We start from the raw sequence: 1,119,374 nt of genomic DNA, 5'->3' as shown, positions 1-1,119,374 counted from the left end.
GAGGCATACCACACCACCTTCATTAGAGAGGCATACCATGCTGCCTTCATTAGGGAGGCATACCAGCCTGTTCCTTCATTAGGGAGGCATACCATGCTACTCCTTCATTAGGGAGGCATACCATGCTGCCTTCATTAGGGAGGCACACCATGCTACTCCTTCATTAGGGAGGCATACCATGCCGCGTTCATTAGAGAGGCACACCATGCTACTCCTTCATTACGGAGGCATACCATGCTACTCCTTCATTAGGGAGGCATACCATGCAGCCTTCATTATGTAGGAATACAATGCTGCTCCTTCATTAGGGAAGCATACCATGCTGCCTTCGTTGGGGAGGCATACCATGCTACTCCTTTATTAGGGAGGCATACTATGCTGCTCATTCATTAGGTAGCCATGCAATGCTGCTCCTTCATTAGGGAGGAATACCATGCTGCTCCTTCATGAGGGAGGCATACCATGCTGCCTTCATTAGGGAGGCATGCCATGCTGCTCCTTCATAGTGAGGGATACCATGCTGCCTTCATTGGCGAGGCATACCATGCTGCCTTCATTAGGGAGGCATACCATGCTACTCCTTCATTAGGGAGGCATACCATGCAGCCTTCATTATGTAGGAATACCATGCTGCTCCTTCATTAGGGAGGCATACTATGCTGCTCATTCATTAGGGAGGCATCCTATGGTGCTCCTTCATGAGGGAGCCATACCATGCTGCCTTCTTTAGGGAGGCACGCCATGCTGCTCCTTCATAGTGAGGGATACCATGCTGTCTTCATTGGGGCGGAATACCATGCTGCCTTCATTGGGGCGGCATACCATGCTGCCTTCATTGAGGAGGCATACCATGCTGCATTCTTTACAGAGGCACACCATGCTGCTTACATTAGCAAGGCATATGATGCTACCTTCATTAGGGAGGCATACCATGCTGCTCCTTCATTAGTGAGGCATACCATACTGCTTTCATTAGGGAGGCATACCATGCTGCCTTCATTAGGGAGGCAACCAATGCTGCTCCTTCTTTAGGGAGGCATACCATGCTGCCTTCATTAGGAAAACATACCAGCCTGCTCCTGCCTTTATTTGGGAGGCACAACATCCTACTCCCTCATTAGGGAGGCATACCATGCTGCCTTCATTAGGGAGGCAACCCAAGCTGCTCCTTCATTGGGGAGGTATACCATGCTGCTTGTTAGTTAGGGAGGCATACCACACTACCGTCATTAGGGAGGCATACCATGCTGCCTTCATTAGGAAAACATACCAGCCTGCTCCTTCAATAGGGAGGCATACCATGCTACTCCTTCATTAGGGAGGCATACCATGCTGCCTTTATTTGGGAGGCACAACATGCTACTCCCTCATTAGGGAGGCATACCATGCTGCCTTAATTAGGGAGGCATACCATGCTGCTCCTTCATTAGAGAGGCATACCATGCTGCCTTCATTAAGGAGGCATACCATGCTACTCCTTCATTAGGGAGGCATACCATGCAGCCTTCATTAGGGAGGCATACCATGCTACTCCTTCATTAGGGAGGCATACCATACTACTCCTTCATTAGGGAGGCATACCATACTACCTTCATTAGGGAAGCACAACAGGCTGTCTTCATTAAGGAGGCATACTGTGCTGCTCCTTCATGAGGGAGGCATACAATGCTGCTCCTTCATGAGGGAGGCATACTATGCTGCTCCTTCATTAGGGAGGCATACAATGCTGCTCCTTCATTAGGGAGGCATACCATGCTGCTTGTTCATGAGGGAGGCATACTATGCTGCTCCTTCATTAGGTAGGCATACAATGATGCTCCTTCATTAGGGAGGCATAACATGCTGCTCCTTCATGATGGAGGGATACTATGCTGCTCCTTCATTAGGGAGGCATACAATGCTGCTCCTTCATGAGAGAGGCATACCTTGCTGCTCCTTCATGAGGGAGGCATACTATGCTGCTCCTTCATTAGGTAGCCATACAATGCTGCTCCTTCATTAGGTAGGCATACCATGCGGCTCCTTCATTAGGGAGGCATAGCATGCTGCTCCTTCATGAGGCAGGCATACCATGCTGCCTTCATTAGGGAGGCACGCCATGCTGCTCCTTCAATAGTGAGGCAAACCGTGCTGCCTTCATTGGGGCGGCATACCATGCTGCCTTCATTGGGGGGGCATACCATACTGCTCGTTCATTAGGGAGGCATACCATGCTGCCTTCATTGGGGAGGCATACCATGCTTCTCCTTCATTGGGGAAGCATATCATGCTGCCTTCATTGTGGAGGCATACCATGCTGCTTGTTCGTTAGGGAGGCATACCACACTACCTTCATTAATAAGGGAGGCATACCATGCTGCCTTCATTAGGGAGGCATACCAGCCTGCTCCTTCATTAGGGAGACATAACATGTTCCCTTCATGAGGGAGGCATACCATGCTGCTTGTTCATGAGGGAGGCATACTATGCTGCTCCTTCATTAGGTAGGCATACAATGATACTCCTTCATTAGGTAGGCATAACATGCTGCTCCTTCATGATGGAGGGATACTATGCTGCTCCTTCATTAGGGAGGCATACAATGCTGCTCCTTCATGAGAGAGGCATACCTTGCTGCTCATTCATGAGGGAGGCATACTATGCTGCTCCTTCATTAGGTAGCCATACAATGCTGCTCCTCCATTAGGTAGGCATACCATGCTGCTCCTTCATTAGGGAGGCATACCATGCTGCTCCTTCATGAGGCAGGCATACCATGCTGCCTTCATTAGGGAGGCACGCCATGCTGCTCCTTCAATAGTGAGGCAAACCGTGCTGCCTTCATTGGGGCGGCATACCATGCTGCCTTCATTGGGGAGGCATACCATGCTGCATTCTTTAGAGAGGCACACCATGCTGCTTACATTAGCCAGGCCTATCATGCTACCTTCATTAGGGAGGCATACCATGCTGCTCCTTCATTAGTGAAGCATACCATGTTGCTTTCATTAGGGAGGCATACCATGCTGCCTTCATTAGGGAGGGAACCCATGCTGCTCATTCATTAGTGAGGCATACCATGCAGCTTTCATTAAGGAGGCATACCATGCTGCCTTCGTTAGGGAGGGAACCCATTCTACTCCTTCATCAGGGTTGCATACCATGCAGCCTTCATTATTTAGGAATTACATGCTGCTCCTTCATTAGGGAGGCATACCATGCTGCCTTCATTAGGGAGGCATACCATGCTACTCCTTCATTAGGGAGGCATACCATACTACCTTCATTAGGGAAGCACAACAGGCTGTCTTCATTAGGGAGGCATGCCGTGCTGCTCCTTCATTAGGGAGATATACCATCATTAGGGAGGCTAGCATGCTGACTTCTTTAGAGAGGCATACCATGCTACCTTCATTGGGGAGGCATACCATGATTCTCGTTCATTAGGGAGGCATACCATACTGCCTTCAATGGGGAGGCATACCATACTGTCTTCGTTAGGGAGGCAACCCATTCTGCTCCTTCATTGGGGAGGCATACCATGCTGCCTTCATTAGGGGGGCATACCATACTGCTCGTTCATTAGGGAGGCATACCATGCTGCCTTCATTGGGGAGGCATACCATGATTCTCGTTCATTAGGGAGGCATACCATACTGCCTTCAATGGGGAGGCATACCATACTGTCTTCGTTAGGGAGGCAACCCATGCTTCTCCTTCATTGGGGAGGCATACCATACTGCCTTCATTGTGGAGGCATACCATGCTGCTCGTTCGTTAGGGAGGCATACCACACTACCTTCATTAGGGAGGCATACCATGCTGCCTTCATTAGGGAGGCATACCAGCCTGCTCCTTCATTAGGGAGGCATGACATGTTCCCTTCATTAGGGTGGCATACGATGCTGCATTTATTAGGGAGGAATACCATCCCGCTCCTTCATTAGGGAGGCATACCATGCTGCCTTTATTAGGGAGGAAAACCATGTTGCCTTCCATACCATGCTGCTCGTTCATTAGGGAGGCATACCATACTACCTTCATTAGGGAAGCACAACAGGCTGTCTTCATTAGGGAGGCATACCGTGCTGCTCCTTCATCAGGGAGACAAACCATCATTAGCAAGGCTAGCATGCTGACTTCTTTAGAGAGGCATACCATGCTGCCTTCATTGGAGAGGCATACCATGCTTCTCGTTCATTAGGAAGGCATACCATACTACCTTCACTGGGGAGGCATACCCTGCTGTCTTCATTAGGGAGGCAACCCATGCTGCTCCTTCATTGGGGAGGCATACCATGCTGCTTTCATTAGGGGGGCATACCATGCTGCTCATTCATTAGGGAGGCATACCATGCTGCCTTCATTGGGAGGCATACCATGCTTCCTTCATTAGGTAGGCAACCCAAGCTGCTCCTTCATTGGGGAGGCATACCATGCTGCTTGTTAGTTAGGGAGGCATACCACACTACCTTCATTAGGGAGGCATACCATGCTGCCTTCATTAGGGAGGCATACCACCCTGCTCCTTCATTAGGGAGACATACCATGCTGCCTTCATTAGGGAGGCATACCATGCTGCCTTCATTAGGGAGGCAAACCATGCTACTCCTTCATTAGGGAGGCATACCATGCTGCCTTCATTAAGGAGGCACACCATGCTACTCCTTCATTAGGGAGGCATACCATGCTGCCTTCATTAGAGAGGCATACCATGCTACTCCTTTATTAGGGAGGCATACCATGCTACTCCTTCATTAGGGAGGCATACCATGCAGCCTTCATTATGTAGGAATACCATGCTGCTCCTTCATTACGGAGGCATACCATGCTGCCTTCATTAGGGAGGCATACCATGCTACTCCTTCATTAGGGAGGCATACCATGCAGCCTTCATTATGTAGGAATACCATGCTGCTCCTTCATTAGTGAGGCATACCATGCTGCCTTCATTAGGGGGGCATGCCATGCTGCTCCTTCATTAGTGAGGCTTACCATGCTGCCTTCATCGGCGCAGCATACCATGCTGCTCCTTCATTGAGTTTGTGTGGCGGACAGGAGTGTGTGTGACGGACAGGAGTGTGTGTGGCTGACAGGAGTGCATGCATGAGCCTGACAAGAGCGTATGCATGGGGCAGACAGGAGCGTATGCATGGGACAGACTGGAGTGTATACAAAAGGGCAGATAGGAATGCATGCGTGGGGCAGACAAGAGTGCATGTGTGGGGCAGACAAGAGTGCATGCGTGGTGCGGACTGGAGCATGCGGGGCAGACTGAGTGCATGAGAGCGTCAAGCTGACCGGAGTGTGTGAGCAGACTGGGGTGCATGGAGCGGATAGGAGTGCATGGAACGGACTGGAGCGCATAGAATTGCGTGACGTATATAGTATGGTTTGAAATGCAGAGAACGTTTGACAGAGCATGTAACCCATCATATCACACTACCACGCTTACTCTCCCCTTTACACCACCACTCAACTAGAACACAGAGATACTTTGACACCATTCGGTATAACTGTTCTCATACCAACATCCACCGCATACTACCCATCATTCTAAGTAAACACTGCTGGTTACACACACCCCAGCCGTGCGTTTTCCTCAGGCCTAACACAGCCACATTCGGTCTGGATAAATCCTGCAGGACGAACACATACTCCTGATCTCTCAACACCACACCTACCACTAAGAAGCAGCTATTACACAAATACCGCACCAGCTGCACACATACCCAGGGCTCGTACGCACCTTTGACTCTCTCTGCTCTCTCTACTGATCTGAACTTCGGTTCCCAAGGGCGTTCAACCTACCAGCGCCTTCAGACCATACCAATGGTATATAAGGCGCTATATAAATGCAAAATAACATAACATAACATTAGTGAGGCATACCATTCTGCCTTCATTGGGGAGGCATACCGTGCTACCCTCATTAGGGAGGCAACCCATGCTGCTTAAATTAGCCAGCCATATCATGCTGCCTTCATTAGGTAGACCCACCATGCAGCCTCCCTTGGCGAGGTACTGAATGCTGCCTTAATTAGGGAGGCACATCATACAGCCTTAATTAAGAGGCATGCCATGCTGCCTTCATTGGGGAGGCATATCATGATGCCTTCATTTTTAGGGAGGCATACCTTGCTGCCTTGATTATGTAGGCATAGATTGCTGTCTCCATTAAGGAGGCTTAGCATGCCCCTTCATTAAGGAGGCACTGGATGCTTCCTTCATCGTGGAGGCATACCCTGCTCCTTCATTAGGTAGGGACACCATGCAGCCTTCATTAGAGATGCACATATGATACCTTCATGAGGGAGGCAAGTCTGAGTCACACCATGCTGCCTCCATGAGTAGTCATTCCATGCTGCCTTTATTAGGGAGGCATGCCGTCCTGCCTTTATTAGGGAGGCATACCGTGCTGCCTTCATTAGGTAGGCATAGCATGCTGCCGTCATTAGGTAGGCATGCAATGCTGTCTTTATTAAGGAGGCTTACAACGCTGCGTACATGAGGTAGGCATGCAATGCTGTCTCATTAAGGAGGCACACCAGGCTGCTTTCATCACTGTCATGTTGTGAGCCAACATGCCCAAGTAACTCTAAACCAGAACTTCAAATGGTACTTTACACTTGTTTTGCATAAATCCTATCTTGTTTGGAGGCTGGCAAAGCCCCGACTATGGATGGTGTTTGGTATCACTCTTGCTCCTATTCTACTCCTACTCTTTCTTGTCAGAATTTGGCATTTCACGTCATAATGACTGTGACGAGGAAGAGGGACTTGTAGCAATTGATTGTAGACAGTAGCAGATAATGCCACTAATGTAGAGACGGGTCTCCATAATAGCTCTACATAAGATTGAGAAGGGGGTGAGAAGCCGGACGCCTGGAATGGCCACTAGTTCACGCTTTTACCATTAGTCCTACTTACAGGGTGCTGTTCCTGAAGTTGAAGGGAAATGCTAGCTTATGACACGTTTTTTAAAAATCCATCTGGGAGCAGGAATATTGGCTTGTTTGCAAGTTATATTTTTCTTTTTAGTTTGGAGGTTAACATTACAGGCTTTTATTTATATGTGGCAAGTGACCTCATATTCAGGTGGGTTTTGAAATGCCGCCTATCTTTACCACCAGTCCCATAAGAAGGCCTGTATACTCTCATCTGGTGTTTTGTCATGTACTACCCTGAACCACCCCTCTTCAACCCGATCCGACTATTTTCAAGCATAACTTGATGTATCTGCGCATGAGGATGATGCATGATATGATATGATAGGTTATTTATAACGCGCTTAATACCCAGAGGCTTCTAAGAGCGAACCCGGGGTTCGAACCCGTGTTACTCCGCGTCGTCTTGCTTCCAAGGCGAGCATGTTTCCCCTGAGCTATCCTCCCTAGATATAGAGCATTTCTGATAGTTTTCTGGTACGGAAAAACTGCCAAAAAAAGCAAAAATGAAGGCGTAACTGGGGAAGTACTGCAGGGAAATACACGGAACGCCCACATGCACGCGAACAACCCGTATTCATGGATTTGAATACAGGAAACCCGCGCACGGCAAAAGACGCGCATATTCGTCAACACGTCCGCCACACGAAGGAAGGTCTAAAAGTGCGCGCAAACAACAAACACGTATATACAGCTACGATGAATGCCCCATTTGTCGAAGCACTGATCGTGGGACACCGCAGGAGGAGGAGAATAGCCAGGGCCCGCATTTTTTTTCCTGGACCAGCCTTTTTGGGATGCCTGACGACCACGTCTATGGAAGGTATAGGTTTCCACCTCGTATCATCCTAGACCTCGTCAGGAAGTGGGAAGATGACCTTACATCCCCCACCCTGTGTTCCCAAGCATTGAGCCCCTTGGAGAAGGTGCTCAATGTCCTGCATTTTTTGGCCACTGGGTCATTTCAGCGGACAACTGCCATAGTGGGGGGGTCTCACAGGCCACGCAGTCACGCTGCCTACACCAGGTGTTGGCAATCATCACTTGACGCCCCTCAGTTGGCAGGCATATATACATGCCCAGAACACCCGCAGAAAGGCAGGCCGTGATCCAGGACTTTTACAGGGTGGCACACTTCCCCAAAGTGCTCGGGCCATAGATTGCACCCATGTGGCCCTACGTCCACCTAGGGCCACTGAGCACATCTATCGAAACCGCAAGCACTGGCATTCCATCAACGTGCAGGTTGTATGCGATGCTAAAGGAATCATCACCTCTGTCTATGCAAACTACCCTGGCTCCACCCATGACAGTTTCATATACAGAATGTCCGCCCTGAGCTGGGCCCTGGAAGCTGGGCAGCATGGTGACACATGGCTCCTAGGTGAGTACAAATGCATGTGCACATGCGTGCAAGTCACACACAGACAAATACCCAAACCCTAATAATCTCAACTATTATCACCTCCCCAGGGGACCTCCCCTCTGAGCAACCACATGATGAAGCCAATCCAGAACCCCACCACACCACCCCAGGTAAGATACAATGTTGCCCATATTGCAACCAGGGGCATAGTGGAGCGTTCATTCGGAGTGCTCAAGTCACGCTTCCGCTCCCTTGACCGCTCTGGTGGGCAGCTACTATATGCACCCCCAGTATTGTGCAGGATCATTGTGGCAGCATGTGTCCTGCACAATGTTGCAACACGGCGGGAGGTACCGGTGGACATGGTGGTGCCCCCACATCCCCAACCACAGGCACAGGCGCTGCCCATGGGAAGGGACAGGGCATGTGGCGAGGCAGCCCAGACTTAGCTTGTGGCCACATTCTTCACCTAAACTCCAATCCCTGCGGAGTGCACACAGTCCTGGCACATACCAGGTGACAATCGATGATGACAAAGAGACAGTCAACTGTCACAACCTTACCACCATGAGAATGTTGCCACGGAAGTGCTACATTGTGTGCATCCCTAGCTACTTAAACATAACCAATCCTGTATGACCAAAAGGAACACATGCAAGGTGTGTATCACACACCCCTGCAAAACAGTCCATCACAATCCCTGGTATGTCACCCAAACCCGCCCAAACCATATCTATCACCCTTGTCTGCTACACCATGACATGGCATGCAATAGCAAAAGGCCAACACATGACCAATAATATACAAAGTGACACGTCATAAATGAAAACTGCCACGAGACAATGATGCCTGACATGGAATCAGATGAAATGACTGACCAACAACCTCCCACACATACAAAGTCAGACACAAATGCTGTCCAACAGTCGTAGCATGAACACAACAATGAATGCCTGTTCACATGCACATTGGGCATGGCAAAATCCTGACTCCCGAACCCGTGTGCTGTGTATGTCTCCTGCAACACACTGCTCAGCACACAGCACTTTGAGCAGCCATTGTGTTGCAGATACACCTTGAGCATCACATGAAAAAGACTAATCAAATCAATAACCAAATGGCGCATGTACAGGATACCCACATGGTAATAGATCATGTGCTGCAGGGACACAGCGGGCCTGAGAATGCAATCTGTGTGCACCTGTGGCCATGGAAGGGTGGTTGGACGTGTGGTGGATCATTGTGCAACTGTGTGGGTCATTAAGGACATGCACTCAATATATGCATGTGAAATCAAGTGACCCTCGGTGTCCTGTACACATCACATGTGAACATTGGCCACGTGAACACCTCAGCATGTCAAACCACACCAATCCCCTGACACCTGAAAAGTAAAGACAACACAGGAACATGCATTGACCAGCGCAACACATCATGTACATAGTACCCCACAATTACAATGTCAGAGTGCCCAAAACACTGTAGGCGAAGCCAATTGTCCAACAACAAAAGGCCCTCCCTTACACATCACCGTGACCTACTGAACAACTGTCTCTGGGGTATGTAGCCTTCTTCCTTCAAGTCTACCTGGCTACAGGATCACCCTACCCCTTGGTCTCCATGTTCCAGCTTGCGTGTAAATAGGGTCCAGCCCCCTCAGAGGCCACCTTGACTGGTAAAATTACCAAATCGCAGAGAACTCCAAGTAGGCAAACCCACAAACCAGGGAAAAAGGCTGTAGGCACCAAAAAACCCTGGAAGAGTCTCCAGTAGATGACTTGAAGTAGCAGGAAATGTCAAAGCACATGTACAAGCACAATGATAGAACAACCAAGGTAGCACAGTTGAACAATGGTCCAACAGGATGGGTACCATTTATGGTACATAACATACAATGATGATGCAACAACTGATGGGTAGTGTCACAGCTCTGGTGTCCAGGAGTAGGAGTGGCACGAACCAACCACCCCCTCCGTGGTCTGGGCGCCTGCAAGGTCAAACTTACACAGGCCTCTGAGACCCCGGCAGGGAAGGAGGGTCAGGGATATGTTGCATGGACAGGCATTGGTATACTGGATAACCAGAAAGAGGGGCAGGAGAGTGGATGTGGATTTGCAAGGGAAAGTAGGCAAAATACAACTATTCACAAAAAAACATAATCAATTAGAGAAAACATGTTCATCATGCACATTGTACCAAATTCGTCAAATGCAAGCCAAAGAGAGACTTATCTCTGGGGTGAGTTCTGGCCTTCTGCCTGCGCACTCTCAGTTCCGGTAACAGGAGCACCTCAATGCTACCAAGAGAGTGTGAGTTACTAATCTGAATGTGTGTTTACAACACACACACACACAACCCCATCCATGCCCCAAAGTAAGTGACTTCTCCACAAACAAACAACCCTGTCTGTTGCTTTGTACCCATACGTTAGCTTGGCCCACCGATGGTTCATACACTGTCAATGCAGTAAGGCAGGAGCATGTGGCCGCACGGGAAATGGAAGACCAATGGGTCAAGAATCACACATGATACAATGGTCCCTGGGTGAGCTGCTAGACGCGTATAGCAAGGTGCAACTTCAGTACAAGTTGTGTTCTGGCAGCCGCAGATTTCAATAGGTAGCGCACCTGGCAATTTGCACATGCAAATGACATGCATTGCCCACGAGTCTGTGCCTCGCTGGGTGTCCCTGTGCGCTGGACCAGTATCTGGCTAGTAACGCTACTTCCCTAATAACTCTGCTTCAATGGAGCAGGGGGTACTCCAGGATATGTTTGATGGCACCTGCGTGTGTCCCAGACAATTTGTAAAGCCCCTTGGCTTTTGGCCCTCAGCGCATGCCATCTGCACTGCGTGCTTCTCCAACAATGCCTGGCAAAGCTCCCCAGCACTGGTGCTACTTAGCATGCATGTGCAAGTGGCCTGGTGGAAGGTTGGCTGCGGTGTGGGCCCTTTTGCTGCTCACCTTTCCTGGAGCTCCTGGAAACACGTCAGCTTCTGTCGGACGTCTTCGCACAAGCCCTGTGCATCTGCTTGCACACGCATCCACACGTCTGCACCAACGAACGTGGCTAGTTTTCTGGATTACTCGTCCCTGTGTCTGCTGGCAAAGGTAGTCTGGAGGCTCATCTTCCTGCAGAAAGGGCATAAAATAAATTAATAAGGCTTGAAAGTTCCCTGTGTGTCTTCATGCTGGTTGTCTCTGGTACAGGTCACAGACCTACATCCAAACTCCTCCCACCATCAGTGTCACTTTGACAGGCCAAGGGTGCAGGCTAATGTGTACAGCATGAAGTGCATCAAGCACATATACAGGCAAGAAAATAACATTCATCACAATCCACATCAATTAATTGAGACATCAATCACGTACTCACCCAAATTGATCACAGACATGGGGTGGATAAAACGCAACCAATCCCCACTAGGGGTTTTAACACAAGTAGTACAGCAGCAGACAGGCCACAGTTATGAGGAAAGTCCAAAGCCCTTGTGTAATATTGTGTTACACCGAACCATCCTAGCGAGCCCATGGATAAGGGAAGCAGGCGTGGCCTATGTGAGTCAGGACCCAAGCTGCAAATACATACAGGAGACAAGCTTGAAGGGCCCAGCTGGAACAGAGAGTGGATGCTTTCAAAAGCCACAAAGCACCACACCGTCACATGAATGCACAATAGACAAACACTATTAAACTATATTAACTAATTAAACTAACAATGAACAACCTACATAACCTAATTAAAATAACTATCAAATAATCAATATTAACTAACTAAACTAAAAGCAAAAATCAAAAATGGCCACATACGACCCAGTGGGGGAGGCACCCAGAAGGGGGGAGGTACAGGGTGCACCTTAACACCCACATGCGATGATGTTGAGACAAAAAAAAAACCTCCATAGGCTCAACGCCTAGACACCACGACCTGTGTGGGAGATATGTTGTCGTCCGAGTCTGCCTCATCCTGAAAAGGAGGATGTGGGCAAGGAGCTTGACCACGTCTAGGCGCAGCTTGCCCCTCATCATCAGCAAGTCTGCCGGACGGGTGAGCCTGGTTCTGTGCAGCAATGACATGCAGGTCTGCATACAGAACCTCCTGTGATACACGTGCTTCCTCTTGCAGGGTAACACGGAGTTCTTCTGGCGTGGTCTGGCTGGACAACTGATGCGTCTCCCGGCAAGCACATAGCTCAGCCAAGATGGCACGCTCAAGCTGCTCAAACCTCTCCTCTGACCGCACCCTCTGGGACATCAAGCGGACACCCACAGTGGATCTGAGGGAAGCATACTCACCCTCCATGGCCTTCATGTGTTCCTCTGCGTGAGCAGCAATTGTTTGACGCAGAGACAACATTCCAGCCTGGCGTGCCCTGTCTGAGGCTGCCATGCCCAGCCTCAGTGAGCGGGCCGTGGGCTGCGCCGCCTGCCGCTGGAGAAGCACCTGCCTAGCAGGGGGGAGTACGGATTGGGCCACACGTTCCATGCTCACAGCAATGTTATCAATTGCTGCCTTCTGCTGTTCTGAATTGGCAGTCATGTCTTGCTCCCACTCAGTATACCTCGGTGGCGCGCGGCCACCATGTTCCTGGGCTTGACACCTGTGGGACTCAAGGACCGGCCGTCCTCGTTGGGGTGGCACTGCCCGTGGCTGCACGACTACGTGATGCCCCAGGCACATCAGCGACTGGTGTGGAGGGTGACCCTGCATCCCGATCCACCACAGGCAGAGGTCCCACCACTGTCTGGCCCCTCAGTGCAGGTGTCGCGGATAGAAGAGTGTCCACATCAGAATCACTCGCACCTGACGTATGGACCTGATGCACATGCAACTCGACATGGCTGTCAGAGTGGTCATCAGTGGAGAGCAAAAGACAAGATGGTCTATAGCACATGTGGGATCTCGTGGTCTACCACCCCACGACCCCCACTTGTGCCGGGTTGCGGTTGTGATAACAACCCTGTGCCTGGCATGACAATACCATGTTCTGGCTCCATTGCTTCATCATCTGAAAAGTGGAGAGAAAAAAACATTAGTACACATGTTAGAAGCACATGACACACAAACACATGGACATCACACAGACAGCCAACACATGAAGCAGACATGTCACACAAAAAAGAGAACCTGCCATGCATGCCTGGTCAATTTGACATTGCATCAGTGAGTAGGCATGTAGAACGTTTTTACACGCCTCAGAAGTGGGTTGATGCAGTGCAGAACATGTGTACGTTACTCACTATCTACATGAACAAGTACTTCATGATGTGTATCAAAAAACATGAAGGCAGTGCAAGGGCAAGTTCAGGCATCACGTGCAATGGCATCATCTGAGTCAACTGACAACACAGCAGATGATGATGGGACAGTAAGCAGGACACATGACGAACCCTCAGTAGTACACCCATGTGTGCAAAAGCCACTACACCAGTTGGACAGAGTTAGTGGGCCTGATACTGGGGGAGGACTGTGCCCCACACAGACTGTGAGACCCTAAACGTGTGTGATGCAGGACTGGGCCAGAGTGGGCATGCGATGGCTGAAGAAATGCCATGAAATGTTGATCATCCTGGACACGTACTACAATCATCATCCAGTCAAGGACATAGGGGCATTCATGGAATGCACACAGAGCATGAATGGGCACTCATGTCCCTGTGGAGCAGCTGCCATCTGCACAGTCCAAGTGAGACACCCTGCATGAAGGGCAGAGGATGTACCCCAATGCATGCGTCTGACAGGTTGGCTGGTGGAAGTTAGCATGTACACAGGAGGCTTGAACAGGCCATTGCAGTATGGCAAAATGATGCACACCAGTGCAATGGTGTAATTGTGGTGCAGGGGGGGTGGAGAGGCAAGGGGACATGCCTACGTGGAGTACCCTCATGCAGGCAGAAGACACATGCACGTCAGTCATGCAATGACATAGTCCCAGTGCTGAGAGGAAAGACACCCCTGGCTACATGCAGAAGGGCAAGTGAGCTCGAACATGAACCGGAGGGGCATCTGGGTGACTAGCATGTGAGTAGGGTGCAAGTGTGGTGATGAGGACAGTCCCTGCCTGCTCTACATGTCCACCATCCTGCACAGCAAGCACGCATCAGGGAAGCATTGCATGACTAGCACATGAGAACCATCTACACATAGCATGTAGTGGCAGTCAAGCACAACACATCACAGCCAAACCACACATGGGCTTGACATACACGCAACAACACTCACTGGACGGGGCATCAAAGTCCTGCATCTCTCCCACTCCTTCGATCAATTCTGCTGGTATGAACTCCGCAACGAGTGACTCGTGCGGAGTGTGGTCATCCTCCTCAGGTGGCACCAGAGTCATGCTGTAATTAGAGGCATGCTTGGCCTTAGTGCTGCATTTCAGGTCATCCCAACGCTTCTTGCACTCGGCACCTGTGCGCATCTCATGGCCGAATGCACTCACATTATCCGCGACATGCTTCCAGTGGGTATTCCGATGGGCAGCTGTAGTTTGACAATTCGGCCCCACTAGCATGTCACGTCTGTGGCCCCGCACGTAGTCCACAAGGGAGTCCAGTTCCTGTGCACAGAAAGGCTTCTTCCTTGACGTGCAGGAGGCTGTGGCTGTGTCTGGGGCCCCAACCTGTGCTGTAGATGCAACCTTCCACCTCTTGGATAGTGGTGCGGACCCTGGCTGGCGAATGCCGCCCTGATCAGTATGGCCAGTGGCACCGGTTGATTGAACCAAGGGAGTGGCAGGTGGAAGGATGACCGAAGGCCTGACTTGCGTCAGTGGCTGCTGGGTGCCCTGGAATGGACCCTGCGCAGCAACAACCGCTGTGCCAGGGTCATTGACCACGACTGTCCTGGTTGGTAGACTCACAACCGGGGTGTTGTTGGCTGCATCTGACCCTGCACTTGCCAACACCCGGCTGGTCGGGGCAGCAGATGACATTACTGCCCAAGGGACACGTGTCTCGGTCAGGGCAGCCCTGCATGCACCTACGGTGTTCCTCCTGACCTGCTGGAAATCCTCCATGGACCCTTCAAGTGCCAATGCAACCTGCGCTGGTAGACCCTGAGCCTGGGTGGTGGTATCCACAGCTGCACCTGCAGCTACCACTACCCTTGGGCCTGTGGCAGTCGATGAAACGGACTGCCGGGTCACACGGGCACCAGTGCCAGATGCAAGAACTGCATCCCTGGGAGCCGCAGAGGGTGGTGGCATGACTGCACCAACATGTGGCACAACATCGTCCCGAGCTGGCGCACCCCTGCCTTTTCCCCCTCTGCAGCCACCCTGGAGTCCCCCTACTCCCTGGTCACCCCGGTCACATCCCTCACCAAGCCCGCCACGAGGAGTACGCCCAGCTGAGGCGCCCCTCACCTTTGGTGGCCTCCCAACCATGGCACAGATGGAGTAGTGCCGGCACAGATGGAGAAGTGCCAATGGGAGGTGTACACGACAATTGTCCTGGGCAATTGGGGTGAAGGGGGTGGGATACAAGATGTTATAAGCACCCCTGCACCTGCAAGGCTGTATGTGACCCCGGTGATGAATTGACGGGTCACGCAATGCTCAGGCACCACAAAACTGCAGTAAAACCGTGCACGCACCCCGGTAGCCCACGTGTGTGGAATTAACCTCCCACAGTACGCAGTGGCACCCAGGGACACGAAAAACATGTACGCGTGGGACACGCAGGCTACTATGACCTCGAAAATGGGTACGCGATACACAGGGGCACCCGCAGTGGGAAAAATAGCATGCGCAACTCACCGTCAGACTAGCGTGATAATGAAAAACACGCGTAGCCAATACCCCTGCCAAAAGAAGAGATACGTCCTTTATCCGCTGTGAAGTAGTGATGGTGCGCGAAACAACACGAAGTAGCAACACACATGTCAGTCTCCACGAAAGGCACGTACAGCGAACTGCTGGGACCCGCTCACCTTTAACCTGTGCTGAGGGAAACACCCGTGCGTGGCACATCACTTATGCGCATAGGCCCTTTCCTCGGATTACACGCATTAACACTCGGACGTGCTGTTTTTTTCACGTACTGCATCACTATGCACCCGTCACGAGGGAAACGCCCGCGCGCGTAATGTCACAGACGTGCTTACGCGCTAAGGGCCTTTCCTCGAATTTCACGCTGACGTGCACTTTTTTCATGTGCAAAATCACTCCGTATCAAGTTGTCCACGCGACAACACACGGAAGACCACGCTCCTAGATAGAGGCCATTTTCCTGCCCCCCAGAGCTCCGAGCACGCTCCCACCTGCCATCTGCTGCGGCCTGCCTGCCTGCAAAACACCTGCCCTGCTCTATGGTGCCTGCACGTCAGCCATCTGCAGGGGTCCAGTTGCTGTGACCACCCCTGCTGGAACAGAAGACTCCTGACTGGGATACCATTGCTCCACAGCCCAGCCCCAGGACCCAGTTGCCCACCCACACCTGCCTCGGGGGTTGCCATGTCGGACACAACACCATCTGGCACCAGTGGCAACCCCCCAGCAGGGAGGCAGAAGGCTACCAGCTTCAGTGCCAATGAAGTTGGTATCCTGGTGGAGCAAGTCCTGGGGCAGTATGATGCCCTCTTTGGAAGTTTGCGCGCTGACTATGAAGGACGGAAGAGGATCTGGATGGACATCGTGGCTGCCATCAACGTGGAGGAGGTAGCAGCCCGCGACATCAAACTCGCCCAGAAGCACTGGGAGGACTTCAGGTCCAGGACCCTCAACAAAGCCTGGCGCCTCTTGAAGGCAACGGATGCTGAGGGGTGCCGGGTCTGCCTAACCAACAACTAAATGAGGGTCCTGGAACATATACGCCCAGCGCTCCACGTCCAGGTCCTTGAGAGTGAGAGGCAGACCCGTCTGGAGTCGAGCGGTAAGTGTACATGCGTACTGATTGGACTCTGTGCGTGTTGAGGTGTGGCAGGATTGTGCAGGTTGCACATATGTCTTTGTAGGGCCATGTATGGATGTGTATGTACATGGACGCGAACCTGCCACATGTGAGTCCTCTCATGTGTGGGACACATCGATGGTGTATGTGTTGGTAAGCATGCTGGCCAAATGCAGGTGTGGGTGCACACATTTTTGAATTTCTGTGTATGTACTGTGCCATGGTTGTGGTGTAACACATGGATGCTGGTTCCACCTGCATGCATCTGCACTATGTACATGTGCATGTGTGTGTATTAGACAAGTGTGCAACTGTGATACTACATGGATGCATGTGACACTGACATGTAGGAGGCTGATTTCCAGATGTGACAGGGATGGAGATGTGCAGATGCAAGTATGTCTGGTGGCGTGTGTGCATGTGTTCTGCATTCCCCATGTTGAATGTGACGTCAGGTTCACCTTCGGCTACTGATGCTATTGTTAGTGTATGGATGGTGTTGCCTGGTGCAACATTCCTGTTGATTTACTCATGTGTGTGAGTTCAAATGACATGTGTGTTGGGGATTGTGATGCCATGTCTGAAGTTTGCGACTGCCACTCATTTGCAACTGTCATGTGTGTATCAGACCATTGGACATTGCCCTGATGCCTGTGTTTTGTCTCTCCCTGTCTGCAACGTCAACTGCAGAAGAGGGCGGAGACGGTGCTGTCGAGCACAGCGGCGGGGATCCCACCGCCAGCCCGAGACACAAGGCCCAGCTCCCCTCCCAGGTTGACATCTCTCCAGGGAGTGAGTAGTCTGGCGCCGCGTCCACATCCACAGCTGCCGGGGGGAGGTCGGAGGTGGACTCCTCGGCAGCAGAAGGGTCAGCTGAGACCCCACAAGGGCCTACGGAAGAAGATGGCACGGAGTCATCCAGGTTGGTGGGGGGTTTGGTTGAGGAGGAGGCCATGGAAGTCACACGCACGGGGCCTAGAGGGGGGGATTCCACTGGTGCTAGTGGTGCAGTCCAGGGGCAGGGACAGGAGGCTGCACAGGCTGCCGCGACAGTGCCTGTGTGTAATTGTGTCCCCGATCCTGTGACTGCATCATCCGGTGCCAGCAGGGATGCCTTCGTCCAGACCCATTTTCAGGGCAGGGATAGCTGCACAACAACTGGCCTTCCTCTCCCTGTGGATGTGGCAATCCGGGACCGTGTTCAGCCTGTCCTGGCTGGGGTGGCGTTGTGTGTTCGTGACATTCGGGGTGACGTGCAGGGTTCTCGTGAGGACAATGCACGTCATTTCGAATGCCTCGAAGACTGCGTCGACCGGCTCGGAGGGATCACCGGTGCTGAGTTCCTGCGTGTGCTGACCCCCTCCTCAACTGAACCCCCTATGCGCCAGTCGTCCTCCGTGCCATCTTCCTGCCCAAGTGTCACCCGGGCACCCTGTGGAGCTGGCCCTGACCCAGAGGCCAGGCTGGTGGAGGACACATCCCTGCCACAGTTGGGAGTTGGAGGTCCAGCAGGGGTGGTCACCACAACAACTGGACCCCAGCAGGAGGAGGACGTGCAGGCATCACAATGCAGGGGACATGCACGGCAGCAGCAGGCTCAAGGTGGGAGCGATGATGGCTCGGGGACATCAACATCAGAGGGGCAGGCATCGGCCAGAGGGCAGGAGGACCCTGGATTGGGAGTGTCTTACGTGTGGCAGCAGTTGGGCCAGGCCATAGATGCAGAGCAGAGGCGGGCGGAAGAGGCACGGCTCACTATGGTCAGGGCGGAGAACTCCATGCGCAGAGCGCTGAGGCGGGCTGAATGCCTCGAAGGAATTTGCAGGGATTTGGAGGTGAACATGGCGTTATCCCTGCGAGACCTCAGGGCCAGTGAACAGGCCCGCCTCCAGGACACTAAATAGGAGTTCGTTGATGCCCTGGCCAAGGACATCAACAAGTGAGCCGTTGGACTTGCCCACCGCCATTGTATATAGTTCATTAGTGTTACGTTTCCTTTCTTTTTTCTTCCATTTGGGGCGCGTGGACTATGCCCCACATTTTTGTATATAGTTATTTATTAGGTAGGCTTTTTGGTAGGTTTCATTTATATCGTTGGGCTCATGGACCCTGGATTTGTTATTTGTATAAAGTTGAACAGTGGATTTATCATCATTATTTTATTTCTTTTCACCATGGACCAATGGATTTTGCTTATTTCTTTCCCTTTGGATTTGCTTTGTTGGACGGAGACTTTGGACACATTTTCATTTGGATTTTTTTGGATTGTGATTTGATGTTTTTTCTCATTTTGGAACATGAAGCATTTCATTTCTTATTTCCATTATTGTGTGTTTTCATTTGATTCACGGCATTTTGTGTTGAATACATTTTTGTTTCATAGTTCAATGTGTGGAATTCTCTCATTGGTTTCATGCATGTCACGATGTGGGTTTTCACATTCACTGGCACCCATTGTGTGTGTGTGACGGACATGTGTTGATGTACATACATATATAGATGAAGAGGAGGGCACTACTTTTATTCAATCCTTTGGTAATCAGATTCTGTAGATTAGTATACTTTTACATTCAAAATTCTTTTGCCTGGAGCTGCCAGTCCATGTTGGTCCTGTTGCACAGGGACCTATCCAAACTCCAAATCCAAAAACAAAGTAATTATACCTTGCTAGGAATGGCGCTTCTCAGTTTGCCCCATAAGGTTGCTGCCAATTAAGGAAAAGAAAGCTTCACAAAAAGGTTTGTTTGGGGTATAATAAATCAATTCAAAAGTGTATATTTTGTAACTGGATATGTTTAATTCACAATCCTGTTAATTTTTAGAGTCGCGTAATCCTGAAAATCATAAATTGTGTTTCCATCTTGAGTTGCCCATAATACATAAGTGGCAATGCATTTCGGATTAACCTTCTTCGCGGCAGTTTTAAGGCAATTTTTAGTACCACATAACTAATATTCTATTAATATATTTGTTCATAATTGGCACATTAACAAACCATTTCATTTAAGTAGAACCGATACAAAAACACATACCATATTGTGTGTAGAAACAATCCGTGTGTACCATAGTGAAAAGAAAACAAAATAAAAAGCACATTTTAGTTAGCTGACAAGCTGGTAAATACTGTCTTTGTAGATGGAATTATATTTCAATGCGGGTCCTACCTGGTTGTGCTATTTTCTTACATGTGTATGAGCATGTACACAGAAGTATCTGTGGACAGAAATATAAAATGTCACGGGACTATTGGTTTCACTACAATATTTGCAGAGATTCCTTTAAGGTTGCCGCTCTTACCGTATGACTTGTTTGCGCGTGCTGTGGAAGCCGAGTGAGCCGCTGTCTAGCATGCTCGCGGAGACGGTACGAGGCGTCGTGGTCCAGCTGGAGCACGTACGCCTCGCGCCCCACCCCCGGGCGCGAGCCCAGGGTGGGGATGTCTCCATGGAGACCGAGTGATTGCGGACGTGTGTTCCTTGAATGTATACGCTCACCGAGCGTGGATGAGCAGCTGCAAATACGCAGTACTCTGTGGAACTGATAGTTAGGGCGTAATGACTAACCAATGCCAAACACGAGGTTAAACGGAATTACCCCGTGAGTACCTCTTAGCAAATAGAATTCAAAAAGATAAGCTCGTAGTAATGTGCATGATCTGTGCAGAATTCACTATTGTTAAGTGTTTATCACAAACAATTTCTTTTAAGCCAAAAACATCGGGGTAGAGCCCCCAAAGTTCCTAGTTGTGTAAATTAAACTTATAGCTTCACATATAGCAGATCTCCAAGACTCTATTGTGTTATGTAAATTGCAACAATCAAGCATTTCATTAAACCAAACATTATAAAAAGCACATAAAGTTTATTTTTTTGTTGAGCCCCCTCGGTGTGAAGGAGCTCAATCGTTCAATCCAGAAGGTTTCTCTTTGGCCCATCCTTTTCTGCAAATTTTCATGGAGATCTCTTTTCTCAACCACCTCCAAAATGACAAATTGAATCTGAGCTAGGTTGTGTTTTCGATCATGCCAATGTCTGGCCACAGCTGAATTGGGATTATTGTTCCTTATGCAGGACCTGTGTTCATTCCATCTGGTTTTAGCCACCCTGAGTGTTTGGCCCACATAGTATAAACCACACGGGCACTTTATAGCATAAATCACATTTTGGGAGTCAAATGTTGCAAAACACTTGAGTTTAATTGTCTCCCCCGTATGTGGGTGCTTCACTGATTCGCCTTTCATTATGTATCCACAGTTGCTACAGCTCAAACAAGGGAATGTACCAATCCGTTCTGTGATTTTCTTCTGCAATCAAGAAGAACATCACAGAATGGATTGGTACATTCCCTTGTTTGAGCTGTAGCAACTGTGGATATATAATGAAAGGTGAATCAGTGAAGCACCCACATACGGGGGAGACAATTAGACTCAAGAGTTTTGCAACATGTGACTCCCACAATGTGATTTATGCTATAAAGTGCCCGTGTGGTTTATACTATGTGGGCCAAACTCTCAGGGTGGCTAGAACCAGATGGATAGAACACAGGTCCTGCATAAGGAACAATAATCCCAATTCAGCTGTGGCCAGACATTGGCATGATAGAAAACACAACCTAGCTCCGATTCGATTTGTCATTTTGGAGGTGGTTGAGAAAAGAGATCTCCACGAAAATTTCCAGAAAAGGATGGACCAAAGAGAAACCTTCTGGATTGATCGATTGAGCTCCTTGACACCGAGGGGGCTCAACAAAAAAATAAACTTTATGTGCTTTTTATAATGTTTGGTTTAATGAAATGCTTGATTGTTGCAATTTACATAACACAATAGAGTCTTCGACATCTGTTATATGTGAAGCTATAAGTTTAATTTACACAACTAGGAGCTTTGGGTGCTCTACCACGATGTTTTTGACTTAAAAGAAATTGTTTGTGATAAACACTTAACAATAGTGAATTCTGCACAGCTCATGCACATTACTACAAGCTTATCTTTTAGAATTCTATTTGCTAAGAGGTACTCACAGGGTAATTCCGTTTAACCTCGTGTTTGACATTGGTTAGTCATTACGCCCTAACTATCAGTTCAAGAGAGTACTGCGTATTTGCAGCTGCTCATCCAGGCTCGGTGAGCATATACATTCCCGGAACACGCGTCCGCAATCACTCGGTCTCCATGGAGACCTCCCCGCCCCTGGGCTCGTGCCGGGGATGGGGCGCGAGGCGTACGTGCTCCAGCTGGACCACGATGCCTCGTACCGTCTCCATGGAGACCAATAAAAGGAAACTGAAGCCGGCGCGAGCATGCTAGGCAGCGGCTCACTCGGCTTCCACAGCACGCGCGAACAAGTCATACGGTAAGAGCAGCAACCTTAAAGGAATCTCTGCAAATATTGTAGTGAAACCAATAGTCCTGTGACATTTTATATTTCTGTCCACAGATACTTCTGTGTACATGCTCGTACACATGTAAGAAAATAGCATAACCCAGGTAGGACCCGCATTGAAATATAATTCCATCTACAAAGACAGTATTAACCAGCTTGTCAGCTAACTAAAATGTGCTTTTTATTTTGTTTTCTTTTCACTATGGTACACATGGATTGTTTCTACACACAATATGGTATGTGTTTTTGTATTGGTTCTACTTAAATGAAATGGTTTGTTAATGTGCCAATTATGAACAAATATATTAATGGAATATTAGTTATGTGGTACTAAAAATTGCCTTAATACTGCCCCGAAGAAGGTTAATCCGAAATGCATTGCCACTTATGTATTATGGGCAACTCAAGATGGAAACACAATTTATGATTTTCAGGATTACGCGACTCTAAAAATGAACAGGATTGCGAATTAAACATATCCAGTTGCAAAATATACACTTTTGAATTGATTTATTATACCCCGAACAAACCTTTTTGCAAAGCTTTTTTTTCCTTAATTGGCAGCAATCTTATGGGGCAAACTGAGAAGCGCCATTCCTAACAAGGTATAATTACTTTGTTTTTTGATGTACATACATGCCATTTGGGTTGTTTCATGTAATGGCCATTTCAATGTGGGGTGTATGTAATACTTGGTTGGTTCTTTGGGCGGGGGTGGCGTGCGATGGGATTTGGGTGGGCATGAGGGCCATGATTGTGGATCATGATGACGTGTGGGGGGGGACATGAGTCGGGGCCTGCTGGCAGGTGCCCATCACTGCTGGGTGAGTGGGGGTGCAGGGGAACTTGAGTCGGAGCCTGCTGGCAGGTGCCCGTCACTGCTGGGTGGGTGGGTGTTCAGGGGGTCATGAGTCGGGGCCTGCTGGCAGGTGCCCGTCACTGCTGAGTGGGTGGGAGTGCAGGGGGACATGAGTCGGGGCCTGCTGGAAGGTGCCCTTCACTGCTGGGTGGATGGGGGTGCAGGGGGACATGAGTCGGTGCCTGCTGGCAGGTGCCTGTCACTGCTGGGTGGGTGGGGGTGCAGGGGGACATGAGTCGGGGCCTGCTGACAGATGCCCGTCACTGCTGGGTGGGTGAGTGGGGGGGACATGAGTCGGGGCCTGCTGGCAGGTGCCCATCACTGCTGGGTGGGTGAGTGGGGGGGACATGAGTCGGGGCCACATGCTATCTGGGGGGCATGGCCAGGGTGGATGGGATGCCTGCGGGGCATGGCCAGGGGTGCAGGGTAGTCCCCTGTGTTGTGGGCTGCCTGCAGGCCCTGGGGAGGGGGGAGAGGGCTCACCTGGGAGGATACACACTGCCAATTCGCGTTGGGGCACACCAGGAATACAGGTACCCCGCTCACCCAGTGAAATCGCGTGTGAAACTCCACGCACGCCCCTCACTATACACGTATCCCGCTGTCCAAGGCCTATCGCGTGTACAACTTCCCGGGTACCCCCCAAATACACGTACCCTGCTCGCACAGGGCCTTTCGCGTGTGAAACTCCCCGCATACCCCACAAATTACACGTATCCTGCTCGCACAGGGCCTATCGCGTGTGAAACTCCCCGCGTACCCCACAAATACACGTACCCTGCTCGCACAGGTCCTATTGTGTGTGAAACTCCCCGTGTACCCCCAAATATACATACCCTGCTTGCGCTATGCCTATCATCTGTGAAACTCCCGTGTACCCCCCAAATACCCGTACCCTGCTCGCACAGGGCCAATCGCATGTGAAACTCCCCACGTACCCCACAAATACACGTACCCTGCTCGCTCAGGGCCTGTCGTGTGTGAAACTCCCCGCGTACCCTCCAAATACACGTACCCTGCTCGCACAGGGCCTATCACGTGTGAAACTCCCTGTGTACCCCCCAAATACACGTACCCTGCTCGCACAGGGCCTATCGTGTGTGAAACTCCCTGCATACCCCACAAATTCGCCCAGTCTGCCCTTCCAACCTCCCCATGCCCCACAGGCAGCCATTCCAACCTCACCATGCCCCACCTCCCCATGCCCCACAGTCAGCCCATCCACCCACAAATACACGTGCCCTGCTTGCACAGGGCCTATCACATGTGAAACTCCCCGCATACCCCCCAAATACACATACCCTGCTCGCGCTAGGCCTATCGCGTGTGAGACTCCCCGTGTACCCCCCAAATACACGTACCCTGCTCGCACAGGGCCTATCATGTGTGAAACTCCCCGCGTACCCCACAAATACACGTGCCCTGCTCGCACAGGGCCTATCGCATGTGAAACTCCCCGCGTACCCCACAAATACACGTACCCTGCTCGCACAGGGCCTATCGCGTGTGAAACTCCCCGCGTACCCCCCAAATACACGTAACCTGCTCGCACAGGGCCTATCGTGTGTGAAACTCCCTGCGTACCCCACAAATACACGTGCCCTGCTCTCACAGGTCCTATCGCATGTGAAACTCCCCGCGTACCCCACAAATACACGTGCCCTGCTCGTACAAGGCCTATGGCATGTGAAACTCCCCGCGTACCCCACAAATACACGTACCCTGCTCGCACAGGGCTTATCGCGTGTGAAACTTCCTGTGCACCCCCCAAATTCGCCCAGTCTGCCCTTCCAACCTCCCCATGCCCCACAGGCAGCCCATCCACCCTCCCCGTGCCCCACAGGCAGCCCATCCACCCTCACCATGCCCCACCTCCCCATGCCCCACAGGCAGCCCATCCATCCTCCCCATGCCCCACAGGCAGCCCACACCACAGGGGTGATTTTTTTCACGCAAATTACCTGGAGCGAGCGTGGTACGTGTATTCCGAGGGATGCGCGTGGAGTTTTACACGCGATTGGCCTTGCGCAAGTGGGGTACGTGTATTCCGTGGGGTGCGCGTGGAGTTTTACACGCTATTGGCCTTGCGCGAGCAGGGGACATGTATTCTGAGGGGTGCACATGGAGTTTTACACGCTATTGGCCTAGCACAAGCGGGGTACGTGTATTCTGGGGCGTGCGGGGAGAGTTTTGCACGCGTTTTCGGGGTTGTGGGGCTGTATGCTGGTCCACTGCCCTTTGCGCCTGGTACTGGATTTGTGCGATTTCTTTGGTGCACGGGGCGGGGATGGGGCGTAACTGGCCCTGCTGCAGGGTCGCTGCGCCACTCTGAGCCACGGCTGGTTATGGATGTGTAATTCCATGAATACGCTGTGCGCCTAAATGGGTTTTAGTGCAGGCGGCTGGCGCAGACTGCCGCACGCACACTCTGTACGCCAGCCGCGTGCACCACTTGTGCGCAGAATTCTATGAATTACCCCCATCGTGTCTGTGTCTCATTGTGCATCATGCTGCGCCACGAGCCTCTGTCGCACAGAGCCCCATAACACTGGCCACCAGGGCTAACAGTAGTGGTTCCACGATGTTTGCTCGAGAATATATATTTGAGTCCCATTTGCTTAAAAACATTTGTACAGACATTTCACTCCCCAAAAAAGCGTAGGGAGACCCTCGCAATTCCCCCTCCACATCCCCCACCCTAATATATACATAAACCTCACCCACATGTGTATTTGCAGCGAAATGTGTAAAAAAATGAGAAGGGCAAATGGAGCAACCAGACCAGAACCTCTGGTGCAACGCTCTGCGTTCTGCTTCGTCCGTTTTCTATCTTTATTGCAGGCCAGGCTGTGTCCTCCAGCAAAGAGGCCCGCTGTTTCCCACTTCAGGGTGATTTCCTATGCTATGTTTTTGAAGTATTTTTTTTAATGTTGAAAAACAGAAACTGTTGGTGCCCCATGGAATGTTGTGCAAGTCAGCAAGTATATTTCTGTGGAGCTCACGGTTGAACCCAGCTGTGAAAACAGTCATGAAGACTCAGGCTGAGGGCTGAGGCCCCACATAAGGGAAACGTCTTGCAGCGGGGCCGCCAGCTCCATTTTGAATTCGCTTAATCTGGCTGCATACTCCAAATGTTTTGCCTGTGCTGAATTCTGATGTATCAATAAAGCTTACTCCATCATTTGGAGTGTGCTCAAATCGCCACACATGACGGACTTAGCTAATGAGTGCTGAGCTTCTCGATAAGGAAAAACAAAATAAAATCGGTAGATTCATTTGTCTTGGGAGGACAGCTCAGGGGCAATGTGCTCGCCTTGGAAGCAAGATGGCAGGCCACCACAGCTTCGATCTCCAGGTATGTACCCGGAGAGAGAATTCTCTTGCTATAAGAACATTCCATTCTTAGGACATCATTATCAAATAACGACTTGCAGTAGAAATTAGCATTCTTGTCGTCTCCAGTGCATGTCCACTACAGTGCTGTCTCCTGTTGTGGGCTGTCCGTGGGCACACAGGCCAGCTGCATGCTATCTGGGGACACCCAGAATACACTTGCGGGTGCCGCGGTCACACGGCTGGCATCAGCTGACAGCTAGGGGGTACCGTGCTGGCAACTGGGGCCCCCAGGTTACACATGCTGATCTGGAAGGCACCAAGATGAGGAGGGCTACAGTACCGTGGTCACACAGCGTATACCCGCAGGCCCAATAATTAAATACAGAAACAGAAGTGCCATTCATGGAGTCTGCTGCAGTTCTTAATGCACGAACTGGCTGAGGCTCCTTTTAGTGGGAGCCAAGTCATGACGGAGTCATAACACATCCTTAAAGGGGACACCACCACACTCCTCCTTTTTCAAAACAAACAAAATCAACAGTCACAAACAGTATTACTGGGTCCACTCGGGAACCGTGGGGTCAACAATAACCACATACATTTAAACATGCACAGACCACTATTAGACATTTCTTTGCTCAGGTCAAGGGTGATGGCCAGAGTTGGTGGACTCAGGGAGGCATATAGGCAGTCCTAACACATCATAAGTAACACTTTATTCAACGGGGGAGGAGGGACCGCCAACCAACGGACGACACCATTGTCAGTTACTGGAACCCTATTAAGCACGCCGACCATCTGCGGAATCACGGCTTCACACACACATAATTACTGGGACCACTTTAAGCACATCAATGACATGCAAGCTCACAGCATCAAATGTACATATTTACTGAGTCCTCGTTGAGCATTAGTAGGGCTGCAGGAAACCAGTTCGACCTCACATACCATTATTTGCTTGGGAGAAGCCTATAATGGATCCCATCCACCTTAGGATGATGGACCCTGGATCCCCCAACACAGTCATCGGTACCTATAGGGGATATACCCTTCCCTGGCCCACATACAGGAGGAATGAGAGAACTGTAGGTAAATTCCTGCTGTATCGTATACTTTGTTTCCCTTACCCCAAATTCACCCTGAGTTCCCCAAAGAGGGTGAGCTATACCATTCAGGTGGGGATCTTTTTATTAAAGCAGTCAACTCATTTCGGGGTTATGACCGATGTTCCATTTCTAAGACACCCTGAATTAGCGAGGGATCCTTCATTACAATTTGAAAAGCATCCTTACCCTGCGGCCCTATCAATCTCTCAAAGGACACTATGTCATTGTGAATGATTGAAAGTCAAACCCTCCTATGTCTCAGCCAATGGGTGACCTTATTTGTTCAACTATCCCCACGTTCGTACCTACAATCCTGGCTCAGGTAATGCGAAATTCTTCACCTGGGGACCGGTATGGCTGCCTAGCCCTTTACTACCAACAAACCCCACCAGCTCCAGTCCTAGCCTCAGGCATTGCTTCTACCGCTCCCGGAGGATAATGAGCCCGGGATATATCCTCCACCAATTTTGCCAGCCTAAGGAGGTCACTTCTAAGCCCTTCATTTTCTTTCTGCATAAGATCGAGGAACTTTAATGCACTCCTGCACCCCTCATACCTCCACATGCCCATGGCACCATCATCCTCTACAGCCTGCGCATGGATGTTCCCCCCCATACAAGTTGGAGGGGATGTGCGTAAGGACACAGGGTCCAGGCTCGCAGCCGAGGCCAGGGGCAGTGTAATATCTATAGCTGGGCTCGGGATAGCTAAAATCTCAAACATTGCTAATGAGGACCCCCACAGGATAGTGTGGCATAGCTTCTAGGTTTCCTCCCCCAACATCACTCACTCCTACTCCTACATACACCCCAACATTAGCAACATTAGCAACTGCGATCTCAACCAGAACCTTTTCTTCCTTTGCTGCATTTTGTACCTGGTAGCCTGGAAGAATCATACTCCCGTCCACAAGAGCACCCAAGATAACCATACTTTCCTTGGCCAGTGAGTGCATCTACTTTAGGCTAAGCTTGCCCTTGGGGTCCACCTTTTTCCTCTGCGCTTTTGCTGCCCCATCATTACCACCCTTGCTGATTGATTCGACATCCTCCATACCTAGGGTACTGCAGTTAGAGACAATCCTCAGGCCCTGCGGGCTCCCTTTAACCCTATTTACAATGCATTCTTTGGCCTCCGCCTGGGCCTTTCTTATTAGATCAATTTCGCTCAGAAACCTGCATATTTCTTCAATCATGGCATTGGCATATCCTTTCCACAAACTTGGAGATACGTTTTCTGGTGGAACCGGCAAATATGGGACTTAAAGCCTTCCTTTTTGACATGCTGACAAAAGTGAGACAAATGCTCACCCTATTGTAGGATGATCCATTTGAGCCAAGTCACACGTTCCACATCACCACCTAGTAGCCATCGGTGAATGTTCAACTTAAATTCAGAGCCACGTAAGCAAGGCATTGTGGGTATGCAAATTAGCCCAAATAAAAGCCTTTTGTTCTAGGAAATTGTCTTTGTCTTATAGGGTATTGCTAATTTATACATATGCTTAATCAATCCAAGACAGGCATTTTGCAAGGCTACAAGACCACCACGTACCTGGTCTCACCCTCATTAGGGATAATCAATGCAGTGTAGTGTGATGAATCCGAAGGTGTCTTCACTCCTGTCCCGGTGGTGACCTCTCCCATGTGGCCAGGGGACGGCAGCCGCTACCTGATCCTGACCCTGGGGGCAGCTATATGATAGAGGATCACATGGGGGAGACAGCCTCCGGGAGAGTATTGTGGCATCATCGCACAAGACATGGTATCCCCCTTTTTCTTTTGAGGATACTGCATCAATGCCCAATGCCTTAATCGCATATTGTCATACCTCCCCTCATCCACCTAGGAAGGGTACTGAAAACCTTTTCACAAGATTTATATGCAAGCTGTCAAAGTCTGACTTGCCTTTTATGACTCATGAAAACACCTTCTCTGACTCTTACCTACAAATCATCCAGAACTAACTTGCCCTTAAAGATCACTGAGAACTCTTATCCAGACTTTCATGCCGATAAATACTAGAATACTGTAATGAAGAAGATGAACCGAGTGATACAGATCAATGGAGGCCAAGAGGAAAAGCTGCATTCTTAGTTGTTGTGCAGCAGGGAAATTTAAACAGGCAAAGCAGCTGAGGGAGGCGTGCTGCTGGCTGGAGAACGCTGCTTCTCTCGCTATGAACAGAGAGCCCGTGGGGCTGGAGAGTATTCCGTACAGCCAACCGGCTTGAGTACAAAGAAAAGGGAAGCTGACTGTGAGAGAGAACACGCTGCGGGAATGCCAGAAGCCGACGGATGGCTTCTGGGTGTTTGCATGTGTTGGAAGGCAGCCTGTGTCTTTACCAAAGCCCAAAGCAGAAATGCTCAACGACCGCCACCAGCGTGCCGGAGGAGAAACAGATTACACCAGCAAGAGCCGGTGAGTCCACCCGGGGGAAACAGGGACACCGGGGCATATTGGCAGTCATGCAAGATAAAGACAAACACCTGAGTTGTTTTGTGTACCAGTTGTATTGTTGATCAAGAGGAACTCAAGGAACTGATATTCTTGAATATAAAACGGAGTGAAGAGAGATCCAGGGGAAGGGAACAACCCCCTGGAAAAAGGAAATGTATCCATCTGGAACATATGTGTTGGAGTTAAGCATTTTCCCTTTTGGGCATTTATAAACCACTCAAGGCCAAAGACATTACCCTTTTCGTTAATTTTGTTAAAATGTGAGGGCCTGAATGCTACTTCGGACACGAGACGGCTTTGCTTTGGACATTCTGATATTCTGACATTGACAGACCCTTAGATTTGGTTCTAGGAGGGAAACACCTCTTAGAGCACGGACAGAGAGGCATTTCCCCACACCTTTTATTTTAACAAATGTCTTTTGACCAAAACCATGACTCCCTTGTGTCTGATTCACATTCCTGGCTCTTCACAGTAGACTTGGCAGAATTGTGGTTGGAGCATTGGGGAATGTATACAAAACACCAATAAAGTTATGGTGGGTTTAAAAAGGTGTGTTAAAGCTGCTAATCAGTGCCAGATATGGGGGACACATCTCCCAACTACGGGAGCAAAGAAGCTACACAGTGCGGGTGGCCAAATGGGGAATAATACAGATACGTTGAACCACAGACACAGTGTATACAGGTCTTCACCGGGAATGGTAGGGGGTAACGATACATTGGATGTAAACTTGTTCCAAAACATTGCTCTATGATTAGCTAAAGGAGGGGAGGGACAAAAATGGCAAACTCACAAATACGGTATTGGGAAATTCCTTGGAGCGGGCTGGAACTTTTCAATCTGAAACATGTGATCACAATGACAGGGATGTGCAAAGGGGGGAGGAGGCTGAACGTACTGGTCATATGGAATTAAGACAATCTGAGCTTGGTGAGGTAACTGCAGGGCGATCAGCCAAACAAGCCACCCTGCACGGTAGAGGCGAGGGTGGCTCTGCTTGGGTATACCGGTCACATGACCGTGAGGCCTATCAGCAAGCGACAGTGGGAAAGGAACACAGGACGGAGTGGCATTCGTGGGGAGACCAATCAGACGGTAAATTCCTAAGCTCTGACGAGGGGGGCCAGCCCTCAAATTATCTACCACAGAGTCTGTGAAGGTCATTACCTAACAGGTATTGTGTGAATATCCACTTTCCCACCAACTGCAGGGTGTCTTGTGTCCTGTTCTCAATGGTGCTGACTAATGGCAGTATATTAAAGTTCCGGCGGTCAGCACAAATGTTGCTTCATTAATAACAAAATGTTCCAGGGTCAATTGTGAATAAAATGGGAAGGTGACGGGAAACTATTCAACTGTTTCCTCTAATGACACTTTCACTAATTAATCTAGCTATCGCAGAAAAGAAGGAGATTGCAAACCAATCTAATCCCTGGGAAGCACAGAAGAAAATCCTCAAACTTGCAAGTGCTCCTCCTTACTTCTGACTATTGTATTTCTTGTTATAAAACTGCTGTTTGTAGTCCATTCAGATGTCAGCCTCTCGATCAGAGCTAATCCACTGTTATGTTTGATTTGTGCTCACCCAGCTGTAATAAACAGCCCTGCTTCTTGCCCGGTTTGTGCTCCATTTTTTTACTACATGGTTTTTATTATGCACTAATTAGTGGACCCCTGACTACATTTTTTTGAGGCCCCAGCAAGATATCTCAGTCCTCCCCAGACTACTGAGGATATCCACGCCGCGCTCTGTGGGGGCGCAGGGCTGTCGACTGGAGACCTGTTCACCCTGCATCACTGAGGAGGCCCTGCAGATGCCGAGTTTGTGAAGGTCTGCCAGGTCCCGTGAGCCCTCCTGTGTTTCAGTGGAATGGCGAGCCCGTGGTGGAGGCTCAGTGCCGAGGGGACTCAAAAGTATCCAGGATGTGAGTATAACTGCAATAACTGTGTCTCTATGCTCGCCGGTAACCTGGAAACAATGTGCCTTATTCCAAAAATGTCTGGCAGGATTAGAAAAATCCAGCATTCTGAAAGTGGTAGCACACTACCTGCTCACGTCTAAAAATACATTTCCAGTAAATTGGCATAGTCATGTACTGAATGTCTTCGTTGATGCATCTGTCACTATAGATCTCTTGATCACAAATCCAGATCAGGCAAAAACAAAAATCTTTCAGCAAGATTGGGCGGATAATGCAACAAAGTGTACTCTATACAAAGATTTCAAAATCTTTTTGTTTGGCACTAAGAGATATGGTGCAATGGCTGAATATCTGGTTAAAGTTCCCTCCCCCTACATATGTGCAAAATATTTGAGGTTCAGATTAAATCTATGGAACACACGTGATTTTTTGTGTAAAAGGAAAATATTATCGCTTGAACAAAATTATTGCCGATACTGTTTGAATGTAAATCAAAAGGAAACTCTTCAACATCTTATAGTGGAGTGCAGTGCATTAAGAATCGTCCGAGAAATATGCTTTAAGAGGGTCCTCACTTGCCACAGTCATTTACATCCAGATCAAATATGGCAACTGATATTCTCAAATCCGCGAGTAACAGTACAAATAGCAATAGTGCAATATCTTGAAATGATTTTACCTATATGAATCAAGAATGATGACATAGGGATAGGTTTTCTTCTTTTTAGGTGTGGAGTGCATAGACACATTTAGTAGAAGATCTTGAATAATAACATTTGCACAAATTGCATATATGTTTAAGGAAACAAATGAATGTTAATTTTCTTTTTTTGTGATTTATGTACCCACCTGTTGAAACTGTAATTTTACCAATATGTGAATGTTAATTAACATGTAAAGTATTTGAAAAGTTGATTTGTCAACTAAACAAATAAAAAAAAAAAAAAATAACTGTGCAAGAAGACGCTGCGCAATAGGTGTATGCTAGCAGGAGGAGAGAGCGATTGTTTTTTGGTGTATAGGATGCATCTTTGAGAGAAGGGAGGACGATCGCCGTAGTAGTGTAGCTATTAGAGCGTACCAGCTGATGGGGAGTGGGCGCTGGTATGGGCACGCCTGTAGTAGAGCAGGAGGCGTGTGTAGCAAACTCCGTAAGACAGGAGTGGCACGTAGTACAGCCGATTGTATAGTTGCATCATTGGGTATGAGCTGTGTTGGTTTTTTCTTATAGAGAGGGACATGCATGTGGCAGTTAGCATCATTGAGTGGTGAGGGTTTGTGGTGGACGAATCAGCACCCCGAGGTATCTTGTGTAAAATAGCAGGCTTTTCACAAATGTAGAGGAGCAGCTGCATGCCTCTGCAGAAAATCCAGCCTCCCCTCATCCTATATGTTGGAAGTCTGAGACTGTGCCATGTTTGACACCAGCAGTTGTGACAATACTGCAGCAAATATTTGAGATAGAGTATCCAGTTAGAAAACCCTATCAAATCTATCCCAGAAGAGATGACAATCTGATGGAGGAACTCCCTGAAGGAATTCCCTGAAGGAATATGAAAAGGAGCAAAAGAGAGAAGCTAATGACGATACAAGAGACAAGCGTGACACCCTGAGAATACTGGCTGTAGAAAATGCATAGACCTTACCGAACCTGATGATAAAGTTAAGAATTGCGTAAACTTTTGTATGCGAAGAGAAGATTGCATGTGAGCAAAGTGCTACAGATAATGAACCGTTCAATAATTGTACAGACGCTGAAACGCAAGTATACCAATTCGTCATATAAGCTGGCTATATGTAGTGAATAGAATGCAGGCGAAGCTGCCATTGTATAGAAGTTGGACGTTGGTGTCATGAATTTTGGTAAGCTCGGATCCATGGAAAGGAAAGGCTGAGAATTGTGTTGTAGCAGAAATAAGATGAAATCGTGGAAACGACTGGCAAGGCTGTCTGGCCTGGCATCAAACCAGAAGCTGCCAAGGCCAGTTATCTATTCTTGAAAGCAGGGAACACGAGAAGGATGAATCATCCATTAATAAGGGACAAGGAAAGAACATCAGGAGTGCCAAGTTTTATTCGTTTAAGACATTTAAATGCTGCAGAATAGACCAAATTGTGGTCTCCTGTCATGTGAGCCAAGGATGGAAATGGAGTTGAGCTTGAAGTCGTAGAACAATGATAGTGAGAGCATGTACTCCCATATGTTGTCACAGACAAGGATGCTTTGCAAGGCCAAGTTCAAAGACAATCTTCATGGCAGGAGGCATGTGTGATGAGAGATGTTGGGCTAATTGGGTGGGGAAGTAAAGTTAAGTCCACCTCCTGGCACCAGGGTCTGAGTTTATGTGCTGCTAAATTAACCAAATGTTCCAGACATGGCACAAGCGTGCCAACCAGTTTTAGAGGGTTGTATAATGAAGGTCCTTATAGTTTGAGAACCAATGATAAACCGTGTTCTTAATAGTGTTAGAGATTACATGTTTTAGAGGTAGGCTTAATTTGTCCTCCTGATAGTAGGGGGAGCCAATCACGATCCTATTCCTTATAGAAAGTATACTAAGATGTTCCCCTTCAGCCAATTATAATCGTTTGTAAGTTTTTCTTATTTGCCACGTAGGATGACATCACCTCTGATGAATTATTTTGTATAAAGTCGATGTCTAATGAGAAAATGATGAGAGCTGATCGAACATCCGTTGATGTCCATTGCAACCTCCCTGTTTTAGATCATTGTTAATAAAACAGCAACCTTTGCCATCTTCCTGCGTTGGTTCGATTATTTGGACTCTGAGTTATTCTGTAAACCCATCTATTGCATTCATGTTACTAAAGAACCATAGGTTCACGTGGTAACAGTGCGGGTGGTTGGAAAAGATCCAAAGTAGTTTGTCTCCAGTGTTCCGGATGATTGGGTATCCTCCGCCATTACCCAGAAGATCCTGTGGAGAGCGGCCAATAGAAATAAACTTGCAAGAAGAACTGGGATGTTGGGTAGGTACCCCTTTGATGAAATCCCTGCCTGGTTTCCACGGGTGCTGTGCGAACAGAAGGCAAAGTGGTCGGATTGAAGGGATTGTCGATACCGAAGACCTCAAGTCGATTAACGAACAAATGGTGAGTGGACTAAGTGGAATGGCAAATGAAGGGGATGGGATTATGATAATTTTTTAAGTAACGGGAAATATTGAGAGAAGAAAAGGTAGTGCCTAGGAGTCTTGACCCAAGGGAGTTTCAGAAGGAGACGTTTCAAATCCCAACGGGGTAGAGCAGAAACATATAACGCGTAATAAGAATTACATAAGGTGACGTCTCAAACCCTGTATAGGGTAAAAGTAAAGGCGAGAGAGAAAAAGGTGATCACAGTGTTTATAAATGTGTAATGTTGACTTGTCTGAATATTATTTGTTGAGTAAAAGTATCAAAGGGCAATAGAGGTTGTGAAGAAATTGAAAAAGTTGAGGAGCAACAGTGATTGAGCTTAGCGAAGCGATTGGTGCCAATTAAAAGGTAGAGATAGCCAATTAAGAAATTAGAGGCTTCAGCAGCGATTGATGGTGCATGCTCATATTTGTTGTTTTAAAGACGTAGAAAAGTGGTGATTTTAGTAAAAGTATAAAGGTCACTAAGGGAGACACTCCCCTGATGCACTTATGCAAAACATTACCAAAACACACACCCAGCTCAAACAGTATAGTGCAGAATGAGTGAAAGGCATGACAGATAAAATGTTCATGCAATGGCCACAAGGGAATCATTGTCAAATACGGTATTGCAACACATGACCACATACTTGAACACTGCATACACAGGGAAGAAATGAGAGAAAATATTTGCGATTTTAGAGCTCTGGAAGATGTACCAACAAGAAAGAGAAGACCCTCCACCTGAGGAGTGGATGTTAAGTCAGCGTAAGGAGGAAGGTGTTGAGCCTTCAGCTCCCCTTACCTCACCCAAAGTAAAAGACACTAATACGGAAGAAATGGGGTTATATCCTTTAAAGGAGTTGAAAGCGGTGACTGGGTATAGTAATCCGATATACGAACCCCAAGTTTATAATAGTGACGATAGTCCAGAGCAGAATAAGAGAAAAGAAGAGATCTATAAGATCATACAAGATAAAGAAGAAAGGAGTGAATGGTTGAAACTGTCAACAGAAATAGACAGGGAGATTAGGGGTTGAAAGGAGAAAAGGATAGAGCTGATGAGATAGTGCTCATGCAGAATGAATGGATGGGAGGACCAATATTACTTAAAAAAGATGGGAAGAGTATCGAGGAGGATAGGCAAAGAGAAGACAAGGATGAACACGAAAGAAATGATAAAGAACGAGAGAAGAGATTGAGAGAAGATAAGCAGAAAAGGAAGAGCAGAGAGCGACAAAAACGGATATATCAGGAGGAGCAAGAAAGGAAAGAAGAACCGTCAGAAGAACAAAGGAAGTATAACATTAGACAGAGTGATAGAAGAGAAGGATAGACAGTAAAGGAAGAAAGAAGAGTAGGAAGCGCAAGCAAAGACTAAGGGACAAAAGATTACAGAGACGAAGGGAAGAAGAGGAAAGAAGGGAAGGAATAGGGAGATGGGAAGAAGGAAGGCAAGAGGAAGAAAGAATTAGATTGGATGTGAGAAAACGAGAAGTAGTAGACAAAGAAATAGAACGAAAAAGGAGGCAACGAGGTCTTGATACCAGTCTCACTCGTAAGGAACCAGTAGGGCCAAGCCTAGAAATAGGATGGGACAGAATAGAAGAGTTCCTTCCAATAAAGGAAGCAACACAGGCAACATCTAGAGTTGCATTAGATAAAGAAAGATTTGATGCAGAAAGCATTGTAGAAAGGTTCAATAAGGTCTATCGACAGTTAGGCGAAGTTGCGAGTATGAAACTTGAGGGAATGATGATCGATCCCCAATGCCTCAATCGCGAAGAGAGGAGGGAAGCCTGTTCAGTGATGAACGTTGACCATTGTCTTTAAGTAGACTGAATCTGGATATGGGTGAAGGGGATGATAGTCTCTCGAGTTGGGGACAAGACATGTCAGACGAGGAAAGAGTCCTCTCTCGAGGTAGGAGGAGGGAGAACATGTTCCCCTGAAGCAAGCCTGCAAATGGATAAAGAAGTAAGATGGTCTGATCTGGAACAACCTAAGGATAGGATGCCAGATCCCGTAGCATATCCTGAGCATCCCAGAGGACGATTGTATAGTGAAAAGGGAGAATCACCACCATATGTGAGCAAGTTAAGGTCGTTTCCCAGAAGGAGACAGAAAGGGACGATCGTTCCTGCCAGGGATAGACTAATAATGGGATCTGACTCTGGGAGGGGGTAGACTCAGTTTCTCTTGTGAGAAAAGGGAGGAGCAAGACCACAGTATATTCCATGGTCGCAGATGTATATGAATAATTTAAGGTGTAAGCTCCAGAGTTTGACTTCAGGCGCAGGGAAATGGATATACGAATTAGAATAAATGACAGGAGGAAACACGTTGGCCATAGGGGACATAAAAGGTCTCCTGGCAGCTATTCCTGGGGAAAGGGCTGATGACGTATGGAGAAGAGCGGGATATTCAAGTGTGACAGCACAGAATACAGCGCATGATGGAGCACCGTTTAATAATTGCAGAGCAGATATTTGGAGGGCATCTCAGGGTACAGTATCCTGACACATCAGATATGGGTGCGATTATGACACATAAGATGAAGGAAGATGAAGACCCTATTGCTTACATACAGGATATTCAGGAGGAATGGCAATTTGAAACTCACAAGCCTTGGGAAAAGACAGTGGCATTATTTTATCACATTTTATGTCAGGGGCTGTCTGAGCCAGTTCAAAGATAGATGAAGAAACAAGTGGGGATGTAAACAAAGCCTTGGGCTGAGATACAGCTGACAATAGTACACCATTGTCAGTAATTACAAGAGAAAAATAAGAAGAAAGATGAGAATAGGAAAATTAAGGAAGCTAAGCTAATTCAGATAAAATTGTCAAAATCTGCCATAGAAGGGGCAGTATTGACACGCGGAAATGGATTGGGAATGCAGTAAGCAATGGGTACATCACACGCAAGTAATTTGCGCCTGCTGGATCAAGGTTGATATGGGTTTGTGCCACAAGGCAGAAGTGTAGGCTATAGAGGAAGAGGAGGATTTTACAATAATCAAGGTGGGTTTCAAGGTACACAGAATGGGAACCAGAGTAGTCAAGGAGAGCTTGTCAGACGGGCACCTCCAGTATGTTGGACTTGTGGGATGACAGGGCACATTACACGTGTATGTGGCAGCCAAGGGAATGTACAGAATGGCCAATTTTCAAGAGGTTATCCTCCACCATATAGTACACAGACTAGAAAAGGTTTGGCCCAAGATCATACATTTTATCAGACACAAGCGCCATGAGTGCAGCAGGTGCAACAGCAAGAACAAGTGCAAATGAATCCACTGCAAGGGCAGTCGCAACAAGCCCCTATGCAGACACAGCAGTATGCAAACACAGGACAAACACTGACACCCAGAATAGGAGGTGTCACTGTGGTAGGAGAGAATGCTTTCACAGGGATGGGGATGAGCCTGTACCCACAATAGGACTGCTCACAGGGTAACTTGATGTGTTCAATACTATCTGTGACACCAGACCACCAAGAGGAACCAAGGATCGATGTGGCGATAGAAGGCAAATCTTTATTTTTCTTGTGGACACTGGAACAACTCGTTCATCTATAGGAGAGGGAAAATATCCAATGTCGGGAATTGCCATGAATGTGCAACGGTTCTCAGGTGCTGTGTGTATAGTTCTTTTTACTAATGAATTACCAGTCTCTATAGGATAATGTGACATGTCTGTTCCTTTGCTATATTCACGACAGACACCAGTCAATATTTGGGGAAGAGATTTAATGACAAAACTAAACATGACAATTGCATTTACTGATCAAGGAATAGGGTGCTCCACTCAAGGAATACACTATTTTAATGTGGGAGAAATTATACTGGCGTTCACAGGGCAAGTGGCTCTGCAAGGTGTTCCAGTAGATCCAGAGATTTTTCTATATGGAGTGAGCATTCTACTGACATGGCTACCTGGCTTAGTGGGACAGACTGTAATGATACCTGAAGAGTTTTTGATTAGAACACGTGAAAGATCAAGCAAATATCGAGGCTTGATACCACCAAAAATTAGATCCACCAGTCACAAAGTCAAAGATTTATTCTTTACAGATTCAAATATCAAAGCAGATAGCTATCTGGTTCACAGTACCTCGCAGTGCGTACCAGAAACACTGTGAGGGGAGTGAGTCCTGGTCATCACAAAACATGCAGTATTTATACACAGTCCTGGTCATAGCTCATCCCATCACCAAATTAATAGGTTACACATTTGGTTTCGTGCCCAGTTCACATGGCAAACACAACAATATTGTCTTTACATACTTCAAGTGTTTTCCAGTCTTCAAAATACAATGGTTACAACTTTGTTCTGTCTGGTCATGTTGGTTATCCAGCTTAGGCTGATCCTAGTTTCAAGAAACAAATTCAATATCTTATTGTTAAGGTACACAATTCTAGTTTGTCTCACATTCAGTTCTTATGTTTGAATATGGCTGAGGCTATTGAGACAGAAAACATTTTAAATTGGAGTTCACTTTAGCTCCAAGGGTCCTTAAACATACTGACAAACTTTGTTGTCGTCAGCTTTGTGATCTTTAGCTTTCTAAAGTAAATTCTATTTCCAGAAATGTGAACAGGATTCCTTCAAAAACATGCAGCATTAGTTTACATTCATTGTATAACACTGTTTGTAGGAGGATAAGTTTTGTAGACATAGATAACACTTTGAATGAGAGTTCGTTCTGACTACAAGGTCTTGTTTGCACATGACAAATAGTCTGCTCTGCCAGCCCTATTGTTGACATAGGCTTAAAGGTTGATTCTGCTCTAGCAGGTGAAAACATAGCTAATCATTACTGAAGAGTGAGCAGAAGTTAGAACCAAGATGGAGGACTTTTTCCAAGATGGTGCTTGAAGTCAATTCTAATACAGAACTTTGCAACACAGTTTTCCCCAAGGAGCAACTAGGCTTAGGCCAATATAAATCAAAAGGAGGCATAATATGATTTCCGTTTAACAAACCCTCCCAAGTGCTAAACTAAAAACTAGTCGATTTACGAGTAACTCCAAGTCTCAATGTCCATACATCCTGAATCACATTCATCAGATATATCAATTGCCATTAGATCCGCGGCGGAAATTTCCTTCCTCACAAATTCATTGGTCATTCTTTCCGGTGCGTGTACCTTTGGCCCTAACGTTCCCGTAGTCTGTGCACAACATCCCCCTAACATTGAACATATGGCAGGAAGGCACTGTATACAGCAACAGCAAAACAACAGAATACCCAGAATTATCAATAAGACAGAGAGAAGCTTCCATCCCCAAGATCCTAAGAAGTCCCATAACCAAGCACTAAGATCCCAATTTGCCTCAGGAACATGCACTTCTGAACTTAGGACATGCAGATTTTGTATTGCCTTAAAGATAGTTGGGGAGGAATCTGCTACGAAAATGTAGCAAGCGGACCCCACTCATTTGCATACTCCGCCACGCTCAGCCAAGATGACATCCAATACCATCCGGTTTTGTAGCGCCACTAATCTAATTGCCTTTTGCTCTAGTGTCATGTTATAGAGTATGTCAGTGGTCCGGTTGATGGTTTTCTCCAGTACTCTTGCTAGTCTCCTGATATCCTCGGAATTCATAATCTGCCCCCAAAAAGGTACAAAGGATTTCGCTACATCGCCCAGAACTTGTGACGAAGTATCGCCATTCTCGTTCCGCCTACGACGAGCCCTAGAGATTTCAGTGGTACTGGCTACATATACCCAAGGTAGCAGAATTCCCAAATAACAAGTTCCCTGCCAATCCCTACGTAGCCATGGATAAGCTTCATTACCGCAAACAAAGTAGACAGGTTCACCTACATACAAAGGTCTGTCCTCACTGGTCAAGTTTGCAACACTAGTGCAACCCTCGAAATCACCTATTGATTGAGTACCATTCCTCTGTATGCAGAAAGAAACTGAGTTGGGGCTATGGTTAGCAGTGTAAGAAGGTGGTGTGGCATCCCTATTGCCTATAGGAGGCATCTTAAAAGAAATCAAAGATTGAAAAGGTCGGGACAATCCATCAGAAGGCCTAATAGAAGCAACATTAAGCTTGCTCCTATTTGCGAAGAGTGAGCATCCCAGAGGCGTTAGGACTCGCCTTTCAAATTTGTTCAAATTTGTCCCATCAAAATTCCTTGAGATACTATCATTCCATCGGCCAAAGAATAGTGCTCGTATAGAAGCATAACATGCAGTAGTTAGAGGCAAAGGATGAATATACCAGCCCAACCCTTTTTCCCCATGTTGCGGTAAATGGGAGCAGATCCAGCAATTTGTCGTATTCAAAATGGCATGAGTTGCGTTCATTATAAGCAGTATGTATTGTTATGATAGCTCTGTCTATGTTGAGAGTCTCTAGGAGATAGAGTGTGCGAGTGCACGAAAGGTGTAGATACAGTAGAAACATTCTCAGTAGGCAAGTATGTTTCAAGTGGGCGTACTTCTTCCATATACCAAAATCCTAAGGCAGTTAATATTGTGAAAGTGGTTAACGCAATTACAAGAAAACAACACGTTTTAAAAGACCATGTATTTGATCGTCCATTGTCATTGTTGGTCACACACACGACTGTTTGTGCCACACGAGTAGGGTCGATAACAGGCATTGTTCCTTTGAAGCGAAAACTCCGTAGTCCGTTTGCTGGTGATCTCCTGATCACGCGTTTTCGTAGTCTTTTCCCTTATCCCCAGCCACCTATTTTCCTTCAGATGCAAAAGATGGGGTGAAGGATAAGCCCTATTTTTATTTTCCTGTGGGCACAGCCAAACCGTGCAGTAAGTCTAGCTCCGTGGACGCAGATTGTACCTTGTGACTCCTCGTACAGTGTGATCTGCGAACAGCGTGTCGTTGCTTCCTGATGGAAGTGATGAATCTGCAGCAGAACCTAACAAGGATGCAAAAGGATCTGCAGGAGAGTGTGGAGATGAAGCAGCTGTTTCCCCGAGCCCCGCGGGCTCAGGGAATGTCTCTGAAGCACTCTCAGTACTGTTCAATGCTGACTGGTCGCTGGGTGCAGAGCAAGTAAGTTTCTCCTTATCTTCTCCGTCGTGTGGCAAAGGGAAAGGTATCCTCTTGACATGCGAAGCGTGGATCCAGTGTTTCTTCCAAGCTATTTGTACAGCGGTCTGTGTGGCCAATAGGACCTGATACGGCCCTCTCCTCCGCGGTGCGAGACAGGATGCTCTCTCAAATGCTTTGGTCAGCACCCACTCGCCAGGTCGGATACTGTGACCTGGCCCCTCGTATTTGACTGCAAAGGCTTCTCGAACCTGTTGATGAATCAAATACAAATTTTGAGTTAACCACTCACAATATTCAGAAAGAAGTTCATGCTCTATATCCCTCAAAACCCTATGTTTAGGAAGATTCCATATGTTAGCTGGCCTGCCCATCGCCAACTTGTACAGGGAGAGTCCAGTCCTAGTCTGTGGGGTTGTGCGCATGGAGAGTAACACTATCGGTAAGGAGTCCGGCCACTTAAAATTGGTGCCGGCACACGTCTTAGCGAGCTTGTTCTTTAAAATTCCATTGTGCCATTCTACCAATCCAGCATCCATCATCATCCAACCTCACCAAGCCCTCAGCCCATTTCTTGGTTTCCTCTAGAGTGGCATCTGCTTGGATATTATTTATGGAATCAATTCCTTCATCTATAGTACAGACATTTGTGGCTTCCCTTGTAGTATACATATCTGAATAGAGATCAGTAGCAGTCTGTTTGGCTATCTGGTCAGCGAAAGTGTTCCCTTTTCCTACATTGTCTATGATTTTCTGATGTGCCACGCACTTCATAATTGCTAGCTGAGTGGGAAGTGCAAGCGCTGAGAGTAGCTGAACTATCAAGGTGCCATATTGGATCTTTGTTCCATGTGAGGTCAAGAAACCTCGTTCTGCCCAAAGTCTACCGAAGTTGTGAACTACCCCAAAAGCATACTGACTATCAGTATATATGTTTACTCTAAGCCCTTCGGAAAGTTCATAAACTCGAGTCAATGCAATAATCTCTGCGGCCTGTGCAGAGTTATGCGAAATTCTTTTGGTCTCCACAATCGTGCTTAGAGTAGTGTAATGGAGGTCTCAACCTATATATATATTGAATCAACAGCTGAATGAAGTGGAGCCCCCTCCCACTTAAACCTAACCTGAGAAAGATAAAGGGACTTTTGTGGTTTGAATTATGCAAAAATGGGTTTTATAATGTTACAACATACTAGTATTCTAAGGCATTGTGTTTATAAAGTCGAAAATGGCATTACCATGGTGTAGTAAGGTGGCAAAGCACAGAATGGACAATGAGATATTCTATACATGGACAGGAAATCATTCAGGCTAAAAATGCCTTTAAATGAAAATGCATGTAACCAAAATGTGGCTCGAACAAGAAGACTGAGGAGCTCAAAGTATGCAATGATGAGATCATTTTAAAAATTGAGACGTTCAGGGACAATCGTGCCTTCAGAAACTTGATTAAGGGGCAGAAACCAGACAGGCCTGGTCGAAACCCTAATCTGAAAAGTCCAGCTGCAGGAATTAATAGATGAACCGAGCACCGAAGCAAAGTTAGGAATGCATGTTAGAGTGTTTTTCATTTTGACAGTTTTAGTCCAATTAAAATTAATTGGACAATGAGCTAATGTAACAATGTAGTTGCTTAAGACTGTGCAGGGAGAGGTGGGGGCATTTCACTCCCTCCCATTTTGCTATAAATGTGTCTGTGTAATGCTGAGAGGGGGGTTCTCTTGGAGGGAGGGAACGTGGACACAGTTGTCAGGGCTGTGCTGTGTCAGCGATGGTGAATAGACCCTTATGAACTTAAACAGTCTCTGTACTGATCCATTTGAGTGGTCCTTATTGAATTGTGATGGAGTATTTGAAACCTGCACCCCAACCTCCTCGAGGTGCAGCCACTTTGTCTTAAGGTATTCGAGGGCAAGCTCTGATTCCATGGGCCCGTCAGGGGTCACTAGGTCCTTGTTTACATTTGGTAGTAAAAGGACGGTTTCTGATCATCAATTATTGATTAAAAAAATGTCCCCTAATGGCCGTTGACAAAGTAACTGTAGGTCTTCGGCAATATCACAAGTCCTTCGCCATTTCGGGCTGAGTGGACTGTGAAGCTCCCCATGGACAATGACTGCAGGCGGGGCCTGAAGGGACCAGCGGACCAGACGATAACCTGAAGAAGGCGGTGATCAAGAGAGGGTCGGGAGAACAGAAGGTGAGTGAAAAGCTGCCATAACCAATAGAGAATGGGAACAAAACAAATATGTTAACTGCATTTAAAAATTAATAACAAGAGTAAAATATTAATGAGGGACATGCATGCAGGTGGACGGGGTCTGTGTCTAACTCTGTTACATGTCACGCTATGTGCCTAAAGTTGTATGTTGTGGCTGTTCATGAAGCTCGCTTTGTGCGTGCGCAGTTAAAACATTGGAACTAGTATAAAAAATTATATTTTAAGCTGAATAAAATTGGCGTCAAGCCAAGGTTTTGAAATTGCAAACATTGCATCAACAGAAGTGGTCAGATATTGGAGTTTTAAAGCACACAAATTTGTGGTGATTGCAGCCCAAACAGAGTTAGACAACTTGTCGGAAGTGTAAAAATGCTGGTACTTTAAGCTAACACATTGTGTTTCAAACCAGCAGCTAGGGAGTTAAAGTTGTATTTCCTTGTAGCAAGATAACTGATAGATCGTGCTGAGAATGATGGATTTTCGCATTTGAAATGGCTGAGTTGTAAGTGATTTAGGGGAGCGCTGGTCTCATGTGTTAAGAGCGCGGCAAGAGAAACGAAAACATGCTTGCTTTATGGCCCATGAAAATGAGCAGGGATCTGTCAAGGGAGGAATGTGCAAAGACAGTTTGAGATAAGACACTGACCGGCAAACGACCCTGCTTTGCAAAGCTGTATGTTTTGAGTGATGGAATAAAAGGCACACATTTAAAGATAGGGGAAATACACTAGTTCAGTTACATGTATTAACCAAGCACTAAGGGGATATTTATTAATGAAAACAACAGCTAAATATTTCCGTGGGATGGCTGGGTCATCACATTTTTTGTTGTTCTTAACTCGTGGTAGACATGCCAACAGCCGATGTAATTGTGAGGTTATTTCAGTGACCTGTAGAATGTTTTGAGTGCATGTGTGTTAGATATTGTATTTAATTTCTAGGACAAAGTGCATTGCATGCAGTATAAATGTGTTTTATGGCAGAGAAGCCCCAGCAATTCTAGAAAAAGAGCTTGATTGCATATTAATGCATCCGGCCTGTTGTGGAAAACACTGCAAGGTTCTTTCATTTTAGTACTGTTAAGCAGACATCCCAGCTCTTAAGAGCCGGATGATTAAAGCTAGCATTCCGGTAAGGATGAATGAGCGCCGACGAAAAGACATCTTTTGTGCGCTACCAATGAGGTTAACAAGAAATGCATTCTTACTGATAACCTGTGTGCTTCTCTCATGAGAGGCACCTGTATGGGAATATTCAGTATTACCTAGAGACCGTACTCTCTATGAGACATACTATAACATTTGAAGGCCAACATTAGTAAATCTGCAAAGAGGTTACTTCACTTCTAGTAGAGAACCAAGATACCTTTAGCATCCGGAAAAGTATGCAGCCTGCAGTATTAATGTAGGACTATCTGTGAAAAAATACATGCAACTCTGAATAGGCAGATTAGAAGCTGCCAGGAGCGTAGCTTTATCCAGGCAGACTGAGAGTAGGAATGGGACATGGTTTAAAAATTGTGTCGCCATTAGAGAACGAGGGGACAAGTGCCTGTAATATGCAACATGTCAACGTTCACTATCACATTGGGAACAACCACATAGCCAGTAAAACCATGAGGAGTGCCACGATGAAAGACATACCCTAAGAAGAAAATTACCCTGAAGGACTGACGATTTTTGAGAGGTTAAGAGACTGGCAATGAAGAAATATTAGGCAATAAAAGATTAAATGAGAAGTCCAGGATCACACAGTGTTTAAGGGGGAAGCTGAGATTTGTGCCAATATTACAATTCCTGCAGTTGAGCGCTTCTCTTCCAGCTCTTAACACGAACTAAGACAATCTAATGTTATAAAATGACTTGCAAAAGTATGCAACCCGCATTTCCAAACCTGACAAGTTATAAAAACCTAAAAATTACAGAAGGGAGTTACACAACATGGGAATGAAGTTAGCATCAGTTCTCCATTATCAAAGGGATTTCCCGCATGCAAGTAGGTAATACCTCGCAGAAAATAGCACAGGAATGCAAGGGATCCTATATGTGTTGACCAGGATCACAGTACCGTCTGCTGGCATAGCCAAGATACAAGCATTAACACAGTTGCGGCACAGTCTCGAATTTGCATACTTGTTTGCCGATTGGACAGATATTCTATGCACATCTTCCAAGGGATTGCTTAGGTTTTAAGAAATGCCCAGCTGAGCAAGCTAATTTTAACCCCTATCTGGTTCAGGAACAGTGCTGCTAAACGTGCTGCTTGTGCTGCAAACCCCAGTAATTGTGCAGGTATATTTGTGAACTTCAGATTTTAAAACGGTTCAGCCAGCCTCACTTGGATGTGACCTTCTGATCCTTCACATGAACACATATCCCTACAACAAGTGCTTGACACACTAAGACAACTTCTGAACCCCCGTGGATGAATATGGATTTCAACTTTGGCTAGTGCACACGAGCAGCAAGATTCCCACAGGGGGAAAGTAACGCTACAAAGATTGTGTTACCCAAACTATGTATTCCACAATGAAAACGAAAGGCAGTGCACATTTTAATTAATCAAGGCAGAATGTACTTGTCAAAACCGTCAGGCAATGGGGTTGAAGCCTCAGCAGCATGCAGTCAAATTTTCCTGGCATGAGCTATTTTAGCCCAATATAAACTGGAATATTGCTTTAGACCAGGTAGCATTGTGGGGGCCCTAGACAACTACCCCATGAGCCCTCCAATAAAAACATCTCTGGGGTCTACTGTCGTGTGGCAAGGAATGAGCGATTCCTAGTAGCACGGAGCATTCAGAAGCCCGTAGGCATTGTGGTGCTATTGAAAAAGGGGCTTGCAGAATTACTGCAAAAGACATACGCTAGGGGCTGCGCGATGAAGCATTGCCTGTGGTTCTGGGACAAATAGATGTATGTTGTGGTTTTTATGAATGGGCTGCATGTTGGGCTCACACTGAGTGGAGTATGTGCGTAGGGCACAGCAAAGTGGTTAATTTAGCAAAAGGGGAATGAGTGCAGACACTGCTGGGAGAAAAGATAGAGGTAGGTAACCAAAGCAGGGTTGACAATTTTGCGAGAAATAAGAAGGGATGGTTCTGCGCCAAATACACTAGAAAAGCCGTCCATGAGTTTGGGGACAAGACGGGGGAGCTTAGCCCTGTGGCATTAGCCCTTTTGGTGAATGAGGACAGCAGTGGGTAACAAGGAGTCTGTGAGCAAGAGCACTGGGGAGTAGCGCAGGACTTAAGAGATGCTTGCTTCTCGCATTGCATGTCGAAACAGCTTCTCACCTAGTTAGGCCCTGCAGTGACGCATGTGTATGTGTTTATGTATTGTTAAGTGCTGTATGGAAAAAGAATGCTAGCAGTAGTGGTGATTTTTAACACTAATGTTGCAGAGTGAGCGCGCATAACTGAATTGTTAAATGAGAATTTTCCTCGCATAGGAAGGGGGAATTCAAAGCTGCGTATGACCATCCTGCGCACCCAATGGGGAAACCAATGAAGACAATGAAACAGGTCTTAGCTCCATTACTATTCCTTTACATTGTGGGGTGGCAAGCAGCCTAGTGCAGATAGCCAATCTGGCCCTGACCGAGCATCTCAGAAAATATTGGCTGGGTCATTGCGCCAGCAGTCACAGTGTCACATAAATGCAGGACTGCCAGCAACTTAGGCAAATGGAATATGGCAGTCAGTGTATGAAAGTCGCTTTCAATAGCATGTGTGGCTCTGAAGGAGCCAGAGAATGGAGGTCATAGCCTAATTTAGGTGTGTCCTCGCTCTCTACCCCTTTCTGGGTAGCAGAGATCCTGTAAAGGGCAGAGTCTGTGTCTATGCATATGTGAATGCCACCAGCCTCATACATGTCACTCAATGGGGTGCTGTTGTAAAAACAAGGAAAAGATATCGAGGCTGAATACCCCAAAAGGAAATACACCGAACGCAGGTTACAAAAGATCATACAAAGATCTTTATTTTATACTGAACAGTTTCAAAGGACAATGTAACCGATAAGCTATCAGGCCCTCAGTACAACACAGCGAACTCCAGCATGGTTCGGTGTGTTCAGTGAGACGGACTGTACATTAGAATAGTCTCGCTTTATATACCTTTGAAAACAGGACGTTCAACCCTACTGCGAATTAATATTGGTTAATATATTACAGATCTAGGGTTCGAGCTGAGTTCACGCGTCTGTACATTTAGGGTTTGCCTTTAACACATTCGCCAACAAGCCTCAATGGCAACAGTGTATTTTCTCGCAGAGCCTTCTCAAACAGTTTTTATACAATGTAGTCAAACAAGTGTCCACAGTTCAGTATTTGTATACATTGTGTTTGACATATGCTCTCAGATTATCTCATTGGCACAGGTAATCCTCTACACACAGGTCAGCGAAGGACAAGGTCTCAGTTCATGACCCTAACATGTGGCCTGTGGGCAAGTTACACATTAGAGTGTACCAGGTGGTCAAGACGGCCATGTTACATTCGGAATGACACTGTCCACCATTTTAGACACAGGGTGACTTTACAGAGAGAACCTAAAATGGCGGTTAGACCTAAAATGGCAGTTTACATTAACAATGAGGTCAAGACCTTGCGACGCGGATTTCCTTGCAAATGGCTTGTAAGCAGCTTGGTGTAGGCCAATACACGTATATTCATCAAATAGGAGGCCCCATATAATTTCCCGTTCGACACTGTTTGGACTCGTGGCTTTCATACCCTTTGGCTGCAGACACCTTGACTCAGATATTGCTATATTTCTGATATGTGGACCTTTAGTTAAGGTTAGTGTGTGTGTGCGTTGTATGGCAGAAGCACAGTGTTCTCAGTTTTTGTGAACTGCCTTTGGGGTTGTTGATAGGTGCTCTATTTTAGAAAATTATATTTGTGTGCATTAGTTGTTAATGCCCTCACATTAGTCCAGACCAGGTGTCCGTGAGCTGGAAAAAAACATTGCAGACCTTTCAGTGGGTTCCAGTCTGTCTAGACTCATGATTAGGCCACGACTTGTGATGACATATGTCTGTGGGCTTGAACAGTAAATTGCACATCTTGGAAGCCATTTTTTCCAAAATGCTTTGCAGAGGGAGAAGCCACCGGCACACTGAGTGGGGTGAGGTGGCCTAGCTCACTCCCAAATTCCTGCCAAAATATGTACTCCCCACAACCTTCCAAGTCACCAGCCGCCACTGGGCTGAACTGACCCTGGCAGCAGCACCAGTTCAATGTACCAACACTGTGTAAGACTTACATTTGTTACTTTAAAAGAGTAACCTTTCCTTCATGGCTGGCCAGTGAGAGGTTCATCTGGAACAAAGGCATGTGTGTTCTTTCAGAAAATACTGAGAGTTGCATACTGCGGCACCCTGCACTTTTAGAGCCTGTGAGGATTTTTGTGAGATGCCTGTAAGGATGGCGGTGTAGTAATACAATTTAACACTGATAAGGACACGAGAAATGAATGAGCAGGGTGTTCCTTAAGTATGGCAGGGAAAGGAAAAGGCCAGAGGCATTAGTGTACATAATATTGAAAGGGAAGTAATGACACAGGGACCTCGTCCCACCAAAAGGATAAGAGGTAGCGGAAGTGACATCTCAATGACCCTTGACCTCTGATGATACCACAATAGAAACATTTTAACATTTTTTTTTAAATTCTTAGGGTAGCAAAGGGGACCGCGGGGAAACAAGGGGGGGGTGCAGCCACAACTCTTTGGTGACCCCCAAAATGACGTCCCTGCAATGGCACTGTAGCGATAAAAGAGCAGCAAACAGAGTGTAGAATGTAACCTGGCATGGAATGAGCAAGGGTTATTTTACAGCTACAAAAGTAGTGTTAAAGTTAAAAGAGGTAGTGATATAACTTCATGAGATGAGGAACAAGTGATTTTACATGGGGTTTTAAATCAACGTACAGGCAGGAGCAGGCACTACCCTGTAGCTGAATGGTCCATAGCCATTAATGCGTTCTATCATTTTTTATAGAATGCCCTGAAATTAAAGGAGATTACTGGATCACCTGCGACCGGCTTTTGGGAAATGTTGGGGATAGCACACATGTAGTGAAGGGAGTTTTTGGGGTGCTCCTAAGAATTGTTACTAGGAGCTCTACCGTGACTGGTAGGACAGTCTGCATGGAGTCATACCAGGGGTGGTAGGTTACAATTTTGAGACCTTGTCTGCCGGAGTGGAGAACACCTTGTTAAATGGGGGGAAAAAAAGAAAAAAAAATCTTTCAGTTTGAGACGGGCGGTTGATATTCTGGAACCATAGGAATTAGATGAATGAAGAAAGATTTGAATGACAAAGCGTGAAAGAATGATGACAGTGTTGAGGTTATCAAGAAAAGCATGATTATTTGGGGCATGCCTTAGTCAAACACAAGCAATTGTGAAGGTATGAACGCGGCAGAATGCCAATGAGATTGGGTGAGTGAGAAGTAAAAGATGTATAGTATTTTTGCAACATATTGAACATAGCCAGCGGTATGACCTGGCAAAGAAATAATGACATATTTTAGAAATTCAGGTGCAGGCTGCGAATTATGAACATTTACAGACATGAGGTAGAAACAGTAAGCCTTCAGGAAAATAAAGGCAGCCATAAAATAGTTGATTATGGCAAATAAATAAAAGAGCAAGCAGAATGAAATAAGAATCATGAAGGACAGTAGTGGTACAAATAAGGATATCAAGGGGGCACCTGAAATAAAACGTAAATCAGGGGGGCACCTGAAATAAAAACGTAAGAATACCGGGAGGACACCCGAGAGAAAACTGTAAATCAGGGGGGTACCTGAAGTAAAAACCTAAGAATACCGGGAGGACACCCGAGAGAAAACTGTAAATCATGGGGGCACCTGAAATTAAACACGTAAGAATACCGGGAGGACACCCGAGAAAAAACTGTAAATCAGGGGGGCACCTGAAATTAAAAACGTAAGAATATCGGGAGGACACCAGAGAGAAAACTGTAAATCAGGGGGGCACCTGAAATTAAAAACATAAGGAATACCGGGGGGTGGTGGGGCACCCGAGAGAAAACTGTAAGATTCGCCTTGTTCCTGCGCTTTAAAGAGCGGTCAGAAGAAACGTGAACCCAGAGCCCACATAATTGGGGACGATAGGCTATGGTGACGATTAAAGACGGCAAAAATGGGGTTCGTTTAAACCCCATGTCGGGGTATTCATTAGAAGGCAGGTATATTTGTGTCCAGCTGGTTTTTGTCTAGTCTGTCAAGTGTCTGTTATACATGTCCTGTTGTATGTCAAATGTAAGGAATTTTGTCTCCTTGTTGGTTGAAATCAGGTAAAAAGTAATGCGATTCTGCAGTTGAGAAGGAATCGCACATAGATTGATGATATTGAGTAAATTGGCGGTAAAAAATAATTTACGGGCAGGGACTGGATTGGAGCTTGCTTATTTGATGCATGCTCACAGTAATGGGAATTTTGGACTCACATAAGGATATCAATAGAAACAGAGTTAAGCCAAGAAAACATTGCTCCAATTGGAGGAGTGGGTTAAAGGTACCGCCCACAAGATGTTATGCCGCAGCCACAAATTGAGCCTTAATCTAAAGCCATTTTACCACGCATGACAACTAACTTGCATGCCACACATACAAACAAAAAGTTAGAAAAACGCTATGCTGCTCTCGAATTGTAAAAATATAAGAGCAAGGAAAGGAGGAAGAGCCACCAGCAGCTTGGTTGAAATAGGCACTGAGGGGTGGGGGGGGTGAGACACCTGCAGCAAAGCCTGCCCCGCCTGAAGCAGGAGCCGAGGGAAGTAAGCCTAAGGGACTTTGCCCATTAAAGAGAGCTAAAAGGAACTGCAAGTTATAGTAATCCCGCTTATGAGTCACCTTCATACAGTAGTAGCAAAAATCAAGAGAAGGTTAAGGACAAGAATCTCACATCCCTAGCCAAGGGACAAGGGGAGACACAATGATGCGCTAATGAAGGAGGGGATCAGGCACAGACAAGTGCATCTCTCGACAAGGGAGAGAGGGAAGGAAGAGGAAAGAAAGTGAAGACAGAACTGATGAGATAGCATTTACAAAGAACGAATGGATGGGAGGCCTAAGGAGGAGTTAGATGAGGCACAGATAAGAAAGAGAAGGAGTGAAGGGACGGAAGGATAAGGAGGAAAGTTAGGCTAAGGCGAGAACAGCTTTATCGCAAAGAGTAAGGAAAGCAGCTCGATCGCAAAACAGAGAGCAGCCTATGAACGTGACAGACAGAAACAGAAAAGGTTAGAAGAAAAGCAAAGGTATGTGAAAGAAGGGATGAGGAAAGTCAAGGGAAAAAGGAATATAGCGATAAGAAGAAAGGGAGAAGATAGGGTCAGAGAAGAGGCGAGGAAGCGTAAAAGGAGTGGTCACAGAAATAAATAAACAAACAAATAAATAAATAAATCAGGAAACACTGAAAATGCATGGTTATCTTGAGTAAAAAATGAATAAAAGGATAAGGGATACACTCAGAAACATGAAGGAAACAAAGAGCAAAAAACGGAAAACAAATAGCACTTATGAGTGTTCCTGGAAAACAGGAAAGAGAATATGGCTGATAAAATTGGGTCAATTAAACGAAGGAAACTCCCACAAACTCTTTTAAAATAATTATGGTGAAGGAATCAAAACAACTTGTGAATGTTAGTAACAATGTTAATTTATTTTACAGAAAAGCTATGGACCTCTTGCGTGGAAACACAAGAAATTGTCTGTATGGCCTTAAATTAGGGAGAGGAGAAAAGGTAGGTACTAGTTCACGCCAAAAGGGGGTGAACACGCAAATGACCAACACTAAAGGTAAGAGGATCCAGGTGAGTAACAGGAAAAGGTAGCAAGAGACACAAGGTCTTCACAAGTTAGCTGTTTTTCCAAAGATAGACATAATCAGGTGCGGAAAGAGTAGAGAAATAGATAAACAGCATGGCCATTTCAGACAACCACAGAAAACAGAAGAAAAATTGAAGGTGAGTAATTATTTTTGTGTTCATAATGTCAAAAGGATTGTCATGATAGATGTATGACGGGGACGGTGTGCAGCGAAATGCCTCTGTTTTATCTCCCTAGGATGAACACAAAGCACAAGCATAGACCATGGTCCAACCAACGAAGAAGAAAAGAACAGGAAGAATGGCTGTTAGCTGAGGAAGTATGTGCAGCTAACCAGGAAGAATGGCTGCTAAGCTGAAGAAGAATTTACTGCTAACCAGGACGAATTTACTGCTAACCTGGAAAAAATACAGCTAAACTGAGCAAAGCATCCAGCCAAAACTAAGTATCCCCGCGGGGTGGTTTGGGAATTAGTTGTTTATGTTCGCCAACGAATAGGGGAGAATGACCCAGAGAGTATTTTTGATAGCAGAAAGGGAGGAAGGGGGTTAAAGTCCAGAAGAAAACCTGACTCCTTGCAAATGCCCGAATGACTTTTACCTTTATCTTGACTTTCTACAGACGACGGGGATCCCCAAGTACGTTTCAGTCATCTACTAGGGACGTGCCGTGAAGACCAGGAAAGAAGACGACATCTTTCTTTAATTGTTTTGTCTCCTTAGGGTTGCATGCGGCACCCGGAAGGGGAAAATGTGTCCCATGAAGGACGTGGTGTATCAAGTGTTATTGAAACGAAAAATCATTGTCTAAGCCAGCTGACACACTGCTAGGAATGGGGGGTATTTTAGTTATGGTGTAAAAATGACCCACAAAAGGGAAATGTTTAAAAGGAAATGTTGTGTAGCTTGTCTAGGAGGCAGGGGTGTCAAATAGGAGGGAAGGTCTCAATTTCAGGGAATAAGGAATATTAGCCAATGCGAAAAGAGGTTTTAAGGAAATGGGTTGGTAGAAAATGTGTTAGATAAGTAGAGACCTGGTTATTTACAAAAGAAACTCATTCCGTTTTATATTACAGGTATACGTCGAGGGACCTGTATGCTTTGGGAAATTGACGTTGAACCGCGTGAGGAAAAAGGAAGGTCGTAGAGGAAACCAGTGAAAGCCCGACACTGAATTATGTCTGCAAAAGGACTCCCCCAACCCTGTACCCCATGCTAAACCGTCCCCTCTTGTGGACTCATTGAACCATGAACTCTTTTGAAAGAGAGACACTCTGGAAAAAAAACACTGTACCTCATGTGATAAAGAAAAACAATGGACTTCTGGTCTAAGTATCAAAGGAACCTGGGAGACCAACTGTGAAAACAGCACAATGGAAAGGAAAAGGCGACAGGACACAGACGGTCCACTAACGCCAAACTAATGACAACTAAAATGGAAGATACAGAAAAGGAAAGAGTGTGGACAAGAAGAAAGGACGAAGTGAAATGATATTTATGGGCAGGAGAAGATGCTCAAGGAAAGACTGTACCTTGATGGGGTGAGAGTTGCAGACAAGGTCTGACATACAGAGAGACAATGGGCTAATGGGTTACCTCAAAGCTTGACCAAAGCTCTTGAGTCTCACAATGGCTGTGAATAGACCAAGGCATACAGCTAGAGAAAAGGCACACAATTACAGGAAGTAGGGCTTACGTGGACGGAGATGACACACACATGTTTGTTTTTAGTGTGACAATACGTTGGTATATGCCAAATTATAAAATTGTGTTAAGGAATGTTTAGATAAGGGTTAAAATGGATGGAAATTGAATATGGTTTAAAGTTGTTTTACAAACAACTGAAATTTTAAGAAGGGGGAGTGTAATGGAGGTCTCAACCTATATATATATATTGAATCAACAGCTAAATGAAGTGGAGCCCCCCTCCACTTAAACCTAACCTGAGAAAGTCAAAGGGATTTATGTGGTGTTGAATTATGCGAAAATGGGTTTTATAATGTTGCATCATACTAGTATTCTAAGGCATTGTGTTTATAAAGTCGAAAATGGCATAACCATGTTGTAGTAAGATGGCAAAGCACAGAATGGACAATGAGATATTCTATACACGGACAGGAAATCATTCAGGCTAAAAATGCCTTTAAATGAAAATGCATGTAACCAAAATGTGGCTCGAACAAGAAGACTGAGGAGCTCAAAGTATGCAATGATGAGATCATTTTAAAGGTTGAGACGTTCAGGGACAATCGTGCCTTCAGAAACTTGATTAAGGGGCAGAAACCAGACAGGCCTGGTCAAAACCCTAATCTGAAAAGTCCAGCAGCACCAATTAAACGTTGAACCGAGCACCGAAGCAAAGTTAGGAATGCATGTTAGAGTGTATTTCATTTTGACAGTTTTAGTCCAATTAAAATTAATTGGACAATGAGCTAATGTAACGATGTAGTTGCTTAAGACTGTGCAGGGAGAGGTGGGGGCATTTCGCTCCCTCCCATTTTGCTATAAATGTGTCTGCGTAATGCTGTAATGGGGGTTCTCTTGGAGGCAGGGAACGTGGGCACAGTTGTTAGGGCTGCGCTGTGTCAGCGATGGTGAATAAACCCTTATGAACAGTCTCTGTGCTGATCCATTTCAGTGGTCCTTATTGAATTGTGATGGAGTATTTGAAACCTGCACCCCAACCTCCTTGAGGTGCAGCCACTTTTTCTTAAGGTATTCGAGGGCAAGCCCTGATTCCATTGGCCCATCGGGGTCACTAGGTCCTCGTTTACAGTAGTGATGGCATAAGCAGCAGTGGATGTACCATCCGGAAGTTTGAAGCAGGAGCCATCGCAAAACAGCTCCCCTTGTGGATCGTTCAAAGGTGTATCTTTCAAATCAATCCTGCCTTTAGTTTCTTGTTCTATGGTACAAAGGCAGTCATGAGACAATTCATTTTGTCACTGCAAGCAGTATCTTGCGGGAAATGTAATAATTCAGCCGGATTCAATATACAACACCTCAGAATTTTTTATATACGGTGCAAACAAGATCAATTTGTATCTTGTTAATCGTGCGGAGGTGACATGTTGTGTTTGCGTTCTATTTAATAGAACATCTACAGAGTGAGGTACCAACAAGGTTAAAGCATGGCCTAGGACCATATCCTTGCTCTGTTTTACAGATGCAGCAGCAGCAGCGACAGCTCTCAGACATCTCGGCAAAGTGCATGCTACAGGATCAAGGGTGGAGGAAAAGTAACAGCACAGCCTATTCTTCCCCCCCATGTTCCTGCGTTAACACAGCCAAAGCACATCCATCACGTTCATGCACATAAAACTCTAAGGCCTTTTCATAATTTGATGTGCCCAAAACTGGTGCTGAACACAGTGCAGTCTTGAGCAAATCAATAAGCATTCTGGTGTTCCAAGTTCCACGGTAATGGCAAAGAAATGCCCTTCTTTGTCAAAGCCAACATTGGTTTGATCACGAGTGAGATGTTCGGGATGCACTGTCTACAGTAAGAAGCCATTCCTATCAAGGCTCTGACTTCGTTCTGTGTATTTGGGACCAACATGCTAGAAATGATTTTAATCGGTTCAGGCGTCAAACTTCTTCCCTCCTTTGACAGGAGATAGCCTAAATAGGCGACATCCTGTCGACAATATTGAAACTTTTTCAGTGAAGCTTTATGTCCATGCTTTGCTAGGTGAATAAGCAACAACACAGTGCCCTCCTTACAGGCACTTTCTGAATCTGCAGCTAAAAGAAGGTTGTCAACATACTGAAGCAATGTACAAGTAGCAGGCAACTCAAGTGTATCAAGCTGCTCTTTCAAAGCCCTACTGTAAATGCTCGGACTTTCCGTGTACCCTTGTGGTGCACGGGTGAATGTAAATGAGCGTCTCCCTAAGGTGAACGCAAACAGGTATCTGCTATTCTTGTGTATAGGAATGCTAAAAAAGGCATTCTTAGGATCTACAACAATAAAATGAGTAGCAGAAGCTGGAATCATTGTTAAAATCGTTGTCACATCATGCACAATAGGAAATTGTAAAGCAACAATCTTGTTAATAGTGCGTAAATCAATAATAAAACAAAAAGGAATTGCATTATCACCTTTCTTATACACCGGTAAAATCGGACTATTGCACAAACTACCTGCAATTTCTTCAATTACTCCATGGTGCACAAAATCAGAAACTATACGCTTCAAAGCTTGCTCACCATCAACCGAAATCTTATACTGTGGAATACATGGCAACTTTACTCCTGGTTTTAAAAAGATTTTAACAGGCTCAATCAGTAAAACACCGACATCATTATCATCAATCACCCATAAACACTCCAGAACGTCACTAAATTCCGGTGGCAAAGGTCTAGTCAGAAACTGTGAGGCAGAAAATTGCAGTGGTGAAATCGTCAAACGCACTCCATCCGAAGAACAATGAATTACTGCATTTAATTCCTTCAACAGATTCAACCCCAGCAAATTCTCACCACAGTTTGATGTCAAAAGAAACGGAGAGTGATCCGTGAATGGACCCGGTGAAATCGTTACAGGCAGAGAAACTGGACTAACCACTGGCGTACCAGAAAACCCTACAGAAACATTAGTTTGCCCTGACAGTGGAATGTCTGGAACCTGTGAATGGTCAATGGAACACTTCTGTGCTCCTGTATCTATCAAAAATAGATGTTTCCTATTTCCCACTATCATTTCAACGTAGGGACCTTTCTGATTAACGGGAATAGGCGTCGGTTCCACACCCTGCTTCGGGCAATCCTAGCAAAACAATATATCATCAAAGGGAAGGTCTTCAGAGGGATAAGCAGTTGAAGGATGATCAAAAATATTTCTATTATCCATACTGCGTGGCTGATTGTCTTGCAAAAAGGACTGAGGATTCTGAGAAAACTGGCTTCTACCAGGACCCTCTGCCCCAGGGCGGCCTCTGGATCATCTACCCCTGATACCATATGTGTTATTCGACCTCTGCTGGAGGATCGGACATTGTGCTCGCCAATTATCCTCTTGTCTGCAATAAGCACATTGGTTTGCGTGTCCAGGACCCAACGGCACATTACCTTGTGGAATATACTGTCCCCTAAACTGTGTACTACGCCCTCTAGGACCTCTAACAATCTGTTGCAACAACACCTTAGTTTTCAAGTCTCCCTTTTTCTTTTCAATCCTTTCTTTCTCATTATTGACTCGGTTTTCATAATACTGAGCCATATGCAATATTTCAGACTGAGACTTAGCTTGCCAAGCACTCTCAGAAGTCATAATTTGTGACTGGGTGTCAGGTAACAATCCACACACAAATGTGTCCACAAATAATCGTTTTCCAGACTCTATGCTTAAATCTTGTCCAGTAAAATCTGAAAATACTTGTTCAAACCAATTAAAGAATTCGGTAGCACCCCCAGATTTTCCTTGGACACAAGCAGTAAGTTTGTCCCAAACAATCCTTCTCTCAGGAATTAAGGCTTTCAGTTTTGTCACTATTCTATCAGGCAAAGTCAGTATTACCTGCGGTGGTCTCTCACCAGCTGGTCTATCTTTATCTTGCCTAGCCAAATTATCCCATGTGTCCCCTAACCCTGGTACATCGTCTACTGTCCTTATCTGTTTCCACAAATGGGCAGGTAGGAGCACAGGAAATAACAAATCTATATCACCCAGAGTAAATACTGACGACTGCAAGACAGATTCTATCTCTTTATAAAACCCTGTTGGATTCTTCCTAATATCTGGGATAGATTGTCTAATAGTATTCACCTCCTGTCTTGAGAACGGGACGTGAACAAACTGTGATACATAACGTGCATCAATGTCATAGGCGGCTACACCCGTTGCAGCATTAGCTGGGACCTCAACTTTAGGGCAAATGTTGGAGGAACCTCTCTTCTGGGCAACTGAGAAGTAGGCAACTCCGAACACTTACTGAGCAACAGAGCTAAATCGAGCGCTAAAGCAGCTGAAGGAGTGTCAGACGAAAAAGCTCTCTTATAGATATTCAATAAATCTGCGGGACAACAAATCTTTCTTTTTATACATTCATCCTGTAGGTATTCTACCATTACCTGTATCACTTTCCTCTGCATTTCTGGCGTATACTGTATATACGTGTCATATACTTCTACGGGAGATATCGACATGTCTGAAATCCATCTAAGTGCATTTCTTGTGCAAATTTGTGTTTCTTCACTCATCGATTTACAAAGAGGAAGGAACAGTTTCTGTACAAACATAGCGCCTAAACTATCGCCATCTATTTCATCATTCTGTAACCTTTCTAACTCCCTTCTATACTCAAAAACCCTCTCGACGTGCTCATATACTTTCTCTGCAGTATCTCTTGAATATGCTAAAACATTCAGATCCCTCAACCCTTGAGGGAGATCTACATCATTCCACATTATGGATAAATGAATTCCCAACCCTTCAATAAAGACATTTTTCTCAGGAAAACCTTCTAGATTAGCGAGTGTAGCAAAAACATCAGATTGTTCACCCTTCTCCATGCACTTTCTAGCCCATGCATGCAGATCTCGCTTTCTTTCCTTAGACACTGTATTACGAGTTACAATTTTGATTCCGCTCCCTTATCAACTACAAGCGGAACAGAACCACTTGGAAGAGAAAGAGTAGACACATTTTGTACACTAGGTAACAAAGGTGCTATCACTGGTAGAAAATATGAATCTACCAAACCCATAGCAGCAGGCAAAGGTGGAGGTACAGGTAGAGGAGCAACAATAAGAGGAGGAGCAATAACTGGAGGAAGAGGAGCAATAGGAGGAACGATAGGAGGAGCAGGAATTGCTACGAGAGGAGGAACAACAGCAGGAAGAGGTAAAACAACAGGAATAGCTACAATAGGAGGTGGCACAGTGGCACCAGGCCTCTGTTCATTTAAAAGCTTGTCAATTAATTCATCTGACGCATCGAAATCTTTAGATGGGTATATTTTCTGAATGCCAAGTTGGAAAGCCCTATCCATATTTCTAACTGACTCTGACTATTTTTGTTTATCATACAATAACGCTTTCTCTGCGTTCGACATATGTCGGCGCGCATGTTTTTTTCCACTTTTAAGCTGCTGCATAGCTTATTTTTTCCAATTTTGTAATACATCAAACGCTGCAGGTCTAGCTTTTTTCTTTAACAATATAGATTCTAAATATTCTATGCGAGAAATCGCAAAGCTATCATTGATTGGCAACTGAAGTTCGGAAGCATGTCTAGTTTATCTGTGCCAAATATCATTAAACACTATACTACCAATGCCATGCTTACAGTACATAGTACATGCCGGTGACCCCTCCTGTGGTGCCGGATGGCCAAATTCCAAAGATTGTCTGTCTCTGCGGAATAATGCCCTGAAACAGGCAGACAATTTCTCAGGCATATCAGATTACTGGTGTTACCTGGTCAATAATTGTACTCGTGAGGACAATGCACCAAATCGAATATCAGAATACTTAGGAATCGGGGCAAGACTCACCTGATTCAAAGGACAAAGGGAGGTCCGATTGGATTACAAAGGATCGACGTGGCTGGTGATTCCGGCAAAAATACCTGCCTCGATATGGGAACCCTCATCAAAATGCTGTCTCGGACCGCGAGCTCACCGTCCAGGGATCGGGCCGTGCAGTACTGTTGAGGTGTCATGTCTCATCCAAGAAGGGGCCCCCTTTCTCACCGTCCGATCCCAGTCTGATAGCCGCATCAAATCTTCAACGAGATGGCATCAATCTTGAGGGTGCCTATTCGGGCGCCATCTTGTAAGATCAAGCAAATATGGAGGCTTGGTACCACCAAAAATTAGATCCGCCAGTCACAAAGTCAAAGATTTATTCTGTACAGATTCAAATATCAAAGCAGATAGCTATCTGGTTCACAGTACCTCGCAGTGCGTACCAGAAACACTGTGAGGGGAGTGAGTCCTGGTCATCAAAAAACATGCAGTATGTATACACAGTCCTGGTCATAGCTCAGCCCATCTCCAAACTAATAGGTTACAAATTTGGGTTTGTGCCCAGTTCACATGGCAGATACAACAATATTGTCTCTACATACTTCAAGTGTTTTCCAATCTTCAAAATACAATGGTTACAACTTTGTTCTGTCTGGTCATGTTGGTTATCCAGCTTAGGCTGATCCTAGTTTCAAGAAACAAATTCAATAGCTTATTGTTAAGGTACACAGTTCTAGTTTGTCTAACATTCAGTTCTTATGTTTGAATATGGCTGAGGCTATTGAGACAGAAAACACTTTAAATTGGAGTTCACTTCAGCTCCAAAGTTCCTTAAACTTACTGACAAACTTTGTTGTCGTCAGCTGTGTGGATCTTTAGCTTTCTAAAGAAAATTTTATTTCCAGAAATGTACACAGGATACCTTCAAAAACATGCAGCATTAGTTTACATTCATTGTATAACACTGTTCGTGGGAGGATGAGTTTTGTAGACATAGATAACACTTTGAACGAGAGTTCGTTCTGACTACAAGGTATTGTTTGCACAGAACAAATAGTATGCTCTGCCAGCCCTAGTGTTGACATAGGCTCAAAGGTAGATTCTGCTCTAGCAGCTGAAAACATAGCTAATCATTACTGAAGAGTGAGCAGAAGTTAGAACCAAGATGGAGGACTTTTTCCAAGATGGCGCTTGAAGTCAATTCTAATTCAGAACTTTGCAACGCGGTTTTCCCCATGGAGCAACTAGGCTTTGGGCCAATATAAATCAAAAGGAGGCATAATGTGATTTCCGTTTATCACACGAGCACCTATGTACGAAGATGGGGGACAGAGTATCCCTATACAATTAGAAGCAGCCATAGCATGAAGAGAAATGGCAATGCTTGAAGGAGTAGATGATGAGGGCAGACCATGGAGAACAGTAATAGCTCTCGAGGAAGGGTATAGATTGACTGAAATAAATGACATAAATTATGACATCTTCAGGGAAGACCAAACTGACGATGAAATAGTGTTCTTCATGACATTACATACTGGGAAAAAGGGAAGTTCCACAGCAATTGGCAATAATGCAGCAACGTTCAGCATTTTTTCTGGAAGACTTGGAAATGGTCCCGAGTGTTCTTTGGACCACATGCCCTTATGACGTAGGTTTATTGAAGGAAATAGGGGAAGTTAAAATAAAGCTTTAGCCAGGATCGATTTTACCTCAAGCAAAGCAATACCCCATTGAAAGATAAAAAATATCGATGCTTAATACCACATAATAGAAATACGCCAGTCACGAGTCCAAAGGTACCATGTACATTTATTAACAGGCAGCTGTCTGGCTCTCAGCACCCTGCAATGTGTGCAAGCAGACACCGTAAGAATAGAGAGTGCTGGACATTTCAAAAACACAAGTATTTATACAAGTTTTCCACAACCGCAGACACATCGTCCAGGCCCTCTTCGTGTAATACATTTACCTAGGGTTCATGGCCTATCCACATAACTAAGTCATGCTTAAACATCTTTGAATAGTTTGTTGTTTTCCTTTAAACACTTCATGTTTTCCAAATATAGGACAGAAAGTTAACAGTCCTTATTTTACTCGCTTATATTTGACTAGCGTTTGTTCTTGAGCTTAAATTCAGTTTAGTTTAAAAAAACAAATATTTCTGCAGAAAAGCATGCTCAAGTATTTGTTATTTACTTTGCTGTTTGAACGGAGAAGGCACTGTTGGAACAGATGGTATGTAAATTACTAATTAGTACAGCTTTTGTTTAACTCCAAGGTTTCTCAGTGTAGGACAAACAATCCACTCTAGCAGCTTCAACATTCTTATATACGTTGACATCATGGAAACAGTACAAAGTTAAATTTGCACTGCTGGAGCCAAAAATACAATTCTAAACATGGGACAGAAAGTAAAAGGCAATCAAAATGACGGCTAACTCAAAATGGCAGCGTATTCGGCCTGTTTCAGGTTCATTCAATGCAATATTACAGTGCAATGTGAATGTTCTTAGGCCAATGTTTACTATCAGGCGATATTCATGGAAAATATACTTTTACAAACCCTCCTTTGACCAAGAGCATTACTCAAACATTAGCATCATCCGAAAACCATGTATCATCATCAGAGCATTCTGAATCGCTATCTTCAAAAACATTGATCGCCATTAATTCCTTTATGGCAATTTCCTGCAAGGCATTAGTAATCTTTCCTGGTCTATGTGTCTTTGGTTCTAGTTTACCCATGGAAATGTGCACAACTTCCCCTTATCATGAAACAGATGACAGGAAGACACTGTATGCAACAACAGTAAAACTGTACAATGCCAAGGATCACCATTAACAAGGCAAAGATTTTCCAGCCCCAAGATCGTAACAAGTCCCAGAACCATGTGCCAATATCCCAGTTTGCCCCTGGAACGTGTACTTCAGTACTTGAAGTGTTCAATTTCTTAATTGCATTAAATATGGTTGGAGAGGAATCGGGTACAAAAATGCAACATGCAGATCCCACCATTTTGCACACCCCACCACGCTCGGCTAAAATGATATCTAGAACCATCCTATTTTGGAGAGCCACTAATCTAATAGCTTTTTGCTCTAATGCCATGTTATATAGGATGTCAGTGGTTTCATTGATGGTTTTCTCTAAAACCCCTGCCAATTTTCTAATATCTTGGGAGTTTATTATCTGTCCCCAAAATGGTACAAAGGATTTAGCAACGTCACGCAGAATCTGTGAGGGAGTGTCACCATCCACATCCCGCCTGGGACGAGTTCTAGAAACGTCAGCAGTGGTGGCGACATATACATCTGGTAACAGTATTCCTAAATAACAAATACCCTCCCAGTCTCTTGGCAACCATGGATACGCTTCATTACTGCAAACAAAGTAAACAGGATCTCCTACATACAGAGATCTATCCTCACTGGTTAGTACGGCAGTATTCATACATCCCTCAAATGTACCCATTGGCTGGGGACCCTCTCTTTGTATGCAAAATGGAACAGAGTGTGGGCTATGGTTAATGGTATGGGAAGGAGGCATGGCATCCCTATTACCTATTGGAGCCATTTTAAAGGTAATCATAGATTGGAAAGGTCTGGAGAGTCTACAAGAAGGCCTAATAGAAGCAACGTTTAGCTTGCTCCTATTTGAAACAGAGAACATCCTAAAGGTGCTAGAATTCATTTTTCAAACTCGTTGAGATTAGTCCCATCAAAATTCCCAGTGACACTATTGTTCCACCTGCCAAAGAATAATGCCCTAAGTGAAGCATAACAAGCAGTAGTTATAGGGAGAAGATGTATACACCAGCCCAATCCTTTTTCCCCATGTTGTGGCAGATGTGAACATATCCAACAATTGGTCTTATTTAGAATGGCATGTGTGGCGTTCATGATCATCAAGAGGGTGTTGTTGTGATAACCCCCTCTATGTTTGAGGTCTCGAGGACGAAGAGTGTGCAAATGCACATATGGTGGAGACATAGTGAAGACACTTGCAGTTGGCAATAAAATATCAAGCAGATGTGCACTCTCCAGATACCAAAATACGAGTGTCAATGTAATTACAATACAAGCTGTCATTGTGATCAGTATTCATTTGGTCCTAGGGGACCATGGCCCTCGATGGGCGGACTCATTATCAGCAAAACTATCAGTATCCTTATTAGTATGAGTGGCCCAATCACAGCATAGTTTCTCAGTGTTTGTAAAGAAGCCTCACTGTTAGGCTCTTTTAGTTCATCCGTGGGTGGCACTTCACCACGTGGCCTATCTTGATTGAAGGTAACTTTGCCAGTCCCTGCCTCTTATCGTATGTAGCCGAGGAATGACAAGGGACGGGCTCAATGTTGGTTTCTTGTGGGTACAGAATTGTAGCTGTACTTTCCTATTCTATTTACATTAATGTAATGTCAGCAGGCCCTAAATCTAAATCCTGTTCTGTGGTCGCAGATTGTACCTTAAAACTCCAGGTACAGAATGATCAGGGAACAAAACGTCATAGTTTCCTGAAGAAGATGAAGAAGCAGAAACAAGATCGATCGACGGTGAAGAAGAAATTGAAGAAGAAGAAGCAATCTCCCCAGGCCTCACGGGCTCAGGAAGAATTTTCGTGGCACACTCGGTGCCGCTCAAAGCAGGCTCGTTATGAGTGTCAGGATCATCAATTTCCTTCTCTTCCCCTTCGTCATAGGGCATAGGAAAAGGAATAGTCTTTACATGTGTCGCATGGATCCAGTGTTTCTTTCCGGTGACTCGTACTGCCTAGCCAAAAGGATCTGATGGGGTCTGTTCCAACGAGGTGCAAGGCAGATGCCCGTCTCAAAATTTTTCACAAAAAACGCACTGACCAGGTCGGAGTCAGACAAAAGCGAATACTCAATAGGCCTCATACCGAGGTTGGAGGTAACCATGGTGCTATTTGCACCATGGCTACCCCCTTACTGCATACCGGGTCCGGGTTCCCTGAATGGGGAATTACTGGGCTATTCCAACCTTGGAGGGCCCGGTACTTCCCCATTCCCATATGAGCCCCCATAGGGCTCAATGGGAATGGGGACCATGTTAATAACGCATTATTTACATGCTGGTCCTTTAGCGGCTCCCACTAAGGGCACCTGGAAAAACCAGCCGCCCCTAGCGGGACCCGCTAAAGGACCTCGTAATGCGGTGGTAAGGGGTTAACGGCACCGGCACCATTACCGGTGCCGCTAACCCCTTACCACCAACCTCGGAATGAGGCCCAATATCTTTCAACTGTTTGAGCCTCGGTGCATTCTATACGTTGGCTGGTCTCCCCATGACAATCTCATAGGGGGAGAGCCCTGTCTTTCACTGTGCGGTCGTCCACATCGATAGTAAGGCTATTGGCAAAGCGTCTGGTCATTTCAGATTGCTGTGTGCACAGACTTTAGCGATTTTTATTCTTGAAGATACTGTTATGGCGTTCCACGAGGTCGACACTCTGAGCATGTCTGGCCGAGTGGAACCGTTTATCGATTGGTAATCGCGCACATAATTGCAGGATGACAGCAGTGAATAAATATGGGCCATTATCGGACCAAGGTTTCTTAGTGTAGGACAAACAATCCACACTAGCTGCTTCAACATTCTTATATACATTGACATCATGGAAACAGTACAAAGTTCATTTTGGTCTTTGCCGTTGACATTGCTGTGGTGTTTTTTAATGGGAAAGCCTCAACCCATTTGCTTAAGGCACAGATCACAACTAAGACATATTTATAGTTTTGGCAATGTTCCATCTCAATGAAATCAAAATGGATCACCTCAAAAGGCATGGAGGGGGGACCAAAACTACCCTTCGGTGTCAGTGCTCCCTTCCCAATCTTATGTTGCAAACACATCATGCAACTCTGGACCAAACGATCAGCAGTTTTCTGGATATTAGTGTTGTACCAGATGGAATCTAACTTTTTAGCACATATGTGTGTTGGTCCATGAGCCATGGTGACCATAGCAGTGACATAGGCATTGGGTAGCACCCATCTTTGTTTTTCATTATCCACCCAGCAACCCTCATCGTCTAGACCCGCTGGACCCTATGCCCACTGTTTGATTTCTTCTGGAGTAGCTTCAGCCTGAATTTCTTCTACACTGCTAACCCCTTTGTCCATCATACACGTATCAGTAACTCATCTTGCTGAATCGGGCATGTACATTTTTCAGTGCAAATCAATAGCAGTCTGTTTGGCTATTCTGTCAGCAAAAGTGGTTCCTTTTCCTACATCGTCCGTCACTTTCTGATGTGCGGCGCACTTCATAATTGCTAGTTGTATAGGAAGCGCAAGTGCTGATAGCAACCGGACTATCAGAGTGCCATGTTGAATTTTTGTTCCATGTGAGGTCAAGAATTGTCACGCACTCTGTCACGCACTCCTTGCCACAGCACTTCATGTCCCAGAATGCCTCTGCTTCACACCCAAACACTCCCTTCTGTACCTCTCGTTCCTTATCATTACGGCAGCAAGGAGCCTTCCGTTCAGCTCTGTCACAGTCAGGAATGCGCTCTCGGACGGCACAGACAAAGCAACATCATTGTGGGCTATTGCACCCATTACTGCATTGGCAACTGCTTTGGCGTTTAGCGCGGTGCCCGGCGAGGCGGTGTGTTGCTAGGCATACACTCACCACTGCCGTTCACATGATGCGCGGATGGCGGTAACGGGACGTGGGTTCCATGGAAACCATTTAAATAGCTTTGCTTTGCGCTGCTCTGTACTTCACAGCTGTTTCTCAAGCACTGTTTGGCATTTTTGCTCTCTGAACTTCCATAGTTTTGTACTTTGACCAGGGATCACAGATATTGGATTGTTTCTGTCTCTAACTCTGGCATAGTTAGCTACAACCCAACAAACCTTGGATTTACTCGACTCTGCATCGCATCACGGACTGGTTTTGGATCAGTTTTTTGCTAAGTTACATGGTTACAAAGTTTGTGGAACTGCAACACGTACTGAAAGCAAAGTTCTGCCTCCTTGGAAAGGTGCTTGCTCGTACCGCTTTCTGAATTCAGGGGCGTCCAGTGAATAGTACCATCTGCCAGAAGTGGCTGCCGCGACCTCCTCTTGCTCCCGCTTACACTTTTCACTGAGGGTACCAGGTAACACCTTACAGAGAAGCCCAATCAAGTCTTTCTTCTTCTTTGGCTCCTCTAGAACCATTCTACCCCAACCCTTAGGTAAGACAGTTTTCTTGTTTCTAGTCCTTTTCATTGTGTCTGTCCTACCAGACACTGTTGCTTTACGTAATTGCTTCTTTTCCTTGCAGCTGCTTGGGGTTTCTCCAACGTTCAGGTACCTGCCACCTGTGGCCTCAAGGATTGCACAGGGAGTGTTGTCTTATATCTCTCTGTGGTACTTGGGGACGGAGGTAAATATAATCCTTGCGACTATCAAGTTTTGACAGACTGTGAAGCCGTTGTTGCTTGGATTATGGATACCTCTGCAGAGGACCCGGTTGCTGCTCTGGTCCATGCAATTACTGTATTGCGGGCAGATATGGCAGCTGCCACCACGGCTATACACCAACGCCTTTACACCATACAAAGCGAGCACCATGCTCTGCCTGCTGACCCCGAGTTCAGAGATACCCCACCACAACCCAGTGCTCCTAACAGTACTCCTCCGACCCCGGTCTTTGTTCCCACCCTTTTCCCTTAGCTGCACCTGAGAAATTACAGGGAGACCCTAGAAAGTTCTGTACCTTCCTGATCCAGTGCAAGTTGCCTTTTCTATGTAGACCCCAGGCTTTTCCTGACTCAACCACGAAGGCTGCATTTACCTTGTCCCATTTGAGTGGCATTGCCGCTACCTGGGTGAACCCTCTATTGGAGGGCGATAGCCCAGTCTTGTATGATTTTGACCTACTCATGGCTGAAATGACCCTGATGTTTGATACTAGACATAAGGCTCAGTCATGAGACCTGGAATTGCTTGATCTAGTCCAAGGAAAAAAAACACTTATCAAGTATATCACTCGCTTCAATCAATTGTCGGTTGAAACTTCGTGGCCCGAGAACCAAAAAGGCAGTGTTTTTCTATCGAGGATTGAACAACCACATGAAAGACGCTCTGACCGTTGTTCTGTCACTGCCATCACAGTATCTTGAACTAATAGACCTGACACTACAGGTTGACGCTCGATGAGCAGAGTGGAAGTCTGAAATAGGCCTTTCCACCTCTCTCTTGTTTTCCTTGCTCCCCGACTCATCTGGTGAACCTATACAGGTCAGGGGAGTCCGTAGCCCTATTACCACCGCAGAGAGGGAATGCCGGAGATCGGCTAATGCATGTTTTTATTGCGGCTTAAATGGACACTACGTTAAGGAGTGTCCACATCGCCCAAAACCCAAGAACCCGGGTTTTCAGAAAGTTCGTCCCTAGACATGGGGGCACAGACAAGCTCTCACTTTTCACCCTTTGGCTTGGCTCCCAATTTTAGGAGCCTGAGACCTGTGGTCGTAAAGGCTGTTTTGGTACCTATACCCGATATTATGCATCCAGCCCATATTGTTATCGATTCAGGGGCCACCGGCAACTACATCGACATCTCCCTGGCCGCATCACTCAATTTAGCGCTTCAAAACAAGAGCCGCCCCAAGCCTGTACAAGCCGTGGAGGGCACGTCTCTAGTGTCAGGGCCCATCAAACAGCAAACAGCGCCTCTCATGCTGATTGTTCAAGACACGCATAGGGAAACCATTTCCTTTGACCTAATATCTAGGCCAGAGTTCGGTCTCATTCTGGTGATCCCATGGCTAAGGGTGCACAACCCAGTCATAGATTGGATGTCAGGTCATGTCTATTTTGAGTCTGCTTTCTGTGAGAACGAGTGTCTCACGCTACCAGACAGTATGGTAACACCATCCCAGGCATTGGGAGCTATCGCTCATCTCACATTGAACAAATCCACAGCCATGGATGCAGAACCAGCTCTGCATGTGGTTAGGTTTGTCACATCTGGTATCCCCGAGGTTTATCACGATTTGTTAGAGGTGTTTGATAAAGGTTGTGCAGAGACCCTCCCTCTGCATCGGTCCAACGATTGTCCCATTGATCTTGTCCCCGGTTCTGCAATACCTAAAGGGCATGTTTATTCGTTGTGTCCTTCAGAAGACCAAGCTTTGAAGGAATACATTCAGAAATCTCTTTGTCTAGGCCATATTCAACCCTCAATATCACCCGCTGCCAGTCCGATGTTCTCTGTCCCGAAGAGGGAGGGAGATCTTTGCCCCTGTGTGGATTATAGGCACCTAAATTCCAACACGATAAAGAATCGTTATCCCATACCACTCATCTCTCCTTTACTCGACAGGTTGACACATGCATCTATTTATACCAAGCTAGATTTGAGGGGGGATTACAACCTGGTACGAGTATGCGAGGGTGATGAATGGAAGACTGCCTTCTGTACTTGGCACAGGCTTTTTGAGTATAAAGTCATGCCGTTTGGTTTATTCAATGCTGCTGCCCCATTCCAATGGTTCATAAAAGAGGTCTTTAGTGACATCCTGGACACTTTTGTCATCGTCTATCTAGATGACATTTTTGTTTTCTCTCCGACACTACAGGAACACGTCTCACACATTCATGAGGTACTATCTCAACTCCGGAACCATTCCCTTTTTGCTAAACCCGAAAAATGTCTGTTCCACGTTACTGAGGTCGACTTCTTGGGATTTCATATTATGCCAGGGGGTTTATCCATGAATCTTTCCAAAGTCCAAGCAGTTCTAGAATGGCCAGTCCCACCAACCCTCAAATCCCTTCAGTCTTTTCTTGGCTTTGCCAATTTTTATAGGCATTTCATCTCTGGTTTTTCCTCTATTGTCGCGCCACTCACAGCACTGACCAGCCCCCTTACTCCATTCACTTGGTCAGCAGAACAGCAAAGAGCATTTGAGGCACTCAAATCCGCTTTCACCACAGCTCTGGTTCTCCAACATCCCAACCCAGAACTCCCGTACATACTAGGAGCGGACGCCTCCTCCTTTGCCTTGGGGGCTGTACTCTCACAGACATGTGCATCATCAGGTCATTTACATCCTGTGGCTTTCCACTCCTGTAAATTCACTACTGCAGAAGCACATTACACCGTTACCTAAAAAGAACTCCTGGCTTTAAAAGACGCCTTCCAGGTTTGCAGACATCACCTTCTGGGGGTCACACATCAGACCATTTTTTATACCGACCACCGTGACCTGCAAGATTTGTCCTCTCTCAAGTGTGTCAACTGTCGCCAGGTGCGTTGGCATCTGTTCTACGCTTCTTATGACTTTGTAATTAAACACCAACCAGGGGTTGCACACGCGAAAGCCAATGCATTGTCTCGTTCTCCCGGGAGGTCTGCCTTCCTGTCTTTACTGATTCACTGCTCGACAAAAAACATGTAGTGTGCCTCTGCATACCACCTCAAACCTTGTTGTCCTCGATTCGCCAATGGGTGGCCCAACATCCAGAACAACTGTCGGAATGGAATCCTGTTTATCATAAGGGCTTACCCTTTGTACAGAACAGACTGGTTCTACCCACTCCAGACTTGCGTACTCAAGCACCAGACTGGTCTCATGATGCCCCATCAACGGACACCCTTGCCAGAAACGCACCCTGATGCTATTAAAATGTTGGTGTGGTGGCCTACGATGAGAAGGGATGTCATCTCTTATGTAATCACCTGTTCGGTATGTGCACAATGCTAAAACAGAAAGGGACGTCCTTTAGGTCTAGTCCAGCTCATGCCCATACCTCCTAGACCCTGGCAAACAGTCATGATGGATTCTGTCACCGATTTGCCCCGGGTAAAGGGTTTTGACACAGTTTGGGTGGTGGTGGACTCATTCACGAAAATGGCCCGTTTCATTCCCTGTTCAGGTGTTCCCTTGGCTCCTGCACTAGCTGGGTTATTTTTTAGGTCTGTCTTCTGTCTGTTTGGATTACCTTCAGTTCTAATTTCCGATAGGGGCTCGCAGTTCACATCCAAATTCTGCCGAGCCCTTACCAAATTGCTCGGCATGGACGTCTGATTCTCTTCTGCATACCACCCGGAGACGGACAGACAGAACAAGCGTGTTAATCAAGCTATGGAACAATACCTGCAATGTATATCCTTACAATACCAATAATCCTGGTATTGCATGCTACATCTAGCAGAATTTGCGTACATCAACGCCCCACATTCCTCCACTGGTTTTTCACCCTTCTATTCTTTATATGGCCAGCACCCCCACACACTCCTGTTTCTAGATCTCTCTGTATCCTTTACTCCCGCTGCCACTGCTTGCGTTAGGGACCTGTCACAGATGCACGCTCAAACCCTTGTCCACCTCCGTGAAGCCCAAGTAGCTATGACGTTCGCTGCTGACAATAAGCGTGCTCCTGCCCCAGCCTACATCCTGGGGGACAGAGTTTGGCTTTCCACCCGCCAACTTCATTTGCCTGGATGCCGCAAGCTTCTTCCTTGCTTTGTCGGTCCGTATAGGATTACCAAGGTCATGAACAATGTGGCATTCCACCTCTCTGTGCCTTCTGCTTGGCGCAATAACCCTGTTTTCCACACTTCTCTGCTCAAGCCCTGTCCTGTATCCACACTTTTGGTTCTGCCTCCCTCTCCTGTTTCTCTGAGTGACCCCGACAAATATGAAGTTAGTGCTATCCTGGGTTCGCATATTAGCAGAGGCCGGCTGCAGTACCTGGTGGATTGGTTGGGGTATGGTCCGGAGGATAGATCCTGGGTTCCCGCTAGTGAGGTCCGCGCCCCTCTCCTTGTCTCTCGATTCCATTATGACTATCCATCCAGCCCACGGGGTTGTGGGTCTTTGAGGGGGGACTCTGTCACACACTCCTTGCCACAGCACTTCATGTCCCAGAATGCCTCTGTTTCACACCCAAACACTCCCTTCTGTGCCACTCGTTCCTTATCATTACGGCAGCAGGGGGACATCCGTTTGGCTCTGTCACAGTCAGGAATGCGCTCCCGGACGGCACAGACAAAGCAACATCATTGTGGGCGATTGCGCCCATTCCTGCATTGGCAACTGCCTTGGCGTTTAGTGCCATGCCGGGTGAGGCGGTGTGTTGCTAGGCACCCATGCCCCACTGCCATTCACGTGATGCGCGGATGGTGGTAACGTGAGGTGGGTTCCATGGCAACCATTTAAATAGCGTTGCTTTGTGCTGCTCTGTGCTTCACAGCTGTTTCTCAAGCACTGTTTGGCATTTTTGCTCTCTGAACATTGTTTTGTACTTCGACCACGGATCACGGATATTGAATTGCTTCTGTCTCTACCTCTGGCATAGTCAGCTACAACCCAACGAACCTTGGATTTGCTCGACTCAGCATCACATCACGGACGGCTTTTGGATCCTGTTTTTGCTAAGTTACATGGTTACACAGTTTCTGGAACTGCAACACGTACTGAAAGCAAAGTTCTGCCTCCTTGGCAAGGTGCTTACTTGCACCGCTTTCTGAACTCAGGGGTGTCCAGTGAATAGTACCATCTGCCAGAAGTGGCTGCTGTAACCTCTTCTTGCTGCTGCTTGCACTATTCACTGAGGGTACCAGGTAACACCTTACAGAGACGCCCAATCAGGTCGTTCTTCTTCTTTGGCTCCTCTAGGACCATTCTACCCCAACCCTTAGGTAATAAAGTTTTCTTGTTTCAAGTCTTTTTCATTGTGCCTGTCCTACCTGACACTGTTGCTTTACGTAATTGTTTTTTTTCCTGGCAGCTGCTTGGGGTTTCTCCAGCGTTCTGGTACCTGCCACCTGTCGCCTCAAGGATTGCACAGGATGTTGTCTTATATCTCTATGTGTGGTACTTGGGGACGAAGGTAAATATAATCATTGTGACTATCAATTTTAGACAAGAATCCTCTCTCAGCCCATAGTCGGCCAAAATTATGAACCACCCCAAATGCGTATTGGCTATCTGTATATATGTTTACACTAAGCCTTTCAGAAATTTCACACGCTGTGGCTAATGCAATAATCTCTGCAGCTGGTGCAGAGTTATGCAGAATTTGTTTACTCACCACAACAGTGCTTAATGTGGTGATTGCATAATCAGCGTTAGATGTACCATGCGGTAGTTTAAAACAGGAGCCATCACAGAATAGCTCCCTCTGTGGATTCTTTAAAGGTGTATCAATTAAATCAATTCTGCCCCTTTGCGTCTTGTTCTGTAATAAAGAGGCAATCATGTGACATTTCGCCACTGCAATCCTTCTCTTGTGGAGAAGGCAATAGTTCAGCCGGATTCAATGAACAACATCTCTTAATTTGAATATGCAGAGCAAATAGAATCAGCTTGTACCTTGTTAGTCCAGCTGATGTGAGATGTTGCGTCTGCGTTCTGTTTAATAGAAAATCTACGGAGTGGGGTACCATCACGGTTAAAGAGTGACCTAAAACCATACCCTCACTTGGTTTCACGGATGCAGCAGCAGCTACAGCTCTCAGGCATCTTGGCAAAGCACATGTATCAGGGTCTAATGTGGAGGAAAACTAGCCACACAGCCTATTCTTACCCCCATGATCCTGTGTCAAAACCACCAAAGCACATCCATCACGTTCATTCACATACAAAAGAAAGACTTTTTCATAATTTGGTGTGCCGGAAACTGGTGCTGAACACAATGCAGCCTTAAGCAAATCAAAAGTGTTCTGGCAATCCATGTTCCACGGTAAAGGCAAACAAATGTCCTTCTTTGTCAGTGCCAACATAGGTTTTATCAACAAAGAAATATTCGGCATCCACTGTCTACAATATGAGGCCATGTCTATTAAAGCTCTGACCTCTTTCTGTGTTTTTGGAACAGACATATCAGAGATGCTTTGTATCCGTTCAGGTGTCAGTCTTCTTCCCTTCTTCGACAGGAGATAGCCCAAATAGGCAACCTCCTGTCGACAATACTGAAACCTCTTCAATGAAGCTTTATGCCCATGTTCTGCTAAATGAAGTAGCAGCAACATGGTGCCCTCTTTGCAGGAATCTTCAGAATCAGCAGCCAGAAGTAGATCATCAACATATTGCAACAACGTGCAAGTGGAAGGCAACTCGACTGTATCAAGCTGCTCTTTCAACGCTCTACTATAGATACCTGGACTCTACAGTGTACCCTTGCGGCACATGAGTAAATGTGAATGAGCGTCCCCCTAGGGCAAACGCGAACAAATATCTGCTATCAACATGCACAGGGATACTAAGAAAGCGTTTTTCAAATCCACTACACTAAAATGTGTAACCGTGGCTGGAATCATAGTCATAATTGTGGTGACATTGGGTACAATCGGAAACTGTTGAGCAACCACCTTATTAATTGCACGCAAATCAATAATAAAACAAAAAGGAATCACATTATCCCCTTTCTTATAGACTGGTAAAATCGAACTAATACACACACTCACTGCAATTTCTTCAATTACACCTCGGTGTACACAATCTGAGATAATACTCTTCAAAGCCTGTTCGCCTTCAACCGAAATCTTATATTGCCGAATACACAGCAATTTAACACCTGGTTTCAACACAATTTTAACTGGCTCGATTTGTAAAATTCCGACGTCATTATCATTAACTGCCCATAAACATGTCGGAACTTTATTCAATTCAGTTGGTAAAGGCATAGACAAAAATTGGGGAATGGAAGTTTGTTGGGGCAAAATCATTAAGTACACTCCATCTGGAGAATAGTAAATCACAGCATTCAATTTCTTTAATAAATGTAATCCCTGCAAATTTTCGCCACAATTTTTCATGGACAAGAATCAGTAAATGGTCCCAGTAAAATTGGTACCGGCTGAGAGACTAGACTAACCAATGGGGTACCAGAGAACCCTTCAGAAATGTTGTTCTGCCCTGACAGTGGAATATCTGGAACCTGTGAATGATCAATAGAACACTTCTGTGCTCCTGTATCTATCAAAAAGAGATGCTCCCTATTCCACACCTTCATTTCAATGTAGGGCCCTTTGTGATTGACGGGAATAGTACATCATCAGATGCAAAATCCTCAGAAAAATAGACATTCGAAGGATTATCAAGAATATTCCCACTTCTAACACTCTGTTGCTGATTATCTTGTGATGGTGTCTGTTGGTTCTGTTCAAACTGAGTTCTAACAGGACCCCCTATCCCAGGACGGCCTCTGGATCATCTACCCATGGCACCATATGTACTATTTGATCTCTGCTGTGGGATTGGGCATTGTTCTCGCCAATGACCCTCCTGCCTACAATATGCACACTGGTTTATGTGTACGGGACCCAGTTGTGTGCCACCTTGTGGTGTAAAATGGCCTCTGAACTGTGTATTCCCATCTCTGGCACCTCTAGCTATTTGCTGCAATAACACTATAGTCTTCAGGTCTCCCTTTTTCTTTACCACCTTCTCCTTCTCTGTATTAACCCTATTTTCATAGTACTGTGCATGTGTAACACTTCAGATTGCGATTTCACTTGCCAAGCACTCTCAGAAGTCATAATCTGTGATTGTATTTCAGACAACAATCCACGCACAAACTTATCAACAAATAGCCTCTTTACTGGCTCTGTACTCAAATCTTGACCACTAAAGTCTGAAAATACTTGCTCAAATCTATTAAAATACTCTGTCACACCCTCTGACTTCCCCTGCATGCAAGACGTAAGCTTATCCTATATAATTCTTTTTTCAGGAACCAGTTTTCAATTTAGTCACTATTCTATCTGGCAACATCAGTATCACCTGTGGCGGTTTTTCACTGGCATTCCTTTCCCTATCTGCTCGTACTAGGCCATTCCATGTATCACCCATCCCTGCCTGATCATCTACAGTTCTAATTTGCTTCCATAAATCAGCAGGAAGGATCACGGGAAACAATAAATCTATATCACCCAGCCTGAAAACTAATGAATGCAAGACAGATTCAATTTCTTTATAAAATCCTGTTGGATTCTTCATAATATCTGGAATTGATTGCCTAATGGTATTCACTTCCTGTCTAGAAAACGGATCATGGACAAACTGTGAGACATAATGTGCTTCAATAGTGGTGGCAGGTGTTCCTGCTGCAGCATTGGCAGGAATCTCTACTTTCGGAACAAATGTCACTGCATCCTCCCTCATCGGCAATTGTAAAGAAGGCAAATCCGAACGTCTATTAAGCAACAAGTCTAAATCAAGTGACAAAGAAGTCAATGCAGTATCGGGCGAAATAAATGCTCTTTTATAAATAACCATCAAATCTGCGGGACAACATTCCTTTCTCTTCATAAATTAATCTTTCATTCGAGTCGGAGCCCGGGAGCAGGCAGGAGCCCCTCCCCCAGCCGAGGATCCTCTTCGGCGCTCTGATCGGCGTCGGAATCCCTGCATTAGCTGAGGAGGAGCCCCATCTGCCTTCATCCACCCCATCCCAGCGAGGCCCAGTCTGCCTACACTCGGCATCCCCCTCCCCTCCCTACAGAGGTGAGGAGAGCCCCCCCGCGGCAGCTGCGTGCCGCTCGCACTTCCATCAGCTGTTCGGATCAGCTGCCTGACCAGAAGATGGCCGACGGAAAGTTCGGCACCACAGCGAGGCTGTCCCTTGGCTGCTAGGCAACGGCAGCCTTTATCCCCCAGAGGGCCACACCGGCAGGCGGAAGCCGGCCACTGGGAGCGAAGGCCACGGAGAAAAGGCCTGTTCAGCTCCTGTCTCCCCCCATTCGAGTCGGAGCCCGGGAGCAGGCAGGAGCCCCTCCCCCAGCCGAGGATCCTCTTCGGCGCTCTGATCGGCGTCGGAATCCCTGCATCAGCTGAGGAGGAGCCCCATCTGCCTTCATCCACCCCATCCCAGCGAGGCCCAGTCTGCCTACACTCGGCATCCCCCTCCCCTCCCTACAGAGGTGAGGAGAGCCCCCCCGCGGCAGCTGCGTGCCGCTCGCACTTCCATCAGCTGTTCGGATCAGCTGCCTGACCAGAAGATGGCCGACGGAAAGTTCGGCACCACAGCGAGGCTGTCCCTTGGCTGCTAGGCAACGGCAGCCTTTATCCCCCAGAGGGCCACACCGGCAGGCGGAAGCCGGCCACTGGGAGCGAAGGCCACGGAGAAAAGGCCTGTTCAGCTCCTGTCCGCTCCGGAGAGCGTGGCGTGGCCACCCCCCTAAGATCCAGAGCACGTAGACATTCCACAAACCTTCTCCCCACTTCCACCCGAGGTGCAGGAGCTCCGGACCATGTCCCTGCAGGAGCAGAGGACCAACGACCCCATTAGCCATTTCCAGGCATGAGCGCACTTCCTTTGGTAAGCGCATGAGCACCTCCTTTCCGCTCCGGCGAAAGCCCTCAGAAAATGTGCATCCCGCACACGCTCAACTGTCTATTGGGCCTCTATCTCACCCACTAGAGGCAAGACCAGCACCTGTTTTGTACCTATATAGCTATGTACCTACAAGACACTGAGGACATACGATGTTGACACACATGCCGTGTGAATGTAGTGAGTTTTAATCACTAGCCCAAGTATTATGACACATACTCTCTAGCAAATCACCTCCTTAACACTTACCGCTAACAACCTCAGATACTCAGTTGATGCATGATCCCTAATGTGATTTCTGGCTGTGTTGTGACTCTCGCATCTAGGCGAAATACTGCCCTGGTTTCTACTATGCTCCTAATGTGATTTCTGGCTGTGTTGTGACTCTCGCATCTAGGCGAAATACTGCCCTGGTTTCTACTATGCTCCTAATGTGATTTCTGGCTGTGTTGTGACGCTCGCATCTAGGCGAAATACTGCCCTGTCAACTAACCCGCACTGCCTGCCTGCCACAACTTATGCCTGCCCAGCTCACCTGCCCACACAGGTCTTAGCATTCCTACCCCTGCCTAGACTACCTTACTAGACTGCACCCGCCACCTGCCTACACCCTTAGCCCTAACTTGAAGTTGCCTCATCAACTCCTCCCTGCCCATGACCACTATGAAAACCTCCCCACACCATTCACTTCACCTCATACTGAGCCTCCTTACCACCATGGCACTTACACTTGCCGCCTCACACCCTCCTAAAGACAGAAACATGAGGCTGAGGGCAAGACTCCCCAGCCTACACGAACCATCATCCTACCACAACCACAGAGGTTACATTAATCTAGCAAACAAACGCTCGCAACATACCAAATCTGCCCCTCTCATAACACCCAACCAGACACCGTCACAAAGAGACACCTTAACCAAAAATAAACAACCCCCTACCACTACACTAGCTAATACCTTATCACTTACTGGTTCACTAGTCAATGCTAGATCCATGGTAGCCCACGCAACAGAGATCTCTGACACCTTAACGAATGAGAACCTAGACCTACTAGTCATTACCGAAACTTGGCTCCATGAGGCGGCTGGCCCAGCCATCATGCTAGCAATACCGGACGGCTACCAACTCCTAAGAGTTGACAGACCTCACACCAAAGGAGGTGGCCTAGCCATTATCCACAAATCCTCTCTACCCATCAAATTAGCCACTAACGTACTAATTCAATCATGCGAACTCCTTACCGCTAAACTTCACCTCTCGTGCAACCGTACCCTCACCATGCACGTCATCTACAGACCTCCAGGACCACTAGGATCCTTTGAAGATGACCTAACCAGTATCCTAACCAATAACACTAAAGACCATGCTCAAATCCTTCTACTGGGAGACTTTAACTTGGGCTTCAATGACTGTAACGACAAACACGCCCTATCCATTGCTACAATCTTGAATGACCATGCCCTAACTCAAAAAGTCTGCTCCCCCACTCACGTCAAAGGTAGGACATTAGACTGGATTGCTGATCGGAACTGCAACATCAGCATCACCAACATCCTGCCACAATCTTGGACCGACCACTACTTAATTGCATTCAACGCCTCTCTTGACCTCATCCGACCCAAACCTATACTCATGGCCCCGCCTCTCCCTACCAGAAGTAAAAAAGATATCACAGCAGAAAGACTCCTACCTCACCTTCTCCCCACACTCAACGATCTAGACACTACTACAGACCCTACTCTGCTTGCGGAAGTATACAACAACACGATGACTAAGGCACTAGATTTGATTGCTCCCACCAAAACTCGCAAAAGCAAACAACTCTGTCACCTGAACAACTGGTTCACACCACAGCTGAAAGACCTCAGAATCCAAAAAAGAAAGCTACAATCAATTTGGCAACACTCACCCACGGTGGAGAACAAAATCAAATTAGCCACATTTGCCAAACAGTACAAAAAGGAAATTATAACCACCAAAAGGAACACCTTTAACAACAGAATATTTAAAGCTAAATCAGACACCAAGGAACTATTCTCTATCCTCCGGGAAATGGAATCACCCATACCCCCGACTGATAACTTCCCAAAAAATAAACTCTGGTGCACTAACATACAAAATGCCCTCTCGGGCAAAATTAGCCTGCTCCAAACAAAAATCGCAAATAAAAAAGCCGCCCTGCTCCTGCAAACCGAACCCATACCTCACTCAGAACCTCCCTTAAACCAGCCTAACACTCCTCACCCATTCAGCTTCAGACAAGTAACCATACTAGAGACAGAAAAAATCATACTATCTCTAAAACCATCCAATTGCAAAGGAGACAACTGCCCTCCCCAAATCATAAAAGATGCAGCTAGAGACCTAGCCCCCTTCATCTCTAAACTCATCAATGCATCCTTGAAGTCAAACCTAGTGCCCAATAACCTAAAACACTCCTGGGTGCTCCCCCTCCTAAAAAAACAAACACTTGACCCTGCTATACCGACAAACTACAGACCCATCACCACCGTCCCATTCTTGCTTAAAATCATTGACAGAGCAGCGTATCTGCAAATACAGGATTACTTAGAAGCTAACAATCTACTAGGCTCTCGGCAATCAGGCTTCCGTCCCCTTCATGGAACTGAGACAGCCCTGATTGACCTCAAGACCCAAATTGACGAGCTGAAGGACAATGGCAAATCAGCCATGCTACTCCTCCTTGACCTTTCCGCGGCTTTCGACTTGGTAGATCATGCAGTTCTATGCAATCACCTTAGTTCTGCCGTTCATTTTTCAAGTGATGCCATAGCCTGGATACATTCCTTCCTGGCAAACCGGACAATGAGAGTATTTTCCCCCCTAGCAGCTGCTGATCCCATACAAGTTTCATGCGGTGTCCCCCAAGGATCATGTGTATCTCCAACGTTGTATAACATCTTCACTAAGCCCCTGTTCGACAAGCTGGATAGACTGGGTGTCATCTACACTAATTACGCTGATGACACGCAGATCCTTATTCCTCTCTCAGGCAACTTCTTGGCGGACACAGCCTTAGTGAACAAGATATATCTCCTCATTCAGGCATGGATGGCATCTCACGGCCTCTGCCTGAACGACGACAAAACTGAGCTACTGATCCTCGGCTCAGAGCTGGCCATCAAAAAACTGGACCCTAATTATGCCTCATTTAACATAGACAATAATATCATTAAAGTGATGCCTGCAGTTAAGACTCTCGGGGTCCATCTTGACTCAGCGCTCAACTTCAAGAAACAAACTAACTCGCTAGCATCCTCCACTGCATACACCTGTAAACTGATCCGAGCATGCAGACCTTTCCTAACGGAAGCTAGTTGCATTACCCTAGCGAACGCACTCATCATATCCAAGCTGGATTACTGCAATGCCTTATACGCTGGCTCCAACAAATACATCCATGACAAGCTCCAAACGCTCCAAAACAACGCTATCAGAGCAGCTTTAAACATTCCTAACAGAGTTCATATCTCCACCGCTAGGAAGAACATTCACTGGCTAAAAATCAAAGACAGGATTGCGCTCAAGACCTTATCCCTTACCTCCAAATGCCTCAACCACATAGCGCCCCCCTACCTGGTAAACAGAATCAACAAGAGAATCTCAAACCGACCCACCAGAACGACGAATGCCTACACACTAGTGGTGCCCAGATACAAAAAGAGCACAGCGGGCGGCTCTAGCTTCCCGGTCATAGCTGCTCAAACCTGGAACAAACTCCCCCTTGACCTCAGAATAGACCAACCATACACCAGCTTCAGGCGTAAAGCCCTCTCCTGGATTCGCTCCCTCGACACTTAGCCCGTCCGTCCACCTCACCGCCACTTTTCCCGGATGTGCATAACTAGATTACAGGTCGCTAGACTACCTGCTCTATCTACAGTTCTGTATTTTGTACTGCCTGTATATGCTTTCCTCTCATCTGTATAACCTTTTCTTGTATTGCAACTAAGTTCTCAAGTATCCTTGTACTGCCTGCGCCCAGTTACCCTCGCGGGTTTGGCTTCTGCGCTATACCAAATAAACAAACAAACAAACAAACAATCTTGTAAATACTCGACCATCACCTGTAGCACTTTCCTTTGCAATGCCGGAGCATAATGACTAAACGTGTCATGCACTTCAATGGGAGAAACTGAAACATCCGAAATCCATCTAAGAGCGTCTCTTGTGCAAATGCGCATTTCTTCACTCATTGGTTTCAATGGAGGAAGAAATCGCTTCTGCACATATGAAGCCTGCCGTCCATTATCATCCATCTCATCTTTCTGTAACCAATCTAGCTCTCTTTTAAACTCAAATACCTTCTCTACATGCTCGTATACGTTCGCCGCAGTGTCCCTTGAGCGGGCAAAGTCATTCAAATCCCTCAACCCCTGTGGGACATTCATGTCCGTCAAATCCCTCCATATATCAACTAAATACGTTCCCATCCATTCTATCAAAATATTCTGTTCAGGAATATCCCCTTGATCAGAAATCGCAACTAAAACAGCAGATTCATCACCCTCTTCTATGTACTTTTTAGCCAACATATGCAATTCTCTCTTTCTGTCTTTAGATACTGTGCCACGAGTCACTATTCTTGGATCAGCTTCCACCCCTTCAACCACTTCAGGTGGAGCAGAACCACCTGGCAAAGAGAGTTCATACAATTCTTTTTCAATAGGTAGCAGAGGTAATACCGCTGGTGTTGCAAATGGAATTATGGGGACTGCAACTGTTGGCATGGGTGGAGGTGCAGGAGGAGTAACAACAACGGGACGAAGAGGAACAACAATGGGGGGAGGCACATAAGGAGGTGGTGCAGTTGAAACAGTTCTACATTAGTTCATTCAATAATTTATTAATTAACTCGTCTGATGTATGAAAATCCTGAGAGGGATATATCTTCTGCACATCTAGTTGGAAAGCCCTATCCATACCTCTAAGGGATTCTGACTGTTTCTGCTGATCATGATATAATGTTTTATCAGAATTCGTCATGTGTCTATGTGCATGCTTTTCTCTACTTTTGAGTTGCTGCATAGCTTCCTTTCTCCAATCTTTAACTGCATCAAATGCTGCAGGCCTAGCCTTTTCTCTGAACAATACAGATTCTAAATGCTCTAAGCGGGCACTTTCAAAACTACCATATACTGGCCACTGAAGTTCGGAAACATGTCTAGTCTGTCTGTGTCAAATATCATTAAATACGATAGTTCCTAGGCCATACTTACAATATATTAAATAAGCCGGCGACCCATCGGGTGGCACTGGTTGGCGTGTCTTAAAGATTGTCTTTTCCTGTGGAATAAAACCCTGCAACAGGATGATAATTTCCCAGGCATAGTTAAATCGCAATCTTACCTGGCTATGTTTGTTTCTGCAGAGACAACTATTGCAACAAATATCAGTATTCTAAGAATTGCGGTACAATCCACCTGATTTCAAATCAAAGGGTCAGATCGGACATCAAATCGGTGTGGCTTGCGTTTTCGACAAACAGGCCTCGATATGGGGACCCTTGTCTTGATGCCCACTAAACGCTTCTCACCGTCCAGGGATCAGGCATGCAGTACAGCAGAGGAATCGTGTCTCACTTTGCAGGGCGCCCCGTCACTCTCCGATCCCGGTCCGACAGCTTCATCTCCGTCTAGCGATGTGACATCAATCTTGAGGGTCCCTATTTGGGCACCATCTGAAAGATTAAAAATATCGAGGCTTGATACCACATAATAGAAATACGCCAGTCACAAGTCCAAAGTTACCATGTACATTTATTAACAGGCAGCTGTCTGGCTCTCAACACCCCGCAATGTGTGCAAGCAGACACCGTGAGATGAGAGAGTTCTGGACATTTCAAAAACAATTTTCCACAAACACATCGTCTAGCCCCTCTTCGTATAATACATTTACCTAGGGTTTGTGGCCTATCCCCATAACTAAGTCATGCTTAAACATCTTTGAATAGTTTGTTGTTTTCCTTTAAACACTTCATATGTTTTCCAAATATAGGACACAAAGGTAACAGTCCTTATTTTACTCGCTTATATTTGTCAGCGTTTGTTCTTGAGCTTAAAGTCAGCTTAGTTTCAAGGAGCGAAAACAAAGATTTCTGCAGAAAAGCATGATCAACTATTTGTTATTTTACTTTGCTGTTTGGAAGGAGAAGGCACTGTTGGAACAGATGGTTTCTAAATTACTGATTAGTACAGCTTATTTTTAACTCCAGGGTTCTCGGTGTAGGACAAACAATCCACTTTAGCAACTTCAACATTCTTATAAACGTTGACATCATGGAAACAGTACAAAGTTCATTTTGCTCTGCTGGAGCCAAAAACACATTTCTAAACATGGGACTGAAAGCAAGAGGTGATCAAAATGGCAGATAACTGAAAATGGCAGCGTAGTCAACCTGTTTCAGGTTCATTCAATGTGATATTACAGTGCAATGTCAATATGCTTAGGCCAATGTTTACTATCAGGTGGTATTCATGCAAAATATACTTTTACACCATGTCTCGAGAAGCTGATGAGGGTATATTCCTGACCATTTCAGCACTGATGAAACAAGGGATTCTAGTACCATCAGAATCATTGTGTAATACCGCGGTGTACCCTATCAAAAAATCTAAAGGAGGGTCGTGGAAATTTATACAAGATATGAGACCAATTAACCATATTGTAGATGCAGAGTTTTTGTTAGTTCCTAATCCGACGATGATACTGTGTAGTATCCCGGTTGAAGCTCGATATTTCACAGTGATCGATTTGAAAAATGCGTTTTTCTGCATCCCACTGCACAAGGACTCACAAGACCTGATGTCATTTACGTTCCGACAAAGTCGACTGAAGCATACTCGGATGCCCCAGGGGTACTGTGAGTCCCCATCAATCTTTAATAGACTCCTACAGATGGATTTAGGAAATATTTATCTTAAGAGTGCAGTGATACAATACGTAGATGACATTTTAATTTGTAGCACCACAGAGATGAGTGCAGATTCTGTTCGGTTGATGACTATTCTAGCTATTAAGGGAAATAAGGTAAATAAGGAGAAGTTACAATACTTTCAAGAAGAGGTGTTATGCATAGGTCAGTTGATTTCACATGAAGGAAAGTAAGTGTCACCTGAAAGAGCCAAGGCGATTATGAAAACATCAAAACCAAACACAATGAAACAGATGTAACAGTTTTGGGGATTATGCAACTATGTCAGTGCCTGGGTGATTGATTATAGTGCGTACAAAAGTCCACTTCTGCAATCTTGAAAGAAAGCGCAGGTGGAAAAAGTAAAAATAGAATGGACTTGAGAAATGGAGGAAGGGTTTTAGGAGCTGAAAAAAGCAATTTGTACAGCCCCTGTTTTAGGAATTCCCAATTATGCTGAGGTATTTTATTTGTTTTTGCACACAAATAGGACAGCCACAGAGAACTACATTGGAAAATAAACCTTTAGCATATTACAGTGCGATTCTAGACCCAGTTATGAGAGGACATTTCCCGTGCAAACAATCATTGGCTGCTGCCACATTCACAATTGATACATCTACAAGTATTGTCATGGGCTGCTCTATGACCCTCTTTGTGGAGCATGCTCTGTTTGTCATTTTAGAGAAACCCAAAGGCACATTGACATCCCAAAGAGCTTCAGCTTATGAGGTAATGATTTCTAACCCAACGGTTAAAATTGTAAGATGTAAAATAGTGAATCCTGCCATGTTTATAGATGAGCCAATAAAAGAAGGTGATCATGTGCATGACTGTGCAAATTATGTTGAATTTTATGATGATATATCTCATGTGGAGGAAAATGCTTTACCAGGAGAGCAAATGTTCTTTACTGATGGTTCTTCAAAAATTGATCAGACTAGTGGAGAAATTGCATAAAACAGCAAATGCCAGATTGACTAAAATAATAAATGATTCAAAACAAGATAACAAAAATTCTGAACAATAAAATAAGAAATTGTTACGATGAAATGCAGCACATAAACAAAACTAAAACCAGTCGGAAATAGGGCAGATCACAAGCACTCAAGATAATTTCAGGTGAAATAAAAGGTAGAGAGCAATTTTTTAAATGATAAAAGAGAAGAGTGCAATCTGATGAAAGGGCACAATTCATTCAAAAGGGAAGAGTTAATCAAATTAAAAGAACAATGGCCACCTCTTTCTAGCTTTACTCTAAGAATGGTAAGCAGATTAATCTGATAAGATCTCAAGGATCGTTATTATTGATTCATGTGCAAATTAAGCAAGGATGGGAGAGCAAGTCTAATGAGAACAAACGTGGGTCAAATACCCTGTTCTATGGCATTTCTTACACACAGGAAGGTCTACAAACACATTTTAGCTCACTACACCTTTCACAGAGGAGAAATATCAATATGCATGGCAGTCTTTGTCCCAACCATATGGGCAGTGCAGCATCAAAATGCCAGGCAATTCTCCTCCGAGCAAGAGCACTACGAGCAACCCGAGACACGAGTTTTGGCGTTGTTGGGCCTCCTCAGTGATGTGAAGCTTGGACTCTCTAAGGGACAGTGAGCAAGGGGTCCACGTCTATATTACCCTGGGTCACCTAGGGTGTAACCCTAACTTTTACAAATCAAGCAAGGTTGTGGGAGCTCCTCTACTGATAATGAACATGGGTCAAATATGCTCTTCTATTACATTTCTTCCACTCAGAAAGGTCTACAACCACGTTTTAGCTCACTGGACCCTGTATAATGTGTAGCTTTCATTTGATATATGCCAGACTTTCACCAAAAAGCCATTTATGCCTGATGGTAAGGAATCTGGAATTCAAACACTCCTGTGCAGTGCAGTGCTCTACGAGCAGAGGTTATATGTACTCTTCGATTAATATGAGCCACAATTCTCACAGCACTATTTAGCAGAATCTGAAGTTTAGCAATGCTACTCTGTAAGTGCCAACCAATAGGCTGCCACAATAATCGATTTTGGCTCCGATTATTGAACGAGCAAGCGTGGCACAATTGTAATCAGAGATGAAAGGCCGAATGCGACACAACATTTTTAGAAGATGATGAGATCACTGCATTAAACTGGTCCTGGAAAGGTTGGGGTCTAAATAAACTCACAGGGTTATAACCTTAGGAAGAACAGGGATAAGACAATCCACAATAGTGACATTATTGTACTTAAGAGGTAGATTAGAGAACATTTGTTGAGTGCTGTAAGGGTGTGGAAGGAAGAGACTGACACATAGGTGTCATTCTTTTGGTTGTAACATTTTATTTGGTGAAAATAAAGGAGGAAATCCATAACTGTTCTCAATATTAAGAGGGGTTTCCCTGCCTCAACTAAATACTAAGGATTCTGTCAGGATGTCTGTCCTAAGCAAATTGTCCACCGTCCTGTGTCATAGCCTATTTCCATCCCTTACACCCTGGTGAAGAAATGTTTTCTTTACGGTGTGCCAAAGAGAAGTTCTAACACTTCTCTTGGGTGGTTTCTTCGTCTATGGTAAGCACAGAAAAGAAAGTCTCTCCAGGTTATTTATCCGTTCACAATAGCAGGGGGTTGGCTACCTCCCCCTTGGTTCTTCTAGTCTCAGTGTGACAACTCAATAAGTGATAGGGGAGTGTCTCCCTTCCCCTGGTCGTTCTCAGACTTTGTAGACAGTTCAACAGTGTTGGGGGAATGTCTTCCTTCCCCCAGCCTTTCTCCAGCTTCTTAGGCAGTCCAACAAGTGATGGGGGGAATGTCTACCCTTTCTGGCCTTTCTCAGGCTCACTATGCAGTTCAACACGTGGTGGGGGTATGTCTCCGTTCTCCTGGCCTTTCTCAGGCTTCTTAAACGTTTCAAGAAGTAGTGGGGGAATGTCTCCCTTCCCTCAGCCTGTCTCAGAATTCTTATGATGCCAGAGGAAATTACTCCCTTTACTCTGGTTCCTGTCCAGTTTCTTGTAACCCCAGGGGAAATAGCTCTGTTCCCCTGGTTGTTCTCTCACTTCTTATGAGGCCAGAGGAAATGATTCCTTTCCCTCTGGCTGTTCTCAGACTTCTCTGCTAATCGTGAGGCAGACCTGGTTCACTATCCTGCCAGGTACTACTATTATTCATATATTGGCTGTAATTCCCTCTCTATAGTTGGGGTAATTACTTCTTCACAATGTTTCTTGTACATAGGGTCCCAGACCCTTACTTCATATGCAGTTGTTTGTTTCCAGTCTCTTTCCCAGGCATTATCCCCAGCCTTGTACTCTAGGGTATTCCTACACTTGTTTAGGGGGCCCCAGATCTGTCTTCCGTCCCCATCAGCTAGCCCCAGCAAGCCCCTACCTTCAGGGAGCTTCCGTTCAGGCTCCGGCTGGCTCCTGAACTCAATCTCTTTAGACTTAGTCCCTGTTATCCACTCCAGCCACTGCGTCTCCGTAGCTGCTGCTCGCCGCTGGCCTACTTTGCCGGCATGGGCTGCGCGGTACCTTCTTGCTGGCAGACCTCCACAGTGTGCTCCCAGCAGCGCGAAGAGTCCTTCTTTCTTTGGCCCTTTTCGGAGACATTGCCTTTTCGCCTCTTGTCTCCGTTACCTAGGATTCCCTTTGCTGCACCACCGATGTGCTTGTGGCTTCTCGAGGGAGAGCTGAATGATATCTTCAGTCCTTCTTCCATTTTTGTGTCCCAGTTGTTTACAGATTGTCCATATTGACTAGTGTTGGTAATGGTCATGCCCACAAGCGCAAGCTCACAGCCTTTCCCTGTTACTAATTAGATGCTTATCATGTGGTACGGAGGAGAAGGCTGTCTACGGAGGGTAGGTGATGATTGCTAGGCAACAGCCAAAGTTGCTCTTCCCCTAGCCATTCAAGGAGCAGGGCACGCAGAGTGCACGCCTACATCTGTGCGTAGCATGTGCAACGAGGTGACATGCTGGTTACTACAAAAAGTGTCAGTGAAGACGCTGCAGCGTTCTCGCAACGGTTTTATACCGTTGAACCAGGATTCTGTGGATCGTTTATCTGTAAATCTAATTCCAAGTTAGGTAATTAGTGTTAGTTGTTGGAAGACTGTATGGATTACTGCTGCTTAAGATCCACTCCCTCAATACCCTAATTTTTTGGTTTCTGTTTTAATTCCAGAGGATAGGCACAACGCTGGAGTGCAGGACAAGAGGGTAAGCCAGGGTTTCAATTAACTGTCATCCTTTGATGTGTTTAGTCTGGGCTTTATATATTTACTGTGTCATCCGTGTTCCCCCATAAAGACCCTATGCTCCCCATGGATGTTTTGTTAGGAGGTGTGTGACGCAGCACTTCTGCCAACGGAAAAGGGGTACACTGTACTGTATATTCCAGTCATTGGGCACCTTTTCGTTTGGTTTGGAGCACATATCCCCATGCTCCCAAGAGATCTCCATGCCTTTTGTGTCACGACCGGGTGAGAATAACAACTAGACTGTTGGAGTTGGTTCCATGGAGCGCTCTTTATTACTCCTTGCCTCTTATTTGTCTCGGTACTGACGTTATACCTCTCAGCTGGGTTAAATGGACTCTTCTTCATCTCAGTCTTTCTGCAGGATTCATACAGGTAGTCCCTACTCTTCCTCATCTCAGTACCTTTGAACGGATTTGGATGCTCTACCATACATAAGTACAGGGAAGAGTGTGGAATCATATTACCCTGTATAGGATAGGAGGATTGGGAGGGTGTGACATATTCAGGGTATATTGCATTATTCCCGGACAAACATCTCTATCCCCACAAGGGGGATCCCTCTCTATGAGATCCACCCGCTAAGTACCACCCGCAGGGGGACTATATGGCAGCGGCCTCAACTCCCTGGCCTTATGGGAAGGGGTTCTCGCTTGGGAAGCATGTTCAATATCCTGGGATTCGTCACAGTGTCCACAAAGAGGTGTTCGGACTTAGCATCATTAAGAGCATTAAGACCATTATGTGTCATCATCCTTTGAATTAAATAAAAGATGACATTCACTTTTGCTAAATCTGAAACATAGTCACCTGAGAGTTGAAGCAAAATGTGAATATTGTCTGCATAATTAGTATACAGAATGTCCTTAACATCCAATAAATCAAATAAAGGCTTTGTAAAAATGTTGGAAAGCGTATGTGACAAGTAATAGCCCTGTGGGACCCCACACAAATCTCGGAAGGGGGCTCTAGCAGACTTACAAATTACTCTTGCTGATCTATCAGGGGGATAACTCAGGGGCAATGCGCTCACCTTGGAGGCAAGACGACGCGGGGCAACACAGGTTCGAACCCAGGGTCTGCGCTTAGAAACCTGTGGGTATTAAGCGCATTATAAATAACTAATTACAATTACAATCTGCCAGATAAAAGCCAGTCAGCTGCCACCTTAGAGAAGAAGACAATGGTCTGGACTCTGTTGAATACATTTTTAAAATCTTCAAGCTCAAACGCCACAGAGAGATATAATAGTACAAGAAAAGATACCTGGCCGTTATCCATCATTTATGACATGCTCGCCTTAAGATCCAGAAGAGCAGACTCAGTGCCATGAAAGGCTCTGAACCCAGATTGTCTACATCCCAAGAGATCATGCTCATCCAAATGAGCCTGTATCTTTAAATAACCCAAACGATCAAAAATCTTCAACAGAAAAGGCGCACTCATGATAGGTCGATAATCTGTGGGAATATTTGGATCAAGTGATGCTTTTTTTTATCAAGGGAGTGATCCATGCCTGTTTAATACACATAGGGACAGAAGCAGACATAAATGAGGCATTCACAAATTCAGCAATCGTAGGAGCGAGAACCGGTGCACAGAACTTGATAACTTTAGAAGGACAAGTGTCCACAGGACAATTGGTCAGTTTAAGGGATTGTATCACTGTCACAATTTCCGACTCAGTCCCCTTTCTAAATGAAAAAAGAGGTGTTGAGGAAGAGGAGTGAGACTGATTAGTCACAGGAGCGGCTACAAGTGACTGCTTGAGAGAGATAGCCATTTTAAGAGTGGAAACCTTGTCAAAAAGAGCCTTTTGTATTTTAGCACACCAACCCTGATCCTTAACAATGGATTCCTCTGGTTTAATATTGGGCTTTACAAGTTCTCCTAATATTTTAAAGAGTTCCTTTGAGTTAGATGCAGCAAGATTGATACGTGAGTCAACATTTTGTTTGTTAGTTTGAGTAATGGAGTTCTTATACTGTCTTGCTAATGACAGATAAAGATCTTTATCAGGAGCCAGGGAAGACTTTTGCTGAAGTCTATAAACATTGTTCTTTTGGATGCACAAACTACGTAAGTCCTTATTAAACCATGCCTGCGAGGTGAACTCTACATTAGTAGATTCACAAACTCTAGAAGGGGCAATACTGTCAAGGGCCAAAGATGAACTCTGATGGTGTGAGGAGATAGAAGTTGATACAATTCCAACGGGATCCAAAAACGGCACAAGAGACTTGTGTATTCTTATGCAAGCTCTGTTTCACCACAGACACGTTATTACAGATAAATTGCGATTGTAAGTGAGGAGCAGGAAGATTAAAATGGATAAAGGAGTGATCAGACCCATGTGACGAGTCAGAAATGAATGGCGGGCACAAGGTTATGTTATTCTCAAATTCAGACATTTCGTTGAAGAGAAATGGGTTGGAAAAACACCTCTCTAGCACTATTTTACAGAGAGATTTCCCTGCCTAGAAACTAAAACTAAGGATCTGTCTGGGTCAAGTAGTCCCTTAAAACCCATTCTTGTGTCCAAACATTCCAAACTGACCCTCACACTAGAAATGAAACAACAAAGGTGCAAGGAAATGTCTTTGACTTGGGATTGGCAAAAAGTGTTCACAATCAAAAATATAAGGATGACCCCAACTGAAATAATTTCCGGGGAAAGACCCTTGGATCCAGAGGGTGGTTCCATTCCACCGGACATTTAGGTAGGGTGGCAAAATTGCATCTTTATTGTGGGAGGGGCATGGTATCAAGAGATGACACCGACAGATATAAAGATTTTCAACTACCTTTACTTCAGTGGTCAGGATGGGAAAATACCTAACTTGGTAAACTAAGGGAAGTCTAAGTCTGTCACTCAAAAGTAAAACTGTCCCTGTTTCAAAACCTATGCTTGGCCTCACTTTTACAGAATAACAGGGTGTATGGGATTTGCCCAACTTAATAGTGTTCAAATTAAAGTCAGTGGAACACTTCCAGAGCTCCGTTGCCCAAGTTCAAGGCACTCAGATTCTGAAAGTTCCACAGGGTCTCAGGATTTCCTTGGCAACTCTGTGAACTTGACAAAAAGGTCACAATACCTTCTTTGGTTGAGGTACTCCTTTGCAACGTGTCCTTCGGACTTCCCTTGCCCAGAGGTAGACCCTCTGGACTGTTCATAAATACTCAAATGTTTCAAAGTTGCTTCTTGGTAAACACAAAAGTTTAATTCACACAGTATTATTAGCAAAGTGTCACTTCTCCCATTGGTTACTGGTAGGACTACCTTCTCCACTCTGAGTCAAGTCCTTTTGGGTTTGTCACCTTTGTAATTCTGGCAGCTTTATTTACCAGCTAAGACTCCCCTGGTCGTGGCGCTGTTGTTAAACCGCACGTCCACCCACTACAGGTCGCACAACTAGGTGCCTGACTTTGATAGTGTTTCTTCTGTTCTCTTGGTGGGGTCTCTGCGGCCCTCCTAAATCCGTCTCCCACCTGAAGGGCCACCCCAGTGCTTCATAATACTCTTATATTTCGGGAAAGTCTCTTTTTCTTTACTTTCGTTAAAATGTGCTCCCACTTCGGTTTTCGCACAGCTCCTCTTTTTTGGATCCGTATATTTTGCTCACTTTTCAGCACTGCGTACAACTCCCCTTTTCTCACAGGACCTTCCCCTTTAATTACATAGCCTTGTCTCAGGAGGATAGCGCAGGGGCAATGCGCTCTCCTTGGAAGCAAGACGACATGGAGCAACACAGGTGCGTTCCCCGGGTCCGCGCTTAGTAACCTCTGGTTATTAAGCGTGTTATAAATAACCTATCATATCGATAAAATACACTCCTGCAAGCGACCACTCTGTTACTTTGTTTCCCACTACCATTGTCCAACTCTTCATTCATTCGCTTTACTTGTACTAAGAGCTATTCCGTTAGCATGCTGCCTGCACGTGTTCGCCTGGATACATTGTAAAGTTAGCAATCTTTACTTGCGTACTGGGTTTCTCTCATGCAATGAAACTCACCAGTTACAAAGTTTCTTTGGGTGCTTCTGCTTCTTCAGATCTGGTCAAAGTCTCGCCCCCTACCCCTCAGACACTCCTGGGCTTTCTCTCTCTTGCTGCCCAGGGGAACAAGCTCCTTCTGGGTATTATAGGAATCTCCTCGCCTTCCACTCTTGGACTTTTGCTCCTTGGAGACACGGCTCCCTCGCTACGCTTCCTCCTCACTGCCTTGCTCTGCAGGGGCAAGCATCTCGGTGTCCCATTCTCTGCCTTCTGGTCTTGGGATACTCCAGCTCCACTGCAACTTCCGTCCAACCTCCTACTCATTCCAACCATGGAGTACCTCAGTGCTTTTTATACTGTCTTGACAGGCTTACAGGCTGCAGGTGTGTACAATGAAAGTCAATTGCCTGACTTTGCCTGGCCTTGTTAATAGGACATAGAAAATTGAGAGATTGGTGTGCCTTGCTCTGCATCTTCTTCTCAGTACTATAATGGTGTTTCCATAGCAAAACTGTACTCCTCTTGAGCTCCTCTTCTTCGTTCCAGTACTTGAGTGGTGTCCAGGGGGAAGAGCAGAATGTGCATAATAAATCCTATGAAGGCTGGCAGGGGGGTGGGTAGGTCATTATAAAGAAATGGGGGAGACCATGTCTCACCCTCAGGTCTTCCCTCCCCAATCTCCAAGGACCCTCTACTCAGCTGATCCTTCCTTGCTTGTCTTGCTCCCGGGTTGGGATCCAAAAGTGATGGCCCGCCCCTGAAAGATCCACGGGGAGTAGTTTGGGAAAGACCCCTATGTTTTTCACATTATCTAAACATTTTTTTCTATGTCTATATACTGGACTCACAAAGTTCTTGTTCAAATCATGAATTCCATAATAGTCTTTCTTCAACTTGATCAAACAATAAATTCTTAACAGCTTGCCTTTAACCTGGTCAAGCAATACATTCCATGACAGTCTTTCTTTAGGTCTTCTGGTAACTTTTGCGGATCGCCTGATATACTTCCCTGCCAGGAATCCTTCAATGGGCTTTTCAGATTGCCTGGTATACTCCCCAACTAGGTATCTTCCCAAAATGTCAGAAACTTTATATAACTTCAGGTGCCTGGTATTCTTGCCTGCCAGGACTTCTATCATGGGCTTTTCATATCCCCCTGGTATACTCCCCTGCCAGGTATCTTTATCCAGTGACTTTATACGTCAGATGCCTGGCATTCTTATTGGCCCGGACTTCTTACATGAGCTTCTCAGATCCCCTGCATACTCCCGTGCCAGGTATCTTCCCACAATGTGAGAAACTTTATACAACCTCAGGCGCATGGTATACTCCTCTGCCAGATCTTCTTATTCGTTTTACTGTTCTTTTTATTATACCACTGCAGCATATATCTTGAGGTATCTGATATATTTGCTTATGGTAACACTTGCTTTAGCTTTCCCCCACATTGACATGTCATGCATTTGTATTTGCTTGGGGCTTTCAGTTGCACTTTGTCTCATTGGCATTCAAATATTCTGCTTATTGGATATCGAATTAATATTGGGGTTGTTCTGCATTCAAACCACTTTTGAGTATCGTCCATGTTCACAATCTTACACCATTCAGTTATTTGGTTACATGCATTTCGGTATGCCCCAGGGTCCCCACCGTCTTTGGGCCATCATGCCTTACAATGGAGAGCCACAACCATGGCTTTCCCCCTCCCCTCATCAAGGGGTAGATTTGTGCTATGGAGGGAGTTGTTTCCAGTCACCTGCCAGCAAAATCAAGTGCGAAAAATACAAGTACCAGAATCCTCAGAGCTAATTAACTTGTCACACCTGAAACAGAAATGCAGACCCGCCTGAAAAAACAAAGAAACTCAGCCTCCCTGAAGATTGATGAAGTCATGAAAACGTGCGTTAGGAGGAGAAGCTAAAGACTGGTAACTGAGCGCCTGCCTTCACACCTTTAAACATGTTCACAATCTTACACCATTCAGTTATTTGGTTACATGCATTATCGGTATGCCCCAGGGTCCCCAACTTCTTTGGGGCAGACTCACCAGTCGCTCGCGGTGTCTACGACTCTTGGCGTGCCTTCATGGTGAAGCTAGGTCAGCTTCTTACACAGTTTGGATGTTCCCTCAGCATTTCCTGAAGCTCTGCAATGTCCTTCTGTGACCTGGAGTGGAGATCGCAGGTCTTGGCATGACCGTACCTCCAAGAGCTCTAGTGCGACTCCCGATCTGTCCACAGTCTTCAGGTGTGCATGCTGTGCCACTCCTCCTTTCTTGCCATGCCGGTATGTGTGCCTTGTGTTCGCGAGCTGCCACAATGATTGGGGCTTCCTCTTGCTCACTGCTTTCTCCTTCATGGATCTCATTCTTCTTGCCCTCGCCATTTTTAAATATCCTGCGCACTTTAGGCTCAGCAGAACAAGAAGCTGGCCTTGACGGGTAGTATAGCTCCGTAGCAATGCACTCGTCTTGGAAGCAAGACGACCCACACCGACACAGGTTCGAATCCCAGTCTGTGCTTAGAAACCTCTTCGGTATTAAGCGTGTGATAAAAAATCAATTATAATCATAAGACTGTGCATTAGGCTGCAGGCTTCTCTTGATCTGCATAGACTCCTTCCTCCTCTTTTTTGTCTCAGTACATGAGGATTTATAAGAGTTGAAGTCCATAGAAGTTATTGGACTTCTTGGATGTTGCTCAAAAGTCTCACATAAAGAAAAAACAAAAGATGTTATACATGAATTGTTAATGGTTGAGTCATAGATGGAGGTTTGACAAGAGGAATTTAACGAAAAGGTTTTCTGACTTATATTATAGGGTGGAACTGTTATGTGACAACAAGCCATTTAGGTCTTAGGTATTATATGGTATTCTTCTGAGGAAACGGCGGAATAGCGCAACACATCCGATTGAATCACCACCTCCCCCAGTAGTTGTCTCCTCTCATGTGATCTTCCCTCATATAGCTGCCCCTAGGGTCAGGATCAGGTAGCGGCTGCTGTCCCCTGGCCAAATGGGAGGAGGTCACCGCAGAAGAATCATTGATGACTCCACTGGATTCATCACACCAAGGGCATGCAAGTATCTATGCATGTCCTACTGCAATGCCAAAAGTACAGAGCCAATCGAAGGTATGACACTCCTTATGAGTAGGAGCAAAAATGACCTGAACAAATCCAAGATCTTCCAAAGCCTGAATAACAGATGTAGTCGTACAATCCTGAGTATCATTCAACCAATAATCAAAATCACCAAAAATAATAACTTTGGAAGTTGGTTTCACAAATGGATGAAGCAACAAGAAAAATTGTTCTTCAAAGGTGGATACATTATATGGCGGTCTGTACAGTAAGACAAAACTATAAGAAGTGCAGATCTAATTCCATCCCATGAGGAGCTTCTATACTAACTCGATGGATGAGCAATGACTTACGAAAAAAATAGCAACACCACCGTCCACATTATACGATCTATTGATATGAATAATATGATACCCAACAGGAACCGCAGGAGCCAAATCAGGACCAGAAGTGTCTGATAGCAAAGTCTCTGTTAAAATGTCATTGTCCTGTATATAATCAGCAACCTCAATGGCATGTTTGACCAGCGAGCATGTGCTAAGAAGGACACAAGAGAGATGTTGAGTGGGAAACTGTGACATCATGCCGTGTTCTTTCGAGAGAGGGGCGCCTGCTACCTTTTTTGCATTTTTGGAAGGAGCTTGGGGTTGGTCACCCTAAGTTACCTGGGGGCAACCAGACGTGGACTCCCTGCTCACTGTGCTTAGAGAGGCACAGCTTCACCTCACTGATGAGGCCCAACAAGGCTGAAACATGATTATGGGGTAGCTATTGGTACTCTTGTTCACAGAGGAATTGCCATAGCATTTCGGTGCTGGACTACACATGTGGGCGGGACAAAGAATGATATGCAAATGGATATTTCCCATCTGTGAAAGGTACAGTGAGCAAAAAGCAGATGGCTGCGAACTCTCAAAGTGGTTGATAACCACTGAACATGCTGTGTTCTTTCTAGAGAGGGCCGCCTGCTACCTTTTTTGCAACACCCAACCTTGCCTAACCCTCCATTCCAAACCACTTCCTTGATTGTAGACTCATGAATTTCTGTAGCGTTGTAAAAACAGCCAAAACAGAAAGTAGGTAGCAGGACGAAGAAGAGCACAGAAGACATGAAGATTACTGACTGTGCTAGTACTGGTACGAGGTGGCCCAGAGGATGCATGAAGATCAACCTATCTAGAACAACAAAGCACTATCACAATCTGCCAGGGCGGAACTGGCAACAATGTATAAGAAGAGAAGGAAGACTGAAGATTTTGTTAAGCCCAGCTGTGAGAAGCAGCAGGTGTGGAAGCCCTCCAGAGCGGGAGTTTCAATTCCTGTTGGCTGACTGGGGATGCTGAGGAGTGGAGGATGCCAGCGAATCACTGTGGAATTCTGTGTGGGCCCAGCTCAAGCAGGCCTGGACACAAAGCAGGAAGAGAGGGCTGACCAGTCCAGTAGAGCGCGTAGCCGTGCGGTGGTGGGGCAGAAGCAGAGGAGAGAAACCCGGAGAGATGCACCCCAGTCCCAGGAAGCCCAGTGCTGTACCCAAGTTCCAAAGAAGGTAACAAGAGGTACAAGAGACCTTGAAGGAACACAGGGGTGGAAGAGAGGCAGGCTCAAGCAGATTTCGGCAGGCCCAGTAGTAACAATCGACCTATTGGGAAGGGTGGGCTGAGCATCTGAGAACGTCCTTGTCGCAATGGCAGCAATAAGCCCACTTACCACCAGAGAACGGTCTGGGACCACTACACAAGTGCACCGAGTATCCGAGGAGAACTTCCTTGTGGCAGTGGTAGCAACAAGGCCACTGACCACCAGAGAAGGGTTTGGAACCACAAGACAAGTGCATCAAGCATCCGACGAGAACTTCCTCATTGCAGTGGTGGCAACAAGCCCACTGACCACCAGAGAAGGGTTTGGAACCACATTTCAAGTGTATCGAGCATCCAAGGAGAACTTCCTTGTGGCAGTGGTAGCAACAAGGCCACTGACCACTAGAGAAGGGTTTGGGACCACAAGACAAGTGCATCAAGCATCCAAAGAGAACTTCCTCATTACAGTAGTGTAAACAAGCCCACTGACCACCATTGAAGGGTCTGGGACCCTAACACAAATGAATCAAGCATCCAAGGAGATTATCCACATCACAGTGGCAACAACAAGCTCTCTGGCCACCAGAGAAGGGTCTTTGACCGTATATACGTGTACTAAGCATCTGAGGAAAGCATCTTCGTCGCAGTGGCCCAAGAAATATTTCTGATTTTGTTAATTGTAATTGTAATTGGTTATTTATAACGTGGTTAATACCCTACGTTTCTAAGCGCAGACCCGGGTTCAAACCTGTGTTGCTCCGTATCGTCTTGCTTCCAAGGCGAGCATGTTGCCCCTGAGCTATCCTCCCGATTTGATGAGAAGGGGGCAAAAGAAAGTTGAGAGATACAGAAAATAACTGTCAAATGCCAGGAGAAAGGAGTCCTCCTGGTGAAGAAACTGAAAGCCCTTCTGATGCACTAAATAGACACCAGGGGAAGGGAGTCATCCCCCCTGGCTTTGTTGGAACTATATTGGAGTGCACAACCATTACCAGGAGAAGGGAATCATACTACTGGTCCTGAAAGTTGAAGAAACTGAAAGCCCATTGATCAAGAGACACCAGGGCAGCGAAGTCAATCCCTGTGGCTTTGGTGTGAACTATATTGGACTAAGGATAGGGGAGTCATTCTCCTGGTTCTGAAAGCTGACTCGTGCAAAGGTTTGTTAGAACCACTAGCCAGGGGAAGGGAGTCATTCCCCTGGAGAATTAACTTTCTGTTGGCTTATTCTTTAGTTGTAGTGTAAGGTTTAGAAGTAGGTTGTGACAGAGGATGATCGAGTTTGATTTCGACAGATATTCTAACAGATCCTTTAGTATTAGTTTGAGGTAGGGAAACCCCTCTTAGAAGATAAGGATAGAGGGTTTCTTTCTTTGATAAATACATGTTTTTACCAACCGAAATACCAACCTTGTGTCAGCATCCTTCTTCGACACACTTACACAACTCAGAAGATAAAGTGCCCCCAGGATTCCTAATGTAACTGATATTGACCTGGGAGTCAGTGGACAAAAGGGTAAGCTCTTGTTGGTGGAGAAACTCCAACGATGAACTGTCCAAAATAGCCTCAGAATGATTATCTTTGTCAGGATTCAATATGCCAGAAGTCAACTGTGTGAACTCTTTACAGAACATGTCTGCGCCCAACAAACTAGAAGGCATATGTCCGCTGATCCTATTGGGTAAAGCTTTACAGGTACTAATAGTTGCATTTAAATCCATAAAAGCAGTAGCAGTAACACCAGATAAAATAGGTCTTTCATCAACAGCCCTAAGCTGATGTGGTAGCTCCGGAGCGTGTAACGCAGGTTTTAGGCCGTACAAGTTGAATAACAAAGGCAGAGCAACCGTAGTTAGTGAAAGAGCCAAATCCATGTATTTTGATAATAAAGCATTATGACACAAACTTGTGGGGCACTGCTAGTTCTCTAACTCGTGAGTGTTGTCCTTCCAGATGTGTTGTTTCTCTGAATTAAGAAGAAAAGGCGTGGGAAACATTTGTATGCATAGGCATAGGCCGATGCAATTTGTTACTGCATATGAACAAACTGGCACATGGGCAGGGAACAGGAATTTGGGTCCGCCCACCTGCAACCGTCCCCCTCTGGGATAGGACTGCCTCTTGTTGGCGTCCCACCCCAGCCTGAGAGGGCTTCCCATCCCCTCTTGACAAGTTCAGGTTACTGACCTTGTCTCACTGTCTACTTCTTCCCAGACTGACATGGGTCGATTTCTAGGCCAACATCATTATAGATCCCACCAAAGTCCATCTCACATTTTTTCCCATAGTTGCCCATTATGGGCTTGGTTCTCATTTTGACCTACTTCACCCATGCTTGAACATGAGGATCCCTCCAGGTGATGGATTCCTCAGGAAGCCTCTGGGTCAACAGTCACTGATACCAGACTGCCGGGCATGTGGTAGTATCGTTTGTGGAATTTCCATTTTTAGCAGATTAGGTCTCACATCCAGCCTGCTGCCAGCTTGATGAAGTCTGTTAGCATCAGTCACCCCCCTTTTATTTCCTTCTCTTGTTTAGCCAGTATTATTTTGTGTCTTTGGTAGACTTGCTAAATCCACCAGATCCGATCCTTCAATGGCTACTAGTCTTTTCTTAATTTAATATGTACTCGGATGCAGATCTGAATCCATGGGCCAACACGAGAACTTGCAAATAAGCAACTGATGTATGCCTTTGTCTCTTGTGAAGGTATCATGAAGTACGACACAGACAACAGACTTAAAGTTCAAGCAAAAGATATGTATTGACTTAAATGTCAGGATGGTTGAAAGCCTTACTTGCCCTATGCTAAGGTGGGATTTCCCTACCTGAACGAAAATAAGGAAAGTCTGAGTCAAAGAGATCAATTTAAAAGTCTGCCTGTGTCCAAAACCTATCCTTGCCCTCACAACTAAAACTAACAAATGTGTAGGGATGTCAAAACTCAAAGAAATAGCGTTCAACTCAAAGTTCTGAGCTTCTCCCAGCTCTCAGTTTACATTCAGATCTCCTTCCCCAAGCATAAGAAAGTTCCATGAAAAATTCTCCTTTCTCCAATTCAAGGTAATACCGTTCAAAACCGAACCTTGGGGCTTCTTTCCCCAAGTTTCAAATAGCATCATCCAAAAACAAAAGGGGTCTTGAGACTCTGTTCTCAAGACAACAAAGGTGGTACCTTTGAGCCTCAGGATCCCCTTCCCCAAGACTTCAACTTCAGCACTTGCTAGAATCTTTCCAAAAAGTCTTAACAAAAAGACCAGGCCGACCTGACCTTCTTGCTGGCTCACTTCACCAGTTCGTATGCAGTGGTTTCATTAGACGGTTGCTCTGTGTCCTTATATTTCACCATGCAGGGCTCTCTGCTCTGGTTCACCCATTACAGGTTGTGCAACCAGGACCCGGGTCTCTTTACAACACACACACAGGTTCCTTGGCACTTGCTCCTGTGCACCAGGTCACCTTCACTTAGTTCCTTTTATTGGCCTCTTGGCTTTATGGGTAGTCTTGCACTTTGCTAGCTTCTCCTTATTAGCCATGTGGCCCTGCCACCATATGTCACACACCTCTTGCCAGGCTGCGGCCTTGCCACACTGCATTGACTCATAAAGGTTCTCTGTTTGTCTCTTTTCACCTTTAATATTCTTGACTTTGATGTTTGAATTGAATGGCAACGTAATATGTATTCAATTCAGTTCAGTGTTCAAAATATGCTTTTATTGTTCAGGTTTAAAGTTCTATTCAGTTCCATATTCAATAAAGCACCTGTTGGTTTCAATGTTATGTTTTCAATTCGCTCGGTAGTCAATAGGGATTTATTTGCTCAAAGTTCAGTTTCCCATTAGTTTGGTATTCAATAAACATTAAATTGTTCATACTACAGATCGTTGTTAATGCGCGGTCCTGTTGGAGCGCCCCAGAGTCTCTACGTCCTCCCAATACTCACCGGTCTTCTGTGCTTCTTCTCTGTAGTTCCCACGACTTCTCTTCTGCTTCAGAAGTCGGGAAATGTTAACGCTGCTACCACCGCTCGCCTGCCGTATGCCTCTCTCCGCACACCGGCAGCTTCAGTGCTTCTCTCAGCATGCAGCAGCGTCTTCTCTGCTCCGGCTCCACAGCAGCTCCTGCTGCTTGATCTGGGGTTTGAAGGATCCCAGGCTTGGGGATATCACAAGGCCCATTCACATCAGGTCATCCAAATCTGCTGGATTTTTGCCGGCATCCTGGCTCGGTCTCCTGTCCCACCACGTCTGCCTCCTCACACGTGTTGGGGTATAGCAGAGGACCAGGGTTCTCACTAGCCAAGCACTGTTCAGAGCACCAAGGGCCCAACAAACCCTCCCCCGGTATACAGACGGAGTGTTGGGGGCTGTCCCGGTCCACCGGGCAGCCCCACACTCGGGTCGGTTGGCACCCGACAACATAGACACTTGGCGGCGCCCATGCCGCGTACTCAGGGGTGGGGGCTCATCCCACCCGCTCCGGGACACCGGAGCTCCACACACGTGGCCAGGTCCACCTGGCCACCGCGGCCCCGGCTCTGGGGGCACCCAGGCCGGGGTTGCTCCCCAACCCGCCTCACATGGTTGGGGGACCCACAGGGACGGCGTTGCCCGGCAGGGGCACCGTCCGGACGGCGTTGCCCGGCAGGGGCACCGTCCTCCAGCTGGGCCCCGACCTTGGGCCCAGCACACGTGGCGAGGCACCCCCCAGGCACCAACACAACACACCACGCGGAGTCAGGTTCACTCGTGACTGCCGAGCCGGAAGCGGCTCGGACCTTTTATTAGGTTGGTCACATGGGTAACCATGTGACCACACAACTCCCTGGAACGTACCATGGCCCCTCACAGGGGTGCCATGCAACACTCCTCCTTTTTCATAACAAAATGCAAAAACTCCAAAATCCCACCATGACTACCACTACTACTACTGGAGCCACTCTACTACTTTACACACCCTTTATTAACCTGGGTGAGTGGCTCTCATGTCCCTGAACGGCACCAGTGAGGGCTACTGGCACCACATAAAGCACTCGGAGCCTACAGGTGCGCACCACACAACATTGCCCACTAACTGGACCATTTTAAGCAAGTCCATGTCTGCCGGCTCACAGTCTTCCGGGGAATGTCACTCATGATGTCCATCTTCAGTATGGAGTCGCCGGAAACCAGCTCGCACCCTCACCAGAGTTCATTTAGGACAGTTACTACACGGTCACACAAAACACCGGCAAAGCCGCACCTGGGGAGGCCCAGGGGCCACATCGGTCAGGTCCATAGCCTGGAGAGGAGATCGTGGCAGGGTGGCAGAAAAACCCTGTTCCTCCTTCCAGGGGCCTGGGCAGGCAGCTTGCATCCATCTTCCCATCGCGCCCCGGTGGAAGTCGGGTCCGCCTCACCTTGCTGCGGCCCAGGGCCGCCAGGCACCTCATGGCATCCGATGCCGCAGATCTCCCTCCACACGGGGGCAGCAGCACCAGACTAATTGGGCGACGCCCCCTCCATTGTTACTTTTGCAGGCCCGTGTGTCTTTGGGCCTGCATTCTCATTTCCCCTTTTTTTTTTTTTTTTTGCACGGCAGGCCCATGTTCTTGAGGGGCACTGCCGCATGCTTTCCTTCTGTTGGGGGGGCAGACAGCCCACCTCACGGTGCGGCGACACCGCAATTTCACCCCCACACGGGGCGGGCAGCTTCTTTGCGGGCCCAGTTGAAACTGGGCCCGCTGCACAATGATGCGGCGATGTTCGCCGCTCCTCCTCCGCACGGCTCACAGACGGGGAATGGGCAGGGCCTCCATTGTTCATTTTTTTTTTTTCTTGCGGGCCCAGCTGATGATGGGCCCGCCTTACGTTGGGGGCCGCGTCAGCTGTTGAGCGGCCCATGCCCCAACTCGGTGCCGCGGCCAATGCCGCTCCTCTGTCGGGGCCGCCTCAGCTGTTCGGCGGCCCCTCCTTTCAATCTTCCTCCTCCGCGTCGCGGCCAGGTCGCGGTGGAGGGACAGCCCACCTCACCACTGCGGCGGATGCCGCTCAATTCTTCCTGGAAGGGGGGGGTTGCGGGGGAGCCGCCTGGAGTCTCACTGCGGCCCACCGCCGTGAGCGTTTCTTTGTGGGGGCCCCATTCCCCTCGCGGGGAGGACCCTCCTCCTCTCCGGGCGGCGGAGGCAGCATCCTCCTCATCCGTTGGGAGAGGAGCAGTTCCTTTGCAGGCCCTGTTGGAGTAGGGCCTGCATCACTCCTCCTGCGGCGATGTGAGCCGCTCCTCGTTGCGGCTGACGCCACCATCTGTTTCACCCCTCCCCCGCTGCGGCAGAGTCCGCTACCAAGGTGGGGGAGGGTCGCAGCCACCCATTCGGCCGATGCCGCGGGCTTCACCCGTCTCCCTCAGGGGACGGGCAGGCAGCACGCCTTCCTCCTTTTTCGCGGGCCCATCTGGTGTTGGGCCCGCCACGCCATTTCTCCTGCGCGGGCCCCGTTGGAAATGGGCCCGCATCAAAACCTCCTGGGGGCACGCGGGGCCCCTCGCCTCGTCGCCATTGTTGGGGGCTGTCCCGGTCCACCGGGCAGCCCCACATTCGGGTCGGTTGGCACCCGACAACATAGACACTTGGCGGCGCCCATGCCGCGTACTCAGGGGTGGGGGCTCATCCCACCCGCTCCGGGACACCGGAGCTCCACACACGTGGCCAGGTCCACCTGGCCACCGCGGCCCCGGCTCTGGGGGCACCCAGGCCGGGGTCGCTCCCCAACCCGCCTCACATGGTTGGGGGACCCACAGGGACGGCGTTGCCCGGCAGGGGCACCGTCCGGACGGCGTTGCCCGGCAGGGGCACCGTCCTCCAGCTGGGCCCCGACCTTGGGCCCAGCACACGTGGCGAGGCACCCCCCAGGCACCAACACAACACACCACGCGGAGTCAGGTTCACTCGTGACTGCCGAGCCGGAAGCGGCTCGGACCTTTTATTAGGTTGGTCACATGGGTAACCATGTGACCACACAACTCCCTGGAACGTACCATGGCCCCTCACAGGGGTGCCATGCAACACGGAGGACTCAGCCAAGCGCAAGTTATAACTGTGCTTTATGTTCCATAACAGGCAGGGATCATACAAGAAATAGGACATCTCCAGCAATCACAGTTCCTGAATCCGTGTCAGGAGGTTTTATTTGGAAAATCGTCACAAGTTAGGGCTTTTCCCCAAAAACTTAAGAGCTAACAGAATTGGGTGGATCAGGTAGTATTGCCTATAGCTGGCACCTATAGAAGTTAGATGACTGGACCTCACATGCCAGGTGGCTTTGCCTGAGCCTTCCCCGAAAATGATCTATTACATTGTTGCAGGGTCGCAGGATTCCCATTGGCCCTTGCCCTTTGCCATCCACCCCTGGGTTTGTGTTCCCTGATTGGCTGGAGCTGGTCTCCTTAGGCCTGCTACTCAGTTCTGTTCTCAGCACTCTGTGTACTTTCTCAAGGTGATGAGAAAGACTATGTGTCCCCATTGTTGCTACTGGTATGACCACTTTGCTTTAGAGAGTGCCTGCAGGGTTGCAACATTATAAAACAACACATGTATAATTTATTGTCTGCTTCGCTGAGAACTGCTCCTCTTCCCACCATGGTAAATGGCCATTGTTCGGCTCGGCCGAATCACGTGGGTGAAGACCTCAAAACTGAGCTTTCTGGTCTGCAATTAGTGAGGATTTATTCTGACATTTTGCAGGTGGCTCCTTGTCTCCGGAGCTTAGGAATGTTCTGCTCATCTCTGACCTTGGCTGCGAACAACAGCCCTGGCCAGTGTGCTGCAAAATCTGTTTTCCTTCATCCCATATTCTGAAACCTGTGGCTTCATGTAATTCTACTATGATTATGCTAGGATTTCTATATATCTATATTGCATTTGTTTCCTTATGGGCTAGTGGTACTTGGTCCTTCCAGGTTCCTTATACGATCCTGTAGTTCCATATGATTAGTTGCAATAAGCGGCTGCAAGCTTGCTCTACATCTCTTGCTTTCTTGCATTTCTGCATTTGGCTAATGAGACAAAATAATAGGGGCTTTCAACAGTATGTATATGTATATGTCCTCTAACTACAGAACTGTGTAAGCATGTTCTTTGTGTGTTTACGTGTGTGTCCGAGTAACTTTGTGCAGGGGTGCGAGTTTGCTTCATGGCTAACGTTACTATGTCGTGGTATCACTAATGTTGTCAGCACAGCTGGATATCTGTCATTGGTCGATCAGGTCCATTCAGGCACCTGCATCCATGATCAGTGTTGAGGTACCTGTATCCAGGAAAATGTCAGTTGGGCAAGGTTTTAACGGTTGTGTGCGAGAATATCTGTTTGCATGTGTGGATCTCACAGACCCTACTTGGGGCTGGGCAAACAGTGACTGGCATCTTGCATTTCTGCCTCTTCGGGCTGTCATGCTTATGGGGGTCAAGAGGGGCATTCCATGGACCCACCCTTCAGTCCCCTCCACCAAACCTATTCATTGGTGCTTTTGGTAGCCATATCTTTGTTATTCCTCCAAGATGTCCATAGTAATTTGCATGGTAATCGAAACTCAATGTCATGTAACAGCAGTCTCCTTCTGGGTTGCACCATACGCATTTCGAGCAGTAGCTCTTGTTGTCTACGGGATCATCAAATGTCATCATCTCAGTCAGGAACAATGGGCACTCCTTTATCTGCATCCTTATTTAATTTATTTCTTCTGCTATCTTGTCTTCTTCACCATTTGTATTTATATCTACTACTAGCTGGGGTACCCAGTGTTGTCCATGTCCTCATCGAGTGCTGTCTCATGTGCACTGGAGGATGTTGCTCTTGTCCTCTTTTCAGCAAGTCTTGCTTCAGTTTGCTCTGGCATCTCATTTGGAGAAAGTTGCTCTTGTCTTCTGGTCGACAAGTCATGCTGTTGTTTGTTGTTGTCTTTCAGACGCTCTTGATATTGGTTTTCGCTTTGCGTCAGATGAAGCTTTTCCAAGTGATGTTCGTTTTTAGTGCGGCATGTTTCAGTCGCTCTCTTCTTGTGAATGAACTTAAGTAAACTGTAACCTTGCCATGTCCCATATTTGGAGTGGCGTGATAAAAAAATAAAAACATTTTTAATTCCCTTTAAAAAATGCTTTAATACATACTTTCGAATTGTATACAGTAGTAGTACATTTCAAAGGAATAACCAACACATCGAACATTTTGCTTCATACACTTTTCCAAATGTTGTCTCCTTCTAGTACCTACTGTAGTGAATTGGGTGAGCATCAGTAAATGAGGGTGTCTATGTAGTGAATTTTTTGCATCCAAACATAGACTACAATCTTGCCCCAGACACATGAGGAATCCATGCAAAATGTGGTAGCAGTTGGTTTGACTGTGTGTATGTGTATAAAAACATACACACACACATCCTCCCAAAAAAATAGCATATAATATTTTTGCATCCAAACATAGACTGCAACCTTGCTCCAGATAAAAGAGGAATCCATGCAAAATTCGGTAGACGTGGGTTCAACAGTGTGGATTTGTATAGCCACATACTTTCACACATTCAGCTTCATATATAAAGATTACTTTCCTCCCTATTGTTTTCTCTGTTGTTTTGCTGCATTGCGTGATACAGATTTTAATCACACATAGTGCTAATATTACCAATATTAGTTCTTCCAGTAACATCTTCCTTCCATGGCTGTGAGAAGGTCTAGAACAAATCTGTTCTGGAGGGCCATCATCCTTACTGCTCGGAGCTCTTCTTTTATCACGTTGAAGCCATTTGAGTCTATTGTCTGCATCAGCTCCCATCTCGTAAACTGGAGCCATTTTGCATTTGTGTATGTCTGCACAGCTGGAACAACTGACACGAAGAACTTCTCTGTCCTACTGAACAATCAACGTTCAGGTGGTACGTCATTTAGTGATGCTTTGGATGCTGCTGAGAAGTAGTTTTCTCTTTTCACTCTACTCACTTTTACTGACCTCTTCTTTCTTCTTGCACTATCCATTTTAGGGAAGTCTTCTGTTTTGATGTCCTTTTTTTTGTGGTACTACTGGTGCTGGCGAATTGATGTGTACCAACGAACATACTCCTCCCAAGTGGGTGGCAGCTTCTCTTATGCCTGGGATCTGCACGTCCAATAATGATCCATTACTACTGCCGCCCCAACCTTCATGCTTGGATGCTTTTCTGTGCACTTGCACTCTTTGTTTTATCCAGCCTTTACTGCACCATCATTCTGGAAACACAATGCTGGTTTCTTCAGTGGTACTATGGGCATTGGTCCAGCTTCAGTGTCCACACAGGTCAGTAACATTGTACCTGCATCTGATTCTTTGAGGCATTTATCATTTTCTGCGTGTACCATGTTTACTGGATCTTGTAGGAGCGTGTGTGCTTTGCTGCCTACTACTCCCTCCTTCCATCCTTCTGCTGTGTATACTTGGCCATCCACAAGCATCTGTTACCAGCATCCTGGTTCTCCTACTTCCTTGGGTCCCTTCTTAGGACAAGGTAATTCTTTCAGATTTATTGTTTTTGTCTCTCCCTTCTGTGGGACGTGTGTTATGTATTGTATAGCTTGATCCTCTTTCCGGTAATCATCCATTATGTCAAGTGTTTTAATATAACTATCTTCATAGGGGAATGTTGCCTTGGACATCCATCGCAATGCTGCTGTTCTCACTTGGAATCATCCTCGGGTTGTAAACATGAACAGGTACATAAGACACTGTGCTCTTGCTGCTGGTATTTTAGTTGCTACAAACGTTCTGGAGGCACTCATGGCATAGGAGATCAGTGAGCAGATATAGCAGCTCTCCCCTGTGGTTTACCTACTTTAGTCATGTGTTTGTATCACGCGTTATTAGATACTCTAGCAGTTTCCATGAGATAGAGATCCACCGCTCTCATGTCTTCATCAGCACTGTGCCTACTTCTCCTTAATGTATTTACAGTGTTATCTTTCCACCTGACATGGTTGTTCCCCCTGCTGGAGTTGGGGTTATGTAAGTAGAGGTAAGCAGCAGTATTACTTGCAACATTTGACATTCGCCAAAAGATGAGGGCATAAATCCCCCATGGGAATAAGACAGAGGACACAATAAGCATTCTTTTAATAATGCCTCCCATCACTTATACCTCTTTGAACTCCTGTGTAGTCTTGACGATGTTTGTTGCCCACCCGAAAAGCTCTAGAAAAGGCATTATTGGATTGGTATTTTATTAATTCAAGCACAGCAAACTTGGTGTTGGGTCATTGCAAAAAGGAATAGTTGCTCCCAAACTGTGCGTATTCTAGGATCACAAAGTACTGCAAGCTCAGATTGGTTTCCTATCCCTAAGTGTTGGTTTACACCAAATAAGCTATAATAGCTCAGAAAAACACATTAGGATGGCTTCTTCTGTGTCTGTCAGATCTCCTAACAAATTGGACAAATTGGTCTTGGAAGGTCTCAGGATGAGGATCAAGGGGAAGAATGGGACAGTGAAATGATAACAATGCAGTAATAACAGTCACACTTTCAAGATGAATGCTGTCAGTGAGCGGAAAGAAAAATAATAAACAGACTGTGTGCCCTCACTCTGGATGTGTAGGAAGTACTTTCCATATCTTTCTTGCTCTCGAGCAAGTCATCATAGATTGGCATCTGTTTTGTTGTTCTGCTTGTGGACCGTTGGCCCTTTGGTCAATGGTGCTAGGGGAGGCCACTGCTTTGCGGGGCTTGATGTCCCCTAGGTACTGCCAAATCTTCTTCCCTTCTAATTCTACTGCTCGATCAGTTAACAGTTCCACTTTGTACGGTCCCATAAAAAGTGGCTTGAACCACCATCTTGTGAAATTCCTCAGCAAAACTTTATCCCCCGGATACAATTGTGGTGGTGACAAGAGGTCTTTATTTGCTTATGGATCGTTGTTTTCTCCTCTTGCTTCAGGCATCTCCTATTGTCCCTGCAGTTGACGAGATATAAAAGAGGCACTAGCCATCAAGGAAGTGGTGTATTCGTACATTTCCGGAACCAATACATCAGACATTTTTTCTGCATCTTTCAGTGCACTAGTGGGAGAAGCCAGAGGAAGTCCCATGCGCCATCGTGTCACCAACTCAATTGGGGTTAAATGGTGGTCGGACCCTGGTTTATTGCACAATGCAAATAATGCTAATGGGAGACACTGCAGCCAACCTTTATTGAGCATCTTTTTAATTTGTGCGATGCCTTCCTTCGGTGAGGCGCTCTTACACCTGGTTTGCTTGCAGGTGATAGGCACAAGAGAAATTGTGTTTTATTCCTAACAAGGTTGTGATGTGTTGTAACATCAGATTGGCGAAATGAGGGCCATTGTCAGACCGCAGGACCTCACACATGCTGCCTCGCGGGAGGATTTCTCAAACCAGGAATTTCACCATTCATCAGGATAGGAATAGAGACCGGCCTCGATCCATCGGGAAAACAGGCACACAACCACTATCATGTAGCGGTAGCTCTGGCATACTTGGAGCATGTTAATATAGTCAACGTGCAGGTGCTGGAACCGACCCATTGGCCGCGGTATGGCTCCTCTTACCACCCTTAATGTATGACCTGCTGTACATTGTTTACAAACTAGAGAATTAGTCATGGATTCTGCCACATGTTCTGCCAAATTAGGACAGAACCAGTCTTCTCCAATGTGAGCAGCAAGCACCTCCTTCCCTATATGGGTTGGATGGTGTATTTATGTCAGTGCATTGTGCAATAATGAGAATGGCATTACCATTGTCCTGTGTTATTTTGCCACCATAAGACATCTGTCAGAGACACTGTACATCTCTTTATCCAGAACTCCTTTTTTCCCTGGGTGCAGCTCCCTGCAATTCCATAATCTGTGTATTGGTAATGTATTATATCCTTCCCTTAGTATCATTGTTCACTTATAAATGCACAATGGAGACGAGGCATCCATTTCTAAAATGTCCCCAAAATAGGTGGTGTGTTTTGCTTCCACATCTGCTGCCTCGTTTCCCCTAGAGATGGGGTCCTCCCCCCTCATGTGTGCTTGGCACTTTGCCACTGCCATGCGCAGTGGGTACTGGAGTGCCTCTATCAGTCTACCCAATAGGAGTGCGTGCTGCACCGGTGACCCTTCAGCATGTCTGAAGCCCCTCCTCAGCCAAAGTGACATTTCAGAATGCACTGTGGATGTAACGTAGGCTGAATCTAAATTCACTGTCACTTCCTTGCCTTTGCTGTGCTCTAGTGCCAATATTAAAGCTACTAATTCTGCTGCTTGTGTTGATAAATGTGATGGTAGGCATGCGCTTGTCATCACCATGCTCGTCCCGTCCTCTTGCAACCTCACTACTGCTGTCCAGGTATGTCTTTCCCCGATCGTCTGGTCAATTGTTGATGACCCATCAATATAAAGCACATCTCCCCCTTCAAGTGCCTTCTCCTGTACCTTAGGGGTCTTGCTGAATTCTTCTATGTTGGCTGTGCAGTCACGCACATAGTCGCCCTCCTTTTCGGGTTCGGCGATACAAGTCGCCGGGTTACCAAGTCAGCATCTCACTATCTTGAGATCTGGGTTTGACAGTTGCACCTCGTACCCTGAAGCTCTCTGTGTTGTCAATGTGCTTTTGGGACTTTCCAGTATTGCGCAGAGAGCATGCTCAACAAAAAGAGTGGTGCTGCTTACCATGGTAATACTTGCTGATTTGTCTACTGCGAATGTGGTAGCAGCCAAGGCCTGTTTGCATTCATAGTGTCCTCTCATTACTAGGTCTAATTTCCTAATTGTGCCCCAGGCTTGTCTTTTATGTTAGTACTGCAGTGATAACCACTCCATTGGAGTGCAAGAATAAGAAGAATTCACTTTGATAGTCTGGGATCCCTAACACTGGAACTTTACATATTGCTCCTTTCAGCTCGTCAAATGCCTCAGTCATTTCTTGTGTCCATTGTAATGTAATGTACCCTCCCCTCTTTGTGCTTCCTCCAATGCACTTAATAAGGGCCTAGTGTAAGTGTTGTAGTCAATCACCCATGCTCTGAAGTAATTACATAGTCCTAGAAACTGCTGCAAATGTCTTATGGTTATGGGCTTTGCTGTCATGCGTATCACCTCTGCTCTTTCTGGTGTCACTTTTCGCCCTTCGTGTGATATCAACTGTCCAATGTATAACACGTCTTTCTGGCAATATTGTATTTAACCTTGTCTACCTTGTACCCCTTTTCTGCTAGTACAATCAACATGTTCACAGAGTCATCTCTACACTGTGTTGACGAGGAGAGGAAATTACTTACGGGGCCATTGGTCAGTACTCACCCTCGAAAACTAGTAATACAAGATAGCTGCACCATGTGAGGACAGAGTGCAGGATTCACATACTCCAGCAAGATTCAATAATCAGGACTCAGTAAATTGGCAAGGGAAGTCCGTTTAATGATACATATATCAGCAGATGGAAATCAGCAGCATCACGAACACCTGCCTCACCCCGACTTCCCCGAACTTTAGTCAAACAGCCTCTTTTATGGGCAAAATCCGTCATCATTGACGTCTAATTCTACAAAAAATCATCATGCAATATAATTGGTTGGGAAAGGTAACTTAAGTGTAGGTGCTATATCTGTATATGGAAATAACGCAAGTGTATTGGATAACTCTTATCGGGTGGGCGTCTACGCCCATCCCTCTACAACACACGTGATTGACATCACTACAAGTACGACATCTCATTGGTTACAGTGTCTATAGGACCCTAGATTGCATGGTCCCTTGTGATTGGGCAAGTTACACCCCTAAACATAAATCTCCATTTTAATTAGCAGCATGCAGAGAAGACACCCAGGTGCCTAGTGTCCCAAGATTCACCCTTCCTCCCTTCCACCAATCAGTGTTTTAGGGCTATGTGTCAATTAGTTGGCTGGGTATGGTCTCGGATCTGTAGTCTCTTATCAGGAAAAGTATTGGCACCCTCGGCTTCTGGATGACATCAGGCGGTGTTACATCTTCGCGCCTGTCTGGTCACATGCTGGTCCACCGTGAATCTGCTTCAGTTTCCAACCTTTTGTGCCTTTTGATTCTGTGTGCGCTTGGCCACCTGCATGGGCCACTCATATCTTGACCTTCACGGGCGGGCTGGTATGCTCTGTAGTTGGAGTCTCGTGAGCTCATCCTCAACTCCCCTTCTCTGGTTGACCTCGATCTCCCCGGCATAAGCCTCTCTTTGTTGAGTTTCGATTCCGCTCCTTCTCTGGTCTTTGCCGGGTTTCGAAACTCGACCTGTCAGGCCTTTGGCTGCCTGGGTACATTTCTGCTTTCACAAAATGGAGTCGCACGTGTAGATTGTGCAGTATGGAGGTAGCTATATGGTTGGCGCTTGCCGCTCTATTCTTCTACTAAGCATTGTAGGCAGTATCGATTTCTTAGCATTTCTCGTTTCAAACTTATTTACACACATTCAACAGGGTGGTTGCTTCCATCTTTGTCTCATGGCACCATTCTCTTACGTTTTAACAGTGTCTCTCCCCTGCATCCATTATAATTATCCTTGCAGTTACTAGTACTGGCATACGTGCTTTCAGTAGCCAATTCCGTTTGTTCTCGGGGCTGCTGGTGCCCTTGGTTTATTTCCATTGGCCTTCCATTACGGCTTTAGGGGACTCCTCGTGGACCGTGTGCAGGTATTGCTCATTTCACATCAGCGGCTGGTACGGCAGTCTGATATGGTACCGTACTGCCCAGGGTTGTCATGTTATGGCTGCTTCAACCGGTACTGATCTCCTTATGTACATGGGGCAGAGACCCAGTGCAGCTCTCTGTTGGTTCATTTGCTCCTCATACGTCACGTACCTCGGCGAGTACCTTACTGGCAACTCACAATGGAGGGCAGGGGTGCAGATCATATCTTGGACCTCCTCTACACTCCCCACTCTGGTCGGTTCATCGACCACTTCTGCTTCCTCCTTTATATTCATTTTCTTTGATTCCTCAGATTCTTGCTCATCGTCTCCTGGGTTTACACAAGAAGGCGTGAAAGTATGCAATTTTGGTGTCCTTATCTTTATCACCCCTTTCAAGCTTCCTGCTGTTCTCACATGCTCATCTTTGTTCCAGGTCATCAATTTGCATTGTCCATTTGGACTGCAGTAAATCCATTTGCCTTTGTATGTTCTTTGTTTCTTGGGATAAGTGAATTTTGTTCCTTCTGGTGCAAATTCACTGGCCTTCACAAACTCCTTTATCTCCTCATCTGTCAGGTCTCTGGGCTTCCAGCCTGGCTCGACATCGACCATGATTTTCATCCCAATGGCCTTCTTTGCCGTTTTCTGGCATTGTGTGATGATTATCTTGATTACACAGAATCCGAGCAGCACCATTGCTAGCAAGGCTCCCAGAAACTTGAATATATCTGCCATCCACTGCGGGACCCATGAGAATGGGTTCACAAACCAGCTGTCGTCGTCCACTTCATCTGTCTCATCGGTCATCTGGTTTTTCAGGGTTGTTAACATGTCTACGGCCTCTGTGAGGGTTCCATTTTCTTCGTCGTGTGATGGTATAAATGTGAAACATGATTCTCTAATTTTTTCGCAAACCCCTCCATCCATTGCAGTGATCATGTCAAGCACATATCTGTTCTGGAGGGTCATCAGTCTGACTGCTCTCAGTTCTTCCTTGATTGCGTTGAACCCTTTTATGGTGGTATTGATGGTCTGCAGTAACTCCCATCTCGTTATCTGTAACCACTTGGTATTTGCACCAACCTGGATGTGCGGTAAAGGTATTGTTGTAAATACGGATGAAGTTTGGCTAAACAGCCTGTGTTCATAGGGAATGGCATAAAATGCGTCCTCTGATTTGGCAGAGAAGTAATTCTCTCTCTTCATCCTTGACATTAGTTCCACAGACCTCCTTTTCCTCAGGTGAGCATCTGCTTTCGGGAAACTGTCCAAATTCAGTTCATTTTTTGGGATCACTAGTGCAGGAACGTGGACGTTCACCAGTGTGCATATGCCTCCCCAGTTCCTCGGTAGTCTTAGGTAGGCTTTGGATCCACATGCCCAATAATGGTCCATCAAGACTGCGGTCCCCCGCGACATCCCTGCGGCTTTGTATATTCATCCGCAGTTTTGATTCTCCCCCATTTTCCTCGTGCCATTACTTCTAAAGCATGTTTCGGGTTTTCCAGCGGTACTATTTGCAGGCGGCCCCCTCTGTCTTCGACCCATGTTAACAGCTTTACCAATTTTGGCCATAGTGGTTTACATAGTCTTTGAGAGTTTTCTATGGCTTCTTGGCAGGCTCCAAGGACCATCCAAGCTCGGCAGATTACGACTCCTTCTTCCCAACCGTCGGGGGAAACTACTGACCCCCAGATCTGCATTTGGCCTCGGTTCTTCCATATTTGCGCTTCTTCTGCCGTTTTCCCTTGGACGTTCAGTCTTGAGTTTATTTCCCACCTTATTCCTGACCCTTTGACGTCAGGGTTCTCATATCTAATCACATGATTCTTGGTGTGCGCCCTGTTTCTTGTTTTGATGTCCTGGACATATCCGTCTTCATCAGGGTAGTCCTTTTCGTTGGCCCATATCAACGAGGCGTCTTTCCCCATGAATTGTCCTCTGGTGTTTCACATTGCCACATGTGACATGCAGTGTGCTGTGGAGACATCTATTTCTACAGCCACAAAGATTTTGGACTTGCCCATGCTGTACGGTAGGAGTGCACAGACGAAACATTCTCCTTCTGATTGCCTTTGTCCAACTTCCTTCATGTGTTGGTACCATATGTTGTTTCCAAGATGGGCCGTGCTGTCCAAGTAATCGTTTAACTCATTATCGGTTTCATGTGGACTTCTCTTGATCCTTAGCGTTTTTCTGTAGTTGGCTATCACTATGTCTCTGAATGCGTCTGTACTGCTCTTTCGTTCAGGCGGACTCTCGGGTGTTATCCTTGGAGGGCAGGTTTAATTTCCTGCCCTGCAGTAATAGGGGGAGGTTTTGCACTTCTTTTCCTTCCCTCCTGCATTCTTTTGTAGACCTCCTCCCACCACATGTGACTTATCATCCTTCCAACATGTGGCTGTGTCGTAGGCTCGGTAGTTACTTCTGGCGTTGGAGCTGGCGTACTTGCTATCACAGTTGTGGTGGTTGTCTTGCTCAGCTCCTCATGTAGCTTCTTTGCTCTAAGTATGAGTGGAAACACATACTCAACTACTGCATGTGTTTTCTCAGTGAGTTCTTTCGTTGCTTCCTCTGTTCTATTGAGTGATTTTGCTATTTCACTTTGGTTCGGTTTCTCACGTTGCTCCCTGCTTTCTGGAGCTGCTTGTTCCAGCGGTGATTTCTCTCTTTCAGTTGGTTTGGCCTGCGGTTTCGTAGCCATTGACAATTGCCCTTGTTCGTGTGCACTCAATGTATGGGTGCGTGCCGTGGACAATGCTATGTTATCATTCATTCCATGCTGACCCTGTCTCCAGCCTTTCTCACCATTCATTACTTCAAGTGTATATGTATTACTGCTAATTACATTCAACTGTAAATCGTTTGCTTTATCATCAGTTTTTCTTGGAACAGGGATGACAATATAAGGTCTGGGTGCTTTTGTCAGCCCCAGATGTTCATTACTGGTGGATGCACAAACATTGGGACGCTTCGTGCACCAATAAAAAATGCAGTTCTAATAGTTAACGATAAAAATACTACAATAATCACAATGCATATAAATATGGTGGCCTTGAAAGACAGCTTGCAGCATCTCCTTCCAGGGAACCGTGGGTGCCCTTCCACTGGTGGCACGACTAAGTTACTGTGTTGGGCCCCCATTTCAAATATGTCCACAGTCAGTAGTTTATTTTTCTTCTTATTCTGTTTTCGTCGCTCAAAGTTCAGTAAACACTAAAGTGACAAGTGCAGTTCAATGTCCCCCCTCTTACGAGTGATGATGATGATAGTCTCTGAGTATGGAGTACAGTTCCTTTGCTAGGCTATGGAAAAAGGTTAGACTATCGTTTTCAGCACATCATAATTATCCTGTATTTGTATGGGCGGCGTATTCCTAGGGCACTCTTCCAACTCGCCTTGACCCTGGGGACATACAGTGACACCATGAAGGGATAGATTTGCTACATATCACGCAAAAATAAAATATTGAAACATATGAGCAGGTAGGAAAAAATAAGAAAAAGGTTGAAAAAGGTAAACACGGCAGTGAAGTTCGTGTCTCTGTTCCTTTCACTTGGTCTTTCGAGGTTGAGCTGGTGAACAGTCTCTCTCTCCCCCATTTATTCCACTGCGGAACGATGATGCAAAAATAGGAAAGGTAAGAAAAATATGAAAAGAAGTTTAAGATGTCGTTGTCCTTGTTTCCGCCTTTTCGGTCCGTTCTACCTTGGAAGCATGAAGAACTGTGTCTTTGTTTCCTTGCTCTGTCCCCAGCTGGGGGATGATGGAAAGTTTTATCTTGGATCTCCCCCTTCTAAGGCTCTTCTTAGCAGTGGATGTCCATAATTGCTTCTTAGTTGTGATGCAATGGCCCTCAGGAGCCGATTCAATTGGGCATTTTTTGCTGGATCATTAAGAAAAGCAGGCACATTAATGTTGTGGGGTCTGCCTACTAGTTCTGGAAAGTTTTCAATGAGATGAAAGAAAACACGAAACGCATACCGACTGTCTTCGGGTGTAAATGACATTTGCTCTGACTCTTTGGCTCTTCGGTCACAGGCCTTTCATGCAGTGTGATCAGTCCTTGCCTCCTCGATCTGTCCCTCGCCGAATAGTCTCACAGGAATCTCCTTAGGAATTCTAGCTGGAAGTTGGACAGCTCCACTTGGAGCATGATTCCATGCAGAAGGGTCTTCATGTGTAGGAAATTGACTGGGTCTCTAAGGAAGGTTGCAACATCGACATTAGCAGGCCTTCCCACCATTTCTGGATAGTCTGCAATCAGTCTAATCAGGACGTTGTGGGCTACCTGTGTGTCTGTGGTGGACAGGGACATTTGCTTTGTTTTGCTGGGTCCCGATCACAAGTCTTTTTGTTGTCGCAAACAGGTCTTGCACTTTCATGCTGCGTGGTCTGCTACCACATTGTTCAGTGTACTCCATATTTGATTCAGGATGTGATTATTTCGGGGATCTCTGATGAAGGTCAGGGTATCTGTGGTCCTCCCGACAAGTTCTGGGCACTCCTCAATGATTCGAAAGAATAAAGTGTAGGTAACTTTGTCAATAACTGCATTAGTCTTTTGTCCACTGTGCTCGGGCAACTCGGAGAAGACCTCTGCGATGACAGTCAGTAGTTGCCTGATTACCTTCTTATTTTCTGGATCTTGAATGTATTCTGTGACACATGTTTCGTTCCCTGTGAGTGACGAATAGGACAGTGCTACTAGCTGAAAATAGGTGAGCACATCCCACTTGAGAATTCTGTTGGGGTGAACCATATGTCCGTGAACAATGTCTTGATACTGGATGTTTCAGGATACCAATTTTAGTTTACAAAAGTGTCCTGTTTTTACAGTTTATCAGAGTCTGAGAGTCTGTGTCCAATGCTTTGTGGATCAACATGATAAAGCTACTACTGTCACCGCGGGTTCAGAGTATGCGGGTTTCTTCTTTTCGCTTGCACTTCAGCTGCACAGTACATGTTTGAAAGTCCTGTATCTCATTCAGTGCTTACAGGAGAAGTTTGGTGTACAGCCACAATTTTTCACAGCGAGTTCCTTAGTTTGTGTTTTCTGCTTGTGCGTCCTTCTTCCTCGCCATAGACCTTGTCTGCACGTGCTGCGGTCCTTCGCCATTGTCTGTGGATTCCCCGGCAGTAGATGCAGTAGGAGTGCTCTCTCCTATAAAGGGTTTTATGTCGTTCAGGAAGATCCAGGCTCTTGTGCCCACAAGCTGAACAGCGGATGGGGTGCAGTCCTCTATGATGAAGGGGCCGTTAAACCTCGGATGGTCCCATTTCTTTCTCGTAAAGTTTTTTACCAGAACTCTGTCTCCAGGGAAGACAAGGGGTGCGCCAAGGCTGAGAGCTGCGCGTGCATCAGCACTATCTGCAGTGGTTCGTGCTGTGTTGTCCCCTTTCCGCCGTTGCTGCAGCTGGCCTGAAATGACAGTGGCACTGGATGTGAGACAGTCTAGGTAAGCTTTCATCTCTTATCCCAGAACCTCCCTAGTTGACTGGGCATCATATCTAGCTCTGTCTCGGGGGGGTAAGGGGAGTCCTCATCCTTCTTCCAGTAACTATTTAGTGCGGCGTAAGATGATGGTCGGAGCTTTGTTGGTTCAGAAGAGCATACAATGCCAGTGGTAGACAGTGCACCCATCCCTTTCTTAATGTGAGTTTCAACTTGGCTATCCTTTCCTTAAGCAAGCCGTTGATCCGTTCACATATCCCATTTCCCTCTGGATGATACGCCTACGAGAACTTGTGCTTTATACCAAGCAACAAGCGAATCTGTTGGAACACTGCGTTCACGAAATGAGGCCCATTGTCTGATCTCATAACCTCACACACCCCCCATCTAGGGAAGACCTCCCCCACCAGGAATTTAGCAGCAGAGGCAGCATCAGGGTGTGTACAGGGACCTGCTTCCACCCATCTGGAAAAGGGACACACCACCACAATTAAATACCTGTACCCATTACACACCTGAATCATATCGACATAATCGATATGCAGGTGCTGGAAAGGTCCACTTGGTCTGGGGATGACTCCTCCCACTACTTTTAATGTGTGCCCAGAGGTGAATTGTTGGCAGACAATGCAATTTACCATAAACAATGCAACATGCTCTGCTAAATTCGGTGTAAACCAGTCTTCGGCAAGCGTTGCGGCAAGATTTTCTCTTGTCATGTGAATGGGGTAATGAAGATGTTCTAACGCTACTTTTAGAATGGCGACAGGCATTACTGGTATACCAGTGCTGTCTTGCCTCCACAATCTGTCAGAGGCGTTTAAAGAACACCCTCAACGCTTCCACAGATTTTTCTCCTCCTGAGGTGCCTCCCCCTGGAGCTCCATTAACTGAGACTGCCCCATATTACTATAGGCTTCTGGTGTGGCTCGTGCCACCATCATACGTTGATGGTTACATGCCACATCCACGTCCATGATTGTTTCAGTTTAGGATGCCATGCGCTTGGCTTCCGTGTCCGCTTCATGGTTTCCACCTGACACAAAATCTGTCCCTTTGGTATGAGCGGCGCATTTTACGACCGCTATGCCCACTGGGAGCTGTAGTGCTTTTATCAGCCTGTCCAGTAAGGCCCCGTGCTGCACTGGCGTGCCGTCCACTCGGAGGTAGCCCCTCCTTTTCCAGCGTGCCAGTCCTGCGTGGACTGTTGACGTCACATAGGCGGAGTCACTGTACACTGTTACTTCCTGGTCCGCGTGATTCTCAATGGCGAGTATCAATGCCACTAGTGCTGCAGCCTGTGTCGAATAGTGAGATGGTATTTGTGCACTGGCAAGTACTTGGAACTCTGCATTCGCCATGTGTTAATCACGGCCACGCCTGTATACCTTTGCCCATCATCTTGGTCAATTCCCAATGACCCGTCACTAAAGACGATCTCTCCACTTGGCAGGGCATTTTCCTTGACCCTGGGGATCTCATCATAATATTCTTCATAGTTCGCACAGTCATGCACAGGTTCTCCCTCTGTGACTGGCTCATCAATAAACATAGCAGGGTTCACCATTTTGCATCGCACTATTTTGATTGATGGATTTGAGATATTCACCTCGTAGGCTGATGCTCTCTGAGAAGTCAGCATACCCTATGGCTTCTCTAGTATGGAGAATAATGAGTGCTCAAAATATAGTGGCATGGAGCACCCCATCACAATGTATGACGCCTTCTCAATGGCGAACGCGGCGGCAGCTACATTTTGTTTGCACAGGAAATGGCCTTTCATGACCGGGTCCAAACTTCCACTATAATATGCTAGGGGTTTATATCCCAGTGAGGTTCGCTGTGCGAGTACTGCCATCATAAAATCGCCATCAGTATGAGAAAGCAGATAGAATTCCTCAGCATAATTAGGAATCCCGAGGACTGGGGCCTTACAAATTGCCCCCTTGAGTTCTGTAAACCCTTTCTCCATCGCTTCATTCCATTCAATTTCTTCTCTCGTCGCCTGGGCCTTTTTAAGGGCCTGCAACAGGGGCTTGGTACATGAGCTGTAGTCAAAGATCCATGCTCTGACATAGTTGCACAAGCCTAGGAAGCTTTGCATTTGCTTTACTGTGCGCGGCTTGGCCGTGTTCATGATAGCCTCAGCCCTCTCTGGGGTTACCTTTTTCCCCTCAAGTGAGATCAGTTGCCGTATATACAACACCTCCTGTTGGCAGTACTGCAACTTGTCCTTGTCCACTTTGTACCCCTTCTCAGCCAATATAGTCAATAGCTGGACAGAGTCGTGTCAGCATTGCTCTTCAGTGATGCTGCAGATTAGGATTTCATCTACATACTGCAAAACAACACTGTCCACTGCAATATTGCTTAGGTCCATTTGCAGGACACTGTTGAAAATATAGATGGAGACTCGCAATACCCCTGTGGCAGCCTCGTACTTTTCAGGCGCATTTGTCTGAAAGTAAATGACGTCAGGTCTTGTGAGTCACGGTGTAATGGAATAGAGAAGAATGCATTCTTCAAATCGATCACTGTGAAGTATTTCGCTTCAGTGGGTATATTGCACAAAATTGTGGATGGATTAGGGACTAGAGGGAACTCGGCTTTGACTATGTTGTTCAATGCTCGTAAGTCCTGGATTAAACGCCAGGACCCCCCTTTAGATTTCTTGACAGGGTAAATCACTGTGTTTCATGGTGATTCCGATGTCACCAGGATGCCCTGTTCCATCATGGCAGAGATTGTCTTTGCAATCCCTTCATCTGCTTCCCTGGACATGGGATACTGTCGTGCCCGTGGCAGAATTGCTCCTGGTTTCAATTTAATTTTTACTTCTCCAGCCCCCTTCAGGAGACCTACATCATAGGGCCCTGTAGTCCATACTTTGGCCGGCACTAGGGCCATGTCGTTATCAAAGTATTCTGGGCGCACCAATGCTAACATCATTCTTTGTGGTACCTCTCGCTTGATCATTTTGACCCAAAATATGAGACTCACTTCCACCCGTGTCTCTTCTAGGTCAGGGTGTTCTTCGAATAGATCGTCATCGGTGACGTCAGTCACTCGATACCCTTCTTCTATGGCGACAATCGCACAGCAAGGTCTGCCCTCGTCGTCACATCCTTCAACTAATACTACTTTTCCTTGCACCGCGGCAGATTGTATCATTAAGGGAAATATTTGTCCCTCCTCTTCGTGCATGGGTATTCTTGGCCTGAATAGAAACTCATCCGGGGTTCTCATAGTTTTGTCTGCAAGGCCTGGCAATCCCGCCATAAGCACTCGCATGCCATATGCGAACACTTCTGGTTCCAGTGATATAGCTCTCGTGGCTGCACGTCCAGAATATGCTCTGATCATTTTGCACACGTTTGAATAATGCATTCCTGGAGTGGAGCATACTATGCCATCCTCAGTGAACGAGATAGTCATATTCAACTTTGTCATCAAGTCCCGACCCATGATATTCACCGGGGACTGACGAGAATACAATAAGGGTACATTCATGTCGCACTCTCCCACTGAGACTGGGAGTGCATCAGTAAAGGGTACTCTGCTATGAGCTCCAGTAAAGCTCTGGGTATCTATGGCCTTGCCGGACAAGGAGAACCTTGCACCCGTGTCAATTAAGAAGGAATATTCCTTCCCCCCTATGGTGACATTTACCCTAGGCTCCCTGTTAGGGTCTGGTGTCACTGATAGGATAGAGCACATCAGAGTTCCCTGTGAGCCGTCCTATTTCATATATAGGTTCGGTCCTCTGTATACCTGTGGGTTTCCCCCACCGGAATTAGTGCCCTGAGACACTTGCGGCAGTGTCCGCTGGGGTTGTCCCTGTGGTACATTCCCCATGTTCTGTGGCTGGACCATTTGCTGTGCACCTTGCTGCAAGCCAACCGCCTGCTGCTGCACGGTATAGTTTTGTGCACTGCCCTGTTGTGGGGTAGCAGGTTGATTCACCATGCCTATCCCCAACCCTTGGTTGATCTGCCATATGCTTTGGCTTCTGCACATGCGCACCACGTGTCCTGTTACTCCACACAACCAACACACTGGCAGCGGTCGGGCCATCTGTCTTTCTGGCATAGTCGGACTGGCCATCGGTGCGTTCTGGATACCATTTTGAACATTCTGTACACCTCCTTGTTTACCTCTTAATCCTCCCTGATTGCTCTGCCATCCTCTTCCTCCAAATCCCCTTCCTCTCGGGTAATATCCTGCGTTATCCTGATTGTTTTGTGGCGGGTGAGAGGCACGTTGTGCACTCGATTCAGCTGGACTTGTTAGCATGGCTCCCTCGAGAGCAAACTTTGAGAGCTTCCTTTGCACCAGCTTCGCCTCCTCTCCCTTACGCGTTGCCTCTTTCTTCCGATTATTTTTCTTGCAACAGTCTACAATAATGGGCAATCGTCAACTAGATTTCGGCCCATGGTTTAGCTTCTATTCCTACCAATTATTTTTGCTGTTTTTGCACCGGTTCTGGTAACCCTTGGCACAATATATGATAGAATACAGGGATAGATTTCGTCCAAGACTCATGCGTTTCGGGCACCCACGCGTCTTGAAAATTCTGGATATGAAGCAAAGGATCCTCTGACTCCTTCATTTTTCGAATCATTATAGCTCCCATATCAGATGTGTCTGGATATAGCGTACGCAGCGCTTTCCACACTGCTGCTCTACAGTTGTTAAATGGCACTCCGTCATGAGAGGTGTTAGTTATGGTTACCCTGGTATATCCTGTCCTTTTCCACACGTCGTCTGCTCTTTCACCAAGTATAGCAATTAGAAGACCCTTGATGCCACCTATGGCTAGAGTGACGTCCCACGTCATTTTCTCTAGCTCATGTATCCACTTTCTGGCTCCCGATGTCAGCATTGGAAGCTTATTTTTAAGATTCTCTCAGTCCATGTGTGGCCATGGAATATAGTGCGGTCTTGCTCCCCCCTTTTCTAACAGTGGGGATTGGAATGCGCAATCCTCCTTTTCCTTCTCTATACCTCCTCGGACTCTTGCCTGGGCGACATTCCCGCCTTGCCTTCTACCTGGCAATGCCCTTAACCTATCTGTATAGGCAGGTGCCGACGCCCCCCTCTGACCGTGGGGTGTCTCTTCATGTCGGCTGGACTGTCCAGCGGGCTTCGGTGTCCTATTTATGGAACCGCTAGCATCTGACCATCGTATCTCTTGGTTCCCTTGGAGTCGCTTTTCACACCGCCTCCCTTTGTCATACGCCACTTCCTCCGTTTCCCCATCGGAGTCTGATTCCGAGTACTCCCAATTTGCACAACTTCTTGCATCATCTTCGTTCTGCCCAACTTCTTGTCTATCTAGAGAATGTCCCCTACTCCCACTACTTTGGGTGACATCCTCAGTGTCATATAGCTGAGTGCTCTCTAAGCGCTTATCTTCCCTTCCCTATTGGGAGATTTGTTCCAGTCCCATCTCATCATATATTTTGCCAATCGCTTCCCCGATGCTTCTGGTGTCGAAGTCATCATCAATATTTGTCCCATTTGTACCTGGTACCGCATCGCTTGCAGGAAAGAACTCTTCTATGTCTTCCCAGTCTACAACAGGATTGGGTTTTTTCACTTCCTGTTGCAAATATTCTAAATCTCGCGCCCTATGCCTGCGTTTACGTTCTGCTTCCTCATCCATTTCTCTTCGCTTCTTCTCTTCCTTTCTAGCCTTATCAACTTCCCTCATCCGTTCATCTCTACGTTCCTTTGTCCTTCTACTTTCCTCGTCTTCTCGCTTTTTTACCTTTCTTTCGTGCACTCTCTTCTCTTCCTCTAACCTTAGCATGTTCTGCCTGTACTTTTCATAGGCTGCATATTGAGTGTGACTAAGCGGTATACTTTGCTCTTCGCGATATAGTTGTTCTCGCCTCAACCTATCCTTTTTTCTTGCCCTCTCGTTTCTCATGTCCACTTCCTTCTCCCTTTCCTTTCTTTGCGCCTCATCAGACCATTCACTTGGCCTTGCACCATCACTTCCTTTTCCATCTAACTTCAACAGTATCTGCCCTCCCATCCATTTGTCCTTTATAAATGTTAACTCATTGGTTCCTTTCCGCTTCTTTCCCTCTCTCTCTCTATCGAGAGGTGCACTCGTTTGTGCCTGTTCCTTCCTTTCCTCACCTCGCCTCTCTTTTTCCCATGGGACCGTGGGGGCTGAGTCCATTTCCTGTTCCTTCTCTTTCTTCTCGTCACTGCTACACGGAGGTGACTCATATGCAGGGGTTGCTATAACCTGTGGCTGCCTTAAGTTCTCTTAGTGGGTAAAGACCCTCCGACTTACTTCCCGCAACAACTGGTTCCGGCGGGGCAGGTGGCACGGTAGGCGTCTCACGCCCATCCATACATACATTTAATATCCAGTCTGCGGGGGGTTCTTTTTCTTTTAATTGTTCAAACATTTTCCAGAGCTCGAGAACAGCAAGGCGTTTTTCGAGCTTCTTCCCGCTATATGTGGCATGTAAGAAGGTGGTTATGTGCTGTAAAACAGCCTTAGACAATGACCCATTTTGGGGCCACGGCATAAACATTTTATTTGCGGTGCCCTTAACCCACTCCTGACAATATTTCTTCAATTTTGTTGCGTGCTTTGACAACTGCTTGCACAAATGTGCAAGTGGGGTAACTTCTTCCATTCTTAATTTTGTCATCAACAATATTCATACAGTTTTTCAACTTTACGCTATTATGAGCAAGCACCACATACGCGAGCTCCAATCCGACTTTCCCGCAAAATTTTATACCAACAGTTTTACTCAAAACATATCAATTCAGTGGCGATTCCCTCTCATTTACAGAATCACGTAAAGCAAAAATACATTGCCATCAATTAATAACACAATAATTCCACATTCAGCATACACAGGACATATAGGACAGAAGCTTGACAGACTAGACGGACACCAGCTGGTCATACGTATACCTGCTGTCTAATTACTACCCCGTCATGGGATTTGGACGAACCCCATTCTTACGTCTTTAAACGTAAGTGTAGCTTAATGTCCCCCTTCTGTGGGCTCTGGGTTCACGTTCCTTCTGACCACTCTTTAAAGCGCAGGAACAAGGCAAATTTTACAGTTTTCTCCCGGGTGCCCCCCCCCCCCTGTATTCCTTACAGTTTTTTTCTCGGTGCCCCCCCCCCCCGGTATTCCTTACAGTTTTTTTCTCGGGTGCCCCCCCCCGGTATTCCTTACAGTTTTTTTCCTCAGGTGCCCCCCCCGGTATTCCTTACGCTTTTTAATTTCAGGTGTACGCCTGGTATTTTTCCCAATTACATCGGGTGCCTGGGTTTTTACCCTCTATATCTCTACAGTCTTTCTTACTTTTAACTGTATTCATCTTCTCCGCCATCCTCCGTTACCTTTCCCCTTCTTACTCTAAGGCCTATAAGACCTTTGCCAGGATAACGGGTTTAGTTGTTTTCACTCACTGATCGCCTCTTTACCTCTCTGGAACTTCAGGATCACCGCCCCTTCCTCTTCCTGCTTTTATGGTTTTCGTCCGATCCGCTGCCCTTGGGAATGAGAAGAGTTATGCTTGGAAAGGCAGGTTCCTTCAGACCCACTGCAGATTTTTTGGGAATAATTACACTATCATTGTCCATGGGGAGCTTCTCAGCCTACTCAGCTGGAATAGCGAAAGGACTTGTGATGTAACCGAAGGCCCAGAGTTACTTCGTGCCGTCGGTCTAAAGGTGTCTTATACTATATCAATCGATAATCGATAATCGATGGCCGAAACCATCCTCACGCTACCAAGTGTTGACGAGGAGAGAAAATTACTGACGGGCCCATTGGTCAGTACTCACCCTCGAAAACTAGTAATACAAGATAGCTGCACCATGTGAGGACTGTCAGGCTCCAATCTTCAAGCGCAGGAGTGGTACGAACCAACCACCCCCTCCGCGGTCTGGGTGACTGCAAGTCACAGTTTACACAGACCTCCTAGACCCCGGCGTGGAAAGAGGGTTAGGGAATCGTTGGTTGGACAGGAACAGGTTTTCAGGATAACCGGAAAAAAGGGTTAGGAGAGGGAAAGTGGACAGGACTGGGGGAGTCAGGGTAAATACGAACTAACAATTAAACCGGCATACCCAAACCAGCATATACAGTACATGCCCACATTACAGTCTGTCATCAATGAGGCAATTAGAGCAAAAGGACTTATCTCTGTTTTTGAGTGCTGGCCTCCTGCCTGCGCACTCTCAGGTCCAGTCTCCGGAGCAGTTAAATGCTGCAAAGAGAGTTATGAGTTATTACCTTGTGGGTGTTTCCTCACACATACAACAGATGCATCCAGTGGGTAAATGACATTCCTTCATGCACCCCCACTCATCTCCAAGTTGCCACGTTCTAACTTGTATGCCCCCTTGAGTGGGTTTCACCCAGATATGCGGTTAAGCCGCACGTGGCCCCGCAGTTCACACTGATCAACGTGTTAATAAGCACACGTAGATTATATAATAAAAGTGCCGCTAGCTGCACGTGGCGCAGTGCGACTTCAGTACAAGCCACGTCGTGTTCCCAGTTGCGGTTCCCTTAGATGGTGCACATGGCTAATTATGCATGCAAATAATATGCACTGCTCGTGGGATCGCTGCGCTTTGGTGCGGGTCTTGCGCGGGTCTTAGCTTTGGATTAATGACTGCTACGTGCTGCACTTATCTTTTGCCGAACAAGGGGACTTCATGAGTCTGGGCGGTGCCCCCTTGCGTGTGCCCCGCTTCGCGTGGGAGATTCCTGACTGTTCGCCCCTGAATGCGGCTTTGCTGTCCAAGCGCGGGTTTCCCGGCATGTGCTGAAGCTGCTCCCCTGCGCTTGCGGTACTTATCTCAGGCGTATGAGGGGCCCGGGTGATGGCTGGCTGGGGTGTGGCCCCTCATGTGTGTCCACTTCCTCGGAGCTGCAGAGAACACGTCCTCTTCGTTCGGGAGTTCAAGCACAAGCCCCATGCTAACGTGCGCGCGCACATGCGCGGATGTGCTCCACCCAATGTTGATGGGGTTTTGTAGTTTCCGGCCCAGGGCCTGCTGGGAAATGGAGTTTGTAGGACTTTGTTCCTGCAAAGAGGGTACAGAAGCCTTCTATAAGGCAATATCCGTTTGCGCTGGGGTTTTTTGTGTTTCCCCATGTGTGGACCACGTCCACAGTTCACTACAGGCTCCCCTCTACACAACCCCAATGCCTGCACCATGACAGTACTCCCCCCCACACAGAAGGCTCTGGGTTTGGGTTTCCCTGGGTAATCTCGATGAAACGCCCTAATCAACCTGGGCGCATGCACATTGCAGGCCGGCTCCCAAGACCGGTCCTCCGGGCCATATCCCACCCAGTCAATCAAGTAATACAAACCATTTTTTCAGTGCTGAGAATTCAGGATTGCCCTCACCTCATATTCAGGGTGTCCCTGGACTAATATTGGAGGTGGTTTCTTAGTAGGGACAGTGTCGGGTGCAGGTTTCAATAGAGATACATGAAAGGTGGGGTGGATCTTCATTTGTTTTGGCAAGGCCAGCTTTACTGTCACCGGATTAATCACCGCAGAGATAGTAAAGGGACCTAGATATCGCGGTTGCAACTTACGTGGGCCGGACATTTTAATATTGCGTGTGGATAGCCAAACGCGGTCCCCTTGTTTATATGGAGGGCTTTGTCTCCCTTTCAAATCGGCGTAATGTTTGTATGACTGTTTTGCAGTATCTAAATTTTTTTGTATACTAGACCAGACTTGTTGTGCATAAACATGATGCCCCCTGAGTGTGGTCTATCCTCCAGGGATGGGCTGGGAGCTGTGGGCAAAATCCTAGGGTGGGAACCATAAACCCCGAAGAATGGGGTATGTTTCGTGGAACTATGGAGAGCATTGTTGTACGCTATTTCTGCTAAGCATACATACTGCACCCACGAAGTTTCAGTGTCTGCAGTTTAGCAGCGTAAGTACTGCTCCAGGCCCTGGTTTAACCTCTCGGTTTGTCCATCGGTTTCTGGGTGGTATCCCGAGGACAAACTAACTTCCATACCAATTAACTGGCAAAAGGCGCGCCAGAAGCGGGAGGTGAACTGTGGACCACGATCAGTAATTACTTGTGTTGGAAGTCCATGCAGTCGCACTACGTTTTGTAAGAACAGTTCCGCTAATTCCCCAGCTGTGGGTACCCCTTTACATGGAATAAAGTGACCCATTTTTGTGAGCGAGTCAACCACTACCAGAATAGAAGTGTATTTTTGGACAGGTGGTAAGTCCACAATTAAGTCCATGGTAACAGTGTGCCAGGGGTAGGGGGAGTTGGCAAGGGTTGTAGTAATCCCGCCGGTTTTTGATGGCTGGACTTCTGTCTTCCACAAACGTCGCATTCTGTCACGTATTTGCGCACATCCCGAAGCAGTGTAGGCCACCAAAAATGCCAAGCCACGTTCCGTTGGGTTTTGGCTACACCTGGATGACCCTCGGTAGTGGCACCATGGCACCATTGCATAACCTCCTTTCGGAGCTCTTCTGTGGGCAGGTATAATGTTTTAGCATAGTAGGGGAGTCCATTCACCAGGGAATGATGTAAACCCTTCCCACACCAATCTTGCAATTCTTGTGTAGTCATGGCTGTTTGTACATCTTCGAATATGTTAGGCCGTCCGACTACCCCAATAATTCGTGGAGGAGACACAATAGGCCGATTTTCGGTACATTCCTTATCGTCCGAATCAGGGTATCGTGACAAGATATCCGCTTTTTTGTTATCAGCTCCAGGCCGATAAGTAATAAGAAAATCAAAATCAGCGAAGAATAATGCCCAACGTAGTTGGCGTGGACTAAGTGTCTTAGCAGTTTTGATGAACTGTAGATTCTGATGATCGGTGATCACAGTCACGGTATGATGAGCCCCCATGAGGTAATGTCTCCATTCCTCAAAGGCCGCCTTCACTGCTAGCAATTCCCGATCAGCTATGGTATAATTAGCTTCGGCAGGGAGTAATTTGCGGGAATAGTAAGCAACGGGATGGAGCATTCCCGTCTGCACTTCTCGTTGTGAAAGAACTGCACCGATGGCGTAGCTGGAGGCATCCGCCTCGACCACAAAGGGCTGAGCTAGATTGGGATGCTTTAGCACCGGGGCAGACGTGAAAGCTTGTTTCAACTGCTGAAAGCCTACTTCTGCGGCTTCGTTCCAAACATATGAACGTCCTTTTTTTAGTAAGGAAGTAATGGGGGTCACCAATTCCGAGACGTTTCGGATAAACCGCTGGTAGAAGTTAGCGAAGCCTAGGAAGGATTGCACTTCCTTCACTGATTTCGGTGCTGGCCAGTCTAAGATCGTTTGTACTTTACGTTGATCCATTTGTACCCCAGACGGGGTCAAAAAGTACCCCAGAAATTCCACAGTAGAACAGTGAAATTCACACTTCTTCAGTTTAGCGAACAAACCATGTTCTCGTAAACGTTGGAGTACTGCCTTGACATGTTTGACATGTTCGTGTTTGTCTTGTGAGTAAATCAAGATATTGTCGATGTATTCCACCGCGAAGATATCTAGAAATTCACGTAGCACTTCATCCAGGAAATGCTGGAAGGCAGCTGGGGCGTTGCACAGGCCGAACGGCATCACCTGGTACTCGTACAGGCCAAACTTAGTCCGGAACGCTGTTTTCCATTCGTCCCCAGCCCGCACTGGTACCAGGTGATATGCCCCTCAGAGATCTAGTTTAGTGTATATGGTCGCCTTCCGCACTTGATCCATTAAGACTGGAATTAACGGTAATGGGTACCGATTTTTGATGGTGATACGATTAATTCTGCGATAATCGATGCACGTTCTTAAGTCTCCGGTCTTCATCGGTATGAAGAATAATGGCGAGGAGACTGGGGAATTAGAGTGTCTAATGAACCTGCTTCGTAGGTTAGTGTCTATATATTCCTTTAGATGTTTTGTTTTATCTTCGGTGAGCGCATATACCCTACTGCAGGGTAAGACTGCCCCTGGCTCTAGGTCAATTCGGCAATGAAATGGCCGGTGAGGTGGCAGGGTTTCCGCCGCTTGTTTACTAAACACATCGGCATATTCCGCATACTCGGCGGGTAAGGCACTCATATCTAAGGGTTCCATTGAGGCTATACATGATTTCTTTTCGGATTTCAAGCACTTTTCGAGGCACAATTCTGACAAAAAACTCACCTTGTTTTTTGACCACACTATCTTGGGATTGTGTTTGTAAAACCAAGGAAGGCCCAAAATAATCCCGAATTGTGGTGCTGCAATCAAATCAAACTGGATGTCTTCCAGATGATTTTGCTGACAACGCAAGGTTACTACTTGTGTGCTTTGGATGAGGGGTCCAGAACATAATGCGGTACCATCGACCGTCTTGACGGATTCCGGAGTAGATTTACTACACAAAGGTAGTCCCAGCTTGTTAGCATACGCGACATCAACGAAATTGCCGGTGGCTCCTGAATCCAAAAACAATGTAACCATAACCTCCTGGTCCAGGAAACCTAACACACCAGACAACGTGACATGCGGAGCATAATTGTTGAAACCAACTGCTGTGGCAATCTCCACGGCCTGGCTCTATTGTACCACCCCTTCTACTGCCGAGCCAAAGCGTTTCCCTGCGGCTTAGGTTTATTAGGGCACTCTTTTACGAAGTGCCCAGAGGTACCACAATACAAACATAGCCCTTCCTTGCGTCTACGCTCCCTCTCCTGTTTGGTGAGAGGACCGCAAACCGCTCCTATCTGCATTGGCTCGTCTCCTGTCACTCTCTCCACAGATGTGGGAGGATGGGAAGTCCCAAAGCGGTCCAACCTAGCTATGGGACGCGGGTCCCCACGCTTCTTGTCTCCGCAACGTTCAGCTTGCCTATGATCCAGTCTTAATGCTAGATCAATCATTGACGGACAATCCTGGGGCTGTGGGTCTACCTGGGCTATGAGGTCTTTTAGTTCGTCACGTAACCCTAGGTAAAAGAGGGACATTTGCTTTTCACGTGGCCACTCAGCTTCAGCGACCAACCTATTAAACTGTGTGACATAGGTCACCAGTTCCTTGCTACCTTGACGTGAGGTAAGCAATTCTCTGTCCCTACACGTGGCGGCTGCCTTCCGGTTGAAGATCTTGCCGAATTCCAGCTGGAATTCATCCCAGTCGTACAACACTCCATCATCCCTATGCACTAAAGGGTTTGCCCAAGCTGCAGCGTCCCCAGTTAGATAAGAAATTACAAAAGCGGTCCGGGCTTGAATGGTTCAGAAGGCTGCTGGTTTCGTAAGGAAGTGCAGCTGGCATTGGGTCATGAAGGTCTGGTATTTCTGGGGGTCTCCCGCATACCTGTCAGGTGGAGCTAAGGGTACTACAGGTTCAGGAGTAACCTGGACTTGTACGGGCGTAGGGAGCGTAGGCTCCGTAGGGAGGGGGGCTGTTTGTGCAGCTAAACTGCGCACTTGCGTAGCTAACACAGCGTAATCCTGTCTGGTGGCAGCAAGCTCAGCCTGGAGGTCCTGCAAGACCTTGGTAAGCTCCTCCATGACAGGCTGGTTCGCACCACTCGGTCGCTTGTTACACTTGGGCTTGTGCTTCTGTCAGGCTCCAATCTTCAAGCGCAGGAGTGGTACGAACCAACCACCCCCTCCGCGGTCTAGGTGCCTGCAAGTCACAGCTTACACAGACCTCCGAGACCCCGGCGGGGAAAGAGGGTTAGGGAATCGTTGGTTGGACAGGAACAGGTTTTCAGGATAACTGGAAAAAAGTGTTAGGAGAGGGAAGGTGGACAGGACTGGGGGAGTCAGGGTAAATACGAACTAACAATTAAACCGGCATACCCAAACCAGCATGTACAGTACATGCCCCCATTACAGTCTGTCATTAATGAGGCAATTAGAGCAAAAGGACTTATCTCTGTTTTTGGGTGCTGGCCTCCTGCCTGCGCACTCTCAGGTCCAGTCTCCGGAGCAATTAAATGCTGCAAAGAGAGTTATGAGTTATTACCTTGTTGGTGTTTTCTCACACACACAACAGATGCATCCAGTGGGTAAATGACATTCCTTCATGCACCCCCACTCATCTCCACGTTGCCATGTTCTAACTTGTATGCCCCCTTGAGTGGGTTTCACCCAGATATGCGGTTAAGCCGCACGTGGCCCCGCAGTTCACACTGATCCACGTGTTAATATGCACACGTAGATTAAATAATAAACGTGCCGCTAACCGCACGTGGCACAGTGCGACTTCAGTACAAGCCACGCCGTGTTCCCAGTTGCGGTTCCCTTAGATGGTGCACATGGCTAATTATGCATGCAAATAATATGCACTGCTCGTGGGATCGCTGCGCTTCGTTGTGGGTCTTGCGCGGATCTTAGTTTTGGATTAATGGCTGCTACGTGCTTATCTTTTGCCGAACAAGGGGACTTCATGAGTCTGGGCGGTGCCCCCTTGCGTGTGCCCCGCTTCGCGTGGGAGATTCCTGACTGTTCGCCCCTGAACGCGGCTTTGCTGCCTAAGCGCGGGTTTCCCGGCATGTGCTGAAGCTGCTCCCCTGCGCTTGCGGTACTAATCTCAGGCGTATGAGGGGCCCAGGTGATGGCTGACTGGGGTGTGGCCCCTCGTGTGTGTCCCCTTCCTCGGAGCTGCAGCGAACACGTCCTCTTCGTTCGGGAGTTCAAGCACAAGCCCCGTGCTAATGTGCGCGCGCGCATGCGCGTATGTGCTCCACCCAACGTGGATGGGGTTTTGTAGTTTCCGGCCCAGGGCCTGCTGGGAAATGGAGTTTGTAGGCCTTTGTTCCTGCAAAGAGGGCACAGAAGCCTTCTATAAGGCAATATCCGTTTGCGCTGGGGGTTTTTGTGTTTCCCCATGTGTGGACCAGGTCCACAGCTCACTCCAGGCTCCCCTCTACACAACCCCAATGCCTGCACCCTGACAAGGACAGAGTGCAGGATTCACATACTCCAGCAAGATTCAATAATCAGGACTCAGTAAATTGGCAAAGGGAAGTCCGTTTAATGATACATACATCAGCAGATGGAAATCAGCGGCATCACGAACACCTGCCTCACCCCGACTTCCCGGAACTTTAGTCAAACAGCCTCTTTTATGGGCAAAATCCATCATCATTGACGTCTAATTCTACAAAGAATCATCATGCAATATAATTGGTTGGGAAAGGTAACTTAAGTATAGGTGCTATGTCTGTATATGGAAATAACGCAAGTGGATTGGATAACTCTTATCGGGTGGGCGTCTACGCCCATCCCTCTACAACACACGTGATTGACATCACTACAAGTACGACGTCTCATTGGTTACAGTGTCTATACGACCCTAGATTACATGGTCCCTTGTGATTGGGCAAGTTACACCCCTAAACATAAATCTCCATTTTAATTAGCAGCATGCAGAGTAGACACCCAGGTGCCTAGTGTCCCAGATTCACCCTTCCTCCCTTCCATCAATCAGTGTTTTAGGGCTATGTGTCATCTAGTTGGCTGGGTATGGCCTCGGATCTGTAGTCTCTTATCAGGAAAAGTTATGGCACCCTCGGGTTCTGGATGACATCAGGCGGTGGTACATCTTCGCGCCTGTCTGGTCACGTGCTGGTCCACCATGAATCTGCTTCAGTTTCCAACCTTTTGCGCATTTTGATTCTGTGTGCGCTTGGCCACCTGCATGGGCCTCTCTTACCTTGACCTTCACGGGAGGGCTGGTATGCTCTGTAGTTGGAGTCTCGTGAGCTCATGCTCACCTCCCCTCATCTGGTTGACCTCCATCTCCCCGACATAAGCCTCTCTTTGTTGAGTTTTGATTCCGCTCCTTCTCTGGTCTTTGCCGGGTTTCGAAACTCGGCCTGTCAGGCCTTTGGCCGCCTGGGTACATTTCTGCTTTCACAAAATGCAGTTGCACGTGTACATTGTGCAGTATTGAGGTAGATATATGGTTGGCGCTTGCCGCTCTACTCTTCTACTAAGCATTGTAGGCAGTATCAATTTCTTAGCATCTTGCGTTTCAAGCTTATTTACACACATTCAACAATGCGGTTGCTTCCATCTTGTCTCATGGAACCATTCTCTTACGTTTTAATAGTGTCTCTCCCCTGCCTCCATTATAATTATCCTTGCAGTTACTAGTAACGGCAATCGTGCTTTCAGTAGCCAATTCCGTTTGTTCTCTGGGCTGCTTGGGCCCTTGGTTCATTTCCATTGGCTTTCCATTAAGGCTTTAGGGGTCTCCTCATGGACCGTGTGCAGGTATTCCTCGTTTCGCATCAGCGGCTCGTACGGCGGTCTGATATGGTACCGTGCTGCCCAGAGTTGTCGTGTTATGGCTGCTTCAACCGGTACTGATCTCCTTATGTATAAGGGGCAGAGTCCCAGTGTGGCTCTCTGTTGGTTCATTTGCTACTCATACGTCACGTACCTCAGCGAGTACCTTACTGGCAACTCACAATGGGGGGCAGGGGTGCAGGTCATATCTGGGACCTCCTCTACAACTGTGTCTCTGTTTTGCTGCAAATCAATATGTCATCTACGTACTGTATACCAAATGCTCTCCAATTTTACATTTCCTAAGTCCATTTGGAGGACCCTGTTGAATATGGAAGGTGAGTCACAGTACCCTTGAGGAAGTCTTGTATGTTTCCACTTCTTATTTATATATACAAAGTTAAAGGATAGTTCCGGGACTTTTTTTTTATTGTCCCTACGGTTCGGCCATGTGTTTTTAAGCATAAATCGGTAGATCGTAGAAAACTTTCCTATGGACCTTACCCGACTTTTCGTCCATTAACGCACTCGAAATCAGCCGCCATTTTCTGATAATCCTATCATTTCCCCCCATCGACTTGGCTCACCTGCTTTTGCGGCACTAAATCAAATCCCCCGCCCCTGAAACAGACTTTATCAAAACATTCATATTCCCCGCCTCTATCCGTGACGTGACTGTGCTGCGTAGGCAAACGCGCCCAGGCGTCTTCTACGCGACTCCACACAGAACCCGGAAATCAACACAGATCAGCTCACAACACAGCGCGCCACAATTGGGAATATGAAACTGTACTTTTAAATCAAACCGCAAGATTGTAAATTTGGTAAAGTACATTTATTTGACATCAAATGTTTAGAGAATATTCAGCGATTTTCATTTTTATTTGCTCACGTTCCAAAAAGTTCGTTTTGAGGCACGCGATGTTCCTTTGCTGTACACAGGGTCTTAGATCATCTCACAATACAGTGCCACAATTCGGAATATGAAACTGTGGTTTAAAAGAAAACGGCAAGATAGTACATTTGGCAAAGTACATTTATTGGACATCAAATGTTTAGAGAATATTCAGCCATTTGCATTTTTCTTTGCTCTCGATCCAAAATAGTTCGTCTTGAGGCAAGCGATGTTCGTGTGCAGTACACAGGGTGTTGGTTTACGATAAAATAAGCTCTTCGGTCGCACTGATAATCGCATGGCTGTTCCAACAACGAGGCACTAGGCCACCACAACGGCCTGTATGTTGCATCTAGCCGTTAGTACCGCGTAAGGGCATACTTGTACTTGGCGATCGTCCCATAAAATGGTCAGGGTGGTAACGTTGTTCACGCGGAGAAGCAACTGGCGGTTGAAAAAGCCATCCGCCGGTGTCTGGTACTTGTGACACATACAATAATGAAGGATGTACCTGTTTTAAAAACATAAAAAATGAAATTAGTCTCACCATCAGATCTTTATTAAAATTATTCATTTTATATATTAGGTCGGGAAATTATTTCATAGCTAGGACAGTGCAACTGGGTATTATACGTCAAGGGGGGGCTGTAGGATACTGAGACAGTCCCCCAGTGCAGGGGTTGACAGGGAGGCAGTGCAGGTGGAGAGTGGAAGGGCCCAGGACCGAGGTCGCAGACAGTGGACCAGTTGTAGCAGGGGAGAGGGAGAGTGAAAGCAGAAGCAAAGAGGAAGGTTTTGAGGTGCTTGCGTAAAAGGAGATGGTTCTCCTCAAGATAGTTTGCGGTACAAAACAATATGCCACATAGAACGAACAAGTACAACTTAACCGGTCTTTAAAGCTACTGTATAGTAATTAAATTGCGGTATAAACTCATCTAAAGAGTTACTTACATTATATTTGCATTTTCCATTGTGTCTGTGCGTAGGGCAGCCCCGAAATACCACTCCTTCTATGCCGACGTTATTTCTTCTAATGAACAAACATTAAATGGCTTTCGTTTCTGAAATTATATTCATTATCGTTTCTTACGTTATTGCCCCACACCACCAAAAAGAAGTCTTTCGGGATGGTCCCGGCCTCTCAAGGTCAAATAACAATAGAACCTTATACTGAGTCGTGGGCCATTCCGGCACCCGAGAAAAAATCAAAGCAGCTGACCTTCACTTTGAACGAGCACACATTCCTAGTTAGCTACATTCAGTGTAAGGCCATCTCACAGGACTCACAGAGCAATCACTTTTATTTACACAATACATAGCTACACATATTCAATGGGCCTGCGACATGAGGAGACTCGAGAGAACAGACAATCAAATTACAATCATTTAAACCGTGATGTGTATTTCTCAATGAGCTCTTCTTTAGGTGGACATGGAACAGAGGCAATGTTGGGTGGCAATGCAGTTGTCCCCTGCACAGGTTCGTTCACAACTCCATGTATGTGCCTATCTAGGACATCAACAATAAGTCTCTCAATAAAGTCATATTGCATATCCTCAAACACTGGTTTGATAACCCATTGTTTACTTCTTTTAGTGAAGGCCTTATTGTAGAGAAGCGTCCCTAAAGTTCCGGTCGTCCTACTTTGTTGACGGCCAACATTATGGTTATGTGCCAAGACCGCTAGAAGAGTCCGATTTATCATGCCCTCCATGCCAAAATGCAATCGTTTTGGCCTGTACTTTAGGCACATATTGTGGAACACCTCCAAATCTCCTGTGTGGCAGAATTCCGTGAGTCCCCTCAAATCTCTTGTTATAGTTTTATCAAATACAATCTTTTCAATGGCTTTGTGAGTGGGTGATGAAGGAATCAATCACTTCTTATTCCGTGCCTCCTCTGTGGACAAATGGCCATGTTAACAATTGTGGAAATGTTGGTTTGTGGTCCAGCGGTGAACGTTGCTACAGTGTAGCATTACTGACCGCCATTTTTCCAGTAGAATTTCCAACGACCCTCCACATGTTTTTGAACTCCACCAAAGATGGTTGCTGATTGACTTGGACCACTGTGAAATACCTTGCATATCTTTTTTTTTACCTGCAGCCGACATTTTTTTATTGATTGTTTTTGCAAGATGCCAAACGTCAAATTGGTGATTTATATTTTTGTACTCTTCCCTTATTGTCTTGGCAATTGAAACATGTCTGTCCGTGGCTATCAGGTCGATCACCATTCCCCGCGATTGTAGTTCTTGCAATGATGCTACAAAGCCAACTTTCTCCATGGCCACTGAGGATGTACTTTGTGACACCTGCACGACCACCGAACTCACAATTTTCTTACTTTCCATGTCCTGAAAGTGGTAGGTGCAGTACTTGGCTGAAAATCCTGGGCTGTCGCACTGTCCATCACCGGCTAGCCTGAACCGTTTGCCCGCGAATGTACTATCAATAGACATTTTTTCGATTCTCCAAGCTTCGCTAATGGCTGGAAATAGATAATCGGTTTGGTATTTGTAGAACTGAGTTTTCGCAATGAAATGGATTCCCACAAACTGAAAGAAAGACTCTAACTTTTTAAAACTTGAACCACTAAAAAGTGCAGCCGCTGCACAAAGTAGATTGCCTGCTGGCAGTTGCCCCAGCATGGGTTGTGCAGACCATGAGAAAGGATGATATTTTATACAGGTGGCATGTATTTTAAGGTTAGTGCCTCGAATTGCACGAGTCACATTAATCAATGGCTCCCCGCATACTTCCCCACCAACCGAATGCCCACATTTCATCCGAATAATAATATCAATCAAACAACTATCGAATACAAAGAATTTGGCCTCTTTCCTTATACTGTCACTCTGCATCCCAGCTGGTTCGGCCTGTAACGTTGAGGATATGTCACTCACATGAAAGGTAGAATCTCTGATATCGTCTTCCGCTATGTTCAGTGATATTGATGGTGTTTCATTGTCGTCCACTTCATTCTCTTCCATTGCAACATCTGTTCCTTCTCCGGCGATGGGTGAATAAAACAATTTCTTCAATTTCTTTCTCGCGGTCTTAGTTTTTGCGGGTGTGGATTCTGTAAATTGATCTCCGACTGCATCCGAACTACCAGGAGGACATTCACTATCAATGGCTGGTGGTGGTGTAGCTCCGTTGTCAATCACTTCATATTCTTCCCATTGGCACGATGCATCTCCAGTCTCAAGTCCCTGCCAAAAGGTTTGACAAGCAACATCTCTCGTTCGCTTCACTGTCTGTGTAGATCTAGTTCGTACACCCACTCGCAACTAGAGGACAGATTGGAAAAGGGATGTTCAGTTTAAACACAACTTACAGTATTGAACTATTAACAGTGAAAAACAACATAATATAGTGACCAGGACACTAACCTTCTTTTGCTTTCTTTTCTTTGAAACTTTCTTGCCTCGAACTTCAACATCAGGACGCTGTTGCTCTGACTCGTGTGTGCATGTCTCCACTTCCTCTTGCGCTGCAACGACTATATTTTCATGATAAGCACATCCATCACGCACTGACGCTCCATCGACTCCCTGAAACACAGAACTTTCATTAGTATGTATAATAATATTGAAAACACAAAATGTACTTGGGGACCAATACCCACGTACATCTCAATAGCAAAACATGAATGAACGCTTTGTGTAGAACATTCAAACGACAATTATTCACGCATTGTTGATCTAGTTAGATGGAACTGTCAAGATCCATACCTCGGGCTCCTCATAGCCTTCCATTGATGATATTATTGAAGATGATGCTTCAGTAACTCCCTGAAACACACAATTGCATTGGTATGGTTTTCTATTTTGTTAAAAAGAACATAAACTTTGTGCAGGCGTCAACGGCTCATCTAAATAGACCTGCACAAATGATCAGTTGTCTAAAATAAATAATGGATATGTAAATATGATTCGATTTGTTCGATCGTTGGAAGTGTCACCACCCAGAGATCTGCATCAACTACTAGGGGTGATGTTCTTGTAGAAGAAGCTCCGTCATCTCCCTGAAACATAGTACTTGCGTTAATAAAGAAGGAAGTATAGCGGATGTAATCACGTCATATGATTTCGCTTGATCGAACTGTCAGTATCCATACCTCGAAATGCATAAGAACATCAAGGGACGATGTAACTGTGGTGGACACTTCTGCAAGCTGTTGCGCCGACCCGTAACTGCATGCTCCCCCTTCTTCTTGGACTAATGCTCCATCGACTCCCTGAAACATAGGACTTTCATTAGTAATGAACACAATATTGAAAAAGAAGACACATAGGAGGGCGACGACAGAAGGACATATCAATGGCTAAAAACGAAAGAAACATTGTGTGTAACAATCACGCTACAAGAATGCAAGATCTGATGATCTCCATCGATGGAACTGTCCGGAAACGTACCTCGAGCATCTGAGTGACATCAACGGTTGTCGTTAATACGTTGGACTCCTCAGCATCTCCCGGAAAGACAGTACTTGCATTATTTTGGATAACAATAATTATAACTGAAAACAAACACTAGAGGACGAGTACAAGGGTGTACCATTAGGTAAAATAATCACACGATAAATTAAAACTATTGATTTACATGCCCAAAAGAAGTCAGTGGCAGAATAGCTAAGTAAGATTACCCGATAGGCACTTGAAGTGGCTGATGACTGCAATAACGACACGGATGGAGAATCTTCCGCCTTCATATTGAGTGGATACATAAATGGGGAAATTATTGTTAGCTAATGCTACACACTACCGCAAGGCCGAGAGATAAATACGTAAACTTGACTCACCAGTGGAGGGATGTGGACGAATAGAGTGGGAATAGCGGTTGAGAGCAATTTTCGCCTCGCTCGCGGTGTGTTCTTCTTTATTAGCAATGATGTGGAGTACATGTCTGAGCTAAAGTGCCTGCTGCAGATGCGGTATCGATCACCCCTCTTGTCCGCAAAGACTGCTAGGACTCTACTTTCAAGCTCAGACGGTGGATATCCGCAATATCGGACCCATTCTCTTATCTGATCTATTGTCTTAGGGAAAACATGCATTATAGTACCTTCAGATTTATTATGGGTCTTCGAAGGGCAACCGCCAATGGAACAGGCAGGCATTGTGGAAAGTTCTGAAAAGTAAAGATCAACAATTCTCTATGAATACCAATGTGTTAAAAAATTAAATGACACATAAAAGGTTCAATGCAAGGTTCGTTTTGGTTCTTGGAACTATACATGTTATTCACATGCGGATAAGTATTTGAATAACTTTAAAAAAAATAGAAAGATAATTTGACTAAACTCAGAACATGTGACTAGTTCCTTGCATGTACTGTCTTGAACGAAAAGAAATTGGACGCAAAATGATTATGGTACATGGCCTTACCTTGACGAACAAACAGTTAGATTCAGGGATCAGAGTAGTTTCTTGTCGTAGAACAGGGAGCAGTTCACAGGTTGCAAACTGACGAGTTTCCTCGAAGTGGTCACCGAAGTTCACAGAGACGAAATATGAAGTGGGTTATAAAGAATTCGAAACAGGGGTGTGTTTGTGAATGAATGACGTGTATATGTCGTGGCATTATGCGGTTTGCAGGGGGCCGTCCAGCGTGAGGGGGGATGCTTGGCAGGAGACACGGGGTCTGGAGGTAGACATGGGAACAACAACCCATGCTCTATAGACCACTTTGAAGTGTACATGGTCTTTGGCGCCTCTTGGCCTTTATCGCTCCCTGACAGCTCCACTTGCCAGCACAAGTACCCCGGTGCGAACTGCCTTCGATAGGGCAGGGGGGGGTGGATTGGGGCGGTGGTCGTGCAAACAAGACTCGTTTGCCGCAGGGCCTCACCAAGGAGAGGCCATCTAACTGCATGTAAGAGGCAGGCTGCAGGATCTAGTACATGGAAGGCAGGGGGGTGAGTTTATAAATACCTCACCCTCCCAGGAGAATATATGGATGCAGTTCACCCTGGAGACCCTGGATGCCTAGGCAGTTAGTCAGCAGCAGGCTGGCCTGTGGTGGCAAGGCGGCACGGGCCAGAGGGGGTCATCTCTGTACCCGGTGCCCAAAAGGATGATTTATTATGATCAACCATATGGATTATTTACCTATAACCATGTTTTGTATCAATAAAATCCAACGGCCTTCCTTTTATTGCCAACGCTTGAACAAAGTGGTGTGGTAAGTATTTTTGGGGGAGGAGGCAAGGCCGGGAGGCTTGATGCCAACCCGCAAAATAACATATGTATGTCTGCTGCATATGGGTTCAACGGTTATGTGGATTGAAGGTGGGCGGCCAGCGTGAGGGAGGATGCTGGCCGGAGACATGTGGTGTGACAAGACAAGGCACAGGAAGACTATTCAATGGAGACACACTAGATTCATTTAAAAAATCAAAACAACCATTGTTAAAATATATGTTGGGTTTTATTTTAGATCTTAATTTCAATTGAACATAAATAATAAACATTACACATTGTAAAGTTCCGGTTGCAGCACATCCAGGGAAAATCCGCGGTATTGTCCACTGTCGCTGGGGAAATGTTGTCTAATGGCAAGTACCGCACAGGCAGGTATTACTCTCCGAACGCGGTGTCCGAGCCTCCCGTGAAGCCACCAAGTGAAGCAACGATAGGTCACCAGCCTGTACCACCTGTGAAAATGAAAGATGCAAACTGTATTAAAATGACAAAACTTTCTTATCACTGTCGATTCAGGTAAAAAATGTCATTCTGCTTTGAAAAAAATTCTATCTAGAAAATGCACAATATGGAACCAATTTACATGCATTCGAATGATATGTAGATGTAATTTTATATGTGGGAGACGACCATGACATAGTAGTGGCATCACTGACATCACAACCAGAGTATACTTACTCGTTACTCGGATTACGCGGACGAACAGTGCCGCGAAGTTCGTGCATAAGCACCATCATCATCCTCAACACGGTCCGTGAGAGGCAGCCTTCCCTGAACTCTAGCAGCTCGGTGATGCATTGCGGTCTTGGCTCGCCTTCCGAAATGTAGGCCAAGCACCCGGAATTTTCACGGCAGCAGCAGTTCTCCTCCTCAGTTGGCATTAGCTCGCACCGATTGCACGTGCACCAGGTGGAGACGCCGTCCATGCGACATGGTCCAGGCTCTTCATCCGTTGACTGGTCCTCCCAACTGCCGTCCGAATCCCCATCATTTTCGCGTGCTTGCCTTTCCAGTAGTTCTTGCTCGGTGTACTCGGGCTCGTACATATACGGCATTATTGTAGCCATTGTGTGGTAAAGAAAGTAAAATAATTTACAGAGATGGTACAGGTGTTCACAAGGCCTAGAAGCGGCGAAGGTAGCTGACCAGAGCACAGAAACGAGTCACAGAATACTCAAAGTAACACAGAGAGAGTAATGGAATCGAAAATCTGCTGCTGTGTGTTGTGAAACGGTGTGTTTATACTTATTGAGGAAAGAGGCGTCCTGCCATTTCCATGGCGACACTTCATTAGCTGAGGCGCAGCGATTGTTGACACGAAACGTGCTTTAGCGTTGGGAAATGGGCGGTACGCGTCTGCTGATGTCAGGCTCAGGGGCGGGGGATTTGATTTAGTGCCGCAAAAGCAGGTGAGCCAGGTCGATGGGGGGAAATGATAGGATTATCAGAAAATGGCGGCTGATTTCGAGTGCGTTAATGGACGAAAAGTCGGGTAAGGTCCATAGGAAAGTTTTCTACGATCTACCGATTTATGCTTAAAAACACATGGCCGAACCTTAGGGACAATAAAAAAAAGTCCCGGAACTATCCTTTAAGTCTTGTGAACCTGGGTGTAATGGTATAGAGAAGAAAGCATTCTTCAAAACCTATGACCGTGAAGTAGCTTCTGTGGGAATGCCACACAAATTTGTTGCTGGACTCGGAACTAAAGGAACAATATGGTTCAGAGGGCACAAGTCCTGTATAAAATGCCATGGCCCCCCGTTGCTTTCTTGACAGGGTACAACCCCCATGTTGCATGCTGATTCTGATGGTACTAGGATGCCCTGCTTCACTAGTGCTGCAGTTGTCTCATAAATACCCTTGTCTGCCTCCCTGGACAGGGGATATTTCCTGGTTCATGGTAAAATGGCTCCTGGCTTCAGTTTTATTTTCACTCCCCCTATGCCTTTCAGAAGCCCCACATCATAGGGACTTGTGGCCCATAAGATTGTGGGGACCTTTGCCAAATCCTCCTCACGAAATTTCGGCAGTGCTTTTAGAATCATCGTCATTCTCTGTGGTACATCTCTGTAATGTACTCTCATCCAGTATGTGATGCTAATTTCAAACACTACCTCGTGACCTGATCTATTATCCTTGAACAGCTCTTCGTCTGTAACTGTAGTCAATCTGTACCCTTCTGCCACAGCGATCACTGATCACCATGCACCCCCTGTGTCATCTGTCCCATGGACTGATATGCAGTCATCCCCCACTGTTACTGCCTCTGATTGCAGTGACATCATTGCCCCTTCCTTCTTGTCTAATGGTAATTCTGGTTTGAACATATATTTATTTGGAAGATGCCATATTTTTCCCTGAATCCCGGGGAGCCATGCTGTTATTATTCCAGTCCTGTATCGAAATAGTTCCTCATCTGTTGGCACCTCCCTCTGTACCTTGCGTCCCCAATAAGCTTAAATAATATCCCTCATGTTTAGAAGGTGTATCCCCAGTGTGGAGCATACTATCCCCTTGTCAGTGAATGAGATGGTCATGTTAGTTTGCTCATGATGTCCCTCCCCATTATGTTTACTGGTGTCTGTTGGGAATACAGTAAGGGTAGAGCTAGGTCATGCTCTCCTATAGAAAGTGCAATATTATCTGTAAATGGAACCCATTCCGTCACCCCAGAGAATCCTTGAGCATTCATGGCATCACCTGACATTATATACTTCCCTTCCTGGATGCAGGATCTAGTCGCCCCTGTGTCTATAAGAAAGGAGAACGTTTTGTAACATATCATCAGCCCTATGCATGGTTCCTTCCAGCGGGTTGGGTGTAATCGCTCAGATGGAACACATAAGGTCCGTCTGTGGGTTGTCCTATTGCAGGTATAATGGCATTCCGTTTCCTGAGAATGGGTTGCCCCCACTACAGTAACCTCACCTAGTTTCCTAATGGGAGTCGTTACTATGGAGTCCGTGTGTGCCAATGTCCCGTCATTTTTCTCAGTTGTTTATGACGGCTGTGTGTTATTCTGCACCTGCAGTATTTGTGGTGCCTGTGAATACTGTTGCACTGGTGCCTGTATTTGCAGTGTCTGTGTCATGGTTTGGTGTGTCTGTGGGTATACGTTTGGTGTCTGTCGTCGTTATATCTGGTCCTGGGCATAGAACTCATTCTGTTCCCCTGGATATGCTGGCTGGTATTGCAATCCCCCATTCTGTGGCATCCACCCTCTGCTTCTACATACCCTAGAGATATGTAATATCTGTCTACACACCCTGCACTGGGGTGATTCTCTTATTTGCCTCTGATATCCTCCAGAGCACTCTACTGGACCCTGCTGCATTGGTGCCCAAACCTGTGATACCCTCCTGAAAACCCCGCTTGGCTTTGTTGCATTTGATGCCCATACCCCATCCCCTAGGTGGTACCCCTCTTCCTCTGAACCCATGCTGTGCATCACCCACCTCATGAACCTTCCTCCTGCGGGCGGTGGTGCGTACTGTGTCTGTTGTGCGCTCTGTTCTCCCAGCCTTGTTACTACTGCTCCTTCCATGGCATATTTAGACAGTTTCTTCTGCACTAATTTCGCCTCTTCCTGCTTTCTTTCCTCATGCTTTTTCCTTGTGCTTTCTAGCATCAGTCTGCAGCAATGTACTATGTAGTGGAAGTTGGAGTTTCTGTATAGACTTTAGAAAGGTGTACGCCATCTCTGTCTTTGACGCTTACCCAATGCCCCTTATCGACGATTGATAGACCAGCTGGGTAATACTGCAATTACTATTGAAGATAGATCTAACAAAATTGGCATGGACCTGATAAAGAGGAAATTGCCTTTGCCACTCGCATAGGGTTGTTTCATTTTAAAGTCCTGCCTTTTGATCTGCATGGTGCTCTTGCAACATTCCAGGAATTAATCAATACAATCTTACAGCCATACTCAGAATTTTGCAGAGCCTATGTAGATGACATTGTGATGCATTGCCAGACATGGGAAGATCATTTGTACCATCTTTGCACAATCATGAGATTGTTAAGAAAATCAGGGCTGACCGCTAATCCCAGAAAATGCAGGCTGGCCCAATCTGTGGTTACGTATTTGGGGTTCTTTGTGGGTAATGGTACTGTCCAGCCACAGCAAGAGAAGGTGGGAGCTGTTCTTGATATCCCCACTCCAAAAACTATGAAAGATCTAAGGGCCTTTTTGGGACTAATTGGTTACAACCGCAGGCGTATTCCAAATTTCTCCAGCAAAACATCCAGATTGACAGACAAATTGAAAAATGCTGAGCACCCAAAAGATCAAATGGGAAGAGGAAATGAGATCTGTTGTATAACCTTGAAACAATCCCTGTGCCAGAACCCCATTTTGAAAGTTGCAGATTTTTCCAAAAAATTAATTCTCCAGACTGATGCTTCCTTAATGGGGTTAGGAGCTGTTCTATCGCAAAACCATGAAGCTTTGGAACAACCAATTGTGTACATCAGCAGAAGGATATTCACCAGGGAGAACTACTCAGTCATTGATGTGCTGGCAGTCAAGTGGGCTGTGATTCAGCTAAAGTGTTACCTCCTGGGTCGTAGATTTCACCTAATAACAGACCACTGTCCTCTAGTATGGATCAGTCAGAGAAAGGAATCCAACCCTCAGGTAAGGCAGTGGTTAATGGAACTACAACCAAACTGCTTCACAGTAGAACGCCAGAAGGGCCGAGAGCAAGGTAACATAGACTTCCTCTTTCGGTTTCCCTGTGAAGCACCCTGGTCCAACACAGATTAGGGAACGGTATGCAAGAAACCTGAGGGTTTCCTCACTCCTACTCCCTTGGACACTCTTCTCAGGTGACCATGGAAAGGCCATCGCTTTTGAATCCTGACCCTTGAGGTGGAGAAGCGAGGGAGGATCACTTGGGTGGAGGGTCCTTGGGGATTGGGAGCGGGTTACCGACGGGCGAGACATGGTATCCCCATTCCCTTCTGAAAACCAACCTAACCCTCCCCAGTCTTTATGACATAAAGGTGGGGAATAATTAAGACCACTACAAAGTGTACTTTGTGAATAAATACAGTGTGGCAAGGCCAAAGACTTGCATAGGATGTGTGACACATTATGGCAAAGCAAGATTCTAACCAGGACAGTGTGAGACTGCACACAAAGCCAAGAGGCCGACAAGGAGAAGCTAAGTGAATGTGAATTTGTACACAAGGACAAATACAGAAAAAAAAATAAAAATCAAGACCACCACAAGAGGTGGTAACCAGGAACTCTTTCTCAGAAGAGCCGAAGCAAGACTGATGTGGCATCATCGAGCAGTGGAGTGGGGTTTAAACTCCGACAATGAAATGATACATTTTGTCTAAAATTATGCAACTTGTTTTATTTGTTCAATGTATTACTATATATTCTCCTCTCTGACATAGCATAATACGTAATACCTGCTGACTCTTCGGCTCCTAACATGAACCTTTCCAAAATATATTTTTCTTGGCTCTTATACCTATGCTATGGTAACCGTGTAACTTGATACGTCTTCAATTTCTTACTTATTTCTCTTGCTAAAACTGCCTTTCTTTCTCAAACCATCATTCAATTCAAACATGGGAGTCTGACTACATTTCCCATAATCCCCCCCTTTTTTTTTCATGCGGAAAACACCATAAACAGTTACACACTACGTTTCCCATAATAGCCTATTTTCGTTTTGATCAGCCACGAATTCGCCTCATCATGCTATATCCAAATAATTGTACTCGCATTTAAATTTGTGTTCTTTATTTATTTCTTAACACCTATACAGGTAACTACAGCACATCATTCCTTATAATTTGTGCCTAACCCCATACTCAAAACTCGTATTAGTATGTGTTTCCAATTTAAACATGCGGAAACCCCATCATAGAATGGGACACCCACCACTATGCACAGCCAAAACACGCTTTTCATTCCCAAACTATGGCCGCCAGTAATGGTAACAGACATAGGACTTTTCACTTTTATTCACTGCACCCAATGCGGTAAACACAGGACACTCGAATATACGGAGGACTTCTTTGTCCAGGTAAGACCCTGCTTGCTGTGCGTGCTAAGCACGGGGGCTTCCTTAAAGACTTGATGCTATTCATAAACCACACACGTGCGCTTTACCGAAACGCACGTGGACTAAAACCATGCATTTTCGTTTTTGCATTTTCACGTTTAAAAGTGAAACCTTATCACTTTCCAGCCAACTAGCCAGTTTCTCTTAACTATTAATGATTTAACCATGAGGTCTGGCCACTATTCTAAAACCGCTACAATATATATTAACACTGGTTGCTTTTACGAATTACCAGTTAGATATGAATTATACTGTTGAAAAATGTTATATGACTGACACAGCTTTTCTCATAGTATTTACTGCGTGCTCGCGCTTACATAGTGGGGTTTTTTCTATTTAAACTCTAACACTCGTTTAAACCAGTTACTAAACACATCCCTGGAACCTATTCCAACAACTTTTTCATATGTTTCACATTTAGGAGGGATTCATCCCTGTGAACATCAGCTTCTTCATGCATTAAGCAGTGACCTATGAGCTAACCATATAGGTAAGAAAAAGTGCCCGCATTTTCACTAACTAGCTGCCATGTGCATGTTTATATATTTTTTCCTCAATCTGATCATTCCTCTCATATTTAGAGGTAGACTTCTGTCTCCCACTGTCATTATCTGATTCTAAACTCCCTCTTTTTTCGCTCTGAACTTTATGCATAATTCAGCACAAGACTCACCGCTCACCCCAATTTTTCCTTTGTCATTTTCTTCTTTTATTTTATATATGGTGAAATGGGTGATTATACCACCTGTAAAGACAGTGTTTTTCTAACAAATTCAGAAATCTGTTACACTTTTGCACCTAAGCTATCTCTGCATATAATATATTTCAGCTTGAGGATTATACCTATACATACAGACTTTTTCTTTTTGTGTGTTTTCAATTCCCTTACGATATTCCCCCTTTTCTTTCCATTTCCTTTTCATTTAACAAGCCTGGATTTGAAAAAGGTAGCTCTGCTGAAACACGTGTCATCCACAAAGGCTCTAATATCACAAAAATAAAAGGAATTTATAACTCTGATCATAACTACTTGCCTATTCCATTATTTTTCGGCGCACTACGAAGGTATAGCTCAACACAACCAATACATATTGTCACATACGGAGTGGAGGGGCTCTAAGTCTCCGTAGTAGCTAAACCTGGTGCGACGCAAGATCTCTAATGTCACCTTAACTCTCAAGGACAAATCCTTCTAATTCAACGGGGCGCGTAGGTACCGCAACAGGTGTCATCACAAACATTCCCTCACTAGCAATGCAACAAATACAGAAGAACCTGTGTGAGCTGGAGAGCCTAGGGTCCTGGTTGCACGACCTGTGATGGGTGGACCATGTTGTCTGACAACTGCAACCAGACCAGGGAATCCTCAATTGTGAAAGCCAAAGACATTGTGAAACAAACGAAGGAGCACTTTAAGTGAACTGTTAATGCAATCCAGAAGGAAGGTCAAGTTGGCCTGGAGTTGTGTTGAACATTGAAAGCCTGTAACCAAGAATAAGTTGCTACGTTAAAGTCTTGGGGAAGGACACCCCGGCTTGATGAACTGCGATGCTGTCTTGAGGACAGGCCTTCAAGGCCCCTTTCTTTGGAACTGTATTGTCTTGAACTTGGGGAAGGGAACCCAGAGGATTGTGTGGAACTCTGTTGCCTTGAGCTTGGGAAAGAGAACCCTATGGATTTGTGGAACTGTTTGAACTTGAGAATGTAAATCTCAAGACTTTTGTGGAACTTTGTGAACTTGCGGAAGGGGAGCTGAAAATGAAGCTAAGAGCTGGAAGAAACTCAGAACGTCCACACATTGTTTAGCTTTAGTTGTGAGGGCAAGGATAGGCTTTGGACACGGACAGACTTTTAAGTTGAACTTTCTGGCCCTCATTACAACACCGGCCGTAACCAATGGCGCTATTAGCACCATGGTTGCTGCTGGTATTGTAATGAGTCCGCCAATGGTAAATGGGGAAATACCGCCCCATTCCAAGGTTGGCGGGGCGGTAATTCCCCATTTACCATTGGCCCTTCCCCATTCCCATTTTTGCCCCATAGGGCTCAATGGGACTGGGGAAGGCGGTAATTACGGTACCGCAAATTGCAGTACCGTATCTACCTCAGAAGTCCCTTTGCGGGTCCCTACTTTAACGGCTGGTCCAGACCAGCCGTTAAGGTCGGGAGCCGCAAAGGGACCTCGTAATCAGTCGTTAAGGGTTTAACGGCGCCGACACCTTTTACGGCGCCGTTAAACCCTTAACGCCAGGGTCTTAATGACCTCCTCTGACTCAGACTTTCCTTAGTTTCATTCAGGTAGGGAAATCCCAATTTAGCATAGGGCAAGTTAGGCCTTCAACCATCCTGACATTTGATTTAATAAACCATTTTATTTTGAACTTGGAATCTGTTGTCTGTGTCTTTCTTCATGATGCCCTCACAGGAGTAACATCAGGAGAAGTAAAAGTTTGCTGGAGGTGTAACAGCGTGAGGGTGGCCCTGTCGGGGGAGGCGGGAGAACAACCTCCCAGAAGGGGGGTGAAGGAGCTGGTGGGAGGGTCCATCAAGTACCATGCATTTTGAGAATGGTATCACACTTTGTCACATGATACCTGTAAACCGGTGTTCTGGACAGACTTCTCTTTTTTTCCTACATGACTCCTAGTCCTAGAATCCCTTGTGGCAGTGGCGAAAGATCAGAACTAACCAAAAATCTGAAATACTGCAACCAAGGCAGAGTAGGAATTGTCACCACAATCAGACAGCGTCCAGCACACCGGAAACACAAAAAGTCCTACCGCAGTATAATGAACCAAGAGAGAAACCACAGAGACTGCAAAGTGAGCCATTCTGGAAAAGGGGGCAGAGCTTAGAGAGGTTTTCATAGTTTTTCACCTGAATAAACCTAACTCTTGGAGAAAGAACAGCTTTAGATTGGCTAACAGAGTCAGGTAAGCGATGCATCCAATGGCAGGAGGAGGAAGCCAGAAACAGAAATGGAGCTATATATAAAATGGCAATGAATGAAGTGCAGAGTGTGAATTGTAGAGGTGAGGTCAGGAGGTATGGCGGTGGACCAAGAGTTCAGCCGGAGGATGGACAGTGGAGCTGAGAGCTGGAGAATTGGTGGCAGAGTTGGAGCAGAGTGCAGAGAGGTGAGAATAGGGTGTATACAGGGTTGAGGAGAAGGGTGAGTAGAGAAGAGTGGTGTGTAGTGCAGTGAAGGGATTATAGAAGAGAGAGGAGACGAGAGATTTCGGACAGAAGAGGAGAGGGAGAAGAGATGAGAGGAAGAAGAAGGGAGTGTGAGAGAGGGAAAAGAAGGTAGTGGTGGGAGAGTAAAGTAGAGATGCAGAAAGAGTAGTGAGATCATGAAAAGAAGAGAGGGGGGTCAGTGATAGGCAGATGAAGATAGTCAAGGGGAAGTTGGGGGAAAAAGTCACATCGAAACTAGTAGGCTATAATAATTAATATGTATCCGCAGCAAATATTTTTGATAGGGTGCTTCTTTCAGAGCTGGAAGACTGAACAGAATCAAATAAGATCCTGACATATAATCAAATGGGCTTCCGCAAACAGCGTTCCACTATAGACAATCTGATGATTTCGACAACCGCGGTGGAACGCGCCAGGACGGTCTGGAAACACACAGTGCATGCAGCATTGGTAGATTTCAGTGCCACATTTGACATCATACACAGAGGCACTCTTTGGAAGAAATTGGATGCATGGGGCCTACGGAGAGGCTTGCCTAACATCTTAAGCACCTTGTAGACAGAGACATTGGTTAGAATATGCCTAAATAATAGGGAATGTCTCCAGGGGTGCTGCAGGGTCTGGAAAAGATCAGGGGCTAAGCTAATGCCGGGGCTGCCGGGAATCGGGGCTAGCTAGCATTTTGGTTGTAGCACCTGTGCTTCCATGCGAGCCTACAACCAAAAGACCCGGGCTATAGCCCCCTCAGCCCCACCGAGCAATGCCTGTGGATGTCTCACTCAGACCATTAAAACTACCACAGGCCTTAAAGCAAGGATGTGTGTTGTCGCCTTTTCTCTACAATTTATACACAGCAGACCTTTGTTTAACCTGTTTTAAAAGAATCACTCCTCCTCCCCTAAACTAGGCAATTTAAAATACTCCTGAATCGGCTATGCAGACGATCTGGTGCTATTAAATCTATCGCCTCGGGGTCCATAAGCTCTGTTGGATCTATGAATGCGTTTTGCAACCAATCACGAGCTAACAAATGATTCCAGTTTTCCAGGAACCCAAGAGAAAAATCGAACGTTTCAGCTATTGGACGCCACAAGGGAAGAAAATCAAAGTGGTGAGCCAGTACAAATATCCTGGGATCCTTTGTGATCCTCGCCTTAATTGGAAAGCTCACATTGTCCAGCTGGAAAGAGACCTAACACAACAGGTGGGCGCGTTGAAGAAATTCATCACATAGCACAGAGGATATACCCTAACAGCTTTAAAGACAGTTTTTAAAATGAAAGTGCTGTCTAGACCAGTGGTCCAAGTGCATGAAAAGAAGCAGGGGAACTATGTTCTCTGCTGGCCATTCCGCAACGGTTTCTTTTTAAAATATAAGTATAGGAACAGTAACAACTCAATGTTTTTAAAGTAGAGGAGCACTACTCCCAACCGATGTATGGAAGCTTGGTTTGGGGTTGGAAAAACAGAACAGCTTTAAAACGACTGGAAAATCGATCTATCAGAAGCTTGTTCAAACTCCCTGAAAGTGCCCCGGTTGAACTTGCTAGGGGTGAATTTGCCAGGAGTGAATTTGCCAGGAATGAATTTGGTCTTGATTCAGTTAACATGGGGTTAATGCTACAACAGGCCACGTATTTCATGAAGCTCAGGAAAATACAGGCGGGGCTCATTGTAAGTAGCCACAAACACTCTCATGGCCTTAAATAAACAGGTGGCCTGCACACTTAAGTGGCGAGTGGGTGCCAGATGGCAAATAAGAATGGCCAATGGTAGCGAGGCCGAAACTCTCACCTATTTTAAAGTGCGGCTGAAATGTCAGGTAGGAATATACGATCGAGAACAGTCCTGGGTGAACTTGGCCACCAAAAGTGTAAGTCCTGTCTACATTAACGCTCAGCCAAAGGCATCTATTCCATGTTTATTAGGCACCAACTCGCCCGCAGGCCTCAGGGCACTCACAGACAATACAACAACGAACATAGAGAGGGAGCGTATGGCCGGGCCATTGCAGTCAAAACCAGAAAGGGGAAAAGTTAGGGAACCTAATTTTCTCTGCCGTCGAACAGGTGGGTTTCAAAGCAATCTCCACTTGGCGGCTTCCTACACGAGTTTCCCAACTCACTAATACACACGCACTATGTAATGTTAAAGGGTAGCCTAGTGGAGACATTGCATAACATTGGCCTACATGTGGGAATAGCCAAAGAACAGCGCAGCTGCCGATTCTGTGGAGCTCCTGATAGAGAAACTGCAAAACATCTGATAGGCTCTTGTACGGCAGGTGCCGTAGATAGGTTTAGGTTAACCCCTTAAGTGCCAGGCTATTATGCAAGTCTATTAAAATAGGACACGCACACTCGTCCTTGGCGCTTTTAACGTACTCACAACAGGTGGGATACGTTGTATACGATCGACACCAGACGATGAAGCTGATGGGTTTTGTGGTAAGTGTGCTACAGACCAGGGAACACATCATAATGGACTGTGGGGCCCTGGAAGAAGAGAGGACAATGTTGTTGGGGCCATGCGTCCATGGTTTTAAGTATTTGAATCTTAATGAATCGTTTGTAAGATTAACAAACGGGTCGATACCTCCTTCACAATAATGACTGTCAAATTGTTGAATTGTGCAGGCATCGTAAAACTTCGATATTAGCAACTGGCATTTTAAATCTATAAAATGTATAAATGTATGCATTTTGCTATTGCTCACATTCCTAGATGTGATATCCTTGATCACGCCGACCTCTGGCCACTTTGTGAGCAAATCCATGACAACAACTACACAGCTCTCTCTGACACCACGAACATTCAAAGACCCCGGTAAATCTATTGTAATGGTCTCCCGTGCCACCTTAGGAACTTGCGACATCGCCAAGTGCGGAACTCTTGTCTCCAACAGCTTGTCACTGTTCTTACATTCTTCACACTCCTTGACCATCGCCAACATAAATGCATCCATCCGAGGCCACCAGACGTCCATCCTAATGAGGGGCTTGTTCCTGCATATACCCATGTGCGATGTATGTCCTAACTCAACCACTGTCTCCCGCATTCCTGTCGGGTCCACCTACCTGTGACCTCTACACACAAAAACATCCACGAAGCTTAATTCATCCTTGATTCTCCCGTAACCTTAATTTGAGTTGTTCACCCTTTGACTGACAATCACTAGACCTCCGTCTCCCTTGCACTACGCTTTTTACCTGATACATCCTATCATCCTGACACGCTGCTTGCCACTCACCCTCTTGAAGGCACTCTTCGGCCACACAAATGTCTCTGACGACATCATCTGTCAATGCGTCAGGTTCTTCATCCTCCACCAACCGACGCCTAGACAGTGCTTCGGCTACCACATTGTCCCTGCCACGGACACCTTCCACTACAAACTCCAGCCCCTGTAATCTGGTAACCCATTTGGAAATTCTCCTCGAGACTCCATCTAGACCCTTTTTGTTAAAAATTGCTACCAAAGGTTTGTGATCCGTGTGAACAATAAACGCTCTACCATACAAATACACTTTGAATTTGGTGATGGCCCACAAAACCGCCAAAGCTTCCTGCTCAATAACCGAATAACGGCTTGCTACATCTTTAAGTGCTCTGGAGGCATACCCTATCGTATGCAGCCCTGATCCATTCTCTTGCATGAGAACCGCCCCCAAACCATACTCAGATGCATCGTGTACACTATAGTGCGAGCTCCCTAACCAGTGCACTTGTAATGTCATTCCTGACCTTGGAAAACTCCTGCTCGAGCTTCACATTCCAATCAACTGTCCCCCAACACTTGGAACATAACATTCCATCTTAAACTCCAGCTCAGAACGTAACATTCCATGTTGATCGTCATATGGTGCTGCGAGGTCATATCTTGTGCTGCTCATATTCTATACAAACTAGTAAACTATATAACATATATTTTTTTTTATTTGCTCTTATTTTTTATAAAACATATTTTAGTATGTTGGACTGATGATTAGGTAAAATCTTTTTAAGTGTGTGTTGTGACATATGGTCTTATGTGTAGTAATTGTGTATTTTTGGTTAATTTGTATTTTGTAAATTGCATTAATGAATTGTGTGAATCTTTTGTACGAATGCCTTGTGCATCCAGTATCACAATAAAAAAAAATACAAATAGGCTCTTGTAGGGCAGTTGCAGTAGATAGGCGCCAGGCCCTGAGGGCTTCTGGGAGAAGTCGCCTAGCTGGTGAAGAAGAGATTTGGCAGTGTCTACTGGAGAGGAATACTATTCCCTATATTTATCTTCTGACTGCTCTTTGGACGTCTATCAAAGGTGGGCTAAATGGTACTGTTTATTTATAAAGCACCTATACACAGGCAAGTGTTTCAAAGCGCTCAAGGAGGGTGGGAACATGGGGATAAAAACAACAGTCGCTCAGAGCCCTTGAAATTCTGAGACGATAAAAGTCTGCGCAGGCAGACTAAGTGCGTAAAATACATTTAGCAGTTTGGAAGACAGCAAATTGGCCTGACGGCGATTCTGCAGTTTTAGCAAGTGCAATTAAGGGGGTTAAGACAAGGGAGAACAGACAGACGATCTTCAGGCACGGTGTGTACGGATCGCGCAAGTGCACAGACGGTAGCAAGGAGGGGGAGGTCCAAGTGCACCTGGTCGGTGGAGACATGGCTAAGTGCAGAGAGAATTGAACTAAACAGTCTGATTTTCGGCACAGGATTAACAGCAGAACAGCAAGGCGGCAATAGGAAGAACGTCTAGGGAAAAACAGAGCACTCGGCACAGTATCTCTTAGGAACTGAAGTGGCACTGAAGAATGAGGATGACTGATATACATATGGCATGATAACTGATCAAAGCTAGAATTATCTTTAAATCTCTCTGCATCACACAGAAATGTCTTGCTAAAAAGTCCCTGATCTACCTCAACAATGCCCTTCAGAATAAAGAAAACACCAGAACTCTAAGATCTAACGATAACTTACTCTTAATGACCCCACGATACAGAAATACAAGAGCGGGTGGTAGCAGGTTCAAGGTCTTAGCACCTAATCATTGGAACTCCCTCCCTATCAACATAAAAAAAGAGACTTCCCTCCTAGGTTTTAAAAAACTGTTAAAAACCTGACTATTCAACCAATATTAGAATTAAGTACACCTGTTTGCTAATGTAATTGTGTGGAGAGAACTGTATATTCTGCCTTTGTAATAATGTCTTGTAACTGTACAAATGTATTACCAAGTTGCCTTAAACTGTCTGTAACCATGCCGTGATACCCCAGGGTCTGGGCGTGTAACAAATGAACAAATAAATAAATAAATAAATAAATAAATAAATAAATAAATAAATAAATAAAACTGGGAGTGAGCTGTCGCCAATGGTTTTTAGATAAGGGTAAAGACTGAGGGAGGCGGGAGGAATTGGTGACTTTGTTAATTTTCTTTGTTGGATGTCTCTCATTTTATTTTTAAAAAACTATTATATATAGGTTGTATTATAATAAAAAATACATATATAAATATATATATGTACTTTTATTGAGATTCCTGGAACTTAAAAGTGTATTGACTGACTGAGCGACTGGCCCCAGAGCACACCCATTTCCGGCCTCTTCCGCTGGGTGAGCATTATAATTGGAGACCATGAGCTGTCTGGTGGACGAGCTATTGGGGATATGAAGAAGAGACAATACAGAGAGATATTGCACAGAGCAGTCCATATTTACCAATGTTTACAGTGGAAGGTGGGAGGTGATAAAATACAGGGCTCTCAAGCATCCAGATGTACGGGGGCGCTGTTGCGCACGTTGGAAATGGCCGCCTGATCTAAGAGCTCCCACTCCACCGAGAAATCCTGAGCTAGTTTATCCATCCAGCACTGCCTGTTTCAGCTCGGACGATCTGGGGGGCTAGCCCGGCCGCCTGTGGGTAACCTTACGAAATCCTGAGGCTTGAGGTCCAGGGACGCCAGAGATACGGCGCGATTCAGATTGACCGATGCACTGAGGGACAGAAATCCGCAGGCGAGCTCCAGAGCAGTCTACTACAGAGCCGCGGCGTGGCTGAAACGGCTGGGCCCAAGGTGGGAGGAGCTTGGTGCCGGCTCGGCCCCGACACTCTTCTGGTGACACGTTACGGCCTCTGGGCTACCGCAGTGCGGACGACTCTCCGGTCCATACCTGCCCGTGGCCCGACCCAGCCCCGGTAGTGGTTGCTGCAGTTGCTGAGCCCCAGAGAACTCCTTACGAACCCTACAGTGCGGTGTGGGGCGAGGCAAGTCACAGTACGCGGCCTGAGGAACTCTGTGGTGGTAATACCCGCGCTGTCGGCCGGTAAGGAGGCAAGGCTGGGCGGAGAGGGGGCCCCCGCGGGGTTCCACATGGTCGGCCGGGATAGCGGCTAAATCAGACCCGCAATCACCCTTGTTGAGGCGGTAAGCTCCAGTACCCGACGGCAGGTAGCCGGGCCGGCGGAGCACACCCTGAGCGGGTGACCGGGCTGGGTGTAGGCCCCGGTGCTGGCGGTGGCTCGGGACCCCTCCTGGAAAACTGTAGAACGTTTGGGATACAGTATACTGCACCACCTGGAACGCCATTCATCATGGGGGAACCACAGAGGCCGGCAAAAGGCTCCAAGACTCCGGGAAAGCTGAGGAAGGGCCCCATGGATGCCTACACGGGTGGTCAGGGTCAGGCCGCATCGGCTGATGCCCGCGCGGCCGTCACCGAGAACCCTGCTACTGAATCCAGTGAGAATTTGGACAACCTAACTGCTATAGTCCAAAATGGGTTTCGCTCAATAAACACAAAATTGGATGACCTACTCTCTACCATCGGCTCCTTAAAGGCTAGAGTGGAGAAGGAAAGCCTACGCATAACGGAAACTGAAACCCGCATTAGCACTAATGAAGATACTATCTTGCACCACAGCCGTGATATCATCCACATTAAGGAAAGCATGACGAAGCTACAGAACAAATGCAAGAACCTAGAATCGCGCTCCAGGCGCAATAACATTCGTGTCGTGGGCGTAGCGGAATCATTTGGAAAGGGCCAAATGGACAAACGTCTTGAGACACTGCTTAAAACCCTATTCGGACCAGAGGCTTTCTCTGAACAATTTCTGGTGGAACGAGCACATCGTACGCTGGCTCCTGCACCTAAGCCAGGCACGCCACCACGCACTATAATTGCTCGGCTCCTCAACTATAGAGACAGAGACACAATCCTACGAAAAGCGAGAGAGGCGGGCACCCTTCACTATGAGGAAAGTCGCATACATTTCTATCCTGATTTCTCCTCTGGAGTTCAAGCGAGCAGAAGGTCCTATGAGCCAGTTAAGAAGCTCCTAAGAGAGTGGCAGATTCCATACGCTTTAATGTTCCCAGCGAAAATGAGGCTTCAGCATGCGGGCAGGGCCCATTTCTTCGGGTCCCCAGCGGAGACCATGCATTATATTGAAACTTCCATACCCCTTCCTTCGAGAGGGGGCAGACCAGCACAAAACAACAGGCCCAGACCCATGGAATGAGAAACACTTGGGGCCCAGATGGGTAACTGATTAAGGTACACCAGGCACTTTGGTTGGTGGAGTTGTTGGACCTGATCGGCGGCCATGTGAAGCAACATGGCTACCCATGGAATGTTCCATAAGTTTGATGGGGTACATCGTCAAGTTAGGGGTGATGATGAGGGGGGGCGGGTGGGACAGGGTGAAGGGGCTGTTGCGTTCAATTGTTGGATGGATTTATGGTGGCATTTTGTTGAGGATTTTGGCTACCTTCCGGAGCTACCTCTAAATGGAGGGTGGGATGGGACGACCTGTTGGTTGAAAAGTAAAGTTTTGGTCACGTTTGGGCTGACACTGATTGTATGGCACAAATACTGTGAACTCGTCAGATTTGACAATGGCTAATTCTCCATCGCAGGTCCCCGGTAATGGGCTAAAGGTTAAACTACTGACATGGAATGTGAGAGGGTTGAACAATCCAGTTAAGGTTAGGAAGATCTCCAATTACGTCTCCAGGCATAATCCCCAAATACTGATGTTGCAGGAGACCCATGCAGTTGGGACGGGTAATTCTCACATTCTGCCCGGGTGGGGTCCCCTGAGGTTCCACACGGACTACTCATCTCAGTCCAGAGGGGTTCTCACCCTTATTCACCCAGGTCTTGGGTTCCGGTTTGGAGGTGACAAGGTCGATCCCCAGGGGAGATTTGTCATGGTTTGGGGGGAGGTGGCTAACCAACAGCTTCTCCTGGTCAATACATACGGCCCCAACATCGATGACCCGGCCTTTTACTTGGATATAATCAGATGGTTATATCACTGGATGTTTCGAGTGTATTGTGGGGGGGGGACTTCAACTTGGCCATTGATCCGGTTCTTGATAGATCCTCTATGGTGGTGAGACCCCCCAAGCAGGACAGCACTGAATCTTAGACATGTCATTTCACAGCTCTCACTGGTTGATACATGGAGGGAGGTCCACCCGGGCAGTAGAAGATCCACGTTTTATTCCTCGGTACATGATTCTGAGTCCAGGATTGATTACTGGTTGGTCTCCACGCCCATGAAGCCCTCGGTTGAGCGATGTGAAATCCTGCCCCGCACTCTCTCAGATCATTCCCCAGTATTGTTGGAACTACTATTCCGGAACACCCCACGTCCCTTCAAGAGGTGGAGGATGTCTGGCGGAATGTTGTGTGACCCTGAGGTAGTGGAGTCACTACATGCTGAAATTTTGGAATTTCTGTCCAATAATATCGGGTCGGTCGACAGACTCTCGACAGTGTGGGAATCATTCCAGGTATGGATGAGGGGTTTGTTGATGTCTAGAACTGCGGGTATGTTGAAGGCTGTGAGGTCCGAACTGTCGTCTGTTGAAGGAAAGTTGGATGCACTTGAGAAAACATATTCAAATACGCAAGACAAGACAGTACTAGCTGATATACACACACATCTCCAGGAGTTTGACAAGCTTGCACTGAGGGAGGTCCGATATGTGGCGGCCCCGATTCTGGCGCGCAGGTAAGGGGAGGGCAACAAGTCTGGCAGGGCGTTCTCTAACCTAATTAAACATGATAAACAACCCACACAGATCACAAGTATACGCGCGCAACAGGGGAGGGTTCTCCTTGGGGATGAGGACATTAACAGGGAATTTATGGAATTTTATAAGAGTTTATATTTAAACCAAGATAAGAAAACATCCACAGAAATCAAGACCTACCTTGAAGCCCTCTCCCTGCCTAGGCTCCCTGACAAAGTGCGCCTGGCGATGGATCAGCCGGTAACGACGGAAGAGATTGGGGAAGCAATCAAGGATCTGTCAACAGGCAGGGCACCGGGGTCGGACGGGTTGGGCGCTGAATTTAACAAGGAGTTCCGTGAGGAACTTGTGCCTATACTATTACAAGTGTGGGAGGAGGAGCTTGAATCCGGCAGGTTGCCCTCAGCTATGGGAGAGGCCATAATAATGGTACTCCATAAGCCCAGGCGACCACCACTGGACGTTTCGTCCTACAGGCCCTTGTCACTCATCAACACGGATGCCAAAATCTTTGCAAAGGTCCTAGCGAATCGCCTTTTGCCAGCAATCCCAACCCTAGTTCATCCCGACTAGAACGGGTTTGTCTCTACTCGATCTACAGCCCTAAACCTCAGACGACTCTTTGGTATTATGGCACAGATCGACCCCGCGAGGAGCGCAGTGGCCATATCCCTTGACTCTGAAAAAGCGTTTGATTCGGTATCATGGGTCTATCTCCTTTCGGTGCTTGAGGCGTTTGGGGTGGGTCCCACCTTTATACGATACGTAAAACTCCTATATACGGAACCTGGGGCTCGTGTCCTGACCAATAAAGCCATTTCCGAGATGTTCCTCCTGGAGAGGGGGACCAGACAGGGGTGTCCTTTTTCGCCCCTACTATTCGCACTGACCATTGAACCTATGGCGGCCACTGTCCGTCTTAGACACTTAGACAAAGGGATCACAATGAAGGGTTCCACCCAACTAATCTCGCTTTACGCGGATGACACATTGCTATATATCAGGGAGCCTGAGGTAAATATAACACCCATCATGACAGAGATCCAGGGGTTTGCAGACTATTCTGGATGTACTATAAATATGTCCAAATCGGAAATATTCCCTCTAACACCTGCCACCCGATGCCCTACAGACACAGGGGGACTCAAGTGGTCCGAAGACCACATTAGATACCTGGGAATACTGGTCTCCGGGAGCAAGCTCACACTCTATGCAGATAACCATGAGGGCTCCCTGCAGGCCTTAGGCGCCAAGCTTCAGATTTGGGGACGGCTCCCAATTTCCTTAGCCGGCCGTGTTGCCATTCTTAAAATGGTGGTCCTCCCTAAACTTTTATACTTATTTGTCAATATTCCTATATGGCCGGGCAGGGCCTTCTTCTCCAAGCTCAGATCCATGATGGTAACATTTCTCTGGAACGGTAAAACAGCTAGGATTAGCTGGGAGAAAATGACAGAACCCTATTCCTCTGGAGGGATAGCGGCTCCCGATTTCGAGCTTTATTATTATGTCTCCCAAGCCCAATTTGCGAAATATTGGTATAATGACGAGAACAGTACACCCCATGCATGGATAGAGGAACATACCACACATCCCACGAATATACAATCAGTTATTTTTGATCCAAAGTATAAAGACACATGTGCATATAATCCGGTTAGCTGTACAGTCAGGTCATGGATGGCTATATTCAAGAGGCTGGGATTGGAGGTCCCCTACAATCCAGAGGTACCGCTTTGGGAATTCCTGTGTATACCCCCCACGCATGACGCTAACATACAGGAGTCCTGGGACCCTAACGGGGAAATGAAGCTTGGTGACATGTTTGTTAATGGTGTTTTTGTGGACCGGGGTCTCTTTCTGAGGGCACTGGGGGGTGGACCCCTGAAAACGTTGCAATATTACCGTATGAGGTCTGCATTCCAGAAGAGGTGGCCTCTCTTCCCAGATGAACCCCCACCTCATCCATGTGTGCAGTTAGTAACATCTAAAAATGGCCTGGGGATTTCTAGGTTATATACAGCTGTTCAAGCTCATACCCCCACATTGAATCAGATAAAGGAGCAGTGGGAAGCGGATTTACAGGGGCCCATTGAAGAAAAGAAATGGGCCAGTTATTGTGCGTTATCCAAGAAGGTCTCGCTTAATGCTGGCCTAAGGGTGATCTAATTTAAAATCCTGAACAGGCTACATTATACACCGGCCAAAATTGCAAGGTTTGCACCAGACACCTTTGACGCTTGTCCTAAATGTAATGCTCCTCAGGCTGGATCCTTTCACATGTACTGGGACTGTCCGGGATTGAGGGGATTCTGGAGGGCGGTGGCTGAGCTGCTGGAAGAAATCACTGAGGTGCCCCCCGATTTGACTCCTCAGAAGTACTTGTTTGGGGACATTGGCAAGCAACCAGAGAAAATTAGAAGATTATTTAACATTTCATGCGCTATTGCCAAAAAATGTATTTTACAGAAATGGAAAAGTTCTCTCCTGCCCACCATGAACCAATTCCTTCAAGAATTGACACATGTCAACGAATCAGAGGAACAGTTTGTTTTAACCCGACCCTCAGCGTGCAGACCTGAGGACATTTGGGGCCCGTTCAGATTCTACCTATGTAATATGATCGCTGATGCTGACTTGTCGTCATAATATTGCTATGTGAAATGTAACAGATATTTTACTCTTGATGTAACAGTTAAACAGATGTGCTGTGGTGTTAACAGCCTATACGTGACCACTAATAAAAAAAGAGTTTCAAAAAAGCATCCATGGTGTACGCGTGATAAGGTGGAGACGATGGCCCGCTCCTGATTTTATCATTTGCATTCTGGGACTTAACGTTTTTCCATTTCTTTTTTTCTATTTCAAACCGGGACTGCAAGTCCCAGAATGCAAAGACGAACCCAGCACTGGGTGACTTAATGATACGTTTATAAAATGGACCGACTGGAAAGTTACACATGGATTGCCTCTGGCTCATCTCCTCATGATCCGGAGTCTGTGAATGAATGTATGTTGGTGGGATTGTTTCCGTATTCTCTCCGGGGGTGCGCCGGGAAGAGGGGCTGTTGACACAGCTGGCTGCCGCCGCCGCTCGCAGCCTGTAAGAGCGAACTTCGGAGTTGCTGAGAGTTTGGCCGGGGAGTGGGGCTGGAGCTCAGCCTCTTCCTGAGCCGCAGCCACTTCTCGCACAGGAAGTCGGCTGCAGAAGCGAGAGAAAGCGGTGCACTCTGCCCTGCCCTCAGTTACTGCTCTGGCCACTCTCTCTCTAGACAGCCGGCTGTGTGCAGGCTCTCTGGCCTGGTCGCTGTGTGTGTGGGGGGGCTCTCTGTGTACAGGCTGCGCTGCTCCCTGTGCAGTCTCTGTACTGTTTGCCCTGTGTTAGGGATTGAGGGTGTGTGCGATCTGCGCTTGTGCTGTGTGTATGGGTCTCTCCTAGACTGGGGTGTCTAGGGGCAGCTGTGTAGTGCCTGCTTCCTGGATGCTGCCTCTATTGCCGCTTTGGAGGTCTGTAATGGGGCGCAGTTTGTGACCGTCCCTATATCTGTTGGTGGCGGCGGGCTGCCCGTCTCTGCAGGCTGTTTACTGGGAGTGAGTTTTTCTGCTGGATTCTCTGAGCACGATAAAGGACGATCGGATGGGGTGTGACTTTCACCGGGAGGGGTGCTCGACCCCCTGAAGGCACGGAGATCCGCCCCCGACCTGCAGCACCCACCCCTATCACGGCGAGGCGGCATGATGGACACCCAAGCCGCAGGAGCAGTGAGCCAAGCCAGGTAAGTCTTCAAACTTGGACCCCCTTTGAAGGGCGAGTCTCGATGTCTAATGCTACTTCTAATAGTATTTTTTTTTTTAAATGGCATAACCCCTCTGAGTGTAAGACGCCGTCCTGCTTTCCGCACATCACATCTGCAGAGCATCGCGATGCTGCGGTCCTGTTCATCATTGAAACCAGCCAGTTTCTTTAATGATGTGTTTGCTGACGCAGCGGCTTCACGCCTGCCTCTCCTTGTGTTGTGTAGAGTTTATTTAAATCGTGCATGTGGTTGGTATTTCTCTAGATAACCTGCTCGTGGAGGAGGGTTTCAAATAGAGGGGTGTTCTCAAACATACCTAGACACCTCTGCAACGATTAACCCCATCACACGCCAGTGCCTTCTTTCTTTCTGCAGTGTTACACGTTTTGGGCGTTCTGTGCCATTAGGAGCAGCAGGCTGGCTCCCTTTCGGTTTCCGGAGACATGCGGCCATGTAATTGTTAGTTGAGGATAATTGCCTCTTGTGGATAAACATCGCAGAGGTAGTTGTCCATTCGTGCACTGAGTGGGTTAATTATATATATCCTGTTCGCGTTTGGCCGGCGAGTGCTGTTCACGTGCTCTGTGTAATGTATGCAGTACCTGTTCAGTAGGAGGGCGGGGGAGGGGTTGTGTACATAGCGCGTGTACGGTCCTGCACACGATTCTGGTCTGATTATGTTCCCAGATTCGGTAACTGGCAGTGTCTGTATACTAGCTCGGAGAGGCATGGCTGTGTGTGCGCCTATTTTATATGCCAGGTCTGAGAGGGGTGGCTGAGTCCCCAGTCTGGATACTAGCTCGGAGAGGCATGGCTGTGTGTGCGCCTATTTTATATGCTAGGTCTGAGAGGGGTGGCTGAGTGCCCAGTCTGGATACTAGCTCGGAGAGGCATGGCTGTGTGTGCCTAGTTTATATACTTGGTTTGAGAGGGATGGCTAAGTGTTTGGTGCCCAAGGATGCTGGTCGGACTGGGAAAGATCAGGGGCTCAGCTAATGTCGGGACTGGCAGGACTCGGGGCTAACTTTAGCCTTTTGCTTGTAGCCCCTGAGCTTCTATCCGGGGCTACAGCAGGAAGACCCGGGGCTATAGCCCCCTCAGTCTATATTTGGAAGGATAGTGGGTGCCTGTGATTCAATGCTGTGCATCCCTTGGGATTCTGCTACTATATCTACACCCATGAGTTACTTTGCCGGCCTTTCACCTCACCAAATGTTTGTAGAGGGAATCTTTCCAGCCCCAATCCATACAGTTAACCTTCTGAGCCTTTTGCTGAAGTGAGAAATTATTGTTCGGTTGCAAGGTACTAGTCAGGCGCAAAAAGCCATTTGGTTACTCCAGTGTTCACATGCACACAGCACACCATTTCTTACTCGCCAAGAATCAATTTTCACTAGTCGGTGGTTCCGGGCGAGTGCAGATTTTATTGCATTTATTGAGCGTGGATGTAGCTTTGGGAAGCAACAGAGCACTTTACAAGTCAAAGGAGGAATTACATGGCGGGGAAGCAGATTATAAGGGAGCGGGGTGAGAACAGTGGGACGGCAGAGGGCAAATTTGAAGCAGAAGATCTACTAGCAACCTAGGAGAGCAGATCACCCAGTCTCTTCTTAGGTGGGGGAGTGGATGGTGTGTGGACCTAGGTGTTGGGTAGTAGCCATTTTGTGGAGTTGAGGAAGGTCTTGAATTGGGCACAGGTTGTGGATCTCATGTAGACGCCACTCTTCTCCATGGGGTGGGAGGCACCTGTGCACTTTGGAGAAACGGGATTCATGTGACCAACCTCTTGAGTGCTATATATGCTTGAATCCTCACAGCTCAGGATAACCTGTTGCTAGGCTCAGCTTAAGCTTCCAAGATGGGAGGTCCCGGAGTTCTTGGCACTGCCAGACTCAGAGAGGCACGGCGGTTTGTGCCTTGTGTTCACACTGGCTTGGATAGGGATGGCTTTGTGTGCACGTAGTATATACACCAGGTCTGAGCCGCATGGCTGTGTGCCTAGTGTCTGTACCAGCACAGAGGTGCATAGCCTTGTGTGTGCCTAGTTTATATACTACATCTGAGAAGGATGGCTGAGTGCCTAGTGTCTGTACTTTACTTTATTGGATTTATACAGCACAACCATATACCCGTAGGCTTAAGGGGGCACATAAATCAACAGAAACCAACAAACTAACAGAGCGACCATGTGCCGTAAACAGGGGAAAGAAGAAAAGGATGCAACGGGGGAAATTAGGCAAATAATATTATCAATTTTTTTTCCTGAATGTCTCAGTGGACTTCAGTGCTCTGAGGTCAGGTGGCATAGCGCATTCCATGCTCTGGGAGCAGGATTCTGAAACAAACCCTTCATAGCTTTGCTGGTGTTGTATCTGGGAATTGCTATCTGGCCAGCATTATTAGATCTGAGAGTCTCATATTGGGTTTCTTTTGAGAAGATCCTATAGATAGGACATTTTACCCAACCTGTTCCGGCTCGGAGTGGCATGGCTGTGTGTTCCTTGTCGCTGTACCAGCTGGCAGAGGGATGGATGTGTGCCTAGGAACTGTTCCTTGCCGCAGAGCGATGGCTATATTCCGAGCCATGTACCTGATTCGGGAACAATGAGTGTATGCGCAGTCTATCTACCGGAGAATCGCTATGTACCTAGTGTGTGTACCTGCTCGCATAGGTCTCGCTTTGTGTCTGTGTGTACCTGCTAAAGAGGGATGGCTGAGTGCCTAGTGTCTGTACCGGCTCAGAGAGGCATGGCTGTGTGTACCTAGTCCCTGTACCTGATGGTTAAGAATTAGTGACAGGCCGCGTTTTCCTGCATTGACTTCTCCTCCAAACGCACGTTTTCATGACTCCATCAATCTTCAGGGAGGCTGTGTTTCTTTACCTTTTCAGGTGTGTCTTCATTTCCTTTTCAGGTGTAGCAGGTTAATTGACTATAGTGTCGCTAAGGATTCTGGTACTTGTATTTTTTGCACTTAATTTCTCTTGCAGGTGACTGGAAACCACTCCATCCATAACACAGATTTTACCCTCGATAGGGGGAGGAGGAAAGCCATGTTTGTGCCTCTCCATTGTAAGGCATGATGGCCCTGGTGTTGCAGCAGCCTTTTGAGGCCGGGACTCCTGGTACATACTGGTTAAGTCCCTGTACCTACCTAATTGGGGAGCACTAACTGTGGTTAGAAGTCCCACTTTGACTCCTGCTTGGTCTGGCAACCTTCCTATAGCTCAGCTCTCCTGGTTTTCTACACAGTGGGACCAAAACATTTTATGTCAAGCTCTTTCGGATCGGACTGGGACCAACCCACCCTCAACTAAGGGCCGAGAACCGAACAACTGGAAAACGGGGCACTGGTCTCTCCCACTGACCATCTAGATGAAATATCCCAGTTGCCCATCAATATGATTTCCCAGCTTGCACAATGACACCACACAAGGTGGCCCAACATTTTGAAGTGGCCACGAGGTAAAACCAGAGCACATCAACGACCACAATTCTTTTCTGTGCAGTTTAGAGGCACACACAACACACTTAAATGACATGTTAAGTGTCTATGTTTGCTTGACGTGCTGGTCTTAGGCAGTGGTATACCGCTGTGTCGCAGGTCTTGATATGCTGTGCAATGTTTTTCCTAAGCTATATGATAAGATATGATTGGTTATTTATAACGCGCTTAATACCCAGCTGTTTCTAAGCACGGACCCGGGTATGGAACCTGTGTTGCTCCCTGTCGTCTTGCTTCCAAGGCGAGCACGTTGCCCCTGAGCTGTCCTCCCGAGACACATTTTGTCAATGCTACGTTCTGGTTTGCTTTGTGATGGTATGTTATCTCATTATGCTATTTGGCTATGCAATGCTAGATAACTTACTGATTGTTAAATGCAATGAAATCCCACGGGGGCAAACATTCAAGTTGCAAGCTACTAGCCAGCCTTAAAAAGAAAACAAGTCAGTGCCATCTCCATTGTATAGATAGATACACAGAGCGCATCATTTCTTACTTGCCAAGAGGCAAATATCACTAACCAATGGTTATGGCGAGTGCACATTTTGTACCCTGAATACCAATCTATAATGCATGATTGGGCAGACACTCGAATTGGGGCCCTGGGCAGTTTTCCCCAGGCAACATGTCTTATGGTCATAGTGGGTCTCACCATATTGGTTATGTGTGCTCTGTGTGTACTAGAGCTGGCCCTCGGAAGCGGCACTGCTACCAGAAAGGGGGAACTGTCTAAGGGTCGGTCCTTCCTCGAAGGGGGAATGGGTGGGTTTTGACGCCAGTTTCCGCTTCACTGTGATTTGCCAATAGCCTCCAATTTCACGAGGTCTTTTTGTAGAAACGGAAGTGGTCATATCGTTGTTCTGATGCGAGTTTATCACAGAGTGCTATTTATTACAATGCAAATTGTATGCAGCTCTATTTAAACCCTTATTTACACAATGATGAACAAAGCACGCATTAGTTTTCTTTTATATTTGAAAGGATGTGTAATCCTTGATTTAATCCCATCTGTCCCTGAGTTGCTGTTAATGTACCAAAATCCATGAGTTGCATCACATGTCCTTCACCCAACCAAATGTCTGTAGGTGGACACTTTTCAGCGCCTTAAATTAATGAATTAATCTTTTATAACGTGCTTAATACTGGAGAACAGTCTTTAAGAGTGGGACCGGGATTCGAACCTGCATTGCTCTGCGTTGTCTTGATTCCAGCGCAAACGTCTTGCCCCTGAGCAGAAGCGTTGCTAGGCGAGGTCTGAGGGGGCTATAGCCCCGGGTCTTTTGGTTGTAGCCCAGAATAGAAGCTCAAGCGCTACAACCAAAATACTAGCTAGCCTGGAGTCCTACCAGTCCCGACATTCGCTTGGCCCCTGATCTTTTCCAGACCTAGCGACACCCCTGCCCCTGAGCTATCCTCCCGGCCCTTACCCCTATCTATACAGTTACTTGCTGAGCCTTCTGCTCAAGTGAGAAATGATTGTTCAGTTGTGAGCTACTAGCCAGGTACAAAATTAGGATCTTGGGAGGACAGCTCAGGGGCAACATGCTTGCCTTGGAAGCAAGACTACACAGAGCACCACAGGTTCGATCCCCAGGTCCGCGCTTCGAAACCTCCGGGTATTAAGCGCGTTATAAATAACCTATCATATCAATTGATCACAAGCACGAAGCACACCATTTCTTACTCCCCACAAATCAATCCTCACTAGCAAGTGGCTTGAGGCGAGTGCGCATTTTGAGCTCAGGTTATTATATTTATTGAGCACAGACCTAGCTTTGGAAAGCAGCGGAACGCTTTACAAGTCATAGGAGGGAAGCGATTGCAAAGCATCAATACAAAAGAGCAGGGAGGAAACAATGGGACGGGGGGAGGGAAGTTGGGTAGCTACAGATCTAAATTCAACTTTGGTGGGTGGGTAGAGGGGAACGGAGGGAAGATTGCCCCCAGTGTCAGGTTAGGTGGGGCGTGGATGGTGTGTGGACCAAGGTGCTGGGGAGGAGCCATTCATTGATGAGGAGTGTCTTGAGCATTGGGATGGAATTGTGGGTTTCATGCACACAGCCCTCCGATACTTCATGGTGTGGGAGGCCCCTGAATGCTTTGGGGTAACAGGGATGAGGGGACTACCCTCTCCAGAGTTGTAGATGCTTGGACCCCCGTAGCCCAGGAAAACCTGGTGCTAGGCCTGAACCTAAGCTGCCAAATCGGGAGGTCCCGGAGTCCTTGGCACTGCAAGGCCGTTCATTGGTAACTGGGGTTATGGCATGGTCTGGGTGTCCCATTCAGCTAATTTTACTCCAGGATTTCTGGGGCCCCAAAAGGGATAGAGCTACTTAACAGTGCCCACACTGACTGCACATATAGTGGGGGAACTTTTCTTTTATCAGGCATATGTCACGCCTGCACAGTTTGCACCCGGGCACACTTCTCCTTGGACATACTCGCCAGGAATAACCTTTTTGGGGGCCAAGCTTCTCCGTGGGATACTGCAGCAGTTGAAGGAATTGAGGAAAGCCCAGACCATGGACAAAGATATGAGTGGCACGGGTATTTTTAAGGTGGCAATGAAGAAGGGCATTTGAATGGCAGGGCTAGCAGTGCTTGGATTCGGCAATGTGTGGGGTCATGCCCCCCATAGATGTCAGATGACTCGATAAAGAACTGGAGCATAAGGGAAGGTGACTTTCTTCTCCCTTGACTAAACCATATCCTGTTCAAATTGATTACGTCCTTACGCAAGAGCACTTGTCCCAAGTGTGGTTGCGAATGGGACGGGGACCCACATTTCGACTCGAAATAGCTGTGATTAATCTGGTCAAACTGTGCCTTCTCCCCACAGGGGAGCCACCCCCCGTGAGGCTAGGGTGTGCGCCCACTCCTCAAGTCTCTCCCTAGGGGTCTGGGCTAATGGGAACTTACCGGGCATGGCTCCCCTCTCAGGGACAAGGACTCTCAGTCCAGAAAACATTGTCTGGCTATATGGTCCTTGAAAACATTTTAACTCCACCAACCACTGACATTCCCTCCATCTCTTTGGCTTCAGGTAATGCTGGATTTGGTCTGAGCGCCACAGTCCAAGTAGGACACACCTTTTTTTTGTTTGTCATGACGTACATAAAGCTAGGAGGAACTGTGAATGGGAGGCAAACACCTATGCAGTAAGGAGAGCGATTCCTACGCAGAGGCAAATCTCTGTAGAGGAGACATCCTGGAGGGGTGGAGCAACGCTAGACCGTGAAGCCTACGGGAGCGGGGTGAGCGTGCCCAACACTTATCGTAACCCGGGAGTCTGGTAGCCTGTCTAACCGAGGAGCTGAGGTCGGGGGAAGAGATGGAAACTGAGAAGCACCCATTTCCTCTGGTGGTGGGGCGGGGGCCTGGTAACCGAGGAGACTAGATCATGGGGGAGAGCCTGGATCCCTCGTGATAGACTCCAGGAGGGCATTAGCTGCAAAGACAAGTGGCAACAGGGAAGTGAACACTCACACAGAGAGACTACTGCTGAGAGGTACGAACCCCTCTCAGTGGCTGTGGATGAATATATCTCTGACCTCAAAGGAAAACCCACCTTGGTAAACTACACTATACAAGGGAATTCCCCCCCCCCCCGCCCCAACCCACTCCCTCATGCGGGACTGCTACTGGACATGTTTTCTTTTGACGACCACCATTAGTTTTGATGATGCGCAGTGATTTCATCGCTGAAAAAAAAGCATAGAGGGGCACTCAATATTTAACTGTAACCCACTATCCAACACTTTCCCCAAATGTTCTAGGACCGGGTTTTGTTTATAAAATTGCACCAGTCATAAAATATGTTGGGACGCTCGTTTAGCGGGTTAAAAAAATATTGAGGCTCCCTCAATGTTTTTTCCCAGCGATGAAATTGCATATAACCATTTTAATTTCTAGGTAGGGAACTTCTCTCATAGAGAGAGAGGGCAAGCTAGGAGTTTTTTTTTTGTGGACTTTTTAATAAAAACTCCTTTGAGGCATGTCAGTCGTTGGTCCGAACCCCTCTGGTTTGCCACATATTCTTTAAAAAGGATGTTTTGTGCGAGGGTATTTGGTCTGAAAATGCCCACTCCCAGCTGAGTGGGTTCACTAAATTCACTAGCGACCTGAGTGAGAATCGACTCACTACACGTTGAGGACATGGGCAGTGGGTTCCTGAACTTCTTATTTTTATTTTTTTTAAAGTCCCCCCCCCCTTCCCTCCCACCCCTTCAGAGGTCATCTAATGGGTTGCAGGCAAAATATGGCACTGGAATTCACCGGTTCCAGAAAGTGAGACTGGATGAGAAGCCAAGAACAATGGGCTACTCTTCTTAAGGCCTCCATTTCCAAAATGGTGAACACCATCTCAACATGGCGATGATCGCTTCTTGGGCCCAATGGGAAAGGGAAGGCAAGACAAGGAAACAAACACACCACCTTGACTATCTGAGGTCACGTTTAATGAAGCTTTTAACAAGCATGAAAGGGTGAAAAGGTATTGTCCATCAGCTGACCGAGAGTGTTTCAGAACCCTGAGCACTTGGTCGCCAGGCGACTGAATGAAACTAGCAAAATGTCCACTGAAATACTAGACAGAGAGCAGTGGCGTAACACAAAATGTGGGGGCCCCTTGTGAGCCATGCTGAGGGGGGGCCCAACTTCGCAACAAATCACGGGTCGCGCCACACTCTGGGCAGGGCTAGATTGTCACTATTGCGCAATGTACACGAACGTGCTGCTGAAGGGGTATGCCGCACACTGCACTAGGAGAAAGATATAAATATGTATTTTAATGCAATATACAGCAGTTTCTGAGAAAAATTGGCTATAAAGCCAGTGTTTGCAATTGTTTTGTAGGGTAACACCAATCCAATGCATGTAAGTCACCAACAGTGCACAGGAACATTAATGCGTTTCTATTAAAAATGCCATGCCACAATGAAAACATGTCCAAATGGCTGCACAATGTAGACCAGTGTAGACACGTAATAACATTACAGTAAAGCATGCCAGGCCACATTTAGACATACCTAGATTGGTTGCACCAAAATGCCAGTCAAAGCAATAACTCATCAAGAAGAGATCACACATTAAAGCCTGCGTCTCTGCGGCCTCTACCAACACGGTCAAACTCTTTACAATATGCAAGGAACTGGTCAATTCTGTTGCGGTCTCTACCTCTATGGTTCCCTCCAAGGTCCTCTGTATGGCTCTGGCCTCTCACTTCTCTGCTGAACATCATGTCCTCTATATGCTCTTCCTCTCCGTCTTCCTCTCTCGATCCCCTTTGGTCATCTCTACCTCTCCCCATCCTTTTTCCTTTTCTTTTTCTCTGACAACACCTGACAAAGTTTCTAGACCAGTCTGGTCTATGAAAGCGTCGTCCAAACAGGTGCTCTCCTGCTCCTCCAGAACCATCAAGGACACCCTTGCTCCAGCCTTGTCTGATTTTGGTAATCGCTCTTTAGCCACTGGAACGTTACCCTCTCCCCTTAAACACTCCCTTGTGCACCCACTCCTCAAGAAGCCGTCTGCTGATCCGACCTGCCCGGCAAACTTTTGCCCAATCTCCATCACCCCTTTCTTGGGCAAACTCCTGGAAAGGCTGGCCATCTCCCAGCTTACTCAACACTAAATCTGTTGGTTGTCTCCATGACCATCAGTCTGGCTTCAGAGATGCCAGAGACATGGAAACTGCTCTCCTGAACACCCATGAAGATCTGCTCTCTAACCTTGATTCCAGCATTCCTACTGTCCTCGTCCTCCTTCTTTCCTCTGCTTTCGACAGTCAACAAAGCCATCCTGATCAATCAACTCTGTGAGAACCAGGGCATCACGGATCAGGCCCTGGAGTGACTGACCTCCTTCCTCTTGGACTGCCCCCCACCCCCTTCAAGGTCCAACCTGGTCCCAATCTCTCTGCCACCTCTCTCTACCTGTGGCGTTCCTCAGGGCTCTATACTCTCACCCTGGTTTTTCAATCTCTACTTGGCCCCTTTGGCACACCTGTTCTCTACCTTCTCTAACTTTTAGTGTTATGCGGATGACGCGGCTTTCCTTCAGGCTCCCCTTACCCTCTTCTCCTCTCTTGCTCATTCCTGACCGTCTATCCGTGATTCAGGATTGGTGCACCTCCAACAATCTCTGCCTTAATGGCAGTAACACAGAGATCCTTCTCATGGGGACCCTGGCACCAGCTTTCCCCCTCTCTCTCAAGCCGTCCGCCTTGGGCCGTCTTCCTTCACCCTTCTGCAAGGCAAAAAACATTGGTGTCCTTTTCTATGTCACTCTTTCTCTCCTCACATCTCGGATGTCACCAAGAAGTTCTACTACCAGCTGCTCCTCATCAAAGGGACTCATCCCTTTCTCACTTTCCACCAGAAGGTCACTGTCTCCAGAGACCTGGTTCTCTCTAGGCTGGACTACTACAACAGCCTCTTTCTCATTCTGCCTCCTCTACTCTCCGTCATCTGCAACTAATCCAGAACAGGACTGCAAGACTTATCCTTCGCATCAAGCGCAGGGATCATATCTCTCGAGCCCTGAAATCTCTCCACTGGCTCCAGGTGGCTACAAGGATCAGGTTCAAGACCTTTTGCATTGTCCACAAGGCTTGCTTGGGCCGGGGCCCGCACTACATCCAACGCTCTATTCCAAAATACATTCCCTCTCGAGCCCTTCGCTCAGCTACCTCCAACTCTCTAAGGGTTAGACGCTTCTCCAGGCAGAGAGTGGAGGGTAGATCTCTCTCCTCTGCTGGTGCTTCCCTCTGGAATGGCCTTCCTGCCCCTTCAAACTTGAGGCGGACCATCTGAAGTTTTGGAAGCAGCTCAAATCTTTCCTTTGCTCCTCCTGCTTTCTCTCTCCCTCCCTTGTTGACCTACCTGTCTGCTGTACCGACCGGTTGCTTGGATACCCTCAGAGTGTCTGAGTCCAGGCACTTTCTTGATCAGTCACCCTTGCACTGTCTCCGTGCCTCCCATGCACTTAGGGGCTGTAACTGTAACCCTGCAGCCCTTTGTTCACCTTGCACTACCAATAGCCGCGCTTCCATGGCTGCACTTACTCGGAGCATTGCGACCTGTTTTCTCCTCCCCTCTCCCTTGCACTTCCCCCATCCCTTTCCTCTTGCACCTCTCATTCTCATAATGACACAAGGCCTAGTGATATAATTTGTCTTTTCCCTCTATCTTCGCTCGCTTGTCTTGTTGTGCATAGAAACACTTGTGTACAGGCGCGTTATAAATTACTTTTATTATATAATTTTATCACAGATGCCTAGAAAAATATACAATGCCGCAGTAAGAAATGGCTAGACTGGCAGCACCCAAATGCCAATCTACCCAGGTAATTACACTTAGCAGGACTGCTTTATCAGAAATTCCCAGTTGAAAGAAAGTCATAGCAAACTGAGGAATGACTAGACTGGCTGCACCAAAATGCCTCTCTAGCCACTAATACCACATATGCCTGCTTAGCCTGGACATGCACAACCATTCTGATTTATCACACAACCTGCCCCCCTCATGCCCCCCCCCCACACATCCCCTCTCCCTCCCACCCCTTTCCCCAACCTCCAAAATCAGCTCCTTGGCTAAGAATTACCTCCACGTCCGTCTTCCTTGTCCCAGAGCTTATGTATGAGGCTCCTTGCCTCACAGGTAAGCACTGGGATGAGGAAGAGTGGAACTAGGAGTAATTAAGATTACAGGTAGCTAAGAAAGGCATAACCTCCATGTACCTCTACCTCATCCCAGTACGTGTGTATGAGGCAGAGCACACAAGTACTGCCTCATACATAAGTACTGGGACGAGGAAGAATAGGACTAGGAGTAATTAAGAAATTAAACGCAAGTGGTGGTGCCACACCATTGAGTTGAGTTGGCTTCAACACTCCCCCCAACTGATATATTGGCTTTTGGGCTATGTTGACTCGACCTGGCTGACCTTCAGAGCAGTTGCCGGACAGAACAGGACACAGATGTTAAACGGCACCTGGGTTTTACTGTTAATGAGGGCCCAGCAATTACCAACTTAAAGCATTTGACTGCTAATACCTGCATTCAAATGCCACATTTTTTTTAGGCAATTGAAATCGCGATGTGGGTCTAGTACTTGAATGCCAGGGGAGTGATTGGAAGGGCAGAGAGTCAACTGCTTGTAACATTGAAGCTGCCCTAGAATAGTCTCATTAAAACGCATAAAGAAGTTAGTTGCCCCCCACAAATAACTTCGCCCTTCCCCACCACCCGTGAAGTTAGCGCCTCTCCCAACATTTGAAGGGTTAGCCCCCAAAATGTGTTTTGTTGTGCCCCTGTACACAAGCACACACACCATTCACCATATACACACCCAGCCATCAATACATTAAGTATGCACCCGTTCACCGTACACATGCACACCCAGCGACCCATACATTTGTGTGCACCCTTTCACCATAGACTCGCACACGTCATGGGGTTGACGGGAGCCCTATTAATTCAAAAAGAAATTGGGGCTCATTATGGGCCCGGCGGTAACCGTGCCAGTGCTACCGGCGGGTTGCTGCCAGACCCGTAAAAAACAAATTGCCGGCGCCTGACTTCCCAGTGCCACCGGGCTCTTTCAAGTCCAGCGGGCGGCAAGTCAGGCACCGGTAATTTCGGTCTGCCTAGCGTGGCTGTTTGTGCCTGGCAGGGTCAGACCTGTTGGGCACAGTGGCCCCAGCAGGTAGACCAGTAATATGCCGGTCCAGAAACAGTGCCAGTAAGATTACCAGCCCCGTTGTTTCCGGGCCATCATGGTCAGAATGAGCCCCATTGTTTCTTTTTGATATCACGCTAACTTCATAAAGAAATTATTCAGTTAAGGACCGAACCATAACAGAATTAATAATTTCTTTATGAAGGCAGAGTGACTTCAAAAATAAACTATTTATTTACACCTAAACACCTACCTTGCAACATACCCACGCTTAGCGTTTCTCTACATACTTTTGCAACGGCTCCTGCAGATCGCCTTGTATTACCACCTGCATTGACTTGATTCACTAATGTAATGATTCACCTTATTGTTCAGAAACATGTATTCTTACTGTATCATCATATATGTAACCACCTTCTTGAAACTGTGCGCCAAGATGCCCCAGGGCAAGAAGCGCAATATAAATAAACAAAATACAAATACAAATGACATTGTGCCCTCCAGCCTAGGGTCTCCCATGTAATGGGTTGGGGGGGATGGGGAGGGAGAGCCCTCGGCCTTCAAAAATAATTTTTTTGTAGTCCCTCTGCCTTCATAAAGAAATGATTTCTGTTACAGAAATGTCTTTATTAATACAGTGAATTCAAAATGAAAGTTTTCTTTTTGTTGAAATAAAAAAAAAAAATTCTTTCAAGTGGGGCGCCCTCCCAGGACATGTGCTGGTTTGGGGGGGGGTGCTTGTTACGCCAGTGCAGAGAGCGTAAATACGAAAGGGTAAAACCCTGGAAGAGAATGAAAGCTAAAGGGCGAGAAAGCAAAAACGTGATTTGGGAGAGCGGACAAGGGTGGGGAGGGCTGGAACAACAACTGTTGCCAGACATTGAGTTGATGGCCAAAGCTCTGCGTGAGCTCGCCCGGGGAACAATAGGCGCCATCTTGAAATGGGAATGTCAATGGGGAGAACCTCACCATGTTTATCCGCCCTTCCTCCTGTAGCCCCGCTCTCCTCCATTCCCCCCCGCAGCCCGATATAAACATCTGGCTCCCACAAGATAAATCGTGAACACCTGGAAAATAACCCAAGGGAAGAGCGCTTCCTGTAATGCTCGCACAGTATAAACCTAAGAAGCTGGACATACACATTTCCTGCAGAGTCCAATCTTATCAAGCAAGTTCAGAGCTCGGAATGGGCTGCTTAAGTGGTCGTTTGAAGAAGTGTCTCGCTCCTGAGCTAAACCACCTCGGTTCGAACCCGATCTCGGCAGCCCGAGCACACTCAAATAAATTAAAGATGCAAATGAATTTCCCGGATCCCAGATCTGGGGAAAATCCAGCCCAGTAGCCAGCACTGTTCCCAACTGTCATGCCTGCGCCATGGGCGCATCCATTTACGCTCAATATGGACTATTTGTTTATCATTTATTTGCAACAGACTCTTGGATCCATCTATATTTACTTTGGGAACTTTATTATTTTTCCCACAAACTACGTATACCACAATGCACCTGGCTACAAGCATAGATTCCTGGCTGTTCCTATGGGTTATCAAAGGAACTACACCCCCCAGAAGCCCAAGGGACTTGCCCTGCTTCCACCAGCCCAGGAACAGAAAGGGAGGTGGCCGATTGCCTGCAGGTGTGCTTAGCCAGGTGCAACCAATTAGCCTGCCTCTGTGCTGGGCTAGGCAGTATAAAGGCTGCTGCCTGCAGTGGCTCAGCCTCTTGCATCTGAGAGTCCTTCCTCCACCTTTCGCGTCTTCCTACGGATCCTGTATGCTGTTTACCTTCACTCCTACTTGGACCCTGCCTTGTTTGCTTGCTACACCCTGCTGCCTACAGCCCTAGCCTTCTGGGCTCCCTGCCTCAGTCCAGCTCCTCTGGGCTTCCTGCCTTGTAGCCTGTTACACTTCGCTGCCTACAGCCATAGCCTTCTGGGCTCCCTGCCTCAGTCCAGCTCCTCTGGGCTTCCTGCCTTGCAGCCTGTTACACTTTGCTGCCCTCCAGCCTCCGCCCTTGCCCTGCCGGGTTCTCCACATTGCAGCCGATCACGCTCTGCTGCCTTCCAGCCTCCGCCCTTGCCCTGCCGGGCTCTCCACATTGCAGCCGATCATGCTCTGCTGCCTTCCAGCCTCTGCCCTTGCCCTGCCGGGCTCTCCACATTGCAGCCGATCACGCTCTGCTGCCTTCCAGCCTCGCCCTTGCCCTACCGGGCTCTCCACATTGCAGCCGATCACGCTCTGCTGCCTACTACCTACCTTTTCCGCTGGGTGCTCGGCCTAGCAGTCCTCTGCTACCTTCTACGTTCAGCGGCCCTGTCCCTCAGGATTCACTCCTTACTGCCCGGCCCTTTTGGGATCCTTGCCGTGCAGTCTGCTTTACTCTGCTGCCCTAAGCCCTTTTCCTCTAGGCTTTCTACCTTACAGTCCTACTCCTGTGGGCTTACTCATTGCTTTCCTGCTCCTCTGAGCTCTCAACCTTGTTCCTTACTGTCCTCTGAAATCCTATCCTGTTACACGACTTTCCCTTCATTTCCTTCTGCTAGTTTGCAATCACCTTCTTTCCTGGATTTGTCTGTAGTATCTTCTCTTGTACTGTTTGTAGACCCTTTTGTACAGAGCTTGTCTGTTGGTTCCCATCAGTCAACCTCTGCCCCTTCCCTTGTCTCGTTTCTACATTACAGACACCCATAGCTGCTGTTCCAAGTCATGAGCAAACAGCGTGGGCCCCTGTTATAGCAAACTGTGCAGGAGGCTAGAGTATTTCCAAGGTTCGTGGAATACTCTTTTCCTATATCTGCATACACCCCAAGAGGGTATTCATTCTGTACCTTTTTCCCTTGCTACTCTGGCCTACTTTGTTCTCTTTCCTCTCTGCTGTGTGTGTACTTATCTGTCCACTTTATTTTGGCACAACCACCCAAACCCTTTCTGGGTGTCTTGTGCTACTCTTAATAGTGTCATCCCTGACACCAACATGTAATATGCACGTTCCCGAAAAATGTGAATTGATAGCATTCATACACTTTATTTTTCTTAATTTTTGTATTTTTTTTTTATTTTAAAAGGTTAGTCCAGGGAAATTTGAGATGTGGGAGAAAAACGAGGGGCAGGGTGAGAGCCCCCATTTAAGATTTGTTTTTGAAGGTAGAGCAAAAAGGAAAACGTGTGCACCTGCAGGCCCGGATTCTCCAGGGCTGGACGTCCAGCCTAGATCCAGTGTAGTGAGTTGGAAGTATATGTATATTTGCACCATGTGCTGTATACTTTCCCTGAAAGACAGACAATTTTCTGGAGCTAAACTTGCATTTGGGATAATTTGCATACCTACCATGCAGTGCCATCTGCCTCTGAACTCGAGGTGAACTTCCAGTGCTGGCCACAGGGCGGCGCGGCACCCTGCGAGACTTGGCTGAAAGACATAGGGGGTCATTACGACCCAGGCGTTAACCATGGCGCTATTAGCGCCATGGTTGACGCCGGTATTTTAACGATTGCGCCATGGTGGATGGCGGAATTATTCCAAGGTTGGTGGGCGGTAATTCCCCATTCACCATTGGCCCTTCCCCATTCCCATTTTTGCCCCTATAGGGCTCGATGGGAATGGGGAAGGTGGTAATTACAGTACCACAAATTGCGGTACCGTAATTACCTCCAAGGTCCCTTTGCGGGTCCAATCCTTAACGGCTAGTCTCAATCCTTAACGGCTGGTCTTGACCAGCCGTTAAGGTAGGGACACGCAAAGGGACCTCGTAATTAGACGGTAAGGGGTTAACTGAGCCGCAACCTTTTACGGCGCCGTTAACTCCTTACCGCCTGGGTCTTAATGAGGGCCATATTTGTACTGTGAACTAAGGGCTTGATTCATGGAATATTTATTTGCTCGGTTCAAAGTGAATTTGCACTGCTGAAAAGTGAGTTTGCACTGCCGACACAAACCCTGATTCATGGGACCGTGCAAAGTGTATTTTTGCAGTGCATAGTCATTTTTGCCTTTCAAAATCAGTTTGGCCGGACTTTGCACTGCAAAAATACACTTTGCAGGGTTCCATGAATCAGGGTTTGTGTCGGCAGTGCAAAGTCACTTTGAACTGGGCAAATATTCCATGAATCGGGCCCTACGTGTGTGTATGTCGGCTCTCCGCTGTGAGAAAGCTGGCCAGGTTTTTTGGGCCTCTTTCAGAAGGCCGTTCTAGCTCTTCCAGTTCTAACCTTGCATGCATTTGAATGTCCTAATTAGGGCAAGGGCCTTCAATGGTTAAATGTGTACCTAAGTTTGCACAAAGCTGTCGAGTAGTTTTAATTGTCCAGCACCATGTATAAACATGTAGTAGTCTGGAAAGTTAAAAAAAAATTATTCGTTTGAACCTCAGAAGCCTGTTCATGAATACGGTTTGAACATTTGATTTTTAATTTTTATTTTACTTTTGGAACACGTCGTCATCTGGAACTCGATCCCATTTACCCTCTGCAGGCTCGGACGGGCCTATAGGGCAATGGCCAAACCAAAAACACAAAATGCTAGTGTGGGCCAGCTTTTTTGGGGTCAAAGTGGGCCCCTTTTTTGACCCATGCTGGCCAGTTTCATAACATACTTCACCATGTGGCTAGTAGTTGTGACCAGTGTTAGTGAATAAATGTTCCTTAAAATGCACAATTTGCATCACATTTTATCAAAACCCTCCCCCTTGGGCACTACTCAGTCAGTCACAAAAGGAATGAATTGCCATAAGCAACTGTGGGCCACTTTTTCATTGGTGCACAAGACAATTTGATGCCCTTGACAGTCTGCTGCATAGAGGATGACCTTGCTCTCAGGAAGGCTTGCAAGACTTGGCTCTTGCCTTCTGCATCCTGACTGACCTAGTCCACCCCATGGGGGAACTATCACCCTTGGACAGGAAGTTGGGGGCACCCGATGAGACACCAGAGACCAGGCATTTGCCTACCGAACACGGAAAGCGTTCCAGTCAAACCTTAAGATAAGGTCTGCAGGACCTCATTGCAACTGGACATCTGCCTTGATTCACTGGTACGTTTGACACTCCATTGCAATGTAACATAGCTGTCACTCACTCAGCCACCCACCGCATACATCTGCAAAAATCACTACTCAACTGCACAGCCCACGTCAGCAGTGCCAATAGAATGCAGCGGGGTCCCGTGAGAAATGTGGTCCAGCTGTGCACATAACCATCTCCTTGACTCACCTACTCTGACTGTACAGCCGCCACCCACTATGCAGATCTCCATGGGTCGCCTGCAGGGACGTAGCCACCCCTCCCTACCTTTGTGATGGCAAAAAAATGCACACACGCATTCTAGAATCCTCCTTCAAATCTCACATCATGGACCGGGCCCTCCCAAGGACGTTCGCCCCCACAGCAGTTTGAGGCATACTAATGGCAGTAGGCACTATACAAATGTCATATAACATAACAATTATAATCCACTCGATGGACATCTGCTGTGTTGGGGCTGGTGTTAATGGAAAATGTTGAATGCCATATTGTGCCTTTTTGAACAGGAGATGGTTAATTTAGTCTTGGCTGGTTAGTCCAATTACCCTCCGCTTCTTGAGCCTGAAAGAAGCTCACACTGGATTTTAACCATGACTAAAAGGGCTGTCCCTTGAGAGAGCCTGATAAGAGAACCAGCTGCTGCGATTACTTGAACAAGATGCTATCACCAGCAAAGTTATGGTTGATTAAAAAAGGAATGCGCTGGTGGGGGGACTTTCTACTTGAAATGTATAAGCCGTTGGAGCCAAGTCACACATGCCACATTGCTACCCAGGACCCATCACTGGGAGTTCACCTCTGAGTCAGGGCCACGTCAGCAAGGCATTGTGGGTATGCTAAGTAGCCCAAATGCAAGCGTTTACCTTCAGAACATTGCCTTTTCCCTCACCGGGAATTCTATACATGGCATCTTCAGCCCCAGACAGACCGTTCTGAAGGCTGCAGACACCAAGGTTAGGGACCATTGGTTCAGTGCAGAGCATTATCCAGACACTGAGGAAGCGGAAGACGTTGGGTGGTTTCTGCTTGCAGCCGGACTCCAGTCCTAGCTTTTTCCTGTGACCGCCATGTTCTATGCATAGAGACTTGGACTGTCTGCTGAGCCCTATGCCAGGCACTGCCACATGGACGGCGATCATGCATGGGCCTTGTCAAGAGGGAGACGTTGGGTGGTTTCTGCTTGCAGCAGGACTCCAGTCTAGCTTTTCCCTGTGACCACCATGTTCTATGCATAGAGACTTGGACCGTGTGCTGAGCCCTATGCCAGGCACTGCCACATAGACAGCGATCATGCATGGGCCTTGTCAAGAGGGAGACGTTGGGTGGTTTCTGCTTGCAGCCGGACTCCAGTCCTAGCTTTTCCATGTGACCGCCATGTTCTATGCATAGAGACTTGGACTGGCTGCTGAGCCCTACGCTTTGTACAGGAAACCTTTAATATGAACCAGCACCTTGATCTCCCTTGCTAGGCCCCCTAACCGTGCAGCTGTGGCCTAGTAGCCCCTGTACCTGCAAGCCAGGTTGTCCCCTGCAAGCGCCCTAGCTTCTGATTGGCATTTCTTCTCTTATAACTTTCCCATTTATTTGCATGGCTCTACCCACCAAGTTAATTGGATGCCTCTAGCCATGCAGTTAATCCTTGCCTTCAGCCCCTGCCACTCTATGGCCAGATCTGTCCCTCCTCTGTCATTTTGATCCTTGCAACTGTGGATCTCTTTGTGATTGCAATATCTGTGTGAACACGTTCTTGTTGCAAGAGACACTAACTTTTTTTCTATACCTGCAAACTAATTTACGACAAGTTCATTAGAGTGTATTACATGTTTGGGTGACATCAGTGTAGTTTAAATGACGTCCATGTAATTGGTGCTTTTGGACATGTTAACTTAATTGTCGTATTCTACACCTTCATCGCAGTTTGTGTTGTTGCATTTTTAACCTCGCAATTACACTGATGGTGATTGGTATACCCGCTCCAATCGCAAGGCTGCGCCACACTGACGATCACCAAACAAGGCGAAACAAGTATGTGATTGTCTGATTCCTTGAGAGCGGTCTGTCTTGGTTTGATAAAGCTATGTAGAAAATAGTTCTGCACTATTGGACAATGAAAATGATCTTGTAATAGAGCTAGACATGCAACGTTTTCAGCTACATTTCATTCCCACAGTGCATTGATTTGTGGCTCTATAGTTAACCTTCCAGAGATGGCTATTGGGTGGTGCTGTGATATGTGTTTTAACTGAAATAGCCATTCTGCAAAGGACCTACAAATATTGCTCTTTACAATATTAGGCAATGTTGTGGAAAAAGGGACCTAAAAATATTGCTCTTTACAATATTGTGCAATGTTGTGGTAGAACAGGCCGACAAATATTGCTCTTTACAATATCGCGCAATGTTGTGGAAAATGGGACCTACAAATATTGCTGTTTACAATATCATGCAATATTGTGGAAAAGGGGATCTATAAATATTGCTTTTTACTATTCCATGCAATGTTGGGGAAAATGGGACCTACAAATATTGCTGTTTACAATACCACACAATGTGGAAAAAGGGAACTTAAATGATTGGGGACAACTTGAGAGGATATGTTCTCACATTACATGACTACGCTAGGGAAAGAATAAAGAGGGAGCTGCATGGGTGCCGCAAGCATATGTAGGGGGCAACCTAGACTAACCAGTGGAGGGGGAGGTGCAGCGTGCCTCTGGGATTAGCCAGAGGAATTTTAGGGGAAAGTTGGGTAGTCCTGTCCTGATGCGAGGTAGAGGGGATGGGGGGCCACCAAGTCCAACCAGGAGGGGGAAGTCAAGGGGAAGGGAGGCAATGGGGACCAAATCCAGTGGCCAGGGTAAGTTTGTTAATGCATAATACTATTTTTTAATCTTGTCCTATGGCTTTTGTGCAGTATCTACATTTAGTAAAGGCTTCACTCGGCTTCTAAATACAAAACTTAATTAATACAGATGGTCCCCTCATTAAACCTACCACCACAGGGAAGCATATGTGATCTTATGGCCCTGAGGACCGTGCATATGAATTGGATTGAGTAATTCTGAACCAACTCCAGAAGATGGCAAGTACTGTTTTATTAACAATCTATCTTAAAACGGGAGGTTACAACAAACATCAACTAACCTAAGTTCCGTCTCTCAATAATCTCCGCTCAAAATATGGATCTTATACTAAATAATGCCTCAGAGTCACGTAATACTACGTGGCAATAGTGAAAAACCTATTCCGGTCTGGGATTGGTTAAGGGAAACATCGAAGTATACATTTCAGTAGGGGTTAGGATTGTTATTGGCTGCCCATTAGCAGGTGGGCAACTTATACCTACCGCTAAAAACCTGTCATTTTAGAAATCTTAGATACAGGTTCTCATTGGTCTTCAAACTATAAGGTCCTTAGCCATATGGACTAATACAATTGTTTGGCACACTTGTGCCATGTGTGGAACATTCGGTTCATTTAGCAGCACGTAAGCCCATACCAAGGTTCCGGGAGATGGGATATGAAGCTACCTCACCACCCAATTAATCTCTCCACCCATGCCTTCTGCCATGAAATTGTCCTTGTACATGGCCTTGCAGAGTATCCTTGTCTTTGAGAATGAATGGGAGTGAGGACACTCACTATCGTTTCTGGAACTCCAAGTTCAACTCTTTCCATCCTTGGCTCACGTGAGGGGAGACCACGATTTGGTCCAATTTGCAGTTTTTATGTGCTCTAAATGAATTAAAGCTCGGCATCCCTTTGTGTTCTTTCTTGCAGCTTAATTTGAGCAGGTTTATCCTGCGCACACTCGTACTTCAGAGGCGATAGCTGACCTTGCCTTTTAGAATCTTGACTATGGGCCCAGCAGCCTCACCACACAGCTCCATGAGCCTATTCTAGCTGTGACAGAGTTTTCCATTCCAGCTTCATGGGTTCTGGCCTACTAAATGCATGATACCAATGTCCAGTTTCTGTGCAATGGCGGCTTCGCCTGCATTCTATTCACTACTCCTAGCCACCTTCTATGATGATTTTAATCTACCTTGCGATTCAGCATCTGTACATTTATTGAACAGTTGCTCTCTGCAGCACTTTGTGCATGTGTAATCTTATTTTACATTTGAGTTCACTCGATCCTTACTTCATCATTAGCCCTCTAGAATCCATACATCATCTTCAGCCAGTATCTCGGGACGTCATGCACACTTTTTATGACGTCACTAGCTCCTCTTTGCTCTTTCTCCTTTTCCTTCAGGGAGTTCCTCCTGCAGGTTGTCATCACTTTGGGGGTACATTCGATAAGGTTCGCTTAATGGTTATCTTCTTCCAAACGCTTGCTGCGGTATTGGCATGACAGCTGGTGTCGAATACTACACGGTCTCATGTCTCTAATACAGGGGAAGGTAGGGTGGCGGGATCTCATGCAGATGTATACAGCTGCTCCTCTACATTTGCATTTTTCTTTTTTTATCTTGGTGGGATTTGAGCATTGTTTTAAAATATTTTACAGCAAGTCTTCCATTCGTCTATCCTCACATCCAGCCCTTGCCTTGCTGTGCAAGCTACTGCTTGGTTTGCCAAGTAGACACCTTTGATGAATTCATATTCTGCTAAACCTCAGTTCGGCGCATTTTATGTGAGACCCGAGCTGTTCACTTTTTTGCGACGATAAATACAGGCCTTCAAGCTCTGCAAATTTGGGTAGAGGCCAAACCAGGTGCAATGCAGTGGGATTGCACAGTTTAGAGGTGCCGGGATTACTTGACTAAAAGGGCCCCCATTTAGCCCCCCCCACCCCCAGTCCTAATCATGGCCAAAATACACACACGCATCTTAAGCCTCCACTGAGAATTTTCCCCATACCTGCATTTCAGTCCCCAATGGTGTTCCTACCACAAAGCGCTTTGAACCATGCAAATGGGGGAAAAAACGCTACATAAATGACTACTACAGTTCAGTGGTCTGTGTGGGTAGTGCAAGTCTGCACAAACTTGCCAATCGCTGCATCTGCGGTTTTACAACTTTCTGGTTCAATGATGTTGAATGCAAAATGCACTTTCAACATTTTTTGATACTTGAATGCTGGGTGACGCATGGCCGCATCTCCAAACAGCCCTACCGCTGTACTACTTTAAATTATGGAAGCAGGTCCTGCGTTTTTAAAGTCTCCCTGATTCGTGGTGCTGCAACTTCCAATTGCACACTTGAGTCCAGGACTACAGATGGGAACTCATGCCCAGGTGCTCTGAACGGGTTAAGGACGCGCCCAGCCAGATCTGCTCCCTGCAGAAGTTGAATGATGCTTTAGGCCCCCTTTTTAGTTTTGGATACTAGGCGCCATCTATGAGCCACAACTATTGAATTAGAGTATAGCTATGGAGAAATGGAATATGAAGAGGGGCACACAGCTTGTAGGTGTTTGCTTATTTACGCACCCATTAACTGCCCATGGCCATGCTCTCACGATGGCCATTCCCACTCACTTCCTGCCCCTGCCCACCCAGAACACATCCCCCCCGGGATCTCTTGGACCCCTGGGATAACCCAACTTTCTTAAGCCTTAACATCAAACTTTGAGCTTGAAGTGCCTGTCAGTGTTTTTTTCCAAGCAGGCCTCTGAGGGTACTTAATTGAAGCGGTATATGCGCTACTGGTGTAATACAAATCTTACCCGGGTGTGCCTTGAGCCACTCTATTTATTAGCACTATCTGCGTGCCCTTCACTGAAGTCCTGTTAACAAGCGTTGGCAAAGCCAACAGTTTTGGCTTGTGTATAAGGATAAGGCAATTGCCAGGCACTGCTATTAAATGCTGAGGTGCTCGCACCAGTTTGTACCTGCTACCATCAATGGGCAGTTGCCATACTACTATGGCAGTGCCTGCCAAGTGCCTTTCCCATCCCTACACAAAAGCCCAAACTGTTAGCAATGCCAATGCTTGTTTCAAACTGTTGCCCGTGCTCCTAATCTGGCATCTCTAGCACTGAGTGCGTTATTCAGCTATGGAGTCATGCCTTTTGAACCATTTCTGCCTTCAAAACGACTGAAAGCCTGCTCGTGGGCTCTCCAGGCTGAAGAATGCACTTTATTTTCTCAATTGTTTTCAACACGCCAGCTCATCCCCCACCCATACACAGTAACCCAATTGCTTTTTTTTGAATGGTCGGAAACTACATTTTAATGGAATAGTCAAACCTTTAAAAATCGTGTTTTTGTGTGTGCGCAATTGAATGATTGAAAAACATGCGCCCCTTTTTTATTGTAGTGCAAGCAACACTACAAATACCACAGTGCAAAAGGTAAAACTAGGAGTGGCTCCAATACTTGTTCTGACAGCACTGTGGTGAAATAAATAAATCCTGAATGTATTAACCAGTCATACGATCACCTTATCCTGTCATCCCCGAGCGAAGGTTACTCCTGCCGTCCACGCTACCCTTTGCGGACACGATTCCTCGTTGGCGTACGGCGCCAACATCTGACTGCTCACGGGCCCACTCCAGCCATGCCACATGTGCCTGCTGATCTTTGACTATATGCTAACGTTTTTTTTTCTGTGCCTGCATAATCTGCCGACTTCCTGCTAGCACCGTACGCCCTACTAGAGCTAATCCATTATTGTGCCCCACTGCACTGCCCGTGTACTATCAGAGACTATATCGCTGATTACCATGTTCATATCACTGAAAGCATTTGTATTTACAGCCAGTGCTCTCATGTGCCACGCTTGCTCAATTGCCACTTTGATCTTTGTTTATACTGTTTTTAATACTGAAGCTCATAGCCAAACTCCTAGCCTATTGTTGTCCCATGTGCATCAATGATATCTAGCCTAATCTGTGCCCTATCTAGGATTACCGTTTCTAGTCTAATGTTGTCCCATGTGCTTTAACGATATTTAGCCTAGCATGTGTCCCTCTTAGGATTACTATTGTTAGCCTACTAATACCTTACTTTTGACTACTGTATCCAGCCTAATTGGTGTGAACAAAGTGAGCCTAGCCTCAGTACACCCTACCCCCACATCCCTAGCTATGATAAATTGGATTTTGTGCATCATGTTCCCCTTCTGCCTTGTCCGAGCGGACACCCCATGAACTGGCAACCACTTCATCGCCCTTAGTAATGGGCTCACCAAACTAGCCTGCCCAAGACACCATCCCATCCCCTGTCCTACCCCCTTCCTTCCCATCCTCCTCCTTTCTCACTCCTAGCCCCAAGGTCCCCCACACAACCAGTAAGGAACACTATCCCATCCCGGCCATCACTAATGATCCACATGTACCCCCCAATCCATCAAGTAATGGTAAAACACACCCTATCCTAGGATATGAGAGAACATCCCGACTAAGAGTACCACAAGGTTTCCACACCACAACCCCACTACCAGGACCCAGCCACCCAGTTCACCCAAACCCACAGCCCATATAACTAATAATAAACACACCCAGCCTTCAGTAACCAAAACGACTCCACTAAGTTGCCCACCAACTAATAATACTCCCACTAAGGAGCCCAACCCTCCCATTAGTCTCAAGAATGCACTCATCAATGCCCGCTCTCTTGGAGCCCACGCCATTGAAATTCATGACCTCATCACCGAACTTGACCTAGATCTGTTAGTTATCACAGAAACCTGGCTACACCAAGCCTCAGGTCCTCTGCTAGCATTGGCCATCCCACCAGACTACACCATTCTCAGATCTGATAGAACCACCACTCCAGGAGGCGGTGTTGCCATCATTGCAAAAAATACCATCAAACTAAGATCAAGCTCCATTGAAATTATCGCAGGGTACGAACTATTGCTCGCCAAACTCACGTTGAATGAAAAAACCACAATTAATATAGTGGTCATATATAGATCTCCTAGCACAAACAGCCACCCAGAAACGGACATCCCACTAATACTGGCGCCCTTCCTTAAACCCAAAACGAAATGTATCATCATTGGCGATTTGAATCTCGGTTTTATTGATAACCAAGATACCAAAGCAACCGCCCTTCTCCTGGCACTAAATGACATGAATTTCTGCCAACACGTCAATGTCCCCACCCATACCAAGGGCAGAACCCTTGATTGGATCCTCACCCTCAACACCAACATCACTGTAGGCCCGATTACCCCACTCAGCTGGACAGACCACCACTGCATAGAATTCACGATCACATGTGACGACTCCTGCATACCCAAGAATATAATCATGGGTACCATCGAAAGTAGAAACTCTAAAAAGCTCACAGCTGAAAACCTTGACCCCACCCTGAACAAATTGCTAGATACCCACTCAATCCACAGCAATGACCCAAACACCATCGCTGAGTACTACCACAAATGCCTCTCCACAGCGATTGACACCATAGCTCCGATCACATCCAAACTAAAACGCATCAATAAAAAATCCAACTTCTGGTTCAACGAGGAACTAATCGCCCTTAGAAGGAAAAAACGCTCCCTTGAGCATGCCCACAACAAACATCCCTCCCCGGACTCAGCCAAAGCATTCAAAGATGCCAACACCCTCTATAAATCAGCTATCATCACCCATAAAGCTAACGCTTACAATGTTTGCATTAGCAATGCAGCATCAGACTCCAAAGCGCTCTTTTCTATCCTTAGAGAACTTGAAAATCCACTTCCGACCGACACACCCACTAACACAAGCAAAGAATGGTGTACCACCATACAAGATGCTCTTGCCTCCAAAATCGCCATGTTGCAAAATAAAATCAATTCCAAAAAACTACTCCTAGCAACCAAGAATTCCCCCACCCCTACTCCGTGTACCCCATCCGATGACAACTCCAAAACCCCCTTTCAGCTCACACCAGTCACCCACGATCTCGTATTGGACACTATCTCCAAACTAAAAGCATCCAACTGCAAAGGAGACACTGTCCCAGCCAAACTAGTCAAAGCCTGTGCACCCACCCTGACCCCCCCTCATCACTAAATTTGTCAATGCCTCTTTCAACTCCAACACAGTCCCAACCTGCATTAAAGAAGCCTGGGTTACCCCACTTCTAAAAAAAACAAATCTAGACCCCACCATTCCAACCAATTATCGCCCCATAACCACTGTCCCATTTTTACTCAAAATCATCGACAAACTAGCCTACAACCAAATTCTAACCCACTTAGAATCTAACCAGCTCCTCGGTACCAGACAATCAGGATTCAGGCCCAACCACAGCACTGAAACAGCTCTCTTGGACCTCAAAATCCAGATGGATGCCATCAGAGATTCAGGGAAACTCTGCATTTTCCTGATGTTGGACCTTTCAGCCGCGTTCGACCTGGTGGACCATGACAAACTCTGTAACTCACTTGCCCGGGAGTTCAATTTCTCCAAGGCAGCCACTGCCTGGGTGAAATCCTTCTTAACCGACCGCACCTCCAGAGTGTCAATGGGCAAAGAAGCAGCCAACCCCATCCCAGTCCCCATAGGGGTACCTCAAGGCTCCTGCCTTTCTCCCACACTGTACAACGCATATACCAAGCTCCTGTTCTCAGCACTTGACGATATGGGTGTCATATACACAAATTTTGCGGATGACACCCAGATCCTCATATCCCTTACAGGCAACTATGACCAGGATACATTAACAATCAATAAAATCTGTCATCATGCAAAATTGGATGGCATTAAACAGTCTGTCTTAACGATGAGAAGACAGAAATCCTCATCGTAGGATCTCCAGCCAAAATAGCAACCCTTCAGCCAGAATATTCAACCATCAATATCGACGGTACCAATATCCCAGTATCGAAGCAAGTAAAAACACTGGGCGTGTACATCGATGCTAGCCTGACTATGACTAAACAGATCAATGTACTTTCATCCTCAATGGCCTACACCTCCAAAATAATTGCGCTCAGCCGACAATTTCTGAACCCAGCAAATTGCCTCACCCTAGCCAGAGCTCTGGTCCTATCGAAATTGGACTACTGTAATGTATTACTACTGGGCACCTCCAACACCAACCTAGCCAAAATGCAACTTTTGCAAAATAAAGTCCTGAGGGCAGTCCTAGGCTTAAAAAAATCAGACCCTTTATCCAAGACCAGGAAAGATGCCCACTGGCTCCCTATCAAAGCCCGAATTATCTTTAAAACATTATGCATCACCCACAAATGCCTCACTAAAAAAGGACCTATCTACCTCAATAATACTGTGCATCCCAAAACCGACATGAGATTACTTAGATCCAATGACAAATGCCTCCTGGACCCTCCCCCCTCCCCCCCCCCCCGATTCAAAACCACTAGAGCAGGGGGCAGCAGCTTCACCACTTTAGCCCCCAAACACTGGAACTCCCTACCCATTAACATAAAAAAGCACCCTCATTCACGGTCTTCAAGAAACAGTTAAAAACATGGTTATTCAACCAATATTAGCACCCAAAGATAGGACCCCGTCCATCGTATACAGTTGTGAATATTTAGTCCATTGTATATTGCTGTGAATACTCTGTAATTGTGAATACGCTGTAGTTTATATCATGTAATGCAATTTCTAAGTTGTCGTATATTGCTGTGAATACTCTGTAAATGTAATGTTTTGAATTTTACTAATTTCTAAGCTGTCTTATAACCACGCCGTGACACCCGAGGGTCTGGGCATGTAACAAATATATAAAATAAAACTAAAATAAATTGTTTAGCTGCATGATCAGTCAGTTTTTAAACACTTATTTTATTCTTGAAAAAATGTCTGCTTTGATTGGCTGGTTCTGGGTTGATGGCTTAACCTTTCAGAGTAGCGCTTGGACCTCTTGTATTTGGGTTAATTTGATATATTAAAAAGCACATTTTAAAGAATGCATTCAAGCAATGTATTTTTTCCGTGAAGTTGAAATGCTGTGTTTGTGCAAATGATGTTGCCGGTTAGTTTAATCTTAATCTCCTGTTTACCAACATATTTGACTCCTATATACAACTGTACACTCCTTCCAAGTTAACCTTTGAAACTAGGGCAAACAATTAAACTTTCAGCCAACTTTTACTACTTCAAACGAGCCATTTTTCCTCTGTACATTTCAAGCAGGGTAATATACATTTGTTTTTCTAGGTTGCAAAAGAATTGGCGGTACACTCTTATAGGTGTGTGCTTATTTTTTGAACTATTATTAAATGAAGAGTTGGCATCACAGACCTGTGTATAAAGAAAAACCACCTCCACACGCCCCCCCCCAATGCCCTTTATCCCGCCCACTTAAGAACCAGTAGTTAAACCACTGTTCGATTCAGTCCATATCCCAACTCTCAGAGAACAACCCCTTGAAGGCAGGCGTCTGCAATCTTTAGCTTGGAAGATGTTTTGGACTACAGCTCCCATCAGCACTAGCAACCGTAGACAATGGTGAGCGATACTGTGAGTTGTAGTCCAACGCTCTGCAGAGCTGCAGGATGCAGACCTCTGCTTTAAGAGCTTGCTGTCCCGTTGGGCGATTCAAAGCCACCCCGTCCTTTATCCCCATTTTAACGAAGTGTGTTCCGTGTATTTCACTGCCCATCGTTTCCCTTTTTCATGTGTTCTTGCTCACATATGTTGAGAGTCTGACTTGTGCCACAAAATTGCAGTGCAATGTTTTGTAGCTAGAAACCAATTATTCTCGATCAATACTCTAATCACTTTCCTGTACGGGATGTTCTCACACCAGTCATGCAAACATTGGATTGTCCTTCATGTGGTCACCTGGGTTTCATTTATGGATTTATGGATCCCTATAGGGCTCGAATGGGAAAGAATTTTTTTTTTTTTTTACGGTGCCCAGGAATGGGCAAATACCGGGTCCGGCAAGGCCGTAATGACCCGGTAATTGCCCATTACTGGGCGCCAGAAAAATGCAACTCCGGCAGCCGTGCCTCTTTTACAGGCACAGCTTCCACCAGGGTTGTAATGAGCCCCAATTACTCAATGTTCCTAAGGTTGCCTGAAACAAAAATGTAGTCAATGCAAGCTTTTGAATGAGCACCAACCCAGGTGTGGTTCCCTGGCGCATCGCCCCTGGTTTGGCTGTTTAGCATATGAAGGTCTCGCCTTTCGACTTCTTGCATCCATTAAAAAAAGCCCTATCTGTTCAATAATTGGTGCTCGTGTCCTTGCAGGACATTGGCTTGCCCCTTTCATCTGGGCATTTAATGTTCAAATCACCACACAAACATTATATATGGGTCATTTAATTCAGCTCGCACTTCCATCAATCAAAGCCATTACACTGTCAATAAAACAGGTCGACTCAAACTTTGCAGGATTCCAGTAAAGATTAATAATCGCCCCCGCTTTAGCTGTTATAGATTTGTGTTCAAATTCCACAATTATTAATTGCACCCAAGGATTTGGATTCACAGTGGAAACATTATATCAATGATGTTTTGAAAGTAAGGGAGGTTACTGGAGAAGAAGCACTAGTCTTCATAGAGTGGCTAAATACTCAAAACGGCATCTACAATTTACAAATGCCCGGAGGAATACCATTTTGAATATTTGGAGAATTCTTAGTAAAGCCCTATCATAAAGAGACGGACAAAAACGCCCTCCTAGACTGTCACCACGTCAAACATCTTTGAGATAACGTGCCCTTTGAGCAGTTTATTTGCCTTAAATGTAATGGCAGTCGCAAGAATCTTTTGAAATGGAGGTGGCAGAACTATCAAAAACTGCATAAATGATGCTACCCCAAAAAATGTATTCGACAAGTGGACAAACGAGCATTTAGCAACCATCGAGGGACACTATTAGAACAGTCAACAAAAACGGATGAAGATCAACTAGTGCGTGTTTCCACCTTTACAAACTAGCGTCTAAAAATTAAAAGCATTATAAATAAGCAATGGAGGGTCTACAGAGAAGACTCCAACTTAAAAAAAGAAATCTATATTTGCTTATGAAAAAAAGCCAATCCATTCAAAACATTGTGTGCAAAAATAGATTGACTAAATCACCACAAACTGCGGAAATCCCATCTACCCTATAGGGACTCCTGCGGAACATGCAGAGTCTGCAAATGAACACAAACACATGTAGGCTTACCAAGAGAGCGGACTCAAAGATTTCACAAATTGCAATACAATGTGTGATCTGAATGATCACATGTCCGTGCAATTTTAAATACATAGGAAAAAACAATAAGAAAAATAAAGACTTGGATAATGGAGCATAGAAGTTGCTTGCGCAACTCAATTAAAAATGCCCTCTTGTAAAACACTTTAAAGAAATTAATGATGGACATGAAGAGTTTCCATGGACAGTTTTGAGCAGGATGAAGGGTAATAATAAAAGTGTAGAGGAAAAAAAAAACAGGATTAAACTTGACCAAAACTCATTTACTTAACAAAGAGCGATGTGAAAGGACTCAATGAGGAGATTGAATGACATAAAATCATGGTTAATTGCAATAATGAATGAATGAAGCGATTCATATTCAGAATGTGTCTCAAATACAAAATATTGTACCCAATACTATAGAAGATCAAGGTTAAGGCTCCACTCCAAAATGGCTGCGGTATAAGTTACCGGAGGCAAGTTTATAGTGCATATTGGAAGTAATACGGCAAGTACGCATGATACGTGCAACAGAGCGCAAGGCAAAACTAAACGCAGGCGGAGAGAATGCATCAGCTCATGGAGAAAGCAAGCAGTGCAGTCCGAGGAAGGTAAGCCATTAAATACCAGGGCACGATAACCAACAGCGCAACGCTCTTTAACAAAGACTTGTAATGTTAGACAAGCAAACATTCAAATTACTAAAGGGCTTTAAATTCCTTGACAGGATGTTTCTCGCGAGGGTGGCATAAAGGTGAGAAGACATTGCTGACGTGCATAGAACCTAGCTGAGAGTAAGTACAGCCACAATCTAGAAAGCAATGAGGTTTCTCTCCACACTGAACCCCTACAGGAAAGTCCGTACAGAGCTGATACATCTCGAAGCTGCAGTGTAGTACTAACAATAGAAAAATATAGTAAAATAATAATGAGCCACATCATATTGGACACATGATCTCTTTACAGGGTGAACCTGAAGGGAACCGTGACATTTGGATAAGTAAGTCCTCTGAAAGAATCCCCTACACATGATGGGGTGGGGGGTTAAGTATATGAAACATAGCTAATATCTAGACTCTCCTGATTGTCTCTCTGAAATGCCCATGTGCTGTTGAACTAAATATGCCAGGGCTTTTAATAACGCAAATTTAAAGAAAATAACTTGTTTGTTGTTACAGACCTACAGATACAACTCAATGAAGTTAAGAGACGTGACATTAATAGTCTCAGATGATGTAAATACTAACGAGTATCTGCCAGATTACTTTAGGCATGAAAGTCAGTAGAAATGTAAGTAGAGATTGGCATATTGTAGCTAATACTGTGGTATTTTTGTTGTATCTTGGACGTATTGAAAAAAAATTAAATAACCTGCTGACCAAATTGGTTAAGGATAAACACCAATTGTTAATTTTAAAATATGTAGATGACAAAAGTTGATGCTATCCAGTTCTAGTACATAAGGTATTACGACTGGGAACCAGAACATTGCTTCAACTCCTTAGCTCCTGAGGAATGTTCCACACACTGTCACTGATGGAACAGAAACATGTCATGTAGGGCAATATAGACCTGCATATATAACATGCTTAAGATGTACCAAATGGCATTTAGCCAAACTATCTTGTATTATGAAGAATAAGCTCCTTTGAGCCACACAACAGGATCGGGTTCCTAAAATTGATGGAAATTGTTAAGGATCCTTATCTCTAAGGAGCGATCATAACAAAGATTTGTAGCGTCGCATGTCAAGACGTAATTGGTTAACTATGATGGTGAAGGTGTTCATTATAACAAGGGTGAGAATGATTGTATGAAGGAGAATATATCAATTTAATATTTGTTTTGCAAATAAAACCTTCTTTAAGAATTAAAGTTGTATACATTTATACAATTTTGGTAGTGTACCCTCATGTTGCAATAAACTACCAATAGGCACAGATAACTACATAGTTCAAGAAACGTAGATTTTATTTGGATTTGAGCTATAGCCCTCCTGGGAGATGGAGCCAGTCCCGGATGCCTTTTCTTATGGATTAACGAGTACTGGAGATGGTCCACTTCTGAGAGCCTTTAGTCCTGGTTGCGCTCAATAGTGCCCTCCCTATCACCCCTGCAGAACCAGTTACCAAGTTGTCCTGATGTGAAAAGTGCCGTCCCAAATAAAGGCGTGCACGGGGTTTGGCACAAGATCCCCACATTCATATATTTATCCCATGTGGTAAGGCTGCCCATCTTTTCGTTGGAGATGGGCTTGTTTCCATATGTGCTCCCTCACCTCTGCCTGCTAATTCACCCTGGAACTGAAGTTGAGAATCACAATGGTAGGTGCCTATATCCGGGCACCCAACAGCGCCCTCCCATTTACCCTTGAGCTTAAATAACATATTTCTATCGGCCCTATTTTCTTCTGGCCCATATGCATTCCTGCTTTTCATTAGCTACTTCCAAAGCTTTTGAGAGCCCTTCCTAGTGGTTCATCCCTGGGAAAAGATGCAGGAGTAAATTCATTTTATCTTGAGAGATCTTGCCTACTGTTGTGATATATAGACCTCCACAACACACCAGCTCATGCCGAACCATGCCGTTTACCCTGGGATAATTGGATCCTAATATCGCCTTATGACCTCTATGCTCTGGTTCTTCTGGAAGTGCTTGGCCCATCTAAAATACACGTGCCTTTTAAGGAAGGGGCCACAACCTTTACTCCTATGGATGTTTTGGACTACAACTCCCATCTATCCTAGTCCGCATACTCAGTTTTGAGTGGTTAAAGGGAGTTGTAGTCCAAAACATCAGAAACGATTCTGGTTGTAGACCCCTGGTTTAGTTAATAAACTTCTGTCATGGCCTCAAGATCAGTAACTCAGATTTAGCAACATTCACTTTTAATCCTGACACATTGCGTTGTTACCCATTTCCTTCATGATATTTGAGAGCGAGAAATTGGGATTGGCCTCAGTAAGGATCACATCTTCTGCATTAAGATATAGTTAAAGATGCCCCCATCTAATACCACACATTACTCAATTTCCTGTGGTATGTATTGCACAAGGTTTTGTCCTAAGAACGAATATGTGGCAAGTCGGGGTGGTGGGCAGGGGAGCCTGCATCCTTTATACCCTGCTTGAGAGCAAAGTAACTTTTTACAACGCATTCACCCACTTTAGACCTAGGTATCGACTAGTTGGCGACGATCATTCTGATCATTGCGCCCCAGTGCTAGATTTACATTGTTTCCCCTTTTCTGGAAGTTTTAATCAATATTGTTGAATGCCTGTATGACTTTGTAGGAGACTTGTTTATCAGATCAATTATATTGACTATCTTGCCGAGCTATGTTTGAATGTATTCCTATGAGAAATGAGCCAGTCTGATGAGGGGGGGGGGGGGGGGGCGGGGGTTGCTTAAAATTTGAAAATAGTTTTCAATTTTGTTGGTTAATATCATTGGGGTTCGTATTATCTGGATCTACGGGAAGAGCGTGATTGTTCCCTGACTTTGTTTTTTCAGTGGTCTGTGTTTCTTCCATTCGTTTTGTCAAATACCTAGCATCATGCAAATAGTTGAATAGATCTACCAGTCATTGGGCTAAGTAATGGGCTAATCTTTATAGAAGTTACTTTCAAATCTATCATGGCATTGACATTTGTTATCTGCTTGATCAATGGAAAAATCTCAGCAACTGCAATCTGCCTGTCCAGTTCCGCGCTTGGAAGTACACCAAAATGTTGCCCTCAAAATTCAAACTTTTTTTTCTGTAACTCCCCCCCCCCCCCCCCCCCCCCACCGCCCCTTCTTACACCACATAGCCACTGCACATCTATATGGTGTAAATGGGGTTGGAAAAAAAATAGTCGGCATTTTCGGCTGTCGGAATTCTGGGGGTCATCATGATCACATAAGGCTGGGGTGGAGGTGGCACGCAGTTAAAGATACTTATTTTTGTAGCTATGGTTCATGCTGTTCTGCTGTGTAGAGAAGGCTATAAAGCTCCCTGTACACATGAAATATCTCTTTTTGAACACAACTGCTTTCAATTTTGTTTTGATGTTTTTTTATTGATGTGGACAAGGTTTTGAATATGAGATGGGCCCAAGTTAAGGCATGATGCATGGTACTGCTCATAATCATTGCAGCCACATCAAATTGATAGCAGGCATGCATCAACCCTGTAGGCCGTTTCAGCTGTGGATGGGTTATGTGTATTCTCCCCAGACAGGCTGGTCTTTGACCTAATGACAGGAATGTAGGCTGGTGGAGGAGAATTGTCTTTGTTCTTTTGTGAGGGCCCTTGGAGACAGCCACTCCACAGGAAGCTGGCCTGGGCAAAGTAATTGAAGGGCACACCCATTCACAGAAGGCTTGGCCTCTTACTAGGGTGCTTCATATCTAAATGCCTTTGATCCTATTGAGAATGGGAAGGATGAGGCTGGTGTTGACCGGGTGAACTCTACTCGGTTGAGGGATGTTTCCACCATCTTGTTTCTTTGTCTCTGCTTCCTGTCCCCTCCACTTCCTCTAGCACAAAGCACTTTGGTGTGATGTCAGAAGGGCAAAGTCTGCTTCTTTTAACAACGGGGACTGCCTCCCCCCTCACCACTCCTCCAAAAGCAGGATAGCTTTAGTTCAATCACCTGTAGATGTTTACCTTTAAAAAAAGGGGTCTTGCACCACCTCTTTGAATCATCTTTTGGGCTCCAACTCGAAGATTTCATTCGAAACCTTCTGGGAGAGCAGTTCTTTCCAGGGTCCTCCAATTGTGATGTTAAGGCAGGGGTTTCAAGGCAGAGGCGAGCTTTGCCCCCAAACCTCCTCATTGGGGTTGAACCTGCTGCTAGAATGAACTAGACTTGCCTCACTGCTAGCCACAGCAGTACCCAGGATCTCACCATGTTGAAGGACCCCTACAGTTGAATGCCGTCCTGTGTTTAACGAACCGTTCAACACGTCTGAACCACCTTTGCACTCTTCTGATCTTCACATTTCTTGCACAGCACCAATAGGTCTGGGTTGGTGCTGCCAGAATACCAATAACTGGTAAAAGATATTATTGACTGCTAACTGTCCCTTTTTGTTCCTTTCTTTTGGTCCCTAGAGACCGATTGGGTCACTTGCATTCCTTTTGCACCCAAGGTCATATGCTTTTTAAGAACAAACATTGTGGTCATTGCTCTTACACCCCTGATGCATTGCTCTGAATGCTGCATTTTTTTCTTTCTTTGCATATTCTGTATTTCCTGGGGGGTGTTTTTGTGTGGTGTTTTTCTAGTTGGTTATTGTACACAGTGTGTTTAATTAAAGTATATACAGGGTTTGAAATTGAGATTCGATGAGCAGGAGCTAGGGGAACCAGGATCTAGCATTTTGTATGAACCATTGCGTTTAAATGTGTATTAGATGTGCTCTAATTCTTCTTTATTAACATTCTCAAAACTCAAATAATGTCCCATTTACATGTTTGGAAGGCATGCATTGGCCGTGGGAGCCAAAAGTAGCTCCTGGTAGCTGTTGGTTTGAAGCTAACTAGCCTTTTCTATACTAGAAGAGTATACATGTTCTTATACCTTTCGACCACCTCTTCCCCGTCTCTCATCTCAGACTGTCTGTCTGCTATCCAGGAGTGGTGTGCTGCCAATGACCTTTGCCTTAATGCGAGAAAGACCAAGATTCTCCTCATCGGCACTCGCACTCCCTCCTTTCCTGTAGCTATCTGGCCGGCCTCTCTTGGCTCTCTTCCTACTCCCTCCTGCAAGGCTAAGAACCCGGGGTCATCTTTGACTCTTTCTCCCCTCACATCTCTGACGTCTCTAAGTCACACTACCAGTTGCACCTCCTTAGAGGTATTCTTCCTTTCCTCTCCTTCCCCCAGAAGCTCACTGTCTCCAGAGCTCTGGTTCTATCCAGGCTGGACTATTGCAACAGCCTCTTTCTAAATCTGCCTGCTTCTACTAGACGCCCTCTTCAACTCATCCAGAACAGAACTGCGAGACTTGCTCTTGGCCTCAAGCCCAGGCATCGTATCTCTCCAGGACTGAAATCTCTGCACTGGCTCCCAGTGGCTGCGAGGATTACGTTCAAAACCCTCTGCAATGTCCACAAGGCCTTCTGGGGCCTCAATACCTTCAACTCTCTCTTGCTAAATATCTTCCCTCTTGAGCTCTTTGCTCATCCGGCTCCACCTCCCTCAGGGTCAGTCGCTTCTCCAAGCAACGAGTTGGTGGTAGATTTGTCCTCGGTTGGGGCCTCCCTCTGGAACAGCCTCCCCACCTGCCTGAAACTTGAGGAGAACCATCTTTGGTTTCGGAAGCACCTAAAAACCTTCCGCTTTCTCTCCCCCTCTCACATGCTGAAATCCTGGCTGATGCTGAGACTGCATGGGTTACCTGTCCACCCATCTGTTCTCGGGCCCAAGCCCTGCCATCTGCACGCTTGCGCTGCCCTCCTGGCAACCCCTGCACCTGAGGACTGTTTTCTGTATCCCTACAGTACCCTAACCAGCACTTATGTCTCCATTCACCCTGCACTTGCCACCTGCTGGCCTTTCTTTCTTTATTTGTGATAATTATGATTATTATCCAATGTACCGCACTCGCCACCCCACACTTTTCTTTTCCCGCTTCCCTTGCACTTGCGTGATCTGAATGACACCTGGCCTAGTAAGATCGTTGTCTGTCGCTCCCTCTGTTCCCTCTCCCTTGTCTGTTTGCACCTTGAAACACTTGTGTATAGGCGCGTTATAAGTGTCATATATCATATCATAGAAGAAGGAGCTAAACAGCTCCCAGCTCCCTTCAATTTCGAACCCTTAATATATATATATATATTTCTGTAGACCCTTAATTGGAACTTCATTTATTTTGCCCTATTAAACTTTGCTCTTTGGGTTGCTACTGCTTCACAGCCACACCCCTCTTGAGAGTATAGCATTCCCTCGGCGAATGTTACCACAAAAGGCAGAGGAGGTACATCTCTTACCTGTGCCTGTTTTAAGTTCGATTGTGCTGGCTTTTGATTTATAGAAGCAGGAGGGCGGAGTAGAGTTGCTAGTCTCTACTTGGCCTTTCACTCCTGCAGGGAACAAGCCAGTTCGTCACAAACAGGTCACGAAATGCAGATGTCCTGTGTTTCAATCAGAGCTTTGAAAATAAATGTGGGAGACAATTCAGCATCCTACAAATCCCGCTGTATGCTTCTCGAGGAACGATGTAGGGCCTAACGGTGGTTTCATCCATAAAGACTTTTGTGAAGCGGCAAATCGACATAGTGTGAAATGATTAACATTACTTTTCAATTTTAGAAAAGTAAAAATTCTTGCCATTGGTACAGGATTTCATGTTTTCTAAGACCCTTGGATTACCAGTAGATCAACAAGTTTCCTAAGTTGGAAATCTGCATCGGTTGCCATGTTGAATGAATATGAAGATGGCTATTTGTATTTATTGAAGAAAAGGGGTGTCTCACCAGAAACCTTCACAAAAGCAATCAACCAGCCAGAGGAGTAGTTATGAGTTATGTGCTGTACAATGGTGGCGGAGAGAGCGCGCGCGCGCGCGACTGTTAGAGGATGATGGGCAGAAATGGGGGGACCGTACAAAAACAAGACACCCGAGTGCACTGGTTATAGTCCGGTTCGGATGTACGCTGAAGTTTGGAGGTGGTAGGTTGGGAAGGGGTTGTGATATAGGTAGCAGATGCTTCTTCTTGGTTATGAAGGTAGAGCTTTAGTGGTTATTTGTAGGAGTGTACAAAAGCAGGGGTTTTAACATTGGGAGGGAGTTCCAATGAAATGGAGGACAGGAAGGGATAAGCAGTGAAGTGAGAGGGGGGAAAACGGGAACAACCTGGTGTTCAGAAATCCATCTCAACTCTGTCCTGGAGGGGCAGAGGTTCAGAAGGCCAGCCTAGTTGCTTGGAAAAGGGTAACCTCTGGACAAGCCAGACCAATCAAGGTAGCGATCGCGGCAGTCAAGACTAGGTCTCAAGAGGGGTGAGGGTGACTGAAAGCCCGCAATGAGCACACAAAGCAAGGACACTTAAAAATTACTCCAAGCAGGTGTTATATTAAAAATATAGACACATTTATTACAAGGCCTTTGTAACATTGACCGTAGCGAGAAATCACAATAAAACTCAAGTAAACCAACACATCACAATCAAATACAATATATATACAATTACCAACGAGTCTAACAAGTTAGACGCACGAAATGTGCAGACCACCTACATGGGGAGGAAAACAGGCAGTGCGAATAATAGTTAGACCCCGTCCGCCTTCAGAGGCAACTAACTAGAAGGAAGTGCGAGCCCTACGAAGCGTGGAGCCTTGTGCTCAAAAGTACCTGCACACGCAGGTGCCAACGGGCAAAAGGGGGGTCTCCTAGAGGGGATCAGGCAGTTCAGTTCGGTGAACAAATGAAGATGAACAGATCTCCAAGACTCAAGCGCAGCCTCCACTGTGGGCAGAAGCAGAGCGCGAGTACGGAAAGGCGTGCTGTTTGACACAGCGGGGAAAAGCTATGGGCTACTGCAGGAGGGCGACCAGTTCCTAGCGATGCTACTCACCGGTCACCGATGCAGGCAGACCCAGGCTTCTCCGCGTCAGTTTCGGTGCTGGCAGGTTCAGATACGAGCAGGGGACGTCTCAGCGTCGTGTAGATTCCGCAGCAGCAGAAGTTAGAGTTGAGGATGTCCCAAACGCAGTGAACCCGCACAGTTTGTTACCACAGCAGGGCAACGGCGCGGCCGTGTGTATTTCAGCCCAATGTACACTGCTCACTTCAGACCTGGGAATGCCAAGTATACGAATCGTGTGAGAGTGGCAAGGACTCATAATACAACACAACCTGACGGCGGTTACAGAGCAAGACTCCTGGGTAGGCTGGTCAGTCTGCTGGATGGCCCAGAGACACTTCCGAAGGCTTACGTGCAGGAGATGGTGAAGATGCCGAGAATAGTTGTTCCCACTATTCCAAGGGGTCGAAGTACCAGTACAGGCCTTCTCGTTCGATCAGAGGTAGAAAGGGTTTCACAAAGCGACAGCAGTGCAGAGGAGCAGTCCTTCAGCGGGTCACCAGCGATTCCTCGGTTCAGCCTCGTGGTTGCAGGATACTTGGCTCCTGTATTCCTTCGTTCATGAGAACTCAGGAGATCGATATGGTAGTGGTGTTTCCAGCCTCCTTTTATCCACGGTTCCCTTCGCTCCAAAACGGAGGGGACCCAATAGGAGATCTGCTCACAAAACACTCACACCATACGTTGACCTATCACGGACCACGGTGGTCCCAGGCATTCACGACACACTAGACTCTCTGGCACCCAGGATGTGTATTGGGACCAGACATCCCAGCCCACATCCTGGAGGCACACACAAGGCCTGTAGAAGCCCGCGAAAGCATCTGTGTTTCGCAGGAAAGTACATGCCCAAATAAGGAAGGCCCCGGGTCGGCTCGACCTGGGGAAGGTGAAGGGGGCAAGACGGTCAGCGGGCAGGACAAAGAGCCTCGTGGTCTGGCCATTTTGGGAGCAAGGCCACCATTTTGGGCTAAGCGCGAGAAACGCGCTTAAACGCCAAAAGAACTCAAAAACACAAAAACGATTGCTGCCACCTGTCCTGTCCGTGATTCACTTGCACCGTTCATTAACAATCCAAAGAGAGTATCTAGGGCCTGTAGAAGACTAGAGACCCAAGAGAGCAGTAACTTAGCTTACAGTGCCCTCTTGTGTCATGTTGCGCGAAAGCTGCAACATGATAAAGAAACTACGGAAAACAATGTTTCCCGGTACTGACTGTCTTAAGGGCATGTCAGTTTCCCCGTAAGAATGGAGCGAAAGCCCAGAAGAGTGCGGCAGAGGCAAAGTCTAGATCACAGTGAAAACAGCAAAAAGTTTAGGGGTTGCCACATGGAAGGAAAATTACCCACAATTAAGAAATCTTTCCTAACACCTGGGATAGGGAGTAAACCAGAGCAGTGGGCGCATGAGAGAACGGCACTGGTACATGGTGTTGGCTACTTTGGAGGAGCAAAGGTATGCATGGCTTTGAAAACTATAGTTGGACATTTCAAGAGGAGCTATTTTTCTCTTTGACAACAAACTAGCATGAATGTGGTGCTTGGAGGTAGAAGGAGAAATGGGAAGGTTGACGAGGATGGGGTGGCAAAGTTAAGTAAGGTGGTGGAGGATAACGCCACATCAAATTATCCTGAGCCTGTGTGTCGTGGCAGCGGGTAAATCTGGTGGAAATGAGAAGGGTCAGAGAAGGTGGAGGGGGCCTTATATGCAGGAAGCTAAATTACTTCAGAATTGAGTTCAACTTGTGACTACAAAGTGCCATCTATTGGCAGATGGTCCAACAAAAATGCGGGAAGAGATTCTAGGAGTAAATGGGTATGCAGTGATTATATCGACTCGGAAATACTAAATGCAATTTTACTGAAAGAATACTGAACCCTAAATATATAGGGTGAAGATCGAGAGACGCATAGTGGTCAAAGGGTGAATGGAGAACCAGTTTTAAGTATGAGTTCGGTTGTTCACCAGAGGAGGCTGGGTAGGAACACAAAGCAGTGATGGCCTGACCTGAATGGTCAAAGGCCCGAGAGTTGGGTTTGAATGTGCATTCAGAGATGGCAGGAATGGCAGTGGGAGGAGTAAGAGGTGACAGCAGTGCTGAATTGGAGGATCAAGCGGTCAGGAGGAAATTGGTCAGTATTGAGATGGGAGGAGGCGTGGTCATAGAGGTGAGTGTGGGGTTTTGATGGGTGGCAGATTTTGGGCCTGAGAAATTCTCCCAGGAGTGCTAGTTGGGTTTAATGGGAAGGAAGTTGAGGAGGCAGTCCAGATGAGGAGTGTGCAGGCCCGGGGGTTTATGAGGTGGGTGTATTTGGGTGGTGAATTCAAGAGTGTGCTGTTAGAAGGGTGGCAGAGGGGTGTGCCTTGCTGATCATTGGGTCCACCACCTCCCCCTTTTTTATTTATATATTTTTTTTTTGAGAGAGAGAAAGTGCGAGGATTCAGATGGTAGCAGGACCAGTGTTTAGTGCAGCGGGGCTAGCTGGGGGTAATGAACCAAATCTCATTGTTTCCCCACGCCTCCCTTCCCCAATTGGAGCCAGAGAAGGGGGAGGGGCTCTGCCATTTGATATCATTGATGCTTTATAATAGATTAATTGGAAATTCAAGTTCCTTGTTAGAGAATAGCACAAGAATGTTGGGGGTTTGGGGGGGGGTGGAGGGAACAAGGGAGGGGAGTCTAGGCGGATGGATGCCATTTGAGAAAGTAGGTCGTCCAGAAGGCTGTGCTTGAGTGAAGGACAGGGAGGTGGCGGGGCACGGAAAAAGAGATGTGTGGGACTAGAAAGGGGCTAATGTCTGTATGAAAGAGTGAGGAATGCTTCCTGGGACAAGTGTCAGGATGGAGCGGAGGGAAAATGAGGATTGGCAGAGGAAAGGGCGAGGAGTGGTGTCAGGGCGTGGAGTAATGAGCGGGGGCAGCATAGAGCGTGTATATTGTGGGGAGTGCACTAATGAGCAGAGGGCCACGAGCGACCAGGAGGTGGATCCTAGGGGGATGAGGGATGGGTTTTGCCCCAAGGGAGTTTGGGCATGGTGTTTCCGGCCCAGCGAGACAGGTCGGCGTGGTGGGGACAGAGAGGCCTTGGTGTACAGCAAGTTCACATAGCAGTTGGGTTAAGGAATGGGCAATGCAATGATGGTAGTTCTTTTTGGATGGACCGGCTGGCATGGTGAGGGGGAGAGGGGAGGAATGAGCATAACAGCGGTGCATAAGCATAGAACGAGGGAGAGTGGCAGAGTTATGAAGCTGTTTGAGAGTAGGGTGACCAGATGCCCCGGTTTTGCCGGGACTGTCCCAGAAATTGGAGCTCTGTCCCCCTTTGTCAAGATTGTTTCCATTGGAAACTGCAGTGGTCCTGGTTTTTGGTAGTAGGTCTTCATAGCTGACAGGCATAGCGCACACAGTAGAAATGCTGCATTTTACAATGTAAGATAGTGTTTGTTTCTGTTCAAATAAACACATTGGCCCTCATTACGACCCTGGCGGTAAGGGGTTTACGCCAGCGTTAGCTGCGCCGACCCCTTACCGCCAACTACGAGTTTCCAGAGCGCCATGGTCACTTTTCCGCCCGCTTTTTGCGGGCGTAAAAATCCATGGCGCTATGGGACCTCGGTGTTAATTACGCCACCGTAGTGTACGGTGGCGTAATTAACACCTTCCCCACTCCCATTGAGCCCTATGGGGCCGAAATGGGAATGGGGAAGGGTAAATGGGTCAATGGGGACTTACCGCCCCGCCAACCTCGGAATGGGGCGGTAAGTCTGCCATCCGCCATGGCGTAAAGGGACTTTGCGCCATGGCGGAAAAGTCCGCCGATGGCGGCAAAAATCCGCCAGGGTCGTAATGAGGGCCATTATAATTAATTTAACAGTAACACTTAAACCTCATTCAACACCAAGCGCTACCGAACTGTAGTTCCTTGATAGCCACATACCAGAGTTAGTCCTACTTTTATGTTAGTTGTCCTGTCCCAGTTTTTTTACTTTTTAAATTTGGTCTCCCTATTTGAGAGGGAAAGTGGGAGGTTTGAAGAGGCAGGGGTGAGGGCTTTGGAAGCCACAAGTACATCAAAGCATCTCTGAAGGGGGAAGGCAACGCCTTCCTCTGGCTATGGCCAGCCTAATTAAAATATCAAAGGCTCCATGGATCCGCCCTGTGCTATTGTCAAAGTTCTGTGTGGTGGCAGCACATACTGAGGAGAATTAAATGAAAACAGGTCCGCAAAGAGGCCTGGTCACAAAAGGGACCGGAAACACCAACACCTCTGTGATATGCAATGTGTCAGCTTGAAGCTAGCTCCCACCGCTCTTTATGAAGGGCAGTGAATGTCATGTCTGGGATAACTGTTTACAGTAGACCACCCCTGCAGGGAACCCCCTTTCAGAGGGAAGAAGTATGTGATTTGATGGAGACGGTCTGTTCTCGCCACAAACTTTTAGGGAGACCTGCGCTTTGATCAGGAGTCACAGAGCGCTTGATTAACCAGAGACCCTGTGATCCACAACGGACAGGAAGATGGGTGGGACTTAGTAGTACATGTTGTCACCCCTTACCTTTCCTGTTGCAAAGCACTCTGGTTATGACCTCACGCGTAACAGAAGATTGTTGGTGGAGACCCAGGATTGGTTCATTAAGGTATGCTTAGCCTGCACCAATCACTTGGGCCCATTTGGCTTTAAAAGAGGGCTGAGCCCCTCGCTTAGCAGATCTGACAACTTCGGAAGGAGTAAGGACGACTCATTTGGACCCTGGCTGAAGGTACAGTCTCCCTTACAGCTTCCGCCAGTGAAGGAAGACCAGGATTTCCAAGAGGGAAGCAAGATTCCCCGCCCCCACTAAACCTCTCCCAGGGAACAGAGGGAGATATCGGACTCGCAGGACCCATCCAGCAGCTCCAGAACTGGTACCCAGCCAATACACCGCATGCTCTGCTAGATTCTGCCAGCAAGCTTTCTAGGTGGTAAGTGCTAGAGTCTCTGAACAAAGGACAAGGCCCTTGCCTGCAACACGCTCCTCAGCTTTGGGCCATCCACCTTAAAGGACCCTCGAACCACGACCGGCTGCACCACTGATTGTTATCACGTGCCCGAGATGCCTCGACCAGCGTTCCAGATCTGCCAACCAGCACAAACTATTCTTGACCCTGTGCCTCCGTGTAGGCCAGCCTGCAGCCGTCCATCCACCATCGCTTGCCGAACTGCTTGCCGCCTGAAACCTGCAGCTATCTCCCATGTTGAACTGTCGCAGGCGCTGCAAAGCGTCCTGGTATCGGCTCGACACTGTCGAGCATCAAGATCATCTCCAGCACCAGGTACATTGTGGTTTTGTCCCTCCTGGTCCTTCTCCAAAGGCCCCTAGTGACATTAATGACCCCTTGCTCCCTTGGTGCTGAAACCAAATAACCTTGAACAGTAAGACTGATTGCTTTACCGACTAACCTATCCATAGTGCATCCCTGTCTGTCCTCCTTTACAGGGTGGGTTGTATTTTGTCGTGTGCTAGAACTGTCTGTTGTAGTAATAAAACAGTATATTTTTATACAACCTTGACTGGACAGTCCCTTTTATCATTGGGTAATTGTATTTTTGCTGTGTTGCAACTAAGTTGCGATCCACGACCTTGCGAAGATAAGCCCTCTGTTCCGTCCAGCTGAAAATGTTGGGGGGGGGGGGGGGGACATGACTTCTGCAGAAAAGGTGCCCCAGCCAAATGAATGGGGACAAAGTGGTGTTCCATGAAAGTTTGGGGGGGGGGTACAAACACCCCTGCCCCCCCTAAAAGTACGCCCATGGTTCTGTTCATGTTCCCAAAATTGGACAAGTATAATTTACTTCTGTTTCCAATCTGTTGGGATCCCTTCTGGTGTACTAGAGGTGTGGGGCTTATTTATGGTTTGGAAACCGATATTCACCCCTAGATCACTGGTGCCCTGGAAATTGATTAGTCACTGAAGTTGAATGTAAACTTAGGTGCTTCTGTATCCTCCTATGCAGGGGTCTGCAACCTTTGGCTCTCCAGATGCTTTGGACTACAATTCCCATGTTATCTGGCTATTTACTTTGCTGGTTAGGAATGATGGGAGTTGCAGTAGAAAACATCTGGTGAGCCAAAGGTTGCAGACCACTGAACACCATGCAGCTTTGCAATGCAGGGCCACGAGTCCTAGTAGACCATTTATATGCAGTTATGTTCGCAAAAAATTACCATTGAGTGAAGATGGATTTTCAAAAATCAAGGATGAGTGTGTTATGTCTAGCCCTCTCTGGTTGTGGTGCTCTTGAGAAGTGCAATGGTCCCTGATCGGCTCTTCTCGCAGCATCTTTCGTATATCTGCACGGCCAAATGTTATGCCATTCGACTCTTAAACCGTGCACATCACCACTGCAGCGGTCCTAAAGAGCCAAGCCTTGTCTGGGTAGAGGCCAATTGTGGCTCAGCCCGAGCAGCGAGACCATGGTCTGTGGGGTGGAAGGAAACTGGGTCTAGAGCCAGCCTAAGAGGAGGGCGGGACAGGCGACCTTCCGGGGCGCCAGGGCACCATTAGCCCCCACCATGCCAGCTCGGGGGAGTCTTTCAAGGACTCCCCCGAGCTGGCATAGTGGCAGAAGGTATGGCAGGTGCCCCATTGTTAAATGCGCCCGTGGCGGCTGAGGGCATTTAATAACAATAGGGTGCTGATGCACCCTATTAATATCATTACCTCCTCTCCGGAGCAAGGTTAAAAAGTGCCACATCCTGTCCCCGTCCCCTAGCCGGGCCTCCTGTTGACCAGCAGTGCGCGGGGGGAGGGGAAATTCGCCCAGGACGCTGCTGCCCCTAAGGACGGCTTGGACGAGTAAGGGGGAAAAGGGGGGCAATGTCAGGGGTACAGACTTAACTCACAAGTGGGGAAAAGAGAGTACCTGATAGTTAGGTTGAATGTATATTTTTCAATGTTCTGACCAGAAGAAAATGTAAGTCAAATAAGTGGATTAGAACTTGTGGGTTTTTGGAGGTTGAGCATGCGTGGTTTTTTAAAAGTACATCTGTTTTTAAAAATGTTTAAATGTATTTATAGAGCCTGTGGTGCCTGCCCCTTTAAGGGTACACACGCAGCAGAGTGACGCAACTCTGCCGCTCATGCACACAATAAACTGGGCGTGCCACGGATCGCCAGTGCTTTTGACCGCTGGAGTGGTAACATGGTACTGGTAGCAGATGTGTTACCCACCTCATTGTTACCTATGTTTCTGCCGTAAGAAGGATAAAGGAATGAATGGGCCTATCGGGATTCGAACTTGTGACCCACGGGGTCAAAATCAGAAAACGTATTTTTTAATCGACTAAACCCCAGCTGTACTGTGAAGCATCGTCTAGGAGGTCCTGGCGTAGGCCCAACCTTCTCTTGGACGTGGCTGCTGATCTGAAACCAAGGACGCCTCTTTTTTTTCTTTTCAGTTTCCAAGTACCCTGCAAGATGTTTTCAGGTCATTACCCTGGCATCCGGATCTCTCTGGCACAGAGAATTTGCACTTCCTGTTGGGAGCGCCTTCCGCTCCGGTCCTGGTTTGTGGCGCACGGGAGAATTTGTGTTTACACCCCTTGTCCTAGTGTCTGACAAATCAGTGGCAGAGGCAGCTTTTGGTGCAGGGGCGGATAATGGGGCACTAGCGGGAAGCAGGGGGGCCGTACTAAGCTGACCCCGCCGCCTCTCTATCTCTACCACTTTGACAAATGTGAGGTGTCTAGTCCACAGGTGAGGTGGCATTGATTGTACCCCGGTGATCTGGGTGGGACTGGAAGGATGGACTTCTGGTGGCAGGAATATTGGAGGCCTTTTATCCACTTGTTCCTGAGGGCCACCATTTTGTGTTAAATCACTGGTCCTATGTCTGCTTTCACAGGCACAAGGGTCAGTCTTGTGGCTGCTTCTCCCTTCTGTCTGTCCTTTTCGGGGCAGGGGACCCCCTACTCCTCCATGTCCCCAATTCCAGCCTCCACGCAATCCCCACCCCTACTACTCATCTTTGCGGGCCCGTCCAGACTGTGTCCCGGAAACCCAGAAGCACGGAGGATCCCTGATGCAGGCTTTTGTGCATCAGGGTTTTAGGGATAAGGTCTTCGGGATCGATGTCACTGCCTCAGTGGAGTAGGAGTTAGTAGTCGGTTAGTAGTGAGAACCTCGTCAACTCTAAACTCAATAGGAGGTTATTTCTCTTTGGGATGGCATAGAAGACTGGCAAGCGGGGGGCCTAGCATTTGAGGGATCTACCAGCGGCCCAGATAAATTATTTTCCAAACCTAGGTGTGGGGTAGGCAGGTCAGGAGTTGCTAGGGTAAGGCCAGTTTGAGAGCCACCGCCAAATGCTAGAGGATACCGGACTGCCAGTGAAAATGCTGTTCTTGGCCACGCCATGCTCAACACCCTTCTGTGATACAGCAAGACAGCCTAGAGAAGCTGCATAAAAGGAAACCCTTTTTAGTTTTGGCTATTAGTTGGCACTTTAGCACCACCTATAGAAGTACAGAAAAGAGGGAGAAGGGATGTGGCGGGGGGGGGGGGAGACGCACTGCCTGTAGGTTTTGCTTTTTTAGCCATCCTTTCAACGCTTATGACCATGCTAATCCCTACAGCCATTTCCACCCGCTACTAGCCTCTTCCTGTGCAGACACACCCTCAAAGGATCTCTTTGTACTAGCTCTATCTTGCAGTAAACTAAAATGGTGGCTTTTACTGAGCTGTTGCTATTGTCTCTAAGCAGTAAACCAGCCCCTTGTAAAAATAAGCATCTCTTAACCTATTGCGCCATCTGCTTCCTTGATTTTTAAGCAATGTGTCTCCTCACATCTGTTTGCTGTACTGAATTCCTTTTAAAAGCAATCCTGAGCAAAGCAAAGAGTGTTGGTACTTCCATAGGCATCAGATGGGCAATCGACAGTTTGCCCCGGTAGAACCATTATGGCAGTACCTAGCAAATGCCGAAACTGTTGTCTTAGCCACTGCTTGTTTGCTATTCTCGATCATTCTAATGTGTAGATATGCTGGATGCTCTGCTGCATTTGATTGTAAAGGGTTTAGCCTGTGCTTGTTCTTTCACCAGACTGCACCGCTCAATTCTCAAAACCCGCACGACTTTTGAGAGGCTACCTTGAGATTGAAGGGCGGGTTGTATGTATTTTGATCTGCATCCAAAGATCCCCCCCCCCTTGAAAGATAGATCGTAAGAGATTCTCCAATTGTACAAAAGAGCTCCATGTCAAAAGATAGACCATAAAAGGTCGACCTGCTACAAAGATCAACTTGACTGTTTTAAAACAGAAAATGCTTTAATTTTGGCCCGCAAATAATCAGCTTAATAGATGCACATACCGCCATTGCCTGCTCATTGCCATATAACTCTACGGAAACTGAAAACGCTGAAACACACATTCACTTTTCCCCTTTCATTTACATTTCCTTGTTTTTTTTTTATTGGGGTTTCACCCTCCTGTCCTCTCTTGCCCGTTCACACCCATCCCCCCATTCCTTACTTCAGCCAGATACAATTGTCGACCTTACGATGTCTTCATTTTAACTCGATCTTTTTAACATGTCGACTTTAAAATCTCTATATTTGTACCCGTCCATTTTTTTTGTTTATGTGCCTTATGACACCATGTCAATGGAAGGAGAGGCTTATTCATGTGCAAAATCACGTGTCTGCAGTCTTTCATTCTCCAGGTGTTTTGGACCACCAATCCCATCAGCACTAGCTAGTGCAGTCAATGTTGATGGATCATGGGAGTTGTAGTTGGAAACATCTGGAGAGCTGCAGGTTGCGGACCACCTTCTAGCCAGAGGCTCTTCTCTGCCACAGATTCAGCACTTGAGTGCTCTGTGTTTGGAGTCTGAGAGGCTGGAGACATGGTTTTGAGCCTATGGACTGAATAGCCATGGAGTGTGTCCTGGAAACGGGGGAATGCGTACAGTGCAATGTGTTGGGTACAGATTTGGGGTAGTGCTCTTAGGGAGCACTACAACAATCTCAGCCTCCTGGCAATACGACCCAACCTTTGTTATAAGTCACTACACAGGTTGGTAGTGTGGCTGAGCAGCCAGGCTCATCTCAAGAGGGGTCAATGTGAGCAGTAGAGTGGTTACACAAAGAATCACAGTGAGTTATTCAAACAAACTCTTAAATTCAGGGTTTCTTGATAAAACCATTATTTATTTACTGGTCATTTATACAAGCCTTCTTCAGAAGGGAGCACTATTATAGCAACACACAAATGCCTTCAAAATACACCGTTCCTAAATCAACAAGCACCCATTGGGGATGCCACAAAGACCCTCCCTACACCCTCGGGTGACATCAATTGTTAGGACACTGTGCACATTGATATATTACTGTTAGCATTTACAATAGCAGTGAGATGTGGCAAATAAAAGGTTACTTAGAACAAACAATAGATCACAAATGCTCTTAAGCAGACAAATACTTTTAAACCATGCCCAGAATCAGGGGAGAGAAGAGTCTTTCAGTGGAAACGGGCTAGTCCAAAATCAATAGGCAAAAGTCTATATAGCTGAAGCACTACTTGCAGGTAAGTAAGAAAAGTCTTTGCACAATGTGTTAGAAGTTTTTAGTGAAGAAGAATCAATGTAGGGCCACAGGCTGTTAGGCTTGTGAAGAGTACAAACAAATCTACAACAAGAGGTAAGTTCTCTTAGACTGTACAGTACCTTTTAGTCATAAGAAAAGCAGCAGATCACTTCTGTTCCTCTGCAGCTCTACAGATCCTGGTGTTCCCGGGCCTCAGTCGTGGGCACAAGAGGGAGGACTTCTGGGGACTCCTGCACTACAATGGGATGGTTACCGACAGCAACTGGCTATCTTCCAACCAGTGGCAATGTGGTGTTTCATCTCCTTCTGTCTACTGGAAACAGCACCACCGCGGTTCCTGGATGTCGAGACAGACTTTCCTTGCATCTGGGAACTAGCTCTCTGTTGAGGTGGCTCATGCTCGTTCACTCCTGCTTCCTGGAGTCCAGATGATGTTGCTGGAGCTCTTGGCCAGCTTAAAAGCAACGCGCACAAAATAGTGTTCCTCTCCCTGGCATTTCAGTTCCAGCACCATGTGGAATTTCAACCATGCTACAAGAAGGATGTCCAGGTGGCTTACTTTGGAGTTGATTGGTCCCACCAACTCAAAGGGAGAAGTCGTCTTTGCAGGGGCTTCTCTGTCAATGCTAATTTGGAGTTTCGGCACAGAAGCAGGGCTTCACCGGGCAAACCAATGGTCCAGGAGTTGCAACAGGTATCCTCTTCGTCCAGTGGTCGACTCTGCCTTCCAAGCCAAAAAGCCTAGCCTTTTATGCAGGTTTCTCCCATTTATTCCAGACTGGCTGTCAATCACCTAGCAGGATGGCTGTCCTTAGCAGACAGCCAGCCGGCCAATCCACTAGGAGTGCATTCCTGTCTCCTAGGACACTAAGCACAGGGAGTTTCAGGCACCTCCCTCACTTCCTGCCCCCACCAGACACCCTGGAGCCAGAGGTGGGCTTCACTCGTGAATCCCACCAAGACAAAATGAACAAAGGGTCCAAATCTGGTTTGACACGCAGAGTAAAACTCAAGAAGGACCTTTCCACAAAAAAAATTTGAAAAAAGAAGACTGGGGCCATTTTGACAAATAGCACATAAGGGTGCTTTACTGCAGCTGCGAACGCAGCCTGCAGTAAAGACACACCACAGTAGTTAAAAGTAAACCACTACCACCAGCCATTCATCGAGGAAAGGGTAACATAAAAATGTTACATGAGAAGCTAGACAAAGGGGATACTAGGTAACCCCTCCAGCACCCTATTGTAAGATAGTGTGTGCTGGGTCTAGAAATGTATAAGTGTAAAGTCAATTTCACTTGACTGCTCTTGGAACCAGTAGTTCTCCCAGAGAAAGTTGTTCTAAGCCTTTGGGGAAATCTGTAAGACTTCCCTGTAGCACTACACCGAAGGTGATGTCGCAATGTAAAAAGATGCCTATGGAGTTTGTCAGACTCCAAAAACCAAAAGAAACAGAGTAGAATCAGATTAAAATACATGAGAGAGTGGCAAAAGGGGTCTCGCTCTCTCCAGGTAAATATGAAAAAGTCCTAGAGTCCAGCAAAAAAGCTGGGGGTCTCTAAGGGAGAGAGGAATTGGCACATTTCCGAGAATTCTCCCTAACACAACGATTCCCTAAAGACCAACAAGTTGAGTTGCTTATTTACTTATAAGCAGGCGTGGGGGGGGGGGCTTGCTTCTAGTACGAGGTTGAACTGAAAAGAAAAGGAGGCCCCTTCTTCTCCCCCACTGTTGTATGTTTGAAGTTTTTCTTCAATCTTTTACGTCCCTGCCTTACCTCTTCTCAATAAAGACACCAGGCATTCATTCCTCCTGCCTGGAAATGACTTTCATTTCTGATCTACTTGCTCCAACTTTTCTGATTTCTTAATCTATTTTTTTTTCCTCCCCTTTAAGAGTCTGAAATTAAGTCTCATTTCATTGGCTTATCCCTGGGATACTTTCATATCGCTTCCGTTGTTTGGGGGTATTTAATATTTTTACTCCTTGCCTTTCACTCGTTTTGTTTCCCTTTTTCTCTGTGCAATTTATATTGTACTTGTGTATTATATTAATAAACGTGCTCTGTGCATGAAATGACACACCGAGGTCTACGGTCTGTAAAATGGCAAATGAAACCAAGCTGTGCACTAATAACACTTTGCTTTCTAGGGGCGGCTCAGGAAAGTTCAGGACCCCTGCTGCTAAGGGGAAGGAGTTGAGGGGGAAGTGAACCCCATTTATGGTAGCAAGCAGCAGCTGCGTTTCATGAGTTTATTTTCATAAATGTCCTCTCTTTCTCTTTCTTTTTCTCTTTCTTTCATATATATATATATATATATATATACTCTTTCTTCCTCTAATCACTTTCTGAATTAATCGCAAGGCATAGTAGGTTCGTCCTTTTTCCTCCCACTGCTCTTAAATATTGTGTTTTGTAATGTGTTTGACGCCCTTGCTCCCTCCCTTCGCCCAGTGGGTGCTTTCAAACCCTATTCTACTTGCTGTATAAGTGCCTAGCAAGCAATAAATGAATACCTGTGGTCTTCAAACAATGGGTCTGGCCCACAAAGGATCTGGGGGTGTGGAGGCGGGTGCAAGGCTCTTAAAAAAAGGGATGATATTAATTTTAATAGAAAACATAAGCAGATATGGCATGGGGGGGTTCGCTGGCTACAATATTTTTACTTGAGGGGGCCTCGCCATAATAAAGTTTGAATACCACTGCTCTATTCACACATTCTGTGGCCGCTCACGCATCCCTCCCTTTTGTACATGCTGCTTCTTGGCGGGCAGTCCTTTGCATGACATGCCACACCACTTTGTATCTGTTATGACATATGCCCCTATGGCACACAGGGTCCTGTGCCCCATGGTAGGCACAATTGAGCAGTGCCTATTGGAAGCCCTGAGGGAGTTGGGTTTGGAGCCCCAGCATGCACAGAAGAGCGCACAGTCAGCTCCAGACCCGAGCTCTACGACTCCTTTGGGCCCTAAGGCGGTGATGGAATTTGTCATTTATGTCCCGCTACTAAGTCACCAGCTCCTATCTCTATCTCTCTCTGTCTCTGGTGGATGCAAGACAACTTAGCAACACAGGTTTGAATCCCAGTCTTGCGCTTAGAAACTGGTCTCCGGTATTAAGCACGTTATAAAAGAACAATTGTAAATTGTATAAGGGTGACATGAATGTGATGACTTACCCCTTTCTCGGAAGTGGATTAGGGAAAATAAGTCTGTCTTCTATGTTGATTAAATATGATCGGGCCGAAGATCTTTGGAAAAGAGGAAATGGATAGGGCAATAAAGGCCATGATGGTGAATGCATTGGATCACTGTGAAGAGCAAGGAATGCAGGTGCCACTTCCACAGAACCCAGATTGAGAGCTGCTGACATTGAGTTGGAAAACTGAGTCAGGATTATTGTCGGGGAGAAAAGTCGTGCGGCTCCAAACGTGGATGGAAGCTGCATCCTTGCAGTGTGTCAACAGCCATCACTGCTGTCCAAGCAAAGAGTTATTTATCAGGAGAAGACCATCACTCATGGTCATGGAGTGGAGACACTGACACAGAGGGCCTATCCGAGAGTGAAGACAAAGTGCAGCGCGCATAAAGCTTGCAAATGACCACCTCCGAACTTGGTGCAAGAGAGAAGCGAGGGGTAAATATGGAGACCATGAAGCAATGCTTCACCTGGAAACATTGTGCACTGTGGGCACCCAACACTGATGCAAGGCCCAGACACAAAAGGGCTGCGAGTAATGAGAACTCATGGAGCTTGGTGACTTTTGGAGATTGAGACCAAGAGCATTTTGGAGGAGGAACCATTTGTCCTATGGTCCAAAGACGAGGGACATCAACATTTCAAACCGTGGAACCAAAATCCAGCCCAAGTCTAATCGCTACGAGTCAGAGGCCGGATGTATGTGTGGGCATGAAGTCAGAGTGCCTCTAATGAAGAGACGTGCATGCATAAAGTGCTCTCAATCTGAATCTAGGCCAAGTCTGATCCAAGACTGAAAGTTGTGTTATCGCTATGACATGATATGGCATTTGTAACGCGCCTATACACATGTTACAAGGCGCAATGTCTGCTGGAGCAGCCAGTTCCGTATAATGGTACCCAGTCTTCTCTTTTAGCTGCACACAAGTCGCCACAGATTTTTCTACCGACACCCCTCCATCCCCCCTCTAAATATGCAGGGGTTAGGTTTGGGTGATGCAATATGAGATTGGGGGTGGAGGTGTGGACATTTCTCTTGGCATTTTGTATGAAAAATCGAGTAGTCAAAAATAATCCTCAGTGAAGTTATGTTCGACCAGAACACACACAAGGCACCAGTATATTTTATGGCAAGATGCAAAGTTTCTCCTGAATCAAGGACGGTAGAGCAAAGTTTGGTGTGAAGCAAAGCCAACTCCGCTCTAATTCTAACCCATGAGATAGAAAGAAGTGAGACCTATGGAGACGAGTCCTTCTAGGACTATTCATTGCGAGATCACAAATGAATGTTTACTGAATTCAGCCGGTCAGATAGCACAGCGAGTAGAGTGCTTGCTTTGACATCCTGTGATGCAGGTTCGAATCCAGGCAGTGCCAAATTCGGCCTTCCGAGCTCGATAAATGAGCACCACACACCATGGGCAATAAAAAGCACTGCTCAGATGCCTGAGGGTTCGTAGCGCTATATAATGCAAATTATTATTACTGGGAATGCACGTACATTTATTCTCAAGGAGCATAAAATGGTGCATGTTCAGTCTAAGCCCTGCCATAACGGGATCGTCTCGACGCAGAGCACCACAGGTTCGATCCCTGTTCCGCACTTAGAAACCTCTGGGTATTAAGCACGTTATAAATAACCAACTACAACCATGGCTATCTAAACATGCATAAAGCATGTCAAGAAAAAAAGCAGACAAAGCAGACAAAAACCTCACACTGAATGGACCCACTTCTGAGTCCGCTGTCCCTCTACAGTGTGACACTGAAGACCGAAAGGAGCAGCAAAGTTAAGTAGACTGACTGAGAAACAGAGGGCAAACTGTGGTGGGAGACCAGGCAGGCAAGGAAGCCGCTTGGATACCATACAGAGAGACTACGTTCCTGGGTGAAGACGCCACCCTGCGTTTCAATAAAATGCGCTATATGTTCTTTGTAAGTCCCGTACACCTTTTGTGTTGTTAGGGAAAATCGACACTTAAAAAAAATAAAATAATAATAACATAAAAATAAAAAAAAAACCTCCTTTTAATGTGAGTCGCTCACCACAGGTGGGAAATGAGGCTTGTCTGCATACATCCAAACGCACAAACTGCTTAAAGTTGTCTTTTGGATTGGGTTTTCTATCGACCACCCCGCCCCCCCCCCTCAACCCTCCCAAAAAACCCTTTCAGAATGCTTCTCTCGTAAGTATTTGGTTAGATTGTAGTAATTTCTCGCATGCATGGAGCTCCTAACTGGAAATAGTGGGCCCTGCTGACATTTGGAGAATTCGATCATCGTGGTTCACTTTTTCAAATCCCAAAAATGTATCTATAATTGAGGCCTGCACAGTACGTTTAGAGCTTTCTTAAATACGCTTTTACGGATTATGCACACACATTTAAAATCCCACATTGACCAACAAAACTACTCCTGGCGTGTCATTTTTAGTTGGGCTGTTAGGTGGCGCTTGCACCACCGTTAAACCGAAACGATTGCATTAGAGTACAGAGAGGGAGAAATGGCATGTTGGGGGCACACTGTGTGTAGGTGGTTTATTTGACCACCCCATTGCCTGCAAATGGCCACGCAAATCCCTATGACGATTCCCACACAATTCCTGGCCCACCCCGCCCAGAACACCTTTTCATGGGAATGCTTTGTGCTGGCTTTATTCAAGCCTTACCATCAAACCTTGCACTGGAAGTGCCTGCCAGTGTGTTTTCCCCAAAACCGTCGTCTGAGAGTTAATGACTTGACTGGAGCTTTAAACGCACTACTAGTGTAATACAAATGTCTTGTGTAGTTGGGGTTTTGTTGGTGGCAACTTATCTTATACCCATCCGCCTAATAGCTATTTGTGATTCAAAAAAAGTGTTGCAGCTGTGTGGGGCAAAAGCAGGTAAAGACCCCAACCCCTTGGAAACGCAGTGAAATAACACGCCACACACATTAAAAACTGTGCCACACTTGTGTAGGTGAACTGGTTTGGATTTATGTAGTTTGATTTCACTGACATAAATTAACAAACAATGCCCTTTTGGTATAACACGTGTTTCGACACACCGGTGTCTTTTTCAAATCGGGGCTAGTAGAAAAAATGCATTGCATTATCCATAATTCAATACAAGTACAATTGCGAATGGTAAAAGAACAGAAAACAATTTCAAATATAATAATACAATGCAAAATAAACATTGGTAAATGAGAAAACAAATCAAAATAAAGTTTGTTATCGCAGACAAAAAGGGATGGGTAGAAAGGAGTGGAGGTTTTTAGGAATGTGAACAAGAAACGAGAGGAAGAAAAATGAAAAAGAGGGAACACGTAAGTATTACCATCTGAGTGACAATGTATTTGGTATTTGTTTTTTACTATTGGTGCCCCTAAGGGCCGTACCTATGTTTATGTTGCATTGTATTATTATATTTGAAATTGTTTTGTTCTTTTACTAATTACATTATAATTACATTATATTATATTTCATTAATGTAAATGTCTTAACCAGGTCTGCCTTCAGCCACTCTGTTTATAAGCACTCTGCATGTCCTTCACCGAAGTACTGTTAAAAACCAACACTGACGAAGTATACAGTTTTAGCTTGTGTATAAGCATTTTGTCAGGCACTGCTGTTAGATGCCCAGGTACTCGAAACATCTTGCACCTGCTACCATCACTGGCCAGTTAATACCACTAACCGCATTGCCTGTCAAGTGCCTTCACATGCCTACACAAAAGCCCAAACTGTTGGCATTTGCCAATGCTTGTTTGTTAGGATTTGTAGCACGTAGGGCTGCCGCGTGCGCATGGCCTCGAGTGGCGATAGTGACTCTCGCAAGATGAGTGGGTGGGCTTGGTTCATTAGGAGGAGAGGGGAAGGCATGTTTGCTGTGCTCTGTGTCAGGTTGAAGATCAGAATTATCTGAAGCCAAGCGTGCAGTGTTTTGGGAGATTAGAAGGCTTTTTATCCGCAGAAGAAATCTCGTGTTTTTTAGAGAGGTCATGCCTTTTCTTCGGCCTGAAAATTTGTGCTTTTAGATGGGGTGTTTGGAGTCTGGGGTTCGGGTTTTTATAAAGTTGCGAGCCAGTGGCTAGTTTGCCGGTGGCAAGTAAGGTGGAGAGAAACTAAAGGTTTGCCAAAAAGGTCCGGGCATTCGTGTGGGGGTTCCATATTGGCTGCAAGGTTCCTGGGCCCCAATCTTCGCTGTTCTGAGCGGAGTTTGGCATTTGCAGTTGATGTAGGAGGGTGAGCATAGGCACGTATAATACGCCTGTGATGGAACGGGCAATACCGTTCAAAATAATTAAGCATATACTGCACACGCGTCCACACACAACCCTGCCTCTCCCACACCGACACGAGTGAGCGCATGCGCAGAGTCTGCTTAGAAAAGAAGTATGCATAATGCACAGATGTATTGCTCTCCCCAAAGTGCACGGAAAAACATAAATCACCAATGCAATTACAGAGCAAATACTTTGAACTTGGACAGATGCAATAACTCACAACCACAAACTCTTAGAAGATAATCAGCTCTTATATGGCTATTTATTCAAAGCTTAGAAGCAACCAATAATAACCTAGGAATAACTCACAGAAATAATATAGACATGGATCACAGAAGAAGCAAAGAATTCAAAACGAAATACATCACCGTGAGCGTAACAGAATTCCTCATCTCGCCCAGAAGCGGCTGGAAGACCCCGGGAACAGCCAGGCCAAGGGCACCACAGCTCACAGGAGTGCCGGACGTAAGCCTCCTTCTCCGGCTCAAGCCTCACCTGACCACCTCTGGGTTTCCGCATATATTCAGTTTTCGAACCTTCTGGAAATGGCACTTGCGCAGTTGATGAGCATCTGTCGGTTGCCAGTGGGGTCAATCTAGAGATCCCTCAAGGAGCAGAGTGCTTCCCTTCTCTAAAAACATGCTCCACAGAGAACAGTAGCAAACCATAACAAAGTTAGCTTTCCCAGCAGAAATGTCCTTGACCGCATACCAGGTTTGGAAAGCATGTTTTCCTCAGCACCGTGAATCTAACACTCAGCAAAATGTGTGCAGCTTTTCACTGCGGCATGAAGTAAATATCCATCATGGCTCCGAGCGCTCCCAGAATGCACTGCGCACCAGCACCATTTTAGTTCAAGCATAACAATTCCACCCTTGGATATTTACCTTCCATAGCCCGGGGGCAAAGGAACTGGTCTCTGAAACCTACGAAACATTAAAACTAGATTGGGAATACATTGAATACAACAACAAGCTATTATGATAAGACAATATAATGAAAATGCAAGCAAAAACGTAACGTAGTGTACCCCCAATATCAGGTATCCATGAAAAATAACCAATCCCCAGTACGATCTTGAGAAATGAGATCCCTCAAACCTTGAATATAACTTTCAATAGATTGTGAATGGTCACTTAAATTGAAACAACACATACCTTCAAAGGCGTTACACCCTAAATTTTGCTTTAGCAATAGATGATCAAGAGCAGCTCTGTTCTGCAAAGTTGCTTTTCTAATAACTTGACTATCAAGGAGTAATTCTTCTAATGCCTGAGAGGTATGATTAAGGCTTTTTACTACTAAACATGCTAATTAAATCAAAGATTTGTAACCTCCAGCAGCTTACCCCCAAACTCCCACTAATGAAAGGGTTAATGCTAGAACCTCAGCTTCTGATTACAAGTGTACATGTGAATCACAATCAGGAGATAGACCTACAGATTCGAAAGTTGACCTTTTAACTGGAGTTATCGCGGGGTGTAAAGGAAACATCATTAGTCCTAATCGAGTTAAAGCATATGGACCTCCGGAAATGTTAGCTGGAATATAAGTGTATGTGATGTTACCACATGAAAAGAGCCATCCTCTTGGAAGTTTCACATGATTCAAATGACTGGCAGCTATCACTGTATGATTACAAGACAGTATTATTTACACTGGTGCATTTGCGTGGCACTCGCAAACATAGTCGTTTCTCAATCATATTATGATTGTGCTGGTTGGTTAAATCGATCTGTCAGCATTTGCCAATTTCTTGTGCATTGCAGGTCATACAATAACATACATCACCTTGGGTTATATTATAAGTAATAACACGTGTCAAATTTCTCCATTTACAATCAGTCTCTTGGCAGAACCTACAATATTCATAAACGGAAAAAGATTGCTTAATATCCGAGTCTTGAACCAAAGAATCATTGTGTGTGACGCCGAAGATATGCTTTAAAACCGGAACAGGCGTCGGCACTGATACTAAACGCGTAGTCCATAAAGCTTCAGCATTGGGCACATCAGTAAAACAAAAGTGTGATATGTTGAGTACTTGCTGTGCCAAATATATCCACATATTCTCCGTTTGGGTGATCATAGGAGAATGTTTTCGCCTTCCTGAAAGTGCATCTTGCATGACTGGCATCAAGGTTGTTTTCACTTGCTCCTGATGCGTTTGCCGCATTTCACGAATCCATGTCTTCGCTCTGGCTGGCTTTTTGGTATTGGCATAAGACTGCTTTGGGACAACATTATTCATCATTATCAGTTTCCCCTTGATCACTGGCACAGATGTGACATTTTTCGTTGGTAGCAGCAGGCTGTTTAACTCTCCCAAATGGAGTCCATTTAGTCCCACAATTACACCAGCCAGACACAGGATCTACAAGGCAAACCCAGAAAAGAGATATCGGTGTTGCACATCACTCTCTCGGGTAACATTTGTCTGCGGGCACATATTGCCATTTCTTTCTACCAGGCTCCATAACTAAAACTACTTGATCTTTGCCTGATGCAATGACATCTGCGGGTACTGGTGAGCCACTTGGCTTTTCCACCCACACCTTTGCACCCGGTACCATACTGTCTGAAGAGCCAAAACCGCGATCCCCACGGATAGTTAACACTGTAGGAGGCTCCCCCTTAATCATGGACAGCTTAACAGGAATAATAATCAATTGGGCCACTTGATCACCCTTGTGGATTGATAACAATTGGTCCCCACTATTCATTAGGATGACTTTAATCTCGCCTTGGTAATCGGCATCAATTACCCCTCCCAACACTTGAACTCCCTTCAATGCTAGGCCAGATCTAGGGGCAATCCATCCCATATGCTCTGGGGGAATTTGTACTCCAATCCCTGTTTCAATTACAACTATCCCTCTCGGGTCCAATCTGATTTCTTCATGGGAATGCAAGTCTTCCCCTGCTGATTCTGGAGTTGCTCGATAGGGAGCTAAAGAACCTGAAGTAATTTCCCAGTACAATAGTGTTTCTCTGACTGAATTGGGTTGAACCTGTAAAGTAGGAGTCATTAATCGCATCAAAGGAGTTTCATGTTCATACACAGGCCTATTGTTTAATACTTGCACTGCATCAAACACACGATCACGCCAGCCTGCCAAACTGCTGTCTCCAGATTTGCGCAACTGTTCTTTCAATAACCCATTCGTTTGTTCAATTAACCCTGAAGCAGCTGGGTAGTAAGGAACGTGGTACAACCACCCAATGCTCTTTTCCTGACAAAACTCCTGGATTAATTTGCCTTTGAAATGTGACCCATTGTCACTTTGAATCTGCAAAGGCACTCCATAATGTAGTATGATTTGATCTAACAACCTGATGGTGTTCAGTTGTGTTGCACGTTTGCACGGCAAAACCATCAAATATCCTGAGTATGTATCCACAATAGTGCATGCATACTGAAAACCTCTACTGATTGGCATGGGACCGATAAAATCAATCTGCCAAATTTGACCTGGTAATTTTCCTCTTCTCAATGTGCCTCGAACAATCTGAGGGATAGGTCTATGCAGTTGGTGTTGGCACACTGGACATTGCAAAATGATCGTTTTCCCTACTTCTAAAGGATAACTGATTCCTCGAGCTTGTGCCCACCTGATAGTAGCCTTTTCTCCAAGGTGCCCACATTTCTGATGGGCCCATTTGGCCAAACCCTCCAAATCGTCTTCCTGAGCCTCTGCATCCACAGATGAAATCTTGGTGTGTTCGTCTGCAACAGAATTAAACCAACGTTCTAATGAGTCTGTGGCACAATGCGCGTCCCCATTATATACAGTGACTTCACTTTGTAATAACATTTCTGCAATATCTTGCCACAGTTCTTTTCCCCACAACTGTTTTGAATGAATCTTCCACCAATTCTTTTGCCAAGTTGGCAACCACACTGCCAATCCATTCGCCACTGACCATGAATCTGTATACACACAACATTGACCAAGGGTCTCTTGTTTCAATGCTTGGTAAACTGCGTAAAGCTCTGCAAACTGACTGCTCTTCCCTTTCCCTGTCATTATCTTTTTTGTCTTGGGATTGTACAACACTGCTTTCGAGTACCGCTCAGTTCCCACATATCGAGCTGAACCTTCCGTGAACCAAGCATGCTCTGTTTGCTCCTTGGTCAAATCGCTGTAAGGTACTCCCCATTTCACGAGAGACTCATGGTTTTTAGGCACTTCCGGTGGTATATAATCTGAGGGCGGTATGTTGGCTACTTGCTCATGTAATTTTGCCACTCCAACTTTTCCTGATTTGGCTCTGTCTTGACTATACCATTTCCGCTTAATTATGCTGGCTTCTTGAGCATGTCCTATTCTATGCGTTTTAGGAGAGCTCAGTATCCATTGCATGATTGGTATTTCTGGTCTCATGAATACATCATGGCCCACCTTCATCTGTTCAGTATCAACAAGAGCCCAATAACACGCCAGCAATTGCTTCTCAAACGGAGTGTATGAGTTACCAGCGTCGGGCAACTTACGACTCCAAAACCCCAATGGCACACGTTTCCTGTCTTGTTTCTGCCACACACTCCAGTTAGCATAATTGTCTTGTACAGACACATTTAATTCCACTTCGCCTTCCTTCAATGGCCATAAATCAAGCACCTGCTGCACGGTGTCTTTCGCCATCTCAAAGGCTTTCTGCTGTTCCTCCCCCACTGAAACTCATATTTCTTTCATGTCACCTTGTAGAGGGGGGGCCAATATCTGCTCTAAATGGGGAATGTGCTGTCTCAAAAACCCAAACAGCCCTATAAACTGCTAAGCTTGATTTTTGTTCATTGGAGTGGTGAATTCAAGTATTTTCTGTCGGGCTTTTGGCACCATTTCTCGATGCCCATGATGCCACTGAATCCATAGGAATATCACTGTTTCACCTGGACCTTGAATTTTACTCGGGTTAATCTCCCACGCTTCCTTCTTCAATCCTTCCATAATGACATCTAACTGGCCTTGCACACTGTGCTCATCCTTGCCCTGAATCAAAATATCATCAATGTAATGAGAGATTTGTATGTCAGGTTTACACAGTATCTTGTCTAAGTGCTCTGCCACCAGCCGGTGACAGATAGTCGGGCTGTGTATGTATCCCATAGGTAGCCTCGTGAAAGTGTACTGACGTCCACTCCATGAAAATGCAAACTGCTCTTGACACTCTTCAGCAATTAGCACGGAGAAAAATGCATTGGCTAAATCGATCACTGCATACCAAGTCCCCTCAAACTTTTGGACATTCTCAATTGAGGTAATAGCATCTGGGACTGCGGGCACTAAGGGAGGAGTGTGTTTATACAACTCCCTGTAATCCACCGTCATCCTCCACGACCCATCTCCCTTTTTAATAGGCCAGAGTGGATTGTTCCATGCGGTGGTAATAGGGCGTAATACGCCCGCCTCCACGTACTCTTTGATGGTGTCTGAAATTTCCTTGTGCCCCCCAGGAATGCGGTATTGTTTCATTGCTACCCGCTTGGTTGCCACTGGCACTTGCACTGGGGGCATCTTCAATTTGCCTATGTTAATGAATGTACAGATCAATGCACTCACCCCAAACTGGTACTTTTTACCGCCAAGTCCCAAGGTTAACCCTTCCAAAATGTCAAAGCCAATTATATATTCAGGTATTGGGACAATTAATACTTGGTATTTCTGCCTATTCAAATTGCCTATTTTCATCTCCACTTTTGTTTGTACTGCGGGGGTCTCCTTTCTCCCTAGACCTGTAATAGTAAACTGTTTGATTCATGGTAATCAAACACGATTTAAAGGCAAAGAGGCCTCTGCCCCGGTGTCTATCAATGCTCGCACCCCTTGAGTATTTCCTGGCCCCCAAAAAATCTTAACATCAACATGAGGCCGCCTATCCACTTTTATGCGGGCAGACGCTGACGGAGCTTGGCCGAAGCCCTAGTCCAACTTAGAATGAGTGTGACTCGACTCCGCCTCTAACATCGCACTCACCACCTTTCTCAAATCAGCCTATGTTGGCTGGTACGGGGAAGGTGTCCCCATAGACCCTTTGTCTTGTTCTTCCGCAGGGGGAGAAGAAGGTGAGGTGTGCCCCTGTGGCGTGGTGACTACTTGTTTCTTAACCTGTTTATAGCACTCTTTGGCGGCAAGTCCTCATTTTTTGTATAATTCATACATTACTCTGGTTTCAATGCCATCAATTTCTTCTTGTGGCACACCATCTTTTAACAAAGCCAAAAACATGTCTTTTCGGGACACTCGGGAGTCTCTGCTATCTTGCTGCCTGCCTTCGGTTCTTCTCTCACTACGCCCCTATCTCTCCCGTGGCTTGTTATCGCTCTTATCCTACTCCCCTAAATCTGCAAGTTGACGAATGAAATCTGCTACCTCATCAGTAGCTTTGCCCGTCATAGCTAAGAGCAAAGTCATAATGACACTTTTGTATGCGGGTGGCGCGGTTCTAATCGCCATGTTTCAAGTTGAAACTGAGAGCGGCACGGCTCCCATGTGATCAGGAGCATCTATGTTAATAGCCTCTTTCATAGCAGACTCTATGACTTTTTGAATTGCTTCTCTCAACGTATACCACTTAGTTTCTTCACTAGGCCAATCAATGGTAATGGGGTATTTACGGTTACATGCTTGGGCTACCAGCTGCAACAAAGACACCTGAGTATCTTGACCATTTGCATCAGGGGGTGGTCCTTCCCTTAAGACCTCCTGTACATTGGTTTCAATTGACAGGGGTAAAAAACGTGGTGAATCCGTAGAATCTACCAACAACCATGCATCACCCCCATCTAGCAATCTCACTATCCATGTCAATAAAGCTTCCCCTGATTTTTGCCTCAAACGGGTAATCATTTCCCCAACCTCCTGTTGTGTGTAATCCTCCAGCGTGGTTAAATCCACCATTCCACCAGCAGTATTTTGCGGGTGGGGTCCGGCTCGCCGTCTTCTAACGGGCTTAGCCGCCACTGTTTTCTGTTTCACTTCCATTTTGGGGTCAGACTCATTTGCGGAACTACTTTCTAGACTGGTTGAATCAAAAATATCACCATCCCACTTATCCGGATCCCAGTCCACACCAGCGGTAGCGATTACAGTTGCCACCTTTCTTTTGTTGACCCCTCCCTGTCTCTTCCTATACTTATACCGGGATAGTCTAACTGCTGCCCTTTCGGCCACCGCCTGATATGTGTCAGCCTTATCTTTAAACAGTTTCATTTGTACCTGCTGCATTAACGCAGTCTGCTATTCTGCAGCTAGCTCTCGCTCTAATCGCAAAACCTCATTTTTCATTTCCACCTTCGTTTGATGTATTTTCCTATAAGCATGCCAAAGAACCCAACCTCGCCTACCTAATGCCGCACATTCTCTGCCACGTTCTACTGGAACTTATTGCAAGCATGCCATTACATCAGCCGGATCAGCGTCTCCCAATCCTTGATGCCATGTTTCACTTAGACCTGCACCACATGCCCACGCCTGGGCCAATTTATCATATGGACTCTTAGTCCAGCCTGGAATAACAACATCAGAACAGTCACCGCCAGCGGTAACGCTCTTCTTCTTCCTGAACAAACTACTCATTATTGCAAACAAAACAAAACCTCGTTCTATCTATATATTTTTTTTCTCTCCACGCTGCAATCACTCCCACAAACACTCACACACTGGCAAAGGAAAGTAAAAAAAAACTTCACCACTCAAAAACTTCACTTGCAAGACAACCAAATCCTATCTACGTTCTAACAGATTCTTGAATACTCTGAACAACTCATCACAAGTATCCTGTTCATGACGTCAAAAATGATTTGCTCTCCCCAAAGTGCACAGAAAAACATAAATCACCAATGCAATTACAGAGCAAATACTTTGAACGTAGACAGACGCAATAACTCACAACCACTCACTCTTAGAAGATAATCAGCTCTTATACGGCTATTTATTCAAAGCTTAGAAGCAACCACTAATAACACAGGAATAACTCGCAGAAATAATATAGACGTAGATCACAGAAGAAGCAAAGAATTCAAAAGGAAATGCATCACCGTGAGCGTAACAGAATTCCTCATCTCGCCCAGAAGCGGCTGGAAGACCCCGGGAACAGCCAGGCCGAGAGCACCAGAGCTCACAGGAGTGCCAGACATAAGCGTCCTTCTCCGGCTGAAGTCTCGCCTGACCACCTCTGGGTTTCCGCATATATTCAGTTTTCGAACCTTCTGGAAATGGCACTTGCACAGTTGATGAGCAGCCGTCGGTTGCCAGCTGGGTCAATCAAGAGCTACCCTCAAGGAGCAGAGTGCCTCCCGTCTCTAAAAACATGCTCCACGGAGAACAGTAGCAAACCATAACAAAGTTATCTTTCCCAGCATAAATGTCCTTGACCGCATATGAGGTTTGGAAAGCATGTTTTCCTCAGCACTGTGAATCTAACACTCAGCAAAATGTGTGCAGCTTTTCACTGCAGCATGAAGTAAATATCCATCATGGCTCTGAGCGCTCCCAGAATACACTGCGCATCAGCGCCATGTTTTAGCTCAAGCATAACAGAACGCAAGACGGCACAAGAAACCCATGCAATCTACTCAGCACGAGGGAGCATGGCTCAAACATGGTTTGTAGTGACATTTTCGATTTAAAAAAAAAAAAAATTCATAAAAAATTTGACCCTTTTTATTTTACTAACTAAACCAACAAATATATATAAAATAAAAAAAATAAAACAGAATATTATTTTTTTTTTTTTTGGGATAATTTTTTTTTTCCGACTAAAGGCATTCAAAAATGTGCATTCGAAATTTTAACTGGATACCATCAAACATACAGCATGCATGGAACATACATGAGCACAAAACATGCACGCATGCTCGCAATACGTGTAAACAAAAGCTGTGGGTTAAAAGTGAGCACAAATAAAGAGCGCTCGGAATTTGCAAACGGAAAAACTCCACGCAGTAAGAACACACACACGCACCAGGTAAGCATAAAATGGTGTCAAACCTTTCTATACAAAGGGCGATCGAACAGGGTTCTTCCAATAGAAAGGCTAACTTCGGGCCCAAAATATGCCATTGGAAAAAAAAAATGCATTTGATACTTGGAGCATTTCAACTCCACGATATTTGACACTTTCTAGTGCTAGCCAGTTGCTTTCTATTGGAATGTTATTTGCAGGTGAAAGACACAGTTTACCCTTTTACCGCCAGCCGCCCCACCCCCTGTTTATTTCTTCCCCAATGTATTCCCCTGCTGTCACTTACTTCGTGGAACCTATCATTCACATTAGTTGAAGACTGCCCCACATTTGCCCCGTCATGTGCTGGTCCTCCCTTTCTCTTCATTGTAAACTGTTTTAAAAATGCCATTAAAAGTATGTATTGCTTGCTTCTTTTGAAGGTCCTCTTGCACCCCGCCCTGCCTTCCTCTCCCCAAACAATACTGGTACATTAGTCTGGAGATCAGGGGTTTGGGAAGCTGTCACGATTACTCTACTATTGCATGGTAAATATTAAAAGTAAGGTTAATTTGGTAATTTTTCTATAGCACATCGCAGCTGATTTCTCCAGCTTCTAAGTGCTGTGATAATTGGTGTCACTGTTGCCAGCTTTAGAAGTGCAGAGGCAACTGTCAGAGTAGGGTTACCAAGACAGCAGAGTGTCTCTTGCCCGAGCCAGACAACTTTGGTTTATGGGTGATGGGCAGGAGTTTCCTTTGTGGGCAGAGTAGGATAGCTCTAAAATTTCAGGTTTGTCCAACTCCAAGGTTCGAGGGCCGGATCCATGTCAGATTTTCATGATATCCCTCATTAATATTCATGAGATAAATTTGCATACAATGATTCTAAATGTAACACATTCTTTCTTGTGAATATTGAGGGGTATATCATGAAAACCCATCAGGTTTCCAGCTGTTGAGGCCTGGATTGGGACAACCCTACTCTTACTTGCACCAGGGCCACCTCGTCGCCCCACTGTGGATATGGGGCCAGTTCTTTCACAGAGGATGTAGTGGTGCTCCTGATACATATTTTAGCCACTAGAGTCTGAACCTTAGTCAATCTCTTAGGACCAACTTCAGAGGCCAGGACTTGTCCTGTTTTTTTGGATTCCTGAAGTGGCACTGTATCTCCAGTCGTCTGCACCTTCTGGAGCCGGCTCAGCTAGTGTTCACTCACACAAGCATACAGAGCCTTACCATAGCCCATTTTAATTTGCAAGGCTGCTTTGTGGGTGGATAGCTTTGCTGCTAAAACGGGACTCGTTCTATGGAGTTAGCTGAGCTGTAAGAAAGCTGATCAAGGTATTGCAGTGATCAGGGGTCCGGTCGCCACATAAATGTGAGCGGGGGCTCCTGCATCACAGGTGCTGCAGGGTGTCTAGTTTCTATTGCCGGTACCGGTGTATATTTGAACCTCTCCTGCTTTCCTGTGGGTCAGCTGAGGCTCATCTTTTTGAGCTTTGTCAAGGTAATATCACCCAGGCTTTATGGTGGCCCGTTTCTCCTTGTAAGCGCTGTAATACTGTGTTACTCCTTCCTTCTAAGCAGCGCACAGGGACATTATTGCAGGATAGTCTTCCCATCTCGAGGTTATAGCATCAAGGGAAGGGTTGCAGGCCACAAGTTGGGGTGGTGGGAAGAGTATGTTATCCATGCAGTGACTCTCCAATCACTGCAGAGCTGCTGCTACGTCCAACAGTCGGGTCCCAGTTTTGGGTCTAACTGTCTTTTTGTTGCATATAGCCCCATTCTTCCCCAGCTCAGAACTTACACCTGTTTTTTTCAACCAACCTCTTCCACACTCCCATTTCTGCTCATCCACCTACCCTCTGCCTCTCCCTCTTCGAACGCGCCCATCCCTCACTGTCTTCACTTGCCCATTTCTTCTAGACTCCATAATGCACCTTGACTCTGCTCCATTTCCCCCTACTCACTCCTATCCTCATTTTCTCACATCCTTCAGCCCCAACTCTGCGCAACGTGTACCCCCCTCTTGCCCCTCCTTATCTTTGTTGTCTCACCCTGCACCATCACTCCTCAAACCAGAGGCTCCTGTTCTCCGACCTCCTACCGCCGAGACTACTGCACAGCACCTGCTCCTCTTCCCCACTTCATAATCCCTGTGCAACAGGTCTTCCTACATCACTTGACCACTTCGACTCTTATCACCCCCAACTTTCACTTCTTGCTATCACAGACACCTGGATCTCCCCTCATAACTTTGCTACTCTAGCGGCGGCTCATCATGCTGACTATCTTCTTCCACCCTCTCCAAAATATTTGGAAGGGTGGGGTTCCTTATCAGTAAGTTCCTCCCCACTTCCCCAGTTTATACCCACTCAATTCCTCTTTTTGGATATGACACTACTCAAATCCTCCCTCCCCCCTTTCTGACTTTCTATTGACCCAGTGGTACTCTCTCTCAACACCACCTTCCTGACACGAACCTTCTCCCTGAGTCAAGTCCCATGACCACCATAAAGACACCCATTTTCGGTAATTCCTCTGCCATCTGTAAATGTGTCATTGCAAGTCTTTTCTGGGCGAAATTGACATCCTTGTTCTTCAAATAAATACAATTTTTTTGTGATGAATGAACCCTACCAAGGTCTAAAAATCTATTTTCATTTTGCTGGGATATAGCCCGCCATTGATCTTCTGCAGAATTTCCAGTTAAAATATGTTGCAAGGAAGGGTTCCAGGAAAGCTGCTTTTTCTTTCTTAAAATATCTTTGTATGGAAGATGACTGTGATTGTTTGCTACTTCGTAGACCTTTGAGCCTAAATGAATAGAACGCGGTCATTACTAGTAGTTATTGACTACATTCAAAACATTCTGATTGGCTGATATGCAGTTAGCAATGAACTACATGTGCTAATTAGGCGCTAATGTCCCTGAAGTGGAGATCTATCTGCCGGCAGTGGTCCGCCAGCCCAAGTTAAGCAGTCAGAAAAACCAAGAGCCTTCAATGAGATGTATTTATATACATGAGTAACAATGTTTTTTTAATCACAAAAGAACATATTTATAAGAAATCGGATTTGATGGGAAGCAGTGCGCTTCTTACAGTGGGGTGATTTTGAGGGATGTTCTGACCAGGTTGTGGAGTGTAGTAAATGGAACAGTCACTGGGGACAATACATACGCAGACATACATGGATCCCAACATTGGACATTTTTAAGTGCAGGTAGGTGGTACGGCCAGTTGTGCTTATGTGACCATGACTGGTGAAGTGCTAGAATGGAGGTAGAGGAATTGAGGGACAGGCGGGTTAGAGGGGATGAAAAATGTTGGCAAGCAGGCAGATAAGAGGAAGGTTAACAGGGTAACTCCGATGGGAGGAGGTAGGCTTTTGAACAAATGAGTGTAGACTGTTTCTCGGATGTCCGGGGGATGGGGGTGTTAGGAAAGTTTCCCATTTATGTGTAATTTTCCCTCCAGTTGTTTACCCCCCAACATTTTGCTGCTGTTTAAACACCATGGCCTGACTTTCCCAGTGAAGCACAGCCTTCAGCTGCACTCCACTGGGCTTTCGCCCACTTTTAATGGGGAAACTGACATGCCCTTAAAGACAGTCAGTACTGGGAGACTTTGTTTCCCTTAGTCCTTTCGACTGTTGGGACTTCTCTGCAACATGTTAAAAGGGCACAATGTACCTTACAGTACAGTGCATTTGGGCCTTCCTTTCGTTTTCAAAGGCCAGAGACTCCGTCAAAGGATTTTTTAGGAGAAGTGCAGATGTGCCTTAGACAGGGCTGGTGGCAGCTTAACTTTTTGCTTATTTTTAACCCTTTCTTGCCATCCAAACTGTGTTTACCGTGGTTGGCACAGGAAAGTGGCCTGGTACCAAAATGGCCATGCCACGATGTTCTTTGTCCTGTCCTTTGGCCATCTTTCCTCTTTGCCTTCCCCAGGTCGATCCGACCCGGGTCGGTACTTATCTGGGTATTCTCCCGTGAAACACCAAGCTTTCGCTGGCCTGTGCATGCCTTGTTGTGTGTGCCCCCAGGAAGTGGGCTGGACTGTCTAGTTCCAATACACATCCTGGGTGCCAGAGAATCTGGTGTACTGGGAATGACCGGGACCACTGTGGTTCGTGATTGGTCCACGTCTGGTGTGCCTGTATGTGAGCAGATCTCCCACTGTGTCCTCTTTGTTTTGGCGTGAAGGAGATTCTGGATAAGAGAAGGCTCCAAACACCCATACCAGGCCAATCTCTTGTTCTCACTGAACGTAGGATAGAATCCAAGTATCCGAAACTAAGAAGTCGAGTCGAGGAACCACTGGTGACCCGCTGGAACGCTTGGCACCCTGAGCCCTGGTGTTGTCCCACTGGACTCCTAGGAGTCTGATCGAACCAGAAGGTCTGCTAAGGCGCTTCAACCCATTGGAATAGAGCTATTTTAATTATGATCGGCACCTTCAACTTAACCTGCAAGTAAGCCTCTTCGGAAGTGTTCCTGGGCCATCCAGTGGACTGACTAGCTTACACAGTACCTTTGCTCAGCATCTGCCGCCGTTTCTAGTTGACACTTGAAACTTCGTAGATCGTAAACTCTGTGTTGACGACACTCGCACCGAATTTTGTACACTTGGCATTCCCAGGTCGGGCATCCTCTCAACTTCAGAACTGGAGTACATGGGGTCACTGTCACCCATCCGTGGTGACGACCTTCGCAGGTGCCTTGCTGATGTGTCCCTCTGTGCCCTGAAGCTTGCTGTAGTGAAACTGGCTTGATCCCTTCACCAGCAGCAGAGAAATCGCCACTGTCCCGGCAAGGAATCATTGCTGTATCTTCACTGCTGAAAGCTGCAGAGCCGCACAATTGCCGCATTTGAACCTGCAACCAAAGTGGAATTGACTGCCGAAGTTTGGTCCGGAGTGCACCGGGGGCTGGTGAATACTTGCAACCCTTACTGGTGGCCCCTAGCACATCCATCCATTTTTACGCACGTGTCCCCTGATGGCCACTCTCCTTTCCACAGGTAGCCTGAGCTACCGTCCCATTCCCAACTCCTGGAACCTGTTCTGCCCTCTTGGGGAGACCATCCACGAATAGTGGTACCTTATTTTGCATCACCTCACCCAACTTCCTGAGCAGCTACAGTCCCTGCAAGAGACCCAGTTTTCCCCTTCTGCACTATCATGTGCTTCAGCATTTGAAAGTACATTTGAGCACTAGGATCCACTCTTCGTAGTGACTGGACTGCCTCTCAGTTAGGAATTGATGGATGCAGAACTGCCTGAAGTCTGTCTGCACTGCTTGCTCCCTTTCCCTTTAGGTTGTGGACCCATTCTGTGGATTATCCCTTTAGGCCACTTGGTATTGTGTGTATATATGTGCATAGAAGTGTTGTATTGGTTTAAAAGTATTACAGTTGATAATCACTTCTTTGTGTTGGAACTCAAAGGTCTTGAATAAATGTACATGTATTTTTTTATATATATACACACCTGACTGGTAGTGATTTGTAGTGTCCTTTACTGTGTGTGCTCATTGTGGGCTTTCAGTCACCCTCGCCCCTCTTGAGACCTAGTCTTGACCGCCGCCAATGCTACCTTGATTGGTCTGGCTTGTCCCTGTTCCAAGAAACTAGGCTGGCCTTCTGAATCTCTGCCCACCAGGTCAGAGTTCAGAAATCCATAGTAACGGGGGGTAAAGAATTCCTTGCAAGTGGAGCAAGAAGAGAGCTAGCGGATGCAAGAAGCACAGGGAAGGCGAGGAGCCACAAGGGTAGTCCAGGAGGCAGAGCAGAAATTACAAGAAGGGTTATAGAGTTGGACAGAGGAGGATAGATACAGTGGTGCCTCACCATGGATAGATTGATAAACCAGGATAAGAAATGTAAATCTGGTCTTGTTTTGCATCATCAGCATCCAGCCTTGTGACAGTACGAGGAAGTAGGTGTGAAGTGAGGGAGTTCAGAGTCTTGGAAGCAAAGTTAATAATCTTGTCAAGAGGACGGAAAGCATAGCTGGGGAGACCAAAGAGGATGCTGGCCCAATAGTGGTTAAGAGATGCTTGGCAGTGTTGAAATGAAGGAGGTGTCCGATTTTCCTAATATTTAGGCGTTTGAGGCAAGCTGCTGTTCAAGTTTTGGAGAGGAAAGTAGAGAAGGTTTGAGAAGGGTCATAGATGACGCTGATGTTTCTAGCTGAAGAAGAGTAGGGGAGAGTGTCAGGTGTGAACGCGAGAGGCAGAGAGAGAGAGATTAACTTTTTGCTGTGATGAAGAGCAACTCTATTTTGATAGAGTTTAACAACGGAGAGCGCAAACCCATCCAATATATAATGGCAGAGAGACAGTTGGACATTTTAGAGAGATCAGAGGAGCGCTCGGGGGAAGCAAAGATGAATATGGATGTTCACGAAGAGCAGAAGTGTAGAGTGTAAAGAGGTGCTGTCCCAAGTCCCTTATGAAACGTGAACATTTAGAGGCGTGAATTGAGAGGTGGTGTTGCTGCTCGAGACAGAATTGGTGAGGTGCAACGTAGGATTCAATCCAGGCAAAGGCTTGATTGCGAATCCAAAGAAAAGAGTATTACGGAGATCAGAGTGATCAGCAGTGTCAAAGGCAGCAGACGGGTCAAGGAGAATTAGGATAGAGGATAGGTTTGAGTTCTTAGCAGAGGCGATGAAGTTGGATACCTTCATGAGAGTAGTTTCTGTGGGGTGACAGTAGCAGAAACCTGCTTGTAGGGTGTCTTGAAGTTTGCGGATGTCTAAGAAATGTGTAAGACGGTTGAGCACTTGCATGATCTGAATGACACAAGGCCTAGTAAGATAGTTTTGTCCTCCCTTTGTGTCCCCTTCGTTGTCTCGTGCACCTAGTAAAACTTGTGTACAGGTGCGTTATAAATGACTTATAACACAACCATTTCAAGCACTTTAGAAGTAATGTGGAAGGAGAGACACAGGGCAAAAGTTAGTCATTAGGTTTAGGTCGGCTCCTTCCTTTTTTTCGGAGAGGGATGACTGTGGCTGTTTTGAGAACGGAGAGAAAGCAAGCACAGTTGAAGGACAGGTTGAAGAGTTCAGCGAGGTGAGGGGCGACTAATGGGGCAATAGGCTTGACTAGCTGAGGAACAAGAGGGTCTGATGGGGCACAAGAGGGGTTGACCTTTATCAGTAGAGAGAGGACTTTGTCAGTATAAGTGTGAGGGAGAAAGGAGGGAGTGTGGTAAAGGCCAGGAGAGTGTCTAATTTTCGAAATGTTCAAATGTTCTGCTAGGTCATTAGCTGTGAGAGTGGAGTTGATGGTGACAGACTTTGGAGGGGTGAGTTCAGGATGCCCTGCAGCCGGCAATGATGGTTGGAATGAGTCAATGCGGGTTGGGTAGAATTCCTTTTTTTGCTCTGTCAAGAGTGGACTTGAGAGAGTTCAGGGAAGAGAGGCAGAGTTGCAAGACCTCCTGCCAGTGGGTATGCATCCATTTGCGCAGAAGCCACCAAGGGATGTCTATGCGGAAAGAGAGTATGAATGAGATGTCCATTGCTTGAGTAGGCTGAGACTTGGGGGTGAAAGTAAACAGTGGGAAGTTGGAGGAGAATAAAACGTAGTTGCGATAGCAAGCTGGAGAAGTCAGTGTTGGTGGAAGAGGCATTTTTGTGAAGGCAGAGAGTGATAACTGTAGAACAGAGAGAAAGGCGGGGGTAATGACGGAAGGTTTAAATTTCCTTTAATAATAGGTGAAGCGGGAGGCCACCTGGGGGCGCACAGGCAATGGCCGCCTGATTGCGGAGTTCCCGCTCGAGCCGGGCCTTTTTCTGGGGATTGAGCCCCCCCGAAGACCCCCCCGACCGAGCACACAGAAGGAAGGCAAACCTGGCCCCCCCCCCCCGCGATGCCCCCACGCGAAGGAACGGGCTTCCAGCTCCACGAGGAACCGGAGTTCGGGAGCCGCAGGAGCGCGACGACACAGACGCCGCTCCGGCGGCCACAGAAGCGGAGAAGGCCTCCGCTGCGGGAGGACGGAGGCGACGGATCGAGCCCCCGCAGGCCCCGGGGGTGCGGAGCGAGCACTAGTGGGGGGACTTTTGGTGCCGCCCCCCCCTCTTCCCACACGGAGGAATAAGCTGACCCGCCAGCTCGGTCCCCCCGAGTCCCCCGGGCCCCGCAAGAGGAGAGGCACGCACAGGGATCGGAGCCCGGGGGGCGGAGGACCGCGCCACCACAGAGGAGGCTGCGGGGAGGAGGCCGCGAGGACGACCCGCGCCCCCCCCGGTCCCGGGGGTGAGAGGAGAGTGCAGGGGGACGGCCCCCCCCACCCAACCACCAAAAAAAGAATCTGCCTACCCCCCAACCCGGCCCCGGGTCCCACAGCGCGGGGGCCCGGGAGGGGGGCGTTGCATCACCACAGCACCTCGGACAAGAGGCGGAACAGCCCACCCGCCGCGGGGTGAAGGACACCGACACAGCGCAGACCTACCTAGCGCACAGGCCTACCCCTGAAGCCCACAGGGAGTACCCGGGCCCGACCAGGACCACACCTCGATCCCGCACAGCGCCCCGAGGACAAGACGGGGCCAAGCCCAGCTGCACAGCACAGCAACTCAACGGCCCAGGTGAGAGGCCCCCGCCGGCGGTCGGCGGGGCGTGTGCCCGCCTGGAGGGCCCACCCCATCCACATTGGGAGTCACATCTACAGGGACCACCCAAGTCTGGTCATACCGCGAAGCCGGGTGGAGGAATAGGAGGGAGAGTGGGGTCCCACCCATCGCTTCTTACTGCAAGTGGAGGCCCCCGTGCCAACCCGTGGGGCGTGCGCCCGCCTGCATTCTGCCAGGACCTAACAAACCAAGGAGGTTGACTGGGGTGCGTGGCCCCCAACGAGACCCGGTGGGGCGTGTGCCTGCCCTGAGACCTCCCCCCCCCCGCTCGCCGGGCCACACTGGGGGGCTGCCCCAACCTCAATCAGTGCCTGAACCTGCGCCACGGAGACCCTCTACGACTCGACCCCTGATCAGTGCAGCATAACCTCAGGGGCCGCGGGGCCGAGACCCACCAAGCAGCGAGAGAACGGTAGGCACCTTAACCCCGAAGGGAGTGCCCACGATCACACCACTCTGGAGACTGGCGCTCCCCTCTGGCGGCCCCCGAACCATCGCTCCCCCGGTCCACTCTGAACTCAGACTGCCCGCGACCCAGGTGAGAGGCCCCCGTCCTCAGTTGTCGGGGCGAGTGCCCACCTGGCGGGCTGCCCCTGCTCCCCCGGCGGGGGACAACCCATTACCTACAAACCCCACTGGTGCGACGCACTACGGACTGATCGGCGGGGCTCGCGGCAATGGAATAACGACACCCCATGAGTTGGAAGAAGGCCCTACAATAGTTTCGCTTCCAAGAAACAGCAAACACGACCGAGGTCCCCGCTGTCTCCGGAGCCATGGCCCACACGGAATCCGCGGGCCAACCCGCAATGACGATGGAAAAAGGCTTCGCCTCCATCCTTCAGGAGATCGGAGAAATGAGATCCGACATCGCCCAGAAGTTCGAGAAACTGGACCAGAGGGTAGACAAAATTGAGGACAGAGTCCTACAAGTGAAAACTATCAATCATCCTCCACATCCCAGGAAATCCAATTTGGCACACGGCTGGCTGCCTTGGAGAAGGATGAGGAGAGAGCCAGGATTATGGACGACTATGAAAACAGGGAAAGGCGCAACAACCTAAGGTTCTTTGGGATCCCGGAGACGGAAGGCGAGACGGAGAGAGAGCTGACTCGAGCGGTGAGAGACATCATCACCCTCCTGTTTGCCGAAGAAATGACGACGGAACTCACGTTTGACCGGGTGCACAGGGCTGGGGGAAGAGCGGGGGGCCCCAGAACGGTCCTGACTCGCTTCCACTATTACACGGAGAAAGCCAAGGTTCAGGAGGCTGCGAGGAAAGCGGGGGAGATAACCTACAACGGCGCTCGGATCGCCATTTTTCAAGATCTCTCAGCCTACACCCTAGCCAAGCGGAGGATGTGCCGCCCTCTGACTCAACAACTGAAGGAGAAGGGTGTCCGGTACAGATGGGGATATCCCTTATCCCTGTCCTTTGAATATTCAGGCCAACGCACAACGCTGGTGACTGAAGAAGACATCAAGTGCGCTATCCAAGACTACGTGGGTGAGCCCCCGCCCCCCGGAGGGAACCAGTGGGCCCGGAGGCGCTCAGGGGGAGCACCCCCGGTCAGCCGAACCCCAGGAGGAGAAAAACCGGCGCGAGGAAGTTCAAGAAACTGAACACACCTCCAACATCAAGGGAGGAGAACCGGGCCGACTCGGAGGGGTGACACCAGCGACCCCTCGGAAATCATTGGGTCTAGATAACAGGAAGACATTGGAGATACCCGGATTGCTGCTCCCCCTCGAAATGCAAGTATAAGGGGACTTAGGGGGGTTCACAATGCTGGGTACCGAGAGATGCATCAACCAAGGCCCGGGAGAGGCTCCAAACTGAAAGGGTCAGGGGAGCAACGAGATGGGGGTTGGGGGGGCTCACGGTAGAGAGCTTGGGATAGGATACCCGGCCGAGAGGAACCGGCTGGTGGTCCAGCCAACAATCCAGAAATGGAAGAACTACATGGCTGGACGCCGGGGAGGGGGGGTGGGGGTTTGTTTACGAGTTGGGGGTTTGAGGGCGGGGAACGCGTGGGGGGGGGATGTTGGGGAATTGTTTTAAAGAGGTCCAAACAAGAAATCACAGTAAGCAGGGAGGGAGCGTCTATGCGACACCCGTGACCAAAGGGAAAGGCGACAATGACCATGGCTGACGGCCGACCGACCCTAGGGGTGGGAACCCTGAATGTGCAGGGCTTGAACACCCCCACGAAAAGATCCCTAATCAGCAGGGAGTTTAAGAGGGCTAAGTTGGACTTACTCTTTGTACAGGAAACTCATTGGTCGAGGGGGAGGGAGCCCAAGCTGCGGGGAGGCGGAATTGAGTAGACATTCTATGCATCCCACAAGGGAAAGAAAAGAGGGGTCACAATTCTGATCGCTATGGGGACGGGCTTAGAGAAAGACTCCATCCTAAGGGATCCCAAAGGCCGCTACCTCTTCGTACGAGGCTCCCTTCAGTGATCGCCCATTACCCTGGCGGTCGTATATGCCCCGAATGAAGGCCAGGCCCTATTCTGGGAGGGAGTGGGGGGAAAAGCTGAAAACCTTCGTCCAAGGCCCACTGGTGGTGGGAGGCGACTTCAATATGGTCCTTGACCCATCCAGAGATAGACAGCGGGTGGGTGCTCCAAATCCCAGACCAGCAGGGGACGCCACGTCACGCAGCTTCCAAAGGGTGAATGGCGACCTGAACTTGGTGGACACGTTACCCACCCCCCAAGTGGGGTCCCCCGCTTACTCATACTACTCCTCCACCCATAAAGCCTTCTCCAGAATAGATTATATCCTTGCGGACGAGGTACTCCGACCACACATAGCGGGTTACAGAATAGACCCCGTCCCATGGTCGGACCACGACTTGGTCAGGGTCACACTGGCAGGGGACGCTGGAGATGTAATGACACCATATTGAGAGACGAGGTCCATGCCCAGACTATTCTGGAAGCCATCACAGAGTTCTTCGAGCTCAACGACAACGGGGAGGTGGGCACACACACCCTCTGGGACGCCTTCAAGGTGACACTAAGAAGGACGCTCATAAAAATTGGTTCCCGACAGAAGAGGGGAAAGGGAGACCCAGGAGAGGATACTGAGGGGAAAAAATAGCGCACCTCCAACTGAGGGGCTCCCCGGCCCAGACCCTAGAGCGAGACCACTTGGCCTCCCTGGAGGACTACAGGCTCCAATTGAAAGACCTACTCCTCCATAAAACGGAGAAAAACCTCCAAATGGTCAAACAGAAATACTACGAGAAGGGGGACAGAGCGGATAGGATCCTGGCCTGGAAATTGAGGGAGGTCCAGAGGAGCAGAATGGTAAAGGGAGTGGGGGACAGCGAGGGTACATTGGGCTATAGCATACCCCACATGAGCGAAGTTTTCCGGAAATACTACGAGACACTATATGCCTCCGAATATGACGGCGGCGATGCCCATATCGAGGAGTTCCTTGACTCCATACAGATACCCTCCCTCTCACGGGACCAGGCAGAGGGGCTGGAGGGCCGGGTGACCGAGGAGGAGGTGGAGAAGGTGATCAGTGGGATGAGGGTGGGGACCTCCCCGGGGGAAGACGGCTTCTCGGTGTATTTCTATAAGAGGTTCGGATCCACCCTGTCGCCATACTTGGCAAAAGTTTTCAACTCAGTATTGGAGGGGGGTACTCTCCCCGACTCTATGATGGGAGCCATTATAGTGGTCCTTCCCAAGGAAGGTAAAGACCCGAGGGAGTGCTCATCCTACCGACCCATATCATTGCTTAACATCGACGTCAAAATCTTGGCCAAGGTGGTGGGTAGGCGGATGGAGGGGATAATGCAGAAGCTAGTCCACGGGGACCAGGTGGGTTTCATCAGGGGCAGACGGGGACCGGATAATATCCGCAAAACGATAGACTTGATTCACTTCGCCCAAAACTCAGATCTTGAGGCATGCATCCTGTCCCTAGACTCCGAAAAAGCGTTCGACAGAGTAGAATGGCGATACATGACCCTCCTCCTTCAACGAATGGGCTTTGGGACGCACATCCAGAGCTGGGTTGCCGCCCTCTATAGATCCCCCAGTGCCAGAGTCCAGGTGAATGGAGTGCTGTCGGAATCCTTCCCTCTTACCCGCGGGACTAGACAGGGCTGCCCTCTTTCCCCCCTTTTGTATATCCTCACGATGGAGGCTTTGGCCATAGCGATTAGGTCCCACACAGACAACAGGGGTATTAGAAGGGGAGAGGTGGAATTCAAGCTGTCCCTGTTTGCGGACGATATCCTAGCATACCTAGTGGACCTGGGCGCTTCGATCCCTCCCCTCTTGTCCCTGGTTAGCTCATTCGGGAGGTTCTCGGGCCTGAAAATAAACACCACCAAATCTGTCCTCCTCCCGATGCGCATGGCAGACCCGGTACTGGACCCCCTGACTAGGTTCCACGGGATAGCGGTGGGTAAGAACACCATAAAGTACCTGGGGGTTCTCCTCACTAGGGACTTAACAAAACTGGGGTCTTCCAACTACGAGCCCATGCTAACCGAGATCGCCTCTGACTTGAGGAGATGGGGAGGAATGATCCTCTCATGGTACGGCCGTATGACGGCAGTCAAAATGAATATGCTGCCTCGGCTCTTATACCTCTTCACAGCCCTCCCTACCCGGGTACCCGCTCAAACATTTATAGACCTACACAAGGGGGGTCAGGGACTTCATATGGCAGGGGAAAACCCCGCGGATAGGCAGGGCCACCTTGACGCTCCCGAGAGAGGAGCGGGGTTTCGGGTTCCCAGATTTTCAATTGTATTATCACGCAGCACAACTGAGGGTCCTCCTAGAACACATGAAGGAAAGCTTGCGGACATATTGGTCATACCTAGAGGACATGGACGTCCACCCCCTAAAAGTCTGCGACCTCTTGTGGGCCCCTCGCAAGTCTATCCCGAAACAAGCACTGTCCCACCCGACCCTGGGTGTCCTCTGGGACATTTGGAGTGAATGCCCCCGGACAGCGCACCTTTCCTCGTGGCCGTCCCCCATGTCCTCCCTGTGGGGGCCCCCCCCTGAAAGTGGGCAGCAGAGGGTTTAGACACTCCCAGAGTTGGTCTGATGCGGGACTGGAATGGGCGGGCCAGCTGTTCAGGGAAGGAGAATTCTTGAGATATGAGGAGCTCCGGGAGGGACTGGGAGGAGGGACCCTATCCATCTTCGAATACCTCCGTCTCAAGGGCATCCTCAATGACCCTGCTTGGGGCCCTAACCTGCGGAGACAACTAACTCCCTTTGAGAAATTCCTCGACTCAGCAACCTCCAGAAAGGGGGCGGTCTCCAGTTTATACACTATCCTGAACACCCATGACCTCCAGGCTAGGCGAGGGTTCCGTGTTTTTTGGAACGATCTGGCGGGGAGGAGATATCGGAGGACGCCTGGGCTCGCATATTCAGGATATCGTTTCATGGCAATCTTTTCACCTCGGACATGGAACACAACTTTAAAATCCTGCAGGGGTGGCACAGGGACCCGGCTAAACTCTCGAATGTTCTCTGGGGTATCACCCGAATGCCCGAGGGGCTGTGGTCAGAGAGGAACTAGAGGTCACATGTAGTGGCTATGCCCGAAGGTACAGACCTATTGGGAGTCGGTGAGAGATTGGATAGCGGAGGTCACGGAAGACCCTCTGCCCCTCAACCCGCTGACCATGTTGCTGGGCCTCCCCCCGGAGGAAGCGGAAATACAATGGTACCCAAGGATGTGGGAAACTATGTTGAGAGCAGGCAGAGTGGCCCTAGCCCAGAGGTGGAAGAGCCCGGAAACACCATCCAAAGAAGACTGGACTAAAAAACTTAAGAACATGTTCCTGATGGACAAACTGACTGCTTTGGTGAACAAGGATTCATGCTCATTCCTCGCGGAATGGTATGGGGTCCAGCAGACATGGGGATGGTATGTCCACTAGCTCCGAAACCGTGCCCCCGGATGGTCAGGGCGTGACCACCGGTATGAAGGACAATATGCAAATGAGGGGTCCCCTCGACCTGGGGCGATATCGGCTTCAAGCCAGTAACTGAATGGGTCACATGTTGCGGCGCTTCAAAAATCCAGGAAAAGTTGTGAACGCTTGGTCTCTTTACTGTTGTTATTGTTTGGGGCGGTCTCGGGGGGAGGGGGGGGAGGTTGGAGGGGGCGGTTATGTAGGGGGGGAACGGGGGCTTTAGTTAGGCCCCATTTTTCTGTTTCTATTTTTGCAAAATGCTAATAAAACCAAAGTTTAAAAAAAAAAAATAGTAGGTGAAGCAAGTGGTGAGGAAAGGTCAGAGGGTGGAAGGAGATGGTGGTGGAAACAATTGAGTCATCAGATATGGATGGTGTGACTGTACTTTTGACTGAGAGAGAGGTGGAGATTAATAAGCGATCCAAAGAGCTACTCACTGTGTGGGTAGGTAGATTTGGAGAGTGTGGTCGTTAAGAAAAGGATGAAGTTTAGATTTCTGAAAAGTTGTTGGAGAGGGAAGGTTGAAGTCACCTAAGAGAACAACGTGATGTTTAGTGGAAAGAGAATCAAGGAATTGCCCAGGATCATCAAAGAATGGCCCACTGGGACAAGGAGGGCGATAGATGGAGAGACAGTTGCCATTACAGATGAGACATAATTGCTATTAAAGGAATAGTGTGCTAAAAATGTTATTGTCCCGAGCGTTCAGGCATGTAGTTTCAAGCATACGTTGATCTATCGTAAAAATATTTCCTTTGCACCTTACCGTAGTTTTCCTCATTTTTACACATGTGGAATCAGGCAGTAGGACGCGGCCATCTTGTGCTAATCTTATCCGTTTATCCATCGCCCTAAGGTGAACTGCCCTGGCGGTGCTAAATCATATCCCCCACCTCGGAAGCTGACATCACCATTCCTACCAATATTTTACGCCTATCTCCATGACGTTGCTGTGCAGCGTAGCCAAGCAGAATATCAACACACATCCTCACAGCAATGCGCATCCCAGTTCTGAATACAAAACACTATTTTTAAAGTAAACCGCAATTTAGAATGTGCTTTTATTTTACCATAGACGCTCCGAGAACATCCCCCAATTTCCATATTCAACCACATTGGTAATTTCTTTTTTTTGTTCGTGATCCACCAACGTTTATCGTGAGTCACAGTGTTTCTTTGGGTATAAGAAGTGCATTGGATGCACCGTGAATCAAGTTGCTCTGTCGCTGGCACCACGAAAGGGCATATCGGCCCGGGGCGATTGTCCCAAAACAGCGTGATGGAAAGCCAGCCATTTAGGTGTATCTGCAACTGCCTGCTGAAGCCATCCATTGGTATCTGGAACTGATGACATTAGTAGAATGGGAGGATGTAGCTGTGTAGAAAACATAACATAAATGTGTCTCAGTAGCCGTTCTTTATTCCAATTTATCAATTTACACATTAATTATGCACCGTGTGAAAAATAATGATGAACTCAAAAATGAAACGATGGAAACGGAGAAAACATTGTGGAAAGTTGGAGTCTACGATGTACTTGAGAGGAGTATGTTTAACTTGCAATGGGATGCCGATGCAGAAGCTGACGGAAGAATTTGAAGAACACAGACCGCATTTTAACGGAATATTAGCGTAGAATTTGTCGTTGGTGGAACCTGTGGGAACCCAGATGTGGACTACATGCATTTCAGTGCTGGATTGCCCATGTGCCCGGGACAAAGACAAGTACACACAGGTTGTTTTTGCGTGTCGTTACAATATGCCAAAAATAGCCCATTGCAATGTTAGCCAGCAATACTGGTCATAAAATGAAACCTTGACTCGTTCGTCTATAAACTAGTCTACAGTGAAATGTAAATAATATTCAGCATTTCCAATCTCTCGGTGTAACGCAGAGTGTCCATTCAGATCAACGAATTTTCATAAAATGAAATTACATGCTCCTTTGTCCAGTTTTGGAATGGTGAACCTTATCATATTTGACGGTATTACACACACCTCCCTTCATTCATTCCATTGTGAATCCTCCCTTTCTTCCAAGGACGAAAAACAATCGACCCTGCTTAATAGTGCCTATGCTAAGTTTGCTTTTGGTGAAGGGAAGCCACAAATCAGAAACATACAGTGCATGATGCGTGGGTGTGCACAGCTCACAAGCAAAAATCAAACGGAGTGACCTTCACTCCCGTGGGAGCGATTAGCCCTGCAGACCAACGTGGCATTTGAAATATATTTTGGAAAAAGAAACAAATTGTTTGCTGGCATCCACCAATGCCACACAAAGTTTATAGTGATTTACTTATTTTATGAAAACAGTTCCAGTTAGTGTCGTCCCCATTGTCGCATCTGTGTGCGCCCTATTTTCGAGGAGGAATGTGCTCTGCGTATAACGTGAGACACAAGTCATAAATAGAAGTGCCCTTCCATCTCCACTGAACTTCGCATGCACTAACAAATGTTGGAGAGGCGGTATATCCTGCCCCCCTGAACCATTTTCGTACCGGTCAAATGATGTCTAAGCTAAGGTGGGAGACACCTCCACCACTCCTGTACCTATTTGCATCACCCATGTTTTATATAAGTGTATTAACGTTCTGATAATGTGTATGTTTTGGACCTCGTTTTTATTTCCAAATAACTTAGTTTTAGAGTCCCTCTGCCCCTCTGGTGAACTGCTCCCTCTCCCAGCGCCTCGCACAGCCAGCCCCCACCACCTATCACCTCAGCCCGTCTCCTGTTCTCACGGCAATGCAGCGATTAATTTTTGCAAGTAGCGAGTCTTGAGCCCTGACAAAATGTGCTTGTACGAGAATGTCAGACCAAGCCCTGCTCCAACCTTTGTGCACAGTCCGTCTCTGCTCACTGGCTCATGCCATCTCCAACTGCCTCATGCCAGGCCAGGGTCCCCTGAACCCATGACCACTTTTCCCTTTGAACGCATCTGTTCACCAGACCCTACCCCTGCACCATCTCAAATTCACCTCCCAAATACCTAATCTGGAGTGGTCATAGATTTTGTTAACACGAACACCTATCCCCACTGTGTTTTAAATCGTTAGACTTCAGAGGCCGCCTATCAAAGATCAGCCCTTCTGATAAAACATCCGATAGCAACGACCCCTAACACATGCCCCCATTAAAAATAAATAGGCCAGAATGCACTGATTTCCCACCAACAGCCCCCTTTCATGCATTGGTTTGCTTACAGTCAGTAGTTCTTGCATGCAAAGTTTCTTATCTAGCCTAGGTCTCATTCCTTAGTGGGACGCGTATTTATTCAGCAATTTGGACACGTGGTTGCTAAGGCAACTGCACACCCCGCAGTTGCTTTCATGCTGACCCCTCTGACCCTCCCCCGATCAGTGAAGGACCCACAAGAGCTTGACGAAAGCAGAGAGTGAAAGCACAGAGTTACACTGTATGGCATCCTCCAACATGGCACTTCTTGCAAAAAGAAATTGTGCAAGATGATACAATTGAATAGACAATTTGGACACTTTATTTGGACAATTTATACTTTTAATAGCTTTGAAATTCAAGTTGAATAGATTTCCATTGGTAATGTACAATGTATAAACATTGTTGAACATATAAATAGCAGCTAAACATTTGAACCGGGAAGTGAACTGTTCCACAAGGTCTGCTTTTGGTGGACAGAGCACGTTTGTAATGTTTTGTCCCAATGTATGTGTCCTAGGAACAAAATCATGAGTGATTCCATGAGTATACATGTCCAACACAGTCAAAGTGAGATCTTTAACAAAATCGAATTCCATTTCCTGGTATATTGGCTTGAACACCCATGTTTTGCTTCTTTTTGCAAAGGCCATTGTGTAACGAAGCATCCCAAAGTTTTGCGCAGTTCTCGATTGTTCGCTCCCTATGTTCTCATTATACGCTAATGCCGCTAGTAGTGGTCAATATTGCATCCTGTTTATGCCGAAATGCAATCTCTTGGGCCTGTACTTTAGGTACATATTGTGGAACACCTCCAAATCTCCTGTGTGACAGAATTCTGCGAGTCCCTTCAGATCTCTTGAAAGAGATTTATCAAACATGATCTTAAGAGCTTTGTGTGGAGGTGAAGATGGAACCAACCACTTCTTGCGTTCCTCCTGCTCCGATACCGGTCCATGTGCACATTGGTGAAAATGTAAGTTTTCTGTCCACAAGTGGATGTTGGAACAGTGGTGCATCAATGAGCGCCATTTTTCAAGTAGAGTTTCCACAGACCATTACAAGTTTTGGAGCACCACCCCAGAGATGGTTGCTCAAAGACTGGGACAACTGTAAAATATTTTTTTCCAGCAGCTGTGATTTTCTTTATTTTTTTTTTTTTTTTTATTTGGCACCGTGCCATACATCTAATTGATGGCGAATGTTTGGAAACTGCTCTCTTATGGCCTTGGCTATTGAAACATGTCTGTCAGTGGCTATGACGTCTATTAGCATTCTCATTGATTGGAGATCTTCGAGGGATTTTATAAAACCATGTTTCTCAATGACCACTGAGGATTTGCATTTGGACACCTGCACGACCACCAAACTCCATTTCTTTAGTTTCCATGTCCTGAAAGTGGGATGTGCAGTAGTTTGCTGAAAATCCAGGGCTGTCACACTGTCCATCGCCAGCTAACCTGAACCGTTTGTCAGAGAATGTCCTTTCAATTGACATTTGTTCAATTTTCCAGGCTTCATTAATAGCTGGGGGGAATAAAAATTCTTTGATATTTATAGTACTGCATTTTAGCAAGGAACCGAAGTCCCACAAATTGACAGAAGCTGGCCAACTTACTAAAAGTAGAGCCAATGTAAAGTAAAGCTGCTGCACACAGTAAATTTCTAGCTGGCACTTTGCCCAGCATCGGTTGAGCTGACCATGAAAATGTAGAATGGAGCAGGGAACAGGTGGCTTGGATTTTCAGGTTGGTGCCCTGTGATACACGAGTCACATTCACCAATGGTTCCCGCATACTTCCCCCCCCCCCTTCACTGGAAGGACACATTTCAGCATCAGTATAATCTGCACCAGGCAGCTGTCGAATAATGTATGCTCCTTTATTAGACTATCGTCCCTGCATGAATGTGGTTTGTGACTCCACTGTGGTGGACATATCGGGAAAACTAGACACACTGAAGTCGAGACCTTTGGCAAGTTCCTCGGTCAATTGCGTTGCGGCTTCAATGTCTGTTATTTCAGCTTGTGTTATTTGCACACGAATTGGAAAAAACATCAATGTCGATTGTTTATTTGGTGGCTCTTTTTTTTGCGGATGTAGATTGTGTGAAGTGGTCACTGAGTAATTCAAAAGCATCTTCCTTGTATTCAGTTTCATCTTCATCTTGTCGAGTTCTCACAATGTAGCAATGGTCCAAAGACACTTTGCTTGCTTCGCCGGTCACATTCAGGTCATTTTCTGGCCATTGGGCATAAGCATCTCGAGTCTGCTTATTGACTGGACCATGCTGCGCCTCAAATAAAAGTTGCTCCATGGTGAAATATGTTTGGCGATCATCATCTTTGGTTTCATTTGTTGTCTGTGTCTTCATACTACTTTTCCTTCTGGGCCTCTAGGAGATGGGTTGTAAAAACATGTTCAATGTAAATCCAATTTACAGTATATAGCACTTTAGATTAAAAAAAACATGTTATGAAGACCACACCAGCGCAAAACACTTTTTTAGTAAACAAAATAGTTTGTAAATTACCCTTGTTTTCTTGATTTTCCGTGTAAAACTGTTCTTCAATGTAAAAACCGCACCAGCAAGGTGGTCCACCACCTCTGATCCATGTGTCCCCTCTTCTAATTCTCGACCTTGTATACATCCATTGAATATAATATTCATTAAAAAAAATCAATCTTATTTGAAATCAATTTCTTTCATCGCACACATCGCTTAAATACATAGCCTCGTAAACAGTGTACGTCATTTAGTCCAAATAGACATTTCGAATTTCACCTGATTGATGGCAAGTGTACTCGATCGGAGATCACCGTGCAAAACCTACTGATTGTAATGTTGCACTCGTGCATTTTACATTGGATTCTGTATTAGGGGAGAAATTGTAACGTTAAAACTGAAATAATAAAGTTTTGAAACACTGCACGGTTACATGAATGTCACTGTCTAATAGTATCAGATGTAGGATTTACCTTTTCATTCAAGGGAACTGTCAATACACATACTTCATACTCTGGACCAGCTCCAAAGGATGATGTCATTGTAGTCTAAGTACTAGCATCCCCCTGCAACACAGTACTTGTTTCTAGTATGGATGAAAACCGTGAAATTGAACAGACAATCTGATGCAGACAATGGTACAATAAAAACCCATAAATGAAAAATTATGTTAACAAACAATAGGATACATAAACTATTTCATATTATTTATAATTCCATGCAAAATACATTCCTGTAATCGAAATGCGAAATAAAACTACCCGATAGGCGCTCGAAGTTGTAGTTAACTCCTGAAAAGAAATGGAAGCAGAATCTTACTCCCTCCTATTCAGTGTATTGTCACTAAGTGGTAAAGGTAAAAATAGATTTGCATTAGATATGTGGGATGATCCAACTCTCAATATCAACTTCTGCAAGTCTGTATGGCTCACTATTGGTAAATTGGACGTGTCAGTGATGTCGTCACTACCGATGGTCTGTGTTTCAGTCAATATGCTCACCTAAAAGAATTGACATGTGAAGCAACCGACTACAAAAAGATTATGCTTATTTCGAAGAGCACTATGGCATACTTTTCTATGTTCATAATTCGTTTCTATGATGCTCCTAAAACCAGGGACAGATGTCTAGCAAAATGTGGTATAGTTATAAAGTAATACAATCTGGTAGATATGCAAAGTTCAGTAAGAAATATTTACACCGAAAGCACCAATCGGTTCATGCAGTTACATGTTCAGTACCCCCATGCCGACAGCTGATTGATCATCCGGGACTCACATGGTTCAGCGTGTGCTTGAATAGAGTTGGAATTGCATTTGGAAGCGATTTGCGAGACCTTCTGGGGGATCTATGTGATCACTGCGACGGCTGCAAATGCTGACTTTCTTTTTTAAACCTTTACACCACATATATATATATATGCGGGGGGACCCCCCCTGCAACCGCGCCATATTAATATCATACTCTAAACCCATATATATATATATATATATATATATATATATATATATTAAAAGAAGAGAAAGTAAGCATTTTCAGCCGTCTCAGTTCCCAGGTCGACATTTTTGTACGTTTCCCTTCTGTGTTGATGTTTCTTTGTGTACTGCAATTGGTCATACATATCTGCAGTAAAGTGTAGGCTGCAGATGCGGAATCGATCGCCCCTCAAGTCCCCCAAGACATCCTGGGCTCTACTTTCAAGCTCGCGCGGCACAAATCCACAATATCTGACCCATTCTCTTATTAGATCTATATTCCTTGGAATGTATGCATTATTGTGCCCTTAGGTTTGTTATGGGTCTTAGAACGGCAACCGCCAACCATACAAGCAGGCATTCTTGAAAAATCTGTAAAAAAAAAAAAATACACATAGTTACAAAAATGTTTTACGTGAATGCGTGAGAAAGATGGAATTATATCATTTTTCGATGCAGTATTTGTTTTGGTCACAGAAGCAAAACCTGTGTAGCGAATTTGACTATACACGGGGATAACTTTCATACAGAATTGATTGATGTGACGCAAATCATAACATGTTAGTCGTCCATTGAATGTACTTTCATGCATCAAAAGGAAACCTGCTTATAGACATGGTCCTTGAAGGATGCCATTCTATCCCAATTTACACTGATGATGCTATATATCGAGAACAGAACAAATAAAACAGAAGACAATAGTAAAGGCAATGAGATGAACGAACATTACACTACTGGGTACATTCATTTGAAATAGATACACATTTAGAGATCAAAAAGATGATTATGTGACATGCCCTTACCTTGACTAAGTTAGATTCAGCTATCAGGGTAGGTGGTAGCAGGAGACCAGGTAGCATGATGACGAGCTGACTTTCAGTGCTCACAGATGTTCTCATCATAAATATCAAGGGGGTTTATAAAGAATTGGAAAAGTGGGTGGGTGGGTGTGTGTGTGTGTGTGAATGAGTGCCAGTAGACCGAGTCTGGCTAGGCCATGTGTACAATGGCCCCTGCGCGTAATATACCTTTTGAAGTGTTCATGCTGTTTGGCACCTTGGCCGTTCCAGCCCTCCCAGGACAAGTGAGCGTGTCCTTGATTCAATGAAAAATTAAACCACTATTCATAAGTTCAGTTGTATTTTATTTTGCTGCTGATGGCACAAATGGGCTTTTCCCAGTGTGGGAAAATCCCCTGTTCTGACCACTGTCACTGGGGAATGTGGCTTTAATGGCACCAACGACACATGCTGGTATTGCTCGTCGATGTGGTATCAACCTCCCATGAAGCCAACATGTAAACGCACAATAGGCCACCCGCCTGTACCACCTGTGGAAGAGAAGGATGCAAACTGTATTTAAATAAACATGATGAGTGTATCCAACCTTATTTGAAAATGCAAACTTGTATCCCATGGCATAGTTGCCAGTACAAATGTTACTTCATGGATCAATCAACTTGTGCTTTAAAGTGTAGACACATTACAAAAGTGAACAGCTATGCATTCTGTAACGTTTGGGGCACAGAGAAATATTGTTAGTTGTACTCGAAAGGCACATAAGATGACCACTATGATTTCCTCAAATCGCGAGTGATGTATAGAATTGCAAGACTACATTAATTTGGCGGTGATAGATCAAAGTTACGACAATATAGGAGACAAACCTGAAATTTCAGTGGCCTAAGTGACATCAGATCTAGAGTACACTTAATCGTTACTTGGATTGCGAGGGCGAACTGTTGCGCAATGAAGATGACTGAACAGAGCAGAAACAAGCCACAGGATACACACAAAGACAGTGAAACGCTTGAAAAAGCAACTGTGATGTTGTCTGATTATATTTATTGAGGAAAGAGGCGTCCTGCCATTTCCATGGAGACTCGTCTTTACTTGGAGCGCAGAGAACGTTGACGCAAGATGTGCATTGGTGTTGTGAAATGGGCGGTACGTGTCTAGTGATGTCAGCTTCATGGGAGGTGGAAATGATTTAGTGCCGCCAGGGCAGTTCACCTTAGGGGATGGATAAACGGATAAGATTACACAAGATGGCCGCGCCATGCTACCTGATTTGGCATGGTAAAAATGAGAAACTACGGTAAGGTGCACAGGAAATGTTTTCACGATGAACATATGCTTAAAACTACATGCCTGAACACTCGGGACAATAATATTTTTGAGTGCACTATTCCTTTAAAACCCCAGCCCATCATCCAGGGTATTAATGATGAAAGATGTGCTTCATTTTTTGAGCTTTTGTTCATGCACCGAGTATAATACTTTAGCTTACGAAGAGTTCTTCAGTCAAGAAATGGCCACCATGGAAGAAAAGAAATCTCCTGCACGTTTTCTTCTTTCTATCAAGGTGCAATGTGACCAAAGGAGGAACAGGCTGAAGGCAATTAACCTTTTGGGAGCGGATGGGTTTGGGCGGTGCGGGTGGTTGCAGCCGTTGGAATGCTCTGAACATGAGCTGTTATGTTCTGATGCAGCCTGCGTTCCAACTATTCCAATGGTCTGCCAACAGAGGCCAGGCGCTAATATTAATGTGCAATTGACCTCTGACTTTCCGATTACGTGTTGTGTGTTTTTACTACTTTCCCTCTTGAACAATAGTGGATCGTTAGTCTTATGCCGCCACCTTGAAACTGCAGCAATTGCAACGTATGTTTTGCACTTGATAAATACGGTTCCATGTGATAATGTCCCTGCAAAAATGTCTCCTGACAAAAATGGTGCCGTTTTTTGCAGAGGCATTATTATATTGAACATATGGGGGACTGGGGGACACACCCGCAACCCCGAATAGTGTTTTTTTTTTTTTTTTTTTTTTTTTTACAAGGGGAGCGGGGGACCTTCTTGTAACCCATCCCCATACATAATGTCACCATGTATAATGTTGCCAATGACTTTGGGGTGGGGGCGTCCCCATGGTTTGTGTGGTAAAGTTGCAACCGTTTTTTGGTGAAGTTGCCATTTGGCAAAAAAAAAAAATCTAACGTTCATACAACCATTTGTTTACACACTAGGAGCCTTATTCACAGAAACGTTTTAAAATGATGCAGTCCCATAGACAAGCGCTGTGAATCAGGCCCCAGGAGTCCGTTATCACTGGCCATTGGCTAGTGGAGGGTTCAAATGTTTATGCTTTGCAAGTAGGATTTTGTGTTGATTGTGAAAGGATGCCAATACTCTTTTGACTATAAGCTGTTCAGATAACCACAATGAAGCGATGTGGCAATGCCGGCCTTGTGGCCATGCAATCTGGTTGCATTCCGTCTGCATCAGTTTGCCTCACCGGCGCCATTTTGTTTTCAGATCCAGGTTTGGGAGTCCATCTTGTTTCATCCGAGCTAGGATTGCGCTATATAAATATAATACTACTGCTGTTGTCCTTTCAGGTCTGCACTGCCCTGCTATTAGCCACATAATTACATGCTTCAGTAGTTCTCAAGGGTGTGGTCCTATTACTGGCAGCCCTGCCATTTAAAATCAACACATTAAAACAAATCCGACGTTACTTAAGTAAGGGACGTGAATGTAAGCTCAGCTCTTGGTGCCCGCTTTGCCAAATTGTGGTTGGGTGTTGAATCATCGTTGCCCATATGGTAGATGAATTAACGTTTCTACTTTATTGGCTAATAAGGAAAGCAATGACGCATTGGCCCACATGTTTCCCAATGTGCAGGCTCTTAAACCACTCATGACGTGTTGTTCTGTGTTGCTAGGCAATTTCTAGGATGGGTTCACCCAGTCCCTGCCACCTGGGCCCCGGCTGTTTAGCAGTAAGCCCTGGGCCAGTAACGTTTGTCACACCGTTGCAACACACTGAGGGCTACCAGGAGCTGAGAGAAACCTATGATCCTGGAACCCTGATGGACGGTATATTTAGTTGCAGACTTTAAGCCCCCTCCCCTTGAAACACTTGTCTATGGGCGCGTTACAAATGCCATATCATATATCATATCCCCTGCCCCCAATAAAGATGGATTCGTCCTGCATACGAGAGCATTTTGGGCAGACTTCATCCAGCATAGGAGAGCATGTTGGGCACGCTTCATCCTGCATAGGAGAGCGCGTTGGGCAGGCTTTATCCTGCATAGGAGCGCATGTTAGGCAAGCTTCTTCCTGCATAGGAGAGCATGTTAAGCAGGTGTCATCCTGCATAGGCGAGCATGTTTGGCAGGTGCCATCCTGCATAGGCGAGCGTGTTGGGCAGCCTGCATCCTGTATAGGAGAGCGTGTTAGGCAGCCTGCATCCTGCATAGGAGAGCGGGTTGGGCAGGCTGCATCCCGCATAGGAGAGCGTGTTGGGCAGGCTGCATCCCGCATAGGAGAGCATGTTGGGTAATGTAGAGGAGCAGCTGCATGCCTCTGCAGAAAACCCCACCACCCCCCTACCTCCCATATGTTGGAAGCCTGAGATTGTGTAGTATTTGAAACCAGCAGTTGTGCCAATACCGCAATGTATGTTTAAAAGAAGGTACCCACTAATGTGTGGAGTACCCCAGGGATGCATGCAAATACCTCTTGTATTCAACATCTACATAACACCTGTACCAGAGCTTAATGTATCTGGCATAAATGACTCTAACTACGCAGATTACACACAAATACATAGTGTACAATAGGCTATCTAACTGGGTTACAGAGGATAATGTGCTGTCCTATTTGAAGGCTGGATTCCAGCACTGACTTGGCACCCTAGATCAGGTAGTCCAATTTTATGATAATCCAAAAGGTTCCAGTCTTAATGAAGCAACCACTTTGTTTGCATCGTGGACCTTGTTGGGAAGTATTTTGCTTTACAGCACCTTTCCCTCCTCTTCCATGGACCCCCAAACATTGTGCTTTCATTTTTTAATCTGTCCTGCTCTTTTTGCAGTGCAGTTATGCCTTCAGCTTCACTACAAAGGCTTTGGCTCATCTGTTATGGGGAAACTGACATGTCCTTCAGGCTGTCAGTACTGGGAAACATTGTTTCCATTAGTTGTGTTACTTTATCACTTTTTGTAACTTTGTTACCACTTTGGTCACTTATCATTGTACAGTGCATGTTACAATGCAGTACAATCGGGTGCACTTTGTTTTGCCCTAGACTAAGAAGATTTTTGGTCGCTCTAGGTGTGCCTAAGGAACATGCATGTGGTAGTAGCTACTTTTGGCTATATTTTTTTTGCTATTTTTTTGGTGTATTTTGTTTTTAGCCTTAACTGTGTTTACTGTATTTGGCTACTTACTGTGGCTAGTGTCCAAACCTGGCCATGCCACGTGGTAGTTCGTTTGTCCCTTGGTCATCTTTTCACTAACTCTTATTCCTAGCCTGTGAGGCCAGGAAAATCCTGAAAGAGCCCTGTCATGTTGAAGATCTTCAGCAGTCCTGCGAAGGAGCTTCAATCCTTGGAGTGAACATCCAATCTCGATGCCCGCTCGGAGTCCTGCAAAGAAAAGCTTTTGGAAGTGTCCCTGGACCACCCAGTGGCTGACCAGCTCAGAGTTTGGGCTACAGTGCTGCAGCCATCGCCGATCCGCGTTGAGGCCTGGAACTTCGGGGGGGGGGGTATGTTGCCAGTTTGTGCTACAAGACGGCGTCAAGTGGACCTGAGATAGGTGAAGTCTGACCATGGCAAGTGTGTCGTCCAAGACAGCTTTCCTGCGTCCAGTCCTGTGCTCGGAGAGGCCCTGCATAGTTATTTTTTGCATTCCCCAACCTGAAGACCTTGCACCTGCATTTGTCGCCGACTGGAGAAGTGCTCCAACCTGCAAAATCTGGGCATACAGGGTTGAAGCTCACAAGGGTGGCGGGGGAGGAGCGACCTCGGACTCTTTTAGAAGACTTGCAAAGTATGAAGAATCTGAGTATGGTGGCTGAGTTGTAACGATACGTAACTGAATCATCCCCACACTTTCCACTGTTAAAGGGTTATACACAAGCAATACTGCCTTGGTTAGATATGGCTCTGAAGATGAATCAACTAGAACATTCCCAGTTACCAGGCGAGGGGGTACTGACAAGAATGCATTTTAGACCCATTGTTTTTTACTCCATTGGTGAAATAGCACAGTACAGATAATTCTAAAACTAGAAGCCGATGTCGCCAGGAATGCTAAAATCAAGGTAGGCTTGCTGCTGTTTGCTGATGGGGATGTCCTAAAATCGATGACCAAAGGTTTTTAGAAGCAGTTGAATTGCTTTTCTGAAATATGAAATAGAAAATGCATGACTATTAACACTGAGAAGTATGGCAAGTAATCTGGGAAGGATTCCAAGCTTATGCTCTTCCCTCAGATGGATTACAGATAGAAAGTACTGTACTATGATTTATCCTTCTATTGATTGTTTTGATTGAAGGGGTTAATGCTATGAACATCTTCGGAAAAGTGAACTAGCCTTGATCAAGAGTTGTGTGGCATCTTGAAATTTGGCAAAACCTATGGCAATGGGATTGTCGCATCAACCCTAAAAGTTGACAATATCAAAAACATTTAGTCTGTTCTGTGTGGAGCTGAATTGTGGGGTTTCAGTAACCTACAAACGCTTGTGAGGAAAACAAATCGCTTGTTCAAACAGCTACGGCCTCTCCCCAAATCTGCCCCAAATGCTTTGGTTTTTTTTAGTCTCGAATTAGGGTAGTGATGGAATCAATTTGTGTGTACATTTTAAAACTTTATTTTACTGGTTCAAGATCTGGAATACACCTTTGATGCACCTGTATAGGGACTGTGGTCAGGATATTTGCAGCTTGAATGGTGCTAGCTCTTTACCATGTGTCCAACATGTTTTTATGGCTTTTAATTCACTTGGGCTTGACGATGTCCACACCAATCCGGACATCATAGCAGAAAATACATCAAAATTGTTGAAGTATTTAATATATAATGAAAGCCGGGAGAACATCCACAACTGGTTGGCCCTTAGATGGGCTCCGTTACCTCTACGACAAACCACCATTGGGTCTTGAGACCTACCCAACACTAGAAGCCTCAGGTCTGGTAAGGATCCTCATCTCTAAATGTAGATGAGACATTTTACCTCCAGCATCGCCCGGTGGCATGAGGAGGGTCCACCCATCTGTGCAAGATTCGTGTCTTCTCCATTTTGTTTTGTCACCTCTGTGCTAAACCAAGAAAGCGTTGAATCCTGCGACTACAAGCACCAGACTATCTATTGGGGACAATCTGAGTTTGTTGTATCGGATGTCAGATGGTCCTATGTGTGTGAACTTGGCTATATTAAGTGTCTGCAGACGATATATGCCCATTTCGTTAACAATATATGATGGCCGATAATTATCTACTTTTAGATATTTTTTTTAACCAAATTTTATTGTGTATATTGTAAATTTAGTGTTTATGCTTATATTATTTTTATTAGATTGATTTTTTACTGATTGTTGCATTGTTTTTTGTAATCGACTATGATTTGAAATAAAAAGAACTGAACTGACGCTCACACCATTTGCAAACTTGAGGACAAACCACAAAATACCACCCTGCGTCCCTTTCACCCACCGCAATGAATGCAGAGCTGTCATAGCAGCACACAGGTAACAGTACTTTCAACCTGCACTCAACACCACAGGTTTCCTGCATCTGCCTTACTGCTACCTAAATAACTAACTTCCCCCTCGGCCCCCTTCTGTTTTTCAGAACCATGCACATTGAAGCCAACCAGATGGGCGCTACATAAACCATCTCCCCCCCCCCCACCCCTCTTCGAGCCTCTTACTTGATATTTCAATAGTAGAATAGCCCATAAGGCCGTTTACAGAAATATTAAGTTGACCTAAATCATTAGGCAGTCTTGTCTTTTAGGCTCTTTTCACATTGCATTGTGGAACTTGCAGTCCTGCCTTTATAATCTCAGCAAATTACAAGTACAGTGCAAAAATGTGAAATGACGTCTTTAATAAAGCCAGGCCTGCAGAATGATGTATACGCTTTTCAGATGCTTCTTCGCCATTTCTCTAGAGTGTAGTTGGATGAGAACAGTGGGCAGTGGCTTGTCAGTAGTTCCTGCTTTTGTGGCATTTTCAATGTTTACATTCCGTAGTTATGTTACTTCACATTGTCTCGGGTGGATAGCTCAGGGTCGACGCGCTCTTCTTGGAAGCTAGACGCTGAGCACCACAGGTTCGATCGCTTTGTACGTGCTTAGAAACCTCTGGGTTTTAAGCGTGTTACAAATTACTGTTTACAATTACATACAGTTATGCTGCAAACATAAACCACATTAGTGTCCCAAGCATAAACAGTGGGACCTTAGGTTTGCCCTCTAAGCGCCAAAAAGTTCGGCTGCTGGCTATGCCCCTGGTTGGTCGTTTTATTCTTTTTTTGTTTTTCTTTTTTTTTTCTTTTTTCGGGCAGAGCATATTTGGTGGTATCTGGCTTTTCGTTCTAATCTTGTGCACTTAGGTTTACCCCAACGCGGTCCAATTCGGAAGCATGGATATTCAGAAAAACAATTCAATTTCCTGATTTGAACAATTGAGGAAAGTGACCTCAATTTGCCACCTTGGAAAAGGAGTCCAAAGAGTCGCATTGTTTATCTTTTTGCTTTAGCAACATTTCCTCGGGACGTGATCTAATCAGCAATACCTTCATTTCAGATTTCAGTGAGCGGTAACTGACCTGGTAGGAGTGTTTCTTTATTTCTTTTCCCTTTCAGATGAAGACAGTCCTCCTGAACAGTGTACTGGAGTTTCCATTGCACGAGGGCATTGCTTCGCGCGTTCCAGATCTGTCATTGCACTTGGTTATGGCTGCTCATTCAGGATTCCATGTCCAGCCGCTTGCACAGCTCGCGCTGATGTATTTTCTGCATGTTTCTTTCTGAAAGCTGCTTAAAGATCCTGTATGCCAAGCTTTGCACCAAAAGCCGGGCATCATCACATCTTTTGGAGTGGTGGTAGGAGGGCAGTTGTATGTGAGGCAGCTGAGCTGGCGTCACCACCCACCCACCTAGCATTTGCATGCCCAAGCACACAGGCAAAGTGATGTTTGAATATCTGCGTGCAGTGGTCTCCTCACACAGCAGCCCTTTTCTCATGACCCATTCAAAGGTCCCCCGATAGGATACGCCTTATTATTTTGAATCCAGCCGCGCGATGGATTACAAGATACCATATTGGCAGGTGCGCATGGAACCAACTACGTTTGAATTCAATATGCACAAGTTAGGTTACACAGGGTTGCTCATATAATTTGGACTAACAGTGGAAAAGGGACTTGAATGTCATTTGAAGCTGAACGTAATTGACCCTAAATTATTCTACCTAGATACATAATCCGAGGGGTTACATGTGATTTTAACGAATCAAAAAATAGTGAATGTAGATGCTGGCTGATAGGCAGTGGTGAAAAGGTTTGATTCACTGGCACATTAAAGAGTAGAACAAATGTTTATTGTGGTCTTCGCTCCTATAAGCTGTTAAACCACTGCTTTGAGCACACTCACAAATTATCCTAGGCACGCTCTCCACCAAGCACTGGCCAAATCGCTGCAGTACCTGAAGACTGCTGGCAGCCCTTTAAGCACATTTCCTGTGTTGCCTTTCCATAGGAGGTTTTTATCCAATGTATTTGCTATTTACAATACACTTGTGCAGGGCCTTCTGTACACGATTGATTTGGGAAATGATGGTTAAAAACTGCTCAACAAGAGGTATCTGTCCTCCCGCTGCATCTCAACACTTCAATTTGCATTGAGGGCTGCTAAACTGGTCTCAGTCAAAGGTTTTCCCCATTACTAAGTGGATTTTAGGCTAGTCATAAAGATTGGAGCAGGGCAGGCTCTCCTGTGAGCAGTACTTTGTATATGGATTCCTAGGTTTGCAGTGTTGGCGGTTTGTGACTAGGCTAGTCTAGATTAGCCGGGAGGCAAGCTCCAGTGCAATATTGCTTGCCTTTTGAACATGTCGATGCCGTGCACCATGGATTTGCTACTGTGGTCCAGCCATCGCAGCCCTTCTGCTCCCAACCCACCATGTAATAAATGTGGTACTACATTGTGGTTAAAAATTATAAGTAACATCAGTTAACCAGTGCTCTGAAACTGGATTTCTGGTGATAATGGTGCACTATAAAACACCAGATTATTATACAATGTTTCTTATCCAATTTTGGTAACATGGACGGAACAGCAGGCCTGATCTCTGAAAGGTCGTGGATCGTTGGTTAGCTGCAACACAGCGAAAATACAATTATTCCTGAATGTTAAAGGGACTGTCCAGTCAAGGTTGTATAAAAATATCTACTTTATTATCACAACGGACAGTTTTAGTAACACTATGAAATACACCCCACCCTGTATAGCAATGCAGAGGACAGACGGTTTCAAAGAAGGAAAAGGGATGCACTATGGAAACTGACAGAGTAGCCATACAGTAAATAATCGCAACATTTCAAGGATACTTGGCTTCAACACAAAGGGAGCGGTGGTTCTTAAAATGTCTCTAGGGGCCTTCAGAGAAGGACCAGGGGGACAGAACCAAAATGTACCTTGTGCTTGTAGATATTCTTGTTGTTTGACAGGGTTGAGTCAGTTTCAGGGTGGCTTTGCAGCTTCTGTGACAGTTCAAGACGGGAGACAGCTGCAGGTATCGGGCAGCAAACAGTTTGAGGTATTGGTCAGCATGGGGGGTCAGGAATAGGTGTCCCAGTGCTGGTTGGCGGTTTGGAAGCACTGGCCAAGACTTCTTTGATGGCATTAAGCGACTGCAGCGTTAGTCGATTGCAGCTCGAGGGACTCGACTATGTCCTTTTTGAGGCAGATGTCAATTGATGCTCATCAATGGACTTCTCCTAGCTTCTTCACTGGGCTTGTGTTGTCCTTTAATGTGAATGGCCCAAAGCTGGGGAGTGTGTTGCCTTGTCCTTGGTTTTGGGTTCAGAGATTCTCAGGCACGCCCCACCTAGGAAGCTTACTCCAGAAGGACAAGCTGTGTACTGGCTGGATACCAGTTATGGAGCTGCTGGAGGGACCTCTTGGTTCAATATCTCCCTCCGTTCCCTGGAAGATGTTATGGGGAGGGATCTTGCTACCCTCTTGAAGGATTGATGTCCTGGCCTTCCTTCACTGTCGGCAAATGTAAGGCAGACTGTACCTTCAGCCAAGTTCCAATGCAAAGTTCTTACTACTCCTTGTGAAGTCTTCAGATCTGCCAAAACGGGGGCTTGGCCTTCTCTTAAAGCCAAATGGACCACAGGGATTGGTGTAGGCTAAGCCTCCCTTAATGAACCAATCCGGGGTCCCCACGTACAATCTTCTGTACGCATGAGGTCCTAACCAGAGAGATTTGCAACAGAATAGGTAAAGAGTTGAAAACATGTAATACTAAGTCCCACCCATCTTCCCGTTTAGTGTGGATCAAAGGGTCTTGCTGGTTATTGAAGCTCTCTGGGGTTCCTGATTAAAGGGGTAGGTCTCCCTTGAAGCTGCGGTGAGACCAGACTTTCTACCTCCTGCAACCCACATACTCGTGTCAACCCCTTGGGGGTTGACTCCTATAAACATGCAGTCCCAGACATTACTGTTCGCTGTGAATCGATACTGTGGGCGGGAGCTGGCTTCAGGTTGACCATTGCATATGAAAGGTTGTTGGGGTTTCCTGTTTGCTTTTGTTAACCTCTGCAGCCAGGCCCCAAGTGGTCCTGTTTGAATGACTCTTATTCGTATGCAAATCCCTGCCACCATCTGCAGGGCTAAACAAAATTGCAGGGCGGACCCATGGAGCCTTTGTTAGTTAATTAGGCTGGCCATTGCAGGGGGAAGGTTTGCCCCCACCCCCCTCTTTTCTGGAGATGCATTGTGTACTCCTCCGGACATATCCCAAGTAAATATGATGGGGAGGAGGGGGGAATGTGCCAGTAGGCTTTGGCCACCCAGAGTACACAGGTCTATGCATATGTTCTGCAGTGATCATAGGAACATTTCTGCAGATTATCTCCACACATTTTCCCGAGGTTCATCTACCATCATTCAATTTAAAATTTCAAAAAAGCCTAGGTGAGCGCACACCCATAGTGCAGATGGTCGAATTCCTCACAGTAGTTCAGTTGGAAGCCCCACATAAATGGTGTTATTAGAGTGTAGCCTTGATGCTAGGTCTGCATACATTGCATAACTTGATGAGGGAAAGCTACTCATGGATGCATATTTATTTTCTTTAGGTGGGGGGAACAAGATTTTGATACCTCTGCAACCTAATCCATAAGGGATTGTGAGGAGACTTGGATGAATCTTTTTCTGCATTTTTTTGGTGTAGGGCAGGGGCCAAATGAGTTGAGCCAAAAAGGGGGGTTCTGGGAGTGCGAAACAGCGGTGCCCACCAAGATATCCATTTAATATGTTATGTTACTTTGCATTTATATAGCGCCTTATGTACCATTGGTATGATCTTAAGGCGCTGGTAGGTTGAACGCCCTCGGGAACCGAAGTTGAAGTCAGTAGAGGGAGTCAAAAGGTGCATGCGAGCACCAGATGTGTGCAGCAGGTGTGGCATTTGTGTGATAGCTGCTTCTTAGCGGTAGGTGTGGTGGTTGGGAGTTGAAGAGTATGTGTTCGTTCTGGCAGGTTGTTATCCAGACCGATTCTGGCTGTGTTAGGCCTGAGGAGAACGCTTGGCTGAAGGGTGTGTAACCAGCTGTGTTTTATTTAGGATGATGGGGAGTATGAGGCAAGTGATTGTATGAGAACAGCTATACCGAATGGTGTCATGGTATCGCTGTGTTGTAGTTGAGTGGTGGTGTAAAGAAGAGAGTAAGCATGGAGATGTGATCTGGTGGTTTGCCTTGGGTGCTTGAGATCGAGCACACTCCAGTAGTTCTATGCACTCCGAAACCGTTTCATGCACTCCGAAACCGTTTCATGCACTCCGAAACCGTTTCGTTCACTCAAACCATTCCGTTCCCTCCAGACTGTTCCGTTCACTCTACAGCATTCCATTCACTCCGTTTTATGCACTCCAACCATTCTATGCACTTTGATCGTTTTATGCACTTTAGATCGTTCCATGCCCTAATCATTTTTGTACAGTGTCCATTCCGTGCCCCCTATCTGTTCCATGCATTTCATATTTGCATGTACTCGCTCAGTTCTATGCACCCTATCGGTTCGATCAGTTCTATGACTTTCTTCTGATCAATTTACTTTGTCCGATCTAAGCATGTTATCCCTTCATCATCCAGACTGCCCATTTCATTCATTCTACCCACATTATCCATTCTCCATGTGTCATCCATCCACATACTTGACCCATTCCATACACCCTGTTTCACCCGTTCCATCCACATACGTCATCTGTTCATCCACCTGCTTCGCCCGCTTCACCCGCTTCACTCGTTCAATCCACTTCGTTCACCCGTTCCATCCACCTACTTCACCCGTTCCATCCACCTACTTCACCCGTTCCATCCACCTACTTCACCCGTTCCATCCACGTACTTCATCCATTCCATCCACGTACTTCACCCATTCCAGTAGGTGCTTGGTATCGAGCGACTTCATGCTCCATGCGTTCGATGCACTTCAACCGTTCCATCCGCATACTTCACCTGTGCATACTTCACCCTTTCCATCTATCCATTTCCCCTGTTCCAGCCGCATACTTCAGCCGTCCTTCCACATACTTCAGCCGTTGCATCCATCCACATCACCCGCTCGAACTACATACTTGACCCGTTCTATTCACATACTTGACCCGTTCACATACTTGATCCGTTCCATCCACCAGCTTCACCCATTCCATCCTCCCACTTTCTCTGTTCCATCCTCATTCTTCATCCATCCATGTACTTCACCCGTTCCATCCACGTACTTCACCCATCCATCCACCTATTTCATCTGTTCCAGCCACTTCACCTGTTCCAGCCATGTACTTCACTTGTTCCATCCATCCACATCACCCGTTCGCACTGCATGCTTGACCCGTTTCATCCACATATTTCACCCGTTCCAGTAGGTGCTTGGAATCGAGCGTCTTCATGCGCTCCAGCCGTTCCATGCGCTCCAGCCGTTCTTGCACAATGTCCATTCCAAGCCCTCAATCTGTTCCAGATTCTTCATCATGTTCGTATTTTCCGCACACTTTGTCTTTTCCGCACACTTCGTCTTTTCCGCCCTTTGTCCTGTCTGTCCTGTCTGCCCTCTTTGTCCTGTCTGCCCTCTTTGTCCTGTCTGCCCTCTTTGTCCTGTCTGCCCTCTTTGTCCTGTCTACTTGTTTCATCCGTCCCATCCGTCCCATTCATCTATTTCATTTGTTCCTTTTATTCATGCACTTCATTCGTATCATGTACTCCTCCTTTCCATCCTCTCATCCACTTTTCCACTCGCCCACTTTGTTCCTCTCGATCATTTCCTTTATTTCATCCATTTCGTTAATTTCATCCACTTCACTACTTTCATCCGTATCACTCGTTCGATTCAGTTTATCCACTTCATTTACATTAGCGGTTATTAGTTTTCGATATCTCACTCATGATGCAGGATTGTTATTTATGATAAGGCAGCTTTTGGGCTAAGGTCATTGATTGCTGATATCGAGTTTGAGTTGAGTCGATTTTAGGGGAAGAGCCATGTTTTCAGTAATTTGCAGAAAGACATGAGGTCCTTGGTGAGTTGGATTTGGGGTGGAAGTGCGTTCCACAGAGTGGGGGCCAGGGCTGAGAATGATCTGCCTAACCTGACTTAGTTGGTTTTTGGTATGACTCGGAGGCCAGCAGAGGTCGATTAAGAGTGTGTGTAGGATGGTCGGGTTTTAGTTTGTCTTGGAGATGATGAGGTCCGGTTTTATGCATTGCTCGGTGAGAGATGCATAAGGTTTTGAAGGTCACCCTTCGGGCAACCGGAAGCCAGTGCAGAGTTTTGAGGGCTGGGGAGATGTAATCTCTTGGGCCAAGTGCTAGTAGCAGTTTGACAGGGGCGTTTTGTGCTCTTTGTAGTTCAGTCAGTTGGTAAGCGTGGACTCCGAGAGCAGGTTAGCATAGTCCAGCCTTGACATAACAATTGATTGGACTGCAGAGAGTCTGTTGGGAAAGGAGAGGTATGGAAAAATGCACCTAAGGGTTTTAAGGTGGCAGGACTTGGAGATGTTGTTTTGGAGCGAGAGGGTTAGGTCTGAGTCTAGGGTGCATCCAAGGTTTTTTACTGAATTTGAGGGTGTTGGGGAGTTGCCCATGGCAGATGGCTACAGTAGCGGGCGCGGAAGATGTTCGGTGTTGGCACATACCATGATTTCAGTTTTGAAGGGGTTTAGCAAGAGGTGGTTGGTGGTCATCCAGTGATCTATGTCAAGGAGGCAGGAAACAAGGTCGGGTTGGCAGTTGGGTTTTGAATTCAGGAGTTTTAGGATTAGTTATGTGTCATTGGCGTGGTTGTAGCGCAGGATATGGTGCGAGCGGATTATTTGTGGGAGGGTGGACATATAGAGGCTAAACAGGAGGGCTGATAGGCATGCTCCTTGTGGGACTCCAGTGTTGACTGGGCAGGCGTGGGAAGCATAGGTGGAGAGTAGGGTTATTTGGCTCCTATTGTTGAGGAAGGATGCTATCCATTTGAGAGCGTTTCCGCGGATTCCCAGGGAGTGGAGGCGGTCAAGGAGGATTGAGTGGTTGATTGTGTCAAAGGCGGTGCATAGGTCAAGAAGGATTAGTGCGGCGCATCCCTCAGAATCTGCAGTGTTAAGGTCATCCCCGATTGAGGGTAGGGTGGTTTCGGTTCTGTCAGGCTCTGAAACCTGATTGAGCGGGGTCTAGGAGATTGTTGGCTTCGACAAAGGCATTTAGCTGGGAGTAGGCGGTTTGGTCAATGAGTTTGGCAAGGAACCTGGTGTTTGAGATGGGGCGGTAGTTTTTGGGCTCGAGAGGGTCAAGGGAAGCTTTGTTTAGAAGAGGTTTGGCATGAACAGTTTTGAACGCATTGGGAAAAATTTCAGAGGAGAGGGAATCGTTTATGATGGTTCTTGCGTGTTCTCCTGCGCAGGTAGATGCAAACATTTCTTTGAGGGTTGTGGCTGGGCAGGGGTTGAGCAGGGAGCCGGATGGTTTGCTGGCAGAGAGAAGTTTGAGAAATTGGTCAGTTGATATGAGAGTGAAGGAGTCAAGTGTCGGTTGGGTAGCGGTCGCAGGCGGTGGGATGGCAGGTAGGGGGGGTGATTGCATGGTGGGTGTAAGAGAGCTAGTTTGTTGGTTAGAGAGTTTGTTCTATCGAGAGCTGTGGTGTAAAGGTGTAGAGAGAGTGAGTCGCACAGTGATTGTGAGGGGGTGGGAAAGGAGGTGGTACATGATTGTTTGGTGAATTCGGCGATAATTTTGTGAAGTTCTTTGCTGGGGTTTTTACAGTTTAGGATTTGGGAGTTGTAATGGGCTTTTTTAGTTTTCCAGATTTCAGTCTTGTAGAGCCGATGGTGCCGGACCAAGGAGGATCTGCTCAGGGTTGTTTTGTCTTTCCGCCATTTGCGTTCTAGGGATTTACATAGCTGTTAAGTGGTCTTCAGTTCTGGTGTGAACTATCTAGGAAAAAGGCCATGGCGAGCTGATGGTTTGCAAGAGGGGATGAGCGGGATTAGTGAGGTGTTGAGCAGTGATTCAAAGGTGTCAGAGGTTAGGATCAGGATGGATTAAATATATATCTATTTTTTCTTTTTTAGGAAGTTGGTATTATCCAGTGCTTTATGTGAACAGCCCTACACTCTTGGGGCCAAAGCAGTATTGTTTTCTGATAATTTAGCCAACACTTGGGTGCCATCAGCATTGGCATAATGTAAAATTGTAAACCAAACTAAGCCCATCAAGGGTCTAACATAAAAGTGAAACGACAGCAGTGACAGAGCGAGCCCTGTGGCACCCCAAAGCTTGATCATTTTTACTTATTCACCCCCAGCCCCAAGCCAGAGGCAAAATACCAGGCCTCGGGGAGGAATTAAAAAGTAAAATTATCTGTTTTATAAATAAAGGGAGGATCTCTTTTGCCACGTTAGGCGGTACTGTCCTGCTAAGCAGCCTTTCAAATAAGGGATGTATTGGCCACTTTTATACTCCCAAAAGATAAAAATAGGGTGTACAAATACCCCCAACAAAAAATGGGGAACAGACCTTGTGCCCCTGCTTTCCTTCACTGAGCTCTATAGATATATGTTTGGACCAGTAATGCGTGTAGTACCACAGGAAGAAACTGTTATAACTTCCTGACCAGAAAAAATGCAACCTGTATTTTTAATGTGCATGAATAACTAGGTGCAAAGAAGTAATTATTACAACACCAAAAACATTCCAGTTGCATTTTAATTGTTCCCCACTTATAAAATACTCTCATTGGGATTTCAAATAGCATTTTACCTCCTTAAATTCATAATTTTACTCCCAACTTAAAAAATTAGGGAGTAAAATGCTCCCACTTCCAAATCTTACCTGAGGCACCACTACGAAGGATCCTAACATTTGGAAGAGGGCAGAAGCTTGCTTAGCTACTTTCATTGAGTTGTGTAAAGGAAACGGTGGTGCACTCAATCTAGTTATCATCCTTTTTAATATCTGAAGACCGAGGGGATTTTAATTTTTTTTTGTTATGGGTTAATGCCACTCTGATCTTTTCTATTTCGTGAATAATGGCTTTATCAATATTATCCACCATCAATTGTAGGGGACTATGGCCTAGTCCTGCCTCTGCTGGTCTTCAGAGCTCGTTTAAAGGCAACCAAAGTACTTTGGCTAAATTGGAGGGAATCGTCATTCCAAAATATACTTTTTTTTTTTTTCTTTGAGGATCTGTGACTTTTAAAAGGGTTGCTGCTGTTTTAGTTGGTCCCATGTGGTTTCCTCAATCAGTTAGTTAGACCACTCTTTGTTAGACTCTGTTGGTCGTACGAATTTGTTTTACTTTTTTATTTTTATTTACTGGGGGCTGTTTTTTTCCTCACTGAGAGGGAGAGGGAGAGGGGGGGGAAGGGGGGGAGAGGGGGAAGATATGAATATGAATGAATTTTCCAATGGGGTGTTGCCATTCTAAAAGGCTTCTGTGAATTAGGCCCTGTATCGGTCATAATTTCAATTGAGGCTTCTAACTTATTTTAAAGGGCGCATACCAGAACAGATCCGATACCCTCTAAAGACTTCTGATAAGCCCGCTGCTCAATTTTTAATCTTTGTAGTCCTGAATGGCAATTTTGTGGGTGGCTCGTACAGCTGTTAAAACATGTCAGTTTTGATAGAACTGGGTCCTGTGCCACGGCCGTCTTGTACAATGTCGCAGAGGGATGACTTGTTAAAGCAGACAGTGGCATTCCTTTGCTCAGTTGCTGATCTGAGAGGTTGGTGACGCAGATCAGGTTCCCCACCATTTTGACTGGAACATGGCAATGTCTTGGAATGGGCAGCCAAGATAATGGAAGGGGGGGGAGCCCCTATATGGCTAATTTGCTCCATTGCATTAAAATCCTGAATACTCATGAAGCAGCTTGTACAATTTGTTTTATTTGGGTTGCTCTTTAGTTCAGATTATGGTTTCCAAGTAAAGGGTCTCTTGGAGATATTCCAATTGGAGATATTAAAACAAATGGAGGTATAGCTAGTCCTTGAGGGACACCATAGGTGGTGGGGATATACTCTGATAGAAAATTGGCAATTTTTTCATGGGCTGAACGATCAACGAGAATGTATTTGATCCACCAAAAACTGTGCCTGTGATTCCCTTGTATGTTTTTAACCTGCGTAATAGCAACCTGTGGTCTACTGTATACCATGCAGGCGACAAATCTAGTAGGGTTGGGGATGCTGGACTGCTGCTGCCCAGGAATGTCCGGATTTCTACTTGGGTATCCAGCAAGTTGGTCTCGAGCCTTCAAGCAGGTCTAAGGCCCGATTGCGGCCCAGGAAGGACATGATTGGACTTTGAGTAAGCTTAGATTTATAGTTACAAATTGGTTGTAAGATTTGTAGTTTCCACATGCAAATTTGAAGCTTGTATGTGCAGTTACCTAGTACTGTTGGATTGATGTGATTTGGTCTTGTTTTAGGAAAGAGTGAAGGTGGCCTATTGAGTGTTCCTGCCCAAGCTTAAAGATGATATGCAGAAACTTGCAAATGCTGGTGGAGGATCATGTCTTTCTCCAGTGACCAAGGCCTTTGAAGAGCATTGGATAAGGATCTTTGCATTTGGTTTACCATCTCAGTGATCTCTAGCGTTGTTGTCCATTCGCTGTTTGAGAACAAAGATTTTGTTTGTCTTTTGATGGCATATTGACTACAAATATATGGTTTGGGTTGGATGTTCTTGATGGTTTATACTAGTTGTTGAGTTATGCCAGGAAATTCGCAGATGTTCATGTCATTTCTACATGCCGGCTTCTCCTCTTCATTGATTTTCATTTTATTATCTGTTTAAAAGTTTAGCTGATTTTGTATGTCGCAGCTTGACCTGGCAGTGCAGGGACATTCTGTACAGCCTTCATAACCCTGAATTTCGGGGCACTTCGAAGAATGAATGCAGCACTTTAGAACTTAATAGAAATCCACACACAGCCACCTCCTCGAACAAACGGGCAGTTCAGATTCACTGTCCCTTTAATGGATCACCAAATATCTTTAAACTGAACATTTGTTGCAAAATAGCAGTAAAATCAAACCAATTACCATTTTTATGACACGAAGTCGGGAACCTGTGGCTATCCAGGTGTTTTGTACTACGACTCCCAGGATCCCTCATTGGTGCTAGTTAAGGCTGGTTGGAGTGGCAGTCCAAAGCATCTGGAAGGCAAAAAGCTGCAGTCCTGTTCCAAGTAGTCCTTTTCACCAGCACCTACTACATCTGGATCTCTTATGCACCCTGGCATGCCATGCAAGTACGGCCAGTAATGCTTATTGTAATGAGAGAGGCTATTGGGTTTTAGTAATTTAATTTTGTTACTCTTAAACTTGGGTTTTCTTTTTTACTTTCAGTGATCTAATATGCTGTATCACACCAATGGTTAATGAGGTATCACTTCCTGTGATGTCATCAGGGGCATGTGATGCCACTTCTATGTTCCCAGACATGTTGAATGAATTAATTAACATCTCCGAGATGTCATTGCGCCAGTGTACCAGCTTAATAGTCTTATGCGGGGACATTGAAAAACAAATAACCTTTGATACATGCATGCCAAGTTTCATATGAAATGCCAGTGATGTTAAGGCTCTAATTGTCTGTGCTTCCTGGAAGCAATTTCCAAACTTGGCCTTCTCCTTGGTAACGGAACAATGAAAAACAAATTCCTTCATGCGGTTTAATTTCCTCGTTGTTTCAAGAGGAAAATAGATACAGATTAAAGTAAGGGGCCGAAAATCTACAACAAGGGGTGGTGCAAGTGCCGCGCCCTGCGCAAAACCGACCATGTAGGTTTTGATTCCCATTCCAGTCCAGGTCTATGAAGCCCTACATCCCTGATTAGTTTGTTTACAATTGTAAGAAAGTCATGTATGTGGAGAAAAAAAACGTGGATTACTCCATCCTTTACTAAGAGCTCTGGGTCAACTGGCGTAGTGATTATGTATGACTCCGCCCCCCGCCCCTCCCAGTTCCTCTAGCCTCCTGTGCTGTACCTATTCCACATTGGAGGAGCTTATATTGCTGCTCCTATAATGCACTAGTTCTTCATGTGGGTTAAGCATTTGTGCGCTGTTCCCCTTCTGTTTGTGAAGGATGTTTGCCCTGCTGCTTCCTGTTTGGCACCTTCTGTCTGTACTTTATTATTAAAAACTCTAGCTGTACTCGGCAGCTCATACTCGTGTGGCACTCTCACAGCGCTCTTTCACTCTGTGCTGCTTTTATTTTATTTTACTTTTTAATTTTTTTCCCCTCCATCTCACTTCATCTTTGCCTATATGTGGATGAGATTCTCTTTGTCGGGTTTGCATTTGCTTAAGTCACCCCAGTGGTTACTGTAAGCTGCGCGACCAAAGGAAAAAAGGAATATCTTACAGTTGGGCGGACAGCTCCGGGGCAACAAGTTTGTTTTGGAAGCAAGACCACGCAGGGCAACACAGGTTCGAATCCCGGACCGGCGCTTAAGACTGGTTTCCGGTATTGAGCGTGTTAGAAAAGATGAATTAATTTATGTGGGGGTTCAGTGCAAGTTCCTTTTGTAAAAGTAGCGATTGAAAAATAACCAAGGAAATGATTTAATTGTCTCAACATTCCATTCTGTCTCTTTTGTACTATTACATTATTTATAATGATGACTTCAGTATATGTTTTAGTTCTAAAACCGCATCTGTTTTACAGCACAAACGACTGTCAAAACCTAGAATATTGCCTGCTAGGTCCTAATTCTAACTTATATTGTACTTTATTGAAACAAAACTGTGATAAAGGTAGAGGAGGAAAGTAACACCAATCAGGGTTCTTGCCTGCTTTGCATACAATCAAAAGTATTTGGGGAACATAAGCACCAGAGATCATTTATTATCTGAGAAATGGGTATTGTGACACAAGGGTTGTGTGCTTGAATAACTAAACACATAACATACATGGGGCTTGGTGTTCATTTCATTTTTCACAGCACTGATCCTAACAGTAACAGGTTTGTAACCTTTTACCATATGTACTGCTTGGGACAGCCGCAGGGTTTTGATAGTACTATATAATGGTTTGGATATTAGTCCCTACTTGGCAGAAGTCGAGCCAGATCATAGGGTAGAGACAGGAGATCGAACTTTTGAATTCCCGGGGGTGGGGGGCAGGCAGGGGGATTGTGGGGGTAGTGGGCGATTCCCATGGGCGTTGGACTGATTTTAGGAGCATTCTATTAGAAGTATAGGACCATTTATGCAGATTCCCTTTAACTGGGGGAGGGGGGGGTTGGTGGGGTGGTGTCTGGGCCCTGGAGCACCAGTGCACTCCGCATCCCTGGATAGAGATGTCTATGCACTCTCCATTCCCAACACGCAGACATCCTGAGGGAGAAAAAAAAAAAAATATATATATATATATATCTCTCTCTCCCTGGTAGGTAATCGGAATACTCCTCACATTAAATGTATACAGGCTATTGAGACCTGCTAGTGTGCATTAAACTAGCTCTACAAGGCAAAGGGGAAGTTCCAAATAGTTCAGGTCCTTTCTGCTAACATAGCTTTAATGATTTTCCCAGAAAAGTGGGCAGCATTTATCAACAATTGTGCTTGTTAATAATGGGATGTGTGACTAATCTGCTGACTGTGTCCCTCCCTCTCTAGGCGGAGCCATATCCTTTGAGGTTAGGTAAGTGAGCCCGCTAAACAAAACGCTCCCTACGGGATTGGAAAGCGTGACCTCACTGGGAGTGACTACCCTATAGGGGACAAGGATTCCCATTCCCTTGGGGGAACTCCCTATACAAAATGTACTTCCTGCGATATGGCAGTTGAGAGTGAACAAAATCTCTGTTGGGCACAAAGTAATGCTGAATCCCCTACCTGCTGGATCATCCGTCGTGAAGACTAAGCTCCTTCTGAGGACTAGAAGACCATAAAGGGCCGAGGACCCTGGAATGGAGGAAGAGAATCCCTAAGTCAAGACGACTTCCTGACGTGAGTGTGGACCAGAGGAGGAGCCGCCCAAAGCTGTGGAACTGGTGGCACTGCGGAAGCGAGAGTACCATAGGTGGACACAATACATCCCTGGATGAGGCACACCAGGCCAGAAGTGAGGCTGCGCTGAGCCAAACAGATGGGGAGGGGCGACCATGTATCGGCCGTGATGGACTTAGAACGCGTTAAGAAACGCCGAGTCCTGAGTTGACCGGGGCATGAGACCACCCAAACCAAGAGAAAAACGGAAGCAAGGCGAGGCCCATGGAAGGGGAAGACCACTGACTTCTAATAGTGAGGTGCGGGGAACAAAGTAGGACGCCAACGCTGGTACTGTGACTCACTGTCCCTGGAGCAAAGACTGCCGCAGGTATGCGCGTTGCCCAGTTGAACTGGGGAGAGAAAGAGAAGTAGAGAGCAAGAGGGGAAACGCACAATCCTAACCTCAACATGGGGTCACAGAGCACCAAGAAGCGAGCGTAAACCCAAGCTGACAAGGGGTGGTGGGTGCCTGAGAAGCCAGAACAGCTCGCCATCCAGAAAGGTCACAGGGACCAGAGTGTCACAAACACAGAAAGGTCACAAAAACCTTGTTGAACTCACTAGAATAGTGGGTCTGGAGACCCTAATCTACTTGCAGGGGGATCTACCAACAGAGTGAACAGGACATATGGACACCAGAAACCCCTGGAAAATGGTCAAAGTGCAGAAAGAGCAGATGAGGTGGTGGAAGGGGGCTCAGGGGAAATATCCCTTTGCATAAAGAAGAGGAACCTTGTGATAAAACTGACTAACTGCTTTGCCTGGAAAGCAACTTTTGGTTAAATACAGAATTGGATCAAGATCCAGAGGGAGTCCTAGAAAGACTGAGAAGCCTCTGTGGCGAATAGAGTGCATAGATAAGTGGTAGGGCCAGTTAAGTGGATAGGTCTGGACTGAAAGACTATTTTTCTTTTGGACTGTAGATGATCACCTTTGCTTAGGTTGGATAAGAAGTGACCCTCTTCCGCTCCCTTCATAAGGATACTAAGGCATTCTTCCTTTTAATTTACATAAATATACATCTACCATGTCCTCTGGTCTGGGTCCAGCTTCTGGCTTGCCACATACGGTAAAGTTGATCATTAACTGCTTATTGGTCGTGATGGAGGTTGTGGTCACCAAGTGGTGGGTGAAAATGTTGAAGAGCATAGCTCATAGCTTGGTTACTTACAGGCTTCCATCAAAGGACACAATTGCCCAGATGTCTCCATGTGGGACCATCTCTTCCCTTGTACGAAATGGTATTTATATTGCGCCCGCTAACATTTGCATGGTCTGCAGGGGCTCTGGTGATTCAACAGTGGAGAAGGGTCTGCTCTGTTCATGTGTGTAGACCAGAAATAACCTTAGATCAGTTTGTAGGTGTTCTGTGATGAAACCATTGAGAAATGTATGTCCGGAGGGGAAATCTCTGTGCCTGGGTGGTGCTAGGATGCATTTGCTTTGGGTGTAGTGTGTAAATTGGTTGCAGAGGTGTAGGGTTCTGTTTGATGTCTTTTGGGAGGGGTGTTTATTTGCCAAGTTTGAGTGGATTCGATTGTATGCCTATTCTGTTGCAATGTACACTTTCTGCATGTAAAGAAAGACTAGTGTGCAGCCACCAAAATGCAGGACTCCATTTAGGAGTTCTAGAACTGCACTCTTGCCTCTGACCCTCTGACTTCCTGTCGATAGCAGAGATTATTGTGCAGTAGTAGCCCCCCTTTATATGCCGTCCAGTTTTAGAGTAATCAATAGGAAGCTACTCTTACTCTTGGGATAGGTGTCGTATACGTTCTAAAAATGCCTCACATAGGGCAGGACAGGTGTTTAAAATAACTCCAAATTCTGTGAGCTGGTAGAGGCTGCTGCAGTTGACGAGCTGGTTATTGGGTATCTGACTCCACCGTCTTAGCTCACAGTTGCCAGCCCCGAAGGGCAGATATCACAAATTGCATTTGCCATCAGCCTAAATGTAGTTCAGCCATTTGGCAGCCCACTTGCCGCTAGACGGAACACACCGGGAAAGAAACGTTTGATCAATGGGTAATCCGAACCTGAAAGGTTAGCGAACAATAAACACAATTGAATCCAACTTCATTGCACTCATTACACACAATCTGTTGATAATTAAGAAACTACTGACAATTTACAAGAGCATCACCCAGTGGATAAACTAATCAATTAGCAGTATAGAACTGTAGTAATGATCAGAACCTCTGCCCTAATCCAGGCCTCTGTAGCTCCTGGTTAGTGCAAGAGATTGACTGTAGCTGGAGTTGGTGACATTCTCCCGAAGGCAGGCTCTCTATCTCCCTCAGGGACTTCCTAGCGTTCCCCATCCTCGTCACATGATCATGTTCTAAAGGGAAAGCTGGGCATTGTGCCTTGCAGCTACTCAGTAAGGTTCTCTTGATATTCCACTCCTGGTCTCCGTCCTACCATCTACCATCTTCCTGTCCCTCCATTATTTCGCTGCTCCTTTCTCCTGCCTCCGCCCTTTGATGTTAACTGTTCCTTCCTTCCTACTATTCCACTACCACACCTCCTACCTACCACTACTGCCCTCCTGCTACTACTGTTCTTATTTCTGCTGCCACTACACCCTCCTCTATTACTTCTCCAGCATAGGGTCTGGCATGGATTCACATGCTCACCCCGTCGTCGGGCTGGGAATCCTCGGTAAAGAAAAAATCAGTATCAGTTTCGTTTCTGAGCTGTCTTTCGTAGTAGTAACCAATCACTGATCGCTGCGTCATACTGACCACAGCCAATGACTGCCCTCTACCTAAGCCCCGCCTCTGGCAGCCATCTTCAGATTTTTACCGCACGTTCAAGTGTTGGGATCCTCGTGCTATTGCTCTCCAGCGTTAGTGCTATTTTTTCATGTTTTTTCTCAAAAAACTTCTATTTTTCGGTCAAAAGAGCCTCAAGCTCCACCGTTTCTTCATCCGATCAACGGGGACCCGTGTCAGATTCGTCTACGCCCCTCAAGGGTGAAGATTTCGTCGAGCCACGCTTTTGGAGGACTCCAGAAGTTTCTCAGGCCCATCTCGGACATGGCCCAGGAGAAGGGAAGCTCGACGCCCGGAAAGCTGTTCAGGGTCTGCCCTGGATGCCAGCTTCAGAATGTCTTTAAGGAGGATGAACACTCCCTTTGTCTTTACTGCCTACATGAGGACAGGACGCACGTGGAGAAGGACTGTGCGTTTTGCGGCAATATGTCGGAGCGGACCATGAAGGACCGCCATCAACGTCTCGCCAACTGGCTGGAAGGGAAGAGCCCGTCGGGCGAGAAGAAGAAGTCTGAGCGGTCTTCTAAGACCTTTGAGGACGCCCCGGCGACGGGGGTCCAACACAAGGCCAAGCACCGCGAGTCCGCTGGCACCGGGAGCGCCGAACGGTCGGGCTGTACGGGCGCCAGGCAGGGCGCATCCTCCCCGGCGCCATCAACCACGAGCCAACGCTCTGGTTCGGGTAAGAGGAAGGCCGAGCACCCGGCGAAGCTCCTGGCCCCATCGGAGGGGGAGCGAGGCAGTGACCCTCCCCCCCAAGGAGAAGGCGGTGAGCGCACCTAAGGTGGTGAAAGCCTTAATCCATCCGGCCAAGGCCTCTATCGAGACAGTCCCGGCGGCCCTGGCTCAGCCTGTGGAGGCTACACCAGTGGTGGCGACCTCGGGGCTCAGAGTCTCCCTGCCACCGCGGAGGGAGTCCTCTTTTATGCCCATTGACAGGACCCCCATGAAACCTCTGACGGAGAAGAAAAGGGGGGGCAGGAGGTCGTTGTGGATTCGGCCTCAACCTCTGAGGAAGAGCTGATCGAAGTCTTAAGCCACGGCGTTGGCGTGGAAGAAGACCAGCCCGTCGGGAGGGACCCCGACTTAGGAGACGACAACGTCGAGGGTGCCGACGTGGCCCCTGACCGCCCGTCGGACTCCCCTCAACCAGTGCCGCAAGACAACTCGGCGGCCATTTTGTTGGCTATACAGTCCTTATGCTCGGAGATAAGGACGAGACTGCCGTTACCACCAGCGGAGGAACCGCTCCCGACGGGTGACCCGGAGCCAGGCCCTTCTGGGAGCCCTCCCCCTAAGTGAAGAAGGATTCATCCTCCACCTCCTTTTCATCCATTGCGCCCTGTTCAGCCCTCCTCCCCGTCCACGACTCGTGGGAATGATACGGGGACTGACACGGACAACGAGGTTTATGATGAGGATCTGCCGTCGTCCCCTCCCACCCGGGCTTCCCCGCCCGACGAGATTGGATCGTTTCACTCCATGATCGCCAGGGCATCCAAGCTTTTCCAGCTCTGCCCGGAAGAGAGGAAGGAAGGTTTCCTTTATCAACGGCGCGAGGCCAAGAGGAAGACGGTCCTCTGTACCTCTACTGGACGATATTTGGGATGAGGGCCTCGCCCTCCTCAAGAACCCATCCACGACACCGGCTAGAAGGGATCGGTACGAGAAGAAGTACCGGGTCCCGGACCCGGCCCCCTTGTGCCTTCGGGCACAGCCGACCCCGGACTCGGTCGTCTCCGCGGCGGCCAGGAAGAAAGTGGGGGGGGCGCGGCCTCTACGTCGACCTCCCCGCCGGACGGCGAGGGAAAGAAATTAGATACGATGGGACGCAGAGTCATCTCGTCTGCAGCGACGACGATTAAGGTGGCCAACGCCTTGGCTATCGTAGCCCGCTACGACAGGGAGTTGTGGTACAAACTGGCCCCCCTGCTAGACTTCCTACCGGACGACAAGAGGGCGGAAGCCCTAGAGATCTTGCAGGAAGGAGAGGTGGCGTCAGACCACGCCATTACGATTGCGACGGACATCGCTGACACTGGATTTCGCCAGTTGGGCAACGGCGTGTGCCTTAGGCGGCGTGGATGGCTCAAGGCTACTGACTTCCGTCAGGACGTGCAGACCAGAGTCTTGGACATGCCGTTCGACGGAAACAACCGGTTTGGGAAAACAGTGGACGATTCCCTTCAAGCCATCAAGGCAGACACGGAGATGGCCCGGGCTCTTGGGGTTCTCCAGCAACGGTGGCCGCCCTTTCGGAGCGGCAGAGGCAAACAGGGTGCCTCCAAAGGTTCCGGCGGCAGATTTTCCACCTACCGTCAAGCGGCCCGTTCATCGTCGCAGGAAGTTTACAGGGGACGAGGCAAGTCAGGCGGACCCCGCCGTCGTCGCCAAGGAGGACAAGGCGGCAAAGCCTCGTCGAAGCAGGACTGAACCGGCCGTGGGGTCGGGCCCCCACCGAAGCACCCCGGTGGGAGGCCGGCTGGCGAGCTTCGTCAGCCTGTGGGAGTACATCTCCACCGACTGTTGGGTGCTGGATGCCCTAGCTCAGGGTCACGCGCTGGAGTTTCTAAAGAGGTGCCCGCGCGTCCCCCCTGTGGCCAGGAAAGAACATCACGTCCCTCAACTTCTCTTGGAGGTAAAGGCGATGCTCAAGAAGGGCGCCATCGAGCTCGTCCCAAAGAGGCTTCGGGGCTCCGGAGTTTACTCAAGATACTTCCTCGTGAAGAAGAAGACTGGAGGATGGCGTCCCATCCTGGACCTACGACGACTGAGCAAATTCATCAAGGCACAGAAGTTCCGGATGGTCACCCTCCAACACGTTCTGGGTCAGCTGGAGGAGGGCGATTTCCTGTCGTTGTTGGATTTGGAGGATGCCTACTTCCATATTCCCATCCTAAAGGGACACCGAAAGTTTCTCAGGTTCGTGGTCCAAGGGCGTCACTACCAGTTCAGAGCCCTTCCCTTCGGACTGAGGTCGCCACCCAGGGTGTTCACCAAGTGCCTCACACCGGTGGCGGCGCAGCTGCGCCGAGAGGGGATCCATGTCTACCCCTACCTGGACGACTGACTCATCCGAGCGAAGACGAAGGAGCTCGCCGTGGAGCACACGGCAAGGACCGTCCAATTTCTCACGGACCTGGGATTCTCCATAAACTACGCCAAGTCCCACCTGGTGCCCGCGCAAGACGCACTGTTTCTGGGAGCGAAGCTCGACACAGTGTCGCTTCTGGCCTCTCCGTCGGAGGAAAGGACGAGGGACATCTTGGGCAAGGTGCAGCGGATGCTGGTTGCGGACGCGGCCAGAGTGAGGTCCATCAAGTCCCTCCTCGGAATGATGTCTTCTTGCATTTACCTCATCCGCCTGTGCAGGCTCCGGATGCGCCCGTTGCAGGAGTTCCTGGATGCGCGCTGGATCCAGACGACGGGCAGCTTCGAGGAGAGGATCACACTCGACGAGAGTTTCCGACGAGCGATCCGGTGGTGGGGCACCCGCGCGCATCTGACGGCGGGCATGGACTTCCAGACCCCCGGCCACCAGGAGACAGTGACCATGGATGCCTCCCTGGAAGGGTGGGGACCGCACACCGAAAATTTGCACGCGAGAGGCCTTTGGCTCCCGACGGAGAAGTCCCTCCATATCAACGTCCTGGAGCTCCGTGCAGTGTTTTGAGCCCTCAGGTCCTTTCTTCCGTCCCTCAAGGGCAAGGTGGTGAGGATCTTCACCGACAACACCACCACCATGTTCTACATCAGGAAACAGGGCGGAACCAGGTCCCCACCCCTGTCCATGGAGGCGCAGGATCTGTGGCATTGGGCCGTCACCCAAGGGATGTTTCTGGTGCCGTTTCATCTGGCAGGGATAAAAAACACCATCGCTGACTCACTCAGCAGGGAGCTGCGCTCGTGCCACAAGTGGGAACTACGACAGGATCTAGTGGACCGCCTCTTCCAACTGTGGGGCACACCCCAGATCGATCTGTTCGCGACGGCGACAAACTCCAAGTGCCGGAGGTTCGCCAGCAGGTTTCCCCAGCCGAGGAGCATGGGCGATGCTTTCTCGTTCCCCTTGGAGGGCCTGTTTCTATACGCGTTCCCTCCATTGCCATTGCTGATCCGGCTCATCAACCAGCTCAAGAGGTCACGGTGCAGGATAATCCTCGTCGCACCTGCGTGGCCGAGGCAGATATGGTTCCCGGACCTTCTGGACTTGTCAGCGTCCCCGTCAATCAAGCTGCCAGTGGACGCGGATCTTCTCTCCAGGGAAGGAGGCGCCATCCTCCATCACGACCCGAAGTCGCTGAACTTGCAGGCCTGGCTCCTGCAGCGTTAGAGTTTTGGAGGATACGACATACCGGCCGACTGCAGAGAGGTTCTTGCGAAGGCCAGGGCGTCCTCAACTCTTAAATGCTATGGACACAAATGGAAGAGGTTCTCTGTCTGGTGCCACGCACAGAAGATTAACCCTCCTACGGATTACGGCTCCCCAAGTACTGCTGTACCTACTGACGCTGGCCAAAGCTGGACTGGCACACGCGTCCATCAAGATTCATCTTGCTGCGATCTCCCGATACACCAGAACCACGGGGCGGACGTCTTTGTGGTCTCATCGTCTGGTGAAAAAGTTCATGAAAGGGCTGTTCAGATCGTTCCCGCCGGTGAAGGCTCCGACCCCGGCGTGGGAGCTCAACGTGGTGCTGACCAAGCTCATGGGACCTCCGTTCGAGCCTCTGCACTCGGCTCCGTTGAAGTTCTTGTCGTGGAAAACAGCGTTTCTTGTGGCCATCACCTCCGCACGACGGGTGGGAGAGATCCAGGCCCTTTCCTGCAAGGCCCCGTACTTGACTTTTCACGACACAAGGGTAGTGCTCAGGACGCACCCCTCCTTCATGCCCAAGGTGCCGTCGGACTTCCACCTCAACGAACCCTTGGTGTTGCCTGTTTTCTTCCCGTCGCCTTCGTCGCCGGCTGAAAGGACTTTGCACTCGATGGATGTGGCTAGAGTGCTGAAGTTCTACGTGGACCGCACAAAGTGTTTTCGGAAGACGTCACAACTCTTTGTGAACTTTGGACCTGTCAATCAGGGGAAGGCTCTCTCGAAGGCTTCCATTTCCAGATGGCTCTCCGGCTGTATCATGTACTGTCATCGGTTGGCAAACCGACCGCTGCCTGGCCGTCCGAGAGCCCATTACACCAGAGCGATCGCAGCTACCACGCGTTCCTGTCTGGTGTCCCCTTGCTGGACATCTGCAGGGCTGCTACGTGGAGGTCGACGTACACCTTCACGAAATTCTACTGCGTCGATCGGGATTCCAGGGAGGAGTCCAGGGTCGGCCAAGCAGTGCTGCGCAACCTGTTCGCCTAAGGTGAGCCTGGTGAGGAGGTAAGAATTGCTTAATGTTGAGTTTGATGTAATGCTTAATGTTGAGCCTTTGTCACCTCCCGTGGTTGTGCATGTGTGTACTGCTATGTATTCTTTATTCATGAGCATGTGAATCCATGCCAGACCCCATACTGGAGAAGGAACAAGTTACTTACCTGTAACTGTTGTTCTCCAGCATGGGTCTGGCATGGATTCACATGCGAACCCTCTTGCCTACCCCTCTGCGGCTCTTCACTTGGTCATACTGCCACTTCACGTGCTTCCAAATCTGAAGATGGCTGCCAGAGGCGGTGCTTAGGTAGAGGGCAGTCATTGGCTGTGGTCAGTATGACGCAGAGATCAGTGATTGGTTACTACTATGAAAGACAGATCAGAAACGAAACTGATACTGATTTTTTCTTTACCGAGGATTCCCAGCCTGACGACGGGGTGAGCATGTGAATCCATGCCAGACCCCATGCTGGAGAAGTTACCGGTAAGTAACTTGTTCCTTCTCCCCTATTACTACTACTTCTGTGGTCTGTCTGTATAAATGCATATTTTACTCGGTAAGTGCCATTTTGTCAAACTACAATGCAGATTCTGAGATGTCAGTAGACCAGTTCCTCAATATTCTTATCTTTCATCAAGCAGCATTTATGAAGTTGACTGATTAGCAGAGCTCACTTTTCTAGAGGCAGAATTACTGATGTCATTTTGGATTACAAATATCACAAAAGCTCAGGCCCCTAAACCCTTTCAGATGATATTCTGTCACTCTTTCCCAGCCGAAAATGGCTGCGAACTACCCTTCTAGGCTTCTGGCACATCATTGCAGACAAACTGATGTCCTGAGGTAATCTGCACTGGTGTGCTGATATCCAGGTTTATGCTGGATGGCCATAGTCAGCCCATGTAAGGTGATGAACCAATGCAAAAACTGGGATTCTCCGCCTGCATGGCCAATAACCATATGAGGTCTGTGGTCTGTTTGGACAGTAAAGTAAGACTGAAAAACGTTGGGGGTTCAACTTGCATATGGCCCAAAGTATGACAAATGGCTCTTTTTCAGTTATGGCCCAGTTTCTCTCTTGGTCAGTGCAGTGGCTAATATAGACAACAGGCTTTTCAACTCCTGAATTTAGCTCCTTCTGAATTTAACTCTGCTAAAGCTGCAACAATTCCCGATTCAGAGCCATCAGTTTATATAATACTTCTCTGCCCATATCTTTTAGAACTGGAGCCCTGTACAAACCACCTCTTCTGTTCTGAAACGCTGTTTTGCAGATTTGAGTTGTTGTAGTAAATGCAACCCAAGACTGTTTCAGTAAAACAAACTGAAGCTGCAAAAGTAACTGTGCTGTTTCTTTGAGGTGTGAGACTGATGGCCCAGTGCTGGGAGAAGGAGAACTTCGTGAGCTATTTTTGAAGTTTAAGTAATAGAGGCACTAGAAAAATTTAGCCTTCTTAGTTTTTGATTTCTACCTTTTTACTTGCTACCATAAGTGTGTGCCGGCTGGATGCAGGTAATCACCTGTACACCTGAAGGATGGCATTCGACAAATGAGGAAAAGCACCACAAACTGTGACCGTCCGAAAGTCCTTTGAGTTAATTATACCTCAAAACTGGTTTCTTACCAATGCCAAGGAAAGCAAGAGATGCAAAAGTACCAGTTTAACATGTCATTCTATCTCTGAATGTGTGAGGACTAGGATTCAGCCAACTGGAACACAAAACCAGTCATAAGAAATAAACTGAAATTTGATCAGATTTAAATGACTCATGTGATTTTAAAAGTTGCTATGCTTTCAGGTGCCATACAAAGGACAGAAATGCACATGTGATTCTCTAATTTAACATGTTATTTGCATTCAAATGGAACCCACTATATGATAAGTAGATGTATTCTGAGTTTATACCTTGTCATATATATATGGCATAATACAGTATTTTTGTATTCGGATTGAATAACATTGGTGCTAGCAATGGTTCCTGAAATGGTGCTAACTTTCAAAGTTGACCTGCGTTTCAACTAACAGCAAAATGCCTTGCATTATTTGAGGAATATTATTGAACAATTTTTAGTAAAACTAATTATAAAGTGTACTAAAGAATGGGTTTCTTGCAGTGGGGGGTGGCAGCGGGTGAATGGGGTGAGATTAACTGAATCAAATAGATGCTAGAGTTTAACGAAGTTGCTCACTGTAGTGACTACCTTACTCCTAGTCCATAGTACCCTTTCCTCCATACTCTTGGGACCTTCTGTCCTGTGGGACGGGACCGTGGCACTTTTGTAAAAAAGCATCAAATTGAAAAATGTGTCCTTCTCTTTTTACATGGGGTACCCCACACGCAGCCGTAACCCTGCCCTCCTTAGCTCCGCCCGTGCTTTTCTATCGCCAGGTCTGAGACCATTTAAGCAATAGAGGATACTTATTAGAGTGGACGGCGGGCGTATGGAGGAAAGGGTACTATGGACTTAGGAGTAAGGTAGTCACTACTGTGAGTAACTTTGTTATACTCCTACGTCCCGTCCCCTTTCCTCCATACTTTTGGGAGATTACCAAGCACTCCTCACAGGAAATACGGGTGGATGGAACCTCTTTACTGAAAAAGGTTTTTAAGAACAGCCTGGCCGAATTGAGCATCGGCTCTGGAGGCCAAGTCTAAGCAGTAATGCTTATCAAAAGCTGGTGGGAAAGCCTACGTAGCTGCTTTGGCCACAGTTGAATGCGCTTACAGAGCGACCAATAGATGGGAGGCAATGCGGATAAAGAATAAGCTTTCATGTTGACCAACAAGCTGCAAAGAGGACCACCTCTGGCGTGCCCCATTCATCTCACACTCGTAACCGATGCCAACTTGCGACCAAATTAATCTGCGGTCGCATTGAGGTGACCCAGGATGTGTGGAGCCAAACAATATATTGTATGGCCCAGCCCGAATTTGTATGACAAGATCCACAAGGAGAGGAGAGTCTGTGTTGCCCTGCTTGTTGATGTAAAACCTTGCTTTTAAGGGAAGTATTCAAAATGACTGCCATGGCCCGTGGAGGTTGGGCTGCCATTATCACACACCAGGGGCAAACTGCGTCACCGGAGCAAGTGAAGCAATAGTCTCCCCAGGAGGGTCGGGGGCCTTGCGTGCCATCCTAGCCTAGAAACGAGGAACATCGGCAGAGCCGGTGCTGGCAGATCTAGGGTGTTTATTGGACACGTCAGGGGCTTCCCCTGAATTAGCCTCTAGTGGAGGATCGTCGGCAGAGCCGGTACTAGAAGGTCTATAGTACCTGACCGCCTTCCTTTGCCCCCTCAACAGAACTGGTATCACCACGGCCAGGCGTGTGCGTGGAAAGGCTTAGGGATGTACCTTACAGCCAGGACCCTTGATGATGGGACTCTCAATTCTGTTGGTGACCGGTTAAGCCCCAAGCAGAAGACCTCAGGTGTAGCCCTGGTCTTCTAGCCACCTCGAAAGGGGCCTTGAGCTAAGACTCGGTATAGTTAGCTCCAGATGGAGAATCCTCAGGGCGAACCCTGGTATCCAATGCCACAGCAGAACTGGGGTCAGCCTTAGCCCCAAATGGAGAATCTTGGAAGAGATGTGGCATTGGGAGACCCCTGTAGGGCCCCTCAGGTGCTTCCGGGCGTCTCGCTGAGACGAGACCAAAAGAGTACCCAAATCTGAAATGTTCTGCTCCCACAGAGAACAGCAGATATTTCATATGCGGGTTCCAGAGAACCTCAGATATTCTATATGCGGGATCCTAGCCAAAATGTGCATTTATGCATCCTGGAAGACCACCACAATGAGTCAATCGCCCTTCTGAAGAGAGGACTTTATTTGGCAGGGCGTGAACAATTTGAATTTCTTTCGGAAAAATTGAAGATAGTGCGCAGGCCAGCTTGGTTGAGCACTGTGAAGAGACCGCAGTACTAGCCCCTCACTTGCTCCATGAGGGGAACAGGTTCCACTGCTTTGAGGTATAGAAGTTTCTGTACCTCTGCTCTGAGGGAGGGCATTCCGATCTGTCAGAGAGGCTTGAAGGGTGGAGTAAGAGGAAAAGGCAAGCGAAAACCCACCTAAATGATGGACAAACCCCACCAGTCTCCGGTGAAGGTTTGCCACGCCTCCAGATGCGACAAGATTCGTCCACCTAGTGCAGTGTGACCACCAAATTATATATTTTTTTTCCAGATTTGACGGCAGGGAGATTACCTGTCCCTGTAGAGGATGCTGATGGCTGAGAGAAAAGCCAACCACCTTGTCGCTACCGCTTAAGGCATCGCTATCAACAGGAGTTTCAGATCGGCGCGCACAGCGACCCTGAAACCCTCTGATCCCAGATAAGGACAGAGTCTGGGACCCTGACCTGTCACTCACCGGGTGGTAATCCTGGTGATACTGCAGAGAACCTTGCCCGTGACTTGATATTAGAGCCCTTAGTTAGACCTAAACCAGGGCCTCCTCTCTGAGGGAAAATAACTCTTTTTAGCAATATGCCCCCCAGACTGTTCAGAACAGACAGTCAAAGGAGACCGATCACTCAAGAGTGGGAACACACACCGCTATAGACACCAGCTGTAAAGAAATAACAATATTTTAATGTCAGGTAATGGTAATGGGTTAAACACTGATATATTACAAATAATAATACCTGCCCTAAATAGCAGCTAAGTCTTCCTCTAGGTAACCTGACCCTGGGGACAGAGATGACAATGAGGTAAGTGATAAGTTCAACTAAATAGAACAGGGTCAAAATGGATGACTGGTAACCTGGAATGAGCCTATAGCCTTACCGTGTTGAAAGGTAAATGGATATTGTGAAGAATAAGAGTCCACAACGACTGGTGTAAAACAACAAATGGGTATAGTTAGTAGGGGTACTATCCCGCCGGCACATGGATCACACTAGAGTCGGGGTGGTGCACGTCCCTTCTGCACGAGGAAAGGTAAGTTTCAGGAAGGTCAGAGGAAGCAACCAGACTTATAGGTGACAAAAACAAAAAATAACTGCAAAGTAACTTGGAAACACAGGAAGAAGATTATAAGGTTACCCAGGTAAAGAACAAAAAAATACTTGCGATGTGTCTTTAACCGCTGTAGAGAGGGGATGTCCAAAGCCAATCAATATAGCAATCAAGGTCTGGCACACAGGAAGGAGAGAACAATGACAAATTCAAGTGCGAAGAGAGTGATCCGTAGGCAGGCCGAATGGTCCGGTGCACAGGAATGAGAAACCAAAGCAAAATCTGTTCCAAAAGGGGCAGTCTGTAAGCAAGCGCAAGGTCCGATACACAGATGGGTTGATCTAAGCAAGTAAGTCCAAGAGATGATAAAGGACTACCGCGGTTACGAAAAACCGGGAGCTGGTAAAGATGGAGGAACCAGTTACAGAGTCCTCAAACACAGGCAAAGTTCACTACAAGTTATGAGATTCTGAACGTAAGTGAAGACGGGACTTCGGATGAAACAAAACCACTGTAGTAACTTCAATATTAAGCAAACTTCTGCATTACGTAGAATGTGAAATACAATTCAATGTGAGGCTCCATGTTTCCCATTTGGATGAAATAGAACGGAACCCAAGGATGATGGGGAAACGTACTCCTTCCACATTACGGCCCATTACTGTAACTTCCAGCATCTATGAAATGGGGCCGCAAAGCGCCGTATTGTTTGAAATAGAAATGTGCCATGTCTGTTATAACGGGTAAGTGTAGCTGTCCCAGGAGGGGCCAGCACACCCCGTATCATAACATGACCTCTGTGTACAAAGGGCCTTAGCTGAAGCTGTCGCCAGGACCGACAAACAGGTCTTTGTTGTCCACATAGCATGGAAAAACTGCTCGTCCCCAAAAGGACCGCTTCCGGCACCAGTCGTCATAGAAGTTGGTGTGAGGGAGGTATCCAAACTGGCTGCCATGGACCAAGGAGGTTGGGCCGCCATTTAGTCAACACCTGAAAAGAACTGTGTCATAGCAGAAAATGAGACAACTGTCCCCTCAGGGGAGTCGGGGGACTTAAGAAACACCTAGCCTTGAAATGAGGATCGTTGGCCGAGCCGGTGCTGGCAAATCTAGGATGTTTAGTGGGCATCCTACAAACTCGTCCAGAATTAGCCTCCAATGGAGGAACCTCGGCAGAGCCGGTACTGGAAGGCCTGTTGCTGATCACCTTCTTTGCCCCCTCGACAGAATCTGTACCACCACAACCCCAAGCGTGGGACGGTTGAGGAATGCACCCTACCGACAGGTTCCTTGGAGGATCCCTCGACTCTGTTGGTACTGTATTTGGAGGAACCTTGGGTTTTAACCCAGGACATATAGCTCCCTCAAGAGGAGCCTCGATCCGTGGCTCGGTATGACCAGCACCAGAAACAGACCTCAAGGCGAACCCCAGTATCCAGAGCCAAAGATGAACTGAGCTGAACCTTAGCACCCAACCGGTGAACCTCGGAACCACGTCCGGTTTTGGCAGGTCCACTGAGGGACCCTCAGAACACTCTGGTGCGCCTATTAGGCCCTTGAGGCACCTCAGGGGATTTCCTGGTGACAGAGCTACACAAGCCCCTCCCGGACATGAAATGTTCTCACCGAGTGGGGCTGCTCATCGCCGCTCTCATCCGCTTCATGCTCATCCCAACGATGCAGGAACAGAAGACTGGTCCACCATGCCTACCGCCTCAGGATTTAAAAGAAAACCCGAATCGGAGAAGCCGGGGTAGAACAGGAGTGAAAAAAATGTGTGAAATACATCCTCATAGGGTCAGAGTGCATAAGCATCTGAAACTTCCCAAAAAAACTCATCCTCAGCCGAGGTGGTTGCCAGGAGGTTCCACCACCGGCTAGGTCCACATAGATCCGTGGAGCAAAAAGCAGGTGGGAGCGAGACAGTATGAGGCAGCAGAGCCCATGCATGCCATCAAAGAAGGGCACAACGGGAACGTAGGTGTAAGAGAGGTATCCGAAATGGCCACCGTAGGCCACGCAGGTTGTGCCGCCATTTTGTCGCCACCTGAAGAGAACTGCATCACATGCGTAGCTGAGGCAATTGCCTCCTCAGGAGAGTCAGGGGACTTAAGTAACACTTTAGCCTTACAAGGATCCTCGGCAAAGCCGGTACTGGGTGGTCTTGGATGTTTAGTTGACATCTTTGAACCGGTCTCAAAATTAGCCTCCAACAGAGGAACTTCAGATAAACCGGTACCAGAGGAAACACGGTCCATGACCCCCCCCCCCCACTCTTTGCCCCCTCGACAGAACCGTTACCACCACGACCCTGAGCATGGCACGGTTGAGGACAATACTTCAGCAACAAGACCCTCAAGAGAAGGCCTCTCAGATCAGTCGATGTAGACTTTAGCCTCCACAAGAGGAACCTCAGGTTTCAACCTGGTTACAGCAGGGAAAGCTCCAGAGACGGAAACCTCAGGGTGAACCCTGGTATCCCAGCACCCAGCCGAACTGGGCTTAACTTTAGCACCTTGATGGTGAACCTCGGAACAATGTCCGGTACTGGCATGTCCGAAAGAACCCTCGGAGGAATCTCTGGTACGTCTGTTAGGCCCTTGAGCACCTCAGGGGAAAACCTCTGGTTACAGAGTTACAAAAAAGGCCCTTAAATTACTCCCTCAAGGGGTCAGAGTGCATACGTCTCTGAAAATTCTGATGAAGAGGCTGCCAGGAAGCAAGAGCGAATGAGGTAGTGGCATCCGAGCGTGCCAGTCATAGGAAGGGCGGAACAGATTCACTGTTGCGTGGAAAAGGTTTTCCACCGAAAAGAAGATTCCCAGCATCCGTCGTCGATAGCGTGGGTGTGAGGGAAGAATCCAAAATGGCCACCGCAGACCATGCGGGAAGGCCCGCCATTTTGTGAACACCTGAGAAGAACGGCATCACTTATGTAGATGAGGCAATTGACTCCACAGACTGGTCAGGGGTCTTCACTGAAATTTTTGCCTTGACACAAGGATCCTTGGCAGACCCGGTACTATGGGGCCTTAGATGTTTACATGACATCCTGTTTCTTGAATTGGCCTCCAAAGGAGGAACCTCAGCAATGCTGGTAACAGGAGTTACGGTCGACGACCTTTCCCTGTGCCCCCTCAAAAGAACCGGAGACTCTGCGAGCGCGGGAAAGTTGAGGAATCCACCTCACAGACAAGACCTTAACAGGCCTCTCAGTTCTGTTGGTACACACCTTAGTCTCGTTAAGAGGAACCTCGCAACACGGCCTGGTCTTATTAGCTCCCACGAGAGGGGCCTCGAACTGTGGTTCGGTGCAGAAAACCTCACGAGGCCTCGGGGCGCACCCCAGTATCTCTGAGGGAAGTTCCTGACAAGGAGACCTCGGAGCGAACTCCGGTACCTAACGCCTGAGCACGACTATCCTGACTATTAGCACCTGATCAGTAAACCCTGGATCGTGATCCGGTAAAGGCAGGCCCCTTGAGGAAACTGTCAGAGAAAACCCTGGTACGCATATTAGGCCTGGGAGACACCTCGGTAGCAGAGCTTTTGAAGCCCCTCCCGGACCTAGAGGAGCCCAGGAAAGAGTCCCCTGGCCGGGGTGCCCTGAAAAGTATGGAACTTGCCAGGCGTCTCTTCTTTCCACCGATAAAGAGTTGGAAATGCAATGGAGGAACCTTCTGGAAGAAGACTACGTGGAAGTGCCCGGACCGAAAGCAAATCACAGAAGAAACACGAGTCCCAATGGTGATCCGGTCCCAGACACTCCAAGCAGAGAGAATGGGGATCCGCCCTAGCAAAGAGGCGCTCGCAAGAGGAACAAGTGGCAAATCCCAGATGCTCCGGCATAGAGGGAGGACTATCCGACCGCAGGACCGGAGCAGGAGAGGACGACAATGGGAAGAAAAAGGTCTTCCCAGTAATGCTAGTGCATCCAGCCCCGACTGCGCAGAGAAAAGGACGGAAGGGTGATGCACGGGGCGGAGCTAAGGAGGGTGGGATTTACGGCCACGTGCGATAACCCACATAAAAAGGACACATTTTTCAATTTGATGCTTTTTTACAAAAGTGCTTGGGTCCCATCCCACAGGACGGAATGTCCCAAAAGTGTGGAGGAAAGGCGATGTAGGAGTAAATGGTAGGCTTCATCACGATGAGGAATCTATGCCCAGATGGCCAGAGCTATGTAAATTAAAAAATACACACAGGCCTTATTGAAAAGTTCAATCCATCATATTTAGAAGTCACTTATGAAGAGTTCTTTAACTGTTTTGGAGCACTGCCCTTCCTCCCCCTAGTGGAAATGCAGAACATGCCAGACCAATGCATTTCTAATTTTGAGATCAAGAAGCATATACGGTTTTATGGATACAAAATGCAAAAGCTTGTAACATTCATAACTTGGGAATGAAAATATGTAGGATGAAACCAATTCTGTTTTAAACATTAAAGACTCCTTTCTGATTAGACACCAAATTCGACTTGCGCTCCATTTTTAATAAATGATCAAAATCATGAATACTCATTGAATTATGACAGAATATGTTGTATCTTTGTGCCACATGTCTCTCGGTGTATCCTGGAGCACAGATTCTAATAATCATGGTTTTAATGAGTTTATTGCTGTGGGAGGTTTTAAGACAAAACAAATGTGTGGCTAAAAGCATGAGTGGTGGTTTCGCCCTCCACCCACCAACTTTTCTGATCAATTATATCGAATATAAGATCATTCAATGAAGTTAAGCGGTGTATTTTCAATAGTTGTGTCTGGCTGTTGCATAAGCCAATGGAAGTATTCAGCCAATCGCATAGTGTGACACAATTGTGATATAGCCTGAGAATTATGACAGTTTGAGCACAGAACAGGAGAGCTGGCAGGGAGAAGGGCTGCAGAGTTTTGCATCAGTTGCAAAAGTAATTTTAAGTGTGATGTGGTAATGTTTTGAAGTGAAGTTAAGTATTTTGAGATATTAACTGACGAGCAGCAGAAGTTTAATTGGTACATTTAGTGCTATTCCGAACTTAATATGTGTATATATAGAATTGATCATGGAAATCGAGCACGTGTGAGAAATAGCGACAATCATGCAAGCAGGATATACATGTACAAACTACTTGTGATTTAATAACTTTGTGGTGACTTCCTCTGCATAAACTGGAGATAATCTTCGCTTTTATTTCACCTTTGCATTTTATTTAAATAAGAACACTGCCTCTTTCATGCCCAGTATTGTGGTGTGGGACTGTGTAATTCAGGTAGGAGTGAGGGGCATTGAACCAAAGGGTTGGCTTGATATAGGAATCCTTTATTTACTAAAATATATCTAAGACCAAGCGACTTGTTTGATATCAAAATCATTCAAATGAAGGGCGATGGTCCACACCCCTTCATAAAAGTCTGGTAATACCCTCTGAGATCAAGGAAAATCATTGTCTGAGTGGTAGGAATCTCCCAACCCTTAAGACCTCTTCTTTGTGTCTTAGCGCTGGGCACTATAACCTACCCGTCTGTATCAGTAGTCTCTGCTTCCAGCCCTTCTTTGTCAAGAAATGCGATTAGAGCAGAACTAGATCCTTCACATACGAGTGTGTTGGGATGGTATACCAAGAAATGGTTGTTGGGGCGAAGGAAGCAAACACACATTTTGTGAGAACCATAGCCCTGATTATGTTTAGTGTCGTTATAGTATTCAGGAACACGGATGTTCCGTCCCATGAAGAACGAGCGTGCAAGGTAATCTACATTTGTCGGTACCTGTCCTTTGCGTGCTTCCAGTGCTTCACATGTGAATGTCTCACACAGACTAAATGTCTGACCTGCATCATGGCATTCCATCCCTAGTGTTTCATGGTAACCATATGACTGTTGTGAGGGGCCGATTTTAATAAGATAATATAAATGGAACGCTTGTGTACTAGGTTTATTTGTGGCACACTTTTTTCTCTCTGGAATGCTGTGACAGCATAGCGTGCACTCGAGTGCTGAACGTGATGGCATTGCTGCTTGAAGCACTCTTGCAGTATGCAAGCATGTTTTTTGAGCAAGTTCAACACTAATGGAAAACCACAAGCACCTAACCAGCACGACAATAGCAAATTGTAGTGCTTAGAGGCTCCTGTTGTAGCCATTTTTTTAAATTGCATTTCCAACTCTTAACAAAACTGACTTTACAACTAAACAAGTATACACAAATTACAAAATAAACTTATTTGAATACCATCTTTTTCATGATCAAAGCTTTATTCGGCATAAAATCCATTAGCACTGATGAAAACACATTTGGAGTCTAATGAGTTGTTTATAACGTGCTTCATGCGCGGAGGTTTCTACACGCGGAACCGGTGATCGAACCTGTTACTCCCTGCCGTCTTGCTTCCAAGGCGAGCACGTTGAGCGCTCATGCGGCGGGTGATTTTCATCCAAGAGGCTGATTAAGTGCCCCGTCATTACACTAGGAAAACAGTGCCTTCTTTTTATGAAGGCAATGTTCCTTATTACTGTCTCAGTTTATAGACAATTAAAAGTAAAGACTAAATATATAAAAATAACATATTTCGAGTGTTAAGTAGTCTTTTACTGGTTCCCAAACTGCTAACTCGGGCCTTGTTTTAGGCCACCTGGCCCTACCCCTTCCTCCGATGCCCCATCCAAGTGTATTTTCCCAGTCGATGTCTCTTTGTAGTGGTTTCATGCCACTGAGGTTTTCTATTTCATGTCTCTTTGCTGTGCCTTCACCTCATGCAATCACTGGAACAGCCCTTCGATTTATCCATAAAGAATGGTCCCAAACAAATAAAATGATTGTCCGCCGGCTTCACTCCACTTTGGGCGTCCGGTACAACTCTGAGCTCTATGCCTTGCGAGTTTTATGAATTCTCAGTGCTATCCAGCCAGCCCTAGTATTCATCATGATGGAAACTATTCAAGTCCAGTCAAATAGTTATTTGTCATAAATGCACATATTGTGAGCATAAAAGTCCAATATATTCAAAACGTATGCAATACATAATTAATTAAAACATAGATATAAAAAATAAAAATATATTTTTGACCATAAATAATTCTAAAATCATGTTCTCAGTACAATCCTCCTCAATTCAGTGACTTTTGTTATGATTTAACAACCTCCATGGGATACAGGCAAGAAAGGAAATGCTTGGGTATCCTATCACCGGATTTCTGGTTTTTATCATTTTCGCCCTTACGCGGCAAGCATGTACTAGATAACTTGCTACACAGTAGACCACTTTCATTTCATCCCAAGCGTTAAAAATCTTGAGCGCGAGATGTGTACGTCGTATACCATACGTGTTACATATTGTTTTTTTTAAATATACAACGTGCTAATCGGTAGTCCTGGCAAAAAAAGAAGAAATGGCGTAGAGTTTTTTTTTTTTTTTTTTTGCAGAACCACCGGCTGGACATCTCATTTCCATCGGTGCAGTATGCGGTATGCCCGGTTCAATTGTGAAAATCTAAACCTGACACACGGACTATGTGCCAATGGAGGCCTAGCAAGGTCAAGATATTTTTCAAATCCCATAGATGGTTTATGGGACGGGGAAGTAATACCTTGTGTGATACTCATGCAGTTATTGATTAACTTAATGGCCTTAATCATTGTTCTGGAGATGTTTTTCGATTTGACTGTCGCCCTGAGGGATTCCCTGTTGGCTCTGCCAGAGATCTCCCAGTTCCATTTGCACCAGTATGTTTTTAACATGCTGGAAACATGGCAAAGATCTACCACCCTCTGCCTCCAAAACCGGTTTGAAAGGGGCCTCTTTCGAGATTGGTTTTAGGCCAAATTCAATGTATAAGGGTGTCCTCAGACATGAATTGGGCAATCCTAGAAGTTTTTTCAAGAAGGATCTTTCGGCCAAACGCAATTTGTTGGTATCTGAATGTCCCCAAATTTCAGCCCCATACATTGCTGCAGACTATGCTTGGGCTAAATACATTTTTCCACGGCCAAGGCGCCATTTCACCTACCTTGGCCGTGGTAGGTGAAATGGCGCCTTGGCCGTGGAATAAAAAAAAAACTCAAGATGCCTCCGCCATATTTTTCCAGGGACAAACTAGATTTGAGGGGCCAGTTGCCTTGGTCGTTAAATCTCACCCCTAAATAATCCTATTGTTGCACCTGCTCAAGGGTGGTATTGTTAATTATCATTCTAAATTTACTGAATTGGGCCGAAAGACCAGTGACTTACTTTTTGCCACGTTAAGGTCAAGTTGGAGCTCGATACGTTTTCCAGCGAAAGCCTCCAGCGTAGTTGTGAGGCCCTTGACAGATGTTGACATTAGAACCATCATCTGCGAAAAAGGATTGGGCATGCCTCTGAAAACTAAATCTGCTGAAGTTTAATTAAGCAGTGTGCCAACTGCACACACGTCAGAAATCCACAGCACCACATGTATGCAAGGAAACAGGTGTGCAACAGTTCTCTGATTGTAATAAGTGTCAGTGGGGACAGCAACGTTTCATCAGTTGCAAATGTAATTTTGAAATGTTTTAAAGTGAATGAGTTCCAGATGTTAACTGAAAAAGTGGCAGAAATTAGTTTGTAACTCCTGTTTTTCCCCATCCATTCTGCACAAGCCGGACTCTTGGAACCGATACATCTGTCAGCTGCCATTGCCAACACCAGTTCGCTCCCTGATACGGGGAGTGTTTCTTAGAAACGAATCCGGTGAAAGGCTCCACTCTACAAAGGCCTGCTTGAGCACATCTCAATTCCATCATGCAAGCGCACGCCAACAACATCTAGAACCTTGCATGATCTAATCTAGATATTGCCATCACAGTAAAAACTGATCTGTACAATCCTGCAATGTTCACTTACGTTTAACAATTAGTAATCCCAACAATGTTTAAAACCCCCACAACCCATGGACTCCCTACTGAATTTGTTAGTCTATTGCCCAATTCCCCTTTTGCATCCCTCCCCACTCCATTTTACTTTCAACGGACTAAGGTCTGACAACTTAGCGAGGGGGGGGGGGTAAAACCAGTATGTTGCTGATGGTCCCAGTTTAAATACTGGATAACTTAACTAACCCTGTAAAAGCAAAATGTTTGTATGTTGCAACCACACAATGGCATGTTTCAACAGCTGCCTGAGACAGTTGCAGAACGGTCTCTCTACACCATGCCTCTTCTAAGTCTCCTCCAGTGCAGTGTGACCTTCGATACTCGGCGTGAGCTCTTGACCTCTGTACCACCCACTTGCTGCATAAAAAGCAGGTGCAACTACCAAAAGGAGGGGCATGCTACCGCCGAAACACCACCACCTTCAACATACAATTGTAGGTGGATGAACAGAGCTGCAGATAGAATTTTAAAGTACTAGTATTTTAGTCCCTATTTTGGAAATTTGAGGGTACAATAATTCTATAGACTGTAAACCTTATTGCCAAGTATAATGGGGTATTGTTTTAAGCATGCACACATGTATTTTAACTCTTACAGATGTTATTGTAGTCTATATTTCTTTGCAGATAGTTTTCATGCAATTTAGAACCTGGACCCGGTGGGTGTAGTAGCTGATCAGGTTCTCAGAACGTGGGCTGAATCTCATTGTCGAAACCTGCATTCTCATACTTGACAACTCTACCGATTTAGGTGGTAGGATACTGCTTTTTAAGCAGTCCTACTGCCTACCGCTTTATTGGCAACAAATACCGATTTATTTGTATGCATTTTTATAAAGATTTTTTTTTGTTTTTTTTTTTTTTGTTTTTGTTTTTTTTTGTGCCTACACCAGCTCGGGGGAGTATTTCAAGGGCTCCCCTGATCTGGCGTAGCGGGAGAAGGCACGGCATGCAGGCTTTTGATGTCAAACAGCACCCACGGAGGTGGGCTAAATGTGCCCCTCCGCCACGGGTGCCTTTGACAAAAGGTGTGATTAAGCCCCACACCACGCCAGCTCGGGGGAGTCTCTCAAGGGCTCCCCCGAGCTCGCGTAGTGACAGAAGGCGTGGCAGGCGCCTCATTGTCATTGAATGCACCCGCGGTGGCAGGCTCATTCAATGACAATGGGCTGCTGACACGCCCTTTTCCTATCATTACCTCCTCGCCTGGCTATTTTTGAAACTTTAAGATTCCTACAGATTTTTGGTCACAGAATGTTGGCATGTATGCATTCTGAACAACTTCAACACTACTTGCACCACCCATCGTCTCACCACACCACTGCCTGTCCGCTCCCCGGCACCCCCCCCCCCTCCCCGCTGCATCCCTGTCTCTCCTTGTCAGAGAATGTTCTGTCAGAGTATGGGGTTTGGGTTGCCATGGAAATGGGAGACAGTAGGGCTCCATTTGGAGCCTCACTTGGATGTCCATGTCCGCCATGTTGGCTGAGTATTTGTTTGGAACACATGGTTGCATAGACTAACCGTTGTATAAAATAAAACCTATGTTGCTGTCGCCACCCTGGGATGTAAACCTGTGTTGCTGGCAATAATCGCCAGATTCCACAGCTGTACGGAGTGGTGGCGCCCCAGAACCCTCGCTAAAGGCCTTAAGGCCTAAACTCGAATCCCTGGCTCTCTTCACCTGGTACAGCCTGGGAAGCCAGTGATTAAGTTAAAAGTGCATTTTTTATTTAGCAAAGAAGTTCCTCTACATAGGAAACGGCACTATTCTGCTGCTGCCACTGCAAATCCAAACAGCTGTGTTGCTGGAGGCATGAGGGTATGTTACGAAGGCTCCTCTGTGTATGTTTTCTAGTTTTTGTTGGGAGCATTAACTGTTGGGGGCGTGGGGGGTATTTGCTTGTTTTTAGGGGTAAAAACTGATAGGCTGCTTATTTTTTTTTTAAATCCTTGCTTGTAACCTCACCATGGAAATAAAGGTCTCAGCTATCCGTCTCTAATTGCACATGTTGCTATATTTCGACATTTCTCCAGCTATCTGATTGCTCGTGAGTATCTCCCCCCGCCCACCGCTGATATTGCAAAAACGTTATTGCTTTTAATCTGCCCAGTTCTGCATTTTCCAAACACAAATAGTAAGTTGTCACGCGATCTTTTGCAATCCCAAAATGTTCTTCCTTTTTATGCCTGCGCTTTCTGTGACATTTTGCAATATATTCACCACCTGCAGTTGCTCGGATGCAAACAGTGGGGAAACTCTCTAGAAGGCGATGGCTGCACCTGGATCACCACAACCAGAGGGTATGCAACCATTGTCTCTCCAGATGTTTTGGACTACAATTCCCATCACCCCTAGCATGCATAGTCCATGGTGCGGGATCATGGGTCCAAGGCACCAAAGGGCTGCCCAACATCCCTCAAAATGCTTGTATATGCACCATGTGTGCACTACATACAAGTTATAAATTTAACTACTTTGGGACTAGGGGGAAGGTGGGGACTTCACTACATGGTTAAAAGGTGTGCGCCTCAATGCATTTTAGAGTCAAGGGACCGAGAGGGTACTTAGTCCAGCGACTTATGTGGAAAAGTCTCTGCCGCCAGTTTATTTTTTTGGAGGCCTCTGCTTCCATATCCTACTTTCACGTCACTCTAAATTGACTCTTTCGGGGTCGGGGAGCAGCCTAGGACAGACTGAGGCCCCACGGAGGATAAGGAGCCATGGGGAAGGAGGCATGGTGGGGAGAGGGTGTGAGGGCGGAGTGCAGCCCCCAAAGAGGTGAATATGTTTACTTGACTGACAGGTGAGGGTGCTCCTGGGGAAAGCTGGTGGGCTGCGAGGGAGTGGTGTGGTGTGGTATGGTGGAGGCGGGTGTATGGAGGTGAACCCTCATTAAGATTATACCGGTTACTTTCATGACCTGGAAAAGATGAAATTGGGTTGAGTTTATAGCAAATGTATGACTCATTTTCACCCTGCAGGGGGGGGGTGCCAGCCAACTGGGAGTCTTGGAATGAGGACTGTACTGTATGTTACAAGCTCGCAATCTGCGCTGCCTGGGCAGCCAGCGCCCCTTCCCTGCTCGTCCGACGTCATCCACATTGAAAATGGACTTCCTGTCCAACAGCACTGCGCATTTTTATAAACGCCCTTAGCACACGAGTAGATAACTGCACGGGGTGCGAATGGCGATATGCCCCTCGGCGACTGGCCGACCCTTTTGGGAACAGGACTTCGCCTTTGTGAAGGGACCCTTGCTGTGTTCAGGCCCTCAACTTGGGCCCTGGGCCGTTACCTACAAAGTCGGCCTGCTGCCTCGGGGCATATCGCCTCAGTATTTACCTGCTTATGGATACCACGGATGTTGAGCATGATTGTGAACGCGCAGATGAATTATTTTCCACCATGTGGGATATCCGTTGATAAGCGATTATTGATCGCTACATCAAGATGGAGGACTACGACGGACAACTTTGTTGATTGGCATTTTCTTTGCAACATGTACTTTGCCCTGCGTGACTCTCTGTTAATTAGGACGTATTTATGCATGCTATCTTTCTATAATGTTGTCGCATAAAAGGTTTTTCACAGTCAGCTTATTGTAAATCGGAGAACACGTTTGTCATTATTGTAGGTTATATCTGCATGATAATTACATTGTGTAAATACATGCTACACACGCTGTTTGCCCTGCTCTTTATGGTGCCTATTCTAAGCAGTGCTGTCCACTTAGCATCAGTTGGGAGTATTATACAAATGAAGACGACTTGTTTTTTTCATTAGTAACCTGCGTCAATGCGTTTTGCAAAAACACTGCTTTACAAATTGATAGAGCGAAATTAAATGAAATATTTTATTTATATCGCGCTCGTACACAATTGTTTCAGAGCACGACCAGGCAAAAAGGGAGTAGAACAAGGGGGTACAAAAAAGAAAACGGTGATCTTACTAGGCCCAATGACATTTAAGAAGGCGCAAGTTCAGGGACAAGGGGAAAGTGCATGGAAGGGGGGAGTGAAACGTGCGGAACAGGAAACATGCTAGAACCATCTTGTTTTTAGGAAGGCTGGAATGCGATTGTAGGAGGTTTGTGTGTATAATACATGTGACCTTAAAGGTCACCCACAGGGCTACTGGAAGGTAATGTGCGGGCTATATGGCTGGAGAGGTATGCTTCCAGGTTGCAAGGTTAGCGTATGTGCCAACATGATTTATTGTCGCAGATGGCCTCTGTAATCGACGGGCAAAAGGGAGTCGATTGTAGAGATACATTACACTTCAAACTAAGGGGGGTCTCCCTTTACCTCTCTCGGTCTCCATCCAAACTCTCTCCACCCTACCCAAGTGTCCATAACCCCTAGGCTGTCCACCACGTATTCTAAAGCACTGTAACCCCAACTGTCTGCGTCTTTTCTAACCTTGCCGGGGAAACCTAAAGGCTGTGGCCTTTTATGTGTCTCCCTCCAGGACTTTTAAGGGATACCTTTGATGTTTTAACTGCCTGTCACATGGGGATCACTTCCAGTCTCCCCCTTCCTCTCCCTTGAGCCACCTCCACTCCACCTGATCTCACCCGAACATGTTTCATTTGTAGGCCAGCTTTTCCCTTCAAGAGACTCCTATTGGTCTCCCTGGTCACATGCGGTCCTTGACCACTTGCTAAGCTATACTCTGGAGATTGGAACTTCCCCTGGAAGGGTTTCAGCCCTGTTCCCTTTTTCATTCTCCATTTGAAGGGTGGCAGCCATTATCCGTATGGCTTTCTTCATGCTTTGTCTTTTTATTTTCTGTTTCCAATTGGATTCATGGAGGATTTCTGTGCTTCTCTGCTCCCCTGCAGTCCCTTCTAACTCTTGCTTAGTTCTTTTGTTTGTCCCACTATCCCCCTGGGTCCATCTGAGTTGGTAGCTCAGGTGTTTGGTGTCTCTGGCAGTAAAAATCCCAGTCCATTTCCATTTAGGATCTTGCTTCCATTCCGGGTTTTTTTAGTTTGACCCATGTTATATCTTGGGAGTTGTGGTTTTGAATGGCAAAAGAGAACTTTGGATAGAAGAGAGGTCGGCAGGCATTGTAGAAGGGACCTCTGCAGTTGTATGTAAAGCACACTGGGAGTGGGGTCATAGGGTCTTCCCTCCCCCTGCTCCAACTCCCTTACTCTACCTCTGGGGCAGCACTGGTACTGGCATATGGTCTATTAGGTCTCCAGCCTTAGGTCAGGAAGGGTACCAGTTTACTCCAGCCTCCTCGTCCCCTGCCTTTGGCCCTCCGACAGTGTCATCAGCATGACCCTGTCAGACCATTCTTTTCAGGAGATGCTAGCCCAGTCCTGCTTTTAACTTGGCTTTCTGGGAATTGTAGTCGTAGATTTCTCCGCTATAAATCCAGGACTACAAGTACCAGATTTCAATATTCTCCAGCATGGGGTCTGGCATGGATTCACATGCTCATGAATATTCCCTGTCGTCAGACTGGGAATCCTCGGTATAGAAAAAATCAGTATCAGTTTCGTTTCTGATCTTTCTTTCTCAGTAGTAACCAATCACTGGTCTCTGGGTCATACTGCCCCCAGCCAATGACTGCCCTCTCCTTAAGCCCCGCCCCTGGCAGCCATCCTCAGATTTTTACCGCAGGTTCAAGTGTTGGGAGTCCTTGTGCTTAGCTCTTGAGCTTTTGCTCTGTATTCGCGCTTTTTTCAGGAGATTTTCTCATTTTTTTCGGTTACATAGAGCCTCAAGCTCCACCGTTTCTACTTCCGATCAACGGGGATCCGTTTTGGAGTTTCTACGCCCCTCAAGGGTGAAGATTTCGTCGAGTTACGCTTTTGGAGGATTCCAGAAGTTCCGAGGCCTACCCCGGACATGGCCCAGGAGAAAGGGAGCTCGACGCCCGGGAAGCTGTTAAGGACCTGCCCTGGATGCCAGCTTCAGAACGTTTTAAAGGAGGATTAGCATTCGTTATGCCTCTACTGTCTCCATGAGGACAAGACGCACAAGGAAAAGGACTGCGCGTTTTGTGGGAACATGTCGGAGCGGACCATGAAGGATCGCCACCTCCGTCTCGCCAACTGGCTGGAAGGTAAGAGCCCGCCAGGCGAGAAGAAGAAAAAGAAGTCCGAGCGGTCTTCTAAGTCCTGTGAGGGTGCTCCGGCCACGGGGGCCCAACTAAACGCTAAGCACCGCGAGTCCGCGGGCAGCGGGAGCGCCGAACGGTCGGGCTCCTTGGCTGCCAGGCAGGGCGCATCCTCCCCGGCGCCATCGACCACGAGCCAACGCTCTGGCTCGGGTAAGAGGAAGTCCGAGAACCCGGCGAAGCTTCTGGAGAGGCCCCGGTCGATCTCGAAGATTCCGGCAGAGGGGGAGCGAGGCTCGGACCCTCCCCCCAAGGTGAAGGCCCCAGGCGTACAGAAGGTGACGTTGGCCTTAATTCACCCTGCTAAGACCTCGATTGAGGTTGTCGCCGCGGCCCTGGCTCAGCCTGTGGAGGCTACACCAGTGGAGGCGCCCTCCGGTACCAGAGTCTCCCTGCCACCGCAGAGGGAGTCGTCTTTCAGGCCCATCGAGAAGACCCCCACAAAGTCCTTGTTGGAAAGGGTGGGGGAGGGGTTGGTGGCCGTCGTGGATACGGACACGACCTCTGAAGAGGAGCTCATCCAAGTCGTGGAGGAGGCCCAGCCCATCGGGAGGGATCCCGACGAGGGCGACGACAATGGCGACGGTGACGCAGACGAGGCTCCTCAAGAGCCCTCGCTCCCGTCGTTTCCGGCGCCACAGGACACCTCGGCGGCCATTTTGTCAGCCATCCAGTCCTTATGCTCGGAGATAAGAACTAGGTTGCCCCTTCCCCCGACGGAGGTACCTGAGCCAGACCTGACGGGGGAACCGGAGCCAGGACCTTCGGAGAGACCACTTAAGAGGAGGACGACGCATCCTAGGCCTCCTCTCCCGCCTCTGCGGCCTTCTCTGCCTTCCGCCGGTCCACTACCCACGGGGATGATACAGGCATGGACACGACTACCCCCGGTCCACTACGACGGGTATGGATGACGACGGAGGCGACGACGGGACGTGTCCCCCGTTGCCCCCTGCCCGGGCGTCCCCGCCCGACGAGATTGGATCCTTCCAAGCTATGATTTCCAGGGCATCCGAGCTCTTCCAGCTCTGCCCCGAAGAAAAGAAGTAAGGGTTCCTTTACCAACGGCGCAAGGCTAAAAGGAAGACGGTCCTCGCCGTACCGCTCCTTGATGACATCTGGGATGAGGGGCTCGCCCTCCTCAAGAACCCTGCCACGGCTCCTGCGAAGAGGGACCGGTACGAGAAGAAGTATCAGGTCCCCGACGCTGCCCCCTTGTGCCTTAGGGCGCAACCTACCCCGGACTCGGTCGTTTCGGCGGCGGCCAAGAAGAAAGCAGGGGGGGGGGGCCATCGGCCTCGACTTCAACCTACCCTCCAGACAGCGAGGGTAGGAAGCTGGATGCGATGGGACGACGGGTCATCTCATCTGCAGCGATGACCATCAAGGCGGCCAACGCCCTGGCCATCATAGCCCGCTACGACAGGGAGTTGTGGTTCAAGATCGCCCCTCTGTTGGACTTCCTTCCGGACGCCAAGAGGGCTGAGGCCCTGGAAATCTTACAGGAAGGTGTAATTGCCTCGGACCAGGCCATTACGGTGGCTACGGACATCGCCGACACCGGTTTCCGTCAGTTGGGCAACAGCGTTTGCCTGAGACGACGAGGATGGCTCAAGGCGACGGATTTCCGCCAGGACGTTCAGACCAAGGTTTTGGACATGCCTTTCGATGGAACAACCTTTTTGCAAGGCGGTTGATGAATTCCTTCAGGCGATCAAGACGGACACGGAGATGGACCATGCACTGGGTGTGCTCCAACAGCGACGGCCGTCCTTTCGGAGCTCCGGAGGCAGACAGGGTGCCTCCAAGGGAGCTGGCAGCAGCTCCTCTAGGTACCGTCAAGCGGCAAGGTCTTCGGAGGAGGCCTACAGGGGACGAGGCAAGTCAGGTGGATCCTGCCGTCGTCGCCAAGGTGGTCAAGGAGGCAAAGCGGCCTCCAAGCAAGATTGAACCGACCATCGGGTCGGGCCCCCGCCAGAGCACCCCGGTGGGAGGCCGGCTGACAAAGTTTGTCGGCGTGTGGGAGTCCATCTCCACCGACCGTTCGGTGCTGGATGCCCTGGCCCTGGGGCACGCCCTCGAGTTCCAGAAGAGGTGCCCCCGCATTCCTCCCGTGGCCAGGAAGGAAAATCACATCCCTCAACTGCTGTTGGAAGTAAGGGCGATGCTCAGGAAAGGTACCATCGAGCTCGTCCCGAAGAGGCTTCGGGGCTCCGGAGTTTACTCAAGATACTTCCTCGTGAAGAAGACAGGAGGATGGCGTCTCATCCTGGACCTGCGACGACTAAACAAATGCATCAAGGTACAGAAGTTCCGGATGGTCACCCTCCAGCATGTGCTGGGACAGCTGGAGGAGGGCGATTTCCTGTCGTCGTTGGACTTGGAGGATGCTTACTTCCACATCCCTATTCTAAAGAGACACCGAAAGTTCCTCAGGTTCGTGGTTAAAGGGCGGCACTACCAGTTCAAGACCCTCCCGTTCGGATTAAAATCGGCACCCAGGGTGTTCACCAAGTGCCTAGCACCGATGGTGGCGCGGCTGTGCATGCAGGGGATCCACGTCTACCCCTACCTGGACGACTGGCTCATACGGGCAAGGACAAGGGAGCTCGCCGTGGAACACACTGCGAAGACCGTCCAGCTGCTCACAGACCTGGGGTTCTCCATCAACTTTCCAAAATCACACCTGATCCCGTCGCAAGTCACCCTGTTTCTGGGAGCACAGCTCGACACAGTGGTGCGGCAGGCCTCACCGTCGGAGGAAAGGATAAGGACCATCCTAGGAAAGGTGCAACGTCTGCTGGCCACGGATGTGGCCAGAGTGAGGTCTATCAAGTCCCTCCTCGGAATGATGTCCTCCTGCATTTATCTGATGCGCCACTGCAGACTTCGGATGTGGCCCTTGCAAGAATTCCTCGATGCCCACTGGATCCAGACGACGGGCAGCTTCGAGGACAAGATCCCGCTCGACGAAGCGTTCCGTCAGGCGATACGATGGTGGGGTGTCCGCTCTCATTTTACAGCGGGAACAGGTTTCCTAGCCCCGGCCCACCAGGTGACGGCGATGATGGATGCCTCCCTGGAAGGTTGGGGAGCGCACACCGGGGGTCTCCACGCGAGAGGCCTTTGGCTCCCGGAGGAGAAGACTCTCCACATCAACATCTTTGAGCTCCGTGCAGTGTTCTGGGCCCTCAGGTCCTTCCGTCCCTCAAGGGCAAGGTGGTGAGGATCTTCACTGACAACACCACCACGATGTTTTACATTCGGAAGCAGGGCGGAACCAGATCCCCTGCCCTATCCAAGGAAGCCCAGGATCTGTAGCATTGGGCTGTCGCCCAAGGGATGTTTCTGGTACCCTTTCATCTGGCGGGGATAAAAAACACCATCGCCGACTCACTCAGCAGAGAGCTGCGCTCGTGCCACGAGTGGGAACTGCGCCAGGATCAAGTGGACCGACGATGGGGCAAACCTCAGATCGATCTCTTCGCGACGGCGGCGAACTCCAAGTGCCGGAGGTTCGCCAGCAGGTTTCCCCAACCGAGGAGCATGGGCAATTCTTTCTCGTTCCCCTGGGACGGCCTGTTCCTTTATGCATTCCCGCCGTTGCCATTGCTACTCCGGCTCGTCAACCAGCTCAAGAGGTCCCGGTGCATGATGATGCTCGTCGCACTGGCGTGGCCGAGGCAGATCTGGTTCCCGGACCTTCTGGACTTGTCAGCGTACACACCAGTCAAGCTGCCGACAGACGCGGATCTTCTCTCCAGAGAAGGAGGCGCCATTCTTCATCACGAACCAGTCGCTGAACTTGCAGGCCTGGCTCCTGCAGCACTAGAGTTTGGAGGATACGACATCCCGGCCGACTGCAGAGGTTCTCGCGAAGGCCAGGGCATCCTCAACTCTCAAGTGCTACAGACACAAATGGAAGAGGTTCTCTGTCTGGTGCCGTGCACAGAAGATTAACCCTCTGCGGATTACGACCCCTCAAGTATTGCTGTACCTATTGTCTTTGGCCAAGGCTGTCCTATCTCACGCTTCCATCAAGGTACATCTGGCTGCCGTCTCACGTTACACCAGAACTACAGGACGGGCGTCCTTGTGCTCTCATCGACTGGTGAAGGAATTTATGAAAGGACTGTTCCGATCATTCCCGCCGGTGAAGGCCCCTGCCCCGGCGTGGGAGCTCAACGTGGTGCTGACTAGGCTCATGGGAGGCCCCATTCGAGCCTATGCATTCAGTGCCTTTGAAGTTTGTCGTGGAAGACGGCATTCCTCGTGGCCATCACCTCTGCACGACGAGTGGGAGAGATCCAGGCTCTGTCTTGCAAGCCTCCATACTTGACTTTTCACGACACGAGGGTGGTGCTGAGGACGCACCCCTCCTTCATGCCCAAGGTGCCGTCGGACTTCCACCTCAATGAGCCCTTGGTGTTGCCAGTTTTCTTCCCGTCGCCTTCGTCGCCGGCTGAGAGGACTCTGCACTCGCTGGATGTAGCTAGAGCGCTGAAGTTGTACGCGGACCGCACGAAGAGTTTTCGGAAGACCTCACAGCTGTTTGTGAACTTTGGACCTGTGAATCAAGGGAAGGCTCTCTCGAAGACTTCCATTTCCAGATGGCTCTCCGGCTGCATCATGCACTGTCATTGGTTGGCAAACCGACCGTTGCCAGGCCGTCCGAGGGCCCATTCGACCAGAGCGATCGCTGCTACCAAGGCGTTCCTGTCTGGTGTGCCCCTGCTCGACATCTGCAAGGCTGCTACGTGGAGGTCGACGCACACCTTCACTAGATTCTACTGCATCGACCGGGATTCCAGGGAGGAGTCCCGAGTCGGCCAGGCAGTGCTGCGCAACCTGTTCGCCTAAGATGAGCCTGGTGAGGAGGTAAGAGTTGCTTAATGTTGAGTTGTTGTAGTGCTTGATATTGAGCCTTTTGCCACCTCCCGTGGTTCTGCATGTGTATACTGCTATGTATTCTTATATTCATGAGCATGTGAATCTATGCCAGACCCCATGCTGGAGAATGAACAAGTTACTTACCTGTAACTGTTGTTCTCCAGCATGGGTCTGGCATGGATTCACATGCGAACCCTCCCGCCTACCCCTCTGCGGCTCTTCACTTGGTCATACTGCCACTTCACGTGCTACCAAATCTGAGGATGGCTGCCAGGGGCGGGGCTTAGGGAGAGGGCAGTCATTGGCTGGGGGCAGTATGACCCAGAGACCAGTGATTGGTTACTACTGAGAAAGACAGATCAGAAACGAAACTGATACTGATTTTTTTCTATACCGAGGATTCCTGGCCTGACGACGGGGAATATTCATGAGCATGTGAATCCATGCCAGACCCATGCTGGAGAACAAAAGTTACAGGTAAGTAACTTGTTCCTTATAGACTAGCCTCTTCACAACTGAATAGATAATGTTAGCATGTATCCGTTATTCAAAGTGGTATTGTTGCATTCTCTAAATAACTCAAAGCAGAATTTGAGAAAATATTCTAAGTTCCGTCCTATGTTCCTCGCATTCCTTAGAGGTTGGTGGCAAGCACCCAATTCTCGGGCCTGATGGGAATAGGCCAATTAAAAGCACTGTTTTGCATCAGTACATCTCACGTTTGTTAGTAGTGTTCATTTTCAGTTGGTTTATCAACCTCTAGTTGACCACAGTCAACTAACACTGAGAGAGTTTGGAAAGATGTTCTGCTTTTTTTGGCCTGAATTGAAAACTCGGGTACAAATCACTGATGTAAAGAAATTCGTAACTTTGATAAGGGGAAAGGATGGGGTAAAAGGCCAGAGCGCTGAGGGACACCACAATGAGATGTTTGAAGAGAATCTTGGAACGGCTGGGGGCAAAAGCTGAACCAAAAGCTGAACCAGTTGCTTCCTTAAGGAGGGAATAGAGGCACACCTCTACTTTTGTGGTGGATGGCAATGTTCTACAGGAAATGAATCAGAATGAAGTATTCGATGGTGTGAGACAAAACCAACGGATCGGGTCAAATTCATTAGGTTGGTACAAACTGTCTCACTATTGGTACAAAAGTCACCCGCAACAGCCACAATAACTTCCTCTGTTCCTCTTGGCCAAAATAGTGGCATATGGTAAGTTTGCCATGGGAAGGAAATTTGCCAAGAATGGATGGGTCCACTTTTGGCTTTTTCGGCAGCAATTTTACTACAGCTTTCGCATGGTCTATAGGATCAAACCCAGACAAGAAAAGCTTAAGAGCAGTCTGTAGCTGGGGTCAATGGGTGGGAGTGGATCAACTTATGTGTGGGAAACGCAAAGTCCGCATTCGCAAATGCAGATGTGAGCTAATCTTAGATTTACAAGATCTCCCACTCAGATTCCTGCAGGCTTTCAGCGTACTATAACAAAATTAAATAATTAAATATACATATTTGAAAACCCGTCAAAAGATGTTTTGAAAAAAACATAATTTGTGTCTTTACATACTACATCTGATTTAAAACCCTGATTGCAAACGCCAACAGAGTAATGTCATAATAGCACAGCTTAGTATTTTGTTTTTCAGTTTCTGTGCTCCGCTTCGGAACAGTCTTGTGATTCATGGAGGTGGGAAAGCCAGAAAATTCCAAGGCAGCCCTGAGCCAGAGATTTTCCTTGGCTCCATGAGCCAAAGCTTGTGCCAAGCCGGTGACTGCTAAACAGCTTAACTTTGCAGCAGAAGCATTTCAATAAATACAAAAGCTACGTGAAGCCAAGTTGTGAACACCCGCCAAAGCTCCGCCTACATGTGTAAAATCCAAAAGGGGTACGTCTGATTGGCCCTATTACATGAATGCAATCAGTGTCCCGTTTTGTTTCAAGGGGCAGGATGACCTGAAGAGAAACGTGGAGCGTCTTGACCGTCTAAGTAAAATGTTGGTCATATCGGGTAAGTCTTGCAGAATTGTGTCAGAGGACTTGTGAGGATCAGGACTGTCTGCCAATTTAGTAAGGCCCTTGATTGCCAGAAGCAGTGAACAGAGTGTGGAGAACACCAAGTGCGGGTGCAGTGACCACATTATACCCACTTTAAATCCACTTCAATTTCAGGTCAAGGTTTGACGCATCGCCGTTAGAATTAGCCCGCTTTAGTATCATTCCTGCTGTTCTGAAAGATCCATCTTCTTTGGTGGCCAGAAGTGAATCACACGCCTTGACAGTGCAGGTGTCGGGGTAACTAGCCATGCTAACCAAGCATTTTCAGTTTCCATCCCTCATTTTTTGATCACCGTACCCGGCTCTGTACGCCTGGCTTCTTCTCGTCTTAAATTTTGTAGAGAATTTAAAGTGTTCCTTTTTTCGTTCTTCTCCCCTTTTGTGTATTTTTTAGAAAATATGTTTTAGTATGTGTAATTTGTTTTAAATGTACGTGAATTGTATTGTATTTACATTTGAACATTCTATAAATACAAATTGTTTGGTAAAGTAAGCTTTGTCAAATACTTGTAATAAAAAAACTAAAAGAAATCGAAGGTTTGGAATGCTTCTCGTTAAGGGAATTGTAATAGTTATTTATAATGTGTTTAATACCCAGAGGTGTTTCTAAGCACGGACCCAGGTATCGAACCTGTGTTGCTCTGCATAGTCTTTCTTCAAAAGCGAGCTCGTTGTGCCGTCTTGCTTCCAAGGCGAGCGCGTTGCACCTGAGCTATCCTCCTGAGACCTAAATAGATCCAATTCTTACTCCTGTGAAAAGCGTGGAATGTAGGGACTGGTCGGAGGGGCATAAGTAATTGTATTGTTAACCATCGGATTGTGCCCGCTCCAAGCTCATGCTAGAAAACATAAGTAGGGGCTTCATCGGGGGATGCAAGGGCCTATGTGTTCTGAGCAAAGTGATAATGAGTGAATTTTGCAGATTTCACAAAAGTAGGTGACCTTTTAGATGTCCAGCACCCCACCTTTGTATTAGTAATAGGGTTCATAAGGGAGGACATGGCACACCACGCTCCACATCTGATGTTGGTGTTAACCGAATGTCTTTGGCATGGTTCTAGTACGAGAGGCTTTTCAGAAAGGAACCCATGTTGTAATTGAGGGACTACAGCGAATGGAAGCTTAACCGACAGTTATTGGACACGTAGAGTAGTGGCAGAGAAACAGTTTTTCCCCCTCCATCCCTCGAAGTAAACGCAAATAAGCCACCATGATATTTGCTAGTGATAATCAAAAAATGCCTTGAAATCAGAATTAAAGCTTACTCTTATCCACTCTAAGATGAAATTGAAGAAAAAATATTTTCAATGTTCTGCCTAACGTGTATACATGCTCTATTGGGTCAGAGTGCCATGTGCTATTGGGAGCATGCCATGCAAACAAGATGTAATAGTGTAGACGCCATGATTATCATGCAGCTTAAAGCAAAATAAGATTTCTTGATGTGAGACCTAGTGTGGCGATTCAAATGTTGTCTAAAGAGGTCCTTTAAAATTGGGGGTGATGGGACGTTAATGGGAGAAATGGAAGACCATACTGAGGCTTCAATGACTTCCGATCTTAACTCCTTGCATTACGTACATTGTTATATTTGTAGGTGAGCTATATGAGGACACTAGGTGATAAGTGTATTCGGAACAATGGCCCTAGGTATGGGCCCTGAGACCGAGTTTGGGTTGAGGGTTGGGTGTGCCAAACTGGTGGGAGAGGGGTAGAGTTCAGATTGTGTTGGGGAGGGGAAGAGTATATCAACAGGTCTCTGGCTTATGGATATTGTATAAGGTGTGAAGTATAATGCAAAGGGGTTAGATCGAAGGCTTCCCTTATCAGTATAGCATGATAACTTTGTGGTTGTAACATGGTGGTTATCTATGTCACTTTCTAGTGCATGGTGTGTTTTACAGCTATATTGTATCAACATTCTGTGGAAGGTTGAGTGCCACTGAGGATTGAGTATCTGTGGTGTATGACAAATCTGGACTGTTTGTCCCTTCTCGCCAGAGGGGAGGAACTCCCTTTGAGGGTAGGGAGGTGAGCCTACTCAGCAAGACTCTGCTGCCTACAGGTCTGGGCAAGTGTGACCTCACTGGGAGTGATTCAACTGCACCCTTATGGTCTTTTTAATTAAGGAAACACATTGTACGATGGATGGGATGGAGAATAACTCACAGCAAACAAGTTCTACTCAGGAAGTTGGCAAAACCATCTAAAACGGGGAGTACAACTGATGTTGCACAGCACAATCTCAATGCATTTCATAGAAAACCTTACTTTTATAGCAAAAACATCATACGTGACGTTCTACTAGGTGGCGAACTACAAAAACCTATGCGAGATTGTGATTGGACTAAGGGACCATCTAAGAATACTTTCTATATGGGATAGGATTGTGATTGGGTCTCTAGTCAGGTAGGCAACTCATGCCCTCCCTTAGTGCAAGTCATCAACAGCTACACGGGACACCATTGTCTATCAAACTATAAGGCCTTTTGTTGTATGACCTCCAACAATTGGTTGGCACGCTAGTACCCTTCTGGAACATTCAATGCTCTAGTAGCACATAAGCTGGAACCCCGGGTGCTGGTGGGTGCACTTGACCGTACTACCCCACCCAATTAGCCCATCATCGCTCATCACTCAAGCAGTCTTCTATTTAAATTGTCTTTGAACTTGGCCTTGTAGTTGGCTCTCGTCTCTGGGAATATAAGGAGTGTGAGCAAATTCTTATCAAAGTTCAGGCTTGCATGCCCACCTCTATTTCCATCCTGAACTCGCGTGATCAGAGACCGTGAATCGGCCCATTTTATAGCATTTAATTGTTTTAAATTAAGAAACTTGGCTCTCATGGTGTTCTCTCTTTTCAACTGAACAAGGTATGGTTTCGCTTCTCACGTTTTACTGTTCTTCAAGAATAGATAACCAGTTCTTAGCTGACCCAGTCCTTGACATAAAGCTAAGCAGTTTTCCTTTGGTCCATCTTCGAGCTTCGGCTTATTCTTTGCTGCAGCACACACACATCTATCAATCCTCCTTTGTCGAGATTCTACACATATATATATATTGGCGGCACAGCCTGTAGTCTATGCACTACGTATAGCCAGCCTTATGATTACTTAGTATACATGTGTTACGGCATCTGTGCAGTTATAAAATGACTTGCATTTTCTTCAGTGCTTCTTCACATGTGCAATCTTCATTTCGCACGTGAAGGTCTTCTTGATTCCTTATTTCGCCATCAGATTCTATAAAGTCTATGTATTCTCTTCTCTGGTCATCCTTCTGAGTGTGTCAGTCTCATCTCTTGTGACGTCACCAGCCTCTCTTGTTCACATCTTCACACTTTTTGGGGCTCTCACTCAGGAGACTGTCCTCTCTTTCATCCTTTAGGGCTCTCTCAATGGATACCTTATTTCAGTGGCTTTTAGCAGTGTAGGTTTCCAACATGTAGGCAGAATAGGGGCGAGACTTCCTGCAGAGGCATTCGGCTGCTCCTCTACACCCCTCTCAGGGACAAGGACCCGCATTCCTGTACGGAATGCCCAGTCAAAAGTACACTCTACTCCTACATGGGAACTGGAAAGACTGTTATTTTTGGTTTTTCACTCTCCCAATAGTGGCAAACGGCCTAACTCTTTGGTTTTGAGTAATGCTGAATCTTACCTGGATTCCACAGTCAGAGTGGTGACGCACCCCTTTTGTTTATGATGAGGTACATGAAAGAAAGACTAACTTGGAACGGAGGAGAGAATCCTTTGCAGGGGTGAGTCTCTGATTGGAGAAAGTCCTGCTGGAGGGGCAAAGCCATGCTAGACCGCGGTGCCAGCAGTAGCATGGAGAGTGCGAATCACAAGATTGGCGCTGGAAGGATGGCATCCTGACCAGCCAAGGAGCCCAGGTCAAGATTGAGACAGAGACGGTAAAGCAAATGTCTCACCTGGTGGCGCAACCACACAGCTGTGGTGGGCCTGGGGCTATTAACTGATGCCAAAACCAGACTGCAGCAGAGACCGGATCCCTGATCGCTGCATGAGAAGTGTATTAGCTGTCAATCCGAAAAGCAGAAGGGAAGCAAATGAGCGGGGCGTACTGTGATAGCAGAAACTGGGAAAGCTACACAGATTACGGGAGCCAAGAAAACATGTGCAGACGTACACAAACCTACCATAAAACGAGCCTACTAGAGGGTTTAGGGCTTTGGGGAGCCCAGAAAAACTGAGAGCCATTCATAGTCCAGGCTTGGAGAGCGACAAGGTTACGGGAGCTGAGAAAACCCAACTGGCAGATGCCCCACTAAGACACCGCTGTAGTAGGTCTTTGGGGAGTCCTGGACATGGGTAACCTGGTGAATAGAACTGGGAAGGGGGGACCTGGAGGGTTCCAGTGCTTAAAATCACAACAAGGATACTATCCAAGTAACCAAGTAAGAAATGGTGGAATTGTATTAGTTTCTGATGATCTTGTTAAGATTTATTTCTATGCACTCTTGCTTTAAGTATGATCAAAAATATTAGACAAATATCCGGGACAGCCATGGGGGCAACCATTGCGCCAGCCTACGCCAACTGTTTTATGTACCAGTTCAAAAGCAAAAATATCTTGGCGATCGCAAGATGGAAGCAACATTTGAAAACTTGGGCTCGTTAGATTGACAACATTTTTGGAGTATGGTCAGGAGATCAGAAAGACTTGGAAGTCTTTCTAGTTTACTTGAATAGCACAGATACGCGGCTGCAATTTACCTTAGAAATCGGAAATCCCAATGTACACTATCTGGATGTACAGAGAGTAATCAATGGAAACAGAATAAACACAGCACTCTACACAAAGCAAACAGATAGGAACAACCTCCTGCATCGCATGAGCTTTCATCCACCAAATATCCTGCGTAATCTAACATTTGGACAAATGTTGTGGATTAAACGAATTGTTAGTGACCCAGAAGATTGTGAAAGACTACAATTACTTCAAGAGCGATTGAAAGAGAAGGGTTACCCACAAACTGATCTACAAGCAGCACATGACAAACAGAAGCACCGGCACATGACCAGCTTTTTACTAAAAGAACAGATTTTCAAAACCCAGAACTAGTATTTATAACAACATATGCTATACAAAGCAGGAAAATTAAAGAAATAATCAAAGACAAGTGGAGCATACTGACAAGTGATGCACGAATAAAGGATCTCTTCCCACAACCGCCGGTCTTTACTTACAAAAGAAGTAATAACCTGTAACATGCTAGTAAACCCAAGAGGCAAAAGTACCATCAGAGAACCAGACAAACATCCAGGCACTTACCTCTGCATGAGTTGCAGCAATTGTAATAACGTTATGGAGGGCAACATTATAACGCACCCTAAAACAGGAGCCAACCCAGCCTCAGCAGTAGCAAGACATTTCAAGGCTAAAAGACACACTATCAGTCAACTGAGTTTTCAGTACTTGACGTTCAATCGACTAAAGGATCTAATAAAGACATGAAAAAATGGAGGGCGCAGCAAGAAGCTTTCTGGATCGATAAACTGGACTCATTATCCCCGGATGGGATTACCGAGGAGTTTGACTTAAGCTGTTTTTTGTAATTGAACATCTCATACCCAACCAAGTAACTATTAACCTAAGTGATGTGTATTATGTCCACACATACCCTATCTGATGTGAGCTTCATATTGACAGATGTAAGTCAGGAGCAATTAGTATAACGGCTAATCCCACTATTTCTACTGATCAATGATATTGGATCAAAATATGATGTAAATGAGTTTAGTAATTATTTGAATGTATAGCTATTGACAAATAGAAACTGAGAGTCATAAATATGCATTGGAGATGACTATACACTAATTGTTTCCTAATATACCTAGTCTGCCCATTTTAGTGCCCCATCAAACATGGGATCCTGCATCAATACCACACGCCATGAGCGAATATATTTTTCACACGTTTTGCCACAGACACACATGAGGACATGTTGACTGAATTGTAGTATAATTACACTACTGATTAGTATAATTACACTTCTAATTGGTATCCAGTACCCCTCTCTACACGGCGCTCCATACCAAGATAAGTATTATACGTGATGCATAATAACGTCTAACTCGAAGTTTTGTTATTTGCACTTTTATTATTTCTAAATAGGTGGTTTTCGCCTCCAATTTTCAAACTCGGCAGAGTTTAGCTCATTACAGCTATACACAAAACAAATACAGCACGACATCACGTAGAGACTGGCTCCGACATTACGACATGGCCGCCATGGTCACATACTGCTTTCATGCCTTCACAGCGTCACCATAGCAACCTTATAACAATGCCACTACCAGAGAAGCGCACGTTCACTTGGCTTCCCGGCATTTTTCACTAAATACGAGGTAAGATTAAAACTACAGAATTATGGAAACTTGCAGACTTCACATATTGACAGTGAACAGTGACCTATTATTTAATTTTAACACTTTGTAGATTTGGCCTAAGAGATTGTTTAGGCACCTACGAACACACACATCCCCTGATGTTTCATTTCTCTGCGGCACACGCACAGATGTTACTCTATTGTAACAGTAAGGTTAGTTTCAGTATTTTCCGATGCATACTTTACCTTATTTGATATGGATCTAAGTGGTAACTTAGATGTACGATTTTTTTTTTTCTCTTCTGCTACCGCGATTATGTGAACAACTATACAATTGACCAACACAACTCGTATGTACATCTAAAAGAATTTTTTCAAAACAACTGTGATGCACTTTATTGATGCTAACTATGGCTATTCACCTGATGATATGGGATGACTACATTTAATGAATGGGGACAATTTTGCTTAAACATTGATTTATGGAATGTAACTCCAATGGATGTTACAAATGTTGTGTGTACATAATAGGATATTCGCATGTAATGAACACGGTTAATATTTTGCTTGTGTGATACCGATGTATGGGTTACAATATGTTTAAATGATTCTTTTTCGTTTTACCTTGGTAATTATGGTTTTGTGTTATTAATATGAAGACAGATGAATAAGGCCCTGATGAAGGAAGTTTTTTCCGAAATGCATTGTCCCATCTAATGGCACCTGCATGGATAGAGAATCTATTATCTGAGAACTTTATGAATAAATATTCAGAAAATTGCATCAAAACAAACTGGTTGTGCACATTTTCTTAAATTTGTACATACACTCAGAATAAGTAAAGAGACCCCACATAGTATTGGTCACGGGAGTGCAGCCTACACCGCTGGCTTCACAGCCAAGGTCTTGGAACAGTTGTCTATTTTTAGTGCTACGTCACAGAGGCACTTTTTATAGTGGGTTTGCACCCAAATTCATACGAATGTAAAACAAAGAAACTCGACTAAATTGAGAAATAGGTTGTGCACACTCACCTCAACTCCAATTTGGAATTGTATTATTTGCCTTTCCTGGGAAAAGGAAAGACTTGCAGACTTTTGCATACAGAACATGCAGAGGTTGAGGAGTGTGTTGCGAGAAACTGATTAACTTTGAAAAATCAGCTGTCTTGCAATTCAAGTGTTAGGCTAGGTAAGAAGCCAAGGACGGAGGCTCCTGCTCCGGCCTCCTTTTTGTTATATTTTCTTAAGTGGTAGCGTCAGTTAGAGAATAGGGTTTTGGACTAAGTACTATTATTTTGGACTTTGATGGGCACCCCAAGTGTTATATTTATATAATAAATCTTTTATTTAGGCCTTTCAAAGGAATATTAATTACGGTACAGAATGACGGTGCTCTATCTCGGCGAATGAAATTCTCCCACTTCTCGTGGGGCTGAAAAATACAAAGATTGAAATAATAGAAACAAGAGAAAACAAAAACCATGAAGCATTAACCAATACTCTCTTGTGTCCCATCTTCTCTGTCCATGAGATCACATGCCTAGTCTATATATGTTAAAGTAACCCCTTAGCTCTGTCTGGAGGGGTTGGTAGAGTCCTTATTATGGACACGTTCATGGGACAGAAAGCGTCAGGACCTCGTTGTTTGAAAAGTAGATCACCTTCTCCGCCGCCACAACTGCCCTCTAGCTCTGCGCACCCAAGGCCACCGAATCTTCAAACGCTGCAGACCCAACATCGCCTGCTATTACCAACATCTTGGACCCGAAAGCAGACACCGTTGCTGAACAACATTGGGTCAACGGACCGGCGATACTGCTGCCTGACTCGCTACCAACCCTGTGCCAAAAGTGCCCAGACAACCAGTTTGATGTTGGAAAGCCTTGCCCAGCGCTGTTGAGCCCTAAAGACAAGAACATAATGCCTTTGAAGAAGCCCTGTCCACCTGATCCGACTTAAAGGACCAAAGTGACTTTTAAGCCCCCCCCCCCCCCGTTTATGCCTTTTCAAAAGGCTAATCCTTTAACATTGACATTGCTGTGGAAATCTATTGACTGAACACGCGTGCCCACAGAATGCCCTTTATTCTTCATTCTCGGTTTCCTTTACAGGAGCTGGTCTACAGCGATTTCACAAAGTTGCATGCTTTTGTTTTTTTAAGTTCTAATCATTTTAAGAGAGCCTTGATTGGACATTCTTTTATTTTGGAACCATTGCACTAACACTGTTTGGTCCACTACTGTCATCAGCTCACACAAGATCTAGCCTGCCCAACCTGTGCTACAATAAGAGGCAAAGGAGGTACATCTTTTGGGCTGTACCCATTTCACCTTTCTGATCGGGATCGCTTCTGGTTTAGTCTGTGGGGCTAAGTAGGTGGTTTAACCACCACCCATTCACAGCAGTAGTCATTTCGCCACTTACCTCAAGTTCTCCAGACATGAAGCACCTATAAACAGGCCCACTCACACAATACCAGAATATTTCTAATGCCACGCATTGACACATAAGCAATGCTATCTTGAGTTTTACCTTTTTTTGCCACTAAATCTAGACAGGATTATGAATGTTAGCATGTGCCACAATTAGATGGAATTTTTGACCATAGCTTACGTCACATCTAGATAGTAATGCGAATGTTAGAACACTTAAATGAAACTGTGAATGATGACAAGTGCAACACCTGGATGGAATCATGATCACTAGCCTACCTCACATCTAGACAGAATATTAAAAATTAGCAACTGCCACACCCCGATGGAATAGTGAAGGATAGCAAGCATCACACCCAGACATAATTACAAGGACAGCGATGGCAAGTAACCAATCCACTAACAATTTCTTCCCTCTGCATACACCTCTCAAACTCTAACCAAACACAACCACAAGCCTAAAACGCAGCAATCCGCACAAACTTCACTACACTGCAACAACAAAACAAACCACACATAGACTTGCACAACAGCACACGACGACTACCGACCGTAAAACACCCCAAGCCCAGCCAACGGACCCACCGGGTTGAGGCTGCCAACAGCACATCACTGCTCTCTTGCACTTTTCCGGCTCATTCCCACTTACCTACCCCCTCCCTCCCTCTTTCAGAGCCGCCAGACAGAGTGCCAGGGGACCACTCCGGTGGTGATAGTGCGCGGTACAAATATCCTTTAACATTATCTAATCAAGCCTATTCCCTCTTTGATAACCCAGGCTGCCAAAATCCCACGCAAATGGCCGTGGAGTGCATTATGACCCCCAAATCATAAAGTTATGTCAAGTTTGATTTCTGTAGATCTGCCCTTTTTTATTTAATTTTTTTGTTTGTGTTTTTTTACGGTAGGATCCTTGTCCTAGAACCTTTTAAGTGACCGGCCACTGCGCGATCTTCCCTGGCTCAGACTAAGTCACAAAGGAGATCGCTACTGATTGAGAATTTCCTGTTGATAATGGCCGCAAGCGGCCCGCAAGTCTGACTGAGGTGTCTGACTTCCTGCCGTCTACGCTGGCTGGGGCTTGTCTGTCCACATTCATTTGAAGCAAGAATACGTTCTTAATTTTAACGACATGAACCGGAAATGACAGAAAAAATAAAACTTATTTTTGTCCTCCTGCCCCACCATTGTATCTCCGATTTGTCAGTCAGAATACTTTATTTCGGCACAATGCCATACAAGTTAACAATCGGACACAACAAGCATAAAATACAAAAATCTAGAAATGCAAAATTACGTCATTACCACTTCATCCAAGCACTCGTCCATGGGCAGAGTGTAAAACAAAACATTCCATAATTCCACAGTGCATTTGAACATACACCATGAAAACACATGAGTAGCGATATAAAGGGCAAGTGCATTGTGGGATAAGTGCATTAGAATTTACTGCAAGATCTTGAAAAGGTTGCATCATCTCGGCCATGACCAGTGCTCCTATTTAGCAACCCCAAACACATTTACAGCATTGACAGTCCCTCTGCAGAATAGCACAGCTTCTCCGGTCAAGTGGCACAGCGAGTAGAGCGCTCGCTTTGACATCCTGCTAACGCAGGTTCGAATCCTGGCGGGGCCAAACTCAGCCTTTCATCCTTCCGAGGTCGATAAATGAGCACCACACACCGTGGGTAATAATGAGCAGCGCTCAGATACCCGAGGGTTTGTAGCGCTATATAAAATACCATATTATTATTATTAATTCTTAACCGAAGAAAGCTCTAAGATTTCAGTCCTGTCACAGCAATATGGGCACTTGGCCTCTGTGACATTCCATTCGCCCTTTATCTCGGCCACTGGAAGAATACTGAATCTCCTCTTGACGTATAAGGTGTGCATGATCCTTGGCTTCATGACTTCTGGATAGGACTCCTCACCCCTAGTGGACTTGTTTTCCCAATATGTAATTAGTGCACGAGGGTTAGTGTTTAGACTCGGAGCATCTTGCTTGCGTTTTTGCCAATATCTTGCTTTAGTGGTATTTGTTGTACCGATTGATTCCGGGCGCAACCAGAACTCACCAAAACAATATCATGCAATACTATTTGTACATGCCCAAAACGTATCAAGACCAGTCCACCGAACAGCCCATTAGCTCCTTAGAACCACTCTATACTATAGAAGATCAGGGCTGCTCCATGGCCTAATCCAATAAAGAACTGGCCTAAGGGCTGCGATATGTTCAACCTGGGGCAGTCCTGTTTCTTCATGTATAGGTAGCGTAGACGTCCCGATTGGGAGACCTCCGTTTTTCTTTAGGAAGCCGTTCTCTATCTCACCAAGTGTAAAGCAATTTTTTGCTCCATAAAGAGTGGCCTGTCTGACTTATATTTTATATGCCTGTAATAAGGGGCCAATTAATCCGTAACCATATTCGAACGCTAATCTGGTAATGGCCCCACTATATTTTAGCAGCGCAACTCCAGCTCTTTTTATTTTCGGTACCCAGTTGGCAGAGCTGGCAAATCTCACTCCAGACACCACCTGATCTCTACTTTCTTGTGCCAACATGAGTTTACAGTGGATTATTTATTTTCCGTTTTTTGGTGAGGCCAATAGATTTTTGTATTGCTGGCATTCTTGCACCAGACTCTCAAAACAATGATGCGCCGGTTCCAATTGGCTCTCATCTTCTCTAGTTCAGAATGAACTGTATAATTGGTAGCAGATCTAAGGGGACCAAAAAGTCTGAGTCTTTTAAATACATTTATGAAACGCAACCATGACCTTTTTAATCTTTGGAGGCGTGTTTCATAGCCATGGAGACGACGCTCAAGTGTTGCTGAGACACCCCTGCTGAAAATCTGAATCCTATCTAGGTATTGTTTCCCGCAATCGAAACATGGATGCGAGGCAGCAGCTTCAGTTTGAGCCAGAGCTAAACTGACTCCCTCCTGCTTGCCCTGAAGTCCTGAAGAATACGCTTTAATCCAGCTATGCCACAATTGCTGTTGCAGACGGCCTGGCCCACACTCCCGAGAAGGCCAAATCTCTTGGTCCGGTCTTTGATTCTTCTTCATCTGTGTCTGCCCAAGGCTGTGCTATGATCGGCTTCCCATGCCGCCGCCTTATGATATTAGGGCAGATTCATCCCTTTGTCTCAATTGAATTAAAAATGCACAATAAATAAATTTAAAAAGAATAGTGGCACAATATACCATGTTATTAATGCCGGTAAAGTGGATTACTGCATTGTAATATCCTGAGGTTATCATTGACTTGCTCCAGATTTGTTTTGTTGACCCCTAAACTGGCTCAAATCTCTCCAGTTTTGAGAACAGTTCACTGGCTCTGCTTTGGGAATAGAATCATGATTTTAAGACCTTGACCTTCATACATTCGACACTACTTGGCAATTCCATTAAGTGCCTCAAGGAGAAAGTTAATTGGCATTGGCCAAAGAGAACATTGAATCTGCTAATTCCTGTACCGCGCTATAAACTTAAAGACCTGGGGGCACCCCTTTCAATTTTAAGATGTTGTCCACTTGCATGCCTGTGCAGAAGAGCTTCGGGGAAACTGAATTCCTAAAACTTAAAAAAAAAAAAACACTCCACGCTTCTAATTGTCTGCAATCACTTTTATGCTGGTCGCTCGGTTAGTGCTATATCAATCCGTATTGTCTCGTTTTTATTGAACGACTTCTTCTAAATAACATGGATTTGACTTTACCTCCAAACCTGGATATCAAAGTTAGATGACATATATTTCCGTTTTTCCTTGGGAAGGGAGACGGCCAACCCATCCTCTCCGTACCAGGCTCTGGTGTTCATGTTGCTATTAATGCTGTGACGAGCAGTTAGCCGTTTTATCCTCACAGAAGTGACGATTCTTAAACTGTTTTTCCCCTCCGTTATTGGTGGGTGGACGCCTGCATTACCCCACCTCTTTTCTTTAATTTCCACAGAAGTGACGATTCTTAAACTGTTTTTCCCCTCCGTTATTGGTGGGTGGACGCCTGCATTACCCCACCTCTTTTCTTTAATTTCGTTTAATTCCCATTTTACTGTTTTGGCCAACAATACAAAAATTGCACTTTAAAAAGACACGAGTATAGTGATAGTTCATCTTGTCTCCTTATAAAGAAAATCTAGGCCCGTGCGTAGAAACCACAAACGCGAGCAGATGGGAGAACGTTATGTAAGGACTTGCTTCACAACCAGAAAGAGCGGTATCTGTAGAAATGATCGAATTTAAATTAACGAATGGAGAAATAACCGATTTTTTTTTAAAACTAATTTTAATCGTAATTTGGGGACGTTTTTCTAAAATATAGGTGTAGGGTCAGGGTAATTAAGGTAGGGGGGTTATGTGGTCTCCCCCCGTATTAGTAAAAAAAAAAAAAAAACGTATTCAAACCTTTCATGGTGATCCGAAAGTGCTGCAATGATTTGGAAATTACACAATATGTGGTGTTTACAATGAATATAGGGCACTGGGCTCCCTCTAACCCAAGGCAGAGTGGTTTGTCAATGCCACTAGAACACCAAGATGGCATGTGTGTAGTATAATACACGTTGGAGTTTTATATGTATTTTTTTCACATGTCAATAATTTAGGCTTCCTAATGTATGACGTCTCTAATTCATTCTATGGTGCACAATAAAAATAGCGAAATAACGGGTTCAAATATACATAAGGTCTTATCTCACGTGTGACCAATTCCTTTTTAGTATGGCATAAAAAGAAGTTCTCATATGAAAATGGATATGTGTTTCTAATGTTTCCTTTTAGATGAGGCAGAAGAGTCTTGTGGGGTCAGGTAGAGTGATGGCTGATGGGACCTCCCTCAAGTGACCCGTGCAGACCCTGAGAAGCAGGGTGCACTATCTGGCAGAGATTGGGGCTGGGGGGGGGGGTCTTCTGCACCTATGTTCCTAACCGACAGTTCTAGACTCAGTGGAACCCTACAGTTAGTGGCCATCTGATGCATTGTTCTGCTGCAGAGCAGAAGCTCATAAGGAATCCTGTGGCAGGGGATGCGAATCCTATGCCAAAAGATGGAAGTATCATCGCGCCTTCCCCTCTGAGGATCCCGGATGATATTGCTGTTAGTCTGCCCTTATCCCAGCCTCCGACTTGACCCCTTTCTTCCTTCAGCAGCCCATAGTCTGGACCCCACGTTTCTGCTATTGGTATTTTTTTAGTTGTTAATGTTTTGAGCATTCCAGCCCAGTTTCTGCTATATTTCACTCTTCTGTCCCTCTTTCTCACTGCTTAGCTTGTCCCACTCTCACTCTCACTCCTTTCTCGCCTGGTTTCCTGCTTTGTATCTTCCGCACCTGCCGCCATCTTTTTAGCCAGCACTTCCTGCTCTATGCTTATTTATTCTTGCGCTCTCAATGCTTTTCCTTCCCTACTTACCGGGGCCCATTAGAAATGTGTTATTCAGATTGTTTTCCCCCCCCCCCACTGCATGTTCCGATCTGAAGCCTCTGATCATAATGTATTTGCCCGCACCCCCCACTCAACCTTTCAAATCTGGGACTATATACTGGGAACACTCTTCTCTCTCTGCCAGGTTATCAAATACGGGACTGTATGCTGAAAACCACCTTGTCTGCCAGGTTATGAAATCCATGACTGTATGCTGAAAACCATCTTCTCTCTCTGCCAGGTTATGAAATCCATGACTGTATGCTGAAAACAACCTTCTCTCTCTGCCAGGTTCTCAAATAAGGGACTGTATTCTGAAAACCACCTTCTCTCTGCCAGGTTATGAAATCCATGACTGTATGCTGAAAACAACTTTCTCTCTCTGCCAGGTTCTCAAATATGGGACTGTATTCTGAAAACCACCTTCTCTCTGCCAGGTTATGAAATCCATGACTGTATGCTGAAAACCATCTTCCCTCTGCCAGGTTCTCAAATTTAGGACTGTATGCTGAAAACCACCTTCTCTCTGCCAGGTTATGAAATCCATGACTGTATGCTGAAAACAACCTTCTCTCTGCCAGGTTCTCAAATTTAGGACTGTATGCTGAAAACCACCTTCTCTCTGCCAGGTTATGAAATCCATGACTGTATACTGAAAACAACCTTCTCTCTGCCAGGTTATTTAATCCGGGACTGTATGCTGAACCCCATATTCTCTATGTATCCTCTTTCCTACAGATTCTTTTCTAAATTATTAAATTATGACACATTTGTCTCTTTTAATGTCCATCAACTATGCATAGAAATGTATGATGGGTTTATAATCTGGATGTTATGTCACAAGTACAGTCAAAATGTTATTGTTTTGGCCTGTACAAGTAATGCTGAAATGCTGTGAACGATTTTGCTCTGATTTCCTTTAACTAATGTTTATATGGAAACTGCATGTCCCGGGTGTTCTCGGTAGTTAAGCTGACAGCCAGGGTGATGAGTTTGCTGAAATTGAGCCAAGTTTCACACAAAGTAACTTCTGTAATCATTTATTCGAACTCAGAAGGGTGCACGGCCAATTTGGTGGCCTGAAAGACATGGGAAAACCGCTAGTGTCCTGCCCATGTTCCACTTGCCACCAGAGCCTCTTGCCCAGGTGTTGCCATCTTGTCCCCAGGCCCTCCCTGCCCCCCTCCTGCTTACAAGACCCACAAGACACCCCGCACCCCTTCCCCAAATCATCCCTCCCCCAACTCACCTGCTGGCCCGGTGCTTTCTGCTCCTGCTCTCGGCGACATTCCTTGGTGCCCAGCATAGAAATAGAAAAGGACTACAACCCTTTGTCTGCTTGCTATCGTGCATCAAGTTGTTTTTTAAACATTTTTTCATGGGAAATTGGACTCGCTCAAAACGTGCGGAACCCATTGAGCCTGTAAATAGGTTTTTAAATGATTGGCACTCCGGTCTGAGAGCTGGGGTGTGAATAGCATCACCCCTATGTAAGGGGGTGGGGTGTACAGGGCCGGGAACATCCCTGAGCTCTTAGTTTGTTCGGGCCTGTCTGTGCTCGTGCTGGCAGGCCGTTACTGACCCTGTACGCCCCATGGAGCAGGGCTAATGGCTATGTTACACTTGAGGTGTGATGTCGCACTGCCTGCTGCTTGAGCCATCACAGAGCAGAATTCTACCTGTCACTGCAGCAGGTAATTAAAGCAGCAACAAGCTTTTTAAATTCCTTTCTTGTAAAGTAGCTTTCTGTGACACTTTTACAGCCATTAATTGATAAGGAACTGTTATTGAGAGAATGTAGGAGCGCAAGAATATACCTGGATGGTATTAAATATCTTAACCCCTTAAGTGCCAGGCTATTATGTAAGTCTATGCAAAAAGGACGAGCATACTCGTCCTTGGCACTTATATTTTTTATGCATTTTATAGTGCCTAATCTATTTTGCTGCTGCACATTAGAAGCTGCATATTAGTATTTTTTATTTCAAAGACATTCCACATTCTCTATCAAACTGGAAGATGTTGCATTAGATTTAGCAAGATGCCAAGCATTAAAGAGGGTGCAGTCTGTGGCCATGTATCATAAGGAATAAAATCCCCCCTACTATAGGTAAAAGGATATTGCGGGTTACCTCCGAAGTCTGTGACCTTATCAAGGAACTCTGCCCTTGGCATCGTTCCTATATTTCTGGGGCCTGTAACCTTTCACTCTCCAGATGTTTTGGGCTTCAAAATTCCCATCAGCTCTAGCCAGAATAGTCCACGTTCAAGGATCCTGGGAGTTATAGTTCAAAACCTATGGACACCTACAGGTTGCTGACCACTGTAATCTAATTGGTCACTGAACTCCTCAGAGCCTTGCAATATCCTTATAACACAGTCGGGAAAACCTTATCCCTTGCATAGAGTGTAATATCGAGCAAGTGGTAATACTGGACCCGCGCTTATACAAATATATTAGCACTCGCTGCTGACGACGCAGACGTTCTGTTCATATTGAGCTGTTGACCGTACTGATCCGATGATGCGAACTCGCTAGCGATACACAGCCAGTGATGCGGAGTCACTGATAACGCTCTGCTACTGCTCATACTAACCCATTCATAAAACTACTCGACTGACAATATGAAGATACTGGTGATATCAAGCAAATGAGAAGCCGCTGGTGCATCTGTGTCACTAATGGCGCTGATCCGCTGATGATACCAGACTACTGGCGATGAACAATTGCTCTGGATACCAAGACCTTCATGATATAGGTCCATTGATTAGACAATAATGCGCTCTTCAGAGCACTGAGCTATTGATTGCTGTGAGTGAATGATAGGAAGCCACTGACGACTGACTTACAGAAACACTGATAGGCCTTAGCACATTAGGTTAGGACACTGATCTCTGGCACAAGGATAAATGCGATCTCTAGTCTTTTTATAGTTAAATATATGAATGGCTTTTTCTTAAGTGATATCCACTACATATGATTGGCTTCCCAGCATTGGCAAGGAAAGAGCCCGCTTGTTAATGTTGGAAAAGAACAGCTGTAGAAGTTGTACACAATTTTTTATTTTGACTACAGAAGGTTTCCAAGTTGATTATGTAGGCAACTTTATTACTGTCAAGATAGTTCAGTAGTTTGAGCACCTGCGGTGCAGATGTGTATGTGACGAAACTTTCAGTTTGGATATTCCAATAAAGCCTGGGTAGATTTAGATCAGCCGTATAACCTTCCAAAGTTTGTAAAGGAAATTCCACTGAGCCTTGTTACAAAAGATAGCTCACCTTGTTGCGTGGACTATGTAAATGTATTATTGTAATTACATTCCTAACGGCTAGTTGCACAGCACTCGCATGTTTCACATGGAAATACAATCTTAATATTTTCCTGCCAGATTTTAGAACTGTAAGAGTGTAAAATCCAACTACGTAAGAATCTGTGTATAAAGATCACGGAGGTCATTTCACCAAAATGCCTGGGGTAGCGGAAGTGACATCGCACGACCCTTGACCCCCCTGGTGACCTCACAGGAAGTGAAGTCATTTGACCCCACCCCGAAGTGAAATTGCGGCATGCGATGGAACGTGACCTTTCACCCGTTGACAAAACAGGAAGTGCTATCACATAGCATTGCACACTACTAAAAAATATGGTTACGATATCACTATAATGTGATGTACATTTCATACAAGAATGGATCGCCATATGTATCGTTAAGATCAGTGTGTATAGGCCCATATTACCAAATTACTGTGCATGCAAGCAGACGTCCATGACCAAATGAGAATGATGTGCTATTATATAGCACTTACGCTTAAGCGCTTTATATAGAAAAAATATACACCCAATATCACCCAACCTGTGTTGGTACTCGTTTATCGACCTCAGAAGGATGAAAGGCTGAGTTGAGGCGTTTAAAACAGACTAAATCAGCGACTCACCCCCTGAAGTGTGCCTGAAATAAACCTTTAATGAGTCTAGCAATTATTCTATAGAATTCCAGAAAGACACATTATTTGGTATTCCTAATCTTTCTTATTTAGAGTCCGTGCTGAAAGTGTTAGACTTGTGTCACTCCTTTTCTACTTTTTCTTCTTTTTTTTAAGGGGCTTTAACATGAAAGCCAGCCACTCCAGAACTAAAGAGCCACATGGTGCTGGCCAAAGCCCAGGAGCTTGCATTACAAAAAAGAGGTTTTTTTTTTTGTATTTTTTTCCTTTAGAGGTCGCAAGTGAGACCTCAGAGGTCGCAGTTGCGACCCCTAAATGACGTCCCTGATAAAGATGCTAGTAAATGCGTTATCGAGAGCCAAGATGTAGAGCTCTACGAAATCAACATAGGATTTGGAAACGTAGTCCTAAACAATGATAAGAGATGCACAAAACATGAATAGTTTGTTGGCATCGAATGAACTCGGGTGAGTTGTAGAAACTGATTACAACTAATGAGAACTCCAACTATGACTCAACTGAATCCAATCCTGGAAAATATTCTGTTAGCCCACTTCAGGTCAGTTTGTTTGAGCCCAGCCGTGGTAAATACTGTCCATATAACCCTTGCTGGCGTCTGGAGTCTATATTCGGCGCTAGAAAGAATCAAAAGTTTGATTAGATAAGAGTAAGAAATCTTGAGCACTGAGTCGCAAAGGACTTACGAATATTACCTGTGACGAATCCATAGTTGTTGTCACTTCTCCATAAGGGGGAGCGCCTTTCCATGAGGCCAGGGATTTGATGCCACAACCCGATAGTCTCCCTTTGTGTGCTACACAGCGGGAGGATATCAAGTGGAGAGACTCCCCCTCTGGGGACAAGGATGTCCATCTAGGGAGCATGAGGTATGATACCCCTGACTAGCACCATATGCATCCTCCTGCCCTATGAACCTTACTTCTAGATCACCCACCTCCATGTATGTCTCCAGGACTGATTTTCTAACATTCACTGAGACGAGGAAGAGTAGGGATGATCTAACAAGGACTTCCTTGAGAAGTACTGGGACGAGGAGGAAGTGCAGCACACCGAAGAGCACTTCAAGGAATGTGAATAAGCATTCTAGTTGTCAGCGGCCCTTGCAAATGGACAACTGAAGGACTCCTCTCCCCCACCCGCTTTCTTTCCCCCCCAACCACACAATTGTCAATGCCTCCCTGGAGGAACTGAAAATGAGACGGCTGTTCGGTGTGGGAAGAAGAGACTGATGACCAGGACGAGGAGAGCGAGAATTCCACATGCGGTTCTACAGTGACAGTCTGGGCGAGAAGCTGGCAGAGCGGAGGTCCAGGCAAGTTCAGGAGTCTGACAGCGCAGTCTACTGAAGACATGGCCCCTGAAAAGGACCAACCACTGCAGAGCCACCGCAGTATGCCAGAGCCAGGTCCAACCCTGAAGGTACAGGGGTTACCCGAACAAATGGGTGGAACATAAAATTGTCGCTAAGGCAACAGGAGGGAAACCAAAGACCAGTTTCCTTATATATGGGGAAAGAGGGACTGTCCCCATAGTATATCAAAGGACACTAATAATAACGCAGAAGGAAGCATAGAGCACAGCGTCTGGCAGTGCTTAATTTGTGAAACAAAATCAGTGCCAGGGCTCAAATATTTTCTTACACCCATCACATGTCAGGATGGGCAGCTCCCCGCCCACTGTGGCCTCCACCCATGCTGTCAACATATATGGGGTTAAAGCTGCAACTCCCACCGTCTTATTGTGGTTGACGGATGTGCTCGCTTAACGGCAGATGTGTGATTTACAAATGCCAATCAACATGCACATAAAAAAAAAATAACTTCTTTAAGTGGGTCTTTAAACACAATCCTCATTTACATGGTGCTCTGATTCTATAGGGGTTTGTGACTGGCAGTGTTAGAGTAGATTCTGGGGTCGACAGAGCCGTAACTTGGGTCTGCAGACCTCCAGCTCACGGAAGGCCCCAACTCCTTCCAATGTCCCAAAGAAGTAGAGGTCCACACAAGGAGCAAAGGTTGAACTGCCATTTTATTATATTCAAATGAGCAGGGACAGCATACACAGCATAAATTTCATCCAAGCACATCTCGTTAAGTTCCGGCTCGCAGATCCTTTTTGTATGCTTGTGATGTCACCATTATCGTCACTTACTGAAATCCTTCCCCGAACCTAAGGCCGCCCTGGGTTGGTTTCCAGAGTGGTAGGTCCAGTATGACATGTGGGATGCAGGATTATTGGTGGACATGCAGTCAGGTGGCATACTTGGGTCATCCCTAAAAAGTGCTACCTGACAATTGTTACATTAGAACACGTGGTGATTGGCTGGAGATTCCAGCCTCCAGCCCCTATCCCTTAGTGTGCTGATTGGTCAGGCTGCGGGGCCCCAAGCCTGGGACTAGCACTGTTCCCAGCCCGCGAGACACCTGTTCTTGTATAATATGTATCAACAGGCTGTAACTTATGTGACAGTGTGTAAAAATTAGGTCTTTGCTAATGCCATGAGAGCAGTCCAGCCCCTGCATTTTTGTAAGTGGACTGTTGCACTTATGTAGCAAGGCTCAGCCTCCGACGTGGGATGGCTGCATCTTCCCAGCTCCCAAGTCTTGGCATCAGGTCAGGTTGGCCTGATCATGTGTGAGGAGACTGCTGGAGAAGTCGAATTACTTAGATTTGATTTATGTTTTAGCTTGAGGTATTCTGTATCTGCAGCTGGGCTCGCCGCGGCATCGTGGGTGAGGAATGTCACTTGCAACATTATGGCCTTGGTTGTAGCAGTCTCTGCCAGGGCGATTTTGCTTGATCAGCAGCTTGCAGCATCGAGGTCTCTGTAGAGGTGGTGAGAGGTAACGGATTGTTCGAAAAGGCCTTCCTAATGTCTGGTTATTCTTCCATTATGGTTGTTCAAGAGTTAAGCATATATGAGTGATCAGGTCCCTTGAGTGCTCCTGTTCATCCATAGGGTAAATAGCGAGTAGCGTCTGCAAGCATATACACAAGCTCTCCTGGCATCTTGCTTTTCTGTGGTGCGATAGCAGCCTATATGAAAAATAACAAATGTGCGGACTGGGTGTGTGTGTGTTGCTGTCCTCTACCTCATAGAACTGTATGCATATGTTCTTCATATGGATTGGTGTGTGGGTGTCCCGATGGAGCCTACTGCACATGTGCTTACTGTCTAACGCGGCTGTGTCATCATGAAGTCTCTAATGACCTGCGGCATGGCTTGCGGGAACGTCAGTTGATCTGGTCCATGTAATCATGTCCAGCTCAGTCTTGGTTGTTTGTTGCATTGGCTAAAGCTCGTGCCATAGTGGGATTGATTGGGCGGATGGCTGGAGGTCTGTCATGGTGTGAGCTTGCGTTGGGAGTGGTGTGCACGGGTGCAATATCTGATAGGCGGTAGTTGTTCTGTCGGGTGTTTCTTCCGGTTAGGGGCCCCATCAGGAGGGAAGGGGCACTCAGATTTTCCCCTCTTCAGTCCCCCCCCCCCTCTGGTCGACTTGTCGACCATAAAATTGTCAACTCTCTGGCAGTCCCTCAGGTGCCATACCTTCGTAATTCCTGGTAGATGTCCATAGTGGTTCACATGATCTTCAAACGACCAGTAAATGTATACACATCCTCCTCTGGGCTTGCAGTAAACCCACTTTCCAACAAAATGTTTTGGATTCCTTGGGTTCTCTAATCTCATTGATGGTGGGTACTTGTCCGACTCAATTAGTTGTTGTCGTAGCCTCTCTCGTTCCCTGTGTGTTATATACCTTTGTTGCTAGTCTTCTGCAGGTAGCATTACCTTCATCCCAATCATTTCTTCTGCAGTTGTTTTTGATTTTGTCATGCACATTTTTATTCCCAGCAGAGGCCAATGCCAGGATCAGGCCTCCCACTAGTAATTTGAGGCCATCAGCAAGCCATGATGGCATCCGTGACCAGAGATATGAGAACCTGCTTCCGTCCTTTTTTGTGCCTTTTGATTCTTCTTCCATTTTAGCGTGCATTTTTGCCAATTGCGATACTGCTTCAGATGACGTTCCGCTATCTTTGTCGTTTGCTGATATGAATGTGCAGCAGGAACTCCCCATTTTTGCGCACACTCGTCCTTCCATTGCTGTGAGCAGGTCCAACACGTACCTGTTTTGTAGGGCCACTAAACGTATAGGTCGGATCTCTTCTTTTATTGCATTGAACCCATTTACTGTTGAGTTTGTCATCATTAGCTCCCACCGGGTGATCTGGAGCTACTGTGCATTAGCGTATGTCTGGAACCCTGGATGTATTATTGCTGAGAAAAACATGGCAGCACTGCTGAACAGCTGATGGGACGCTGGTACTTCATCCAGTGCAGCTTCGGATCTGCCCCAGAAGTAGTTTCCCCTCCCTTTTTACTCTTCGTAATTGTCTCTTGTTTGCATCCATTTTAGGGAAGTCATCCATCTTGATATGCTTTTGTGGTACCACTAGTGAGGGTACATTGACGTGCCAGGGAGCATATGCCTCCCCAGTTAGGTGGTAGTTTGTTGTATGCCTTTGTCCCACATGCCCAATAGTGGTCCATCAGGACCGCTGTGCCTGATCCCATGTCTCCTAACCTCCCTATTCTTCGGCATCCCTCGTTTGTTCTACTTCGATATCCCCATCATGCTGGTAACCTAGCATTGGTGTTGTGAGAGGAATGATCGTCAGTGGGCCATCTTCCTTATCCAACCACGTCAGCAAGCTTGCACTCTTAGCCCATTCCCTGAGGCACTTCTCGTTTTCTTCTTGGACCTTGTTCACTGCAGTCTTTGTCAATGTTAGAATTTCGCTCCGCACCACTCCATCCACCCATCCTTCTTTTGTGTATACCTTTCCAAATATCAACATCTGGGGGAGTTCCCAGCAAACTGGTTCTCTGCCCGTTTCTCTAGCTCTCCATTTGCATGGCAGGTAGTCTGTCACCTCCTTCATTTCTCCTTTTTCTGGCCCCTCAGTTATGTACCGGAGTGCTTATGTGTGTTGCCAGCAGTTATCAAACATGGGTAATGTCTTTATGAAATTATCCCCATACGGGTACGTTGCCTTTGATCTCCACCGGAGAGTTGCTGTCTTCCCTTTGGAATCTTCCTTGTGGTTGGAACAATGCAAGGTACAGAAGGCATTGTGCTTTTGTTGCTGGTACTTCTGTTGCTACGAAGGTTCTGGAAGCGCTCATGGCATATGGGATCAGTGATAAGAGATAGCAGCTGTCCCGTGTTGTGTCTTTAACAATTTTTGACATGTGCTTGTACCACATGTTTGTGATGTGTGCTGTACCAGTGAGATATGTGTCAAATCCATTAACATCAGTACCAATGCTATGATTACTTCTCCTTACGTTCTCGTTTGTGTTTGTAGTACCACCTGACGCAGTGCTCCTCGCAGATTGGGTGGGAGGAATGTTAGTATGGGGTTTTGCAGATACATGCATAGCAGTGTAAACTTGCCACACAATGGCAGCTATCAATCCAGTAGACAAACCTACCCATATTATCTTTATTACAATCTTTATAAAAGTAGGCATTGTTTACCACTTACCCTGCAGTCCTGCAGTCTGTGAGATGATATAGTTGCCCTCCTGAAAATCGCAATAAATCAGTGTTAATATATTAGTATTGGTAAGTAGTTTAAGCCCGGTGAACTAAGAAATCGTTTAATGCCCAGGAGAAAAGTTCCTCCCAGATCCTCCTTATTGCTCCATTTCTGAGTATGGGTGGGGCGTGGTGGAGTTGTGGGTCTGATCATGCTAAATACTCAAACGCATTATAATACACGTGTGGTGGCCTTGGTCTCGAGTGGGTGGGCCTTCGTAGGGCGTGAATATATTGGTGGGAGAGTGCTTCAGGGTGTTCAATGGGAGGCAACATCTACATTACCATTTCAATCATTTTAGTCACATACATTTGTCAAACAAAGAACCCTGCATGTACGAGACAAAAAAGAGCATGCACGCTGGGGTAACCCTGTATTCCTAATGGGCGAGTGCGTGTTGAAAAGCCCTATCTATGGGGCATTGTTCTTTATTTATACAACCAGCATTTGTTCCATAATTCTATGTGCTTTTGTAATAACATCCAATTTATTCTATATTTCCACTAATAAACTGGTGGGAACGTCAGATGTCTGCAATCGTCTTATCATGAAGTGGCCTGTGCGCTCTTGTTCCCTTGTGTCCAAAAAATTGTTTACACTATCAATTGCAGGCTGTGGGATGCTGCTGTTGTCTATTGTATCCGTTGCTGAAGCGTTGGCCCTGTTGATGCTGAGGTGGGGCGAGGTTGGTGCTTTGTAGGGCTTGATGTCATGAATATGCGACCAAACAGTTTTCCCTACTAATTTGACGGTCCTATCCGCAACCTTCTCCACAATGTGGGGCCCCATAAACCTGGGTGCGTTCCACCTTCTGTTGAAATTACGTAGGAGAAATTGATCTCCTTCCTTTATCGTTGTCTCTTGCTTTCTCTTGAGTGTCGTTGGCTTCTTGTTGGTCGTTCTCTGACCTGCCCTTAGTTCGTTGTATCTGTTGATAAATAAATGAAGCACTAGTAACCAGTGCAGTGATATAGTCATGCATATCCTTCCCCAATACTTCTGCCACCCCTTCGAAATCATACATGGCCCTTGTGGGTGGAGTTAATAGAAGGTGCATTTGTCGACCGGTCACCACCTCGTGGGGTGTGAGGTGGTGGTCTGATCCGGGTTTATTACGTAGTTCAAATAGAGGTAGGGGAAGGCAGTGCAGCCAATTCTGTTTTGTTGACTGTTGGGTTTTAGCTATTCTTTCTTTTAAAAGGCTGTTGAGGCGTTCAAAGATGCTGTTATCTTGTGGGTGATAAGCACATGCAAACTTGTGCTTTATCCCGAGCAACGTTGTGATATGTTGGAATAGTTCATTGGCGAAGTGGTGGCCGTTGCCTGACCTTAGTACTTCAGACGCACCCACCTTGGAAACACTTCTCTAACTAGGAATGTTGCTGCCCTTAGTGCATCAGCATGGGAGCACGAGCCTGCCACTACCCACCTTGAGAAAGGGCAAACTACCACAATCCTTGGCATACGTTTCTCATATTGGAGGTGTAAAAAGGGACCATCCGGTTGTGGTATTATACCTTTGATCACCTTAAGCGTATGTCATGCTGTGAATTGCTGGCAGGTGAGGCAATTACTAATAACATTCGCTACATGGTCATTTAATTGGGGACAAAACCATGATTCTCCTATTTGTGCTGCTATCACTTCCTTCCCAGTATGTGCAGGATGGTGTAATTGTGTTAATGCTGTTTGTAATAATGCGAGAGTCATCACTACCTTGCCTGTATTTTTTTGTCTCCATAAGGCGTCTGTATGGGACATTGAGCATCCTCTTTTTACCCAGAGATATTTTTCTGTCATTGATGCGGCTGCCTGTATTTCCATTATTTGTGTTTCTGGTAAATGGTTATAACCTTCCTTCGTTAGCATCTGCCTCGCCCCTCCCTTCTTTTTGTTTTTCTTAGAGGTCCCATAACTCCCCAAAATATGATGCATGTTTTGCATGGAAATATGCTGCTTCATTCCCTTTTGATATTGGGTCTTCCCCGTTTGTGTGTGCTTGGCACTTCACCAATGCAAGTTGTATTGGACAAGTCACAACTTCAATTAGTTCCTCTAGGAGAAGTGCGTGCTGTACTGGTGTGCCGTCTGCCGCTCTGAACCCCCTCCTTAACCACCTTGCTAGACCAGAATACACTCTTGATGTGACGTAGGCACTATCTGAGTAGATAGTCACTCTTTTCCCTTCACTCTCTTTAAGGGCCAATATCAGGGCTACTAATTCAGCGGCGTGTGCTGAATACTGGGGTGGCATTCTAACACACCTTATTGCCTCACTTGTCCAATCTTCTCTTAATCTTACCACCGCTGCCCTGTTTTTCTCAAACTATCACCTTGGTTATTTGTTGAGGACTCGTTAATATATAGTACGTCTCCCCCCCTCAAGTGCATCTTCCTCTACTTTACGTACTTCTGAGAATAGTTTAATATTTTTAGTACAATCATGGATATATTCGCCCACTCCCACTTCTTCAGCTAGGAATTGTGCTGGGTTGACATTCTTGCACCTTACAATTTTTAGTTCTGGTCTGGAAATAATTATTTCGTAGCCTATTGCTCTTTGGGTTGTCAGAGTACTTTTTGGCTTGTGTAAAATTGTAAAAAGGGCGTGTTCCACATAAAGAGTTGTGGAACATTCCACTGTTATTTTTCCACAGCAAAGGCTGCAGCCGCTAAGTGTTGTTCACAGGGGAAATGTCCTGTCATTACTGGGTCTAACTGCCTGATGTAATATGCAATTGGTTTGTGGCCCATGCTTGTCTTTTGTGTTAACACCGCTTTCATTACCACCCCATCCGAGTGTGAAAATATGTAAAACTCCTTTTTATAATTAGGGGTACCTAAGACCGGTGCTGTTGATATCGCTTCTTTTAATTCATTGACTGCATCTGTCATTTCCGTGTCCATTTTAGCGTCTTCTGTCCTCTTTTTGCTTCCCTTAGGGCTATGAGTGTGACCCGTGTATGTACTGTAATCGAACACTCATGCTCTGCAATAGTTGCACAGGCTGAGGAACTGTTGTAATTCTCGTACTGTCTGTGGTTGTGCTGTGTTCAGTATTGTCTGTGCTCTTTGTGGGACTATGTGTCTGCCCTTCTGAGATATCAATTGCCCTATGTATAGAGCCTCTTCCTGACAGTATTGTAATTTTTCCTTGTCTACCTTGTATCCTTTCTCTGCTAGTACTTGTAAGCATCTTGATGGAGACCTCCCTGCATATATCTTCTGTTGTGTTGCAGATGAGGATGTCATCCACATATTGTAAAACCATACTTTGTGTCTATATTCCCTAAGTCCATCTGGATCACTCTATTGAAAATTGATGGTGATTCTCAGTATAATTGGGGTAGTCTTGTGTGCTTCCACTTTTAATTGTGATGCATGAAACTAGTTCAGTCTTGGGAATCTGGGTGTAGTGGTATCGAGAAAAAGGCATTTTTGAGGTCAATCACTGTGAACCGTGTAGCCTCTGCTGGGAATCCGTAGAGTATTGTAGCTGGGTTAGCTGCTACTGGATATTCTGCTTCAACAATGTTGTTTAGGGGCCTTAAATCTTGTATGAAATGCCATGAGCATCCGTTTGCCTTGTGGACGGGGTACACAGGCGTGTTGCAACTTGATTCTGATGGTACCAGAATACCTCTTTCAATAAGGGCGTTTATTGTCTCGTAAAAATTCCCTCATCTGCTTCCTTTGACAGTAGGTATTGTCTAACTCTGGGCAAAATGTCTCCTTTTATCAGTTTCATTTTTACTCCCCCTATGCTTTTGATGCACCCCACATCGTAGGGGCTTGTTGTCCAAAAGGAAGGTGGTACCATTGCTAAGTCTTTCTCGTAGAACGACTGTGCTGCTGGGAATGGTGCTTTCAGTGCCATTGTCATTTTTTGAGCCACTTCGGTGTGTTTTAGCCGTATCCAAACATATACCCTCATTCCCAGCATCATCTCACTCATCCCCTTTTCCTATGAAAAGAGTTCTTCATCAGATACTTGAGTCAATCGGCAACCTTCTGCTACTGTTAATACTGCCCTCCAGGCCTTTCCTTCACTGTCTAGGGCCTGTACTGCAACCTAGTCCTCCCTTGCCACTATTCCTTCAATGTCTATTGACACTTCCATTCCTTCTTCCTCATCTGTGTGCGTCTCTGGTCTGAAAAGGTTCTCACCTGGTCTTTTCCATACTTTCCCTGCTATTCCTGGTAACCATGCCATTGCCATGTCCGTCCCATATTGAAATACTTTTGGGTCTACTGGCTCCCCCTCTGTACACTTTTGCCACAATATGCCTGAAGTATCTGTCTTGCTGTGAGCATGTGTATGCCTGGTGTTGAGCCTACTATACACTTTTCTGTGAAGGAAATGGTCATGTTCAGTCTGCTCATTATGGTGCAGCCCAAAATATTTACAGGTGCATGTTTGGAGTATAATCGGGGTAGTGATATGTCGTGATCCCCAATAGATAGGGAGATGTTATCAGTAAATGGAACCACTTCTCGAGCCCCAGAAAATCCTTGAGTGTTCATGGCATCACCTGACAACGTGTAAATTCCCTCCTTTACGCATGACCTGGTGGCCCCTGTATCGACCAAAAAGGAAAACATTTTGTCACCCAGTGCTACCTTTGTGAGGTTCCTCCGCAGGGTTTAGGTGTTACTGAGGGGATGGGACACAACAAGGTAATCTGTGGGCTGTCCTATTGTGCCGTTGCCAGTGTAGGGGTTGTGTTCCATTATAGTCACCCCTCCCATTTGAGTGACCAGTACTACTGCTGTTGTCCATTGGTTGCAGCAGGTCATCCTGTAATTGTCAGTTGTTGTACTGTCTGAATGTGTTGTAGTTGTTGCTGGGGGGGTTGGGTCCCTTGCTGATATTATTGCTGTTGCTGGAGCATGCCCTGCTGTTGTACCATGGGTTGTTGCCCTGTCTGTTGATAATACCCATTGTTCCCCCCACCCCCCTTGGTTTTGTGGTCCTTGCTCGCCCCACCCCTGTTGTGCTGCTCTGTACCTGCATGTGCGGGAGATGTGGCCTATTAGTCCGCATGTCCAGCATTGGGGCGGTTCTCTTGCTTGCCATGGGAATCGTCCTCTTCTGTCCCCTTGGCCTTGCCTTCCCTGTTGCGGGTAACCCCGGAACCCTCCTCCTCGATAGTGTGGTGGTGGCCCAAATCACACCCCCTATTCCCTCCTCTTCCTCTGAAATTCTGATACCCGCCCATACACATGTATTCCCCCCCACCCCCCATCTGTTGTTGGTACTGTTGTGCTGTGTGTGACAACTGATGTGGCAATTGTTGTTGTGGTTGTTGTATTTGTTGTAACTTTGATTGTGATAGTTGTTGAGGTTGGGACACTGCTGTCTGAGTTGGCGGTGCAGGGCTTGTTGTTAATGCTACCTCTAGGGCGTACTTTGGCAATTTCTTTTGAACTAATTTAGCCTCATCCGCCTTTCTATTCTCGCCCTTTTTGTTTCACTTTTTCCTGCCATAACCTACACTGATGTACTATTGTCAGTTGTATTTCTGACCATGCTTTTGCCTCCATACCCACTAATTTCTTGAGTTGCCTTTGTACAGATTCAGGCAACCCTTGGATCAAGATGTGATGGAAGATACCTAACGTTTTGTCCCATGGCTCTCTAGTTTCAAGGCGCCAAAGCTCTTGGAAGTAACTGACGGGATCGTCATCGTCGCGCATCTTGCGTGACGTTATTGCCCCTATGTCTGATGTTTCAGGGTATTGTACCCTTAGTGCTTGCCACACTGTGTGTCTACAGTTCTCAAATTGGGATCCATCATGTGTAGTGTTCTGTGTCGTTACTCCTGGGAACCCCTCCCTTTTCCATATGTAATTTGCTGCATCACCCAATATTGATACCAATAGCCCCTGTACATCCCCCACTGCCAATCTGTGCCCTGCAGTCTGTTTTTCCATTTCATATATCCACTTTCCTGCCCCTCCGCTCAGTGATGGAAACATTTTCTCTGTCTGCGTGTTTCCAGGGTATGTACTGTGGCTTGCTCCCCCTCTCTCCAATATTAGCATCTGTGAATATTCAGCCCTTTCCTCTGGCGTTTGCCTGTACTGTCGTATCTGTATCGGGCCTTTCATCTTCAACGTGTACTCCGATGTCTGTGATATCTCTTGTGTGTTGATGCTTCTCGGGGCCCTGTGTGCCCGCCCCGTTGACACGTGTGCGCCCTGCTATATGTAACTGCCGCCCCCTCTCTTCTACGTCCTGGGAGGTCTCATAGTCTCATAGTCTATGTATGTATGGTGTTTGTGGAGCCAAGACTGCTGTCGCCCCATCTGTAGTTGTCACGTCTTCGTTCTTCGTCCTTTTCATGTTTACTTTTACACTCCCATGACATCCCTGTACCTGTTTGTGTAATGTACAGTTTGCTCAACCCTTCCTTCCCTATACTATTGCTATCTCTGTCTTCCTCCCTGCAAAATACATCTGAGAACATTGGGTTGCGTGGCACTGGGTACCGCACTGTTACGCTTTCAAGATCAATGTTTGTAAAGTCTGCCGCTTCCATATCTTCTCTTCCCCTTGTGCTCTGCTGTACCGACCTTGTCTGAGGCTCCTCGGCTGTTCCCATGTTATTCCCTGTGTGTCTTGTTAGTATCCGGCTAGGCTGAAGTTCTCCTCTCTCTCCTCTGCCTGTGTCCTATCTATTTCTTCCATTACTACTTTGTGTATCTTCTGTAGTGCTTCTTTGTCCGCCTCTTACTTTGCGCTTCCTCCATCGTTGCCAACCTTCCGGGAACTGTCCAGCAAAATCTTCCATCTCCAAAAGGCAATCTCTCATTCAGCCTCAATTATTTTCTTCTCTAGTGTTCCATACCCCTTTGCCTCCGTGCTTGCCTTGCTCGGGCCACCCATTGTTGTCCTCCCCATCACCTCTCTAACTTCATTCTCCAGCAACTCTTCCCGTTCTTTCCTATCGTGCTCTGCCCTCGCTCATTTCTCCAATGCTAGCTATGCTTCCCGTTCCTTCCGTTCTAACTGCCTCACTAACGCGTTCCTTTTCTTTCAACTCCGCTATCTTTCAACTCTGCTATCCTTGCTTCCAGCTTTGCTGCCTCCTCCTCCTCTCGTAATTGCTCCTCTTCCGTGTTGTCTGCTTGCTCTCACATCCTTTCCCCAACTTTAACTCCTTCATGGCGTCTGTTTCCCCTTCTGGTGGTTCCTTGTAATTTCAATAGTACTTGTGCCGCTATCCACTCATCTGGCCCTATCCCTGCGAACTCAACTCTTCGCTTGCATCAGCCTGTCTTCTTCGGTGTCTGGGCTACCTACCTCTGCCCATGTCGAGAGCACCTTTGGGGCGTACGGGGGTGGTTTGTAGGTGGGATTTGAGTAACCTTCTGCTGCAGTCAATTCTCAGGCTTCCTTACTTTCCTTCAGTTCCCTAACTGGGTATAATCCTTGTTCCTCATCCTCATCGTCTGAGGCGATGCTGGGAGGTGCAGGAGGGGGACCGCATGTATCTTCCCCTTCATTCTTTACTTCCTGCAAGTTCAACATCCCATGTTGTCAGTCCTGGAGAATTGGCCATAGTTGAAATATTTCCAGGCGGCTCACTAACTTCTTCCCCTTGTACGTGTTATGCAAGTATGTGAGTAGTCACTGCAAAGCATTCCTGGAAAAACTGCCGTTAGGCGGCCATGGTGTCAACACTTTTCCTTCTGTACTTTTAGCCCATTCTATACTGTACTTTACTATTTTATCTCAGTAAGTGGGCAGAGTTTTACAAATATGTTGAATTGGGGTCAGTAGCACCCCGGGTGCTCTTTATGCCGCTCCTCCGCAGCCCCCGTTGCACATCATTGTCTTTAGCCCGTGTGCTTTACCTGACCTCAAATTGAGTTTCAACATTCCGCTGTTAGAACAAGGGTGGAGAAATGTTTTGTTATGCACTTTAAGGGTCAATTAATACTATGTCTTTTAACAGCCACACCTCTTGCAACCCGTACCCTCGTACCGCCATGTTGCTTTAAGGAGCTGTCGCTCTTCGGCACACACCTCCACTGTCTATGGTCCTCTGCGACCGTACACCTCATACAGTATAGTCCACTTTCATGGGCGTACCCTCCTCCCAGCAAGGCCCTTCCATATGTCCGGCCCTCTACGACCGTACCCTTGTGCGGCGTACACAGGTACTGCCCCGCCTTTAGTTGGCTACCACCATATGTAATATCCTATAAATGTATGAGCGTTGCCGCCTCCTGTCAAACCCCTTCATGTGCCCTTCATGTGTCCGGTCCCCTGCGACCGTACACTAGTGCAGCGTACTCTAGTACCGCCCTGCTTCACTGGGATGCCGCCGCTCGGGGCGCCTTTTGATCCCGCGCCACAGTTGTCTGTATGCGGCGGTGGATCCACCTGTTCTGTACATTGAACTCTGAGTCGTAAACTCAGTGTCTGTCAATTTGAACAATATCCTATGCAATGGCCTATGGGTGACGTCACCAGCTAAAGCTTCACATTAACGATTTGTGCCCTTTTCATACATATCCCCCCACCTTTTCAATTCAACAGATAAAATCCATAATCCCCACAGCTGTCTTCCCACCTCCCCCGGAGTGGAGTATACATCATCAATCACCTCTTTCCTCTTTTGTAGGTGTACTGCACCCGTTGCGTCGCCTGAGGTGTGATACGCTCCCGATCACAGGAACTTAACCAGTCACCTACCTTCCGCAGTGTCAAGATAGTCGCAGCTAACTTATACGGGTATCTGACATCTACTGACCGAGCTAAACCACTCGATTAATAGGAAGACCGTCTATTGACCGAGCTAAAACAGTCAATTAATAGGACAACCACATCTATCCACTGAACTAAATTGATAAAATAGGGAAACCATACTCTACCCCCTCCCCACATGTGTTCACAGTTCAGACCTGTTGGTGCAACAACCTTTCCAATTCCTAGGGACCCACTCTCCCGCCCCAAGACTCTAACATGCACAAGAAGGGGCTACCTCAGCTCCGTTCCCTTTACATATGCACATGCCAATCACCACCTCAGTACCGAACGTTATGGTAATGTGATGCCGCCCTCCACCCTACATGCACACCCCCCCACCCACACAATATGTTGTTACTCGTTGTGTGGACCACACTTACATTTAGGTGCACGTCTGCAGGTACCGCTCAGCTGCTGGCTCCCCTCCCACTTTGCTTGCCTCGCCTTCTCTGGACTGCTTGTGGACACTCACCAACCGCGGGCTGGATACATTTTTTAAGTAGGCTCCCGACGGGTTATCTCCGGTTGCGCTGTCCGGTAGTGTCGCAATTGCACGAGGGACCTGCAGTCCTCCGAGGTCTGACGGCAGAGGGGGGCCACACCTTGCCGAGCTGGCATCGCAAGCGGTTTTGCCAGGGTCTCAGGGGCGCATCTCAGCAGTGCCTCCAACTTGTTAGGGTTGATTCTGGGGTCGGCAGAGCCGTACATTGGATCCGCAGACCTCCAGCTCATGGAAAGCCCCACCTCCTTCCAATGTCGCAAAGAAGCCGAGGTCCACACAAGGAGCAAAGGTTGAACTGCCATTTTATTATAGTCAAACTAGCAGGGACAACATACAAGGCATCGATTTCATCTGAGCACAACTCGTTAAGTTCAGGCTCGCAGGCCCTTTTTGTATGCATGTGACGTCACCATTATCGTCACTTACTGAAATCCTTCCCCGAACCCAACGCCACCCTGGGTTGGTTCCCTGAGTGGTAGGTCCAGTATAGAGACATGTGGGATGCAGTGTTATTGGTGGACACGCAGTCAGGTGGCATACTTGGGTCATCCCAAAAATTGCTACTTGACAATTGTTACATTAGAACACGTGGTGATTGGCTGGAGATTCCAGTCTCCAGCCCCTATCGCTTAGCGTGCGGATTGGTCAGGCTGCGGGCCCCCAAGCCTAGGACTAGCACTGTTCCCAGCCTGTGAGACACCTGTGCTTGGATAATATGTATCAACAGGCTGTAATTTATGTGACAGTGTGTAACAATGAGGTCTGTGCTAATGCCATGAGAGCAGTCCAGTCCCAGCATATTTTGTAAGTGGACTGTTGCAGTTATGTAGCAAGGCTCAGACTCTGACATGGGATGGCTGCATCTTTCCAGCTCCCAAGTCTTGGCATCAAGTCAGGTCGGCCTGGTCATGTGTGAGGAGACTGCTGGAGAAGTCAAATTACTTATATTTTAGCTTGAGGTAGTCTGTTCTGCAGCTGGGCTCGTCGCGGCATCGTGGGTGAGGAATGTCACTTGCAACATTATGGCCTTGGCGGTAGCAGTTTCTGCCAGGGCGATTTTGCTTGCTCAGCAGCTTGCAGTGTCAAGGTTGCTGTAGAGCGAGTGAGGGGGTAACAGATTGTTTGGAGGCCTACCTAATGTCTGGTCATTCTTCCATGATGGTTGTTCAAGAGGTAAGCGTATATAATGAGTGAACAGGTCCCTTGAGTGCTCCTGTTCATCCATAAGGTAAATGGCGAGTAGCGTCTGCAAGCATATACACAAGCTCTTCTGGCATCTTGTGTTTCTGCGGTGCGATAGCGGCCTATATGAAAAATAACAAACGTGCGGACAGGATGTGTTTCTGTCCTCTACTCAGTAGAACTGCACGTGTATGTTCTTCATGTGGATTGGTGTGTGGGTGTCCTGATGGTGCCTACTGCACGTGTGCTTCCTGTCGAATGTGGCTGTGTCATCGGGAAGTCTCTAACAACTTGCAGCATGGCTTGCGGGAACGTCAGTCGATCTGGTCCATGTAATCGTCTCCAGCTCGTTCTTGGTTGTCGTTGGCTAAAGTTCGTGCCATAGTGGGATTGATGGGCGGATGGCTGGAGGCCTGTCGTGGTGTGAGCTTGCGTTGGGAGTGGTGGGCCTGGCTGCAATCTCTGGTAGGTGGTAGTTGCTCTTCCGGTTATGGGCCCCATCAGGAGGGAAGGGACACTCAGATTTTCCCTCTTCCAAACACCCCCACAAATTAGGCACCCTCCACCAAAAAGGAAGATTGTTGAAAGTTGACTTCCTTGTGGCAATACTTGGCCAAGGAGTGACTCAAGTCTGCCAGAAGAAAAACAAAGAGAAACACAGTTGTGGGGCCCCCAGCCACAAGCCATTCCTCTTCTTTGCGGCAGTACCTGGCAGGAGAGTGAACCAGGTCTGCAATACTGAATATACAAAGAAAAGCCAGGGGAGTGAAGTCATTCCCCTTGGTGGTGGTAACTGTGAAAGTCTGGGAGGATAGCTCAGGGGCAACACGTTTTTCTTGGAAGCAAGACAACGCATATTTATTGAGCATGTGTATGGCGCCTATGGAGCAGAAAGTGTTGGCAGGAGCATAGCAACACAGGTTAGAATCCCAGTCTTGCACTTAAAAAATGGTCTCCGGTATGTCATTTACAATGCACCTGTACACAAGTGTTTCTAGGCGCGACAAGACAATGAGTGGGGAAAAAGGAGGACAAAACAACAAATTTACTAGGCCTTGTGTCATTCAGATCGCGCAAGTGCAGAGGAGATGGAGGGGAGCAATGCTGGGGTGGCAGTGCTGGGGGGGGTGTGGAGAAGTGCAGTATTCAATAAGTGCAGCCAAAGGGGGAGGCGGAGATATATAGAGAGAGAGAGCTAGAGAGAGGGAGAGGGAGAGGGAGAGAGAGAGAGCGCGCTATAGAGAGAGAGATTGTGGAAACAGAAAAATAATATGAGGCGGGAAGCCCAGAAAGAAACACACCAATAAAGGTTACAAAGAACATACAAGTGCTTTATTTAAAAAGCTACAACAGTTACCAAGTCAATTGACAAACGGATAGCTATTCGGCTCTCAGAGTAACATAACGAGGGTTCGATGCGTTAGTGAGAGAGACCGTACATTGGAATACTTGGGCCTTTTATACAGTTTGTCCAGCCCTTGGCCAACCCTCTCGCGGGTTAACCATTCTATGAGCCGGGCCTATGGGTTCCTTGACAGGTCAATCCTGTAGTATATGCATTTCGATTGATTTCACTGATCTAGTTGTACATTTACATATAGGTCAATGGTAGGACAAGGTCTCAGTTCGCGACCCCGACAAGTTGCCTGCAGGCATATTAATTATTCATGTGTACGGAGGTCACAGCGGCCAGAATCTTACTCAGAATGTCATTTGGCCTCCATTTTGATATTCAGGGTGACTTCCATATAACAAGAGAACCTAAAATGGCGGCTTAATCCAAGATGGCGACTTGAATTACTTTCTCTAAGATCAAGACCTTGCCGTGGAGTTTGTTCGCATATGATGTTTAGACAACTTGGCGTAGGCCAATACACATACAATTGTTACGATAGGAGGCATAATATTCTTTCAATTCCGACAAGAGAGAGATATATATATATACTCTCTCGACGCACACACGCGTACACGCACACGCACACACGCGTACGCACACACGCGTACACCCACGCGCACGCAAGGAAGACAAAAAACCTAGACTTAACTCACAGCATGTAGTGACATAGGAATATTGTCAATATGCATTTGCTTACTGGATGAGCAAGTAGATAATTCTGTGCTCTGTTGCTTGCCATGACGATGTCAACCGCCAAGGACCCACATCTGCTAGGGGCTTTAATGTATTCCTATTTTTGGGGACCCCTCCGGTTTCCGGGAAAATGTCCCTTAACCCCTGCTTCACTAATCCAGCCCTTTGAGTACCTGCACCAGGATAGCAACTTGCAAAGTATCATGTGCAGGTAAATAGGGCTTTGTGCATTGTTTTCTATGCAGGGCTCCTAGACCTGGCCTGTGTGCATATGTAAGTGCACACATTAACTCCACCAGGTAACACTACAGAAATCACTGTGGCTACTGTAGGCCACAATCTTTGCAGGGATCATTATTTGGTATCTGATCAGAGGCTTTTTATACAATGAGTACTGTAGTATAATTTATTGTATTTTGGAGTACAGGACTCCACTGAATGTGATAACATTATTGCCAGCAATAATGTGGCACACATATAGCCAGCCCTATGTTGCTAGCATAACATATGGGTATGCAAATGGAGACAGGCTGCAGGTTTAAAAGTACACCAGAATATATATTTCTGATGTTTGTTAATCTGCTTAGAATAACATGCTGTGCATAGGTCCGACATCCAGTGGTCACTGCGGAGTATTGCATGTTGTTTTTCGTAGTCGAAAAGGGGACGTCAACAAGGCGTGTCTGTAACCCTATCCCTATAGTGACGTGCGTTGTACCCACAATCCCTCATGCGTCGAGGTCCCTCGGATTGTTTTTTTCCGCCCAGCTACTGGTCGCCTTTATGCGGAGCTCCTAGAGAGACATTGCAAAATAGTTTCTTCGACCTTTGGTCGTTTGTCATTAATATCAATAACATAGTTCCCCCTCCCCTCAACGCAGAGCTGTTTCTCCGCCGAGCAAGATCTTGGACAGAAGGACGAGCAGAGGGGATCCTTCGGCGCTGCCGAACACGTGGCCAGGCCTCGCCGCCCATACACAGTAGGGAGAGTGGGGTTTTGTGGTCTTTCTTTCTTCTCTTTAAGAATGCCTTTCTCTTTCCCCTCCCTCTCTTTCGAGGTCGTGGTCACACCTGTTGCCCTCAGCTATGGAGAGGACGCCATTTAGGTTTTGCCCGCTTTGCAAGGGTAAATATACCTGGAAGGATAAGCACAAACGGTGCAACCGTTGCTTACCCCTCGATCACCAAGAGGACGGCTGTGCGGCCTGTAAATTACTAAAGCCAAAAACTCTAAAAGACCGCAGGGTCAAAAGGTGGGCGGCCTACGCCATGTCTAGGCCTGACACCTCGCACACTGCCGCCGAGTGTGACGAGGGCAGTGACTACACGGCCCCGGTAACAGAGGCTGTAGACCCCTCAAAGGAGCGTTCACGCTCCTCATCGTCCGTCCCCGGCCGCCAACAAACCCGGCTCACGCCCAGTTTATGGGGATGAACACCCTGGCGACAAGGACGCACACGGAAAAACAAAGCACATACCCCCCGGCACGCATTTGTCGAAGACGAAGGCAGCCATAGTGCCCAACGGCGTCTTCCGCCGACCGTAAGGATCGTCAGCCCTCCCCGCCACCGCTTCCGAGACAGGCGACTGGGCATTCTAAAAATAAGGGCGCTAGCACCAAAACCTCCGGCGACGCGCATCGCAAGAGCGTGCACGTTGCCAACCAGGACTCGACGGGCAAGGACTCGACGAGCAAAGGCTCGACGTTACATAGTGCGACGGCGACCGATCCCTCGGAAGAGAGAATGATCGCCGAAAGCCTCGCGTGCATAGCATCTAAGGACGACCAGAGACGTATGGCGAGTGTGACGCCGAAAACCGCGCACAAGGCCAAAGATACACCGAAAGCGCCGGAAAACAGATCAGGCCAGTTCCCGACGCCGACAGAAGGCCCTAGCCAGCGAGAAGGCTACTCGGAAGGCGAAGGCTCACTTTCTTCGATGTTATGGGACAGAACCAGACAATTACAGGAGGAAGAAACTCCTTTTTCATTCCCAGACCGTCCTGGCCGACCTCAGTGGACCTTTGAAAGGTTCCAGACCTGTATGGATAAACTAGACAGGTTCATGTCCATCCCAGAAGACAGGGCACCCAAGAGACCAAGGGAGGCACCCCTGGAGAGTCCTAGGGTTAAATACCAAAAGTGTTATAACCCCATACAGTAGGACATATACTCTTACAATCCCACTGAAGAAGACACCTTCTTCCAGGAGGAAGATGAGTTCACCTATGTTGAAGACCAACAAGAAGAGGAAGGTTTTCACAATGAAACTAACCTATGTGAGGAGGGATTCCAGGAGGACACAGGCGAGGGCGACCCAAATCCCTGGCAGTCACCAGCTAGATCGACAGACACAGGCAGTAGCAGGATAGTCATCAGATCTACTGAGACTACACCAGTCAGGAACCCTTCACCTGTCGATCAACCCACCTTCAATGCACTGCTGAAGAAAGCAGCAGCACATTTCGAAATTGAAACTGGGGAAGTCACCCCAGACACCGATTTTGTGGAGAGGATTATCAAGGCAAAACCCCTCACTAGCCAAATTATACAGTTAAGAGACGCATTTCACCTTCTCTTTCCACTCCTGCATTGGTGAGAGGGGTCAATCCGAGGATTGAGAAACTGTTCTCTCCCTCTCAATCAGACCCATTATATATTAAGGGTCACTCAATCCCGGACTCCCTAGTCGTGACCAACACCAGGAAAAGGGCAGGAGTCCCACTATCTACCAGCGAGGCACCCCCAGATAAAGAAGGGAAGAAGCTTTATGCCCTAGCAAAGAGAATCACCACCTCTGCAGCATTCTCTACCAGAATTGCCAATAATAATACCCTATTGGCAAGCTACGCCGATGCTCAATGGGCTAAGCTCAAACAGGACATCGAAGAAGTTCCCGAACCCCTAAGGACTCGTTTGCTGGCTACTGTTAACGAGGGCTCTCTGGTCAAGCAAAACATCGTCAAGAATACCCTCGATGCAGCAGAGACGGCTGGCCGCACTTTGGTACAAGGAATTTTGCTGACGCGTCACGTCTGGCTTCGCAATTCTGGATTTATGGCGGAAACACAAGCGTCCCTTATTAATAAACCCATAGAGGAGTCCAACCTCTTTGGGAGAGCAGTGGATGACGCGCTGGAGAACGCGAAAAAAGAATTTGACACAATAAAGACCTTAGACCAAATTTCAAAACCCCCTAACAGGCGGGGATTTGGTAATAAGCGCTTTTTTCGTGGACAACGCCAGCAACAAAACCACCAACAACAACAGTATTCTGCCAGCAACTACCAGGGTAATAGTGGCCAGTACAATCAGAGGGGTCAACGCCGTGGGAAAGGGAGAGGCCGGGGTTCCACCCCCAGAGGCTCCCAAGCCACCACCACCACCAAGTGACGTGAAGATTTGCGTCCCCTCCCATGCAACGCTGGTCGGGGGCCGGTTATCATCCTTTCTTCCAGCATGGGAGGGAATAACATCAGACCGCTGGGTACTTTCCACCGTAGCCCGTGGCTACTGTATAGAGTTCAACAGTTCCCCAACATACAGACCCCCGAGGGGAAGCCGCATGACACAGAACACCTCGCCATCCTTCTCCAAGAAGTGGACCAACTGCTGGAAAAAGGAGTCATAGAGGTCGTGCCTCTATCTCAGGTAATGGAAGGTATTTATTCAGTGTACTTCCTTGTACCCAAAAAGGATCTAACCATGCGCCCTGTATTAGATCTGCGCCCAGCGAACAAGTTTGTCAAACCCCAAAGTTTCATATGGTGACCTTACAGGAAGTGATCCCACTGCTATCACAGGGAGATTACATGACCACACTGGACATGAAAGATGCATACTTTCATATTTTAATGTTGCCAGCGCACAGAAAATACCTCAGGTTCATGATAGAGGGCAAACACTACCAGTTCAGAGTGCTACCCTTCGGCATAGCATCTGCACCAAGGGTGTTCACGAAAGTACTGGCAGTGGCAGCGGCCCACCTGCGCAGGTTATCCATCCCAGTATACCCTTACCTCGACGACTGGCTCATAACCGGGGATTCTTACGAGACATGAATCTCGAACACCCAAAAGACTGTAGACCTTTTGTTCCAACTGGGCTTCTCCATCAACGAGAAGAAGTCCAGCTTAGACCCCAGTCAAGTCAAACAATTGCTAGGGGCTCTAATTCGAACAAAGGACGGCCTCGTCTTCCCCTCCAACAAGAGGGTCCAAAACATGCTGTTTCAGATCCCCCAATATGTGGCAGGTCGAGAGGTGACGGTGCGCAAAGCGATGCGCTTGCTAGGAATGATGGCGTTGTGTATTTATTTGGTACCTCACGTGCGCCTGCGCCCAATGCAATAGTGGCTCAACAGCCAGTGGTGTCAGGCCAGCGGACAATGGGACGATCTAGTGGTGGTCTCGCAGGGCTTGGTTCTCCCGCTACGGTGGTGGACAAAGGAAAACCTGATAATAGGAAAAGCCTTTGCCACACCCGCGGTGGAGGCCACTCTAACCACGGACGCATCCCTCACAGGATGGGGGGCTCACCTATCCCATCAGACTGCTCACGGAGTGTGGACTCCGAGCGTAGCATCCAAGCACATAAACCTACTGGAGCTACTGGCGGTGTTCAAAGCACTAAAAGCCTTCCAGGAACACCTACAAGGGAAGACCGTGATGGTCCATACAGACAGCACCACAGCCATGTACTACATCAACAAGCAGGGGGACACCCACTCTCCAGGACTGTCCAAGCTGTCCCAGAATATATGGAAGTGGGCTCTCAGACACATGTTCCTACTGTCACAACACGTACCAGGGGAACTCAATCTGCTAGCAGATGAACTCAGCAGAGACTTCTCCCTGCCCGAAGAGTACGAATGGCGATTGCACGAAGACATCGTCTTGGACGTCTTCACGCAATGGGGATTCCCGGAAATAGACCTGTTCGCAACTCTGGAGAACTCACAATGCCAAAGTTACTCCTCCAGGTACCCCCAGAACCAGTCCAAGGGGAACGGTCTGTCGATTCAATGGTCAGGGAAATTTCTTTACGCCTTTCCCCCGACTTCCCTTCTCAACAAAGTTGTGCACAAGGTGCACCAGGAACAAGTTACCATGATACTAGTGGCCCCAATGTGGGCCCGGCAGCCATGGTCCGCTCACTTGATGGAGATGTCCCTATCTCCCCCAGTGAAACTTCCCTGCCCATACAACATGCTGTCACAGGACAAGGGCAGGACACTGCATCCATGCCCTCAGACCATGAACTTAGCAGCCTGGCTCCTGAGATCATAGAATTTGGACATCTACAACTTCCGCAGAGATGTATGGACATCCTCAGGGAAGCCAGAAACCTAATACTCGCCACTGCTATTCTAGCAAGTGGAGAAGATTTGTCATCTGGTGTAGAGGTAAGAGCATCAACCCGGTTGACTGCTCTCCCACACACATTGTTCTGTACTTGACCCATTTACTGGATTCAGGTCTAGTGTTCAATTCCATTAAAGTCCACCTGGCGGCACTTTCTGCATACACCACTGCCCAACTTAAAGTGTCATGGTGGAAGATACCAGTTATCAAGGCCTTCATGGAGGGGGTAAAGAGAATACACCCTCCGATAGCTAACCCAGCTCCCGGATGGGACTTAAATGTGGTACTTTCCAGACTCATGGGCTCGCCATTTGAACCCATGCATCAGGCAACTCTTAAAGACCTCACTCTTAAGACTGCTTTCCTAATAGCTATCACCTCCATTAGGAGAGTAAGTGAACTACAGGCTCTTTCTGTCCTAGACCCCTTCGTAACAGTTCACAAAGATAAGGTGGTTCTACGCACACACCCAAGGTTTGCACCGAAATTCATCTCGAAATTCCATGTAAACCAGTCATTAGAACTACCAACGTTCTTGCAAAACCCTTCCAACTTGGGAGAAAAAAAGTCTGCATACACTGGATGTACGCAGAGCTTCCATGTTCTACATGGAAAGAACCAGGCCACTGAGAAAGACTAATCAGTTCTTTGTCTCAGTGGCAGCAGGAAGAGAAGGAGATGCAGTCTCAAAGTCCACTATATCTAGATGGATTGTTCAATGCATCACTCTCTGTTACACGCTTGCTAAGAGAGAACTACCCTTCAAGCCAAGAGCACATGCTACTCAAGGCACTGGGGCTTCCATAGCTTTCATTGCAAATGTTTCCCTTGAGTGCATCTGCAAAGTGGCTACCTGGAGTTCTGTGCACACCTTTACAAAATACTACTGTCTAGATGCACACTCTAGATCTGACTCCCAGGTGGGACAGGCAGTATTAAGACATCTTTTCTCTACTGTTCCTTCTCATATTCCACCGCCAACTCCGGGTACTGCTCGCTAGTCTATGCACAGCATGTGATTCTAAGCAGATTAACAAACATCAGAAGACCATGCATTACTTACCGTAAAAGCATTTCTGATGGTTGTATCTGCTTAGATTCACATGCGCCCACCCTTCCTCCCCGCTTGGATGGAAGGAACATAGACATCTTTCTACATCTCTCTCTTTTCTGTACTCACTCGCGTATAGAAGGCTCCCTCAGGGCAGAAAAAATACAGAGGGACCTCGAAGCGTAAGGGATTGTGGGTACAACGCACGTCACTATAGGGATAGTGTTACAGACACGCCTTGTCGACGTCCCCTTTTCGACTACGAAAAACAAAATGCAATACTCCGCAGTGACCACTGGATGTCGGACCTATGCACAGCATGTGAATCTAAGCGGATACAACCATCAGAAATGCTTTTACGGTAAGTAATGCATTGTCATATTTTCTTTTTATCTCTTCAAATGCATCATTCACAGGAGACTGCATTAGCTATCTTATTGCCTGTCTTAATTAACAAATACCGATCACCAGTACTAACTCATGAACACTATAATGTGCTCTCCATGTGGAAAATGAGGTAGAAATACATGTTCTGAGATTCATTTTTAAACGTGCATTTGGATTTTTTTTTTCTTTTTCTTTGTTCACTGTGTTTGCAGAAAGCAGAATCTGCATGCCAGGAAATGAGTTTAGCTACAGTTTCTTAAATGTGCTATTGTGGAAGGAAGGGTGATTATTGGTGCAAAGTATCTGCAGTGATTCCTTGTAAGCAGAGGGGGACGAGACAGAGGTTTGCTGGAAAAGTCTGACAGAAAAAAAGTTCAGATTGCTTTTTGCTGAGCTGCTGCCACGGACCATCCGAGACTTGGCTGTGAGGAGGCATTCCCTGCCTCACTTCGCACCGGCTTGAGAACTGCAAATAACTGCATGTTCTCGCTGTGCGCTTCAAACTTTCAAGATTACGAAGACAATCCTGGGCCCATTCTTCGGAGGCGAGCGAAGGGAGGTCGCGTGGGGGACAGAAAATTGGTAATTATCCAAGTGAATGGAGGTCATTGTGTGCTGTACGGATGACCTTCTATAAATATCAGGCAGGGATAGTAGCCAAGGGAATCCCCTGTGTTTAATTGACAAAGTGAAGCTTGTTCTGTCGCTGTAATTTTTTTTTCTCTTCTTGTTACAAATAATGCAGAGTGAATTTCGTCTTGTTGCTGTATTTTTTCTCTTCTGTTTATTATAGATAATATGGCAGTAAAGAGGGTAAGATGTTATTTTGAAATGCAACTGTTTATAATATAAATGGTATGTACACAAATCGTGTAGAGTGTTTTTGCTTTTGTCTTTTCTTGGTACATTTAGAATAATATCTCGTGAGAGGGGGAAGATTTTTAGGTAATACATGTGTCATGTTTCCCATGCAGATGGAATAATAGTACTAGCAGTGATAGCTGTATGCGTGTTTCCACTCCGTGCATGGTGTCTGAGTGGAATTTAATACAATAGACATTGCTGGGGGTACATGAACCAGCGAAGAGGCTTTTGGACACATAGTTCACTGATGTATATAAATTAGTGATAATACCACAGGTTATTGAGAATGCTATATGTGAAACTGTGGTGTTTCTGAATGCAAGTCTGAAGCCTCTATAGATCACAAGAACAGTCGAAGAATAAGAAGGGTTTTGTGTATATTGGGGCCACAAATAAAACAGACAAATTATGCTCACTACTAAACCACCGACCATGTATACCACTAAATCATTCCATATAATGTAATAAGGAATGGTCACCTAAAGGAAATGAGGCCAAACCCAATCTAAATGCAAGGAGTAGTCCTCACCAAATTACCATTATTTTTGGCGGTAAGAAAATACCACCAGACCCCAAATCTACACAAAATATCCAGCAGTACAATTCAGTTCATTGGCAGAACTATTAGTAGAGTGCTTGGCTGCCTCTACAGGGTTTAAGTGCCACCTAAACACAGAATGGTTGTTTTGGATAGTGCTGCATGTTGCCATGCAGCCACTTAAGAACACTTTCTCACACAAACACTGTATTTGTGTACTTTTGGTTGGGGCATCCGCTTGAGTGGGGTGGACTGTATCCTTGTCCTATGCGGCCATTGGAGGTGATTGATTGGCAGCAGGGCGCCTCTATGCGTCTGCTGCATAGGTAGCGGGAGGATGGTTGTATTACTTACTGCTGCTGGTGGTCGAGGGGATATTTAATAAATGAGAGGCTGTATTTATGCAGAGGATCTAGAGTAGTCCAGCATCTGGCCAGGGTACATGTGGGTCCCTCTCAAGCGTTTCTTCTGAAGAATTCTCAAGGTTTGTGTTCTCAAAAGCTTAATGGGACATTTCGGTGTTCAGGCGTTTTCCATCGGTCAACTAGTTTAGTTTTGCTTTGAAGGGCGGGCTCAGGGCAATTTAGTGCGTTTGGATCCGTAATTCAAGGGGTTCCACCTACATCTTGAGAGCTTCCAATTTCCAACCTGAAAAATCTTCTTGTTCTTAGGCTTCTGGGACTTGTAGTTTTGTTTTCCCCTGGTCTATTTAGGACTCTAAATCCCAGAATTGGACACGGAATTTGGATACTTGAGATCCCTGTATCTTTGCTGTTCGTCCCCTGATGGCCACATTATTTGCACGTTCGATGCACTTGGGTGCACTTTCTGTAAATACCCTTGGATCTGGTGCAAAGGGAATTAAATGTGAAACTGGATCTCACCAGTAGAAAGTTCTTTGCGGGTTGGGGGGGCATGCACCTCCCTTCATGTTCGAGCCTAAACTGGCTTTATTTCGTACATTTGTAAAGCGCACTAAACCCGTGGGCATCGCGGCTTTCCGACTGAACTTCTTGGACCCACTCTGTCAGCTTGTGTGAGGAGACTGGTTTAGAGTCCTTTGCAGAGGTCCAGCCAGGGATGACCAGAGCTCTCTCTGGCTCCAGTGGAATTTGATTTAAAGGCGTGATGCAATGTTTTGATGCCTTAGGCAGTTCACCATTGCAAGACAAGATCTGAGGACCATGTGATGCCAGAGTCTACAGGTCAGTGGCTTTGTGTGGGCTCCATGCAAAGTATAGTCTTGCCCTTGACACCATCCAGTACCAAATCCCCATACTATTCACCCAAAACTAGATTTGATTGAAGCACTTTGTGACAGTGTGTTTGTGTTAATACGGATTTCTGAACTCTGTCCTGGCGGCGCAGAAGTTCAGAAGGCCAACCTAATTACTTGGAACAGGGTAACCTCTGGACAAGCCAGACCAATCAGGGTAGCGATCGCGGCGGTCAAGACTAGGTCTCAAGAGGGGTGAGGGTGACTGAAAGCTCGCAATGAGCACACAAAGCAAGGACACTTACAAACTACTTCAAACAGGTGTTATATTAAAAATATATACACATTTATTTCAAGGCCTTTAAAACAATGACCGTAGCGAGAAATCACAATACAACTCTAGTAAACCAACACATACCATATCAATACAATATATATACAAATACAAACAAGTCTCAAGTGTTAGATGCACGAAATGTGTAGTACACCTAAAAGGGAAGGAAAACAGGCAGTGCGAAATAATGCTTAGACCCAGTCCGCCTTCAGAGGCACCTAACTAAAAGGAAGTCCGAGCCCTACGAAGAGTGGAGCCTTGTGCTCAAAAGTACCTGCACACGCTGGTGCCAACGGGCAAAAGGGGAGTCTCTTCAAGGGAAATCGGGCAGTTCAGTTTAGTGCACAAATGAAGAAGAACAGTGTTCCGCGACTCAAGAGCAGCCTCCACTGTGGGCAGAAGCAGAGCGCGAGTACGGAAAGGCGTGCTGTTTTGACACAGTGGGGAAAAGCTATGGGCTCCTGCAGGAGGGCGACCAGTTCCTAGCTATGCTACTCACCGGTCCCCGATGCAAGCAGACCCAGGCTTCTCCGCGTCAGTTTCAGTCGCTGGCAGGTTCAGAAGAGCAGGGGTCGTCTCGTCGTGTTGAGTCTGCAGCAGCAGAGTTGAGTAAAAGACGTCCCAAACGAAGGAACCCGCAGTTTGTTACCACAGCAGGGCAACGGAGCGGCCGTGTGTATCCGAGCCAAATGTACACTACTCACTTCAGACCTGGGAACGCCAAGTGTACGAATCATGTGAGAGTGACAAGGACTCGAAATACTACACAACCTGGCGGCGGTTACAGAGCAAGACTCCTGTGTAGGCTGGTCAGTCTGCTGGTTGGCCCAGAGACGCTTCCGAAGGCTTACTAGCAGGAGATGGTGAAGACGCCGAGAATAGCTGTCCCCGCTATTCCAAGGGTCGAAGTACCAGTACAGGCCTTCTGGTTTGATCAAAGGTGAAAAGGGTTTCACAAGGCGACAGCAGTGCAGAGGAGCAGTCCTTCAGCAGGTCACCAGCGATTCCTCGGTTCAGCCTCTTGGTTGCAGAATACTTGGCTCCTGTATTCCTTCGTTCGTTAGAACTCAGGAGATTGACATGGTAGTGGTGTTTCCAGCCCCCTCTTATCCACGTTTCCCTTTGCGCCAAAACGGAGGGGACCCAATGGGAGATCTGCTCATCAACACTCACACCATTCGTGGACCGTGTTTCGCGGGAAAGTACATGCCCAAATAAGGAAGGCCCCGGGTCGGCTCGACCTGGGGAAGGCGAAGGGAGCAAGACGGTCAGCGGACAGGACAAAGGAGCCTCGTGGTCTGGCCATTTTGGGAGCCAGGCCACCATTTTGGGTTAAGCGCGAGAAGCGCGCTTAAAACGCCAAAAGGAGCTCAAAACACAAACGATCGCTGCCAACTTTCCCGCCCGTGAATCACTTGCACCGATCAGTTACAATCCTAAAAGAGTATCTAGGGTCTCTAGAAGGCTAGAGACCCAAGAGAGCACTTAGCTTACAGTGCCCTCTTGTGTCATGTTGCACGAAAGCCGCAATATGATAAAAGAAACTACGGAAAACAGCGTTTCCCGGTACTGACTGTCTTAAGGGCATGTCAGTTTCCCCGTAAGAATGGAGCGAAACCCCAGAGGAGTGCGACAGAAGCCTGCACTTCTCTGGCAAAGTCGAGAACAAGGTGAAAAACAACAGCAAAAAGTTTAGGGGTTGCCACATGGAAGGAAAATTACCTACAATTACGAAACCTTTTCTAACAGTTTGATACTCTTCTCTTTTTATTTAATTTAATAATGTGCCGAATACCGTACCCGAGTTCAGTTTCTAAGCTCGGATCTGGGATTCAAACCTCTGTTGCTCTGTGTGGTCTTGCTTCCAAGACCAGCGCGTTGCCCCTGTGCTATCCTCCGTCCGCATAAATGGAACGCTGTATTGTCCACGTACATCTGGGATTGCACAAAATGTTTAACAGATTGACCACCATGATAGTCCCATAGCGTGATGACTGCGCTAACATGCGTGATATGCACTATTTGGATTCATACGACCATGCATGCTAACATACCACATTCAAGTCCGGAGATGCTAGCCCAGTCCTGGTTTTAACTTTCAGGTCTGGGTTTATAATTGGGAAATCTGGGACGGCAAGTCTTAGAATACACAGGTATAACCAGGACTACACAAGCATCCCACATCTGGAATGGGGCATGTGCTTGCTTATTTAGATACATGATCTTAAACATGACATGTAGAGCAACTGTCTCAATTTTTGACGCAAAATGTAATGCTCATTTGTATAGCGCCTTTCACCATTGGTATGGTCTTGACGCGCTGTAGTTGAATGCCTTTGGGGGTTGACGTCTAGGTATGTGGGAAATTCGTCAGTGGGTCATAGAATGCGTGCGGTCATTTTAGCTAATACGGCAGTAGGTGGTGACGGTGGCGGCAAGTCCCTGCTAGTCACCCATGTCGAGCAGGCATGTGTGTGGGTGCAGAGCGGTATTCTGGAGAGTATGTGCAATAAATAACACCTGATGCAGACTGGGCTTTACATGCGTTTGCTAAAACGTTTGTAACCAGCATTGGCAATGCAGTAACTTTGGCATTTGTGTAGGCATGGGATAGGCACTTGCCAGGCACAGACATAATGGTACCGCCTGGCCAAGAACACGCATACTGATTATAGATAATGTCACTGAATGCACAGTAAGACTTGTTTTATACCATTAGCGCATTTGCAATTGCAATTAAGCCATTAACCCTGAACAGATTGCTATGAAATAATACTGGAAGGCACTTCCAACGCACAGTCTGATGTTACTGCTTCATAAAGCTAGCTCAAGGAGATTGTGGAGGGTGTATTTGGGGAGGGGCACAAAGTGGGTGGGAATGGCTGTAGGAATTGCTTGGCCATGGGCAGTCAATGGGTCAGTAAATAACCAGACACACGAGAAGCGGTGTCACTCCTAGTTCCGATCTGTCCTAGCAGTACTATAATGCAATAGTTTTGGCGTATAGGCGGCGCTATAGCCCACTTAATATCCAAAACTAAAAACTCTGCTAGGTACTGTCTGAACCCGACTGCAGGGAAAGCGACTTTACCACAACTTGTTGGTGAAAAGAGTTTGAGTGCTGGTATGAACGTTTGGCTGTTTGACACTTTGTTGAACTGGCAGATCTCAGTCGATGCATGTAAGATAGGACTTTCCAATATGGGGTGTGCAACAAGCGTTTGATGGACTGTGTTTAGCTGAAAAATGTAATAACTAAAATCATATTCATTGAAATCATTGAATCTTGGTGTATGTTAGACTGCCCTGGATGGTATGCAGTGTTTGGACATATGAATTAATTAGTAATTGAAATTGGTTATTTATAACGTGCTTAATACCCAGAGGTTTCTAAGGGCGGACCCTGGGATCGAACCTGTGTTGCTCCGCGTTGTCTTGCTTCCGGCGAGGGCGTTGCCCCTGAACTATCCTCCCGAGACTTGTGGTATTGATTATACACAGAGGGTGGCAGTCGCACAAGACCTTTAAGTAGTTTAAAGCTATTGCATTAAAAATATCCTTGGAACAACTATTTCTGCCTGTGCGTTACTAGTACTGTTAAACTACCCATGCCAGCGGGCACATATGGATGTTAGACCCGATGGGAATGATTTGACTAACTCTTTTTAGCGAAGCACGAACGTCAATCATACTTAAAGCTGCAAGGAGGCCCAGATCCACCAGTGCCGCCTGGCTGGAAAGGTACTCCTTCTTTTATCCAGGAGGCCTAAATACCTGCAACTCTCTCTTCCTAAATATCTTCCTTCCCGAGCCCTTCGCTCATCCGCCTCCAACTCCCTCAGGGTCGGCCGCTTCTCGAAGCAACGAGCTGGGGGTAGATCTCTCTCCGCGGCAGGAGCCTTCCTCTGGAACAGCCTTCCTGCCTCCCTGAAACTTGAGGAGAACCATCTCCGGTTCCGGAAGCACCTCAAAACCTTCCTCTTTGCTTCTGCTTTCTCTCTCCCTCTCCCCTGCTAAATTCTTCACTAAATTCTGCACTGAATCTGAAACTTGGCCACTCTCACCGACCTCGGTCCTGGGCCCAGCCACTCTCCACTTGCACTGCCTCCCTGGCAACCCCTGCACTGTGGGACTGTCTCTGTATCCCTACAGCCCCCCTTCCCAGCACTTGTCTGCACTTACCTTGCACTTGCCACCAGCTGGCCCTATTTATTTATTTATCTATTTATTTCTATTCTACTTACCTTGTACTGCACTTTTCCTTTCCCCCTACCCCTGCACTTGCGCGGTCTGAATGACACCTGGCCTAGTAGGATCGTTGTCTGTCCTCCCCCTGTTCCCCCCTCCCTGCCTCGTCGCGCCTTGAAACACTTGTGTATAGGCGCGTTACAAATGCCATATCATATCATATCCTATCCATCATGTCTATGTGTCCGATAGGTCTTATAGCTTGACTGGCACTATTAAAGTACGGTTGCGTGCCACCTATCACTAAAGTTTATTTATTTATTGTTCACTTGTTAGGTGCTTATACAGGAAGCAAATAAGTTTCAAAGCGCCCACAGAGCAAGGGGGGGGGGGGACAGGGGAATGATAAACTATGAAAATACAACAAATAATAAAATAAAACCATATAAGAACAGACAATGGGGAGGGGAAGACCAACCTACCATGCCTTGTGGTGGTGTATTGGGTATGTTGGCGGCTGCCTAAAGGAAGGATGTTTCGGTGCAGGCTTCAAGAGGTCAGGGCTGTGTCTCTGGAGTGATGCATGAAGGAGTCTCATTCTATCTTGTGGTAGCGTTGGGCTATCTCCCTCCTTGTGCTATAGTCCATTTGAAGACCTTAATCTCCATGGCTACTCTGGTCCATACCCGTACACTAAGATTCAGAATGACCAATGTACCTGGTAATTGTTAGATTGAGGCGTATGGCAATGATTAGAGGTTGTTCGCTGTTGCGTTCTTGGTTTCCCTCATTTTGGCACATTAGCATGAAACAAGGTCCCTCTCTAAGGATTTAAGGGGCGATATTCAAGGCTTCGGGGTTCCTCTGCTCTTGGAAACATTCTTCGGAATATCAATTGCTGTTGGGCATTTCTCCTTTTGGATTATCAGGTTTCACATGCTTTTGGGGCGAGCAGAGAGTTAGTAGTTTACGTAACCCTGGGTTTATTTATTTGGTGGGTGGGATTGAGACCACCTCTTGATGACCTACAGGAGACTGGCTTTGGTCATTGGCCGCCTGGTCGAACCTTGGCATCCCTGAAGGCCCTAAGCTCCTGTGCCATGCTGATATTTACTTTTTCTAGTGCTTAATAGGTATTTTAAGTGTTGGGGTGCCTCTACATGTCCAGTACGATGGTAATGGACCCCAAGGAGAGGGGCCATAGGTGGCCATTTCCTCCCCTCAGTGATTGATCTGATGAATGAGCTTAAATGTCTGGGCATACCTGTCATGCCGCCGTCTTTTGGTGGTCGCTGGCGGTTATGGAAGGCTTGGCGTTGGCGGCGCCATTAGACTGTCCCGTGTTTTTTCCTTTCACTTCCTGGTTTGACGGTCTAGTCTTTTTCTCTTGTTTCCGTATTTAGCCACGCCCTTCTCTGGGCTCTGTGCGTTGCAACTTTGTTTCCTTTTGCCTTGTTGCCGTGCTACTTCGTACCTTGCTTCGTACCTGTTGTTTTTCCGCTGTTTCTCACGCGGTTCTTCCCTCCTAGCTTTCTCCTCCTCCCTTCCCCTTCCCTGTTATCCCGTCCTTACGGTTCCCTTACCGTATTGGGTCTCTCCTCTCCTTCTTTTCTCTCGGACCGCGTCACTGGTTCCTGTCGGTGCTTCCTTTCCAGTCCTTTGCACTGCTCCTTGCTCAGTACCAGCATCTCCGCAATCCGGACTCTCCGGTTTTCTGCGGCATCGAGAAACTTACCTTCATATCTACTGCTCCTGCTCTTTCCTGCAATTCCGGACGAAATTGGTCATCGCTTCTTGAACAGCATCAGTACCAGCTACATCCGTAGAGAGGTTTTTTTAAGCGGCTGCTTTTTTCCTCTCATATTGGTTCCTGCGGGACGGGGGCCGGCTGCTTCCCTGTTTATCAGGGAATCAGGGTGGCCTCTTCCCGCGGACGGCCGTATCTCTTCACAAAGAAGAAAAGACCCAAGAACAAGACCTCCAGACGAGAACTTGTCCCGGAACAGACAGGTGAGGAGAAAGGGGAGGTGGACATTGATATATCAGACTTAGAAGAAAATCCGCTTGCTCCCATCAAACGTGACAGTTTGCAACGCCAAAAGGAGATATCAATGACTACCCCGGAACAGGTCCAAGAGCTGCTTACAGCAATGCAGAATATGACATTAGAATTACAGGCTGTGAAGGCCGAAAACACTGCTCTGAGACAGCGAGTCGACCGCTTCGAACAGTCCCGGAGTGATCTACCTCCCATGCCATTAGCCTGCGGTAAATATGATGGTTCACCTACTAGATTTAAAGAATTCATGGAGGCTTGCATAATCTATTTCACCTTCAGACCTCAGACCTATGCCTCAGATACAGCCCGCATAGGTTTTCTGATTTCTAACCTTATGGGCAACGCTCTTTCCTGGGCTACTCCGCTTGTGACCAGTGCCAGTCGTTACTACACGATTACGCCGGGTTCACCGCCCAGTTCAAATTGGCCTTTGAAAGGCAAGAGACTGCGGTAGTTGCCAGTGAACAGTTACTTGATATTCGACAGGGAAATTCAGTTCTTCTGTCCTACATCTCCCGTTTTAAACGGGTGGCTGCAGACGCAGGCTGGCAAGAGAACGCCCAGTACACCATTTTTCGTCAAGGATTGAGGGAAGACCTTAAGGACGAATTGGCAAGGGTAACCAGACCCGCTACTTTAACCGACTTGTGGTCTACAGTGGTACAGCTGGATTTCCGCCTTTCAGAACGGCGGTCTGAACGTCGAAAGCAGCGTGGATTTCCTGCTACGGCTGATCCTGGGATTACCCCTCCCTCTCCTACCTGTCTGTCGAAAGAGGAGCCAATGCAGATTGGGACTACTCGAGGGCCACTTACCTCGGAAGAAAGAAGACGACGCAGGGAGAACAACCTGTGTATGTATTGTGGATCCAACCAGCACATTTTTAGAGACTGTCCTAATGTACCACCAAGACGATCGGGAAACGCCATTCCTCGGAGCTAGTAGGGACAAGTTACCGAGGGGGATTTCCTGGTCCCTTTGTTTCTTTATCAGTTACACCCATGAATACCACAGAAGACAACCGTCTCATGGTAGTTGGAGTTGAGTTTTTCATCTCTCAGCAGTCCTATGAGGCTCTGGCGCTACTGGACTGCGGTGCTGCAGGTTGCTTTATGGACTTGGTTTGGGCTGACAAGGTCGGCATTCGCCGTTTGCAGAAAGACGAGGACCAAAAGGTGGAAGGAGTTGATGGTAAACCCCTGAGCTCGGGTCTCATTACCCATACCACGCCTCCTATGCAGATGAAGATCCTCCATCACAACAAAACCATTCAATTCGACCTGATCCGAGCAGCACATTTTCCAGTGATCCTGGGGGTCTCTTGGCTTCGGAAACATAACCCGATCATTGATTGGACAAAGAATCAGCTGTCATTTACTTCAACATTTTGTCAGTCATGTTCTTCGCAGACCCTGCATACTTCTGTCCACATTATTCCAGATTCAACCTCCAGATCAGATGTGTTGAAGGTAAATAGCATCCCCAAAGAATATCTCCGCTATCAGGAGGTGTTTACGGACGATGGCCCTCAGGAATTACCTCCTCATAGACCAGAAGATTGTCAAATCATTCTCCAATCCAATGCGGTTGTTCCTTTTGGGCGAATGTTTTCTCTTTCCCTCAAGGAAAAGAAGGCTCTCAAGGAATATCTGGATTCTAATTCACATCATGGCCTGATCCGACCTTCATTCTCTCCCGCTGGGGCTTCACTTTTTTTTGTTCCAAAGAAAGGTTCCAATGAACTTCGTCCTTGTATCGATTATAGGGGCCTAAACCAAGTCACGCTTAGGGATAAGTATGCCATGCCGCTGATAGGAGACATTCTGGAAGCAGTTCAAGGGGCGAAAATCTTTTCTAAGATCGATTTAAGAAGAGCCTACCACCTTTTGCGGATACGATCAGGCGACGAATGGAAAACTGCTTTTCGCACTCCTTTCGGACACTACGAGTATTGTGTCATGCCCTTTGGTCTAGTCAACGCTCCATCGATATTTCAAAGATTCATGGACCGCATCTTTTCTGATCTGCTTTTTCATTGTGCCGTCGTCTACCTTGACGACATCCTGGTTTATTCTAAAGAAGCCCAACTCCATTCTAATCACCTTCACCAAGTTCTTCAAAGACTGCAAGACAACCTACTTAAGGTCAATGCTGATAAGTGCGTCTTTCAAGCATCTGAGGTAAGCTATCTTGGCTTCATCCGGTCTTCGGAGGGAATCCGCATGGATCCCGCTAAGATCGACGCCATACTGCAATGGCCTACACCCCATTCCATCAAAGACGTTCAAAGGTTTCTAGGGCTAGCTAATTTTTACCGCAAATTCACCCAAGGTTTCTCGGATCGAGTCCTTCCCATTACAAAGCTGTTAAAGAAGTCTTCAATACCCTTTGTCTGGTCTTCTGAGGCAAGCTTAGCTTTCCAACGACTTAAGGAGGAATTCTGCTCTGCCCCGGTACTTCATCAACCAGATCAAAATCTAAGATTCATTGTGGAAACTGACGCCTCCTCCGCTGCGATTGGTGCAGCTCTTCTACAGGAACATGAAGGTTTGGAATATCCTGTTGCCTACATGTCCAAGACATTGAATGACAGCCAGACACACTATTCGGTAATAGAAAAAGAACTCCTGGCCATGAAATCCGCATGCGAAGAATGGAGACCTCTCCTACAAGGGACTAACCACCCCTTTGAAATCAGAACTGACCACAAGAATCTTAAAATTCTGCAAAAGATGGAATGTCAACTCCCGTCAGGCCCGTTGGGCGCATTTTTTCTCCCAATATGATTTCACATTAACCTACTTGCCAGGATCCAAGAACATCCTAGCTGATGCCCTTTCTAGAAGGCCTTATCCAGACATGTCTCAGAAGGAATACCCTAGTCTCATGCTTCCTGAAGTCAAGGTAATCTGTTCGGTGGAGTCTTTCTTGGAAAGGGTTCGCAAGGCCACACAGTCCACCAACATGTTTTCTGGCTCTCCTCTCTCAAAGGACATATCCATTCAAGATGGCTTATGTTTTAAGCAACAGCGATTATTCCTGCCAGACAGATTCACCCGTCATTCGGCTTTAAAGTGGTGTCAAGATGATCCAACGGCAGGTCACAGAGGTGTTAAGAACACTCTGGAATTGCTTCATCGCAGGTTTTGGTGGCCCGGTATGGCCAAAGAAGTTTCAACCTACGTCAAGTCATGTCCTGTATGCTGTCGATCCAAACATTGCACTCAGAAGTCGATTGGGTTTCTTCAACAGCAGGATCTTCCTAAGAGACCTTGGAGCCTCATTTCCACAGATTTTATTGTGGATCTTCCACCCTCGGAAGGTTGTTCATGCATCATGGTAACTGTCGACTGCTTCACCAAGATGGCACATTTCACTCCCTTGGCTGGTCTTCCCGCTGCCGCCGAAATGGCTGCTGTATTTGCCAGAGAAATATTTTGTTTGCATGGTAATCCGGACAAGATTATTTCTGACAGAGGTTCTCAGTATACTTCGAGGTTCTGGAAGGAGCTTTGTGATGGACTGGGAATTGAACGTGCCTTATCGTCCAGCTTCCACCCGCAGACTAACGGGCAGACTGAAAGAACCAATGCCACACTGGAGCAGTATCTTAGGTGCTTCACAAATGCCCAACAGGATAATTGGGTTAGTCTGTTGGTCACCGCGGAATTTGCTTATAACAATGCCGAGCACAGTGCCACTGGTCTCAGTCCTTTTTTTTTTTTGTTCCTATGGTTTCCATCCCAGCTTTACTCCTTCTCTCTCCTTTCCCCCTTCCACCACTCCATCTGTGGATGCCCTACTTATCAGTATCTCGGAAGCCCACAAGTCAGCCGCCGGTTGTTTGCGGGCAAGCAGTCTTCGGTATCGATCGTACTGTAATCTTAAGCGCCTACCCGTTCCAGCATGGCGGAGGGGCACCAAGGCCTGGTTGTCTACTAGGTTTCTGCCTCGCTGGCTTCACCCCTCTAAACTGTCTCCCCGATACCTGGGTCCTTTTCCTATACTTCGCCGGATCAACCCGGTGGCTTTCCGCCTCCTGTTGCCCAAGCACATGCACCGTCTCCATCCTGTTTTCCATTCCTCTCTCCTGAGGGAATGCAAGGGAGATCCCTATCATCGCCCTTTGCCACGGGATTCAGTCCCCTCGGTGATTCCTTCCGATGAGTATGAGGTGGCCTCCGTTCGTGACTCCCGCTATCGGCGAGGTCGCTTGGAGTATTTGATCCATTGGAACCGGTGTCTCATGGGCACGCTCCGGCGTTGGTTCAGCGATTTCACCGTCTGTTCCCGGGTAAGCCGGGGGGGTGTCCCTTGGGGGGGGGGGGCATACTGTCATGCTGCCGTCTTTTGGTGGTCGCTGGCGGTTATGGAAGGCTTGGCGTTGGCGGCGCCATTAGACTGTCCCGTGTTTTTTCCTTTCACTTCCTGGTTTGACGGTCTAGTCTTTTTCTCTTGTTTCCGTATTTAGCCACGCCCTTCTCTGGGCTCTGTGCGTTGCAACTTTGTTTCCTTTTGCCTTGTTGCCGTGCTACTTCGTACCTTGCTTCGTACCTGTTGTTTTTCCGCTGTTTCTCACGCGGTTCTTCCCTCCTAGCTTTCTCCTCCTCCCTTCCCCTTCCCTGTTATCCCGTCCTTACGGTTCCCTTACCGTATTGGGTCTCTCCTCTCCTTCTTTTCTCTCGGACCGCGTCCCTGGTTCCTGCCGGTGCTTCCTTTCCAGTCCTTTGCACTGCTCCTTGCTCAGTACCAGCATCTCTGCAATCCGGACTCTCCGGTTTTCTGCGGCATCGAGAAACTTACCTTGATATCTACTGCTCCTGCTCTTTCCTGCAATTCCGGATGAAATTGGTCATCGCTTCTTTAACAGCATCAGTACCAGCTACATCCGTAGAGAGGTTTTTTTAAGCGGCTGCTTTTTTCCTCTCATATTGGTTCCTGCGGGACGGGGGCCGGCTGCTTCCCTGTTTATCAGGGAATCAGGGTGGCTTCTTCCCGCGGACGGCCGTATCTCTTCACAAAGAAGAAAAGACCCAAGAACAAGACCTCCAGACGAGAACTCGTCCCGGAACAGACAGGTGAGGAGAAAGGGGAGGTGGACATTGATATATCAGACTTAGAAGAAAATCTGCTTGCTCCCATCAAACGTGACAATACCTCCCACCAGCACCCTGCATCTGTTGCCACCCAGAATTATGAGTGGGTACATATGATCCATGTGACTGTGCCGAGTGACACTTGGTGTCCGGGTACTGAGCCCACCTTGCTCTCCCTCAACTCCGCACTTATATCACCCAGGATCTTCAATCTACCTCTCGGTTTCGGGACCCCGGGTATTTCTATATGTTCCCTCTCGTCGCCCAGCTGAATTGGATGCCATAGCCACCATTCCATTGTGGCGCTGGTCCGAGCCAGAGATTAAGTTCCCTCGGTTGGCGGTAAGCACCCATACAGCATCCATTGCCATCAGGGACTACGATTAGCCACATCCAACCCTTTGACTAGGACTCACTCTCATAATAACGTGCTGGCCCAGATCGCCTCGGCTAGGCTGACTGGAAAAGGGCACATGCAAAAGGGTACAGCTGTTTGCCTGTTCACCTGCCTCGCCCTCCTCTCACCTGTCCCCTTAGCAAGATGCTGCCTTCTGCCTCACATAGTAAGGGGCTGAACACCAATATCTTTTTGATCCTGGTTTTTCCTCCCACCCTCTCCTCTGACGGGTGTCCTAGTTGCCCCCAACCCTCTCCTAGTTGGCCTCACACCTTTTCCCACTGGCACAAACCTGCTATCCCCCCCTCCCCCTTACTGGTCCTAGTTGTCTGCTGACTCCCTTGTTTGGTATTGCGTGTCCACCCTTATGGTATTCTCTCCTGGCAGGTCTTGGCGTTTTCTGGTTGTCACCCTCTCAATGTAAACTGATGGAGGATCCTGAGCACGGGCAGATGAGTGATTTAGCGATTGGCACCACATGAGATAAATCTCCAGTCAGATGGCACAGTGAGCAAAGTGCTCACTCCGGGCATCTGTGCACAGCATGCTGTGGCAGGTTCGAATCCCAGCAAGGTTAACTCGGCCTTGCCTCCTTTCAAGGTTGATATATGATGAGGCATTTATAACGCGCCTGTGCACAAGTGTTTCTAGGCGCAACAACACAAGGAGAGGAAAACCAGGGAGGACAAAATAATGATCTTACTAGGCCTTCTATCATTCAGATCGCGCAAGTGCAGGGAAGAGGGAATGGGAGAACTGCCAGGGGGAGGGCAAGGGGCGGTGCAGTTAACTCACAAGTGCAGCAAGCTGGTGGCTCATAAATGCAGAGAGAAGGGACTGTAGGGTTGCAAATACAGACCCTTAAGTGCTGGGGAGCACGGAGGCAGTGCCTCATAAATTGAGTGCCACTCTGTGGGATAATGTCTTCTGTTATCTCGGCGATCTGAGACCTATTATTTGGGAAGAACTCAACTCTGTTGGTTTCACAGCCAATGATTACCTGCTCATTCACATCCCAAAGCAAATCCAGGCCACCAGCCTCCCATGAGCGGTAACTGAACAATGTTCTCTTTCACTTAACACCCACTCATCACCAGAACTCAGTGTCTACAGCCTGTAGCTCCTCCCAGATGTTTTGAACCTCACCTCTTCTGATCATCCACGATTTGACGTAGAGTTGTAGCCCAAAATACCGCAAAAGCCAAGGGTTGCAGCTCCTCCCACCATCCGCACTCCACTATTCTGCGGATTTCATTTTAAAAAATGGGTCCTGACTTTATGATCAGAATTTGACCAGTAATTGCAGTCTTAGCAGTTTCCATGCTTGACGTGAACACATGGCCACATCCTGCCCTCCAGATGTTAGTACTTAAATGGAGGGGCAGGGCAACAGTGGCCATTTGCCGAGGGCTACATTTGCAAACATTTAATGTATTTTTAGAGTCTGAAAACGAATCTAAACCAATTTACAATTATCTTTTCAGCACATATTTTGGCAATGAAAGGGCTGGCGGTTCAGGCTAACCAAAAGTTGTACTCCCTGCACGTTGCATGAAATATTGTTATGGTTTTTTTACCACGCATGGTTGCCACCTGCATGGTCTTGCGGCTCTCTAGTGGGTCTGTAAAGCAAGGGTGTAGGGTGGGGCATGGGTGTAATTTTAGGGGGGGGTGTTTGTCCCCCCCCAACTTTGAGGGCACATTATTTTGTCCCCATTCATTTGAATGGCTCACCTTTTCTTTTGAGGTCATGTCCCCCCCAACATTTTCAGCAAAGTTTCTCCAATGGGGTGGGGTAAGTTAGTAGGACTGGGCGGGAAAAAAGAGCAAGAGCGCTGAGATGTGCTGTTGGCAGCTTTGGTACAGTGACGCCATTCACAGAGCATAGGTGTTTTTTCATTTGGTAGCCGCCATGTGCTGTTGGGCGAGGCTGTGGTTTGTTTCGTTGTTGTGGTGAAGTGTGCGTGGTTTGTTGTGCTGTAGGGGTATAGCTGTGTTTCGTTCAGAGTTTGAGAAGGTATATGCAGAAGGGTGAGTTTTTTTTTAAAACATTTTTTTAGGTTTTTTAATTTTATTATTTTTGTAGGGTTTGTTAGCGGGGGTACCTTTCGTACACCCACTGTGCTGACTAACTGTGCCCCATATCCCTTCCCCTGTCGTACATTCTGTGTGCAGCAATCACCACCCTCATATTAAAGCAGAAGGGTCAGAGGTGACTTATCTTTTTTGCTGCATTAATACACTTGGCCGAGTGCCACAATGCATACAAGCCATGAATGTACATAGCATACATGTTCTCTTGTCTGAGATTTAAACTATGTATAATCTTTTTTTAGATTTTAAATATTATGGTTGGAAAAAGTATTGCTTTCCATATGTCCGGCCTACTCCACCGGGATGTTCTGCATCTAAATTAAGCAGTCTGCTACCGGAAGCAGTTTGAATATTGGTATATAGAAGAGATTTCATAAGGGCAGTTTTTCTGTGTTCGGTTCCTTCTTTCTATGCAGTATTTTCAAAGCACAGCAGGCTATTAAACTGGAACAAGATGTGCCGGAGAGTTTATAGATGCACACAGGCACGTGCCCTGCTCGGACCCAATCCAAGAGCAGTGGCCCTCACCGCCAGACTTTTACTGTGGAAACTGTAACGCATCCCAGTAAAGATGCAAGTAATTGACAGCGTCTGTGAAACTGAAGCACGTTCCATCCGCTGCTGCGTGCCGCGCGGGGCCCAGACCTCTTTGATGTGCATGTGTGTACCACATGCAGAACCCAACATAGTCAGCAATTGAAGCTGTTATTTCTTGGCACTGCTCACTGAATGCATTTTGCAGCCTGGTTTTCAGTCTCCTTTTCTCAAGATGAACACGTTTCCTGCATGCAAACAACATATTAGATTTGCTCATCTCCTTCCCTGAGGCACACCATGTGTTTACCAAGTATGGATGACTTGCTTGTCCTATCACGGTCAAGAGAAAACCTTTACTGGGGGTCGCCCCCATCCCTCTGTTGCATTTTTTTCCCACCTCTTCTATTTTTTGTAGGAGGGGTTAATCCATTTGAGAAAAAAAAAATCTCTTGAGTTGAAAGTGTTCTAGCATACATGCCAACATTCTGACATCCCTGGGAGGGAGATTTCCTCCGAAAAATCGGGAGACAACATTTGTGCCATAGGAATGCATTGGGCAAAGATGTATTTTTGGCAGGATACGTGAAAAATAACAATATTTTACAAGGAAAAATCGTGAGTCTCCCGCCGAAATCGGGAGGGTTGGCATGTATGTTCTAGGTCAAAATATCTCCTCCCGCATTTTCCTGCAATTCAGCCTGCTCGCGGAAGAGTTAAAATAACTCCCGCATGTTGCCTGCAATTTAGGCTGCTCACGGAAGAGTTAAAATATCTACTTCCGCAGGCTGCCTGCAATTCAACCTGCTTGTGGAAGAGTTAAAATACCTCCTTCCGCATGTTACCTGCAATTCAGCCTGCAGTATTGTTCCCTCTGCATGCAATCTCGTGTGTGTGGAGGCACTCGTGCACAGCCGGTGGCATCCTCTGTCTCCTGCACGCGCAGTATTCTGCCAAAGCAGAAACTCTGGAGCAGCGTTTTGTTTGGAAATTGTACTGCGTGTCGTAGAAAAGGTTGGATATTGACCTGAAAAGGTTTAAATGCTGCCATTTTGATTAAGGGAGATTGATAACGCTTCCTAGAAGTGAACATAGATCTGATTTCGTTTCCTGCACGCATTCATCAGAAGAGGAGTTTCTCTTGGGTTCCGCACACTTTTTAATTTTTTTTTTTTAAAACTTTGTTATAGAAATTCCCAAGTGGACTCCCTTGACTTGGGCGACTGAATCATTCAGTTCTCCGGGGACTAGAATGTATTGGTCCTTATCGGACACGTCCCAATAGAGGAGTTTTGGAATCGATAACTGCTATGCTTGAAGGGCAGGATAACCAGATGTCAAATGACCATTCTTACCAAATTTTGGCTTGTTGGAGCACCCTCTTATACATTGATGGGCTCATTGCTATGATGTCAAGGAAGCGAGAGAATGGCACCAAAGACACCCGGGAGGGACTAAGCAAAAGGTGCTGACATGGACATTGACCTTTATATCCTGGTACCCCAAGTCTAGTTGGAATCTCGGCGGGTAGAGTCCTGAGATGGACAAGACGTGTGGGTGACAGATCACATTAAGAGATGATCTTCAAATGAATACATGAGAAATTAGTGATACAATTTGTTTAAATCCCCATGATGCCTATCTGTGCGGGAGGTCAGATGCGCGAGGTCCCGGAAGGAGTGGACCGGTTGAACTTGGGTTAGTAGTTAGCTGCTTCTCCTGGAATGGGTGGAGAGGTAGTACTTGAATACGGACAGTTTTTGAACTATGCTAGATTTGGTTGAGCAGTGGCCTGTGGCTGAGTCCCCTGTGTGACCTTGGCTATGGATTTTGAGGTAGCCAACGGGGACCAGGCTCCCACCCCACCCCCAACCCTGTGTTTGATGATGGGTTTAAGAGTGGTGGGTGTAGCCAGGAGGTACTACACATGTCATGCCACAGATGGGATAGTTGCCGGCTGCCCTCCTTATAAGGGATGCTGGTTTAATGTCCCATAGCACTCCCACTGTCCCAGCATGACATGCCCCAAAAGTCATGAAGTGGTTTTATGCCTGTAGCACACGTGCACACAACAAAGTTTAATGTGTGGCAACCTTTGGAAATGTTCAAAGGACTCCGGGAGCAGCAGTGCTTAATTTGTAAGAAAATAAGTGCCAGGGCCTAAATATTTTCTAACACGCTGGTGACACTGGCAGTTCTCCACCATTGTTGCCACCACTCACAGCTGCACCCCAGTGTCGACACATTGGGGTTCAACTACAGCTCACATCTGATCATTGGGGTTTATGGCTTATCTGGATAACATTACTCCATAATCAGTCTGAGTCTGGGATAATAAGTGCCTTGGCTGAGCCCTGGCAAACATCCCCACAAATGAAACACTTTGGACCTGGCGGGATCAATGTCCTGCTCATTGTGATAACGGTTGGGCACATGTTGCAACTTGGGAGCTGCCACTGCTTTCGTGGAAGGGAAGTATCAAACACTGACAACAGCCAAAAACATGTGCATGAGTATTTTGTTCTCCATGAGGATGTCACCAATTTCATTCTCCTTGTAGCCAATAGTTTAATATTTCCATGACATTGCAGCGCAGACTTCGGCACAGTTAAATATACAAATGTACACATTTTAATACACACATTTGACCGTATTTGGCCAGTAACATTCGATCTAATAAAACGGAATAATTGGGATAATACATACCTCACATGTGGAGCCGGGTTTGCAGGGGTATCCCCCACTCCCTATGTTCGACACGTATTATGCCTTGGAGGAGGGTGGATGGGGAGGTTGGAGGTTGCAGGGGTGTCCCCCCGCTTCCTCAATATTGGAGGCAGGCGACTGAAAAAAAATAAGGATCCTGCAATGTGGGGTCCGACCCACGTTGGAGGGACTGATCGGATGCCGCAGGGCTGAAGTGGACCAGGCGGCAAGATAACAGGTAAGTGGGGGATGGGGGTTGGGAACAGAACCTCATGTTGCAGGCAGTCAGCTTTTTTTCAATCTATTTTTTTCAGGAGTTTTGTTTGTTTTTGGTCAAACATACCCAAACCTTTACTGAATTAAAGCCCCAATCTCAGATCAGGCTGTGGTATAAAATAATGATGTATTTCTTATATAGCACTAAACACCCATATGTCTCAGTGATAAAAAAAATAACAGAACACGTTATTATCCCACAGAGTGGTACTCCATGTATTGACCTCGGAAGAATGAAAAGCCGAGTTGACCTTTCCAGGATTCAAACCTGCCACAGCAGGCTGCGCACTGATATCAAGGGTGTGAGATATATTTACCCAGTCAGCAGTACTTCCCCACATCACCAAGCTGCATTTCAGCACAGCCAGAAAAATGTCTGCGCTGGCTCCTGTGAGCACCATTGCACCCAAACTGCGTTTTCAGCGACAAAAGGATGGCTGCACTGTTTTGCCAAAGCGCCATTGGGCAAAATGGAACAGGTAACACCCCGAGAAAGGTTACTAGGGTTTGTTCTTGTTTGTCTTAAAGAAATGGAGGGAAAAAGCAGCCCTGTTTTGCTGCAAACCCAAGATTCCCATTGAAACAGAATATTTCACCTTTAAAATGATGCCGCTCTGATGGTATTTTTCCCTGTTTTCATCAAACTGTTTTTATCAAAAAGACCCCGTCATGCCCAGCCATGTTCACATTGTGCTCCATCAGAAAAGAGCCTTATTCCCGAATGACAGGCTGTGCCAGCCAAACCTGAGAAAATCAACAAACGCTTTCCTTCAACTACACGGGAAGTGCTTACATTGTTGCTACAAAATGTCAAAAAAATCACTGCTTGAAAAGAAAATCATAGCTTTCTGTGCAAGTGTCAATATCATGAAGACTTTTGCCTTGTACAGACTGTTGTGTAAAACAAGCTGACTACAGCTACAAAACCATGTGGGAATCCAGATGGAAGAGCAAAACCGAATTTGAAAGGAATATGCCAGCTTTCACCACACTTGTCAGAATGGGCTTTTACAAACCAGAGAAAAATTGCCTGTTTTAAAAAGTACAATGTTGAAAAAGCTGTATGTGCCTAGCAATGTAAATGGGTTTGTTGCTGGGAAAACAAATATGGGGTGTTTTATTCAACAGGCTTGTTTTGATTCAGGACAAAATAAAAGAAAAATAAAACTGTTAAACTGCATGGGCTGGATTTTGCAAGCTCCCAAAACAGGTTGCCCCCAAGAGGGAACCACCATAAACTTCCGGGACACCAGCTCCCAAAGCTTCCCCCCCAAAAGGGAACCACCATAAACTTGCAGGACACCTGGATGATAATCGCTAGGTTGGAAGACTTTGTCCAAGACAAAGAAACTTCACATACTATTCAAACTTGGGTCTGGGCTGAGCCATCTTACAATGGAACTTCTAGGACACGGATGTGCGAAGTGAAAAATCACACTGCCTCGTGACTTTTAGCAGAAGCTTCAAAGGAAATCTGTGACAACCCTGGGTTGAGGGGTAGCCTTGGAAAGGCATGCCCATATATGGGGAACAATACTGACCTTTGCCTCAAAGGACTATTTTTATTAATAAAAATGTTAGACTTTTATCTCTGCAGCAGGACTTTGCAAAAATGTGAAAAGTTAACTGTTTAAATGTGATTTTATGGGCTTTAATTTAATATGTCATATACTTCACTGACACATGGGGAATAGAAATGGCAGAGAACTGGGTTTTATAAGGGAAGTATCCATGATGCCATTACAAATTACTTACTTGCCCGACGATAATCCAGACGTGCAAAGTTACAGACTTTTAGGCTGAATATTTCATGCTCAAAGTGACAAAAGTATTAGAAGGGCGAAATAATGTCTTACAGATTGCAGGGTTGGACTTTTATGTTCTGCATAAAATATGTAACCTGCATATGTGATTTAAGATACTTCAACTGTATAAATGTACAATTTGTGGCAAAATTGGATTTTAGCTAAATTAACTGTGGGAGGTTTTGAACATTGTAAAACTCGCATCGTAAATCTGACATCCTGCCCTTGAAATCCAACCAGCTAAGAGCGAGGCGGGGACGATCACCCTTCCAATCTAGTGGTTTAGAGGCCTACTTAGCTAAGCCTGCCCTATCATATAATTCTATGACGTCACTTTGCATTATAAATAAGAGACTTGACAGAGCTCTAGACACCCTCTCTCCTGAATTTCCTGCAGCTGCATTCCTAATATGCTCCATTCATCTTGCTGATTCCAGATTTCACTAAAAGGCCAAAGCATTGCTGATCCTACTCCAGCAAGGCTAAAGCATTGCTGATCCTGTCCCAGCAAGGCCATTGATCCAGAAAAACCCAACTAAAATCCCATTTTAAAAAAGGGAAAATCTGTGGTACCTTTTACATCCTAAAATCAGACCAGCTTGCTGCCCACTACCTGCATGACCGCTGCAACCCTGCCATCCAGCTGTCCTTGCAATCCAGTGACCAGAATTGCCCAGCTGTTTGTCGTAAGCCCCGCCCGCTGTGTGGTGACCAGACCCAGTTGGCTGTTCCAAAATTCCAAACCTAAGCGTGGAATGCGAGTATCTCCCCATCACAGAGAAACACAGTCTCCCCAACTTGGCCATTCTGTCTGTATTACACTCTCTAAGCAATCCTATTTATACCCCAGTAACTTGTTAAAATGGTTAGAATTCTCTGTGCACCCTGGCCTTGATTTCTAAGGGTTAGCACCATCGCTCTTTTCATTTCTGTCTGGTGTAAATCCTAAGCCCTTAGTTATATTTTGAGTAATCAAACTAATTTCCAGTTAGTTTAGCACTGGGTGATAAGGTTGGCCTCGCAAATCAACCTTGGAGCTTACTGTGTTCCTCTTTATCAATATAGTCTTGATAATTTAGTTTAACATTTGCCTTTCTTTCAAAACCAAAGTTTTCATTTTCACTGCTCTATTTTTCCTAAAACTGAACCCCATTCCACCCCGACAATCTCATCCAAGTCTTCAGCTATCACCATACTTTCACTTTGCTATTGTTCCTGTGATATACATCTGTCCCCAGACCAAAAACCCCATTGTGATTTTCAGTATTTGTTATAAAAAACCGTTTGGGTCATTTTAAACAGGAATTGAGAACTGCAACTTTTCAATGTGTCATTCGGCTGCAGCTTTTCTAACTTTCCACTCCTTTTCGAATTGCATGCTTCTTGTTGATCCATTGCATTGTGATTGCTAGTGTTTCTGCATTCCTGTTGGGAGAAATCCTATTAGCCTCACACATTTAACCGCACATTATTTGTCATTTTCAGAGTGCCATTTCATGCCTTTGCAAAGGGTTTAAAATACTCTAATTCTGTGAGGGAAGGTTGGATGTTGATTGTTTTCTTCCCCTTATTCCTGACTACCTGCTTCTTCCTATCCACTGAGAATCTGATTCAAAAAGTGCTCCTATTAACTTGTGCTTTGTATATGTTCTCTGAGAAGGTTAACCAAGTGCATTGCTTCCATTTTCATTGTAATTATCACCCCATTGGTGATTGCTGCCCCATATTAAAATTGTATGATTTCCTTTGAATCTTAAAGTAAATGAAAATATTGCATTTTCACCAACCAGCCCGGTTCATGGTCCATCGTGACCCGGGGTATTTTAAAAAGGGGGCGTGAGATGAGTTGTGTACCATCTCAAATTTAAACCGCATAAAATAGAGAGGCATCTCAGTTGTGCGCTACATACTAGGCTGAGACCAAGGTGTGCGTCGCTCGATTGAAATCCTTAACACGGGCAAGCGCTTAGTTCACTGTGCCATCTGACGGCCGGGAAAATTAAGGGACCAACCCAGTTGTGCGTTTGTGTGTTTGCAGAAGGAGAAGGTGGACGTTGGCTTGAGAATGGAAGCAGAGTGGAGGCAGGAGGCTAGAGAGATGGAAAGCAAGCTTAAGGAGGAAGTCAAAGGAATGGAGAGGACAATGATCAATAAGAGGGAGTATGGAAGGAGTGGGGAGGAGTAGAGGAACACCAGTAGGACTACAAGAAGTTGGGTGCTGAGGGCCACAGTGAGTTGATGGAGACGGGTGAAAAGGGTGGTGAGGAGTAAGATGAGTAGGACGGAGGAAAGTGAAAGCAGTAGGACTGAGGAGAGTAAAAGGAAAGGAGTGGAAGGAACGGAGAAGAGGAACGCCAGTAGGCATGAATGGAGTGGAGAGGAGGACCATTGGAAAAGGGAGCAGAGGGGTCAAAGGTGTGGAGGGGTAGAATCCTTGCATTAGGGACAAAGGTGTAAGGGGGACAGGGGAGAAAGGAAACCTGAGCAAAAGGGAGGATGGTGAGTGGAGTGGAGGATGAACTATGAAGTGGAGAAACGAGTGGGCACAGAAGGAAGAGGTTGGAAATGATTCCAGATGAAATGGGGCAGTAAAGGGCATTAGTTAGATTACATTTTAAATCCACCCTCTATTCTTTCATTTATTTGATAGATACATTGGTAATCTCTACTATTGAGCTGGATCAATTTACTCTTCAACATGGTGTGGGTTGTATGGAAATTATCAATCAAGATTTTCTGACCCATTCAGGGGGGTCCTTCACCTGCATGGTTCCAACGCACAGGCAGCATAGGTGCCTTGGTCGAAAGCAATGTCACTCCAGTGTTGCCTGGTGGTGGTTAGGGAGCAGAGCATATTTCTCTCCCAGAAGCTGTGTTTACCTTTGTGGCGGGGGACTTCACTGTATTCCCAAAAGAGTTCCAGTGAATCCTTCTGATAGTCGAAAGATAGTCGAAAGATGAATCAACTTGGAGTGTTTCTTTCCCTTTATGAAGGCGAAATGCTTCAGGGGATTGGTCCAAAGGAAGCCTGTTATAGCAGCCTGGATTGGACCGCTTACAAGTGTCCTTTGCCTTCTGACATCATACCCACAGTACTTTGTCTGCAGAAAGATGCGAGGGGCAGGCAAAGTACAGAGCCCTAGCAGAAACCAAGCTGGTGGAACTCCTTCCCTGGCCTGCCTTCTCCTCTGGGCTACTCTAACTCACCACCCTTCCTTTGTCTGCTGACTTCAAAGGCACTCCAATGATTAGCATCCTGGTGTGTTGTCAGGACTGCCTTTGAAGTGCTAGTTCCCTGTGGACCTCCTGAGGAGAGTTCCTGTGCCCTGAGAGGAAAGTAGTGTCCTTCCTAAAGGGGATCAAAAGACAGCTTCCTGACCATTGTCCCACATTGCTCTTATGGGGTCACCCAGGCCAGACAGCCGATACGCTTCAGCCCATAGCTGGCACACTGCCCACCAACCTTATGCTAATATGATTTCAAATGCTGTGGCTGTATAATTATGTGACCCTAGTAGCCACCATGCCATAAATAGACCTGGCTTATATTTATAGTTTAACGTGCCACCTGGGTGGCTCGGATATAAAATTGCTATAGTTTGAACCAGAAGAGTATATTATTAAGTAGCCACCATTGCCTGTTGAAACTCTCGTCCAGCCTTTGAACCTGCCCTACTGCCACAGCAGGGCTAGTGCTGGGGGTGTCCGAAGACACTGTCTCAGTGAAGACATGCGAGTGCACTATATTTTTGTCATTATGAAGGGGGGTAGGCAGCGTAGCAGATCTCCCTTCCCAATGCTTTGGACCATGTCCCCCATGATCCCTCCCATTAACAATGCAGGTTAAGGCTCACATTAGTTGTAGGCCAAAACATCTGTACAGCCTAGGGTTGCAGACCCGTGATCTATGTTATCTGATCACTTAGCCGCACTGTCTTTTATCTCAAACTGTGTTATTGCCTCAGTAATAACTACTACTTTTTAAGCCATGTCTCCTTCATGCCAGCCTGTCTCTACAGTTGTAACTCGACCTAAACTTGATCTTTTACTTAAAAAGTTACTTGGAAAAGAGTCGAGATTCAGACTTTTCCTAAAACCTGGACATTTGACTGATTTGCAGATTTGTCTGGAAAGAGATCTATTTGATTAAAGCTAGAAATCTCCCAAAACCTATTGGTCAGTAGGCATCCTAAACTGGTGACTACTACTTCTGGCTTCTAATAAATGGGATAATTGTATGTCCTCAAAGACAAGACTGTTCTCTGCATTAGAATGTCTTGAATGACAGTGTAATGGGAAATGAGTAGGCCCTTTAGGAGGCAGTATTTAAAGAATACTAAAATTCCCCATCTGCTGATAAAAAAAAAAAAAAAAACCCAAGCGGTCTGGTGAACCAAATTAATAAACCTGTCATTCACCAATAACACGGTCCCAAGTAATCTGAAACAATCTTGGGTCCTACCACTGTTAAAAAAACAAACTCTCGACCCAGATATACCCACGAACTATAGACCCATTACCACTATCCCATTCTTACTAAAAATTCTTGACAGAGTGGCCTATTTACAAATTCGGGGTTACCTTGAGACAAACCAATTACTAGGATCTCGCCAATCTGGCTTTTGTCCTCAACATGGGACGGAAACGGCCCTTGTTGATCTCAAGAGCCAGATAGATGAACTCAAAGATAAAGGTAGGGCTGCCATCCTTCTCCTTGACCTCTCCGCTGCCTTTGACCTGGTTGACCACAAAATCTTGTGCAACCACTTGTCATCGGCAGCACACTTCTCCCACTCTGCGGTTACATGGATCCAATCCTTCCTTGACAACAGGACCATGCGGGTCTTCTCACCACTAGCAGCGGCCGACCCTATTCCCATTACATGCGGTGTCCCACAAGGATCTTGTCTCACCCAATTTGTACAATATATTTACAAAGCCCTTATTCGACAAGCTGGACTTTCTTGGTGTCACCTACACTAACTATGCAGATGACACCCAGATACTCCTCACTTTATCCGGCAATTACAACTCGGACGCCGACCGGATCGGTGAAGTCTTCTTCATCATTCAGGCATGGATGGCCACACATGGCGTCTGCCTGAATGATGACAAGACCGAACTGCTCCTTGTCGGCTCACCTAATACCATCCAGAATCTCAGCCCTAGTTACACCATCGACGGTAACACCATTCCCATCGCTAAGAGTGTAAAAACTCTTGGTTTCTATCTAGACACGAATACCAACCTCGCCAAACAAATTAATGACCGCCTCTGCTGCTGCTTACACTGGTAAACTCTTCAGGGCCTGCAGATCTCTAATCTCCCCCAACAACTGCCTCACTTTAGCTAGAGCACTCATACAATCCAAACTGGATTACTGTAACAGCCTTTATGTAGGTGCCAACAAAACAGTAATCAATAAATTGCAAGTTCTACAAAACAACGCACTCCGTGCCGCCCTCAATATTCCTAGAAGAGAACACATTTCGGCCACAAGAATTTCATGCAAATGGCTCTCCATTCAACAAAAAATAGACCTAAAAACCATCTGCCTCACTTACAAATCTCTCAACCACCTAGCCCCGCCCTATTTAACTAACAAATTCACCTTAAGACGTATGCAATGAAACACCCTTATTTTGTAGACAGTTAAGTGGCCAAAATCAATGGCGGCCCTGCTTCTACAGTATCAGCCTGGCTTGTTTCACAATGATGGTAGGAGTAGGCTGGTTGCTGTTAATTGGTGCAAAAGTTAGATGAGGGCTAGTGGAGTGCAATTTCCTGCCATCTGTGCTCAGCGCTGCACGAGGAGTAAAGCCAAACATGGATCACAAAGTGCCTGGAGAGCTTGTCTTCGTTGGGAGTCATTTATGGATATCCAGTGATAATGGCTGCCAGGTGGCGGCACTTCCTTTTAAAAATGTACCCTCCAGACAATCAAACACTTGCCCCAAATATTCTAGGATTGGCAGTAATATATAACTATACCCGTTAATAATATATAACTGTATCCCTGATAGAATATTCGGGGAAAGAATGTTCCGGGTTCCGTGGGGGAAAAGTCACCATTATCACATGGAGGCATTTCTGCTGGGTATTAGCTATCAGTAATCTTTGACAATGGCACATATCCTAAAGGGGTCACATTTAACAAGATGGGTTGGGTGGACCCTACTGGTGCTTGCCCTTTTAAAATCATCTATTCAGATTATTTCCATTCTCCAACACAGGATTTGGATTGGTTCACGTTGCTTGCTTCAAACAATGCATGCACGATTTGGTGTTTCCTGAGAAAGGACTGTATACTTTTCACTCTGTGGCCTGCAACCGTAGGCTCCCTACAGCAGCATGTTATGAACTATGACTCCCATGATCCCTCAACATTGATGATGCTGGCTAGGCCTGATGGGAGATGTAGTTCAAAACCTCTGCAGAGCCAGAGATTGCAGATCTCTATTTGAACAGGTTTCTGACATGGGACATTCCTTGTTGCCTTGGGTATGTGCACCCTTGTCCAGGAAGGAGATATGGGCTAGTGCCTCAGGTCCTTTATTTGTCAGGATTCTGAGCGCTATCAAGCAGGCTGATCAACCAATAATGAGATATGCATTTAAAAAAAAACATACTGCAGCTTTAACAAAAAGGGAGTTGTACTCGATTGAAACAGCCTTCATGGTCACTGAGCGGCATTCTCTTTCAGAAAATGTGAGATGTTTGATGGGAGGGCCACAGGCATGTGTTATGGGACATGGAGTCATACATATTGAACTGCATTCGAAGTCCATCTCTCCTGTACAAAACATCCAGATAGATATACAGGACATGAAAAACTGCAGATGGAAAAAGAGCCCTTCACTAAATCAACGTTTCTACTTTATCCCTCCCAACATAATATTTAATACTTTACTAATTTAATTCGGATTGCTGCCCAAAATAGTTTATTTGGCAACATCAGGCAACTGTTCCCTGGTGCCTTCAAGTGCTCCATTCTCTGCCGTTCACTGCATCTGTGCACTTGCAATGCTGACACACCCCGAAGTGCCTTGTGTTGTGTGAGATATATTTATGGGATCACTGATAATGTGGGGAGTAGTTTCCCTTGGGGAAAACTGAGTCCGGCAATTCAGTCATGGATAGCCACCTGCGTTCATCCCTCTATTTGTCTCTCCTTGCAAAGATCCCAGCATCCGTCTCCCAGGCAAGGTTAGATCTGCAAACGTTTTTCAGTAGTACCACCCAGATGACTTTTGGGTAGCGCTTCCCCGTTTGGCTTGTGCATCGACTTTTTAAACTCAAAACCACACTTCCAAAATATTAAACTGGGGAGGAGCTAGCCTATTAGCCCCATTCGGTCCTCTCCACCCCCAAGGCCCAACCTCTGTCTCTGGATAGTCTCTTGGAGTTATTTAGTTGGAATGATGGGAGGGATGAATCCACCCACTGGAGTTGTCAGGTTCCACTTTACAATTGTTGCACCTAAAGTCACTGTATGGCAAATGTTTGTATTTTACATTGAAACCTAACAATATATATATTTCTGGGCTGCTCTCATCATGCTGTATTTGTCAAACTATGTCCCATTTCAGCACAAGGTTGCATGACCGACTGACGGGTTTTTCGCATTTTACTTGTAAATAATAAAAGTCTGTATCACCAAACTTTACTTGCAGTTGGATACTTCCTGATGCTACTAATCCCCCCCCACCCACTAAATTTCAGTCTTGTGACATTTTTTGGGGAGCTAGAAATACATTTATGGGTGTAGTTTGAGTTCCCAAGGTCAAATTCTGATGGAAGTTGTGGCCACAGAAGTCCATTTGGAAAAGCTTTAAAATGATAGTAGAGCTACCTTTCTGCAACATACAGATCTCAAGAAAATGAAAAACTATGCTTTTCCATGCAAAACTAAAGCAACATAACTACATGCTTATGATTCGGACCATCAAACCGCACACTGAGTATAATTTCTTGTTCAAGGTTTCGTTTCACATCTGAACAGAGCATCTACTTAATTGTTGACTTTAACCTGGACCAAAGTACTCAGCCTTTCTTCTCCAAAGGCTAATGGGTGATCTGTTGCTTATCATAGATGGCAGCCCCTCGTAAATTATTTCATGGTCAATGCTTGAGTGTTCTGAATAGAAACTGAGACCTTCTCAGGAAATAGAAACTTAGTCGTGTCTCTATAAACACACTTATATTTGTGAAGGTTACATTTCCTTCGGCACCCGAGGCCTTCTGTTTATTTTTAATATAATTGTGTCTTGCCACCGCTATTCATTTTCCCATTAGTATAGGTTCACTTTATTTTTTTATTTTTTTGGGGGGGAAGACTGGATTATTTCAGCTGCAAACTGCACCCACTTCCATAATAGCAGTTTCTGTGTTTGCAAATGCCATGCTTTCCATGTATAATGAGCCTTTGGGCTTTGCCAAGCACGTCAAGGCCCAATCAGTAAGTGGATTTCTCTTTATTTGAAACCACATTATGATATGAGGCAGATGCTTACGAAATACGCCCTTTTCAGTTCAGCATTCATCTCTGTATGTGTCCAACGCTCTGCGTTTTTAAGCCCAATGTGGCTACATGCAGTTTCCTTTTTCTTGGGCAAAATATATCCCACCGTTGGCATAGTGCTTGAGAACAGGTGATCTTAGGTGCACCCACTTACTTGCTGTTATGCCTTTTTTTTGGGGCGGAGGGGCATTGCTGGTCTTTTACATATTTTGAAAAGTGAGTTGGAGTGGGGCCAGGAATACTACTACGTGGCCGCATTAGCATGCAGAAGTGGACTGGCCTATAAGCACCTTTGGAAATCTGATCTACAGACTCTGAAGGCCTTTGAGGGCTGAGTGGGAGTGTGTCCGGTAATTCTTGAATATTTTTATTATAAGTTAAATTCAAAACAAGGTCACTTTAATTAATATACATCATTGTAGCATGTAGGAGTCTGCATGTTAGTAACAAGATCACATCAAGGACATGGGGAGAAGGAGCAGACCAGCAAAAGTGCATGAGCAAAGTGCAAACGTTTAAAAAAAGGTGTCTCTGAAAACACGTCGAATCGCTGTCTCTCCCCCAGATAGCAGACTCGTAATTTTCATAGAACTCACTTGGCAAATAAAATACACTCATGATTAAAATTATGTGTACTTAGTTACAACTAGCAAGAGTTCTGGCAATTAAAAAGAGCATTTACTATATTAATTCTGCAGTGATTCAACCCAGGAGTTTTTGAAAATTGGTATATATAGTCCTATGTATGACTTATAAAAACATACAGATAACAAAATTAAAATGCCGATATTGGTACTGAATATACATTTTGAATGGATTTATTAACTCCAAGTACTATTCCAGTTACAAGTTCCATCAATAACTTAGTCAAATCATATTTCAATTAATTCCAGACCGTTTTCATTTTCCTGCCGGAGGCAGGACAAACAGGCAATTCAGTTATGATCATCTACCATATCATGGGACCACAACTCCTCATAGCTGAAGGAAGTCGCTTCACGTCCCACATATGCCAGCCGAACTTTCCTAAGTGAAGTATCAAATGCCAGCATTCCTTTAGTGATGTACTTCCCTATCAAATTAAGTCTGTTGACTGGCAATGCATTTTCCGGAGGGTAGAGATGATTCGGCTCTCGGATATTCTACTAGAAGGCTCCTGGGTAAGGCAATTTCTACTCCAACAAATGCTTTCCATTTGAACTCATTCTTGGGGCTTATGTGCCCAGATTTCAGATCCATATAACAAAGATGCAATGACTTTGATCAAGTAGATGTCTCTAAGGGCTTTAAAAGTCTGTCCAAAAGTGTGTTTACAAATCCAGGATTTAGATTTGCACTAATTCCATCCAGTATCAAAAAACACTTCTGAGTGGAATTTGGTATTTAGGTTTCTAGCCGTAGTGCAGCAACCTATTCAATTGCAAGGGAGGGGGGTTGGGGGAAGAATGAGACAAGGGAACAAGATGCAAACGGATGGACTTTAGAGATGCGAAGGAAGAGGATGTCTGAAAGGTATCCAAGAAGGACAAAAAGTGATCTAGGATATACTGAGAGGACAAAGGGGAATGGTCTTTCCATCCTTTTGATCTCTTGTTCCTATCTAGCCTCCCACTCAATGTATACATTCCTACCAGCTACTTATCCTTTCCATCCTGCCCATGTATCATTATCCTTCCCCTGTATCCACCCCTTCTCTTCTGACCATCTGTCTATCCTTGATGTGTAGCGTGCTCTCGAGTTTCCCCACTCCATGCCTGAGAAAGCTATCCAGCCCCCTTTTCTTCCCTTTGGATTCTTTGCACCATGCCTTGGACTAATGTGCCAATGGTAAAGGCAGAGCTTGCAGTATATTGCCTAGTTTTTCACCTATTAGTATCCAGCGAGAGCCAAGCAGAATGTAACTCACATTCTGCTGATTGGCTCTCGCCGGATCGTTACCCAGCCAGGAATCCCTCAGCTGGGATTCCATGGCCATTGTTCCCGGCGGGGGCGTGGCAGCCCCTCAGCCAAGGAGGAGGCTCGAAGCGGGGCCATCCCTGCTCCGAGCCTCCCTGCAGCTGAGAGGATGCCTGAGCCCCTCGGCGGGGACTCGGGTGACTTTTTTTTTTTTTTTTTTCCCTCCCTTCCACCTGCCCCCCCCCCCCCCCAACTTACCTTCTTGTTCCTGCGCCCCCGGAGGGGGATGAGGGAAGCCTCCAGCCGTGTGGAGACTCGGAGCTCGTCCGCTCCCGATGGCTGCCATTGGAAAGAGAAAACGGACTCAGTTTTCCCTTTCCATGGCGGCTATTTTCTGGGTCGTTTCTTTTTTTTTTTTTTTTCTGTCCCGAAACGCTGGAGCATTTCGGGACAGAAAAAAAATGCTTTTAGTGCCCCGGTCACGCACATAATGCGGGCCGGGGTAATAATAGCAATATAACCCGAGCGGCGGGGGCATTACCGACTCGGGTAATGTCCCGGGGCCCACAGGTAAGGCCCTCGCTTTGCTCTGGGTGCTTATTGCTTAAGTGAGACATGCATATTTTGCCAGCACAACATACAGTGGATTTAGAGGTGACTGCAGTCTTTAATGGACATATACAGCCATAAAGCACAACACTCATTCTGATTTCTTGGTGTTCACGATTTCTGCCAATTCCTTTCAAGTTTGCATTACATTAGTAAAGCCTTCTGGACCACCTGGGTTATGTTTTATGTTGATTTGCACCGCTATCACCCAGGGGTAGTCTCCAGGCGCACGTGTGGCTCTGCAAGAGAGGGGTGTGGAGGGTTAGTTGGAGAAAATGCCCACCCAAAAGAAACGGACGGCTGTACGTTGTGCATAGGCAACTGTCCTAAACAATAATATCCCCTCCCAAAGTCAATAAGGCTATTGGCACATACTGTTCAGAGATTTGGGGTTTTTACTTTGTGGCATAATCCCCCCAACATTGCAGCTGAAATAAAGGCTATGCTCCATTTAGCATATCACACGACCTTGTGTGATGTCCTTGCACACTGCTATAGCCACACCCTTCTAGCTTTTATATTTAAAGTAAATTAAATTTTGTATTTATGGTTTATTTAGATGAGATGGCCCCGATGTACATGCGTATATTGTACCTGAAATTATGGTTTGGCGTCTTAGAACGAGCATGAAACCAACGGGTGTGGAATCTACGTGACTCCGATTTGTGTCACGCATGCTCCTTGGAGAGTAAATCATTTGAGCATTTTCTAAATAATTCAATTTTTTTGCCCAAAATATGTCCAGTCGTGATCCGCCTACCTGAATCCCTCCTTGAGGTGGGACAAAGCCTGATTTGCAGATGGCCTTTCCCTTTCTGTAGTGGCTTGGCAGGTGAAGAACGATGGTCTGGAGGGTTGCCCAGAGCAATGCCAGAGGTTACATTTAAGTTCTAAACCCACCAGCCATCACCTCTTGTGTTTGGCCCTTATTGAGGGAGCATTCTGTAAGACTGATTCAAGATGCACTCTTCTTTTTGTAAAATGACTTGTAAAAGTAGTGTAATTTTTGCTGGCGCTAAATTTTTGTTTAGGGCCTGGATGGATCCTCAGAAGCAAGTGCATTGACCCATGGCAGGAGGTTTTTAACCTGTGTGCACTTTAGAGCTGCTTTGCACAGTGCCAAAAGAATCATGAATATGGATTTAACTTTTACTGACACTGGAACTAGAAATTGATGAGCAAATTTGTTTTCCTATGATAGATCTCAAGTATTAACTACATTATGCACTTAATTGGCCATTTATCACTCGAACAATGTTTTTTAAACTATTACGATGTATTTGAAATGTGGTATAACTGAAGGTTAGTAATTTTGTTTATCGCATCTCCATGAATTGTGACTTATATGTGCTTTGTACGTTTTATGACATGCGTCGAAATAAACTGTGATGAAATATTGTTCAACATCCAGTCCATCAGTGCAGTTTGGTAATGGAATTACCCATATTTCCTGCTGTGCGTCGTGGTCCGGGGAAAACGCCCTTTCAGAACACTGAAACGCTCCAGCTGCGTGCCTCTGATGTGCTGAAGGGGGGGGGGGTGGATCTCGGAGCGGGACAGCTGCTGCCTGTTGGAGCTCTGGAAAATGATACCTGTGCCATTTTCTCGGGAGGATCGCTCAGTGGCAATGTGCTCGCTTTGGAAGTAAGACGATGCGGAGCAACACATGTTCGATCCCTGGGTCTGCGCTTAGAAACCTGTGGGTATTAAGCGCGTTATAAGTAAACTATTACAATTACAATGCAAGTAATAGAAGGGTGATGTTTTGGGAGCGGCTACTGTTGCCAGCTTTGTGCGTAGCATGGGCCCAGATGGCTCAGCTCAGCGTTCATGCTTAAGGATTGGGCTATGCTTCAGGGCTGATCGATGAAGGGAAGGGAAGGGATCCCTACCGATCTTCCAAGATTGTATCCAGGCTATACCTCGCCTCTTGAAGTCTGCATAGTTCATGCTGAACACGGCAGATGGTTGCATGGTTCATGAGCTGGCCTTGTTGCCGCAGGTGGTTGTATGGTGAGCAGAGGCTGGTTTGCTCTTATTGCCTCGCTGTAGGCTGCACCGAAAGGGAGGGAGCATAGTGTCACGTGGTGCATTTGGGTAAGAATCTAGATGGAAGAGTAGCGTATGAGAAGTACAAGGCTACTAGTAATGACTTTTTTTCAAAAAAGGTAGTAGACCCCCCTCTCCAGAAAGAACATGGCATGATAACCTGTTCTGTGGTTTTTGTCCAACTTTGAGAGTTCGCAGCCATCGCTTTTTGCTCACTGTACCTTTCACAGATGGGACATCTCCATTTGCATATCAGTCTTTGTCCCGCCCACATGGGCAGTCCAGCACCGAAATGCTAGGCAATTCCTCTCTGAACAAGAGTACCAACAGCAAGCCCATACACGTGTTTCAGCCTTGTTGGGCCTCATCAGTGAGGTGGAGTCCACGTCTGGAGTGGGGCGCCTGCTACCTTTTTGAAGAATGTTTGCAAGGAACTTGGGGTTTGTCACCCTGAGGGGGAACCCAGACGAGGACTCCCTGCTCATAGAGGCACAGCTCACCTCAATGATGAGGCCCAACACGGCTGAAACGCGTGTATGGGGTTGCTGTTGGTACTCTTGTTCAGAAGGGAATTGCCATAGCATTTTGGTGCTGGACTGCCCATGTGAGTGGGACAAAGACCAATATGCAAATGGATATTGCCAATCTGTGAAAGGTACAGTGAGCAAAAAGCGATGGCTGCCAACTCTCAAAGTGGGAAGAAACCAAAGAACAGGTTATCATGCCATGTCCTTTGTAGAGAGAGGCGCTTGCTACCTTTTTGAAAAACAATTGGTAATGACAGCTGACCCTTAGGGTTCAGCCTGGGGGGTGATTGCGCAATGAATATGGGTGCGGAGAACACTGTGAAGGATATCCTGGTGATGGGAAGGAGGAGAGGAAGAGGAATACACCAAGTGGCTTAACTTTTTCAGACTGATGGGAATGACATCAGCCCTGTGCTGCTAAAGCTCTTGTAAAACCTGGACATTTGGGGATACTCAAGTGGCCCGGATAGAGTACAGTAGGATGGCTTACAGTATTCAGTCCTTGGCAGGAAATCAGTCTGGGTTACACTGCTCAGTCCTGCGTGAAGTGTAGATTGAATTCCACTGTTCCTACCATAGCTCTCATCAGGAGGTAAGCTGGTCTCCACCACTCCTAGTTGGAGTGAGTATGATAGATTTCATCTATTTTTCCACAGGTGTTGTAAAGTGGGAGAGCTCCCACACCTTGATTCTGGATCTGGGAAAGTAGGGTGGTCCCACTAATCGCTACTTGGTGGGGTTGCATCTCGGGTACTTCTATCTTTTCTTTGGTGGGACAGAGTAGGGTGGATGCCTTCAACTTCGTCCTCAATGTGGGTGCGTTGGTTAGCTTCCAGTGTCCTGTCCTGTGGAAGATGAGTGGCCCACACTGCTTTTGCAGTGCCAGGATCATCCCAGCTCCTGTTCACCTGCTCCAATGTTGCAGTGACCTAAGGATGTACTGTGTGGGGAGGCGACCCTTCCACAAAGGCCTTTTTTTCCTTCACAATCATTTTGCCACAAGTTTAAAAAAAAGTTTTTATTGAAAACAAAAATGCTCTTAGGAGGCGTTTAGCGTCCTTTTGCACACTACTTATAAAATACATATTACGAAACATAATGTACACGTTATACAGTTAAAAATAAACCAGGTATGTACATATTCACATATAAATACAATTGCTGAAAAGATAAGATCACATATTTGAACACGTAAACCAGATCTAATATTTAATATAGAAAAATGCTTAAAATAACAATATTCATTCGTAAAAAATGTAAACATGGCTAATACTTTGAGCCAGACCTAAGACGCTGTGGTAATTACATATGATTCTGCTGCGTATACCGCACTCCAAAACTGATCAGAGCCATAATTGCCAATTGTGGAGTACCCCTAATTTATAAATACCAAAGGTTTGGACAATCAGTCAGCACATGGCGTGCAGTTTCCACTTTTGTGGGACAGATTCAACAGATGCGCTCTTCGCTTTATAATCCCTTCCAAGCCCCGCTATTGGCTAAGACTGGGAGAATATCAAAACGTAGACAAAGCGTGAAGTGAATTTGCGCTGGTTAATGCTAGGTAATTAGACACTTCCTGGGGGTTTCCTTAAAGTGTCCCTGCCGCGTATATATAGAATATTTTGTTTTTTTGCCAAATTATTTATGAATATACGAGTTTTAGGATTTATCCTGCTTAAAAATATAGGAAATTCCATACAAAATAAAGTAATCTCTTGCCAATGTACATTCACCATATGGGTCAAGATCGCCAAACCATGTACTCCTGGATAACAGGTCATTATGGGCTAAAGCATTTTGAACCAAAGATTCAACACACCCCGCCAGTTAAATTTGATTTCTGTCCAAAATTTGCAGGCAGCAATTTTCCACAAAGATAACAGACTGTAGGCCTAGTTCCAGTCTTCATGCCTCTTCCGGAACAGAACTCGGCATGTTGAAAAGGGAGTGAAGAATTTTGGCCTCCAGCTTGGGCAACCAAAGAACTGCTCGTAAGGGATAAACGTCTAATGCATCCATAACTGTAGGGACTATTACCCTCTTGTAGGCAATTATTAGAGCTTCAATTGAGCAACCCCCATTTTGATGGCTCACCCTCCTAATGGTAAACTATTTACTCCAGGCTTTTGTTACTGCCGGTACCTCAATGTGTGACAACGACACTGAAGCCTGAAATTGGACACCCAGATATTTTATATAGCACCACCACCTCTACACAAGTTCTGTCAAGGGTCCAATGTTGCATGTTATTGATTTTAATCTTTAGGTCACCATGAATGTGTCACATGTTTTCTGCAGGATCCAACTTCTCCGGTAACTGGGATATTCAGAACCATGTCCCAGTTGACTTCTTAGGGGGTTCCTCCTTGCATGTAACCTGATCAGATGAGATTTCTATTTTGGGTCTTCTGGTGATAGCTACGCCTCTCAAAGCAGGTGACATTTGAGAAGAACCTGGCTCCATTTTTGTTCTCTGTGGACTTGCACAATGTTCTTTGCTCACAATAATGAGACAGTGTCTTTAGGACGTCTTACCATTGTATCATAGAAAGGCCAGGTTTTTCGTTTTTAACCCCCAGTGTTCCATCTTGGGTAGCCTGTGGCAGAAGAGTTTGGGGAAGACCGTGGATTGCCTATACTGTGGGAAGAGTCGGATGCCTTCCCCGTCTGATTTCTGGACCACGAGAAATTCTTGAAGCATAATAGAATTTGCTTGGAACTTTAGTGGTAGTTTTGTGTGCCTGGTTTATTCGTGGTCCAAAGTTTAGACTAGTACCGCCTTGCATTGTGGGCGTCGGATGACCCTCGGTATGTTTTGACATAAAACTCCCATAACCCCTTGCAGATAGTCCTTTATGGATCCTGGGAATCGTAGGCCTAAACCTCTGGGGGGGGGGGTGGGGGGGACTTGCACCAATGTGGCATTAGTCTGAGTGTATCAAGTGCTTTGACTAGGGCTTCCAGCACTCAAGTGAGGTGGCCGAGTGTTTGAGCTGCCCCTTAGCCAAGCATTGACTGAGCTGAACATGCCACAACTGTTCCCAAGCTCTTGGGGGGGAGGGGTACGATCTTCTAGGGCGCTTTGGGGGAGACCATGCTAAGCCCCTTTCGACCAATGGTCAATGGCAGATGGACACCAACCATGAGATAAATCTGAGATGAGACCACTGTAAGTGGCGCTTCTTCACAGACCAGAACGAAGGATTGGTAAAATGGTTGGGGTGTTTGTAGAGCAAGGGGGTCCCGGGAATGATTTTTATACAAATTATATATTTATATTTGAACAGTATATATTTTTTTAAAGCTATAACCTCTTAGCCATGTTAGTTAGTGCACTATGCTGAGGTTCTAGTAAGATATTGCTTAGGGAGAGCAGTGGTTGTTTCATTGCATAATGTGGGGCACACGCTGGCTTCTTCGGTGTGCAATGTACCCTCTTTGGGTAGGATGCAGTCACCACTGACAGGTTTTTCTCTGTGCTACTTGCCAGAGTGGAAGATGGATTGCCGTTTAAGTTCCTTAGTGCAGGTATGGCAAATAAGGGGTTCTATGTCATTACATCACTGGAAAAACAGCTTTTAACAGAAAAAAGGAAACATTAATAACGTTGAAAAAATAACGTTTAGACAGTGACCTCGAATATTGTTTTTCTGCTGTGTTGTGCCCTCTAGTGGACTTTTATGGCGTAACAAAACTTAATATACAGAACTCCTTCCCCACACCGATTATTCTTAAATGTGTCTAATGTATTCTATATTACAATTACATTTCAGTACTGTTAAGGGTTTTTAGACTTTCTGGCAATTGTCTTGGATTTTTAATAATTATATGAATTATGTATTGACTGTATGTCTAGTGTTAATGTGTGAAAAGTACAAATGAGAACTAAAACACACACATACAAAAACAATATTTTTCTTTTAATTTACGGAGCTACTCCACAAGCTCCCCTTCCTGTCCCTTCCACACCCCAACCCACACATTAACACAATCGCGAGCCCCCCCCCCTTACCACCCCTCCCCTTACCCAAACACTCCCACCCATGCCTTCACTTTGGAAAGGTCATATTATTGTTGCATATCACAATTTTTAGATTTTGTTAATGGCCTTTTTAGAAACAATATTGTATTTGTTTAAATAGAAGTTTTTTCCACCGATAATATGGCTGCATACCACTTTGTCCGGCTTGGCTCATCCGGAGGACACATGTAATTTACCATGACACTCGGAAAGAGTCCAAGTGAGGCGGACCCCCGGATTATGGAGCTGCTGGAGTTGGAGTGTAAGATGTGGGGTTCCTTAGTTATACACCCTATATTTCCATAGAGTGCTTTTGAAGGAGTTGGTCATTTACAGTTGAGGCTACGCACTGGCCCACCTACACATTGTATGCATGTTGTTGTACAGATACTGCATTTTTTTGGACGTTTGGAATATATTTGCCTCTTGTCGGCGGATTCCATTGGCAGTTGTGTTGCTGGAGACATCTATACGGGATGTGGGCAAAGGTGGATTTTTCTCGGATGAATAGCTAGGCTGGTCAAGTGTCAACATTTCCATTTCGCTTCTTTGGTAAGTGGCATTGCTCATTCTAAAGCAGATGACTGTATAGGGCCCTCGAATTCTTAACTGTGAATATACTTTGGACTACGACTCCCATCAACTCCAGCCAGGATAGTATATGATGAGGGATTAAGGGAGTTGTGGTCCGAAGCCTCTGGAGAGGTTGCAGAAGCCGCCAGTGAAACCTTCTCCGTTGTGATGCCAAGTAAGAAATAATGGAATGTATTGGAAATCGTAGACGGTGCACCCAAATCTGTCTGTCACTGGCCTCTTGAATCCCTCCTAGCGTGTGGCGAGTATTTGCAAACCCATGCTCGCTGCCCGCATCGAGATCCAGTGTTCTCTTCAGATCTTGAGCGTGACTGCCACTGCAGGAGGGGGGAGGAGGTGTTTTTAAAGTCGAGGGAGGGCAGCAAGAGTTTGCACCAGATTATCAAACATTAACACAGAACAAAAAAATGGAGCTAATAGAATTGGTAGCAGTTTTCTTGCTTTGATAATGTTGTTCTATACAAAAATAAAGTGTGAAGTAGGGGAAACATTACTTTTTTGTTTCATACAAATAAACATATTCACTTTTTTGTTCCACAGCAAACACAGTAAAAACACAATGTGCTTCATTTTGCCCTTGTGAATCCAGTTTTAGATAATACGGATTAGTTCGACACCTGTTTGCTCCACTCCCTAATATACAAGCAGAAACATGCGTGGTACATTTGCACCATTCATTTGGAAAAGGGCAAAATGTGTATAATCTGTTCCCTTCTTTTGAAAGCTAGCGAGTCATGAGCTCAAGCGCGAACCAATGGACCCAGTGAAGCGACTCTCTGCCTTTTATATAGACATTGGTAATGACATGACACGTCCGTTAGTTACTTTTATGTCAACACATTTCTGATTTAGCTTGAGGCTTTGCAAACCCTCGATCAAAGATTTGGAGAGAGAACCTGCTTTAATGGGAGCAGGGCGCATGCGTAATGTTAGAAGCAACGTGCGCGCGCGCGCGCATGGGAAAATGCAGGGCTTTGCTCCCTCGCTTAGTTTTACAGGTCAACCTCCAAAAGCTGGAAGAACTGGGTTTTCTGTACACTTTCATGTTGAAGGGACGGGCTTCTGTGGTTTGCTGAATTGTGCTCATACGGAGCCCTGCTATATCTAATCCAAAGAAAGCATTGCAAGCAATCGAGGAGGATGGAGGCAGGCGGAAGGGGGGTGGTTTGGGTGGGTGTGAGGCAGGGGCTGCTGCTAAATTTCTCTGTGGCTGTACAGCTTAAGGAGGCAGGCAAGCACGTGAATCTGGCAATCAGGGTTTGGCTAAAATTGGTTTATGGGGAATGTAGATTGTATAATTGGGGATTGGGTTTTTGGTGGCGTGGGTTGGATATTGCAGGGAGGAGGGACAAAAGATGAATTGGAAAGTGTTAGTGGGGCTCTCCAGATCACCGGGCAGCCCCATTCACATGTCGGGAGCACGCTAGGTGGACCTTTTGAGGTAGCGATCACGTCACAGACAATGGAGTGGAGGTCACCCCACTCGCCCTCAGATCATGGGAGGCACCCACGTGGCCGGGGGCACCCAGCACACAGAGGCCCCAGGCTCTGAGAGCACCCAGGCCGGGGTCGCCACAGGAGCCATGCTCACATGGCCAGGGGATCACCCCGGGACGGTGTTGCCCAGCAGGGGCACCGTCCACGTGCTGGGCCCCGTTCTTGGGCCCACAGCACGCAATGTGGCGCCAGCACAGCGCAGAACAAGAACGACACCGGAGTCAGTTTGGTCTGGACTGACGAGCCGGAAGCAGCTCGTCCATTTTATTAACTTGGTCACATGGGGAACCATGTGACCACCACACACACACTGGGAGATACCATGCCCCCCTACAGGGGTGCCATGTAACAGGAAGGGTGCCTTTTAATTATTTTTCCTCGGTTGGGAAAGTAGGAGTTTAGCTGTATGTAAGAAGGGATGGTAGGACGATGGGGAGGCTGCGACTGGACTGTAGTGCTGGAAGGATGGTGGGATCCAGTGGGCTGGCGAAGTGAGATGAGGGGCCAAGTTGTGACTGTTGTAGGTAGTCCTTATCGCAGTGGTGCCATTTGTCATCGTGGGTCAACTTGTACATGATGCTTTGAACAACAACCAAAAAAGAGTAAAGCAGTGTTTGTTACGAGTCGGTTATTAGCCGCCATGAAACGCTAAGGCGCTGGATCACACTACTCTCATCTTAGTGTTGGCTGCTCAATACACAAAGATGTTACTGGGAATAGCTCTCACTCCTAATTTACTCCTGGAAAGAGCAGAGTAAGACCGGACAGTTGCCATCAGTACATTCTGTGTGAATTGAATAATCGCCCTGTTATTCCTAGAATCTCTCAGAGAAACAGTGATCAAAGAGTATGAAAAGAAGTAGTGGAACTATGTACCCTGCTGGCCTTCCCGGCTCCCCAGAAATGTCATCGCCACTCCCCCTTCCCCATGTGCACTCCAAACCCCAAGCAAAAAATAACTGCTATTTAAGTTAATGTTCATTGCAGTGCACCGCAGTGCAAGTTTCAACTTCTTCCTACACTTTTATTTTAATACTAAACATTCCGGAGCGGTTTCTTTTTAAAACTAAGTATGGGAACAGTAACTCTTTTTTTTCAAAGTAGAGGAGCACCGCACCCACTCACTTCGACCACTGCTGAGAAATTACCCCCAAGTGAACCCATGAATTATCAGGTGTACCCAGAGGCAAACGTTTACAAAGGCCTTAGACATCAACCGCCTGAGAAGCGGGCTCTGTCAAATGGTATTACCCAATTTGATAGTTTAGTATATCAATCGAATGGTACATTTGACTGAATTCAGCCAGAACCATTCGAACGATTATAAAAAAACAAATACTGAACATGAACTGGTGCGGATTGCGGGGCTGTGCCCCTAATCTCATGTTCGTATTTTTGGGCTTTAGGAGGCACAGGGGTGTCGCACGCTTCCTTGACAATGGAAGCGGGGTACCAAAGAAAAAGAAAAAGGGCCCCTGCGGTGTCTGATCCGACCCATGCTAGAGGGACGGATCTGACACTGCATTGAAAGCAGAGGCGAGCAAGCAGGTAAGTAAGGGTGGTCTGTTTATCGGGGTCATTTTAGTTTAATATATATAATTTAGTATATTTCGCTTCACAACTGATATATTGAAGTGTTTTATGCATTTTTCATTGTACTATTTAATTTACGGACAATCCACTAATTCAAGCAGATTAATTACGGTCTACTCTCTATGAACAATCCTCACACAAACAACCCCAGTCTGGGGAGACCCACAATGCAATTTCTATCAGAAGCCCTGAAACAGTACTGTGGATTGAAACTGATAGGGTTGTTGACGCCCTGCCTATTTGACTTAATTCTTTTTTCCCTACTGCAGAAGGAGACCCTGGGCAATTGCTCTTAAAGGCATGGTCCAGTAAAAATGTGTATTGTCCCTACGGGTCGGCCATGTTTTTTTAAGCCTAAGTGGCTCGATTTTGGAAAACGTTCTTATGGACCTTACCCAAGTTTTCGTCCATTAAACGCACGCAAAAACAGGCACCAGGGAGCCGCCATTTTGTGATAATCCTATCACTTGCCGCATCGCCCTGGCTGACCTGCTTCTGCGGCACTAAATCAAATCCCCCGCCCCTGAGCCTGTCATCAGCAGACTCGTACCGCCCATTTCCTAACGCCAAAGCAGGTCTCCTGTCAACAATCGCTGCCCCTCAGCTAATGACGTGTCGCCATGGAAATGGCAGGACGCCTCTTTCCTCAAGAAGTATAAACAGACCGTTTCCCAACACACAGCAGCAGATTTTCGATTCCATTCCTCTCTGTCTTACTTTGAGTATTCTGTGACTCGTTTCTGTGCTCTGGTCAGCTACCTTCGCCGCTTGTAGCCCGTGTGAACACCTCTACCATCTCTGTAAATTATTTTACTTTGTTTACCACACAATAGCTACAATAATGCCCTACATGTACGAGCCCGAGTATACCGAGGAGGAGCTACTGGAAAGGGAAGCATGCGAAAACGATGGGGATTCGGACGGCAGTTGGGAGGACGATTCAACAGATGAAGAGCCTGGGCCTAGTCGCATGGACGGCGTCTACACTTGGTGCACATGCAATCGGTGCAAGCTAATCCCAACCGAGGACGAGAACTGCTGCTGCCGAGAAAACTCTGGATGCCTGGCCTACATTTCAGAAGGCGAGCCAAGACCGCAATGCATCACCGAGCTGCCAGACTTCAGGGCAGCCTGCCTCACACGGGCCGTGTTGAGAATGATGGTGCTTATGCACGAACTTCGCGCAACTGTTCGTCCTCGTAATCCGAGTAACGAGTAAGTATACTCTGCTTGTCATGCCACTCCTATTTCATGTTCTTCTACTATATCCAAAATTATATATTCATATCATAGTAACGCATGAAAGTCGTTCAATAGTGTGCATTGTCTAGATAGCATTTGTCCGTGCAGAATGCCATTAGTTACAAGAATTTTCATTGACAACAAACGTTTATTAAACTTATCTTGGTCATTTAAAAACAGTTTGTTTCATTCCTTTTCACAGGGGGTACAGGCTGGTGGCCTATCGTTCCTTTACATGGTGGCTCCACGGGAGGCTTGGACGGCGCGTTCGAAGAGTGATACCCGCCTGTGCCGTTCGTGCCATAAGAGAAACGTTCCCAAGTGACAGCGGTCAGTACAGGGGATTTTCTCTCGCTGTGCTGCAACCTGACCTGTATAATCTTTAAAGTCTTGTATTTTTGTGTCATGAAAATAAGATACAAAATAAAACACCACATATATTTTAACAACGGTTGTTTCGATTTTTTTTTAAATGAATCAAGTGTGTCTCCATTCAAGGATGGACGTCAGATATCTGTGCCCCGAATGGGTGAAGGTCTGGTCGCTGTGAAGCAGGGTGGTCACTATCTAAGCTAACGTAACATATTCTCGATAATGCATGCACTAAATAACACCTGTTCAAGGTCTTTCAGTAGGTTATGTCTCTATAAAAGTCACACATATATCTATACTAACAATTACCATTGGATTATACAGGCCTTAGGGTCTTCACCACTATAATACACCGGTTGAAGTGTGGGTCTGTGCTCGCAAGAATCTCCGGTATGTGGCATTTGTTATTGATAAGCAACGATATACTATCAAAGGCAGGTCGCACCCGTGGATGAGCGCTGGCATGTGGGGCTGTCTGGTGCGCGAACGGCCAAGGTGCCAAACAACATGTACACTTCAAAAGGTATCCCACGCCAAGGGGCCATCGGTCACATGGCCTCCTCAGACCCCGTGTCTCCAGCCAGGCCTCCCCTTGAAGCAGGCTGCCCCCCTGCAATCCACATAAGTGTGTCTCCATTCAGCAGTCTTCCTGTGCCTTATCTGCACGCCCCAAGCCCCTCCATCCCACCCACCCTCTATCAAAGGCGGTTCGCGCCAGTGGATGCGCGCTGTCAGGGGCGCGAAAGGCCAACCTTATTTTTTGTTTTTTCCACACCTGCACAGGGTCCTGAAATAATACGCCCTGACGAAGGCGGATGCATGCGTGAGCTGCAAGACCACCGAAACGTGAACAGCTGGGACATTCCCACCCAGCACCACGTTGGAAAATAATTCTTTTACCGCACTAAGACCCACAGGTTGGGCAAAACTGAAGCCCAAAGAAAATAAATTTAGCCAACCCTATGGACAAAGGATCAGTTTAGTCATACCTTTCCATACAGGGAATCAAGGGAATCCAACTAGAGAAGAATTTCCCATACACCCAGGGGCAACTACCGTTTGAGTTTCCCCCTAGTTTTGTTGTGTGTTTTTCGTCCCCCCGCATTTTCTCGTTGGATTATATTTAGACACACACTTGTTGTAATTTTAACTTTTGTCTGTCAAGTTGTTCTAATGTTTTGAAACAATTTCATTATGTTTCTCTTATTTTTCTTGCACAATGAATCATGAAATTGAATGATCTGTTATGTGTATCCATGTACTATACCTTGAAGCAATCAATATAAAGTTTTTAGAAAATATACAAATGTGTTGAACTAAATCACTTCTCCGAATGAGTACTTTACTTATGATTTTGAATCCTTCAATGATTATAGGTCAATACAGGATTGTTGTTTTCTCCCTCCAACCAGCTCAATCTCACTAAAACGAGGACAAATGCCAGCATTAGTGAATTGGGAAAATTTATAGCACTCTCGAAAAGAAATTGTCGTTTGTTTGCTCCCCCAGAATTTACTTTAAATCAGATTGAACCAAGGGGGTAGGGTACACTTATGGTTTATGGATTTCAGTTACTTGAGGCTTAGTACCCTTACCCTTCACAGCCCTGTCCCTGAACCCCCAAGGGGGTTCCTTATGATACCAAATAAGGGCAACCCAAGTTGCTAAGGACCGATTATCACAGTTGGGACATTGCAGAAAATTTACTCTGCTATAATTGTTAGTCCATCAATAAAACAATTTTTTTCTCTCCCCAGGAAAAGAGATCTGGGCCTTGTTGTGATAGGTCTGGAGCCGAGACACACACACTATCTCCCTGTGGTTACATTAATTTCCTTTTTGCATTCAACAAGCAGCCTTTCATCAATTTCTGCCCATTTATCCACTAAGGAATGGCAGAACAAGCTACACTTAGCTTTACTGAACAGCAGATACAAGACATAATAGAAGGGCCATCATTCTTTGACTCACCAACAGGCAACGACCCGACAGGGGGGATTAGCAATACCAGTGATGAGATTTTGAAACTAAAAAAGAAAACATTCAGAACTGAATTACATGCCCACTTCCTCAGTCAATATTTGAAAGCAAGTATCATTCCGAACGGACTTATAGTACGCAACACCCCATGTCTGTTCTTAGATGACAAAGAATATGTGACAAACTTCAGTTACATTGCCACCAAATGCAGCAGGGACTTGATGGTCCTAACAATTAACACAGCGCAAAAAATTAGTCATCACATGCAGAAAGTATTAGAAACAGAGGAAAATAAATTCAAAGCCAACACTACTATCATTGACGCACTGAAGCAGCTGGCAGATCTAAACCAAACCTTTGAAGACTTTAAAACTACTACTCTGTCTAGAAAAACCAAAAAACTACAAAAAGATATTAAGGATTTCCAACTAGATAAAGTGTACCTCTACATTGCTGACAATTACCTGGCAAACATAAATCAAGGTTCACAACAGGGTCCCCAAACCACAAGACCACAACGCAATAGACGCAGAGGGGTCAACTTCTCAGGATCTAGTAGTGGATCATCCTCAGACGATCAAACTCGCCAACCTCCCAGAGCTCGTCATCTGACCTTCCAATACCCACCACCACATTTTTTTCTTTTTTAGGGGGTGGGGGGGTTTGGCAATCCCCCATGGGGATACCCCCAATGGGCACCTACCCAAAGAGGAGGAGGGTAAGGTTACAGACCGAGATGAGGGAGACAGAGGTAATTGCACCAAATAGAGAACAGCAGCAGTCACCCATTTTTAATTTAGCCAACATCGAACTTGCACAGGGCCAGATATCGGTCCTCATGAAGGGCCTGTCCTTCGTCCCCACCGTAGAAATGGATTGGTATGACTCAGAGATGGAGATCCATACATTTCTGAGGAAAGTCAGGCTCCGTACTTTCTTCAAAGAACACCCCATGGACCAGGGGGACAAAACTACAGACACAGGCCTCCATACACCCTGGGGACTTTTACTCCAGCAGATGGACAGATCCTCAATGAACTGTTAACATTCGAAAGATGTGTTCTACAAGATTTCGAAAAAATTAAAAGACAGCAAGAACACCAGACTTTCGGGTAGATACCACAACCTTACCAGGGCTGAAAAACAAGCACTCCTGGATTTACGTAACGAGGACATTATTATCAAGCCAGCGGATAAAGGGGGCGGGATAGCAATTATGTCAACAATGCAATAGAAGAACATGGTATTAGCCATTCTAGAAGATCGTGAATGTTATTCCCCTCTCCGCAAAGACCCGACGAATGCCCTAGGTCTGGAAATATCGCAAGCAGTGAATTATGCACTGGAATGGAATTGGATTTCCCCTAAGGAAGCAGATTTTCTTACACCACCAGGAGGTAGGACTCCATGCTTTTACGCCCTACCAAAGATACACAAGGACTCAATCAACCCACCAGGGAGACCGATAGTCTCAGGGTGTGGATCGACATTAGAACCATTGAGCAAGTTTGTGGATAAATTCCTGCAACCACTTAGCATCCAAACAAATACGTACCTGAGGGACACCGCACATACCATCAGCATATTCGAGAACTTACCCTTTGATCCTGTCACCCAATACCTAGTTACGATGGATATAAAAGCACTTTACTCCAACATCCCACAAGAAGAGGCTATAAAGTGTATGAGGGAGTGGCTTACCAGCAACCCTACCCAAGACAGGGTCCCAACAAACGTTATTATTGAACTGATGTCTTTGGCCCTCCAGCGCACCTTTTTTACATTTGACAAACAAATATATCTTCAAACTAAGGGCACGGCAATGGGGGCAGCATTTGCCCCCAGTCTGGCCATTCTGTACATGGCGAAGTACGAAGAACATGTATTCTCCCAACAGAACAAATGGAAAGAACAGATGCACCATTGGTATAGATACATCGACGATGTGATCTTCATTTGGACAGGGCCATTGGACCAACTTTTACAATTCTGGGAATGGTTGAACTCGTGCAACAGCGACATACAGTTCACCATAGAACACAATAAATCCCAGATAACTTTCCTTGACCTCACGATCCAACACCACGTTGGCAGACTGATTTACAATCTACACCGGAAAAGCACAGATAGGAATACTCTTCTCCACCACATGAGCAACCACCCAATGCACATTAAACAAAATTTGCCCTACGGCCAATTCTTAATGATACGCAGAAACTGCACACAGAAAGAAGACTTTCAAACGCATGCAGAGACCCTATCCGTGAGACTGAAAGACAGGGGGTATCCTAAAAGACTTAAATCAATCCATGAAGAGAGCCTTGAACATGAATAGAGAACAACTCATTCAAATAAGAGAGGAAGTACTCGACAAAGGAGAGGACCGGCTCACATGTGCCGTGACACATGGCAAACACACTGTAGCAATCAAAAGAATAGTGCAGAAACACTGGCACATTGCCAAACTAAACCTCCCGGAGGAAGAACCTCCCAGATTTGCCTATAAGAGGGCTAAAAACCTGAAAGAACACCTTACACACTCACTATTTCAGGCTGAACCATCCCGCACAGGACAGAGAATACTACGACCCATACAGGGACATTATCCATGTGGTAACTGTGTGGCTTGTCGTTTTACCATGAAAATGAGCTCTTTCAAGATTGGACAAAGGAACTGGATCCTAAAGGACTTCACGAACTGCAAAAGTGCCCAAGTGATTTACTGTATTGAATGTCCATGTAGTCTTAAATATGTCGGACAGACAATGAGATCTGTCCATTTGAGAATCTCTGAGCACAGATCTAAGATTCAGTGCAAAACACTGACAGCACCACTAGTCCTACACTTCCTAGAGGCTAGACATACGCCCAATGATATTAAGTGGTGGGTTCTAGGAAAAAGTCAAAGGAGGACCGGATCTTACACATAGCTTACTGCATAAGTAATCGCGGTGGATACACCGTTTAAATTCATACCACCAAGGACTCAATGAAATCTTCCATCCGGTCACTTAGTAAATAGCCACAGAGTACATAGGGAAATTTAGCTTCCACACACAAATTCTTGCACACAAAGGCACGAGTTACTTGCCCACCAACAATAGGAGAGGACACATATACCAGCCCCTCCCTTTCTCCCCGTAACCGTAGGTTCCACGTTTAGTCTCTTTACAGCTAGTCAATAGAGCTCTAACGTGTCACGCTCACCGGTTCACTTGCATCTACCGTTATTGCTTCCCTCAGGGAACCTGCTACCTCAGATAAGCAGGATGCGAGTCAACCACGAAACATTGGCAACCACAATAATCAAAGCTACCACTTAGCTCCCAGGCAGCAATTACAGTGCCATAGGCTCTCACAATGCCCACCTGTGAGTTGCACACACCCGCAGCGCCCAGCAACAAGTGTTCACCGCCCTGGACTACAACTCCCAATGAGTACTGTAGTCCATTCGCCACCAGGGCCTTCGGGAACACGTGCCCCAATCAGACACGCGTTCCCAGTTCTCATGGCAACGAACGCCGCCTACACATACGCGGCTTTCGTTTACATGGCAACGCAAGCCGCTCAGCAACACCATAGCTGACGGCCTTAGACAGAGACACGGAAAGGCTTCGTTCCCCTTGCGAACAAGTTACTGCCACGGACAAACCAATAAGTGATATGCCCGCGGCAGTCTCTATGCGCACGACCACACAGAGGCAACATGTAACGAAGCACTCTCATGGGACTAACACTTCCAAGCTGAGTTCTGCGTTGCCCTTCTGCTGCAACAAGCGATGCACATGCTCATGGGGCAGATGCACGTGTCCTCCTGGTCACCTCGCCGTTTCACTATGCCCAGTCGAAACTTGTAATTAGCTGAACACGCTCCGTAGTAGTATGCGCCAAGGAGACCCACACTCCCGCACTTAAGCACTGCCGCCAGCTACTATATTATTTGCCAGACAACCACCGGCTGACAAACTTTTTTATATATATTCGTATACATACATACCCTTCTCTCAGGCCTATGCAGATGCGAGTATCAATCCCGGGAAAATCAAGAACCCCCACACGACGCATATACAGCGCCAGAGCCACTTTTCGGACCTTAACGGCCAGCATATCGGATCAACCCCCGCACAATGGCACAATTGTTGACTTGGGAACAGGTATGTCCTCTATGTGCAGAATGGATTCTAGTTACCTACATGCAGAAATCAGTGTTATACTAGGCGTTGACCAGCATTCCTCTTTCATTGTTCTTTTTCTTCTCTTTCTTCTTCTTTCTTGTTACCCCCTTGGTCCCCTACAGATCCACACCAATCTGAACCAGAACCAAGGAAGGGATTACGGACATCCCAGTCCAGACCACTAGTGCCTACATTAGGCATAGCAGTAACTCCACAGGAAGACACGGGGTGTCTCGCCTCTCCAGTCCACTCTACAACCCAGACCTTGGGATTAGCTCAAAGGCAGGTAAAACTACTGTCATTTGAGCAGAGAAATATTTGTTTAAGTGTCAGTATTATTCTGACAGGTAATATGAGGGATTACCTCAACCTTATTTTTTGTTTTTTCCACACCTACACAGGGTCCCGAAATAATATGCCCTGACGAAGGCGGATGCATGCGTGAGCTGCAAGACCGCAGAAACGTGAACAGCTGGGACATTCCCACCCAGCACCACGTTGGCAAAGAATTCTTTTACCGCACAAAGACCCACAGGTTGGGCAAAACTGAAGCCCAAAGAAAATAAATTTAGCCAACCCTATGGACAAAGGATCAGTTTAGTCATACCTTTCCATACAGGGAATCAAGGGAATCCAACTAGAGAAGAATTTCCCATACACCCAGGGGCAACTACCGTTTGAGTTTCCCCCTAGTTTTGTTGTGTGTTTCTCGTCCCCCCGCATTTTTCGTTGGATTATATGTAGACACACACTTGTTGTAATTTTAACTTTTGTTTGTCAAGTTGTTCTAATGTTTTGAAACAATTTCATTATGTTCCTCCAATTTTTCTTGCACAATGAATCATGAAATTGAATGATCTGCTATGTGTATCCATGTACTATACCTTGAAGCAATCAATATAAAGTTTTGTAGAAAATGTACAAATGTGTTGAACTAAATCACTTCTGCGAATGAGTACTTTACTTATGATTTTGAATCCTTCAATGATTATAGGTCAATACAGGATTGTTGTTTCTTCCCTCCAACCAGCTCAATCTCATTAAAACGAGGACAAATGCCAGCATTAGTGAATTGGGACAATTTATAGCACTCTCGAAAAGAAAAAGTCGTTTGTTTGCTCCCCCAGAATTTACTTTAAATCAGATTGAACCAAGGGGGTAGGGTACACTTATGGTTTATGGCTCCCCTTGAAGCAGGCCGCCCCCCTGCAATCCACATAAGTGTGTCTCCATTCAGCAGTCTTCCTGTGCCTTATCTGCATGCCCCAGGCCCATCCATCCCACCCCCTCTATCAAAGGCGGTTCGCACCCGGGGATGAGCGCTGTCATGGGGGGCTGTCACGGGCGCAAACGGCCAAGGTGCCAAACAGCATGCACACTTCAAAAGGTATCCCACGCCCAGGGGCCATCGCTCGTAAGGCCTCCTTAGACCCCGTGTCTCCAGCCAGGCCTCCCCTTCAAGGAGGCCGCCCCCCTAAGACCATGACATACATACGTCATTCATTCACAAACACACCCCTGTTTCTAATACTTTATAAACCACTTGATATGTCTCATGAGAACATCTTTGTGCTTTGCAAGTCAACTCCTGAACGTGCTACCTGGCAACCACTGAGATCTACCCTAATCTGCTCGTCGTCGTGCTATCCGTGAACTTCTGTGACCGCTTAGAGCAAACCCATCAGTGTGCTACCTGTGGCCACCCACCTATTCTCCTGCAACATACTGCTCTGCTTGCTGAATCCAACTGTTTTTTAGTCAAGGTAAGGCAATGTATCCTAGTCATATTTCGCAGATTTTTAAATTTCTATCTATTTGCGAGTTGAGTACACAATAGTGCTATGTTCATTGGTCTCATTGCTATTGACTTGAGTTTCCATTGGTATGCTATCAATAGATCTATTTATTTTCATCTGTGTCAATAGTCATCGAATTGCATCCTTCGGGGGTCCAGTCTATAATGTCACCATGTTTCCTTCTCGTGCAAGACAGAACTTCCAAGGGACGAGTCACATGTTCAGATTTTAGTCACATCATTTATACATTTCTGCAAATACTAAGCCGCACATAATGAACTGGTATAGTTCCGGCGACCAAAACAAACCTTGCATTGATCATTGTATGATTCATTTACTTTTGTATCAAATCTTTATTCATGAAGATTGTATAATAATGTCCATTTACTTTTCAGATTTATCAACAATGCCTGCCTGTTCGATTAGCGGTTGCCCTACGAAGACCCATGAGAAATCTGAAGGCACTACAATGCATGTATTCCCGAAAACTGTTGATCGAATAAGAGAATGGGTCAGACATTGCGGATATCAACTGGATGAGCTGGAAAGTAGAGTCCAACAAGTCTTACAGGACAAGAGGGGTGATCGATACCGCTTCTGCAGCCGGCACTTTTCCTTGGACATGTACACAACATCTTGGGTAACGAAGAAGAATAAACGGCGAACGACATGGAAATTGTTCAAACGCGATTCCCACTCTATTCGTCCACTTTCCGCCACCGGTGAGTCAAGTGTCCGGATTTAGCTTTAGGCCTTGCGGTAGTGTGTAGGTAGCCGAATTGATTAATTGATATTGTAGGTGTTCTATCCCTTGTAATAATTTCGATATTGATATGAGTGTATAGCTTTTTGAATAATGACATTTATCAATATATTCTTTTTCGATTTCATAACCCACAAATGAAATGTGTATATATATGGGAACAGGGAACTGTGCTGTATTGAGCATTTTTCAAGTATTCTGTCGCCTTACATGGCTATTTTTAATATTGGCATTTCATTATCAATCATTAATTTACCTTTACAACTTCTTGACTATCCCTTGAATCTGAAGCAAGAACATTCTACATCCTTGACGTGGTCGCAGTTATCAACCACTTCTAGCACGTATCAGGTAATCTTACTAGGCTAATCCGCTACAGACTTGTTTTATGCATGTCAAGTAATAGTTTTATTCTATCATTTTATTATTTTACCGAATGTTTGGTTAGTGCTTTCCAATTGATATACAACTTAGTTATCGTCCACTGGTGTTTTTCAGTTATAATTAGTGTTATCCATACTAATGCAAGTACTGTCTTTCAGGGAGATGCTGAAGCATCCGCCACATCTACAACATTTCTAGATGTTCTTCACCAGCAGGAGGTATGGATACTGACAGCTCCATCGTTTGATTGTTCTACACAATGTTTCATTCGTGGTTAGCCGTTGATATGTACCTGTGCTGTCGACCCCAGGTGTGTTATGTTTTCACTATTGTAATCCTCACTAATGCAAGTACTATGTTTCAGGCAGTTGATGGAGCGTCAACCCCTGCACTTGATGCGGAGCCTGACATACCCGTGGGTGTCAGAACTATACATACACAGACAGTGAAGCGAATGAGAGATGTTGCTTGCCAGACCATGTACACTATGGAGGAACTATTAATTGAGGCGAGGTGTGTTCAGGCTCGAGATGCTCATGTCCAATGGCCAGAACATGAATTAACTGTGTTTGGAGAATACAGCAAAGTTGCATTGGACCATTGCTACAGTGCGACCGCACCACCACAAGAAGATGATATTGAATGTATTGAAGATGGCTGTGAAGTAGTTGCAGATCAATTCACACAATCTACACCCGCCAAAAAATTGCCACCCAAAAAGATGTCGACATTGTTGTGTTCTCCCATCAATGTTGAAGTAGCAGATGTCGAAATGACAGAGAATGAACCAGCCGCAGCATCCATAGACGCATCAGAACTTGATAGCAGCGATATTACTTTCCAATGTGTTGAAATCTCTGCAACGTCACAGGCCGAAACAACGTTGACGCAGGATGACAGTCCAATGAAAGACAGCAAATACATTGTATTCGACAGTTGTTTGATGGAAATTATAAGTATGCTGAAATGTGGGCATTCAGTTAGAGGGAAAGTATGTGGGAAGCCATTGATTAATGTAACTTGTCAAATAAAAGGCAGTAACGTCAAAATAAATGCCGCCTGTCGATTAAATCATGGGATCTCATGGTCTGCACAAACGATGCTGGGGAAAATGCCAGCAGGCAATCTACTGTGTGCAGCTGCATCACTTTTTAGTGGCTCCAGTTTTAGAAAGTTAGAGGCTTTCTTTCAGTTTGTGGGACTCCATTTCATTTCTAAATTGCTGTACTACGTATACCAACGTGATTATCTGTTTCTGGCCATTAGTGATGCTTGGAAAATTAAACAATTGCCTCTAGCAAGTACATTCGAAGGGAAACGTTTCAGACTAGCCGGCGATGGACAGTGCGACAGCCTTGGATTTTCTGCCAAGTACTGCACCTACCACTTTCAGGACATGGATAATAAGACAATTGTGAGTTTGGTGGTCGTGCAGGTAACACAATGTACATCCTCAGTGGCCATGGAGAAACTAGGATTTATAAAATCAGTGGAATATCTACAATCGTGGGGAATGCACATCGACCTAGCCACGGATAGACACGTTTCAATTGCCAAGACAATAAGAGAGCAGTTCCCGCTTATTAATCATCAATTTGGCGTATGGCTTCTTGCTAAATCAATCAGTAAGAAAATCTTGGCTGCAGGAAAAAAAAGGTTTTGAAAGTATTTTGCAGTGGTCCCAGTCTATCACCAACCATCTTTGGTGGAGCTCAAAAAATTGTGAAGGGTCAGTGGAAATACTACTTGAAAAATGGCGGTCACTGATGCACCACTGTACCAACTTTCACCGCTGGTCAGAAAACCTACATTTCCACTAATGTGAACATGAGCCTTTGTCCCCAGAGGAGGCAAGGAAGAAGTGGTTGATTCCATCTTCACCGACACACAAAGCCATTGAGAAGATTGTTTTCGACAAAACTCTATCAAGAGATTTGAGAGGACTGACAGAATTTTGTCACACAGGAGATTTGGAGGTGTTCCACAATATGTGCCTAAAGTACAGGCCAAAGCGCTTGCATTTTAGCTTTCGGGGCATGAAACATCGCACTCTACTAGTGGTCTTGGCCCATAACAGCAATGTAGGACGTGAACAATCTAGGACTAGGGGTAAAGTAAGGATGCCTCGCTACACTAAGGTGTTTTCAAAACAAAGTAAGCAATGGGTGATCAAACCAGTCTATGATGAAATGCTGTTCGACTTCGTGAAAGGCCTTATTGTTGCTGTGTTAGAGAAGCACAGATATGGAATTTTGGACGTTTCTGTGCACAGCAGTGATCCATTGCCACCGAACACTGCAACTGTGCCATGTCCACCAGAAGCACAGCTGGTTGCGAAGTACAAATCCCGGTTTAAATAATTGCAATACGATTGTCTTTTTGTAAATAAATGTTATTGTACAGTGTACCTGTAACCCTAACCCCTACCTTCACCATCATGGGTGGCGAACAAGCTGGGTGTCCTCTTTGAATTCTCTCTATTCACCTCATATATGTGTATGTATATATTTTTCTCATGTCTCATCTCATGTAAATGTAAATGTTGCGCACTGTTAACGGAGGGGAGGCTTGCGTATTGCAAATAATAAAACAAACAAACAAACAAATCTCACTGTGGTACTTTATACTTTCCCTGACCTTCCGCCAAAAATTAAATGTCTCCATTTGGGCTACAAAGCTCGCAGACAACGGGGACACAATTGGGGGCCTTAAAACGCGCCAAGCGAGCCGTGGCATTTGGGAGAGAAGCCAGTTCGCATTTGCACATTGTGGCGCACTACATAGAGGGATTCTAAACTTCAAGTTCTCACAGATGCCTTTACTACGGGATGTTGCAAATAAAGAATGCGAAGGACAGCGGCTTTGATTTTCAGCTCGCGCCCAGAAGAGGCCCACAAGTCGCACTGGAAGTATAAGGGTCTATTGTTTTTTGACCTTGAGACAAGGACCATGCCGAAAGAACTTCATTTGAAGGGGGTGCGCAAGATTTCTGTAAAGACAGCAACTCTGGTTTGGTGTGGTGAATAAACGGGAATGGGGTTTGTTCCTTTTCGGTATGAGCCGCTCGTTGCAACTTGCATTTTATAGTGTTAGAGAGGAAATGATAGGCGTGGTATAGACAGGAAAAGTTGCATTTAAATTACTGTGATATACAATGGGCTATCGTTTAGTCCAATTGGTTACAGAAAATGCTTGTGATGTGCACATTTTTCTAGTCAAATCACAATCTATTTAGCTCATCAGATTGATTGGTTGACTGTCTACTAGCGGTTTCCAAACTGAGCTGCCCTTGAGTTAAAAATGACATTGGCCGAGACCCCTCTCCATTCACCCAAATGCCATAACCTCTTATTTTCCATTAAAAGTAGTTGCATTACTTTCTTTCGAAAGAGGTTTGTAGCCCTCAACCCTCCAGAACATCCTCTGGGCACCCTAAAGTGTGGATGGGGCATAATTTCCTGCTGTTATACAAGATGCAGCAATAGTGGGGGGAGGCCCTTTGGCATCTGTTGGTTTTGTGAATTGTCTGCAGGTAGGGGGGCAGCCTGTGTGAGCAGTGGCATTCTGGTCACCATTCTGAAGCAACAAACTGGAGCCTTTTGGCTCTTCTGCAGCGGGTGGTGTTTCCCAATTCAGTGGCGCTAATTTGGGTGAATGCACCTGCCCCTGTTTGCACTCAAAGCTGTGCATTTCAGGATTCACACGCACATCGCTGCACAGGGGTGCTTTACCCATTGAGGCATCTGAACGGTTGCCAGTATTCTCCAATTTCTGTTAGGGAAGGCACTTGAAAAATAGAAAAAGATGGCTTGTGTCATACATGTTCATGGTCCTACCAAAATCTATCGACATGAATTATGCTAGAATAACTGGCTGCTGGGCTGAGCATGGTGATAATGGGGACGAGGCCTGAGTTAATATGCCTGAGCATAACCAGGGTCGTTAATGGTATTACCCAAATTGTTTGTTTACAATTGTTCGAATGAACAATTGACCGAATTTAAAGGGTCACAATTGACCTTTTCACAATAGACATATATATATATATATATATATATATATATATATATATATATATATATATATATATATATATATATATATATGAGACTTCTCCCACCCCCCTCATGTTACAATTGACCTTCACAATTCGGTCAATTGTGAAAAGGTCAATTGTAATTCAAACAGTTGTAAAACGAACAATTCGTATACAACCTCTTTAATGAGGGTCCCAGGAATGCTGCCACACCTTATAGCCCAGCGCAACCTGTAATCCGGCCTGTTTCTTGGCCTGTGCAACGACCCGGGGGTTCAGAGTTAAATAGCTCAGGAGGAGGGCGCAGGAAGGGCCCACCCAGCTGGCTGCTCTGTTGACTTGTAGGCGACTGCGATGCGTTTGGAATATGCAAAGGAATGCATCTTCCAAATGCAGCGTGTGAAATGCTCTGGAGTCACACCCCTCATTCTTTGTGTTGACAGCTTTTGAAGTGGGCAACTTGTAAGTGATGGCTCACTTAACAAGCCATTGTTTTTACACAGTATGCGCTTAACATTTTGGTCTTAAGAACTGAACATGGGGCATTTTTATTCAGAAGGCCAGAACAAGTATGTTAGCTGACCAAACGCAAAGAGAATGAACGTGCCACACAGAAAAAGTTAGCAACTATTTTCTTTATTTTCATGTCTCTTTATTTGAAACACCGAAACCTTTTTTGTTGTATATTACTTTTTAGTTAGATATGGCACATCCCTGAGCAAGTAGACTGTCATTTTATTGCATAAGTATTCTAGTGGCTGCTTTGGAACATGGACTAACTGCATCCACTCTGCATCAAAGGTCTTTTTATTTATTATTTTTTTTTTTAAACAAGCCAACCACTGCCTAGCACGCACACCAGCTGGTAACTCAATGTCACTTGGCACTTTCATCAGGAAAGCAGGGTTAATTTTGTCACTGTGCAGTCAGAAGTCCATGGCAAATCAATGCAGTGATGTGTGCAGCAATGATGTGTGTGCTCACAAGGCCTCACCCTGTTGTCTAATGGCTTCTATGTGGCGCGCCCATATTTAACAGCACATATGCCTGGAACGTATTGTGTATGTGGCTCTGATTATGCTATATTGTGCCCACACTTAACCACATAAAGCAATCAAATAAGTTTCCTCAAATTGTACATCCACCAGGCCAAACACCCCTCCTACACTGCCACACCATGATTTTCACTAGCTACAGGCCAGCACTAATGAGAGCTGCTAATGCCAGCTCACCTTTTTTGCAGAATTAACCCCAAGACTTGTGTAATGGTGAGGTGGTAGTGGCTGAAGAACTGTGGACCCTTTACCATGCATTAGAAACTGGTTTTGTTGAAAACGCTTCATCAGCTTATTAGGCTAAAGTTTGTAAGTGGTACATGGGGTAATTCATAGAATTCAGCGCACAAGTGGTGCACGAGGTTGGCGCACAGTGTGCGCGTGCGACTTCCTGCGCCAGCCGCGTGCGCTAAAATCCATTTCCGCGCACAGCGTATTCATGGATTTTAACATCCAAAACCTGCCGTGGCGCAGTGACCCTACAGCAGCGCCAGTTACGCCCCCAACCCCTCCCCGTGCGCCATGTACAGCGCACAAATCCCGTACATGGCACACAGGTTCACAAACACCTGTAAAACTCCCTGCGCATCCCTCCGAATACACGTATCCCACTGCGCGGGTAGTCTCACACGGGATTGGGCCTGTGCGAGCGGGGTACGTGTATTACTGGGGTTCGCGGGAAGTTTCACACGCAATTGGCCCTGTGTGAGCGGGGTATTTGTATAACTGGGGTTCGCAGGAAGTTTCACACGCAAATTTGCTGTCAGAGCGGGGTACGTATATCCAGTGTGGTGCACGGGGAGTCCTACACGTGAATTGGCAGTGTGGGTCCTCACAGGTGTCCCCTCTACCCCCTCCACGGCCCCTGCAGGCAGCACACACCACAGGGGACTACCCTGCACCCCTGGTCATGTCCCGCAGGCAGCCCATACGCCATAGGCATGCCCCCCAGCCAAGCCACATGTCAAGTTGCAATATGATCACCAACTCCTGTCCCAGAGCACCCCCACCCCCAGCAGTGAGGGTCACCTGCCAGCAGGCCCTCTTATGTCCCTCAGCACCCCCACCCCCCAGCAGTGAGGAGCACCTGCCAGCAGGCCCCCACTCATGTCCCACAGCACCCCCACCCCCCAGCAGTGAGGGTCACCTGCCAGCAGGCCCACACTCATGTCCCACTCATGTCCCCCTGCACCCCCACCCCCCAGCAGTGAGGGGCACCTACCAGCAGGCCCCCACTCGTGTCCCACTCATGTCCCCCAGCACCTCCACCCGCCAGCAGTGAGGGGCACCTGCCAGCAGGGCCCCCACTCATTTCTCCCCCTCCCCGCCCCCCCAACATGTCAACATGACCCACAATCATGGCCCTCATGGCCACCAAAATCTCACGGCACCCCTGCCCAAATAACCAACCAAGCATAACATACACCCCACATTGAAATGCCCATTACATGAAACAACCCAAATGGCATGTATGTACATCAACACATGTCTGTCACACACGCAATGGGTGCCAGTGAATGTGAAAACCCACATCGTGACATGCATGAAACCAATGAGAGAATACCACACATTGAAGTACGTGAACAAATGTATTGAACACAAAATGTGGTGAAAGAAAATCAAATACCAAACAATGGACATAAGGAAAACAATGCAGAATGTCGCATAATGATAAAAAAGGAAATCGGAATCCAAAATATATAAAATCAAAAATGTCTCCAGTCTCCTTCCAACAAAGCAAATCCAAACAGAAATGAAAAAGTAAAATCCATTGCTCCATGGAAAAAATCAAAAAAGAGAATGCCGACAAATCCACACTCCAACTATTTACAAGGATGAAATCCTGGGTCCATGAGCCCAACTGTCCAAATGAAACCTACAAAAATACACTAACTAATGAAGAACTATATACAAAAATGTGGGTATTGTCCAAGTGCCCCCAAAAAAAATGAAAACGAAAATGAAACCTAACACTAACTATTTACAATGGCAGCGGGCTAGTCCGATGGTCCACTTTTGGATGTCCCGGGCCAGGGCATCATCGAACTCCCGCTCAATGTCCTCTTCCATGGCCCCGAGGGTTCGCAGGGACGATGACCTGTTGGCCTCCAACTCCCTGCGAATTGCCTCGAGGCACTCGGCCCGCCTCAGTGCCCTCTGCATGGAGTTCTCCGCCCTGATCATTGTGAGCCGTGCCTCTTCTGCCCGCTGCCGCTCCGCATCTATGGCGTGGCCCAACCGCTGCCATCATTGCTCCCACCATGTTGCTGCTGTGCCTGCGCCCTGGCTCTTGCTGCCTGCACGTCCTCCTCTGGCTGGGGTGCAGTTGTCGTGGTGGCCACCCCTGCTGGACGTCAAACTCCCAACTGTGGCAGGGATATGTCCTCCACCAGCCTGGCTGCTGGGTCAGAGGCAGCTCCACAGGGTACACAGGTGATACATGGGTGGGAAGATGGCATGGAGGACGACTGGTGCCTAGGGGGTTTAGGTGAGGAGGGGGTCGCAAGAAAGTCCAGCACACAGAGGAATCCAGCACTGGTGACCCGTCCCAGTAGGTCAACGCGGTCAAAGAGGCATCCGAGATGACGTGCAGTGTCTTCACGAAAACACCGCAGGTCACCTCGCATGCCCTGTTGATGCAACGCTATCCCAGCCAGGACAGGCTCAACACGTTCCCGGATAGCCACGTCCACAGGGAGAGGAAGGCCAGTTGTTGGGCGTCCATCCCCTCCCTAAAAACGGGTCTGGACGTAGGCATCCCTGCTGGTGCCGGATGATGCAGTCACAGGATCAGGGACAGGATTACACACAGGTACCTCTGCGGCGGCCTGTGCTGCCTCCTGTACCTGCCCCTGCACTGCACCACTGGCACCAGTGGAATCCCCACCTCCAGACCCCGTGTGTGTCCCTTCCACGGCCTCCTCCAAACCCCCACCAACCTGAATGACTCCATGCCATCTTCCTCCGTCGGACCCTGTGGGGTCTCAACTGCCCCTTCTGCTGCCGAGGAGTCCATCTCCAACCTCCGCCTCTTGGACCTACCCTCGGCAGCTGCGGCCTGGGACGCGGCACCAGACTCCTCACTCCTCGAAGAGATGACAATCTCGGAGGGGAGCCGGCTCTTGTGTCTCCGGCTGGTGGTGCGATCCCTGCCGCTTTGCTCCACAGCACCCTCTCCACCTTCATCAGTTGACGCTGCAGACAGGGAGAGATAGAACACCGGCATCAGGTCACTGTACAATGGACTGATACACACATGACAGTTGTACATGAGTGGCAGTGTCAAACTTCAGACATGGCATCACACTCCCTAACACACATGTAATTTCTACTCACACATGAGCAATTCTACAGCAATATTGCACCAGGCAGCACCATCCATACACATACAACAGCATCAGCATCCGAAGGTGAGCCTGACGTCACATGAAACACGGGGAGTACACAACACATGCACACACACCAACACACTTACATGCATGTGTGCATGTCCACCATCTGTGTGGACAGTTGGTGGACATGAGTTGGTTGCTCAGTGACTTTGTATGTCTTGCTAGTAGCTTGCAAGGTGAAATTCTGACCCCTGGTCTCACCGTTGTTTTGTTTAGGCTCCCTCATACACTGTAGCATTATGGCACTTTAGACTTGCCATTGTACTTTGTTGGATGTCTATTTCGCATGTCGTGCCCAACTGCTGCCTAGATGCATTCCTCTTCCAGCATTCTGTTGAACCGCTTTTGTTAGCAATATCGAACAGAAGTAAGACAAAATTACAATTTTGATACAAACTTGAGGAGGTATCGTTTTTTTCACCAGGGCGTATTCACTTGGGGAGGAGTTCATTGAGCTGTTTGAAAACCCAGATCCACTATTTCATTATTTCATTTAGAATAAAATTTGGGTTCAAGGCGAATGTCCTGGATTGACCTCCGGGTTCTGTTTTGTAGGCTACCCTCAGCCTCCTCATCTCCTACCCTCATCTCCGACTGTCTTCCATTCAGGAATGGTGTGCCGCCAACGACCTCTGCCTTAATGCCAGTAAGACTGAGATTCTACTCATCGGCACACCCACTCCCTCCTTCCCTGCAGCTCTCTGGCCGGCCTCTCTTGGCCCTCCTCCCACTCCCACCTGCAAGGCTAAAAACCTCAGGTCATCTTCGACTCTGCACTCTCCTTCTCCCCTCACATCTCCGACGTCCCCAAGAAGTTACACTACCAGCTGCACCTTCTTAGAGGTATTCTTACTTTCCTCTCCTTCCCCCAGAAGCTCACTGTCTCCAGAGCCCTGGTCCTCTCCAAGCTGGACTACTGTAAAAGCATCTCTCAATCTGCCTGCCTCTACTCTCCGCCCTCTGCAACTTATCCAGAACAGGACTGTGAGACTTGTCCTTGGCCTCAAGCCCAGGGATCGTATCTCTCCAGGACTGAAATCTCTGCACTGGCTCCCAGTGGCTGCAAGGATTAAGTTCAAAACCCTCTGCAATGTACACAAGGCCTTCTGGGGTCAGGGACCAAAATACCTTCAACTCTCTACCTAAATATCTCCCTTCTCGAGCTGTTCACTCATCTGTCTGCAACTCCCTTAGGGTCAGTCACTTCTCCAAGCAACGAGTTGGTGGCAGATCACTCTCTTCAGCAGGGCCCTCTCTCTGGAACAGCCTTCCTGCCTCCCTGAAACTTGAGGAGAACCATCTCCGGTTCCGGAAACGCCTCAAAACCCTCCTCTTTGCTTCTGCTTTCTCTCCTCGCCTCCCTTGCTGAATTCCTGACCGTAATTGCCCTGGTTACCTGGCCACCCTTTTGATCTCTGGCCCAGGCCCCGTCAATTACCCACCTGCACTGCCTCCCTGGCAACCCCTGCACTTGGGGACCGTTTTTCCGTATCCTTTCAGTCCCCTTACTAGCACTTACGTCTGCACTTCCTTGCACTTGCCACTAGCTGGCTGTTCATGTGTCATATGTATTCCACTTCCCATGTACTGCATTTCCCCTCTCCCTTCCCCCTGCGCACTTTTCCTTTCCCCCCTTCCCATGCACTTGCGCCATCTGAATGACACCTGGCCTAGTAGGATCGTTGTTTGTCCTCCCATTGTCCCCCCCCCCCTTGCCTCGTCGCGCCTTGAAACACCTGTGTATAGGCGCGTTATAAATGCCATATCATAACGGTCAGAGTGATAAGATCGCCATCCATGTCACATCTGGCAATTAGCCTTCTACATATCAGTGTCACATGCATCCATGTTGCGTCACAGTTGCACACTTGTCAAATACACACACACATGCACACAGTGCAGATACATGCAGCTGGAACCAACATCCATGTGTGACACCACAACCATGCCAACTTACATACACCGTAATTCAAACATGTGTGCCCCCACATCTGCATTTGGCCTGCATGCTTATCCACACATACACCATCCATGTGTCTCACACATGGGAGGATTCGCATGTGTCAGCCTCACGCCCCTGTACATACACATCCATACATGGCCCTACAGAAACACTTGTGCAGCCTGCACACTACTGGCACACCACGACACGCACAACGTCCAACTAGTATGCATGTACACTTACCGCTCGACTCCAGATGGGTCTGCCTCTCAAGGACCTGGACGTGGAGCGCTGGGCTTATGCGTTCCAGGACCCTCATTTGGTGGTCGGACAGGTGGCCCCTTCAAGAGGCGCCGGGCCTTGTCGAGGGTCCTGGACCTGAAGTCCTCCCAGCGCTTCTTGACATGTTTGATGTCGCGGACTGCCACCCCCTCCTCGTTGATGGCAGTCACAATGTCCATCCAGATCCTGGTCCGTCCTTCATAGTCGGCGCGAGAACTTCCAAAGAGGGCATCATACTGCCCCAGGACTTGCTCCACCAGGACACCAACTTCACTGGCACTTCAGCTGGTGGCCCTCTGACTCTCTGGCTGGGGGGTTGCCAGTGGTGCCAGATGGCGTTGTGCCCGACATGGCAACCCCAGAGGCAGGTGTGGGTGGGCAACTGGTTCCTGGGGCTGGGCTGTGGAGAGATGGTATCCCAGTCGAGAGTCTTCAGTTCCAGCAGGGGTGGTCACAGCAACTTCACCCCTGGCTGACGTGCAGGCAGCAAATAGCAGCGCATGTGGGCAGTAGGCCGGCAGCAGCAGATGGCAGGTGGGAGCGTGCTCGGGGCTCTTGGGGGCAGTAATTCGGTCTTCTGGGCAGGAGCGTGGTCTTCCGTGTGTTGTTGCGTGGCCAGCTTGATACAGAGTGATTTGGCACGTGAACAAATTGCACGTCAGCGTGTAATTCGAGGAAAGGGCCTTAGCGCGTCTGTGACGTTACGCACGCAGGCGTTTTCCTCGTGACGTGGGCATAGTGGTTCAGGGCGCGTGAAAAAACTGCACATCCGCATGTGAATGTGTGTAATCCGAGGAAAGGGCTTACGCGTCTGTGACGTGACGCGCATGGGCGTTTCCCTCAACACGGGTGCATGTTCATCGTACACGTCCAAAAACTGCACGTCCAGTGTCAGCTCGAGTAATTGGAGGAAAGGGCCTTTGCGCGTACCCGCGTAAGTGACGTTGTACTGAAAGGGGCCCCTAGCGGTCCATTACGTCTATGGAAACAAGGCGAGTCACCAAACGCAATAGATACGCCAGACACAAGGTTGTATTCCCAAAGCAAGGGTTCATTGCAAAGCAAAATGTCTCACTTGGCCAACTCGGTCTCACGCCCCGCGACGTGTATCTCTAGACCTCGAGGGACGCAAGAAAGTGAATTACGTACATCGGTTACATATATACAAAATGCATATCAAACAATCAGCTATGACATGTTTAACACCCCCCTTTATTGGGTTTCTTTGAACTTGGTGTGATGATGGACACTTTCGACAACTGACACCTTCAAATATCTATTCTAGTAACAATTTGCAATTTGTGAGTGCGGAGGCATCTTTCAGTTGTTGAACGGAGCACAGCGCTTCTGTTCTTGGAAGCGAGCTACATACGGGGGAAGAGTTGCATTCCAGACCTTGCTATCTATGAGGTGCTATTCGTGTCCTGGGAGCCGACATGCTCTAACAGGGCTCAGCAAAGGGGGGGCCGTAAGAAGAGCATAATTCAAGCCTTTAGCTGCTTTATTCTAACATATAACGAGACTGGCTGGCAGCTGCAAAATGATTAAATGCCCTGCAACTCTGCTTCAAGGTTACATTCGGGAGGGAGCCGGGCATTCTTCCTGGCGCTGCCTACGTTGTGTTTCAACAAACTCTTGTTATCCTCGTGGCCCTGCGGCCTTGTCTTTTCACATGCAGACAACAATGTTTTACAGTCGAGCAGTGTAAGTAGAAAATGTACTGCGAAGCAACAAGAACAGAAAGCAATGAGCAATGGTTGGAAAACAAAATGGCGGTTCTTGTTACATCAAAATGGCCGTTCATTGGCAAACTCGGAAACCTATATTCTGTCATATCGTGCATGAGATGGTTGGCCCACGAACATCAAAATACATTTGCGGTCACATATGAGAGGTATCCATTTTTCTAGACTGACAGTACGTGTGGGCTGGTTTAAAAGGTAGTGTAGAAACCCATTTCCTTGTACGTGCTTTTCGTGGAGAGCGAGTGGGTGAATTCTGTACTTCTTGTCAGTTCACACGCGATTACTTCACCGCGTTTCAAGTTCGTACTCCCTGTTACCTCTGACAGCGTTCATTTTTTTTTGTTGGGCCTGTTTCCTCAAACCGCGTTCCCTTCTTCTTTTGTCCCGTCTCCTCAGACAGTGCACAATTCTTCTTTTGGCAGGGGTGTTGCCAACGCGCACACGTGCGTCTTTTTCACGTTCTTTTTCCAGGCAGACGGTGAGTCGTGCACGTATTTACCAACTGTGCTTGCCCCGTGTGTCGCGTACCCTTTTAGAGGTCATTGTAGGCTGCGTGGAACACACGTACACTTATTTTTGTGTTTCTGGGTGCCACAGCGTAGTGCGGGTTCATTTTTCCATGCACGTGGTCTACGAGGGGTTGCGTGCATGTTATTTTTTTTTCGCGGTGCCTGTGCGTTGCGTGACCCGTCTTCTTCCCCCAGGGGTCACAGACAGCCTTGCTAGAGCACTAGGGTACGAATTCCATCTAGTACCCTACCCCTTTCACCACCAATTGCCCAGGACAATCGTTTACTGCTAGTCCCATACGCACAACATCAGTGCCATGGTTGGGAGGCGACCAAGCGGTAAGAGAGGCAAAGGTGGCCGACCTCCAAATGGTGGGCGTGGTGGGCGTGGTAGGGGACGTGGCCATGATTTGCAGGGTGCCCCTAGACCCCCATGTGTGGAGGAGCAATCAGGGACGCCCATGACCCCCCACCCCCCCAATGGCTGTGGGAAACGTAGCTGACACCATCCCAGCTCAGCCCTTGTTGGACCAGCCCATTGTGACACCTGAACCGGCACAGGATGACTCCCAGGCTGACTTCCAGGTCAGCAAGTATACGCCACGTGTGGCGGTGCAAGTTGGTGTCACCAGGCCACATGGATCTGGGGCAGCTATGTAATCTGCTGCCCCAAGTAGGCAGGTTGGGGTGGCTGCAGGGGCAGCTGCAGCTCAATCCACCCCAGCTCTGAGTCTCCCAGCCGGGACAGTGTCGGTCCCGGTCCATCAAACCGACGTTGCCCCTGCCAACATCACCCTGCGGCCAATGCCTGCACCAATACCTATTGTCATTGTGCATTCGCACACTCCTAGTACCCAGTCCACTGGCACTTCTGCCCCTACTGACCAGAGCGGCGTAAGCCACTCAGGATCCGCACCACCTTTGAAAAAGAGGAAGAAGGGTGCTCTGGCACTACAGGCTGAGACCCCAGACACGGCTACACACTCCGGCACGTCAAGGAAGCCTAGCTTTAATGACGCCGAACTTGATGCACTAGTGGCCTATGTGTCGGCACATAGCCGCAAAATGGTGGTGACTGCAGGGTGCAAGACCACACCTGGTCAAAGTAAGGCACACTGGCAGACCATCGCGGACATCATTAGTGCCCTTGGATTTGTGAGGCGCTCGGCTGATTGCTACAAGCGCTGGAATGACCTGAAACGCAGAGCAAAGAACAAGCTGGCCTCAAATTGTGCTTCTACTCTGGTGACTGGCGGTGGATCTCCACAAGAGGACAACCAACTCACTGAACAGGAGTCTGTTGCTGGAACCTTCGTCGCAGAGGAACAGATCCAAGGCGTGGGAGACCTACCGGATTACGACGTGAGTGCCGATGCATGTGTGTGTAATACATGTGTATGTTGTGTGGGTGACGGGTTCTGATTGAGTGCCAGGTGAGGGTGTGTGCACCTGAGTGGTATGGGTCACCCATGTGCTTCCTCCAAAACATTCACTGGCCTTGGATTTGGGTATGACAGTATCCCTTCTGCCCACAGTAGCCATTTAGCGCCACATTACTGCAGTTGCCCTTGAACTGTCATCTTGCAACAACATTGTTCAGAATTTTTCAGTGTTCATTCAGGCTGATTGTTATAATTATCCCACTTTTGCAACACATTTTTCAGCCCTTTTGTCACATATGTGACATGCTTCTGTCATTGATTACACCCCACATTGGCCCACATTTGTTACCTTGTTATGTGAATGATTAGACCATTCAGGCTGATTGAGTATTGGCCTGCTCACATTGATTTCTGGTGATTGTTTGTATGTGGTATTTGATAGTTGTTTCCTGTGATGTTTAAGTGACCAACCATTGATGTGTACATCTGCCTGCAATCACTGTATTCTTGTACACTGGATGTGTTGCAGTGAGTGGCACATGCGTATTTTGTCACACTATGTAGCATTGTTAATCTCATCATGTCCGACTCACATGGATGGCTGACAGTACTCATTCACTATAACACACAAAACAGAATAAGGAACAGACACTTCACTAGAGCTAGTTACTTTATTGAACCATTAATGCAGCCCTAACCCTTTCCCTACAAGGGACACACTATTCTAGCCATGCATGATGTTCCTAACCCTGGAGAGCGCTGATGCACCGACTACAGGCGGGGAACACATGGGGACTATTCTCACCCTATATCAATTTGCAGTGGGATGGTTTCCACGAAAAGTTTCCACAGTAAATTTTGTACACACAAATGTCATACAACTATGGGTAGTTAGCCCAAACAGGTTAAAATCAAAGCAGTTGTGGGAAAACCATTTCCCGACTGCACCCTTGGGTCAAAAAAGCAGGTCACGTGGGACTCGATGTCAGGTAATCTGACAATTTAATTACCGTGGGGAGGTGATGATGGGTATCATTAGTGGGGTTGTGACATTACTCAGTATCTGACATGCATGCCATGCATGTGCAGGGGCATTTATACTCACCAAGCAGCCATGTATCGACATGCCGCCCAGCTTCTAGGTCCCGGTTTAGGGTTGACATTCTGTAAATGAAACTGTCATTGGTGGACCGTGGATAGTTGGCATATACTGAGGTGATGATTCCCTTGGCATCACATACAACCTGCACATTGATGGAATGCCAGTGCTTGCGGTTTCTATAGATGTGCTCAGTTTCCCTGGCAGGACGTAGAGCGACATGGGTGCAATCAATGGCACCTAGCACTTTGGGGAAGTGTGCCACCCCGTAAAAATCCTGGCCAACAGCCTGCCTTTCTGCAGGTGTTCTGGGCAGGTATATGTGCCTGCGGACTGATGGGCGTGCAGTCATGATGGCCAACACCTGGTGCAGGCAGCGTGACTGCGTGGCCTGTGACACCCCCCCACTATGTCACTTGTCCGCTGAAATGAACCAGTCGCCAAGAAGTGCAGTACATTGAGCACCTTTTCCAAGGGGCTCAGTGCTTTGGAGCACAGGGTGGGTGATGTGAGGTCATCCTCCCACTCACTTACCACTTCGAGTATTATGTGAGGTGGAAACCTGTACCTCCCATACACCTGATCATCAGGCATCCCAAAAAGGCTGGTTCTGGGTGTAAAAATTCTGGCCCTGACTATCCTCCTCCTCCTCCTCCGGTATCCCACGACCACTGCTGCGAGGAACGGTATATTCATCTTAGCGTCTGAGCTTGTTTGTTGTTTGCGTGCACTTTTATGCTGCGCGGGTCCACGTACGCCTGCTTCCTGCTGGCGTACGTGTTTCCAGATTAGCGCGTCTTTTTTGTCGCACGCGTTGGCCCCGTTCTATTCCATGAATAACTGTTATAGGCGCGCGTGTGGGCGTTCCGCGCATTTGCCTCCTGTACTTCCCCTGTGACGCACACATTTTCACGCATTGGTCCCCATTCCGCGTGTTACGCCCCGTGTTACGCCTACTTTTGTTGTGTGCGCTGCTCTGTGTGCTTTCACTGTGCGCGTAGCGCACGCTGTTTGAAGACGTGTGCCCCAGCATGCGCCACGCAGGATTTTAGCGCACATCCATGAATTTACACTCGCACGGACTTCCATGAATCGCTGTACGTGGGTTTCGCTGCGATTTTCGCACTTGCGCTGCGATTTGCACGCTTGTGTGGAAATTTTCAGCGCACATTAATTCCATGAATTGGCCTGACAATCCTTTCTGTGGGTGTCTCTTGTAGGGTATCCTTTCCTGTCTAAAGATATAATTCCCTAAAGATGTTTCTGTATTGGGGGGTTGGGCATGCTCACACTGAAACCCATGCCCCCCTCATCTAAAATTCTCCAGAAACGAGAAGCAAAAGAGCCTTTGTACCCCATTTGAGTGGCTGATGTTCCAGCAATATTAAACTCTCATCCAAAAACGTAAGCTGTTCGAATAAGTTTGTATGGTTCATGGTTACAAACATGGTCACCCCAAACACTTTAATGTTGGGATGAGTGTTGTGAACCGTAATGCGAGCATCAAGCCATGCATCTGTTATGAATTTAGAGATTCACACATACAATCTTTTTTATCACAGATCTGTTTATCAATATAGAGATCTCTGATCACTGTTATATTACTGAAAAGCTCTGTTTAATGCAAAGTATACAGGAATCCTCATTGGTGCTATCTGTCCCCTTTCCCACTCTGAGGTATTTTGAAAGAGTGCAATAGGAGTGTACCAGACTGTCCATCTTGGAATGATAACCTATCAGAAAATAATTCATATGGTTAGTCTAGTATTCTCCCTTGCGATATACAAGAGGTGGTATGAACAGAACACCTGTAGCACAGGGCCAGTGGGCTCTCAAACCCCGGCAGGTTGGTCACATTGCAGTGTGCCTGTACGGGCATTCAGACAAAGCCTTCCCTGAGAGCAGGTGACAAAAAATCATTTACTTTGGCAGCAACTGCTGTGTTTTCACATCATATTTCCTCTGTGAAGTACTTGAATTACAATATAATGAAAACAGCTTCATTTTTTATAGCAATTATTTATTGATATTGAGGCATTTTGTCGTTTGACACAGAGGTGTAATTTTGGAGTGATTTGTGCCAGTCGAGGGCGGGGTGAGGGGTGTGCTTGTTTGGGCGCATTCTAGTGTTTTGCCCTGGGCACCTAGTTGCTAGAAACTGCCCTGCCTGTAATTGTAGTTATTCGCACTCTAGGTTAAAGTCACAGGGTGGTAAGAGCAAGGTATTTGTTTGAAACAATGGGTCGTGACGACTGCGCGAGCCTTGGTTTCAGACAAACACTTGCCCAACATGGCCCGCATGTAAGTGGATGCGAGGCGGCTTGGAGCGGAGCCCCATCTTCATATCCATAGTGGACGGTGGGTGATGGGAGGGTGGACATTAATGAAGCGGCAAGGTGGTGCTGCAACAGCAAAGGTAAGTGGGAGGTGGGGAGGCAACAGCAGGGATGCCAGTGAAAAGGGGGGGGCATGTGCGAGCAGCAGTGAGCTTGCTGAGAAACGGCCTGCGTTCCAGGCAACCTGCTTGGCTGCCGTGCTCACCCGGGGTACCAATGAAAGTTGCCCTAATCACGATCTAGAGAGGGTGGGGCAGGATTTGAAGTGTAGTTCGTCTGAGCTCTGTTCTGCAAATGAATATGCCCATTTACCGACATGTCTCACCAGGACAAACCTTGCCATGGTGCAAAGGTGTTTTGCAGCAGTGGAACATTTTCCCCTTGAAATAATGGCATTGAAATGTGTGCTGCACAGGTGCAAAGGTAATCCAACACAAGCCCCAATGCATATGGGGCATGGAAGGTTAGGGAGACCTAGGGAAAAATTCCTCTGAGTTGGTTCAACTCTAGTTCAGTCTTGCCAATGGACTTGGGAGTGATCTTCTGAACGGGGGAAAAGGACGAGACTGTAGGAACCAAGAGAAATGTCACTATGCCCTTTACCAGGTGCACACTGACCTAATACAATATTGGACACCAATGGGCAGCGCAAGACCATGAGAACACTAAAATAAATGACATTGGGAAAGCCATGGGGCAGGAACTGGATAATTAGCAAGGGTAAACCTGAGACCGCAAAGGGTCTGTGGGTAAAGAGCAAGCAGAAGTGGGCAACCAGACTGGACCTTGTGGCCATCATCTACTGGCCCTTCTGTTTCTATGGCCTATGTGTATTTCAGTGATATGTAGCAATTTGATATCTCTGGAATGGCAATTGGCTGCTATGACTGCCAATTGGAAACAATGACAGGGAGCAGTGATATTGCAACGTCTTGACCATATTCATATCAAATGAAGAGATGTCTGAAGACATTTGACCCCACTAACATAACAGGATGCCACATAACTGATGAGAAACTGCAGGACAAATAACATATAAACAAAATCAGAAAGTTACTAAAGCCGGTACCTAAAGAAGGCCCCACTGAACTCTCAGAAAACCTTTTGTAACAAGCTAGCATCTTCTCCATAAAAATGCACAAAAAGCTCATTGTGTCCTCCCTGTATTCAGATAATGATGCCATCTTTCCATCTAAAGAAGTATCTCTACATGCCCCATAGTCTGATGCCTTCAACCCTCAGCCAGGGCTCAAGTCCAGGGTACACGCGGGTGGACGGGTCCACCCACTTCTTTCAGGAATCGTCCCTCTTTTTTTAGAGGGCAATTTCATATCCTTATTCTGGCAATGCCACATTCAATTGGTACGTTAAGGAGTCCCCACACTTTTATTTCTAGGACTTTACCCCTGTCCCTAGCAATTGAGTAATGTTTGCCAATCGATTGCTCTAGTGGGTATTCCGTACTGGCTCCCAGAACACCCTGCCCATCTAAAATAACAAAGCTTCTTGGTCCTCATCCAAGAGGATCTGCACAATCATAGTGGAATAGGTTCAGAATCAAAATCACGGGGGCGGAAATGGATTTGGGCCCAATCTCACCAGGACCTCACATTGCACATGGCTAAATATGTTGGACCTATCCAAATAGAGGGGTACATCGCTGGGATTGTAAATAACTAATGGGAAAGCATGGCTAATAAATCACTGCTTCAAATGAAACTGCATGGGACAATTTAGCATCTATTTCAACCCAAACACACAGGAATTAGGTGGAGCGCTGGTATGTCTGTGGACCGGTGACCCTGTTCACCAGGAGAGATGTTTGGGTGGTATAATAACTAATGCACTTCTTCTCAAGAAATTAACACTGGACCACGATGACCTTACTAACCTCTGCCCCATCAACCAATTTCCCTTTCTGTGTAAGATCCTTGAGAAAGTAGTAGCCACTCCAAAACATTGATGTCGGCAACCTCTGTCAGTGCTTCCATTCTAGCTTCGGACCCAGATGCATCACGGAAACTGTTCCCATCAAGGTGATTGACTGTCGTTAACATTATAATCTAAGGTCATCCTTGCCTCTTGGGTCTCGACCTCTCAGCAGTGTTTGATAAAGTAGGCCAACCGGCACTCGTCAACCTTCTAAATTGCTGCCTTGGGAATCAGAAAGACCATCCTCTCCTAGTTCAAATCCTACTTGCTAACTGTCACCAATTTGTCCAGATCACAAACTTTACCCATAACATGTGAAGTACTGCAAGGATCCATCACCTCCCCCCTTGATCTTCAACTGTGGATATTCTGTGAAACCCTTCTGGTTTCAATCCACATCAACTAATACGTAGATGACCCGCATCTCATCCTCAAGGTAGCCTCCATCAAAGACGTCCACAGACTCGAGGCCTTCCTGACATTGATCAAGTTCTGGATGTCCAGAGCTTACCTGAACCTCAACCCCTTCAAGACCAAATTCCTACTCATGACCATGACCAACTACACTGAACCCATTGATATCCAGACCTGGCTCTCTGCTATGACCCTACAGGGCTTCATGCCCCAGCTGACCACCTGCGCCAAGTCCCTCGGGTTGTACATCGATGGACACCTCTCCTTCAAGGTGCACATAGCAATGAATATACACACAGCTTGATACCAACTTTCCCTCTTGCAGAAAATGAAGCTCTTGTTCCTAGCAAATTGTTTCGGATCTGCTGCCCAAACCTTGTTCCTCTCCCGCCTGGATGGTGGCAATGCCTTTCTGAAAGGCCTTTCAGCGACCGCCCTGGCACCCCAGAGATGTTCCCTGCATGTTGCACCTAGACTCATTAAATGACTCCTCAAATTCGACCACATCACCCTGACCCTCTTTGAACTACATTGGCTGCCTTTGCGAGCAGCTATCACCTTCAAATCCTGCTCCATCTTCTAAAAGAGCATCACCCTGACACGCCCCCAAGCTACCTCGCTGAGATGCTCTACATCTCCTGAGGCCTACGATCCACCAGAAGTAAGAACATTTGCAGACTTGACTCTGTTGGTGAAGGAAAGAACCAGAAGACACGCCTTCTCTGTCTAACTTACTCCCCATCAAAACGAGGCTCGCCCCATTCACTTGTATATTTTAGGAAGCAACACAAGACCCTTCTATTCAAGGAATGGCTCCTCCCCAACACCTGGTGCACACACCCTCCAATCTACGCCTAACCTCTGCCTCCCCCTGCTTCCTCTTCTGGTTGCTTGTAAATCCATAGTTGCCAATTGCCTGCCCTTCCCCTCTCCCGTTGTTAGCTCCATGCTACCTTGTATTTCTGCTTCCCTCACTGTGTACCCTTCCCCTGTGACTTGTAAAGTACTCAGTTGCTTTCCAAAGCTAGATCCATGCTTAATAAATACCCTAAGAATAGTATTCATAATAAACCTTAAAGATACTTGAAGGACCCCCTAACAAGCCTTGTCCAGTGGAAACCTGCTGTAGAGCTTTGCCTAAAGGAGCCATATTGCATAAGGACGACAGCTGGGAGGCATAGCCTGCTGGAAGAAGTTGCCTAGAGTTGGGATGCCTTGCCGATCCCGTGCTTTAAGAGACAAACCCAGAACTGAGTATTAAAAATGCTGATACCAATTGAACATCTGTTAGGGGAGTCCTTTGCCAGCCAAGCCACTGAATGGGGTTCGCTGTGGGGGAAATCAATGCAGAAGTAATTTGAAATAGAATGCCATAGCATTTTCAGCATGAAATGCACATTGCCCTCCGATAATAGCCCCAGTCATTGGAGAAGTTATGTAAAATAGAATGCCATGGCATTTTCAACACGTAAGGTTCAGAGTTTTCTAGTAATAGTCAAGTCAACCAAAGGCTTGTGTTTTTCACAGGTGTATTCTAAGACTGGACGCCTGGAATGGTGTACAGCATTTCCCAGTTTACAGTAGATTAAACTTTGCACATGTGGAAGCCACAGTTGGGTAAAAAAATAATTCTGAGTAGTCACACCATTTTAGTGGGATGAGAGGGAGTTTAGTGTGCCATTTTCCATCCCTGAAGATGCCAGTGTAAATGACTGTTGAAATCATTCCGATAACATTACTCTGAAAAGAAAGTAACCTGTATTAAACAAGTTATATCCGCTCACAGAATTATACTTTCACGCTTGTGTTATTTATGATTGAACCAATATTTTGTGCTGCATGAAAACGCAGCTCCCTAAATCCAAGCCAGTAGATTGAAAGTACCACCCATCACAGTTGGTGTTTTACATGCATGCCTACACTATGAATCAATAACACTAATATATATATATTAGATGCCACATAAATGAGAACCCAATTGGATGTGATGTATAATGTAGATTTTCTCTGATGCCAGAACTTGTTTGTTAGAGAATAGTGTATAAATTTCCACATGGTGATCGTTTTTTGAGACCTGCAAGCCGACGAGGGATGGTAACTGGAATGTTACTTGTATATTGTTTAGAACAGCTATATAGTTTGGATATAAGAATGTAGACCAGCTGCCTGCAATTGTGTAATATTGTGGGTGACTCCTCCAGCATAAGCTTAGGGGACAACCTGTGGTTTTGATTTACTACTTCAATAAAACACTATTTAGATGAAATACAGCATGTTTCTTGTCCTAGATTTTTGGGTTGGGATTGTCACAATAGGGGGTGTTGGATGAGGGGTTGCCGGCTCCGCAAGTATAATTTTAAAGTTAAGGTGTAATTTGGCAATCAAAACATCTTAAGCCTTATAGGCTTATATACTGCACCAAATCACCATAGTAGTATCGCGGGCCTATGCTTGTTCATGGAGTGGGGCACTGTGCCCCCTGCAGGGGTATACAGACCTTATTCTACTGGAAGAAAAACAAAATGAGGAGAGCGAAAATAGAGGAATGACAAAGTGGAAAATGGATGCCACAAATGGAGAGGGAAGGATGCAGTGGGGAAGAATGTCTTGTGGTAGTATGGGCGCGTGGCAGTCCTTTTTAGGTCGAAATGCCACCATCTTATTCCGAATTCAGCCACGTTTGTGAAGAAGTCATATGAAAAATACAGCCTTACTTGCCTAGATGTTGCCTCAAATGCTGTAATGAACCCACCTTATGGGAGATGAAACATCACAAGCTAGGTTTGGGCATCACATACAAGGTCCAGGCTCAAATGCCCAGGTGCTGCCATCCTATGTCACATGGAGGGGGCCAGTACATCTATTTTTCTTCGTACATTTTGGCCCTCTGATATTTTCCCTCCATTAGGTCTTTTTGGGCTTATGCCCTACTAATCAATTTATGATATTGGGAGATGTCAGATGTATTAGATATGACCAATTTAGCATACATATAGATTCAGTAATTTCCTTCTGTGGGTCTTGTAAACAATGGACCATGCCATTTGAGGCTTTGTGAGAACTGTATGGGCAATCCATCCATATCAGCTGGGTACAGATAGGGATCGAATTCCAATTACATTCCCCTTCGTACCCAGGCCTGGTTTATGAGGACTTGGGATCTGTGGCAACAGTAATGGGGGATGGGCGGAGGTGATAGTTGGCTCAGCAGTTAAAAGAAGGGCGTACAGTGGCTTTTCAGCTGGAGTGTATAGATTCGGCAATGACCCAGGTCTTGGTGACTAAAATGCATTAATGCCTAGTGGGGCGCAGAGGCAGAACGAGCCATACAATAATTGCATATGTGTGAGTGCACCCGGAGAGCTGCGCGACACTCATTTAGATGGTAGACTGAATGATATTTTTTTTAGGCGACGGTGGAATTGCAGATGTAGAACCCTTGGTGGTAAATTGCCTGTCCTCCCCCGTTGTTAGCTCCCAACTCCCTTTTATCTCTGATTCCTTCCCAGTTTCCATTCCCCTTTTACTTGTAAAGCACACTGTTGCTTCCGGAAGCTAGTCCTGCGCTCAATAAATACCCAAATAATTATTATAATAATTGCACGTGGAGAGCTATGAGACACTCATTAAGATGGTCCATTTTACCCTCATTTTTAGATGACTGGAGAAAGTGGGTCATTCAGTAAGTATACATCCAATGAGTGTCCCGTACGTGGACTCCCTCATGCAGTCATTGTACGATTCGTTCCCCCTCTGCGCCCCACCAGTTGGGGTCACAAACTGAGTGTTAATCACAGTGTTCTATTCCTTTCCTGTGTGGGAATCTTATGTTACCATTTATTATTTGATTCATACAGGAGTATTTGAAGCTCAAAATGCATTAAAACTCGTAGTCACATTCCAAATGTTACTAGGTTTGTATCATGGGATTCTCAGTGATGTATTGTGGAAACTGTAGTACTGTGTAGGTTACAGTTCTGAAAAGTTAGAATTTGCATAGAAAGCTGTAATTGGCACTCTGTTTGTTCGTGTCTCCCATGACGAGGTTATCACAAAGTACATTACAACATGGCCGACACCAACCTGTAGACAGACAGTCGTCAATGACACAAACAAGGGACTTAGTTGCCAAGTCATCCCCTCATTACATGGCAACAAGCAGGGATCACAGCAACACTTGGCTTGAACGCGGGACGCGGCAATGATATTTGCAGGTAAGCCCTGGGGTCCCTGACAGCCCACCCGCTCTCAGGACCAATCGCATCAGGATGCGCTTAATTCCAGCACATAGTCGAATTATTAAAAAGAGCAGCACTTGTTGAATCAGCTACAGTTATTGCCACATGTTATGTAAAAATCGGGTCTAAGCTATTTAAATCAACTGACAGCATACACGCCATTTGTGGCTTTTAATGTACAACCTCAAATATTAGCAAATTAGTCTTAACTTCTATTAAAATGGAACCAAGGGCAGCGCAAGCTTTTTAACATGATGCAACCCGCATTAAAAGTAAAAGCGCCTTTTTGCAACTTTAGCTGACAATGTGCATAGAAGTGTTCACAAACCGCCATCTTTCCTTTCTCTCCCACGCCCTTACCTCACAGTTGGGATTGATCCCTGTTATTACACTTCCAGTAATGATCAAGAGAAATAAAGTTGGGTAAGAAATCTTTTCTCGCATTACAGCAAACTTAGCATGAGTTTGTTCAATCACAACCACTCACCAATTATTCATTTCTAATGTGCTTTCCTTTTTTCCTTTTGATTTTTCCAAACCTAAACATCCATCCCTTATCCCCTACCCTCTCTCTCTGTGAATGGGAAACTGAAATGGAAATGCATAGGTTTAAAAAATGCCATTTGCTTTTGTTTTCTTCTCAATAATGTTTGATTGAATTACTTAACTTTCTTTTCTGGATATTCCGTTTTACCTTGATGTTTACTATGTGGTTTGGTACATAGGGATTGGATGGTGCATTTTTTTTTACTATTTTCACTTATGATGGGTCATAATTAGATGAGCCCTGATTTGAGAAAGGCACCTTGCCGAAACACGTGTAATCCATAGGGCAGATCAATTAAACTTCCTTATCACACAACAGCATTTGGACTCAGTCTCCAGTGCATTTTTTTCTGGCGCAGTAACAAGGTTTGACCACAGCAGGCTGGTTTTGCATTTTAATCAGTACTGACCTTGGTCGGTGCTGAATCCATGCTCTCCAGCTGAAAAGCCACTCAGTGCAAGCCCTGCCTTGAATTGCTGAGCCAACGATCACCTCCACACCACCTTGCAGTGTAGACACGAAGCCGAAGACCTTCTAAGCCAGACCTGGCATGAAGCAATGATCTCTTATTGGGATTTATACCACACACCACTGCCATTTGCACGGTCTCCAGACGCTCTTGTGAATTGAACCAAGGGAGGGTGGCTCGTTAGAGTGGGAGAACACAAGGTAGCTTTGCTGTTGTGTTGATGTTTGCAAACTGGGCGTACCCCAGGCTCTAGCTGCCGGTCTGTGTCAAGGGCAAGAAGCATTTGTGTCCAAAAAGGAGAAAGAAGCACCACTGTGGTGCTAGAACGCATGGACTGCAAATTAAAAAAAATAAACAAACAATGAATTCTGAATACCTCACTTCAAAGTACTAAAAACATAACATCTGGACCTTTTTCTATCGAGTCATTTTTTGTTTTTTTAAGTTGGTCATTCGGTTACTTCTATGTAATATCCAATACAAGAGTATGTTTTGTCATTGTGAAGAAGCCATTAAAGGCACTTTTGTTCCCAGCGAAGACAAACCTATGTACCTTTTTGAAAACTGCCAGCACTCTTCATGGCATTGCCGTCATCTGATGCTTCTACCTGTTTATTTATTTTTTATTTATTGCACTTGATTACACACCCAAACCCTTAGGTATCATGGCGTACATACATCTTGGTCATACATCTTAGGTTACACAGTAATTTTAAGTAGTACAGGCATGGCAGTTACATGATACTTGAGCCATTACCGGTATTATGCGGTTCTTGGGCAGATACAAGCTTGATCTTACTCTATCTTGGCCAATTACAAGAGTTTTGAGAATCTTAGGCAGTAGCAGAGGTAGGAGGAAGGCAGGTGGTTTCCTCTGCGTAAGGAGCTACATGTAGGATTGGCGATATACGGAGTGACCGGGCAAGCTGTGTAGCGCTTGAGTAGCTAGTATTTGTTAAATACGAGCCTGTGCGCCGCTTTTCAGCTGACACCCCCTTATTACAAGCATGCAAGGGAGCCCGGAAGGGGGATGCATGTAAATGACCCGGCTCTTTCACACTAGTTCAGGAGGCTGCAAAACAGTAGCTGTGCTGAATACTTTAGGAGAGTGGTTTTACACCTCTGTAATTTTGCTACTGGCATTGGTCGAAGTGGGAGAGAGCAGCGCTCTACTTTTCATTTTTAATTTTTTTTTCAAAGTTTTGCTGTTCCCTTTAAAAAAACTTTTTATTTGCATTTTTCATAACAGACTGAGACATAACAAGTTCAATATTTCCCTCCCCACGCCCCCCCTGTTCTTAGTTTAATCCAACAAGGCCTCCTCCCACCCCTGCGCTGTCTCGCAATTATCGGCACTTCCTGTTCTTTTACCCGTCAGGGAACTATATCAGCGTTGTCGTATCCACCCCTACCCTTCCCCTGTCCTCCGCTCCGTATTCTTCCAGTAGCGGATGTCTCATGGCGGTTTCAGGTCATTAGATTTTTATAGGTCATTCAGCAGTTGACCCCAGTATACTGTTACTACTTTCCCCTCTACACCCGCCCCCATTCCCTGTAATGTCAGTTCGGCAATCCCCCATCTGCGGGCATCTGCCTGCCAAGTTTTGCTGTTCCTATACTTTTATTTTAAATAGAAAATGTTCGAGAATGTTTAACTTTTAAAATAAGAGTGTAGGAAGAAGTTGAAACTTGTGCTTCAGTGCACTGCACTGAACATTGCCTTAAACAGCAGGTGTTTATTTGGGGGTTTTGATTGTGCGTGGGAGGGGGTGTGGCCATGGGTTTGTGGGAAGCGAGGAGTAGGTCAGCAGGGAACATAGTTCCACTACTTTTTTTTTCCGTACACTGACCACTGGATGCTGGGCAGCAGATGTCCTGTTCATTTGTGTCAAATATTTTTAAAAGTTTACATTTTTTTATATTTGAGTATTTTAGTATGTTTCTGGTCTAATTTTGTATTTTCATTGCAAAGTATTGGGCAGATATTGTGTTTTAAATGGTGTCCTTACGCCATTCTGTATTTAGTAACCTTTTAACAAGTTTGACCATCGTTGGTATTACCTATATTAGGCCACTGAGCCACCATGAATTTAATTTTAACCGTTTGTTTTGTATAGTTTGATTTTAGAAAGAGTAGTAAATGAAAGTGCAATGTACACTGTAAAAATAATTTAAGTTTTACTTAATTGTTTGTAAAGGTTCTTATAGAATCAAATGCAAATAAATGCTCGAAGCCCTGTTTTTTGGTTTAATATAAAGCTGATGTTAATTGTGTTCTCATTTTGTAATGTTTAGTAATCCTGTTGTGGATCTCCTTGGAGAAGAAAGCGCCCTTCAGCACTCTGCTCTCTGCAATGGCCTCTCGCCACCTGGCATCGGTGTCTTGGATAAGCTCATTAAGACCTGCCCAGTCTGGCTCCAGCTGTGCATGGACCGTGAGAGGTCGGATCAGCTGCTCAATGCAGAACCTCTTGGGGTGAGTGCAAGCGTCTTTTATTTTCTTTATAGTACACACTTCCATCTAAATTGCTGCAACATGTTTTAGTCGCAAGCCAACACACAGACAATAAAAACAAAGGGACAGCCTTTGTCCTGTATAGCACAATGATCTTGTCTCATTGCCCAAAAGTGAGCCTCCGCCCTGCTCAGTAGGGCCAGAGGCTATTTAAGTCCATCTGCTAATTCCGCACCTCAATGGAGATGCTTGCCAGGGAGGGCACCATTCTATTGAAACTTGGATTGGCATTTTTGGGTGAAATGGACACCCACCCACCGCTCAATGTTAGTTCCTGGTGATCGACTGAAGCCCTGCGCAAGCTACTGACCGCCATCTCCCTGCATCCGTCTCGCCATAGAACCTCCAGGCCCTATCAGGGCTTGGGCACTTGACAATGAAAGTGCTCATTGGAATCTTCTCTTCAATGATCTAACAACCAACCCCTTTCAAATAGTTTACATTGGCATGCTTTGTCATGTGTAGTGTTTGGTATTGTGCTTTATGATGTGCAATTTTATAACTTCAGATATGCCATGGTGTGTCAAGTCTCATGTTTTAAAATGTTGCATGACATTAGGGAAGATGGCAGTGGCCTCTGACCTGTCACACATTTTTTATGATTACTGCAACATTTTGAATGTCTTGGGCTACTGCATACTTTGGCAGATAAGTTATTGAAGTAAGGTTTATATTTCCTGATTACATTGAGGTGTAAACGACATCCTGTACTACCCAGTGGAGTGTTGGCAGATGTTCACTTCTATTAAGTACAGCGTTTCATAAAGATAAAGAGGACAGTGTTGGGTTTGGAGGTGTGGCCTACGAAGTGGGTACCTTGCTTGGGTGATTGTCTAGTGCAACTATGTCTGAAAAAAGGCACAGCTCGCTAGTTTCCCCTTCTGTGTGCAATTTGTTCTTTCTAGTCCTGATTTTTTTCCCCTTTGCGCCTTGGGACTTGTAGTCCTGATTTTGAAAATGGGAAGAGTGAATGCAAAGAATACAACCTGGATTGGAGCACCTACTTGCGCATTGTTTGGGGAAACCTGAGAGGTCAGAAAAGGTCATTTGTAATGGTTCATGATTAGTGGTAGAAATTTACCAAAAAAAGAAATGGAACTGTTTTCGGCAGGGGAGAGGGTAGGTGGAAGCATTGTGCAACATGTGACATGGTGTTGCGGCCGGGGCATTACATTATCTGTCACCCCTCCACCTCAGAGGAGGCTGTTTGCAGCACTACAGAGCCAGTGAGCTCCTTCTACAGCAGCCCGGCATGGCCTTTCCATCATGGCCGCCGGGTTGCCTCAGATGTTGCTGCCTGGACTACGGAGGCCCGAAGACTGCCTCCTTGCCCCTGGATTGGCTGGGCTACCTTAACACTGGATGCCCATAGCCAGCAGGCGATGCCTGCCCCTCTTCCAAAGGCCCAATACAAAGACCCCCGTCTGTGCCTGTCTGTGCCTGTCCGTGGCTGCGGGAGCAGCGACCATGCTCCGACCTATCGAACTGGACCATCAGTAAGTAGCTCTGAGAACTTCAACATCAAGACTTGTCCCCCTACCTTGCTCAACCTCAACACTTATAACCCTACAGTTTTGCGAGTGCGCTCTTGCACCTTACATGCCTAACTCTCTTTGGCGAACTATCACGTACCCGCATGTGCTGTACCCTACCGTTCATCCATTACTGTACTTTGAATGTACATTACACTCATTATACCCACAAGTTAGCACAAAGAACAGGCGATATACTAAATATTACATCACATGTGGCTCCTTACATGCGCGCCTCAAAAAGTGCCTACTATTGCTTCTTTTTTCGTCTATCACCTAGGAAGGCACATCTCGCATAAAGCCTTTTACAACAGGACCATGGTGTACAACATCGCTGCTCCTGCCTACCACATTGCCAATTTTGCAACTAACCTGCCCACTATCTATATTGCCCTACCCGTACCACTGTACTGTACCACTGGTAGCGATTCATATAGTATTCCCTACATTGTACTGCATTACTGCCATTATACTGCCTGTACTACGTTACTGCCTGCATTATGTTACTGCCACTAGCACCGTACGGTCCCGTCATTATACCTAACTGTTTATAACAGTGTTTGCATTACACTGATTTGGTGCCTGAAACAGAGTTCTACAGCTCAAATACTCGGCTTGCACTAACACTGCTACACCCTTGAACCCAGCTATATACTGACTGGTTTATTCATCCAGATGGATACCTAGGGATCGAGCCTCAACTTTATCACCAGTATGTATTACGACAAGCCCTCCCCCAAACATACCGTAACACTACAAATGTCCACTCGCCTCCTCGTACTTCCTGTATATTCTGGCTATGCTACTTCTTGCCCCACCCATGCTCTGATAATGGCGGTCTGCTGCATCATCTGCACCCTACCCCTGTGCTATTCCAAGAAGCCCCTCATACGCACTCTGTGCCTCCTAGCTCCACTGCTCCCACTTGGTTCACACCTAGGAGACCTCCCTGCATCAGCTCCACTGTCAGCCCCTCAGCGTTACCCGACTCCTCTCAACCACACCTCACATCTCCTCACGCCATGGCCTGACTGTGCTGGTTGCTTTAACTTCGTACTCCCTATTACTAACTTGCCCCTTGCATGTTTCCCTCCCACCTGTAACTGCATACTTAATGTAGAACACTGTACCATTAGGTGAGGCTGCACAAATTGTGCACCCAAATGTTTGCCTCATTTTACCTACCTGTAACTGCATATCTTGATGTAGCACCCTGTACCTTGAAGTGAAGTCCTCCTGTGCAAGGGTCCTGTAACCAATGCAAGCTACCACCCTTGCGAGCTATTCCTGCAATGAGTGTAAACTGCTACCTCTGTAAATAATCACTGTAACTGACTTTCTTAAGCTAAAAGCGCCTAGATGCCTCTGGGTTTTGTGCGCTATACAAATGAAATAGTCTTAAGTGACCAGTAACTAAGACTCCTATTACAACTTTACACTTGTATAAGGGCATAAATGGACATATCCTCTATATAGAATGGGGAATATGGTCGTAAGAGGTAGAGAAATGGTAAACAGAAAAATAAAAGTAGTGGAACACCGCTCCCGACTATTCCTGCTCACTTCAGTCACTGTTCATGATCTCCAAATCAGCGTCTGGGAAAGGAATGATTTTCTGTGTTAGGAAATGAAGACAGCACAAACCTCAGTGAGAAAAGACCCTGTCGGAAGTCATTTAGTGTTTCCTATAATAGGTGGTCCATTTGATTTGGACAGGAAGAGAAAGGCAGGTGGGGAGTGTGACTGCTGACTCCAGTTTTAGAAGCCCACCATCTCTGCTGGATCCTCTTTATGACGGCTTTCACTGGACATTCAAGAGCGGATACTCCAAGCTCAAGACTGGGAGGTCAAGGAAATGAGATCCACATATACATTTTGCTTCCTGCTGTCTCCCGGCAATCCAATCTCTTAAATCTCACCGAAATTTGCTTCTCTGATTTTATGAAAAGATGCCCCTTTCCCAACAAACATGGCCTTTGACTCCCTTTGGGAAGTACGAGAAGCAGACCGCCTTTGTTCCACAGGTGATTGCTTTGCCTGGTTGCACCAGGGAACTATTCACATGGTTCTTTCAACTGAGTGTTCACTGGGGTATCTCTGGATCCCCCCAGTAATGACATAAAAGCGAAGGCTTAAATCTTTCTTTGTACAGGATTGTTTTTGTTGTGACACCTGGCCTAGTGCTTGCTAATTAACAAGGGGGGTCCTGGGAGTCCCTCTGCCAATCATTAGTCCCGGTTAGGAGGGCCTTGGCAAGATTCTTTAGCTCACCCACTTTCACAGAGGATAAATATCCAAAACACATCTGTCTTTGTCCTGCCCAAGGGCAGTCCAGCACCGAAATGATAGGGAATTCTCTGCTGAACAATAGTACCAACAGCAACCCCAGACACGTGGTTTGGTCTGGGTTGCCCTCATCAGTAGGGTGAAGCTGTGCCTCTCTAAGACTAGTGAGCAAGTGGTCAGTAGGGGTTGCTGTTGGTACTCTTTTTCAGAGGAGAATTGCCTAGCATTTCGGTGCTGGACTGCCTTTGGGCAGGACAAAGACTGATATGTTTTGGATATTTCTCCTCTGTGAAAGATGGTGAGCTAAAGACTCTGGGTAAGTCTCTACCAGGACTAATGTCTGGCAGAGGGACTCCCAGGACCCCCTTGTTTTTTGCTAGTGCTTGCCAAACCTAAACCAAGCTCCTCATTAACGTACGGCTAAATCAAACCTCTGTTAAGGTACATATTCATTTAGATCAGTGTTGTCCAACTGCAGGCCTCAGACTAGAAACGATGTTGGATTTTCAGGATCACCCATGTCAATATTATGATATAAAATTGCATACAATGATTCTAAACGTATGCAAAGTTTTTCTCATGAATATCAGTTAGGGTTGCCCTGAAATCCAGACAGGATTTCGACCCGTCAGCATTCCGGCACTCGAGTCATGGGGTTGGAGAACCCTGATTTAGATTTGTTTCTTGTTGTTACATTTACTTTGTAGATGCCAAAATAAACAAATGCTAACTCACTATCCCCATACATTCTATTGGTAGAAGAAATGCTCAAAATATGTTGTCTGGTTCAGGAATGACTGCCTATTATATCTCATTCACTCTTCCCAAGTTGTCCTTGTTCTGTAAAAACTGCCAAACGAGCTACAGGATCATTTAATCGGCAAATGTCAGGACGATACATGCAGCATTCCTAAATAAGGAAGTGAGTCACATCTACCGAATTGCTCATTCGTCAAAGGTCTAATGCAAAACATCAAACGTCTCAACATGCGGTCAGCACTCTATGTATCATTCACAAGCAAGCCAGACCACTTAAGCGAGCTGGACAATATTTTGGTGATGTTACTATCTGGATGTCAAAAGAGCCTTCACTGGTTACAATAAGAAAATTGGTGCTGTTCCCCCAACCCCAAAATCCACAACATCTAAAGTTCTCGCCATCTTCTTTTTACCTGTTTCAGGTGAGCCTAGTCCAAAAGGCTGTTGCATTTATCCTTCGCAGGAATCTGGCTGTACAAATAAGATGAGTAGTGTCCAAGGTAACACCCAATTTGATTGAAAAAAAACACTGTGTATATGGACGTTTTGATTGAATTGGATGTTACCGTTTTGTTTTAAGACAAAATAACCAAACATGAGGAGTGGGGCCCTGCTCCCCATGTTCGGTATTTTGGGGTTCCAGAGGTGTAGGGGTGTCCCACGCTTTGTTAGAATTGGCTGTGAACGACAAACTAAACTAAAACAATGAACTAAGAAAACAGGGGCCTGAGCAAATCGACTGTGGGCAGTTCAGCCGCAAACAACTCAAGCACGAACAAACAACCCAGATCCCTCCTGACACCACTACTTTTACCATCAACAGCAAAATTGGGAAATACTGGAATTCTGGCTCCTTTAATGCACAGTTAGGCCAGAACAGGGCCGTACCCACTGATGCTCAGCTTGATGTTTCTCATGCCATTCAGCCTCAATCCTCACTTGTCTCCTTTGGGGCAACCTTCCCACAGGAGAATGGTCAATTCAGGGGCCTGAGCACTGTAACGAATCTGGACTATTTGTCCCTTCTCCCCAGAGGGGAGCCACCCCTTTGAGGGTAGGGAGATGGGCATGCTCAGCAAGACCCTCCCTACGGGTCTGGGCAAGTGGAGTATTGTTAAGAAAATCTTTTCTTCCTGAACAGAGGGAACCGTATGAATATATTTAAAGACTTGAAATTTGGCATACAGAGCCTACAGAGAGGCTGCGGACTGTACTGCGCGAAACTGATGACCTTTTAAAAACAAACCACCTTGGAAATGGGGAAACAAGTATTGGGCCAAGCAGACCCCACAGACTGCGGCTCCATCCACCTTTTATTTTTTCCCTAATTGTTATGGCCAGTTAGCTAATAGGATTTGGACTTGGACTATGATCTTTGGACTTGTGGCGAGCACCCTTAATTTGTGTTGGAGTAGTGCACTCCCCTCATAGCGGAAGGGCTAGATGGGCATTTATTTAAATATAAATAAACGCCCTTGAAAATGTTACAACTTATTCCGACTGCTTCTTCTGGTTCGCAACAGGACCTTCAAATGCTTTCTGTTTCTGATCTGCTTCTGGCCTGGTATTGTGCTCTAACCATATTATAATTGCATAGCAGGTCTTTTCCTCCCTTTCCTCATTTGCCTTGAGCCCATAACTCCTATGTGGGCTGATGACACCTATTACTGCCCCCCTACCATGTGTTGTATTGCATTATTAATCTGAATGTGTTCTAGTGCCCAGCCTGATCACTGCGTAGTAGCACTTAGTGGCACTCTATTTTCCAGAGCGGTGCACGGCAGTTCACACACAGAAAAACACAGGACTACTGAAGTCTTTGTAGAATAAGTGGCATACGTGGTCCAAACAGACTAGGTGGGAACAGAATGAGGTTGCCAAGACTTTGTGGGGGATGGGTAACTATTTTACTTTGTTTCTTAATGGAACACCAATCTAGTAGTCTTCCAAAAGCTAGAATTCTAGTAATTAAATGAAGGAGTGCTCATAGATTCAGGTGCAGGCAATCAAGGTGTTGCACAAAAAGAACAACTATCGGTTTCAGATCTAGCCTCTGTCTGCGTTTTGATTTCCAATGGTGGTGATTGTTTGCCCGAATATTTATGCAACCATCCTTTTAGAGGGAGAGAAAGGGAGGGAGCAGGAGATGGTCAGTGGTAAAGTAAGAAAGTGAAATGGATCTGGTGTGGAGGGCCTTGGGTAGAGATGATTATGCAGGTAGGACAGCGGATTGTTCGACCTAGTAAGGCGGGGGGGCGGGGTCTGTAACTTTCGGCTCTTCATATATTTGACTACAACTCCCATCATAGCTAGTTATAGCAAGGGATATTGGGAATTGTAATCCAAAACATCTGGAGAGACAGTTTGTAAGCCCCTGTTGTAAGGCCTGATCCCCCTCTTCCAACCAACTGTTCTCGAAGATTTCCTACCACCTTACACCAAACGCACAAATTCCCTAGAGACGTCTGACATAGGCCTAACGATTGGCACATCAACACTAATCGAGCCATGACTACGCTCTTCTTACCCCTACTACACTCCCTTGCATCATGGCTAACTAGGCCTTAAGTGCTGTAGGCTGAGATTTTTGGCTCTTCCTTATGGAGAACATAGTCCCAAGTCTCGCCGCCAAAACCATAGCGGATTGGCCTCTAGGGTTCTTCCGACATGCACCCATTTTCCTCCTCTTCTTGCTCACCAACGATGCCACCTCTTTTCTTACAGAGCCAGGTGCAGCTAGGCCAACTCAACAGAATAAAAGGATGCCATATTGGAGCAACTTATATATGCTGTCTATATAGGCAAATCAGAACATTTATGGTCTCTTGGTCCCTAACAAGACTTTGGCGGGTACCTTCATCCTAATGGATCTCTCTGCAGAAACAAAACATAATGGTTCCAAAACTCGCAGCACTTAGGACTATCGCAGATATCCACAGAAACTGGGTTTTGCTTTTCCTGTAAAATATCCCAGCAAATCTAGTTAAATGAACCCCTCTGAGTCAAAAAATCAAATGTAGGAGTTCCCCAGTTGTAACTACTTTCTTCACCCATAAGTGGCTGTATATATATTTGCTAGTGGATAATAGTTGGGTAATCTAAACTGCATGCTTGCCACAACACCCTCCTACTACAGAGCTGAGAGAAAATCTGTGTATCGCCAAAATCAACTCCATACTTCACAATCTCATCCCTTTTACTGGAATAAGGGCATGAGGTCTTCTTTCACCTGAATGGCTCAGATGGCAGGCTTATCAGAAGAGAGGCTGCTCTCAAAGTTGCACATGTTTGTTGGTGAAGAGTCTAGCCATCGTCGAGCGGTGCTATAGAGGTTCAGGGCACTGTTGTGGACTTGACATGTGCACAAGCATGCCTTTGAAGTATGGAGGCTTCTTCATCAGAGTGTTTATGAAACATCCACTGCTTTGAAGAGAGGATAATATGGGAAATTTCCAAGCCACCTGTACCAATTTATATTGCCATCTCTTGCTTGATCCACGAATCACTCCCTCTGAGTAGTGCTCTTGTAGTAAACGAGCAGGTCCCTAATTTTTGCTTTTGTCTTGTATGCTCTACGGGCTTCCTCTGGCCTTGAGTGGTTCCTCTGCTCTTGCCCTGATCCTGTAGTCTGTCTGTCTTGACCGATTTCCCCCTCATTCACTGACTCTGGCTTCTACACAACCCTATGAGTGTGGCTCTTTGCGTCCCTCCCTACCCGCCTCCATGACTTCCGGCCACTTGTGAGATTTTGCAAGAGTCTGCTTCTCACTGGAATTCAGGTAGGTATAGAAAAGTTCACAACTCTTGCAAGAGTTCTGAGTCTTGAGATGTTGGGTGTCCAGAAGATAGGAGGGCGAGAGGGGGTTTACTACCTGCCTCATTCGCATATTGTGCACTTCTGATATGAATCTTCTCTAAATTTTCACTGTTCACGGGTAGGTGGGGCTTCCTGGGGCCTAACGGGCTGTTAAGATTTAGTTATGAAATTGTTTATGCGGTTCCCTCTTGTGAAATAGGAATGCACTCTGTCCCGTAACTGTGCCTTGATTGTTTGATGCACTGGTCTGTTGCTTTTTAATTTCCTTCTTTTCACGTGTCCCTACTCCTTGCACTTTCAAATTACTTTGTTTTAAGTTGGCACTTTCTAATGTTCCAATAAAATAAAACATTTAAAATGTGTCTAGCTTTTTGAGATTTGGAATCCATTTTACGCGATTTCAGACACTGAAATCATGGAGTAGTTATCTTTTGTTTTATTGTTTATTCTGAAATACATTCTAAAAGAATGTTTTCACAATTATGAATACAAAACAAGTTAAAACCAATCATTACAATTCATGATGTATTACAAAATCTAATAAAAACACAGATAAAACATAATTTCATAGTATACATTAAAAGACAAACGCTGGTGGGTGGCCATTATGTAAATGGGTCTTTCAGAAAGTGTATGCTGTAATCCCCAATGGTTATTTTTCAATGCCATCATTTGTTGCCAAACAACCCCCTTTGATAAGCGTTTAAAATCATGACAAATTTGCTCAAAGTGCAAAATACGACCATCATTTAAAAACTCACATTCCAGTAACACATGAACAATGGTTTCAATTTTGGGTGCACTACAATAACCTTGACCTCCTGGCAATAGGGACCTGAACTACACAGGATGGTAGTGTGGATGAGTAGCTAAGCTGCTCAAGAGGGGTCAATATGAGCAGTAATGTTGTGACATAGTTATACAGTAGCTTTTATTCAAATAAACACTTATACTCGAGGTTTCTTGATAAACAATTATTAATTTGTAGTCAGTTATAGAAGCCTTCTTCAGAAGGGAGCAAAACAGGTAACACTTAAAATATACTTCAGAACACACTCTTAGTTTCTATAAATCAGATGATACCCATTGGGTATGGCACACAGACACGTCCTACACCCTCGGGTGACTTAAGTAGCTAGGACACTGTGAACGTTGAGTTATCACTGGTACATTTAGAGCAATATTGAGTTTGGTGCAGATTAGATGGGGGGGAATAAAACAAAGGTTAACAAATAAAAAGTACTTTGAAACCTTCCAATGTTCAGTAATTTAACCCTTTCCTGGGGAAAAGATAAAGCACAGGGTCAGAGGTAAGAGTCACTCAGGGAGCCAGGACAGCTACTGTCCATTGCACAATTTCTAGGGGAGCTGCAGATCTTCTTTGCAGGTAGGTACACAGTCTTGCAAAACGTTTTTAGAAATGTTTGTAGAAAATAGAACACTTGAAGGGGCACAAGCTGGGAGGCTTGTGAGAGGCAAAGCTATAGCAACTCTGCAAGGTAACCAAGACGGGTCTCACCTGGGAGCAAGCAAGGCTACACACCAAGAGGTAAGTTCTCTTAGGTTCTACAGTATCCCTTGTTAGAAGAAATGATTCCAGCTGGCTTATGTTCCTGTACAGCTCTGCAGATCATGTTGTTCCTGAGCCTCAGTCGTAGGGACAAGAGGGGAACGTCTGGGGACTCCTGCATTGTAATGGAAAGGTCAGCGGCAGCAATGGGCAAACTTCAATTCAGTAGTCCTTCAGTGTTTCAGCTCCTCGTGTCTGACAGCAACTAGCAAAACTGCGATTCTTGGATACCACATCAGACTTTCCTTGCTTCTGGGGTACAGCACCCTGTTGAGGTGGCTTGGTCAGTCCTGCATCAGGGAAGTCTGGAGGATCTTCCTAGCCCTTGTTCTAACTTGAAAGCAACACCCACAATCTGGTGTTACTGTCCCTTGCACTTCGGATCCAGCAGCAGCAATGGAAATACAGCCAGCTCCGAGAGGATGTCTAGAGGGGCTTACTTTGGAGTTGATTGGTCCCACCAACTGAAGGGGAGAAGTCGTCCTTGCAGGGTTTTCTCTAGTTGAGGAGAATTTGGAGATTCAGCACAGCACCAATGGTCCAGGAGTTGCAGCAGGCGTCTCTTCCAAGTTCTTAGGATTCCTTTGTCCAGTGGTCGACTCTGCCTTTCAACCCACAAAGCCTCAACTTTTATGCATGTTTCTCCCATTCATTGCAGCCTAGCTGTTAATCACACAGCAGAGTGGCTGTTCTTACCGGCAGCCAGCTGGCCAATCACCATTGGGTGCATGCCTGTAATCAAGTGGATTAAGCACAGGGAGTTTTGGGCACCTCCCTCACTTCCTGTCCCTGCCAGACAAACTGGAGCCAGAGTCGGGCTTCACTTGTAAATCCTGCCAAAGATGAAACGAACCAAGGGACCAAACCTGGTTTGACGTGCAGAGTAAATCTCAAGAAGGACCTTTCCGACAAGAAATTGTGAAAAAAGACCGGGGCCATTTTGACAAAATGGGTACCCATGGGTGCTTTACTGCAGCTGCGAACACAGCCCGTGGTAAAAACACACGACAATAGTTAAGTGAGCTGCCACCAGCTATTAATTGTAGAAAGGGTAACATAAAAATGTTACATGAGAAACTAGGTAAAGGGGATACGAAATAACCCCTCCGGAACCCTACTGTAAGATAGTGTGTGCTGGGTCTAGAAAGTTACAAAATGTAAGTAAAGTCAAGCTCACTTCACCGCTCAGTAGTTTCACCAAGAGAAGGTATTTAAACCTTTGGGAAATCTGAGACTTCCTTGTGCCACTGCACTGAAAGTGCTGTGTGTCACAATGTAAAGATGATGCCTATGGACTCTGACAAACTCCAAAAGTTAACAGAAACAAATGGTCTAAATCACAATCAAAATACATGAGAGGGTGAGGAAAAAGGGCTCATTCTCTCCAGGTTAAAAATGAAAAGTCCTGAAGTCCAGCAAAAGAGCTGGGGGTCTGTGAGGTAGAATGGAATTAGCACATTTCTTAGAATTCTCCCTAACCGGTACTCTGACTTACAGAACCTACAAGTTCTTAGATTGCGCTCAACCCCCTCTCGCGCCCACAGAACTTCTCTCGTCGGGAAGAGGTTGAGCCGCAAACACAAGAACTGAGCTCTTCCAAGAAAACATGGAAATCTGAGCATATAGTTTGGTGAAGCACCCAAGGACCTCACGTTAACGAGCCCTGCACAAAAAGACTTAAAACTGCAGACTTCCTGATTGGTTAAAATCCAGTCCCACTCCCAGATTTTCTTCTTGACAAGTAGGGGAGGAGCCTGTAGTGTAGGCAAGTTTACTTCATATCTGGTCATGTCATTACAATTTGAGATCCATTTATTGAAATAGGCACACGCTTTTCCCTCATTAACCTGTTTCAGTTCCAACCATAACAAAGGCATGTCGCCAGACATGATTTTAGACAGTAGGCATAGATGTTTCCAAGCAACTTGGGCAGCAATAGACGCCAGTCCCAGCTCGTAGCGTACCACCGCTGCTGGAATGCCTGATGGTAAGCAAAGAACTCTTCTCCAAAAACAACCCTCTAGTTTATCCCAGTAGGTCGTTGGATAGAGTATTGTTTCAGTTACATATGTAATTGCTGGGAGTACTTTTTTGTTGTAGTACTCCACCACTGGTGCCATTGGAAAAATATCCACATATCTTATTAATGGAGTAGTTCCCTTAGCTGCCAGAGAAGTAATCTTACCATTTTGATGGAGAAAGGATTCATTGTGGCTATGACCCTCAAACAAAAAGAAGCCCAGGTAAAGAAAGTTTCATACCTGCTCAATAATGGTTTCCCAAAAACCATTGATAATTGCTGTGTCTTCTATTGCCAGCCCTAAATTGGAAAACCTTAGTCTTGTTGACGTTGATTGTACGATTTTTTTACACCTTGTGTATTCTGCCAGTTGTCTTTGTAGGCCGATGGGGGTAAAATCCAACAACACTAGGTCATTGGCGTACAAAAGATAGTTAGTCCTACTGTCTGCTAAATAAGGCAGGAAACAAGGTATCTCTGTAAAGGCACCTGCAATGTCTGAGATAAAGAGACTAAATAGGAGGGGGGCTAAACCGCAACATTGCTTAAGGCGCGTCTACTTTGAATCATGCTCAACAAGGTCCCTCTACCTTTTAACATCACCTTTACACATGTGTTAGAATGTAAAATGACAATCGTACTCAAGAGGCCCCTTGGGCAACCCAAGTTCAAAAGCTGTTAGCACAACAAGCCCCGATTAACACTATCAAATGTCATTGAAAAGTCAATGAACGAAATGAACACAAGTCTCGCCTTTGTCGCGGCTTCTGATTTGAAGAGATTAACAATGAAGCCATTATCATTCGTCTCCATTCACTTCATAAAACCTGTCTGATTGGTTGGGGGGCTTCTACCTCCCTGTCCACTTAATTCATGCAAGCAGACAATGTAGCAATATGGAGGCAAACATTTTTGATGGCACATCAAAAGGTCCAATAGGGCGATGGTTAGCAGGGTTAACTCGGGACATCTTTTTTAAAAATTTAGACCAAAATTGAGTTTAGCCATGAGTTGGGCTGCTTTTCGTTTGTCAGGACCGTTAAATATTTTTAGTAAGACGTCTGTCCAGAAGATTGGTTGGCTTTCAGTCCCATCATGGACAGACCATCAGGGCCCAGTGCCCTTGAGTTGGAGCTACGGGTGATCAAACTGATCAGATCTTCCAGATCGATGTCCAAACTCCAGGGCATGTCCAAGACCATCTTGTGTGGGGCGTGATCTTCACTCGCACTGCCAGAAATGTTAGGAAAGTGCTCCACCCATTTTGTCTTGTGTATAGGGTTTACCTGGAACAGTGAGGATCTGCATTGAGAAGGCTTCAGGAAGATTGAGCGCCTTTAGAGGCCATTACCAGGAGCATTCTCGTCCTGTAACAACTGAGCGTGCCTATCATTTTGGAGCCAGTTCCTATACAGTTTTCAAAAGTCTACAGTGGATCGAGTCTATTGGAGAAGTGTCTATTGGGCAAGTCCATATATATATAATATATATATTTTTTTTTTAACCTTGTAGCATGGGATACAATAAGTGCTTGTGGGTAAGTAAAGATTTTTCATCTGAGGCTGCATTTTTACTAAAGACAGTACTTGGCAATACTATGTAAGACACTGTTCTAAACAGCTCATAAATATATGTACCTTTTTAAGAAGGGCCTCCAGAATATTATTAAATATCCTGATGTAGTCATTCCACATCAGACAGTTGCTCCCAGGCTTTACCTGTAAAACCCACGGGAAAGCGTTGGGCGTGGACACTCTGTCTTGAATTTGACAATTCAAATGAAGCATGACATGGTCACTTAATTTTGTAGGCTTAACCATAAAAGATGGAACTAATGTGAAAATCCCTTCATCCCCTGAAGAGGATCATCACCCAAAACATTGTCATTCAGAATACAGAGACCCCATGCATACATCAGAGCGAGGAATACCCACCCCTCTTTTAACTACAGATTGTCGATTTTATCATTATCACTATATTATCATTATCACTATAAGGGGATTGAACGCATAAGTTGTTCAAATGCCCACAATTAAGAATCATATTAGAGTTTCTAAGGGTTTGCCAACTAAACCTAACCTCTTCAATGGTCTTGAACAATTATTCCTAACTTATTTTCATCGGGTTCCAGTAAATATTCAACACTAAAGTGTAACTAAGTTCCAGGTAAACCAAGGGGTCCCACTCTAACTCCACAGCCTGAATAAACGCATTAGGTTGAGTGTAAAGGGGAGGACAACAGACATGTCTGCTCTTATTCCACACAAAAGACTGCATGCGGGGCGACCCCCTACCCCTTTTGTAAGCTGGGTTTAACAAAAGTAAAATTGCCTCTACTGCATGGGGATCCAGAAGCCACGTCTCCTGTAAACGTAAGACGTCCACTGCCACCAAGTCCATACTACAAGCCTGAAACAAACAAGCGGATCCCCTGGTGTTCCAAGATATCATTTTGAAATGGTAACCAGTCATTATTTCGAATGCAATAATTTCGAAAGACAAAATGTCGAAATTATTAATTCGAAAACAAAAATGTCGAAATACAAAAATGTCGAATTTTTTTCGATTTTTCGAATTGAATTTAATACAAGGTAAGTGTTTAAATGTGTTTTATTATTATTGCTAAACATCTTTTATTATGTTTTTTTGTTAACAGTAACAGCATTAAAAATCTTGAATAAAAATAGCAATTAAATAGCATGTACTATGTATTATTCTATATAAAATAGTAGTTAAATAAATATATAATGTAAACTGCAATTTCAAATAAATAATTAACAATTGCAAACTGTAACGCTAAACATTTAGTATATTTTTTCGTCAATAGATGGCGCTATTGTTTTAGAAATGAGAGATTGTACATTTGTTTACATATGGTAATAGCATGCTACGTGAGGTTGCGTTGCGCTACGTATACGTAGGCGCCATTTTTAAAGTTCATTTTCGCCGCGGTTTCATCGTGTTCGGGTCTCCCTGCGTTCCTGTGGATTTTTTTTGGGATCTTCGATTTTTTTTTACCCCTTCAAATGGATGCAATGTGTTTTTTTTTTTTTATGGATTCGATGGATGGTCTGCTTGGATCGAGGATGTTTTCGCAAGGATTTTCTTGGGACGTTTATATTTTTTTTCCTGGATTCGTTGGATGTTTTCGTTGGATCGTGGATTTTTTAGCAAGGACTTTCTTGGGACGTTTATGTTTTACTTTCCTGGATTTCACTCTTTTGGATCGCAATCGTGGATTTATCGTTGGATGGTGTTTTTCATTGTGTTACTTTTTGCATTTTGGGTTCATTTGATGTTGCTTCGTGGTGATTTTTACTGTTTTTCCCTGGAATTCTCATGGTGGAATGGATATTTCGCAAAAAACGTGAGTATTTTTAACATTTTAAATTGTAAGCTATTGAATCAAGGTAATTGTCTTTGTCATGTTCATTAAAATTTCGTACTAATTGCTCTAGGCGTTGTTCATAGTCTCTGTATTTTTTCTTTTTTAACTCTGTGCTTGCTAGTGAAATTGCTTGAGAGATTCGAAATTCCTGATGTGATTGTTCATGATTTAATTCCTTCAAAAAATGCCACAAATTGGGATTACTTGTGTTGAACGTTTTGTTAATTCGGCTGTGCCATCCCTCAAGTGCATTGTTCGTCCTAGGTCGCCCTTCCAAGGTTGCATTGTAACAATTCCACAAATTTATAGTGTATTTTGGTCTTCTTCTGGTTCCATTTCTTGTTAGTTGTCCAATCCATGTATTTTCCATATAATCTAAAAGGTCTGCATTTTCTTCTTCATGATTTTTAAAATAGTCAGTGTCAATCAAATGTTCATAGAAATTTATAACCTGATTTTCTTTCACAAATGCCAATCCGAATATTTTTTTTACGTGATGTTGAAATATGCTGTCCTCTGTGTATTTGCTACTTAGTCCAATTTTTTGTAGTTTTTTCCATATCGACTGAGTAAAATGAAAGAAGCAGCCTTGTATGTTAGAATCAGGGTATATTGAAGAAAATGCCTTAATCTGCGCTAATTCAAAATCCATGATTATGCTTGTTGGTTTAGAATTGGGTACAGTGTCCTTTATTGTGTTTAACATGATTCTGTAGGTTTCCTCATTTTTTTTGGGCATTAAAACATAAACAAGTGGAATCAGTTTATTATTTATTGTTCCATGTATCGAATATAATTGTTGGAAGGGGTTTGGGCAGGCTTTGAAAGTTGCATCACCTTGCCACTGGGCACTTTCACTCAGATGCTTTAGATTGGTTTCAGTAGAAAATATTAACATTTTTTCGTCTCGTACATCAACTGTGGCATGGTGGAACTTTTCTCCTTTAGCTGTCACTGCAAACGCTTCTGGTATGTCTATTTCATTGTACGTTGTAGGTGCCGGTGGTAGATTTTCTTTTTGTTGCTTTGTGCGATTTACTGTGCGTTGCATATCTTTTTCGCTAGGCATCTGTGCAGATATGTGTGTGGGTAACATGTCACATACCGTCGATATGACCAATCCGCTTGCTTGACCGGGGTTTTCTGTTGCCTTTCTTTTGAGCTCTTGGAGAGTCTGTTTTATTTCTATTTTTGTTTTGTCCGGTAGATGATTGTGTTCCCCCTTTATTTTCGTATTGGCACTGGCAACTATAACACGCGCGGCACATTTTGACCGCCCATATTCGATGCACTTCCAGTACGAGCGGTCATTTTTCTCCAATTCTTTATTATAAATGTATCCGTTCCATATCAGCTGTTTTCCGCCTTTTTGTGAGGTTATGTACTCAACCCTTTCTGTCATGTTCAATCTAAAGTAACAGAAAAAAACGATTTACTATCTTTTCCATACACTAATAATAATATATTTTACAATTTAAATATCGTGTCACATAATTTTTTTATATTACCTTATTGTTTGCCTGACGTAGCCGAATCGAATATACTTCAGTTTGCTCTGACTCAGGTTCTGTCAGCTAATGACAGTTGTCCACAACCGGCATCTGTCCATTTGGTGTTTAGGCAAGGTTCTTTACTCGTGGGTGTCACACATTGGTTTAACCCCTATGACCCTTGATTCTATGTGGTATTCGTTAGTCTTAATGTACTTTATTTTCAGATTGGCATACTGTTATGTTTGGTGGTGGAGAGGGTGGTGGGAGAGTTTCGGCGTAGAGGTAACGGGGGGTTGGGGGGGGGGTAACCCCCCCCATAAAAATGGACGATTATTATCACCTCACTTCGCTCTGTTAGTATTATCGTTCGACTTTTTTTTCGAATTTTTTGTTTCGACTATTTGACTTTTTCTATTATATATATATAAATTCGACATTTTTGTTTTCGACATTTTTTTTTTGACATTTTTGTATTTCGGTATTATTTTTTCGACATTATGACTATGAACCTTTTGAAATCAGTACCGGACATACACTGCTCTTGTTATAAAATTTGACTTGGTCGTGAGACCATGGAGGCAGTCAACCAACTCCAATTAGTGTTTGTTGGGAAAGATTTCCTTTATGTGCAATTTTCTTTCCATTTATGGACCCCGCCAAACTTTTTGCTTTTGTTTGGCTATCCTAAGTGGACTTTTTCCAGTGGAGCATAGCCTTCAACTGAACTCCCCTGTGCTTTTGCTCACTGGTTCTGGGGAAACTGACACGTACTTCAGACTGTCAGTACTGGGAAACTGTTTCCCTAAGTTTCTGACTATGTTGCCATTCCTTGGTAACTTTTTTAACGAAGCACAATGTACCTTCCAGTACTGTGCGTTGGGGCCCCTTTTTGATTTATATCCCTAGACGCCCTCAAAGGACGTTTTGGTGATAGTACGAGGGTGCTTGGGACGAACTGGTGGCAGCAGTTAATTTCCATAATGTGTTACTTTTTAGTAAATCAAACCACGTTTACCGTATTTTGTTCAAGACTGTGGCCAGGTATGAAACTGGCTGAGCCACAAAGTCTTTTGTTTTGTCCCTTGCCTTCACCCAGGTCGAGTAACCCTTGTTGTCCTTATTTGGGCATGCAGCCTCCATGAAAACGGGGTTCATAGTGATAATCTCGAAAGTCAAAATGTCGAAAAAAAAATGTCGGAAAAAAAAATGTTGATTTTTTTTGAGGTTTTTTGTTTGAAAATGGGGGGTTCCCCCCAACTCACCTTTTTTTTTAACCTATTTTTATATATATACTAGAGCCAAAAAAAATATAGAAAAAAAAAATAATTCGACATTTTTTTTCTCGATATTTTTGTCTTTCCACATTTTATTTTCAAGATTATCACTGACCACCTGAAAACGGATCTCTTTCGCGGGCTTCGGTCTGTCATTTGTATGTGTGTGCCCAGGAAGCGAGCTGGGACTGCCTGAATGACTGAGACCACTGTGGGCCATGATTGATCCATGTCTGGGATGCCTGCAAGAGAGCAGATCTTCGATTGGAAGTCCATGATTTTGGCTCAAAGCTAATCTTGGATAAGAAAAGGGGCTCTGCATCCATACCAGGTTGATCACCTGTGTTTTCACTGAACTAATGAAGGAGCCAAGCCTCCTGCATGAAGAAACAGACTTGTGAAACAGCTTGAGACACTTTGGATGTTTTTGGCATTCTTCGCCCTCTGCTGTCCTGTCGGCAGCCTGCTTTCTTCTTTAATCAAGAAGGCCTATCAAGGTGCTTCGCCCCTTTGGAGTAGTGGGAACAACTACTCTCAGTGCCCTCTGCTTACCCACCGAACGAGCCCCTTCGGTAGTGTTCCTGGGCCATCCATTTAACGGTCTAGCTCTACCTCAAGGTAAACTGAAGCATCGCCACCATCTCGAGTGCAAGCCTGAGACTTGGGACATCGCTTGTTTGTAGTCCGTCCATTCTTCTGCCAAATTTTGCAGGACTAACTTAGGTCCCGAATTAGGAGAGTGTGCAATGTTGCCTGCATCCATGATTCCTGCATCACTACCTGGTGGTGATGGTCACTATAGATCCCTTGCTGTTCTGCTCTCCTGTGCCCTGAAGCCTGTTGCCCCGGAATTTTTTTCATACCTCCTTCGGAAGCTGAGAAAAGGCAACTGTCCTGTCACGGGACGATCGCCCTCCACCTCAGCTGCTGAGAGCCAGAGTACAGCGAATCTGCTGGACTCAAACCTACTAGCGACCTTGACTAAACTGGCAAAGTTTGGTCCGGTCTGTTACGAGGGTCGGTGAGTAATTGCATCACTTGCTGGTGGCCCCCAGGCACAAACCAATCCCTTTTACGCACGAGTATCCCATAAAGGTATTCAAACTTGGCAGGGTTAGCATGCGCTCCCTAGCTATTCTCGGCATTTGAGCACTGCTTTGCTGCCATGGGCAGGGCCTCCTCGAATAGTGGGAACCAATTCTTCATCGCCTCAAGCCCCTTCCTGACTTGCTACAGCCCTCCCAAGAAGACACACTTTTTGTTTCACCTGCGCGATCATGCGTTTTTACGCACAACTGTACTGTTGAGCACAAGGCTCCACTCTTCTTAAGGTTGAACTCGAAAGTTAGGGAACGACTCAGAAGAATTGCCTAATGCATTTATATGTTAACTAAACCCTCTTTTTACAGGTTACAGGTTGTGGCTGTGGTTTTTCACTGTATAGCATTAGGAAATTTAATATGTGTGTGTGTGTATATGTATTCACTCAAAAAAAACTTAAAGGGGATGTTATGGTTAAGTTGCACTACTAAAAACCTATGCAATTCACTAAAAAAAACTTTACCAACGTGCCATTATGGTTCAAAGTAAAACCGAAAAACCCCTGTATTTCGCCAGTTATGGTAGGCTAAGCAACCATACCTGCCCGCACCCCTGTGCACTGCTAACACTAACACCCAGGACATGAAAGATGGCATCACAAATGTCATTGATGACATCACTGATGATATCACATTTGTAGCCCCGCCGTACATCTACTGACCCATATTACCATTTGTTGCCTCTTTGCCGTTTGCAAATTGCCTTATTACCTGCCATACCAAAAGATAAAGCCACCTGTAAAAGGGACCTATCAAAGTGTAAATAACATTTTTAAAAAATTGCATACACTCCAATTACTTCATATTTATCAGTAAAATACATAGACGCAATCATCTTTGCCAGTAATAGTCTAAATTTGCAAAGCAGTAACGTGTGCTACTAAAAAGGAGGATTACTTGTTATAATCTAGAAGGCTTTGGCTGGTTGGATTACAAAAGAAAAACCTTTTTCAAGATGGCCACCATAGAAGGGGAAGGCTGTTATTTCATATAGTCCCTCTTCCCTTTCCCTGGTAGGCTGCAAAAAGCACAAGTACGTGACGTGACGCAGAACCTGTAAATAAACATACTGCGACGTACAACCTAATAACTTACATTTCGAAGTAATAGACTGGACTGTAAAAGAAAACGTGAACATTTTAGAGTTTGTAAAGTAGGTTTATTTAAAAACAAACTGTCAGACATCGCATTAATCCCATTTTCAATACATAAGTGTGACATGTGCAATGCTGTCTTGTTTTGTAGGTGTTTCTGCCGATGTCCGCGTACACAAAAACATGAATAAAAGATAGCGGCGGCACCGAAGAAAGCTAACGTACTTTACGCTGTTCCACAACCAATCAGGGAAAGCGCCACATGTTCACGGGCACAAACCTTTTCCCCCATTCAGTCTAAGGGGAAAAGAGAACCCCCCCCTCTAGAACTCCCCCACCCCCCCGCACCACCAAACTTTCCAAAGAAATTCAGAGTGTCCGATATATTATTTTTTGGTAAACTTTGGTGAGGATTGTCATGATGCCTACCCCCGGAGCACCGCGCCAGGCCAGGCCCAGCACCCCCGGGAGCAGGCATCATGCCCCGGGTAAAAGCGCAGCGGCCCCTTATAGGGGCTCTTTGGACTCTGTCCTGGCGCCATAGGCGCCAGGCTCATAAAGGAAGGTGTTTTGGTGCACTTACCTGATGCAGACCATGCTGCAAGATTCAGGCCTCCCTGAGACCTGAAAGGGACTATTTTTTCATTGGGACTATTTTGCCACTCGGGTGTGGCCAGGGAAGGATACTTACCTGGAACTACTTTGGGGGCTATTTAAGCCACGCCCAGACAGTAGCTCACGCTTCGCGTTGTTCTGCATCCAAGCAGCTGAACGCTCACCGTGTCTGCTCCTGCATCTGGTCTCCAGCCACGCCCGCCTCGATCCTGGAAAACCTGTAAGGAAAGAAGAGAAAGGTGAAAACCAAGGATTTTATCAAACTTCTTACCTGCATCTGGAACCTTCACGCCAGCGTTCCTGAGAAAAGACTTTCATTTAAAAGCACCGCGTTGCTCGCTGCAGCGCCGCGCTTCACTCACCTGTCCTCGGGAGTTCTTCTGGCTCCACCGCGACTGTCTGCACCGGTCACCACATCTCTGCGCCTAAGGGAGAGAAGAAGAGACAAAAGGTGAGCAGAAGGAACATATGAGGAAAGCCTAATTTTCCGCCATAACACTTACCGGTCTTCTGTTGGTGGATCATTCCTCATTTCGGGTCGGCGCTGCTTCGTTGGCAGGTACCGCACCCCGGCCCCTATGGGGAAAGGACAAAAGACATTATTGGAGGGATATAAAGACATTAAGAGGGATTGCCCCCATCGCTAACTCACCTGAGTTTACCATCGGCAAGTCAATCCCTCAACGCATCGCCTTCATTCTGCACCTGAAATAAAGGACAGATCACAGGTTAGGAAGGCAACAGAAAAGGAGGCTCAACACTTGAACTTTTGTAATCTTCATACTTACGGCGTTCCGCTGGGAAAAGTCAAGTGGATTTTGCCAGCGCCATTCTGAAAACCAGTAAAGTAACTGGACAAACACGCGCCCCTGCACCAGAAGCAGGATGTAGAGTTCATCCTTTCAAACCATAAGGTGAGCTTCAACCGGGGATTTCGGAGGAAGTTAGAGAAGAACGAAGGGGGAAATGGGGGAGCAAGCACACTATTCTGCAGACTGTTAATCCCCTTTCTCATCTGCAGAAGGATATTCCTACGGGCCAGACAAGCAAGATTTGAGGGTCCTGTTCAGTCGGTGTTCCGAGTTCTGCGCATCACGCTTGAAGAGGCCACAGCAACCCAGACCAGACCAGCGCCTCCGTGGGAGTCAGGTGAGAGTTACAGGATTCGTCCAAGGGGAGCACAGTTATAAGGCACCCAAAAAGTGCTCTTCCTATGGAAACAGCAACTTCACCATACCAACACAGTCACCAACGTGCCTGTCTAATATGCTGCTGTGGTTGTGGGCAGGACCTAGAGATTTGGATATATGGATATATATATGTCCATAGATATTTGAATGTATGGGTGTAAATTGGCTTATAACTCCACTGCTTATAAGGTCGTTCCTGCACCCAAGACTCTACACCCTCCCCAGAACCATCTGACTGCTAAGCTATAGTATGGGTGTATGCATTGCTGTAATATGATGTGGTGGTTCTGGCCAGGGCCTAGAGTTTTAGGAGTATGGAGTATGGCGTATGGCCTGTGGCCTGCAGCCATGCACCCAAAACTCTACATCCTGCCCACAACCCTGAGTGATGTGCGGAAGTATGGTTGTATTGATGGGTGTGGTATGCTTCTCTTGTTCTGACCAGAGGCTAGACTCCTAGCTGTATGTCCATAGATCTTACAATGTGCGGGTGTGCAGTGGCTTATATCTCCAGTGCTTATAACTTTGTTCTTGGGTGCATGGCCTTCGCCATGCACCTAAGACTGTACACACTCCCCACAACTATCTAATCGATAATCAATACTACAGGTGTATCCATTGCTGTGAAATGCTGCGGTGGTTGTGGCCAGGGCCTACAGTCTTGGAAGTATGGCCTTCGGCCTACGGCCATGCATCTTAAACATACATCTTAAGGCCAGCAACTTAAACATAACTACACAGCCAAGTTTGGTGAGGTTTGGTCCAGGGGGGGCAAAGTTATAGGGGGGGGTCCCAAAATGTATTTTTTCCCATAGACTGAATGGGGAAAAAACTTTGCACATGCCTACATCCCAAACCGCTGGACGGATTTTCACTTAATTCGCGGCAGGAGCAGCGGCTTGGTCCCGAAAGTGTGCTTTTGTAAATTTGGTGAAAATCCGTCCAGTAGTTTTTTTGAAAAATGACCAAAAAGTAGGTCACAAAAAATTAGTGATATCTATGTCCGGTCCGTGGACACACTTCCCTGTTCACTCCGTTCGCTGATTGGATGGTGAGGAGCGTGAAGTGCGTCAGATTTTTGTAAACGCCCGCCATCTTGGATTCGCGGACAGCGGCCGATGTCCGCGGACATCGCGGTAAAAACATATGAAAAAACACAGCATGCCACTTGTCAAATGTATCAAATAATCTCTGGGGAGGTGAGGGGTGATGAGGATGGGATGGGATATGGCAACAAGAAGCAAAAAAATGGCGTTTTTTGCCGAGAAAGTCCGCAAACAGTCCTGATGTTCGCAAACAGTCCTGTGAAAGTTTGCGAACACCTTAGCATTACAGGGTTGGTGAAATGCAGTTCTTGGATGGCTTATAACTTTGGCGCCACTTAATGGAACTGCATGAAATTAATTTTGCATGTATATTCCTGGGCTGATTCTGAGTGAGTATGCAATGTTTGGTGGGATTCTGTCATGAGGGGGCAAAATTAGAGGGGAGGTCCTAAAATAATGTAAAGGCTTATAAATGAGGTGCCATTTGACGAATCCTCACTTAATTTGGGAAACTGATAATACATTTAGATATGAATGTTTTTCCGAAGTTTGGTAGGATTTTGTGAAGAGGGGGCAAAATTAGAGGGGGGGGGTCCCAAAATATTGTAAAGGCTTATAAATGTGGTGCCATTTGACAAATCTACACAAAGGTTTGCAAAAAAGATTATAGATCTACATTTAGATGTTTTCCTGAAGTCTGAATGGATTTTGTCAAGTGGGGGGCTAGGTTATATGACGATTGTCTGTGCATACATTTCACACTTTTGAAAAAATAAAACATAGGTGGATTTCCAGCAAACTTGTGTAAGGAGCATTGGCAAGGAACTGCAAGCATGGTTTTGCAAATGTGCCAGTGTTTTATTATTTGACAAGTGTCATCATGTAGCTACAAAAAATAGCGGTATACCTTTAGTGACTGAGGGGTAGCCTGTGGCCATGGGCAGTGGCCAGATTGTCCGGGTCATGGAATAAGGTCATGATCCAGACAATCTGGCTTCTGGCCATGACCACAAGGGACAAAACGTAGGATTGAAGTGGCCATGTCCACCTGGGACTGGCTTTGTGGTAAAGTTATTTGAAATTGGGATAGATTTGAAAGGGAAGAAAAATGTGCTTGTGGTAATATGGTCATAGGGTTCTCTTTTTGCCTTCTGCAGGCTGCTATGGAAAGCGAAGAGGGGCCCTGTATGGAACCCTCAACTTCCCTTTCCATGGTGGCCATCCTGGGAAAAGATTTTCCTTCCTACACCCGGACGCCACAGGCGTCCCGGTGTTGGGAGAAAAATCCTATTTTTCAGCACCCCGGGTTACCACTTTGAGATAAGGTGCTAATGGCCTTCATCTCCCATTTCAGGGGCTGGAATGAGGGGATAATGGTCCAAAGACCTCGTTATCCACCCTCGCTTCGCTTGGGCTGATAACTTGGGCTGCTGGGACGGTATCCACAGTTCCAGTCCCTGGAACAGAGGATGATCGGCAGAATATTCCCATTAGCATAACACAAAATGCAAATGGAAATGTTGGAAATTTTTATTTAGTCGATGTACTTTACTGAAGTAGAGTCTATACATATTTTTTTTTTAGTTCTATTCTTTTACTGTGAAAGGTGGTTCCTAAAGGAATATGTCGTTTGTTGTTTTTGGATGTATTTTCTTGGGCAGGAGAGCTGAGAACGACAGGTGGGGAGGGAAATGAGGGAAGAGCAAGCAAACACTAATATGGAGGGGTAGGTGGACAAGGGAAAATGTTGCGCGTGTGTTATTTCTAAGTTAGGGGGCACTGTTTCTCATGCTCCTTGATTACAGCAGGGATGGTGGCTCTTGGAGGAGGTATGGCATTAGCTGATGCCATTTTAAGATAAATAGCAGTTTTGCTTAAAGTATGTACTGTGTACTAGATTGTTAATGGATAATGCATAGGAATAGGTGTTGGAGATGTGCAAGGGAAATTTTGAAGTTGAAAGTTCCTAGATCGGTAAAAAATGAAGTTCCGAACTGTCCACCAAGCAGAGATCTTATCGTGAAGTGCGGACGGGTTCTCAGACACGTCATCATGCCGCGCGCCAGCGTATGGTCATGTGGCACTGGCCGGAAGGTCTGCTATGAAGTCAGATGTTCGTAGACGTCTACGGATGCAAAACTAGTTGAAATAGTTGCAAGAAGTGTATGGAAGTGTTAAAAATTATTCCAGATGGTGGGAAATTGCAGAGTTGTAAGGTGAAACTTTGGAAATCTGACACAAATATTGCTATATTGGGTAAGTATGATATTAGTAAGTTGTAGGAAAATAGCATGCACTGGTAAAAACCTATTAAATTCAATGAAAAAACTTTGTTAAACAGACGTTATGGTTCCAAGTAAAACCGAAAAACCCCTGAAATTCGCCAGTTATGGTAAGCTAAGCAACCATAACTAGCGCCACCACCGTGCACTGCTAAGATTAACACCCAGGACATCAAAGATGACATCACAAATGTCATTGATGACATCACGGATGTGGGATGTTTTTACCCATGTATCCAAGCCCTACAATAAAACTGTGCAGTACTGGCATGGAAAACATCATGATGGCCAGAACTCCCCAGAGAGTGCACAGGGAAAACATGAAGAATAGGCTGCCACCCATTTTTGCCTATGTTGTGAGCACAGGAGGGCACTGCCTAAAACCACCAGTGGGCTACACACACAGTAGCCTGAAACCATTGGGAATGGCAATGCTGATTGCCAAAAAAAGCAACTCAGAACTGTGGGGAATTAATTTTCTTAATCCCAAAAATGGTTGCATTACCAGTACTCCCCACTATCAGAAAGCCGGCGTTTTAAAACCACCAGACTTTTGTGTAAAACTGAACAAATGAAACAAAACCAGACCAAGGAAAGACTTGCTAAGAGGTGGATACAATGTAAAACTATATTCTGAAATGACTTGAAGGAAGTAATTATTTAATGTATATGTAAAAATTGTCAGTTTGATTTGAATGTAGAAAACTGGGAACAAAAAGTGACATTTAGCTGAAACCTGTCTTAATGAAACTGGATTCTGCCTGACAACTACCCCCCACAGGAGTTGAAACCTGCTCAGCCACTCCCCTTGCCAAAAGGAGTTGTCACCTCTCTGATTAGATTAGGGGTGGAGCAGCTGGGGACTACAGGGAGTTGAACAAAGGCCTGTCCTGGACTCAGGCAAATGTTATATTGGGGGGCCGTAAAGTGGCTTCCTCTTAGGGGAAACTGGGAGGGGCAGTGCCTCTGCTAGCAGCTGAGCTTGGGGGAAGTGGATAAACCAGTTATTCCACCCTGTGATGTGGGAAGCCACACCCCTTTTTGACCAGGGCATAATTTTAAAAAGATAGATAACTCATAGTGCGGACTTGTCAGAATTATATAAGTAATATCATTATTTTTGTGATTTTTCTGTGAACATTTTGAGAGGTGTTAGGACCCTGTGGTGTATTCTGGGGGGTTGCTAGCGGAAAATAGGGTCTCACTCCAAATGTCTGCATGTTAAAAATCTGACACTTCATCAATTAATGTCCATACTCCTTGCGCACATGTGTGTAATTTTGGGTAAATGTTCGATATTGCAAAACCAGTTAAAAAGCGCAAAATGTTGTCATTTTTGAATGCAAGCCCCCAGGAAGATCAGAGGTGGACAAGCATGGACCATAAGGAATATATAATGTGCACATGTAATTTCAACAAATTGTATATCTGGGAAGGATGTATTTGAATCAAATATAGATTTGTGGGCAAACTGACCAGGGGAGGATCCTCTGACCCATAAACAGACTTCATCATGCTGACAATCCATTTCCTTCCCCCAATCATGGGAGAGGGGAGCATTGGGCCGATGACAAGTAGAGAGGGGCAGGCTTAGCTAGGCCCAGGCACACACCCATTTTCAAAACACATAAAAAGAGACTGCTGGGACAGGTGGAGACATTCAATTCCATTTGCTGCGGAGCATGCTGACCGACGACTTCACATCCAGAGATCCAGACTTCAAATTCATTAATCTCCAAAGACCAGAACTTTACGTCAGAACTTAAAGCAAGGGCTTAAACCCACAAACTGAGAACTCTTCTCAGCAGGCCTCAGCAACCTTAAAATCATTTGCGAACTATTCCACAGCCGGGCGAGCTGTTTGAATTCTTTTGCCAAGAACAATATCCAGAACCAGAGGCCAGAGATCCAGAGTGACCCAGACCGCTGTGAGCAGAACAAGAGAGCTGACCCAGATCACTGTGAAGTGCCGAGACCAGAACCGGAGTCCAGTCCAAAACCTGACCAGATCCGTGGCGAGGCCTATATCAAATTTATATTGTGAGTACCTAGCAGAACTGTGCAGCACCAATCTGCACAGTGATGGCGCGAGTTATGGTTGCTTAGCTTACCATAATTGGCGAATTTCAGGGTTTTTTTGGTTTTACTTGGAACCATAACGTTCCTTTAACAAAGTTATATAATCTAGTTTAAGGATTTGCGTGATAACGGTTTCCTCATTGCTAAATTTACTTGTCTCTTTGGTTCAGCCAACAATAAATGTATAGATATTTTTCATATGCACTTGTCTGTAATTTGTGGTTCATTGCTGTTTTTTCTCATTGTGGGCTTCCGATCAATCTCGCCCCTCCTGTCACTTAGTCTTGACCTCCTGCCAACCTACCTAGATCGGTCTGGCTTATGCAGAAGGTTACCCTGTTTAATTGAACCAAGCGTGCCCTCCTAAACTTCCGCCCACCAAGTCAGATTAGAAATTCATCTTAAGTGCTATCAATAAGATTAGCCGAACCAAAGTCTGAGGACAAGATCTCCCTCCTTCGATCATTGTCCTTGAAAAATGTAATTTGGAAAATTGGCCGAGCGGCTAGGTTAAATCCTTTTCTTTGCCCTTTGAGGACATATGTTTTAGGTAAAGTCAAAGGTTTGGGGTCAAGATGCTAACATCGTACGTGTTCTAATATAGCAGAGGCAGCCGTGAACGGATTTAAGACCAGGCACGAATGCAAGTGTAGTATTAACTTGTACAATCTCTGGTCGTTCCAAAACTCAACCTGGGTGATGTTCCCAGAGCTAATGTGTGATGGATATGGAACACTTCTCAGTAGGCTCAAGACATTGGCTCTGTTGAGGACCATGTTGTCCTGGTCCACAATTAGTTTTTCCAATAGCACCTGGTTTGCAGGTTGGTTGTTGGTAGGCAGACCTACATCACCAACCAGGTCTGCAGGGGCACAGGCAAGGCCGATCAAGCGTCTCCTGTCCTCCAGAGTTCTTAAGGATGCGACACAGAATCGGTCTCGACACAAGCAATTTCACAAGGCAAACCAGGTTCACATGGAAAATGCCCCTCTCCCGGCACATCCTGACCAACCCTCAGCGTTGCCATTCTAGATCCCGAGCCCACTAGGTCCAAAGGGGATGGTCTGAAGTGTGCTGCCTTGGGACAAAGGCCAACCCGTCTCTCCAAATTAAGCCAGCACACGGACAGGGATACGAACAACATGTGTGCTGACAACCATTTCCTGACTGGCCCGCATTCCAACCTCTGCATTCTGTAAGCTTTCTAAGCGGGAAGCGGCTGAATTCTATCCTTCCTGTTTCAGTGCGGCTTGACAGTGACGTGGAAGAAGGTGCGCTCCTCTAACTGGAGAGCCCGCCCAGAGACTCCTACTGCGTCTCGGTAACTCAGCTATTCTGGGCTGTGTACGAGCCTGCTCGGGGGCTGGGCGGCCTGGAGCGGAGTGTGCGGAGTGTGGAGTGCGAAGAGGGGAACTAGCCTGGTGGCGACCCCGGAGATGTGCCCGGAGGCGACGGGGCCGTGTGTGGTCCGCCGGGAGCGGCTTTCACCTGGTGGAGCGTACCGCGGGTGGCAGCGAGTTACGGTGAGTGCCTCGAGAGCTCCCGTGAGCCCCCGTGAAGCTGCGGGAGGGCAGGCCTGCACGCAGAGAGCTGGGCTGCGGTTCAGGGCCTGAGGAGAGTGAGGGGTAAGGCGGGTGAAAACCGCAGCATAGACTGTACTAGTCGGTCTTGGACTGAACCCGTAGAGGTTGCTCTTTGTCCTAGACCTTCTGGCTGATGCGCGGCTGGAGGTGCGGGAAAGCGACCGTCTGGTCCTCCTGGGGACGATAGGGAGGCGGTAGGGAAAGGGGCGAGTCTGCTCGCGCAGTCACTACGCATCATATGTGCGGGAGCTGTGGGAGTCTGTGAGGAGCGATATCTCCTTCATCGGACAGGCGTAGTTGACCATTGTTGGCACGGACGACTATCGGTCTTAATAACTTTGCCGGCAAGTGCAGTGTGAAGAGGTTCGTAATCCTCTTATTACTTGGACCTAAAAATCTCCCGCATCAACTCCCCTGGAGACAATATGCCTCCAAAAACATGCGGTGCTAAAACGTCTTATAATTTGAGGAAAGGCAAGACCAACAATCTAAATATGCCTGGTACCAATTTATCCGGGGGGAACAATACGAAATCCCCAGCTAATACTAGAGGAACGATTCCTGCTTTATTTGAAAAAATCCCACTGGTACGCAGCAACGAACATATTGAGGAGACACTGTTGACAGTACACAATGGAAGTCATCCCTTGGATATGACTAATTTTGATGATATAGATAACAATTCATTACTCGATCTATGTCTCTCCATAGAGAAATCAATGGCCCCCCCACAGACTGGCATGGGGGGGGGGGGGGAGTACTGAGACTGAGAACACCCAGAGAGCTGTAAGTTTTACAGTAGAAGCGCAAGTGTTAAAATCAATAAATGCCTCATCAGCGACCCCCGGTAAGGGCCGACTCTCTGAATCACCTAATTTATTGATTGATCTTGAAGAATCCGGGAAGCATAATGTAGATCGATTGAGTGAATTATCACAATTGAACTCCGAAGCTATTACAGATTTGCAGGCGTCAATGTCTTCATTGCAATTTGCGCTAAAAACCCTATTAAAACTCTGTGGGAAAATACATGCTAATACTGTTCTGCAGCTGAACCTACCTGGCCCAGGCACTGATTCTGCCTATGAAGAACAGCCCGAAGAAATAAAGGAGCCGGAATTATCGGCAATTGCCACGAACATTGAGGGGACTGAGTCTCCTACAAAAGAAGAAAATACCCACTTGACTAAAAAACAGCGCAGAATTGCAAGGAGACCTGCACTAAGGAATGTTCCGGTGGAGGTGGCTTCACCTTTACCTAATACAGCAAAGCCGCAGCAAAAATCAAGAAAAGCAAAAAGAAGGGCCCTGAAAAGGAAGAAACTATTAAAGAAGGGCCCGGGAACACTTACCAGTTGGATATTGCCAGAGCAACCCAAAGATATATTGGTGGTGAGTAACACAAGTCAAGACTCTATCCTTATTGATAACCAAGATACTATGGATAATCAATTCTCTACTCCGCAAAGGAATAGTGTTAATAGTACTTATGAAAGCGTGAACCCGGAGAAGGAAGCCTCGGTGCCAGTGAGAGAAGAGAATTGCGAAGGAAATAAGATCTGTATTGTGAAGAACTTGAATCAGAAACTTAGTGGTAAATGGTTACCACGAATGGCTATGCTTGAATAACTCCACATGATCCCTCAATTAAGAGTCATTAGATCAGAGGACTTCTCTTTTGTGGAGCCTCTACACACTACTAACCCGAATGTGACGGCGTTACACTGTACGGTTTTGGCCTCTGCTCAGTTGATTCGAAAACACAAAGACTATCTGATGCAAGTAGGGTTGGGTGTAGATGTTAACCCTCATGACGTAGATCCATTGATTAATGATAAAATGCAATCTGTCCAAATTAATGGTGAAACCAATTCCCCGCCAATCGTTGGGAAACAAGTTCAAATGAGTGACATTCAGAACACTCTTAAATGGCTAGCAGAGGCGCTACCCCTGGCTCTAAAGAAACCCTGAACTTGTTCAGTATTATCTTGGAACACCAGGGGTTTTAAACATTTTACGGCAACTAATGGGTCATTAACTTTTATCACAAATCACTCTTTTTTCATGTTGCAAGAAACTTGGCTAACTGCACCGATTGTAATAGATGGCTATAAGTTGTATCATACTCTTGCTAAAAAAGGGCAAATGGGAAGACCATATGGAGGATTGATGATCTGGATAGGGAAATCAATAATATCTAGAGAAATATTCACTGAATTGGGGGATAACATCAAAGCAGTGGAAGTGGTCATATCATTTAAGGATAATTGGGCCAAGTTATTGTTGATCAATCTTTACAATCCTTATGACGCCTCAGCCAGTGATCAAATTCAAGATAGGTTGCATGATATGTTGAGTGCGTGGAAAAATGAATGCAAAAGTAACCTCATCATTATTGCAGGTGACTTTAATTGCCTTATCAAAGGAGAAGGAGGCACATCTAATAACAAGTCCCTGTACCCGTATTCCATTATGCAACATGACTGTAATGATAAAGAAGGGGAGAAGTGGTTATGTTTTATGAGGAGCTGGGATCTGGAATGTCTAAACGGACGAACTATTGGTGATTACCCGGGGCACTACACGTGGGGAGCGGGTGCGACGTGTCGTACTCTTGACTACTGTTTTACTAGCGCCTTAGTTAAAGACATGAGAATAGTAGACAATGATTGGAGTGATCATAATGGTCTCAGTCTAACCCTGAATAGTGGTATTGAATCTCCCCCAACTATAGCTACAGGAAGCCTGCTTGTTAACCATGCTAGCTCACAAATAATATGGTCTGAGAAAAATATACTTAGAGCAAGTCAGGACTGTGGTGATTGGGATAATGACTATCATATCATGTTTACTAATCTGTCTATGGAGGACCTTGAAGGGTGGATCTATAACTTCACGGGCAAATATGTAACTAAAAAATCATCACTTGTTATTAGAGAACAGGGCTCGACTGAGACCTATGACAAAGTAATAAGAGATGCCAAACGTCTATTAAGAAGGGAGATACGCAGAATCAGGGCCAATACACAATCCCTTATTAGTCTACACATTAAGACTAAAAAGATTAAAAATCAGTACAGGTCATGGTTAAAATACTGGAAAAGATCAAAAAAATTGGCATGCTGGCAAAAGACCGTGAGAACTATTTGCTCAAGAAATTCCCGTAACGTTTGGGCATTATTGGGGGAGGCAAGGGGAAGCAGGGAAACTCCTCAAATAAATCTGATTGACGCTGAAGAATGGGTTAATTTTCTTGAGAAACGTAATGGGACAGTAGATGGTAGGGTGGAGGTTTCTGGTACAACCATACATATTCCCAAGCCCTTCCCGGTACATCTGGAAGAGCTTATAGACAAGATCTCTAAACTTAAAGCCTCTCGTGCACCAGGACCGAATGGCCTCTCTAATATACTCATGAAGAATAACCCAGTTTTCTGGGCCAATCTCCTAAAATACTTTTTGAAAAGGTATTAACAGAGGGGAGAATTCCGGAAACCTGGCAAAAAGCAATTCTAGTACCGGTATTTAAAAGGGGTAACAGAACGGACCCAGGTAACTATCGTCTGCTTTCCATGTTAGATTGCTCGGGCAAATTATTTGCCTCTTTGCTTCTGCAGAGACTACAGACTTGGGCAGAAAAGATAGGACTCTTGGACCGCTTTCAAAGCGGATTCAGAATGGGATATTAGACTACTCATAATCTATTGATCATGAATAGTCTCAGAGTCAAAGCCCTCTTACCGAATAACCCTCCGCTGTATGCTCTATATATTGATTTTAAGGCAGCATTTGACACTTCAATAGAGAGAAACTGTGGAAGAAGTTAAGGGGATGGCATGCCCCGAAGGATTGCTTTACTATCTACAGCTCCTGCATCAAGATACCTCAGTACAGCTGAGGCTAGATGGTAGTGGTGCTACAACTAGGGTGATAAAGCAAATCAGAGGGGTGAAACAGGGGTGTGTAACGGCACCTACCCTGTATAATCTATTTGTCTCTGACATTCCGGAACACTTACGTGAGGTGCATAATTGCCCCCCCAAAATAGGCACCCAGCACTGCTTAATCATGGCTTATGCGGATGATGTGGTGATATTTGACCACACGTTCAGTGGGATTTCTCGCTCGGCTGAGAGGCTCTGGAAATATGCGGAGGAGAATGAACTTATAATAAATCATATGAAAACAGAACTGATTCTTTACAGTCATGGTAAGGTGAGCCGCCCGAGAATGATGATTAGAGGTTTGGAAATCCAATACACACATTCCTATAAATACCTAGGAGTGGAATTTGACTCCAGAGGTAATTTTCAATCTTGCATACAAAATCGCGAAATAAAGGCGGCACAATTAACCGCTATGATTTCCCAGTTCTCTTACAAGCAGAGTGGTTACTCTATTTGGGCGGCTCGCCAACTTTACATTCAATGCTTGGTGCCAATGGTTACTTATGGACTGGAAGCCCTGACCCATCTTAATCTTGAATGGCTCCAGGTATTGGAGGGTAGGTTTTGGCGTAGGCTATTGGGTCTTCCACATGGAATACCAATGGCGATATTAAGATTGGAAAATTGGGGTTACTTTCTTTAAAAGCTCTAGTCTTAAAGAAAAGAGCTGAACTCTATATTAAGATGCATACGAGCACTACCAATCCACTCCTGTTGACAATGAAAGAAGAGATAATTGGGAATAAGCAGATTAAGTATGTAAGAGAAATGACATTACTATTTGAGAGGATTGAGTGGACCCCTAATTGGAGTGAGAACTTCGAATATTTGAAATATCAAATGGAGAGCGCTTAAAAATCTGGGACTGGCAAAATAACTTCAAACATCTTGAAAGCCTACACAGCTATGGGTTCATATCCCACATACTCTATACCTATAGAAAGGCACAAGGATATTTGAATTTATGCCCTTCAGATAATTTAAGACGTTTCTTATTATTGCTACGTATTAACCATCTTCCAGTCCTAACTGTCCTGGGCCCTGAAAGGGCTATTCCCAAATTAGAGCGCTTCTGTAGGATATGTAAGAATAAAACTGCCCTTGAAACGGCAAGACATGTCCTCATGTTATGCCCCAGACTGAGTACCATCTATATGAAGCATTATAGCAAGTATGTGCATAATTTAGATCACATTAAGTCAAAAGATTTCTGGTATATGTGTATTAATACCCTGAATGCAAGTCTACATCTGGCTCTTTATAGAGTATGGAATATGGTCAAAGTAAAACTTAAAGAACAATCCATCCCTGAAATAGCAAGAAAATAAGTCATTAGACTAAGTTATTCAGCGGTGTATATAATGCTGACTTGGAGAAATTTGTAACTTTGAAATTGATTAAGAAAGTAATTTTTATGTGTAAATTATGTCTTATGTGTAAATTATGTTAAAAATTGTGTAATTAGTTTTTATGTTGAATTATGTGTAAAGTTTTTGTTTATAAAACTATATCACATTAAAAGAAATAAAATAAATAAATAAGCTTTCTAATAAAGCTGGCCTGTCGACCGTAGAATCAGGTTGTTAATTGGCAGTGGAATGATAGGTTCCAATCTCGCCTCTTACTTGATTTGTTTGCATAGAGCCGTGAGCCACCAGAGACACACTTGAAGGGGAGATGGGAAGGGGGACTCAGGGAAGAAATAGATTTTGCAAGAATTTCCGGGACCACATAGAAGTTTTATTCTTTACCGTTTTTTCCTCCCCTCCCTCCCAAGAAGAACATCAACCTTATTGTTCCTTTTCTTATTTTTCTTTTAAACAATTGGGAATGCCTCCTTTTCATCGTTCTTCTGGCTGTGCCTCCCCTCCCCCCATTCCCCACTACATCGAAAGCAGCAACCACCCTCACTTCCCCCTCCGCCAACAAATTCTCAGCAACCTGTATCACACTTTCGCTCAAAGGGGAGGCGGACCCAGATGGAAGCACTTGGTCAGTAAAAAAAAACTCTGGTCATCCTGTGGTAATAAACATAAGATAGAAGCATCCTCCACATTTATAACCTAAATTGTTCCATGAGAGGGAATAATATTGTTCCCACAGTTGGGCTTCATGGCCAAGTTCTCTGGTTGAGACACACATTAAGCTGGGGGAACCTCCACAGAGGCACACCCAGCGTAACATCCGTTTAGGTGATGAGCGTGATCCCGCACCTTGAGAAACCATTCCATGAAGGTAAATGGATTTGACAAATTAGTCAATAAAAGCGCTTAATCAGTCAAAGCACATCCCACCTTTTCCTGTGAAACAGTTAAAGCCTTAAGAACCAAAGCATGTAAAGTTGGAATTAAAGACATGAAAAGGTCAACCTGTGCTGCGGAACCATGCGTGCGGGCTGCTTGAAAACTCGCCACCAATGGTGCTGGAAGAGCCTCCATCAAAGCATAAGAAGGAGAAAGTACTTGACCCTCCGACTGGCGATGTCGCCAGCCAGGGGCTGCCCCTACATAATGAGGCTGGGGACTGCCCCTTATTTGTTTCCTCTGTTAGCAGAGGCAAAGAACCACTCTTGGCCAACTCCAGTGCTCTGCAAATGACATGATCACAAAAGGCAGGGGAGCGGTGCCCGCTATATGCGAATGTGAAAGAACAATCTGAGCCTCCAAACAGAGGGCCCCCACTACCCTGGGCTCAACTGCCTCTGCAATGGAGGACCCTGTGTTGCTGCAGCCTAATTTCAGTGTGGCTGACTGTTGGGGAGAATTCATATAAATGTGCTAATTCCTCGCTACCATAGTGAGCCCCAGCACTTTTGCTGACCTTTGGGATTTTAAATTTTTTAATTCTGTGCGTTTTACTCTTGTGTACTTGTGTTTTTTGATTATGGAGTTTTAAAATGACTCCATAGGCATCTTTTCATGTGTGTTACACAGCACCCCAAAGGTTTAAATACCTTCTCTGGGATAAACTGTTTCCCAGAGAATGTAAGGTTAATTGACTTTACTAGTCTTTTTAAAACCCTAGACCCAGCACACACACTCTATCTTCCTATAGAGTGCTGGAGGGGTTATCTAGTATCCCCTATGTCCAGACAGTCATGTAGTAGTCACATGCTACTCTTTTCTATCGAAATGGCTGGTGGCAGTGGTTTTACAACGAACTACCATGATTTTTCCTGACCGCGAACACCGGTAGCTAAAAATCGCGGGAGCTATTTTTTTCAAGCTGGCACCTAAAGCCCCTCGGTTTAAATGGGTCCCGGTCGTCTTTTTTCACCATTTCTTTTTGGAAAGGTCCTTCTAGAGTTTGTCTCTGCGCTCCAAACTAGGTTTGGTCCCTTTGTTTCTATGCCTTTGGTGGGCTTCAGGACTGAAGAATGCCTCTGGTGCCTAGTGTCTGGGGTGGGCAGGAAGTGAGGGAGGTGACGGAAACTCCCCGTGCTTAGTCTCCTAGGAGACCCAAATGCACTCTGGCCTGGTTGGCTCGCTGACTGGCCGGCAAGGACAGCCACCCTGCTGGGTGAGTGGCAGCTAGGCTGGAACGAATGGGAGAAAACTATTTTAAAAGGTGAGTCTCTTGGACTAGAAAGCAGTCGACCACTGCAACAAAAGAACTGAAGACTAGCTGGAAGAGGACGGCTGCTGCAACTCCTGAAGCATTGGTTTGCCATGGAATCCCTGCTGCAAGTCCGAATCGCCAAGTTCATCTCAACAGAGAAGCCCCTTCAAGGACCAATTCTCCCTTTGAGTTGGTGGGACCAATCAACTAGTAAGCCAGCTGGATAACATTCTATGATCTGGTTAGGATTAACCAGGGGAAGGACACCAGCTTGTGTGCTTGATGACAACTACTGGAACTGAAGTGACTCAATTTTGTCAGCATTTTTCGACGATCCCGTGCAGTGAAGAGTCCCCCAAAGTCCTCCCTCTTGTCCCCACGACTGAGGCTCAGGAATAGGGAGATCTGCAGGAACTGCCAGGAACCAACTGCATCTTTTGCTTCATATTAAGATACTGTGCCAACCCGATTAAGAGAACGCCTCTCTCGAGGTGAAGGTTCGTGGACATTTCCCAACTTGCAGGCCTAATCAGCTTGTGACCCAACTTATGATTCTTTTTCCTACAAACTACTTCTGAGAACTTTGGCAAAGACTTTACTTCAAGAACTGCTCTTTCCTATCCAAGACACTAGTCCATTGACTTTGGCCTAGGCCTATTGAACTGAATCGAGTCCTCTAGTGAACTAAAACTATTTGTACTGCCTACGAAAGTATGTGTGATCTATTCTGCTAACTTGTGCCTTTTTACTCCCATTGAAAGTAACTGAATGCCATTTTGCTCCTATTTCAAGGAAGCCTAATTTGTTCAGAAACTTATTGGTTTGGTATTGAAGTGTGTTTGTGTATAATATTAAGTTGCCTCCTTCTAGTGAATGTTTTCTAAATGATTGTGTAATAAATGAATGTCTTTTACCAAGAAACCTTGAGTTTAAGTGTCTACTTGAACCACTGTGATTGTAAGACCTCTGTGTAATATCCTTTTACTGCTCACATTCCCTCTTGAGATAAGCCTGGCTGCTGGGCTCGTTACCACAACTGTGTAGTACAGACTTATACCAAAGGTTGATTTTGCTTACACCTGTAGTCCTAATTGTATGTGGTGGTCCCAGAGGGTACTGCATGCAATTCTGCCTGATACTGACCAATCCGGGCACAGTGGAAGGATATATGTAGAAAGGTTTATTAGTGCCTTGGTGCTGATGGGTAATATTTTCAAGTTACCAAAATTCACCTCACCCCCTTATGGGGGGCAGTATCCTCCTAATTAGTGAGGATTTCAATGTATAGGATCTCAGAAGCCCTTACTTGCTGAGAGTAGGGCCTGGAAAGAATCATCTTGAGCCACTATGCCCGATGCCGGTAAAACTGGTGAGCCTGAAGGGGGCATAGACATAATAGACATACACAGTGAGGTAAACTTGCAGCAAGCTTTAAATCCATAGACGAAGCACAGTCAGTAAACGCACCCAAAGAACGTGGACCAAATATGAAAACTGCCGGTTTTACCGTTTTCGCTGCCACGTTGGCCCAGGATGGTGATGCAGGAGAAGCAGCTATATGCTTTCCCCCCTCCCGCCCCCTTTCTACGAAATTAACCCTGGGGAGGAGCCGGAGAGTAGATGCGTGGAATGGGGCTACTTTGTGAATGGCGCGCAGGGGGGGAGCGGACAGTCTCTGATGCTGTCGCTGTAGCTAGGCCGGCCGCAGCCTCATTACATGAAACCATGCATGCAAATGGTAAAGGAGAGGGCTTGGGTTTATCCTTGCGATTTGTTTTAGTGGCTTCACACACACCAGCCACAAAGTCACAATCTCCCCAGGCATCTTGGATTGCACGATGGACAGTGCACTTACCTTACAAGGAGGGCGGCCAATCAGATCTTAGATGGAGGAGAGCATCCTAGTCTAGGTCACCGGTTACCGTGGGTCTCAGGCACGATGCGCTGTCAATAACATTTATGTGGCCTTTTCTCCTTTTCTCTTTCACTTAGAGAGCAGTGCAACAAGAGGGAGACGAGGCAGACGGCATCTCACTGAACTGCCAAACTGCTTGTCACACTTCTCGCTCCATGCTGTCCAATAGGTTTTAAGCTGGAGCCAGTTCCAACAGTCCATGCCACTGAAGAAAGACTCCCTAGGTCTACGAGCAGACAAATGCAGCTTCTCCTGCCAAACTGTTTGTCACTGTTAGTTATTTTGTTGGTGGTAGTTTCTTTGTGGCATTTCTTTTTTTGTTTCTTCTTTTAAAAGGGGACCCCTAGCTCCCGTATCGCACCCTCCCTGCATGACACATACCAAACTATTTTAATGCCATGAAGTAGCCAATCAAAAACTTTCCTTGCTGGGATCATTTTGATGGGTCTTGCTTCTTCTTTTTACCTATTCGACCTTGACAATATATACTATTAATCAATCTTAATTATGGCTTTTATTACGAAGAACATTTTCCTCAACAATAAAGAGAATCACATGCTCCTAGAGTGATCAAGTAGTATGACAAATCAATTCCTTTCTCTAATTCTTCTCGACTGTAGCAGGTGACCATATGAGGTTTCTTTTGTTGCTAGTGTGGTTTTCTTTTTGGTCCTATATCTGACTTGTACTGCTTTTCTAAAACTTCATCCGCAGGTATTTGCCCCAAAGGGTCCGTCAAGATGTGCTTTAGCTTTGTAGATTACTTTCCAAAAGTACAGGGGACAAATCCTTCCAAAAGTATAATATGCAATGCAGTGATGCACCAGATCCAGGGTTCTTAATGTTGGGTTTTAATTGGGAGGTCAGTTCCTGGCTACGAGTAAACACTCCGCCTAAGGGGCAGCTGGGAATTCGATGCTGGATTGATTTTTGGTTGATAATTTCCATCTTCATGTCACAATGGGCATTTCCTTCCCATGTTTTTGCCAAACATACCATTAAGATGATCCACTCACGGTCATCCTGAAAGCATGTGGATTTCAGGGCTGTGGAGTGTCCCGAAGGAGGTAGACTCATGCCTGTGACTGCCAAATATCCTGAGCAGATGTCTTTCCATAACAAAGTTTCAAGATGTTGCACTCACTTGTGAATCGATGGTGACCTTATCATGAACTTCTGCTTGTGAAATGGTGTTCACTGAAAAGGTGTATCCTGTACGCTCTGGCAGGGGGTGCACTTTGACCTCATGAGTGTTAATATTTTCTCCCATTGGTGCAAATAAGCATCCAACCAAACCCCGCGTTACTGGGCAGAGCAATTTGTATATATATTGATTGAAAATGGCGAATTCTACTGAGAAATTGGCAAATCCATACGATTTGCAGGCAGTTCTATAGGGGAACACAATAGGCAGCATTGCAGAATCGCGTCACTGGTGTAGGTGAGTGCAATCAGACGAGGACAATAATGGCTCTAGTACAAAAACCTATTCTTCCACTGCATTTGTTCACCCGGGCAATATTTGCCATATTCATAATCCTTTGCTTTGGTGCAAAAATGCATTAAAAAAGAGTGTGCTTGTGCAATTGTTTGCCATAATAATAATTGCACTTGCACTAGTCCAAAGTGTCTGTAATACTCCCATGAAGTGATACAATTCAGATGTCAAACTACCAACAGCAAAGAGGAGCTGAGGGAAATACTGCATGCATAGAAGACACATACTTGCATTAGGCCACAACATGAAACAGCGGCTGATCAACTCTGGGAAAGGGACAAACACAGGTCAAATGCCAGTAGGGGTTCCACCTTTATAAGTTTTGTGCCAGGGGATTTATCATGCAGCGCCATCATTAGTCCTGTGTTTTTAATGGCATGCAATCAGAATTGCCAGAACATAAAATACAATATAGCGTTAGTAACCCATTCCACGGGGGGAATAGTAGGGGGGGGGGGGTTTCTGTCTGTCTCTGTCGGTTTGGGAAAGTATTTTCATTCAAAGAATGGGACGCGCGTGGCGTACTGTTCATTGAATGAAAATGCTGTGCAAATATGGCCGTCATGGTTATGGAAGGCGTGTCTCCATACGGAGCCCCTCCTCTATTTCCATGGCAGTCAGAAAAGCGAGATGCAGGGAAGCTGCCTGCAAGTGGAGTTGAAGAGGGGGGTTGAGATTAGTTAAAAAAAAAAAAAAAAAAAGGTTGGGTGGGTGTGTAGAAGATGGAGTAGCAGGGCGGGGGAAGCAGCCATCGGATTCCATGGAACATGGGCTGAGATCGGAAGTATCAGCCCGAGAACCAAGGAACCTCATTGGCTGCGTCCCCCCCACAGCCTCGGGTGCTAATCAGAATTTGCTGCAAGGGTTTTGCCATGGCTGTTGGTGAATATGCCAAAGTTCATTCCAATATGCCAGCATGTTAGTTTAAATATTAGCATGCCCATTTCCACATTAAAAAGGCAGTTTCAAAGTGCTGCAGTTGAGCACATTTTTAATGCCTGCAGTGTCATGCATGCCATTGTTGCCACAGTATCACACATGATTGTGCTGACCTCTACATTTCCGCCATAACATTTGATGCATGTCTCAACAAAACAATTCCAATGTTGCCCCCATATAATCATATCAGAATGATAATAGGCTTTACCCAGGCAGTAAAAACTGGGAGCCTATTCTTTTGGGAGACGTGTAGGCACATCTACATAGTGCATATAAAATTGTGATGCCAGTCTCAAAGATGCCTTTCCACGCTAATGTACTCGTAGAACATGCCATTTATTTACATTTGTCACCGAAGACTACCTAGCTACAGTAGACTAAACACTAGAACAATGCCAGGACTAAACCTTTAAAGGTTTTATACTTTACTCTAGTTTTATAACTTAAAGTGTAATGCCTTTTAGCACTCATCTCTTCATTCTTTGTGAAGATAATCATACAGACATTTTAACAGTCTGGGCAGATAGCCTGCAGGTGTTATTAGTAATCCTGGGTTCTCCTGCAGTGACTGGACGGTGTCCAGTGAGTTCATTGCAGAATGTTCACAGCCCACATTTTTCAACGCAGAATGTTCATCTGAAAGAAATTTACCTACAATAGACAATTGAAATAATATACAGATAGTAAGTTGGGGAAAAAGAGAACTTTTTTGGGGGGGTGGGTAACTTGTGGACTATGGGGGGTTTCACGGGGGTTTCCCCCCACACATTCTGCTGCTGCACTGAATTAAAAATAGGTGACAAGTCAAAGAGGACTCTTTCTACAATGGCATCATTGGTGGTAGGAACACATGGAACCACCAGAGGTTATTACAAAGACATCCCTAATCGGTGCAAAATGTGCACTTGCCACTGGCTAGTGAAATGTGACTCTGCGAGTAACAAATGGTGTGCTGCTGTGCCTATATGTAGGATTGAGGTGGCAAGTGACTTTCTGATGGCTGGCTAGAATCTGGCAAATTTGACTTTTTTCCCCCTTTCATCAAGCATAGAAAAATCAATTATTTAAGCACCAAGAGGACATCCAGTTTGTGTTTAGTCACCACATGGATGTTCAGTACTGTAAATGTTATGTTCAGTCCCAGTAAGAGAGCAGGTTATTATAGGCTCTGTAGAACACTAGCCCAACTGTCCAATAAAACGGAGCCAACGGAGAGCGTGTCTCTGGCATAAACCAATACAAGGGCCCTCAGAAGGAACCCTTGGGTCGAAAACAAAGGTCCTCAATGATAACAGGCACAATTTAAATAGGATATACAATAGTACCAATATCGAAAGGCATTTGGGTAAAGTATTTTACTGAAGTATATGTAAAGACAGGGCACTTAGTTGTACCCAATTTGCACATGTCAGTTGGGGGCCGGGGGGCTTTTAGGTGGAACTTGGACGATATTGCTGCTTTGATTAGGTTGAGTAAAATATCAAATGCCCCCAGCCCAGACGGTCTTTCCAACCTGACTTTCAAATCAAATATTTTGCGATGGGATCAGCTTTTGTCACATTTTCCTGGTAACATCTTGATAGATCAAAAGTTCCCGGGGACTTGAGGTGCGGCTTTGATTGTTTTGATTTTCAAGGGAGGAGACTGTCACCAATGCAATAAACCCCATTTCCTTGCTGGATGCCTCTAATAAAATCTTTGCCAAGTTGATTTTGATAGAATTACTAATCTGGGCCAGGGGGGCTGACTGTCTGGACCCTTACCAAGCAGGCTTCAAAAAGGGAGAAGTAACTGCCCTTAATAGTCTTGACCTCGCACATTTGTCTAGGCAAGCCAAGAAGCAGGGGAGGCCAGTTTATCTGGCCTTCCTGGATGTTAGCAAAGCAGTTGATCACGTGAATAAGGTAACCCCTTGCAAAAGCCTGCAGGATAGTGGCTGTCCGCAAGCGTTAATTGGTATCTTGAAGGCACTACACCGGGGAACTAAAATTAAAGTCCGACTGAACTCCTATGGTTTTTTCTGTGATTTGATAGAGACGAATGGAGGGACTGCGCCATGGGTGTATCCTCGCTCTGTTCTTATTCTGTTTTTACATTAAGGATATGCTAGCCTGTTGGAAGAATGTTGGGGCAAATCTCCTAGAGCTGGGAGATGTAACGCTGCAATATTTAGCATACAGGGATGAAATTGTCATCTGCGATATGACCCCGATTTGGCCTGCAAAGAGCTTTACAGGCGGATGATGATTTCCTGAGTGAATTGAACCTTTGGATTAGTAGCACAAAATCTAAATTCCTGGGGCTGAATAGGGGGACCTGTAAATGGAAAAAATGTGGATGGTTTATGAGAAGTCAAGTTCTGGAGGTGGTTAATAAGTATAAGTATTTGGGCTCATGTAGCTATGATGGAAGGGGTGGTAACGCACCAGAAGCGGAAGTAAAATCAAAGTTCCTGCCAGCAACTAGCCAGCTTGTCCAATTGGACTATACATTTGGGAGGTTTTCGTTTCTTCCTGTAATGAAGTTGTTCAAACAGAAAATTGTTCTTAAATTGGTTTTTGGGCACAAATGAGTGAAGATGGAGTACGTTGGGCAAGGTTGAAGGCTAAGTTGTGTAGAAAAGTGCTGCATTTACCGGCTTCAGTCCCAATAGCAGGAATACTCTTTGAGTTGAGGCAATTACCAATTCAGGCAGTAATTGACTGGAGAAGGTTGCAGTTGTATGCTGGTATTGTTTCTCTGCCCAATGCCTTGTTTTCTGTCCATCTTAATGAAATGTGGACAAAGAGTAACTGCAGGGTCATGGTGGACTGGGCCACATGGTGCACGCAGATGCTTGTGAAAATTGATTCCTCAAAGCACAAATTGTCCACAAACCAAAATAAAGTGAAGCAAAAGTTATTCAGACACGTTTGGATCTAGCTCAGAGCTGGTTTGTAGGAGTATCAGTATTTTAATGACAGTTTTGTCTGGACGATAAAGAACTTTAACTTTCTGGACCCATACCTGAGGAAGCACCAGTCTATAGAATTTAGGTTTCAAATGATGAGAGTAAAATGTAATTTGTTCCCTACGATGGAGGTGTTGGAGATAAGAAAGATCAGAAGGGTGGGGGGGGGGGGGATTATGTCTATATTGTGCCCTAGAGGACCAAACTTTAAAGCACTTGTGTGTATTGTCCGGCCTTGTGCACCCTGTGATAGAGAATAATGTAGTTGCGCCCCAGTATATTAGAGGACATATGGCCTGGAATTTTGAACACAAATGAAATTTCCCTGTTCATAAAGCTTGTAGAATTTCTCATGTTGTCTTAAATAAATAAGTTTTAAACTAAAAAGGAAGGAATGTTCATGTCAGTTTTACTCTTTGTAGGTGACATTGTTTTAATGTTTTTAGATTTAAATCTGAAACTGTATTTTAAATTGAGACTGTATTTTAGGATGCAAAGTTTAGAATGTCTTTTAAAATGGAGGAAATTAATTATTGGTTTTAAGAAATGCTCGATGTAACAGGATGTGTCAAAGGTTCACATTTGTATTAAGCCACACAATAAACATAGCAATACAAGTGTTCAATGTCTTGTCTGCTCAATCTACTTCAAAATAGTATAAAAATGGAAGCAGTCTCATTGTTGAATGGGACGCTACTACTAAATGGTTCTGGCTTACCAGGTCTGTGTGTTTTGTAAGGAAGGCATGGTATCAAAGAGTGAAGACACACAAGTGATCACAGTTAAAGGGTGTTTATTGAACTTCAAATGGGTTGGTTGAACGCCTATGTAAACCTAAAGCTAAGGATGAGAGCAATCTACGACTATCAAATAATAACAGTCCTAGTCAGGTCCCTGTCAAATAAACCTATTGCCAATCCTTACTTCTAAATACAAAAGGGTGTGGGACAATGGTGTATGCAAAAAAGAAAAGTGTTCAAGAAATATGTCCGGACGGTTGAGCAGTTGTCTTCCCTTACCCATGTTTTCAGCATGGAGCAAGGCAACACGTTGGACCTTCGTGCACACTCTGGCTTCTCAGTCATGAGGATACAGTTCAAAGCACAGGCATCCGGGCCTTCTGCAAAGCCTGTTTCCAATAAGTCTCTTACTGAAGAGGGTCTGTCGTAAAACAAACAGTCTCAAAAGTTCCATTCCTATCAGAATTTTCACATACACAAATTCTCGCTTTCAATGTTCATGAGGGTCGCCCTCTTCAGGCTGAGACCGCCTTTTAACACAATTTTCACATTTGGTCTTCTTCATTTGGGCTCGGACCATGAACCTCCCTTGTTCGGCTCCCCTTTTTACCAAAATCGAAGACTTTCAAATGTGCAATGGGTTTTGCTTAAACCGTTGCAAGACCACTTCGATTTACTACACATGGTTTTCATCAATATTCTACTTTCATTTCTCTTGGCGGGATACCTTACAGAGACCTTTGAGCACATTCACGGTGCCGGACCACTCGGTCAACAGTATTGTATCTTTCCTTCTTAAGTTCAAAAAAAGAGAGAGAGAAAGAAAGAGAGCGAGAGAGAGACACCTACCTACCTTCAGGTGTCTCACACTTGCTGATCGATGGACCAGTAGTTTCTCATGAAGAATCCTATACTCTGATGTAGTTGCTGAAAGGATCAGGAGAGCCTTAAGGTTGCATCTTCACGTCGATCAACGATTCCCTCCTTGATAGTTAAATAACAAGCTCATTTAGAACTGCATTGTACGTTCATTTCCTTCTTAAATTACTAACATTGTCAGACGTCAACGGTAACTTGAGTTATTGTGCAAACCAGCATTGACGTCGGAACAACCATCTGACCGGGAATAAATATACCTTCTCTTACTACTACTGGGTACAGCTTCTCTCGTCAGTGAACAGGCAGTTAGACCACCATCACTCTGTGACTCAGGATAGCTAAACAATCCTTCTCCAGTAAACTACCCACTACACAGAGGTCAGGGTGCATCTACTTGCCAACGGACCATACTGAGCTCCATTGAGCAGGTGATTACCAATAATTTACCTTACCCTCTGTTCACTCCCATGTCCAGGCACAAGGCTGAATGGAAGTTTTTGCCTCCCTGCAGAGAATATATATTGTGAATTCTTTGAGAGCCCAATATATTGGGAATTTAGTGGCAGAGATGTAGGCCCTTTTCTGGCACCATTGTAGTGGCTCAGCCCGAAGCTTGACACGTCAATCTGCATCTTCTAGCTTTATAGAAGAGGACAAAGAAAAGTGTTGTTGAATGTTTTCAATACCAAAATAAGGTGTAAACCTTTTTTCATTGGTTCAAGAAACCTGGCGCCAAGGTGAGTGTGCAGAGCTCTCCTGTTTTCCGTGCCCATGCATAAGGCGGCCATCTTGTCCTGTTTTAGCTTAGAATGCTTGTTTTAGTAGATTTCAAATGGGGGGAAAAACAACCACAAGTCCCAGAATCCATAAGGGGGGAAAAACAGGACTGAATGGCCGTCTCACACAGTTATGGGAAAGTTGAGACATCTGAAGTGTGGCAATTCTAAAATGGGACTTTGAACGTAGTTTAGTCTTGCCTCCTGTCAACATTTGGAACAGCCTACGTCAAAGTGGCAAATCCAGGTCCTACAAAAGGAGAATGCTAAGAGCATCAGCTTTTTCCATGGTGGTTTACTGTATTTGTATCAAACATTTTTGGGAACACTTCTTTGCCTGGGCCATAGACATATTTTTGTGGGGGGAAGTGGTGCTACCTCAAAATCTGCTTGATTAATCCTGCACCGTGTACTCTGCAGATGAAGGTCTTTGATTTAAAGATTGGTGGAATTACCAAGATTAGCAATCTAGGTTCCGATTTGGCTGACTTTCAAATGACCACAAAGGCACAAATCAACTCAGACGCTGCTGGATTCTTTAGACAACTTCACAAAGTAACACAAGTCCTACCACACCTCCCTTTTTTGCTAAATTGGCTGAATCATTAATACAAAATAGGTTCTCTCATACAATCCTTTACCATGCACAAGAATATACACTACCATAAAGGTTAGTGTGCGTCAAATTAAGATAACCTCTTTTTTTTTGGTAGGGACATTTCCTAGGAAATCGAAATAACCCAGTTGACCAAGGTAACGTGTCAGAATACCCATCTCCTGATTGTTTTAGGTGGGCGATAATGTGATCAATGTACACAAGAGGAAATAAAGATCCATGCACGTGTCCTTTTAATGCCCAAATGAAGGTCTGTCCAGCAAAAAAGGAAAAACGTGTCTCGTCTTTGGTCTTCGAGATGTAGACCCCCAGCCTAGGGGCTGGAACGCTTTGGGTGAAGCCACTGGTTCTTGAAACCTGATGCATTGATAGGTTGGCATCTAGCGTGCAGTGTGGTTAAGAGGCAATTTATCCTCCTGTCACAAGGAGGCCCACCCCACAGCAGTGTTAATATTAAAAGAAAAAAGGTGACCAACTTCGTCCAGAACTTTGACTTTGTTTAATGCACTGTGATGAAACGCCCAATTTATTTAGTAACAAAGGCAAATATTTAAGTCGGATTTAAGCTGCATGTTTGCTAGCAAATCTGTTTTCCAAATCCTCATTAACTGCTTCTCGGAAAGTACTTTTCCATAATCCATTTTGTTTTCCACTTTCAAACCATACACATGGATTAAAATAAGTTCTAATAATTGCATGTTTGAATTTCCTTGTGTGCATTATCTTTGTAACCTCGTTTACAGAAAAAGTTGAAACCTACAAAATTAAGTAATACGAAATGTTTTGCTTTACAATTGGTGGTTCTAAAATGTATACCAAAAAGCTCTGGTTCTGGATTTTGAGAGCAGCCCTTGAGCAATGCATGCAATTTTGTGGTCTAAAGGTCTGAGATAGTGAGGCTCTCGGGGATCCCAAATTTACCAGTGAATGGCTTAAGATGTATCCAAAAGCACTCCATCCAGTGGGATGTTTGGCGTTTATAAAGTGCAAAAGTAGCTTGGAAACAAGGGACGCACTCGGGGCGGGGCTGTGGGGAGCGGGCGATAAGAGCAGAGATGGTATGGATGTGGGGGTGGTCATGAATCAAGGGTTGTAAGGGGATAGAGAAATGTCCAGGTGACTAGGATTGAATGTTAGAAGAGGATACCAAAGCAGGGAGACCGTCCGTGAAGGGATCATTGTTTTAGCCTTGCATAGCAGAAACAAACTCCATGCAATGAAGATCTGGTTCTCACACTGAGTGGCCCAGTGCTACTGTATTGCCTTCTGCTGACCCAGTCCATTACACCCAGCGGGTGGGGCCTAGGACGTCATGTTTCTAGTAATATTTAGTAGTAGTTTCTATCTTTTTTGTTTTTTGATATTGTGCTGCCGGGTGATCTAGTCCAAATATGTAAATAAATTAAAAGTTAGTAAACTGGTCCTCTGGATAACATATGGCTATGCGGACTAAGTCTGGGCATCGGCAGTACATGGGCTTAACTATACAACATTTGTGGGAACTCAACTGAGCGGGAAAAAAACACAGCAAATTTGGAATTTCATTCAAAGCTATACGGGTGATCTACATGCGGACCCCTTGCTTGCTGCCCAGAGAGCTGCTGCTTCACCTCACTGAAGATGTTCACCAAGGCAGACACACATCTGGGGTCGCTGTTGGTACTCTTGCTCAGAGGCGAATGCCCTTGAATTTCGATGCTGGTCTGCGGTACCACGCGGATATGTACATTTCTATTTCTCCTCTGTGAAATGTACAAGGAGCTAAAAAGCGGTTGCCGACCATCCTGAAGGGGGACTCCAGCAGAGAACAGGTCATTTGGTCTTGTTTATTCTGGGTAGAGGGGCACCCACAATTTTGGAGAAGCAGAGACCTAGACAAACGGTTGCATAAAGCCCCATGTGAAGTGTCGCCCCATTCCCTCTTGCAGGTGCTCTAATACCATTACTGCTCATACCCTGGGGGCTGTAATGTGTGCTCGGAGACCAAGGCCCTTGCATTTGGCTCAGGGATGCCAACTTGTGTGGGGGGGGGTCATCTCCCACACAATAGAGCACTCTGCTGTGGAATCTAATGCTGTATTAGCACATTGATTTTTAAGCTAGACCTCTGCCAATCAGAATGCTGGGAATTCCTTCTAAATCTCTGATGTAACCCTCATTCCTCATCTTCTGACTTGAGCTGCAGCCAAAAAACGTTTACTTCTCTCCAAGTTTCTGAACTCCAGGTGATCTCGCGAGTGGCCATGAGCACTGTAAGATAATGGCCCTTTGCCAATTTATAGCCCTCTGGCAATAATGTGGCATGGGGCATTCTCCTGCGATCAAGCCCCCTCTAACGGTCTATAAGAGTTAATTATTTTGGAAGTGGGAGGAGTCCAGCATTAAACACTATGGTCCTGATTCGTGGAACGTTTTCCTATGGGATTGCGCGATTATAAAATACTTCCATGAATCGGGCCCAGTATATGTAAATGTGGCTTTATTGCGATTTTTAAAATGGAACGAACCAAACGGAGACGGGCCTCCTTAGAGTGAGATTGGTTTGGCTCTCGAAGACCTGACTGGTGCCAAACTAAGTAAAACACTGCACATATTTTTTTTTTTTTTTTTTTTTTTGTCTTGCTTAGGATACATCAGTTCTTTGCAAGTCGTATTAATAGGATTAGGCACATTTCCTGGAAACCAATGTAAGAGATTCAGCATGTGAGTAATCCCACAAACTCTAGGTGTGTGCCCCATGCCTCGAAGCGTGGAGCATGTTAGATGGCGACATGAGAGCTCCATGGGGGGGTGGTGGGGTGGACAGTTTAAGCCATGGCTTGAGAACGGATTATGCGTTCATTGTTAATAATTGTTGATCCCGCACTGCTTATCCAGAGTTTTTTTTGTGTGTACTCTCACATATCCGGTCTCCTAGTTACTGGTATATTCACGCAGTTGGATTTTCTTGAAGATGCTGAGATTTTCGTTTTCCATTCCTTGTGGAATTCCTGTTTATGTCGATGAGAGCTTTAGGAGAAGCTGTTAACTTTCAGAATCTTCGTATTATGATAGGCAGTAGCATGTCAAACTGGTGTGCCGGAGAATATTCTCCAAACAAAGACCGTTCACAACTCACACTGATGTAAAAATATGAATCGCATAATGTCAATTCAAGGTAAAATTCAATCCATGCCCGTTACACCCGAAACTCCAGGTGCAGGGGAGAAAATCCAGTCCTGGCACATGTACCGTATAAATATGCAATACAAAACAAGGTTCCCAATGTGTGGGAACTCCTGTCCCCTGAAGAAAAGAGTTGTCGGGTGAAACCATCACCAGAACTGGTGACACCAAAAGGGGCAGAAAATACTACGATCTTGAGTTTATACTATCGCTCAATTTATATACATTTTAATTATGAAGCAATGATTTTTCATGAAACAATTTTTTTCTTCAAATCTTCCTTTTAATCTTCTTTTGCGCTAATAAAAGTACAGTGGCCAACGTCGCCGATGCATTTCGGACCACTGTCCATCGGGGCGATTTCTACAAAATAAATACATCTGTTTTACCACATGTCGATCTGTAATGTTCCAATTCTTACATATAGTGCTATTTCTGACAAAAATTAAACAATCCTGTATTGGTACTTGTTGGCTGATGGAAGATTCTAGGAAGACCTAGAGCTGCAATATTTGTGGAGCCCGTGGTGAGCAACCTGCACGGTAGACGTGCGTGTGTGTGTGCGCACTGTGATATGATTATTTATAACGCGCTTAATACCCAGAGGTTTCTAACTGCGGACCTGCGGATTGAACCTGTGTTGCTCTGTCTCATCTTGCTTCCAAGGCGAGCACATTGCCCCTGAGCTATCCTCCCGAGACAATGTCCTCCTGATATTGTGTAAAGCAATACAGAAAAGTATTCAAGAAATAAAAGGGGGCTAATCGGGGCTGTAGTCATAAAGCGGGAGGTATAAGGAGAAAGCTTACCACAAAGTCGCAATGGTGGCAAGACTCTGGATGAGCGTTACAATATGATATGATATGATATGGTATTTGTAACGCGCCTATACACAAGTGTTTCAAGGCGCGACGAGGCAGGGAGGGAGGGAAACAAGGGGAAGACAGACAAACGATCCTACTAGGCCAGGTGTCATTCAGATCGCGCAAGTGCAGAGGTAAGGGGAAAAGGAGAAAGTGCAGGGGGAGGAGGTGGGGGGGAAGTGCAGTACAAGGTAAGTAGCGTAATAAAATAATAAATAATAAATAAAAAGGGCCAGCTGGTGGCAAGTGCGAGGTAAGTGCAGAGCAAGTGCTGAGAAGTGCTGGGAAGGGGGGCTGTAGGGATACAGTGACAGTCCCACAGTGCAGGGGGAGCCAGGGAGGCAGTGCAAGTGGAGAGTGGCTGGGCCCTGGACCGAGGTCGCTGAGAGTGGCCCAGATGCAGGTTTAGTGCAGAATTCAGTGGGGAGTTAAGCAGGTTTAGCAGGGGAGAGGGAGAGAGAAGGCAGAAGCGAAGAGGAAGGTTTTGAGGTACTTCCGGAACCGGAGATGGTTCTCCTCAAGTTTCAGGGAGGCAGGAAGGCTGTTCCAGAGGGAGGCCCCTGCTGCGGAGAGAGATCTACCCCCAGCTCGTTGCTTCGAGAAGCGGCTGACCATGAGGGAGTTGGAGACGGATGAGCGAAGGGCTCGTGAAGGAAGATATTTAGGAAGAGAGAGTTGAAGGTATTTAGGCCCCAGGCCCCAGAAGGCCTTGTGGACAATGCAGAGGGTTTTGAACTTAATCCTCGCAGCCACTGGGAGCCAGTGAAGAGATTTCAGTCCTGGAGAGATACGGTCCCTGGGCTTGAGGCCAAGGACAAGTCTCGCAGTTCTGTTCTGGATAAGTTGCAGAGGGCGGAGAGTGGAGGCAGGCAGATTAAGATAGAGGCTGTTACAGTAGTCCAGCCTTGAGAGAACCAGGGCTCGGGAGACAGTGAGCTTCTGGGGGAAGGAGAGGAAGGGAAGAATACCTCTGAGGAGGTGCAGCTGGTAGTGTGACTTCTTAGAGACGTCAGATAAATGAGGAGAGAAGGAGAGTGTGGAGTCGAAGATGACCCTGAGGTTTTTAGCCTTGCAGGTAGGGGCGGGAAGGGGGCCAAGGGAGGCCGGCCAGAGAGCTGCAGGGAAGGAGGGAGTGGGTGTGCCGATGACTGCTTAATCAAAATGTCACATCTAACATGTTGCTCACCAGCTCTGCAAGCAGGTGTAAATCAGTGACGGGGTCGAATACTTCATAGTGTCTTAAGGAAAAGAAATGAAGCCGTGCGAAATGGACAAGAACCTCTTACATGTCAGGTGAAAAACAAGGCTCATAACGATCCCGTCCCCTGCACACTCTCAAAGAGTGATAATCAGCCATGACCTTTAGTCCCACAACTAAGAACACTTGTACCTTGCAGGTCGGACAATTGAAAATGAACCCAGCTAAACCCAGCAACACATTTCTTCGGTTTGCTATCAAGAGCAGGAGACTCGGGTGAGAGCCTCCTCGCCTTTAGCCCTTGCACAGCCATTGTTAGAATGACATCATTAGTCACTCTTTATTATTCAAAAACAGTACATCTTTGACCTTTTTCAAGGAGTGTACCACTCCTAGTCGCCTCTTCCTCGTCCCAGTACTATAGTGGTAGGAGTGCGGGGAAATTAAGGGAAATGATTGGCAACAGCCTATAGAGGCAGGGGGAGGATGGGCAAGATTGGTTATCACAAGGAACAGGGGGCTAACTGGTCTCACTCCTAGCCATCCTCCACTTCTAGTGTTCCTATAGTGAGGGCTTTTTCACGGGTTACCCTAGCAGGACAAAAAAGGGAAAAGGGTAACCATATCCCATAAAGGCCATTGGGACTGAGGGTTCATCATTGAATGGAAATCTGGGGGTGGGGGGGATACCACATCTCACCCAAGGACCCCCTTCCAATTCCAAAGTCTTCTCTACCCAGGTGATCCTCCCTCGCATCTCCACCCCAGGGTCGGGATCCAATAGCGATGGCCCTTCCCTGGCCACCTAGGAGGATCCAGGGGGGATAGGTGTGAGGATACCCTCAGGTTTATTGCAGCACTCATATCTATTTTGTCATTCATGTTTGCTTACACACCTGAAGTAGTCTCCCGTACCACAAGGTGGTGCTTTTACTGAGTGTTTTTAAAACTATGCCTTATGTTTGTAACCGTTTGCGTGCTTCTGCACCTTGTGGACTATGCTATTGCACTTATGGAGGAGTGCTGGTCTTGGAAGCAAGACCAGGTAGAGCAATAGAGGTTCGAATCCTGGATCTGCGCCGTGCAACCAAACTCGGGTATTATAAAAAAAAATGCATAAATAAAACTTGCGCCTATATGCCCCAGGGCTTTGTGCAGCACTATACATTTACAAATAAATAAACTACAGTTCTTTATTATTAAAGTCTTCAACTGGTATTTTCGACTTTAGACCCTTGGATGAGTTGTTCGTGGCTGCTTTCTTTCGTTCTACTGCCCGATTTTTAAAAAGCGCCTCGTGTAAGAGTTGCATCATTATTTGCACACTTGCACTGCACTTTATGCCTTGCGGAAACCGGAAGTCCTGCTTCTGAACAGAGGCACGGTCTTAATAAACATGGCCTGCGCACTGCTCGGTGATATGAACACCAATTAGGTAAATAGCCCCTAACAGTATTCTCGTGATAAAAGGCACTCCAGAAGCCACGTGCTGCAGTGAAGGTGTTGTGTAACCCCCTAACCCCCCCAGGCACTCCTCCCAACCCCCAGCACGACTCAGCTCCACACCCCCCACGAATGGTTAACACTTGTTTTCTGTTATTCTATTTGAAGCACAAGAGTGCAGGAAAATGACAAAAATGTTAACGTGCACAATTTGGTGGCTAATTATGCTAGGCCCAGTATGCCAGTGGGAGCGTACAATCGGGTCCTATCAATGTTGGCAGTAGACTGCCCTCCGTCTTGGGGCTTAATTTCCTTACCCTGGGAGAACTGGAACCTCCTTGGAAGTTCTGAAAGTTTGTGGAATTCAAACAACCCAAAATTCGGGTAGTTTGAAATGTGCATGAACTGTCCCGCTCACCTTTAAATCTAGAGCCCACTATTGTCTAAATACCTACTTTGCTGAATTCTGACAATTTTTATACAAAATTGAACTCCATCCAATAACTCACTGAGACCGTCTCAATTCATTGGCTTTTGTTATTACGGTTTTAAATTGCAGAATATAAACTGGACTCCTGCTGTTATATAGCTAATGAAGAATATAGTGGAGGGTGTGGCAGTGCCCCTTCATTCCATTAGTCTCACCTACAAATATTGTTATTTTTTTTGTATTTGTCCCCCCAAACCAATGGAGGGTTGTAGGCACCACAACCTGTGAGTATCTAAGCGGACAAGGGTCCTAAATTGCAATCTGAGTAGAACAGTATGAACACAAGAGAGGCAAAATGGAAGTAGAAGGTGGTGTGAGGGGTCCGAAATGAAAGGCGGGCACAAAGATGCATCATCTGCCATTTTATTAACAGAAAAGCGTTTCGAAAAAGGCCTAACTTTATCCTAATAAGAGTATCCCTTCCAATAAAACTAAAATGAAAACAGGATGGCCTTGTGTCCAAACTCGATCTGATCCTCAGCCTAATGCATTCAAACAAAATGTGCAAGATGCATGTTTCCAAGTTGAATTCAAAAGAAAAGTGCTATAAGTCAAACATATAACCAACAAAAACTCTTCTTGTATCCAAGGGTTGGCTCCCTTTCCCCTGGATTATTTCAAGCATATTATTCACTATGTTCTGTGTCACAACCAGGCTCTTAAAGGCATTACAAATGTCTTTAACCTAATGCTCTCCTCCAGATGGCAAAATAAATGTTCCTTCCATGAGACTGATTTGGAAAACAGGAAATCTCTCTTAGTCTCTCAGAATGGCAACACAAAGTATATTTTCCTGTGTTTTGAATAAGGTAAAGTCTTTACTAATTTTTCAAGATGGCAAATCAAATGTCTTTTTCACGACATAGATTTAAGTATGACAAAAGGCACAGCTTTTCAAAGTTTCTGGTTGACCAAATGTTCAAAGGAAACAAGAACTTAATATGACCAAGTCTCTTTTTCAACATAACAATTCAAAGTGATTTTACCAGTGCACTGTCCTGCCAGGAAACTGATCAAAAACTGATATCCTGCTCCTGCCTGGAATATCTCCCATGTGGCTCACTAAGATCCCCTGGTGTACTCTTCTCCCAGATATCCTTGTCCAAAAAGGTTTCACTACCTGATATCCTCATCAGATTTCTCTGCTCATTCACTTTCTCCTCAACTATTATGTAACTTTGCTTCTTCGCTAGCACATGTTTGACTTCAACCTTTCCTTGTACCAATTTCTCCCAAACTGACATCCAATGTCTGAGGGCTTGTTGAAGCTTTGGCTTTCAACCTCTCAATCTCTCTTACCTCTTGGCAATGCTTGTTCCAGATTCCTCCCAACTGACCTCTCAAGTCGGGAGAATTGTGCACATGTTGCCTCTTTATTGCTCTTACAATCTCTTTTGACTCCTTGAAAATGTTGGTTCCAGGTTTCTCCCAACCGACCTCTTAAGTCAGGAGACTTGTACCATATTTGTTTTGGCTGTTCTTTTGGCAATGTCTCTGGGCGTAGGCAAGCCTAGTCCCAGCTTTCCCCACCTGAATCTCATGCCAGGAGAATTGCAACACATTCGCCTTTTCCATTTAGTTCTATTAGGTTGGTATTCAAAAGTACTTTTAATGTGCTTTTTGGCAGATCTGCACGTCCCGGGCACCCTTCACTATAAGGCTGACTCTCCGGCTCCTCATTTGGTGGTTGAGAAGTGCATGCGAGAGGCCGGCCTCCCTTTATTGGCAGAGTCCCGCTAGGTCTCCGCGTCAGCTCTTCCATCCTTCGCTGCCTTGACTAGCGCAGCTTTGCAGGACCACCTCTCTGTACATGGCTCCACTATGCAGTCTGCTTTCTCTCGCTCGGAGCTCCTTGCCTGTGGTCCTGAATGCTGCCAGCTGACTTCTCGCAAGCTTCTCTCCCCACAGTCCTTTGTAGGATTCCCTCTGCCACTGGTCACGCTTCCCGCTCTTCCAACTCTGCAATCTGCCTTCCCTCTCCTTGCAAGTTCCCTCAGCTGCAGCTGATTTGGGGATTTAAAAGTCCTGTGCAGCGGAGTAGATTTGTAACTAGACTGCAGTGTTCTCAAGGTCACATTTCCTGCACATGCACTCCTTGCGCCTCTTCCTCATCACAATACTGAGGCTTTGAGTCCAAGGAAGTTGCAATGGATTTTACATCTCATGGTTTAACAGTTGTAACAACATTACAATCGCCATAAACATTGGCTATTTCACAACACTATGCCATCAATGATTCTGAACTTGAGGTCTACTCCTCATCAAAAGAGGGAAAATACTGTGTCCCTCTCGTTGGAGCCACCAACTCACTCCTGGTATTCATCTCCTCCTCCATCCATGATCCTCCCTCCCTGACACCACCCCCAGAGTGGTGATCAGCTAGCGGCTGCCTTTCCCAGGCAATGTTGGAGGAGACTGCCCCCGGGGAATTGTTGGTGATTACGCAGGATTCATCACAGTGGCCACTAAAAAAGGACACTTTTATGCGACTCCCGAATGTCTATAGATCACTTATGGAGCGCAGATCTCGGAGCAAGAGTTGCATAATCTAGCTGCTGCCATGGATCCCGAACGACCTGAATCCTGAACAGCCTAGGAGTGAGGAAGCGGTCCATCGCCAGAGCATTCGGCATAGGGTGGAGACATGCCCTTTTAAACAATGCTTAATGTATTGTAACCTGCATCTGTGAAAGGCTGTGTGTGCCATGGTTAAGGGCTTGAAAGGATTTCTTATTTTCACAGGTAGTCAATGCAGTTTCAGGACGGCGTAATGTGAGCATGCTTGGGAGTGCTGGTTACTACTCGGGCAGATATATATTTTTTTATGTTTGCAAACAATGGATCAATGCCTCTGTGGCAGCAGCATATAAGGCATAACTATAGTCCAGTTTGGCTCCCACAATTTCTCTGGCAACCGTGGAACAGTGTGATGTCGAAGAAAAGGGTCTAATTTACCTGAGGATCATTAAATGATTGTTGGCAGGGTATAATAACCTAGTAATCTGCAGGGGCTATGAATAGGGAGGAGTCCAGAGTAAAACTTAGTGTCTCTTAGGGATTATCCATGTTTGATAGGGTGACCTGAACAAATAACCTCTGGGTACAACTCGGGCCTTTTGAAAGGCTGGTGAGTAGACTAAAGCAACTCTTTTTCCTGCTCAACAGCTTGGTAAACTGACTGGCTCGTTTTACGATTCAAAATTGCAATTGCATCTCTAACTTTAAAGAAAATCTGCATATCAGCATAGTTTTGCAATTTCACAATTAGATTTAATAGGAGGTTGTGTAGAGTCTTAATGTATAATTTAAACAAAATGTGCGGGGCGGTGGGTGCAGGCCCCTTGTGGAATTCCATTCTGAACTACTTGTGGAGCACAGACGCAGTCCCCTATTTTAATATGATTCTCAGTCATGTAAGAAGGAGCAGAGCCAAGAGACAGAATTCTCGGAAGCTTGAACTGTCCCATGAAAGCAATGAATGAGAACAGTGTTATGCAGAATATCAAAGTTCGCAGTTAGGTTTATCCTGGGCTTCTAATGCTTTTAGCCTCAAGTCTAAAATGCGAAAAATAGTCCAACACTAAAGGCCCAACTCTGCCCCTGGCCCAATGGTTTCGGCGCCGCTTAAAACCACGTCAAAGCAGTTAGGCCCATCAAAATCACTCCGAGATACGCCAGAGATCTGCAAGAGTCTCGCGAACATCTTCTCTGCTGCAAATAGGCCAAGGGACATGTCGAGACGGCGAGAAGGCCGAAAAGAATATTCGGATGGGTCCCAGCCCCTATCTAAGACACAGGCAGACAAATCTCGACCACCTAGAGACCAAAGTTCTCCAGAGGAGCCCTTTCCCCCCTCCAGACCCCTCTGGTTCATCTCTATCGACCAGAGAGGTTTGAGGGATACATGAACAAGCTTTCCAAGTTTGTAGATTTTTCTGAAAGATTTATCACCCCAAAGAGACCAAGAGAGGAAGTCTCTTACCCTACTTTGTCAAAAGTTCAAAGGACTTCGAGTCAGTTCCCTCATAAGGAGTTGTTTGACCTAACTGAACCAGAGGAAATCCATCAGGACCCCTATGATCAGGGAGAGAATCCCTTTGACCAAACGATAGACCAGTCTCCAGACTGGGGCGATGAACAACCGGTAGGCAAGGCACCATGGCTGTCACCAGCCACTATCTCGGATCCAGACACCCTGTGCAGCGTTGGACTGGCCTCATCAGCCCGATCGGCCGCTGGCCGATGGACCTTGAGCACCTGGGGGGCTGTTTTCATCGGCCACCCCCTGGGCCGGTTTTTGGCAGGTTTTTTGAGTGCGGGTGTGTCGGGAACTGGGCTGGCTCTGGGCACTGTAGCATCAAAGCAAGGTAACATCGTGTGTGTGTTTACACGTTGTTACCTTGCTTTCATGATTTCTTTTTTGCAGATTGTTTATTTGCATGCATCCATCAAAGGCCCAGTCAGCCAGGCCGTGGAGAGACACCATGGCAGCACTTTTGTCAATTGTCTCGAGACAATTGACAAAAAGTGCTACGAATGTGCTATGAAGAATCGGTGACTAATTGTAGCACGGTGGGAGGAGCGGGGGCTGGGCTCATGGGCTGAGGCCATAACAAGTACTTTAAGTTGCAAGCAACTTGTGCTGTGGCTGGGTCCTGGGGCTGGGGCCGCAGGGGGAAGGGAATGGAAGTTAAAAACCAATGAATGCAGGCAGCAGCGCCCGCAGACGGAGACTTGGAGGTGCCAGAGAGGTCAATTTCGTGACGTGGGGGTGAGTCTGTCAGTGCCACGTGAATATGGGCCTCTTGCTGCCGCCCGCCTGCGCATGATTTTGCACACAGTCAGTCTCACTCAGAGACAGACGCAGCCGCGCACACAGTGCAGCAGCAGGGCAGGGCACTGGCAGGCAGTCTGTGTTGCACTTAGGACAGGTGGACGGGTGCACTGCAGGCAGCCGGGCACCGTGAGCAGCAGGCACTGTTCGTTGCATACAAAGCTATGAGGAAGGCAACCGGGTCCTGCAGCAGGTAAGTGTAGGAGAATGGGCTGCACAGCGGATGAGGTTGGGGGGGACACTCCTGGGGGCGTAGGGCAGACCCCCGAAACAGTCTGCTACAGTAGCACAGGGTGCTGGGGAACAAAAGACCGACATTGCAGGGTCGGCGGCCGTCGGCCTTAACGGCCTAGATTCTGCAGTCAGTCTTTTGTTGCCAGCATGTAGACATAGATCTAGAGGCCCTCTTGTTTGATTTGCAGACCTCCCTTTGAGGTTTAGATTATGGATAGTGGATGGAATGGAATTCCCAGGCATTATTGGGTGAAAGTTAAGTGGCCCCCTTCTTGGTGGATAAACCCACTCCCTGTAGCTCGTCCGATACTAAATCATTTAGCTGGCAGTGTAGGAGATAATTGAACTGTGCAAGGGGAGGTTATCTGCAGTTAAGTGAGTCGGTTGTTGAAATAGCCTGGCTAATGGCTATCTAATGGGATACTCAAATGTGTGGCCTGTTGATCTACGGGACTATAAGAATGTCATTCTTAAGAACTACTATTGTTGTTGGCCTCAGACTATGATTGACTACTCGGCCCATGTATCATGTCATTAAAGGTGAGGTGAATTCAGCAGGCCGTAAGAGTTAGCAATGCATGCTATTATTGCAGTGAGTGACTAGGTTTGGCTGTGCAATGGCTAGATGTCAAGCGGCGTTGTTTTCGCTTGGCAGTGGCCAAAGATGGCTCTTGTGAGTTAGACTGGTATTTCAGTGAAATGAGACATGCAGGTTAATTGATGCGCTTCAGGAGTGTAGATGCGGGCAAGGCACAGACAGTCGAGGCATGCGACTGGAATGCAGCTCGTATGACCAAATGTCACGATGGATGTGCAGGAAAGCAGTGAGACAGCTTAGCTGTGCAATAGATATCAGAGTAGTACACTTGAATTAACCTGGCTATGCAGTTGGAGCATGGGTAATACAAAGGAGCTGGTTTTCATTCAATTTGTAATTTGACGGCGGTGAGTCGTCACATTGACATACGCGTAGGCTGCTCCGCGGAGGCAAATCTTTGTCATTTGCACGGCATAGTTCACTTTTGCATTGGTTCATTCAGCCAGCAGATACCATAGGGCACACATTTGCGCTGGCATGAAAAGCCTTCCTAGCACAACTGCTGGAGCATTTGTACGGCCGAGAGGAAGCGTGGCAGTTGAAATGCAAGTTGCATTTTGCCCCTCCTCTTCCCCCATAAAAAATAAATGAAAATGGGGCGTGAGTGACTTAAGAAAACATGCGCAAAAGCCTTACTCACGGTTTTTGCACATGCTTCTTATGTTACGCTCCCATGAACATGAGATGCAAAGAGTTCAACTAGATATTCAGATAATAAAAGAAATCAAGATTGATACAAAGAGTTAATCTAGGTATGCAGGTAATACAACGTCATTCTGTTATGCAATTGAAAAGAGATAATACAATGAGTTGATACAGTTATGCAGTTTGCATGCAAGTAAAAGAGTGACTTGTTCTAGTTATGCAATTGGTAAGTAGGTACTAATATAGTGAGCCCATGAAACTGTGTAATTGTTGTGCAGGCAACACAATGAGGTAATCAAGCTATGTAATGTGATTTAAAACTGTGCTTTTGTTGGGCATGTACGCCCCCGGATAAGCTAGAGTGTACACGTAGCTTATCTTAATGTTGATCGCTCAGTTTGTCTAAAAGTGACAGCAGGGGTAGAGCACCAAGTCTTGCAAGTGCCTTAACATGTCTGCACCCAATTAAAAGCCCAGCTCTATCAGTCATGAATGCACGTGTGGACTTTCCCGGTAGACCTCTGCACATTGGGCCTCTTTTGGGTGGTAAAAAGTTTTATTTCCACATTTTCTCATAAGAAAATGGTTGGGCTTGTGAAAAAGGGTAATATGGGGCCCCTTTGAAAATTATTTCGAGGGCCTCTTTTGTTTCCCAGTGAAGTCCACCCCTGGTGGGTGTTTTATGTTAATGAGGTTTTACAAAGTGCAAAACAATTCCCAAAGCCCTTAAATAAATAATGACCTGGGGATGCATGTTGCTGCTTGCATGAGCGCAGCTACTCATAGGTCTGGGACAGGAACTCAATACTGGGATGCATTGGGTTCATTTATGGTGATTTTGGGAGTGTAGCATGCTCAACACTTCAAAGATTTTGGGGCGGCTGGGGTTCTATAGTGTTTAACATACTACAGGATTGTATATATGGTACTGCAATGATACAATGCATTTGTAAATGGGAGCATAAAACTACAAGCACCAGAATGCAGAGCAACTCAGGTTGCCCCTTTCTCAGCTGACTTGGGGCATAGTTAGGTTATCAAACTGCCATACACCAACACTGTGCTCTGCATCCTGCTCCAAACCGTAACGTGATCATCGTGATGCTGTGACTCTCAGAGTCAGAGATAAAATATTCCTGCTCATTGCAGCTAAGAACAACATCAATGTTTAGGTTTTAAGGTGTTAAGTCAGTTGCTCTCTGAGACTCTGTGGTCACATTTTTCTGAAGCCAACTGTAATTATACACTGACAAGTTGTCAGTCACACCTGTGTGCTGTGTGAATCACAAACCTGAGACCCCTCATTATCCAATTACAGCATCAACATGTTTGGGTGCACAAAGCTCACACTTCTTACCCGTGGCCTCCCTGTTGCATTGATGTCTGTTATTAACGTTACTGGCTCCTCTTTGTCTACAAAGAGGAGGCAATATTTTTACACCCAGGCCCTCTTCTCTTTGCAAGTAATCAAGTTGTCCAACCCAAAAATAAAGGGATGGAGAAGATAAAATGGGTTGCCCTCTCTCTAATTCCCTGTGTTAATTTATTGTGCATTTGTTAGGCGATTATACATCTAATTAATTGTGTATATTTGTATAGAGTCAGAAGCAGGGACGTGTCTTCTATGAGTGTAACAGCTCGCTGGAAGCGTGCGCAGTGATCCAAACCTTACCCTAACATCCCCAACCTATCCATAAACTCCTGCTAAACCTCATTCCGGTTTCCCTACCCCACCTTCCTAGCCAATCATCATCACGCTGACCCTTCTTCGCTGCTGGGATTGTGGAGCCCTGTTTAAGCATTGACATGCAGCAGGTCCCAAAACCGCAGTGTGGGTGGTAGGTTCATGCCACGCCTGCGCCTCGGAGCTGTGGACCCAGTCACAGAACTTTATGCAAAGTTATGTTATTTTATGAGTTGTGTTGTAATGTAAGACACTCGATAAGTAGAATTTTCTGTAAAGTCTTGAATTGACGCGATTCACAGATGGTTTGAGGGACACTTTTTTTGAGGCAAGGGGTGGGCCACTTTTTTGGGGCAAGGAGTGTGCCACTTTTTTTTGGGTGTCCAGGCCTATTTCCTATCCCAGTCCGACCCTGACACTGTGTATAGAACCCCCCTCCTCACCACCTCAAAGACAGGCCTCTCCTATTGATGACCAGCTGGCATTCAATGCTATTATTAAAAAAGCAGCTGAACACTTTGATTGCTACTCAAGAGGCGGTACAAGACGCCGAATTTGTGGAGAACATTTTAAGAGAAAAACCACCCACAAGTCAAGCGATGCCACTATTGAATTCTATCAAAAGGCACATTGCTCCCTCTTTGTTAACTCCATCTCAAACAAGAGCAGTAAATCCATGAGTCAAAAAAAGCTCTTTCGCCCCTCTTCAACAGACCTGATATCTATATATATATATATGGAAATGCCACTCCTGACTCCCCCTAGTAGATACAACTACAAGGAGGAGGGCCAGAGTACCACCCTCGTCTATGGCTGAGGCGCCTCCAGACAATGATTGCAAGAAGTTATATGCCCTGGTAAAACCACATTGCTGGCTAGTTATAGAGATGCCCAATGGAATTTGCTCCAGGAAGGCCAGCAAGACGTCCCGGAGCCAACACGATCATGCCTTTTGTCGGTTGTGTCAGAAGGGAGGCGGGTTTATCAGAACATCCTCAAACACCCTGGATGCTGCAGAAACATCGGGACGAACGCTGGCCCAAGGTTCCCTGCTTAAAAGGCATGCATTGGAGAACAAATGGGGGGGCTCCAACCACATACATTTATTGGCATTATGTTACTATTAGAATGCCTATGTTGTTCTGTTGATCCAGTTATGTTTTAAGTGCTTCAAATAGTAAGTCAAAGTATCCTAAGAGAAAAAAGGATTTTACTGCGGAATCAATCCGATGTTTTGCTTTAATATATTAGCAGTTATTTAGTTACATTTTTTTTATTTTATTTTTATATTTTTTTATTTTATTTTTTCTTTATACAAGTCGTAGTCCACAACATTAGTGGTACAAAGGTAGGTGCAGTACAAGAAATAAAATTCAATTTCCAAATCATTGGTGGGTTAGTACTGTCTTTGTGCTAAAACGTCACCATCATAACATACATGAAAATCTATAAACCAAAAGTGTAAACACATGAAAAAAAAGAAGAATCCTCAATTGCCTTACAAATTATACAATCAACCCAAGTCATTATTTGTTCGGTATTTGTTTCCTCATGTGTTACAAAAAGAGCAGGTATCTAGCAGTTTTTTAAAGTCTGAGTGACGGGTATGTAGGTCCAATGATTTAGAATGCTGAGTTGGTCACTTGGACATACTAGATGGATCGGCGCTCGAAGAGGGGGGAGAAATAAATTCAACTGAGGACCAAAAACCATTGGTCAAAAAGGCATGCATGGCTGAAAAATTCGGGATTTAAACCTGAAATCCAGGCATCTCTAATGAACAAGCCAGATGAAGAGACCAACCTGTTTGGGATGGCAGTGGACGAGGCCTTGGAAACAGCTAAAAAGGTACACGAAAGCTTAAAGTCTCTGAACCAAATTACACAGACCCTACCAGCAGCGAGGGGGTAGCCCTCGCTGCTCCTTTTGGGGACAATCCTTCCCACGTCCCCCCCACAATCAATACGGAACCAGGAATACAGAAGGGGCAACTGCCACGGGCCATTATCAGCAAAGAGGGCAGCGCTGTGGCAAAGGAAGGGGAAGAAACTCCACCCCAAGATGCTCCCCGGCCTCCACTCAAAAATGACTTGCCGGTCCGGGTCCCCTCCCATCCCTCCCCGGTCGGGGGTCAAATAACATCTTTCTTTCATGCATGGGAGGGAATCACCACAGACCAGTGGGTGCCCAAGACCATCACCAAAGGTTACTGTATCGAGTTCAGCCGACCACCTCGATACCGACCACCAACAACCAGATGCTTATCGCCAGAATACATCAAGATCCTGCTGCAAGAGGTGGAGATCCTGCAAGAAAAGGGCGCGATAGAGGTCGCCCCCATTCTACAGGTAAACAAGGGTATTTATTGAGTGTACTTCTTTGTACCCAAAAAGGATCTCGCCATGCACCCTGTGCTAGACTTGCACACAGCAAACAAATTTGTCGAGCCACAAAATTTCAGAATAACAAAATTGCAATAAGTAATCCCCCTAGCACAGGGGGGATTACATGGCAACATAGGACATGAAAGATGCATACTTTCATATTTCTATGCTGTCAGCGCACAGAAAGTACCTAAGGTTCATGATAGAGGACTAACCTTATCAGTTCAAGGTCCTTCCCTTCGGCATTGCATGAGCCCTAAGGGTTTTTACAAAGGTGCTGGCGGTAGTAGCGGCTCACCTGAGCAGGCAGCCCATTCCAGTCTATCCTTACCTCTACGACTGGCTAATAACAGAGGATTCATATAGAATATGCCTATCAAACACCCAGAAGACGGTAGATCTACTCTTAAGTCTGGGTTTCTATATGAACGAGAAAAAGTCCAGCCTAGACTCCAGCCAAGTCAAACAATTTCTGGGGGCTCTAATTCAGACAGCAGACGGTCTCGTCTTCCCCTCCAACGAGAGGGTCAAAAATATGCTGTTCCAGATCCCTCTTTATGTAGCCAATTGCGAAGTGACTGTACGCAAAGCCATGCGACTTTTAGGCATGATGGCCTCCTGCATTTACTTAGTCCCACACGCACGTTTGCGCATGCGCCCATGCAAGAGTGGCTACATGGCCAACGGTGTCAGACCAGCAAACTATGGGATGATCTAGTGGTTGTCTCTGCAACCCTTGTTCTCTCTCTGCAGTGGTGGTCGAGGGAAAACCTCTTACAGGAGAAAACTTTCACCACCCCTGCAGTAGGACCACTCTCACCACAGACTCATCTCTCACGGGGTGGGGGGGCGTCACCTCCTTCATCTCACGGTGCACAGCGTTTGGTCCCACGCAGTAGCATCCAACCACATAAACCTTTTAGACGTGTTGCAGTGTTCAAAGCCCTGAAAGCTGTTTAAACACAACTACATGGGCAGGGTGTTGCTAGATCTAGAAAAGATTGGGGGCTAAGCTAATGTTGGGACTGGCAGGATTCGGGGCTAGCTGTAGCCTTTTGGTTGTATTCCCTGAGATTCTATCCGGGGCTACAACCAAAAGACCTGGGGCTATAGTCCCCTCAGCCCCCCCCTAGCAACGCCTCTGTACATGGGAAGACATTACTAGTCCTCATGGACAGCACCACGGCCATGTATTACCTGAACAAACAGGGGGCACGCACTCTCCAGGGCTATCCAAACTGTCTCAGAACATATCGAAGTGGGCTCTCAAACACAAAATGTTTCTCCTGTCTCAACACGTTCCAGGGGAACTGCTCAGCAGAGACTTCCCACTACCCACATAGTATGAATGGTGATTACACTAAGACTTCGTCTCCAATGTCTTCGCAGAATGGGGCTTCCCAGAGATCGACTTCTTTGCAACGCTGGAGAACGCACAATTCCCAGATTATGCTTCCAGGTACCCTCAGAACCGTTCCAAGGGGAACAGTCTCTGAATAACATGGTCAGGAAAATGTGTATTCTCCCCCCCCCCCCCCCCAAAAAAAAAACTCCCCTGCTCAACAAGATAGTGCACAAGGTGCAGCAGGAAACAGTCATAATTATTCTGGTTGCCCCAATGTGGGCCTGCTAGCCCTGGTACTCCCATCTGATAGTGATGTCAATCTCTCTTCCGATGAAGCTACCTTGCCAATACAAAATGCTATCACAAGACATGGGGGAGACTCTACATCCATGCCCACAAACTCTCAACTTGGAGGCCTGGCTCCTGAAGTGATAGAGTTCGGGCACCTCCAACTTCCTCAGAGATGCATCAACATAGAGAAGCAAGAAAGCCTAGCACTAGACATTGCTATGCCAATAAATGGAAACGCTTTGTTATCTGGTGCAATTCAAAGAGCATCAATCCCACAGACTGCTCACCAGCACATATTGTCTTATACCTGACTCATCTGAAGGTCCACCTAGCTGCACTGTCAGCTTACACTACGTTCCAGAAATAGGTGTTGTGGTGGAAGATCCCAGAGATCAAGGCTTTTATGGAAGTGTTAAAAGACTTCATCCCCCTATTTCTAACCCAGCTCCCAGAGGGGAGCTAAATGTGGTATTAACTAGACGTATGGGATCTCCCTTTGAACCTATGCATAAGGCTAGCCTTAAAGCACTCACTCACAAGACCGCCTTCCTGGTGGCAGTCGCTTCAATAAGAAGAGTTTGTGAACTACAGGCCCTTTCAGTTCAAGACCCATTTATCACAATTCACAAAGACAAGATAGATCTTCACGCTCATCCAAGGTTTGCTTCAAAATGTATTTCAAAGTTCCATGAGAACCAATCAATGGAACTACCCACACTGTTCCAGAACCCCACTAACGTGGCAGAAAAAAAGCCTAGACACACTTGATGTGTGCAGGGCAGTCACATATTATCTAGAAAAGACTAAACCACGAAGGAAAACTAAACAGTTATTCATTTCAGTGGCAGCTGGTAGAGAAGGGGACACTGTCTCTAAATCAGCCATCTCAAAGTGGATTGCAAATTACAACACACTCTGCTACACTCTTGCCAAGAGCGATCGGTACAACGTCCTTTCATCACAGGATTAACCTTGGCTGGGTTTTTCTCAGCGGAAATGTTATCGAAAAAACTCAGCACATTTTTGGATGGGGGCTACCCCTATATTGGGATGTGGGATTTTGGGAATACAACAAAATTAAAAGGGATGGGGGTTGGGAGGGGAACCCTCCAACCCAATTCGATGAGTTTTCTCGATAAACTTTCCACAGAGAAAAACCCAGCGAAGGTTAATCCTGCAATGAAATGACATGGAATAGAGAGATCTGCCCTTTAAACCTAGAGCACACTCTACTCTGAGAACAGCTTCCATTTATTGTTCCTCTCAAGTCCATTTGTAAAGCAGCAACCTGGAGTTCTATACACACCTTTACAAAACACTACTCCTTAGATACTCAGGTGGGACAAGCGGTACCAAGACATCTCTTTAATACTCTTCCTTCTCACATCCCACCACCAGCTGAGGGTACTGCTTGCTAGTCTATGCACAGCATGTGATTCTAAGCAGATCCACAAGCATCAGAAGACATGCATTACTCACCGTAATAGCATTTCTGATGATTGTAAATGCTTAGATTCACATGCACCTACCCTTCCTCCCCGTTCGAGGTAGAAGGAACATAGACATCTTACTACTCTTTCTCTCTATCTGTACTCACTCACGATAGTCATAAGGCTCCCTCGCGGCAGAAAAAACACAACCAGAGGGACCTTGACGTGTGATTTTGGGTACACTACATGTCACATTAGGGATAGTGTTACAAGGATGCCCATGTCGACATCCGCTTTCGATTCTCGAAAGACAAGATGCAATAATCCACGATTACCACTAGATGTCAGACTATATGCACAGCATGTGAATCGAAGCAGATGCAATCATCAGAAATGCTATTACGGTGAGTAATGCATGTTGTATAGGAAAAGCAAGCGCCTTTTAGGTCTTCACATTCAGTGGCAGTCAGAACTTCGAATCTTGGGGTCAATATTCAGTACTTACTAATCTTGGGCTGTGGGGCGACTTTGCTAGACTAGTGAGAGAGGGATGGTCTCCCCAGCTTATCTCCTGTCTGATATTGCACTGATCAACTGGTTACCCTCGGATTTCGGGCCCAGGTCCCTGCCCGCCCTGCTACACACACACACACACACACACTGACTCCTGGCAACCCTTACACTTGGGTCTGTATCTGTAGCCCTACAGTCCCCCTACCTGCACTTATTGGACACCCGCTATCTGCACATACCCTTGCACCTGCCACCTACTGGCCGCACTTTTTGTTATTATTTGATCCCATGTACAGCACTGCCCCCTCCCTCTCCCCTGGTACTTTTTCCCCCTCCCCTCTGCACTGGCGTGATCTTATTATCGCTTGGCCTAGTAAGATCGTTGTCTCTGTCCTCCCTCTGTTCCCCTTCACTTACCTTGTCGCGCCTTGAAGCACATGTCTATAGGCGCTTTATAAATGCCATATCATATCATGGGGCTCATGAAGATCTTAATAAAAACCCTTGAGCCGTCTTGAAGACTTGGACTGTTTCTTGAGCCACCTGTGACACGTACAAGCGCCTGATGCCACTGTTCGACTTGTAGTGAAAGGTGTTGAGCTTTTTTGTAATTGTGGCTGGCCGATGTCCTTTGTTGCGTTTTTGATGTTAAAGAAGGGTAGGTGCTGTTCGTGTTGGTACCGCCCAAAGGTGATGACCTATTCTAGTCATTGGTATTGTTCTCAAGGTGCCATTAGTTCTTTTGGTAATGGGCGGCCTGGAACAGCAAGTGTTTCATTTCCTCATGGTAGTCTGTATGTGGGGTTGCTAGATTGAGAGGTGCTGTTTGAGAGTTGGCTAATTTTTGCTGACTATGCTTTGCAAAGCTAGGTCTTTCGATTTGTCCTGAAATGTGTGGATTGCCCTTGGTAGCAGGTTCCGACATTGGGTCACCATAGTGGAGAAGGCAATGCCTCAGTTTGCTGAAATTCCTGTTTTTTATTGGAATGTCATCTCTGGACCTTAGATCTGTACTTGGTTGATAATTTGAGATTTGATTTGAATGATTTCTGATCCTTTTCCTTGGAAGGCTCTCTGGGCCATTCAGCGCACCTTGATGTGGTTTATTATTTTGATAGTGCCTTGAAACACTTGTGTATAGGTGTGTTTATAAATGCCATATCATATCATATAGAAAGGAGGGGTGGGCGAAATGACTACCAGCATAACGAAATTGGGGAAGATTACCACCAATTCAGTTTCGCCGGCTTGGAGGGTTTTTCCCTGTTCCTCCACATTTTTGGGTAGATTTCTTTTTTCTCGGCTACTTTGATTTTTTTTCACCAAATGTATGTCTTTTAGTAACCAAACCAGTTTAAAAATCAAAATTCCATGGATAAACTAAATTTCAGCGGTGATCACATCCGATGCGTCATACTTTTTTAATGGAAAAAAAAATAAAAAGTAAAACAATGTAAGGCTGGGCAAGGCCTGAAACAGCAAATTTCGCTCCGCAGGCAAAATTGATGGCTAGGGTGAATTTTACCTGGAATTGTCAAATTTTCCCTTGGAATGAAATTCATCAATTTCGTCCACCACTGGTATGCTGTGCAATTCCCCAAAATCTGTGTTACATGCTCCCTGCTGTTGAGTTGGAGTAATGATCCAGCTGCAGTGTCTTGGATCAGTTGTCGTTTTGTGGAGTGGTCTGGGTTGCCTACTGTTATAAAGCAAGATCCATGCTGCTTTAGGTTACTTCTTAGTAAGTTTACTTCAGTTTCTTTAGTTAATTATTGCAGGATTAAAACATCAGGAATAAGACATAAGAATAAAGACACCGGCACCCATCACCCAGGGAAGGAGGGCCCAACTGATTCAACATAGAACACTCACCACAGCATTCTCCCACTCATACATCAACATTCCACAGGCAATCAGGTGACGTCATAAATCACATGACAAACCCCATCAGACTAACCAAGCACTTAACAACACATCTCCCTCCTTACCAAACACACACAAGTACTTCACAAAACATCTCCCTCCTTACCGAACACACTCACAAACAAGTACTTCACAAGGCTTGAAACCACCTAACAACACACATCCCACCCAGACCAAAATAGTATATTCTACATGAAAATGCCTCAGCTATGCAATTCCAGAACTCTGCCTATCATTCTTCAAGCACCATCATTATATACACTAATCACCTTCCGTCTGCCCCTGCCACGGGCAAACTCTAGACTCCCACTCTAGACACCAACCAGCCCAGATCCAAGGCCATACCTACCCCACAATACAATAACCTACACAAAAAAACATTTGTCCTTCTGCCCGCCCCTGCCACAGGAGAGCCTTCAGGCTGCCACCCTGAAGCACCACTTGTCATCCTGATGCAATACTAGTCATCCAGGATGACCACAAAATCACCATAGTCAGATGGGAGATTCAGTAAAACTCTACAACCATCACTAACACATATCCAAGAGCATGCATGCGTCAGAAACACAAATATACAAACGGACCAAGCCAATCGAACAAAACCTAACCATACCATGGTGTACAGAACCTAAAACAACTTGAAGATGCTGGCCAGACAACTCCGAGACCACCTACAAAACATATGGTTGACTCTATCACTCTTCTCAATGGCAGTACTATCCAGTCCCATAATCAAACCCTGACCAGAAAGCAATAGCCATGATTGACACATAAAGATAAGCAAATCACCATGCGACTCCTCATCTTGAACAGCATCCTTAACTTCCGCCAAAGTATTTACTAGAGGGCGTCCCTTAACAGCAACACACTTCTTCCAACTTAACTAGCTGTCCCTGAAGGCAAGCGTCGATTTCTTCAAATAATTCACTACCGCCATGCCTAAAGTCCCTAGACTTAAACACCACTTGACATTAGTGCAACTCTCACTAACTACTCACAAAAATTCCTGACAAGGGCGCTACCCACAGGATTGACCTTACTCACAAATAAAACTAAAAGAGGCACTACCTCACAATAGTTAATTAATCAAAACGCTACCTCCACAACCTAATAGTGCATTCCACACTAAAACCTAAACAAAAAAAGGAGGACACTGGTGTGACCTTAAAAAGAGGCGCTACCTCCCTAATCTCAGTAGTCTATATTTAAAACGAATGTCACCACCGCTCATTTCTTGAATTCTATTCTTTTTAGTTAAAAAATATACATGTGAACTTTTTACCAACTCGCATACTAAAATTTCTCTTTTTACATTAGTCACCACACTTCATTCTCTCCGTGACTTCCATACTTATTTAAACAAACGCTTATACTTGTGACATTCTTCACTACCATACCTTTTAACTTATTGACTGTACATGTGACATTTCTACTTTTTCTTCATTTAGCAATTAAAACTTTGAACTGAATTTCCTCTCCAGCACAGTTCATTTCCTTGTCCATGGCCTATACTAAACCCAAATGCCTAAAAGTCCATGTCGTTATTTAACGACCTAACACCTAAAAATCCTCAAGATGTTAAACCAACCCCATTAGGCATGTATGCTATACACCTATACTCTTTCCCTGGCACCTAACATATGCTATAATTTTAGATAACAATCACATCATAGATGATTGAAAACTTCTGCTTAAAGTCCTTTTACATGCCTAAAAATCCTCAAAAAGTTAAACTAACCCACTCTCGCCCAAATAAAATCCACACCTTACTTCTTTGCACTTCACTATGCACTTTTCTCTATAATATACAATGGTCAATGAAGCTGCAAATCCTCACAATTGGTTGGTATACTACTTAACCACATGCTTTAATGTTTACTAATCTGTAATAGTACCGGAAATCATCAAACACAACACCACAACAAACTCGCTCATACTGGCGTTTACATCCCAATGCATTGTGCAGCTCATCCTAAACACCACACTTTGGCATATGTTGACTGGCATATGTTGAGTTATTATTGCATTTCCATAACTCGCATCCTCTTATAATAATTGTACTGCATCAATATAATCCCTTTTACTACAGGTTTGAATCCTAACACCGGTATAAACCACAAAAATTACTTAAATCTGGCAACCTTTATATATATCGCACATGCCACCTTATTCGCTGACCGCTTCAAACGCCTCACTTACTGAGGCGGAACGGCATATCTTCATCTAAGAGCTGCCTCTGAACGCCTCTCTCACTGAGACGCAGCAGCTATTTCAATGAACGCCGCATTACCTTGATCCCTTCCGGATACGACCACGCTGCGTCCACCAAACAAGGTTCTTTATTAGAAGACTGCATCTCACAATCACTGTTAAATTCACTTCCTGAAACCCCGTACTCGGCGCTGTTACGAAGATAAACAGCACCTGCACCTTCCATTAAAGGAACACAAAACAGGAGGTTCCAAAACATCACCAACTTCGACCGTCCATGCTGTGACGACATCATTCCTGACAGGTCAGCAGGGTAGTGAAGAGCTCCTTTACCAACTGTCAAACACTTATGCTTGCTCCCTTCACTTTGATTATGCAGCTTCCTCATTTTCGGGTTTTGGAAGTCTTGCAAATAAAACACTCGGTTCGTATCTCATAAGACGGAAACACTTTTTCTTTGCATTCCGCTTGGGCTTTTTCAACACAGGAGTACCCACAGCGTTCGCCTAGCTCATGCCATAATACTTCATAGAGAGAAAGTCTTGACATGCCTCCCGTTTCATTTCTCTTTCTGGCGTACAGCACAAAAGTGCTTTTTTTAAAAAAAAAAAACATTTTAACGTGGGCATATTATAACAGGCACTCCAGTCACGCAGATAGCTTCTGTCCAGGCATCTGTGATGTTCTGCTACGTGGACCGCCTCACGCTGTAGTGTCACTCATGCAACATATCACCAAAGATGAGCCGACACAGAGCTGGGGTGCAACACGTCTTTATTCATCAACTGCGTATCTCAAACTAACGGTTGGGCGGTAACCCCGTCCCTTCATTTCCCGTGGGTCACAGCCCACTAATCAATGGCAACAGACAGAGGACTTGTCCTCCAAACACAATGAGACTGGCGACACCACACCCTCCCGCCACTAAACATTTAGTCCTGCCATCAGTTAATCTCTTCAATGAGGCGATGTGGTTTCTTCCTTGTTCTCTGGGGTCGACATTCCACTCTGGCTGGTGAGCCAGTCTCAGCTCCTGACGTCGGGTCACCTTCAGAGTCTTCTCTGTCTCCTTCATAGGGAGTGTCCCAGTGAGAGAAGGTGCCATCCCTGCTCATGTCACCTGAGGGTGGGATTCCGGGCACTCGCCTGAAGTGAGATGAGTTTCGTGTTACAGATCTGCTGTCTCCTTCTGCGGTGATGAATGATCCCTTCCTTTCGACGATGATGGGTTCTTCGCTGAATGGTGCAATGTTTTTGCACTGTTGGGGTTGGCGGACCACAACCAGGTTTCCTGGTGTCAGGTCATTCTCCTTGGCCCTGCAAGTGGCGTCGGCAGCCCTCTTCATGTTCTCTTTCATGAGTTTGTCTCTGTGTCTCATTTCGGTGTCCTTTTTATATTGATTCTCCTCAACCGCTATGTGTAGTAGTCGTGTCCTAATCATTCGCCCGAACCTCACCTCTGATGGCGTTTTCCCGGTGGTGCTATGTGGGGTGTTTCTGTAATCTCGCATGAGTTGGTAAAACAGCTTCTCGACAGGTTCTCCTGTGATGCGTGCGATCTGGGTCGTGCGTTTAACATTGCTCATGAACCTTTCGACTGTCCCGATTGCTTGTGGCCACAGGGGTGTTACTTTCCTGTGACGGAAGCCCATGTATTCCGCGAATCTTTGAACATCTTGTCCAGTGAACGGAGGTCCGTTGTCGGACTTTACTACCTTGGGCACTCCGGAGGTTGCGAACATTCGATCTAGGGCTGGGATGGTGTGATGAGCCGATGTGGACGGGACTATCTGCAGGTCGGGATATCTCGAGTATTCATCCACCGCTACCAATATGTACTCTCCCCCTTCCATGGGTTAGAAGTGGTCGACGGCTATTTCCTCCCAGGTGCTTTCTGTGAGATCGAAATTTGCTTGCAGTTGAGCTAGAAGGCTGTCCATCATTTTTCGGTGTTCTGGTCTGGCTGGAGTCACTGGAACGGTTAGTCACTCTCCCTCCGAGCCGCTCATGAGCTGTCGCTGTACTAGATGTTGGTGGCTCGTGAGCTTCTTTCCGCTCAGTGTCTTGCGATGTTTCGCGCCAAAAGAGGTGGGGCGCTGTGCCACGTGTTAACAAAGACTGTGAGGCCTTGTGTGTGGTATCGCGTTGGAGCGGGAGGATCACGCCTCCACCGCTCGTCTCCTGATCGATTCTTTAGTCGTTGCCGTCGGCGGGAGGCCAGTGCTTCTCAACCGCCCGGAATGTGAGCAGGGAGTCGCTGCTCCACCTGCGAGTGCTCCACCGTGCACATGCGTGCACAGGTCGGGTTACCTTGCTTCGTTGGCGGGAGACGTTCACTCTCCGCCACCCGGACGGATCACTGCACTGGGAGCTTTCACAGTTTGCTCCACCCGCCGGAGATATGTGCGCCGAAGCCTCGTGTGGTGCTCAGTGTGGGGACGCCTTCACGTTCCACCCACCTCTCCGGATGATTCCAGCAGGATGGGGCCTAGCGCAAACAGCGATGCCGAGTGATAAACCACGCGCGCGGTGGGCCCGAGATGGCAGGCACGCTGGGACTTTGTGTCCGCCTCGTCGCCAATGTGATGTTCTGCTACGTGGACCGCCTCACGCTGTAGTGTCACTCATGCAACATATCACCAAAGATGAGCCGACATAGAGCTGGGGTGCAACACGTCTTTATTCATCAACTGCGTATCTCGAACTAACGGTTGGGCGGTAACCCCACCCTTTCATATCCCATGGGTCACAGCCCACTAATCAATGGCAACAGACAGAGGACTCGTCCTCCAACCAGAATGAGACTGGCGACACCACAGCATCCACAGTTAGTGGGCTTAAAGTCCATCCGAAATGAGACCCAGCACCTTTCTCAAATGGACCTACTTCAACCAGATCGTAGTGTCCCTTGGGAGCCCCCTTTTAGTGTACAGTACTCCCAATAGTTATGGACTGCAGAATGCTGACTCCTGGCTCAGTCAACTGCCAGACTTTCTGCTATGGGCACTCCTCCCACATGGACCACTTCCAAAAAAATCTTTTGTCCCAGGACCACTTCCACTTATGTCCCCGGATCCAGCACGCCCAATAACATATGAGCTGCTGATGCTATGTGTTATGGTCCATTAAACCATTAAACCTCCCGCTTTATCCGCCCTGGGTGATGGGTTTGCTTACTTGGGGACGGTGTTGTCTTGTTCTCTCCTTCTGGTCCTGATGTCTACTGCACCCCGCGCAGCAGTCCTCTTCAGTCCCTGTCTTCTTAGCTTTCCTTGTACCAGGGTTCTTTCTTTTAGAGATCCCCGTCGCCAATGTTATAAAGCAAGGTCCATGCTGCTTTAGGTTACTTCTCAGTAAGTTTACTTCAGTTTCTTTAGTTACAAATTGCAGGATTAAAGCATCAGGGATAAGACATAAGAATAAAGACAAAGGCACCCATCACCCAGGGAGGGAGGGTCCAATTGATTCAACATAGAACACTCGCCACAGCATTCTCCCACTCATACATCAACATTCCACAGGCACTCAGGTGACGTCATAAATCACATGACAAGCCACATCAGACTAACCAAGCACTTCACAACACATCTCCCTCTTTACCAAACACACTCACAACAAGTACTTCACAACACCTACTAAATGCTGTTGGCCTTTATACACTCTTGAGACGATGACAGGAAGCGTTGTGTGTGGAAATGTCAGATTATCTGTCAGCGTTTTTTTTCTTGTGTTGACTTGGGGTTCCAGATTGAGTCCGTCGGCCAGTAGTATAAAGAGATTCTTGGGGCAGTTGACCATTTGCAGCCCCTTGTACAGGTATATTGGGGGCGATGACGTGAATTGAGGCTGCTAGTATTGTTTTTTTGCCTGAGTTTTAGGTTGTTCACTGTTATCCTTTTTTACTTTTTTTAAATGTATTTATATACTTGTAGCGTGCTGAAGCCCGCAGGCATCAAGGCGCGTCAACAGAAAACATACATACAAAGCACAATCACACACCAATAGATACCAGGCACGTACAATATGAACACGAAAAATAGACATTTTTACAAATGGGAAAACGAAATCGGCAAAGGTGTGTCGACAAACCGAGGGAAAGCCAAAACAGCCATGTAAGTAGGGTGCAGAAGCAAAAAAAAAACTCTATGCCTAGAAGGGAGGGACATATAGGACAGTTGTTGAGGGTGAAACATACATGTATTTCTTGAGGGGGTCTAGTATACAAACGTTTAGGCAAACTGAAAGCAAATATATAATAGGACTGTTATGACTGAATAAAAAATGAATACAGAATGACTCAAACAGACTGGAAAGCACCTACCTCACTATTCCTTGCAGAAACATTCCTGCAGGATCCTGAAGTGAGTGGGGATATACCTAGAAGTCTCTCCACGATCTGACTCAAAGAAGGTCTGAACGCTGTGGGACCTACAAGGAAAACCCCATTCGCGGAAAAACCCTGTGTAGAGCTGCTAGGATGCAGAGTCTCCGGAGAGCAGCTCTCTGGATGTAGTGTCTACAGTGGCTTTAGCGGGTAGGATGCTCTTCCTGATTTCCTCCAGTCTCAAGGTGACTATGCACAAATAAACACACAGAGAGGGTAATGAAATAAAGGTAGACAATAGTAGCAGAATCTTGTTTATCCTACTACTCTATCTCAGGCTTACCCTGGTTTCAGGTGTCCGTGGCCGAGAATTCTGTCGTGGAGTAAACCGTGCTGATTGTCTTTAGGGAGATAGAGGAAAACAGAAGAGCCTACCAGATTAGAATGAATCAGAATTAGAACGGGGGTTTTCTCCTAACCAGTATGTTTTGCGTGTTCAATGTGTGCACATGAATCTTGCTGCGAGGAGAAAAGAACCCGGGGGTTAAGTTTCCCGTTTTACTTGAAGTGGGGATGGTTGCGGGTATGGAATGATTCTCGTCTTGCTGAGCCCTGTGGATTTGCCTATTGGATATAAAGTGTCAAAAATAAAGCAGAGCCTGAACTAAGGTGGTAATAGAGGTGAGGGATTGCGTGAACGTAACGGTTTACATGTACCGAGGTATCCAAGTAGGAGACGGATAGCTCAGGAAACAAACTCCTCCTCCGAATGAATAAACGGGAGCTGGATCAGGTCCTGCTTCGAACTACCAGTGTAGAATAGAAACACAGATAAGAAAATAAACGAACAGCCAGGAATATGCCAACTGACAAGGGCACATGAGATTAGCTAAGGGTTTGTACACGGAATCATACTCACATGGAGCGTAGCTTGCCTCGGGAGAGAGTAGCAACGCGCTTGGGTGAATGTAGTGTTTCCAGATATACGATCTTCAGTTTGGGAGGCGTAGCCACTTGCTCGTAACTCGGCGCCAGAAATGCTAGACCGCTACCTCTTGCTTCTTGCATCTCCATGTTGTGTGGGTTTCGAGCAGTATTCACATGGTGGTGTTGCCAAAGTACGGAAGAAATCATCACATGGACTTTATGAAAAAGTCCCATAGAGGATTAAAAATGGTGAAGCCTTTTATTTCGTTTTACATAATGCTGACTACTACTCGGTGTGTTGGGTAGCAGATGAATAGTAAATATTGAGTTTGTGATTATTTTCCTCATTCCACTCTACATTTTGTTTCTTTATTATTTCAAAGTCCATTGCTTCAGTATGGTGATTAGTTCCTTCCCATTCTATTTTTTTCAAACTTTGTGTTCAGCAATCTATGCACGCACCAGAACAGTTCATGATACATTTATGCAGCTAAAGGGCTGTGATTCAAGTTGAAACAAAATAACCTTTCAGAATCGTGATGTGTTAACTTTTGGTTTTGCCAACTCTTTCTTCTCTCAATGTTTTTAAGCGATTATCTGGGGAGACTTTTAATATTCATGAATTCTCTCTTAGAATTGGAGAACAACTTCTGTGTTTTGGAATAGCATACTTATTTAGATGATGCCAGGAAACGACCGAATAGCCAATTTGAATATCAATAGAAAACAAATGTTAACAATATTCCAATTGTCTTCTAACAATCTTCTTTAATAATTAAAAATAAATACTGCATAGAGGAAAGGAAGAGGGAGCGTATATCACTGGCATATGCAGGTTATCTGTCAATAGCCCCAAGATGCCCTTCTGGGGGTGAACGTGTGCTGTACAAATACACCTGTTAGGTTATTGAGGGAGTAGGCCTGCTTGTCTGCAGATGTTATGTTTGCCAGCACATTGTGCAGTGTGATGGTGGCACAGTGGAGTAAACATTGTCTGCATTGCAGATGAACATTTGCAGGCACTTTCTAGTTCTCTTTGGCCATCCATTTCCCTTTTACTAAAGCAATAGAACTGAGGGGGGGCATTACCGGTCTAGTAATGCCCTTGGGCGTAAGTTACAGGCGCGAGCCAATTGAGGGCTTTAATGCAAGCCCTGGGGCTTTAACAGACTGGTAATACCCCCCAAGGGTTCTATTGCTATTCGTACCCCAGCACGTTGTAGCGGGGTACTAATAGTATGTTTACTTGAGTTGGGAAACTGTGTGAAAACTGTTTTGCAACTCGAAGGGGGGGGGGGAATGTCTGCAATAAATCGGCGAGAAGGGACAAAATGCAGTCCATTGACCCTTTCCATAGCGGCCATGAAAAACATATTTTAAAAAAGTAAACCATGAAAATGGCCACCATGGAACAGCGTGGAGGACTACATGAAGTCCCTTCTCCCTTTCCATGGCAGAAAGTCTGAGAAAGGGAAGGAATTCCGAGGGACGTGACACGCTGAATGGTTAGCAGGTAAATCTTTGTCGGGCTGGTAAAGACCTAGCGAGGGACAATTGGATTGATTGCTACAATACGATTGTCCCTCGCCTGGTTCTAATTATCACTATACACTAGTGCTTACAATCCAAATGTCTTGCCTCTGTACATCAGTGCATCAGGTCTGGCTTTAACTCGCACGTCTTTAGAGCAGTTGCAGAGCTGCAGGGGGAAGTCAAAGGAGCTGAGAATCTGTACACTCTTTTTATGATGCCTCCACCTTGCCGCCCATGGCTTCCAAAGCATGCCTCTACTGATGAAATTTGTAAGACAGCAGCCAGATTAGCCATATACCCCATGAGTGAAAGGAGGCCTGGGGTCTCTGCTCTGGGAGGGCCTGTGGGGGGGGGAGGTGTGTGTGTGTGTGTGTGTGTGTGTGTGTCTGTCTGTCTGTCTGTCTCCTTGTGGGGACTTGGGTGTGTAAACATGCACACGCTGTGGGGACCTAAACCCAAGTCCCCACATGGTAATGCCTTCCAAATGACTTAAAATAACTTAAAAGACATCTGTGCCAATTTTTAGAACTTTTTAAAAAATGGCTTTGTGGGGACCTGTGTTGATTTTTTACTCAGCTCTGCCCCCGCAGGGTGGGTGTGGTATTGCAGTCATCAACACACGGACAGGAATTTAAACACACTTGATAAATCAGATGCCCTACATGCTTAGGCAGCAGACAGCAGATTCATGGGAACCATTTATACACAAATTCAATTGTGTTTTAAATGGCCTGAACTCTGCGTTTAAATGTAAAATAATGAAATTAAGCTGTTTTTTGTGTATTTTGTATGTTTACAGAATTGAATATAATTGATACGCAACATAAGTCTTCCCTCATTGCACAACACACATCCAGATTCATTTTAAGCATTGGCTACTTTGTAACAAACCAATCACAATGTGACTTACTTTACTTCCTTATTTTTCTGTGATTTTGTTGAAGTCCCCATAGGGGTGGTGTGTGATGAAATTGAATTCCACACTGTGAAGACAACACATTATGTGCACTGATGTCATCTTGTCCACACTGTGAAGACAACACATTATGTGCACTGATGTCATCTTGTCCACACTGTGAAGACAACACATTATGTGCACTGATGTCATCTTGTCTATAGTCTGATATGTGAATTAATTGAATGTTGGCATCACATTTTGTCAAACATATTCACAGGGTTAATGTTTAATTGATACTAATTTGGTTTCATTACAAGTTCATCTCTAAGGGTCAAAGTGGCAGCACTGGAATTGCCGCCACTTTGATCAGTCTGCTGATATACGGGTTATTGAAAATGGACGCTAATTCCTCTGGTGGAATTAACCCTGAAGAAATTAGCAGTGGAGGAATAAGCAATGAAAACCAGTGATAATTCCCCCGGGGATACATCCTCCAGTGGAATTAGAGCTGGAAATAAAAATGCTAATTCCATCCTATCTTCAGGTTAAAATACTGAACGAAACACAGCCAAAAATAGTGGCCGATTTTAACCAAAAATACCCAAAAGGCAAAGGAAAATGCATTCAGGTGATGCAAATGAAGCCACAGATGCACCCAATTGGCCATAAAAGGGTATGTGAATACAAATAGTATGGCATGATGCTGAAGTCCCCATAGAGCTGATATGATGGTACTGAGTCCACCAAAAGGATGGTGTGTGGTCATGTTCAGGTCCCCACTGGGATGTTGTTTGATGACAAAGAGGTCCTCACAGGGATGGTGTGTCATGGCATATTAGGCCCCATAAGAATAGTTTGTAATTATGCTCAAGGTCCCATAGAGATGGAATGCAATGATATTGAATCCTCCAACTGGATGGTGTGTGCTGATGTTGAGGTCCCCACAGGGTTGATATGTGATCATATTTAAGTCCTCACATGGATGGTGTGTGCTGATGGTGAGGTCCCCATAGGGATGATCTGTGATGATATTTAAGTCCTCACATGGATGGTGTGTGCTGATGTTGAGGTCCCCACAGCATTGATATGTGATGATATTTAAGTCCTCACATGGATGGTGTGTGCTGATGGTGAGGTCCCCAAAGGGATGATATGTGATATTTAAGTCCTCACGTGGATGGTGTGAGCTGATGTTGAGGTCCCCACAGGGTTGATATGTGATGATATGGAAGTCCTCACATGGATGGTGTGTGCTGATGTTGAGGTCCCCACAGGGTTGATATGTGATGATATTGAAGTCCTCACATGGATAGTGTGTGATGATGTTGAAGTCTCCTTAATGAAGATGTATAATGATATTAAAGTTTTCATACGTGGGCTCTTTGACATTATATGCCTTACAGATATATTATGCTTCAAGGAAGAAAAAGAGAGGTTTTGTGAAGATGTTGAAATAATTTAAGAAAATATTTATAGGCCCGAGTGTGTTTTATGTTAATTTGAACTCCTGTAATGGTAACGTTACATCAAGCTCTGCTTAGTACATGACCAAATCAGCAATCGAACGAAATCTCACCTGACAATGGGGGTCATTACGAGTTGGGCGGTATTCTGTCTGTAAATCCACTGGACTTTCGGTTACTTCCACTTGCTCATGCAGATTTACCGCTGGATTACACATGGTGGTGGCGGAGTATGTTTCCATTTTTTCACATTGGACTCTATGGGGCATTTTTGGCAGAATTACTGCAGCAGTAATTTCACTGAAAATGGGTAGAAAGTCAGCAGAGTTGGCTCCAGTTCATAGCTGGAGGTGAATCCTTTACATTTCTGCCAAACGTCTGCCACATTTCACCTACTTCACTGTGCCCATTTATTTAACATGAAATTCACGACTGTCCTTCTTTACCGGCATGTTGAAGCTGTCCCTCAACTCCATTTAGGAGATTTGTTGTTGCTTCAGAGACCACGGCCCAAAATTCAAAAGATAACTTGGCCAAGGTGCAGGGTGCATTTAGTGCTTTCAGGGCAAGGATGCCCGTAGTTAATATTGTGTGCCCCTGAGCATCCAGTCTCTTGCTCCCCCTGTCAGGAGACAAAAGGGGGAAAATGTGGTTTGGAAGCTAGCCATCATGACCTTCACCACCAAACCTTATGCGGATGCATGGGTGGAGCGCGGCAAGACCACCCCCCTTACATTTCTTGGAGGCACTGCTGAGCTCACCTCTGGTGTGCCTATACCTATCCGACCCTACCTACCGACCTAGGCATACCTACTCTTTCTCTTCTCTGGGTTAGTGTACATATTTCTAGTGTAAATTTCAATTTTTCTTTTGTGCACATTTGTGGAAAAGGATTTGATTATATTCTTGTAATAATTGTGATTTGCCACCACAGCAGATAGACAGGCACCATCTTCATTAATGGGGTTCCAGCAGCCAGCTGGGCTGAGCGTGAGGGGTTTAAGACTGACCATTAATTATTTATAGGTGATGTCGCATGGAGCACACCCCTACAACATGTGCTCAAAATGGCGGTGTCCCTAGAGTCCCTCGAGTCCCTCACAGGCTAGGTCAAGTGCCTGGGTAAAGAACTTGGCCCAGCAAGGACCAGTATCCTGGTCTGCCATGGCCCTTAGAAAGTCGACGCTGAGACGTTGCCCCTTAGCATCCACAGGTGTTACTCAATATTGTCCTATCCTCTTTGGGCATTAAATACCTGGCCAGTGTTAAAGGCTAGCCTACCATCCACACCACCTATGCCTAGCTCAGGCCCTGCCCTGCCCTTCCTTGACCAACACTGCATGCATTCACCCTGCAGTGACCACTGTAGGTGCCATCATAGCTGCACCAACAAACAACCCTAGTTCACCTGGGAGTAGCATGCACCAGTTCTACACCAGAGGATAGAGGCACCATACTGAACTCTTCCTCCATGGCAAATGCTTTCAAGCATATTTTGAATGAGGGTATCATGACACCAGCAGAACATGGACCCTATATCTGCCTGAGACCCTACTCAGGTGAGAAACTGACCCCGAGATGTGAAGAGGAATATCGGGCATTGCAGTAGTCGAGTTTCGACATAATTCGGGCTATCGCTAGGGTGCTGCTGCTCTTAGTGGATAGGTAAGGTTTTCAGGCATGTATAGGCTTACAAGTGTACGCTGTGGCGGATGTAGTGGCGTTGGCTTGTTTTCCCATGCTCAGTGTGGAGTCTAAGTAGAAGCCTAGGGTTTTAGTCTCTTGAGCCACTTTGATGGTGATGCCATCAATAATAAATGCAGAGTATTGTGCCTCGAGTTTATTGAGTTGGGCTGGAGCACCTAGGATTAGGATTTCTGTCTTTTCGTCATTCAGGCATAATCCATGGACCGCCATCCATGACTTGGTAGGTGTTGTTTAGGAAGGCTAGATCTCGGTCGTAGTCGCCTGATAGGGGGAGTAGTATCTGGGTATCATCTGCATTGTTGGTGTAGATGATCCGTAGACGGTCCAGTTTGTCGAATAGCGGTTTAGTGAATATATTATATATGGGGGACACACAAGATCTCTGAGGCACACTGCATGTGATTGGGCAGGGGTCAGCGCAGCTGCCTGAGAGAATACGCTCATCGACCTGTTAAAGGGTTGGATCCAATCAGTGGCTTCGTGCGAGACGTTAGCCGCAGTGGAAAGGTGCTTGCAGACAATAGTGTGGTCCACCAAGTCGAAGGCGGCCATCAAGTAGGAGGAGCAGGGCATATTGCCTTTTGTCCTTGAGTATTGACTTCAATTTGCATTTTTAGGTTTTTCAGGGCAGTTTCAGTACCATGAAGTGGTCTGAAGCCTGATTGTCTGAGTCCTAGGAGGTTATTTGTTTTCAGAAAGTGCTGGATCTGTAGGTAGGCCACCTTATCTACAATTTTAACGAGGAATGGGACCGTGTAATTGGCCTGTAATTTGTGGGGATGGTTGGGTCTAGGGAGGCTTTCTTTAGCAAGGGTATGACCCAGGCGTCCTTCAGGTTGGTTGGGAATTTGCAGGTACGAAATGAAGCGTCTATTAATTTTGTCATAAATGGGGCAAGGTCTCTGGCAGCTTCTTTAATTATTTGAGGGGGGCAGCAGATGTCGCCTTGGCATCTGGAAGGCTTGAGAGATGTGATGATTTTTTCCACCTCTATGATTGTAACTTGTGAGAATTTGAATTCAGGAGTGCATTTCAATTGGGGATTTGCCGGTTCTGGGTCTGAGTCAGGTTTGGCAAAATTGAGACTTTTGGCTACAATCTTTTTTTGGAGGGTGTCTATTTTTTTTTACAGAGCATTTTGAATGTCTCTGCAACATATTTTATCCTTGTTACAGGGATCTTCAGGGGTTATGAGGGATTCCAGTTCCCTCAGGATCGTTAAGATTTCCTTGGTGTTGGAACTGGCTTTGCTGATCCGGTTGTTGTAAGTTTCTCTTTTAGCTCAAAGGATTTCAGCTTTGTATTTACTTGCTGATTCGGTTAAATTGAGTTTATTTTCTTTTGATGGGAGATTTCTCCATAAACTTCGAGTTTTCTTTTTTCTGCGTGCATGATTTGTAACTGTGGGGTGAACCAGGTGTTGAGATGGGCTTTGGGTTTGCCTTTACGCAGTTTGAGAGGCACGATGGCGTCTAGCGCAGAGGTCATGGTGGCGTTGTACATTTCAACTAGTTCGGCTGCGTCCGCTGATTCTGAAGCGGTGTTCAAGGTGGGTAGTAGGAGAGGCAAGAGCCTGTCAGTAGTTATATTTTGTTTGCTCCTCGTAGGGAGGGGCGGCACTATCAGTTTGGTTTTGGTTTCTACTCGTTTGGTCTGAGTGGTGAAGGAGATGAGAAGGTGATCTGTCCAAGTTAAGGGTAGGATAGATGATATGGGGGTCTCTGTATTGATGTCCGCTACCCAGTCAAGAGTTCTATCTTTCTGGTGAGTAGGTTGATTGACTCTTTGAGTAAGGCCCAGTTCAGTTAAGACGTTGTGTAGTGCCTTGGTTCGTGTATGGTTAGGGTCATGAAGAATCCAAATTGAAATCACCTAGCAGCAAGATTTGGGATGAGGGCTTGATGTTGTCTGAAAGTAATGTTATGACGTCTTCTTCGAAGGTACCAATAAGGCCAGGGGGTCTGTATATTAAGTGAATTGTAAGGGTGCTAGTCTTGGACGTGGGAAGCTTAACTGTAAGTAGTTCACAGGATTTAAGAGTGGGCGAGGGGGTTGCTCTGAGCCGTAGGCTAGATTTAGTGATAAAGGCGATGCCACCCCCTTTGCAACGAGACTCTGTCAGCTCTCACAATGGTGAAGTTGACTGGTACGGCCAACACGAGGAAGGGTCCTGCTGCTTCATGTAGCCAGGTCTTGGATACAGCTAGGAAGTCTAGGTCACCTGTGGTGATTAGATAGACTATGTCTGTGGCATGGCATTGATTAGACCTCCTTTTAGCTGGGGGATAGTCATGGGCGGGGGGGTTGGTTTACATTTTTTCTAGAGACTCTCTATTTTTCTTGGGTGTCTTTGAGGTTGTGAAATGTATCAAGTTAGGAGTGCAAGGTTTGTCTTGCGGGTTAGACTGTAGGGCAAGATTATTGTTAAGTCTAGCAGAGCCTGTCATTTCTGACCATAGTAGAGCAAGGTTGGTTAGGAGTGCATTTCCTGGCATATAGATTAATTCATTGTGCTGGAGTAAGGGTTGCTACTGTATCCGGTTTGGTGTTGACCTTAGAGGAGTTGGGGGTTTTGGACAGTCCAGGTAAGAATGTTGTGGGTCTGATGTTGAGGTGACATGAGTTGGTGTTAAGGGAAGGTAGGAATTTCTACGGTTTGATCCCTAGTGAAGGGGGCAGGGTCATAATGGTTGTGACTTTGGGAAGCTCTGAGGTCGAATGATGGGTCAGCGTGAGGTGATGGCGAGCCTGAGCTAGACTGAACAGTAAGGTAGCTAGGAGGAGGCAGGCAACATGCATGTTGTGGTTGGGAGATATAAGAGGGGGGATGTTCCCCCTGGGGTGATAACATGGGGTATACCGTACGCAGGTGAGATATAGCTCAGTAAAGTTTGCAGAAGCAGTAGCGCGGCATTTGAGGCGTAATTCAAAGCGATACAGAAGCAGGTGTGTCTGACATGCTGTCTGGTATGCTACTGTGCCAGTAGAGCTGTCCAACAATCAGTGGCACGGTTCAAATGGCAGTATAAAACCTTTAGAAATGGCCATAGAATACAGCAATACAATAGGTAGATGCTGGGCACACCATAGAGTATCACAATGCAGTGTCTCGATGCGAAGCAACTATAGAATACAGCAATGCAATGGACGAATGCGGGCCTCACCATAGAATACAGGAATGTAGGGCACAAAATGCGAGGCTCACTAGGGAATACAATAACACAATAGACAGCTTTGGGGTTCTCCCAGGCATACAGCAATACACTCGGTGAATGCTGGGTTCGCCCATTAGTACAATAATACAATAGGCAAATGTGGGGCTCACCCAGGAATACAGCAGTACAGTAGGCAAATGTGGGGCCCTTCATATTGTACAATAATACAGTGGCTCAGTCTGAGGCACCCTAAGGAATACAACAATGAAATGGGCAAATGCGGGGCTCACCAAGGAATACCAAGGAATACAATAGTGCAATAAGGAAATGCAGGGCTCTCCCAGGGATACAGTAATACAAAAGGCAAATGTGGGGCTCGCCCAGGATTACAGCAGTACAGTAGGCAAAAAGCGGGGCTCAATCAGGATCACGGTGGATAGGTATCAAGAGGTTGGCTATAATATGGTGAACGCAACCATTAGGCACAAAGAAGTCAATATTCCAAAAAGGGTCCTTCTTGGCAAACAATCCTAGCAAGTGGAGACCAAGGCTAAGATCACTCAATACATATGGCTGGACATTGGGTGTCCTAATGAGAATTGAGTAAAGTAGACTCCCTAAGGATTGATCATGCAAGTATACATTCACATGCACAAGAATCGGCAATTGTGGGAAGGCGTAGAAATAACAGTAAGCAGTAAATACCAGTTATATGCTCAACGCGGCTGCAATATTACATTGATATTTGCATGTACTTTCATATATCAAAGAGGTAACAAGCAAGCTGTAAACACATATGGTTATGTTACAAGTACTGGCAACATTTGTCATTAGTTCCATCAATAAAGGCTATGGAAAATATTTCGTATGTTGAGCTATATTGGTATTAAAATGGTAGTCCTATGTGACGTTCTTGGTGGACATCAGGATGGGAAAACCGATTTTGGTCATGGACCTGCGTAGTGGGTACTACCAAATCCCAATGCATCCGGTGGGTGTTGAGAAAACGACATTCTCCTGCTTGCTTGGATTGTACAAATTCATCAGGATACAAGGGGTTTCCGGTGCACCAGCACATTTCCAACACCTCATGTAAAAGACTGTCAGTCACATGAACCACCTGAAGGTAATGGTTTACATGAATTATTTTATTTTGTTCAGAAGGACCCTGGAGGAACACAACAAGAGGCTCATGAAAGTGTTTGATCGCCTAAGGGAGCAAAGGTTAAAGGTCAGTGTGAACAAATGCCAGTGTTGCTGGACAAGCATCAAATGCAGCGGAAACATTATCGCTGTAGACAGCATTCCTGTAGATCCTGCAAAGACGGAAGCCCTCCTCACCTGGTCAAGACCTCAGAACTTGAAGGAGTCACAGAGTTTCCTTGAATTCTTTAACTGCTATGTAGATTTGCTGTGGGATTTGCCAACATCGCACAACCACTTGTTGTCCTCATCAAAGGATACCTGCCTAACCAGATGAGCTGCAGGATTACAATCAACTCTGCAGATCATTTACACAATCCACAAGAGCCCTTTGATGATAGGCGGACCGACTAATGCCAGAAGGCATTCAATGAGACGCGGCCCCTCACTACTTGAGCTCCTCGAATCCTCAAACCAATTCTGGGCTACACGGATCCTCAGTTGCCTTGCATCTTGCACATTGATGCAAGTATTCTGCCTAGTGATTGTGTGTTGATCCACAGCCTGGGAAAGAGTGGACAGAACAAGCTGAGTCACACGTGGGAGTCTCAACCATTCATCATTGAGCATCAATTGGGAGTGCTGACTGTCTACTGACTGTGGTTAGGAGGACAGCCAAGAAACATCAAGACCTTGCACCGGAACCATCTGCTCCAAGTCCAGGATGAGTTTTAGCTGACACCAGCAGTGAGAGGAGAGGACGTGAACCTGAATCTGAGAGTGTTCATTTGAGACTATTCCTGATCACATTGCTCCTGTTAAGTTGGATGCAGCAGGGATCCCTTACCCATTCCTCCACTGGAATATGTTCCGGTGAAAGGCGTCGATGTTTCGGCGGTCTGAACTGTGGAGGTCGGGCGAATTCCACGCAGTAACCGTGGGCGACCGTCTTTAAGACCCACTGGCCTGAAGTTATCCCCTACCATGCCTTGAGGAAAGATGTTAATCGCCCCCCGACCGGGGAGACATGGGAGGAGACCTGGACTTGGTGGTCATTTCTGACCGGCAGTAGACGCTCCCTTGGAATTGGAGCCTCTGCCCCTGTTCCTTACCCGCTTCTGACCCCTTTGGGGGTAGTAGGTGAAGCTTGTAGAAGGTTGACTTGCGTTGAAGGTGCCCGTGCCAAAATTGTTCTGAGCTGCGTGGGCTTGTCCTCGAAAGGACCACCGAGAATGATTGCCCCTCTGCGAAGAGGGTTTCTGGGAAATCTGGTGCAGCGATTTAATAGTTTAGTGCTCCTTTTTGGCCGTCTCCAACGCATCGTCCACCGCCTTCCCGAAGAGGTTGGCCTCTTCCATGGGTTTGTTGATAATGGATGCCTGGGTTTCGGGCCTGAAGCCCGACGTACGCAACCACGCATGCCGTTTTAGGAGAGTACCCTGAGTGAGAGACCTGCCTGCTGTCTCTGCGGAGTCGAGGGTATTCTTCACCACATTTTGATTGGCCAATTTACCTTCCGAGACAATAGCTAGAAGCTTGGCTCTGGTAGGTTCAGGAACCTCTTGAAGGCCTTCCTTGAGTAGGTTCAATTGAGCGTCGACGTAGCTAGCTAGCAGTGTCGTGTTATTGGCAATGCGGACGGTATAAGCCGCCGCAGACGTAACCCGTTTCCCTAAGTCATACAGCCGTTTAGACTCCTTGTCCGGGGGGGATTCACCCCCTGCTCTTTTGCAAGTGTTAGTGACTACCAGCGAGTCTGGGATCGCATGTCCCTTGATGTACAACGGGTCGGTGGGAGAAGGGCGGAAAAGCTTTTCGACCCTCGGGTTCACAGCCCTAGTTTGAGCGGGTGTGAGTAGTGACTGAACTCAAAAGGGGTATGGACTGGCTTGCCGGGGGTTTTTCATTGATGATGTCCTCCGCAAAATCTTGTTCGGGCAAGGCTTCAAGCGTGGCAATCTTGAAAAACTCCGCTGCTTTCTTTAACATGTTGTTGAAAGCCATTTGATCATCCACCGGGGAGGCTTGTCGAATCGGTGTGGATGGGGGAGAGTCGAGGCAAACGATATCGGAGTTGTAATCGTCTTGTTGGGTGTCTTCCCAGTTGTCAGTAACACCTTGATCTTCCCCGTAGTTGTCCAGAAAAGAGGCCTCCTCCTCTTCTGTAAATATGTCTCTATATGTGTCCATCTGGGTATCTTCTTGATAATCCACTTGTAGTTGGACATCTTCCTGTGCTGGGTTAGGGTCCACCCGAGTCTTTTTTGGCGGAGGTTGATCAGAAGTTCTGAAAAACTGTTCCAGCCGGCCATGCACCCCTCGAACTGTTCCGTGGTCCACTTGGATGACCCAAATGGACCTAACTAAGTAGGCGCTGAGGCCTCAGGCCAAGGGCGTTGAGAGGGTCTCCTCAGAGTACTAGAGAGGGGCACCTGGCTTTCTTCGTAGGAATCCTCGGCATCGTCTTCCAAATCCGTGGAAAACTTTTCAACGGATTGGCCCATATCTTCTGACGAAACCGGTACTAGGCCTACCGCCGTAGCGATTCTGTTGATACTCTTACGGATAGTCTCCGAATCGTCAAGAGACAAGGTCTCCGAAGAAGTACCGGTAGCGGGAACCTTTTCCGCGGCTAGAGCAGGGCCTGCGGAAGGTTTCTCGGGTAGAGGCCTACTTGTAGTTTTCGGGCCCTTACGGGCCTTAGAAGGCGTCGAAGATTCTAGAGCAGAAACTTCGGAGCGTGAAGTTTGGGGGGTAGCGCCCTTGTTATGTTTACTCTGTCCAGTCGTCACGCGCTGCTGCGGGTGCGGGGAAGGCGTCGGATCAGAACGATCCGTGGGCACCGTCGAAATCTTCGGCGGACCTGTTGGCGCTTTCGCCTTCTTCGACGAAGGCGTCGAGGAGGGCATTTGGGCTGTGTGTTTTGTGAAGTGCGATTGTACGCCCCTGTCACTGGGTATAGCCCCTGTAGCAGGACCGGAGTCGAGCCTGGAAGGGTCGGGGACAGGCGTGGCGGCACCAGAAATGTCCGCCTCAAGGTCTATAACGTCTGCGTTGGGCGTTTGGTCATCCGACGTACCCCTGTCACTTTCGGCAGGTGTCGCGGCAGGGGAGGAAGGCTCCACGCGTGACATTCCGTACGCAGCCCACCGCTTCAACCGGTGCTCCCTAAGGGTTTTAGGTTTAAGGAGTTTACACGCCGAACACCTTTTTTCGTCGTGCTCGGGGGGAGACAAGCGTTACACGACGTGTGCTCGTCTTTCCACGGATACCTGACCCTGCATACAGGGCAGAATCTAAATGGAGTCCTCTCCATAGCAGGAGGGAAGGGTGACCAGACCAAAAAGGAAAGCAGTGGAAAAGAGGAAAGACATAGTAAAACAATATGGCGAACCCCGAGCACACTCTCCCTACTGTGTAGGTCGGCCAGAAGGCCCGACCCCGTGGAAGGCCGAACACCGAAACTTAGGCGTCGGATCCCACAGCCGCAGCCGATCTCCCGTAGTCATTGTCGATGATCTTCTGGAAGGTGAGTGACTTAAAGGGGAGTAAAACCGACAATTCGGTAAGATAAACAAGGTCTCATGAAGAGCTCCGCTTAGGGCGACCAGTTATCTGTGCGGAAAAAACCAATCTGAGGGACCTCGGCGCGTGAGGGATTTTGGGTACTACACACATCACGATAGGGCTAGACACGCCTATGCCGACGTCCCCTTTTGGTCCCCGAAAGACAAGATGCAATACTCTGCGGTTAGCACTGGATGTTGGACCATATGCACAGTATGTGATTCTAAGCAGATTAACAAGCATCAGAAGTATGGTTTATGATGATAAAACAATAATGAAGTCCCTACAGGATGATCTTTGATGATTTCAAAGTCCCTAAAGGGATGGCGTGAGATATATTGTCCAAGATGGTGTGTGGAACATTTAAATCTTCACAAGTATGCTTTATGATGACATTGAAGACTTGATGGAATGGAGTTATGTAATAATGAATTTCCCATGAGAAGTGTGATGATATTGAATTAACCAGATATGGGTTGTTTGACCGAGATCAATATATTCACGGCGGAATTGACCATAGTCGATTTTGCTGCAAATCTATTTGACCTTTGGCCTAACAAGGCAATCCCTGGCCTGCCAGCAGCCCTTTATCCACCTCCCCTTCCCTACTTACCTTAGTGCCGTCTGCCGGAGCTCCTTTTACTCCCCTGCGACGTCAGTTCTGTCCCTGCAACGCGGGTCGGAACTGACGCTGCAGGGTCCCTTTTTTTTAGCCCCCCCCCTTGCAATGTCCAAGAAGAGGGGGACACCCCCGCAACCCCTGTTCCCATTATAGTTAGCCAGGGGAGCGGGGGATGCTCCTGCAACCCCATTCCCCTTTTTTGCTATAATGGAACCGTATGGCCTAGTTGACCGAATTTCTGATTGTACAATCATTTCGTACAGCCTAAATTTGGTCAACTAGGCCATACAGTAATTTCTTTCAGTTAAATTGGCAATTCCAAGTCACCACAAGGATGGTATTAGTCATTAGATGAAAATGAAGCCCTAAAAGGGTAATGCTAAAGTCTGCGAAAATATGGTGTCTGCTGTGTATCTGTGATGATATTGAAGTTTGTACAGGAAAGTTGTGTGATAATAATGAAGGGAGGGATGATGTTGAAACCCCAACAGCAGATGCTGTATGATCATTGTGTAGTGCTCACAAAGGTGGTGTGTTCACTTTACCAAATGCAGGCTTTGTCTCGCACCTTATTGGCACATGCCAATCTTCATTCGCTGGACACACTGTTGCCGTCACGATTCTTTCTCAACACAGACTGGTTTTTCAAAGCTTTCAGCTACTCACCGGCCGTTTTAATTTTGTTTGCTTCACATCTTATAATCTGGGAGTTACATTTGCTACCACAAGTGCCGCTTCGCCTCCCCAACTCTGCCATTCACTCGGCAGGGTGGCTATGTCCTTTCCTTCTGGGGGCATTTCAGGTGTAAGTCTCAAGGTTCTTTGGGAGGGACGATCTGTCATCAGGATATCCAAGGTTTCTTCACTCCTTAAATCAGCCCCTCAGCCTGTAGTTCATTTCCACCTGGCTCACCATCACCCTGGAAGCACTGCTTCTTCTTGTGCCTCGCATTGCTCAGAGTATGTCTCCTTGATCCACCTCTTAACCATGTGGGGAGAGCTAATAGGCCTCAGGTGTATGCAATCACAGACAAGTGCCTGACGTTGCCCGACCGTATTAGTGGGACATGTCCAATGCAATGTATGGGCATATTTGCTCTTAGATCTCCTCTACCTCGGCTCAGTGTTCGTGTAAGAAATGGGTGGGGGAGTTGGGTGTTAAGGAATGTTAGGGAGAATTCTCTGTTTAGGCTGAATTTCCTAACCTAGTGAGTCCCCCAGCAGCTTTGCTGGATTTCTGGAGTTTGTTTTTTCCATCCTGCCAAGAGTGAGACTCTTCCTCCCACTCTTGGACATGTATGTGTGTAATTCCTTTAAATGTCAATGTGTTCTATGGGCTATGGGGTCTTTTACTCCATAGGGTCTCATATGTTTTTCTATGTGTGTTACACCGCACCCTACGTGCCGTAACACTGGGGCGTCCTAGCGGACCCCCACAATGGACTCCATACCCGGGGACTGACTACTGTCTCCCCGGGCATGTAAAGTCACCATTGGCTTTACTAGACCTAAATTTACTAACAGAACTAGTACAAACCATCTTATTGTGGATGTACTAGTAGGGGTAATTCGATTACTCCTGGATCTGTTACTCGAGGGGGCACTGTCCCGTCCCCCCTCATCGAGTTTTGGCTGGTGGCAGTGGAAACTACTTGTTATGTTCGACCCCGAACCTAACCCTATGGGATTCGTCCCATTGTTGGAGATTGATACTTTTCCTCGTTAATCTCTAACGTACCACCGGTCTACTTATCTTAAATAAGTTTATCGGATGGTATTTTCTGCCAGAACTCGGTTTTTAAAATGGCGTCTGTGTTCGTCTCTGTGACTCCTAAACCAAAGGTCGAGCCCTTTTGTTCCACTTTTGGCGGGCTCTGTACAGAGACCCTTCAAAGTGGTGCCATTCTGTCTGGGTTACCACAGGGGTGTGGGAGGGGGTTTAGGCACCCTGGACCGAGTTGCCTTGCCAACTCCGGTCGCCCTCTGGAGTGATTGGCCCAAGTGGTGAGCCTTCCCGCTCACCACTTAGCATGTGTTGATTGACAGCTAGGCTGAATGAATGGGGGTTTTTCTGCATAAAAGCAGGGCTTTTGGGACTGGATCTTCAGAAGTCGCCACAGGACCTAAGAATCCGACGAGGGTAACGCTGAGCCGACCTGCACGACGACACCTCCGGTGGAGCCCTGCGGAACCGACTCGCCACTTCCCGACGACAGAGGAGATCTCCCTGCCGGAGAGTCTCTTCCCCTGGCTGGTGGGAACAACCATTCCCCTTTGCTTTTTATTCGCCTCAGGACGCAGTGGTCGAATTGCCTGTGCAGAGCACCTCAGCAACCGGATAGCCACTACCCCTGTACCGCGACCAAAAGGTGGTGCCTTGTGACGGAGCACTCCGCGGCTGGTCTCTTCCCTGGTGGTGCACCGGACTTCACTTTTCTTCGACGACGAGAACATCTCTACTCTTGGCAAAGACCCGACGTGCATCCACCACCAGGAACAACTGCCCCCGCCGGAGCTGCCCTCCACAACAAGGTACCGTGTCCGCCTGGCTTCCCTTTCGATCGGTTCGAGTGAGGTGTCTTAATCCTCTACGTTCCGTTGGGTCGCCTCAAAGCTTTTCTCGTTCATTGTTCTGAACTGGTTCAATCTGCCGATAACAAATTGCTACAAAGACTTGAATGCATCTCCACTAGAGACTTTTTGGGACATCGTGCCTTGCCTCTCTCTGAGTGGGCCTGGCCTCTGAACTTTACGCTCTATTGTGATTCTTGCCTTCCTGCCTTGCATTTTATCTGCGTAGGATTGAACTGTGTTGATTTCTTAACCTGCCTAACTTTTTCTCTCCCGTCCTAAACAAATATTAGAGTGTCATCTAGGTTGAGGTATACACCTCTGTCTGAAAATAAGTGGTACCGGTAGAACCTAGACTTGTCAAAATATTACTAGGGGGATTGATCGTTTCTTCTTCGTAGAGTAATTGTGTTTGATTTGTTTGCCGTGAATTTGCATAGTGTTTTCCATAGATGTTTCGTTATAAATAAATGCCTTAATATCTTTACACTAAGCCTCGTTGCGTGTTTGCTTGTCTTACTGGGAAGAATTGTCCTATCTTGTATACTCCACATACTGCTCAACTCTTCTTGAGGGAAGTCTGACTGCTCAGCCACAGCTACCAAGTGAATTTGAGTGGTACAGACTGCTACCAAGTGGGTTCACCGCCAAACGCCTGTAGTCCTACATCTTTTGCAGTGGTCCCAGAGGGAACTGCACAGGTTTCCGCCTAACAAGGAATGCATTGTATCAAGATAAGACATACAGAAGTGATCACAGTTCAAGAGTGTTTATTAAACTGTACAAAGGGGTGAGATAAACTCATAATCTAAATCTAAGATGGGCGCAAGCTACAACAATCAAATAATAATAATACTGTCCTAGTGGTGTCTTAGTCAAATAAAAAGGGCCTATACAAAATAAAACTATTGCCAATCCTTACTGCTATGCTGCAAAATATTGTGGCATAATGTTCACAAGAAAAGAAGGAAGTGTTCTCAAAATTATAAGTCAGGATGGTATAGCCAGGGTCTCCCTTCCCCACGTTGGTAGCACGGGGCAAGGAGGGACTCTTGAACACAGCACACTCCTGGGCTTGTCCAGCACAAGCTTACAGTTCATTTCCAAACTATCAGTTGGTTTCCAAATAATCAGGGCCTTCTGTGGCTAAGTCTCTTTCACACAAAGTCTCTTGCCTCAGAGGACCTAACTAACTAAATACATTCTTGTATAGCGCACCACTAACCCAAAGGTCTCAGGGCGCTTACACAACAAACAAGATAGCAAAACATAAAAGAGGGAATGGAAAGAGAGATCGAAATGCAGACCGCTGTGCATAGCAAAGAAAGCAGTTATGTCAGTAGTTATATTTATTGTTCAGTTTAGGCATCAAAAAGGAATGTTTTGAGGCATTTCCTAAACTGTGTAGCACACTGACAAACAACAAAAACAAAGGTTCTTTTAATAAATCTTCACATTGGGTGATTACGCTTCACCTTTGGATCCCCCTCAGCTGGGGTTTGATCCCTCTCTGTCTTAGCCTCCCTCAGTCGGGTTCACTATGGCCTTTCATTCAAACGTAACATTGAAGAATGTCAATGTCTTTTTAAACAGTCATTCACTGTAGACATCCTTCAGCCGGGTTCACTTTTGTCAACAAAATATTCACGGGGTATCACTGTTTTCCCCAATTCGCAGGCACCCATCAGCTGGGTTCACATTTGCCAATATCACAGTTCACTTTGCTTTATCACAATGCGGGATTCACTTCCCTTGGTTTTCTCCTGTCATCCCTCCGTCGGGTTCACATACCCATTCAAACAGAGTTCTATTAACACAATTCACTTGGCTTCTCCAGGTGTCAAAGAGTTTCTAGAGTACAACGGTTTAGCTTAACCCTTGTATGTCCAGCTTGACACCTCACATCGGCCTTTCCCAAGGTCTCTTGGTATATGTAGTTTCAGCACATAAAGGTCCCAGCCACAGTCCGCCGAATGGGCGCCAACATATTGCCAGACCACTCTGTACCTGGACCTTTACTGGGGTTTCTTTAAAGTTCATAAACATAAGTTTTGTTCACGCTGTGTTGTCGCTTGCAACCTTGGGCCTAGCACAGTTTTGTTTATTATCACTTTTCTCCGAGTTACCGGCTGCTCTGAACTTGCTTCAGTTTATGATTTCGGGAGTCAAGGACAGCACCATGGTAGCCTGCACTGCTCCCGGTTTTCGCTATCAATGCGGCAGAGCCCTGTGCACCGTTAACACCTGTCACACGCCAGCTGGACTTCGCGGTCTTATGATTCTCCTTTCAGAGGTTTCGCAGGGCTGGTAGCTGCTTCCTAATGCGTACGGCCTTGCTCCAAAGTATGTTCTCCTGCTCCGCCTTTTATCCCTGTGGGGAAGGGAAAGGGCAGTCAGGTGTGCGTCGTTAGTGGCAATTGCCTGACTCTGCCTGACCCTTGGGTTGGGACATGTAAGGTAAACGGCTCTGTCACAGTGTAAGAAAGTGTTTGTGTTGGAAAAGGGGGATAGGGCTTCTAAGTATCCTATAGAGTAGGATGGGGGAAAGGTATAAGGAAGGGGTTCCACGTCTCACCCTTCGGTGTCCCACTTCCATTCCCTGAAGACCCCTCATCCAGGTGATCCTCCCCTACTGGTCCACCCCCAGGAACTGGATCCAATAGCGATGGTGGTGTCCTGGCAACCTGGATGACAGATCTCCGGGGACCAGGTAGTGACCTTCAGGTTTCTCACATGGGAGGTTGGCATATCCAATAAAATAGGATTGCTTAGGGGTAAAAGAAAAAGGGGATACCGCTTCTCACCATCGGATGACTCAACCCTGCTCCATGAGGACCCCTACCCAGGTGATCCACCCGCACTGACCCACGCCCAGTGTCTGGATCCAAAGGCGATGGCCGCGCCCTGACCACCTGAGCAAGAGACATCCGGGGTTTAGAAAGTTAGACACCCTTTGCTTTCTCACAATGAAAAGACACAATAAAGCAGTTTGGTCCCAGTTTTGGCGGTTCAAAGGCTAGCGTGAATGCAGCAGTTTCAACCTCGGCTATCACATTTCTAAAGAAAAATTATGACAGTGTAAGAAATTACCCTACCATGCTTATTGCCTCCCCCTGTGCCTGTTTCAAATGGCAAAGGTGGAAGGCCTTTGTTTCATGGCATTTAAAAGCACCTCCTGTTTGTTAATGCAGAAAGGGGTTCTAAAAGGGCATCTGAATGAGCACATTTAAGATGCATTCATTCCGATGCCCTTTGTGAATTGGGCTGCTTCTTTATTCAGCGCAAGTGAGGAGATGTGCTATTACTTTAATATTTCAAAATTATTTGTAGAGTAAATGATGTTGAAGTCTGACAAGGAATAGTTTGTGATGATAAAGAAGGTGTAGGATTATATTGAAAGAATCCTGGCAACATTGAAGAATATATTGAGAATATATTGAAATTTCTTATCTGGCTTGTGTGTGATGATACTAAATTTAACACAAGGCTAATGCTAGCGTATATTGATGCTGCCACCTTCATGGTGTGGGATGGAATTAAGTACCCGGAGGGATAGTGTGTGATGATATTGAAGTCCCCACAGCAATGGTGTGTCATCAAATTGAAGTCCCCACAGCGATGGTGTGTCATCAAATTGAGGTCCCCACAGGAATGGTATGTCATCAAATTGAGGTCCCCACGCGAATGGTTTGTCATCAAATTGAGGTCCCCACAGGAATGGTGTGGGATCAAATTGAAGTCCTCACAGGAATAATTTGTGATTATACTGAAGTCCCCGCAGGGATGGTGTGTGAAAGTTCTCAAAGAGATAGCAACTGTAACAATGATCTCTCTGCAGTGTAAATCGTTGGGGAGTTTTAAGTCCATCACAGGACAGTGGTCTTCATTACGATTTTGGCGGTAAGTGGCAAAATGTGCAGTAACTGAGTTCTCGCCAATTTTACCACTAGGCCAAATTATGAGTTTTGGCTTTGAGTGGAGGATTTACCTCCAGAAAAACCCTGGAGCTAAATCTTCCCACTCAATGCCCAAAAATCAGCAGATTTCCCAGAATTACTGCAGCAGTAAATCCACTATAGTAATTCCCAAAAAAACGTCCCATTGGGTCCAATGAACCCAAAATAAATGGGGAATTACAACACCACTAACACGTGTAATTAGGCAGAAATTCCACCTGACCAAGTGGCAGTAAGAGTAATTCATTTTACGCTGATTTCTCACATAATTACCGCCTAACTCGTAATGAGGCTCAGTGTGTAATCACATCTACTTCTTCACAGTGAAGCTCTGTGATAGAATTGAAATTCCCCAAGGGAACGGCATATGGCAATGTCCAACTAGTTGATCCCTCCTATGCTGACATCCTAGATTCTACTCTCATAATTGGAGTGTCTGGAGAAAAGGTGTGACTATTCTGTTCCAGGCATTTGACTATACAGTCCTGGTTGACTTATAGCCTAATATTTTGAAACAGTAAGGTATCCAATTATGAAACTGTCATAATGTAAATATTTTAAAGGCTTTTGAGCAATCTTAATTCTTGGATCTGAACCATTAAAAGGGTTGAAAGAAAGCTGAGGCTGAGGCCGATTGATGAGCATGTCTAAGTGGGAGACAGTAAATCCAATGGGTCACATTACCATAGACATGGCATGGACTTATGGAATAGCAGTAGTTACTGGGGAGAGGCATTATGTGTGGACAGAGCATGAAGGCTCGGATATTAACATCTGGTACTTCATGTCATTGAAATAGTAAGGAGCTGAGAAAATTAGTTATCTTCACTTTGTTGCCAGTGTAATAGTGTTGAGCAGATTTATTATACCCAAGCCGTATCCTGTTGCAGGTTGATGATTGTTTATTTTCAGCCTGCCACAAGCATGGTGTGGGCTGGCATGAAGTGCCTTGAAGGATAGTGTGCGATGATATATTGAAGTCCCCACAGGAATGGTGTGTGCAGGAGGACTGAGCAAGGAGGGTCACTGGTGCCCGGTATGACTCTTAGAGCACCAAGCCACCAATCCAGTAGAACAGGATGGTACCTTATCAGGGGAGAGGTAGCAACAAAGAAGAGGAGAAAAGGAAGGTCTTCAGAAGCTTCTGGAACTTAAGATGTCCGTGCAAGTCTGGGAGGGGCTAGGGAAGCCATTTCAGAGGGAGACTTCTGCAGAGGAGAGAGATCTACCCCCCACTCTCTGCTTGGAGAAGCGTCTGACAGGCAGAGAGTTAGAAGTAGATGAGCAAAGGGCTCTAGAAGGCAGGTATTTAGGCAGAGAGATTTGGATGTAGTGCTGTCCATGGCCCCAGAAAGCCTTGTGGATGATGCTGAGGGATCTGAACCTGATCCTCACAGCCAAACGGGAGCCAGTGGAGGGATGTTGATGCTGGAGAGATGCGGTCTCTGGGCTTCATGCCAAGGATAATTCTTGCAGACCTGTTCTGGATTAGCTGGAGGGGGTGAAGAGCAGCAGTAGGAAGGATGAGAAAGAGGCTGTTACCGTAGCTCAGCCTGGAGAGGCTCATAGCTCTGGAGACAGTGAGCTTCTGGGGGAAGGTGAGGAAAGGGAGAATTCCTCTGAGGAGGTGCAGCTTGTAGTGGGCCTTCTTGGCAAGGTCTTTGATGTGAGGAGAGAAGCAGAGAGTGGAGTCGAATATGATGCCACCATTTTTTTGCCTTCCGAGAATGTGCGGGGAGGAGGCCTAATTAGGACGGCCAGAGTGAGGGAGTGAAAGCAGGAACAGGGGTCCCAATGAGGAGAAGATCTGTCTTACTGGCTTTAAGGCAGAGATTGATGGAGGTGCACCATGCCTGAATAGTGGATAGACAATCAGGAATGAGCGAAGAAGGTGAAGAGGCCGAGGGTAGCCAGAGAGAAACATGGGTGACCTCTGCATAACACAGAAAGTTAGAGGAGAAGGTGCAGATCAGATTGGCCAAAGGGTTAGAAGAACCAGGGTGAGAGGATAGAGGCACATGTGGAGAGAGCAGTGGAAGAGAGAAAGGAACCTAGCTGGACCTGGGAGGGTCGGTCCAGAAGGAAGGAGGTTGGCCAAGCCAGATCCTAATCTGTGATGCCAAGGATCTTGCGGAGTCGCTTAATCAGGGTGGCATGATATGATATAATATATGATATGATATAATATGATTGGTTATTTATAACGGGCTTAATACCCAGAGGTTTCTAAGCGCAGACCTGGGGATCAAACCTGTGTTGCTCCGTGTCGTCTTGCTTCCAAGGCGAGCACGTTGCCCCTGAGCTATCCTCCCGAGACCATGATTGACTGTATCAAAAGCAGAGGAAAGGTCCAAAAGGATGAGGACAGAGGGAGAGTTGGAATCGAGGTTAGAGAGCAGATCTTCACGGTGTTCAGGACAGCAGTTTCCATGCTTCTTGCTGCTCTGAAGCCAGACTGATGGTCATGGAGAAAACCAACAGATTCAGTGTGGAGGGTTAACTGGGAGATGGCCAGCTTCTCTGGTAGTTTGCCCAGGAAAGGAGTGATAGAAATTGGGCTATAGTTAGCCGGGCAGTTAGGGTCAGCAGACAGCTTTTTTAGGAGAGGGTACACAAGGGAGTGCACAAGGGAGTGCACAAGGGAGTGCTTGAGAAGATTGGAGAAAGATCCAGTGGCAAAGGAGTTATTGCAGAAATCGGCAAGGCTGGAGAGAGGGAGACAATGTTGTCCTTAATGGTTCTGGAGGAGCAGGGGGGCACCTGTTTGGATGAAACCTTCACAGATCAGACTTGTCTAGAAACATTAACAGTAGTAATAGGAGAAAGGGAGGAAAGAAGGAGAAGAGGGGGAGAGAGGCCAAAGTGGGCCTGAGAGTGATAGAGGGTGGGCAATGAGGAGAGGAGGAAAGTGAGGACAGGATGTCCTGAATTTTAGTGGTGAAATGAGAGGCAAGAGCCATGCAGAGGGCCTGGGAGGGTATAGGAGAGATTTAGACTGCAGTAGGATTGGCCAGATCCTTGCAGATTTTGAAAAGTTTGGCCGTGTTGTTAGAGGCCGCAGAGAGACAGGCTTGAATATTAACCCTCTTGTTAGAGAAGACGGGGAGTCTGTGTTGCTTTTGGAGCAGGCGTTAGGCCAGTTTGTCAGAGTATGTGTCCAAAACACTACACTTCCACTCAGCTACTCTGCACGTGCATTTCAGAGATCGGTGAGAGCGAAAACATCCAGATCAAGGTCTTCAAGGAGGTGGCAGATATCAGAGGAGTGTTTGATGGCCGAGCGAGAGTGGAGTGTCGCTAAGTGGTACAGTTTGCCACTTTTGAAAGACTTCTGGGGAGGGTGCATGAGTGAGGCAAACCCTTTGGAAGTGGCAAAGGTGCCAGGGAGGTGGTAGACAGAAATGGCAAAGGTAACAAAGAGGTAGAAGAAGGAGGTGGCATGGGAACCAGAGTGGTGGTAGAAAGAGGTGGCATAGGCGCCAGAGAGGTGGCAGAAGGAGGAGGCAGAGGAGCCAAAGAGATGATAGACAGAGGTGGCAGAGGAGCTAGAGAGGAGGTAGCTGGAGTGGCACGAGAAGGAAGGAATTTGATGAGATAGGATTCCACACGCGATTGGGCTGCGTGCGTGTATTTCAGGGGTGCGCGGGAAGATCCACACGCCATCGGACCTGGGGGAGCGTGTGCGTGTAATTCAGGGGTGCGCGAGAAGTTCCACACGCGATTGGCCTGGGCGCGTGTATTTCAGGGGCTCGCGGGTGGTTTCACACGCGATTGGGCTGCGTGCGTGTATTTCAGGGGTGCGCGAGAAGTTCCACACGCGATTGGCCTGGGCGCGTGTATTTCAGGGGCTCGCGGGTGGTTTCACATGCGATTGGGCTGCGTGCGTGTATTTCAGGGGTGCGCGAGAAGTTCAACACGCGATTGGCCTGGGCGCGTGTATTTCAGGGGCTCGCGGGTGGTTTCACACGCGATTGGCCTGGGCGCGTGTATTTCAGGGGTGCGCGAGAAGTTCCACACGCGATCTGGCCTGGGGGAGCGTGTGCGTGTATACCAGGGGTGCGCAGAAAGTTTTACACGTGATTTCAGCAGGGTACGTGTATTGCAGGGGTGCCGGGGAGTCCTACATGTGATCTGCCAGTGTGGCTCCTCCCAGGTGTTCCCTGTACACCCTGCACGGCCCCTGCATGCAGCCCACACCACAGGGGACTACCCTGCATCCCTGGTCATGTCCCGCAGGCAGCCCACCCAACATGGGCATGCCCCCCAGCAAAGGCACATGTCTCCTTGCACAAATAATCACCAACTCATGTTCCCCACCACCCCCACCCCCCAGCACTGTGGGGCACCTGCCAGCAGGCCCCCACCCATGTCCAACTCATGTTCCCCACCCCCCAGCAGTGCAGGGGCACCCTCCACCAGGCCCCCACCCATGTCTCCCACCACCCCCACCCCCAGCACTGTGGGGCACCTGCCAGCAGGCCCCCACCCATGTCCAACTCATGTTCCCCACCGCCCCCACCCCCCAGCAGTGCAGGGGCACCCTCCACCAGGCCCCCACCCATGTCTTCCACCACCCCCACCCCCAGCACTGTGGGGCACCTGCCAGCAGGCCCCCACCCATGTCCAACTCATGTTCCCCACCACCCCCACCCCCCAGCAGTGCAGGGGCACCCTCCACCAGGCCCCCACCCATGTCTCCCACCACCCCCACCCCCTGGCATGGGTGATTGCCACTTTGACCTCTAACTTTCAGTGCTGCGTCGATGATACACAACTATCGTTCAGGCTACACTCAGCTGCCTCCTCCTCTTCACTCATACCTGACTGTCTGTCCGCTTTTCAGTCTTGGTGTGCTGCAAACAACCTCTGCCTCAAGGCCAATAAGACTGAGATCATTCGCATTAGGACCCCTACTCCTGCTTTCCCACTCTTGCTCTGGCCGGTCTCCCTTGGCCATGCGCCCACCTGCGAAGCAAGAAACCTGGGGGTCATCTTTGACTCCATTCTTTCCTTCTCCTCTCACATTTCAGACATCTCTAAAAAAAAATCTAACTTTGAGCTTCACCTCACTGTCTGCAGAGCCCTGGTTCTCTCTGCGCTGGATTGCAACAGGCTCTTCCTCAACCTCCCTTCTGCCCTGCGCCCTCTGCAACTTATCCAGAAAAGTACTGCAAGACTTATCCTTGGCCTCAAGCCCAGGGACCGCATCTCTCCAGGGCAGAAATCCCTTGACTGGCTCCCAGTGGCTGCAAGTATCAAATTCAAGACCCTTTGCAATGATCACAAGGCTTTTTTCAGCCAGGGACCTATCTAACTGCAATGCTGCCTACCTAAGTACTGTCCCTCACAAGCCCTCTGCTCATCTACCTCCAACCTTCTTTGAGTGAGCCGGTTCTCCAACCAGAGATTTGAAGGGAGATCCTTATCCTCAGCAGGTGCTTCCCTCTGGAATAGCCTCCCTGCTGGCCTCTGTCATGAGCTGGATCTCCTTAACTTCTGGAAACTTCTAAAGACTTTCCTCGTCTCTTCTTCCTTCTCTCTCCCTCTACCCTGCTAACCCAGCTCTCTGTTTTTTTCCTCTCTCCCTCCTCTTCCCTACAGCACGCTGACTGGCTGCCAGGTGTTCCTCGGAATTTGACCGGCCCCTGGCCGTCCTCTTTCACACTTGCCTCAGAGTCCTACTCACCCACACTCAAGGCACTTGAGAAATCAACCCTAGAGAATGGCTCTCTCTGCACTTACCCTAGTCTCAACCGACCAGGTGCACTTGATGCCTGCTGCCCCCGTAACCCTCTCTGCACTCACTCGATTCTTATATACCGGGCCTGAACAGTCTGTCTATTCTCGATAGTCTTCACCCCTTAATTGCACTGTTAAGATTGCAGAATCGCTGCCAGGCCTATTTGCTGTCTCCCGAACTGTGTAAATGTATTTTAACGCACTTGGTCTGCCTGTGCAGACTCGGGAGGATAGCTCAGTGGCAATGTGCTCACCTTGGACACAAGACGACACTGAGCAACACAGGTTCGAATCCCAGGTCCCCACTTAGAAACCTCTGGGTATTAAGGGCATTATAAATAACCTATCACATCATATAATTATTGTCTCAGAAATTCAAGGGCTCTGAGCAACTGTTTTTTCCCCCATGTTCCCACCCTCCTTGAGCGCTTTGAAACACTTGCCTGTGTATAGGCGCTATATAAATAAACAATACAATACAATTACGTCCACTTTGTAGCAGAATTAGGGAACTACTGCACTACAGATTTGAAGGTAAAGTGGAGATGCCTTGAGCATTTGGCAGGGGTGCATCCTCCACTTTACACCCAATACTCAGCAGAGTTACCTTGCAGCATTAACCCTCATGCTAAGTTCATGGAATATGTCCATGGAGTCTTATGGGCTGCTAAAATTGGCATTAACACTGCCTTAACCCACTCACAATGCTGTTAATGCCATGGGACAGCATAGCTCTCAACCATTTGTGTCGAAAGGGCGGGTGACAATACCCGATTTTGTTTTTGGCGGGTGAGAGCCCATTGAAACAAATGGGCATGCAGGAGGCTTGGCGGGTGAGTCAGCTTTTTACAAGGCGGGTGACACCCGCCAAAAGCATGTGAGTTGAGAGCTATGGGACAGAGTGGCAGTAAAGGTAACCGATTTTGGCAGAAAATCCATGGATTAGTCCCAATATGTTGTTGTTCTATTCACATAGCACTAAACAGGGATATATTGAATGTTTTCAATCAGTAACAAACAATGGCATTTAGCTGGGCAACCCTGCGCCCTTTTGTTTTCATCCAGCTGGGGGATTACAGAAAGTCTAAAACCATATGCAAAACTGCTTCCCTGCACACGCAGAACAAAAGCAAAAATATTCAAGAAAGAAAAGCTTCTATTTCCCTTATGTTCATGTTTTTCTACGGGAGTATTTTAGCTTACGTCTTCACTGGGCACACTTTAAGTAGAGATCCATTTGAGGAGAAAATGAAGCAATATGTTACTTATATATTACCAATCTCCATGGTGCTTGCCGTACAGTGCACAGTAGGTGGAAATGTGTGCTCATCTGAATGAGTACTTGCAGAGCAGACCCACGTGTGCTAATGGAGTTCACAGCACAGCTATTATACTTATTTTAATTAAGTTTGACCGTTCCTATTTCTTTTAAAAAGAAACCGTTCCTGAACGGTTTCGTTTTAAAATAAAAGTTTAGGCAGAAGTTGAAACTTGCACTTTCAGTGCACTGCACAGGACGTTTCCTTAACGAGCAGGCACATGTTTTTTGGGGGTTTTATTGTGCATGGGAGGGGGCGCGGCCATGGGGTCTGTGGGGAGGTGCAGGCCTGTAGGGAACATAGTTCCACTACTTCTTTTCGTAGACTTCGACCACTGACCTTGGTGCGTGTTACAAAATAACAGACTTTTCTGTTTCATCATTGCAGCGCTCACGGGATAAACATCAAATACAAGTATAGAAAATACCAACAAACCCGCCAGCTAGCAAAGTTCTTATTCATGGGGTGGAGTTCAACAATCTGGAGGAGATGGGGGTGGGGCAAAGCAGGTTACCTTGGAAGCAGAGTAAAGTGCAAGGCAGAGCCTTTGTTATGGTGAATCTGCTCAGCTTCCATTCACACCTTACTGACCTTCCCAGATGCATTACAAAGGGAGGCTCTCTCTTCAGTGGAGAAGTTGTTGCCCAGCAGGCTAACAGAGAGTTGGTGTTGTGGGCTGCTTTACAGAATTGCATTAAGCAAATACATGCCGTTTCATGTAAAAATGTTGTAATGTCCGTGATATTACACCCTCTCAAGTAGGCGCGTGACAGATAAGATTAAATGAGTGTAACATTTGTTTTTGTTTCATCGCCCACACAGTTTAAACATTTGGGTGCATTTTTTGTTTTTGAATTTTTCAAAAGTGTGTGTACTGCTGCATATGTCGTGGCAAAACTTAGGGCATAATATTTGAGACTTGCTTTTAAAAAGTGGATGTTAAAAGTATAGCAGGCCGCTGTTCAGTGAAATTAACAACACAAACAGGATTACTTTCTAGTTGATGCCATAAGCAATGGCCCTGCAGCCTCACGAAGTAAAATAATCTCTCAGTAACACAGATTGCTTCACATAAATAATATAATGGTTTATAAAACCAACCATTTACCTTGGCTATTGATGAACCTAAACGCCCTAATTATTGCACATCATGAGCACTCCCAGTTACATGACCAACTAAGTGCTATATTAATAAAAAGTACCTCAAATGGAATAACACAAATCAATAGCATACTTCAAGGTATGGCGTTTTGCAATGAGCACATATTCTAAACTAGCAAATGCAATGTGTTTGACGGGTGGCTAAAATCTTTCTGACCAAACCCCCTTGTGTGATTTTGTGCCCCACCGCCCTTTGCCTTGTTGTGCCTTGAGACACACGTGTATAGGCGCATAATAAATGACCAATAAAATAAATAAATACATACAAATAAAAAAAACAGTGCAACACACAAGTGTTTAAATGATGGATTTAGGAAGAGTGGGTCTAAACTGTAATGTAGCAGTTGGTATACATGTGTTCCAACAGTGGCTATGCATCTTTGCAAGAACTTACCATCCTAATCAATGCTCACCATGCCAAGGCAGACATTAACCTCAATATGTGCACCATCATACACCATCTCTATGATGATGGCAGCATCTCCATCACCGCATACCATTTACTTCAGGTCTTGAAAATCGCCATTATCACACATTATTTGCGTGGACGCCTTAACTTCCATTCATCAGATAACATCTATAACAATCACTATCACATGTAGTCCCTTCCTTGTCAGACCTATGACAAAGCCCTGGCTCTAGGGTTATCTACGGGGGGGTGGTGAGGATTCCATTGTCACCCTAACTGAGTCTCCAACAAGTAGTACAGGATGAATTCACACAAGGATAAGTGGCCAGAGCTTCCAGCTTCTCAAGCCACATACAAGGTACAAGTCTTGTTTCTCTGATCCAAATTGCTGAGATCTACTTGGTTCTCACAACAAAGATTTCTACATATGGCATGCTTCAGGCTTATACAGTAATCGGGTGAACTGAAAATTCTTCCGCACTTTCCACAACAACCAACTGCTCCTCTACACTGGTTGGTTTGCAGAACAACCAAGTAAACAGAAACACACTACAGTTTCCAATAGCATCCGCACAGCAATCCTGCTTGCTCAAGGGGTTATGTGCTCAGTTCCATGCAATATATAGTTAATGCCTCACTTGGAATCGGCGCCATCCTCAAAAGTAGTCTTTTGTGATTTCTTAACATTGATGTACCCTCCACTTGTTCATGGATCTGGTGTCTCAATAGCATAAAAAACACAATGAGAAGTTTTGTCTACCAATACAATTGTAAAATTCTTAATCCAGACACTCGCTGTTAAAATCACGCCAAAACAATTGCGGAAGGACCTTCCTCAAGGATAGCAGCTGTTAGACTTTCAGCAACATCATTTAAAAAAGTCATTAGATTGTTAGTTTCAGGATTAAAATACACATTCAAGATAACACACCATCTATAAATTAAGCGCTGTACATCCCACCATTTTAATTTAACAGCTAATATATCCAACTGCTTTTCACTAAGCTTCTCCATAGTGAAACACATCTGTATATTCAAAGCGCAAAGAAGCCTTTCAAATGGATGACCCTTCGGACTGCTGGAGGTCGTGGTAAAATATATGGTGAAACTATCTAAGATTGGTTCATCGAGAATCCATGTCTCTTGTAGAAATGTGGAAAACCCTGCATATTCCAAGAGAGTATCCTGAGGATGCCTTTAGAGGTTTTGCTTCAATTAATAAGCTGTCCGATCTTTGTATGCAGAGGATTTACTATCTGCGACCAGTCATAAGACAATGATCTCACATTAGTGGTAGTCAAATTCGCACTAGCCTGAGGGAATCTCTCATTGTTATTACTGTTCTTCACATTACCAAAGGTTTTCAATAAATAAACTAAGAATTCCCGAGAGCTGCACCCGAAGGACCAGCTTGTGCCACAATATCATAAGTCCCACCAATGTCGTACCCCATCGATTGAAAAGTTGTGATTCTGACAAAATAATATCTCTAATAATTATAGACGAGAAGCCCACATTTACTCTATCCGCTCTTGCACTGTCGGAAAATACACAGGTCATGTCCGAGGACACTGTTGTTGCCAGTTTGGGTCATTCTCCCAACAGAGCTAAGATATTGTCTATCGAGTGGATCGGGACCAAAATCATCCACATGTGCTGTAGTATTTTTGGTTTGTTCCTGATTCCTCCCGGATCTCCCACAACACTATCTGTAATCTTAGTTAAAAAATAAAGATATTTTGAGGTTTAGTTAAGGAATTCCCGGGGCATCCATTTCACAGTATTCCAACTGTTTGGTCATTTGAGATCTTTTTTGCTCTAAGGTAAGAAAACTTGGGTAAAGATTTTCCTTGGGGAAGACCACATTGAATGAAGGTTAAAAATAGGTGCTGTAAGTGCCAAACAAGACCCTCCCAAACCTGGCCACTTTGACTTGCTCATAGCTATGACCATGTCTGAGGGTTCAGGGCGAATTATAGTCTCCTGACAAACCTTTTTGTCTAACCACCTATTTTCGTGAATTTCATCTGACCAGCTGAAATGTATAGTCAGTAAACAAGAGTTCATAGAGTCATTAGGTTCCGAAGTTGCTTTCGAGGCAGATGTAGCAGCACTATTATCATTAACAGGTATCAAATGTTGGTTTACTTTTGGCTTTAGTAGTCTTAGATGCCAAATGTTGGACATTACAAACTGTGTTCTCTGTATTTATGTTGCACTTAATTTTTACTAGCATCTACCTCATTCAGTGTAATTACCTTTCTTTCGGTGTCAAATTTGACTCATTATTCAAACCCCGTAAAAACGTCCTCAAGCTTTTCCTAGATTGTTTAGGAATAGTCTTATGATTTTTAGATGTCTTACCCCCCCCCAAAGTAAACAGAGTTCGAGCTACTATATTGTGGATCCTCCTCTTGCCCCCCTTCCGACTTCTGAACCACCTGGGGCTGGAGGCCCAAGGGCTCAGGAGATTTTGTTTTTGGTCGAAACCTTGGAACCCGATACATTTATGGGGGTGGAATGTGATGACACTACATCATTAGCTACCAATTTCTTAAAGTGATCCGCCTTACCAACAACATACCCATATGTTTAAATATGTTGGAATTAAAGATATTTAAATCTATTAATTGCCTCTATTAGATTGTCTATTTTTGGGTTCTTCTACATTCTGCAACTTCGATCCAATTGCAGTTATGTAGCCATTCAAGAAATTAATCTTTGTGCATAGTTTCTTCAGCATAGATCGCACCTCACAGATTTCATATTGCAGTGTGTCATTGCACATCCATTAAATATGGTATTCTGGACAGCGGTGGCAATGAAACACATCCACATTATAAAAAGGTAGCAGGCGCTCCTCTTCAGAATAAACACAGCATGATAAGCTGTTCAGTGGTTTTCATCCACTTTGAGAGTCCGCAGCCATTGCTTTTTGCTCACTGTACTTTTCACAAAGGAGAATAACCATTTGCATATCAGTCTTTGTCTCTCCCACAAGGGCAGTCCAGCACTGAAATGCCAGGCAAACCTCCTTTGAACAAGAGCACCAACAGCAACCCCATACACATGTGTCAGCCATGTTGGGCCTCATCAGTGAGGTGGAGCTGTGCGTCTCTGAGCACTGTGAGCAAGGGGTCCACATCTGGGTTCCTCCAGGTAACTTAGGGTTACTAACCCCAAATTCCTTTCAAAAATACAAAAAGGTAGCAGGTGCCCCTCGCCCATCTCCAGAAAGAACACGGAACGGTAACCTGTTCAACCCCATGTTGCTTTCAAAAATACAAAAAAGGTAGCACACACCCCTCTCCAGAAAGAACAGGGCATGATAACCTGTTCAGTGGTTTTCATCCACTTTGAGAGTCCACAGCCATCGCTTTTTGCTCACTGTACTTTTCACAAATGAGGAATATCCACAATATGTTCCCCTATTTGTGAATTGACAGGATCAGGGTGGGAGTCCTTCACCAATGAAATGAATACGGTTCGTTGGCGGGACAATAGGAAATAAGCTTTATTTCTGTTGTCTTAGAAAATATGCTTTTTGCCCGCCACAACATTATAAAAAGCAACCCAAAAGTGAAAGGGCTTGATGAACAGCGAGACAGCCCTCCTAGTGCATTCCCAATCCACCAATCATGCTACTGTCCTGTTTCCTGTTTAGCAATGTATGTTGCATTTCAACTGAGAGTATGAGCTTCATACTAGCAGTGGGTAAATACGGTAGTTCATGAAGGCTTGTAAGTTTATCTCAGTGGTGTGTACATAATTGAGTAGTTGATACAGATGTATTTCATAATTTTAGAATTCAATATGTGCCATATTTCAACAGTGGGTTTGCTTTTTTGTTTGAGTAGCTGGTAAGTACTAAATTATAGTAGTTGTTATGCACAGTTTTATAGAAGTGGGTTTACCCTGTATGTCGATGCTACATTTTAACAATTGGCATATACTGTATATCAGTGTACGCATTCGGTATATGAGCACGAACTGTACACTGCATTTCAGAAAAGCATGAGTTCTTCCACATTGATCATGTACTGTATTGTAGAAGAGTATGTGCAATATTTTTGCTGCAGGAAAGCTTTGTATTTTATCAGATGTTGTATCTTATTACTAAAGCAGTTAAACACAGGAATGTAAGATTGTCATGCAATTCCTTTCAACAGTGCTACACACGTGTGCTTAAAAACTTGATTTAGGCTGTGGGTTTATACTGTATTGTAGCAAGCAGTTGATGTACATGTGTTTCAGCAGTGAGTATGCATCTTTGTGGTAACTCAAAACTACAATTAACCTACACCACATCTAGGCAGACCAAGGTTAAAGTAAGTATCATGACACACCATCTCTAAAAGCATCAGCATCACTGTCACCACACATGATTAATCTGGCCCTTCAATGTCACCATTATCACACATTATCTGTGTGAGGACCTTTACTTCCCTAGCATCTATGTGGGCTCTTTACAATCACTGCCACCACAAACAGTTCCTTCCTTGTGGCACCAGACCCCTGCTAGGCTCTGGGGACTTCTGTTGAACCTCTCTGAGTATCCAGCACATAGTAAGGAATTCACACATGAATCAAAATAGACCCACCAGGCCTCATTGCAAGTGTGGCAGTCAGGAAACAATGCTGCTTGTAAGCTTACCGGCACCCTTGTTTCCGGGCTTCCACACTACAAGTCTGCCTGGTCGGAACCTGCCAGGTGCAGCAGCCTCGGCCGGCAGATTTGCCATGGAAGCACTGGCACCGACAGCAACATTGCCTGTGCTTCCTACTCCCCATTCCCATACTGGACTGCATGAGAATGGGGACTTACATGATCTGACGCCTGACTTCCTGCTCCGCCGAGACTTGTAATGTCCCGGTGGCACCGGGAAACCAGGCAGCAGATGTGGTGTTACGAGGTCGGCAGCAACCTGCCGTTCACACCGGCGGGTTACCGCCAACCTCGTAATGAAGCCCACTGTCTCTTTAAGCCATTTTGTCCCTGTAAGTAACCATACTGTACAGGTTCCAGGCCATGTGCAGTGCCCCACTTGGATCACAGAGACACAACAGAGATTTCTAAGTGAGGCACGCTGCAGGCTCCATAGACACCAGCTGAACAGAACATTCTTCTTCACTCTGCGGAGCACCCATATAGGACATGCGAGAGAAAAAGGCTCACCTATGTGTCAGGAACCACATCAGATTTGTACAAGGCACTAAGAACCATGAGGAGGCACTCTTAGAACCCAAAAAGATATGACACATCAAGGAAGTAAACAGCCAGTGCAGGGGTTCCCATGAGACAAGGCAGGAGCACTACTTGCCACACCCCCTTCTAATGGAATCTGTTTGGATCCCTCAGAGCTAGAGAAAATTGGTATGGGACGGATAGCCCCTTTGCTTGAAATTTAGGAGAGACCTTGGATGTGTAGTTGTTTCAGCTTCACGTGCTGGATTTAGAAAGAGATGCCCTGTAGGTCAGTTACTTCCATGGCCTGAGGGGGTATACTACTGATGCAGAGAGCATCTCAATATCAGAGGGGTCTGTGCTACAGACCTCATGGGTAGGAGCTGAACATAATAGAAATAAACTCTAATTACCTAAAACATGTAATCAGGAATGCCTGAAAGACCATCTCTCAGTGAATGGCTTTGGCTTGAAATCACTGCTGTGAGAATGCCAATATCGGCACTGTGCGTTCCTTTATTCTCTTCTTCCTGATGAAAGTAGGTGAACCTATGCGCCATCCTTCCATTCAAGGAAAGGACCTTGTGCCAGCAAGAATGGACATCAGCATCCCTTTTCCGGAGAGGCACCCCTTCTCTTGTGTTCATTTGTTGTGAGAAACCTGAGAATTTTCTCCCATGCAAATCACAGGGATCCTTTATTCAGGTGGCCAGGGAAGGGCCATCACTTTTGAATCCTAGCCCTGGGGGCAGACATGTGAGGGAGGATCACCTGGGTGAGGGATCCTTGGAAAAGAAGAGTAGGGAACCCTTGGGTAAGACATGGAATGTTCCAACATATGAGAACACAAGCGCTATATATCCAGAGGTACCTATGGGATATACCGGTGTACCCAATTTTAAATGGAAGTGTTTCAATACGTGGTGCTGGTCGCAGAAGATCACCCTTCTGAGGGTCACGGCCTGAACTGTCTTCCATACTTATCCTTGTCCAAGACCGGACTGTCTCACGCCTCGATCAAGGTACATCTGACGGCTATCTCCCACTACACCAGGTCTCCAGGAAGGTCTTTGCTTTGGTCTCATTGACTCGTCAAGGAGTTCCGCAAAGGACTTTTTCGATTTTTCCTGCCGGTGAAGGCTCAAGCCCCGGCGTGGGAACTCAATGTGGTTCTGACGAGGCTCATGGGAGCCCTCTTGCCTCTGACAAACCCGACCTAGTCTTTATCACGGAAACCTGGTTCTCCGACGACTTTGCCCCTATCGCCAATGAAGCCTTGCCCCCAGACTACTCCCTCATCCCAGTAAACTGACCCTCTAGAGGAGGAGTAGCAATCGCCTTCAAGTCACACTTCTCCGCCTCAATCTTCGACAGCCAGCCAACCATCCCTTCCTGTGAATCGCTTCTCATAAAACTATCCCTCCCCCCTTCATTCTCCCAGAGCTTCCTAATCATCTACAGACCTGGCTACGACAGACAATTCTCAAACAACCTATGCGACACGATAGCCACCATCCAATTAAACCATCCCACCCGCACCCTTCTAGGAGATTTCAATATCTGGCTTGACATCCCCACCAACCCTATGACCCACTCTCTGGTCGACTGCCTAGACGCGATTGACCTCCATACCCACATAAACGAGCCAACTCACTATAAAGGACACACCCTTGATGCCATCTTCAGCTCCCACGAACAGATACATCTAAAACCCTCCCACCCCTATCATCTGGTCCGATCACTTCATTGTCTCTCTCTCCATTCGCTCACCCGGCTCCCTCCCCGTACCCCAACCAGAACCTCCAAATCTACGGAAATGCTGGAAGAAACTAAAAATCCTTCCCGACCTAGCTGATGCGCTCCTTCAGTCTCCTCCCCCTACCTGCCCACGCAATGAACACTTAACCTCCGACGCCTTTGACTCATGGCTCAATACCTCATTAATCCCGCTCACCCCCACTTGCAAATCATCCGCTCACCATGGCCCCTTTCCAAGATGCTTTACACCAGAACTGAAGACCCCAAAACAACTATATAAATCCCTCAAACGCAAATGGCAGAAAGACAAAACCACCCTGAGCAGATCCACCTTGGCCCAGCACCATCGCCACTACAAAGCCGAAATCCAAAAAAAAGCCCATTACAACTCCTGAATCCTGAACTGTGAAAACCCCAGCAAAGAACTCCACAAAATCATCTCTGAATTCACCAAACCATCATGTACCAACACCCAATCGAGCCCCTCTCAATCACTCTGCGACTCAATCTCTCTCCACTTCTACACGACTGCTCCCGAAAGAACAAATTCTCTAATCAACAAACTGTCCCTCTTACACCCACCACTCAATCCACCCACGCCACCTGCCAACCCACAACCTGCAACTGCAACCCACCCGACTTTCGACACTCACACCAATATCAACTGACCAATTTCTCAAACTTCTCTCCGCCTGCAAACCATCCGGGTCCCCGCTAGACCCCTGCCCAGCCTCAACCCTCAAAGAAATATTTGCATCTACCTGCGCAGGAGAACACGCAAGAACCATCATAAACGACTCCCTATCCTCGGGAATTTTTCCTGACGTGTTCAAAATTGCTCATGTCAAGCCTCTTCTAAAAAAAAACTTCCCTTGACCCTCACGAACCAAACAACTACGCCCCATCTCAAACACCAGGCTCCTTGCTAAACTCATCGCCCAAACCGCTTACTCCCAACTAAATGCCTTTGTCGAAGCCAACAATCTCCTAGAACCCGCTCAATCAGGTTTCAGAGCCCGACATGAAACCAAAACCACCCTAACCTCAATCTGGGATGACCTTAAAAACACTGCAAACTCTGCGGGATGCGCTGCACTAATGCTTCTTGACCTATCCGCCACCTTTGACACAATCAACTACTCAATCCTCCTCGACCACCTCCACTCCCTAGGAATCCGTGGAAACGCTCTCAAGTGGATAGCATCCTTCCTCAACAATAGGAACCAAATAACCCTACTCTCCTCCTTTACTTCTGCCGTCCGACCAGTCAATACCCGAGTTCCTCAAGGAGCGTGCCTATCAGCCCTCCTGTTCAACGTCTATATGTCCACCCTCCCACGAATAATCCGCTCGCACAATATCCTGTGCTACAACTATGCCAACAACACCCAACTAATCCTAAAACTCCTTAACTCAAAACCCAGCTGCCAACCCGACCTCGCTGCCTGCCTCCTTGACATTGATCACTGGATGACCACAAACCACCTCCTTTTAAACCCCTCCAAAACTGAAATCATGGTGTGTGGCAACACCAAACTTCTTCCGCACCGTCTACCCTGGCCCTCTGCCATGGGCAATACCCCGACAAACTCAACCTCAGTAAAAAACCTTGGATGCACTCTCGACTTTGACCTAACCCTCTCGCACCAAGTCAACAACGTCTCTAAGTCCTGCCACTACCACCTCAAAATTCGTAGGCACATTTTTCCATACCTCTCCTTTTCCAACAGACTCACTGCGGTCCAATCAACTGTAATGTCAAGACTAGACTATGCTAACTCCCTCTACCTCGGAGTCCATGCGTACCACCTAACTAAACTACACAGAGCACAAAATGCTGCAGCCAAACTGCTACTAGCACTTGGCCCAAGAGATCACACCTCCCCTGCTCTCAAAACTCTGCACTGGCTCCCGGTTGGCCGAAGGGTGGCCTTCAAAACCTTATGCATCTCGCACAGAGCAATGCACAAAACCGGACCTCATTATCTTCAGGACAACCTAAGACCCTACCATTCACGACGCACTCTAAGATCAAGCTCTGCCCACCTCCTAGTGATACCAAAAACCAACTTAGTTAGGTTAGGTGGAGCATCTTTCTCAGCCCTGGCCCCCACTCTGTGGAACTCACTTCCACCCCACATCCCACTCACAGAAGACCTCATGTCTTTCTGCAAATTACTGAAAACGTGGCTCTTCCCCTAAAAATCGACTATTAACACAAACAGTATAAACAGTGACAATAAACAGTAACCCAAGGTTGCTGAATCAAAAATAACAATCCAGCATCGAGACCCGATCGAGAAAAATGGAAAACTAAAACTGCCAGTGTAAATTAAAATGGATAAACTGAACAGAAGGAATGAAGTGGATGAAACGAATGAAACGGATAAAATGGGTGAAACGGATGCAGTGGATGAAACAGATGAAATGGATGCAGTGGATGAAACGAATGAAGTGGATGAATCGGATGCAGTAGGTGTAACGGATGAAGCAGATGGAAGGGATGAAGTGGAATGAACTGATGGAGCGGATGGAGTGGATGGAACGGATGAGGTGGATGGAACGGATGAGGTGGATGGAACGGATGAGGTGGATGGAACGGAGGAGGTGGATGGAACGGAGGAGGTGGATGGAACGGAGGAGGTGGATGGAACGGAGGAGGTGGATGGAACGGAGGAGGTGGATGGAACGGAGGAAGTGGATGGAACGGAGGAACGGATGCAGTAGACAGTACAGATGGAGTTGATGAAACAAATGGGGTGGAGGGAACAGATGGAATGGATCGATCTGATGGAGTAGATGGAACAGATCAAGTGGATGGAACAGGTAGAGTGGATGAAATGGGTAGAACGGGTAGAATGGATGAAACAGATGGAGTGGATGGAACAGATGGAGTAGATGAACAGATGGAGTGGATGAAACAGGTAGAATGGATGAAACAGATGGAGTGGATGAACAGATGGAGTGGATGGAACAGATGGAGTGGATGGAACAGATGGAGGGGATGGAACAGAAGGAGTGGATAGAACAGAAGGAGTGGATAGAACAGAAGGAGTGGATAGAACAGAAGGAGTGGATAGAACAGAAAGAGTGGATAGAACAGAAAGAGTGGATGGAACAGATGGAGTGGATGGAACAGATGGAGTGGATGGAACAGATGGAGTGGATGGAACAGATGGAATGGATGGAACTGATGGAGTGGATGGAACTGATGGAGTTGAATGAAAAGTTGGAATGGATAGAACGGATAGAGCAGATGGAACGAATGGAGCGGATTGGAGTGGATGGAACAGATGTAGTAGATGGAGTAGATGGATCAGGTGAAGTGGATAGAACAGATGGAGCGGATAGAACGGATAGAGCAGATGGAATGAATAGAGCTGATGGAACAGATCGAGCGGATGGAACAGATGGAGTGGATGGAGCAGATGGAATAAATATAGTGGTTGGATCGGATGGAATGGATGGAATGGATGGATCGGACGGAGTGGATGGATCGGACGGAGTGGATGGATCGGATGGATCGGATGGAGTGGATGGATCGGGTGGATCGGGTGGAGTGAGTGGAACGGATGTAACGGATAGAGTGGATGGAACGGATAGAGTGGATGGAACGGCCTTACTGAAAACCACCATATCTGGAGTGGATGGAATGGATGGAGTACATGGAACCGATGGAGTACATGGAACCGATGGAGTACATGGAACGGATGGAGTGCATGGAACGGATGGAGTGGATGGATCGGATGGAGTGGATGGATCGGATGGAGTGGATGGATCGGATGGAATGCATAGAGTGGATGGAATGGATAGAGTGGATGGAACGGATGGAACGGATGGAGTACATGGAACGGATGGAGAGCATGGAACGGACGGAACGGATGGAGTGGATAGAGTGGATGGAACGGCCTTACTGAAGACCACCATATCACACTACCATGCTTACTCTCTCCTACACACCACCACTCAACTAGAACACAGAGATACTATGACACATTCGGTATAGCTGTTCTCATACTAACACCAGCCACATACTCCTCATCATCCTAATTAAACGCAGCTAGCGGAGCACACACCGCTAGCCTAAGCTTCTCCTCAGGCCTAACGCAGCCAGATATCAGTCTGGGTGTCAACCCTCCAGAATGAACACATATTCCTGACCTCCCAACCACCTCACCTACCGCTAAGAAGCAGGTATCATGCAAGTGCCTCACCAGCTGCACTCATATCCGGTGCACCCACGCACCTTATGACTTCCTCTCTCTCTACTGACTTGAACTACGGTTCCCGAGGGCGTTCAACCTACCAGCGCTTTGAGATCATACCAATGATACATAAGGCGCTATATAAATGCAAAGTAACATAACATAAGTACTTTTGATGTTTTTATTTAAAAGTGATGCTATTCACATACTTGAGGCTAATATTTTTCTTCAGAGCCCATTTCACAACAAATGTGCGACCATAACAGAGTTTCCAAAGATTTGGCTAAATCAAAAAATGTTTTTATCACTTCAATCCTGCTTCTCATGTTTCCATATGCTGCATTAAATCGTTAAGAGTATGACCCTGCCTGGCCTAACCGAGTCTGACATTCTGGAGAAGCTGTAGGAATGTTCTATTTTAAAGTGAACTGGATTAATAATGTTGGTGAAAGTTCAATACGGTTTAGTGATATTTTGGTAGGTTTTTGTGTAGATGACACATTGTAATGGATGTTTTGGAAATTAGTGATAAAATGGTGTTTTTCAAAGTACACTGGATCACTTTATTTCACATAAACCGTTGTTATCTAAATACAATTTTGGGGGAGTTTTTCATGTACAAAGAAAGTTTCAGATTGTTCATTCAAAAAGCCTACTTGGCTGGTGGTGTTTCCAAACTTAGGATGAGCTTTAAGCAACTATAGACTAACTAAGCTTTCCTATATACAAAATTAATTTTGGAAAAAATGACAAGGGAAAATAGACGCACATTTGGCATGGAGCAAGTGAATCTGGCAAGTGAATTTGATTTCTAAAGGTGTCTTGAGCTGGATAGTAAAATGCTTGTGATTGGTGCACACCAAAATCAGAGCTAATGACGATGAATGCCAGTCTTTCATTAACCCTCAGAATTAGTGACAATACCCCTGAGTGATAGTTTCCTTTGTCAGTATTGCTCTTGCGCAGCTTATTGTTCCTATGAATGAATATGCCTAATGTTAACAGATTAAATAGTCATATGTCTGCGTCTTCTTGTGTTCTTGACTTGTCCAACTCACACTCATTTTGTCTCCCCTGGCGGGCCCACTCCCACTGTGTCTCTCCACTCTGCACTTGTCCCTCCCTTCCCTTCGACCCTGTCTCTCTCGTCTCTCCCTCTGCCTGAAAGATCTCCTCTACCAGCCTTGACACCCACCACAATACTATGCAAACCTAGTTTTTAAGGCTGTTCGGCTGGCTATGAAAGGGTGGTAGTCTGGCTGTATACGGTAGTAGACCAAGGAGCAGAGCAAACTGGTTGGATTGCATGGGATTTTTCCTCCCCACCACCCTTCCAGCACTATCTGAAACGTCGTCAGGCCTAGTATGATAGTCGCTTGTTTTGTTCCTCCCCTCCCTTTCTGCACCCCTCTCCCTCACCTTTTATTTTTCTCTGGCTCTACCAGAAATGTCGTCAGGCCTAGTACAGTAGTCACCTGTCTGTTTCCATTTCCTTCCCACTCTCCCCCTCCCTTCCTTATCTATGTCTTAGCTCTTGCACTATCTGAAATGTCGTCAGGCCGAGTACGATAGTTAATTTCACATCCTCACTGTTCATGGCCTGTAAGAATGTGGTTGTATTTTCCCTTGTTCCCTCCCTTGCCTTGAAGCGCTTTGAAACACATTGTGTATAGGCGCTTTATAAATAAACGATCATATCATATCATATCATACTATTGCCAGTGCCATGTGGCTGAGGATGGAGTGGCCCCAGGCTTCACTTTTGAACATGCCACGTTCCCAGGTACCGAGAGACATTGGGGCAGCAGCCACATGCCCAGGCTTGCCATCCTGTAATACAGAGCCGCTTAGCTGGTCTGGCCCACGAGGCCTATCGGAAAATAATGTATCAACCGGTCATTTAAAACAAAAATGAGCTCAGCACAGTGTTCCACGACCATTGGAAGTATTTCACCCTGCAATGAAACATCATTGTTGATGTCACAGGAGTTTTGTGTAGGGTCCATCTGTCACTGGTAGGTCTTGGCAGCCCTTTATACTTGTCGATTCTAGTACAATAACCTCGAGATGCAATTTAGCATATCCATTTGTTTGTTTACACCCAGCGCCATTTGTTATGCCGACTCTGGCTGAAGGGTTCAATCTGCCATGCCCCTTATTAGTTTTAATTTAGTCCCAAAAACCACATTCATTTAAAAAGTTGGGCTTTTTTTTTTGCATTTCGTGTAAATCCCCCCTCTTCGCATGCTTTCCTACTCTACAGTGATAGTACTTGTAAAATGTCAACATAAGGCTGGGATAAAAAAAAAAATGTTTTTTGATTTGCCTCTGTGAAATTGCAACTTGTGGCACATACAAGCACGCTGATGCAAATATAGCAGCAGGAACTGGTTGGCAGCACTCATGGAGCGCTGATGATGTCTCAGGGCTTTTGGGTGCCCATTTCAACACGTTGTGCGTTTCTCTTTAGTTACAATGATGGGAGATTCAAAAATGTGCTTACTCTTTTTAATACTGAAACTGTGTAAAGGACACGTAGTTTCATGTAAATATGGATACAAATGTACCCTGAAAGATCTGTGCATCTTACCACTCAAAATAAAAAAATACTAAATTGTAAATCACACCAAAGTTGATTGATTTAAGAAGGAAACCAGAACATGTTTAATTAAACTGAAGGAAAACATTCCCGTCCTGTGAGTTTAAAATCTGTGTACATGTCCTTACTTCGTTCACATTGCTGAAACAGCAGAGATAGAGGCTGCCGCTCGAATTGTTTGTCTCCCAATGCATGCTATGGGCTTTGATTGGGGATCAGATTACACCATGGCCAGGGCCATTGTCATGCTTGAACTCTGTGCGCATTGGAATTTCACATCTCCTGGAAGGCATTGAGCTGGGAGTGAGGTGGGGGAGGGGGAAGCTCAGGTCTGAGCCACTAACTGCGTTTTGAAAATGCCTCTGGTTACCAAACATGTTAGTTGTCCCTGTTAAAATTAAATGCATTTTCTTATTTCCTCTGTTTGCCCTGATGCTTTTGCATTTAAGTAAAACTTGCATGAATACACATAGTTAGGCTAACAAAAACGTGGTGGCTATGATGGTATCCACACATGTTCATAGTTAAATAGCAGTGTGTTTCATCACACCAAATGCTACATAATATGCCAAATGTAATAAATCACTTATAAGTAAAAAAATAAAATAAAACGCATATGATAAATGAATACCCTATATAGTGTGAGCATATTAACTCTGAAATTGAAAGCTCCATATTAATACTAAAAAAGGAAACATAAGTGTGATTGCGGAACCTGTTTTGTTAGGCAAATAAGTGGCAAGAATACTTTACAACACAAGCATTGGCACAGCCAATAGTTTTGGCGTTTTCTGCTGGTTACATTTTACATTTAGAGGCATCAGGGTACAGGGAGGGGAGAGCAAAGTTTCTAAGGAGAATGCGAGAAGGGATGCACGTGTGCAAGTGAATGAGAAGGGGAATAGAGCAATACAGGAAGCCTTTGGGAGAGGGTGCAATTGGTGAGAAAGGGTGAAAGTGAGAGGTTAAGAAATCAAACAAGAGTGTGACGGGAAGGATGAAACGGTGTAGGATATGTGGGTAGGGTAGAGAGAGAAGGGGTAGGGTGGGTGGAGTAGAGAGATGGGGTAGAATGGGTGGGTTAGAGAGAGAGAGAGTGAGTAGGGCGGGTTGTTGGGGTAGAGAAAGTGGGGTTAGGCTGGACGGGTAGGGTAGAGAGATTGGGGTAGGGTGGGTGGGGGTAGAGTGGGGGTTGGCTTGGTAGATTGGGGTAGAGAGTGGAGGTTGGTGGGTTGGCATAGAGAGAGGGGTCTAGGGTGGGTGGGGTAGAAAGAAGGGGATGAGTGGGTGGGGCATGGTGTGTGGAGGTTAGAGAAAGTGGGGGTAGAGAGCGTGTGAGGTGGGATGGGTGCCAGTAAAGAGAGTGGGGTTGGGGGTAGAGCGAGTGGACATGGCGTGGTTGGGGGGTAGAGCGAGTTGGTATGGGGTAGATGGGGTAGAGCGAGTGGGGTGAGTGGGTTGGGGTAGAGCGAGTGCGGTTGGGGAGGGTGGGTCGGGGTAGAGCGATTGGGGCAAGGGGGTAGAGGGAGTGATTGTGGGTGGGGTTAGAGTGGGGGTTGGGGTAGAGGGAGTGATTGTGGGTGGGCATAGAGGGAGTGGTGGTTGGGGACAGATGGAGTGATTGTGGATGGGCGTAGAGGGAGTGGGGGTGGTGTGGGCTGAGGAAGAGAGTGGGGGTGGGGTGGGAGAGAGTAAAAATTGTGGGGGTGGGATAGGTGAGGGTAGAGTCAGTGGGTGCATTGGGGATAGAGATAATGGGGGATGGGGTGGGTGGGTTGGGGTAGAGAGAGTGGGGGTGGGTGTATAGAGAGAGTGGGGGAGTCAGGGTATATAGCATGGTGGTGAGGGGTGATGTAGAAAGAGTGAGGGTGGTAGAGAGAGGAGGGTTGGGTGGGGGTACAGATTTGGGGTAGGGTGAGTCAGTGGGTTTAGAGAGAGTGGGAGTTGTGTGGGTGGGTGGGGGTAGAGAGAGTGAGGGGTGGGTGAGTAGGGGTAAAGATAGTGGGGGTAGGCTGGGTGGAGTAGAGAGAGTGGGGATAGTGTGGGTGAGTCAGGTACAGAATGTGGGGCTAGGGTAGTCAGGGTAGATAGAGTGAGGGTAGGTGAGTGGGGGTAGAGTGGTTAGGGGTATTTGTGTACAGACCTGGGTGTTAGGTAGGAGCCATTGATTGAAGAGCAGGGCCTTGAGCTCCTTTCTGAAATTTAGAAGCGAGAGGAGGAATCTAGTATTGAGCGGGAAGAGATTCTAGAGTCTGTGAGCATAGATATTTAAGGCCTGTCTTCTTGTTCTTTCCTTCCTGCACTGGCAGAGATCAAGTCTGCACATGTGCTTGCTTCTGGTGGGTCATAACCATCTGAAATTCTTGAACTTCCCATTGAGATATCGTGGGGACTTGAGGGTTACGGCATCGCAGAAGATGCAACATGATTTGAAGGTGATACATAATTGCAGTGGGAGCCGGGGATATTCAATGATGTGGTCACATTTGCAGAGACTTTTGATGAGGCATGATCCAGCATGTAGGAAATGTCTCAGGGGTGCCAAGGTTGTCACTTGAAGGCATTCCAGTAGGGGATTGCCACTAATGTAACCCCAGACCGTCTGAAACTATATTTTGAAATAGATCCCAACGTTTACATAATGCCAAAAAGGTTCTATGAGAAAATGTCCTCTGCTATTGATACTTTAATAGTAGTAGTCATTTATATAGCACCTTTTCCTGTTATTATGGTCTCAACGCGCTTGTGGTGGGAACGCCCTTGGGGACCAAAGCTCAGGTATGGGAAAATGCTCAAAAGGCTTAGAATGCATGTGTGCATTTCGCCAATATTAGGGTTTAGATGGGCTGGCTAGGCTCCAGTAAGCAACTCAAGAGGTCAAGCATGTGGGATGGTGCTGAGGGGGGGTCAAGGGTGTGTGCGAGTGCAAGAGACCTGTTATGTGTCCACCTTGACTGAATTTTTTTCACTGGTTGTTGCTGTATCCTAGTGGCAGAGGTGTGAGGCAAGTCTGGGGTCAGTAGGCTTAAAAACGTTAAGTGTCCAGCCAGACAGAATTTTGTCATAGGTCGTAGCTACATTCTAATGTGTGTGGATGGATAGCCATGCCTGTGGCAGATACCCACCGAAGTGGTGCGTTTATAGGTACCTAGAGCCCCGATGGAGTTTTATCTTTGAAGTCGCTGTGTCATCAGATCGTCTGCTGGGAAAAAAACAGCTACCATCGTCGACTCTTATAGGCACTATGAGCAGGCTACCCTCAAGTCTACTAAGCGCAACGGACTGGCTGTCCTAGTACGTCTACTGGGCGTAACGGGCAGGCTACTATTGGACCTAGGATAATAGAATTCTCTAAACGCAATACCTTTCATATCCCCAAAATACCGCTACAGTCACATATTTCATGCCTCCAGCAATTCATCTAAGTGCAACAAATATCCTACCCCCAAAATGCAGTTAAGTGCATTTAGACCAATTCAAGCTTCTGAAGACACAGAAAAAGGCAGCCTACTAGTAAACCTTGGCTTACTTCAGATCTTATGTATTGAAATGGCTTCTGAGACAAGCTGGACACATTGGAGAAGGATAGAAAATCACATTTTGCGTAGTTCTTAGATATTATAAAAAGGCTGTGGCCAGGACAAATGAAAAATATTATTCAGATCATATATTTCATAGATCTCATCCATCTAAGGAACTTTTAAAAGTACTTAACAAACTTTGTGGTGATCTTTCTTAGTTTTTGTTTCAGACAAAACAGGTCTAGACTTTCAGTATATGTTGAAGTCACATCGTCTAAAAAAGTATATCCTTATGTTGCCTCCAGGGATTGCTGCATGATCCATGCCATCCACATATTTTGATGCATGCTCATGCCCTGGTTGACTCTGATTTTGGCACCATTAGTAACACTTTCATTTTTCACTTAACCTGTCTTAAATCCGCTGTATCCATTCTATTGCTGAAAAGGCCTTCTTTGGACCCCAGCACTCACCCTAACAGTAAGCCAATGTCCTAACTGCCCTTCCTCCCAGCTGCATTCTTTTATCAATGAATCCTCTATTTTGGTTATTCCACAGACTCCAGTGTCAGTGATTTGTGGTTATTTAAGAACCCTGGCCGATCTTGTCCATTCCCACTGGCTTACCTTTTTCATGTGTGCCAATGATACCTAAGTGGTCTTCTGACTTGGCAGTGACTTTGGGGTGCCCTGGTGTCCACGGATGATCTTTTTAGGAAATGCATTGTGGAGACTGGCCAACGATGAAAAGTAATAGACTAATCCCTCAAAGACAGATATTCTGCTTGGCACAGCAAAAAGCACGTCAAATTCTTTTGTTGAAAAATGGAACTCACAGCTTGTCAATACCTGGCCTTCAACCCTAGGATACAGCTCTGTCTATGTGACACAGGTACAAAACCTGGGGTATTGGTTGAGTCTTCATTATCTTTATCCCGGCACATTAGCCATGTTTCTAGCACCAGCATTTTTCATCTGAGGACTTATAATGTCTTTAGACTGCGTCTCACAGAAAATTCAACTTGCCATTTCCTTTGTTTCTAGCCATTTAGATGACTGTATTGCAATTTACCTAGGACTACTGAGGCTGAAATATTTCAACTGGTTCAAAACTCAACAGCTAGAATAATTTGGATTAGGTAGAGGATTTCTCTGCCGCTCTTTACACCTTCTAGTGGCTTCCTGATTCATTTATTTGTTACGCGCCATAGCTCGCAGCAATTGGGGCGCACATCAACACAGGACAGAAGGAAGACGGGATGTAGAACAAGAAGGATTTAAAGAAAGATGTTAAGGAAAGACCATGTTTTAAGTCCCTTTTCTTAGTACACCGTGCGCTGTATACTCCCTCCAAGTCACTAAGATCAGCATTACTAGGCTTGGTAAATGTCCCTAGTATTAAACAAACAAGATGGGACATCATATCTTTCTCTGTCCCAGCAGCTGGAACTCTCTTCCAGTAGATCTTTGCAGATATCATAACATATGATATTGAGATGTCATATTAAATCCATCTTTTCCCATGCTCACTAGTTGTTATACTGTCATTTTGTTTGGGGATAGCAGGTCTAGCGCCAAGATGTCTTTTCTAGGTGCATGCACTTTAGAAAATGTTTTAGCATACCATACCTAGGCAAATGATGCCAATACTAGGCTACTCGTGTGACTTTCTTGTCATATAATGAAAAACCTGGCATAAACAGATGCACACAAATCTTGATATGAGCCCCTAGTTCACACATATGCATCCTTTAGAATGTTGGGATTCACACAGCTCTGTCACAGAGGCGCACCCCACAACCTTTACTACAGTGTTGCTACCACTGTTCAGTTAAAAGTAATGTGGCCCTTCTGAGAAAATGCTAGTAATGCCCCACAAAAAGTGCAGAAGACCCCCCCAAATGTGCTTGTAGTCACATTTAAAGAATATCTGGACTGCTGAGGAGTGCAGGCACTGCCACAATAAAAAATATGGCAGACATGCTAAGAATGTCTGCAGAAGTCACAATTCAAGGGTATCCATGCCTTTTCAAATGCTCATTCTCTCACATTAAAGGTATAAGAGGCGTTTTGAGACATGCTGGCAATGTGCCACAACAAGTAAAGCAAACCTGATTAAAAGTGATTAAGAGTGCAATTAGTAATGTGGCTGTGTCAAGATGGGTCTTAAGCTGCGCCTCAAACGTGAAGGCTTACCAGCACATTGTTCTGTGGTCCACAGACTTGTCTGCTAGTGCACTTTAATCTTGCAGTTCCACCCAACTGCTGTCTCCAGTTGCAGGGTTATGATAATTTCAGGTTTTTATGTCGCCCTTAATGTCAGACTCTTGCAGGTCTAAGCATTGTAATAACAGGGGGATATTACTGTCCAGTTTAATGGTACAAAATGTGTCTCTGAAGGATGAAAGGCTGGGCTAGCCCTGTCATGATTCAAACATTTGATTGCAGGTTGCACACCAATGTCTTTGGTGAAAACGTACCTCACTGAGATATCTGACGGGAATCGCCCACTGTTATGCCAAAGCAGCTCTATTCAGACATATAAACCCCCTATTAATTCCATTCCTCAAAATATGCGCAACTCTATCAATACACCTGCACCTCAGTCCTGATGTGGTATACCTTATGTTTTCAAATGCTCAGCTGAAAATATCACTCTGTTTTGGTCCTTTTTTTTATTTCCCGCAGCATGCCTATATTACAGCACTGAAAGCATGCACAAACACAACTTTACCAATGCACGTCTGCCCTGATCGCAATACCTGTTTCTCCTCTCTGATTCCACACAGAATGAATAGAAAGTAGCTTTGAATAGATTTTGTGTGCACTGACACAAACAAAAATTATAAGGAACACTAGTCTTCCCTTTACATGGTGCCTAACAAATAGTACCTTGCAACTGCAAACTGAAGTTTCTATGATATCTCGCTTTGCTTTTTATGAAACTCTGGACTCGTGAATTAATGTCAGAAACTTACTGTAAATAAGCAACATTTATTGAAATAAAATGGTTTTTTGACTTCTTGAAAATGTAAGGCCTTATAAACTAACAACCAAGAGTTAACCTCCCCAGAGCATCTGCCTCCTTTTCAGACACATTCTGATTGTCATGGATACCAGAGAGCAGAGGTGTGAATGCTAGCCATCAAGTTTTACATGACAAAAGCTGTGAACAGGTAGCTCTGTTTTGGTCTCATTCCCCCACCCTCATCTCCTGGGAAACACAGATCATCCTCTATGTGAATAAGTGAAAACTCCCCTTACTTGGGAAGTAACATTAATGATGCATTAAAACAATTGGCATTGACTGCAAATGAATATGCTTATGGCATTCAACCCCATCAATGAAGAAAGGTACACCTGCTTGCAATGATAAGACATGTGGCCATAAGAATGCACTGGCTGTGGTCAGAATCATACTCTTGTTTTTGTGGAACCCTTACCAAGATCCATGGTGTAAGCTAGGAGCGAATCACCCGGAAACGGTTAGGTTAACAGCACAAGAGATGTAAAATGGATATAACATATGGGACCAATGCAACAGGTTTAAAATTGAATTGACTGCATTATGGGGATGAAAAGCCACACACGAGCTATTGCTATGAATTTCCTGTTGTGCACCAGAGAAGTTAAAGTATATCTTTATGAATGGGCTAAGAAAGGATTGTAGGCTATGAGAGCACTAGGCTGAATAACAGAGATGTACTTTTCAAGTGTAGATGGCACACATGGAAGCTAGAATCAGTTCAAATAGAAAAGGACACAAAGCAGTTAGAAGATGAACAAACTATTGCCTAGTTTGGAGTTACCACACCTGGCACATTTTTCCAAATGCTGCCCTTTGAAAACGAACACAGATTTATGACCTCCCCAATGGCGAGGATAGCAAGGGAAAGGGTAGGCTGGAAAAAGAACATCAATGTTCTAAGATTGCATTGTGAGAGAGATTTAACAGTGTTGATGAATTAGTTGCCTCTGTCTAAGATGGGGTTGGCTTTAGTCAGGATTAAAATGCAGTATTTGAAATAGGAATTGTGAGACTGGCAGACTTGATCGATTCCAGAACCCAGGAGTCTGCATTAGGATGCAAATGTAGCTTACTATATATACAAGTTTCCTTTTTAAAGAAAATGGTGCAGAGATAGATTTAGACTGAGGGAGGGTTTGTTATCACGGGATACGCGATAATGACCCCTCCCAAAATCTATAGGGTTATTAGCACATAGTTTTGGAGTTTAGATGGTATAGTCAAAAAATGTACTTTAATAGTGGGTAATGTAAAGAGGCAACTGAGTTAGTAAATTATATGCAGTTTTATTTTGTAATATTGAAGTAAAATAGTTGTCCTCATAAAGTAAGCATTTTAATTGCACACTTGGAAGAACTGAGACAGGTTTAACATGAGCATGCATTTGCTGTCACGTAAAAGTAAATGGTTTCTCAATAAGAAAGAGAAGGCAATTCCCTCTTGCTTAGCTTCCTCTTTCGTGGGTTAAATAGGATGTTGCAGCCCAAAAGAAAGTCCGGTCAGGGAGGAATTGTCATGTTGACAGATATTTTGCTTTGAAATTGCATTTTTGTTGCTGTGTCTGCTTTTGAAGACAGAATGTTCAAAGCGCAGTCAATACCGGTATGAGTCCGCCTCATCTTGAGCCGAGCAAGAGGAAGAGCCAATACACACAGGCCATGAGGCCAAGAAGCCTCTGGAACTGCCAGGCCGAGATGGTCTCCGACTGCGCAAACATCTGACACGTGGCCAACAGATCCGCCATTCTGTCCCCGGTTAGGTAAACTCTGCAGTCTATCGTGTTCCAGCGAAAACCCAGGAAGATCAAGTCCTGAGAGACCGTCATGAAAGATTTCCGCCAGTTCACCGACAGCCCAAGGTGGAACTGGAGCTGGAGGAGAGACTGAAGATTGTACGCGGCTTTCAGCGGGCAAGGGTTGCGCAACAGCCAATCGTCCAAATAAGGATACACATGGATACCCTGCAGACGAAGATAAGCTGCGATCACCGACTCTTCGTAAAGACACGCGGTGCCGAGCTGAGGCCAAAGGGAAGCACTCGGAACTGGAAATTCTCCTCTCCCACAGAGAAACGCAGGTATCTCCGGTGTGGATTCCAGATCAGAATATGCATGTACGCATCCTGAAGGTCCACCACGCTGAGTCAATCGCCCATCTGTAAAGAGAACTTTATCTGACCAGGCGTGATCATCTTGAATTTCTCTTGGGGTAGGAAAAGATTGAACTGGGAAAGGTCTAGAATGGTGCGCAGGCCAGCCTGGTTGGATTTGGGCACCGTAAACAGTCGGGAGTAGAAGCCCTCCCCTCGTTCCCCTAGGGGAACGGGTTCCATCGCTCTGAGATCCAGTAACTTCTGGATCTCGGCCCTGAGGGAGGCAACCCCGACTGCTGGAAAGGAGGATTGATGGGTGGGATAGGGCGAAGGGGGACGCGGAAGCCCGCCCGAGCGACTGACAAGACCCACCGGTCCTCGGTAATAGTCTGCTACGCCTCCCAATGAGATGCAATGCGTCCTCCCACTGGGGTCTCGTGCGAGCGCAGAGAACCCTCATTTGGCTGTTTTTTCGATGTCTGCACCACCTGAACCTGAGGATGAGGCTGAGGAGCGGGAGAAACATTGACTCCGTCGCTGCCTCCGGCGGGAATTTTCCGAAGGGGTATCGACTCTGCGGGATTTTTGGTCCAGAAAACCCCTAAAACCAGAGGAAGGCCGGGGCTGTGACAATGGTCTCTGTGTCCTAAAAGGTGGTTTCACCAGGACAGACAAGGACTTGGAGGTCTGGGTGCTATCCTTCGTTTTGGTCAGCTCCACATCCGTTGTGGAATGAAAAAGCTCCTTGCCGTCAAACGGCAGATCCAAAACCTTATCCTGCACCTCCTTAGAGAACTTGGTGGCATGCACCCAAGCCTGACGAGAAGTATCCACTCCAAGCATAAGGCCTTGGGCCGAAGTATTGACATGGTGAGCCGCCGCCTCCAGCAGATCTTGAGCCAGGACCCTGGCATCCGACATACCTGCCTTGAAGTCCTCAAGCTTTTCAGCGGGGATGAATTCCTCAACCTCCGACAGACCTTTCCACATTTTCATATTCGTCCCTGCTAACACCAGTTCTGCATTGGCATGACGCAATTGCAGGGGCGAGTTAGCAAAAATCTTCCTCCCAAGTGGGTCAAGAAGCTTATCCTCTTTGCCCAGGACCTGTGTAGCCGTCGTAGAGGAGGATGCCGCAGGTCTGGACTGCAAAGTGGCCGTAGCCACCACTGTGGAGGGGGGGTGGACATGACTCTAAGGCCACCTCTTCCGAAGAATGAAGCCTGTAGCGCCCGTTAATTTTCTTATTGATGAAGAGTCCAGAGTGTGGTCTCTCCCAGACTCTATGGACCTCGGCCAAAACGTCCTTCTGCAAGAACAAGCCAGTACGCTCCGAAGGAGACAAGGTGAACGCCCCCGAAAGCACGCCCTCCTGCGGAGCGGGTGCCTCGGGTACTGGAACATCCAACAGACACATCATGTCCAGCACCCGGACGTGAAAGGCTCTGATAGAGCGGGGCTGGTCTTTGCTGTCCTGATCGCCCTGTATATCATCCGATAGATCCGGATCAGGTTGAGTCACATCCAGCCCCACAATCGCCTTGTCCACTGGGGACAATGGAGGTGGGGGTGGAAGAGTTGGGGGAGGCCCAGCCGGTAAAGGCGGCGCAGGCGGAGGCACAGGCACCGTAGACGGGACCGTTGGCACAGGCGGGCATATCTCCCTAAACAGGCCCTTAAAGTACTTCTTCATGGGGTCCGAACGCATACGTTTCTGAAACCTGCCGGAAAAGGTGTCCTCCGCCGATGACTTAGGCGTGACAGGAGGCCTCTCATGAGGAGGGTAATTCCAAGGGCGCAGAGGGGAGGGTTGCCAAGAGGGCCCTGCCCCACTGTTGTCTACATAAATCAAGGGCGCAGATGCCGCTGGCAGCGAGACATTGTGCGGTAGAGGTAACCGAGCGTTCCAGTCATAAACTGGACAAAACGGATGTGCACAAGGAAACCTATGTTCACCTGAAAGAGCACGCCCTACACCTTTATTTTTTGAACTTACCTACAATGCTACCACCAAAGGTTCAAAGTTTTGGTGTTCGAACCTTTGGTGGTAGCATTTTTCGGACATTTTGTACGGTCAGACCTTTTTTTTTGGTCTGATCTTACAATTCCGGTCGAAACTCGTGTCGGCTGTTATCGTTGATAAGCAATAAAATAGGCTAACCTGAGCCGGGAGAACTTTGTATCAATCAACTTTTTTAGAATCCATTTCTGGCATCTAAAGAATGCAATATATGGACATTGATAACTTTAGGACTCTTTCCTGAGCACGAGCACATATCCCTAGAACCCAATTTAGATATTTTCACGATACAAACCCCAGTGGGTCGGTTTTGTTTTTGGGATCCTCGATGCCGGAATATCACCTACAATTATTTATCTTCTCAATTCTATTGTAATATGGTCAATAGCGCACAGTAAAGGTATCACACCCAACACTCTTTAATCCTTTGTTCATCCCTATGTGGTCTGCCTGCTTTATGCTTATGGAATAGCATAAAGCAGGCGGACCTGATAGGGATCCACTGTAAAGGCTGTCCAACATGGAGACATGTGGACAGAGTTTAATTGTAATTGTGTACACTGCTTACCATGCTTGCTGCATAACATGCAGCCATGTTGGACATTGCTTAATTGTAATTGTGAGCGCTGCTTGCCATTCAAGCATATCATGCAGCACTCACAATTAAAAGTAAACGCTGCCGGGCATGCTCGCTTGCCAGGCAGCATTTACTCAATTTGCGTGGAGCAGTGCAAAAGTGCAGGGCAAAAGATGGCACTGAGCTTTGGATTCTGCCATGCAAATGGTGAAAGTTTGGTGGCGGGGAGCCATTTACCTTGCAGTGCAAACATTAGGACTCTCTGCTGCCAAATTACTCAAATGATGAAAATGATCCCCTAAGAATAAGCAATAGGTTTTTGGTATGGTATATCATAATTACACACCATCACTCTGGGGACTGTGATATCATTACTATCACACACCAATTCTGTGGGGACTGTGATATCATTACTATCACACACCATCTCTGTGGGGACCTTACTATCATAATTACACACCATCACTCTGGGGACTGTGATATCATTACTATCACATACCATCTTTGTGGGTATTTCAGCATCACTATTATGACAAAACATTTCTGTTTGGACTTTACTATCATCAAGACACAGTGAAGCTCTGTGGGGTCTTTAAAAGCATTATCATCACACATCTCTATGGGCACTTTAATGTCACACATTCCACATAATATCTATGAGGGGGATTTTAACATTGCCCTTATTACACGATGGGGGTCATTACGAGTGAGGCGGTCAGGGGTTAATGGCGCCGGTAAAGGTGCCAGAGCCGTCAACCCCTTACCGCCTCATTACGAGTCTTCTTGCGGGAACCCGCTAAGGACGCCTGGTTTTACCAGGCGCCCTTAGCTGGTCCCGCGAGCAGACCAGGGTGCTAACGGGCTTATTCCCTTTGAGCCCTATGGGGGCTCGAATGGGGATGGGTTCCTTGAATGAGGAATTACTGGGCCCTTCAAGGTCGGAATGGCCCGGTAATTCCTCATTCAGGAACCCAGACCCGGTACCCAGTAAGGGGGTAGCCATGCCGCTAATAGTGGCATGGCTACCTCCTAACTTGTAATGACCCCCTATATCTTTGTGAGCACATTAACATCATTATCATCACACAGCATCTCTGTGGGGACCTGAACATCATTATCATCACACAACATCTCTGTGAGGACCTGAACATCATTATCACACAGCATCGCTGTGAGGACCTGAACATCATTATCATCACACAGCATCGCTGTGAGGACCTGGACATCACTATTATCACACAGCATCGCTGTGAGGACCTGAACATCATCATCATCACACAGCATCTCTGTGAGGACCTGGACATTACTATGATCACACAGCATCTCTGTGGGGACCTGAATATCATTATCATCATAAAGCATTTGTGTGAGGACCTCAACATCATTATCATCACACAGAAGCGCTGTGGGGACTGGAACATCATTATCATCACACAGCATCTCTGTAAGGACCTGAACTTCATTATAATCACACAGCATCTCTGTGAGGACCTGAACATCATTATCATCACACAACATCTCTGTGGGGACCTGAACATCATTATCATCACACAGCATCTCTGTGAGGACCTGAACATCATTATCATCACACAGCATCTCATCTCTGTGAGGACCTGAACATCATTATCATCACACAGCATCTCTGTGAGGACCTGAACATCATTATCATCACACAGCATCTCATCTCTGTGAGGACCTGTACATCATTATCATCACACAGCATCTCAGTGAGGACCTGCACATCATTATCATGATACACAATCTATATTGGCCCTTCTACATCGCTAATGTCAGATACTATGTCTATTGGGACTTTAACATCACAATAATTACACATCATCTTTGTGGGCACTTCAACACTGGTATTACTGCAGAGTATCACTGTGGGGTCTTTACCATCATTATTGTCACACACCATCTCTGTGGGGGACGGTAACACCACTGTTATGATGCACCATCTGTGTAAGGACTTTAGCATAATATTAATCACACACCATCTATATGGGGACGTCAATAACAATATTATCACACACAATCTTTGTGTGGTAATTCCCTTTACCACAGTCACGCAGCATCACTATCGGGGAAATTAACTTCACAATCATCACATACAGTCCCAAAGTATTGAGTGAAATCTGTATCATCATACCAATCATACAGATCATTGGGCAAGATGGCGATGGTGAAACAATGAAACCTGAATTCAAATCACTGCTTCCCACCTTGACGATGGTGTGTGATCCAGGGTTATGCATGTCATCCTTCTATGTGGCAGTTCTCTTTTCTGACACATTTGGAATATTTGATATAGGATTTAATACCAGAATTAAGAGCCTTTAAGTGAATATTTTATAAGAAATGCTCTACCTCTACCATCTATCTGTTGAGCATCCCTAGGATGTGGGGAGGTACCAATTGTTAGAACTAGAATTGTATAATGTGAAAAGAGTACTGTAAAACCTTTAGTCATTTACATATGGATGTATTTAATTCCAAATAAGAATAATGAAATAAGTCCCCACAAGGATGGTAACACACGTTCAAGTCCCCACAAAGATGGTACCGAACACGCGAGTAAAAATAAGCATTTTTGCAAATATGAAGTTGGATCCCGCATTATGAATTTTTTCTGAACATAGTTCTGCTATTAGCCCATTTCTAAAACATTGGGAAGGGTTAGTCCCCACAAGGCAGGTATCCACACATAGTCCCCACAAGGTAGGTAAAACGTGTGTGTGTGTGTGTGTGTGTGTGTGTGTCCGTGTGTGTCCGTGTGTGTCCATAGTCTCTGCCAAAACAGACCCGTGTGCGGCGGTCTCACCTACCTTTCTTTACGAACATAATTTTGCAGCTACGTTCTTGCGTATACAGGGCGGGACCATGTTCGACAAAAGAGACAGTGCACTCAATACCGTATAGTTCCTGCAAGCCTGAATGTGTACTTAATTGTCATTTACTTTGTATCCTGCTTAACCTCTGGAAACATTTCTGTCTGGCCAGGGCGGATGATGGCATAATACACACTGACTATGCTGGTTAGCGCCAATGGGACATGTACTTAACAACATAAAAAGAGCAAACGGTTGCAGACCCCTGGCATACGGAGACGTGCGCTTGATTTGTCAGGTGATGGAAGACCCCTCGTTCTTGTATGAATCCCCTGAAACGCTAGTTTCTGAAAACATATGAAAAATAATAGTTTTTATTCTGGTTTGTGTCTGTTGAAATACGTCTCAAGCCCATCACACAAGAAAACAACTACATCTAGTACCAGGCATTGCTTGGTCTAGATCTACTTATCACAGTAAAGGTTTTGAGCACAGAGCCATGTGCTACCAGGAGGTGATGCACAGCAGGATTCAGTCTCCCCCCCCTCCTTGCCCGTGCCCCATCTGCACAGTGACCTAATCCCTGTAGCACTGGGCTTTGGTAAAGGATATCTCGATTTTTTTTCCCCATTGGTCTGTGGCCCAGGTAAACATGGGGTGGCAGGCAGGAGACCCTGGTACTTGAAGAAAGAATCTGTCCTAGGCCCGCCAGCTGCACCTCCATAAAACATAGGGGTGGGGGGGGGGGGGTCCTAGCCAATTGCTTTCTATTGGGACAAGGTCCTTCATGCTTGTTGGTACCTTCACAGAGAACCTGGGTCCTGTCAAGAAGCACTGCAGAGGACCTGCTATTCTCTCGTTAGAAGGGACTCTTGCAGAGAATCACCAACCAAAACTCAGAGGTTCGCCTAAGAACCACTGTGAAGAGCCCTCTTTTGCCATCTGTGAGACGGGACCGCCTTTAACCATGGGCTAGAGGAGCAGACCAGAGAGCTGTGCCATGTACCATTCATCATGCGATATCGCGTATGCCAGACGCGATCCATGCAGACGCTTGCTGATAGGAAGGGAAGATCCATAGTGCTGAAGACGCCACCGCCGCAGGAATCATTGAAGCGGATGATGAGATGTAGGCAGCTGGAGCAGAACTCAACGGCATGACATCTCCCTGATCTTAAGATGGCCACCAGGCTTTTTTTTAAGCCAAGGGTGTGGGAGTGGGGGTGTAGGGAGCAGGGGGTGTTTGCAGGCACACAATAGTTGACGCTAGCTGCACCATAGGAGGATCAGCAAAAACAAACCACGAGATCAACCAGTGTGGGGCCATGAAAGCATATCCATTGAAGGTAGAGACTGATGTAAGGCGGCCTCCTGAGCTGTAGTGAGTGACCAGAATATTGAGATCACCAATCCGATCCTTCGTCAAGAGGACCAGAGTGTGGACTATGTTGGCTGGCAGAGGTGAATGAGTTGATCATACTGAGAAGATTGTGGGACTTCATAAAGGTGTTGTTCCTTGGAGATAAAGCCTAAGGAAGCCGAAAGGCTTGGCACTGCCTCCTAGTGAGTTGGGTACTTGATTCCTAGGAGTAGAAAAAAGTGAGTCCTGAACTGTCCCTGTACAGATTGCAAATACCAAGCTGGGTGCTATATTATGGAAAATGTGAGTGAGCCACAACACAGAATTAACCATGATCCTGTGGTGGGAAAGACATTCCCTTAGTGCTATATGCCACCGTGATTGCCGCAAAGAGGCGTGCTGTGTGCTAGCTTCCTAAGACTGTTTTAAAAGCAAATAAGACTGGACACTATATCCCAGAGATTTGGGGTAGAATGGGAATCCAGCTATCTGTATCCTTAATAGACTTGGAGGCTCTATAGTGTACCCCGTCTTTACACCTTTTTCTTAGATGGTTCCAAGATAGAAACCCCCATTTTAATTGTAGAAAGACTCCTACTTACTAAATGTATCCCCACCACATTCTGAAAAGGAATTGAAGGCCTGGTTTGTTGTGATGTGTTCTGTTAGTCAACCACAAAACACATCCCTGATATGTATTGGTTGGGTTGACTCTGACCTGGTCCTCGTTATCAAGAGAAGGAATAGAGTACTGGAACACAGCTGGCACAAATCTAAGTCAGGGAATATCAGGTGACTTGCCTTTGCCACATGAGCAGTACCAGAGTGGAGTCTGGACCCACTCCCAGACCATACTTACCTTGGGAGATGGCGGCGTCCCGCCATAGGGGAAAGCCAAGGGACGCCGCAGCAGGAGGAATATGCAGAAGCCGCGGAGCTGTGTTATGCACAAAACAATGTGAATCCACCAATGCAGCAGGGACTCTATGCTCCGGGATGTGGCAGCAGGGCCCACACCGGTTGTCTGCAGGGGATAAGAGCACGGCTCCAGCAGCAGGCAACTGTGGGAGTCTGTGCAACCAGAGAAACTTCCACTAAACCGCCAGGGATTCCCCATAGGAAACGGGGAATCCACTAGGTCACCAGGAAATGGTTCAAAAGGCCCCGTGAAGACCTTCCCACCACCACTAAGCCACCTGGGAAGCATTCAATGGGTAACTGCCCCCAGGGAGGCCTGTAGGGATACCCAACTCCTGGGAGCTATTACAGGCTCCAGGTTAAAAATGCAGCAAGGACGGAGGTGCAGGGCTTGCTAGCCCCTATGACCCCTCCTGAAACCCATCCTAGGCCAGACCCTTCAAAGAAGGTATGGGAATGGCTAAGATAAGTGGAACACTCTTGGGAGGGGGTGGGATATTTAAGTAGGTGCATGTGAACGGTTGATGGGGGGGGGTTAGTTGGGTGAGGATAGGAGGCAGTGGACGTTGTTCGAGAGACCAGAGGCGGCAAGAGTGACCAGAATGTGGAAGCTATTGGAGCGAGAGTGGGGTCTTTGAAGTATTTGGGTGTGAGAGTGGAGAGCATGTGGAGAAGGGAGATGGTGCTGAAGTAGCTGAGGTAGCAGAGGTGGTAATAGTTGTGGGAGTAGCAGAGAGGTAGTGGAAGTGGTAGTTGGTTGTAGTGTGTGGTAGTGAGTCTTAGTGAGTGATAGCCGCAGTAAGGAGGAAGCAGTGGTTGTGAGATAGTGGTAGAAGAGAGGCAGTAGTAATGAGCGGAAGTAGGGCAATAGGAGTAGTGGTAAGAAAGGAGAGGGGGTAGCGGAGGAATAGTAGGAACGAGGATGTATTGTATACGAGGGAGGAAAGTATTACAGCGCAGGGAGCAGCAGAGTGATAGTTGGAGATCACAGTGATAGTAAGAGAAAGAGTAAGAAGAGAGGTAAGATCAAAGGGTGGAGGTTGAAAGGCGGAGTGAGAGATCGAAGGGACAGTAGCACAGTGGAAGGAGAACATCTGCTGAAACCACCTGGAACTGGCCCGCGATTGGGCTGTTGAGCTGTGGGAGACTCTGCTGGGAACTGCTGCACACTAGTTGTGTGCCTGTCTGCTTTTGAGTCGCGTCTGAGACCTGAGTCGGCAAGAAGCTTTGTGGGAATCTTGCCGCGCAACACGCATCATTTCAAAGATTTCCCTCTTCTCTTTTTTTTTTTCTTCTGGACCCCGCCCCCTTCCTGACGCCAAGTTGAGTATTTAGCATCACGTGTACTCGCCTGCACGCGCGCACCCGGAAGTGGCCTGCAAGTGGGCTGTTGAGCTGTGGGGGACTCTGCTGGGATCTGCTGCACACTACTTGATTTGAGTCACTTCTGGGAAGCGAGTCGGCAAGAAGAAGCCTTGTGGGATTCGGGCCGCGCAACACGCATCATTTGAAGTAATTACGAGGGGCACTTCTTCTTAAGTGCTGGGACTTGGGTAAGAACTCTGGGACTTGTGGGGGCATTTGTGTTGGGCCTTCTGATTGTGAGCCATTGCTCAACTTCCTTTTTTTTTTTTTTGCAGAGATTTCCCTCCTCTTTTTTCCTTCTGGACCCTGCCCCCTTCCTCACACCAAGCCGCGTATTTAACACCACGGGTATGCGCACCCACGTGCGTACACAGAAGTGGCCAGCAAGTGAGCTGTTGAGCTGTTTGGCGGTTTGGCAGGGAGACGCGGCGGGGCCAGAGGCTATACTGAAGCTGTTCTATGCATAAGCTGCAATCTCTGTACAATTAGGATCTAAATAGTAAGTGGCATCTATTCCACTGTTCTGCTATCGTGCTGATTCGTTTACATTTGAAAGTCACGCTGGATGTCTGTACAGTGTATACGTTTGCTTTAATTAATGATCAAAGAACTTGGGCAGTATGACTGATTTGATCGAGCACTAATGTTTTGAATATAGGGAAATTGTGATACTTTTTCCTTGTACTTATAACCGATTTAGTTACTGTTTAGTAGTGCTGGACTGTATCTTTTTCCTCTCCTATTTCATAGGTTTGTTTGATTGCTTACTGTACTACCAATATGTCTCATGACTAGATATTTAAGGTATGAACAATTTTATTTTCTGTTGGAATTCCCTATGTTTAAGGATGGTGGGTAGTTTACGTAGCGCTAAGCTTCCACCAAAATCGACAATCTGACACGAAATGAACACCTCTGTACCATGACTCCAGTGCTGATTTAGGTACACAGTCCTTTAACTGAACAGCCCCCAGAGCAGAACATGGATTCCACTTTCATACAGTATATTCAACAATCCTTGGCGGTTGAACCCAACAACAGTACCTGTACATATATAAAGCCCATAATTGCACAGGTATTGTGGCCTTTACAATTCTCAACTATTTTCCAACCTTTCTCAATCTGGTAATAGGGAGACGATAGATTTGTCTAACCCAACTCCTGAATTAGGTAGAAGGAGCCCCATACTTATTGTGTTTCTTAAATGTCCATATTGGCACCAGCTCTACAAACGGAATGGGAGAAACAATGCTTTTCCTTGGGGGCAGCCTCTCCGGGCCTAAAGCTGCCATCAGAGTTTGAAGAAATCTGCTTGCATAATCTGCTAGGCATGTCAGTTGGAGAGGTCTCCCATCAATATGGTATACCACAATCACCAAGGGGTAGAAGCCCAAAACCAGCTCCCCATCGTTCGATAATGAAACGCTCCCCATCAGGTCTAAGAGCTACATTTATGGTCGCTCGAAGGAGGGACGTAACAATGTAGGAATGGACCCTCTACCCATTAGGCATGAACAGGACTTATCGGGACCCATAGCAGTAGCTCTGAACCTTATGCACAGCCTGAGCTCTATGCACAGTAATTTTCTGTTATGTCTAGGATCTTGAATCTTCTTCACAAAGGTCATGAGCAAACCCATCTATGGTTAGAAAATATTAAATCTCTAATCTTTGAGAATACTGCCAAACTTTGTAAATTGTAGGACATTATGATGGCACAATCGAACTTTCATGCTGAAAAACTCTTGAGTTTGGATTTCCTTATAGAGAAACTAAGGGTGATGACAGTCAAGTCGGTCAACAATAATGCCACGCAAACATTTAGTGAATCAGACTGGAGTACACCGCTAGTAAGAACTTATGCTGATGCATTAGCTAATATTCCAGCAAAAAATTGCAAAATGGCTGAAAATTCAGCCACTGATTTGCTGTCAGCAGTTCAAGCAAATGCACTCCAATTGGATGCTATATCTAGGCATTTAAGTCTACACGCACCTCGCACAGGAGCCATTCAAGGCTGAGGCACCTGTGATTGCAACAATGGTACAATATTATACTCCTGATAGTCCAATGCCTTTGACCGAGTTGTTAGAGCAGAATGATTCTTTGTTGGGTGAGATCGTGGGTGTAACCGAGAGTGATGTTAACAACACAGCTGGTATTGGCTCTGCGCCACCCTATTTGCGAAAACTGAGGCGAGCGCAAGCAATGGCTCTTAAACGAGAAAATAATGTGAAAAAATCAATACATAAATGCCTTAGCAAATGCAACAAAAACTAAAAATCAACCTGCAGGTAACATGCATGGATCTAATTCCAACCATAAAGACTTGTGTAACATCTCAAAGGATGATATAGTAATTGATCGTAATCAATTGAATGAAGAGTCTAAAACAGTTCTCAATGTGGACCCTTTAGGTAATAATATTGAAGGCTCTTCATCTAATGAACCAGCGGTAGTACTTGCCCCTAACGGCTCCTCTGCAGTGGAAAATGGCACTAGTAAGGTATCTGTTTCTTTGGCTACAGCCTTAAAACAATGTCAACTATCCCAATAGCATGAAATAAACTTGCAAGTTCCTCCTTCTCTGAAAGTGTAAAAGATGAAGGAAAACTGGTTGGAATATCAAACAATGTTAATCATTGTAGGATTCAAAGTAACCAACAAGTTGCAGCAAAAGTAGGAACAAGGTTGGCGGAAAGGTTGGCGGAAAGTTCGAACACTGAGTCAGTACATCCAAAAATGTTGAATCTAGGGCCTGAAGGAGTGCATGCGATTCGAGACCATGACGACTCTTCCAATTTTGTTTGCAAGTCTGATTCACTACAGTATACAAGCTATAGTTGTCTTGTTATAAAGGTGCTTGTCACTCCTGATGTTGTAGAGGGTGGTGATAAATGAGATGAAGTTGGTGTGACAGAAGAATTCCCACTAGATGCACCCAATATTTTAGGATGGGTGAGTGACCCAAAGAAAAATGCTCAACAAAGTAACCACAATTTTTTATTTAATACTTAGCGCAGTATTCCTCAGCTCCGTACACTAATATCCGATGATATTCAATGGATTCGTCTTGCGTACGACAATAATCACCATATGATTTGTGGACCTCAATCTTGCATTATAACTAAGCTATTATGGGACCACGGAATGGATTTTGGTCTGAGGGGTCTTTCGCTTTGCCTGTTAAAAACAAATGAAGAGGCCAACAAATTCCTTGAAAAACTTCCCATTCCTGTGCCTAGCAATGATGCATCTATGAACCTTCAGAATAGCTCCACAGTAAACAATGACGTAATTGTACAAATGTCTGCCTTGACTGGTAGTCCATCAAATATTGCTTGGCTGGCTCCACTGTTGTCTGCAATAGCAGAAATAAAAGCCAACAAGCAGTCTTAACACCAATTGTTAAAAATTGCATCATGGAACTGTTGTGGATATAATAATCTCTACACATGGTCAACGTCGGTTCATAGTGTTTTGCATCCTTCCATTTTGTCAGTGCAGGAAACAATGTGCATAAAACCGGTTGAAATAGAGGATACACCGCCTACTATGTTCCCACAAGGTCGAGTAGTCCAAGGGGGGATTGGCTATTTTAGTAGATGACATCATTGATCATAAGTCTTCTCTCTTTTTATGTAGTAAGGACATATTGGCCATTGAATATTGTCAAAATCTTAGTTCTTTGGCACCTTTTCCAATAGTGTGCATCTATTTCAACCCACTGAATGAAACTCTTGATTAATTTTTTGATTAACTAGATTTTTTACTCGAGGACGCTCTTGACGGGAATCCTGACTATCAGTTTATTGGGGGGGTAGGGAGGGAGAGCTTCAACTCTGTATGTAAACATGTTATGCTATCTCAGCAGCTAGGTAGCTCCCAGGGGGCACATTCCACTTTGTTACAAAGAGTCAAACGCCTACTTCAATACAAGACTAAGTGGGAGTTATAAATGGTCAAATTTGAGAGTGCTTGTTCATTCCAGGTCATGGACGCGTGAGACAGCATCGTCTTGCTTGGATTCTTTTGTTTGTTTCAGTAGGCCTTCTGAGGTTGGTTACCTCAGTTCACATCTTGAAGAGTCTTGGTAGTGACCATTTTCCTATTCAAATACAGATCCAGTCTGAAGTAACAATCTTAGACTTGGATCCTTTATTGACTTTAGCTCATACTGATCGTATATTATCATCAATATAATGGATCCCTAGGCTTTATAGGGAATTAACGTATTTAGTCAAAAGGGACTCCTGGTGTATCCATGACAACCTGCACTCTTTTCTCACTCTTACACAAATAGAAGCTTGGAATACTATGATTATTAAGTAATATTTTTTTCTGATACACAGGCAAAGCAAGAGCTCGGTATGTCATAGATATGCCTTTAGTTCAAATATAGCCCGGCTTAAACTCGAAAAAAATCAATCAATTTGGCAAATCTCCTCGCTTAATTTGGGTCGGAAGGAACATGATCTATTGAAAAGTAATATCTCCACCAAATATCGTTTTATGATTAAAGGTGTGGTTCATCAGATGCACCTAAAAGATAATCAAAAGATATCGCTGATTTGCAGAAAAGATTCACGTAGTATTTGGTCCATCCTTCATGGTGAATCTCACTCAAAGCAACATAACCTATTTTCCGCTATTTCAGCAGAATGTTGGGAAAAACATCGAAGTGCAAAAAGTAACCCACCAAGTCAGTATGACGCCTGCAATTCAGGGATCATTGATCTGTTTACCTAAACTTTATGGTTTTTCTGTAAACTACTTTATTTGGGCCATTGACCAACTTAAAAACTTCAAAGGCAGCAGGTCCAGACGGCATTCTGCCATGTATTTTGAAGTCGAATTCACACTTCTGGGCAGCAATTCTTTTCTTTAAATTCGATCTGATTCTTAGAACCAACACCATTCCTGTTTCTTGGCGTAATGCCACTATTATCCCGATCTTCAAGAAGGGCGATCATCAGGATCCATCAAACTATTGTCCTATCACTTTAATAGATGGTTCGGCAAAGGTTTTCTCAATTCTTCTCAGAACACACCTTGATAAGTATATTTATGAAGAGGACATCTACTCTAAATTCCAGGTGGGTTTTCGCCGGGAAATGGGAACTTCGTTAAAAACTTTCCTGATCGCTCAAGTTCTTGAGCAGTCTAAAACATCTAATTCTGGTCCACTTTACATCTCTACGTTCGATCTTCTATCTGCGTTTGACTGTTATTGGTGAAATACTGTGGACTAGGCTGCTCAAATTGGGCATCCCTGCCAGGTTAGTCCAATTTATTGCATTACTTCATATCAACACTACCTATCAAGTGCGAACAAGTAAGGATGGTGCTCTCTTCCCCGATTTCCATAAAGAAAGGAGTTAAACAAGGGTGCTACCTTGCTGCCACACTTTTTAACTTATACATTTGCGATATTGATTATCTGTGGGCTAATCCATCTATGTACTCTGCCAGACTGGGTCGATTTAGTCTACCCTGGCTCTGCTTCGTGGATGTTATTATTCTTTTTGGTCAGACTCTGTCTGGTCTGCAGCTGAAACTAAACACATTTCTGGAATATGCTAATTTACATAATATGCAGGCCAATCCGGGAAAATCTAAAATCATCGTCTTGTCGAACAGGAAACAGCTAAGATCATATTATTTATCCCGTAACCAAGTGGAAACGGCAAATATCATAAGTTATTTGGGTTACTCCTTATCAGATGCGAACTCAGTCAAAACATGGGCCATGCGGCTAACAGACAAAGCTCGTCCCTTGGCGGCACAGATGAAACTCATAATCAAGAGATATTTGAAGTTTTCCTTGTTTTCGATTATTGAATTTTATCGAGCAAAGATTGAACCAACACTTCTGTACGGGCTAGATTCATGCCTACTTAACTTGGACACTATCTTAGATTGTATCCAATACCAGTTGTGCAAACACACTTTGGGACTGGCAGCAGCTGTGCCGCAGTCGATTATCAGACACCAACTAGGACTGTCTTCCATGTCATCTAGGCTTACATGGCGTAGACTGTCAATGTACGGCTAAATACTGGACCCAGCTCGTAATTCTTTGTATCAGGACTTCAATAACCTGCTTCAAGATAGTTATCCAAAGTCAGTAGTACGTTTTACAGAATCAATTAATAAAATCTTGGTATAGATTGACTCAACAATTAATGACCTACGTCTTGGTCTCCCCAGTGTAAATCGAAAACTGTACGAATGGGACTGGATTAAAACTGTAGACTTTAACAACTCCTATAAAACCTACACAGGGTACGCTTTATTTTTTAGAAAAAGAACGAATCTCTCGTTATACATTGCAAAATGTCCTTGTTATAAATCTAGAAATAACTACATGAGGGTCAAATTGAACCAGTTTCCGAGTGTATTGCGAATTGGCACAAATCTTCATCGGAAACTGACAAAAGTTGTCGTTTCTGTAAAGATGAATTTGTGGTTGAAACACTGAAACACCTGGTTATAGTCTGTCCGCACTTTGAGAACGACAGGAGCACTTTGTTAGGCTTGTTTAACCCAGTACATAGTGAACTAGCCAGACAAGGTCTTTGGATAAGATGTATGCAAGGAGACAATAATTAGATTAATATCGACTCTAACGAAACTACTCTACAAGATTGAGGAAGCCCTGTGTCTGGTTAATCGGACACTTGGGTAACTCACTGTAGCACATCGGACTTCTCCATGTAAATAATATCGTAAATGGCATACGAGCACATATGTTTCGTTGAATGTCTGTTCAAATTATATAGGCTTCAGGGCTCGTGGAAGGAATGGTCTACATTCACCTAGCGGGTCCAATCTTAGAATATCTTGGTTTTGAGTATACATCTCCTAAATAGTGCTGAATGACTGAAAGCATGTTATGCAGGTTATAGGAGTAGTCTTGTTATGTCGTGTCTTAAATTTGTCGCATTATGCCAAATTATAACTTAGGCTACTATATATATGGTATAAACAAAAGTTAAGAAGTGCTGAAGTATCTGCTTAACAGCAGTTATGTTATAGATCTTGATGTGATTTATATTAATGATGTGGAAATGTTAAAGCTGTTGACTTGATGTGGCTATTTAATGGCTCTTACAAGCAAATTCAGGTGTTGAATCAATGTGACGCTGCTACTTAATGGTTTTTACAAGTAAAAATGGGTGTTTACAATATTATAAGGACATACTTTGTTTGAACTACGCGTATCAATAATTGTGCTGCCTCTCGATAATAGAGGCTGTAATTTTATCGACTTTTAGTTTCTCATGTTGCTGCATTACGATGAAAGATATGTACATATGTAAAATGGAAAGGTTTGGAAACAAACGAAATCCTTTTGTTTCAAATAAAAAAAAGACTTTTTAAAAAAGAAACCAGTGTAGGAAAGGGTCAGGAGAGGACGCTGATGAAAGATAGTGACACCAGGTGGAAGCAGGCATCCATAACTCACTATATTACTAAGCAGGATAGGTCATGGATACACAGAAGACCCCAGGTGTTGGGCAGCCAGTGTCTTGGGGAACACACCAACAGACTCTAAGTCCACAAAAGACAGATGGGTGTCACCTTTGGTCTGCTACGAACATCCGGTTAACGCCAAACTCCCCAAAGCCGTAGCCTCAAAAGGTCTGGATGAGAACGAACAGTCACTTGGTTTGTGTAAAGAGGAACAATAAACACCCTTGGAATGTCTGGAAGCGTCAGAGTGGAAATGTGTGGCAAGCGCCCCGTCACACGTGGGGACTACAAAGTCTGAATTGTCTAGGATCCATAGCGAGAGGAGTGCTTCTGATGCTGGTTTGCCTCGTCATCACCTACCAATGTCTTGTTTATAGCCTGTCGAAAAGCTTGGATCGACCAAGACCACCGTTTTCAGCCGTACAGCATCACTGTTGCCTCCTCCCCACCTTCTCACGTGGGACAGCATCCTCCTCTTCTTCCTCCTCCTCCTCTTCCTTCTCCTCCTCCTACAAAATGGTCTCTCCAGCAAGACATCATGAAAGTAGTAAAAAAGATGACTGCAGAGCAGGTTTTCTCCTCCACAGCCAAACAAAATACCATATTTCCACCCTTACACCTGCCTTGTGTTCCCTGTGCAACATCTCATTCCACACAGGTCTCTTTTGCCAAGATGAAACATGACTTGCATCGTACTAACTTCCTGAGACTCTGGGCCTCACATAATAATGCCCCTGTTCAATCATCCCACTTATTGGAGAAGATTTTTGAGAAGATGGCCAACTCCTTGCCCGGAGTGAAAATAGTGGCCTTCTTCATGACCACCAGTTGGAGTCCTGGACCTCTAGTGGAAAGGAGTCTGCTCTTCTCCATGTGAGACTAGAGCTTCTTTGGTTGTTAGTTATTGGCCTGCCTGTCCTCATCCTATCCTCAGCTTTAACCAGGTCACTCTTCTTGATCATCTGGGAAACCCTTTCTGTTTCAACCCTTTCCTCAGGCAATGTTCTTCCTTCCTCTTGGATAGAACTATCCTTTCTCAGTCTAGTATCTCTAACTCTGGTGCCCCCCAAGCCTCTACCCTCACCCCTTGACTCTTTAACACTTGTTTCTCACTGTTGTTGGTTCTCCTCTCACCCTTCTCTTTCGCATTTCAGCTCTCTGTTGATGACCTGCTAATTGCCTTCAGATACGAAGGTGAGACTCCTCCAGCGTCCAACCTCATGTCCAGGCTTGGATGTTAGATAACAAGCTGTGTCTGAACTCATCAAAGACTGAGATACTTTTACTTGGGTTCTACCATTCCTGCCTCTTTACCTTTTCCCGGGCATCACCTTCCCTGCTTGTGGCAGCCAGGAATCTGTCATCTTCAACGGCTCCCTAAATTTCACCCCTAATGTGCTAAAGATCATAAGACATCTCATTTAGAGTTGCTCTTTTCTCAATTTCCCTCACAAAGTGGAGTTGACCTGTGCTCTAGTCCTTTCGAGGTTAGACTGCTGTAATACCCTTTATCTGAGTATGTATTCAACAACCCGCACTTCAAAGTAAACAAGGCAGCCGGACTCATGATTGGTCTTAGACCCACCAACCAGAAAACACTCTCCTTGAAATGCTTGCACTGGCTCCCAGTTGAGACCCGCATCTCTTTAAATGCTCTGTATTATTCACGGGGGCTGAAGAATGTCTGATGGTGCAGGAGGAAAGGGTTTGGTGGTCCAACACTTGGTGCTGCTGTGGCCTGCCTAACTGTAAAACTCTCCCATCTTGCTTCAGGGATGGACAAAGTCACTGCCACACCAGAAAAGCATTGGAGACCCTCCTCTTCAGAGAATTCTCTGCCTCTTTGATTGGACGCCATACCTCCCCTTATCCTGGTCTAGTGTTAAGCTTTGGGGTTCTGATCTTGACTGTGGCCCGAGGCATGGGCCTGTTCTCACCGGTCTTGGGTCATGTTGGCAGTTGCTGCGTTCCTTATGGGGCGCGAGTAGTCACTTAGTGCCTCCTCTATAGTTCTTACTTGGGTGCTCTGCTGGGACTGTAAACTCATGACGTGCTCACTGCCTTGGAGATGTGCTGGTTCCTGTGTGTATCCTCCTTGTACTTATTTTACCTGAATGCTACAGAGCTGTGCATGTCAGCACTCCCTCCCAACGCCATTAAGTATCTGCATTACACAGATGGTGCCTTTTTTTAAATCCACTAGGAATCGGCTAATGTATAATTGCTCTAGGACCTCCTTACCAAACACTTGCTACGGGTCCAATGCATTCAACGCATGCACAATGCTATTGGCGTGAATGCCAATGCAGTCCAGGCTCCAATGCTCCAGTGCTGGTGCAGTTGTGCATTTCCCAAATGCTATTGTCCTGTTGGGACTTTTCGCTAATTGGCCTCAAGAGCTGGATTATCATAGATCAGGCCAGAGGAGTGACCGTCGGTGCAATATATTTGAATTGCCTTTCACATCCAATATGTAAAAGGCATGTTTTCACATATTGGATGCCTTTTGGCTTGGCGCGCTATATAAGCTTCAAAAATAAATAAGGATGCTCTCGTTTTCATGGACAAAACAGGAGCAATGATGTGCTATGGATCCCTTCTACTTCAGTCGCTTGCAAAACCTGTGCAAAAGGCAGGCTTGTATGATATGTTAGATATGACTAACGCGTCAAGGCCCAATGAAGAGCTGCTGACAGGCCGGGAAGATGGATCCAGGGACACGTGTTCACCTTCGAAAGAATATACTGTGGAACATGGGTTCGATTCCTGGCTGGTGCTTAGGAGCTGGAGTTATACAATCTAAATTGAGCAATAAAACTTGATCTGGTGGGGTGGAATAACGGCCCTGGGCCCAAGTTATAGGCCATAGCTAAGCAAGGGCCGGGAGGATAGCACAGCGGCAACGTGCGTGCCTTGGAAGCAAGACGACACGAAGCAACACAGGTTCGATCCCCGGGTCCGCGCTTAGAAACATCTGGGTGTTTAAGTGCATTATAAATACGCAACTAAGAGAAAAACAATTACGCAACTACAAAACAAACAATTCCTGTAACAGCGCCTCGATGCCTGCGGGCTGTGTGAGCGCTTTAAAAAAAAAAATGTAAAAAAAAAAATGTAAAAAAAAAAAAAAAATGTAATGTAAAGATGGGCCCCGGCACCATTACAGGGTCAGGTTTTATTGCTATTGGCATCCTGGGTTTTCAATATGAAATCTGAGGTGCTTGTTATGTTCCGCCCTGCGTCCCGCTACGCGGTGACGCAGGGCGTCCTTAATAAAAGCCCCGCCCCCGCGTTCGGGGGGCAGTTCCGGGCAAACCGTTATCCAGCGTGGGTGTGAGTTATTGCCAGCTCCCGCTGGAGCTGCGCCACAGGCCGCGCGGCCTACCCGTGTAACGCCAGCCCCCGCGCGCAGGCCGCGAGTCGGCATCACAACAATGGCGACGAGGAGAGACGAGCTCCACAATAAGCTCGGTGCTCTGAAGGCACCACAACGACATACAGCCATCGCGGCTTAATTTTTGGACACCCGGTGGGGGTGCCATCACACACGTGACCCCCCACCCCAAAAAAAAAAAAAAAAAATTTTTCTCTTTCTCTCATCTATTCATGCGCTCTGCCTCCAAGACCACAGCTCTTCCCATCCAACACAGGAGAGCAGCACCACAGAGTGTGGGGAGTGCCAGGCCAGGAGTTGCAACACGGCGCCTGGGCACGGCGGCACCTCCAAGGCAGGCAGACGACGCAGCACAGCATTGGTGGCCGTCGGAGGCACCTACGACAACACGGATCAGGTACACGCCAGCATGGCGGCCGGCACATCCACGCCTGGGCCCTCCACGCCGTCCAGAATTGCGGCAAACCTGTCCATGACGCCGCCTCCACCTCGAACTCAAGGCACTTCGTCGACACTGGTCCAACCGTTTGACCCATTCACGGATCCGTCGTCATGCGGACCCAGATGGCAGCTATGGATCCAGAAGTTCGAGATGGCGATGGAGTGCAAAGAGATCACTGCGCCCAGGAAACTGAAGGCACACCTGCTACTCAGTGTGGGTGATGAGGTACTGCGCATTTTCAATTCGCTGAACGTTGATGATGGCCTGGATGGGTACCGAAGCGCGAAAGACGCCCTCACCGATCACTTCCTCCCTCAATTAAACCCAGACTATGAGACGTTTCTCTTCTGCACCACATTACAGACAGCGGAGGAAACCCTTGATGCGTACCACACCCGCCTGAGGAAGTTAGCCATGTCCTGTGAATTCACAAATGTGGAGAGGGAAATCAGGAGGCAGATCATCAACGGGATTCATTCGGAAAAACTGAGGCACCTGATACTCAGCGAGAGGGGTATCCCCCTACAGCGTATCCTTGAACTAGGACGTCAGAGGGAACTGGCACACACCAGAGCGGCCAATATGGAGGCCACGCTACACAGGCTGCAACCTGCTCTCAACACGGCTATGGTGGCCCGCATCGCCAACAAACAATCCTCGAGAGACGACAACAGTGGCGGATACGGACAAAACAGGTGGCAACCGCGTATTCCGGGACCCACTGAGTGTGGTTGGTGCGGTGGCCCACGACATGGCCGTCGCAACTGTCCTGCTCAAGGCACCACGTGTGGGGCATGTGGCCGGAAGGACCATTACGCGAAGGTATGCCGATCAACGGACACCCCCATACAGCCTCAGCAAAACCAGCCGGAGAAGATCGCGACCAAGAAAAAGAAGCAAGCCAGTGCCAGAAGGGTCGCAGTGGCCAGCTCTTCCACGGAGGATGAAGGGGACGATGTCTCGGCAATGCTGCAGGCCCCCTCCAAGGACACAGACAGGAAAGGAAGGAAGGTATACCTGGTGTCTGCACTATGCCAGGACCGTGGACCTCGAGGAAAAGCCACCCGAAGGCGCAAATGCATGGTCACCATCCAAAATCAGTGCGTTCAGATGACCATCGACACAGGCGCTTCGGTGAACGTAATGCCTGAGAGCATCTTCCTGACTCTAAGTCCTCCACCAGAGCTGAAAAGCACCGACACTCTGCTCTATGCATACGGCTGTCGAAAGCCCCTGCCGGTAATTGGCAGGTTCCGCACCACGCTGGAACACGGGGAAAACAGACTATGGTCCAAAGTCTATGTTGTGAAGGCAGGTGTTGAGAGCCTCCTGAGTGGGGACGCAGCGGAGGACTTGGGAGTGGTCCAATTCATCTGCCATGTCAACGAAGAAATGGAGATCGAGCAGATGCTTAACCAATACCCTGACTTGCAAGAAGGCATAGGCTGTCTAAGAGGCAAAACCATCAAACTGCATATTGATGAGACTGTGCAGCCGAAAGCCGTCCGGCACCGGAGAACGCCGTTCCACATGAGAGAACAAGTGGAGCAGGAACTCAAGGCACTGGAAGAAGCGGGTATCATTGAGGAGGTCACAGGGCCCACACCGTGGGTCTCCCCAATGGTAGTCACACGGAAGCCCAAGCAGCCTGGAAAGGTGCGGATCTGCATAGACATGCGCCTCCCCAACACCGCCATTAAAAGGGAACGCCACATAACCCCAACAATCGACGAGATTGTGGCTGACCTCACAGGGTCGAAGATATTTTCAAAGATTGACCTAAAGGCGGGGTATCATCAACTCAAACTCCACAGAGACTCTCGATACATAACAACATTCTCTACGCATCTGGGGCTGCGGAGATACAAACGCCTAAGTTTCGGAATATCATCAGCTGCGGAGGTGTTCCAGCAGACCATCCAGGAGGTCATCCGGGGCATCCCTGGTGTCCTCAACGTGAGCGATGATATTCTGATTCACGCCCCCGACAAAGAGACACACATCAAGAGGCTTCACGCCCTACTGGGCCGACTACAAGAGGTTGGGCTCACAATACATCGGGAAAAGTGTGAATTCCTCAAAGCGGAGATCACGTTCTTCGGATACAAGTTTGGCAGCACAGGCATCTCCCCGGACCCGCAGAAGGTCGCAGACATCCAGGCGGCTAGCCCTCCGATGACACCCACGGAAGTGCGCAGTTTTCTAGGCATGGCCACCTACTGCGGGAGGTTCATCCGAAACCTGGCCACACTATCTGAGCCGCTGCGGGAACTCACGAAAGCCAACGTCAAGTGGGAATGGGGGCCAACATGCCAGGACTCGTTCGAAAGCATCAAGGACTCCCTCTCAGCTGACACCAAGATGGCCTACTACAATACTGAACTGCCCACAGAACTATTCGTAGATGCCAGCCCCGTGGGGCTCGGAGCCATCCTAATGCAAGTCACGAGGGAAGGGGAGAAAAGACCGATCGCGTATGCATCGAGAGCCCTCACCGAGACCGAACAAAGGTACTCGCACATCGAAAAGGAGGCCATCGCCGTGCTGTGGGGGTGCCGGCATTTTCACCTCTACCTATATGGACGTCACTTCACGACGATCACGGACCACAAGCCCCTTCTACCAATTTTCATGGGAACCTCAGCACACCCTCCGGCACGAATAACCAAGTGGTTACTGCACCTCCAGCAATATGACTTCAACCTCGTCTACCAACCAGGCAGCGGGAACCCGGCGGATTTTCTATCCAGGCATCCGCGAGAGGCCACTCAACAAGAGATCCAAGTAGCGGCAGAAACAGAGGAACACATATGCCAAGTGGTGCGAGCAATGAGGCCCAGAGCGGTGAGCATCGAGGAAATCGAGGCGGAAACGCACCAGGACCCGTGTTGCGACTTGGTGAAAGATGCCATCCTGTCCGGTGACTGGAAGACTTTCATGAGACATACACACAACAGAACAGCGGAAGCAAAGGGGTTTTTGTCAGGCATATTCACAGTGCGGCAAGACTTGTCAGTCACGGAAGGTGGACTGTTACTTCGAGGAAACCGCATCGTGATCCCTCTCAAACTACAGGACAGAATAGTGGCCCTAGCACATGAGGGACACCAAGGACTGGTAAGGACGAAAGCCCGCATTCGGCACCGAGTATGGTTTCCCCAGATCGAGGAGCGGGTCGAGACACTCATCACCACGTGCCTAGCCTGTCAGATAACAGGGGGGCCGCCAGACCCGGAACCCATCATATCGGCAGAACGGGGCCGCTCTCGCTGGGAGGCCATCAGCATTGACTTTTGCAAGCTCCGGGAGGGCCTCCACTTGCTGGTGGCCGTCGATGACCACTCCCGCTACCCGGAAGTTGAGATAGTTGAGTCCACAGCAGCTGAAGTGGTCATTCCGGCCCTAGAGAAAATGTTCGCAACCCATGGACTACCCATTTCAATCAAAAGCGACAATGGCCCGCCGTTTACGGGAGAGGATTTCAAAAAGTACCTACAAGATCTCAATGTGAAATATCACCACATCACTCCAAGACACCCCCAGGCAAATGGGGACGTAGAACGATTTATGCGGACTATCAATAAGGTACTCCGAGTGTCTAAGGCTAACGCCAGCCCCTGGAAGGTTGACCTCTTCCGATTCCTCCGAAATTACCGGGTCACGCCTCACAGTACAACCGGCATACCGCCTGCGGACCTCATGTTCGGCACCGTCATCAGATCCTCGATCCCGCATCACCCAAGCAGAACCCCGGACACGGTGAACGAGGAACGCACCGAGAGAAGGAGGAGGGATGCCAACGAACACATGAGTGGCAAGCGGAGAGCGAGGCCGTCCCATCATCAAGTGGGTGACCAGGTTATCATGCTACGTAACCCTTCCAAGTCAAAACTTGACACAAGGTACGAGGAACTTCCATGGACCGTCAGCAACCGGCATGGAACCATGGTCACTGTGACACGAGGAAACCGCCAAGTGACGAGAAATGCGTCATGGTTCAAAGCCATACCCCGTACACTATGGACTGATAAGGAATGCCATCGGGAAGGCATGGCAAAAACAAAGAGGTGATGGCTGGAAGGTTTAGAATTAATCTTAACCACTGGCATTGCTCGGGGCAACCCTCCAGACCATCGTTCTTCGCCTGCCAAGCCATTACAGAAGGGAAAGACCATATGCAAATCAGGCTTGGCCCCACCCCAAAAGGGGCAGTCCAGCCCGAACTGCTAGGTCACATCCCTTCTGCACGAGACCACAAGCATCCCCAAACATGTTTCGCCCTTGTTGGGGCTCATCAGTGAGGAGTAGCTTGGGTCTCTAGGCCCAGCAGGCACGGGACCCACGTCTGGGCATACCCGTCCCACTCGGGGTGACAAAGCAAAAACAAAGAGGTGATGGCTGGAAGGTTTAGAATTAATCTTAACCACTGGCATTGCTCGGGGCAACCCTCCAGACCATCGTTCTTCGCCTGCCAAGCCATTACAGAAGGGAAAGACCATATGCAAATCAGGCTTGGCCCCACCCCAAAAGGGGCAGTCCAGCCCGAACTGCTAGGTCACATCCCTTCTGCACGAGACCACAAGCATCCCCAAACATGTTTCGCCCTTGTTGGGGCTCATCAGTGAGGAGTAGCTTGGGTCTCTAGGCCCAGCAGGCACGGGACCCACGTCTGGGCATACCCGTCCCACTCGGGGTGACAAAGCAAAAACAAAGAGGTGATGGCTGGAAGGTTTAGAATTAATCTTAACCACTGGCATTGCTCGGGGCAACCCTCCAGACCATCGTTCTTCGCCTGCCAAGCCATTACAGAAGGGAAAGACCATATGCAAATCAGGCTTGGCCCCACCCCAAAAGGGGCAGTCCAGCCCGAACTGCTAGGTCACATCCCTTCTGCACGAGACCACAAGCATCCCCAAACATGTTTCGCCCTTGTTGGGGCTCATCAGTGAGGAGTAGCTTGGGTCTCTAGGCCCAGCAGGCACGGGACCCACGTCTGGGCATACCCGTCCCACTCGGGGTGACAAAGCAAAAACAAAGAGGTGATGGCTGGAAGGTTTAGAATTAATCTTAACCACTGGCATTGCTCGGGGCAACCCTCCAGACCATCGTTCTTCGCCTGCCAAGCCATTACAGAAGGGAAAGACCATATGCAAATCAGGCTTGGCCCCACCCCAAAAGGGGCAGTCCAGCCCGAACTGCTAGGTCACATCCCTTCTGCACGAGACCACAAGCATCCCCAAACATGTTTCGCCCTTGTTGGGGCTCATCAGTGAGGAGTAGCTTGGGTCTCTAGGCCCAGCAGGCACGGGACCCACGTCTGGGCATACCCGTCCCACTCGGGGTGACAAAGCAAAAACAAAGAGGTGATGGCTGGAAGGTTTAGAATTAATCTTAACCACTGGCATTGCTCGGGGCAACCCTCCAGACCATCGTTCTTCGCCTGCCAAGCCATTACAGAAGGGAAAGACCATATGCAAATCAGGCTTGGCCCCACCCCAAAAGGGGCAGTCCAGCCCGAACTGCTAGGTCACATCCCTTCTGCACGAGACCACAAGCATCCCCAAACATGTTTCGCCCTTGTTGGGGCTCATCAGTGAGGAGTAGCTTGGGTCTCTAGGCCCAGCAGGCACGGGACCCACGTCTGGGCATAGCCGTCCCACTCGGGGTGACAAAGCAAAAACAAAGAGGTGATGGCTGGAAGGTTTAGAATTAATCTTAACCACTGGCATTGCTCGGGGCAACCCTCCAGACCATCGTTCTTCGCCTGCCAAGCCATTACAGAAGGGAAAGACCATATGCAAATCAGGCTTGGCCCCACCCCAAAAGGGGCAGTCCAGCCCGAACTGCTAGGTCACATCCCTTCTGCACGAGACCACAAGCATCGGGAAGGCATGGACAATCCACCCAGCGAAGAAGAGCCGGAGGCCATCCCTGAGGAGGATGGAGCGCGGGATGGAAGCTGGGAACCGGTGGATGAACCTGGCCTCGAGGACCCGAACAGCGACGATGGAACCGAGTCTGAAGCAAGGGGGAAGGACCCCCGTGAAGGACGATACCCACTGAGAACAACGACGAGACCGCCAGCCAAGCTAAGTGACTATGTGTGGCAACTGGTGCAATAGTGCCATGAACCCCAATGGCAAGGTGGCCGAGTGTTGAAGACTGAGCGCTTATGCTGGACTTGGCCGTTGTTCGGCTGTTAGAGTTATGTGTTTTGTTTTGTTTTATAATAAAGGAGGAATGTTATGTTCCGCCCTGCGTCCCGCTACGCGGTGACGCAGGGCGTCCTTAATAAAAGCCCCGCCCCCGCGTTCGGGGGGCAGTTCCGGGCAAACCGTTATCCAGCGTGGGTGTGAGTTATTGCCAGCTCCCGCTGGAGCTGCGCCACAGGCCGCGCGGCCTACCCGCGTAACGCCAGCCCCCGCGCGCAGGCCGCGAGTCGGCATCACAACAGTGCTGATAGCAATGTCATTTTGTTTGAATGAACGGGAAGTGCTTGCATGGAAGTGCTTGCATCCCAATAGTTTTAAAAAAATACCATCTAAAAATGGATGCCATGGAAATGGAAGGTGTGGCTCCATGCGCAGGGTGGCCGATGGGGAGGGAGGAATCGAGGAAGAAGGGCTAGCCATCAGTTTGCTCGGAAAGCAGGGGTTAGATCATGGGCTTGAGCCCATAAGCTGAGCAACCTGATTGGCTGGCTCCTCGGCCCGGATGCTGATGAGCGGGAATATATGTCTTTATTAAAGCTTCAAGTCCTATACAGTTGTGAGCAAAATAACCCATCCTGTTTGTTGGTCGTCCTCCTTCTGTATGGAGATCTGCATACTCGCTTTGTCTGCCAAAAGATGTGCTTTCATACCTGGAATGTATTTTTCAACTTTTAAATGAAAGAAAAAATATATATTCCCATGTGAGGGCGAGCAGGACGTGGACTCGGCCTGCTTTCAAGGCAAGGCTGATAACGGTGAGCTTCCTTCGGGATCTTTTGCTGTCCTCTCCCCATGTTATTTTAAGTTATGAGTGCCATCTACAGGGTCAACGTGGTAGTTTTCGAACTCTGTAAATTATTTCCTAAAGCAAGTATGTGGACTCTTCTAAGCCCAGCCCTCCTACATCTTTAAGAAGCTGATGAAAAAGACCGTAAGTGAGCCAAGTCACTGCCTAACTTTTAAAACGTGAACAATTATATAAACATTTAGGCATGACCTGCATGCATACATAACACTCGCACCGACCCCCAGTAGTTAAATGCCAGACTAGTGGCAATGTGCTGGTTGCCTCCAACATGTCTTAAGCCCTTACAAGATTTTGTGAATGCATAATACTTAGAACACCTTATAATGGTAATTTGAATATATATATATATATATCAAGTAAATCAATCCAAAACGGAAAAAAGCGCTGCTTACAAGAGTATATTGGAGAACATATTTAATTGAAACAGCACATGATGTGCAACACAAATGGCTGGGGAAACATCAAACAAACAGAGGCAGGACGGCTATAGGCACGACCTGCTAACAACGCGTTTCATGCTCGACTGAGAGCTTGGTCACGTAAAGGAAAGAGGAACAAAGGCAGGATTAAAAAAGCATGTAGTCCTTTAGAGGAAGTAAGGGTGCATGAAGGTATTGATTCAATGGCGGCCATGTTGGAAGGGAAAGGAGGTCTTGGCCAGCAATAGAACCAAAAGGGGCCATAAGATATGCCAGCCACTGGGAAAGGTGGAATGATTAAAGTAAGCCAATATTTACACAGCAAAATGTATAGAAACCAGGGGCATCAAGAACAGGCAGGCGGCCAGACACAAGAGCAAGGCCATATGAAGCAATTCCAATGCACCCCAATTTCCATTGTGGATTACTGGTCAGGAAAAGAAAACACAAAACACAACTAACAATTTGCAATTTAGTGATTGTAGAGTGCACTCATAAAATAAGATCACAATACTCCATAAAATCGAAATACATAAATGTAAGTAAAGAACCACCATGAGTCAAATATAAGTCAGGTTAAAAGCAACACAGTACCATCATTTATACAGGGGTTAAAAGGCCAAAAAGTATGTCATATCAAGATAAAGCGCATGTGCAGGTTGAAACAGACTATACAGTATGGACATGTATAAATTGGCTGAGCCACCATGGCGGTTAGGTCTTGTGCAAAAGAGAAAAATAGCAGCATTAATATGTGCAGAATGGCTAAAAATACATCACAATCGCAACATCAATATGTGCAAAAGAGCAAAAATGCAGTCCTGGTAATAAAGTGCATAGCAATAATAACTTCTGCAAGTCAGCCGAATGATAGGCCTTGTGCAAAAGTGCAAAATGACAGCATGAATATGTACACAAATGAAAAAAAATTGCATCATAATCGCAACATCAATATGTGCAAAAGAGCAAGAATGCAGTCCTGGTAATAAAGTGCATAGCAACAGTAACTTCTGCAAGTCAACCGAGTAACATATCATGCTGAGACCATAGTTGGAAAAGATAAAGTGCAAGCCAATAAAGGACAACATGAATATGTGCAAATGAGCAAAATCACGATAGTAGCCAAAGTTAGCAGCAAAGGCTATATGCACAGACATAAAGCCAAAGTGGCAGCATACACATGTAGAGGAATGCAGGTTACATTGCCTACAAATAACATCAAACGCATGCAGACAGACAAAATATGACTATGGCTAAACAATGTAAACATGAGACCCATGAATGGAAACATTAGGCCTGCCAGAATAACTGGACAAAGGAAAGAATGAATATCTACGGGATGCAAATGTAAGTGTATATTGTAGAGAGGTAACCAGAATGAAAAGAATGACAGTGTATCAGATTGTGAACACCACGGACTACAGAAAGAGAATTAAAATATACCTAATGTCCTACAAGGTCGTGACTGCAGCAGCTGGAGAACGAAACCTGTGCCGGTTGCAAACAATAATAATAGCACAGCCACCGTGGTGCTAGGGTGGGAAAATAAGACTGTATGCAGACTGTATGCAGACCAGGGACAAATCAGTGAACTGAACAATCGGAGAATTTAAAAAAGACCACTCCTATTAACTAAATACAATAAAAAAATTACCTAAGGAAGGCAAACCTATCCAGAAAGAAGCGGGGGGTATACTCTCATGTACCCAAAAACGTATAAAGCTCCTCATCGAGGTTGTGACCATTTGGGAACTTGGTGTCAAAATCCAAAATGAATCTGGTCTCCAACTGTCTGAGCTTTAACACACGGTCTCCACCCCTAGGATGGATGGGAATGTGTGCCACTGCGGAAACTCTGACCAGAGTAAGGTCATTCTTATGTTCTTGCATAAAATGCTTGGCCATAGGGTATGCCGGATCTGAATTTTTAATTGCCCTAAGGTGCTGCAATATCCTAAGTTTAAGCTTGCATGTGGTACTCCCGACATACCATTTCATGCAGGGACACGAAAGAACATAAACCACAAAAGCAGTATCACAGTTCATTGAGTACTTGATGAGCTGATTGCATTGGGTGACTGGATGTAGAAAAGATTTACACGCAGTGTAATGGGCACAGGCCTTACATTTAAAACATTTGGTAAAGCCTATGGGGGAGACCGTCAGTGAATTAGTGAGAGAAGAGTTAGTGTTAATGGGTGACAGAAAACTGGAAACTAATTTGTCTCTGAGCGAGGGTACTCGCTTGTATGTGATGGTTGGACGTTTGGAAAGCAGGGGGCATAGATCTTTATCAACGATGATAACACGCCAGTGTCGTTCAATGATTTTGCGGACATAATTGGAAGCATTCTCGAATGTAACAAGAAGTCTGGGTTCATTTTCGATGGCAGTCCTATCAGACTTAATGCCGTACAATAGGGGATCCCTGCATAATCCGCGTGCCTTTGTGTAGGCCATTTCTATAGTTCTGCGCTCATAGCCTTGTTTGACAAAATCTAGAGCCGCCAGGGCACAGTGATGGTCAAAGGATGCTAGATCTGTGCAATTCCTACTGTATCTGATGAATTCACCATATGGAATACTACGTTTGCATGACGTGGGATGGCAACTAGTTGCATGCAAAGGTAGTCCGGTGTTTGAAGGTTTTTTGTGTAGTGCTGTGTAAAAGCCAGATCTTTCAAGGGTCACAACTACATCAAGATAAACAATTTCAATAGTACTGTGGCATTCAGTGAAGCGCAGATTGAACATGTTGGTATTGATATGTTTCACAAATGATTGCCACTCGGCTTCAGTGCCCTTCCATATGACAAAAACATCGTTGATATATCGCCACCAGGCGACAATTTGTGTAGCAAAGCTGGATGCGAGCAGATCACTAAGAAAGGTGGCCTCCCACCACCCCATGGTCAGGTTTGTGTAAGATGGAGCAAAGGTACTGCCCATCGCAGTACCTCTTACCTGGCGGAAAAAAGAACCTTCAAACAGGAAGACATTGTTGGTCAAGCAAAAGGACAACATTTCAAGGATCATGGAACTATGACTATGGAAATTCAATGAGCGTGTTTCAAGGAGGTATTTGCTAGCTCCCATTCCAACTTGATGGTAAGTGGAGGTGTAAAGGGAGACAATATCAAGGGTTGCTAGAAGGAGACCATCCTCCCAGGGTGTATTAGAGATGTGTTGCAAAAAGTCCTTGGTATACCGCAAATAAGAGGGCAAAACTGAAACAAGAGGAAATAAAGTTTCATCAATAAACTGGGCCAGGTGCTCAAGGAGGGAACCACATAAAGTAACAATAGGTCCACCTGGTGGATGAAAAAGAGATTTGTGAGTTTTGGGTAGAAAATACATGGTGGGTATAGTGTAACAGGAGGGAACAAGAAATTTAACAATGTCGTCATCAATGAGGCCAATATCAACCCATTGGGTACAAAGATTTTTAAGTTCAGACTGCATGTCGCCAAAGGGATTTTTGGATTATTGGGCATAACACAGTCGATCCTTGAGTTGACGATTGGCCTCCGCAACATAGTATATTCGATCTTGGACTACAATATTCAACCCCTTATCGGCCAGTTTGATGACAATGTTCGAAAAGCTTTGTAGTTATCTATCTATCTATCTCAGGCCTCTAAATTAACTGTATGAGCAGGAGTATCCAGCATTAACCAGTGACCAGGTGCTACCACTGCTGGACAAGGCACTAGTACAATGTGTTCTACAAATTTAGCTTCCACATAAGATACAAACATCATTTTGCCCATTATGTATTCTTCTTGTGCTTTAAACGATGTATAGATGTGTCCTAATGGTTATTTTTAGATTGTGCCAAAAGCACACAGTTAAATTCACCTAAGTGTGTTTGTTGGCCTGTGGAGCCAAAAGCAGCTATCCAGGCTCTTCTGGGCTACAAGCAGGAGCTAAACCGCTCCCAGCTCCACTCAATTTCAAACCATGTTTCCATTGTAAAGGTGTCCTAGTTATTATTCCTTCTAAACATCCTGTAAGGGTCTGTCATTTGACCCCTGGGGTGGGGCTTGCTGTGGCAGTGGGCTGAGTCTTGGGCGTATGGCGCCCACCAGATTATGAGCAACTTGAGCGATATGAAGTAGGAGCTGTCTGCAGTGTTGGGCGTGTGGGAGCCCAGGCCTGCTTGTTTTGCCTTGTGTGTACAGCGTTTTTCATGCCCTGATATGACTTTGAATGTTTCCTTAGCCATTGCTATGATTTGCTATTGTTGCCTCTCCACTGACTGCTCCCCAGACTAACATGCTCAAGTTCTGTGTTTCAGCATGAGGCCTGTGTCCTCTAAACCACCCATACATGGCGATTCTATGCCCTTCCTAAAAGACATCAAAACACAAGACCTCTACAACCAACATGCACACCATAGCCTCAGGGTTGTCCAACTCCAGGCCTCAAGGGCTGGAAACCTGACGGCTTTCAGGATATGCCTCATTAATATTCACAAGAACGAATTTGCATACACGTAGAATCATTGTATGCAAATTTAGCTCATGAATATTGAGGGGTATTCTGAAAACGTGATGCGTTTTCGGCCCTTGAGGCCTGGAGTTGGACAACCCTGTCCTAGACGGATTGTATCCTAGCGCCACAGGCACAGGACGGCCCCCTTCTGACGCACATGCCTCTGTTAACAGCACACAGTTTTTTCAACTGCACGCATCAACACAGTAGCAAAACAATCTTGTTTTTCCCCTCCCTCCCTTCTAATCTAACCTACACCAACTCTCTCAGATCTGCCAGAGTGCCTGCCTGCCGAGCATGCAAATGGCAGCCGTGCACAACATACATCCCTGTAACATAACCTGTGGCGCTGTTCAAAACACCTAATACATTCCATGAACAAATCCTAGCAATTTGTTACTTTCTGCAGTAGAATATGTAGAAAATAGGATTTTATTTATTTTATTGATCATTTGTAAGGTGCTTTATACAACAGAATTGTGTTTCAAAGCGCCACACGACTAAATGGGAAGGGAGCAGGGGAAATGATAACAGTGGCAAGAAACAAAAAAGCAACTAATATATTTACAGTCGTGGTCGTACTAGGCCTTGTGGCATTCGTCCATGCAAATGCATTGAGGAGAAGTGCAGGGGATGGAAGGGGGAGCAGAGGAGTAGAATAAGTGCTGGAGGAAGGCGCAAGAGGGAAGTGCTAAATGGAGCCAGGAGGAGCACCAAAGGCTAAGGGCTAGTACAGGCAGCTCTCAAGGGTGGCATGTGGAGCCACCGGGCAAGGCAGTGAGGTGGTGGGTGCTGGTAATGAATGGGAGGAAGGACCTGAGAGCCTGTGGGATTCACGGGAATCAGGCCACCGGTCACAGCGGCAGTGCAGTGAATAGCACAGAAGGGGAAGAGGGAACAAGGAAGAGAAGAGCAGAGTTTTAAGCAGTTTCTGGATCTTAAGGCGGTCTGGCTCAGATCTGAGAGGGGCAGGGAGGCTGTGTCAAAGGGAGGCATCAGCCGCAGAAAGAGATCTGCCCGCCACGCTCTACTAAGAGAAACGTTTGACAGTCAGAAAGTTGGAATTGGAGGAGTCTAGGGCTCTAGCAGGGGAGTATTTATGGAGGGAAAGTTGAAGATAATGTGGTCACAGGCCCCAGTAGGTCTTGTGGACGATGCAGCGGGTCTTGAATTTGATCCTTGCAGCCACCAGGAGCCAGTGGAGAGATTTTAGGCCTGGAGAGATACAGTCCCTGGGCTTGTGGCAAAGGAGAAGTCTTACAGCCTTCTTCTGGATTAGCTGGATGAGGCAAAGAGGAGAGATGGAGATTGAGAAAGAGGCAGTTGCAGTAATCCAGCCTGGAAAGGACCAGAGCTCTGGAGACATTGAGCTTCTGGAGAAGGTGAGAAAAGGAAGAATGCCTCTGAGGAGGTGGAAAAGGAAGAATGCCTCTGAGGAGGTGGAACTGCAAATGGGACTTTATGGTAAGGTCCATGATGTGAGGGGTGAAGGGAAGATCAGAGTCGAAGATGACGCCAAGGTTTTTGGCCTCACAGGATGGTGTGGGGAGAGGGCCCAAAGAGGGTGGCCAAAGGGTAGGAGGAAAAGAGGGCACAAGCATCCCAATGAGGAGCATTTCCATCTTACTTGCATTGAGACAGAGATCATTTGCTGAACACCATACCTGAATGGTGGACACAATCGGGGATGAGAGCAGGAAGAGGGGGGAAAGTAGAGGGAAGTGTGAAGGAAAGTTGTTTGTCATAACACTGAAAATGAGGATAGGAGGGGATCAGATGAGCAAGAGGGGCGAGATAGATCTTGAATAGCCAGGGCGATATGATAGAGCCCTCAGGGACACCACAGGTAGAGAGTGGTGGAGTAGAAGGGGCCCATTGCAGCTGGGAAGGGTGGTTAGTGAGGAAAAAGGTCAGCTAGTCCTGTGCCTGAGTGATGGTGAGGTCGCTTTATGAGCATGGAATGATTGACCATATCAAAGGCAGAGGAGGGAATGAGAACAGAAGGAGATTTGGAGTCAAGATTTGAGAGCATGGTTTCACTATTCAGGAGAGCGTTTTCTGGGCCTCTTGATGCCCGGAATCTAGATCAGTGGTCAGGAAGGCAGCCAACAAGATCAGTGTGGAGGGTCAGTTGGGGGAGGACCAACTTTTCCAAGAGTTTACCCAGGAAGGGGATCATGGAGATAGGGCGATAGTTAGCTGGGCAGGCGGAGTCAGCAGATGGCTTTTTTAAGAGAGCGTGCACAAGGGAGTACTTGAGGGAAAGAGCTAGAGGTGAAGGAGTGGTTACAAAAGTCTACAAGGTCCGGGGCAAGAGAGGAGGTGTTGTACTTAATGGTTCTGGAAGAACAGGGGAGCACATGTTTGGAGGAGGCCTTCATAGAGCAGACCACTTTAGGTACCTACAGTGTTATGGGTAGGAGAGAGGAGATTGGGGGGTGGTAGGAGGGGGGCCAAGGGAGGCAATGGAGTAGGAGTGGGAGAGGTGAGGGAGGACAGGATGTCCTGAGTTTTGGATGAGAAGTGGGAAGCCAGTGCAGGGGGTCTGGGAAGGAGGGAGAAGAGGTGGAGACTGCAAGTGGATTGGCAAGTTACTTGCAGATTTTAAAACGTTTCAGCTGTGTTAGAGGCTCCAGTGATACAGGCTTGGACGTGGGCCCGCTTTTTGGAGCGGATAGAGAAGTAATATTGCTTTTGGAGCAGGCAGCAGGCCAGTTTCAGGACCTCTGCACTTGTGTTTCAGAGATGCTGGATCAGAGTCGTACCAGCTGTTCTTGGTGGCAGGCTTTAGACGGATCCTCATGGCAGGGGCAAGGATGTCGAGAGTGTTGGAGACTGCAAGATGCAAATTAGCAAGGACAGAGTCAGTGGGAGAGCCGGGGGTGGCAGGGGGGATGAAGGTGGAGGCAAAAGCAGCAACTGACACTCGCTTCATTGTTGAATGATGGTGAAGGAGGTTGGCAGTGCAGGGGGTGGCTCAGATGGAGGGCCAAGGAACCCCAGACTGGAGGAAAGGAGAGTGTTCTGTCCCGCAGAGGCGGGTGGTGACTGGATTAGGATGTCACCTGAGATGAGAGCATCAAGAGTGTGGCCATCCGAGTGCGTCTGGCTGGAAGTAAGAATAGTCAGAGAGGGAGTAATAGAGGACCCGCAACTGAGAGGTGGATCATTCACAAGAGTCGAGGTGGATGTTGAAGTCTCCAAGTAGGAGGAGTTTGGAAGAAGAGGTTAAAAGAGATGAGGCAAGATCAGCCCATTCAAAGAGGAAGAGGAAGATAGGGCCAGAGGGTCTGTAGATAGTGGTGAGGGTGAGAGAAAGTGGGTGAGGCCCCAGCCTACAGACATGGAATTCTAAAGAGGAGTAGGATTGAGTAGGAATGATGGAAGCGGGGACCCACTCGTGGAGATCAGGGCCACTCCATCTCCAGTCCTGTTGGGTCTGGGGTTTGAGAGTATTTTGTAGCCCACAGGAAGGAGTGTTGAGAGCAGTGACAGAGCTGGCATTGAACCACGTCTCAGTAAGAGCGAGGACGTCCAAATCAAGGTCTTCGAGAAGGAAATAGATGCCAGAAGAGTGTTTTGACAGAGCGAGCATTCAGAGTATCAAGTGAAGCTGGGTACCAGCTTTGAAGGTTTTCTGAGGGCGGTGTACAGGGCCGTGGTACTCCCATCGGTGGTGTTGGAGAAAGGGTGGCAGGAGAAGGGAGTACATTTGAGAGAAGGCAGGTGCCGGTCAATAAGAGGAAGAGCAGGTTGAGAACCTTGGACCATAATAGTGCCATTGTGATGGACATTAATGATGCACCTAGAGGATGAGAAGTATGCAAGGAATACTTCCCACCTAGTGCCACCATTAATGGGTGAGGAGGTGAACAGAGAAAGAGTGGAGACCAGATGGGGGTCGGTCCATAGGTCTGGAGAGGGGACAGTGAAGAGGATGTCTGTGAAGGTCTGTCTGGAAGTGGCGTTGACGTGCAATGTTTCTCATCTGCTACTAAACTGATACTTCCGAATTTAGTTTTTTTTGTTGTTGCTTAATGCTGGTATGCACTCGGAAGCCCATTTCCCATCTCTTTTACACTCTGCTGTTCATTTAATATTTGTGTGTACTTTCTGTACTCTTCTCATTATCTAGGTTCTGGAGGATAGCTTGTGGGCAACACGTATGTCCTGCAAGCAAGACAACGCAGAGCAACACAGGTTTGAATCATGTTCCTGCACTTGGAGATTGGTCTCCAGCATTAAGCAGGTTTATAAAAGAGTAATTAATGTAATCTGTTATTCCACGGTCCTGTGGGTAGGGAAGACTGATTTCTGGTGGCACTGTTTTCCTTCTTGCATCTCTTTGATTCGAATCTGAGGAAGTTGTTGCTTCTGGTGCTTGCTTAACAGGCCTTTATAGTTTGTGTATTTTTCAGCCAGGTAGGCTGAAACTGTTACCATAGTCCTGTATGTGATGCAGTCTGTTGTGAAAGTGATATGGTCTTGGTATCTAGTATTGCACTCCTAGGACTGGGTGAAATGGTCTTATTTCACCTTTGCCTCGAGAGTTAGGCGAAACGAGTTGTGGAGCAGATGTAACAAGGTGTGCTTACAATGCTAGATATTTGTGTTGTCACTTTAGAGACAATCTTCCACCTGTCCACTGTCTCGATCAGTCGCAGCAAGTCTAATGTGCATCACACCAATATTCTGAGATTCCTTAAACCCCTGCTCTTTCCTCTGTTTGTCCCCAAATATTTGTTTTGTTGTGTAGGTACAACTCGGATTACAGTGACCAATACCTTCTGGCACTTAACCAGAATTGATGCACATGCTTGCAAAGCATTCAGACATGTACTTTACTGTTCCATGCCCCTGAGTAGTGTGCCTACTGGGGATTCCGCTCTTTCTCCCTAATTGCACTGCTCCATTGGAACCCATCGTAAGCGAAGCCAGCCTGACTGTGGATCTCTACAAAGCTCGGCTTAAACTTCACGTTCTTTCTAAATCTAGAGAGAATTTCCTTTAGTGCTGCATAATAATGCATTCTTGTAATTGAAACAAAACAATCCGAGGACCTCGATGGGAGAAGGATCATCGGTACAGTGCACGTCACAGTAGGGATAGCCTTACAGACACTCCCTGCTGACATATATTTTCGATTTCGAAAAAACAAATCATGCAATACACTGCACAGCCACTAGATGTTGGCATATGTAAAGCATGGGCATGTAAGCAGATACAAGCATCAGAAAGACGATTACAGGTATGTATTAACTTGTCACATGTACACAGTTCTAGTCTTTTGTTTGAAGCACTTAGGCTAATCCTATCTATACGTTGGCTCTTTTTATATTTTATGCATTGCTTTGTTTTTGCCCCAGGTCTATGTACCACTTTTGTACACCCTAATCATCTGCTCATCACTTGTTCTCATCTTTGTGCTGTTGTACAGGCAAACTTTTTTTTTTTTGGGGGGGGGGGGGGGAGTTCTACCATAAATGTGTTGCAGTCATTTCTCATTGAAATTGACATCCCTGCATTCAAATAAAAACCTGATGCATCTGGTATACATACTCAGAGAGGTACATACTTTGAAAGGGGGTGTGAGTGGGGGTTCCTCCCAAGAATAAAAATCAGGCCAACCTTCAGCATATGTGTTTTAAGTAGAGACCTCGTGATCACCAGCTCAAATAATTTTACTCCACCTCCAAACTCTCTCAAGAAGATCAGCATTTAATGCAATATTTTTTTCATTGTAAATATCACCCTGAAAGCGAGGATAATGGAACAAAAATCCCTGTTTTCACTGAAACAATATGCTTTGTCCCACTATGAAATCTAGAGAATGGCCAAGCTTGCCTGGTCCCTTGTATAGGTAGGTGGGCCCCAAGAAAGCGAGGTCAAATGAATGGATATGGAGAGATGCTCCAGTTTCCCTAGAGAAGCCCAAAAACTAGTTGCCAAACCGTTGCAACATCTCTCTCATGAGTATTTTGGTTGTCCTGTAACAGGTTTGTGATCTAATGTCCCCCTATTATCATTTGTCACTAAGGCTCCCGGTTTTATGGTATTCATTATTGCACCCTTTCCATCCGTATTTATCCATATTTATTTTTGGTCAATTTGTCTGTATCTACATTTATTTTTAGGTGTGTAACAATAGTGTAACTATTTTTGCACTCTTATTTACATGAAGAACACATTAGCACTTTGATGCCTGTAATTGGAAGTCCGTGGAGCTGGGTTCTTGCACAGCAAGTGAAGGTCTACATATCTACAGCCTTTTAAACAACTTCAACAGGAATTGCAGTCCTTTTTCAACTTCCCTGTTAAGTTACTTTGACCTGGAATGCATGGGGCTTGGAGACAACCAGGGGATATGCATTTACGACTTTTTCCAATTATTACAAATAATTACTGAAAGGAAGTCCGATTTCCTTTTCCGTCTTTGCTTAAGAGTAAGAATCTGAAAAATAGAATCCCGGGAGCCTTATGGATCGGGCACAGCATAGACATAGGGGAGGCCATAGTCCAAACTGCACATGCCCCTCCACCCCCCAACTTCTCATCAGGTGCCTCGAGCTCCCGTCATTGGGCAGAAGGGGGGCGTATAAGCAATTCTGATTCCATGTGACTATCTCTGCTTCACTCAGTGTCTTTAAAACTGCCAGGCTATTATGCATGTCTATGCAAAAAGCACGAGCATATTCGTCCTTGGCACTTGGGGCTTAAGAGTTGCATTAAAGAGACAAATGACTGATTTGTTGATGGCCTCATCAGTCACCTTTGATCTGGAGGGTCCCGTACCACAGCGTTCTTTGCCCTCCAGACATGTCTTCTGGCATTTCATGGACGCTGGTGAAACCATAAATACCCCTTTCCTTGTTAGTGACCGGGGATCACACACAGGGAAGCTTACAAGGAATGGGTGCAAGTGCTGGACCCAAATATTCTATAAATACTGTGGATTTTTCTCAATTCCATCATTACTTTTTTAGCTTGTCTGCATGACTGCAGAAGGAGCCCATCTGTAAGGAAATCCTCATTGGAAAGGTACCTCCACAGTAGTAGGGAAAGGGGCGGGAGTCCAAATCACACAATTTATTTTATGTTGTCCTTCGTAGCCAATGCTTTGCTCCTGCATCTGTTCACCGGATCAATTATTTCACCTGTATCTTGCATTTTCATATTGTAAAACTTTTGACTTTTTTTCAATGCTTTTTCTCTGTGATTTTGACCAATTTATGAATAATAATCTTCCCATAAAAAGCTGTAGTGACTAGTGGTGGTCAAAGTTTTTTTTTCTCCTCTTCTTTAGGTGTTCTTGGTCAGGAAAGATGCCCACTTGAAAACTCTGCTGCTTTCTGTTCACGTTGCACTTGAAAACAAGGACTCTGACATCTTGGAATACAGCATAAAGGAAGACAAGTCCAGTAAGTCTTCAGTGCCCTGCCATCACTGGTCTAAGAAGAGAAGACGCAATCCTATCTTCAGGCTTGGCTTGCTCTCATGCCATCTTCTCACAGGTCTATGCACGCGTGTGTTCTTGGCATGTTTCCAGGAATGATTGCGCACATGTCTGACTCCACTGCTGGTGGCCTGGCAGCATCATATTGAAGATCTTAAATATATTAAAGACAGATCTTAAAATCTCCTTGTGCAGTACAGGGTTGTTTATATATTTGATAATGCGCATCAAACCCTCAGGTAGCAGGGCGCAGCATTTACAAGAATATTTAGAGCTTAGTTACAGCAGATAGTTATTACAATGCATACATTACGAATATATATATATATATATATATATATATATATATATATATATATATATATATATATATATATATATATATATATATATATATATATATATATATATATATATATGCTCCTCCGGCTTTGGACAGTTTGAACCTAGGAACAGGTCATTAGAGGCTCTAGTATGGTGAGTAGACGTTGTTTTGGAAAATCTAGCGGAGATATAGGGGGTGCAGCATTGTTAAGTCCTTTGAATGTAAGGGATATTGTTTTAAGGAGTATTCTGTCGCTGATTTTTAGCCAGTGGTTGTCTTTCCTGATATTGGAAATGTGCTCTCTGCCTGGTATGTTGAGAGCTGCTCTTAGGGCATTATTTTGCAGTATTTGCATTTTGTTTGAGATTTTGGTTAGCGCCAGCATAGAGGGCATTACAGTAATCGATCTTGGACATTAGAAGAGCATTAGCAAGCGTGATACAATTTGTTTTGGATAAATAGGGCTGCAAGCCTGAATCAATTTACAGGTATAAGCTATGGAGGAGGCCATGGAGCCGACTTGTTTTTTTGAGAGATAATGTGGAACCAAGGTAAAATCCAAGTGTTTTTACCTCAGTGACTACTTTGATAACGTTACCATCAATGTTGAAGGCAGCGTAACTGGGGCTAAGTTTTTTGAGGTTGGAGTCAGAACCAAGGTTCAGGATCTCCGTTTTGTCATCATTTAGGCAGAGGCCATGTGAGGACATGCATGCCTCAATGAGGAGGTTTATCTTATTTACTAAGGCTGTGTCCTCGACAAAGTTGCCCGAAAGGGGTAGAAGGATCTGGATGTCATCAGCGTAGTTTATGTGACACCTAGCCTGTCAAGTTTGTGGAAGAGTGGCTTAGTGAAAATGTTGTACATAGTTGGAGAAACACAGGAACCTTGTGGAACTCCACAGGTGAAGTGGGTTGGGTCTGCTGAGGCTGAGGGGGAGAACACTCATTGTACGGATTGCTAGGAAGGATTGAACCCAGGCTATGGCTTCAATCGAGAAATAGTCAGCTGATGCTAGGTGTTTGCATAATACTGCATGGTCCACCAAGTCAAAGGCTGCCGATAGGTCAAGGAGTCGCCGCATAGCTGTTTTCCCTTTGTCCTTCAACTCATCTATTTTGTGTTTTGAGCAATTAAAGCTGTTTGAGTGCTGTGTTGTGGTCTGAAACCGAATTGGCGAGATCCCAAAAGTTGGCTTGCCTCCAAATACTTTTGGATTTGTAGATAGGCTACTCTGTCGATAACTTTGAGGAGAAATGGGACTGTAGTAATGGGTCTATAGTTAGTGGGTATAGCCGGGTCTAAAGTCTGTTTTTTGAGCAGTGGTATCACCCAGGATTCTTTGCGGTTCGAGGTACCGTACTCGAATTAAAGGAAGCATTGATAAGCTTCGAGAGAAAGGGTGCTAAGTCTCTGGTTGCATCCTTTATAATTTGTGCAGGGCAGCTGTCACCCTGGCAGTTGGAGGGTTTCAGAGATAGGATAACCTTTTCTGTTTCCAGTATGGAGATATTAATGAACCTGAAGGGTTTGTTGGTATGTGCCTATCATGAGTATACGCTTGAAGTCCAAAGCCGAGTGCAATTCCAGGTATGATTCCGACCTAGCTACACTTAAACGTAAGTGTAGGGTGGCTGAGAGGAGAGAGGTCTTCTTGCTCATCCTCTGACAAACTGGCCTGTCGCCTGCTCCAAAGGCAATACCAACTCTCTGTCCGCACTAAGAGAGCCCACATTCAAGCCCATATCTCTGCGGCATCCAACAACTCGGCCAAACTCTTTAAAATCTGCAAGGAGCTTGCCAACTCTGCAGCAGTCTCCTCCCCTCCTCTTGCCTCCCAGGCTCTCTGCAATGCCCTTGCCTCGCACTTTATCTCTAAAACCCAGGACATCCTGTCCACCCTCGCCTCCCCTCCCCATCCTATTCCCTCTCAGTCTGTGCTTGGAGACCCCCCTTTAAGCACCTCCCCCCCACCATCCTTCTCTTCCTTTCCTATTTTCTCCCCTGACGAGGTCGCTAGACAAGTCCGATCTATGAAAGCCTCGTCAAAACAGGCTCATCCCTGTTCCTCCAAAACCATCTAGGACCACATTGACACCCTCGCTCCTGCCCTTGCTGATTTTTGCCACCACTCGTTTGCCTCAGGATCCTTCCTCTCCCCTCTGAAGCACTCCCTTGTGCATCCTCTTCGCAAGAAACCCATAGCTGATCCTTCCTGTCCGGCAAACTATCGCCCAATTTCCATTAACCCCTTTCTGGGCAAACTCCTGGAAAAGCTGGCCATCTCTCAGTTTAACCTCCTTCATTCAGATTCTGTTGGTTGTCTAAATGACTACCAGTCTGGCTTCAGAGCGGCCAGAAGCATGGAAACTGCTCTCCTCAATATCCGTGAAGATCTGCTCTCCAACCTTGAGTCTAATATTCCCTCTGTCCTCATCCTTCTTGATCTCTCTTCTGCCTTCGACACGGTTAACCACACCATCCTGCTCAACCGTCTCCGTGATAATCTGGGTATCACTGATCAGGCTCTGGCCTGGCTGACCTCTTTCCTCTCTGATGGACCCTCCCAGGTCCAACTGGGTTCTTTCCTATCATCCTCTCCACCTGTGGGGTGCCCCAGGGGTCTACCCTCTCACCCTGGCTTTTCAACCAATACTTGACAACTCTTGCTCACTGCATTGCCATTTTATGCTCAAATTTCCAGTGCTACGCTGATGACACTCAACTCATTTTCCGGCTGCCCTCGGCCACCTTCTCTCTCTCTCTCATCTCTGACTGCTAACTGCCATTCAAGATTGGTGTGCCACCAATGATCTTTGTCTGAATGCCAGCAAGATGGAGATCCTCCTCATCAGCACACCATCTCCATCCTTTTCCCTCACTCTGGCCGGCCTCCATTTGCTGCCCTCCTACCCCTACCTGCGAGGCTAAGAACCTTGGCGTCATCTTTGACTCCACACTTTCCTTCTCGGCCCATATCTCTGATGCCTCTAAAAAGTCAAACTTCCGACTGCACCTCCTCAGAGGTATTCTGCCTTTCCTCTCCTTCCCCCAGAAGCTCATGGTATCCCAAGCTCTGGTTCTCTCTAGCTTGGACTATTGTAACAGCCCCTTTCTAAATCTACCTGCTTCTACTCTCCGCCCTCTACAACTTATCCAGAACAGGACTGCGAGACTTGTCCTTGGCCTCAAGCCCTGGGATCGTATCTCTTCAGCTTTGAAATCTCTCCATTGGCTCCCAGTGGATGCAAGGATTAAATTCAAAACCCTCTGCATTGTCCACAAGGCTTTCTGGGGCCTGGGTCCAAAATACCTTCAGCTATCCCTCCGTAAATGCCTCCCCTGTCGAGTTCTTCGCTCCTCTACCTCTAACTCCCACAGGGTAAGTCATTTTTCAAAGAAACGAGCTAGGGGTAGATCTCTATCTTCGGCTGGGGCCTCCAACGGAAACAGCCTCCATGCCACTCTAAAACTTGAGGAGACCCATCTCCAGTTCCGGAAGCACCTCAAAACCTTCCTCTTTGCTTCTGCCTTCGCTCCCCTTCTCCCTACTGATCAGCTCTCTTGGCACTGTGCACCTGGCCACCCTCTGTCCCCTGGGCCCAGGTACCTGCTCACCCTGCCACCTTCCTGCATTGCCTCCTGGCCACCCCTTCACTGGGGACTGTATCTGTACCCATACAGCCCCCCACCCATTTTCCTTCTTTTTCTGCACTTATTCAGACTTACCAAGTCTGCTGCCTTAAACACAGCACATGCCACTTGCTGGCTGCACTACCACAGTTTTCCTCAATTGTCTATTTTATTTATCTGCGCTCCTCGGCTTCTGCACTTTCCACTCTCCTCCTTCCATGCACTTTTTCCCTTTTCCCTTTGCCATGCACTTGCGCATTCTCAATGTCACTGGGCCTAGTAAGATCGTTTTTATGTTGTGCTGTGTTCTCCCTTGCCTAGTCACGCTCTGAAACACTTGTGTACGAGCACGATACAAATAAAATATATCATATCATATGTCGTGTATCGAGCAGTGGGGTTGTGGGCGTCTCTGTGGAGTGCAAGGAGTTTTTTTTATTTGCTAGTTTAGTCTACAGAGTAACTATTTTATTGGCTAAGGCATTTTGGATGCTTGTACACCATTGTTTATCTTTCGGGACATTATCTGATGGTACAGAGGGATTTTCCATTTCGTGGAGGATGGTGAAAAGCTCCTTGGAGTTGGAATTGGCCTTAGTAATTCTATCATTAAATGATTTCTTTTTGGTCTGGATTATTTCTTTCTTATATTTGTTGGCTGAGTTAGATAGTAATGTTTTATTCTCTTCTGTGGGAGAGTGTCTCCAGATGGCTTGGAGTTTCCTTTTTTGTAGGCGTAGTTGTTTGAGGTGGGGCGTGATGGGATTTTTGTTTACTTTTGAGCAGTTTGACTCGGGCTATGATGTCCAAGGCCATGGACATGGTGGTGTTAAATGTCTCACCTAGCACGTTAGGGTCAGACTGATTAGTGTTGACTGACGGGGCTGGTAAGAGAAGAGGAAGTCATTTTTCAGCCAGAATTTCTTTTGGGAGTGGAGGTACTGGTTCAAGGTTAGCCATCTTTTGGAGCTCAAGAGTGGATGAGAAGCTAATAAAATGGTGATCAGTCCAATATTGAGGGGTTATTTTCAAGATAGCGATGGAGCGGTTTAGTTTAGCTACCCAGTCTAGTGTGCGCACTTTTATGTGCGTGGCAGCAAAGACTTTTTGGGTCAGGCCATGTTCAACTAGGATAGGCTCAATGGATCTGGCTTGTTTATCCTCTGCATCATTAAAGCCCAGATTGAAGTCACCTAATAGTAAGAGCTATGTGGAGTCTTTTACATGGTTGGTAAGGAGACTAGAGAGGTCTTCCTCAAAAGTGCCTAGTGGTCCAGATGGTCTATACACTAGGAGAATAGTTAGTGTACTATTATTGGAGATGGGTAATTTAGCTGCTAGCAGTTTGCAGGATTTAATGTCAGGGGGAGGAGTTAGCCTTGATGCCAGTTCAGTTTTGGCTATAATTGCAAGGCCACCTCCTCTAGAGTTGGGTCTATCAACTCTAAGTATATGGTAGTTGTCAGGTATAGCGATCATGAGTGCAGGTCCTGCAGCGTCATGAAGCCAGGACTCAGTGACAGCCATAAGATCTAGGTCGTCAGAGGTAAGTAGGTCAGCAATTTCAGTAGAGTGCGCAATAATAGATCTTGTGTTGATTAGGGCTCCTGATATTGTAGTTGTTTTGTTCCGCTCTAGGATAGGTCTTATTTTGGGGTACTTGGTTCGCTTTCGATTGTGAAGAGAAAAGGTAGTGCGGTTAGTCTGAGTTTTTTGCAATACTTCATGAGTTAGAGCAGACAGGTTAGGATCAGTGGCACAGAGGTTGTGCTCAATGATTTGGGGTCTGATTCTTATGATCCTGGGAACGTTTATCCGTGGCAGTCTTGCTCGGAGTCGGGAGTTTCTCTCCTGCAGCGGGCATGGTGTGGAGTTGATATAAGTCATTATGAAGGCCCAGAATAGTAGTAGGAGGAATATGTAACTTAGAGGATACTTTATGGTGTACATATTAATGTGGAGTCACACCTCAAGGTGATGAGTATAGTTTTGGGTACAAAAATGTAGATGCTAGTTATGTGGAATATTCAGTGTCAGTTCAGGTCACCAAATAGAGAAAGGCATAAGGTAGTTCATAATGCAGCAGTATGGGTGCACAAAGTAAGGCACACAATTAGTCACCAGGTGGGAGGGTGCAAGGGGCAATTCACAGTGCAGCGGTATGGGCAATTCACAGTGCAGCGGTATGGGCACAAAGTAAGGCACACAATTAGTCACCAGATGGGAGTGCGCAAGAGGCAATTCACAGGTGCAGTTCAAACCACATGAGCTGGAGGTAGGCTGGTCTGACAATTAAGCTCCAGGGCTGGATAATGGTTAAGCACTATGGCTGGACTGGTACTTTGAACGGAGTACACTGTTAGTAGTTAGCAGTGGCAGATGCACTATGGAAGAGTATATATAAAAGCCATTGTGAACCATTCCTTTTTGTACTTGACGCTATTTTTATAACCTTTGGACTGGTTGACATGAGTGCACTTTACAGAAATAATGTGCAGAGTGGCAGTGCAGTTCTATGTAGCAAGTAACAGAATTAATGGTATTCGGCTGAACAGCAAGTGTTCGAGCTAATAGCTGTAGTATGTGGCTGAACACAGTATTAATGGCAGCAGCGCTATAAGAGATGACGTGCATTAGCATATGTGTTAGAGCAATTTTAACAAAAGCGTAGTAGCACGTATAGAGAGGCCAGGGCGCCAGGCTGATTAAGTAGAGCAAAATGATAGAGCAGATGAGCACAGTGTGCTCGTGACCTTACTAAAGTACTCACTTGTGGAATGAAGAGCGGTGTTGGTTGTTCATAATCCGGGTCGAGGTGGTGCAATAGTCTAAAACTGCTGATGAAGTATCAACAAGGTAGCCCCTTCCGCCCCGAGGCGAACAGAGGCAAACGGGACCCTTTGCCTTGGTCCTTCGCCGGAAGGCCTGCTGCCGGCTCTCTCCACCTGCCGGCGGAAACACAAGCAGAAATGTACGCAACGTCGCCCGACGCTTGCAGGTCGATGGTGGCCTCCATTTTAAAATGATTCCCTTCGTGGAGTAAAGATGCACAACGTGGGTATCTGATGTGCGGCGATCGGCACAGGCTCAAGAGGGGTCAGGCATCAAATAAGTGGGTATTAAGGCATCAGCTGGAAGCACACTTGGACATTCGGCAAAGAAGGGCATGCGCCAGCTCGAAATGGGAGGCTGTGCCTGGATCGTCCAGGGAAAGGGGAGAAGGGCTCCTGTTTTACATGCGTGCTGTTCGTGTTAGTCCACCATCCCGTGAGGATGGTTGACTTCTATAAGTATAAACCTGAATTTGGGAGTGGTTACTGGTCGAACAACCTTCTAAATTGGATCCAGATGTGCACAATTTTTGGGGTGCAAGTGTATTAAGCACTTCAGTATAACGTTGTTGTGTTTGGCTTACATGGGTAGCAATTAGCACATACAAATGTTCCTAAATGCTGTGTTATTTTAGTATGGCAGCACATCAGTGGAATATGAGTGACTGCAATATTGGCCAAGGTTGTCTATTCTTTTTTTTTTTTTATTAAAATGGTTTGTTTTAACAAACTTTTCATTTATATTTACATCAATTTTTACACAGATTTAGAAAAATATATTCATTTTGTTCATCTAGGCTTCTTTCATAATCTCATTCCAAAATTTCATCACCGTGAATATTAGACGTTGATTTTTTTCCTTCAAGAAGTTTTGTCCATCTTTCCTCGGTTAACTGTTTGCCAGAAATTTTGAAAAAGTCTCTAAACAGTTCTCTTTTTGGTTTCAGGGCTGAGCAAACCATAATCAAATGAAATAGTTTCCACACTATCTTGATCTTTGCAGAATCAACAAACCGAGGATCTGATGTTTGTTTTGTCAATCAAAGCTAGATAATCTCGAGTGGGCAGTATATTTAATCGGAAACGTAGAAATAGATCACGAATGCGGCAACACAGAAACTGTGACAAGTATAATGGTAATTCATTCAGTGCTCTTACTTCAGTTTCAGCATGCAGATGTCGTTTATACTTTTTCTGTTCTTCTACAGTTCTTATCCAATCATTAATTTGAATTTTCCGTTTTGCATGTTGTGGTCTATGGACCAACATCTCTTACGTGATCTCTTCTCTTTTCATTTTCAATTTGATCTCAGTGGACCATTTCAAGAGAGCTGATGCCTGAAATGTGTCTTTCTTTTGCTTTAAAATTTCTAGCACTGGTATTTTTTCCTCTGAGATTATTTTCTTTAGCAGATCCATTTGTTTCCACAGTACTATGGATTGTACTGATTGTAAAGTTAATTCAAACCGTATTCTCTGGACAGGAAATGCTTTAGGCAATGCCAGGGTTTTCCTCCAAAATATTGCTTCGTAGTAGGGCCATCTCATTAGTTGGTTAATGAGCGACTCACTGGCATATGTCAAGATTGGAATTACTTTTTGTTTGTAGAGCAATATTGTGGATTTTGCTGAGTTTGTCCCATATTTTAGGTGAAAAACGTCCTTGTTTTGCTAGAGATCTCGCTTTCTCCTGCAAATGTTTCCATTCAATTTCATTCGCTTACGGTTTGATTAGAGCACCTAGATATTTTATTGTCCTGGTTGACATAACCACTTTATTTTCTAGTTGAATCTTCATATCCTCTTAAGACTTATTTATTTTCATAATAAGTTTCATTGTTCTCGTTTTGTCGATGTTAATTTGTAGATTATTCTCTGTCATATAGACGTGGGCTTTGTTCACTGTTTGTTGAAGGCCTTTCACAGTTTTGTCTAGGATTATAATGTTGTCAGCATAAATTGATGTTTGAATGGCTTCACTGTTGAGTTTTGGCGGATTGGCCATGTTATTTTGAATTTTATCACCAAAGTCATAGGTAAAGAAATTGGAGAGGCACGCAACCAAGGGACACCCTTGTTTTAGCCAGTTACCAGTAGGAATGGATTCAGTCACTCTTCCGTCCTTCGTAAGTCGGACTCGTATCGAGGTGTTCGAGTATAACTGTTTTATTGGATTTAGAATGCTTAAACAACATCCCCAAGATCTTAGCTTAATCCAAAGTAATTGTCTGTTGACTGAGTCAAACGCAGTCCTTAGATCTATAAAGATTGCATATACTTGGTATGATTTGGCTATTGCTTCATGTTTTATCATATTCAGCAACAAAAGGTTTTCATTTGTCCCAATTCTATTTACAAAGCCCGTTTGTCTTTTAGCTTTTTTGTCATGATCCGTTGCCCATGCATTCAATTTCTTTTGTAGGTAGCCACCAAATAATTTCCCCAAGGAGTCTAATAAGGCAATCAGCCTGTAATTTGCTGGGTTTTTTCGATCACCTGCCTTATAGATCGGAATCAGAACAGCTGTTGTCCACGTCTGAAGAATCTCTTTGAGCATTTGTATTAAACTCAAGAGGAAAACAAAGAATTTAGCCCACTCTTCTGGCGCCGCTTTTAGATTACTATTTGCTAAGCTATCGGGGCCTGGAGCTCACGAAGAGTTAAGAGACTTGATGGTACTAATAATCGCTTCTGTGTCCCAATTTAGATCCCATGGTGCATCATCTTTTGCTCTCTCATTAGTATCTGGTTGTACAGTCTTTTGGTATAAGGTTGAAAAGTGATTCACCCAACACTCTGCTTCTACTTCTTGAATCATATACTGTGATGTGGCAGATCCATTCAGTAAGGACCATAGTTGCCGCATGGCGTGTTTTTTTGATTCAGCGCTTTTAAAATTGCTTCTGCGTCATTCTGCTTTATAGAGGCTTTAATTGATTTTATGGCTTTGGAATACTTGTTTTTCTTTTTTTTAATTCAGATTCAAAATTTATTTCCCTCCTTTTTTTTTCTCAATTTTCTCAAACATTTATGATGTTTTTTTAACGCTTGAATTTCCATGTTGAAGTAATGGGAATGGATTTGTTTCTGGCTCTGGTTTGCTCCCACTTGTAGATATTTTTCTAAGATCCATCCATAATTCAATTTCTGTTTGTCTTGGATTGGTGCATCTTCAAAAGTTGCGACTATTTCCAATATTTGGTAATGTTTTATTCGGAGTCTATTCAGCCCGTTAGTCAGTTCCAATTCAGGTAAATGTATTTGTTGGTCATTTGTTGGATGGATTGTCCATTCGATCTGTATCAAATGGTGATCGCTGTCCGGCTGAATCGAGTTGGCAGTCGACGTTATTACTTTTCTAATCCCTTCGGATATATAAATATAGTCGATGGTTGAATTAGACTTTTCTCTTGACCACGTCGGTAGAGGTTTACCTTTACTATTTGCTGGTTGCTCACTCAGAGAGATGTTTCGCAAATTTACTTCTTTAGTCCATTTTTTAGCTCTAGTTGACATCTCGCTAGGGGCTAAATTGTCACCTTCTTTATTGAAGAGATCGAAATTGAAGTCTCCTGCTATAATAAATTCAATTCCATTGTTGGAGAAGGCCAGGTTGTCAATTTCTTCACAAATTGAATCTATGAACCTTGTCTGACATTGTGTTTGGATTCCAATATATATTAAAGATGGCTATCAGCTCACCAGCCTTTGTTGCATTCGCTACGGTATTGTCTTCTGTTGACATTCTAAGAATTAAATATTGTGCCCACGGGTGTACGTTTTTGCTTGCAATTATTCTCTATGCCGTCAGTAGTTTTATTAATATCCGCATTCCAGATGCTGGTCGTCCCTGGTGAGAGGGTATTGCTGGGTTCATTAAGATACTATACCATCACATACTACCTCTTCTCTCAGCCAAGTTTCTTGGAGACAAATGATATCCAGCTCATCCAATATTAATGAGTGTTTTTCAAGTAGATGTTTATATCCTCTCATATTCCACGAGCCTAAAGTTTTACTTTTTTGAAAATCGGTAGCATTTCGTTGTTATAGGTAGGTTTTTCTTCGACTTTGGTCCACCATCCAGTTTATTTTCTGCTGTGGGGACTCACGATAATCACGCCATAGAATTTGGGTATTATTTTGGACTTGTACTTGTGACTTTGTTCGTGAATAATTTGCATTTAATGCAGATCTTCTTTCCTTCCTGTATTCCATTTCCTTGTTAAATGCCTGTTGCTTAAAGAGTGCCAGATTCTTTGCTTTTTTATCAGCCATCATTCTTGAAACAAATATTTCTTCTATTTCATAACCCAATGTTGAGAGCTGGTGTTTGGTTGCTAGGACACGTTGCATTGTTTCTTGTTTGTAAAAGTCAATATGTGCTTCTTCCATATAACTTTTGTTGGGAAATAGTACTACTTCCAGGTCATCAGAATTAATTTTAGGCAGTTGAGGAATCTCTTTGAATAAGCGTAAGCTGTTAAATCTGTTCATTATTAGCGACTCTTCTGTATTTGATGTAGTCGGAAACACTGCTATTCTATGGGCACAGGAAGCTTTCAGCGGGTTTTTAAAAATTGGTCTGACTAGCATGGGACTAGGTTGGACCATACAATTTTTGTCAGTTTCATCAGTTTGCATTTCTGCTGCCAACCAAGATTCATCGTTGGATACTGATGAATATTCAAACGAGAAATTAATTGAATCAACTTCTTCATCGTGTTCTCTTTGTGATTGTTCGGTCACCGAATCTTGGCATTCGTCAACAATGATCAAGGTGGCATCTTGTGAGTTTAATGTGATTGAATTACACTCGCTTGCCTCATCGGGAGTTGAAAAATCTATCATTGGTATAGAATTTCCCGCCTCGGAGGGCGTTTCTTGGTTCATTACCTCTAGCAGTGCATCCAAACGTTCCTTCACTGATTGTCCAAAATAGCAACAGTTTTTTGTGTATTTGCCATTTTTATTTTTTAAGTTCTCTGTTGCGTATTTAGTTTTTTTGATTCCTTAGTTGGTCATTGTTGTTTTTTGCCCCTTCCGATAACGATTTCTGAACTGACTGCATTTTCCTGAGGAATGCACGAGAACTGTTTTGTGGATTTTTTGTCAGTTTCCTGCTTTTCGGTTTGCTTGTTGATTTCTGACCCACTATCCCACTTTTGAAAGATCAAAGATATCAAACGGTGTGCAAGAAGGTGGTTCATCATTAACCTGAGATGTCGGTATTGTCAAAATGCTTGGTACGGCCACAAATGACTGAATTTCATATTGTGTGCTTTGATTTGATTTTATAGCGTCTGTCTTATTTAAGATCTGTGTTTGATTTGTTATGTATTGTGTTTGATCTGTCGTTTGTAATTGTTTTTTTGCTTTGTCATCAATCAGTTTATTGGTAATTGATGAGACAGTTTCCAAAAGATTCTGTTTATCTACCCGATCCACTCTTGCTAGTTCTGCTAATCGCATTTGCCACATCCTAGATGTTTCAGCTTCATGTTTTAGATGTTCCTGTATGGTGTTTATGAAGGTTTCGAGGTAGCTTTGTTTAGTCATTATCATTGCTAGCAAAGTTGCTTGATCTTAAGTGGAATCAACCATGTATTCTTGAATCTTTAGAAAAGGGATCATTGCAGTAGATAATACTGCCACTAATGTTTTGTAAGTCAAGCATTGTCGTGGGCAGTCTTTGTTGGGTTTCCACAGAATCATTATGCTCTTCTGTTATGGTTGAGGAAAATGAATACATTTTTTCCGTTTTAAATTTGGGTTGCAGCCCATTCAAAGGAATAGTACTTTCTTTCATCGGAGAGGATAATATTATTTGTACCATTGGTGTTGATGTCTCGATATTTCTTAGTGGTGTCTGCATAAAGCCTCCACTGAATACTTCATTCCTTTTTTCTTGGGAATTCATCATGGCATCTATCTCCGTAATGTCAAGAGATAGGCAAGCGATTCTGAGTGCTACGGGTTTGTCATGATCATTATTACGTGAGACATTTGGTAAATGTGTTGACTGCCAGTGTAGTTTTGCTGCCTTCACTCGTTCTTGTAAAGTTGGCGTATAGCAACTGTCAACTTCTGTTGTTTTTAGAAGTATTTTGGCTGTCGCTTGATCTGGGATCAGAGTCTCGTGTTCAGTAGGGTCAGTATGTATTGCATTGCCTTCTTCGGGTGTCATATTAATAATAGGGATTCTACTCATTTGGGCTGTGGATTCCTCTAACTTCCCTTGCAGCCTAGTTCTGGGTTTAGACGGTTCCGTGGATATTATTATAGTAGGTGCCAGAAAACGAGTTTTTGCTGAATCTGGTTTACAGCAATCACCTTGAAATTAAGAAATCAAGCACTTACCACCGACCGCCACAATCAGCCGCAAACAGCAGTAAACAGCGCGCCCTTAACTCCATGCGGGCTTCACGCCGCAAGGGTCGCACTGTTCTGCTTTTGAGGTAGTGTTCAGGGGGAGTGGCCTCAAGTGACAGTGGTCATGTGGTGATGCAGGAACTCTGTGTCAGAACCCGCTCACTTCAACTGCTCTCAGCTTCAGCTGATAGACTTATGCGAGTTGGAGCGGGAGCAGTCTTTCAGCCAGGTAAGGAGGATCAATCAAAAAAGTAATTTTCAGCTTCACAGCTGCACAGCAGTAAACGGCGCGCCCTTAACTCCACGCGGGCTTGTCTATTCGTCCCTCATGCCTCCCTCATCTACGACCTAAGATTCAGGTCCATGGGGGCAGCTCAGAGGGTGGAAATGGAATGCTGGGGGACAGGGTGGGGCGGGGTGGATTTGGATAAGGGGACCTATATACAACTGGACTTATTTCAGCTGCAGTTCTAAGTGACATCATTGGCACCTCAAGCTTCATTCTCGTTGTGTAATGGATTTTCAGGAAACAAAATGATGGACCATGATCCCGTTGATCATAGCTACCCATCTATAAGCTGGCATTAACGGGAGTGGCATATAACGAAGCATACATTCGGACCAGAGTGTGCATTGAACATGTATTTGGGCTAATGAAAATGAGTTTCTGGCCCCTCCATCGGACCGTGGTGCCCTCATGTTACAGGCCTTCGAATGTGGGCAAGGTTGGCATCAGCAAATGCTACATGACCATCCCCAAATAATCAAATGGGGAAACCAGGCAGGAAAGGTAGAGACGAGGTTAATTTTGTATATGGCTGTGCTGAAATGGGCTGGGATACTGGCATAGTATCCCCATCTTAAAATGGTGCCCCCCTCCCCTCATCACTGATGCAAGGTTTTTATATGGTGTTACACAATTATCTTTCTACGTTAATAGTCACAACCTCCTTCCTTGGAGAGCCTGTCTTTATCACACCACTTGAGCCTTGTACAATAATGCTCAGCTTAGGCACGCGGTACAGACCACAATCTTTAGTGAATGTTTCCATTCTACGCAAGACGGCCTGATCAGGTACCTTGTGCCCGGGTGACTTTCGTTCTGGCTTAGGCAGCTTAAAGGATGGTATTGAGTGGGGATTCTGGGCATGCCGGACTGGACTAAACCTGGAGTAACCTATGCACAGCTCTGTGGCTTGTCAGTTTTTGTTCTAGTTTGCCTGCATTTTCCAGTTGATAGGGGGGCAGTCAAATTTGAGAATATTTACTTGGAAGATGTTGTGTTCTAGCTTAGACACAATTTTTTAAATAAAAATTGCAAATATCCAAGTTGTTTTTTTGACCTCCAGTCATGTCTTCTGGCACTTGATTGACGCTGGTAAAACAACAAATACTCCCTTCCTTGTTATTGAAAGGGACCACACACAGGAAAGCTTAAATGAAATGTATGGAAGTGCTCTATAAATACTGGCTAATATATATACATACACACACACACACACACCAAGAAAGTTATGGTGCTCAGGGGAGAAAAAAAAAACCTTTCCCCTGAAATGTGAAAGTAGAATAGCCCATTTGAGCCAAGTCCCACATTCCACAACAGCACCTAGTAGCCATCGCTGGAAGTTAACCTACAGTTCTGAGCCACATCAGCAAGCAGTGTGGGTATGTAAATTAGCCCAAATGCAAAAATTATTCTTCAGGGAATTGTCTTTGCCGTAGTGGCCAGTGCTACTTAATCAACTCAAGACAGACCTTGGGTTGAATAAACCCCCTCTGTTGCGCCCTCCTGAACACCAGATCTTTGACCTCACCACTGCTGAAAACCAGGACCTTCTGGCCCTAAGTGTAACATGGCTCACCCAGTATCTGGCCCTCTCCTATCCATAGCTTTCCCAACCAGCTACTCTGTTAGGCAGTGACAGATCACCCAAAAAAGGTGTGGGAGTAGCCCTCATCTTCAACTAATCTCCCACTGCATGCCATCAAATCTACCGGCCCATTGAACTGGAAACTCCTCTCAACCACTGTCCTGTTCACACACTGCCTCGACCACCATTCACCTCATCCATCAGCCGCCAAGCACTACCCACACCTTTGAGGATGACCTATTGCAACTGATAATATCCAACCTCAAGCCTACCACCCAACTCCTACTCCTTGGGGGCTGCAGCCTGTGTTTCAGCGACCCCACTGACCTCGATGCCTCTACCCTCTCCAACTCATTGGAAGCCTTAGGCTGCACTTCACTCATCTCACTAGCCACGCATGCCCATGGTCACATCGTAGACTGGGTTGTGGATCATACAAGCAACCCCTCTATCTTCTCCACCCTCCCATGCCCTTGGTCAGACCACCATACAATTTCCTTCTCCATTCCCACTCCTGCTATTAAGCCAGCAGCTAGCTCTGCCCTTTTCATGGCCCGCAGCTCACAGAACTTGACCTACGATCGCATGTTGCCTCTCCTTAACCAACCCATCCCTCTAAAGTCTGATGCACTACCTTAGTGGACCATTACAATTCCTTGCAACACACAACCATCAACCAGCTAGCACCTCTCAAAGCTTAGAAACCAAAATCAATGCACACGTCAACTCCTGGTTCACACCTAGCCTCTGCTCCACCAGAGCATCCAAAAGAGCAGCAAGGAACTAGAGACCTCCATCTCACCCTCTCTCCTTCCCCAAAGACAACACCTGGTGCAATAGCATCCAAGACATCATCACAGTTAAAATATGCACAATTACAAGGAAAAATCAAAGTCAAACAGAAGGCCCTCCCAGCCCCTTCACCCCCCTCAACCCACACCTCTCATTCCAATTCCCATCAGCACCACCAACCTTGCCAACATCATCAAAGGCCTTAGGCCTTCCTCTTGCAAGGGAGATTCCTGCCCAGACTCACTGGTCAAGGAATGTGCAGGACCTCCCCAACCCCCCCCCCCCCATTGCTACCTCCTTTGCCTCTGGTACAGTCCCAGTCTTGCTCAGAGAATACTGGATAGCCCCTTTGCTAAAAATAAAAATCATACTTGATTCAGCAACCCCCACCAACTATCGCCCAATTATCACGGTCCCCCTGTTCTCTTTAATATCATGGACCGAGTTGCTTACCTACAGATCCAAGCATTCCTAGAACATCACCATGTCCAAGGGTCCCGACAATCTGGCTTCTGCCCCAAACATGGAATGGAAACAGCCCTCATGACCAAGAACCAGCTAGATGCCGCCAATGACCAAGGTTCACTCTAACTCCTCCTACTGCTTGATCTCTCAGCCGCATTCTACTTTGTAGACCATGACATCCTATGCCAAGTACTATCCACCTCAGCCACTTCTCCCTGGATGCAACCAAGTGGATCTCCTCCTTCCTAGTCAACAGATCTTCCAGAGTCTTTGCCAGGGAGACCGTTGATTGAGACTGATGCAACTTGATATTTCTCCTCTGTGAAGGGTGCAGTGAGCTAAAACATGGTTTTAGACCCTCCTGAGTGGAAGAGATTCCATAGAACAGGGTATTTGTCCTATGTTTATTCTCTGTAGAGGGGCTCCCACACTCCTTTTCAACTTCACAAAGCAGGGGAATGTCTCCCTTCCCCTGGTCTTTCTCTGGTTCTTGATGAGCTTCTCCAGCCGCTCAGTTGGGCAGACCTGGCATACCTCTCTGCCAGGTACTGCCATGATTAACTCCTCCGTCACACCTGGGTCCTTGTCCCTGTATTTGTCCAACTGGGTTTCCTCCAGTTTCCCTGGTACACTCCCCTCCCAGGTACACTAGTTCTCCACTTCACGTTGGCTTTTCGCTCTCTGGTCCCAGACCCCTTTACATTAATTTCTCTTGCCCCCTTGAGGTTCCTGGGCCACACCTATACCTTCCATATGGGCTCATCTCGGTCACTGGCTTCTACGCATCTTCAGACGGTTCTTTAAAGATGTTTTCTATTTGTGCGGCTCGCCAGCACTTCCTGGGAGCAGAGCTGCACGTACCTGCTTGACATTCTCTCATGACTCTCTTCCGTTCCGGGAGCCTCAGCCTCTTCCGGCTTCGGTGTTTCAGTCTTCTCTGGAGCAGGCAGTGACGCTGTAACTTCTCCAGTTATGGCCCGGTGAGCAGCTGCAGCGTCTGCTTCTCCGCCTGCGGTACGGTTCCTTCGCTTGCACTGCCTCTGGGGAAGGACTACCCAACTGTTAGTCCCTCTTCCATTTTTAAGTCCCATCTCATACATGAACTGGACTGTTCAGTGAGATTATCTTGAGGGTTCTTCATTGCTCCATGTTTTTTCCTCATCCCAGTATCTCGAGATGACAGTTAAGTGGAGTCAACCCTATCCTTCCTTGTCCCAGTACTTCTAGTACTATTGGTGTGGCATAAGTACATGGGGGAATTTATGGGATAAGAGGAAGTCAAGGAAGGTGAGGGGAGAAAGGTGTACAAGGTTTCATTATACTGTGTTGTCCCATGATGCCCTCCCTTTGTCCCAGCGGGGGAATTCCTCCCCATGAGATCCCCCCCACTGAGTACCAGGGGGACTATCGGGTAGCAGCCTCAACTCCCTGGCCTCATGGGAAGGCTCTCCTTGGAGAAGGGACGACCTCTTAAGATTCTTCTCAATACCCAGAATGCCTTGCTGGTGTAGCGCAGAACTAGCAGTGAACTTCCAGCAATGGCTACTAGGTGACATTGTGGAATGTTTGACTTGCCTCAAATGGACTATTCTACATTTATAGTATAATAAAGTAATTACGCGTATTGACATAGTGAAAGCCAATACACTGCTATCATGTTATATGGATTTGCTGCTTGCAATGTAAGATCAAAACACAAATGTATTAAAGGCAAGACATTGTACATTTGTAGGGCCAATGACGAAATTTAAACCCAGAAAAGGTAAACCGGGTAAGAGTGCACACTTCATGCAGCCAGGCATGTCATCATGATGCCTTGGGTGAGCCAGAAGGAAAGGACAGCCATTCCAACTCCTCCAATACCAAACCGAAGAATAGAACTTTGAGGTAAACAAAGCAAAGCCCAATATATGTTGGAATCTACAAAATGAGATATTAAAGAAGAGGGAAAGAAAATGAGTGAATTAAACCTATTCATACAGCTTTGAGGAGCCAGGAAGGAGAAGCGGGTACAGAGCTCATAGTTTTGCTGTGGAATTTTATTAAAAATAAACAAGGTTGGAAAATGCCTTCTTTTTCCCCTACCTCATCCAAAACAAAGGGTCGGTCAATTGTCCAAAGCAAAATGTCCTGTTTCCAAAATACTATTCTGGCCCTCACATTCTAAAATTAACTAGGTGAAAAGGGTAATGTCTTTGGCCCCGAAAGTGAATTTCTGCCTTATTATCCATTTGATGTTTCTCTTGCCAATGGCATGCAAGCGGCAGTCTGGGATCTCCTGGCTGCAAATTTTTGCTAGATGCTCTCGTATTCTGGTCCGGAGTTCTCTGATCGTGCTGCCTATGTACACCAATTTACACACACAGATCATTGCATAGACCACATATTTTGTTCTACAGTTAATGGGTTGTCTGATTTTTAAGATCTTGTTATTGCTGCTTGTGAATTAATCTGTTTTTTTATGTGCATATTTGCACATCGTGCAAGTCCTGCATTTCCTGAATCCGTTGGTGGTCGTTTTCAACCAGTTTTGTGATTCCTCCGTTATATCTGGTAAATTGGAAGGACTTAGTTTATTTCTCAAAGTCTGTGCTCTTTTGAAAATTATCCTAGGTTTATCATCAACAAAGTTCGAAATGTTGTCATCAAGTTTCAATAGATGCCAATGTTTGGCTAAGATTCTTTTCACATGTCTGTAGTCATCACTGTATTTCGTAATAAAACCTATGTTTAGTTGTTCCCGCATATTGTACCTTTCTGCTAATGTTTGCTCTTGCGTTACTGACGGACATTTTTCCCAAGCCTTGCTGATGCATTGTTCCGAATATCTTCGAGCTTGGAATCTTGATCTCAGAAGGTTACACTCCTTCTCAGTGTTCCCTGGTCTGGCAATTCCTTCTTGCTCTCAAAAATTCTCCTGATGGTATATTCAAGATTGTTGATCGGTGGTGGCAACTTGCCGCATGTAGGGTCGAGTTGACTTCAGTAGGTTTCCGATACATACGAGTTCTAATTTGGTTTTGTTCGATGTAAATAGTTAGGTCCAGGAAGTCTATACTTTTTGCATTACAGGTACCAGTGAGTTGAATGCCCATTTCATTCAAGTTAATTCTGTTCTGAAACTCTTTAAAATCAGAATCTGTGCCTTTCCATAGTATCAAAACGTCATCGATATATCTTGACCAGTGCACAAGTTCTTTCTGATATGCCTTATCCTGATAAATAACAGTGTCCTAAAATAAACCCATGAAGATGTTGGCGAGGGCTGGGGCATATTTAGTGCCCATTGCCACACCTTTGGTTTGTCTGTAATATGTGTTGTTGAAATTAAAAATGTTGCATTCTAGAGATGATTCTAACATTTCCTTGATCATGATGATCTGATGATACATTGATGCTGAGTCATTCCTGAATGTATGGTCTATTGTTTGAAGAGCCCATGAGTGATGGATTGATGTGTATAACGCTTTCACATCCAATGTTGCTAGTAAGCAATCCTTCTCCCAAATCCAAGATTGAAGTTTAATAATTACATCCGTGGTGTCCTTAAGGTAAGCCTTCAGTTTCATTGCTCTGGGTCTCAAGATATTGTCCAAGTATTGTGAGATATTCTCAGTCGACCAACCTATTCCACTTAATATAGGTCGCCCTTCCGGTATTAAGTCATATGCCTTATGAACTTTGGGCAAAAAATACAGATTAGATTCATGCCCAATACCTTCCCTGTATAAAGCTGAATTGAGAGAAGTGCGCCTATTAGCGTGCCCTAATTGAACGGACTAGTGTCCAGAATAGTCTCTCTGTGTTTAGTTCATTTTAGAAGTGTACACGACACCATTGAGGTTAAGAAGCGTGCCTAAATATCCTAATTAATCCTATTAGTATACCTAATAGTATATCTGTGTAATGTAGAATCTAGAACGGTGCCTAAATAACCTAATACCCCCCCTATACAAAATTGAATCTAGAGGTAGACCTAATATCTCTGTGTACAGTTGAACTTAGAAGTGTACCTAATAGTACCTAATAGCCTAATAACATCTCTGTGTACAATCGAATCTAGAAGTACACCTAATAGTCTAGTATCATCTCTGTGCAAATTGAACTTGGCAGTGTGCCTAAAAGCGTGCCCCCACTGAATTTAGAACTACAATTAGAAAGCCCTCCTAAATCCACCTAAAGCTCGTACCAGGGCATGAGTGCACTCCACCAGAGTTTGTCGGAAACGATCACCCACACTCCCTGATGTGCTTTCCCTCCTGTCCCCCCTACCCAAATCACCCGACCCTCCTTCGCACTCCCTGCCATTCCCCTCTCCAGACACCAAGCCAGATTGGCACGATGGCAAGCCAACCACCCTAAGACCACTACTCCCCTGAACCCCACCACCGAGCAGCCAACGTTACCCATGCCCGCTCCCCTCACTATCTTACCTGGGGCACCCCGCCCTGCAATCATCCACCCCCCCGCCTTGCCCTCAAATCCCGCCACCTTCCCCCCCGACTGCACCCTTTCCCCTCCCTAAAAACTGCACGCCTAGCCCTAGCAAGAACCGAAGCCACATCCCTCTCCCCCTCTAAACCCCTTACCCTCTCACACTCCAATCGCAACAAATAAACTAAAGAGGAAACATACCTGGTCCCCCTCAATCTCTCAGCACTCTTCGCCTTCCCTGTTTCGACCCACCACCTCATTCCACCACTCACCTCCTTCCCCCGTGGCTTCACCCTTCCTGAATCCCCTCTCCCTCGATTTCTCATCAACTGCAACTCCTAACCGCCCACACCCCACCTTCAAATCCCCCAAGCCTGACCGGATCATCCTAACACACGCAGCCACCAAATCACGCCCGAAGCCCGCCAATTCTGCTAATCGCCCACTATTCCCATCGATCATCTCCCACCCTACCCCTCTCCCTCTCCAGCCTCCACTCTCTCCGCCACCACCCCCTTCCGCTCCAGCTCCGAGACCAACCTAGCCTGCCGATGTGAACTGCATCCTATTTAATGCCCGATCCGTAGCAAAAAACAGACATTGCCTATTTGACCTCCTCGCCTCTAAGAAACCAGACCTGGTTTTCATCACCGAGACTTGGTTCTTTGATGACTTTGCCCCAATCGCTAATGAAGCCTTCCCCCCCTGACTACTCCCTCATCACACTAAACCGCCCCTCCAGAGGAGGAGGAATAGCACTCGTCTACAAGTCTCTCTTCCACGCCTCAATCATTGACATCTAACCTTCCATTCCTTCCTGCAAATCTCTCCTTGTTAAACTATCCCTCTCCCTGTCGCTCTCACACAGATTCCTAATAATCTACAGGCCCCCTGGCTACGATAGGCAATTCGCAAACAACCTCTGCGACTCTATTGCCACCCTTCAACTAAACCATCCCAACCTAACCCTTCTTGGAGACTTCAACATATGGCTCAACATCCCCACCAACCCTATGACACTCTCTCTGGTTGACGGTTTAGACGCAATTAACCTCCATCCCCACATAAATGGCCCGACTCACTATAAAGGACACACTCTTGATGCCATCTTTAGCTCCAGCACCCGGATTCATTTAAAGCCCCTGACCCCTATCATCCGGTCCGACCACTTCATTCTCTCTTCATTCTCTCGTTCGCCATTCGCTCACCCGACCCCCTTCCCGTACTCTAATCTGAACCTCCGAATCTACGCAAATGCTGGAAAAAACTATCGTCTCGGACCTAGCAGACGCACTCCTCCAGTCTCCACCACCTATATGCCAACTCAATAAACAACTAACCCCCGACGCCTTGGACTCATGGTTCAACGCATCTCTGATGTGGCTCACTCCCCCTTGCAAACCATCGACCCGCTGTGGCTTCTTCCCCAAATGGTTCACTCCTGAGTTGAAGACCACTAAACAACTATATAAATACCTAGAACGCAAAAGGCAGAAAGACAAAACCCAGGAGAGCAGGGCCACCTTGGCCCGACACCTCTATCAATAAAAGGCCGAAATGTGGAAAGCAAAAAAAGCCCACTACAACTCCCGAATCCTAAACTGCAAAAACCCAAGCAAAGAACTCCACAAAATCATCTCCGAATTCACCAAACCGTCCCGACCCCCTCAGTCACTGTGCGATTCACTCTCCCTCCACTTTTACACCACAGCTCTCGAAAGAACAAATACTCTAACCACCACACTGGCCCTCTTGTATCCATCAGGCAATACTCCCCCCATACCGACCTGCCCACCAGCTGCAACCACTACGCAACCAACATTCGAATCCTTTAGTCCAATATCACCAGAGCAATTTCTCAAACTTCTATCTGCCCGCAAACCATCTGGCTCTCCGCTAGACCCTTGCCCAGCCACAACCCTCAAAGAAATGTTCGCTTCCACCTGCGCAGGAGAACACGCAAGATCCATCATAAATGCCGCACTTTCCTCTGGCATCTTTCCTGACGCATTCAAAACGGTTCATGTCAAACCTCTAATTAAAAAACCTTCCCTCGACCCTCTCGAGCCCAAAAACTACCGCCCCATCTCAAACACCAGGTTCCTTGCCAAACTCATTGACCAAACCGCCTACTCCCAACTAAATGCCGTTGTCGAAGCCAACAATCTCCTAGACCCCGCACAATCGGGTTTCAGAGCCCGTCACAGAACTGAAACCACCCTAACCTCAATCTGGGATGACCTTAAAATGACAGCAGACTCCGCGGGATGTGCTGCACTAATCCTTCTTGACATATCCGCCGCCTTTGACACAATTAATCACTCAATCCTCCTAGACCGCCTCCACTCCCTAGGAATTTGTGGAACCGCTCTTAAATGGATAGCTTCATTCCTCAAAGATAGGTACCAAATAACGATACTCTCCACCTATACCCGGTCGACACGGGAGTCCCACAAGGAGCAAGCCTATCCGCCCTCCTGTTCAATCTCTACTTGATTACCCTCTCACCAACAATTCGTTCACACAACATCCTGTGTTACAACTACGCCGACAACACTCAACTAATTCTAAAACTCCTGAACTCAAAACCCAACTCCCGACCTGACCTGGCCACCTGCCTTCTTGACATAGAACTCTGGATGACCCAAAGCCACCTCTTGTTAAACCCCACCAAAACAGAAATCATGGTTTGTGGTAACTCCGAACTTCTTCCGCACCCACTACCCTGGCCACCCGCCATGGGCGATTCACCGACCCCTTCCAAATCCGTGAAAAATCTTGGATGCACCCTTGACTCTGACCTAACACTCTCGCGCCAAGTCAACAACGTCTCAAAGTCCTGCCACTACCACCTTAAAACCCTTAGGCGCATCTTTCCATATCTCTCCTTTCCCAACAGACTCTCTGCGGTCCAATCATTTGTTATATCAAGACTGGACTACGCAAACCCCTTATACTCGGAATCCACGACTACCAACTGAATAAACTCCAAAGGGCACAAAACGCGGCAGCCAAAATGCTACTTGCGCTCAGCCCAAGAGACCACATCTCCCCAGCCCTTAAGACGCTGCACTGGCATCCTGGAGCCAGAAGGGTGACTTTCAAAACCTTATGCATCGCCTATTGAGCACTGCATAAAACCGGACCTCAATATCTTCAAGACAAGCTAAAACCCTATCATCCCCCACGCACCCTAAGATCTAGCTCAGCCGGCCTCCTAGTCATACCTAAGACAAACTCAGTCAGGTTAGGTGGATCATCATTCTCAGCCTTGGCCCCCACGCTATGGAACTCACTCCCACCTCACATACGCCTAACTGAGGATTTAACGTCTTTCCGCAAACTGCTGAAAACCTGGCTCTCCCCTAAAACCAACCCATACCAAATTAACCCAAGCAGACTAACCGCATCTCAAAGTCACCAATCCAACAAACTACCTGATGCGAGAAATTGACAGCTAGTAACCCCTAATATAAACTAGAAGGACAATCGGAATTAACCGAATAAAATAGATCAAAAGCAATGAAGTGGTTAATAAGAATAAATCATACGGAAACAGTAAAGAGACTTAAACTCCTGAAATGGACATAATACATGAGGAGTGAACGAAGTGAGTGGCGTGGATGAAATAGTTAGAATGGATGAAGCGTGTGGACCAGATGAATGCGCTGAGTGGAAGAATGCACGAGTGGAAGAACAGATGACTATATAGTTCAAATGAGTGTGTAAATCGAATGAGTATGTAGATTGGATGAGTGTATAGAATGGATGATCAGATTGAGCGGTTTGGGGGTGTAGAGCGGACGAGTGCGTAGAGTGCCTGAGTGTACTAGAGTGCCTGAGTGTACTAGAGTGCCTGAGTGTACTAGAGTGCCTGAGTGTATAGAGCAGACAAATAGATAGAACAGGATTACTGAGTACTAGCGAATTACTTTATAAGGCTGATGGGTGCATATTGCTGTTGAATGCGTGGGGGCGGATGAGTGCGGGGAGCGGATGAGTGCAGAGGGCGGACGTGCGAATGCGCATGGAGAGCTGGTGAGTTCGGGGAGCGAGTGAGTGCAGGGAGAGCGCGATTGCTTAGGGTAGGTGAATGCATAGAGCAGATGAAGGTATGGTGCATACGAGGGGATAAAGCAGACAAATGCCTAGAGTGGAGGAGTTACATAGACCGGGCGAGTGCGCAGAACGGATAAGCATGTAGAACAGATGAGTGCGGATTGCATGCAGAGCAGATGAGTGAGTAGAACAGATGAGTGCGAGGAACTGATGGATGAGCAGAGTGGGATGGATGAGCTGAGCGGAAGAACGAATAGTGGAGGACTGCATAGAACAGACTAGTATGCAGGGCCGACAAGTATATAGAGCAGACGAGTGCATATGATCGAAAGAGTACATATGAAAAAAGGGGTGCGTAGAAGGAGATAGAGTGCGTAGAGAGGATGAATGCGTAGAGGGGGCGGAGTGCATAGAGGGGGTGGCGTGAGTATAGGGGGCGAGTGCGTAGAGCAGGTGAATGAGCAAAATGGGTGAATGCATAGTGCGTGTGAGGGTATAAAGAGGACGAGTGCCTGGAGCAAAACGAGTGCCTAGAATGGAACGGACGTGTCGGGTAGTGCGGAGGAGTTGTGTAGAGCGGATGAGTACGTAGAGCAGCTGAATGCGTAGAGCGGATGGAACGAGTGAAGTAGAGCGTGTGTGGCAGACAAGAATGCATGCGCGGGGCGGACTGGAGCGCGTGGGGCGGACTGGAGTGCATGAGTGCGTCGAGCGAACCAGAGTGTCTGGAGCAGATTGGGATGCATGGAGTGGATAGGAGTGCATGGAACGGACTGGAGCGCATAGAATTGCGTGACGTATATAGTATGGTTTGGAATGCAGAGAACGTTTTAAAAGAGCATATAACCCATCACATCACATCACACCACCACGCTTACTCTCCCCTCTACACCACCACTCAACTAGAACACAGAGATACTATGACACCAATCGGTATAACTGTTCTCATACCAACATCCGCCGCATACTACACATCATTGTAAGTAAACACTGCTGGTTACACACCCCCAGCCAGGCGTTCTCCTCAGGCCTAATGCAGCCACACTCGGTCTGGATAAATCCTGCCAGAACGAACACATTCTCCTGATCTCTGAACCACCACACCTACCGCTAAGAAGCAGCTATTACACGAATACCGCACCAGCTGCACACGCACCATTGACTCTCTCTACTCTCTCTACTGATCTGAACTTCGGTTCCCAAGGGCGTTCAACCTACCAGCGCCTTCAGACCATACCAATGGTATATAAGGCGCTATATAAATGCAAAATAGCATAAAATATCTTGCAAATTTGACTTTGCCTGGTTTACTCTCCTGCCAAGGCTTTCTCATGTGGTTTAATTGATATACTTGCAAATTTGACTTTGCTTGGTATACTCTCCTGCCAGGGCTTTCTCATGTGCTTCAATCGATACTTAAACCTTCACATATCTTGCATTAATTCCATGAATCCCCCCCACTTTAGAAATATTGGGCTTCATATTCCCTTTTGTTACATTTTCCTTTGTTTGTCCTTAGCAATGTTGCCGAAACACCTCAGTGTCCCAGTTTCCCTCCTAAGGATTCACCGGCTTTCTGTGGCATTCTTTAGCTTGCCCGCAGTGATTGCGAAGCAGCGCTTCAGTGTCCCCTTTCCCTTTCCCGGGCTCACCGACTTTGCTCGATGGCTTCAGGTCCATCACGGCTCCTGCGTGCCTGCTATGTGCTTCTGTTTGGGCGACGTGGATGCTGCTCTCCGGATCGCACAATTGCCAGAAAGTTTTCTCTTCCTCTCATGGCTTCTAAGCAGGAGACTGATTCCTGCAGACTCCTTCCTCTGCCCTTGTCCCGGCAGGCTCCACAAGCTTCTCTGCAACACAGTAGTCCCTCGGTTGATACTGAGCGGATAGGACTTACCCCAGCAGCGTATCTTCCCAGTCAACCAATTAGGGTGTTTGAATGCTCCAGCACCTATAATGCACTCACAACAACTAGAGCATGTCTTGTGGTTCTCGCCTTTACTGATCCTCACTACTCCATTCAGCTTCCTTGTTGCAGTACTTTCACATGCATGAAAGTGAGTCCTGGGTGTTTTATGTATGGGACATTGGAGGGTATTCTCAGTAGCTTCCATGGGTGGGTGAAGGGAGCCATGACAATATGCCATCAAGGCATGGGGAATGGAAGGGGTATCCCTAAATGGAAAAGGACATAACCGTGTCTCATTCGATGATGTATCCCCCTCTGAGGGTCACCTCCCCCCATGTGGTCTTCGCTCATATAGCCTTCCCCAGGGTCAGGATCAGGTGGCAGCTGCGGTCCCCTTGCCACATGAAGAGAGGCTAGTGCTGGGAAAGGGGATGACATCAAATTCATCACACAGATCAGATGAAATATCGGAAGAGATTAGGAATTAAAAATGAACAGTAGGTTATCTGTAAAAAAAAGTAATGGGCGAAGTAAAATATTGAAAAATGTTAACCACATATTAGAGGCAGTACTACTCCAGGTAAACAAGCTGTATGCGTTGTTGATCGGAACACTGATGTCAACAGTTCTGAGGGACTTCTGATCTAAGTACGAGGCTCCCGGGCATGCAAATAGTACAATGCTGTCCAGGAAGTAACATACACACGCTTTCTTACCACATGGATTGACACTAATGGGAATCTTTACAACCGGGCGGGTCCTCCTGTTTCAATTCAACCCAAATGAGTAACCTCGTAAAAGACACATCATGTAATGTATGTCTTTATAACTCTGAAAGTGGTTGAAATTTGGCGACCCCACTGAAACCGGTAGGCTTTTGCTTTCCAAACTTATCAGACGAGTGACGATCTTGAAACTCGATGCAAGTTTGGATAATGATCCTCCTAAAGAAGATTCTATTCTCAGAACGGTTTTGAAGCACAGGTACGGATAGACAGACTTCTTGCTCTGTGAACATATATTTTCTATATTCCAAAAGGTCCTATGTACTATTGGGTGTCACCTTTTACTCTTCCCACATCAAGTGGAACATCTTAATAATTATCACAAATTTTATTAATCATAAATCAGCATTTCATAAAACAGTCATAAAAATGATCATAGTACATAAAACACATACAATATACTAAAACAACACAAGTAAAAACACCATGAGTAAGTCGCAATATAATAGTGCTTGAAGGATCAACAATGTGTAACCAAATAACACTTTGATTCCAATGCCTAACTAATTTCAGCTGGTTTCTTATTGGTATGTCTCAAATAACCTGATTTATACAAGTTTCTGTCCTTTATGTACAACAATGTAGGACATTCTTCAGGGGAGTGTGTCTTGTGCTGAAATTAAAAATCTTTTTTAATTGGGTAGAGTACCCTGTTAATCAAAAGGACACCCTATTAGTGTTCAAAGATTAGATATTAATCTCTATTTACATTCATCCCTCCTAAAGAAGATAACATGAGGACAACTCCAAACTCTGAACGGAGTCCCCCAAAAAAACCTGGAAGACTGGTTCACAGTACACAGGAGAGCTGAACAAAATATTACGGCATTTTCCAACACTGTGTTCTGAGAAACAAAATATAGAACACAGATCCATTCTGAAGGAGAAAAACTTTGAAATGGTTTTCGTTGGACAGAAATACAAAAGAAATGTTTTTAAATCATGTGGATAGAGAACTGGAATAACATTTGTAAAACGTTTTTTCATCTTTTAAGCAGTTTTAAAACAGGGAAACCCCCAAAAATCCCAAGAGGGGGGGGAACCAAAAACGTAACAGAAAACCTCAAAAAATCCCCCATATATAATACTCTTGCCTGAGTCCTATAATGTGTGAATATAACTAATAAGGGTACACTCAGGTGTAAGACCCCCTTTTCGGTCCTCTTTAGTGCAAAGGGAAAGTGGCGATGACATCAAATTCATCACACAGATAAGATGAAATATCAGAAGAGATCAGAAATTAAAAATGAACAGTAGGTTATCTGTAAAAAAAAAGTAATGGGCGAAATAAAATATTGAAAAATGTTGACCACATATTAGAGGCTGTACTACTACAGGTAAACAATCAATAAAACATTATTCACATTTTTAACCCTATTCTGCAAGGCTAGACAGGGAGGGGTCAGAAGACTTAATGAGAGAGAGATTTATCCCTTGTTTGTTTTTTGTTCTATTTGTGTTTTTTTAATCTCCTTGGGTGTGTTAACATTGATTCAAGCTTGCCCCTAAATAGTGTAAATGTATTGCTACTCGACTTCCTGCATCTATTGCTGCCGAAATATTTAAGCAGGGAATTGTTACTGGACGAGGATTAAAAAAAAGGTGATCTGGAGAAATGGAGTCCAGAAGGCATGGACCCAAAAACTGAATAATATGAATATCATCCAGTTCAAAAAATTCTTTGATACTCGCATGTGTTGTGAAAATAATGTGTACAGGGTTGAGTAGGCCATATTTAAGGCCATGCCTTTTGAGATGAGGTATTAAAAACAAGAATTGTATTCTTTTCAAAAGTTTCCTTGGAGAAATCGGGTGAGATGGATATCAGCAAATGAAAGTTGAGAATGCTTCTTGGAGGGTGTGAAGAGCAGGTGTGTTTGTCGTGCTTTAGAAAGCAAACCATTATCGGCCTATGTGAAGAAGGGTGCACAAGTCCTTACTATGTTGGCTCTCTGAATTTTGAAAGCATGAGACAATGACGAATCAAGAATTTTGGGAATCCACTTATCCAGAGATAGGACTAGACTGTCTCCTTCCTTTTTTTTTAAAGGTAAACTGAAAAATGTACCTGATATTTATTTATACTTTTTGGGGGGTTTTTGGTTCCTGTTTTCCAAATCATGGCAATTTTCAATTTGGGAACAGCCATGACTCATTATCTTGACTACTTCAACTCTACCTTCCGGAGCTGAAGCAGAAAGTTCAACCACCACCATTCTTCAGATAGGAAAATCTAACTTCTTCAGTGCCCAAGCAATTGTCCTCTTGCACAGCTAGTGTGTGCTTTTCAGCTGAAGAAATTGAATTGGTGAACCAGAAGCAGACAGACTCAGGGATGACATTTTGAATGTGTTTAATATGAACTAGAAGAAAAATGCCTCTGTCCCTATTGCTACGAGGGATTTCCCTATATGATGAACCTTTGGATGCTGTCCCTTCCCCCCGACGGGGAGCCCCTTCCCATGGGGTGAGGCCGCTATCCGATAGTACGCCTGGGGGTGGTACTCGGCAGATGGATCTCATGGGGAGGGATCTCCCCTATGGGACTAGGGACAACTATCCAGGGACGACTATCCAGGGAGAAGGCGGTATATCCAAACTATACCACAAACTCACACCTTATACAGGGTGTCATAAATGCCCACACTTGGGTAACCTAGATCATCCAGCCTCCCTAAGATGTACTGAGACAAGGAAAAATAGGGACTACCTATGTGCGTCATATGGAAAAACTGAGATGAAGAATCCATTTAACCCGATTGAGAATTATAACATCAGTACCAATATGAAGAAGAGGCGTGGAGTGATGAACTCCTCTCCGGGGAACCAAAACCAGCATTCTAGTCAATATGGACAATATGTGAGCAACTGGAACATAAAAAGGGAAGGACTGAAGATGGCATTCAGCCCATCACTCAAGGAGCCGCAAGCCGGTCGGTGGTGCAGCAAATGGGAACCGAGATGCGAGGTGAGAAAGTGAAGCCTCCAAAAAGGGTTGGAAGAGGAAGGACTCTTCTCCTGACTGGAAGCAGGCTGCTGACACTAATGGACTAGTGGGAACCATGCAGTCCACATCGGGAAGGCAGGCCGGTGGTGAACAGCAGCTGCAGAGAAGCTGGAGCAGACCACTCCGAGCGTGGGACGGAAGAGATTGAGTCCTGGGAACGCTGGAGCCTGAACAGTAGCTCCCTGAATGTAGGGACTTGCGGGGCTAGCTGTTGAGGACAGAAGAAGGCCCTGGGGTCCTATAAAGAAAGGTGAAAGTACCCTAGACAGTTGGGCTGAGAAGAAGGCCTGGGAAAGAGACTGGACAAATAATTGCACTGAAGTAAAGGTCTGGGACCCCGAAGTACAGAAGAGAAAGCATAACGGTTATATGGACAGTAGCAGTACCTGGCAGGATAGTGAAGCTGGCCTGCTTATAGAATGAGCAGAGAAACTTGAGAAAGACCATTGGTGGGAGTCCTTCCCCCTAGTGTTGCTAGAAGCTGGAGAAAAGCCATGGGGAAAGGGAGTCCTTTCCTCTGGCACTGTGAGAAACCGGAGAAAGACCGGGGAAAGGGAGTAATTCTCCCTGGCGCTGGGAGTAGCTGGAGAAAAGCCAGGTGAAAGGGAGTCTTTTCCTCCGGTATTGCGAGAAGTCTGAAGAGAACCAGGGGAAGAAGGGCATATCCGTTGATGAGTCATGCCCCATGGAATAGAAGCAGGACACCTGGAGTGGGGGAGACACTCTCCGGGGATCCAACAGTAAAGTCAGTAATGGTGGTCAATAAGGAATGCTGATGTTTTTGAACTTTGAGTTGAACAAATAATGTGTAGTCCTCTAAGACTTTTTACTTGAAACTTTGTTATCACCTTGGAAAAGGATTGTGGCCCGGGGAAGAGTAATTCCCTCTGGATACAGTCCATTGTTTTACTGGCACCACAGTCTACTCTCCAGATGGGAGCCATTCCTCTGCACTAGGAAGACTCACTAATCCTTTTGTTTAGTTATGCGTGTAAGGGAAGAAAATGCGTTTCCGACACAGGACAGTGAACGTTTTATTTTTCCTGGACATCCTGACAGACTCCCTGGCATTTTTGGTTGAGGCAGGGAAACCCCTCTTAGAGGATGTTGAAAGTTAGGGTTTCCTCTTTATTCCTTTGAACCAATAAGTCTATAACTAAAGGAATGCCACCTGTGTCAGTCTCCTCCTTCCACAACCTTACACTAACTATAAAGTAAACTAAGGGTGCCCATCAGCCATCGACAAAAATGGCAGTCCTCAGTCTGTAACCTACCTGCAATCTAGAACTACCACTATTTTCAAAACGACTTAAAAATTAGCACAGGCGAGGGCCTTCTCACTCAGGCTTTCTTGGGCCAATGTTCAGATGATCTTGCTCTGGAGATAGTTTTCACAAATAGTTCAAAACAAAGTGTTTCCGCGCTCCTTTTTAAACGCTTCAGGAAAAGTTGCAAGTCTCTGAATTAAATGTGTCTAGTCGTTTACATGTAGTAATGATTTCCTCATGTTCTCACCAACTTAGCCACTTTCTCTTTCTTGTGTTTATTTCTTGATACACTTGCTTGTACCCTCCAGATTCCCTTCTCTTTGGAGTTTCCCAAATTTCTATTGGGGCTTGCATAACCTTATGCACTCTGCATTTCTTAATGCGTTGTGCTGGTTGAAAAGTTTCAATCACATATTAATCTCACTGGTTTTGAAGGCTCCCTCCACCCTCATTCTCTTTCCCTTTGTGCGGTTCCGCTAGCATCCCTCCACCCCGGGCAACCCTGGTAACTTCTGTATTTCTGAGCGTGCTCCAGCAGTGCGGCATCCCAGCGGGGTTGTGGCCATCTGCCTCCCTTCTCTACGTTCTTGGTCCGTAAGCGCCTGTTTCGCAAATGCTTCCTGTCATGGCAGACTCCTTGGTCCTCCTATCCAGAATGGAGGATTCTTTCTTCAGTTTTCTCCTGGCCTCTGCACTGTTTCTTAGGTCTGTGACCTACTACGGCTGCAGCTTGGTCACGCAACGTAGTAAGACTGTTCCTGTCGGTTTCTTGTTCGGCTCTGTCGCCTCTCTTGACGCTGGCCTTCTGGCATCTTTGCTTACTTGCTTCTCTCCACGCTACTGCTTGCTCCGCCCCACCAGAATGTTTGTACGCTAGAGGCTCACCTCTGCATAGGATTCTCTCTCCTCCATTCAAGGTTCTTCATCTCTATAGTCACGTTCGCGCTCATCAAAGGGGCTTGTTACTGTACGTTCAAAGCAGAGTTCAACTGGTCTCCAGCATTACCTTGAGCCAAGTAATGACAGTCTTGGTTGTAGGCCATAGAGTCGAAATATATATATTTTTTCTATTCCCATATAGGCAGAAAGTGTTCCTTGGAGGGAGTTCCTTAAAGGAATGGGAGTCCTTGTCCCCTACAGAGGAATCACTCCCAGTGAGGTCCCGCTTTCCCTGACCCATAGGGAGGGTCTTTTTTTAACCAGGATCACCTCCCGAGCCTCAAAGGGGTTGTCTCCCCACCGGGAAGAAGGGACAAATTGCCTAGATTCATCACAAAGTGCAAACGCTGGAAAGTTTAAAGGCTATCTTGGCCATAACGTTTTGTACCGAATGAGTTATTTGCAGAGGCCTCCTTGCTTGATATTGTAATTGGAAGCCAGAGAAAATAAGGGGGCGAAAATTAATCCTAGAGGGAACTTAAACACTTTTCCTTGAAATGCAAAGGCCAGTATCTGAAATTGCAGAGTCATAGTTTTGATTCAGAAACTTAAATTGCCATGGTTCAGGTTCCAGTTATTTCAGATAGTGAATACATTACCAAAATAGATGCATGAACTGTAAGAGTCTATTCACAATAGAAGTTCAATAAATGACATTAAGAAAATGGAAGTACAATGAATTTTACGGAGACTGCGGATTAGCCGCAAGACAGTCAAAGGCATACAAAAACAGAGTGGAACAATACACCCATAACAGTATCTGGTCCATTTTGTGCACAACTATACTTAAAGAAATAATGAGAGTTCAAGTGGAGCTATTGTAGCATGAGGTTAATGGTAGTGAGGGGCAGTATTCTGAAACTCTATTGCGCCACGCACCTCCAAATCTTGGTGCACCGTTGAGGTGCTGACCAGGCAGTCACTGCCAATCGTGTGCAGCATAGAGCAGCCCAGATACCATCAATTTATCCTTCTACACCTCCTAGGAAGTTGAGCGAGGTGTTGACAATCGTGCATGCTGGAAATAAAATCACAGTGGGGGACTAAAGAAGGCGTGCAGGGCAGAGAGTCTAGAATGCATGGGGTCAGTATGTTTTTGCTGTCCTTTTTTCTTTCTTTTTGTACCTTTTTTACTTTTTTGTATTTAATTTTTTTACAAATCTATTTTTTGCTGCAAGCATGTGGTTGGTGCCCCCATTTCCCCCATATCCCCACTTACCCTGTACATCCCCCTCACCTACCACCCGATCATATTGCCTTATATAATAACACTCCCTACATTATTTCAGAAAAAGGTTCTGCAAAGAAACTGCATTGAAAAAATAGTCAGTGAAGTAGCAAGGATTGGAAGGGCATTGGTTCAGTGTGTTTTTGCTATCATTTTTTGTGGGGTTTTGTACGTTTTTGAAAAAAGTATGCTTACATTTTTTTACTGAAGTATTTTTTTTGTCATTTTTTATTATTTATTTTTTACAAATGTATTTTTTGTTGAAGAAATTTGGTTGGTGCCTCATTCCTCCATAGCCACTACATTTTTGGAGCAAAATTTTCAGCTAAAAAGTGCATTCAATAAAGCAAAGTAGGCAGTGAAGCAGCAAAGATTGGAAGGGCATTTTTCTGCTACACACAAGATCTTCCTCAGAGAGGAATTCTCAGATGGTCCACTTTGGGAAAAGTTTGGATGGGGAATTGGTGGTTCCATTCTTGGCACTAGGGCAAAATAGTTGGGATATCACACACATGTTTATGGTGTGCTGCTTTTTTAAGGACCTACGACGTTGCTCATGGCGGGCTATACTTCAACCCCAGTAACTGCTTCGGAAGAGCATTTGAAAATGCAATGAAAAAAAAACAACCCATGGCATTAAAGACTGCATCCAAACTCGAGATTCGGTGGAAGAGTTCCTTGGCAGATGAACGAAATTTGAGATGGGTTAGATGTGAACCTGACTAAATACAGGTTATTTGGGATTAAAGGAGGAAGGAATTACTTAACTGCCTTATCCATTTAGCTACCCCTCTTGTCAGAAAAGTAAGTGTAGAGAAAATCGGATTCCTTTTTTTTTTTTACAAGCTGCTTGGGGAACATTAAGAATATTTCATAGATTGAAATCTATATTGTTTGATTTGACAAATGGTATGAGGGGAATTGTGTTGTACACTCCTGTTCCCCTTAGAATCCTCATATGGCTTACGCCAACCTGGGTAGCCCACACATCCTGCTGTGTGAGAAGACTCACACAGGGTAACTAGGTATCTTGTGGTAGGTAACCTGATCCAAACGTACTTCTGGTTTCTCATTGTAGCTAAATTGGTATTCTGTTGATGTGCAAGATATAAACATAATCAGGCGAATAATTCAATACCATATGAAGGACCTCACGCAGCTGTCTTGCAGATGTTGAGCAGGGGAACACTGGACAGGAATGCCGTAGTAGAAGCCACAGCTCACGTCGAGCTTGCTCTTGGTCCTCCTGGAAGGGGCCTGTTGGCCAGGCGATGGCAGTGGGAAATGCACATTGATGGCCAACTTGCAATGGAAGACTTCGAAAGGGTAATGCCCTTGCCTACAGGTCTGAAGGCAACAAACAATTGTGATGGCTTTGGGAACTCCCTTTTGCGAGCCACATAGAGCTTGAGGGCTCCGGTAACATCTAGAGAATGTAAGGATCACTCCACCGGTGACTAAGGAGAGCCAAATAACACTGGCAGAATCAATGGTTCATTACAGTTCCAGGCAGAGGAAAGGTTCGACATGAAGGAAAGGTTAGTCTGCAGAACCACCCTAGACTGATAGAAGCTCAAGTAGGGAGATTTGCAGAAGATGACTTGCATTTGGCCAACACGTCTGGCTGAGGTAATGGCAACTAAGAATGCAATCTTCCAGGAGAGAAACTTCAAGGTGGTTCTGTGCAAAGACACGAAAGGTGGTCCAATTAGCTTTGAGAGAACAACATGGAGTTCCCAAGCAGGGGCTCTAACAGGGAAAAAACTAATGAAACGTTCTTGAGGAATTCCTTCGCCAATCGATGTGACCGCCTGGAAGGCTGACCTGTGGTAAGCATGTAGCACGAAATGACTACTATATGAACTTAGATAGACAAATGCGCCAAACCAAATTTTACTAAGGGCAGGATGTATAGGAAAACCTGTGCTGCTTGAAGGTGCAGTGGATCTGGCTACTAAGTATCACACCATATAGTAAAGGTTTCCACTTGCTTTTGTAGCAGGACAACGTAGATGTTGCTCTTGCCCTGGCCAGTATTCTCTTGGATTCTGGAGATTGCCGGATACTCCCAAATTCTAGGGCTGCAGGAGCCATGCTGTCAAATTGAGGGATGATGGGTTGTGGTGTAGTACCGACCCGCTGTCTCTGAAGTGCAGGTCTGGAAGAGAGGGCAATATGATGAATGGAGCCACCTATGGGTGAAGTAACTTCGTGTACCACATTTCCGTCGGCCAGGCTTGGGCAACCAGGATCATCGTCCAACAGCTCTATTTGAGTGCACTGAACTCACAGTAGCCGAGGGATCGGAGGGAAAACTTAAAAACTGTATGTACCATTGGAATGAGAACGCGTTCCCCCCCAGGCTTCCTACCTGGTGAAATCTACTCACAGACTTGGTGCATTTCCTGTTGGTCGCTATAGCGTAGAGTTCGATCTCCGAACATCCCCACCTGAAGACTAGAGGAATGGAAAACTTCGCTTGGGTGAAGTTTCCAATCGTGTCATAACGCTGAGTTCCTCGCTGAGGAAATCCGCAATTGTATTGTGGATCCCTGGCAGATGCAAGGGAATCAGAAACACGTTGTGCACGAGCACACATTTCCACAGTGCTTTAGCCTCTGCAGACCGAATCGGAGAGCGGGTACCACCTTGCTTACGGATATAGAACATGGTGGTGGTGGTGTCTGTGAAGATACGAGCCACCTTGTTTTGCAGTTGTGTTCTGAAAGCTTTCAGGGCACAGAACACTGCTCTCATCTCCAAGACCTTCATGTACAGTGCATTTTTCTTTGGGTAAACATAGCCCTCTCATGTGGAATTCTCCTGTGTGGGCTCCCCAACCCTCCAGGGAGGCATTCATGATCCCTGTGACATGAGGCACTGGAAGACAAAAGGGGCTCCCTGATTGAGGGTGAGACAGTGACTTCACCAATGTAGAGCAGGAATGCGTGAGGTGACGCTAGTTTTCCCAGGACCCTAGAATTTGCAGTGAGGGATCATTTGGATGCATGAGGACATCATTCCTAGGAAGGACTTGAGGGAGTGAACTGATGCGATGGGCAGACCTGACCGCTGTTGGACTTTGTTCAGTGTCATTTTCGCCCTCTCCTCTGAAGGCGTGGTGACACACGAAAGAGTATTGGGACATGAGCCCAAGAATAGCAGGTTTTGAGCCGGATGTAAACATGACTTTGAAAAGGTGAGAGAGAACCTTCAGAGATGGGGGAGGGGAGCACTGGTTGGAATCATCAGTATGTTGTATGTTGTGTCACTAGTGGTAGAGATGGGGGTGGGGTGCGCACTAACCAGTCATCCAGATACGGGTACACGTGGACGTCTGAATGACGGAGGTGGGCTACCACTGGAGCTAGGCACTTTGGGTTGATTTCAACACCAAGAGGGTTCACAAAGTGCAGGGCCTTGAATTGGTAGTGTCCTCCTTGTACTTGAAATCAGAGGAAACTCATGTGCTGCTGATGAATGGGGATGTGAAAAGAATGCATCCTCTAGGTCTATAGAGGGAAATCACCTTCTTTCAGCTGGTCCAAGATGTGTTGCAGCGTTACCATCTGAAACCTTTGAGACATGAGGAATTTGTTTAGGCTCCTGAGTTCTAGTATGGGTCTCCATCCTCCATGATTTTTGTTCCTTGCCAGAAAGCATCTGGAGTATGCTCAGCTGCCCCGGAGGAGCAGTGGTGCAACTTTGATCACCTCCTTTAGGAGGGACTACACTTCTTGGAGAAGCAAGGACCATCTTTTCCGCCTTTGGGATAAGAGGAATGGAGGGACATTTTCCCATGAACTCCGGGGTATGGCCCTGTTGAATGATGGATAGCACCCATTTGTCGGCGGTGATTTTTTATTTTTTTTTCTACTGTGCAACAACGTTGGTTTGCCACCCCACTACAGGGGTGTCGAATTGGGGGTCGGGCCAGGGCATGGTGAGGTCTGCTTCGGCACTTGACATGTGGCGGAAGCTCTGCATTGTTGATGGTTTCGTCTATAAGATTGAGATCTTCCCTTATAACCGTCTAGGGTGTTGCCGGCACGGGATGCTTGTGGCCTGTAGGAAGACCCGTAGTCCCTTGAAGTCCTTGAAAACTTTGCTTTATCTCTGTGAAAGGACTGGTAGCGTTGTTGTAGAGTGCCCAGTGTATGTGCTGTTTCAGTGCCGGCCTTGAAGGCCTGCAGGGTCTAATCAACCTTCTTGCCAAAGAGGTTGATGCTGTCAAAAGGCATATCAACCTCCTTTGGCTGGACCACCGGCCAGAAGTTGGTCTTTTAAACCCCTCCGCCAAACCCCAAAGCACTGCCCTATTACCCCGCTGCCAGAACCCGGTATCCGTGATGTCAACGGCAATCCAGTTTGTCATCTGGAAGGAAGTCGATCATTGGCCCCAGCTTAAACCAAAGTTCACAGTCCTAGTGTGAGGATTTCAAACAAATTTGCTGCTTTGATGGTTGTCGCCACTGAGAACCCTTTTGCCAAAGGCGTCTTGCTATTTGCCCTCTTTGTCTGGAGGCATCATACAGGGAGAGGAAGGATTGGCAGAACGCTTATGGGCAGCTGCAGAAACAAATGATTCCAGGCAATGTTGCCTGCAAAGTCACTCAGGTGCTTATTCCGGGTCTTTATATTTTTTTCTCATGGGTTCTCATCACCAGATGGCCGTCTTCCCAAATATCTTCTAGTATTGGAATGGCCACTATTGATTTTCTGGCAGATTCACGCTGTTGGTAAAGGAATCCCTTCTTTTTTGTTCTTCCGTTAGAAGATCCAAATGTTTTGCTGCCCGTGATATATGGGCATGGAAAGAGCCAATTTTATCTGGAGGGGAGTCGCTTGCCGGTAGGTCTGCCGGCTCACCGTCACCTGGCACCAGAACTTCAAAGTCTGTAGAATGTGTGCCTAGGGAGCCATCTGTTGGATAGTCCTGTGTATCTGTGAGCACTGGTGGTAAAAGGGGAGACTCTGAGAGAGGACAAGGAGGTTGTGGAGGAGCTAGGCCTTTCCTTACTGGAACTCACACGTTTGTGCTGGAAAGGGTAACTGGAGTAGGAAGCCGCTGCTGGTTCTCCGAAACATATCTGTAGTGTGGATAGTATATCCATTGACACTTCTCTAGAGCCGGAAGGAATGGCCATCGGGGTAGGTGTCACTGGAGAAGGATGCGCAGGGACTTGTGGTAGAGGAAGGCCTTGCTTTGGTGGAACTGGAGACCGCAGTTTAGTGACAGGAAACCCTGTTTCCAATACCTCCTCTTCGGAAGATACAACCTCTGTATCCAAACCCTGATGCAATTTTTACTCCGGAGGGGCTATGGATGGACATGGGACTGTAGGCGGTGCATAAGGAGCCAATCAAAACAGTGGGTAAGCACGAGTCAGTCTTGGAACATAAGAAAAGGCAGATGGAACCTTCCTGTCCACAGAAAATCCCTTTAGGAACGTGGGGACTAAGGGCCTTTGCACTGGAGTAACGATGATGCAGATGTGCTTAGCGATCGCGTAGGTCTGCAAGGTAATAAAAGTTCTTGTTGAAAACTTGGTTGTCAACGAAATGGTCGATGGGGCGGAAGTAACGTTTTTTGCAGCCGACTACGTTGTCTTAGTCGTCGATGAGGTGAATGACAGAATAATGGTCGTCATCGAAGAGGATTCGTTGTCAATTTGCAATTTGAGCTGGCTGCAAGTAGTTGGGGGGGGGGGGGGTGTCATCGTTGATATTGTCGACGAAGGAACTGTAGTCGTGGATGAGAACCGCTTTCCTGAGTGCTTGGACAACAAAGCTGTCAATGAAGGCGTTCCCAATGCTGAAATGTGAAATGGTCAACGAGGTAACATTAAGCGTTGATGAAGATGCCAATGACAGACGATGAGGGGGCAGCCTGAGTGTGTAATTCATGTCCCTTTTATGACCCCTTGCCCAGGGAAGATTCTTTGTGAGAGCTAGACCTCTTGGAAGCAGTAGTTTGCTCTGGGGTGGGGGGGGGGGTCTTCTGTGCCTGGCAGAGGCATAACCATGGGCAGAGTCTGAGTCAGAGGCCCAGGCACCTGCATCCAGCCAGGCCACTTACCTGCGGTGGCAGTCCTTGCGGCCCTTGGATTAGAATGAATGGCAGATGGTACAAGTCGCTGCTTATGAAGATCTTGTTAATGTTCTTAAAGTTACACTTAAGATTACTTCTGGTACAGGTCTTCAGTAGGCTTTTCTTCCTAGCATCCGTTATCTCGCAGACTCTTGAAGGCCTCAGACTGAACATTGGCACTCTGGAGGCAACGGAATGGGCCGAAACTTCACTGCCGTAGGCGAGAAGCGATGTGGCAACAAACCGGAAGATCTGATTGAATAAACTAGAAAAAATAGACCAAAAAAATCACCTCTGGTAGAGAATTCATGGACTCGCAACACTTCACGTGCAGTGAGAAATATGAAGATGGCCAGCAGGGCTGGAGCTAAGAGGAGCCGGATAATTGGTTTTGGGCTGTATTACCCAAAATGTCCCTAATGGAGCTCTAAAGTGACATGCTGTTTAAAACATTTAAAGGTAAACTGTTTGTTAACGAGGATTCCCAGCCTGACGATTGGGAATTTTCAAGCACAGGGATAGACTGCGAACCAAGAGGCCCTGGAAATTATTTTCTAAGTGGCACCATAGTACACATTTTCAGCAAGCCCAAGTCGTTCCCCATGGGAACGTCGAAATAAAATCGTTTACCACACAAGAGGCCCAGAGGCCTACCGGGAAATCCCCAGAGTTCCCAATACGCCAGCCCATCCCTGCATGAAAGATCCGGTGCTGGCGAAAAAGTTTTTTTGGAACAACCCTTAAGTGTTAAACAGTTTATTTACACACTGCATCTCTGTTTTCGATGTTGTTCAAAGTAATAACTCTTACTGTGTACTTTGGCCGTGTAGCTTTCCTCCAGAAGGATGGACTTTGAAAGCTCAGCCACGACTGCCAAAGTAAGCTGGAAGGGACCCCAATGTGCCTGGGTTTGAGTTTGCTCTGTACCTCAACATGGTTATCCAAGTAGGGATGCCAGGTGACACGCCATGTTATGCAGCTCACCCTACTCCAATCCTGAGCTTTACTTTTACTTAAGTGCAATGTATCTAAAGAAGCCAACACTAGCAAACAATTGATTTAGAAGTGAAAGCCAAGTACTGTGACATAATGCCCTGCCTGGCACATGCACTCTCTCGCACTTCACTGACTGCAGATTTTCTGGGTAGGAAAACCCATTAGACTAGCCATGAAGCCATTCTTGCTCTGCAGTGAAACTAGTATGATTCAGTTGTGTGCACATTAAATTAAGAGTGCATTTTACAACCTAAAGGCTGAACAGCCAACCTCGTACCAAGTGGTGTTAATGCCGCCCTCCAGAGTCCCTTGAAGCTCGAGCGTTTTGTGCTCCCAACAAATGTTATTTGAAATGTGTATAGCACCTACTGCCATTGGTATGGCCTCGAAGCGCTGTGGTGGGTGAACACCCTAGGCAAAACAATGGTCTGATGAAACCTGTAAATCACAGTTGCTGTACAATGCATGCAAAGATTTATCGCCACGTTGGTGATGGGCAGAGGGCATAATGCAAAGGCAGAGGGAAGAGTGATGTGTCAGAATATGTGATAGCTGGACCAAATTATTTGTTGGACCATGCTGTATTCTATTGGTTGAGCGCTAGAGAGGGGGAAGGGGTGAAGTCCAAAGCCTGTCAAACCCTTAAGGCAACTGTCTACAGCTGAGGGCTCTGCTGAGATGCATGCGCAGGACACCTGCCTCGATGCTAGCATGCAGCTGACTTGCGGTTTACATGCAGAGAGGTGAGATAGGACACATATACCATGCTTATTAAGTCTTCTTGTCTGTAACACATTTGAAGAGTGCGGTTGGCCTCAGGCGTGATGCTTTCCTTAAGGTGAGGCGGATTGAACCAGTAGAGAGTTCCAAATTGTGGCTTAGACCGGCCTATCCGGAACAGGGCAATGCCTCGAACCAAAAACGCAAAATGCTAGTGTGGGCCAGATTTTTTGGGTCAAAGTGGGCCACATTTTTGGTCTGTGTGGGTCAGTTTGATAAGTTCCTTCACCATGTGGCTAGTAGTTTTGACCAGTGTTACTGAATAAATATTCTTTAAAATGCACAATTTGCATCACATTTTATCAAAAACCTCCCCCTTGGCTACTACTCGGTCTGTCCCAAAAGGAAAGAATTGCCATTTGGAACTGTGGGCCACTTTTTTTTCATTAGTGCCCGGTACAATTTTATGGCCCAGTCCCACCCCCATACGAGTTGATTGGATCACTGGAATTACAAGTATAAAGCGTGCATTATTCAAATTTGATTGGTGTGAAACTGTAGATACATTCCATTCTTATCCTTCATTGGTGCATTTGAATCATGAACATAGAGCACTGTGGAGCTCCCACGAAGTTTATTCTACAATTTCCAGATAGACTATATTGAGGTATTGTCCTTCGAGCTAGATGGAATGTCCTTCCCACTACAGACCTCTTGGTCAGAAGAGGGGTGACTCCTGCGGATCTTGCTAGATGCAGGTTCTGCCTGACCTATGAGGAGTCTTTGAAACATTTGGTTATGGAATGTGTGATCCTTCACCCCCTTAGGGTGAAATATCTGGAACCTCTAAAAATCAACTACATTATGTTTGAGGATGAGTGGGCATGGAAAATATGTCCTCAAATCCAAACCACTCCTGAGGGCTTGGCCCTATCTGGATTCATTAAAAGCTTACATTTATAATAACATACAGCCAAGTGTTCTGTCAGGAATATGAAATTGTTTATGCAATGTCTGAGCACAATGAATATTACATTTTATATTTTGCTATCTTTTTCTCCTATATGGGCTAACTCCATTCTGTCCATATTGTTGGTAGAGTTGTCTGTGTATAATGGGAAAAACATTTTTCTCTGTGTTCTTTTAAATGATTGTTTTGATGTTTTTGTAAAGGTTTGAATAAACTGTATACAAATAATTTAAAAAAAATTATAAGTATAAGTGAGGTTTCTGTTGAAAATGCTTTTTCTACACATTTTAAGCTTTACTCTTGGCTGTTTATGGGTCACTGGAAACCCCAGGTGGAATACCCGGCTGGACTCGGCAGCGAATGAAAGATAAGCCCCTTAGACAGAAGGGACTGGATGAGCTGTCAGATCGCATTCTCAAGCGTGGGAGTGATTAACGGAGATAAACGAGCTCTGATACCGAACCATCCGGAAAGATAATAGGGTTTCAAAACCTTGGAGACGTTTTCTAGGACACGAAGAGAAAAATAACAAAGAGCTGCAACGCTCTGAACACCTGAGCAAAAATCCTTTCCAAAGCCTTTCACGTTTTCAAAATGGCTGACGTGTGAAGCAGTGTTATTTCTTTTACTTGAGCTGCCAGTGTGCACTGGTTGCCACGGTTATCTGACATCGGTCAGTGCCAGTATGTAAGTATGACTGGTTGGTGCATATTCCTAATTGGCTTTCGAAGGCAAGAAGCATTGGCAAAGCCAACCGTTTTGGCTTTTGTGAAGGCATCGAGTAGGCATTTGCCATGCACTGCCATAATGGTACTACGTGGCCATAAAGTCCGAGTAGTGGCAAAATTAGGTACCTCGCCACAGGATATCAGTGTCTGGCAAATGCCAATCTAATAGATATATGCAAGATAACTGTTGAATTTCCAAATAATTGTTTTAATAACATTTGAGTGTGAGGAAACGCATATTGCCCATAAAAGTAGTTGAAGGTATTTTTGGTAAAAAAAAAAAAAACTGTTTACAGTGGCAGTTAAACTATTAACTCTTGAAGACCTCTTACAAACGACACTGGCAGGCCATGTATAGCACAAAGTTTCATATTACTTGGTGATAAAGCTATCTCAAGCCTATCACATGAGTGTTTTGGCTAAGGCGAGGCAGGTCGAGGGTGGGGCTTGCCATTGGAATGACCACTGGCATGGAGTGGTCAATTAGCTCATAGGTGTTGGTAAAGTGCCACCTAGTAGCCAAAACTAAACAGTCTAGTGATGGACTCTCCAGGGAACGTTTAGCATCCATTATGAATCTGAACGGTCAGTGGCTACACTTTGTCATGGCCACAGCCCCAGAACACAAAAACCACACCGTCTAGTAATGGGGGAAATGGGTCACTTGACTCACTTATGTCCCTTTGGGACCCATAAACACAGGGGCCCTGGTTGGACCCAGTCCTGGCACCTTTGGCGCCAGGCTCATATAGAAATGTGAGCAGGAACACTTTATTTCAGTGCAGGAGTGCTTTTACTTTACAAGAACTTTTCCAGGAGCTGAAAGCCATTATTCCAGAGAACATCCTCATGTGCTGACTCATCTGGTGTGGCAGACAGGCTGAACCTGGTGGGCATGGCTTCAGGAGCTCGGCTATATAAGCTGCTCCATCCTTAAGGCCGGTGTTACGTGTTACTGTGCACTCACGTGCAACGTGACGCTCACCGCCGCTTGGACCAGTTTACTTACCTTTGAAACCAGGCGCTCTCCTACTCGCCTCCAGGAAACCGGTTCTTCATAGCTTCATCTGCAGACTCATCTCCTGACATCCAGTGATCTTGATCCCGACGCCGCAGCACCGCACTCTGCATCCACAAACTCGGACCCTGTGAAGAAGAAGAAAGACAAGGTTAGAACATCTGTCCTAGGGCTGCGCCGCATTTGAACCCTGTGTGCCTCGTTGTTAACTTACCAGCTACTGTACCGCTGCAGCTTCGTTCCTCATTCCTTCCGGCTGCCGCCTCAAGCTCTGCAGCTTCTGCCGGGCCGGCAACATCATCTGCAAGGGAAGAAAGCAAAAGAGCAAACATCAAAAGTGGAACGGACAGCAATACAAGACAACAAACTTTACAATACAGCAAAAACAGATGAGGAAAGACAAAGGCAAATGGGAACACCTACCTGAAGTATAGTAGCTTAGTCACAGCAGGACTGGACTACCACGTGCAAGGGACCAGTGAAGGAACTCGGTCCAGATCATACAAGCGCCCCTGCCGAAAGCAGCAGGACGGAGTGCTCGCCAAAACTAATCAACAGGTGAGCTTTCCAGGGACAGCGCATCCCACGGGCACCACGGTTTGGGAGAAGGGGTCTGGAAGGGGATCAGGCACACAAGCTGGCATACTCATGCCCCCTATTCTCCACCAGGAGCAGTCCCGAACAGCATCACCTATTACCACCAGTCACCACATAAGCGCAGAGGGCAAAGTCAGACCCGAGCGACTTCACCCCCAGGAGGGCTGCAACCGTGCCCCAACACCTCCGCAGAGACCAGGTGAGCGTAACACTTTCACAATGGGCACCCATGCATGTAGGTTGGGACGCGAACTTTCCAAAAAACAAGCCACTTATAGCTCTTGCACAGATGTTTGTTTTTATTTATTGATGTATTTATTAGACATGTGTATGGTGCCTATACACAAGTGTTTCCAGGTGCCACAAGGCGAGAAGGGAGGGGGAGCACCTGGGATTCACAAAGTAAAGCAACAAAAACGGTTATATCCGCCTTGTGACAATCCTGCAGTGCAAGTGCATTAAAAGGTGGTAAGTGCAAGGGGGGGGGGTTGAGGCAGAAGTGCATGAGTTGGGTGCCCCCAAGGGTGGGGGCAGGCAAGTGCTGGGCCCGCCAAGGAAGCAAGTGCCAGGGTAAGTGTTTTACTACCTTTTTTAATTTTTTTTTTTTTTTTTTTTTTTTTTTCAAGTTGGGAATAAAAAGATTTTTTTAAGGAGTAAACATGTAAGTCCAAATCCCAAAGAGTATTTTATAAGCAAGTAAAAATGTTTTAGCTGAAAAGCTGAAAGGTTTTGGTAATATTTATTTCTTTGCGCCTAATTATCCATGCACATTAAAAGATATAGGTTTACTTCTTCCGATCAGGCAGTTAAAATTGTAATTTCTTCCTCTGGTTCTACGTGCGCTACTGTTCTAGACACATCCATGGAGCTGCGAGGGTGAAAGCAGGGGAGGAAGATTCTAAATGTCTTTTTCCTATTTTTTGCTGGGATTATTTTACTCCCTATTTTGATTTTTGGGGAGTATTTGGTAATTTTTAGGAATAGAAAAGTCGCACCTTATCTGTAGGGCTGTGGCTGCACCTAGGCTAAAATTTCAGGGGGGCCCCGGCTAACCTTCAAATGTTGGGAGAGGGACTTAAGACTGTCAAATTCACACCCTTATTTCCACTGATCATGGCGTATGTATCCATCTGCATTCTTATCAGTGCATTGCCTTGTGGGCTCTGATGCCACATTATTTACACCACAATAATTACAATCGCGATGTGGGACGTAAGTGGGACTAGTTTTTATTACTAGTTCTTATAATATGGAGCTATATGCACAGCCAGATGGTGGCATCCGCTCGCTGGTAATAATGTCCATACATCAATGCCCAGTAACAGAGCAATGACAATTGAAATTACTTGTAGACAGATGACACTACTCCATGCATTCGATTGCACCTTCTATAATGACCGCCAAGCAATCGTGTAAAAATTGGCTCGTCTCTGCCAAATATGGCCAACATGAATTTAACCTAGTAATGGTCCCTCCTCTGTTTGACCGTATGATAAAAACAAGGAAGTGACAACACACCGCCTTCCCGGGTGCACTCGCGCTTGAGATTCCTTACGGAGCCTCGCTTCCCTGAGCGCCTCATAGATGCTGCAATAAGTGATTTAATCTATTCCTCCGGCAGCATAGCTTGGGTTTTGCATAATGAGATGCCCCAGTGCCAATACCGTTAGTGTCAATACCGTTAGAGGCACTAGACAATATGTTCAGGCAGCCGTCATATCTTTTGCTAGTATAAGCGCGGCCTCCCTGTTGATACCGCCATCACGTTTATGCGTTCCTTCCAGCGCAACGCATCTTTAAATTGACCATGTGCTCATGTTGCGATAATTTGGAAATGCATAGTACTAAACCAGCATGGTTTAGCCCCGCCCACAGGATGTAGACACAATATTAACGGCAATGGACATATGCTCACGTGGTTTTGTCTAAATTCAGACCTATACTGTTGACACAATGTAAAAAAGCAGTGAATATGTATATATAATACAACACGGGTTGTTAACTTACTGCCTTACAGCTCATTGTGGACAGGATTGGGGCCAAGTGATAACCTAACGAGCACCTTTCACGCTCACCGTGCCTTCAGAAGAAGATCAAAATAAAAAAACACATTGCAGCGTGAATGAATAGGCAGGAAATTACCTCTGGTCTATCTCCCCACTCTTACGGTGACTGGCACATAACAAATCACAAGCATGCTAGTTGCACTGACACGCCCCTCCACTTTCCATCGGGAGAGTTCACTTCAGGATCACCATGTGGGGTTACCCTTGAAGCGAGAAGCTGTACAAGGGAATTAAATGCTTGTACCATTGAATATTAAAAACATACGTAAAAGTTTTCCTGTGCAATACTTTTGGGCACGACATACACACCCCTCACCAGTGGTGCTGGGACTCGGGGTTTAAATGCCGTTAGAGCTACAATCTTGCATTGGCAAAGAGCATATATGCTCAAACTAATAGACATAGGTTGTCCTTTCGACTCAGCTGCTAAATGGCTCCTTTCTCTCCCTAGGTGGTTTGTGGGCCCCGCTACTACCCGCGGATAGAAGATGCAATCTGAATAGATAAGAAATTGGTCCTGAAGAAGATGATCAAATCAAGATATCATCGAAACCGGTCGACCTGACAGCCGACAGATGTCTTCAGTAAAAAAAGACACTGCCTAAAAATAATTAACTTTCTTATAACGCCTTGTATCTATACAATACCCAAGAGGCACCGCGGATTCATTTCTGAAAAAATGCCTGCACGTATTTTGTAAACTGGTGCTAGATACATTGTTTTAAGGTTTCCGCATTAGTAATTGATATTTGTGGTACAACAATAGATGGAGGGGGAAGCACACACCACGGAGGGTGAATAAAGCCTGGAAAATCCCCCTTTGGGTGTCTCTTCACCCTATTTCTGTCTTTTAAAAATTTCGTTTTTAACACTTTTTGGTGTGTTACTGTCTTGAGATAACCCAGCTACCAGCCGGGCTTTCCTTGATTTACCATCCATTGTAGAGTTAGGGTCAGTTCCCTCTTCTAACTATCCTCTCTTAGATAGGCGGACCACCACATGCTCCCTAGGGACAGCTCACCTTGCAGGGTCAGGGTGTTCTTCCAGCCAGGCTCACAATAGGTAACACATTTAAAGTAGTCCTTGCTCTTAAAGACTTTTTTGGCAATTGTACTTAGTATTTTGGTCTACAGTCTGTCTTGTGTGATACTCTGATGCCAGAGTCCGGCGGTAGCTGTGCTGGAAAAACCGGCAGGCTGCCGCCGGACCTGTAATTCCATTCCACCTCCATGATTGCCGGAATCACCGGGGCATTACAACCCCGGTGACCCGGTAATTCTGGAGGCGGAATTCTGTTAAACCCCATTCCCATGGAGTCCCAGAGGACTCCATAGGGATGGGGACCATGGAAACGTGACAGAGCCGGTGTTTCCATGTCCGCCTGCAGGCGGGTGGTGTTACTTCCGCCAGGTCAGACCTGGTGGGAGTGACACCTCCCTCCTGCAGGATTCAGAATCAGCCAGTCTGGAAACAGTGGCAGCAGATTTGCCACCACTGTTGTTTCCGGACCGGCTGACTCGTAATGAGGCCCAATGATATATGGGCATTTATGCTTCACTGTGCCAACGATTATGGCTATTTTCTAATGCCTTATACACAGCGGCCATGGGTTCCCTTTCTAAATCATTCCATCACAGTTCATAAGTGCTTCTGCTCCTACAGTACTCACTGTGTACTGTAGGAGTACGCCACCTTTACACCCTGGTGGGCTTGTGGCAATGATTTTCAAATCTAACCTTGGGGTTTCGCCAGTTCCTCTCACCCACTCGGTTCCCATGGAATCACTTATGCTTAGCTGTCTAATTTCCCCCACCTACACGTGCCATTTGTTAGTCATCTACCGCCCTCCTGGCTCTCATGGTGGGATTCTTGATCCTTTTTTGGAGAAGTTTGCGCACCTTGTTGTTCTGAGGGACCTGAACTAAAAATGTAAAAGCCCCTTTGCCCCGATTGTCCAGCACTTTGTTAATAGCATCTCTGATTTGGGGCGGCAACAATTTGTGACAGTCCCTACCCGTATGCTGAGGAATACGCTGGATCTGGTGTTGGCTGACAAAGCAGAATTATCGCTTTGCCACGTGGAACCTGTTCTATGGTGGGACCACCATCTTTTGATGCTCACTCTGAACTCCCCACGTATACCTCCCCAAGCTCTTCCTCCCAGAGTTCTCCGCTGCAACTTGCGCTCAGAAGACCTGAAGGCCTTTGTTGCTTTGGTAAGGCAAACTGTGGGAATGCCCCCGAGACTGATCTCTCGCTATTGGCCTGCTCCCTGGTGTTGGCTGCTGATGTTTGCCCCTCCTAGACTGACCCAGCCTCAAAGACTTCCCTCCAAACCTTTCTGATGTACTTAAAAAGCTTATCTTGAGCTTAGGCAAGTGGAGCGTAAATGGCGTCTTATTGTCCTACTCGTAAACTGCTTTATAAGCAGCGTGCTGCAGATTATTTTGCAGGTGTTCTGGTCACCAAGAAGACTTTCTTGGAGCAAAGAATTGAGAAATCCCTTAAAAAACCTAGAGAGCTATTCTCGGTGGTTAGGTCGTTCTCCTCCGACACAAATCTCTGCATCTGTGGTCCCCTCTCAGGAGCTTTGTAATTTGCTAACTCACTTTTTTATCTGCAACATGGATAGTATTCGTCACAGCATCTTGCTGTCTTTCCAAGTTATTACATCTGACAGTACGGTCCGCATAGTTACTCTGCCAGCCTGTCTTCATCACTGGGCGGTGTTTCCAACATTCACTGAGTCTTAGATTAGCACTGCCATAATCCAACTTAAGTCTGCAGCCCCCTCTGACCCGGCGCCATTGCTGGTGATTGAGGACATTTCCACTGACCTTTTGGGTGAGATTTTTTAAAGGCCGTTAATGGTTCCTTTTAGTTACGACATATCCCTAGGGAGTTGAACCACACCACAGTCATCACGCTTCTTAAAAAAGCCCTCTCTTGATCCTGTGCTTCCCTCGAACTATTGCCCCATATCACTGCTGCCCTTCTTGATGAAGCTTCTTGAGGCTCTTTTAACACCCCTTCTTTCCTCGTTTATATTTTTCGACCCCTGTCAATCAGGCTTTCGGCCTGGCCAGGGCACTGAGTGTCCTGGGATCTGTCCTGGATGATATGACTGGTCTGGTGGATGCAGGTGGGGTGGGTGCCCTGATTTTGCTCGATTTCTCTGCAGCATTTGACACGGTTGACCACCACACCCCACCTTGATAGCTCGCCTATCCCATGCCGGGATGGCTGGCCAAGTATTGTCCTGGTTTGCTTCCTTCCTGGAGGAGAGAGGTCAAAATCTCTTTATCCTCATTCATGTCTGCTCCCTGCTCTCTTGTGGTGGTCCCCAGGGCTCCGCATTGTCCCCCATACTTTTTAATATCTATATTTGGCCACTTGTGTGTCTCACCTGCTCCTTCGGCATTAGACGTTACTCGTAAACTGACGACACTCGACATCTCAGACTGCTGGAGATCTAACCGGAACAAGAGTTGTCATGCCTTTTCCGTTGTCTCTCTGCCATGGGTGATTGGATGAACCACAACTGGCTGAAACTCAATGGGGACAAGACGGAGGTGTTGGTGGTGGGTGCCCCTGCCCTGATCCCTCACTTTGGGTGTCCTCTTTGTGGCCTCCCACCCTTGGTTTCATCCCTATTCCGGTCACTACCGTCAAATATCTGGTGGGGGTTGTGATCTCCTCAACTCTCTCGATGGAGCACTGGGTTTCGGCAGTGTGTAAGGCAAGGCATTTTCATCTGAGGGTACTGAGGAAAGTTCTTCCCCTCATTACCTTTAAACTCAGAACACCAGTCTTAGTCACCAGGGTTCTGAGTAGGTTAGATTACTGCAACTCTCTCGATCTTGCACAACCCAAGGGGCTTGTGCAGAGGCTTCAGTGTCTTCAAAATCTCTCTGCCCGGGCGGCTACTGGCTCCCCGTACGGCAGGTACATTACTCCAGTTCTGCGTGGACTCAACTGGCTTCCCGTGGCTCAGAGTATGAAGTTTAAGTCACTGGGTCTGGTCCACCGGGCTATAGCTGGTCAGGGAGATGAGTACCTTCGTGATAAATTCAGGCACTACGTTCCCAGTCGGCTCTTGCGGTATTGGTCTGCTGGCTTGCTTTGTGTACCCTCCTTTTACAGCTCTCGCTTAAGGGTGCGGTCAATATCAGTGGCGGCAGCCCAGTTATGGAATTACCTAGTGTCTAAAATTTGTACCATTTCTAGCCATCTACTTTTCAGGAAAGCCCTGAAGACCTTTCTGTTTAGTCTACAGTACCTTAGATGTGTGGGCTCCTAGCCCCAAGATACCTTCAGGTGATAGAGCGCTCTATAAACTTTGCTAACATGTACACCGGCTATAGATGAATGTTGGATGCTGGTCTTCCACCCTCCCCCCGGTGCATAAGAAGCACAGGTCTTTACTGCGTTTCTAAGGTAGCGCAGGTCGCCAAAGTATGCCTAGGGCAGTCAGTTGCAGAAAGGGGGTGGAAGTTGTGGGATATGCGGAGCATGGAAGGTGGGGAAAGAGAGCAGGGAAAGGGGGATTGAGGAGGCAGGCATGGGGGTGTAAGATGCAACAAGGGTGAAAAAATTGACCCCTACTTCAAAAAGACAGCATGGTAGAGTGGCAGGAGGGTTCCCTCACTGAAGTGGAACAGGGAGGGCACTGGCAAGGTAAGGGGAAACATGGCAAATGTAGATTAGAAAATACCCAAGCTGCAAACAGTAGGGAAAACACTTTTAAACAATGTGTTATATTGCCTCTGGTCTTAATGTTTTAATCACAAGTCTGTCTTGAACTATGCATCGCCTAATAACCAAACGGTGTAAAGCATGCTCCTTATCGCATTCATATTTTCACGTTGACACAAAACGGTTCTTATGAACTAAAAACCAACCTGTCCCTTCACTTTGAATGCATGTTCCTTCGTGCTAGGCCAATGGACAGGGGATGTCAGTTTCATATAAACCCGCTGGAAGGAACAAATTGACTTGCATGTTGCACACTACGCCCTCTTTATCAGTACCAAAAGAGCCAACATGGCATCAAAACAGCAAAGGCTGTGCAGTATACGCCCCAATGATAAAACATCCGTCCTGCGACTTGACATACTCTGGGATTCTCTGTTCTACAGCATCGTTACCAATGTGGCATTACAAATGAAGGACATGCAATACATACTTTCGTGATTATGAAAAGCACATTTAACACATAGGTAAATAACGAATACCTAGAATTAGAGGTGTTCTTTAATTTTTGGTTGCTGCAGCAGCAAAGGAAGTAACGCAGATAATGTACAATGCTGCTGACTGCAAGAAGTGTTCACTGTTGGAGATCCTTTGGGTAATATCCCATGAAGCCAGCTGGTGGTGCCATGCTCAGCGAGAGAAGGACTACAACTGGCATGATGGGCCGGAGCAGGACATTTCAGTGGGACCGCGCCTAAACATACCCACCCCAAGGGGTCCCTGCGGCCAACTGGGTACTCCAAAACAGGGCCTGCGGCCAAATAGCCCTTCCAGAATGTTGGTCGCCGAACTGGTCATGCCGAAATGTCCTGCTCCGAAGTTGAATTGCAGGGTGTTAATAATGTAGCCTGCAGTGCCATCTAGTGGAGGAAAAAGGAAGCTTTTTTTAAATTAATAAATACAGTGAAAACTTTGTGCAAATGGTATGCAGTGGAAAATGAAATGTTCCGTATTTGCTATAATAACCTGCATAAAAAGGCATTTTATGCACCTTATCTGGAGGGCGGGGTGGACAAGGAGGACCAGGTTGGGGTCAGCAGATGGCTTTTTTTAGGAGAGAGTGCACAAGATTTCTTATGGAGGTGAGGGAAGGAGCCAGGGGCAAATGAGTGGTTGTAGAGGTCAGCCAAGTCTGGGGGAGAGCCAATGTTGTCCTTGATTGTTCTGGAGGAGCACGGGAGCACCGGTTTAGAACACTTTCATAGTGCATGCAACTCTAGCCATCTCATCTGGTGCAATGGGAGAGACAGAGGAGAGTATTGGGGGGGGGGAAGTCAAGGGATGCAAGAGAAGAGGGGTTGAGGGAGAAGATGACAGAGGACTGGGTGTCCAGAGTTTTGGAGGAAAAGTGGATGGCCAGAGCAGAGGGCCTGGGAGAGGAGGAAGAGTAGGAGACTGCAGTCGAATTGGCAAGGTCATTGCTGCGTTTAGAGTTCAGCCGTGTTATTGGTGGCTTCAGAGATGCAGGCTTGGGCATGAGCCCTCTTCTTGGAGCAGATGGAGAGACGATATTGCCTTTGGAGTAGGCGGCAGACCAATTTGTCAGAGGATAAACTAGATGCCTGCCACTTTGCTCTGCTGCTTTGCACTTGAGTTTCAAAGTGGCCAAGTCAGAGTCACACCAAGAGTTGCATTTGGAGGCAGGCTTCATGTGGATCATCATGACTGGGCAAGGATGTTGATGGTGTTAGAGATGGAGAGATGGAGGTTAGCTAGAACAGAGTCCGAAGGAGGGTTAAATGAAGGGTGCAGACGAGGGATGAAGGAAGAGGCAAATGCAGCAGCGACTGACATGCTTCATCGGTCGAATGACTGAGAAGGAGACTGGCAGTGTGGGCGGAGGCATCAGGGGACAGGGGAGGACAAGGTGGCAAGAGGAAAGAATGGTCAGACCATGAGAGGGGTAGTAAGAGGGTTGGAGAGACAGCATCCAGGGTGTGTACGGGAGTGTGTGTTTGGCAAGAGGGAGGGATAGTGAGGGAAAGAGTGTCGCAGAGGTTGCGAAAGAGAACAGTGGCCACGTGCGGAGATTCAAGAGGGATGTTAAAGTCCCCAAGGAAGATAAGTTTGGGGATGGAGGCAAGAAGTGAGGACAGGTCGGCCCATTCAGAGAGTAAGGGGGAGATCAGTCTGGGGTGGCCTGTAGATGGTAGAGGGGGTAAGAGAGAAGCTAGGCGAGACAGAAAGCCTGCAGACTAGGATTTCAAAGGATGAGTAGGTTTCAGTGGGGATGATGGAGGAAGGAACCCACTCAGGGAAGATCAGAGCCACTCCACCACAAGGTCGGGAGGACCTGGGATTGGACAGGATCTTGTAGCCCTCATGGAGGAGAGTGTTGAAAGCAGTGACAGAGCTGGCCTTGAACCATGTCTCAGTGAGAGCAAGGACGTAAAGGTCAAGGTCTTCAAGGAGGTGAGGGGGTGGGAGAAGTTGAATAGAGATGTAAGATGCCTCTCAAGGAGGAGGAAGTTGGGCTGAGAGCCCTGGGCCATGATAGTGCCATTATGATAGACATTAAATGGTGCATTTGGAAGATTCAAAGTGAGCCAAGAGCACTTCCCATCTAGTGCCGGCAGTAATGGGTGAAGAGGAGAAAGGGGAGATGACACAGACCATATGGGGGGGTCTCATAAGTTAGAAGAAGGAACAGCAAGGAGAATGTCAGTGAGAGAGAGAGAGAGAAAAAGGTAGGAGATGGAGAAGCAGTTAGAAAAGATAGGGGAGACAGAGAGCACCATGGGGGCAGAAACAAGAGGGGCGAGAGTCGGAGGATAGCAGGGGAGAGGCTCAGAAAGACTATGAAACAATAGAATCTCACCAGGCGTCCAGACAGACGAGAACAATAAGCACCCTATAGAAGTGTCCAGATTTACAGATCATTAACAGATTGGAAAGCACACCTAAGTTTGAATTTTGCCAGAAAGCACTCGAGGCAGTGCAGAAGGTGGTCCTTCTCAATGGGAGTGTGTCCATCTTGATGGGTCTTATTGCTAGAGTTGGCAAGGAAGCCTGCGATGCAGGCTTCAGTGCAGGAACCCCTAGTCAGCCAGTTTTACATTTATTTACGATAAAAAAAACATGAAAGCACAAGTGACTACAAAACATCATGCCTCATATCGCTTCTCAATAAATACCTATTATTACAACTTGAGTTGGTACCATACAATATAGCAACAGACACTAAAATTGATCCTAGTTAAGATACTATGAAAATTCATACATATAAAATCCATCATGTTAATTTCCCGTTTATTAAAAATGCTGTTCTTATATAGGTATCCACATGCCGTAAGACTGCTTTACTTCTGATATCGGAAGATACCGGGAAGAAAAGCAAACGAGCCAGTGCTGGAGAACAGGAGTTACAGGTAAGTAAGTATTCCTTCTCCAGCTTTGGATTTTTCATGGATTCACATGCTCTTCAATAAGATTATACAGCAGTACATATACACAACCAAAACGGGCAGAGGCACAGCTCAAGAGAAGTAACCCACTCGCCTCATGCAAACAGGATGCGAAGAACTGCCTTTCGATGGGGGACTCCTCCCTGGAATCCCTCTTGGCGCAGTAGAACCTTGAGGGTATGGATGGACCTCCATGCGGCTGCCCTGCAGATGTCGAGCAAGGGAACAGTGGCCGGGAACGCCGTAGTAGAAGCCACGGCATCCGTCAAGTGTGCTCTTGGTCTTCCTGGAAGGGGCCTTTGTGCCAGACGATGGAAGTAGGAAATGCATGCTGATAGCCACCTCACAATCAAGATTTTGAATGGGCATTATCCCTGCCAACGGGTCTGAATACAATAAACAGTTGAAACAACTTTTGGAACTCCTTTGTGCGAGCCACATAGAACTTTAGGGCTTGAGTAACATCTAGTTTGTGTAGGGATCGCTCTGACAGCTGAGGGAGAGCTAAAGCACACAGGCAGGTTCAACTGGTCATTAAGGTGTAATGCCGAATGGACATTGGGCATGAAAAAAGGGTTTGTACGCAGAACCACCTCAGTCTGGTGAAAACTAAAATAGTGAGGTTCGCAGCAAAGGGCCTTTAGTTTTCCCACCCGGCTGGCTGATGTAATCACAACTAGGAATGCCGTCACAAATGTTTGCAACCACAGAGAAGGTTGACCTGAGGTACGCGTGGAGAATGAAATGGCTGCTAAATTCACCTTTCTAGATGAGTGTGCCAAACCAGATTTTGCTACAGAACTGAGGTATGGCAAAACCTGTGCTGCCTGAGCGTGTAATGGATCCAGGTACTGGGTTGCGCACCACATGGCAAAGCGTTTCCACTTGCTCTTGTAGCAGTACAACATAGATGCTGCTCTTTCCCTGGCTACGTTTCTTTTACATTGGAATATGGAATGCTTATAAATTCTAGAGCTGCAGGAGCCAGGCCGTCAAGTTGAGGGATACTGTTGTGGTGTAGCACTAACCCGCCGTCTCTGAAGAGTAAGTGGGAAGCTGAGGCAATCTGATCAATGGAGCCATCGACTGGTGATGTAGGTCCGAGTACCAAATTTGCCACGGCTTGGCTGGGGCCACCAGGATCACAGTGAAGCGGCTCTGTTTCTGTGTACTGAGAATTCGAGGTTGTAGAGGGAATGGAGGGAAAGCATAAAGGAAAGGTCAATGCTATTGAATTGAGGACACATCCCCCAAGCTGCCTTCTTGGTGAAACTGGCTCGCAAACTTGTTGCATTTTCCCTTGGTTGCTGTAGTGAACGGGTCGATCTCTGGATGCCACTGCTTGAGAAAAGAGGTAGAACTTGGCTCTGGTGAAGGTCCCATTCATGGCAAGCCCCGAGTTCCCTGCTGAGCGAATCCACTATTGTATTGTGGCTCCCTGGCAGATAGAAGGGCATTAGAAACATGCTGTGCGCCAATGCATATTTATACAGTGCTTATGTCTCTGCAGACAGAACCGAGGAGCTGGTCCCACCCTGCTTGCGCATATAGAACATGGTTGGAGGTGTTGTCTGTGAAGATGCAAATTACTCTGTTCTGCAGCTGCGGTCTGAAAGATTTCAGGGCCCAGAACACTGCCCTTAACTCCAAGACATTGATGGGTCAGGGCTTTCTCTATGGGACCACAGTCCTCTGCTGTGGAATTCTCAGGCGTGGGCTCCCCATCCCTCCAGGGGGATGTTTGTGGTCAATGTGACTTGATGTGCTGGAAGGCGAAAGGTGGCTCCCTGAGTGAGGTTGAGACAAAGGCTCCACCAATGGAGAGCTTGGCGGAAGGAGGGCCTGAGGCAAAGCTTGTCCTCTGTGGACCCTGATATTTGCAGCCAACGGACAACTACGGACTCTGGACGCACTCTCATTTGGAGCCTGGAGTGAGGGATCAATAGGAAGAATGAGGGACTTGAATGAGTGAACTGATGTGATCGGCAGACACGATAGCTGTTGGACCTTGTTCAGTATCGCCTTCACCCTCTTCTCTGAATGCGTGGCGACACACTCAAGAGTGTTGAGACACGAGCCCAAGAATATTGACTGAGTAGCATGCAAGGATGAATTTGAAAAGTTCACAGAGAACCTCAAAGACGTCAGACACTGGATGGTATCCTCTAAATTGTCGCTAGTGGTAGAGCTGCAGCGTGCACCAACCAGTCATCTAGGTACAGGCAAACGTGGACGTCTGAACGGCGGAGGTGGGTCACTACTGAATTTGTGAATACTCTTGGAGCTGATTTCAACCCAAAGGCCACAGCTTTGAAGTGGTAGTGCCTGCCTTGGAATTTATATCGGAAGAAACGCCTTTGCCGCTGATGAATGGGGATGTGAAAGTTAGCATTGTGATGAATCCTGCAGAGTCATACCTAAACCCCAGCCTGAAGTCTCCTCCAATGTGGCCAGGGGTAGGCAGCTGCTACCTAATCCTAACCTTGGGGGTGGTATCATGAGGGAGGAACACATAGGAGGAGACGCTTGTCAAGGGGAAGTGGTGACTCCTTTGGGAGTGACACAGTATTCACCCACTTCCGAGGATGAGTCCTATAATTCCTAAATACCTAATTGCATGCTGTCAATGTACAAGTCCCTCCCATATAACTACACAAAGAACATATTATAAGAAATCATCTAAACAGAATAAGGTTTGTACTTTGGGAGAACAGAAATTAAATAAGACATCTCGTCATGATTCCGCCTTAGTTAGAAATCCTAAGAAAAGGAGATGTGGAAGAAGTTGATGAAGCAGAGGCCGCCCGTGATGCTGGAGCTGCCATAGAAGGAAGAGCAGGAAATACGCCAGCTGATGGCAACTCCAGAAGTGAAGGTGAGCAGCAGTGCAGAAGATGCGCAGTTGGAGGAGGCGTGTGGACAAGTAGTACAGCTGAGACGGAGGTGCTCCCAACTCAGCATATTATGTTTCGGTGTACGACAAGCTGCAAAAGTTAATTGGTAGTGTCAGAGCTCCAGTAAAGAGCCACACAGTCCACCAAAGGCATGCAGGACCTGGAGACAACATGGACTGGATGCAGGAGGCCCACCAGAGCAGCCGACCGCAATAGATTGTGCATGGTCTGATCAATTTTACCTGTCACATCACTAACAGACAAACTCTGTGCCCCCCAAAATCTCCACCTATAGGAACCTGGCGTAACAGAAAGGCAGTAACCAGTGAGGCTTTTAAAGATAAGGTTGGTCCTCTCCTGCCCCCGCTACATCAGCACACATCCTTGGATTCCTTCACTCAGGCCTTTAGAAAGGCAACTAATCAACCCTTTGATGAATTGCCCCCTCCTTAAACCTAAAAGAAAAGTAACAAATCCACCAAAGTGAACAAGTGGTTCTCCAAGGATATTCTTGATGCCAGAAGAAATAAGCGTAAGGCCGAACACCTTTAGAAAACACCAATCTGTAGCATCACTAGCATCTTATAAGCTAGCTGCTAAGGATTACAAACTGACCATTCTTTGATCCAAAGCTGAACACTTTAATACGAGGATTCAGCAAGCAAAATCCCAATCTTAGTAAATCTTTTTAATTCTTAAAGAACTGAAAGATCCTCCAATTACACACCCAGCTCAAGAGAGCGATAAGTGGTGCCAAGAGATTCATGAAGGTTTCTCTGAAAAAACTACTAAACATCAACAGGCTATTGAAACAAAAAAAAACTATTTTCTGATCACGAGTTAAATCACTTAACCGTGACTACCATTAAGAGTGATCTGCCAAATAGTCATTTAGATATTTTCTTTTTCAAACGGGTCTCAATTTCAGAGGTTTTGGAAGTGATTCATAAGTTGAGGCCATCTTCCTGTCGGGGGACATTTTCCCTGCCAAGCTATTCAAAGATTACGCAGACACCTTGGCACCAGGGGTTGCACAATTTGTCCATCAATCTTTTGAAGAAGCCCATGTTCCTGCTGATCTTAAGGAAGCATGGATTACTCCTCTTATAAAAAAGGAAAACCTGATCCTTCTATACCAGGCAACTCCAGGCCCATAACAAACGTGCCATTCCTGCTTAAAAGTAGCGATAGGATTGCCTACATACAATACCAGAAGTTCATAGATATCAACCAAATCTTGGCTAATGAGCAATCCGGCTTTAGGGCCAAACATGGAACAGAGACTGTGCTTCTGGATCTCCAGGCCAGCAATGCTAGTACTGTTGAGAAAGGAAACACTGCCCTACTTATGCTACTTGACTTTTCCTCAACTTTTGATCGTAGACCATGATGTCATGGCTGAGAGATTGAAATCCATTGGCAGATGTTCCGCCCTAGCAATAAATTGGTTTAAATCTTTCCTAGGTCCAAGAATGGCAGCAGTTGTAAAGGGCAATTTCAGCTCCCTAAAAACACTGCTAACCTGTGTTGTACCGCAGGGTTCATGCCTGTCGCCCCTGCTCTTTAACATTTTCTCAAAACTCCTATGCAATATGCTTAAACTTGGGTGTTCAATTCACAAATTACGCTGATGATACCCAGCTGGTCTTTGAATTGTCAGGTTGCTATGAAAAGGACGTGGAAAGAATAAACAAAGTGTTCAGTGCTATCGAAAAGTGGATGGCAAACAACTCTTTGGCCCTCAATGAGGCAAAAACAGAACTCTTAATTCTTGGCACACCTCAGAAAATCGGGAAACTAGATCAACAATACAAATAAATCAAGATAAACAATAGCTTCATCGAAGTATCTAAGCATGTTAAAACCTTGGGCATTTTTATGGACTCGCATCTCTCATATAAGAGACAGGTCTCCTATCCTAAATCCACATGCACCTTTTACATAATTTCATACGGCAAATTCAACCATATCTATCACAACAAAATCTTGCGCTCATTGCAGGAGCTATAATTAACTCCAAACTGGTCTACTGCAATAGTCTCTTGATGGGTACCTCTAAGGCTAACATCAAGAGATTGCAGACCATTCAGAATGGTGCAGGTCTGTGGCTTGAGCCGGAAGGAGAAAACATCAGTTGCCAGGAAAAAACTTCACTGGCTACCAGTTCAACAGCAAATAAAGTTCAAATGCTCAGTTATGACCTTTAAATGTCAGACAGGCGACGCTCCCAAGTAGCTCACTAAGAGACCAATTAAGGGCCCAGCTCAAAGAACTCTACGATCTAATGGAAAAAATAATCTGCAACAACCACAGAAAACCTTGGAATGAGTTGGTGGCACAAACTTTACTAACTGGGATCCGATGATTTGGAATGCTATGCCATCTCCCATAACAAACTGCGCGTCTCTTACCATCTTTAAGAAACTGCTTAAGACAGATCTGTTCGACGAAGAAGTCTAATAGAATCTCTATCTCGTTCTCTTTGTAGTCTGGTGTTTTACATTGTCTGTTGTGGGTGCTCTAGGGTCTAGGGGCGATAGGGTGCTATATAAAAAACAGGATAGATAGATAGATTCTGCAAAAGACTGGTGAGTTGGCTGGAGGCGAACGCTGACTCTTGAGCGCTCTGAAAAGGAAATCTTAACAAACTACAATTTTGAATTCCGAACAAGTAAAGAAACAGTATAGAGGTGGCAAGCACGTAATTCCCCTTACTTGGGATACCTATTGGGAGAAACCTATAATCTGCATCCCCAACAGCCAAGAGGCTGTGAAGAAACCATACAGAGGTGAAAAGGGTGCATCTCTCCTTCTATTGAACACCAAAAGGGGGAGATTTGTAACCCATATTGTTAGCAGTCAAAAGGCTACCAAAAAGTAGGTAAGAAGCGGCCTGACAACAAGTCTCCTATTTTGAGTTTCCAATTTGGGGAACACTGGAAACCAGATTGTCAAGAGACAACCATTGTTCAGTCCTCACAGGAAATACTGGTGTGAGAAAAATCTTGATAGTAGTTGTAGGAGTTTTCTTCCTGGCAGGCGAGTATACCAGGAAAGAAGATGCTTTGAAGAAATGTGTTAGTGGCAAAAAGGTGTGTTGGAATTATCTTAACTCCATCTGCCTTTTTCAAAAACTATTGCATTATCAAAAGTAGTTACTCGGCTATCCTGTTAAGTGTTTCATTTGAAGAAAGTATAGAGGAGGTCCCAGATATGACCCGCACCCCTGCCCCCCATTGCGATTTGCCAGTAAGGTACCTGCCGTGGTACGTGATGTATGAGGAGCAAATAAACCAACAGAGCCACACTGGACTCTGCCCCTTGTACGTAAGGAGATCAATACCGGTTGAAGCAGCCATAACGCAACAACCCTGGGCAGCATGATACCCTATCAGACGGCCATACCAGCCACTGATACGGAATGAGGAATACCTACACACGGTCCACGAGGAGACCCCTAAGGCCTTAATGGAAGGCCAATGAAAATAAACCAAGGGCCCGAGCAGCCCCGAGAACAAACAGACTTGGCTACTGAAAGCATGAATGCCAGTACTAGTAACCGCAAGGATAATGATAATGGATGCAGGGGAGAGACATTGTTAAAACATAAGAGAATGATGCCATAAGGCAAGATGGAAGCAACCGCCCTGTTGAATGTGTGTAAATAAGCTTGAAATGCAAGAGGCTAAGAAATCGATACTGCTTGCAATCCCTAGTAAGAGTAGAGCGGCAAGCGCCAACCATATATCTACCTCAATACTGCACAATGTACATGTGCGACTCCATTTTCTGAAAGCAGAAATGTACCAAGGTGGCCAAAGGCCTGACAGGCTGAGTTTTAGAAACCCAGCAAAGACCAGAGAAGGAGCTGAATCGAAACTCAACAAAGAGAGGCTTATGGCAGGGAGATCGAGGTCAACAGGAGAAGGGGAGGTGAGCATGAGCTCACGAGACTCCAACTACAGAGAATACCAGCCCGTCCGTGAAGGTCAAGATAAGAGAGGCCCATGCAGGTGGCCAAGCGCACACAGAATTAAATGCAAAAAAGGTTGGAAACTGAAGCAGATTCATGGTGAACCAACACGTGACCAGACAGGCGCGAAGATGTACCACCGCCTAATGTCATCCAGAACCAGAGGGTGCCATAACTTTTTCTGATAAGAGACTACAGATCCAAGGCCATACCCAGCCAACTAATTGACACACAGCTCTAAAACACTGATTGATGGAAGGGAGGAAGGATGAATCTTGTGACACTAGGCCACCTGGGTGTCTACTCTAAAGCTGCTAATTAAAATGGAGATTTATGTTTAGGGGTGTAACTTGCCCAATCACAAGGGACCATGTAATCTAGGGTCCTATAGACACTGTAACCAATGAGACGTCGTACTTGTAGTGACGTCAATCACGTGTTGTGTAGAGGGAAGGGCGTAGACGCCCACCCGATAAGTTATCCAATCCACTTGCGCTATTTCCATATACAGATATAGCACCTATACTTTAAGTTACCTTTCCCAACCAATTGTATTGCATGATGATTTTTTGTAGAATTAGACGTCAATGATGACGGATTTTGCCCATAAAAGAGGCTGTTGGACGAATGTTCGGGGAAGTCGGGGTGAGGCAGGTGATCGCGATGCTGCTGATTTCCATTCGCTGATGTATGTACCATTAAACAGACTTCCCTTTGTCAATTTATTGAGTCCTAATTATTGGATCTTGCAGGAGTATGTGAATCCTGCACTCTGTCCTCGGCTGGTGCAGCTATCTTGTATAACTAGTTTTCGAGGGTGAGTGCTGACCAATGGGCCCGTCAGTTATTTCCCCTCCTCGTCCACACTTGGTAGCAGAGGATGGTTTCGGCCATCGATAATAGATTATCGATTGATATAGTATAAGACACCTTTAGACCGACGGCACAAAGTAACTCTGGGCCTTCGGTTACATCGCAAGTCCTTTCGCTATTCCGGCTGAGAAGCTCCCAGTGGACAATGATAGTGTAATCATTCCCAAAAAATCTGCAGTGGGTCTGAAGGAACCCGCCTTTCCAAGCATTACCCTTCTCATTCCTATGGGCAGCGGATCGGACGAAAACCATAAAAGCAGGAAGAGGCAGGGGCGGTGATCCTGAAGTTCCAGAGGAAAAGAGGCGATCGGTGAGTGAGAACAACGAAACTCGTTACCTTGGCAAATGTCTTATAGACCTTAGAGTAAGAAGGGGAAAGGTAACGGAGGGTGGTGGAGAAGATTAATACAGTTAAAAGTAGGAAAGACTGCAGAGATATAAAGGGTAAAAACCCGGGCACCTGAAGTAATAGGGAGGAATACCGGGGGGGCATCCGAGAAAAAAAACTAAGGAATACCGGGGGGGGGCACCCGAGAGAAAACTGTAAAATTCACCTTGTTCCTGCGCTTTAAAGAGTGGTCAGAAGGAACTTGAACCCAGAGCCCACAGAGTGGGGACTTTAGGCTACGATGATGTTTAAAGACGTCATAAAGGGGTTAGTTCAAATCCCATGACGGGGTAACAATTAGAAGGCAGGTATACGTATGACCAGCTGGTGTCAGTCTAGTCTGTCAAGCATCTGTCTGCTGAATGTGGAATTATTGTGTTACTAATTGATGGCAATGTATTTTTGCTTTACGCGATTCTTTAAAGCAGAGGGAATCGCCACTGAATTGATGTGTTTTGAGTAAAACTGTTGGTATAAAATTTTGGTATAAAATTTTGCGGAAAAATTGGATTGGAGCTCGCGTATATGGTGCTTCCTCATAATAGCGTAAAGTTGAAAAACTGTATGAACATTGTTGATGACAACATTAAGGATTGAAGAAGTTACCCCACTTGCACACTTATGCAAGCAGTTGCCAAAGCACGCAACAAAATTGAAGAAATATAGCCAGGAGTGGGTTAAGGGCACCACAAATAAAATGTTTATGCCGTGGCCCCAAAATGGGTCATTCTCAAAGGCTGTTTTACAGCACATGACCACCTTCCTACATGCCACATATAGCGGGAAGAAGCTCGAAAAACGCCTCGCTGTTCTCGAGCTTTGGAAAATGTTTGAACAAACAAAAGAAGAACCACCCCCCACAGACTGGATATTAAATATATGTACGTAGGGGGGTGAGATGCCTACCACGCCACCTGCCCTGCCGGAACCAGTTGTTGAGGGAAGTAAGTCGGAGGGTCCTTACCCACTAAGAGCTTAAGGCAGCCACAGGTTATAGCAACCCTGCATATGAGTCACCTGCGTGTAGCAGTGACGAGACGAAAGAGAAGGAACAGGAAATTGACTCGGCCTCTCTCTCTCTCTCTCTCTCTCTCTCTCTCTCTCTCTCTCTCTCTCTCTCTCTCTCTCTCTCTCTCTCTAGAGAGCACTCGGTTATATGACACTGAGGATGTCACCCAAAGTAGTGAGAATAGGGGACGTTCCCAAGATAGACTATAAGATGGGCAGAACGAAGATGATGCAAGAAGTTGTGCAAACTGGGAGTATTCAGAGTCAGACTCCGATGGAGAAGCGGAGGAAGTGATGTATGACGATGGGAGGCGGTGTGAAACGCAGCTCCCAGGGAGTCGAGAGGTACGGTGGTCAGACGCGGGCGAGTCCATAAGTAGGACACCGAAGTCCGCTGGACAGTCCAGCCCAGATGAAGACACGCACCCAGGTCAGAGGGGGGCATCGACACCTGCCTATACTGATAGATTAAGGGCACAGCCAGGTAGAAGGCAACGTGGGAACACCACCCCGGCGAGAGACCGAGGGGGTGGAGGGAAGGGAAAGGAAGATTGTGCATTCCAATTCCCACTGTTATAAAAGGGGGGAGCAAGACCGCAATATATTCCATGGCCACACATGAACCGAGAGAATCTCAAAAATAAGCTTCCATTGTTGACATCGGGAGCCGGGAAGTGGACACATGAGCTAGAAAAAATGACGGGGTGCGTCACCCTAGCCATAGGGGACATCAAGGGTCTCCTAATTGCTATTCCCGGAGAAAGAGCAGACGATGTGTGGAAAAGGGCAGGCTACCCTAGGGTAACCATAACTAACACCTCTCATGACAGCGCCATTTAATAACTGTAGAGCAGCAGTATGGAAAGCGCTGCGTACGCTATATCCAGACACGTCTGATATGGGAGCTTTAATGACTCGGAAAAATTAAGGAGTCAGAGGATCCGTTGCTTTATATCCAGAATTTTCAAGACGCATGGGTGCTCGAAACACATGAGTCTTGGACAAAATCAATCCCTGTATTCTATCATATATTGTGCCAAGGGTTACCAGAACCGGTGCAAAAACAGCTAAAAAAATTGGTAGGAATAGAAGCTAAACCGTGGGCTGAGATCCAGTTGACAATTGCACATTACTGTAGGCTGTTGCAAGAAAAGAATCGAAAGAAAGAGGCAACACGTAAGGGTGAAGAGGCAAAGCTAGTGCAAAGGAAGCTCTCAAAATATGCTCTCGAGGGAGCCATGCTAATAAGCCCAGCCGAATCGAGTGCACAGGGTGCAGCTAACCCGCCCCAGAGTAATCAGGGTAATGCAGGATATTACCCGAGAGGAAGGGGATTTGGAGGAAGAGGATGGCAGAGCAATCAGGGAGGCTTTAGAGATAACCAAGTAGCTTTTCAAAATGTTCAAGGTGGTATCCAGAGCGCACCGATGGGCAGTCCAACTATACCAGATGGCCCGACAACCGCCAGTGTGCTGGCTATGTGGAGTGACAGGACATGTGGTGCGCATGTGCAGAAGCCAAGGGATGGGGAGAGGCATGGTGAAGCAACCTGCTACCCCACAACAGGGCAATGCACAAAACTATACCATGCAACAGCAGGCAGCTGGCTTGCAGCCAGGTGTACAGCAAGTGGTCCAACCACTGAACATGGGGAATGTACCGCAGGGACAACCCCAGCAGACACTGCCACAAGTGGTTCAGGGCACTAATTCTGGTGGAGGAAACCCACAGGTATACAATGGACCGAACCTATATTTGAAATAGGACGGCTCACAGGGAACTCTGATGTGTTCTATCCTATCAGTGACACTAGACCCTAACAGGGAACCAAGGGTAAATGTCACCATAGGGGGGAAAGAATATTCCTTCTTAATTGACACGGGTGCAACACGCTCGTGCATACGAGAAGGCAAGTCCTCCTTGTCCGGCGAGGCAATAGATACCCAGAGTTTTACTGGAGCTCATAGCAGAGTTCCCTTTACTGATGCACTCCAGTTTCCGTGGGAGAGTGCGACATGACTGTACCTTTATTGTATTCTCGTCAGTCCCCAGTAAATATCATGGGTCGGGACTTGATGACAAAGTTGAATATGACCATCTCATTCACTGAGGATGGCATAGTGTGCTCCACCCCAGGAATGCATTATTCAAACGTGTGCGAAATGATCAGAGCATACTCTGGACGTGCAGCTGTGAGAGCTGTACCGCTGGAGCCAGAAGTATTCGCATATGGCGTACGAGTACTTATGCTGGGGTTGCCAGGCCTCACAGATAAAACTATGAGAACTCCGGATGAGTTTCTATTCAGGCCAAGAATACCCATGCACGAAGAGGAGGGACAAGTATTTCCCTTAATGATACACTCTGCCGCAGTGCGAGGAAAAGTGGTATTCGTTGAGGGATGTGACGATGAGGGCAGACCATGGTGTGCGATTGTCGCCATCGAAGAAGGGTATCGAGTGACTGACGTCACCGATGACGATCTGTTCGAAAAACACCCTGACCTAGAAGAGACGCGGGTGGAAGTGAGTCTAATATTTTGGGTCAAAATGATCAGGCGGGAGGTACCGCAGAGGATGTTAACTTTAGTACATCCAGAATACTTTGATAACGACATGGCCCTGGTGCCGGCCAAAGTATGGACTACAGGGCCCTATGACGTAGGTCTCCTGAGAGGGGCCGGCGAAGTAAAAATTAAACTGAAACCAGGGGCAATTCTGCCAGGGGCATGACAGTATTCCATGTCCAGAGAACCGGATGAAGGGATTGCAAAGACAATCTCTGCCATGATGGAGCAGGGCATCCTTGTGACGTCAGAATCACCTTGCAACACAGTGATTTATCCTGTCAAGAAATCAAAGGGACGGTCTTGGCATTTAATCCAGGATTTACGAGCATTGAATGACCTAGTCGAAGCCGATTTCCCTCTAGTCCCTAATCCATCCACAATTTTGTGCAACATAACCAGAGTCAAAATACTTCACGGTGATCGATTTGAAAAATGCATTTTTCTTGATTCCATTGCACTGTGACTCACAAGACCTGACGTCATTTACTTTCAGACAAATGCGCCTGAAAAGTATGAGGCTGCCGCAGGGATATTCCAAGTCTCCATCCATTTTCAACAGAGTCCTGCAAACGGACCTAAGCAATATTGCGGTGGACAGTGTTGTTTTGCAGTATGTAGATGACATTCTAATCTGCAGCATCACTGAAGAGCAATGCCGACCGGACTCTGTCCAGCTAAGCTATTGACTATACTGGATAAGAAAGGATACAAAGTAGGCAAGGACAAGCTGCAGTACTGCCAACAGGAGGTGTTGTACATAGGGCAACTAATCTCACATGAGGGGAAAACGGTAACCCACGGCCAAGCCGTGCATAATAAAGCAAATGCAAAGCTTCTTGGGTCTTTGACTACAGCTCATATACCAAGCCCTTGTTACAGGCCCTTAAAAAGGCCCAGGCAACAAGAGAAGAAATTGAATGGAATGAAGAAATGGAGAATGGGTTTACAGAACTCAAGGGGGCAATTTGTAAGGCCCCAGTCCTCGGGATTCCTAATTATGCTGAGGAATTCTATCTGTTCTCTCATAACGATTGCAGTTTTATGACAGCAGTGCTCGCGCAGCGAACCTCATTGGGATATAAACCCCTAGCATATTACAGCGGGAGTCTGAACCCGGTCATGAAGGGCCACTTCCCATGCGAACAAAACCTAGCTGCTGCTGCGTTCGCCATTGAGAAGGCGTCATCCATTGTGATGGGATGCTCCATGACATTATATGTTGAGCACTCGCTATTCGCCATACTAGAAAAGCCAAAGGACACGCTGACTTCGCAAAGAGCATCAGCCTACGAGGTGATTATCTCTAATCCATCAATCAAAATAGTGCGATGCAAAATGATGAACCCTGCTATGTTTATAGCTGAGCCAGTCACAGAGGGAGGACCTGTTCATGACTGTGAAAACTATGAAGAATACTATGATCAGGTCGCCAGGGTCAAGTAAAATGCCCTGCCAAGTGGAGAGATCGTCTTTATTGACGGGTCATCAAGAATTCACCAAGATGACGGGCAAAGGTATACAGGCGTGGCCATAATCAAACACATGGCGAATGGAGAGTTCTGAGTACTTGTCAGTGCACGAATACCATCTCACTATTCGGCACAGGCTACAGAACTAGTGGCATTGATACTCGCCATCGAGAACCATGCAGACCAGGAAGTAAGTGTTCAGCGACTCCGCCTATGTGACGTCAACAGTGCATGCAGGATTAGCACGCTGGAAGAGAAGGGGCTACCTCCGAGCAGACGGCACGCCAGTGCAACACGCAGCCTTGTTGGACAGGCTGATAAAAGCACTACAGCTCCCAGTGGGCCTAGCGGTCGCAAAATGAGCCGCTCATACCAAAGGGACAGATTTTCTCACGTGGAAATCATGAAGCGGACACGGAAGCCAAATGGATGGCATCCAAAACTTGAAACAATCAGGGACGTGGAGGTGGCACGTACCCATGAACAAATGATGGTAGCACGAGCCACTCCAGAAGCCTATAGCAATATGGGGCAGTCTCAATAGATGGAGCTCCAGGGGGAGGCACCTCAGGAGGAGAAACCTTTATGGAAGCGTTGAGGGTGTTCTTTAAACCCCTCTGACGGATTGTGGAGGCAAGACAGCACTGGTAAACCAGTAATGCCTGTCGCCTTTCTAAAAGTAGCGCTAGAACAGCTTCACTACCCAATTCACATGTCAAAAGAAAATCTTGCTGCAACACTCGCGGAAGACTGGTTTATACCGAATTTAGCCGAGCATGTTGCATTCTTTATGGTAAACTGCATTGTCTGCCAGCAAGTCACTTCTGGGCACATATTAAAAGTAGTGGGAGGAGTCATCCCCAGACCAAATGGACCTTTCCAGCACCTACATATTGATTATGTTGATATGATTCAGGTGTGTAATGGGTACAGGTATCTACTTGTGGTCGTGTGTCCCTTCACCAGATGGGTAGAAGCAGGCCCATGTACACACCCTGATGCTGCCTGTGCTGCTAGATTCCTGGTGAGGGAGGTTTTCCCTAGATGGGACGGGGGGGTGTGTGCGAGGTAATGAGATCTGATAATGGGGCACATTTTGTAAATGCAGTATTTGAGCAGATTAGCTTGTTGCGTGGTATAAAGCACAAATTCTCGTCGGCGTATCACCCAGAGGAAAACGGGATATGTGAACGGATCAACGGCTTGCTTAAGGAAAGGATAGCCAAGTTGAAGCTCACATTAAGAAAGGGATGGATGCACTGCCTACCACTGGCATTGTATGCTCTTTGGAACCAGCCAGGCTCCGACCATGATTTAACGCCACACGAAATAGTCACTGGGAGAAGGATGAGGACCCCTCTTACCTCCCGAGACAGAGCTAGATGTGATGCCCAGTCAACTAGGGAGGTTCTGGGAGAGGAGATGAAGGCCTATCTGGATTGTCTCGCATCCAGTTCCACTAGCATTTCCGGCCAACTGCAGCGACGGCAGAAAAGAGACGACACAGCACAAACCACAACAGACAGTGCTGATGCCGACGCAGCTTGTAGCCTATGCGCGCCTCATGTATTCCCTGGAGATCGCGTCCTCGTGAAGAATTTCACAAGAAAAAGATGGGACAAGCCGAGGTTTAATGGCCCGTTCATTGTAGAGGACTGCACCCCGCCGGCTGTTAAGCTCAAAGGCAGAAGAGCCTGGATCTTCACGAATAATATAAACTCTTTATAGGAGAAGAGCACTCCTACATCTACTGCCGAGGAATCCACAGACAATGGGGAAGGACCGCAGCATGTGCAGTCAAGATCTATGGCAAGAAGGACGCATGGGCAGACAAGTTACAAGAACGAAGAAAAAAATATATAAAAGTGAGACTTTCAAAACAGGACAGTTCTTCAAACCAAGTGAAAGGTGACAAAAGGACAATTAAATGAACATTCAATGTAGCCAACAAAAGAACTTTTGTGAAAATCTTGTCCACGCTGAACCTTTACTTTAGGCATAAAAAAGACAATAAGAAGCAAGCAAACACCCTGTGCAGCCAAAGGTGCAGGGTAAAAAGAAAATCGTGTACTCATATCAACAGAAGCCCTAATGTCATCAACATTGAAAGCCACACAAAGCATTTAAAGCCTAAGACTCTGATAAGAAGAAAAAGTTAGATCAAGACTTTGTTCATGGACATATGGTTCATCCCAGCAGAAGTCTCAAGTGGGATGTGCTCACGTATTTTCAGGAGGTAGTACTGTCCTACCCTTCACTTATAGGCAGAGAGGCCAGCGTTACTGAATTCATTCAAGACCCTGCAAACAAGAAAATAATCCGACAACTACTGACTGTCATAACAGAAACTTTAATTTCACTACCCGAACACAGCGGAAAAGACACAGATGCTTCCACCACAAGTAATCATTGACGAGATCACATATACTTTGTTCTTCCGCAACATCGAAGAATGTCCAGGACTTATCGGGAGAACTACAGATACATTGACATTTATTAGAGATCCAAAAAACAATTACTTTCTCAACCAAGTGTCGTACAAGCTGAACCACGTGGTTGCAACTCACGCAGCAGGAAAGTGCAAAACTTGTTCGCATCAAAAGAAGGTACTGTGATTAGGTCCCAGCAAATGAGGCAAATGTCCCTATCACCTGAGGATACACAGCTGGCACACACCGTTTTATTTCGATTAGTCACAAACTATCCGGAAATGGTGGGGAGACCTGCAGATGTTGACGTCATCACCTTTCTTAGGAATCCGGCCAACGCCCCACACATGGGCGCACTCCTCCAAGGCATCATGCTCCAGGTGGAGCTGTCCAATTTCCAGCGCGAATTCCTGAGGAGATTTCAGGGAGACTAGCCGACGAGGGACAGATCGAGAAAAAAAAAACAATTGATCACACTGCTAGAAAAGGCCTGTGACTTTAGAGCCAAAGAACCAGAACAAATATCATTAACACCTGAAGGCAGTCGTTATGCTTTTCGTGTTTTCTTTCACCTCATTGAAAACTTTCCAGAACTAGTGGGCAGACCCCGCAACATTGATGTGCTTGCCTTTCTTAATGATCCAGCAAAGAATGCCCAATTGAACAGGCTTGTAAGAGCTATTGCATCACAACTCTGAAGCAACTATGGACATCCACATCTAAGAAGAGCCTTAGAAGGGGGCGTTCCAACATAACCTTTTTCATCATCCCCAACCGGGGACAAAGCAAGAAAACAAAAGACAGTTCTTCATGCTTCCAACATAGGACCGATCGAATAGAGCATAAACCAGGATAAATACATCCGTTCTTATTTTTCTTGTTTTGTGTTTTCTATTTGTTCATCATTATCGCGTAGGAGAATAAATGGGTGAGAGTGAGACTGTTCATCAACTTGACCTCGAACGACCAAGTGAAAGGAAGAGACGCGAACTTCACTGCTGTGTTTACCTTCTTTAACCTTTTTCTTATTTTTTCCTACCTTTTCATATGTTTTTTTATTTTTTCAATATTTTATTTTTGCATGATTTGTAGCGAATCCGTCTTTTCACTGCAAACATTGCCCTGTGTCCTCAGGGCCATGACGAGTTGAAAGAGTGCCCTGGGAATGCGGTTCCCGCAACAAATGCACGATGAATATGATGTCCTAAAAACGGTAGTCTAACCTTTTCCCATAGTCTAGCAAAGGAACTGTACTCCATACTCAGAGACTATCATCATCACTCACAAGAGGGGGGACATTGAACAGCACATGTCACTTTAGTATTTGCTGAACTTTGAACAACGACATCAGAACGAAGAAAGAAAGAAATAGTGGACTATGGACTTGATTGAAATGGGGGCCCAAAACAGTAACTTAGTTGTGCCACCAGCAGAAGGGCGCCCCCGGTTTCCCGGAAGGAGATCCTGTAAACTGTCCTTCAAGGCCATTATATGTTTATGCATACTGATTATTGTAGTATTTTTGTCTCTATCAGAACTGCATTTTTTATTGGTGCACGAAGCGTCCCAATGTCTGTGCATCCACCAGGTAATGAACATCAGGGGCCCACAAAAGCACCCAGACCTTATATTGTCATCCCTGTTCCAAGGAAAACTGATGATACAGAACACGATTTACAGTTGAATGTAATTAGTAGTAACAAGCATACACTTGAAGTAATGAATGGTGAGAAAGACTGGAGACAGGGTCAGCATGGAATGAATGATAGCATAGCACTGTCCACGGCACGCACCCATACACTGAATGCACAGGAACAAGGGCAAGTGTCAATGGTTTTGAAATAAAGGCCAAACCAACTGAAAGAGAGAAATCACCTGTGGAACAATCAGCTCCAGAAAGCAGGGAGCAACATGAGAAACCGAATTGAAGTGAAATAGCAAAATCACTCAATACAACAGAGGAAGCAACGAAAGAACTCGCTGAGAAAACACATGCGGTAGTTGAGTATGTGTTTCCGCTCATACTTAGAGCAAAGAAGCTACAGGAGGAGCTGAGCAAGACAACCACCACAACTGTGATCGCGAGCACGCCAGCTCCAACGGCAGAAGTAACTACCGAGCCTACGACACAGCCACGTGTTGGAAGGATAATAAATCACATGCGGTGGGAGGAGGTCTACAAAAGAATGCAGGAGGGAAGGAAAAGAAGCGCAAAACCTCCCCCTATTACTGCAGGGCAGGAAATGAAACCTGCCCCTCCAAGGATAACGCCAGAGAGTCTGCCTGAACGAAAGAGCAGTACAGACGCATTCAAAGACATAGTGATAGCCAACCACAGAAAAACACTAAGGATCAAGAGAAGTCCATATGAAGCCGATGACGAGTTAAACGACTACTTGGACAGCACAGCCCATCTTGGAAACAACATATGGTACCAGCACATGAAGGAAGTTGGACGAAGACAATCCGAAGGAGAATGTTTCGTCTGTGCACTCCTGCCGTACAGCATGGGCAAGTCCAACATCTTTGTGGCTGTAGAAATAGATGTCCCCATGGCACACTGCCTGTCACATGTGACAATGTGGAACACCAGAGGACAATTCATGGGGAGAGACGACTCGTTGATATGGGCCAACAAAAAGGACTACCCTGATGAAGACGGATATGTCCAGGACATCAAAACAAGAAACAGGGCGCACAACAAGAATCATGTGATTAGATATGAAAACCCTGACGTCAAGGGATCAGGAATAAGGTAGGAAATAAACTCAAGACTGAACATCCGAGGGAAAACGGTAGAAGCTCAAATATGGAAGAACCGAGGACAAATGCAGATCTGGGGATCAGTTGTCTCCCCAGACGGATGGGAAGAAGGAGTAGTAATCTGCCGAGCTTGGATGGTCCTTGGAACCTGCAAAGAAGCAATAGAGAACTTGGAGACTATGCAGACCATTGTGGCCAAAATTGGTAAAGCCGTTGACATGGGTCGAAGACGGAGGGGGACCCTTGCAGATAGTACCGCTGGAAAACCCGAAACTGTGCTTTAGAAGTTTTTGGCACGAGGAAAATAGGGGAGAATCAAAACTGCGGGCGAATATACAAAGCCCCGGGGATGTCGCAAGGGACTGCAGTCCTGATGGATCACTATTGGGCATGTGGATCCAAGGCATACATAAGGCTACCGAGGAACTGGGGAGGCATATGCACACTGGTGAACGTACACGTTCCAGCACTAGTGATTCCAAAAAATTAACTGAATTTGGACAGTTTCCCGAAAGCAGACGCTCACCTGAGGAAAAGGAGGTCTGTGGAACTAATGTCAAGGATGAAGAGAGAGAATTACTTCTCCGCCAAATCAGAGGACGCATTTTATGCCATTCCCTACGAACACAGGCTGTTCAGCCTAACCTCATCAGTATTTACAACAATACTCTTGCTGCATATCCAAGTTGGTGCAAACACCAAGTGGTTGCAGATAACGAGATGGGAGTTACTGTTACTGCAGACCATCAACACCACAATAAAAGGATTCAATGTAATCAAAGAAGAGCTGAGAGCAGTCAGACTGATGACCCTCCAGAACAGATGTGTGCTTGACATGATCACCGCAATGGATGGAGGCGTTTGCGCAAAAATTGGAGAATCATGTTGCACAGTTATACCATCACACGATGAAGAAAATGGAACCCTCACAGAGGCCATAGACATGTTAACAACCCTGAAAAACCAGATGACCGATGAGACGGATGAAGGGGACGATGACAGTTGGTTTGGGAACCTATTCTCATGGGTCCTGCAATGGATGACAGATATATTCAAGTTCCTGGGAGCTTTGCTAGCAATGGTGCTGCTAGGAGTCTGTGTTATCAAGATAACCATCACACAGTGCCAGAAAACATCAAAGAAGGCCATTGGGATGAAAATTATGGTCGATGTCGAGCCAGGCTGGAAGCCCAGAGACCTGACAGATGAGGAGATAAAAGACTTTGTGAAGGCCAGTGAATTTGCACCAGAAGGAACAAAATTCACTTATCCCAAGAAACTAAGAAGGTTTGAAGACAAATGGATTTACTGTAGTCCAAATGGACAATGCCAGTTGATGACCTGGAACAAAGATGATCATGTGAGAACAGCAGGAAGCTTGAAAGGGGTGATAAAGATAAGGACACCAAAATTGTATACTTTCACGCCTTCTTGTGTAAACCCAAGAGACGATGAGCAAGAAGCTGAGGAATCAAAGAAACTGAATATAAAGGAGGAAGTGGGAGTGGTCGATGAACCGACCAGAGGGGGGGGGGGGGGGGGAGTGTAGAGGAGGTCCCAGATATGACCCGCACCCCTGCCCCCCATTGCGAGTTGCCAGTAAGGTACTCGCCGTGGTACGCGACGTATGAGGAGCAAATAAACCAACAGAGCCGCACTGGGACTCTGCCCCTTGTACGTAAGGAGATCAATACCGGTTGAAGGAGCCATAACGTGACAACTCTGGGCAGCACGATATCCTATCAGACAGCCATACCAGCCACTGATACGGAATGAGGAATACCTGCACACGGTCCACGAGGAGACCCCTAAGGCCTTAATGGAAGGCCAATGAAAATAAACTAAGGGCCCGAGCAGCCCCGAGAACAAACAGACTTGGCTTCTGAAAGCACAAATGCCAGTACTAGTAACCGCAAGGATAATGATAATGGATGCAGGGGAGAGACACTGTTAAAACATAAGAGAATGGTGCCATAAGGCAAGATGGAAGCAACCGCCCTGTTGAATGTGTGTAAATAAGCTTGAAATGCAAGAGGCTAAGAAATCGATACAGCTTGCAATGCCTAGTAGAAGAGTAGAGCGGCAAGCGCCAACCATATATCTACCTCAATACTGCACAATGTACATGTGCGACTCCATTTTGTGAAAGCAGAAATGTACCCAGGCGTCCAAAGGCCTGACAGGCCGAGTTTAGAAACCCAGCAAAGACCAGAGAAGGAGCTGAATCAAAACTCAACAAAGAGAGGCTTATGCCGGGGAGATCGAGGTCATCCAGAGAAGGGGAGGTGAGCATGAGCTCACGAGACTCCAACTACAGAGAATACCCGCCCGTGAAGGTCAAGATAAGAGAGGGCCATGCGGGTGGCCAAGCGCACACAGAATTAAATGCACAAAAGGTTGGAAACTGAAGCAGATTCACGGTGAACCAACACGTGACCAGACAGGCGCGAAGATGTACCACCGCCTGATGTCATCCAGAACCAGAGGGTGCCATAACTTTTCCTGATAAGAGACTACAGATCCGAGGCCATACCCAGCCAACTAATTGACACACAGCCCTAAAACACTGATTGATGGAAGGGAGGAAGGGTGAATCTTGGGACACTAGGCACCTGGGTGTCTACTCTAAAGCTGCTAATTAAAATGGAGATTTATGTTTAGAGGTGTAACTTGCCCAATCACAAGGGACCATGTAATCTAGGGTCCTATAGACACTGTAACCAATGAGACATCGTACTTGTAGTGACGTCAATCACGTGTGGTGTAGAGGGAAGGACGTAGATGCCCACCCGATAAGTTGTCCAATCCACTTGCGTTATTTCCATATACAGATATAGCACCTATTCTTAAGTTAGCTTTCCCAACCAATTGTATTGCATGATGATTTTTTGTAGAATTAGATGTCAATGATGACGGATTTTGCCCATAAAAGAGGCTGTTGGACTAATCTTGGGGAAGTCTGGGTGAGGCAGCTGATCGCAATGATGCTGATTTCCATTTGCTGATGTATGTACCATTAAACAGACTTCCCTTTGCCAATTTATTGAGTCCTGATTATTGATCCTTGCTGGAGTATGTGAATCCTGCACTCTGTCCTTGCCTGGTGCAGCTATCTTGTATAACTAGTTTTCGAGGGTGAGTGCTGACCAATGGGCCCGTCAATAATTTCCTCTCCTCGTCAACAAAAGTGTGATATACTGATAATGATTTGACATTCTGAAAAAGAATACTTGGTTGTTTATGAAACTTGTGTTTTTGCAGAGAAACATTTGCCTCACTAAGAAAGATAATGTGGAAACCAACAGTTGTTTTGGATTTGTGAACCAACATTTGTGAAAGACATTTACTTTACAAAGTGGAACAATGTAGTAGATGGAAAATACTTTTATGTTCCATTTAATGGAACATGGTTGAATCAGAACTTTGCTCAACATATTCCCAATTTGATCTAGGGGAAGGGAGTCCAATCCTGGTCACAAGGAGTACTTTCTGAAACCTTTAAGTTTGAACTGGTATATTGCTTTATTGAATTAAAGGCAGACAAATATTCCTTGTACAATTTTGTTGTGTGTATTAGTGTGAGGGTCAGAGACTTTTTGGACATGTGGTCCTTTTTCTTTAGCTTTAGTTTGCTGGTTAGAGTTTACCTTGTTAGGTTAGCGAAACCAAGATGTTTATATCGCCTTCTTTTTTTATTTTAATAAAATGGCAAATCTTGAGCAAACTATACCTTTGTGCCCGTCTCACATTTCCGATCCCTCACAGCATCCTCTAGCTCTAGAGAGAAGAAATGCCCTTCTTTCAGCTGGTCCAGGCTGTGTTGCAGCGTTATCATGCATAACTTTTGAGACTTGAAGAATTTGTTGTATCCTGAAGTCTAGTATGGGTCTCCGCCCTCTTAACCTTTTCCTTGCTAGAAAGTATCTGGAGTACTCTGCTGCCCAGGAGCTTCAGTTGTATTACTTTGATCACCCCTTTGTTTAGGGGGGGACCATACTCCTTGAAGAGGACATTTCCCCATAAACACCATGGTATGGCCCTGTTGAATGATGAATAGCACCCATTTGTCAGTGGTGAGGTTCTTCCACTGTGCAACAAAGTTTGCAAGCCACCAACCTACTGGGGTGACGAAGTTGGGGGAGGGGGGTGGAGTTTGTGGCCTGGTTAGGTCTGCTTCGGAACTTGACTTCTGGAGGCATCTCTGCATCATCACTATTTTTCTCTGTAGGATTGAAACTGCCCCTTTTAACCAACCTACCTGAGCGAAAGGACTAGCGGTGTCGTTGTATAGTAACAAGTGAATGGGCTGTATCATTGTCAGCCTTGATGGCTTGTAGGATCTCTTTCCGAGAAGGTCGTTACCATCAAAGGACAGTCTTTCCGAGAAGGTCGTTACCATCAAAGGTCATATCAACCACATTTGACTAGCCCTCCGGTTGAAAATGTGTGCAATTCAACCAGCCTTTGCGGTGTAATACTGCCCCTCTGGCGGAATCCCGTTTCTGTGATGTCTACTGCAATGGAGATATGTGATCCGAAGCTGCTTCCCCCCCTCATGTAGCGGTGTAAGCTCTTCATCCAGCTTGTCATCTGCGGTGGGGAGGAACTAGTATTGATTCTAGTTTGAACCAGAGTTCATGGTCATAGTGGGAGAGGATCGCAAGCGAGTTAGCCACCTTGATGTTTGTTGCGGCTGTAGTGATGATGGTCTCTTGCCAATGGCATCTAGCTGTTTGCCCGTTTTGTCTGGAGGCACCATACAGGGAGAGGAAGGATTGGGAAGATGCTTATGGGCAGCTGCAGAGACAACAGAGTCTGGGCAAGGTTGTGTGCATAGGCACTTGGGCACTGATTCCGGGACTTTATTTTTTGTCCTGAAGCGATCCTCCTGGAGAGGGGTTGAAAATGGGTTTCTCATCACTAGGAGGCAGTCCTCGAAAATATCTTCTATTATTGGAATGGCCACCATTGGTTTTCGATTTTTCTGGCCGATTCCCACCATTGGTAAATGGAATCCCTCCTTTTTCTGTTATTTCGGTACAAAATCAGAGAGTTTTGCTGCTCGTAACCTAAGGGCATGGAAAGAGCCAATCTTGTCAGGGGTGAGTCTCTTAGCGGTAGGTCTGCTGGCTCCCCGTCAACTGGCACCAGATCTTCAAATCCGTCTGTATAATGCATGCCTGGGAATCATCTGTCGAATAGTCTGTGTCTGTATCTGTGAGGGTTAATAGAGGAAAAAGTGTGAGCCTCTGGAAGAGGTCTGGGAGGTGGAGCAGGAGCCAGGCTTTCCCTTACAGAAACACATGAGTTTGTGCTGGAGAAGGCAACTGTGACGTAGGAAGCCGCTGCTGGTGGTCCAAAACAATTGTTTGTAGTGTTGATAATATATCCATCAACACATCTCTTGAGCTGGAAGGCATGCCTATCTGGGTAGGTATCGGTGAAGAAGGATGAGCAAGTCCTGGTAGCAGAGGAAAGCCTTGCTTTGGTGGAGCTGGAAGAGGCATGTTAGTAACAGGAGTTACCTGTTCCACCTCCTCATCTGCTTTGGAGGACACAACTTCTGAATTTGTACCCTGATGCTGCAGTATCTGCTCAGGGGGGCCATTGATAGACATAGGACTGCAGCCGGTGCTTAAGGATCCAATGAAAACAGCAGCTGAGCATGAGTAGGCCTTGGAAGATGAGACAATGCAGACTGGGCATCACTGTATTTGTATACATAGCACTTTCATCCAAAGCGCTTTACATTATAACAGAATACATAGAACATTCTAACAGTAGAAGCAATAAATAATCATGAATCAAACCAATAAAAACAGTAGGTAGAGCAATTAATCTGTGGGGGAATAGGGAAGGGGTGGGGATGGGAAGGAGGTGGGAAGGGGAAGGAGTATAAGGGTGAAAATGAGGGAGGATAAGGGGAAGGGGGAGGGTAGTGAGGATCATAGGGAAGATTCAAGGGAAGAGAAAGGGAAGTGGGGAAGGATTCATGGTGGGAAATGGAGAAGGAGAGATTTCAGGGAAGTGCGGAAGGAGGAAAAGGTAGGTATAGAGCAGATTGAGAGAGGTAAGGAGTTCCAGTGGAGGGGGGCTAGGAGCTGAAAGGAGCGGAGGTGGGAGGAGGCACATGGGGGGAGGAGGGACAGTGAGAAGGAAATGATCAGCTGAATGAAGGGAGCGGGAAGGAGTGTAGAAAGAGAGAGAGGCGAGATCAGGGGGAGCCAGATCGTGGAGGGATTTAAAGACTAGACGGAGGAAATGAAATTTAAGTTGGGAGTGAAAGGGAAGCCAGCAAAGGAAGGAGAGAAAAGAAGAAATGTAGTCATGCGGGGCAAGGAGACAGAGGTACGGCTGAGTGGTAGATAGTTTTGAGGGGAGCAAGATGAGAAGCAGGTAGTACAAAGAGTAGAGAGGAGCAATAGAAGAGGCGAGAGAAGATGAGGGAGGAGATTAAAAGTTTAGTAGCATGGAAGGTGAGTGAAGAGCGGACTTTGTGAATATTGAAGAGGTGGTAGCGACAGGCGCGAGAGGTAAGAGAAATATGGTGGGAGAAGGAGAGGGAGGAGTTAGTGTATGCCTAGATTGCGAGCGTGGGTAAAGATAGGAAGATAAGAGGGGTGGAAAGTGAAGAAATGTGGAGGAGGGGGGAAGAGTATTGGAGGGAAAGAATAAGACTTCCGTCTTATCAGTGTTGAGAGAAAGGAAGCGGGATGACATACAGTTTTAATGGCAGTGAGACAAGACGAGAGTTTAAGGTGGAGGTCCGAGGAGAAGGAAGAGAAAGAAAGGAAGAGTTGGGTGTCATCAGCATAGAAATAAATGAGGAGATAACAGGGTCAAGGAGAGAGGTATAGAGAGAGAATAGGAAAGGGCTGAGAACCGAGCCTTGGGGAACACCGTACTCGAAGGGGAGGGTAGGCGAGGTGCGGCCGCCCCAGGAGACAGCGAATGAGTGGGAGGAGAGGTAAGATGAGAGCCAGTCAAGAACAGAGACTTTGAAACCAAAGGAAGAACGAGTGTTGAGAAGTAGGGGGTGATTAACAGTGTCAAAAGCAGCAGAGAGGTCAAGGAGAATAAGGACAGAGGATTGCTTAGAGTATCGAGCAGAGAAGAGGGAGTTAAGGATATAAGTGAGGGCAGTTTCAGGAGAGTGTTTAGGTCGGAAACCAGATTGGGAGGGGGGTAGGAGAGAAAGATTAGCGACAAAGGCTGAGAGCTGGGAATATGTGAGGCGTTGAAGTAGTTTAGAGAGGAAAGGGAGAAGAGAGATTGGGCGAAAGTTAGAGGTGAGGAGGAGATCAGCAGAAGGTTTCTTCAGAATAGGTATGATGGCATGCTTGAATGCGGAGGGGAAGGTAGCTGAGGAGAGGCAGGTGTTGAAAAAGGAAGTGAAATAAGGAATAAGAAGAGGTTAGATCTTGGGGCTAAGAAGGGAGCGGAGAAGATCAGTAGGGGCAGACGTAGGATGTGCGTTGGACAGGAGGAGGGACACGTCGGAAGGGGAGATGGGCGAGAAGTCAGACATGCAGGTTGAAGGGGCAAAGGGAGGTAAGGAAAGGGGGAAGTAGGAAGAGCAGTTCATTTTTTGACGAAGAGAAAGAATCTTGGCGTAGAAGAAGTTTGCAAAGTCAGAGGGTGAAAAGGTGGTAGAGGCTGAAGGGTCAGGGGCAGGAGGGGAGAGAAGACGGGAGAGGGATTGGAAAATTCAGCGAGGATGAGAGGCTTGGGAGTGGAGAAGCCTAGAGTAGTAAGAACGTTTAGCAGCAGTAAGGCATGAGTCATAAAGGGAATGGTAGGAGAAATGAGGTTGGTTGGATAGTGAAGGAAATTTGAGCCAGAGACGCTCAAGACGTCGAAGGAGACGCATAGAGGGAAGTTGAGGAGAGCGCCGTGGTTGAGAGGGTTTACGAGTAGGACGGAAAGAGGAGAGGGGGTAGAGTAGGTCAAGAGTGGAGGAGATGGAGGAAAGAGTGGATAGTGCTTCACTGGCCGAAAGGAAAGAGAAATCAGGAAGTGGGGGGAGAGAGGAAGAGCAAGTTTCGAGAAAGAGAGGGATTAAAGTTGTGAAGGTCACGTCGAGAAAAGATGGTAGAGGAGGTTATAGGAGAAGATGAAAGGGGTAGGGGAGCAAGGAAGGAGGAGAGCAGAGCATGGTCAAAGAGATAGATAGGTAGTGTAGAGACGGGAGAAGAGGGGTAGGTTGAGTTGAAGATAAGGTCAAGAGCAGAGCCAGAGGAGTGAGTGGGAGAGGAAGGGAGGGGGAAAGGAGATGGGAATCAAGGATAGAGAAAAGGGGGGAGGATTGAGGGGGAGGTGAAGATTGAAGTCGCCAAGTACAGTTACAGGAGAGGGGGAGGGAGAGATGAGTGAGAGAGGGTGATCAAGGTCGGCGTAGAAGGAGGAGAGGGGGCCAGGAGGCCTGTAGATGATTAGAAAGGAGATAGGGTGAGGGGAGGAAAAGGATTTGTATAGCTATTCGAAGGAAGGGAAAGCAGGAAGAGGCAGTGAGGAGGTAGAGGAAAGGTATTTAGGGTGGAAGAGGAGTCCAATGCCACCGCCACGACCAGAAGAGCGAGAGATATGAGAGAAGGATGAAGAGGTGGTGGTGAGGGGAGCAGGGACAGTAGAGTTGTGAAGGGGGATCCAGGTTTTGGTTAGACAAAGGAAATGAAGGTTGAGACAGAAGAACATGTCCAGGACAGCAGCTGTCTTATTGCATAGGGATCTGGCATTCCAGAGAGCAATGTTGATGAGGCTAGAGGGATGAACAATGGCGGGGGCAGATTAGGTTAGGACGGAGAGGGGTGGGGGGGTGTGGAGAGGGAAGAGTGGGAAAGGGGGTTGAGGAGGGGAGTGGAAATGAGGGAGATGGAGAGTAGGAGAGGAAGGGGATAGCCGGGAGAGGGGTAAAAAGGGGGGAGTGGTGGGGATGGGGAGAGTGAAATCTGGCAATGCGCATAAGAGTGGAGGAGAGTGGTATGAAGAAGATGGAGTAAGAGGGGAAAGGGGAGGTGTATAGAGGAAGGAGGAGGGAGAAAAGAAGTAGGGCATCAAAGGGGAGATAAGTCAGTCGGGACCAGTGAGTGAGTGTAGAATCAGAGGTTTCAGGAGGAGAGGGAGGTGGGTAATAGGGTGAATAGAGGTGGAGGATAAGTCGGGAGAGACCAGGTAGGAGTAATCCAATACCAATCACAGATGTTCAACATACAGGAACAATTGTTCTAATGATCCTAGGTGACAGTAGTGATGGGCAGAATGTGGTGGGTTAGGGTCCCGGAGGAGGGAAGGAAGCAGTTAGGTGGGTAAGATGGGCTGAAATGCAGAAGTCCGAATACGGTGGGGGTGAAGTTTGATTACCCCCAATCGTCAGGTATAAGCAAAGATGCCCCGCAGGGCTGCTGCAGCCCCTCAGCTATGGAGAAGTCAGGCAGGAGGAGGAGGCAGGAGGAAGACCTCAATGCCGGCAGAAGGGCCCGAAGAGTAACGTCCTGTAGAGCTGCTGCAGACACTCGGCGATGGTGAAATCAGGCTGGAGGAGGCAGGAGGAAGTACTTAATGCAGGCAGGAGGGCTAATGGAGTCACAGCGAGTGGGTAGGATAGCGCTGCTGCAGCCACTCAGCGATGGTGAAGTCCAGCAGGAGGAGGAGGCAGGAGGAAGCCATTAATGCCGGCAGCAGGGCCCGAAGAGGAATGTCCTGCAGAGCTGCTGCAGCCACTGAGCAGTGGTGAAGTCAGGCAGGGGGAGAAGGCAGGAGGAAGTCCATAATGCAGGCAGGAGGGCTGAGTGGAGTCACAGGGAGTGGGGGGATAACGCTGCAGCAAGTTCCACAGGAGTGGGTAGCCGCTGCAAAACCGGAAGCAGAAAGGAGGAGGAAGCAGGAAGGAGGAGGAGGCAGGGGGAAGTCCATTATGCAGGCAGGAGGGCCGAGTGGAGTCAAAGGGAGTGGGGGGATAACGCTGCAGCAAGTTCCACAGGAGTGGGTAGCCGCTGCAAAACCGGAAGCAGAAAGGAGGAGGAAGCAGGAGGAGGAAGCAGGAAGGAGGAGGAGGCAGGGGGAAGTCCATTATGCAGGCAGGAGGGCCGAGTGGAGTCAAAGGGAGTGGGAGGATAACGCTGCAGCAATTTCCACAGGAGTGGGTAGCCGCTGCAAAACAGGAAGGAGGGAGAGGCAGGGGGAAGTCCTTAATGCAGGCAGGAGGGCTGAATGGAGTCACGGGGAGTGGGGAGGATAACGCGGCAGCAAGTTCCACGGGAGTAGGTAGCTGCTGGAAAGCAGGAAGGCAGCGGAGAGCTGTTAAGCATAAGCTCTGATCATCCACGGACAATGAAAGTGGGCGGAGAGCCTGGGTGGCAGAGGCTTCAGCAAGTTCCACAGGAGTAGGTAGTCGCTGCCAAGCAGGAAGGCAGCGTAAGCTCCGTTCATCCGGGAGAATGAAAGTGGGAGGGGAGCCTGGGTGGCGCAGGCAGAGGCTCTGCTTTCAGGTTCAGCATGGTTGCTGCAGCCGCTCACAGATGTTAAGAATAGAGTGTGGGCCGAGTCAGAAGGCTGAGGCCCCACTCACCTGTAAGTGAGGATCCCTAGAGTCCAGAGCTGGAGGCAGAGAGCCTCCGACAGAGGCACCACACCTCACACACAAAGGGAGCGGAGCGAAATGCAGAGGCCCCACCTGCCCGTGAGCTAGAAGCAGGCTGGGGAGAGCTGGTGACCGAGGCGCCGCGCCTCACATCCGAAGGAAGCCAAGGCAGAAGGCAATGGCCCCTCACACCCGTGAGCCGGTATCAGGCTATGGACAGGTGGTGACCGAGGCACCGCGTCTCGCATCTGAGGGGAGCTGTAGCAGAAGGTAGAGACCCCACACGCCCATGAGTTGGAATTGGGCTGGTTAGAGGTGCCGCGCCTCTTACACGATGGAAGGGGGAGAGATCCAGCAAGCTACCGCAATAGGGCCCAGAATAAAAGGGGGTCCAATTCCAAGTGAAGACTGGAGCTGCACAGTCTGCGAGGTCGTGTGGCCGTGTGAAGAAAGGTGGGAAGAGGCCTGGCTGCGGGAGGAGCTACCAGCGTCGCCAAGCAGGAGAAAAGGTCTAACTCCTGGAAGAGCCCGGGCCGGGGGGGTTCCACAGTGATCGAGGTGCAGGATTGCCAAGTGAGGTGATAAAAATTGCTGTAAAAACTGTCTTTTTGATGGTTTGAAACAGCCTGAAGCGAGGAGGTGGCGGTTCAGGCAACCAAGCTTCTGCGCCTGCTGGTGTCCTAGCAACTCCCAGAGCAACTCCCTTTGGGAATGTGGAGACTAAGCCCCTTTTAAATGGGAGCTGTTGATTATGCAGGCATGCTTGGTGCTGGTTTAGGTCTAGATGGTAACGAAGAAGTTATTGTAGAAAACTTGGTTTCCCAAGAACTGGTTGACATAGTTGTCTAGGTCAGAGACGAGGTGGCCGACTGAGTTGTATACTGGGTGATCGTCGTATTCAAAGAGGATATCGTCGATGAGGATTTAGGGCAACTGTGAGTCATCAACGTGATCATCATCTATGATGCTGTCGATGAAGGAAGTGTAGTGGACGAGTGTCGCTTTTTTGAAGAGTGCTTCGATGACAAAGCTGTCGATGAAGGTGTTCTTGGTGTTGAAGTGGTCAACTAAGTGACTGTAAGCGTAGATGGAGACATCAATGACACAGTTGACGAGGGAGCAGCTCGAGCGTGTGACCCTTTCCCTGTTTAGCCTTCTTCCCCAGGAAGATTCTTTGTGGGACTTCGACCTCTTGGAAGAGGGAGAGGGCTCTAGGAGTTCTGCTGTGCCTGACGCAGACATAACAATGGGCTGATGCTTAGTCGGAGGCCCCGGCACCTTCATCCACCAAACCACTAACCTGCGGTGGTGGTCCTTGCGGGTCTTGAATGAGAACGACTGACAGATGGCACGGCTTGTCAAGATGTAGTCCGGGTAAAGAGAGTAAAGACCTGAAGATCTTTCTAAAGGTTTTTAAGGTTACATGTCTAGCAGGCCTTGGATATGCCTTTCTCCCTCCTGTCCATCATCTCCACGGACCCCTGAAGGCCTCTGATGGAAGATTGGAACTCCAAAGGCAATGGACTGGACTGAAACTTCACTGCCTTGGGTGAGAAGTGAAGTGGCACCAAACTGGAAAAATTAGACTGAAAAATAGAATAGATAATTCTCGAGGACCCCAATATGTAACGTGTGGTCAAAAATCTGATGGCCGCCAGGGGGGAGTTAAAGGGGACCCGTCTAATTGGCTGTGGGCAGTGTAACCCAAAATTAAGCTAATAGAACCCTAAGGTAATGAGCAGTTTAAAAATGTAAAGTGTAGTGCATCAGGAGTAAGACTCGGAGACAAAGGCATTATGATAATTGATATAGACTTATTAAAGTAGAAGACTGGTTGCAGAAAGACCTATCTTGCCGTATCACTGAGGGGTTTCCCTGCCGCAACTAAACTAAAGGATGTCCGTGTCAGAATGTCCAAAAAAAAAGAGTTCTCCGTCTTGTGTCAAATTCTGTCCTGACTCTTACAAGCTAAACTCAAATGTGTAAAGGGGTACATTCTTTCAGCTCATGCTCTGTAGTTTTTCCAATGTTCCAACACAAAGTTCCAAAAAAGATGTGCAAACAAACAAATGATCAAAGTTCCACAGCCAAGACCCGGAACTGATGGGCAGCCGTGTTAACAAGTAGCGTGTTCTGTTTGTTGTCATTTGGTAACAGGCCCCCTGCTTTGTTTGAGATGCCCTAATGGAGGACATAATAATGAGAATATGCAGAAATAAATATTGAAGATGAAGGTCAAATGAATAAAGTAATTGCCTGCATGTAATAAGGTTCAGTCTAAAAAAATAATAAAAACCATAAGATTCTGGACGAGTATTAAAAACTGAGTATTATCAGCATAGAAACATTGGTATAAAATATGCATAAATGGACTCTCTTTTGAAATCTGTCAAAGCAGTAAAACATCTAAAAAATATTTGTATATGGTTTTTCCCTAGAGTGTGCAATTGTCATTGATTGGGCCACTGCAACGACATCTTTTTCAGAAACGATTCCAACCATCAGCATTAGCCTTCGGAGTCAATGTGAGGGGTGTTTGGACTCCGTGCAAAACGTCCGGAGAGCTTTAGGTTGCAGGCCCCTCATCTATGTTGTGAATTGTGACCTGTTCCCCCTACGCTCAGTGTTCGGGCCTGTCCTCCCCACCCTCTAATGTATTTTGTTAGCCAAGAATGCTACCACTAGCTTGCTTCTATACCGTGGCCTCCAAGCTGGGGTGTCCAAGTCCTGCAAGAGTCCATCTTGCCGTTGTAAAAGGTGCTCCTTCTGTCAAACTGATAAGGATTGAGTCGGCCCTGCTAGGCTTTGCCCTCACAGTTGCATGCATATCTCTGCAGTAGGCGCATTGCTTCGTGAGCTATCTTGCAAGGCTTGGAATTGGTCACCTGCGGGCTTTTCTCTGCAGTAGCCATGGTAACAGTAAGTTCATTTAGTGGGCTGTAGAGCTGTGGCCTCCACGTTGCACATCCACACAGCTCTGCAGGGTTGTGTCCTGCGTCTGCATTCGGAATGCAAGGATGCAGAAAGGTGCGAGTATATTGGAATTCTGGGGAGAAGAAAGGAGGTCTGGATGGGAGGAGAGCTGTAGATGCACTGCTTGTGACTAAACTGCATGTGCACGAACTTATGAACCAAGTTAACAATACCTGCTTGTTTCAGAATATCTCCCTCCCTCCCCTTTCTCCACTCTTCACTGTGGGAGAGTTTGCTGTGGCCGATGTGAGGAAAGTACAGGGACATGGGAAAGGTAGTAATGGTAGTGCTAGAACAGGGGCTGTGTTGAGGCTGCCCCCCTAACCCCCTACCCCCGCCCCATTGGTTGAAAGAGCTAGGGGGCCTAATTTTATTTTGAACACGTGAACCTACAAGGTAAAAAGTTGATGTGTTTACCCCCTGAGCTTTCCTACCCGAAAGAGAAGGTATGAAAGGGGCCCCTAGGGGTCCCTTACGTCTATGGAAACAAGGCGAGTCACCACACACGATGGATACGCCAGACACGAGGTTGTATTCCCAAAGCTAGGGTTTATTGCAAAGCAAAAGTCTCAGTTGGCCAACTCGGTCTCACGCCCCGCGACGTGCATCTCCAGACCTCGAGGGGCGCAAGAGAGTGAATTACGTACATCAGTTACATATATACAAAATGCATATCACACAATCCGCTACGACCGGTTTACCACCCCCCCCTTTTATTGGGTTTCTTTGAACTTGGTGTGATGATGGACACTTTCGACAACTGGCACCTTCAAATATCTATTCTAGTAACAATTTGCAATTTGTGAGTGCGGAGGCATCTTTCAGTTGTTGAACGGAACACAGCGCTTTTGTTCTTGGAAGCGAGCTACATATGGGGGACGAATTGCATTCCAGACCTTGCTATCTATGAGGTGCTGTTCGTGTCATGGGAGCCGACACGCTCTAACAGGGCTCAGCAAAGGGGGGCCGTAAGAAGAGCATAATTCAAGCCTTCAGCTGCTTTATTCTAACATATACTACCATATAACGACACTGGCTGGCAGCTGCGAAATGATTAAATGCCCTGCAGCTCTGCTTCAAGGCTACATTCGGGAGGGAGCCGGGCATTCTTCCTGGCGCTGCCTACGTTGTGTTTCAACAAACTTTTGTTATCCTCGCGGCCCTGCGGCCTTGTCCTTTCACGTGCAGACAACAATGTTTTACAGTCGAGCAGTGTAAACAGAAAATGTACTGCAAAGCAATAAGAACAGAAAGCAATGAGCAATGGTTGGGAAACAAAATGGCAATTCTTGTTGCATCAAAATGGCCGTTAATTGGCAAACTCGGAAACCTATATTCTGTCATATCGTGCATGAGACGGTTGGCTCACGGCCATCAAAATACGTTTGCGGTCACATATGAGAGGTATCCATTTTTCTAGGCTGACGGGAGAGGGATGTTGTCTTCACTCAAGAATATGTATAGCGCCCAATATGTTTTCAAGAACTCTGTGAGTTCAGTAGTCTGATGCCAGTGCAGACTGCAAGACATGATAGGTGTGTGGATGCTTCAGCAATCCAATGTTTGACAATCCCATGACCACGTCTAGGGAGGATAGCTCAGGGGCAACATGCTCGCCTTGGAAGCAAGACGATGCGGAGCAACACAGGTTCAATCACCGGATCCACGCTTAGAAACCTCTCGGTATTAAGCGCGTTATAAATAACCAATTACAGTGGAGCACTGAGAGAGCTTTGCGAACGGCTTAATAGTGGGATATCGCTGACGTATACAGGTTCATGGGAAACTGCATTTTTAGGACTAGGATTCAAGTGCCGACTGCAGATCAGGAAAGAGGTACATTGGGAGGGAGGAGCTTGGTGAATGTCTCAATGGGATAAAACAAGATAAGAGTTCCCCAAAAAAATAAGGGAACTCCTATCCCCTGCACACTATCATAGGCTGAAGAAAAACAGCCAAACCTTCAATGAATTACCTGTGTTGATATACTTCATCCAATTTATCAATGTGTTCAATATACAAAATTACAATGTGATATCCCAAATAGCAATTCAAGTTTACATCGCAACTGTAGAACAGTAGTAATTGATTAAAAAAATATATATTTTTATTAATATAGCTGAACGCGTTTTGAGAACAATCTCTCTTCATCAAGAAAAAAAACATACAAAGTTTCATAAGTATAAACTGATCGCTTGATAGTCATACAAGACAATTTATCTTTTAACTCGTATTAATTTAGAGACTAATGTCAGAGTGTTTATTAGTAAATCAGATCCACTATTGTTAAACATTAAAAATGATCTCAAACATTGAACTCCTGGCTCAAAAACCCCAAGTGGTTTGAATTCCATTCTAGTGCGGGTTAACTTTTGACATGAACTCTTTTTCTTCAATCTCAACAAATCTACAGTAGAAAATTCATACCTTTAACATTCCATATGGGATACAAATGCATATTTCAGGTCTGGGTAGAGGTGAATTGTCAGAGCGTTGTGGATGTCTCAGTATGGGGATTCAAGTAAACACAGAAGATCTGGAAAGAGGTGCATTGCAAGACATCTTGACTGTCTCAGTACTGCGATACAAGTGTGCACCCAACATTAGGCCAGAGGTGCACTGTGAGAGCTCTAATGTTTAATTCCTGGAACACAGATGCGTCCAGAAGCTTCAAGGTCAGGGTAGAGGTCCTTTGCTAGAGCTCTACCAGTGTCTTATTACCGGTATGCTAGTGCATTATAGTCTTAAAAGAGGTGCATTGTGAAGTCTGCATGATTCTTAGTATGGAAACATCAGTGCATGGTTCAAGTTAAGATGGAGCTTCATTGCGTGATATGGGGTACATTTACCCACCCAGCAGAATTCCCCTCCAACACGAATCTGCACTTCAGCAGTTACCAGCCGAATGGCTGCACTGGCTCTGCAGACTGCCATTCCCTTGCATCAAAACTGCGTTTTGCAGATACAAAAATGATGGCTGCGCTGTTTTTGCCAGGGATCTATTGGGCAAGATGGAACAGGGAACACAATGAGAAGAAAGGCTGCTAGTGTGTTTCCTTAGGTGCACCAAAGAAGAGAATTGAAAAGCAGCGCTGCTTTGCTGCTAGCACAATATTTCCCATTGAAAAAGGAAATAATTTACATTTAAAATGATGGCTCCCTGATGCTCTCATATGTTCAACAATACACAGTTCTGATCCAGTGAGACCCAGCTATGCCCAGCCACATTCAGGTTGTGCTCCCACAAAAAGGGGCATTTCTCATTGAATGACAGGCTGTGTCAGGCAAGATCTGTGCAATCACCAAGAACTTTACTCCCAGCCGTACGGAAAAACGCCTAACTTTGCAACAGCATATCACAGCTGAACTCTTCCACAAGAAGCCCTATTTCTCTGTGCTTATGTTAGCATCAGTGGACCTTTGCCTTGAACAGATTGCTGTGTGTGAGAAATTGACTAAGGCTGCAATTGATGTTTGGAATCCAGATGGAAGAGAAAACCGCATTGGAAGTTACAGCAAAATGAGAATTCACCCTGTGTAAAAAGGGTTGATTTTTGCAAAACTGATGTCTGTTTAAAAGCAAATTGTTGAGGAAGGCCCTGTCCTTGCCTAGAAATGTAAAGAGGGTTTTTGTTAGAAAATTTATATGGGATGTTTTATTTCAACACTTGCTTCTGGTTCAGAAATAAAAAAGTAAATGAGTGCATTTACTGTGGAACCAGCAAGACGGGTTTTCCTGGCCAGGTTTCAAAGGACATTTGCTTTCTGGGAACAGGATTTGCCTCCTCCCCCCTCCACCCCCCCCCCAAAGGGCCAGCCGCTTGGAAACTATGAATGGACCAAGAGAAAGCAACTCACACGCTCGTCGGACTTTGTGGCTCGTGTTAAGACGGATTTCTGAACTCTGTCCTGGCGGAGTAGAAGTTCAGAAGGCCAACCTAATTACTTGGAACAGGGTAACCTCTGGACAAGCCAGACCAATCAGGGTAGCGATCGCGGCGGTCAAGACTAGGTCTCAAGAGGGGTGAGGGTGACTGAAGGCCCGCAATGAGCACACAAAGCAAGGACACTTACAAACTACTCCAAACAGGTGTTATATTAAAAATATATACACATTTATTCCAAGGCCTTTAAAACAATGACCGTAGCGAGAAATCACAATACAACTCTAGTAAACCAACACATACCAAACCAATACAATATATATACAAATACAAACGAGTCTAAAGCGTTAGATGCACGAAATGTGTAGTCCACCTAGAAGGGGAGGAAAACGGGCAGTGCAAAATAATGGTTAGACCCAGTCCGCCTTCAGAGGCACCTAACTAAAAGGAAGTCCTAGCCCTACGAAGAGTGGAGCCTTGTGCTCAAAAGTACCTGCACACGCTGGTGCCAACGGGCAAAAAGGGGAGTCTCTTCGAGGGAATCAGGCAGTTCAGTTTAGTGCACAAATGAAGAACAGAGTTCCGCGACTCAAGCGCTGCCTCCACTGTGGGCAGAAGCAGAGCGCGAGTACGGAAAGGCGTGCTGTTTTGACACAGCGGGGAAAAGCTATGGGCTCCTGCAGGAGGGCGACCAGTTCCTAGCTATGCTACTCACCGGTCCCCGATGCAAGCAGACCCAGGCTTCTCCGCGTCCGTTTCAGTGCTGGCAGGTTCAGGAGAGCAGGGGACGTCTCGTCGTCGTGTAGATTCTGCAGCAGCAGAGTTGAGTTAAAGATGTCCCAAACGAAGTGAACCCGCACAGATTGTTACCACAGCAGGGCAACGGAGCGGCCGTGTGTATCTCAGCCAAATGTACACTACTCACTTCAGACCTGGGAACGCCAAGTGTACGAATCGTGTGAGAGTGACAAGGACTCGAAATACTACACAACCTGGCGGCGGTTTCAGAGCAAGACTCCTGGGTAGGCTGGTCAGTCTGCTGGATGGCCCAGAGACACTTCCGAAGGCTTACGTGCAGGAGATGGTGAAGGTGCCGAGAATAGCTGTTCCCGCTATTCCAAGGGTCGAAGTACCAGTACAGGCCTTCTGGTTCGATCAGAGGTAAAAAGGGTTTCACAAGGCGACAGCAGTGCAGAGGAGCAGTCCTTCAGCGGGTCACCAGCGATTCCTCGGTTCAGTCTCTTGGTTGCAGGATACTTGGCTCCTGTATTCCTTCGTTTGTGAGAACTCAGGAGATCGAAATGGTAGTGGCGTTTCCAGCCCCCTCTTATCCACGGTTCCCTTCGCGCCAAAACGGAGGGGACCCAATGGGACATCCGCTCATCAACACTCACACCATACGTGGACCTATCACGGACCACGGTGGTCCCAGGCATTCACACCACCCTAGACTCTCTGGCACCCAGGATGTGTATTGGGACCAGACATCCCAGCCCACATCCTGGAGGCACACACAAGGCCTGTAGAAGCCTGCGAAAGCATCTGTGTTTCGCGGGAAAGTACATGCCCAAATAAGGAAGGCCCCGGGTCGGCTCGACCTGGGGAAGGTGAAGGGAGCAAGACGGTCAGCAGACAGGACAAAGGAGCCTCGTGGTCTGGCCATTTTGGGAGCCAGGCCACCATTTTGGGCTAAGCGCGAGAAACGCGCTTAAAACGCCAAAAGTAGCTCAAAACACAAACGATTGCTGCCACCATTCCCGTCCGTGATTCACTTGCACCGATCAGTTACAATCCAAAGAGTATCTAGGGCCTGTAGAAGGCTAGAGACCCAAGAGAGCAGTAACTTAGCTTACAGTGCCCTCTTGTGTCATGTTGCACGAAAGCCGCAACATGATAAAGAAACTACGGAAAACAGCGTTTCCCGGTACTGACTGTCTTAAGGGCATGTCAGTTTCCCCGTAAGAATGGAGCGAAAGCCCAGAGGAGTGCGGCAGAAGGCTGCACTTCTCTGGCAAAGTCTAGATCATGGTGAAAAACAACAGCGTAAAGTTTAGGGGTTGCCACATGGAAGTAAAATTACCCACAATTACGAAATCTTTCCTAACAGCTGGGCTTTAGCCTGGTACAATAGATTTCTGGGACACTTGGGTAACACCTCTCCTCTGCTGCAACTGCCAGGATCAAGGAAATTGTCATGATAACCCCTTTGCCAGTGGGCCAGAGGAAGACTTTTGGCTTAGAGGATTGGAAGACTGCCCCTCTTTGGGGGTTGAGCCGGTCCACTTGGTTCTACAGACATTTCTTTTTAAAACTTGTATTCTTGTAACCTGAGAACTTAGGAACGTGACATTTTCACAGTTTGAATGTAGATTTTACGCTTTTTAAATAAGACGATGTAGACCTTTTTGACAGGTTGTGGACTCAAATGCTGGAAAAATTACATTTCCGGGAAAAATACAAAGGACCTGGTTATGGAAGTTGGGAGAAAATATGACCCACAGTAATGTGCTTCATTCTACCGAAATTGTAGAATTATAGGTGAACTATTTTCCATGGACCATGGAAATGGCGAAAAGATTGCCAGAATGACTAAATCGCGTTGTACCATCTTTGGATTTGGATCAGCATGTGTATTATAAAATATGTAATCTCCCTGTAAAAGTTTCCTGATGACATGGGTGAATGAGTGTTTTGCTGCATAACCGATTTTGGCAAAAAGTAACTTTGATAGAAGAAAGCACATTGTAAAAACACCCAACAAAACTGAGTCATCTTCAAGTCCAATCTGCTTTCAGGGAGGAGGCGACATATATTGGCTGACCTATCCGATTCTTGGGTGTAGAACTAGCCAAAGCCTGCCCCCATTGTATAAGCCTGTGATGTCACCCGCCTTATAAAAGTGGGAAGCTCACAGAGACAGCACACACACTTCTGGATTTTCCAGCTCCTGCGTATCCAGACATTTCATGTTCATCTTGCAAGATTCCAGATTACCCTGCAAGGCCAGAGCATAGCTGATCCTATCCAGGCAGAACCACCCTTCACAACTAAACCCCACTAACTCAGGGAGAAAGGGGGAAAATCTGTGTTACCCTTTTTGAGAGTATCCTGTGACCAGACCAGCTTTTTGCCCTTCTACCTGCATGCCGCTGTGCCGCGACCAGACGGGCCCAGCTGTTTTCTGCTAGGAGAGCCCCGTCGTGGGGCTGTGACCAGATTCTTTGAGTCCAGAAACCTGGTTGGCTGTCCCAAATCCCAAACTCAAGCACTGATTGTGAGTATCTCCCCATCCCATAGCAACACATAGCATACCCCATATTGATACCTTGTCTTTGTTCCACTCTTAGTAATCCCATCAATACCCTGATAACTTGTTTAAAACTGTTAGAATTCTCTGTGCATCCTGTCCTTGATCTCCAAGCGTTGGCTCCATTCTTCCACTCATTTCTGTCTTGCGTAAGTCCTTGGTCATATTTTGAATAATTTAATTAATTCCCACATAGAGCTGAACGTGGGGTGACAAGGTTAACCTTGCAAATTAACCTTGCAGCGTACTGTCTTTCTTTAACAATCTAGTCATTAAAATCTAATTTAAGTGAATTTGTAATTTCTTTCCAAACCGATTCTCTGTCCAGTGCTTTTATTTTTAAAACCAAATGTACTTTCCCTGTGAGAATCTCATCCAGTCATTCATCTAGAGTCACTCTTTGACTTCCATATTATCCCTGTAATGTGCATCAATCACCCAGCCTAAAAACCACATTCCGATTCAGTCTATTTCACCTGTTTTTCAAACCGTTTTGACTTTTTAAAACCTGTAAAAAGACCATGCAATTTTCCAACATGTGATTTTGGCTGCACTGTCTTCTTACATCCAAGTGTATTATTTGAACTGTATGCCGTTTTTCAGTAAATTGCCTCATAGTTTGCTAGTGTTCTGACATCCCTTATACTATAATAACTCATATTTACCTCATTCATTCAACCGCACGTGTAATTTAATTATTTACCTATTCCGAGTGTTTATGCAATTGCAAAGGTTTTGAATCCGATTTTGCCTCTCATTTAATGGGGGAAGGTTGGATATTAATTTTTGCTGCCTAGTATACCTGACTCCTTGCTGCTCCTTTCTATCCACTCAAAATTCGATTAATAGGGGTTTAAGGGAGCATTGCAGGGGGAAATCTTAACTCTTGTGATATCTACCCGAACAGTAAAATTGCTCCCATGCCTTTGTGCTTTGGATATCTTATAGTAGAAGGTCAAACTACATGCATTTCCTCATTTTATCTTGTAATTGTCACCCCATTGGTGATTGCTGCCCAATATTAAACTTGTGTGATTTTCTTTGAATTTAAAATAAACCAATAATGTATTAACTCCCACCGGCCTGGTTCATGGTGAATTGTGACCTGGGGCATTAGTAAAAGGGGGTGTGAGACAGGTTGGGTGCCAGCTCAATCCGACTTTGTGGTAAATAAAGCAAAAGTATTTTAATTGTGCACTACCTCCTAGGCTAAGGGCAAGAGTCCAGGTCTGGTGTGTGACGCACGATTGGAATCCTTAACCGTGAGCTCTGTCGATGTCTTAATTAGTGGCCAATGGAGCAAGTCAGGTCAGAAAGGGGATTGTGGTAGTAAGGATATAGGATAGTGGTTCTGTCAAAGTATGGAAGGATTTTCTTAAGCATACACAGTTTAGAAAACCTAGTCCTCACCATTTCATTGATGTGAAAATTCAGATCCTGGTCAGCTTGCCAATAAAACCCAAAGCTTTTAACTCAAGGTTCGAAACACTATGAGAAGCCGAACAGAGATGGTGGGGAGCAACTGGATAGTGCCCTTGTCATTTTATGTTTGAAATAGACAGCATGGCCGCTGCCTTTGGGTTTCTCTGTAAGCCATTCCTAAGCATCCAAAGCTTCACCTCTGCTAGGCACCTTAGTAAGTGACTGTAGTCCTGATTGGAATCATCAATGCTGATATAAGACTTGTGTGTCGTCAGCACAGGAGAGAAACATCAATTGAAACACATTGAAACTATCAAACGAAGATCACATGTAAAAGTTCAACCACAGTGGGGTACTCTTTAGAGACCTACACTTAATGTCAACCTTTTGAGCTGCAAAAAGGCCCTGATTTGACCAACTGCAACATGGTTAAGGAAGAACAAAACCATTGTAAGGCATGGTCTGAAACCCCAAACCATCTCCTATTAGTTTTGGGGAAGGGGCTTGAGTTAGAGGAGCCAGAAGAGGGGAAGGTGGCCTGAAAAGGGGTTTCACCATCTGAGTTTTGTGTTGGGGCTCTCTTCCTTCCCAGTGCCTCCATTTGCTGTAAGGCAAGCCACGCCACCCTGGGAATGGTGTCAGAAAGCAACGGTCACTTGTTACAGCGCTGAGGATTAGACCCCTTGTCTAATCCTGTGAGATTTTGCCTTTGAGGGAAGGGTCTCCCACTCCTTCTTTTCTTCTTCTTTGGACACCAAGAAGAATGCAATGTTGAACCTCTGTTGGGAGTGTAGTCCATTCCAGAGTCCCCTGCCACAGAGGTGAAGACTGGTGAGGCAGACAAAGCTCTGCTCCCTAACCATCCCTGGGACCGGTGTGGGTGATATGCTGGGGACAAAGGCCACAAGTGCTAGCTGCAACCAGGAAAGCAGAAAGCGCACAGACAACCGTTTGCACCAGAGAATCCTCGCTCGACGCTCTCGAGCATCCAAGCAAGGTAAAAAGATACTGTGAAGTGGCCATGTCGGTCTTTCGGGACACTAGGGGCCTTGGAGCCCCCATTCTCTACCTTTTCCTACCAAAACATATCCTTTTGAACATTGAAATTGGTGCAGTGTCTTGCCTAAACATCCTCCTGAAGTAACCATAGTGCCATTCTATACCAGTCTGCATCCTTCTGTGCCGTCTTTACAGAGGTTGGTTATTGCTAGTGTTTTTAGTTAGTTGACTGTAGTTTTGTATTGCTTAAAGTACATCTATTTATGTAACGTTTGATTGGACTTCCTTTTATTTTGCACTTCTGTTATAAATTGTTTGGGTTGCTACTGCTATCACACTGCACCCCTCTTTAACAGTATAGCCTTCCCTTGTCTCACATTGCCACAAAGGATGAAGGTGGGTACCAACCATCGGCTGTGTGCGTTTGCCCCTTCTGATTGGGATCACTGCTGACTTGCTCTGTAAACCAAACAGTCGAATAACGCCCCAGTGCCATTTTTACTGATGTAAATGAAGCTGGTTGTATCCAGGCTCTACCAGTTAATTCACAATCAGCAGTAAAAAAAGCATTTGGTTATTCGCAATATGATTTTTAGATCTTGAATTGAACTTGATCTGTAGTCCAGAAACATGGATTCCTGACCAGGCCCTGTCACTGGTAAAGCAAAAACAAAGAGGTGATGGCTGGAAGGTTTAGAATGAATCTTAACCACTGGCATTGCTCTGGGCAATCCTCCAGCCATCACCTTTGTTTTTGCCCTGTCACTGGTAAGCCATCTCTGCCCATCTGGGGTTTTAGCTTTTACTCAAATTAGATCTGCAAAGGGAGGTGTGATGGGGTGGAAATCCTTCCTAAGGAGTCCTGAAGGATCATCCAGAAATCTTTTATGGAGTCAGGAAACCTTAAGGAACATCCAGAAGCCTATTACTGATCTTGATTTTGGCTGGTCTATTGCACATAAAATGTATTCTTAATCCATCTATCGTCCATCTTCGCAGACTGTTTGGGACAGATTTTAAAAACATATATTCGCCCAACATCTCCCTTTCTCTTCACGTCTTTTAGTTGTGGGGTATTTTGATTACTGGGCTGATTATTTGCAATTTTCAAAAGCTGTCTTTCCTGAATTCCTTGCGCAACTTAGGCCTAGAGCAATTACTGAGATCCCTTATCCCTGTCTCAGGGCATATACTGAATTGTAGATTTGGCAACTCAAGTATCATTAAGGTAGGTATGATATGTCATTTATAATGCGCCTATACACAAGTGTTCACCTTCCCTCTGCCATGGGCTGATCATGCAGGTGTACAAGTGACACAATTACATAAACTTATCATAAATGGGACAATCCTCAGTTAGCAAGGCGGGTTTCCTTTTACCCCCTGCTACTCAAGTTCCAGATCTGGTCTCCCAGGGTCAATTATGGATGTTTCGGGGTGTTTTTTTTTTGTTCCATCACCTCTCCTCGGCAGCCAGTTGGCCCCTACACTAGTCAAAGCTCGAGTTTTGGCAAAAGGAAAGAAGGAACTGTGGTTTTCCCACGCTTGTAGATTAGAAAAGAAATTAATCTACGTCAACGGGCACAGTCATCGAGGAAAAAACAGGAAGAGGATGCTTTAACTACGTACAAGCAGACACCACACACTTATTTCAAAATAGCAAGCAAAAAAAGAAGTTATTACTCAAAACGTGTTTTCCAGTTTACATTTAGGCCATGAACTGGTTAGTTCTGGCAAACCTTTACATGGCAAATACCCTTTCCAACTACATGGCTCCATCCAAACTCTGACAATCAAGCCCAATTCTTTTAATGCAAAATCGCTAAGATTCAACTTGAAGTTTCTTCAGCTGAGTTATTAGTGTAATTTTTCTACAAGCTGTGGCAACCCACCACCGTATCGGATCACCCCATGAAACCTGCCCAGGCAGGATTATTCAGGAAGTGTTTTCTCTCCTGGCGCCTACCTTCTGCCACTTAATTGCTCATTTGCATATTGATGTGTTCCCCGGCAGTTAAGGTTGGCTGCCGTTCTACCTCTGTAGAAGAAGCCATCATCGGATCCTGAGAATGTATGTCATCTCCGTTCGGTTTCTCAGGTAACCTATTCGAGCAAAATGCTGGGAGCAGTTGCAACTTCTCAATGACAGTCTTTTGTGGAAGAGCATGGGATTCTGGACGATGGCCCTTAGGGTTTTCAGCTAGGGCGCAGCGCTAACATGGAAGTGGTGGCCGTGATGGACAGTTGGACAAGTCGTGGATAATGGATGGGAGTGGTATTAGTGACCTTGTCCTCCTTGATTTGACCGCTCATTTAAACACCTAGGTATTGGATGAAATGATAGAGAGCAAACAGTGGTTTCACCTCTATGTAGGTCTTTTAAGAAAGCACTAATCTGTGGAAGCCCCAGGGTGTGTTTCTTAGTCCACTGCTGTTTAATCTCTAAACTAGACCGCTGACAGATTTGATTTGACCCCCTTGGTACGTCGCTCTATATCAGTGCTGGTGATGCTCCGACTTAACCGGATCAGCTGGGTGACAGGGACAAGGTAGCCTGTTTCAAAGACTTTCTGTGACAAAAATGTATTTCTCGTGATTTCCAATTTGGCTGAGGCTTAGTTTTCCCAAAACACGGCATTTTGTTTTTCTCTAATTCATCACTGAGTAGTCTTGCAACCCCCTCACCGACTAGCCTCTCAAACTCCACTGCTATAGATACCTGGTCTGAGACTTACTGGTCCTTTAGTTTGAGAACTTGTTCTAGCCCCTCAATCACAGTCGGGGACCTTGGATTTTGGCTCCATCCTTATTCATCCACTGTTGCCCAGATTAAGGCAGTCTCCAGGGCTGGTTTCATCCAGCTGTGTTCTCTCGAAAGATTCCTGGACCACTGGACCTTTTCTCGTAAGGTCCAGTTGATCAATGTTTTCATCTTCAATAGGCTGGATTTGTAATGCTGTCGACCCAGGTCTTCCAACGGGTGTAGTACACAAGCTTCCGATCTTTCAGAATGCAACAGCCAGGGTTCTCTTGCAGCTGGCTTGCAGAGAACATCTCTCCCAGGCACACATTCACTTTAAAAAGATCTGCATAAATCCTACAATTCCTGTGCTTCTGCATTCTTTTGCAATCGCTTTATACACAATGCGTGGATTTCTAAACCTAGGTATGCTCTTGGCTAAGAGATGTGTATTGTTGAGATGGTACTGGAAAGAACCGCCCACGAAGGACATGAGGATAAATAACGCTATATAGGGCCAATGATATGGAACAACTGTATGTAACCCAACTTCCAAACAATAGTCGACCTAAGGACATATCGCCCGATTTCCATGCTCATCTAAAATCTGACTATATAGCATCTGAAAACACAGGCAACACTGAGATGCAAGACCATCTGTAATGTTATCCCATATGGTTGCTATAGAATGTATACACTGTACTGTACTTACCTCACCAAGTGCTTAATAAAAACTAAATTTCAAAAAAAGGACATCACTATAGGAGGGCAACTGTCCTTTTATAAAGCCTGTATGCAGGGGCTGCCTAGAACTGTACTGAAACTCAAGAAACACTTGTGTACAGGCGCGTTATAAATGACTTGACATATTCAAGCGATGCCGATAGGAGCAGGAGGACAAACTGTTCCACCTACTCTGTAAGTGCGGAATGGTTATGATCTATAAACCGGAAAGCTGGGAGGAATTGCATATGAGAATTATAACGCCCATTCTTTTTGGAACCTGGTCTCTGACATTCTAACAATCACTCATTCGCGAAGTACAGTAATTTATTGAAGCAGATATTTGGTATCCGCATTTCAGCTCTTTTTACCCCTCACGTTGAACTGGCTCCACCAGTTACATCATTGCAGGCTGTTTTTGGGTCCCCTTTATTGTTTACTGTTGCTGAAACATGAAAGGCAGTAAGATTGCCGAAAAGGCAAGGCCACCGCAGTCAATAGGATCCATATTGATCTCTATAAGCAAGATGAAAATGTTTGGGTGGCAAATTCCTACCGAGCTGTTCAACTGACTGAAGATCATAGATGATGTTCCTTCTAGCTGGAACCAGGCAGAATTTGTGGCTGGGACAAATTGAGGGAATTTATCCCTTCTCCCCAAGGGGGAGCTTCTCCCCTTTGAGGCACAGGACGTAAGCCTGCTCCACAATACCCTCCCTAGGGGTCTGGACAAGTGGGGCCTCACTGGCAGAGCCTCCCCTTTGGGCGACAAGGACTCCTGTTACTTTCAGGAACTCCCTAAACCGTTCCCCATGATGGCATACAGGGGACTATCTCAGAAGCAAACCTGCAACAATCTTCCGGGCTGATCGGCCTTCGCTCTGCTCAGAGGGGAGAGCCGCCCACGTGGGGCGGGGGCCTCCCCGAAGATGGGGGCATACCTTCGACACGGTCCTGAGGCGGTTGGAAGCGAATTGCTTGAAACAACCGAGGCTGGCCAAGCAGTCCAAACTTAGACAGACCAAGTGCGCCAAATCGATCCCATGGAGTGCTCGGAAAAGAGCGCCCCCAGCAGGCCAGTCTCTGCTGGGGCGCTGCGCACGGGGCATTCCAGAGACTGGGCTGAAGACCAAGTTACTGTATGCCATGATCATCAAGGAACAAAATCTGTCTCTTTACGAACAAACTTCCAATCAACTATGATAAGGAGGTTGAATATAGAGGACAAATTGAATCAAAGGGAGGATGGGAAACGTATATGCGAGCAGGGGAGGCCCCCTAACAGCGTGACACAGGTGAGAGGTGGAGCTCCGACGAGCCGCAGAGCCCACAAGTTCAGAACTGCTCTGATTGAAAAGAGCAGTCGCTGGAGTCCTAGCATGTACAGTCCATGTGGAACCGAGGAAATGGTGTACGAATCCTGGTGGTGGTGTGACCAGGGGCGGTCCCTGATGGGCAGTCTATACGTTTAACTACACTGATACCACCCTGCTGATATATCAGCCATCGGACCAATTACCGGAAGGGTCACCCCCATAGCAATAGGGAGAGATGGGCATTATATTTATTTGTTAATATTCTTGGAAATGTCATCAGTGTCCGCGTCCTCCTTCTAACCCTCCACAGCACATATACAAAAAAGGCGATAGGCCAATGCCAGGGAATTATAGACCAATCGTCCTGATCCAAGAGACTCTCTGAAATCTATGAAAAACTGGTACTTCTGCATTTAGGGAATTGGGTGATCGAAGGAAACCTCATCTAAGACTTCCAGGCATACTTTGCGAAGTGGACTAACCACAATAGACCAGGCCTTCTGCCTATGCTCCAAATACTCCCATCAGTAAGCACGTGATTTTAAACCAGGGCACTCTTCATTTTCGTTGATTTTAAAGCAGCATTTGACTCTATTGAGAAAACTATTTTATGGAATATTTTAGTCGATCTTGAACTTCCTCCCAACATTTTACGCCCTATAAAAAAGTTCTATGGTAATACCTACACTACAGTAAGATGTGGGCAGGGTCGGAGAAAGAACTAATCAATTTCCTGTCACAAATGGAGTGCACCAGGGCTGTGTGCTCGCCCCCTGTTTTTATTATATGTGAACGATCTGTTTTTAAGAATTGCAAATTCAAAAACTGTGACACACCACTAATTGCCACCCGGGCATATTGATCTATGCAGACGATACGGTTTTAATATCAAAGACAAACATGGGCATTTTAAAACTGCTTTCAATATTAAGAGTTCTGTAAGGAAAGTAAACTTTGAATAAACAGCTCTAAAACCATGGTGATGGTACGCAATGCCTCACGCAATAACTCTCCTAACATCACTATTGAAGGAGAGACTCCAGCAGGTGAGCTTCTATGACTACCTGGAAGTGAGATTCCACAACAGTGCTAAATGGTCCAATCAATTGGATAAAAGTACGTTCATTCTCAAGTCGATCGGATGCTATCCGTCCGCTAAGCCCCCAAAGAGGCTATAGATTACCCCTAACCGTTTTAGAAGTCTACTGAATTTGGTACGCTGCCTTGTATGACAGAGGAATTTGGGGGGGGGGGTGATGCTACCTCCTCTTTGTCTATGATGGAAAATAAATCTATGGAGAACCCCCCCCTAACCTTCCTACCAGCACCCGTACCGTATCGTTACTGTTGGAAACTGGTTTCAGAACTCTTTGATTTGTGACCCTCTCGAGGCCCCCCTTTTTTCTTTTGGCTATGCCTACATTCCTCGGCTAATTTGACTTATCATAATGAGGCGTTTACAGATGTAGTAGATTCTGCTAATGGCAAATTCTGGATTCACAACACACTGCTGAGTATAGGGATGTTGCACCGCTTCCCTGAACATGTTTTCACTATACAAGAGGGTAATACCTTCCCAGCTCGAGATGTTGGTCCTGGAAACTGATTTTTGAATACCAGTCCGTCAAGCTTCCCAGGTTATTTGACATTCAAAACCAACCCACACCTGAAACCCCCCCCTTCCTTTATATGCATGTTCCCATGCTCAAATCGAGCAATATACATCAAATTCAAATGCCTTTCCCGTTGCAGCTTTTACTTATAAATGATCCCGGGGTCCCACCAACCGTTGATCATTCTGCACCATTGAAATTGAATGTGGCATGCACTGTCTGCTGAGCTGTCCTGCGTGCGGTGACCTTAGGAGATGGCTTCACCACATCTTCCTCAAATGTCAGACATCCTCCATCTAAGATACCTACACTCTATGCAAATCTACCACTTATGAGGATGTTGTCTTTGCTGTGTTCAGCTTTTTACGTAGGGCCTGGTGAATTTGATCAAAAGCTTGTCCATGAATTAATGGTTGCACAGGACACCTCTTTATGAATCAAAGCCATGCAAATAGATGTAGCCTCAGTAATTTGATATTGGGTAATAATGTCCCTACATATATGGTCGCCGTGCATACATTATGATTACTAGATAGTAGTGCACTTTTGCACCAAAATAATAATATATTTTGTCTTATCTGTGGTATTGTGTGTAGTGTACATGTATGGTCGTTGCCCGAAATAAATATTGACTGACTGATACCTTGCCTGCATTGTACAAAGCACATGACATTGCAAATACAACATAACAAGACATGAGATAACACAATGTATAATAATGTGCTAGTATAACAAACTCACCTTTATGTTAAAGTGAAGGGGTGAGTAATAAGTTAATAGAAAACCCCCTTAAAAGTGAAAAATGGCCACGGTAACACAATGGAAATGTGTATCTTTAAAGCTCTAGCAACGCACCTGGCATCAGTGGAATTGGAGGAGGCAACAGGATGTCTAGAACACGAAGGTTTTTAGTTTGTGACTGAGACGCAGCAAGTCGGTGGTCAGGCATAGTTCCGTGGGAATGGAGTTTACAGACGGGGCCTTGTGTGTGTCAACATATTAAATATGGCTATAGTTCTGACAGGGATCCAGTGTAGGCTGAGAAGAACTGGGGGAAGGTGCTCATGCCCAAGGGTGGCTGTGACAATTCCAAGCATGGTAATTACAACATTTGCAGGCATGTTTAAGATCTTAGAAGAAGTCCCCACAAATTGAACATAGAAATAATTTCCCTTGCTTCAAAGATAGGATAGCACAATGCTGTTAAGAAGAAAACTACCTAAATCAGGGGTCTGCAACCTTTGGTTGTCCAGGTATTTTGGACTACATCTCCCATGAGCCCTAGCCAGCCTAGTTCAGGAAAGTAATTATTGAGGTCGAAATCAAAAACATTTGGAGAGCATCCAGTTGCAGACCACAGGCCTAAGGCAACGCGCAGAAGCATGAAGATATAATTAGTGCCGCTTACAGGAAAGCGGACATGACTCCTGGTCAACGAAGGCCTGAAAATGACACTGATCATTTTAACTTTGTCCAAGACAGTGATGTTGGTGTCGGTGATTGAGAATTCAATATAAGATGGTTTATATTTTGGACTGTTACGTTTGTGACATCTTTTTTCTATTTCTTTTCTCCTTAGTGCTGTATCTGGAGGGATCAGTTCTGGTGTTTGAAGACATTTTCAAATTGATTGGTTTCTACTGTGTCAGTAGGTAAGTCGGACTCATCCCTGGAATACATGAGGTTCATGTTACTGTACGGGACGTGGCTAGTTACCACAAGATACACATTTTGTAAACTGTCAGTCATTTTCTAAGCCTGGGTTAATTGCACACTGGGGACCATTACATTTCAAACTGGTCCCCTTGGTGCAATTTGTGTCACCTGTACTACGAAGTGAAACAATACTACGAAGTGAAAAACAGAGTACTAAAAAGCCTTCTTTTTGCACTCAGTAGTTCAAAATGTGTGCACACTGTGGTGAATCCAATTGAGTCATACCTGATTCCCCAGTGGTGACCACCTCCCATGTGGCCTCACATGGGAGGAGACAACTGCCAGGGAGATGACGTGGCTTCATTGGATGAGACGCAGTATTGCCCATTTACCTATGGGAAAGACCCCCGGGTATCCAATACCCGATTGCCATACATCTGCCCCCCCCCCGCCTCCCTAGGGAAAATAGAGAAACGTTTTCCTAACACCCATTAAGCCAAATTCCCATCCATGGTCTAAAAAGTAAAGGCCTGAAGAGAGGATTGAATGTTAGTTATCGAGAGTAACAAGTCGTCTGCATAAAGAGACCTTGTGTGGAGAGCCCTGAATCATGACCGCTTGAATTGCTGCATTACTGCGTATACGCTAGGTCAAAGGCTCCATAATCAGAGCAAATAAGAGGGGGCATCCCTGCCGCATCCCACACGTGAGGGGAATTGAGGACGTTTGATTGCGGTTTACCCGGAGGAATATTTTTTCGGGGAGATGCAGTTGGCCGAAACAATCATTTTGAAATGGGGCCCAAAATTAAACGCTTCCAGGGTCGAATGCATAAATGTCCAATCCACCTCATCAAATGCCTTCTTGACATCTAATGCTAGGACGGGAAATTTACCTTTTGTTCATAGTAGTCTCTATCAAATTCAGCGGTCGCATAATGTTATCCCCAGTTTTCTTCCCTAAAACAAAAAAGAAACCCTGTTTGATCCGAATAGATCAAAGCGGGAAGAAGTGCAGCCAAACGATTAGCCAACACTTTTGAATATATATTTGCATCAATGTTTAGCAACAAGATCGGCCTACATGAGGCACAGTCCTTTGGATTCTTCCCAGGCTTCAAAACCAAAATAGTAGTCGAAGTTTGCATAGAGGGGGCTATGGAACCTGTTTCTGTAAATGATTAAATAGGGCTGTTTGAGGGGTTATTAAATGGCTTCTAAAAAGTTGATCAAATTTAACTGAAAATCCATTGGGGCATGGACCTCTCGCTTTCAAGGCCTTAATGACCGCATCAACCTCTTCCAGCTGAATCAGAGCTTCCAACGCTACTACATCTTCCCCGGAAAGGTGTGGCAAAGCGGCTCCCTCAATATATTGTTTTTGGACCTGAGGCGACCTAGGCGCGGCTGTCATTGTTTCCAACAAGTGCGCCCTAGCTAGCTGAAGTTTTGCTTGTTCCCAGTATTGCACTACCCCATCGCTGATCCCCAAGGCCTATAATAGTGTGGCGTATTTTAGCTTGGACTAATTTCCTCACCAAGAGTCGCTTTGCAGGGATTGGGCCGTCTCCTCAGCATAAAGCGTCTCCAGTTTATTTTGGGCAGTATGGAGAGCGAAATGAAGTTTAGGGGACCAACCTTTCTTATATTTACCTTCAATCCCAGAGATTTCTCATTTTAACTGGTTTGGGGTCTGTTTCCGCTTATGAAAGGCTGCTGTGTGGATTATCAAGACCTCCTAATTACTGCCTTCAAAGCATCCCATGTTATGGCCGGGAATGTGAGATTGATAGGATTTTCCTGGAAGTAGTCATGCATCGCTTTTGCTACCTCATCCCTCAGGGCTAGGTCATTTAAAATCGGGTCATATAATCGCCATTGAGGTCTGGGGGGGTGCTATGTGCCAGATTCTGATCTTTAGAAGGATCGGGCGTGATCTGAGAGAATCCTAGGAGCAATAGAAACCATATGAATGAATGGCATGAGTTGGGTGGGGGGGGGATATTAAGATTAGGTCTGTACATAAGGAGCGATTAACATAGGAAAAGAAAGTATAGTCACGCTCCTCCGGATGCAACACTCTGCAAGAGTCCACAACCCCCAGGGATTTGAATTAAAAGTAGGATACTCAAGGCAGTCTCAAAATCCATAGTTGAGGGGGTCATGTTTTTTGTCTTTGATGGTGTCCAGGACCCTGTTAAAGTCCCCCCAAGAACGATCTGGCCCTCCAGAAAGGGCAGGAGTGTAGCCTCTAGCTCTTCGAAGAATCAAGTCTGTCCTTCGTTGGGAGCATAAATCGACACTAGTGAATACCTTTCACTCCAATTTATCTGCCTCCTGGATCTCGAATAATGTCCAGTTCCTCAAATTGGATATCTTTCGCCAAGCAGGATCGCCGTACCCACCTCCCCCACGCTTTAGTGCCACTAGAGGTCAGGAATTGCTTGGGGAAAGTCTCTACTCCGCAAGCGAATATAATCCACAGGAAGAAAATGAGTCTCTTGCAAAAACATTACTGACCCTTCCAGATCCTTCAGCCTACACAAAACAGACTTTCGCTTCTCAGGGGAGTTCAATCCTTTCACAATCAATGACACAAAGCACAAGTTCTGATTAGATGATGAGTCTTTTGTGGTATCTTGACGCATAGCGGGAGAGGTGGTGTGGGTTAGATGTGATTCAGTCGCCATCCTGAATCAAGGGTTATCTGCGACCATGTGCCAACCGAGGTTTTATCTGAACAAAGCTGAAACAAAAATCCAGCCATAACAAAAAGGCTCAAAACAGAAGGACAGAACGCCCCAACGGTCCTCGGGTGAGCTGTCACTTGAGGTTGGGCAAGTGCTGCATGTTGTCCATTGCCAATGTAAAATTATGTGGTGCTTCTGTGATGATAAGAACCAGTTCACCTCTCTTGTTAGGAAGCTTCTCAAGAGTGGAGGCCCTAGTTCAAGTCTGCAGCAGGAGTTTTCCTGTGTTGTGACCTTTATGAACCTTCCACCAAGTGGACCGCTGCATTTTTGGATTGTTGCTCTCCCCTTCTTCCAGGGTTACAGGCAGGGAGCCCTCCTCTCTGTTTGATGAAGAGGAACTCAAAATCCCTTCTGCATGAGATGGTACGGAGAGACCCTTTCCAAATCTCAAATTCAAAATCCAAACTCATTCCATACGTGCCTATCAGAAAGCTAAGATCGGATCAAGGCTTGATTGCTGTGACCTCTTACAGACACAAATGGTGCAGGCAAGTCCTTCCCCATCTCTGTGGCTGGCATATGGAAAAACCTCCCAGTTCAGCTAAGATTGGAATCCAATTATCTGCGTTTTCGTAAATTACTGAAAACACATCTTTAAGTAATGCCAAGAGCCTTTAAGTAAAGGCACCAATTCATCTAAGCTCAGATTTTAATGTCCTGTGTCCTGTGTTCTGTGTTCTGCCTTTCCTTCTGTCCTTTGCGTTCATGTCTGTGCCCCGAAGCTTAGCTATAAATTTAAATAAATAAATAAACCCTTTGAAGCTAAGCAAAGAGCAGTAGGAAACAACCAACAATATTTTGTGTTCTGGTCCCGTAAAAAGAGAGTTAATGGCCACAGAGATCTTCATTTTTTAATCGTAACAGTAGCAAGGTCTTGGAAAAATCTGTAGAGGGGAGCCCTGGAACGTCAATTTATCTCGGGTGTGGCCCACTGCCAGAATGTCTTCCTTTTGTGGTGTAGAAATGGACCTGAGTGATAACATCAGGAAAGTCATCTGAATTTGAACGTCTGCGAGTGTGCACTCTTTGGGTGCGATCAAGTATGAGCATGGATTTGTCAAGGTGTGAAAAAATCACTCACAATTTCCCCCAAAGCTTGGTCCGTGACCAATGAAGGCACTTCATGAATGTGCAGGTTGTTCCTACTGGCCTGGTTCTCCATATCCTCCTGTTTCAGTTCCAACATGTCACTTCTCTTTTCTAAGCTCTGGATTCTTTGCTGCTTGTCAGTCAGTGTGGTTGAATGCTCCAGGACATGGTCCTCCATCTCCCCTACTCTTTGTTCCACCTCCACAACTCTCTGATCTAACCTCTCCAGTTTGGTGGAGATCTCGGACATACAATTCCGAAACTCTTATTTAATGTCCAGCGTGAAGGCTTGAATGTCTTCTTTAGTAGCCAGCGTGTCCGTAAGAAACTCGCCGAGGGCCACTTTCTTTCCTTTGCCTGAAGGTACCAGCATTTTGGAGATATCAGTGTTACTTTGAGATTTTGATTGCTCAGACATTGTATTTCCCACCAAAGATGGGGACCCCCGCCCGACAGATGTCAGGTCCAAGTTAATGTGTGCAGGCCACCTTAGATTCCAACCAGCCCAATGTATTCCAGAAGCTGAACACGGATCCCCAACAGAAATACCCCCAAAAGGGGAATATGTGTTTGTCTGCAGCCCCCCCCCCCACCTTGAAGGCAACCAAGTCCGCTGATAATAGAATGGGGGTGGTGGGGATGTGGGGGAAGAACAGAAAAGTCCTTACTTTCAGCAACTGAAGCCCAAAGAGCTCTTCTTACAGGAGCAAGCTTTGCAGTAGTCGGGTTTTTCCCCATCTTTGGCCCATTAGAGTATGAGCGCTGCTTTTCCAGCTGGAGAGTTGGGCAGAGGGGGAGCCTGTGCTTAGTCTGTGCCTTCTGGTCTGCTTTCCCTAATGAAGGGCTCAGCCCCTGCTAATTCTGGCGTGGTGAGGTCCCTCCAGGGGGTGGGATGGGAGCACAAGGAAGGAAAGTGAGGAGAGGGCTTACCGCTCACCGAAGTCCGTGCTGTGCCACCTGTGTAGTGTGCCCCCCAACGTTGTTTCCTACAGCAGCTGCGGCATGGCGCGGCTATACGGGATGCATCTGCGCCATTTTGAACCTCTTAACACTGCGGCCAGCCTGGGTACATATGCCACTGGGGTTCTCACCCTCCATTCGCTGTAACTGCAACCGCAGTATTGGCGTTGCTCCGGCTGTCCCTCAAGGCTTCCCCCGCATTTTTCTGTCCAAAGGAGTAGAATCGAGGAGGCCAAAGCACCACAAGAATGCTTTCAATACGGGCTATATGCAGAGGCAATCAGCAGAGCGTCCACATTGACGGCGCTGCTGGCCACGCCCCATCCACGTTGGAAGCTTTAGAAAATGTGTATGTTGCAAAACCGCGCAGCAGACTCCTAGGTTAAGAGGTCTATAATAGAAAATCAACAGGATTCCCAAGTCTATTAAGAGTCCAGTGTTCTTCCAAACAGTTAAATAGTGTTTTATTGCTTTTTACAGCCGACACGTGTTTAGACCAATCAGTCGTCCTTAAGGCTGTAGCAAACATTCAGAATTACATAATTGAAAAATGGGTATTTCCATATATTGATTTACATAGATTTATGCAAAAGATCATATACAGAAAATAAGTAGTTCAGAGGGACAAAATCTTTACAAAATGTGAACCATTGAAAAAAGTAGTAAACAAAAGTTTACATACCATGATAAGTCAGTAGCAGGCAGGGTGGACAGAGGCAGAGGGATGGTATGATATAATTATTTAGGGTCAGTTCATTCAGAAAAATTCTGTTCATATCATGCCAATATTCTGATTGATGATTCAAATAGAATGATTAGTCACAAAATGCAGTTACATGCTGATTGCCCGATATGAAATACATATTCACTACCTAATTGGGTGCCCAAATGCACTGTCAGAAGGATTGAGAATTCAATGAAGTGCCAGTGAAAGTCCCAGAGGGTCTTGTCGGTCCCCGTTAATAATCAAACCACATGGGACTGTGTAAGAATGAGGTTTACTCCCTAGCACGAAATCAAGAAAATGTGTTCAAATGTGATAGCATGAAAAGGAGAATTCCCAGAATGCCCAATTATAGTCTCTAAAACCTCTAACCCAGTGGAAACCAAGAAGCCAACATGTAGTTGGAAACTCACTAAGTTGGTCCGAATAATCACTCTGATTAGGTTCAATAAGAGGAAGAAAAGGACAAGAGAAGAAAAGCAGGGAAGCCATCTGGTTAATGACAAATAGCAGCATAACAAATTGGGTACTTAAAGTTTACAGGATATCAGAGACTCAAATTAAGATGCCCCCTTACCCTTAGGTTGCTAGTAATCCACCGTGTTGAGGAGATGCTGAGAGGAGACCTCTTAGGGTGATGTTCCATCCTCAAGGTGGTTCAGTAAACCAACTGCTGCAATGAAGTGCTAGGGGATCAAATATCCAAGTATTAAATGAGTTACAGCTAATGGGACCACTATAGGGTTTGCAAGATTGCTAATGTTTAAAGGTGATTCCTTACTTGGGTCTTAATGGGAGTCTTACCTTAATGAACACTATTTGGAGTTTGCTTCTCATGTAAACAGATGTGTATGCTGCAAGTTATTTGAGTCCAAAAATAACAGGTCCTAATACCTGAAACACAAGTGCGTAGGTATGTCAGCCAAGAAGAAGCTTAATTTATAGCTGAATAAAATTCGATTGACTGAGGTGCGCATGTGAGCCGCTTACCCGCAAGTATGAATTAGAGGGGCTCAATCGCGTGTACCCTGCTAGTAGCGTGACGCACTGCCATTTTGAAAGCCTATGTATGATGTAAACCAGACAAGCGTATGCATAAAATATCCCAAAATGGGATCGGTGCTCCTCCGAGCCGGAGGAGCCTGAGAAACTTGGAAAGAAAAACTGCAGCGTTTTCAAACACAAACGTTGTATTTATGTTTGCGGTAGCTTCACAAGGTACCGCAAACATAAATACAACTTTTTTAAAGCTGCAGTTTTATTTCTAAGTTTTCCGGGCTTCTCCAGCCCGGAAAACCTAGAAACAAAAACACAGCTAGTGTTTAATTTTATTTAAAAAATAGCACTTACCGAGATGCAGCTGCAGCTTTTCTGCCTGTAGTCTCCGTCCTCTGAGTCCCGGCACCAATGAAGGAAAAGCCACCAAGTGGTAGCTTTTGTTTACTACAGCTGGCTGGCTTTTCCTTCATTAGTGCTGCAAAAGCCAAAGCAAGCACAGCGGCGGGCATCCATTTCACAAAATGGATGCCCCCACGTGCTTCCCTTTTGAGCTTAATTTTCTCAAAATTGTACATAGGGACTTAAAAAATGTTTTAAAAAAGTGCCAATAGATTTTTTTTTTTTTATTATTATTGCCCATCTTTTTTTGCAATACATTTTTTGGGCGAACCATTCCTTTAAGACAGTCAGTACTGGGAGACTTTGCAACTTTTCTGCAACATGTAACAAGTGTGCAATGTACCTTCCAGTACAGCACACTTGGGCCTCTAAGTCATTTCCAAAGGCCCTAGATACTCTCGAAGGATTTTTTAGGAGATGTGCAGATGACTCACGGACAGGGCAGGTGCAGCTTATCTTTTCATATAATTGTAACCCTTTCCTGCCAGGTAAACCGCGATTAACACGTTTGGCACGCATAGGTGGGCTGGCTCCAAAATGGCCATGACACAATGCTCTTTGTCCTGTCCTTTGGTGATCTTGCCCCTTCCTCTTCCCCAGGTCGAGCCGACCCGGGGCAGTCCTTATTTGGTCATGCATTTTCCCACAAAATGTCAATCTTTCGCAGGCTTCTGCATGCCTTGTGTGTGCGCCTCCAGGTTGTGGGCTGGGGTGTCTGCCCCCAATACACATCCTGGGTGCTAGAGAGTCTGGAGTGCTGTGAATGCCTGGGACCACTGTGGTCCATGATTGGTCCATGTATGGTATACTTGTATGTGAGCAGATCTCTCATTGGATCCTCTTCATTTTGGCGCAAAGGAGATCCTGGATAAGGGGAGGCCCCAAACAACCATACCATGTCGATCTCTGGAGTTCTAACTGAACGAAGGATAGGATGCAAGTATCCTGAAACTAAGAAGTAGAGTCGAGGAACCGCTGGAAGGTTTGGCGCCCTGAGCCCACTGTCGTCCCGTGGGACCCCTCTGCATCTGGTTGTCCTAGAAGGTCTGCGAAGGCGCTTTGACCCATTGGAATAGTGGAACCAACTATTCTCGGCACCTTCACCAAAACCTGCAAGTAAGCCTTCTCAGAAGTGTCCCTGGGCCAACCAGTGGGCTGACCAGCTTACACAGGACTTTTGTTCTGTCTCCGCCGATGTTTTGAGGAGGCCCTCGAAATCTGGTATACTGCCAGCTCTGTGTCCACAGCACCCTCACACCGAATTTTGTGCACTTGGCATTCCCAGGTCTGAAGTGAGACGAGTGCGCCAGGACCGGAGCCGACGCGGTTACCATGTAGCCCAGCCGCCAAAACTATCTTTGCAGGTGCGCTGCATTTGTGCCCCTCTTACCCCTGAAACCTACTGCAGTGAAACTGGCCTGATCATCCATCAGGAGCAGAGAAATCGCCACTGTCCCGTTTAGGAATCACTGTCTTCGGAACTGAAAGCCGCAGAGCCGCCATATTGCCGCATTTGAACCTGCAACCGAAGTGGACACGACTGCTGAAGTTTGGTCCGGAGTGTGCGGGGGGTCGGTGAGTGATCGCAACCCTAGCCGGTGGCCCTTAGCACCTCCATCTATTTTTACACACAAGTGGCCCCTGGGGGTCCCCCTCTCCTTTCCACTACTGGTGCGAACTAGCAAACTATTCCCGACTCTTGGAATCAACTCTGCCTTCAAGTGGAGACCCTCCTCGAATAGTGGGAACTTATTCTTCATCGCCTCACCCACCTTCCTGAGCTGTTAGATACCCCTGAAGAGACCCCATTTTGCCCATTGGAACAACCGTGTGCGCTTGCATTGCATGTACTATTGAGCATTAGGCTCCTCTCTTCTAAGGGATTGAACTGCCTCTTAGTTAAGTTTGTGTTTGATGCAGAAGAGGACTAAAGACTATCTGCACTGCATGTTTCCTTCCCTTCTAGGTTGTGAACATATTTCGTGCCGTTAAGCCTTTAGAGCCCATTGGTCTTATATATATATTGTATTGATAGAGTTGTGTTGGTTTGGTAGGATTGCTGTGATTCTTTTACTGTGTGTTGAAGTTACAAAGGCCATGTAATGTTTATATTTTGTATATATATATATACACCTGTCTGGGAGTGATTTGTAAGTGTCCTTTGCTCTGTGGCTCATTGAGGTCTTTCAGTCACCCTCACCCCTCCTGAGACATAGTCTTGACCGCCGACCAAGAAACTAGGCTGGCCTTCTGAACCTCTGCCCACCAGGTCAGAGTTCAGAAATCCACCTTAAAAGCCTGCTATGCACCATTCCCCCATCATTGGCGGTAAGCAGGACCTCACAGGGAGAGACTCCACTCTTGGGGACAAAGACTCCCGTTCTGCAGAGGAACTCCCTAAGGCCCTTTCTGTTGGACCAACAGTAACATCAAGGCTTAAGGAAGACTCAGCAGATCGAGCCACTGCTTGCTACTGTGCCATAAAGTCCAGCATCAAGAAATGTATGCTAAAACCACTGTGAAGAAGAATGAGCAAGGAATAACGAATGCCCAGTGTTTGGAAACCAGCAATACTGGGGTGAGGAGGAAGGAGCGAGTAAAAAAAGAATGCTATACTATAAGAGAAGGACTGTATTTCTTTGCTGGGGAGGACCCAACCATGGACCCAGAAAGAAAAGGACTATTATGATTAAGATGTGAAGCCTGAGATTTGCAAATTGGCAGCATGTTGAAGGCCGATCTAGACTGAGAGGTCCTCCACTGGGAGGAAGCAAGCAGCTGGCGGGTGCAAGAAACAGACGGAACAGGGGAAGAGAACCCCAAGAGAAAGAACCAGTCATGAGTGGTGGTATGACTCAGGAGAGGTGGACTGTGCAGTCCTGCAACAAGGCTGAGACCGCTGTAACGCTAGACCTGTGGAGTAGAAGCAGAGGGACACAGAGCTCAAGGAGAAGCCGCCCTGATCCAACTAAGCGACCAGAGCGAGATCTCTTCCCTGCAGACAAACCGGTGACACCAACCTGTAGGAAACAAGCTAACGGGCCAGGCAGGAGACTCGGGGAGGGAACAGGGGACTAAAGAGTACCTGCATCAGATTCATCCCAGAAGATGACACATATTACGAAGAGTGACATATATCATGGGACTCATCCTAATCGTCATAGTAATAGGCAACGGAACCAAGAGAGTGAAAAATATAACTGGATTTACCCTACTCGCCCCAGTAACACGAGAAAGATCTGAAACCTTTCACAGGAATCATCCTACTCTTCCCAATGGTATGGACAAGATTCAAGAGTGAAATACACCACGTGACTTGGCATACTCGTCCCAGTGATAAAAGGAAGAACCAAGAGAGATGCAGTGCAAAACTAATCGTATGTGACTCAGTAATACGAGAGAATGCAAATATGGTGAGAAGAGAACTAATCACAGGAATACAGAAAGCAGGAGGCACCGAAGGAGAAATTTTATTTCCTCAGATTTAATGGAGAAAGATACTTTCAGAGACACTGGAGAGAAACTATAAAAGAGACTCAAAAAGTAGGAGTGCCACATAGAAGACTATACACTCAAGAGGGGGGAGGACCAGAAATGTGGACAGATCCCCTGAAATAACCGAACAAGCTAATACAGATGATAGCCAGAGACAATCTTAGAATTGTATATTAAGGCTGGGGAAGCCTACCCAGGAGGAGGGAGCCATTCTGCTGGCCTTGTGTTGCTTCGTATTAGTGGTAGGGTCAGTGTACCTTAGCTTTGGATGAAGGACAGGCATTACTTTGGACTTCACGACCGACGACGAGCACCCTAGTTAGTGCGTTGGGTTGGGAAATCCATAGTTTCGGGACAGTGAGGCCTTTATTTGATATTATTTGATACATATTATTTGAATATATAGCAATACAAAAGCCTCCACTTGGTTCTGTCTCCTTCTGACCTGCCACAGATCATATGATATTGCTCTCACTTGAATGTCAGAACAGATGTAGCATGGTTGGATTTTGGTATAGCGTTCTTTCATTGATGTGTGAAATTTCGATTGACCCCCCCGCCCCTCCGCTCCCCCCCCCACCCCGAGTACATTGTACAGAAAAAAACTCATCGAAATATATAGGCGGGGGGGAAATGTGTTTATATATAAGGGGTGGGGATGGTGGGCAAAGGCAAAAAACATAGGGTATGGGTGGGCTTGGGGGGGGGGGAATCACCCCCAAAAATATAAATCAATTTTGATCAGTTCTTTGGGTCAAAAACTCTAGGTGGGGGGGGGGCATCGAAATTTCACCCATCGATGAAATGACATAGAAGCCTGATTTTGGGGCACTTGACCAGGCGCATTCAGTTCCCCATTATTCCGCTTACAAATCCTGCTTTCTTTTGTGTAAGTGAGATCACAATTAAGTAAGACTTCTATATGTTGAACTGCCCCTACCCACTTATTGAAATAAGAGACCATGTTTTCTTTCTATGTAGCCCTTAATTGTCCTAATGGTCTTTGTTTGGACGGTGCATGAGGCAAAAAGAAAGATAGTGGTTTTCCCAAGATCACACAGATTTGGTAATTTTGGGAAATCTGGATTGGAACCATAATTAGAAATGTCAGATATACTCAGTAAACCACACGTCAGAAATGAAATCAATTGCTAGAGGCTGCAAACTGAATAGCTGCTCACCCAAATCTTAACTTTTTAGGTTTGTAACTTTTCCTGATTCGGTGGTTCCTGCCCAGCACGCGGCAGCCCTGTCTGCAAAACCAGGAGAAGTTTCAAATGTGCAACAAACAGTCAACTTGAAAAGACATATTTGGGTTACAAATCACTACAAAATACCAACACTGGCTCCGCTGGCTAGCTCATGGTGTCTTCAGATTTGCCAACATTTAGCCAAGCATTTGCATAGGATTCTCAAAGAAACGTGTAAGCAGAGGCAGCCGTTGTGCTTGCACGTTTCAGGAGACACAAAGTGAAATCGGATTAGGAGGGTCGGATAGTTGTACTATTGATTAACATTCAAGGAACCAGGGCAATTATTTGCAACATATACGCACCATCAGTCAATGGAACTTTTTTTAGGACGGCTGCGCAAATTATTCAAGACTTAGGTTATAAGGTTATTGTCCTGGGAGGATATTTTAATGTTGTACTGGACCAAGGTTTGTATAAAAGTAAATGCAGTCTGCGAGGAAATGGGATAATAATTATCCGTCTTTGACCTGTTGACGGAACACAATTTGAAAGACCATTGGAGGCTGGAGCACCTGAATGCCAGTTTCTACTTCGGGGCGCATGAGATTTATTCCAGGACTGACATGCTGTAGACGGCTGGGAGCATGGTGGAAAATTACAGAACCAGCAGAATTGGCAATATTCTTTTGTCTGATCATGCACATGTCATGATGCACTTGAAGTTATATTTTGTGATTCACAAAACTTCTAGTTGGAGAATGAATACTTCGCTTCTACATGATGGACTTGTGGAGAAACGTACTACTGAGCTAGCTTTTTTTCATGAAGGAAAATCACAATGGGAAGTACGAGCACGAATAATATCGGAGGCGTTTAAATGCACCGTAAGAGGGATTAAAATTGGTTTGTCAAGTGGGCAGAGGAAAAGATATGAGGGGGAGGGATTGGAACTGGACTTAAAGATTTGGGATTTATCGAGGGAGGTTATGGCGAATCTAGGTCAGTATGAAAAGAGGAATGTTTTGCAGAGGTTGAGCAAGGATCTGAAAGCCCGGATTGTGGATAGGGCGGAGAAGAATCTATAGCATCAAAAGTGTACGTCCTATGAAAAAGGTGAAAAGTGCTATCGGTGGCTGGCTTACAGGTTGAGGATGAGGAAAGGTTAACTCTTTGAAGATCTCTGCAGCTCCAAGGATCAATTATGTGTTTAGTATGCTTCCATTGAATATTAATCCCAGATATTGGAAGGAATTGGACAGGCGGGTGCAGGAACTCATTTCGGACAATAAACCACCCAAGTTGAAGGTATGGAAATTGCAACTTCAACTAGAGAAGGGCACGTTAGGAGTTCCCAATGTTAGGGCTTACCACCTGTCGTTCATGAAGCATCTTTTTGTGCCTTTTCTTAAGGATGAGTCATATGAATGGGTGGAAGCTGAGGCCAGCTGCAATGGACCTCTTTTGCTTAGAGCAGTTTCATCGACAGCCTCTGGACCAAGTAGAGTCAAGAAGCCGGTGACTGAATTTTTAAGGGTTTTGTGGAGGAAGCTGTGTGAGCTGTTGAAGGAATCTTTATTGGACCCAAAGTCTTCGGTATGGATGAATCCTAGTATCGCGATCAATGGGGGATCTATCCTCTTGCCGGATTAGTTCTTGAGCGGAATAGGGTGGGTTGCAGATCTTTTCAAGGATGGGAGGTGGTTAAAGGCCAGGGAACTTCAGGAAAAATGGAATGTTATGTTTTTCAGTAGCAAATTATCGAAGACTCCGGAAAGCTGTGGGAGTAGTGAAATTGGAATCTGGGCTAGACTTAGATTTTTTCACAAATGACTCCAAGCCAGATGAGGGGGGTTTGGCCAGCAGCATATCATCAAATTGTAGCAAGATACAAAGAAAATGATTGCCTAAAGGAGGATTGGGGCGATCGCATTGGTTGTGAAATCTCGACCGAGCAGTGGTCAAATATATGTCTTAATGTTAGACTTTGCTCATTAAGCCTTGGTGAAAAGTCACGTTGGATCAAAATTCTAAATAGGACCTATTGGATGCCTGAACGGCTGTGGAGAAGAGGGTTGGGTGATAGTAGTGACTGTTGGGCATGTGTTCACGAGGTGGGGACATTGGAGAATATGCTATGGGACTGCTTGAGGGTGAGAGGGTTTTGGACAGAGTGTGGTGCAGTTTGTGAGAAAGTGCATGTGGAAAAAATTGACTATGCCTTGAAAACTTTGGTGTTGGGATCTGATGAGCTATTGGATGATTTGACTACAAGTCAGAAAAAATTATTCAGGGGGGCGATGATTGGGAAGAAGCTAATTTGAGCTAGTTGGAAATCTACTCTACATGTGAAATTGGATGCTTGGATTAAGGAGATGCATGGATTGGCAGACGTTGTGAAGGTTATTTATAGGAGGGGAAATAAACTATCTCTGTTTGAGAAGGTTTGGAGGAGATTTCTATTGTTGTACTGGACTTTGAAACTTTTCATTGTATGCATTAAAGTTGATGGGTAGAGAAGTGGGTGAGGGAGGGGCAAGGGAATTGATGGATTCTAGGTAATTTGAAATGTGAATTGATTTACTAATATGTATAAATTACAATTGTGAGATTGGATGTCAAACTATTTTTTTATATATATATATATATCACCATTCTCCTCACCGTGAACACGATGCTGTCTTGAGCCTCACTCCCAGAGTACTGTGCCAAAAATTCGAATTAGTCCTTACGTTTTCACAGAGCTGACTGCAACATCTATCCGGTTAAAAATGTCTTCTTTATTAGTTACAAAATGTTAAAAAATTCCATGTGGAAACCTCCAGCCCTCGCCCAGCAACATAGAGGAAAACCCCGGCGATGACGCGTTTCGCTACGACTTGTAGCTTGATCACATATATATGTACATTTTGTATATTTTGGAAAAGAATAAATACATATAAAAAAATAAAAAAGACACTGTACAAAAAAGCTTAGATGGGCTATCCCCCACTCTGACCCCCCCCTGCACATTATGGTGAATGCAATGAGATCAGGGTCCACTCAATACTCATAATAATCAATACAGAAACAGTTGCAAAGTTTGTAAACGCAAAGATCGCAGTTTATTGGAGCATAGAAATCGGGGCTGTCCAAGCAAAGTGGGTGCTGCAGAAAAAAGATGAACGAGCAACCGCAGTCCTCACCTTATGAGCCCTCCCCTGGGCCCGAGACCGGATGTGTCAGACCCGGGGACGCCCACTTCCGCCTCTAGATGGGAGGAGGTGAGGTGCAGCCTCTGAGTGAGCAGGGCATGTCGCAAGGAGAAACCCAGATGACACCGGAAGTAAACTATTTGGCAACACAGGAACATCAATGAAGAACTCCAGATAAAGAACAAAGTCTTTCCATCCCAGCAGCTTCACCCGATCGCTGCCAATGCTTCTCTGACTGATGTTGGAACTTAGCTTTCCTGCCTCCTTTTAGGGCAAAGTGCTAGGGAGAGGGGGAGGCACAGCGATAGCCCACCAAGCAGACCTACACGAGGCAGTAAGGAGTGCGCAGACAGAGGGTTATCAGTGAAAGCATCAAACAAAAGGATGGAATGCCTTTTGTCCGACACAAAAAGTGGTGGGAAAAAAAAGTTTTGAATGCTATTTATTTATTTATTTTCCTTATGGGGGGGACCCCCAACCCCTCAGTTTTCCTTTGTAAAAACACTATTTTACGCACACTAAACAATAAAACATAAATAAATAAATGAATATTAAAGCATTTGAATCATTTTTTTCCGCAGACTGAGTGGGGGTGGGGGACACGCTCTGGTCCTCTACCTGGCCACCCTGGCGCTGCTCATCACCCTCTGAAACCGGAATTGCGTGTGTTCCGAGTGCGGATTGCAACTGCACGATCTTCGTGAACTCTGCCTCGCTGACAACATTATTTTGTGAACCCCTGGGCTTTAGCGTAAACTAAATAAATAATACCTGGGTCGTGAAAGTGCAGAGTTAAAGCCAAAAATAGAAGATTTAAAAAAAAAAAATGCAATTTTGGAACAATAGAAAAAATTGTGAACCTCCCTCCAGATGACTCAACCAGCTGGCACCTATAGATTTACTAGAAATTGTTATAACTCAATTGGGAAGAGTACATACATGGTTATTATTCCTTTTTATTGTTTGATGAATGTATTTTAGTCTTGACAATTAATTTTATTTGAATTGTAGATATGTTGAATTATCAATGTAAAAAGAAATTAATCTTATTGTTTCATACCATGTTGTATAAATATTGTAGTTGACTCAAGTCAGCTAAATCAATTAAAAAAAAAAAAATTAAAAAAAATCTCCCTCTTCAAGCTACACAGAGTTGCCAAGAATGCGTTCATGCACAGAGATTGAATACAAGTGTGCTTCTTATTGTATGGGTCAGTGCTGGTCATTGGGCCGGCTCTCGGCGGATCCGAGATCCGGCACCAGATGTGTAGCCGGATCTCGGGATCCGGCCAGAGTCAGCCACCCAAGCCCATGAACCTCGCTGGAAAAAAGAAAAAGAAAAAAAAAAGTCTGCGACGGCAGCATTGCCGTTTACCGCGGCTCTGGCACTGGTGTGTAATTCACAATGCTCACTACATGTACAACTGAAAGGAGTCAGTTGTACATGTAGCGAGCATTGTGCTTAACACACCAGTGCCAGAGCAGCGTAAAAGGCAATGCTGCCCTCGCGGGCGTTTTTTTTTTTTCGTTTTCTTTTTTTTGGCACAACAAAATGAGCCAGGGCTCATCAAGGGGGCCTGGCCTAACTGCAGGGGTCCTGCTGGCCCGTTAGGCCACGCTCCCCTGAGGATCCCCGGCTCAGTAGGCCACTGGCACCCCTGCCAGGCAGCCTTTTGTAGTGATCAGGTGTTGATCTCTGCATTCATTTTCTATAGGCTTGCTAGGCAGGGGACAGGGCCCCGCCTATTCAGCCTTAATGGTGACGCTGCCCCTTGCCTGCTGGGTTGGGGCAGCGTCACCATTAAGGCTGAAAAGGAGAGGCCCCTGGAAGCAGAGGCCCTGTTCCTTAAGACTGAAACTCCCGCGAATCCACGGGAGATTCAGTATTTAGAAAGCAAGGCCTCTGCTTTCAGTGGCCTCACGTTCTCTCCATAATGGTGGCGCCAGCCCACGTGCATCACTTGATTAAAGGGATGCCTTGCAGGTGCGATGCCACCATTATGGCTGAAAGGCATTTTTTTCTGGAGCCTGAAGCTTTCGCACACGAGCGAGAGGTTCAGGCTTCAGAAAAAAATCCTTTTCGTGTAGTGGCCGGGGCTGGCAGGGGAGATTAGTGCTGAGCCCCGGCTGGCCCCGTCCCACTTAAAGCCCTGGCCTGCGGTAAAAGGCAATGTTGCCTTTTTGGGTGCTTTATTTTCTTTCTTTTTCAAAGTATTTATCTGACTGGATGGCCACTACCAACCCCGCCCCCTCTGCCCCCAACTCCTCCCCGACCCCAGCACTTGTGGGATCCCCCACCACATTTTTTCCATTTCCACCACTGGTATGGGTTAATGCACCAACTACACAAAACCTATTTGTTTCTTGTGGCGAGTTGTGACCCAGTCACATCAAAATAGTTTTTAAAAATAATAATCAAACGGCTCTGCACACACGCGAAAGTCGCACTGCCCTTTCTGCAAACTTGGTTTCCACAAGTGCTCAGTGAGTATGCCTTTATTTTTCAGGAGTCATTTAGAAACCTCGAAGGCGCGTGCGACCCATCAAGTTGCTTGAAACGTGGTCTTTACCTGCCTGCATAAGTCAAAGTTTTGAGCAAGCTGAAGGCTGTTTTCAGTCGCCCGCCCGAGACCTCAAATTTCCCGCCCCACCACAACATTATAAAAATAAACCTATTTGTGATGACTTTCCCGCTCTACTGACCCTCCATTAGGCCACGCCTCCCAATGGGCCCTGGCTTAATGGGTAACAGAAATCTCCCCCCTCCCCCACCTGCCAGACAGCCCTTTCCAGAGATCAGCACGGTCTCCCCACTGGGGGTGAGGCTGCTGATGTGCATCTATTAACAAAAGGGATGCCTGGAAGGGGAAAGCGCCTCACCCTTTCAGACTTAATGGTGGCACTGTCCCTTGGCCAGGCGTCCCTTAAGCTAGGAGATCACTGCATCTCTCAGATAGAGCAATGCCTTGCGAGGGGCAGCAACACCATTAAAGCTGAAAAGTTGAAGCTGCTGGAAACTGAGGCCTTTTTTTCCTAAAGCCTGAAGCTGCCTTGAATGAGCTGGAGCGTCGGGCATTAGAAAAAAAGGCCTCAGTTTGAACTGCCACAACTTTACTTTATAATAGTGGCGCCAGCAAGCAGGCATCTCTGGTGCTGTCACCACCATTATGGAAAAAGGCATTTTTTCGAAAGCCTGAAGCACACTCGCATGAGCGAGAGCTTCAGGCTTTAGAAAAAAAGTTGTGTGCTCTAGCAGGTGGGGCTTGCGTGGGAGCGACCCATGGCAGGGCCCTCTCTAAGAACTATATTTGTGACCCTTCCGGGGCTCCACCCCGGCTAGCCTCTGCCAACTTAAAGCTCTGCCCTCATTCACACTCGACTAAGCTGCTCCCACACCTTTGTTCCGAGCACCATGGACATGGAAGCGTGTCTTCGGCCCCGGCCTCCACCTGCATGGCAACCACTCCTATACTTTTTTGTTTGGACTGTTGGGTGTCTTTATAAACCAAAACTATTGCATTGGAGTACAGATGAGTAGGAATGACATGTATGTGTTTGGTTATGTGCCTGCCCATGGCCATTTCCTCCCATTCCTGCCCGCCCAAAACACACCTTCATGGGAACTCTTTGGGCTTGCTTTAATCAAGCCTTATAAGGCTTTGCATTCAAATTGACTGCCAGTGTTTGCCTGAAGTCCTCTTTGAAACAAGCATTAGCAAAGCCGATATGTTTGGCTCGTGCATGCGTTTTAAGCTTTTGCCAGGTACTGCTATTAGATGACCAGAAACTCGCACCATTTTGCACGTACTACCAGCAATGGGCAGTTAATACCACTACGACTGTGCCTGGCAAGTGCCTTTCCAATGCCTACACAAAACCCCTAACAATTGGCTTTGCCAATGCTTTTTTTTCTTAGGGCTAAACTAGATCGAGGGCACCCAGAGAACACGTTTTACCTCAGAATTAGGCGTTTAGCACGCTGGGCTGTTGAACCCTCACAATCCTAGTGCCATGGGTATCCGTATTTTGGTCCGTCAGGCCATACCAGTAATTATAGCCCACCAGTACAGAATTCTTTGTCATAATGTTACTTCTCATCCGGCCAGTCCTAGACCAGCAGCGAGGGCTTGGACACTCCCATTTCCGTCATAGTGACTGACTCACCTAACACTGGGTCTTTGTCTAGATTTCAGACCCCCTTACCCCCCACGGCCCCTCCTTTGATATTGTATGCTCGCCACTGCATTGTATGCTAAAAACTCACCGCTCTGTTGAATCGTTATGAGGAGCAATACTGCACTTCCTTTTCACCTGAGATTGCCATTGGAACACCCATTCAAATCCATCAATGCATTTTACTATTAAGCGTGTCTTAAAAAATTGCAACAAATGCTTGCTTGTCGGTCTTGCAGGTCGCAAATTCTTACTCCGTGGGCTCCAAGCAAATTTGAAATGTTACACAAGGCTGTAATGTGGTGGGTTTTTTTTTTTGCTACACTTGTGCAAACTTACTTTCGCAACTTGCTGTGTGGCCGGCGCCCTGCCAGACTAACGCTCTTCTCTTTCTGCGCAGGGACGTGCTCCCCTTCGCCTTGCGGCTGCCACACGCCATCCTGGAAGCCAAGACCCACGCGGAGCTCGAAGCCATCTCCAACCTGGGCACAGGTAAGCTCAGCTGTGCACCCTGGGCTTGGGGTCGACAGGGAGCAGACACTCCCTCCTGCAGGGTTGGGCTGGGGGGGGGGGCATAACATTGGCACGGGGATCGATGCAAAAGTTGCCCGAACTCTCAAACATCAACCGACTATTTGTTTAGTATCCAAGTGGAGGTTTTGATAAAAGGTGTTGCAAGTTATGCATATTAAAGAATATTCGTGCAGTAACAATGGTGAAAACGAACAGCTTCGCAGTAAAGTAGCTCAAAGTGACCGATTTTTGACAAAATACTGGCCCACGTGGACCCAAGCACTGGGTCCACACTCGCTGCACTTGGGCATAGCCCTATAAACCAGTTCTAGCCAGATTCCCTGTTAATCGCAAGGACTTGGTGGCACTTGCCAGTCTTTCTTTCATGATTGTCATGGTAAAGGTTCTTATGCCGCGCACTGTTGCCACCTGTGTGGTCTCTTGGCGCTCTGACTGATCTGCAAAACAGGGAGGGGGTGGGGTGGTAAGTTATGACTGAGCAGGAAAAAAGAGCAAGAGAGCTGTGATGTTGGCAGCTTCAGTTCGGAGACACGGTTCACTGAGTGTAGGTGTGTGTTTCGGTTGGTAGCCTCCATTTGGTGTTGGGCGAGACTATGGGCCTCATTCTGACCCTCCTGGTCCAGAAACAAGGGTGCCAGTAAGCTTACCGGCATCACAGGCATATTACAGGTCTGCCTACTGGAGCCGCCGTGCCAGACAGGACTGACCCTGACGGGCACAATGGCCATGGTAGGCAGGCCGGTCACGGAAGCAACTGTGTCGGTGCTTCTGTGTCCCCACTCCCATACAGTCCTATGGGAATGGGGACTTATATTTTACTGGCGCCTGACTTCCCAGCCGCGGGGCTTGTAATCTCCCGGTGGCACTGGGAAGTCGGGTGCCGGTAAATATTTACGGGTCCGGCGACAACCTGCTGATAGCACCAGCACGGTTACCGCCGGACCCGTAAGGAGGCCCTATGTGTGGTTTGTTTCATCGTCGTAGTGTTAAGTGGCTGCGGTTTGTTGTGCTCCAAAATTGGAGGTATTTCAATGGTTTTGGCAGGTAAAGAATTAGGCCAAGGACTGAGTTGTGACAACCTATTTAAGGTCTGCTTGTGCAGCCATCTATTTTATGCTCATGCTTCTGTGCCATTTTGACATTTATCAGAGCTCTGAAGTTTCCCCCTTGCATCGTGTGAGACCAGTCAGTGGTACTCTGGGTTTTGTAGTTTTCATAAAGGTAAAACTGGAAAGAAGAAACGAATAAGGATTAAAAGGGGTGCCCTTTGCCCACATGGAAAGTTGAGGGACCTGCATTCTGCATTTACCGTTCACAGTGAACTTTAGAATATGGTGATTGCAATATTTTGGTACAACTGATATATTAGTTATGCATTTAAATGCAATACTCTGCCAGTGTGTCTAGGTACTGTGCAATATTTTCTAACAAAACTATGGCCACCAAACAGATTTTCCACTCGTATCGTTGACTTCGCAAGGGCGTTAACTTGGGACGCCGACCCGCCATTGCCACAGGAAAAATCTCTGCATCTTGTGCCTTAACCTATTGAGTTATCTTTGTGGCTGCTCGGAACTGCTTGTTGCTCTTGAAATGTCCGGTTTGTTTTCTGAACAGCAGTGTCGCTCCAGCTTCCTCTGCTGTCCGCCACAAGCACTCACAGCCCCCGCCCCCCACCCCCTACCCTCCCAACCTGCTGGGTTCCTGTGCTATTTCACAGCATTGTTTTCCTGTTGCTGCACTGATTCGAACAGCAGTGTCCATCGCTCATCTACGCCCAGCACGTACAGCGCTCTGTTGCTAGGTTTGAGTCCCATACACAGCTGTCTATAGTTGGACGGAGAGAACGACATCAAAACCAAGCATCTTGGGGTTTTGTTCAGGGAATTCTCTGCTAGCAACTTTACTCCCTGTAAATGCACTGCATTAAGACTTATATAAGTTTGCTATCACTCAACAGTTGTGAATAGGTTTCTGGGGTTTAATCTGGAAAATAAACCTGGCAAGTGTTGGGGGCCTTCCCTGGACACCATCACCCGGCGCGGTCCCTCAGTGCGGCGCTCATGCCGCGGACACATGAGCGGGGGTCACCGCACCCTCTCCAGCTCACTGGAACGGTCCACGTGGCTGGGGGCACCCAGCACACACGGCCCTGGCTTTGGGGGCACCCAGGCTGGGGTCGCACCAACAGTCTTGCCCACATGGCTTCAGGATTCCCAATGAGACTGAGTTGCCCAGCAGGGGCACCGTCCTCGTGCTGGGCCCCGTCTCTGGGCCCAGATCATGCGGTGTTGCACCAGCATGGTGCTAGGAAGGAACGACACCGGAGCCTTCGATGGAGTGACTGATGAGCCGGAAGCGGCTTGTATCCTTTATTAAGTTGGTCAAGTGGCTAGTGCCACGTGACCCATTACAACCTCATGGGAGCTACCATGATCCCAGGAGGGGTACCATGCAACAGCAAGATTAACGTTTGGAAAATTAAAGCTTGAGCCGAAAAATGTTGCCGAAATTAAGCCACTTTCAAAAATGTTTGGAGGAGGAGGTCAGATACTTGCAGAGATGACATGTTGGGGTGCTAGCTCATTTTAATATTGAAAAAAACAATTTTTCAGATAAGGGCAGGGGGAGTCTACAGGGCGCGGAACCTAAATTGGAGGTTTTTGAGAAAAGGCAGGGCGGGAGGATGTAGGGCGAGCAGCAGTAGAAAGAACATCACTTGAAATATTACAAACTCAGTGGACCAATCAAATTGCATTTCCAAATTTTCAAATCCCAGTAATGCAAAGTATATAAATGGGTGTAATTTGAAACTTTGGGATATGAAACTGTGGGATTTCAAACTTTAAGTCCACAAACTAAAGACCTGTAATGGATTCAGTTGGATAGTTGCGGATTAGATGGCAGTCCCCCAGGGCATGCCCAGTGCAGCAGTTAGAACTTGCAGTAATAAGTGCCCGAGTTATATTGAATCCAATCATGGAAATATGCAAGTTCACTGTACACTAGGAATACCTAATCTCCCACAATAGCGTGAGAGGGGGGTTTAGATTCTATTAAAGACAAGGAGGCGAATATTATGCATAACAATCTTTACTCTGACACCATAGCAGCAAAGAAGGACAAACTTTTATAACAATAAAAATTGTAATATAAACTCATAACAGTTCCAACAGTGAAATGGAAATATCACAATCCAAAATGGAGGGCAGGTCATGCCTTGGGGGCACCCAATGGGCTGAGAGCCAACCCCATAAAGGTCCATTCCTCTAACACCAACTCCTCTTTCTGTAGCTGTTCTTCCTCGGACGCCCACTGTACAATCCAATCACGTAGCACGAAGAGTGCTGGTCCAACCGAAAACAGGCGGGATGTGAACTTTCCCGCAATGTGAACTGGAACAGATTTCCCTTTAACTCGAACTTCTCACCCGAAAGTTAAAAAGAAAATCAAAGATCAGTAAGGGTGGGCGGGAGGGATGATATTCGCCTCCTTGTCTTTAATAGAATCTAAACCCCCTTCTCACGCTAGTGTGGGAGATTAGGTATTCTATTGCAAGACAGGAGGCTCCTATTATGAAAGTTCAAAGCCTTTGCATCACATCAACAGCAACATGAGCAAAACGTTTATGATAAAACATTTTGAAAGTGGACTCCCTTGACCAATCAGCTGCTTTCAGGATTTGTTCCAAACTACCACCAAGAAAAGCGGCATTAGAAGCCATAGCGCCCCGAACCGAATGGGGACAAAAAGAGGAAGTGTCAACCCCCACCTCCCACATATCCCACCTAATCCACCTGGCCAAAGTGGCCCGAGATACTGGTTTATGGGGCTTCCCGTAGGAAATCAGCAGCTGAGGTATTTGGAGGATAAACTTTCCGTTGTCAACTCAAAGCATTTCAAGCATTTGATAACACACAATTTACTATCTTCTGGAAAAGCGGGATAGGATATTGAGGAGGTCATATATTTAGTTCTTCTGGAAATAAAAAAGGTAACCACTTGAGGAGTAAACATCTTACTGTCCACACCCAACGCTCTGATATCAGAAACTCTTTTGATGGACACCAGGCATAACGACATCGCCAGTTTGGAAAATAACTGCCGCAAGGTCAGACTCTCATTAGGTGGCCAGGCTCGAAAGAGATTTAGTACCTTATTAACATCCCAAAGAACCAAATACTTCGCTTTCAGTGGAACCTTAATATGAATGGATTTAAGGGTCCTTCGCACCAGAAAATTCCTAGCCAGAGGTTCTCCTTTAACTGAAAGATGCCCTGCTGAAATAGCAGATCTGAAACCATTAATAGTCCTATACACTTTACCTTCCTTAAACAATTCCACCAGAAAATTAATTACCTCTACAGGAGGGGCAGAAACGGGATCGAGGTGCCTAACCACACACACCAGCTAACCCAGCGGTTCCATGCTGAAGAGTATCCCGACTTAGAAGAGGGCACCCAGGAGTCCCTGATGACTGATGGAGTCTTGCGAAAGTCCTCAGAAGCACCAGGAAGAGCTGAAATCTTCCAAGCCATAAGGGAGAGATGCCCTCAAAGGACCAGTTCGTGAGAGAGACCCTCTGGACCCATCAGCAACTGGGGATGGAGAGGAAGAAGACGAGGAACATCCACCGCCAACTCCAGGAGAGGTGGGAACCAAACCTGAGCAGGCCAAAAGGGGGTAATCAGCACCACTGTGTGGCTGTCTGCCTGCAAACTTGAACCAGCACCTTGGCTATCATAGCAAAAGGAGGGAAGGAATAAATCAATGGACCCGACCAATCCTGGAGGAACGCGTCGATATCTAGAGTGCCAGGATCCGGTCTCAAACTGTAGAAATTGGGAACCTGACAGTTTAGCCTCGAGGCAAACAGATCCACTGCAAACGGACCCCATAGAGATTTTATCTTGGCAAAGAGAAACCTGTCTAGCATCCAGTTGCTTCTGTCCTGCAAATGCCTCAAGTTCCAGTCCGCAACTTCATTGCTGATCCCCAGAAGATACTCCGCCTTTAATACAATATTCCGGTCCAGGCAAAAATGCCAAAACTCATTTGCCAGATCCGCTAGGACCTTGGACCTGGTACACCCCAAATGATTTACATATCTCACCGTGGAGACATTGTCCATGTGGAGGAGAACAAAATTCCCCTGATCCTTGAGAAGACTTTGCACTGCAAAGGATCCGCCAACAACTCCAGACATTTGATGTGCAGTGCCTTTTCCTTCTCGGACCACTTCCCTCCTGTGGAAACCTGGCCGAACCTGGATCCCTAGGCCACTCTGCTGGCATCGGATTCTAGCACTACATCTGGAGAGGGACCAAAAATTGCTTTGCCATTCCAGGCATTCATGTGCCTGAGCCACCAAAGGAGCTCCAACCCGGCATCTGGGGACAACACCACTACCTGAGAGTAAGACCGACATCTTCGCAGATGCCTGGCTTTCAGACGTTGCAACGCCCTGTAGTGCAGGGGGGGCAGAAAAATGGCCTGTATGGATGCCGACAACATCCCCACAACCCTGGCTAATTGCCTGAGGGAGATTTTCCTTTTCCTGAGAATGTAACAAATCTCCTTCCTGGTCTTTGAGAGCCTGCTGTCCGGGAGAAGGAGGGTGCAAAGCTTTGAATCTATATTGAAGCCCAGAAATTGAATACATTGCGTAGGCTTCAATATAGACTTTTTGACATTTAATACAAAACCTAAGCTCTGAAGAAGGGTCACCGTAAACTCCAGATGAGCACATAGTCGGAACATTCTGGTCTTACAGAAGCATGTGGTCGAGATATATTATAATCCGAATCCCCTTGGATCTGAGGAGAGCCATCACTGGCTTCATTAGCTTGGTGAAGCACTATGGGGCTGATGACAGTCCAAAGGGATGGGAGGCAAACTGCCAAACCCGACTCCCCCATTGAAACTGAAGAAACTCTTAGTGAGGAGGGAACACAGGAACCACTAGATATGCATCTTTGAGGTCCGACTTGACCACCCAGTCTGCCGGAAGAAGGGTGTCCCTGAGAAGATGGATCCCCACCATCTTTAAATGGTGGTAAACTACAAAAGAGTTGAGGGCCTTCAGGTTTATGACTGGGCGAAACCCCTGATGTGGCTTTGGAACTAGGAAAATGGTACTCAGAAATAGAGAGGCCGTGTAAGACGCCGGGACAACCGCTCCTTTGGAAATGAGGTCCTTGACCTCCCCATCTATCAGAGACCGCTTGACCTCGTCGAACACCACTGGGTGGGGATGGGAGAACTGGCAAGGAGGGAATACAACTCTATGCGGTAACCCTGAACTGTCTGCAACACCCAAGGATCTGAGGTGAGGGATTCCCATTGTGGGAGGAACCTGGCCAGTCTGCCCCCTAGATCTTTGTGGGGAAAAAACTTTGAAGACATGAGAAAATACCTCATGTTCCTCTTGACCTCCTGGCACCTCTTCCTCCACGTCCTCTCCAATTCGCATTTTGTTGAAGGAAAAATGGGGTATTCGCTCCCCGAGCAGAGGAGGAATTGTGTACACCTCTGGACGGGGCTGACGGGGACGGGAAGGGCCCTGGGAGAAACGTCCGGAAGAGCGGGCTCTACCTCGCCCGGTCTTGGGGAAAACCTTAGGCGCAAACACTTAATGTTGGCTTGAGCCTTATGCAGAGCTGTGAATGTATGAACATAAGCAGAAAGATCTTTCAAAAATCGATCTCCAAACAAATTGCCTTGGGCCGAAGGGCCCCCTTCCCTTTCTGACATCTCTGCCAACTTAGGATCAAATCTCATAAGTAAGGACTTGCGCCTCTCCTTGGAGCAACAGGCATTAGCATTGCCGAGCAGGCAAACCGTCCTTTGGATCCACCCCCTCAAGACGTCAAACGGGGTATTAGAGGACACGGCCTCTTCAGCCAGTTCAAAAATTTGCGTCACTGGACCCAAGATGTCCAACAGCTTATCTTGGCAGCTACGCCAAGCCTTGTCCAGCCCTTTTTTTGAGTCTTGCCCTTTTTGAGCAAGAAAAACAGCCATAGACAGATCTATCTCAGGTTTAAAAGCCACTTTGTCAGGAAGTACTGGCCTAGGGTGTCTTGACCGTAATTTATTCCCGTCTCCCTTTGATAACGGAAACCTGATCCAAAATTCTAAAAATGAGGAAACTTCTTCTGAAGGATGCCACTTGGCCAACATAAGGTGTAGGATCAAAAAACGGTACACCATCGATATCCAGGACCGGACCTTTTTGTGGAGGGACTGGGGCCACCTTCCTCTTTCGCCTTTTAGGAGGCGAATCTGAGTCCTCAGAACTATCAGAGGTGGAAACAGAAATGGGGGTGCAGCAGCAGGAAGTTGAGAAGAGGCTAGCCACGGGGTCAAGGAGAGGGGTTGTTGGAACTTGTCCCACCTGCGCTTCTGACCTCTCCTGGGGGGAAGAATCAGGAGACGGGATAGGGGAAGGACTGAGTTGTCATTGAATATGCTTAGTTTTACTCGTACATTTTTTAGGGGACTGGGATTTGACCGAGGGCCCCGCTTCTTGGGAAGGGTGAAAATCTGCGATGCGGTTAATCGACCTATCAAAAGCTGAAGCAAGGGTATTAAGTCCCTATAAGGCAGTGTCCAATGGTGACTGGATTGCCTGTGCCACTGATGGCTGCTGAAACGACTGGTCTCCTACACCCTCCCCCACCCTATCCTTTTTCTTGGAAGGATGCACCCCAGTGCTGGCATCTACGGAAGCTGGGACCATATTCTTATCCATGACAGCACAAAAATGTTTTATATATATATATTATAAAATGCAGAAGAATTAAATTAAAGTTTCACATACAGAGCCTTCAGCTCACACACTTAAATTCAGCCGAGCAGGCTGTTTAATATGCACACCCTAGCAGGGTGACACTCACTGGTGGCAACTTCACTGAAGAAACAGGCTTTGCCTGTATAACATATGGCCTTTGTACGCCAGCAGCGTTTAGGCAATGAAAACACGACACGCATGGGAAATTAATAAAATAAAACAATAAGATAACAAAACAAATAACTAACAGATGTGACGTGCGTCGGCAAGAAGCTAAGCTTCTTAATGGGCCACGCGTGTCACTAAGCAATGTAGCAATTGAAGGGAGGGAGGTTCGTCGGCCCTCACGGGGTTGCATGCCACGGCACTTCAAACAAATTTCTCTTTAAGGCGAGAATTACTTGCGCGTGTCGCCCCCTGTATTCTGTAATGTGAGGCAGGCGACGCGTGTCGGAAGCGGCCCCTGAGGGCAGAAAAGAAAATGGCATTCGCCGCCGTGTAAGCACAACACCCCCGGAGACTGACATGTTCCAAATATAACGTAACAATGTAGCACAGGTCTCAGGAAATGCAGCGTTCTGAAGCGAACGCTGCACAGAGCAAACACTGAGGATATATATTCCAACTGAAGCGAACACGTCACAATTATACAGTTACAGTGCAAATCCCATATAAATATGAAACAAAGTAACACACTAACTCTAGATAACCTTCACTAAGGCAACAACTAGGAGGTGTGACTTAGCTGAGGCGTCAGCAGCAAAGAAAGAGTTGTTGGTGTTAGAGGAATGGACCTTTATGGGGTTGTCTCTCAGCCCATTGGTTGCCCCAGGGCATGAACTGCCCTCCATTTTGGATTGGGATATTTCCATTTCACTGTTGGCACTGTTATGAGTTTATATTACAAAAAATGTTTTGTTATAAAAGTTTTTTCTTCTTTGCTGCTGTGGTGTCAGAGTAAAGATTGTTATGCATAATAGGAGCCTCCTGTCTTGCAATAGAATTGAATGTTGCCATGTATGAGATCCAGAGGTTTGGGTTGCGCTCTGGTCAGCCCTCCTTTTTGGACAGTGGTTTGGCCTCTCAGTAGAAATAGGCCCTCACCCAGTGCCCAAGCATTTCTGAACAGCACGCATCCACTCAACAGAAAAGGGATCTTGCATTTTATCTTTCTAACCTACCCACCTCTTTCAGATTCGCTGGCCCACCTGGAGACCTTGCCAATCGCAGCGATGCATGGTGTAAATCCTAGTAACCTCATATTACTTTACGGCCTCGCATTTTCAGCTGAGTGAGGTCATTGTTTAACCATGCTTTGGTCGTTTTGGTCCCAATTTGTTTTCGTGCATCTGCAGGCACTGAATTGATTGAGAGTCTCAGTTACATTGTCAACAGGAATTGCAAATTCTTAAAAATCCCACTAGACCTGCAGGGTGAGTTCCTTAATTTACGTGCTCAACCTAAGAGAAATGCACTCCCCCCACTGGGGACTGGTGACAAGCATTTACCAGCACGTTCTGTAAAATGGTCCAGGTCACCATAAGGACACTCTGTATGTTGATGCAATGCTGCTACCCCTAGGCCAGCCATCCACAGTGCAACTTTGATATAGCACTATGGGAAAAATTACCTGTTTTCCAAACCGGTTCTGTAGACTACCATGGCAGCACTCATAATTGTTGAAAATCAATGATCCTATAGGTCGCTGTTCCAATTCACTTATCGCGTGATGTGCTTTGCACCCTGAAGTAAACTGCACTGAGAATGGGTATGTGTGGCTGACTGACATACCCCGTAGCAGATGTTGGGGGGAGCCAAGAGTTAGTGTGCCATTGCATACTAGGACCTTATGTTCTCTCTCCCCACCCATCGCCTCAGCCTGGCATGGTGCAGTTCGTTGGAGTGCATTGCGATGCAAATATCACAGACACTGTGCATTCTAGGACCTTGAAACATGATTTTGCTGCTCGTGTGAGACTGATCTTTCGATGACCACATTGATGTTTCACCGATTTCAGGCAACCGCTCATGTGTGAAGGTGCTGAAATCTGGGGTAAGGGGTGGGGTATCCAAATGTCACATAGCCAGTAATGTCCGGAGGGTCCTAACAGGTACCTATGTAAAATTTGGTGCAGATTGGTGGAACAGTGTGGAATTGTACAAGGAACAATGCTTAGCTATGCCACAAACCCACTGATTTTGACTTTTATCAATATAGATTTACTGCAAAGAAACTTTGTTTGCAGTAAATGTCAAATAACTTTCAAACATCCCGATACTTGCCAGCAAGTTCAAGTACCATTCAAATCTCCTCAACAATGTGAGTAGGCTAGTAGATTGAGAGCCCTGGTAATCACTCCTCTCGTACGTCTCTGGGTAGAAGCCATTCCACAGATGTACAGGGGCTGATTTGCACAGTTAAATTGCATTCAACCTTGCTTGGAATTTTTAGCTGTCTGATCGAGAAAGGGTTAGGCTGAGGTCTGCCAATCAGAGTGGGGCAACACGTGATGCTCTAGGGATGGAGCACGACCAGAGAATGACCCGACACTACTTGAGATTTTGCTGTTGCATCTGATCTTTCAGTTATGCCGGCAAAGAGAAGGGCTCGTATACGTCCAGCTGTCTGTGGGCGGGGCTTTGTATGGTTTTGTTTGAGGACTGAAGTGTTTTCGTAGAGCCCTCGTACTGGTATTTCTGACTGAATTTTCACCTGGTTGACCTCCCCACTCCCACCCCCGCCCTGCTGAGGGGTTACCAGCCCCTCTACACAAAGCTAGAATACTGGCTGTGTCACACATGTTAACTGTAAACAAAACTTTGCATTCTGCAAAAGTCTTGGCGTAAGTGACAGAAATCGGGAACTGACACCGAACGAAAATGGAAAACTCGCACTGCAATGACTTGACTTCAAGCGAAACGCTGCTGATTCAAAGTTTATCAGAAGCAACAGTGGAGTTTCATTGATGCACGTTTCGCCTTCAAGAAGAGAGCTTCCTCAAGGCTCTAATATTGCGGACAACTGAAAGCATCATAAATGCCTTCGATGCATCTTAATTGTAAGGGGGCAGGATGCAAAAGTGCTAGATGCATGTTAAACTTTATAGTAAGTGTATTAATAAAAGGTACTTTTTTAAGATCTATATTCATATTGTTGAAATGAGCACAACATCAGATTACTTGATACCAACACGTCTCATTAGACTTTAGAAAGTGAGGAGATCGCCAGATATTTCATCAAATGGTTAGTTGGAATAGAATTAGATTTGCACCATATCTGAACAGCAAAAAACGGTACTTGTCATGTTTGCCTCAACACATTAAATATATATTCAGTTATAAAATATTATTTCATCAAATGTAATGCAAACTTACTTATTTGCAGGATTCGTCGAGATCTAAAGCCATCCACTGACTACTTTTATTCAAAATGTAATGTTTGCACCAATAGGATAAGTGTGAAACCCAGGTGTGTCCTCACAGCAGATCACTGCATCTCTTAAAATAAAAAAATCCCCTCTATCTATAATTTAATGAAGGCTATAAAGTTTAAACCTGGAGCCTATGTTCTTAATCCTAGAATAAAAGGTAAATTGTGTACTTGCAACACATCTTGCAATCAAATTGATTAGATGGTGACCCTACACAAAATTCAATACTTTGGTACCAACATATTGAAAATCGTAATTCAAGTTCGAAGCGTCCTGATCTCTTTCTTTAGTGAGGGCCACAAGCCCTCTTAACAATAAACTCACGAGGATCAGGGATGACATTCTGCTGTGTGTGGAAATTCAATGCAATCCGGTTGCCTATCCGTGCTATGCGGATGTTTAAACACATTCTGGCCTGGGCGTGATTATCTTTTCCCACTCCTCCCCTCACGCTGCTATCTCCCTGGGCTCATGCTTTTCCCCTCACCTATCCTTCAATGGACAGGTCTCGGAGAGCACAGGCAGCCTGCTATGAGTGAGGGAAACCGCAACAAAATATGGGTGACCTGCTCGATGGCCTGCCAAGATTGCATCAACCCAACAAGGTAATTTAGACCTTCAGTTTTACAAGCTCACTGATTGCCAGCTTGGCACCCAGCTACCCCATGCAACTTTAATCATCCAAAGCATGGGAGCACTCGTGATCATTATGAAAAGAAATCAACATTTATTTAAAAACATACATTCGGTGGAAAGTGTAGCATGACCATGTGTATTATGGTAACGAGCAGATTAGTGTTCTTCCCAATGCTGGCCAGTGCACAGTGCTGCTTGAAGAATGCCTTCAAGGCTTCGCCATCCCTTATGTATGAAACAACCCTATTGATTGCACTTGGCCTGATGAATGCCCCCTTCACATTGAGGACCTGAAACACATTTGCTAGTCCTAGACCTGTTCATCCTTCAGCTTCTCTTGTCATTACACTTAGGGTATTTCTTTGGGTGCAAAGCAGGATTTGCTATTTGCACTGAGTCAATGACACGTTAAGCGTCATCGATCTACCATTAATTCCCTCTAGGTTGCAAAAACACAATTGTTTTAGATGAGAACAATAAACAGTACATTTTTTGTATTAGTTTGGATGGACAACTCAAAGCCCTGATCAGGTGTCTGGGTATATAATGTCTGACACCTAAATTATTAGTTGTCGACATTACATAGCTGGCTATTGGATAATAGATTAATTCAAGAGTTGTACATCTAAATGAATATTCAAAAGGTATTGTTAATCAATCTGGTCTAAGACAATTGTGTTTTTTTAAGCTTTTAGTGTCCCTGGAGTTGATGAGCTTTTGGCGGACTCATGAATATTTTAATGAATTCCCTATAGGACAAACACCCGAGCCACGAAAGCAGGCAGAGCAAAATCCGGCAGGCGGCCAAGAAATACCACAGGCAGGACATGGACTCCTCCTCCATGTTCCTTTTCTTTGGATTATCAATACTCATCACATGGATACCTGCAAATGTGGGTTGCATGCAGTTCAGTTAGTGCAACCCATTTAATGTAATTTACAGTGGATTAGCAAAGGAGAGGTCAGGGGCAAGTGTCCTCGTCTCTAACCTGGACCCTATCAGGAACGTTTTAACTATGCTTCCTAATCTTCATCGGACGTTTCTCTTGTCTCTACTAGAAGAGGTAATGCTGTGGTCTGCTGTTCAGGGGACAGCTTTTCCAGGTCTGTCAATTGTAATTCTAATTGGTTATTTATAACGTGCTTAAAATCCAAAGGTTTCGAAGCACAGAGTCAGGGATCGAACCTGTGTTGCTCTGCGTCGTCTTCCAAGTCGAGCATGTTGCCCCTGGGCTATCCTCCCAAGTCAAAGGCGTATGATAATTGACACTGTGCCCCATGTTCTTACTGTTAGGGTCCTGTTACTTGCTGGTGAGGGGCCTTTGTGTGTTGAAGGGCTGCATTCATGTTTTTGGTGTTAAGGATTTGGGGAGGGTAGGACTTTTCCTAATATTTGAGGGCATTGAGACTCATTCTTTTAGTGCAGCAACATACCCACCATGTTTAATTCGGCTTAGAAAGAACTAGGGCAGGGTCTGGCAGTTGAGATCTAGTTAAATCCCTGGTGTTTGCATGCAATGACCTGTAAAATTAGATCAGGAAGAAACCTAAAACCAACGTCGGTTGCAGATCATGGGGTTCCTGCGGAAGGTTTGCCAGCATATTCATTTCTTCACCAACAAGTGACGTTTCTCTGGTTTCTCCGAGGATTGCTACTGGTGCATTTCCTTCCTTTTTCAGCTTGGACCCCCACTCCATCCCCCACATACTGTCGTTGGCTACTTCCTCTTCTGACATCAAACACGTTGGGTTAGTAGTAGGTGGCACATCCGTTTTGTAAAAACGTTTTGCTTACCGGTTGATTTAACCAAATAACAATTGTGATCTGTATCCTTCACATCTGATCCTATTCATACAGGCCCTATATCAGTGGTCTGTAACCTTACTCTACTGAGGCTTTGGACTACAACTTCCATTAGCCCCATCCAGCATATTCAATGGTGGCCAGTCATGGGAGTTGTAGTCCAAAACCTCTGCAGAGAGCCACATGCTGCAAACTCCTGCTCTGTATGCCATGAAATCTATTCTCACATTTCTGTCTCTTAATTTTTCTGTCCTGTACTACATCACTGACACAACAGAACAAAGGCCTTGTCATCCGCTCTCTGCTGGCGAGGGTGTATTTACTCCCCCTTGCCGTACCCTTCTACATTACTCTCCAACGCAACAAAGGATGTGAAGATTTCAACTCTGCGGTGCAGGACGGAAAGAATCGGAAGACGGGCCGCCTTTGACTACACCGACAGACTCTGGAACCTCCTTCCCATCGTACATTTAAGGAAGGAGCTCAAGACCCCCCTCTTCAAGGAATGGCTCCTCCCTAACACATAGGTCCACACATCTTCCCCTCTGTGCCATAACCTAAGTCTGCGTGATCTGCTTCTCCCCCTGTTTCCTCCCCTGGCTGCTAGTAGATTGCTTGCTGACAGGTTGCCCACGTTCACCCTCCCACGTTGTTGGAGCCTGCCCCCTTACATCTCTGCTTTCCTCCGTGTTCTTCCCCCTTCTGTTATTGTACAGCACTCAATTGCTTTCTGAAGTTGGAACCACACTCAATAAATATCCTAATAATAATTTGAAAAGCTCTCTTCAGATATAAGTCCTACCGCTGGCGCTCAGTTTCAGCTATCTCTACACATTAGAAAAAGGGACCCACAGTCTTGCCATGTATAGTCTTTAGGAGGCTATAATAGTGGTTCTGGAATTCAAAGGTGTAAGGTTTTTAGGGTCAACAATGGTGCACAGACAGACCATTACCAAAGCTCTGCTAAATTGGGATTGCAAAAAAGTGGACTGCCCACCTTGCATGCAGCAAGATGCTCTAAGGAATACCGTTGGGCACCCCCAAGACACTACTGGATTGCGCCAGTTGAGTGTTGCTTTGGCATCACGGCCCTCCTCCCCCACTTGTCCCCCTTTTAGTCTGAAGCACTCCATACCACATACAGGTGCACGTTGTGACATGTTTGACTCTTCCAACTAGTTCCACTAGTCTAGGAGTCGGAATAAGATATTGAAAGAACTGCTCCAACTTCAAAGTTACAGTAAGGCTTGGCCCCACTCGGTGAACTGGCCACACCAATTCCATCTATGCGTGGCATATGACTAGCACGCATTCCTGCACCATATGTTGTCCAACTTGGTATATTAATCATCTTGACGTGAATATCTTTCGGATGTTGGTGCTGTTCCTGAAGTATGCGATCGCTCCGAGACTCTTATATGCTGATGGCGCAGTCCTGCTGGCTCGCAACCTGAAAGCTCTATAGATTTTGACTGATCGATAAGTAGCATGTGTGGATTCCAATGAATGATTGATTGATGTGCGGATTTCAGTGCCTGCCCTTTCCATAAATATAAGGAAGTCGGAACAATGTTGCTGATGAACATTTGGATCATTCATACCTAGTAACTGTGCAACAATGGGCTGTGTCCTAACATGGCGTGGCCTGGGGATTCCGTTTGATGCCACTCTTGGGCTCAGTAAGGACTGGCTGAGACAGTCGATAAGATGAAGTAATGAAACTTGGCTCTGGATGATAGCTCAGGGGCAACACGCTCGCCTTGGAAGCAAGACAACGTGGAGCTCACAGGTTCAATCCCCGGTCCGCATTTAGAAACCTCTGGGTATTAAGCATGTTATAAATAACCAATTATAATTCTTCCACTTGGCTAGTTATCCCAGGTGCTATCCAATCAATTTCTTATTGCATATTGTGGGATCGGGAAACGACAAACACAAACCCAATATGCACTGTTGAGAATGTTTTTCTGAGAAAGCTTCCGAGGCGCGCCCAGTCAACTCTCGCCTTTTCATTGCATGAGGAAGTGGATCTGAGCCATGAGGCGATTACATGAAAGTAAAGCTGCTCCTCCTTTGGTGTTCCGTCGGGTCCAATCCTTCTGCTATGAGAATATTTGGTCTGATGCATTACAAAAGGATGCACAGCGCAACATATCTCGGTTTAGATTGATCAACAATGAATTCTGTAAGCTCGGTTTGACCAATTGGTTCAGTAACCCTTAACTGATGGATCACACATCGTACAGGATTGTGAAAGATGGATCTGCAGTGCTTAATTCTCCTAGGAGATATTCCATGGGTTCACACACATTTTTTTTTATTTAAAATAAAGTGAAATCTGAATCTAGGAGTCGGGCCATGGCTAGGAGTCTTGAGCCAGATGGCGTTGAAGCTGATACCTTGTAGGAACCTCCGACTCCTATGGCATCTGCCTGTGTGCCGCAGGACACTTGGGCATCAGAATCTGTAAACTTCAACCTCTGCCAACCGAACTGTAAATATCTAATCAGCACGTGCCTGAACCCACAAAGAGGTTGGTCATCAGGCGGACATAGGCATGCACTTTACACACCTTGTTTGGCAAGATTGTATGCAGTACCCTTTAGGTGCACTCCAACACCCCTGACCTCCTAGCAATAGGAACCCAACCTTTGGTATAAGCTTGTACTATACAGGTTGGTAGGGTGTTGAGCAGCCAGGCTTATCTCAAGAGGGGTCAATGTGAGCTGTAAGGGAGTAACACAGGGATCCAGTGACAAGTATTTAATTATACACTTGGACACAAGGTTTCTTGAATAAACAATTATTAATTTATCAATCCGTTATGGTAAGCCTTCTTCAGAAGGGAGCAATATAACAGTAACACTCCAATATACTTCACAAAATACACTCTTAATATCTCTAAATTAGGGAGTACCCTTTTGGGATGGCCCAAAGACACAACCTACACCCTCAGGTGACTTCAGTAGCTAGGGTGCTGGGGACATTAATATATCACTGTTGCATTTAGAATCATTTAGGCGTAAGCCAAAGGAAAAGGCCCACAAATATTCTTAAGCAGGAAAATAGGTTCATATCCCCTAATAAGAGTCATTCAGTAGAACAGACTAAGCCAAAGTCCATGGGCAAAAGTCTATATGAGTTGAAGCACTTCTTTGCAGGCAAGTAAGAAAAGTCTTTGCACAATGTTTTAGAAGTCTCTGAAGAGAAAGTATCAATGTAGGGCCACAAGCTGTTGGACTTGTGAGAAGTAGAAGATGCAAGCAACTCTATAGCAAGAGGTAAATTCTCTCAGACTTTTACAGTTCCTTTGTATTGAAGCAAAAGTGCAGCAGATGACTTCTGTTCCTGAGCAGCTCTGCAGATCTCACTGTTCCTCGGCCTCAGTCGTGGGGTCAAGAGGGAGGACTTCGGGGGACTCCTGCACTGCAATTGAACGGTCACCGCTCGCAACCAGCAATCTTCGAACAAGTGGCTGTTCGGTGTTGTAGCTCCTCGCGTCTACCACAAATATCAAAACTGCGATTCCTGGCTGTCGAGATGGGCTTTCCTTGCTTCTGGGGTCCTGCACTCTGTTGAGGGGGCTCAAGCTTGTTCAATCCAGCTTCCTGGAAGTCCTGAGGATCTTCCTGGAGCTCTTATCCAGCTTAAAAGCAACGCACACAATCTGGTGTTCCTCTCCCTGCCATTTCGGTTTCCAGCAGCAACTCTGTGGAAAGTCAACCAGCTCCGAGAGAATGTTCCGGTGGCTTACTTTGGAGTTGATTGGTCCCACCAACCCAAGGGGAGAAGTTATCCTTGCAGGGGCTTCTGTGTCGATATGAATTTGGAGTTTCAGCACAACAGCAGGGCTTCACTGGGCAAACCAACGGTCCACGAGTTGCAGCAGGCGTCCTCTTCAAGTTCTTCTTTGGTTCCTTCATACAGTGGTCGAATCTGCCTTCCAAGCCAAAAGCCTCGCCTTTTATTCAGTTCTCTCCCATTCATTCCAGCCTAGCTGTCAGTCACCCAGCAGGGTGGCTGTCCTTGCCGGACAGTCAGCCAGCCAATCACTACAGAGTGCATTTGGGTCTCTTAGGAGACTAAGCACAGGGGGTTTTGGTCACCTCCCTCACTTCCTACCCACTCCAGACCCCTTGGAGCCAGAGGCTGGCTTCCCTCGTGAATCCCGCCAAAGGCAAAGCATACAAAGGGACCAAACCTGGTTTGTCACACAGAGTAAATCTCAAGAAGGTCCTTTCCACAAAGAAATGGCAAAAAAAGGCCAGGGCCATTTTGACAAAAATGGCACCCTTTTGTGCTTTACTGCAGCTACGAACGCAGCCCGCAGTAAATACACACCACGGTAGTTAAAAGTAAACCGCTGCCATCAGCCATTCATCGAGGAAACGGTAACATAAAATTGTTACATGATAAGCTAGACAAAGGGGATAGTAAGTAGCCCCTCCAGCACCCTGTTGTAAGATAGTGTGTGCTGGGTCTAGAAAGTTACAAATGTAAGTAAAGGCAATTTCACTCTACTTCTATGAGAAGCAGTAGTTTATCCCAGAGAAGGTATTTAAAACTTTGGGAAACCTGGAAGACCTCCCCGTGTCACTGTGTTGAAGGTGCTGTGTGACAAAATTTAAAAGATGCCTATGGAGTTTGTCAGACTCCATAACCAAAAGAAACAGTGTTCAAAATCACATTAAAATACATGAGAGAGTGAGGGAAAAGGGTCTCACTCTCTCCAGGTTAAAAGAATCAAGTCTTTAAAATCCATCAAAGTTGCTGGGGGTCTCCAAAGTGGAGGGAATTAGCAAAATTCAGATAATTCTCCCTAACAAACCACACACAAGAATCCTCCGTCCAGCCACTTGGTATGCAAAACGTTCTTTTTAGCATATTCTTGTCAATTCGCACCAGGTTCTGGGTGGAGCAGCCAATCCGATTGATCTTTCGCAAGCTTATTTCAATGGTTGAGTTCCGATCAAGCCCTTTGCCGAGTGCGCACTCACGCTGCTGCCCTCCTGCCGCACCTTTAGTCTGAGTGACTGCTTTTGCATCTTCACCCCCTCCACTCCCATGCTGCCTTTGTCAGCACTTCTCCTTAGAAATAGAAGCAAGACTCTGGTTGATCTACCCTATCTCACAAGGCAGCCCTTGTTGCTTTGGTTTTCCTTTCTTCTGCTGGAAACCTTTTGCTTCTTGTGGTCTTTTGAGGCATGCAAAACCACCACCGGAACTCTAGGCGACTGCCACACACAGGGTGGTGATAGCAGCAATACAGAGGTCGGTGAACCATACCAGGTGGTAACACTGCTAAGCGCACTTTTCAGGCCTTTGCTACCTTTGGCAGTGGATAGTTCCCACCCATTCGCAGGGTTGTCCAACTCCAGACCTCAAGGGCGGAATCATGTCGGATTTTCAGGATACCCCTCATTAATATTCATGAGATAATTGGCATGCAATGATTCTAAACGTATGCATTTTTCTAATGAATATTAATGAGGGATATCCTGAAAACCCACCAGGATTGTGGGCTCGAGGCCTGGAGTTGGGCAACCCGTTGCCCTTTGTGTTACTGCTTTAGTAGCCTTAATGGTCTTGTAGCTTTATCTTTCATAGAAAGTAATGTTGGCTTTGCGTGTGCTGTAAATGAAAGGAAATTGGGCTTTTCTCCTAGCTCTGCCCCACCTCCCTCACATCCATGTTGTGTGAGTGAATGTGTGTTTGTGTAGAAATAGGTGTCTGTGCCACCCGCTGCACTAGGATGCTATCCTCCCGATACCACCTCCAGTAACGCTGCCACAGCGTGTTCCTAGTTTGCTCCCATGCTTGGACCCTTGCCTTAATAAGAATCCCAGAACAGCACCAGAATTATAGTGGCAAAAGGAACTATGAGCCCATGACAAGCTCTCTTTCTGTCCCCTTACCCTCTTCATTCTTGCTGTAATCCGAATGATAAACGAGTAGCATTTCAAAACCAGCATTAGCAGTCCACGATGAGGGTACTTGTGTTCTATCATAGGTACGGGGCACGTTCCATCAATGGTAACTATGAGAAGGTGTACCGGCCATAGTACACATGCAGGACACAGAACATATGAAAAAGGTGCACATATTCGATAATAGACAGATGACTTGGATTACCTGCCTCCCAGAATGCAAATGCGCTCAAGCAAGGATACAGTAGCCCAAGGATAAAGCTACACATACCATGGGATACATATTTATGAAGATTAGAAGCTACCAGGAAGGTGTCTGTATCCAGACCGAGATTCGAAGAAGGACCTCTTTTTTTAAGTAATGTTGCCATTGGAGAGCAAAGAAACAACTGGCTTTGGCTGTGCATTATATAAAGTCTCACTATTATAGAGGAAGCAACGCTATAGCTAGAGAAACAAAGAGTAAGGCTTTTTTGAAGATCATATCATGAGAAAGAAATCACTCTGAAGGGCAATCATTTTGAAAGTTTTAGGGACTGGCAATTTGAACCTGTCCGGAAATACACGATTAAATGAGATGCCCAGGATCACACATTGGTTTAAGTGGTGATGAGATTTGTGCCCACTTTAGAATTTCTGCACTTAACCACTTTCTTTTCTAGCACTTATTGTGAACTAAAATATTCCCATGTTGTAGAACTGACTTGGAAAGTTAAAAATAAATCACATAGCTCAACATGACAATTTTTAAAAGAAATGTTCTAAAAGCTCATTCTGCTAAATGGGAATGATTCTAGCTTCATTGCCTCAACCATCAAGGTAAGCATACAAGTACCAGTATACTAATTGATGTGAGCTTAACAGACTTCATATGGCTTTCTCTTTTGTATTTTAAAGCTGCAATATGCCCAAAACACAGGCGTGTGACATTATTTATAAACGTGCAGAAAAACCTCGAAGTCGAATGAGCAGACTTTAAAGTATGCTTGCCAGAGCCCTGGGATATCTAGTCCATATTCCTCGATCTATAACCCCTTCTACTCAAATGGTCTACATACAAAGAAAAATCTGATAATGGGCTAAATAATGCTTCCAGCATGTGAGAAGTCAAACCTTTTCACTGAAGATAGCACAGTTATATCTGATGATTATCCAGGATCACTGTATTGTCTGCTGGCAAAGCTAGGATACCTGCATGAACGCTTTGGTTGTACAGTCTTGAATTTGGATGCTTATCACCTCTTGGACTAACACTTTAGGCTCATAATGAGGGGTATCTGCCTAGGGTTTACAGGTCCCCATCTGGAAAAAACAATCTCTAGACCATCACCATACTGAAGCTATGTTCGTTTTTTTAATTTTTATTTTATAGTAAACGCTATCTGGTGCAGGTACGTTGCTGATATCACCTGCTGTGCTACACAGTACACGTACATGTATTTTTATCAACTTTAGACATAGGACAGGCAGAATCCACCTTGCGGGAATTTAGTATTGCAATCTTGCATATGAACACAGATCTCTGCAATGAGTGCTCGACACACTGAGCTATCTTCTGAACCATCAAAGCACTCAAATGTATCAATATGCATTTCAACTTCCGATACTGTAAATGATCAATATCATCGCCCCCAGAAAGGTGAGAATGCTACAGGAGTTGTTGTAGTAAGCTGTAGGTAAGGCATGGTATCACAAGTGACAATGAGACAATGGGTACAATTTGTAAAACCTTTGTTGAAGTTGTCGGGGCTGGATAAACTCCTGCTTTGCTTTATAAATAAGATGGGAGTACTCTTGTCCATATAAATAATAAATAACCTAGTGGAGTCTCTCAAATCAAATTTGCCTATGCTAAACCTAATCCCTACTCTATTTCTTATACAAAAAGTGCAAAAAAATGTATTCAAAGGAAAAATCAGTGTTCAAAAGAATGAAGGTAGATGAACCAGCTCTCCTCCCCACATTAGGCCTCACAGAGTAAGGTGATCCTTGTAGGCAGAATAAGAGACTCTGGCTCGGTTTCCAACACAATGCACAGTTCAAACCAGTGGATCGAGGCCCGCCTGGCCTTCCATGTTAAAGTCTCTCTCTGACTTCCAAATAATATTTCAACCAATACATTCACAAAAGATCCCCCTCTGCCGGTCTCAGACCTTTCACCACAAAGTTCTCACGGCCACCCTCTGTCGGGATCAGACCTCTCACGATAAAGTTCAACACAAAGTTGCATGGGGATCCCTTCCCCAAGCTTATTATACTTCGGGTCTCCCTCAATCTGATTCGTACCACTTAAGTCTTTCGAATGTGCATGGTTTTCTTTACAGACCACTCCAGGACCACCTTGACTCAAAGTTCACGGTTTTACTTTCACTCTTCCCTTCTCTAGAAATTAGTCTTCTTTATTTCACTTTTGCTGTTCATTCGCTTTTTTCTCGCTTTAAACAAAATACCTTTCACAGACACTTGAGTGGGCTACTTCCTTTCACCAGACCACTCTGTTACTTTGTATCGCTGATTTCACAGCTGTCCTTTACATCAATGTTCACTCAATGTTCTGCCTTTCTCCGCATCTCATCCACACCATGCAGCCTTCACTTGCGATATAATGTTTCTAGTTCAAACTTTAACACACACTGGTGTCTCAGGTCGCTTGCCAACTCACCGGCTGTGTCTTTTCCTGGGTTTTGCAATTTCTAATTCACGAGTCAGGGTTAGTACCACAGGCTTTGCCTCGCCTCCCCAACTCTGCCGTTCACCCAGGAGGGTCACTTGCAACCATGAAACACAATGCAGTCTTCACTTGTCGGATCTGGTTTTCTCCATGTGTATCTCGCAGCCTGTCAGAGGCAACAACCTCCTGTATGGAACTTTTTGGGTTTCTACCCACAGTTCTCGTCCCTTGATCCGTCGTTCTGCTCCAGTAGGTTTGCCTTTGCCCCGTAATTTCTGCTCGTACTCGTGTTCTGCCTTGCTCAGTGTGTTTCTTTAGGCGTTGTCTTGTATCCGTGTGGGGAGAGCTAATTCGTATCTGGCACATGCACTTGAAGTCAGGTGCCTGACTTCGCCTGACCCGATTAACGGGACATGTCCAGTACAATGTATGAGAGTTGGTCTTGTTACTCTATCGGCCTCTTATTCGGACCAGTGTTTGTGTAAGAAGGGGTGGGGGGGAGGTGGGATCTGAGTATCCTAAAAAATAGGATGGGGTAGATTAACAAAAAAGAGGGGAATACTGAATTTCACCATTGGCTGACTCACCCCCACTCCCTGAAGAAACCTCACCCATGTGATCCTCCCGCACTGTTCTACCCCCAGGGTCTGGATCCAAAGGCGATGGCCATGCCCTGGCCACCTGAGAGAGATCCCCGGGGACTAGCAGGTGAGACACCCTCTGGTTTCTCACATAACGCACAAACTAGGTTTACCACAGTGAACACAGAAAGCATGTTGTCTGTTTCAATCATGCCCAGTAGTTTGTCTCCTGTTTCTGGCAAACGCCAGGGGTTTTGGCTTACAATCTAATCTCTTTAGTTCAGGCATACTGTTGCACCTCCACTGGTCAATTATAGATAGTTTACTGCCCCTTATAGAGCCATAATTATGTTGGACAGGATAATGTGATCTTGAGCGCATATCTCTTTTTTTCCCCCCATCTGCTTTCTCACCTCACACAATCCTCCGAAAAGAAATAAATGGGGTGTCCTAGTGACGCGCTATAGCCAATAAATAAGGAAGGCAAGGAGAGGAAATAGTGCCAAATTCCTGACGTTTGAACTAGATCTGGATCCTAATCTGAGCTTTCACTACTAAGTGGTTTGACCTTGGGCAAATCGCTTTGTCTGCATTTGCTTCCGTTTCTTTTTTTAATGTTTATTTTTAACCTGTGCGGTAGAGCATATCTGACCCTCTAGGTCACAGAATTACACCAACATTAGTCCAATATCACAAAGCGGTGAAAGAGACATTTCGGAATACCACATACATGCCCCAAATATATAGTCTTGCCTCAAAACAAACTAGTAGTCTTAATCCACTGTACAAACTGAAACAAAACATAAAAAGCCCATAACAATGAAAGGCACTCTCAATGACCCCGCGGAGGGAGAGTGGAGCAGAAACTGAGGGGGAGAAGCAGAGAACACCAATAGATCTCCAATTGATTGTCCAGCAGTGCGTGCATTCTTACAGTAGTTCTCAGATTTAAACAGTCTCTCCATGTTAGCTGCTTGTGTTCCTTGTCCTGGAGGACCGTTTCTATCCATACTTTCAGGTTCGGTTCTTCTCGATCCTTGCATTTTCGTTATATCTTCCTCTTTGCACCCGTGATGGCCATAGCGCCTCGTTATGTGTCAGTTGTTTGTACATGAAGGCGGATTCTAACCAGACTCTTCGGCGGTGAAGTACAAACTCTCGTTTTAGTATAGACACTATTTTGTTCCTAATCTTTTTGCAGACAATGGATATATTGGCATGCCCAAAACATGTGCCTGAGATCACCAGGGTAGATCCACCTGTCCAATATGCATCTGAGTGTCCCAATGTGATTTATTGCTTCTTCTGTGAGGTCTACAAGAGTCGGAGCAGTGATCTCTACTGCATCCAGCGCAGTTTCTTCACCCTCTCCTTATCTTGCCTATTCGCACAAGAGTTATCATTAGAAAATCTGCGGGATATATGGACTAGTATAGCCCACACATTTTTTCAGCGCTGCATTCCAAGTTTTCTGGCATTCCCACCCAATACCTGCACTTTGCTGCCAAAAACGCATCCTTCTGGAATCTGAGTTAGCTCTGTCAAGCAGTAGCATCAAACTGTGTGCTGTAAGTTGCCTGCAAGTGTTATTTTGAAGTAGTCTTCTGAGAGTTGCTGGAATCATTGCAACTGCCATGCTTGCTTTATACCAGTATGTGTGTCCATGCATATGTTCCCTGCATTTAAGTCCTGTTGCAAACAAACAATGGTAAAGCCAATAGTTTTTGGTTATGTATAGGTATTAAATAGGCATTTGCCAGGCAATGCTATCTCATGCCCAGGTACTCGTACGATTCCATTTCCATCTAATGTCCAGGTAGCACCATTATGGCAGTGCCTAGCCCGCCCTCAGACTACAGAAACGCATAAACTGTTGGCTTTGCAAATGTTTGTCTCGGCTGTCACTGTCTAGGTGCAGAGGTGGGCACAAGCTAAAATGAGCTACCTAGGTTAGCTGTCATTTGTTCATTTGATGAAACTCACGTGAAATATGATTTTTTTTTCCCTTCCATCCTTACTCCAGCATGTTCTCTTTGGAATTGGAACCGTTTAATTCCATAGTTGACCAGTAAGACTTTTTCCATAAATCTGGTTGGGTCCTGTTCTGCACACCAAGCTGTAGAATTATGCTTGCAAGGGTTCGCATGTATATGCCGGTTTGGTTCTTATGGAGTCCATGTTTGCTGACAACATAGTAAATGGATTAGTTTATAGAGAGGGGGATTTTAATAGACATCAAACAATATTTGTGTAACACATATAGGTCCCACAGTCATGCTGGCCTATGGGAAAAGTACTTGATTCTCTACAAGGAACTGATGACATCATTTTGAGAAATATCAAGTAGTGAAAATAGTAATCGAGGTAAAATGTGGCCATTTTTTTATTTGCCACATGTAATTCATGAATCTCAGGACTCTCATTCTACGTTACCATACTCCGCCTTAGGAATGGAAATCCCAGTTGAACTTAACAGACACAATTCAAGACTTTGCACAAGATATTGCATTTATTTTTGAGTAGGCCCTGACGAAGCTTCTTCTAGGGGAGAAACACATGTTGGCCAAAGTTCTTTTGCATTTGCCAGGACAATATGGGGGCTCTTGAATTCTAAGGTGAAGAATTAAAATATATTGCTTGCACATTTTAATGGTCAATATAATGATTATGAACAATTAAGCATAAAATGGAAACCTATTACGCTCGCCTGGCTCCCACAGAGGCGTCGATCTGAACTGGACAGCTGCAGTCTCCACCAATGTGATGTGTAGGGCCGAGATGACGGACTGGTCTGGCCCACCTAGCTTAGTTTGCTTGGCCCGTAGGAATATTCTTCTGATGGTTTGAAAAGATGAGCTCTCCATCCTGCATTGAGCGCAGGGGCGCGTTGATAACCAGTTGCTTCACTGGCTCGAAGGAATTGGTGAGTTCCAGAACAATATTGACTCCGAAAAGTATGTAGTTCGTAAGAGTTCACATGTCTGACTTTCACTCTTGTCCGATTCCTTGCAGTTTGCAGCTTGACCCCAGCGAACAGTTCCTCGTGGTAGCTGACAAAGTTCAGGTAAGGATTTGGCTTATCCTACACAGTTCAATAAAATAAGGCCAGCATGTAACCTGTGGCTTGCTCCCTTATTCAGCTGTGCAGAGAAAATATGAAGTTCGGGGAATAATGCCTCCGGCGGTAAAATTAGGTAAGTCTATTGTGGTGAGAAGAGTTCCCCTTGTTTGTCCCTTTGTCTCACCTTGTTGTCCTTTTGTTCCCCTTAGGGGCCGGGGTACGGCGAGGATGCAATGGAGACTGTGCCGACCCGTGAAGAGGAATAGTACCCCCGGCGGTAATCAGGTAAGTCTATGGGGGTAGTTACTATTGCCTCTGTTTATTCCCTTGGCTCACCTTTGCTGTTCTTGTGTTCCCCTTAGGTGACAGAGTGCGGCGGGAACGTGCAGAAGGATGCAGTGGATCGTGAGGATGCTGCGATGGCAGGTGAGTTCAGCGCGGCGCTGGAGCAGGCGAGGCGGCACGCATAAAATGCTTCTTTCTTCCAGCTCGAAGGCGCGGTGGATCCGTAATTCAGGTAAGGATCGAAGGTTTTGCTCTTATTCTAACCTCTTCTCCTTCTGTTCCTCCCTTTTTCTAGGAGCTGCAGACTCGAGGCGGGTGTGGCAGATGACTGGATGCAGGCTTGCAGACACGGTGAGCGTTATGCTGCTGGATGCAGAATAACGCGAAGCGTGTGTTGCTCTTTGGGCGTGGTTTAAATAGCCTCCAAAGTAGTCCCAGGTAAGTATTCCTCCCCAGCCCCGCCCGAGTAAAAAATAGTCCCTAGGTAAAATAGTCCCTTCCAAGCCTCATTTGGCTTGGAGCTCTGCAGCATGGTCTGCATCAGGTAAGCTTGCAGCATGGTCTGCATCAGGTAAGTTCTTCTCTGAGCCTGGCTCCTATGGCACCAGGACTGACTCTCCATATGAGCCTGGCGCCATAGGCGCCAGGACCGCACCCAAACAGCCCCTAGCAGGGGTTTTTGGGCTTGCTCAAAATAACTTGATGCCTGCTTCCGGGGTTGCTGGACCTGTTCTGGTTCCCCGGGGGTAGGCATCATGACAACCTCACCAGAATGTAAGATTGTTAGTTAACTCAACTAGTCAGTCTACAGGTGTGATTTAAATTGTAATTATAAGAGGTACTGCCACGAAATTTTATGAGAAACCTTATGACTTATGAATTTTCATAGCATATTTCCCAAGAGCACAGAAGTAAAGGCCTAGCACGTAGCCTAGTCATTTGTATTAAAAAGCTTTAAATGTTAATATAGGTTTTATCTCCGCTCAAAACTCAGCTATTCTCCTAACCCGCAACATCACCTGCACACAGTACCTACGTGTCAAACCCTGATCTGTCACCACCACACTATCATTAATATGTATGGTAATGCCTCTTAAGTATGTAATTGTATGACAAAGTATGCTCTTAACTTGTACCTGCAACAGCGCCTCAATGCCTCCGGGTTGTATGTGCGCTACACAAATGAAATAAATGAATAAATCTCGTCCATGTTTGACATGGGATGCTCAGTGGTTACTAGGAATTTAGACAATGGGTAGCAGTTTGGGCATTGTCTAGTCAGGACTGGTGAATATGCTTTGTGTGTAAATGTTACTGGGTTTTCTGATAATTATTCAGTTGCATTAATTACTATATTCGCTTCTGCAACTGCAGGAGAATGTCCACTGGTGATTAATGAGGCATTACAGTCCTGGGTGGAGGCCTGTAGATGTACTATTGGCCTTTACTCAAATTATGGGTCCAAGGCAAAGCAGAGGCTGCATCATGAGAGTAAGGGACAGAACAGTAGGGGGCGCAATGTTGAGGGTTTGAGGGGAGAGCAGTAGGGTAGGACGGTGAATACATAAACAGTGACGCCCTGATAGATCTTCGGGTAATTGCCCTGCACTAGGGGTCTGGGTGGAGAGCCCACAGGGCGAGTGTTGCCTGGAAAGAGCATCTTTCCTCTTGGGGAGCTGTTCCCCCGAATAATGTGTGCCGGTGTCTGTGTGATCCAGAGTGTGATGGCTAATGAGGGAGATCAGAGCATAAGCGTCGGCGCTGAAAATCAAAGTAGCGCATGCGCGTAGCTTTCGCCTACCGTTTGGTTTTTATTTATTTATTTTAAGACGTGCGCAAAAAAGAGTCCACGAAAGGTAGCGCTTGCTCTTGGCATACTTTTATTGATCATCATTTCTGCATCCTACTGTTGAGCATGAGGAAAGTCTCCCAGGCATATCCGGTCTGAGAACCGGAAGTTCTGCCGCTATCGACGGAAATAACACACAGAAAATGGAGGAGGCAGCATGTTAACCGCTGCAGGGTCCTATCCCAACTTGTTCCCCTCCCCGGGGAAAGGGGAGGGTGCAGGGGGCGGAACGGTGCCAAAACACACCAAAGCCCGCGAAGGGCAAGACAAAGGAAAGGGGCGGGACGAGCCCCTTTATAACCAGCAGGGTCCTACATCAGAGTCATCCAGCTCCTGCAGTAGGACCCTGCAGACACGCTGTGGGGGGAACTCCTAGAGAACAGAAAGGTTGCCCTGTAGTCGGACAACTTGGCAGTGGTCCAGATTATCAATACGGGGTCAACTTGAGGGTGCTAAGGCTACTCAGGGAACTCACCAAATGTCTGCTAGCATTAAACATTGAGGTCAGGGCACGGCACATCCCCGGTATTAAAAATATGGCCGCTAATTCTATGTCTCGTTTGCAGTGGGAGAAGTTCCGAGAAAGCTGCCTCGAAGCAATGAAGGAAATGGCTCTGTTCAAGGATCAATGGTGGGGGATGATTTGGGTGACCTGAGCTCCTTGGTAGAGACAGCGCTGGCACCAGGTACAGCAAAGAGGTACAGGGCATGTTGAGAGCGTTTTGCGGAATTCCAAAAGAGGTGCTGCCAGAGGGTGAGGAGGAGAACGCAATGCAGGCCTTTGTTGGTTGGTGCTGGAAGACGGGGAAAACCCGAGCATGGGTGACGTACCACCTGGCGGCCATAGCACATTATGCTAAACTTAAGGGGGAAAAGGACCCCACCAAGGAATATTACATCGCACTGGCCATGAGAGGCTGGGCTAAGGAAACGGTAACAAAACCCGACGAGAGACGGCCCATTGATGATATAAAACTGCACGGGTTGATTAAATGTCTGGACACAGTGTGTAACTGCGAAGCAGAGAGGGTATTATTCACGGCGGCCTTTACGGTAGCATTCTTTGGGGCGCTCAGGGTCAGCGAGCTGGTACCTGAGAATAAAGAGGGTAAGGGGAACGGGTTTTTACAGTTGGACGTGCAAGTATGCAGCTCCCAGGTTGTCATTTATGTTCGGTGGTCGAAGACCGATCAGAAGGGGAAGGGCGTGGTTCTAACGCTGCAGGCCATCCAAAAAAGCAGAGTATGCCCAGTGACAGCGGTGGCCAACTTTCTCCAGCAGCGGCAACCATCAGAGGCTGGGGCACCATGGCTCTTGCACAGGGACGGTTCCACAGTAAGCCGCTTCCAGTTCAAAAAGGTTATGGAACGGGCCCTGACAAAGATGGGGTTAACAGAGGGCAGGTTTGAGACCCATTCATTCCGGATAGGGGCCGCCACCTCCGCAGCAGGGGATTTGGGGGCAGAGGACATCATGAAGTTGGGGAGATGGTCTTCAGGGTGTTTCAAAAGATATATCAGACCAGAAAAATTGTGATTTAAACATGCCGTTCCCTCTGCTTCTCATTTACCAGCATTACAAAGAAAGAGGAAGCGCACCGTGTGGGTAGTGGGGCACTTGTTTGTCTCAAGGGCCAAGACAAGCTCGACCCGACAGCCGGAAGAGCTGACAGCCGGCTAGTTCCAAATTGAGTGGCACGGGGTGCCAGGGATGAAATGGGCACAGCTACAGGGGCTGCTGAGGAAATTGCTGGGTAAGCAGCAGAAGCCTGAGGTGCTGGTAATCCACTTGGGTGGGAACGACTTGACAAACCTGGGGAGGGGGGGTTTTGTTGAAGGACATAACTCTCTTTGCAGGAGATCTCAGCACAGCTGGGCGACACGGAGATAGTGTGGTCAGTAGTAATTCCCAGGGTGGAATGGAGAGGGGCAGAGAACCACTCAGCGGTCTAAAAGTCAAGGAAAAAGCTGAATGGGGCCGTGGCGAAATTCTGCAGGGGCAGAGGCTTCCATCACATCAGACATGGCCTGATCAATGGGAAAACCCCCAAATACTTTCTGAAGGATGGGGTGCACCTATCTGCGATGGGAATGGAACTCTTTTTCTGGAACATATGTACCAAATTGCTGGAGCTGTAAAAAGGAGACAAGAGGAAGGGGATCCACGGTGGGCAGTAACCCACATAGTGGCGTGGCGGTGTTTGGGCGACCAAGCACAAATGATAGACTCCGGATGAGCCAGAAGGAAACCGGAATGGGTCTTCGCTCTTCCGGACCAGCGCCTCTTGGGGGCCTAACGGCGGGGGCGTCTGGTGGTAACAACTAAGGCTCAGCTTCCCCCAAAAAAGAAACCGCACTCTCCCCACCCACGGACACCTGCATGGGCAGGATAGGCTCAGGCACAAAGGGTTGGGGTAGTTGGGGGGCTTACTATGGTAACTATACAAAGGTACAGGGGGAAGCAGGTGAGGTCCGACACAGAGCAAGCGCCACACTTACAGACTGGAGTTCACAAAATGTGTACAATAATTCTGTTATGGAAATAAAACTGCGGCCAAGTTTGCCATTTGAAAATACTGTCTCATGCCAATTTATTACTTGTGAAGTAACAAGGCATAGCGAAGGAACGAGTGAAAGAGGACTAATTGGCAAAGAGGGCAAATGGACAAATGCAGAGGTTATTGAACTGCAGGACCATGCTGTCACGCATTTCCCATCTGCTTGGTGTAGCCTTTTCACCTTTCTTGGTGGTGATTTAGTGGTGCTTGAGTTACCTGAAGTTGCCTTTAAAGCTTAACTGGGGTGTCATCAGCCGCTGCATTTCACTTCCTGCCACAACAGCCTCATAAACTCATGGCACTGAGGAAGTTCCCCACCCCACTTTACAAGCCACACTCATGCAACAGGCAGTCCTTTTCTGTGGAACTTCCAGAGGAAATGACACGCATCTAAACATAAAATGACCCCTTTCTCCGTAATCATCCATTCGCTCATTGCATTATCCATTCCATTCAGGTGACAGTAGTCCAGTCCTGATTTTGGCTTTGCATTCCGGGACTGTAGTCTGGGATTTGTAATGGGGAAATGCGGCTCTACAAGTACCAGAATGCAAAGATAAAACTAGGACTGGACTAACATCTCCTGAATGGAATGGGGATTGGCCATATGTTTGCTATTGGCATAGGAGAACATAGCGAAGTTCTCAGTCTCTGTAACGTTAATAAGAGACAATTCTATTGAGCTCCTTGCTGGGCTCTGGCTAGTCTTGTCAATTTCTGTCCTCGTGGATACCAGTTATCCACGCTCACTGGGCAAAATAAACATCGAAGTGGAATATGACTTTGAGCCATTAAACAAACCTGGTTGGTCACTGGAAGGCTATGACCTGAGGGACATAGGCAACCAAATTGACTATGCTCATCGAACAGTCGAAGAGATATCCAGTCACTCTTGTGGGGAATAATCCTCCAAGTTACATTAATGCGATCAAAGAAAAAATGTATTTAGAATTTCTCTAAATTAAATGATACTTGAAAATGCAGGGGTACACCTATGTCAAGTTATACACACGATTATAATAAATGCTTTTAAATAATTACAATCATGTGCTAAACCCATATAAAGTGGGAATTTGAAAGCACATTGGTCAAAAAGATCCAATCAATTATTTAACAGACAACGTTACAATATAATTTGCATTAACAGTTCAACTTCCAATGAGATGGTTCTTTGAATTGCTCCTGTTACCACTATGAGTTTCGGGACCAATTGTCCCTTCATGGAAATATTGTCTTATTAAAGTCTTATGTTCTTAAAGAAATCTCATAAACAGAAAGGGAGCAATCCATTTAGATTACTGTATGAGATGTGATGTGTGCTTCACAGGTTAGTTCGAAGGCATGCACCTAGCCCCAAATTGTATAGAATTCGGGTAGTGTGAAGGCCACTGCCTTAAGTCCTTTTTACACCGGAGAGCATTGAGCAAGCCTAGTCCCCATGCCTCATTGTCCCATAACCCTTCTAATTCTCTTAAAGGTTCTAACTGTAAATTAAGATCTCCCAATAGACAACCCAGATCTCCCACCATGTGAGATTTCCGAGTTGCTAACGCATTCCTGTAACCTTAGAATAGTACCAGAAGCGCTTTGTGCGTCCCATCGATTTTTACATGCATTAAATAAAAGCCAAGGATAGCGACCAGGAATTTTAATAACCATCTGTTGCAAGTCAACAGATTCCTGGTCTACATTCTCAATCTCCCAATTGAGACCAGACTCGACCCAATTCAAAACACCCCCAGAAGGTGTCCCCGTCGATGGCTACTTGGCATTGATATTAAAAGACAAATGCCCCTAGATATCTAGATCCTCCATGGCCCATGTTTCCTGGAGGCAGATGACATTAAAGCCCTCAAGGAACTGGTGCCTGTTTACCCCAGCTATATTCCAGGTAAAACCCTACACATAGACTCCAAAGTATGTTCCGACTTCACAAGACTTGGTGGTGGTCAGTCGATGGCCTCCAGATTTCCATTCCCTGTCAGTGGGGGTGGGGGGGGTCAAATGTCTGCGAAATTGCAGTGGCTCAGACCTTCAGGAGATATTCTGCTCACATAGTGGTTCCCAACATAGGCCCTGGCTTAGGACAGGGGGAAGCAAACTGTGTGATGGCAAAGTGGCTCTCATTTGGATCCCTGAGTTGGGTCCGATCTTACTTCAGTTGTTAGCAACCCATGGACCAGCCATCCATCCCTTAAAAATATATGGATAGAATTGTCAAGACCCCATGGCAGACGCTGGCGTTTACAATGCACTTCCTATGTCGGATACAGTGTATAGCTTTGTTAGAGACTCCTAGTCTTCAAAACGCCCAACTGGCAAACCTGGGACCTTATGCATAATCACAAAGTGGTTGGTGGGGCCCTTTCCAATGGGTCCCTTAAGGAAATGGAGTCTGCCTACCCCCAAACCCAAAGGGGATTTATAAAGGAACAAAGGAACATGTTATAAGGGGGACTCCCAGATTCATTATGCGGGTGAGCAACGCAAGGATTGGCCTGCCATCTCAGAGGGCTAGACTCGACGTGTCTTTTAATAGTATCATTGATTGGTTTGGACCAGTCCTTAATCCCCCAACTTTGCCATACCCATTGCCTTCTGGGCCCCCCACAGCTACCAAGTCAGTTCAAGGATCCAAAACGACACAGAGCAGCACAGGTTCGATCCCGGGGTCCGTGCTTAGAAACCCCTGGGTATTGAGCGCGTTATAAATGACCTATCACATCATAACTCCCTAAAAAGTTGAAACATATTGTAAACTATCGCTTTAGAGCTCTCTCTCAGAGAGACTTCAGCAATTGATTTCCTCTTAGACATTGCCTCAAAGAGACCTAGGTTCCTAAGAGGAACTCAAGAACTCTGGATCTCAACTAACTAAAATGAATGAAAAAGGAAGGATAGCTCAAGGGCAACACGTTTGTCTTGGAAGCAAGACAACGTGGCGTCGAACACAGGTTCGAATCCCGCGCTTAGAAACCACTCACTGGTATTAAGCGCATTATAAATGAACAATAAAATAAATATAAAAATAAGAAACAGGTATTCATAGAAGAGCCCTGCAAACACAGCACAGGACGAGAACTAAGCATGTCCAGGTAACTCAAAAAGCACCTGGGATCCGACTTCCTAAAGCCCCTATTGATGGGCTTCTGCGCGTGGGAGTTATCCATGTGGCGGAAATGTGTGCAGCATTGCAAAGTAACCAACCGCCACGCACAGAAGACCTGAAAGCACAAAAACACAGCAGAACTGAATTGACAGCTTGTCTTACAACTACCTTGGGCGTTGGGTGTCTTCCCTTTCGAATTACTACCAAATAATTTCCTAGAAAGTGCAATATAGTGCAAATATGCGAATGTGAGTATGTAGCAGGTCTATAAAACAAATAAAGAGTATAGAGGAACAAAGCCGATATTTACATAACCAACCAGCCCTATGCAAAAAAGCAGTGGGACCAATAGAGAACCAGCCATTGGTGTTAAAATGTCCTATACAAAATTGGATAGCAGCAAGCACGTGACATACCACGTGCTATGATGCAAGCAGAGCTACTGGTGCAGATAATGCAGTTAGTGCAAATAATTCAAATACTGCAAAATACAAGTTAAAAATGTGCCAGTAATGTAATGATTCCAACTTTTTCTGTGTTTTTATTAAACATGCTGGCAGTCGGTACAGTCTCCTTTTTCCTGTGCAACGTGGATAATTAATGTCATTAATGGGAACATTCTAGAGTTCTTGGGAGTCGTGGAACACCCATGGGCCAGTGACTGACACACAGAGTAGTGTTTTGTGGCATGACCATATAAAGTTTCCTCCTGCATACACAAACACAGCTTTTGGGTATGTATTAACGCATTCATGCCCCATTCCATTCGAGAGATGCTCGCCCAGTCCTGGTTTTAATTTTACATTCTGAGAGTTGTAGTCCTGGATTTTCCCTTTATAATCCCAGGACTTTAAGTACCAGAATGCACATTATAAATCCCGACTGAACTAGTATCTCCCTTACGGAATGGGCCATGTGGGCATGATTAATTAAAGTGGTGTGGGTTTTGGACCACAAAAAGATAATTTTACCTCACATAAGACGTGGGAAACGTAGTGAAATCAAATTAGTCTACGGCTTGCACAATGTTTTGCTGCTTCTCTAAATGGTTAACTATTACTATTACACATAACATTATCCATTCGGGAGTTGCTAGTCCATTCCTGGTTCTAACTTTGTATTTTGGGGCTTGTAGTTCTGGTTTTCCCCATTAGAAACTAAGGACCACACTTCCCAGAATGCAAAATTAAAACCAGCACTGGACTATTGTCTCCCAAATGCAATGGACAATGTTGGTATGTATGATTTACTATTTTGCAGCTTTTATTGCGGTTGGCTTGTTTTAAAATTGTCTTTTATTTTTTCGCATTGTTGAAACTTTGGGTTTGTTTGAATGTTCTGTGCTTTTTTGGACGAATGTTGCTTTCCGTAATACTTTAAAAATAATACTCAAATCTTTTTGGTATTGTACCCAAAAAGCTTGTATTGTTTGCATCTGATGTCCTGTCCTTCTGTTTTCTTGATAGACTTCTGGGACTCCAGTCTTAATCTCAAAGGCACCGGGGTTGCTCTTCACCCGAAAGGAACTGACGTCAGCAACATCCAGCTCCGTGGCGCGAAGCCCAGCCCGTATGCTTCACGTGGCATGAACCAGGGCTCGTGTGAAATTGAGCTTTCAGCCGGAAGTGACAGGCTGTGGTTTGTTAAGCCTATTTTTATCGAAGAGTGTAGCAATCCCAGGCCTCATGATCAGCCTCCCATGGGAAGTCACGGTGTAAATGTGCAAGTTAGCACAGCGCGACCAAGTTACCGGAGGCCTCCTCCGCCACCTCCTCCGCCCAGTAGCTTGAAACCAGCTGGCGAGACTATCCTGCGCACGGAGATCTGCGGTGCAGAAGTGCAGCCAAATTTGGAAAAGCCTTATAAGGAGATGGAAGTCAACCGATTTGAGGAGAGCAAAGAGGCGGAGCGGAAGGACGGGAGTTCAGTTGACCATAGCCCCAAGAAGTGTGGCTACCCTGCCATTCCACCCCGCAGGCGTTCCACTGGAAAACAATCGGTAGATGCCTCATTAGCTCTTGGTAGGATGGAGACATGTGGGGAACAGGACGGGGACGGAGGTAAGACTATGGCGCTAGACGGATGCAGTGACAGAGTTGCATGTGCAGGGAACATGCCGCCAGATGTGACTTTGGTGCCTGAACCAGTGCATACTGGAAGCAAAGGGAACGAGATAAGACCTCAAGAAGGCGAAGGCCTCCCAGATCAGAAGACCCCCTCCAAAGCAAAACCCCTCCCCCCTCCAAGAAAGAAGCGACTTTCTCATCAGCTCACGCGCACTTCTTTGGGGCACTTGAAGCCGACGGTGGAGGAGGCCATTGATGATGTCACAGCTGACAGACTTAACCTCTCAGTGGGGGAGGCTCAAGCAGAAGGCAACGCTGTTAGCTCAGTGACCAATGGTGATGCAGCAGGGGATGGCCGGGCTTCGCCCGACAGCAAGGAGTCCATCACGTCTCTGAACAGCCCACTCCTTCTCACTCAAGTTTCCGAGCAGGATTCCCTCTCCACCAGTAGCACGGAGGATGACGGCGAGCGGACATCAAACCGGCCCGTTAAGAAGACCCATTCCATGATATTGGACAAAGCCAAGAACAGGCTGTCGCTGGCAACCCTCTCCAATGTTTTCTCTGCATTCTTGTCCATCGAGAGGAAGCTGCAGAGAAGGATCATAGAACTGGCGGAGTACAAGGACTCCTATTTTGGGCATCTGGTGCAGGACTACAAGGCCTACAGTCTGGAGATGATGGCAAAACACAGCTCCAGCACGGAGATGCTGCAGGAGATCCGGATGATGATGACGCAGCTCAAGTGTTACTTGCTGCAGAGCTTGGAGCTGAAAACAATAATCGATCCGGCTGTGCACAAAGAAGAGAAAATAGGTAAGACATTGCCTCCACTGAGCCGTACAAGCATGGTTTCTCACTTGATAGAATTTGTGCTAATATCAAAGGTCTCTTGTTTGCTCAAAAATTGCCTCCACTGAGCCTTGCCAGTATGGTTTCTCTCCTGATCACATTCATGTTAATTACCAAGGATTTCCTGCTAGCTCAAAAATTGCCTCCAATGAAAATTGCAAGTATGGATCTCTCCTGCTAGGGTTCATGTTAATTACAGAGGGTTTCCTGCTAGCTCATAAATTGCCTCCAATGATCATTGCCAGTATGGTTTCTCTCCTGCTAGGGTTCATGTTAATTACAGAAGGTTTCCTGCTAGCTCATAAATTGCCTCCAATGATCATTGCCAGTATGGTTTCTCTCCTGCTAGGGTTCATGTTAATTACAGAAGGTTTCCTGCTAGCTCATAAATTGCCTCCAATGATCATTGCCAGTATGGTTTCTTTCCTGCTAGGGTTCATGTTAATTACCGAGGGTTTCCTGCTAGCTCAGAAATTGCCTCCAATGATCATTGCCAGTATGGTTTCTTTCCTGCTAGGGTTCATGTTAATTACCGAGGGTTTCCTGCTAGCTCAGAAATTGCCTCCAATGATCATTGCCAGTATGGTTTCTCTCCTGCTAGGGTTCATGTTAATTACAGAGGGTTTCCTGCTAGCTCAGAAATTGCCTCCAGTATTCATTGCTAGTATGGTTTTTTCTGCTGGTAGGGTTCATGTTAATTACCAAAGGTCTCTTGCTAGCTCAAATTGCCCCCAGTGACCCTTGCCTGCATTGTTGTTCTCCTGATATCATTCGTGCTAATAACCTAATAACCAAGGGTATCTTGCTAGCTCAGAATTTGGCAATTGTCCCTTTCAAACACAATATTTCAGAGAAACAAGGTTTTAGCCACAGTTTATTGGAACTTTCATGATAATCCAAAGGGCCCGCATGACTGTACCATTCACTGAAAGTTTCAATGGGATTTTACTGTATCCACTTAGACACTTTTTCAAACCACAGGCTCGGAGCTCTGGCTTGAGCAGATATGCAGGGCGAGAGTTTTTGTTTTTTTTATCCATCAATGACGTTTTTTAAAAAAAAAATAACAGAAATATGTTTAAAGGCCAAAGTCTCCCAAGTTGATGTAATGGCTCTTAAGCTACGGTGTGACAGCACAGCACTGCAAGGAAGAGAATGGTCTCCACATTAGAATGCCTAAACTTTTTTTGGTGAACAGGATTACATTAACTGCTTGCAGCCAATGATAATAAACGTTATTATTCTTTGCAACCTTGAAGTATCTCTATTTTCTCAGGACTCATTAATTGTTCATTCTTTGATTCATTCTCTTTGACTTAAGTTTTGATTCTTGAGATCAAGTTATTGCCTATACATTGTACCAATCATTTTGCAAAAGGATGCACCCTCCTTCTCTGACACAGTTCCTGCACAGACCTGTCCGTTCTGAAAGTATAGCTTCATTAAAAGTGGTTCTGAAATTTAACACCAACTGGCAGAGTGCTGGAGTCCAAGTGTATTGATTGCTTTTCCTCCTCCTGATGAAGGTTATTAAACCGAAACGTGTTGAGCGCATAAGTATCGAAAAGAGAGCTTAAGCTTATAGAATCTAAGTCCAGCTTGGAAAATACTACAAGTACGGCTCTCAAATAGATAACATAAACTAAAGGAATACCTACATATTAAATGAGAGAATTAACTATTTGTTTACCGAGAACAGTATTCTACATAGGAAATGTGACAAATGGGGGTGTATCATTGTATACCTAATTGCCCACGTAGTGTATGTAATCGTATTTACCATTAAACATGCATATGTTGTAAATCCACTCACTGCAAGAAAAAAAAAAATTCTATTTGAATTCTAGGAAAATCTTTTTATTCCATGGGGAAAAATATGATCCCTATTATGTTAAGGGTAACCTAGTATAATGTTTTGTTTTGGAGAAAAAATTTGACTGACTGCAGCCATCCTAGCATTGATTTAAGGGGAGTTCTATGCCACTTTGCAGTTAACATTGCTTGAGAACATGAACATTTGTGCTCAAAGATGTAACGCATTCAAGTTGACACCTGTTTTTACTGAATGCATTTGCTGGCATATGGGATTTTTGACTTGTACTGCTTTTCTGGATTGACCGTTCAAATGTGAGCCTTATTGATTCAGATGTGGGCATTTTAATTTAACCTGTGGAATGATTAGTATTATTGGATCTTAGTGTTCTTGCTTATTGCCTGACTCCAGCTTCAAGGCGCCCCCCTGAGGATCCAACTTGTGTTACAGAGCATCGGCTTGTTCCCAAGGCAAGCTCATTACCCCGAGCCATTCTCCTGGTGAACTCTACCTCTCTGTTAACTGGAACTTGTATGAGAGACACTTTAAGGAGTTAAAAGCGAAGTAATGAAATAACATTTTAAAATCGGGATCTCCAGTCCTGTCGATGAAGGCAGCCTTTACGTTTGCCCCAACTCTTGCTCCTGAGGTAGGGTAGCTCAGAAGTAAGAGAGCCGGCAAACAACTGCATCTTGCACTGAAAGTAATACGCCTAGAAACAATGCTTCTTATTATAATTCTTCATTTATAACGCAATTAATACCAACGTGTGGTTTCTAAGCGTGGGGTCGGGATTCAAACCTGTATTGCACAGCATTGCCTTGCTTCCAAGACAAAGACGTTGCCCCTGAGCTATCCTTCCTCCCCAATTCTTCTCTAATTGAAAGTGCAGGAGGTTGTTAGAAGCTTCCTGGGTAGTAATATAATGGTGAAAAAGATGCTCTCTCATGCCCTGACTGCACAGTAGGAACCTATTTATATGTGCAAACTCTACTAATGTTTAACTCCTTCAAGTTGAAACCGTAGCAAATATATTAACTTCCCACTCGTTACTAGTGATCGAAGTGAGTGGGAACGGTCGGGAGCGATGTTCCACTACTCTTTTTCTTTCCATTGACCATTGCTGTACTAACCATATTCACCAGTCTATACAGAGAATGTGTCCATTCATGTCCCTGTGCAGGTGTAAAGTTGTAATAGGAGCCTTAGTTACTAGTCACTTAGACTATTGCAATGCCCCAGCCGCAACACCTTGCCACATGTTGCACTATGCCGCCTACCCTCTCTCCCCGCCCAGACCAGTTCCACTACTTTTTTCGGTTCACTTCCACAACTGCACTCCACCCACTAGCCCCAGAAAATGGTAAAAAAAAATGAGCTACATGCATTTTTCCCTCAATAAGGACTAACAAATACAGGCCGATTCATGGAATTAATGTGCGCCGTAAATCTCTGCGCAAGCGTGCAAATCGCATCGCAAGTGCGAAAATCGCAGCGCAAGCGTGCGAAAGCCACGCACGTCGATTCATGGAAGTCCGTGTAAATCCTGGGATGTGCGCTAAAATCCTGCGTGGTGCACGCGGGCGCACACGTCATCAAATGGCGTGTGCTACATGCACAGCGAAAGCGCACATAGCGCAGTGCACACAACAAAAGTGGGCGGAACACGGGGCGTAGCACGCGGAATGGGGAACAACGCGTGAAAATGTGGGCGTTACGGGGAAGTACAGGAGTTAAATGTGCGGAACGCCTACAACACATATTCCTGGAATCGAACAGGGGAAACGTGTGCGCCAAAAGACGCGCTAATCCGGAAACACATACGCCAGCAGGAAGCAGGCGTACGAGGCCCTGCGCAGCATAAAAGTGCGCGCAAACAACAAACGAGCTCAGACACTACGATGAATATACCATTCCTTACAGCAGTGGTCGTGGGACACCGCAGGAGGAGGAGGAGGAGGAGGAGGAGGAGGATAGTCGGGCCCAGAATTTTTACACCCAGGCCAGCCTTCTTGGGATGCCGAATGACCAGGTGTATGGGTGGTAAAGGTGTCCACCTCACATAATACTCGACCTGGTGAGTGAGTGGGAGGATGACCTCACATCACCCACCCTGTGCTCCCAAGCACTGAGCCCCTTGGAAAAGGTGCTCAATATACTGCACTTCTTGGCCACTGGTTCATTTCAGCGGACACGTGCCATAGTGGGGGGGGCGCGTCACAGGCCACGCTGCCTACACCAGGTGTTGCCATCATGACTGCACGCTCTTCAGTCCGCAGGCATATATACCTGCCCAGAACACCTGCAGAAAGGCTATGGGGTGGCACACTTCCCCAAAGTGCAAGGTGCCATTGATTACACCCATGTGGCTCTACGTCCTCCCAGGGCAACTGAGAACATCTATAGAAACCGCAAGCACTGGCATTCCATCAACGTGCAGGTAGTATGTGATGCCAAGGGAATCATCACCTCAGTATATGCCAACTATCCAGGGTCCACCCATGACAGTTTCATTTTCAGAATGTCACCCCTAAATCGGGATCTAGAAGCTGGACGGCATGGCGATACATGGCTGCTTGGTGAGTATAAATGCCTCTGCACATGCATGCATGTCAGATACTGAGTAATGTCACAACCCACTAATGATACCCATCATCACTTCCCCAGGGGACAGTGCCTACCCTCTGAGCACCCACATGATGATGCCAATTCGGAACCCCACCACATCACCCGAGGTAAGATACAACACAGCCCATATTGCAACTCTGGGCATAGTGGAGCACACATTCGGAGTGCTCAAGTCACGCTTTCGCTCCCTTGACAGCTCTGGTGGGCAGCTGCTATATACGCCCCTAGTAGTGTGCAGGGTCATAGTGGCAGCATGTGTCCTGCACAACGTTGCAACCCGCCGGGGCCTGCCGGTGGACATGGTGGTGCCCCCACATCTCCAACCAAATGCACGGCCGCTGCGCATGGGAGGGGAAAGGGCACGTGGTGAGGCAGCCTGTACGCAGCTGGTGGCTAAGTACTTCACCTAAAAATCACACCCCTGTGGAGTGCACACAGCCCTGGCACATACCAGCTGACCATCAATGATGATGACATAAGGGACAGTCAACTGTCACAACCATACCAGCCTGAGATTGGTCACCTGGAAGTGTTACACTGTGTGCATCCCTACCTACCGAAAGACAACCAATGCTGTGTCACAAAAAGACACACATTTATCCTACATGCATGACTACCCCCTTGCAAAATACAACATGAAAATAGCACCATGTCACCCAACCCCTCCCCATCTCCGCTACCCAACACACCATGGCATGTCATGCAATGTGAAAGCAAACAAAGGCATACACAACACATGACACAAGTGTCACAAAGTGCACTGTCCCAAATGGAAATAGGCCACAGACAATATGCTCCCAGTAATCAATAACAAACAGCACACATGACCAAATACTTACCAGCAACACAATACAGCAACACAAGATGAAACATTGCCAACATATGACTGTACAAAATCAAAGTAGTGCAAGTCTCACAACCTGAATAAGCCAGCACATCGACACCTTCCAACTGCAGAGTGTTGCTGTCAGGCAAATGTGTCAGTGTACTGCATACAACATGAACTGCCTCTGCAAAGGAGACGGCCTTGTGAAGACATGAAGGTACCTGTGAATAAGGAGAAAGACATGGATGCACAAGCACATATCAATACACCATGCAGTGTTCAATACAACAACAATCCCCACTAGGCATGTACACACAGTTTTGACTACAGACTGCCCACACAGCTCATGGGAGCCCAATGACACTGTGTAAGTCACTGTCACTTGGTCACACCCTTTGCAAGCCCATGGAAAGGGGAAGCATGAGGGGTGTGTGTGTGTCAGGAACCCAAGCATCTAACCCAAACACAGGACAAGTCTGCATGTGCCCAGATGGAATACACAGTGGATGCCCACAGGAGCCACACAAGGCAACACACTGTTAAAAAAAAAAACATCAAAAATGGCCATATGGGGGCCAAGGGGGGAGGTCACCCAGGAGGTTTATGGACAGGGTGCACACCAACCCCCACCTGCGTGGATGTTGCGAAAAAAAAATACCTCCATGGGCTTATGGCCTGCACGGCTACGCTAATGTGGGAGAACTGCTGCTGTCGCTCTCTTCACCCTCTGCTGCTGCATCAGGAGGTGGTGGTGCTATGGGAGGCAGCCCATGCAAAGCCCTGGTATGGTCCTCCATGGCAGCAAGCATGCAGGTGTTGAAGGTCTGATTCTGGAGGATGATAGTGCAGAGATCCCCATGCAGCACCTCACGGGTTGCCTGCATTTCTGCACGCATGGCCTCGCGTGATGCCCGGATCTCCTCCCGAGTTGCCTGCAGCTCAGCTGAGAGCGAACGTGTGAGCTGCTCCAGCTGCTGTTGTGACCTTCAATTTCTGGAAGCCTCAAGTTCACTTAGTCTGCCTGAGGAACTGGAATTCTAACATCAGGGCTTACCTGTGGCCCTGTGACTCTACAGAAATGGCTTCCCGCAGAGTCTCCAGTGCCACCCGTCGGTCCCTGTTGGACGCCAACACGTCTTCCCTGTGTGATTGGCAAATGGAGTCTGTTGCCTGCTGTTGTTGCTCCATCTGCCTTTCAGGGGGGAAAAGTGGAAGTGGCCACCCTCTCCATTGCCTGAGCCATCATTTCAACCGATGCTCCCTGTTGTGCTGCTATATTGTACATGGAGTTTTCCCATACAGTATTGCCTGGTAGCGTACGGCAACCGCGTCGGCAGGCACCACACATGTTTGGGGCAAGGAGATCTGCACCTTGCAGGGCTGGCACTAACTGAGGCTGCAGGACTGCATTCCCCCTCTGATCTGCTGGCCCAGGAACAGGATCAGATGTTGTGGAGTGTGACCCTGCATCCGTAACTGCCAAAGGCGGACTTACCAACACTGACATCCCCATAGAGGGTTCTACCCCTGGTGCAGATGGGTTGGACAGAACAGAATCCCTGCCAGAAACACTCACCTGCGACAGCACATGTCTCATCATTCCGATTCAGCACCTGAATCATAGAGGTCTGGGGAGGTGCAACCAGAGACACCCCTGGACAGTATGGTCTGCAGTAAGATTGGGTTTTCACCCACCACCACACCACGTCCTCCACTGGAGCCTGGTCGTGGCTGAGATTCCTCCTGGGTCTGCACCATCTCCTCCACCTCAACAGCATCAAGTGTGTCATCACCTGCAAAAACATGAAGGACAACAAATGGAAACGGGCATGAGCACCATAGCACACACATAGGCCTGACAAACCATAGATCCAGTACATTAATTACACATGTCCCACATGACTATAACCCTGGCATGCATGCACTGTCAATGAGTTGGAAGTGGAGGCAAAAAGCAGACACTGAGGACACCAAGATGGAAAGGCAACACATTTGCCGCATTCTGGGTAGCACTGGCATCACACATTAGCCTGTGTGGCATGTCCAATACACATACATGACACATGCCAGCACATAGATGCCATGTAGCATAGCCATGGTACATTTGACAAGCACAGCCATATGTCAATGAATGAGTACTGAGATGAAAAATGCAAAATAGTGTATCAAAATACGCATGTGCCACACACTGCAACACATTCAGTGTACAATCGTATAGTGATGGCATGCAGATGGATACATCAATGGTTGGTCACTTCAACATGACACGAAGACTCATGTTCCACATTCAAACACGCCCCACAATTTTTTATGAGCAGGCCCTTACTCAATCAGCCTGAATGATCTAATCATTCCCATAACAAGGTAAGAAATGTGGCCCATTGTGGGGTGTAATCAATGACAGAATCATGTCACATATGTGGCATTAGGGCTGAAAAATGCATTGGAAAAATGGGAGAATTGAAACAATCAGGCTGAATGAACACTGAAAAATTCTGAACAATGTTGTTGCAAGATGACAGTTCAAGGGCAACTGCGCTAATTGGCTACTGTGGTCAGAAGGGATACTGCCATACCCAAATCAAAGGCCGCTGAATGTTTTGGAGGAAGCACATGGGTGACCCATACCACTCAGAACTACACACCCTCACCTGGCACTCAATCTGAACATGTCACCCATGCAACATACACATGGATTACACACACATGCATGGGCACTCACCGGACAATCCTTCGTAATCTGTTAGGTCTCCCACGCCTTGGATCTGTACCTCTGTGATGAAGGTTCCAGCAACATGCTCATGTGGAGTGAGTTCTATGTCCTCTGCTGGAGACCCACCTCCAGTCACTAGAGTAGCGGCATGACTTGAGGCCAGCTTATTCTTTGCCCTGCGCTTCAGGTCATTCCAGCACTTGTAGCATTCAGTAGCTGTGCGCCTCACGATTCCAAGGGCACTTATGATGTCCGCGATGGTCTGCCAGTGTGCCAGACGTTGTGCAGGTGTGGTCTTCGATCCTGCAACAATCACCATTTTACGGTCATGTGCGGACACATACTCTACAAGTGCATTCAGTTCAGCCTCATTGAAGCTGGGCTTCCTTGACGGGCCGGACTGTGTAGCCGTGTTCAGTGAGTTGGTTGTCCTCTGGTGGAGACCCACCGCCAGTCACCAGAGTAGAGGCATGATTGGAAGCCAGCTTGTTCTTTGCTCTGCGTTTCAGGTCATTCCACCGCTTGTAGCAATCATCAGCTGTGTGCCTCACAAATCCAAGGGCACTAATGTGGTCCGCGATGGTCTGCCATTGTGCCCTACGTTGACCAGGTGTGGTCTTGCACCCTGCAGTCCCCAACATTTCGCGGCTATGTGATGACACATAGGCCACAAGTGCATCAAGCTCGGCGTCATTAAATCTAGGCTTCCTTGACGTGCCGGAGTGTGTAGCCGTGTCTGGGGTCTCAGCCTGTAGTGTCAGAGCACCCTTCTTCTTCAAAGGTGGTGCGGATCCTGAGTGGCTTACGCCGCTCTGGTCAGTAGGGGCAGAAGCGCAGGTGGACTGGGTAACAGAAGCCTGTAAAGGCACAATGACCATAGGTCTTGGTGCAGGCATTGGCTGCAGGGTGATGTTGGCAGGGCCAACATCAGTTTGATGGACCTGGACCGACACTGTCCCAGCTGGGAGACTCGGAGCTGGGGTGGATTGAGCTGCAGCTGCCCCTGCAGCCTCCCCTCCCTGGCTACTTGGGGCAGCAGATGACTTTGCTGCCCCAGATCCACGTGGCCTGGTGACAGCAACTGTCACCGCCACACGTGGCTTAGACTTGCTGACCTGGAAGTCAGCCTGGGAGTCATCCTGTGCCGGGTCAGGTGCCAAAATGGGCCGGTCCAACAAGGGCTGAGCTGAGCTGGGATGGTGTCAGCTACATTTCCCACAACCATTGGGGGGGGGGGGAGCATGGGTGTCCCCGATTGGTCCTCCACACACAGGGCTCTAGGGGCACCCTGCAAATCCTGGCCATGTCCCCTACGGCGCCCACCACGCCCACCTTTTGGAGGTCGGCCACCTTTGCCTCCCTTACTGCTTGGTCGCCTCCCAACCATGGCACTGATGTTGTGCGTATGGGAGTTGCAGTAAACAATTGTCCTGGGCAATTGGGGTGAAAGGGGTAGGGTACTAGATGGAATTCGTACCCTAGTGCTCTGGCAAGGCTGTATGTGACCCCTGGGGGGAGATGACGGGTCACGCAACGCACAGACACCCCAAAAACAAAAGCACACGTGCACGCAACCCCTGGTAGACCACGTGCATGGAAAAATAAACCTGCACTATGCTGTGGCACTCAGAAACATAGACACACAGTTGGAAAATACGTGCGCGGCTCACCGTCTGCCTTGAAAAAGAAAGTGAAAAAGACGCACGTGTGTGCGCGTTGGAAACACCCCCGCCAAAAGAAGAAAAGAACGCAGTCTGAGGAAACGGAGTATGAACTGGAAACGTTGTGAAGTAATTGTGTGTGAACCGAGAAGAAGTACAAGATACACCCGCTCGCTCTCCACAAAAAGCAAGTACAAGGAAATAGCGTGATACTCGTACCTTTTAAGCCAGCCCACACGTGAAACGTCGCTTACGCGCTAAGGCCCTTTCCTCCAATAGCACGGTGATGTGCAGTTTTCTCACGTGCTGATTCACTATGCACCCGTGTTGTGGGCAACGCCTGCGCGTGTAACGTCACTGACGCGCTTACGCGCTAAGGGCCTTTCCTCGGATTTCACACTGACATGCAATTTTTTCACATGCCAAATCACTCCGTATCAAGCTTGCCACGCGAATACACTCAGAAGACCACGCTCCTGTCCAAAAGGCCATTTTCCTGCTCCCAAGAGCCCCGAGCACGCTCCCACTAGCCATCTGCTGCTGCTGCCTGCCTGCTGCCCACGTGCCCTGCTATTTGGTGCCTGCACGTCAGCCATCTGCAGGGGTCCAGTTGCTGTGTCCACCCCTGCTGGAACAGAAGACTCCCGACTGGGATACCATCGCTCCACAGCCCAGCCCCAGGACCCAGTTGCCCACCCACGCCTGCCTCGGTGGTCGCCATGTCGGGGCAAACACCATCTGAGACCACTGGCGACCCTCCAGTCAGAGGCAGAGGACCACAGCTTCAGTGAGAAGGAAGTTGGTGTCCTGGTGGAGCATGTCCTGGGGCATTATGATGCCCTCTCCAGAACATCACGCGCCAACAAGGAAGGACAGTCGAGGATCTGGGAGGACGCAATGTTTGCCATCAACGCGGAGGAGGTGGCAACCCGCCACATCAAGCACGTCAAGAAGCGCTGGGAGGACCTGAAGTCCAGGACCTTCTACAAGGCCCAGCGCCTCGCGGAGGGGGGCGGGGCAGCATGAGTAACATCCAGATGAGGGTCCTGGAAAACGTAGCCCCAGCGCTCCACGCCCAGATCCTTCAGAGGCAAACCCGTCTGGAGTTAAGCGGTAAGTGGCCAAGCATTGCTGTGTGAGACGGGGCATGTTGCAGTGTGCTGGCAGTCTGATGCTTCCCTGTATGTGTGACATGGGCCATGTATGGATGTGTGTGTGCAGGGACATCATGGTCATGCATGTGAGACCAGTAATGTGTGAACTACATGGATGGTGCATGTGTTCCAATGCAACATGGGGAGCTGTATGCGGAATGCACACATGAATGCATGCCAGTCTCTGTTCTTGGACATGGGGGGTAGGGGGTGAGGGATGGGTGCTGCTGTTATGTACATGTATGGTGCACGTGTGTGTGTGTCTGAGAAGTGTGTGTGACTTTGAAACGCCATGGATGCATGACACATGTCCGTGATGATGTGTAGATTCACTCATGCAGTGCCGTCACTGTTGTATCCACCCACTGTGTCTGTGATGCACAAGCCATGATGTATGACCCTCCGGTGATGTGTGTGCATGGGACCAGTGTGAGCCATGATGCATGTGAGTTTGAAGGCAAAATTATGGTTAACAGAGGCCCTTGTACATGGATGCTGATGTTGATTGTAGGTGCCGGGACTGTTTCTGCATGTGTGCTGCATGCATTCACCCATGTGTTTTGGAGGGACAGGATGGAAGTGACATTTGACAGTGCCACTCATGTGTTATTGCTTCCTGTCTAGGGGAATATTGTACTGTACCCTGATGCTTGTGTTCTATGTCTCCCTCTACGCAGCGTCAAGTGAAGAAGAGGGCGGAGACGGCGCTGTGGAGCCAAGCAGCGGGGATGCCTCCACCGGGCGGCGACGCAAGGCCCAGCCACCCTCCCAGGAATTGCCAACATCTGGGAGCGAGGGGGCTGGTGCCACGTCTGCCACTAGGGCTGTATCGGGAGGGCCGGGTGAGCCCCCACAGGGGCTTGCAATGGCAGAAGACAGTGTGGAGACATCTAGGTTGGTGGTCTCCACAGAGCAGGAGGAGCCCGCTACTGAGCCGCACATGGGGCCTGGTGGGGGAAGTACCACTGGTGCAAGTGGTGCAGTCCAGGGCCAGGGTCGGGAGGCAGCACAGGTCACCGTGGAGGGGCCTGTGCATGTCGCTGTCCTTGACCCTGTGACTGCACCAGCAGGGATGCCCCATCCCAGGCCCGTCAGCAGGTAGGCGGGAGTGCCACGTCATCTGCTTCTCCAGTACCTGCGGACGAGGGGTCTCATGACCGTATAGGCTTCGTCCTGGTTGGTGTCGCGTTGCGCACGCGTGACATTCATGATGACGTGCATGCTTCCTGGGTGGAGCACGCACGCCATCACGAACAGCAGCGTCGCGATGTGGCACTGTTGGGAGGGGCCCTGGTCGGTGGGTTCCTACATGAGTCGCGCACTCTGGCGGACCTCTCCTCCTCTGTGGAGACTATGCGCCACTCGTTCTCCCTACCGTCTTCCGGCCCAGATTCCACCAGGGCCCCCTGTGGACCTGGCCTGACCAATACAGCCAATTTGGTGGAGATCCCATCCCTGCCACAGTCGGGAGTCGGCGGTCCAACAGGGGTGGACACCCAAACAACTGGAGTCCAGCAGATGGAGGATGTGCAGGCATCGGACAGGGCACATGGACAGCAGCAGCAACAGCAGCAGCCTCTAGGTGGGAGCAATGATGGCTCGGGGCCATCGACAACAGAGGGGCAGGCATCGGCCAGAGGGCAGGAGAACCCTGGAATGGGAGTGTCTTCCATGTGGCTGCGTTTGGGCCAGCGCATAGATGCGGAGCGGCGGCGGGGGAAGAGGCGCGGCTCACCAGGGTTGGGGCAGAGTTCTCCATACGTCGGGCGTTGAGGCGGGCAGAGTGCCTCGAGGCAACTCGCAGGGAGTTGGAACAGGCCATGAGTGCATCCCTGCGAGACCTCGGGGCCAGGGCAGAGGCCCGCCTCCGGACATCGACATGGGGTTCGATGATGCCCTGGCCGGGACATCAGAGTGAGCCGCAGGACTTGCCTGTCGCCATTGTATATAATTAGTGTTAGGTTTCCTTTATTTTTCTTTTAATTTGGAGTTAATGGACATTGCTCCAATTCGTGTGCATATAGTTTTTTCTTCCTAGGACTTTTTTGTAGGTTTCCTTTTGTTTGTGGATCATGGACTATTTGGACTTACATTGTATATAGTTGCAGACTTGTACATACTTTCTTTTTCTATATTCCCATGGATCAATGTTTTTTTTTTGAAAATTTGGATTATGTTTTTATTATGGACATTGGCAATGGACCACTTTTTTATTCTATGTGATTTTTCATTTTTTTTAACTTCATTGGATTTACAATAATTTTTTTCTACATCGGTCATTGTACATTAATTTTCAGTTTACTATTCCTCAAAGTCAGTTCTTTGTTTTTAATACATTTTTTAGGACTTCAGAATTGGTGTTGTGTTCTGTAATTGGTTTTGTGCATGTCTCATTGAACATTTCCTCAGTCACGTGTTGCTACTGTGTGGCTACGTTGTGCATTCCTGCATGGACATGGTGGTTAATTTTATCTATCATGGCATGGGTAATTTGGGAGTGGGTTCTGTGGATGGTTGCATGCTTGGATTGGGGGGCAAGGGGGATTAGGGTTGGCTTTAGGGACATGGGTCTGTTTTGTTAGGACATGTTTGTTGGGACATGAGTCTGGGCCTGAGGCTCACTGCTGGGGTGCATGGGTTGGTGATCACTATTGGAAGGTGACATGTGGGCTGGCTGGGGGGGCAAGCCCATGGTGGATGGGCTGCCTGCGGGACATGACCAGGGGTGCAGGGTAGTCCCCTGTGGTGTGGGTTGCCTGCAGGGGCCAATTCACGTGTGGGACTCCCCGCGCACCCCCGAAATGCACGTACCCTGCTCGCACAGGGCCAATCGCGTGTGATACTTCCCGCGCACCCCAGTAATACACGTACCCCGCTCGCACGGGGCCAATCGCGTGTGAAACTTCCCGCGCACCCCCGAAATGCACGTACCCCACTCGCACAGGCCCAATCGCGTGTGAAACTTCCGGTGCACCCCCAAAATGCACGTACCCTGCTCGCACAGGGCCAATCGCGTGTGAAACTTCCCGTGCAGCGGGGTACGTGTATTCGGAGGGGTGCGCGGGGTGTTTTACAGGCGTTTTCGTGGTTGGGGGCCTGTGCGCCATGTACAGGATTTGTGCGCTGTACATGGCGCACGGGGAGGTGTTGGGGGCATAACTGGCGCTGCTGCAGGGTCGCTGCGCCACTCTGCACCACGGCTGGTAATGGATGTTAAAATCCATGAATACGCTGTGCGCGGAAATGGATTTTGGCGCACGCGGCTGGCGCAGACTGTCGCACGCGCACACTGTGCGCCAACCGCGTGTGCCACTTGTGCGCTGAATTCTCTGAATTACCCCCTTAATCTGTTCAGACTGTAATAAAATGCTACTGTAATAACTTTTTATTTTCTGAATATACCCTGATGTACAAAAGCACTGCATTAAATGGTGGTTGCCTAACAGTGCTACTCAACCGCTGAAAGAGGACAAATTGTGTCGGTTCAGCCAAGATTCGAACCTGCAACCCGCAAACTCCTGGTCAATCTGCACAATAAATGCATAACTCGCTGAGCTAACTTTCCAGCAAATGCACCGACAGCTGCACAGTATAATGGTAGAGGAAAAACATGTCAAAGTGTTCCAAACCACTTCTCCTGCCAGACTCTTTCAGCCTTGCGGAGCGAATAGCCACCGGCTCCCACTTACCCAACCCTAACCTTCACTTGTTACTTTCAAGAGCTGAGGCGCGAAGAGACCACGCAAATGGAAAATGCGGCGCTATAATAACTTAAGAAGCATGTTTCCGGGATCTCTTGTGCACAATATTTGAAACCACAAAGCTGGAGCTGTCCATCATCCACATGCATTTAGATATGATATGGCATTTATAACGGGCCTGTACACAAGTGTTTCTAGGCGCGCAGCAGTGTTTTCGATTTACTGCGGCATGGGCCTGATCTTGACATGCAGTAGGTAATAGTGAGGAGGCATTGGGAGGGCGCACATGTGATGTCTTTATTCTAAAAGGTGGTTGTTTTGGGGGTCCTAACCTGTGGGCTTCATTGTCAAAGGAAAGATTGGATGTACAGTAGTACAGCCTCAGAAACCCTTTCTCATTTTCTAGTTTGGCCTAGTTTCAGAATATTGATTCATTGAGGCGTATGTTACATGGACCCACGCTGCGTCACCCTGATAATGTCCAATAATGCTGAAACATGTCTAGTGTTGCTGGTAGTCTCGAGCAGACCGGATGTGACCTGACAATTCGAATTTGCACAGGATATTCCTTCGTCTGCAACAGTTTGTAAGGCTCAACAAATTTAATTTGGATGTTTGCCCAGGGTAATGCCCAGTGCTTTATATTAATTCAGTACCCCAAGTCACAACGAGTGGGACAGTGTTCCCAGGCATGGCAAACCTGCATACCTAGAGATCCAAGATGCATGTCACTGATGCCCCGTGAGGCCAGAGGGCTGCGGGGGACACTTGCTGTCTCGTTCAAAAAGGATGCGACCCATCAGTTAAGGTTGGACTGCCCATTTCGGGATGTGATCAAGCGCGATTTGCATGTGGTCCTTTGCCATCTATAATGGTATGGCAGGCTGAACACAGAATGGTCTGGAGGGTTGTTGTCAAGAGCAATGGTCAATGTTTTCATTCAAAACTTTCCATCCATCACTTTTCTGTGGAGCTGATCTGCTGCAGACAAGTCAAGGAGGATCAGAACTACTGCTGTCCTGTATCAATGGATTTTGGAAGGCCTTCCCTAATATTGTTTAAGGTGGGTTCTGTACACCGGAGAGATCAGAATACGTATTTTAGGGCATGAACTATCTGGTTTATTTTCAGATGTATGGGCCCGGATAACAATTCCTTGTATCCTGCTCAGCACATAAAATGTCCTTTTTATGTTCTGGTGCGGATGCACAGGGCGTTGACGTACAGGTCTTTGTGTCTTGGGTTAGAGGTCCGTTTCTTCTATGATCATGAACAAGCAACCTGATCAATTTTCATTTCCTCTGTTGCCTCCCAAACTTCCTGTGGAATGTTTGTTAAATTAAGCCAATTGACACTTCCTCTACCATCTGACTTTATGACAGAAGGAGTTCTGTTGCATTGTTATTTATTTAAATGCTGCTTTCCCTAACACTGCAGAACTGCTCTACTGTTGAGTTGTTTGCCAATGGAAGAGAACTAGGCTGTGTGTGCTCTGTTGCTCCTAGGTGAGTTGTGGTGAGGGCGCTTGGGGTATGTGTATCCAGAAGGCATACCCCATGTGTAGTTATACCTCAGTTTGGTAAAGGGGATGGTTGTAGGTTGCTCAAAAGTTGTGTGACAGAAGCTTATCGGAGAGGTGTAGATTTTGGATGCTGTTGGTATGTGCAAGGAAGGGTGGTACTAGCTAATCGCGAGGAGCCAGGAATGAGACGTGGACATGGAGGAGACATGTTTGTGGTTACAAACTCTTATTAACGGGGGCGTGGCTGAGCGGCAACAAAGATGACTGTGTAGCTGAGGAGCTCCGGAGCAGGAGAGATTGAATTCTATCTAAGCACTCTTTGTTCCGACTTCACATCAAAACGGATGCCATTATTCAACTACGGAACAACAATTGATGCAGCTGAATGAATTTTACTTAGACCACCGACCATAATATTTGACCGCATCGGGTCACACTCAGAATGCGCCATCACTTGGAGCTACCTTTCCTCATGGACTTGCTCGATTTAATATAACATTGTAAGTTCCTAAGCTGTCTAAGCAGTATTACATGTACCAGCAGTCTTCAGCCGTGAATCTCCGACGACGTCCTTCTTCAGCTCTGTGTATGTCGAGATATGCACTCACACGGATGGAACGTTAGAGAGGTGTGAGGCTGCGGTGTTGAGTGGGAGGTTACCCGACACGTCTCGTCAGCTGTTCAGGTCGGCACACTGAAGGTAACCCGCTCGCAGTGAGATAAGCTTCTTCCACACAAAATGTCTACTGGCTTATTTCAAAAGCAGTTTTCTTCAACTAACTGCTGATTCACCTACATTTAATAATTGTAGTATTTCATCTCAAATTTTTCAGTGAGCATTTGAAATAAATAATTGGGAATTCTTCAGATAAGTTTTATTTAAATCCACATTAAGGACTTCTTTTCAACTGAAGTATTCCACTGTCAACCTACAATTTTTTTGCGTAAAACTTCAAAGATGCACATTAATCGCGACTGGGATTCTTATATCTTTACTCACAATTGAATTAGTGTGTCGCTGGTTATTAAATTATTTTCTCTTTCTCACAAATATATTTCCGCTTGGATCTCCACTAACTTTTTGCTGATTTCTTCATTACCTGTGGTGTTTCACCTTTACCTTCACTTTTTGGGAACTTATCCAATAAGTGCGCCATTGCATTTCCTCATGATTACCGCTGTTAATCCAATTTGGCTCACTTTCCTTACACTAGTAACCTTTTCTTGCTATCAATTCACTCTTTATTCCTTAGTCAAGTGCAATCATTCCATTCCCACATAATTTTCTCTGCGATTATTACCAATTATCTCTGACACTCTCAAAATGATGTCGTCCTCAGAAAATTCACCTCTCAATGCTTGTATAGAAAAGATCCTTGAAGAACTCGGTAACATATGTTGTTCTATCTCTACACTTGACTCTCGTTCATCTTCCATTCAGGAAGAACTTAAAGGCTTCAAAAATTTAATTAAAATCTTTTCTGGCAAACTAGATGAAGCTGAAGAAAGAGTCAGTGCAGTAGAAGATAAGAGTAGAAGGCCTGGAAAGCATGCAAACAAAAATACTACAATTAGAAGGTGAAGTTAGAGTCGGAGGACAGAAATCGCAGAGACAACTTAAGTTTCTATGGGATTCCTGAAAAAGCTGAAGGCGATGACCCTATCAATTTTCTAATAAACTGGATCCCTTCCATCCTTGGAATTACCTTCTCACCACCATTAGAACTTCAACGACCTCATAGAATCAGACCTCGCTTTACCAGAACAGACTTTACCAGAACAGACTAGTCACAAAGACCCTTCATTGCATGTTTTCTCTGACATCAGCAGGCTCGTCAGATTCTTCAAGCGGCCAGGAAAAAATCTCCTATTATCTTCCAAAACAAGAGTTTTTATTTTTCCAGACTTCTCCAATGCAACCCAAGCTAAAAGTAAGAGATTTCTAGATATGAGACCTATTCTTAAATCGCTCAACATCAGATAGAGCCTACTTGACCCTGCAAACATGATACTCACCATTACTGATGGACCCACCAAAGAATTAAACAATCCAGATGAACTTTGTAACTTGCTCCAAGCTTTGCAAACTACTCCGATGGACACTTCATCTCCTAAATCTGTGACCAATTCCTCATCATATTCTCAAATTCCTAGATCAACCTTCAGAATGCCCAAGAATTGGCATATAAAATATACTGCCAAACGTAGTAGATCAACTTCATCTATAATTCCTACTGCCTCAAGTCATCTTAGGGACAAATCTAGATCTCCAATAAAACCAGATCCTTCTTTCACTTCCTGATAAACCAGATTGCTGTGCAAGTTCATGGTCTATACCGTTGATATGATTACTATAACAACTTGAATCCATGTTTGAGTATAATTCTCTTTATAACTATTCAGATTCACTGATGTGTTTAATTTTCTTTTCTCACATTGATATCCTCTCTTTGCTCTTATCTCTTAGTTATGCTTTTTCCATCTTCACACTCGACATCCCATATGAAACTCATGTTTTTATTTTCTTAGTCTTCGGATAACTTCTCTACTCCCTTGTCATTACTTATACTCTTATATCTGTTCACATTCATAACTTAAGTTTTCTTCTTTTTCTTATTTTGTTGTCTCCCCTACCTGATGTTTGTGCCTATATGTTCCAAATTTGCCATTGAATTTAGTGACCTCTATTCCATTGGTTTTTTGATACTTTAACTTTATATGTTACTACAGTTAACGTTTTCTTAATGTCTTCACTACATGGAATGTTAAAGGTCTAGGCCATGCTATCAAGCATAACAAGATTATTTCATTATTAACTAGGCAAAAATCTGATATTTACTTACAAGAAACTCATTTGTGCTCTTATGAAGAGAATCTTAAGATTTAAGCCCCCCCTGGTCCAGCCACACATTTTGCTAACGCTTTGCATAAAAAAGCCGGAGTTTCAATATGAATTAATAGACACTTAGATTTCACCCTAGTCAGTGAAGAAAAGGATCTAGAAGGCAGATAGATCATTGTTGAGTCATTAATAATCTCCCCGCAACTATTATCAATGTATATGGCCGAAATGCCCCTAATCCCTCTTTCTGGTGCTCTCTACTCACTAACCCTGCACAGAAAACGTCTGACATTCTTATTTTCTGCAGAGGTATGAATGAGAGAGTTGACTAGTCCTAGACTGGAAATCATCGTCAAATTTGATCAATTCCAGATCACGAACCAGCTTCCTAAATTTAATACAAAATCTAAACTTATTAAACTTGTGGCGCTTTTGTCATCCTCAAACAACTGATTTTACATTTTACTCCCCACCAATCCTTCTATAAGCTTGATTACATTTTTGTTAATTTATCATTGGCTCCCTCTATTCTAAATTCCAAAATTGATCCTTTAACTATTTCCGATCATGCACCAGTATCTACAGTACTTCAGTGGTCTCCTCCTAATAAATACTCACCGAGATGGCTCACCAAGATGGATATTCAGTTCATTTCTTTTGAAAGATCAATCCTTTATTGATAAAACCAACTCCTTCATCAAAGAATTTTTCTTTAACAATCTTCCTCAAATTACTTGGATACATAACAACTGGGATGCTTTTCAAGCCTCCTTATGGGGTTTCATAATCCATTTTGTTGCTATCAAAAAGAGTCTGAATCTACACACAAATCCCTCTTAGCTTCAATAAAAGAACTTGAAAAATCATATTACGCAAAATCGGATCCGACTATATTGAAAACCCTTATAACCAAGCGCCTTGAGTTTAAAAAAATGTGCACAGACAAAGCCGCCAATTCTATCCTCAGATCAAGATCAAAACTTTATAACAATTCTAATAAAGCTGGCAAAATCTTAGCTTCATACCACAAGAAGAAAAAAGAACAACAAGTTACTTCTTAACTTGTAACGTTCTTTCAATGGGATGTTCCTCCAACGTATTCCTCATCTTTGATAATACGTTTCCAGCTTGCTGGCCTCGGAAATGTTTTCTGTAGAGGGCGCTGCGCGTCGACGTCCGCCGAGTCGATGTCCCTCGACGGCCTCCGTATCGACGCCGACGTCACCATGCCCATAAATAGCCATGCGCTGCGTCCGTTGCTCAGTTCCGTTTTGTAGCATAAGAAAAGTCATGTCTGAATTGGCTATTTACCTTGAAGGAGCGTAAGCTGCAACCACAAGGGAAGTATTACTGCGGGGATGGATGGGAGGAGCGATAAGGAATATGTCGGAGGAACATCCCATCGAAAGAACGTTACAAGGTAAGAAGTAACTTGTTCTTCAAAGGGATTGTGTCCTCCGACGTATTCCTTATCTTTGATAGACTCCCATAGCAGTGGCATGTGATTGGAGGTGGGAGTAAGAATGTTATGTATCCCTTTAGGGATGGACAGAATGTAATACGGCCTTGCCAAACCTGGTCTCTTTACTAGTGGAGGAATCCAGGTTGTAAAATTTTGTGAATGTATGTGCGGACGACCATGTGGCAGCCGCACATATGTCTCGGACCGGTACACTTCTTTGGAGAGCCGAAGAGGCTGCGATAACCCTGGTTGAATGAGCCCTAAGATTTTGGGGTGGCTCTTTCCCTGCCAGTTTATAACATTCCAGAGTGGCCATAATAATCCACCTGGAAATGGTTTGTTTTGTTATGGGTAGTCCCAACGTGTGACCGGAGTATCCTACAAACAGTTGGTCTGCTTTCCTGATCCTAGCCATTCTGCTGATGTAAAAGCTGAGAGCTCACCTTGGGTCCAGCCAATGTAGCCTTACTTCCTCTTTCTCCGGATGGGGAGGAGGGTAGAACGAAGGTAAGGTAATTTTCTGAGTAATATGAAATTCAGAAACCACCTTTGGGAGGAAATTAGGCTTCACCTGTAAGACAACTTTGTCCTTGTGGAAAATTGTATGTGGGAGTTTACAGGAGAGAGCTTGTAGCTCGCTCACCCTCCTAGCAGATGTTAGTGCTACCAATAGGATAGTTTTAAGTGTGAGACATCTCAGCGAACAAGAGTGAAGTGGTTCGAATGGAGTGCCCATTAGGAAGTTTAAGACTAAATTTAAGTCCCATAAGGGAACCTGAAATGGTTTTGGAGGATAAACATTAGTTAATCCCTTGAGAAATTGTATCACTAGAGGTAGTTTGAAATATGATGGTTCCTCCGCAGTGCGCTTGAAGATAGAAAGCGCTGCGAGATAGCCTTTTACATTGCCAACTTGAAGGCCTGAGTTTGCCAAGTAGAGTAGAAACGATAACACCGTTGGTGTACCACATGAAAAAGGGTTGATATTCTCTTCCCTACACCAGCTGCAAAATTTGTTCCAACGGCAGCGGTGTAAAGACTTTGTTGCTGGCCTTCTGGCCGAAAGCAACACCTCCATGACGTCATCAGGGAGGTCCCAATCCTTGTACCTCACCCTTTCAGAAGCCAAGCGTGAAGGTTGAGGGTTCTGGTGTCTGGATGGAGAACCTGATCTCCCTTCTGCGAGAGAAGATTCTCTTTGATTGGAAGACGGATTGGAGGGCAGATGGACATATCTAGAAGGTCCGGGTACCACGTTCTCCTGGCCCAGTCCGGGGCAATTAGGATCATGGTTTTCCGGAATATTCTCAAGCTCCTGATCATTTGAGGAATAACAGGGACTGGTGGAAACACGTAGAGGAGTGGAAACTCCCAGTCCATTTCGAACGCGTCTCCTAGAGCTCCTCTGGGGGGCAATTCCCTTGAACAGAACAGATCGCACTTCCTGTTGGTGCTTGTGGCGAACAGATCCACCTGAGGGGTTCCCCAAAGGGCGAAGATCTCTTGAAGGACTTCCTGAGCTAGCTCCCACTCGTGGGAGACTGTGCTCTGCCTGCTCAGAGCGTCCGCTGCCAAGTTCTTCTCTCTGGCTAGGTGGACTGCCGATAGAGAGATTCCTTCCTGAATTGCCCAAAACCAGAGCTGCATTGCCTCTCTGCACAGTGGCAGTGATCCTACGCCTCCTCTTTTGTTGAGATAGTGCATGGCCACCGTGTTGTCCGTTATTATCAGGACATTCTTTCCCTGTACTGATGGCAGGAAAGCTTTCAGCGCTAGTCTGATCGCTCTCAGCTCCAATAAGTTGATGTGTAGTCTGGACTCTGATGGAGACCAACGACCGCTGATGGTCAAGTCGTTGGCATGGGCTCTCCACCCCGTGAGTGAGGCGTCTGTGACTACTGTTATCTCTGGCCATGGTTGCCAAAACAGTTCTCCTTTCAAGATGTTCTCTGGATAGGCCCACCATTGAAGGTCGCGGGCTACCTTGTCCGGAATCCGGAGGAGATCTGTCATTCTCCCTGAGAATTGCGACCACTGAGTTCTCAGTGCCCACTGAAGAGATCTCATTCTCAGGCGAGCCTCTGGCACAAGGAAGATGCAGGATGCCATGAGGCCTAGCAACCTCAAAAAGTCGAAGGCTGGGAGACGTTGGGCATTTTGAAATTTGTTGACTATCTGCAGAATATCTTGAGCCCTCACCTCTGGTGGCGAGGCTTTTCCCAGAGAAGTGTCCAGGACCGCTCCGATGAACTGGAGTCTCTGTGATGGTATCATCTGTGACTTCTTTAAACTGAGGGAGAAGCCCAGCTTGTGAAGGAAGTGGCAGACATAATCTAGCTGGATCCAAGCTTGTTCCGATGATACAGCTCTGATCAGCCAATCGTCCAGGTAGGGGTAGACGTGGATCCCTTCCCTCCTTAGACTTGCAGCCACTACCGACATTAGCTTGGTGAAGACCCTCGGGGCGGAGGTCGGCCCAAATGGCAGAACTCGAAATTGATAATGAGTCGCCAATTGCGAACCTCAGGTATTTCCTGTGTTTGAGATGGATTGGCACATGGAAAAAAGCATCCTGAAGGTCCAGAGATACCAGCCAGTCCGGGAGCTGGAGGGCCTGAAGGATCTGAGAGAGAGTTACCATCTTGAACTTGTCCTTCCTGAGGAACTTGTTCAATTCTCGTAAGTCCAGGATGGGTCTCAGTCCTCCGTATTTCTTTGGTATGAGAAAGTAGGGGGAGTACCAGCCCTTGTTCCTGTCCGCTACAGGTACCGGTTCTATGGCACCTTTCTCTAGCAGGTCTATGATCTCCTGCAAGAGGAGCGAATCTGGAACTTTTTAGAGAGCTGTGCCCCGGTGGATGACTCTGAGGGATGTGTAGAAAGGGTAGGCAGTAACCCTGGGCAACTGTCTCCAAATCCCAAGCATCTGATGTTATAGCCTGCTATTCTGTCAGGTGGTGAGTTAACCTGCCCCCTACAGGTGTTTTGTGTGGAGAGGCCTCAGAGTGGTTTGGGGGCGGCTGATGCAGATGCCGATGGTAAAGAGGCACCTGCTGCTGCTGCGGCTTTAGTACTTTTGACCCGTCCACCTCGGGTAGGTCTTCTTTGCCTCTTTGAGCCGGCTGTCCTCTGCCTTTCCCGAATGCGGAATAATAGCGAAAGGACTTTCCTCTTCAAGAGGTTCCTGAGGAGCGAAAAGAAGTTTGGCGGATTGCAGCTCCTAAAGATTTTGCCGCTGCCTTAGATGTCTGCAACTTTTCCAGACTGTCATCAGCCTTCTTTCCAAATAACGAAGAGCTGTCCAAGGGCATATTCAAAAGTCTGGCCTGTACATCTGGAGCAAAGCCAGACTTTCGCAACCACGCATGCCTGTGGATTGTTGTACTTGCTGCCATGGCCCTGCTGATACTGTCGGCAGAATCGATACCAGTTTGAAGTGATTCGCACATTGCATCTTTGCCATCTTTAATAATGTTAAGGAAAGCTTCCTTTTCCTCTCCTTCGGGTAAGTAGTCAGCCGCTGATAAAGCACACTCCCACAGTGTGTGACTGAACCTGGCGAGCGTACAGGTGGCGTTGATGGACTTCAACGCCATACTACAAGCAGAGAAGACTTTCTTCGCCATAGAATCGTACCTCTTGTCATATCTATCCTGTGGGACAGTAGGGTAAGCGGTCCTACTGCTAGATGAAGTTGCCGCTTGGACCACCAGGCTCTCTGGAGTCGGGTGTTTTTATAAGTATTCAGGGTCAGCAGCCGCTACCCTATACTTGGCTGACAATCTTTTATTGACCGCAGGGATAACTTCAGGAGTTTCCCAATTAGATGTAACATTACTTTGTAAGGCTGCATGGAAGGGGACCACAGGGTCCTCCTGTGGACCTTTGTCTAATATGTCTGTCAGGTCATCCTGTTGAAAAACAGGCGAAGGCGCAGACCAACCCATAAATTCAATAATTCTTGCCATAAGGGTTCTATAGGGTGTTTCGGCATGTTCCCCTGGGTCTGACTTAACAAATTCCACTTCTGGGGAAGTGTCCAGCCCACTTGCCTCCTGTAGTGACTCCTGTAGGTCCTTCAATCTTCTTTCCTCAGAGGTGAAATCCTCTGAAATAGGCAGTGTGGTCCTCTGCAACCCAAATGTTTCCTGGTCAGAATCTTCCCCCTCTTCATAAATTGAAGATAGTCCAGGGTACTCTGACCTCTGAAATGGTGTAAAACCCATCTCTAGGCAGAAGGAGCCAAACTCCTATTGGGCGAGAAAACGTTGATGTCGTCGACGCCGATGTGACCGGCTTTGAAGGCGTCGAGAAGACTGGAAGAGGTCTCGAAGAACTGGAGCGGATCAGGATCCTACTCAAGGATGTCGACGACTGTCTCGGCGTCGTGCCGCAGGCCCTTGGAACCACCGTTGGCTGTGGAGTAGCCTTGGTCTTCTCTTTCATCAGCGTCGACGATGGTGTCGAGTCGATCGACCAATGCGTCGAAGAACCCTTCGACAACGGCGTCGATGGTGCCGATGCATGCGTCGAAGGAATCTTCGACAGTGTTGAAGACGGTGCCTTCTTACCTGATGGCTCGTGGCGCTCTCGGGTGGAATGTTTCGCCGGGTGCAGCGACTCGCAGCTTTTGATTTTTTGGGTTTTTCACCCGGGGTATCGCCCTCAGCTATCTTCGAGGGGGTCGAGGCAGCTTTCTCGAAGACGCTTAACATTTTCTTTCTGAATTCCTCCCACTCAGCCTGAGAGCTGTGTTTTGTGGGACAGGAGACCCTTTCTGGGGGAACAGAAGACGACGAGGAAGGGGATCTTCGTCTCTTTTTTGAGTGTCTTGATCTCGACGAATGATGGGAGCTACTTCGAGATCTGGAATGGGAATGTTTTCGACTGTGAGGAGACGAATGCCTCGACTCAGCCGAAGAAACCTTCGAGGAGGTTTTGACTGACTTACCTCTCTCGAGCTTCCCCTTGCGCTCCTTCAAGGCTTTCACCGTCATGGACATGCAGTCCTCACACTCCGAAAAATGGTGCTCGGCTCCCAAGCAGATCCTGTGTGGATCCGTTATCGACATTTTTTTACCGCAGTCTCGACATTTCTTGAAGCCGGATCGCGGCGTCGTCGGTTCCGATGAAAATGCCATCGAGAACGAGTTGGTATTTATTCGAGTAGATATAGAGGGTTATCCTGACTGAACTGAGCAACGACGTTCCGAGGCCCCACAAAGCGCGGAAAAATGGAACTGAGCAACGGACGCCGCGCGTGGCTATTTATGGGCATGGTGACGTTGGCGCCGATACAGTGGCCGTCGAGGGACATCGACTCAGCGGATGTCGACGCGCAGCGCCCTCAACAGAAAAAATTTCCAAGGCCAGCAAGCTGGAAACATATTATCAAAGATAAGGAATAAGTCGGAGGACACAATCCCTTCGAAAAATCGATTATGATAGGTTATTTATAACGTGCTTAATACCCAGAGGTTTCTAAGCACGGACCCGGGATCAAACCTGTGTTGCTCCATGTTGTCTTGCTTCCAAGGTGGGCAAGTTGCCGCTGAGCTATCCTCCAGAGATTATAACCCACATAACCTCTCCTGAAGTTAACAGATTACCTAATCCAAAGGATATAAATGATGCATTCATCCATTTCTATTCTAATTTATATTCAGACGACTCCTCTATTAAATCTGATAATATCAAATCTTTCTTCCAAACTAATAAAAAAAGCTGTTGTACATGACATAGTGGATTCTTCTCCCCTTGACTCACCAATCTCTATTATGGAAATTAAACCAGCTATACGCATTCTTAAACCTAACAAAGCCACGAGCCCTGATGGATTCACTCTAGATTTTTACAAAATCTTTGACTCTATTGCTCCTAAACCTTTAGAGTTACATCCAACTTTGTCAATATTGGACAAAGTCCTGGATCTTTTAGTGAAGCCCTTCTCATTCTTTTCCCCAAGCCAGACAAAGATCCCTCGATTATCATCAATTATCGACCCATTTCTCTTATTAATTCAGACTAAAAAATATATGCAAATATTCTTGCCAAACATTTAGAAACCTTCCTTCCTAATCTTATACATCATGATCAATCTGGATTTATTAAAGGACGTGGTGCTTCTAATTTGAGTTTATTATTTAACATTCTAGCACAATCCGAAAACTCAATCGTACCTTCGTACAAGCGTTCAACAATGTTTCATGATCTTTCTTGTTTCATTCCCTAACACGGCATGGCCTCCCTCCCTACTTTATGAACTTGGTTAAAATGTTATACTTCTCACCTACCACTCGTATCCGCCTTAATAATTCTCTCTCCTCGCCTTTTAGAATTCAAAGAGTGACTTGTCAAGGTTGCCCTCTTTTTCCCCTATTGTTTAACCTAGCTTTGGAACCCCTAATTCAAAACATCTGATTTAACCCAGGCATCAAAGGAATTTTTATAAACAATATAGAGGCCAAACTTTCGGCTTATGACGATGATATTTTAATATATCTTTCTGATCCTGCTTCCTCTATACCACATTTAATTTCCACTATTAATGATTATTCTGTTGTTTATGGCTACAAATAACATTTTGATAAATAGGAAGTCATGCCCCTTACTTATACTTGTAATGATATGATATGAAATGGCATTTGTAACGCGCCTATACACAAGTGTTTCAAGGCGCGACGAGGCAGGGAGAGGGGAACAAGGGGAGACAGACAACGATCCTACTAGGCCAGGTGTCATTCAGATTGCGCAAGTGCATGGGTAGGGGGGACGGGAAAAGTGCAAGGGGGAAAGGGAGAGGGGAAAGAGCAGTACAGGGTTAATAATGAACAAGATAAATAATAAGGGCCAGCTGTGGCAAGTGAAAGATAAGTGCAGACAAGTGCTGGGAAGGGGGGCTATAGGGATACAGAGACAGTCCCGCAGTGATAGGTCCAACAGCCCCCCGCTCCCCTATCCGGTCTATCTTGGCAGTCATCTCATATTAAATACTTAGGACTTCTAGTCGCCAAAGACATATATACCACTATCAATCTTAATAAGAACTACATAATGGAAAAAGCCACTGAAATGACAAAGTTGGTCGCTTCTTTTTCTCTCTTGGTGGGGTCCTCTAGACACTATCAAGATGATTATTACTCCCATTGTTCTATATCCGCTCTCCATGATCCCCACCACAATTCATTCCTCCTTTTAAAAAAAACTTGGCTCATTACTTCTAAAATTTCTTTCGAATCACAAGGCTCCTCGCATTGCAACTAACAAACTAAAACTTCCTAAATCCTTAGTTGGAGTCAAATTCCCAAAATGTCAACTCCATCACAAAGCTTTTCCTCCAAAACAACGTGCTGCCTTTAATCATCATGAACCCCACACAGACAAATCTCCTCTCTGGATCACCATTGAAACTAGCTTTATATCCCCACTTTCTCGTTCTCATTTCCTAATGACATCCTCGTGACCCAAAATTACTTCTTATCCATCACTTCACTTCAAGATTGTTCGTAATAAACTTCCTGTTCATCCCTTTAATAAAATCAAGCCTGAAGACTTTTTTTTGTATTAATGTTCTACAAACACAACTCCACCAAATCTAACCTTTTAACTATACATAGATGGTATATTTCAGGGATTAAATTCATCAGATAACTAATTCAAAATTAAATAATAATCCCCTTTCTGATAATTTGTAAACAATACAATATTCCTACGTCTGATCTTTCCTTTCATACGTCTTTAATCAAATAAATTACTAAATGTATATATACCTTTAAGCTGAAATCCTGTTCTCCTTCGTTAAATCTTTTAATTAATAATCCCTTGATTAAACCTACAAAATGTTATGTTTCTAAATGACCCTCCCTGCCCTAATTCCCTTAATCTCACTACTATCAGGTATTGGGAAACCGATTCGGACCTTCAGCCCTCCTTAGATATCTGGACTAAAATTTGGAAGACATAGTACTCCACATCTTCTGCTGCCAATCTCACCCAAAGTTATTTTGTTATTTTTCACAGAGCTTTTCTTACTCCTTCCTGTGTTGCTAAGAGTTTAGTTGGGGCATTCAATAAATGTTGGTCCTGTAATGAACCCAATGCTGATTTTACAAATGTAATCTTCAAATGTACATATGTTTATGCTTTTTCGTCTAAAGCTTGGCTTCAAATGCAAAACAATGTCTCTTTACAGAACCTTTAGCACTTTCTAATTTAATGATCAGCCCTATAATCAATCCGGTCATAAGCCAAATGGACTCTCCTTTGTTTTACTTGTTTTTTAACATTGCTTTTCATAACATTACATGCAATTGGAAAAATGCTACCAATCTTTCATACAATCTCTAGTGGAACTCAATCTGCTTGACTCCTCGAATAGAACAATGCAATGCTTAATTATTTGTTTATTTGCATACATTCAATAAGAAATGGAATAGATTGATACAATAATTGAATACTAATGTATGATAGATAAGCTTTTTTAGTTATTTCCTCCCCCTTCTCTCCCCTTTTGTCTCATGTCTGGTCTTAGTGTTCAAATTCCTCCTAATCGTATTATCTGAATTTTATCTGTTTTTTATTTATCATAGTAAGTTAATGGTAACTTCTGACATCAAATCTACTTATTCCATTTGTACAACCTTTGAATGTACTGAGTTATGTAATTTCCTGCGAACTTTCATGAACTTTGTTTGTAATTTTTGACATCTATTATTAATAAAATATTTAAACAAACTCTTATTAACAAAAATTGGGGTTGGAAAATACCTCACTATTCCCCATCTAGGGGGAATGTCTCTATTTCAACCAAACTAATGAATCTGTCCAGTGTCAGGAAGTCCAAACAAAAGGTCTGTCCTGTGTCTGTAATCCTATGCTGGCCCTCACACTCTAAATAAACTCTGTGTAAGGGCATCAACGCTTGAATTTCAAAGTGTTCAAATGTTCTAGTTCAACACGAAAGTTCCAATCTAACAAGGTTTCCAATGAACGATGTTTACAGTTCCAGGTATCGGCTTCTTTCCATCAACTTTCTCCAGTTTGAAAGAATATTTAGGTTCCAAGAGGAATACTCTCTCCTCTTGGTGTATTTACTCCTCCTGGGCCATCCGCTCCCTTCCCCAAGCTTTCTTTTTCTCTTTTGCATGTTGTAAATCCCAAGGGTATGTCTCTTGCTAAGGACTCTCTTTCTCTCTGTACAATTTCATAATAGTTAATCAACTCAAGGGTATGGACTTCCTTAAATGTCTTTGCTATAGGTATTTGGTCTTCACCTAGGATACTCTCCCCTCAGACCTTGTCACACAAAGGCCTAACTTTCACTTCACATGGTGCACTTTCCTACCAGGAAGTTATTATATAAACATCAATTTTCACCTGGTATTCTTTGCTGCCTGGGCTTAACTATACAAACATACCAAACTTCACCTGGTATACTTTCCATCCAAGACTTTGTTGCACAAACACTTTGTTATACATGTACTTAACTTCACCTGGTATACTTGTTTGCCAGGACTTAACCATACAAGGCACTCTTTCTTTCAACTTGGGGTTTAATAACCCTTGGATAACTTGCTTTGCTAATAGTCTCACTTCTTTAATAACGGTGCTGTTTCCCTCGTGCTGTGTTATCAAGAAGTGACTTACTTTATTTGGCCACCCGCTGACCCACTTGTTCCTTTTAGGTTCACCGGTCGTTTGCGTTGCTTCTGCAGAGAGAAATATACTTGCCAGCAACCTGGTAAACCTTTTTCCTTTCCAGGGCCTACCAGTTGTCTCAGTGTTTCTCTGCTCTCCCCTGCTTCAGTGTACTGGCTTTGCATGCGCTCCGTCAAGCGATGGGCTCTCATTTTGTCGGCTTTCATGGTCCCCGGTTCATGCTTCTCTCTTTCAGCAGCAGACTTCCCACACCCTGGTTTCTCTGTTCCCTTCTTGGATTTACCTCGAGATTGATGGTCACAGCCTGCTTGCCTTCCACATATGCACAGCGGTCCTACGGGTTGTGAGGCAGTCCCACGTCTACATCTCTCCTCTCTCCTTCTCATAATTGGCTGCAGCGGGCAATATTTGAAATTCCCGGCTTGCTTACTCATTTGCCAACTAGACCGATGCGTTGGTCGCTCTATCTTCATAATTCTCATTACACCGTTGTTCTTTCTCATGTCAGCTATTATGGAGTTGCTTTCTGAATGACTTGGAGGGCGTGGATATTGAGCCTTTTTGAAGTGATCCTCACTACTCCCTGCCTCTTCCTCATCCTAGTTATGAACATATTCTACCTAATGGAAGTTTGGGTATTAATCACAATAGATCTATTATTAGGTGGGGAATGAGTGTAACAATATGCCATTAAGGCATGGGGCACTGGGGAAACGTCCATGGAAGGGAATGAGGAGCATGTGTTTCTTTCTGATATACTCTGGTCTCCCCGAGAGTCATCCCCCCCATGTGATCCTCCCTCTTTTAGCTGCCTCCAGGGTCATGATCAGGTAGAAAACTGTTCTCCACAGAAAGCTCCACTTTCTTCTCTCAATTTGCTGATGTCAGTCTCGCTCTGTCACACTCTCTCTCATGGATACAATATACACTGTGTGACAAAATGATCCAACCACTTTCTTTAGGGCCTCGGAGGCTTCAACGAGCATCAGTACATCTGCTTATGGATTGCTTGTAACTCGGACAAGGAATGTCTCTGTGCCAAAGTGTGGGGCACAGACGACGGCCAACAAAGAAGCTGGGTGGTCTTTGTCTTCTTATCAGACTTCCCTGTTTCTTTGATCGTTTATTATCAGCGTAGACATTATCAGTTGACTTAACCTGTACTTTTACTGTGTAAAAACGTGTTTGGGATTACGTACATACCCATTCCCCCTGTGTGTTTTTGAATTAATCATTGCTACTATCGTTGCTTCTATACCATGATTCTGTACCACAGCAATAGGGAAATGTCTTGGTGTGTCACCAAAAGGTGCAGTTCAGTCTCCACTGCTTGGAAAGGTCCCTTTTGTATTGCAGCACATGCCATCAACATGCCTTTAGGAATTTCGGTCTAGCAATGTGGACAGGGATGCTTAAATCATTTGCTGGAAGAAGACTGAATTGCAAAAAATATTATGGAAGGCTGACCAGAGCAATGGCAAGTGTTTTGAATCACTCAGTCTAACATTCTGGCTATTGGGTTGTGCTTTGCTCCACCACTAAGCTGTGACTATTGCATTGCATTGGAGTGGTGATCGCAGGGAGATTGGATTTAAGAAGGGATATAGAGTTTAAGGGTGTTTGGTTATTTACCCCCCCCCCACCCACCCACAGGCCACCATGTGGCCAACCCACCAACTAGCTACAGCTCCCTGTCCAATACTGTTAAGATGGATTTCTGAACTCTGACCTGGTGGGCAGTGGTTCAAAAGGCCAGCATAGTTTCTTGGAACAGGCGAACCTTCTGGACAAGCCAGACCAATCAGGGTAGCATTGGCGGCAGTCAAGACTGGGTCTCAGGAGGTTTGAGGGTGACAGAAAGACCTCAATGAGCACACAGAGTAAATGACACTACAAATGACTCCCAGACCGGTGTATCTATATTAAAAAATAGAAGTACATTTATTCAAGGCCTTTGAAGTTCAACACACAGCAATTATCAATAGTGATACATCAAACACTACTATAGTACATATATACAAGACCAAGTGGCCTAAAGGGATAAAAGCACAGAATGGATCCACAACCTAAAAGGGAAGGAAGCAAGCAGTGCAAATAGTCTTTAGGCAGTTCTTCATAAAGTAAACCCTAACTGAGAGGCAGTCCAGTCCATACGAAGAGAGGAGCCTAGCGCTCAATGTATTTTCAAATGCTGGTGCACGCAATAGTGCAGAAGGGCGAAAACGGGGTCTCTTGCTGGGGCTGTAGCAGCTCGGGAAGGTGGGTAAGGCAATGAAGAACAGGTTCCCACCATTCGTGGAGGGCCTCCCCGAAACGGCAGAACAGGTTCCGGTATTAGGGAATGGTTCGATAGCACAAGCTATCTTTGGAAAGGAGAGTGGTCCTCAAGGGACACTCGTGCGTTAAAGTGGATGGATGCACTAGGGGCAAAGGGTTGCAGGTAGTCCCCAGCGCACTCCAGACCAAACTTCGGCAGTCGAGTCTACTTCAGTTGTAGGTTCAAATGCGGCTGTTGTGCGGCTTTGCGGCTTTCAGCAGCGAAGTTACAGCGATGATTCCCTAGCGGGACAGTGGCGATTTCTCTGCTCCGGGTTGATGGATCAGGCAGGTTCCACTGTAGCAGGCTTCAGGGCTCAGAAGGGCACAGCAGCAAGGCACCTGCGATGTTATTCATCATGGCTGGGTGATACAGTAACCATGTGTACTCTGGTTCGAGCGTTCTCTTTATTCCAGACCTAGGAATGCCCAGTGTATGAAATTCGGTGTGAGTGCTGTGAACAAAGAGCTTGTACCACGCTTCAAGGGTCTCCTCGAAATGGCGGTGTCGGAGCAAAGGTCCTGCACAAGCTGGTCAGCTCACTGGTTGGCCCAGGGACACTTCCGAGAAGGCTTACTTGCAGGGTGTGATGAAGGTGCCGAGAATAGTTGGTCCCATTGTTCCAATGGGTTGAAGAGTCTTCGCAGATCTTCTAGTTCGATCAGATGCACAGGGATCCAGCAGGATGACAGCAGGCTCAGGGTGCCAAACCTTCCAGCGGGTCACCAGCAGTTCTTCAACTCGGCTTCTTAGTTTCAGAACACTTGGATCCTATCCTGAGTTCAGTGAGAACTCAAGAGATCGACCTGGTGTGGGTATTTGGGGTCTTCTCTAATCCAAAATCTCCTTCTCGCCAAACCGAAGAGGACCCAATGGGAAATCTGCTCACATACAGGCACACCAGACGTGGACCAATCCCGGACCACTGTGGTCCCAGTCATTCACAGCACACCGGACTCTCTGGCACCCAGGATGTGTATTGGAACTAGAAAGTCCAACCCACATCCTGGAAGCACACACACGAGGCATGCAGAAGCCCGCAAAAGCTTAGCATTTCGTGAGAGAATGCATGCCCAAATAAGGACTGACCCAGGTCGGCTCGACCTGGGGAATGCAGAGATGGCAAGATGGCCAAAGCACAGGACAAAGAACCTCGTGGCATGGCAATTTTGGAGCCAGGCCACCGTCCTATGCCAAACATGGTAAGCGTGGTTTGGATGGCAAGAAAGGGTTAAAATGTGAAAAGTTAAGCTGCCACCTGCCCTGTCCAAGGCACATCCGCACTTCTCCTAAAAAGAAATCCTTTGGAAATGAAAGGAAGACCTAAACGCGCGCTGTACTGTAAGGTACATTGTGCACTTGTTACATGTTGCAACATTGGAAAAGACTAAGGGAAACAGTCTCTCAGTACTGACTGCCTTTAAGGGCATGTCAGTTTCCCATAACAAAGTGAGCAAAAGCCCAGTGGAGTGCAGGTGAAGGCTGTGCTTCACTGGCAAAAGTCAGATTATGGTGGTTAAGCAGCAGCAGAAAGTTGGGTGGTACACAACTGGAGTGAAAATTTAACATAAATGGGAATCTTTCCTAACAAATACCTACCCTTTTGGGATCTATTTGCGCTAGCTTTATTGCATGGTAACATCAAACTGTACTGCATACGACCCGCAATGTTATTTCTCATCAGTCTTCTGACAGGAAATTACTTAATGGGCACTTTCAGGTCCCACTGTCATAAAAAATGTAGGCCAAGTGTGCCTTCAGCCGCTTGATTTATAAGTACTATGTCTGTTTCTTTTCATTTTATTTACATAGCAACTTTATTCCAAGCTACGCAAAATATTTAGAAGCAAGGGTCAAACCGATAATGATGAATGCACAATTTTGTTAACAGTAAAACCATGATAATCACAAGGCTGATAAGAATGACACCTGTAATAAAGCCGACGAGAGAAGGCCAGGAGAAAAGGCCTTCTGTGCTCTTTGCAGCTCCGCTGCGAGCACTTCTCCGCCCCCACCAGCTGGAATCCAGATCAGCTGTTTACTTTACTTTCGGAGCAGGCTGCTGCTCCAGCCCGCCCACGGCCGCGTGTTCAGCCGTCTCAGTCCCATCTAAGATGGATGCCTGCATCTCCAGCTACAACAACAGGATCAGCTGGAGCCACGAAGTTCACCGCCACAGCCCAAGGTCCTGATTTGTTACGTCGGCCCGCCCGCCCCTCCCCATCTGCTTTAAATGGAGGGGGAGAGGGCCGAGAGGCGAAGCCGACGAGAGAAGGCCAGGAGAAAAGGCCTCCTGTGCTCTTTGCAGCTCTTCGCTGCTTGTCTGCCGTGTGCCCAATTCCGATGCCGTGCCTAGAAGGTAAGAAGCACCACCCCGGCAAGCTTCTCTCTATCCAATGCTGTACCTCAAGGCGCATCAGGTTGCGCGCACGTACATTGCAAACCGACATCAACTCACAGCCCATCCCCACGAGCACCCGTAATACACGGCTATGCTCACGCACTGTACAACCCTCTATACTCGCTGATAAGGCCAGGCTCCCCCGCAAAACCTCAAAGCCTGCATCCACTACATGTACTACCAACACAGCGACAAACAAAGTTCTTAACTCTTCGTATTACTGTACTGCCCCCATAACGAATGTGACTACAAGTGTGTCCACCATTCTCTGAAAATGAGCCCCCAGTGTAAAATCTGTGGTATGCAATTCTTCTACCACCATTTTGAATGCTACTGTGCCAAATGCTATGCCACATGTGTCCACTACCTCTGAAAATGAGCCCCCCAGTGTAAAATCTGCGATATGCAATTCTTCTACCACCATTTTGAATGCTATTGTGCCAAATGCTATGCCACATGTGTACACTACCTCTGAAAATGAGCCCCCCAGTGTCAAATCTGTGTTGTGTATCTCCCCTAACACCCAGAGCGCAACCCCCCCTCCACCTCACCCTCTTTCATCATGAACCCCCCCCCCCAGCCACTACTGAACCCCACCTGAAATGCGCCATGATTAACGCTAGGTCCATCAATGCTCACGCTCTAGACATCCACAACCTCCTAACCTCCCAGGACTTAGATCTACTCATGATCTCAGAAACATGGCTACATGAGGCCTCTGGCCCCGTGCTCTCCCTCGCCCTACCCCCTGGCTATTCCATTACTAGACAAGATCGCCTCTCCAAAGGTGGAGGTGTAGCAATTATTGCCAAAGACTGCCTCGCTATCAGAAAGGTAGAGAAATCCCTGACCAACAACAACAGCGACTACCTCCAAGTCAAAATAACCCTCTCTCCCCACTGCACCATTACTGTACACACTGTCTACCGCCCTCCAGGCCCAACAAGAGACTTTCAAGCCTCTCTCATCCACCTCCTCTCTGACAACCTCAAAAAACAGTCTAAAGCCATTCTCCTTGGGGATGTCAACCTAGGGCTCCGGGATAGCAAGGACGTAGCAGCCAAATCCCTGGACTCTGCCCTCAATGCTCTAGGCTACAAGAACACCGTCCTGAGCCCAACTCACACCCAGGGCAGAACACTCGACTGGATAACACAGCACAACTGCCCACTCATCATCACAGGAAACAATCCCACCCCATGGTCTGACCACCACATCATCACCTTTAGCATCCTCACCACTAGCTCCCCTGCTGCCCCCTCACCTCAACCGCTCCCACCCTGCCTCGCCAGAAGCTCCCGCCAGCTCACGAAGGAAAGGCTGCTGCCCTTCCTCCAAGGCCCAGCCTTCAGACCACCTTTTTCATCAGACCCAGAAACACTTGCAACAACCTATGATGTTGCCATTAAAGCAGCTATCAACTCCATTGCCCCTCTCAAACCTCGAAAATTCAAACCCACTACCCACTCCAACTCTTGGTTCACCCCTGACCTCCTCACACTCCGAAATGAGAAAAAAGCCGCACTCACACAGTGGCAAACGTCCAACTCTGAGAAAGACGAGATGATCTTTAAAGCCCTATCCACCAAATACAAAAAGGCAATCACCCAAGCAAAGGCCAAATCCTTTGAATACAGAATCTCAGAAGCCCAATCTAGCACAAAAGAAATCTTCGCCATTTTCAGGGAGCTCGAGACACCCACTCCCGCCCCCCAGAATTTCACCAAAGACAAAGACTGGTGTGATGAAATACAAACGGCCATGCTAACCAAATTAAGCCTCCTCAAAAACAAAATACTAGCCACTAAACAAGCCTTACCCAATAAGCATATCCCCATCCCACCACCTGCCCCGGATCCCCCCCTACCCTTCTCCTTCAAACCCATTCAGGAAAAAGACATCATCAACATAATGAGGAACATCAAACCCTCTAACTGCAAAGGTGATGCATGCCCAGCCTCCATTATCAAAGACTGCACGGAAGTGTTAGCTCCCTTCCTAACAGCTTTTGTGAATGCCTCCTTTACCACAGGGAAAGTCCCCGCCTCCCTCAAGGAAGCTTGGGTATGCCCTCTTTTGAAAAAGCCAACTCTCGATCCCACCTCCCCCAACAACTACAGACCCATCACCACTGTCCCATTCCTCCTCAAAATATTGGACAAAGCAGCCTACCTGCAGGTCCAGCACTTCATTGAAGAGAACAAACTCCTTGGACTCCGCCAATCTGGCTTCCGCCCCAGACACGGGACAGAAACCGCCCTACTTGACCTGAAAAACCTGATGGACGATGCTAGAGACTTGGGTAAACCAGCACTTCTCCTACTCCTTGACCTATCTGCGGCCTTCGACCTCGTGGATCATAGTGTCTTATGCCACCACCTTTCCTCCACTGCCAAATTCTCCCCAGAGGCCACAGTCTGGATCACCTCTTTCTTACAAGACAGAACCATGCAAGTATTCTCTGACCTAGCCGCCGCATCACCAACCATTATACTTTGTGGTGTACCCCAAGGCTCCTGTCTCTCCCCCACCCTATACAACATCTTCACATGACCCCTCGTCCTCATCCTCGACGCTATGGGCATATCCTACACCAACTACGCCGACGACACGCAAATCCTCCTCACTCTCACAGGGAACTATGACACTGACTCCCTGACCCTCAACAACCTCTACAACACCATCCAAGCCTGGATGGCAGACAACGGCCTATGCCTCAACTCTGACAAGACAGAACTCCTCCTGGTAGGTTCCCCCGACACACTAAAAAATCTAGATGCCCAATTCAGCCACTTCACCATTGACTCCATTAAAATTCCAGTCTCCGACTCTGTCAAAACTCTGGGAGTCTACCTGGACTCCAGCCTATCCATGGATAGACAAGTCAGCGCAATAGCCTCAGCAGCTGCATATCATGCCAAACGTATCAACGCAGTCAGACCCTTTCTTTCCAAAGAGAACTGCACCAACATAGCCAGAGCCATCACCGGCTCTAGGCTAGACTACTGCAACGTACTCTTTCTAGGAACCTCCAACAAAAACTTAGAGAGACTACAAGTAATACAGAACAATGCTCTCCGGGCAGCCCAAGGCATTGCTAAAAGAGAACACATCTCTGAAGCCAGAAAACTAGCCCACTGGCTCCCAATAAAGGAAAGGATCGTATTCAAAGCCCTGACACTGACCCACAAGTGCATTCACCTCACTGCTCCAGCATACCTCTCTCAAAGGATCCACCCCGTCTCCACTACCAGGCCAACCAGATCACCGTACACCAACATGCTCTTGGTGCCACTAGTAAAAAGAGTAAAAGCGGGCGGATCCAGCTTCCCCTATCTCGCGCCCACTCACTGGAATGCCCTAGCTCCCACTATCCGAGGGGAGGCCTCCCTCACCACCTTCCGCAAAACTCTGAAAACGACCCTCTTCACATAAGACCCGACACACCAGCACAAATACTTATCATATATGTTGTAATATACGTCCCAATGCAATATCTGTAACAGTATGATATCTTGTAGTATTCATAATGTGTTAACAATCGCTTTCATGCCTGTACCATGTAACTAAGTTATTGCAAGTAACAGCGCCTCAATGCCCCTGGGCTTCTTGCGCGCTATATAAATATAAATAAATAAATAAATAATAAGTATTCCTTCAAATGCTTTCTTCAAAAGGCAAGAGAAGAACAGACCTAAGTCCAATGGAAGAGCCTTCCGTTATTTGGGAGCAATTCAAGGAAAAGTAGGAAAATGTGATGCAGCGCATCATGGTTGGGAAGAAGATTGAAACTGACAAAGGACTGTAAAGTGAGTTAAGTTTGTAAGGCTATAGTGGTGCTAAAGCATGCAGCAGACTTAGAAATCACACCCTATATATCAAACTGAAAACCTATCACAAATAGGCAACTAAGTCAGATGTGTAAGACTGGGAGAAATGGATGTTGAATGAAGATTAAAAAGAGTAGGAACAATAGAGTAAAAAATTGATTGAAAAGGTGACGGAACATATTTAGGAAGACCGACATTAACAGAACAGCAATAATTAAGACGGAAATGTGTTGGGGTTTTCATCAGTAGTTGGCGCTGAAAACCGAAGTAGGTCCCGGTTTCCTAATATTAAGCTGAAAATGACAACAGCAAGTAACTTAACTTTTGTTTCTGAAGGGAAAGCTCAGAATAAAAATGAAGTGTGAGATTATGGGCAACCTCAGAAATGGGAAGTGGCATATGAGGAAACCAACTTGAGGAAGAAATTAAAATAGAAGTGGAAGCTGGGAACCATTAAGAAGTCAGTGTTTGAGGAATTTAAGCTTAGAAAATGGACACGCATCAGGACTCTACAGAAGTGAGACATCGGGAGAGACCCTGATGAAGACAGTTTAAGAAAGAAGGAAAGGAGACAAATGTCTGAATGCCGGGAGCATAGAGTTGTTCATGAAATCCAATAGACTGAATTAGTGGAGAATAGGGTATAGAACATACACACCTGTGTCTTTCCCTGAAGTCCTCCTGAAAGCAAACCTTTGCAAAGCCAGCAGTTTTGTCTTGTGTATAGGTATTGGGCATTTGCCAGGCACCGTCATCTTATGCCCAGGTACTTATATTATTTTCCAGCTGTTGACTTGGCATTCAGTCGTCGTACAACCAGATATGGGTGTGTTTGCTTTGCCTAGTGGATCAAGCTTTGTTTCACTGATTATGTCCATCAAGGTTGCACCACAGCACGTCAATGCTACGATGCCGAGCGTTTCCCACTTTCCACCTAAATTGAATGCATCTTCGTCTGTGTGGAAGCAGCTTGCCCCGCCAAAGCATTCATTGTTTGAACTAGCAAGTGCTGACTAAGCCATGCCAAATTATTCGTCTGAATGTTAAATCAGCGGAATGTTCACATATTACCGATCTGCCAAACCTCCCAAACATTTAGATTCAGATAAGAGTTTGGGCATGCAGAACCTCCTGGCTATACACTGGAGGGCCTGCTGGGGCTCTTCGGCAGTCTCTGGGAATCTGTGGTGTGGACTGTAGATTACTTTTCTTTCTACATAATGCTTTTTGGACTTGGAAACAAAACATCATTGCATATTGTGCTTTTAATATATGTATACGGAGCGACAGAAAGATGGAAACGTTTAAAAAATAAAATTAAACTTTAAGTTATAAAATAGAAGTTGGTTAGGGTGATTTTAGGCACTGCTCAACATACTTGTAGTATTTATTTTTCTTTTTTCATTTTTCTTTTTTTCACTTTCCATACTTGTATTCTTGCAAACAGCATTTATAGACCATCTGCATTTCAGAGGCAGCCTGGCCTTTGGCTTTTCTTGAGAGATATTGCTTTCCTTGCATGGCACCTCAACAATTTACTTTGCAAATGTCCAGTGGGGCAGCTTGTTTTGAACACACACTGGCATACAAGAAGTTTAAATGAATTTATTTGTGACAACTTTGGAGGAACAGAAAACAATTTGGTGGTGCTGGAGAAAATGTTTGAGGCGGTGATCACACTTGATGACCATTTACTAATGGGTGTGACGCAACACACTGTATGCTTGACCAGGAGTACAAACGAGGAACTTGTGCTGGCCCAGCTTGAATGGGCGCTCTCACAATACAACACAAGCAGTTGGATTGCTTTAGAGGAAGCAAACACATTGGGGGTGCTGTACACCTTGTTGGAGGTGGTGCTCACAGGTGGGCATTAGTTGCAGGTTGATTGTGTGAGAGCAGTAGGGCTCAAGAGGAACTTGATTCATCATGTTTGAGCATTTCAGCCATTTCCGGCAGTTGGGCTGAGGGAGGTCGGGGGCAAGAGCATACAGCTCTACCTCCTTTTGAAAAAGGTTGTGCCAGGGCGGCCCGTGGTGTTTGAGGCAAAAAGCAGCACCAACTAAGATGTCCTCAGAGTCCACGGCTAAACGTGGCAGGAGGAGAGGAAGTGACTGTGGAAACTATTAGTTCCCTGCAGAAACAGTAGGTGGTACAAATGTTGGGAATGCATGAATACTGGGTTATAGAACAGTGCAGAATCAGTCAGTGACCTCAAGTTGCACATCAACCAATGCTACAAGTACTTCATTCAACCTCTAGTTGTAGTAGTGGCAACTAGTGCTTCAAGTGTCCTCTCTGGCTTAGCTGTGTCTTCCACTTCACTGCAACCAGCATACATTCCAGCTTCCCTAAGGTTAGTCTGGCACAAGTGGGGATGTGTCCCTGTCTCACTTGTTGCAACAGACCAGTATCCAGCACAACTGGGGATGTATCCTGTTCTCACTTGTTGCAGCAGAGCAGTATCTGGCACAAGTGGGGATGTAGCCAGTTCTTAAGCCTTGCAGCAGACCAGTATCCGGCACAAGTGGGGATGTATCCCATTCTCACTTTTTGCAAAAGACCAGTATCTGGCACCATTGGGGATGTATCCCATTCTCACCTGTTACAGCAGAGCAGTATCCGGCACAAGTGGGGATGTATTCTATTCTCACTTGTTGCAGCAGAGCAGTATCTGGCACAAGTGGGGATGTATTCTATTCTCACTTGTTGCAGCAGAGCAGTATCTGGCACAAGTGGGGATGTAGCCAGTTCTCAAGTCTTGCAGCAGGCCAGTATCCGGCACAAGTGGGGATGTATCCCATTCTCACTTGTTGCAACAGAGCAGTATCTGGCACCAGTCGGGATGTATCCCGTTCTCCCTTCTCACTTCTTGCAACAGACCAGTATGCATATCCAAGTTCTGCAGGAGTCTGTTGGGGAGCGAGCTTAATAAACTGGGACTACATTTGTGCCAGAAGGAGGAGGTGTTTTTAAGGGGGTGGAGGGGCAGTACATTTGCAGCTGTCAGGAAGAGGACATGGGGAAGCAGAGCTGTGACCAATTGCCCGTGTTTGAGGAGTAGAATGATTCTCCGCTAGCAGACCCACTGCATATAACCAACCATTCCACGCCTTTGGTCTCTTATTTCGAGTATGGCAGTGGATGTGAAGATGAGGACCAAGTTATTGATTACATCCCCTCTTTTCGGAAGAGAGCACTAGAAGGTTTTCACGGCTACAAGCAGTAATAAAAAGTCCAACCCCAGCAGTGGAGCAGAGGGAGGGTTGGAGGAACAAACACTGCCTTAAAGTGCCCTACTACCACCTGCCCCTTTTCACAGGTTCAGAGTGCAGAAATACCATTACACAGCAATTATTCTGTGTACAAATTATTTGTGGTGCCATATGGATTCCAAGGTGATGGTGGTATAGTTCAATCATAAACGCCACCTACCAGACCATAACAGCAACCAGTACCACCTCTTGCACCTGTACACCTTGCTGAGTACCATGTTCTATTTTCTGTATCTGCTCAACAGCCAATGACATCACAGCGCATATCTGTGTGGAATTTCTTTGTACAGCGCCAAGAGAGGCATATTGCTACCTGCATTCTGTGCAGAATAGCTGTCCCTTAGGAAGGCAAGGACCAATGTAGAGGGCGTGGGGTGGTTCAGGAGTCGTCGTAGTACACGTTGAAGAACATTCTAGATTATCTTTAATCAAATTATAAGAATAAGGCCTGTCTGTCCCTATTGCTAGAGGAATACCCTACCTATCTAAAGGCACTAAAGATGCTTGTCAGATGTCAGGAAGTCCAATGGAAAAAAGTCCTCTGTCCAAACTAACTCTACCTGACCATACCACTACCTATAACTAAATCGGCCAAGAGAATGTCTTTTCTTCCCCTGGTCTTCTCTTCTGATAGTCTTTTATATACAGTTTTATCGTTTATACAGATATTTCCTAACGTAATCTCCTTTTTATAGGTATCCCTACATATTATCCCCACCAAAAATATCGCTGTACATATGGTCATTTGTCTAGCCATAGGCAATATTTTTGGGGGGATAATTTGTGGGAGCGGGGGTTGCGGGGGTGTTCCCCGCACATTTAAAAATAATTCAGGGGTTACGGGGGTGTCCCCCGCAGGGTCCATGGCTCAATATCACCACAAAAAATATGGCGATGTTTTAGTATCCCGATATTTTTGCGGGGATATTAACACATGGAATCCTTTGATATTCTCTGTTATCAACTCATGTAGTTCTTCAAAAATACTCTTAGGTTTTGTGCTTTCTGTGGTTCCATACTTTGAATATCGTTCCTTCAAATAGTTACTCGCACCCTGGTCATAATTTGTAGACCGCTCCCAGACTGTTAACTCAGGCTTTCTTAATTTGGATTTATCCTGAACCCTTCGTAGGTTCTCCTTGGCAAGGATTCTCTCTCTTAGGGTGCCTCCTCTTTTATCTTGTTTACTTGTCATTTGCTCTGTCTCATTATGTGTTTCTAGGTTGGACTCTCTACAGTTATCGACTCTGAAGACATAAGGCGTTTTCCCTTCCTCCCAGGGTTTTTGTTTCCAATCTGTTGGCTCCTCACCTGGATTGGTTAAATCTTTTAGATCTTTTTCACATTTCTTCATAATCAGTTTCTTCAGTGATCTCTCGTCCTCAGCAATGGGACGAGTGTCTCTCTTCATAAGATGCTGGTCTTCTCCGACCAGGTTTTTTTTATTTGCTTTCTCTGGTTTTTACAGTTATAATTACAGTCTTATACTCGCTCATCCTAAGGACTGCAACGAGTTTCATGAATATAATAGAAACACTTATGTACGAGCGCAATACAAATAAAATATCATATCCTATAATATTCACTGGTGGCCTCCCACTTTCCCTGTTCTCCTGGTACCTCTTTTTATGTGGGAGAAGGTTTCAGGACTCTGCTCTTGCTCGTGTACGTTTTCTCACTTCTTGCTCATTGACTTTCCATTCTCGGTTCCTTGTCAGGTTTTTGCCGGACACGGGCACTGGCGATTGGAAGCTATTCATGCTTCTTGCCACGTAGTCCCTGCTTCGCAGTTCGGGTGCCCTGCCCTCCACTCTGCAAGCATAGTTACGCCACCACCAGATACTTCATTCCTTTCTTCCTCCTCCTAACACTTTCTTTGCAGCAGTACACACGGTCATCTGGCGTCGCCCACTCGCCTTCTGTGGCTCATTGAAAGTTGCAGGCTCTACGATCTGCCTCAGCACCATCTATACAAGGCATGATAATGCCAAGGGGCTTCCCCTGTACATAGCATTCGCTTCCTCTCCCCTTGCTCTCACTCGCCCCAGTTAAATATACGTCTCTCGTTAAAGAAACATTTTAACTTCTTTTTCCATATCAGTTTCTTTTTACATTGCCTTTAGCCAACGCCACACTATTCTTTATAGTAGAAAGTTCCATTCATGCAGCTATGGTAGGTGGTTTAGGGAGTTCCTCACAGGACCGGGAGTCCTTGCCCCCATAGGAGAAAGTGGTCTCTCGGGTGAGAGGTCCCACTTGCTCGACCCCTGGGAGGGTCTTGTGTAGTGGGATCACCTCCCAAGCCTCACAGGGGGAGTTCCCCTTTGGGAAGAAGGGAAGAATACCTGCTATTCGTCACATTGCATTGTCATTGCTGGGCCATATGAAGTGACATCATGAACAAGAGTGGCACCAACACTCTGCAGCATGCTGGCAGGGTACCCATGGTGAACTGGAAAGTGGAAGGTGTGTCCATCCCGCAGCAAAGTAGTGTGTCTGCCAGTGTCATCAGCTGCACCCACAAATAAACTACGTATAGGGGAACAATGTCTTTGGACCAGTCCAGCTTCTGAGAGTCATTTGAGCACAGTCAGAAATGTCATTTTAACCATGAGTACCACTGCTCATTGCTAAATTGGAGATAATGCTGGCAGTAGGCCTTATGCTATGTGCCCCGGTTGAAAACATTGGTTTTAGAGAGATGACAAGTTGCTGCCAAAGCCCTGGGTCACTCAGTGAGGTACTTGCTCAAAATGAACCTTTACTAAATAGCAACAGAGCATAATATGAGTGATTTCAAGATTGTGCATCATTCGCTTGTGGACAGTAGGATGACGCAAACAGAATATATAGTTAGAATGTGTAAGATTGCACTCGAGAGGGGTTTGCACGATCACTGGCTTGCAGGGCACAGGCTTAAGGTAAAAGCAACAACTGAGCATTCCCAACAACCTGTAAGAAATCGTTTTTCATCTGGCATCATCCTTGATGCTGCAAGTGTCAGGTGCAGGGCCACTCCATGTCGTATTTGCACCTCTCACACTTGGTTGCCCATTCTGTATCCTTCAGTGTGTATGGTCCTGGGAGAACAGATGGTGGAAGTGGACTTCCAGCTAAACGGATATTAGATGTGTATTTGCGTCGCAGATGCCAGATTAGAAAGGATGATTGGCCATTGAGCTGAGCTAACATTCAATCAGAGCACATTTTTAGTGCTGCCGGCACTATTGTCTCCGGCCATAGGAGAGGCCACACGGTAGCTCAAGGAGCAATTGAAGTTTATTAAAATCAATGAGTGCTGTATCCCAGTTTTTGCAGATGGCACAATAATCCCTCTAACTCTCTGAAGCAGTTCAAGGGTCTTTGTTGAAGATTTGAGTGGCCCTAGGGCCATCTCTCTTTTAATTAACTTCCTCTGTAGCAGAGGTCCTTAAACCCCAGGTTAGTGTGACTGCAGCCTGATCTCAGGTTAGTGTTACGCTACTGTGTAAACGACTTAGATCCAGATCCCCCCCCTCCTCGCCTGTGTCCTCGGATGAGGAATACTGTAGTCGGCCCTTCTTCCGGTCTCTTAGCTTTTTTCTGAAGAGATATGGCCGTCCTCGGGTAGAAGCCACTCTGCCACCCTTATTCTAAAAGTTGGCAAAGGACCCCCCTCCCGAGAGCGCCAGAGAGAGGAAAAATCTGAGGGCAGAAAAAAAACCTCTTGATTGTGGTTCAGGATGAAGTCTCGTAGGTTGGTGGCAGGCCGACGATATAACAGCTCCTGCAATTGCAGCCAGGGATTCGTGGGTAGAGGAGAGGTGTCCACAGTTTAGTAGCAGAAGTTCCCCAGCAAAGAGGATGAAGCGGGTTCCCGCAACTCACCCTTTCCAGTTCGAAGGCAGAGCCTGCTGTGTTTAAACAGATGGTAGGTGTGGCTAGCACAAGTACGTAGGGTATGTAGTGTTCCGGAGGGGAACATGCGAAATCCGCTGCCGGAAAGAACTGTAGCAGAGGGAAAGGAGTACTCCGCGGCCAGAGCAAGAAGAAGAGACTGCGGTACCGGACCACAAGAAGGAAAGTCTGCAGTAAAGGCAAAGCAAGGAAAGAGGTGAGAGAGCGGAAATGTGACAAAGGTATGAAGAAAGAGTAAAGGGGAGGGCTGAGACCTGAAGAGGAAGAAAAGTACAGCGACTGCGGAAAGACACTGTCCGGACCCGAGACAGAATCACAGTCGGGGAAGGCTGCGGAAACGGGACGAGACCCGAGAGGGAGAAATAAAAGGGGAGAAAAGGTAGGAACGAAGGCACAGTAGACAAGGAGAACGTCCAAAGTAGGCAAAGCACTAGCGCGTAAAACCCGGAAGCCAAAGCGATAAGGTTGCTACATGCCGAGTCGAGGAAAAGGCGTGACTAAATACGGAAAAGGTGACAGATAGCAGAAAGACTAGAGCGGCCACCAGGAAATTAACTGAAACGTAATGGCCGGTTCTAATGGCGGTGGAGGCACCACTTATTCTATAGCCTCCAGGAAGGGAGACGCGCAAGGCGTGTGACAGTAAGCTAAAATCAGGCTGACTAAACTCCATCTGGGACTCCCAAACTGTGCCTGTGGTATTGGCTATCCTCCTGACCCAGTACAGTCTGTGCCACCAGCTAAAGCTCCTCTACGGACTGTCATCACTGTTCAGTGTTGCCCCCAGCACCACCATCGTCACAAGCAACTTCTGCAGCATCGTCTGCTGAATGTTTGCTCTGCCCAAGTATTCATTCTCTCTCCCACCCCAAAAAAAGAATTCTCCTGAACAAATTTAAAATACATGGTGGTTTCTCAATTTAAGTAATAAAGGTTTCTCCAACAACAAAAAACTGGCTCAAATAAATTGGCTTCATAAGTAAGACAAAATAGTGTAATTTAAAATTCAAATTGTAACTCAAAAGAAAAGGATTCCTAACAAAACAAATTGGCTTCCCTAAGAAAGTTAATACAATAAAGTTTTCCTAGCACAAATATGTTTTGAAATCCAAAATTACAAAAACTTTTCCACCCGAAATGCTGCCCAAAATCACTGGGACCCATTTGGCTTTAAAAGAGGGTTGAGCCCCTCTTTTGGCAGATCATCCGACGACTTTGAAAGGAGTAAGGAGCAGGACTCATTTGGACCCTGGCTGAAGGTACAGTGTGCCTTACATCTTCCGCCAGTGAAGGAAGGCCAGCATTTCCATGAGGGAAGCAAGATCCCTCTCCTAAACATCTGCCAGGGAACAAAGGGAGATGACGGACTTAGAGGACCCGTCCAGCATGGGTGCCCAGCCAGCACACTGCATGCTCTGAAAAGCTCTGTCAGCAAGCTTCTAAGGTCTCTGAACAAAGGACAAGGCTGTGGCCTGCAAACTCTCTCCTCCGCTTTGGGCCACCCGCCTTAAAGGACAACACGTGCCCAGCAAAGAAGCTAGGAGGAGTGCCACAACAAGCATCAACCAGCGTCCATCTTTTAAGGACTTTTTCGGGGCAGTCTAACCCTCGAACCACGACTGCCTGCACCACTGACTGTTGTCATGCTGCAGTCACGAAAGCCCTCAGATGCCTCGGCCAGTGTTCCAGATCCGCCAACCAGCACATAGACGACGATTCCTGACCCAAAGCCACTGTATAGGCTAGCCTGCAGCCTCGCTTGCCGAACTACCTGCTACCTGATACCCACTGCTGTCTCCCATCTTGAACTATATCGCAGGAGCTGCTCAGCATCCTGGAACCGACTTGATGCTGTCGAGCATCAAAATCATGCCAAGTACCGGGTACATTGTGGTTCTGTCCCCCTGGTCCTTCTCTGAAGGCCCCTAGTAACATTTTTCAACCCCTTGCTCCCTTGGTGCTGAAACCAAATAACCTTGAACAGTAAGACTGATTGGATACTGACAGGAGGGTAGTCATTAAAGCAGAGTGCACCCCTTTCCTTCGTGAAACTGCTGTCCTCTGTGTTCCTTTACAGGATGGGGTTGTATTTTTGTAATGTGCTATAACTGTCATTACAATACAATAGATATTTTTATACAACCTTGACTGGACAGTCCCTTTTTATCATTGGGTAATTGTATTTTTGCTGTGTTGCAACTAACCAATGATCCACGACCTTGCAGAGAAAAGCCTGCCGTTCAGTCCACGTTACCAAAATTGAACAAGGTGGTTTATAATTTACTTGGGTTTTCAATCTGTTCATTTCCCTTCTGGCTTATTAGAGGTGTGGGGCTGATTGATGGTTTAGAAACCAACCACTGGTGCTGTGGAAGTTGATTTGTCACAGTAGCACTCTTCAAGAGGCACACGCAATCGCTTAGTTGAGTGAACTTCATGGCTACATGACAGTGTGAGAGCCGTGATCCTGCCAGCTTTACATGACTGCAGAACTTATATTTGTCAGATGCTGCCCTCCCCATTAGCCATTTGATAGCGTGGGAGCGGCAGCTATGGAAACTGATTGGCTTGCTGCTCCCGCAATGTTGGGGAACTCTGCTGGCAGGAACACGGCGTGCAAGATGGAATTTTGTGGCAGGACATCACATGTTATTTCTTTTGAACACGTGAGCATACCTGACGGAGGTATTACCTTCGCAATAGACTTCTTAAAAATATATCATATACTACAGTACAAGGAAGTATTTTTACCATGTCTATTACTGTTTTGTGTCTGCAAACAGTAATTTTCTAACATTTTGGGATCTTTTAAAGTAATTTCTCAGTATGCATGGCTACAAATCTAAAGTGCAGTAAACGCCATCAAACACTAAAACTATTGGCTTTGCAAAAGCTTGTTTATACTTTCAAGTTGTTTGCTACGTGTTAAGGTCCTTTCTAAGTCAGCCTTTTTAACAAAGAATTGAAGTGTAGTTTCTGAATGACCACTAATCCGAAATCACTCCACTTTAGAATAAAGCAGAGATGGTCTGGGAGATGTAACCTACTGCCTAAATTGAAAACTTAAGTACCAGGAAACCTGGCCTCAAATCCCGCTTTAAACACTTGACAAACTACGTGAACATGGGCAAATCACTTTACAATACAGTACATTCTTTTCCAAAATTGGAACACCCTAGGAGTGATTATTTTGAGTATGCACTAAAGACTCATTTGTATGGGGTTGAATATGCTACAATTTTGCACCTTGTATAAGAGTAATATCGACCCTCAATATAATGCATAGCAAAGGCTGAATTGTAGTGGTGTTGCTAGGTCTGGAAAAGATTTGGGGCTACGCACATTTTCAGACTGTCGGGACTGGGCGCTAGCTAGCCTTTTTGGTTCTAAGCCCTGAGCTTCTATCCGGGGCCACAACCAAAAGACCCGGGGCTATAGCCCCCTCAGCACCCCCCCCCCCCCAACAATGCCTCTGCTGAATTGTCCCTAATCTCGTTCAAGGCAACAACAATTCTGAGCCATGGTTCTCTTATAGGGAAATTAAATAAACGACACGCCAACGTTTGGTTAGGCGGGTGGGGTGGCAGAGGTGTTTCTTTGTGGGTGCCATTCTGAGTACTTTGTCGGAGACCATAAACATTGTGCTTCTGTTATATCTTTCAGATACAGAGCAATGCAATTTAGCAGTAATACCCGATCCGGCCTTGCCAAGCATGCTGGCCTTACGGATGGGGCCCAGTGCCGTTAGCACCCGATTGCGTATCATTGCTATTGGCACCCCGGGTTTGTAATTTGGAAACCTGCGGTGCTAAGATCAAAGTATTTGAATTCGGTGAACGGAATGCCTTGCGGCATACTGTTCATTGAATCAAAATAGTTAAGATCACCGCCATACAGAGCCCCTCTTCCATGTCAATGGTGGCTACGCTGTGGTAGCAGCAGCGGGTGCCGCCACCTTGAAGTAATCCGGTAACTGGTCCTAGGAGGGACTGAACATTTGAAAGGAAGGCAAGGTATGGTTGGCGGGAAGCTGGCAGGGCGGGTGAAGCAGCCATCAAGTTGCATGGAAAGCTGGATTCTATCGGCAGATTCAGCCCCCGATCCAAGCAATCTGATTGGTTGCTCTCCCCCCACCCCCTACACGGGAACTAATGAAATATCTGGAAGAACAGCCATTTCCCCACTGTCTGCACGCTGCCTTTTAGCTGGTAGTGGTACAATTCATCGCTTGTTGGGTATGACTCAGCAGGAAATCCACAATATTCCTGACTCAGTGTCTCATGTTGTTCTACGGGGCACAGTGATAGAATTTTCGTGCTTATGATTTGTGTTTTGCCGCCTTGCTTGTTAACTGTCGGAGGTGAAGCGGGGGGGGGCAGTGGAGGAGGGGGCGTGCTTTTTGGCAGACTGCATGGTTAAGTTGCGGCACGGTTGCATTTTTGCTCAGTTTGGTTTCTGGCGAGGATGAGTGCATGCCTTTGCTTTAAGTGACAATTTTGTGGTTACGGTGCATTCTTTGGGTTTTGGCTTGTGTTTCACTTTAGCCACAACTAGTGGAGCATAAGCTGCTGGAATGGGAACTGGCAGGTGGTTAAGTTTATGAACACACCTCACACCACACCTCAAAGATGGGTCTTTCCCTCCTTTTGTACGTTCTTTGAATAATGCATGTCCAAGCTTGATACAACAGTGTATGCGTTCTATTTTTATTCTTAAACTGTGTCTGTACTTTTAATGATTCTTGTAGCTTGCACTGCTGTGTACTTTGTTCTTTTGTCCTGTCAGGAACGTTTGGGTTGTCCAACTCCAGTCCTCGAGGGCCGGAAACCTGATGGGTTTTCAGGATATCCCTCATTAATGGAGAAATGTGCATACATTTAGAATCATATGCACATTTATCTCATGAATATTAATAAGGGGCATCATGCAAATCCGACCTGGATCTAGCCCTCAAGGACTGGAGTTGGACAACCCTGGAAGGCATTTGAATCTGCACGTAATATGACAGCCAAAACATGTTGGCTTTGCCAATGCTTGTTTTTTTCTTGTGCTTGTGAGAGATGTAAAGAATTGTTCTGTGGCTTCACAAGATTAGGTTAAACCTACTAGTGCTACAGACTGGCAATGGGGTCCTATTAGTCTGATTTTTATTGGGGAGGCATAGAGTAAAGAGGACTATTATTGTTTTGAGCACTATTCACTTTTTCTTCCCTTCCAAATTGTAGTTTATTTTCTTGTAAAACAAAAAATATTTAATTAAACAGACCAACCAAGCTATTGTACACCGAAGGAAGAACCCATACAATACATGCAAATAAAGCGTCTCGGGACCACGGTTTGCTTTTTGAGAAAGTATGCGTGCCTTCCGTGCACGTGACAAGTTTGTCTCCTGCAAGATCTCGGCTGCATGGCAAAAAAGTTACATTTTCTCTGCCGCCAAACTGGCCATAACTGCTGATTCAGGAAACCTGACACCATCAGCGAGGCACGTGGCTTCCAACCCCACCATGCCCCTAACCGCCTTGCCTTGTTTTGCTTTCCAGCTGGACCCGCCTACAGCAGTGTCCTCCCCCTCCCTGTTGCCTTAACTTTTGAACTTTCAGCTTTTCTACGTAACCATTGAACATGAGTTGAAAGCCCTTTCTGTCACGACGCGCCAACATTTAAGACTAAGAAGAAGCCAGGCTCCATCCGTTCTCTTACCAGCTTTTCATCTGCCCCCCCCCCCCCCCTGGTTAATAACCCCTTGCAGAGTTTCACAATAATTCTGAGCCCAAAGTTGTGAGATACCTCAAGACCCCGTGAGGACGTGCAGGGGGTTTCATTATTGACCTGTGCTTGTATGGGCTGCGTGAGTGAGGGGGGGTTTCAAAGTTGCTGGAGGCAGTGGGCTAGGCCTACTTGGGGGAGAACAGACTTCGGATTCTGTCCCTGCCTATTATATCATAACCAATACTGTTCACTGCCCCGACAGGCAAAAGTCCAGGAAGTCCCACTGAGCACAGCACCTGAGCAATTTAGAGTGAGGTTTAAGATGGCTCTCAGTCTGCCAATCAACATACTAAGGAAGGTGAAATGAGCACCTAGGGTCTCCATAGGGTGCAACATTCATTCTTCCACAGTGCATTTTTCGATGTTTTTTTTGCCAAAATGTTTTGCTAGAAAAAAAACTCATCAAAAAATGTAGGGGGTTGTGGGTAAGGGTATATAAGGGGTGGGAGTTCGGTAATAGAGTACAGTTAATAGGGGGAGGTTGGGTGGGGGAACCCCCCCAAAAAAATACAATGTTTCGATGAGTTTTCTTTGTGAAAAGAAATGTCTGCAAAAAACTGTTGAAAAAAACTGTTGATGAATGAACATAGAATCCTCCATATATCGGGCAACCCCTTTCTCTGCTCCTACAATTCTTGCCTCCCATAACCCTTAGCACTTTGTTTACAGTAATGAGCAGAGTGAGAGGACACGAGGGAAGTATAGAGTGAAAGAAAAATGGGTCACAGGAGGTGAAATAAGAGCTGTCTGCAAAGGGCATTAGTGGGAACGTCTCATTTTTCTATATGCACCATATATAAACAACAAAGGTAAATGTGATGCTGGGAATGCCTTTTGGAGGGACAGGGCCGCCTAGTCCTTACCTATCACATCTGTGTTTTCTGTATGTTTTCTGCCAATGAGGTCCAGCCTGGACCTCTGGCAGTGCAGCTCTTCATTTTTCCTTTTAGTGAACAACACCCATGGTATACTCTTATGGCACCCATTGGTGAGGATGCACCCTTGTACCCCTTATGTGTGTTTATGAGCACCTGGGTGTTGCCCAAAGTACAGAGCTAGTATGGCTGGTGCTACATGCTGACTTGGCAGTGGCTTTGAGTCCTCCATTTTTGGGACACCCAGGCCCTGCCATAGGAATCAATGGATTCCTGATGAAAGGCAAGATGGCCACTGTAGCATCTTGGTTTCGATTGCCTTTACACCTTGTTTCCCAAAGTCCTAGGAAACCCTGACTCTGTCCCTTTCTTTCCAACTGGCGGTTGGGTTGATAGAACATGTATGACTCTGGGGCTGCCTCCTGTCAGAATGACTGGATTCTTTCCAGGTGTTGTGGGTTGTGGGTACACCCTTGGGGTGGGATCTGTATGAATGGAGTCTGAAGTCAACTCACTTTCTGTGTTTTTGGTGTCTGGGTTTGGTGTGTGTGACACAATGCCGAGGCCAGCCCTGACTGAAAATGGAGTGAATGCAGTGTAGTGTGCTGAAAGGCTGGTTGCTTACTCAAATCCCCTTTCTGTGTTATGGGTGTCTGGCTGGAGTGAATAGCCTGAATGCCTGTGAGCCTGATTGGCTGCCTGCCTCCATGAATGCACTTGTGAACGATTGGCTGCTTGAACCGAGCTCAACCTGAGTGAATGGGGAACAAATGTGTATAACTAGGGACCTCTCACTCACCAATTTGTTCAGATGCTGAAGCAAGAAGATGCTGTTCGCTGCAGCACAGCTAAAGGAGAGGTCTGCTGCTGCATTTCTTCAAGTAATCCGAAAGCTGCTGTGTTCTTCCAAGTACTGATTCAAGAGAGGACTGTTTAGGAGACCTCATCCCGAGCTACGAGGGACTATTGTGCACCTGCTACTCTTCATCAGAAGTACCATGCAAGCCAGTCCTGTGTGCCTGACGTCCGGAGAAGGGGTCATTGTGAGTCCAGAAGAGATGTGGTTGGACATCTTGAGCTGAAGAAGTCCAGTTGTGTACCCCAGGGTGCGGAGGAGTCTTCGTGACCACTGGAAGCCAGATTGTGGTGTGCCGGCCAGAAGGAGTTCACTGGCATAGTGCTGCTTGATACCTGGAGCTGCGAAAGTTCCACCTGAACAAAGAATCTTTCAAGCAACATCCCACGATGACTGACAACTTTTTCCTGCCGAAGAAGATCCCAGTTTGCTGTGTGCAGAAGGTCCGGCGGTGGGCTTCTCGCCACCAAAATCCAAAGATGTCCCGAGGGTCCTGTCTTGGTGAGGCTCAGTAGTCCAGTCCAGTGGTCTAGTCCATGTTGCCAGAAGCCATCTAGAGGTCTGTGCTGCGGCTGCAGCACCGAAGAACCAAATGTCAAAATCCTGAAACCCGACACCTACTTATGCCACTACACCCGTCACCACTGAAAGGCATCCCAGATCCCCAGGGGTCTTATCGTCTTCATTGCATTTCTGTCAGGTGTGCTAGCCCTCTTTTGTGATAACACTTTACTGTCAGGGCGTACCCTGCTTACTTAGATAAAAGTATTAATTGTATTAATTCGTCTCATCTTCAGCCAATCCTTTTTGGAGTCCACAGCAAGTTTCAACGTCGTGGGACATCCACCGCCAGAGTAACGACCAGCCAACTTAGACCAATGAGAAGACCGAAAGTGCTGCCTTTGGGCACTGTCCGGTTCCTCTTTTCTCTACCTCGGCATCTGTGCGACTCCTTCTAGCAAAGGGGGTCCATCCTTCAGGGGTACCATCGAGTAAAGCCAAGAAACTCCACCACTTCGCCTGCCCAGGCACCAAAGGTATTGTGACAAGGAAGAGCATCTTCCAGCCTCAGGAATGAAGGGGTCCCAGATTTGTCATGGATCCTGTTCTCCTGTGGCATCTCTGGTACTTTGGGCTGGGGAACCTATCAAAAGAAAAGCAGAGCATTACTGAACATATTTGGACTGGGCTGTAATAGACCAGTTAAAGTACACCTTAACTTTTCCTTTATAGGTTGCCCAGGTTGGGGTGAAGAGAGGGGAGTGGATCCGCACACAGTATCACTATTTAAGTCTAACGAAAGTATGCTGCCTATGTTCTGAAATTAACCTACCTTTTTTCCTTGATCTATGCAGTTACCCCTTGCTTAGCAATTCACATGTTTTTTAAAAAACTGTCAGCAGTTGGTGCTTTATTAATGAATCCAAGTCTTGTGTGGTAGAAAATGGGGGCAATATATATAGAGGATATATCTATCTATTTTCCAATATTGAAATAGAACTGCAGAGTACAAAGTGTATTATTATTTGTGTGTGTAAATCTGAACCTTATTTTATATAAAGAAGCTGTGTTATCACCTAACATAGTGTGGGGGCTTGAGGACTCACTGTACTTAAGAACCAGCCTGCATCAGCTCCTGAGAGCTTGGTTGTTTGTGCACGCTACCATATAGAGAACCTGAGCTAGGGTGCTGTGCCTCTGTCCCAACCATATAGGCGGCAGAAGTACAGATACCCCTGCCAGTCTTTACAGTAAGATTGTTATGAATTTCCAAAATGGTGATTGGCTAGAAATATAACATAAATGGTACACACAACTCTATATCCTGACATTTGGATGGTTCATAAAGTAGTTCCCCGCGATCACTGAAGTACATTGAAGAGGACAGAACCATACACGTTTGATTTGGGGGAAGTTCCAAATTAAAGTAGAAGGGAAATGTAACATTACATAAAAAGCACGCAAGACAGGTCAGACCAAAGTGTACTCTTATAGGGGATTTGACACGAAGTCTGAAAACGCAAATCACGCCGTATTCCCATCACATGTCGGGTACGGAAGTAAATCCTGCAAATGGGGTTCATCTGACATGGGGGGGGGTTCCAAAATGGCAACCAGATGTGTAAACCTCCATGTACAATGCATTTTTGCGTTGGCCAAAGCCAAGCTGAGCACGGTGTGAGATGGTTCGAGTTTATACTCTCTTCCTACAAGTAGTCAGAATTTGAGAATGTGTCCGTGCAGGCATAGCTCACCATTCTCTTCCCCATTTGCCTCCATTGCATGCACTTTGCACACAGTCCACTCTGTGCTCTGTTACTTTAGAAAGAAGGGTTGGCATGCCTGGATTTTTCTGTCTGGGGTCTGACCAGTGTGGTAACACCTAACTGAAAAAGAGCCTCCAAATTTCAAGGGTACGCTGCAGCACAATTTGAGCCAATTATGCGAGCACTTACTGATGAATTACATTTTTTCTTTAAAGTGTTTGAAACTGCCCTCATAGGTTCGATTCTGGTTCTTCTGAACATCATGTATTCGCCCCTTTCCTGATTTTATTTATAGAGCGCTTTACACCAAGGCGCTGTACAATGGAACAACATAATACAAAATAACAACAACAAATAACATTGGGAGCAAAAATTTACATCTTGAATCATTCAACAAAACAGTGCAAAAAGCAATTAACTGAAGGCGGGAGTGGGAATAGGTGTGGGGGTGGGAGATGGATTGGACGAGGGAAAGTGGAAGGGAGAGAGAGGAGTAGGAGAGGGGAGAGAGGAATCGGATGAAGGGAAAGTGGGGGGGAGTTTTCAAGGAGGAGAATGGAGGAGGGATTTAAGGGAAGTGTGAAATGAGGTGAAGGATGTGGTAGAGCGGATTGTGAGAGGGAGCGAGTTCCAGTGCAGAGGTGCAAGGAGTTGGAAGGAGCGGAAACGGGAGGAGGCGCAGGGGGGTGGAGGTACAGTGAGAAGGAAATGGTCAGCTGAACAAAGGGAACGGGAGGGGGAGTAGGAGAGAAGGGAGGAGAGATAAAGAGGAGCAAGACCATGGAGGGATTTGAAGACAAGGCAGAGAAAGTAAAATTTTAGCTGTAAGTGGAAAGGTAGCCAGCCAAGGTGAGAGAGCGAGGAAGAGATGGAGTCATCTCCTAGCAAGTTCACTGAAATAATCTCCCACCCTGGCACTCTATACAGCTGTATCTAAAGCAGGTTGGACCTCACAAGCGTACTTCAAAGGAATACTGCAGGCAGAGAGAGAGAGGGAGGACTGAGTCAGTTGTGCTGCATACATTGAACTGAGCCTTAGGCATACATTGTAACTGGTTATTATACAGCACGACTTCCGCCATTGTGTGTAGGGGAAACGTATCTTAAAGCACTTGGTCACCTACACCTCAGCTTGTCAAGACTTCCCAAAAGAGGAACCTCATAACCATCAAGGAAAAACAGTCTGTATTCCATTGGATTACAGAAAAACCTCTAATACCAAACTTCCAGGTCCTTCCTATAAATAGATCAGTTAAAATCTTATTTTGTTGAGTACATATTTCAAAGCAGCTTTATGGTGTTAACCAAAACAATTATCTGCCGGTGGAATTTGGCACGTGTTTCGCACAACAATACAACTTGTCAAGAGGATACCAAAATAATGGTCTGAGGCAGGTTAGAAAACCCCACTTAAAATCATCAAACTCCCTCAACCTAACACCGGAGATGTTTAAAACAACTGTGTCTGAAATCAATAAAACATCCACCCGGCTGGAAGAACGAAATTCTCATTTGAATATGTAAATGGTTTAAAGAGTTGTACAATGTACGGATACTGATTAAAATGAGTTTGGTACTGTGGGAAAGTATAATTTTATAAATGCACATGTACCCCAACCCACTGATGTGGCTTCCACTTAGTTGTCCAATACTGATGTGTTGGCTGCATCTCCTTGACATTGCAAATTAAGTAATCTTTATTAAATTAACTCAAAAACAGTACAAACTATTTAAACTTCCACGTGGCCCGTCTCCCAGAGTACTGTAGATTAAGCGTACAGCTTCTCCATCATCAGCACTATGCGTCAAAACTAGAACTCGTGGCATATTTGGACACTGTTAACACCACCTTGCCGCTATGAGAATTAAACGAAAACTAAACGCATGTAGCACGTGCCTCAGCACTGAAAAATATCCTACTGTATTAATCTGCCTATGTAGAGATAAACTGAGAAAGTATGCCTGCGGGGTAATAGCCCAATGCCCAAACAAATAAACAATACAAGCTTTGTATTGCTTAGCACCCAAATGTTTACTATTCTGCCTAGGCCCCTGTGGAATACTAGTTAACATAGTGGAAGGACTTGAGCAGGCCAATAGAAGTTATAAGTAGGGCTGGGTTTTAACTGGGCTCTTTTTGCCCAACAAGTTCAATGGGCATTAGAAAAAGGTGCTCAGGCTCATTTAGTATTTTTATTTTAGTTATCTGAGTAGGTTAAGTTATGTTAAATGTTAAAGGTATTTGTACCGCACACCGTCAACCAACGGAATTTGGTTCCCAGGCACTCAGGCGGATCTGCAAACGAGAAGGCGGGTGGGTTAATGAGAAGAGGGCGTAGGATAGTGAGAGGTGGTGTTCTGTTGGAAGCTTCAGTTCAGTTTACACTGTGCGCTGAGCTTTGGTGCGTATATTGGATCAATGTCAGTCCTCGTATGCTGTTGGTGCAGCTTATGTGTTTGTTTTTGCAGTGTGGTGAAGTGCGTGCAGCTTGCTCTGTGAGAGGTGGTTGTGAGTTTTTTGTGAGGTAAGTATACAGAAATGTGAGCTTTTCGGTTAGTGGGTTGTATGTCTCGCAGCTAAATCTTTGCAGTATGGCTGAATGCCTAGATTTGAGAATCCTGTATGGTGCGGGAGAGGTTCAGCTCTCACAATACACTACATTCCACCATATAACAGACATAGATGTAGGCCGCACCTAGATTCGAGTGTCATGCAAAGTCGTGGAGAGGCCCAAGTTTCACAATACATTATTTTTCACCATATCGTAGACAAAGATTTAGGTTACACCTAAACTTGAGTCCTGCAAAGTGGGACAGAGGCCTAGATTTTCATAATACATTGCGTTTCACCATCCGATAGACAAAGGTGGAGGCTATACCGAGATTTGAGAGTCCTGTAGACTGTGTGCGACGCAAGCTAATGTTCATTCTAACTAAATGTGGCAATTGCTGCTATTCACAATTCTGTCTAGATGCGACACAGGTTAATGCTCACAATAATAACTAAATATGGCACTTGCTGACATTCACAATTCTATCTAAGTGTCACATTTGCTAACATTTACAATTCTGTATGGGTTTGGCGCAGGCTAATATTGACGATTCTAACTAAATGTGGCACTTGCTATCATTCACCTTTCTGGCTGGATGCGACGCAGGCTAATATTGACGATTCTAACTAAATGTGGCACTTGCTATCATTCACAATTCTATCTGCATAGAAGTTATGAGGGTGAACCGTTAGGAAATGTCACAAGATATGCATACCCCAGGGAAATAATCTGACAATGACTGGCTTGCACCATATTCATTAAAAAAACAGTCAACATGGCCCAGATAAAAAAAGCATTTTAGGCACTATGAAATATTTTGGGAGACGACCAATCCTGGCGATCCTCAAAACGCACAAAGCTAATGCGAAGAGTATAGGTCAGTATGGACCCAAGCTCTGGGCATTCTTCTGCAAATTCAACGCCAAGAAGACATTTCTTTTACAGGAGTTCTGGGGGTCCTAAATGGGTTGGACATCTTTGCAATTCATAAATTGGCCACCCATTTAGTTCAGTCTATGCCCTAAGGTCTGCGTCACTCTGGCTATGCAGCTGGTCTAACAAGTCTACAGCCTTCACATGCGCCATCCTCAATGATGTGTTGGCCTGCAACTTTGCATTAAAAATATCCCTGCCTGGCTTTGTTTGTGCAGAATTTAAGACGGTTGGGGAACACATGTGTTTCAATCGCCAACCTCAAAAGCAAAAGGTGGCCTATATAGTGTAGGCTCGTTGACACATAGGCAGTTAACACCAAGAGCTGCACAAAAAACGGAATTGGATGCAATTTGTAATTCATACATTTAATCAGTTTGAGCAATATCTGGCAAGATTTGCATCCCTGAAGGACGGTCACTGGCCTACCAAATTTAGGCAGAGATTGCTGCCTATGGGTTCAAACCTGCTAGCTTGTGAAAGTACTGAGCAGGAAACCAAACACCTTCCCGCAGCAGCCGAAGATGTTGATTAATGTTCTACTGCTTTGTGAGAAACCTACAACTTGGGTCCAATACACAGGTTCCATTGCTTAAGTCTCACAAGTTGGTGCAATGTTGCCATGACCTGTTATGCTGTGTTGGAAGTGCATTCCTGCATTTAAATATCAGCCCAGTTCTGCTCTACTGCTCTAACTTCTCTCACACTCACTTCTAATGAAGATCCAACTTATCTCACACTCACTCCTAATGAAGATCCAACTTATCTCACACTCCCTCCTAATGAAGATCCAACTTCTCTCACACTTGCGCCTAATGAAGATCCAACTTATCTCACACTCACTTCTAATGAAGATCCAACTTATCTCACACTCACTCCTAATGAAGGTCCAACTTATCTCACACTCACTCCTAATGAAGATCTAACTTATCATGTACTCACTCCGAATGAAGAACCAACTTATCTCACACTCACTCCTAATGAAGATCCAACTTATCTCGCACTCACTCCTAATAGAGATCCAACTTATCTCACACTGACGTCTAATGAAGATTTGAGCCGGGATACATCAGCTGTTGGGTCTATAGAAATGTGAACAATAAAAGAAAGCAATGTAATCTGATTAAATATCCCTCCTTTACAGCTGTATTATATCCACTTTTGGGAGCAACCGATCCAGAAAGCTCTGAAGACATATCTTTTGAGCTAATTAGTTATTTAGCATTGGCCTTGTTGGGTAGTTTGGTCTAGCGTGGATAGGCAGTCTTGCTCTCGGGTTTCTATTTTTTGTTTTCCTATTTCATTTTATTTATGTTTCTGAGCACCCTGATGCCTCTGGCCTTCTTTCTTGGCGCTATACAAATAATACATGAAAATAAAGATAAGGCTGTTTCACAACCTCCAGAGAAGAGCTTCAAGAATGGTGGCTGCGTTAGACCACAGGCCCCCATGAGAACAGGTGGACAAATGTGACCATAGCTATAGTGGTGAAAAGAGAGAGGACATTGATATAATAAAGATGTTTGAATTTCTGAAGGAATTAAATGTAGTGCAGGAGACTGCATTTTTCAGCACAATGCTTTTTCCCGAGCTTGGGAGGGGTAGGGGGGGTAGGTCTGCAGATTGTTTGGACTACGACATCCATGATCCTTCATCAGGGCTATGCTGGCTATGGGTGATGGCAGTTGCAGTGCAAAGGAGTGTAGCAGTACATTTGGGAAATGGGTTTCATTTGGAGAGGGTGGAAGAGGGATTGAATAGTCTCCCAAAAGAACTGATGCAAACAGATATTTGTGGTAACTAAAGAAAACTGGGGCAGTCAAATGGGCACACAAGTACTGAGCAAGCCAGGTTTAAGATGCAGATCATGCAGTCCGTCTACCATGAGACAGCAGGAATTGAGTCACTTGGGCAGTCTCATCCGCTGTCAAGCATCAAAGGTTGATCCATAGTCCGTCCTTCTTACCCATGGTGCTCTATAATGCCAGCAGTATAGAGAATTTGCATCTTTGGGGAATAGCTCCATGTTTTTTGCATGACTTTTTAAAAAATATATTCCTGTTTGCAGAGGTTATCGCTGAGGCCGCGCTCTGCAAATGCGTCCTGAAACCCTTGAAAGAAGCCATCGACTCCCACCTGTGCACCATCCACACCAACGACGGCACGTTGCGTCTCCTGAAGGAGAACCAGATGGTCATACAGGGCACGACCACCACCGAGCTGGGAGTGACTACCAGTGTGCCCGAAGTGGTGGTGATGGAGAAGATACTCCACAGGTTTGCCACCATGCATAAAGCCTACTCGCCTGAGAAGAAGATCACCTTCCTGTTGAAGTCCTGTAAGCTCATCTACGACTCCATGTCGTCTGGAAATCCAGGTAGTGCCGTCATCTTCAATCATTTGTCTTTCAATGTGTTGGCAACATTTTGTTTGCCTGCTCTTTCGAAGCACAATCATATTCAACCTCTGAAACAACTCTTAGGCATATGCTAAAGAGCGTGCTTGGTATTCCTGAAGGCACCAGTAGAATTTTGAAAGGGGTCTCGAATATTAGCAACCGAGGAACATAGCAATCAATCATACTTTGTGTTGTAATGTAGCGAGTACAGGGCTAAGCACTTCCCGTCTGAGTCTAAGGTGAGTAATAGAGGGAGAAAACGAAGGACTGGTGGGTCCCGGGTAGCATGCGGGGGTGAGAGTGATAGTGTAAAAGCATGACTTGGCCATGTGACACGAAGAGGAGTGGGTATAAATTGGATGCAAGTAGAGCTGGGGCACAAGGCATCAGCCAGTGGAGTAAGTTGCGTGCGAGACCTCAATTGTTGAAGTCCAGGATTGGGGAAATTGGCGAGAAGTGACAAAGGAGCTAGCAGAATAGTGGTGCTTCAAGGCAGCAGAGAGTACTTGGGTGAAGTCGATGAACGTTGTTTCGGCCACTTTGCCAAGAAGTGGAGAAGTTTCGTGGAGGGAATGCCAAATTTAGACGAGATTAGAAGTCATTCAGTGTGGTCGTATTTTGGGTTTGGGTATCGGATGGGATTGACTAATGTGGAGAGGGTACAGTCGTAGAAAAATACAGTGAGGAGTGAACTGAGTTGGATGAGGGGCCATGTTGAAGGAGATTGATAAGAGTATAACCTGCTACGTATGTTCACCTGTCCTTGGCATCACACCAAAGAGTATTTTTCCTTGCTCCTCCAGTGTACGTCTCGGAATTTACATACCAGTCACATACAGGAGGCTTTATTAAACACTGGTCCCATGGGCAAGAAGAGTAACCCAATTGCTATGCCTGTTCTGCAGTGGTACATCTGTTCCCATTTCTCCCACGTCATCGTCTGAATGCCCCTCTGCCCCCAACATTCCCCTGAACAAAACCATGCAGGCTCCCCAATATCCACATCGCCCTCCACGTCATGTCTATGTACTTGATTCAAGCCATGGTCCTTTCTGGAAACCAGTCTTAATAAGTGTTGGAAATCAAGAAGACGCGGGCCCACTCATCAGTATTAGGGGAACAGTGAGCCTGCGGGGCCAACTTGCTCTCTTCTGACCCCTCTTTACTCCTTGTCCCCTAATGAAATGGCATAAAAGATTACAACTTCAGCTGCTAAGGTCTTGTTGTCAAGCCTGTGAGCTGGTGAGCCTCCACAGCGGCTAAGGCAGGCCTATCACAGGAGCCTGTGGTCATCACTTAAGCCCTTCGATGCAGTGTCTGTTACTGACCTCTCTGTATGTTCATGTATGAATAGTTTTACTGTCGCCATCTTGCTATACAGTGCTCTTTCTTAACTATGTGCGCCCTATATAAAACCCATACATTTTGCAACTTGGGCAGATGTTTATTTAATGCAATTGTTTTTTTATAAAGCGCCTAATACCATACCAGAGTTCGGTTTCTAAGCGCGGATCGGGATTCGAACCTCTGTTGATATGCGTGATCTTGCTTCCAAGACCAGGGCATTGCCCCCAGTGCTATCCTCCATTCCACTTCTTCTGGCAGTTTGCACTTAAGTAGAACCCCCATCTCACCCTTTATATTTTCATCTCCCCATCCTTCTGGAACACTTTCTTCCAATTATTGACACAATCCCTCTCCTCGTTGTTTTGACTTTCTTCAATCCTCACCCCTTCTCTTAACACATCACGTAACTATCCCCCAATTTCCAACACAATTAGTACCCTAACCACTGCAGCTCCATTTTCTTCCTAGCACACCTCCTTTTTGCCCATATTTTTAAAAACCCGTTTCCCTTCTACTCCAACCCCCCACATCCCCCTACGTCCATACCCATAATCGTGTGGTCGTCAACATGACCTGCCTTCGGACCATCATGCCGTCTTTTGCCTTGCCCTTTCATCTTCTCTCTCTTCTTTCATAGACTGACTCATTCCGCTAGTCCTCCTTCTAAGATTAACAGCAGCACGTGTGGCCATGTCCTCTGTCCTTTTTTCCTTCCTTCTGTACTTCTCTCGTCCTTGCGTTTCTTTGTCCATTCACCCCCAAAACTGTGGTACCCCAATCACCGAATTTCCACCCCCATTGATCAGCCCTGACTGTCCAGCTCCCGGACCCTGTCCTCTGCTGCTAGCCAGAGGCGTAGCCAGGATGGTCTCACAAGTGGGGGCCTGAAGCTAATGTAGTTTGGTCCACCGCAGTGACATTAACACCTGTAAATGCCCACAATATGCTGCTGAGTGGGCATTTACAGATTGTGGGTGAGCCTTGCCCACTCGGGCCCTACCCCGTCTACGATGCTGCCGCTGGGCCTCTTTGCCCTATCCATGATCCCGATCGTCTGCTCCCCTTCAGTGTTGTCTCTTGGGGAAGGCGCCCTGGTCTCTCCCCCTTCTTTATAGCTGTGCACTGTTTTTCTGTTCTCGAGACCTCTCACTTGCCTTTCTCCCTCTCGTGCACTCTTGCATTTTCTCTCGCCACTTTCCGATTTCTCCTTCCTCTTTCCTAGTCCTCTCTTCCACACCACCCTTTTGCACTCCAAATGTTGGCAATTGTGTACCAGCTGTCATTCAAATTCCTCACCCCACTGGCCCTTGACCCCCTCTGTTTGCTAGCGTATATCACCCAGCCTGCACCTTATTGGTTGACTTCTCCCTCTTGGCCAAGGTGGCGGTGCATGAGACGTCCCTACCGCTGGTGCAAGCTCGTTTATATTAGTGGTCTGTCTCTTATGGTGGGTCAGGGGGTGGCGCCCCTGCATTTTCCTGTTCTTTCTCTGCATGGTCTTTCCACACTCCCCACTTTCCAATGCATTGAGGCCTGCCTTCGTATATGTCCTTGCCCTTCCCGAAAACCTGTGCACGTGAGTGGGCCTTACACATTCCCCTCTGTGCGCATCCCTTTTACCGCTCAGTCACCATTTTCTGTAGTTTTCTTTCCTAAATCTCCACCATGATGGGAATGCTGTGCTGTTTGATGCTCCTTTTGGGATACCTGCCAGGCTCATGGTATTTGCAGTCCCAAACATCTGGAAATCCAAAGACTGCAGACCCCTCATTTATAATGTTTAGCATGACTGTGATCACCTTGACTAACTATGTCTTTGTTTTCAGGAAAGTCACACGGAGCGGATGACTTCCTGCCGGTGCTCATGTACGTGCTGGCGCGTAGCAACGTGACAGAGCTACTCCTTGACGTGGAGTACATGATGGAGCTCATGGACCCCGCTCTGCAGCTGGGTGAAGGTAGGTCTGGCAGCCTTCGACTAGGACTAGACCATTGCTGACATGCAAATAACAGGGGGGGTCCTGGGAGTCTCTCTGCCAGACATTAGTCCTGGATTGCGAGAGCCTTACCCAGAGTCTTTAGCTCACTATCTCTGCCAGACATTAGTCCTGGTTACGAGAGACTTACCCAGTCTTTAACTCACTAACTTTCATAGAGAAGAAATATCCAACACATATCAATCTTTGTCCTGCTCTGGCCATACGTCACATTGGCGATTACAACCTGAACCATTGGAGAGATTGGCCATGTGACAACCCTAGCCTGCGTCACATTAGTCGGGCAACTGGAAAGAAGGGCCCGGATCAAAGCATGGCTTGACCGCTAATTTACTGGCGCTCTGACCATGCACATATTGGTTGCATAGGATCTTGCAAACTGATGACCTTGTCACATCCGGCTAGTTAGACATTCTATGTAGAGATGTATAGTGTGAATATACTTAAGGATAAATGTTTGACATAGAAAATGAAGTGTGAGTTGCGCGACAAGACTACAAAGTGAAGTGACCCCCCCCACAGAGATGTTTCATTGTAATATTTAGACTTCAATGAGCATTTCTCATGTATGTTACGGAAGTGCATAGAACGAACAGAGGAGCAGGTTTAGAGTCAACATCTTGCAAAGGAGATCAGCCTCTGAAACCAGATCATATTAATTGGCTAGAGGAGGATGAAAGTAAATGGTCCTTACTTAGATTGGTTCAATTGGGCCTTGAAGCCATACTAATAATGATGTATTTCTTATATAGAGCTTCACACCCATAGTTCTCAGAGCGCTGAAATAACAGAAGACATTATCCCACAGTGTGGTACTCAATTTCTCGACCTTGGTAGGGTGAAAGGCTGAGTTGACGCTGCCAGGATTCGAACTTGCCACAGCAGGCTGCGCACAGATGAAATGAACGGTCACTGGAGTATATTTTGAATGCTGTGACTGGCTGTAGTCTGGTTTGAGGTCTGTTGGGGGATGTTTTCTTAAAGGTGAATGCAGCATGCCGGTTAACACGAAGGTCCCAATATGCAAAGTCGAGGTAGGGGAAGGCGGAGCAGGGCGTTTAGGCGTGACTGTTTCAGCGTGTGACATTTCGGGTGGCGGCCATTTCTTCGCAGGCCCCGTTTTGGTGTGCCATGTTGGCCACAGCCGGTTTGGCGCGGGTACCGTTTGGCCCCAGGATGTTTCGGCAGTAAACTGAGCAAGTACGATTAGGTATACAGATCACAAATTAAAGAAGAAAACATTGTAACTGCATTTCACAGTGACCTGCACAGGCTTGTGAACACATGTACAACACTTTGTAAAATGTTAAACTAAATAACAACGGCATATGATGGCGAGCTGTGCGTCACAATGACACAATAACGTGAAGCTGTAGTATAAGAATAATGGGAAAACTCAGAATATGACAGAATCTTAGGGTGAGTTTTAAGTAGTGCAAACCGAGTACACGTACAGCACAAGGATAAGTGAATAATTAACAGATGCCTTTTAAATGCACCAACGGACGTTGGAATGAAAGACGGCTGGGCACGAGCACACCCTTGTATGTGTAGTGAACCGTGCAGTATACGGCGCATGCATGTGTTTCCGTTTGTAAAGTTCAGAACACATTAGACTGCAAAGTTTAAAAAGTGTGCAGTGCCAAGTGCATGCAACTAAGGCTTGCGTATGCATGTGCAGTTGACTGTTTTGCTTAAAGATCAGAGAGTGGGCAGGTGTACACTGCTGTGCATTGCAGAGCATGTGTTTATAGAGTTGAGGAATGGACAGATGGCATGCAGGCGTCTAGTACTCTAAACTGTATCGTGGAGCCTGTCCTGCGGCTATAATGGTGTGGGCTGTGCACAACGTATGTGTTTATAGTTCTGTGAAGTGTACAGTTCTGCTGTATAGTGTTGTGACGTGTTGGGCACGCGCAGTTGTCAATTACTTTGAAGTGACGGTTCAAACGGCATGCAAGTTTGCACTTGCGCGAAGCGTGCATTGCAGACCAGATGCCGATGTGGAGTGTGCAGGTCATGTGTATAATTCAGTGGAGTGTCCTTATGCTACATACTCTTAAGCGATTGTGTTTGTGTATATGACTTCTAAAAGTGCCGACTCGCGCAGTTACTTACCCAGAGTACCAGTATTAGGCCGTTCCCTCAGCGCGCGCCAGCTGCGAGCCCCTAGTAGACTTTAGGCCGGGGTAAATCATTCCCCACTCAGCATATTGTCACAGCAGCTTACCACACTCGACACCTGCCGCTTCAGCTCCATCCCCGGGGGTGTTTGTTTTTTTAAACCTAAGGTGCGGGGGGGGGGGGGGAGTGTGGGTCTCTTTCTCCTTCTTTCTCTTTCGATTTAGTCTCAGTTCAGAGGCCCCTGATTGGCTGGAAGGTTGTTAAACTATATAGCCACGGTGGTCATTAATCCAAATTAATCGCCCGTGTTATGCATAAGGAAGATGCACAACGCCATCATGATTCCATTGCAGGTCTTGACTCTCCAGGGCAAAAGGATTCAGACATTGAAAACAGGAGACCCAGCAGAAATTTGGGAGTGGCAACGTGGCATCACTTTGCCTGGATTCTCTTGAAGGGGACTACTCATGTGCTTTGGGTCCATGAAGGTAGATGGGCACACCCCCTGCATGTTTTGGTTTGTGACGGGCCAGCTAATTTAGTCTGCATCCTTGTGGCTGAGATTAACGCAATTTGGCGCCTGTAACATGTGCAATCCTCATCCAACAGTAATTTCAATCTTTGTGCACATAGGGTTGGGGGAAACGAGGGGTCCAGAGTGATAACTGGCCATGGCCAAGTGATGGACCAACAATGTTTCTACCCCTTGGAAGTTCTATTCGGGTGAAACCAGCAGAGCCACATTCAGAGGCTGTTGCTGAAGGCCAGGGGTCCACGTTAGAGCTTTTACAGCTCATGCTGACCCAACATTGCATGGTGAGGCTTCTGATCAGGGAAGGACTGGAATCCTTTGGCCTGAGGGGGTAAGTAGTGTCCCATCATGTAGTCGCAGCAGCCCCAACCCACCATGCAAACTGTATATATGATATTTAGACATTCTTGGAAATAAAATGCATAGATCCATTAATTATAGCCTGTAACAGAAGCGGGAATGCATCACTTTTTGTACCCTTTCTGGATGTTATGGAAGCCTGTATTACGGTTTCCCTTGGTGTACTGTTTAACTATGAGAGAGAGCCTGCACGGCTCGGTCTCGCATGCTATGCCTGTTCTCGCTCTGATCATCTGAGATACCGCCTATCTGAATCAACCTGGGCCTGAGCGGTCTTTCCTTATGAATTGGAAATCTCAATCCTTGACATTCCTGCCACAAGTCAATTTCCAGGCATTTTTAAATTGCCTTGCGTCACGAAGCCGAGAAGGATCCAAACATGACCAACACAGTACAAAACAGTTTATTTAAATTCTTTGCCACTTCGATGACCATTTTAAGGTGTTTCTCGCCAAGCCAGAGTATTTTGGGAATCACCTTGCCTAAGATTCTGTAGGATAGTGTTTCTCTAGCTGCACTCTAAATAACTCTTTGAATGTGTTTTAAGCATCCCCCACATTTCTGGGTTTCCTATGTGTCTAATGGAAAGGGGCTTTTCCAGCCAAGACTTTGCTGAACTTCTCACCCCAGAGACCCTTCCAGGGAGGAGTTATGAATTTACGGTCAGTCAGTCAGTTTTAGGGGTTTGAGTCCCTGCTTTCTTTCCTCTATAGATGACAGATCTGCATCTTCTACTGTGGAAGTTGGGGTTCTGGTGAATCAGTTTCCACCTGCATCTCGGGCATGATGTGCACCTATATACGATGGGCCAAGGTAGTGACAGGTGGTAGGACTTGGCAACGCCCATCTAAGCCCTGATGTTTCCACTAGGAGGCTGGTAAATTGGGTGACTCGGGGATTGGGTTGGTGACCCTATTCTGCCTCCTCGATGAGTCGACATACACTGCCTCAAACCTCTCCAATTTCTCTACTCCATTACTTTATACTAGATCCTTCCTCTGACTTCTCCTGCACCTCACTGATGTTACACCATGTGCTCGTACCACCATCCCTCATTAAGTTAGTCCTCTTTGTCTCATGGTTTATGTGCTTTAATCCTCTAATCTACCCTTCAGAAGGGTTCCCTTCCACACTCCCCTTTAAATGCTCTTCCTGGGTCGCTATTTCCCATTCTCCTCTTTGTTCCCTTTAACCTCCTAGCCACTCCTCTGCTCCTCATTTGTGAGGTCAGATCCCTCCTCTGTTTATTTCTTCCAACCTCCTCCCTAACGACTACCTTTCTCTTGCTCCGTCTTCTCCTCCTCCTCCTATAGCTTCTTCTCAACCCCTTAGATACTTCTACACCTACTCCCGTCTTCCTCGCCATCTGCTTCAAACTCTTCAGCCTCGTCTCTCCTGACATTACCTCCGCCCTGCCCCTCTTTCACTTGCAACTCTTCTCCTTTGTCACCTCTTATTTCCCCTGGTGACCTCCCGCCAGCAGCCTTCATTATCCCCAGCTCTCATCTGCAACACCCATCCAACTCATGACCACTTCATTTCCATATTCCCACCTCGCATCTGAGGCATTTCTGCCTCTTATAGTGGTGGGATCAACAAGAGTGATTAGCCATTATTCCCATAAGTGAATATAATTCCTGTGTCTGTTTCGAACTAACCACCATTGCAGGACTTGGCGGAATGCCTGATTGAGGGCGATCTTATTGGTCCATGTGCCAGTGACTCTCTACCTCCTGGCATCCAGAAATCCTTGAAGGGGTGTCATCTGTAGCCTGCAAAAGGGGACCAGATGATGCATGAAGACCTCAACCCCACTAGGGACTTGATGGACCGGACAGTTGCAACGGACACCGTAGACAGCCGCTGGACCTTCCCCAGGATGGCCTTCACCCTCTCTTCCGATGGAGTCGCCAGACACGAAACTGAGACGGACACCCAGGAACGGTGCTTTCCGAGATGGCACTATGCAGGACTTCCGATGGTTCATTGAGAATCCTTGCGAAGTCAGAAGCTGAATGGTCTCTGCAGTGTGCTGGGTAGCCAGTGCGTGGGACCGGATAAGCCAATCCCTGGATGACAAAACACAGGAACAGCCAGTGTTTGCCATGAACGGGAGTCCAGAGTTGCCAGAAAATTCCCTTCCTCCAGCTGGTGGAGCACATGCTCCAACATGACCATCCTGAACTTTTGAGATTTGAAAACTTGAGGCGTCCCAAGTCTAGTAATGGTTGCCACCCTCCTCACTTTTTCTTTATCAGAAAGTATCTGGAGTATACTGCGGAGAAACTGAGGGATCGGTTCAATTGCCCCTTTGCATAGCATGGCTTGAACCTCCCGTACAGCTGCGCCATGTCTAGCTCTCGTTTTGCGACAGGAGGAATGCAGGGACACCTGTCCTGAAATTCTAAAGCGTGCACCCACTTGTCTGTCGAGATCTTTCACCACTGATAATGTTAGATAGCCTCTGACAGTCAGCCTCCCACTGAAGTGTAGAGTGGGGGTGCTGGTCCTGGGTCAGTCAGGCCTGCTTCGGCGTCTACGTCCTGGATGGGGAGCGACAGCAATGCTGGGTGAAACTGCCATAGGCTTGAGAGCGCCCCTTATAAACCTCCTGGTGGAGTGGGAGGGCGGACGATGGGGGGGCCGGGGAGCGGTATAACCCTTGGAGCATCTGGCGACTCTTCCCTAAGAGGAACAAAAGGACGTTGTCCTCTGCTGCAGGGTTGCCAGAGAGCGTGCAGTCTCAGAGTCAGTCTTAATGGCCTGGAGGGTGCCATTGAACGCGTTACCAAACAGGTTGTCCTCATCGAGCGGCATGTCGATGGCCTTGGTCTGCACATCTATGTGGAAATGTGTGGCTTTGAGCCAACCTTGACGCCAGAGATCCATATCTTTCCCCCATCTGGTGGAAGCCGGAGATCGCTATGTCGAGAGCAACGGTGATGAGGTGGTCGGAAGCCACCCCCCCTCCTCCTGGAACAGGGCCAATGCTTCAGCCTCCTGGTCATTGGGGAGGAAGTCGAAGATGGGCCCCAGATTGTACGACAGCTGCCTGTCATACTTTGACAGGATAGCAAGGGTGTTGGTGGCCTTGGTTATGGAAGCTGCTGTGGTGGTGATGCACTTTCCTGCAGCATCAACCTCTTGCCCTTCTGGTCCGGCGGAACCATAAATATGAAGAAGGGTTGGAGGACCTCTTCCTGGTGGTGGCCAGTACCACGGAGTCTGACTAAGGCTGGGACCTGAGGCACCTAGGGGGTGAGTCTGGAACACGGTACTTCTACTGCAACTGGTCATGCTTAGCAGGTGTGGTATTAGGAGCCTTTATGACCACCAGGCCATCCTCACATATATCATCCAACAAGGGCACTGAGACAATAGTCTTGTTGGAGGAATCCCGCTGTTCAAAAAGGAAACCCTCCTTTTTCTTTTCTGGCACCCGGTTGAAGAGTTTGGCAGCCTTCGAGATGAGCGGGTGGAAAGAACCAATCTCTTCTGGGGCAGAGGCCCTGGTGGGCACATCAATGTCCAGAGGTTCCCCATTTGTGGGAACCTAGTTATTGAACTTATCCATGTGAGTACTGAAGGATTTGGTGCCCGCGCCAGTATCCGTCTGAACTGGCTCCTAAATTAGAGGGTGCAAACCCCCTGGCTCTGGCTGAGGGGTAACCAAGGCCTTATGAGGCAGCGTCTGCTGATGCAGAGGAGGCCTTGGAGGACTTTGCACTGGAGCAGGTCAGGAGCAGTGGGTAGTTGCTGCTGAATCTCAGCCACCAGTGTGCGTAAGGTGGTGAGTATGTCCAAGGACATTTCTTGCGGTGCAGGAGCAGGTGCCCGCAGGATCTGGCCTGAGCCCCTGGAAAGGCTAAAAGAGTGTGAATGCGTATAGGCAGAATGGGGTCAGGTTCCCCTTTGCAGTTCTTCCGCAGAACTGTTGTAGAAGGTTGGGATCTTTTGTTGGATCCCTCAGGAGCGAGAGTAATGAGTGGTGCAGCCTTGGTGGGTCTGGGCAGATAGTCCACAGCTGAAGGCTGCTCCCTCTCCGAATCAGAACCATTTCCGAAAAAGGGGACTACTGAGGCCTGTGCAGCAGCAATAGGAGCCGTTGTCAACAGGATCATTGTCGGGGTCGCCGACGTAGACCAAGGAGTTAATGACCCTGGGCGTGGTGACCATTGCAGAGGTAAAGTTGATGGTTGTTGACAAATCTTCTATAGCAGCTGTTGATGGAAGACTTGTTTTCACACACTTTCGCAGATGAGCGTCATTGACGAGGTGCAAGTCAATGGTCTTGATGGATGATGACGTCCACGAGGCTTGTCTCAATGGCGAAGATGTCAGAACAAGTGACGGCTCCTTTGACGACTTGCTCTTCAATCTGGGTTTGAACAATGGGGCCAGCTATTTTACTCGTGGATAGAGGAAGTCCACCTGCAAGTAGGCTAATGTCAACTGAGTTAGAAACACAGACCAGCCCCTCTCTGAACTGAGTCCAGCAGCCACGGAGACCATTGACGAGAAGGTGATGGAGCGTGAGATTTTGACTTCATTTTTTGATCTTTGCCAAGGAAGCATCCTCAAAGGACATCGACCTCTTAGAGGGAGTACGCTCCGTGGACCTGCTGGCCCTGGAAGAGGCATGACTATGCCCGGAGGCCATGTGTGAGGCCTTCCCCCTCCTTGATCGATGCCACCAATCTCCGATGATGGTCCTTCCACGTCTTCGACAAAAAGGATTGACAGATTGAACAGCTGTCATTGCCGTCAGGATGAAGACATTAAAGGCATTTGGGGTGCCAATCCTCTAACATATTTGTAAGGCTACAGCTTTCACAGGACCTGAAGAGGCTTTCCTTTGTGGCAGTCACCACGGTTTTCCAAGCAAGGCCTGGGCCTGTGGCACCATGAGATCAAGATCTTCGATGGCAGCTGGTCTGCGCTGTCGGTAGCGACAGTCGATGATAATGGATGGTAGATCACTTCAAAAAATGAATTATTTTTCGATGCGGGAAGTACAAGGACTCCCAACACTAGAAATGTAGTAAAATCAGAAGATTGCTACCAGGGGTGGAGCTTAATAGTCAGTGTCATTGGCTGGGGGTAGTATGACCCAAAGGACACTGATAGGCTATTGAGGAGACGAGCAGTTTTAGCTTAAACTAAATTGCTTTCATTTCTACTGAGGATTCCTAGCCTGATGACTGGGAATATTCATGGCATTTGACTCCATGCAAGACGCCTTGCTGGAGAATCATGTTTTAGCTCATTGTGCCCATCACAGAAGAAAAATATACATTTTTTCAGATCAGTCTGGCCACACCTACAAGGAAAGTCCAGTATTGAAATGCTAGGCAATACTCCTCCGAACAAGCGTATCGGCAACCCCAGACACGTGTGTCGGCCTTGTTGAGCCTTGTCAGTGACGTGAAAAGTCGCAGTGAGCTAGCCGCATTGAGTCGTATACCGTCCTGATGGGGAACCTACCCACAGAACAGGATATTTGGCCATGTTCATTCTCAGTAGAGGGGCTCCCCCACCTTTGCTCATATACAAAGACCATTGCACCCTATAGCAGCTGACCCAGTGTGGGGTGCCAGTTGTTCACTTTCTCCCCAGGCCAGCCTGCCCCAATACATCTGAAGACTGTACGTGCTGAAAACAGCCCTTCGCCTCAGTGTAAACTCGGGCTAACTGATGGCAGTCCTTCTAGAATGAAACGGGACTGGCTTGCTGGTATGGCCTTAAACCCCCCCGGCTTTATTGGCTTAAAATGGCTGCATGTGTCCGTCCTTATTTACACTTTGCTTTACTCCGCCCATACTTGGTTGGGGGACCATGTTTCACTATTACCAGACTTTTCTAGATTCCAAAATGCATCACCTTAGCCATTCACTAGGAAATGGGGACTCGGCTTTCCTCTAGCTCGCTAACTTGACAGGGTGGACTCCCCCAGCTAAACGCAAGCGTAATTAATAAACGTTCATTCAATTGGACCAAGTTATGCCCTTCTGTCATGCGACATGTCCCAGATAAAAACAGATCTGATGCTTAGCTTCACACGTGTGTAAACTTGCTCCACACTTGCCAAGTATTGGTCCATGGCGCATGAATGCTAGAATTATCAATTACATTTGGGAACGCTAGTCCAACTTTGCCTTCTGGGATTTGTAGTCCTGGATTTCTTCATTGCAAACGCAGGACTCCCAGTCCAAAGATGGAATGTTTTACAAACCAGGACTGGACTATGGACCCCAAAATGGAATAGATAATATTGGCTTGTATAAGGGTGGCCAATCGCCTTTCGACTATACTCACGCTTGACCTTAATACGATAGTTTGTCGGACTTGCGATTTAACCCACAAGCCCAAACATATATTCCAGTTGAAGGCAATTTACATTCCGGGATTCTGGAAACTGTAGCTCTGCGGCTGTTCTGGACTATGACTCCCATGATCACTCACCATTGAATATGCTGCCTAAGACTGATGGGAGTACGAGTCCAAAACACCACGATAGCCAAAGATTGCACACCCTTGCCCCGATGGTCATTCCACTATATTGAATACAAGAGAAATCGCCCAGTGCTAGGGATGGGTTTTGGGGGCTGTTCGAAGAACACCCTTTTGGTCTTCATTTCTCAAGCTCCGGGTTAGTTAGCCTGAGAATGTTAATTATTGTGGACCCCTCTCACCTGGACGGACTCCTAGATTAGCCCCGTGACGCCCCTTCTATTTTTTGCATGTTTCATATCCATTCCAGAATGCCAAGCTTAGATCACAGTCGTCTTGATTTCGGTAACTTTCTTCCCCTTTGTGAGACACATTGATAATGTTCTTCCTGTAAGATGTGTTCGTTGTCCTTTTTTTTTCTTTGACCACAGCAAAAAAGGTAAACCTATATTTCAACACACACAAAAGGGGCGCAAGAGTTTTGGCAAAAAAGGCTGGAGGCCGGTGAATGCTGTAAACATTCTGTCGTGTTGATGTAGGCTTCATGGCTGCCCTCTCCTGCCATTGCAATGAAAAGTTTCTAAGTTAGAAATCCGAAAGTAGGTAGAAAATAAGTTATTTTGTATTCACATGCCGCCATCTAGTGTCCACTACAATGTATCTCGGTTTTGTTTTTGAAGTAGTTCGAAAATGAATTACTTTGTAAGTACATGCCGCCATCTAGTGTCTACTGAAATGTACAGCTATTTTATTTTGTAGTATTGCGAGGCCCTACGTCGCAAAGATTTGCAGGGCCCTTATGTGAAGACTGTAGTGCGCATGTGTGCGGTCCTGGCGCGCAGAACAGGAGAAAGGGAGTAACGGAGATAGGAAGCAGACGTCCTGCGTTGCTCCACCGGGAGGACTTATTGACTTAAAGTGCAGACAGGTACAGTAACACTGAGTTTATTGAGAAAAGCACCAAGCAGTGAAGTTAACTGCTGGTGGCAAGTGCGCTTTGAGATACTTTAATAGCACGCAGCCAATTCTATGACAAAACTGGAGGCGAGCATTATGCTTCAACTTCTTTAATTTACCACTCCTTAGCAGTTTCAACAAAACTCAAAAACCACAAAAAAACAATGAAAATAGTCTGGATAGACTTTCTTCTTTTGAACTACAATCCCCAAAGTCTCTGTAGTACATTTCACTCCATGCTCAGATATGACCACATCCTGTTCCTGAGCTCCTCCTCTTCTTTTACTGCTCTTCAAGCAGATAAGTACTATACTAGTTCTCTTGCTAAATTGTGAGATTGTGTTAGTTGATGTGTATCATTGTTAACATGGGTTGTTAATGGTAGCAGTATGCATTATGGTGCTAGTACAGAGCGTTAAGTTCAGAAAGGTAGAACAAGCGCGTATGCGTTTTAGGCGGCATCTTGCTGACGACCGTGCCGAGAGCTTGTGCGAGCGAGCAGGCAGCCCCTCGTCGCGTCTGCCTCGTGCCGCATTCTCGGCACTCCAGGGGTGCAGACCCGGCGACGAGGAGCGCGCCGCGGCTCAGTAGAGCCATTCGGAAGCTAGCTGCCCGAGCCTTTTCCACTGTGGGAGGCAGCGAAGCTTGCGAGCGCCAGCGGCCCCCTCCTTCGGGGAGGCGAGTTAAGCAGCGTTCGTGCTCGCCGGAATCCGAAAGCCCCCGCCGTTGTAGGGGCGGAGCCAGGATTAGCTCTCCGCTTCTGCGTTAGCATCATTGCAGCGGAGCAGAGCAGCAGGATAGCCGGGCCCGGTGGTGACTTTTCACATACTGAAGCTACGCAGTAGCCTCCAATACTCGTGCCGAGTCCCGAGCAGCAGCTTGGTCATCCACACGCGCCGAAGTGCGGATAAAGCAGCAGGCAGCTGCCGAGTGTTTACGGCCATTAACATTTACAGCAGAGCTGATTGGAGAGCTCAAGGCCTACACGAATAATGCCCCACAAGGCGGATGAAAATATACACGGAGTCCGGTGCAGCCACTTGAGAAAGCATATATATGAGAAGGAAATTATTAAAAGGATTATTGCCAGGATCCTAAGCACCTACAGTGACAGGGCGTGCATTGACACCCTCACGGGTATTGCTCAGGCACACAGCACTCTCCTATCATGTCGGACTTTGAGTGGAGCGAAGAGGAGCAGCTGTCAGATCTCGCTGCCAGTTTCAAGGAGGTGCTGGGGAGTTCACTGGTAGATGCAGTGGCTCAAGGGGTTAGACCCCTCCAGGAGAGACTAGAGTCCCTAGAGGCTATGCTCATTCAGCCCCCAGACAACACCGGACGAAAAGAGCGCACGCCCACAGAACCCTCAGAAGCAGGGTCACGGGGGAGTACCAAGGCCGAAAGAGGAGAGCCCCTCTAGACCCCCAGGGCCCTTCGGATGGGGCGAGAGACAAGGCCCCGGAGGTCGTCGACGCTTTCGCGAAGCTTCGAGAAGCATACATGCGGCGTCAGACTGTGCCAGACCTCACGACCCCCACTCCAGGGGAGGAAGGTGATGGAGAAGGGAACCCAGGCTCGGAAGAGGAGCCGGAAGAAGGTGAACCTCCCTCGCAGGACGAGGAGGAACGGATTGTGGAGGACGACCTCATACCCAGCAGAGGTAAAAAGCTGCGCAAGGAGAAACACCTCGAAGAGGACAATGAGGAAGGGATGTTTGATCCGGATAGCATTCAGAACCCGAGGTCCTCCGACTGGCAGCCCTCGCAAAGAGTGGCGCAGTATATGACCAAAAGGTTAAGGAAGGCACTGGACAAGGAAGTCCGCCAAAGACTTCGAGTGGAATGCCTGAGACTGGATCTTCCAGGAAAGGTGGCCGAAATGCCAGAACTAGATTCTAAAATGTTGACATTTGTTTTGAAAACGAGCAAGGACCCCCGGAAGGGCATTGATAGGTCCTGGAGGAGTTGCCAGGAGAAGGTGTTGGATCTAGCAGGGCCACTAGCAAAGATCATGGATTTGGCTGGGAGAGCTAGAGATACAGGGGAAGAAGTGGACCCCGACGCCCTAGCAGGCTGGGCGCAGAGAGCAGTGTGCCTTTTAGGGAACGCAAACTGCGCCATAGCCTCAGAACAGCAAAGAGGTTTATTATTGAACATTGACGAGAAGCTCAGTGATCTAGCTTCATACGAAGCAGGTGAAGCAGCTCAAGGGCTCCTATTCGGTGAAACATTCGGCAAAGAGATGGGTCGCTTCGTGGGCACCTATACATCTTTGGAGAAAGCCCAAGCTTCCATCCGGAAGATCTTTCCTAACCAAATTTTTGGAGGGACCAGTCGCTACAGGGGTCGCTCGACTGGTCGCAACCATGGAGGACGAAGATCCCAGAATCCCAGAGCGCAATACTGGGAAAATAGGCAACAGGACTCCTTCTTCCCCTCCCAAGAGGTTGCAGAGGAAGAGGAGGCGGCCGTGGACAAGGATTCACGCAAGGTGAGAGTAGCGTATTATCCCCCAGTGGGGGGGGAGAGCTGGCATGTTTTGGAGAAGCTGGCGCGAGCTTTCCAGCGACGCATGGGTGTTACAAACGATCATGGGCATGCAATTAGAATTCGTTCAGACACCCATACAAGAGCGCAGGCCTCACCAGCAGCGATTAGAGCGTGCAGAACAAACTGCTAGATCACGAAATAGCCCAGCTAGTGACAAAGAACGCCATAGAAGAGTGCCCGAAGGACCCTGAGTTTATAAGCAATATGTTCCTGGTGCACAGAAAAGAGAAAGTGCGGCCAGTTATAAACTTAAAGGAATTGAACAGTTGGATAGTCTACCGACATTTCAAGATGGAGGGTATCCACCAATTCTGGGACTCGCTCAGAGAAGGAGATTGGCTGACGAGGCTGGGCTTGAAGGATGCCTACCTGACGATACCGATATCGGAAGAATTCAGACCTTTCCTAGCTTTTTGCTGGAGAAGGCGAGCATGACAGTTCAAGACCATGCCATTTGGCTTGCCTCGGCGCCTTGGGTTTTTACCAAGGTGATGAAGCCAGTGGCGGCCACAATAAGAGACAAAGGGATAAGACTAATCATTTATCTAGACAATCTGTTACTCTTAGCCACAGATCGAGAGACCCTCAAGTACCAAACAAGTTGGGTTCAGAATCTCCTAGCGTCCCTAGAGTTCCTAGTGAACGTAGAGAAGTCAGACACAGAGCCATCTCAGGGGCTAAACTTTGTAGGATTTATCCTAGATACCAGGAAGACGACGCTCGAACTTCCAGCTCGGAAGATTCGCGACATCAAGAGGGAATTGAGGGGTTGCCTTCAAAGAGAGGTAGTCTCCCTCAGAACGCTAGCGAGAATTGTGGGGCTGCTCGCAGCCTCCATCCAGGCCATATTTCCAGGGCCGTTGCACTATCGAGCGCTTCAGAGGCTGAAGATAAGACATCTGCAGCAAAGCCTAAGATACCACCAATCTGTGCCGTTGGACCAGGAATCCAAGACAGACCTGGAATGGTGGTTTAAGGATATGGACGCCTGGAATGGTCGTGCCATTTTCGCAGACAGGACAGACTTGATCATATAATCGGATGCCAGCTGACAGGGCTGGGGGGCTCGGTGCGGAAACCTGCAAACAGGAGGGAAATGGAGTGAGGAGGAGCTCCGTTTACACATAAACTGCCTAGAGCTACTGTCAGGGTCTTTCGTGATCAGAACCTTCATGAAAGGGAGGTTGTGGTCGGGCATACTGCTGAAGATGGACAACATATCAGCAGTGCGATACATCAACCATCTAGGCGGCACCAAATCCAGGATGCTTGCCGAACTAGTGAAAGATTTTTGGCACTTCTGCCTGGAGTCAGAGACATCGGTCACAGCGGAGTACCTCCCCGGGACGCTAAACATAGTAGCGGACTGGAACTCTCGCTACCTCACATATTCCAGCGATTGGAGGCTGGATCCAGCAGTGTTTCAGAGGATGACCGAGATATGGGGTCCAGTACACATAGACTTGTTTGGATCCCGACTAAACGCTCAAACAGCGGAATACTTCTTCTGGAGGCTAGACCCGGGAGCGCAGGGGACAGATGCATTCCTACAGGAATGAGCAGAGGTCCGCACTACGCGTTCCCCCTTTCATGATGCTGAGCAGAGTTCTAGCGAAGTGTCGGAGGGAGACTGCGGAATTGCTATTAGTAGCACCATGCTGGAAATCTCAAGTATGGTTCCCGACGCTCATGGAACTGACGGTAGACTACCCGAGTTTGCTTCCGGAAGGAGAGCACCTGCTCACGGACCCAGCTGGGTCGTATCACCCTCTGAGAGTGAGGGGGACACTCCAGCTCATCGCGTGCAGTATATCAGGAGACGCTGGACGTTGCCAGGCATTTCGGGTCAAGCTGCGCAACTCCTTGCGGACTCCTGGGCTCCATCCACTAGGAGGAGCTACGACGCAGCTTGGGCCAAGTGGACTGGTTGGTGCAGAAGGAGAGGTATTCATCCCATTTCTGCACCTGTAGTGATGATCTTGAACTTTTTAGCCCATTTATTGCAAGATGGTAAGGCATTCCGCACTATAGGAGTATACAGGTCAGCCATTTCCACGGGACACCTCCCGATAGAGGGCGTGCCAGCAGGAGAGCATCCAGCAGTAGTTCGACTTATTAAAGGAGCCATATTTAAGGTACCGCCAGAGCTGCGATATAGGACAGTCTGGGATGTGCAGTTAGTGCTTAAGCTGCTGGAGAGCTGGCCGGGAAACAGATACTTGTCGCTGAAGCAGCTATCTGGAAAGCTAGCCATGCTGCTGTGCTTAGTATCATGTAAACGTGTATCAGACGTGAGAGCCCTGGAAATAGATATGAAAGTTTACGGTCCGGAGGGTGTCACATTTACAATAGTGGGAAGAACTAAAACGGGGACATCCTCAGTTCACTACCCCTATTTCCCGAGTAGACCCAAATGGTGCGTAGCAAGCTGCGTGAAAGAGTATGAGTATAGAACAGCAGAAGTTAGAGCAGCGAACGTTTCGCAGTTGCTCATAGCATGTAGGAAGCCCTTCAAGGGAGTATCGCTAGATGGGTTAAAAAGATCATGCAGGCAGCAGGGATAGATATGGAGAAGTATGGAGCTCATTCTGTGCGGGGAGCTATGGCATCTAAAGCATTCAGATAGGGAGTATCTCTTAGAGATATCATATTGACAGCTGATTGGTCGAATGATCAAACTTTTAAATAATTTTATTTTAAGCCGACCGAGAATTTAGCGGTCGCAGTGTTGGGAAGCGTTGAACAAGCATAATGCTCGCCTCCAGTCTTGTCATAGAATAAAGATTACCCCTGCTAGCTACGCAGGGAGTATTAATTCTATTAGACTAGGAGGCGAGCATTAAATTCCCACCCGAGTAATGTATTGTACATGATGTGAGATGATCGTATGTAATGATAATATGATCGTATGGTCAATACATGGACACCACCCTGATTTTCTGCTTTTCTATTATCCTTAGGAGAAGAGCAGAAGAACAATTGATGTAAGAGGCTAGCAGAGGTAGTCGTCTGAGTCGAGGAAGTTCGACATTCGATTGGAGTGATTCAAGTCGTTGCCAGTTGCAGGACTTAGTGTGGAGTTATCTGTGTGACTTTCAGAGCGAGTAAAAGAGAGGAGGAGCTCAGGAACAGGATGTGGTCATAGCGGAGCATGGAGTGAAATGGACTACAGAGACTTTGGGGATTGTAGTTCAAAAGAAGAAAGTCCATCCAGACTATTTTCATTGTTTTGTTGTGGTTTTTTAGTTTTGTTGAAACTGCTGAGGAGTGGTAAATTGAAGAAGTTGAAGCATAATGCTTGCCTCCTAGTCTTTAATAGAATTAATACTCCCTGCGCAGCTAGCAGGGGTAATCTTTGTTAGTGTATGCCTAATTAATATGGAGTCATGAAACCCCCTACATTCAATCACCGTGTTGAGTCTTGTGTCGCCACGACACCTTAATTTGCTTACTTATTGACATAAAACCCTGAGTGGCAAGGTATAAGTTGACGTTACGTAAAGTGACGTCATGGTTTGATCATCTCCAGTGCATCATATCATCCCCCCAAGAACTTGCCATGAGCAATTCAAGGGACACATTTGGGATGTACATTTTAATGGTAACTATTATTGCTCTACATGGAGGAACATGATGGTCTGTTAGAATGTGATTTAGGCTTTTTCATAAAGCGAACACCTTGATGAACTGAATCGGTTCTGCAGAACCTGAATTTCAGCACACCAGGGACAGTAAGTGGTGAGGCTTGGATTTGAACCGTCTGTGTGTGGAGTTCAGGAACTTGAGCACCTATCGTCTCAGTTATGCTGGTTTGTAAATATATATAATAAAGCAACTTGACAAAAATCTTAGCTTTATAGAAATATGTTAAGTAAAAAAGGGTACGATTGTAGCTTTCGTAGTCCCTGTTCTGAGTGGAATGATGCGTGTAACAGAAGACAAAGTAATGCAAGCCTACACATTCTCCTCTAGGTTTGCATCTGTACTTTCAAGATTTGGATGCATAACCAAAGAGATTGTGCGTGAGCGCCACCTGCTTGTAATCATTATTTGACAGATTTTCAGCTTTTAATTATACACAATGTTAGGAAAATGTAGAAGTTCCTCAAAAAGCACACCTTTTGTGTGCATGTCAAATTGATCACAATCACCAACCGCTGCACCCATCACCCCACCCTAGGTCTCCCACTCTAGAGCTCACCCACTACTCCCCCTGTTGATACTAGCTCTTCTGCTCCCCCCACACCTTTACTTGTAACCCACTGGGTGCATCTTCTATGCATAGTGGTCTGTTGCTCCCCATTAGGTTTGAGCGCTCTAAACCTCATACAAGCATGTGAGTACGTACGTGCCATGTAAATAAACTAGATGGTTCAAAACGCGGGCAGAGGCCTATCTTGTGATTCCGTTCATCTTGAGAGAAGACAGGTTTTGGTAGCTAAATGGAGCTGCGAGTGTGGGGGCTTTCATTTATAAAGGCAACACTCAATTTATATCACATACACGGTAGAATGGAGATCCTGGAAGCCATTCAGCACTGCTAGAGAGTTGACCATTGTAATGTGCTGATATGTAGCAAAGGGGTATTTAAGAGGGCCTAAGGTCAGGTACTGCGGGGAGGGTGCCGACACACAGCACCCAATGTGCTAAACCCGAGTCAGGGACACAGTAGAACTGAGTTTCACAAAAGCTAGTTTTATTTAGTATTCTGATAGGGAAGGGATTGGACCAAACGTCTATAGGAAGGAGGATAGCATCTATCGCTCATGATATGGCATTTATAATGCGCCTATACACAAGTGTTTCAAGGTGTGACGAGGCAAAGGAGGCGGGACAGAGGGAAAACGGACACAAGGATCTTACTAGCTAAGGTGACATTGAAATCACGCAAGTGCAGGGGAGGGGTGAAAGTCAAAGTGCGTAGGGGACTGTAGGGTTATGATATGATATTTATAATACCCAGAGGTTTCTAATAGCGGACCCGTGGATCGAACCTGTGTCACTCCATGTAGTCTTGCTTCCAGGGCGAGCACGTTGCTGCTGAGCTATCCTCCTTGTTCTTCAAACAAAACAGGATTGGGACAGCACAAACCGGAGCTTCTCTTGAGGTGTTCTGCACCCCACACGTGAATTCACAAATAGTAAAGTGCTTAACCTAACTGAGTTCTTGTCCCTCTGGGACACTGTAATCTACAAAGTAAAGTCCAATGGAGTGGTCAACAGAAAGTTCTAAATCGTAATCTTAACGAGCTCTTGGCCTCCATGCCACCTCGAGTTATAACAAGAATGTTCCAAGAAATGGCCAGGTATCTGGTTCCCAAATCCTGCTCTCAAATGTCCAACCCTAATATAATATAACAAAATAGAAAGCAGCTCTTTCTTGGACCCTTCTTTGACCTCCCTGCTTTCACAATGCCTCGCAAGGCCTCTCCCAGGTTCAGGCTCTACTCATCTGTGGATTTGCTTCAGCCATGTAGCATTCTGCTAGGGTTTCCTCCAGACCTTTGATTCCTCAACTATTCAGCTCTGGTTTCTCCCAGTCCTTTGGTTTCTCATCATTCGCTTTAAGGTCTTTCCAACACCGCTAGATTTCTCATAATTTATTTCAGGTCTCTTCGAGAACATGGGTTTCTCAGTATTTAAATCGGGTCTCTCCCAGACCCCGGGTCTGCAGCATTCAATTTAGTGGAAATGGGTATTTAGCTCCTAATTCGGGACCTTTTCAGGCAGACTGCATTAAGATACCCCAATGCAGGGGTCTCTTCTCTGGCATCTCTTTAGTATGCCCTTCACCTTCAAACTTCCCTCGGAATGCACCGGACTCGCCTCTTAATCCCGTTACTGCATCCAGTCTGCCCTCTTGTGTGTTGGTCCAGTGGGTTAACTTCTTCTAGATTGGCTTCTGGAAAATTGCTAAAGTTTGTGCTGACTCCTCCCAGGCAGTAGTTTCCCCAATTTACCCTACATCAGTGTACACTTCAATGACTTCCCAGAAATCCTCATCCTCTTTTCCTCTCATTTGCCTTATCTTATAGTCTTATGGTTTCCTCCAATGGATTTTCAAATCCTTCGAATTGGGCCCCACTCCGTGTTGTATAATGAGGGGATTTCTGTTGCCTGTTCACCCAGTACCTTTTACACGTGCCTTGTAACCTCGCTGCCATCTTGAAATCCTAATGGTGCCTTTTCAGGCATCCGTAGCATCCTGCAGTCACTGGAAAGTAACTCTCTGCAACCCATGGCTCCTTTGCCCATCCAAAGTGTTAGCGGTGTCTGCATTCCTATACTTGGTGAGTTTTGGCACTTCTTATCTTCGACTGTGTGACTTTCATGAGTTTGTTTGTAAACGCTGTCCCAGTCTGACAGGACCTGGCTTGCCTGATGCACTGCAGGGCTTGATGATGGTAAACCTGTAACGAAGGCTGTTCCAGACTTCAGATTCTCACAAATGTTTGAGAGTTTGCACCAGGGGCTTTCTTTGATTTCCAAGTGGTTTCTGAATGACTTTGAGGGTGGGGTCTGCAGCACCTATAGGGGAGTAGTAACATGCCTCGGGGCAGTGGCAAGACTGCAGGATCCTGCTTTGTCCACCCTCTTGAAGACAAAGGGACTCATTACAAGTATGGTGGTGCAGGAATTACTGCCAATATTCCCGCTCCGCCATACTGGAGTATGGCGCGGGAGTGGGGGATTTACCTCCAGCATCATGCTGGAAGTAGATCCTCACTTTCTGTAGAAAATTGGCAGAATTACCACAGCGGTAATTATGCCAGAAATTCCCATAGTCTAATGGACTCTGAAAACATGAGGATTAACTCGGCCAACACCACTTGTAATCATACAGTAATTCTGCCGGACCAAGTGGAGGTAACGGTAACTCCGCTGGGTGGTATTATGGCAGATTTTCAGCCCAGCTCGTAATGAGGCCCAAATTGAGTAAAGGGTGGGTCAAACCAGTACCCTAGTGGCTTGTGCCCTCACATACTGGCATGTTGTGTTCAATCAACTCATTACACTACCTAATCACAGTTTTGGATGTGAGAGGGGCCTGCAAGCCCCTTAGGGGAACAAATACTCGTGCAGTCTCACAGGTGGCCCATCCCGTTACATTGGCCCCTCATTCTTCGGCTGTGTTTAACATTGGTCGATAATTGCAGACAATATGCTTGTGTAGTTTGACTATTTCCTTTAGGGTGCAAATGTTTGCAAATGTGCTTGAATAGTTTGTCTATTTCCTTGAGGGTGCAAGTGTTGGCTTGGTCCACACTGATGCTTGACTTTCTGCTTCACAGGATCCTATTATTTAACCACCACCTACGGTGCTTTGATGCACATAAAAAATTACGACAAGGTCACGGTGACGCGCCAGCTGAGCATGGAGGTGCAGGATTCCATCCACCGCTGGGAGAAGCGCAGGACCCTGAGCAAGGCACGCGTTTCCCGGTCTTCTGTGCAGGTGAGTGGTGCTGGGAGCTTGCACACTATGCTCATTTTGTTAATCAGTCTATTTTTTTTTAAAACAAAGATATGCTTTACCCATAAGGGTCCACCATACCTACAGCAGTATGCACGTTGGGGGTGGGGGAGGTTTATTAAAAAAAAAAAAAATCTAATATGGGTAATGCAAAACAGCAGAGTTGGTATCATGTCAAGACCAGAATAGTGCAGAATGTACTGTTGCCACCTGAGTTTAATAGAAGTGCGACCTCCCAGTGGAAGGTATGGCGACGACATTCCCCACTGGTGTAGTAAGCATGTCTTCTATGTTCTAAATGGGTGATCACAGGCAGTGAGTACATGTAGTCTGGATCACTGTAGTACATGTAGGATGAAAGTACTTTGATTGGATTTCTAGAACAGTGGTCAATTTCAAATCTCACATGATAAAGCTGGAGTGAGCAGAGAAACGTGTCGGGGTACTAGTAATGGGGAACCCAACATATCATATGAAATTGATCAACTATCTTTTGAATGCCCACCTACAAATCAAGTCTGATTTTTGTTTCGGAATAGCGCATTCAAGGTCACATTTGAAGAATATTTGTTTGAATTTCCTTTCCAATTCCTGACATTCACCACGATAAATGAATCTGCTTGGCAATGTTCATCCCCTTTTGGTTTCTTCCACATCGTGTATCCATTTATTAAATGCATCTAGGATGGTGCTTCACATTGACCTCTTCACGGTTTGACCACTGCTTTCCTGCGATTATACGTCAATGAAATGCTATTGTCTCTAGAAGCAGAAGAATTGACCTCCTAATCTAATCCTGGGTATGACCTGCATCAATGTGCCCCCTCAACTCTAGATCTAGTCCAGACTCCATGTGGGGTACAGGACTGAATATACATTTTCTCTCTGCTCTGTCCCTGTATTATACGCTGTTAATGGTACCCTTCAGTACATGTATATATGCTGTATATTTTTGTAATTTCTGTAACTACTGCTTTTTGTAACATGTTTAAGAGTATGCGCCCGATTGCCCCTGGGTCTGTTTTTTTGTGCTTTATAAATAAAATCAAATCAAAAATTTCACCCTGCACTTTTCTGTTTTCAGGACTTCATCACCATCGCATTCCAGGAGCCAGACATGCAGACAAGGACTCTGGCCCTAAGGCCCGACACCAGCGCGGAACTGTTGGCCCATGATTGTGCCCTGAAATTTGAGGTTGCAGATCCCCAGCTTTACTCCCTCTTTGTGCTTGTGGATGAGAGATGGGTGCAGCTTGCCTCCGACGCCCAACCCCAAAAGATCAAATCTTACCTTCTGAAGAGCCAAACCAAGAGAGATTTTCACTTTGTCTATAAAGAAATTGACGGCGACGAATCAATGACCGCCACAGTTATAAAAGACCCAGATTTTCTTGAGTGACATCTACATCAGTACTTTGCTAGTACGCAAGGATAGGAGAAAATGGTGTATTGAAATCCTGGCATGATACGTGGCCATGTTGACTACTTTGTTGCCCGTGCATTGACCGAAGGAAGAGGATTGCATTGGTATGGAGAAAACTTTAACCTCGGATTGCCCGGCCCACTTTCGATCATTCCCCAGCTATATGTCACTGTTGACGTAGGTTGCCACTCATTGAATTGAGTGGCTATTCGGGGGGGAGGGGGTCCTACTAAATTCCTTAAGTGTTTTTCCCTCAGCTTCTCCATTCACTGAGTGTTTTTCTAGAGTTCCATTTTCTTTATGGTGATTTGCCTTAGAGAAACCTCATCATTGATTACATGGCCTGGATGGGGATAGGGTTAGATTAAAGGCCAGGATTAGACGTGTGGCTCGTGATAACACTAAGGTTAGGAAAGTAGGTAGGATTAGAGTTGGAGTCCAGGGACTTATGGGGACCGATGGAGTTGAAAAGGGGTTGGGGGGGTGATATGGTGTGGTTCCCCTTTGTAAAGGCAATGGTGAATAGGGGCCCTGGTAGGAATTAGGATGGGGGCAAAAGGAGGGGTTCGCCCCGTTAAACAAACTAAAAAGTTTGGTGTGGATGGATAAACTTTCAATTTATTATTTATTACAAAAGCCATTCGGCCCCTTGGTGAGGTCCACTTGAAAAAAAGGCTCCAGTGATGGAAAATACTATGACAACTCGATGAAAAGCACTCAAGTCAAATTACTAAAAGAAAGCACAACTCGAGTTAAATGAACTGGGAACAAACCAAGACCCCTCAGTGATGAGCAATTTATTAAACCTAGAGAAAATCTGTACTTGTGTTTTGTTAATGTTGGCTCCTCCGAAGATAGCCAGGGCTCGTAAGGTGCAATGGTGTTGCCAGCTATGTCCTTGTAAGTGCTTTTATTATTGAAATCATGGTTCCTGAAATGCAGCGAACATGTTCTTAATATATGATTGGAGAACCGGAGCAGGCATATTAAGATTGTTCAGCCCAGGGAATGACTTGCTTCATTTTAAGTCTAGAATCCATCTCCACTGTATGAAAGGGAACTTAGTTTTGACTGGTGATGCACAGACTCTCCCCGCATATCCTGAAATCCATCTCTACTATGTGGAAGAATAGCACGAAAGGGAACACTTGCTCGAATGTGGAGGCGTAGACTGTCTGTTTTCATGGTATACTTTCTGTTTCTTCTGTTACATGACCAAGTCAAACTTTGCAAAGGCATTATCTTATAGCACTCCAAACCCTTATATGACCCCGAATGTATTGTTTCCAAGTATTTAGGATGGCTATCCCTGTGCATCAATTGCTACCACAGCTTTGAAAGCCAAGCAGACATGATTTGTGGTTGCGATGCAGAGAATTAATGGATAACTGTCATCGTGGATAGGAGGCTCTGTCACACGAATGAAAGGGTTTTGGAATACCGTGAAAGAGTTATTTGTTTGGTCAAAAAACATTGAAAGTTTCCACCTTCCTCTCGAAGGCAAAGAATTAAAAAATGTCTTTATTTGCAGTCAGAAATTCACCTGTAAGACTGGAGGAAATTCCAACCAAACCCTAAGGCAGTAGACCTTAGAACCAAGTCCATAAACCTAAGATTATTTAGTCTTTTCTAAGACTTGGGTTAGATTTTTAAGCTTGAGTCTTGAATTATTATGGCTGAAAACGAGTTAGTGTATCTTGGAAAATGTCCATAGTTTGTTTTGAAACTCTCCAATAGGAATTAGGAGAAGTTAGGGTTGTAGTAGTTTGACTGCTTTAAAGCAACAGTAGGTTTGCTGGGAGTTGAGGGGGGTGTATCAATGCAGCTTTGTTAAAATGTTGTGCCTCTACAACTGATTGCCTTCTACGTGGTCAAGGTGTCTGTGTCGGCACCCATTACAAACCTTTAGTGATGCACAGACGATTGTTCTTGACAAGGCGTCCCATGGCCCACAACTCGACTTCTCAAGGGATGATTGCATTTTGGAATCAGAAATTGCTGCAAGTAGAATCGCCCCAGTCGCTGTACTGTCTCGTTGGTGCAGTGGCAAGTTTTTGGGACGACATATTGTGATCATTGTGTCCCTAAGACTTGTTGGGTGGTTTCAGTGACCTATAGTGTTGCTTCGAGGAAGAAAACGAAGCATCTCAGGAATACCCCAATGTGCCTTTGGTCCCTGCCACTGGGAATGCTTCCGGCACCATCCGTTTTTCATGATGGCATTGTGTGTTTCTAGTAAGTGTGTTGGGCCTCATGGCGAGTTGCACATTGCAGCAAGCTATGCTTTCCAGTCTGCAGGAACAAGGTTTGTAGGTAGGGCCAATATCTGCAGTATGATGGGGACGATGAAAGGGCGTAGAGCACAATTGTTAATTCCCATTTTCGGTCATTGCTGCAGTCATAGGACACTTCATGGGTTCTCTGCATTATCCTAGGATTTTGAATCGGAGAAAGCACATTTGAATGTCTCCAATTTGTGATCTGCAGTTTATTCGATCTTACCAATGAATCGGGAGGCCTCAGCGTCTGCCTCATCACCCAGAGGTCCATCCTACATGCTGGTGGGTATTTCAAGAGATGGGAAAGAGCCCGGCACACAGCTGGTGTGCTGTTTAGTGGCAGTCCTGTTCCTCGAAAGGTGCCCAGCGCAGATCTCAAAACGACGACTTGGCTTTTTGATGCACGGATTGGTGAAAAACGACAGTTGTCAGTATGTTCACTATGAAACTGAGTGAGGACACATTTCCTACCATGCGTTGTGGGATTTTGGGAATGTGCTTTCCTTTAGTCCGTCTGTAAACTGGACTATAATCCATTTGTGGTCTCAAGTCCAGCCAGAATGTGTCAAGTGGCCTTTTGCAAGCTTAGCCTGCAAGCGTTGGTCCCGCTACTGTGTGTTGGATTGAACGGAGTTAGGTTCACATGTTTCATAACGTACCCTTAAGTGCTGTCTGCCTCAGTGACTGGATTACACCCTTCTTCATTAGTCATTAGCTTCTGTTTGGGCATTGTTTGTACATCAGGAACACATGTATGCTTGAGGGGGGGTCAATACCCGTGAAGAAGGTGCCAGTCCCTGTGAAGAGGAATCCAATCCCAGTGAAGGCAGATCTAGTGCATGTCCATAGCAGAAAGAAGAGTGTTTATGGGAACATGGCCATCTGTTGCATAGCAACATGTTTAAAGGGTTTTTAAAATGGCATTGAGGTTACTATCCCTTAAGTAGTCACGAGCAGGTGGAAAGGGGAGGTTCTAAATCACTGGTGTTATAAGCGGGAGAAGCTCTGTTTGGTCAGTTTGAGAGTGAATAAAAGGTGTTCAGAGAGGACCTTTTATGCACAGCAATAGTGCCAAGAGCTCTTGCAGTACCTTCAGAGGGCAAGATAATAACGGGCGGTCATCGGCAGTGCAGAGCTTGGTGCTCCAGCTGGGAGCCCAGTTTACAGGCGTTGGCTGGAAGAAGCGACGCCTGCATTCACATAGGAAATGGCCGTCATCTAACAGAAGGATCGGACAGTAGCAGTCACTCCTTCCTGAGTGGCATAAATAATGCAACACATGACCCAAACACAGATGGCCACACTGCTCTTGAGAAGCGAGGACATAGCTCAATGTTGAGTACGCACTGTAGACCTGGATTGGACAGCAACCAGTCACTGCAGGCATCCACTTTGTCCAAGCGCTTTCCTCTCAAACCCTGTGCCTACCCGGATGCACTCTTTCTGTCCTACTCTTCCACCATTATTGGATTCCTGTAACCTTTATCCCTCTTCTCGCACACTACTGCTTCATTTGCTCGCCCGATTCCTCATTGTGCGTACCCCCTAGCGGTCAGGCAAAGAGGATGATAGCCTAGGTCGGAGGTCTGCAACCTTTGGCTCTCTAGATGTTTCGGACTACAATTCCCATGAGATCTAGTTATTGACTATGCTGGTTAGGGTTAATAGGAGTTGTAGTCCAAACCATCTTGAGAGCCAAAGGTTGCCGACCCGTTTTGTTGGAATATTCTGACGGAACAACACCCGATTGCCGTTACATGGTCAAGGTGGCACTGTCACAGCTTTTAGTGATGCACACAAGGTGGCACTGGGCAAGGTCTGCCAATGGCCCACAATTCGACTTCTCAAAGTATGGTTGGGCTGTGCACCATCTAGCGGTCGGGCAGAGAGTTTCATGGCATCTATTCCGGGACCTGTTTTTGCTTTTTGTATTACACTGGGTGAGAGTTAACCATGAACATAAGGAAAATCGAACACAATCGTGTTAAATAAGTCGATGCCGAGAAAGGACGATGTAAGCGGATGTGTCCATGTTTTAAATTCCTCCCGTAAATTGTTGCTGCTGCCTCCACTGATCTTGCCAAGATCCCGGAGGGATCAGGACGGCAGGGAAATCGGTCTAGGTGCAAGCAATACAGGGTGATCATGAGGAGTTACCCTGTCCTCCGCAGCAAGTTTCCGACTGGGATTAAATTTACTACTCAAACCCCGAGATGGGCTCAAGTCGGAAGGATTTTTTCTTTTTTTCCGAGGGAATTAAAGAAGTTTGTAGGTAGGCATAATTTGATCCTTTGATTAAACCAAGAACCTGCACTTATTACCAAATTCATGGGCATATAGGAAAGTGTACAGAAAGTAAATGCCTACACTGAAAAGAACAGGACTTGGACGATGAGATTAATGTGAAGTTTACAATCCATTTCATGCCCATTGGCAGAAGGGGTGGCAAAACAGGTACATGTGTTAGTCACGCTGATTGCATTGTTAGACCCTCTCTAATTCAAGGAGGGGGCATGTGCATTTTATAGTAGCCTGGTGAACAAAATATGATTTCCCCCCCCCATGAAAGGTGTACTGTGTTTTGTGTCCAGGGGGCGAATAGTGACTGACCGTGATGACAGAACATGTGTGCCAATCATGTCATCCTGTGTACAACACTTTATATTTCAATATATTAATGCCCTTCAAAAAACGCCATCTTCAAATTGGAATTTTAGAGCAGAGGCCAAAACATGTGGGTGCAGGAAATGCGTGTACATATCGTCAGTAATGTATATGGGATGGCCAGTTGGCTTCATCGTGAACCCAAAATATGTGCAGACTAAGCATTGTCACATGAAGTGTTTTTTTTTTTTCTCAACACAACTTTAAAGCATTTAGTATAAGATTTTTTGATGATGTTCCTTATGAAAATTAGGATTTCACCATATGCCGCACTTCACATTCAAGTTTTCCAACGTTGAGTCACCCGTCTTCAAAATGACTCGCTGTCCGTGGATAGCCAAGCATTTCCAGTGGCGCGAACACATGACAAGGGGATAAACAAGTTTCTTATAGTTAGAAAAATAACCAATCGGCTAAAAGGACATCCTCCTTAGTTCTTCGAGGAACGCCCTGCTCAGAAGCTACAGGTTCTCTGCCCGTGTGATCACCCAGTGCTTCCGAAACTGCATTGATCACAGCCTATCCACGTATATGTGGGTGCTTTTCAATCAGCACCCGGCTACTCGTCAACTGAAATGGCGTAAAAGCTGGAGTATGTGGCACCCATGTGAACCCAATGTCTTGGATAGACCAATGCTAGTTAGCCACATAGAGAGCTGGGGAGCTGAGTATAAAGGCCATCTGATGCGGTGTATTGGACTTGAGCTCTGTTTCTCGGTGGTCACGTGCCAGTAAACTGAATGATCTGCCTTGAAAAGGTTACCCGGCCTTTTCCTACCTGGAATGTTACTACTAACAGGAGTGTTAGATGCCGGTCAATAGGGCATTCCCCCTAACGGGGTGCCAGATTGCAAACCTTTTACTATTGATCAATTTTGTCAGATTTGTAGATTCACTGAAATATGTGGACAGTGTCCATTGAAGTGCCTTGTATGTACATTTTACTCCTGCGTATGAATTGTGTATGTTCTAAAACTGGTCTGGATTTTAATATTTAATGTGATGTCCAGCCTACCCTTGTGTTTAACTGGTGTGGTTATATGTCAGTATTTACATTTGTTCAAATAACTATATAGCTGATGTATGTTTTATAAATTAATATTTTAAAATGTATCTAAAATATTTTAGATAAATGCAGTTTGACAAAGAGCATTAGGCCGAAGTGTGTTACTGTCCTGAATTTTATACACACTGCAGTTTGTTTTGGTCAATTTATTTTGTACTTAATTATTAAAACAATGTCTTCCTCATATGTGTGCACCTGTGTGTAAGTGTACCTGTCCAGTCAGATGAATGCAGGGCGCAGGCCACAGACCACGCCAAGTACCAAATGATTAGAAAGAGGGTTCAGGATCGTGCATGAGAGCCGAGCCAGAGAAGACCACTTTTTGCCAGTACATGCCACGTGAATGGAAGCACCCCGGGGAAAGCTCCAGCTCATGGGTTACAGCTGAACCACGTCACCAGTCAGGTCATAAAGTATTTCATTTGTTCATGAGTGACGATGTTGGAACCAAGCAGTGAGCCTAATAATGGTGTCTCCATCGCTGGTCTTTTTGGAGACTATCATTGAGAAGGTTGTACCGCACAAGTGAATTGGCTCAAGGACCACAAAGACATGTGCTTTTATTATTTCTTTTATTGATTTGATTATTTGTAAAGCACACCTAACCCAGAGACACCTGGGCACTGGTTTTCGGAAAGGAAGTGCAGCATAAGGAACATACACACATGCGTAACGATTCTGAGTAATGCATCCAGTTAACAGTTCTGTTCATAGTGATTATTTCAGGAGGACTGTGAGAGAAAAAGCTCCTTTAACCACTTTTGTGTGAATAGCCATGTTTTAAGGCTTTTGCGGTAGGACCAAAAGGAGGCTTCTGATCTTAACGGTAATGGGAGGGTGTTCCAGTGTTTGGCAGCTACCACTGTGAACCTACGACCCTCTGCTGTTTGCCATTTGAATCTGGGTATGGTAAGTGCAAATAGGCGGAGCAAGTGGGTCTCACTGGATTGGGTTTTGGTGAATTTGTTGGCTCAGTACTGTGTTGGACAGGCATTTGTGTGTCAAGGAGAGGGTTTTGAACAAGACCCACTCATGAACCGACCGCCAAGGGGCATTCCGTCTCGCCTGTTTATAAGTGAGATGAATGTGGCAGAAGAAGCGGGCACCGGAATAGCAAGAGTTGATTGGGTATTAAAATCGGTGGGGGAGGCTCTAGCAAAATGGCGTAGATTTGCTCAAAAGTGCACCATTTTTCAACCTTCAATAAGCAGAGTCAGTGTTATCATAGTTGACGCAACAGGCACAGTTGTGCGCCAGAGACACCTGGTTCTATTCGACTGACAAGCAGATCAGTTTGGAGAGGTGGTTTCAGACTAATTTTTCTGTTGAGAACTATACCGTTTCACTCCTAGCTCGCAAAATTAACGCTTCTCAGGCCTTCACCGTAGGCGCGTACGTCATGCTGAATTTTTAGCAGAGAAGGGCTAAATGGGTAGAAATTGAATGAGTCACTGCACTGGGGATGAGTGTGGCTCCATGGCGGAAGAAGGAAACGCGTCCCACCTAGTGCTGTTTGATGGACAAGAAGGACCCCACCTAGCTTGAAATGCTATTGGGTGCTCAAACTCACTTCCGTTACACCACTATAATCCACCATTGAGGTTAGACACAGCCCAGAGCATGAATGCGTTATCACTTGAAAACAAGCCGATGGTAGAATGTTCCAATTAGCCTGAAACTTGAAGGATGAAAGATTCCCCTCTCACCCTGCCCAAACACTGACAACCTCCCCTCTTTAACCTATTACAAGTTCCATCCAGCCCAAGTGGTCTGTAATAAGTGTAATGCTGTTGGCTCCATACAACACTTCAGACACACTGCACATGACAAACACATCCTAAACTCCATCTACAATGCACACACCTGATGGCCATGGATCAGCACACAGGGTTTGTCATGCACAGACCTTTACCCCGCAAACCACTTAAGACTGCCCCGTGGACTACCAAGACCTATGATCCTTAACACCCCCCACTCAGATCACTACCCTGCCAGATGCTGCCAACACCCAGTTATGTCTACAGTCTCATAGTGCACATGGCACACTGACCCTAACCTCCCAAATAGTGGATGTCTCGTGTATGTTTGTACTACCAGCCCTTAAAAAAGGAACATGGCCAGCACGCAATATACAATCTTTTGCAGTGTGGGAAACCGGCGCTCATAGCGCTAAAGTGAAGTCTGTAACATAATAACTTAGACATTCATTCTTCTTCAAAGACTTGGTTCCTGTGCCTGAAAATCGGCTAGAATTTTAAGGCAGTCCATTTCATAACTTCCGCCAAATGGGGCAATCATAAGAAAAATGTGGCTTCCAGTGGCCCTATTGCCCTGATCCTTCTGGAGATCTCCACTTCCTGCAGCACAAAATGCCACAGAGTTCTGCTTCAACAGACTTGTAGAAACAGGGATGGAGCAAACCGCATTCAGGTGTCTTAATATGATGAAGCAACCCACCCGCCTCCTTTCGAAGCGACCCCCTGAGACTATGCATGCAGTATCGCGCAGGGACCTTTCCTCTCGGCCCTCTTCTTCCACATCTGTATACCGCCCCCATCCATAGAACGTCACTGTTAGACCGGCAGCACTCAAAATATCTATTAAAAAAAAACATTTGAGTCCCAACAAAGCGACAGTTGGTCTTCGCAAACATCTCGAGGCTGTTTGATCTATGGATTACCAAAACCAGATTAAAAAACGAGCTGTGTGAAACTGAAATAATGATCTTCCCATCCAAGACCCAAGAGGTCTTGGCCATGGGTTCTCATCTCGGAAGGATAGCTCAGCAGCAACGTGCTCGCCTTGGAAGCAAGACGACACGGAGCAACACAAGTTCGATCCCCGGGTCCGCGCTTAGAAACCTCTGGGTATATAACCGATCATATGATATCATATATCATATGCCTTGGCTAGAAGAAAAGGAAGCCCTACCCTCTGCCCAAAAAGGTGGTGCAAAAAAACCTCTGGATTATAATGGACAACAACTTTGTTATAGAACCACGAATCAAACCACTGCTCCGAATTTATTTCTCTTATCTAAAACACGTAATCATGCCTTGCGTGCCCCCTGGCCCCCATTAGAAACCTGCCCTGGTATCGTCCGGACCGGACTATGAAGACAGCCCCTACATAGGCCTCACTAACTACCTCCTGCACCACCTCTAGAGAGCACAACTTTCTACAGTAAAACTCCTACAAAGACTTAAGACATGAATACATGGCTCTGGCCTTTGGATCCCCCCCCCACCCACTGACTTCCTGCTAAATGCAGTATTCCATTGAAAACACTCTGCGTCTTCCACCAGTCCCACCTACGTCAGGGGGGTCAGAAATAACCATGGTAAACTGTACCCAACATTTTCCAGGACAGGGCTCCATCTAGCAAGGTTGCCTTTGCAAACGTTCCCACGGTAGAAACGAAAAAGGTAGACGGAGACCTCCTTTGCTGTGATTGCCACTAACCTCTAGCATGCCGACCCACGACAACTTCACATACATGAGGAAACAAGGCGCTATTCAAATCAATAAGCAGGAAGGTAGCACAGTGGCCACCCCATGTGAAGCTGAGAGTGACAAAGGTCAGATAAGCCTACTCCTCTTAATCCATCCAGGGACAGCTAACTAACATCACCCCATATACTAGATAGCATACCTACGCACAGACAGCCAACACATTGTTTGGATGTAACCTGTGACAGGGAACCTCAGATACCAATATAAATGAGCCTAAACACCTTTTTCTACTGATTGTTCAACCAGCCAAGCAGAACTAGTCAACATGATGCATCTAGATCAGGGGTCTGCAATCTAGATAAACAACCCTCAACTTGGACAAGAATCCCTCACCACCAACATAAACCAGATGTCCCACCTGGTCAGTAAAATGAGGAAACTCCAATATCTGCAAAATTAAAAATATGTGCAAACGCATTGGTCCGAACCCAAAACACCACTGTGCACCTTGGATAAAAGCAGTTATTGCACACAACCAATGTGTAACATGCCATGAGTCATTTGCCCCAACCAACCATCATTGAAACGAAGAACTTCATGTATCCAAATGGGAAGCAAGAATCATAAACTTCTGCCTGTTCAATTGGACCATCAAAAAGGCACACCTGTACCTATCGAAACAATTAATAGCAAGCATGAGGCTGTGTTGAGGGAGTTGGGACTTCTGGAACTTTAAAGGGGGGGGCAAGGAACCTACAACGACAATTTGACATCATTGTTGCAGTGCCTCCTCCACCTTCCACACCATTTATCAGTTTAACTTTATTTTGGGGTTAAATCTAAAAAAGAATAGGGCACACAGTACGTACAACACCACAAAATAATCACGCATACTCGAGACAAACCCAAACGATATAAAATACATCAGAATACTAATAAACTACAAACATGCTAAAAGAATAAAAAATAGGGAGCCACGGGGCACACACACATCTAAAATTGTCCTAGAGCAGTACAATGTTTCTTACACATGGACCAAGCTTGGTTTCGGAACAGATTTAAAGCACAAGACACCCATTGATCTGGAACACTGAGCAACAAATACGAATCCAGGTTTGCATTGTCGGGGAATACATTTCTTTTAGTAATTGCAATAAAGTTGGTTTCCTGAGAAATGCAAAAGAGTTGCCTCGATTGATGGTTGTGCACCGTCGGCCAATTTCCTGTAACTGCAGTCGGTGTTAGTAAACTCAATCTATGTTTAATCTTTGACGCCAGGGTGCAGAATCTGCACTCGCCAGAGGCTATTGATATTTGACTCTTGGCGGGTGAGAAATAGTGTGCTGTGTGTATGTATAGAATCAAGGTAGTAAGTGACTTTTTGTGGCTGGATACTAGCTCACGCCTTCATTTTTTTACCCTTGATTAATGCTCACCTGTTTGCGGCCCCGCAGTAGGAGAAACTACTACCTGTAGTTCAGGTCAGAGACGAGTTGTTGTAAGACCACATACTTGCTTTCTCTTCCCCTCTCGCTTCTCTTTGAGCTTGGTTGTTTATTGTACATGTGTAAGGCACTTATACAGCAAGACATTGTGTTTCAAAGCGCCCACAGGGCAAACGGAGGGAACATTGGACAAAGGCAGTCGAATACAATAATGAAAACGATAGAGGTGGTCCTACTAGGCCGTGTGAGCGTTTGAATTGTGCAAGTGCAGAGAGAGAAGGGGCAGGGGAGTGGTGGGGTGAGTGCTAAGGAGATACCCCGGGGGGGCGTGCCAGGGAGTAAATTGGCAGGTACCTGTAAAGTGCTAGGCAGAGGAGAGGTTGCATAGAAATGAATGGTCATCTGCTGATACAAAGTGCAGTCCTGTGAGGGAACACAGGCCAATGGGTGCCCAAGGGCAAGTACTGGTTGTGGGAGGAGCTGCAGGCAATTGGGAGGATGGCCATGACCCAGGAGGACACTTAACGGCCAAGGCCACCAATCTCAGCGACTGAGGGATTTTGCATGGGAGGGGGAAGGAGTAGGTGAAGTCTTGAGGCGCTTCCGGAATATGAGGAGACTGGCTCAAGATGGAGACGGAGAGGGAGAGGGAGAGGGAGGGGGAGGGGGAGGCTGTTCCAGAGGAGGGAGCCAGCCAAGGAAAGAGATCGGCCTCCAGCTTGCTGCTTAGAGTTGGAGCCGGAAGAAAGCAATGACCTGGAGGGAGAGTATTTGGTGAGAGCAGGTTGTAAATAGCATGGTCCCTCGCCTGAGCCAGGCTTATGGATGATGCAGACGGATTTAAATTTGATCCTTGCAGCAACCAGGAGCCAGTGGAGAGATTTTAGGGCTGGAGAGATACTGTCCCTGGACTTGAGGCCAAGGATAAGTCTTGCAGCCCTATTCTGGATAAGCTGTTGGGGGCGGAGAGAGGAAGAGGGTAGATTAAGGAAGAGGCTGTTGTAGTAGTCCAGCTTAGAGAGTACCAGGGCTCTAGAGACATTGAACTTCTGGGGAAAGGTGAGGAAAGGAAGGATGCCTCGGAGGAGGTGGAGTTGGAAATGGGCCTTCTTGGCTTCTATTATTTACGCTTTTCATAAATTAACACAGCCTCTACATTAGAAGTTGATATGCCCTCATCGTAATAGTTATCCATGTCTGTTACCTAACCATGTTTTAAGTAGAGAAGCGAAGGACACAATTGGTTGAAGCTGACAATAAACATGTCCCTAACTATTTACCTTGACGTAACAAGATAATCATTTGTGCAAATGTTGCCCCATTGGATGACTGGTTTGAGTTTTATCAGATCTTCAAAATAGTCGGCTCCAGTCTCCGGGTAAACTACTTTCCTGGGAGCGGAGCTTGCTAAAACCAACAAATAACTCAGAAAATTGCTTTCCACTGTTTAAAGACTTTGACAATAAACGCGTTAACAGGCGGATAAACCCCAACACTGTGGGAGTGCATTTCTTGGCCTTTAAAAAACAGAAACCGTTGGGTCTTTGCCTCCCAAAAAACGTAGCAAACCTATTCAAATCTCATCTAAATTGATTTTCGACTAGGTGCCGACTTAAAGGTATTTGAAATGAAGAGACCACCAAATAATGACATTCTGCGACCTGGTCCATTCGTTTCACCATTTAGAAAGAAACCTGGCATTCATTTTCTATTCCGCATTAAATTGGATTTTTAGCCATGCAGCCGCTGAATATGTCAAAAGAAGAGGTGATGGCTGGGAGCTTCAAGTTCCTTGGGGTGCATGTCACGCATTCAGCATATGATGCAGCAGAAAGATATTTTTGAAATGATACAAAGTATAGTGTTTGTTCCTGCAATTAGTACACATGTCTAAGAATTAATGTATAGAATGAAAAGTAATTGTGCTAATAAACAAAGATTCAAAGGTTATTGGCTTCCAAGGTCTGGTGAACAAACAACACTGGTGTACCCCACACCCGATGGAAACTCTGGTTCTGCATTCAAATCTGACCATGGCTAACTTGCCTTCTTGTAGGGCTTCTATGTTTATAAAAGATGGCTAAAAAAGTACACAATTCAAGGCATCTTTTATAAAGCTTTGCCAACGGCCAAGACGCCTCGGCCTCGATGAGCAGATTAGATCACCTAGGCGGAGTCAGCTTTGACACTACGTGCACCCGGGAGCTATCTAATCTAGAGATTAGATCACCGAGACCCCAGGTTCACCAAGGCTCCGTGACCTGGGGAGGGTGTGGGGGAAACGAAGGGCCATAACTTCCTCTCGTGATCCCTGACGCGAGGCGTCACAAGAGGAAGTTAGAGTGACTGACAGAAGTGCCAGCCAGCCACAGAGTTGCTGATACTGCCACTTCAAAGTTCGTTCATTGCTGTGGCTGGCTGGCACTTCTGTCAGTCCCAGCTTGCCTGACTTTAAAATGGCACGCACATGTCCCCGTGCGGCTATGGCCGTGGCGGGATAATGTGTGCCTCCATGGCGGGGTGGGACTGGGGGCCCCTGGCTCAGCCCCACTTTTTGAAGCCTGCCGGGGAGGACTGTATCCTATCTACAATGTCAAATTGTGGTACTCAGTCTCACTCATACACACTTGCAGGCAGGTCAAGTAGGCTCACTCTCACTGTGGGAGGTAATAGTATTTGTTGCACTCAACGACTGAAAAAATATCTCCTTATGACTACAGAATTTAAATCACTGGGGCGGACCCGTGGAAGCGCAGGACAACCTCCACGCGGCACCTGCAAGTGTAGGCCTAAATCCCACGCATGCTCCTTCATCCATCCCTCACGTTCCCACCCACACTCGCCACAGCATTCGGGTGCATACCATGACATGAGTGGTCGCTACCACGTTGAGACTACATTCTTGCCAAGGGAGCATGGCTGTCAGGGCTCCTCCCTGACTAAACAAAGCCATAGGAGTAGAGGGGCTTCACTGCATCAGAATGCACAGCCCAAGCAGGTCTCTGGGTCCATACAGTAAAAGATGGAAAGTGATGGTTTTCCACTCCGTCCAACACCCTGAAACAATCCATGGAAGTGCCGGAGCCAGGGTACAGGCAAGGTGTACAGTTGGACCCCCCTCCCCTGTTTTTCCCCCATGGTGCCAAGTGCACCCTCCAGCCTCCCGTTGGCGTCCTATTAACACACCCCCCCAACCAAAAGCTGCCTCTGTCACTGATCGTGGGTGGAGGGATGGAAGGGATGTTAAACACACTCCTCAAGAACAAATGAGCCAAAGATAGCCACCTTGGAATTGACTGTACATATGGCATCTGGCGGCATGGTACAAAACCACCAAATAAAAAACAAACTGGAACTTGCGTATTAAGCTATCTTTATACTCCCATCGAGTTTTAAAAACCACGCTCTAAATTTTACAGAAAGGTCTACAAATGGGGAAGCACTCCTGGTTGGCGTTGACTCTATTTGCGGTGGTCTGGTATCTTGTAATGAATAGTCTATTTGGCATGGAATCCATAAGATGGTGCATTTTCCACACTCAAGGGTGCCAGGCTCTGCCAAGAAGGGATTCGAACGTGCTCTTGAACCCAGATTAAGGGTTTTTCCTCAGTCGACCGACTGTGGGCAGGCGTACGTGTGGGTACGTACCTGTCCAGTTATGTGCCTCACGCTCATGCTGCTAGATGGTTCATTAGTGAGAATTGGGGTCGCGACCCCACCCATTATGTGCACGTGGTCTCTAATGCGGTCATGCAAAGTGCTCCTTTTCAGAACTGCTGTCCAGAATATAATGCAGGGTTGCCCAACTCTGGTGGATATCCCTCATTAGTACCCCGGCGAGAGACAATCGGAATGAAACAAGCATTGTGATTGGCTCTGGCCAGGTCCATATCCCGCCGGGAATCCCTCCGTCGGGATTCCACTGCCTTTTTCCCCGGCGGGGGGCGTGGCAACCCCTCAGCCTATGGGAAGGCTTGAAGTGGGGCCTCCCCACGGCTGAGAGGCTGCCTTCGCCCCTCGCCGGGGACTCGGGTAAGTATTTTTTTTCCCTTCCCTCTCCTGTCTCCCACCAGCCCCCGCTTCCCCCAACTTACCCTCTTGTTTCTGCATCCCCGGCGGGGGACGAGGGAAGTCTCCAACCATGTGGAGACTCCGCACCCCCACACGGCTGGTGGCTTTCCTCGTCCCCCGCTGGGGACTCGGGTACGTTTTTTTTTTTCCCCTCCCACTCCCCCAACCCCACTTACCTTTTTCTTGATCCTTTTTTGCGTCCCCGGCGGGGGACGAGGAAAGCCCCCAGCCGTGTGGAGACTCGGAGCGGGTCCATCCCTGCTCCGTGCCTCCACACGGCTTGGGGCTTTCCTCGTCCCCCGCCGGGGACGCAGGTACGTTTTTTTTTTTTTTTTTTTCCCCTCCCAACCCCACTTACCTTTTTCTTGATCCTTTTTTGGGAGTGGACGTGCTGGGAACACATGTGTTCCCAGCGCGTCTGCTCCCGATGACCGCCATGGAAAGGGAAAACAGACTCTGTTTTTCCTTTCCATGGCGGCGGCCATTTTCTTGGTCGTTATTTTTCTGTCCCGAAACGCCGCAGCATTTCGGGACAGAAAAAAATTGCTTTTAGTACCCCGGTCACGCAAATATTGCGGGCCGGGATACTAATAGCAATATGACCCTCGCGGCGGGGGCATTACCGACTCTGGTAATGCCCCGGGGCCTTCGCTCGGGCCTATAACTATGGGCCCCGGGGCATTACCTGAGTCGGTAATGCCCCCGCCGCTCGGGTCATATTGCTTAATTAATATTCATGAACAAAAATGTGCATACATTTAGAATCAGTTTATGCAAATTTATCTCATGAATATTAGTGATGGATATTCTCAAAACTCAGCATGGATCCTGCTTTCAAGGCCTGGAGTTGGAAAATCCTGAAATGGTTTTAGCATGTCTGCAAGTGCAGAGGTCTTCTTGAAAGCACTCATTTGGGCACCACCTCAAGTGGAGGCTTGTAGGGCCCCTGTCACTACAGGCAGTAGGGGATAGCATTGGAACAGTGCCCCTAGTTATTCTTAAGGCCCTCTACTTGGATGCTCAGCTCATGTTTTACTTGGGGAGTTAAGTGTCCATAAATTACCCTCCCTGCCCTCTGTGAATGCGTCGGGTGAAGGTGAGTGGACCTCAGGGACGAGGTGTAGGCCCATTCTTCAAGTTCGGTTAGGTTTTTTTTTTTAAACTGTACATTCCTTTGCAAGTGTTATGTAGATGTGTTTGCATGTGTACTTAAGCAATAGGTGCCAGTGTGCAGGACGGTTCAGTGCCAGTTATAGAGGAACATGGGCGTGCGGTTGAATGGTGTGTTTTTTCCAATTAGCAAACTAGCTGCAAGACGTGTTACAGAGCAATTCTGGTGGCATATGCAGCGGCAGGACTGGTATTGGACATAGTTGACAAAGATGTATACTTACAGAAGACAATGATGCTTTTTAGACACAGATATTGTGAGTGTTTTTACAGCAGCAATATTTAGAACAGAAAATATGCATGTCCCTACAGTGGCCATGCTGGCTTTATTGTGGGCACGGGCATCATGAAAATGTGTTGTAAAAAGCCCCTCTTTTGGTGATATGTGATCTTTAGGACTTTTTCATGTTACTTTACAGAACCAATTGTAAATTGTACGGCTTCTACCCAGATTCCCACAAAAAAAGATTGATTTAAATTACACAATGTGCATTAACGATTTCTCAGTGGGACCCCCACCCCCACCCCCACCCCACACAACACACACTGTGCTTGGTACCTCTGACTCAATATTTGCTGCGCTCCAGTAAAAAAGTTCAGCAGCTACTAGTCGAAACATATCCCACAGAGGGGTTCCGAGACTTGGCGCAGTAGAGACCGGGTAGGAGAGCAAAATCTAATGAACCCTAATGATTCATAAACACTCGTTTTCTCAAGGAGGTGGGTTGTTATGGTGACCACATATAGAGGTTCTAAGAAACATAAGGGCTCTTGCAAAGCCTTCAAAGCTGTGCAGCTGAGGTAATCACTGCATCTTGCAATGGGTGGTGCACAGTAATTGGGTATACACACATCAATTTAGTTTCTCTTCAGACTGATCATGACCACTCTTAGCCTGTTAATTTATCATCTAGATAATGGAAATCCACATAGGACGCGAGGGACGTTTTAAGGACTGTCACAAAGTACGGACTAGCACGCAACTTGGCAGGCTCCAAGGTCACGATGCAAGTAAAAATCACATTGCGACTGCTTATGGGCACGTTTTGGGGGAAATTGGTGGCAGAAATGTGAATTCAGTGCTAAGGAGCTATGTGATGTCACAGATCTAGGACTGCATATTATTTTACCAAATTCACCCGTGTGTAGTGTGCAGTCCTTACTCAGCCTGGCCTCATGCCGTGGCAAGTCTGGTGTCGCTGTGGGATTTGGTCAGCATTGCACTTTGATTGGCAGATCTGTGGCATTTCGCCTTACACTAACTCTGGCTTTATCATGAGATGAAATGTCATGGATTTGCCAGCTAGCGGCCAAGGCTGACAAACTCATGCAATGGAAAGCTAGGCTTGTTTGGCACACATGGACAAGAGTAGGCATCATCAGGGATCCACCAGTCCTGCAGAGTTTTTGCCCCATTGTGGCTTGCATAATTGGCAAACCCAATATTGCCGGTATGGGGACAATGGCCTGGCCGTCACCTTCAGGAGGAGTATGTCAATGGCCATCCACAGCAAAGTCTCGGTCTGTAGCAGGAAACCGCAAAAAATGCAAGATGGTCGCCTGGCTGCCATTGGAATGGTTGGCAAGACTTAGGACAGCAGCGCTAGGGGAAGCTGAGTCATGATTCATTTCACATTTTCTCCATGTAGGGCTAGTAGAACCAATGTTATCTCCACATGTATGACCTTTGGTCACACATATGACCTTTGAAACTGTAAGTATATGTTGGTGGAAGGGTGTGACGGGTCAGCTATGAGAGGTGAACATAAAGTTGAAATATTCTCAATATTTGCAATTTTTATTGAAAAGAAAAATGGGTCTTGAAAAAGGCCTATCTTGCCCTAAACAAACGAGATCGCCCCTAGCTATGAAATAAAATCAAAAAACTAAAATAAGTTTACATTGTGTCCAAAATGCCTCTAGCCCTTACACTAACATAAGAAAAATCATAAAAGGTACAATACAATTTCTATCTTCACGTCAATCAAGTTGTGTAAAATAATATATATATATATATATATTTTTTCAATGAAAAAACTTTGTTAAAGGGACGTTATGGTTAAGTTGCACTGATAAAAACCTATGAAATTTTATGAAAAAGCTTTGTTAAAGGAACGTTATGGTTACAAGTAAAACTGGAAAACCTGTGAAATTTGCCACTTATGGTAAACTAAGCAACCATAACTCGCGCCACCACCGTGCACTGCTAAGACTAACACCCAGGACATCAAATATGACATCACAAATGTCATTGATGACATCACATGTGAAATAAATTTTGATGAAAAGACCCTACAAGGAGTTGTGTTCATATTGTTGGTAACAAGATGTCGAGGGTGATCAGGAGACCTCTCGTGAACTACTTAATCGATTAAAGAATTTACTCATCTAAAATCATTGTATTGGAGTGTTGTTGTTAATACAGAAACCTAATCATATATAAACATAGGCAATGACTGCAGCATGCACCATAGAAGTACACTATTTATAATCTTGTAATTTTGGATAGTACAATAATGAATGCTCCCTTATCAGAATGTTGTGTAATGTTAAACATGAAACAATTAGCTAACAATTCAAGACTTACAACACTTGTGTTGGTACAAATAATGCATATGAATAACTACAATGCATACACATCAGAGGCACATACATGGCAACTAAAGTAAGGAAGAAAGAAACTGCATCATCAGAAAATGTTAATGACAAAGTTTATCATCATGTATACAAATTGTGCGTTTGAGGCCTGCTCATTTCCCCATGTATGTGCAACATGAGCTGAGACAAACCCTAAGGAAAGTACTTTAAGAACATATGACAAGGTTATCATCTAGACATATAGCACCTTTCAGAATTTTAATATTCTGACTGTTAGTGAACAAAACCACCTGGCCTATATATATGTCAGTGAACAAAAACAAGTGGGCCAGATGTGATGTCATCAGTGATGTCATCAATGACATTTGTGATGTCATCTTTGATTTCCTGGGTCTTAGTCTTAGCAGTGCACGGTGGTGGTGCATGTTATGGTTGCTTAGCTTATTTCGGGGGGGTTTCGGTTTTACTTGTAACCATGACGTCCGTTTAACAAAGGTTTTTTATTAACTTTCATAGGTCTTTATTAGTGCAACTTAACCATACCATCCCCTTAAACTTTTTTCAATGAATTTCATAGGTTTTTGTTATACAAATAATGAGTGCATCTTAACCATAACGTCCCTCTAACAAAGTTTTTCATTGAATTTCATGGGTTTTTACCAGTGCGTACTATTTTCCTACAACTTACTAATATCATACTTACCCAATATAGCAATATTTGTGTCCAATTTACAAAGTGTCACCTTAAAACTCTGCCATTTCCCACCTTCTAGAATCATTTTTAACACTTCTATACAGTTTTTGCAACTATTTCAACAAGTTTTGCATCCGTGGACGTCTACGAACATCTGACTTCATTGCGGACCTTCCGGACAGTGCCACTTGACCATACGCTGGCGTGCGGCATGGTGACGTGTCCGAGAACCCGTCTGCACTTCATGCTAATATCTGTGCTTCGCAGACAGTTCGGAACTGCATTTTCAACTGATCTAGGAACTTTCAACTTCAAAATGTCCCTTGCACAGCTGCAACACCTACTCCTACTCATTATCCATTAACAATTAACAGTACATACTTTTAGCAAAACTGCTATTTATCTGAAAATGGCATCAGCTAATGCCATCCCTCCCCAAGAGCTACCACCACTGCTGTAATCAAGGAGCATGAGAAACACTACCCCCACCTTAGAAATAACACACACGCAACATTTTCCCCTGTCCACCTACCCCTCCATATTCGTGTTTGATGCCTCTTCCATTATTTCCTCCCCACATTTCGTTCTTGGCTCTCCTGCAAAAAAATAAAAAATACATCCAAAAACAACAAAATAAATGTTCCTTTAGGAACCACCTTTCACAGTTAAAAAATAGAACTAAAAACAACTTTTAGACTCCATCTACTTTATATTTCTCAGTAAAGTACATAGACTCAATAAGATTTTCCAACATTTCAATTTGCATTTTGTGTTATGTTAATGGGAATATTGAGGCGTTGATCCTCCTTTCCAGGGACTGTAACGGTGGATACCGGCCCGGTAGCCCAGTTATCATCCCAAGCAAAGCGAGGGTGGATAACGAGGTCTCTGGACCATTATCCCCCAATTCCAGACCCTGTAATGGGGGACAAAGGCCATTAGCACCCTAGGTTCCCAAAGCGGGAACTGAAGGGGGGTTATCTGTACTCCTGCCCTTTGGCATCCCGGTGTAGGAAGGAAAATCCTTTTCCAAGATGGTCACCATGGAAAGGGAAGGTGGGATTCCATACAGGGCCCCTCTTCACTTTCCATGGAAGCCTGTAGAAGGCGAAAAGAGAACCCTATAAGCGTATTAGTATGAGCACATTTTTCTTCCCTTTCAAATCTATCCCAATTTCGAATAACTTCTCCACAAAGCCAGTCCCAGGTAGACATGGCCACTTTAATCCCATGTGTTGTCCCTTGTGATCATGGCCAGTAGCCAGATTGTCCGGATCATGACCTTATTCCATGACCTGGATAATCTTACAACTGCCCATGGCCACAGGCTACACCTCAGTCACCAAAGATATATCACTATTTTTTGTACCTACATTATGACACTTGTCAAAAAATAAAGCACGGGCACATTTGCAAACGCATGCTTTCAGGTCATTGCCAATGCTCCTTACAAAAGTTTGCTTGAAAGCCACCCATGTTTTATTTATTCAAAAGTGTCAAATGTATGTCCATCCAATCGTCATATAACTTAGCCCCCACTTGACAAAATCCATTCAGACTTTACGAAAACATTTATATCTAGATCTATAATCTATAATCTGTTTGCAAACCTTTGTGTAGATTTGTCAGATGGCACCACATTTATAAGCCTTTACAATATTTTGGGACCCTCCTGTACTTCTCCCCCCCTCTTGACAAAATCCTACCAAACTTCGCAAAAACATTGATATCTAGATCTATTATCAGTTTGCCAAATTAAGAGTAGATTCCACAAATGTCACCTCATTTAAGCCTTTACATTATTTTGGGACCCCCCTCTAATTTTGTTCCCTCTTGACAAAATCCTGCCAAACTTCAGAAAAACATGTATATCTATATGTATTAACAGTTTGTCAGATTAAGTGTAGATTCGTCAAATGGCAACTCATTTATAAGCCTTTACATAATTTTGGGACCCCCACTCATTCAGGATCAGGTCAGGAATATAATTGCGAAATTTCATGCATTTTCATTAAGTAGCGCCAAAGTTATAAGCCATCCAAAAACTGCCCCCAAACATCTGAAGTGTCCCCGAACTTCGCAAGGCTGTTCACGAACATCCGAACTGTTCGTGGTCTTTCACGGTGAAAAACACACGTTATTTTTTTTTTCTTCTTGCAGCCATATCCCATCTCATCCCCAGAGATTATTTGATAAATTTGACAAGTGCTATGTTGTGTTTTTTAATCTGTTTTTACTGTGATGTCCGCGGACACCAGCCGATGTCCGCGAATCCAAGATGGTGTGTGTTTCCAAAAATCTGATGCTCCTCACGCTTCACGCCAACCAATCACTGAACTTGTGTGTCCGGGACATGACGCAAGTCTATTAGCCAATCGGTGTCCTGTCCGCGGAGCGAACAGGGAAGTGTGTCCCGGAGAGCAGACAGATATCACACATTTTTGTGTCTTACGTTTTGGTTGTTTAAAAAAAAAAACTACTGGTCGGATTCAGACCAAATTAACAAAAGCACACTTTCGGGACCAATCCGCCGCTCCTGCCGCATATCGGGTGAAAATCCGTCCAGCGGTTTGGGCTGTAGGCGTGAGCAAAGTTTTTTTCCCCATTATATCTATAAGGAAAAAAAATGTTGGGATCCCCTACAACTTTTCCTCCCCTTCACCAAACCTCACCAAACTTTCCAAAGAAATTCAGAGTCGGCCATATACTTATGTTGCAAAGTTTGGAGAGGATTCGTCCAGGGGGAGCGAAGTTATAAGCCACACAAAAAGTGTTCTTCCTATGGGTTCAGCAACTTAACCATTACTACATGGCCATGTAATATATATTATATAGTTTCAACAAAGCAAACCTTGTCTACAGGATTTGGTTTCTCTTCCCCTAAATGGTTTCAGGAAAAATACATTTGAAATATTCTGTTCCACCAAAGTTCCCTTGAGGATAATGAAAATAACTCTGTTTCCCTAACGTTCCATTAAGGGTAAGGAGAATGTCTCTTTCCTGGGTATTTTCCTTGAGCTGGCAAAGCAAATGTTCTTTTTTTACAATATGGGGTTGAGATATATTGTGAGACAGTCTTTTGTAGTCTTTAGGATGGCCAAAACAAAACTGTTCAGTCTTAACAAAGGTTTGATATAGTACCATTTATTTTGCAACAAAGCCTTGGATTTCCTGGCACACACCCTTGCCAGGAACTCCTCCACTGAAATGTCCAATTTCAACAAAGGCTTAATAGAACAAAAATTCTTTTCCAGCACAACATTACATGTCCTGGTGTACACTCCTGCCAGGTGTCTCTTTCCAAAGAAGGTTCAACTGAAAAACTTTGTATTCCTGGTTTACTCTCCTGCCAGGAATATCCCCATTTTGACTATCACAGATCCCCTGGTGTACTCTCCTACCCGGTATCTCTTGCAAAAGGTTTTCACTACCTGGTGCTCTTATCAGCTCTCTCCACAACATTCTCATTTCTCTTATATGTTCTTACAATTGCACCTCCTCAGTGGCACCAACCTTGTTGACTTCAGTTAGCACTTGCACATATCTCCCTCATACTGACTCTTATGAGGGTATGTTCAAGCTCCTTCTGTTAACCTGTCTTACAATGTCTCTTCGCTCTTGACAATGCTTGTTCCAGGTTTTCCCCAAATGACATCACATGTCAGGAGAATTGTACAACTGCTGCCTCTCTGTTTCTCCGATAATACATTTTGGCTCATGGTAATACAGGTTCCAGGTTTCCTCCAATTTACACTTATCAGGATAATTGCCCTCTGTTTTTTCCTCTTGCTCTCTCTCTAATTCTATTTAGCGTGTATTTAACGTTCCACATCTCCTGTGTGAGGGTTGTGAAATTGTGTATAAAGACAACCTCTACACCCAATAATTGCTTGAATATTATTTTGTTACATCTTCTCCCCCCCATGGCATGCCAACTTTTTTAGAGGGAATATGACATATTGTAGCCAATATGAACAAACCTAATAGCTCTATGATTGTTTTGGGAGACTTTTATAGGTATCTGGGGAAGGAGTCCTATCTGGATGCCTTGGACCTGGAACAATTGTTACAGAATAATAAATGTACTATTTTGAGCAAAGAGCTGACTTCTAAACAGGGTAACATATTGGATTGGGTTGCGGTTGGGAACCTACAGGTCACAACCTTGTCCGTAGAACCTTGCATATGGTCTAATAATTTTTTTGTTGGCTTCCACCTTCAACTCCCTACCCTCCTTCTACAAAGGAAAAATGCTATCAAAGTCACTAGTCGGAACCTAAATAACAACAAGGCAACCGACTCATGGATCCTACACAAGAGGACTGTTTGTTTATTGTTTATAATGTGCATCATACCCGAGGGTACCAGGGCGCAGCAATTACATGTATAGACGAAGCTTGGTTACAAAGAAGTATACAGGGTACATACAGGTAATAAATTATGTACAGAGAAGGCATATGTGCAAAAACATGATGTGCAGCATGCAAGCATATGGATACAGGGATATATATACAGAAATAGTCTGGAGGAGCGTTAATAACACGCTGTTGTTGTAGTAGTAGTAATCAAAGGTTAGGAGTGCTGGTTGTTAGATTTTAGCCATATGATGGTGTTGGTTCTAAATTTGTGATAGGTTTGGTCTATTCTTAGGCTGGGGGACAAGGTGTTCCATAATTTGAACGCTTTCACCGGGAAGCTGTTACCTCCAATTGCGGATCGTTTGAAGGTAGGTATAACAAGACCATCTTTATTGATAAGTCTTACTGGTCTAGTGGACGTTTGCTTGTGAAATTTTTCAACCAGATAGATGGGTGCGGCATTGTTGAGTGATTTGTGAGTCAGCGAGTTTTTAGGATGACTTTATCATAGGTTGGGAGCCAGTTATTCTTTCGATTGGTCTCGGATATATGGTCTCTTCTGGAGATGCCTAGGGATGATCGAAGGGCATTATTTTGTAAGATTTTGATTCTTTTAATAATGGCTTTGGGTGATCCTAGGTAAGGGCATTACAATAGTCCAGGCGTGAGAGGATAAGGGCTCTGGCTATGGTAATGCAACTGCTTTCAGAGAGGAATGGTTTGCCAGTGCATATCAGTCTGCACGTGTAGACTGTGGAGGATGCTAGGGAGTTGGCCTGTTTCGTGAATGATGGGTGAGAGTCGAGGTAGAAGCCAAGTGTTTTTACCTCGTGCTCTACTTTTATGGTGTTACCATCAATTATAAATGATGAATAATTGGGACCTAGTTTTTTTAGGTTAGGCTGGGTGCCCAGGATAGTGAGTTTGGTTTTATCATCATTCAGGCATAGGCCGTGTGTGGCCATCCATGCCTGGATGATGATATACACTCTGTTCACCAAGGCCAAATCCTCTTCATGATCCCCAGAAAGCGGGAGGAGGATCTGGGTATCATCTGCATAATTAGTGTAGGTGATACCGAGATGGTCCAAATTATCAAAGAGGGGCTTAGTGAAGATGTTATAGAGTGTAGGCGAGACACATGATCCCTGGGGCACCCCACAGGTAATGGGTATAGGGTCTGCAGCAGCTAGCGGCGAGAAAACCCTCATTGTTCTGCCATTTAAAAAGGATCTAATCCAGGTAACGGCTTCCTCAGAGAAGTGTGCTGCCGTATTTAGATGGTTGCAAAGGATGGTGTGGTCGACTAGATCGAAGGCGGCTGAGAGGTCCAGGAGGAGGAGTAGTGCTGATTTCCCCTTGTCTTTGATTTGAGTCTTCAAATCGAGGAGGGCAGTTTCTGTGCTGTGCTGGGGATGGAAACCTGATTACCTAGCTCCTAGCAGATGTTGTTCCAAATGTTTTTGAATTAATTTGAGTGTATGCTACCTTATCCAGAATTTTTAGAAGGAAGGGCACAGTAGTGATGGGCCTATAATTGGTGGGTCTGGATGGGTCGAGGGTAGGTTTTTTTAAAAGTGGGAGTACCCAGGATTGTTTAAGGTTAGTAGGCATGATGCCCGTTGTGAAGGAGGCATTAATAAGTTTGGTGATGAAAGGGGATAGATCACGGGCAGCATTCTTGATAAGCTGCGCAGGGCATAGGTCTCCCTGACAATTCGGAGGTTTGAGGGACAGAATAATTCTTTCCACTTCGAGGATGGAGAACTTAGTGAAATTGAATTGCGTGGATTGGTCTCTGCTAGCCTTATCATTGGTACTAGGGGTGAGGGGATCATTTAAGCCTATTCTTTTAATTACATTTTATTTTGTAGAGTGGCCATTTTATTGGCAAGGGCGAATTGGATATCCTCACACCATTTTTTTATCTTTCGTGCAGGTATCGGGTGGTGCTATTGGAGTCTTTATTTCTTAAGGATAGTGAACAGTTCCTTTTTATATTGGATTTGGCATTTGAAAAGCGTGTGTCGAAGGATGTTGTTTTGCTAGGCAAATTTCTTTTTTGTATAATGAGGACATTTTAGTCGGTTTCAGTTTATTGGCTTCAGAGGGATGCTTGAGCCAAGTAGCCTTGCAGTTTCTTTTATGTTGTCTTAAATTTTTTTAAGAGAGGTGTATACCAATTATTTAGATTAGTTATATGCTTACTAGGTCCTAGTTTCGCAGGTGCGATCTGATCCAAGGAGGTGGTCATAATTTTATTGAATTCTTCAACCAGTTTCTCAGGGTCAGTATTGTCACAGAGAGATTTGAGAGTGAGGAGTAGCATCGGGATGAGTCTATCCACGGTAATGCTCTTTTTATTTCTGGTAAGTGTAGGTGGAGCCCTGATGGCCATAGTCGGTGGAGGTTTATTGGTGGAGAGCAGGAAGGACACGAGGTTATGGTCTGTCCAGGCTAATGGAGAGATGGATAGGATGTTGGCCTGGCAGTTGTGGTCTGCAACCCAGTTGAGAATTCTGCCCTTCTCATGGGTGGCAGTGTTGCTTCTTTGAGTGAATTCAAGTTCTGATATGATGTTAGCTGTGGTTGTGGCAAGCAGGTCTGCTTGGTCATTAAAGCCCATGTTCAGGTCTCCAAGAAGGAGTACTTGTGATGAGCTTTTAAGGTTGTTGGTTAGGATAGAGTTAATGTCATCCACAAAGGATCCAGGAGGGCCAGGTGGGCGGGATATCAAATGGATGTTTAGTGCTTGGGCGTTATTTAGAGGAACTTTGACTGATAGTGATTTGCATGACTGTGAGAAAGTCCAAAGAGCTTTCTCTGATAAAATTAAGACAGCCCAAGCTAGTATTGTACAAAATCAAGCTATGTCTTCATCTAAACTGGTGCCCATAGTTGTAGAAACAGAGGCAGATGAATCCCACTACATTTGCCTTTAAAACTATTACGAGAAATGAGTTCCAGAATGTTCTATGAACAATGCATCCCACCGCTTGTTTGGAGGGCATTAGCCCTGTAAGAATTGTCCTAGAACATTTGGACATTTTCATTCCTTTTTTATTCCATTTTGCAAACACCACATTTGTTGATAATTATGTGCCAGCACTAGTGAAGAGGGTGACTGTTACTGCCCTGCTAAAGAACCTTGGGCAGGACTATACAAATTGTAATAACCTACGACCTATAACAAATGCACCTTTTTATTGAAAATAGTAGATAAAATAGCAACTACCCAGCTTCAAGAACATGTAGAAAGTCAGGTAATTCTCCACCCCAAACAATCAGGCTTTAGATCCTTCCATGGCACAGAGACCACCCTCCTGGATATACAGTCGGAAATGCTAGATATCATCGATAGGAGCAAGGTGGGGCTGCTGATGTTAGACTTATCAGCAGCCTTCGACCTTGTAGATCAGGAAAAACTATTAGCTAAACTTGCAGACTATGGAGGATGATCTAGTGGAGCCATTGACTGGATTAGGTCTTTTCTCTGTGATAGGAAGTCAAGAATAGTTTGGGGTGAGACATGCTCTCAGCCGGAGCTTATTAAGTACAGTGTTCCGCAGGGAGCGTGTCTCTCCCCAATTCTATTCAATATATTTTGTTGCACCCTATGTGACGTCTTGGATGCACTAGGTGTGTGATTTTCTAACAATGCCGATGACACCTATGTGGAACATCATTTAATTGAGCTGTGTCTATGAAAAAGACTTGGAGAATACAGAAAAAGTGTATGAAGCCAAACAAGACTGGGTGAAAATGAATGGTCTCTGTGTAAATGCTAACAAGACAGAATTCCTTATTTTTGGTTCGACACAGACCCGTGCTAAACTCTCAAATCTGTATGAGGGCTTTACCATAGAAGGCCACAATATTAAAGTGCTCTTCAAAATGAAGACCCTGGGAATGACTCTTGAATCCTCCCTGGGTTCTGAAGCCCACGGGAGTAGTGTAGTCCAGAAAACCCAATACCATCTCAGTCTGCTTTGACTAGTGATACTTATGTATCAAGAGCTAATTGCATAGTACTGGTGAGAGCTGTTATTATGCCAAGGTTAGACTATTGCAGTGCTCTCCTTGATGGAGCTAGTAAGGGATGTGGAAAAAGACTCCAAATACTCCAGAATTGTGCTGTGCAGATCATTAAGGGTACCAGGAGACAGGACACAGTCTCCATACACAGAAGAGTTACACTAGTTTCCAGTAGAAGCTAGAATATGTTTAAAAATACATACTATTTTACCTAAGTGCTTATATGCAAAAGCACTGCAATATTTAAAGGAAAGATTGGTTCTGGAAAACATTACCAAAGTTACTCGGTCAAAGGACTCGTTGCGTCGGACACAGCCAAGATGCAAGTGAGTTTGAGGTAAGAACGTGCCTTCGCCTAACAGGCAGGGGCGATATGGAATAAACTCCCTGTGGAGATGTGCCAGGAAGAAAACAATTCTGTTTTTAGGAAAAGTCTCAAGAGACTGCTTTTTGTTTAGATTGTTATATGTTGGTCTGACTGTTTTCCCGTTTTCTGTTTGCGCCCTGAAGCCTGAGGGCTCCGGCGCATTATAAACAAATAAACACCTTATTGACCATATCTCTGTTGGAAGGCCGCATTGTCATCAGCGGCAAATGTTATTTTATTTATTGGGTTTTTATAATGCGCCTGTACACGATGGCCAACTCACCAGATTCTCTTGGCATCTGACTCGTGATTTGCTGTAGTGATACGATATGGCATTTATAATGCGCCTCTGCGCAAGTGTTTTAAGGCGTGGCGAGCTAAGGGAGGGGGAACAAAGGGAAGACAGACACTGATCTTAATTGGCCAGGTGACATTGAGATGGCGCAAGTGCAGGGAGGGGAGGAAGGGAAAAGTGTGAGGGGAAAGTGGAGGGGGCAAAGCAGTACATGGGATCACACAGTAGAACAAATAAATGCAAATAAATACAAAGGGAGGCCAGCTTGTCGCAAGTGCAAGGGTAAGTAAGGGGGGGCAACATGTGCAGGAGTGCAACTGCAGGGGAGGGGACCTGGGCCCGAGATCAGAGGGTTCCCAGGTGACCAGTGCAGTTTCAATTTCAACCAAGAGTTCAGCAGGGGAGAGGAAGAGAGAAAGCAGAAGCAAAGATGAAGGTCTTGAGGTGTTTCCGGAACCAGAGATGGTTCTCCTCAAGTTTCAGAGAGGCAGGGTGGCAGTTCCAGAGGGAGGCCTGAGCTGAGGAAAGTGATCTACCACCAACTTGTTGCTTGGCGAAGCAACTGACCATGAAAGAGTTGGAGGCGGAGGAGCGAAGGGCTGAATAAGGAAGATATTTACAAAGAAAGAGAGTTGAAGGTATTGAGGCACCAGCCCCCAGAAGCCCTTGTGGACAATGCAGAGGGATTTGAACTTAAATCTTTGCAGCCACTGGGAGCCAGTGAAGAGAGACACAATCCTTGGGCTTCAGGCCAAGGACAAGTCTTGCAGTCCTGTTTTGGATGAGTTGCAGAGGGTGGAGTGTAGAAGCATGCAGAGTTAGAAAAAGACTATATCAGAAGTCCAGCCTAGAGAGAACCAGAGCTCTGGAGACAGTGAGCTTCTGGGAGAAGGAAAGGAAAGGAAGAATACCTCTGAGGAGGTGCAATTGGTAGTGTGGCTTCTTAGAGACGTCGGATTTGTGAGGAGAGAAAGAGAGTGTGGAGTCGAAGATGACCCGAGGCTTTTAGCCTCACAGGTGGGAGCAGGAAGAGGGCCAAGAGAGGCCGGTCAGAGAGCGACAGGAAAGGAAGGAGCAGGTGTGCTGATGAGGAGAATCTCAGTCTTACTGCCATTAAGGCAAAGATCATTGGCAGCACACCACTCCTGATTAGCAGACAGTCAGAAATGAGAGATGGAGAAGAGGTGCCAGATGAGAGCCTGAAAATGATCTGAGTGTCATCTGCATAGAACTGAAAGTTGGAGCAGAGAGCTGCAATGCAGTGGGCAAGAAGTGCCAGGTATTGGTTGAACAGCCAGGGAGAGAGGTTAGACCACTGGGGAACACCACAGGTAGAGAGAGAAATAGAGGAGAGGAAGGACCAAAGTTGGTCCTGGAAGGGTTGTTCAGAGAAGAAAGAGGCCAGCCAGGCCAGGGCCTGATTGGTGATACCCAGGTTATTACAGAGACGGTTAAGCAGGATGGCCCGGTTGACCATGTCAAAAGCAGAAGAGAGATCAAGTAAGATGAGGACACAGGGGGTATTAGAATCGAGGTTGGAGAGCAGGTCTTCACGGATGTTCAGGAGAGCAGGTTGTGTGCTTCTCGCAGCTCTGAAGCCAGACTGATGGTCATGGAGGCAACCAACAGATTCAGTGTGAAGATTAAGCTGGGAGATGGCCAGCTTTTCCAAGAGTGTGCCCAGGAAAGGAGCGATGGAGATCAGGCGACAGCCGGCAGGAGGGGTCTGCTGGGGGTTTCTTAAGCAGAGGGTGCACAAGAGTGCTTCAGGGGGAAGGGAAGACTCCAGTGGTGAAGGTGTGGTTGCAGAAGTCAGCCAGAGCAAGAGCTGTGGTGTCAATGTGGTCCTTTATGATTTTGGAGGAACCGGGGAGAACCTGTTTTGACGAGACTTTCATAGATTGGAGTTGTCTAGAAACCTCATCTGAGAACAGGGAAAAGGCCGAGAAGCATGGAGGAGCGGTGGCCAAAGAGGGGCCAGAGGAAGAGGAGAGAGTAGGAGCCTAAGAGAGGGAGGACAAGATGTCCTGAGTTTTAGAGAATTACACTGCCCAGAAGGACAATCATGTTAATGTGGTATTTTTGTTCAGCCACAAATGAATCCATTTGTTAATTATTATGTTATATTGTTTATAAACCTCGGAACACATTTCGGTGTTTGTGAGAACTGTTTTTCAGCTCAACTATATTACTGTCATTGTTTCAGAATTTGTGAATATATAATTTTGTTGTAATGATATCCCACACTATTATATAATAGTGTGGTTGCAAATATGACCTTTTTTTTTTTGTAAAAACATAAAAATACTTCATCTGCCTAATTTCACGAGCAGATGGACAGAGTTCTATATACATTGTTGATTGATTGAATAGTATGTAAACTTTGGGACTGCTGATTGCATTATAACAAACTTACAGAAGCGACCCTCGTGGGCCTAAAGATCTCCTGTAGGGAGTTGGATTGGGCTTACGAGGGTCCAATAAAACTACAGTGACTAGGTCCCACAAGGGGTGCAGCATAGGGCTACCAGCTGGTGTGTCTGATGCTTTTGTTTTGTGAATCCCGAGTGGCCTCTGGATTCTCCCTGCTGCACCAGAAATCCTATTGGAATGAATCACATGGATTCTTATGACTATACCTTACCCTACTGACCTGAGTATATACTACAACACTGTTGTGCCTCCCACCCTACACTTTGTTCTGAGTTTTAGAGATGAAATGGGAAGCCAGGACTGTGCAGAGGGCCTGGAAGGGGACAGGAGTGGTAGAGACTGCAGCAGGATTGGCCAGCTCCTTACAGATTTTAAAGGGTTCATCTGAGCTGTTGGATGCCGCAGAGATGCAGGCTTGGATGTTGGCCGTCTTCTTGGTGTGGACAGAGAGCCGGTATTGCCTTTGGAGCAGGTGGCAGGCCAGTTTGTCAGAGGATGTACCGAAGCACGCCATTTCCTTTCAGCCACCCTGCACTTGCGTTTAAGGGTGACGAGGTCCGAGTTGTACCAGGAGTTGCACTTGGCTTTGGGCTTCAAGCAGATCCTCATGACGGGGGCAAGAACAGCAAGAGTATCAGATATAGCAGACTGGAGCATGGAAAGGGCTGTGTCAGGGTGTGCGTCAGCCAAAGGGGGTAGAAGGGGTGAGAAAGTGGTGGCGAAAGCCTCATCTGACACAAGCTTCATAGGTCAGATAACCGAGAAGGTAGGTGGCAGTGCTGGAGTTGGCTTGGCCTGCAGGGTAGAGAGGGTCAGATGGGAGGAAAGGAGTAAGTGATCACTCCACGAGAGAGGAGTGGTGAGAGGAATAGAAAGGAGAAGGTCTGAAGAGATCAGAACATCCAGAGTGCACCCTGCAGAGTGAGCTGGGCCAGAGGGAAGGATAGAGAGTGAGAGAGTCACAGAGGTTGCGAAAGAGTCCAGAGGAAGGACAAGCACTATCCAGGTGGATTTTAGTCTCCAAGAGGGAGGAGTGGAGTGGTCGCGGCCAGGAGGGAGGAGGAGAAGTCTGCCTAACCACAGATCATCTGACCAGTTGGCTGATAGATGGTAGCCAGTAAGGGAATGGCCAGGAGAGCGAGCCTGCAGATGAGGCATTCGAAAGAGCAGTAGGCCTGTGTAGGAATGACAGAGGCAGGAATCCACTCTGGGAAGATTAGGGGTACCCCCCTCTGGTATGGTTGGACCTGGGCAAGGTGAGGATCTTGTAGCCGCCAGGGAGTAGGGTGTCAAAGCTCGTGACAGAGCTGGCTGTGAACCATGTCTCGGTGAGACAGAGGACATCAAGGTCCAGAGGTGGCAGATGTCAGAGAAGTGTTTGACAGCTGAGTGAGAGTTGAGTGTTAATATGGAGAAGGTTGGCATCCTTGAAAGACTTCAGAAGAGGGGTAAAAATCAGAGGACGCCCTGCAGTGGTGTAGAAGAAGCTGAGGGAGGGCAAAAGCAGAAGGAGGAGAGGGCAATGTAGCCAAGGCAGAGACAGCAAAGGGCAGCAAGGAAGCTTTGGTTTGAGATTGATTGGCAGCTTGTCAGACCCTCGGTCAGGTCCTCTGCCAGCTTTGTGGTGAGTCGCCAGTATGGTCGCTGCTTTCTGCCTTGGCAGCATCGTGGGCAACCTGTCTATGGTAGCTGACACCCCTAGCTCCACTTGTCTGGAGTCCTCCAATCCTCGTTGGGTCTCCCACCACTCCAGTATGTTGGGGTGACAAATGGCAGCTAGGGAGCACCCCCTTCCTTCAGCCCGGTGTTCTATCACATGTCTGCCTCTCTCCACGGCTCTGCTTCCTGCTCTGCGTACTCTGCAGCCCAACCTGGCTTCTCCTTCACTTTCTCTTTACTCCTTCGCCAGTGTATCTCGCATTTAAATGTCCTGTGCAGTTGATTAAATGGGCAACAACTAGACCGCACGTTACTATTTGCCACACTATTGATCCTCATTAACTCTTCACTCCCCTTTATCCCAGTACCTAGAGCCTTCTGGGAATTGTAGTCCAAAGGATTATCACAGTATTTTAAGTTCTGTTGTTGCACATTTGTATCTATATAAGCCATTCCTGTCATCAGATGTTAAAGGCGTTTTAGAGGGGTTATGTACATGTGAAGGATAAATAAAGTTCTGCTTCAGATGTTCGGCAGAAATGGATTTCAAGGTCTCACAGTTAAAGGGTTCTGAATAATAACAGCAGGCCATTAGAAACTGGGATTAGGGTTTCTCCGTAATAATCAAGGTAAGAATATGGTGTCTCCCCTGTCGGAGCCATCTCCTCTCATGTGATCCACCGTCAGAACACTGCCCCTAGGGTCGGGATCAGGTAGCTTCTGTCTTCCCCTGGCCACATGGGAGGAGAATTTAGGCTGGGGATCAGTGATGACTACGCATGATTCATCACAGGGTTACTGATGGCACCTCCATCTGCTATCATCCAACCTAGCTCCTATATTAATACATTAACACAACACTGTAGAAATACACGATGCACACAGACATCCAATGTATGGTGCAAATTCTCTGTTGTGATGTAGATTTTCATGGCCATTGAATGGCAAGTTATCAAACATTGAAATCTTGATTTCACAGTGTGTGTAGCAAACGCCAAACTTAAAGGTGAAACAATGAGCTGAAGCTAGAGGCCTCTTTGAAGTGTTATGATAATATGCTTTTATACTTTACCAAATCACTCGGGAGTAGTCGCAGAGTGCCTATGCTTGTCTTGCAATTGCAGACGGTGCCCACATCAGGGGTACCCAGATCTTAGTCTCCTGGAGATCAGAACATGAGCAAAGGGAAGATGAGAGGATGGGAAAGCAGTAAATGGGTGCTACTACAAACACTTAGAGGGAGGGATGAGGGATGGATAGAGTGGGAGGGCAGGATGTTTCGTGATGGCGTGGGTGCAAGGTGGTGTTGGGTGGACTACGTTTCTGCAAAAGGGAGGGGGGATTTGTCCTAAAGTGATATAATAATTGGGTTACGTTACCAAGGTAGATTTGGAGAATTGTAAGTTTGGTGCACAAGATAATGTTGGATGCCTATTGAGCTTGAGTGTGTGCTCGGCGATCCTGGAAATTTGTTGGGTGATTTGCCTGGATGTGTCTCTCATTTTTACACGACTTAAAGCTCCAGTAAGTCTGACTGCCGAGCCTGTGCCAAGACTGGCGTAGTCCAGAAAAGCCAATGCGTAAACGTGAACGTTGTAGGTAATAGAAGGTAACTTAAGTGAGCTTGTTAAGCGCCAGTGTATCTCAGAATCTTAACTTCCTGATGATGGACTTGTTTAAGATATTATTTAGAAATTAGCAGTGCGGCAGCTCTGAAGGCATACTACATGTAGAGTAACCCATTAGTTACTACAATTTAGAGAGACTAGGAATTAATGGAGCTAGCCTTATGATAAATAAAGCTGCTAACTCGTAAATCTCGGTGAGTTCCCTGGCAGCCATGTGACACCCCTCTGTTCCAACACAATTGCAGATCTAGGGCAACATGTTTATATTATGGTGTCCTCTCCATCGTCACAAACCATGTTGGCACAGGAAGTGACCACACAAAATATACTTTGCACAAAAGAACAAAGCCCCTGTAAAAAAGGGGTGCCGTGGTGAATGGAGAGAAAAATTGAAGTGTAGAGTTCTATCGCAGATTTAGCCGAATTCTTCAGGGTTGTTATTTAACACCTCCTCCTTCTTGGATGAATACTAAGGTTATCTAGGAATGCTGTGGTGGGACCAGACCAATGTAAACTTGTGTGCAGAATACATGGTGTTGTGTTCATCACATATGGATAACCAAATCCACTCGTTTATAGCCTGTTAGGTTACATTGGGCCTCATTGTGAGTATGGCAGCGTGTGAAAATAAAGTGCCATGTTTCCCGCTCTGCCAAACTATGAGTATGTCCCTGGAGTAGGGGATTTACCTCCAGCATCATGCTGGAACGAAAGCCCCCCACTTTCTACAGAAAAATCAGCAAAATCGGCAGAATTACAGCAGCAGTAAATCCGCCAAAATTGCCAATGTAGTCCTACGGACTCCAAATTAATGGGGACAAAAACCGCCACCACCACTTATAATCTAGCGGTAAATCTGCCAGACCAAGTGGTGGTAACGGTCATTCCGTTGGACGGTATACCGTCAGATTTACTGCCCAACTTGTAATGAGGCCCATTGTAAGCCCTTGTGCAAAGGGGTGGGCGGAGTATTGGATGGAGAGAAAATAATATAAAATGGGTGGGGTGGCATATTGGATGGAGCGTAAAAACATAAACTGTACGATTACCCATTGGGGTGACCTCGATTGGAATGGTTATAAAGCACATACTGCTGCCTAGATGAAGAGTAAAGGCAGCGTAATGTGACAGAAATGTACAAAGCATACTAGCAGAAACTGAACCTTGAGTTTTCCTTAGCAAAACAGCACCCAGTGCATTAGAGCTGATTTGATGATTGAAGACGATGTTACATGAGCATGCAAGAATCAAAATATTCTGTGCCGTGCAGGGAAATCAGCCCATTCGTATAAGACAGTAATAGCTTCTATTAGGGCGTGCGTGTACTTTGGTTGGTGCATGGAAGCTTTTTTGGTTGAATCGTTTGTCATTATATAGGTTCTGGTCAGGCCGCGCGCGGCATACCTAAGAGCAGGCGTGTGCATGACTTTGCTCTTCTCGCCGAGCCAGAGAGATCCCGTTTCTTGAGAATAATTAGAATGGAGAGAACTAATTCATGCAGGATTTTAAGATCATTCACAAACTTCCCTCAACTCTATCATATGAACCACACGGAATTGTTCCAGATGGAGCAACCCTATAACATACACGTCATATGTAGACGCATAACAAAACATTTATTTCCGAATTGGCAATGAATACATTAAAAAAATGAAAGAGGGCAAGATAATAGAAAAACATCCCGATTGTTTCACCGTAACTATTATGTCTAGTGAGACACAGCTCACCCCATTGTAATATTTGAAAAATTCGTGTACAAATGTTAAATATTGAACCCACAAGACTATCCATTCAGTCTTTCTTCCACAGACCTGGTGGATGTTAAAATGCTAGATCAGTGATTACGGCAGCAATTAAGCGTACAATGGAAGCTTGTTACCATGGAAAAACAGTAGAATTTAGTTGACTGTGATGCCTTAAAATAGCTCATGGCCACCTGAAGAGCCGGTGTGCCCCCATTAGTGAACAAATCTATCGGGGTATTCAGCCTCATTTTCCTGCTGCTCATTTGCAATTTGAGGATGGGTTAATGGGGATGCCTAAAAGATTTCTCTCGCTCCCCGCTTTCACATGATTTGGTCATTCAGTCTGTCATTAAAGTCCTTCAACTTCCTTATCTTCGAGGCTTTCGGCCGTTTTGATACTTCCTGATACCACCTACCATATGTGCCCCAATGTTTTGGACCTATTCCTCTTTCTTTGTCCCCAGATGCCGCTTCAGTGTAGCTAACCGTCCCAAATGGACGGTTCCTTCAATCGAAAACTGAATTGGTTTTATCCTGTATTAATTTGCGCCAGGCTTAAATAAAAACGTTACCAATTAGTGAACATATAGTGAGCAGGTGCACCTTTATGTGAAATAGGCACCTGTTTCGACTGCCCCTTGCCTATGTCTGTCCCTTGGTTTAGGGCCACACCCTCAAACTCAAATGCCCCTGTTCCACACACCCTGCGCCTCCACTTTCTGTGCAAAACTGAGGAAGAGAAGGGAATCATTCAACAAAGACATTGCTGAGTGGACCAGAAAAGGGTCTGCAGTGATCAAACTAGCTCATCACTTATGCTCGGCCTTCTCCTGACCAGCCACAGTAGTTTTTAAAATAGGATTTCTTAACTATTAACTTGTGCACACGTTGGCGTATGGGAGGAAGCGGTTGATGAGATCGATGTTGCTCCCACGTTGAGTGACCGGTCCAAGTCACAGCAGCAAACTGTCCGAGACATCAAGCACGAACACCAGTTTTGGGTAATGAACAGGGATTAAGTCCTAAAAGAAAAGTGGGGGGACTCATTAACCTACCAATTGAATGTGGTGTCGCCAGAAATGATCATATCAAGGTGCCATCTGAAACAAGTGGGGGGGGAGAGACTTCTGAAAAAAGTGGGGGACTCTGTCCCCCCCCGCATGTGCCCTCGACTTGAGCCCTGGGATATGCCAGATTTATTGTCTTGTTAGAAAGGGAAAACAGCATCCCAAGTCTGTCAGGAACTTATAGAACACTGATCCCCTTGCAGAAACGAAACCTAAGAGCATTCTCGAAACCATCACTCAGACTTCAGGCGAACAGATCCTGCCTCCTCCCAACTACAGTTGATCCTTTCATTAGTTCTTCTATGGTGTTCACTTCGGGTTGCCGCTTCTTATGACAAATTCCTCCGGTGATTCCAACTAATAGGTGTACGCACTCCTCCCCTCGTGACTTCTTCTCGTTTATGAGCAACCCTTTGTCCTTACCATTTTAGGCCAGCTTGGCAATCAAATGGCTACTGGAGACCTTGGCACAATTTCTTTCTGAATGACACTTTAGTCCATTTTGGTGTTCATGCTCAGCGAGAAGCATAAGGAGGACAAGCGGTGGAAAAATCAATGCGATAAGGGGAATTCTATAAAAGAAACTTAGGCGCACTCCAGCCTGTGACATCATATGGGGTGTGCCTAACTTAATTTTTTCATGGTTATTGTTGTAACGGTTTCATGACATGGCACAAACCAGCCAGGGACTTCTTCCTCTGACAACGAATGTGGCACACAATAAAAACGCTTTTTATTTTTATTTGAACCCTGGCTTCTTGGCTTGAGTAGGGCCCCCAACCCATATCACACCCACCTTAACAAGCAACCCGTTTCGCAATGGACTATGAACCAGGCCAGTGTGTAACAATATATTTATTAACTTTATGATCAAATGAAAAATCAAGCAAAAAAACAAGAGTAGTGGCAATACAATTCAAAGGATTCCCACAATACAGTTAGTTCCAAATCCTAACAAAATATACAGAAACTTTAATGGCAAAACCAAAGCAAAATCGTTTTTTCTGAGTGACAGGTGGCACCCAGGTTATGCACACCCCTGCAACACTTCCCCCAAATACCTCATAACTAAATTCTTTGTGGATGTAAAGTAGTGGCAAGGAGTCAGTAGGAAGAGGGAAAAATCGAAATGTGAAGCCAGACCACCACCACAAGATGGGAGGCCCGAAATAAAGTTGAAAACCTTATTTAAGATCAAAATGGCATACGTTACTTATTATTTGTGCATCAGTTCACAACTGCAGTCGGATAGCTAGGGCAGAAATGTGTGTGGTGGCATTAAATGATAAGGAAACTTACAGACTGCTGAGCAGGGCACCAAAGCAATGTGAACACAGGTGAGAATCTATTTTTGGAAAGAACACAATGCAAAATAAAACATGCAGCAACATGGCAATTCTTTTCTACACAGAACTTGTGCTGCCAGGCAGCCACAGAGAAGGACTGAACTGTCATAATCAGGTATTGTTTTTTAGGATGAGAAACACAGGCAGATAACAGGATTCTGAGGGAAAAGGAATTTAGAGAAAAGCGCAATGCACCTGCAAATATGTTTTTTGTTGCACTAGACTATTTCTGTTGATGAATATAGTTAGTAAAAACACGAAAACATGGTTGGTTTCGAATGGCAATAATAATGAACGTGAATGTTCAATCGGGAAATTAATTGATTTACTTCAAATGATACTAGGGACTTACACGGATGACTGAAAGAAATAGGAAAGGAATGCGCTAACATACATAGACGAACCCATATTTTTCTATGGAAAAGTGAACAGATGATACGGACAACTTTGGATTTTCAATAGGATTTTCTAAGAGATGCAGGATCCAAAATAGAGGGGTATGGAATATGGGACTTTCAATGCGATTTTCTATGGAATGAAAAATTAAAAGAGCTGGATATGGCATTTTTGGGTACTTGGTGATGTGATACTTACAAGGTAAGCTTGCGTTTGGGACGTTGGACAGCGAGCGAGGTCTCTGGACAGTGGGGTCAAGGGATCAGGTCACTGGGACAGCGGGGCCAAGAGATCTGGTCACTGTGACAGCTCGGCTCTCCTAGATGGGATGGTTCTGCCTGGATCTGGATGGGTGGTTCTGCCTGGATGGAATCAGCTGCCTCTGGATCTGTTTTTGTTTTGTCTCTATTTGGATCTGGTTTTTGAGTCTGAATTTCAGTGGCTTGTTCTTGTGTTTCTCTGTCTCCCCTTTATATAGCCAGGATGACATCATCGGTGTACAATCTGGGGGGTTACCCTGGACATACCCCCCTCTCTATGGCAGCCTACAAGTGTTCTCTCCTTCCACCGGCCCAATTGGTTCAGGGGACATGACATAATTTTATGTGTGAATGTATGACCTTGCTTTGTTTCACAAAGCTACTTTTTACCAAAAATAAGTTATGGAGCAAAACTTAAAGGGATCGATTCATGGAGCAAACGTGCGCCGAAAATCCCAGCACAAGCAGGCGCAAGGTAGCGCAAGCGTGAGAAATGCAGCGCACGTGCACGCGTGCGATTCAAGGAAGACGCTGCGCGTGTTTCCCGCTGTCCGTGCGCCCAATCCTGCCATGGCGCGCGCAGGCACACACAGCGTGCGCTACGCGCACAGCAAAAGCGCACATAGCGCGGCGCACACAACCAAAGTGGGCGGAACAGTGGGCGTAACACGCGGAATGGGGACTAACGTGTGAAAAAAAAGGCGTAACTGAGGAAGTACTGCAGGGAACTACACGGAACGCCCACACGCACGCCAACAACCCGTATTCATGGATTCGAATACGGGAAACCCGCGCACGGCAAAAGACGCACACGGGCGTCAACGCGTCCGCCACACGAAGGCAGGCGGAAGCGTCCCCGCGCACAGTATAAAAGTGCGCGCAAACAACAAACACGTATATACAGCTACGATGAATGCCCCATTTGTCGCAGCACTGATCGTGGGACACTGCAGGAGGAGGAGAATAGCCGGGGCACGCATTTTCGCACCACGGACAAGCCTTTTTGGGATGCCTGACGACCAGGTCTACGGCAGGTATAGGTTTCCACCCCATATCATCCTAGACCTGGTCAGGGAGTGGGAAGATGACCTTACATCCCCCACCCTTTGCTCCCAAGCATTGAGCCCCTTGGAGAAGGTGCTCAATGTCCTGCATTTTTGGCCACTGGGTCATTTCAGCGGACTACTGCCATAGTGGGGTGGGGTCTCACAGGCCACGCAGTCACGCTGCCTACACCAGGTACTGGCAATCATGACAGCGTGACCCTCAGTCCACAGGCACATATACATGCCCAGAACACCCGCAGAAAGGCAGGCCATTGTCCTGGATTTTTTCAGGGTGGCACACTTCCCCAAAGTGCTCAGTGCCATAGATTGCACCCATGTGGCCCTACGTCCACCTAGGGCCACTGAGCACATCTACCGAAACCGCAAGCACTGGCATTCCATCAATGTACAGGTGGTATGCGATGCAAAGGGAATCATCACCTCTGTCTATGCAAACTACCCTGGCTCCACCCATGACAGTTTCATATACAGAATGTCCGCCCTCAGCCGGGCCCTGGAAGCTGGGCAGCATGGCGACACCTGGCTCCTAGGTGAGTACAAATGCCCTTGGACATGAATGCATGTCACACGCACACACACAAATACACAAACCCCAATAATCACAACCATTTACACCTCCCCAGGGGACAGTGCCTACCCTCTGAGCAACCACATGATGACGCCAATCCGGAACCCCACCACACCACCCCAGGTAAGATACAACGCCGCCCATATTGCAACCAGGGCCATAGTGGAGCACACATTCGGAGTGCTCAAGTCACGTTTCCGCTCCCTTGACCGCTCTGGCGGGCAGCTACTCTATGCACCCCCAGTAGTGTGCAGGATCATTGTGGCAGCATGTGTCCTGCACAATGTTGCAACACGGCAGGGCGTAGCGGTGGACATGGTGGTGCCCCCACATCCCCAACCACAGGCACAGGCGCTGCCCATGGGAGGGGACAGGGCACGTGGCGAGGAAGCCCGGACCCAGCTTATGGTCACATTTTTCACCTAAACTCCCACCCCTGCGGAGTGCACACAGGCCTGGCACATACCAGGTGACAATCGATGACAAAGAGACAGTCAACTGTCACAACCCTACCACCCTGAGATAGTTGCCATGGAAGTGCCACATTGTCTGCATCCCTAGCTACTTAAACACAAGCTATCCTGTGTGACCAAAAGGCACACATATGACATGACATGATATGGCCTATACACAAGTATTTCAAGGTGCGATGAGGCAGGGAGGGGGGAACAAGGGAAGACAGACAACGATACTACTAGGCCAGGTGTCATTTAGATTGTGCAAGTGCAGGGATAGGGGGAAGGGAAAAGTGCAAGGGGAAGGGGAGGGGGGGAGTGCAGTACAGGGTAAGTAGACTAAAAAACAAATACATAGGCCAGCTGGTGGCAACTGCAAAGGTAAGTGCAGACAAGTGCTGGGAAGGGGGGGCTGTAGGGATAGAGAGACACTCCCGCAGTGCAGGGGTTGCCAGGGAGGCAGTGCAAGTGGAGAGTGGCTGGCCCAGGGACCGAGGTCGGTGAGAGTGGCCCAGTTGCAGATCCAGTGCAGTTCCAGTGAAGAATTTTGCAAGGGAGAGGCAGAGAGAAAGCAGAAGCAAAGAAGAAGGTCTTGAGGTGCTTCCCGAACCGGAGATGGTTCTCCTCAAGTTCCAGTGAGGCAGGAAGACTGTTCCAGAGGGAGGCCCCTGCCGCAGAGAGAGATCTACCCCCAGCTAGTTGCTTTGAGAAGCGGATGACCCTGACATGCAAGGTGTGAATCACACACCTGCAAAACAGGCCATGGCCATCACTGTTATGTCACTCAAACCCTCCCGAACCACAACATGACATGGCAAGCAATACCCATACACCAACACAGTAACAATAAGGTACACATTGCCATGTCCAAAATGTACAGTGGCATCAGACAATGATGCCTGACATGGAATCAGATGAAATGACTGACCAACAACCTCCCACCCAAAATAAGTCATTTCCAAATGCATTACAAGAGTTGTAGACATAACATAACAATGAATGCCTGTCTACATGCACATTGTGCATTGCAAAATCAACACTGCAGCTTCTGTGTGCTGTGTCCAACTCCTGCAACACACTGCTCAGCGCACAGCACAGTGAACAGCCATTGTGTGTGATGCACACCCTGAGCATCACATCTAAGCGACAGACCACATCAAAAAGCAAATTAGGCATGTACAGGATCCATAATTGGTCACAGAACATGTGCTGCAGGGACACAGTGGGCACCAGAAGGCAAACAGTGTACACGTGGATATGCAAGGGTGGTTGTACATGTAGTGCATCAGAGTGCAAGTGTGTGGGTCAGTAAGGACATGCACTCAACATATGCATGTGCAATCAAGTGACCATCAGTGTCCTCTACACATCACATGTGAACATTCACCATGTGTACACCCCAGCATGTCAAACCACAACTATCCCCTCGCACCTGAAAGGTAAACACAACACATGAACAGGCATTGATCAGCAGAACACAACATGTACATAGGATACCACCCTTACAATGTCAGGGTTCCCATCACACTGCAGGGCAAGGCAACTATCAATAACAACCCCCCTCTCCCTCACAAATGACCATGACCCACTGAACAACTGCACCTGGGTCATGGAGCCTTCAACCCTCAATTCCACCTGGCCACAGGATCACCTTTCCCCTTCGTCACCATCTCCCACCTTGTGTGTAAAAAGATGCCTGCACCCTCAGAGTCCACACTCATTTGCAAAATCACAAAATCCAAGCCAGAAAAACAAACCACAACACCCTCCAGTAGATGACTTGACATAGCAGTACCTCACGAAAGCCAAGTACTACCACAATGATGTAACAACCAAGGTAGCACAGTAAAACAATGTCACAACATGATGTGAACCATGTGTGGTACATAACATAGAATGATGCACCATGAACGGATGTGTACTGTCACAGGTCCCGTGTACAGGCGCGGGAGTGTCACGAAACAACCACCCCCACTGTGTCCCGGGTGCCTGCAAGGTCAAACTCACACAGGCCTCTGAGACCCTGGTGGGGAAGGAGGGTTAGGGATATGCAGTCAGGACAGGTGTTGGCACACTGGATAACTGGAATGAGTGGCAGGAGAGGGGAGGAGGAATGACACATGAAAGTAGTGAATGCACGAAAATGTACTACCTGCATGAACACATACACAATCCAAACAAACTTGGACACCATTGTCATGGCCTTCTGTAGTCCAGGCTTAGGAGTGGCACAAACCAACCACCCCCTCTAGGGTTTTGGCGCCTGCAAGTTTGGGGCTTACACAGGCATCCACAACCCCAGCAGGGAAAGAGGGTTAGGGAACGTTGCTTGGATAGGTACAGGAAGCAGGAACACCGGGTAGAGGGTACAGGGTTAAACATTGGATAGGATTCCGGGTGATTAGGGGAAAAAAAACATACCAAATTGAATTACACATTCATCCATGCATTAGTGCACCCCCCAGCAAGCCTATGCAGAGCAGTCTGAAAGAAAACCAACAAGACACTTAGCTCTGGGTTTGAGTGCTGGCCTCCTGCCTGCGCACTCTCGGGTCCGGTTACAGGAGCACTGCAATGATGCAAAGAGAGCCACAGTCCATAACCTGTACGTGCCCATTACACAAAAACACACCACCAAACATGCCCCATAGCAAGAAACTACTCTACAAACAGTCAATCTGGTGTAGATGCTTCATACCCATATTTAACATTACCCCTGTGATGGGTCATACACAGTCAATGCCAGTGGGTACGTGGCAAATGGAACACCAATGTGTCACAATTCACACAACATGCAATGTTCCCTGGGTAAGCAGACAGACCCATATAGCAAGGCATGACTTCAGAGCAAGTTGTGTTCCACCATGACCGAAACAAAGTTGGCAGTGCATTTTTCATGGAAATGAAATGCACTGCACCCGAGTATGTCCCTTGCTGTATGTCCCTGTGAGCTGCCCCTTTCCATGTCTCGGAAGGCTACATGGTTGATACAAGTGCCTCAATGGACTTTGGTGTACCGGAGGGTATGTGCCACTGCCCCTGCAGGTGTCCCAGACAACCTTACAATCAACATCCATCAGTCCACCAACACATCTGAGCTGCATTGTGTGCTTCAACACCAACATTTGTCCAAGCTCACCCTCAGTGCTGTGACTAAGCCTGCATGTGCAAGTTGCCTGGTGCAAGCTTTGCTGTGTTGTGGCCCCCCTGTGCTGCTTACCTTGCCTGGAGTTCCTTGGAACACGTCAGCAGTTCTAGGATGTAGGTCTGCAATCCCTGTGCCTCTGCTTGTGCACACATGTGCATGTGGGCACCAACAAACGTGTCCAGAATTCTGACGTCCAATGGGCCATGTCTGCTGGCAAAGGTGCTCTGGAGGCTCATCCCCCTGCAGAAAGGGCATGAAACACATGATTAATGCTTTACAGTCATCTGTGTGTGTCTCTTCAGGCATCTCATTACTTGACCATGTCAGAGAGTTACATCAGAAATCACACCATCAGTCTGTCTTTCACATCCAAAGTGTGGAACACAATATCTACGGCATGAATTGCAACAAGCACGTGTACAGTAAAGATAAGAAACATACTACACAATGCATAGCAATGAATGTACACATTAACCATGAAACACCCCATCTAGCAAAAGCTGAACAGTGGACAATAACACCGAAATCATCCCCACTACGGGTGTCAACACAAGTCACACAGCACGAGACATGCCACAGATATGACAGTCCAAAGCCCTTGTGTAATAGGTTGTCACACCGAACCATCCTTGCGAGCCCATGGATAAGGGAGGCAGGAGTGGCATATGTGAGTCAAGGACCCCAAGCAGCAAACACATGCACAAGACAAGCCTGAAGGGCCCAGCTGGAACAGACAGTGGATGCCTTCAAAAGCCACAAAGCACCGCACCGTCACATAAAAGCACAATAGACAAGCAATTTTAAACTATATTAACTTATTACACTAACTATGGAAAACCTACATTACCTAATTAAACTAACTATCGAACAGAAACTTAACTAACTAAACTAATAGAAAAATAAAAAATGGCCACATACGACCCGGGGGGGAGGGGAGGCACCCAGGAGGGGGGAGGTACAGGGTGCTGCTAAACATCCACATGCGATGATGCTGAGCCAAAAAAAAAACCTCCATGGGCTCAACGCCTGCACAGCCCGACCTATGTGGGAGATAGATGGTCGTCCGAGTCTGGCTGATCCTGGAAAGGAGGACGTGGCACAGTAGCCTGGCCACGCCTAGCCACAGCTTGCCCCTCGTCATCAGCAAGTCTGCCGGACGGGTGAGCCTGGTTCTGTGTGGCGATGTGACGTAGGTCTGCATGCCGAACCTCACTTGATACACATGCTTCCTCTTGCAAGACCTGGCTGGACAACCGCTGCACCTCCCGGCATGCCTGTAGCTCAGCCGAGATGGTACGCTCAAGCTGTGCAAACCTCTCCTCTGCCCGCTGCCTCTGGGACATAATGACACCCAGAGTGGATTTGAGGGAAGCATACTCCTCCCTCAGGGCATCCATGTGCGCCTCTGCGTGAGCAGCAATTGCTTGACGCAGAGACGACATTTCAGCCTGGCGTGCCCTGTCTGAGGCCGCCATGCCCAGCCTGAGAGAGCGGGCCGTGGACCGTGCCGCCTGCTGCTGGAGAAGCACCTGCCTAGCAGGGGGGAGCACAGATCGGGCCACACGCTCCATGCTCTCAGCGATGTTCTCCATTGCTGCCCCCTGCCGTTCTGAATTGGCAGTCATGTCTTGCTCCCACTCAGTATACTGCTGTTGCGCGTGGTGACTGCATTGCCGGGCTTGACCCCTGCGGGACCCAAGGACCGGGGGTCCTCGCTCTGTTGGCACTCCCGCGGCTGCACGACTACATGCCCCTGTCGACGTAATGTCCCAGGCACATCAGTGACTGGTGTGGAGGGTGACCCTGCATCCCGATCCACCACGGGCGGAGGAACCAAGACTGTCTGATCCCTCAGTGCAGGTGTCGCAGACAGAGGAGTGTCCACATCAGAATCACTCACCCCTGACACATGGACTTGATGCTCATCCAACTCAACATGGACGTCAGAGTCGTCATCAAGGCTGGACTCATAGGCAGCAAGAGACAAGATGGACTGTAGCACTTGGGGGTTTTCGTGGCCTACCACCCCATGACCCCCACTTGTGCCGGGTTGATGTAGTGGTAACAACCCTGTGTCTGGCATGACAACACCATCCTCCGCCTCCATTGCGTCATCACCTGAAAAATAGAAAGAAAAAAGGTTACTACACATGTCGAAGCACACAACACACACACACACACTGACAGCAAACGCATCAGGCAGACATGTGACACACAACATATAACCTGGCATGCATGCTGGGTCAACTTTGAATTGCTTCTGTGATCAGACCTGTTGAAAGGTGGCAGTTTCCATGGAAGTGGGTCTATGCAGTGCAGAAAATGTGTACGCCACTCACTACCTACATGTACACCACTCCATGGTGTGTGCCAGGAAATGTGAAGGCAGTGCAAGGTCAAATTGAGGCATCACGTGCATTGTGCATTCAATGTGTACCATATCTAGAAGCCAAGCACCCCTCCACCCCAGTACCAAAGCAGGGATGCCTAGCATGGCATCAAAAGGCTGACCATACACCTGTGTATTGACAGGCAGTGTTGACTGGCATCAACAGCTTAATGTGATTCAAGTGACAACACTGCAAATGATGATGGGACAGTAAGCAGGTCACATGATGAAAACTCTGGAGGTCGCCCACGTGTGAAGAAGACACAACAACAGTTGGACAGAGTCATTGGCCATTGAACAGGCTGAGGCCTGTGAGCCACACAGATTGTCAGACCCTAAACATGTGTGCAACGCAGTACTGAGCCACAGTTCACATGGGAAGGTTGATGAGATGCCATGCAATGTATGTAACCAAGGACTTGTATTACAGTTATCATCCAGTCAAGGACACATAGGGGCATGCGTGCAATGCACAAGGAGCATGAATGGGCACTCATGTCCCTGCAGGACATCTGACCTATGCACAGTACAAGTGAGATACCCTGCATCAAGTACTAAGGCTGTACCACACGGTATATTTCTGGCAGATTCTACGCTGGAAGTTAGCATCTACACAGGACGCATGAACAAGAAAGTACACATTGGCAAGATTGAAGCAGACCAGTGCAAAGGTGGAACTGGGGTGCAGAGTGGCGGAGGAGGGGCAAGGGAACATGCCTACATGGAGTCCCTGCATGCAGGCAGAGGAGACATGCATCACGGAAGCATTGCATTACTTACACATCAGAACTATGTACATGTCACATGTAGTGGCAATCATGCACAACACATCCCACAAGTGAAACACACACGTCCTCAACAAACACGCATCAACACTCACTGGACTGGGCATCAAGGTCCAGAATCACTCCCACTCCTTCGACCAATTCAGGTGGTATGAACTCCGCAACGAGTGCCTCATGCGGAGTGAGCTCTTCCTCCTCTGGTGCAGGCCCACCGCCAGTCACCAGAGTCAAGTTGTAATTAGAGGCACGCTTAGCCTTAGTGCTGCGTTTGATGTCATTCCAACGCTTTTTGCACTCTTGCGCCGTGCGCACCTCATGGCCGAATGAACTGACATGTTCCGCAACATGCTTCCAGTGGGTGTCACGTTGGGCAGCCGTAGTCTGACTATTGGCACCCACTAGCATGTCACGGCTGTGACCCCGCACGTAGTCCACGAGGAAGTCCAGTTCCTGCTTGCAGAAAGGCTTTTTCCTGGACGTGCAGGAGGACGTGGCTGTGTGTGGGGTCCCAGCCTGTGCTGCAGGTGCAACCTTCCTCCTCTTGGACTGTGGGGCAGACCCTGGCTGGCTAATGCCGCCCTGACCAGTATGGCCAGTGGGTTCGGTGGATTGAGCCAAGGGAGTGGCAGGTGGAGAGACGACCAAAGGCCTGACTTGTGTCAGTGGCAGCTGGGTGCCCTCTAATGGACCCTGCGCAGCAACATCAGCTGTGGCAGGGTCATTGACTGCACCGGTCCTGGTTGGCAGACTCACAACCGGGGTGTTGTTGGGTGCATCTGCCCCAGCACTTACCAACACCCAGCTGTTCGGGGTAGCAGATGGCATAACTGCCCCAGGGACACGTGTCTTGGTCTGAGCAGCCCGGCCTGCCCCTATGGTTTCCCTCCTGGCCTGTTGGAGATCTACCAAGGGCTCCTCAAGTGCCAACGCAGCCTGCGCTGGCAGACCCTGAGCCTGGGTGGCGGTGTCCACAGCTGCACCTGCAGCTACCACTACCCTTGGGCCCGTGGCAGTAGATGGAACAGACTGCCGGGTCACACGGGCGCCAGTGCCAGATGCAGAAGCTGCATCCCCCGGAACCACAGGGGGTGGTGGCATGACTGCACCGACACATGGCACAACATTGTGCTCAAGTGGCGCACCCCTGCCTCTTCCCCCTCTGTGGCTGCCCTGGACACCCTGGAGTCCCCCTACTCCCTGGTCACCATGGCCACGTCCCCGACCACGCCCGCCACGAGGAGTATGCCCAGCTGTGGCGCCCCTCACCTTTGGTGGCCTCCCAACCATGGCACAGATGTAGTAGTACCGGCACAGATGTAGTGGTGCCAATGGGAGGTGTACACCACAATTGACCTGGGCAATTGGGGTGAAGGAGGTGGGAAGCAAGATGTTAACAGCCCCCCTGCACCTGCAAGGCTGTATGTGACCCCCGGTGATGTAGTGACGGGTCACGCAACGCTCAGGCACCCCAAAACTGAAGTAAAACCGTGCACGCAACACTGCAGCCTATGTGCGTGGATTCAACCTCCCGCAGTACGCGGTGGCACCCAGTAACACGAATAACGCGTACGCGTGGGACACGCAGGCTTCTATGACATCGAAAATGGGTGCGATACACAGGGGCACCCGCAGTGGGAAAAAGAGCGTGTGCGACTCACCGTCTGACTAGCGCGATGCAGAAAAACACGCGTAGCCAATACCCCCGCCAAAAGAAGAGACACCTCCTTGATAGCTGTGAAGTTGTGATGGCGCGCGAAACAACAGAAAGCAGCAACACACGTCGGTCTCCACGAAAGGCAGGTACAGCAAACTGCTGGCCCTACTCACCTTTGACCCGTGCTGAGGGAAACACCAGCGTGCGTCACGTCACTTACGCGCATGGGCCCTTTCCTCGGATCACACGCGGACATGCAGTTTTTCACACGCGCTGAAACGCCCATGCACGCCTGCGCGCGTCACGTCACAGGGGCGCTTGCGCTTGAGGGGCCTTCTGTCCACTGAAATTGCGTATGCGTGCAGACGCGCTTACGCGCTAAAGGCCTTTCCTCGAATTACACACTGGCGTGCAGAATTTTCACGTGCCAAATCACTCCGTATCAAGCTGGCCATGCGTAAGCACACGGAAGACCACGCTCCTGCCCAGAAGGCTGAATTACTGCCCCCCAGAGCCCCGAGCACGCTCCCACCTGCCATCTGCTGCTGCCTGACTGCCTGCTGCCCACGTGCCCTGCCATTTGCTGCCTGCACATCAGCCAGGGGTGCTGTTGCTGTGACCACCCCTGCTGGAACCGAAGACTCCCGACTGGGATTCCATCGCTCCACAGCCCAGCCCCAGGACCCAGTTGCCCACCCACTCCTGCCTCTGGGGTTGTCATGTCGGGCACTGCAACATCTGGCACCACTGACAACCCCCGGCCAGAGAGGCAGAGGGGCACCAGCTTCAGTGCCAGGGAAGTTGGTGTCCTGGTGGAGCAAGTCCTGGGGCAGTATGATGCCCTCTTCGGAAGTTCCCGCGCCGACAAGGAAGGACGTACTCGGATCTGGACAGACATTGTGACTGCCATCAACGCGGAGGGGGTGGCAGTCCGCGACTTCCAACATGTCAAGAAGCGCTGGGAGGACTTCAGGTCCAGGACCCTGAACAAGGACCGGCGCCTCTTGAAGGCAACGTATGCTAAGGGGCGCCGGGGCCACTTGTCGGAAGATCAGATGAGGGTCCTGGAACGCATATCCCCAGCTCTCCACGTCCAGGTCCTTGAGAGGCAGACCCGTCTGGAGTCGAGCGGTAAGTGTACATGCATCCTGATTGTAAGCTGTGCGTGTGGTGATGTTTCAGTAGTGTGCAGGTTGCACATCTGTTTGTATGGGGTCGAGTATGGGTGGGGGTGTACAGGGCCATGAGGCTAACACATGCGAGGGCTTTAATGTGTGAGACATGGATGGTGCTTGTGTGTGTAGGCTTGCATGCCAAATGCAGTTGTCTGGGCACACATGTTTGGATGAATGTGTATGTAAGTAGACATGTTCGTGATGTCACGCATGTATGTTGTTTTCAGCTGCATGTATCAGCACTGTGTACATGTGCATGTGTGTGTATTTGACAAGGGTGCAACACTGATGCAACATGGATGCATGTGACAGCGGGATGTGGAAGCCTGATTGGCAGATGTGACATGCATGCCCATCTGAACACTGCGACACTTGGCAGAGGTGTACAAATCCATGCAAGTGTGGTGGAGTGTGTACATGTGTAGTGCACTCCCTGTGTTGAATGTGATGTCTGGCTCACCATTGCCTGCTCATGCTGTTGTATGTGTATGGATGGTGCTGGCAGTTGTGATATGGCTGTGGTATGGCTCATGTGTGCAAGTTGAAATGACATGTGTGTTGGGGATTGTGATGGCATGTCTGAGGTTTGCCAATGCCTCTCATGTACAACTGTCATGTGTGTATGTGTCCATTGTACAGTGCCCTGATGCCTGTGTTTTATTTCTCCCTGTCTGCAGCGTCAACTGATGAAGAGGGCGGAGAAGGTGCTGTGGAGCAGAGCGGCGGGGATCCCACCGCCAGCCGGAGACGCAAGGCCCTCCCAGGTTGTGATCTCGTCGGGGAGTGAGGAGTCTGGTGCCGCGTCCCAGGCCGCAGCTGCCGGGGGGAGGTCCAAGAGGCGGAGGTTGGAGTTGACTCCTCGGCAGCAGAAGGGGCAGCTGGGACCACACAGGGCCCAACGGGGGAAGATGGCACGGAGTCATCTAGGTTGGTGGGGGGTTTGGTGGAGGAGGAGGCTGTGCAAGCAACAGAGACGGGGTCTGGAGGTGGGGATTCCACTGGTGCTAGTGGTGCAGTGCAGGACCAGGGACAGGAGGCAGCACAGGCTGCCGCGGAGGTGCCTGTGTGCAATCCTGTCGCTGATCCTGTCCCTGCATCATCTTGCACCAGCAGGGATGCCTACGTCCAGACCTGTTTTCAGGCAGGTGATGAGCTCACGACAACTGGTCTTCCTCTACCTGCGGATGTGGCTATCCGGGTCTGGGTTGAGCCTGTCCTGACTGGTGTGGCGTTGCGTCAACGGGCCATGCGAGGTGACCTGCAGTCTTTTCATGAGGAGACTGCGCGTCATCTCGAATGGCTCGTTGACCGCGTCGGCCTACTGGGACAGGTCACCCAGGCCAGATTCCTCCGTTGGATGGGGCTTGCTACGACCCCCTCCTCAACTGAAACCCCTATGCGCCAGTCGTCCTCTGTGCCATCTTCCCACCCATCAGTCACCTGGGTGCCCTGTGGAGCTGCCTCTGACGGTGCGGCCAGGCTGGTGGAGGAGGCATCCCTGCCACAGTCGGACGTCCAGCAGGGGTGGCCACATCAACGACTGCACCCCAGCCAGCGGAGGATGTGCAGGCAGCAGGAGGCAGTGCATGGGCAGAGGCACAGCAGCAGCAGCAACGTGGTGGGAGCCATGATGGCTCAGAGCCTTCGACATCGGAGGGGCAGGCATCGGCCGGAGGGCAGGAGGACCCAGGACAGGAAGTGTCTTCCGTGTGGCAGCGGTTGGGCCACGCCATAGATGCGGAGCAGCAGCGGGCGGAAGAGGCACGGCTCGCGATGGTCAGGGCGGAGAACTCCATGGCGAGGCAATCCGCAGGGGGTTGGAGGTGGACACGTTGACGGCCCTGCGGACCCTGGGGCCATGGAGGAGGACCGCCTCCGGGACATTGAGCAGGAGTTCGATGATGCCCTCGCCCGGGACATCCAGAAGTGAGCCGTCGGACTAGCCCGCTGCCCTTGTAAATAGTTCTGTAGTTAGTGTTAGGTTTCCTTTGGTTTTGCATTTTTTTTGGACCTTTTGGACAATGGGCCACATTTTTGTATATAGTTTTTTTTTATTAGGTAGTGTTATTAGATAGGTTTCATTTCTTCTGTTGGGATCATGGACCCTGGCTTGTTTATCTGTATATAGTTGACTGTTGGATTTTCTTTTTTTTTTTACAATTTACCCATGGAGCAATGGCTTTCAATTATAATTTTCCATTGCATTTACTTTTGTGGACTGTGACTTTGGACACCTTTCCTTTGGATTATGATTTTTGTTTTTGCATTATTTCACGGACATGCTGCTTTTTATTTTTTTAAATTCCCATTTCTGTTTGTTTATCTTTGATTCAATTTATGTTTCTTTTAATACATATTTTTTGTTCAAACTTCAATGTGTAGTATCATCTCATTGGTTTCATGCATATCATGATATGGGTTTTGAGATTCACTGACAGCCATTGGGTGTATGTGAAGGACATGTGTTCATTTCCAAACTTGCAATTGGGGTTCTATCATGTTATTGCCATTTCTAAGTGGGTGGATGCAATACTCGGGTGGGTGTTTGGCATTTGGAGGCTGACCATAGGGGCCAGGTATCTAGATTGTGATGACATGTTGGCTGGGGGACATGAGTGGGGGCATGCTGGCATGTGCCCCACAGTTCGGGGGGTGGGGGTGCAGGGGAACATGAGTGGGGGCCTGCTGGCAGGTGCCCCACAGTGCTGGGGGGTGGGGGTGCAGGGGGACATGAGTTGGACATGAGTGGGGGCCTGCTGGCAGGTGCCCCACAGTGCTGGGGGGTGGGGGTGCAGGGGAACATGAGTTGGGGCCTGGTGGAGGGTGCCCCACAGTGCTGGGGGATAGGGGTGCAGGGGGACATGAGTTGGACATGAGTGGGGCCCTGCTGGCAGGTGCCCCACAGTGCTGGGGGGTGCGGGTGCAGGGGGACATGAGTTGGGGCCTGGTGGAGGGTGCCCCACAGTGCTGGGGGGTGGGGGTGCAGGGGAACATGAGTTGGGGCCTGGTGGAGGGTGCCCTGCAGTGCTGAAATACACGTACCCTGCTGAATTCACGTGTGTAAGTTTCCGCGCACCCCAAAATACACATACCCAGGACATTCGCGTGTGGAACTTCCAGCGCACCCCAGTAATACAGGTACCCTGCTGAATTCACGTGTGTAAGTTTCCGCGCACCCCGAAATACACATAACCAGGACATTCGTGTGTGGAACTTCCAGCGCACCCCTGATATACACGTACCCTGATGGAATCGCGTGTGAAACTTCCCGCGCACCCCTGAAATACACGTACCACGCTCACACAGGGCCAATCGCATGTGAAACTTCCCGCGCACCCCAGTAATACAGGTACCCCGCTGAATTCACGTGTGTAAGTTTCCGCGCACCCTGAAATACACGTACCCAGGACATTCGCGTGTGGAACTTCCAGCGCACCCCTGATATACACGTACCCTGCTGAATTCACGTGTGAACCTTCCCGCGCACCCCTAATGTACACGTACCCTGATGGAATCGCGTGTGGAACTTCCCGCGCACCCCTGAAATACACGTACCCAGCTGAAATAACGTGAAGAACTTCCCGCGCACCCCAGTGATACACGTACCCCGCTTGCCGTGCTGGTACAGGGTTAGTGCAGCCCTTTGCACTGGATTGGGGATTTTGATGGCTTTTCTCTGCGCAAGGGGCGTTCTTGGGGACGTAACTTGCGCTGCTGCAGGGTCGCTGCGCCACTGTGCGCCACAGCTGGTTTTGGTGGCTGGAATCGATGAATACGCTGTGCGCGGAAATGTATTTTGGCGCACGCGGCTGGCACAGGGATTCGCACGCGCACACTGTGCGCCAGCCACGTGTGCCACTTGTGCGCTGGATTCTATGAATTACCCCCAAAATGTGTACTAGTCACCATCATAAGAATTAGATATACAGATTCACTAGGTCACAAGGAATTGGGCAATCCGACCACCGACTCTGTGCAAGGTCGCATCGTTCTTTGGAACAATTTCGCTATTTCTATGAGATACATAATATCTAAAAATCAGCCTGTGGCTACACATATTCCCAACATAATTTTGCATCTTTGCACTTAGTTTCATAATTTTGCCATTTATGATTTTCCCCAAAATGCATTTTTCATGACCGTTTCTGTTCCTCAAGTGCCAGAAGCCTGCATTTGGTCTTGTTCTGTCTAAAAATCAAATGAAATACTGGCATAATATACAATCACTGCTTATTCAGGCTACTAGGTGAAATATCATGTACAGAAGTTCTTTAAAGTCAATGGGGTTAATTTGTCCCATGTGTGGACGGTCCTCAAACCCCCACAGCAAAATGTCTCTGCCAGGCTTGGCTTGCATAAGGACATTTATGATGCCCCTTGGTGGTCAACTGTCAATTAGGCCTTTGAAATTCATCCTTGAGAGTGTTCTTAGCTCTGAGAAAATTAGGGAGTGAGAAGCACAGCCTGTCTTCTTCCGTAGGTGTGACCATCTCGTTCGTCCAACTTCATGCTTCTATGTGACTAGAGACAATGGAATTGAAAGTTTTCGGTGCATTTAATATTATTTTCTACTAGACCTATGAAGTCCTCCTGGTTATGTTCATGCCTTTTAAACAGGAGTTTTGTTCTTTCACACGATTTTGTATCCAAAGTCGGTTCACTCCAGTTTTGATAAGACCTTGGCTTTCTTGTCCCATCCAGCATCGCCTTTTACTGAAACTCACTTGTAATTCAATTTCTGCTTTTTAACTGTGATACACTGAATGGAGGCCTTTTGCTGATGTCCAACCTGCTATAATATGTTAGTGGAAACATCCATAGTTCTCTTATTCATATATATATGTATAAATTGGCACTTGACGCAATCTACTATAAGCTTAGAGCTAGCTTCATGGTTACTTTGCTGCTTGTATTTCTTCTGCATCTGTACACATGTAAAATAACTTTATCTTCATCTGTTTCTATGGCATAAGCTTCTTCACCTTGATCCCAAGATGTTACTTATCCTTTCCTGATGCCTTATAGACTATCCACATTCTCTGGTCACTGCATATCTTCTATGTACATCATCTCAGCTTCATGTAACATATACTAAGAATGTTAAATGATGGTACCATTCATCCTTGCCACTTATTGGCTCTGTTTCTTCAGGGATTTCATTCAAATGGCCATCATATTTTCTTGTATGTAGATATGGTTTTCTCAATGGGTTTTTTAGGTACTGGCAATTTCAATGGTACTGGACCGAGTCCATACTCTGCTCTTTGATGATTCTGCTGCTCCGTGTATGTCACATACTCTGGCTTCCAATCTATAGGTAATATGGGCGGAACGGTTGAGGAGGTGGTACTTGGCTCCTTTTCTACACTCCCCCCTCTGGGCGATTCATCAACCACTCTCACATCATCCTTCACATCCAGACATCTTGGCCTGAAGAAAAGCTTCTTTGGGACTCATATTTTTATGACTCCCTTCAGGCATCCTGCTGTTTTCACATGCTCATCTGTATTCCATGTCATAAGTTGGCACGGTCCACTTGGACTACAGTAGATCCATCATCCCACATACTTCTTATGATTCTTTCGATACAGGAACTTTGTCCCCTCAGGTGCATGGATACTAGCTTTCACAAAATCTCTGATTTCTTCATCTGTCAGGTTTTTAGGCTTCCATCCTCATTCAACAACAATAATAATCTTCATCCATACAGCTTTCTTTGCTGTCTTCTTGCGTTGTGAGATTATTATTTTAATCTTACAAAAATCCAAGTAACACCAACACGATCAGGGCTCCAAGAAACTTGAACATGTCTGCCACCCATTGTGGAACCCATGAGATCATCGATCCAAACCAACTGCCTTCAACTTCTCCGATTTTTGCACAAACACCTTCATCCATTGCTGGAATCCTATCCAGGACGTATCTTTTCTGAAGAGTCATCAATCTTATGGCTCTCATCTCTTCTCTGATTGCATTGAATCCCTTTATTGTAGTGTTAATGGTCTGCAACAATTCCATCTGTTAATTTGTAGCCACTTGGTGTTTGCTTCACCCTGGATAGCTGGATGAAGATCAACAAAAACACAGATGAGGTCTGGCTAAACAGCCTGTGCTCATATTGGATGGCATCGAAGGCTTCTACTGATTTAGCTGAGAAATAGTTCTCTCTCTTCATCCTCTTTATCAGCTCCACAGTTCTTTTCTTTCTCAATTGAGCATCTGCTTTTGGGAAATTGTCAATGTGCACATCACTTTTTGGAATCAGCAATGCTGGAACATGAACATTTACCAGTGTGCATATTCCTCCCCAATCTGCAGGCAATCTGATCCAGGCTCTGGCTCCACAAGCCCTAATATGATCCATGATCACTGCAGAACCAATGTTCATCCTTGGTGCATCAATGATTCTGTCACAGTTGTGATTCTCTCCAACTTTTCATGTGCCATTATTTCTAAAGCACAACTTTGAACTTTCCAATGGCAAGGGTCCTCCTCTTTCTTCAACCCATGTCAGTAGTTTGGAAATGTTCTTCCACAGGGGCTTGCATTGCACATGCACATTCCAAACAGTTGATTCAGGATTATCATGCAACATCCATGCTCTGCAAATAACCACTCCTTCTTCCCATCCATCTGGAGATAACACAGATCCCCAGATCTGCATTTGGCCACTGTTCTTCCGGTGCTTGATTTTTTCCTGGACTGTCAAGATTTTTGTTCACCTTCCATCTGATTTCAGCTCCTTTTACTCCAGGTTTCTCATATCTGATCCCATAATCCTTTGTGTGTTCTGTCTCTTGTATTTGTATCTTGCACATAGTCATCTTCATCTGGATCTGTCCATTTAGTTGCCCATTTCATGTAGGCATCTCGTCCCATGAACTGGCCTCTGGTTTTGCAAAGTGCTAAGTGTGAAAGACAATGAGCTGTCAGGACGTCTATTTCTATAGCTATGAAGATTTTAGACTTTCCCCTACTGTATGGCAGGAGTGTGCACACAAAGCATTCCTCATTCGAGGTCCTTCCTAATTCTTTCATATGCTAGTACCAAATGTTAGTTACCAGGTGAACTGTACTGTCCAGGTAATCGTTTAGCTCGAAATCATCTTCTTGAGCATTTCTTTTAGTTTTCATTCTTCTCATTTGGCCTTCCATAATCATGTCATGAAGTGTACCAGCATAACCTCCTCTTTCTGGGTCGATCATAGGCACATCTATCAGTGGATGGGGTACACCTGTCAATGTTCCCTGGGTAGGAGAAAGTTCAGAACGTTTCATCTGCTCAGCAGCCTATTTAGGCATGAAAATGTCTTGCAAAAGCTCCATGTGTGTCTGCCTTCTAGGGATTACCTTTGGGTCATTTATCACAGGACCAGGTGTTTTTGCATGCATTACCTGCATAGGCACATTGTCTGGCAACCTCTTGTCTTGCCCCTCTTGCCAAGCCTGCATTTTGTATCCAAACAGAATTTCCACAACCGTTCTTGCATGTGAATGATTGCTAATGGCACTTATCTCAGACTCGGGTAATTGATAATCTTTCATTGGAACAAGAATAAATACATAGGGTCTTGGGTGCCAAGTAGTTGCCACAATTGTTCTCTCCTCTTGCTCAGGAAGAGAGTTACTGGAGTCTTAGCTCTATGTACATCAAAGTAGCAGGATGTGCGAACTGTGAGTGAGAGCAATATGATTATGAACAAAATGCAACCATAAATGATGCAGAGGTATGTTGATTTACAGCATCTTGTTCATGGACATCGTGAATCTCTTTCGTCTGCATCAGGTATCACGAAATTACTATTAAGGAAGGAAAAAGTAATCTTTAATACATCAGCATTATGCACTTCTTCTGGAAGCAGCTTTCTGGCCTCAGCAATTTCGTCCTCGATTCACTGTCTGCTTAGTGGATGATGAGAACAAACGCTCAATCTCTCTCCCTCTGGAACCAGTTTTTTATCATACGAAATACAAATGTCTCCAGCAAGAATAAAACTGCTCTCAATATGTCTATACCAGTTCAATGATTTACACTAGCTCCCAATAAACTCCTTGAATCTGCCTCAGTCTAGACGACATGATGAACTTCTTTCAGCATGAACCAAGAGTCTATCTTTATCAGCAACCTTCTCGATCTGTTCCTTGAAGGAAAGTTTCACACCACGGTCCTGTGGGTTCTCACAGAGTATAGGCTCACTTGTATTATAATACCTTCCAAGATCTCATTCAAATTTGCAGGGTTTCTAGGATCTCTTAGAAATGTGAGCACATCCGTGCGTCTGCCAACAAGGTGTGGGTACTCTTCAATGAGACGAAAGAAAACTCTTCTGACAAGTCTATGTGCAGCATCAGGTGATAGGGGCATTTGTGCTATCCCCACTGTACTCTGGTAACTGCAACACTTGCTCAATAATTGCTGCAAGTTGTCTCCTCCCAATTGGGCCATTTTTAGGATTTTGCAAAAAGTATGAATGTTGGAATTTCTCCCCACAATAGCCGGATATGAGCGCAGCACATAGAGAAAAACTTCAAAAATTATCCTTGAAACGTTGTCATTGGATAACACCATGGGCAAATCTGAACAAAAACTCAGTGTGGATCGAGTCGGGATAATGCACTCTTTTCCAATTGTCAAAACCAAGAACAGAGTCTGGCATATTTCTCTTCTTATCAAGGCTTAAGCATGCTTCAGTCCAAAGTTTATTAACAAGTTCCTCTGTGGCTCAAAAACAAACATTTTCTTTCACCCTGAAATGACAGCACAGAGTGTTCACATCAGCTTCCCTTAACCCCTTCAAAGATGGCTTAACAGTGTTTCCCGAACCAAGCCACAGTCCAATGAATTCTTTGCTTTCTACTTGTCAGCTTATGTGTCCTTCTTCCTCATCATAGATCTCGTCTGCACATGCTGTGTTTCTTCCCCAATACTTGTACTTGCTTCTAGTTGGATCTTAACGTCGCCAAGGACTATCCAAGCAAGCAAGCAAGCCTGCCCTGCACTTTGACAGCAGACTCGTGACGTCTTCCACAATGAATGGACCATTAAAATGGGGTTTGTCCCACCTTTTCCTTGTGTGGTTACGTATTAGGACCTCATCTCTGGCGAATAGTTAGGGAAGACAAAATTCTTGAGATTTATTTGTTGAAACATCTCCATCTGTGTTTTGTACTGCCCTGCACCCTTATCGCTGCAACTGTCCTGAAATGACAAATACTGGAAGTCCTACAGTTCAAAGAGTATTTTGTATTTGTTTTTGTTTAATATTTGTATCGTGCACCTAACCCTGAGGTAACTGGACACTGGAAAACTTAATATGTTAGAGACATACATAAACATACATAGGAAATCAACAGGTGGGTCGACCAAGGTTACAGGTTGATCTGGGAGTCAATAAATACAGAAAAGGGTATATTGATCAGAGCAATGAAGACAACATACAGGCCCACTGTTAGCCTGAGGCTTAGTTGTTAGACTTGTCAGTGAGCCAGAACTTTACTCTGGTTTTGAAAGTACTGAAGGAAGGTTCCATTCTAATGGTGGGGGGTAGGGAGTTCCAGCACTTGGCAGCTTGGACAGGGAAGCTGGCTCCTCCTGCCGTTTTTAGGTTAAACCTGGGAACTAGAAGGAAGTGTGTTTGGGACGATCTGGTGGGTCGGGCTGGTACCTGGTTGGTATTTGGAGAATTTGTCTGACAGATATTTAGGGGCACAGTTAGACAGACATTTGTGGGTGATTTCCAGCACGCAAAGGTATATTCTATAGCGCCCTGGGAGCCAGTTAGATTTCTGTTTTATGCTGGAGATGTGGCTGGATCTAGGCATGTTTAGTGCTGATCTTAAAGAGTTGTTTTGTAGGACTTGAAGTCTATTGAGATTTTGTTCAGTGGATCCTAGGAATAGCGTCTTGCAATAGTCTATTTTAGGGAGCTCTAAAGCTCTAGCTAACGTCATGCAACTAGTGGGGGACAAGTAAGATTTACAAGCATTGATTAGCTTGTTGGTGTAGGCTGTTGATGATGTAATAGAGTTCACTTGTTTCTTTAAGGACAAGGTGGAATCAAGATAAACTCCTAGTGTTTTTATCTCCTTTGCAACTTTGATTGTGTTCCTGTCAATATTGAAGGACATATACCACGGGTCAAGCTTGTTAAGGCGAGCCTGCGTGCCGAAAATCAGCTCAGTTTTTTCATCATTAAGGCAGAGGCTGTGGGCAGCCAGCCATGCCTGTATTTCCAAGTAGATATTGTTAATTAGCTTAGAGTCTGCTTTGTAACAGCCAGACAGTGTGATGAGAACCTGGGTGTCATCAGGCGTAGTTTGTGTAGATGACTCATGTTGTCAAGGCGGTCGAAGAGGAGCTCCGTGAATATGTTGTATAGCGTTGGCGAGACGCATGAACCTTGGGGGACCCCAGTGGATGGGAATCGGGTCTGCTGAGGCAGCAGGTGAGAAGACTCTGGTGGTGTGATTGGGTAAGAAAGACTTAATCCAATTTGGATGCATTGATAGAGAAGGCCGCTGCTGTGGTCAAGTATTCAGTGAGGATCTGGTGATTGACCAGATAAAATGCAGCCAAAAAGTCTAACAATAGGAGAATGGCCAGTTTGCCTTTGTCCATCGCCTCATCCATCTGCATTTTCAGATCCAGAAGGGCTGTCTCAGTGCCATGTCTGGGCCAGAATCTGGATTGTCTGAGAACAAGTAAATTAATGTCCTCCAGGTGTTTCTAGATTTGCAGGTATGCAACTTTGTCCAGAACTTTTAGAAGGAAGGGGATGGTTGTGATTGGCCTGTAGTTTGTTGGAATGTCAGGGTCTAAATTGTTTTTTTTTTTTAAGAGGGGCATGACCCAAGCCTCCTTGAGGTTGTTGGGGACAAGGCTGGCCTTGAAAGAGGAGTTTATCACTGTGGCGATGAAAGGGGACAGCTCTTTGGCGCCTTCCTTGATGATGGGATCTGGGCACATATCTCCTTGACATCTTGAGGGCTTTAGACCTCTGATGATGTCCTCCACTTCCTAAGGAGTAACCGGAGAGTATGTAAACGGTGGGCACTGAGGGAGTTGATGCACAGGAGAGTGTTTAGAGGAGCAGCTGCTTGAGAGGCTGTTCTTTTTGGCTTCTATTTTGGTTTGGAGAGAAGCCATTTTTTCCGCTAGGGCTTGATGTATTTTGAAACACCAGGCCGCATCCTTTGTGCAGTCCTCTGATGGCAGAGCTGGGATTTCCAGTTCCCTTAGGATGCTGAAGAGCTCCTTAGTCCTTCATTTAGCATTAAGGATTCCGTTATAGATTTATTTTTTGGTGGTAAGAATGGTAGTTTTGTAGGAGGCAGCTGCTGTGGTGAACAGTGCCTTGTTATGAGTATTGGGTGATTTACACCAGATATATTCTGCCACTCTTTTTTTATTCCTCAGGATTTTTAGTTCTGGAGTGAACCAATTGTTAAGGTGGGGAATTGGTTTAGCCTTTTTTAGTTTGAGTGGTGCAATAATGTTCACGGCTGACTCCAAAGTATTGTTATAAAGGTCGACCAGTTTGGGGGGATCTAGGTTATTGTACTTGGTAACGTCCAAGATGTTATTGATTAGAGGGTGTAGATTGGGTAGAGGGCGATGATAGGGCTCAGGGTGTGGTCTCCTGGATGGCAAAAGATCTGTAGTGGTGATCTGTCCAGGCAGTGGGTTGGTTCTGAAGTATAGTAATAGAGCAATTGAGGTTGGACAGCCAATCTAGCGTACGCCCCTTGACGTGGGTGGGCTCCGTGATTCGGTGTTTAAAGCCGAGCTGGGAGATGGAATTTTTGAGAGCTTGTTCATTGGTGTCATTGGGGTCCTGGAACCCAAGATTAAGATCTCCAAGAAGTATGATTTAAGAGCCTAGTTTTACATTGGATGTAAAGAGCCTGTGATGTCTTCCTTGAAGGAGGAGATGGGGCCTGGAGGGCGGTAGACGAGGTAGGAGGATGGTTGGGTGGCTGTTAGCGGGAGTTTAACTGATAGGAGTTCAGCAGGTGGTAGGCTGGTGAGGGCGGTATCTCTGAGGCCCAGGTGATTTTTTTTCTATAAAGGCAAGACCTACCCTATGCATGAGTTTCTGTCAGCTCTGGTAATAGTGTAACCCTCTGGAAGGGCTAGGGAGAGTGCAGGGCCTGCCACCTGGTGAAGCCAGGTTTCTGTGATGGTGAGAAAATCCAGGCCATTTTCAGAGATGAGGTCTGCAATATTAGGCGCATGGGCAACTAGGGACCATGCATTGAGCAGTGCACCTTTAATGGTGGGTGGCATTGCTACAGGGAGTGGTCCACAGGGGCTTGGTGAGACAATAAGTGGCAGTTTCATAGTAGGAGTGGTGATGGGAGTTGGTAGATTGAGTATCTCTGTAAGTACTGCTGAGTGAGTGGTATGCAAGCACTTCCATTCCAAACAATTCTGCAATTGGCCGAGCATCACTTCTAACTCTGGATGAAGGCATTAGCAGTGTTCTCATTCGCCTCCCAGTCACAATTTCATGAGGCGTGAAATGGTGGTCAGAACCCGGTTGGTTCCTTAATGCAAATAATGCCAGTGGTAGACAACCACTCTTTTTTTCAAGGAAAGCTTTAACTTGGCTATTCTTTCCTTGAGCAGGCCATTGAGCCTCTCACAGATCCCATTTCCTTGCGGATGATAAGCCGAGGAAAACTTGTGATTTATACCAAACAACAAGCTGATCTCTTCAAATGTCTGATTTACAAAATGCAGGCCATTGTCTGACCTCATTACTTCACATACTCCCCATCTGGAAAACACTTCCCGCACTAAGAATTTAGCTGCACAGGTAGAATCTGGGTGTGTACAGGGATCTGCTTCAATCCACCTTGAAAAGGGACACAGTACAACAATCATGTCTCTATATCCATTACATACTTGTATCATATCGACAAAGTCGATATGCAAATGCTGAAAGGGGCAAGTGGGTCTTGGAATAACCCCCCTATGTGCAGTGTATGCCCAGATGTGCAGTTTTGACAGACTATACAATTTCTCATAAAAATTGCAACATGCTCTAACAGATTTGGTACAAACCAATCTTCAGAAATTGTTGCAGCAAGGTTCTCCCTAGTTGTGTGCGTGGGGTAGTGTAGCAGCTCCAGCGCCACCCTTAATAAGGCTACAGGCATCACCGGTTTGGTCTTGTTGCCACAATGCTTCAGAGGGGTTTAAAGAACACCTTTTTCATGTCCACAAATCCTTCTCATCTTGAGGTGCTTCTACCTGATCCTCCATAAGCTGCGTTCTTGAAAAATCACTATATTTTTCAACCAGATTCATCAACACAACCATTTTCCACGTGAGATAAAGTCTGCCCCCTTAGTGTGAGCTGCACATTTAATGACTGCGATGGCCACTGGGAGTTGCAGTGCCTTAATAAGCCTGTCCAATAAGGCGGCGTACTGCACTGGTGTGCCATCCGCTCAGAGGTAGCCCCTCCTTTTGCAGCATGCTAATCCTGCATTCACCGTTGAAGTCACATAGGCGGAGTTGCTGTACACTGTTACTTCCTCGTCTGCATGATTCTCGAGCACGACTATCGGCACCACTAACTCTGCAGCATGTGCTGAATAGTGAGACTGTAGTCGTGCACTTACCAATGTCTGAAACTCCCCATTGGGTGTGTGTTTTACCACAGCAGAACCCGTATATTTCTGTCCATCATTTTTATCGATTCTTGAAGAACCGTCAATAAAAACAATTGCTCCATGTCAAGGCATTCTCTTTTATCCTAGGGATTGCATCATAGAACTCTTCATAATTTGAACAATCATGCGCATGCTCATCATCTGCCAGTGATTCATCTACAAACATGGCCGGATTCACTACTCTGCCTCAAACAATTTTGATCACTGGATTTGATATAACTGCCTCATAGGCAGAAGAACTTTGAGACGTCAACGTGCCTTTTGGTTTCTCTAGAATAGCAAATAGTGTGTGCTCTACAAATAACGTCATGGAGCATCTCATCACTATTCTTGCATCTTTCTCTATGACAAACGCGGTGGCAGCCAAAGTCTGTTCACACAGAAAGTGACCCCTCATTACTGGGTCTAAAATTCCACTGTAATTTGCAAGGGGCTTGTACCCCAATGTGTTTCTCTGTGTAAGGACTGCTGTCATAACAGTGCCATCTGTATGCGAGAATAAAAATAATTCATCAGCGTAATTGGGAATCCCTAAAAACTGGAGCTGTGCAAATTGCTTTTTTCAGCTCTTCAAATGCTTCCTCCATTTCCCCAGTCCACACGATTTATTTCCTGTGCTGCCTGTGCTTTCTTTAAAGCCTGCAGTGAAGGCCTTATATATGAGTTGTAATCAAAGACCCATGCTCTGACGTAATTACAAAATCCTAAAAATCTTTGCATGTGCTTTATCGTGTGTGGTTTTGCAGTTTTCAAAATAGCCTCAGCTCTCTCAGGAGTAACCACATTTCCTTCATGTGAAATCAATAGACCAATATACAACACTTCTTGTTGACAATACTGTAACTTCTCTTTGTCAACTTTATATCCTGTGTCGGCGAGTAGAATCATTAGCTGAACAGAATCACGTCTGCACTCTTCCTCTGAAGTTTTGCCAACCAAAATGTCATCCACGTATTGCAGAACAATGCTTTCCAAATCAATATTGCTCAAGTCCATCTGCAGGACCCTATTGAAAATCGATGGAGACTCACAATACCCCTGAGGCAAATGAGTGTTTTTTAGTCGTGTTTGTCTAAAAATAAATGACGTCAGATCCTGCGAGTCTTTGTGCAATGGGATTGAGAAAAACACATTTTTCAAATCAAGATATATTACATAGAATTGTAGAGGAACTTGGCCTCTACAATCTAGTTTATTAGCCTTAAATCTTGAATTAGTCTCCAAGACCCCCTCATTAGATTTTTTGATAGGGTAGACAGCAGTATTATAGGGTAGACAGCAGTATTATAGGGTGACTCTGACGTCACTAAGATGCCCTGTTCCATCATAGCGGAGATTCTTAAAAATACCTTCATCTGCCACTCGAGACATGTGATATTGTTGTGCTCGAGGTAAAAATGCTCCTGGTTTCAGTTTCATCTTCACTTCTCCGACCCCTTCAACAGGCCTACATCATAGAACCCTGTAGTCACCAAGGAAGCTGGAACTTTTGGCATGTCGTCATCAAAATACTCAGGACATTGTTGTGCTATCATCCTTTTCTGAGGCACCTCTCGTTTGATTGCTTTTACCCAATAAGTAATACTCATCTCAAATATCACTTCGTCATCAGATGGATGATCACCAAATATGTCCTCATCAGTGACGTCAGTTAATCTATGACCTTCCGCAATGTCAATTACTGCATACCATTGTCTGCCTTTGTCATCATTCCCATTAAGCAAAGCCATTTCACCTCGCACTATGGCTGCTTGTAATTCTAAGGGAAACACTTGCCCTTCTACTACAGGCATAGGTATCTTTGGCCTAAAAAGAAATTCATCAGGTTTTCACATTGCTCTGCCCACTAGGCCCTGCAGATATGCCAATAGAACACATACTCCATAATGAAAAACAACTCTAAAGGTATTGCTCACATGGCTATTTGTCCTCTGAATGCTTTAATAATTTTGCACACGTTTAAATAATGCATTCCTGGTGTCGAGCAAACTATGCCTTCATCAGCAAACGAGCTTGTCATATTGAGTTTCATCATCAAATCTCGACCCAATATATTGACAAGCGTCTGCCTTCAATGTAGCAAAGGCACCTTTATGTCGCATTCTCCTATAGAGACTGGTAATTCTTCAGTGAATGGAACTCTGCTTGTAGCTCCTGAAAATCCTTGATTATTCATGGCGGTGCCAGACTTTAAAAACTTTCCCTCATGTATACATGAGTGTGTTGCACCGGTGTCTACTAAAAACAAAAAACTTTTGCCCCTATATTGACATCTACTCTCAGTTCCTCGTGAGGATTCGGCGTCACAGATAGGACTGAACACAAATGGTCTCCCAATGAGCTGTCCTATTGCAGGTACAGACTCATTCTGTTACCTGCAAAAGGATTCCCTCCACCAACAGTGACACTCCCTATCCTAGATGCCGTTAACTGTCCTGTACTTGTGCTCTGCTGAATCTGCATGGGCGCGTACTGCAACTGCCCTTGTGGCGGAGCCAATGCTACCTGCTGCGTCTGCAAGCCTTGCTGCACTCTCGGCACTTGCTGCTGTTGCATCGTTTGCTTCTGAGCAAACCCATCACTGTACTGCTGTGAATATGCAGGCGGGTTTGGAATCCCCCCTCCTGGTCAATTTACACAAACCCTTGACTCCTACACATGCGAGCAAAATTCCCTCTCATCCTGCATGTCCAACATATAGGTGGCGTCCTAATCTGCCCATCCTGCATGTTTTGACCATCATTCTGCATATTTTGAAACCCACTTTGATTGTTCTGAAAGCATCCCCTGTTGTTCTGCCAGTTTCCTTGATTATTCTGAAAAACACTTCCTCGAAATCCACCCCTTCTGCGTGGAATAAACCCATTATTACTCTGGTCAAACTGCCTTTTGGTTATTCACCTGCAGCATATTTGTAATCTGTTGTGAATTCGATCCATCGACACTCGTCAACATCGCCCCTTCAATGGCATACTTAGACAGTGTTTTCTGCACTAATTTTGCCTCTTCGCCTTTCCGGGCATAGTCTTTTTTGCGATTCCTTTCCTGCCAGAGTCTGCAATAATGCGCAATGGTCAGTTGAATCTCTGGCCAGGGTTTGGCTTCCATACCCACTAACTTCTTGAGCTGCTTCTGTATAGGTTCTGGCAGCCCTTGGCACAATATATGATAAAACACAGGTATAGCTTTCCCCCAAGCCTCACGAGTCTCCAGTCTCCAAGCCTCTTGAAAATTCTGAATGTAAACAAGTGGATCATCTCTGTCCTTCATCTTTTCTGTCATTATAGCTCCCATATCGGACATGTCTGGATATAGTACTCTAAGCACTTTCCAGACTGCCACCCTACAGTTATTGAATGGTGCTCCATCATGAACAGTGTTGACTGTAGTCACACCAGCGTACCCTGCTCTCCACCAAATGTCATCAGCTCTCTCACCAAGTATGGTGATTAGGAGACCCTTAATGTCCCTATAACCAATGTGTTTCCTCCCATCATTTTTTCTAACTCGTGTATCCATTTCCCAGCCCCCGAAGTTAAACTGGGGAGTTTACATCTTGAATTATCCTTGTCCATCAGGGGCCACGGTATATATTGTGGTCTGGCCCCCATCTTTCTCTAACACGGGAAACTGTGATGCCCCATACTCAATTTTCATCTCTCATTTGTCTATCTAATGCAGGAACGATATTGCCACATCGCCTTCTACCGGGTAGTGATCTTAATCTGCTCACATAAGGCTGTGACTCCCACTCGCACCGTGGAGTTGTCCCTTAGGTTGATCTAACTATGTCAGTGGTTCCGACGCCTTAGTTACAGGTGTGTTTAAAACTGACCATCTGACTTCCTTCTCCATTGAAAAACATCCCTCAGGACCACATACGCCCCTCTCTCTTCCCCATGGAAAGTGTCTTTGACTGACATTTCCTGTGCCCAACTGGTGCAACTTCTCTTGCCGTCATCTTTGCTCAGTCAGTCTATCTAGAGACAGCTCCTTTTGCCTCATACTACATGAGGCTCCCTCTGTAGCATACAACTGTGTGCTCTGAAGTCGATCATTTTTTCTCCTTCCCCTTTAACTCTTTCTGAGTTTTCATGTCATAATATACTTTGACGATGGCTTCCTCAATGCTCCTAGAGTCAAACTAGTCTTCTAGATTTACTCCAGACGGGCCTGGTAATGACTTGTATTCTGGGAAGAATTCCTCTGTCCTCCCGTGCTACTTCTGGCTCAGGATCTCTTATCTCCTTTCCAGGCGATCAAAATCACATGCACTCTGCCTTCTTTTACGTTCCACATCATTGTCAAATTCTCTTTGTTTCCTTGCTTCATCCCTGACTGTCTTCTTTTTTCTTCATATCCCTTCTCTCGTTTGCCCTGCAGATTTTCTCATCCTTTCGTATCTGTATTCTTTTAGGCCTTAACTTCTTTTCCTCTACTTCTATTCTTTTTCGTTCTAACCTCTCCTGCTCCTCAATCGATCTGTGTCTGTGATCTCATTTTCTTTGCTCTTCTGCTCTCTTGTTTTCTGGGCTGCTCTTCTTAGTATAACTGCTCTCGTCTTTGCCTATCCTTCCTTTTTGCTTGTTAGTTTTTCAATTGTTCCTCTTTCCTTCTCTTTTATCTTGCGCATCTTGATCTTTCTGTTGTCTTACATCCTCAATGCTTTTATCACCGAGTTTTAATAAAATCTGACCATCCATTCGTTCTGTAAAAGCGCTATCTCCTCAGCCTTGTCTCTTTCTCCTTTCCATCGTTTTATTTCTCTTCCTATGTCTAGAGATGTACTTGCCCGATCACTTCTCTCCTTATCGCGTCTCTCCTTGTCCCTCGGGACCTTAGAAATGACATCTTTCTCAATATTTTTCTCTGTGCCTTCGTCACTGCTTTACACAGGTGACTCATATGCCGGGTTGCTATACCCTGTTGCTGCCTAAAGCTCCCTTAATGGGTATAACCCATAGTCTTTCTTGCTCTCGTCTCCTATTTCGGTCGGGGCGGGGGGAGCAGATGGCACCTCACCCACCTCTTTGTATACATTAAGTATCCAATCTATAGGAGGTAGTTCATTCCACTCCTCTTGATACATTTTCCAAAGCACTAAACTAGCTAATAGATTCTTTAGCTTCTTCCCAGTATACGCTGCATGCAGATATGTCATCATATGCTTCAGAACTGTCTTAGATAGTGACCCTCCTTGAGGCCACGGCATAAACATTTTATCTGCGGTTCCTTTAACCCATTCCACACTGTACTGTCTAAGCTTGGGTGCATGCTTTGGCAACTGCTTGCAGAGATGCGCAAGTGGAGTAATATCCTCCGTTCTCAACTAGTCTACTTTTAACTTTGTGTAACACTTGTGAGGTACGTTTCATAAAAATATAATATGAGCGAGCTAACCACAACTTTTACTTTAATCTTGCTAATAACAACCACCAGGTTCAATTCTAACCAATCAAATAATGTTTTCCACTTATGATGTCATCGTTTATAAAACCACATAAAACAGACAAACTGAACCTTTTACATAAATCTCTTACGGTCTTCTCCCTAAGACTTGTCTTGCCCTCTAAAAATACTTCAAATGAAGTATAAATTAACCCCTTTAGAACCATCTTTAATCGGATCCGTCTCCTAGTGTTCCGCTATGTTACTCTGGGTTCAAACTTCTCTCATGTTCTAAAAATGCAGGCCAGGGCGTATTCTCTTATGGCCTCTCTCACGATTATATATTGCTCGGCCACACTCGAGTCAATATCTCATTCCCCACATATATTGCACTTAATCTTACGTTATATTTTATCCCGCCACCCTCTGTTACCCTCTTTTTTCTTCACTCTCTCTGACTCTCTGGATCATCCGCCTTTTTTATTGCCTCTTCAACCTTCCGATCGATCCACTTTGCGTAGAAGTGGGAGGAGATCCTATGCAAACTAGGGGACCCATCACACCTGGTCTTCCAAGAATTTCTTTAAAATTATACTAACCACTATCTATGGGGAGCTTCATGTTCGTTCAGCCGAATGGCAAAGGTCATCCGATATTTCCGAAACTCTAAAGTTTACTCAGATCGATGGCTCTCTAACTATCCTCTATCTGCTATCAAGTGAACGGGATAACTCGGCCCCTTTAAGTAGCAATTACCCTCGAGATGGATAGGGATGCAGACCTTTCTCATACATCAATAATGGAGCTGACTCTGGAAGCTGACAAAAGGAAGACTGTTTTAATATCAATTATTTAAAACAGTGCATAACGAACATCAACGCAATCGCGCGATCTTCACACTAAAAGTACTTTAAAAAAAACAGAGCTTTTATAAGCAATATGTGTCATCAATTACGTCTAAACCACATGTGTACTAACATCATCCTATGTGGCAAACTACAAAAACCTGTAAACATGGGCTATTGGTTCTGAGTGAACATCTAAGTATATAATCCATACTAGTCTAAAAAAGTGTAACTATGTGATTGGTTACTTAACATCAGATGGGGCAACTAAGCCCTCCCCCATAAATGACCACTATGAACGTCACTAAATACACAACGTCCCATTGGTTTACACAACAATAGGACCCCTAAATACGCAGGTCCTCTACAATTGGTTGGCACTCTACCCTCTTTCAGTATTTTTCCCCCTAGGTTAGCAGCCTGCAGGCTGGCCATCCAGATGCTGGTGAGGTAGCCTTAACTATAGCTTCCCACCAATTAGCATATCAATCCATCATCACCTCAGCGGTCTACTATCAATTAGGCCATTGAAATTCGTCCTTGAGAGTGTTCTTAGCTCTGAGAAAATTAGGGAGTGAGAAGCACAGTCTGCCTTTATGCGTAGGCGTGACCATCTCGTTTGTCCAACTTCATGCTTCCATGTGCCTAGAGACCATGGAATTGAGCATTTTCATGCATTTAATATTATTTTCTACTAGACCTCTGATGTCTTCCTTGTTATGTTCATGCCTTTTGAACAGGAGTTTTGTTCTTTCACACGATTTTGTATCCAAAGTCAGTTCACTCCAGTTTTGATAAGAACTTGGCTTCTTGGCTTGTCCAGCCTCGTCTTTTACTGAAACTCACTTGTAATTCAATTTCTGCTTTTTAACTGCGACACGCTCAACTGAGGCCTTTTGCTACTGTCCAACCTGCTATAATAGCTTAGTGGAAACATCCACAGTCCTCTCATTCCTATGTATGTATATGTTGGCGCTTGCCGCAATCTATTTACTGTAAGCTGTCAAAATGCCTGCTTCTATCCCTCACACTTGTAAGAAAAAAGAAAAGGGTTGTGGATCTTCTTGGTCCAGAAGAGTGTCTCTGTTCTTCCTGACAATGAGCAACAGTTTCCAACATAGGAGAAATGTTACCCGTGAGAATAACTCCCTTCTTTAGGTCTCCGTTCCTTTCTGAGGAAATAAACAAAGTTCCAGTTAACAAAGGCTGGGTGGAATGCCTCCCTTCCTCCCAAGCCCTTCTCAGCCTTTAACAATTCTCAGCTTTTCACGGTTCAATATTATTGGGGGGTGTGAGCCCCCCTTCCCTTGGCTTGCTTTGCACTTCAAAGGTCCCAGTTTACATTAGTTGCCAGTCTTATGGGTGTGGGTCCCAGACACGTGTATTTCTCTTGCCTTACAATGTTAGACCTGGTTTACTTTCCTGTGCGGTATTGTGACTATTAAGATCTTTATAAAAGGGTGCAGGTCTTAGACCCGCAAAACTCTTCTCTCCTGGTATTGTAGACCTGGTTCACTTTCCTGCCAGGTACTGTGACTATGCAGATGATTTGACTTGATCTTCACAAAAGGGTGCCGGGTCCCAGACCCATTGGATTCTCTCCGATTGGTGCTGTACTTTATATTGATTGGGGGTTTCAGCTCTTCCTCCAGGGACTTCTCATGCCCCAGTATGGTAGCACCTGCGTCTGCCAGGGCCCTCTGTTACCCCTTCCAAACTGCACGGTAGCCCGTGTACCGTTAAGGTCTCTACTTTCTCGGCCTGGTTGGTTTCAGATTCTCTGCCCTTTGTGTCTGATGCTTTTAGGCTTCTCCTCTCTCCCAGTGTGATTTGGCATCCCTGCAGCACTTGCAGATCCTCCACGGGTGCGCCTTCTTGCAACTGCGCTGGATGTTCCTTCTGCGTCGGACCAGGTAAGAGCCTCTTTGCCTGCCCTGTAAGCTCTTCTGTAGCTGTTCTGGTTCTCCTTCCTGTTTCCCCACTATAGTTTTAACTGGCTTTTGCCCAATCAGCTCTTGAGAACAACTAGACTGTTCATTCATGTTCTCACGAGTGCTCTCTATGCTTCCTCGTCCCAGTACTGATCTTTAGATTTCCAATGAGTCAATTGGTCACGCCCTCATCTCAGTACTTAAGAGATTCCTTAAGGAGTCCACACTCTTCCTCGTCCCAGTACTTCCTATATTGGTGGTATGACAAAAACACATAGGAACACTAGGGAAAGTGTTGATGGAATGGGGTTAGGAAGGTGTGTTATGGGGATACCATATTCTCCTCAGGTTGTCTCTAATCCAATAGGGGGCTTCCCTCCCCATGAGCTCCACCTCCTGTGTTCCACCCCCGTGGGACTTACGGGTAATGCCTCACCTCCTTGGCCTCATGGCAAGCGGCTCACCCTAGGGTAGAAGTGACGACATCCGGGGATTTGTCACAGATCCCTGTACGTTTCGTGAATAAATATAAACATGCTAAAATCAACAATATTTGCACAGGTATGGCATACCATGAATGCATATGCCTAGTTAGTGTTAAGTAAGTAATTGCATACATTTTTATGGCAATAGCATCTTCAACTAGAGTGCTGGTGTGCTTTTGATGAGTGTGTGTGCTGTTGTCATTATTTCCAAGTTAGTTCTGGTCATTCCAAATATGTAAGCGCTGGGATTTGTATGTTCCTTAAATCTAGTATATTTGGTAAATTCTGGTTCAATATATTTTATCTATTGGATTATCAACAGACTGTTAGTCACTTATTAGATTTTAATTAGGAACATTAAATGGGACAGGCATAGCCCTAGGGTGTGGCATCCCTTCTGGGTGACTGTTTTCTTTCACCAAAACATACATTTCCCAGCCTGTGTGGGCAGCATGGCAAAATAAAGGAGTCTGTAAACTGTGACTCTCATGATACTTTACTATTGACTGTTGCCTAGGGCTGATGCAGGTTGTAGTCCAAAACAGTTGGAGAGCCAACCCCTGGCCTAACATGAACAGATATAATGTAGGGCAATAATCTGGAGTCTCCCATTATTTTTTTCCTGAGATGTTATGCATTGATGAAAAACAAAATATATAAGATCTATAGTGCAGGAAAACTGCACTATATGTTCCTAATACATATAGTGCATTATGATCTATTAAGATTTCACAAACACATTCATTTCTGAATCTACATTCAGCCCATTCATTTTTAGTCCAAGCGTACAAATCCACTGCCTCTCAACCTGTGGAGGTGTTGCTCCATGTTACCACCTGTCATGTTAAAGACACCAATGTATAAAATAAGATTGCTCTGGCATTTTTCCCAATGGTCTCTTCTCCCATGGGGTGACATTGGAGATTGCTAATGGTCCTTAAGTGTTCAAAGGTCTGATCTGGGTGCTCCCTACATATATCTTGGTGCAGACAGATTTTCTTATACAGGCTGTAGGAGAATCTGCAATATATCGCTTTTAACCATACATTCACGCTGTCCTGGCAGATGTGTGCGATTGATTTTACTCAGTGTATGTGCACAAGCAGTGCATGTTGTACATTTGAACAAGCTAAGGCGGGGCAGGTGTCGTTTAGGAATCCAAGAAGCGGACCTGTTGATGGTTGTAAATTACCCGGGACAAAGTTGAGTTTTAAAGATGGGTACGTGCATGAATGTAATGACTGTTTTTTTCCTTAATGAAATGCACCAAATTGTAGTCTAGTCAAAAAATGAGCCAAAGTGTATCCAGTGTTTTTGCAAAATGTGTTACTATTTTTGCTGAATTGTGTTTAACAATGAGCATTGATGTTGAAGTGTCGCATCTATGTCTGGCCTTTTAATAGGGTGCTTCTGGGTGTATTGGGTTAACTCGTTCAAATGCACATTTGAGTGTATTCTCCCTGTACCATCATTGCAGAAACCTGTGGTATAATTGGTGTACGTGTTCAAAGTTATTACATTGCTACACGTGCACTTTAACCCGATATATTATTCTTTGAGGGTGTTGTCATTCACCAGACTTGTATGTCCATTAGCAGCACGTAGTATGCCTTTTTTTACAATTAATTTTTGTATATGGTACATTTTGGTTTGTATTCATAATTGTGTAGAAGAATGCAGTCCTGAATTACTTGGTAAATAAATTATGGGGTGAAATGGAGGGCTTTTTTCAATAAAATATATGCAGCTCGTTTCCAAGTAACCTTATCCTATGCTCCCCAGTCCTTAGTGTTTTATTTTTCTTTTCTCCAGCAGACATTGGTTAGATGAGGTGGTGCTAGGTAAAGCTGGTTTATCATGAACTGGACTGCGCGTGTGCGCCAAAACCACTGACTGTGAGCTTTCTTTCTGCCTCTGTGCTGCGGGACAAGGGTGTTGAAATTAGGCAGATGGACCATGATGGCACCAGCCGATTAAGACAATACAGAACAGACGCTGTCGGGGAGCTAGATACCCTCTGCCTCTCTCCTTAAGAGGACTGGACCGGGAGTCTGCCATGATGGCCTGGAAGAAAACCGCTGCATGGTAACCTTCTGCATCAACACTGTTGACGGACTAGGCATCAGAATTAACATGTCCTTGTTTTAGGCGGGGAGGGCGGGAATGGTGTGTTGCAAGAATATTTGTTGATCATGTGGCCGGTACGTTATAAAATGATGGTTCTGGACGAGAGGCGCAGATTAGTTAGGAGGGAACTGATTAATGACTACGATTTTGTCTGTCTTGCAAGCCAACTAATCTCTTTTTGCTTAACCATCACAGGGATTGAGAAGACGAGTCTGATTGACATTCACAGTTCTAATAGGTCCTCTAATTTCAATGAGTTTCTCTTTAGCCCATTTTGGAATTCCTTGTGTGTGATCACTGCATCCCTCCTTATCACCCTGATATCACTACATCTTCGCCACGTTAGGGCACTTATTTAAGATGTAGAGCATGTGTCGCTCATTAATACCCACACAAAGATCTCCCATGCCAGCATTGTTGTTGGAATGCGTTATTAAATATGGAGGCCTTGTCTTTTTAGAATGAAATTCAACATTTCAAGTAACATGTAATTTGGATGTTAATATACTGTTAAGCTGACCTTGGGATGGGTGGAGGTGAATTGTCTCAATGTTATCATTCCTCTGTTCAGATATCTGAGTGATCTCCTACCAGCACTAGGAATAGAAAGTCGCTTCAGCTTGTTGCTTCTCCATGCTGATGCTGTGAGGGCTTACTTATTTGAGTTGGGTGCAGAGGTTTATGGTGGTAATGGTGTGGCACAGGATGTAGATTTCGCAGGGTATGCCTCGGACAGCTTAGCATGTAGATGCTTGCGTTCCTTTGGGTTCTTTCATGCCACCTTGCCATGGCTGCGTGCCGCCGGTGAATGTTCCTGTTGTCTGAGCTCTTGGAGGGAGAGAGAGGAAAGATGCCCCAGCACCCTGCCGCCAATTTTACCCAGCCCTCCGTGTAGAGGGTGCTTGTGTGGCCGGGATGAATGGATGCAGCCCCTGCGACACCCACCACTGCATACTTTGAGATGCTCCCATTGGAGGGAAAAAGAGACTCACTCCGTGATTAGGTTGGATCTTCAAAAACAAAACATAGATATAAGGAGGTGAGTGCCTGGCCTGACCCTGGTGGCCGCATGGAGAGTGGTGCATTGGGCTGGGCTGAAGTGCTCCCGCCGGGTAGAGGAGAGGTGTGGTGCGGTCGTGCAGCTGCCTGGTTCCCTGCCTTGGTGGGAGCTCGGTGGCGGCCTAGGAGAAGGGAACAGTGCTTTGACTATGGCATCCCTGGCCCGACTGCTGGTAATGTAATAAGGTTCTTCATGCCGGAGCGGAAAGGGAAAGTGGTGATTCCGGGCCACATGGTAGTAAGCTTTAAATCCCAAAAAAAAGAAGAAAGGGGGAAAAGAAAAAAACAGTAAAGCTCCCAGGAAGATCCTGGACTGAGCAGGCGGTGAAATCGGAGTTTTGAAAAAAAATAGAATGAATGGGAAAGATGTCACGCGGCTGCCCGTGTCCCTCTAACAGCACACCCGGGCCTCAGGTGGTAATTAGTTGATTAGGCATGCTCTGAGTTTGGAGCCTTACAGAGAGATTAAATAATGACATTGCACAGACCAAAGGTGCTCCTCCAGCACTCAGATCAACAGCAATGATTAAATTAATGCAGCTCCTGCCTGGAGTGGGGGGAGGGTAGCGCTGCATGCAAGCGCCATGGTAAGCTCTAAAGAAAGAACAGTACTCATACCTGGGGGAGCTAAATAGGTGATGTGGCCCAGATACCCTGCCACCAGTGCCCTGCTGCAAGAGGGTTTGGAAAAAGGGAATAGCAAATGAGGGTTGCGGGTCCGAGTGCTTGTGCGCCCTCCTATACCAACAGCCCCTGCCTGGGGAGGTGAGTGAAATGAGTGGCCACCAGTTTTGTTGCTGCCTGCCAACCCGTTGGTGGACTAGGCCAATGTGGCCCCCTGTTCCCCCAGGTGCGGCTTTGCTGGCCCCTGAACTGATACTAGTGCAAGTTTTGAACTGGTCGGCTGCATGCCGCAAGTGCTTGATTGTAACGCTCACCTGATTCCCGTAGAGGCGCCGGTCTTGACTGGGCGTATACCGTATCTTCAAAGGTGATGTGTAACACACGGCTGGCTCTTTGGGCTGGACCTCTGTGCACTGTATGTCTGACTTGAAGGGTAAAATGTCTGCAGATAGAAAATATGGGATTAAGGAACTGGGTTATTGAATGTCTCTCTCTTCTTCCCTTTCTCTTCTCCTGTAGAACCCCAAAGGTTAACGCTCTCACCTTAGGTAAGTGAACGCCGTGCTCTCCATCTGCCTCGGGGCAGGGTGCTGTAACCAGTTTGTTCACTGGATAAGGGGAGCAGGCCTCTTGACTTCAGAGGACTGCTGTCCGTCGTTTACTGCACGAACGGTAAGTTTCGAGTAATTCTAATGTCTTTAAAGTCTTTAGTAATGATGTTTCTTGTTTTGCAGGGTTCCGGCGATGGCGGATGACGGGCTGAAGTGAGTTGAAGATGGAGCCCGTGTGATTAATAGAAGCGCCTGGAAGCACGTAAGTAAGCGCTTGTTGCCTGCTTCACAATGCGCTCTAACTGTCTTTTTATTTTGCAGGTACAAGTTCGGAGCGGCTGCAGGGTGCCGGAATACCCACTGGGTTAGATGTGGAAAGGAGTAATGGCACATGAGTATTAAAGTTCCCCAATGTCTTTAAACGCACCTTGTTTTGTCTTTCAGATGCGGGATGCAGCGCCGAAGGCCTCTGGAGCGTGCGAAGAGTTGGTAAGCTTTTGTCTTTCAGATGCCGGAATGCAGTGTGAAGACCTCCGGAGCGCACGAAGAGTAGGTAAGCCTTTGTCTTTCAGAGGCCGGAATGCAGCGCAAGGCGTTGGTGACAGCCGATGGACCAGGTAAGTGAAGAGCTGTCACTGAAGACTGTAATGCTAACCTGTTCTTTCTTGTCTTTATAGGTGTTGCTGAAGACTGGATTCAGGATGGTAAGCCTTTTTCCTTAGGCCCAGGATCAGATGCAGAAGACACGATGAGCGTTCTGCTGCAGAGGATGCAGAATAACGCAAAGCAAGATTCATCCATCGGGTGTGGTTTAAATAGCCTCCTGTAGTGCTTAGGTGTCTCCTTCCACAGCCACGCCTAGGTAAGAAAAGAGTTCCTGCTTTCCAGAAGAGTTCCAGTGTTCTGAATCTAGGGAGTGGCTCCTGCCCCACCCAACAGGAAAAGTAGTTCCAAACAGAAGAGGATCAGAGGCTCAACTGGCAGGCAAGTAAGCAGCATGGTCTGCTGCAGGTAAGTCCACCCAAGCATTATGAGCCCGGCGCTTCCAGCGCTGGGACTGGGCATCTTTATGAGCCTGGACTGGGTCCAAAAGGTCCCAATTGGGACTGGTTGGCACTCGGAACCTGGGTTATGGATCTGCTTCCAAGGGAGTTGGGAAAACCCTGACCTTTTGGAAGCAGAGATCATGACAGTACCCCCCCTCAAGGCCCCTCCCAAACCGGGCTCCTCCGGGGGTTTTGGCTTGTCAGGAAATGTTCGGTGAAATCTTTTGATTAGGCGAGGAGCGTGGACATATTCAGCAGGTTCCCAGGATCTCTCTTGGGGGCCGTAGCCTTTCCAGTCAATTAGGTAAAATAGTTTAGATTTGGAGATCTTGGAGTCCAGAATGCTTTTGACTTCAAACTCGAGTTCTCCATCAACTAGGATAGGTTTTGGAGATTTAGTTAGTCGGGTTTGAGGTTGCACGGGTTTTAATAGAGAGACGTGGAAGACCGGATGTATCTTCATGTGCGGGGGCAAATCCAACTTGACCGCTACTGGGTTTACTATGGTAGTGATGGAATAGGGACCAAGGTATCTTGGGTTGAATGTGCGTGGCCCTTTTAGAGGTAGATATTTGGTGGATAACCAGACTTGATCCCCTACTTGATATTGAGGGGCTTCCTTCCGATGTTGATCTGCTCCTTTCTGGTATTGTTCTTTAGCCCTTTGAAGGTGAGAAACAGCTTCCTTAAAGGCTTGGGTGATTGTAGAATGCAGGTAGTCTACTGCTGGTGTTTCAAGATCTTGGAGGGGATCCAACTCCGAGGTTCGAGGGTGACTGCCGTACAAAAGAAAAAACGGGGTTTTCCCAGTTCCCGAATGGACAGAGTTATTGTAGGCATATTCGGCTATCCAAAGGATGTCTTTCCAAGTTTTTTCAGTTTGTTGCAGCATGCAGCGTAAATACTGTTCCAGAGTTTGATTGGTCCTCTCGGTTTGTCCGTCGGTCTGAGGGTGGTGACTGGTCAATAGTCTCACATCAATTTGAGCCGACCGACAGCAACTTCGCCAAAAATGAGAAATAAATTGACTACCTCGATCCGAAATTAGAACCGAAGGAAAACCGTGCAGTCGGACGATGTTTTCGAGAAATTCTCGGGCCAGAGTTGCTGCTGTTGGCAAGCCTTTGAGCGGAATGAAATGCGCCATCTTGGAGAATAAGTCCACGATTACTAGAATCGTATTGTATCCGGAGCATGGAGGTAGATCGGTGATGAAGTCCATAGAAAGCGTATGCCAAGGGCGAGGTGGGATGTCAATAGGGCTTAAGAGGCCTGCTGGTCTTTCCTTTTGACTCTTGTTTTGGGTGCATACTCCACAGGACATTATAAAGTCTCTGATATCTTTTTTCCAAGACGGCCACCATAAGTAGCGCTTGATCTTTTCTGAGGTCTTGGCCATACCGGGATGTCCTTCCATTAAAGAATCGTGATAACAAGAGATTACTTTTTTCTGTAAATCTGTGCTGGGTAGGTATAATCGTTCTTGGAAATACAATAAGTTGTCCTTTACTGCAAAGTCCTTTCCCTGCAGATGCCAATTCTGTATGTCTGCTGGAGTTACAAGTTGCCTGGCTTTATCCTTAACTTCCTCTATGGATTCTGTGGCGATTACACCCAGAATTCTTTGTTCGGGAATGATTGGTACAGGTTTAGGGTTGATCAAGTGTTCTTCCACTCCCATCCGAGAAAGGGCATCAGCTTTACCGTTCTTTGTACCAGGTCGATAGGTAATTATGAAGTCAAACTCGGCAAAGAATAATGCCCAACGGAGTTGTCTAGAGGATTGGGCTTTTGCGGTTTTCAAATATTGCAGGTTTCGGTGATCCGTAATCACAGTAACGGTGTGTCGGGCCCCCAGCAGATAATGCCGCCAAGCCTTAAAGGCAGACTTGATAGCCAGACGTTCCTTGTCAGTAATCGTGTAATTGATTTCAGGAGGCGAGAATTTGCGGGACCAAAATGCCACGGGATGCAACTGATTGGTTACCGGGTCCTTTTGTGATAGAACTGCCCCCATGGCAAGGCTTGAAGCATCAGTTTCCACGATGTAGGGGAGTTCGGGGCGAGGGTGTTTTAAGATTGGTGCAGAGATAAATTTAGTCTTCAAATCCTGGAAAGCTTGTTCCGCCTCGGTAGACCATTCAAAACGTTTGTTTTTCTTTAACAAGACAGTGATGGGCTGGACTATTCGAGAGAATTCGGGGATAAACCTGCGGTAAAAGTTAGCGAAGCCTAACATGCTTTGCACACCTTTTACGGAGGATGGTGATGGCCATTTGAGAACTGCATCGACCTTCTTTGAATCCATACGCACTCCGCCAGGTGATAATATGAATCCCAAGAATTCAACTTCAGTCACGTTGAAAACACATTTTTCCAACTTAGCGAAAAGTTTGTGTTGACGCAATCTTTCGAGGACCATTTTCACGTGTTTCCGATGTTCAGATTCCGATGAAGAATAAACAAGGATGTCGTCAATGTAAACAACAACAAACACATCTATGAGCTCTCTGAGGACATTGTTCATAAAATATTGAAAGGCGGCCGGGGCATTGCAAAGTCCGAAGGGCATGACCTGATATTCAAATAGCCCATACTTGGTGCGGAAGGCCGTCTTCCATTCATCGCCCTCTTTTACTCGTACCAAGTGGTAAGCTCCTCTAAGATCCAGCTTTGTATATATGCATGCTTTTCTGACTTGGTCCAGGAGTTCAGGGATCAAAGGTAACGGATATCTATTCTTAACGGTGATCTGGTTCAGGGAGCAATAATCTATACAAGTTCTAAGGTCTCCTTCCTTTTTTGGAACGAAGAACAAAGCTGAAGAAGCAGGGGACTTGGAAGGACGAATAAACCCATTTGCCAGGTATTGATCCAGGTATTGTCGAAGGTGAAGGTTCTCAGGCTCGGTGAGGGCATAAATTCTACTACAAGGAGGAGTAGATCCAGGTATCAGGTCTATCTGGCAGTCATAAGACCTATGAGGAGGTAGAGAGTTAGCCTGATCCTTCCGGAAAACATCTTGGTATTCTAGGTATTCGGGAGGTAACTGGGGAGTCTCTGAAGAAATTGCTGCCAGTGCAACACCGGGTGGAGGGTGACAAGTAGAGACACATTCTGGAAACTGGACCGTTCTTGCTCGCCAATCGATCAGAGGATTGTGTTTCTCTAACCAAGGTATTCCTAGAATAATCTGAAACTGAGGGGCCTTGATCACATCGAACACGATCTTCTCATGGTGTCCATCTTGACTTACTAGCGTCACCTCTTGAGTGGTATGCGTTACTGGCCCGGAGGCTATCTCCGTACCATCCACCGTAGTAATGACGTCCTTTACAGCCTTGGGCCAAAGAGTTAGATTCATCCTCAAAACCATTTCATGATCCACATAATTGCCGATGGCACCGCTGTCGACGTAAGCTTCAATTGCATGTAATCGATCCGGATTATCAGGGCTAATGAGGACCATAGGTATCACGAAATGCGAGGTCACGGAACTGGTTTTCACGCTCGGCAAGAGGACCTCTATTCTTGTCGGGCGAGGTCGTTTCCCTGCTCAGAGTTTGTAACTTTGGTAACTGCAGCTCCTACTGCCTTCTTGGCAGGTTTCACCGGACAGTCTCGAAGAAAGTGCCCTGAGTTTCCGCAATAGAGGCATAATTGCAACTGTTTTCTCCTTTCCCGCTCCTTTTGTGTTAGAGGACCTTTCAGACCCCCTATTTGCATGGGTTCCCCGGAGTCTACTCCTTTGGAAGGAGTTGGCGGTTTGGAAAATACTCGAGCATCAAACTTGGAACGATCGGCCTTCCTGTTCTGCAGTCTGTGATCTATTTGAACGACTAAGTCTATATAGTCTGAACAATCTTGTGGGGGATTCACTACTTGGGCTAACACATCTTTGAGCTCTCCACGTAGACCTCTATAAAACAGCGTAATCCTTTTGTCCTCAGGCCATTGAGTTTCCACTATCAGTCTGTTGAAAGACGCAATATAAGCCAAAAGGTCTTGATTACCTTGTCGCAACGAAAGAAGCTCATTGTCCAAGGCCTGCCCCTGTGAATGTCTTGCGAACAGTTTTTCCATACTGAGCTGAAAAGCTTGAAAATCATGGAGGACCGGATCATCTTGATTTACTAGAGGGATCGACCAGTCTGCCGCATTGCCACTAAGGTACGAAAGCACGAAAGCTACTTTAGCTTGATCAGTTGGAAAGGCTGCTGGCCGGCATAAGAAATGCAACCGGCACTGATTGATAAATACTGCAAACCTCTTTGGGTCACCAGAAAATCGTTCGGGCGGAGCCAGAGGTACATTCCCAGGTAGGTTGATCTGCATTGGATTCATAGAGGATGTAGAAGGAAGATTTCCCCCAGATGCGGGTAACGGGGTCTGTCCGGCTTGTGACTGTAGCAATTGTCTAGCGAGATCATCTGTTCGCTCCTTGGAAATAATCAATTCCCTTCTTAGAGCGTTCGTTTCCTGATGGGCTGCATGCACTTCTGCCCTTAGTTCCCCAAGTAACTGGGCTAGCTGGTCGGTATCCGAGGTTTCCATAGCGCCTGGACGGGAGTTTTGTGGTAGGCTTTACGTTCTGTAACGCTCACCTGATTCCCGTAGAGGCGCCGGTCTTGACTGGGCGTATACCGTATCTTCAAAGGTGATGTGTAACACACGGCTGGCTCTTTGGGCTGGACCTCTGTGCACTGTATGTCTGACTTGAAGGGTAAGATGTCTGCCGATAGAAAATATGGGATTAAGGAACTGGGTTATTGAATGTCTCTCTCTTCTTCCCTTTCTCTTCTCCTGTAGAACCCAAAAGGTTAACGCTCTCACCTTAGGTAAGTGAACGCCCTGCTCTCCATCTGCCTCGGGGCAGGGTGCTGTAACCAGTTTCTTCACTGGATAAGGGGAGCAGGCCTCTTGACTTCAGAGGACTGCTGTCCGTCGTTTACTGCACGAACGGTACGTTTCGAGTAATTCTAATGTCTTTAAAGTCTTTAGTAATGATGTTTCTTGTTTTGCAGGGTTCCGGCGATGGCGGATGACGGGCTGAAGTGAGTTGAAGATGGAGCCCGTGTGATGAATAGAAGCGCCTGGAAGCACGTAAGTAAGCGCTTGTTGCCTGCTTCACAATGCGCTCTAACTGTCTTTTTATTTTGCAGGTACAAGTTCGGAGCGGCTGCAGGGTGCCGGAATACCCACTGGGTTAGATGTGGAAAGGAGTAATGGCACGTGAGTATTAAAGTTCCCCAATGTCTTTAAACGCACCTTGTTTTGTCTTTCAGATGCGGGATGCAGCGCCGAAGGCCTCCGGAGCGTGCGAAGAGTTGGTAAGCTTTTGTCTTTCAGATGCCGGAATGCAGTGTGAAGACCTCCGGAGCGCACGAAGAGTAGGTAAGCCTTTGTCTTTCAGATGCCGGAATGCAGCGCAAGGCGTTGGTGACAGCCGATGGACCAGGTAAGTGAAGAGCTGTCACTGAAGACTGTAATGCTAACCTGTTCTTTCTTGTCTTTATAGGTGTTGCTGAAGACTGGATTCAGGATGGTAAGCCTTTTTCCTTAGGCCCAGGATCAGATGCAGAAGACACGATGAGCGTTCTGCTGCAGAGGATGCAGAATAAGGCAAAGCAAGATTCATCCATCGGGTGTGGTTTAAATAGCCTCCTGTAGTGCTTAGGTGTCTCCTTCCACAGCCACGCCTAGGTAAGAAAAGAGTTCCTGCTTTCCAGAAGAGTTCCAGTGTTCTGAATCTAGGGAGTGGCTCCTGCCCCACCCAACAGGAAAAGTAGTTCCAAACAGAAGAGGATCAGGACTGGGTCCAAAAAGGTCCCAATTGGGACTGGTTGGCACTCGGAACCTGGGTTATGGATCTGCTTCCAAGGGAGTTGGGAAAACCCTGACCTTTTGGAAGCAGAGATCATGACATTGATGCTGTGTACATGCATGTCATTTATATGCTCAAGCTGTGCTCCTGCAGATTGTCGGCATGCTCTGTATGGTGCCAGCAGCTGACAATGGTGTCAGGTGGTTGGAGTTTCCATCCTCCCATGTGTAATAGTTTCTCTCAGAAGTGGGGTGATCATTGCTTTGCTCCTATGCTTCCAAGTATTGCTGTTCGTGATTAATTTGCTTTATGTCCAGTGATGCTTGTCATTGTTTCATTTGTTATGGAAAAGGAGGAGTGTGGTCTGCTCCCCTTTAAGAGAGGAGTCCCTGCTAATGGCCTGTGTTGTCACGTGCTTAGGCACCATGTGATCAATATAATAAAAGGGATGAGCCGTTTCCTGCTCGTAGGTCATTCCACCAGGCTCCTGCCTCTGTGGTTATTGCTGCGCACCGTGAGCGCGGCCTGCAAGGCAGAGAGCCTGCCTTGCAGAGCCCTTCTGTTGCGTAGTGAATGATGCGCGAGCGGGATCGATGCTCGCGCATGCGCGTTTTGGAATAAAGACTGTCCTTCGGCAGTTGGCGCCAGGGACCCGAGCAAGTCACATGTCTCCGGCGTGTCTCATTGTATGTGAGTGCGAGCGCACGTGTGAATGCCGGCGGGGGCCCCTGGCCTGCCACCGCTAATATAACATTGGCGACGAGGACGGCTCCGGAGCAGTTCTCCGCTCCAACGGCGTCTGAGGGAAAGAACGTTGCTCCGTGTCAGCACGGACCCACACGCACGGCCGGCGCCCATCTTATTTCACACGCAGATTGCAGTGGTTGCGGCCCGTGAGGGTGCTCCTGCGCCAGCTGCATTCCATCGAGCTTTTGGACCAATTTTTGGAGCTCCCACAGCACTAGCTGCCGCAGGGCTGTGGCAACAAAAAAAAAGAAGTGAAGGAGAGCAGGAAGAGGACATTGTGTCACAAGTGGACCCACCTCCACCTGACCAGACCACCTCGACACCCACAAAGAACAACAACCTCCTGTGAGTACCATACACCACCATCGGTGAGGAAGAAGAGCAAGAGGGTGCTGTTGCCCCAGTCCCACGCAGGATGCACAGTGCTCTGGCTTCTATGCCTGAATTTGATACCACGGGCCCTCCATCCAAATTAGGACCAAAATGGCTCCTATGGGTCAAAAAATTAGAAATGTTCTTCAGGGCCTCGGGGGAAACAGATGATGAGGCGAAGATAGCCATCATGGTGTACTCGGCAGAGACGGAGGTTCACAGAATATATGACTCTCTCAACATCCCAGTAGTCACATATGACGTAGTGAAACAAGCACTCCGAGACCACTTTCTTCCCATGGCAAATGTAGACTTTGACAGGTTTGTCATGTGCGCCGAAAAACAACTGGAAGAAGAATCGCTGGACCAGTTTTGTGCACGGCTAAGGCACCTGGCAAACTCCTGCAGGTGGGTGAACGAAGAAGAAATGGTTCGTAACCAACTGCTGCAAGGGTGCAGTTCAGGGAAACAGGAGACAAGTCCTGAGCCAACCTGGGCTGACTCTGCAGCAGATTTTGGACACGGGGAGAGCCTACGAACTGGCTGAGGCCAGGGGGGGTGAAGATGGATGCAGCCACACACTCTAGAAAGGAGGAAGAGGCATTTGCGATCAGACGTTCTGCTCCAGCCAGCGCGAGATGGACACCAAGGAGAGGAGACGGCCCCACAGCACCAAGCAATGCTCCGTCGTGCCCATACTGCGGGTATGACCTGCCGCACGCCATATGGAGTCTGTGGCTGGTGTGGCACACCAGGACACTATGCTAGGGTGTGCAGGGCAACAGCACCAGTAGCAGCCTCGAGAGGACCAGAGAGAGTTGGCAGAAGCGACGCTCGGAGAGTGAGGGGTGTATCGGCTGTCGAGCAGGGCATCCAAGACCTCAACATCGCAGAAGAGGAAGAGGAAGAGGAGGAAGGAGAAGAGATCTTTTTCATTTCAAGCATTGCCAAGGGCCCCAGAGGAAGTCGACAACCAACATGTACAGTATACATCGGAGAAGTCCCTACTCCAGTCCTCATAGACACTGGGGCGTCAGTCTGTGTGGTAGAAACCGAACACTACAATGCACTCCTAGGCCCGCCAGGATTGACAGAATCCAGAGCACGGATATACGCATTTGGAGGAGACGCACCCCTTCCCATCCAAGGAGTGTTTGTGGCTCCAGTATCTCATGGACAGAACAAAATAAAAGCGAGATTCTTCATCACCAGCATAAACCGACATTCCCTTTTAAGTTGTGCTGCATCGGAAGCACTGAACATTGTGCACTTCACTTTGGCGGTGTATCATGCTGATCTGGAACGTCTGTCACAACGCTTTGAGATGATTTTCAACAGCATAGGGAAGCTAAAGGCTGACCCCATACGGTTGCACATCGATGGGTCAGTGAGACTGACAGCGCTCGAACATCGTTGCGTCCCATTCCATCTGCGGGCACAGGTGGAAAAAGAGCTACAGTCACTGGCCGACCTAGACATCATTGAAAGGGTGGAAGGCCCTACCCCTTGGGTCTCCCCAATTGTAGTGGCCCCAAAGCCCAAACAGCCAGGCACAGTATGCATCTGTGTGGACATTAGGCTGCCCAATGTAGCAATCAAGAGAGAACGTCACCTCATGCCCACCCTAAACAACATTGTTGGTGAACTTCAGGGAGCAAATGTTTTCTCAAAACTGGACTTGAGATCTGGCTACCACCAGTTGGAGCTCCACCCCAAGTCGAGATATATTACCACCTTTACGACTCATGAGGGGCTATACCAGTACAAAAGGCTCAGCTTCGGGGTCTCATCCGCAGCGGAGGTTTTCCAAAATGCCATCAGGGGGGCCCTGTCAGGACTCAAGGGGGTAATCAATATGTCAGACGATATCCTGGTCTTTGCACGATCGGAGGCTGAACATCTAAAGCATCTAGAAAACACCCTCGAGAGACTGTGCAGCCTCGGTCTGACCCTGCACAAAGAAAAGTGCAAGTTCTTGAAGGACAGGCTGGAATTTTTTGGATTCATATTCCACGCTGGGGGCATCTCCCCGGATCCCGAGAAGGTGAAAGACATTCAAGAAGCAGCCCTTCCAGCGTCCCCAGCAGAAATAAGAAGCTTCCTGGGGATGGTCAACTATTGTGGACGATTTATTCGCGACCTAGCCTCCTTGTCAGAACCCCTGAGGGCACTTACCAGAAACAACGGAGCGTGGACCTGGACTGGGAAAGAACAGAGGGCATTCACGGCCATCAAGAATGCCCTATCGGGACAAGAGACTATAGCCTATTTCAACCCGGATTGCGAGTCAGAGATCATGGTCGATGCCAGCCCGGTAGGGCTGGTAGCAGTACTCATGCAGGCAGACCATCAGGGGACCATGCGACCCATCGCCTACGCTAGCAAAGCTCTCACCGAGACGGAGAGGCGATATTCACAGATTGAGCGTGAGGCCTTGGCCATATTGTGGGGGTGCAAACACTTCTGGATTTACATTCTAGGGAAGCCAGTTGTCGTTGTGACAGATCACAAGCCTCTCATCCCAATTTTGTCAGGAACCTCGTCCAAACCACAACCTCGCATAGAAAGATGGATGCTTTCGCTCATGGAATATGGGGTCAAGCTGCTCTACCGCCCAGGCACACACAACCCGGCGGACTACTTATCTCGCCATCCGGGTACTGAACGACCCAGGGACTCACAGGAGGTGGCAGACTGCATGGAGGCTATGCACCTAGTGGTGGAATCGGCATTGCCTGTTGCCCTAGCGCGCCAGGAGATCGCAGACGAATCCAACACAGATGAAGCATTCCTGAGGATAAAAGGAGCGGTGGCCAGTGGGGAGTGGCGTGAAGTCCTCCTGAACAACTCCTGGAAGAATGTGGGGGCGCAAAATGACCTGCAAGCGTTCTGGAAGGCGTGCCACGAGCTGTCGGTAGCAGAAGACAGTCTCCTGCTAAGAGGCCACCAGATTGTGATTCCAAGAACACTGGTAGACAAAGTACTGCAACTCGCCCACAAAGGACACCAGGGGATGGCCAAGACGAAAGCACGTCTTAGATTGAAGGTCTGGTTTCCTGATCTGGAAAGCAGGGTGGAAGAATTTGTGAGAGCTTGCATCCCCTGCCAGGCAGTGTGTCCCGCGGAAAGGGGGCTGCCCATTCAGGCCATGGAGAGGAGTGAACGCCCATGGGGGACTTTGCATGCTGACTTCGGGTCCACGCGCCAAGGAATATACTTTTTGGTAGTGACAGACAAGTGGTCGCGCTATCCGGAGGTAGAGTGGGTTGAATCCACGGCCAGCGACCACACCATCCTAGCCATGGAGAAGATATTCGCCACACATGGTTTTCCCCTGGAGATATGCTCGGACAACGGAGCACCGTTCAAAGGACAGCAATTTGCTCGCTATTGTGAGGAAAGGGGGATAAAACATCGTAAAGTCACCCCCCTCTGGCCAAAAGCAAATGGCGAAGTAGAACGCTTCATGCGAACGCTCAACAAAGTGTTCCGCATATCGCTGAATGGGGGAGAAGACCTCCGGCGCAACCTGGGTGACTTCCTCCGAGAATACCGCACGACCCCGCACCAATCCACTGGGGTCGCACCTGCGGACGCCCTTTTCAAACGGGTACCAAGAGGACTGTTACCTGAAGTTGAAGGTCGACATCCGGGAGAGATCGAAAACAACCACGTCCGAACGGAGAGAGCCGCTCAGAACGAGAGAGAGACAATACTCTCGGCCGTACGATATAGAGGTCATACACTACCAGATACCAGTGTATCTCTCCGACCAGAAAATACATACACACAAAGAATATACACAACTTTTTCAAAATATTTCTTGATTAATACATGCATAAAATAACGGGCAAGAAATGTAATTATAATGAGCCCACCACACTACACCAAATTATAAACATCATCGTAAAACAAGGGTGACCATAATGCTAGATCTAGTTTCGACTAGTTGTGGTAGCATGTAAAACAAACTGGTGATATAATAATTGTAAGGGTGCACATATACGATTGTGTTTCTGCTGAGAATAAATAACAACTCCTAGTTCATTATGACCAATAGATTCCCAAAGAACGGTATCCCATGGAGTTTGCCTTGTGAGTGTTTATTACTGTCAAAACACGGCTGCTTGGTTGATAGCAATGCCTTGTTCTAATGTCGCCCTGCTAGACGGTTCTTTATCCACCTACAACGAGTTTGCAGGTCATTATTTTCAAGACCAGGTCCCCGTAAAAAAAATAAAAGCTGTGCACGCTATTACGTGGGTGTTGTATGAATGTGAGTGCGTTTGCATGTGTATTTGAGCATCTGTGTGCAGGGGTGGGCCAGTGCTTGTTTGGGGGATGAGCACTGTGTTTTCAATGTCAATGTCAATGTTAAAGGATATTTGTACTGCGCACTATCACCACCGCAGTGGTCCCCTGGTGGCTCTGAAAAAGGGAGGGGGGGGGGTTCGTTAGTGGGAATAAGCTGGAAAAGTGCAAGAGAGCGGTGATGTGCTGTTGGCAGCCTCAGCACGGTGGGTCCGTTGGCTGGGCTTGGGGTGTTTTACAGTCGGTAGTCGTTGTGTGCTGTTGTGCAAGTCTATATGTGATTTGTTTTGTTGTTGCAATGTAGTGAAGTTTGTGCGGATTGCTGTATTTAGGCTTGTGGTTGTGTTTTGTTAGAGTTTCAGAGGTGTATGCAGAGGGCTGAAGTTGTTAGTGCATTAGTTAGTTGGAATTGCTGTCCTTGCAATTGTGTCAAGGTGTGATGCCCGCTATCATTCAATATTGGCCGTTTTGCAAACTGGTTGCATGACTGGTTCTAGAGCAATTCTGGTGGCGTATATATTCAGCACTACCGGTATGAGCATGTCTTCTTGCAGTGGCTGTGCTGGCATAATTGGGCACAGCTAAAACGAATGTGCTCTTACAGTGGCAATACTGCCATTGTTGGGCTCGGACATCATGCGCTTTCTTTCAGCTGCAAAATTCGGCGGAGCCAACAGGTCTCCCTCCAGGGGCTGTGCATGCTTTATTGAGGGCAGACACGTGATAAATAAGGTGTTGAAAATGCTACTCTGTACTTTTGGTGACGTGGCATTCATTGGATTCTGTTCACGTTACCTTAAAGAACCAAATGCAAAATCTATGCCTTTTTCCCCAGTCTTTCACAAAAGGAAAGTTTTGGAATGCACAATTTTAATCAATTTCTAAAAATGTTTCACATTGGGAAGCCGATCTGCACACACAAACCATTTTTGGTTGTTTCTGGCGCTGCCCCCCCGCACTTGGTTGCCTTTGCACAATATGTGCACTGTTCTATTGAAGAGGTTAATCAAACTGCTGTTCTGCACATATGGTGTGTGAGGCGTCGCACAGTGGAGAAAAGAGCTAGAGAGTGAAAAGCAAATGATTCCCTAATCCTTCAGACACTCATATTCTCAGTAAGGTGGGTTGTTATGGGGACCACACGTGACGGATACGAAATGGCTTTCTCATAACGTTGGGGGGTTAAAGGTGCTGTAATCACTGCACCTTGCAATATGTGGTGCAAATTAATTGGTTATATATTAAGTTTCTCTTCATACCGACATTGACCACGCTTAACCTAGGCGGAACGGATTTTTAAAATAAAAAAAACTGGACATGCCATTGACCTAGAAGTAGGACTACACTTTTGACACATGGGATTCCAATGAAACGGCAGTCCCACTTCTATGTCGGCAGCATTTTCCACACAAAATAGTGTTCATTTAAAGCTCAAAGCTCTCATTGGAGGAGAGAAGTCATGGAGGGAGGGGAGGGCATGGAATGCAAGCGTTTCATGCCCTCCCTCTGCCCCTTTTAGGCATTTGTTCGAGAGTCACTGGCAAATACCGGGCCTATAGCCAGCCATTCCCAAATCCCAGGACAGGGTTTCAAAAGTCTTGGGACGCCGGGACCAAGGGCAAAATACTGGGACATCTGGTCACCCTAGCTAAACCCTGTTAATTCATTATCTATATAAAGGAAATTCACATAAGAACAGAGAGTCGATTACCTGTTGACAAGTACAGACCTGCACACATAACATGACAGGCTCCAAGGGGGCCATGTAAGTGAACAGCAAATTATGAGTATTTGCATCAAAATGGATACTGCTTGAGGGTGCATTTTGAGCACCATTAATGGCAAAAGGTGAATTTCAACGCTTTAGTGTGAAAGACGTGTATGTGCTGCCACAGCTCTAATGACGAACTGCATGGCAGTTTACCAAATAGACCCGCAGAATGTGTGGAGCCCTGTGCAACCTGCCCTCATTCCATGGACAAGGCTCGATGCCGCCTCTGGTACTGGGCCGGCATTGCATTTCGATTGGCGTATATGCTCCATTTCACCTTGCACTAACCCTGTGCTTTATCATGAGCTGAAATATCATAGAATCGCCAAATCGGCTGGCGGACTACAGCGATAGAAAAAATGGCTTGTACAGCACACGTGGGCAAGAGGTTGGCCAAATCCAGGCTTGACCGGCCCTACAGTGCTCCTTGGGTTTCTGACCCACAAAGGCATCCATAATTTGCAGGCCCAATGTGTCTACGGCAGGGATGGGGGGCTCAAGGTAAGCCATGACTCCCAGTGGGTGTGTCATTGCTCATCACAGGCAAAGACCTAGATCCAGTCTGAGAAAGGGAACCACGGGATATGCAGGCTGTCTCCTGGCTCAGGCAACATTGGAATGAGTTACAAGACCAGCGACTACAAAGTTATAAAAGTGTGAAGGCTCATTTGAAATTATTCTGCAGCTGTATCGACTGATGTTGTCTCTCTCTTTCTCAATGCACGACTACTACATCTTAGTTTTTAAGTGTACAACGAGTGGGAGGATAGCTGTGCGGCAACATGCTTGTCTTGGAAGCAAGACTACACTGAGCAGCAAAGGTTTGATACCAAGTTCCGCGCGTAGAGGCTAGACTCCGGCATTATGTGTGATATAAAAGCTCAACTCCATTTTTTAATTTTATTTTTTGCAACGAAGCAAGGGTCGCTGATGGCACCTTGGTCCACTGTCGCCCAACCAAGTCCTTAAAAACCTCACATAGCACCTTTAACGTCACTGTAGATCTATTTGATGTGTTACTGCACATAAGTCAAAAGTATGTGGCAAATTCTTTGTGTGGTCAAGTAAATGAAATCGAACCAACCATGTTTCACACCAAGAGGTCGTTTTCAAGGGTCTGGAGAAGCAATAGTGGTGCCCCAAAACTAATGAAGCTGTACCCTTTGATTGCCCTCCCCCTCCAGAGGCACTGAGTGTGCGCAGCAGAAAGGGGACTGTTTTGTCAGTTCCACCCTAAGAGTCTCTCCATGATTCCGCTCAGGGAGGTTCGGCTGTTGCAACAAATCCCTAGGGAGGAAATCATCTCACAGTACAATACGATAGTTGCCGGGTGAGGGGGGCAGGGATTACTTATTTGTAGAGGATAAGGTTAATGATGTTTGTTTTTAAAAAGGGGGGTCTCTGTTGAGGATCTGAAAAGCTACTCTGTTGTCTTTGTCCATGCGAGGGATTTGTATCGGAAAGGGTAGGGACCAACCTCTCTTCTTGCAGGTTGTCTGGGTGGTTGGGGGGAGGATGTAAGTGGCCCCTTCCTTGCCTCGGGGCAATGAGCATGCACATGCCCCCAGGCCAGGGCAGGAAACGCCAGGGCTACACACAGACCTTTTATTCAGCACATACATAGATGTAGGCACTTCCTAAGGGGAAAAACAGGACCAGTCGCTAAGGATGTTCATTCTGCAAACAATCGCAGGCTGGCCGTGGGCGGGAGTGGGCGGGAGTGGTGCACCTCCACTTTAAAAACAAAAAGTTTTATTGTCCCTATACTTTTATTTTTAAAAGAAAGCGTTCTGGGGTGGTTTTGTTTTTAAATAATTGTAGGAAGAAGTTGAAAATTGCACTTCAGTGCACTGCAATGAACGTTTCCTTAAACAGGAGGTGTATATATTTGGGGGTTTGTGGGAGGGGACGTGGAGATGGGGTTTGTGGGGGGCAGCGGGCATGCCAGTAGGAAACCTAGTTCAACTGCTTCTTTTCGTACACTTCGACCACTGTAGGCTGGAGACTCGAGGTTGAAGGATAGGAGTGGGGCATCCCTGGGTGCAAGAAACCATCATACACTCCTTTACGAGGGCCACGGAGGTGCTCCAGGCCCCCCACTCTATACCCAGCTTTGTCTGTAAACCTTATTTATTTTTATTTTATTTTTTTATTTTTGGGATTAGTCAACATATGACTTCGCACAATAGACAAAAACATTAAAAAAGGCAACATTAAAAAAACAAAAAGACATCATTAGTGCCATCACTTAGTCAAGTCCATCTTTAAATAATTAAAATATGCATTTACAGTGAGTTAAATATTTTTCAGGAAAAAGGAAGAAAAATGAAAACTGCAAAGACAAACGGGGAAATGTGCACTGGAACCAGCCGGATTAGTTAAAACAGAGTATCCCAACTCAATCCACAAATTTAAATGGCCCTCACATCTTGATTGCTGGCTCAATTTTATCCAAGAATCTAAGAACTTCCAAAGATAGGAAAGTTTCTTTCCCTGCTGATATTAGATTTCAAAATTCATTCGTCATTCGTGTGCAAACAGTCAACGTTTTGTACAAAATAGGCGAAGTGCTCAATCCTTTGCTGGTTGAGCCCTAAGCATGCTGTTAACGTTTTGGTGCACACCCGCTTCACATACATTACAGATGCTACCCTTAATTCTGATTTTCTATAGATGTCTTGTGATATATAGATTCAGGCGAAACCTTAAGAAGTTCCACCTCCATCTTGGGTTTGGGAACCTTCTTAGTTATGGTAATAAACCTAGAGGTTTATCATTCACTGAGAAATTCTCAAAGCATTTCATGTTTATAAAGGATGCCCTCGTTGCAATCCAATCATTTTGACCCATCATTTTTTTTAACTTCAATGGATTGTCCATCAGTTTTTTTTCTGTGTACTAACATTGCATTAGCATAGCTGTTGCGTCATGTTTCATTTCATGTAGGATGGCGTTGGTGTTTTTTACCATGAACCCACATATGTCTTTATATTGGGGCCTATGATTGATCTGTATAACTTCTCCATTCTGCGTGAGATGTTAGGGATTGTAGGCCTAGTTCTGTAAGTGATTTCAATCCGGCACACACCCAAGTCAACGCCTAGCGTGTGATGCACAACTGAAATCCTTATTTATTTTTGTCTAAAAGTTCTTTATTCTGAACGATATACCACTCATATCACGCCCCTCTCCTGGAACCCCCCGGTCATACTGAACCAGGAATCAGGCTGGTTTGCAAAGTTATAATATTTATTTATGTATTTACAATTTAATCACACTATGTTTTTATGGTTACACAATAATCACCAATGGGGTGATGTAACACAGAATAATCTCTTTAATATACAAGGAGTAAAATGAGAAAAACAATTCAGCACAGAAATAATACTTTTGTGTGTGTGTTCAGATCGGATAGTACTCTAGTTAAAGGTTCCCTGTGCACACCCCTCAAACCCCCAATAGGCAATGTAAAGAGATAGGAGGAGAGAGCAGGTATCCAGGAATGGCAGAATTCAAACAAAATAAAAATCCCACTTTCCCCCAGAAAACACAAGAGAGAAACGGAATTGACTGGCAAGCTGTCAGAATGGTTTTTAAAGTTATCTTGAGAATGGATAGGGCAAAAACACTAAATATGATCTAAATTGCTAAAATTGCATAAATTCATATGGGAGCCACTTTGGATGGTTGCACACAAACACAAGCAATGATTCAATAACAAGACAGCATTTGAAATCCTAAAATTCAAGTCGGGCGCAATCAAAAGCTGTTTTACCTGTGCAGAATTTACCAAAAATGAAATTCACGGCAAACTTTTCACTGCGCAATAATTGTGATAACGGGACAACCGTAAGGATTTGGGATGCGGTTTTAGATGCGATTTAAAGCTGTGGGTGTTAGCTACAAGCACAAGTTGTTTTTGTTTCTAGCACAAAACTGAGGAATTTATGGATGTTTTAGTGGAGGTTGTTTTTTTGAGATAGGCGCAAGAATGGAAAATGGGAATGTGCTTTCTTACACTAGAGGATGACTATGAACAAGACGAATACCACACAAGAACACAGCCACTTGATCAGAATGACTGCCTGCAGTGGCCACGCCTTCTTCAGATGAGAAAAGATAGTTTTAACAATACTAGCACAGGAGTAAGATAGGAGGGATTGGATGGAGAGTTCAGACAATTCAAAAATTTGTTTAACAACACGGGTTCTGAATACAAGATAGGATGGGTTTAAGATAGGGACAGACTATGGATAGTACATATGCTAGTGACACAGTTCTATCTATAGATACTCACTAGATATGTTTTTAAAAAGAACCCTCGGGATTCTGGTCCATGATGGAAATCTGGTTCTGGGACAGACAGCTGGGCACATTCAATTGGATCTGCAAGGCACTCTAGCCACAGCACGGTACAGGACTGGATCGGATCTGCCCTTTTTGGTTCTGATGAAAATGATTTCAGCAGGCAAGCAGTACAGTGCAGACCACCTGTATTTTGATGCTTCCTCTTAGGTTGGTGGGGTTGGTTCTGGTTCTGGAAATTGAGGCCTAGCTGAAAGTGGTTGCCAAGTTTCTGGAGTCTGGAGCAAGGAAGATGGAAAGTTCTGCAGCAGGGTGCTCCGCCAGCATTCGGATAGTGGTTGTGAATGTCTGTCTTTAGCTGCCCTCTGCTGTCTCTATTTATGCTATGGTAAAGGGTGTGTGTGTGCTGGTTGATCCTAAGCTTGCCTCTTTGACAGGGATTGGTTTAGAGTTTCCTCTCTGCCTTGATAGGTGGAGAGAAACAGGGTGTCACCTTTATGTGTGTGGGATTGAGGCTTAAGAGTCCACCACTTGCCTCTTGAACACAAAATCTGCTTTTGATACAATACATATTTACACATGTGCAACCTCTATAACAACCACATATACACATTACATATTTTGTACAGCAGCTACTCCTCCAAACCCCGTAGCTGTGGGATCTTTTGTCTGCTTTTCACAGAATTTTGCCCTTTTCATCCGGAACACAATATCCAATTTATCAGCAGATTTCTACAATAGTGTGCGTATAACATGGGCATAAGTGTCTAAAGTTCCATACTGCTAGCAGAAATACATTTGGTGGAAAATCACATTTTCTGCCGTTTCCTTCCAAAATATGTCACACGATTTTGACGCCTCTTGAAATGTGCAGCCAAAATTTAGATTTACAATTCTGTTACTTTTGTGTTTTTGACAATTTTAAGTGGCAAGTTACATGTATTTAAACAACATGTTCTTTGTGAATGTTCAGCCAGAGATGGCTGTTTGGGTCTGCCTCTTTTTCTCTCCCTTCAGTCCAGAAGCATCTCCTCCCTGTTCTCTTGGCACAGGCCATTTTATGACTGTCCCTCACTTCGCATTTCCTGAGCAGCAGTTGTTCATTGTTTCCTTCCCCACTGCAGACCAGGTTCTTCTCCCACCCTATAATTATCGCTTTGGTGTGATTTCCTGTTGGAGGGAGCTGGAGGGAGAGGCCTTGCCTCTGTGAGGAAATCTGTTACTCCAGTTTGGTAGCTTTTAGCCAGCTTATTTTAACTATTAATTTTGTTGAATTTTCCCTTAACATACAACAAACTTGTGGGATCACATCACAGCTAAATACATATTCAAGATTTTAAACCATGGAATCAAAACAATTACAAGATGGGGTACTCTCAATAACAGGCCTCTTAGATTGCAAACATTTATTTTTTTATTTATTTAGTTGATTTAATCAAATTAATGATTTTTACAAACGAATTGAAATCAAAACGAAGTGAAGAACAAAGAGTAGAGCTGAAAGCTGAGAAGGAAAGGGGGAAAACTGAAGTGAAACCGAGAAAAAAAATAAAAATAAAAAATAAATAAATGAATGGTGAGTAGAACTTAAGTTTTCAAAGAGATAGAATAAACTTCAGAGTCTGTGTGGTAGCGATAGTCCAGGTATTTCTTTCTCCGCTCATCAAACGTGTCCACCACGTTTCTTCTTCTCTGATATATGATGCAGAAAGGTGTGGTAGCAGAAATTTCTCACCTACGGCTCTGGTTCCTGGGCAATTTAAAAGGAGATGGCGTATGGTTTCTACGTGCGTCTCGTTTTTGCAAAAACGACACGTGTTCGAGTTACTTTGTCCTTTGAGTTTTAAGATCTCATTTGTCGGCAGTAGGTTCAGACGCGCTCTCAAGAACAAGTTTCTGGCAGCTTTATTTGGGAACTTGCTCAGGTAGTTCGGAACAATGTTTAATTTGCTCTGATAGGGAGGCAAATGGCTGACTGATTTTGCTTTAGATGCATTGTTTAAGGTTTCAATCCAGTCGAGCTCACTGATTTTCCTTTTTATTTTTAGCGAATTGCCGATGAGATCCTGCTCCGAAGAGTTAATTTCCACAAGCTTCTTTTTACGAGCCATTTCCCAAGATTTTAGCACAGAGGGGGAAGATGTCAATAGTTCCGTGCGTACGATAGCTAGCACATGAGGACAGTCCAAAAGCAACAACTTCCTATACAGTATCATCGATTTAATTTCCATGGTCCCTTCCAACGATAATAGGCCAAGCTCTCTTCTGACATTTGATTAAACATTTGATTTTAGTTTATACATGTTTAAAGTTTAATCCTGCAGGCTACTGACAACTGTCATTCAGGCGGCCCAGGGTACTGCACCCAGATTTTGACATTTTCACAGACAGGCCACTTTTGCTGTGGAAATCCCTTGATGCTTTCAGCTTTTCAGGACATTGTATGTTCACAATGATTTCTTACACTAAGTGAATTGTAGCACCCAGCAAGAACTTTGGATATTTGAGGGAGTTTTGTACTGGCATTCTGCAGTTTCAGCAACAAAGAAAAAAGGGATTTAAAGCAAGATTTTGGGGTTTCCTTTAGCAAAGCACTGATTTTCCTTCTGTACTCCATCTTCACAAGTTGTGGAGCCCATAGGTAAAGATCCCGGCAGATTGAGTACTTGTTTCCAAACCGAGCCCTCTAATCTACTCCCATTTATCTTGAGGGCGATTTCTCGATTTCGATTCCATACAAGTAAACCTTATGATATTAATTGGACAACCTGTTTTCCAAAAGGGAGGCAGAAATACTCTGTATGAAAAAAAACAGAATGCATTGCGCCACCTGTATAGATGACCAGGAGCCAGGCAAGAAGGTAATGCAGACAGGGGCTTAGATTGCCTGTAGTTTGCAGGCAATGTTAGTCGGAATACCCTTGGACCCCACACACAACCATATTTGGGCATTTGTGGGTCTCTCGCTGAGATAAATTAATGATACTACTTATACAGTACGGTTCCATCTATGCAGTTGGCAATCACTGAGAAGCACAGACCCAGTGTTTAATTTGTGTAAACAAAACTGTGTAAACAAAACTTAAAAAGAGCCAGTGCCCTAATATTCTGCCCACTGCCCCTTCCTCTCCTCTGACTCTACCTGTGGTGTTCCCCAGGGGTCTAACCTCTCTTGCTGGCTTTTCAACCAATAACTGCCACTTCTTGCCTCTAGCATTGCCACTCTCTGACCCAACTTTCCGTGCTATGCAGATGACACTCGGCTCATTTTCAGGCTCCCTTCAGCCACCTCTTCCCCCTTCTCTCATCTCTGACTGTCTATCTGCTATCCAGGACTGGTGTGCCGCCAATGATCTCTGTCTTAATGCCAGTAAGAGTGAGATTCTCCTCATTGGCACACCTGCTCCCTCCTTTCCTGTCAATCTCTGGCCGGCCTCTCTTGATACTCTTCCTGCGCCCACCTATGAGGCTAAAAACCTTGGGGTCATCTTCGACTCCACCCTCTCCTTCTCTCCTCACATCTCTAAGAAGTCACACTTCCAGCTGCACCTCCTCAGAGGTATTCTTCCTTTCCTCTCCCCCAGAAGCTAACGGTCTCCAGAGATCTGATGCTCGCTAGGCTGGACTACTGCAACAGCCCCTTTCTAAATCTGCCTGCCTCTACTCTCCACCCACTGCAACTCATCCAAAACAGGACTGCAAGACTTGTCGTTGGCCTCAAGCCCAGGGATTGTATCTCTCCATGACGGTAATCTCTGCACTGGCTCGCAGTGGCTGCGAGGATTACGTTCAAAACCCTCTGCTTTGTCCACAAGGCCACCTGGGGCCTCAATACCTTTAACTCTCTCTTCCTAAATATCTTCCTAGTTGAGCTGTTCACTCATCCGCCTCCAACTCCCTCCATGTCAGTCACTTCTCGAAGCAACGAGTTGGTGGCAGATTTCTTTCTTCGCTGGGGCCTCCCCCTGGAACAGCCTCCCCGCCTCTCTGAAACTTGAGGAGAACCATCTCCGGTTCCGAAAACACCTCAAGATTGTCCTCTTTGCTTCTGCTTTCGCTCCTCCTCTCCCCTGCTGAATTCTTGGCCGGCACTTCTTATTTATTGTTTTTATTTATTTTACTGTTTATCCTTTGTACTGCACTGCCCCTCCCGCTTTCCCCTCACACTTTTGCCCTTCCCACCTCCCCCGCACTTGCACGCTTTCAATGTCACCTGGCCTAATAAGATCGTTGTCTGTCTTCTCTCTGTTCCCCCTCCCTTGCCTTGTTGCGCCTTGAAACACTTGTGTATATGCACGTTATAAATGCCTTATCATATCATATCACTGTTACCACCACCCACAACTGCTGCTCAATGTCTGCATATTTTGGGTTAAAGCAGCAACTCCCATCGGCTCATTGGTGGTGAGGGATGCACTACTATTAGCAGATGTTCAATTTACCAATACAATTCAAAATAACACAAAAAGAAAGAAAGGAGAGGACATGCTGCCAAGGACCTAAATTAGCAGTAGCAATTCCATTAGGAATTTGTCAATTTCACATTCTATGCTCGTGACGACTTGCCTTGCGCACGCCGCAAATTATCAGTGACCTTCATTGAAGAATGGAGCCCCGCATTACTGATGGCTTCACGTTCCGATGGCATCATCAGATGACTGTGGTAAGGTTTGCAGCTTTGGAAGGAGGAAGGAGGAAGGACACATCTGTCTGAGGCCCAATCACGCATCTGCCGCCAAGTTATGAACAATTTGACTAAGAAGATATTTCTTAGTGAATAAATCAAAATTGGTGCTCTTTTAGACTTGTATTACTGTTTTTCCATTATAAAAAAAAACATCAGAAACCACTAAGTGGAAATTGGACTTGCAGCCCACAATGCTGGCTGATAAGCCAAGATTTTTCTTTCTTCTTCTATTTTTTGAGTGTTTTTCATGGAGGCACCTTATACTGTGTTTGCACCCCACTTAGAGATTTAACTTTATTCTAAACCAGAAACAAAAGAAACAATCGCTGTGCACCCTCACTGCTCTCCAGTGTCATGTTATCAACCCACACTGCTGTGGTAGTGCTGCTGGTTACAGTAGCGTAGCTGCACCATTGTCATGCAGGCTGACAGGAGCAGTGCGTCGGAGTGGCCAGCACAAGCACCCATCATTGCACCTTCCAACTCATTGTTATCCTGAAAATGTAGAACTAGCACTGCCTTGGCCACCTGTGTCATCAGGTTCATAAATATCAATGAGCGAGCCCAGGATGCAGAGAACCTGGCCAGTGCACACTGTTGCTTGTTATGAGACTACGACTGACCAACAGCTTATGTGTGTTTTTTGGGTGCAACTTTATTATTTTAATTGAGTCTGAGAGATAAGTGCTGGGGCTCGGATATAAGTGTTGGCATGCAGCCCTGGCAAACACCCCCACAAAAGCACTGACAAGTTCCACACTGAGTATTATAGAAATGCCATCTGAATACAAGGATTCCAAAATGTGGATGTTTTTGGTATGTGGTTCCCCCACACCAATATCATGCTACTATTACCAATAGATTTATTTTATTGTTATTTAATAATGCAGAGTCCGTTCCTAAGCGCGGATCCGGGATTCGAACCTCTGTTGCTCTGCATGGACTTGCTTCTAAGTTAGTGCGTTGCCCCTGTGCTATCCTCCGTTCACAGTAGATACAGAAATAGTTACACCAAACAACTACTAATATAAAATCCGCCGACTGAGAAACGCACAGGCAAAACCAGTGCCCACGTCAGAGTCCAAATTCCCCAACACCGTAGGGTATGAAAGGGGAGGAAACAAATGCCATAATGTGGAAGTCAGAAGTCTGTGTTAGGAAGTGAAGAGTAGTGCAGGTGAGGTGGTATAAAGAAGCGAGAGTGGGAACATTTAGAATAGAGGGAGAAGGGGCAGAGATGAGGAGAAGGAACAGAGGAGGGAAAGAGAGGAGTCACAAGAAGAGAGAACAGACGAGGGAAAAAGGTGGAAGTCCAAAGAGGAGTTTGGTAGCGCATAGCAGAGTGGCAAGGAGAGGAGCAAGAATGAGGAAAACCAAGCAGTGGAGGTAAAGACCACAATGCAAGAACTGAAAGTTGAGAGAGCAAAGGTTGAGCAGTTGGAGTAGGCCCATTAGGAATGGCAGAGTTGTGAAAACTATCAGCAAAGTCCTGGTTTCTACTAAAGTTCCTAGTGGAGGCCACAAAAGGGTGGGGAAAACTCCTGATAAATTCCCACAGTCAAACCATGTTAAGAGTTGTTCACCCAAGCCCCCACCCCACGACCAAGAGAGAAATGAGGGACATTATAAATTACACAGAATGCAAGTGACTTTTTCCACTAAGACTCGCCAGGTTGACTGGAGAGGGAAGGACTGAGGGCCACAATCCGAAGATGCTAGGGGGACCTCAAACCTGATGTTACCTGACCCTAGTCCTGCTTTGTATGGCCCATATGCCTTCCCGCTGCAGCTGAAGACCTGGTAAGGTGTACAGCATCGGATTGAGCTCCTGCTAACATCCGACCTCATTTGGTATTTTAAAGTGAGATTGCCTGCTATTTTCTTGTGCATGTTGTGTTCCTCCTCCAACCCATTTCTCTTGCCTGGTGCCCACTTCCTGGGCATGCCTCCTGGCCCACCCCTGGCCGCTGATTGGGCCAGGTGCCCCGTGTTTTATACTGCATGGAAGTGCATCAGCCGGCAACTCGCTCGGCATGGCCTTCCCCACTGCAACTGAAGACCTGGTAATGTTTTCAGTTTTGGATTGAGCTCCTGCTCACATCTGACCTCTTTTAGTATTTTAAATTGAAATTGCCTGCTATTTTTTTGTTTGTTGCAGTCCTCCTCCAACCCCATTCCCCTTCCTGGTGCCCGCTCCCTGAGCCTGCCTCCTGGCCCTCCCCCAACCCCTGATTGGGCCTAGTGCCCACTTCATCTCAAGTCTTTAGGGCAGCCCCCTCCACAGGCAGCCTCCCGGCTAAGAGCCCCAAGGCAAAGGGCATCTCCAGCAGAAGCAGCTCTAGACTGTGTTTGCCTGTGAATCCAGTAACAGCTGTCAACCAGCAGTGACTAATCCGGTAAGGGTGGACTGGGTTGGAAGGAAAGCAATTACTGTACTCCATTCAAAACCCCCACTACTCTTGTTACTCTACATGTCTATGCCAGATAATAATGCATGGCTTCATGCTTTCTCTGGATTGTAGTTCGTAATCCGTTTATCACTACATCACAATTTTAGCAGTTGTCTCCCACCATTCAGGTGTCTGACATCTAGCTGTTTGTTTTCTGCTGCAGTTGTCTCAAATGTAGGCGTTTTATCCCACTATTCCAGTGTCTCTCATCTAGCTGCTTGTTGTCTGCTGCAACACCCTCTGGCAAGCCAAAAAGCACCCCATCTGCCTTACCTTCTTTACACTAACAACTTCATTCATGCACGCCGCTACACCTTTCTATCTCCCATACTTGCATTTGAACCTACACTTTGACCCACCACACCCCTCCTCCTCTCACAACACCCCCTCCAACTCTCAGACCAGAGGAGCTGTCTGGCGCACCAAGAATCGGCGCTTCCCTGCCCCTCACCCCTACACCTCTGGACAGTCGCTCCTCAAGCCCATTCTCTCCTTCTCGACAACCTGTGAGAAAGACCCCCACCACTACTACACACCACCCAGCATCCAATTCTCAAGCCAGAGGAGCTCTCTGGTGCTCCAAACACGAACACTATGCCACTGCTGCAACAGCTTTGCTGCCTTTCAGGAACTCTTCCGCCAGATCAGTCCCCATGCCGCCATCACTTTCCACCTTAGCCAGAACCCTAAGGACCCCCGCACATAACACCATATCAAACACTCATAAGAGGGGAGCTCTCTTTGCACCAAAAACCCTGACCCACACCTATACCCGTACCCTCTTCATGTCTCGCCACGCCTGAATAGGTCCACCCACTTCACCTTCCCTAGACCCACTGTCAGGACCACCCTGTTAGCCATTCCACGCTTCTCCCTCTCTGAACAAAACTTCTCGCCCACTACATCTACACCTTTCCCTCCCCCAGGCATGAACCCCACTCAGCAACAAGCCGGACATCACCCCCCCCCACCAGCACCACTCGACACCCACCTTCCAACCCCTGATCCCCCCCCACCTTTCCTCTCACGTAAGACAACCACCACCCATTCACCCTTCCCGGTCCACCTCACACACTCCCCGCCCCCACAAATTGAATCCCCCAACCAAACCATCACCACCCCTCTAGTCACACCGACGGTTCTGACCCCACTGTCCACACTGCCCCCCGCACCCCCTGCAACCGACACCTGTCCACCGGCCACTCAGGCCAACCAAGTCCTTCCAGCCACAAGCACCCAGGGAACTACTGCCACATCAGATTAAGTCACCTGCCTCCTCTGTGATGCCCAGTCCGTGGACAGAAACAGTGTCTTTGACCTCCTATCCTCTCAGAATCCTCATCTCATCTTCATCACTGAAACAAGATTCTAAGATGATTTCAAATGAATCAAACATGGGGGATTCCCTCCCGACTATTCGCTTATCTCCCACAACAGACCTTCCAGAGGTGGTGGAGTAGCCATCATCCACAAACCTCGCATCGCCATCTCACTCACTGAAACTCAGCCCTCCACAGCTCACTGTGAATCCCTTCTAGTCAAACTCTATGTCTCTCACTCTCTCACACAGCTTCCTACTTGTCTACAGGCCACCTGGATATGACAGACATTTCGCCAACAGTCTCTGTGACTGACTAGCAACCACACTAGTTAACCACCCAGTACTCACTGTATTCAGGGACTTTAATATCTAGTTTGATGTACCCAACATCTCTATGACCCAACCCCTGGTCGACAGTATATAGGCACTTAAACTTTCCTGGCATACCACAGCTCCCACCCACATTGGAGGCCACACCCTTGATGCGATTTTCAGCTCCTCCAACCTCATTTCAGCATACACCCCAAATCCCTCATCTGGACCGACCATCCAGCCATACCTTTCTCTGTCCACACACCGCCAAAGTCTCCCAAGGCCCGCCCTGTCCGCCACATGATCGCAACTGCTGGAGCAAGGTCAAGGTGTTTGTATTTATTTGGCATTTATGGAGTGCTTTACTACAAAGGTACTACCTGACCCGGATGAAGCCCTCCTACGCACACTCCTGGCACTCCCAGCCACAGATAGACCCATACCTATCGAATCCTTTGACTCCTGGCCTAACGCTCCTCCCGCTCACCCACTCCGACCTTCAAAAGTCACAACCCCCCAAACATTTCAAACCACACCTGAAGGATTTCAAATCCCAAAATCGCTCCCTCAAGCGCTAATGGAGAGCATCCAGGACCCCTCATAGCAAGTCAGTGTTTGCCCACCATCACCAAAACTACAAATCTGAGATCCAAATGGCTAAACAAGCCTGTTACAATAAAATATTACTGAGCCGCAGCAGCAAAGAGCTCCACAGGATCATTTTGGAATTTGTGAAGCCCTCCTGCACCACAGCCCTGACCATGTCCATGAAAATGCTTTGCAACAATTTCTCTCAACACTTATGCAACACAGCAGTGCACAGGACAGCCACCCTTAATGCCAAACTTTGCATCCTCACCAACACTTGTTGCTCGAGATTCTACCCCCGGCCCCCTTAACTCCTCCTTTCAACCCTATCTTGAGCGAGGAGTTCCTCCAACTACTATCCAGCAGCAGACCTTCCAGGTCACCCCTTGACCCTTGTCCCGCCTCTCTCCAAGAAATCTCTGCCTCCACCTGTGCAGAACAGACGAGGTCCATACAAAATGACTCCCTCATCTCTGGCATCTTCCCAGAACCCTTCAAAATAGCAGATGTGAAACCCCTTCTAAAGAAAGCATGCCTTGGCCCCCTCCAACCAATCAATTACAGGCCCACAAACAACACCCGGTTCTTGGCGAAACTCATTGACCACGCTGCATACTCTCAGCTCAACCTTATTGTTGAATCCAACAACCTCCTAGACCATGCACAATCAGGCTTCTGGCCGCGCCACTCTGGGATCACCTCAAAGTCTTGGCAAACTCTGGTCTCCTTGATCATGGTGTGCAACAATACAGCTCTATTCCCGCAACCATTCGAATGGCCCCCCTTGGTTGGCATTTCCCCCTACCTCCTCCAAAGTCAAAAGCATTGGCTACACAATGTTCTCGGGCCTAAATCTTTCCCACCAGATCAATAATGTATCCAAATCCTGTCACTACCACCTTAGGGCTCTGAGACGCATCTTCCCTTACCTCACCTACCCCGACAGGCTGGCTGAAATTATGTCCATTGTCATGTCCAGACTAGACTTTGCTACTTCCATCTAGTAAGGTGCACCGGCCTACCAATTTAATAAACTCCAAAGAGTCCAAAACACGGCTGCCACTTTTAAAATCGTATGCAACACCCACCGAGCGGTGCACAAAGCTGGCCCCATAAAACTATAAGAAAATATTATGCACCCGAAGGTCAAGCACAGCCCTCCTACTAGTTGTTCCAGCCTCCAATTCAGCCAGGATTGGAGGGTCCGAATACTCAACCTTGGTGCCAACACTGTGGTACTCGCTGCCTCCCCACATTCGACACAACCAAGACTACATGGCTTTCCTTAAAGTACTGAAAACCTGGCTCTTTCCCCAAACCATGTAAGGGACCGCCTATGGCCGCTAAATCCTCCACCAATGGCCAGAATTTGGCTAGAACGTCATTAACACAGAAAAGTAGGAACTATCGGGTCGCGGAAGCCGGCTGAAGGGATAAGTCTGTTCTAGGATAGGTAACTGCTGGCTCGCCACAATGGCCTAGTTGCCTCCTTGTGCCAACAAGCTGTCCATGCCCCCCCAGTGCTCCAATCTTAAATTCCCATGACGCCAAACCTTAGATTTAGCAACACTATAATCGTATTCTATGACCAGGCCCACTCATTATCCCAGGCAAGACATGCACCACGCTCTAAGACCAGGATATGTCTGTATCAACCCGGAAACAAATACCCTGACTCCAAACTAGAGCCCAACAGCACCTATGTTCTCTGTCACCCACAATTGAGCTCAAACAGTATCTTTCCGTAAGTAAGCACTGCGCTATCAGTCTAGAAGATGCCAACCGCTGTCATACCAATTTATCCTCTAACTACTGCGCATAACTACAAACCCAGAGTGCAACTCCTCTGTTAGACAAATAGGATTGGGCCTGCTCTTGTTAACCTATGTCAAGCTTTACCTATATGGGAATGAACAGACAGAGCCTAATAGAACTCATGTTTCAAACATTAGGATTGGGCCAGATCATGTCTACTTTCGGGTACACAAGGCAGTATCTGATCAAGTCAAGTTACCCTGGCCTACCTAGGAATAATGCCTTGAACCTCCTCAACCGAGGCGCTATAGCAACTATGCTTTGTTGGACTCGCTCTTCTCTCCTGAGGATATGCACTACGTCCTACAACCAGTCAGCTCTCTAGCACTCACAAACTTGTCGGGAATACCCATCCACCATCTATAAACAATGAGCAGGGACCTAAAAAATGAGCCCTCTGGCACTTACAACTAAGCTTCAGAAACGAGGACCCTCTATCCGGGTAATCACAACAAACTTTGCACTAGTCAGGGAAATTCTCTTAGAGATCCATTATCCCGAACCACCAGGATAGATAGTCAGCTCAGCAGGCTCTGGAAAGTAACCATGAATAGGGGTCTCTCACTATTAAGCACACACACTCATTCATACCAATATGCTCATTCTCTCCTTTACACCAACAAATAGAACGCAGCTATACCCCGTGACCAATTCGGCCTAGCTACACGCATACCTACACTATTCCATAAGCATCTCAACCATCTTTAGAAAGCAGCTATACCCCACGTAAGAATCGGCCTAGCTGCACACATAATCTCATACATGGGCTCCACCGCCGCCAGAATGCAGACTCGCGGGACAACTACCTTGCTGCACACATTCCACAGACCTCTCACAACCACCGCACCGTGCAAGCGCCTAGCATTAGAATGCAGCTACTCACTGCGCAAATTGCACTGGCTGCACACATGAGTGCACCCAAGCATTATATACTACCCTACTCTCTCCACTGACCTGGACTACGGCCCCCATGGGCGTTCAACCCACAGCGCTTTGAGATCCTACCAATGGTATGTAAGGTGCTATACAAAAGCATAATAACATAGCATATAAACCTGTTGTCAACTGTTATTTAGATTCATGTGTTTTGCTGATCCACTGACCAGGATATATGGTTTCAGAAGTGGCCTCAACAGGGCCCAACCCAAGAATTCCAATATGTCTACCACTTTGACCCCTAAATGTGGTCAGAGTTTTCACAAAGAACAAAATAACACAACTGGCCACACCAGGAGGAGCTGGGTATCGAGTGTACAGTGCTGTGGATAACATTGTTCCCACTGTGGAATAGAGTTCTAAAATCCACTGATTTAAAAATTACCCTCCTGTGAGGAGTTTATGGCTGCATTGCTTCCAAATCAGGACTGGAGAATCATTGAGTTGATGTGGGAGCGTGGGTCTTTTTGACGAAGACTGCAGAGGGTTGGTGATGGTCCTGGTTAATCGTTCCTTAGTCCAGGTACGAGACCCAAAAGCCGTACTTATTTTGGGAAGTCATCCCCTGGAGATATAAGAAACCAAAGTGCGCTCTCGGGTGCAAAGGGGCTCACATGGATTGGGTTCAACTCCACCCACCCACAATAACTTCTCCCATCTGAGGAGGATCTCCCATTTTGCCTGGATTTCATGGGAACAATAATCTGATGCCGAATTACAGAATGGCTCTGACGAGCTGATTACACCGGGGTAAGGAGCCGGTAACTATGGGAAGGAAGGGTGGCATTAAATCGGGGAGGGTGGAGAAGGAGCCACAAGATACTAACTTAGTTCCCAGCCCTTTGTGCTAAGCAGTGCTCAAGCTGGCACACTCACACCTGACAGCCAGCTACCAAGCCACAGCAAAGAGCTAGGAACGTGTCCTGAGCCAACTCATTTGGCCTGGGGCTTTTCAGTAAATCAAATAATTTTGAGCGGTTTCCCAGCCTGGACACAAGATTTCTGGGGTACACGTCCCACTTCAACCTCTGCAAATTAATGAGGCTCAGCTGGACATCATGGGTCCACTGGCACAGTCCAAGACCGGTCAGAAACTATTACATCTTGGTCATAGTTGATTACACCACTGATACGACCAAAGCATTACAATTAAAGAATACCACCCAGCAGAAGCTTAAGCACTAGGTATCTTTCTTTTTGACAGTGGGTTTCAAAAGAAATCATAACCCATGAGGGATTCTATTTCGTGTCCTCCCAGCTATAAAACAGGGGAGAGGATGACATGTGCCTGTGCTTGAGTCCACCAGCCTATGTGTCCAGCTGAGGATAAACGCGTCTATACTAATACTGTGATCTTCAGAGTTTACTGGACCATTTCCTAGTTGTATTCAATATATATATATATATATATATATATATATCCCACTCAGAAGATCAATCCTGCTCTGTCCTTACTGCCTCCCAGGGGCATGTCACTTGATCATAGAGGAAATCTGAAAGGCATTAGATCTATAATCATTGTGCTCTTTCGAAGACACTAAGCTCCACCCATTGGGCTTTTGGGGCATAAATAGACAAAGATGGACAGAAGTTGGTCCTTCTGCTTTCCGGAAACATCACATTGAGAACAAGCCCCGTAGCTTGCACCGGAGAGGCCACCCTACAGTGTCTCCGATCCTGCACTTACATCCCTAATCACCTACCTACCACCAGTTCCCAGAGAAGAACTTTCTTACTTACCAAAACGTCCTTAATGACAGTGCCACCCACGCTTTTTGCTAAACACTGTCACCCACCCAGGCCATCCTGCCTACACCCACACCGCATCTCATACCACCACTAAACCAGATCTCCTCAACTGTGTCCTAATAAATACACATTCACTCTGTGCTCACAACCCGGACATACATGACCTGATGCTTGATAATGACCTTGACCTACTTGCCATTACTGAAACGTGGCTGCATGATGCAGCAGGTCCTTCACTGTCTCTCACCCTACTCAAACAATACTCCATTCTCAGAGCAGACAGAGTGGCTAATCCAGGTGGAGGAGTTGCTATTATCTCTAAATCCTCTCTCCTCATCAGAACCTCTCCCCTCCCTACGGTGGTAGGCTATGAAGCTTGGCTCTCCAAAATTTAACTTTGCCCTCAAACCACCGTAAACATCATCCTCCTCTATCGCCAACACAACAACCTTAGCGCACCGTAGACTGACATCTCCCTTCTCATTGCACCGATCCTTAAACCCAACACCAAGCTTATACTTCTGGGAAATTTCAAACTAGGGTTCAATGACTCTTCTGACCAGAGTTCTATTCTTCAAGAGATGAACCTTAAACAAGCTATCAATGCCCCCACTCACACGAAAGTCCGGATCCTTGACCGGATCCTGAATATCAACTCACCCATCCATGTAACACCCATTGATGCCGTGACCTGGATGGACCACTCCATGTCCTTCAAATTACCTACAGCCCATAAAGCTGGCAACTGTCCCCCTATCACTGTGAGAAACACCCGCAAACTCGCAGAGGAGATGATGGAACCCACTATCTGCGCCTCTCTTGCCCTGATGTCTGACAGTACCGACCCACAAACCATCCTCGCTGCCTACAACTCCCCACTCCTAAATGCACTTGACCTGCACGCGCCCTAAAACTACAACACAAAAAAATAGCAGCAACCAAAATGAAGAGACCGGCTCCAATTTTACATTGTTAAAGGTTACATTTTCTTTATTTTAACCACATGACAATAAAAACAAAAGAAAATATTTTAACCGATACTGATGGGTTCATGGGTTTTGACGCAATCTTTGGACCGCGTTGGAGCATGCAGGCGTGGCCAGTAAAGTGGCGAAGTCAGTACTATTACAGAATGTTACATTTCCAGAATCTCTCCATTCTAAAAGCATTGTCTTTTGGTCTTACAGTATTTCGGTGTTTGAGGTCATTAACAATTCTCCATTTGTCTCGGGAGGATAGCTCAGGGGTGTTAGGCAGAATTGCGTGCAGGACCCTCTGGGACCACCACATGCAATTAGGACTACAGGTGTAAGCAAAACCAACCTTTGGTATATGTCTGTACTACACAGTTTTTGGTAACGAGCTGAGCAGCCGGGCTCATCTCAAGAGGGAATGTGAGCAGTACTAGAGGTTACACAGAGGTCTTACAATCACAGTGGTTCAAGTAGACACATACACTCAAGGTTTCTTGATAAAACACTTATTCATTTATTACACAGTCATTTAGAAAACATGAACTAGAAGAAGGCAACTTAATATTATACACAAATATACTTCAATACCAAACCAATAGGTTTCTGAGTAAATTAGGCTTCCCTGAAATAGGAGCAAAATGGCATTTCAGTTACTTTGATGGTAGTAAAAAGGCACCAATTAATAAAATATATCACAAATACTTTCTTAGGCAGTGCAAATATTTTCAGTTCACTAGAGGACTCGATTCTGTTCAATAGGCCTAGGCTAAAGTCAATGGGCTAGTGTATTGGATAGGAAAGAGCAGTTCTTGTAGTAAACAGTAAAGTCTTTGCCAATGTTCTCAGAAGTAATTTGTACGAAAAAGAATCATATGTTGGGTCACAAAGTGATTAGGCCTGTAAATTGGGAAAGTTTCATGAACTTTCACTGTGAGAGGTAAGTTCTCTCAATCGGGTTGGCACAGTACCTTAGTATCAAGAAAACGATGCAGCTGAAGGCGTTGGTTCCTGGCAGTTCCTGCAGATATCACTGTTCGTGAGCCTCGTCGTGGGGACAAGAGGGAGGGCGTCGGGGGACTCCTGCACTGCATGGCGACGGGTCAAACAAGCTGGAAAAATGGAAGATCTTCGGTTCGAGTAGCTGTCGTCAAGCACACAAGCTGGTGTCCTTCCCCCTGGTTAATCCTAACCAGCTCTGAGAATATCCAGGTGGCTTACGAGTTGATTGGTCCAATCAACTCAAACAAAGAAGTCGTCCTTGAAGGGGCTTCTCTGTCGAGATAAACTTGGTGATTCGGACCTGCAGCAGGGCTTCACCAGGCAAACCAACAGTCCAGGAGTTGCAGCAGCCATCCTCTTCCAGCTCGTCTTCGGTACTTTCATTCCAGTCATCGACTCTGCTTTCCAGTCCAAGAGACTCACCTTTTAAACAGTTTTATCCCTTTCATTCCAGCCTAGCTGCCCCTCACCCAGCAGGGTGGCTCTCCTTGCCGGACAGTCATCCAGCCAAACACGCCAGAGTGCATTTGGGTCTCCTAGGAGACTAAGCACAGGGAGTTTCGGGCACCTCCCTCACTTCCTGCCCACCCAGACACTCAGAGGCCAAAGGCAGTCTTCTGTCCTGAAGCACGCCAAAGACATAGAAAAAAAGAGACCAAACCTAGTTTGGCGTGCAGAGACAAACTCTAGAAGGACCTTTCCAAAAAGAAATGACGAAAAAAGAAGACCGCGACTCGTTTAAACAAAGGGGCTTAAGGCGCCATCTTGAAAAACATGGCTCCCGCGATTTTTAGCTACCGGTGTTCGCAGTCGGGAAAAATCATGGTAGTTCATTGTAAAACCACTGCCACCAGCCATTTTCATAGGAAAGGGTAGCATTTGACTGCTACATGCGTTTCTAGACATAGGGGATACTAGGTAACCCCTCGAGCACTCTATAGGTAGATAGTGTGTGCTGGGTCTAGACATTTAAAAAGATTAGTAAAATTAAGTTAACCTTACATTCTCTGGGAAACAGTAGTTTATCCCAGAGAAGGTATTTAGACCTTTGGGAAGTCTAAAAAGACATCTCTGTGCCACTGCACTGAGGGTGCTGTGTAACACACATGAAAAGATGCCTATGGGGTTATCGTAAAACTCCATAATTAAAGAACACAAGAGTATAAAACACATCAAAATACATGAAAGTGGGAAAAAAAGGCTTGCACTCTTTCCAGGTAAAAAAATGAAGTCCTCAAAAAATCCAGCAAAGTTGCTGGGGGTCTCTAAGGTGAAGGGAATTGGCACCTTTATGAGAATTCTCCATAACAAGGGGCAGCATGCTCGCCTTGGAAGCAAGACTGCACAGAGCAACACAGGTTCGATCCCTGGGAATAACCTATCACATATCATCAAAATGTAGGATGTTCTTTATTGATGCATCTGATCATGTACTGTCTTCACAATTCCATATTTAGGGTTTGTCATGTTCCTGTATTAAGATGCCAGAGTTTTGATGGTTGTGGGCTATGGCAGATGAGAAGATGCCCCTGCTCTGCTGGACCTGTGGAGGATTGGTGTCCAGTCCTCTCAACCTTAATTAGATTAAACAAGATTAAGAACCAGGATTTTGAGCATATTCGTGTTTCTGCAGGGAATCCGGTTCTATAGACTATCCAATTTATCTAATGTGGCAGCATATTTTCATAGGCTAAGAAACCAGTGCAAGTCATGAGCATTTGCCAGAAAGCAAGTAATAAAACAATTTCCTTTTTTCTAGGCTGCAGGAAGGGAGGATTTCTGTTTCCAATTCAGAGCTTTAAAGGAATAAGGAATGTTTGCACCTATGCCCCAAACTCTATGCCACTCCATCCATGTTCTTCTGGTGCGACGAGTGTTCTGACAAAGCACATAACGAGATGGTCAACAGCTGTCCAGAAAAAACCCAGCACTTGAAGGTGGAGAGGGATTATGACTTACTCAAAGAAAGTCTCAACGCGTTGCCTGATAATTGATCTTACAATGTGATGGCACCGTTAGGGCCCTTTGCATTCATGCCTGGCAGACTTGTACTTTCCAACGAAATCACAGTTTTGCCGGGGGGGGGGGGGGGAGGGTCGTTCAGTTTCAGTGAATTGCTAGCATTGTCTAGGGGAGACATGGTGGGGGAGGCTGGCAGACGAACACCTTTATCCTGATCAGGTGAGGCTATACCTTCCCAGATCCGAGACTGATCAGTTGGGAAAGAGAGCCACACCTTGCCGGTCACAGTGCACGTATCACACTTTGAAGCACCATCTTGAAATTGGGCCTGGTTGCTTCCACCCTAATCTCAGTGTGCATATGGACAGGGAACCTCTAATTCAATTCTAATTTCGAAGGGTTTTCACAAAGACATTGCAGACGTTGGGTCTTCTGATCTTAGGCTCTGCGTCTCATTCTTTTTGGTTGGGGGCAGCTAACGTGGAGGTGGGGGGGAGGGACTCTCAACAGCTTCTGTCCCAAAAGCTCGATTGCCGGGAGTTCGGGTGTTACCAGTGTCAAGCCTCAATCGCTATTAACCCATGTGTCCCGTGTTGCTCGCTTAAGTTCTAATTTTTTCTCTTCCATAGGTTATGCAAGTACACAGAGTTGCGCAGGTATTTGTTTGTACTGAGAGCTGTGGCAAGTCTCAAGGATCCAGAGGCATGCGTGAGATCCATTGACAGTAGTTGTTCTTGTTATTGGTTGGGATTTGGAGGTCTGTGTTTGTGGTATATGTGCAGAGCATTGTGGGAAGCCATCCAATAAGGTCAGTTCCTAAACTCTGATGTGTTAGTCTTCCATCTGGGTGGCAACCCATTGCCCTTGGAGAAGGCATCCAGTTACAGAATGTAGTTTGCATCTTTTCTTGCACTTGTCTATGATGTCTATTATGGTCAATTTCAGTACTAGTAACTGGTTTGTTTGAATTTTGAAATTGAATTTTACTATACAATGTAAAATGTTTTTCTTCTATTGCATCACTAGCACAATTTACAAAGAATCATGCACCCAAAGTAGCATAGAGGATACTGTTATTGTAGTGTGGAACTTCATGAAACCGGGCTAACACGCTTGAGTGGTTTAATATCACTTTGAATGTTCCTTTTCATATTGCTTCTAAGCCAACACTACAATAAACGCGCAATCTGTGGGCTTTTCCGGCCGATAACGGCCCGGTGCTCAAGTATAGGCCCGAGAGAAGTGAGGACCTTCACACCAGGCCCGGTGCCACCCACAGAACACATGTTTATTGCCGTCAACACCCAGAGGCAAACCCATGAGGGGCTAATAGCAATACAAAAAAATTAAAAACAATGCAGCACTGCTTTGTTGGCTGCGTCCGGGGTGAGGTTGTCATGGAATTGGATGGCAAGGCTCTACTCTGAGCACCTCTTCCGTTTCCATGGCTCAAGGAGAAGGGATATAAATCACACAAAGGACTGTTCAGGGTTGCCATCTGTGGGTCACCCACGTTCATTATCACACCAAACAAAACCACACAGGAAAGATTATTTACAAAAATTTGAATGCATTACCAAGTGTTGCTCCTAATTTGGATCTTGCCTTTATCAACAGATTCCTGTTTGGTCCTCATCAGAGAGTGGTGGGACCGCCGGACATGTAGAATGACCCTTTGGGGGGTCAAGGATTCATGTGACAGGATGAGTTGTTGTTGGTTTAAAGCTCTGTGTCGTCTGCTTCTCAAGTGAAAAATTTGGATTTTATTAGGGATTCTATGATTAGCAGAAAACAGTTTAAAAACAAAGGACTAAACTTAAAAAACAGGGTTGTCTTGCAAAAGATAGGGAAAAGATGTGTTTGTCCTCCTGTATGATGTTGTATGAAACTTGTTAGAGTACCATTAGTGAGGACACACTGCTGCATACACTCCTTGCAGTGTGTATGATTCCTGTCAATTGCTAGGGTTTCCCAGTAGAGTTTTTCACTGCGTCTCTCTATTCGTGTCTTCAAAAAAGGAAAAAAGAGAGAAATAAAGAAACAACACTTTGCTGTGATGGTTTTTGTTTCACTAGATAGGGTTGTTTTGAAAGCTGACTGGTTTCAGTGGTTTAGTGTAAATACACCACTTTCTTCAGGGCTATATTGTGCACCAGAATGCATGCCTCATAAAGTTTTGATGCAGCGTTGTCTGCAAAATACAGTTGTATGTCCACCTGCAGGGGTGAAAGGAGGGGAGGGGAAATGTGGTATTCTATGAGCATCCTGAGGCTCCGTATCTCGTGGCCTCCAGCCCATGGTATGAGAGAATGTGGAATGCGATGATGGAGGCGAGAAGGACGGTTGGTGAGGTGAGAGGAAGGTGGAGGCTGCACTACGGGGCGCCGGTTATTTATTCAATGATCTTTGTATGCCAATAAAAGACAGTTCTTACCACTTACGCTTCACGTCGCATACTTCAAATGGCGACGAGGATGCCGGCGCCTTGAGAGCTCACAGGTCGGAGAAGTCAGCAGCAGCGACAGCGGTCATAGTGGACACCGAGAGCGGGTGCTCCAAGTAGCTGCACCATTTTGTGCAGGCTTGTGCAGACGGAGAGCAGACGCTCCAAACTAGCGCACTGGCATTGCGTTGGTTTGTGCAGTTGGGTAATGCCAAGACAGAGAGCGGCTGCTCCGAACTGACTTTTTACACGTTGGTTTGTGCGGAACTGTCCCCGCTCTCCTAGGAGAAGCTACGTGTTTTTAGAGAAAAGGACCAGCAGCAGAGCGAGTCACGTGATCTGCCTGACTACAGGAAGAGTAGGCAGAAAGAGGAGTAGACGGTGATCCACTCCTCCTCCTCACAGTACTTAAAAAAAATAATAATAATAAGGAGTAGACGGTGATCCACTCTTCCTCCTCACAGTATTAAAAAAAATATATATAAAACCATAGCTTACACCAAAGGAGGACATAAGAGTGTATTCAGATACAAGAATCATATTACTGCAGGATTATGCAGGGCATCAGTATACAACCGCCAGCAAGTTTCCTTCCAACTCCAGGTCAACCAGCAGTTCTATGGTCGGAATGGAAAGAATTCTGGTTGTACTTTATCCAAGCAGTAGAACAGGAGGAACTCACGTCCCGAAAAAAGAAGTTGTTATTACTACATGCGTTGGGGTTGGAAGGGCAAAGGAAGTTCAGAGAATTACCAGAATTGTCTATAGATGAAGCTGTTGATGCTGATGAGCATGACAGAGCTATCAGGCAATTGGACAAATATTATGCTCCAGAAACCAATGTGGCCATAAACAGGTACAAGTTCTATACTAGAGTGCAGAAGGAACATGAGAACATTGAAGAATATGTCTCTGCATTGAGAGTACTATCACGGACTTGCCAATTTGGCAATGGCATCACTTTGGATGAGTTGATCCGAGATCAGATCATTATCCACTCGAAAGATAACTTAATCCAGGATATACTGTGGATGGTGGGTAATCCGTCTCTGCCGGAAACCATAGCAATAGCAAAGCGAGTAGAACACACTCACTTATGTTCGAAGGAGGTGAAAAGCAAGAAAGAGGAGGCTGTACAAAGTATGCAAAAACATAGCCAGAGCAGCAAGGAGATGCAAGAAAAAGAAACAGAGGAACAAGCACAGGTCAATATAATTCGACCGGAAGACAGAGGAGGGGGAAATACTAAGAACAAAGACAAGATTGAAGTCAATGCAGCAGGACGAAATAACAAAATGAGGAGTTATGAGCAGAGAGGGAATTCATATAGAGGAAAGTCTTGGGCGAAAAATGAACCCAGACCCCAGAACGATCAGAGAACTCAGCATAATCAACAGACGGAAGGAGACAGATGCTATAGTTGTGGCAGAGTATGGATATGGTGAACGATAAGTTGGTGAGGGTGAGACAGTCTGGTGGAGAGAATGCACAACGACAACAAGTGGTTGAGATGTCTGATAATAGGAGTGCGCGTAGCTCAAGAGAGAGGAGATTACCATTTTGGTGTAGGGATTATGACATGTGAAATTACTTATTATTGCAATTGTATTATGCTAGTTCGTTAGTCTTCTTACGACTTAATAATTTGGCATTCATTTATCTATGTAATGTTATTCAATAGGTTTCCTTCCGGTATTAACTTTTTAATTGTTCTGGAAAAGTTTAAGAAACATTCAAGTTCGTATTTTGTTTCAAAATTTGTGTAAGGGGGGGTGATGTGGTATTCTATGAGCATCCTGAGGCTCCGTATTGCGTGGCCTCCAGCCCATGGTATGAGAGAATGTGGAATGCGATGACGGAGGCGAGAAGGACGGTTGGTGAGGTGAGAGGAAGGTGGAGGCTGCGGTACGGGGCGCCGGTTATTTATTCAATGATCTTTGTATGCCAATAAAAGCCAGTTCTTACCACTTACGCTTCACGTTGCATACTTCAGGAAACATAGAAACATAACTTAATTAACGTCTCTGAAATAAACTGCCTCTCTGCTATAATTTTTGCAAAAGAAGCAGCTTACCCTTTCCTTGGTTTCTCTGTGTCCTGGATTGTGGAAGGGTAAAGTTGCAGGGTGCCTGGGGACCTCTGTGCTCCCTGTTACCTAGAGGCCAGAGATTCAGACATCAGCCATATTCATCTATTGGGAATATTAGGCAAGTATTTATGTATCTGAGATACGTTAAAAACCAGTTCCAAGTCTTTTTTATATTCTTTGTGCGAGCCGCTCCCTGCAGCATGAGCTTGTATTCAAAATACATTTTGTAATGTGATCTGCTGTGATCGCTTCACTTTCTTAGCATTTCAGCAGCGTGTCTGTGTGTGCGTCTCTCCTGCGCTCGCCCCCCAGGAAGGGGGACAGAAGATTGTTGTCTAGGTAGGAAATGTTGGCAGTCATCCCAAAACCGATGCACAGTCAATTAGTCGGCTTGGTATCGGGTGTGTGCGCGGGGGCTGGATGGCTAGGAGAAGGTTTGTGTGTGTGTGAAATAGTTTGGCTGGGAGGGAACCATGTATGTACGTGTGGATGGCTAGGGAGAGGTGGTATGTGAGGCTGGCTGCCGAGAGGGTGTGTGGTTTTGTATCCCTATCTTTATAGGGACTTGGACACGCACATGCGCGCACACAGACACACGCATGCACACAATATGTTCCCCCACAAGGTGTATTGTCTTCTAAATGATTTAAAATGGCTTAAAACATCTGCCATTTTTCACAATTTTTAAAAAAATTGTCCTTGTGGCACCCATTTTTAAAAAATTCCCTGTGTTTATATTGTTGCCGGTTCTGCCCCCAAAGACGAAGGCAGTAACACTCCATCAATTTTATACCCAAACTAGTAGCAGTGAGGCGAGTATTTTCAAAAGAAATAATGTTAAGGCACCAAGCATACATTTTTACATTAATACAAGTCCAGTGATTGCAATTTTCTTTTTTTAGTTAAATTAAGAATATATCAATTGAAACTCTTGGTTTTTTTCCCTACGTTCAGAATGCTTATGTTTTAACATTTATACTGGATATGCTATTCATTATTCTAGTACACATAACACTTAAATTGTGTGGTGGCAGCTGCAATAAACCAGTCAATGTGACTTTCTTTTCTTTCAGTTTTTGGAGTTAGCAGTTGGTTTAGCTTTTCCGTGCAGGAGATGTTACCGTGAAGTTGAGCACTAGTAACGGGTTTGTTTGCATGTTTCTATTCAATGTGGAAAGTTTTTCTTATATCACTTTACTGACCCAACTCGCAAACAATCGTGCATCCAAAACAGCACAGAGGATGCACGATGTGTACATGGCCTTATTCAGGAAGGTGAACTGCAGATGTTAAAAGGGTCGTGCCCATCAGGCATTTCTCCGTTAAACTAAAGGTTGACTGGACCTCAGGTTACCACAATAAGGAAGCTAGCCTGAGGGAGAGGCCGTATCATCGTAAGCATCTTTTTGTATTTTTATGTTTTAATTTTTATTTAAGTGCATATGGTTAAATTAACCTTTCACGCTATATTAAAAGATAAGAAAAAATGTATACAATACATCTTTGAAATTAAAATAAACACACCCAAACAATTCATTATGAACATTGTGCATAAAAGCATTACTTTTTGCTGCCAGAAAAGCAGCTGTTTCGCACACAATCTAGAGGAGCCAACTACGGTGTTTAGAAATCGTAGGGTAAAATGGGAGGAGGGAAGGCCAATAAATGAAAGCAGGGGTGAAGAGCAGAGACACATAACGGAAGTGATGTTGTACCAGGGCCACAGCATTGTTCCAGACATGCCTGCTCGCATTTATCAAGCATTGTGAGCCCAGGGACCCCGCAGAAAACATCGCCAACGTCCCTGAAAAGCTTTAAACTATAAACTTTTTTTCTGAAACGATTCTGATAAATTTTATTGGACTAAGAGGGCATGTTATACAAAGATTGAACAATGCATTCGCTTTTGAAACCTCGTAGACTTCTTCGCCAGATGGTGAAGATGAATGAAAGGAGCAGCAGTCAAGCGCCCACGTTAGGCTCATTCTCAGAGTATCGCGAGAAATAACGAGCATTCTGAGCGTGCACCTCATTGGTGGAAGGCAGAGTATGCGTGGAAGGCAGCACTGCTGCAGACGGCTTATCAAAAGGTCCCTCGGACGTCTGGCAGCAGACAACACAGCAGTCCAGTAGCTGAGGGATTAATTACAAAAAAATAATCTTTCACACAAAATTGATGAATGTGACGTCAAAGTTAGGCATATGAAGCCTTACAGTGGGCACCAGTAATTTCCTAAAATTACAGGTGTTCTATAAACATATTGAAGGCATATATATAGTTGGAAAGTAGGGCATGCATTTCATTTCCCTGACAAAGAGTCTAGAAGTGTGTTTCATAGTGTTGTAATGTGACTTGCATGGAATAATATGATGTCATATGGAGCTTTCTCTGACCATGGTTCCAATGAGGTCAGAGTGTTCTTGTTTTCTTTTGCAGTGTTCTGATTATTTTCAATGGAATGTTTTCCTGTTGTGCCTCTGGATAATCTGGCTGCTCTGGGGGTCCTATGTCATAATATCTTAAATAAACGTCCAAGTTTAAATCAATTCTGTGTATTGACAACAGCGTGACATTGGCAACGAGGATGGCGAATCAAGTGGACCCCAGCAGCAGTAAAGCCGTTCCGCCTCATACCAGGCGTGGCAGCGGCCAACGTGGGAACCAGCAACTGTCCCCGAAGCAAGCATTCAAGTAAGTGTCCCCTCCGCAGCCCGCCCGCTCCCCTGGCCATGTCCTCATTTCGATCTATAGTGCCAGAGGGCTCCGGAAAGCAGCCGCGGGCCCGTTCCATTTCAGCGCGAGCCGCACGACGTGTATGCAGGCCTCTACCATATAACGTGGTGTAGAGGCGTACATCCAACAGGCGATGTGCGAAGGTTAGGGCATCTGGGCACCTTTCAGCAAGAAACGTGGCACTTAGCTGTGCTTGAAGTAGAACGAGGAGAATAAAGTGAAGGGGCATCCATAAGAAGCATTGTTTTTTTTTCAAGTGGTGTAAAAAAAAAAACTAAGACTCTAGTGAAGGAACTGCTAAATAATAGTGCACACTAGCCTATTGGCAGTATATGGTGAATCAGCACATTTCATAATCAATTGCCAGGGAGCAAGGTTGTAAGGGACGGGCAGTTAAAGCAGCCAGAGTCGGAGACATATTTTTCCACAGACACATTTTTATGCCAAGCCCCTCCAATAATAGGCATGGTAGTGGCACTGAACAATACAAGTGAACCTCACATAGCATAGTGAGAAGGTTACCAAAGTATTCCCATTTGACAAGGTGGAAAGAAACAGAGTATAGTTGCCTACAAACCTCTGTGGAGGTGAGTCGATGGCTTTGCCGGGCATAGCTGGACCTCCAATCTTCATGCCCACTCCAGGATCCCGAAAAAGTATTATGTGCTCAGTGGCGTAAAGGATTCATGCATTATCTTAAAGCGGCTGGTGGCAATTCATATTCCAATGAGAGAAAACTTGCATTGTTACTACATTTATTGGGATATGAATGGCAAAGGATTTTTGAAATGCTTCTGCAACCAACCGGAGACGGAAGTGTTGATTCTGTGAATGAATTTGAAGCTGCCCATGTCAAATTAGACTTACATTTTAATCCCAAAACTAGCACAATATTAGAGCGCTTCAATTTGCATGCGCGAGTGCAAGAGCAAGGCGAATCTGTAGAGGAGTATGTGACTGCTTTACGCCATCTTGCTTTGTCGTGTAAATTCACAGGAGGTATTTGATGAGCAAATTCAAGACCAATTTATGACTCACTGCAATTCAAATAAAATACGTGAAGAGTTATGGTTGAGGGATGAGCCCACACTTGACAAGGTATTGGACATAGCAAGACACATGGAGCATTCTTTGGCTTGTGTGGCCAAATTGGCGAAAAAGGAATCCAGTGATTCAAAGGAAGCGAAAGTCGAAATTCTAAATGTCGTGGATACCAAAAGTAGAAAAAAGGGAAGGACATGCAAGGTACGCGCGGAAGCATGGAAGACAAAAGGAAACAAGTAGATTTACAAAGAGTAGAGAAAAAGGATGACCGGCTATGTTTCCGATGGGCAAGCAGCAGTCACTTTTCAGCATCTGTGGTGTGCCCAGGGCGAAGAACAATTTGCGTGAAGTGCAAGAGAAAGGGCCACTTTGCAAACTGTTGTAAGAACTATCAGATGGGTCAATTTAACCAAAGAAGAATGTTGTCTGTCAACGAGGAAGATGCAGCAAGATCGTCGGATGATGATGTTGCGTTGCCATTACAAAATGTCATTGTCAATACCATAAATGTAGTTTGGAATAATGAGGATGATAAGTGCGAGCATCCGTATGCTATAATGAGGGTGAATGGGCATAATGTACGCATGATGGCTGACTCTGGTTCAAAAATTACGTTAATGTCGAGAGATGTATTTGAAAAGGAGTTGAAAGGCGATACACGAAGGTTATTGAAACCGTATATCAATCCCGGTGCGATACAATCAAGACAGAATAGAGCTATTGGGTTATGTTGTAGGAAAATTTAACTTCAAGGGTCACCAGTGTGAAGGAAAGATATATATCACCAAGAAGGGACTTACTTTGCTAGGTTGGAGAGAGCAGAGGAACCTAAGAATAAGGCTTGATCCTAATGAGGAAGAGCAAGTGTTACAAGTAGAGTGCACTCCTGTAGCTAGTCATCCCAGAGTCTTTAGAAAGATGTTAGGTAAGGTGAAAGGAGTCCAGCATCAAATATTAGTAAAAAAGGGTAGTGTTCCCATAGTTGCCAAATTAAGACCTATCCCTTTATCGTTGAGGGATGGTGTAAAAAAAGAATTGGAGAAATTGTTGTAGGTGGGAGTGATTGAGAAGGCAGGGGGGGATGGAGAAGACTTCCCCTATAGTGGTTGTAAAAAAAGGGTCTGGCGATTTGAGGTTGTGTATTGATTTACGTGAGCTCAATAAGTGTGTCCTAGTTGATGGGCATGCTTTACTGAATATCGGGGAAATGCTGACAAGTGTGGGGCGAGGCAAGATTTTTACAAAATTGGACATGGTGCCAGCGTATCATGAGGTTGAGTTAGAGGAAGGGTGTAGAACATTGACGGCTTTTATCACACATGAGGGGGTGTACCAATTTAAAAGAATGCCATTTAGGTTGAAGTCTGCTTCACCAGTTTTTCAAAAGGTGATAGACCGGTTGTTGAAAGGAGTGAAGGTGGTTTTCTGTTTCCAAATTGACATTTTAATATGTGGCGAGTAAAGGGAGGAACATGATAAAGTGTTGGACATTGTGTTGAAGATATTTGAGGAGAAAGGAATCACTTTATGAGAGGAAACGTATATCACATATTGAAGGGATATATCAAAAAAACACATAGTTGGAAAGCAGGGCATGCATTTCATTTCCCTCACACAGAGTCTAGAAGTGTGTTTCATAGTCTCTATGTGGTGTGAGCACCATTGTGTTTTAAACATATATGCTAGTATGTGGTGTGAGCACCATAGTGTTTTAAACATATATGCTAGTATACAATGCGACACATATGTTCACCAGGTTTAACCTGGTGCAGCCGTCAGTGTTAGCATGCCTTGGGCTTGCAATGGCTTCTTGGCTTCACAGCAAATACAAAATGTGCTACCGATTTTTGGGGGTACTAAACAGCTCAACCGCTATAGGTGAGAAGTGGTACTTGAGAGTTGTCAACTCACATTGTCGATGTGATTGCCTTGCTAGGCCTAGGCTTGGAGCTGACAATAGTGTGTCAGAAACCCCCTATCTTGTTGGGGAGGCGGGGCGTTGGGGCAGTTCCAGTTGGTGTGTGAATAAATGAAGACGTGTTATTGCAAAAAAAAAAAGAAACCCCCTATCTGTGTTCAGGCCTGTGTATTTTAGGTTAGGCATCTTCCTGTACTTTAGTTTAGTTATGGCAATTCTATTTTGGGGTTCGAGATGGTATATCTATGCATTGGACAATTTTCAGTTATATTTCCGGGTTATTTGTTTTGTTTCATTCTGTGAGATTGTGGCACATTGTGCACCTCCTGACATTGTATGTGTACATTCCGGTGTTCCTACTTCTTTATGTAATGGGTATGCAATCTTCATCAGTGACCGTGCTATTTCTAGGTTGCCTGTATGCAATTGGGAAAGCTTCTTTAAAAATATCTCTCAACTCATTATCCCTGCTAAGTCTGGGTAGTATGATATGTTATGATATTTATAACGCACTTAATACCCAGAGGTTTCTAACCGCGGACCCGGGAACAAACCTGTGGTGCTCAGTGTCATCTTGCTTCCAAGGCAAGGGCATTGACCCTGAGCTATCCTCCCGAGTAGCTCTTTCATACTCCTATTCAGTTTTGCTAGTGCTGAAGGGTAGGGAAAAACCAAGTGTATTTATTCTGTTTTCCACTATCTTTCTTTGGTAGCAGATTGTCTCTGTGTATTTTCTATGCACAATCAAATTCCCTTTCCATGTATCTGGGTGAGTGACCCTTTTGCAAAAAAAAAATGATGTACAGAGTGTGGCAAGTTGATTGCCCTTGTCTTCCTATTGGAGCATATGTGCTGGTACTTGATGGTCTAGCTGAAGGTAACGTGCCATTTTGTGTGGCTTTGATGGCAATTTACCCAGTGCAGGTATTTGTCCATATCCATGGATTTATTTTCGACAGCTGTTTCTAAGTGACCAGTCTTACCAACAGAAAGAGTTGCAGCAAGGGAATTTAATTCCATTTTTGTAGTAACCATGGTGAACTTGATGGATCGGTAGAAGCCATATAGTGATTAATGGAATTGCTTAAGATAGTCTTTGCCCTCTGTCCAAATTAAGAGGATGTAATCAATGTATCACAGGTATGTTAGTGGTTTCATGGTTTTTATTCAAAGAACTCTTTTTTGATGTCCGCTATAAGGAGGTTAGCATACCGAGATGCCATAATTCTGCCTTTGGCGGTTCTGGTCTTTTGTAGGTCGTGTCTTCTGTAGAAGCAAATATTGTTGTGTGTTAGTGTGAATCTGATGAGATCTGCAATGGCCGTGGTTGTGGTGTTTATCTTGTTGTTCACAGAAAGCCTTGTATGGACACAACACACTTTCTTTGAAAGATTCAACAGGTAGACTGTGTGCAACATTCCCCATGAAGATGAAATTACTGCCAAACGTGTACACCAGTATAGACACCCAATGTTTGCGTTGGCGGTGCTCGAGCGCTATCCTGGGATGGGCCGCCGGAGGCTCCAACGTGGATACAGCTGCCAGCGGTGGCACCGCATAAGGGTCATAACAGCCAGGATTGGACCCCTTACAGTAGACCTGCTTTAGACCAATACCCTGTGACCTTTCACTGGAGCTCTTATGGATATACAGTGTGTCAGGGAGGTGATGATGGAAGTCATCCAAGGCAGAGGTGATCTCTTTCCCCTAGCCATCCACATGGAACAGTGGATTGAATGCTGTAGACCAAGGCCTCTCTGCTGGTTGTGACATTGGAGCCCAGGACACTACACAGGAGGTGAAGGATATCCTGTAGTTTCCATTCAGCTCCTTAGTGTGCAAGTGCAGAAATGAAGGTCTTGACGTGGAGACCACGGATTGGGCCTCCCAGTAACTCTGAATCCTAAAAGCAGCTGGGATCTACCTAGACATATCACTTAGAGACATCTTTAAACCAGACCGACCACACTTGATGCCCTTCTGGCTGCTACAAGACTTAGGGTGCTACTTTTGGCCCTCTATGCAAACCTCCAGCGCTTGCTGCACTTCGAACTGTCCAGGCGACAGTGCGATGCATTGCAGCGGGCCAACTTGTCTCATCCGGATTGTGGGCTCGACATCGTGGGAGTAGCTTACTGACGCGCCGCCTCTACTGCTCGGAGCCATCAAAATTGACCAGTGTCAAATGCTGATTTGATTTAACAGCCATTTTCTTGCTAGTGACTCTACTGCCTCCATGAACCATCTGGAACACTGACTGATTTGGCCAATCAGCAGCCTGCACCTTCAAGCTGATTCAGTGCCTATCCATCAATGAGATCACATCTACTCAAAAGTTTCGGCATTGTTTGACTGCAGTTAAAGCACCTAGAAACCTTTGGGCACAAATACAAGACTTGTACCTACTGTGAAGAGACTCTTGTCTTCCTTGTCCACTTTCTGGAACACCACTAAATGTCAGTGTTACAAAGAGCTATAACGAAGCATTATGTTTAAAACTAAAAAGGGCGTTGTGTACTTGGGAACTTCAAGCCTTAAGACAAGACCAATCACCGGGCTAGAGGTTTCTAGGACTTTTTGTCTAAACCCATGTATATTTAATATAACAAGTGTCTTTAGTGCTTGTTTAGAGTTTTGTATACAGGTGTGGTGGACTTGTAAAGCCAATGTTATTCCCCTGGCCGTATCAATTATTGCATAGTAAAAAGTAACCTAGCCTATCCTATTGTGCAGCCCAGTATAGAGCTGCCTAGCGTTGCTCTCAAGACTTGGGGCATCATTTTGAGGCTGGCATGAACAGTAAAACATATTCCATGCTGAACCTCTTCAATAGTGTCTGTTTGTGTGGAGGAAATTACCTCCATACAAGCTCATTACTGCATGCATCAATACCGTGTGTATGGTAATATGGCATTGCTCCATGGGATTTTATAGGCTCTGAAATGGGGAATACCTGACGAGTAATGACGTAACGTTCATCAACATGGAAAATGGACTACAGGAATACCATGCAGTACAAGGTACGATTTCATTAAAAACAAAATGTAAACACACCCTTAGAATCTGCTTAATCTGCTTATGAGCTACGTGGGTGCTAATGGGGAAATAACCTGAGGCGGTGCTGTCACAGATACTAATTGTCCTCCGAGTCACCAAGGGAACAGGACTCGGGCAATGCAGTGCGGCATCGGGCTGCAAGATAACGGGCCTCATTACACGGTAGGCGGTAACGGTTTACCGGTACCGGTATTTTACCGGTACCGGTAAACCCTTACCGCCTTACTACGAGGTCCTTTTGCGGGTTGCGGAATTTAACACCTGATTTTTGCAGGCGTTAAAAACCAACCCGCAAAGGGACCAGGGAGCTAATTACGGTACTGCAATTTGCGGTATCGTAATTAGCGCCTTCCCCATTCCCATAGAGCCCTATGGGGCAAAAATGGGAATGGGGAAGGGCAATGGGGGAAGGGGGAATTACTGCCCCACCAACCTTGGAATAGGGTGGTAATTCCCCTTTCCACCAAGGTGTTGCTGGTATTTTACCGGCATGGACCAAGGTGCTAAGAGCACCTTGGTCCACCGCCATCCATGTAATGAGGCCCAACATCTTTTTTCGTAATTGTCTTATTGGTTAATTAAACCTTTTAACAATGTAAGCATTCACACATCTTTCTAAATCACAATACCAAGTTTATGAAGGATAAACATGCAAAATGTCTTACAATCGACATACATTTTTCTTTAAAATACATATGATAGACTTACAATAATCATCACAAGCACATAAAATCAGTTCTGCACTAAAATATAATAAGTCTACAATATATCATTACAAATATATACAATCACAATTTTGTACACTATTTTATCATTTAACAAGTAAAACCATAATATATGTCAATCGATTTCATTTAAACTGCGAAAAGAAATTCCCAATAGCTACTAATTTTCATAAGTTGAGTATCATATTTTCAATTCTTTTCCACATGTGGTATAGGTCACAATTTAAAATAGTACTTTCTCCAGAATACACGTGGTTCCATATTTGTGAGGTGATTCTTGGAATAATTGTGCACCAATATGTGTGGCACAAGCATGAAAAACGCCTGGCTTACCCTGGGACCTGCGCCGAATCCACGCATGGTGCACAAGTCACTGCAACATCCCGAAAGCTTTGTGCGAGACGCCCAGTGAAGGCGCACAACATCTAGCACACACACCGAAAAAGGGGGCGGAACACGCGGAAAGGGGAACAACACACGAAAATGTGGGCGTAACGGGGAAAGTTCAGCAGCAAAATCCCTGCAATGCCCACATGCACGTTAACACATATTCAAGGAATTGAACAGGGCAAACCCGCGCATGCCAAAAGACGTGCAAAGCCAGAAACACCTCTGCCACGCAAAAGCAGGCGGAAGTGCCCCCACGCAGCATAAAAGTGCACGCAAACAACAAACAACCATATACAGCTACAATGAATGTCCCATTTATCGCAGCAGTGATTGTGAGACACTTCAGGAGGAGGGGGATAACCAGGCCTGCATTTTTTTACCCAGGACCAGCCTTTTTAGGATTCCTGATGACCAGGTCTATGGCAGGTATAGGTTTCCACCTCATATCCTAGACCTGGTCACTGAGTGGAAGGGTGACCTCACATCACCCACCTCGTGCTCCCAAGCACTGAGCCCCTTGGAAAAGGTGCTCAATGTCCTGCATTTTGTGCCCACTGTGTCATTTCAGCAGACAACTGCCATAGGTGGGGGCGTCTCACAGGCCACACAGTCACGCTGCTTATACCAGGTGTTGGCATCCGTGACTGCACGCCCCTCAGTCCTCAGGCACTTATACATGGCCAGAAAAGTTCACGGGGTGGCACACTTCCCCAAAGTGCTTGGTGTCGTTGATTGCACCCATGTGGCTCTACGTCCACCTAGGGCCACTGTGCACATCTATCGCAACCGCAAGCACTGGCATTCCATCAACGTGCAGGTAGTATGTGATTCCAAGGGAATCATCACCTCAGTATATGCCAACTATCCCGGGTCCACCCATGACAGTTTCATATTCATAATGTCAGCCCTACACCGGAACCTTGAGGCTGGGAGGCATGGCAACACATGGCTCATTGGTGAGTACAAATGCCTGTGCAAATGCATGCATGTCACACACAGACAAATACACAAACCCAACTAATGACAACCATTATCACCTCCCAAGGGGACAGTGCCTACCCTCTGAGCACCTATATGATGACGCCAATACGGAACCCCACCACACCACCTCAGGTAAAATACAACGCAGCCCATATTGCAACCCGGAGCATAGTGGAGCGCACATTCGGAGTGCTCAAGTCATGTTTACGCTCCCTTAACCGCTCTGGTGGGCAGCTACTATATGCGCCCGCAGTAGTGTGCAGGATCATTGTGGCAGCCCTGCAAAACGTTGCAACCTGGTGGGGCGTCCCGGTGGACATGGTGGTGCCCCCATATTCCCAACCACACGCACGGCCGTTGCGCATGGGAGGGGAAAGGGCAAAGAGGAGGCAGCCCGTACCCAGCTTGTGGCTACATTTTTAACCTAAAACCCCCCACCCCTTTGGAGTGCACAAAGGCCTGGCACATTCCAGGTGACAATCGATGATGACAAAGGGACAGTCAACTGTCACAACCTAAACACCCTGAGAATGTGTCCTTGGAATTACAGCATTGTGTGCATCCCTAGCCACTTAAACAAACACAATCCTGCACACATGCAAGCTACAGATTACACCATCCTCATCGAAAATATCACATACAAATGCTGGTATGTCATATAAACCTCCCTCAACCCCATGTCACCCACCCCACACACCATGCCATGGCATGCAATGTGAAAACCTCAATTAAAATATCAACACACATGACACAACTGTCACAAAGTGCACAGTTACAAATGGAAACAGACTCCGAAGGAAAGAGTGAGCAAAAATATCCAACCTATACGAAAAGGACGTAAATGCATGCCACCAAAGGTGTGATAACCAAAACCTTGAACCTTTGGTGGCATGCATTACAGGGAATCCCAAAAAGAAAAGAAAATGCGGGTGCTGCAGGGTTGTCCTCCTACTTCTGAGGGAGGTGTTATCTTCCCTCAGGGCTTCCCTGTGGGCCTGTCCCTCAGCAGCAATAGCCGGCGGGCCATGTTGGAGCGAGCGGCAGGTGGACTGCGTTGACTGCTGTTGGAGCTCCACCTGCTTATCGGGGGTGGGGGGAGAATGGAATTGGCCACACGTTCCATACCTTGAACCAACATCTCAACCGTTCCCCCCTGTTGCTGTGCTATGGTATACATGGCTTGCTCCCACCCACTGTTCCCCGGTGGCGCACGGCCACCGCGTTGCCGGACACCACACCTGTTGGGCCCTTAGAGACGTGGTCCTTGCTGGGGTGGCACTGCCTGTGGCTGCAGGACTGCATTCCTCCCTCGATCTGATGCCCCAAGAACAGGAGCAACTGGTGTGGAGGGTGACCCTCCACCCATAACCACAACAGGCAGACATTTCAACACCGACTGGCCTCTTGAGGGCTCAACCCCCACTGCAGGTGTGGCTGACAGAACAGCATCCACTGCAGAATCACCCACCGTCGACGGCACAGATTGATGAGCATCCGATTCACCATCAGAGTCAAAGAGATCCTCAGAGCCATACCCAGCGGCAGGCCTGGACAGGATGGCCTGGAGCGCCAATGGATGTTCGCGCCTACCACCCCACGACCACCATTGGTGCATGGTTGTTGACCTGAATACCCCACCCTGTCTGCCATCTCCTCCTCCTCTGCTTCCGGTGCATCATCACCTGGAAAAAAGCCATGAGCACACATGTCAGCAGCACATACCACACACACACATATACACAACACACTATTGAGGGCCAACCCATGAGGCAGCCATGTCACACAAAACACAAACTCCGGCATGTGGAAGGGGACCCTGAAAGCAGATATGGATGTGTGTCAAATGTGAAACTCACACATGTACTGCATGTTGCATATCACCTGCATCCCACACAACCTACTGGCAGGCATAGATCTTAGGCGAAAATGACAGATGTCAACAAAGAGATGGCACATAGCATAACCATGGCACAATTACAAAATAGCCACAGCAGTAAGTCAAATAGAACTGTCAATGCACATGTAAAATACATGTCAACATGCATTGCAAGAAAATAAATATCTAAAAAAGTACATGATTCACAGGATGCAACAACGCAAGTGCATTGAATTACAGTGAAGGGAGGCACATGGATACATACATGCCAGGTCACTTTGACATCACACAAGTGAATAAGCATGTTAAAGGGTGCAACATGGCTCAGAAGTGCGTGGGTGCAGGGCAGCACATTTGTACGTCCTCAACTATCAACAGAACCAAAAACGTAGTGATGTCAATCTCGTGACGTGACGGCACTGTAAGGGCAAGTGCAGTCATCATGTGCAAAGTGTTGGCACTGGGTTGTAGGGATGCAGTGAACCCCTCCAACCTGGGGAATGGTAGGAAGGCAGTGCATGGATCTGAATGGCTGACCAGAGTACTGTGAAGTTGCAGACACTGTTGGCAGGTGTCAATTGCATCATCTTAGTCAACAGACTACAGCAGATGAGAGGGGGACAGTAAGCAGGATACATGAGCAAGTATCACAAGTTCATCTATACATGTTGAAGCCACAACACCAGTAGCCTAGACTAGAGGCAGGGTGGCTGTAACAGGGGGAGGCCTGTGCTCGACACAGAAAAGGACACCCTAAACATGTGCGTGATGAGGAAGTGACCCTGAGTGAGCATGATATGGATGACCAAATACCATGAGACGAATAAAATACCCAAGATGCAGTACAATGATTAGCCTGACACGGATCCATAGGGGCTTGCAGGGAATGCACATGGTCCATGAATGAACACTCATGCCCACTCTGAGCCTGTGCCATCTGCACGGTCCAAGTGAGACACCCTGCATAAAGGACAATGGAAGTACCCCAAAGTACAGGTTTGGCAGGGTTGAAGAGGGAAGTGTGCATGTACACATGAATGGGGAACAGGCCATTACAGTAGTCCAACACGGAAATCACCAGTAACACGGATACAGTGAGCTGCATGGTGGTGGAGAGGCAATGAAGCATGCCATGAGGAGGAGCAGCTTGCAGGGTGACCTCACATAGCAGTCAGTCATGTGGCGACATAGGCCGAGTGTTGAGTGGAACTACACCACAGGCAATATGCTAACATATCAGTGAGCTTGAACATGGACAGGAGAGGCCACTGAGTGACTTGCATGTAAGTACGGCGCATGCGTGCTGATGAAGACTGCCCCCGTATGCAGCATATGGCCTGCATGCAGACTGCAAGACTACAAGCAATCATCAGTCAAGAATTGCATGTGTCACACATGGCACTGTGAATACATAGCCTGAACTGGAAGTCAATCACAACACATCACACGAGCAACACACACATGGGCTGGACACACAAGCATCAGCACTCACCGGACGTTGCATCATAATCCGGCATCTCTCCCACTACCTGGATAAGTCCCTCATCGATGTACTCGGCAGCGATTTCCTCGTGCGGAGTGAGTTCATCCTTGTCTGGTGGTGGCCCACTGCCAGTCACCAGAGTCAGGGAGTAATTGGAGGCCCGATTTTGTTTTGCACAGTGTCGGAGGTCAGTCCAACGCTTGTAGCAATCCTGAGCTGTGCGCCTCTAATATCCCATTGCACTGACACTATCCACAATGAACTGCCAGTGGACCCAACGCTGGGCAGGCGTAGTATGGCAGCCTGAGCCCACCAGCATATTGCGGTCATGTGCCAACACGTAGTCCACAAGTAAAGTCCAATTCCTGTTTATTGAAAGGCTTCTTTTTTGCCGTGCCGGAGGCCGGAGACGTGTCTGGGGTCCCAGCCTCTTGGGCAGAAGCTCACTTCCTCCTCTTGGCTGGTTATGCGGACCCTGACCCTGGTCAGTAGGGGCAGTAGCGATGGTGGACTGGCCAATGGGAGTAGTAATAGGCATGAGGACAGAAGGCCTGGATTGTGTAATTCGCTGCTGGGTGCTGTTGCCAGGACCTAGCGGCACAACTGCCTCAGTGCCAAGGGCTGTGACCTACACAATTCTGGCTGGCAGACTCACTGCCGGGGTGGTGTTGGCTGCATCTGCCCCTGCAGTTCCCACCACGTGGCTGACAGATGTTACCACTGCCCCAGATACATGTGCCTTGGTCACAGCTAGCTTAGACACACGTGGCTTGGCCTTTTTCACCTGAAAATCTGCCTGGGAGTCCTCATGCGTTAAGGCAGCCTGCGCTGGCTGACCACAAGCATGTGTGGTGGTTGCTGCAGCTGCACCTGCAGCTTCCACTACCTGGTGGCCCGTTCCAGCAGATGACACTGGCTGTGGGGTCAGATGTGCGCCGAGGATGACTGCAGCAGCAGCATCTTCTTGAGCCGCTGGGGGGTGGCATCACGTCCCAGCATGTGGCTGGACATCGTGTCCACGTGGGACACCCGGCCATGTCCCCCTCCGCATCCACCTTGGCCTCCCTGGACTCCTTGGACTCCCTGGCCACCCCAGCCACGTGCCCCACCACGCCCAGCCCTGGGAGGTCAACAAGGTTTGCCACCCTTCCCTTTTGGTGACCTCCCAACCATGGCACAGATGGACTATTGCCAATGGGAGGTGCACACAAAAATTGTCCTGGGCAATTGGCGTGAAGGGGGCAGGGTACGTGATGTTAAACGCATCCCTGCCTGTGCTCCTGCAAGGCTGTATGTGATCCCTGTTGAATAAAGACAGGTCACACAATGCTCAGGCACCCCAAGTAAACAAAACAAGCATGCACGCAACCCCCGGTAGCCCATGTGCATCGAATAAACCTCCCGCAGTACGCTGTGGCACCCAGGTACACAAAAAAAGCATATGCGTGGAACACGCAGGCTACTCTGACCTCAAAAACGAGTTAAGCGACACACAGGGAGAACCACAGTGGGAAAAATAAGCGTGCGTGACTCACTGTCTGCCTTGCGTGGAAAAGAAAAACACACAAGCGTGTGCGCATAGGCAACTCCCCCACCAAAACAAGAAGTATGAACTTTAAGCACTGTGAAGCTGTCGTGTGTGAACCCACATAGGCAACTCCTCCACCAAAACAAGAAGTATGAACTTTAAGCACTGTGAAGCTGTCGTGTGTGAACCCACAAGCAGTACACATGTGTCGCACTCCACAAAAATGCAACGCCCGCACGTGTCACATCACTTATGCGCTAAGAGCCTTTGCTCGAATTCCACGCTGGTGTGCTGTTTTTTCACATGCGGGATCACTCTGCAGCAAGCTGGCCACGCGACTACACACGGAAGACCATGCTCCTACCCAGATGGCCATTTACCTGCCCCCCAAAGCCCCGAGCAGCTTCCTACGAGTCATCTACTGCTGCCAGCCAGCCTGCTGCCAACCTGCCCTGCTATTTGGTGCCTGCACAGAAGACATTGCCAGAGGTCCTCTTGCTGCGACCACCTCTGCTGATACAGAAGACTCCCGACTGCTGTACCATCATTCCACAGCCTAGCCCCAGGACCCAGTTGCCCACCCACACCTGCCTCGGGGTTGCCATGTCGGACCAAGCACCATCTGGGGCTAGTGGCAACCCCCAGTCAGAGAGGTAGAGGGCTGCCAGGTTTAGTGCCAATGAAGTTGGCATTCTGGTGGAGCAAGTCCTGGGGCATTATGATGCCCTCTTCTCGTCATCACGCCTCGACAAGGAAGGACAAAGGACCATCTGGTTGGACATCGTGGATGCCATCAACACGGTGGGGGTGGCATCCTGCGACTACCAACGCATCCTGAAGCACTGGGAGGACTTCAGGTCCAGGACCCACAGCAAGGCCCGGCGCCTCGTTGAAGCCTGTGGAGAAGTGGGGCGCCGGGACCTGTTGAGTAACACCCAGATGCGGGTCCTGAAGCGCACAAAACCGGCGCGTTGCCACCAGGTCCTCAAGTTGCAGACCCGTCTGGGGTCGAGTGGTAAGTGTCCATGTGTTCTTGGCCAGCATACTGCATGTTGAGGTGTGGCAGGAGTGTGAATCTCGGCCGTATGTCTGGCATGCCCCATGCATGGTTGTCTGTGTGCAGGGATGTGACGGGTCTACATGTGAGTCCAGTGAAGCATTTACCACATCAATAGTGACTGTGTTGCAATGCATGATGTGCACCAGCATGTGATGATGCACACATGTCTGCATGCCTGTGTGTGTACTGGGCCATGTTTGTGGTGTGATACATGGATGCTTATGTCACCTTCATGGATGTGCATGGTGTACATGTGCGTGTGTCTGAGTGGTGTGTGTGTGTGTGACTGGGAATCGTCATGGATGCATGACACATGGCCATCTCGATGCCTGACTGACTGATGCAGCACAGTTGCCAATGTGTGCTCTGTGACAGGAGGTAGACATGGCCAGATGCATGACTGTCCGGTGGTGTGTGTGCATGTGAACGGCATGTCACGTTCAGCCCCCCTTCTGATGTTCCAACAGTGCCTTGGACATGGATGCAAATGTCTGTTTCACGTGCCATGCTTGTTGGTGCTCTGAAACATTTATGTACAAGCGCGATAGAAATAAAATATCAATATCAATATCCATGTGTGTTGCTTGCACTGACCTGTGTGTTATGGACGGTGATGTTGGTTGTGACGTTTGACAATGCCACTCCTGTGCATTTGCTTTGTGTCTGGCAGACAACTGTACAGTACCCTGATGCTTGTGTTCAATGTCTCCCTATCTACAGCGGCGATTGAGGAAGAGGGCGGAGACGGTGCTGTGGAGCAGAGGGGCAGGGATGCCTCCACCAGCTGGAGACACGAGGCCCAGTCACTGGTGCCGCGTCCACCACTAGGGCTGCAGCTGTTGAGGAGATGCCCAAGAAGGCAAGGTTGGAAGTGGGCTCCTTGGCTGCAGAAGGAGCAGGACAGTGCGGAAGACGGTGCAGAGGCATCCAGGTTGGTGGTGGTTGAGGAGGTGGAGGAGGCTGCATCAGACCCACACATGGGGCCTGGAGGAGGTGATGCCACCCGTGCAAGTCGTGCAGTCCAGGGGCAGGAGGCAGCGCAGGTTGCTGCGTAGGGGCTTGTGCCTAATCCTGTCCCTGAAACTGAGATTGCATCACCGTGCACGGGCACACATGCCTCAGCCCAGGCCCGTTCGCAGGTAGGGGAGCAGTCCACATCATCTGACATTCCTCTACCTGCGGACGTAGCAATCCGTGACAGGGTTGAGCCCATCCTAGTCAGTGTCGGGATGCGTACACACGTGATTCGTGATGATGTGCGTTATTCCAGGCAGGACCAGGCATGTCATCACGAAAAGGTGTGTGTCATCTTGAACTGGCTACGACGGCTCATTGTCGAGGGTTTCTTCCATATGATGGGCGCTCTTGCGACCCCCCTCCTCCTCTGCACCCACTATGCGCCAGTCATCCTCCATGCCGTCTTCCAGCCCAGATGCCACCAGGGTCACCTGTGGACCTGCCGCAGCCACTGCGGCCAGGCTGGTGGAGATCACATCCCTGCCACAGTCGGGAGTCGGAGGTTCAGCAGAGGTGGCCACCCCAGCAACAGGACCACTGGCAATGGAGTTTGTGCAGGCACCTTCCAGCAGGGCACATGCAAGACGGCACAGGGGTTGCCATCTTCCTGGAGGCAGTCATGGTGGCACAGGCAGAAGGCATCAATGCAGCAGCAGGCTCGATGTAGGAGGTGTCAGGACTCGGTGCCAAGTACATCACAGGAGGAGGCATCGGCCAATGGACGGGAGGACCCTGGACAAAGTGTGTCTTACGTGTGGCAGCGGATGGGCCCGCAAATAGGTGCAGAGCGGCGGCGGGCAGAGAGGGCACGGCGCACCATGGTCAGGGCGGAGAACTCCATGTGTTGAGCAGAGAGGTGGGCGGCGTTCCTCGAGGAGACTCGCAGGGAATTGGTGGAGAACAAGGCGGCATCCCTGCGAGCCCTCAATGATAGCGCACAGTTCCGCCTCCGGGCCATAGACACTGAGTTCGATGATGCTCTGGCCAAAACACTTAGTAAGGACGGTGAGCCGTAGGACTAGCTCGCCGCCATTGTAAATAGTTCTTTAGGGTTAGGTTTCCTTTCTTTTTCTTTTTTCTTTAGAGTCCATGGACATTGCTCCACTTTTTGTATATAGTTGTATTTTTATAGGGTTTTCTGGAAGTTTCATTTTGTGTTGGGATCATGGACCCTTCAAACTTAGTTGGAGTACTGTGGATTGTGTGTGTTTTTTTTACCCATGAAGGAATGTTTTTTTTTTGGTTTACCGTTTGGCTGTGGATTATTTGACTTTGAACAAGGACCACTTTTAGGATTTGCACTTTTTTTGGATTTCAGGTTCCTTTGGATTTTGCATTTCTTTTCAATTGACATTCATTTCTTTTTCATTGTCATGATTGCTTTTCCTTTGGTCAATTTCATTTTAATGAATACATTTCCATGCAGTCCCATATTTCTGTTATCTGCTCTCATTTGATGCATGTGTCAAGAGTCATTTCCTATGTCTTGTGTCACTGCTGTGTAGCCATGTTGGGCATGTCTTTGTGTGCATGCATGTGTGCTTTTGTCAATGACATGTCATGGGGCCTGTACTGGGAAGTGGGGACAATGGATGGGTGTGGAGTTGCACTGTGGGAGGGCAGCGTGGGTTGGCATTTGGGTGGACATTTGCTACATGAATGTATGTTGTGACAATGTTTTGGTTGGGGGGCCATGTGTTGGGGCCTGCTTGCAGGTGCCCGTCACTGGTGGGGGTCATGAGTCGGGGCCTGCTTGTGGGTGCCAGTCACTGGTGGGGGTCATGAGTCAAGGCCTGCTTGCAGGTGCCAGTCACTGGTAGGGGTCATGAGTCGGGCCTGTAGTGCGGTGTATGGTGCCATGTGGTCTGCCTGTTGGGCATGGTCACAGTATAGGGGTGTCCCCTGTGGCTTGGGCTGCTTGCGGGGCATGGTCACGGGTGTAGGGGGGTACCCTGTGGTGCGGGCTGCCTGCGGGGCATGGTCAGGGGTGGTCCCCTGTGGCATGGGCTGCCTGCAGGGCATGGTCACGGGTGTAGGGATGGTCCCCTGTTGCGTACCCCGGGATACATGTATCCCGCTCGCACCAGCCAAATCGTGTGATTTGTGCACTCGCGTACCCCGGAATACATGTACCCCGCTCGCACCACCCAAATTGCATGATTTGCGCACTCGCGTACCCCTGAATACACGTACCCCGATCGTGTCGGCCAAATCGCGAGATAAGCACACTCACGTACCAGGGGACCACCTAACACCCGTGACCATGGCCCACAAGCAGCCCATCACCCGTGACCATGTCCCGCAGACAGCCCATGCCACAGGGCACCACCCATCACCCGTGACCATGCTCCACAGGCCGCCCATCATCCATGACCATGCCCCGCAGCCAGCAAACCACCCCTGACCATGCACCGCAGGCAGCCCATGCCACAGGGGGACCCCCCAACACCTGTTACCACACGTGCAGCCATTTCCATGCAGGGTTGCGCAGGGAGATTTTCACACATTTTGGCTGGCGCGAACGGGGTACGAGTATTCAAGGGGGTGCGCAGGGAGATTTTCACACGTTTTGGCTGGCGCGTGCGGGGTACGCGTATTCAAGGGGGTGCATGGAAGATTTTCACGCATTTTGGATGCTCTGACCGGGGTACCCGCAGTTATTCATGCGATAACGGTGTGGGGGGCTGTATGCTGGTCCAGGGTTAGCACGGCCCTTTACACCGTATTGGGGATTTCTATGGCTTTTTCTGGCGAATGGGGCATTCTTGGGGGCATTACTGGTGCTGCTGGATTGTCGCTGCACCACAGCTGCAAATGGCTTGGGAAATCCATGAATACATGGTGCGCCACAATGCTGTTTTGCGCTGCGCCTGCGCAACCTCCCTCTCTGTGCCAGGCATGTGCGCTACTTCCACGCTGAATTGTATGAATTGACCCGTTGGTCTGTTTGGTAGTCATCAATAGGTACCTTAAATTTGAGAAGGCTTTTATATGGACATCTTGTAATTGAATGCATTTTGTGAGAAGGTGTCTGGATGTCTCAATCTCACCACCACATATTGTACAAAGTCTACCCTCATAGTCCATGTTCATCCAAGTCCCAACACAGGATAATAGCTCTAGCCTCAACAGAAGAATGAATCTTCTCACCCTATGGTTAAAATGGTGTGTTAGGTTTGTACATGGGGTATCTGGCTGGAATCCCTATTTAAAATAAGACTTATATTTGCTTTGTTTCCTTAGCTTTGATAGTCTGCATCTCTATCCCACACATTCGCAAATTTTCTTAACCTTTTTATCATTTTCTGAGATAGTCAGCTCATTCTTGAATTTATATCCTATTTCCTCAAAGAATGTTTCACTTCCAAAGCCCATTTCACTAGGGCATTACCCATATCACAATTTTGTAGCATTCCTTTAAAACTTATAAGTGTGGATTCACAGGACACATTACCACTTATCAGCCGAATAAAAAATATCCCCTTGGATATCTTACATTGTGTATTTAGAGAGCTAGTTCCCAGTTCAAAGTTTACAGCTTTGTAGAGGAGGACCCAAATAAAACCTGCACTCCAGTCACCCGTTTTGGAGTACCAGGAACGTTCACACCAAAACATGTGATGTATGATGAGCAGATAAATCAGCAGAGAGCCGCAGTAGGGACTTTGTGAAGGCCAGCATTCATGTACCAGAAGGAACAAAGTTCTTTATCCCAGGAAGCACAGAAATTATGTGGGAAGATGGGTTTATTGTAGCCCAAATGGACAATGTCAACTAATGACATAGAATAAAGACGAACATGTAAGGACAGCAGGAAGCCTGAAAGCAGTAATAAAAATATGGACTCCAAAGAGACACTTCTTCAAACCATCATGTACAGACCCCGAAGATGAAGAAGGAATGAACCCAGGCGATGTAGTGAAGAAAAATACAGAAGAATCGAGTAAGTTGAATGCAAAGATGGAGGTGAAAATGGTTGATGAATCGCCAAGATGATAGAGTGTAGAGGAGGTCCCAAATAAAACCTGCACTCCAGTCGCCAATTTTGAAGTACAAGGAACGTTCACACCAAAATATGTGATGTATGATGAGCAGATAAATCAGCAGAGAGCGGCAGTAGGGCTCTGCCCAGTAGCTATTAAGAGAGCAACAACTATTGAAGCACCGATACCAAGAAAACCATGGACAGTGAGGTATCCATTAAGGAAACCTTACCAGCAAATGAGACGAAATTAAGGTTGCCTAAGTACAGTCCCAGAAGAAACCAAAAAGTCTTAATGGAAGATGAACGGTGACGTCACAAGGACCCGGACTGAAGTACAAGTAGAAGAAATGACAACCCGAGAATGACACCTAGAGACGAAACTCCATGAATAAGGATGTCGTGAACCTAAAAGGGGAGAACTATGTTGAAATACAAAGCTGTAAAAAGGATGAAGATATTCAACCAGCTAACACTTGTATATATGCTTGGAACCACAAGAAAGCTAAGAAATCAATGCGGCTTAGTGCGGCAAGCGCCATTATCCATAATCTACCTCAAAACAAAGCACAGTATTATAAGTGATTATTCCACTTTGAAACGAAGTAGAATCAACCCAGGTTACTAAAGGCCAAATGAGCAGAGATTCATATTCTAGCAAAACGAGAAGAGACGGCTGAATCGAAACTCGGCAGATGCAACTCTTGCCAGGAGAGCCAAGGTCATACCAATAAAAGGAACAAACAGTAGCTACATATAATTGAAACTTAATAACAGAATATCCTGTCTCTGATAGGTCAAGATAAAGATGCGTAGGCAGGTGGCAAGCTGAATAAGGATCAAATGCACAAATTGAGAGAAACTAGACAAATTCACGGTGTGAAGCACGTGACCATCCAAGCGAGGAGAAGCACGAGTTCACACCTATGCTGGGTATCTGCCCAGGCAGAGATATCGGAACTTTCCCAGACAGACGATGCAGTTTCGAGGCCAACCACAGTAACATAATTAACACATAGTTGTTGAAGTGATGATTGATTGTAACCTTAATTGGAGAAAGGCCGGGTAACTAGGGGGCACCTGCACCTGGCTGACCATTCTGCGTGCTGCTAAGCAAAGTGGAAATGTATGCATGGGGTTGGTGCCAACCCAATCACAATAGACCAAATAATCTAGGGTCCTATAGTTAGTAGAACCAATGGGGCGTTGTACTTTTAGTGACGTCTACAGTAGTCATCTTTCAAGGAAGGGCTTAGACGCCCACCTGAGAGTGTTTACCCAATCCCCTCACTCTGTTACCATATACAGATATAGTACCTATATTAAAGTCAACTTTTCCTAACCAATAGAATTGCATATTAACTTTTGAGTGTTATACGTCAATTATGATGAATTTTCGGAATAATGCTATGATTTTTATGAAGCTCATTGGAGTTGAAGCGAGAAGGACGATCGCATCACTGCTGATTTCTCTGACTCCCTGTTTTTTGTACTTGTCATTAAATGGACTCCCTTTGCCAAACCATTGAGGTGTCCTTATTGATTGGTGTTGGAGTAATAAATCTGCACCCCCATCCATCTCAAGGGTGCATCTATCTCGACTTAAAGTACTTTCAGAGCAAACCTCAGCTCTATGGGCCAGCCAGGGGTCCACCCCGCAGGCAGTTCACACCGCATGGGACACCCCATCACCTGAGATGCCACCCTGCAGGCAGCCCACACCACAAGGGATGCCCCCATCACCCGTGACCACACCATGCAGGCAGCCCACACCACAAGGGATGCCCCATCACCTGTGACACCACCCTGCTGGCAACCCACGTCACAAGGGATGCCCCATCACCCATGACCACACCCTGCTGGCAGCCCACACCACATAGGACTTCCCAGCCCCTATTACCATGGACCACACCACGCAGGCAGCCCACACCACAAGGGATGACCACACCCAGCAGGCAGCCCACACCACAAGACATCCCAGCCCCCATCACCTGTGACACCACAGCAGGCTGCCCACACCACATGGGACCCCCCATCACCTGTGACCACACCCTGCAGTCAGCCCACACCACAAGGGATGCCCCCATCACCCATGACCAGACTCTACAGGCAGCCCGCACCACATTGGATGCTCCCAGCCCCCATCACAATGGTAAAGTGAGGCCCTGCAGTCCATGTGACAAACTAATGTAGAGAATCCCCATGTTGAAATAGTCACACAGTGACAGAATCCTAAGCATCTTCAAAGTATGTCAAATGAACAGACACTGCCCAGGCGTGTCACGGCCAGAGCCACAATGAGCTGATATTACCAGACAGAGAAAGTAATAACCACATCACTGTTCCTTGCATGTGTGATGGACATGACATGATATCTCTTCACATGACATGTCAATCATAAAGCGCATACACAAGTGTAAGAAGCCGCAAAGAGTCCAGGGATGTGGAACACAGTGATGACAGAGACAACAAACTTGGTAGGGCAGGTGATATTGAGATTGCGGCAGTGCATGGAAAATGGGGAAGGAGATAAAAACAGTCCAAGTGTGGTGGATGCCAGGGAGGCAGTGCAGGTGTGCAAGTGGCGTGCAAGGGGACCTTTGCACAAGTTGAGAGGACAGTCATATGACCATTGTAGATTATGTCACAAGTTCAGCAGGTCAGAAGAGTACCAAAAGCACAAGCAAAGAGGAGTGACTCAAGTACTTAATAACTAAATGGCAATCAGAAAGGGCGTACCCACCGAGACTGCTGTATTTGTGTTGAAAAATGCAAAAACAGACAAATGCCAAAAGTGACTGCCAATGCAAGATGAGCAACCACAGCACAGATGAGGAAAACAGCACAAACATGTGCTTGTGAAAGTCAAAGCACGCCATTAGCGTTACACTGCATCAAGCAAATTCCTGGACAAATATCGTGAACATTTCACACTCCAATCATTACCCCCAACCCTGAAAGCTACCAACTGCTACTACACTCAGTGAAAGTTAAGCTGCATATAAACTCTACTGCAATTAATCCCTACTGTAACTGTGCATATCCCAGGTGTACCATGTTTCTTGCAACCACTAACCAAGCAGCTGACCTGTAACCATTATGCCAGCCACTTCCTGTAACCAATATGCCAGCTACTGCCTGTAACCAATATGCTTACCACTTCACTGTAACCAACAAGTCTTTGTAACACCGCCACAACGCCTTTGGGCTGCTGTTTGCTCTATAAATGCTAATAAATAAATAAATAAATAAATAATCCTCAACCCCCACCCAACACAGTGAGGACCACATGTGATAGCAAATGAAACGTCCGCGTGCATACCGAAACTCACCCTTCACACACATCCAGTGGTCATGCACATGTGTAACTGCAACACACAAATGGATAGCAAACATGACACATGCATGCAAGAAAGCACACACATGACCAACAATGGTCCTTGCCTGGGACACAAAAGAAACAAATCAGTACAATATAGAAATAAAAGTCAGAGAAGCCATCACTGTGAGTAATGAAATCAAAATATATTATACAGTTGTATTAATGTCATACAAACAGCAAAACATAAATACATATATTTACATTTTGAAACAAAGAAAATGTTCAAATATAAAAACTAAAATTCCAACTATGTGCAGAAAAAAATGAACATTCTCACAATAGGTCCATGTCCATAAAAGTATCATAAAAAATCATCCAAATGTAATAAAAAAATGAATTCCTGCAATTTTTCAAAAAAATTAAAAATGAAAACACCACTAAACTATGGGCCTCATTACGAGTAGCCCGGTAAAAGCGGGTTCATTACCGGCATGCCGGAATAAGCGGGTCCGTGCTCGTATGAACCCGCTAATAGTGGGGGATTACGAGTGCGCGAGCACGCGCGTTCCCCCATGCCGGTAATGGCTATACCGCCATGCCACTAAAGGGCCTCTAACTCCCCTATACCGGCATTGCGGGACCCGCCCATAGCGGTACCGCCTCATACCAACCCCTAAATACCGGCACGGTAATACCACCATGGTAATACCGTGTTCGGAAAAAATGGACCCGGAAATTACGTCATCGCGCAGGAACGGGAAATGGGGCAGCGGCCATCTTTAAAAACACCAGTCCATTTGTGTTGTGCTGTGGCAGAAAATAACCAGGATGTCCACGGCAACCAGGAAGATGACCCCCAGGAAGCGCAAACAGCGTTTTTCAGACGCTGAGCTTAATATGCTCGCTGACACCCTGGCCCAGCATGCGGACATCATCAGGTGTACTGACATGAAGCATGCGGCCCAGATCAAAAAGAAGGAAGTCTGGCAGGAGGTCGCCCAGAGGGTGTCGGCAGTGGGAACCACCCCAAGGACTGTGCGCGACTGTTGCAAGCGGTGGGATGCCCTCCACCACAGGGTGAGGAACATCCTGGCAGACAACAAGAGGGCCGCCATGGCGACAGGCGGGGGGCCACACTCACAGTGAAGCTGATGCCATGGGAGGAGACAGCCAGTGCCTTCATAGATCCCGAGTCCATAGAGGGATTCGGAGAGCAGGAGGTGGGCGCCGCATCATCTCCAGAAGAAGGTGTGTGACCCATCACATCCCTGTAGGGTAAACCATGATGTGGCACAAGTGACGTGGAAGTGAGACTAGGCAAGGCAATGCATGTCCCAGGCCCACATCAACATATCCAGTCAAGAATGTGTGCTACACCCTGCCACACACAAATGCATTCTGAGTGAAAATCCCAATCCCAACACATGTGCAACATGACTCGACCGTGCCCATGTAACTCACCACACAGACACCATACCAATGCCATGCCACCAGCCATGCATTGATTGCCCACATGCCCCCTCAGAACACCAAATGCCACACCCCTGTAATAATTGGATGCATGAATGTATGAACATATCACAGCGCAATAGATTATCGCTGCCATGTGACACCATCACTGATGACCTGCATCTCTTCTATGCCCCAGGCACCGATGAGGAAGATGGCAGGCAGGACAGGGGTGCAAGTGCATCTACTTCACGGCAAGGGACCAGGGCCACTGCCACCGCCACCCCCCAGCCCCAGAAACTGCCCAGACCAACAGGCAGTGTACCACACCAGGCAGAAACCCAGCAGGAAACACCTGCAGCCAGAGTCCAGCAGCAGCCACCCACAACCGTGGGAGGCGTTTCCGTTCCCGCTCCAACAACCACCACGGACATTCCGGATGCTGATGTGGAGAACGAGGGTGACACAGTCGTGTCTACCACACCCACCACAAGCCCCATTACGAGCCTCCCTCCCCCTACAGAGGCTGAGAGCAGCGACGATCCATGCCTCCACGACTCGGACCTCGGAGAGTCTGACATATGCCTCTTTGAGGAGGACCGTTCCCTGGACGTGGGCCCCACGCAAGTGCCATCCACCACCCTGCCTACCACCACCCTGGCTACCATCACCCTGGCTACCACCACAATGGCTACCACCATGCTGTCTACCACCACCCTGGCTGCCACCACTCTGGCTACCACCACCCTGGCTGCCACCACCCCGGCCACCAGCACTCCTGCTGCCAACGACTCCTTTGAGGCTCGCCTGTCGAGGTTTGAAGCACGACAGGAGTCGATGCTTGAACTAATGCGGCAACAAATTGCCGATGGTAATGACTCCATGAGGGCCATCGCTACAGCCATCGCTGCAAACACTGCTGCCGTTGAGGCATCCACAACTGCCATGAGGGAGTGTCTGGGGGCACTTATGAAACCCTGATGTCAAACCTGCCTCAAAAGCAGCACCCACACCTTGGGGCAGGCATGGGACCGGCCACTGACACCTCCACTGCTACAACCCCTTCGACCTCAGCCCAATCAAGCCCCATGCGGATGATGCGGAGGAGTGCACGGCGCTTGGACATGGCACCCCCGGATCCCAAAATAGCGAAGAAGTAGAGTGGGCAGACAATGTCGTTGGACAAATGGACGTTGGTCAAGGGACCAGTGTTTGGTGTACATTTGGGGACATTTGGGGTTTGTAGGGTGGGTGAGGGAGTTCACTGGGGGTTGTGAGGGGAATGTTTACATTATTACGTGTCTGAAAAATACACCTATTGTTTGCAAGAAAATCAATGGCTGGACATACTTCATTTTGTGCATGTACATTTAATGTGTGATGGTGTACAGTGGTGAACTTCTAACTGAACAAGTGTGCATGTCCACATGCAGCCAGTGTGTCACTGGCACATTACTTTCATGGTCCCTGCGTTTCAGAAGTATTCGTGGATTAGTGCTTGGCGTACAGCATGGCCATCCCGTGCATCACGTACTGGCAGGGGGGGGCTCCTTCGCTTCCGTCTCCATCCTCTTCACCCTCACCCGGCCCATGCATGTCAATGTCAGGAGGCAGTGGTACATTCCTCCGGACTCACATGTTGTGCAGCATGACACAGGCCATGGTGATCTTTGCCACCTTCTCAGGCCTATATAGGAGTGCCCCACCAGACCTGCTTAGGCAGCGGAACTGCGCCTTCAACAGGCCAAAGGTCTGCTCAATCACAACACGGGTACGAGTGTGCACACGATTGTACTCCTCTTCATGGCTGTTCTGCGGGTTCCGCACAGGGGTAAGTAGCCACGGCCTCAAGGGATATCCTCCATCACCTGCAAGTAGATACAAATAGGTGTGTGTCACTCTGAACTGCCACCTTCAGGGAGCACAGTCATGGCGGCAGCTATTTGGTGTGGGCATGCACATGTCCCTGTACATATACAAAATAGTCACCTAGATGCAATGTATACTGTAATGAGGTGTGGTACACTGGATGGGGTTAAATAGATGATGCAGGGTGTAATCATTCATGCTGAGGCAGATGTGCTGTGGTAGTGCAACAATGTTTCGCCTCCAATTCATGCTGTATATTCTTCACAATGCATGGTCACATTAGCCACATTGCCACAGTTGCCATCCTGTACAGTCATGCATTGCTTGCCATCAACATGGTGGCCTGGTTGTGCCTCTTACTTGTTGTCATCCATATGCATTATTTATGATATGATATGATATGGCATTTGTAACACGCCTATACACAAGTGTTTCAAGGTGCGAGATGTGTTTCAAGGCACACATTTGTGATGTGTGGCCCACTGATGTGTCATGTTCCGTTTGGCTGGTTCAGGTGAGGAGTGTTTAGCTGTGCATGCATTCTCCACTCACTGGCTATTGCCACCCAGGTGCACTATCCCCCCCCTTTCCCACCCAGGTGCACTATTCCCCCCCTTTCCCACCCAGGTGCACTATCCCCCCCCTTCTGCATCCGCACACATCAGTACCCCTCAGCACAGCCATGGGCAGTTGTGCAACTCACCAAGCAGCCAGGCACGTCGTCTAGCATGTCGCTCCATGTAACAGGGTAGCGTGGAGTTGCGCAGTACCATGGCATCATGTGTGGATCCAGGAAATCGAGCGCAGCAATGGTGATGATCTTGCTGGAGTCACATACCATTTGCACATTGATGGAGTGGTATAGCTTGCGATTGCGGGTCACCGCCTCTATGGCATGGGGGACTACCAATTCCACATGGGTGCAGTCGAGGGCACCAACACAATTGGGCATGCCTGCCAGTGCATGGAAGCCTACTTTGGTTTCGACTATCTCTTGGGCAGTCCATGGTCGGGATATGTGGGTGCTTGCGTGCTTCAGGAGGGCATCAAGCACTTGGTTCAGCATGCATGAAAATAGTGGTTGTGAAATGCCATGCAGCTGCCCCACTGTGTGTTGGTAGGTGCCTGTGGCCAGGAAGTTAGTACAGACACCACCTTTACTAGCGGGGGGATGGCAGTGCGTATTTCTATGAGGCTGGCAATGTCGTTCTGTATCATGTCCACTATGGTGGTGATGGTGTCACGTCCAACTGGTACAGGGTGTGGATCTGCTCAGGGGTTAGGTTAAATGGGCTGGGTCTGGTGCGAGGGATTGGTGGCTGCCTACGAGGCACTGGTGGCTGCGCTGGTGGTAATTGCTGGGCCTGTCTCACCCTCCTTCTCCTCCTGCGTCTCCTCTGTGCTGCCTGTTGTTGCTGCTGTAGTTGTTGTTGTTGCTGTTGTTGTAGTTGTAGCAGTATGGGCATGTCCTCCAGCACCATGATTGCAACAGCTAATGGTAGCATTTTGGTGTTGGAAGGGGTGTGGTGTGTGTGTTTATTTTATACTGGCCCTGCCTCCATTGACTACACCTGTGGGAATTGTGTGCACCTGTGGCAGTTGCCTTGTATCCTGATTGCTGTTTGCGGGTGGTCTGCGATGCCTGTATGGCCGGCATCGTGCAGCCCGTGATTACCAGCTTCGCGATGCCGGTATTTACATGTCTGCGTTGGTTGGAACTTCCCCCTATTACCGGCATGCCAGTATTTGCTATTTAGGGTGCCGCTAATACCGGGTTTGCGGGTCGGAATACAACAGAGCGGTAAAACGAAGCCGGTATTACCATACCGGCATCGTTTTTGCCTTATCGCCAACCTCGTAATGAGGCCCTATGTACAAAGAAACATGGAACAAAGTCCAATTAGCACTCCAAATCATAAAGAAAACAAAAGGTAAATCACACACAAACAACTAAGTACAAAAAGTGGAGCGTAGTCCAAAAACTCCAAATCATAAAAAAAATCAAATGAAACTCTTCACTAAAGAACTATTTACAAGAGCAGCGAGCTAGTCCACCTCCTCACCATGCTCCCTCAATGTCTCTGCCAAGGCATCATCGAACACTGCGCCCAATTCCCCTAGGTGGGTCTCTGCCCTCACCTTGAGGGCTTGCAAGGACTCCAACATGCTGCTCTCCCACTCCCTGCAAGTCTCCTCGAGGACCTCAGCCCGTCTCTTTGCCCGATGCAGTGAAATCTCCACCCTGGCCATGGTGAGTCGTGCCTCCCATGCCCGCTGACGCTCTGCCCTGATCTGCTGCCCGAAACGGTCCAACACAGGAGACATCCTTTGTGTAAGGTCCGCGTTTGCCTCCTGCCTAATGGCTGATGCCTGCCTCCCTGAGTTGGTATGCCCCGAGTAATGTACCTCCTACTCCGAGCCTGCTGCTGCCAATGAGCCCAAGGCCTGCTCATTAAGGACAGCCTCCGGGGTGATGACACCCACGGGGCTGTCGTGCACGTGCTCTGCTCATTTGTGCCTGTTCTCCTGTCGCCGGCTGTATCTGCATAGTGGCCACCTTGGCTGATCCAACCTCGACTCCCAACTCTGGCAGGGACGGGATCTGCACCAGACTGGCCGCCGGAGTTGGTACAGGTACACAGGCCGCTCTGGTGGTATCTGTGCCGGAAGGCGGCAGGGAGGGCGACTGGCGCACAGAGGAGGAAGCGAGGAGGGGGTTGCAGAAGTGGCCAGCCCACGCACCCATTTTGAGACCAGGAAATGTGCTAGCCCGTTCACGAGAGGCAAGACCTCTTAGTGATGATCTACAAGCCCCGATTGAAAGCCTGCACATCATCTCGAATGGTGCCTGTACGCCTCATGATACTGGCTAGCAACGGTTCCAACCTGTCCCGAATGGCGACATCCGCAGGTATTGGTGTTTCCATTTGAGTGGAAACATCCGCCACCTGCGGTTGGGTCCGGCTTGGGCCATGCCCGCAGGTGCATACTGGCGCAGTCGCAGTCCTAGTGGCAGGCACCTCCGTGGCGACCTGCACTACCTCCTGTCCCGGAGTCTGGACTGCACCAGTCACACCCACCTCATCACCCCCGCCGGGCCCCATGGACTGGGCTGATGAAGCCTCCTCCTCCTCCCCCACCAAAATGAATGTGTCCCCACCGTCTTCCGCATTGGATTGCCCCTGCGTGACCTCTCCTGTCCCTCCCGCTGCCGAGGAGTCCACGACCACCTTCGCCCTCTTGGACCTCCCCTCAGCAGCTGCAGCCGTTGTTTTATATGCAGCACCAGTCTCCTCGCTCCCCGAAGATAAAATAACCTGGGAGCATGACTGTGCCTTGCATCTGTGCCTGGTGGAGGCATCCCTGCTGCCTTGCTCCACAGCACCTTCTCCACACTCTTCTTCCAATGTCGCTGTGGATAGGAAGACATAGATAAAAAATCAGAGTACTGTACATTTGTGTGTATGGAACAAAACATATGCACATGAATTGCACTGTCCACAAACATCATCACCATCCACAACACACTGGTACGTGCCATTAACACACAAGCACTTACATGACTGTCCTTCACAACAGTCAATCACATCCTTGGACAAGGGACTGTCAGCACCTACAAATTGTGCATGCCCCTCACATGCATAATGGGACATACACATGTCATTCACACACATCGCCTGACAATCCTGAGGCAGGGCTTGGAGCCATCACATCAGAGTCCACTCAATGTCAATTAGCCAGCAAGAGTCAAGCATGCATTCAAATTCTCCAGTAACATCCATCCAGGAGTGTTGGCTCCTGAGACACATGCACATGTACACCATGCATGTCCATTATGTTGCAGACAGCACCCATGTGTCAGACCTCTAACACGGCCACGTCCATACACATGTATGCAACCATGTCCATGTCGTTACATGCTGCAACGCATCACACATTGCAACTGTAACACTGTTGATGTCACACATGCTTGAATGGACACACATGCAGCACTGTATGGACATGCACACTGATATCCGTACAAGAGCCATGCCTGACATAGGGTCAAGGTGCACACTCCAACCACAAATCAACATGCACATGCACTGTGGAGGACAACAACACATGGACACTTACCAGTCGATTCCAGACGGAGCTGCAATTCCATGACCTGGGCATACAGAGCTGGGTAGAACCGCACCAGGACCCCCATGTTGTCAGTGGTCAAACGACCCCAGCGCCCCCCTTGGTTCTCATTAGCCTGGGAGAAGTGCCGGCCGTTGTTGTGGGTCCTGGCATTGTAGTCCTCCAAGCACTTGTGGACATGGTGGTAGTCGCGGGGTGCCACCCCCTCTGAGTTGATGGCAACCACAATGTCTGACCAGATCTTCCTCCGTCCTTCCTTGCCAACTTGCTTTGGTCCATGGAAGAGGGCATCATAATGCTGCAGGACTTGCTCCACCAGGATGTCAACTTCCCTGGCTGAGAAGCTGACAGCCCTCTGCCTCGCTGCCCGGGGGTTGCCACTTGCCTCCGATGATGTTGGTTCAGACAAGGCATCCCCTGAGGCAGGTGTGGGTGGGCAAGGTGGTCCTGTGGCTGGGCTGTGGAGCGGTGGTCTGGCACATCAGGAGTCTTCTGGATCAGCAGAGGTGGTCACAAGTCCGACGACAGGAGCACTGGCAATGGTTGTATAGCAGGCACCAAAATTACAGGGCACATGGGCAGCAGGCGCACACAGTGGGCAGGCAGCAGCAGATGGCTCGCACGAGGCAGCTAGGGGCACTTGGAGGCAGGTAAATTGGATGGTAGGCAGGAAAGTGGGTCTTCCGTGTTACTCGTGTGGGCAGCCGGAAACCGAGTGACTCTGCACGTGCGGAAGCGTGCGTCAGCGTGAAATCAGAGGAAAGTTAGTGACACATGCTGAACGTTGGGTGTGGCGTTCAGGATCGGGATGAAGTAGTGCGTAGGAGAACATCAGACGCTTGCGTGAGTTATAGTGGACGGACGTGTGGACTTCGTTTCCACGCGATCTCTTCATTACTGCGACCGTGGAACCTCTTGTTTTGGTGGGGGTGTGAAAAGAGGAAAATAATATGAGGCCGGGGAACCCAAAGGAAACACACCAAACACTGGTTACAAAGAAACATACAAAGTACTTTATTTTAAGGTCAAGCAATAACAAAGTCAAATGACAGGTCAGATAGCTATCGGCCCTCAGTGCAACACAACGAACTTCAACGGGGTTCGATGTATTCAGTGAGAGACTGTACATTGGGACATTCAGGCTTTTATATATTTCTCCAGCCTGTTGTCCAACCCCTTCATGGGTTAACCATTCCATGAATGTGTAACAGGTCTAGGGTCTCTGCCAGGTCAACTCTAATGTATTCATTTGTATGTGCATAGATCAATTCCGTTGATACAGGTAATCCATTTACATGCAGGTCAACAGAAGGACAAGGTCTCAGTTCACGACCCTAACAAGCGGCCTGCAGGCAAGTTATACATTAGCTGTACGGAGGTCATGCCGACCAGATTCTGTTCGAAATGGCATCGTCTACCATTTTGATGTTCAGGGTGACTTTTAAACAACAAGAGAACCTAAAATGGCGGTTTGATTCAAGATGACGACTTACATCAATTTCTAAGATTAAGACCTTGCCGTTGAGAGTTATTCGCGTACAGTTTTATGCGACTTGGCGTAGGCCAATATACATACAATCCTTTACACTAGGAGGCATAATTTAATATCCAGTTTGACAAACCCTCCTTTTGGCCTATGCCAAGTGCTAAGACTACTTCTGATCTCCTTGCAAGTAACTCCATACGTCATCATCCATACACCCTGAATCGCTGTCAGAGATATCTATGGCCATCAGGTCGTTCACTAAAATCTCTTTTAACACATACTCCTTGGAAGTTTTATCCGGGGCATATACTTTGTGTCCTATCGTACCTATCGCCTGAGCACAACATCCCCCTAGCATCAAACATATACTAGGCAGACATTGGATACAACAACAAAGGAATAGCAGAACTCCCAAAATGATCAACAAGACTGAGAGTACCTTCCAACCCCAAGATCGCAAGAAATGCCAAAACCAAGCACTAAGATTCCAGTTCCCCTCGGGAACATGCACTTCTGAGCTAAGGATGTGCAGATTCTGAATTGCTTTAAAAATGGTTGGGGAGGAGTCTGGTACAAAAACACAGCAAGCGGACCCCACTAATTTACATACTCCACCACGTTAAGCCAGAATGACATCTAATGCCATCCGGTTCTGGAGTGCTACTAATCTTATCGCTTTCTGCTCTAATGTCATGTTATAGAGTATATCTGTGGTCCGGTTGATGTTCTCTCCAGTACTCTCGCTAGTCTCCTGATATCTTCAGAATTTGCTATCTGCCCCCAAAATGGCAAAACTGATTCCGCTATATCTCCCATCACTTGTGCGGGGGTATCACCATTCTCGTCCCGTCACGAATGAGCCTTTGAAACTTCCAAAGTACTTGCTATGAATACCCCAGGTAACAGGATCCCTAAATAACAGGTTCCCTGCCAATCCCTGGGTAACCATGGAAATGCTACATTACCGCAAACAAAATAGACAGGTTCACCCACATACAAAGGTCTGTCTTCCCCAGTCAAATTTGCAACATTGGCACAGCCTTTAAAATCTCCCATTGACCGGGTACCATTCCTCTGTATGCAGAAAGAAACTGAATCGGGGCTATGGTTAACAGAGTAAGAAGGAGGCACTGCATCCTTATTGCCTATCGGAGCCATTTTAAAGGAAACTAAAGATTGGAAAGGCCGAGATAGTCTATCAGAAGGCCTAATAGAAGCAACGTTGGGTTTGCTCCTATTTGCGAAAAGCGAGCATCCCAGGGGAGTCATAACACGTTTCTTAAAATCATTCAAATTAGTTCCATCGAAGTTCCCCGAGATGCTATCATTCCATCGGCCAAAGAACAGTGCTCTGAGAGAGGCATAACAAGCAGTCGTCAAAGGTAAGGGATGAATATACCAACCGAGCCCCTTATCCCCATGTTGCGGTAAATTTGAACAGACCCAACAATTGGTTTTGTTAAAAATGGCATGTGTTGTATTCATAATTAACATCATAATATTATTGTGATACTTCTGTCTATGCTGAGAGTCCCTAGGTGACAGAGTATGCAAGTGTACAAAAGGAGTAAAAACAGTAGGTGCAATTTCAGTTGGTAAAAGAGGCTCTAGAGGATAAATCTCCTCGACGTACCAGAATCCTAAAGCAGTTACTATAGAAATCCCAATTATTAACATCAAACATAGCAATACGTTTTCGGGCCCAGGCACATTGTTCATTGTTCAAGTTGGTCACCCCCTTATTTACAAGTCCAATACGGGCAGTAGCGGTGGCAGGCATCGCAGTCTTCGGATGGAAACCCCAATGTTCGTTGCTGGCGAACCCCCGGTCGCACGGCTTCTTAGTCCTTCCCCAACCCTAGCCGTCAGAACCCCCTTTTCTCAAGTTTGGGCAAAAAGGCAAGCCCTTGACGATTCTTTCCTTCTTTCAAATGCACAGTCGAACCGTGCTGTAGGTCTATTTTCTCCTTCGAAGATTATATCTGGTGATTCCCGGTACTGTTTGATCCAGAAATAAGGTAACGTCACTCCCTGAGGGAAGCAACGTATCAGAGGCAACGGAAGTTGCAGCATTCGAAGCAATGGTTTCCGGAAATGACTTTTCCAAAGAGTGTGGAGACAAAATGGACGGTTCCCCAAGTCCCACGGGCACGTAGAGATTCCCCGATTCACTCACAGTGCTATTTGCTGCTCCAGGATTATCGATTGCAGCGTTAGCGAGGGGTTCTGTTTCTTCTGTAACGTGCAGCGTCGGGTGAGGAAGTTTCTTGACATGCGTTACATGTATCCAGTTCTTCTTTCCAGCCACCCGCACTGCCATTTGGGTGACCAACAAAACCTGAAATGGTCCCCGCCAGCGAGGCGCGAGGCAAGAGGACCGTTCGTATGCTCTCACCAGGACCCAGCTTCCAGGCCAGATGTTGTGTCCTGGGCCCTCATATCGTACAGGTAAAGCTGATCGTACCTGATGATAAATGAAATACAGATTTTTAGTCAACTGGTTACAGTAGTCTGAAAGCAACACATTCTCAATATTTCTCAGTGCTTTAGGTTTCGGAAGACCCCAAATATTGGCAGGTCTCCCCATCACCACCTCAAATGGAGAGAGCCCAGTCTTAGTTTGAGGGGTAGTGCGCATGGCTAATAACACGATCAGTAAGGCATCCGGCCATTTTAGTTTGGTACCGGCACACGTCTTAGCGAGTTTGTTCTTTAGGATACCGTTATGTCTCTCCACCAACCCGGCACTTTGAGGATGTCTAGCCGAGTGAAATCGCTTATCAATATGCAGTGCCGTACATATCTGTAAAATTACAGCAGCAAGAAAATGTGGACCATTGTCCGACCAGATGACTCTTGGCAACCCAAACCGCAGGAAATATTCCTTTACCATAATTTTTGCAGTGGTCATGGCTGCGGCGACTTTGACAGTGAAAGCCTCAACCCATTTACTGAAGGCACAAATGACCACAAGGACATATTTAAAACTATTGCACCGCTCCATCTCAATAAAATCAAAATGTATCACCTTAAACGGGACAGAAGGAGGCCCAAAGCTACCCCTTGGAGTTACCGTCCCCTTCCCCACATTGTGCTGTAGGCAAATCATGCAATTTTGGACATAATGCTGAGCAATTTTTGAAATCTTATCATTTACCCAGACTCTCTCTAACATTTTCGTAATCTGTTGGGCACACACATGTGTGGGACCATGTGCCATAGTAACCATCATAACTATATAGGCATTAGGAAGTAACCATTTCCCTTCAACTGTGTCCACCCAACACCCGTCATCATCTAATTTCCCCAAGCCTTCAGCCCATTTCTTAGATTCTTCCATTGTGGCATCAGCTTGGATATCCCGCACAGACCCAATATCCTCGTTCATTACATAGACATCCCTTGTTTCTGTTAGAGCATACATTTCTGTGCAAAGATCTGTGGCAGTTTGTCTGGCTATCTGATCAGCGAAAGCATTCCCTTTTCCTACATCGTCTGTGATCTTGCGATGCGCTGCGCATTTCATGATCACTAACTGCCTAGCGCCGAGAGAAATTGTACTATCAGGGAGCCATGTTGAATCTTGCTCCCATGTGAAGTTAAAAACCCTCTTTCTGACCAAAGTCTCCCAAAGTTGTGAGCCACCCCAAAGGCATACTGACTGTCAGTATATATATTCACTGTTAGCCCTTCGGAAAGCTCACAAGCTCAGGTTAATGCTATAATCTCTGCGGCCTGCGCAGAGTTATGTGTAATTTGCTTGGTCTCTACAACCGTGCTCAATGTAGTGACTGCATAAGCAGCTGTGGATGTACCATCCGGAAGTTTGAAACAGGAGCCATCACAAAATAGCTCCCGTTGCGCATTATCCAAAGGATAATCCTTAAGATCAATTCTGCCCTTCGTTTCTTGTTCAGTAGTATACAGGCAGTCATGTGACTCATCATCACCGCAAACAGTATTTTGCGGGAAAGGTAAGAGTTCAGCCGGATTAAGAACACAACACCTCCTAATTTGTATGTGGGGAGCAAATAAAATTAACTCATATCTCGTCAATCGTGCAGATGTGAGGTGTTGCGTTTGGGTTTTGTTCAATAGAACATCTACAGAGTGAGGTACCATCAGGGTTAGATCATGGCCTAGGACCATTCCCTCACTCTGTTTTACAGACGCGGCAGCAGCAGCAACAGCTCGCAAACATCTTGGCAAAGCGCATGCGACAGGATCAAGGGCGGAAGAGTAGTAGCCGCACGACCTATTCTTCCCTCCATGTTCCTGCGTTAATACAGCCAAAGCACATCCATCACATTCATGCACAAACAACACAAAGGCCTTGCTATAATTTGGTGTACCCAAAATCGGTGCAGAGCATAATGCAGTCTTGAGAAGCTCAAATGATTGTTGATGTTCCGATTTCCATGGCAATGGCGAAGAAATGCCCTTCTTTGTCAAAGCCAACATCGGTTTTATCACTAGTGAAAAGTTCGGGATCAATAACCTACAGTAAGATGCCATACCTATTAAGGCTCTGACTTCCTTCTGTGTACTTGGGACAGACATGCCAGAAATGTGTTTTATTCTTTCAGGTGTCAATCTTCTTCCCTCCTTTGACAGGAGGTAGCCTAAATAGGTGACCTCCTGGCAACAATATTGAAACTTTTTAAGCAAAGCTTTGTGACCATGCTCAGCTAGATGGATGAGCAACAATTCCGTGCCCTCTTTACAAGAGCTCTCAGAATCTGCTGCTAAAAGCAAGTCGTCAACGTACTGAAGCAGCGTACAAGTAGGGGGCAATTCAAGAGTATCAAAACGTTCCTTCAAGGCCCTACTGTAAATGCTAGGACTCTCGGTGTAACCTTGAGGTGCACGAGTAAATGTGAAGGAGCGTCCCCCTAAGGTGAACGCGAACAAATATCTACTGTCCTTGTGTATAGGAATACTGAAGAAAGCATTCTTCAGGTCCACAACACTGAAGTAAGTAGCCGTAGCTGGAATCATAGTTAATATCGTCGTCACATCCGGCACAATTGGAAATTGTGGAGCGACAACTCTATTGATGGCACGCAAATCAATTATAAAACGAAACGGAATAGCATTATTGCCTTTTTTGTACAAGGGTAGGATCCGACTATTGCACAAACCTCCCGTAATCGCCTCAATCACCCCACGATGCACAAAATCGGAAACAATGCTCTTCAAAGCTCGCTCGCCTTCAACCAAGAACTTATACTGCGGAATACGTGGCAGCTTAATACCATGTTTCAAGACTATTCTAACAGGCTCAATCTGTAGAACACCGACATCATTGTCGTCAGCCGCCCACAAACACTCCGGGACATAACTAAATTCTGGTGGCAAAGGACTAGTCAAGAATTGTGAAAAAGAAAACTGCTGTGGTGAAATCATCAAACGCACTCCATCAGGTGAACAGTAAATTACCGCATTTAATTCCTTCAACAGATTCAACCCCAACAAATTCTCTCCACAATTCGAAGTCAAAAGAAAGGGACAATGGTCCGTAAAGGGACCCAAAGAAATAGGTACCGGCGAAGAAACTGGACAAATGACTGGTGTGCCAGAAAACCCTACGGAAACATTGGTTTGCCCTGACAGTGAAATGTTTGGAACCCGAGAATGATCAATGGAGCACTTTTGTGCTCCAGTGTCTATTTTGAACTGATGTTTCCTATTTCCCACTACCATTTCAATGTAGGGACCTTTCTGACTAACGGGAATAGGTGTAGGTTCCAAACCCTGCTTCGGGCAATCCTAACGAAACAAAATATCATCAGAAGGAAGCTCCTCAGAGAGGTAAGCAGCAGAAGTGTGATCGAATATGTTTCTAGTATCCACACTCGAAGTCTGATTGTCCTGTGAAAAAGGTTGCTGAGGATCCTGTGAAAACTGACCTCTTCCAGGGCCCCCCAACCCGGGGCGACCTCTGGGTCGTCTACCCATACTCCCAAGTTTGTTATTCGACCTCTGTCGAAGGACGGGGCATTGTGCACGCCAATGACCCTCTTGGCGACAATAGGCACACTACTGGGGCCTCTAACAATTTGTTGTAACAATACTTTAGTCTTTAAGTCTCCTTTTCTCTTTTCTACTCTATCTTTTTCATTATTGACACGGTTCTCGTAGTACTGAGCCATGTGCAGTACTTCTGATTGAGATTTTGCCTGCCAAGCGCTCTCGGAAGACATAATCTGTGACTGGATGTCAGGCAGCAATCCACGCACAAATTTGTCCACAAATAACCTTTTCCCAGATTCTGTGCCTAAATACTGTCCACTAAAGTCCGAGAATACTTGTTCAAACCGATTAAAGAACTCGATGGCACCCTCAGATTTTCCTTGGACACAGGCCGTAAGCTTGTCCCAAATAATTCTTTTTTCGGGAATTATAGTTTTTAATTTCTCAATGATTCTGTCAGGCAAAGTGAGTCTCACCTGAGGCGGTCTCTCACCAGCAGGCCTTTCCCTGTCAAGCCTAGTTATATTACCCCACGTATCTCCCAACGCAGGTGCATCATCTATTGTTCTAACCTGTTTCCACAAATCTACGGGCAGGAGTACAGGGAATAACAAGTCAATATCGCCTAGGGTGAACACTCAGGACTGCAAGACGGACTCTATCTCTTTATAGAATCCTGTCGGATTTTTCCTAATGTCAGGAATAGATTGCCTAATAGTGTTCACTTCTTGTCGCGAAAATGGGACGTGAACAAACTGTGATACATAATGTGCAGGAATGTCCATAGCAGCTATACCTGCTGCAGCATTAGCGGCAATCTCAACTTTTGGGACAAATGTCGGAGGCACCTCTCTCATAGGCAACTGAGATATAGGCAACTCCGAACGCTTACTATGCAACAGAGCTAAGTCGAGCACTAAAGCAGTCGAAGAAGTGTCAAGCGAAAAAGCTCTCTTATAAATACCTAGTAACTCTGTGGGACAACTAACCTTCTTCCTCACACATTCATCCTGCAGGTACTCTACCATTACCTGAATCACCTTCCTCTGCATTTCTAGCGTATATTGACTATATGTTCCATATACCTCAACCGGAGTTATCGATAAATCCGAAATCCATCTAATCGCATCTTTTGTACAAATTTGTGCTTCCTCAGATGCCCATTTACGACACGGAAGAAATCGTTTCTGTATATACATACTCTCTTCTTCATCATCCTCATTCCGTAACTTCTCCAAATCTCTCCTATACTCAAACAACCTCTCAACATGCTCATGTACTTTCTCCACAGTATCTCTGGATAGTGCTAAAGTATTCAGATCCCTCAGCCCTTGTGGGAGATCCACATTATTTAATTTACCCCACATTACGCACAAATGAATCCCTAAACCTTCAATAAAACATTTTTCTCAGGAAAATTATCCATATTAGACAGTGTGGCAAAAACATTAGCTCGGTCATCTCTTTCCATACAATGCTTAGCCCATGCAAGCAAATCCCGCTTTTTATCTGTAGGGACAGTATTAAGAGTAACAACCTTCGACCCCGCACCCTGATCAACTATAGTCGGTACAGAACCACTCGGGAGTGGAGGTGCAGGCAGATTCAATGAAGGTGTTATTACTGGTGCAATGGGAAGAGGTAGTAGAGCAGGTGGAGGAACGACAGCCGGAACAATGGGAACAACAGGTTGAGCAGGGAGAGCAGGAATAACAGCAGGAAGAGGTAAAGCAACAGGAAGAAGATCATACGGAGGTGGTGCAGAGGCACCAGGCCTTCGCTCATTTAACAATTTGTCGAGAAACTCGTCAGAAACATCAAGGTCTTTAGAAGGATAGATTTTCTGAATATCGAGTGAGAAAGCCCTATCCATATTCTTAACTGACTCAGACTGTTTGTCCTGATCATACAACAACGCCTTTTCAGCGTTCGTTTTATGACGACGCGCATGTTTTTCCCTAGTCTTAAGCTGCTGCAACGCTTCTTTTTTCCAATTCTGCAGAACATCAAATGCCGCAGGTCTGGCCTTTTTCTTTAACAAGACCGACTCTAAGTATTCAATACGAGGGATCTCAAAACTACCATTGATTGGCCACTGAAGTTCTTAGGCATGTCTGGTTTGTCTGTGCCAAATATCATTAAATACTACACTTCCAATGCCATGTTTACAATACATAGTAAACGCCGGCGACCCCTCCTGTGGTGCCGGGTGGCTAAATTCCAAAGATTGTCGATCGCTGCGGAAAAATGCCCTAAAGCAGCTAGACAATTTCCCAGGCATTTCTCAAAAACTTGGTGTTACCTGGTCAATAATTGTGTCTGCAGGCACAATGCGCCAAATTCAAATTGTCAGGGTTAAATTAAGAGTCGGGTCACGACTCACCTGACCAAACCTAAGGAGGACCGTACGGTTTATCAAAGAACTTACCGAACGAATTTTACCTTGTGTTTGGTGATTTCAGCAAATCAGCCTGCCTCAAAAGTGGACCCTCGTCAAGATGCCGTCTCAGACTGCACAGCTATCGTCCAGGGATCGGATCGTGCAGAGCTGTAGAGGTGTCGCATCTCGTTCAGTCGGGCCTGTAGTATCACACCGTCCGATCCCGGTCCGATAGTATGCGTCAACCTTCAATGTTCTGGCATCAATCTTGAGGGTCCCTATTCGGGCGCCAACTGTGAAAAGAGGAAAATAATATGAGGCCGGGGAACCCAAAGGAAACACACCAAACACAAGTTAAAAAGTAACATACAAAGTACTTTATTTTAAGGTCAAGCAATAACAAAGTCAAATGACAGGTCAGATAGCTATCGGCCCTCAGTGCAACACAACGAACTTCAACGGGGTTCGATGTATTCAGTGAGAGACTGTACATTAGGACATTCAGGCTTTTATATATTTCTCCAGCCTGTTGTCCAACCCCTTCATGGGTTAACCATTCCATGAATGTGTAACAGGTCTAGGGTCTCTGCCAGCTCAACTCCAATTTATTCATTTGTATGTGCATAGATCAATTCCGTTGATACAGTGTGACAATGTGTGCATGTCTTATTACGACAACTGTTTTACTTTTATGTATAAAACGGGACCATAAAAGCCTTACTGACATGGAAGTAATGGAGCAGGAAGTAAATCATGTAGGACCTTTCCTCTAAGCCTATTTTTGGTTTCCTAGGAGACGGGAGCTGAAGAGGAGAACGTCGTAGAGCCCAACGGTCTCAGCTGGGCTTACTAATGAGGGGCAAAAAGTAACGAGAAAAGAAAACAGCTGATCGGCGCAGCCGAGAAGAAATAAAAAAAATGAGTCGTTAGAGGAACGTGAGAGGGAGAGGGAGAGTCGCGATCACAGGAAGACCCGCATGGCGAGGACCAGCTGATTGGGAGAAAGTCGTTGTTGTGACAGCTGGAACAACGTTATAATACGGAGAAACAACGCCGGAGGCTCCAGCGGAAGGCCCGCATGTCGAAGCTCAGCTGAATAGCGGTAAGCCGTAATTGGGGAAAGAAAGTGCAACGCTACTCTACAAAGCGAAGATCGGCAGGACGAGGCGAATAAAGTTGCTGTTTATTGTTGAAAAGAAAGCGCTGTTGCGCTATACCTTAGTTAAGTTGACGTTACGAGATTTTCAGGGAGCGCCGTTGCGCTAAGGATATTAATTAAAGCGCTATCTTGCCATAAGTTGTTAACGAAACAAACGCATAGTAACTATTTGAAAAGCGCCGTTGCGCATGAACTGGGTACAAAGCGCCAAGGCGCACGTTGGGAAGTGCTGAATCCAGACAGAAAGAGTGAAGAGAGTAAAGAAGGGAAAAAAGGGGAAAAGGAAGAACACAAGACACAGAGAAATTCTAAAGAGCTCCTGATCAGTGAGTAGTGAATGGAAAGAACGATTTAAGGAAACAGCGACCTGATAAAGGGAAACCTTAAGTTGAAAGGGTGTGTAAAGACAATTGAATTGTGTGAACACAGATACAAGACAAACAACAGAGGAAAAGGAATAATCCCTCAAGATCAGGAAACCAAGAGCCAAGAAAAATGAAAAGGTCACTTCTATGAGATAGAGAAAAGAACGGAGAAGAGAGGCAAAGACATAATTAAAGACAAAGAGAAACCAATAAGTCCAAGAAGAGACTTTCAGATAGAACTTACCTTTTAAATTCCTTTCTGGTGAAACAAGACGACTCTCTCCTTAAAGAATGGCAGAACAATGGAGAAGACGTATCCTTTTCCTGTTTTCTTTTTCTGAAAAGAAAAGAATTTGATTAATAAAGAACTCTCTTTCAGTCCAAAGAAAACTACTTTTGGTTGAAGTCTCATATTTCTTACTATTGTGTATATCATTTCCACTAGTATCGTCACATACAGGTAATCCATTTACAAGCAGGTCAACAGAAGGACAAGGTCTCAGTTTACGACCCTAACAAGCGGCCTGCAGGCAAGTTATACATTAGCTGTACGGAGGTCATGCCGATCAGATTCTGTTAGAAATGGCATCGTCCACCATATTGATGTTCAGAGTGACTTTTAAACAACAAGAGAACCTAAAATGGCGGTTTGATTCAAGATGACGACTTACATCAATTTCTAAGGTTAAGACCTTGCCGTAGAGAGTTATTCGCGTACAGTTTTATGCGACTTGGCGTAGGCCAATATACATACAATCATTTACACTAGGAGGCATAATGTAATATCCAGTTTGACAGGGGATTGCATCCGCGCACACGCGCATATACTTTTGATCCTGACAGTGAATTGCTTACGCATCTTCCATTCTGTGGGTGCTCCTGTGTGTCGCGTAACCCCTTATTTAACAACACAGTAGCTTATGTGTCCTTCGCATACATATTTTTGTGTTGCCGGGTGCCACAGCGTACTGCGTTACGTTTTTCCTTTACATGTTGGCTACCGAGGCATCACGTACTGGTGTTTTTCCTTTTTTCGGGTGCCTGTGCATTACGCGGCCTGTTTATTTTCCCATGGGGTTACATTGAGCCTTGCTGGGGCACACTGGTACGTTTAACATCATGTACACTGCCCCCTCACTCAAATTGCCCAGGACAATAGCTTCACCTCCCATTGCACTAATCCATCAGTGCCATGACTGGGAGGGCAACAAGTGGGAAAGGAGGCAAAGGATGATGAGGTGGTGGAGGTGCCCGAGGTGGCCAAGGTGACAGAGGTGACCGGGGCCATGCAGGGAGGGCCATGCCCTCCATCCAAAAGGGTCAGGGAGATGCAGCTGATGCTGACGTCCTCAGCACCCAGTGTGCTGGGGTAGCATTACCATCTGCTGTCCCTACCAGGCAGGGTGAGGAAGCTGCAGGGACAGCTGCAGCAACCACCACCCAGGCTGAGGGTCACTCAGCCAGGCCTGTAGTGGTCCTGGCCCAGGCCCGCAGAGACCCAGGGGCGGTTGCCCTTGTCTCAAAGGGCAGGTGACGTGCAGTCCTGTTGGTCCAGCGACCAGCACTCGGGTTCCTGGGGCAGCATTGCCATCTGCTGCCCATACAAAGCAGGGTGAGATAGCTGCAGGGCAGCTGCAGCAACCACCACCCAGGCTCAGGGTCACCCTGCCAGGCCTATAATGGTCCCAGCCCAGGCCCGCAGAGACCCAGGGGAGGATGCCCTTGTCTCCAAGGGCAGGAGACTTGCGGACAAAAATCCAGCCACCAGCACCCAGGGTCCTGGGGCAGCATTGCCATCTGCTGTCCACACCAGGCAGGGAGGGGCAGCTGGAGAAACCACCACCCAGGCTCAGGGTCATCCAGCCAGGACTGTAGTGGGCCCGGCCCCGGCCCCATAGACACCCAGCAGCAGATGTCCGTGTCTCCAAGGGCTGGAGGCGTGTGAACAAAGGTCCAGCCACCAGCACCCAGGTACACATGCCTGCAAGGCTACCTACAGTCACAGCATCAGTGGGTGATGCCACAGCACAGTCCACCAGTGCTCCAGCCCCTACTGACCCAGGAGGTCCCAGCCACTCAGGGGTCCCAGCAACTCAGGGTCTGCACGACCTTGCAAGAAGACAAAGCGTGCAGTAGGCAAACAGACTCAGTCCCAAGGCACAGCACAGGAGACCCACACGTCGAGGAAGACAGCTTTAGTGATGAGGAACTCCAGATCCTTGTGGACTACGTGCAGGAACACGAACACGACATGCTTGTGCAGACAGGGAGCACAAATACACCAGCTCATCGTATGGCCCACTGGCACTGTGTCGCCAATCGTATGAATGCCTTTGGCTATGAGAGGCGTATAGCTTCTGAGGTAGTGAAGCATTGGAATGACCTCCGGTGCCGAGCCAAAGATAAGCTGGCTGCCAACTACGCCTCTACTCAGGTGACTGGAGGTGGGTCACCACGAGAGGACGAAGAACTCACTCCACATGAGGAGATCATATGTGCTATGATTGATGTGGAGCAGATCCAAGGCATGGGAGACCTGCCAATTTATGAGGGAATGTCTGGTGAGTGGTGATGCGTGTGTGTCCAGGACATGTGTATGTTGGTTGGATGAAGTGTAATGATTGTATGGCACTTCTGCTTGCATTTACATGCTTGCCATGGGTGAACCATGTCATGGTGGACTGACACGTGCGTGTTGTCCTGCAGACTGCATACAAACGATGTGCTACACACCGTGACATACCCCATCACCACACCTGCTCACTCCTTCCATGTCACTCTCTGTCCAGCCTCTCTGACAATCTTGCACTCCGCACTCGCCTTCTCTCCGCACATCTGACGTCTCTGAGAGGTCACCCTGCCAGCTGCACCCCCTCAGGGGTATTCTTCCTTTCCTCTCCTTCCCCCCAGCAGCTCACTGTCTTCATAGGACTGGTCATTCCTACGGTGGGGTACTGCAACAGCCTCTACCAAGACTTCTGTGCTTCGACTCATTTCCCTCTGCAACTCATCCAGAACTGGACTGTGCGAATTGTCCTTTTGTCTCGGGCCAGGTATTGTATCTCCCTAGGACTGTGATGATGGCACTGGCTCCCAGTGGCTACGACTGTTCATTTCCAATCCCTGTGCATTGTCCACAAGGCCTTATGGGTCCTGGGGCCGCAGTTCCTTCAACTCCATCTTCCAAATTTGCTTCATTCTCATGGTCTTTTATCATACCTTTCCTTCTCCCTCATGGTCAGTTACTTCTCATAGTTGGTGATTAATGTCTAACTTCGGCTGGGGCCTCCCTCTGATACAGCCTCCCTGCCTCAATGGAACTGGAGGTGAACCTTCTCCGAGTCTGGCGGCACTTCTCATGCTTACTCATGTGTTGTGCTTTCTCTCCTCCTCTACCCTGCTGGAGTCCTGGGTGACTGAGAAAATGCACTACTCACCTGCCCACACTCTGATCTCTGACATGGCCCTCTGAGCCACCAGTTGTACCCATACACTGCCTCCCTGCCATCCCCCGCACTCGGTGGCTGTTTACTGTATCCCTACAACCCTCTAGCAGCAATGGACACCTTATGTCTGCACTTACACTTCCACCAGCCTGCCGCATTTTCATTGCTGATTATGTAGTTGTATTTTATTTGTATACTGTTCCCATGTACTGCACTGCCCACTCCCACTTCCAACCCCAGGTCTCGCCTTCACCGTGCCTATTCACTCGCGTGATGTCAATGTGACCTGGCCTTATGGGATAGGTGTGTCTGCTTCACTCTATTCCACCATTATTGCATCCTAGCACCTTGTGACACTTGTGTGTATTGAGTTTGTGAATAACATGTCGTGTCACATCCACTGTACATGACTCTGGGACAGTAGTCAGCAAGCTCCATCTCATGCAGTTCAACAGTTCAGGCATGGCTATGCTACGTGGCAAATGTGTATTTGCATCAGTGATGTTAGTGACTGAACTATGCCAGTCAGGTGCTCGTGTGTCAAGCAGGTGCTTTGCACCATGCACTACATGTAGTATTTAGCCCTTCCGCACACGTCCATGGCTGCTTTCATGCTACCCTTCACTTGCATTGACACTGCGTACGTGCAGGAGTTGTTGCATGGCAGGTTAATGTGTTGCATGATGACATTGTGATCCCTATGTGTGTGGGCTATGCTAATTACATGGCTCTTCATGTATTTTTCTGTCCATGTGCAGGTGATGAGGCACTGGATGCAAAGGAGGAGGCAGTGGATGAACAGGATACTTAGCCATGACCAACCACCAGTGGAGGACGTGGTGTGGTAGCCCATGAAGGTCCACTGGTGCTACAGGCCATCCTGGCTGTGACTTAGACTGATTCCGCCTCTGAGGAAACCTTTGGCTCTGATGGTGAACCTGAATTTGATTCCTCTGTGCTGCTGCAGGTGAGTGCATCAAGTGTGGGTCCTGTTGTATCCCAAACGTCTGAAGGGGTGGACAACCCCTCACAGGGTCAGTCAGTGTTGTTACATCCGTCTGTAGTGGTTACGGGTGCAGGGTCACACTCCACAGTATTGACTCCTGGTCCTGGGCCAGCTGATCACGGGGATGCAGTCCTGCAGCCACAGACAGCACCATCACATCAAGGGCCAGGTTCCCTTGGCCCAGGCAGGCGTGGGGTACGCTAAAGCAGTGGCCGTGTGTTAGCTGGGGATACTGTGTGGGAGCAGTCCATGTATGATGTTGCACAACAATAGGCTCCTTCATATGAGATGTTGGCTCAGGGCATGGATAGGGTGGCCAAATCGATGATATGCCCAGCAAGACTGGCGGAGCACCAGCAGCAGGCATTGCGGTCCACATGCCGCTCACATAGGCTGAACATGGTGGCCAGCAACAGGAGCCGATGGGTAGAGCTGAGGGCTCTGTGTGCATCCATTGCGGCAGAGTGTCGGGCCCACAGGGACGCCCTGAGGTTAGAGTATGAGTCCTTCAGAACTACAGTGGCTGCACTCGAGGCAGCCCACAGTAGACAGTCTGAATAGCATACGCAACAGTTGACTTGTACCATCATGGAGGAACTGCGTGCATCCCGTGAGGTGTTGCATGGGGACCTCCAAGCCATCATGTTGCAGATGCAATCATCTCAGTCCCGCATGGCCACTGCCATGGAGGCCCAGACCAGGGCTGTACATGGTGATCCTCTCTTACCACTACCACATTCTGATGCTACGCCAGAGGGTGTCGATAGCAGTGACAGGTCTCCCAATCCATGCTAGCTGTGCGGCCCTCTACATTTTTTTTTTCTTCTCAACATCCACACATGTGCACCTCCTCCCTCCTGGTTGCCCTGCCCCAGTTCCCCATGGGCATTTTTGTTTTTTTTAACTTGTTTTTTGTCTATTGTTTATTTATGTGACAGTGTGTTGCTTTGTGTCGCAGTCGAGGGCATCCACTGTAGATTCCAGATGGACCCATGCAGGCTTGGCTCGTGTTGGTACCCTCCTTGTTTGTGCCTTAGGGTCCTGACACATATGCAACTCCTGCTTCCCCTTTCCATTGGCTTGCAAGGAGTGCACTGTGTGAAAGTAACTTACACAGAGGCATTGGGCTTCCATTATATCTGTGGGCAGTCTCAAGTCCGACCCGTGTATACACCCCTAGTGGGATTCATGAGTGTTTGTCCAGTGAGTGATTAGCATCCCTTTTTGTTTGGACATTGAGAAACATCCTTTGTTAATGTTCTATCTTCATGTATTAGCTTGACTATCTCCAGACATGTTTAGCCTTCCTGGTGAATGCACTTCCCTGCCCCCTTTGGTTAGCAGTGCACCCAAATATACAAGGGTGCCATGTGCAAGTCACGACACATTGAGGCCCATGTGCAATTATGAATGGTCACTGTCAGACGGATTCACTCTTGGGTCCTGTGTTTCTGGTATGTTGTACTGGCCAATTGATGGTCCTGTGTACATTATTATATTGATGAGTGAGAGTGAGCCATTTCTGAACTTGTTCCATTGATTGGTGAGTGCTTTGTGAAAGTAGTGTTGTGTGTTGGCCATTTATTTCTCAGTTTGGACATTGCATGCCATGGCATGGTGTCGCATCCAGGTGACATGAAGTGTGGGAGGGTTTAGGTGACATACCGGCATTTAGATGTGTACTTTGCCATGGTGTTAGTGGCACACTCCAACTTCCATGTTATCCTTTTGTGCACACCAGATTGAGATACTTGTATTAAGAGATGTAGCACTTCCAAGGACACATTCTCAGGGTGGTAAGGTTGGGGCAGATGATTGTCCCTTTGTCATCGTCGATTATCACCTGGAATGTGCCAGGGCTGTGTGCAATCCGGAGGGGTTGGATTTGAGGTGAAAAATTGTGCCACAAGCTGGGTACGGGCAGCCTCGCCACGTGCCCTTTCCCCTCCCATGCGCAGTCGGCGTGCATATGTTTGGGGATGTGGGGGCACCACCATGTCCACCCGTACGCCACACAGTGTTGCAACGTTGTGCAGGACACATGCTGCCACAATGATCCTGCACACTACTGGTGGTGCATATAGTAGCTCACCACCAGAGTGGTCAAGGGAGCGGAAGCGTGACTTTAGCACTTCGAATGTGTGCTCCACTATGGCCCTATTTGCAATATGGGCTGTGTTGTATGTTACCTGGGGTGGTGTGGAGGGATTCTGTATTGACGTCATCATGTAGGTGCTCAGAGGGTAGGCACTGTCCCCTGTGGAGGTGAGATGGTTTGTCAGTGGTGTGGTTTTGTCTGTATGAGACATGCATGCATTTGCAGGGCCATTTGTACTCACCAATGAGCCATGTGTTGCCATGCCTCCCAGTTTCCAGGGCCCATTCTAGGGGTGACATTCTGAATATGAAACTATCATGGGTGGACCCTGGATAGTTGGCATATACAGAGGTAATGATTCCCTTGGCATCACATACAACCTGCACGTTGATGGAATGCCAGTGCTTGCGATTGCAATAGATGTGCTCTGTGGCCCTGGGGCCACATGGGTGCAATCAATGGCACCAAGCACTTTAGGGAAGTGTGCCACCCGGTAAAAGTCCTGGACCACGGCCTGGCTTTCTGTGGGTGTTCTGGGTATCTTTATGTGCCTGCGGACTGAGGGGCGTGCAGTCATGATTGCCAACAACTGGTGTAGTCAGCATGACTGCCTGGGCTGTGAAATGCCCCCGACTATGGCAGTTGTCCGGTGAATTTTTTTTACATTTTTAAAATTTATATATTTATAAAGCACCGCCAGCCCATGACCCAGCGGCCAAAAAATGCAGTACATTGAGCACCTTTTCCAAGTGGCTCAGTGCTTGGGAGCACAGGGTGAGTGATGTGAGGTCATCTTCACACTCCGTGACCAGGTATAATATGATATGGGGTGGAAACCTATACCTGCCATAGACCTGGTCATCAGGCATCCCAAAAAGCCTGGTCCTGGGTAAAAAAAAAAAGTGTGCCCTGGCTATCCTCCTCCTCCTGCGGGTCCCCGCGATCACTGCTGAGAAAAATGGTACATTCATCGTAGCTGTATAGGTGCATTTGCTTTTCGTATGCCCTTTTTATGCATTGTTTTTAGTGCGCGGTGACGCTTATGCCAGCATTCGCGTGGCAGACCTGTTTCTCGATTAGCGTGTCTTTTTCCACGCACCGGTGAGACCTGTTTGATTCCTTGAATACGTGTTAGCGCGTGTGTGGGCGTGGGCAAGTATTTTACTGTGGTACTTCCCACGTTACGCTCACATTTACGCTTGTTGTTCCCCATTCCATGTGTTCCGCCCCCTTTTTAGGTGACTGCGTTAGACGGTATGTGTCTTCGCTGGGTGTCTTGTGCAAGGCGTTAGTGGTGGCGCAGTGACATGGTGGACCCGCGGGGATGCAGCGTAAGTCTCTGGTAAGCCATGCGCATTGTGATCCATGAATCGACAAATGGGTGCGGTAGGATTATTTAGCGTGTTTTTGGAGTGCAGCGCCACTACATGCGATCAATATATAGCATGTTTTTGGAAAGAAGCACCACTGCATGAGATCAATGTATTGCTATAATGCGGTACAGCAAGCCATGTTTTGCCGGTGTAACATATGGATATGTAAATGAAGACAGGCTACTCAGTCAAAAAACACATCATTTTTTCACTGTTAGAAACGCACCATTTTTTTTTCTCACCTGAAATGCCTCTGTTTGCAGGAGACACATTAGAGGATTAATGAACTAATATAATTAACAGTACTAACATGATTCTAACTTATTAATATCATAATGTGTTCTCCAAGTGCAAAATGAGGCAGGCTGAAACTCATTTTAAACGGACATTCAGAATTTTATTTTTTCCTTTCTCTTTCTCTGTGCTTTCAGGAAACAAAACTCGAATAAGCAGGAAATTAGTGGATACAGTTTCTTACTGAAAAGTGAGCTATTGTTTGAAGAAGGAGGGTATGACATAGTGAATTCTTATTGGGCAGGCATCACATTAGGGGCTGTAACAGAGGTCTCTTGGTGCATCTCGGGGAGAAAGAAAGGCAGTGGACATTTTGCACAGCTTCGGTGAGGACTTGGCGGGAGCTGTTGTTTGGCTGCCTGATTGAGGGGCATCGTTCCAGTGTACGGCTGACCTTCACAAGCTGGAGATTCCAGTCAATTGGCACCGGCTTGAGGACCAAAGAGTGCAGATTGGAACTGCATGTCCTGGCTGGTGATCTAAAAGGAAGCCCCGAGCCATTTAAAGAAAGCGACCTGTTCAGAAAGTTTGCATGCTGAACTGCTACAATTTTGCTGGTAATTATCTTACACAAAGCGAGAATGCGGTGTGTGAATGAAAGCTATTTCAGCCAGGCAGCGTAGCGATAGCTGCATTCTAATGTTGCCATTCAGAAATGCAAGTCAACTGATGCACTGTTCTTTTTATTGTTGCAAAGAATCTAATGAAATGCCATGTATTTTGCAATTGCTTCTCTTATGTTTATTCTAGAAAAGACTGCCACCCAAAACTGGTAATGTATGATTTTTGAAATGAAACTGATGTAAATCACAATCCGTGTAAAGGCTCCTATTTGCTTCTGTTTTTCTCTGGTACAGTTAGCCCATATAACCTGATAAAAGGGGAGCTTATTAGGTAATATATGCCAAGCATCCCATGTGGAAAACGTTATGTTATGAGTAATTATAAATAGCTGTGTGCGTGGTTCCACTCAGTGTATGTGTGTGTGACTTCTGAGTGGAGCACAATCTGATAGTCTGCTGGACGTACATGAGTCAGCAGAGAGAGAGGCCTCTGGAAATAGTTTCACTAATGTAAATAAATTAGTGATTATACCACATGTTGTTGTGAATACTTTATGGAAGCATAGCTCACTGGTGTAGATAAATCAGTGATAACAGCCATAAGTGGCACTCCATATGAAAATGTGGTGTTGCTCAGTGTCACCTTGGAAGTAGAGCAGTTGTGCCTGAGTTATCCTCCCCAGACACTGTACCATGAAATGAATACATCCTATACAAAAAAATGTGTATATTGAGCAATAAGCATTAAACACTGTAATTTACTTTGACAGATTTCCATCTACTAAGAAGAATCATTCTGATTTTTGGGAAACGTTAAGAGATCCCAAAAATGGATTTGGCTATAATAATCCGATCTGCTAAGCAGTCTCCCTTTCAGACATTGCTCTGTGTTTCACAAACTAGCGCTGTTGGGTTTGTACCCAGATGGGCCTGCCACCATTGGGTTTATAATGCAACTTACCAACATCTGCATGCATGACGCCGCCATCATACTTACTGATGAGCATCAGTAATTGGCCAGTTATGAGTGTGTAATAGCAATGGACCTTCACTTTTAGAAAGTGTCCCAGCCGATTTGTTCATTAAAAGGGTAAACCCATTTCTGGTTGCCAAATCTATTACAAAAGAGGGGGCGATCTATTGATGGGAGAGAGCATTCACAACGACTTCAGGAACCTTCCCTCCAAAGGATCTATTGCTGCCATTTGTAGGACCAATGTTATTCTAATTTTTGTATTGACCTTCTTTGGAATAAGAACGGGAATCTCAATGAAAGTAAATAAGCAGTTTCCACTATAATTGTAAATCCTCTAGGTTTCATTAATAAATTTAAGTCATCTGGTTTGATATGGTGGCCTAGTGGAATGTATAGTTCTACTCGACAAAATCCTTTTCACGTCATTTTGTCAGCCTGGTTCATAGGGACTTGTTCAACTGTCCGAGTTTTGTGAACATTTCTCTAGACATGAGTGTCAGCTAAAACAAACCATTTGGGTCCAAACCTAGAAGGAGCGGAGTTTCTCTACTGAAAAAAAAGTAATTGGTTTTACTGTTCCTATACTTTTATTTAAAAAAGAAAACATTCCGGAATGGTTTCGTTTGAAAATAAGTGTATGAAGAAGTAAAAACTTGCACTGGACATTCCCTTAAACAGCAGTTGTGTTTGTTTGAGTGCTTGAATTGGAAGTAGGAGGAGGCATGGCGATGGGGTTTGTGGGGAGCGGGAGCAGGCCAGCAGGTTACATAGTTCCACTACTTCTTTTCGTATGCTTCGACCACTGCCTAGAAGCTTCTTTTGTTCACTCTGGGAAGGCTTATCACTTTCCCAAGATAACAGGATGCCCTGCCTAGAACCAAGTCCTTCAAAGACAACCCTATCAGGAGAATGGAGGGAGGTCGCATGAAGGAGGTAATTATGGAACTCTCTCTGATGAAAGGCTGATGGGACAGAGGTAGGAGCTAGAGTTTGTCCGGAGAAAAGTGACAGTCAGGAGAGGGGCCCCACTATCTTGAAATCTTAGGACTCTCCTACGTCCTGTGCACCTTGCACAATTCCTGCAAACAAAGCACTCTGGAACTGACATCAAGAAAAGACTCTCATCTCAGCAGCCAGGATTGGAGCCTTATAAATGTTTTGTTGTAAATCCATCCATCTTTGGCAAATTAAGCATTTAAGGGGTGAGACCACCTCTTAAATTGAATCAACCTTTGACATCAGAAGAAGGTTGTTTCAACTAGAACCTTATTGGGGTACAGTCTGCACATTGCCTGCTGCAATACAGGTTAAGATGAAGAATACAAGGAGGTTCCTAGACGCTCTCTTCACTCATCAAAGAGGAACATTTGGGGGAGCTGCTTTTGGACAAGGTCTCTCTTTTGCTTGATAACTGGTAACCAGGACTCTGTCCACTGGAAGTGGCAGACCCTGCACCTGCTCTCCGACAACCTTCCTGTCTGACAAAAGGCAGTATACAGGCTTGCCTTATCCTTTGAGATCCAGGACCACTCCCAGGCCCGACACTGAATCGCTGCCTTGGAAAGCTTACTTACTGGGAGTGGTTTGGTGCACTCTGTCCTAGTTATAAGGGCCCCAGTGACATTTAAGATCCCACTCATTACCTTTCTAAGACATATGCTTTGAACTTGAACATTTCTACAGAGACATTTCTCTGTTTACCTGTGCCTTCAGACCCCGAGAGCCACCTTTCATTTAATCTCAAAGTCTGCATATTTTGGGTCTTCCTTTACAGGGGTGACTTATCAGTGGGTTCTTAGTGTTTTGTAAATTTAGTTTGATTAAAATTGTCTATCTTTTGGGTAACTTTGATTGGACATTTCCTATATTTCCTTACCACAGTAATATCACTGTTTAGATGCTTCTTTGCACGCTCACACTCCCTCCTCAGCATGCCCGTAGCCCATGCTACCACAAGAAGCGAAGGAGGTACACCTTTTGGGTTGTGCCTGTTTGACCTTTATGATTGGGCCACTGCTGTTTTAGTGGCAGGGTAGGAGTTTTTGAAACCACAACTCAGCCCTGTACTCAAGCAGAGCAGTAGTCATTGCATCACATCTATTCTTTTGGCTGTGATGTGGTCTAAAGAAGACAGGTATTGTGGTGTGTTTTCCATTTTATTAATCTGGTGGTCCTCAATGTGGACCCGCACGATCTCAGAAAAAGCAAAGGGACAGTGAAGGAGCCTGAGGCCTAAACAGGAAACCAACCCAATAAGGTGAAGTCACAACAACGCTGAAGAGCGAGACGTTGCAAAGTCATGGACAGAAAATGTCTGATACCAAATAGCTCACCAAGAATAAGCAAAATAAGAGAGAAGCTTTAACTAGAGCTGTAGCAGAGGCAATTTAGGTCGTGGTCAAGGTAAACCACCCACTGGTACCAAAGAGTCTCACGAACCTGCCGGACGGAAAGGGCGAAAAGAGAGATGAGAGCCCTGCAAATGCACACATAAGTCACAAACCAGAGAAACACCCAGGATACCTGAATAATTAGCTTTGGAGACTGGATTTGGGAAGAGGTGGAGCAACACTGGTAGCAGGAATGGGGAAGCAACAGTACAGAGAATCCTTCCATGATTGAGAAAAACTGTTTGCAATTAAGAAGACATCATGACATTTTCAAGAGTAACGCAACCCGTGGCCAGAAGGTGAGACACATTGATTAAACAAGGAAACTGCCAAAGTTAAAATTCCACACGGTTAGGCATGTTGTCATGATACCACTTGAGAGAATTTGAAGCAACAAGAAAATATGAAGACTTGAGGATTAAAAAGTAGTGCACCTTTTCGATTATACTGGAAAGGAACCATGGGGACAGTGAAAACAGAAAATAGTGATTTTTGAAAATTGTAACAATGGCAAAGATTTTGAGACCAAGCGGGAGTTTATCTTGGAAATTGTAGTGAAAAACTATGTAAGCATAGCATCTTGGGAATTGTAGTGAAGTTCAACTACAGAGTTCTTGCTAAAGAAAGTAGTGCTGAGAATTGTGGTGAAAAGTAACTACATAAACAGTAAGACTAAAACAGGCTGCCCCCTGGGAAGTGTAGTAAACAAACATAGGCATAGTGAGAATAAAGAATTCTGACTACTGACACGCAAACAAAACTATACTGCAGTGATACCAAGAACAATGCCTTTATATATCAATTTATATCAGACACATCCATTGTGACAGAATTGGTTGAAATAAACCCCTTAAAATGTATACAAATGTGTCTAAACATCATAAAGGGCTCAATACAAAATTGAGAGGCGTACATTTTATACTGCAAAAACAGTACATGCATTGAGCTCTCTAGGTAAGGTTTCCAAAGGCAGTGCATTTGTCAAATACTATTGCCAGGGTGCCAAATGTGTCCTCATCACTAGCCAAAGTCTAGCGATAGTAGACTCTTGGCGAGTACGAAAAAGTGTGCTGTCTGTATGTATAAATTGGAGTGGCAAGTAACAGTTGGAAGCAGGCTAGTAGCTTGCAACTTAAAATGTGTACCACTCTATAGTTTTGTTTCCACTTTCAAATGTATACAAACTGGAGATAATTTGTAACAATTGTCTCATAATAATTTATCACATCGTTTTGATTAACTTGTGTTAGGGAGATCTTTGTACAACCCTCTGGGAAGGGCTGTAAAACCATCCAACCTAAAGGTAAGACAGTGTTTGTCACCTGATGGAAAGACCAGGATCTCTAAATTGGTAGCTGTAGCTGGGAAGTCAGGCTTAATACAAGGAAGGGAGAAGAAATGGTAGTGATGTACAGTTAGTCTACACAGTTAGCCACAGCAAACCCCCACAAGGGTATACTTAAGCAATAAACCCAGAAGGGGGGGCATAACCGGGCCAGGAAATGCCCCAGGCCAGATTGAAGCCCAAGCGAAGCAAGGGCTTTAACGTTAGCCCGGGGCATTACCTGCCCCGGTAATGCACCCGCCAAGAGGGGTTTCTTGCTATTAGTATCCAGGCACGTTGTACCAGGATACTAATCATTTTTTTCCAGGTTTAGAGATGGCGTGTTTGCTGTTTCTCAACTTGAAAAACAAAACTACAAACCAAGATGGCCACCATGGATTGTAGAGAAGGGAACTACAAATAGTCCCTTCTCCCTTTCTGTGGAAGCCATTGTTGTGTTGGGATGCACCAGAAATACTAGTGTTCCCGGGTGCCAGTGAGGGATAAGGGAGCACCAGGTAAGTGGGCCGGTGTGGGGGGAGCTAAATATGTTGAAAAGGGGTGATGGGGGGAAGGGGATACAGAGGAGCGCAGGGGCACACTTATCATGGACCCGGCGAGGGAAGATGGCGGCATCAAGCTCAGAGGAGGCTTCGAATAGGGGTTTTACCTTGTGGTTTTACCATTCCGAGCTTTCTAATTGGCTGGGAGGCCACCACCCCACCCTTACTGAGTACTAATCAAAAAATATGGCAGAAGAGGCCATCAAGCACAGAACCATGGGGAAAACCGAGGGTTTCTTCCATCCCCTTGCCCAGAGGTTAAGTTCTCACGGTTGTGTTTCCCTAAAGAACCCAGGGACTTGAACCTCGGATGAAAGGTGACACAGGCAGCCAAACAGAGGAATAATCAGTCTTCCCAGGAGTGGGACCCATCAGACAGAAGTAAAACAAAGCAATGGCAGAGATGGCTCCTGGAAGACGGAGCAACCGTGCTAAGCACAAGGACAAAGAGAGGCACCCAACCAGCAGAACATGCTCCCACGATGGAAACAACAGTGGAGGTGACCCAGAACAGCCCAAACAAACAGGAGCATTGGGGGTATTGGAGTCCCACTACCTGTCGGGGTGATGGCAGCTTCCTACACCACTGTGGATTACCAACATAGTGAAAAGCAGTGAATAAAACAGCCCAGAGACAGTCGTGGTACAGAGGTCCTAGTCAATGTGTAGGGCCAGGTAAGGAATAAGACAGCCCAGGAAGGATGTTGAGCAGCCCAACATCCAAAGCAGAGCTAAGGCCTTGAAACACAATTCCAGCTAGTGTGACCAAACAAAGGTGCTGTGAGGAGTCTGAAAGAAACTCAAGACACAAGCTAGCCATCATTTTGGTTAAAGACTTTTATTGAAAATAAAAGGTATTGGGAAAATGCCTCTCTGGCCCTGTTCTATGAGGAATTTCCCTACATAACAAAAAAAAAAGGATCTGTTGGTGTCAGAATGTAAAACAAATAAAACCGATGTTGTGTTCAGAGTTCTATTCTGACCCTCACAGTATAAACTAAAACTAAGGTGAAGATGGCAATATCTTTAACCTTGGGTGGTTTAGAAAAGTGTTCACAAAAGAAGAATAAATAGCTTCAACATAAACATTCTTCAAGGATAAAGGTCTTTGCTCCAGAGGGTGGCTCCCTTCCCCTGGTTTTCTCTTTACACTCTGGTGTTTTTAGAAACAAAAGTTACTTGGGTCTTTCTTGGCCAGTAACAAGACTGGCACACAAACTATTTGGCTTTTGTACTTTTGTCTTTTCAGGATAAGTGGTATATTTTCCTGCCAGGGGTTTGCTCCTTCTCTTCTAGTTAACACAATCCTTTTCCTTGTCCTGATGTTTCTTCTTAGGACCTCTTTACTCCTGATTAACACAATCCTTTTCTTAGTCCTGATGTTTCTTCTCAGGACCTCTTTACTTCGTATATCTTTCTTGTAACTGCCTGGTATACTCTCCTGCCAGAGCTTCCGGTTCTCACACACTTGTAATTGCCTGGTGTACTCTCCGGCTAGGGCTTTGTATATTTAAACACTTGTAATTGCCTGTTATATACTGCTGTCAGGGCATCTTATATTCACACTTGTATGGGAGGACAGGTCAAAGAGACCCCCCTCCCCCACAATCCCCTCCTTTTGATGTCTATGGCTTGTCAGGGGACCCCCTGCCACCAGGGCCCAGGTGGTGGGTGGACCACTGGCTGGCACATGGATCAAACGTACTGTATTAGGTTAGATCCTGGAAACCATTTTGAAAACCAAAACGCCATCTTAAGACATGATTCCTCGTGCGATGCAGCACGGCCCCCCCTTCAGAGAATCCTCACCTACCCTGTTGCCTCCGCTCCCTGGCATATCCGCTGAAAGCCCGTTCCCACGAACAGTCGGACATGAGCTAGTTTTAGAGCAAACACTGTATCTTTCACCTTCCGCAATGCATCATTATCCTCAGCGTTACCCGGGTAGCGGGGCTGGCTTGGAAAATAACTGTAAACCGTCTTCGATGAAACAAAAGCCCCAATCCCACACCGAGAAACTGTTCATACACATATACATATATATATATATATATATATATATATTGCATTACAATGATATCCCTTCTGCACGACTCCCGTGTCAAAAATCTACAAACATTGTACAAATAGACGAATGTGTTATTGTGTGACAACATGGTCACGATACTCAAACCCCCTCAGTTATGTGCACCCACTCAGTGCCCCTGGCCGCCTACTATGTTCTTTGCTAGGGCTAATGTAAAGAGAATTAAATCAAGTCCCCATGCCATGACTACCCCGATGCTGCTAGAGTGCAAAGGAACTCAAGCACGACAGTATTGTGAGCTCATGTAAATTGTTTAATGAGAAAGATAGAGTGCCATCAAATGTAAATGAACGGGTTTAAACATGTATTACTGCTGTCAACCGTAGTGGTCTGTTTCTCCTGCGCGCTCCACCAACCCTAATGCTACCTCACGTATTGTGTTTACAATGTGATGCTAGAGCTGCTAATCTTGCAAATACTTACCCTTTAGTGACTAATAGAACTGTTGATATAGTTAACGTGTTCTGAAATGACTATGTATTAGTGCAAACATTATGGACGTGTAACCCTTCAGACATTATATATTATACATTATACATTATACGAATCCCTTCGTTTTCAATGCAATTCAATACAATTTGCAGGGCAACGCACGCTTGCCTTGCAAGCAAGACGATGTAGAGCAACACGGTTTGAATCCCGGTCCACGCTTAGAAACCTCTGGGTATTAAGCATGATATAAATAACCAATTATCTCTGCACTGACTACCTGTCTGCCACCGAGTATCCCACAAGATTCTCACTCTCACCCATAAATGTATATTGGGTAAGACACCAGATTACTTGATAAAACGCATATACAGGGCCCTGTTGTGAGAACTCTATGCTCCAATGAATCCAATAAATTAGCCACCCTGAGATAGAAGCTAAAAAACCTTGGTGGCACAAATTTCAATGTGTGCAAACCAAAAATTATGGAATTCTCTCCTAAATAGTATATGCAGTATTTCATGTCTCACTATCTTCAAGAGTGCCATAAAGACTCATTTTTTAATTCCAAGGAATAGGTCTATTTCCACTTTGGTCTGATGTCTGGATTTTGATTCGTCCTCTACTGGGTTTGTATGTCTTTTGTCTGTTTCTGAGGCATTTGGGCGTGGTAGGCGCTATATGCGCTATAGGAAATTAAATAATAGGTTTGAATATTTAATATGCACATCACTGTATAATTTTTCCAGATCTCAATATACAATGTGTACAGCATTTATATTTCAATATGTTACTTATGCATCTCAAGATTTAGAACTTCATGGCGACAGGAACGCATGACAATTTGGCCCATTCCCTTTGTGGGGCTGAAGCCGGAGTCCCGTGTATGGAGTCCTTCCCCCACTCCTTCCCATCCCAGAAGACCAATCGACAAAACACCCTTGTGCACAAGAGCCGTGTGCAGCAGTTTGGGCCGTGCGCGCAGATGATGGCTCCCATCAGACTGCTTTCCACATGCCACAAATCTTCTGCGGTCTGGTGGAGCACATAGAACTGGAGAACGGGGGTTTAAAAAGTTGGTGCTGGAGATTGAGACATTAAATATGAGGGTGACTTGTTGGCTCAGTCCTCGTCTGGCCGTAGTGACTCCGGAAAAGTACCTGAGACTGTTTGCTGTAATGCTGCAGGGCGAGGGAGCAATATCAGTAAACCAAACAGGGGAATAGTGCCATCCTCGGTGTGTAGGGTTCCTGCGTATCACGAATTTCTTGGGACAGTACTTATTTTATATAACTTGGTCTGTGCCCATAGTGCTAAACATTCCAGTATGTCATTTGTTTTGTTTAAAGAAAAGAAAATGGCGCACAGGTGAGTGCGACACACATGCTAGCTGTCCCCCTGAAGCAAGAATGCTAGGCAAATCAGCTTCCCCTCCTGGCAAGTGCCCCTGAAATGACCTATTCTTTGGGTGCAGTCATGCCAACCTTCCTTGGCCCGCCCACACAACTGACGAAACAGATGACCGTCCATAGGTAAGTTTCACACAAATCAGTGTTTGTGTGAGTTCCCAGCAGTGCTGCATCATAATGACAGTTAATGTGTTTGGGATGACACAGAGGAAAACGCAGAAACACATTTTTCTCCAGGCTTCTGGTGACACGATTTGGCAAACTGCGTCACTGTACGGTAACACGTGACCTAGAACAGAGAACACAGAAGAATGCACAACATTTAGTCCCCAAAAAGGTATTCACTTTAATAGTAAAACTGGAAAGGGGGCAGAACAGACTGAGTGCCATAGAAAAGATCCAGATTAAAAAAAAACCTGCTGGGTGGTGCGCCTTAAAATTCCTATGTTAAATTACAAATTGTGACAACGTTGTCAGTTATTCACATGACAAACATGGATAGGTTTTTCACTTCTGTAATGAAAATATGAACAGAACATGTCAAATGGGACTCAATGCTTTGGGTGGTGGCTGCAACCTTTGCCTCGTCCATGAAGGGGTTCCTACCTCACCACCCCAGACACCCTATTCAACCAGTTCTTATGACAGAACATATGTTCTAAAGCCAGGTGGCCTCTACTGTCTAGACTAGCCCTATTATAGGGAGACCTTATGGTCGTAGACGTGTCCCTCTAACTCTCTCGAGGTCTTCCTGGGTGACCTGGTGGGGTAGTCTGAGTGGACTAGCATGGATTTCCTTCTGATGACTGTCTCTCACCCATTTCCTCACTCGACTCACCCTAGAAGTGTCTCCTCTCTGGTGCACCCTCCTCTCTCTGTCTCTTTCCACAACCCCTCTCATGGTCTTGTAGATCTCTCCCCTTCTCCTGTCTCCACCTTCCAGCTATTCTTTGATCTTATCTGCTTCCCTCCGAAGCTCACTCCTCCCAACACTACCTTTGCCTCTACTGCCAACTATCTTCCTGCCTCTCACTTCTCTTTCACCCTCCTACTCTCAACCCCCTTCTATTCTCCCTCCAAAATTATCTTCAAACATTTTCTCCGTAAGGCACATACTATAACAAATTGGTGTCACCCTCTCAGTCCCACCACCTTACCGTCACCCTCTGCAAGCACTACAAAAGTCTTCTCCAAGCCCTCCTCTACCTGCTCTGTTGGTCTTCCTCCAACCTCACCTAAATGCAGCTCACTGACAACTGAATCAGCAGGCTTTATATTGCCCTCCCCCTCCGTCCTAGAACATTCTTTCTGCCCTCATTAGCTACTTCCCTGGGACAATCTCTAGCTATACTGGCCCTAACACCTCCCATCTCCTCTTCTTGAGGGCTAGAAATGTCCTAGGAACTTGTCATAAGGGATGTATACGGTTTGGCCGTGGCACAATTACTCGCGGCCGAATTGACTGTGGTCAATTTGGTTGCAAAGCCAATTTCACCGTGGACAAATCCGCCCAAACTAAAACCCCCCACCAACCCCATACACTCCACCACCCATCCCCTACTAATCCTCGCTCCCCAAGTTTGGCATTGATTATCCAAACTGAATGTTTACCAACGATCTAATGGTACTGGCCGAATTCGGCCAGAAGTACCATACGATCATTTGTAAACTGTCAATTTGGGTAATACCGTCATAAGACCCTTGAGCCCCGCCCTTTCTCCAGTTTCCCTTTCCTATTAGCCATCCATGCAATTACTGGGGTCATTAGTAAGTTAATGTTGTGAAATGCTTTGGGAAGCTTCCCTGGTCTCTCCAATGCCTGTGCCGTGCTCTACTGGTTCCTCACCCCCCCCTTGCTGCTCCCCTGCTGCATGAGTGGGCAGATTGTATTTGGTTTCCCATTTGGCTCCTGAATAGCGAAGGCTATCCCATTCACATTTGGGTAACTAGTACATTCCTCGTTTTCCACGCCAGACCTTGTCTGTTGGGACCAGCTGCATTTCCTCCCGGGAACCATTCTCCATCCCATTGGTCAGAGGAGTCTGGTGCCTGCTGGTAATTGAGGTTTCTGGTGTACCACCTAAGAAAAGAATAGAAAGAGGCCTGCCATGCCAGAGGCTCAAAGACATTGAGACAGGGAAATAGCCGCAAAGGTACATACATGGTTTCATCCATGCTGGGGAACTGGGAACAGGTGTCAATCTCAGCTGCCCCACACCACCAGTGGGGCGGGTCTAGCACACCGCCTACCCCAGCGCTAGAGCAGTCCTTTGCCCTCCTTGACATGGGTATACACTTGACCCTGTCACAATATCTATGTTATTAATCAGAAAAGGAAGAAGGGCTTCAAAGACAGACCAATGACATCTGTGCTTCTTCATAATCCCTTTGACATTGAAAATGGTGTTGAATTGCAGAGGCGAATATTGCACATGGTGGAGGAACTGTTTTGAGCTCCATGTTTCAAGTGTTGCAGGGGCTTTCTGTGACTGGTTGATACAATCTTTGTTAGATCTCATAGGTCAGAGCAGCCGAGAGGTTCTTTATCAGTGGTTATGATGTGATATTTTATTATATTGCGCTTGTACACAAGTGTTTCACAGTGCCCCAAGGCAAGGGAGGGGAACAAGGGAGAAAAATAAAACAATGATCTTACTAGGCCCAGTGACATTGAGAACGCGCAAGTGCATGGAAGAGGGAAAGGGAAAAGTGCATGGAAGGGGGGAGAAGTGGAGAGTGCGGAGCAAAGGAAAAACAAACAAATAATAAAATACATAAATAACAAAGGCTACAAAAACCGTGCTAGTGCAGCCAGCAAGTGACAAGTGCTGGGTTGAATCAGCCGGCAGGGTATGTCTGATAAGTGCAAAGGGGGGGGGGCTGTATGGTTACAGATGCAGACCCCAGTGCAGGGACTGCCAAGAGGCAGTGCGTGTGGGTAGCAGGGTGAGCAGGTACCTGGGCCCGGAAGACAGAGGGTAGGTCAGGTGCACAGTGCCAAGAGAGAAAAAAGATCGGCAGGGGAAAGGAGGGCCAAAGGCAGAAGCAAAGAGGAAGGTCTTGAGGTACATCCGGAACCGGAGATGGTTCTCCTCAAGTTTCAGAGTGGCAGGGAGGCTGTTCCAGAGGGAGGCCCCAGCCGAAGACAGAGATCTACCCCCAGCTCATTTCTTTGAAAAACAACAGACCCTGAGGGAGTTGTATGGAGAGGGGCAAAGAGCTCGAGAGGGGAGGTATTTACGATGGGAATGCTGAAGGTATTTTGGACTCTGGCCCCAGAAAGCCTTGTGGACAATGCAGAGGGTTTTGAATTTAATCCTTGTCTAATGGGAGCCAGTGGAGAGATTTCAGGGCTGGAGAGATACAATCCCTGGGCTTGAGGCCAAGGACAAGTCTTGCTGTCCTGTTCTGGATGAGTTGTGAAGGGTGGAGAGTAGAAGCAGATAGATTTAAAAAGAGGCTGTTACAATAGTCCAACATAGAGAAAACCAGGGCTAAGGAGACAGTGAGCTTCTGGGGGAAGGAGAGGAAAGGCAGAGTACCTCTGAGGAGGTGCAGTAGGACGTTATACTTTTTAGAGACATCAGAGATGTGGGCATAGAAGGAAAGTGTGGAATCAAAGATGACCCTGAGGTTCTTAGCCTCACAGGTGGGCGTTGGAGGAGGGCCAAGGGGGTCGGCCAGAGAATGAGGGGAAAGAAGGTTGAATGTGTGCTGATGAGGAGGATCTTGCTAGCATTCAGGCAGAGATAGTTGGCGGCACACCAACCCTGAATGGCAGTTAAGCAATCAGAGTTGAGAGAAGGAGAGGACGTGGCCGAGGGAAGCCTGAAGATGAGTTGAGTGTTGTCAGCATAGCAATGGAAATTGGAGCAGAAAAAGGCAATACAGTGGGTGAGAGTTGCCAGGTATTGGTTGGCGAGCCTGAACATTTGCCCACCTCCCCACCCGTTTGGGTTTTGTAATGTGGCATTTTCCGAACTGAAGTGTGTGGGTTGATTTCATTGGGAGGTCCTCCATCCTGGGCCGCATGATACTGGGAACTGTACCAATCCCATCTGGTCATTCGACTCTAGTCTGCTCTTCTGACTTCTTCCGCATACAGCCAGACTACCAAGTTTTCATAGTCTAACCTGGCACATACGCCTTTATTGTGTGCATAGCCCAACAGCTTCTAGAACAATGGGCCTAATTACAACTATGCCGGTCCAGAAACAACGGTACTGGTAAGCTTACCGGCAGCATTGCTTCCAGACCGGCATATTATAACTGCAGGCGGGTGCCGTCCTGCCCGAAAGGTCAGACCTGCTGGGTGGAACGGCACCCACCCGCAAAGTTTTCACGGAAGCACCAGAACCGTTATTAATGGTGCTGGTGCTTCTGTGGTCCCCATTCTCATAGAGTCCCACAGGACATATGGGAATGGGGAGTTATCATTTGCCGGTGCCTGACTTCCTGGATCGCCGGGGTTGTAATCCCCTGGTGTTACCGGGAAGTCAGGCGCTGGTAAATCATTACGGGTCCGGCGGCAACCTGCCGGTAGCATCAACACAGTTACTGCCAGACCCGTAATGAGGCCTAATATTTGTAAATTAGTGGGGCAGCTGGTCCCTGTATCTTGACAATTGGCATAGAGACCTGGGGCAGTTTTGTTGGGAGACTTGTGGGCACAGCTGGGAATGCAGGCAACATGAACGCAATCTCTTTAAAACAAATTTATTTTATTTCGGTTTGAGTTTAAAATAAACCGTTCAAAATGATGACACAAAACAGATCAAACATCACACCATTGTCTACCTAACTAACTGAGCATTTAGGAAACAGCAACAACAAAGAATCCCCAGAAGACATAATGACCTCTTCGCTTGTGAATGAACAAGGCATCATCCTAATGACGCCAAACCATCGCCCAGGCCCCGAACCCTGCATACAGCACTCGCTGACAATGGCGACATCCCGAATTATGAGTCTCAGGAGATGAGAACACCACAAACCCCATACCGGCTCTGGGTATCGTCAGAGCCGCAGGGCAAGGAGGCATCATGGCAGCCGCTAGCCACTCGAACAAAGGCAGGGGTGGTGGTCTGTACCCATAATAGTCTGAGCGCCTGCAAGAGAGACAAACCCTGGGATTGGATAATGCATGCGGCAGGAAGCATAAAAAGGGAACATCGCAATCCTTTGTGTCACTCTGAGACTTTCTCTGCAGGAGGAAGAGGTTGATCTGGACGGCTCAGAGTTCTGCTCGGCGTACTAAAAGAAGAAGAAGGCAAGTGAGAAAACTGCAAAGACAAAAGTGATATCCATGCCTGCTTTGGAGAAGGAGAACCCTGGTATTCTGCTGAGAAATCCTTGACGGTGAAAATCCAAAAGGGACCCTTCTTACCTCAGGTTATTTTCATTTGAACTTTACTTCTATAACAAACCTGGGTTGAAGTATCTCTGACCATGTCCGCCTCTCTGTTCCCTACAAGTGGTGGTAGCGGTGGGATATAGAGAGCTCCATGGAGAATATCAACAAGACCCTTGCTGAGGGTCAACAACATCTTCAGCAATTGCTTCAACTACAGAGCCATCAGGCCCAGGTTGATAGGTAAGCTTTTCAGCAATAAATTCAGCTGCAGAGTTACACAGCACATGAAGAAAACTGCAAACCATGCAGACAAAATACAGACATAGTAGAGGCTACCAGGACATACCTTGTTGTTCCATTCCCCATCCTGCAAAAATTCTAAGCGGGAGAAGACCCGAACATTTAACCAGAAATGCTCAATGGTTTCATGGCCACTGGAATGGTGAGGTCACTATGTGGGGTCACTTTGTGGTCCCACTTGTTACAGGACCCATGCACGGTGCTTTCCAGGTGGTGAACCACACTAGAGATATGTTAATGTTAAAGGATGTTTGTACCGTGCACTATGACCACCAGAGTGGTCCCCTGGCGCTCTGGCAGATCTGAAAAGGGAAGGGGGGGGGGGTGAGTTAGTGGGAACGAGCAGGAAAAGTGCAAGAGAGCAGTGATGTGATGTTGGCAGCTTCAGTTTTGTTAACACTGTTCGCTGAGTTTGGTGTGCTTTCCGGTCGGTAGCCGTTGTGTGCTGTTGTGCGAGGCTATGTGGTTTGTTTTGTTGTTGCAGTGTAGTGAAGTTTGTGAGGTTTGTTGTGCTTTAGAGTTGTGGTTGTGTTTGGTTAGAGTTTGAAAGGGGTGTGCAGAGGGTTGAAATTGTTAGTAGGTTGGTTATTGGCGTTGCTATCTAGAAGTGATGTAATACATTTCTACGTTCTCTCTAGATGTGGCGCGTGAATATCTCTGCATTTCTATCTAGATCTGGCACTGGTTAATATTCACAATCCTTTCTATGTATGACACACGCCAATATTCATACTTTATCCAAATGTGGCACTGGCCCACCTTCAAAAATCCTCTCTACATGTGAAGCAGGCTAGCATTCACAATTCTTTCTAAATCTGGCATCGGTAATATTCCCAATGCAGTCTAGATGCGGCAATTGCTAATAATCGCTATTCTATCCACATGTGGTACTTGCTAATCTTCACAATTCTATCTAAATGTGGCAACTGCTATCATTCACAATGATATCTAAGTGTGGCACTTGCTAACATTCGCTATTCCATCTAAGTGTCGCACTTGCTAATCTTCACAATCCTATCTAGATGTGACGCAGGCCAGCGTTCACAATTCCATCTAAGTGTGGCACATGCTAACATCCACGATTCCATCCAAGTGTGGCACATGCTAGCATTCAGAATTATATCTAAGTGTGGCACATGCTAACATTCACAAATCTACCTAAGTGTGGCACTTGCTAACCTTCACAATCTCATCTAGATGTGATGTGGGTTAAAGTTCATGATTCCATCTAAGTGTGGCACTTTCTAGCCTTCATAATCCTATCTAGATGTGACTGAGGTTAACGTTCACAATTCCATCTAAGTGTGGCACTTGTTAGCCTTTACAATACTATCTAGATGTGACGCAGGTTAACGTTCATGATTCCATCTAAGCGTGGCACATGCTAACATTCACAATTCCATCTAAGTGTGGCACATGCTAACATTCACAATTCTATCCAAGTGCGGCACATGCCAACATTCACAATTCTATCCAAGTGCGGCACATGCCAACATTCACAACTCTATCCAAGTGTGGTACATGCTAACCTTCACAATCCTATCTAGAAGCAATGGAGGGTAGTGTTCACAATTCCATTTAAATGTGATGCATGCTAACATTCACAATTCCATCCAAGTGCAGCGCATGCCAACATTCACAATTCTATCTAGATGTGACGTAGGCTAATTTTCTCAATTCCATCTTAGTGTGTCATTTGCTAATATTCACAATTCAGTCTGGGTCCAGAGCAGGCCAATGTTCACAGGCCAAGGGGTGATATTCACACTTCTATCTACAAGTGGCACTGGCTAACATTGACAATCCTGTCCAGAAGTGACGCAAGCCAATATTCACAATCCTGTCTAGATGTGATGCGGGCTAATATTCACAGTGCTTTCTAAATGTGGCATTGGCCAACATTCACAGTTCTAAGTGTGTTGCTTGCTAACTTTCACAGTTCTGAGGTAAGGTAATGTAGAGTGCATGGTTTCTGGAGTAGAGTAATTGCTCTACTCCCCACCCATGCCACACTTACCTTGCTGGTTGCTGGCTTCACTGGCTTCCCCTGCAGACACTTTCTCGAGCCGCCTTTGTGGGAGCCGCCCTTTGCCTTGGGGCCCTTAGCTATAGGGGCTGCATGGGCAGAGGGCTGCCCTGGGATGGTCAGTAAAGAGTAGGGGTCTGGCCTATCAGGGGTGGGGGGAGGGCCGGCAGGTGGGAAGAGGGAGCCGGGGAAGCAAAAGGGATGAAGCTGCCCGCAGGGGGCCTAAAAACAGATGGAAATGGGCAAAAACGGGGCTGAGGGGCTAGGGTCAGCTTACCTGCAGCGCTTGAGACCCAAGAGGTGTGCAGGTGGTGTTGCCGGAGACTACAGCGGCAATACTAGATAGAATTGGCCCATCAGGTGTGGGGGGAAGGCCGGGAGGTGGGAAGAGCGAGCCAGGGAAGCAAAATGGACTAGGCTGCACGCAGGGCTGGGGGCCTAAAGTCAGATGAAAATGGGCATTGACGAGGCTCAGGAGCTAGGGGCTAGGGTCAGCTTACCTGCAGCGCCTGGGACCTAAGAGGTGTACAGGTGGTGTTGCCAGAGACTACACCGGCAATAGTAGATGGAATTGGCCTATCAGGGGTGGGGGGAGGGCCGGGAGGTGGGAAGAGGGAGCCGGGGAAGCAAAATGGATGAGGCTGCACGCAGGGGCTTAGGGGCCTAAAGTCAGATGAAAATGGGCAAAAACGAAGCTCAGGGGCTAGGGGCAAGGGTCAGCTTACCTGCAGCGCCTGGGACCTAAGAGGTGTACAGGTGTTGTTGCCGGAGACTACACCGGCAATCGTAGATGGAATTGGCCTATCAGGGGTGGGGGAGGGCCGGGAGGCGGGAAGAGGGAGCCGGGAAGCAAAATGGATGAGGTTGCACGCGGGGGCTTAGGGGCCTAAAAACAGAGGGAAATGGGCAAAAACGAGGCTCAGGGGCAAGGGTCAGCTTACCTGCAGCACCTGGGACCTAAGAGGTGCGCAGGTGGTGTCGCCAGAGACTACACCGGCAATACTAGATAGAATTGGCCTATCGGGGGTGGGGGGAGGGCCTGCAGGCAGGAAGAGGGAGCCAGAGAAGCAAAAGGGATGAGGCTGCACACAGGGAATGGGGGGCCTAAAAACAGATGGAAATGGGCAAAAACGAGCCTCAGGGGCTAGGAGCAAGGGTCAGCTTACATGCAGTGCCTGGGACCTAAGAGGTGCACGGTGGTGTTGCTGGAGACTGCCCCAGCAATTCTAGATGGAACTGGCATATCAGGGGTGGGGGGAGTGCCCGGGAGGCGGGAAGAGGGAGCCGGGGAAGCAAAAGGGATGAGGCTGCACGCAGGGGCTGGGGGGCCTAAAAACAGATGGAAATTGGCAAAAACATGGCTCAAGGGGTAGGGTCAGCTTACCTGCAGCGCTTGAGACCTAAGAGGTGCGCAGGTGGTGTTGCCGGAGACTACACTGGCAATACTAGATGGAATTGGCCCATCAGGGGTGGGGGGAGGGCCGGGAGGTGGGAAGAGGGACCCGGGGAAGCAAAATGGATGAGGCTGCACGCAGGGCTAGGGGGCCTAAAGACAGAGGGCAATGGGCAAAAATGAGGCTCAGGGGCTAAGTGCAAGGGTCAGCTTACCTGCAGCGCCTGGGACCTAAGAGGTGCGCTGTTTGTGTTGCCGGACACTACACCGGCAACACTAGATGGAATTGGCCTATCAGGGGGGCAGAGCCAGGAGGCGGGAAGAGGGAGCCGGGGAAGCAAAAGGGATGAGGCTGCACGCGGGCGCTGGGTGGGCCTAAAAACAGAGGGAAATGGGCAAAAACGAGGCTCAGGGGCTAAGGGAAAGGGTCATCTTACCTGCAGCGCCTGGGACCTAAGAGGTACGCAAGTGGTGTTGCCAGAGACTAAACCGGCAATGCTAGATGGAAATGGCCTATCAGGGATTGGGGGAGGGCCGTGAGGCAGGAAGAGGGAGCCGGGGAAGCATAATGGACGAGGATGCACGCAGGGGTGCGGGTGGGCCTGAAAACAGATGGAAATGGGCAAAAACGAGGCTATATATATTTTGCTATGTGTGCTCTTCTTTTTCAAGAATCGCCAAAGTCTTTATTTTTCACAGCATTATTTTCCCTTATTGGGGGAATTGCACCAGTCCTGGAGGTACTGCAATACCAGGTTGATGCATGGAGTGGACAGAGCAAGCTCCCATTCCATCTCCCTGTCCCAAAAATCAATTTAATATATGGTCCCCAGATAGAGGATGTATCAGATATTAAAATTATAAGAACAAATGTATTTATTTATTTATTTTTGTCGGGGTCCTCATCCGTTCAGATATGGGTAAATCATTACTTTCAGAATTGCCCTTTTACTCATCAGTCTTCAAGAATAGTTTTGACAACATGTGCACAAGCCTGACTCTGTCGACCTTTTTCACTGTGAAAGGAAAAAGGTCATGTTAGATTAGGTGCACATTACTTACACATCCTAGTCTTACCGCCTCGAGTGCGGTCAACGATTCCTTCTACTTCGCCACCCTTAGGTGGGTCCTGGAAGAGAAAGCACACAAACAGGTTATGCAAATGCACATTTCTCACTCCTCGTCTTCCTCATCGCTGTCGTCCTCCAGCCCATCGATGATTGCGTAGTCCATTAGGAGGCTGTGGATCATCGTTGGCAGGATTCCGTTGTCGTCTCTTTCTTCCCTATCACTAGGCAGTTTCTGGGAAAAAGGAGCACATCTTTTACGCAGCACAGGATTCTCCAGCAGGCCTGGATATCTCCTTTTGCGTGGGTCCCCGGAAACAAACCGTGCATCACTGAATTGGCAGTGATGTTTGCTGTCAGGATTGTGCCCCCCTAGTTCTGTGGCCAAATCCTCCATCAGGTCTCTCGCATAGGGGCAATCCCAGAAGAGATGATACTCTGTCTCGTCCGCTGTGCAGCCCCAGGGGCAGTTTCTGAAGTGGTTGAAACCTCTGATGTGCATGAAGGCTTGCACCGGTAGACCTCCCTGGATGGCCATCCAGGCGACATCTTTGTGCTTGTTCGTGCGCCTCCTTGATGCAACATTGCCCCACACGCGGTCTGCTGCCTCCGATGACAGGGTCCAAATCTGCTCACAAACGTCCCCGTCATGAATGCTTTCATGGATGCCCCCCGTCTTCCACTGGTCCGGCGCTGATACCCCAGCTAGAATTCTCGTACAAAACGCTTCGCTTCAGGGGGCCGTCCAGTTGTATGGGATCCTGGCGTCCCACACCACCCATCCCAGCCTTCGCCAGACCGGGAGTAGGAAGAAGCAGACCATCAGGAAACCCACGTGACTTTCCAGCGTGACCCTCACGCAATTGCAGATGAAGAAGCCTCTTAGCATGGTAGATACAACACTTCATTTTATCCAAAAGACTGAGAAGCGATGCCCGAAAGGGTCCACAGGAAAGAGCTTTGCCCTGCAGCTCCCCCGCTAACTCGGAGCCACGCTCTGCTGCAGACTCCCAGGCTCCTCGGCCGGGCCTAGCGTTTGCATGAGAGTCCAGCAGCCCTGGGTCCATTTTTGCATGGCTCCACCCCCACATTTCCAACATCGGTGCCAGGGCCCAAAGTCACCTCAAGCTGCCTGGGGGCGGGGGCATCCGAGTGCCCCCCTTAGATAAGGCTTGGCCGTTCAGGGCCGGCAGGTGTGAGGAAGCAGGACAAGGACAGTGTCCCACGTCTCCTCCTCTGTTGTTGTCAGGCTGGCTGGCTGGCAGCTTCCCTGAAAAAAGAGCCAAACGGCAGACATTTTTCCTTCCAACAACTTCTTCGAAGACACGGAAGGATACACATGACATCTGAACGAAAAAGAAGGGAAAAAAAATGGTGACTTAAAAAAAGTCATCCCATATGGTGACTTAAAAAAAGCTATTCTTGAAAGACTGGGGATGGATGAGCAGGCCTCTAGGATTAATCTACGTGAAACAAAACTAAAGCCAGCGGAAACCCCAAGTCAATTGTTCTATAGCGTTCAGGATTTAACTGAAAAATGACTTACGTTATTGAGAGGATAATACGGGAACACTTCTTAGAGGCATTACCACTACCAATTCAGAGATGAGCAAGCCAGTATTTATTTATTACATTGTTTTTTATAACGTGCCTATTACCGTACCAGAGTTCAGTTTCTAAGCACAAATCTGGGATTGTAACCTCTGTTGCTCTGCATGGTCTTGCTTCCAAGACCAGTGTGTTACCCTGTGTTATCCTCCGTTCACTGCCCCAGTCTCTCTGAGGCCATTAACATAGCCACAGCCTATCAAAAAGCAGGGGTATCGAGACAAGATGGAAACAGAAGTAAGCCCAAGATACACCTTGATTTACCACCTACACAGCTTTGCAACCCTTGTTGGCCATCTACGTAAACAAAGCCTGGGAAACCAGAACCTTGAGTAACTGTGGTTCCTGTAACAGCTTGACAACCACTATGCTTCAACAGCAATGAATGGGACCCTATTGCACAGTTTTGCCCCAAGTGGCCCAAGGGGGAGCCGATGAAAATAGGAACAGTACAAACCCAGACGCACCATGGATGTCAAGGTGGACGGAAAACCAGTGGGAGTCAGCAAACAGTGATAAACCCCCTGCCCCCAAGTAAGTGGAAAAGCAAAATGCGATCATTGTCCTTTATGGAATAAATGTGTGCATGGAAATGTTAAGCCTTATCCATCCCAGATCATATAACTTTATGTTAAGGGTAAATCCATAGACATCAGAGCCACCATAATGCCTTCCTTATCCGTTCCTGTGCTCCTTGGCTCTGACGTCCCTGACTCTGAGAATTTGATTAGTGTAGAGATTTAGATGAAAGAAGCCTAATTCTCCGGTGAGGAGATTCCAACAAAAACTGTACGTCCACAGAAATCCAGAACTGAGGTCCGAGAAGCAAAGTATAATTGGAAAACAAATATGTTACAAACAAGTCTAATAAACTCGGACGTGGAAACCCACAATCAATCATTTCAGGCCGAGTCTCAAAGTGATGAGACCCTCAAAACAGCTAGAGAAATAGCTGACTGAGAAGAAGGTCCAGAGAATCCAGGTGACCCCTGGTTTATAAGGAGAAAATGTCTGTATTATCGTTTGCATCGTAATCCGGCCAACCAAGAGACGGAACAACTGCTGGTGCCCAAGTCCTGTCGAGAAACCCTGCTGAAATGACCATTCAACGCAAGGATATATGGCTTCTGAGAAAACCAAACAGAATCTTCTAGTGATATTCTACTGGCCAGCGATTTATAGGGAAGTGATGAGGTATTGTAAAAACTGCCCTACCTGCCAACTCACCTGCTCGTATATTCTGCCAAAAGCCGCTCTTTAACAGAAACCTCTGCTAAAGGAGCCGTTTCAAAGGATAGGAGTGGATATTGTGGGGCCAATGGAACCCAGCAGTAGAGGCTATCAATACCTATTGGTTATCAATTATTATGTTACCAGGTACTGGGAGGCATTTGCCATGAAAGGGCCATCAGCCAAACAAGTATGAGATTTACTAATGCCTTTCTTTGCCCGAGTTAGAATACCTGAAGAAATAATAGCAGATCAAGACATGGATTAAATGTCTGTAGAGGAGCAGCTGTGGTCCTCTGCGGGAGATCCTGCCCCCCTACCTCCCATGTATTGGAACATGAAATCATGCTGCGCCAAACACCCGCCATAATACCAATACCACAGCAAGTGTTTGAAAGAAGATACCCATTGAGACAACCCTACCGAATGTAGCCTCAACCTGATGATACCCTGCAGGCGGAAAAACATGAAGGATTGTGAAAAGAAGTTAAACAATGAATTAATGACATCATAAGAAGTATGCATGACTTCTTGAGATGCGGACTAAAGATGATGTTTAGATCCTGAAGAACCTAATGATGAAGTAAAGAATTGAGTGAGTATTCCTAGTATAGAAAAGGAAGATTACACGTGCACGAAGTACTGTAGTAAACCAACCGTTCAATAAAATATACAGCTGCTGAAACGCAAGATAGATTAAGTCATTATAGAAGCTGGCTATGAGTAGTGAATAGAATGCAAGCAAAGCCGCCATTATATTGAAACTAGACATTGGTATCACAAATTTAGTTAGCTAGAACCCATGAAGCTGGAATAGAAAACTCTGTTGCAGCAAGAATTATCGGCTCGTGAAGCTGAAGGGCAAGGCTATCTGGCCTAGAGTCAAGATTCAAGAAGGGAGGTCAGCTATCTGTTCCAAAGAACTAGTATGCAGAGGAAGAACCTTTTTGCATTACGATGCAAAGTAGAACACAAAGGATGCCAAACTTCAATTCATTTAGAGCATTTAAAAACTGCAAAATGGGCAAAATCATGGTCTCTCGTCACGTGAGCCACGGATGGAAATAGAGCTTGAACTTGAAGTCACATAAACAATAGCGAGTGCGCTCAATCTCGTGCATTCCCAAATACAAGGATATTCTGCAAGGCCAAGTACAAAGACAACTTCATGGCAGAAGGCATGGTCAATGAGAGATGTTGTGCTAATTGGGTGGTGAGGTTGCTTTATGACCTAGCTCCCTGCACCTGGATCTTGGTTTACGAATGTTCCAGACATGGCACAAGCATGCCAACCAATTATATTAGTCCATATAACGAAAGACCTTATAGTTTGAAGATCAATGAAAAACTGTGTATTCAAAGTTTCCAAAATGACATGTTTTTTAAAGGTAGGCATAACTTGTCCACCTGATAACGGCAGCCAATAACAATCCTAGCTCCTACAGAAAAGTATATTTAGTTGTTTCCCTTAACCAGTGCCAACCCTCGACAGGTTTTTCATTATTGCCACGAGAATGACATCAGTCTGAAGCATTATTGTTATAAAAAGTATATTTTTTGTGGAGATCGTTGAGAGACTGAGCGTATGTCTGTTGATGTTCGTTGTAACCTCCCTGTTTTAGATCATTTTTAATAAAACAGTACTTTGCCATCTTCCTGAGTTTGTTCTGTTATTTGGATTCGGAATTACTCTGGTGTGATCCCATCCATTAAATGTGCACTTTCCTAAAGGGCCAAAAGCTCATGTGGTAGCAGTGCAGATGGTTTAAAGATCCAAACTAGTTTTACTCCAGTATTTCAGACGATCAGGCATCCTACGCCATTAGCTGGAAGATTGCTACATTTTCTGTAAAGAGCTGCCGATATAAATAAACTTGCATGAAAAATCGAGACTGTGGGCAGGTCCCCCTTTGAAGAAATCCCTGCTCGGTTACCACGCGTGCACTGTGGATGGAAGGCGAAGTGGTCGGATTGAGGGAGGAGTCGATACAGAAGGCCTCGAGTCGATTGACGTAAGTATACTAAGGGAAATGGCAATATAAAGGGGCGGGATTGTGACATTCCGAGTAGGCGCAAACATTGTGTAGACAAAAATAGCCCTTAGAGATCCTAGTTCAAGGGAATTGGAAGAAGACATTTCAAACTCCAACAGGAGTAGGGACAAAATAGAGAATACGTGCTGTCAGGACAGTGAAAGGTGATGTCTTAAACCCTGTACAAGGTAAAATAAGTAAAGGTGGGAGAAGTGTTCCTCTTATTATAGATGATTAATAATAGGGGAGGATGATCATGGGGATTATTAATGTATAGTGTGTGATTAGTTTTCATATTGTTTTTTTTGTAAAGTATTAAGGAGTAGTAGTATTGTGAAAGATTGAAAAATAAGAGTGTTTTGAAGTTAAGGTGTAATTAGTGATTGGTGCCAATCAAAAGATAGATAGTAACGTGAAACAGAGGAGTATTGAGCGGTGATTGATGGTGATGCTCATATTTGTTGTTTTAAACGTTAGAAATTGGTGATTTGAGTTAAAATTAAAGGTTTATTTAACAATCTGCTAAGTATTGACAGTCAATTAAGACTTGTCATTATGGAGTAAACTCCTCTCATACCCCTTTGTAAAATGGCCCTCATTCCGAGTTAGGACTACACCATGGAGTAAATAGCTCCATGGTTGGCAACCATGGAGCTATTTACTCCATGGAATACCGGCATGGTGAATGGAGTAATTTCCGGTCCATTCCAAGGTTGGATGGACCGGTAATTCCCCATTCACCATAGCCCTTCCCCATCCCCATTTCTGCCCCCATAGGGCTCAATGGGAATGGGGAAGGAGGTAATTACGGCACCGTAAATTACGGTGCCGTAATTTACTCCAAGGTCACTTTGCGGGTCCCGTAATTTACTCCTGCTAAAAGCAGGAGGTAAAGAGGGACCCGAAAAGGGAACTTGGAATACGGAGGTAAGGGATTACCGCCATCGGTGCCCTTACAGGCGCCGAATACGGAGGTAAGGGATTACCGCCATCGGTGCCCTTACAGGCGCCGGTAATCCCTTACCTCCAACCTCGGAATGACCCCCAATGCCAAGTCATGCGCCCAAGCTCAAACAGTACAGCACAGAATGGGTAAAGGGCACAGCAGATAAAATGTTAATGCCATGGCTGCAAGGGGGATCATTGTCAAAAGCAGTATTACAACACATGGCCACATATATGCACGCTGCATACACAGAAAAGAAATTAGAGAATAGACGGGCAATTTTAGAACTTTGTATCAAGAGGAAAAAGAGGGCCTGCCACCGGAGGAGTGGATGCTTAATCAGCATAACGGAGAGGGCGTTGAGCCCTCAGCTCCTCTTACCTTGCCCGAAAGCAAAAGTGTAAATCTAGAAGAGACAGGAATTGAAGGCAGCGGTGGGGTACAGTAATCCGGCATATTAACTCCCCCACCCCCGCTTACAGTAGTGATGACAGTTCAGAAGAGAGTAAAAGAAAGTAAGACACTTGTACGTTTATACGAGATAAGGAAAAAAGAGGTAGCAGGTTGAACTTATCGACAGACATAGATCAAAAAATCAAGCGATGGAAGGGAGAGAAGGACAGGGCTGACGAGGTAAAGCTTGTACAGAACAAATGGATGGGAGGACAGATACTACTCAAGCTAGATGGGAAAAGCTAGGAAGTTAGGCAAAGAGAGGATAAGGATGAGCAAAAAAGGAAGGACACAGAACGAGAAAAGAGATTGAAAGAGAATAAAAAGGAAGGAAGAGCAGGGAGTGATGGGAGCAGATATACAGGAAGGAAAAAAGAAAGATGAAAAACAGGACAAGAAGGAAAGAAAGAGAGAGAAGGAAGAAGCGCAAATATCAATGGACAAAAGGTTACAGAGAAGAAGAGAAGAAGAGGAACAAAGAGAAGGAGTAAGGAGGGAAGAACAAGGACAGGAGGAAGAAAAAGCTAGAAGGGATGCGAGGATGCAAAGGGAAGTAGATGAAGAAATAGAGCAAAAAAGGAGGAAGCAAGGTTTTGATGCCAGTCTCATCCTAAAGAACAAATGAGGCCGATCCCAGAAATACGATGGGATACAGTGGAAGAGATTCTCCTGATAAAGGAAGTAATGCCAGCAGCATCTAGAGTAGCGCTAGACGAAGGAAGACATGATGCAGGAGGCATTGGAGGAAGGATCATAAGGCCTATCAACAATTAAGACAAGATAGCGAGTATGGAACACAAGGGATTGGTAATCGATCCCCAATAATGTGACCACGAATTTAAGAAGAAAATATGCTCAATAGTTAACACCGAGCATTGTCATTGGGTACACTACATTAAGACCGAGAGGAGGATGATAGTCATACTAGTTGGGGTCTGGAAATGTCAAACAAGGACAGAGAGTCAGGTCGTAAGGCAGATAGAGAGGGTGCTTGAGCCCCCCTGAGAAGAAAACAGATGGATAAAGAAGTAAGAGGGTCAAATCTGGGACATCCTAAAAAAAGAATGTCAGATCCCATAGCATATCCTGAGCGTCCCCCAGGACGATCATATAGTGAGAAATGAGAGTCTCCATCATAGGTAAGTAGGTTAAGGTCACTACCAGCAAGAACACGAATAGGGATGATTAACGCCGCCATAGACAGACTAAAAGTGGGATCAGACTATAGGATGGGGTTCACACAGTTCCCCTTGCTAGAAAAAGGGGGAGCGAGACTACAATACATTCCATGGCCACAGATGATAAGGATAATTTGAAGTGCAAGCTCCTTAGTTTGACTTCGGGGCTGGTAAATGGATACATGAGTTAGAGAAAATGACAGGAGGAAATACGCTGGCCATAGGAGACATAAAGGGTCTCTTGGCTGCCATTGTTGGGGAGCGGGCTGATGACACATGGAGGAAAGCAGGGTATTCAAGTGTGCCTGCACAAAACACAGCGCACAATGGAGCGCCATTCAATACTTGTAGGGCAGATGTTTGGAGGGCTCTCAGGGTACTGTAGCCTGACACATCAGATATGGGTGCAATTGTGACACAAAAAATTTGGGAAGATGAACACCCAATTGCTTACATTCAGGATATTCAGGAGAAATGGCAGCTTGAAACTCGCGAGCCGTGGGAAAAGACAGTGGGCCTCATTCCGAGGTTTGCGTTAAATTTCTGACTTTACCGGCATGGCGGAAATACCGTATCCGCGTTGGTAGCAGGGAGTAATCAGCACCATATTCCGACCTCGCGGGCACGAGCTTTCCGCCATGCCGTTAAACCCCCTAGCGCCATACCGGTAAAGGGCGCGTCAAACCCCTTACCGGCAACAACCGAGACGTAACTAACACCATCGCCCTCCACGTAGTGCGTAAATAGCGGTGCCCGTAATTAACGATGACCGTAAATTACGGGCACCGGTAAAAACCGTAGACGAAAATTACGTCATCGAACAGGAACGGGAAGTATCATGGTGGCCATCTTTAAAATCACAATCCATTGCAATCCTCTCCATACAGGACTCGTGGGCATATTGTGATAGGCAAAATAGACTCCAGAGACCAGCGTCATGCCAAAAGCATTAAAAAAGGGTGCTGCGCGCATCAGGAAGGAGAAATTCTCCCAGGATGAGCTCCAGGTACTCGTCGATACTCTGCATGAACATGCTGAAATTGTTTTCAGCAGCGACATGCGCAGGCCCACCATCCTCAGGAAGAAGGAGATATGGGAGCTGGTCTCGCAGAGGGTGAGCGCTGTCGGAAACACCCCCTGCAGCACGACGCATTGCCGCAAACGCTGGGATGACCTCCGTCTGAGGGTGCGGGCCATCCTCTGAGCAAACCGCAATCTGGCCCTAGAGACAGGAGGAGGCCCAGCCTCACCCAGAAAATGATGCCCTGGGAGGAAACATGTGCGGAGATGATGGGTACAGAAGCCATCGAAGGTGTTGGCGATATGGATTGCGGTGATCCTTTATCAGCTGACGCAGGTGAATGCCATGAGTGTAAACAGTACATGCATCCCTAATGCAAGTCATCGCCAAGGGCTGGTCAAGCAGTCACATCATGTTTGGGTAAACCCCCCCCACCCCTCCAATGATGCCGTAACAACTGGGACCCAGGATGATGTCAGGTGCAAGGCTGACACCCATATTGGGCATGCCACACAAAAATCTGGTCAATGTCAGTCACCACTGTACTCCGCCAACATGAGTGACCCTGCCGACAGTATGCTTTTCCCATCCAAGCAAAGATCACAGTCCCACTCAGCACCCAAATGTCACCAAAACGCTGCTATCCCATCGTAATACCATTGTCTGGAAGTAATTCTGACCCCCAGATCATTGCTCATGCCGTCTCTCTCTTGCCCCCACAGGCACCGGTCATGAAAGTGAGGACCAGGAAGGCCCCCGGACAAGTACCTCCCGGGGCACAGGCAGGGGACAGCGCACACCTGCAAGCAGGAAGAAGGCACATGCCACACCACCTGCCCCAGCAACCCCCATGGAGGGTACACAACCCCCATCCGCGGCCCTGGACATGCCTGCAGTTCTGCGGGACACATGCCCCACGCTGCACCATGAGGAATCGAGTGCGTCAGGGGAGAATGCTGCCATGTGCATCCTCGATGTGCCAGGCAGCACATCACCAAACACCATTGACAACGTGGAGGAGCCCAATGACTATGTACAGAGCCCAGACACTCCCTCGTAGAGCCAGGTTGACCATAGCGACCCTGGGTCGAGTGATGGCCCAGGGCTCACAGGCGAAGGGGATACACCTGTCTGTCATGAGCCCACTCCCCCTGCAGGAAGTCCTGAAAGTCCTGCAGGCACAACAACACGAAGCCTGCCGACCACATCGCCCACATCGACTGCAGAAACAGTGCGCTGCCAGCACCTCACGGGCATGATAGAGGAGTTTCTCCGGGACAACCGGGAATCAGGGTTGGTGCTTCATAATGACCTTCAGGCTCTGGGCGAGATCATCAGTACCAGCACAAACCGCATCTGTGAGATGCTTGGCAGGATTGCTGATGCCCTGGAGGCAGCACCCCCAGACCACAGCCCCAGCAGGAGGTGCCACCCTCCCAGAGCTCCTCCACGCAGACCAGCCCGGTCCGTAGGTCACTGCGCACGATGCGCCGGAATGGAAGGGATGCCCCAGGCTCTGGCAGTGCCCATTGACCGTGCAGCCACACACATGTGGCCAATGCTGCACTGATGGGAACATTGTGGGGTTGTTGTGGGGGGAGGGTGAGGGGTTTGAGGGTGTGTGCGGGAGTTGGGGGTGAGGGTGAGGGGGGTGAGGGTGTGTGTGGGAGTTGGGGGGGTGAGGGGGTTGAGGGTGTGTGTGGGAGTTGGGGGGGAGGGGGAGGGGGTTGAGGGTGTGTGTGGGAGTTGGGGGGGAGGGGGAGAGGGGTGAGGGTGAAGGATCTGTTGTACACGTTTGGACATCATCATACAATACACAGTTTGGTCTATCCTACAATACAGAGTGGACATTCATTATTGTGCATGTGTCTTTTAATGTCTCACAGTGCATGTAGTACATGTATCCCCACACCCAGTGCCCAATGCCCTGTCATCCTCACCCCCTCAGCTGACTTGTGATTCAGAAATATTGCTCGATCAATGCTTGTCGCACGGGCTGTCCCTCCCGTGCATCGGCACCGTGTTGCTGTCCTGCCATTCCTTCCTCCACCTCCTCCTCCTCCTCATCTGGTGGTAGCAGTACCACGTCAGGGGGCAGTGGCACTTTCCGACGGATGCACATGTTGTGCAGCATTACACATGCCATGGTGATCTTGGACACCTTCTCGTGGCTGTAGATGAGGGCCCCACCTGACCGGCTGAGGCAACAGAATCGTGCCTTCAGAAGGCCGAAGGCCTGCTCTATGACCACCCGTGTACGGGTATGAGATCTATTATAGTCCTCCTCGTGCCTGTTTTGGGGGTTGCGGACCGGGGTCATGAGCCACGGTTTCAAAGGATAGCCAGCATCACCTGCATGAGAGTGGAATGAAGGTAAGTGTTAGTACATTCATGGTGGAGAACTGTGCTAGTCTTACATTGCAGCGGGTGATGACTGGCCATGCACACATGTCCCTGGATACAGTCAACCCATTACTGGTCCGGCCATGTGTGCTGGCCAATGGAATGATGGAGGGGGTAGCTTCTCCCTGATGGGTCATGGTGCGCACTCATGTCTTGTTGCATGTGCATCGTTTATGCATGCAGCAGTGTTGGACTGCATTAATTGATGACTTGCGTAAGACCTGCTGTAAGGGTGTGTTGGTAGTAGTTGGTAGCATACCCTTCATTCAGCACTGATCCCTATCATGGTGATTGGCAGCTATCCTATGGAGGTGCCGAACCAGTCACATGCAGTAGGATCCCTGTTAGACTAACCTCTATGCACTCCCATGGATGAGTGTCCTTTGTGTTGAGATGCAGGAGTCAGCGACATGGTGCTATTGCACTGCATGGTGCACGATGACCTTACCGTGTGTAAGGTCCACCGATGTGTGGTGCATGTGTCGTGGTCTTTGGCCAGGGTAACTGTTTGTCAGGTACCATTAGGTGTTGGCTCGTATTCACAACTGTGTGGTTAGGTGGTAATGTGGCGTGCCACTTGTCATGGGGCACAGTGTTCTGTGAGGTGCACAACGTACAATGGCGTTGACATTCCCTCCCGGGTGGAGTATGCATCCCCCCCACTTTCCCTCCCGGGTGGAGTATGCATCCCCCCCCACTTTCCCTCCCGGGTGGAGTATGCATCCCCCCCCATTTTCCCTCCCGGGTGGAGTATGCATCTCCCCCACCCCCTTTCACAGTGGGGTATGCTGACAACCTACTCAGAGCCCCAATGCACTGCCATGGCCCATTACGGTTACTCACCAAGCAGCCAGGTACGTTGTCCGGCATGTCGGTCCATGTAGCCTGGTAGTGTTGAGTTCCGCAGGACCAAGGAGTCATGAGTTGATCCGGGGTACCGAGCATTGCATTGTGTGATGGCTTTACTGGCATTACACACCATCTGGACGTTGATGGAGTGGTATTGCTTGCGGTTGCGATACACCACCTCCATGGCATGAGGAACCACCAATTCTACGTGGGTGCAGTCGAGGGCACCTATGCAATTTGGCATGCCTGCAAGTGCATGGAAGGCAGCTTTGGTATCATATATCTCCTGTGGAGTCCGGGGGAGGCATATGTAGTCCCTTCTGTGCTTGAGGAGGGCATCCAGCACTTGGTTGAGTATCCGGGAAAATATTGGCTGTGAAATGCAGTGCATGTGCCCCACTGTATGCTGGTAGGCGCCTGTGGCAAGGAAGTGGAGCACGGACACTACCTTTAGTAGAGGGGGAAGGAGGTGCTGATTTCTACGAGGCTCACTATGTCGGTATGTATCAGGGCCACTATGGTGGTTATGGTGTCCCAGTCAAGCCGGTACAGGGTGTGGATCTGCTCTGGTGTGAGGTTGAAGGGGGTGGCTCTGATGCGGGGAATTGGGGGCTGCCGGCGTGGTAATGGTGGCTGCACTGGTAGGGCATGCTGGCCCTGTCTCACCCTCCTTCTCCTCCTGTGTATCCTCTGTGGTGGGGGCTGTGGTTGCTGTGGTTGCTGTTGTTGCTGTTGTCGTAGTTGCTGCCTTGCAAGCAGGGCCTCCAGCTCCAGGAATGCTGCTACAATTGGTATCATCTTGGTGTGGGAGGGGGTGTGGTGTGTGGGTGTGCTCCTTTTGTGCTGTGCCAGACTCTATTGCCTCCACCTGTGCTGATTGGGTGCACCTGTTCCTCTTCCAAACACTGATCAGGGTTGTTAACACCTTCCCCGCGATGCCGGTATTAACGCCATGGCGGTAAGGTACTTTGCGTTCTTGTGGAGGTCGTTATTTCCATGTTCGCTTTGCTTGGAATCGGAGATGGTTTACGCCTTCCCGTTATTTCCGCGATGGTGTGTCGGGCGCGCGACACTGGTCCGCTATTTACGCCATCGTAGTTTACGGTGGCGTAAATAACGGTATGGCGGGTCAGAATGGCCCGTAACGGTAAAGGAAGTCGTTATTCCTTTACCGGCCTCGTTTTCCCTTAACGCCGGACTCGGAATGACCCCCAGTGACACTATTTTATCATATTTTATGCCAAGGGTTACAAGAGCCACTACCAGTACAAATACAGATGAAAAAACAAGTGGGGATCGAAGCAAAGCTATGGGCTGAGCTACAGCTGATCATAGTACATCACTGCTGATTATTACAAGAGAAGAATAAAAAGAAGAATGAAAATAGAAAAATTGAGAAAGCCAAATTAGTTCAGAAGAAATTGTCAAAATCAAAATTTGCCATGGATGGGGCAGTGTTGACAAGTGGAGAAGGATTGGGAATGAAGGAAGCAATAGGTACATCGCTGGCGAATAATACCTGACATTGGGTATTTTCGTTCCAGTATACATGAACGAGTTGCCCCAGTGTCTACCCTTGGTTCCTCTTTGGGGTCTGGTGTCACAGATAGTACTGAGCACATCAAGTCACCCTGAGAGATGTTCTATTGAGGATACAAGCTCATCACTGTCCCTGTTAAAGGGTTTCCTCCTACCACAGTCACACCTCCTATTCTAGGTTGCAGTACTTGTCCTGTATTTGCATATTGTTGCGTCTGCATAGGTGCTTGTTGTGATTGCCCTTGTGGTGGGTGCATTCACACTTATCCCTGCTGTTGCACTTGCTGTATTTGTGGCGTCTGTGCCTGATAGTATGTGTGATCCCGGGCAAAGCCCTCTCTTGTTTGTGTGCTATATGCCGGTGGATAGGCTGTCTGCCTCTTGAAAAGGGATCGTTTGGTACATTCCCTTGGCTCCTAGACACGTGCGCAGTATGTCCTGTCGTTCTGCAAGTCCAACACACTGGGGGTGGCCCTCTGGCAAACTATCCTTGGCTATATCCTCCCTGAGCACCCTGGTTGTCATTCTGACTGCTTTGAAATCCACCTTGATTATTCTAAAATCCCTTCTGCTCCTATACAGGTGTTACGCTCACCTGGTGTCCACGGGGGCGTCTATCAGAACTGGGCTTTTGTTACCTCTTCCAGCGACACACGGGGCGCCGAAATGATGGACTGGACCGGACCACCCAGTTTAGCTTGTTTTGCCCGTATGAATATTCTTCTGTAATGGAGAAAAGGGAATTAGGCACCTGCGGGGACTGGGCGCCAACCCCACCTTCCCCCACTCCTGCGATCTCTTCCCACAAATTACTTCCAAACTCTTGCTATGTTCTCACCTGATAGTTTGGAAAGATGAGCTCTCCATCCTGCCTCGAGCGCAGGGGCGCGTAGATGACCAGTTACTTCACTGGTGTGGGATGTTGAAGAGTTGCAGAACGGTATTGACTCCCTAAGGAAATAGTTTGAAAAAGAGTTCAAAAACGTCTGGCTTTCACTCTGTCCAAATTCCCTATGTTGCCTTAATAGTTCTTGAGAAGAGTTCCAAGTGGCAACCAGTAAGATGCAGGTAAGTGTTTATGGATTCTGTTCAGTTCGATAATGAGGACCTGGTCTAACCTGTGACCCTTTCCTTTTGCAGGCGCTGAATCGGTGGAGGTTCCGGTGATTGCAGCCTCAGGCAGTAACCAGGTAAGTGTGTAGCGGAATTCGGTTTCCCCTACTTGCGCTTTTGTGTTGCTTTTGTTTCCCCTTTGGGGCCAGGGTATGGCGGAGAAGCTGTGGAGGCCGTGCCGACCCGAGATGAGGTAAGTACCCCCTGTGGTATCAGGTAAGTCCTGGGGATTGCCTTTATTGTCTGGGAATGCTCCCTTGCTCACCTTATTGTCTTTATTTCCACAGGTGTTGGAGAGCGGCCGCTGGATGCTGAAAAGCACGATGGAATGCAGAGGATGAGTGAGTTCCCGCGCGGTGCTGCAGGATGCGAAGCGGCGCGCGCCTAATGATTTCTTCCTTCTAGGTCAGAACCAAGAAGATTAAGGATTCAGGTAAGGATTGCAGGTAAAAACTCCGGTTCTAACCTTCTCTCAGCTTTCTTTCAGGTTTTCAGGAGCTCCGGCATCGAGATGGCCGTGGCTGAAGACTGGAAGCTGCTGCAGGCACGGTGAGCGTTACGTTGCAGGTGCAGAATAACGCGAAGCATGGATTGCTGTCAGGGCGTGGTTTAAATAGCCTTGGAAGTAGTTCCAGGTAAGTATCCTTCCGCGGTCCCACCCGAGTAAAAAATTGTTCCTAGGGAAAAATAGTCCCTCCTAGGCCTCATTTGACTTCTGGTCACTGGCAGCATGGTCTGCCTCAGGTAAGTTAGCAGCATGGTCTGCTTCAGGTAAGTCCTTGACCATGAGCCTGGTGCCCATGGCGCCAGGACTGATTCTGAACTTATGAGCCTGGCGCCATAGGCGCCAGGACTGCACCCAAATAGCCCCTAATTGGGGTTCATGGGCTTGCATTAAATGGCATGATGCCTGCTTCCGGGGTAGCTGGGCCAAACCTGGTTTCCCGGGGGCAGGCATCGTGACAGCACTCCCCCTCAAGGCCCCTCCTAAAGTCGTTCTTCCTCTGGGCTTTGGTTTGTTAGGGAACTCTCGGTGGAATTTCTTCACCAATTGGGGTGCGTGCACATGGTCACTACTTTCCCAGGACCTTTCTTGGGGTCCGTATCCTTTCCAATCGATTAGGTAAAAGAGTTTTGACCTAACCCTCTTGGAGTCCAAGATGTCTTTAACTTCAAATTCAGGTTCCCCGTCAATGAGGATGGGATCTGGTGGTTTGGTTAATCTAGTTCCTGGTTGGACTGGTTTCAAGAGAGAGACATGGAAGACGAGATGAATTCGCATATGGGCGGGCAGGTCCAACTTGACGGCCATTGGGTTGATAATGGTCTTGATCGAGTAGGGTCCCAAATATCTAGGATTAAAGGTTCGTGTTCCCTTGAGTGGGATGTGTTTAGTAGATAGCCATACTTGGTCTCCTATCTGGTATTGTGGTGCTTCTCTCCTAAGTTGATCAGCGTTTTTCTTGTATTTATCCTTAGCTCTCTGTAAATGTTCTGTTGCTTCCTTGAAGGTTTGTGTAATGACGGTGTGGAGATGGTCTACTGCAGGCATCTCCAAACGTTGGGGCGAATCCAAGTCGGAGGTTCGAGGATGATGTCCATATATAGTATAAAAGGGGCTGTGTCCAGTTCCTGAGTGTACTGAATTATTGTACGCATATTCAGCGATCCATAAGATGTCTTTCCAATTGCTCTCAGACTGATGTAGCATACAACGCAGGTACTGTTCAAGAGTCTGATTGGTCCTCTCAGTTTGACCATCGGTCTGGGGGTGGTGACTAGTTGAAAGCCTAACATCTATTTGTGCCAGTTGGCAACATTTTCTCCAGAAGTGTGAGATGAATTGACTCCCTCGGTCGGAAATTAACACGGATGGGAAGCCGTGTAGGCGAACGATGTTTTCAAGGAACTCCTTGGCCAGGGCTGCAGCTGAAGGTATCCCTTTCAATGGAATAAAGTGGGCCATTTTAGAAAAAAGATCCACAATAACTAGGATAGTGTTGAAACCATAGCACGGGGGTAAATCCGTGATAAAGTCTAATGACAAGGTGTGCCAAGGAATCAGTGGGATGTCCATAGGTTGTAATAGACCAGCTGGTCTTCTTTTTTGACTCTTGTTCTGGGCACAAATGCCACAAGATAGGACAAGCGACTTAATGTCCTTTCGCCAGGTGGGCCACCAAAATTGTTTCTTGATTTTAGCTTCCGTCTTTCTAATACCAGGATGCCCCTCCATTAACGTATCATGGTAACGAGAGACGACTAGCTCTTGTAGTTCCTTTTGTGGCAGAAATAAAGGTCCTCGGTAATATGGTAGCTCATTGGTGACGGAGAAGTCTGGGCCTTTCTTAGCCCAGTCTTGTAAGGCAAGAGGATCAAAGAGTTGTCAGATAATTCCTTGAATGTCTTCCAGCGTCTGTACAGATGTTATGCCAAGAATTCGCTGTTCTGGAATTATAGGTACGGGTTCCAGGGTCACTTCTGCTTCTCCCATCCCTATTCGGGATAAGGCGCCTGCTTTACCATTCTTACAACCGGGCCGATTAGTTATTACAAAATCAAATTCGGCGAAGAATAGTGCCCAACGGAGTTGGTGAGAAGACTGGGCCTTAGCTGTCTTTAGATATTGTAAATTTCGGTGATCGGTGATGACTGTAATGGTATGTCTGGCTCCGAGTAGATAATGCCGCCAAGCCTTGAAGGCAGACTTGATAGCTAACAGCTCCTTATCAGTAATGGCATAGTTTAATTCAGGAATCGAGAATTTTTTTGACCAAAAGGCCACTGGGTGAATCTGTTTAGTTTCGGGGTCCTTTTGAGAGAGGACGGCTCCCATTGCTAAGATGGATGCATCAGTCTCCACAATGTACGGGAGTTCAGGACGTGGGTGCCTTAGGACTGGTGCAGATGTGAATTTAGCCTTTAACTCTTGAAAGGCGCTTTCCGCTTCGTCTGTCCACATACAGCGTTTGTTTTTTCGTAAGAGCGCCGTAATGGGATGAACAATATGCGAAAATTCTGGGATAAACCTGCAGTAAAAGTTGGCAAAGCCGAGATTGCTTTGCACACCTTTGACAGAACTTGGCGAAGGCCATTTGAGAATTGCATCCACCTTTCGTGTATCCATCCTGATTCCTCTCGGGGTTAGGATAAATCCTAGGAATTCCACTTCGGTGGTGTGGAAAACGCATTTTTCCAATTAGGCATAAAGTTTGTGCTGGCGTAATTTTTCTAAAACTGCTCGGACGTGTTTGATATGATCAGATTCTGATGAAGAATATACTAGGTGGCCATCAATATAAACGACAACGCAAACATCGATGAGTTCTCTAAGGACATTGTTCATGAAGAACTGGAAGGCTGCTGGTGCATTGCACAGTCCGAAAGGCATCACCTGGTACTCAAATAGTCCGTACTTAGTGCGAAAGGCTGTTTTCCATTCGTCGCCCTCTTTGACACGTACCAAATGATATGCCCCCCGGAGGTCGAGTTTAGTATAAATGCAAGCTTCTTTCACTTGGTCTAGTAATTCTGAGATCAAAGGCAACGGGTACCGATTTTTAATGGTTATCTGGTTCAGTGCGCAATAGTCTATGCATGTTCTGAGGTCACCTTCCTTTTTGGGCACGAAGAACAAAGCGGATGATGCAGGGGACTTAGACGGGCGAATAAAACCATTAGCAAGGTACTGGTCCTGGTATTGGCGTAGGTGAAGGTTTTCGGGCTCCGTAAGGGCATAGATTCTGCTGCAAGGGGGTTGTGCGCCTGAGATGAGATCTATTTGGCAATCATACGATCTGTGCGGAGGTAAGGTGTTTGCCTGTTCTTTTTGGAAGACATCTTGAAACTCTTGATATTCCGCAGGTAATTGCATGGCAGCTGGGGTTACAGAAGCCAGGGCTGTGTTCTGAGATTTCCTGGGGTAACGCACATTCTGGGAAGGTGATTCTCTTCTCTCGCCAATCAATGCAGGGATTATGTTTTTTCAACCAAGGTATCCCCAGTATTACTTGGAACTGCGGGGCCTTGATTAAATCAAACACCAAAGCCTCTCGATGCCCATCCTGCGCCAGCAATGTCATCTCTGTGGTGGAGTGAGTTACGGAACCAGAGGCAATTTCCGTTCCATCAACTGTGGTGATGACATCTAAGGTGGTTTTTTGGGCGAGAGGTAGGTTCATCCTGGAAACCAATTCACGGTCCACGTAGTTTCCTATGGCTCCGCTATCAACGTATGCTTTTACCGCATGCATCCGAGATGGCTGTTCTGGATCTACGAGGACCATTGGAATGATGAAATGCGAGGTCTGAGTGTCCTTCTTTAAGCTCGGCAAGCGGACCTCTACGCTTGCCGGGCGAGATCGTTTCCCGAGTCAGAGTTTTTATCTGCTGCCCCCACGACCTTCTTAGGCGGTTTAATAGGACAGTTCTGCAGAAAATTACCAGTATTCCCGCATTATAAGCATAGCTGCATTTGCCGTCTCCTTTCTCTCTCTTTTTGAGTCAAGGGTCCTCTCACCCCACTGATTTGCATAGGTTCTGAGGCTTCTGCTCCCTTGGAACTGACGTGGGTCTTGACCAACACTCGGTTCTCAAACTTGGCTCGATCGGCCTTCCTATTTTGAAGTCTGTGATCTAGTTGGACCACTAGGTTGATGTATTCCGCACAATCTTGAGGCGGGTTCCCAATTTGGGCCAAGACATCTTTGAGTTCTCCTCGAAGCCCTCGATGGAACAATGTGATTTGTTTAACTTCAGGCCATTCGGTTTCTACTATTAGTCTATTAAAGGTTGCAATGTAAGAAAGAAGATCCTGATTCCCCTGTCGTAGGGACAAAGGTTCGTTATCCAGGGCCTGACCCTGGGAGTGTCGGGCAAAAAGTCTTTCCATGCTTGTTTGAAACCCCTGGAAATCCCGAAGAATTTGGTCATCCTGATTAACTAGAGGAATGGACCAATCTGCTGCACTGTCGCTGAGATAGGACAGTACAAAGGCTACCTTGGCTTGATCACTTGGGAATGCTGCAGGTCTGCATAAAAAGTGTAAGCGGCACTGATTCATGAATACGGCAAATCTTTTAGGGTCTCCGGCAAAACGTTCGGGCGGAGCCAATGGAACAGTTCCTGGCAAATTTATTTGTACTGGGTTACTTGATGGTACAGGAGCTGGACTAACCCCGAGTCCAGGCAGTGGTGTTTGCCCCGCCTGGTTTTGCAATAACTGTCTGGCCAAATCATCTGTCCGTTCCTTTGAAACTATCAGTTCCCTTCTAAGGGCATTAGTTTCCTGGCGGGCGGAGTGCACTTCAGCTCTTAGCTCCCCTAATAAGTGGGCTAACTGATCCGTCTCTGAGGTCTCCATAACGCCCAGGTGGCCTTTTGTGGGTAGGCTTCGCATTCTGTTACGCTCACCTGGTGTCCACGGGGGCGTCGATCTGAACTGGGCTGTTGTTACCTCTTCCAGCGACACACGGGGCACCGAAATGATGGACTGGACCGGACCACCCAGCTTAGCTTGTTTTGCCCGTATGAATATTCTTCTGCAATGGAGAAAAGGGAATTAGCCACCTGCGGGGACTGGGCGCCAACCCCACCTTCCCCCACTCCTGCGATCTCTTCCCACAAATTACTTCCGAACTCTTGCTATGTTCTCACCTGATAGTTTGGAAAGATGAGCTCTCCATCCTGCCTCGAGCGCAGGGGCGCGTAGATGACCAGTTACTTCACTGGTGTGGGATGTTGGAGAGTTGCAGAACGGTATTGACTCCGTAAGGAAATAGTTTGAAAAAGAGTTCAAAAACGTCTGGCTTTCACTCTGTCCAAATTCCCTAGGTTGCCTTAATAGTTCTTGAGAAGAGTTCCAAGTGGCAACCAGTAAGATGCAGGTAAGTGTTTATGGATTCTGTTCAGTTCGATAATGAGGACCTGGTCTAACCTGTGACCCTTTTCTTTTGCAGGCGCTGAATCGGTGGAGGTTCCGGTGATTGCGGCCTCAGGCAGTAACCAGGTAAGTTTGTAGCGGAATTCGGTTTCCCCTACTTGCGCTTTTGTGTTGCTTTTGTTTCCCCTTTGGGGCCGGGGTACGGCGGAGAAGCTGTGGAGGCCGCGCCGACCCGAGATGAGGTAAGTACCCTCTGTGGTATCAGGTAAGTCCTGGGGATTGCCTTTATTGTCTGGGAATGCTCCCTTGCTCACCTTATTGTCTTTATTTCCACAGGTGTTGGAGAGAGGCCGCTGGATGCTGAAAAGCGCGATGGAATGCGGAGGATTGCTTCAGGTGAGTTCCCGCGCGGCGCTGCAGGATGCGAAGCGGCGCGCGTCTAATGATTTCTTCCTTCTAGGTCAGAACCAAGAAGATTCAGGATTCAGGTAAAGATTGCAGGTAAAAACTCCGGTTCTAACCTTCCCTCTGCTTTCTTTCAGGTTTTCAGGAGCTCCGGCATCCAGGCGGGCGTGGCTGAGGACTGGAAGCTGCTGCAGGCACGGTGAGCGTTACGCTGCAGGTGCAGAATAACGCGAAGCATGGATTGCTGTCAGGGTGTGAGTTAAATAGCCTTGGAAGTAGTTCCAGGTAAGTATCCTTCCGCGGTCCCACCCAAGTAAAAAATAGTTCCTAGGGAAAAATAGTCCCTCCTAGGCCTCATTTGACTTCTGGTCAAAGGCAGCATGGTCTGCCTCAGGTAAGTTAGCAGCATGGTCTGCTTCAGGTAAGTCCTTGACCATGAGCCTGGCGCCCATGGCGCCAGGACTGATTCTGAACTTATGAGCCTGGCGCCATAGGCGCCAGGACTGCACCCAAATAGCCCCTAATTGGGGTTCATGGGCTTGCATTAAATGGCATGATGCCTGCTTCCGGGGTAGCTGGGCCAAACCTGGGTTCCCGGGGGCAGGCATCGTGACAACAGGTTACCAACCCTCCTTTGTATGGCTCTTTCCTCTCCTTCATCTGGAAAGGTATGTTTTTTGAGAATCTCATCTACTTCCTTACAGTGTCTTTCTAAACTTCTCTCTTTTTCCTTATGCTCTTGTCTCTGGTCTCTCTTTGTCTGCGAGCATACGTCCCCTAGTAATGACATCAAATTTTCTCCACCTTTCCCTACTTCTTTCTGTCTCTCGTCTCTCTTTCCGTCTGTTTCTTTGTCTTTTTGCTTTTCTTTTTCCCTTTCTGCATCTCTTTGTCTTTTCCATTCTCTTTCTTCTTCTCGTCTCTTCTCCCATTCTCTGTCTGCCTCTTGCTTTTTCTCTTTCTCGCTCTCCTCCTGTTCCCTTTTTTCTTCTTCTTTCTTCTGCCTTTCTCTACCCTCCCTTTCCCTTTCTTTAAAGTTGTCCATGCCTTTGCCATCTAACTCGAGTATTATCTGTCCAACCCATTCATTCGGCACAATCGGTGTCTCATCCTATACTCTGCCTTTCTTTCTCTCTCTGAAGCTCCTTCTCACCTTTTGCTAATTTCACCTGAAAATCACAATGCTCATATTTCACATGTGTACACTGGTCTTTGCTTGTGAGTTTAGGGCCGTTTAGTAACATGCATGCAATGGATGGGTTCACAGAATAACTCTTGAGTCCAAATAACCAAACCAACTCAGGAAGATGAGAAAGTACTGTTTTATTAACAATTATCTAAAACAGAGTTACAATGGACATCAACGGACGTTGCTCAATTTCTCTCATCGATGTTTTCACAGAACATAGACTTTATACTAAAAATATGTCACAAGTGACGTCATACTACGTGTCAAATAATGAAAAACCTACTAGGGATTGTGATAGGTTTAAGGGGAACATCTTAGTATACATTACATATGAACTAGGATTGTGATTGTCTGCCTACTGTCAGGTGGGCAATATATGCCTACCTCTAAAACATGTCATCTTCAAAACCATTAAGTACACCGTTTTCAATTGGTCTTCAAACTATAAGGTACTTCGTTATACGGACCTCTATAATTGGCTGGCACACTTGTGCCATTTCTGTAACATTTGGTTCATTTAGCAGCACGTAAGCCCAGACCCAGGTGCAGGGAGCTGGACCTGACTACCTCCTCACCCAGTTCGCCCAACATCTCTCATCACCCAAGCCTTCTGCCATGAAGATCGCCTTTGAACTTGGCCTTGCAAAGTATTGTTGTCTCTGGCAATACATGGCAGTGCAAGCACTCACTATCGTTGTTCTAGGACTCCAAGTCTGACTATTTTCATCCTTGGCTCACGTGACAGGAGACCACAATTAGTTTCATTCTGCAGGTTTTAAATGTCTCAAATAAAAAAAACGTACTCTTGGTGTTCCTCCTTTTCACCTTAACAAGAGATGATTCATCCTTTGCACGTTCATGTCTTTCAAAAATAGATAGCCGACCTTGCCTGCTTCAGTTCTGATACTAGGCCAGACAGCCTCGACATGCAGCCCCACGATTTCAGCTTATTCCTGCTGCAACACAATTCTCCTTCTTCATAGGTCCTGACTTACTAAAATGTATGATACCGATGTCCAGCTTCTATACAGTGGCGGCTCTGCCTGCATTCTATTCACTATATATAGCCAGCTTCTATGATGACTTAGCCTACTTGCATTACAGCTTCTGTATAATTATTGATCTGTTCATTCTCTGCAGCACTTCGTGCATGTGTAATCTTTTTTGTATTTGAAAGTTTGACTCTTTACTTCGTCATTAGTTTCTGTAGGATCCATACACCCTCTTCAGCCAATCTTCTGAGACGTTATTCATATTCTCTTATGATGTTACAGACTTTGTTCTTTGCTTCTTTTTCATATTCCTTCAGGGGGTTCCTCCCTCAGATGCGCATCTCTTCGGGGATACATTCTATAGGGCCGTTGCAATGGGTATCTTCTTTCGAATATACGCTGCGTTATTGGCACAATTGCAGGTGTCAAACACAGCACAATTTCAGACTTCTAACATATACGAGGTAGGGGGCAGGATTTCCTGCAGAGGCATGCAACTGCTCCTCTACATTCCCCCTCTGGTCAAGTCCTTGACCACCTCCTCAATTGTTTCCACATCCTGGTACTTTTTCTTGAAGAAGTGCTTCTTTGGCATCCATATCTTGATCACCCCCCTCCGGTGCCTGCTGATTTGACATGTTCATCTATACTCCAGATCATGTAGTTACATTGTCCATTCAGATTACAATAGACCCATCATCCCACTATTATGATTATTCGGATACAGGAATTTCGTACCTTCAGGCGCTACGATGATGGACTCTGTATATTTTCTGACAGCTTCATCAGTCAGCTCCCTGATTTTAGGTCCAGATTCAACATTGCTCATGATCTTCATTTCTACCACCTTCTTTGCCATTTTCTTGCATTGGGCAAACACTATCCTGATTACACAGAATCCGAACATCACCAGCACTAATATAATTCCAAGGACTTGACTATGTTTGCCAACCACTGCTGAATCCATAAGAACAGGGAGGCAAACCAACTGTCATCTTCAATGTCATCCATCACATCTTCCCTTTTGTTATGCAGGTAAGTCAACAATGTTATGGCCTCTGTTAGGATCCCATTTTCACCATTGTGAAAAGGTATGAATGTGCAACATGATGGCCCCATTTTGGTGCAAACTCCTCCTTCCATCGCTGTGATCATATCAAGGACATATCTTTTCTGGAGGGTCATCAGTCGTATGGCTCTCAGCTCTTCCTTGATTGCATTGAATCCCTTTATTGTGGCATTGATTGTCTGCAGAAGCTCTCATCTGGTGGTCTGTAGACACTTGGCTTTGCTACTGTTTGGATCCCAGGCATGAATATAGTTGTAAATATTGTGGCAGTCTTACTGAACAACTAGTATTCATGAGGATTGGAGTCATATGCTGTTATTGATTTGGCTGAGAAATAATTTTCTCTTCTTGTCCGACAGAGAAGTTCAAGCAATCTTCTTTTTCTCATATGGGCATCCACTTTTGGAAATTCACCAATGTTCAGGTCACTTGGCGGAATCACTAACGTTGGAACCTCTCTGGTAATGAAAATTTGTACTTTATTCAATGCATAGGGGATGAAAGAGCAGACATAGCAACCCTCCTTAGATGCTTTCTCCCACAATTTTCTCATGTGCTGGTACCACATGTTATTCCCCAAATATGCTTTGTTATCTAGACATGTATTTATCCTTTAACTATCTTCCTCTGCATCTCTCTTGTGTCTCCCACAGGGTGTGTAATAATCATGGAGTAAATCCAAAAGCAGTTTTCATAGTAGGGAGAACCATAGGGACTTCTCCTTAAGTGGAAGTACTAACATTATAGAGACTATGAAAGATGAGGAAAACATAAAGAACAATCATGCAAGCGTATATTATGCATAAGAACATAGGCATCCATCTCTCATGCCATCCTACTACTCATTGCATTTATTTATCTTCTAGAACTGTGCAACTCTCTTCATTAATCATTTTGAATGCAATCATCAATTTTCTTTATGTTTGCAACTGTAAAATCTGTTCAATTAGCAATATGAAGCCTTCTCCATGAAACAAGTCTGGATACTGATCTTGTTTCCAATTTCTGATCAAGAACTGACATTTAGGCATAACTGTGATGCTTCAAAATGTATTTCTAAAAGTTCATTATAAATTCCTGGAGTTCTCTGCAAGACTTTTCACTCTCTGCTAAAATATCTATAGGGAGTGTCCATTGAATTCCAATTCAATATAAAGTCTGTATTATTCCCTTGTTGTTTTGTCGTCCTTCTTCTTTGTCATCGATCGGGACTGCAAACGCTGAAATTCTTCTTGTCTTGCTTCTGGATCGGCAACAGTAGGAGGGCACGTCTTTCCTTTATAGATCTTCACATCTCCCATGTGTAGCCAAGATCTTCTTCCCTGTACTCTAATTGCGGAAGGGCACACTTCTTCAGTGATAAAAGGGCTGTGAAAACGTGGTTCATGCCACTTTCTTGTGAAATTTTTAATTAGGACTCGGTCCCCAACATATAACTTAGGAGATGGTAAAAGTTCACTTGGATTAGTTGTCGAGTTATCTTCTCCTGTGTTTTTAGACAGACCGCACCTGGCGCTAGACTTGATCTAAAATGAAAGAAATACTAGAGGTCATACATGTCAAATAATCGTGCATCTCATCACCTAAAGTTTTCGCTACACTCTGGGCATCACATCTAGTCCTAGATGGAGGTGTAAGGGGCGTTCTCATTTGATGCCCTGTAACTAGCTCATGTGGTGTGAGGTGGTGGTCTGATCCTGGCTGATTCTGAAGGGCATACAAGGCTAGGGGTAGGCAATACAGCCATTCCTTTTTCAAAGTCAATTTAATCTTGTCAATCCTTTCTTTGAGGAGGCCGTTGAGTCTCTCACATATTCCATTTGCTTGCAGGTGATAAGCAGAAGAAAACTTGTGCTTTATGCTTAATTGAAGCCCTATCTTTTAGAATAGTTCATTGACAAAATGCGGGCCGTTATCGGATCTCAGCACCTCACACATACCCCACCTTGGGAATACTTTGCGCACTAAAAACTTTCTGCGCAAGGGGCATCAGGGAGATTAAACGGACCTGTTTCAATCCACCTAGAAAAGGGATACACCACCACTAATAGATATCTATATCCATTAAATACCTGCAACATGTCGACATAGTTGATATGTAAATGCTGAAACTGACCATTTGGTCGAGGTATTACTTCCCTAATCGTTCTTAGTGTATGCCCAGCAGTAAACCTTTGACACACAATGCAGTTCACCATAAATAGTGCAATGTGTTCGAGCAGGTTAGGAATTAACCAGTCTTCTGCAATAGTAGCAGCAAGACTTTCTTTATTTAAATGCGCTGGGTAATGCAGCTATTTAAGCGCAACCTTTAATAAAGTTTCGGGCAACACTGGCTTTCCAGTGCTGTCTTGTCGCCATAAAGCTTCCGTGGAGAATAAAGAACACCCCCTTCATTTCCATGCGCTTCCTTGGATCTCTATTAATTGGGTTATCAACAACTTATTAAACCCCTCTTGCACTAGCATAGTTGTAACTACTTTTTCTTTAATACTTTCAGTATCAAAACTAAAGATTTCTGGGCTATATGCACCCCTTTTGGCTTCTTCATCTATGGTTTTGTTTATGCAAGAGATCAAATCTTCTTCGCTTAGTATGTGCTGCACATTTAACGACCGCTATGGTCACTGGGAGTTGTTGTGCCTTAATGAATCTATCCAATAAAGATGCATGCTGCACTGCAGTGCCATCTACACAGAGGTAACCCCTCCTTTTCCAAAGTGCTAACCCTGCATGTACGGTTGATGTCACATAATTGGAGTCACTGTACAACGTCACTTCCTGCCTATCATGTTTCTCGAGCATGTCAATTCTGCTGCTTGCGCTGAAAAGTGAGACGGTAGTCTTGCACTCACTACTACTTCAAATTCTCCATTTAATCTGTGTCTTATTAGTGCAGCGCCTGAATGCCTTTCTCCACTAGTCTGATCCATTTTTGAAGAACCATCATAAAGAGAATCTCCCCTCCTGCTAAAGCATTCTCTTTCACGCAGGGTATATCATCATAAAATTCAACATAATTAGCACAGTCATGAACATGATCGCCTTCTTCTACTAGCTCAGCTATAAATGTGGCAGGGTTCACTATTTTACATCTTACGATTTTAAGCACTGGGTTATAAATCATTACCTCATAAGCTGAAGCTCTTTGGGATGTCAATGGGCCCTTGGGTTTCTCTAGAATAGCAAATAGAGCATGCTCCATGAAGAGAGTCAAAGAGCAGTCCATGACAATACTTGTAGACTTCTCAATCGCGAACACGGCAGCTGCCAAAGATTGTTCACAAGGGAAGTGTCCTCTCATGTCTGGGTCTAAAATTCCACTGTAATATGCTAAAGGTTTGTACCCCAATGTGGTTCTCTGTGTAAGCACTGCTGTCATGACTGCCCCATTTGTATGTGAAAATTAATTCCTCAGCATTATTGGGAATTCCTAAAACAGGGGCCATACAAATTACTTTTTTCAACTCTTCAAATCCTTCCTCCATTTCTTTAGTCCATTCTAATTTTGTTTTACCAATGTGTGCTTTCTTTAATTCCTGAAGAAGTGCATGTGCTCTAATCAAACGCACAGGCTCTAACATACTTGCATAGACCCAAAAACTGTTGCATCTGTTTCACTGTGTTTGGTCTTGAGGTTTTCATAATTGCCTCAGCTCTTTCAGGTGACACTTTCTTTCCTTCATGCAAAATCAACTGACCTATTTATAACACCTCTTCTTGGTAACATGGTAGCTTGTTTATCTACTTCATATCCCTGTCTGCTAGAATAGTCATCAACTGAACAGAATCCTGTCTGCACTCATCTTCTGTGGTGCTACACATCAAGATGTGATCCACGTATTATATCACCGCACTTTTGAGAGCAATATTGCCTAAATCCATCTGTAGGACTCTGTTAAAGATCGATGGGGACTCACAGTACCCCTGAGGCGGCCTAGTATATTTCGGTCTTTTTTGGTGAAACGTAAATTAAGTCAAATCTTGTGAGTCCTTGTGCAACGGGATTTAGAAAAACACATTTTTCAAATCGATCATCGTAAAATATCGAGCTTTCACCGGGATACTACACAATATTGTCACCGGATTAGGAACTAAAGAAAACTCAGCGTGTACAATCCGGTTAATCGGTCTCATATGTTGTATAAATCTCCAAAATCCCTCTTTAGATTTTTTAATTGGATACACTGCAGTATTACAAAATGATTCTGATGGCACCAGAATTCCCTGATTCACCAGCCCTTAAATAGTATGGAATATACCCTTGTCAGCTTCTCAAGATATGGGCTACTGTTTTGCTTGAGGTAAAATCGCTCCTGGCTTAGGCTTTATTTTAACCTCTGAAGGGAAGCGCCCCCAATTCAGCACGATCCTCCCCGCAATGAGAGACAATAAGGGACTCTCCCGTAGTGGGAATAAGGCCAAGACAAAGTGCGGGTGAGCGTAAGTGGGAGTTTATCCAAAAATAAGGCATGCAAAGAACTCTGCAACCTACGAGAGCGCTCTGCCTGACAATAGCAAAGACAGGCGTATTTCTAATACAAAAAACGTCATCAACACCTAAACACTATAGGGGGCACAAGTCAATTGGGATTGGGTGGCGTCGACTAACTATAGGTGTTGCTGCAGCGGGGTTGGTCTTGGCGGGACGACGTCACTGGTCAGCCTCGTGGGTTGGGTTGGGCCTGGCAGGCCGGCTTGAGGTCATCCGTGCGGTGTTGATGTGCTGGGGCAGCCTGTGACAATGACGAATACCTTTCCTGTCTCATTTGCCCTTGGTCATGCACACTGCAGTTATTCAGAAAATGACATTTAAGTTCATTAATAAATCGCTTCAGCAGCTTATCTTATAAAATAAACACAACACATGAGGAATGCACCTCGTGAGAGGTCTGGTGGTTGTCGGTTGGGGTGAGATTTACCTGTGTCCTATTGACCGGTATTTTAGGTCGCGGGACGGGGGCTCTGGGGCCTGGGCCGAATGATACATGTCTGTCTGCTGCGTTAGAAGTTATTATATAGATGGGTCTCTGTGTCTTGTCCCAATGATGGGGGTCGTCCTTACACGGGGTCAGGATTCTTGGGGGGGGGTTCGTGGGATTTATGAGAGGGTGCTGGTAGATCAGTGGGTTCATCCGTGGGTTTATTACCGTGCTGTAAATAACACAGGTGGCGGGCTGTGGCCTTGGTTGCGGCGCCGGGGCCTCTGACTCTCTGAAGTAACGCCAGCTTGGTTGGGGGAGGTGAGGGAGCGCGGCACAAGTCTTAGCTTTTTTATCTGGCAGGCTTGGTGGGGTGGGAGAGGGAATGGCCTTGCATATATCCACAAAGGTATTTTCCTCGTGCGTTGCTGATCAGTGGATGCAGAAGTTCTATACTGTTCTGCCTTATTTTGACGTTATTTAGACACATATATATATACTTCAATTTCGTTACACATTTCTTTAATACAGTCGGTTCCAGTACCTTTTCATTACCTAACATTATATTCACTACATTGTGTGCGTATTGTATGTACATTAGACGTTATACGAGGGATATCTAGGTTATGGCCTTCAGAGATTGATGCTCGCCGCTTTGGTTTAATTAAAAAACATATATGAGTTCAAGTTTCTACATACTATTGAAAAACACTTTTACAGATAGAGGTTACACGTTTGGTCAACATCTTTCTTCGTGGTTATAGCAGCATTAGTCCAGACCTGGAGGGATATCATATAACGTTACATTTTTATGGCTTATTCACATTTTAAACAGAGGTAGTTCATTAATACCAGTACTTGAATTGTTTTCTACCTTCTTCAGATAGTGATGCTTCAGCTTTTTTCCTCGCTACCCCGGCCTTGCGGTCCGGGTCATACGGGGTGCAATATCACATTGTTACTAATATAATGTTGCCGTGTTGGCATCTCGGGTTTAGCTCATCTCCGACTTTCTCATGGGAACACACTCGCAGCGGATTTGTCAGGGCTGCTGAGGCGACAGAGATGCATGAAAGGCCCTCCAAAGGTGGGGGCCTCGTTACAGTGTGCTGAACTCACACCATGTTTGCTAGGCAAGATGGCGTCTAGGCCTAACTTAATTTTTGGTAAATGCAAGGACAGGGTGCGTGTGGGCGATGTCGTCGGCGGGTGAATCCTCCTCCACCTGGGCCCGGGTGGCATGAGGGGGCGCCCACCGAGTCATGGTCCCCGTCTGGGGAGGAAGCTGTAGGTGAGGAGGGCCTCGTGGCCATTGCTCCCCTACATTTCCCCCCTTTCGTTACTTAAAGTAACGAATTTCTTTAGCTCTTCCAATCGTCTACATTCTTGTTCCTCTATCACTGCGTCATCCCATGCAGGGGTTCCTTTTATAGGCATCCATGCTCTGCACACCCCCCTTAAACTCTCACCTCTCCTAGCATATTCGTCTGGTGTACATGTTAAATATATACAGTCGCCAGTTTCTTCCAGATCTACCCAGACCTCCTCATACCATTCCAGTTCTACGTCTCGTGGTTCTTTGATAGTGGTGTGCCATAGTTTATCTACTATGTACTTATCACGGCACATAGGCACTAACTGATACCTGGGGGTGTTATCTGCTCCTGTCTGCACATGTACTTCTTGTGTTGCTTTAATTGTACCACCGGAGTTGCCCATTGTCACCATCATCATTGCACCGTTAGGAACTGCGTTAGCACAACATCGGAGGCCCACCTGGCACAGGCAGAACATCACAAGGATGATTACCACTATTGGTATCAGGAACTTCATTGTCACTCCAAGCCATGAGGGAACCCAAGAGAAGATATTGTCGAACCACGAGCTATCCTCAGCTCCACCTTCCATTTTCATCTTCTCGCCCAGGTTATGTACTGCTTCAATAACGTGGGACAGGGACCCATTTTCTGCGTCTTCGGAAGGTACGAACGTGCAGCACGCACTTCCTATTTTTCGGCAAACACCTCCATCTATTGCTGTTAACAGGTCTAGAACATACCTGTTCTGCATGGTCATTAATCGCAGAGCTCGTAGTTCCACCTTTATTATGTTAAACCCTTCTTCAGTGTCATTGGCCAACTGGATCAGTTCCCACCGTGTGATCTGGAGCCATTTTGCATTTGCTCTTGCTTGGACACTTGATACTAGCGAAGCAAAGAATGTTTCCACGGAGCTGAACAGGCGATACCTGTCTGGAATCTGTGCCAATAAATCAGATGATGCTTGTGATATGTAGTTCGAGGCTCGCTTGTTCCTTGAGAGCTCTTCTCCTTTCCCTCCGGAGGACAGGACATAAAGGTGCGCTTGTGTAGTTGGAGAAGCTGCATTCTGGTTCAAGCCTCCTTTCATCATGTTACTTCTGTCAATATGGCTTTCTGGAATCACCATTAGTGTTGAATGCAAAGTGGCCATTGAGCAGCTACCACTCCATGATTGGGGAAGGTGCAGGTACGCCTTGTTTCCGCATACCCAGTAGGTGTCCATTAGTGCCGCTGTTCCTTTTTTCATATCTGGGATGGTGAGAGTTTTGTTACAGTTCTTGTTCGTTCCCATTGCCATTTTTCCTTCTCCCTTGAAACATAGTTCGTTTTGTATTTCACTTTGTAGCTTGAAGGGTTTCTCCATCGCTGTTACCCATGTTAGTTTAGGGATGTGTTCTTTCCATATTGGCAAGCATGTTCTTTCCATCCACCGCAGCTTGTCCGGTTGGACACCTTTCAGTGCTTCTGCCTTGCACAGCACTTCTTCGTCTTTCCATTTGTTTTCGGAAAACAGTGTCCCTTGTATTGCAAAGAAAGGTTCTTTAAGACAGATCACTCCAGACGCTTGCGAATAGCACGTTTTGTTGTTCTGTAGCATTCTGAAAGAGACATCGTGTGCTTGGAAAGTGTTCTTTATTCTACACAGCGTGAGATGAAGGAGACATTGGGCATCCACAATGGGCAATTCTCGTGGCAACAATACTTTAGGTGTGCCTGATGCATGGGGGATAAGTGAGCAGACATAACAGCTCTCATTGGTTGTCTGTTTGGCTGTTGTGCTCATATCTGCATACCATTTATTTGCTTGGTGAGGGTGTCGTGGGTCTTCCATTTTGTCTAACCCTAGCCCATAATACTCATCATACCCTTTTCCACCAGTCTCTCTTCTCCGCCTACTTTTCTCCCTTCTTCTGTACCTTCTCGTTATAGTAGGTGAAGAACCAGGCCCCCCTTCCTCCCTCCCACCCCCCTTTTCTAATTCTTCATATAGGGGCTTATGTTCTGTCATCATAATCACTTTTCCATCCTCCTTAATAAACAAGAGATCGTTGTTTGAAATTGGGGCGGGAGGGATCGTGTGGTTGTTGTATGTTCCAGGTTGGGACATTGTGTCATTATTTACATTTTTGGTTCTCGATTGTGACAGGACAGCAGTGGGTGGTGTAGTATAGTATCCCCACACAAAGTGTGATCCATCCCAGATCAAGAAATCACCTTCTTTGATACCTACAGTCGGAATTGTTTTCGTTCCAGGGGCAAGGGTGGTGTTGTTCCCCCCTCCCCCCTCGTTCATCTCGGTAGAGATGAACGCTATAACCCAGTGTAATACTAGACAAAACATTGAGATGAAGAACACGATAGCACACATTGATAAACCACATTCAAATGAATATGTTAATCTAGCCACTAACATTTCTCTAAATCTAACATATCTATTAGTTGCAGGCTGCCCATTCGATGCCATGATAAATCCTGTTTGAGACACAAGAGTGCATTAAATACAAACATGTAAACATTTCCACGTTGTAACGTTTCGGTGATAAAATATAGGGTTGGGTGAGGGAGGGGGTGTGTTGACAGACAAGGTAGCCTTTCAAGCATCATTATTCGTACCTTACTATGTATATATATAAATAATAAAAAACGTGACAGTTTAAAAACAACAATAATAAAAAAAACATCTTAAAGAGCACAGGAGAGGAAAAAAAAAAAAGAACCCCACGCAAAACTTTCAAAAATTGTAATAAAAAGAAAATTTGCATACACATATGTACATGTTTTAGTCCAGGACATTTGTTGCGCGTTAATTGTGTTCACTGTTCATCTTATAATGCACACAAAATTCCAATCATTCATTCTGCACAATTTCATCGTCCGCTGTTGCCTGTGCCTCGTCCTGCACCTCACTCTCCGCAGCGCTGTAAGCTTTACGTACGTCTGTCAAATGCACCCAATATCGCAGGCCCTTAACCTTTACTGCTGTAGGCGTGCAAAACACTACCTCATAGGGGCCATGGAAACGTGGTGCGTTCCACCTCCGCACAAAACTTCTAACATATATAAGGTCGCCAGGCATTAGCTGTAGTGGTTTTTCTGGCAACCTGTTTGGTTCAGTCGCGTTCCCCTCCTCTCTTGTCAAGGGGGGGGCTAGTTGCTTTGCAATTACGCGCGCTGCCCGTGTCAGTTTTCGCAGATATTCTGTGAACTCCTCCCCCAATATAGCTGAGCTTCTGTGTGCATCAGAACGCTCACGGAGAGGCAAATGCGCTGTATGCATTCTTCTTCCCGTGACGATCTCGTGCGGGGACAAATGGTGATCCTTACTTGGCTGGTTTCGTAGTTCAAACAAGGCCAAAGGCAGGCAGTACATCCAAGTCTTTTTAAGGGAAAAACAAAGTTTTGATAATCTGCTTTTTAACAGGCCATTTATCTTTTCCACGACGCCATTACTTTGAGGATGATAAATCGAACATAATTTGTGCTTTATCCCCAATAATGTAGTCACTTCTTTAAACAATTCATTAACGAAATGCGTCCCGTTATCTGAGCGAATAACGTCGCAAATTCCCCAGCGCGGAAACACTTCCCGCACTAGGAACTTCGCGGCGCCCCTCGCGTCAGGGCGGGCACATGGACCTGCCTCCACCCACCTCGAAAATGGACATACAACCACAATCATGTATCGAGCCCCGTTACACCTTTCTCCCATGTCTACATAATCAATGTGGAGCTCTCTGAATGGGCCACTTGGTTTTGGTATCGTACCCCTTAGTGTACGCAATGTCATACCTGAGTTGTAAATTTGACATGTCGTGCATTCTAGCGCTAACCTTGTGACGTGTTCCTGGAGGCAAGGTGCAAACCAATCTTCTTGTATCTCTGCCATTATGTGTTTCTTTGTGTTGTGCGCGGGAAAGTGTAGTTGTTGAAATGCTATTTCTAACAGCGGAATTGGCATTACCACTTTTCCTGAACTCTCTTGTCGCCACAATAAATCAGTCGGTGATTTGCTACATCCTCTCTTAGTCCACAGCAATTTTTCCTCTGCACTAGCTCCCTCTTGCAGCTCTATTATCTCCTGTGTGGACATCATGTTGTATCCTGTGGGGACCTCTTGGCTTACTGTGTGGTGCAACATGTACTCTCCTATTTCACCTTTTTGTAGATATGAAGCTGCTTTGGCAGCGGCGTCTGCTGCCGCGTTCCCCAAAGATACAAAATCTGTATTGGTGGTATGAGCTTGACATTTTACGATGGCCACTGCCGTGGGGTCTTGCAGGGCCTCAATCAGTTCTTTCAATAATTCTGCATGCTGGACTGGCGTTCCGTCTGCTCGTCGGAACCCTCTCCGCCCCCACCGGGCCAACCCACCGTGAACTGTTGTTGTCATGTATGCTGAGTCTGTATATATGGTCACTGCGCACCCCTTGGCGGCATGCAATGCTTCTATTAGCGCTATTAGTTCCGCTGCTTGCGCTGAATAGTGTGATGGGAGGCGGTGTTGTACTAGTATCTCATATTCATCTTCCTCTAATCGTACCACTGCCATACCCACATGCTTTTCTCCTGTCTCCATGTCGATTGATGCTGACCCGTCAACAAAATACACCTCACCCTCGGTCAGGGCATTTTCAAAAATCACTTGATCCTTACTTTCGTCACCTGTGTACGTGGCGCAGTTGTGGTTTTGCATGTCCTCTACGGTGCATGCCTCTGTGATGAATGTGGCTGGGTTCACTGTTTTACATCTTACTATATGGATGTTAGCGCTGGACAGTATTATCTCATATGCTGTGGCGCGTTGTGTTGTCAATGTGCTCTTTGTTCGCTCTAATATTGCAAAAAGTGAGTGTTCCACAAACAGTGTCACCGGGCAGCCCATCACTATCGTGGCACTTTTTTCAATTGCGAACGCGGCTGCAGCTAGGGATTGCTCGCACGCGAAATGACCTTGCATTACTGCGTCTAGGGTGCCGCTATAGTAAGCGAGTGGTTTGTGCCCTAAAGATGTTTTCTGTGTCAGTACTGCTGTCATCAGTGTTCCTTTGCAGTGTGAAAATAAGAAGAATTCGCGCCCATAATCTGGGTTTGCTAGTACTGGAGCGCTTGATATCAGCTCTTTTAGTGAGTTAAATGCTGTGTTCATCACCTCTGTCCATTCTATGTGTTTGTGTTCTTGTTGTGCTTCTTTCAGTGCCTGTAGCAAGGGCCTTGTGTACGCCGCATAGTCCAATATCCATGCTCGGCAATAGTTACACATACCCAGAAATTTCTGCATCTCTTTTACTGTTTTGGGCTCCCCAATTGTTCTAATCGCCTGTGCCCTGTCTGGTATAATTCGCTTGCCATCCTTTGATATCAACTGACCCAAGTATAGGACCTCTGTCAGACAGTATTGTAACTTCCCCTTGTCCACCTTGTACCCCTTATTTGCCAATAATGTCAAGAGTGTTATCGAGTCCTGTCTGCACTCTTCCTCAGCCTGTGCACAAACCAATAAATCATCAACGTACTGAATCACTGTGCTTTCTACAGACAAATTCCCTAGATCTTCATGTAGTACCCTGTTAAATATGCTTGGGCTCTCGCAATATCCTTGTGGTAGTCTGCAGTGTTCGAACCTCCTTCCTCCCAATGTAAATGCTGTCAAGTACCTGCTCTCTTCTGCTAAGGGAATCGAAAAAAATGCATTTTTTAAGTCAATTACTGTGAAGTGTGATGCTACTTTTGGAATGTTGCACAGTATTGTCGCCGGGTTCGGGACTAAAGGGAACTCCTTCATTACCACATCGTTCAGTGGGCGTAAATCTTGTATCATCCTCCATGAACCCCCCTTCGCTTTCTTGATTGGGTAAATGCATGTGTTGCATGGGGAGTTTGAGGGCACGATTATACCCTGTGCTAGCAGTGCTTCTATTGTCTCTCTGATCCCTTCTTCTGCTTCTCGCGACAGTGGATATTGTTTCACCCGGGGTAGTATTGCTCCCTGTTTTACTTTTATCACCACAGGCTGAACTTCATGCAGCAACCCTACATCGTGGGGGCCATTAGTCCATAAGTTAGTGGGTACTGAACTCATGTCTTCATCAAAAAATGTGTGCGGTGCTCCTACTACCGCCATTAGTTCAACCTTAGTTTGTCTGGCTGTAACTACAATGTCACAGGGCATTGCCAGTTCCATCACTACTTCACCATCTCCCTCAGTGTCAGAAAATAGCTCCTCGTCCGAGAGCTCTCTCAGCGGGATATTTGCATTTGTACACAATACTGTCCGCCACTCACACCCTTCCATGTCAATACCAATCACACATATTCTGTTTGCTGATACATGTATTGCATGCAAATCCAACGATAGTACTGCCCCAAGAGCAGTGTCAGGGCTTGCTATGGGACGGAAAAGGAATTCTGCTGGGATCCTCCACTCCACCCTTTTTAGTTCTGGTACTATGAGAGCCAATGTTCTCATACCTTCAACAAACATCTCCTCATTTCTTGGTACCCCTCTGATCTCTTTCATGATTGTGTGGCCGTGTATTACTGCTAATATACGGAGGGGGCATATGCCTGGCGTTGAACATACGATGCCGCTCCCTGTGAATGATATTGTCATGTTTAGTTTGCTCAAGAGATCTCTCCCCAGTAAGTTGATGGGAGAGTTTTCATAGTACAGTAAGGGTGCTTTCACTGTTTTCCCCCCCACTGTCACATCCAATACCTCTGTGTAAGGAACTTCAATTACAGCCCCAGAGAACCCCTGCGTCTCTAACGTTCTATTAGATAACGGGAACCGGCCCTCTCTAATGCATGATTTCTCCGCTCCCGAATCCACCATGAATATGAATTGCTTGTCTCCTATCTGCGCTCCTATCAATGGTTCCTCTGATGCATTGTGGGTCGTAGACAGTACTGGACACGCAAGTGCTCTCTGTGGGCTGTCCTATGCGGGGTGTCTCATTGCCCCCCCTTGATCGAAAATGTTCCCCGAAACTACTGACACTCCACTGTAAGGTGCGGGGGCGGGTGCCCCATTAGCTACTGTGGCGAAAGTGTTACCAGGCGTGTAGTGCACATTGTCATTATTCTGTGGGCTGGTTTGTGTTCGGTACTGATGTCCGTGTAGTTGTGCGTTACTCCTTTGTACTACATTGTCTGGTTGCTGGTATTGTCCCATGGGGAGGCCGTAGGGGCTTCCTGGATGGGGGTGTCCGTACTGTTCTATCTCTTGGAAACCGTTGTTTTGTCTGCTCCTACATTCTCTTGAGTAATGCCCCCATCTCCCACAATTCCAACAGCTCCCCTGTGGACCTCTGGGACCCTGCCACCCATTTCCTCCCATTCCTCCATACCCTTGTCCTCCTCTTCGACCCCTGTACCCACCTCTTCCTCCTCTTGGGGCCCACTCTTGCCACGTTGGACCTCCGTTCTGCTCCTGCTCTGTCCACTGTCGTTGCCCTTGTCCTGGCCAATTCGCTGCTATTCTTCCTTGTATTGCTATTTGCCCCTCCTCTCCTTCCTCTCCCTCCCGTATGAGTGGGAGTCCCGCTACCGCTGCTGCGACCTTCACCAATTTTGATTGCACCAACTTCGCCTCATCCGCCAACCTTTTCTGTGCTACTTCCCTCTCTCTTTCTTTGATCCGTTTACAATGGTGTACTATTATGCTTTGGATCTCCGGCCAGCCTTTTGCCTCAACACCTGCTATTTTATCTAGTGCCTTTTGCACTTCCTTTGGGAGCCCTCTCTTAATGATGAAGTAAAATAGAGACGTGGATTGGTGCCAGGGCGTACCCGTTTCCGCTCTCCACATCTCCTGCACCCGGAGAATGTAATCCATAGCGTCCTCCCCGTCATTCATGGTACATTGCATTACTGACTGCAAATCAGGGGTATCTGGGAAGGTTTCCCGCAGTGCGTCCCACACCCTTGCTCGCACGGTGTTAAAAGAAGCCCCATCATGGCGATCACACTCTAAAGTTACAGCTGGAAAACCCGCTTTAGCCCATACTCTGTCTGCCTGATCCCCTACTGCGGACACTAGTAGGCTTTTCACATCGCCTACTGCCAGCGGTATACCAGCGGTATGTTTCTCAAATGCATATATCCACTTGCTTGCCCCTCCTGACAGCTGTGGTAGTAATTTCATTAAATTAGCCTTGTCCATCTGAGCCCACGGTATATAGTTTGGCCTCCCGCCCCCCCTGTGGAGTAATGGGAGTTGTAATTTCCCTTTTGCCGTTGCAGCTTCCTTTTCCTTAGTCACTGCTGACTCTAATGACGCCATCTTCCCCACCCTATTTCTTAGTCGTCCCATCCATTCATCTTCTATAGTCCCCAGTGAACATGCACCATCTAGCTCCTCGCCGTCTCCTCCTACTGCCATGCTCAATCTATCACTCTCATCCCCCCTCCTCTGACATCACATAACAAATCCTCTCTGATCCCTCTCTCTCGCGAGACGTCACCAATGCTTCCTTCTGCTGTCCCTACTTCTATTATCCTGGTCGGTTCTTCCTCAATTCTGAACAGTATTTCCCCCTTTTTCCATCCCTCCTCAATTTGTCTACTTTCGCTCGACGCTCTAGACGTGCGTCCAGATTGTGTGGGGGCGCATGCTGTGCGTTCACATATGTCTTTTATTCTTGAGAGTTCATCTCTTGCCACTGTAAGCCTCGATTCTAAGTCACTCGTTAACTTCTCTATGTCCACCCTCTGTGTGCCTCCCTGGGCGCGCTCTCTGGTGTTTTCGTATGGTGGGGGTGCAGTTGGTCTTTGTGGCGTGCTGGTCGAAGGGGGAGGCACATAAATAGGGTCGCTATATCCTGCTGCAGGGGCTGGTTTAGGTAATATTGGGTACAACATAACCACTTCCGCAGGCTGTTCTGTACTTAACTGTTCCTTTTCCTCTCGCGGGATCATTAGTGGATTGTCTGTGGTGGAAGGTAAATCAATATTTGGAGCTGGAGCTTTGGGTGGGGGTACTTCCTCAAACAATCTCCAAAGATCTAATATCTCCTTCCTATTCTGCCATTGTTTTCCCTTATACTTGAGGCGAATACATGTACATACCATATCAAGAACGCTTTTGTCAAAAGACCCTCCTTCTGGCCAAATCTGGGGCAACCCCTCCCCTTTCAATTCTGTTAACCATTGATCATGATATTTATTTATGCGTTCAGCATATCCCGGCAAGCTCTTACAAATGTGTGACAAGGGAGTTTCAGCCCCCATCCTCTAAATCGCTAGCGCTACCGCGTTCGCCTTCGTTACTTTTTATTAGGTGTAAATATGCGTATGTATACCTTTATGGCACAGACAAGAGCGGACCTCTCAAAGTTATCACCCACTGTTATTCACTGCACAAATCTCTTCTCACTCACCATATCTCATCTCCTTCCCATTCCCAGGCACTCTTATGTGATCTCACTTGTAATTGATCAAGTACTGGTTATGGCCACACTCTCTGACACCACCTCGCGGCCACCCGTTCGTCTCTAACACTCGTACGGTGCGCGCACCCTTCACAATGCTTTCCACTCACACTTTTGTCTTTCTCCTCCCTTTCCTCCCTAGCCAGCTGTCCCTGTTTTCCTGCTAAGGTTACTATGTTCACGTCTGTACGTGCCACTACTGAGTCCCCACTTTTTAAGATGTTCTAACTTCTTTATACCCTTCTCATTTTCGCCCCCTACCCCGTGGAAATGGAAAAAGAAGAAACAGAGAGAGAGAGCACAATCACTAAAAAATATTCCCGGTGTCTCCTTTTGCTAGACACCAATAACTTATTTCTCACTTCTTCATATATTCCCAGTACTAGTCTAGATAGCACTATGCGGCGCCGCCTTCCACCCCCTCTCGGAGCTAGGTTTCCGTCACTTCTACCACGTCACTTATTTCTTACTCCTAATGGCCATATGCAAAAGAAAGAATAAAGAAAGTTTCAAGACCCGTCTGTAGTAGACCCCCGATATTCTTCTCCTCTACTTGTCCCCGTTCTTTTATTCCCAATTCCCCTTCTTTTCCCCTTGACGATCACTCGCACTCGGTACTCACGTGCCCGTCTTGAACCGATACTCTCCGAAACTGGGTCCGTCCAGGCGGCGTCACCGGTAACTCAACGGTCAGCCCCTGGCTCCGGCGAGCGGCACTCAAAGGGGATTTTTTTCCAATCGGGATCCCGTACCCTTTCTCATTGAGTGCGCACTTCTTATTGTGCCGGTCGCCGTTGGCGGGCGGCCTCCCGGAGACGGCTCACCGTGCGTATCCCTTCTCGACCGGAGATTCTCGTGCCACAAGGGGGTCGTTAAGAAGGAGTTAGGAAAAATAGTTTGGAGATATCACGCTATCGGGGTCACCACTGAAGGGAAGCGCCCCCAATTCAGCACGATCCTCCCCGCAATGAGAGACAATAAGGGACTCTCCCGTAGTGGGAATAAGGCCAAGACAAAGTGCGGGTGAGCGTAAGTGGGAGTTTATCCAAAAATAAGGCATGCAAAGAACTCTGCAACCTACGAGAGCGCTCTGCCTGACAATAGCAAAGACAGGCGTATTTCTAATACAAAAAACGTCATCAACACCTAAACACTATAGGGGGCACAAGTCAATTGGGATTGGGTGGCGTCGACTAACTATAGGTGTTGCTGCAGCGGGGTTGGTCTTGGCGGGACGACGTCACTGGTCAGCCTCGTGGGTTGGGTTGGGCCTGGCAGGCCGGCTTGAGGTCATCCGTGCGGTGTTGATGTGCTGGGGCAGCCTGTGACAATGACGAATACCTTTCCTGTCTCATTTGCCCTTGGTCATGCACACTGCAGTTATTCAGAAAATGACATTTAAGTTCATTAATAAATCGCTTCAGCAGCTTATCTTATAAAATAAACACAACACATGAGGAATGCACCTCGTGAGAGGTCTGGTGGTTGTCGGTTGGGGTGAGATTTACCTGTGTCCTATTGACCGGTATTTTAGGTCGCGGGACGGGGGCTCTGGGGCCTGGGCCGAATGATACATGTCTGTCTGCTGCGTTAGAAGTTATTATATAGATGGGTCTCTGTGTCTTGTCCCAATGATGGGGGTCGTCCTTACACGGGGTCAGGATTCTTGGGGGGGGGTTCGTGGGATTTATGAGAGGGTGCTGGTAGATCAGTGGGTTCATCCGTGGGTTTATTACCGTGCTGTAAATAACACAGGTGGCGGGCTGTGGCCTTGGTTGCGGCGCCGGGGCCTCTGACTCTCTGAAGTAACGCCAGCTTGGTTGGGGGAGGTGAGGGAGCGCGGCACAAGTCTTAGCTTTTTTATCTGGCAGGCTTGGTGGGGTGGGAGAGGGAATGGCCTTGCATATATCCACAAAGGTATTTTCCTCGTGCGTTGCTGATCAGTGGATGCAGAAGTTCTATACTGTTCTGCCTTATTTTGACGTTATTTAGACACATATATATATACTTCAATTTCGTTACACATTTCTTTAATACAGTCGGTTCCAGTACCTTTTCATTACCTAACATTATATTCACTACATTGTGTGCGTATTGTATGTACATTAGACGTTATACGAGGGATATCTAGGTTATGGCCTTCAGAGATTGATGCTCGCCGCTTTGGTTTAATTAAAAAACATATATGAGTTCAAGTTTCTACATACTATTGAAAAACACTTTTACAGATAGAGGTTACACGTTTGGTCAACATCTTTCTTCGTGGTTATAGCAGCATTAGTCCAGACCTGGAGGGATATCATATAACGTTACATTTTTATGGCTTATTCACATTTTAAACAGAGGTAGTTCATTAATACCAGTACTTGAATTGTTTTCTACCTTCTTCAGATAGTGATGCTTCAGCTTTTTTCCTCGCTACCCCGGCCTTGCGGTCCGGGTCATACGGGGTGCAATATCACATTGTTACTAATATAATGTTGCCGTGTTGGCATCTCGGGTTTAGCTCATCTCCGACTTTCTCATGGGAACACACTCGCAGCGGATTTGTCAGGGCTGCTGAGGCGACAGAGATGCATGAAAGGCCCTCCAAAGGTGGGGGCCTCGTTACAGTGTGCTGAACTCACACCATGTTTGCTAGGCAAGATGGCGTCTAGGCCTAACTTAATTTTTGGTAAATGCAAGGACAGGGTGCGTGTGGGCGATGTCGTCGGCGGGTGAATCCTCCTCCACCTGGGCCCGGGTGGCATGAGGGGGCGCCCACCGAGTCATGGTCCCCGTCTGGGGAGGAAGCTGTAGGTGAGGAGGGCCTCGTGGCCATTGCTCCCCTACACCTCTCCTATCCATTTACGAATAAACCTATGTCATAAGGGCCTGTGGTCCATAGGGCACTTGGTACCATTTCCAAATTGTCCTGAAAAAAAAGTCTGGTCATTGCCGCATTATCGCCATTCGCTGTGGGACTTCCCTTTTCTCTATCCTTATCCAGTATGTAATGCTCATAAAGAACACCACTTCGTCATCTGTTCGGTCCTCCCTGAAAATATCGTCATTGGTTATGTCAATCTATACCCTTTCTCAAGAGCTATCACTGTTCTCCATGGTCTATTCTCATCATCTATCCCTTCGAGCATTGCCATTTCCTTTCTTACTATGGCTTCCAGCTCTATAGGAATAGTCTGTGCATTTTCCTCATCCATGGGTATTTGTGGTCTAAACAGAAACTCATCAGGTATTCTCACAATATTTCTCACCATGCCAAGTAGACATGTCAGTAAAATGCTCACTCCATATAGAAAAATCTCTGTATCTACCAGAACGCAAAGCCACTTGCCCAGTGAACGCCAGTATAAACTCTCTCACATTTAAATAGTGTATTCCTGGAGTGGAGCACAGCACACTATTCCTTGATCAGTAAATGAAGTTGCCATGTTAAGTTTCATCATTGACAGCCTGATTCATGGAATTATCTGCAAATAAAATGGAGATTTGTGCGCCATTCTGACCGAAAATCCCAGCTTGAGGTATGCGCGTGTCAGTTGCGGCTTTCGCTGCCACCTTCTCTTCCCCTTCCTCCTCTGGCTGACTCACACCCTGACACACCCCTATCCCTACTCTACTGTTCTATTTCTGATACTCTTGATGCTCTTGCCCCTGTCATGAGGATCCGCTTGAAGTCCAAAGCCAAGTGCAATTCCTGGTATGACTCTGACCTACCTATACTTAAACGTAAGTGTAGGGCAGCTGAGAGGAAATGGAGAGCTTCTTGCTCATCCTCCGACAAACTGGCCTGTCGCCTGCTCCAAAGGCAATACCGACTCTCTGTCCTCACTAAGAAGAGAGTCCACATTCAAGCCTGTGTCTCAGCCAAACTCTTTAAAATCTGCAAGGAGCTGGCCAACCCTGCTGCAGGCTCGACCCCTCCTGTTGCCTCCCAGGCTCTTTGCAATGCCCTTGCCTCTCACTTTATCTCAAAAACACAGGACATCCTGTCTGCCCTCTTCTTCCCTTACCCTCCTCTCAATTCTTCATCAGTGCTTGCTGACCCTCCCTCAGCCGCCCACCTAGCCCCTTCTCATCCTTTCCTCTTTTCTCCCCCGATGAGGTTGCTAGACAAGTCGATCTATGAAAGCCTCGTCAAAACAGGTTCATCTCTGTTCTTCTAAATCCATCAAGGATCACATTGACACCCTCCGGCCCTTGCTGACTTTTGCAACCACTCCTTTGCCTCAGGATCCTTCCCCTTCCCTCTGAAGCACTTCTTTGTGCATCCTCTTCTCAAGAAACCCACAGCTGATGCTTTCTGTCCGGCTAACTATCGCCCAATTTCCATTACTCCCATTCTGGGCAAACTGCTGGAAAAGCTGGCCATCTGCCAGATTAACCTTCATTCTGATTCTTTTGGCTGTCTCCATGACCATCAGTCTGGCTTTAGAGCTGCCAGAAGCATGGACACTGCTCTCCTGAACATCCGTGAAGATCTGCTCTCCAACCTTGACTCTAACATTCCCTCTTTCCTCATCCTACTCAATGTCGCTTCTGCGTTTGACACGGTCAACCATACCATCCTACTCAACCGTCTCTGTGATAACCTGGGCATCACTGATCTGGCCTGGCTGACCTCTTTCCTCTCTGATCGAACCTGCCAGGTCATACTTGGGTCCTTCCTATAATCTATCTCCCTCTCTACCTGTGGTGTTCCCCAGGGGTCTAACCTCTCGCCGTGACTTTTCAACCAATGCCTGGCAACTCTCGCCCACTGCATTGCCATTTTCTGCTCAAATTTCCAGTGCTACGCTGACGACACCCAATTCATTTTCAGGCTGCCCTCTGCCCCCTCCTCTCCCCTCTAATCTCTGATTGCCCTACTGCCATTCAAGAAATTGTATTCCGCCAATGATCTTTGTCCGAATGCCAGCAAGACTGAGATCGCAAATGGAGAAACTTGACACATATTATAACCTACAATATAACTCAAGGCGATGTGTGTTACCTTATGACATGCAATGCAAAAGAAATTGGCAAATGCCAACAGCTCAATTTAACCAAACAACAAAATCAAACTGTGTTCGAGAAACGATTGTGTTCACAAGTTCCACGCACATGTACCAGTGTGAATAACACTATGTCTTGTAATCATACAGTGATAGCTGCCAGTCATCTGAATCATGTGAAACTTCCAACAGGATGGCTCTTTTCATGTGGCAACGTCACATACACTTATATTCCAGCTAACATTTCTGGAGGTCCATGTGCCTTAACTTGATTAGGACTAATGATGTTCCCTTTACACCCAGCGATATCTCGAGGCAAAAGGTCAACGTTTGAGTCTGTGGGTCTATCCCCCGATTGTGATTCACATGTTCATTTGCTATCGGAAACTGAGGTTCTAGCATTAACCCTTTCATTAGTGGGAGTTTGGGGTTTAGCTGCTGGGGGTTACAAATCTTTGATCAAATTAGCATGTTTAGTAGTCAAAGGACTCAATCATACTTCTTAAGCATTAGAAGAGTTACTCCTTGATAGCAAAGTTATTAGAAAAGCAACTTTGCAAAACAGGGCTGCTGTTGATTATCTATTGCTAAAGCATAATTTAGGTTGTAACGCAGCTGAAGGTATGTGTTGTTTCAATCTAAGTGACCATTCACGATCCACTGAAAGTCATATTCGAGGTTTGAGGAATCTCATTTCTCAAGTGTCCCAAGATCATACTGGGAATTGGTGGGATTGGTTATTTTCATGGATTCCTGATATTGGGGGTACACTGCGTTACGCTTTTGCTTGTATTTGCATTATATTAGCTATCATAATAGTTTGTTGTTGTTGTATTCAATGCATTTTTTCGTCGGTTTCAAAGACCGGCTCCTCTGCCACTGGGCTATGGAAGGTAAATATCCAAGGGTGGACTGTGATGCTTGAGCTAAACCATGGTGCTGGTGCGCAGTGCATTCTGGGGGTACTCAGAGCCATAATGGATATTTATCCATGCCTCAGTGGAAAGCTGCACTTGCTTTGCGAAACAACATGTTTTCAACGTTATTCGCTGCTGGGCCTGGAATGCAGGCCTTCTTAGCCAAGGACACAGCGCTGGGAAAGCTAAGATCCGCAGGTGCCGGCTGGTACCTGATAACAAGATTTGTTGTGGTTTGCTAGGCCCGCGCCAAGGTTTCGAGATGAGTTATAGAACTGTTTTCCAAGGCGCTTTTTTTTAGGAGAGGGAAGTGCTTTGCTCCTTGAGGTTACTGTTGGTTGACCCAGCTGGCAACCAACGGTTACCCATCAATGCGCAAGTGCATTGCCAGAAGGTTCGAGAAATTACCACCCCTTTTTGAGGAGTGCATATATGCGGAACCCCTCAACGTTCAGACGGGACAAGTACAAAGACCTCAGTCGGAAGGGGGACGCCTTTGTCCGGCATACCTGTGGGCTGTTGTGCTCTCAGCCTGGCTGTTAGCAGGGTCTTCCAGCCGCTTCTGGCGAGGTGAGGGATTCAGTTACGCCCACAGTGATGTATTTTCATTTGAATTCTCTGTCTTTTCTGTGATTTATTTCTGTATTATCACTTGTTGCTTCCAAGCTTTGAATAAATAGCCGTATAAGTGCTCATTATTTTCTAAGCGTGCGTGTGGTATACCTGCGTTCAAAGTATTGGCTCTGCTGCTGGTGATTAATGACTGTCCGTGCACTCGACGAGCAATACAGTCTGATAGAAAGGCGGCTCAAAGTACAGTTGGCCGGAAGCCCAATCAATCACAGGGTTATGGAGACGCAACCAAGTTATCCCAAGGATCAGACCAAAAATGGGAGTAGTGATTAAGTCAAAAACAATTGTTTCCTTATGGGTATCTTGGATCACCAGGGACAAGGGAGCGGTCTGTTGTCTGATAGGACCTGAAATGAGCACTGTGCCATCTACTGCTTGCACCGGTTCAGGCCATGGCTTGGACTGTAAAGGCAAATTGAGAGAGAGAGGGCCAAGGCATTCTCAATATAGTTCCCCGTGGCGCCGGAATCGATGACAAGGTGGACTGAATGTATGGTATCAGGAGCAAAGAACAAACTGGAATGTATCATTATGGGTTTCAAACCTGTGTGTGTTGGCATGGGTGAAATGGGGGTCTGATCAAAGCTCGTCCATGCCCCCGAAATCAGGGACATGCTTGAGAACCCAGGGTTTTCAACGAGGGCGTCTAGGGCATTCCTTGCCATAGTGTCCATTAAGACTGCAGTAGAAACAGGCATTAGCTGTCCTCCTGCGTTCCCTTTCTGTAGGCGTGATTGGACTGCGGACCCCCAATTTGCATTGGTTCTCCTTGAGATCCTGTCGGGATTGATGGAGCTGAAGAAAAGCCTGACTCTGCTCTCCTCTAGGACCGTCTAGCGTCGACCTGGAGGGTTAAGTCCACAAGTTCATGATAGAGGATCGGCAGAGATGGAACTACCGCCAAAGCATCCTTCATGGAATCATTTAACCCTTTATAGAAGACTACTGCTTTTTTGTCTTCAGGCCAGGCAGTCTCTACTGCTAACTGATTGTACCGGGATATGTAGTCGATGAGAGAAGACTTCCCTTGTGTTAAATTAAGCAGCTGTAGATCCCTAGATTGAGCCTTGTGTCTTATGTCGAAAACTTTGGTCATTTCTGTTACCAATAGGTCAAAATCATGAAGTGCTGGACTGTCGCTTTCTAACAAGGGATTGGCCCAAGTGGCCGCAATACCACCTAAATGCGAGAGCGTGAATGCGGCTTTTGTTGTTGAATCAGGAAAAGACTGTGGTTTACACAAGAAGTGCAGCTTGCACTGATTCAAGAAAGTGTGGAATCTTCTGGGGTCCCCCAGCAATTTTTCTGGTGCAGCCAATTGAAAGGGAGTAGGCACAATGATCTGAGTAGTGACGGGCGGGACAGCCTGGGGCGCACTTGGCGAAGGTGCGGGGTCCACAAATTCCGGGTCAGCCGGTAAGGCATGACGCTTGCTTTGAATAGTATTGAGGCGTTGGTGGATTGCTGCAGTTGCAGCAGCCATATCAGAACGTAGGACAGAGATGGCCTGGACCAGAGCAGCCACCGGATCCCAGTGGAGGGATCCATGTTCCAAGCGATAAAAGCTTCTGAGTCTGTAAAGACTTGCGAGTTGCGAGGAACAAGGATACCTCTGTCCCTAAGCAACCAACAGCGAGACAAAGAGACACTCGATGTTTGAAGATTAGGGCCACAGGTGGGAGAAACAGGATACCCAAGGCTTCCGGATGGCTGCTGCAAGGAAAACGGGCAAGTTAGGTGATGGCAACAATGTAAGCAAGGAGCAATATGTATGAAAACAGCAGGTACACCTACCAGACATCAGAAGATAGAGTGTCCTAAACGACTGGGGTAATACTTGCTCTCTCAGCGGGCCGATACAACACATAGGGGCACTGGGAGGAAGAAGAGAGTGCCGTTATACCACACTGGAACCGCCTGTAGCTGGAGGTTTATGACTGATGGGGCGTCACATTGAATGCAAATCCAGGTCAGCTGAATCAAATCAAAGGGAAAACTGTGAGAAGTCCGTAAACAATCCAAAGTCAGAACCAAATTTATCAATCTGATGGCGTGAGTTACAAAGAACAGTCCATGAACAATCGGTAATCAATCCGAGGTCAGAACCAGAAGTAACAATCCCAAGGCGTAGCACAAAAGGGTAAGGCAAACAGGAGTCCGTAGAACGAGGTCCAGAGGTCTGTAGCACGAAGAAACTAGAATCCAAATCGAAACGCCACACACCGTAGATAAACAATTGAGAAGCGTTGTGTTGCTGGATACCGTCTGTTTGATTCCATAATGTCTGTCATGTGAGCCTGTTGATCACACGATGCATCACGTGATTTGGTGACTGACACGGCGCAGCGGGTATGTTGGCTCTTAGCAGCAGTGGGCGTGGCCAGTGTTTGAATGCACTGGGCAATAGCGTGCTTGGAAACACGGTGTGCCCTGTGCGCTCCACATGACACACCTTTCCTATGTTGCGTGTGCAGGTGCCACGGGAGTCGCCACGCCGGATTTACACGGTGGATCCTCCCGTGGTATCCTCTCCAGCACCCCAGCAATCCTCTGCCCACCGAGGGAGCGAACCCCTGAAGCGGATGGAGGGGGAACCTAGAGGTGGCAGACCCAGGTCCCGAGCATCTACGTGGGTGAGTTCTGTAGTGGAGGCTAGGGTCTTGTTGCAGTGAGGTATGAGCATGTGTGCAGGAATGTGGATGAGTTCCGTAGTGGAGGCTAGGATCTTGTTGCAGGGTGGTGTGAGCACGTGTGCAGGAACATGAGGGCGTGACACCCGTCCCCTTATTTGCCATTTCCCTTATTCTACTCACCATTCTTTAATTGACTTGAGGCCTTCGTTATCCACTCCTCCTTCAATCCAACCACTTTGCCTTCCGTCCGCAGAGCGCCTGTGGAAACTGGGCAGGGATTTTGTCAAAGGAAGACCTGCCCCCCGTCTCGGTTCTTCTTGCAAGTTTATTTCTATCGGCCCCTTTCCACAGGAAACCCTGTGATCTTCCAGCTAATGGCAGAGGATGCCTGATCGTCCGAAAATTTGGAGACAACCTGGTTTGGATCTTTAAATCATCCGCACCAGGTGTCATCCCTTCAAGTCTTAAAAAGGGCTTGGGTCACACCAATATTTTAAAAAAACAGGTCTTTCCACTGATATGCCTAATAACTTTAGGCCTATCGCGAACACAAAGTTCCTCCTGAAAATCTTAGATCAGATGGCCTATCGACAGATATCGAAGCATGTGAAGGAATATCCCATTCTTAATTACCTTCACTCAGGTTTTAGGACTGGATTTGGCACAGAGTCAGCACTGCTAGAACTTAAATCTAAACTACTTCATTGTATAGACAATGGGGAGGCCTCCCTTCTTATGCTGTTGGATTTGTCAGCAGCATTCGACCTGGTGGATCATCACATCTTAGCCACCAGGTTGGGTGAGGTTGCTAACTTCTCCCCTGAGGCGACTCAGTGGATGCTGTCTTTTCTTAACTGAGAGAGTTGTGCATTCGATCCGGAAGCAGAGGCTGCACCCATTAATGTCAACTTTGGGGTGCCTCAGGGCTCTTGCACCTCGACTTGCTTAAATAACCTCTTCACTGTTCCGTTCTTTGCGATGTTAGCACATGAGGGGGTTATTTTTTGGAACTATGCGGATGATACACAGTGTATCATCCCTCTCTCTGGTAATCATGACCTGGACGAAGTATTGATTAATAAAACCTACCAGCTTATTGAGTCATAGATGGTCCAGAACAAACTCGCCTTGAACAGAGGGAAGACTGAGCTTTTATTTGTTGGTTCGCCTAATATGCTACGAAAATTGTGTATAGCATACAATTGCTTCTATCTAGGATATTTAAAAATCTGTCTTCTTAAGAATGTAAAGACGTTGGGGGTCGTGCTAGACCAACATCTTTCCATGAAGCCTCATGTCTCTACTATTGTCTCATCATGTGCCTACTATATTAGACTTCTGGCCCTGATTTCACAGGCCAATACAGAGACGATAGCAAGGGCAATAATAGGAGCCAAGATCGATTATTGCTCGACTCTCTTGATCGGAATCAATAAGTCTTTCTGTAGCGTGGCCTAGGTCCATGGACTGAGGACGTGTTTCTCTCAAGCTCCTGCCCTGGTCCTGTTGCAGATCCTTAAGAAAATAGCCAGTCTAATCCAACGACACAGATAATTACATATTTAGCTGCCACAACCAATCCTGCATCCCCTGACAGTGATTTAGGTGAGGAATGTAGCCGACAACCAGAAAACGCGGCCCCGCACCTCGGCCCCCCGAGACTAAAGATGGCGGCCGCGACTCCGTCCTGAGCCCTGCGATGAGGAGGGGCTGTGCACACTGAAAGGCAGAACATGCGGCTTCGGGGCACCAAAATTCACGGCCCTGATGGTGCCCCGGCGTCCTCTCTGCCACATCAAGACCCCCACGGGGTGCCTGCGGTGTGGAGTGCACTGCCGGGACAAGGCGGGTGGAGTGAGAGGGGGCTGGAGATCCGGGCTGTCGCGGGCCCCTATATGGACTAAGAGCGCCACAAGGAGATGCGCACTGAGCCCCCAATGGCTCTGTGGAGATCGTCATCTATCCGGCGGCTGGGAGGCTTCGCCGCCGGGCAACATCCTTCCTCAGCGAAACAGTCAGTCCGCGGTGCTCTGGTCCCGGCTGCGGAACTTCATTAAGCCGCGGCAGTCTCTGGATGACCTGGAACCCCACTAAGCACTCACACCAAACCGGCGGGCTCCGACGGCAGCGGCCACCGCACAGCCTGCCCTCACAGCTTGGAACAAGGGGCGGGCAGCCTCGCAGTGCTGGTGGGCCCATGGGCTGCCTGAAACCCCACTGAGCCGCCGTACTAACCTGTGGGCCCCAATGGCAGGGGCCAACACCCAGCCCGCCCATACAGCACGGATTGGAAGGCTGGCAGTCCCACGGAGCCGGTGAGCCTGGCTCCAGTATGGGGACCACCCCACAACAACAAGAAAGGAGGCCCCAATCTCCCTGCAGGCACTTTCCTGCTCCCCGGGTGCATATATAAGGGGAAAGGAGCTCAACCCCAAACCGGCAGAACAGCCCCCAGTACTCAGTGGTCCACCACGGCCGCAAGACCTCCTTGGTGAACCGCCCACCTACACAAAGGCACACGTGCCCCCTGCTCTTGGGGTCCAACACAGACAAGATAACCGTGGATGGCCCTAGAGGTGCCACAGGTCTGCAGAGATGATGGGGTTGTACACGGACAGCTCATGCAAAGAGGCCCCCGCCTGCCAGGGGAGACCCGATACCCAACCTCTCCCACCACGTAAGAGCCACAAAGGGACACTGGAGGGCTGGACTCTCCCACTGCAGCTCTGTTCCTAACTCAGGGGTGCACACAACCCCCGTTTCCCCGAGAAGCTATCAAACTGGGGAACAGAGCTGCCCCCAAACACTCGGACCACCGGCTCTTAGTAGCGGCCTCGGGGGAGCCCCCGAATCAGCCAAGCTAGCGATAACAACTGCATATAATCACACAAGGCCCCTGGTGCAGAGGGACCTGCAACAAAGACGCTGCAGCTGGTGCCTTGCAGGAAAGAGGGGGCTATCATGCTGCAAATGAGGACTTCTGACCAGCAATCGCCTCTTCCTGCCGGCCATCTCCCCCGCCACACCCAACATCCTTCCAGTGCTTACCCCCAGGCGTAGATCAGACCTTCCAGGATTTTGCGGCATGAAATGGCAAATTTTGCGGCATGAAATGGCAAATTTTGCGGCACAAACCTTTATTTACTGCGGCATTTTTGCGGGACATTTTGTATTAACTGGAGGGTGTAAGATTGCCACATTGCAGGAAATAGGTAGAGTGCAAGGCTAGAAGAGAGCCAGGATATCATTATTATGTGTCTTTTGTATTAATTTAATAGGAAGAGTCCCAGATGTCTCTGGCTTGGCAGAACAGTGTTTGATTTGGCTACATTTCTGGTTTAATGTTCATGCCTATTTAATAGTATTAACTAAATTGATCATTATCAATTGTAATGCTGAAAATATTCCCCTTCTATGTTCTCCAATCCCCCAAACACCCACAAACATCTCACCAACTCTCCATCATAACTTACATTCCTTAACCTCTCACTCTGTCATACAAATACTCACGTGCTATGTCACAATCTGCACTGCCCAGCCCCTGCCACACTCCAAATCATACTCCCAACTCACACCTTACACTCTACAATTCCTCCCTCAATATACAGTCCTTCATTCTTTTGTGCTGCTTCTGCATCTTGCATCTTTTCTCCCATTCTATCACATTCTTCCCTCATCCTTTTTCCCAATCTGCAGCTCACTGCCTCTTTCTGGCCAACCGCTTCCTCTACTTTCTGTACCTCTGCTCGCTCTCAGATTTCTGGCCCACCGCATCACTGCTTCCTCTGCTCTCTTGTGCAGCACTTCCTCCTCTGACCCACTGCTCTTCCTCTGCTTTCTTGCCCATCACTTCACATCTCACCCATCACTCTCCCTCTCTCTCATAGTGTAACCATTTTTATTATTTTTTTTTAAATGTAGATTTTGTCCCAGTTCCTCAAATGAGGGGGCATTTAAAAAAAGAACGGAGGATATGCTATTTTTAGACAACCCATTTTTGGAAATGAGCAGGTCACCTTATTCTCAAAGGTGACCGGCGCATTTCCACAGGCTTGAGCTGTAGCGCAAATTGTGCGCTGGCAGCTGCCTTGAACGGTGTTCTGGGTTGTTTGAACGAAGTGTAATTATTTGCGGCGGAATTGACCGTAGTCAATTTTGCTGCAAATTGATTTGCACTTCAGCCAAACAACCCAAAATGTACCTTTCACCACCACCCGACCCCCTCCCCTACTTAACCGCTTGGTCGCTGCAGCTTCCCCTGCAACCCTGCGGTGCCAGATCCGTCCCTCTAACGCGGGTCAGATCCGTCCCTCTAACGCGGGTCGGATCCGACTCTGCAGGGTCCTTTTTTCGTTATTTTCCTTTTTTTTCTCTCCCCGCCTCCAATTTTGAGGAAAAAGGGGAAAACACTTCTGCAACCACCCTAGACCAAAAATACTAAACAAGGGGAGCGGGTGACACCCCCGCAACACATGTTCAGTATTTATAAAAATCGATCGAATAGAACTGCACGTAATTGGTCAAATTGTAACATTCGATAGATTTTTGTCATCAAAATGGGGAGTACTTTGAATAGAATCGCTCTCCCGACAGTGTTCTGCAAGCTCCCAGCGCCTTTCACAGGGACAGGCACTCTAGGTGCCTGCCGCTGTAAAATGTGACCCAAAAAATGCATTTTTATCCTGTTTGAGGAACAGAAATGCAAGCGACTCAGCAGCGGTTCATACCTTAAAAGAAATGCATGACAGGGTCAGGAAAGACCCTGTCATGCAGTGGCAGCCCCACATCCCGTGCGCGTAGGGTTGCCTACAATTTCTGCACATTTAAAAGTGCATCTTGCTTGGAAATGCGGGATGTGCTTTTAAATTGACAGAAACACCACTTTATTTGATCAAGGAGGTGAAAAAGGCCATCTGAATGGGCGCGCATATAAAATGTGCCCATTCATGTGTCCCTTGTGGATTGGGCTGCAATTTTTGGGGCGCAAGTGATTTCATTTCTTGTGTAAATAAAAACAAAAAAAAAAAGTTGAGCACCTGGCACCCTGAGGATTCTTTTTTTCAAAACAGTAATTTTTGCAGATTATTTAAAAAAAAAAAAAAAAAAAAAAAAAATTTTTTTTTTAAAAGATGCTGTTTTTGCACAAAACGGCCATTTTTGCGGCATTTTGGGCAAAACGGCCGTTTTCGCGGCATTTTGCGGGATCGCAAAATCGCAATAAGCTGGAGGGTCTGGTAGATGAGCACTCTCCCTGGAGAGGCCACCTGAGACCCATGCTCGGAAACCGGACCCTTAGCGGGACACCAGGAGACGCACGGCATTGCTCCACCCATTAGACAGGCCGTCTCATTACAGCAGAACTTGCCAAACACCAAAGGCAAAACGCCATCATGGAGTCATTCCCCGCAGGCAAGTCTAAAGACTCGGACCAACACGTCAAGGCCCCCAGCCGCGGAGCCACAACGCTTGAAGGGAAGGATAAAGATAACCAGATACTGGAGGCCATCAACAGGCTGCGCTCCTACATAGACACCAAAATCGGGAAGGTGAAAGCAGATGTGATGTTGTTGCGTCATGATCTACACAACCTCACAGACCGCGTGTCTACAACGGAGACAGCACAAAAGGAATGAGACCCTCAAAGACATACAAAGCAGAGTCCAAGAATTCGAGAAGCGCAATAAGTTCCTAGAGGAGAGGGTGGAAGACGCCGAAGGGTGCTCTAGACGCAATAATGTGCGCCTGCTCGGAATTCCTGAAGGAATGGAGGGATCCAACCCTACCAACTTCATAGAAACTCTCATACAACAGGTAATTGGAGTTGCCCACCTCTCACAGGGCTTTGCAGTGGAGCAGGCACACAGGTCCCTATAGAACAGACCACCACCGGGATCCCACCCACACCCATTCATAGCCAGAATTCTGAACTTCCAAGATAGGGAAGTCATCTTGCGCTTCTCACACGAAGGAGAGGCGATTGAAAGAGGCAACGCGAAGATCGCCATTTACCCGTATTATACACCCCTAGTACAAAGAGCGAGGAACTCCTTCGTCCTAATCAAGGCCAGACAATGTCAGCTAAACATTAAATATATGTTAATGTACCCTGCGAGGCTCAAGATAATATATAAAGGTAGAGCAATCTTCCTGGAATCGCCAGCGGCAGCTACCATGTGGCTAGAGCACAACAACCTGGCGGATGGTGAGGAGAAGGCATCGTGATTCGCGCGCCGAAACCCACGAGACAGGACCATCCAACCGTGGACTGCCGGCTTCGACTGAGGCATGGATCGCACATAAAAGGCAGGAGGAAGTCGACCCATCAAACTGACCTAAATAACCCCCCACGCAAACGGACTTGCAACAGCACAAGGCTGGCTGGCACACCCGCTCAAGATGACCTGTAAATAGCCTGGCAGTGCGGGGACACCTGAGCAAGGCAGAATCTGCATACCTGCTGGGTGCAGTTGGTCCACTTGGACATGTTTGATTTGTATTGTTTGTTATTTACGGTTGAAAGGTCCCACAGTCTTCAACGTAATCATCCAACTGAGTCAAAGGGCACAATGCAATGGGCCAGGGGTCCAATCCCATGAATATGGCTGACGACATCAAAGTGCTGACATGGAATGTCTCCATTGCTATGCTCCAAGAAACGCACCTTAATACGAAAGTCGATACTCGATTCTCAGAATGGTTGGGTGGACAGAGCTTTGGGGAAAAATACTTCAAATACTCCCGAAGAGTCCATACATGGATAATGGTAACATACCCTTTAAACTCTGGTCCAAGGAGGCAGACCCCGAGGGCAGATACCTCATACTTCATGGAAGCATCGAACAAACAGAAGTGTGCCTAATCAACACATATCTCCCAAATTGTGGAACCTCAGCGTACCTCACCAAATTGCAGCTGAAGCTAGCACCCTATAGAGACTGCTTCTTCATATGGGGAGGCGACTTCAACTGTGTTCACGATCCTGCCCTTGACAGATCCGCTCCTCTGACGCTACCGACCAACCAGATTTCCTCCACCTTACGAAGAACCATACAAGAAATGTACTTGTCGGAGGTGTGGAGAGACCTGCATCCTGAAGGTAGGGAATTCTCATACTACTGATCCCCACACAAGGTATACACCCGCATAGACTACTTACTAATAGATAAAGCGCTCCTCCCTCAAATAGAATCCGCCTCCTACTTAGGCAGAACCATATCAGACCACTCCCCGCTCCTAATGGTATGGAAACCAAGAGGCCCTAGACCACCCATACCGATGTGGCGGATGCCAACATACTCCCTAACAGATGGAGCATTTAAAGAGGAGCTCAGGGACAAGATAACGGAATACATAGACAACAACGTGGGAAGTGTGAAAAAATGGAGCACCGTCTGGGAAGCATTGAAGGTAGTAATAAGAGGGTAGGTCATAGCCAAAGCCGGCGGGATCCGGAGAACACTCAGGAAAGAACTGGAGGGCGGGGAGAAGAGGATCAGATGATTGGAGGCCCCAGCCAATAAATCTAAAGAACACGAAAAGGACATGTCTGCAGCGAGGAAAGCCTGTCAGGAAGCCTGGGCCAGATTAGCTAAATTTGATTATATCGCAAAAACCACCAGGGCTCACTCAGAGGGGGACAAACCAGGCAGGTTACTCTCATGACTGTGTAAAAAAGAAAGCCCGAAACTTCCAATCCTTGAAATCCAAGACCAGACGGTCATCATACACACCACGAAAACAGGGATTAATGAGACCTTCAAATGCTTTTACTCCCACTTGTATAGCCACGACTCCATAGTACCCCAGGATGACATTTATGATACGCTAGAAGAGATAGGCCTCCCCACACTGGAAGAAGTCCAGAGAGACGCACTAAATAAAGAGCTAACAACTGAAGATATACAGGCGGCGATTAAAGCACTGTCCACTAGCAAAACCCCTAGGAGCGACGGGCTACCTCCGGAGTTCTATAAAACTTTTGCAGCTGAGCTCATTCTGATCTTACACAAGGTCTAGAAGGAGGCCTTTGAGTCTGGGACACTTCCAGGCAGTATGAATGAGACCCTAGTGATTCCCAATCCCAAACCCGGGAAACCTATAGCCGAGTGTGGCTATTAGAGACCAATTGCCATCCTTAATTATGACATAAAAATCCTTATGACCATACTTGCCAACAGGTTATCAAGAGTTATTGAGACGCTAGTGCACAGCGATCAGAATAGGTTTGTCCCCGGCCGCAGCCCAACAGCAAAACTACGAAGACTACAGCATATCATAGCACAAACAACAGGCTCACAGGAGCCCTATGCAGTAGTCTCCCTAGACGCTATAAAAGCATTCGACTCCATATACTGAGAGTGGCTCCTAGCCACCCTGAAACAATTTGGTTTGGGTGGATATTTTATCCACTGGATTGAGATCCTATATAGGACACCGAGGGCCAGGGTAAAAACCTGGAGAATGGTGTCGGCACCATGGTATATACAAAGAGGCACCAGGCAAGGATGCCCCCTTTCCCCAATGTTATATACCCTTATATCAGGAAACATTTCTTTGACGCAGGCATAAAAGTTGGGGGTTTATACCATGTGATTTCGCTATACGCGGATGACGTCCTACTCTACTTAAGGGACCTTCAACTGAACATACCCACAATCCTGGAGGTACTGAGGAATTTTGCAAGAGTATCAGGGATATAGTTTAATCCAGAGAAGTCCTGCATATTCACACTGGCAGGACTGGTTGGGACCAGTAATCCAACGCTCCCAGATGTTGGAATAAGTTGGGAACCACACACATTTCGATACCTAGGTATCAACATCTGGCACACCCCAGAACAGACACATGGGGGCAACACCCTGATGGCGGTGCAAAGGCTTAAAAAATCCATTAGGTTCTGGACCAGGCTCCCATTGTCGATGATGGGCCGAGTGGCCATTGCCAAGATGATAGTGTTATCACGCTTCCTGTACTTATTTCAAAATATCCACTACTACATACCAGCCGCCTTCTTCCAGCTGATGGGCGCACTACTGAAGGACTTGGTGTGGGGGAGCTCCAGACATAAGCTCGCCCTTGGCACACTGATGCTACCATATAAAGCAGACGGAGTTCAGCTCCCAGATCTAGAAAGATACTTCCTGGCCGCACAACGTACATTTGTAGCCAAATGGCTTCCAGATGTCCCCATCTCAGAGACTGATCTCCTGAGCCAGCTAATATCACCGGTGCGACTGAAAGAAATCCTATGGGTCCGATGGAAGCACTCAGCAAAAGCCCCCCAGCTTATCCAGCTAGGCCGGAAAATATGCGACATAACACTGAAGTTGCAGGGGATGGAGAATCCATACTCCCCAGAAACACCAATGATTGCCAACGCCTGCTCCAATTGAGACGACCTGGCACTCATAAGACTATGGGAGGGGCATGGCATCTACACTTGGGGAGACATGTACGATGATGGCTCCTTCTGAGAGTTTGACTCCTTGGAAACGAACAAAAGACTCCCCAGAGGCCAACACCTGTGTTACCAAAAAATCAGAGCAGTGGCTAGACAGGTGTGGAGGGAATGGCCGGAGGAACCGGAGCCGAACCTGACCTTAACTCTAATGCACAATCTGGGTGATAGCTGGAAACCAACCTCCAGGATATATACCCAGCTTACAGACAGACGCAACCCTAAGAGCGACTCCCTTAAGAGCTCATGGGATACAGACTTGGGAACAAGCATCACAGAACAGGAATGGGGAAGGATCCTACAGTATCCCAGAGAAGTATCAAGAAATGCGAGATTCAGACTAATTCCGCTAAATGTTCTCCATAGAACATACATGACCCCCAGCAGAATCGCTAAATTTAGCAGACCCCCAACCCCGCTCTGCCCCCGATGCAATTCGAAGGATGCAGGAATGGCTCACATGTTTTGGAGTTGCCCAAAAATGCAGAATTTCTGGGTCAGAATCAAACAAGCATGCAGGAAAGCTGGCCTGTCCCGCTATGAGTGGACACCGATAGAATGCCTGCTGGGGTCCTATCCGTGGATAAGTAAGATCAGGCATATTGTCAAGTTTATGGACATGGCCTGTATACTGACCAAAAGAGCAATTGCCATGACATGGAAATTCCCTACCGCCCCCCACTACAGTAAATGGCTCAAGGAACTAAAACACTTGTCAGAAGAGGAAACCAGGCTATGGGCAGAAGGAATAGCCAAGACAGGGGAAGGCCCGGTCATGACATACGAAGCCTGGAAATCCCTGACATGGGACATGTTTCATCCATCCGATGACAAACCCCCGTGAACGATCCTAATCCACCCACAAAAGCTGGACATGTTACCGGAACTAAACCCTGAGATAGCCCAGATTGCCCCACCAAGTAAACTTGGCACCCTCCGGAAGCAGACCACACACTTGCTACGCCCTATCGCCAAATTGACTCTAAACTCCCTTCCTTCCCTCCCTCCTCTCCCCGTTCCCTCTCTCCTCCCCTCTACCCACAAATATTACTTACAATTTGTTTCTTTAATGTAACGTGGAAATGTCAATAAAAACATTTTAAAATAAATAAGTCTATCTGTAAGAAACTGCAGGTAATCTAAAATGGAGCAGTAAGGGTGGTATTAGGACTCTCTCGCAGAGACCATGTAACTACGGTGAGATGCTCACTTCATTGGCTTCCGGTGGAATGCAGAATTCAGTTTCGAGTCCTAGTTATAACTCAAAGGTGCAGGCAGCATAAGATGCCGGCATACCTGCAAACCCTACTCACCAAAAAAAGTCATGGTAGATTGCTGAGGTCAAATAATCAGGATGTGTTGTAGACTTCTAGATACAGAACTGAGAAGGCTCTAAAGGGAGCCTTCTATGCGATTGCTCTCAGGCTATGGAATAATCTGCCCAGAGATGTGAGAAGCATAGAATCTGTGGATACATTCAGGTTAAAGACTCTATTGTTTGCTTAGATCTCCTATACTCTTGACTGAGTCAGCACTCTTTTTGTGTTTTTGTTCTGAGTTAGTCTGCGCCCTAAAGCCTATGGGTCAATGGGTGTGCATTACAAATTTAATAAAGTAAAGTACTACTTGAGTTTATGGCCCTTTAGTAACGTGCATGCACTGGTTGGGTTCGTACTACGTGGCAAATAATGAAAAACCTACTAGGGATTGTGATGGCTTAAGGCGAACATCTAAGTGTACATTACATAGGAACGAGGATTGTGATTGGCTGCCTACTGGCAGGTGGACAATATATGTCTACCTCTAAAACATGTCATCTTCAAAACCATTAAGTACACCGTTTTTAATTGGTCTTCAAACTATAAGGTCCTTCATTATATGGACCTCTACAATTGATTGGCACTCTTGTCCCATGTCTGGTTCATTTAACAGCACGTAAGCCCAGACCCAGGTGCGGGGAGGTGGGCCTAACTCTACCTCCTGACCCAATTAGCCCAACATCTCTCATCACCCAAGCCTTCGGCCATGAAGATTGTCTTTGAACTTGGTCTTGCAAAGTATCCTTGTCTCTGGGAATACATGAGAGTGTGAGCACTCACTATCGTTATTCTAGAACTCCAGGTTTGGCTATTTTCATCCTTAGCTTACGTGACAGGAGACCGCGATTTAGTTAAATTTTCAGGTTTTAAATGTCTTAAATGAATAAAACGTGGCACTCTTTGTGTTCCTCCTTTTCACCTTAACAAGAAATGGTTCATCCTTAGCATGTTCACGCCTTTGAAGAATAGATAGCCGTTTTTGGCTGCATCAGTTTTGATACTAGGCCAGACAGCCTTGCAATGCAGCCCCACGGTTTCAGCTTATTCTTGCTGCCACACAATTCTCCCTCTCTTCTTCATGGGTCCTGGCTTACTAAAATGTATGATACCAATGTCCAGCTTCTATATAGTGGCGGCTCCGCCTGCATTCTATTCACTATATATAGACAGCTTCTATGATGACTTGCGTTTCAGCATCTGTACAATTAGTGAACGGCTGATTCTCTGCAGCATTTCATGCATGTGTAATCTTCTTTTTCATATTTAAAAGTTTGTTTGACTCTTTACTTCGTCATTGGTTTCAGTAGGATCCATACACCCTGTTTAGCCAATCTTCGGAGATGTCGTTCATATTCTCTTATGACATCACAGACTTTGTTCTTTGCTTCTTTTTCATATTCTTTCAGGGAGTTCCTCCATCAGATGGTCGTCTCTTCAGGGATACATTCGATAGGGTTGTTTCAATGGGTATCTTCTTTTGAATATACGCTGGGTTATTGGCACAACTGCTGGTGTCAAACGGCACGATTTCAGACTTGCAACATATAGGAGGAAGGGGGGCAGGATTTTCTGCAGAGGCATGCAACTGCTCCTCGACACTTGTCTATGTTTTTACCACTTATTATGTCTTCACTACTTTACGAAGGGTGGCCCACATATGGGATTAGTGTACCGTGCCACTGTTCTTAACGCCAGTAATGGATATAATCCCAGGGCTTCCAAAGGCGGATCATTACTCTGGGCAGGATGGTGGGGAGCCGTGGGTGCTATGTTCCATTCGACATGCTGATTAAGCATCTATTCTTTCATGAGTGTCTCCTCTTTAACCTCCCCATACATTTTCCACAGTTCCAGCATGGCTAGTCGATTTTGCAACTTTTTTCATTTATATGCGGCATGTAAATATGTGCACATGTGTTGTAGTACTGACTTGGACCCTTCTTGCGGCCAGGGCATAACCATTTTTCCCACAGTGTCCGGCACCAATTGGGTGTGGTGTTTAACTATTTTGTTCTTATAATGAAGTAATGTTTACACAAATGAATAGGAATGTCTCCCATGATCATACGTCGCAGTTTTACTTACCAATACTTACCAGATCTGTTATTTCAATTCTAACTCACCTGTGTTTATCTCTTTCACACTGTTCACCAATAATAATTCATTTATTCATCTCTCTACGAGACCACGCCTCCTGTGTCACCCAATACTCCAAAACAATTCCACAAACGCCACTCGCTCCAAACATCCCCACTTTGCTAGTCCCTCCAAATCTTCTGAGTGACACCACAACCACCACTCACCCTGAGCAGCCCCTGTCCGCTGCTCCCACACCGAAACACACTCCTTGGTGCACACCCCGACTTCACGTCCTCCACAATATACAATAATTTACACAAAAATTAACTTTTCACAAAACCTAAACTGCATTACAACATAAGGATGGTGCCAGCAACTACTATACAAATAAATACACTATGGCTGTCTTCCCAACTCCTGGTGAGGCTATCCTTCTCTTTATTACTACCCTGTAACAAGGTGTACTATGTGGTCTTTCCTGGGCCTTCAAAGAAGCTATATTTTCATCTTCAATCTTTTCACTTCATCACACTTCCCCAATTCGCAAAACAATGCCCTCCCCCTTGTTTTGCCAGGCCTATGTCATACTTATTCAAATGTAGTGAATAATAAACAATGCACCAACCTCCTAATTATTTTCATTATTTTATATAATTATGATCTATTTGTTAGTCAATTATTCAGCTGCAGGTACCTAATATAGAATGTTATTCAGTCTTTTTTGTATTCTAGAACAGCTATTAATTTCATAATCAAACCATCATCTGCATTCAGATACGAAAAATATATTTCTCTTGTTTATTACAACAATTTTTATATGTGTACAGAGTGACAGTATAAACTATAAATTTCCCAACAGTGTGTTTTAGAAAATCAATATGAACTTCCCAAAGATATGCCAACATCAACCTAATGGGGCACGTAGATATGTTTCACCCAATGTGGGCTTTGTCAAGGCAAGGTTACATACTTGTGGTTATTTAGTGATGGTTACCATACGTTTTCACCTAAGTGCTGTTAACCTTGTTCTCATTTGAATAGATTTCAATAAGATATTGACCAAATTACTTTTTCTTTTCCTGTCATACAAAGTTTACATCAATAGGCATTGCACATCATATACAAATTATTCCACTTGATATAATATCCATATATCATATGTGTTCATCACTTTGAATCATAGAGGGGCGTGGCCTGGAGCCGATGGCGTACAGAGGCTGAATAGCCGAGCTCCGGCCGAGACGCCGTTTCTCGATTCTTTTTGCCGGCATAAGAAGTGCCTACGACCACGAAAAGCTGATGCAGAGGTGGGAGAAGCTGACCCCGACACAATCTGCTTGACCAGCCTGGAAATCGGACCCTCTGGTCGGCAAAATTGTCCTCGAATCATACTCCCTCCCCCGCTTCCATACGCATCCAAGATGGCGCCCCGCGCCACTTAGCGGAAACTCCGAGAAGGAAGCCGCCATCAAACGGCATCCGGGGATTAAGGTGGCCAGATTGAGCAGAGACAACACAACGGAGCACGATCGCATGCAGGACATCGGAAGGGAGAGCCCTCAACCTGCTTCTCACCGCTGGGCGAGGCCCGCCACAGCGGCACCTGGACACCGCTCCCGTGGTACACTACGCGAGTTCAGCCGTCGCTGAGGACGGCCCGCTGAGGGCGCACACGACCACCGGAGGTTCCTCCCCAGCGTCGCCCCGGGGCGCAGGACAGCGAGAACCAGCAGCAAGAGCGCGACTACGGCGCCCCCAGATCTTCCTGCCCCGGCGAGTCGGACGCTCAGAGGTAAGGGCAGCGACAGCGACATCACAGATATAGTGGGGGCACCTCTACCCCCCTGCAGATTCGGATTCATTGACTTCTGACACCTCGGGAACATCACTCATTACTCTACACACGGGGGACGGCTGATAACCCCATCGGTAACTCATATAAAGTGTCCCAGGGGCAGCATCACTAAGACCCCAAGATGGCCGCCAGGAACAAAGCGAAAGCAGCCACCATGGACTCATTTGTATCCGCCAACTCAAAAACCCCTACACAGGCTCGCTCTTGTACCCCAGAGATTACCCACACGAAAGAGGGGGAAACCACAGATAACCACTCCCAAATACTGGAGGCTATTGCTTCATTGAGGACACACATAGACTCTAAGATCGACAAATTTAAAATGGACATTCAACTCATGCGTCAGGACGCCCACAAATTAACTGAGAGGGTGACAAACACCGAGACTTCAATAGAAGAAACGGCTGGGGCCACAGCAGCCTTGAAGTCCAAGGTTGCGGACCTAGAGAAGAAAGTGGCTATCCCGGAGGAGAGGTCAGAGGAGGCCGAAGGTCGGGCTAGATGGGGCAACATTAGGATCCTGGGAGTACCAGACGGAAACGAAGGCCCAAACACTACAGCCTACGTAGAATCCTTGCTACAACGTGAGATTGGGGCCGGGAAACTGTTGCAGGATTTCGCGGTCGAAAGGGCCCACAGGTCCCTCCAGAAGCGGCCCCCACCTGGCTCATTTCCACGACCAATAATTGCTAAAATTCTAAACTTTCAGGATAGGGAAATTATCTTACGGCACTCCAGGGAAGAAGGCTCCATCAAACGTGGCGACTCTAAAATAACCATTTACCCTGGTTACACTCAGAAAGTGCAGAGGGAGAGGAACTCTTTCGTCCCAGTAAAAGCAAGACTTTGACAACTAATCCTGAAATACAGGCTGCTCTACCCATCGCGCTTAAAAGTCATCTTCAACGGGCGTGCCATATTCCTAGAAAACCTAAAAGCCGCCAACATGTGGCTGGAAGATAACAACCTTGCAGATGGTAAAGATGCTCCCCAGATGGAAGATTGAGGCTCTCAGACCGTCGGTATATGAAACACGCTGCCATAAATGGCCACAGCAAGCACAAGCAACCGACCTCAGAAGGTAATCCAACTAACAGTTAGCTACAGTCGTCCTCTCCGCCAGACACCAGCCCTATCCCCCGCAGACAATCCGGGTCGGGTCAGCCACCTGCCCGACCCAGCTCGCGCCCGATACCCGGATGGGTCTAGATGGCTCGAGAGCGCCCGAGCACCACAACGAAGATGTAGTCGCTGGGCGCACCAGTTCGAGTTTTGTTAACAGTTTTGTTAGTTATACAGTCTTCATACCACTATCGCTGAAGAAGCACAAGATGGGTGCATGCTACAAGTCGGGGGGGCGAAGAACCCGATTACTCCCGTCAACAGTCTCATAACCTTGGATTGGCATTACTACAGGCTCCAGAGGGGGAGCTGCCAGCCGGGCTCGAAATATTGAACCGATGGCGTCACAACTCAAAGTGATAACGTGGAATGTGAGAGGGATGAGCTCATACCTGAGACGAAACCGAATAGAGTCCTATCTCCGCAGGAAAAAGGTTTCGATTGCGATGTTGCAAGAGACGCATCTTACGGAAGACACCATGTCCAAATTAACAGATCGAAGGGGTGGGACCGGGAGAGGATCCCCCTACTCTAAATACTCAAGGGGGGTGTTCACATGGGTGAACCCGAATGTACCCTTCCAATTGAAAGGATTCGAGTCCGATAAAGAAGGAAGGTATGTAATAATGTGGGGCACTATCGGGCAGACTCCAATTTGCTTAGTCAATTCGTACTTCCCGCAACATGGAATACCATCACACCTTTGAGCAATATGCTCACGGATGGCACACCACCGAAATAGGACCTTTATACGGGGGGGGACTTCAACTGTGTCATTGATGGCTCTATGTACAGGTCAGCACCACCCCCCCATCCAAGTAACCCCGCAACATGCGCTCTGATAGAAACGCTGCAACAACTCGACTTGGTGGATATTTGGAGGGAACAGCATCCTGCTGAAAAGATCTATTCTTACTATTCAGCCCCGGACAAGATCCACACGAGAATCGATCATCTGTTCATCGACAGAGAACAAATACCATTGGCAGAAACCACGGCATATTTAGGGAGATCAATCTCAGACCACTCCCCACTGATCATGCAATGGCAATTAACGGGGCCTAGACCACCAATCCCCATGTGGAGGATGCCTACTGCGGCCCTCGCCGACCCTGAGTTCATAGAGGACTTCGCTGAAACACTAGAAGAATAAATTGACATTAATAAAGGCTCAGTATCCACCTGGAGTACATTGTTGGAAGCCATGAAGGTGGTGGCTAGAGGAGAAATAATATCAAAAGCTGGAGGCACTCGCAGGCAATTGAGGACTGAACTCGAAGCACAAGAGGAAGAGATCTCCCGTCTAGAATCCACCTCAGCCATTACTCCAGAGGTCGAAATGAAGTTGAAGGAAGCTCGCGAGAAATGACAATCTTCCTGGGACAGATTAGAGAAGTTTGACTTCGCAACATACACTAACAGGTCTCACAAGGAGTCCGACAAGCCCGGCAGACTGCTGGCCTGGCTGTGTAAGCGTGAACGCCCCAGGCACCTGCCAGCGGAGATAATGGACGAAAAAACGGATACGTCACAAGACACAACTAGAAATTAACAAAGCGTTTGCCAAATTCTACTCCAGATTGTACTCCCATGACACACAAATAGCCAGAGATGAAATTAAAGAAACACTGGATGAGATAGGCCTCCCCAAAATATCCAGCAAACAGAGAGAGGCACTGGAGATGGAAATCACAGCAGAAGACGTGACAGGAGCAATCAGATCGCTGGCCACCTGTAAGGCTCCCGGAAGTGACGGCCTCCTGCCTGAATTTTACAAAACATACGAATCCACCCTCACCCCAATCCTCCACGAGGTCTACCTAAAGGCCTACGAAAACGGGGTCTTACCTAACACTATGAAAGAGACAATAATTATTCCCATGCTCAAACCAAACAAACCACCCACTGACTGTGACTCTTATCGCCCTCTGGCCATGTTAAATTATGACAGTAAGATTCTCACCACTATACTGGCCAGCAGACTCGCTAGGGTGGTAGGGTCCCTAATCCACGAAGACCAGAATGGTTTTGTTCCAGGATGTAATACCACAGCCAACCTGAGAAGGCTTCAACACATTATAGCCGACACCTATGAGAATGAAGAAGAGCTAGCAGTACTATCACTCGATGCCATCAAGGCCTTTGATTCTATCTTCTGGGAGTGGCTTGTTAAGGTGCTGAGAGGGTTCGGGTTTGGCGAGGGCTTTGTCAGATGGATCACAGTACTCTATAATTCTCCTGTGGCAAGAGTCAAAACCGGCAGAAGAGTGTCTGAATCCTGGAAAATACAAAGGGGCACCAGACAAGGGTGCCCACTGTCGCCCATGCTATACATATTGGGCCTGGAGCAGATTACCATATATTTTAGGAAACAGTTCTTTGACGCTGGCATCAAAGTGGGCAACGAACATAACATAATATCCCTATACGCGGACGATGTCCTTTTATACTTGAAAGATCCCCAGGTCAACGCACCAATCACATTGGATGTACTAGACAACTATGCGAAATACTCCGGGATCAAATTCAGTAGACTGAAATCCTCTGCCTTTCCCTTGGCTAGCCTGAGAGGCCTAGAAGAAACTGATCTCCCGGACATTGGGATAAAGTGGCAACTTGACACGTTTCGGTACCTAGGAATTAATGTGAGCCACACCCCGACGCTCACACACGAGCACAACACGGAAGTAGCAATAACCAGCCTTCGCAGATCCATGAAATTTTGGTCTAGACTCCCACTTGCAATGGTAGGCAGAGCAGCAATCGTTAAGATGATAATCCTCCCCCGATTTCTGTATTTCTTCGTCAACATATGCCTCTACATCAGACCGCCCTTCTTTAAGAAATTGGAGGCACTTATCAAGGACTTCCTATGGGGACCTACCAGGCATAAATTGACTTTGGCTACCCTATCCCTCCCATACAAGGAAGGGGGAATACAACTCCCAGACCTCCAGTTATATTATCTTGCGGCACAGCTTAGCCACGTGACGAAGTGGCTCTCAGACGATCCATCAGCCGAGCTGGGACTACTGCGACAATCTCCCTCCAGAATGTTCCCCAAGGAAACTCTTTGGAACCCTCTACGACAATCCCCAGATGCCCCCCTGATCGTCGAACTTGGTAGGGAGATTTGGACCAGAACCTGCTACATCAGGCAGGTGAAACACCCTTACTCGCCAGACAACCCCATTCTGGTTGATGTGTGCAGAACAGAATCAGATCTTTCCACAGCTAGGAGGTGGGAGGGCTCCGGAATTTACACATGGGGGGATATATTTGAGGAGGGCGAATTCAGGGATTTTGAGTCACTGCAGGCTAATGAAGGGCTATCAAGCGGCCAGTTTCTTTGGTATCACCGGCTCAAACAAACCGCCAAGAAGATCTGGTGCAGCTGGCCGGAGGAACCCACCCCAGACTCACTGTTACAGGATATGCACGACCTTACGGATGGCTGGAAACCAGTCTCTCGACTCTATAAGAGGCTCATCGACAAACCCAACCCCAAAAGTGCGACACTGAAGGCGAAATGGGAAACGGACCTCGAAACAACGCTTACAGACAAGGAATGGGAAAGAACGTTACTATACCCCAAGAAGGTGTCGAGAAACTCCAGATTCGGTCAGATCCAACTAAACGTCCTATATCGGACATATATGACCCCACACAGGGTGGCCTCCTTCAACAAACAAGCCTCCCCGGCCTGCCCATAGTGTGGGAACGACAAAGCTGATCTGATCCACATGTTCTGGACTTGCACCAGGACAATGGCGCTGTGGTCCAAAGTTAAACAGACCTGCACAGATGCCGGGATAAGCAGATATGAATGGACACCCAGGGAATGCTTATTAGGGGTCTACCCGAGACCAAGCAAATACAAGCATGTTCTTAAGTTGATGGACATTGCATGTATCCTTCCAAAAAGAACTATAGCCATGGCATGGAAGACACCAGGGGGCCCTAGACATGAACGCTGGATGAAAAAACTAGAGAGATGGACTGCAGCCGAAACCAGAGCCTGGCAAGATGGAATCATCTCTAGCGGAGACATTGCGAGTGGCACTCTAGACTCTTGGAAGGCCCTCCTGAGAGATTTACACTTCAGTGCAGACCATAAACCCCCTTGATAAACCCCACCACTTTGCCATAACTGATCCCTCGCACTCACCTGGATATGGTGATCTTCTTGACCGAGATCCCTCCCACTTCCCGTGAAATTGGAACCCCTATTTGCAGCCATGCCCACCTAAGTAAGAGGAACTGTTTCGCATGAAGACTGTTGTTGTTTATTGTTTTAGTTAATTTTCTTGTATTTGTATGCATACAATACAAATGCCAATAAAATATGTTTTATAAAATAAAAAAAATCACTTTGAATCATAAAACATTAAATGCATAGCCTTCTGGGTTTTGATTGGTTGGTTTTATACTGACCAACCTTGGACAACTGACAGGTCGTCAAGACATTAGCCAAACAGGAGAAGGGGGAGAGTGGTCCATGGACGGCTTTCCCTTCAATTAAAAAAGATACCATCCCTTATTCTTAGGCCATGAGCCAGGGTGATTCCTCTGTAGTTGGCCTTGTGCAACGTCTCGTGTCTGGAATTATGCGTGAGGAATGGGCAGGTGTCCTGTTCGTTGCTAATGAAAAGTCTTAGTTACTTACCTGTAACTGTATTTCTCCAGCATTGGTATCTTTCATAGATTCACATGCTTGAATATTCCCCGTCGTCAGACTGGGAATCCTCGGTGATAAATTAAATAATAATAATAATTTTTTTTTTAAATATATATATATATATATATATATATATATATATATATATATATATATATTTATATATATATATATATATATATATATATTTATATATATATACACTGCCACCTAGCAGTGCATGTACATAGCCCATTATAGCCTATGAGCCACTTCATTGTGTAGTCCCTCCACCTCACTTTGGTCCTTTATGGCCCCAGCCAATGAGGTGGCAGGGCTTAAGCTCCGCCCCCGGCAGCCATCTTCAGATTTTGAACCGTAGAGATTACAGTATGATGGATGCCGAGCATAGGAGCAGCCTCTCAGGGGAGGCGGGCGGGCGCATGTGAATCTATGAAAGATACCAATGCTGGAGAAATACAGTTACAGGTAAGTAACTAAGACTTCTCCAGCATTGGATCTTTCATAGATTCAGATGCTTGAATAGAATACCAAGCAGTTAAAACATGCCACCATTATAAACAGATATGCATAATTACAGAAAAAACATATTTCTGATCAAACCTTTACCATGCAGCAACACAACGGTTACATACTTCGGGAAAGGTGGGAAAGGAGGCTGGTCCTACCTTATACAAAGAGATGGCGGAGCACTGCCTGTCCAACTGCAGTTTCTTTGTTGGTATCTTCAGTCAGGCAGTAGTGTTTCGCGAAAGTATGCAGAGTGCTCCACGTGGCGGCTCTGCATATGTCTTTCAAGGCCACCCCTGCGTGGAATGCTGTTGACGCCGCCCTTCCTCTGGTGGAGTGCGCAGACGGCGGTCTAGTTAAAGGGTCGCCTTTCAACTGATGACAGTGGGTGATGCAGGACGATACCCAGCGTGCCAGGCTTTGTTTGGATATATGTTGGCCCTTGGTACGGCCAGAGAAGGAAATGAATAGCCGGTTTGAGGAGCGGAACTCCTTGGTTCTTTGCAAGTAAAACTTCAACACCCTAGAAACGTCTAGAGAGTGTAATGTCCTTTCCGCTTCCGAAGCGTGATTCTGGAAGAAGGTTGGTAAAACAATGCGCTCAGTGAAGGACATCTCCGAAAGTACCTTGGGGAGGAACTTCGGGTGAGGCCTTAAGATGACGCGGTCCTTCTGGAACAAGGTAAACGGAGGTTCCGAAGACAAAGCTTGCAACTCACTGATCCTTCTGGCCGATGTGATGGCTACCAGGAAGGATGTCTTCCAGGACAAGAATTTCATATCGCATCTATGTATGGGCTCGAAGGGAGGTTGCATGAGGGCTGTTAAGACGGTGTTGAGGCTCCAGTCCGGAACTGGTGTAGGTGTAGGCGGATAAGTACGCATCAGTCCTTTCAGGAAGATCTTGATCGCTGGTAAGGAGAGTAAGGCTTGCGTCTCCGCAGTTACTGTGTAGGCCGCTATGGCTGACAGATGGACCTTGATAGAGGACAGTGAGAGCCCTGATTTAGCCAGGTGCAACAAGTAAGGCAGAATTTGATCAACCGAGGCCGTGAGGGGATCGATCGCAGAGGTCTCGCACCATTTGGAAAACCTGGTCCATTTTCTGGTGTAGGTGAGTTGCGTGGACGGGGCTCTAGCGGCCCTGATGATATCCCAGCATTCTGATGGTAACTTTAGGTGCATCAGTTTACGCTGCTCAGGAACCATGCTTTGAGGGACAGGCTCCTCGGGTCGTGGTGGAGGACCTTGCGGTTCTGTTGTGTCAGTAGATATTGATGCGATTTGAGACGAATCGGGGTTTTGCAGGATAGATGTCTCAGCGTCGGGTACCAGACTTGCCGTGCCCAATCGGGTGCAATAAGAATCAAGGAACAATCCTGTTCTTTCACCCTGCGAAGTACCCTCGACATGAGGGGAATGGGTGGGAAGGCGTAGAGGAGCTTCCCCGACCAATCCACTGAGAACGCGTCTCCCAGCGATTGGTGCTCGGGGTATCTTGACGCAAATCTCTTGCATTTTTTGTTGTTCCTGGTGGCAAAAAGGTCGATCTGCGGATGGCCCCATAAGGCAAATATCCGTTGGGTTTCTCTGTCGTCCAACTCCCACTCGTGTGACGCTGTGTATTCTCTGCTTAATCTGTCCGCTAGGACATTGTCGACTCCTGGAAGGTGCTCTGCCCTGATCTGTATCCCGTAGCGCAAGGCCCATGCCCATAGCTGTTGGGCTTCTTGCGACAGAATCTGAGACCTCGTGCCTCCCTGCTTGTTTGTATAGTGCATGGAGGTCGTGTTGTCTGTCTGGACCGTAAGAACTTGACCAGCTATAACCGGTAGGAAGGCTTTCAGCGCCAACCTTACGGCCCTGAGCTCCAACACGTTGATGTGGAGCTGGGACTCTTGTGCTGACCAAGATCCCTTGGTTTGGAGGTCCGCAAGATGAGCGCCCCAGCCTGATAAGGAAGCGTCCGTCCACAGCAGGAGGGTCGATGTCGGTGCTTGAAACGGCATTCCCTGTAGAAGATTCCTCGGAGCGTTCCACCATCGAAGGGCCTTGTGCAACGTCGATGGAATCTGGACAATGTCTTCCCAGCATCCGAAAGCTTGTTTCCATTGGTGGTCCAGAGCTTCCTGAACCGGCCTCATGCGAAGCCTGCAGTTCGGTATGAGGAATATGCATGATGACATCATGCCCAATAGGGATTTGTAAGAGCGTACAGATGTTGTCTCTTTCTGTAGGAAGTTCGAAGTTAAGCGTAGAATCGCTGCTATTCTCTCTGTGGATGGTCTCACTCTGGGAATGCTGGAGTCGAGCTCGGCTCCCAGGAAGAGAGCTACCTTGCTGGGAACGAGGCAGGACTTCGTCTGGTTGATGGAGAAACCTAACTCTTTTAGGAGGTTGACCGTCCTCGACACTGCCGAACGAGCCTTTGCAGCTGAACTTGCCTTTATCAGCCAATCGTCCAGGTATGGAAAAACGTCCGTTCCTGCTCTCCTGAGACTTGCCGCTACCGGTGCCAGGCATTTCGTGAAAACTCTTGGTGCCGATTTTAGACCGAACGGAAGCACTTGAAACTGAAAGTGGAGCCCTCCCACTGTGAACCTGAGGAACTGCCTGTGTGCTGGATGGATCGGAATGTGGAAGTATGCATCCTCCAAGTCTAAAGTGGCCAAGAAGTCGTGCTTGTTTAACCAAGGTAGCACCCCTTGTAGAGCTACCATCTTGAAAGTTATGCGCTTGATGAACTTGTTGAGAGCCCTCAGGTCCAAGATGGGCCTCCATTAACCGTTTTTCTTTCTGACGAGGAAGAATCGGGAGTAGAAAACTTTTCCCCTCTGAGAATAGGGTACTGGTTCTACTGCTTCCTTCTGGAGCAGTTTTTGCACTTCGGACATGACCTGTCTTAGCATATGCACTCTGCGGGGAGTTGGAGGCAGGGAAGGAGGTTGGTCCAGAAATTCCAAGGTGTGACCCTTTCGGATCACCTGTAACACCCATTTGTCCGATGTAATTGACCGCCAGCGCTGGAAAAACTGGCTCACCCTTCCCCCCACCGGGGCGTGGCGAAGGGGGGGGGGAGATTGGTCGTCAGTTCTGCTTGCCTTGCGACTTCCCTTGGGCGGAGCCACGTCTGCCTCTATGGGCGTATCTGTTGGATGACTGATATTTATTGGCTTGGTACGTGCCGCCTTGTGCTTTTTGACCATAGGAGGAACAACTGTATCCCCTGAACTTGGAAGATGAACCTCTAAAGGGACGAAAAGACCGATGGTCCTTACTTTTGTCCTTTAAAGAAATGATGGCTCTGGCTGTGTCAGTGTCTGTCTTGATTGCCTTCAAATGGTCGTCTATCTTTTTCCCAAAGAGATCTTGGCCATCAAATGGCATGTCTAGTATCTGCGCCTGAACTTCAGGTCTAAAGTTAGTAGCCTTCATCCAGGCCTGCCTTCTGAGCACTGTGCCGTGCGCCATCTGCCTGAAGCCTGATTCGGCCACATCAACTGCTGCGTCGATCATGTGATCCGATGTTGCTTCACCATCCGCGATTATGGATTTTGCCTCCTCCTGGAACTCCGGTGGTTATTGTTTCGCCAAGTTAGACATGCGGAGCCAAAGCTCGCGATCGAATCTTGCGGTCATGGCCAGTGCGTTACCGGCTCTGATTGTAAGTGATGCAGAAGATGACACTTTCCTGCCCATGGCTTCCAATTTACGTCCGTCCTTATCCGGTGGGGCCGACAACGGTGAGGAGGGGTTGGCGAGTTTCTTTCTGGCCGCCACTGTAATAACTGAGTCCGGTTTCGTATGACCCCTTAAACAAAGCGGTGCCGAATCCGGAGCTTTATATTTCTTTTCTGGCCTGGACACCAACGCCGGAGTCGATAAGGGCGTAGATAGGATCTTGGATCCGGAATCCCAGATGGTATCGAGGAGGGGAATTGTGGTCACTGTCCTCCTTCGTTTGTCCCTGTGCTCATAGAGCACTGATTGCCTTTCCTCCGAAGAAACCTGAATTTTAAACAGTTCTGCGGCTTTACCTATTATGGTGTGGAAAGAGACGAGATCATCCGGTGGTGAGGCCTTGCCCGGCGAGTCTCTCCTCCTGGGCTTCTCGACGACGTAGTCATCCCAATCACTGGGTGCATCTGGCTCCTGAGTTATTTCTCCTTCTTCTGGTTCCGAAAATTCACCAAAAGGATCCTCCTGCCAGTCTGATACCGAGATGGTGGACGGTACCATGGTGGGATCTACGTCCGGCGATCGCGGTCTGTGCGATGACTGTGGTGACGGGACTCTTGTAGGTGAAGCACTGTGGGTGCTGCTCCTCGGTCTTCGAGCAGGTGATCTCATCCGTTTTTGCGGTCTACTCCTGTAAGGAGAGCAACCCGATGTGCCTGGAATCGGGGATGACTCTCTAGGAATGGGATTAATCGGAATTTGCTTCTCCCTTTGCCGTTTGTAAAATTCTTCTACAATCCTCTGCACGGATAACATGAGCACCGGGTCATGAGGATATTCGGATTCTCCCGTGGACGGGTGCCAAGGAGGGCTGTATTGTTTCGGTAAGGGACCGATGGACTCTTCCACCACTTCTTCCTGAAGAATTATATCCGGAAGTTCTGCCATGTGCCCCAAAGGTGAAAATTGCTGCACGGGAGGTTCAGTTACAGTATTCTTCTCAATGATATTGCTTGTAATGACAGGAGCTTCAAGAGTGAGAGGCAGTAATTCCTCTGTAACTGCCGAAATTTGCGGTGCCTCTGAAGGCGTTATGGATGATGTTATCCTCGTCGACGACTGAGATTTTCCCGTCGACGAGGGCTTCGCCGCCGACTGAGATTTTCCCGTCGACGACTGAGATTGTCCCGTCGACGAAGGCTTCGCTGTCGACTGAGATTTTCCCGTCGACGACAGAGATTGTCCCGTCGACGGAGGCTTCGCTGTCGACTGAGCTTTTCCCGTCGACGACTGAGATATTCCCGTCGACGAGGGATTCGTCGTCGACGACTGATCTTTTCCCATCGACGAGGGCTTCGTTGACGAATGTGGAGTGTGTTCCGTGGACGACTGCGTCATGGAGGAATGCTTCGTGGACGAGTGGTGTTTCTTGCTCGTCGACGATTGCTTCGCGGTCGACATGTCCGATGACGATGATCTAACTGTCGACGATGTCTTAAGCGTCGTCGTCGTCGATGCTGGTTTCGTCGACGGTATGGCCGATGACGGGCCTTTACCTTTCCCTTCATTCGTGGGCGGCTTACTCGCCGCCGACTGCCCCCCACCCGTTTTTTGCAAACTCCTCCTTACCTCTGGAGGCAGATTTTGCTGACTTTTTCTGGCTTGATAGGTCAACTGGAGGCAGAAAGGGTATCAATTCCAGCTTCCTCTTTTTGGATTTGGGAGAGGAACTCCTTTCCACTGAAGAGGCCCTTCTCTTTGAAGTTTGCCTCTCAGATGGAATGCTGGATTGGACAGGAGCTGTTCTGACAGACTCTTCGTCCGAAGATTGATCCCTGGATTCCAGGTATGAAAGGAGTCTTCTATGCCTGTCATGAAGGGTCTTGGTGGAAAAGGTTTTACAAATCTCGCATTTTTTAATGTCATGTGGGTACAGACAATAAATGCAATGCTCGTGAGGGTCCTTGTAGTAAACCAATTTCTTCTTGCACCTCGTGCAGTCCCTGAACAGGGAAGGCTTCCTGACAACCTGAGGTGCCTCCATTTCTGAAGAGAAGTTCAGTCGACGATTTTGAGAGGAAAACAACAAGTTTTGCCACCGAGGTTAATTGGAAAGAAAGCCCCTAAGAAGGGGAACAAGATGGAATATATTTTACAAATATATTCCACACAAAAGTAGAAAGAATTTGAGAAAGCTCAGAGAGCTTGAGGATTCCCTGTGTCTGATAGACTGCGGTGAAAAATCTGAAGATGGCTGCCAGGGGCGGAGCTTAAGCCCTGCCACCTCATTGGCTGGGGCCATAAAGGACCAAAGTGAGGTGGAGGGACTACACAATGAAGTGGCTCATAGGCTATAATGGGCTATGTACATGCACTGCTAGGTGGCAGTATATATATATATATATATATATATATATATATATATATATATATATATATATATATATATATATTTAAAAAAAATATATTATTATTATTATTTAATTTATCACCGAGGATTCCCAGTCTGACGACGGGGAATATTCAAGCATCTGAATCTATGAAAGATCCAATGCTGGAGAAGACAGTGTTCTTCAATTATGGGTCATTTGTGATGAGACTGCATTTGGAATTATTTCACCCTGTACTTATTGGGAATTTAGCTAAAATGTGTATGAGTGTTATGGTTTCTTTTACCACTAAGGACACTCTTAATCCATTCCTCATGGAGTCTTTGGGTTTATAATTATCCTGCAACTGGCTTACAAAGGCTGGCTGTTCTTCTAATTAATCTTAGAATATATGGCTTACATCTTGGGAATTGTTATCTCTTGTTCTCTCTGAGATGTTCAGACCCTCCTTAACTCAGTAACCTTGGCTTGGCCTGCACAGCTACTGTCTGAGCTCTTCACAGATCTCTATTTCTGTAAATTCAGCATGTTGAGTTTTCGTGAAGCCTTGAGGCCTTTCATTTACTTAGAAGGGTGCTGTGGCATCCATTTTGGAAAAGATGGCTGCCCATTACTGTTGCATTTATATTTTAGTGGGTTATATTTGCGTGTCGTTCATGTTGCATTTGGCTTATACATTCCTTATGTTAGTATTTTTCATGTCTTTATGGATGTCATGTTAGTATTCTTCGCATGTAGATGCATATTGGACCCATTGTTTTGTTTCTTCATGTTGTGTGCACATTGCGTGTGACTAATGCATGCACATGTGATGTTGCAACGTTAGCTTAGTTTTACCTGTGTCATCCTAAGCTTAAATTGTGATCATCTCTTGCTGTACCTGCTTAGGATATGGGTGATATAGTTGTGTTAGTGAGTAACCTTTCTCACCTGGGCGGCATTGTGCCGGGGTAAGGGCAGTAGCTAAGGATGAAGTAACCATGTGCCTCAAAAAAAGGGTCATTCTGTCACCAACAACCACCCAAGAAAGAAACAAGCCCAGATCCTCCAGCAATAATATGTTAGTTCAGTTGAACAATACAATAGCAGTGTATACATATACATACTAACCGGTATCCCATGATAAAATGCTTCCAAGCAGGATGGAGGTCCTGGGCAGGTGATAAAAACCTGATTGGCATTGAGACCACATTGGCCTTGGCAAGCCTATAGATTGTATTGTGTGCAAATATCACATGCATGGAATTATGGGAAACAGAGCTCTGACCTCTTTTCCGGGAGCAACATTAAGTGCGCAGTCTGACAAATGTCATAACACAATGATCTCTTCCATTTAGAGCAATCCACTGCTGAGCAGGGAGGAGGTATACCAGGTCCACAGCAATCCACTGCCAAGTAGGCAGACACTGCCAAGCAGGCAGAAGGTGAAACACTAGTACCTGGTCCATAGCTATCCACTGCTGAGCAGGCTGACACAGCTGAGCAAGAAGTGGGTGTAAGAACACAAATACCAGGTCCATAGCTATCTACTGCTGAGCAGGCAGACACTGCCAAGCAGGCAGACAGTGTAACAGTAATACCAGGTCCATAGCTGTCCAATGCTGAGCAGGCAGACACTGCTGAGCAAGAAGGTGGTGTAACAACACCAATACCGGTTCCATAGCTATCTACTGCTGAGCAGGCAGACACTGCCAAGCAGGCAGACAGTGTAACAGTAGTACCAGGTCCACAGCTATCCACGGTTGAGCAGGCAGACACTGCCGAGCAAGCAGAAGGTATAACGCCAATACCAGATCCATTTTAAGCACTGCTGAGCAGGCAGACACTGCTGAACAGACAGGTGTAACAACAATAATACCAATCATCCGGTCCCATTATTCAATCTACCGAGCAGGCATATGGGCAATCTATCCCATATAAGTGTAGTGTTTTGGGTTTTGGTGTGTGAGTGAAATATTTCTCAGGCAGAGAAGGGATGTAAAATAACTTTACACAATTGCATACATCAATATATAAACGCATGATTGCATTGTGGGCACACCGATGAGCAGAGTGCCCTTACCCCCCCAAATTCCTTGTTTCAAAACAAAAGTATTTGAATGGAGCCGGAATGTCTTACACTTTCAAAATGGCATACATAAATGCATGCATGCATGCAGTTAAGGGCACCCAAGCAGAGTGCATGTTCCCCCAACTTCCTTGTTGTGCAACTTGCAAGGAGCAAGGTGGGGGCTGGTAATGTAGCCCTCTTTGCCCCTTAATGGTTAAGTTAAAGCAGTCAGGGTATGTACCCAGTGCGCCAAGACCCCTTTTATGAA

At 46.4% G+C, this 1,119,374-nt stretch overlaps 1 protein-coding gene and 1 non-coding gene across 2 annotated transcripts; one reads left to right on the top strand and one right to left on the bottom strand.

The window, feature by feature from the left end:
• The first annotated feature begins 163,910 nt into the window (after positions 1-163,910).
• On the top strand, positions 163,911-857,723 carry RIN3 (Ras and Rab interactor 3). The gene is made up of 10 exons (XM_069637919.1): positions 163,911-164,726; positions 434,934-435,114; positions 603,847-603,961; positions 708,759-708,831; positions 728,211-728,302; positions 763,514-764,929; positions 825,988-826,296; positions 829,491-829,622; positions 849,926-850,089; positions 851,192-857,723. The coding sequence occupies exons 1-10, from the start codon at positions 164,686-164,688 to the stop codon at positions 851,504-851,506; spliced, it is 2,838 nt and encodes a 945-aa protein (XP_069494020.1). The 5' UTR covers positions 163,911-164,685; the 3' UTR covers positions 851,507-857,723.
• Positions 857,724-1,040,861: 183,138 nt separating this feature from the next.
• Positions 1,040,862-1,041,061, bottom strand: LOC138527723 (U2 spliceosomal RNA). Its single transcript, XR_011284024.1, has one exon. It is a non-coding gene; the product is annotated as a U2 spliceosomal RNA (small nuclear RNA).
• Between the last annotated feature and the right edge of the window lie 78,313 nt (positions 1,041,062-1,119,374).

Source organism: Ambystoma mexicanum, chromosome 14, assembly GCF_040938575.1.
Source record: "Ambystoma mexicanum isolate Mex_15411 chromosome 14, UKY_AmexF1_1, whole genome shotgun sequence".
NCBI classification, from domain to species: Eukaryota; Metazoa; Chordata; class Amphibia; order Caudata; family Ambystomatidae; genus Ambystoma; species Ambystoma mexicanum.
Note: the sequence above shows the minus strand (reverse complement) of the source record. Positions and strands in the feature narration are given on the sequence as shown.

Excerpts from the sequence above, each read along its gene's own strand:
- RIN3 (XM_069637919.1), top strand. The coding sequence starts at position 164,686 with ATGATGGACACCCAAGCCGCAGGAGCAGTGAGCCAAGCCAG. Across the intron at positions 764,930-825,987 it reads GCACAAAGAAGAGAAAATAG|AGGTTATCGCTGAGGCCGCG; the intron begins GTAAGACATTGC and ends TCCTGTTTGCAG. Across the intron at positions 850,090-851,191 it reads TTTCCCGGTCTTCTGTGCAG|GACTTCATCACCATCGCATT; the intron begins GTGAGTGGTGCT and ends TTCTGTTTTCAG.